The sequence below is a fragment of the Rhodnius prolixus genome, unplaced genomic scaffold, assembly GCF_049639745.1.
Source record: "Rhodnius prolixus isolate KJV_2025 unplaced genomic scaffold, Rpr scaffold_3, whole genome shotgun sequence".
Classification (NCBI taxonomy): domain Eukaryota; kingdom Metazoa; phylum Arthropoda; class Insecta; order Hemiptera; family Reduviidae; genus Rhodnius; species Rhodnius prolixus.
The window spans coordinates 2,713,763-3,702,892 of NW_027411603.1; the positions used below are offsets into that span (position 1 = coordinate 2,713,763).

At 33.8% G+C, this 989,130-nt stretch overlaps 15 protein-coding genes, 2 long non-coding RNA genes and 1 pseudogene across 40 annotated transcripts; 8 read left to right on the top strand and 10 right to left on the bottom strand.

Moving 5' to 3' along the window:
• Positions 1-2,140: 2,140 nt before the first annotated feature.
• Positions 2,141-13,409, bottom strand: Pld (Phospholipase D). 2 transcript variants are annotated; one of them, XM_074125298.1, is made up of 24 exons: positions 13,121-13,409; positions 12,863-13,021; positions 12,624-12,777; positions 12,335-12,538; positions 12,129-12,249; positions 11,630-11,781; positions 10,673-10,870; positions 10,242-10,321; positions 9,910-10,145; positions 9,612-9,725; positions 8,579-8,718; positions 8,371-8,481; positions 8,152-8,272; positions 7,361-7,506; positions 6,929-7,077; positions 6,690-6,808; positions 6,498-6,608; positions 6,197-6,405; positions 5,076-5,201; positions 4,857-4,965; positions 4,439-4,570; positions 4,144-4,353; positions 3,042-3,158; positions 2,141-2,261 (listed from the first exon to the last, which is right to left on the bottom strand). In XM_074125298.1, exons 2-24 carry the CDS (start codon positions 12,984-12,986, stop codon positions 2,160-2,162), a joined length of 3,285 nt encoding a protein of 1,094 aa, XP_073981399.1. In that variant the 5' UTR covers positions 12,987-13,021; positions 13,121-13,409; the 3' UTR covers positions 2,141-2,159. The 2 variants fall into 2 exon arrangements, with proteins under 2 accessions (XP_073981399.1, XP_073981398.1); XM_074125297.1 differs by having other exon boundaries at positions 6,197-6,401; positions 6,494-6,608; positions 13,121-13,408.
• Positions 13,410-13,545: 136 nt separating this feature from the next.
• On the top strand, positions 13,546-47,381 carry LOC141452843 (3'-5' RNA helicase YTHDC2-like). 2 transcript variants are annotated; one of them, XM_074125296.1, is made up of 27 exons: positions 13,546-13,564; positions 13,895-14,011; positions 14,640-14,730; positions 14,826-15,019; positions 15,408-15,604; positions 16,233-16,399; positions 17,396-17,655; positions 17,734-17,788; positions 17,994-18,144; positions 18,230-18,376; positions 18,464-18,645; positions 19,807-19,985; positions 20,067-20,194; positions 20,301-20,435; positions 20,528-20,716; positions 21,359-21,478; positions 22,215-22,372; positions 22,444-22,561; positions 23,047-23,318; positions 23,658-23,890; positions 24,802-24,989; positions 43,412-43,535; positions 43,649-43,771; positions 44,572-44,661; positions 44,999-45,123; positions 45,215-45,463; positions 46,685-47,381. In XM_074125296.1, exons 2-27 carry the CDS (start codon positions 13,903-13,905, stop codon positions 46,859-46,861), a joined length of 4,161 nt encoding a protein of 1,386 aa, XP_073981397.1. In that variant the 5' UTR covers positions 13,546-13,564; positions 13,895-13,902; the 3' UTR covers positions 46,862-47,381. The 2 variants fall into 2 exon arrangements, with proteins under 2 accessions (XP_073981397.1, XP_073981396.1); XM_074125295.1 differs by lacking the exon at positions 13,546-13,564 and adding an exon at positions 13,621-13,775.
• A 2,234-nt stretch (positions 47,382-49,615) lies between these two features.
• Positions 49,616-61,079, top strand: LOC141452846 (protein lifeguard 3-like). Its single transcript, XM_074125299.1, has 8 exons — positions 49,616-49,773; positions 51,604-51,925; positions 55,218-55,374; positions 55,520-55,573; positions 57,329-57,419; positions 58,354-58,479; positions 60,440-60,589; positions 60,676-61,079. The coding sequence occupies exons 2-8, from the start codon at positions 51,766-51,768 to the stop codon at positions 60,826-60,828; spliced, it is 891 nt and encodes a 296-aa protein (XP_073981400.1). The 5' UTR covers positions 49,616-49,773; positions 51,604-51,765; the 3' UTR covers positions 60,829-61,079.
• A 2,348-nt stretch (positions 61,080-63,427) lies between these two features.
• Positions 63,428-77,385, bottom strand: LOC141452161 (pyridoxine/pyridoxamine 5'-phosphate oxidase-like). 6 transcript variants are annotated; one of them, XM_074124061.1, is made up of 7 exons: positions 77,170-77,385; positions 67,062-67,127; positions 66,011-66,153; positions 65,826-65,925; positions 65,008-65,082; positions 64,688-64,890; positions 63,428-63,644 (listed from the first exon to the last, which is right to left on the bottom strand). In XM_074124061.1, the coding sequence occupies exons 3-7, from the start codon at positions 66,151-66,153 to the stop codon at positions 63,521-63,523; spliced, it is 645 nt and encodes a 214-aa protein (XP_073980162.1). In that variant the 5' UTR covers positions 67,062-67,127; positions 77,170-77,385; the 3' UTR covers positions 63,428-63,520. The 6 variants fall into 6 exon arrangements, with proteins under 6 accessions (XP_073980162.1, XP_073980157.1, XP_073980161.1 ...); XM_074124056.1 differs by lacking the exon at positions 77,170-77,385 and adding an exon at positions 76,556-76,755; XM_074124060.1 differs by lacking the exon at positions 77,170-77,385 and adding an exon at positions 74,182-74,254.
• A 441-nt stretch (positions 77,386-77,826) lies between these two features.
• Positions 77,827-91,939, bottom strand: LOC141452159 (protein scarlet-like). Of its 2 annotated transcripts, XM_074124053.1 has the most exons (14): positions 91,523-91,931; positions 87,848-87,896; positions 87,723-87,772; positions 87,509-87,642; positions 87,281-87,433; positions 85,482-85,723; positions 85,207-85,381; positions 82,465-82,496; positions 82,250-82,355; positions 81,259-81,483; positions 81,042-81,177; positions 80,849-80,954; positions 79,252-79,352; positions 77,827-79,176 (listed from the first exon to the last, which is right to left on the bottom strand). In XM_074124053.1, the coding sequence occupies exons 1-14, from the start codon at positions 91,632-91,634 to the stop codon at positions 78,995-78,997; spliced, it is 1,803 nt and encodes a 600-aa protein (XP_073980154.1). In that variant the 5' UTR covers positions 91,635-91,931; the 3' UTR covers positions 77,827-78,994. The 2 variants fall into 2 exon arrangements, with proteins under 2 accessions (XP_073980154.1, XP_073980155.1); XM_074124054.1 differs by lacking the exons at positions 77,827-79,176; positions 79,252-79,352 and adding an exon at positions 80,154-80,548 and having other exon boundaries at positions 91,523-91,939.
• Positions 91,940-96,689: 4,750 nt separating this feature from the next.
• emei (transmembrane protein 161-like emei) lies at positions 96,690-102,058 on the bottom strand. The gene is made up of 12 exons (XM_074127149.1): positions 101,739-102,058; positions 101,393-101,496; positions 101,154-101,304; positions 100,087-100,200; positions 99,925-100,004; positions 99,569-99,790; positions 99,132-99,248; positions 98,905-99,045; positions 98,637-98,811; positions 97,312-97,408; positions 97,064-97,224; positions 96,690-96,866 (listed from the first exon to the last, which is right to left on the bottom strand). The coding sequence occupies exons 1-12, from the start codon at positions 101,739-101,741 to the stop codon at positions 96,747-96,749; spliced, it is 1,485 nt and encodes a 494-aa protein (XP_073983250.1). The 5' UTR covers positions 101,742-102,058; the 3' UTR covers positions 96,690-96,746.
• A 171-nt stretch (positions 102,059-102,229) lies between these two features.
• Positions 102,230-108,915, top strand: LOC141453671 (nuclear envelope integral membrane protein-like). The gene is made up of 8 exons (XM_074127150.1): positions 102,230-102,722; positions 102,896-103,023; positions 103,769-103,973; positions 104,053-104,219; positions 106,019-106,234; positions 107,068-107,192; positions 107,287-107,451; positions 107,567-108,915. The coding sequence occupies exons 1-8, from the start codon at positions 102,650-102,652 to the stop codon at positions 107,682-107,684; spliced, it is 1,197 nt and encodes a 398-aa protein (XP_073983251.1). The 5' UTR covers positions 102,230-102,649; the 3' UTR covers positions 107,685-108,915.
• Positions 108,916-109,456: 541 nt separating this feature from the next.
• Positions 109,457-113,184, bottom strand: LOC141453672 (uncharacterized). 2 transcript variants are annotated; one of them, XM_074127151.1, is made up of 6 exons: positions 112,793-113,184; positions 112,429-112,690; positions 111,806-112,088; positions 111,512-111,712; positions 109,744-109,874; positions 109,457-109,643 (listed from the first exon to the last, which is right to left on the bottom strand). In XM_074127151.1, the coding sequence occupies exons 1-6, from the start codon at positions 112,848-112,850 to the stop codon at positions 109,517-109,519; spliced, it is 1,062 nt and encodes a 353-aa protein (XP_073983252.1). In that variant the 5' UTR covers positions 112,851-113,184; the 3' UTR covers positions 109,457-109,516. The 2 variants fall into 2 exon arrangements, with proteins under 2 accessions (XP_073983252.1, XP_073983253.1); XM_074127152.1 differs by having other exon boundaries at positions 109,462-109,643; positions 111,806-111,998; positions 112,793-113,179.
• Positions 113,185-114,237: 1,053 nt separating this feature from the next.
• On the bottom strand, positions 114,238-125,579 carry LOC141453668 (endoplasmic reticulum aminopeptidase 2). The gene is made up of 18 exons (XM_074127148.1): positions 125,433-125,579; positions 123,674-123,850; positions 123,061-123,184; positions 122,735-122,914; positions 121,611-121,766; positions 121,395-121,513; positions 121,116-121,314; positions 118,871-119,027; positions 118,644-118,764; positions 117,265-117,346; positions 116,973-117,153; positions 116,649-116,859; positions 115,864-116,126; positions 115,569-115,759; positions 115,257-115,424; positions 114,988-115,137; positions 114,803-114,878; positions 114,238-114,523 (listed from the first exon to the last, which is right to left on the bottom strand). The coding sequence occupies exons 2-18, from the start codon at positions 123,837-123,839 to the stop codon at positions 114,317-114,319; spliced, it is 2,751 nt and encodes a 916-aa protein (XP_073983249.1). The 5' UTR covers positions 123,840-123,850; positions 125,433-125,579; the 3' UTR covers positions 114,238-114,316.
• An 8,274-nt stretch (positions 125,580-133,853) lies between these two features.
• Positions 133,854-157,563, top strand: LOC141452835 (aminopeptidase N-like). Of its 3 annotated transcripts, XM_074125288.1 has the most exons (16): positions 133,854-134,011; positions 134,100-134,297; positions 138,461-138,702; positions 138,796-138,960; positions 140,284-140,550; positions 141,200-141,383; positions 148,294-148,453; positions 148,537-148,618; positions 148,995-149,178; positions 150,114-150,309; positions 151,470-151,744; positions 152,832-153,019; positions 153,823-154,017; positions 154,925-155,071; positions 155,210-155,285; positions 156,350-157,563. In XM_074125288.1, the coding sequence occupies exons 2-16, from the start codon at positions 134,109-134,111 to the stop codon at positions 156,695-156,697; spliced, it is 2,898 nt and encodes a 965-aa protein (XP_073981389.1). In that variant the 5' UTR covers positions 133,854-134,011; positions 134,100-134,108; the 3' UTR covers positions 156,698-157,563. The 3 variants fall into 3 exon arrangements, with proteins under 3 accessions (XP_073981389.1, XP_073981390.1, XP_073981391.1); XM_074125289.1 differs by lacking the exons at positions 133,854-134,011; positions 134,100-134,297 and adding an exon at positions 137,728-138,350; XM_074125290.1 differs by lacking the exons at positions 133,854-134,011; positions 134,100-134,297; positions 138,461-138,702; positions 138,796-138,960 and adding an exon at positions 140,003-140,149.
• A 1,539-nt stretch (positions 157,564-159,102) lies between these two features.
• Positions 159,103-164,730, top strand: LOC141452838 (ubiquitin-conjugating enzyme E2 Z-like). Its single transcript, XM_074125292.1, has 5 exons — positions 159,103-159,375; positions 159,473-159,733; positions 160,829-160,940; positions 161,192-161,401; positions 164,558-164,730. The coding sequence occupies exons 1-5, from the start codon at positions 159,218-159,220 to the stop codon at positions 164,714-164,716; spliced, it is 900 nt and encodes a 299-aa protein (XP_073981393.1). The 5' UTR covers positions 159,103-159,217; the 3' UTR covers positions 164,717-164,730.
• A 2,495-nt stretch (positions 164,731-167,225) lies between these two features.
• On the bottom strand, positions 167,226-263,373 carry LOC141452833 (uncharacterized). Of its 10 annotated transcripts, none has more exons than XM_074125281.1 (43): positions 263,240-263,373; positions 263,011-263,168; positions 262,689-262,916; positions 262,263-262,522; positions 261,244-261,396; positions 260,180-260,272; positions 259,081-259,176; positions 258,896-258,985; positions 258,008-258,157; positions 257,706-257,888; positions 250,806-251,012; positions 249,718-249,837; positions 249,304-249,402; positions 248,736-248,828; positions 248,415-248,498; positions 246,748-246,900; positions 246,552-246,653; positions 246,389-246,466; positions 243,617-243,685; positions 243,053-243,136; positions 242,240-242,356; positions 240,511-240,711; positions 240,306-240,410; positions 239,745-239,879; positions 202,133-202,171; positions 201,592-201,789; positions 201,241-201,288; positions 199,165-199,218; positions 198,524-198,583; positions 197,935-197,994; positions 187,124-187,225; positions 180,296-180,409; positions 178,176-178,247; positions 176,354-176,428; positions 175,033-175,128; positions 174,066-174,155; positions 172,182-172,262; positions 171,993-172,088; positions 171,628-171,729; positions 171,443-171,532; positions 171,072-171,164; positions 169,781-169,861; positions 167,226-167,406 (listed from the first exon to the last, which is right to left on the bottom strand). In XM_074125281.1, exons 5-43 carry the CDS (start codon positions 261,349-261,351, stop codon positions 167,311-167,313), a joined length of 4,014 nt encoding a protein of 1,337 aa, XP_073981382.1. In that variant the 5' UTR covers positions 261,352-261,396; positions 262,263-262,522; positions 262,689-262,916; positions 263,011-263,168; positions 263,240-263,373; the 3' UTR covers positions 167,226-167,310. The 10 variants fall into 10 exon arrangements, 9 of the variants coding, with proteins under 9 accessions (XP_073981382.1, XP_073981381.1, XP_073981385.1 ...); XM_074125280.1 differs by having other exon boundaries at positions 261,244-261,419; XR_012457651.1 differs by lacking the exons at positions 262,263-262,522; positions 262,689-262,916; positions 263,011-263,168; positions 263,240-263,373 and adding an exon at positions 167,503-167,658 and having other exon boundaries at positions 261,244-261,491.
• On the bottom strand, positions 188,671-196,420 carry LOC141452840 (uncharacterized). Its single transcript, XR_012457653.1, has 2 exons — positions 195,811-196,420; positions 188,671-188,928 (listed from the first exon to the last, which is right to left on the bottom strand). It is a non-coding gene; the product is annotated as an uncharacterized lncRNA (long non-coding RNA).
• A 2,718-nt stretch (positions 263,374-266,091) lies between the features above and the next one.
• LOC141452836 (alkaline phosphatase-like) lies at positions 266,092-877,336 on the top strand. The gene is made up of 10 exons (XM_074125291.1): positions 266,092-266,437; positions 344,239-344,362; positions 539,963-540,186; positions 582,654-582,828; positions 582,910-583,088; positions 804,800-805,007; positions 831,734-831,874; positions 836,718-836,912; positions 860,174-860,502; positions 868,586-877,336. Exons 2-10 carry the CDS (start codon positions 344,287-344,289, stop codon positions 868,841-868,843), a joined length of 1,785 nt encoding a protein of 594 aa, XP_073981392.1. The 5' UTR covers positions 266,092-266,437; positions 344,239-344,286; the 3' UTR covers positions 868,844-877,336.
• LOC141452369 (uncharacterized) lies at positions 400,924-404,127 on the bottom strand. 2 transcript variants are annotated; one of them, XR_012457357.1, is made up of 3 exons: positions 403,312-404,127; positions 402,696-402,789; positions 400,924-400,998 (listed from the first exon to the last, which is right to left on the bottom strand). It is a non-coding gene; the product is annotated as an uncharacterized lncRNA (long non-coding RNA). The 2 variants fall into 2 exon arrangements; XR_012457356.1 differs by lacking the exon at positions 400,924-400,998 and adding an exon at positions 401,339-401,566.
• LOC141453858 (U2 spliceosomal RNA) lies at positions 840,000-840,106 on the top strand (annotated as a pseudogene).
• Positions 877,337-879,864: 2,528 nt separating the features above from the next.
• On the bottom strand, positions 879,865-883,233 carry LOC141452839 (uncharacterized). The gene is made up of 3 exons (XM_074125293.1): positions 882,948-883,233; positions 882,210-882,366; positions 879,865-881,404 (listed from the first exon to the last, which is right to left on the bottom strand). The coding sequence occupies exons 1-3, from the start codon at positions 883,127-883,129 to the stop codon at positions 880,931-880,933; spliced, it is 813 nt and encodes a 270-aa protein (XP_073981394.1). The 5' UTR covers positions 883,130-883,233; the 3' UTR covers positions 879,865-880,930.
• Positions 883,234-902,094: 18,861 nt separating this feature from the next.
• On the top strand, positions 902,095-932,894 carry LOC141452210 (galactose mutarotase-like). 3 transcript variants are annotated; one of them, XM_074124135.1, is made up of 9 exons: positions 902,095-902,263; positions 909,378-909,538; positions 920,008-920,247; positions 921,833-921,990; positions 924,296-924,508; positions 926,704-926,794; positions 926,870-927,008; positions 927,867-928,038; positions 930,549-930,930. In XM_074124135.1, exons 3-9 carry the CDS (start codon positions 920,034-920,036, stop codon positions 930,789-930,791), a joined length of 1,230 nt encoding a protein of 409 aa, XP_073980236.1. In that variant the 5' UTR covers positions 902,095-902,263; positions 909,378-909,538; positions 920,008-920,033; the 3' UTR covers positions 930,792-930,930. The 3 variants fall into 3 exon arrangements, with proteins under 3 accessions (XP_073980236.1, XP_073980237.1, XP_073980235.1); XM_074124136.1 differs by lacking the exons at positions 902,095-902,263; positions 909,378-909,538 and adding exons at positions 914,599-914,768; positions 932,649-932,894 and having other exon boundaries at positions 930,549-930,683; XM_074124134.1 differs by lacking the exons at positions 902,095-902,263; positions 909,378-909,538 and adding an exon at positions 914,599-914,768.
• Positions 932,895-989,130: the final 56,236 nt, after the last annotated feature.

A 989,130-nucleotide genomic window follows, 5' to 3' on the forward strand; every position in this document is an offset into this window, starting at 1 on the left:
AAGCCAAAATAATTCACTAAAAGGAAAATCTCATTCATAGATGCGTCCAACATCCATAAAAACCCAATCAAATATTCCCTCTCATTTTCTCTCTCTCTCATACACAGTTTCTAGTAAAAATAAAAAAAAAAATTATGGGATAAAAAACGTAAGTGATATGTGCGTATTTCAAGAGTTCAATTAAAGAAGAAAATGCATTGATACACGTAATTATTAAAAGCCCTGAGAGAAATACGGATGGCATACATTCCATCTTAAAATTTAAAATACAATTATAATAATACTATAATAATTAAATAACCCAAAACAATAAGATTAAGAAGATAGAATTATTGTCAATAAGTTCATAGTTTTCCAAAATTTAACCCTCGTTTAATAATAATATTGATTTAATCCTTCTGATAAAAAATTTTTATCTTTAAACAAAAAATCATAACAATTAAAAGAGCCAAATCGTTTAATTGTAACTGTAATTAAAATTTTTATCACATTTAAAAATAATTACAATTTAATTTGTTCTAATAACTTAAATTAAAAATAATTTACAAAGAAAAAATAAGAATAAAAATAACCACTGGGTTATAAATATAATATTTCAAGAAGAGAGGATTTAGATTGCAAGAAATTAGTGGAGTTCAAAGCAATATGGCACACAAACTTCGATTCTCTCTAGATTTACATACTAGCAGAAGAGTTTCAAGAGAAGTTCTGGAGGGTTGTTTAAAAAGATCCCGAAGGAATCGTACGAACTGAAATGTGCGCTGCTTAATCGGAATTTTTCACGGCAGCTTATCATTCTGTCAAGTTGCTAGTGGGTATCAATAAATTCATATTGAATCACTTTTGAACGCTTATTAACATGGTATAATGCACTTTTGAGGCTGATTGACAAGCTCGTAAAAGAAATCTTTCCCCGGGTCTACTAAATCTGGTTACATTTTAGAGTTTTTTTTAGCTGTAGCATAATTATTATACGAACTGATCAAACAAGGATTTTATTCCAAATTTAAAACCCTAATAGTAAAAATAGAGGCAAAATCCTTTCTTCAGCTCCAAGTGGAATCCAAGAAGATGGCCATCAGACATAGTTTGAGATTTTGTCCCATATATGGGATTAATTTAAAACCTCACGAGATGGGACAAAGATAGTCATCCTCAGAAAATCCGGAAAAGACGTTTGGTGTGTGGGAAGCGAGCATAGAGGAGAGCTTCCTTCCTTCTCCAGAATTTAGCAGGTCCCGGATCCGCCAGTTGGTTCAGGTGTTGTTGAGTGGACATGCGAATTTAGCGTACCCATTCTTTTCAAATGCGGCCTTATCCAGTCGCCAAATTGTGCTGGCTGTGATGAGTCCTCGTCTTCGGTAGGGTAAATGTTCCCCTACCGGAGATTGTAGCATCTGGTAATCTTAACCAGAACTCTCTAGGTTTATTCAGTGCACTGGGCGATTGAGTCGCCATGCTCCCTAGTGTCCTGTTGCTAATTTATTAGCACCTGGCAACCTTTAGCCGGATCTGTTGTTCTAAAGCCCCGGTATCTCTTATGAGATGAGGGGTGGGCGGGGAACAATGGGCATTTTGGATTGCCTACGTTCCTTCCCCTTTCTGGTGGAACTGCCCGTCTAAAGCAATCTTAAACTTAATCTTAATCCCCAGAATCTCCCTGGTCCGGCCTAAGGCGTCGTGCCCGAAGGATGAATTACCCAGGATAGTTGTGTCGAAAACAGAATCTCTCTAAAGTACCGGGGGCGCTCCCTTACAGTTACCCTGTAAACGCATGCTTCGGAGAGCATTTGACCTTCTTCTCAAGTAGTCTTCACAAATTTCGGGTACGCCCTATTTAGGGGCGGTCTTTTTAGGCCATACCGTGCTATGACGGATAAATGAACAACGATACTATCATCCAGTACTGCGAACTGAAACAGAGCTTTATCACTTTTGTCAAGCTACTTTGAACGCCTCTAAACTTTTTTATGTCTTCTCTTTTAACTGCCAGGAGTAAGTTGGCGTGGTAAGTAATATCCTGGCGAACAAACTGATGAGGTAAATTGTATTACTTTCAAATTGGAATGTACTTACTTTAATACGTATTGCTAAAAATGAATGCTTTTTAGAAAATTGCTACACGAATGGGGATTTAAAAAAAAATATAGGACTTATGTTCAAGTCCACAATGACGTAGGCAGCATACCCTGAACACTTCCTGGATTTGGTGTCAGTGTTTCCTCACAGAGAAAATGTAATGGAAACATAACAAGATGACCCTGGAAACAAAACCAAACAATAAATTTTTCATGGAAAACTTCTTCTTCTGTTTTTTAATCAGAAGAATATTTAGCCTTTTAAGGAGCTTCTTACATCTAACTTCGTGGTGATTTTGGACTGAATTGTGACTTGTGATGAAACGTGGTTCCTGTTCAACTTCTAGAAAACGTTTTCTGGACATTATCGTGGTTGGCGACTGGTGTCATCCAGTAAAAAATTTTTAAAACCGGTTAGAGCATCAATGCAGAGAAGTGTTGTTTAAAAAAAAAATCGACTAAATTTACTGGCAATTATGCTAATAACAGCCGGCATTCGTCATAGATGTGATCCGATTCTGTTGCCATGATATAACACTCGTCCATACGTTTTGCAAATCCCCGCTTGAAAATTGAATAAGTTGGAGATCTCACCTACCATATTCCCACCAATTCTCGACTCTTTTTTTTTTGTACTTCAAGGCGCGACAACATCTGAGGTTATTGGCGCCCGTAGCTGGCGAAGCACTGCCGGCATTTGGACAGTGTTCTTTCAGATTACAGATAACTGTACATCACCGGAGCGTGAGCAGTGCGATACTCCTAGAAAAAGAAAATCTAAGAGCCAGCAGCTGGATCTGAATCCGAGATCTCCACGTGAGAACTCAGCACGCTGACAAATGAGCTAATCCCTTCCCCTTATTATATCAGCTATTATTACAATTTTAAAGTATTCCCTATGAAACCTCCTTCCCAACCTAATATTTATTTTATTTTAACATTTATTAAATTATTAAATATTACCTGTACATTCTGTAATTTATCTGTTGAACCAATCGGATCTGTCACGCTAGGTGGCAATTCATCAGATTCAATGTCTTGAAAAGATTTGATCTTGTCAGATGGTATGCAATTAAATACCTATAAACAAATCAAATAATCCCTAAATTATCAAAACAATATTTATAGCACAAGATAGCAACATTAACCAGTTAAGCGTGGAATTTAGTTTTTTAAAAAAAAGCCCACAGTGTGCGGAATTAAAATCAGACAATGACAATGTATACACCTCGAACGCAGCGTCGAAAACAACCAGTCTACAAAGTCGTAATAGTCACTGCAAGCGACTTTTTCTGCAATCTCTCAGGGGCTTGAGATTACAGAGCATTCTGTGCTCTTTCAAAAATCTTGCACCGCTTCACGTATGCATTGCTCTAGTTAACTAGGGACGCACAAGAGCTTTTACAAGGAAGAGAAAATAGCTTTGAATTCTTTTCAAAATGAAATCATGCTCGTACTGGAGGTCTGAATCTCTATCTAAAAGGTAAAAATGGCATTGCACAATGGTTGAGAGCTTCTATTTGTGTGCGTAATTCCCCAATCTCTAATGCGGAGACCAAACATGTACCAACCACTTATCATTTGGCTGACTCCCACCATTCCCCTCTCCGTATAAAATACTTGGCAGTTCTATTGGTAAGATAAAGGGGAAACATCCCCACCAAATAACACACGTTGAACGCACCGTAACAGAGATTCACGCTTAACTGGTTAAGGAAAGGGAAGTTATCAGGAGAAGGGTATTTTGTCATGAACAGTGGTGATAATAATGGTATTATTAGTAAAGTATTCTAATATTTTTTTCAAGCGGGCTTTACGTGCGTGTCATGGATGGAGGCGACTAGCAAACATATTTTAGTTTATATTTTTCTTATCAACCATTAGATAAAATCTAAGGCCTGCAGGCCGGGAATCGAACCCACTAAATAACAATAATCTTAGCCTCTAATCGCTCGGCTAAAATACTATTTAGGAAAACTCCAATTATGTACATCTAAAGAAAACTTTAAATTTAAATAACTGCAATACTCTCTACCAAAACCGTCACACAGAAAAACGAACAAACCTCTTCAAAAATGTCAGTATTTGTTTGGGCAGTCGCTCTCCAGACATCATGATAGAAATCTGCACTTATCGGATCGTTGACGTTAATCCGTGGATGTGGACTGCCAAGGAGGCCGAGATGTTCTCTAAAAAGGTATCGTCTTAATGATCCACACAATTTCCCACTGAAATAACGTTCACCATTCATCTGACCTTCTTTGAATTCTTCATCCTGTAGTTTTTGTGAAGAATACAGAAATTACAACGTAGAACAAAAACTAAATGTGTTTTAATACAATATCTTCCTCTTTTACTACCTCAATAACAACAGCTATTTCCGAATCTCTTTTACCAATCAAAGATCTATCATTTATATTAGCTGAACCACATATCATTAAACGGTCGTCAACAATCATCAGCTTGGAGTGGACATAAATCAACTCTGTTATCTAAAAAATTGAACAAAACTTAAATCATTAACAATAAACGTCTTGTTTTTGACAGTACAGTAACGCTGAAAACGGTTTAACTAAATTCCTCCCGAAAAGTCACGTTTAAAGTTTCATGGATAAATTTTCAAATAAAATATGTAAACGTTCACTACTAAGTATTGTGCAATAAATTTGAAAGTAAATCATTGGTACCATTTTCCGTTTAACTAGTAGAATTGAAAACATTTGTCCATAATGGAAGCCAATTTTCATAAACTAATTAATTTTCATTAAGACTACCAACCGGAAGACTGTCAAGTATAGCGTGATTTCTTAATCCATGGAAGGTTATATATTCTTCAGGTGTTTCTATTCCAGCTTCTCTCAGCCGGACCAATAATGAATCATTCCCACTGAAACATGTTAATAAAATGAAAAAAACGTTCCTAAAAATATATATATACATACATAATTATGTTATTTACAAGATATATAATAATTTAATCAATAAGTTTTACCCTACCGACATATTGATGCATAATTCCAATGTGTAATTGCGTGGAGAGCAGTTCCACTTGGTGTTCCCACTTCGCCCTCAAATCCAGGCAGAAGTGGTAATACTACATAAACTCTAAATATTGTGTCTTCCCTGAAAAAAAAAAAATGGACGCTATTTTTTTAGAATTCATTAATGATATTTCTTTTTTTCTTGTAAGTACGTTAAATTATTCGTTCCATCTAGCTAGTGGGACTAGTACTGTAGATTCTTTCAGAATGCTCATCATTTCAGAGCGTTTGATTGCAGGGCTTCATTAAGACTGGTAATTAGAAGTGGGGTTATAGTAACTCCAATAAGAAGCGCGATTATATTTATCCTTAGGTATACTCCAAGCCAAAGGAGTCCCATTGGCCTAATAAATCGGAACAATTTAACTTAAACGTGCCTACTAGACTGAGACAGGTAAAAGATTGGTTTGAGCAATTATAACCGTATCTGAGGCTTGCCTCAGTATGAACAATCATAGACTGCATATACTGATGGATTTCCTACGTTGATTCAGTTCATCACCTCAAGCAGCACTTTTGGGGAGATAGAAGAGATTCTAATAAACGTACAGACGTCCGTCCTGCGTTAACGTGATCATAAAAGATTTATATTTATTTACAATTAAAAGTTTTTACAAGGTGTTGGAGGAGGACTAGTCAGTAGTGTCTGGAAGAAGTGGCAGGGATTATATTTAGAGAAGATACAAATCCTTATCTTTCCTGGACCTATATTTGGAGGGAGGACTCTGAGGAGATCGTCAGGCACTTTGAATTGGGCGAGAAAATGCACTCCTGACCTGATGATGGATGTTACGAAGGGATTCCTCTTACCGATCTTTAAGTTGAAGACGTAAGTTATTTAGAAACAGCAGGCGTCTATCACACTAGTCTATCTCACCGTTCTCTGCTGGTCAGGGTACACAAAACGACTAGAAAGACAGAAATAAGGAGCTCTTCGAGAACTGATGAACTTAATCTACCTACAGTTTTCATCTGAACGATACAATAAGCCTCTACAGCTGCATTGCCATGGGTACTGGGCTTTTGAATAATATTCTTTAAATTATAGTATATACAAAAAAAAAAAAAAAAAAATACCTATGCGCTCTTAATATACGTTTGAATAGTGCATCGCCAACTTGATTCTTGACTTGTCCACCATTTCCGCAGGAAATAAAAAACTGATTTTCAATGTAAACATAATGTCGAGCTTTAGCGATTGCATCTACCATCGCTTCATGAATACTTCCTTCCCAGGAATCACAATCGATAAATCCTCCAGACCAGTGTGAGATACTTCTAACTACCTGAATTTTTTTTGGAAATTTGCTTGAATAAATTTATCTTTTTTTTAAAAAAAAAAAAATAATAATAATAATAATAATTAAATATAACCTACCTGACAGGAAACTTTAATTTGACGTATTCCAGGGAGCATGAAATCAGAAAAATCCTTATACGATTTTGGAAGTAAATAAGGATACTGTGGATTCAGTTTTGCCTTTTCTAACTGAGTAATATTTAATTAAATTGTTAAATTTTGCTTTTACAAAATCAGAGGAGAGACTTAATTAATCAGGAAAATATGTACCTTTACGGCGTTCCATCTTTGAATAAAATGTCTAGCAAGATCTCTGGCAGCACTTCCTTGCACCATCACGCCTACATCATGCCATGGCATCCGGGCTGTTTTCGTTCTATCCACAAGATCTAAATATAAACAAATTATTTACAAATAAATTTTAGTATTATTAATATAGTGTGGGCTTAAGGATGGGAATCATGCCTTTTGCGTAAATAGGAAAACAATAAAATTTTATTATCACAAACCTTGGTATGGAAGATCCAAATTTTCAAAATCCTTAAGAATAAAGTTAGTATAATCCTTTCCAATCCATAACTTAGCTGATCCATTCAAATCATTTACATCTTCATCTACTTTTTGTAGATCGTCCAGTGTGTCGTTAGGAAGAATTGTACTGTAAGAATGTTCAATATTATTGAATATAACCTCTGTGGTAGAGGAGGTATTGTGATGGGAGGCTACGATGAAAAGGTTAGAATGCAATGATAGTTCATGTACATTGTATATAGCTGTACATTACTGTAAATTAGTAATTTAACAAATATTTTGTGAGAAATTATTAAATAATTATTTGGTACACTAGATAATTAGTAATTTTCTTCTTCCTTTTTATTGATTTAAGCTTCATTTAAAATTTATCCATCAGACCGAACTTTAAATAAAAAGGTAAAACTTACTAATCCGTTGTTTCTAAACTCGCAGTTTCTCTTTCTTTTTCTAACATTTCTCGAGTACTTTTATCATCTTTATTGTCTGGTTCATCAGCTTCCTCTTCTGAACTAAAACTCCAAAAACTAATGAATTCTCGTCCACGAGATCTAACCTACAGCATGGAATTCATCAAAACTACATAAATAGTCAAATATTACCAACATGTAACATGTAAAAGATAACTAAAGTGTCTTTGTAGAAAAATAAATAAATAAAACTAAGCATAAACTGATATGATGAAAAACGTAATTAATTCCCCCCCCCCAATGTTATTTTTAGTTTTCATATTTTCCGATCAAGGAAGTTTAATGTTATGGTTCTAGTTTGTAACACTTTTATTAAGCAGCTGTATAAGAACTAATCGTCAAAATAATTAACTTTTTAAACTGTAAGTTTTTGTTCGATCTTGGTTCAACCACTGGCAAAGTTGTGGTTATAAAAATGTAAACACAAATTTTGAATTAAAAAATGTAATCATCAAAAGTGAATAAAACTAAATTTTGGAATTTAATTCAATCAATTAAAATTCTGATTAATTTTGATTCTAATCTTAATTTTTTAGTTATAATTAAAAATTTTAATTGATTAAATTCCAATTAAATTAAAAGTGAATTTAATTCAATCAACTAATTTTGGGTCGATTAAATTTTAATTTTGGTTTAATTCAATTTGATATTAATCGATTAAATTTTTGCCCCTCTCTGAACAATACTCATATCCATATTCAATAAAATAATTTTTTTAAAAATATACTAACCGTATCAAACAAACTTTTTCTTTCCATTTCTGGTGTATTGCATTTAATATTTTCTGGTGATGGTTGTAAAGTGATATCATTAAAACTTCCTCCGTTTACGGATGTACCGCCATTTTTATCTCTAAAGAATTCCAAGACAAGTATAAATATTTAAGTAACGTCTTGAATAATATTTAAGTATTATTCCTTTTTTTTCAGTTGAAATGCATAAATTCTTACTTTTTAGTCACAGCCATAATTGATGCATTCAATGCATTGGTTGCCATTGCCAACGATAAAAAGGATGCTATTCCTTTATTATTTTCTACCATGCTTCCTAGATCAGTTAACCTAAATATGGATTCCATTAGGTTACGTATAAGAATGATTAAAATACATTTGAAAAGCATTGTAGACTTTTTTATTTTTCTAGTCATAAACTAAACACCTGTGCAAATGATCATCCCAACGTCCATAACACAAATCAATACCACCAACAAAAGCAATACTTTGATCAATCACCACCATTTTTTCATGATGTGCCCAAAAAAATACACCAGCTTTAGCATGATCAGGGTGACGTAAAACCTGTAAATTGTGCGATTATGTATATAATAATAAAAATAATTTTACATCGCAGGCTGTGACTCTGATGATTATCATCTCAAATTAGTGCAAATATGTGCGAGTTTAAGAACTTAAGTTGTGAGTTATAAGTAAAAAGTTGTTCAAAAAAGTACACACAGCAATAAAAATGAAATAACACTTATTTTCTAGGGATGAAAAAATCATTCTATCTGCATAAATGCAGAAATTTGGAGCTACAGGATCATGTCAGCGTAGATTAGTTGAGCGGTAAGGATTGGTCTCCTCTTTCTGCAATTTGTACAGAGTACCACTAAGAATCATTGATTTCTAACAAAATTTTGAGCAAAAGTAGTTACCCCTAACGTAAGTTATAACCATGTTCAAATGAAACGCTTAGGCGACGCTCTAGTCTTAGATAACAATGGAATACTGGAAAAAGCCGTAACCGAGAATCACGCTTTCAAAAGACTGATAATCCTGATACAGCTGTTTAAGCTATATATGCCGTACTCTAATATGTAGTACAAATATTTAAGCCCACCTAAAAAAAAAGGCCCTTCAGAGAGTACCTAAAGTTCACCCGCCTTAAGAAAGCCGCTTAAGTGGATTGCTCTAGAAAAGTGTATTGAATCACAATTATACATTGACACCTTTCCAAGTGTGAGTATCTTAAGTTTAAAGTAATCCGTTCCAAACAAAAACAAGTCTCTGCTCAATCTAGAGTTTCCTGAAAGACTCACAACTTTCTCAAGGACTATGAAGGTGAACTTAGGCAATTGTTTCGCCACCTTCACTGTGAATGGTTTCACCTGGCACCAATGGAGACAGTTTGTGTACAGATATAAATATAAAAATCGCAGTGTTGAACAAATCCTTAATACATTTATTTTTACCTTAATATTTTCTGGATTTGCGCTGATTAATCGTTGTTTACTATAATAACTGTTAATACCAATGGCCATTTCTACTTCTTTATATAACAATACGAACACTTTTACACCTTGATCCTGGAAAATAAACATTAAAAATTAGACCTGACGAGTACATCTCATAAATATAGTTGGCAGATTATAAGTTTATGGTAATGCCAATCGCCGGACAGTAGTGTCTGTAAAGAAAGTACACTGACCGGAGGCCAGCAGTGCATTGAAAGAAAGCACCGGGCAACTATGAAATTAACAATCAACTCACAGCTTTCCTTTTGAGTATGGTATCAAGACGCCAATAGTCGCCTTCTAATGCGGGTCTCTTCATATGTATTTCTGGGCTAAGCCACCAGTCTGCTATAAATATCTCTTGGGTGGCCTGTTCTAAAGCTACAGCAACCGCTGACATATAAGCTCTTCCATCCACAAACCATGCTGAAGAAACCATAGTTCTGACCGGTGTAAAGGAAAAATATCGATTTCTTTGGGTAAAATCACTTCCTGTAGAAAATCATTTAAATGATTAACTTGTTTTTCCAAATCATTTGTAGTCAAAAACTGTTTGATTATTTTTAGTGAAATAAATTTAAAAAATACCTAGTTTTCTCACAGTTTCTTTTATAAATGACTGCCATTCTTGAGCTACTCTTCTAGTTGAACAGCTTACAACGATTTGCCTGAAAAATTAAAGTGAACCAAGCAACTATACTTTTCACTCAATCAAAAATATATTTACATATGTATAAAGATAAAAACTCCTGCACACTTCTCTAGTTTTGAAACATATTTAATTTTCATTGATAAAATTATTCATTCATTTCATTAATAAATTATGTAGAAGATAAAACAATAAGATTAATTGAAACATTTAAAGATAGTCCAGAATAACCCTTCTACTTCAACCCAACAAAAATGAATTTCTAATGGACTGCTCAAAACGAAAATTTTCTATGAAAACTGAACATCAAATCTTTTACAAAGGAAAGAGAAAGTAAAAATAAAAAGTGAAATGAAATGGAAAAACTAACCTCGACAAATTACAAATATGAAGGCCTCTGATTAAGCCAGTAGAAAATAAACCAGATGATACATCAAAACCAGAATCAAACAGTATAACACCTTTTATACGACCATCTTTTGGTCTTATATAGGCGACAAAGTTATCTTTGACAACAAGCCATCTTGTACGCCAAGATGCACACAGATCCCCGCAGATATAATGGCATCTGAAAAGTGAAAAAGCAAAAGTAAGTGATAATATCACAGTTAAATAGTATTTATATTTGTGATAAGATCTTAGATTGACTGATCATAATTATAACACAATAGGAGGAAATATTGCACATCAACATCAAATTTTCTGATCGAATGACACTTCATTTATGAAAATCGATTATTGCGTTTAAGCGTTTGAAAAAAAAAAGAAGATAACAAGAACAATATCTGGAAATGTTATTTTTGGCAAGTTCTCAAAATCTATTTGATCTTCATAGTTGCAAAACATTACACTTATAAACCAGAATGTGATTTATTTTCCATTAACTTTGGAAATTTTATCTTTTATACGAAAACGGGAAAAAATAGTCAAATTTAGGTTTTTTCAATATTACGCTTTTTTTGTGCAATTTTTGACGATCAACCTTTATACAAATGTGCATAAGACAGTTTTAATAAGAGAAGATGCTTTATATCTTGAGTAATGATCGAAAGGATCTTTGATGGCTATTCCGCGGCATGCGGACTGGCAAATATAGGGGCGCCATTTCAGGTTTGGATTTTTGAGACGGTCTCTCATTTTCACAATGGATAGCTATGAGGGTCCTAGGGGTATTAAATGCCCTGGAGTCATGGACCATTAACTAATAAAATTAGTAATCACAACTTTTGTTGTGAGTCTTTACTGCGATAAATAACATCGATTGAAATTTGCTAATTGTAAATGATCAGGAAACCCACAGTTGAAGTAGTTAATGACTTGAAGATACCTTACACAAAGCCCACTGTCTAAACAGCCAAAGAAATTACAGCCAGTACTTCCTGGATAAGCGCTACGAGTCCTTTTCTCAATTAAACCTTCTTTACCTTTGCCACCAAGTGCTCCAATAAATGAAAATTCACTTACTTCAAAAAAAATGGCCTATAAAAGTGATAAATAAACAAATGAACAAAAAATATATTTATTTCTTATTAACCATAAAAATAAACCAAAGTTCTCAATCAAATTCAGACCAGTGTGAGAACAGAAAACGTTATACAAAATAAGTGAATGCTTTAAAACTTCGTGACGCTAAACGTAATTTAAATAAAATAAAAGTAATATTCAATTATGGTAGTCTTCTTGTAAGTGTGGAATACTTATAAAGAATGACATTGAATATTCTTCCTTTTGTAGATGTATTGTGAACCACTAATAAGCAGTTATACAAATGATTGCGTAATTTACTAACCGTTCAAAACTAGTTTGTAGACAAATTAGCCACTTACAGTTTCGTAATGATTCCTATAAATATTTATTTTCAATATATTTCGAAGATATTCCTCCAGTTGTCTTGCTCTGTGTTCCACCCTTTCATATGGCACAAGTGCTTCCGGCCTTGATGGAAATCTAAACAATAAAATTATCTGTATTATTATTAAGTTTTCTCCCCTATTCATTAATAATCAGCAAAAACAAATATTAGCAATAATACCTAGCCAAACCTTTGGAAACTGCAGTTTTTCCCTTAGATGTTTCATTTTTGAAACTCGACCTGCGTTCCTTATGGGATTTAGTAGGAAAAGGAATATTTAAACTTGCCCTAAAAAGGCGTAATTGTTGATGCAAATGTAAAATATCTTTGTAACGTTTTTTGATCTCCCACTGAAAATTGCCATGTTTCAGGTCAATTGTATACCTAAATTAAAAAGGACATTTCAATTGATAAACGCAAGCAAATTATTTAAACAGTGAATTATCACATTAAAGAAAAAATGTATTACAAATTTGGATTCAATAAATGTGTAGTAACACTTCTTTCATATTCAGTGATTGTAAGTTCAACTTCTTCTCCTGGTATAAATACTTGTCTTTGAGGAGATTTAAATTTCACAGGCGCTTTATGAACTGTCACAAATGGTACAAAACGTATTGGTTCTAATAACAAACAAAGCGTACAGGTTCAGCATTAACTTAAATCATAAATAAATTAGGTAAATTAATGTACTGATGGTCAACTTACCCGTTACTCTCTCAGCATTTTCACCTGTAGGTGATCCGAGATCAACATCTGAGAAAGCAAGATAATCATCATATTCTGATTCCAAGGACGAAGGTCCCTGTCCATGTTCCACATTTGGGTCCATATTTTAAACATTGTACTGTTGTGAGATTTCTTAATCTTAGGAGAAACAAAAATTATGTAAATATTAATGTTAAAACTATAAATCAAAACAGAATCTATTCACAATTCTAATGTTGCGATCACTTTAATAAATACCTGAAAGATGTTGAAACAGCAAAAAATAAAATAATAATAATCACTGTCTTTAATTATATATCACAAAATCAATTTCACTTAATAACTTTTTTTTACAAAATAAAAGGCTCGGTTCACGAATTAAATTTGACTCAAGGATAAATTTAATTGAATTATCCATGGTCGCAGAGAAAAAACATAGGCACGAATTGCCACTCTGGCTCTACAATACTCTTTTTTTATAACTCTTGATTATCAAGATTGATGACAGACTTGCTCGACAGATGGTGGTAGTGTTACTATTAGACTGTCGCGACGTGATATTAAACATCAACTAATTAGATAGGTCGTTTGTGGATGTGGAAAGAAATATAGGTATAACATAAAAGAGGAGATGGCACTACAGCAATATGTGTTTTGGAAAACTTATGCAGTTAATCGATTGTGGATCTTAAATTCACACATGTAATTATGAATAATCTTCAGCAACAATTATCTTAATAACCAACTAGAAATCTTTATTTTCATTTTAATTAAAACAAAATACGAATATTATTTTTATAAATAATAACTTTCTACGATTCTGAGTTATCAAACTATCGATCTTTCTGTACATGAACTACTCGATTCATTTGAAGTTACAAGTCCCCGGGCCAGTGTTTTAAACGCAGAATAGGTAGTACAGTATTATTGCACTCTGCTCTGTGCCCAATAGTAGTTTATAATTTGTTTACATTTTTGGTGCATATGCCCAATTTTGCTAACTTTGTTTTTTAAAACTATTTTTATGTACAGCATACACTATGCCTCCTCGTAATAAAAATAAGAATAAAACACCTAAAGTGGGAGAAGCAGTTCGTATAGCAATAGAAGTTACAATTAAGAAATTTTTAACTAATGAAGATTTAAAAGGTAAGGATGTATAAATAATTCAAAATTTATCTGGTTCTAATTGAAGTAAAAGCGGGATTGATTAATTCATTTTCTTAACTTATCATTTTCATTAGCTAGTGATAAGTAATAATTTCTAAAAAGTTCTTGAATCAATAATGATTGACCTGAACATAACATCAACAATCTGGGGCACATCTTTCAAAACATTAGTTTCGTCAACTTAGTTTGTAGTTGGAAATTGATTCAGAACTCATATTTGTGAAAGCACGAGAGTGAAATTCTTAAAATATTTATTAAATGTCTAAATCTTGTTAGTTGTTGTTGGTAAGCTTTAAATCAATTTTTTTTTTGTTTTTCATTGGTTTATAATAGAATCTTTTAATTAATTGAAAAACTTTTAACGTAACAACTAATTTAACTTTTTTGCTTTTAAAATTCATTAACATTATCTCACTCTTAACTTTATACATTAATAAAGTAAGTTTTATTCTCTCTACCACCTTATAAATTTAACCAATTACATCAAGTCTCTATGTTGAATTTCCTTTGTTGTTAATAGTCATCTAGAGCAATTGATTACCGAAATAAATATTAAAAACATGCTCTTACCGTAATTAGAAATCAATGTGATTATTACATATTACAGAATGGGAATATCCAAGTTCACTGACTGCCGTAGAAAGGGCATACGTTCACATGGAAGCAAGAAAATATGGTCTTAAATCAAAAAGTAGAGGGTAACTAATCTCAAAATTAGTATTTAATGATTTAAATTATTTCTTAATATCGTGAGCATATAATAATGTCTTATTTTTTTTGTTTTTTTAAACAGAAAAGGCAGTTCACGCTACTTGACAATTTACAAGCGGGAAGGTTCTGCCATTATGCAGAAAGATGCTACTATGAATCTCACATCAACTTCAAGAACTCTTTTATTAAGTCTTTTATCTAAACATCCAGTTACAACCCGAGAACGTCAAGACTGTTTGCCACCAGTGGAACGTTGCAAAGACGTTTACCAAGATGGTAAAAATTTGTTCAACATTAGTTTTTTTGTCTTTTAATCCTTGCCGTAGATTGCGATATGAGTTTAGTCATGTTTCACTTTCGAAGTTCATATTTGGAAAAAGTGTGAAGTTATGGATAAAAGTGTTACTCCTTTTTTGGCGAATTAGTCATCTTTTTTTATATCAGGGAAGCCATTCTTCTATCAGTTCATACATTACTTCGCAACCTGAATCGTTGCTCATAAAACTTGTCTACATTGCTCATCTGCGAGTATTGAATTACTTTTTTTTTTAGTACTGAAAAGAAAAACTCAGTATTAGGCTAAATAATAAGAATAATAAGTAGAAGAATTGTTTTCTAAGTTACTTCATAAGATAATTATTTCTTTTCATTTTCTCACTTTTAGGTAAGGAGAATAGCCGAGCTCTTGGCCGATTGTGTAGCGGAAGTCCTCAGGTACCGCCTCCTGCCAGTAGTAAAGCTTTAGCCCAGTTTCGAGCTTCTTTGCCAATATATGCGTTTTCCGAAAACATAGTTCAAACAGTAAACGAAAGTCAAGTAACTATTATCTCAGGCCTTACTGGCTGTGGAAAAACAACACAAGTAAGTTATTGTGGGATTTTCGAGCACCATAATACAGTAATTTATGTAATTCAGCTCCTTTGTTTAAGATGCTAGTCCATCAGTTTGGGGGGGTCCAGGAAGCCTTTCTTAAAAACGATCTGAATTTGCTGCAAATGATGCTTAATAAGGAAATGCTGGACATCTCGTTGTTAATGCTCAAAGGGACTGTAGAGAGAATTGATGTAAAGATTATTTCAGTGCGACTAAATGATTTATTGTTTTTACAAAAAAAAGTCTGTGTTTGTATAAAGAATGTAGGCATCTGTAAAGTAAACAATTTTGTGACTATGTCTGCTCAATCAATCAAAAATCTATCGAATACAGTAGATGATTCAACAAATTCTGCGTACACTAAGTTAGTTATGCTTTATCATGCAACAAACTTCAGGTGTTCTTGACGAATGCATCGAATTTAGGCCATCAAGCTCTTCAAAACATTTAAATACTACTCACCAGTATTTGTTCGTCGAGTTGGAACAAATAATAATGACAGTATCCATTTCTATTATATTCAAAGAAAGTGCCAATCTTAAGAAAAAAAAATTACATTCTGCATTTTCAAAGACAACTGTTGAACCTTTTTATTTTTTTGTTCTTCTTTTTATAGGTTCCTCAGTATATTATGGAATGGCATGAAAGATCTGGAAGACCGTGTAGAATTATTTGCTCACAGCCTCGTAGGATTTCAGCTGTATCCGTGAGTGAAAGGGTGGCCATTGAAAGAGGAGAAAAAGTTGGCCAGTCTGTTGGATATCAAATTCGCCTTGAAGGAAAGTAAGTAAAGATTTTGAGTTTGGACAGAATAATAATAGAAATCTATTTGAACACTCACACGACTTGTTTTTTTACTCGTTCGTCTCAGTACTTCTAACTCAGTTAGTAATCATAGATTACAATTAAATTTAATCTCACAGGGAAACTCTACCCTCATTCCCTTCAAAAGAACTACCCTCAAACAAATTTTTCTAGAAAACTGATAAAAGTAAAAATTATTACAAATCTAAATGCATGTTTTATACGTGGTTTACAGGAAATCTGTGAGCCCTTTACGACAAACTTCCGGTGTTACTTCCGGTAAAGGGACGTTCTTCACACTCGATTTTATCAACACCTTTACATTCCCCCCGTTAAGCTTCCCCCCCTTAACAGTAGATTTAAGATACGACCACTCTTTAGAGGGAACGATTTATCATCCCCTTATCTCAAAAGTAATCTTAATCAAGTTTGCATGGTATTAAAATGTTACCAATAAAAGTTGTCATTTACAATTATTTCAATTAGATTAAAGAAAATCTGATAAATGTTTCTCAGGAAAATATCAAAATACTAAAAAAGATTATTAAGTGGTACTTCTGGTCAGCCCAAAAATGAATGACACTTTAGAGGAAAGCCTCCAAACAGCCTTGTAATCGAATTTTAACAAAAATATTACAAAATAATTGTTACAGATCTTCATTCTTTTCGCTGAAGAAAACTTTCATGAAAATCTAAAAAATAAAAATTTAAAAAAACGCTTCAATGGAGTGATATTTCCGGCTGACTAATTTTGACTAAAATTTTATTGTGATTTTCTCTTTGATTGTGTATTTCACTAATTTGTGAAAGCCACTTCATAGGATTCAAGGGCACTCGATACTCATATTTCTGAAAAAAACTAAACATCGGAAATTTACACAATCTTCTTACTACTAGCATTTGAGAAAGTAAACAAAATAATAAAAAAGAATCTATTATTTGCTCATAATTGACTTTTTTTTATTTATCTTCTAGAGTTACACCATACACGGTATTAATGTATTGCACAAGTGGTGTACTACTTCGTACATTAATGTCCGGCGAAAGTATGTTAGCTTCGGTTACACATATAATCGTGGATGAAGTTCATGAGAGGGATAGACTGACCGATTTTACATTAATCGTATTGAGAGAAGCTTTAACAAAGTTTAGATCATTAAGACTAGTACTTATGTCTGCCACACTAGACGCTAGTCATTATTCAGCGTATTTTAATAATTGTCCTATTATTACAGGTTGGTTTATCTTCCCTTATCATATGCTTATTTTATTTTTTATTCAAAATAAGTAATCAAAAAACTTTTTGGTTCTAGTTCCTGGAAAGCAGTACGAAGTTACTGAATATTATTTAGAAGACATCCTTAAACAGTAGGTTACAAACTGATATTCCAATTGCATAAAAACTAGATTATAAAGTTGTGATTACTAACAATAAAAAAAAAGTCTTGACTGGCATTTTTTATTGGGAAATCAATCATGGGATGCCATAAATATGCTCGCCATGACGGATAAATTCAACATATATTTATATTACTTTTTTTTTATTGTTTGTTTGTTTTTATTTAAATTAAAGAACAGGTTATATGAGTTCTGAAATGGAAAAATTAAGAAAACAGCTTGATATAAGGAAAGAACAGGCTGCAGCCTTAGATCGATGGACTCATGCCGTTACGAAAGGATCTGATGCTGAATTTACGGTCACTTCAACCAAAACTACGGCACAGGTTCTTATTTATAATTTTTGTAGAAAACTTATCTTAATTAAAACATTGTTTTGCTTTTGTTTTCTAAAAAGTATTTCAAATTTAGAACGGAAATGCCAATAGCACGAGTAATAATGCTGGACATAAGGAAATGGATGTTGCATTAAGTGACGCTTGGGCTTATGGTACTGAAAATCATTTCTTTCAAGTATTATATCTGATACAATCAGAAAATGTTCCAGTCGATTATCAGGTATTTAACTGTGTTGTTTCTATAAAAACTTCGTTTTATCTTCATTCTATATCCATGAAAAAATAAAATACAGTAACTTGTTTACAGCATTCAGAGACTGGCGTTACCGCATTAATGGTAGCAGCTGCCCGAGGAACACTGGAAGTTGTGGAGAGATTGTTGTCACTTGGTGCAAGCGTAACAGCCAGAGCATCTAATAACTATACGGCACTTGATTGGGCTAAACTGTTGAACAGACAAGAGATTAGCGATACCATCGAGGCTTATACGTAAAAAAATAAATGTTTTCTTTATTTCACGAAATGTAAAATCGATGGGGACGGGGCAACTAAATAATTTGATGTGAATCCTCCCAAAATGTCTTAAATGATAAGTGAAATAATCACTTGAGCTCTGATTTTTATTATTATTATTATTATTCGATTGCGTTGCAATCGAACAGCTGCGCTACGATATCTTTGGCCACCGGAGATTGTAGCGCAGAAGGAACTAGTACGGAAAGTCCTCAACCTTTTTAAGAGGAGGTTTCATCTATTAGACTTAAAGGGGAAGGCACAATAAGCCTCTTATGGCAGCGGTGCCATGGGGTGTGGGTCCCGCCCCGCTATATCTAATCTAGCTCTGATTTCTAGAAGAATCTCCCTCCTCTCTCCGTCGCAGAATCGGGTATTTCCGGGAAAAATATCTACAGTACAACTTATAGATTCATGAGTCTGTAATCACTGAAAAAAAGTGTATAAATAAAACCATAACACACGTTGCGAAAAAAATCTTTTAAAAAAGGAAAATTTTATTCGAAAAAGTGGCACTTCCGGGAAGATAATCAGTCTCACATTTGATTCTTCCTGATACAATACAGCTGGCCAGCCAGTAGAATAAACAGTAATGGCACTTAAAAACAAGTCAAATCACCAAAAGCCTCCTAGAAATACTCTTGAATTTTCTTGGAAAAATTATTTTTACTAGTAAAAGTTATAGTTCCACGTGAGTACAATTAGCTCATCAAGTTTAAAGGTAATCGTTGCAGCTGATTTCGAGACAATCTGAAAAAAAAAACTGAAAAATCTATTCAGTTTTGTAAAATGATACCTCCACCCTCCATTCGACTGATTTGGACCAAAACCTTGTGGTAGCACTCTCTGTGGCACTTAAGTTGATAGATCATTTGAACTTTGTGCGATTATACGTCTTTGAGTTACGGTGGTTGTGTGAACAATGAAGAGGTTAGGTTTGGTTAGGTTAGGTAAGAGAGTAATACCAGTAGAGCACACGAGATTCAGAAGACGAACTCCTCTCTTTACGCTACAAACTCTTTCGTTGGGTACATAATCTGAAAAAGTAGAGTTCTTGTGTTGCCCCATTAATGTTCATTATTGTATATTTGAAACCTATAACTGAAACAATAATTACTGGAAAAATGTTTTTCACAGGCTAACCTTTGAACTGAATACAACGTGTACACCGATGGAACTTGCTTCAGATAAAAGACTTAGCGAATCTGATAAAGAACTTTTAGAATTATATCATAGTACAGTTAATGATAATAGAGTTGATTATAAATTAATTGTAGCTCTGATTTCTAGTATTCATCTTGAAAGTAACAATAGAGGTATGTTGTTGTTGTTTTTCTTCTGTTTTCGTTTTATTGGTACAGGTACAGGTATATTTATTTACTTTTTTTTACCTACAGGAGCAATACTTGTATTTCTTCCTGGATATGAGGATATAATAAAGTTAAAAGAATTAATTTTGAATGATGTTTCACGATTAAGTCATAAAACAAAGATGATTTTATTGATGCTTCATAGTAATATGCAGGTAAATTTTGGACTTTAAATTAATTTTTGCCATGTTTAATTTTAATTGATCGATCTATTTTCTAGTTTTCTAGAAAACACAAGTTTTTCCTCTCTTTTTTTTCTAGACAAGTGACCAACGTTTAGTATTCAAACCAGCTCCTTTAAATGCGCGTAAAATTATCTTATCAACAAACATAGCTGAAACTAGTTTAACCCTAGATGATGTACATTATGTTATTGATTCTGGCAAAGTTAAAGAGGTAAGATTATAATAGTTCCTATTGTTGAATTTTGTTGTCAACTTTTTTTTTAATTGGTTATAAATTTTTTTTTTTTTTTTTTTTTTTTTTAGAAATCATACAACGCGTTAACTGGTGTTAGCCAATTGTCAACAGTTTGGATTTCTAAATCCTGTGCAATACAACGTAAAGGAAGAGCTGGCCGGACACAGTCTGGAGTTTGTTATAGAATGTACTCCAGTGTTAGATTTGATGCCATGGCTGCAAGTCCTGTACCGGAGATTCTGTGTACACCGTTGCAGGTAAAGAAAAAAAAAATTGTTGTCACTTTCAAGACTTCTTCCTTTTACCGTAAATAACGTATTTCAATTTTCTTAAAACTGGTCATTTTTTAATGGTAAAAGGGGGGGCCAAAGTGACAGATTTGTCTAACATACGTCCAATACTCCATGTTCAAATGAAAAACTGAGGTGACTCTATAGAAAAATGCCAGAGACTCGAAGAAGCAGTTCTATGCCGTCCCACTTGGTGGACTGCTATTGATACAAATTATAATTTTGACTAGAAATTTCATACTCCATAATATTAACAGATGTTACAACCATAAAAGACATTAAAAACTAGTACTTTTGAGGAAACTGTAACATTATCCATAACACAGAAGGAAGAAAAATGAATTTAATAGATCTACGTTAACGTATTGTATGACGTAAATTCAAAGAAAATTATGAAAACCATTTCCAAAAAAAAAATCTGTTTAGTTAATGGCGCTAATGGTTGGGTTGATTTTGTTAGGAAAACTTATTGTCGGGTACCTAGGTAGAAATTCCGGTGGCGTTTTTCCGTTTTTAGGTTTCCAGGAAATGTAGTAAAAATGATTTGCAAACCAATTAGTGTAGATTTTGTTTTTACTGTAATAACTTCTCTTTTTTAAAATTTTGCAGGAACTTTGCCTCTTTTCCAAACAACTTGCACCACCAAATACATCGATAGTGGATTTCCTTTCGAGAGCTATTGATCCACCATCTAGTATTGTTAGTAGAAGTGCTGTCAGTCTTCTCAAGGTACGATTGGAATTATACACATAGAAACTTTATTTATTTGTATAAATATGTAGTTATATGTTGTAGTTCATATGAAATAAGATAGTGTTAAAATAGTGTTAAGATATAGACGCAAACAGGGCAACTTTCAATTATATGTATTGCAAACAGCAAATAGGGCAACTTTTAATTAAATGCATTGCAAACAGCAAATAGGGCAACTTTTAATGATATGTATTGCAAACAGCAAATAGGACAACTTTTAATTAAATGCATTGCAAACAGCAAATAGGGCAACTTTTAATGATATGTATTGCAAACAGCAAATAGGACAACTTTTAATTAAATGCATTGCAAACAGCAAATAGGGCAACTTTTAATGATATGTATTGCAAACAGCAAATAGGGCAACTTTTAATGATATGTATTGCAAACAGCAAATAGGGCAACTTTTAATTATAATATGTATAAAAGCCTCTAACTCATTCTGAGGTCAGATGTTTTGTTGGTTTTATTTTGTAGATTATGTTATTTATTTTAAATTTATGAAAATAGATTCGTGCCAAAACTTCCGATTACAAAAAAATTCCAATCATCAGAAATTCAAAAACAATGGGTGGGGACACAAATAAACAAATTTTTGACTAGATAATGTTAGTGATATATTTTAGTTTGCCAGCTCCTAGAGAGCACTGCCAAGACATCTAATTGCTTGAGATGATTTCTATTTTAATACGTTTATTCATTTGGTTTAAAGACAATCGACGCTTTGGATACTTGGGAGGATTTAACTGATCTTGGACATCACTTAGTTGACTTTCCAGTTGAACCTAGATATGGGAAAATGTTAATCTATGCTGTTGTACTGAAATGTCTGGATCCAGTGTTAACCATAGTTTGCTGCCTTTCATACAGGTATACTTTTTGTCTTCAAAAGTAATAGTGTTGTGGAAAATTCAATAACAATTTTTGTTCTTTTTGTTCAGGGAAGTATTTTGTGTTCCTGCGTCCGCCAGCGATCGAAGAAGAAGTTGCGCTCTTGAAAGAGCTAAATTTGCCAACGGCAGTTTTAGTGACCATATGGTTTTGTTGAGAATTTTCCAGGTATTATTTCATCATATTTATTAAATAATCAGGAAAAATGAGAGTATTGTTGTTGTCATTGGGTTGTAAACTTACCATACAGTCGCTCCCAGTCTTGTTCTTTAAATTGTGGCGCCTAAATTCTAACGTTCTTTTTATGCGAAATGTTGGCAGAATTCATAAAATAAATTAAAAGATTCATAATAAAGTAGGTCAACTATCAATGTTCATTCTCCTTAATTAGGGTATCCACTATTAGCACCTTAGTCTTGGTAATATTTAGTAATCGATACTTCTGGCCAATGAAATAATTGAATAACATCCTGTTGTATGCTGGGAGAAGCTAATGAAGTGGAAACACTGTGATAATAGATCGTTTTAAGTCATCTGCATACAGCTGAAGATTACAGTTGCTGAATAGAGTAATGCATTAAGAGAGCTGCAATGTACCAGTCAATGTAGATGTGAGCGTATGTTTATTAACGTGTGTTTTTCATTGGTCCTAGAACTGGCAAGAAGCTAGAAAACAAGGACGAGAAAGGCAGTTTTGTGCCCAGAATATGGTTAATGGAGCTGCAATGGAAATGATTATGGGCACACGGGCACAGGTTCTAGCACAGCTTAGGGCGTCTGGTTTTATTAAATCAAAAGGGCCATTGGATATAAAATATGTGAACACCAATTCAGACAATTGGGCCGTGGTGAAGGCTGCCCTAATTGGTGGACTTTATCCAAACATTGCCAGGGTGGATCGAGAACATGGTGTATTGAGAACTGTGTAAGTAGTTTTTTTTAATTAGTTTTCTATTTTAATTTAAGTCACGACAACACCTCTGAGGTCATTGGCAGCCAGAGCTTTTTTCAAAACACTGCCGGCCGCCGAAGAGTTGAACTTCATTACAAACAACAGTGTCCATCACCGGACAGTGAGTTGTTAAAAGCTTCTAAGAAAAAAATCTAAGGGTCGACAGCTGGATTCGAACCCTCGGATCTCCGCGTGGGAATGCAGCACGCTATCTACGGAGTAAATCTCCTCCCTAGCAGTTTTTTTTATCCTTTTTACTTTATATTACACTTCAACATTTTTTATTTTCATTGTGATTATTGATTTTTACAGGAAAGAACATAAAGTACAAGTCCATACAACATCTGTGTTGAATGAATCTGGTGGAACTTTAAATAAACAGAATCTAGTTGAAAGATTACCAACAGATTGGGTAATGTTTGAGGAAATGACCAGAGTTGGAAGATTATGCCATATTCGTACGGCCACTGTGGTTTCGCCGATTACAGTGGCCGTATTTGCTGGTCCTTCAAAAATACCATTCGATGCCTTATCAGATTCACATTGTAAGTTTTCTTTTTTGTTTAGTCTGATTAGGAAATTTTGTCCTTTCTCTTGCTAAATTGTAAGTGGCCTGATTACCCTAGACGCCTTACTTTTATTGTTATGTGTTATTGATAGCAAGTAAATTTCTGCAACTTTTTTCTCGAAATCTATTAGATCTGGAAGGTTGCAAAAAATTACATTTATAAAGGAGGATTTGCCCTATGTTATAAAGAAAATTGGGGAATTTTATCTTATATAGAAAAAGAGAAAAAAATTGTCAAAGCTCGGTGTTTTACAACGTTACGCTTTTTCGTGCCATTTTTTACGATCAACTCTTATACAACTGTCCTACCGGATAGTTTTAATAAATAGAAAACACTATTTCTTGTTTTTTTTTCACTTTCTCAAACCCTACGAAGAGAAATCTTTCGATTTTTCAATTTTCATAGAAAATATCCGTTTTGAAATCCCTTGAGACCAAAAACCTTTAGTACAAAAGGTGTTTGCGTACGTACATATGTGTATGTATATATTTATTTATCATTTAAACTGTCCAGTAGGATAGTTGGCTAAGGGTTGATTGTCAAAAAAAGCTACACTAAAGTGCGTAAAGTAGAAAGACACCCAACTTAAGATACATTTTTTTCTCTTTTTCCATAAAAGTTCCAAAATTCCAAAGGTTTCTTTAAGTAAAAGCATATCCTCGCTTATAACATAAGTGAATTTCTTTTTGCAACAACGTAGATTAAATGGATTTTGAGAAAAACGGGCTTAAACGGCATTTTCAGAAATTGTTGCTTTTCTTGAGAGGGAGACTCCCCTCCACACACACTAAAATTATTATTGATAATAACTCTTAGTCTGATTGGGATAAAATTTAGCAGGAAGAAGGGATTAGAAAACAATTAATTTATGAACGATTTTACAACAGTGGAAGGAAGTGCTGGCTCAGACAGTGAAGAAGAAGACGTAGGTCCAGACCAGACAGCTACCTTGAAAGTAGACGATTGGGCTACATTCAGAACGGATTCTGAAGCTGCTCAACTGGCCTTACAGCTTCGAGTCAAGTGGCATTCACTCCTGTCTAAGAAACTAAGATCGAACAAAATATTAACTTATGTAAGTAGTTTCCGGCAGAGTTGGGCAAAAATTTAATCAATTAAAAAACAATTGAATTAAACCGAAATTTAATTTTAATCATGCTTAAAATTAAAAAATTTAATCGGCCAAAATTAGTTGATTAAAATTAAATTCACTTTTAATTTAATCGGAATTTAATCAATTAAAATTTTTAATCATAACTAAAAATTAATATTAAAATTAAAATTAAATAATCAGAATTTTAATTGATTGAATTAAATTCCAGATTTAGTTTTAATCACTTTGGACGATTAAATTTTTTAATTTAATCAAAATTTGAGAGATTAAATTTTTAAAACCAAACATTGCCAATGGTTAAACCAGAATCGGACCAATGCATCATTATTCCGCCTAGCTGGTGCCTCTTCTCTATCAATATTATCACTTTTCCCAAACTTGGCACCTTCATTCTGCCAGTCTGGTGACTCATCTATACCATGTTAGTGACTCTCAAGACTTATATAGGACCACCTTACACTCACATTTAACCATGTTTACCACTCACTAGACTTTATATCTTCTAAAATTATAGATCTGTGCACAAAATAACTGTAGTTTGTAATTGAGAAAAACAAAGTGTACAAAAGAAAAAAATTCCATACCAATACGTGGTTCACAGTGAGAGATATAAAACGGCCATAATTTTACAGAATTTCATGACCCAAAAAATTTTCAACCCTTTATATCTTCTACATTTATAGATCTGTGCACAAAATAACTATAGTTTATAATTGAGAAAAACAAAATGTACAAGAGAACAAAATTCCATAACAATACGTCGTTCACAGTGGGAAATATAGAACGGCCATAATTTTACAGAAATTCATGACCCAAAAAATTTTCAACCCTTCATATCTTCTACATTTATAAATCTGTACCCAAAATAACTATAGTTTATAGTTGAGAAAAACAAAGTGTATAAGAGAAAAAAATTCCATACCAATACGTGGTTCACAGTGGGAGATATAGAACGGCCATAATTTTACAGAATTTCATGACCCAAAAAATTTTCAACCCTTCATATCTTCTACATTTACAGATCTGTACACAAAATAACTATAGTTTATAATTGAGAAAAACAAAGTATACAAGAGAACAAATTTCCATACCAATTCGTGGTTCACTGTGGGAGATATAGAACGGCCATAATTTTACAGAATTTCATGAACCAAAAAATTTTCAACCCTTTATATCATCTACATTTATAGATCTGTGCACAAAATAACTATAGTTTTTAATTGAGAAAAACAAAGTGTATAAGAGAAAAAAATTCCATACCAATACGTGGTTCACAGTGGGAGATATAGAACGGCCATAATTTTACAGAATTTCATGACCCAAAAAATTTTTAACCCTTTATATCGTCTACCCTTTTAGATCTGAACACAAAATAACTATAGTTTTTAATTGAGAAAAACAAAGTGTATAAGAGAAAAAAATTCCATACCAATACGTGGTTCACAGTGGGAGATATAGAACGGCCACAATTTTACAGAATTTCATGACCCAAAACATTTTTAACCCTTTATATCGTCTACCCTTTTAGATCTGAACACAAAATAACTATAGTTTTTAATTGAGAAAAACAAAGTGTATAAGAGAAAAAAATTCCATACCAATACGTGGTTCACAGTGGGAGATATAGAACGGCCACAATTTTACAGAATTTCATGACCCAAAACATTTTTAACCCTTTATATCGTCTACCCTTTTAGATCTGAACACAAAATAACTATAGTTTTTAATTGAGAAAAACAAAGTGTATAAGAGAAAAAAATTCCATACCAATACGTGGTTCACAGTGGGAGATATAGAACGGCCATAATTTTACAGAATTTCATGACCCAAAAAATTTTCAACCCTTCATATCTTCTACATTTACAGATCTGTACACAAAATAACTATAGTTTATAATTGAGAAAAACAAAGTATACAAGAGAACAAAATTCCATACCAATTCGTGGTTCACTGTGGGAGATATAGAACGGCCATAATTTTACAGAATTTCATGAACCAAAAAATTTTCAACCCTTTATATCATCTACATTTATAGATCTGTGCACAAAATAACTATAGTTTTTAATTGAGAAAAACAAAGTGTATAAGAGAAAAAAATTCCATACCAATACGTGGTTCACAGTGGGAGATATAGAACGGCCATAATTTTACAGAATTTCATGACCCAAAACATTTTTAACCCTTTATATCGTCTACCCTTTTAGATCTGAACACAAAATAACTATAGTTTTTAATTGAGAAAAACAAAGTGTATAAGAGAAAAAAAATCCATACCAATACGTGGTTCACAGTGGGAGATATAGAACGGCCATAATTTTACAGAATTTCATGACCCAAAACATTTTTAACCCTTTATATCGTCTACCCTTTTAGATCTGAACACAAAATAACTATAGTTTTTAATTGAGAAAAACAAAGTGTATAAGAAAAAAAAAATCCATACCAATACGTGGTTCACAGTGGAAGATATAGAACGGCCATAATTTTACAGAATTTCATGACCCAAAACATTTTTAACCCTTTATATCGTCTACCCTTTTAGATCTCAACACAAAATAACTATAGTTTTTAATTGAGAAAAACAAAGTGTATAAGAGAAAAAAATTCCATACCAATACGTGGTTCACAGTGGGAGATATAGAACGGCCATAATTTTCCAGAATTTCATGACCCAAAAAATTTTCAACCCTTTATATCTTCTACCTTTTTAGATCTGTGCACAAAATAACTATAGTTTTTAATTGAGAAAAACAAAGTGTACAAGAGAACAAAATTTCATACGAATACGTGGTTCACAGTGGGAGATATAGAACGGCCATAATTTTACAGAATTTCATGACCCAAAAAATTTTCAACCCTTCATATCTTCTAAAATTATAGATCTGTGCACAAAATAACTGTAGTTTGTAATTGAGAAAAAAAAAGTGTACAAGAGAAAAAAATTCCATACCAATACGTGGTTCACAGTGGGAGATATAAAACGGCCATAATTTTACAGAATTTCATGACCCAAAAAATTTTCAACCCTTTATATCTTCTACATTTATAGATCTGTGCACAAAATAACTATAGTTTATAATTGAGAAAAACAAAGTGTATAAGAAAAAAAAATTCCATACCAATACGTGGTTCACAGTGGGAGATATAGAACGGCCATAATTTTACAGAATTTCATGACCCAAAAAATTTTCAACCCTTTATATCTTCTACATTTATAGATCTGTGCACAAAATAACTGTAGTTTGTAATTGAGAAAAAAAAAGTGTACAAGAGAAAAAAATTCCATACCAATACGTGGTTCACAGTGGGAGATATAAAACGGCCATAATTTTACAGAATTTCATGACCCAAAAAATTTTCAACCCTTTATATCTTCTACATTTATAGATCTGTGCACAAAATAACTATAGTTTATAGTTGAGAAAAACAAAGTGTATAAGAGAAAAAAATTCCATACCAATACGTGGTTCACAGTGGGAGATATAGAACGGCCATAATTTTACAGAATTTCATGACCCAAAAAATTTTCAACCCTTCATATCTTTTAAAATTATAGATCTGTGCACAAAATAACTGTAGTTTGTAATTGAGAAAAAAAAAGTGTACAAGAGAAAAAAATTCCATACCAATACGTGGTTCACAGTGGGAGATATAAAACGGCCATAATTTTACAGAATTTCATGACCCAAAAAATTTTCAACCCTTTATATCTTCTACATTTATAGATCTGTGCACAAAATAACTATAGTTTATAGTTGAGAAAAACAAAGTGTATAAGAGAAAAAAATTCCATACCAATACGTGGTTCACAGTGGGAGATATAGAACGGCCATAATTTTACAGAATTTCATGACCCAAAAAATTTTCAACCCTTCATATCTTCTACATTTACAGATCTGTACACAAAATAACTATAGTTTATAATTGAGAAAAACAAAGTGTATAAGAAAAAAAAATTCCATACCAATACGTGGTTCACAGTGGGAGATATAGAACGGCCATAATTTTCCAGAATTTCATGACCCAAAACATTTTTAACCCTTTATATCGTCTACCCTTTTAGATCTGAACACAAAATAACTATAGTTTTTAATTGAGAAAAACAAAGTGTATAAGAGAAAAAAATTCCATACCAATACGTGGTTCACAGTGGGAGATATAGAACGGCCATAATTTTACAGAATTTCATGACCCAAAAAATTTTCAACCCTTCATATCTTCTAAAATTATAGATCTGTGCACAAAATAACTGTAGTTTGTAATTGAGATAAACAAAGTGTACAAGAGAAAAAAATTCCATACCAATACGTGGTTCACAATGGGAGATATAAAACGGCTATAATTTTACAGAATTTCATGACCCAAAAAATTTTCCACTCTTTATATCTTCTACATTTATAGATCTGTGCACAAAATAACTATAGTTTATAGTTGAGAAAAACAAAGTGTATAAGAGAAAAAAATTCCATACCAATACGTGGTTCACAGTGGGAGATATAGAACGGCCATAATTTTCCAGAATTTCATGACCCAAAACATTTTTAACCCTTTATATCGTCTACCCTTTTAGATCTGAACACAAAATAACTATAGTTTTTAATTGAGAAAAACAAAGTGTATAAGAGAAAAAAATTCCATACCAATACGTGGTTCACAGTGGGAGATATAGAACGGCCATAATTTTCCAGAATTTCATGACCCAAAAAATTTTCAACCCTTCATATCTTCTAAAATTATAGATCTGTGCACAAAATAACTGTAGTTTGTAATTGAGATAAACAAAGTGTACAAGAGAAAAAAATTCCATACCAATACGTGGTTCACAATGGGAGATATAAAACGGCTATAATTTTACAGAATTTCATGACCCAAAAAATTTTCCACCCTTTATATCTTCTACATTTATAGATCTGTGCACAAAATAACTATAGTTTATAGTTGAGAAAAACAAAGTGTATAAGAGAAAAAAATTCCATACCAATACGTGGTTCACAATGGGAGATATAAAACGGCCATAATTTTACAGAATTTCATGACCCAAAAAATTTTCAACCCTTTATATCTTCTACATTTATAGATCTGTGCACAAAATAACTATAGTTTATAGTTGAGAAAAACAAAGTGTATAAGAGAAAAAAATTCCATACCAATACGTGGTTCACAGTGGGAGATATAGAACGGCTATAATTTTACAGAATTTCATGACCCAAAAAATTTTCAACCCTTCATATCTTCTACATTTACAGATCTGTACACAAAATAACTATAGTTTATAATTGAGAAAAACAAAGTGTATAAGAAAAAAAAATTCCATACCAATACGTGGTTCACAATGGAAGATATAGAACGGCCATAATTTTACAGAATTTCATGACCCAAAACATTTTTAACCCTTTATTTCGTCTACCTCTTTAGATCTGTGCACAAAATAACTATAGTTTTTAATTGAGAAAAACAAGGTGTACAAGAGAATAAAATTCCATACCAATACGTGGTTCACAGTGGGAGATATAGAACGGCCATAATTTTACAGAATTTCATGACCCAAAAAATATTCAACCCTTTATATCTTCTACCTTTTTAGATCTGTGCACAAAATAACTATAGTTTATAGTTGAGAAAAACAAAGTGTATAAGAGAAAAAAATTCCATACCAATACGTGGTTCACAGTGGGAGATATAGAACGGCCATAATTTTACAGAATTTCATGACCCAAAAAATTTTCAACCCTTCATATCTTCTACATTTACAGATCTGTACACAAAATAACTATAGTTTATAGTTGAGAAAAACAAAGTGTATAAGAGAAAAAAATTCCATACCAATACGTGGTTCACAATGGGAGATATAAAACGGCCATAATTTTACAGAATTTCATGACCCAAAAAATTTTCAACCCTTTATATCTTCTACATTTATAGATCTGTGCACAAAATAACTATAGTTTATAGTTGAGAAAAACAAAGTGTATAAGAGAAAAAAATTCCATACCAATACGTGGTTCACAGTGGGAGATATAGAACGGCCATAATTTTACAGAATTTCATGACCCAAAAAATATTCAACCCTTTATATCTTCTACCTTTTTAGATCTGTGCACAAAATAACTATAGTTTATAGTTGAGAAAAACAAAGTGTATAAGAGAAAAAAATTCCATACCAATACGTGGTTCACAGTGGGAGATATAGAACGGCCATAATTTTACAGAATTTCATGACCCAAAAAATTTTCAACCCTTCATATCTTCTACATTTACAGATCTGTACACAAAATAACTATAGTTTATAATTGAGAAAAACAAAGTGTATAAGAAAAAAAAATTCCATACCAATACGTGGTTCACAGTGGGAGATATAGAACGGCCATAATTTTACAGAATTTCATGACCCAAAAAATATTCAACCCTTTATATCTTCTACCTTTTTAGATCTGTGCACAAAATAACTATAGTTTATAGTTGAGAAAAACAAAGTGTATAAGAGAAAAAAATTCCATACCAATACGTGGTTCACAGTGGGAGATATAGAACGGCCATAATTTTACAGAATTTCATGACCCAAAAAATTTTCAACCCTTCATATCTTCTACATTTACAGATCTGTACACAAAATAACTATAGTTTATAATTGAGAAAAACAAAGTGTAAAAGAAAAAAAAATTCCATACCAATACGTGGTTCACAGTGGGAGATATAGAACGGCCATAATTTTCCAGAATTTCATGACCCAAAACATTTTTAACCCTTTATATCGTCTACCCTTTTAGATCTGAACACAAAATAACTATAGTTTTTAATTGAGAAAAACAAAGTGTATAAGAGAAAAAAATTCCATACCAATACGTGGTTCACAGTGGGAGATATAGAACGGCCATAATTTTACAGAATTTCATGACCCAAAAAATTTTCAACCCTTTATATCTTCTACATTTATAGATCTGTGCACAAAATAACTGTAGTTTGTAATTGAGAAAAAAAAAGTGTACAAGAGAAAAAAATTCCATACCAATACGTGGTTCACAGTGGGAGATATAAAACGGCCATAATTTTACAGAATTTCATGACCCAAAAAATTTTCAACCCTTTATATCTTCTACATTTATAGATCTGTGCACAAAATAACTATAGTTTATAGTTGAGAAAAACAAAGTGTATAAGAGAAAAAAATTCCATACCAATACGTGGTTCACAGTGGGAGATATAGAACGGCCATAATTTTACAGAATTTCATACCCAAAAAATTTTCAACCCTTCATATCTTCTAAAATTATAGATCTGTGCACAAAATAACTGTAGTTTGTAATTGAGAAAAAAAAAGTGTACAAGAGAAAAAAATTCCATACCAATACGTGGTTCACAGTGGGAGATATAAAACGGCCATAATTTTACAGAATTTCATGACCCAAAAAATTTTCAACCCTTTATATCTTCTACATTTATAGATCTGTGCACAAAATAACTATAGTTTATAGTTGAGAAAAACAAAGTGTATAAGAGAAAAAAATTCCATACCAATACGTGGTTCACAGTGGGAGATATAGAACGGCCATAATTTTACAGAATTTCATGACCCAAAACATTTTTAACCCTTTATATCGTCTACCCTTTTAGATCTGAACACAAAATAACTATAGTTTTTAATTGAGAAAAACAAAGTGTATAAGAGAAAAAAATTCCATACCAATACGTGGTTCACAGTGGGAGATATAGAACGGCCATAATTTTCCAGAATTTCATGACCCAAAACATTTTTAACCCTTTATATCGTCTACCCTTTTAGATCTGAACACAAAATAACTATAGTTTTTAATTGAGAAAAACAAAGTGTATAAGAGAAAAAAATTCCATACCAATACGTGGTTCACAGTGGGAGATATAGAACGGCCATAATTTTCCAGAATTTCATGACCCAAAACATTTTTAACCCTTTATATCGTCTACCCTTTTAGATCTGAACACAAAATAACTATAGTTTTTAATTGAGAAAAACAAAGTGTATAAGAGAAAAAAATTCCATACCAATACGTGGTTCACAGTGGGAGATATAGAACGGCCATAATTTTACAGAATTTCATGACCCAAAACATTTTTAACCCTTTATATCGTCTACCCTTTTAGATCTGAACACAAAATAACTATAGTTTTTAATTGAGAAAAACAAAGTGTATAAGAGAAAAAAATTCCATACCAATACGTGGTTCACAGTGGGAGATATAGAACGGCCATAATTTTCCAGAATTTCATGACCCAAAACATTTTTAACCCTTTATATCGTCTACCCTTTTAGATCTGAACACAAAATAACTATAGTTTTTAATTGAGAAAAACAAAGTGTATAAGACAAAAAAATTCCATACCAATACGTGGTTCACAGTGGGAGATATAGAACGGCCATAATTTTCCAGAATTTCATGACCCAAAACATTTTTTCCCCTTTATATCGTCTACCCTTTTAGATCTGAACACAAAATAACTATAGTTTTTAATTAAGAAAAACAAAGTGTATAAGAGAAAAAAATTCCATACCAATACGTGGTTCACAGTGGGAGATATAGAACGGCCATAATTTTCCAGAATTTCATGACCCAAAAAATTTTCAACCCTTCATATCTTCTAAAATTATAGATCTGTGCACAAAATAACTGTAGTTTGTAATTGAGATAAACAAAGTGTACAAGAGAAAAAAATTCCATACCAATACGTGGTTCACAATGGGAGATATAAAACGGCTATAATTTTACAGAATTTCATGACCCAAAAAATTTTCCACCCTTTATATCTTCTACATTTATAGATCTGTGCACAAAATAACTATAGTTTATAGTTGAGAAAAACAAAGTGTATAAGAGAAAAAAATTCCATACCAATACGTGGTTCACAATGGGAGATATAAAACGGCCATAATTTTACAGAATTTCATGACCCAAAAAATTTTCAACCCTTTATATCTTCTACATTTATAGATCTGTGCACAAAATAACTATAGTTTATAGTTGAGAAAAACAAAGTGTATAAGAGAAAAAAATTCCATACCAATACGTGGTTCACAGTGGGAGATATAGAACGGCCATAATTATACAGAATTTCATGACCCAAAAAATTTTCAACCCTTCATATCTTCTACATTTACAGATCTGTACACAAAATAACTATAGTTTATAATTGAGAAAAACAAAGTGTATAAGAAAAAAAAATTCCATACCAATACGTGGTTCACAATGGAAGATTTAGAACGGCCATAATTTTACAGAATTTCATGACCCAAAACATTTTTAACCCTTTATTTCGTCTACCTCTTTAGATCTGTGCACAAAATAACTATAGTTTTTAATTGAGAAAAACAAGGTGTACAAGAGAATAAAATTCCATACCAATACGTGGTTCACAGTGGGAGATATAGAACGGCCATAATTTTACAGAATTTCATGACCCAAAAAATTTTCAACCCTTTATATCTTCTACATTTATAGATCTGTGCACAAAATAACTATAGTTTATAGTTGAGAAAAACAAAGTGTATAAGAGAAAAAAATTCCATACCAATACGTGGTTCACAGTGGGAGATATAGAACGGCCATAATTTTACAGAATTTCATGACCCAAAAAATTTTCAACCCTTCATATCTTCTACATTTACAGATCTTTACACAAAATAACTATAGTTTATAATTGAGAAAAACAAAGTGTATAAGAAAAAAAAATTCCATACCAATACGTGGTTCACAATGGAAGATATAGAACGGCCATAATTTTACAGAATTTCATGACCCAAAACATTTTTAACCCTTTATATCGTCTACCTCTTTAGATCTGTGCACAAAATAACTATAGTTTTTAATTGAGAAAAACAAGGTGTACAAGAGAATAAAATTCCATACCAATACGTGGTTCACAATGGGAGATATAAAACGGCCATAATTTTACAGAATTTCATGACCCAAAAAATTTTCAACCCTTTATATCTTCTACATTTATAGATCTGTGCACAAAATAACTATAGTTTATAGTTGAGAAAAACAAAGTGTATAAGAGAAAAAAATTCCATACCAATACGTAGTTCACAGTGGGAGATATAGAACGGCCATAATTTTACAGAATTTCATGACCCAAAAAATTTTCAACCCTTTATATCTTCTACATTTATAGATCTGTGCACAAAATAACTATAGTTTATAGTTGAGAAAAACAAAGTGTATAAGAGAAAAAAATTCCATACCAATACGTGGTTCACAGTGGGAGATATAGAACGGCCATAATTTTACAGAATTTCATGACCCATAAAATTTTCAACCCTTCATATCTTCTACATTTACAGATCTGTACACAAAATAACTATAGTTTATAATTGAGAAAAACAAAGTGTATAAGAAAAAAAAATTCCATACCAATACGTGGTTCACAATGGAAGATATAGAACGGCCATAATTTTACTGAATTTCATGACCCAAAACATTTTTAACCCTTTATATCGTCTACCTCTTTAGATCTGTGCACAAAATAACTATAGTTTTTAATTGAGAAAAACAAGGTGTACAAGAGAATAAAATTCCATACCAATACGTGGTTCACAGTGGGAGATATAGAACGGCCATAATTTTACAGAATTTCATGACCCAAAAAATATTCAACCCTTTATATCTTCTAACTTTTTAGATCTGTGCACAAAATAACTATAGTTTTTAATTGAGAAAAACAAGGTGTACAAGAGAAGAAAATTCCATACTAATACGTGGTTCACAATGGAAGATATAGAACGGCCATAATTTTACAGAATTTCATGACCCAAAACATTTTTAACCCTTTATATCGTCTACCTCTTTAGATCTGTGCACAAAATAACTAAAGTTTATAGTTGAGAAAAACAAAGTGTATAAGAGAAAAAAATTCCATACCAATACGTGGTTCACAATGGGAGATATAAAACGGCCATAATTTTACAGAATTTCATGACCCAAAAAATTTTCAACCCTTTATATCTTCTACATTTATAGATCTGTGCACAAAATAACTATAGTTTATAGTTGAGAAAAACAAAGTGTATAAGAGAAAAAAATTCCATACCAATACGTGGTTCACGGTGGGAGATATAGAACGGCCATAATTTTACAGAATTTCATGACCCATAAAATTTTCAACCCTTCATATCTTCTACATTTACAGATCTGTACACAAAATAACTATAGTTTATAATTGAGAAAAACAAAGTGTATAAGAAAAAAAAATTCCATACCAATACGTGGTTCACAATGGAAGATATAGAACGGCCATAATTTTACAGAATTTCATGACCCAAAACATTTTTAACCCTTTATATCGTCTACCTCTTTAGATCTGTGCACAAAATAACTATAGTTTTTAATTGAGAAAAACAAGGTGTACAAGAGAATAAAATTCCATACCAATACGTGGTTCACAGTGGGAGATATAGAACGGCCATAATTTTCCAGAATTTCATGACCCAAAAAATATTCAACCCTTTATATCTTCTACATTTATAGATCTGTGCACAAAATAACTAGTTTGTAATTGAGATAAACAAAGTGTACAAGAGAAAAAAATTCCATACCAATACGTGGTTCACAGTGGGAGATATAGAACGGCCATAATTTTACAGAATTTCATCACCCAAAAAATATTCAACCCTTTATATCTTCTACCTTTTTAGATCTGTGCACAAAATAACTATAGTTTTTAATTGAGAAAAACAAGGTGTACAAGTGAATAAAATTCCATACCAATACGTGTTTCACAGTGGGAGATATAGAACGGCCATAATTTTACAGAATTTCATTACCCAAAAAATATTCAACCCTTTATATCTTCTACCTTTTTAGATCTGTGCACAAAATAACTATAGTTTTTAATTGAGAAAAACAAGGTGTACAAGAGAATAAAATTCCATACCAATACGTGGTTCACAGTGGGAGATATAGAACGGCCATAATTTTACAGAATTTCATGACCCAAAAAATATTCAACCCTTTATATCTTCTACATTTATAGATCTGTGCACAAAATAACTAGTTTGTAATTGAGATAAACAAAGTGTACAAGAGAAAAAAATTCCATACCAATACGTGGTTCACAATGGGAGATATAAAACGGCCATAATTTTACAGAATTTCATGACCCAAAAAATTTTCAACCCTTCATATCTTCTAAAATTATAGATCTGTGCACAAAATAACTAGTTTGTAATTGAGATAAACAAAGTGTACAAGAGAAAAAAATTCCATACCAATACGTGGTTCACAATGGGAGATATAAAACGGCCATAATTTTACAGAATTTCATGACCCAAAAAATTTTCAACCCTTCATATCTTCTAAAATTATAGATCTGTGCACAAAATAACTAGTTTGTAATTGAGATAAACAAAGTGTACAAGAGAAAAAAATTCCATACCAATACGTGGTTCACAATGGGAGATATAAAACGGCCATAATTTTACAGAATTTCATGACCCAAAAAATTTTCAACCCTTTATATCTTCTACATTTATAGTTCTGTGCACAAAATAACTATAGTTTATAGTTGAGAAAAACAAAGTGTATAAGAGAAAAAAATTCCATACCAATACGTGGTTCACAGTGGGAGATATAGAACGGCCATAATTTTACAGAATTTCATGACCCATAAAATTTTCAACTCTTCATATCTTCTACATTTACAGATCTGTACACAAAATAACTATAGTTTATAATTGAGAAAAACAAAGTGTATAAGAAAAAAAAATTCCATACCAATACGTGGTTCACAATGGAAGATATAGAACGGCCATAATTTTACAGAATTTCATGACCCAAAAGATTTTTAACCCTTTATATCGTCTACCTCTTTAGATCTGTGCACAAAATAACTATAGTTTTTAATTGAGAAAAACAAGGTGTACAAGAGAATAAAATTCCATACCAATACGTGGTTCACAGTGGGAGATATAGAACGGCCATAATTTTACAGAATTTCATGACCCAAAAAATATTCAACCCTTTATATCTTCTACCTTTTTAGATCTGTGCACAAAATAACTATAGTTTTTAATTGAGAAAAACAAAGTGTACAAGAGAACAAAATTCCATACCAATACGTGGTTCACAGTGGGAGATATAGAACGGCCATAATTTTCCAGAATTTCATGACCCAAAAAATTTTCAACCCTTCATATCTTCTAAAATTATAGATCTGTGCACAAAATAACTGTAGTTTGTAATTGAGAAAAACAAAGTGTACAAGAGAAAAAAATTCCATACCAATACGTGGTTCACAATGGGAGATATAGAACGGCCATAATTTTACAGAATTTCATGACCCAAAAAATTTTCAACCCTTCATATCTTCTAAAATTATAGATCTGTGCACAAAATAACTGTAGTTTGTAATTGAGAAAAACAAAGTGTACAAGAGAAAAAAATTCCATACCAATACGTGGTTCACAGTGGGAGATATAAAACGGCCATAATTTTACAGAATTTCATGACCCAAAAAATTTTCAACCCTTTATATCTTCTACATTTATAGATCTGTGCACAAAATAACTATAGTTTATAGTTGAGAAAAACAAAGTGTATAAGAGAAAAAAATTCCATACCAATACGTGGTTCACAGTGGGAGATATAGAACGGCCATAATTTTACAGAATTTCATGACCCAAAACATTTTTAACCCTTTATATCGTCTACCTCTTTAGATCTGTGCACAAAATAACTATAGTTTTTAATTGAGAAAAACAAAGTGTATAAGAGAAAAAAAATCCATACCAATTCGTGGTTCACTTTGGGAGATATAGAACGGCCATAATTTTACAGAATTTCATGACCCAAAAAATTTTCAACCCTTTATATCTTCTACCTTTTTAGATCTGTGCACAAAATAACTATAGTTTTTAATTGAGAAAAGCAAAGTGTACAAGAGAACAAAATTTCATACGAATACGTGGTTCACAGTGGGAGATATAGAACGGCCATAATTTTCCAGAATTTCATGACCCAAAACATTTTTAACCCTTTATATCGTCTACCCTTTTAGATCTGAACACAAAATAACTACAGTTTTTAATTGAGAAAAACAAAGTGTATAAGAGAAAAAAAATCCATACCAATTCGTGGTTCACTTTGGGAGATATAGAACGGCCATAATTTTCCAGAATTTCATGACCCAAAACATTTTTAACCCTTTATATCGTCTACCCTTTTAGATCTGAACACAAAATAACTATAGTTTTTAATTGAGAAAAACAAAGTGTATAAGAGAAAAAAAATCCATACCAATTCGTGGTTCACTGTGGGAGATATAGAACGGCCATAATTTTACAGAATTTTATGACCCAAAAAATTTTCAACCCTTTATATCTTCTACCTTTTTAGATCTGTGCACAAAATAACTATAGTTTTTAATTGAGAAAAACAAAGTGTACAAGAGAACAAAATTTCATACGAATACGTGGTTCACAGTGGGAGATATAGAACGGCCATAATTTTACAGAATTTCATGACCCAAAAAATTTTTAACCCTTCATATCTTCTAAAATTATAGATCTGTGCACAAAATAACTGTAGTTTGTAATTGAGAAAAACAAAGTGTACAAGAGAAAAAAATTCCATACCAATACGTGGTTCACAGTGGGAGATATAAAACGGCCATAATTTTACAGAATTTCATTACCCAAAAAATTTTCAACCCTTTATATCTTCTACATTTATAGATCTGTGCACAAAATAACTATAGTTTATAGTTGAGAAAAACAAAGTGTATAAGAGAAAAAAATTCCATACCAATACGTGGTTCACAGTGGGAGATATAGAACGGCCATAATTTTACAGAATTTCATGACCCAAAAAATTTTCAACCCTTCATATCTTCTACATTTACAGATCTGTACACAAAATAACTATAGTTTTTAATTGAGAAAAACAAAGTGTATAAGAGAAAAAAATTCCATACCAATACGTGGTTCACAGTGGGAGATATAAAACGGCCATAATTTAACAGAATTTCATGACCCAAAAAATTTTCAACCCTTTATATCTTCTACATTTATAGATCTGTGCACAAAATAACTATAGTTTACAGTTGAGAAAAACAAAGTGTATAAGAGAAAAAAATTCCATACCAATACGTGGTTCACAGTGGGAGATATAGAACGGCCATAATTTTACAGAATTTAATGACCCAAAAAATTTTCAACCCTTCATATCTTCTACATTTACAGATCTGTACACAAAATAACTATAGTTTTTAATTGAGAAAAACAAAGTGTATAAGAGAAAAAAATTCCATACCAATACGTGGTTCACAATGGAAGATATAGAACGGCCATAATTTTCCAGAATTTCATGACCCAAAACATTTTTAACCCTTTATATCGTCTACCCTTTTAGATCTGAACACAAAATAACTATAGTTTTTAATTGAGAAAAACAAAGTGTATAAGAGAAAAAAAATCCATACCAATACGTGGTTCACAGTGGGAGATATAGAACGGCCATAATTTTACAGAATTTCATGACCCAAAAAATTTTCAACCATTTATATCTTCTACCTTTTTAGATCTGTGCACAAAATAACTATAGTTTTTAATTGAGAAAAACAAAGTGTACAAGAGAACAAAATTTCATACGAATACGTGGTTCACAGTGGGAGATATAGAACGGCCATAATTTTACAGAATTTCATGACCCAAAAAATTTTCAACCCTTCATATCTTCTAAAATTATAGATCTGTGCACAAAATAACTGTAGTTTGTAATTGAGAAAAACAAAGTGTACAAGAGAAAAAAATTCCATACCAATACGTGGTTCACAGTGGGAGATATAAAACGGCCATAATTTTACAGAATTTCATGACCCAAAAAATTTTCAACCCTTTATATCTTCTACATTTATAGATCTGTGCACAAAATAACTATAGTTTATAGTTGAGAAAAACAAAGTGTATAAGAGAAAAAAATTCCATACCAATACGTGGTTCACAGTGGGAGATATAGAACGGCCATAATTTTACAGAATTTCATCACCCAAAAAATTTTCAACCCTTCATATCTTCTACATTTACAGATCTGTACACAAAATAACTATAGTTTATAATTGAGAAAAACAAGGTGTACAAGAGAATAAAATTCCATACCAATATGTGGTTCACTGTGGGAGATATAGAACGGCCATAATTTTACAGAATTTCATGACCCAAAAAATTTTCAACCCTTTATATCTTCTACCTTTTTAGATCTGTGCACAAAATAACTATAGTTTTGAATTGAGAAAAACAAAGTGTACAAGAGATAAATATTCCATACCAATACGTGGTTCACAGTGGGAGATATATAACGGCCATAATTTTACAGAATTTCATGACCCAAAAAATTTTCAACCCTTCATATCTTCTAAAATTATAGATCTGTGCACAAAATAACTGTAGTTTGTAATTGAGAAAAACAAAGTGTACAAGAGAAAAAAATTCCAAAACAATACGTGGTTCACAGTGGGAGATATAGAACGGCCATAATTTTACAGAATTTCATGACCCAAAAAATTTTCAACCCTTTATATCTTCTACATTTATAAATCTGTGCCCAAAATAACTATAGTTTATAGTTGAGAAAAACAAAGTGTATAAGAGAAAAAAATTCCATACCAATACGTGGTTCACAGTGGGAGAAATAGAACGGCCATAATTTTACAGAATTTCATGACCCAAAAAATTTTCAACCCTTCATATCTTCTACATTTACAGATCTGTACACAAAATAACTATAGTTTATAATTGAGAAAAACAAAGTGTATAAGAGAAAAAAATTCCATACCAATACGTGGTCCACAGTGGAAGATATAGAACGGCCATAATTTTACAGAATTTCATGGCCCAAAACATTTTTAACCCTTTATATCGTCTACCTTTTTAGATCTGTGCACAAAATAACTATAGTTTATAATTGAGAAAAACAAAGTGTATAAGAGAAAAAAAATCCATACCAATTCGTGGTTCACTGTGGGAGATATAGAACGGCCATAATTTTACAGAATTTCATGACCCAAAAAATTTTCAACCCTTTATATCTTCTACCTTTTTAGATCTGTGCACAAAATAACTATAGTTTTTAATTGAGAAAAACAAAGTGTACAAGAGAACAAAATTTCATACGAATACGTGGTTCACAGTGGGAGATATATAACGGCCATAATTTTACAGAATTTCATGGCCCAAAACATTTTTAACCCTTTATATCGTCTACCTTTTTAGATCTGTGCACAAAATAACTATAGTTTATAATTGAGAAAAACAAAGTGTATAAGAGAAAAAAAATCCATACCAATTCGTGGTTCACTGTGGGAGATATAGAACGGCCATAATTTTACAGAATTTCATGACCCAAAAAATTTTCAACCCTTTATATCTTCTACCTTTTTAGATCTGTGCACAAAATAACTATAGTTTTTAATTGAGAAAAACAAAGTGTACAAGAGAACAAAATTTCATACGAATACGTGGTTCACAGTGGGAGATATATAACGGCCATAATTTTACAGAATTTCATGACCCAAAAAATTTTCAACCCTTCATATCTTCTAAAATTATAGATCTGTGCACAAAATAACTGTAGTTTGTAATTGAGAAAAACAAAGTGTACAAGAGAAAAAAATTCCAAAACAATACGTGGTTCACAGTGGGAGATATAGAACGGCCATAATTTTACAGAATTTCATGACCCAAAAAATTTTCCACCTTTTGTATCAGTGGTTCTTAACCTTTTCATAGACGCGGAACACAATTATATGTATATATTTTTCTCGCGGAACACTAACATTAAATAATTTGAAATTCGGTTTTTAGCATGAACTTAAAATTAAATTCAGATTAAAAAAAAAGGAACAACGTGAAGAAGTCCAAGTTTACAAAAATTAACCGAAAAGTATTTATTGAAGACGCTTAGAGAAATGGCCTCGCCAAAATGTGGTTCGAACCATTGGTTGAAAAGCCATAAAAGTGGATGATTAAATTAGTTTGATTAACGATTGAAATTGAATTAATTCGGTGATTAAAATTAAAGTTCAATTTAATTCTCAGATTTAATCATAATTTTTTTAGTTTGATTAAATTAGTTTGATTAACGATTAAATCTGAAATTTAATTGATTAAATAATTGTCATAAGATTAAAATTACGATTAAATTCACCGATTAAATTCTGATTAAAATTAAAAATAAATTCAATCAATTAAAAAATTTAATCAATTAAATTTAGAATTTAATTTTTTTTTTAATCAGTGCCCGACTCTGGTTTCCGGTAAGGCGTAATTATTTTAAAGACCCTCGTATTTTTTAGAAAAATTGTTTCTTATTTTCCAATAAAGCACTTAAATTTGTTTTTCTTTAAAAAATCTTCCTTAGACTGAAGAAACCATAATTACTGCCATTGTCAGAGTATTGTCTGCTGAAGAACAGTTCTTTGGCTTAACGCAGCCGCCTGGCGTTGGAAAGAGACCGTATTTAATGGTTCCGGACTTGATGTCTGGTAAGGTTACCTTGCATTATAACCTTCTCTTTTTTTTTGGTACATACTTAATAACTTGATTAATTGTTTGGTTTACTAATCAATTTATTTTCTTTCTTTTTTTCTAATGAAAGGACGAATAGATTTTTCTGATAACAGCAGCGTCGATGGTAGTGTTTCCTCTGTCTCTTCTGATGGTGGATTGGCCGGAAATAGAAAGAAAAACGATTCTGCATCGCCAAATAAATCAAATTTTGGTAAATCATAATTTTATGTTTTATATATATATGTATATAGAATAGAGCTTAGAAAGAACGAGAGTAATCAGTTTTGGAGTAATGTGTGTGTGTACAGCACTCGTATCTTTATGGCTAAATCTTGTTATTTGTTGGCTGTGTGTAAAGTTCAGTCGCAAAGTTTTAAAATTAAATGTTAAAAACCTAATAAGCTATTGGAAATTACATAATTTTCTTATATTGTGAGGACGGACGACCAGATGAAGTCGCGAGTCCCAAGCTTGGTGACCATAGCAAGGTGAAAAATTCTTTGCCTGGCCCTAGAAAAACTTATAGTTTTCAGTTTTTAAAAAAATGCTTGTTTTTAGTCTACGTAGTCCGCTTTTCGTTATAATGCAGTTTGCCGTACGCTTTTTAATGATAGTGTACCGATTCCAAAAATATGATTTCTCTCAGAAACGATAACCAGTTATAAAATTCTGCAGATTTGAGGAATAGGGTATGAAATTTGATGAATTGTGCAGATATTCTAGCAGTTTTTTATAATCTATATTTCTTTTGAGTAGTCAAGGATCCAGTCAATATCTTAACAAAGGAAATCCCTCTGCCGGATGTACCACTTTAGAGAGCGTTTTCTTTTTTCATTTTTTTTGGAATATTTCTGAACTTCGTCCGTAGAAGTGCGTATTTTCTGAGCCAAACCATCAGCAGCGCTGTCAGTTGTTTGTCCTCCAAGACCCTCTTTACACTATGGTTTATACTTAAAATAATATAATTCACTGAATATTAATATTTTTAATTTTCAAAAATTGTTCAAATAGAGAGGTTCAATGGAAATGCTAAGAATTATGAAGAAAATCCATCTCCCACACCATCGGTCAGTAGTTCGGTTGAATTGCAGCGAGCAAATTGTAAGTATGACTTCTTTTTTTAATTAATGCTACCTATCTAATGCAATTTAAAAGATATTATTAGCAATGCTACCAAATAAGATGTGGCAAAAGTGAAGTGGTTAGCATTAATGGATTCCCACACGGAGATGCGGGTTCCAATCCAGCTGGCTCCCTTAGCTTTTTTCTTCCTAAGAGCTTTTTATTGCCGTAGGCAGTCAGTGCACTGATGAAAAAAGCCCTGGGCGTCAATCCTCTTGATTCTCATCCGCAATGTACTGATATATTCTGAACTGATTTTAATCTTCCACCTAAAATAGTTAACAATTCAGCTTGACTTTTAAGAAACGTTTCACAGGTGCTTCACCATTTCGTTACTTTGTGATAAAAGCTGGACAACTGAAGTTTATTGATGTGTCAGTTGTGCACAAGATGTGGGCTTTCCTTCCGGTAACGCAAAACAAGATCATTCAAGCTTACAAGGTTTAGATTGCATTTCCTATTTAGATGATTGTCTTTTAACTTTGTTTTTTTTTAAAAAGAAAAACATTTTTCTTTGATTTCCTTTCTACAGGGTGGTAAAACTGTGGTCCTAGTGTTCAGCATCCAAGGTTCTGGCCATTTCCAAGGTTACGCAAGACTTACCAGTGATACGCCAGTGATGGGCGACATTACTTTACCCGATATGGCTACTGGTCATTTTTTTAATTCTGCATTGCCAATTGAATGGGTGAAAAGATCGAATATACCACATCATGCTACCAGGCATCTTTTTAATCCATACAATGATTATGCCAAAGTCCAAATGAGTCGTGATGGACAGGTAAGTTACAAAAAATATATATTTTTTTTTCTATTTTCAATTTTGCTTTTTCAAAGGAAATACGCGTTTGGAAGATCACTGAGTGCGAAAAAAAATTGAGAGTATGTAAATTCAAATCAAAAAGCGGAGAACCGCTGCAAATTATCAATATGTGTTGAGTAGGTAATCAGACAGTACAGGAAGACCAACCAGTAACCTTTGATGTTAATGTAAATTAAATTATAATTGTTAATAAATCATAACTATAAATTATAAGCCCTTAAAGATGAAATAGTGTCGCCGAAGCTTGGCTGCTTATAGATTAAACATTATGACCGGAATTAGCTATAAACTTTCTTCCTTTTGCTATGTTGGCGATGTTTAAACGAATTGTAAAATTCTGGATTTGAAAAAAATTAACTTGACCTGGAAATAAACTTTACTGATTAAATCAGCTAAAAGGAAGCGCCAATGGACATTTTCCTGGAGGGAGGAAGGAAATGCAATTTTTTGGGAAATATGATAACCTTAACCTTAAAGCTTCGCTTTAATTTGTCATTTGACTGATATGTTCAAAATCATTACCACGATATAATAGTATGGAAAAATAATAGCCATTTCAGTCGTGATACATTTATTCTGCCGAGTTTTCGACCTAGGGACTAGGTCATCTTCAGAGCTAGTTTACAAAGTAATATTTTACATTACAAGGTTGGTGTGTCTTCTGTCTTGTCTGTTCATGGACTGAGTGTGATCGGTCTGTGTGTGATAGGTGTTAGGTTGTGTGGAAGTCAGAGTTGCCAATTGAACGATATAATGTTAACCTTTAGCAATGTAATATGTAGTTAAAATTTTAAATATAAAAATAATCGGTTGATGGGTTATACCATTTTGCTGCATTAATTTTATGTGTTTTGACGATTTTTGTGTTTTCGTTTAAATTCTATTTGAAAGGAAATTTCAGTACGAAAATTTGCGGTAAGATTTTTGATGGTACTCTGAGAACTTTGGTTTGTTTTGTGTGTACGCTGATTTTGGAAGTAAAAGTTAGGGATTCATCTGTTCTCTGCCCAGCTTCCAATCAATTCATAGATCTTATCACAATCCTCACTCCTATAAGTTATAATAAACCCTTCTTTTCTTTTAGTTTTAAGAAAAATAGTAGTTTTTAATTAAGGCATTAAAAGATAAGACGTGCAAGTATTCATAGTTCATTTTTTTTTATTTTTAATATGCTATTAGGAAATAGAACCAACGGTTGGTGAAGCATTGTGTCAATTATGGGAAACAATACCATGGTCTTCTTCATCCAATGGTCCTCTGCCACATTTCCAACGAGCACCACGCCTTGTCAGAGCGCCAATACCTTCCAATTTTCAACATTCATCTCCACAATCAAACACAGGATATAAGATTTAAAATAAATAAATAATTGCAATCTCTTTTTTATCTTAAGTATATTCTTTTTTTTTTTTTTTTTTTTTTTTTAGATATACTAAAAATTAAAGGAGTTTTTTTGGGGTTGGGATGAAATAACATGTTTACTCATGTAATTATGAACCAAATGCAGTGTTAATAAACAATCATAAATTAATTTTAAAAGAAAAACTAACCAAATTTACGTAAATGATTAACAGAGTGTGTTTAGGCTAATTGAAAAGCTTATAGGTTATTTTACTAAAATAAACACACAAAGAAAGAAAAGTTTTAAGGAATTTTCCAAAATTTACTTAATGTAATATTAACTATTTTTATTTGTATTTATTTTCGTTTTTAAATTTAAGGCGCATCATTATCTGACGTCATTGGTGCCTGGAATTTTTTTTCAGGACGCTGCCGGCCTTCTGACAATATTATCTCGTTTAAAAACTACACTGTCTATCAACAATGATGACTTTAAGAAGCTTCTAGAAAAAAAAAAAAAAAAAAGAAGAAGAAATGTACAGGCCGGCAGTGTTAGTATTAATTGAAATGAATTTTTAGAATCGATTGCTCATTCAAATGTGATTTTTTTTTTTTTAACAAAAGAACCCAGTGACATAAAGAGAAAAACGTTACAATCTGAATACTAAACACCTATGAATAAAAACTAATTATTTATTAATTATATTGATTATTCATTAAATAATAGCTCAAGGGTAGGGGAAATCGATAGTGTCGTTTGATTCTGGCCTCAATTGCTAAAACTTTTCTGTTCATCATATCGATAGCAGAATCGAATTCAGCAAGTGTGACCAGAGGTAAATGTTCGTGGTTCTTGGGACGATAAATGTACAGGGAACGTTAATTTTATTTACACTATTTTTAGGATGATTGATAGTTTGATGGGCAGTTTCATTGAAGAAGATATTTGAAAACCTTGTGATTTTTTTGGGGGGTTTTTAAGATGTAATTAGTGTAGCCATCGCTTGAAATAGATCTGAAAGGTAAAAGAAGAGAACATATAGATATTAAGGAGAATTAAATGATGCTTTAAATTAAAAGAAGTAACTTTTTTGATAAAGTGAAATGGCTTAGTTTTACATAGTGAATTATATTAGAAAGAAGAAAAATGTTATGATGACTGGAACACGTTCAAAACTTAAACTAAAAACAGAATTACATGTTAAAGGGCAGTTTTTTCTTCTACTTAATGAACAGGACAAATTATTTAAACAATAAAATTGTCACTAAAATCAAAATAGTTGAGTTGCATTTTTAACAATCGAAAGGTAAGTGGTAATTCATTGATAATAAAAGAAAACATTTTCGCAAAAAATCTATCAACTCTAACCTTATCTAGCACTCTGTTAATGGTTCAACACTTTTAAAAGTTCGACTTTTTGTTTAATTTAGCTTTTTGTTATTAATTATTTTAAAGTAATATATTATAAATGTACATATATTGTGATTTAATCTGTGATGTGTCACATGTAATGATTAGTATTTTGACATCTTAACTAAGAAAACTTTATAATGTTATACATTAAAAACAAAACAAAATATATTTTTTTTAATTATTTATTTTGTATTTATGCAAACACTGTAGAATTAATTACTTTCATTTAATTTACCTTTTTTAATTCAGTAATTATACTGAGATGTATAACGTTTCTTTTTTATCATAAAAGATTATTTTTTTTTTTTATTTATTTTATTTTTCGTTACATTGGAGAAAAATTTAATTGTCTTAGCACTTATATATTTTGTTGATATTATTTATTAAGAGATTAACATTGTATTAAGCGTCTCAAAAAATAAATAAAGTGATATTACTATTTGATCGAAACCTTTTTAAGCATTTAAGTTTTTATAGCATAAAGCTCGTCATAATTGAATTGTTCCACTAGGGTGGCCATAGAACGAATACACCGCCTTTTTGTCCTTACAGAAGACGTCAGCAAAGAGTACTGAGTAATCGTGGGTGTAACTGATAATGTGCTAGAGTTTGTTCCCCTGGGAGCAGGGGATTTGCAGACACCTATCAAATGCGGATTCCTGAATAGATGTAGCCCCGTAATAGAAGTAGATTTCAAAAAAATATATTCCTACCAAAGAGGTTCCTTACTGATTGAAATGTTCTTTTTAAGATTTTTGTACTTATTTACCCATTTGTTAAATGATTAGAATCACATATCATCGATGTTTAATTTAACAATAATAACCATTTCCTTGGTCAAATGAACTAGGAAATTCAGTGTTTCCGGCTTAAATTCTTGTGTGTCTCCATATAAAATACAATTTTACAGTTCTAAAACATTAACTTTCCACAAAATTTACAGAACCTTAAAACACATAACTAGGTTAAATTATTTTTATTTACGATTTGATAACATTTTGAACATCTCATACTTACAGCAAGTAATGTGTGAATGGAAACATAAGTGAATTAGATTTTCTCTACACCTGCCTTTTATGACGTATGGAAATCTTAATCCGGTCAGAGATATAAAAAGATCCACGCTAAGATGGATTCAATCAACTATAAAATACTAAACTCATCATTGATAAATAAAAGGAATTATAAAAGTTACAAATATTCCCACTTGGCGCGGCGGTATCCAGTCGTCCTGCTTTTCTGACATAATTCTACATCGTCGCAGCCAGTAACGTCATCTCATTATTGTAATCATTTTATTAGGAATATACCAATTTCATTATCACGTATTTGTTGTACAGATTTATTTTAAAACAATCATATGTACATTAATTCATTGAATCTAAGCAACATTTATTACTATGTTCCCTTACAGATTCAGACTTCTTATGTGCTTTATAATTCTTATCAAATGTAACTATTGTTAAAGGTGCTGTGATCAAAGTCACTTTGTGATGTTTTTCTTGTTGGATAGGTAAGATGTAGATGTAGCAATATAATTTACTGACACTGAAAATTGAATACAATAGGTTCTTCCTTGTGAATATTCAGATGTTCATGAAATTTTTAAATCCTTTATCATAAAGACAAATTTTTCACCTTGTAGCTTGTAAGTCAAACGAGTGTATTTTTCACATGTGCACCACAGACCGCGCTAAAAACCACAAATCCTAGAACTGTGTGTTTTCACAGGAAATATTTTCCAAGCTGGTTTTTAAGGAAAGTGTGTGTAAGTATCGATCTATAGATCAAAAATGATAATGGTAGGAATGGTTAAACTTTACAATTCGTTTTAGTACTCCCTTGCGAGCTGTAAGAAAATTAGCGATCGGAAGCTTACAACAGGAAATACCTATTGAATAAATGTATAGGGTTAGCAAATAAGTTCGTTCGGTTTTTGAGAGTGGAATAAATAGCAATTTTTTTGATACACAGAATACATTTTAATCAATTATACATTGACCATTCTTATTGATAACTTCTTGCAATCTTTCCACCAACTTCATTATACCACGTTCGTGGAACGTCTGCGGCTTATCGTCGAAAAACCAATCAAAATGTTTTTTGACAGTCTTCTCATTATCGAAAGTTTTTCCGTTCATGGAGTTCTGCAACTATCAGAATAAATGATAATCAGAAGGTGCCAGGTCCGGTGAATACAGAGGATGAGGCAAAACATCCCAGCAGTTTATTCCGAGTGGTTAATGACGCATGCGGTCTGGCGTCGTCGTGGTGGGAGACGACACCTTTGCGATTTGCCAATTCTGGACGTTTTGTGCGGATTGCATGGTCCGATTTGGTTAACTGCTAGCATTATGCAGTTGAATCAATTGTTTTGCCTGATGGTAACAGCAAGTAATAGATGATACCTTTATAATCCCACCATAATCTTCTTCGGATGCAATTCCGCCTTCGAGCTTGTTTGCGGCGGCTCACTGCAGTGCTTCCATGATCTTTCACGCACTACATTATCGTAGACGATCCATTTTTCATCTCTCGTTACCATCCGCTTTAAAAATGGGTAGTTTTCTTGACGTTTCCGCAGCGAATCGCAAATGGATATGCGAGTGGCTAAGTTGGCCTCGGTTAATTCATGCAATACCCAAACATTTAGCCGAGAAACGTATCCCAGCCGGCGCAAATGATTTTTGGAGCTCGTCTAGGATACGTTAAGTACTATTGCTATCTTTCTCACTGATTCGCAGGGATCTTTATCGATTACGCTATTGACATCATCTGAATTAATCTCAATCGGGCGACCGGAGCGGGGCGCATCATTAATGTCAAAATCTCCAGAACGAAATTGGGCAAACCACTTTTGGCATACGCGTTCTGTTAAGGCATCATCACCATAAACACAACATATCTTTTTATGAGCCTCTGCAGCTCGTTTGCCCTTCTTAAAATGATAGAGCAAAATATGACGAAATGCACTTTATTTTCTTCCATCTTTACAGCTACGCAGCAAGCGCAATAGTAATGTTTGTTAAACCGAAATCCATAGAAAGGTTAAGCTTAACCTAACCTTTCAAATGAACAGTCAGGTTGTGCGCTTGCGCCGAGAATAAAAAAAAAAATCAGAATGAATCTGTACCAAAATAAAAACCGAACGAACTTATTTGCCAACCCGATATTTTACTAACTGTATACGTATAGATTTACAAAATGGTTTGAAGCGTTTTACCAAGAAAATTTTGTTCTGAGAATGATTGAAGTAGGCTTCCCTCTTATAGTGTGTTTTAGAAAATTCAGTAATAGAAAAACCACGACAATGTTTCAGAATTATTTTTTCTTCATTTTTCAGACATTACCATAAATAATTAGAAAAAAAAAGAACTGTTACTATTTTAATGGATAATTCGCTTGTATAGTCTTCATTTAGATGGTTTATTTTAATTAAACCTTTAAGACGACTAAAAAAGAAAATTAGGAGTATTTTTTTGTGTGTTTCTTTATTCAAATTGACATGCGACCTGCCCGTGGATGGGCCAGAGGTAGAACATATTCAGAACCACGGGTACATTCAGTTCAGCGAGCACCTCAACAGCGTCCTCAATATTCCCAAGGCCCAAGAGAAATGTCTCAACGGGATCAGTACTACAGAAACGATCAATACGGTCAAAGAGGTAACCTAAAAGTATTTCTCACAGATATGTATGTATACGAGGTGTGTTCAAAAAGTAACGGGAATTTTTAAATTTCGCGTGTTTGGAGAGTCTGATTGTAAATTTTTTTTTTTTTTTATGTTGGTACACATGCCCCTGAAGTACGATAAAATTTTCAGTAATATTCATTGTTTACTTCTTAAGTGGCAGCCGTTAAAGTTAGACGTGTTTTTCGAGCTTGGCGATTTTTGTTTGTTAAAAAAAATGGATCAAAGAATTTGTATTAAATTTTGCGTAAAAAATGAAATAAAGTGTAATAAAGTGTGTGAAATGTTAATAAAGGCATATGGTGAGTCTGCTATGAGTAAAACAAGGATTTACGAGTGGTATAAGCGTTTCCAAGATGGCCGCGTAAACGTTGAAGATGACGAACGACCTGGACGTCCAAGCACATCAACAACCGATGAAAACGTGAAAAAAGTGAAAGAAATGGTTATGAACGATCGCCGAATCACAATCAGAGAAGTCGCTGATGATGTTGCCATATCAATTGGCTCATGCCATGAAATTTTTTCGGATGTTTTGGGTATGAAGCGTGTGGCAGCAAAATTTGTTCCAAAATTGTTGAATTTCGAACAAAAACAGCGGAGAATGGAAGTTGCTCAAGAGTCACTCAATGAAGTCGACAACGATGCGGATCTACTGAAACGTGTTATAACAGGTGACGAAACATGGGTTTACGGATATGATGTCGAAACTAAGGCCCAATCGTCCCAGTGGAGGCATTCTGGATCGCCAAGACCGAAAAAAGCTCGACAAGTGCGGTCGAATGTGAAGGTTATGCTCACTGTGTTCTTCGATTTTAATGGCATAGTGCATCATGAATTCTTGCCACAAGGTCAAACAATCAATAAGGAGTACTACCTACAAGTTCAACGCCGTTTGCGTGAAGCAATCCGAAAAAAACGCCCGGATTTGTGGCAAAACAATTCATGGATTTTGCACCACGATAATGCACCTGCTCACACTTCATTGCTTGTTCGTGAATTTTTGGCCAAAAACAAAACTTTAACGATGCCCCAGCCTCCATATTCGCCAGACATGGCTCCATGTGACTTTTTTCTATTTCCAAACATAAAGAGAACATTAAAAGGCCGTCGTTTTACAAGCATAGATGACATTAAAAGCGAATCGCTGAAAGAGCTGAAAGCTATCACAAAGATCGAGTTTCAGAAGTGTTTCGAGGATTGGAAAAAGCGCTGGCACAAGTGTATTGTATGCGAAGGGGACTACTTTGAAGGCGACAATATTAATGTAGATGAATAAATAAATATTTTTTTCAAAAAACGAAAATTCCCGTTACTTTTTGAACACACCTCGTATATGCATGTACTTATAGGCTTTGAATATTATAGTATTATAATAAATCTAATGCTGCCGTAATTACTTATTCATTATTGCTTGCTCGATTCATTAATAAAACAAATTTTATTAGTAAATTTAAATAGAATGTACTAAGTCGTAAGCAAAAGGCGTGTTAAAATTTAGTCATATTAGGGAATGTTTTTAGATAATAAGTAAATGTCGCAGGCTGATAGTTAAAAGTTTAAACCACTCAATATAATACATAAATCTGAGTGCACAACAAACTACATCAATATAAAATTTAGCTCCTGCAAATGTTCAAACGCACAACAATAGTTATTTATTTAACAAGTGTGGAAAGTAGTACTTTTCCTCACGCGAGGCAGGGTTTGCACGCACGAGCGAGCGAAGCGAGGCGAGTGCAAGTGCAAATTGCCGAGTATGAGGAAAATACTTTACGCTCGAGTTAAACATTATATTTTTTCTGCAACCTTAAGGGTTATTAACTTTAAAAAAACTAAACAGGAATCACTAGAATCCATTTTAAATTTCTATAAGGTAACACTATAACCTTTTTAACTGTTATAATTAAAAATATCTAATTATTTATTAAAATATTATTTTCATTTCTATATTCCTTTCAATTTTTATTTTATTTTTTTAATATTCGTTTTTAATTATTTAGATAAAATAAATTTAAATAAGCTTATTAAAGTTTTACAGAAAATATTTATGTTAATAACAAAACTTATATCAAGGAAGCAGCACAATAAAGTTTTTCCACTCACTAGTGAGGAAAGTGACACTAATGGGAATTTTTCCCCACTAGTGAGGGAAGTTGGGCATTACACAGCTGATTTTAATTGAGTAATGAGAACATTCCTACATGGTTGCAGAAAAAAATTATTATACCTAGGGCGTAAGTTGGTATTGGGAAAATTTGCTAAAATCCAAACTACATTTAAAGGATTGTCAACAACAGTGATGGCAAACCTTTTGAGCTCGGTGTGTCAAAATTTTTGAAAAATCGAAACATAATTTTCGTGGCGTGTCACACATCACAAAAGTAAAGACTAAAAAATAAAAATAAAAATATTTATAATTTTTTTAAAGTTTAATTATTTGTTTAATGCCATTTAAAATACAAAAACCAAAATTATGAAACCAATGATTTACATTTAGAGACTTGTTTTACACATTTCATTGATATTATTATTAATAACCAACTCTGGCCGTTATGAGAGACAAATATTTGAATTATGAATTTTTTTATCTTTGAAGATGCGTGTCACCAAAAATGAGCTCACGTGTCAGCACTGACACGCATGTCATATGTTCGCCATCACTGGTCTACAACGTAAGCGTACTTCTTTCGCTAAAGTCTGAAATCACTGCTCATTATATCAGTTTATCTCTTTATAGAGATCGTTATTTCACAGTCAATATGACAATTTTGTTAACACAATATTCATCTTGATCTGTGTTTAGCAATATGCTATACTGGATTGACAAGCCAAGCTCCAGAAGGTGTCCGTCTAATCTTTGCACAGGCTGCAGAGATACTTTTTCTCAGGGGGCAGTTCTTACCTATTATCTTTGCTTTCTTTCCCTTGATGATTCTGAAGATCATTGTCAATGGCTGACTAAGATATCAGCTGAACCCTGAAACTGCCGATATCATTCATGTCAAAAACTTCTTTAGTGATGTCTGGTTCAGAAAGGTTTTGTGAATCTCAACCTGTCGTCCGTTTTCTCTTCCCCTTTCTTGCTGATATTCTCAAGTAATGGCCAAGAGCATATGGAAAAAAAAATATCAACGTGAACATGTGAATAATCTGTTTTTTGGGGTCATTTTTTACTGTTATCCATATTCCATCGCCAGCTGGGCGCGAAATGGAAAATATAAACAAAAAGTTTTACCTTATTTTTACACAAATTTTATTTGTAGGTAAAGAACAATCACCTCAATGGAACCAAAATTACGATGCAGAGTATGGTATCTTTGCTGACAATGATGACCGACGTAATTTTATTTCTAGAGTTTATCTTATACTCAGTGTTGCCATTAGTTTTTGCGCACTAGTAGTCTTTTTGACATCATACTAGTAAGTTCAATTCGAATTTGAATTAAGTTAAGCCAATAAAAAAGAAAAAAAGTAGGGTGAACTTGAAGTGCCATAAATTTGAAAAAATAAAATGAAATAGGAATAATTGATCGTGTAAATTAATACAAATGACAAAATATTTCAGTGAAGAAAGCAGGGAATTTTTAAATGACTATTGGTGGTTATATATCGTGTTTATGTAAGTAATTAATTTTTGTTCTCTACTTTTATTATTTATTGCTATAAATTCTGGTGTAAACATCATACCATTTCACTTGCTAAATTCTAATAAATTTAATTGACAAATTTCGCACTAGCATTTAATTTTACTGAAGTTCAGTTAGGCGCCAAGATAACTGAGCGATTAATTAGCATTCCTGTAAAGCTAAGATGTATTGTGGTACTGGGTTCGATTCTCGGTCTAGGCTTTTATTTAATGGTTATTATGAGAATTTAATTGTAAATTCCAGAATATCTAATTTGCTAGTTGGACGTAAAGCCTGCCTTAAAAAAGGCATTACATTTACTTTACTTTATTTTTTTTACAGAAGTTCTCACGATTTCTAAACTCGGACAAGTTCGCAATACTTCGGTTTGCCCGTCTTAGGAGGCAGTAAAATTTGTCTTTTATTTGTTGATATACTTTATTTACATACAAAAAAAAGAAAAGAAAAAACAGAATTATAATAATTTGCTTTCAGGGTAAGAAGTTAATGTCAAAAGCGTTCATGACAAAATCCCTTGTTCTCATCACTAAGAAATATCAAAATTTGAAAATTAATTTTATATTTACCTTATTTTAATAGAATAGTAATTCCATATTTGTACAGTTGGATCAACCATAAACAGTAGTATAGCAGTATTGTTTACGCTGTACAGGACTTCAACAAATTGAGTTCAATTTTTCAAAGAGTAGTGTGGTTAGTTTCCGCCGCCATTTACTGAACGCTTCGTCTTATAATACATTTGAGAGTTCAATCGTCTAAAATGTTCTTGTTTCCTATCCAAATTTTACAAAATAATGTCAAACTAGTGGTAACGAGAAGTGGAATCATCTCCTGGATATTGTTGTTTATTTTCTTTCCAGTCTTCCAGTAGGTAATCATTTTCTTAGTAGCCATTTTTTTTTTTGTATTTAGGCATACTGTTGATCTGAAAATTTTGGATAGTAATAATGCGGTATGTTCAAAATTTGGGTTTTTCTTTTGTACTTCCTCTTCCTCTAAGAAGTGGTTTCCCTTGAGTCCGAAAATTTAGTTTTTACAAATTGGTCTCCTCTCTTTCTCTCTCTTTGTTTGTATTTATCGTAACTCAGAAACAATTGAAGGAACTCGTTACTAAAGATAATGTGGTACCTTAACGTTGAAATACTTTACCCAAGTAGTCCATTTCTAAAACGACAGTGCTAGATGCCTTCCACACCCTCATTACTCGAAGCCCAGAAGAATGGTACCGAAATGAGTACAGAAGTTTAAGTAATTAATCTCTCGTGATTTGTAGGTGAGCTCTTCTTTGAAGCAACTAAATTTAGTTAATCGGTGGATCGTGAGATACAATTTAAAAATTTACACGTCTCATTTTGAAAAAGAATTGATTATACAATAGTTTTCTAAACATAAAAACAACTCTCTTAGTTATCCACCCGAGTAAAAATAAATCATGGTTCATATATTGGTAAACAGTAACATTACCTCCATTAAAGTAATTATAACAGTGGAACTATCAAGATTGTAATTTTATTTTTCTTAAGATTTTATAACACTAAATCTACATTCAGCCGTGACTTTTCACCGTTGCTAATGACACGCGTGATCAACGCGAAGATTATTAGTTATGAAGCAGAAATTTGCAAGTTCTAAGATTTTTTATAAGTTGCTTCATTTTTCAGTTCTTTTTTTTTTATATGTTCTTTGTTCAAATAATTGTTTATATTGTTACAAAATATTTGTTCCAGGATAGGCTTTATGATAATTTATATTGCATTTGCTTGTGTGAAATCTTTACGGAGGAACTCACCGACAAATTGGATATTGTTCACAATAATGGTAAGAGAAATTTTCTCATTTATATAATAAATAAATCTCATTTATTAACATAATTTACAGCATTAAGGCCAAATTAAAAGTTTACTTTCAATAAAACATTTTTATTACCAGCGTTTTTAACAGGTTAGCACGTCTTTTTCAAGTTTGAAAAATAGTGTACTTTTTACATTCCCTTACCGTACTACAAATCAATACAATGAAGAAAAAAAATCCTAGAAATTTCAAATTTGTTGAATGATAAGCTTTTGTTTAAAAAGTCACCCTCCTAGAAATTCCAATTTTGCTGAATCGATTATTGGAGAGTTTCTCGAATGAAGCTCTTTAAGGTTTTGTTTCGATAGCGCGTGAGTAGTTCAACAACTTTAATTTGAATCATTTTCCTGGAAAATTTCAATTAAGGGCATTGCTTGGTGAAGAGGGTGATTGGACTCCTCTCTAAAGTGCCACTACAGGATAACGTATGGACTTGTCACCTGTATGAAAGCAAAGTTTCGAGACAATCGGCCTTATCGGATGCACCACTTTACTGATTATATTTTCTTAGTTTTTCAAAAAAACTTATTCCTTTAATTAAAAGTGAACATGTATAATTTTGAATTCAATCGTCTTTTTAGTACAAAGTGCAAGTTTTAAGAAATTTTAAACTGCCCAAGAGAAATTCGAGTGTTCACAACAGATGATGATATTTTGTTTCCAACAGAAAACAGGTGTTTTGATGTCTCCCAAGCCCGAAGTGGTGTCAAGAATATTTTCTGTGTGTCGTCCATCAACAGACAGTTTGCTTTAGTGGCAGCTAGAATGAGAACATCCACCCTGGCCTGGATTTGACCTCGTGACCTCCATGATGTAGCTTGCCTCTAAAGAATTCCTTTCCTCTAAAGTTATTTTTATAGATTTATTAATTTTTGTTTAATAATCCAACTCATTTTTTCAGGTAGTTCTTTTAGCCGCATCAACGTCAGTATTTGCAAGTTTGTATTCACTGAAGGTTATATCATTCGCTTTTATCACAACCGCATCAATCACTATTTTGATCACCATTATCGCCAGGTTTATACCAGTAAGTACATTATTAATAATCTCCCTTTAAAAAAAGTAATTTTTTAATGTGTATTTCCTGCCATATTCTCGCTTGAACCTTGACACACTGGTACTATATTGGTTGCCAATCACTCGAAATGGTGGAGACTCAGATACTGCTCCAAGAGTCTATAGACTTCCCACAGTTAATACGTTCACATGTTAGGTACTTTGTCCTTTACATATCGCCGAAGGCTTGCCATCTTTTTTACATTCTGTGAACAAGCAGGTTAACCAAATCTCTAGTTTTATCTCGGGTTACTGGCCAGCTGTTAATTTATGGAGCAACGTTTTTAGTTTTTTAAAAAAGGTTTTGTTCATGCCTTTCGAAGGCCCAAGATTTCTGAACAGAAAACAGAAAGATTCCGTAACAGTGCAAGTCTCAAGAAAACCATCCGTGCGCGAACTCTCAATTTGTATATCTTATTTTTTCATTAAATTCTGAATTATTTTAATTCACTGTTTTAACTAATTGACTTTGTAACCAATTACACATTTAATGGTTAACTCTGAATTCTAATTTGATGTTTAAATAATGAGCTGTGAACTTCTATTTCAAGTTGTCCTAATAAATAGAAATTTTAAAGATAGTATAAATTTGAGCCAGCCTTTCACGTTGAGGAGTCACAGTAGCCGAGCGGGTTAAGAGGCGAGACCTGCAAAGCTAATATGCATTGTGGTACTGGGTTCGATTCCTGGTCTTGGCCTTGGATTTTATTTAATGGTTAAATGAGAAATGGTAAAGTACATTTGCTATTCGCCTCCTCCGTCCGCGACACCTAGTAAATGGTAGTTGGACGTTAAGCCCCGCCTGAAAAAATAGGCGATTACTTTTTTTTCACGTTGAAAATCAATCCACCAAACATAAAAACTTAAATTTCATTGCTTCATTGTAATTAACTTTTCTCTGAAGAACCTTACAAACTAATGGTCAATTTTCGATTTCTTTACACGATGATTGTTTTGTCCGACTGCTCAACTACTGGGAATGACCCTTCGTACGGCGCTTCCAATGCAGACCAATGGCCATTAATCCGGACAATGACGTCCTTGAGCAATGGTTGTACGAGAGGTTTCTGTCTTCAGGCCCACTTACAACTACAGGATAATATTAAAATTAAAAAAAAAAAAGATATTGCAACCAAGAAAGAGGCCGAAAAAATGCAGAAAGGAATGTAGAGGTTAACTTGGGAGGCAGTATGTTGACCTCTAGGAAAAGTCACAAAAACTAGTTCCCACTAAATTTATATGATTCGTAAAATGCCTTTGTTTCGGCATAAACCTGTTTAATAGCCGAACGACCAACCCTGCGCCGCTTTATATTATAATCTATACAGAAAGAAGAGATATACATACATTCCACTTGTATAGACGGATACAATTCAGAACTACTTTTATCACAAGTGGGATAAACCCTTTTAGAATGGTTTCTGTTGCGATCACAACATTTGTTTCATTGTAGCTATATGGCAGCTCTTGTTATCAGAACAATAATGCACAGAGAGAAGGGATTGACTATGCGGTTAGCGTAATGGTTTCTCACGCGTAAATTCCGAGTTCGGATCCAGCTGTCCGGTGATGGACAGTGGTGTTGTCTGTAACAAGAGAACACTGTCCGGAGGCCGCCAATAACCTTAGTTGTTGTCGCACCCTAAATCATAAAAGAATAATTTAGGATTTAGTTTCTGTAACTCAACCAACCCGCATAGCCACGCTCTGAAGAAGACAATATATTTGCCGAAACGTTGGCAAGAAGACGAGTTTGTTTTTTATTTGGACCGATTCCTCGCCAATCTTGAATCCTAAGTTAACAATTTACAGTCACGAAACCTATATATTCATGCACATCTTTAAAATTAAAAGAAATAATTAACCATCTCTTTCTCTATTTTAATTGCACCAAAATCATTTGCTTGACTTGGTTATTTATTTTGTTTTAGGTAGACTTTACAAAATGTGGCACACTACTTTGTATTCTTAGTATAGTGTTTCTTGTAATTAGTATTGTGGTAACCATACTGATCATTGTTTTACGCATGCCAATTCTTCAAGTTGGTCTTGCAGGTTTGGGTGTACTGCTTATATCGTTTGTGAGTAGCAACTTCTTTTAATATTCTTAAAAGTGTTGAAACTTTATGTTCAATCAAATAAACTTTCTTTTTTTCATTTCCTACAGTGGATGCTATTTGATACTCAAAGAATACTTGGCGGTAAATACGAACTCGAAGAGGATGAGTATCTAATGGGGGCCATAACATTGTTTGTGGATATAATCTATATATTTCAGTACCTTTTAATTATATTCGGTTTATGTGCCAGTGATGAATGAAATCAGTTCAAGTCTTGAAAAAGTTATGAGAATCTAGGTAGTTTACGTCTTTTAAACCTAACCTATGTATATAAAATACTTAAAGAAAACTGTGTCGGTTAACTTTTGAAGCCACATCTAAGGCGGTGATGAAGAAAGTTTAAAAAAAATTGTTATAAATAATGGAATTGGATTGCCTTAAAGCAAGACATTGGAAGAGATGAAAACATTTTTATTAGAACTCGTTACAAATAAATGTTTAATTGATTTCAGTTTGTGTTTTTCTTTTTTTTTAATTTGATAGCTCTTTACTTTTACTTACTCTTTAGGTTGAGAAAATATTGGAATTGTGCAGATATTTTGTTTTGTTTTCAGCATAACTCAAAACAGAAAATCGCATTAAGTTCAAATTAGATAGATTTGATTAAGTGCCAGATTAGATTTGTATCAGCTGACAGCAAAATTTTGGGCAGAATCTCAACTGGAAATATTACTTTTAATGAAAATGGATTTCTCTCTGAATTTTTCCGTCAAAAACTTTTTGGTTTAATGAGATCACGTCGTCGGGGTCACCAGTTTGGTGGTATTTATCCAGTTGGAGCTACCACTCAATATTTTGATTAAGAAGGTAAAGCACAATTATTAGGAGTTAACCAGAGAACCCCCATCAAAATTGGGTAAATCTTTACAATAGCCCACGGAGGTGTGGCCTAATATCGAAGTGATTCTGATTCGCTGTTACCATATAACCCGCCAAATTCAAATGTAAATATAAAAATATTTCTTTATTTTATATTTACATTTAAATCTGGCGGGTTATATGGTAACGCGAATCAGAATCACTTCGAATTATTAATTCAAGATTGAAAATTTTATTTAAAAAAAAAATTCGTGGGGGGCTGTGCCCCCCACACCCCCCTTTATGTGGGGGCTTTGCCCCCACGCCCCCTGATCTATTTTTTATTTTTATGGGGGGCTTCGCCCCCCACACCCCCTCACTACCCAACTAATCCACACACAACTCTAATTTGTAATTCAGACACATGAAGAACAAAACAAAAGAAGCCTACCTTATTCAATGCAATCCCTATCCTTCTGTTAGTACAATTTATTTACTCCCTTAAATAATGCTCTCATTTGATCGCCCATGGAAGAATGTCTCCTTTTCATACTTAACACACTTCAGACCTACATATCTATTACTAATGAAACCAACACTCATTCAAAATTTTGAAACTTTCATCTCTCCATCTTCACTCAGACTACATTCATGCTTTAAATAAAAGAAAAACTGTAGATTTTAAACGTTCATGTTTTATGAACTTTAAAAAAAAACGCACCTAAAGTTACACACTGGACACTGGCGGGAACTGATAATACGTTGGAATGGAAGCAGTTACTAAGTGTGAGTGTACTGCGCATGCTCACTAAAAATAAATAGGCAAGAAATTCAAAAAAATTATATATAGCACATTAGCGGGAAGTTGAGAAATTTAAAAAGAATATATTGAACATTGGCGGGAAGTAGTTTAAAAAGTCAACGGTAACTGTGCTGTACTGCGCATGCACCAAAAATAAATAGGCCACACCTCCGTGGGCTATTGTAAAGATCAACCCAAAATTGTTTATTTATTTAAAAAAAAAAACACAAAGAATACATAAACTTAGTAAAAAAACACAAGTAATCAACTACTGCATTTTCGGCGCTCAAGCAAGAAAACTGTAACAGTAACTAAGAAGGTTGATGTCTGGTTATGACAGCCTGTAGCGTTGCCGCCACTTCATTTTTGACGGAAATAGCCGTACAATTTTTCGTTTATCATCGAGAGCTCATTGAATACATTTTAGAACGAAAACTTTTCTTTGAAACATTTTATCGTCTGTAAAATATTACGAAGAATTCAATTGTAAAGGTTAAATTCCAAATTTGAAGAAAAACTTTTTTCCGGAACAGCTGTCACTGAGGTGGGTTAGGTTTTAGCGATTTCTCCGCCCCCTTAAAGCTTCCATTTCCTTTTCTTTTTTTTTTTTTGCGGAACTATTTATTTTATTTGAATTCGCTACAAGCTCAGGAAAAAGGAAAACCGACAAGCTAAGAAAAAGAAAAGGAATCTGAATATTTTTTTTTTTTTTAATTTTTGCGTGCACCTGAGCATGAAGAGGATGAAGGAGATAAAGGTCAGGTCAATGGAAGAGGAGCAGGAAATACCAGATTAACCGGTGTGTTAATCGCGTCCTTGAAGCATTCGTAAGATCAGTAAAGCTGATCAGAATATATTATGAAAAATTCTCATAAAAAGAGGAAGTAATGATGCTTTGGAAACATATTTTTTTAGTTTTTAGCAGCAAAAAATGTGCAAATTCGCAAAGCTTGTTTGGAAATTTCATTTACTATCGTAAGAACAGATTTGAACTTATTTCTTGCAAGTCAGAAAGCTTAGCTTTCATAAAACTGATGACTGCAGTAAAAAAGATGAAATGTGATAATATTATACCAGGAGAAAAGTTCTTTCGAGCATTTATTTTCTAGAAATTGAGCTTGAAGACTTTCTGGAACAGCTTCATCCTGGAAGTAGAATTCTAGAAAGTCGTGGCACAATTACTTGATTAAAACCAAATATACGAATAAATTTTTTTGTTTTTAATTATTACAAATATAAAAAAAATATAACTATATAATATATAAATTTTACTTCAAGTATAAAAATGGAAATTATGCGGCAATTCTGGAAACTTCCCATACGTTGTTCTCCTTCAAGTACAAAACTCTATCAGCAATTCTTTGCCCAAGTGTTTCATAGAATTCCATCATTGTTGGCTCCATTTTGTACGCTCGCCTAAAATGCAAAATACTATTGTTTTGAATTGATCTGTTGTGAACACAATGATTTCTACATTCCTATACTTAATGAATCCGGATGTTCGTCTTTGGATACATATAAAGAACTGATTAACGACCTTATCATAAAGTGCACTTCAGGTATCGGGTAAATTTAAATAGATCACTTCACCCAAGATCTTGATGCACCAAATTCAGAAGTTTGTCTCTTAAAGTTATATTTGGGGAAAATTTGTGTCAGCCAAGAGGATAGTGATTTTCGTTGAACTCCAGGTTGTAGTTTCAAAGGCTAGTTTTATTTGCTGTTTCTGAGTTGGCAGCATTGTTGGCAACAAAATGGAAAAACCACCTAATTAATAGAGGAGTCACTGGATTATCAGTGAGGCATTAATCTTTGCGGTAGGCATACAGGAAAATAAGAAGGCGTATTCTGTGGGCAAGAAAAGGAGCAAGATTAGGTCAATCCCTTCTATCCCCACAGTTGTAGTTCTGAAGCTTCCTGCTAGAAATGGATAAAAAAACCTTGTGTTCCGTGCTTTGTGCAGCAGAGAAGAAGACATGGAATCAGTTACTGCCGCAGAATTAGCCCCGAAAGGTAGAGATGGCTAGCCATAAGGCAAGACTTTCTGTAAGACCATCTTCACCATATAAGGATAATGGACTCGCTGAATTAATCTCTTTGCAACCATCAAGGTATGACGCAGAACCACCTTCTTGTTCTGGAATGGGCGACTTACGCGTAACGGCGCTAGATGAACCCTTATTTATTTTTTAGGCAGTGAGATCACTCCTAGAAAGAATTTTCTTCCTGGTAAGAATCTTTAACTTCGAAAAGTTGTAGAAGGCAGTCCCTCCAGTGATCTTTATGCTTGTCAACTGTTAGAGTAACGCTGTTTTGGGAGGAAGTTCTTTGTTCTCAACCCATTTGCCGGCCACTTTAATCAAATATAGACTTAAGTCCAAGAAGCACGTTTATTGTAAAATAATATGCAACTCTCAATTATCAAAACTAAAACTAACCAATCATAACAGGACACTTACACATGATCAGGTCTCTCCAGTTTATGATTTCCAGTGGAGAATTCTTTAAAGAGTTTATCATGATGTTCCTTCAAATCATCCCACACCACTTTCTGCCCTTGATGGCAAACGTATGCTCTGATTTTACAAAACAACGGCTCTTGATCGTAAATATCTTTCCAATCTGTTATTGGCAATTCATTGATTAAGCCTTCAGCTCGTACCTAAAATATAATACGTGAAAAATACAATCTTACACTAATAAAGAGAAATGAAAAATTGTGTCAATATTGAATGGAAAAATAGAAATCCCTCTTTTAGAAAATAAAAATTTGACTAACCTGCCTCGAAAGAACAGTACCATCATTATTTCCGTATACCCAGAGGAATGTCATTGCCACGGATGGGTTCTCTTCCTGCCAAGGAGGAGAAAATTAATAAGATTTTAAAATTATGGTAATTAGCAAATAATATAGTTTAATTATGAAGAAATAGTTCAGCAATTTTCAGCCTAAGATTTATATCTAGTCGTCTTTTAACTTCGTCATACTTTGAGAACCATTGTACACTACAACCATCATTCATATTCCCCAGAAACTTTCCAAAAAAAATATTGTTCCCAGCTAGGCGCAGTGAAAAACCCATGAATTTAGTTTCAAAATGCAATAGTTTCTTTATTGCAGAACAACACATTGCAGTCTTGAAGTGCAATTTTGGAAGATGTGCTAAATACCGTTCTACAGCAGCTTCACCTCTTTCATTTCACTTAGAACAGTCTTTCATCCACGAATTTCTTTAGATGAAGTAAGAAGGTATCAAATCTAATGATAATCCAACAATTGGAACCTCAAATCCCTCAATTTTCCAATATCATAAATTTTTGTTTTTGAATCGGGACTTTATTCTGATGAAAGATGATTTCAAGTTTTTTTTCTTTCGCAAACCAGGTCTCAAGTTTCAAATCTTTTCAATAATACTTAACATTATTTGCCAGTTATTATTTTTTACTATTTGCAATGTAGACAATAAAAAAAAAGTCCTTTTCCTGTTTTATTATTAAAAACATGTTTGAGTCATCTTATATTTTTCGTTCAACCAAACACGCTATTTAAAAAAAACTATTTTGTAATTTCCAAAGTAGTACTTAAATTAGTCTTACCAGTTCTGCAACCTTCTTACTCCTGTTATCCGTCATGATGACAAAGCCATCTTTATCAAGTCGCCTAAGTACAACATTCCTGGCGCTTACTTTTCCATTTCTGTGGACAATTTAAAGAATCACCTATTAAATGAATTGTGTCAGTTTATAAACAAAAAAAAAATAACATAATATAATGTAATTACTTTGTAGCCGTGGAAAAGCAAAGCGTTTTTGAACTCAAACCCTCCGTAAGTTGTTCATGGTTCCATTTTTTGAACAATGTAAAAGGGTTTTCCGGTACCTCTTGAATTTTATGAAAACCTGTGTCTTCAATTTTCACTTCCATCTGGAAAATTAGATTTTAAATAATTTGTAAACAAGTAAGGTAGAGTTTATCCAACGCTAGTACATTACTTTTTTGTGTTCTTTGTCAGAACAGTAAATGATACGTATGACCAGTGTAAATAAAACTACTTTTCTGTAGTAAAATAATAGAAAAATTTGCTAAAGATAAAAATTAACGCTCGATATTTTGAAGGCGGCACAGTTTATCTGACTATAGTGGAGAACTGCGCTTAAGGCTGGACGGGCCCAATCATCGCCTTTGTTCGTGAACATTCGCTTATCAATTCTGAATTATATACTTTACACTTGTGTGCCGAAAAATAATTGTATAAAGTCAATAATCGTGAAGATTAAAAGTTTGGGAGGGTGCACAATAATCTGTAAAAATGCGCCTACAAAGGAATGCTACATGCTCCTTAAGGCTGGAAACATAGTGGAGCGGCGGGCAAAGCGGCGATGATAGCGAAGAGCAAAGCGGCAAAAACAAAAACTAGAAGTAGATAGAGTTGCTCTATCTTCGCTTTGCTCGCCACTATGCGCGGTCCCATATGTTTACTTGTGTTTGATTTCGCCGCTTCGCTCTTCGCTATCATCGCCGCTTTGCTCGCCGCTCCACTATGTTTCCAGCCTAAGGAGAAGTGGACGCGCACGAAACTAACTGCCCACTCTCAGAACCGATGAGATAGGTTATGTACACATCAATTTGGGTTTAGCATTCAATCATACTCTCTGATACACGATAAAATACAAAGACGAACTCATTCTTTAAAAGTGAACTTCAATACTTTGCAGAACCAAAAAAAATAGATTAGTAGGCTGAAACTATCACAAGTAGTATTTCAATTTTTGGAAATAAAACAAATTAAAAAAAAAAAAAAATTCTACTGAAAACAGGTGAATCCAACTTACATTAAGTGCTGTAGATAAATATCTACTGAAAGTGCTTGAAGCCAATCTGGACAAAATTCGAACACTCTGAAAACAAAAAAGCAAAAACATTAACATTACTGTTGCGTACCCAGTATAATATAAATTCTCTATTCTTCGTGGAAATATTTGAAATTAGATTTTTTTTTAGGGATCAGCTGTTTGATTTAGATTTCACTCCATCTTTAGGGATCAGCTGTTTCAGTTTTCTTCTCGAAAAAGGAAGCTAAGATTTTCATGATATTTGCCCAACTGAATGCTATTTTTTTTTTACAATCTAAACTTATGTTTAAATCATTTTCCCTAGAAAATTCATTTCCCAGTAGTTTTTCATCCCTCTAATGTGCCATTTTGGTTAAATGTGTGGTTCTATCGTTTATATAATAATGTTCAAAACTAAACGAATCGCTAGATTCTGAGTTTCAAGTATTCAACTTGACCGAAAGTTTGCATTTCCAAGTTTTAATAATTTAATTTTCTGTGATTTCCTTTTAAAAACTGATTTCTTTAAATTTAATACAAGTTATTATTACATTATTCTATTGTTTTAGTATTTCAAAATTTATGGTTTGATTTAAATCAAAAATTAATCTGTGGTATTGTGAATTGTAGTTTACCAAAAATGCAACAGTGATACACGGTAAAGTAATCCTCTACTTTTTCAGGCGAGGCTTAACGTCCAACTACCAGGTGCCATGGACGGGGGCTACTTTACTATTTAATTTTTTTTTGTAACAAATAAAAAATAGCTACACACGCAATTCGAACTGGGGATCTCCCTCTTACAAAACCACGTTCGTGACCACTACACCAATAACCACCCCTTTACACGGTAAAGTATACATTTTTTTTTTTGTTTACTATAAGAGCTGACATATTTGTTAAATTTTATTCATCGCTATCTACGATTGGATGTAACAGATGATTACCCAAAATGGAACAACTAATCACCAATCTAGTTGGGTGGGAGCCACAAGAAATCATTAAATTTTGAAATTGGAAATTAAACATTTTTTTAAAAAAAGCTTTTTAGACATTCATAAAGCAAATAAAGATAACTGAAATTTTTCAAAACCTAAGAAAATTTGGGGATTCATTTGATCCCACTGTCCCAAAAATCGAACATGCTATTATATCTAAGAAAAACTAAAAATAAATTTATAAAACTGTTTACTATAACACCATCGCACTGAAAAGTACTTTGTTATTATTCAAAATTATTAACTTTGGATTAAATAAGTTAAAGAACTGTCTTTATCTTTTATTTTTCTGAAGAAAAGCGCTCTAGTTTTGTGATCATCACGATTATCTCTAAAAAGTACCATTTTATGACTGTAAGTACTTAGGACTGTGAATCTAAGTAAACATTTTTACACTACTAAGAGAAGTCGCAAAAAAGTTAAAAAAGTTTTAGTGAGCTAAAACAGAGAATTGCCGAAAAAAAGTAAATTTTCTCTTAGAAAATAAATAAAGTAATTGGAATAGAAAAAAATGTGTAATTACCCTGGTTTAAGCTGCTTTATTTGGGAAATAAATATTTTTAGTCTAAAGTGTGACACGGCGCACTTGTGAACCAGTCTCTAGAATCCTGGTCTGAAGATTAAGATGGTCCATTATCAAAACTATATTTATAAGCTGGTTTTTCTGTTGCGTAATGTTTACTAGAAGGTTTTCTAGCTAATGGGAGAGGTTTCAAACTTAACGAATAATATTCCTTGATCGAAATTCTACTTTGCAGATTTTTCAATTTTTATTTTTCTCAAAAATGGCTCAATAGATGTTCATTCAAATTTTATATACACAAAACTGATGAAAGTCTACAACTTTAATTTGAAATAATAAAACAAACCATAAGAATGCAAGCCTGGTAGAGGGAGGTGGGCTTCCCTTTGCAGTGCCTTGGAGCGTTAAAAGCAGTCCTACCAGTTTTTTTTTTTAAGGGAATTATCTGAGTTAAAGGAACGCGAAGTCTTTTTTAGTGTAGTGGCTGCCTCCAGACAGTGGTACAGACAAAACTATTCATTACCGGACAGTCTTCTCTCGCACGACAACACTGTCCAACACCGTACAGTGAGCTGTAAGAAGCTCCTATGAAAAGACAGGATTCCAGCTGGATTAGAAACCGTGATCTCCGCGCTGGAATCCAGTATACGATAACCACTCGGCTAATCCTCTGACTACCAATTATGCGATAATTCTTAAAGCAAGGTCGCTGAAAGTCCCTTTTCTTTTTACTATAATAAATACAGGGTGATCCATTTAAAACGCACCAATCGCTAATAACTTCTTAGGAAAGCGGAATTTCGAAAAAACCCACGAAGTAAACTATATGTTTTTTTGGGCCTAGTTTTCAAATTTTTCACCCCCGATGCTTTATCTTTATTTTTGGCGGAGTTACGGGCAAAAACCTGATCGGGGTTCCATAAGGACCACTAGTTTTGACAATGAATATGAAAATTAAATAAAAAACTATGAAAAATGACGTTGATCCCGTTTCGATATCCCTAATATTTGTCGAGTTATTTAAGATTAAAGTTACAATTTTATCTACTCGTAATCAGTGTTCCCTCTAAGCTGTGCGCGTGTGCGCGCGCACATAAATTTTAAACAAAGCGCACATAAAAAATATTCGCGCGCACAAAAATTTTGTAAATTTCAGTAAATTTATGCAGAATGGTAAAAACCAAAAGAGAGGAGAGAGAAGTTATAAAATAAATGCCATTAAAAAAAATGTAATCCTTAATTCTAAAATTGTTCAATAATAAGTAATTATGAATTGTTCTTGTCTGTTTGTTTTGACAAATGTTTTAATTGAAAAAATTAGAAGCAGACAACATTTTTACATTGTATTTAAATATTCTTATTTTCCATTTGAATGGAAAAGGGGAGCCACAGTAATCAGCTAAATTCTGTCTCCACGAACTAATGCTTTGACTTGATTTTAGGGAAGTTTTTTCATTGTGTTCCGTTGAAATGTGTGGTATGCTGTGAGATCGAGTCAATGCCTATAAGTAGGAACAAAATTTGGCTGAATATTAATACTATTATTGTATTGTCTTTTTTGCACTTTTTTAAATTGCCGCACAAAATTTGTTTATTTTGGAAAAAACTGCACACAATTTAAAATGTGCGCACACAGGTCACAAAAAAATTAGAGGCAACACTGCTCGTAATCGGTTTTCAATATTAATTTTCCACCAGAAATACACCAGTTTTGGGAGGTCCTATGTCTGCAAAAAATGTTATTTGTAACGCAAAGAACAAACATGTACGTAGTGTAGTGTAATAGTTATGGGTGAATCAGGATAAATTTGTTTCATCATCAAATAAAAGCAATCATCATAATCATTTTAATGCACCCAGTATGCAAGACTTCTTGACCTAAGATTACGGTAAGAATATCTTGCCAGGGATGGGCGGGTGTTGGTCTAGCGGTCAAGAGCGTGGCTTTGTAAGTGGGAGTTCCCCAGTTCGAATCCCGCGTATGACTACCCTTTATTAAAAAAAGTATTATGATTTTTTAAGTAATAAGAATGACTGCATACGTAACATGTACACGATGTTCACAGAGAATCGTAAAAGCCAATTTCAAGAATATTGCAAAAAAAAAAAATTTGAAAAGCAATCAATCTATTGAGAGTTGAAATTCTTCTGGTTGGATGAACTTTATTCAAAATGTGAAATCAGAACTGTGCTAAAAAGGGATTTTCGTTGAAATATTCAAATCAATGTTAAACATCTAGATTACGTAACATGTACTCAATGTTTACAGAAAATCGTAAAAGCCAATTTAAAGAATATTGCAAAAAAGGGTTAAACAAAAATCTATTCAGCGGTGCAATTTTTCCGGTTGAATGAATTTTATTCAAAATGCGAAATCAGAACTGTGCTAAAGAGGAATTTTCCGAGAAATATTTAGATCAAAGTTAAACATCTAGATTACGTAACAGAAAATCGTAAAAGCCAACTTCAAGAATATTGCAATAAAAATTAAAAAACAATCAATCTATTCAGCGATGTAATTCATCAAGTTGGATGAATTTTATACAAATTTGAAATCTATAACAATAATTATAAACATTCCTCTCTGTGGATGACAAAGTCGTAAAAAACTTTTTTAGTACAAACGAGAGTCACTTTCAGTTAAGGAATTTTTCATAGTGGTAATATCAGCAGACAATCAACTTTGCTTTACTAAATATAAGTGACAGAGATCGCGTTTATATTTGAAGACAATTCTAATAAGAGCTTAACTAAGTCAACCCGTAGGATAAGTTTTTATGTTTTGTTATACACTCCTGAGAGGCTTTTATGTCGATTTCATTACCTTTAAAATAAGTTTATTGAAAATTTAAGTCAACTTACCATGATGGTTTTTTAGATGGATGATTCAAATTTAAGTTCTTCTACCCTACTGACGATTTGTTTTGAGTTTATGAAACGAATAATGGAGGGGGACCGGTAAAATGAGAAGGTGTACTAAGTTGACCTGCAAACAGCACTGATTACGTAAGACTTTTTTCTAAGTTGCACTCAGGGGTTCGTATAGCACTTTTTCTAGCCCCAATAAGAACAGATCCAATAGTTTTGGTTGACAACGAACAGACTAAAACGTTCAAGGAAAGTTTATCTGTGCACGTCCAAATCTTTTAACCAAAAGTGCGACATTACCATATTAATTTTCCAACTTTTTTCAATAAAACGGCTCTGAATTTTTTAAAACTTGTTTCTAATACTAAATTATAACCTGTACACCCGCATAAAATAAATACATATATTAACATTTAAGCAGTTTTTGGGAGTACGATGAATACAATAGTTACGTAATAATATGGACTTATTAAATGAATATCAGGATACTTTAGTTAAACTGGTTTCCAAAGGAATGGCGAAGTTAAGCTTGCATCTAAGTGCTGCAACAGTAAATTGTACGGTTCTATTGCTAATAATTTTAGCGGAACCACAAATCAAATAAAAAACTCACTCTCGATAATTTTGCTCATGACTGTAATACCTCCTCTTACCAAGAGTAAGAGAGACTTTATTTCAAAATCAATAAATTTTGTATGGCAACTGTAGCATATTGCGCGGGAATAGTAGTTTTTACAATCGATATAAAATAGCAATGTTTGTTATCTTTATGTAATTAATAAATTGGTCCTACTTTTTCTTTTATGGATTTATTATATCTGTTTTAAAAGATTAAAAATCCTTCTTATATAAGTTGTTTGCATGATTCATTTTTTATTTGTTTTTAAAGATTCCACGAAATGTTTGGCTTAACAACATTTTAAACCATGTTTTTTTGAAATTTTCAAAATTACAACCGGGGTGGGTTGTGATGTAGGTAGCTGTGGTCTCGTTAAGTTTATCATCACATTCTGGGTGCTTTCCACTTAACGCTCAAAACGATCACGCTCACGACCGCGGTTTTGCCCGTTCCACTTGCTTGATAGTGTTACAATCGAAAACCCAAGAGGAATGGACTATGGGGGCGTTTTAACCGTTCATGTAAACATTACAAATGGCGACCTCGAAAATAAGTCAGAAGCTTGAAGAGGTTGTTTTTTAATTTTAATCCCGTTTATAAGCAGTTATAATGAACTTTATTAATTATTGGTAAAGTTGACTTATATTAAAAATACTATATATATATATAATTCAATTTTTTATATTGCATTTTAGTGGAGTTTAAATAAAATTAAAATGTCATTTGTGGCAACAATTGGATATTTATTAATGCAACGTAATAATGCTTTAGAAAGTTCTTCATCTAGTTCCGATGAAAAGTGGAATGCAATTTTACAAAATCGCAATAGTGAAAAGCTTCGTTATTCAGTGATTTAGGGGATGTAAAGGGATAAGTAATTTTTAATTTTATTAGACTATTGCGCCAAATTTCTGAACGCCCACTTCGAGCCACGCTCTTAAGGTGGGGCGTTGTGAGCTTCACATGAGCGAAAATAATGACGTCATTAGTGACGTTTTCGCCACGACCACAGTGGAACAGCTGAAGGTACATTTTGATCGTTGTGAGCGCTTAGTGGAACGGCACCCTCTGTATATTCTGCTCGGGGCAACTTACAGAACTTTTGGGAAGAATTCTTTGACAGGTAGCGTTCTCACCTTCCCTGACCATGTTCTTATAAGGTTTTTGCTTTGTCAAGTCCCTCATTTAGGAAGCTTTCTCCCGGCGGCTAAATGCCTTATCGGCCGCCCTCAAGGTCAAAAGTTGTTCTTCGATCTATCTATTTTGATGTTTGATGCTACTGAGATGTTTTTCATTGGTAATTTATTTCTGAGTGTAATAAACGCGTTTAAGCCTTCAGAGCCGACAATGGACACAATTGAAATACAGGAAATAAAATTCCAATTGAGAGAAACAATTTAATTGCAACAATGTATTCAACTGATATAAACTAGATCAATTTGAAATGGATGATACGGCCAAGCGTGCAGGGAGCAGAAGATATTTAAATAACTCGAATGGTAACATTCTCATCTAACTTTAAAAGTCGTAAATTTTTTTTAGAGTAAATAAAAGTAAATTTCTTTAAATCTTTAAACTCATACCGGTTTTCAAAATAATGCTCTGGGTAGAAGCGTGACTCACCTACCTGACCGCTACTACTGCTAGCTAGTAATCCAACACTCACTCATCTGGCTCCTTCGTAACACAATAATCACTCAATTTATTCAGATATAATTCTGTCATACAATTATAACGATCAAAAATTTCATTTCCAAATTTCTTAACCTCAACCATAGTAATTATAGAAAATCTATAATAGTAATACTTCTTAGGAACTTCCCTGTTTATTTTAAACCCAACCAATTGTCAAAATTAAGATAGAAATAAGTAATTAGGCGTACATTAGGCTCAAATAGTGCCATTCTCCAAATAAGGTCAAATATGCAACGATTGAAGAATCATAACATCCATCATCCTGAACTACTCACTCTACAATCCCAAACTGTCCCTAAAATGTACGCCTGATTCTACAACCTAATTCTAAAGCTGAGACGACCACTTCTTCCAGAACTAATTGTTACTCAATATTTCCCGCTATCGAACTTAGTATTCTGATCTGAAACTACTCACCAGTTATCTCCAGCTATGAAGTTGGCAAGCAGAAAACATCTGAGTAGGAGCAGCTTTCACGATCGTGGCCTCAGATACATAAATGCTTACTCAGCGATTCATATCACCATTGTTCTTCCACTCACACACTCTCACTACTGGTGCCCCTGACAGCTGATTCACTTTCATGAAGAAGACATACCAGTTTGTATTTCAAAGCATAATACATTGCGCCTTAGATACTAAGAAGGTTCTTTAGAGGCAAAGTATTCAATTCGACCTGCTCTTACCTCCATAGTGTTGGAAGAGGTTGTAGAGCTAAATTAGGTGACGTGACGGAGGCGACTAGCAAACATATTTTACTATAAATTCCTCATATTTACACATTAAATAAAATGCAAGACCTAGACTAGTACCGCAATACATCTTAGCTTTGCGGGTCTAGCCTATAACCGCCTAACATATTTTACTATAAATTCCTCATATTAACACATTAAATAAAATGCAAGGCCTAGACTAGTACCGCAATACATCTTAGCTTTGCGGGTCTAGCCTATAACCGCCTAACATACTTTACTATAAATTCCTCATATTAACACATTAAATAAAATTAAGGCCTAAGACCGGGAATTGAACCCAGTACCACAATACATATTAACTTTACCTCTCGGCTACCGTAGCGCCTCCCTCAGAGATAGGTTACTTTTGCAAGGGAAGCAAGTTGTACTTCTGTGGATCCCGAGTCATGTTGGGCTCCAGGGCTCCAGGGCAACGAGGAAGCTGACCGATTGGCAAAAGAGGGGGCAAATCAAGATAATATCCAGGCCCCGCTGTCGCTTAGAACAGCTAAGAGAGAGAGAGAGAGAGAGATCCGGCACCGACTTTGATCGAAGATGGCCGAAGAACAAAGGGAAAAAGCACAAGTTTCCACAGTGGGAGTTGCTTGGAAATATAAAAAGGAAGACTCCCCACCGATCTGCCTAGGACCAGCAACTGTGGCTTGTTTCAGGTTATTGATGGGGCGCGATTACTTTCAAAAGCATCTCCACCGAATTGGCATTAAGGTCAGCGGTACCTGTTTGCTTTGTGGTGGAGATGTTATGAGCGGTCTGCACCTGTTCACATGCCCCCCAACTACAGAATGTCAGGGACACTCACGGACCCACTCAAAAAAAAAAAAAAAAAAAATACATTGGGCTGCCAGACGTCGCATGGCTGAAGTAGCCATTGACCGCTTAGGTTACAAAAAAAAACTTTTTTGAAATTTTAAAACCAATTCAGTTTAAATCGATCTTAATCGATAAAACATTAGACCTCTCAACTTCACGAATTGCTCAAGCAGTAAGTAGAATTTTTTTCAAATAATGCTTCATTGTCACCCATTATCGCATCATGCCACCCTCTTGGGACGGCTGATATGACCACCACAACATTATGGCGCTGCGGAATATCACAACGATAATTTGATACGAGAAAATCAAAGGAAAATAATTTATTCATTTAATGATAACTTTGCCATAACTGCTTGCTCGGCGATAAACAAAAACTGCTAAACGGAAGTAATACGGTTTTGAATAAATTTTTGAATCATTGGGATATAATGGATGTTTTAATTTTTCCCAAGCATTTATACAATCACATTCAATAAACTCTAAACTTCTTTTAAATATATGTATCTAATTTCAGAAGATATTACAAGCTAAAAAATGTTTATCATATGTTACAATTTTCAATTCCTTATCTGCTGGTTTTTCTTACGACGCCATTGTAAGATTTATGTAACATACATTCGCTTTCCTCTAAAACGTCATTCCAGTAGCATGTATGATTCCATCATGAAATAATTGATTCAATAAAATTCTAAATTTTCAAAAAAGGTTCTTGAAAAACAGTGAAGATGAAATGTATAAACTGAGGACACCAAAGTTACCTGAAAGGTACCTTATTAATTGAAACTTTTTTTTTTTCATTTGAACAAAAATTATTTGAGGGTGGATACTTAAGACAAGAGGGAATTAGAACTTATTCCCGTAGGATACGCTGCCTGAACTGTTACTGTGAATTAAATGTATTTTGGAAGGCCAAGTTTAACAGCAAATGCACAGAATATTTCTTTGCAAACTTGAAAATTGGAGTAAGAAAAAGTTATGTAAGTTTTTCATACTTTTTTTCGTACACAAGGAACAAAAATTTAATAATTTCAGTGATGAGCACTCTCCAAAATTTCTCATTAACAATAAGAGATAATGTTAGAAATATGTACACAAAAAAAATTCTCTATAATTAAACTAGTAAAATTAAAAACAGACAACTAAAAGTATGAATTAAATGAATACCTGAATGCAATTCATAAATAGTAAAAAAAAAAAAATCTTTCAAGATACAAAAATATTACCTGAAGGTAAATAACCTCCCTCAAGCAGCTTGCACCAAAATTTTAAAATCAATCAGTGTTTCAATCCCTGGACATTTTTAATGAAACAAAATGAACTAAATTAATAAAAACGAACTATTTCAATTAAATTAATAATCCCCTCCATCTCGGTAAAAAAAAAAAAAAAAACACTGAGCCGCTTACTTGTGCGCCGTCGCAATTAGGTTGAATTTATCGTTTTATTTTGAATGGACAACGCGCAAGGCACATTGCTGATAGGTCCCCAGCTGTGCAATAATGCGAATAATCAAGTCTATTTATATTATTTACCAAAAATAGCTTCTGTCCATCGTTACACAGTTCTTGAGAAGTTATTTATTTTATTTAACATATATTACATAGTGTTATATCTTCACAACCTTTAAGTCGACATTCCTATATTGGAAACTGTTCCGTAACATATGAAGACCAAATTATTTTTAGAAATTACACTTTTACTGATTTTCAATTGATAACTTTTCTTAAATGGAGGTTATGACTGAACGTTTAGAAAGCTTAAACAAAAATCTTTAAGCAACGTTGCTAGAACATTAAAAGTTGATAATAATGCCGTGGCAGGCGTAAACCTAAAATACCTGGATGGATGTACAGCTGGACTCGAAAACATGGATTCCCCACTTAACATGAAAATGAAGACGTGCCTGTCTAATAGACGGCCTCTACCTTTTAATTAACCGACAGACTGAAACCATAATGGCTGGTAGACACATCAATACTTTGAACTGGCAAAGATCTATCCAGTCTTAATAGGGGCCAGTATGACAGCAAATAACACACTACAAATCTTCCCAATATGACAGCAAATAACACACTACAAATCTTCCAATATGACAGCAAATAACACTCTACAAATCTTCCAATATGACAGCAAATAACACACTACAAATCTTCCAATATGACAGCAAATAACACACTACAAATCTTCCCAGTATGACAGAAAATAACACACTACAAATCTTCCAATATGACAGCAAATAACACACTACAAATCTTCCCAATATGACAGCAAATAACACTCTACAAATCTTCCAATATGACAGCAAATAACACACTACAAATCTTCCCAATATGACAGCAAATAACACACTACAAATCTTCCCAATATGACAGCAAATAACTCACTACAAATCTTCCCAATATGACAGCAAATAACTCACTACAAATCTTCCCAATATGACAGCAAATAACTCACTACAAATCTTCCCAATATGACAGCAAATAACACTCTACAAATCTTCCCAATATGACAGCAAATAACACTCTACAAATCTTCCCAATATGACAGCAAATAACACACTACAAATCTTCCCAATATGACAGCAAATAACACACTACAAATCTTCCCAATATGACAGCAAATAACTCACTACAAATCTTCCAAAACAAAGTAATTCCATAGGAGGTTATAAATACCACTGAAAAAAAAGACTAGATAAAAGATTTTTATAATATTAACCAGCTACTGAAGCTGGATTAGAGTACAGAAATATAGATAAGGCACAAATTAAAATTATTTCTTTTTTACTTTACTAACGTTGCGTAAACAAAAAATTCTATAATTAATAATTGATGTAGTATCAGTTTAGGATTCACTTTACAGTAGTAATGAATTCGAAATTTGAAGAAAATAATCACTTAGAACCTTGAGAATCGTAATAAAATAAAGCCGAGCAATAACTGTTACAGATAAACAGTTTATTTAATATGGCCAATGTTGTATTAATATTTTATCATAAACGGCTCAAAAAATGTTCATTAAATGCTCTCTATTACTCTTATTTTAAACATTTTCTCAGAAGATAGCATTTAAGTTAAGATTTCTGAGGAAGGAAGATAATTTAAGCTCTCTTAAAAAGTGCCGATTCTATATTTTCCGGTTCTAACCTATAACGTTTATGAGTATTAGTTGTCTAATAAAAATGAATTACTTCTGGGTTCAACGGAAGTACAATTATTCTGTACATACAAATATTTAATTACTAAATAAAAACTATTTATTTCTAATAATTAAAAAAAAATACATAAAATTGCTTTCAGTCGGAATACATATGGTAAAATTATAGTCAATTTTTCTATATAAAATAAATAGAAATAAGTCTGCAGATTCCATCCCCCCCCCCAAAAAAAAACCTTTTCTGTTGATCAGATCCGCAGTAACAGGATACTTCAAGAAAGCTTAGGCAAGAAAGCGAGTTAAAGTGAGTACTTTCAGTCTTAGGCCGATTTTTGAGTTCTTTGCTCACCATTTAGCATGTATAGATTGTTCTCAGAGACTTACCAAGCCAAATCAGTTTATGCCACACTAGTTTAAAACAGAAAAGTTTTTTTTTTTCATGTGAGTGCCACAAGTCAAACAATCGACCTCCTCTTCAACATGATTAGAAGGATTGAATCCAGAGCCTAATAGATATTTTTAGCCCGACAACGTCTCAAAAAGAAATAATATCCGATTATATGTAAAACAAAAAACATTAAAAACAAGCAGTATAAGTCCCATAGAAGATTATCTGGATTATATCCATAATTCTCCAGCACTTCTGCACCAGAGCTGATACATGGAAGATCTGGATTCGATGAACAAGCTGAAAAAAACAAAATTAAATAAATAAAGGCACTGATTATTAATAAGATTCTGAACGAAAAAAAGAATTACTTACGAATATTGTGAATATGTTTCCATTGTAATATTGACAACGCTTCTACTCCATAGTAGAATCTCGATGTGTATTTGATCCAGGATAAATAAACCGGCAATGAACTATAACAATAAAAAAAAAACACTTTAGTCAGTGGCCTAACCAAATCCAAGACCCATCCTACCAATAGTTATTTATTTAACAAGTGTGGAAAGTAGTACTTTTCCTCACGCGAGGCAGGGTTTGCACGCACGAGCGAGCGAAGCGATGCGAGTGCAAGTGCAAATTGCCGAGTGTGAGGAAAATACTTTACACTAGAGTTAAATATTATATTTTTTCTGCAACCATTTATTAACTAATAAAATTAAAAATTTCATTTTTACAGTCTACAAAAAGTAATTTATTTATTATAAACATTTATTGTTATATTACAATTATTTACATTACTTACGTATTTACATTACTTATTACATTTTCTGCTGTTTCTTTTATTGATGGAGGAGTGTTTTCTAAACAGGCATCACTAGAATCCATTTTAAATTTCTATAAGGTAACACTATAACCTTTTTAACTGTTATAATTAAAAATATCTAATTATTTATTAAAGTATTATTTTTATTTCTATATTCCTTTCAATTTTTATTTCATTTTTTAATATTCGTTTTTTAATTATTTAAAAAAAAATAAATTTAAATAAGCTTATTAGAGTTTTACAGAAAATATTTATGTTAATAACAAAACTTCTTATATCAAGGAAGCACAATAAAGTTTTTCCACTCACTTGTGCGGAAAGTGACACTAATGGGAATTTCCCCCCACTAGTGTGGGAAGTTGGGCATTACACAGCTGATTTTAATTGAGTAATGAGAACTTCCCTACATGGTTGCAGAAAAAAGTATTTTAAGACAAAAGAAAATATTACTTTTATTAACTTTTTATAACTATTTTTTTTAGCAAATAAGTGCAGCTTTTGAAGGAAGGATGTCTAGTACTAAAGAGTAGTTATTCCTGACTACCAGTTAGTTACTTTCCACCGTCTGTTTCTCTTGATTTGTGGAAGCCAATCTCAGAACATCGGGCGCACTTTTGGGGGTGATAGCCAAAAATTGTAAAGGCTGTGGTTATCCTCTAATGATAACCATCCGATCTATTTGGGGTTTCCTTGGGAAGCCGAGATGATTGTCAGGTGTTGTGGCGGCCTAGAACCCTCTTGAGGGAGTTTTTCTTTTAAAAATCTGTAAGAAGTGGGAATTGGAGGAGAAAAAGATGAGCTCCAGAAAGTGGTTATCCGTTAATAGCCAACTCTCCACCGATCTACCTGGAACACTTGTACAGAATCTGGCGAGCAGTTTCAAAACCTAGGGTAGTAGAATGTGACTTAATATTAAGTACGGTATTATTACTGGAGGATACCATAATTGGTTCTTCTCTGTAATTTTAGTCACGACACTTTTTATTTAATTTAATTATGACTTGTGCACACTTTAACCGCTTCTTTGCGGTATTCTAAATATATGTTCAAGCCATCATTAATGCTTTACTTCAAGATAATTTAATCAATTATTATTTTACCGATTATTATTACATTAATTACTAGAAAACAAAAAAGTGATAATACCTGAGCTGTATAAATATTCCACAAAAAGTGTAGGATATTAAGTCAACTGGTACAGAGAATAGAGAGGCTGTACGAATGTTTTCAAACATCGCAGAAACACAACAACCTGGTTTTATATAAAACAAAATTTAAAATAATCATATTAACCATCTTAAGGTAAATCGAAAAAAAACTGGTTATCAAAAAAAACTACCATAAGCTGAAGAAGTAACAGCACTGATTAAAACTGGCACAGCGAATGTAAAAAAACTTTGCGATTCCTGCTTAATGTCAACCAGAAAATGAATTACTAAACAGAATATTAAAGTTTCTATAATGGCCCTTGGGATCTGTGAACGAAGTAAAAATAACTTCCTGTTATTTATTTAAAACAAAAAAATTGTAAAAACAAAATAAACTCTTAATCTTACCAGCATCATAACTTTTGAAATATAATAAGGTGCAGGTCTGTACACTCCGTTTCCAATTTCCCGCATTAATATTGGTATTTCAGCGGGAAATGTATGCAAAACGGCGGCAGATTGTGAGAAAACAGTCTCTGTGATCACAGAATAGTTTAAACCTTGGATATTCTGTACGCCTTCTTGATTTAGTTGGGTACCAATGTATGGTGATGAAATTAATAGGCCGGTCAGCTGAAATAAGTGAAGAATAGACAATGGTTTAAATTATTTACAACTCCAACGAACTACGAACTATGGCGGCAGTGTTAATAAATTAAAAGTATTTGCAAAGAAATGGAGGTAGCATTTACTTTTTCAAGAGTTATCTCTTACTGCTAGCGCCATTCGAGAGCCCCGGGTACTGGGTAGTTAGTAAACATGAACAGAAATTGACTGAAGCATCTTCCCCTAAGGAGTCATTCGGGTAGGATATCTAGCTTGAGACCTACACACAGATACGCGCTAAGAGAGACCCATTTTCTGGAAAACTCAAAGGTTATTCCTGATAAAAACTCTTGTAAGTAAAATTTGACAGCAGTTTTTCATCTGACTGTCAGAGATCGTGCAGATTTCTGTTAAGTGTTATCACAGGAAATCACCGAAGATAGAAAAAAGTTTTTAAATAAACTGGTCATAGTACACTGAGCAATCACTTGCAAATCAAAGACGGAATATTACGTAAGTTTTACGATTAAGGGTTTTATCAAATTGTGGAGCACAATATTTATCTGAGCAAATTTGGGGCACACTGAGCTCATTTATGCTCATTGAGATAAAGTGGCAAAGAAACTTTGCTATCTAACATTTTGGATTAATTACAGTACTTTTTAAAGGCAAGCTAACGTTGTCCATGGACATTGGCAACCGAAGTCTTCTCCGTGAAAATCCAAAGCTACCTGGCACAGTTTGCCGATTAAATATTTTATATTATCAACATTAAATAAATCTAAAAACTTACTAAATACATTATAAATCTAAGCAGGATATTCCTGGAATTTCTCAATAAATCCATCGCCGACCTCCAGATTAATAATTTTAACTGCATCTTCTGAGAAGGGGTTTGCCTGAAATGGACACAAATTTTTTTATTATTACGAAAATGTTAGAAAAATAAAAGATTATAATTTAGTATCTGAAACTTTTTTTGTTTTTATAAAAAAAACGTTTACTTACACAGAGTAAAACTTCAAAAATTGTTCATCCATCTAGAAATATTAATTGATTTAAAAATATTCTTCAAAAAGACTTGAAATAATTTAAAAAATTTCATATACATGAAAATCAGAACCCACAATAACGTTTAAATAAAAAGTTTGGATAGAGATTATACACTCAGTGGTGCGCATACTTGATCCCCATGCGGGAATTCCGGGTTCTAATCCAGCTGCTGGCCCTCAGATTTTTCTCTTCCTAGGAGCTTCTTACAGCTCATTTCTCCGGTAGTGGACAGGATTGTCTTTAATGAGGCACCTATGTATGTATAACCTCAAATGTTAACGCGCCTTAAATACATTTTTTTTAAAAAAAAAAGTAGATTGAAATTATTAGATTCACACTGAAACGCCCAGATCCCTGAAGAAGTTGCTAGTCCTCCTTTTCCTATGGGAAATTAGGAACTTTTATCTAACAATCAAATCATTGACACTGAAAGGCGGCAGTTGTGTCTTTAAAACGAAAAAAAAATAAAAAATTATCGTGTGGCTGTATCATGGACACGGCCGTGTATTGTACGTGAATACGTCTACGTAACGGGTTATATTTTTTATATAAAATATTTTTATTTATGTGTTTAGGATGAAATCAAGGAAACAAATCGACGATCGAACACAATCTATGCCTATACATTCCCGTTGTCGATGTAGAAGCGATTTCATCATCCTCTTGCATAATTTCAACCGCCCCAGCTGCTGATGTACTGACACCGTCGTTGATCCGCTCGGCCGCATTCATTCTTTTACGTTCCCGGCACAGCTTGACTCGATCAAATGGTGTTTTATTATTACCATTCGATTGTTCTTGAGAAGCCCTTTCCAACCGTGTACGATCTCTGTATTTGGTTTTGGCTTTTCGACGCGTATAGGCCGACATTATATATTTTTGATAATATTTTTGTATTCTAACACCTTATTATATTCACTGTCACTATTTTACGCTAATGTTTTATATACAATCGATAGATTGTGATGACAGTTAACGATTAAAACTTAAACGAACATCGTAGCTTCTCCGAGTCAAAAGTTATACTAATTGCAAATCTCGATACGCAGCAAAATGATCTCAAAATGGCGGCACTTCCCTCTCCACCGCGCGCGATGCGTCACAGTCCTTGCTTATCGTAATGAATTCTTTGATCCTTTAGCTATCCAGTGGTCTAATTTAATTTTGGATCTAGACGATAGATTCGAAACTATAATGCCAAACTGTATCCCCCGATTTTGTTATCATTAGGTTTTTTAGACTGCCTCCATATGTTAGCAAATTTAAAGACGTATTCACGTCAATACACAATAGTGTATTAAGGACCCCTTTACTTAAGGCTAAAATTGCATTGATAAAATTCATGAGTACTTATCTTCATTGCAAATATATATACGAGGGTCGTTTGAAAAGTCCGTGCAAAGTCAGAGAGATAGCACTACTGGCGCGTATCGAGGTTGTGTTTAGTTAGTAGCATCTCTTGGAAGAACACACACCAAGTTTCAGCCAGATAGGTCTATTTCTTTGTGTTTGGCATTCGTTTGAATCGAGGAAGTCGAGTGATTTTCAAAAAATGGACGAAAAAGAATTTCGTGTGTTGATTAACCACTACTTTATGAAAGGCAAAACGCCTCAGGAGACTAAAGAGAAGCTTGATAAACATTATGGTGACTCTGCACCTTCGATTAGAACAGTTTATAAGTGGTTTCAAAATTTTCGGAGTGGCCTTATGGGCACAAGTGTCGCTGAACGTTCTGGACGCCCTGTTGAGGTTACTACTCCAGAAATCATTGATAAAATCCATGATATGGTGATGGATGACAGAAGAGTGAAGGTGCGTGAGATTGCTAGTGCTGTGGGCATCTCGAATGAACGGGTACATAATATTTTGCATCAACATTTGGACATGACAAAGCTATCCGCAAGATGGGTGCCGCGATTGCTCACGCTTGGCCAAAAACGAAATCGTGTGAAGTGTTGCAAGGACGGTTTGCAGCTGTTCCAGAAGAATCCGCAGGACTTTAAGCGTCGTTTCGTCACTGTGGATGAAACATGGATACATCACTACACTCCTGAGACCAAAGAACAATCTAAACAATGGGTTACCAAGGGGGAATCTGCGCCAAAAAAGGCGAAGACCGTTCCTTCGGCCGGAAAGATTATGGCGACTGTCTTTTGGGATTCGCAAGGAATAATCCTCATCGACTATCTGGAAAAGGGTAAAACTATTACAGGTGCATATTATTCATCGTTATTGGACCGTTTGAAAACCGAGCTGCTAGAAAAACGCCCACGATTGGCCCACAAAAAAGTCCTTTCCCATCACGACAACGCACCAGCTCACACCTCAGCAAATTAATGGAAATAGGGTTCCAACTCGTTTCACATCCCCCCTATTCTCCAGACTTGGCTCCCTCGGACTACTATTTGTTCCCCAATATGAAGAAATGGCTGGCGGGAAAAAGATTTTATTCAAACGAGGAGGTGATTGCAGAAACGAATGGCTATTTTTCAGACTTGGACAAATGCTATTTTTCGGAAGGGATCAACAAACTAGAGCAGCGTTGGACGAAGTGTATAAGCCTAAAAGAAGACTATGTTGAAAAATAAAAAAGGTTTACCCCAAAAAATTAAGTAGTTTTTATTTTTTCACGGACTTTTCAAACGACCCTCGTATATATATATAAATATATGGATAAAAATAAATAATAAACTTACTCCATAGACCAGCTGATAGTTGCGCAGTGATTTTTTAACCGTTTCAATTTCATGTACTAATTCTAAGTAAGTGAATGAATTTTTAAAGTTATCGGTCAGTAAATCTGGCGTAGTATTTAGTTGTTTTACAACGAATTCCGCTGTATTGTACGCCGCCGGACATACTAGGTCTAATCTAGAACAAGATTTTATTACTTTACAGTCAGATAGTAAATAAATATGATATTTATTACTTTTCTTTTTTTTTTTTTTTGCAACACAACAAAATTACTTACTCAGCAAAATATTTTTTGGCACCGTTTACTTCACCAAAATAAGCTAAACGACCTCCAGAAACCAACAATGATACGGTGTCGAACATTTCAAAAATACCAGAAGCTGGTTGATGAACAGAACAGAGTACAGCCTTACCACGACTGCTTAACTGCCGCAACAGTCCGATTACATTGTTGGCTGTGTAACTGTCTAAACCTGTTGTTGGTTCATCGCAGATCAGTATTGGAGGATCTGTTAGTAACTGGGAAAGAAAAACAAAACCAAAAATGTTTATTATATCCTGTTGCTCAATGTGAATGACTGGACGCTGTAATAAAATATGACTCGGGAAAAAAACTCGGCATGTAAAATACTTGTACTCAATAACCTCCAATGAATGAATGGACATTCTCTCACTCTCAAGATACTAACTCACAAACTTTATCCAAACTACGGACATTTTAACCGTATTCAATTTTAATCAACACTTTACAATTTGTAACCGTACATTACTCCGAAATTTTACCATACAGGTTCCACGAATTGCTCTAAAACGAATTTTTCGAACGAATTTCGAAAAAAAAATGATCAAAGTTAAAAATTTATGTATAAGTAATGCGGGAGTTTACAGAATAGACTAGAAGCAATTTTTCAAAAAAGTGATCAATCTCCCCTTGACGAATTTATTTTTTTAAGCAAAACAATTAACCCCCCCCCCCAAACAGAAGAAAAGAGTCATGACTGTGCATTACAAAAAAAATAACTTTATAAGGAATCCAACCAACTCTTTAAATCGTATTTTTAACAAAAAATTTACCAATTAATTTTTTTTTTTATTGGCCTTATGTTCTTAGGAAACAGCCGAAGGTTATGTTACTTTAAAGTAAAGAGTTAAATATTAAAAGTATGGGGTAGCAATGGGGTAACAGTTTATAGTGGCTTACTGTTATTGTTTTATTATTATTTTTAATTTGCGTTTATTGTTGGAACTGCATATTTTGTATCGGATTTATGGAGAAGATGGTGTGTCTATAGTTTAAATATAATTGATTTTATGAAGTTGTATATGTTTAAGTATATTTGATAGGTTTGTTGGGCTAGTATCGTCAATAAGTTGGCAAGTAGTGGGCATTTTGAGGCAGTAATAGCGTTTCAAGGATGTTCTCTGCCTTTCTTTAAATTTATTGCAGTCTAAGATATTATGGTTTACTTCGGGTAGACCAATAAAAGTTACAGAGCTACATACATAGAATTAGTGCACCAAGTTCAAGGATAATCGTGGGTGCTTAAGAAAACCGAAGAGAGCAAATAGAGCAATTTAGGCTCTATTTTTCAAGGATGGCTCTTCGTATAAGGATTTAGAGTTCCGTGCCCTTTCTAGGGTATTTTTGTTATGGGTATTTCGATTGAGGAAAAAAAACAGTTATACACGTCCGTTGTGGAAAGGCCGCTACTAAAGGTAGAGTGACTTAAACCCTTAATAAGTGGCAAGCTAAGCTGTAAGTAGATGAGAGCTGTAAAGTTCAATTGGCGAAGGACGACTCGCTACTCAAAATTGAAACATATGTAGAAGAATGAGTAAGAGTGAATAAAAAGGACGATATTGTGATTTGTGTGCGTAAGAGAAGTTTTGTTATCAAGTGTTGTAGATGCGATACAGCTAAAAGGTCATGGAGATTTCTAGACAGTGACTGCCTTGAGCGAGGCTGGAGGGAATCGATCTATGAAATGCAAAGTATACCTACTTCACTTAATTTCGTGGAATTTTTATTTATTTATTTTCATTAATATACATTTATTTTACTTTTGAATACTTTACCTGTACAGCTAGTGAGACCCGTTTTCTTTCACCACCCGATAGATTGCACAATTGTGTTAAAGTACAATAATACAATCCTAGATCTTGTAAAATTGAATTAATTATCCGTGTTTGTTGATTAGCGGAAACTCTCCGGTCCATTTTGAGACGAGCCTGCGGCAATACAATAAAGAAACATTTAAAAAAGACAACAACAAAAAAGTGTTCAAAACTAAGCGTTTTACTTACCATAAAATAAAGATGTTCTTTTACAGTGAGATATTGCAACGCTAAATCATGTTGTGGTACAAAACCGCACATTTTTACCATTAATTCTTTATCAACAGGATGTCCATTTAAATGAATTTCTCCTTTGATGAATCCTAAACGAAAGGGAAAGAATTATATCTTGTTCCTGTTAAATATATGAATATATTTCCAGATTTTTAAATTAAAGCTATACCACAACTTCTTTGACTGACGGCTGCTAAAAGTGTAGTTTTGCCAGCTCCGCTAATACAAAGAGAAATTTTAGATAAAACAAAAAACAGATTTAAAAATCAATACTGATGATGATTAAAAACTTACCTAGGACCTAAAATTGCACTTATTGTACCAGATTTGACCATGCCACTCACTGAAAACAAAAAATAATCACAAATTACAGAGGGTGAAAAGTAAATTCTCACATTGTTTTCTCTAATAAATGTTTATTTATTAAAATTCAGCGAGTGTTCTAAATTAAAATTGAAAATCTGTGGCATTTTCCATGAGAAATTTCTAAATCTTATTCTACAAAGTTTTCTTTCTGAAAAACCGATTTTCTTCGAGCTATATTATTAATACTTTATTCATTTTTTTCATTAGTTCACAATATACATATTTTATAGTTATAAGAAAACAAAATAATAGAGGAAAATAATATAAACTTCCATAAAAACAATAAATTAATTGTTCCTTATTGAGTAAATAAATATTAGCTAGATCTGATCTTTAAGACGACTTCAATAAACTTATTTTTTGTAGCCTTCCTTGACCTGGTAGAACATTTCTAACCACGGTGACCAATCGCTCAGGGCAGTAGGAGTTGCTTTGATATCTCCACATTTCTCTCTCTGTAACCTTCGTCTCTGGCTTTCCTCCTACAGCTGTTTAGTTCATCCGTCTATCTCTTGTATTGCCTACCTCCATTCCTATTGAATAGAGATCTACTTGGTAAATGACCATCTACCATCAATACTTCTTACCAAACGGCCTGCGCATTTCTACTTCAACTTTTTCATGAACAACACTGCATTCTGGGAAACCCTTATCTTTTCAAAAGCTGATCCTGTCTGTTATTTTAATGCCCAACATGCTTCGCTTAAACGTTCTCTGCCATGTATATTAATCTTGGCATCTTCGGCTGTTGTAAGAGACCATATTTGATTGCCCAAAGTCTTGAAAGGTAATATGCTGACTTCAAAAACTAGGTTTTTTTGTTTACTAGAACTTGCTCCTGGCGAGGACCATTATTCTGCTCAGCTCTATCTGGGAAGATTACGGAATCAGACCATCTTACCGAGGTATGTAAACTCGATCTACGTATTCTGTCTCTCCGCATTTCTTTTGCAGAGTTCCTCATTATTCTGGTTTTAGATACGATCGGATGTAACTCCAGTTTGACACCTACGTCAAATAAATTGACCACCATAATCTTCAACTCCTCCACTGTGGTTGCGATTAAAACTAGATCATAGGCAAATTTCAGGTTGTTCAGCATTCTACAATTAACCTCTACTCTTAAGCTTATCAGCTTACTGAACACTCCCTAGTGGACAGGCTAGGACAGTGATGGCGAACATATGACCCGCGGGTCACACACTGACCCGCGCAAGCTTTTTCACTGACCCACAATTGCTAGGCAACCACTGGTTTGTTTACGCGAGCCTGATTTAGATTTTCTAATTGTGGTGGATAATTTATATTCTATCTGTATTTTTTTTTTCAATCACGCATTAACACAAAAGCAATTTAAATTGCTATCTACAACCTTTAGTTTGATCATTACAGTTCTAAAACGCAAATGACGACAAATGCTTTTGTAGTATTTGAAATAAAGCAAAAGTGTTTACAAAATATCAAATAAAATTGTATAATTTTACTCATATTTTGTTTGTTAAAAAAATCGACAACCCAAAGCAAATAACCATATTTAGATTTTTCTTCAGATAAAACTAACTTTTGTAAGGTTTTGTTCAGCTATGTTTGTAAAAAGAGACTTCTATAGCACTTGTTTTACCCGTTAAGCCAACTGAATTTTAAAGATGTTTTGTTTTGAAAATATGCAGTTTAAAATTTTTAAACTTTACTCTTGTGCAAATGGGCATTAGTGACCCAAAAGCTAGTTAAAAAAAAAAAATTAACAAAATTTGACCCACGTCTCAAAAAGGTTCGCCATCCCTGGGCTAGGAGATAAAGGATGAACCTGTCATATGTATATATTCCTTTAATTTCTTAAATTCTAAATTTTTTTCACGAGTAACACTCCACATAGGAAATCTTTTATTCAAATTATATTTTGAAAACTTTTAAAGCTACGTGCTAAAAATTTTTAATGGTTACAAAGTAAGGTGCTTCTCTTTTGTGAAAATGTGAAAAAAAAATTATCCGCCCCTTGCAAAAATACATGGAGAAAAACTCCATAATACAAATAAATACATGCAAGACTTATTTTACTACAATTCTCTAGACTTAACTTATACCTTTCTTCCGGACTGCAAATTTTAAACCCAAAACGAATTTTCTTAGAAAATTATTCTAATAATAGTCACGTATACAGGGTTAAGACGGCTCAAATGCATTTCATGCTTAAACGGTTGATCTGAGCTAAAAATGGTAGAGGAAAAATTCTGTTGCCAGTCACTTCTAGTTTCAGAATATGTAACTTGATTTTAGATTCCTGCCCGCATACGCGGCTGACGCGCGACCAAAAGTGAGGGTTCGCAGTTGACCCCCATTTTCATAAAACACTTTTAAAGAGTATAAAAAGTTATGAAAGAAAACGGAAACCGCAATTCGATATCTTCAAAATTAAAGGTGCTAGGCCATTTCAAAATCTGCTATTTATTAATCTTATTTCAATTTTTTAACTAGTTATCAATGAGAAAGAAGAGCACGCGATTGGTCATTTTTATGTATTTTTTCATCCCCTTTCTATTAAAAATATTGCCAAGGCAGTAAAACTAGTACTTTTCTTAATATCGGGAAATAAGTCGTTTTCCGAGTGATTTTTTCTAAGAAAAATCAAATGTTAAGAGCTTTAGATATTCTCAAGCATAAAATGGCTAAAAATTAATTTTACATCTTTTACAAACAAGAAGGTTTAATAATTATTTAGTAATTTTGTGAGAGTTGCGTTTAATTACCACAAAAAAAATTGGAAACCTCCTGCTACATATTTAAGTGATCTTACATCTTTCATGTAAAAAATCAAACTTATTGCTTAATTAATCAAATACTGCACTTTACTGAACTTGTGAAGCAATGTACTGTGCCTTCAAAGGTGCCTCCTCAGGGTAAGCCAGGAGGTTATCAACTGCTCTCTGTACCTGAGGAGGCAACTTTTTTTTCCTCTACCATTTTTTTTTTTTTTTTTGCTCAGATCAACCGTTTAAGCATGAAATTCATTTGAGCCGTCTTAAAATGAACACCCTGTATATAATTCATACTGTGTTTGGGGGGAAAATCGTTCGAAAAAATAATAGAAAATTTCCGTGGTTATGAAATTTTCCTGTAAATGGAAAATTAAGTCTAATAGATTTTTCCGGGAATAGGTCTAGAAATATAACAATGTATGTACATATTATAAACAAGGTTAAAAAGTAAATCTTTGAAGCCATTTTGGAGTAAAATGTAAAGAGTTAAATGTAAGGTGTAAACAGTAATAGTAAAGTAGTATTTCCGTTAAACGAATTTTAATTTTTAAGTTACAGTCGCGTTTCCTTATGAAACGCAATAAAAATATAGTTTCAGTTTCCGGTAATGATTTCATTTTTGAAATTTTATATTCACTCATATAGAAACATTCAGGCCAATTCTAAAAACCATTTTTCTTTTTCTTTTTTCGAGAATCGACGGAACCCAAAACAGATATTTCCGATGAATGCCTGAGATCGAAACATGGTCAAAGTACTTTTTGTTTACATACTGAGAGAAAGGGAAAAAAAATTACTAAAATCGATACATCAAAATAGCTACTGAAGAATGCGAAATAAAACATACCATTACTTAGCAGTTTCTTTCTTTCGACTTTCTTCTTTCCGACTATACTTCCTCTCTTTGTGGTCGTGTAGAGAGATATGTTGTGCCAACACAATGATAAATTACCATTCATTTTTTGTCTTTGATTTTCACTTAATAAATGTAAAACTTAAGCTATTTTATTTTAATTTAGACTTTCTTTTTTTTATTCTAATGACATTTAAATTGGTCCAAAACTGTAACTAGAACTGTAAGCAACTCTTATCATTAGAACACTCTACGCTTAAAAAACAAATAAAAAATTTGTTATCCATACAATGGCAAAATAACTGGAATGTAAACACATAAACAGAACTGGTATGGAAAATGTGGTAGAACGAGTTGCAACCATGTAGAGTGGTTATGTAACTCACTTCTTCTACCTGAGCAATATAGTTTATGTAAACAGGTATTGGTTTGTTCATTCAGAAAGCCGGTGAATATAAGCACCTCAGTATTCGAAGAATCCTGGATAATTTTCTTTCCATGCCCTGTTTGCATTTTTAAAAAAATGAGATGAAACTATTTTATCTTTAAAAACGCGATTGATATATATATATATACTTTGCAAAACAGCTTAAGAATTTTGAAGAGTGATTTTTTATCTCTTTTAACTTCTCTTACAACTGTACAGAGGTCATTGCAAAGCATGTTAATGTTCGATTGTAATTTGATTTACCGAAAATACATTTTATGGTCAGTTTTGAATCCGAAGTAGCTTTTAGAAAATAATTTAAGTGATTATATGTTATATATGAATGCGGGCCCCAAAACGTAACTTCTCAGACTTTTAAAACTTTATATTTTGTTCGGGTACTTATTTGGTATCTTTCAGAAAATTAATCGCTTAAATTCTCTCTATCAGAAGTATTACAAGAATTACAGAGCCCTGCTCCCAGTGATGTATAAGGTACTATCCATTGCCATCAACCAACTTCAGGTAAAATGGGCTGATAACTTCCTTGGTGAATACCAGTGTGGAAGATCAAACCGTTGACCATGTATTCTCTAACAGGCAAATCTTTGAGAAGTCCTACGAGTTTACTGTGGATCTATACTACTTATTTGTAAATTATTAACTAGCTTACGTGTGAATAGGGAAGAAGCGTTAGCCGAACCAAGGGCGCTTGGTGTAACAAGTAAGTTAGTTAGGCTAATTGGTATGACGTGGCGAAACACGAGATACCATTGTAAAATACATAATACATAGTCTGAGGACTTCGAAGTAGTTACAGGCCTAAGGCAAGGGGACCCACTATCCTGTGTAATCTTCAATCTCTAAAGCGAGCAGTGCGAGCTATTAGAACGAACCCCGGCGGCACCGTTTACACCAGATCTAGGCCAGAACACTTGGCCTATGCAAACGATATGTAGATCATAGCGCAGACTAAAGCGGCCCTAGGGCAGAGGTTTTAAAGAACTGGAAGAAGCTTCGAGCCTTGAAGCTGCGAACCTTGAGAGCCCAATCACGTGGAGATGAACAAATCCAGTTAGTAATCACAGCCTCCCAATGTGCAGTGATTTTAAATATCTAGAGTCATTTGTTAGAAAGAACAATGATATAGCTGCAGAAATCAAGACGTTAATAGCGGCAGGAAACAGATGCTTGTTCGCTGTTTAAAAGGTTTTGTGGTTTAAGGATTTGTCCCGTAAGGCTAAGATAATAGCCTATAAAACCATTTTCAGACCCATCGTTACAAACGCCAGCGAAACAAGTAACAAAAATGAGAAGATCCTCAGGGATTGGGAGGGGAAAAAAAAAATTCAGAAAGATATTTGGCCCGAAGTGCGTGATTGGCGACTGAAAAATAAGAAAGAATCTAGAACTGATAGAATTGTTTGAAGAACCAGATATAAAGCCACCCAAATATAAAGTAGGGAAGATTGAGATGGATGGGGACACGTGGAGAGAATGCCTGCGGGAAGGGTACCCCGGGAAACTGTTAAATGAAAACCAGGAGGCAGAAGAATTCGAGGGCTGGACCCTCGACTTAGACGGCTGAATGATTTCGAGGAAGGACTTCGTCGGATTGGAGTAAGAAGATGGCGCCTTAAGGCCGCAGATGATTGGGGAAAACTTGATGAGCAGGACCACGTCCTGCTTTAAGAACTGTTGAACCAATTAATAAGTAAGTAAAGGTGTGAAATAATATGGTGAAATTTGGAAAAAGCAGAGTTTGCTGATGTTGACTTTCGCAAAGATCTGTACGCTAATTGTATAAAAAAACCTATTTCTTTCATTTACCCAAACATTTACGTTTTGCCAATTAAAAATTTGGTTTTCTACCATAAAAATGGTAAAACAAAAATATATATTTATAAACGTACAGGAAATGAATTCTTTATTGAGCAGTTTGTCAAAATAAACATCATTTCTAAAGTAAACGTCAGGGAGCGAAACTAAACAATGCTTTTTTTGCTCATTGCATAATTTGCAGTTATGACGTCAACTACTCTTTAATAAATAAATAAACAAGTTCATACATGAAAACTTCGATAAGAGTACTTGTGGTGGAAGGGGTGATTAGGCTTACCTCAGTTTAGTTTTAAATAGAATTTACTGTACTGCCTTAAAAAGAAGGGTTAAAGTGGGGCTAAAATTTTGAAATTTGATGGAAATTTCGCCACCACACTTACCTAATGGACTTTACTGAATTGATTTGTAATATTCTTTTTTCTTAAGATTTTCTTGAAAAGAGTTCCGACGACTATCTTGGAAACCTTGTATACATATTATACTCAGTTCAACAAATTCAACTATAACTTTTTCTACATTCTTCTTTCGAAGCTTCTTTAGTATATTGAATATTTACAGAGTTATCTTGTTGTTTGTAATGAACTCAAAGAGCTCTGTGTAAATGCTGCCATCATCAGCTACCAGGATAGTATTGAAATTGGCAGGTAACGGACGTCCAGTCGCTATCACAGTCCTCCACAAACGCTCTCTCTCTTCCTTTAGTATTATTAGCACATTCCAGGATTAGGTGGTTGGCGTCTGCTATTACTCCAGAAGTACAGGAACACTGGTGAGATGTTTCCACCCCAATCCTGGCTAGATGGTGGCTGATTTGCTAGCTCAAGAGGCCAATAACAAAGGGGGGGGGGAAACTTTAGGATAATTCGATTAAGAACATTTCATGGAGATCGAAAGTTGGTAAACTTCTTAATTAAGTACCATAATGCACTGCCTAGTCTTGTATATTTATTACTATAAAGGAATAAAATTGCACTAAAACTTGCGAATTAGAAGAAAATACCACAACTAAAGAGTACCACTTTACCAAATGAGCTTTCCAGTTTTTTTTTTAGATTTCCTTGAAAACACAATGCGTTTTTCTTCAAACTTCGTGTATTTTATTGTGCATAAGTTGTTTTTTTTTTCCTAGCTGGTGTTTAATTTGGCATTTTTAATTACGATACATAACATAAGATGGAGTTAAAAGTCACATAACAGAAGGAGTTACTTTCAGCTTGAACTACTTTCAAAATTGGCCTTGGTCTGGATTATATATTTATATATTATATAGCCTAAATTATGCTAATCGTTTAAAACGATGCGGATAAGGGTAACAAATTTAAAAAATAAAATAAATTATTTTTTTTTAATTTCTTTTATTTTTATTTAAAACTTTAATAAAAACAACTTCTTATCTTCCAATCAATAAGTTTCATTTTTTTAATTAAAATTATTCAAAATTAAATATTTTTTACTATGTAATCTCTCCAATATGGAGAATCACTGCTAAAACTCCTATTAATTATTTAATTTTGTTTTAAACCTCGAAAGAAAGGAGCCTTTGATTAAAAATAAATCATCTAATCAGGCTAATCAGGCTAATACAAAACGAAAAAACAACTAAAATTCATTAAAAGTTGTTTTAAAAAACACTCCCATAATAAATATAATGATAATAATAATAAAATGATAATATAAATAAATAAACATTCGTAATAAAACTGAGAACACAGACACAAACATAGACACACACACAAAAAAAAAAAGTAAGTCTAAAGTTGTTCTAAAGTTCGGTGACCATTAAGAACACTGAAAATAATAACTGAAAACAAAATAAATGCAGCTTAGATTGTCTTCACTTTCAAATTTTCAATTTATTAAAACTGAAATATGTTTAGAATAGTAAAGTATTAAAAACTGAATTTAAGGTTTCAAAAAATGTTTTTCCTTTTTTTTTTTTGAAAAAAACTTGTTTTGATTTCTGCAAAATTTATTCATAATTATATACGATGAGATTTTTACTGAAAACTGCTTCACCACCTTATAATACATTGAAAAGAAAATACTGAATCTTGGGATCTTCAATAATTGATTTTAAATCTATTACCTCTTTTAACAGGAGCTTTACATGCTACATAGAATCCTGAAACCCTGATACATGGAGATAATTTTAAAAGATTTCGCTAGAAAAAGTCATATAAGCATTGAGCTCTTCCCAGCAAATTTCCTTTTCCCAATAATCTATTTAAGATACTTCTGTAAAAGGAAAGACGGATTCCTTCTAATGTGACTTAAGCGATCGGAGATTGAAGACAATTTGTGAGTATGAAAGAGTACTTTGTGAGGAAAGTAGTAAGAGAAGTAGTAGGAGTGTATTCATCACATCAGATGTTTTGCTGTGAAGTAAATTAAGTTTTTTAACTGGAGATTTCATAATATACTCCTTGCGGTTCTGACAGCCTAATTTTCCAAAATTTCAGGTTCAGGCTTAAGTTTTGTTTGATGTTCATCAATGTAAAACAACCAGATCATTAATTAGAATTTGTTGATCACTCGATTGACGTAATTCTTCAAGAATGCAGCAATTATTAAAGCTGTCCGATAGGACAATTGTATAAGGGTTGATCATCAAAAACTGCACGAAAATGATGAATACCCAACTTAGAATTTTTTTTTTTACTCTTTTCCTATAGACTTAAAATTCCCAAATCCATGATGCATAGTTACTTCGTTAAGAGTTATTCATTATTTTCATCAGTTGTCAACAGAATCTATGGTAACATTTTGATTGCTTTAATTTGTTTCATCTAAATCTGTCCATAATCATCTTCAAGAACAATTCATTTACAACTCTTCAAGACCAGAAGATATTGGATATTGCCAATAATTAAAATGAAGAGTTAATTTTTTGGGGGGTTTTGTTTTGTTTTGTACAGTTCACATATTTATTGCACCACTTCCTTAGTTTTACTAAGAATGGGAGAAATACGATTGATAAATAAGTCCCAAAGATGATGACGCAAACCATGCAAAACAACTCCACCAAGTTGCAAAACCAAAAACGCCTCTGGCCACTTCCTTTGTCATCACCTGGTGGCATAAAAGAAAACAAATAAGAAATCAGAGTAGAAAATAACAATACAGAACAAATTATTATATTATTATATATTCAAATAACAACTTTTGATGGGAAAGTTTCGAGAAAATCGACATATTCGAAAAAAAAAATCTCAGAAAAATGGAAGATCCATTAAGTGATCTACTTCCAGGTGCCCGTACTTTCCCACCTGTTTAAGTGATGCAAATGCTAAGGTAAACTCTTGGGCAGTTCTGAGTACTGTGTCCTCTTCACCAAGAGGAGTGGCCGTAGTAGGTCGCTTTCCACTTATTGGGCATTCTTCTTCTAAACTCTCCTTAAAATTCAATATACCTGTCCACTGGTATTCACCTGTAAAAGAATTATCTCGTTACTATTTTATTATATTGCGATTATGTCATAATTTATTAATATATCACCAAATTTATAGATTATTACCTAAAGTTTTATATAAAAGTGAAAAGAAGAGGCACAGGAACATGGGCGCTAGATACTGTAGAGCGACCACACACATGTAGTAAAATACAGCTGCCACCTAAATAGTTATGTCTAACAGTTACTGACATACAACAGAGAGTAACAAAAATCATGGATTTTTATTATTATTATATAGTTGTAGGAACTGTTTATCTGATAGAAACGATTGGAATAGATGGGTGCCCTACAAGTTAAAAGAATTTAAGAAACTAAACTCTTATCAGTGGACGACAACAGTAAACGACACGATCATCCTGTATACATGGAGCTGCCAGGTGTCCCCTGGATTTCAGGTAAAAAAGCTGGTAACCTACATGCTTATGGCCAGGTTGAATGACAATACATTCATCCTTAAGGATTCACTTTCCACTTCTTGATTCATGCCAGGTGCAGCGGTCGAAAAATCGGAGTTAACCATACGGGAATTTGTATCTGGGCTGAGAAAGAGACTACGAAACGAGCAGTTCAGAGCAATTCTGGACACTGATACCCGTACAGTAGAACAGCAAAAAGAATGCGCACATTCAAGATCGGCGAAGAAGTATATCTGTACGAGTCTGCTTAACTCACAGGGTTTATTTAACAAGTGTGGAAAGTAGTACTTTTCCTCACACGGGACAGGGTTTGCACGCACGAGCGAGCGAAGTGAGGCGAGTGCAAGTGCAAATTGCCGAGTGTGAGGAAAATACTTTACACTCGAGTTAAATATTATATTTTTTCTGCAACCATTAGGGTTATTAACTAAAAAAAAAAAACTAAACAGGAATCACTAGAATCCATTTTAAATTTCTATAAGGTAACACTATAACCTTTTTAACTGTTATAATTAAAAATATCTGTTTATTAAAATATTATTTTTAATTCTATATTCCTTTCAATTTTTATTTTATCTTTCTAATATTCGTTTTTTTAATTATTTAGTTACGTTAAATAAGCTTATTAAAGTTTTACAGAAAATATTTAATAACAAAACTTCTTATATCAAGGAAGCACAATAAAGTTTTTTCACTCACTAGTGAGGAAAGTGACACTAATGGGAATTTTTCCCCACTAGTGAGGTAAAGTTGGGCATTACACAGCTGATTTTAATTGAGTAATGAGAACATTCCTACATGGTTGCAGAAAAAAGTAATTGTCACTGGCGATCAAAAGGACAACATTCCCGAAGAAGACAATAGTATTGCGTGTCTTGGAACTTTGAAGGTTGATGCATTTTATTCCCCCATTTCACTGTTTTTACTAATAGATTCTAATAATAATAATAATTAAGCACAAACAATTCTAACCTTCTTTTGTAGATCTTTATTTGTAATTCGACCTGCTTCCTTTTTTTGTTCTTGAATACGCATCTCTGCTATATTTAAATAAGCTTGCAGATATAAAGGCATCAAGATGAGTCTGAAGATCACAACAACTATTACAAGAATTAATCTCAAACTGTCGAAAGCACTTTCAGTTAATCTGTAAATAATTTACAAAAAAAAAATATTTAAAGTAAAGTTTCAGAATTTTACGCAGTATAAAAAATGAATTTATTTCAAATTTAATACCTACAATGGTTTCTCCATACCACTAAAAATTCTCACGGTCAAATAATGTTTTGTAACAGGTTTTAACCAAAGTAGAACTAACATAAAAGGAGTAATAAAACTGACATTTAATATTAGACTCATTATTTTTCTTTCGTTACAATATCTGCAATTAAAAAAAAAAAAAGTACAATAAATATTCATGATCAGAAATCATGAACAGTACAAAGATCTGTGAATAACTTTACTCACTTCAAAGAATCCCAATGCATTTTAGCCATTCTCAGGCCAGGAAATGTAAATAGCGCCCCAATTAGTGCGCACCAAACAGCGATGCAGAATTTTAGAATAAATTTAGAAGCAGGGCCTCTGAAATTTAAATGAGCTACAATTATACGATTTAAGTAGAGAATAGAACAGTTCCCTTTAAAAATATAACTGTTCACCACAGAAAACTAACAATATTATGTTTTTTTTTAAAAAATAATTCTTGAAATAGAACCGTTACAGTTTGTAAAGTTCAAATCTAGCATGTGACTCCTCTAGCTCTGCCATATACCCAACACTTTCAAGGTTATACTTAACTTTCTCCCTTCAACTACCCACACAATCAGAAAGGCGAAAGAGTAAAAGTACCAAAAAAAACTAATAATAATAAATGAACCAACATATAATAAACAAAAACTTACTCAGAAGTTATAGTAAGACCATGTTTCTCCAGAAAAACGTGCGCACTGGCATTAAAACTACCATAAGCTTCTTCCAGTCCTGTTTCTAAAGTTTTTTCATCTATTAATAGTATAGCCATTGATAGAACTAGGTAGGCGAAAAAGGTTACTATAACAGTGGATCTTTCACCAATAGATTCTTCACCAGTAAAGTACTGTACGGTCAAACTTAACAATATTTTCCTTTAAAGAAAAATAAAATATGGGACCGTTAAGGAAAACTTCTTTTTTTACAAATAGTACAAAAAAAGAAATATTTTTAAAATTAAGTTTTACATATGTAAATTCATTGATTGACAACATACATTAAAGGATACATAGAAAACAATACAACTAAACAGCACCAAATCGTACTTAAATTCACCTCATCCTTTAATGGCATAAAATAGGAGAAAATCTAAACAGATTGATGACGATTATTAATAGTTTAAAAGACTCGATAATAAAAATTGAATTAATCAATTCATCCATGGACTTACCTCAGTAAGTGTATATACAATAAGGGCGTACACAGAAAAATCCATTAACATTTGATATTCTGAATAATATCTTAAGTGTACAACATCTAAAATACTAACTTTGGCACTTTCCAACTAAAAACAGAATATCATAAATATGAAGTAAAGTAAAGTAATCGCCTATTTTTTCAGGCGGGGCTTAACGTCCAACTACCATTTACTAGGTGTCGTGGACGGAGGCGACTAGCAAACGTACTTTACTATTTCTCATTTATCCATTAAATAAAATCCAAGGCCAAGACCGGGAATCAAACCCAGTACCACAATGCATATTAGCTTTACTGGTCTCGCAATATCATAAATATAAAAACGATTATATCAAATTTGTTTCGTGATATTCATAACCAGCGATTCAACGGTATTTTTGTTTATATTTCTCGCGATTTTTTTGTTTCATTTAAAGCCATTCATTTTAGTATGGGATTTAGTTTAGAAAAGTATTTAGACATCATTTCTTGAGGCACTAACTTTGACAATCAAGTACTATCAAAATAATGGCTGTTTACAATTAAAAAACAAAAACAAAAAACGAATGCGATTCTGTTTGAATATATTGGCTACAAAGTTAATTCAAAATAGTATGAGACTTCCTTGACGCGATATTTACAATATTGGTCGTTTGACCTTAGGAAACTAGTGGCAATAACCCGCCAAGAAACAAATGGGAAAACACCCCAAAAAAGAGATGTTTCTCTGAGATCTAGACCGCCACATTAAGGTCCCACCGGTTGCGGTGCTCGGGGACTAAACCATCCCACCTTTTAATCTATGAGCCCAGATCCTGAAAAAGAGGTTTTGTGTTCGAGAAACTGATGTCAAAACTAGTTCTGAATGCTTAAGGACTACAAGTAGTGGCTAGTCACATCCTTCTTAGAAACGGTTCTTATTTAGTCAGTATCAAATCTATTGGCAACCTTTACTTCTAAAGATTGGAAGTTTCAATAAAAAAAAAAGTTTAAATTTCAAATTTCTATCAGTAAATCAAGAGTTTGTTAAATGCAAAAAAAAAAAAATGAATGAAATATTACCTGTAAATCCAAATTACGAGGCACATGGAAAACTGATTTTGCTGCACCATTTTCATAGTGACGTTTATCTTTTTTACCTTTCGTTTTTTCTCTAGGGATACCCGCTAATGATCTCAGTTCATCATCAGTGGGATATAAATATCGGACTAATCTACAAGAAACACAGTTTATTCATTAACATAATAAATGCTTTGATACCGGTTAAAAATCAAGAAATAAAAATATACAAAAAAAAATACCCTGTCGAGCAAAGGAACCAACGAGCCAAAGAATAATGTTTTCCTAATTTTTGAATCACACTAACCATTACTAAAGTTATTACTAGCTGATAGCCAAGTAAAGCCTGAAATAGAAAACATACATATTTACATCTTTTAAATCAAATTGCATAGTATTTCTATTTGCATTTGAATTATCTCTAAATATCAATCAAAAATTAAAAATAACTAATTATGGATAATTCAGAAACACTAAAATTCCAAATTTAGAACAACTAGGTCACAAACATGTATGCTTTGAAAAAGTATATTTTTTGAAAAATCTCAAGTAAATTGCAATTTATTTATAAGAAGACCATGTGCGTACCATTTTTACAAGAGATATAATGTATCATCAAACGTAGCTCAAGAATCTGAACTTCAGAACAGCGTACACGCCGCAACCATAACACTATCGAGGTTACCTCTTCGTAAGGTTAGTGCAATTTCAATTCGCAATATGGTCTAGACAAGAATGCCTAGACTAGTCAAGACTCCTTCACGTAGACAGTATACAGTACAACTGTAATCTTCAATTACCCATAAACAGCATTACAGTACATAAACACCAGTAACTAGTACTGAACAGTGTAAGTTTAGGAGTACGACTCAAGGTTAGCTTATGGAAGTTTTTAGCCTCCAAGCTAAATGGGGGCCTTAAATCTTGCAAAGTTGAAATTTTTTTTTTTAGAGAGAAGGAAGCAAAAAAATTAAATAGAAATATGCGCATTGATACGAAAATAATAGATAGCTATTATTGAACAAGTAAACAAAAAAAATGCTTATTTTAGCCTGCTGGAATTTTAGTACATAATGCGTGTTACAAGAGAATCGATCTATTTCCCTCAAAATCAGTTGAAAAACCGGTTAAGTAACCGAGTATAACCTATCTTTTGATAATGGTTATGCTAGGCATCATGCATAAATATCTACTTAAACGCTGGCTGAAACTTACTTTACCTCCTATTTTTACTCTTGGCCTATAATTTTAATTATTACACCAACAAACCTCCTGTTTCTGCATGTGTGGGGGCGTCAGATGTACTCTAGATTATTTTGAGTTTTTTTAAATTTGTTTTCCAGTTAGTAAACTAATTAATTGTACAGGCATAAGTAAATTGTACAGTGATTTCAGAGTGTTTTCTTTAGTTTCATAAATAATGGAAGAAGTTCTCAAGCAAACTTAGTACTTCTACTTTTTCCATGTTTGGTTTTGTTGTGTTAATTTCTTTCTGAAATATGATGTACATTTCACTGTGTTCTTGGCTGATCTTACTATGCATTGCTTGTGCTCAGTTTGGTACAGCTGTGGGTGAGTTATTCTTATTTTTACTTAAATATATTTTAAGTGAAAATTATTTTTTAAGTATTGAACATTATTTTAATATAATAATATATCTTATTTTGTTATATAAATATATGTGCAAACGAGAACTTGCAACTATTTTAATCGAATATTATAAATTAAGTATACGGGTTTTTAAGTTTTAGAGAAGTCTTTGGAAGAAGGTATGGCTGTAAATGGAAATCAAGGCAAGCGTAGTCAAGAATTTGAAATTTATTGCTATAAAGGACGTTTGAAGCATATTATCCATATGTGGGAAACTGTACAGGTAAAATTTTGTTATTCAAAGCATATAACGGAATTTATAAAAAAAAAAAAAAAAGTTTCCCAAGTATAAATCCTTCTTTGCTTTTACTAATACGAGTTGCAGAGTTAGTTGTTAATGGCCAGTTTCAAGCCCATTCCGTTAGACCCTGCTAGTCGCAAATTACGGTAAATGGCTGTGCAACTGAATGCTCATGCCGACTTTAATTGGCGTTATGTTTTTCTTATGGAACAATAAGCGCAGAAAAGATAACCACTGGGTGTCCTTGCAGTCTATGCCAAGAAAGGAAATGCTCCCTTATATCGGACTGTCTCACTCATTTTTCTTGGTTTCTTACTGTGTGCCTTCAGAAGTACATTTCTGTTGCTAGACGGGTCGACCTTTCTGCTTTTTATTTTTCACCCATTGTTGCAGGTTACTGTGGACGATAGACTTTATAATATAATTCAATTCATATTCAATTATATTATAATTGAATCCTCCTCTGGCGAGAATAACCTTGTACCATATCGTACATTTCAATGATTATATCGCTTCTTCTCCTCTCAGTTTCTGGCATCAATGACACCTTCATTTATAGGACTGATCCTAAGCATTGGGAGTCTTTATTATTATTATTTTTTCAAGTCTGTACTTTATTCTAAATTCCAAATTTGTTTGTACATTTATTTTAGAATAATATCTAGTCAGGAATCATTCCAATTTATACCTTAAAAAATTCATTAAGTTACAAATATATTAATTACAGTTACAATTATCTCTACAACCGGATGAATACACCTTATACGATGGGCATAATCCTGAAGATGTTAGAAATAAATATGAAAAAGAGAGAACTACATGGAATTTGAATATATTTACAAAAAGACAGTTTATAAAATTGAATCCATTTAATCAAACTTGTATTGGTATAGTGTCTGATAAAGAGTATGAAATTAAATTGAATAGAATTCGTAAGTATAATAAAATAATAAGTTATTTTTTTTAATCATATTTATTTTTTGCTTTCATTTATTTATTTATTTATTTTAGGCGTGGATTATTGGAGAATTTTACTTTGTCTTTGGGGTTTTACTGTATTTCTCTCAGCGCCATCTTTAAGCAGCAATTCACTATTTTATTATCTAACTGGCATGTCCCTTGGAATTTTTGCTTCAGTGCTTATATTTGTCTATTTTCTTAGCAGACTTATGCCTAGAGTGAGTATCTTTATTATTGTGTGTGTTTTTTTAAATTATTTTTTCTTTTTAACTATTTAAGCTTGATAGAGTAATAGGATGAAAAAATAAATGCCATTTTCAATCAGGGAAAACTTTATTATGCTTTCAACCTTGGGACTAGGTCATCTTCAGGGCTAGTTTACTGTTCGGTCGTGACTAACTTCCGACTCCCGCGGCTCAGTCTCGCGCCCGCGCGCGTACTAATGTACGCATCCGCCTTAATTTCCTGCTATCACTATCGCCAATTACTAAGTCTTATTTTTTATTCAATAATTTTCAGTATATTAAAATCTTAGTTTCCGTTTCTTATGCCAAATGCGTCACTACCTATCACTTCTATTTCCTTTATTTGTTTTTTCTATTCTAAGCCCTTTGCCCCACTACTTCCTTTAGGACCGTGTGGTCACCTTTCGAGCCTACACAGTTCTCTGCGGGACCGCGCTATTTACGCTTCTGTGTTTCTGTGCTAATACGCTTATATTCAACGCTTCACTCATCACTTCACGCCTATCATTTTTCATCTGCATCTAGTGCCCTTAGTACGCTATTACTTTCATACTTCCGCTGACACCTAACAGTACGCATCATCCGCATCTAAACGCCTCTCCCGAATATCGCTTCACGCATATTCCACCGCTTATAGTGCACTTATTGCACTATTCCCCCTTTACTCTTCCGCTTACCTCATTTCCACTTCCGCTACGCTTCTATGAGCCTGAGCCCAAATATTGCCTCCCTTTCTCAGAGCTCAACACACACACACACACACACATTTACATAAACATATATACACGCTTCCGCTCCACAGCTTCCTTTCCTCTCATCGCTTCTCAGGCAGATTATCAACATACCTCACGCACATCGCTCCTTGCAAAGGGTAAGTACCTTCCCCTTTTTCTTTTATTTCTCTTTAGTTTTTCTATTCTTCTTTGTCTACTATTATTTCGTACAGCGCCCACTTGGGCATTTGGGTGTAGGCGTACTCGAGCGCCTACATTTACCAAGTAATATTTTACATTACAGGTGTGTCTTCTTGGACTGACAAGACAGAAGGCACACCAATCCCTGTAATGTAAAAATATTACTTTGTAAACTAGCCCTGAAGATGACCTAGTCCCTAGGACGAAAGCTCGGCAGAATAAATGTATCACGACTGAAATGGCAATTATTTTTTCATCCTATTGAATCTATGAATCAGTCACCAAAAATAATGGACAGCACTTGATAGAGTAGTTGAGAGAAAATACTTAAGAGTTCTTACAAGTTCTTTGACTAGGCGTTGGCTTTCTTTTTGGGCTCAACTGTTTCTTTCTCTGCTGGAGGTGGGCATATTGACAACATTTTTCACTTCCTGTAATACTTCAAGCATGGCTGTGTTTGTTTCTGATGAAGGGTGTTGTGTGTGTGTCACAAGGATCGTCTCACCTCTAATCTGATCTAACATCGTGAGCTATTCATCGTTACTCTTCAAAGAATTTTGAATTTGGCTCTCTAGGAGAATCATTGATTTGAATCACTTTCTAGGACTCCTTGGAGCCTGAGCACAAATTTGTTAATTTAGATAGACAGACAATAGTAATGGCTAAATTTTCATTGACCAAGGATTCATTCACACCGTCAGTGCTATCCTTCAAAAATAAAACTAAATCCTGATTTTATTGATTCAAATTTATGCATCTATTCAATATTTTCTTAGTAATCCTTTTTATAATTAACTAAAAATTTGACATTCACTATAAAAAAGAATCTCCCTCTGATAAAAATGATTTATTTTCCAGAAACCAGTAATGTATTCATTCCTGGCTGGTGGTTGGACTATTGGCATATATATTGTCCAGATGTTGTGGGACAATGTTAGATTGATAGCAGTGGAGTACAAATCTTATGTATTTTATTATATTTTAAGTACTGGTATTATAAGTTTTGTAGTGTGCTACCGTTACGGGCCAGTCAGTGATCCCAGAAGTATCAATTTAATTCGATGGGCGTTACAGGTAAATTTATAAAATTTTATGTAACAAAAAAAAGAGAATACATAATGACTATATAAAATAAAAACATGATTTTATTTTAATTAATCTAAGAAATAGTTATTTATTTAACAAATGTGGAAAATACTTGACACTCGAGTTAAATATTATATTTTTTCTGCAACCATTAGATTTATTAACTAAAAAAATTAAAAATTTCATTTTTACAGTCTACAAAAAGTAATTTATTTATTATAAACATTTATTGTTATATTACAATTATTTACATTACTTACGTATTTACATTACTTATTACATTTTCTGCTGTTTCTTTTATTGATGGAGGAGTGTTTTCTAAACAGGAATCACTAGAATCCATTTTAAATTTCTATAAGGTAACACTATAACCTTTTTAACTGTTATAATTAAAAATATCTATTTATTAAAGTATTATTTTTATTTCTATATTCCTTTCAATTTTTATTTTATTTTTTAATATTCGTTTTTTAATTATTTAGTTACGTTAAATAAGCTTATTAAAGTTTTACAGAAAATATTTATGTTAATAACAAAACTTCTTATATCAAGGAAGCACAATAAAGTTTTTCCACTCACTAGTGAGGAAAGTGACACTAATGGGAATATTTCCCCACTAGTGTGGGAAGTTGGGCATTACACAGCTGATTTTAATTGAGTAATGAGAACATTCCTACATGGTTGCAGAAAAAGGAAATTTATTAAGAAATTTCTGCTTAGTCTGACCAGTCTGCAATTATCATTTATAGGTCAACCACAATACCTAAAAAAAATTGTGCAATTACTTTCACCTGATTTATTTTTTATTTATTCCATTCTAGGCTGCTGCAATGGCCATGATATTTTTAAGTAGCGATTTCCAAGAGGCCTCTATGTCGTTGAATTTTTTACTATTAATATACTATAATTTACCTAGAAAAGGTTTACGGAATATATTTTTTAGAATGTAAGTTCTAGTTTTTAATCTATATCTAATTTTACATGTAATAACTATAGTTATTGGTAAATGAGCTAGTAATAATGTACATACATTTCCACAGAACAAGATGGTGGTTCCCACCAAAGCCTAGATTACTTTCTGAAGATGAATATCATCAACAGGGTGTCATTGAAACGGAAAAAGCTTTAGAAAGTTTAAGAGGCTATTGCTCTAGTCCTGAATGCAATCAATGGAGAACTGTTATAAAACTTAAAGATCCTCTAAGGTATGTAATAGCCACTTTTGATCTGTAATGTTGGTCAATTATCTTGCAAGATTTAATGCTTAAACTTGATTAGAAGCTTAGTGTTCTATCTTTTATGTTCAATGTTATTTTTCAGATTTGCTAAATTTATGGAAGGTTCCTCACATTTACAAGATGAAGAAATTTTAGCCTTTGAATATGATCCAAAAGTTTTCCATAATTCTTTACTAACGGATGATTCATCAAGTGAATAATTCAAATATTGTACAAAAACCAAATTCATTCGCTTTTTTCGTTTTCACCTTGTGTGTTCTATGAATCATTTTTAAACAATGATTTTACTTTTTCTAGTTTTGTAACGCAGTAAAAGAAAGCATTTTTCTTGAAAAAACTGTAGGAACAATTGTGAGATTATTTAATGTAAGTAAGATAATAATAGAAGGTATTTGTCCAAAAAAGAACATTAATTTAGTGCCTTTATGATAATAATAGTAAGTATTAAATTGTTTCGGTCAAAAGAATGGAATTTTCTTGTTTTTTTTTGTTATTTAATAATTTTTTTCAGATTGATTTTTTAGCAACATTAAATTATCATTTTATGTGTAAATTACTTGTAACTTATGGCGAGTATGTTGGTGTACTGGTTCTAAAGCGTGAATTTGAATGTGGGTGATCCTCAGTTCGATTCATGCACCTACTTTTTTTTTTTTCTTACAAAAATGTTAATAGTATGTGCTTCCGAAACAGTAATTGGACGTTAAGCCCCGCCTGAAAAAGTAGACGATTACTTTACTTGTAATTTATAAATTTGTTGCCACTAGTTCTATGAGAAGAAGCCTAGATAATTCAACGTAGACACGTAATAAGAAAAGAATACTTAATAAGAAATCATGGTTTGTCATTATTACTGCTTCAGAGCACATAATAATCTTGAATAAGGCAGCAGCTATGTAATTAGAAGATTGGGAAGTTCCCTTGGGAGTTTATTGGAGCGGGAAGCACTATAATCCAAAGGTATGAGGCAGTTTGAGCGCGATGGCGGTAATCTCGGACTTCCGCTTGGAAAATACCATTCTTTTTCCAAAAAAAAACAGAAAGTAATTTTCATTTATTTATTGTTTGATTGGAAATTTAATCGTCCTTTATTAGTGGTGCAGTACATCATAGTCAATCGATCCTCTAGAGAAAAGCCTACCCCCACTCCCAGAAAACTCATTAATAGAATTTTCCCGGGGAAAATGTTTCAAATATATATTGTAGACCACCATGAGTTCAATGTGTCCAGTTTATAGAAAATATCTTCGATTTTTTGCTTCGTAGCATGCATATTTCTTGTATCTCTGACCGGTTTCCTAACTTCCCTTCCTTATCAGTGGTAGACTTATCAAGTACTACACGTGCTGACAGTTAGTGAAAACTGAAAATCGAAAATTTACAACTTTCGGTCGAATACTGCAAGTGAAAGTAGAAAATCTCTGTGTAAGGGGGGGGAAAAAAAGGTGGTAATCCATTGGCCAGTCTGAGTCCTATCTGAAATGGAAAAGCGGAAGTCTGATATCGCTATAACACAGAGCGAAACTCGACAGCGCCCCAGGACGAACTGCCTCCATTCCTCAGGGGATTGTTAGTGCTCCCCCAATCTTCTTTTCAGCCGCTGCAACAGTTTTCGTTCTTTAGGAGATGGAAATTTTGTAAGAAATGTAGTAATAGTAATCGTTTTTTAAAAAAAGAAAATAAATAAATTGTGCTTCCATCAGGAACCAAAAATGGCTCGGATGATGCAGAAATAGCTGAGGCAAAGATTTTATTTTTTGGAGTGGCAACCTGTTTTTCCTCTTAATATGTTCGTAATTTATCTAATTTATTTTAATTTAATAAATAATATTTACATGGCTCATCACTAAATACCCTCCACCACATGTGTTCTAAAAAGGAAAAACAATTGTAGTTTTAAAAATAAAGAGTTTTTGTGTACTTAAATGTTTTCTTTCTTTACCCACTTCTTTGTTGTAAAATTAAAGAAAATTACAAAACTAAAGTAAATATACATTTTATTTTTGTAGTAAGAAAAAAATATATATAATCATTAACTTTTAAATGAAAATAATGGAAAATCTGGAAAAGTTTGTTGCGAAGGAAGGAAAAATAATTCGTTAATAAGATCATCGTCGAATTGCATTTCACGTTTTTGAGTAAGGATTTCTTGATCAGGCCTGCAGAAAACAAAAAATCTTTTGTTAACACACTACTGGGTCGCTTACTAATTTCTTAGCAATGTTGATAGTAGTTATTTTATGAAAAAATTCTACTAACCCTGTTAATTTAAAAGAAATTTTATTATTGCCATCATCTAGTTTTTTCCATTGTTCAGTATTTTCTTTCTTCTCTTGTACATATTTTCCATTAATCATATTTTTTTGATGGTTATTCTTCATTTTGTTTTCCTTGAAATTATTATTTAAAAAAAAAAGTAAATTTGGAAAATCTTGTGTTTACACCAAATTGATTTAAAACATGCAAAGTCGGTCATGGTCGTAGAAATAGCTGGTCCTATATGTATATGTATATTAGTGTACGTAATATGATGAAGATGGTAAATAGATCTACCAAAACGGTGAGATGAAACAAAATTTTGAACTTATTGATTGACCGCATCTCAATACTCCCAAAATCATCGTTTTTGGGAACTATCCGCTGAATGGCGCACTTTTAGCATCTCTCTCACAACATGTTGTGGCAGCGGACGCCATCTTATGGAGCGGAAATTTTCTATGCTACTTCGACGGAGCGGTGATCGCTACTAGCAAAGTACGTGTATTAAAAAAAAAAAAATTTTGAAATTTTTTTGGTAATTAAACGCAACTCTCCCAAAATTACCAAATAATTATTAAACCTTGTTTGTAACAGATGTAAAATTATTTTTTAGTCATTCCGTGTATGCTTGAGAATATCTAAAGCTCTTAATATTTGATTTTTTTTAGAAAAATCACTCGGAAAACGACTTATTTCCCGATATTAAGAAAAATACTAGCTTTACTGCGTTGGCAATATTTTTAGTAGAAAGGGGATGAAAAAATACATAAAAATGACCTATCGCGTGCTCTTCTTTCTCTTTGATAACAAGTTAAAAAATTGAAATATGATTAATAAATACTAGATTCTGAAATGGCCTAGCACCTTTTAATTTTAAAGACGAGTTGTTTTTTATTTGACCGATTCCTCGCCAATATTAATTCGAAAAAAAGGTTATGTTTAGGTTATATTAGTAGCAGAGGGTTCAGAGAAATAAAGCACTCCCTTTGGGAGCGATCTGGTAGCGCTCTTGTCTGCTGAATGCGCCCAATAATTAACAACGGTCGAAAATAAAAACTATCATAAATTATAATATAAATTTTCAGCCTGCCATGCACATCTGCACTCCATTGAAAGAACATGGGTCAAAGGACAATTAACATGTAGTCTGAATCATGTGGTAGGTTTACTGAATCTTATTTTACTATAAACGCAATGGTGTGCCAATTGGTATTGATTTATGCAGCTTTAGAGAACTGTTTTTTTTTTTTTCTCTCTCCAAAGCGGTGGTGTTATCCAACTTCGTTTGAGTATATAGGTTTTTCTAGAAATATGTATGCTTTTATTTCGGGAGTTTTCATATTCCTGAAGATTTGTGCATGATCCACGCTGCTCCCAAGGCCAAGATATTAGTACTCGAGCGTCAGTAAATTAGAAGATTGGACAGAGCTGTTTTGAGAATTTGGTATGCCTGTCTTAAATTTGAGAGAAATGGCAGTCTCGTATCGAGTTTAAGAGAGTCTAGAAATAGTTACTGAAAAGTAATGTTTAGTGATTCGTTCGCTATTTGGTATTTTCATTTGATATTTAAGGAGCGTGAAAGTTCTATACATGTTCTCACCAGTGTTTAGAGATATTGCACTTACAATCCTGAATGTTAGCGTGGAGTTATCGTTATTCTTTAAATATTAGAAGTTAATTTATAGAATTTTATCATTTTTCTAGCTTAGGTTATCAGAGTATTGTGAAAATTGCATTGTCTGTTTGGCTGAAATAAAAGTAATCTTACTCCATTGCTAATGAAGTGTAGTGACATTTTCAATCTATCCTTCATTAATATGTACTTCTTTTGTAGTTTCTGCTTCTCCTTATCTATATTTGTATTAACTTTCATAAAATGTTCATTTTGCTTTTTAAGTTTTTGTACATTTATTTCTAAATTTAATTTCTCTTTTGTTAACGTCATAATCGTCTTTTGGAATTCTAAAATCTGTAAATGGTAATTTTTGTTTTCTTCTTCTTCTTTTAATAAGGTAAAACTGAGTATTTATGATTAACAAAAAAAAGGTTAGTTTAAAATTACCTGCTTCTTCAGTGCTGTTTCTTGTATTTTGTGTGCATCAGTTAAAAATGTAATATCATTTTCTTTGGCTTGACATCCTAACTTAAATGCTGATAAATCTTGTTCTAATTGAATTATTTTTTCATTTTTCTTAAGATTATCATTTAGAATTAGCTGGTAATCCTCATTTCTTTTGTTGTACATATCTTTGTATCTCTCATGATAGTAATTAAAGAAAATGTTAGTTTTTTGAAAATTAAAATTGTTTAAACATTTACCATCTAGGACGTTCCAACGTCCAAAGCTATAAGAACAGGATGTCTAAATTCAGATCCAAAGAAAGAATCTTTTAGCTGATTAATGTTTTTTAGGGCTGCGTTGCTCTTTTTTTTTAGAAACATATACAAAAAATATCTATTAAAGCAGAGAGAGACGATGTAGATTCTAGGCCACACTTAAGAATACAGAATTTCTATCAAAAGTTATTGTTTTATTTCCTCTATCTTCCTAGCACGAGCAAGAACTGCAGTCGAATCTAATTTTCCAAATTAATATTTCAAAAGAATTGGCATATACGCCAGATTTCATTCATGCTTGTTGAGATTTCTTTGTAAATCTAAAGTATTTAATTAAATGTAAAATACCTCATAATTTCTCCAATTAAATGAGCAATTTTTTCACGATCATTTTCACGTAAATCACTTATTGGCGGATAACACTTCTCTTTGCTAGTAAATAAATACTCCGGAGTATCACAGAAATCTACTTTAGGCAGTACAACTGGTACAATGTCATCTTCTGAATCGCAACCAATAAATTTATAATTTTTAATTTCAGTATTTTTATCTGAACTACCTTTTTTTTGTTCATTGTTTAGATCAGTCAATTTTTCCTTGAAGTGATTGTCTATAAATTAATTTTTTTTAAGAAATTTGATTCCATTTTTAGGGTTCAAGTTTATTATTAGTATTTTTTTTTAATTTATTTTCCCTTTTATATAGGACCTACCTTCATCAACAGAACATAAAGTGAATTTACTTCTGGTAATAAAATTTCGATTAGACATATCTTTAATTAAGTTGATATTCGCTGTACTTTGATTGTTACATGAGCATAATCAATTATCATCACTCTTTCTAAAATCACTTGCCATATGTTTTTTGTACTTAAAAACATGATAATGTGTGTCAGTAACCTTGGAAACAGAAATCTTCTTTTGAGTTTAATTTTTTTTTCTTCTTTAATTAGATTTCTTCAAAAAATATTTCCAACGAAATTACTCTCAAAAAAAAGTTCTTCGTAAAACGTTTTTGAAATTATTTCCAGCAATATACTCGGAGAGGCGATTAGAGATAAGCAGCTCGCCTTTAACCTCTCAAGGACATATGTATGTACATACTACATACATAAGTAAAGCTAAAATTAATAACAATCAGCTGTATGAATACTTATTTTGCATACAATAAATTATTTTTCTGTGGAGTAATGAGATTATAGAAATTACAGGAACTCCATACAAAAAAAGTTCATTGGCTTTTTATGAGTTAAGTGTATTTGGCTTTAAATTTAGTTTTCTTATCAAATCTGTTACAAAGTACGTATTATCATTTAAAAAACAGTTTTCTACTTATTGACTATTTTTGGAACGAGTGTCTTTTGTTGAATAATATTGAATACAAGAAAGAGGAGTTTCGGACACTAAACAAGTTTTTTTTTAAATTTTTTGATCATGTTGGCAGATGATTTTGAGTGCGTATGTACAGGATAAAGTAACCAAATTGTCGGATAAAAAAACCTACTTCTTAGTGTTAGACGAAGGAGTACATAATATTTTATGGCGTTTGCCTGGTATAATTGGTGACAACGTCGGACAGAAACGTTCGGTGATGGTTCATGGTCATTCTTTCGCTCTTCTGAACATAGGCGGGCATCAATGCGTAAAACAAATTTCTTGGATAATGCTAATAAACCATCTCACCACATTCATTCACAAAAATGTGCACCTCCAAAATTAGGGATGACTGATTTTTTCTATTCACATTAAACTGAAAATTTTTAAACGTTTCCAAAACATTTTTGATGAAATGTTTGGATTGGGTCCTTAATCTCACAGATTAGCTGCACCCTATGGTGTTACAAACATATTGCGTCCGATGGAGGGTTAACTTAAAAAAAATGTTTCCTATTTTGAGTCTGTACCGATTGATGGAGGCTTACTGCTAGATTGGAATTGCCTGTGAGATAAGGAGCTCTTTCAGGACTAAAGATTTTAATATTACTTAGGGAAGCTCAATCTATACAGGCAGGACAAAGGTTTAGGATTAATGATGTTACGATTTGTGAATTTAATTTCAAAGAATCCAGTTATTTTTAAGTTAAGCAGAACATTTAACCATTAAGCTTATAACTAAAAACTAAAATAAAAAGGATCACAAACATATAGAAGACTCAAATTAATACTTTTTTTAAATTTATTAAATAAAAAGTAAATTTTTTTTTTTATTCAAATAATAAATAATTACAAGTCATAGTTTATCCATGCGAAACAACTACAACATCTTGAAATTTAAAGCGTTGCGGTGTCCATGAAGCTTCCATAGTTGCAGTCAGCCATGCTTCTACGCACGGTGTGCTTTCTTTGGCCCATTTCACTCTTGATCTAACCCGGCTGATACTGTCTTCAGCTGTTTTCAAAGCGGTTCCCATTTCAGATTTTCTATCATTCAGTAATTCTGTTACCTGCATTCCATTATCCGATGTGCCAAGAAAAAAATAAAATAAAAAAAATAGTAGATTAATATAATATAAAACAAGGGTAGGCCAGATTTTTTTAATCTAAAAAAATCGATTTTTCAATTCTCGATTATTCGACAGTTTATTCGATTATTTTCAAGTTAATATCAAAACAATTTTTCGAATCCTTGTCATGTTTTCTTCCGTAATTACTTTTTCTCCTTTTCTTTTAATTTTCTTTGTCCAAGCTCCTCCACTCAAAATATAAATATAAAGATCACTAACCTCTTTTAGTCCTTCTTCAGTTCTGAAGTTGCCCATGGAAGTTTGAATTAAATAGTCCCAAAGATTTCCTTGCATTCTGTGTTCAAAATTAAAGGAGTCAATAACATTAAATAAATTTTTAAAAAAATTGTTTTACTTTGAGTGTTCATAGCGTGCTTGAAAAACAAAATTAAGAGAATTCTTGCCTTTTCTTCAGTTCAAACCAATTGTTTTTCAAATAATTGAACAGTGTTGTGTAACCAATATTTTCACCAGCAATAGCCGACAATATTATAAAACGATCTTCATCTGAGAATACTTGATTTTTACGATTCATAAAGGCAATTTCCAATAAGCTGAAATAAGATAAATTTAAGCAAATTGAATTATCTAAATTCATAAACTAGGAGAGCAAATAAAAGAAAAACTAAATTTCAATTTACTGGACTATTTTAAATATCAATTAGAAACATACGTTTCATATTTCTTGGCTTCACGTGGACATCCTGCAACAGTTTTCAGAAGAAACGTTCTTTCAGCTTTTGAACGATTGCTTGGAAAGTTAGAAAGTCGATCCAAAGCAAAATGCCATTCATCATAGCTACCCCAAGCCATTACTGGACATAAATGGCTGCTTGCTATTCTATAAAATAAATAAACAAAACAATGTGACTAAAAATCGTAAAATTTATAAACTGCATAATCTTTGGTAGTAAAAGAAAATGAAAAAAGAACTAGTCAACAAAATATAAGTAATGCTTTAAAGTACCAAGACTAACATACTCACGGGATTCCATCATCCGGATGTGAAGCGTTCAGCCAGGTTGCAAACAAAGTTCTAGCATTATCTATACACGGTGTGAATCCTGTCTGGCAAAGCAGATGTCTTGTTCTAACCCTTAATTCAGTCTTCCACAAAGATTTATCTTCTTCACCAAGGGCGTCTAGTACAGGTATTAATAGTCCTTTAAGGTACGCCTTAGGAAAAAAAAGAAGAAAATTATACAATAAGTAATTATGAAACAGTGATAAGACATCAATGAGTTACACTAACTAAATATTGTTCTAATAATTTTAGTTACATCTAATTTAGCCGCCGCAGACGTTCCTTGAAAGCGATCTCTTAATCGTTCGGCCAATGGATAAAATGTACGCCATACTTCCGGGGTTTGTTCAGTTTTTAAAGATGCTGTGATTTCCAGTGCGGTTACAGTACTTAAATATCCAGCAAGTGCCAGTGTAAGTGAATCGTGCAACAGTTGGGCACGATATGTTAATGGAAAGTTTTTCATTTCTGCAGCCAGCTTTTTCCAGCCTTCATTGTCGTAATTTACTAAGTACGGCCCTGGAAAAATGTCACCAAAAAATTCCAATCAGATGTGTGGTTGTTGTTGTTGTTGGAAAAGTTTCCATTATTTTATTTTCATCATGAAAATATACTTTAAGGGAATGGTTAGACATCCATCTAAAACAGATCTATTCAAATTCAGGGAGGCGACCAGGTTTCTTGGAGGAAGCGGGCAAGTTTCTTAAAAGTTCTGGGAATTCATGGCTTTACCTTATTGCTATTTTCACATTACAAATGACAATTTTTTCTTCCAATGTTTAGTTTTCCTCAACAACAAAGAAAAAGTTGATGTTGGGAAACAGAAGATTTTTTTTCAGGTACATAGAAGAGGTTAAAAGCAGCTTGTTGATTTTCTACAAGCTTGAAATATTAACTACACAGGGAGAAATCTAGCAATCTTATTTCCTGAAAAGAAAGTAAAAAACATAAGGGAGATTCCTTGAAAATCTGTAAATTTGGTCAAATAGCATTTGATGCACACTCAGTTTTTGTGACATTTTTTTGAAATGCAAATGTTACCTTTGCTTTGAGGATTGACAATAAGGTATGCAGAGGTTGACAGATTGTTGAAAGTGATTGAATACTGTTCAGGCGATAGCCACGCAAGAGTTGTAGCCTCTTTCTTGCTTTCCTCCACAACTAGTGGAAGCCACCAACCACTCGGTTTGTCCACTCCACCTTTCTTCACCACTTTGGTCCAACTACTTTCTAAATTATCAATAAATTTCTCCTAAAATGGGGAAAAAATTGAACATGTAAGAATTTCATTCATGTTTTTCTTGGTTCTTTAATATTATGTATACATTAATTTTTTTTAAAAAAATATATATATTTTAAACGAACCTGTGAAAAAGTGGTTATATTGGTTGAATAATCCGTTGTAACTGTAACCAATGGTATCCGGCTATTTAACCAAGGTGAGACAACATCGCTCAATGTTATTGTTGGTGATAATTTCTTATCAACCCATGCTTGTTCCGTGATCACCTGCCATAGATCATCTTCTGAGTAAGCTTTAAATTCCCTACAGAGTGAGTAAAACATTATTTATACATTGTCATTTCTTCCCCCCCCCCACCACGGAAAATTTCCCAAGATAAAAAAGAGAAAATACTTTGGAAAAAAACCAGCTTACTTTTTGGCGAGAAAATTTTGAATTGATTGTTTAAATGTCGTCGCACCAAAGACCGTTTCCAACATTTGCATCAGTAAAAATACTGCAATTAAAATAATACATCAGATGGAGAGTCAAACAAAATTGTTTTTGAAAGAATAGAAAAGTTTATAATCGTTAAATGTACTATTTATTTAACTCAGTCAAATGTAAGCAAATTTAAACATGGTTTGGCTCTTGTTTATGATGCACAGATAAATTCCAGGAATTTTCTTTAGGTTCTTATTCAACAACCCGTAATGGTTACATTTAAACCCCTTAACAGTACCCAACTGATAAAACCCAACTAATAAATGGTACTTTTGAGGGAATTGAATTACTCCTCTGTAAATGGTACTTTTGAAGGAATTGAATTACTCCTCTGTGAATGGTACTTTTGAGGGAATTGAATTACTCCTCTGTAAAATGGTACTTTTGAGGGAATTGAATTACTCCTCTGTAAAATGGTACTTTTGAGGGAATTGAATTACTCCTCTGTGAATGGTACTTTTGAGGGAATTGAATTACTCCTCTGTGAATGGTACTTTTGAGGGAATTGAATTACTCCTCTGTGAATGGTACTTTTGAGGGAATTGAATTACTCCTCTGTGAATGGTACTTTTGAGGGAATTGAATTACTTCTCTGTGAATGGTACTTTTGAGGGAATTGAATTACTACTCTGTGAATGGTACTTTTGAGGGAATTGAATTACTCCTCTGTGAATGGTACTTTTGAGGGAATTGAATTACTACTCTGTGAATGGTACTTTTGAGGGAATTGAATTACTACTCTGTGAATGGTACTTTTGAGGGAATTGAATTACTCCTCTGTGAATGGTACTTTTGAGGGAATTGAATTACTCCTCTGTGAATGGTACTTTTGAGGGAATTGAATTACTTCTCTGTGAATGGTACTTTTGAGGGAATTGAATTACTCCTCTGTAAATGGTACTTTTGAAGGAATTGAATTACTCCTCTGTGAATGGTACTTTTGAGGGAATTGAATTACTCCTCTGTGAGTGGTATTTTTGAGGGAATTGAATTACTCCTCTCCCAGAAGAAGTCTTTTTAATCGTATTTCCCGAAAAAAAGTTTACTTATAAAATTTACAGATGTACTTATATCAAGGTTACACATCAAGATTAAATAAAATCTTAGGAGTCGTCGCTATCAAAATCTTTAGCAAAGAAGCTTTAAGTATCGCCCTACGTTTCAGGGACATTCTGCGATTTTACTAAACTGAAAGCTTTACAATTATCTAGGTGGTTATATTGGTCACAGATGGACCCAGTTTTCCTCATGGTAGGGTAAAAAGATTTTATTTCACATGGAACATCTATGAATATTTAAGCTTAAATAACCTCTAGTTTCTTTCAGAGTTCGTTTCTGCTCGCTGTCCAGTCCATAGCTTCTAGGTTTTCCCAATTCCAGCACTAATGTGTGAAAACTACCCAAATTCCATTGATACATGGAAGGTTCCAGCTATTTTAACAAATAAAAAAAAAAAAAGATTAAAAAATCGAAACAGAATTATCGGAGTTCGTAGGCTGCATTTTATTTACATTATTTTACTTTTTAAACTATTTACCTGTTGTGCTACATTCGTGGCCAGAAAATTCGCCAGACCTGTAGTAACATAGGTATCGTTCACTGGAGATGCTAAATGACTTAACCATTGCATTGCGGCCGCTTTAGCAACACGATGGGTCAACCAGTAGGAATTGCTGTTCATTAAATCGCTCTCCCTAGAATTAAATCGGGATATTGAGATCTGGAAATTCACCTCATGTCTCCCCCAGAAAAAGCTCTGGTATTAACTACCACACAAATTTTCAAATCCAATTTTCATTATTATAAATCTCACGTTTTCTCTTTAAATTTCCCATTTCCAGCAACATATTTGTAGTAGCAACATTGTTTTTAACACAAACATTTTTTAAAACAACACATTATCCTGAAACGCAATAAAACAACACATTATCCTGAAACGCAATAAAACAACACATTATCCTGAAACGCAATAAAACAACACATTATCCTGAAACGCAATAAAACAACACATTATCCTGAAACGCAATAAAACAACACATTATCCTGAAACGCAATAAAACAACACATTATCCTGAAACGCAATAAAACAACACATTATCCTGAAACGCAATAAAACAACACATTATCCTGAAACGCAATAAAACAACACATTATCCTGAAACGCAATAAAACAACACATTATCCTGAAACGCAATAAAACAACACATTATCCTGAAACGCAATAAAACAACACATTATCCTGAAACGCAATAAAACAACACATTATCCTGAAACGCAATAAAAAGTACAGAACTGTCCAACAATTAATTTCCCTGAAAAATAATCAAAATAATAAATTTGGAGATCTATGTAAATGTAACGAGTTTAAATAAAGATGAGAAAACAAAATCGTTGCAGCCATTTTAGTCTCTTGTAAATTTGCCTTTTTTTATTCTCGTTATTTATCTAATTATTATTGATATTGTGCGCATCAATTTTCAACTGTGCGATAATTGGATTAATAGCTTGCTTAGCGACATTTTGATCTCTTTTATTGACGAAGTCTTTAATCTCCTAATTCGTGTTGACAGTTTACTTAACTGTTATTTATTAGATCATGACATCAAACGCTATGTTTCTAGCAATTTGATTATAGTTTGGTAGCATCTTCTTTATTTTTGTATTATTTAAAACAACGTTTCCCAACCTTTTTCTGGCTCACGTACCACTTGGTAGTACATCATGCTAAATTGTACTACTTCGTAAAAATGATTGTGTTTCGTGATATTTGTTATTCCGAGTGTGCAATTTTATTATTATCATCTTTATTTGTATAGAGACACAATGTATCTGTTGCAAAGGAGTCCAAAGTTTTCACTTTATAAACTTTGTAAAAATGTAACATCTTAGTTTTAAAACTGGTTTTAAATAATTAAAAATTGCGTACATATTTTTCGCTTCAAAATTATTAATTAATTTACAAAGTTCTCCTTTAGGATTATTATATTTGTGCCCAAAATCTTCTAAATTATTTCTTTTAAGCATTCAACCACCTGTAAGTACCAATTAAATTTAATGTTGCTTGGATAGAGCTTACTCATTACAATCCAGTCTCTTTAAGCAGATCTTTACATAGTTATCATTTAAGTTCTGTCACATGATAATTCTATTAAATTTTCTTTATCTTTTATTGATAATGATGTAGTTTTTCCTAAATTTTCTTTATAGAAGGGGTTTGAAATCCAGTTATCATTTGTGCTTTCGGGTTTTGGGAAAATACTCCATGAAAGACAATTTTAATCCTGTTAAATATTTTCTCGTGTACCTTGAGACAGACTAACATTATTGTACATATTAACAACTTTACTTTAAATTAATTTATTAATTAAAATAATTTTTATGAATTATAGGAAAAAACGTTTCTACAATATTTTTATTATTTATTTTTTTTTATGTCCGCCATTATTGATTATTTTTCGCGTACCACCAATCAGCAACTCGCGTACCACAGGTTGGGAAACGCTGATTTAAAATAAAGTTCTTCCTATCTTAGTGGCCATCACGTTTATGATGGATGTCACTGATTAACCATACGAAAGAAGTAAAAGGGTGAGTCAACAACTTCCAGCAAAACCGTTATGATTCGAACACGATGAAAGAAAATTCGAGCCTGATCAGAGTGGGATTAAAAAAATAAAATAAAATAATAATATTCAGTATTTTCAGCATTGCAGATCCAATCAACAGATCAAATAAGGTGTGGCTTTTAATTTAAACTACATTATCAGCTGAAGACCACTTACTTAAACCATTGTAAACCCCAAGAGTTTTTCGGCCTGTCTTCAGCGTAACCAGGTAGTGCGATTAAGTTCAAGTGAGGCAATGGATACGGACGAGAAAGGTATAATTCCAAAGATACTAGGACAGACGGTAACAGCTGTTGTGCTTTGCTCAATGTTGAGACGAAGTCTGGACGTCCCCAGAGGCCGATGCGGATTCCATCTGTAATTCGTTATGTTTATAAAAAATTAGTCTTTATTTCTTTAAAGTTTAACTTTAAAAGTGAGTAATAAGTTTCAGACCAGTTTGTAAATATTCTACGTCTGGCATCTTGAAATCAGATATAAACAATCCCAAAGAGTTCACAGTCATTAATGGAGTCCTTGAAAACTGATCTCGAACCCATTCTCCTTCACGAGTCCTTAAGTCGTGAAATTGAAAACAAAAAAAAATAGTGTATAATAAAGACAGATATTCAGTTTGGTAAACAAACATTCTTTTAATAAAAGATTACTCACATATTTGATTGTTCAAAAATTGGCATATTTGAAATCGCTACATATTCTCTCTTGTGTGCAACGCTGATCTCAAACCATGATTTCAAAAATGGTCGATCAAAACAAGGGAAAATTTCATGAGCTTCACCAATTCTTGGGCTCAACACGACAAACCATCTGCAAGGATGAAGAAGAAAGTCGAATTAAAAGTAAAGTGAAGTAATTGCATATTTTTCCAGGCGGGCTTTACGTCCAAACTACTAATTAGGTGACGTGGACGAAGGCGACTAGCAAACATATTTTACTGTAAATCTTTTTTATTAACCATTAAATAAAATCCAAGGACTAAGGCGAGGAATCAAATCCAGTACCACAATACATTTTTAGCTTTACAGGTCTCGCCTCTAACTGCTCGGCTACTGTGGCGCCTAAGTCGAATTATTTATGACTGTGCAAAAAAAAAGAGCACTGTCAAAAAGTGCTCTTGTGCTGCCGAGAATGTCTTGAACAATCTACCATTGTTGCTACTGGCTCAGTCGCTATCAGAACCTATTGAAACTGTAGTTCCCAGATATTACAACAATGTTGATCATTAATTTAACAGGTCATTAAGACTGACTTTTATTTGACGGTCATATTGAGTTCACTGGATCCCCCGGGCCATTGTGATATCAAAAGAAATGAGGAAGCGGCTGGCAACGTCAGCAGAGAGTTTGATTCAGCCGGATAGATGCATTTTTGCAATGGCGAAAAAAAAAAGTCAGAATGGTTTGCGCACAGTCGTAAGGCTACAACAACTACGGCACTTCTTATCAATTCCTGGGCATGACTACCTCATGCTCATCTTTACTACATTGGGCCGGTTTTTAGTAAGAGCATTTCATGTAACGAGCTTTTACTGCGAGAGCGAGTTTACACTAAATGAGGGAGCACCGATAACGCAAGGCGAAGGTAGAGAATTGTTACAATGATGGTGGATCAATGCCGCTTAAGCCCTCACAGCTGTCAGAACAAAGGTGATGCGCTAGCCTCTAGATTACGGTCTTGAATGATTTTGGGCTCAACCAGATCAAGCTTTTTTGGGGATTCCTTTTTTATTCTTTTTTTTAGGGCCCACACTATTACTAAATTAAATTTATTATTACCTAGTATCTCCGCTTTCCTTATCAGTGTATGTTCCCTCATAGAACGGACTGTCACTCTCGCTATTCAGCTTTCCACTAAAATAAATATCCAACTGATAAGTGGCATCTCGTTGCAATTTTTGAGAGCAATGAAATATCACACTGTCACCCTTTCTTTCAATAGAACTGACAGAAATTGGACTGAAAAAAAACAAAGAAAAAATCTAATTATCTTCTTCTTCTTCTTAGTCAATCCTCGTCTACCTTTCAGTATCGAGGTCTAATTATCAAACAAATAATATGTAAAATACAGCATGATGTTTGTGAGATATGAGATAAGTACTTACATATCTTCGTCAGATTCTTCATCCGATAAATCTGCATTAGCCAAGCGGATAAATTTTACATTATTTTCTTCAATATTTATGTCTTCTTTAGCATTTAACTGTAACTCTGTGGCTGGTTCAGTTCCTGAAAAAAATATCGCATCACGTCAAAAAATCATTTTAGATCTGATAAAATCTTGTCTTTTTTCCCTAATATATATTTAGTTGGTTTCTTTTTGCAACCACAAACAATCATACATTAAAGTAAAATTGTAATATTTGGTTTTTATATCTCCGCCAAAAGTCTACTTCCGAGTTATTTTTTAATGTTCATTGTTTATGAAAGGCCTGAACGGCTGATAATGAAAGTCTTCACCTGAACTATAACAGTGAATGCGAAGCTTTACCTTCTTCGGGCTCTAGTCATGGTGGTTAACTTACGAATTCTTTTCACTACTTTATTCTTGAACGACCTACTTTCAGGCTGAAGCAACTCATACTTAAAACATTTTACGCCATAAGCAAAATCTCTCAAGAATTTCTTTGAAGCAATACGAGCTATGTAGATTGCCGGCCATTCACACCTCGTTAACTATTATAAAGAAAACTAGTCATTATAAAGTTTTTAGTATACCTCTGTTGACTACATCAATTCTTACACGTCCTTTATAAGTGCCTTCACCAGGATGTGGATGTAAATCGATTCGATAACCAATTGGTTCTATGGTAGTGGGTGGTTGTTCAAAAAAACATGATGCAACCGATATTATGCAGGCCAGTACAAACAGCTGGTGCGCCATATAATGTTAACCTGGTATAAATTTAGAAATAAATAAATTAAAAATTACCTAGCTAGAGTTGCAGAACAATTATATAATTTTCTCTTCTTGAATCGAAACTAAAATTATAATACAGCTTAATTTGATCACTGCGTCTGGTACGTTATGCCAAAGATATACATGCATACAAAGTTTTTATGCCCAAGATGTAGTTCCGAGATTGTCTACCCTAATTTTTTGTTTTCTAAAAAAAACTTCTTGCTTTAACTGTCTTTTATAACTACTTACATTTTGCATTGCAGTAGCAGCGTAGTTGAACAATTATTTCGGAATTATCCAAAGTACGAACGTTCAAAGTATTGAGCAAAAGACCTTAATGAAGCCTTGTATGTGCGTAGTTTAGTTACTGAGTAGTAGTACTCTAGGTAAGAAGTTAGGTTTTTGTAAGTAGAGAATAGGCAGCTATAATCGCAGTGTTATTTTGCAGTAATAACTTTACTTAGATTAAAGAGATTATGAAAAAAAAGATCAATGATTTGCACACTGAATTCGTACATCAATACCTGGTAAGCGAATCGATTATTCGATTATGAAAATTAGAAAATGAATAATTATTATTTGTGATGACTGAGATCGAGGCTTTAACTGAAAACGAGAATTTAACAAATACCTTAATACAAACTTCGACTTTTTTCAATCACCAAAAAAAATTAAAATTATATGACATGCCGTGATTCTCTTTAAGCATATATTCTCTCAAGAAACGGAAAAATTTAAATTTCACACGAAGTTCCTGTAAAGCGAAGAGTCTGATGAGACAATCGCTTGGCCAGTATTTTGTGACCATAATACTGATAATTTCGATGTTCAGAGGTCTCCTTAGGGATCTGATGTGAATTTGAAAATATATCTCGACAGCTGTGGGCAAACATACAAAAAATAGCTAAGTCAAAAATCTCGAGTGAACATTCATACGACTCTATTACTACCATTCTAGAAATTTTCAACTCACAAAATAACTCTGATCGTTTGCGTTATATTTCATTTTTATCACTTCACAATGAATCTACCCGCCCTCCCTATGAAAAGTCTATTCATTACAGTAATTCGATAAAGTAATCGATCAGCCGATATTCTTCGAATTTGGTAACTGCGTCCTACATTTAATTCTGAATAAAATGATACATCTGTCTTAAGGCACTTAATAGGATACAGAGGACTGATAGAAAGACAAAGTATATGATACGTTTCACTATTCGGGTTGACTGAGCCTAAATTCAGCTACTAAAGTGCTTTTATATGAAATAAGTCCCCCTGTAAAATGATGATGAAAATTATTCATTGAAAAAAATTATTAATTTTGTTTAATTCTCCTTCTAAATATGTTTAACTTGAATTGTTTCACTAGTGTAGCAAAGACATCACGAAACTTTTAAGAGAAATCTTCAGTAATGCTTATAATATATTAATGCTTTAAGTTATTATAAAATATTGCATTACAGTTTATTAATACTTAAAATCTTAATTGGAAATGTCTCAGATAAAGAAGATCTAATCAGAGTAAATAATATTTCTAATAATACGGAACAAATAGGAAACAAAACTGTTACTTACTTATAAACAAACAAATAATAAAGTGATGATATGAAAGTATAAAAGGAATAAAAAATTGCAATACAGTTATTTGTATCTGAAGTTGAACTAGATGTGCGACTAAAGATGTGCGGGATAGGTCCGTACCAATAACATATTTCCTGCTATATCAACTGGCCTAATCATCCGCCGAGCTAGTCGCTCCCCATTCACAGACAATCATCTCAACTAGGCATCCTCTATTATCTGCCCTTGTATTTATGGACATCACATTCGCTAAGTTGCTGTTTGTAGTCATATCAAAAGAACACATCTTTTTTTTTTGGTTAGCTTACCAATGCTCTGGCAATATTTGTTTTGAAAAGAAGATAAATCAGTGAGAAAATTTAAGGTTACACAATTTTTCTCCAAACTGGTAATAATCATTGAAAAAATTTCTTAGGTATAAGGAAAATTTTCAAGTATTGCTTGAATAAAGTTCTAAAAAAACAACTTTTCTAAGTTAACAAGTATCAGCTAGATTGTTTAACCTTCTCTATTTTAGTATTTCATGGTGTGGTGCGATCTTTCACAAAATGAAAAAGGACAAAAGACAGTCGCAAATGCCGTGTTTCGGAATCAATTTTTCCAGGTTTTCTTTTCTAAGATTTTTCTCGAAACCGCTCCGACAATTTTCTTTAAACTGAGCTCACTTATTGCTCATCCATAGTTCTAGGACTTTTTTTAAGTAACATTATCCCGGGAGAATTATAATAAGGGCAATTCTTGGCGAGAGGGGTGGATAGGGTTTTTTTAGAAAGTGTCATTTCAGTGAATGTTTGGCGAGGATTAAATATGTAACCAAAAGTCCAGATTTGAAGCAAATTGGCTGACGGGAAATGCTATTTCACTTAATACTTTTTTAAACTTTGTATTTGAAGTTTTTACTGTTTAAGTGACAGTATAATATTGAAGTGAACTTCTATTTTGTGCAAATTGTGAGTTACAAGAAAACTGAATTTCGCAAATTGGAACATGGGAAAGTCGTGTTAGTGTTTACTACAAATTTTTGCATATCAAGGGGGGGGCCCTAAAACCATTTATTTTTGGTGAAAATACAATCTCCAAAAATTGGTCACCTAAAATGAGAGAACATAGATGAAAACTCTCACCTATTACCTCACCAAATCTTTCTATTGATTTTACTTTACAGAAGAAGCCTTATTGCGGTAAACAGGAATGGGTGGAGTAAGGAGGAAAATATAGAAATAGACATGCAAAAACAATCGTGATAAAGCTATTAAATAGCAGAAATAAGTGCGCAAAAACTTTCAAGAGTGTGGTGACTCTATTTGCTAAATTTGATTTACTTTAATTGTCTCACATCTCAATATCTGCTTTGTTAAGATGTTTTAGAGCATGAATGGAGAAGGTATGTTTACTAAATTCAGCTTCTTGTAAGTTAGCTTGTGTTTGGTTAAAAATTGAGTTCATTTTAAAAGAGCACTAACTGATTTTTGTAGTTCTTATGTATTTAAAAGAGTTAATAGATATTAAGTACATTTTGTTTACTTTTTCTAATAATATACAATATATACTCAACAAATAGCTGTGATAATTTGATAAAATAACCTTCAGCTTGGTTTTAAGATGTTAAATGTTTAGAAGGAAATTTGATTTAAGGACAAACACCACAACTACATAGACCTACAAGTGCCTATTATGGCTTCTTTAGGTGTTAGTATTTTTATATAACTCATTTGACAAGTGTAAAGTGTGGGTTAGAGTTTTGGCTGACGGTAAAGTAAGCAGTGGATTAAGTGCAAAGTTTGTGCTGATATTGCACTAACTATCGGAGTGAAGAGTTCTAAGAGGATTCGAATATTACTTGGCAAAGTTTGAAGTTTTACTTGTTTTTTTTTTTAAAAAAAACTTAGATCTAGGGTAAATGATCATTTTGTGAGATAATGTGATTATTACACGATAAATTCTCTGTGTGAAAACGGTGATTTTTGTTCGCTTCTTTTTTTAGTTTACGAATGCATTTTTATTGCTATTTTCCACTAGGTAAAAAGGAAATTATAGTCAAATTCTCTTTTTGGAGTTTACATTGGAAATACGTATCCTTTTCTTGGCGATAAATCGTCTAAAATGGAAAATTTCGTGAAGGCAAGAATTTTCACATTATTCAATTCAATGAAGTACATCTCCTTTGCTTCAATAAAGCGTTTAAAAATGTATTTGTCAGATCTTGTTGACTATTGAATAAGGCGTCAGTTGATGCTATTGTACTGAACATCAAAACGTTAACAAAGTTTCAGTGATGTGCATTCAATTGTGCAAAAGGCTTGATCTTGATGTTGATCTTTCATACTGATTAATTATATTAGGCGCTGCAAGTGTCATCGTTTTGAATGATGCGTAATCTTCCTTGAAGTGTTAACTATATAACATATGTGAGTAGATGTAAACAAATAATCTAATTTAGAATCGGAGACCCCATAAGGAAGTAAACTGTGCACTTAGGTCACAAGTAGGAAATAAATAATAAAAATTCATGCGTTATTAATGGAAATATTTTGGTTTACTCTGTTCTAGAAAAAGAAATAACAATAAATAATGGTGTTGCCAGCAAACAAATACTACACGTCCATTTTCCGCCGGATGTGAATTTAACTGATGTCAAAATTTTGCCACCACTGCCGAAAAAGGAAACTAGATTGAAGAAAATGAAACGAAATATATTCTGCTGTTGTTCATCACAATATTAACTAAAGTTTTGTATTAGTTATTGATTTTTTGTATAAATATAAAGTAAATATATAATTTTTTATAACTTTTGTTTTCCCTCTTGACTAGTTTAATAATTTAGTTTTTTTTGTGTTTTTGATATTTGATTTCCTAATAATTTATAGACTCTTAATACTGTAAAAATTATTTAAGTTAAATCCGCTCGTGCTTTGCTACGTATGGCCACTCAAACTCGTAGCTATTATATTGCCATTCTGCCCATGAGTTAGTTCTTCAATGCCTCAGCGATTAGCATTTAAGTACTGCAGCGTATTAAAGAAGCCCTTTTGAACGCTTTCGTATAAAGCTACCTAGAGTGTAATAAAGGTGAATATTATGATTATATGATGCTACTCAGCTTTCTTAACGAAGAAGAAAAGCCATTAAGAATCGGAGCGAATACTATCCTTCACCTTAATGCCCTTTAATTAGGTCTCTTGAACAAAAAGATCAAGTAAGAAAGTTTTGGTAAGGAACATTGGACAATTGGCATAAAGTTTCAATAGATTCCTCTATACTTCCTCGTAAGGAAGTAAGCTTTGCACTTAGGTCACAAGTGGGAAATAAATAATACAAATTCACGCATTATTAATGGAAATATAATAATAGATTTCGGAATTCTTGACTGAAAAACTTACATTTGTTTACTTACATAGATTTCAGTAGCATATTAGTACTTTATTGTTTTAGTATTCATCTTTTGAATTTTACATTACTGCAGGCCAAGATAATGTGATTTAATTCCGAAATTGATTCTTTATCGCAGTAGCATATGGTGTCTATTTGGATGCCAATTCGAGCTAAATGGTGAGTTGAATCTCAACCTACTCATAATACTGTAAAGGCTCTACTTTCTGAATATACTCAATCAATTCTCACCAATCCACAAAAGTACACATTTGGATTTGAGAGTTCTTTGAAAACAAGCTCCTGTTATAAAGTGATTAAAGTAGGTATTGTTCATTGTTATTGGTGATTGATTCTTTCTTATTTCCGGTTTCAAGTAAAGTAAAGTAATTTTGTTGTTATTTGGAACTTTGATGGTAACATGTATTTGTTCTTTTTGAGTTTGCAGGAATGATGGGCAGTATCTTTTAAATAAGCAAACATGCAACTTCTTGCATGAACGTCTGATACTCTGTTTCTTATTTAAAAAAACATACAGGTACCTCTTTACTAATTTTTCTTCAGAGTACCAACTGCAGTTGGCGTCATTTGAAGCAAATCGAAACACTGAGAGTCCCCCCCCCCAAATCACCGCGAAGTACAGAAATATTGTACGTGAAGAATGTCGCTGCAAAGGAAACACTGACTGTGTAGGTTTCACCGGTTTACTGGTTACAAAACTAAATCAGTGAGCAATAATTTACTTACAGCTAACCGGAGCATGAACATACATGTCTCATCCTGTCTTTCCACTGTTTAATTTAGGTCTGCGTGAAGGAAATGCTCACAGGTGTAAATAGATTATTTCCGTAAATATTGTCATTCTCTCTATTGAGATCCACAAAAAGGTACACATCAAACTGCGTAATTGAAATATTACCAAATTAATAATAACAAAAGTTAAAAGGAAAATTTCAATTAAAAATAGGATATATTTTTTTTATTTATTTTAAAGAAATTAGAATGGCCACTTAAAACTTGATTATTTAATCTGAATTTACTCTTGAATGATCATTTATCCACGTCACCCGCCATACTTAACAATTTATTGCTGTCACAGCGCATCTAGTATTATCTCTGAGAGTGCATTCCACTCTTATCCACACATCTGAAAAACCTTCCCAAAGAAAGCTTATTAAGAAAATCATAATTAAACGGCTTACCGCTTATTAAACGGAATTTAAGACTCGGTATGTACTGTTTTATAAGATGAAATTGTGAAAGATCAAACTACCTGATCTTTACTGTTGTAATTATTTTTAAAAATTCTAGATTTCATTAAATATTGTTCAATTATGCAAAGACAGAAAAAACTGAAAAAATTAAAAAATTTACGTTACATTTTCGTTAGTTTTGTAAAAAACTGTCGAGTAGGAAACAAGACATTTAGAGTTGAATTTTGGTTTCGTTTAAAACTGTGAAATCATTAACTTCGAAGATCTCAAAAACTACCCGATAGATTATGTTTTTATTTCACCAGTATATAGAGACTAGTATTGTCTATAATTGTATAAAATACCGTAAAATTCTGTAGAGTACGAAACGAGATATTAAGAGTTGAACTTTGGTTTCTATTGAAACAGTGAAATCATTAGCTTCAAATATCTCAAAAACTACTCGACAGATTTTGCTTATATTTAACCTGTATATGAAGACCACTATTGTCTAAAATTGTGTAAAATATCGTAAAATTCTGTCGAGTACGAAACGAGATATTTAGAGTTGAATTTTGATTTCGTTTGAAAGAGTGAAATCATCAGCTTCAAATATCTAGAAAACTATTCCATAGATATTGTTTATATTTCACCTGTGTATGGAGACTACTTTTGTCTATAATTATAGGAAATTTCATAAAAATCTGTCGTGTAGGAAACGAGATATTTAGGGTTGAATTTTTGTTTCGTTTGAAAGAGTTAAATGATTAACTTCAAATAACTCGAAAACTACTCGATAGATTTTGTTTGTATTTCATCTGTATATGGAGACTACTTTTGTCTATAACTGTGTAAAATATCGTAAAATTCTGTCGAGTAGGAAATGAGATATTAAGAGTTGAATTTTGGTTTCTTTTGAAAAAGTGAACTCATTAGCTTCAAAATATCTCGAAAACTACTCACCAGATTTTGCTTATATTTCACCTGTATATGGAGACTACTCTTGTCTATAATTGTATGAAATTTCATTAAAATCTGTCGAGAAAGAAACGAGATATTTAGAGTTAAATTTTGGTATCGATCAAAACAGTGAAATCTTTAACTTCAAATATCTCGAAAACTACTCGATAGATTTTGTCTATATTTCACTTCTATATAGAGACTACTCTTGTCTATTATTGTAAATAATTTCATAAAAATATGTCGAGTAAGAAACGAGATATTTAAAGTTAAATTTTGGTATCGATTTAAACAGTAAAATGTTTAACGTCAAATATCTCAAAAACTACTAAATAGATTTGGTTTTTATTTCACCTGTATATGTAGACTACTCTTGTCTATAATTGTATGAAATTTCATTAAAATCTGTCGAGTAGGAAACGAGATATTTAGAGTTAAATTTTGGTATCGATCAAAACAGTGAAATCTTTAACTTCAAATATCTCGAAAACTACTCGATAGATTTTGTTTATATTTCACCTGTATATGGAGACTACTTTTGTCTATAATTGTATGAAATTTCATAAAAATCTGTCGTGTGGGAAACGAGATATTTAGGGTTGAATTTTTGTTTCGTTTGAAAGAGTGAAATGATTAACTTCAAATATTTCGAATACTACTCGATAGCTTTTGTTTATATTTCATCTGTATATGGAGACTACTTTTGTCTATAATTGTATGAAATTTCATAAAAATCTGTCGTGTAGGAAACGAGATATTTAGGGTTGAATTTTTGTTTCATTTGAAACAGTGAAATGATTAACTTCATATATTTTGAATACTACTCGATAGATTTTGTTTATATTTCACCTGTATATGGAGACTACTATGGCCTATAATTGTATGAAATTTCTAAAAATTCTGTCGAGTCGGAAACGAGATATTTAGAGTAGAATTTTGGTTTCGTTTGAAAGAGTAAGATCTTTAACGTTAAGTAACTGAAAAACTACTCGACAGATTTTGTTTATATTTCACCTGTATATGAAGTCTACACTTGTCTATAATTGCATGAAATTTCATTAAAATCTTTCGAGTAGGAAACGAGATATTTAGAGTTGAATTTTGATTTCGTTTGAAACAGTGAAATCTTTAGCTTCAAATATCTAGAAAACTTTTCCATAGATATTGTTTATATTTCACCTGTGTATGGAGACTACTTTTGTCTATAATTGTAGGAAATTTCATAAATATCTGTCGTGTGGGAAACGAGATATTTAGGGTTGAATTTTTGTTTCGTTTGAAACAGTGAAATCTTTAGCTTCAAATATCTAGAAAACCATTCCATAGATATTGTTTATATTTCACCTGTATATGGAGACTACTTTTGTCTATAATTGTATGAAATTTCATAAAAATCTGTCGTTTGGGAAACGAGATATTTAGAGTTGAATTTTTGTTTCGTTTGAAACAGTGAAATCTTTAGCTTCAAATATCTAGAAAACCATTCCATAGATTTTGTTTATATTTCACCTGTATATGGAGACTACTTTTGTCTATAATTGTATGAAATTTCATAAAAATCTGTCGTGTGGGAAACGAGATATTTAGGGTTGAATTTTTGTTTCGTTTGAAACAGTGAAATCTTTAGCTTCAAATATCTAGAAAACCATTCCATAGATTTTGTTTATATTTCACCTGTATATGGAGACTACTTTTGTCTATAATTGTATGAAATTTCATAAAAATCTGTCGTGTGGGAAACGAGATATTTAGGGTTGAATTTTTGTTTCGTTTGAAACAGTGAAATCTTTAGCTTCAAATATCTCGAAAACTACTCGATAGATTTTGTTTATATTTCACCTGTATATGGAGACTACTATTGCCTATAATTGTATGAAATTTCTTAAAATTCTGTCGAGTCGGAAACGAGATATTTAGAGTTGAATTTTGGTTTCGTTTGAAACAGTGAAATCTTTAGCTTCAAATATCTAGAAAACTATTCCATAGATATTGTTTATATTTCACCTGTGTATGGAGACTACTTTTGTCTATAATTGTAGGAAATTTCATAAAAATCTGTCGTGTGGGAAACGAGATATTTAGAGTTGAATTTTTGTTTCGTTTGAAACAGTGAAATCTTTAGCTTCAAATATCTAGAAAACCATTCCATAGATTTTGTTTATATTTCACCTGTGTATGGAGACTACTTTTGTCTATAATTGTAGGAAATTTCATAAAAATCTGTCGTGTGGGAAACGAGATATTTAGAGTTGAATTTTTGTTTCGTTTGAAACAGTGAAATGATTAACTTCATATATTTCGAATATTACTCGATAGATTTTGTTTATATTTCATCTGTATATGGAGACTACTTTTGTCTATAAACGATTATAGACAAATTTCATACAAATGAAATTTCGTAAATTTCTTTCTAGTAGGAAACGACCTCAAGAAGGCACATCTACATAATATTCCGTTTCTCTATCATTTGGTAAAGAAATAATTGAAATTGGACAAATACAAAGAGAGATATAAAGGATTGAAATTTGAACCTATTTGAAAACCTCTAAAATTTAAAGTTCAATATCTCTGTAACTATACTAGAAAAGTGTCTTTGTAATAACACTTTCCTCCGAAATGTTATTACTGATTATTGTAAGGACTTGCAATCTGCAATAAGAAAAGGAAAATGCAAAGTTCAACTGTAATTATCGTAACAAATCATTTTGCTAGATTTTATTTCTTATTTTTTTTAAAAAATAAAAATACTATTATTTGTATTATTAATGTATAATGCGATTAAGTAGGACGTGCAGCAAGATAATGTAGAAGCCAATAAGTAATTTGTGAAGTGTTTTTGTGGAAAAAAAAGAAAAATGTGATAGTGATAAATAAAGATTAGATAAAAATATTCAATCATTACATGAAATTTTACCAGTTCTTGCAAGTTGACCACGTTCGAAAAAGGTCTCTAGGATCGAATGGATTCTCAGGATTTGTGATTTTGTTTTTTAATTATTAGATAAACTTTACAATTGTTTTTAAAATTTTTTGATTTTATTTTAAAGCAAGGTAAATTTTAAATAGAATTATTAAAATATAAAATTAGAATGCTCGTTGTTATAAATTTCAATTTTGCATTGCCTTCTTTTTTTTGCAGAACTAAATTATGGGAGGAAATTTTAGGGAATTCAGTCTATTTCTCGGCCTTTGCGGCGTCTTAAGTACGTCTCTAGGACAATTGGCCAATAAAAATTTTACTACTTTTTTAGAAGTATCGGAATATACTTTATCATATGAAATAGATTTTAAAAAGTCTACATTTACTAGCAACGCGGATATTCACTTCCTTCTAAAGGTAAGAAAACTAAATCTATACTTCACGAACATTCTCTTTTGAAGTTATTAAGTTTTTAAAATGATTTTCAACTTTAGATTTTTTTTCTTTAATCAACTTCAATGTTAGTGCTTAGTGTAGTGTGACTGCCAACTCTTCGGCCCCGCCCGAGAAACATTAAAATGTCCTTCTTCCCTTTCTAAAATTTTTAAAATAAAATTCAAAGTACATACAGTGCATGACCGGGACCGGACACGTGACGGATAAGGGAAAAAAACCAGGAAAATTTCCAGATTCTTTTGTTTAACGTGTATAAAACTTTGTATTAACTGGTATACATATTTTATACGTTTATACGCTTAAGCCTTAAAGGTCAGCTATCTTTCATTATTCAATTCATTCTATTGTGTATTAAAATTAATGAATACAATGTCTGCGACATCTAATCGGTTTTGTGGGCGGTTTTGTCTGTGGTTGATCTTTTTAGGAAAAAACCCACAAACTGTCGAATGATGGACACCGAGTATGGTACCTAAAAGACAAAGGGGAAAATCTCAAAAAAAAGTTTTCTTTTTAAAATAATTTTTGGGTTTTTTTTTTAATTTTTAAGTATTGGAATAGACGGATAAAAGGGTGACGGATAACCGAGACTCCACTGTACTTTAAATTAATTATTTAGTCTGTACCCCAAATTTTGATTCGAAAATAGATTTTTTGATTAATAGGGAATAAGTGGGGTCGCATTCTTAAGCTAGGGATACGCATAGACTATGGAAATTTTGGGACGGAAAAAATGGAAACGGCACACTTTCATGACAATGACCATCTTGTACAGGATGAGAGATCTTCAAGGGGTTGGTCTGCAGTTGAGAATTAGATCAGGTTAGGTTAGGAGGGCGTGTCCTCATCCTCAGGAGGCTTATTGTACAGTCTCATTAAAGTTCTAGTTGGAGAAACGCTCTTTATAAGATTCAGTAACCATTGGTATAACGATACGATCTTACACATCTTTGGACTCCAACGGGTAGGCTAGCGGAATGAATTTTGTATGCAGCAAGCTGGCCATTAAAAAAAAAAAAATACTTCTCCAGCCCAAAAAGTTTTGTAGTTATATGGGAGGCCTTGTCCCTTAGTACCGTCTCCAGATCTTAGCTACTGGGGGTCCAAGTGAATGACCTCGCCCAATGCTGAATCAATCTAACGAGCCTACCCCCCAAAAAAATTTTGATAGCAGCCATTCCTAGAATTAACTCTAAAATCTAGTCCCTGCTAGTTCACAGAATAGGAGAAACCAGAGAGAATCGACCATTGGAATCATTTTTTATGCAAGTGCAGAACTGCAGTATTTCTCAAAGTTCCTAACTCGCCAGTTTTCTTCAAAATCCTAATAATTAAATACTAAAACAACTGTACTGTTTCAAAACCATAAATTACATTGAAATAAATACAGGAAAAGCCTAAACCTATTCCCTTCTCGAGAACTGCCCTTAAACGGATCTTCTAGAAAATGATACATACTAGTGTATACAATCTTCTTCCGAAGCCTGAAAATATTGATTACTTTAATAATATAAATAATTAAACAATTCTACTGTTAGAACTGCAATAATTCCAAATAAGAGAAAGACTTTTACTCCAAATTTATTTCAATTTTTATTAACAAATTTTGTGTAAAAGACTTCAATCCAAATAAAATGACTAACTAATGCCAACTAAAAAAACCCACTTCATAAAAAGATTTGATAAGATTCAATTAATCATCATCATTTTTTCAAGGTTCAAGAAGATTCATATTTGAATGATAAAATTTTTTAACAATTAGGTCATAAAAAAAAAGTATATTTTTATACACGTGGTAGAAGTTGGCTGTGGCCAAGAAGCAGTTTTCAAGATGGTTGATTTTACCATCTTTACATTTTTGTGGGTCCATAACCTAGAAAAATTGCGTTCTGTATTTTTGAAAGTGTTTTGTAGGTGCTTGAAGAACTATGTATTAACGTGTACATGGATAATTGATTGTTCAATTATTCAAGAATGATCTAAAATCTGAAATTACGGGTTTCGGTTTGATTGTGTCAGTTATGATTTCGCTTAAGTGAGGTTTTGACCAGTTTATCAATCTGCGACTGAGCCGAAGATTCTATTCTTGCTCTTCAATTATTATCTATTTGTCATCAATGAACAGACAACTGTTACACAATAAAAATGCTATCTCTGTACTCAGGGACGCACCAGATTGTAGATAACTGTGTGTCCACACCTTATTGAAATATTTACACTAGATTGCGTGATTTATTTGATTTAAAAGTTTTAATTTTCCTTTGAAATGCAATTTTACTATTTTTTCCTTATAATTTGGTAAACAATTCATTGAAATCGGATCAATACAAAGAGAGATATAAAGGTTTGAAACTTGAACATATTTGAAAACCTGTAAACTGTAACCTTCAATATCTCTGTAATAAGTCTTTTCTCCGAAATGTCATTATAGTACGGACTTGCATTTCGCTCAAACTTCTAACCAAAAATTTAAACTCCGTCAATGTTATGAGATAGACGAGATAAAGACTGTCCTGCAAAGTCCTGTTTCAGAATTTTGAGCGGTTCTACATTTTGGGATTAAAATTCCGAATTTGGTTGATCGGAAGTGCGATATTAATGAATTTTTAGATTTTAGCTACTAAATACATGCATTACATCTAAGTATATACATCTAAGAATCCATCATGCGTATATAGTGTTAATCTATACAACATTTAAGGCAAAATTAAATGAAATTTTTTCGAGTTTGGAAAAAATTGGAAATTAAAATTCCTACTTGAAAAAGTGCAGTGGGGCGCGGGGATAATACAGCTGGTTTTATCCATTGTAGCACGCATTTGTATCCCTAACTGGTTTCGGACTTTCATCATAAGAGACTGATTAGACAGCTTAGACAATTAGACTATACTGACTAAGTGAGGGAGTTACATGTGTATTATTTGAAATGTTGACGAACGGTGAAATCTTTTTCTGCAGAAGTAGTGACTAAAATTAATGAAACCTGGAATGTATTTAAAGATTCTATATGTTTGGTGCGTAGTTAATGTTTTCGATTTGTAAAGTTGGGGAATTTAAACATGAAACACTGAATTACCTAGTTGTAACAGAAATAATAAATTGTTAAAATAAATAAGTAAAATCTTAAAAAGGACGCTTTAGTTTTTCGTTTTTTATGTTGCACTGTTTTGTTTTTGAGAGGTTTGTTCAGCTGTTTGCATGTTGGTACTGGTACAGGGAATGATTTTTAAGAGCATACTCCAGTAATAGCCGCTGCGGTTCAAGAAAATGGCCGTGTGATTATTGTGATTATACATTTCTACTCTTTCTCTGTTGATACTGTATGGTTAGTGACTGTTTGATAAGCGGTTTGCGTAAGTTTAGTCTGTTCTTAAAAACATCTAAATAAATACTTAACAGGAGTGTTATTTATTTTGAAGATTGAACTGGAAGAAGTTCTTTTTTTTTAAACAAATAAAATATTTCATCCAAGGTGCTTCTTTGAATAGGTTTTCCAAATAAAATGTTGATTCTCAGCAAGTACAGAGGAAAACTTTATGCTAATTACCGTTTTCATTCCTATGAATTTTGGTATTCTTCTTTAGAATAAACAAAATATTTTCAAATCGTTTATTCTGCAACGAAAAAATAATGAATAAGAAAATCAGACTTTAATAAGGAGCTGTTTACTTGCTGCTTATTTCAGGAAAATTACTGAACTTAGAAAGATTATTGCCTTGCCTACGGTTTTGAAATTGCAAGTAATTTATATTTGAAATTATTGTCGTATCAGCGCGCGCTTCTAATTTTTGTACATACTAAATTCATCCAAAATGTGTAAAATACAAATTGGATGGATAGAAGGCGTGAAGTGCATGCTTTGATTCTTGGGGAATATCTCTGGGAACTAAGACATTTGTCACAATTCGAATATCGCGTTAATCAGCCCTACTTGATCTGTCAGAAGCAGATCTCTTAGCTTCCTTTACATCTTAGCACACTGAAACACATAATAGCTCGGCAAAAACTTATTGGGTAAGTTGTTGGTATTAGCTTTCATCCCTCTTACAAAATCCTTCACTTTTAACCTCAGCTTCCCCAGAACAATATTTCAAAATAATAATACAAACTGTTTATGTTTACAGCAAGTGGAAAGCTTGAATAACATCCTGGTTTTGGACAGTGAAGGTTTGGAGATTTTAGACGTTTCAATCAAAGATACGTCCACTACTTTATCGGCTGTACCATTCACTACTTACGAACAGAATGTAACATTACAGCTACCAATGAAATTAAAAGCAAGAAGCGATTATACATTATCGTTCCTATTCTCTGGCAAGATACTCGACAATCAAGAGGGTATTTTTAAACATCAAGCTCACGGCAGGTAAACCTAGGAAAAAATTAAAAAAACTTTGATTATGGCCAATGCATTAAAAAGCATAACTTGAAAGCTCTTAATTTTTTGTTTCTTTTCCAGAACATATATATCCACAAATTTATTTCCATTTTCCGCACGCAAGGCTTTTCCTTGTTTCAATGATGCTTTTGAAAAATCTAGTATTGTATTGACTATTGCGACCAAAAGTGCCCCTAATGGTATAAGAGCCTTGTCAAATATGCCGTTGGCATACAAAAATGACCAGTAAGTATGTTAACAATAGCTTACACGTCATTAGAAAGTGTTAAATGTACTTCTTCTTTTTTATCATATCAAAAGTATTCATGGAAAGAGCTCACGTTTTTTAAGGCCAGTCCGTAGATGATGTGAGATGAAGAAAATTTTGAAGTGTTCAATGCATTCCTTGAAGGTGAAGACAAGATAAAGTGATAACTCACTCCAGAACTCCTAGCAGACTATCTTGCTCATACATTTTGGAGAGCTCTTAGTTACTGTTCATGATCAGGGAGTTTTCTTTGACTCTTAGTTCTCATTTTTTTTAAAAAAAAACTCATTGAAAACTTCGCCACCGGTAAAGCAAATAGAATGTTGGGGTTTCTTATTAGTAGTGCTTCAAATTTTATCAACTTCAAGGCACTTAGAATACTGATATCAATCTTTGGCTACTCCAGTATGGTCTCCTTGTTACTTCAGCCACAATTTACTCTGTCCAAAGAATGTAAATAAATCTCTTCACAAGTTTTCAAAAATCAAGTGCTGCGTAAAGCTTTGATTGGTCCAGGGGTGAATGCATTATGAAAAAGAAATCCACCGAGAGCTGGAAGTACCTACAATAAAAATACTTTATGGACAGTATAACACATATATATTTCTTGGTAACCTACTTCCATACTTCAGTAGCTGGGTAACATAACCTTCTTAAGAAGAAAACAGACCTACGACGGCTAAAACCTAAACTACATGACATATGTATTAAATCACTTTATGATCGAGTTATCGATAAAACTTAAAGAGTTGTGAAATTATTTTCATTAAACCTTTCCACCTAGAAAAACTAATAATTGTGTTTAGAACAATCCAGAAATCATAAAATTATGTAAACAAAAACTTTATAAAATCTTTGAAAAATGATTTAGCAATAGGATTTACTGTGTTAAAAATCTGCAAACTGGGTGCACTTGAGCGTACAGCTGTTTGAGGCAGAAACAGTTACTACAGAAATCGAAATTGTGATGAAGTATTGAATGTTTAGTTCAGTTCGGACATTTTGCCAATTCAAGTATTATTGGAAGGAATATCTGAGGTGTTTGGATCTCTTGGAAGTCTTGTGATTTTACTAGAATGACGGAAGTCTGTAATAGGAAATGAGCCGTTGGATTGTGTTAGGTTTAAATAGAGGAATGTTTGAGAATATAATTTTAACCAGAACAGGGTGCATCCTAACTCCACTTTTTGTACACTATTTACTATTTCTCTAACAGTAGAATCCTTAGCAATCCTCATGATTCATTCATTTTTTGTTGTTTTTTTTTAAATTTTATTATTTTAATTTTTATTTTTTTCCAGAAATACGCTGTTTTACTTCAAACCCACACCAAAAATACCATTACACAATTTATTCTTCACCCTGGGATATTACCAAAGGAGCCAATTTAACGAGAATCTATTTGTACCAATAAATTCCATAAAATTTAACAAAGAATTTTCCTTCGTACTTGATAATCATGAAGTCAAGAATTTCCAGCAAATTGCTAAACTAGCAAAGGTGCAAATTGTTGCAGTACCTGGCCTTGCAAGAGACAGTATTACTGGTTATGGCATTGTGGCCATTAGGTAAGTAAAGTTTGAATGCTAAAGTTTAGAATAAAGAATCGATAGAAGTTCTACCATGGAGAATTTCGTACACATGGGTGGGGATCTGCCAAAAACCACTTCTTCTTTTTACGCCAATCAGTCGGCATCTTCATCTTCATGAAGAAGGAAAGACAATTTATTAGAATTTGTTCTGATTCTATCATATTTTTTTTTTTTACTAACACATTGATCAACAAATTTTACTGGATTTTATTTTTTTAAACTTGATTAAGGCTGGAAACATAGTGGAGCGGCGAGCAAAGCGGCGATGATAGCGAGGAGCAAAGCAGCGAAATCAAACACAAGTAAACATATGGGACCGCGCATAGTGGCGAGCAAAGCGAAGATAGAGCAACTCTATCTATTTCTAGTTTTTTTTTTTGCCGCTTTGCTCTTCGCTATCATCGCCGCTTTGCCCGCCGCTCCACTATGTTTCCAGCCTTAAGGAGACATCCACTTTTTTAGCAGGCATGGATAGGTTACATTTAAAGGTTAAGAATTCAAAATGTTTCAAACGTTAGAAGTTTGTAGAAAATTTTTTTGAATTACAACTTTGAAAATAGCAGTAAGGAAAAGTCATTTGAGGAAGTTTGAGGAAAATAATGGAAAAATTTCTAATTATTTTCAGTGAAAACAATTTATTTTTGGATTTACTGAAAGTGACAACTAATCAGAGAAAAGTTGCCTTGTTAAATGCATTCAGCGCATTCTTTAAATTATTTTATGGCAGCTGTTTAACACCAAAATCTTGGAGCGATAGCTGGATCGTAGAATCTATACCAATTTATCTTAAATATAGAGGATTAGCTGAAGTAAGTATTTGTATAAGATATTTTTTATTTTATTTTTAATAAAGAAATCTAAATTACGATTACTTGATTATCTGTTTACACTTTAGCAGGTTTCCATAATCAGTAAAAATGATAAGGGGATTATAAATATCTATTGTCATGAGATATATTTGTTGTTTTTATCATTCAATCATTCACTTTCAATCAATTATGTGCATTTCACTCTTTTCGTTTTATTTTTTTTTTTTAAATAACTTTTCATCATTCTATTGAGTGCATGATTGTATATTATACAATCATGCACTCAATAGAGTTATTAAATTTACAATATTAAATTAAAGATGACAGGAAACTGAAACTTAATATTTCGATTTGGCACTTCAGGAAACCTAAACTGCAACCTAACGAACAAAAATCTCTTGGTACCTGCAGTACCAATTTACTGAGCACATTTTGGGGGAGATTTCCTCAAAAAAAAAAAAAAAAAAAAAAAAAAAAAAAAAAAAAAAAAAAATGGTTCCAACGACACACACTGGGTGCGTTCCACTAAGCGCTCACAACCGCGGTTTTGCCCGTTCCACTTGCTTGCTAGTGTTACAATCGAAAACCCAAGTGGAATGGACTATAGGCGCGTTTTAACCGTTCATGTAAACATTACAAATGGCGACCTCGAAAATAAGTTAGAAGATTGAAGAGGTTGTTTTTTAATTTTAACCCCGTTTATAAGCAGTTATAATAAACTTTATTAATTATTGGTAAAGTTGACTTATATTAAATATATAAACAGGGTGAACCAGAAAGTATTGTCCATAGGCCTACTGCGTGTAGTACATCTAAAGTGAAGTTCAATGACGTATTGGCCAACTTCATATTTTCCACCGTTCTTGAGTGACGTCACATTAATTTTTTTTTTTCTAAAATCATTACTTTTTTCCAATAAAAATGTTATTACTCAGAAAGTTTTAGTCCGAATTCGATTCTGATGACATGGTTAGAAAGACAGATAAATTTTCTAAAAAAATGATACTATTTTGAAGCATAAGTTATTCTCCAAACAGCCTCAATCTTCCACCGAATGCTGGAAAAATAAAAGTAATCGAAATTTTTAAAGAAAACTCATTAGGCCCTTACGTGATCATTATCCGACCTAGGTGCTGGCACTTTATATAAAAGTTTCCTTGTTTAATGGGCTTTCAAACGGTATATCATTTTTCAGAATACCTTTTATCTTCGTATGAGAAATTACGTTTGTTTTACAAGAAAACTTGTTCACGAGCACTCAACAGTGTTAGTTATCAAGTTGTTTAATTCATTGAAAACTCTTTTAGATGGGCCAGTAATCAATTTTTACAGTAGATTGTCTTAAAATAAGAAAGTCAAAGGTCACAAATAGCACTTTAAAAAAAGATTTAGATGCACTACTCACAGTAGGCCTATCGACAATACTTACTGGTTCGCCCTGTATATAATTCAATTTTTTATATTACATCTTAGTGGAGAATTTATAAAATTTACGTTTAAATAAAATTAAAATGTCTTTTGTGGCAACAGTAGGTGCAACGTAATAATGCTTTAGAAAGTTCTTCATCCAGTTCCGATGAAAAGTTGAATGCAATTTTACAAAATCGCATTGGTGAAAAGCGAAAACTTAGGCAGCGTATTATTAACTATCAAAGTGTAATTGATCGTTATTCAGTGATTTAGGGGATGTAAAGGGATAAGTAATTATTTATTAAAACTGTCCGGTAGGACAGTTGTATAAGGGTTGATCATCAAAAACTGCACGAAAAAGCGTAACGTTGAAAAACACCCAACTTTGACAATTTTTTTCTCTTTTTCTATAAAAGATAAAATTCCCAAATTTTCTTTAAATTATAGGGCAAACCCTCCTTTATAACTGCAATTTTTTTTTAACAACCCATATCTAATAGGTTTCGAGAAAAAAGTTGCCAAAAATGAGCAAAAACGGCTTTTTCAAAAAATGTTCTTGTTCTTGTTCTTCTTCTTCTTCTTGTTACCTTTTTTGTAAACAACGTAGCGCCTAAACGCGTGAACCGATTTTCATGAATGAGGTGTCATTCGATTCGGAATTTTATGTAGATGTGCCTTTTGGGGGTCTCAATCCTGTACATTGAATGGGAGAGGAGTTAGCCCCCTTTATGTAAGGCCCCCTCCAAAATTATTATTACTAATCTCTTTAACAAAAACTTACAGTTTAAAATGTTAAGTATAAGGGTTGATTAAACGCCAAAAGGTACACAAATCAGCAAGCACTCAAAATTTCATTAATTCTTCATTAATATTTAAGTAATTTTACTGCATTAATATTCATTAATATTTTTTAGAATTTATTAGATGTCACAGACCCTTATGCTGGCCATTTTCGTCTACAAAATATTTGTTCAAGTAGCACTGTAGATTGACTGTAATATCTAGTTATATATAATAATCAAACTATTAAATACAGGTTAAAAAGAAAAACGTTATAAAAAATAAAAAAAAATTATGAGGCTAAAAAATTCAAAACTTTTTTTTATAAAAAAAAATGTAATATGTAAAATAAAGTAAATAAGATATGTATATTTTTAGGACAGCTAATTATTCCAGTATTTTACTATAAGTAAAATTAAATTAAAATAGAGAAATCAATAATTGTTGTTGAATAATCTACTTGTTATAACTGTGTGTTATTTGTGCTCTCGAATATTTCGGTAAGACGAATTCAAGACAGTAGCCTACTCTAACTTTGTCTTTTTCTACTTTAACATTCATGTACATATGTGTGATTTATCATAATTATAACAAAAAAATATTATAAATGAAGTGGCCAGCATAAGGGTCTGTGACATCTAATAAATTCTAAAAAATATTAATGAATATTAATGCAGTAAAATTACTTAAATATTAATGAAGAATTAATGAAATTTTGAGTGCTTGCTGATTTGTGTACCTTTTGGCGTTTAATCAACCCTTATACTTAACATTTTAAACTGTAAGTTTTTGTTAAAGAGATTTTTGTACCTTTTGGATAGATTTTCCTTTTTGTCTATTTTACAAAGTTACATATCTGCTTTACAGATTTTTTAAATTTGGAATAAGCAATTCTATCATTATAACCTGATAAGATGGTAAGTCGGAACCGTAACTACCACTAGAGAGATCTTTTTAAACAATGATTATCGTTAAGGTCCCCCAAACCATCCTCAGTAACAACTTTTCTTGAAAAAGCGTTTTGAATAACATAGGAAGGTATTTGTGCGTGAATAGCAAAATTAAACTGCGATTTCATTACTTCCTTTTAAGAGGAGTAAGAAAAATAAACTGCGATTGCAGAACTTCTAGGCAAAGAGGCAAAGATTTTTTAATCGAACGACAATTCATTGATTTAAATCGGTTCACTCATTGATAATTTAAACGATTGCAGTACTTCCTCTTAGTAGATGCAAGAGCATCAGCAATGTAGAGGAGCTTTAACCACTTATTCGAGCTGAATTTTATCAAAATCGGACTAAGCGTTATAGAAATATTGGTAATAATAGTTTTAGAAAGGGCCTTATTTGGGTGGGGCAAACTCCCCTCCTTATGAGGCACGGCGTCGAGACTTTTAAAGTGCAAATCTGTACAAAATTTCGATTCGAATGACATTTCATTCATGAAAATCGGTTCACGTGTCGATAATTTGAAACGATTCCTATACTTCCCCTTAACAAGTGTAAGAGCTGATCGCCACTTTAATGTTACGTAGGGGAGCCCTAACCCTATCATCCTACCAAATTTTATCAAAATCGGGCCAAGATTTACAGAGTAATTAGTAATAATAATTTTGGAGGGGGCCTTACATAAAGGGGGCTAACTCCTCTCCCATACGATGTACAGGGTCGAGACCCCCAAAAGGCACATCTACATAAAATTCCGAATCGAATGACACCTCATTCATGAAAATCGGTTCACGCGTTTAGGCGCTACGTTGTTTACAAAAAAGGTAACAACAAGAACAAGAAGAAGAACAAGAACAAGAACATTTTTTGAAAAAGCGGTTTTTGCTCATTTTCGGCAACTTTTTTCTCGAAACCTATTAGATCTGGGTGGTTGCAAAAAAATTACAGTTATGAAGGAGGGTTTGGAGTAAGATTTAAAGAAAATTTGGGAATTTTATCTTTTATAGAAAAAGAGAAAAAAATTGTCAAAGTTGGGTGTTTTTCAACGTTACGCTTTTTCGTGCAGTTTTTGATGGTCAACCCTTATACAACTGTCCTACCGGACAGTTTTAATTACTCTGTAAATCTTGGTCCGATTTTGATAAAATTTGGTAGGATGATAGGGTTAGGGCTCCCCTACGTAACATTAAAGCGACGATCTGTTCTTACACTTGTTAAGGGGAATTATAGCAATCGTTGCAAATTATCGACACGTGAACCGATTTGCATGAATGAAGGGTCATTCGAATCGAAATTTTGTACAGATTTGCACTTTAAAAGTCTCGACGCCGTGCCTCATGAGGAGTTTGCCCCACCCAAATAAGGCCCTTTCTAAAACTATTATTACCAATATTTCTATAACGCTTAGTCCGATTTTGATAAAATTCAGCTCGAATAAGTGGTTAAAGCTGCTCTACGTTGCTGATGCTCTTGCACCTACTAAGAGGAAGTACTGCAATCATTTAAATTATCAATGAGTGAACCGATTTAAATCAATGAATTGTCGTTCGATTAAAAGATCTTTGCCTCTTTGCCTTTTAGGAAGAAGTACTGCAATCGTAGTTTATTTTTCTTACTCCTCTTAAAAGGAAGTATTGAAATCGCAGTTTAATTTTGCTATTTACGTACAAATACCTTCCTATGTTATTCAAAACGCTTTTTCAAAAAAAATTGTTATTGAGGATGGTTTGAGGGAACGCAACTATAATCATTCTTTAAAAAGATCTCTCCATTGGTAGTTACGGTTCCGACTTAACACCTTATCAGATTATAATGATAGAATTGTTTATTCCAAATTTTAAAAAAATCTGTAAAGAAGATATGTAACGTTGTAAAATAAACAAAAAGGAAAATCTATCCAAAAGGTACAAAAATCTCCTTAACAAAAACTTACAGTTTAAAATGTTAAGTATAAGGGTTGATTAAACGCCAAAAGGTACACAAATCAGCGAGTACCCAACATTTCATTAATACTTCATTAATATTTAAGTAATTCTACTGCATTAATTTTCATTAATAAGTTATTTTTTAGAATTTATTAGATGTCACAGACCCTTATGCTGGCCACTTCATTTATAATATTTTTTTGTTATAATTATGATAAATCACATAAATATGTACATGCATGTTAAAGTAGAAAAAGACAGTTAGAGTAGGCTACTGTCTTGAATTCGTCTTACCGAAATATTCGTGAGCACAAATAACACACAGTTAATAACAAGTAGATTATTCAACAACAATTATTCATTTCTCAATTGTAATTTAATTTAGTCCCCATAATTTACTTATAGTAAAATACTGGAATAATTAGATGTCCTAAACGTATGCATATCTCATTTATTTTATATTACATGTATACAACATTGTGGGAAGAACACCTAGTTTGAGAATGTAATTGAAGAAAACCATATTATTTGCGATAAAGCCAGATAATTATTACCTATTATTATAAACGTTTGACTACTACATAAAGTAACAATTACTTTAATCGAAGAATGAACTTAAACCGACGATTTTTAATTTTAAATAAAAATCAATAAATAAAATAAACAAAATCATTGATGTATGTTGATATAAGCATTTTTTAAAAAAAGGTTTTGAATTTTGTAGCCTCATAATTTTTTTTTATTTTTTATAACGTTTTTCTTTTCCACCTGTAATTAATAGTTTCATTATTATAGATAACTAGATATTTCAGTCAATCTACTGTGCTACTTGAACATATATTTTGTAGACGAAAATGGCCAGCATAAGGGTCTGTGACATCTAATAAATTCTAAAAAATAACTTATTAATGAAAATTAATGCAGTAGAATTACTTAAATATTAATGAAGTATTAATGAAATGTTGGGTACTCGCTGATTTGTGTACCTTTTGGCGTTTAATCAACCCTTATACTTAACATTTTAAACTGTAAGTTTTTGTTAAGGAGATTTATTTATTTTTAGTAGACTTTCGAGAAACACATTCAATTATTTACATGAGATAATACTTTCATTTACCTGATATAATTTTTTCGGTCACCATCTTTGCTTTTAAAAAATTGCGCCAAATCGCTGAACGCCCACTTCGACCCAGCTCCTAAGGTGGGAGGGCGATGAGAGCTTCGCGTGAGCGAAAATAATGACGTCATTAGTGACGTTTTCGCCACGACCACAACGACCGCGGTCGTCATGTGGAACGGCTGAAGGTATATTTTGTTCGTTATGAGCGCTTAGTTGGGAACGCACCCATAGAAGGGCTGAATGTGTGGCTGAAATTCCCAGTTGGATTAAAATTCCGCGACCTAGATATTTGTACCGCTCAGTAAATTGCTTTAATTAGATTTGTTTTTAGTTGAAAAATAAAATTATTGTAATTAATAACGAAAAGCAATATTTTATGTTTTTAAAATTTATGTAGAGTAGGCTCAGTCCTATTAGCAACATCAGTGAGTATCGTCCAAGCTGGTTGTTTGTGACCAGATTCTGTCTGAAGAGTGAGACACATTTTATCAATCCTTAGATTACCTCTCGGTAATCCCGGAGGACTCTGTCCTCTAGGATCGTAGCTTTACGGTACTTAAACAAAAAAATGAAATTTCTTGATTGATGACAGCTCGAAATTCGCTATTCTAATAGCTATTGGGAAATTGTCACTCTCTTTCTCACTCCTCTGAGTGATTGGTCTCAATCTAGCGCTTAAAAGCGAATAAAACAATATTTTATCGATAACACAATATAAATCTGCTTAGATCGACTCCTGGAAAGATCCATATGATTTCATTTCACATGATATCCAACAAAAATTGCTGCTCTCAAATTCTGATCCATCTGCTGGCCCAATTGTTGATAGATCTTTGAAAACGGAAGTACAAGTATTGAATTTCCTTGAAGGTCCGGCCATGTTGAAAGGTAAATAATTTCTTTTTTTTTTTTTTGAAAATGTTAGTTTAAAACAATCACTTTATTTGATGACAATTTTTGATTTGTTTAAGGTGCTGGCGTTTTGTTTATGCTGGAAAGTGTACTCACCAAAGAGGTTATGTCTCAAGTGTTAGCTGATTTCTTTTCGAAAAGGTAATTATTTTTTTGCTGGGTTGAACATAAAGAAATGCGTGGCCAGCTTTATAAAGCTTAAGTGAGGAGAATCATCTTAAACGATTTTCCAATTAAATGTAAAACTGTCCTAATTTTCCGAAATGAAGCACCAAGTTGGTTAAATTTTGAATCGTAAGATGATACTTGCTTCCCTATGATTGAGTGTGACTTCATACTTGTCTATAATTTTAATTGTAAGGGGAGAGAAGTTGTTTTGCCAATCTTTATGGATTTTAATCTCATCTAAAGAATATTTTTGATAAATTTTGTAGAAATTAGTGCAACATTGTGAGAGTATATAAGGATCATAAAAATATATTTACTCTCATTTAATTGTGTACATTTTTTTTCATAGTATATCAGAGGAAAGTGCCGTATCAACTGAAGACTTTGTGAATTTCTTTGTGACTCACAAAGAGGTTGTTGAAAAGATACATAATAAATTGAATTTGAAAGAAGTGCTGCTCGGATGGTTGAGTCAAAGTGGATTTCCTTATTTGCAAACAAAACGTGCTGGTAGTGGAATAACTATAGATGAGGTGAAACACATTTTTTTTTCCTTCTTTTATTTAGCAAAATTAGGTTAGCATATTATTCATGAAATTAAATGGAGTTTTACTACCAAAGTTGTGTCAGCATTCACTTTAAAATTTTAGGCTTTGTTTACATTTTCTTTAGTTTTGGAAACTTCTTCATTCAACGCTGAAATCGATTTACATCAATACCTGATTGTTGGCTTCAGCTTAAGTTTTGAAGCTACACAGATTATCAAAATATTGTTATATTAAACATTCAGTCTACTTGGCAATGGAGATTCGATGTTGCTAATCGCATCTACTGACAGAACCAGCTGTATTCACGGCCAAAGTCAGGATTACCGACAGCTATTAAAAGGATTCGCCCCTGTTGTAGTAAACATAAAATGGAATTCACAGTTCTTTTAAGAACTCAATCACTTCTACATTAAATAAAGCAACTTACCACAGTATGCGATTAAAATACTTCTTGTAATAGTCTCGTTTTTGCCCTGAACACCCAGTCACTTAGACCAGGGGTGGGCAACCTTTTTCTGTTAAGGGCCACATAAGGTTAATGGTTTATTACCGAGGGCCGCAAAAGGTTATTGGTTTATATTACCGAGGGCCGCAGTATATACGAGTATCTTTATGAATTAATTTATACAGTTTATTTATTTATTAATTAATTATAATGAAATTTATTAACAAATCAACATACAAACGGCATTAGTGACTTCTTTGAAATTGCTTCATATCTTCCTTCATCATTTTTTCAATTAAAAGCCAGACAAAATAAAATAATGCGATTGCACATTCGATTGCGATTCACATTTATATATCACTCTATAAAATAAATAACTAGAGAAGTAGCGAAAAAAGAATAAAGTGTCTAATAAAATTATTTATTAATTTATAACAATATATTATTAAATTTTGATTAAAATTTTAATTTATAGAAGGTATTTACTGGTGGAATACGTAGAACGCAAGAAAAACTGTGGAAATTTCCGATATTTTATGCCAATTCAAACGATCCGGCATTTTTCAATGTTGATAAATTTTTCTGGCTTTTGCTGGACGATCCTAGGACAGTCTCATTGAACTTCACAGTGCCACCTGATGATTGGTTTGTACTCAACGTCAACGGAACTGGTAATTTCTTCATTTTTTATTATCAATGCTAATTCTAATAGTTTGACTGGCACAAAAGATAGCTTTTTTTCTTTTTAATTTCCGAGATGACATAGAGATTTCGAGATAGCTACGCTGAACTATAATAAATCTGTGACGGGCAAAATGTATAAACTAATAACTGCAATCACTTTATTTCTCTGGAGATAAAAATAATAAAATTATTAACTAATAATTTTATGTAACTCATATGATCTTGCTGACGCTCCTTTCTACGGTGACCAACCTCACTCTTCACAACGATCTCAACATCCCCTTCGTACACCAACTCGCCAAGACTAAATATTGAAAAGTCCCATACTGCTCTCTCTACTTGCTCCAATCGTCTTGTACTCTCTCTCGCCTCCTCTGACATCCCTAACAATCCTCCTCGCCGACTGAAGAACATAATCATTGTCATTAATATTCTGTAGAGAGTGCTACCGCTGGGTAGTTTCTCTCCTCCTGCCTTTCACGCATCCATTTATCGTATATACAGATTGTATACCCATTTATTGTGTATACAGATGGTAAATAACTAAATAAATGAAAAAAAAAAAACAAATGTTCCTACTAAAACATATAGACCTTCGAAAAATTACGGAAAACGCTAAAAATCTGTTTTGTACTCAGACCTATGATTTCCACAGCACTTTACGATGATTTTCTTTCAACTCGGTGTTGGTTTTAGATCTTTTTATACTTTTTATTTTTTAAAAAAAAGTTGCAATCCAACAAAATGATGAAAGGAAACATTAAAGTAAAGCTCAGTATCAGCTTTAAAAATGACGCTTAAAGATCCCTAGAAAATTTTGTGTATATAAAATTTATGGATGTGTATCTGTATACAGAGGGAATGCCAAAATTTAAAGAAAACCCTGGAACTATTACCGATAAAAAATTTTAAAGCCTAAAACTTGATTGGATAAAAGTTGCACTCTAAAAAATGTAGTTTTCTTTTTTTAATTTATTACAAAACACGTGTCACATTTTTTTCCCCTCTTAGAGAACCTCATTAATTAGATTTCCGCTAAAATCTCGAAAGTCCAATTTGTGCAAAGTTACAGATATTTTCCTCTTGAAAGTGAAGCTAAAATTCTAATGAAAAAAAAAGAAAATCTATATGTTCCAATGTTTTACAGGTCCTTACAGAGTGAATTACGAAGAAAAAGATTGGCTTAATCTTGCTTTAGTATTCGCCAATAATCATACAATCTTCCCAACAAGTACAAGATCGAAATTAATCAGCGATGCTTTTGCGATGATTTACGCTGGCCACGCTAACCCTTATATAATCTTCAGTTTTCTTACCTATCTACAAAAAGAAGAGTCGTTAACACCTTGGCTGTCTGCGCTTGATGGTTTTGAATATTTACACAGTTTAATCTACAGTATAGGCTTAAAAGATGATCTGGATGTAAGTATTTTATTCCAAAAGTATAAGATAAACATTCACGCGATCTTTAATCCACTATATCAGTGATTCCCAAAGTGTGCGCCGCGGCTCCCCGGAGCGCTGCGGTGCCGTCATAAAAGCGCCGCGAAATATTCAATTAATCAATTCGGCAATTTGGTAGCATGGAACTTTTTGATTTTTGGATATCAGTAAAAAAGGAATATCCACTGCTTAGTGGTAAAGCTCTACGAGTATTAATTCCATTTGCAACATCCTGTTGGTGCGAAGTAATAAAAAAGTAAATATCGCTCGAAAATTAACGGTGAACAAGAAATGAGGGTAGCCATATCCAATTTTATTCCGAGATTTGAGAAGCTGTGTAGTGAACATCAAGCCCATCCATCCCATTAATAATGTTAATCATCAATGGACGTTCTATAAATTGTTTGTGAATTTAAAATTCGTGTTTAATTTATTGTTTCAACTAACTTCTAACCAAATGGTGGTTGTGGATATACTCGATATGGATATTACCGGAAACAGTTGAAATTAAGATATTTTATATTATCCCAAGGAAAATAGTTAGCGTCGGTTTTTAATTATTCGCTGTTAAATGGGTAATCGCTTTTGAAAAGGAAAGTTTTCCCAATTTTTCAAGAAAGTCAAAATTTTAGAAAAAATCTTATGTATTAAGGGCGCCGCGGAAAAAATCCGATTATTTTAGGGAACCGCAATCCGAAAAAGATTGGGAACCTCTGCACTACCTTGCTTAAGATTCTTAACTAACTTGTTCAACTCCAAAGCATCCTGTGGACCTGTCCTAAAATGGATTTTCCAGGAAATGTTTTAAAACAAAGTTAAAAGTGAAAATTCCTTGCAGTAAATTTGGTTTATTAAGTCCGTTTGATGGAATTTCATTATTAAATTAGTGCCCGAACGTTTGAAATTCCTATATTTTTTTTTCGTTATAGAGATATTTTTCCTTTGAACACACAAACTTCATGCGCTTAAAATGTTTTTTCGTACTCAAAGGACTTTCTTTTTCTTTTGAAATCAAATATAAAATGATCATAAAATTTATCGATCATTATTGTCTTTTTTTTTTCAGACATACATGCAAAACATCCTTAATGAAATTTATAAAGAATTAGGAATCGATAATAATTCAGTGGACAATTTTCAAGGTATTCTGCGGCAGAGAATAGTGTCTGCTGTGTGCAATCATGGAAACCAAGCATGTATAACTGATACCACTAAAGACTATCTTAAAATGATCGATGTTCACAGCGGATATAGGTAAGTGATTTCAGTAATTTCGTTCATGGAAAGGAGTTAAAGGTGGTCAATTTGTAGGAATATTCCGCTCATTATAGCCTGAATTTATCCTATTATTCTTTTGATTCGATAGTCCGGGTGTTGCTGAGCTTTTAAATCTCAGTTGCAGATCCTGAAGAAATAGCAAGGTATAAAAAGAAAAAGTGATTAGGCCCAATTAAAGTTCAATTGAGACAAGCTCTCTCAAGCTCCAGAAATGTCGAAGTATATTCAAATACTACGTGTGATCTAAAGGCACACCTGGTTTTGGATATGTTCCTCACCCCACAAAAATAAACATTCTTAATGGAGCTTGAACCTACTTGGTTCTTTTTTTTTTTTTTTTTGCGCATCAACAGCTGAGGTTATTAGCGCCCGGAGCTTTTTCCAGTGGACTGCCGGCCTCCGGACAGTGTTCTCTCGTTACAGACAACACTGTCCATCGGCGAACAGTGAGCTGTAAGAAGCTCCTAGGAAGAGAAAATCTAAGGGTCAGCAGCTGGATTCAAACCCGGGACCTCCGCGTGGGAGTCCAGTATGCTAGCCACATAGCTAATCCCTTCCCTACACGGTTCTTATTGATGAAATTGAGCAATCTGAATTCAGCTCCAGATGATGAACAACTTATTGTTGAGTCCGTACTCACGTTTTCTTTTATTATATTCATACATTAAAGAATACAATTCTACTATTTATTGAGATTTATACATATATCCAATTTTATTTAGACAATTCACAAAGCAAGGAAACATTAATTAGTATGAACTTAACTTTTTATTCCACAGCCCCAACAACGATGTACGACCAGTAATCTTATGCAATGGAATAAGAGGTGTAAGAGATGCACAGAAATGGAGTGGCTTATATAACACAACATTCGATGATACTAGCGATATGGGTCATGATATACGAAAAGTGTATTACGAAGCTTTAGCCTGTCCAACCTCTGAGGATGGCACAGAAAATGAAGGAATTAATCAGTAAGTTTGAGAAATATAACCGCTACATCATCTTACCACTTAGTGACGTACCCAGAATATTTTTTTTGGGGGGGGGGGGGCCGTGGCTCTGGAATTTTCTTGGCTGAAAATTCTTGAACGGTGGAAGTTGTAAGGGAGGGATTGTAGATTGTATTAGACGGGCGGCTCCACCAAAGAAAGGGGAAGGAACGCAGGCAATCCAAAATGTCCATTGTTCTCCGCCTCATGAGAGGTACTGGGGCTTCAAGACCAACAAATCCGGCTAAAGGTTGCCAGATGCCAATACAATAAACTAATAATGTAGCCACAGGACACTAGGGAGCATGGCGACTTGAATCGCCCAGTGCACTGAATAAGCCTAGAAAGTTCTGGTAGAGATCACCAGATGCCACAATCTCCGGTAGGGGAACATTTAACCTCCCGAAGACTGAGGAATCCTAGTTTTAGAACAAACTGGACACACCTCCTACAAAGAGCCGCACAGTCTCATTGGAGACTCACTAGAGCCGGCACAAATTGGCGACTGAATAAGGCCACATTGTAAGGCAGGGAATCTTGTCCCTTCCTTTTTCAACTATTAGGAAAAACGGTTGCTGAATTCCAATAGTAACTAGCTGGCGATGATGGGAAAATCGGTCCTAAATTGAAAACCCTAGCTGAAAAAAACATGGTATCGGACAATAGGCGATAAAAATGTTCGTTAAATGCTGTCTTGGTCTGCATAAAAAAAGAATCTAAACATTGTCCACAAATTTTGTTACTCCGAATGAGAGGTGAATCCCAGCATCGCTCTCCGGGAAAACGAAGTCGGAAAGTCTCCACCCTTTCAAAAAAAAAAAGGGAAGTCCAACATCTACCGGATATGTCATAGGTTCTCTTTTAATTTTTTTTTTTTTACTTATTACAGATTTCTCAACTATATCTTCCGTGCAGATAACTATGTTATACCAAAAGCTGATGTTCCAACAGCATTTAAAGCAATCTATACAAATCCTGACCATGTGACACAAGCTTTGCATTATTTTGTTATTAATGAACAACGTCTTAGAAAAGAGTAAGCATTAATAGTTTCATTTATTTAATAATATTATAGTTTAATACCTAATTTAGTAATAACATTTTTTTGTCTCCCTCTCATTTGAAAATACTAACTGTTAATTGCTATATTTTTACAAAATTTATAATTTTACAGCATATCTTTATCTGAAAAAGTCCGTTTGTTACGTGGCATAGTCCCTTATTTAACTAAAACTGAAGAATTAAAATTGGTAAGTAGTCTGCAAATTTAATAATAGAATTTGGGAGTACAATTAATATAAAATTTTCTCAGTAACTTTCTGTATGTGAGATTGATTTCTAACAAATCGTACCGAGTGTCTCTTATTGCTGAAAATTAAGGTTAGGTTAGGATTATCCTCAGTGTTGGATAATCTCGACTGATTTTATCCTCCGCATGTTTATTCTATCCATGACCAGTTTCGGATATTCACCCATCACCAGAGATAGATTTAGTAAGAAGATTTCGACTTCACTTTTTTTTCTTTTCTTTTTTTATAAACTTGATGGCTGGGTGAGTTAAGGTTACATGGGCCACAGCCCACACATTTTGTGTTATTTAAATAAAATTTAAATGTTAATGAATTGTAAAAAAGTTTTTGTAAAAATTGTGAAATAGAATGTACGGTGTTAAAGGTTACTCGAATGTTTTAAGGGTCTACTGTTGTGTGTATAAAGTAATTTTGGTCGAAAAAATGTCCTTCATAATGTAATTTTTTGCTTAAAATTTCACTGTTGAATAATTTCGGTGTTTTCTATCGCATCTACAAATCAAATAACCGCGTGGTACTTAAAACCACATTGCTGGCGGATTCTCTACTCTTGTCGGAAACTTGAAGAATTACCTTTAAAGTGTAATTTCTTTTAACGTACTATGGTTACAAACTACCTAACATTGGTAAGAAGTAAATATGTTCCCGAAAATTTGGTAAGTTTAAAGAAAATATGATCTAGTATTTTTTTTTATTTGAGGCGCGTCAACATCTAAGGTTATTGGCGCCCGGAGCTTTTTTCAGTGCACTGTTCTCTCATTACAGACAACACTGTCCATCACCGGACAGTGAGCTGTAAGAAGCTGCTAGGAAGAGAAAATCTAAGGGTCAGCAGCTGGACTCGAACCCGGGACCTCCGCGTGGGAATCCAGTACGATAAACGCATAGCTTCCCTTATGATCAAGTATTGTTGAGATTTGTAGAAAATGAATGATGGCTGGGTATTCACATACTGTGTACATTTAAGGATTTTTTTTTTTTTAAAGTGACCCACTTTGTTTCAGCTCCAAAAATATCTTGACGTTGTGAAACCAAAGAATGAGATGCGAGATGCTGTGATGCTTGCAATGCTCAGTGTTAACAGGACTCAAAACTTTCTAAATAACAATTACAAAGCACTTAAATCAGCATTTCAGCAAGTAAATCCTCCAACTCCAGCACCGCCGACCGTTACACCCCCTGCTCCCACGCTGACAACCAAACCTTCAAATGTGACAACACCACCCACTGTTCCACCAAACGGAACCGTCACAACGCCTACTACACCAAAACCAAATAGTGCTGCTGAATTGAATATTTTCAGTTTGTTTACGTTATTAATGGTTTATTTAGCTTTTATTTATATTGCATAACACTTTTTGTACATATGTACATTAAACTATCTACTTTACATCGATCGAATATCCAAAATTTAAAGAATTTTTAAGATTAAGAATTCATATTATCTCTTTCATTTCAAAATTATTATCACCATTGACCATTTGAAACTGGAACAACCATCCAATTTAAAATACGTAAAAAAGATTTGGAAAAAAGTTAACCAAAAAGTAATAGTAAATTGGTTTTATTCTCATCATCAGAAAGAATTCGCTTTTACGCGAAGCGATACAGCCAAAGGAAAAGCGCCATTACCTACGTTGAGAGGCTCACGTCTATTGGCATCAGCGGAATTCATATGTATACTTCTCTGTTTGACCTTGCGCACATCTTGGCACGCCATCTGATCTTTTTCAGTAATTTATAAAGCTTTCTTTCATTGATTCTAAGTTTATTTTTGTAGTTTATAACCTCATTTTATGATTAAAATAAATATGGCTTTGCTGTGATGCTATTATTTATTTAGTTGAACATGATAGCATTATCTAGCTTTATTTTACTGTTTTTGTTAATAATCATCAGAAAAAATCCACTTTTCATCACTAAGCGTCACTTAATTTGTTCCTAATATTTGGTAGTTGAACGTACATAATGAACGCCTGAAATAGTAGGCATTACTTTTCTTTTATTTGTATTTATTAACTTTTTTTTTTGTCATAAAAGAACAGAACTTAAGAAGTGATTGTGAAAATTCTGAACACGTTTCATATTTGTAACTTATTCAGCACATCTCTGAAAATAAAAAAAAAAGATTCAAGCAAGTATGTTTTGCGCAATATATTCGCAAGTATATTGTAGATCTTATTTTTGTGTGTGGATACAATAAATTAAATTAAACGAAGTGGATTTAGTTTCTCCTATAACCTCATTATGGATGGAAGCCTTTTGTTAAAACTATTCAAGTAACAACATACGTTGTTAGTGCATAGGATTCACTGATGATGCCACAATGTTGTTAATTTTATAATTACCATTACGTCTTGATACTCATCAAAGGGCTACAGTGATGAGTGCAGAAGAAAGTTTGGGCTAGGAGCCATTGCAGGTGCAGATCTTGGTGATTAGTCCAAAAAATTTAAGAACAGTAGGCGCAATAGTTAACCAAACCTAAATTCGCATTGAAACTAATTTTTACCAACTATTTGCTTTCCTTCCCTGATGAAACTTTATATTTCAGTCAGTCTGTGCCTTCAGAAGAGCCGACTGTTAGCGATCAAAATTTCTCAAACGGAAGCACTAAAGGTTTTATCACTTTTTGAGATTTCCTTGTGAACGTCTGCAACTATTTTCATTACACTTAATGTAGTCATAAATGACACGTTGATCTACAACTTTTGTTTACGTTTTACTTAACAGAATTGGATTAAAGGTAATTTTAGGAGAGCCAAGTAGGGCAGGCTTCCCTTAAATGAATTGCAAACAGTAAAGCTGTGCTGCCGGTTGAAAAATTTTCTTCAAACTGGAATTTTAATAAAACATTTAACCCTCCTCATTAATAATAAAACGATACACACTACAAAGGACACAGCGTAAATAAACGTCCCTCATCACAGAAACGCCCTTAATGTTTCAAGTATAGGTTAATTAACAAGGAAATTCTATGAATATCGTTTGGTGAGAATCTCCAAAAAATGAAAATTCCCTTCAGAAAAATTTCTATTTGCGGTCGTGGATTTTGTCGCTTATTATCAGTCACATTCTTTGAGAGACTCAAACGTAATATTATAGCTACTTTGCTATTTTTCTATTTTGAGCTACCATGATCTCACATCCAACATTTTCTAAAAAACCACTTTTCGTACTTAGAGGTGGGTCCTCAAATTTAGCAGTGAAAGTTTGCCATGATCGCAAGAATTTCTAACCAGTTTTAGTTTAAGTAAAAATAACCAGAATCTTGCAAACATCTGTGCAGAAATTTATAAACACATGCACAGCCGTCTTATCGATGACTCAGTTGTTAACTTATTTTTCTGTTTTATTTGAGTTCAGGATCTCTGTCGATGTATGTATGTATTTCAGTAAGGTTAACCAATCCTTTTAATTGTGCTTAAAATACTTTCCTTTAGATAGTGAACGAAATAAAAGAATTCTGCAGTTAATTATTAATTTCTTAATTAATTTTATAATTAGTTAAGAGTACTTATTTAAGGGAATCTATTTTTTTTCTATATTGGAAGTGTGTATTAGATTGGTCTATGAAGGGGTTAAGTTTAGTTTAAAATTTAGAGTTTTAGAATTAAAATTGTTTCCAATTTAACTAATTATATATCCAAGTGCTTTCTCTTTATTTAAAGAAGAAAACTTTTTTATAAGAGAGAGAGTTGGAATGGAACGATAAATTGATCGATCACTGAAAGAAAAATCGACTCGATTATAATTAGATATATGTGTACCCTATTGCTTTCATATTGGGGAGTTTATCTTTTAAGTATGCTGTTATTTGAATTTATTGTTTGGCAATGAAACTATTAAAATTGCTCTGTTGATAAAGTACCATGTCAAAAGCTCAAGTTAGTTTTGCGCCGGAAAATGAGCAAGCTATAAACAATTTGTCTCATTTATCCAATTTTGACAGTGATTGGGATCCCACAGCTGCTACAAACACAACCAATGATCCATCAAGATCTTTGCAATGCATTTCAAGAGTAAAAAGGTATTTTTATTTTTTATTTATTTATTGAATTGTAAATGTTTTACTACGTTTAAACGTTTTCCTTTGAGATTAATTTTAACTTGATTATTCCTTGCAGAGATATGCTCGCTATTTATCATGATCCTCCGCCAGGAATTTTCATAATCCAAGATGAACAAGATTTAACATTAATCCATGCACTAATTACTGGTTCATTTGACACTCCTTATGAAGGAGGATTTTTTTACTTTATATTAAGGTGCCCTCCAGATTATCCGATTCGACCACCTAAAGTAAAATTCATGACAACTGGAGGCGGAAAGGTTAGATTTAATCCTAACTTGTACAAATGTGGGAAAGTATGCATTAGTATTCTTGGGTGAGTATACTTATTTAAGTTTTTTGATAATAATTTTCTTTTAAGGATGGTTAAGGTAGTTTTTATAAAATTTGCTGTACCTCTTTGACCTAAAAATTTTCATCATTCAAAGTACTAATTTCATTTTTGATTAAACAAGTAGGTTATTTCAAATTAAGTTTTTACTTCTTATTGAGGAAAGTTACAATTAGGCTAGTAGTGAAGCCGTTGAATTTCCTCAAGAACTACTCACAGTCGGAACATTAAAGTTAGTGTTGTCTTTAAGACAAAACACTTGTTCAGAAAAAAAAAGGGATTCTTGGGGGACTTAGTGTAATTCTCTTCTGTTAGAATGTCCTACAAGAGGGTTTCCTTTCTTGTGTACATGTTTTTGCCCTGTGAGTAGGACATAATGCTTCCTTGGCTAAAATTTCGTTCTACCAAGGACATGTGATTTGCGAATCTATGTAATCACCAGAAAAAAAAAAAAATAGCATTACCTCGTTAAATAACAACTTTCGATCTATGACCTTTATGGCAACCTGAATAACAAAAACTATTATTAATTACTTAAGATATTGGTCACAGTTTGATGAGAGTTGATGAGGGCTACATAAGAAAAGATTTCATTCCTAAGTTGGACATTCTTGCAGTAGGTTTGCCAGAAATATTTTTACTAGTAACCTCGTTAATCTTTATAGCGTCATTGACACGATGGCAGATACTCTTTTCCTGAAATAAAAATTCCTCATCGTGCATAGAAGTGAGTGAAAAGTATGTTCTGATGAGCTAAGTTGGATTTGAAAAACTTTATTATCTAACAATTGTGTTTTTATGTTTTTACGTAAAAAAAAAATTAAAGAAATACTTGATTGGTAAGCTGAGAACATAAGATTAGTGCAAAAATCAACTACTTGTGCAGGACATTGTGGTATGCATGGGTTGCTAGTAAAGTGAAGTTACTGTTTGCAAAGATACCTGCGCAGCAATGTCAAGATACCTCTGAAATAGTGGCTAAGGCACTTCCTTTCTAAGATACTTGAATTCTATAACTTTATTGCGTGGGTGAATAGAATATATAATATATTTGGTATTGTAATTTGATTGCTTTTGTAGAACTTGGGCAGGTCCAGCTTGGAGTCCGGCGCTTACAATATCTAGTGTATTAATATCTATACAAAGTCTTCTTACGGAAAAACCTTACCACAATGAACCTGGTTTTGAAAGGGTAAGTTTTTTTGTTCTTGATATACTTAAAGTGAAATACAAAAACTCTTGTATAGCTAAAATCGTGTTCTGGAAGTGCCTCTCGTTACTCATGAATTGTTCTCTTGTCTCGATAAAGGCTGCTGGACTTTATTTTCTGTAAACTTTGAAGCGAAGCCTTCTGTCTAGAAAAACAAAATAAGCGTTTTTCCATATTTCCATTGATATCTAAATAATTTAGAAAGTTTTTGAAATCAAATTGGTATTTTATAGGAAAGATGTATGGGCGACAGTCGAAGGTATAATGAAATAATACAACACGAAACAATAAGAGTTGCCGTTTGTGGTATGTTAGACAATGATTACGGTTTGACCATACCAAAACCTTTGGTAGAAGCTATGAATCAAGCGTTTCTACAGTTCTATGAATATTATGAGGCAACTATACAGAAAAAGATCCATCTTTCTGGTCATACAATGCAGGTAAACTGCTTACCATGAGCATTATTATGGTTTTCTAATATTTAGTATTTAGTAGCAATATATTTCGTAGTTATGTATTTATAAATACGGAACGAATTTCAGGTCTACTAGATTTATCAGAGTATTGCCTATTTTTTTCAGACGTACCTTCTGTCCAACAACCAAATTTGGTGTCGGTGGGCGGGGATGACTACATAATTAAATGCTCATATTGAATAAAATTTAAAGTCTAGGCCAGGAATCGAACCCAGTACCACTATCAATCTTAGCTTTGCGGGCCTCCTTTTCTAACTGCTTGGGTTCAGTGGCCCATCATGTCCAATCATCTTTCAACTTAACTGATCAAGAAAAAAAAAAAAAAAAAAAAAAAATGACCCATAACCTGTTCCCTCCCAAATCTAAATATCAATACAATAGGGTTAACTCCTCTGCCATTCAATGTGCAGCGTCGAGACCCCCAAAAAGCACATCTACATAAAATTCCGAATCGAATGACACCTCATTCATGGAAATCAGTTCACGCGTTTAGGCGCTACGTTGTTTACAAAAAAAAAAGGTAACAACAACAACAAGAAGAACAAGAAAATTTTCTGAAAATGCTGTTTTTGCCCATTTCCAGCAACGTATTTCTCGAAATATATTTCTGTGGCTTGGTGCAAGAAGTGCCAATGTCAAAAAAAGGATTACCAGTGTACGTCCTCTTTGGTTTACCTGGAGAGGGAGGGGGGAAATATTGATGCTAAATTTTGACATTGGCGCTAGTAAGTTTTAGTAACTCAGTTACTACTTTGAACTCCTTGACTTTGGCACTCCTTGCAAGAAAAATTCTGATGGTTAACTTATCAAAACAGATTTTTTTACCCATTTTTACCAAAATCTGACATTGACACTTCTTGCACCAAGACACAGATTTAATCTATGTTGTTGCAAAAAAATTAAAGTTATAAAAGAGGATTTGCCCTATATTTTAAAAGAAAATTTGAGAATTTCATCTTATATAGAAAAAAAGAAAAAAATTGTCAAAGTTGGGTGTTTTTCACTGTTACGCTTTTTCGTGCAGTTTTTGACGATCAATCCTTATACAACTGTCCTACCGGATAGTTTTAATAAAAGAAAAACAAAATAAATCTCCAATCTAAAGCGAAAAATAGTTACAATTGTACACTGCTGCGTCTGTAAGATATTTATTCAAGGTCTCTGTTGAAATCTTCAAGAAACCCGATAAGAGGATAAAAAGGGCGATTGAGTAATTCAGTGTGATGATACACACCCACTGACTCCCAAAAATCATTTGACTATTGTGTCATATACATCGCACATCCTTTATTTATCAAAAAGAAACTGATACAATTGGTTTTTTTCTTACACAAATATTATATTCATTGACCTCTTTGATAAAGTAAGTATATTCGTCGTAATTTAGGTATCCCTTTGAATTTAGGATAATTTATTGTGAAAGGATTTTTTTATTCAGCAATTGTTAACTTTATTTTTAATATCTGAAATAATTATTTGAGTACTTATTGTAAAACGTGAATGCAAAACATTGGAATATAAACTTCAGTAGAAATAAAATAAACAGTGAGTACAATTGTAATCACAAATCGATAGTTTCAAAATGATAGCTTCTTTGTAAAGGTACATTTCAGTGAAATGTACAACTTTTACAAACTGAACAATGTTAATATTTTTAATAATTGTTCAGAATATATATATATACGAGGGGGTACCCAAAAAAAATAGGAATTATTTTTTAAAAGCTATTTATTTACAAATTTTTTACAGAACAACCTTATCCCCTTCAAAATACTCTCCATTACAACTAATACATGTGTCCCACCGGTGCTTCCACTGTTGGAAACATTTTTTGTAGTCATCTTTAGAAATGGCTGACAGCTCCTTCTTCGTTTTTTTCTTGACCTCTTCAATGTTGTCAAATCGGTGACCTTTCATGCCCTTTTTCATGCGTGGAAATAAGAAAAAGTCGCACGGAGCCAGGTCAGGCGAGTAAGGTGCGTGGGGGCAGCGGAACCATGCCATTTTTAGCCAAAAACTGTGTAACAGAGATGGCTGTGTGTGCAGGTGCATTGTCTTGGTGGAAGAACCAGTCTCCTGTTTGCCACAAATCGGGTCTTTTTTGGCGAACACTATTGCGCAATCTTTTCAAAACTTCCAAATACAAGGTTTGATTGAGACGGTCTGACCTGGGGGGGGACAAACTCTGAATGGACTACGCCTTTGGCATCAAAAAAGCAAATCAGCATTGTTTTGATGTTTGACTTGATTTGACGACATTCTTTTGGTCGGGGTGAAGATGACGTCTTCCATTGGCTCGACTGTTGCTTTGTTTCTGGGTCATAACCATAGCACCATGACTCATCACCAGTAAATGACCTTTGACAGAAAGTCTGGATCAGTTTCAAGCTGTTGTTTCAAAGCACGACATGTTTCAACTCGATGTTCTTTTTGATTGTCAGTCAGAACTCGAGGAACAAACTTGGCAGCAACCCTTTTCATCCCCCAAATCTTCCGTTAAAATTCGCTGAACCGAGCTCCAAGATAACCCACTACTCTCTGTGACAGTTGATCAATTGTCTGTCGACGGTCTGTGAACACCAGCTCTCGAATTTTTTTCAACATTTTCGTCGATTCGGGCAGTTGATGGACGTCCAGAACGAGGTTTGTCATCAATCGACATGTCGCCATTTTTAAACCGAGTAAACCACTCGTATACTTGAGTTTTTCCCATAGCGTCATCTTTGTAAGCTGTTTTCAACATTAAAACACTTTCAGCAGCATTTTTGCCGAGTAGAAAACAAGATTTCAGAGCTGCACGTTGTTCACTTAAACTTGCCATCATAAAAAACGAAAAAAGAACAAAACAGCGCTGGTAAAAACAACCACTGCAGATGAACAGAACAAGCCAGGCAGACAACACAGACAGGACTGAACTGGCAAGGATTTGCGCTATACACGTCTAGCGGCAGAAATGCGTACTACATAAGCTCCATGCGCGGCAACGCAATTCCGGTTATTTTTGGGTACCCCCTCGTATATATATATATAAAAAGTTAGTAAAAAAAAAAAATGTTGAGAAAAATGGAGAAAGTCGAATGAACTTTTAACGATAACTAATTTTGTTTTGTTTTCTTATAGGATCCTTTTGGTGAACAGCGTGGTGTTTTTGATTACAAAAATTTACTAGATCGAGTACAGGCCATAAATAATAGATTGACGGCAAAATTGAACAATTTGGCTGTAGAAGAATCCGTAGAAACTACCTCGTCTAGTTGTAGCCCTGCTGATTCTGAATAAATTTCTTACTTTTCTTTTTTCTTCGTTTTCCTTTTTCATTTACAAAAACAAAAAAATACAGAAAAGAAAAACCATTCCAGAATTAATAAGCCCAATCGCTTCTAGTATATTTACATGTATCATGTATTTATTTATTATAGTACATATTTCTTTCGTTACCTTCATACAATTTTGCTTCTTTTCATCTTTCTATCTTCTGTAACTATTTTTTTTTCTTTTGTAGAATGATTCCATTATTATTATAATAATAATAAAGAATTAATATTAATGAAGGCTGTGTGGCATTGAAGTAAAATAATTTATGTGATTTGTATTCAAAGAAGTTTAAAAAAACAAAAACAAAAAAATTAAAAGAATTCATAAATTTTTATTATTAATTATTTACATATTTTATAATTTGTTATGTACATTTATCCTATTCTGTCTTAGTTTATTAATAATATAGATGATAGAATTAAATTAATATATGATAGAATAAAAGAAAACAATCACAAAGCAGATAATGTTTCATTTTTTTGTAACTTCGTGTCATTTAAATTATAATATTATTCAAACAAAAACAAAATAAATAAAATTATCTGTGTATTTTTTTTTGGTTTCGTATTTTTAACCACAATCAGTTGAATTTCCTGAGAGCAACGATAAAGATGGCAGTGTGAAAAAAATAATTTGTGGTCGAGTAGTGTGTGTACAAAAAATATCGAACGATATCATCTAATTGGGCTAACCTAATCGACATTTTCAATTGAAAAAAAGTCTTTTTTTAACGCAAATTACTGTTTTACAAAACCTGGATTTTCTTTTTAAAATATGGTGTTTGTAAATTTAAAAATAAATAAATAAATAAATATGTAAATAAAAATTGGTGCTTGAAGAAAAAAAAAAAAAAAAACGAATGAGTTAGAACAGCGTTTCCTAACCTTTTTTTTTGGCTCGCCTACCACTTTATAGTACATCATGCTAAACTGTACCACTTCGTAAAAATGATTTGTATTTCGTGAAATTTGTTATTCCGAGTGTGTTATTTTATTATTATTATTATCTTTATTTGTACAGAGACACAAATGTATCTGTTACAAAGGAGTTCAAGTTCATGTTCACTTTATAAACTGTAAGATCTTAGTTTTAACACTTTTTTAAAGAATTAAAAATTGCTAACATATTTTTCTCTTCAAAATTATTAATTAATTTACAAAGTTCTTCTTTTAGGATTATTATATTTGTGCCCAAAATCTTCTAAATTAATTTCTTTTTAGCAGTCAACTATCTGTAAGTACCAATTAAATTTACTGTTACTTGGATAGAGCTTACTCATTACAATCAAGTCTCTTTAAGCAGATTTTTACTTAGTTATCATTTAAGTTGTGTTCCGTGATAATTCTATTAAATTTTCTTTGTAGAAGTAGGTTTGAAATCCAATTATCATTTGTGTTTTCGGGTTTTGGGAAAATACTCCATGAAAGACAATTTTAATCCTTGATAAATGTGCTATTTATATTTTCTCGTATGTATATCTTGACACAGACCAACCTTATTACTTGTACATATTAACAACTTTACTGTTATAATATTATTAATTCTTATTTATTTAACAAGTGTGGAAAGTAGTACTTTTCCTCACGCGAGGCGAGTGCAAGTGCAAATTGCTCTAAGTGTGAGGAAAATACTTGACACTCGAGTTAAATATTATATTTTTTCTGCAACCATTAGATTTATTAACTAAAAAAATTAAAAATTTCATTTTTACAGTCTACAAAAAGGAATTTATTTATTATAAACATTTATTGTTATATTACAATTATTTACATTACTTACGTATTTACATTACTTATTACATTTTCTGCTGTTTCTTTTATTGATGGAGGAGTGTTTTCTAAACAGGAATCACTAGAATCCATTTTAAATTTCTATAAGGTAACTAACACCTTTTTAACTGTTATAATTAAAAATATCTAATTATTTATTAAAGTATTATTTTTATTTCTATATTCCTTTCAATTTTTATTTTATTTTTTAATATTCGTTTTTTAATTATTTAGTTATGTTAAATAAGCTTATTAAAGTTTTACAGAAAATATTTAATAACAAAACTTCTTATATCAAGGAAGCACAATAAAGTTTTTCCACTCACTAGTGAGGAAAGTGACACTAATGGGAATTTTTCCCCACTAGTGTGGGAAGTTGGGCATTACACAGCTGATTTTAATTGGAGTAATGAGAACATGGTTGCAGAAAAAATAATTTTTATGTACATATTATAGAAAATGACGTTTCTATGGAATTTTTTATGATTTATTTTATTTTTTATTTTTATGTCCGCCATTACTGATTATTTTTCGCGTACCACCAACCGGTTGGGAAACGCTGCGCTAGAACGTGGTCGTGTTCACAGCTGATTTTGGTTAAATTAAATAGTAAAATTATATTAATAAAAAATAAACTATTTCGTAATTTCATTTCAAAAAAAAGGTGTTTTTTATTGATTTAAAGAGCACAATTAATTATGGCCTATTTTAACATATTTATTAAAAGAAAATTTTGCGATAAGCTCGTAGGTTTTTCTTTTTATCATTAATTTTAGTTGCATGCCTACTTTAATGCTTGCCTTGTAAATATTGAGCAGGAGCCAAATCTTGAGGGCTTCTTATTTTCATTGAAAATGAGAATTTAAATCTCGGCAATATAAATTTCTATTCAATTGAAAAAAAAAAAAAAAATATGAAATTACAATCAATACTTCTACTCATACTCGAACTTGGTTGTTAACTACGTATTTATTATTATACTTTCTCTTAGTCTGTTGTTGGTAAGAAAAAGTGTGCAGATTTTTTTTCTATCCTGAGATATTACCGTTAATATCCGTTTTCAGGTCCCCGTTTTTTTTTAATATAACAATCAAATCTACCAACTTCTGGCTCAATTTGCCGTACGGCTCTCTTTACCTAAAAAAATTTTAAAATAAATAAACAAAAATCGATACAACATTGTCCGGGGTCCATTCCAGACGAGCATAAAAAAAAAAAAATAAAGCTTTTGTTTCAGTTGCTAGCCCCCCCCCCAATGTCCTCCATTTGAGAGTTGATAATAACAAAATGGAACAGAAAATTTGTAGTCGTCATTTAGCCAATGGGAATGTCCACTGCTGAGATTAGCATATTTGTACAAACAAAATTTTTGTTGATTGCTGATGATCAGAGGCCCCATTTTGCGCACAGGACCAAATGGATACATAATTGATGATTAGGGAGGAGATGGTGGAAGCAGGTAGAAGTTAGGCTATCCTATTAGGCTGGAAACATAGTGGAGCGGCGAGCAAAGCGGCGATGATAGCTGCTTCAGATCAAAGAGAGCGACGCATGCAAGAGTTTAGTCGCGTTTCTCCTTTCGACGAGACAAGATGGAGGAACTATTTCTATATGAAAATTCTTCTTTGAAAATTTGGTATTTACAGCAGCTTAGAAGCGGGAGCTGCAGTGTATAAACTTGTTTACATATGAACTTGGTGAATTCCATCACTTGTACCAACAACTTCGGGAGCATCCTGGCAAGTTTCATTCGTATTTTCGAATGTCTTATCAACATTTGATTACATACTAGCCCAGTGTAACCCCATCCTAGCAGTTACTTTAAGGTAACAAAATATGCAGATAAAAAGAAATTAGTCAATTAAAAAAAACACAATAATTTTATTAAATCACTACTCCATGATTTGTCGTAAATTAATGTTGTTCATCTGAAAAACTGGAGTAGTAGGACGCTACAGAAGAAGGATTGGAGAATTCGTTCTGATCAGAAGTAGTAGGACGTGAAAATGTAATTTAATTTTGCCTAGTATTTAGATGAAAGTTAGCATAAGGGATTGAGAACCAAATTAAATGTAGCAAAAATTACCCGAATTCTCCATTACCTACTAATTGTTAATTAATTTTAACTATTAATTATTAATTGTTAAGAACTATTGTAGCTTCGCAAATATTATGGTCCCACAGAGGTTTCTTTAAACAAACTAGACCAATAATGTATCAATAACCATAACCTTTGAAAAATAACCTTTACAAATTGAGCGCGATAAGAGCGAAGAAATCAAACATGTCATAACGCGTTGCTCTACTCTCTATAGATAGCGTTGCTCTATCTTCGCTTTGCTCGCCACTATGCGCGGTCCCATATGTTTACTTGTGTTTCATTTCGCCGCTCCACTATGTTTCCAGCCTTAAGATGTGCCATTACTGTTTATTTTATACTGGCTTGCCACTAGAATAAATACTGAAGGGAAGGGATATGCTATGCGTATTGGATTCCCAAGCGGAGATCCCGGGTTCAAATCCAGCTGGCTGGAACCTCATTTTTTTTTTTTTCTTCCTAGGAGCTCCTTACAGCTCACTGACCGATGATGGACATTGTAACGAGGGAACACTGTCCAGAGGCCGGCAGTGAACTGGAAAAAGCTCTGGGCGACAATAAATTGCCTTAAATAGTACATATATATAATAAATATGAGACGGAAATCCCAAATTTTATTTTTAAAAAGGCTGACGGAAGTGTCCCTTTACTAAATAAAATTTTCTAGCTAATTGTTTCTAGGATTTGATTTAATTATCATTAAAAACACGTAAATCTACAACTTTTACCGGAAACATATGGTTCCCAAAATTCCATTAAGGATACTTCTGAGAGACAAGTCGGTAGATAGATCCCTTTTAAAGTGATCGAACTTTTTGAATCTCGAAGAAACTTTTTGTAAGCAAGTAAGAACAGTAGTAAATGCAAGTCGTGTGAGTTGGTTCCACTCAGAGGTTTTTTTTTTGTTTACTTTGAAGAGTTGCTGTAGCCTAAAGTGATTTCAACTAGCATCTACAGAGACTACCTGTTAATTAGGGAAAGTTCTGCAACAATTCGGCTTGATGATTTGTGATTCAGTCCATAAAAAACCAAATTACACAGTTATACAAGACTGCAGCACAACTACATATCTGACAATTCGGAGGCCAAAAAAACTGATGATAATGCGAAATTCAAAAAATATTTAAAAAATTAGAATATTGATCAAGTTAGTTGATTTACCTCCGTAGGGCAATTCTGTTCTTTCTTTCTAGGAACTCTGCGCAGCAAATCTTGATATAAAAATTGTCTGACATCATGAGTCTATAAAAGATAAATAAATGTTTTAACAATTTTAAGAAATATGTAGGATATTTACTTCGGATTTGTTGGAGGCTGATTTTTTTTTACGATTTGATGGACTTGAAAGTAGCAAAAAGGGTGATGAAGAGAACCTTGCTGGTGTGCATGACAGTACCACGACTGGAGTAATGTTGGTGTTGGTATTGCCTTGAGGAGCTGTCGATGAAGTAGGGTTCAGACCAGCTCATTGTTGGTTCTCCTCGGCTACTACTGGCATGTGTATTATATACCATAAGTAGCAGGCTATATTATACTACAGTAAATCAAATATAAACGGTAATTTTGCTATTCTTCTTAGAGTGCAGGTACACTAGATAATGTTGTGTGGAGTAGATGTTTGGTTTATGAGGATTGGGGGAACCGGTCTGGTTAGCGTTCAAGGTCGCCATTGATGTCAGTATAGCCATAATCGAGCAAGAGGTCCCTTCGTCTGTTGCGCAGCGAATTATCATAAAGTTTTTAATCAATGAAGGCGTTAAACCGTCGGAAATTTTAACTCGATTGCGGGCACAGATTGGGGACAGTACACTGTCTCAGAATCGTGTGTTTGCGTGGGCGAGAGAATCTAAGGGCGGACGAGAACGGGTTGAAAACGCAAGTCATGATCGACGCCCAAGGACAAGCCTTACAGATGACCAATATTCGTGCCGTTCGAGAGCTTATTGAACGTGATCGCCCACGCAAACACACGATTCTGAGACAGTGTACTGTCCCCAAACTGTGCCCGCAAACGAGTTAAAATTTTCCGACGGTTTAACGCCTTCATTAATTAAAAACTTTATGATAATCCGCTGCGCAACAGACGAAGGGACCTCTTGCTCGATTATGGCTGTACAGACGGCAATGGCCACCTTATAAGCTGCATTCTTAAGGACAGCATTGAGCGTAACCTTTAGCACTACCAAAAAATATTATTACAAAAACAAAACTTGATTAAATAAATAAAATGGGGTTTTTAGACTTTTAAAAGAGGCAGCCTCTTCTCCCGTGCTCAGAAAATGGGGAGATAGCTAGTATATTGTGTAAGATGATGCTTTGTAAGTGTAAGTTTCAACTCTCTTCACCAAACTTTATGAATCCAATCTATGATGATGGATAAAAGACAGAAGCAGCGAAATGATTGCTATGAAGGTTAATATCAACAACAAGAAATGTCCTTATATTTTCTTACCTGTTCATCCTTGCAGCCTTTCTCAGACACGAACATTTCCTGTTTCCCAAGAAGGTAATGTCTTATGGCAACAAATTCTTTTATAAAGTTTTTCTAAACAAAACAAAACAAAAACTCAAGAAAGTACTTCATTTGAACAAAATTTGTGTCAGAAAAAAATTTATTCAACAGGAGTATGGATGCCTGAAGGCATCTCACATTTTTAGTCATTCAACATAAAACAAAGATGGATATGACAGTACTCAGTCTTGCTAGAGAAACGATATTTGTTCAAATTGTGCCCCTGATCATAAAGTATGGACTAGCATACCTTTAAAAATCTTGCTTCGGGCACCAACAATTCTTACAAGACTTCACTTCTAAACACTTACCTCAATATCATCCCAGGTTATTTCTTTAGGAGAAGATTTTCCAAAAAATCTTAAAACTTCTTCTTCACTGTCCGTAGATTTTTCTGAATCCTGTACGAAAATAATGTAAAATTAGTTGCAAGTATAGTTTCTAAGAAGAAACTGAATTAAAATCTAAAATGAATGAAACACAAAAGTCTAATTACCTCAAGATACGGCAAAAAAGCTTCATTTTTAAAGAATTTGGTAAATGGTTTTTTCATTAATTTTAACATTTTATAGAGAATAACATCGGCCGTGTAGAATTTCTGGAAATATAATTTGTAATAATATTAAAATTTCAATGGAAAACTGAAAACACTGATAACAACTTTTTATGTATTATGGATCACGCAATGGTAATTGTGCCTTCTAGATAAAGGTAGTGAAGGTCTGGGTATAGTTTTGAAACGAGCGGGAACCTTAACAAAAGACAATTTTTAGGATCTTAAGTTCCTATAAAAAGAGAAACCATTTTGATTAGTAAATAGTATTCGAAAATTAAAGTAAAAACAAAATTATTATATTTTACCTTATCACTCTTCAACAGCCCATAACATGGTTTCTTGTCTTTTTCACCATTTGCCAAAAAATTACGCCTACATAGAAAACTTTCAAGAAACTTTCTCTGGAAAAAAAAGTTGAAAATAATTGTTTTGCTGGAGTCATAATTAAAAAAAAAAAATATATATGTACACGAGCTAACTTAAATTACAATTACCTGGGGGTGCCCCCAATGTTTACTTCGTAATCTGTATGATCTTTTCATAAATACATGTAATGTACACTCACTATTCATATCCTAAAACAATATATATTTCTTTAGGAGTTTTTTTAAAGAAGTAAAAAATAAAAAAAAGAGAAGGTATCAAGGTGGTTAGAGAATTGTAAAGGATTTCATTGCTGAGATGCTGGATTCGAATCCAACTGCACCTAAGATTTTTTTAAAAAAAATTAACGTGTGGCTGTGTCACATAATAAATATTTTTATTTATGTATTTAGGATGAAATCGAGGAAACAAATCGAGACGATTGAACACAATCTATGCCTATACAGTCCGTTGTCGATGTAGAAGCGATTTCATCATCCACTTGCATAATTTCAACCGCCCCAGCTGCAGATGTACTGGACACCGTCGTTGTTGATCCGCTCGGCCGCATTCATTCTTTTACGTTTTAAGGCACAGCTTGACTCCGGTCATATGGTGTTTTATTATTACCATTCGATTGTTCTTGAGAAGCCCTTTCCAACCGTATATGATCTCTGTATTTCGTTTTGGCTTTTCGACGTGTATAGGCCGACATTATATATTTTTGATAATATTTTTTTATTCTAACACCTTATTATATTCACTGTCAATATTTTACACTAATGTTTTATTTGCATTCGATAGATTGTGACGACAGTTGACGATTAAAACTTAAACGAACATCGTAGCTTCTCCGAGTCAAAAGTTATACTCATTGCAAATCTTGATACGCAGCAAAATGATCTCAAAATGGCGGCGCTTCTCCCTCCACCGCGCGCGATGCTTCACAGTCCTCGCATATGGTAATGAATTCTTTGATCCTTTGGCTATCCAGTGGTCTAATTTAATTTTGGATGTAGACGATAGATTCGAAACTATAATGCCAAACTGTATCCCCCGATTTTGTTATCATTAGTTTTTTTTTGGATTGCCTCCATATGATAGCAAATTTAAAGACGTATTCACGTCAAAAAAGCTTTTTAGGGCTCCGGAAAAGGAAAATATTGTCTGTTACGAGAGCACCCTGCCCGAAGGCCGGCAATACACTAAAAAAAGGGCTCCGGGCGTAAATGTAAACACCAATGTTAGCCAAAGATCTAGTCTGAATAACTGAAAACCCTAGGCATAGTATGTTTACAAAAATTAGACTTCATAGATCTAAGGAACCTCTAAGAACTAATAAAGCATATTCGGGAAAAATCAGGACCGGAAATGTGCAGCGTATAAGTCTGGAATTTCCATCTTCAAAAGGGTTAAGGCGATAATTGGGCAACACAGGAAACGGGTTAGCCTGAGCTTCCATTCCCTTAGAATAAGAGATCTCTGTCATGTATACAGTGTGAGATTCAATAGATCTCTCTATACGGCCAGATGGGACCGAGAATGGGCTATAGTGGGATTAAGGCTACATGCCAAAGAAATTCTTTCCGTTTCAAGGAATGAGGAAGCAGTTTTGAAAGCTAGCCATCTCTCTTAAACTGATAAACTTGCTCAGCGGCCAAAAAACGGATGTTGAATACGCATCTGCACCATTTCAACAATATCAGCCACCCAGCATCAGTATTCGAATGCAGTAAATTTGAGAACAGTCAAATAAAGCATAATCGGACAAAGTAATAGAGAGAACAGGTGAACAATAGATGGTACTCATTAAGTTAAATAATCATTTCTAAATTTTGCCACATAATTTTTGCGAGTTTTTAAAGTAATTGTTTCACAATGTTTACAAAAATAGTTGCAATTTTAAATTTTGAAGAATTTTTTTACAAGTGTTAAATATTGGTATTTTTTTTCTGTTAAATTTACTGCAAGTGCATATTTATGCAGGATGCAAAAAAAAAAAAAAATTAAACTACCTGATGACTGATGGTCCCACACTTTGCTTTTGGCCTTTCAAATTCTTTATTTCTCAGCTGAATTTCTTGAGATTCTTCAATAGTTGTTACCTACGCAAATAAAATAAACAAAAACGCACGTTCTCTAAACTTTGAAATTACATCCTGTTTTAGGTAGAACTTATCAGCGTGGTTAATCTGAGTAGGTCACATCAGGAGAAGGTTAAATTTTCAATTACACAACAGAGAAAACGTCTAGGAATTTCTTTCACTATCGAACGAATAAACAAGATTTAGCTATTAAAAAGGTTAAAAACAAATTGAATAATAAAAAATCGATTAGTATTGAAAGACCACGTTCCATTTTTTTTTTTATAATACGATAAAAAAATTTCTTAGAATATAAAAAATCTTTATTTTTATAATAAAATCTTTATTTTGTATATATAAAAATATATAACAAAAAATAAATAAATGAAGTGTAATGTACAAAATACTGTAACCTTCATAACAGTGCTAGTAGAAAGGTTAGGTTAGGAATGCAGGGAAATAAAGGAATGGAAAAACCTTAAGGCTAATTTCTTAGAATTAGAACTGCCCATTATAGTACCATTTCAGCATAATGTACGGTACTGTGTTTTTATACATTAAAAATGAGAATTTTATTTGATTCTGAAAATTCCACAATCGTATCACTTCAGTGAGTAGATTCTTCACTTTTTTAAAAAAATTTATATTCGCAAATGCCTTCTCCGTTGTTATCTAAACTTTGTTTGAAGATCAAAAGTGTTTATTTTTGAACAATTTTTCAGGGAAAAGTGGTTTTAGGTATTTGGAGGTGTAAATTAAACATGTTCAAACACGAATTGGAGTAAGAGAAAGTTCATGTTCAGACTTGATTTTAATAAGATGTCAGAAAATAATAAGGCATCCAGAAAAATTTAAAATTAATTTAAATATTCGAATTTATGAAATAATATTTAATTACCTTAACTTCGTGAGCATCCTCTAATTTTTCTTTTACTGCCTCTTTCACTGAATCTGTTTTCACTTCTTTTTGGATTACGAGTTCTTCCAAAGGTTCCTAATATATCGATAATATACATATTTGGTAATGAGACTTTGTATATCGCATTAATACTAATAAAACCTACTGACCGTATCATGCAACACGTGCTACTAATTTTAGGGAGGGAAGCCAAGCCTCTCAACAGGTAACTAAGCCTGGGGATCACTAAAACAGGCTTCTAGCTCCCCTGTCAGGAACCTACCCAAAGATAGAAGGATAAAAATAATAATTTCGTCAGAATTCTTTTCGTTAACATGAGTAACCCCATCTCTGGTTTTAGAAAACGCTATTGCTTACAATTACGAATGGATTGGGGACACCAGAAGAGAGAAACTAAGGCTGCAGTTTTTAGGACAACAACCATGCACTTGGAACTCATGCAGAATTTTCCAAACATCTTCAGTTGAAAATCCACGCGGATAGTGTGGAGATGTCGGGATCAGCAGATTGCAATCCTTTTCTATAACTAGACGAACATCAAAGCGTTAAACTACTGGACTGTCAGTTTAAAGTTAATCTGGAAATGCGACAACAAAATTAATGAACTGGGCAGAGATAACCTGTTCTGCAATTATGGGTATTGTGCAAGTCGGCGGGAAGCAGAATGAAATAGCATCAAAACAAGGGGTCTCAACCTTTTTATTTAGGTATCCGAGGAGTTAAAGAGAGTCTGCACTGGGACCAGTGTACCTGGCCTAAGACAGACGAAGGTCTGCCTGGTTAATTGTAACCTAACAGATCTTAGGCATGCTTCAGATGCTAAGAACTTTACCATTTTGTTTTTCCTTATCAAAAGCTGACATGAAATCCCCACCTAAACAATTTTACACTACAAAGAAAAAGTAGATTAATTCTTTCCCAGGGTAAATCGGGATTAAACCCTAATATTCCTTAGATTTCCCTTAAATCTAATCTAGTAGTCTGTGATGCCTTTGAAAGATATCAATTGAAATTTCATCCAACCATTCAAGATTGAAATTATTTAAATTTGATATTTAACTTCGTTTTTGTTTAATTAACTTATCTAAGCAAAAATTTCTATTTCTCAGGGAGTAAAAACCAAGGCCTGTGAGCTTTACCCAGGAGTTGTTCTCCAGAATCTGTCTGATTAAACAGACGGGTCTCTGAAGGGCTAGCTCTAAAGTTGGGGAGCCACAATAGATCCAAAGGGGTCGCAGTGGCGTAGTCCTTAAGGGCCGCCCTACTACAATCTTAAGATTTTTATGAAACTGCTAATTACCTCTGCATTTTTTGAAGTGTCCTCAGAGTGAAGTCCAGATTCATCAGAAGTATTACCTTCCGCTTCCGCTTCCGCCTTAATTAAAGAAACAGAAGGGGAAATTAATATATTAATATTATTATAAATGCTTTATTGGATAATAAATATTTACATATTTTGTTTATTATACATTTAGGGTCTTAAAGAAATGATCGACAGGCGAGTTCTACACTTTTATTTTATATCTCCAATTTAACATTTATTTCCATAAAAATATGAATTCCCACAACTTAATCAATAATTCGATCAACATTATGCCATCATAGGCTTACAACACTCCACAAAACCAATCAAACAAACTACCAGCGTATAAACAAACCACTCCAGTATATTAATAAATAAAGATATTTGTAAACATATAATTCCAAGTGCAGTTCTTCCAAAAGAACGTTACAAAATGATACATTGTAAGGCTCCAACCCTCCTTGGCTCTCGGGGTTTCAATTAAAAAAAAGAACACCTGGTCGACACTTTACAACTTTATTATTTTACATAAAAACCCTTAACTAATAATGATTGAATTAACTAATAACGATAAAAAAAACAACTACTAAAACAGGAGTTCCCCCTTACCGCCCGTCGCCCTGCCTACCGGGACCAGAGAGTGGTAACCCCAAAGACCTTAAGACAGATTTGGCTTACCCGCCGCCAGCACATGCAGCTTGCCCATTGCTCGCCAAAAATCTTCTCGTCTTCGTCAGGGTTTTTCGCACTCAGCTCCAGCCACTCCTTTCGCTCGCACTCACTGTTCTGTTTTCCTTTTCTTCTTTTCTCTCATACTACCTCTCACACAGACCCACATAGACACACACACACACACACTCACCACTCTCCAGGCCCCCACCATTCCGTCGGCAGCGCGAACAATGCTCCTTAGTAACTTCCTGACTATGCAATCTAAGACTACATTATAGGTATCATGTTACATTCTCTATGTATAACAATTTAATTCTAAAAGAAAATATAATTACAATTCACCATAACCACAATTCCGTCCCCTACAACATCATAGAACTATAGGGCAATACAACTCTTTCTAGATGGTGATTTTGCTGATCATTTCTTGCCTAAATTTATAAGAGTATTTTATATATGATGCCAGCGCAGACCAATTATTACTATTGATTGATTAGTTCAAAACATTGTTCGCCTGTGATGAATCACAACAAGCCCCGAAAGTAAAGCTGCCTATATACTTCGCCATCCCAGCGCATTCTGTTAAGAAATGGTGTAAACTAGATGGTACACATACAGCACACAATGGGCGGACAATAAACCGACGATTCCAGGAACCCAAGGTTTTTAAGTTAAATTATAACATATCCGACCTAATTTTAATTATCAATCTGCAATTTTGGAAACTTTGTGAATTTAAATAATTATTTTGCATAGAGAAATTTAGATAACTAATAGAGGGGGTGTGGTACGTACTATTTGTAGCTTCTAAATCAGCTGTTCCCAATCTTTTTTCATTAGTGTACCCCTTTACCTGATTGTTTCCTTAGTGTGTATAAGTTTATTTTTCTTTACTAGAAATAATTTTTTTGAGATTTGCTCTCGAACATGGCCCAAGTTTTCTAAATGAAAAATTTTCCAAGTATTTTCTTTGATCTACCATCTTTGACAGAAAAAAAAAAACTCATTACAGCTGATTCCCCCTACTATGGAAAAACCATCCAATGAAAATGAAATAAAAACAAAATGCGCGCAAGTATGGTAACATTCTAAACCAATAATATTATAAATACTTAAATTTATAAAACAGAGACAATGCAATGAATACTTGTGATGTTGGTGTTAGTTGACATTCAGGTTTGAAATCTTCTAGCTCATCTTCCATCCAAAATAGTTCTTTCTACACAAATTTGAAGAAATTTTTAATTTTACATTAAATTTAAATTTATTTTTTAATTTTAAAGATAAGTAACGAAACACTTTTGTTATTCTGCATAAATTGGTACATATGGAGTTTTATGCCAATTTTTACTACACAAAATTTGGTAACTAATAATACGTAATAAAAAAAACTCCGGCAGCGGTATTTCAACTACGTGATGTCGAACAAGAACCGACTTGACGTGAGTACTTAATACAAAACCATGTTGCCTACGTCATATAATATGGAGGCAATGGAGGGAAGTTATTCGATCCTCGAAGGGATGTGCGGCCCCCCCGGCCTAGAATTTATCTTTTGGCACAGCATTGTCCGGTTGGCAGCACTGGAGAATACAACGGAGAGGGGGCTCCAGCGTGTGCCTGGGAGCTCGAGCCAGTCGCCCTTGGGGCTTCTCAAAGGAATTGTTGTCAGTGTTCCTATGTCAGTTGACTTTGCCGCCAAGTCCAGCCATGATCAAGATGTCGTCCTACTACCTACCGGCGTGTAGGTCTCCTGTCCTGTGTCTCCTCAAAGACTTTTAATATAATTATTTAATGGCCATTAATGTCGCGAAGTCTAAAGTCTATTGTGTCCAAGGTGTGAATTAATGTTGTAATAGCGAGGGAACATGAATTGTAATAAGAAGCCAAGGCACGTGCTTATTGTAATTGTATGTCTCGTAAGGTACCAAATTGTAAGTGTTTATAATATATATTTTGTATGGTCTATACCACATTATGTGTGTTTTTGTACAGCTGAATTATCTAAAAATATACGATCATATTCTATCCAATCTCTGTTAGTATTCTGAGTGTTGGTGGCGTCCCCCACCCTTCCCAACCGTTAATATTAGTTTATCATAATTCTACTTTTCCAGTCTGCTCTCCCAATTTCTGCTTTTAATGCCCTTTTGTCTCTCTAATCCTCCCCTCCTCTTAGAATACTCTTCAGAAGTAATGTCTATGATCTGTACGAATGGCTACGTAAAATAACCGGAAACCAAATGGCAGCCCCTTCATGCGAGCCAGATCACTTGGAATCCTTTTAGGCTGTAGAAAGCTGAGGCTTTCCCAGATTTTTCCTACAGCTTTTCTTTCAATTTTCTTCTACCATTTGTTGTCGATAAAAATCGGCTATATTAGATTTAAAAATATGTAATATTTAATTAGCAAATGTACACCCAATTAATTTGAAAAGAGTAGTATAAAGCTCATGTTTTTAATATGTTAGAAGAAAACAACTGGCGCCAGTATTTTTCAACTGTCCAAAATTCAACAATAGAACATCTTGAAACCATAACAATAGAAAATCTGGAAATCACAACAAACAGAACAAGATCAACCCAGGAGCAGATATAAAAAGACGCTGGGAGGGAAAGGCAGGAGCAGTAGTTTAGAAGCAAGCTTCGAGTGCACATCCTCTTTATGATCAACTAAAAGTACGCTTCTATGCTCTTAGCTGTTTGTATGTCTGTGTAGCATCTAAAGGTGACGGTTATTAGGGAATCTCTTGCTCGATACGTTAATACGTGAGTGGTCTAGGTAAATACTTAGAATACGATGTTATTGCAATCTATGAGCAATTTGGGGTATCTACAATCGAAATGGATCATCGACTGGCGCAGATCGATTGAGATTAGAGAAAGAATTCCAAATAGCTAACTAAACAACTAATGTAGAAATGTAGAAAGTGATCAATTTCTTCCCAAGAATTAAAAGCATCTCTTTTATTTCTCAAAAATAAAAAACCTGCCTTTATTAAAATTGTAATCGGAGATAGACAATTTCACAAGATGTTGACATCTTCAACGTTTCTATAGAAAATCGGGTTTGGGAAATTTAGTCAAAAAATTGACACTTTGCACACATTACATAAAATTCTTTTATAAGGTCCCCCCAAAAAGGAATCTGTACTAACGTTTTGAACCCTTTCAAAGCTGACACAAGAGATGGTAATGTAAAAAATATAAAATTAAAAGAGACACATCGCACTCAGAATATTATTTCAAATCTCAAATCAATACTCACCGGTTCCACAAATAATGAATGTATCATTTTAAACCGTTCTAATTTTTCTAAAGGTAAAATTGTCAGAAATTTCCCCTTTACGGCCGTATCTTCGTATTTCTTTGTAAAATTATTCTGAAAAAAAAAAATTAATTTCTTCATGAGAAAATTATTAATCCGAATGTTGAACGTTCTTAAGGATAGTAAGGAGGTTTCCGGAAACAAAGCGTGAGAACGCCGGAACACTGCGCATAATTTAACTAAAAAACAAAAAAAAAAGGTTTTAAAAATAATCCGCTATAATTTTCTCAAAATAGCACTCTCATAAACCAAATTATGGAAAGTATAATAGTAATGACTAAAGTTACAAAATTTAATCGGCCAAAATTAGTTGATTGAATTAAATTCACTATTAATTTAATTGGAAATTAATCAACTAAAATTTTTAAATTTTTATATGAGATCTTTTTAATCCAGAGCGCTCTACAAAACGAAGTTCTACCAGAATGGGATAGCAAAAGGTAAAAAAGAATAGGTTACATGTAATGCGGTAAAAAATAAATTAAATATTTAATTAAGTTAAGTCTAGTGAGTCGTCAACATGGTTAAATGTGAGTGTAAGATAGTCCTACATAAGTCTAGTGAATCGTCAACATGGTTTAATATTAAGTGTAAGACAGTTCTGTATGTGTCTAGTGAGTGACTAACGTTGTTAAATGTGAGTGTAAGATAGTCCTATATAGATCTAGTGAGTGACCAACCTATTTAAATGTGAGTGTAAGGTGGACTTATATAGGTATAGTGTGTGACCGGCCTGTTTAAATGTGTGTGTAAGATAGTCCTATATAGGTATAGTGAGTGACCGGCCTGTTTAAATGTGAGTGTAAGGTGGACTTATATAGGTATAGTGTGTGACCGGCCTGTTTAAATGTGAGTGTAAGGTGGACTTATAAAGGTATAGTGAGGACCGGCCTGTTTAAATGTGAGTATAAGTTAGTCCTATATAGGTATAGTGAGTGACCGGCCTGTTTAAATGTGAGTGTTAGATAGTCCTATATAGGTCTAGTGAGTGACCAACCTGTTTAAATGTGAGTGTAAGGTGGACTTATTTAGGTATAGTGTGTGACCGGCCTGTTTAAATGTGAGTGTAAGATAGTCCTATATAGGTATAGTGAGTGACCGGCCTGTTTAAATGTGAGTGTAAGATAGTCCTATATAGGTATAGTGAGTGACCGGCCTGTTTAAATGTGAGTGTAAGGTGGACTTATAAAGGTATAGTGAGGACCGGCCTGTTTAAATGTGAGTGTAAGATAGTCCTATATAGGTCAAGTGAGTGACCAACCTGTTTAAATGTGAGTGTATGGTGGACTTTTATAGGTATAGTGAGTGACCGGCCTGTTTAAATGTGAGTATAAGATAGTCCTATATAGGTATAGCGAGGACCGGCCTGTTTAAATGTGAGTGTAAGATAGTCCTATATAGGTCAAGTGAGTGACCAACCTGTTTAAATGTGAGTGTATGGTGGACTTTTATAGGTATAGTGAGTGACCGGCCTGTTTAAATGTGAGTATAAGATAGTCCTATATAGGTATAGCGAGGACCGGCCTGTTTAAATGTGAGTGTAAGTTAGTCCTATATAGGTCAAGTGAGTTACCAACCTGTTTAAATGTGAGTGTATGGTGGACTTTTATAGGTATAGTGAGTGACCGGCCTGTTTAAATGTGAGTGTAAGATAGTCCTATATAGGTCTGAGTCGTCAACATGGTTAAATGTAGAAACTGCATTTATGTTTACAGAAACTGCCACTAGAGTTCTCCACCGGATGGAGTATAAAGCAAGCTTACAGTCCATGTAATGGCGGCTTACAGCTCTACAATATGCCTATTTCCCCTTTTATCTATTTCACGATTAAAAAATTAAAATTCTCATTTTTTTTTGTTTTTGTTAACGATAATTGGGTAAACCATTTAGTATTATTCCAAAAGAAATATTATTTATCGTATTTTTAAAGGGATTTTTTTTTCTTGCTTAATTCGAAAGATTATCAAATACCTATGGGAGAAATGTTGGAAAAAAAAATTAAAATTAATTATTTCATTGAAATTATTAGGTTTAAAGTAGTGGCCAATCACGGTGTAGTAGGGTTGCAGGCTGTGGGCGGGTCACGCCCATCTCTAGTGTAACCACGCCCCGTCCAATGATAACCAGTCATGGCTGATCAAAGCATACTATACTAACAATGGTGATTCAAAATAGCTTTCTCTTATTTTTTTTTCCAAATATTTTATTATTTTCTCGTATTTTATTAAAATTTTTGGTTATTTTAGAAATAATATAAATCTTACGTAGGTATTGAGAAAGAATGCTAACAAACTATTGACAAAAAAAAAATATCTCAATTTTCAAGGAGTTTTGTATTAAGTTAGGATCGTTTTCGCCAATATTCGACAGTTTCACTTTACTTTCTCATGAAAAGAATCTCGTAAGAACACTCACATTACTTTTTCTTACCATTATTCACGAATATAATTGAACTTTATTGTAACTTATAATTGCTTAATAAAGAGATCAAATGTAGTTAGAATATTATACATTCTCTCTGAACCAATCTATTAATTAAGAAAAAAATTACAAGGTAAACTGACATTTAAGATTAAGTGCGCTATTAGATCAGCTCCAAATGAACCTGTTTGGTAAATTCATAGTAAATTACAGAAAAATGTGAAAAAGCCTTAATTTTATGATTAAATTGTATTTTTAATCAGTGCCCATCTCTGCTTTCTTATTGCTATTATTACGTTGAGAAAATTATTGGAAAAATACCGGGCCTGGGATGGGCCTCGATATTAATCCTTATTTAATTTTCTAACATTTTCAATTGCTTATAATTTTTGAATATCATCTGCATTGTTCTACATATTTAAATAGTGCCGACTAGTAGCTGAACAAATTCAACATTTTCAGAGAAAATGGTTTAAACCTTTTCACATATTACATTTTCAAACGTATTACATAATCAGCAAATATCAGTACAATCTATTAAATACTCGTATGTAAAAATGCCATCAGAGGGTGCTGACGACAACGCCACACAACCTGAATGTTAGGTTACAGTCTGGGAAGGTTGAGCGTCACTTTAGAGTGTTTACGTTACATAGAGTTTGTTCATAGTGTTTAACGACAGTGACATATTAGTGACTAGTAATTTAATTATTCTTTACAGAATAATAAAATCTGTTTCAAAAACCGTCTTACAAATATTTATTATTTTTATTAAAGAAGAATTATTACTAGGGAACGGATTCGTATGTATTTACATATTTTTTTCTAGGCAATTTACAGACGTTTTTCAACTAGAAGTATTCATACTGACACTCTTTAAGCCGTTTGAGCCTACTTTTATTTCACATATTTCCACATATTTGGATGTTATCGCATATTTATACATATTTGATTAAAATAAATAAATATTTCTACATATTTAATCAAAATATGTACATGTTTTTTCATATTTTTCATTTTGGGCATATTTTCATAATTGGGAGGTGGTTGACAGGAACTGTGAACCACAGATTGTAGGGCTGTGAATCACAGTGGTTAAAAAAGTGTTCTTAAAAGCACCAAGTCGCATTAAAATGCTAAAAGATCTCTATCCAGACTTGTGCCTTCCACCAGAACCAATATTGACAAGATGGGGTACTTGGCTGGAAGCAGCTCAGTATTACTATGAAAACTATAATAAAATCAAGAATGACCTTTCACATCTCGAAGACGAAGCAGTAGCGATAAATACAGCCAAGTCTTTATTCGAGAAACCTAATTTAAGGAACGACCTTGCATTCATTTCTGACAATTGCGTATTTCTTGCACAAGCCATTACCTAACTTGAGTCCCAAAATGTTCGACTGACAGAAAACGTGTCCAACGTTAAAAAAAGTCATCGAAAAGGTGGAAGAAATACCTGGGAGTAAGGGAGATCTGATCAGATCAAAACTGGTAGAAGTACTGAGCAAGAACAAAGGGTGGGAGACCATCTGCCAGATTTCTGATATTATCAGTGGAACAGAAGTCACCTCAGAACATCGTGTACTCTTTACAACCAACGAGATTAACTTCTTTCAGCAAGGCACCTATAACATCTGTAGATGTTGAACGATCTTTTAGTCGTTAAAAGTCCATCTTACGCCCAAATCGTCGTTACTTTACGTTCCAACTCTTTAACAAAAACTTACAGTTTAAAATGTTAAGTATAAGGGTTAATTAAACGCCAAAAGGTACACAAATCAGCAAGCACCCAACATTTCATTAATTCTTCATTAATATTTAAGTAATTTTACTGCATTATTTTTCATTAATATTTTTTAGAATTTATTAGATGTCACAGACCCTTATGCTGGCCATTTTCGTCTACAAAATATATGTTCAAGTAGCACTGGAGATTGACTGCAATATCTAGTTATTTATAATAATCAAACTGTTAATTACAGGTTAAAAAGAAAAACGTTATAAAAAAAAAATTATGAGGCTAAAAAATTCAAAACTTTTTTTTATAAAAAAAAATGTAATACTATGTAATATAAAATAAATAAGATATGCATATTTTTAGGACAGCTAATTATTCCAGGATTTTACTGTAGGTAAAATTAGGGGGACTAAATTAAATTACAATTGAGAAATGAATAATTGTTGTTGAATAATCTGCTTGTTATTAACTGTGTGTTATTTGTGCTCACGAATATTTCGGTAAGACGAATTCAAGACAGTAGCCTACTCTAACTTTGTCTTTTTCTACTTTAACATGCATGTACGTATGTGTGATTTATCATAATTATAACAAAAAAATATTATAAATGAAGTGGCCAGCATAAGGGTCTGTAACATCTAATAAATTCTAAAAAATATTAATGAAAAATAATGCAGTAAAATTACTTAAATATTAATGAAGAATTAATGAAATGTTAGGTGCTTGCTGATTTGTGTACCTTTTGGCGTTTAATCAACCCTTATACTTAACATTTTAAACTGTAAGTTTTTGTTAAAGAGATTTTTGTACCTTTTGGATAGATTTTCCATTTTGTCTATTTTGCAAAGTTACATATCTGCTTTACAGATTTTTTTAAATTTGGAATAAGCAATTCTATCATTATAACCTGATAAGGTGGTAAGTCGGAACCGTAACTACCACTGGAGAGATCTTTTTAAAGAATGATTATAGTTGCGGTCCCCCAAACCATTCTCAATAACAACTTTTTTTAAAAAAGCGTTTTTAATAACATATTTTGAATAACATAGGTATTTGTACGTAAATAGCAAAATTAAACTGCGATTGCAGTACTTCTAGGCAAAGAGGCAAAGATTTTTTAATCTAACGACAATTCATTGATTTCAATCGGTTCACTCATTGATAATTTAAACGATTGCAGTACTTCCTCTTAGTAGGTGCAAGAGCATAGCAACGTAGACGAGCTTTAACCACTTATTCGAGCTGAATTTTTTCAAAATCGGACTAAGCGTTATAGAAATATTGGTAATAATAGTTTTAGAAAGGGCCTTATTTGGGTGGGGCGAACTCCCCTCCTTATGAGGCACGGCGTCGAGACTTTTAAAGTGCAAATCTGTACAATATTTCGATTCGAATGACACTTCATTCATGAAAATCGGTTCACGTGTCGATAATTTGTAACGATTGCTATACTTCCCCTTAACAAGTGTAAGAGCTGATCGCCGCTTTAATGTTACGTAGGGGAGCCCTAACCCTATCATCCTACCAAATTTTAACAAAATCGGACCAAGATTTACAGAGTAATTAGTAATAATAATTTTGGAGGGGGCCTTACATAAAGGGGGCTAACTCCTCTCCCATTCGATGTACAGCGTCGAGACCCCCAAAAGGCACATCTACATAAAATTCCGAATCGAATGACACCTCATTTATGAAAATCGGTTCGCGCGTTTAGGCGCTACGTTGTTTACAAAAAAGGTAACAAGAACAACAACAACAAGAACAAGAACATTTTTTGAAAAAGCCGTTTTTGATCATTTTCAGCATCTTTTTTCTCAAAATCTATCAGATCTAGGTTGGTGCAAAAAAATTGCAGTTATAAAGGAGGGTTTGCCCTTTATTTTAAAGAAAATTTGGGAATTTTATCTTTTATAGAAAAAGAGAAAAAAATTGACAAAGTTGGGTGTTTTTCAACGTTACGCTTTTTCGTACAGTTTTTGACGATCAACCCTTATACAACTGTCCTACCGGACAGTTTTAACATTTGAAATTTCATGTGGTTGCAAACAATTTCGAAGAGTGAAGTTTTCAAAATTGAAAATTTATCACATCTTTTTATAAATAGTAAAAATGTTCTTTGTTGTATAAATCATTATAAATTGTAAAAACAAATTATTTTGTTCCTAATAAATTATTATAAATTGTAAAAAATTTTCTTTTCTTGTATAACTTGCCCCCCCCCCCAAAAATTCCATTTTCATAAAAAAAAATGTCCATTTTACTTAAATATTCCAGAAAATATTTTAAGAAAATCACATATTTTCCACATAATTGACGAAAATAAATGCATATTTTAATTAAATATTTGGCATTTTTAAATACATAAAAATCCGTTCCTTACTAATTACACACTTTTTGCTAGGTCAATTTAGGAGATTTAAGATTTTGAAGAAATCAACATTCACATTTTTTTAATTTATATAAATAATCATAAATGTTTTGAATTATAAGTTAAATAAATATTTATCGAATCTATCAACAATGGCTACTCAGTTGTACAGCTTCAGGTTAAAAATATCCCTTTTACAATAGACCTAAAAATTGAAAAAATAAAGTGGCTTGCCTACCATTATCTTCTGCAATTGCAACAATCTCAGGTAATGCTTCAAACGAGGTCTCATTTGTATTTCTCGTGGAGAATATTTTTCTTTGCTCAGCGACGATAACTTCTATAAATAAATAAATAATAATTCAAGCAATTCGAAGAAATAATCATGGTATTAGAAAATGTGAACGCCTTGGAACTGTCGTATATCTTTCTCCTTTTATAATTCTAAAAAAACATTAAATTTCTACTCAACGCTTCGTACACTTTGTTTATTTAATGAAATGACTTTTAAGAAAGAAGCACGCGAAATGTGAAAAACTCAATTTAAAATCAATTTTCTTGAAAAAATAATAAACTTCAAAATACAAGATATAACGTTTTCACTATCAGAAAACGGTATGAAAAATAAGCGATTTGAAAAAAAACAACACAATTTTGATCGATTTTCTGCAAACTTGAATTTGAGAAATCCAATTTAATCTAAGTTAATATCATGTAAGTGAAAGGGCTGTAAATTGCACTAACTTGTACTTTACAGGAAAGCTAAACCAAGTTCTATCCCAAAAATTACTGTTCCTTTACACCAACTTAACCTTATTTATGTAGCTATTAAATTGTAACAGCCGTTCATGCTGAGGAGTACGAAGAACAATTACCCGGATTATTCTCTGTTATAGTTATTGTTATTACCGCTGCCTTTTTGTTTGATAAAATGTAAACAATAATATAAATAAATTTAAGTCCGTTCTTTAGTGGATTGATGCAATTTCAAAGTTAACGAATATCGTCTCTAATATCTTTCTTCAATTTGTTGTTTTTTCCTTGCCCATTATCATGAGATTGGTGGATGTGTTTCGGCATGAAAAACTAAAAAATTACTCTTATTTATGTCTATCTCGTGTTATTTCAGTATTTCTTCCAAATGTTAAGAAGTCTTTCCAAATGTAATGCAGCAATCATTTGCAGTTAATTTTATATACCAAGTAAGCATATTTGAATATTAACAATAGTTCGATCCTCGAAGGGATGTGCGGCCCCCCGGCCTAGAATTTACCTTTTAGCACAACATTGTCGTCCAGTTGGCTGCACTGGAGAAGACAACGGCGAGGGGGCTCCAGCGTGTGCCTGGGAGCTCGAGCCAGTTGCCCTTTGGGCTTCTCAACTGGTCACCACGAAGGAAGTGTACATCTTTGTTCTTTTCTGCTGTCCGCCCGCCAAGATGGCGTTCTAAGCGTGGGTCGGCCTGACCTGTGTTGTGTGAATCAACTGTCTATATGTCATATTTTATAAAGAATCAAGTTGTGCACATACCAAGTGTTATCGTCATGTCAATTAATTGTTAAAGTTATGCCAATTGTCGGGGCGTGATAGGGTTCCGTGCGGAACCTTACTATTTCCGCACCCTGTTTAAAGAAGGTAGGCCCAATGGGGATTGGAGGGTCCTTAAATACAGAGAAAATGACCACAATTACCACTTAGCACTTATAATTATAATTGAAGTTAAATTATAAGGTTGGAATGGATGCCCAAAACATAAAAATGTGAAAATAATTATTTTATGGAATAAAAAGTAAAGTAAAAAAGTCTAAATACCGATTTGATGCTGGTGAGAATCGAACCTGCGGTGTGAAGCGTTAGTGTCAGCAGTCGCTCACGCTACCATTAGGCTAAGCCGCTGGCTATATATGGTGTGCTTCTCTACGGACGATAATCGTAGGTATGCGCCTGCTGGACGCCGGAACTGCTCACGTACATGTACGAGGCGTTATCGTAGGCGGAAACGTTCGAGCCTTCCACTACCGCACTTGCACTCACTATTTTGTTCTTGATTTGCAAATTAATAACAAAGACGTTGTACTTGCACAAATATAATTATAACCGTTGTAATTGTACAAGTATAATCATAAACGTTGTAATTGTACAAAACGTAAGTATAAGACAATGCAAAGAAATTGAGCAAGGGATAGGCGAGGTAAACAATACTCCGACTAAGCCCTGATGTCTGCTCGTATGTGGCTGGCACCGTACTACTACTGAGTACTGACTCTTGTTGCTGGGCACAGCAACAAGGTGCAAAGTTTAACTTTTTTGTTTGCTGTTAGGCAGCAAACAGCATAGACTGTAGCCCTTCTAGAATTTATTTTAATATTTTAAATTATAATTTAACTTCGGGTACAGTACACTCCAAAACTTATAATGTGGCCTGAACATACCGCCCACCAAAATTATATTAAATTTTCCAAGATCTATAGTTCATTGTGAAGCAGCGAGATCCGCGGAAGATGGCCTATTCTGGTTCAAGGGGTAGTAAGGCTAGGAGAAGGAGTTTACCAAGGGTTGTAAAGCTGCAGTTCGGTCGCTATGGAAAGACTTGATAGATTGAAATGAAAGTTAAATAAAGGGAATGATATGGATGCTTGGCATCAGTAAGCAAGCTGGTGCATTGCGCACGGCTTGAATGTATTAATTTGATAGTTAGGATTGTTGGTTAAGAGGCGCCAAAGGAACCAATTTGGCTACGGGCCTCTTGTAGGTGCCGGTTTTAGTCCGTATCGTAACTACCCGGACTATACCGTCGCTGCCGGGATGTGTTTCTGTGACTCTAGCTAATGGCCAAGATTTCTGTGGGGAATTGGGCTCTTTGAGGATAACCAAATCTCCCACCAGAATATTAGGGGTGCTCTTTAGCCACTTCTGGCGTTGCTGGAGGAAATGGAGGTACTCCATGCGCCACCGATTCCAGAAATGCTGCGTTTTGTCCTGAATAAGTTGCCAGCGCTGAGATAGTCTTGTGCTCCCAGGAGAGTGCTCCTCGGGTAAGGCGGTTATGGATCTTCCGATGAGGAAGTGCCCTGGAGTCAGACAAGCTATGTTATCTGGGTCGGATCCCATAGGTATAAGGGGTCTAGAGTTGAGGATGCCTTCTATTCTGCAGAACAGTGTAGCCAGTTCTTCGTAAGTAAGCGCGTTCTCCCCAATCACCTTGTGTAAGATGGTTTTACAGGACTTGATGCCGGCCTCCCATAGCCCTCCAAAGTGGGGAGCTGAAGGTGGATTGAAAGACCACTCAATCTCCTGAGGCACGGTATATTGAGTGATCCGTTCTTGCGCTTGAGCCGACCTAAGTAGCACCATTAATTTTCTGAGGCGATGAGCCGAGCCGATGAAATTTGTACCACAATCCGAATAGATGTGCGCCGGCTTTCCTCTTCTGCTGACAAAGCGTTCAAGTGCTGCGAGAAAGGCGTCAGTTGTGCACTTGGATACTAGTTCCAGGTGCACGGCTTTAGTGGACATACAGACAAATAGGCATAGGTATGCCTTCCCGAGAGCAGCCTTTCGCCGCAAGGATTCACGTATGTAGAACGGACCTCCAAAATCTACGCCAACGCGAGCGAACACCTGCCCCTCCTCAAGTCGTGAGGAGGGCAGATTGCCCATAAGGGGAGCTTGAGGAGCACGCGTTGTCTTGTAGCATGTAACGCAATGGAAGACGCGGCGGCGAATTATTCCCCTGGCTCCGGGGATCCAGTACCTAGTCTGCAGCATGGCTTGGAGCGCTGTGCTTCCTGCATGCAGATAGGTTAAATGATAATGATCAATCAACAATTGTGTAAGGTGAGATTTGGAGGGAATAATGTAAGGATGCTTGGCATCATATGGGAGGCGAGAGTGCTCGAGTCGTCCACCCACCCTCAAAAGGCCTTCCTGGTCAATGAATGGACGCAGGGAGGAAAGGGATCTAAGGTTTACTACCTTACCGTCAAAGGTCACATAGCAGCGTTGTGCAAGCTTTACAAGAAGCTTTCCGGCCTTCCTATATTCGGGAAGCGATATAGGGCCAATGGGCAGTGCACGGTGTTGCAACTTGTTTATGAACCTTAGGACATAGGCAGTGCTACGCACCAGCTTGGGGTACGTACTGAAACGCTCAATCCAGTCGAATGCGTCTGAGTCAGATGTGGTATTGAGCGCGGTGATGTTTTTTAATTTAAGTTCAGGAAGAGGTTGGTCGTGTGGAGCGATTGGCTCGAGCCAATTACTCGGTATGGTACGCAGCCAAGAGGGCCCCGCCCACCATAGAGGATGGTGGAGAAGTTCACCTGGAAGAGTGCCTCGCGATGCGCAATCTGCAGGATTTTCCTGGGATGGCACATACTTCCATTGGTTTCTCTGGGTATTGTCCAATATAGCGACAATTCTGTGGGCTACGTACGTGTTAAGCAACTCTGGTGGAGTGGAAAGCCAACCCAGCACCACCTGAGAGTCTGTGAAGAAGATGGATTCTCTGATGCCTAACCTGGTCACCAGCCCTTGACATGAGTGGAAGAGCTTGCTGAGAAGTAATGCTCCACACAGCTCTAGGCGCGGGATTGTGGTTGGCTTGATGGGTGCAAGCTTTGTTTTTGCCTTGAGCAGGGATGCTTGGACACCCTCGGGAAGCGTGGCTAGCAAATATAGAACAGCTGAATAGCCTCGCTGTGAAGCATCGCTGAAACCTACTATTAGGTGTAGCGTGGCGTTTGGTGACGTGAAGTGGCGGCGAAGCTTTATTTCGCTTAAACAGCTAAGCTGGTCTACGAACAATTGCCACTTGTTCACGATTTGTGAGGGGCCTACCTCATCCCAACCAATTTTCGCTACCCAAAGGTCCTGGAGAAGCGTCTTAGCGAAGAAAATTGCCGGGGCTAAATATCCCAGGGGGTCATAGATGCGGGCAATGGCGGATAGGATCGCTCTCTTGGTGAGTTTCAAAGGTGGAATGCGTATTTGATATGAAAGCACGTCCTCGCTGGGGCTCCATTGAATGCCGAGTATCTTGATAGCGTGGCTATCGTCGGACAGGGCTATACAGGGATCACCAATTTCATCCTCGCGGAGAGTATGCAATAAATCTGGGGAGTTGGAGGCCCATTTACTCAAGTGGAAACCTCCCTTGCCCAGCAGGGTAACGAGCTCTTCTTTAAGGCGCATGACACCCTCGATGGTCGATGCCCCAGTGGCGATGTCGTCAACGTAAATATCCTCGAGTAGAGCTCTTGAAGCTAGAGGATATGAGTCGCCTTCGTCATGCACCAGCTGTTTGAGGGTTCTCTGGGCCAAGAAGGCAGAGGCCTTCTCACCATAAGTGACCGTACATAACTCGTACTCTTGCAGGGGTTCGTCTGGGTTGAATCTCCACAGGATGTGCTGATACTTTCTGTCGCTTGGATCCAACAGGATCTGGCGATACATTTTGACTATGTCGGCAATAAAAACGAACTGATGTACGCGCAAGCTAGTGATGACATCGCCTATATCCAGCTGTAGCTTAGGACCAGCAAACAGATGATCGTTTAGCGATCCACCTCGAGTGCTGCATGATGCGTCAAATACAACGCGTAATTTCATCTGGCCATTCTGTTCTTTGTATACCGCATGGTGAGGAATGGTGTAAAGGGAAGTGTCCGAAGGGGCTACCTTCATGTGGCCTAATGTTAGGTATCCCATCATGAAGGCATGATACTGCTCTTTTAATGAGGCATTTCTTTCGAGCTTGGCTTCCAAGTTAAAAAACCGGGTTAGCGCTTGCTGCCTGGGGTTATCCAAGTTACAGATGGAATCTTTGAATGGTAAAGACACTATGTAGCGTCCCTCAGGGGTTCTACTATGAGTAGAAATGAAATGGGATTCGCAAGCATTTTCTTCCTCTGACACAATGCGTGTTTTAGGCAGTTCTTCCACTTCCCAAAACCTTGCCATGATGTTCTCCATATCACTAGTGGAAGGCGCTAATAGAGTGGATGACTCTTGGCATAAGGTGGAGGTTTTAGTGGGGCCCGCTGCCACAAAACCGAATATTGTTGGAAGTAGCTTAGGTGAATCAGGACCTAACGTAAGAGGCTTCCCTTTGATTATGTCATAGAATAGATCGCCTCCTAGCAAGAATTCGATTGGAGCTGGCTTCCAGAATTCTTCGTCGGCGAGTACATATGATCTATACAAATTTAGCAATTCGGAAGGAAGTTGCTTATGAGGGAGAGGGCCAGTAATGCGCGTGACTACTATGACCTCTGGGGCCAAGTCTGCGCGAAGATCTGAGTAGAGCGCTGATCGAATGTGACAGGTCAATTTGCCCACTATGCCACTAAGGGGTGCCTGACCAATGCCGGATATGCATTGTGCATAGGGCTGCGGGATCAGGCCTAACCTCGTAGCGCAGTCGAGGGTCATAAACGAGTGCTGACTTCCATTATCAAGGACCGCGCGCACCCTTTGGTAACGGCCTTGGGCGGATTGCACTTCAATCACAGCTGTGCCCAACAGAACCTCTGTGTGAGTGTTTTGAGTACCCAAGGTTATGCCGCTAGTACTTGGTACTGTAGAGGATGCGGAAGGAGTAGGTTGTGTTGGAGGTTGCGAAAGGTGTAGCCAAGTATGATGCATTTTAGCGCAAAGCTGGCATCTTCTTTGTGAACTGCATGAATCCTTCCCATGCTTAGCGGAAAGACAGTTGGTGCAGCCCTTCCAATCCTTTAGCAGCTTGATGCGCTCTGAAGGAGAAGCCTTGCGGAAAGGGTCACATTGATATAGACCATGGGCCGATTTGCAAACAGGACATGATATTCGGGCAGCCTTAGATGAATCAGGATACGTTTTCTTCCTTTGTAATGGCGGATTGCCTACAACCTTGTTATCAACAAGAAGAGACGCATGAGATGTACCTCCCCTTCCGTTTGCCGGAGGGTGACTAGCTCGTAATGGATTTGAGGGAGGGCCTGAGTCCTCATTAGTTAGTTCCGAGGACCTCCACTCTATTCTAATAAAATCTATAAGATTTTGATAGGTGGGAAATTCTGTGCGCGCGTACTGCGTTTCAAAGGCTGTCCTTGTGCCCTTATCTAGGCAACGGAGGACCAGATAGAATAATAAGTAGTCGTCCGCTTGAGGAATTTTTAACTTCCGGAAGGAATCGATGCACTCAACAACAGTAGTCAGTAGATGCTTAATGGAATTGGAAGTTGGCTTGTTTTTAAGAGGGGTATAATCCAATACCGTCTTGAGGTATTTATTCGCCAATCTGCGCTTGTCATTATAGGTGGCATTGAGCAGGTTCCAGGCTTGAGAATAGTTGGCCTCCTCAATGTCTATCCCCTTAATTAAGGTGAGGGCTGGACCCTTAAGGCATGAAATAAGGAAAAGAAACTTTTCAATTCCAGATAAAGAAGCATCTGAATGAATAAGGGCAGTGAAAGTGTCGCGAAAGAGCGGCCATTCTGCCTGGTTCCCATCAAAGGTAGGAAGATTTATCTTAGGATACTGAGCTCTTATAATACGTGATTCGCTTAAGGTTGAAGCCTGGCCAGATGCTGGCGCAGGAGCTACAACAGGAGTTGGATTCATGTGATGCTCATATATGGCGCTAACTTCATAATAATAGCGTTTCACAGTCTGCTGTAATTGTTTATCTTGTTGACTGGGAAAGAGGCTAGTTAACTGCCAGGAGAGTACTAGCTCTATTATTTTATCCCATGTAGACTGGAAGGTGTCAAAATAAGAATCTAACTTCTTGTACATACCCTTGAATAGAAATAATTGGGAAGGGTCCTCGGTAATGGATCGCCCTTGTTCTAGAATAGCTTTAATCTCATGAGCTAAGTTTTGAAGTTTTGACTTCAGATGAGTGAGCTCTGCGGTTCGTTCGGGGGTAAGACCTTCCATTCTAAGCAATAGAATTTGATGAACTGCTAGAAAATCAAAATAAAATCCCTAGAACCAGAAGAGAAATGCGGAAAGTTGAAGTAAACACAAAGCAATTATATGAAAATGCTGCCAATAGTTAAATATTTTTTCTGCGATGAGCGGAAGGGAGATATGTTATGGCCAGCGTACAATAAACAGTATTCCAGAAAGATAAATTCTGTTTTGAGAACTAACTATTAATAAACAAAGGGCTAAATGAGCCAAATATTATAAACTATAATCAAGAATGAATACAAAACGCTTTTTAAAATGAAGAAATAATAGAAATAATTATTATTGAATTAAATGTAATTCGATTAAATTATTAATTGCGTTTAAACAATTCAAAATTTATAATAAAGTCTAATGTAGACGTAAAGAATTAAGTGTAATTCAATTAGATTTTTAATAGCGCTTGAAGCTCACAATTAATATTAAGTCTAATGTAGACGCAAAGGTTTAAGTGGTAATTGTGGTTTTAAATAAATATAATAACTGAATGATTGGTAATGCCCAATAGTTATTAAAGAATAATTTGCATACTTCCGGAATGCCGGAAGATAGAGAATAAAAGTAGAATCAGACTGTACTAATTCGCGGGGCGAGAAAAAGAAATAAAAATAAAATGAAATAAGTATTTTAATAAATATTTATTATTATTATTAATTTTGTTGTTGTTAATAAACATTTACTATTCGGGCAGTGCCGAAATGTAGGGTTTGTGTCCCTGTTCGGGCGCCAGAAAATGTCGGGGCGTGATAGGGTTCCGTGCGGAACCTTACTATTTCCGCACCCTGTTTAAAGAAGGTAGGCCCAATGGGGATTGGAGGGTCCTTAAATACAGAGAAAATGACCACAATTACCACTTAGCACTTATAATTATAATTGAAGTTAAATTATAAGGTTGGAATGGATGCCCAAAACATAAAAATGTGAAAATAATTATTTTATGGAATAAAAAGTAAAGTAAAAAAGTCTAAATACCGATTTGATGCTGGTGAGAATCGAACCTGCGGTGTGAAGCGTTAGTGTCAGCAGTCGCTCACGCTACCATTAGGCTAAGCCGCTGGCTATATATGGTGTGCTTCTCTACGGACGATAATCGTAGGTATGCGCCTGCTGGACGCCGGAACTGCTCACGTACATGTACGAGGCGTTATCGTAGGCGGAAACGTTCGAGCCTTCCACTACCGCACTTGCACTCACTATTTTGTTCTTGATTTGCAAATTAATAACAAAGACGTTGTACTTGCACAAATATAATTATAACCGTTGTAATTGTACAAGTATAATCATAAACGTTGTAATTGTACAAAACGTAAGTATAAGACAATGCAAAGAAATTGAGCAAGGGATAGGCGAGGTAAACAATACTCCGACTAAGCCCTGATGTCTGCTCGTATGTGGCTGGCACCGTACTACTACTGAGTACTGACTCTTGTTGCTGGGCACAGCAACAAGGTGCAAAGTTTAACTTTTTTGTTTGCTGTTAGGCAGCAAACAGCATAGACTGTAGCCCTTCTAGAATTTATTTTAATATTTTAAATTATAATTTAACTTCGGGTACAGTACACTCCAAAACTTATAATGTGGCCTGAACACCAATTAAGTATGATTAATCTAAGTAAGTCGAAACATTATCAATTTATTTTAAGTAAGTCATTATGTCCTGGATCATGATCCTCCCAATCTGTCATGCAAGTTCAAAATAAAAGTTTATTGTCTGTTTAATTTGTCAGGGTATTCTGAGTGTCGGTGGCGTCCCCAACCTTCCCTTGCCTTTAGTTTTATTTCAGAGTCATAGATTTTTCACATATTTTCCTTTGGATTTTACTGTATACAGTTTTGATCTTTGGATAACGTGTGTTGCGAATATAATGTTAATATAAAACAAACTAATTTATTTTTTTTAACACAAAATTAATTGCAATAACTCTCGTCCATAAAACTGGGCCATACTTAGCACACATTTAATGGAAATACCGGAACAACATATGTGAGACATAAATGACAACAAAGTACTGCCCTAAATATTCCATGCCACACTCCACCATAGGTTCAACACTTAACAATTCTAGCCACTGAACAGAACGTTTGGCAATGATAGAAAGACGCATTTTCAAGAACTACGCCAAAAAAAAGAAGTCTAAACTGAAATATTTGACAAAATGTTAGAAAATATTTTAAACAAGTGCTATTTTTATAATCGAAGGCTAATTTGCTTAGTTTCAAAATCTAACATTTTGTCAAATATTTCAGTTTAGATTTTTTTTTTTTTTTTCTTAAGTGCGATTAGTAACCTTAGACTACCTTATTTTAAGACAATCTACTTTAAAAATTGACTACAGCTCCATCCACAAGAGTTTAATGAATTAAACAACACAATAAAATATCACTGCTGTATGCTCGTGAACACGTTTTCTTGCAAAACAAACGCAATTTCTCTTACGAAGATAAAAGGAATCCTGGAAAATGATATACCGTTTGAAAGCCCATTAGACAAAGGAAACTTTTACAGAAAAGTGCCAGCACCTAGGTCTGAAAATGATCACATAAGGGCCTAATGAGTTTTCTTGAAAATTCGATTACTTTTATTTTCCTAGGTTCCGGTGGAAGATTAAGGCAGTTTGGAGAATAATTTATGCTTCAAAATGGTGTCAATTTTTAGGAAATTTATCTGTCTTTCTAACCGTGTCATCAGAATCGAATTCGGACTAAAACTTTCTGAGTAATAACATTTTTATTGGAAAAAAGTAATGATTTTAGAAAAAAACTTTAAAGTGACGTCACTCAAGAATAGAGGAAAATATGAAGTTGGCCAATACGTCATTGAACTCCACTTTAGATGTACTACACACAGTTGGCCTATGTACAATACTTACTGGTTCACCCTGTATATTTGTATATAATGTTAAAGCCATTATGAAGAAGCGTGAGACAGTATGAGTCTTTTAATAACATCCTTTTAATTCTGAATAATATTGAAAAAACAACTGTATATTTACCTTAATAAATATAATGTATAGAAAACAGTGTGACCAACAAAAAAAAAAAAGGAGAAATTTATGGACAAAATGTCGTATATTAGTATTAGAAACTAAATATTACCTCATCTTCATTTAATTTTGGCGAAATCTTTGGTACTTCATCAGAATGTTCTATTACCTGCTGATAAGACATTTTTTTTTACTGTTAATCGATTATGTAGTTTAAACATTACAAGTAAGCTAATCGATTTTTTTCGACCTTGTACTTTAGCAATCGAAAGTATTTCAATGTACAGTAGGTGACGCGGTGTCGGGTATTGTGTTTTACCCTTTACCAATAGTTAATGAGCAAGAAAGGCTTGAAAAGACCGAGAAAAGTTAAGGGTAGTTACATTGTCGGACTTTGTTTACATCGTCTTTTAACTCCACCCTTGAGGTTAAGAGATTGCTTCACTGTCACAGCCAAATGAGTCTTCGGATTGAAATAAACTGATAAGTTGGTAAAAAAACCTATGTGATATCAATTATATAAAAATAAAAAATTCATTAATTGCCAATGAATCCCTCTACCGCTTTTCTATAATTAACAAATGATAGATTTTGGCGTAGATAGGTAACCAACAGCAGGTTATTTTGGCCGTAGAATGTATAAAACAAAGGTTTAGAGAGACATTTATTGCCCCTAAAGGGGAAAATTAGAAATTACTTACCTCTCCATTATCCTCAGTGCCTAAGCAGGCTAGTTTTTTCATTTCATACAATTGGGCCTGCTGAAATAATATATTAACAGCCAAAGTTAGATAATTATACACACACAATAAAAAATGGTATGAAGAATAAGAAAATGGCAATTGGAAACAATGCCCAGAAGGGCAGGAAGCCATTTTAAGGTAATGTAACATCAATTTCATCATTTAGATTCTAGACAGATAATTAAATCTGATATGAAGTAAACTCTCTCTTTAAGAATCAAAATTTGAATCTTATCTCGCTAAGAGTGAACGCCAGAAGCAAGCGATAATGTCCCTATGAGCTTTATAAAATACAGGATACAAAAACCAGGAATGCAGTCCCACTCTTTAATCAAGCAATAAGCCCCTACCTAGAGTCATTGGACGATCACCCTAGAATTACAGATTTAAATGGCATCGGTCCACCGGAAATACGTATAGAATAAATTTCCGATTATCTTGTCCAATTTTTATTGATATCTAAATTTATGTCTCTAATCTACGGGAAGTAAATTTTCATTCCACCATTTCAGATCATAGCGTAGCAAGTATCTGGATGAGATAGTATTAATTTTTGAAGAACTAGTAATAATTTTTCAAAAAAAAAAAATTAGGCTTACCTCTTCAATCATATCTTTACTTCTGAAGCAAGCGGCAAACTCCGAAGTGAGGACCTAGACAAGAAAAAATATGTTGAAAACACAGTTTAGTGGCACCATCTGGTAGAGAAAGGGGTCTTAGGATGTCATAATTTTGCACGAGAAGGTGTTGTCAGTTCTAAATCTCGGACTAGTCGAGACAACTCTGCCAAAGTTTACAGATGGCTCTCTAGAAATACGAGTATTCTATGCTGATAGTTTTTAAAAGCTTATTAAGAAAGAGATTTGCAGTTCAGCATTAGTACAGAATACTTTCCTCAGTATCAATGGAACTTTGTGAAATAGAACCATCTTCTTCTTCTTACTTGGCGCTACAACTACTCATGTAGAGTCTTGGTCTCCTCAAGTTGTGCCAGCGAGGCTTCTCTTTCCTGCGCAGCCACTCACCATAATAATAATATTAACCAAATAATAATAATAATAATAATAATAATAATAATAATAATAATAAAAGGGAAGGGATTAGCTATGAGGTTAGCATACTGGACTCCCACGCGGAGGTCCCGGGTTCGAATCCAGCTGCTGACCCTTAGATTTTCTCTTCCTAGGAGCTTCTTACAGCTCACTGTCCGGTGATGGACAGTGTTGTCTGTAACGAGAGAACACTGTCCGGAGGCCGGTAGTGCACTGAAAAAAAGCTCCGGGCGCCAATAACCTTAGATGTTGACGCGCCTTAAATCACAAAAAAAAAAAAAATAATAATAATAATAATAATAAAGGTACTCGATAGATACGTCAGAACTAGTATGACGTCCGCTAGGATGCACCATCCCAACGCATCCACTGTCAGGCGTTATCTACCGCGAAAGGAAGGAGAGAGGGGTTTACTCAGTGTAGAACAACTCTGCAAAAGAGCAGAGAACTCTCTTAAAGAGTATTTCCAACAACAAGAAGTCCCCCTCTTTGCAAAAATGAAGGCTCTAGATAAAGGCTTCACAGCCTTGAATTTGCGTGAGCCAGGAAATAACGTTGTGCGGTTAGAAAGAGATATGAAGAATGAATGGGGCCAAAAGCAGTTACATGGCAGGTATTATGCCCTCCTTACTGCAGAAGGAACTGTTAGCTTAGCCTCGTGCCAATGGCTCACAAAAGGCCATTTATTCCCTGAGACGGAAGGGTTCGTAATGGCGATGCAGGACCTACGTAATAGCTACGAAGGCGTACCGAAGATGGATTCTAGGGGAAAGTCTAGTGCACGATAAATGCAGAATGTGCAACTCCACTTCGGAAAGCATACAGCACATAGTTTCAGGATGTTCAGTACTTGCGCCGAAGGAGTACCTTTTCAGGCACAATAATATGCTAAAATTATCCATAAAGCACTTTGCTCAAAGTTTGAGCTGCTGAAGACAGAAGTGCCATATTATAAATATAACCCGCCGACGCTGCTGCAGAATGCGCACACAAAAGTATATTGGGACACTCAGATAGTAACGGATAGGAGTGTTGCTAACAATAAGCCGGACATACTAGTTATGGATAGGAAGGGTAGAGTGGCACATATCGTCGATATCGCCATACCCAATGATGATAACATGCAGAAAAGCAGGGGCGAAAAGATCCGGAAGTACCAGGACCTTAGTTTCCAACTAAGAGAAATGTACAACCTGGAAAAAACGACGATTGCGCTTATAATACTTTCCACGAGTGGCCTCGTGCCCAGAACAACGGTGACTGCTGTCAATGAGTTGGGCCTATCCACTGATCTGGTTGTAGAGGCGCAGAAGGCAGTCCTGCTAGATACGGTCTGAGTGTTGCCCATTAAGCAGATCAATACAGCCAATCGCCGCGAGCAGCCCGTTATTATCTGGATTTACGTTTTAACTCCAAGAGATAGATAGTAATTTAGATAAGGGGTTGTGGCAAAGTTCACCCCCCTAAGTGATTTCCCTAATAAGGAGTCAGAAACGAAATAATAATAATAATAAATTTAGTAAAGTACAAAACGTATTTTTACCCTCAGAACGCATGGTGACAATTATTCTGGATAAAAAGCTGGGAGAATTTAATAATAATAGTAAAATTGGTTTTACTAACCAGATTAGGATCAAGTCCTTTTGGGGATTCTTTCTTTTGATCAGGAATCTGGAATTGAAGAAAACTGTTTTATTCTTCTAAAATAGTAAAGAGAGAGTGAGACGGAGGGATGCTGTAAAGCTGGAGTTTAGAGGTTCACATTTCTTGAATACTAAAGTGTTAGCTCAGGATTAATTGTTGAAAAGATCCCTATGATTAGTTTTTGCATTTCAGCAGAAACGAGCTAATTTTATCAAAAGATTCTTCAGTCTGAAATAATTTCCAAAAAAGAAAACAATGACTCATTTAAAATGGTTCTGCAGCTAAAAATTTTACGAATGTGAAAAATAAGGAAAAATGTAATTAACTGACCGGAAGTAGCAGTATATCTTCGAACACTTGCAGTTCATTCATACTCGTCGAGTTGATTCTTTCATCAGAATTCCCTTTCTTCAGGAATGATTCTCTTCTTAAAGTAAATTTTTCATCAGGTTCCAATCCAAAATCCATACTCTTTATTAAAGCTTTTACTAACTTTAAGTTTTTCCCTTTCACAGATTTTATCTGTAACTAGAATTTATTTTTATAGTTTATTTTTGTTGAATAAATTACGATATTTCATTAGGTTACCTGAGGGAGTTAAAAAGAAATCAATTTCCTAAAAATTTTCCACGCTTCGGACACATCTGTTGTGTCCTACTTCAGAAAATGGTTTTCTTTTTGGAAGAAAGGAACGATGGAAAAGTAACCAAGTACAGGAATAAAAGGGTAGTTTAATCCAAAAAAGTGAAAAGACTAACTTTAATTTTCTATCTTTATATTGTAATAATTTAACAACAAAAAAAAATATTGAAATGAAATAAACATCTAGACAAAGGTTATATTTAATTAAAATAACAAAGAAATATCATACTTTATTCAAGTTGACATCAACATCTTCTAAAAAGATTGGCTGCAACAATTAATTATAATAAGAAATTATTAAGCAATAATTATAAGCAAATTATAACAAAAAGTTAGCTCTATAACTGGTATAAATATCAACGTTTAAGTGATACAAGTTAATGAGATATAGGAGGTTGAATTTTAGCGGTTTCTGTAAATCACTTTCAAAACTTTTATATCTTTCTTCCTATTGTTCAAATTTCATTGAATTCTTTACCAAATTGTAGAGAAAAGATAGCTGTATGACTGATATAAACTGCAATGTTTTAATGACAATAGTAATAGAGATATGGAAGGTTAAAATTTAGAGGTTTTCAAGTACCTTCAAACTTTAAACGATTATATCTCTTCTTCTATTTATCAGAATTCAATGAATTCTTTACCAAATTGTAGAGAAAAGATAGCTGTATAACTGATATAAACTGCAATGTTTTAGTGACAATAGTAATAGAGATATGGAAGGTGAAATTTTAGAGGTTTTCAAGTACCTTCAAAATTTAAACGATTATATCTCTTCTTCTATTTATCAGAATTCAATAAATTCTTTACCAAATTGTAGAGAAAAGATAGCTGTATAACTGATATAAACTGCAATGTTTTAGTGACAATAGTAATTGAAATATGGAAGGTTAAATTTTAGAGGTTTTACAATACCTTCAAACTTTAAACGATTATATCTCTTCTTCTATTCATCAGAATACATTGATTTCTTTACCAAATTGTAGAGAAAAGATAGCTGTATAACTGTTATAAACTGCAATGTTTTAGTGATAATAGTAATTGAGATATGGAAGGTTAAATTTTGGAAGTTTTCAAATACCTACAAAGTTTAAACGATTATATCTCTTCTTCTATTGATCAGAATACATTGATTTCTTTACCAAATTGTAGAGAAAAGATAGCTGTATAACTGGTATAAACTGCAATGTTTTAGTGATAATAGTAATTGAGATATGGAAGGTTAAATTTTAGAGGATTTCAAATACCTACAAACTTTAAACGATTATATCTCTTCTTCTATTGATCAGAATTCAATGAATTCTTCACCAAATTGTAGAGAAAAAACAGCTGTATAACTGATATAAACTGCAATGTTTTAGTGATAATAGTAATTGAGATATGGAAGGTTAAATTTTAGAGGATTTCAAATACCTACAAACTTTAAACGATTATATCTCTTCTTCTATTGATCAGAATTCAATGAATTCTTCACCAAATTGTAGAGAAAAGATAGCTGTATAACTGATATAAACTGCAATGTTTTAGTGATAATAGTAATTGAGATATGGAAGGTTAAATTTTGGAGGTTCTCAAATACCTTCAAAATTTAAACGATTATATCTCTTCTTCTATTGATCAGAATTCAATGAATTCTTCACCAAATTGTAGAGAAAAGATAGCTGTATAACTGATATAAACTGCAATGTTTTAGTGATAATAGTAATTGAGATATGGAAGGTTAAATTTTAGAGGATTTCAAATACCTACAAACTTTAAACGATTATATCTCTTCTTCTATTGATCAGAATTCAATGAATTCTTCACCAAATTGTAGAGAAAAGACAGCTGTATAACTGATATAAACTGCAATGTTTTAGTGATAATAGTAATTGAGATATGGAAGGTTAAATTTTAGAGGATTTCAAATACCTACAAACTTTAAACGATTATATCTCTTCTTCTATTGATCAGAATTCAATGAATTCTTCACTAAATTGTAGAGAAAAGACAGCTGTATAACTGATATAAACTGCAATGTTTTAGTGATAATAGTAATTGAGATATGGAAGGTTAAATTTTAGAGGATTTCAAATACCTACAAACTTTAAACGATTATATCTCTTCTTCTATTGATCAGAATTCAATGAATTCTTCACCAGATTGTAGAGAAAAGATAGCTGTATAACTGATAAAAACTGCAATGTTTTAATGATAATAGTAATTGAGATATGGAAGGTTAAATTTTAGAGGATTTCAAATACCTACAAACTTTAAACGATTATATCTCTTCTTCTATTGATCAGAATTCAATGAATTCTTCACCAAATTGTAGAGAAAAGATAGCTGTATAACTGATAAAAACTGCAATGTTTTAATGATAATAGTAATTGAGATATGGAAGGTTAAATTTTGGAGGTTTTCAAATACCTTCAAAATTTAAACGATTATATCTCTTCTTCTATTGATCAGAATTCAATGAATTCTTCACCAAATTGTAGAGAAAAGATAGCTGTATAACTGATATAAACTGCAATGTTTTAGTGATAATAGTAATTGAGATATGGAAGGTTAAATTTTAGAGGTTTTTCAATACCTTCAAACTTTAAACGATTATATCTCTTCTTCTATTCATCAGAATACATTGATTTCTTTACCAAATTGTAGAGAAAAGATAGCTGTATAACTGATATAAACTGCAATGTTTTAGTGATAATAGTAATTGAGATATGGAAGGTTAAATTTTGGAAGTTTTCAAATACCTACAAAGTTTAAACGATTATATCTCTTCTTCTATTGATCAGAATACATTGATTTCTTTACCAAATTGTAGAGAAAAGATAGCTGTATAACTGATATAAACTGCAATGTTTTAGTGATAATAGTAATTGAGATATGGAAGGTTAAATTTTAGAGGATTTCAAATACCTACAAACTTTAAACGATTATATCTCTTCTTCTATTGATCAGAATTCAATGAATTCTTCACCAAATTGTAGAGAAAAGATAGCTGTATAACTGATATAAACTGCAATGTTTTAGTGATAATAGTAATTGAGATATGGAAGGTTAAATTTTAGAGGATTTCAAATACCTTCAAACTTTAAACGATTATATCTCTTCTTCTATTGATCTGAATTCAATGAATTCTTCACCAAATTGTAGAGAAAAGATAGCTGTATAACTGATATAAACTGCAATGTTTTAGTGATAATAGTAATTGAGATATGGAAGGTTAAATTTTAGAGGATTTCAAATACCTACAAACTTTAAACGATTATATCTCTTCTTCTATTGATCTGAATTCAATGAATTCTTCACCAAATTGTAGAGAAAAAATAGCTGTATAACTGATATAAACTGCAATGTTTTAGTGATAATAGTAATTGAGATATGGAAGGTTAAATTTTAGAGGATTTCAAATACCTACAAACTTTAAACGATTATATCTCTTCTTCTATTGATCAGAATTCAATGAATTCTTCACCAAATTGTAGAGAAAAGATAGCTGTATAACTGATATAAGCTGTATAACTGAAAAGATTGCTGTATAACTGATATGAACTGCAATGATTTAGTGATAATAGTAATTGAGATATGGAAGGTTAAATTTTGGAGGTTTTCAAATACCTTCAAACTTTAAACGATTATATCTCTTCTTCTATTTATCAGAATTCAATGAATTCTTTACCAAATTGTAGAGAAAAGACAGCTGTATAACTGATATGAACTGCAATGTTTTAGTGATAATAGTAATTGAGATATAGAAGGTTAAATTTTAGAGGATTTCAAATACCTACAAACTTTAAACGATTATATCTCTTCTTCTATTGATCAAAATTCAATGAATTCTTTACCAAATTGTAGAGAAAAGATAGCTGTATAACTGATATAAACTGCAATGTTTTAGTGATAATAGTAATTGAGATATGGAAGGTTAAATTTTGGAGGTTTTCAAATACCTACAAACTTTAAACGATTATATCTCTTCTTCTATTCATCAGAATACATTGATTTCTTTACCAAATTGTAGAGAAAAGATAGCTGTATAACTGATATAAACTGCAATGTTTTAGTGATAATAGTAATTGAGATATGGAAGGTTAAATTTTGGAAGTTTTCAAATACCTACAAAGTTTAAACGATTATATCTCTTCTTCTATTGATCAGAATACATTGATTTCTTTACCAAATTGTAGAGAAAAGATAGCTGTATAACTGTTATAAACTGCAATGTTTTAGTGATAATAGTAATTGAGATATGGAAGGTTAAATTTTAGAGGATTTCAAATACCTTCAAACTTTAAACGATTATATCTCTTCTTCTATTGATCTGAATTCAATGAATTCTTCACCAAATTGTAGAGAAAAGATAGCTGTATAACTGATATAAACTGCAATGTTTTAGTGATAATAGTAATTGAGATATGGAAGGTTAAATTTTGGAGGTTTTCAAATACCTTCAAAATTTAAACGATTATATCTCTTCTTCTATTGATCAGAATTCAATGAATTCTTCACCAAATTGTAGAGAAAAGATAGCTGTATAACTGATATAAACTGCAATGTTTTAGTGATAATAGTAATTGAGATATGGAAGGTTAAATTTTAGAGGATTTCAAATACCTACAAACTTTAAACGATTATATCTCTTCTTCTATTGATCAGAATTCAATGAATTCTTCACTAAATTGTAGAGAAAAGATAGCTGTATAACTGATATAAACTGCAATGTTTTAGTGATAATAGTAATTGAGATATGGAAGGTTAAATTTTGGAGGTTTTCAAATACCTTCAAAATTTAAACAATTATATCTCTTCTTCTATTCAACAGAATACATTAATTTCTTTACCAAATTGTAGGGAAAAGATAGCTGTATAACTGATATAAACTGCAATGTTTTAGTGATAATAGTAATTGAGATATGGAAGGTTAATTTTAGAGGAATTCAAATACCTTCAAATTTTAAACGATTATATCTCTTCTTCTATTGATCAGAATTCAATGAATTCTTTACCAAATTGTAGAGAAAAGATAGCTGTATAACTGATGTAAACTGCAATGTTTTATTGACAATAGTAATTGAGATATAGAAGGTTAAATTTTAGAGGATTTCAAATACCTACAAACTTTAAACGATTATATCTCTTCTTCTATTTATCAGAATACATTGATTTCTTTACCAAATTGTAGAGAAAAGATAGCTGTATAACTGATATAAACTGCAATGTTTTAGTGATAATAGTAATTGAGATATGGAAGGTTAAATTTTGGAGGTTTTCAAATACCTTCAAATTTTAAACGATTATATCTCTTCTTCTATTCATCAGAAGACATTGATTTCTTTACAAATTGTAGAGAAAGATAGCTGTATAACTGATATAAGCTGTATAACTGAAAAGATTGCTGTATAACTGATATGAACTGCAATGTTTTAGTGATAATAGTAATTGAGATATGGAAGGTTAAATTTTGGAGGTTTTCAAATACCTTCAAACTTTAAACGATTATATCTCTTCTTCTATTTATCAGAATTCAATGAATTCTTTACCAAATTGTAGAGAAAAGACAGCTGTATAACTGATATGAACTGCAATGTTTTAGTGATAACAGTAATTGAGATATAGAAGGTTAAATTTTAGAGGATTTCAAATACCTACAAACTTTAAACGATTATATCTCTTCTTCTATTGATCAAAATTCAATGAATTCTTTACCAAATTGTAGAGAAAAGATAGCTGTATAACTGATATAAACTGCAATGTTTTAGTGATAATAGTAATTGAGATATGGAAGGTTAAATTTTGGAGGTTTTCAAATACCTTCAAATTTTAAACGATTATATCTCTTCTTCTATTTATCAGAATTCAATGAATTCTTTACCAAATTGTAGAGAAAAGATAGCTGTATAACTGATATAAACTGCAATGTTTTAATGACAATAGTAATTGAGATATAGAAGGTTAAATTTTAGAGGATTTCAAATACCTACAAACTTTAAACGATTATATCTCTTCTTCTATTCATCAGAATACATTGATTTCTTTACCAAATTGTAGAGAAAAGATAGCTGTATAACTGATATAAACTGCAATGTTTTAGTGGCAATAGTAATAGAGATATGGAAGGTGAAATTTTAGAGGTTTTTAAGTACCTTCAAACTTTAAACGATTATATCTCTTCTTCTATTTATCAAAATTCAATAAATTCTTTACCAAATTGTAGAGAAAAGATAGCTGTATAACTGATATAAACTGCAATGTTTTAGTGATAATAGTAATTGAGATATGGAAGGTTAAATTTTGGAGGTTTTCAAATAACTTCAAAATTTAAACGATTATATCTCTTCTTCTATTGATCAGAATTAAATGAATTCTTCACCAAATTGTAGAGAAAAGATAGCTGTATAACTGATATAAACTGCAATGTTTTAGTGATAATAGTAATTGTGATATGGAAGGTTAAATTTTAGAGGATTTCAAATACCTACAAACTTTAAACGATTATATCTCTTCTTCTATTGATCAGAATTCAATGAATTCTTCACTAAATTGTAGAGAAAAGATAGCTGTATAACTGATATAAACTGCTATGTTTTAGTGATAATAGTAATTGAGATAAGGAAGGTTAAATTTTGGAGGTTTTCAAATATTTTCAAAATTTAAACAATTATATCTCTTCTTCTATTCAACAGAATACATTAATTTCTTTACCAAATTGTAGAGAAAAGATAGCTGTATAACTGATATAAACTGCAATGTTTTAGTGATAATAGTAATTGAGATATGGAAGGTTAAATTTTGGAGGTTTTCAAATACCTTCAAACTTTAAACGATTATATCTCTTCTTCTAATTATCAGAATTCAATGAATTCTTTACCAAATTGTAGAGAAAAGACAGCTGTATAACTGATATGAACTGCAATGTTTTAGTGATAATAGTAATTGAGATATGGAAGGTTAAATTTTGGAGGTTTTCAAATACCTTCAAACTTTAAACGATTATATCTCTTCTTCTAATTATCAGAATTCAATGAATTCTTTACCAAATTGTAGAGAAAAGACAGCTGTATAACTGATATGAACTGCAATGTTTTAGTGATAATAGTAATTGAGATATGGAAGGTTAAATTTTGGAGGTTTTCAAATACCTACAAACTTTAAACGATTATATCTCTTCTTCTATTGATCAAAATTCAATGAATTCTTTACCAAATTGTAGAGAAAAGATAGCTGTATAACTGATATAAACTGCAATGTTTTAGTGATAATAGTAATTGAGATATGGAAGGTTAAATTTTGGAGGTTTTCAAATACCTTCAAACTTAAAAAGATTATATCTCTTCTTCTAATTATCAGAATTCAATGAATTCTTTACCAAATTGTAGAGAAAAGACAGCTGTATAACTGATATGAACTGCAATGTTTTAGTGATAATAGTAATTGAGATATGGAAGGTTAAATTTTGGAGGTTTTCAAATACCTACAAACTTTAAACGATTATATCTCTTCTTCTATTGATCAAAATTCAATGAATTCTTTACCAAATTGTAGAGAAAAGATAGCTGTATAACTGATATAAACTGCAATGTTTTAGTGATAATAGTAATTGAGATATGGAAGGTTAAATTTTAGAGGAATTCAAATACCTTCAAATTTTAAACGATTATATCTCTTCTTCTATTGATCAGAATTCAATGAATTCTTTACCAAATTGTAGAGAAAAGATAGCTGTATAACTGATGTAAACTGCAATGTTTTAGTGACAATAGTAATTGAGATATAGAAGGTTAAATTTTAGAGGATTTCAAATACCTACAAACTTTAAACGATTATATCTCTTCTTCTATTTATCAGAATACATTGATTTCTTTACCAAATTGTAGAGAAAAGATAGCTGTATAACTGATATAAACTGCAATGTTTTAGTGATAATAGTAATTGAGATATGGAAGGTTAAATTTTGGAGGTTTTCAAATACCTTCAAATTTTAAACGATTATATCTCTTCTTCTATTCATCAGAAGACATTGATTTCTTTACAAATTGTAGAGAAAGATAGCTGTATAACTGATATAAGCTGTATAACTGAAAAGATTGCTGTATAACTGATATGAACTGCAATGTTTTAGTGATAATAGTAATTGAGATATATGGAAGGTTAAATTTTGGAGGTTTTCAAATACCTTCAAACTTTAAACGATTATATCTCTTCTTCTATTTATCAGAATTCAATGAATTCTTTACCAAATTGTAGAGAAAAGACAGCTGTATAACTGATATGAACTGCAATGTTTTAGTGATAACAGTAATTGAGATATAGAAGGTTAAATTTTAGAGGATTTCAAATACCTACAAACTTTAAACGATTATATCTCTTCTTCTATTGATCAAAATTCAATGAATTCTTTACCAAATTGTAGAGAAAAGATAGCTGTATAACTGATATAAACTGCAATGTTTTAGTGATAATAGTAATTGAGATATGGAAGGTTAAATTTTGGAGGTTTTCAAATACCTTCAAATTTTAAACGATTATATCTCTTCTTCTATTTATCAGAATTCAATGAATTCTTTACCAAATTGTAGAGAAAAGATAGCTGTATAACTGATATAAACTGCAATGTTTTAATGACAATAGTAATTGAGATATAGAAGGTTAAATTTTAGAGGATTTCAAATACCTACAAACTTTAAACGATTATATCTCTTCTTCTATTCATCAGAATACATTGATTTCTTTACCAAATTGTAGAGAAAAGATAGCTGTATAACTGATATAAACTGCAATGTTTTAGTGACAATAGTAATAGAGATATGGAAGGTGAAATTTTAGAGGTTTTCAAGTACCTTCAAACTTTAAACGATAATATCTCTTCTTCTATTTATCAAAATTCAATAAATTCTTTACCAAATTGTAGAGAAAAGATAGCTGTATAACTGATATAAACTGCAATGTTTTAGTGACAATAGTAATTGAAATATGGAAGGTTAAATTTTAGAGGTTTTACAATACCTTCAAAATTTAAACAATTATATCTCTTCTTCTATTCAACAGAATACATTAATATCTTTACCAAATTGTAGGGAAAAGATAGCTGTATAACTGATATAAACTGCAATGTTTTAGTGATAATAGTAATTGAGATATGGAAGGTTAAATTTTAGAGGAATTCAAATACCTTCAAATTTTAAACGATTATATCTCTTCTTCTATTGATCAGAATTCAATGAATTCTTTACCAAATTGTAGAGAAAAGATAGCTGTATAACTGATGTAAACTGCAATGTTTTAGTGACAATAGTAATTGAGATATAGAAGGTTAAATTTTAGAGGATTTCAAATACCTACAAAATTTAAACGATTAGATCTCTTCTTCTATTTATCAGAATACATTGATTTCTTTACCAAATTGTAGAGAAAAGATAGCTGTATAACTGATATAAACTGCAATGTTTTAGTGATAATAGTAATTGAGATATGGAAGGTTAAATTTTGGAGGTTTTCAAATACCTTCAAATTTTAAACGATTATATCTCTTCTTCTATTCATCAGAAGACATTGATTTCTTTACAAATTGTAGAGAAAAATAGCTGTATAACTGATATAAGCTGTATAACTGAAAAGATTGCTGTATAACTGATATGAACTGCAATGTTTTAGTGATAATAGTAATTGAGATATGGAAGGTTAAATTTTGGAGGTTTTCAAATACCTTCAAACTTTAAACGATTATATCTCTTCTTCTATTTATCAGAATTCAATGAATTCTTTACCAAATTGTAGAGAAAAGACAGCTGTATAACTGATATGAACTGCAATGTTTTAGTGATAACAGTAATTGAGATATAGAAGGTTAAATTTTAGAGGATTTCAAATACCTACAAACTTTAAACGATTATATCTCTTCTTCTATTGATCAAAATTCAATGAATTCTTTACCAAATTGTAGAGAAAAGATAGCTGTATAACTGATATAAACTGCAATGTTTTAATGACAATAGTAATTGAGATATAGAAGGTTAAATTTTAGAGGATTTCAAATACCTACAAACTTTAAACGATTATATCTCTTCTTCTATTCATCAGAATACATTGATTTCTTTACCAAATTGTAGAGAAAAGATAGCTGTATAACTGATATAAACTGCAATGTTTTAGTGACAATAGTAATAGAGATATGGAAGGTGAAATTTTAGAGGTTTTCAAGTACCTTCAAACTTTAAACGATTATATCTCTTCTTCTATTTATCAGAATTCAATAAATTCTTTACCAAATTGTAGAGAAAAGATAGCTGTATAACTGATACAAACTGCAATGTTTTAGTGACAATAGTAATTGAAATATGGAAGGTTAAATTTTAGAGGTTTTACAATACCTTCAAACTTTAAACGATTATATCTCTTCTTCTATTCATCAGAATACATTGATTTCTTTACCAAATTGTAGAGAAAAGATAGCTGTATAACTGATATAAACTGCAATGTTTTAGTGATAATAGTAATTGAGATATGAAAGGTTAAATTTTGGAAGTTTTCAAATACCTACAAAGTTTAAACGATTATATCTCTTCTTCTATTGATCAGAATACATTGATTTCTTTACCAAATTGTAGAGAAAAGATAGCTGTATAACTGATATAAACTGCAATGTTTTAGTGATAATAGTAATTGAGATATGGAAGGTTAAATTTTAGAGGATTTCAAATACCTACAAACTTTAAACGATTATATCTCTTCTTCTATTGATCAGAATTCAATGAATTCTTCACCAAATTGTAGAGAAAAGATAGCTGTATAACTGATATAAACTGCAATGTTTTAGTGATAATAGTAATTGAGATATGGAAGGTTAAATTTTGGAGGTTTTCAAATACCTTCAAAATTTAAACGATTATATCTCTTCTTCTATTGATCAGAATTCAATGAATTCTTCACCAAATTGTAGAGAAAAGATAGCTGTATAACTGATATAAACTGCAATGTTTTAGTGATAATAGTAATTGAGATATGGAAGGTTAAATTTTAGAGGATTTCAAATACCTACAAACTTTAAACGATTATATCTCTTCTTCTATTGATCAGAATTCAATGAATTCTTCACTAAATTGTAGAGAAAAGATAGCTGTATAACTGATATAAACTGCAATGTTTTAGTGATAATAGTAATTGAGATATGGAAGGTTAAATTTTGGAGGTTTTCAAAAACCTTCAAATTTTAAACGATTATATCTCTTCTTCTATTTATCAGAATTCAATGAATTCTTTACCAAATTGTAGAGAAAAAACAGCTGAATAACTGATATGAACTGCAATGTTTTAGTGATAATAGTAATTGAGATATAGAAGGTTAAATTTTAGAGGATTTCAAATACCTACAAATTTTAAACGATTATATCTCTTCTTCTATTGATCAAAATTCAATGAATTCTTTACCAAATTGTAGAGAAAAGATAGCTGTATAACTGATATAAACTGCAATGTTTTAGTGATAATAGTAATTGAGATATGGAAAGTTAAATTTTGGAGGTTTTCAAATACCTTCAAATTTTAAACGATTATATCTCTTCTTCTATTTATCAGAATTCAATGAATTCTTTACCAAATTGTAGAGAAAAGATAGCTGTATAACTGATATAAACTGCAATGTTTTAATGACAATAGTAATTGAGATATAGAAGGTTAAATTTTAGAGGATTTCAAATACCTACAAACTTTAAACGATTATATCTCTTCTTCTATTGATCAGAATTCAATGAATTCTTCACCAAATTGTAGAGAAAAGATAGCTGTATAACTGATAAAAACTGCAATGTTTTAGTGATAATAGTAATTGAGATATGGAAGGTTAAATTTTGGAGGTTTTCAAATACCTTCAAACTTTAAACGATTATATCTCTTCTTCTATTTATCAGAATTCAATGAATTCTTTACCAAATTGTAGAGAAAAGACAGCTGTATAACTGATATGAACTGCAATGTTTTAGTGATAATAGTAATTGAGATATGGAAGGTTAAATTTTAGAGGATTTCAAATACCTACAAACTTTAAACGATTATATCTCTTCTTCTATTGATCAGAATTCAATGAATTCTTCACCAAATTGTAGAGAAAAGATAGCTGTATAACTGATATAAACTGCAATGTTTTAGTGATAATAGTAATTGAGATATGGAAGGTTAAATTTTGGAGGTTTTCAAATACCTTCAAAATTTAAACGATTATATCTCTTCTTCTATTGATCAGAATTCAATGAATTCTTCACCAAATTGTAGAGAAAAGATAGCTGTATAACTGATATAAACTGCAATGTTTTAGTGATAATAGTAATTGAGATATGGAAGGTTAAATTTTAGAGGATTTCAAATACCTACAAACTTTAAACGATTATATCTCTTCTTCTATTGATCAGAATTCAATGAATTCTTCACTAAATTGTAGAGAAAAGATAGCTGTATAACTGATATAAACTGCAATGTTTTAGTGATAATAGTAATTGAGATATGGAAGGTTAAATTTTGGAGGTTTTCAAAAACCTTCAAATTTTAAACGATTATATCTCTTCTTCTATTTATCAGAATTCAATGAATTCTTTACCAAATTGTAGAGAAAAAACAGCTGAATAACTGATATGAACTGCAATGTTTTAGTGATAATAGTAATTGAGATATAGAAGGTTAAATTTTAGAGGATTTCAAATACCTACAAATTTTAAACGATTATATCTCTTCTTCTATTGATCAAAATTCAATGAATTCTTTACCAAATTGTAGAGAAAAGATAGCTGTATAACTGATATAAACTGCAATGTTTTAGTGACAATAGTAATAGAGATATGGAAGGTGAAATTTTAGAGGTTTTCAAGTACCTTCAAACTTTAAACGATTATATCTCTTCTTCTATTTATCAGAATTCAATAAATTCTTTACCAAATTGTAGAGAAAAGATAGCTGTATAACTGATACAAACTGCAATGTTTTAGTGACAATAGTAATTGAAATATGGAAGGTTAAATTTTAGAGGTTTTACAATACCTTCAAACTTTAAACGATTATATCTCTTCTTCTATTCATCAGAATACATTGATTTCTTTACCAAATTGTAGAGAAAAGATAGCTGTATAACTGATATAAACTGCAATGTTTTAGTGATAATAGTAATTGAGATATGAAAGGTTAAATTTTGGAAGTTTTCAAATACCTACAAAGTTTAAACGATTATATCTCTTCTTCTATTGATCAGAATACATTGATTTCTTTACCAAATTGTAGAGAAAAGATAGCTGTATAACTGATATAAACTGCAATGTTTTAGTGATAATAGTAATTGAGATATGGAAGGTTAAATTTTAGAGGATTTCAAATACCTACAAACTTTAAACGATTATATCTCTTCTTCTATTGATCAGAATTCAATGAATTCTTCACCAAATTGTAGAGAAAAGATAGCTGTATAACTGATATAAACTGCAATGTTTTAGTGATAATAGTAATTGAGATATGGAAGGTTAAATTTTGGAGGTTTTCAAATACCTTCAAAATTTAAACGATTATATCTCTTCTTCTATTGATCAGAATTCAATGAATTCTTCACCAAATTGTAGAGAAAAGATAGCTGTATAACTGATATAAACTGCAATGTTTTAGTGATAATAGTAATTGAGATATGGAAGGTTAAATTTTAGAGGATTTCAAATACCTACAAACTTTAAACGATTATATCTCTTCTTCTATTGATCAGAATTCAATGAATTCTTCACTAAATTGTAGAGAAAAGATAGCTGTATAACTGATATAAACTGCAATGTTTTAGTGATAATAGTAATTGAGATATGGAAGGTTAAATTTTGGAGGTTTTCAAAAACCTTCAAATTTTAAACGATTATATCTCTTCTTCTATTTATCAGAATTCAATGAATTCTTTACCAAATTGTAGAGAAAAAACAGCTGAATAACTGATATGAACTGCAATGTTTTAGTGATAATAGTAATTGAGATATAGAAGGTTAAATTTTAGAGGATTTCAAATACCTACAAATTTTAAACGATTATATCTCTTCTTCTATTGATCAAAATTCAATGAATTCTTTACCAAATTGTAGAGAAAAGATAGCTGTATAACTGATATAAACTGCAATGTTTTAGTGATAATAGTAATTGAGATATGGAAAGTTAAATTTTGGAGGTTTTCAAATACCTTCAAATTTTAAACGATTATATCTCTTCTTCTATTTATCAGAATTCAATGAATTCTTTACCAAATTGTAGAGAAAAGATAGCTGTATAACTGATATAAACTGCAATGTTTTAATGACAATAGTAATTGAGATATAGAAGGTTAAATTTTAGAGGATTTCAAATACCTACAAACTTTAAACGATTATATCTCTTCTTCTATTGATCAGAATACAATGAATTCTTCACCAAATTGTAGAGAAAAGATAGCTGTATAACTGATAAAAACTGCAATGTTTTAGTGATAATAGTAATTGAGATATGGAAGGTTAAATTTTGGAGGTTTTCAAATACCTTCAAAATTTAAACGATTATATCTCTTCTTCTATTGATCAGAATTCAATGAATTCTTCACCAAATTGTAGAGAAAAGATAGCTGTATAACTGATATAAACTGCAATGTTTTAGTGATAATAGTAATTGAGATATGGAAGGTTAAATTTTAGAGGATTTCAAATACCTACAAACTTTAAACGATTATATCTCTTCTTCTATTGATCAGAATTCAATGAATTCTTCCCTAAATTGTAGAGAAAAGATAGCTGTATAACTGATATAAACTGCAATGTTTTAGTGATAATAGTAATTGAGATATGGAAGGTTAAATTTTGGAGGTTTTCAAATACCTTCAAAATTTAAACAATTATATCTCTTCTTCTATTCAACAGAATACATTAATTTCTTTACCAAATTGTAGGAAAAAGATAGCTGTATAACTGATATAAACTGCAATGTTTTAGTGATAATAGTAATTGAGATATGGAAGGTTAAATTTTAGAGGAATTCAAATACCTTCAAATTTTAAACGATTATATCTCTTCTTCTATTGATCAGAATTCAATGAATTCTTTACCAAATTGTAGAGAAAAGATAGCTGTATAACTGATGTAAACTGCAATGTTTTAGTGACAATAGTAATTGAGATATAGAAGGTTAAATTTTAGAGGATTTCAAATACCTTCAAACTTTAAACGATTATATCTCTTCTTCTATTCATCAGAATACATTGATTTCTTTACCAAATTGTAGAGAAAAGATAGCTGTATAACTGATATAAACTGCAATGTTTTAGTGATAATAGTAATTGAGATATGAAAGGTTAAATTTTGGAAGTTTTCAAATACCTACAAAGTTTAAACGATTATATCTCTTCTTCTATTGATCAGAATACATTGATTTCTTTACCAAATTGTAGAGAAAAGATAGCTGTATAACTGATATAAACTGCAATGTTTTAGTGATAATAGTAATTGAGATATGGAAGGTTAAATTTTAGAGGATTTCAAATACCTACAAACTTTAAACGATTATATCTCTTCTTCTATTGATCAGAATTCAATGAATTCTTCACCAAATTGTAGAGAAAAGATAGCTGTATAACTGATATAAACTGCAATGTTTTAGTGATAATAGTAATTGAGATATGGAAGGTTAAATTTTGGAGGTTTTCAAATACCTTCAAAATTTAAACGATTATATCTCTTCTTCTATTGATCAGAATTCAATGAATTCTTCACCAAATTGTAGAGAAAAGATAGCTGTATAACTGATATAAACTGCAATGTTTTAGTGATAATAGTAATTGAGATATGGAAGGTTAAATTTTAGAGGATTTCAAATACCTACAAACTTTAAACGATTATATCTCTTCTTCTATTGATCAGAATTCAATGAATTCTTCACTAAATTGTAGAGAAAAGATAGCTGTATAACTGATATAAACTGCAATGTTTTAGTGATAATAGTAATTGAGATATGGAAGGTTAAATTTTGGAGGTTTTCAAAAACCTTCAAATTTTAAACGATTATATCTCTTCTTCTATTTATCAGAATTCAATGAATTCTTTACCAAATTGTAGAGAAAAAACAGCTGAATAACTGATATGAACTGCAATGTTTTAGTGATAATAGTAATTGAGATATAGAAGGTTAAATTTTAGAGGATTTCAAATACCTACAAATTTTAAACGATTATATCTCTTCTTCTATTGATCAAAATTCAATGAATTCTTTACCAAATTGTAGAGAAAAGATAGCTGTATAACTGATATAAACTGCAATGTTTTAGTGATAATAGTAATTGAGATATGGAAAGTTAAATTTTGGAGGTTTTCAAATACCTTCAAATTTTAAACGATTATATCTCTTCTTCTATTTATCAGAATTCAATGAATTCTTTACCAAATTGTAGAGAAAAGATAGCTGTATAACTGATATAAACTGCAATGTTTTAATGACAATAGTAATTGAGATATAGAAGGTTAAATTTTAGAGGATTTCAAATACCTACAAACTTTAAACGATTATATCTCTTCTTCTATTGATCAGAATTCAATGAATTCTTCACCAAATTGTAGAGAAAAGATAGCTGTATAACTGATAAAAACTGCAATGTTTTAGTGATAATAGTAATTGAGATATGGAAGGTTAAATTTTGGAGGTTTTCAAATACCTTCAAACTTTAAACGATTATATCTCTTCTTCTATTTATCAGAATTCAATGAATTCTTTACCAAATTGTAGAGAAAAGACAGCTGTATAACTGATATGAACTGCAATGTTTTAGTGATAACAGTAATTGAGATATAGAAGGTTAAATTTTAGAGGATTTCAAATACCTACAAACTTTAAACGATTATATCTCTTCTTCTATTGATCAAAATTCAATGAATTCTTTACCAAATTGTAGAGAAAAGATAGCTGTATAACTGATATAAACTGCAATGTTTTAGTGATAATAGTAATTGAGATATGGAAGGTTAAATTTTGGAGGTTTTCAAATACCTTTAAATTTTAAACGATTATGACTCTTCTTCTATTTATCAGAATTCAATGAATTCTTTACCAAATTGTAGAGAAAAGATAGCTGTATAACTGATATAAACTGCAATGTTTTAATGACAATAGTAATTGAGATATAGAAGGTTAAATTTTAGAGGATTTCAAATACCTACAAACTTTAAACGATTATATCTCTTCTTCTATTCATCAGAATACATTGATTTCTTTACCAAATTGTAGAGAAAAGATAGCTGTATAACTGATATAAACTGCAATGTTTTAGTGACAATAGTAATAGAGATATGGAAGGTGAAATTTTAGAGGTTTTCAAGTACCTTCAAACTTTAAACGATTATATCTCTTCTTCTATTTATCAGAATTCAATAAATTCTTTACCAAATTGTAGAGAAAAGATAGCTGTATAACTGATACAAACTGCAATGTTTTAGTGACAATAGTAATTGAAATATGGAAGGTTAAATTTTAGAGGTTTTACAATACCTTCAAACTTTAAACGATTATATCTCTTCTTCTATTCATCAGAATACATTGATTTCTTTACCAAATTGTAGAGAAAAGATAGCTGTATAACTGATATAAACTGCAATGTTTTAGTGATAATAGTAATTGAGATATGAAAGGTTAAATTTTGGAAGTTTTCAAATACCTACAAAGTTTAAACGATTATATCTCTTCTTCTATTGATCAGAATACATTGATTTCTTTACCAAATTGTAGAGAAAAGATAGCTGTATAACTGATATAAACTGCAATGTTTTAGTGATAATAGTAATTGAGATATGGAAGGTTAAATTTTAGAGGATTTCAAATACCTACAAACTTTAAACGATTATATCTCTTCTTCTATTGATCAGAATTCAATGAATTCTTCACCAAATTGTAGAGAAAAGATAGCTGTATAACTGATATAAACTGCAATGTTTTAGTGATAATAGTAATTGAGATATGGAAGGTTAAATTTTGGAGGTTTTCAAATACCTTCAAAATTTAAACGATTATATCTCTTCTTCTATTGATCAGAATTCAATGAATTCTTCACCAAATTGTAGAGAAAAGATAGCTGTATAACTGATATAAACTGCAATGTTTTAGTGATAATAGTAATTGAGATATGGAAGGTTAAATTTTAGAGGATTTCAAATACCTACAAACTTTAAACGATTATATCTCTTCTTCTATTGATCAGAATTCAATGAATTCTTCACTAAATTGTAGAGAAAAGATAGCTGTATAACTGATATAAACTGCAATGTTTTAGTGATAATAGTAATTGAGATATGGAAGGTTAAATTTTGGAGGTTTTCAAAAACCTTCAAATTTTAAACGATTATATCTCTTCTTCTATTTATCAGAATTCAATGAATTCTTTACCAAATTGTAGAGAAAAAACAGCTGAATAACTGATATGAACTGCAATGTTTTAGTGATAATAGTAATTGAGATATAGAAGGTTAAATTTTAGAGGATTTCAAATACCTACAAATTTTAAACGATTATATCTCTTCTTCTATTGATCAAAATTCAATGAATTCTTTACCAAATTGTAGAGAAAAGATAGCTGTATAACTGATATAAACTGCAATGTTTTAGTGACAATAGTAATAGAGATATGGAAGGTGAAATTTTAGAGGTTTTCAAGTACCTTCAAACTTTAAACGATTATATCTCTTCTTCTATTTATCAGAATTCAATAAATTCTTTACCAAATTGTAGAGAAAAGATAGCTGTATAACTGATACAAACTGCAATGTTTTAGTGACAATAGTAATTGAAATATGGAAGGTTAAATTTTAGAGGTTTTACAATACCTTCAAACTTTAAACGATTATATCTCTTCTTCTATTCATCAGAATACATTGATTTCTTTACCAAATTGTAGAGAAAAGATAGCTGTATAACTGATATAAACTGCAATGTTTTAGTGATAATAGTAATTGAGATATGAAAGGTTAAATTTTGGAAGTTTTCAAATACCTACAAAGTTTAAACGATTATATCTCTTCTTCTATTGATCAGAATACATTGATTTCTTTACCAAATTGTAGAGAAAAGATAGCTGTATAACTGATATAAACTGCAATGTTTTAGTGATAATAGTAATTGAGATATGGAAGGTTAAATTTTAGAGGATTTCAAATACCTACAAACTTTAAACGATTATATCTCTTCTTCTATTGATCAGAATTCAATGAATTCTTCACCAAATTGTAGAGAAAAGATAGCTGTATAACTGATATAAACTGCAATGTTTTAGTGATAATAGTAATTGAGATATGGAAGGTTAAATTTTGGAGGTTTTCAAATACCTTCAAAATTTAAACGATTATATCTCTTCTTCTATTGATCAGAATTCAATGAATTCTTCACCAAATTGTAGAGAAAAGATAGCTGTATAACTGATATAAACTGCAATGTTTTAGTGATAATAGTAATTGAGATATGGAAGGTTAAATTTTAGAGGATTTCAAATACCTACAAACTTTAAACGATTATATCTCTTCTTCTATTGATCAGAATTCAATGAATTCTTCACTAAATTGTAGAGAAAAGATAGCTGTATAACTGATATAAACTGCAATGTTTTAGTGATAATAGTAATTGAGATATGGAAGGTTAAATTTTGGAGGTTTTCAAAAACCTTCAAATTTTAAACGATTATATCTCTTCTTCTATTTATCAGAATTCAATGAATTCTTTACCAAATTGTAGAGAAAAAACAGCTGAATAACTGATATGAACTGCAATGTTTTAGTGATAATAGTAATTGAGATATAGAAGGTTAAATTTTAGAGGATTTCAAATACCTACAAATTTTAAACGATTATATCTCTTCTTCTATTGATCAAAATTCAATGAATTCTTTACCAAATTGTAGAGAAAAGATAGCTGTATAACTGATATAAACTGCAATGTTTTAGTGATAATAGTAATTGAGATATGGAAAGTTAAATTTTGGAGGTTTTCAAATACCTTCAAATTTTAAACGATTATATCTCTTCTTCTATTTATCAGAATTCAATGAATTCTTTACCAAATTGTAGAGAAAAGATAGCTGTATAACTGATATAAACTGCAATGTTTTAATGACAATAGTAATTGAGATATAGAAGGTTAAATTTTAGAGGATTTCAAATACCTACAAACTTTAAACGATTATATCTCTTCTTCTATTGATCAGAATACAATGAATTCTTCACCAAATTGTAGAGAAAAGATAGCTGTATAACTGATAAAAACTGCAATGTTTTAGTGATAATAGTAATTGAGATATGGAAGGTTAAATTTTGGAGGTTTTCAAATACCTTCAAAATTTAAACGATTATATCTCTTCTTCTATTGATCAGAATTCAATGAATTCTTCACCAAATTGTAGAGAAAAGATAGCTGTATAACTGATATAAACTGCAATGTTTTAGTGATAATAGTAATTGAGATATGGAAGGTTAAATTTTAGAGGATTTCAAATACCTACAAACTTTAAACGATTATATCTCTTCTTCTATTGATCAGAATTCAATGAATTCTTCCCTAAATTGTAGAGAAAAGATAGCTGTATAACTGATATAAACTGCAATGTTTTAGTGATAATAGTAATTGAGATATGGAAGGTTAAATTTTGGAGGTTTTCAAATACCTTCAAAATTTAAACAATTATATCTCTTCTTCTATTCAACAGAATACATTAATTTCTTTACCAAATTGTAGGAAAAAGATAGCTGTATAACTGATATAAACTGCAATGTTTTAGTGATAATAGTAATTGAGATATGGAAGGTTAAATTTTAGAGGAATTCAAATACCTTCAAATTTTAAACGATTATATCTCTTCTTCTATTGATCAGAATTCAATGAATTCTTTACCAAATTGTAGAGAAAAGATAGCTGTATAACTGATGTAAACTGCAATGTTTTAGTGACAATAGTAATTGAGATATAGAAGGTTAAATTTTAGAGGATTTCAAATACCTACAAACTTTAAACGATTATATCTCTTCTTCTATTTATCAGAATACATTGATTTCTTTACCAAATTGTAGAGAAAAGATAGCTGTATAACTGATATAAACTGCAATGTTTAAGTGATAATAGTAATTGAGATATGGAAGGTTAAATTTTGGAGGTTTTCAAATACCTTCAAATTTTAAACGATTATATCTCTTCTTCTATTCATCAGAAGACATTGATTTCTTTACAAATTGTAGAGAAAGATAGCTGTATAACTGATATAAGCTGTATAACTGAAAAGATTGCTGTATAACTGATATGAACTGCAATGTTTTAGTGATAATAGTAATTGAGATATGGAAGGTTAAATTTTGGAGGTTTTCAAATACCTTCAAACTTTAAACGATTATATCTCTTCTTCTATTTATCAGAATTCAATGAATTCTTTACCAAATTGTAGAGAAAAGACAGCTGTATAACTGATATGAACTGCAATGTTTTAGTGATAACAGTAATTGAGATATAGAAGGTTAAATTTTAGAGGATTTCAAATACCTACAAACTTTAAACGATTATATCTCTTCTTCTATTGATCAAAATTCAATGAATTCTTTACCAAATTGTAGAGAAAAGATAGCTGTATAACTGATATAAACTGCAATGTTTTAGTGATAATAGTAATTGAGATATGGAAGGTTAAATTTTGGAGGTTTTCAAATACCTTCAAATTTTAAACGATTATATCTCTTCTTCTATTTATCAGAATTCAATCAATTCTTTACCAAATTGTAGAGAAAAGATAGCTGTATAACTGATATAAACTGCAATGTTTTAATGACAATAGTAATTGAGATATAGAAGGTTAAATTTTAGAGGATTTCAAATACCTACAAACTTTAAACGATTATATCTCTTCTTCTATTTATCAAAATTCAATAAATTCTTTACCAAATTGTAGAGAAAAGATAGCTGTATAACTGATATAAACTGCAATGTTTTAGTGACAATAGTAATTGAAATATGGAAGGTTAAATTTTAGAGGTTTTACAATACCTTCAAAATTTAAACAATTATATCTCTTCTTCTATTCAACAGAATACATTAATTTCTTTACCAAATTGTAGGGAAAAGATAGCTGTATAACTGATATAAACTGCAATGTTTTAGTGATAATAGTAATTGAGATATGGAAGGTTAAATTTTAGAGGAATTCAAATACCTTCAAATTTTAAACGATTATATCTCTTCTTCTATTGATCAGAATTCAATGAATTCTTTACCAAATTGTAGAGAAAAGATAGCTGTATAACTGATGTAAACTGCAATGTTTTAGTGACAATAGTAATTGAGATATAGAAGGTTAAATATTAGAGGATTTCAAATACCTACAAACTTTAAACGATTAGATCTCTTCTTCTATTTATCAGAATACATTGATTTCTTTACCAAATTGTAGAGAAAAGATAGCTGTATAACTGATATAAACTGCAATGTTTTAGTGATAATAGTAATTGAGATATGGAAGGTTAAATTTTGGAGGTTTTCAAATACCTTCAAATTTTAAACGATTATATCTCTTCTTCTATTCATCAGAAGACATTGATTTCTTTACAAATTGTAGAGAAAGATAGCTGTATAACTGATATAAGCTGTATAACTGAAAAGATTGCTGTATAACTGATATGAACTGCAATGTTTTAGTGATAATAGTAATTGAGATATGGAAGGTTAAATTTTGGAGGTTTTCAAATACCTTCAAACTTTAAACGATTATATCTCTTCTTCTATTTATCAGAATTCAATGAATTCTTTACCAAATTGTAGAGAAAAGACAGCTGTATAACTGATATGAACTGCAATGTTTTAGTGATAACAGTAATTGAGATATAGAAGGTTAAATTTTAGAGGATTTCAAATACCTACAAACTTTAAACGATTATATCTCTTCTTCTATTGATCAAAATTCAATGAATTCTTTACCAAATTGTAGAGAAAAGATAGCTGTATAACTGATATAAACTGCAATGTTTTAGTGATAATAGTAATTGAGATATGGAAGGTTAAATTTTGGAGGTTTTCAAATACCTTCAAATTTTAAACGATTATATCTCTTCTTCTATTTATCAGAATTCAATGAATTCTTTACCAAATTGTAGAGAAAAGATAGCTGTATAACTGATATAAACTGCAATGTTTTAATGACAATAGTAATTGAGATATAGAAGGTTAAATTTTAGAGGATTTCAAATACCTACAAACTTTAAACGATTATATCTCTTCTTCTATTCATCAGAATACATTGATTTCTTTACCAAATTGTAGAGAAAAGATAGCTGTATAACTGATATAAACTGCAATGTTTTAGTGACAATAGTAATAGAGATATGGAAGGTGAAATTTTAGAGGTTTTCAAGTACCTTCAAACTTTAAACGATTATATCTCTTCTTCTATTTATCAGAATTCAATGAATTCTTTACCAAATTGTAGAGAAAAAACAGCTGAATAACTGATATGAACTGCAATGTTTTAGTGATAATAGTAATTGAGATATAGAAGGTTAAATTTTAGAGGATTTCAAATACCTACAAATTTTAAACGATTATATCTCTTCTTCTATTTATCAGAATTCAATGAATTCTTTACCAAATTGTAGAGAAAAAACAGCTGAATAACTGATATGAACTGCAATGTTTTAGTGATAATAGTAATTGAGATATAGAAGGTTAAATTTTAGAGGATTTCAAATACCTACAAATTTTAAACGATTATATCTCTTCTTCTATTGATCAGAATTCAATGAATTCTTCACTAAATTGTAGAGAAAAGACAGCTGTATAACTGATATAAACTGCAATGTTTTAGTGATAATAGTAATTGAGATATGGAAGGTTAAATTTTAGAGGATTTCAAATACCTACAAACTTTAAATGATTATATCTCTTCTTCTATTGATCAGAATTCAATGAATTCTTCACTAAATTGTAGAGAAAAGATAGCTGTATAACTGATATAAACTGCAATGTTTTAGTGATAATAGTAATTGAGATATGGAAGGTTAAATTTTAGAGGATTTCAAATACCTACAAACTTTAAATGATTATATCTCTTCTTCTATTGATCAGAATTCAATGAATTCTTCACCAAATTGTAGAGAAAAGATAGCTGTATAACTGATATAAACTGCAATGTTTTAGTGATAATAGTAATTGAGATATGGAAGGTTAAATTTTGGAGGTTTTCAAATACCTTCAAAATTTAAACGATTATATCTCTTCTTCTATTGATCAGAATTCAATGAATTCTTCACTAAATTGTAGAGAAAAGACAGCTGTATAACTGATATAAACTGCAATGTTTTAGTGATAATAGTAATTGAGATATGGAAGGTTAAATTTTAGAGGATTTCAAATACCTACAAACTTTAAATGATTATATCTCTTCTTCTATTGATCAGAATTCAATGAATTCTTCACCAAATTGTAGAGAAAAGATAGCTGTATAACTGATATAAACTGCAATGTTTTAGTGATAATAGTAATTGAGATATGGAAGGTTAAATTTTAGAGGATTTCAAATACCTACAAACTTTAAATGATTATATCTCTTCTTCTATTGATCAGAATTCAATGAATTCTTCACCAAATTGTAGAGAAAAGATAGCTGTATAACTGATATAAACTGCAATGTTTTAGTGATAATAGTAATTGAGATATGGAAGGTTAAATTTTAGAGGATTTCAAATACCTACAAACTTTAAATGATTATATCTATTCTTCTATTGATCAGAATTCAATGAATTCTTCACCAAATTGTAGAGAAAAGATAGCTGTATAACTGATATAAACTGCAATGTTTTAGTGATAATAGTAATTGAGATATGGAAGGTTAAATTTTAGAGGATTTCAAATACCTACAAATTTTAAACGATTATATCTCTTCTTCTATTGATCAGAATTCAATGAATTCTTCACTAAATTGTAGAGAAAAGACAGCTGTATAACTGATATAAACTGCAATGTTTTAGTGATAATAGTAATTGAGATATGGAAGGTTAAATTTTAGAGGATTTCAAATACCTACAAACTTTAAATGATTATATCTCTTCTTCTATTGATCAGAATTCAATGAATTCTTCACTAAATTGTAGAGAAAAGATAGCTGTATAACTGATATAAACTGCAATGTTTTAGTGATAATAGTAATTGAGATATGGAAGGTTAAATTTTAGAGGATTTCAAATACCTACAAACTTTAAATGATTATATCTCTTCTTCTATTGATCAGAATTCAATGAATTCTTCACCAAATTGTAGAGAAAAGATAGCTGTATAACTGATATAAACTGCAATGTTTTAGTGATAATAGTAATTGAGATATGGAAGGTTAAATTTTGGAGGTTTTCAAATACCTTCAAAATTTAAACGATTATATCTCTTCTTCTATTGATCAGAATTCAATGAATTCTTCACTAAATTGTAGAGAAAAGACAGCTGTATAACTGATATAAACTGCAATGTTTTAGTGATAATAGTAATTGAGATATGGAAGGTTAAATTTTAGAGGATTTCAAATACCTACAAACTTTAAATGATTATATCTCTTCTTCTATTGATCAGAATTCAATGAATTCTTCACCAAATTGTAGAGAAAAGATAGCTGTATAACTGATATAAACTGCAATGTTTTAGTGATAATAGTAATTGAGATATGGAAGGTTAAATTTTAGAGGATTTCAAATACCTACAAACTTTAAATGATTATATCTCTTCTTCTATTGATCAGAATTCAATGAATTCTTCACCAAATTGTAGAGAAAAGATAGCTGTATAACTGATATAAACTGCAATGTTTTAGTGATAATAGTAATTGAGATATGGAAGGTTAAATTTTAGAGGATTTCAAATACCTACAAACTTTAAATGATTATATCTATTCTTCTATTGATCAGAATTCAATGAATTCTTCACCAAATTGTAGAGAAAAGATAGCTGTATAACTGATATAAACTGCAATGTTTTAGTGATAATAGTAATTGAGATATGGAAGGTTAAATTTTAGAGGATTTCAAATACCTACAAACTTTAAATGATTATATCTCTTCTTCTATTGATCAGAATTCAATGAATTCTTCACCAAATTGTAGAGAAAAGATAGCTGTATAACTGATATAAACTGCAATGTTTTAGTGATAATAGTAATTGAGATATGGAAGGTTAAATTTTAGAGGATTTCAAATACCTACAAACTTTAAATGATTATATCTCTTCTTCTATTGATCAGAATTCAATGAATTCTTCACCAAATTGTAGAGAAAAGATAGCTGTATAACTGATATAAACTGCAATGTTTTAGTGATAATAGTAATTGAGATATGGAAGGTTAAATTTTAGAGGATTTCAAATACCTACAAACTTTAAATGATTATATCTATTCTTCTATTGATCAGAATTCAATGAATTCTTCACTAAATTGTAGAGAAAAGATAGCTGTATAACTGATATAAACTACAATGTTTTAGTGATAATAGTAATTGAGATATGGAAGGTTAAATTTTAGAGGATTTCAAATACCTACAAACTTTAAATGATTATATCTCTTCTTCTATTGATCAGAATTCAATGAATTCTTCACCAAATTGTAGGGAAAAGATAGCTGTATAACTGATATAAACTGCAATGTTTTAGTGATAATAGTAATTGAGATATGGAAGGTTAAATTTTAGAGGATTTCAAATACCTACAAACTTTAAATGATTATATCTATTCTTCTATTGATCAGAATTCAATGAATTCTTCACTAAATTGTAGAGAAAAGATAGCTGTATAACTGATATAAACTGCAATGTTTTAGTGATAATAGTAATTGAGATATGGAAGGTTAAATTTTAGAGGATTTCAAATACCTACAAACTTTAAATGATTATATCTATTCTTCTATTGATCAGAATTCAATGAATTCTTCACCAAATTGTAGAGAAAAGATAGCTGTATAACTGATATAAACTGCAATGTTTTAGTGATAATAGTAATTGAGATATGGAAGGTTAAATTTTAGAGGATTTCAAATACCTACAAACTTTAAATGATTATATCTATTCTTCTATTGATCAGAATTCAATGAATTCTTCACTAAATTGTAGAGAAAAGATAGCTGTATAACTGATATAAACTGCAATGTTTTAGTGATAATAGTAATTGAGATATGGAAGGTTAAATTTTAGAGGATTTCAAATACCTACAAACTTTAAACGATTATATCTCTTCTTCTATTGATCAGAATTCAATGAATTCTTCACTAAATTGTAGAGAAAAGATAGCTGTATAACTGATATAAACTGCAATGTTTTAGTGATAATAGTAATTGAGATATGGAAGGTTAAATTTTGGAGGTTTTCAAATACCTTCAAAATTTAAACGATTATATCTCTTCTTCTATTCATCAGAAGACATTGATTTCTTTACCAAATTGTAGAGAAAGATAGCTGTATAACTGATATAAGCTGTATAACTGAAAAGATTGCTGTATAACTGATATGAACTGCAATGTTTTAGTGATAATAGTAATTGAGATATGGAAGGTTAAATTTTGGAGGTTTTCAAATACCTTCAAACTTTAAACGATTATATCTCTTCTTCTATTTATCAGAATTCAATGAATTCTTTACCAAATTGTAGAGAAAAGACAGCTGTATAACTGATATGAACTGCAATGTTTTAGTGATAATAGTAATTGAGATATAGAAGGTTAAATTTTAGAGGTTTTCAAATACCTTCAAACTTTAAACGATTATATCTCTTCTTCTATTGATCAAAATTCAATGAATTCTTCACTAAATTGTAGAGAAAAGATAGCTGTATAACTGATATAAACTGCAATGTTTTAGTGATAATAGTAATTGAGATATGGAAGGTTAAATTTTAGGGGATTTCAAATACCTACAAACTTTAAACGATTATATCTCTTCTTCTATTGATCAGAATTCAATGAATTCTTCACTAAATTGTAGAGAAAAGATAGCTGTATAACTGATATAAACTGCAATGTTTTAGTGATAATAGTAATTGAGATATGGAAGGTTAAATTTTGGAGGTTTTCAAATACCTTCAAAATTTAAACGATTATATCTCTTCTTCTATTGATCAGAATTCAATGAATTCTTCACCAAATTGTAGAGAAAAGATAGCTGTATAACTGATATAAACTGCAATGTTTTAGTTATAATAGTAATTGAGATATGGAAGGTTAAATTTTGGAGGTTTTCAAATACCTTCAAAATTTAAACGATTATATCTCTTCTTCTATTGATCAGAATTCAATGAATTCTTCACCAAATTGTAGAGAAAAGATAGCTGTATAACTGATATAAACTGCAATGTTTTAGTGATAATAGTAATTGAGATATGGAAGGTTAAATTTTGGAGGTTTTCAAATACCTTCAAAATTTAAACGATTATATCTCTTCTTCTATTGATCAGAATTCAATGAATTCTTCACCAAATTGTAGAGAAAAGATAGCTGTATAACTGATATAAACTGCAATGTTTTAGTGATAATAGTAATTGAGATATGGAAGGTTAAATTTTAGAGGATTTCAAATACCTACAAACTTTAAACGATTATATCTCTTCTTCTATTGATCAAAATTCAATGAATTCTTTACCAAATTGTAGAGAAAAGATAGCTGTATAACTGATATAAACTGCAATGTTTTAGTGATAATAGTAATTGAGATATGGAAGGTTAAATTTTAGAGGATTTCAAATACCTACAAACTTTAAACGATTATATCTCTTCTTCTATTGATCAGAATTCAATGAATTCTTTACCAAATTGTAGAGAAAAGATAGCTGTATAACTGATATAAACTGCAATGTTTTAGTGATAATAGTAATTGAGATATGGAAGGTTAAATTTTAGAGGATTTCAAATACCTACAAACTTTAAACGATTATATCTCTTCTTCTATTGATCAGAATTCAATGAATTCTTTACCAAATTGTAGAGAAAAGATAGCTGTATAACTGATATAAACTGCAATGTTTTAGTGATAATAGTAATTGAGATATGGAAGGTTAAATTTTGGAGGTTTTCAAATACCTTCAAAATTTAAACGATTATATCTCTTCTTCTATTGATCAGAATTCAATGAATTCTTCACCAAATTGTAGAGAAAAGATAGCTGTATAACTGATATAAACTGCAATGTTTTAGTGATAATAGTAATTGTGATATGGAAGGTTAAATTTTGGAGGTTTTCAAATACCTTCAAAATTTAAACGATTATATCTCTTCTTCTATTGATCAGAATTCAATGAATTCTTCACCAAATTGTAGAGAAAAGATAGCTGTATAACTGATATAAACTGCAATGTTTTAGTGATAATAGTAATTGAGATATGGAAGGTTAAATTTTAGAGGATTTCAAATACCTACAAACTTTAAACGATTATATCTCTTCTTCTATTGATCAAAATTCAATGAATTCTTTACCAAATTGTAGAGAAAAGATAGCTGTATAACTGATATAAACTGCAATGTTTTAGTGATAATAGTAATTGAGATATGGAAGGTTAAATTTTAGAGGATTTCAAATACCTACAAACTTTAAACGATTATATCTCTTCTTCTATTGATCAGAATTCAATGAATTCTTCACTAAATTGTAGAGAAAAGATAGCTGTATAACTGATATAAACTGCAATGTTTTAGTGATAATAGTAATTGAGATATGGAAGGTTAAATTTTAGAGGATTTCAAATACCTACAAACTTTAAACGATTATATCTCTTCTTCTATTGATCAGAATTCAATGAATTCTTCACTAAATTGTAGAGAAAAGATAGCTGTATAACTGATATAAACTGCAATGTTTTAGTGATAATAGTAATTGAGATATGGAAGGTTAAATTTTGGAGGTTTTCAAATACCTTCAAAATTTAAACGATTATATCTCTTCTTCTATTCATCAGAAGACATTGATTTCTTTACCAAATTGTAGAGAAAGATAGCTGTATAACTGATATAAGCTGTATAACTGAAAAGATTGCTGTATAACTGATATGAACTGCAATGTTTTAGTGATAATAGTAATTGAGATATGGAAGGTTAAATTTTGGAGGTTTTCAAATACCTTCAAACTTTAAACGATTATATCTCTTCTTCTATTTATCAGAATTCAATGAATTCTTTACCAAATTGTAGAGAAAAGAAAGCTGTATAACTGATATGAACTGCAATGTTTTAGTGATAATAGTAATTGAGATATAGAAGGTTAAATTTTAGAGGTTTTCAAATACCTTCAAACTTTAAACGATTATATCTCTTCTTCTATTGATCAAAATTCAATGAATTCTTCACTAAATTGTAGAGAAAAGATAGCTGTATAACTGATATAAACTGCAATGTTTTAGTGATAATAGTAATTGAGATATGGAAGGTTAAATTTTAGGGGATTTCAAATACCTACAAACTTTAAACGATTATATCTCTTCTTCTATTGATCAGAATTCAATGAATTCTTCACTAAATTGTAGAGAAAAGATAGCTGTATAACTGATATAAACTGCAATGTTTTAGTGATAATAGTAATTGAGATATGGAAGGTTAAATTTTGGAGGTTTTCAAATACCTTCAAAATTTAAACGATTATATCTCTTCTTCTATTGATCAGAATTCAATGAATTCTTCACCAAATTGTAGAGAAAAGATAGCTGTATAACTGATATAAACTGCAATGTTTTAGTGATAATAGTAATTGAGATATGGAAGGTTAAATTTTGGAGGTTTTCAAATACCTTCAAAATTTAAACGATTATATCTCTTCTTCTATTGATCAGAATTCAATGAATTCTTCACCAAATTGTAGAGAAAAGATAGCTGTATAACTGATATAAACTGCAATGTTTTAGTGATAATAGTAATTGAGATATGGAAGGTTAAATTTTGGAGGTTTTCAAATACCTTCAAAATTTAAACGATTATATCTCTTCTTCTATTGATCAGAATTCAATGAATTCTTCACCAAATTGTAGAGAAAAGATAGCTGTATAACTGATATAAACTGCAATGTTTTAGTGATAATAGTAATTGAGATATGGAAGGTTAAATTTTAGAGGATTTCAAATACCTACAAACTTTAAACGATTATATCTCTTCTTCTATTGATCAAAATTCAATGAATTCTTTACCAAATTGTAGAGAAAAGATAGCTGTATAACTGATATAAACTGCAATGTTTTAGTGATAATAGTAATTGAGATATGGAAGGTTAAATTTTAGAGGATTTCAAATACCTACAAACTTTAAACGATTATATCTCTTCTTCTATTGATCAGAATTCAATGAATTCTTTACCAAATTGTAGAGAAAAGATAGCTGTATAACTGATATAAACTGCAATGTTTTAGTGATAATAGTAATTGAGATATGGAAGGTTAAATTTTAGAGGATTTCAAATACCTACAAACTTTAAACGATTATATCTCTTCTTCTATTGATCAGAATTCAATGAATTCTTTACCAAATTGTAGAGAAAAGATAGCTGTATAACTGATATAAACTGCAATGTTTTAGTGATAATAGTAATTGAGATATGGAAGGTTAAATTTTGGAGGTTTTCAAATACCTTCAAAATTTAAACGATTATATCTCTTCTTCTATTGATTAGAATTCAATGAATTCTTCACCAAATTGTAGAGAAAAGATAGCTGTATAACTGATATAAACTGCAATGTTTTAGTGATAATAGTAATTGAGATATGGAAGGTTAAATTTTGGAGGTTTTCAAATACCTTCAAAATTTAAACGATTATATCTCTTCTTCTATTGATCAGAATTCAATGAATTCTTCACCAAATTGTAGAGAAAAGATAGCTGTATAACTGATATAAACTGCAATGTTTTAGTGATAATAGTAATTGAGATATGGAAGGTTAAATTTTGGAGGTTTTCAAATACCTTCAAAATTTAAACGATTATATCTCTTCTTCTATTGATCAGAATTCAATGAATTCTTCACCAAATTGTAGAGAAAAGATAGCTGTATAACTGATATAAACTGCAATGTTTTAGTGATAATAGTAATTGAGATATGGAAGGTTAAATTTTGGAGGTTTTCAAATACCTTCAAAATTTAAACGATTATATCTCTTCTTCTATTGATCAGAATTCAATGAATTCTTCACCAAATTGTAGAGAAAAGATAGCTGTATAACTGATATAAACTGCAATGTTTTAGTGATAATAGTAATTGAGATATGGAAGGTTAAATTTTAGAGGATTTCAAATACCTACAAACTTTAAACGATTATATCTCTTCTTCTATTGATCAGAATTCAATGAATTCTTCACTAAATTGTAGAGAAAAGATAGCTGTATAACTGATATAAACTGCAATGTTTTAGTGATAATAGTAATTGAGATATGGAAGGTTAAATTTTAGAGGATTTCAAATACCTACAAACTTTAAATGATTATATCTCTTCTTCTATTGATCAGAATTCAATGAATTCTTCACTAAATTGTAGAGAAAAGATAGCTGTATAACTGATATAAACTGCAATGTTTTAGTGATAATAGTAATTGAGATATGGAAGGTTAAATTTTGGAAGTTTTCAAATACCTTCAAAATTTAAACGATTATATCTCTTCTTCTATTGATCAGAATTCAATGAATTCTTCACCAAATTGTAGAGAAAAGATAGCTGTATAACTGATATAAACTGCAATGTTTTAGTGATAATAGTAATTGAGATATGGAAGGTTAAATTTTAGAGGATATCAAATACCTACAAACTTTAAACGATTATATCTCTTCTTCTATTGATCAGAATTCAATGAATTCTTCACTAAATTGTAGAGAAAAGATAGCTGTATAACTGATATACACTGCAATGTTTTAGTGATAATAGTAATTGAGATATGGAAGGTTAAATTTTAGAGGATTTTAAATACCTACAAACTTTAAATGATTATATCTCTTCTTCTATTGATCAGAATTCAATGAATTCTTCACTAAATTGTAGAGAAAAGATAGCTGTATAACTGATATAAACTGCAATGTTTTAGTGATAATAGTAATTGAGATATGGAAGGTTAAATTTTAGAGGATTTCAAATACCTACAAACTTTAAACGATTATATCTCTTCTTCTATTGATCAGAATTCAATGAATTCTTCACTAAATTGTAGAGAAAAGATAGCTGTATAACTGATATAAACTGCAATGTTTTAGTGATAATAGTAATTGAGATATGGAAGGTTAAATTTTGGAGGTTTTCAAATACCTTCAAAATTTAAACGATTATATCTCTTCTTCTATTGATCAGAATTCAATGAATTCTTCACCAAATTGTAGAGAAAAGATAGCTGTATAACTGATATAAACTGCAATGTTTTAGTGATAATAGTAATTGAGATATGGAAGGTTAAATTTTGGAGGTTTTCAAATACCTTCAAAATTTAAACGATTATATCTCTTCTTCTATTGATCAGAATTCAATGAATTCTTCACCAAATTGTAGAGAAAAGATAGCTGTATAACTGATATAAACTGCAATGTTTTAGTGATAATAGTAATTGAGATATGGAAGGTTAAATTTTGGAGGTTTTCAAATACCTTCAAAATTTAAACGATTATATCTCTTCTTCTATTGATCAGAATTCAATGAATTCTTCACCAAATTGTAGAGAAAAGATAGCTGTATAACTGATATAAACTGCAATGTTTTAGTGATAATAGTAATTGAGATATGGAAGGTTAAATTTTAGAGGATTTCAAATACCTACAAACTTTAAACGATTATATCTCTTCTTCTATTGATCAGAATTCAATGAATTCTTCACTAAATTGTAGAGAAAAGATAGCTGTATAACTGATATAAACTGCAATGTTTTAGTGATAATAGTAATTGAGATATGGAAGGTTAAATTTTAGAGGATTTCAAATACCTACAAACTTTAAATGATTATATCTCTTCTTCTATTGATCAGAATTCAATGAATTCTTCACTAAATTGTAGAGAAAAGATAGCTGTATAACTGATATAAACTGCAATGTTTTAGTGATAATAGTAATTGAGATATGGAAGGTTAAATTTTGGAGGTTTTCAAATACCTTCAAAATTTAAACGATTATATCTCTTCTTCTATTGATCAGAATTCAATGAATTCTTCACCAAATTGTAGAGAAAAGATAGCTGTATAACTGATATAAACTGCAATGTTTTAGTGATAATAGTAATTGAGATATGGAAGGTTAAATTTTAGAGGATTTCAAATACCTACAAACTTTAAACGATTATATCTCTTCTTCTATTGATCAGAATTCAATGAATTCTTCACTAAATTGTAGAGAAAAGATAGCTGTATAACTGATATAAACTGCAATGTTTTAGTGATAATAGTAATTGAGATATGGAAGGTTAAATTTTAGAGGATTTCAAATACCTACAAACTTTAAACGATTATATCTCTTCTTCTATTGATCAGAATTCAATGAATTCTTCACTAAATTGTAGAGAAAAGATAGCTGTATAACTGATATAAACTGCAATGTTTTAGTGATAATAGTAATTGAGATATGGAAGGTTAAATTTTAGAGGATTTCAAATACCTACAAACTTTAAACGATTATATCTCTTCTTCTATTGATCAGAATTCAATGAATTCTTCACTAAATTGTAGAGAAAAGACAGCTGTATAACTGATATAAACTGCAATGTTTTAGTGATAATAGTAATTGAGATATGGAAGGTTAAATTTTAGAGGATTTCAAATACCTACAAACTTTAAATGATTATATCTCTTCTTCTATTGATCAGAATTCAATGAATTCTTCACTAAATTGTAGAGAAAAGATAGCTGTATAACTGATATAAACTGCAATGTTTTAGTGATAATAGTAATTGAGATATGGAAGGTTAAATTTTAGAGGATTTCAAATACCTACAAACTTTAAATGATTATATCTCTTCTTCTATTGATCAGAATTCAATGAATTCTTCACCAAATTGTAGAGAAAAGATAGCTGTATAACTGATATAAACTGCAATGTTTTAGTGATAATAGTAATTGAGATATGGAAGGTTAAATTTTGGAGGTTTTCAAATACCTTCAAAATTTAAACGATTATATCTCTTCTTCTATTGATCAGAATTCAATGAATTCTTCACTAAATTGTAGAGAAAAGACAGCTGTATAACTGATATAAACTGCAATGTTTTAGTGATAATAGTAATTGAGATATGGAAGGTTAAATTTTAGAGGATTTCAAATACCTACAAACTTTAAATGATTATATCTCTTCTTCTATTGATCAGAATTCAATGAATTCTTCACTAAATTGTAGAGAAAAGATAGCTGTATAACTGATATAAACTGCAATGTTTTAGTGATAATAGTAATTGAGATATGGAAGGTTAAATTTTGGAGGTTTTCAAATACCTTCAAAATTTAAACGATTATATCTCTTCTTCTATTGATCAGAATTCAATGAATTCTTCACTAAATTGTAGAGAAAAGATAGCTGTATAACTGATATAAACTGCAATGTTTTAGTGATAATAGTAATTGAGATATGGAAGGTTAAATTTTGGAGGTTTTCAAATACCTTCAAAATTTAAACGATTATATCTCTTCTTCTATTGATCAGAATTCAATGAATTCTTCACCAAATTGTAGAGAAAAGATAGCTGTATAACTTATATAAACTGCAATGTTTTAGTGATAATAGTAATTGAGATATGGAAGGTTAAATTTTAGAGGATTTCAAATACCTACAAACTTTAAACGATTATATCTCTTCTTCTATTGATCAGAATTCAATGAATTCTTCACTAAATTGTAGAGAAAAGATAGCTGTATAACTGATATAAACTGCAATGTTTTAGTGATAATAGTAATTGAGATATGGAAGGTTAAATTTTGGAGGTTTTCAAATACCTTCAAAATTTAAACGATTATATCTCTTCTTCTATTCATCAGAAGACATTGATTTCTTTACCAAATTGTAGAGAAAGATAGCTGTATAACTGATATAAGCTGTATAACTGAAAAGATTGCTGTATAACTGATATGAACTGCAATGTTTTAGTGATAATAGTAATTGAGATATGGAAGGTTAAATTTTGGAGGTTTTCAAATACCTTCAAACTTTAAACGATTATATCTCTTCTTCTATTTATCAGAATTCAATGAATTCTTTACCAAATTGTAGAGAAAAGACAGCTGTATAACTGATATGAACTGCAATGTTTTAGTGGTAATAGTAATTGAGATATAGAAGGTTAAATTTTAGAGGATTTCAAATACCTACAAACTTTAAACGATTATATCTCTTCTTCTATTGATCAAAATTCAATGAATTCTTTACCAAATTGTAGAGAAAAGATAGCTGTATAACTGATATAAACTGCAATGTTTTAGTGATAATAGTAATTGAGATATGGAAGGTTAAATTTTGGAGGTTTTCAAATACCTTCAAATTTTAAACGATTATATCTCTTCTTCTATTTATCAGAATTCAATGAGTTCTTTACCAAATTGTAGAGAAAAGATAGCTGTATAACTGATATAAACTGCAATGTTTTAGTGATAATAGTAATTGAGATATGGAAGGTTAAATTTTGGAGGTTTTCAAATACCTTCAAATTTTAAACGATTATATCTCCTCTTCTGTTATTAGAATACATTGTTTTATTTACCAAATTGTAGAGAAAAGATAGCTGTATAACTGATATAAACTGCAATGTTTTAGTGATAATAGTAATTGAGATATAGAAGGTTAAATTTTGGAGGTTTTCAAATACTTTCAAATTTAAAACGATTATATCTCTTCGTCTATTCATCAGAATATATTGATTTCTTTACCAAATTGTAGAGAAAAGATAGCTGTATAACTGATATAAACTGCAATGTTTTAGTGATAATAGTAATTGAGATATGGAAGGTTAAATTTTGGAGGTTTTCAAATACCTTCAAATTTAAAACGATTATATCTCTTCTTCTATTCATCAGAATACATTGATTTCTTTACCAAATTGTAGAGAAAAGATAGCTGTATAACTGATATAACCTGCAATGTTCTAGTGATAATAGTAATTGAGATATGGAAGGTTAAATTTTGGAGGTTTTCAAATACCTTCAAACTTTAAACGATTATATCTCTTCGTCTATTCATCAGAATACATTGATTTCTTTACCAAATTGTAGAGAAAAGATAGCTGTATAACTGATATAACCTGCAATGTTTTAGTGATAATAGTAATTGAGATATGGAAGGTTAAATTTTAGAGGTATTCAAATACCTTCAAAATTTGAACGATTATATCTCTTCTGCTATTTATCAGAATTCAATGAATTCTTTACCAAATTGTAGAGAAAAGATAGCTGTATAACTGATATAAACCGCAATGTTTTAGTGATAATAGTAATTGAGATATGGAAGGTTAAATTTTAGAGGTTTTCAAATACCTTCAAAATTTAAACGATTATATCTCTTCTTCTATTCATCAGAATTTAATGAATTCTTTACCAAATTATAGAGAAAAGATAGCTGTATAACTGATATTATTTGCAATTTTTTAGTGATAATAGTAATTGAGATATAGAAAGGTAAAATTTGGTGAATTTGTAAGAACAAGAATGTACATTTTCTAATAAATTGTAAAAAAATCGATCGATCGAAAAATAAATCGATCGTGTGTTCGAATCGTGAGTTTCTTACAGCTCTTTCTCCGGTGATGTACAGTGTTGTCTGTTATTTATTAGTGAAATTGTCCAGAAGCCGGTATATCAGTGTTAAAAGCACTGGGCGCTAATAACTTCAGATGTTAATAAATCTTAAGTTAATTAAAAATAAATGAATGACATTTAAAAATACCATTTCATCGTTGTAAACTTGCGATTCATGAGATTTTTCTGATGAGGAATGTGCATAGAGATCTTCTCTGTTTTCATTCTGAGAGCCATCTTGAGTGAGCTTTTTTAGAGACTCTCCTTTTCTTTTCTTAGGTGCCTTTAATTCAACAAAATTTAAAAAAAAGGACTAAACAGCTTGTAAAATACGAATTTTAACCGGAAGTACGTCCATTATTCAATGATAGTCATTTTTTCAGTTCTTCTCTAAAATTGGCGTCAATGATTTCCTTTAAACTAACTACACATATTTTACTATTGATAGCCTACAATTTTTACCTATAAAAATTTGATTAAGGCCACTTCTTGATGAGAGGGGGTAAATTAGGCTTCCCCTTAAAGGTCCTTAAATAGAAAATGCACTTTCAAAGAAAATTCCAAAACTACCGAAAGCAGCACATGCCTTCTAAATTTTCTTCGTTCACGTTAGTTTTTTTTTCCTCCAATTTAATGGAATTTTCTTTTTTTTTCGTTTGAATAATTTAAATTGTAAAAATTTATTTACAATTAAATTTGTTAAAGGTACCTGCAGCTTTTCTTCATTGAATACTCTGTCCAAGGAGATGGTCATGGCGTATGCTGTCTGCTCCAAGTTCATACCTGGTAGACTTCGTCGTTTTAATTGTTTCAGCTGTTACAACAAATGCATTTTTTATTTTTTTTTAGATTATCTTAATACGTTGAAAAAAAATCTACATTTTTAAAGACGTGAATACTAGAAAACAAATTACCATCGCCTTCAAGTGTGCCGGTATGTATGAATATTTTAGGTACCTTTTGACCGTAGGTATGGACATATAACGTTTACGCAGACGTATTAGATCGCTATACCGTTTAATTTTCTTTCTGATGGTAGAATCATCGTGTCCAATAGTTACTTGGGGTTGCATTGCATTGTGTAATAGTTTTTCATACATTTCTGGTAGACTTATCTGGAAATACATTTTTTTTATATTTTATAAATATATTTATTTCACCTTGTAAAACCTGATATTTCACTAACAATTACAAGAATTTCTCATAGCTCTAATTCACCATATAATAAGTTCCAATTTTCCTTAAAACAACCATATTTATATTTAATTCTTACCATTATTATGAAGTTTGTAAAACAATACACAGAAAACGATTCAGGGAATCTACCTCACAGTATAACTTGTAAGCAAGCAAAATTTGTATGAATTTTGCCGGAAAACGTAGGAAAGTGGAAAAAAAAAGACAGTTGATATTAATTTTAAATCCAGAACTTTTCTTCAAACACGAATGTTATAAATATAAACAAATATAACCTTCCTTAAGGATAACACAACAGAAAGGGCAGTAAATTATCCAAAAAATGACTCTTTAGAGCAGTGATTCCTAACCTTTTTTATGACCAGGGACCATTTTAATATTTTTTTGTTAGCAGGGACCACAAGGTTTTCAATATCACAATAGACTACTTTTAAATTTTAAAAATAAACGTCAATTAAGATTGTGATTATGTTTTTCAGTTATATTAATGGGTTTTTTTGAACTTGCATTTTCTTAACAGAATTGGTAATCCTGGGATTGATGAGATTGCTCAAAGCTTTACGCACATCATTATTTGCTTTTAGTCGACTCCTGGACTTGATTTTAGGCGCTCTACAAACGCTCGACGTTCCCCTTCACCGCATGTCCAAAATAAATATATTACTATTTTAAAAATGTTAAGTGTTTCGCGGACCATATTTCAGTTCTTGCGGACCTCAAGCTGGGAACCCCTGCTTTAGAGGAAATCTATTCATTCACCCCCCCCCCCCCCCACAGAAATATCCCTAATCAAATTTTATGGGAGAATAATTCAAACAAGAGTGCTTTAAAATTGTAGCTTAAAAGAGCTTTATTTGATTATTATTTCTGTTTGTTTTTGGGTGAAAAGCTGTTTACGGACTTGGGGCTGTAGATCCCAATGGGTTCTAGATCATTGATGGTGCAGGTTGCCCATGGTAGCTTTAAGCCTCTATTATGTTGCGGTCCGGTTTTGTACGACTTGTTCCTGGAGTCTTAGGTGGATTAGACCAAGTTTCGAAAACTTTTAAGGAAATAAAATATTATTTAGTATAACAGCAAGTCTCGGTTGGTTGGTACCATTGGAAGAGTGGGGAGTAGTCGTTGCGCGCTCCTTAGTCCTTACATCTTGTTATATTCTGTGCTGAATGTTTATGCCCTTAAGATTAGGTTAAATATTTAAAAATGTGTTCTATTTGTTTATGATTGTAACATTTCTAGTTTACTGTGTCGTTTGTTGTATATACTTTTATTTCCCCCTTTAACCTTAACAAAAACATAGAACTCTGCCATTTTTATTGATTTCTGGATCTGGTTCTAAGAGACGAGTAATTGTATCGCTTAGTTCAGCGCTCTTATTTCGTTCTTTTCTACTCTAATTAAGAAAAAATAATAATAATAAAAGTCGCAGTTTGCTTTCTTTATTACCTCGCCACGACGTTTGTCATCTTTGTACAACTCAAGATCATCTTCAGAATGAGAAGTGTAGACTATTTCCGCGTCGTTGGCACTTTTGTCAAATCTTTCTTTGAAATTTTCACAAGCCTAACAACAAAATTTTCAAATTTAATCTATAAAACTAAATTTTTTAGAAAAATCTTAGTGATCTTATTTTATTAAATGATGTTTGAGGTAACCTCTAGAGGTTACATAACTAATCAAGAACCTCTCTTCTTCAGGTAGGCAAGGTTGGCAGTGCCACTGAAATAGACACGCGGCCAAATTTTCCTTCTACAGCGCATTATGCGACTAATCAAACTAAAAAGATAAATGCCATCAATTGGGTAGAAAATGAATAAACACAAACATTTGCATTTTGTTTACACCAGCTTTTGATCATATTTTGTTTATCTATTATGTTAACTATATACGTACATATTAAGGTGCAATCTATTTTTCACTAAAACTCAAAAAGCTTTAAAATGACAACTTACTCAAAAAAAAGCTCACTGAATGCTTACAAACAGCAGATTTTTTGCCTCATGATGTTTTTTTCTGTGCACCCAATACACAAAATTGCTAGCAATTGATATAGCCAGAACGTTGTATTAAAAAACTTAAATCGTGCATTAAGTCTGGGTAGTGATTACATAAAAGTGGATAGTTTATCCTATTAACTGTTATCAGTTTTTTATAACATTAATGGCAGGAATATGGAAATTTGAAAGTACTGATACAAAGAAAATTAGTATTTTGAACAAAATTAGTAGCATGACATTTCTAGCAACCTCCAATTCTTACCCAGACCATTTCTCTATATACGTCTTTCGCAGATCTTGTATCCTTCTTCTGTAGTTCTTTATTGAAGCTTCGCAGCATAGCTATCTGGAAATATCGACAATTTATTACATAATTTCTCTAGCATTAAAAACAATACGCATTAGAGTCACATAAGTATGTACATATTCCATTACGAATGCTAACATAGTCTGCTGAGGAATACAAAATAAATAATTAGTACTTTTAATCAAATTGAAGTCGTTGATTTAAAGTTCAAAAGCAATTATTTGAATAATTGTATTAGGTGAATCTGAGGTACAATTTAAAAATGCAACTCGAGAATTGTTGCAAGAGATTGTTGGACACGATAATCTATATAAATGAAAGTCAGAGAACGGAATATTTTTGGAACATTTCAATTAAGATTTTATTAAAGATATGTATGAAAACTAAATTGATCAGCAAAAACTTGAATGTACAAAAATACTTTCAGAATGCGCCACTGTACTCAGTTTACTGGTAATGAATGATAACCTTACTGATCTTAGACGATGGTTACTTATTTATAACAGGTTATAAATATACCTCTTTCCTTATTTTTTTAATGGTATTTCCACGCTTCTTGTATGGACATACCTTCGGGGAATCTCTATTCTAGAAAAAATAAATCATTTATCATTATTAGTTTCATTTAGGTACAAGATAATTACAATGGTTTGGAAATTATAATGATAAGGAGATAGTGCAGCGTTAAAGCCATTAAAATGGTGGACATAGTTGCAAAGTAGACCATTAACAATGGCGAAATGGTGAATTACAAATTTCTGTTATCGATACAAAGCAAGTCTTGCAGTAATGAAGATAGACTTTCAGATGACAAAATAATGTCTAAATTAACCCTAAAGACCATAGTTCATAGGACAGCGTATAAAGTAGTGGAATTCTTAAGACAAGTAAGTTGAATGTAGCCCGTAAAATCGTTTAAAGATGATTTAATAACATATCTCTGTGTACAAGGAAATGCAATGAAGAACAAAATCTAAGGCATCATGCTTTTGCTATAGAAATACAACGTTTCGGATATTATCCTCTCCAGGAACATTGATGTAAAGAAAACCGTGTAGACATCACTAGTTAAGTACAACTTTACTTACGAGTAGATCGGTGTGACCAGCAGAAGCGTATCCTACTAATGCCACCGATTTAAATAGGAAGTACTTAGACGCAAGGAAGGATTGTAAGTGAACATGAATAATTTCTGCCATAAGAAAACAAACCATTCTGGTGAAGGCGGATCAGTATTCCTGTTTAAACTCAAACAGAACAGGTCTTTGGGAAAGTTCAACAACATCTACCAGCCAGGCATTCCTTTCAGATGTACTTTGTGATGCTCCTACACCTGGTCACCCCTCCTCCTGTAGTACAAACACAAGGAAAGGGCTGTCAAGATCACTGTTAGTGTCCGAGACTCAGCCCCCCCCAATAGTTCACCGCCGCTTGGTCTATTTAAGGAACATATTGAGAAATTTGGGGGGGGGCTAAGATGAACCAGGGTATATAAAGCGATCCATAGGGAATGTTCACATTCCACCGATTATAGCCAAAGCAAAGGGAATCTACCCTCCCTTTCAACTCGCACCATCATCCTTCCAACAACCTAAAGGGTTTCAGTTCAAATCATGAGTAATGCAAGTCAACCGCAATTACAAGGCCTTGGGCTTACTCTTTCATTCAGAGTCATGGTAAACATGGAACAAGATACCACAAGCTACACTCTACCGATTTTACCCTACTCTGAAATAAATCTTTTTTTAAAATGATGAGATACTTTAGGCTAATTAATATTTTAATTAAAACTGTCCGGTAGGACAGTTGTATAAGGGTTGATCGTCAAAAACTGCACGAAAAAGCGTAATGTTGAAAAACACCCAACTTTGACATTTTTTTCCTCTTTTTCTATAAAAGATAAAATTTCCAAATTTTCTTTAAAATGTAGGGCAAATCCTCCTTTACAACTGTAATTTTTTTTGCAACAACCCAGATCTAATAGATTTCGAGAAAAAAGTTGCTGAAAATGAGCAAAAACGGCATTTTCAAAAATGGTTGTTGTTCTTCTTCTTGTTGTTGTTGTTACCTTTTTGTAAACTGCGTAGCGCCTAAACGCGTGAACCGATTTTCATGAATGAGGTGTCATTCGATTCGGAATTTTATGTAGATGTGCCTTTTGGGGGTCTCGACGCTGTACATCGAATGGGAGAGGAGTTAGCCCCCTTTATGTAGGGCCCCCTCCAAAATTGGCCCGATTTTGATAAAATTTGGTAGGATCATAGGATTATGGCTTCCCTACGTAACATTAAAACGACATTCTGCTCTTACACTTGTTAAGAGGAAGTATAGCAATCGTTTCAAATTATCGAGACGTGAACCGATTTTCATGAATGAAGTGTCTGTCATTCGAATCGAAATTTTGTTCAGACTTGTATTTTAAAAGTCTCGACGCTATGCCTCATAAGGAGGGGAGTTTGCCCCACCCAAATAATAGACAAAAAGAAAAATCTATCCAAAAGGTACAAAAATCTCCTTAACAAAAACTTACAGTTTAAAATGTTAAGTATAAGGGTTGATTAAACGCCAAAATGCACACAAATCAGCAAGTATCCATCATTTCATTCATACTTCATTGATATTATTTAAGTAATTTTACTACATTAACTTTTCCTTCACATTTTTTGAACTTATTAGATGTTTCACAGACCCTTATGCTGGCCATTTTAATCTACAAAATATATGTTCAAGTAGAACACCATTTAACTTAGATTGACTGTAATATCTAATGTTTTTTTCTACTTTAACATGCATGTATAGATACTACATTAACTTTTACATTATTTTTGTACCTTACATTAACAATGTAATTTTACTGCATTAACTTTTTATAAATTTTTTTAGAATTTATTAGATGTCGCAGACCCTTATGCTGGCCATTTCATTCATTTTAAGTTTTTTGATATAATAATAAAAGGTGAGTAATATCAACATAATTAGTTATAAAAATTTAAGTAATTTTATTGCATCAACTTTTCCTTCACATTTTGAATCTGAACTAGCCAGCATAAGGGTCTGCGACATCTAATAAATTCTAAAAAAAATTATAAAAAGTTAATGCAGTAAAATTACTTAAATAATATCAATGAAGTATGAATGAAATGATGGATACTTGCTGATTTGTGTTCATTTTGGCGTTTAATCAACCCTTATACTTAACATTTTAAACTGTAAGTTTTTGTTAAGGAGTAATCTATTAAATACTCTTCAATTAATAAAAAAAGAAAAGGAGTATTAAATACAATGCAGTACCAGTTCCATGTTACGTTTTTGTTGTTTCAATTTATTCAAACGTACAGCCATCATCTTCCTTATCCAACTGCGAACTTTCTGTCAAAACAGACCAAGTAATAAAATTACTTTAAACTGAGAGATCTTAAAATAAAAAATGGACAAATTTTTATTGCGTACTAACTTTAGCCTTTTTTTCAATTTCTTTCGTATATTTATGATAAAATTTTTTGCAAATTCGATATTGTTCTGCAGGGGTGAGGGTTTTCTTAACAGCTTCCCTTATCTACATCAAAGAAAAAGAAAAAAAAACTTTATGATCTTGAGTAATGGATATTTTTTTAAACCTCATTCATTAGAAAATCAATTAATAATATTACTGGAGTTCCACATTCCATTTGTAGAACAATAGCCTTATCTCTTTTAGACATGTTCTTAACAATTTGATCCAGAGGAGTGTTCCCAGCATCGTCTTTAGTTAAGGCGACAAGTTCTTCAATATCCTTATCCTCTTTTAAATATTCAACTCCACTCTGAAACATTTTTGTAGTTTCTTTTTTTTATTATTAAATTATAAGATCATAAGCTTATATCTATACTTTCTCTCACTTCTTTGTAGCTTTGTAGCTTTTCTCTTTTAAGTTTTTATAGAAAAAACCCGTTTTGAGAACTCAGGAGAGCCCCAAAACATTTTGTGATTTTGATATTTGTGTGTGTGTACGAATATACTATGTGAGTGAGTGTACAGTATGACTCAAAAAGTGGAAAATCGCGTTTTTAGTCGAAGTTTAAAATTGTTACTTCGATTTGTAACTAGTAATTAACCTCAGCAATAATCTTTTTCGACAAAAATCAACCAACTGGAAGTGAGACTTTAATCAATTGCTGATTTCGTATACACAAAGATCTCTAACTTTCATTTCCTAAGTCTGAAATCCTAATCAAGAAAATAAATAGCTTACAAAACGGTAACCTCAAAGCTAGTAAGAATTGTGGTACTCCAGTTTGATTCCCAAGGTCGGCGTTTCCCAAACTGTGGTACGCGAAAAATAATCAATAATGGCGGACATAAAAAAAAAAAAATTAAATCATAAAAATATCATAGAAACGTTTTTTTACTATAATACATAAAAATTACCTTAATTAATAATAAAATAACAGTAAAGATTTTAATACGTAACATAAATGGAATAAGGTTAGACTGTCTCAAGTTTCACGAGTAAATATAATAGCACAATTAACAGGATTAAAATTGTCTTTCATGGAGTATTTTCCCAAAATCCCGTAAACACAAATGATAATTGGATTTCAAACCCCCTTCTATAAAGAAAATTTAGGAAAAACTACATATAACTATGTAAAGATCTGCTTAAAGAGACTGGATTGTAATGAGTAAGCTCTATCCAAGCAACATTAAATTTAATTGGTACTTACAGGTAGTTGAATGCTTAAAAGAAATTAATTTAGAAGATTTGGGCACAAATATAATAATCCTAAAGGAAGAACTTTGTAAATTAATTAATAATTTTGAAGAGAAAAATATGTGCGCAATTTTTGCATTATTTAAAAAAAAAGTTTTAAAACTAAGATCCTACACTTTACGAAGTTTATAAAGTGAACATGAACTTGGAACTGCTTTGTAGCAGATACATTGGTATCTCTATACACATAAAGATGATAATAATAATAATAAAATAACACACTCGGAATAACAAATTTCAAGAAATACAAATCATTTTTTTTACTAAGTGGTACAATTTAGCATGATGTACAACCAAGTGGTACGCGAGTCAAAAAATGGTTGGGAAAAGCTGCCCTAGGTCTAGGCTTTGGATTCTATTTAATGGTTAATATGAGTGAATTTTGTAGTAATGTTTGTTTGCTAGTCGCCTCCGTCCACGACACCAAATTTGGTAGTTGGACGTAAATAATTAGGAGGCACTACTTTACTTTTTTGTACATACAAGAGAAAAATGGTGTACAATACTATGAAGCATGGCTAATGCCCAAAACAGAAATAAAGCCAAAAAAAAACATCAACCAATACCAGAAAAGCTCCTCTGTCCAATTGCCATTCAGAATCCTTTAACAGTTTTCGTCGCATTTCTTCTTTTTTTGCAGATAAATTCTCCTAGGAAACGGACATAACAATAATATTTAAGTATTGATTAAAATTTAAATATTTCCATTTCAAAGAAAATATTTGTGCATTTTCTTTTTGGCATTGGCTTTCCCCATAAAGTCAGCATCGTCTAGGTGCTTATCACTAGAATATCACTCACTCTCCATTCTTACTTATAGATATACATTCACTTCACACATTCATCCCTCTACTATATAGCACTACTATATCTAGTAAGATAATTACCATATTGTAGAAAAGTTCATGAGATCCAGCTGGATGCTTCGCTTTATCCAATAAAAGATTTATGGACAACTCCATACAGGGCATGATGGTATTCTGGCAAAAATACAAAATAAAAGAAATATTTTATATAGTTGAATTAAATAATAAAAATTAAACTATTAATACCCTTAAGAAGTAATCATGACATTCCGAATTTAAAATCAGGGGTTTTTATCGAAGAAGCATTTAAAGAAAACGTGATTGAACAAAACAGTTAAATTTTTTTTTTTTGCGATCCAGATGGAGCGTTTACGTATTATATAACTAGCGATAATCACTGGTTCGATGTACATGTCAATTCAGATTGGTAATTGGTGGAAACGATGGGCCTCCGTTTAATGTTAACATTACCACTAAACACTAGATCAACACCCTGCCTAGAATTAAAACAATCTATAACCATTTCTGATATAAATGTTAAGAAGTTTTGTTAATATTCTTACTATTTCCTAATTAAAAATGAGTATATTTTGCTCTCAGACTTTTTTTTTTTTGTTATCTTACTTATGTTAGTCATTTTTATGCTTACCTCGTTTTCTAATAGTTCTTTAAAACTAATTGGAGGGTCATTGGTAAAATCATAGTTTATCCGTGATTCTTCACTAGATGTCTCGATTGATTGGTCATCCTGCAAAACATTAGTTGTTAAATATTTAAAAAAAAAACTGTTTTAGAAGTTTTCAACTGTTAGTTTTAGAACTTTTTTTTTAACTGTGAAAAGTTCTGGCAGACACAATGACCTTGTGAGGGAAGTCAATATGTTGCGTCAGGGGTTGAGGTTATATTCTGTTACGACTGAAATAAGAGGTTATATTATGTTACTTTTATGTATTTAGCGGTCGTTTTGAATTGTATTGTATGTATTGATTAGGCTGGTTAAAGTTATCTCTACCATGCCTTGTTTTTTATCTTTTTAAATTTGTACTTAAAAATTCCATATTACTGATATAATTTCTAATTCGCGATTTCTCAATTCAAAAGCAGCCAATGGTTTTCTCTCTTCTCGTATTTTTTTCCCCAAAGTTAACATGTCGTTGTGAATTTCATCGTCTAAAAATGTGTCCTGAAAAAAAAAAGAAAAATTGATTCCTTAAATCTATATTTAATTTAAATTCTAGAAATGAAGAAAAACAGGATACACAAATTATTATATGTACATAAAGGACGTGTCCATTATTTGGGAGGGTGTTTTTAATGGATTTTTAATTTAAGAGCAATGTACTCTATGTGCTTTTCAATCCAAAAAGTCTGACTCTTGCTAAGGAGCGAAGGAGTCAGAGAATCCTTGGAAGGATGAAAGTACAGAGGTGATCAATTGAAGAATTCTAACTATGGAATTGGGCTCAGCCCCATTATTTATTATTATTGCCAGATAATAAATGAAATTGTAACATTATGATACTTGTTTTTCTGACATAGTGTCCGCCTCAAGGTTATAAGTAGAAAAAACACCTGAAAGGTTGGCCAAAACTGATCAGAATTCAGACACTCTCTTTAAAACCTAAATAAATTGATATGGCCATTGTCGTACCAAAAACAGATTCTTTACCAATCCACTTCTAAACTTCGCTAATAAAAAAAGACAACCAAAACGACTAGACTTTTCAGCCTCACCATTTCTTTTAAATACCCATGTGGATATGGATATGAATCAATGAAAAGTTAATGCAGTAAAATTACTTAAGTGATATCAATGAAGTATTAATGAAATGTTTGGTACTAGCTGATTTGTGTACCTTTTGGAGTTTAATCAACCCTAATACTTAACTTTTAAAACTGTAAGTTTTTTGTTAAGAAGATATGGACATGGATTCCAGAATTTTGAGTAGAAGATTTAACTTCCTCAAAGTCTCGGAAATATTCCAGTAACAGTTTCGAAAACGTAAATAAAAATTTGAATTACAGAATCTGCTCTTACGAATTACATAAAAGTGTTGCATTTTCATTTTGGAAGATACTTGCCCATTCTCCAACGGCCATCTCTAACTATTGAAAGACAGCATCCACAAACATACAAAACAAAAACCGTACCTTAATCTTCGATTCATCGTCATCATCATCTTCTTCTTCTTCCAAATGTTTGCCTGAAGATTCAAACGTACCATTGCCTTCTGAACTCTCCGAACTGAAATACTTTTCATCATCGTCAGAATCAAGATTTATTGACTTTATAATTTTTATCACTCGTTCTTTAACACGATTTCTCACACTTTTTCTGTGAAAACCAAAATAACTTTTCTGTAAAGGAAATCACAAAAAAAAAACAGGTGATAAAAAAGTGGAAAATAATTTATGAGGGAATCTATAAAATACTTTCTGAAGGACGAGATTATGGCTGTATTTGTTGGAGATCTTGGGCAACTAGATTTCTTTCCCTTACGGCAGCAAAAAGGAAATTGAAGATTGTCACAAATATTCGGAGAATGCAAGTTTTGAAATATTCTGAATCTGATGTATAGTTGATAGAAATTTGAATGCAAAAGGTAGATTACATGAGAATTGGCAATGACGCTTGCTCATTTCAACTTGGACCGGTCAGGCAAGTGTTTGGTTTTTGGTAAACTTATTCTTGGAAGGGGTTCTAGGGGAGTTCTGATGATGTCATCTTTCCTGTTTATGAGAATATCCTTAACAAAAACTTACAGTTTTAAAAGTTAAGTATAAGGGTTGATTAAACGCCAAAAGGTACACAAATCAGCGAGTACCCAACATTTCATTAATACTTCATTAATATTTAAGTAATTCTACTGCATTAATTTTCATTAATAAGTTATTTTTTAGAATTTATTAGATGTCACAGACCCTTATGCTGGCCATTTTCATCTACAAAATATTTACTCAAGTAGCACACCATTTAACTTAGATTGACTGTAATATCTATTTATCTATAATAATCAAACTATTGATTACAGGTGAAAAAGAAAACGTTATAAAAAATAAAAAAATATGAGGCTAAAAAATTCATAAACGGTTTTTAAAAAATGCTTACACCAACATACATCAATGATTTTATTTATTTATTTTTATTTTTAAATAAAAATCGTTGGTTTAAGTTCATTCTTCGATTAAATTAATTGTTATTTTATGAAGTAGTCAAACGTTTACAATAATAGGTAATAATTATCTGGCTTTATCGCAAATAATATAGTTTTCTTCAATCACACTCTCAATGTAGCTGTTCTTCTCACAATGTTATATATATGTAATATAAAGTCAATAAGATATGCATATTTTTAGGACAGCTAATTATTCCAGTATTTTACTATAAGTAAAATTAGGGGGACTAAATTAAATTACAATTGAGTAATCAATAATTGTTGTTGAATAATCTACTTGTTATAACTGTGTGTTATTTGTGCTCTCGAATATTTCGGTAAGACGAATTCAAGACAGTAGCCTACTCTAACTTTGTCTTTTTCTACTTTAACATGCATGTACTATATGTGATTTATCATAATTATAACAAAAAAATATTATAAATGAAGTGGCCAGCATAAGGGTCTGTGACATCTAATAAATTCTAAAAAAATAACTTATTAATGAAAATTAATGCAGTAGAATTACTTAAATACTCCTTAACAAAAACTTACAGATTAAAAAGTTAAGTATAAGGGTTGATTAAACGCCAAAAGGTACACAAATCAGCTAGTACCCAACATTTCATTCAAGCTTAGTTGATATAATTTAAGTAATTTTGCTGCATTAACTTTTCCTTCACATTTTTTAGAATTTATTAGATGTCACAGACCCTTATGCTGGCCAGTTCGTTTATAATATTATTTGGTTATAATTATGATAAAATGTATATTATATCTTCGTTTTTAAATAGGTACTTTATTTTAACTCTATTCCAAATTATTCTTCTGATTTATCTTTAATATGCCCTTTATTCTGAAGTTGCCACATCTTATACATGCATGTTAAAGTAGAAAAAGACAAAGTTAGAGTCGGCTACTGTTTAAATTTGAATCACGGAGGATTTAAAACAATATTTCAGTCTTGAATTCGTCTTACCGAAATATTCGTGAGCACAAATAACACACAGTTAATAACAAGTAGATTATTCAACAACAATTATTCATTTCTCAATTGTAATTTAATTTAGTCCCCCTAATTTTACTTATAGTAAAATACTGGAATAATTAGCTGTCCTAAAAATATGCATATCTTATTCATTTTACATTACATGTATACAACATTGTGGGATGAATACCTAGATTGAGAATGTAATTGAAGAAAACTATATTATTTGCGATAAAGCCAGATAATTATTACCTATTATTATAAACGTTTGACTACTACATAAAATGACAATTACTTTAATCGAAGAATAAACTTAAACAGACGATTTTTATTAAAAATAAAATAATCGAAATCATTGATGTATGTTGGTGTAGGCATTTTTTTAAAAAAGTTTTTAAATTTTGTAGCCTCGTAATTTTTTTAATTTTTTATACCGTTTTCTTTTTAACATGTAATTGATTATTATAGATTAATAGATATTAAAGTCAATCTACAGTGCTACTTGAACAAATATTTTGTAGATGAAAATGGCCAGCATAAGGGTCTGTGACATCTAATAAATTCTAAAAAATGTGAAGGAAAAGTTAATGCAGCAAAATTACTTAAATTATATCAACTAAGCTTGAATGAAATGTTGGGTACTTGCTGATTTGTGTACCTTTTGGCGTTTAATCAACCCTTATACTTAACTTTTTAAACTGTAAGTTTTTGTTAAGGAGATTTTTGTACCTTTTGGATAGATTTTCCTTTTTGTCTATTTGGAATGTTACATATCTGCTTTACAGATTTTTTTAAAATTTGGAATAAGCAATTCTATCATTATAACCTGATAAGGTGTTAAGTAGGAACCGTAACTACCACTGGAGAGATCTTTTTAAAGAATGATTATAGTTGCGGTCCCCAAACCATCCTCAATAACAATTTTTTTGAGAAAGCCTTTTTATATAAAATAGGAAGGTATTTGTACGTAAAAAGCAAATTTAAACTGCGATTTCAGGCCTTCCTTTTAAGAGGAGTAAGAAAAAAAAACGGGCGATTACAGTACTTCTCCCTAAAAGGCAAAGATTTTGAATCGAACAACAATTCATTAATGTAAATAGGTTCACCCATTGATAATTTTAACGATTGCAGTACTTCCTCTTAGTAGGTGTAAGAGCATGATGGCACTTCACAGCCATGTAGAGGAGCTTTAATCACTTCTTCGTGCTAAATTTTATCAAAATCGGACAAAGCGTTATAGAAATATTGGTAATAATAGTTTTAGAAACGGCCTTACTTGGGTGGGGCAAACTCCCCTCCATATGAGGCATAGCGACGAGACTTTTAAAGTGCAAATCTGTACAAAATTTCGATTCGAATGACACTTCATTCATGAAAATCAGTTCACGTGTCGATAATTTGAAACGATTGCTATACTTCCCCTTAACTAGTGTAAGAGCAGATCGTCGCTTTAATGTTACGTAGGGGAGCCCTAACCCTATCATCCTACCAAATTTTATCAAAATCGGGCTAAGATTTACAGAGTAATTAGTAATAATAATTTTGGAGGGGGCCTTACATTAAGGGGGCTAACTCCTCTCTTGTTTAATGTACAGCGTCGAGACCCCCAAAAGGCACATCTACATAAAATTCCGAATCGAATGACACCTCATTCATGAAAATCGGTTCGCGCGTTTAGGCGCTACGCAGTTTACAAAAAAGGTAACAACAACAACAACAACAACAACAACAACAACAACAACAACAACAACAACAACAACAACAACAACAACAACAACAACAACAACAACAACAAGAACAACAACAACAATTTCTGAAAAAGCCGTTTTTGCTCATTTTCAGCAACTTTTTTCTCGAAACCTATTAGATCTGGGTTGTTGCAAAAAAATTACAGTTATAAAGGAGGGTTTGCCCTTTATTTTAAAGAAAATTTGGGAATTTTATCTTTAGTAGAAAAAGAGAAAAAAATTTTCAAAGTTGGGTGTTTTTTAACGTTACGCTTTTTCGTGCACTTTTTGACGATCAACCCTTATACAACTGTCCTACCGGACAGTTTTAATTAATGAAGTATTAATGAAATGTTGGGTACTCGCTGATTTGTGTACCTTTTGGCGTTTAATCAACCCTTATACTTAACTTTTAAAACTGTAAGTTTTTGTTAAGGAGATTTTTGTACCTTTTGGATAGATTTTCCTTTTTGTCTATTTGCAAAGTTACGTCTGCTTTACAGATTTTTTTAAAATTTGGAATAAGCTATTCTATCATTATAATCCGATAAGGTGTTAAATCGGAACCGTAACTACCACTGGAGAGATCTTTTTAAAGAATAATTATAGTTGCGGTCCCCAAACCATCCTCAATAACAATTTTTTTTAGAAAGCGTTTTGAATAAAATAGGAAGGTATTTGTACGTAAATAGCAAAATTAAACTGCGATTTCAGTACTTCCTTTTAAGAGGAGCAAGAAAAATAAACTGCGATTACAGTACTTCTCCCTAAAAGGCAAAGAGGCAAAGATTTTTTAATCAAACGACAATTCATTGATTTAAATCGGTTCACTCTTTGATAATTTAAACGATTGCAGTACTTCCTCTTAGTAGGTGCAAGAGCATCAGCAACGTAGAGGAGCTTTAACCACTTATTCGAGCTGAATTTTATCAAAATCGGACTAAGCGTTATAGAAATATTGGTAATAATAGTTTTAGAAAGGGCCTTATTTGGGTGGCGCAAACTCCCCTCCTTATGAGGCACGGCTCGAGACTTTTAAAGTGCAAATCTGTACGAAATTTCGATTCGAATGACACTTCATTCATGAAAATCGGTTCACGTGTCGATAATTTGCAACGATTGCTATACTTTCCCTTAACAAGTGTAAGAGCTGATCGCCGCTTTAATGTTACGTAGGGGAGCCCTAACCCTATCATCCTACCAAATTTTAACAAAATCGGGCCAAGATTTACAGAGTAATTAGTAATAATAACTATTAGCAAAGTTACGTCTGCTTTACAGATTTTTTTAAAATTTGGAATAAGCTATTCTATCATTATAACCTGATAAGGTGTTAAATCGGAACCGTAACTACCACTGGAGAGATCTTTTTAAAGAATGGTTATAGTTGCGGTCCCCAAACCATCCTCAATAACCAATTTTTTTGAGAAAGCGTTTTGAATAAAATAGGAAGGTATTTGTACGTAAATAGCAAAATTAAACTGCGATTTCAGTACTTCCTTTTAAGAGGAGCAAGAAAAATAAACTGCGATTACAGTACTTCTCCCTAAAAGGCAAAGATTTTGAATCGAACGACAATTCATTGATGTAAATCGGTTCACTCATTGATAATTTTAACGATTGCAGTACTTCCTCTTAGTAGGTGTAAGAGCATGATGGCACTTCACAGCCACGTAGAGGAGCTTTAATCACTTCTTCGTGCTAAATTTTATCAAAATCGGACTAAGCTTTGTAGAAATATTGGTAATAATAGTTTTAGAAAGGGCCTTATTTGGGTGGGGCAAACTTCCCTCCTTATGAGGCATAGCGTCGAGACTTTTAAAGGGCAAATCTGTACAAAATTTCGATTCGAATGACACTTCATTCATGAAAATCGGTTCACGTGTCGATAATTTGAAACGATTGCTATACTTCCCCTTAACAAGTGTAAGAGCAGATCGTCGCTTTATTGTTAGGTAGGGGAGCCCTAACCCTATCATCCTACCAAATTTTATCAAAATCGGACTAAGCTTTGTAGAAATATTGGTAATAATAGTTTTAGAAAGGGCCTTATTTGGGTGGGGCAAACTTCCCTCCTTATGAGGCATAGCGTCGAGACTTTTAAAGGGCAAATCTGTACAAAATTTCGATTCGAATGACACTTCATTCATGAAAATCGGTTCACGTGTCGATAATTTGAAACGATTGCTATACTTCCCCTTAACAAGTGTAAGAGCAGATCGCCGCTTTAATGTTACGTAGGGGAGCCCTAACCCTATCATCCTACCAAGTTTTATCAAAATCGGGCCAAGATTTACAGAGTAATTAGTAATAATAATTTTGGAGGGGGCCTTACATAAGGGGGGCTAACTCCTCTCCCATTCGATGTACAGGGCCGAGACCCCCAAAAGGCACATCTACATAAAATTCCGAATCGAATGACACCTCATTCATGAAAATCGGTTCACGCGTTTAGGCGCTACGTTGTTTACAAAAAAGGTAACAAGAAGAACAACAAGAAGAAGAAGAAGAACAAGAACAAGAACATTTTTTGAAAAAGCGGTTTTTGCTCATTTTCGGCAACTTTTTTCTCGAAACCTATTAGATCTGGGTGGTTGCAAAAAAATTACAGTTATGAAGGAGGGTTTGGAGTAAGATTTAAAGAAAATTTGGGAATTTTATCTTTTATAGAAAAATAGAAAAAAATTGTCAAAGTTGGGTGTTTTTCAACGTTACACTTTTTCGTGCAGTTTTTGATGGTCAACCCTTATACAACTGTCCTACCGGACAGTTTTAATACACAAACTTTTCATTCTCACCGGAAATAACTCACTCAAGATCTCTTAGAAAACAAATAAGCGTGATTTTGTTTTGTTTATTGACATTTTTTTGGGTTTTTGTTTAAAATTCGTACATTTATTGTGCATAAATAGAATTTTAGTTGGAAAAGTTTTTCCTGGAAAAATTCAAGTTTGAAGAAAATTGGTCAAGCGGAAGTGGCACACTTCACCAAACAGATGTTTTTGTTCGGTGTTAAGTGATTCTACCAGAAATGGTACCTTCAAAATGGAACAAAACATAAGAGGTGAAATCAGCTAATATTTAGTACAGATTAAAATGAATCACGTAATAACTGCAGTAAGAGAAAGATATGTGATGCTGGTACCAGATTATTGATTTAATCGTAAATTTAAAAAATTACCATCCACATATTATACGCTTGTAAAACTTTATCCTCATAATCATTAAACTCATAAAAATCATCCTCAAGCATCATTTCGCCATCATTATTCGGACTATCTTGGCAAACTTGTCCAGTAGTTGGAAGCCCTTTGACGCGCAATCTTGTTTTACATACTTGGAAGACTGGTTTCACTTGTGTTGGCTTAAATGCAATAACATTTGTTAAGGTTTTATTACAGAAATATCTACAATTTTGTATTTTAAAATAAATAAATGTACAATTTAAATGATATAATATTAAAAATAATTTTGTTAAATTACACTTGATTTTAGATCATCCTCAATACTCGATTCTTCTGATAGCTGTACCACATCTTTTTCAGTTAGTGTTCCTGCAGAATGTTCCTTCTTCCATGTATCTAATAACTGATCACTACTTAATGTGGAGAAGTCTTTTTCCAAATGTTTATGCTGAAAAAAAAGATCTATTTATTTTGGGAGAAGGTTGTAATTGTTATTGTTACTTAAAAAAACTCTCCTTCTATTTCAGTTTTATAAAAAAGGAAAGTTAGGATCATAAAGCGATCATTTTTTTAAAAAATGGGGGAAACGGGAGAACCTCAAAAGATGTGTTCATACAAGAATAAAGAACATTTTTAACTTTTTATGGAATAACATACAGGCCAAATGATTAACGTTTCGGTGAAAAGAATAAAATACATCTGCTGCAATACCTGTTTACACATGCACTCAACTTAGTTGATGACACAAGTCAAAGACAATCCATTTAGACAATCTGTCGCACGATTTGGTGTCAATGAATGGTCTACAGCTGAGTTAATTTTTACCAATCCTTTTTTTTTTGAAGTAGTTCTTCAGGATTGCAATAGACTGCAGCACTGTTTTAGCAGTAGTATGTTTCTTTGAGCGACCCCTAGATAGTGCGCAATGTGCTGGATATCCATAAGATCGTTACCAATTCCCTACCTGGATTTGGTTTGACTACAGAAATCAAGTCATTTATACCTCAGCAGTGGTGGAAGCAAAATTTGTGGGCAAAGGATGCACTTGGGCTGCACTAACTAGAGCAAGTCCCCTTAATAGATCGCATAACTCCCCACGGAATCTACTCTCCAATTATTAGAGTAAATTTTTCATTAAAAGCCAACGAAGTAGAGCTCTGTACGTACGATATTCAACAATTTTTACCTTTACAATTGTAACATCTGATGATAGCACTCTTTCACTTTGTTTCTCCGATATCTTTGTCCCAACTGTAAGTCCGGTTTCTCTTACTTTCTAAGCAGAGCGAGGGAAAACAAAAAGAAATTGAAAATTAAAAAAACGAAAACAGTAATCTTGAAAATTATTTATCATATTTTTATTGAGGATACCTTATCAGCTGCATCCATTCCACCATTTTGGAGCATTCTATAAATTTCTAATACAGCTTCTCCTTCTTCCGTCAAATTGGATTTTAATAAAAAATTCTGTGGAGAATCAACATGAATTACTCAATTATTTGAATATTGCATCACTTTCCTTTTTCTTATATCTAGTTTTTTTGCAATCAAACCAATTATTCAAGTCAGTTATTTCATAAGAAATATATGTGTGAGCTACGCAGAACATGGAAATTCAGCGTTTTTAAAATTTAGGGCGATCTTTGTGTTATATGTAACGGTGAAATGAAGGGGATTTGATAAAAAAGAGGCTTTTATTTGAAATAATTTTACAAATCACTGTTTCAATCAACTTTCAAAATGCAGCTCAAAAGCTCAACTGATTTAATAAATACTAAATACAACATGTAAACCCCTTTTTTTTTTATAAAAGAAACACAAACAAAAAACACTGAATGTGCTTCTCTTATAACCTCTTAACGTTAACTCTTCCATTAGCTTATCAAAACCAAAAACAAATATCCGTTACCTAGCAACCTTAAATAAACAAACTCCTTTAAACAGCTGTGTACTACTTAAAACTAAAGAACGTCTCCAACTGGTACAACTCAATAACAACTGCCCAAGTCAAATGGATTTCTCATTCTAACATTCTTTTTCCTCTTCTCCATCAATCCTATTTTTCTCCCTCTCCTTCTCCACATACATGATGTATATATGATTTATGTGTATATATTTACAAATTTTTAATATTTTATGCCTTAAAATTAAGATTAAGATTGTATTAGTGGGGCTGGACCTACGCCCCTTGGCACAGCAGTCAAGAGTTTAAAAAAAATTGGGACCTTAGCAACGGGAATGGTTCTAATAACATCTTAAAGAAAGCGCTGGTGCTTTTCCTCATGTTCTAATGGTCTATCACTTGGATGATCGTGGATCTCTTAGTGTGTTGGCTCAGTCGTACAAAAATTATACAAAATTAATTAAATATAATTAAATTAACGTTTTCAGAGAACGAGAGGTTTTTATTTTATAACTTTTTTACGAGAAATGTTTTTTGGTAGAAAACAATAGGTTGACTGGTGCTTACCTGTGACGATAATCTGCTGGGGAGGAGATTACAAATGATTTCATACTTTCTTGGCTTCGCAGTGGTTTGCTCAGACGAGATGTCTTCTTTTGACTTTTGTTTCCAATAAAAAGAAAGCAGAAAAATTCAAAACAAAATTATCAAATTAATTATCGATTACTATTAAACGATTTACATATGAATTTCAAAGCATCAATTTGTTTAGGTTTCTTATTTTCTCTTATTCGGTAAGCGGATGTTCTAATCACGTGAAATTTCCGATTTTTAGCTTACACCGGAAATATCGTTCGCCGGAAATGGGCATTCACACACACACACATACTCCTCTGCACACAAACATCGACGCAAATAAATTAGTAAAAACTACTTTTTCGTGTTCATGGTGAGTCAAAAACATATATATTTTCTGCAACCATGTAGGAATGTTCTCATTACTCAATTAAAATCAGCTGTGTAATGCCCAACTTCCCTCACTAGTGGGGAAAAATTCCCATTAGTGTCACTTTCCTCACTAGTGAGTGGAAAAACTTTATTGTGCTTCCTTGATATAAGAAGTTTTGTTATTAAATATTTTCTGTAAAACTTTAATAAGCTTATTTAACGTAACTAAATAATTAAAAAACGAATATTAAAAAATAAAATAAACATTGTAAGGAATATAGAAATAAAAATATTTTAATAATTAGATATTTTTAATTATAACAGTTAAAAAGGTTATAGTGTTATCTTATAGAAATTTAAAATGGATTCTAGTGATTCCTATTTAGTTTTTTTTTTTTTAGTTAATAACCCTAATGGTTGCAGAAAAAATATAATATTTATCTCGAGTGTAAAGTATTTTCCTCACACTCGGCAATTTGCACTTGCACTCGCCTCGCTTCGCTCGCTCGTGCGTGCAAACCCTGCCTTGTGTGAGGAAAAGTACTACTTTCCACACTTGTTAAATAAATAACTATTTCCCGAGCTACCTCAAATTAGAGAATCTGCTGCACAGATCCATTTGGCTACTTCCGCACTGAAAGCAATCAAAGCAGTAAATAAGAGCATATTAAAGTATAACTAACCGCTTCAACTTTATTAGCTTCAGCAAGACTGCAGAAATATGCAACTAGCTCTTTTACTTCATTATTTAATTCTTGTTTTTCCTGAAGTGTCATTTTCTTTTTCTTCATCTTTGATTGTTTTTCTTTTTCAGTTGGCTTTTCTAAATATTAATTCTATTACGAAAGAATGTTTTATACTATGGATATGCAGATAAATTATCAAATACCAAAAAACATGAATTGTATATTAAAAAACAAAAATCATTAAATTTTCATATGTTTTATTGAGTTATTAATTTTTGTATTTCTCATGTGTTACAACATATAAAACCGTTTTGCTCATGGACTTATTCTCCATGAATTTCGTCTTAATACTGGTGAGGAGAGTATCGCTTCAAGTTCGCATTTTCAAATTTTCCCGGAGTGTAGAAAAGGTTCTGGCATGTACAGGCACACATTTAAACTCTCCACCTAACGGTTATAAATGCAAAGACCGTTTTAATAAATTGGATCTAGTTCGAACGTTTAGCACAAATACAGGAAATGTGTTCGGTATTTGTATTTTTTTTTTCTATAGTAATAAACAAACCACCAAAAAAGGGGAATAATTTCTGACCTGTTTTATGATTTTCACCAAGTGAATGTTTGGAGAGATTCCATTAGTAAAATGATTTGGAAGAATGATAACATAATGGAACTCCAGTCAATAATGTTAGGCATGTTGGCTAACTGAAATAAATTCATTGTATAGCTAAGGGCACAGTGAGGGGCAAAATGGACGAGAATTATTAAACAGTCCCACTGCTGACCTGTTTGGTTTCATCAGGGTCTGAAAACCCAGGGTTAACAGGACTGCAGATCCAGGTTACCAGATCTCTTGGAAACTTGGAAGCCATTGTCCTCATTTAATTTCTTTAAATTGTAATGTCCATTTTTAGCCTAATCTCATTACACTCAACTCTTAAATTTTGTCCTTTCTCTCAATCTATTACATCATGAAGATATTGTTCAACGTGCAGATTTTCAAAATAAAGATTTACCTGGAAAGATTTGTTTTGGAAGTCCTCTGAATCAGAAAATGTTTTTCACACAATGATCTGTTCGTGTATATCTACAGCAACTCAAAAACGATAAATCGCAAAAAGTTCAAATAATTGATATTTAGCAACAGATGCCAGTAGAGGAAGCCACCATGTTAAAGTTTACGTAGGTCAAGATGTAGCACTTTGCGAAATCAATATTTCAGTTTGTTTTCTCAAATTTTCTCCCAAAGTTTGGCGTTCCATAAATGAGATCTCATCTAAAATTTCCAAAAAAAAATTCCTCAAATTACTAAAATATGTAACTCCTCTCACGACAGACCCAAAAACACAAGCGCAAAAAAGTATATATTTAAAATCTTTATAATCAATAACCATGTATTTAGTTAACCTTAAATTGTAAACTAATTTTAGAACCATATTTACCTCTCTAAGTTCAGCTTCTGTAACCAAAACCAACAGCAGCATATACGTAGATGATTGTTATTCAACAGAAACAATGAAAATGGTAAACTAGTAATTGCATACCTCCAAATTTCCAGTAGATGCAATTTAGAATGCAATTGAGACAATAAATTTGGCAGCAAAACCAAATTTGAGACCCAAAATAAGCTTCATTGCATGCAGATTCATGGTAACTGATACAGTCATAACCTATAAATAAAAATGAAGCTCTATCTTTAAGAAAACTTCAATTTTTTTTAAATAATAATAAGTGAAAATTAATCCCATTCATGATTACACTTACATTTGAACGAGTCAAATTAAAATTTTAGTGTTTGTCACATTTTTAAAATTTTTAATTTTCAAAGAGAGTTAACAAAAATGCAATAGGTCCAAAAAATAACTGCCTATTTCAGTCATATTCTTCTGTCTTTTCTTTCAGGGCCTAAGTCACCTTCAAAGCTGTGGAGCAATAATTACATTATGTGTAAAATGAATAAGTATAAAGTAACGTAATTTACAAAATTATTTACCTAATTGACGTAATGTAATCTTTTATATCATTAGAGGTTAGCGTGTCTTCTACCTAATTCTGCTCATGGACTGAATGTGGTGATCGGTTTTATTTGTTTGGTTGTGAGGAGATCAGTGTTGCCAGTTGTCAAGTATTTTGTAGTAAGTTTGCGTATATGTTGTTTAAATTGTTCGTGTCAGTTTTTTGAAATTTAGACTGTTTTCTGTCTTTGATATGTATACCATTTCTAGCACTTTCCTTTTACCAAAAGTAATGAACAGTAAAAATTGCAATAGAAAGTATGAATTTGTAATAATAATAAATAGTCGATAAAATAAATCAAGCCGACAAATCGATTCATTGTATCAATGCTTTCAATATTGTATTTGATTGCGATAGGTAGAAATAATTACATATAATGGGCATAAAGTAAAAGACAGGTTACGTTAATCAAGATCAATTAATTGATTGAAAGTAAAACAAAGAAGTTTCTAATTATGATTAATTAAAAAATAACTAATGCAATAAACATTGTTTTGTATAAGTAAATTTTTCTAATTGTAAAGCATTTTAAGGTAATCTAATTAACGTGAAGATCTGCGTAAGTTAAAATTTTTTATTACATAATAATCAAGGCAAATTAAAGATTTATGATTTATTGAATACTGAAAACTGAGATGGGCAATTTTTTTTCCAAATTCAATATGGCGAGTACAAAAATGAAAGATGATTAATTAAGATTGGCTACACTTTTTCTCTTTTGTAGCCTCTTCAACATTATTAGGCTGATTAAAATTTAACGTTAATTACTTTACTTTCATAATTACTTCTTTTTAATAAACTGTATGGATTTATTGGATTTTGAAAGATGGATTTAGCACTCTTTAATTATTGAAGCTGCTCAAGAATTTTTCTTATCAAGATGGCACACTTAATTAAATTTTCACCTATAATAGAATTTAGATCTTTTAATTTTTTTAATGGCTTAAATTAATCTAATCTAAAAATATTATGTTTTACAATAATATTAATATTTTTTGAATAATATATTCATTATATTATGGTAATTAATTGAAATTAGGGCCATTTCAAAAATGTTTGGTATCAGGGGGATCATATAAGAGTTATATTTTAATTAAAATTATGATTTGTGTGATTTTTACGTAATTCCAAAACAAATTACAGTTGGATTTATTGTTAATTTAATTAAGAATAAATTATAATAATCCAATTTTGCTTTCCAAAAAAAACAAAAACAAATAAACAAAAATCTTTATTTTACAAGTAATTTTACAACAATTAGGGGGAAAAAACTGCATTGCGGAAAATAATTTTCCTACTTATTAGCAATTTTTAACCACAATGAATTTTTAATGAATAATATATCAAGAAATATTCTGTTTTTTTTTTTACTATTTTTCGTGGAGAATTTATATTCAATCAATCTAGTAAATGGTAATGGAGGCTACACGGTAGCCGAGCGGTTAGAGGCGAGGTCCGCAAAGCTAAAAAGTACTGGGTTCGATTCCCAGGGTCAAAACCTTGATTTTTATTTAATGGTAAATAAAATAAAAAAAATGCCATTAAGTAAGTTTATTGTCCACGACACCTAATTTGCTAATTTGACAATAAGCCTGCCTGAAAAAAATAGGCATTACTTTGTTGATAACTTTCGGCATGCAGTTAAGATCCAACATCGCTCAACATCAGTGAACTGATGATGCATGGAGTTAAGACCCCCCCCCCACCTGATGCGCTCTCTAAAATAATTTCATTACCATGTAAGGTCTTGAATCTTACATATCCAAGTGTTCAACGATCTATTTCCAACCACGGCGTACCAAGTTCTAGATTTCATTACGTCTGATACACCACTAGTTGGTAAGTTTACTACAGATGATGCATATTAAACCGGCATTAAGCTATAAAAGTTCTTTGGTAAATACGCTTTTGCAATAAGAACTTTGATGAGAAATGTTACTTACACTTTAATAGTGCCACTTTTATAAAAGTTCTTTTATAGTTAGGCTCTTCATCCTATGTTTTTATAAAAGATTACGTGCAGCTGTTTCATGATGGTGGACAACAGGTGGTCTGTGACGGTCACGAAGTTGTTAATTACTGAATTTGCGAAGTATCATAGGGTGATCATGAGCAGTACCTGAAAAATGATTGGGCAAAGTAAATGCATCATTTTCCGTGCAATGGAAGGCCTTTTTCTTCAACGTTAAAAGTTTGAAGAAAAACTCATAGGAGCTTTTTTTTTTTCTTTTTTGAGAAAATTCTGGAAAACTGGGAAATCGATTCAGTGAAATGGTACTTCTGGTCGACCGATTTTGGCCAAAACTTGACTGTGGGATCTTCTGGTTGTGCCTAAGCGAAATATTTGAACTTCCGGTTGCTCTTTTTTGCTAATTAAAAAAAAACCATTTTCGGACTTAGAGGATCTCAAACCGGATATTTCCGGTGGAACCCGAAAATCAAAAACCTAGACGAAAATAATACATTTTCTTACGTAAGAGTAAGAGGTGGAAAATATTTTTTTAAGTCAAGGGCCCCCAAAACAGGGAAAATTGAAATTTTCCCTCTATTGCAATAAATATTTCCTCTTATGAAAGGAAATGAAAAAAATATTTATTGGAAATGTTAATAGGAGCATATTCTTAAGGAAAGGCTCGCTTTCAAATAGCACAAATCCCACGGCCTTCTCAATACGAAGCAAAGTGAGCTGAGTGCTGACGAGTAATGTATGTAGAGAGCGCTTGAGAATGCAAGAGAGTGAGGGTGTGGAGTGCGGGGTGCTGTAAGGAGGAAGGCAGCTAGGGGGTGTTTCTGCGGGTGGTAGTTCTGTACAGGGGCGCCAGACTGCGTCCGTTACATCCGTCAGTGAGTTCGTGGCGGTGAAACGCGCCGGGTCTACCACCTTCCCATTTCTGATAATCAACATCAAATCCCTCTCAGTGCCAATGTAATATTATGTACGATAAATTCTTAACACTTAACCCCAACCCATAATTAAATTTTTTACTGAAGCCACGCCCCTCTCATAAAAAAAAAAATAAATAAAAAACCCTTTAACATTATTACTTTTTAGATTTCGTAAGCGTTGTGACGTCGCGAGTGTTAGTATGTGTAAGTGTGTGCTTGTGTTAATTATGTGTGATCCTGACGATCAACAAGATTGACATAATTTCCCCACAATTTTCCCAATTTAATGGTGAGTTTTTGCAATTTTCTTCTTTTTTTTTTGTATTTAAGGCGCGTCAACATCTGAGGGTCATCTGAGCGCCCGGAGATTTTTTTCAAGTCTTCGGACTTGTTCTGTTGTTGCAGTGAACACTATCCATCACCGGACAGTGAAGCTTCTCTAGGAAAAGAAAAATCTAAGGGCCCAGCAGCTGGATTCGAACCCAGGATCCCCATGTTTAATTGATATCAGTAACGTACTTTCAAAGTATATTGCAATGAAAGTGGAACTTGCCAGGAAAGCGTATTCCAACCACTCCCAGAAATCTTGTTAAAAATTAACGAACTAAATGTAAGGCGCCACGATAGCCGAGCGGTTAAGAGGCGGGACCCGCAATACTAAGATGTATTGTTGGTTTAGTAGGTTCGATTCCCGGTCTCTAGGCGTTGCATTTTATTTAATGGTTAAGATGAGGAATTTATAGTAAAGTATGTTGGCTAGTCGCCTCCGTCCACGACACCGAATTGGTAGTTGTGGACTTTAAAAAGAAAAAAACCCAAGAGGAATCTATGTATATGTTGACAGTTGTATGCAGGAAGTTGACAGAAAGGTCTAGGGACCATGTTCATAAAAAATGAACAATCTATTGATACTTCCGATTGTGGATTGTCTTCAAACATATTAAAGTCACAGGAAAATTCTTCCTTCCCGTTTCCTTTCCTTGAAAAATAGCACTTCATAAAGAAAACTACTCACTATCTTTCCCAGAACCACCCAAAATCAATTTTTTCGGAAAACTTTTATAGATCACAGACATACATTATTACTATATCAAGTTTAGAAAAAGTTTTATTGAGTCATTTTCATGAAAATCTCAAAATACTGAAAAATGTAATAATTCAGTGGCACTTTTTGGTTGGCCGATTTTCTTAAAAAATATGGAAATTAAGCCCCAGCCAGAATTCTTATAATTATTATCAATGTAGAAGAACAGTAAAATATTTCCAAATGGCCCAAATATTTCCAGAGATGTGTGCCCAAATAGCTTTCTACTCGCAGATGTGTCCTTAAAATAGAATTTTTCTTAGGAATTAGCATCTATTAGGATACTAACTTTAGAGATAATCCTTTGAGACGTCAGAATCTTTGATAAAAATTTTATTGTTACATTTTCTGATAGAGCGTAAGTATCAAATATCAAATTTGAAGTTTCTTTGATAAAATATAACAAAAAAAATTATTAAAAACAACAAAGAAACAAAGAAAGAGACTAGCTGGACTGAATCCAGCTGCCGGCCCTTAGATCTTTCTAGGAGCTTATTACAGCTCACTGTCCGGTGATTGACAACGAGACTACACTGTCCGGAGGCCGGCAGTGCACTAAAAAGCTCCAGTCTCCAATAACCTCAGATGTTGACGCGCCTTAAAACTTGTAAAAAAAAAGTAATTCTAGTGGCATGAAGCCACTGGAACTGATTATCGATCCAGCGCTGACACTGGACAATAACAGAATATTCCAAATTCAATAAAGTTATTTCAATTCAAATAGATAGCTTTGTTAGGTGATAAAGCCTAAATACAATCAAAGCTGAAATCCACAACTGGATTGTGGACAACTGCGCAAGCGCAGAAGGCTGTGAAAAGTGTCAGCCTTGGTAAAATTCTTGAAATGCGTCATTTATTCGTAGAGCACGTAATTCAATTTCTTTTTCTTTTTTAATGAAAACTGCATTTGTATGGTGAAATTTAGGTAGCTATGAAAGACTAATGAGGAGCGATGTTTTCTTCTTTAGAAAAATATTTTTTGGGGGGTAGACTCAGCCTGAGTTCTAAAAAGAAGGTACCTACTAACACAAAGGAAAGTTACCTAAAAACTCAAACACACTTATTGGGTCTCTTTAGATTCTTTTAAATTTTAATTAATCTTAAGATGGCCCCTCGTTAACAATACTGTTACAATAAATTACTTATTTAAACTATTACTACTTTTCATTAATTATTAAAATCATTTGTTATGAGAAAAAAGTTAATTACAGTATCAAAAATACACGTTTAGAATGACCTAATTTACAATTACTTGAAAATAACAATTGTACTTTTAGCTAATTATTTAATTTCTTAACTTTGGCTAAACTAGCTAGTTTTCGTTTGCAAATTAAATTTTAATTACAATTAGAAATTATTTATAGAATTATTAAAATTGTGCTAACCTAAGTTAACTTTTTAATTTTTAATAGAAAAATAACTCTTTGTTTTCTTGTCTATAATTAGTATTTACTCATTTCTCCGTGGTGGCCTAAATTATCGTACTAAGTTGAACTTGCAGGTGAAAATTCCCTAACGAGACTTTACCTTTTTCCCACAGTTCACGTAATTAAATTAACTTGAAACTTAGACTTTGAATTTTTTAAGCATCTTTAATTTTTATTAACATTTTCTGGTGTAAAAACTGCTTACGTCACCGAAATGGCGCACGAGGGAAATCGTGAATTATTTTGTGCACACTTTTTACCAGAGTGTTGGCACCACTGGTGGTACGCGAAAAATAATCAATAATGGCGGACATATAAAAATTAAAAAAATAAATCAAAGCATAAAAATACCTTTCCTAGAATACATAAAAATTATTTTAATTAATAATATTAAACTGTAAAGTTGTTAATATGTAAATGGAATAAGGTTAGTCTGTTTCAAGTTATACGAGAAAATACAAATAGCACATTTAACAGGAATAAAATTGTCTTTCATGGAGTATTTTCCCAAAACCCGAAAACACATGTGATAATTGGATTTCAAAAACCTCTTCTATAAAGAAAATTTAGGAAAAGCTACATCATTATCAATAAAAGATAAAGATAAAATTTAGTAGAATTATAATGTGACAGAACTTAAATGATAACTAAGCAAAAAAACTGCTTAAAGAAACTGGATTGTAATGGAGTAAGCTCTATCCAAGCAACATTAAATTTAATTGGTACTTACAGGTAGTTGAATGCTTAAAAGTAAATTAATTTAGAAGATTTGGGCACAAATATAATAATCCTAAAGGAGAACTTTGTAAATTAATTAATAATTTTGAAGAGAAAAATATGTACACAATTTTTAATTATTTAAAAAAAGTTTTAAAAATAAGATCTTACACTTTACAAAGTTTATAAAGTGAACATGAACTTTGAACTCCTTTGTAACAGATACATTGGTATCTCTATACAAAATAAAGATGATAATAATAAAATAACACACTCGGAATAACAAATTTCACAAAATACGAAGTGGTACAATTTATAGCATGATGTACTACCAAGTGGTGTTGCGCGAGTCAAAAAAAGTTTGGGAAACGCTGGTCTGAACAAGTAGATCAACGAAGTCTAATAAGATAAAAGTAGAAAAATAATCGATAAAGCAGATTGTGTTCGATAAGATCGATTATAAGTGTACAATCTATTTTGTGAAGAGGTTTTGTAGTCGCTTAGCTGCAGTTGGGAATGTACTCGTACCGAATAAAATCGCTGATTTCATACTAAGAGATTTCGAGTTTTGGGAGATAACTCTTCTAGACACTAGAAATGAAAGAACAATGATTTCCAGTGATTTCTGGGATCCCATAAGAGGTTTCTTTTAATTGATTACAGAATTCGCAAATCTTGACAAAAATGATAAAAAAACAAATTTCATTGATAGAAACACTGGCTGACAACTTTTCTTTGCCGATGCAGAGGATCAATTTGCAGAAAATACCATCTTTCCTTAGCAGCTTTCCATGCCTAAATTTCCCGTTAAAAATGGACATGGTAGGACTGCAGGAAAACAACTGCTTCCATCTTGCGACTTTATATATTGGCTCTAGTTTTAACAGAATTTTCTAACCTAAAAAGATTTTAAGGGAATCTCTCTCTCACACACAAAACGGAAGTTTAAATAAATTCAGAATACCATGGGGGGGGGGTAGTAAAAAGTTCGGCCAACCGGAAGTATTTCTGTTCCAATCTTGGGTTTAGTTCAGCCTGGACGTCGCTAATCCCCCCGGCATTAGGACTTCCTCCATTTACTCTTATCCTCGCTAATCCGTTCTGCCCTACTTCCGTTCTTTTTTTTTATTTATTTACTCTTTTTTGGGGGGGGGGATATTTATTTTTCACAACAGTGGTCATAGTTTAAAAAAAAAATTACAATAATCGAAAAATGCTACGATATATTAAGTTTTGCATTGACCAGTTTCACGTCCAGCTGCCGAACAGTGTTACCAACAACACTGTTCTATCACTAGACTATAAACTAGAGAAGCCTCTTGATAGAGGTAATCTAAAGATAGTCAGCTGATCTTGATCGTGCAAGTCCATTTAGCTAAACCATTCCCTTTTGATGGTAACCAATCGGACTCGTGTCTTTGCAGCAGAGTCGCACTGCAGCGACTGTCGTAAGTCAACAGCTGGGCCAACAATCAAAACTTGAAAAAGCACCTCCCACTCTCCCTCATACCCCTCCTACTTCATTATATACTCGTAAAATCTGTTGCCACCGCTATCTGACCGTCGGAAGGTCAACTAAACTTAGTCGGCCTATAACTTCAAATTAACAGAATTTAATTGTACATATTAATTGAATCAATTTCAGAATTAATTAGAGAATTCATTAGATTATTAGCTGGCCAAATTGTTGGTGACCTAATAGTTGGCAATTAATTGTTATTGCGTTTGAACAGTTTCTGGTTAATTTTAGGGCAATTGTTATTATGAGGCTAGACTAACTAGTTATTGAATTGTGTTACAAATGCTTGAAGTAAATAACACTGTAAATCTAGATCAAGTTAACAATTACAGATACTTTATTATTGGTAAATACGTGTACACAAAAATATAAAAACCCAAAATTTCATATTGAGGAGGCAGTGGGATTTGTGCTATTTGTATTCAATCATTGGATGCTGAGGTGATTTGGCAACCTATCCAAGCTTCTTAGGGAACTTCTAGATAGAAGTGGTAGCCATCATCAGTCGGTGATAAACCTCTCTCTGGCGACAACTCATTTCTCCCTCCAGTGCTCTTTTCGCGCTAGATATCTCTTAAAGGATCGGTTTTTTTTCCACCTCATTAAGACCAGGAGGTGTCCTGTGAAGAAAAACTGATGCTGATTCTGGAAGTTCCACTGACTCATGCTTCCAACTGCCCAAATCTAGAACTGGATGAGGTAATGTAAACTACTGGATGCCACAATAGATCTGGATCGTGATGGTTTAGTCCAGAGGTCCCCAAACTACGGCCCGCGGTCCATATGCGGCCCCCTGAGAACATTTATTCGGCGCACTTCCGGAAGGAGCATCTCTTTCATTGGTGGTCAGTGAGAGGAGCACTATATGTGGCAGTGCCGCAAAGCGCTGTGTCGCTTATGTACAGTACTGCGCGGGATGCACGCGTCACGGCTCCGAAAAGAGTGTAAAATAAAACAGCCAGAAGTAGGAAGAAAGGCAAAGCACTGTAACTAAACCGGACATTGGACCATCTCATTAACCAATAGTAGGTCTATAGTTCCCACAGAAATACTGGGCAGTTTGGTGATTTAAATTTACTTGTTCTTTATTTGAAATCTTCTATTTGTTCCCATTTTGTTTTTTACTTTAAAATAGTTTGTGTTATAGTCCGGCCCTCCAACGGCCCCCTGTTTAAAAAGTTTGGGGACCCCTAGTTTAGTCCGACGGCCAACACTTTTGTAGTCTGTCTATTCGTACGAGCCTACGAGCTGAACCTGTTGTCCTGATATCTTCTCATCCATTCTATTTCCTTCCGGGTTTATCTTGATAAACTTAAAAAGTAAGAGATTGCAAATGTTTTTCCCTGAAAAAGTCAGCCATGAATGAGTAGAAATCATCCCTGGATTTAAATCTGAAAGCAGAGGAAGGACACTGGAGCCATACTGAGTGAATGATGTAGGGCCATATTGCTCCCACTCAAACAATGTGGAAGGAGAGCTTGAAGCGGAGCGGATCGAGGGGAGGCGATAAATAAGTGATGCTTGAACTTTCTACGTCACAAACTCAACAGCTTTGGCAAACTGGAGGACTGTCCAATCCACTTCACTCCATCCCCCAATGGGTCAGAGCCTTTGTTACGTACGCTTTACCTAAAGACCTAATGATTTTTATATATATAGCTTCCATTTACAAACACACATACTCTATAACTAAAGTTATGAACTTTAACTGGCTGTATTTGTAGCTATAACTAACTATAACTTTTCCATGATTAAAAACTAAAAACGTCCAACTTTAAATCATTTTTGGCTTTTAATTATACATAGCGCTTATAAAAGAGGTCGGGGAATTCCATAACTTCGTTTCAATCCAGGGAACCTTGGTCTAAACTATCGCTGGAAGCTAATAATAGTTATTCATTAGATAAATAAATGTTTCTACTATTTCTTACTCTTCTAAGAGGAAGTCCAGTTTTTTCGGGAAATTCCCGCTTGGAGGACTCCTGAGTCCTCAGGAGGATTTTATTTTAACAGAAAATCCTGGTCCTTAATCTACTTTTCCGCATAATTGCCGCAAATATTAAGGCACTTATCGTATCGTACAACCACCAGCTTTTTGAATCCCATCCTCGTAGAAGTCTGCCGCCTATACTTGACAACCACTGCAACACGGTCGTTTTGTCGTCATCATCGTGATTGTGACACTGACACCACCCAGATGCATCTTCAAATGCAGAAACATTGACTGGTAGTCACTCTTGTTCACTTTTTTGTCATCTTTCGGCACCAAATCCTCAGTAATGACTGAAAGGTCACCAAATTCGTTCCACATCATGATTCATGCGGCCATCTTTAAAAGCTCTAAAACATTTCACTGTTCATAATGTTTTCTCTCCATAAACTTCACCTGATCTCACAGATGAATTTCAGCCACTTTCCCATCATTAGCACTAAGAAAACAAAATCACAGCGCTTATTTCACATTCAGCAGGATTCACAATCAGTGGAGGCATATTAATTACTCACAAACAAACGTAAATATGATCGACATGTTTCCATAGTAGCGTCTGGTTTCTTTCTGACAGATATAGGTACACAGTGCGCATGCGCCAAATACCGACCACAGCACTGCAGCGGCCGAATTTCAAAACGGTATTCACTTTACCAAAAAATACGCCCCGTATAATCCCAGATATCGTTCTTGGTCCTCGTACGGGATTGGTTGCAATAGATGGGAACAGTTTTACCTTTTTGTTTTTGTTTTATTTTTTGAAGATAAACAGCTGAAGTTGTTTTTTCCCAACGCAAGTGGAAAATGGCAGAAAGTTCAAATTTGATCTGTTATTTAGTACCAAGAAACGATGCCACCATTAACGTAACATAGAAGTAACATCAGCCTGCCGGATGTATCATTTTACTGAATATATTGAAATTTTTATATTATTTTCTCTGCGATTTTCCGGTCACTCACACATATCCACAAAACCCACGCCCAGATCAATTTGTATTAATCCCTTTTTTGGGGCTCATAGCGTATTATAAAAATGATTATTTCCTGTAAAAAAAAACAAACAAAAACTCGATCAAGATGAGACCTCTCAAAAGCAACGTCAAAGAAAACAATTATTAAGATAATGCTGAAGCACGAATTAATTCATGGAAAACAATTTCATCAAGTGATGGCCGGCGCTTGATGATACTAGCCTAATTTGAGAGCATAACTTTTCTTTATTGGAAAACAATAAAGAAAAGCCTCTTTTTATGCAAACTTCCGTCGCAAAACCCAGGTTTTTTGTGTTGCTTTCTTTTTATCCATGCTGAAAGTAATTAAATATTTAATTAACTTAATGACGTAGCATCCCTGTTATCAGCTGACGACTATTTAGGAGGCAGTGTAGTGGCTGTTCTTTTCAACGAGTTTTTTCTTTTTAATAATGGAAGGAAATTTATAAATTGTATTGGAGAACAGAGAGGATATTCTACAAAAGGTCGGCCATGATTATTTTTCGTAAAATAGAATATTCAATATATTTCACAGTTTTAAAGTTATGACAAGAGCTTGGGCAATAATTTTTTAGACTAAATCAGCGTTCAATTCTTTATTTTTTCTCGATAACATTTACGATTTTTTTTTTTTAAACGCCCACTTCGTCACTTGGAACAATTTTTCGTATTATAAGTTTTACTTTTAGACGTATGCAATGAGTTTAGCGATAATCGTAGAAGCCATTTTGTGAGAAAATAAGAAGAAAGAAAAGAGTAAGTTGAGTAAAGAAAGTGTTCCATTTCGAGATTTTACTCACCAACTTGCTGTAGAGGTCCCAAGGGAATATCTAAGCGAATTTAAATATAAAGTGTGATTTTTCTTTTTCGTCATTTTGGGCTTCACAGAAACACACAATGAGCTAAAAAAAAACTCTTTTTTTATTTATTTAAAGGACCTCAAACATTTATTTCCGGTAGAAAATCAAAATAAAATAGTCGGCACGAAAACAATATATATACTTCTTGTCGCAGATAGGGAAAAATAAAAATACCTAATCTTGCAGTTAGGGAAAAATAAAAATACCTCATGATCAGGTACATTGCAACACTGTTTTAGAATAAAAAAATGTACTGCGCATGCGCTTTTGAACTTCAACCGCGAGGGATGTATCAAAAAAGTATTGGGTCAATATTTATTATTTATAAGTGCCACATTACTTTTGCAGCAAAGAATGATCCTTAACAAAAACTTACAGTTTAAAATGTTAAGTATAAGGGTTGATTAAACGCCAAAAGGTACACAAATCAGCGAGTACCCAACATTTCATTAATACTTCATTAATATTTAAGTAATTCTACTGCATTAATTTTCATTAATAAGTTATTTTTTAGAATTTATTAGATGTCACAGACCCTTATGCTGGCCATTTTCGTCTACAAAATATATGTTCAAGTAGCACTGTAGATTGACTGTAATATCTAGTTATTTATAATAATCAAACTGTTAATTACAGGTTAAAAAGAAAAACGTTATAAAACATTTAAAAAAAAATTATAAGGCTAAAAAATTCAAAACTTTTTTTTATAAAAAACTTACACCAATGATTTTGTTTATTTTATTTATTTATTTTTATTTTTAAATAAAAATCGTCGTTTTTAAGTTCTTTCTTTGATTAAAGTAATTGTTATTTTATGTAGTAGTCAAACATTTATAATAATAGGTAATAATTATCTGGCTTTATCGCAAATAATATAGTTTTCTTCAATTACATTCTCAATCTAGGTATTCATCCCACAATGTTGTATATATGTAATATAAAGTAAATAAGATATGCATATATTTAGGTCAGCTAATTATTCCAGGATTTAACTATAAGTAAAATTAAATTACAATTGAGAAATGAATAATTGTTGTTGAATAATCTACTTGTTATTAACTGTGTGTTATTTGTGCTCTCGAATATTTCGGTAAGACGAATTCAAGACAGTAGCCTACTCTAACTTTATCTTTTTCTACTTTAACACGCGTGTACATATTTATGTGATTTATCATAATTATAACAAAAAAATATTATAAATGAAGTGGCCAACATAAGGGTCTGTGATATCTAATAAATTCTAAAAAATAACTTATTAATGAAAATTAATGCAGTAGAATTACTTAAATATTAATGAAGTATTAATGAAATGTTGGGTACTCGCTGATTTGTGTACCTTTTGGCGTTTAATCAACCCTTATACTTAACATTTTAAACTGTAAGTTTTTGTTAAGGAGATTTTTGTACCTTTTGGATAGATTTTCCTTTTTGTCTATTTTGCAAAGTTACATATCTGCTTAACAGATTTTTTTAAAATTTGGAATAAGCAATACTATCATATAACCTGACAAGGTGTTAAATCAGAACCGTAACTACCACTGGAGAGATCTTTTTAAAGAATGATTATAGTTGCGGTCCCCCAAACCATCCTCAATAACAATTTAAAAAAAAAAAAGAAAAAAAAAAGCGTTTTGAATAACATAGGAAGGTATTTGTACGTAAATAGCAAAATTAAACTGCGATTTCAGTACTTCCTTTTAAGAGGAGTAAGAAAAATAAAGTGCGATTGCAGTACTTCTCCCTAAAAGGCAAAGAGGCCCAGATTTTTTAATCGACAATTCATTGATTTAAATAGGTTCACTCATTTATAATTTAAACGATTGCAGTACTTCCTCTTAGTAGATGCAAGAGCATGATAGCACTTCACAGCAACGTAGAGGAGCTTTAACCACTTATTCGAGCTGAATTTTATCAAAATCGGGCTAACCGTTATAGAAATATTGGTAATAATAGTTTTAGAAAGGGCCTTATTTGGGTGGGGCAAACTCCCCTCCTTATGAGGCACGGCGTCGAGACTCTTAAAGTGCAAATCTGTACAAAATTTCGATTCGAATGACCCTTCATTCATGCAAATCGGTTCACGTGTCGATAATTTGCAACGATTGCTATACTTCCCCTTAACAAGTGTAAGAGCAGATCGTCGCTTTAATGTTACGTAGGTGAGCCCTAACCCTATCATCCTACCAAGTTTTATCAAAATCGGGCCAAGATTTACAGAGTAATTAGTAATAATAATTTTGGAGGGGGCCTTACATAAAGGGGGCTAACTCCTCTCCCATTCGATGTACAGCGTCGAGACCCCCAAAAGGCACATCTACATAAAATTCCGAATCGAATGACACCTCATTCATGAAAATCGGTTCACGCGTTTAGGCGCTACGTTGTTTACAAAAAAGGTAACAAGAAGAAGAAGAAGAAGAAGAAGAAGAACAACAACAACAAGAACATTTTTTGAAAAAGCCGTTTTTGCTCATTTTTGGCAACTTTTTTCTCGAAACCTATTAGATCTGGGTTGTTGCAAAAAAATTACAGTTATAAAGGAGGGTTTGCCCTATAATTTAAAGAAAATTTGGGAATTTTATCTTTTATAGAAAAAGAGAAAAAAATTGTCAAAGTTGGGTGTTTTTCAACGTTACGCTTATTCGTGCAGTTTTTGATGATCAACCCTTATACAACTGTCCTACCGGACAGTTTTAATATAGAGTTCGTCATGTTCAATTTCTAAAACAGAATTTAAAGTTTTACAATTATAGAGAAAAACCTTGTTAAATCTTTAAAGGGATATAATTACTCTTTAACAAAAACTTACAGTTTAAAATGTTAAGTATAAGGGTTGATTAAACGCCAAAAGGTACACAAATCTGCGAGTACCCAACATTTCATTAATATTTAAGTAATTCTACTGCATTAATTTTCATTAATAAGTTATTTTTTAGTATTTATTAGATGTCACAGACCCTTATGCTGGCCATTTTCGTCTACAAAATATATGTTCAAGTAGCATTGTAGATTGACTGTAATATCTATTTATAGTTATTTATAATAATCAAACTATTAATTACAGGTTAAAAAGAAAAACGTTATAAAAAATAAAAAAAAAATTATGGGGCTAAAAAATTCAAAACCTTTTTTAAAAAAAACTTACACCAACATACATCAATGATTTTGTTTATTTTACTTATTTATTTTTATTTTTAAATAAAAATCGTCGGTTTAAGTTCATTCTTCGATAAAGTAATTGTTATTTTATGAAGTAGTCAAACGTTTATAATAATAGGTAATAATTATCTGGCTTTATCGCAAAAAATATAGTTTTCTTCAATTACATTCTCAATCTAGGTATTCATCCCACAATGTTGTATATATGTAACATAAAGTAAATAAGATATGCATATTTTTAGGACAGCTAATTACTCCAGTATTTTACTATAAGTAAAATTAGGGGGACTAAATTAAATTACAATTGAGGAATGAATAATTGTTGTTGAATAATCTACGTGTTATAACTGTGTGTTATTTGTGCTCACGAATATTTCGGTAAGACGAATTCAAGACAGTAGCCTACTCTAACTTTGTCTTTTTCTACTTTAACATACACGTACATATATGTGATTTATCATAATTATAACAAAAAAATATTATAAATGAAGTGGCCAGCATAAGGGTCTGTGACATCTAATAAATACTAAAAAATAACTTATTAATGAAAATTAATGCAGTAGAATTACTTAAATATTAATGAAATGTTGGGTACTCGCAGATTTGTGTACCTTTTGGCGTTTAATCAACCCTTATACTTAACATTTTAAACTGTAAGTTTTTGTTAAAGAGATTTTTGTACCTTTTGGGTAGATTTTCCTTTTTGTCTATTTTGCAAAGTTACATATCTGCTTTACAGATTTTTTTAAAATTTGGAATAAGCAATTCTATCATTATAACCTGATAAGGTGTTAAGTCGAAACCGTAACTACCTCTGGAGAGATCTTTTTAAAGAATGATTATAGTTGCGGTCCCCCAAACCATCCTCAATAACAATTGTTTTGAAAAAGCGTTTTGAAAAAGCGTTTTGAATAACATAGGAAGTTATTTGTACGTAAATAGCAAAATTAAACTGCGATTTCAGTACTTCCTTTTAAGAGGAGTAAGAAAAATAAACTGCGATTGCAGTACCTCTAGGCAAAGAGGCAAAGATTTGTTATTCGAACGACAATTCATTGATGTAAATCGGTTCACTCATTGATAATTTTAACGATTGCAGTACTTCCTCTTAGTAGGAGTAAGAGCATGATGGCACTTCACAGCCACGTAGAGGAGCTTTAATCACTTCTTCGTGCGAAATTTTATCAAAATCGGACTACGCTTTGTAGAAATATTGGTAATAATAGTTTTAGAAAGGGCCTTATTTGGGTGGGGCAAACTCCCCTCCTTATGAGGCACGGTGCCGAGACTTTTAAAGTGCAAATCTGTACAAAATTTCGATTCGAATGACACTTCATTCATAAAAATCGGTTCACGTGTCGATAATTTGAAACGATTGCTATACTTCCCCTTAACAAGTGTAAGAGCTGATCGCCGCTTTAATGTTACGTAGGGGAGCCCTAACCCTATCATCCTACCAAGTTTTATCAAAATCGGGCCAAGATTTACAGAGTAATTAGTAATAATAATTTTGGAGGGGGCCTTACATAAAGGGGGCTAACTCCTCTCCCATTCGATGTACAGCGTCGGGGCCCCCAAAAGGCACATCTACATAAAATATTGAATCGAATGACACCTCATTCATGAAAATCGGTTCGCGCGTTTAGGCGCTACGTTGTTTACAAAAAAGGTAACAACAAGAACAACAACAACAACAAGAAGAACAAGAACAAGAACATTTTTTGAAAAAGCCGTTTTTGCTCATTTTCGGCAACTTTTTTCTCGAAACCTATTAGATCTGGGTGGTTGCAAAAAAATTACAGTTATAAAGGAGGGTTTGGAGTAAGATTTAAAGAAAATTTGGGAATTTTATCTTTTATAGAAAAAGAGAAAAAAATTGTCAAAGTTGGGTGTTTTTCAACGTTACGCTTTTTCGTGCAGTTTTTGATGGTCAACCCTTATACAACTGTCCTACCGGACAGTTTTAATGATGAGCGGTGGAGAATTTCCATAGCCCTTCCGGAAAATAAGGTTAAGTTTTTCCAGTATAATTTTCAATTAATTCTAAAAGATATATACGTAGTATAGATACAAGAAGTGTGTGTTTATTAAATGTCATTCCAGTATGTCCGATCTTGTAGGTATACAAGTTGGTAACTTTATATGATAACATCGTCTTCGTATTCTTGTTAAACTTTCTGTCATTCTATCGTATAATTTTCATGTTAGATAAATCTGCAGGAGGTTGAAAAGTTTATCCTAGATTGGCATAACAATGTCTATCCATGAACTCTGGAAATGACAGGTATCAAATACATTCGTAACATTTACATTTTAAAGGAAATAGGAAATTTTTTCGTAGATAAGGCAGAAGACCTTATCTGCGTATACTTTATTATATGACGTGAAGCGGAAATTTAATTAAACCTTAAGGATACCTTATTATTTTTTTAAATCTTTAAATAAAAAATTCAAATGGATAACATTTTTTAAGCATCTTTGATTTTACACGTCGTAGCAAGCATGTTGATTGTATCTCTGGCTGTATGGATCGTAAAACATTTGTTTTTGTAAAAATGATGAAATGAAATTACTGAATCTTAGTACTTGATTAAGGGTTCAGTTGGTGGGTTCACACTAGATTTCTCAGATGGAGGAGTGAAGATAGAGTAAACTTATCAGGGAGAGAGAAAGTTTATATATATATATACTTTCTCACAAAATTTATTTCAGTTCGTTTGATCCCCTAAAAGAGGATCGGCCCCCCCCCCGCATATAAATTGACTCTGGTCAGCGCCGCCCGTCTACAGTTGGCAGAACTGGAGAAGAGGTAGGAGAGGGGGCTCCAGCTTGTGCCTGGGAGTTTCGAGCCAGTTGCCCGGGGGCTCATCACCTTGACTTTACGAAGGAGTACAGCGTCAGTGGTCAGGACTTAATAGCCAGGGTCCCAGCCATCCGGTGTCTTTTAAAGAAGCAAACAAAATGGGGAACTCAGTTTCCGTTTTGTGTTAGATCAGGTGCCAGTGTCAATTATTATTGAACAAATCAGTCAGCGTTGCAAAGTGTAAAATAAACTAAAAGAACTGTAAGTTTTATCAATTATATTTTAGGTCTAGACCCGTATTTATATCTTTTGGTGTTCTTGTTTTAATTGTAGAATAAAATTATTTTGTTCATCTACTTAAGTATTTGGTATTCTGAGTGTTGGTGGCGTTCATCACCCTTTCCTTTATTTTGTGTTTTATTATCTTGCTCTCCCAAATTGCCCTAAGGCCAGGAAGGTCTATTATTGCCCTTCAAAGTTTTTTCACAGTTCGTGATTAAAAAAGAAAAAAAAGAAGCTTTTTAAACCTCTTCCTCTAAAACGTAGTGCAGCCACATTAAACTTCCAGTCCTGGCCAGAAGGGCAGAAAGTGCTGGCCGGCAGAGATAGTCCTCATTGTAGAAATGGAAACCCAAGTTTGTTGTTTGAAATATTGGTCACTATAAAATTAGCGGACGAATAGTTTTGGATAGAATATTATTTACTTCAGGTTTGTCTTGATGTAATCAATTGTAAAGACTTGGAAACTATTTCTTGGGATTTGAAGGGAACAATTCTGTTGAAAACACACAGCAGGCAAGTTACTAAGTATTGTTCTCTCCTAGAATACCTGGAAGGTAATTTACACCTGCGGCAATATATACACTCGGCCATTTAGCTTGGCTCTCTCTAACACCGCTGCACATTATCCTAAGCCGGTCGTCCCCTGGGAATAATCTATTACCTACTGCACTCCTGTATTCCAAGAATGTCCTCACTAAAAACAGCCATCTCCATCAAACTGGGCGTACTCTAGTTATCCTCCTCGCATTGGTAATTTTACTAGGTTTTAGTCAGTTTTTTCCCCAACTTCTTCTTCTATCCTTAGAGCTTTTATTGTGATCATATGCAGCATTTCTTTAGCTTTTTTGTTTGTTTTTTTCACCAGAAATAAACCAGAAAAAGTGGTTCAAAGTCAGTCGGTGAGTTTGTTGTGGAGAAAAATGGTTGCATTTTCTAGACAAACCAAACAATTCAGCGTTCAAATGTAAATGGTGGGGCGTAAAGGAAACGGTGTCCCAAACTCTGATAAAACTAATCAAACCCCTCCACCAATTCTCATAGAGATGAAGGAATTTACGAGATGTCCAGAAATGAACTTTCTTGGACCAGGACTAACCAGTAAAAAGAGTTTCCGTTTTAGCTGTCCAATCTTCAAGTTAAATCCCTAGTTCCTAAATCCCTAACAAAAAAGAACGTCAACATCCTGGAGCTTTTCTCAGTGAACTGCACTCCAGACATTGAATCCGAACACAGCCAAAACCTTCCCTACTGTATCTTTATGAGAGCTTTTCCACCAATCTCTTTTTAGGGAATTACTTTTTTTATCATTTCCAAGCGCCAGGGACTTCACGTACTTTCGATGATGACGCAGTTTAAAAATTGTTGGATATACAGGGTGACCAGAGTTATATGCTCCACCCACTTTTTTTTTTAACGGCGGGAAATTTCGAAAAAATAAAAAACACGTATTTAATCATTTTTAGTCTAGTTTATTTTCAGTGATTGACCCATTTTTTTAAACCCCTGTATCTCGAGATACAGCATCCAACTTTTATTTTTCAAATGGAACGTTATATTTTTTGTTGCATATTTTTGTAGTATTTGAGCTCCTAAAAACAACAAAAAAAATTTTTTTGAAATCGGTTAGGTTTTTCAAAAGTTATGGTAATTTAAAATATGAAAAACAAATTTCAGTTTACTGTCAAAATTACGTTATTTTTTTTAAAGAATCTGTTCAAACTGGGCACAACCAACGGATAGGCAAGCCAAAACTCTGGACTCCCACGCTTTGCTTGTAGCAGCACTTATGGCAGCGAAGTCAAGATCTAGGCAGGCTAGAGTAATTAGACGTTTCAGATCATCGACTAAAGTCACGGGATTAAGGATACTTTACACTTTATTTTTTTGGCATGCCCACAAAATATAGTCCACTTGGGTCAAGTCCGGAGATCGAGGTGGCCATTGGATGGGACAATGAGTCCCTAAGCACTTTTCATGGAAATTTCTGTCCAGGTAATCTCGAACCACTCTCGCATTATGTGCCAAGCAACCATCTTGTTGAAAATACATATCTAGCCGACGATGTTGTAGATGAACATCTTCAAGCGGAACTGGCAAAATGTCTCTGAAAAAAAAGTTGGATACCTTGCACCAGTTAAGTTCTCTCTGTAGAAGTATGGGCCGATTAGTTGATTTCCTATAACTCCACCTAAACGTTTGTAGAAAAAGCAACCTGAACGTCGAATACTTCTAGCCTGCCTAGATCTTGACTTCGCCACGATAAGTGCTGCTACAAGCAAAGCGTGGGAGTCCAGAGTTTTGGCTTGCCTATCCGTTGGTTGTGCCCAGTTTGAATAGATTCTTTAAAAAAAAATAACGTAATTTTGACAGTAAACTGAAATTTGTTTTTCATATTTTAAATACCCATAACTTTTGAAAAACCTAAGCGATTTCAAAAAAATTTTTGTTGTTTTTAGGAGATCAAATACTACAAAAATATGCAAAAAAAAAATATAACGTTCCATTTGAAAAACAAAAGTTGGATGCTGTATCTCGAGATACAGGGGTTTAAAAAAATGGGTCAATCACTGAAAATAAACTAGACTAAAAATGATTAAATACGTGTTTTTTATTTTTTCGAAATTTCCCGCCGTTAAAAAAAAAGTGGGTGGAGCATATAATTTTGGTCACCCTGTATATACAGGGTGTCCCAAGCTATATGGATAACGACTTTTTCTCGGAAACTATGATAGCTAGAAAAAAACTAAAAAATACGTGTTCCCTTAGTTTTTTGTTAGAAATCCAAATTTACTTTGTAAATTTTTTTCGGTGCTTCCAGAAGCGAGATACAGGCACCAACTTCATTTTTTCAAATAGGGGGGCGGGGTTTTTATTTCAGAAATTGATTCCTCTATTTTTTTAAAGAAACTTTTACTCGAAAGGTTTTTTTTCTGTGAGCGATATTTTAGAAGTTATGAATGAAAACATGATTCTTATAAGAAATGTCAAAATGGTAATATTTTAACGGTTTTTTGATTGAATAAGAAGAAAAGTACTATTTTATTATAAATTTTACTTCTCATTAATATTACAGATCATGCTCGAAATGGCCTCCACCATTAGAGATGCATAGACATGCACTTTCCTGCCCCTTACTGCCAAAGAAATAGATTCAGCTTTAACCGACTTACAGGCATCTATTATTCTCTGCTTTAGTTTATCTACAGATGCAATCGCGGCTTGATTCTGATGCACCTAGATTTAGAAATGCTTTTAGATAAGCAGAAATAAGAAAAGAAAGAAAAAAGTTATGAATAATCACCTTGTTTTTCGGGTATCCCCAAAGGAAATAGTCCATAGGTGTCAAGTCCTGTGAGAGTGAGAGAGTATACTGAATAGCCCCCGTGTCGATATAACATGCCCATCAAATTGCCTATCGAGATATCTCTTTACATGCCTCGTGGTATTATATCGACATGGGGGACGATTCAGTGGCCATCTCGTTCACCGGATTTGACACCTACGGACTATTTCCTTTGGGGATACCTGAAAAACAAGGCATAACTTTTTTCTTTCTTTCCTTATTTCTGCTTATCTAAAAGCATTTCTAAATCTAGGTATCAGAATCAAGCAGGGATTGCATCTGTAGATGAACTAAAGCAGAGAATAATAGATGCCTGTAACTCGGTTAAAGCCGAATGTACTTCTTTGGCAGTAAGGGGCAATTGGCAGGAAAGTGCATGTCTATGCATCTCTAATTGTGGAGGCCATTTCGAGCATGATCTGCAATATTAATGAGGAGTAAAATTTATGATAAAATAGTACTTTTCTTCTTATTCAATCAAAAAATCGTTAAAATATTACCATTTTGATGTTTATTATAAGAATCATGTTTTCATTCATAACTTCTAAAATATCGCTCACAGAAAAAAACCGTTCCAGTAAATTTTTCTTTAAAAAATAGAGAAATCTATTTCTGAAATAAAAACCGCACCTTCCTATTTGAAAAAATGAAGTTGGTGCCTGTACCTCGCTTCTGGAAGCACCGAAAAAAATTTACGAAGTAAATTTGGATTCCTAACAAAAAACTAAGGGAACACGTATTTTTTAGTTTTTTTTCTAGCTATCTTAGTTTCCGAGAAAAAGTCGTTATCCATATAGCTTGGGACACCCTGTATATATTTTTTGACACAAAAGGAAAATTCTACACGATTATAATTTTTCCCCTTAAAGCATAAGGGAAATTAATCGATAGAAAAAAAAAAGAGCAAGCAAACAAATCCTAGCGCTTTTCCGGAAAATATTTGTAAAGGTAGTAAAGGGAAAAATATATATCGAAAAAAAGAAAAGAGTTCTATTTAAGCCCATGTTGAGTTCCGCCCCTACTAGGGGAATCCTCCCCACTCTTTCCATTTTTAAACTCCCCACTCACCGTTATTTTCTTTATATTTTTTGTTTAACAAAAACAAAAAAGAAAAAAAAGAACCCTACACTGTTTTAGTATATCATGAGTAGCCCTGTGTAACGCAGTACAACTAGATTTCCCAGGTTTTCCCCAAGGCTGGGGGGAAATAATGGCCTTTTCAAACAATAAACTGAATGAATTTACTCCCCACTCCGGCCATCAACTCAATAACGGCATTGTTTTCCTAACAAAAAAACACTTTTCTAATGAATTTTCCGTTTTTCTTTCTGTTTATTTATTTTGCTGTGTTTAAAAAAATGAAAATTAATTTTCCGTTCAATGTTGTCCAGAAAAAACTTTATTTTACTAAAAGTAATATGGTTAGGTTAGGTTAGGTACCTATCTAGGAATTCGTACCAAAGGGCTGGAAAAGTCGACTGTGTCCTTGTGAGACTGGTGTACCTTCTGATTTATGGTGCCCTACGCTATCCCTTACAGCTTCCTTCCTTCAAAACTGGCATGAATCTCTCACACCAACTTCTCTTACTAAAAAATCTCAGCCTTCTATAACTTGTACATGCAGTAAGTATTGAAGATATGATAAAAGATGTTTTTCTATTTGAAGTAACTTAACAAATCACTGTTTCAGTCAACTTTCAAACTGATCAAACTTATTTAATAAATACCACATGTAAAACACCTTTTATTTTATTTTATAAATAAAAAAAACCAACCAAAAACACTGAACTGTTCACTTATAACCTCCTAATGTCAACTCTTCAAATTGCAAAACCAAAAAACATCCGTAACCTAGCAACTTTAAAAAAAACAAATATCCGTAACCTAGCAACCATTAAATAAACAAATATCCGTAACCTAGCAACTTTAAATAAACAAATTCCTTTAAACAGCTGTGTACTACTTAAAACTAAAGAACGTCTCCAACTGGTACAACTCAATAACAACTGCCCAAGTCAAATGGATTTCTCATTCTAACTTTCTTTTTTCTTCTAATCTATTCTCTTATTTCTGTTTTTCTATTTCTCCAACTCTGAAATTTAAAATGTGAAACTCTATTTTCTTCTGTATTGACTTCTCATAGGAAAGCCTACCCCTATCTTATGCCTAGAACTGCAATAAAATGAATTTTCTAATTAAAATTCTATTAGCATATTGTACAAACAAACAGTTTGGACGAATCGTAGAAGCCATTTTCGAAATAATTCTCAAAAACTACTTAGTAAAATGAACAAATTTTCTTTTATGAAACATCAAATCTTAGTGTATAGTATATAAAGCAGAACACCGCAGATTATGTAATACTTTAGAGGTATTATACTCCTTTAGAGGTATTACTCCTTTAGAGGGATTACTCCTTTAGAGGGATTACTCCTAGAAATAAGTAGTTGGTTATCCTTAATCAAATTTTCTAGGAAATATGTTTCAAATAAACCACCATGAGTACAAAGTTTAAAGCAGTTAGTTGAAACCGTTTTCATAAAAATGATACAAAAAAAAAAATAAATAAAGTGAATATCCATTCTGTAAAATAGTTCTAGAATGATTTTTCTGCCAGTTACATTGGACAGACTTTGTAGCTCTTGCTTGTAATGAGTGGAACGACACAAAAGGGTATCAAATAACAGAAAGGCAAACCTAGGCACTAGCATTCCTCCACCAACAATCCTCTTCAATTCTTTAACTCAACAATTTGCAAAACTAAAAAACATTCGTAACCTTGACAACATTAAAAAAACAAATATCCGTAACCTAGCAACCTTAAATAAACAAACCGCTTTTAAACAGCTGGGTACTACTTAAAACTAAAGAACGTCTCCAACTGGTACAACTGGTACCAAGATTAGCAGCTAATAAAATATCCAGAATAGATTATAAATTCCATGTGGAGCTCACTTTAATCTGGCAGCCACTCATGAGTTCACTAATTGGTGCACGCCAAACAGAGAAAGTTGGGTTATTTATTTGGTTTTTTATAAATGTTTTGGCCACAACACAAAGGGTTAAATTGAAATATATTTATTTGCTGGTAAAACTCCAGATTGAGTTGCCAAATCTTGGAGCTTGTCCCAGAGACAGAGGCGGAGTTCTAGTGGTTTACCCAGTGTTGTGGAGAAACTAAAAACGAGACAAAAATTTTATTAAATAAAGAGAATGAAAGAGTAGATTGACCAAGCAGAGAGGCAGAGAATTGTCTGTCTGTTCATCACTCCCAGAATGTCACAAATACAGATGGCTGGCTCTTCCACTTTGTTTATAACCCACACTGTTTAACGCCGCCCCATCCTGACAGCTAGGAACTCATTTGTCTGCGTATAAAAACTCACCAGTCCGAGAAGAATGCACTAGCAAGTAGTTTCTTTGCTTTCTTCATCTTGAACACGCCTCTAGGTTGTTGGTATATCGTCATATCTTTTTCGTTCTTGGGTTTTTAGTTTCTTTGTTTTAAATCTTCCACGTAGTGCCTACAATTAAATACCCTACAGAGCTCCTTGAACCACGACTTTCCCGTGTAACTCCAACATTAAGCTGTCTTCTTCTTCAAGTGTTTCTTCAAAACAATTTACTACATTCCTACGAACATCATGGACGCCTTTTCTTCAGTCCTAGATCTCCGTATTGGAAGCCCAGTAGAATGGTTTCGTTTCGTACGACTTACTACTTGCTTTTTATACTCAATCCAACAATTCTTCCCACCTTTCAAAGTCATTTAACTGTGTGTCTTCTGGCAATACTTTATTTTCTGGATGATTCAGCAAATTGTCATAGAAGTTTTGGATTATTTTTATTATTATTATTTTTTTTCTTTCTCTAAGTCTGCTACAGTAACAGGAAGTACTGTAATCGTGCAGATTTTCAATTTTGAATTCCTACCGGAAATGCCCACTTTTAGGTCTCTTAAGCCCCAAAAAGTGGCGTTTACCACACTGGGAATCAGTGACTACTACCGGTTTCTGCATTTGTAAATGCATCTGGGTGGTCAGCTCCACGACGACGTCGATGATGACGACAAAACGACCGTGTTGCAGTGGTAGTCAAGTCAGGAGGCAGAGTGCTGGTTGTACGATACGATAAGTGCCTTAATAGTAAAGTAAACGTAAAGTAATTGCCTATTTTTTCAGGCGGGCTTTACGTCCAACTACCAAATTAGGTGTCGTGGACGGTGGCGACTAGGAAACATACTTTACTGTCAATTCCTCATATTAACCATTAAATAAAATGCAAGGCCTAGACTAGTACCGCAATGCATCTTAGCTTTGCGGGTCTAGCCTATAACCGCCTAACATACTTTACTATAAATTCCTCATATTAACCATTAAATAAATACAAGACCTAGACTAGTACCGCAATACATCTTAGCTTTGCGGGTCTAGCCTATAACCGCCTAAAATACTTTACTACTAAATTCCTCATATTAACCATTAAATAAAATGCAAGGCTTAGACTAGTACCGCAATACATCTTAGCTTTGCGGGTCTAGCATATAACCGTTCGGCTACCGTGGTGCCTTAAGTGCCTCAAAATTAGTGGCAATTATGTAGCAAAATAGACTAAGGTACCAGGCTTTCATGTAAAAATAAAATTGTTAAGAAAAGTATACCATATTTGTTTTTTTTTTAATTTCAAAAACGGTACTTAGAAAACACGACTAGTATATAATATTTAAATAATAGAAGTTTTCCTTGACTATTATCTTTATTATGATTAAATTATAAACCCTGGATCACTCGCAATTATTTGTGTTCAATGTGCAACTTTAGGTCTTATTGAATCTACTTTTCATTTCTTGGCTGAATGCCCCATTATGAGAGAGTTCAGGATCCGATACTTTAATAAGCGCGTGCTTAATAAAGAAGAAGTCCTATGCTTACTAAATGGTAGTAATTGGAGAGTTCTAATTAATTTTGTAAAATGTGCGATGCGCTATAGGAGGTATTTAGTTAATGAATTTAACTATTAATTTATATATTGTATATAGTTCTCCTTCTTTAATTATTATTACCAAATACTACTGTGACACTAAAAACTAGTATTCTTATGTAATTATAGTTTTCTTTTTCCTCACTTTTCTTTTCATTAAATATGTATTTATCATTAAGTTAATATTTTTTGTTTCAAATGAGACTCTGACAGACGGTAATGTACCATGTCATTGATGTTTATAGAAAGAATATGTATATTTTGTATTCTCTATTCAAATAAAACATTATTATTATTATTATTATTATCTTTATTATGATGCAAATAACTATAAAAAGATAATTAACAAGAAAACAAAAAAAAAACTCCATGAACAGAGGAAAATATTTGGTAGCTTTCCACCAGAATTTCCCAATATGTTTAAAGTAAATGTTCCGTGTATTTATATCCGTTCTTACATTAAGAGGTTGTCCTTGTACCGTGGTGCCAGAACAAGGAAACTGTTGGACAATGGCCAGCCACTAAAGAGCTAGCGAATCTGTAATTTAGTCGCTAGCTCCTATTTGCCTCAGTAATCTACTTCTAAAATAAGAGAACTTAGATTTTGGCGCAATAATTAAAAAAAAAAATGGAAATCTAAGAACCAACTATATATTTTTGTGATGCGTATAGAAACTAGAAAAGTAAAGTAAAGTAAATGCCTATTTTTTTAGGCAGGCTTTACGTCCTTCTTATTGGGTGTCGTGTACGGAGGCGACTAGCAAACATACTTTACTGTAAATTCCTCATATTAACCATTAATGTAAAATGCAAGGCTAGACTAGTACCGCAATACATCTTAGCTTTGCGGGTCTAGCCTATAACCGCCTAACATACTTTACTACAAAATTCCTCATATTAACACATTAAATAAAATCCAAGGCCTAGACTAGTACCGCAATACATCTTAGCTTTGCGGGTCTAGCCTATAAACGCTTAACATACTTTACTATAAAATTCCTCGTATTAACCATTAAATAAAATCCAAGGTACTTGACTAGTACTGCAATACAACTTAGCTTTGCGGGTCTAGCCTATAACCGCCTAACATACTTTACTACAAAATTCCTCATATTAACTCATTAAATAAAATCCAAGGCCTAGACTAGTACCGCAATACATCTTAGCTTTGCGGGTCTAGCCTATAACCGCTCGGCTATTGTGGCGCCTATAGAAACTAATTTATGATGTTTTATTGGATATTTAGGTCCAGAGTCTATTTTATGCCCATCTTTTGGCGTTTTTATGACAGTAATTTTTGTTGAAATTTTTATGGATACTGTAGACTCTACAAAAAATTTGTTTAAAGACCCTTTTGAAGAAGAAGGTTGGGTGGTAGGCATTACTCTAATGTGCCATTACTGTTCATTGCACTGAATTACCACCTGTATAATATTAATAAGAATCAAATGTGAGACTGATTTTCCTAAATTCGATGAAAATCAGCAGACCGGAAGTGCCACTTTTCCGAATAGAATTTTCCTGTAATTTAAGATTTTCTCGCAATCAGCAGCTGCGATTATCATTTAAACTGTGTGCAGTGATTACGAACACCTAAATCTACAACTTCTAGCCGGAAACCTTTTTTCCCCCGGAAATTCGATAGCGGATAATTCTCGCGTGTGAGTGTAGGCTAGATTCCCTCTGAACAGAATTAAATATTACTCGCGTTCGAAGTTTGCAGGAAATCTAGCGCGGACAGTATTTAGCGGAAGCGAGTGTTGCTCCATTTCACCATTGTTATGGAGGAAAAGTAATTAAATAAAGTTTTCTATTGTTCCAAGGCGGAAAAGTCATTCCATTTTGTTCACTGATTTTAAAAATGTGGGACTTCATTGTTCGTATTTTTTTTAATTTTTCATTCATGGGCTTTTTTACTTGACTTTTGTAGTCTCACTAAGGGTTGTTTGCGACTAGATTTGTTTAAATTCATTTGATGTCTAAGTTCTTTTTATAAGTGTATGCCTCCTTTCACGGAGGAAAGCCCATCCAAGGTTCTTCTATTGAAATAATTTTTTTTTCACTTCCTTTGTCCTTCCGGTTGAGCCAGCTTGTGCTGACTTCATTGCATTCATCGTCTCTGTTTGTCAAAAGTCCTTCTGCAGCCGCTTTTCTAATTGCTACCATTCCTTTTTATTTTACTTCCTTTAACTAGATAGAGAACTGCGATATATATCGATCATGCTACATTTTCGAAATCTCACCGCTACCGGAAATAATAGTTATGAGGGGGGTCATCCGAGTCTAAGTGTTTCTTTTTAAGAAAACGGTCTTGTGCAAAAAGTGGATCTACTGAAGTTCCCTATTAATAATACTTGATACGCAAAGCAACTTAGCTTGGTGTAAACTCAACTTAGAGACAGATTGCCGAAGCCACGTTGACCCCACAGGGTCTATTGTCGCACCCCCCACTAGTTATGCCTGTCCCAGTCCTGTATGTTTAATTAGACAAAGAGTTTTGCCAGGATCTTCTGGCTAAAACTTAAAGCCTTCGGGTAATAATAATATTTTATTATGGAGAGGGATAAATGCATTATGCATCGTCGTGGAGCAATACCTACGGTATGTGGGACCCTCACCCACTAAAAAACCCACCTCCCCTAGAGGCAGAGAAACCCACCTTGGAACCACTTACGCATTACTTCAGGTTGGTGCCTCACAATAGCTCATACGAGCTCCTACCGGCTTTCATTCGGCTCTCTATTACCTCAGGAGTAGATGGAAGTCCAGCTCCTGTTTCTTTCTTTTTAATATTCTTTAATACAAAGGTAGCCACTCTATCCCTGCCGACTCTGTGGGAGAGCATAATCCCTACTATATTTTCGGGCGTGATTCTCCCGATCTCTTGCACCAAGCACTACCTCTCTTGCACCCATCTATCACACATAAAGAATGTATGATGGGCGTCATCGAGGTCAGAGTCTCCGAAGATATATGTCAGGGTCTCCAACGTTTCCCCATCCTATACAAGGTGAAACCCCCCCGTGCCCTGCAAGAAACTGGGTGAGGTAGTAGTCGACCTCGCCATGCTCTCTTCCAGCCTACTCAGAAGGGCTGTCAATAAGCCGAGCAGTCCATCTGCCTCGGTTGTCCGTCTGCCACCTCTCATGCCAGGAGCGAATTGAGTGATCCCTCGCCTCCGATCTTCCGAGGACTTCCCTTAGATCGTAGGCCATCTTACGTTCATGGGCCATCAAAGCAATGGGGATTATAATAGTAATAATATACAAATCACAAAAATGAGACTCAGTCCATCTGCTAAAGATGTGTTAATTAAAATTAACAATAAATTTCGATAACCCAACAAAAGAAAAATAAATTAATAAATTTAATAAATAAAAAAAGTGAAGAAATTTAAGTATTTATAAAACGTGTCTGGTAAACAAAAATAATTAAATTATTGTTGCTATCTTTTACTGTAGTAAATAAAACAACCTCTAAGTAAATATTTACAAACATATAATCTCGCTCAAATACAAACAAACTCGCCTACACATACGTATAACACAGCTTACACAATTTTAGGTGGACAAAAAAAGCCGTTGATTATTTGTGCTATCTTTGAGCGAGCAAGTTTTCCGCTTGGACACAATCTGTGCAGTTCCGTTTTCTTCTTCTTTCGGATACAGCCTAGACAGTTACAGAGGACCCATGACCATGGTCTTTTCGCATATCTACTGGCGGCTTGTTGGATATCCACTGTTTGATGCACTGCACTTGTGGAGCAATTCAACAACTGGATAAAAAAGGTTCAGGTACTCGGAAGTCTTCCTACAGTACTCTCTGCTACAGGAAGTTTGCTGCCCCTACATCCTGAATCACTCACAGTAGAAGAAGACTTTATTTCCGGTAAAAACGCTTGCCAGGATCTCAATTTAATGATCTCCACAGCAATGACTTGTGCTATTTTTGTTTTTGCTAGGCTTACCGAGATATGAAATCTCGGAATCTGGGCACAACCATACCATACCATACCTTTCTTTGTCTTGGAGCTTAGATCTCGAAATAGGATCCTTTGTAAGTAGGATGAAAAAATAAATGCCAGTTTGCAGTCGTGATACATTTATTCTGCTGAGCTTTCAACCTAGGGACTAGCTCATCTTCAGGGCTAGTTTACAAGGTAATATTTTTACATTACAGGGATTGGTGTGCCTTCTGTCTTGTCTGTTCATGGACTGAGTGTCTATTGAACAGACAAGAATAGACACACCAACCCTTTAATGATGTAAAAAATTACTTTGTAAACTAGCCCTGAAGATGACACCTAGTCTCTAGGTCGAAAGCTCAGCAGAATAAATGTATCACGACTGAAATGGCAATTATTTTTTCATCCTATTGAAACTATGAATCAGTCACTAAAAATAATGAACATCCTTTTTAAGGTTTACCGAAGCATCATTGAGAAGCTCCAGGATCCTTTCCTGGGATCGTAGAGCTAAAAAAAAGTCGCAACTTTAATGACCCAATTATTAGCTCATTTAGCAGCAAATATTTATGAATTAAAATGTTGTAATTAATTTAACTTTTCATCGCAAGATTTTAAATTTAACAAATTTAAAAATGCTCGCTCATTAACCGGAGCAAAAATTCAGCTGACCCCCCACCCCGCTTGAAAAATCTATTTTTTCAATTATTTTCATTGTTTCATTCAGTGACGTGTGTTTGCGACATTAAGTTTTCATTTTGAATTCAAAGCTATTGGTGTAGAGGTTAACTTCTAGTTCGTTAATTTTTACAGCTTTACTTCTAACATTAAAGGGTTTTTTGAAACTCTGCCTTACCACACCCTAGCCAGTTTTGTATTGCATGAGAATTGTAATACCACCGACAGAGAGGCCGCACCTTCATGCACAGTATTATAGCCCGGCCGAGACTGGGTCAGTGACCCCCCTAACTTTGGGAAAGGCTGGAAAGGCTATAAAAACGGACCGCCACAAACTTTTAGCCATCTTTGATTAAAATCTGTTTTTTTTTTTTCTTTTCACAAAGGAAAGCATTGTTTGGAAATTCAAACGAGTCCATTACTTTGCAAACTATGCGTAAATAAAAATGGTAATCTATCTTCTTCATGATGTTTCAGCTGATGGTCTTCTGAGTCCCAAAAAGTAGACTGTAAAAAATTAGTTTCGTGTTTGAATGAATGAATGATGTATATTTACAAAATATATGAAAAATACATGAACAGAAAAGTATGTACTTATTACAGAATGATATCCTCCAATTAAACATAAATTAAACTATAAACAATATAAAAATAAATAAACAATACACTAACAAAAACAATTCAAAATAACTTTTCACATAAAATAATTTGCACATCTTAGACAATGGCTCGTAAGGCCGTCTGTCGAGAAGTTTCGTGATTATATCCATCAGAACTTACCAGCACAGGATGCCAAATTAAGTATTTGGTTAAAACTGGTCGTCGGGAAGTACTAGATTTTTTTTCTTTTCTTTTTTTTTTTACAGAAAATTCGATTAGGAGAACGTCTGGAATTGGGGAGATTTCCTCTAAAGTCACATCTTCTACCGGAAGTTGCTACAACCAATCAGAAAAAGTCGTGCTATAATAACATTTAGTAAACATTTCGAAGAAAGAAGACTTTAGGAACTACAGGAATGTATAAATATTGATTACTATAAATATATACATAAAATAAATGTATTATACATTTCAACCTTCTTAACTAAGTGAAGTAAGAGAAAAGTTAGGTGAGGAGGATGGGAATGCAGGGGAAAAAAGGAGAGGAAAAAGCTGCAGCTAGTGTAGAGAGTTAGAGTAGGATATGTTTTAGTCTTCTGTGTCCTGTATGTTGTAGAAGGATCTGTAGGAGGCTATGTCGCGGCAGAGTGGATTGGGATGGACTGTCTAGGATGGAAAGGAGTTTGAGCAGACGATTTTGGATATAGAAGTTGCGAGTCTGTGAAATTTGTTCTTTGTGTTGTCCTGGAGTTTCTTGATGTTGCTACTACTTACTACAAGTCTAGGCTCCAAGCGGAGCAGGCGTAGACATCGGCCTAATGACTACTTTGTAGAGGAGTAGTTTGTTAGTCACCAGTCATTTTGGAGTCATGTGAGAGAAGAGGAAATAATAGTCTTGTAGTCCAGTTTGCCTGAGTTTACTTTGTCCTATATGTGCGTAGTGAAAGTCAGTTTGTTGTCTAAAGTTAGTCCTAAGTACTTAACGTGGGTAGACAATTTTTAATCCTGTAAAATGTGCTATTTATATTTTTTCTTATATCTTGAGACAGACTAACCTTATTAACAACTTTACTTTTATATTAATATTTCTTTAAAAATGATTTAAGGCGCGTCAACATCTGAGGTTATTGGCGCCCGGAGCTTTATTTCAGTGCACTGCCGGCTTCCGGACAGTGTTCTCTCGTTACAGACAACACTGTCCATCACCGGACAGTGAGCTGTAAGCAGCTCCTAGGTAGAGAAAATCTAAGGGTCCAGTAGCTGGATTTGAACCCGTGACCTCCGCGTGGGAATCCAATACGCTAACCGCATAGCTAATCCCTTCCCTAATATTATTAATTAATTTTTTTTTTCATGAATTATAGGTCAAATAAAAAACAACTCGTCTCTTTGCCACCGTTTCGACAAATATATTGTCCTCTTCAGGGCGTGGCTATGCGGGTCAGTTTCTGTAACTCAACCAACCCGCATAGCCACGCCCTGAAGAGAACAATATATTTGTCGAAACGTTGGCAAAAAGACGAGTTGTTTTATTTGGACCGATTCCTCGCAAATCTTCCATCCTAAGTTTAACAATTTACGGTCATGAAACCAATATATTCATATTTATGATTTCAGTTTTTTTTTTTTTTTTAAATCTTTGATGTACGCCATTATTGATTATTTTTCATGTTCCATCAACCAGCAACTCGTACGCGTACCACCAGGTTGTGAACCCCAGTTCTAGTGACGCATAAGGCGGTGAAGTCCTTGGCTGTCCAAACATGATGAAAATCCGCCTACCAGAAGTGACAATTTACTTGAATATATTTTGGGCATTTTTTTTTTCAAGGAAGATTATTCTTATCATTTGTAAGTTACAAGAAAATTTAAATTTTTGTTGACTGCGGTAAGAGAGAGAGAGAGAGAGAAAGAGAGAGAGAGAGAGAGAGAGAGAAAGAAAGGTTTTTCTTTTTTTAAATATTATTTTAATGATTGGCCCATTTTTTTGTGGGGGGGGGATAATACCAAAAAAAAATGTGAAGAAAAGATAAGCTGATGATAAGTGAAATCTAATTGTTCATTCCAGCACATTAAAGATATTTATGTAAAACAATAATAATTTATCAGGACCAAAATGGCCGGTTGAGGATGGGTAAAACGATGTTTTGGTGGGGGATGGGGGGTTGTACCATTATGTATGGGCTTCATGTCGCTATGTAGCACCTTTATTCCGTTCAGCAAAACGTTATGAATATAGATTAAAGCATTCTGTGAATTCTGGATTACGAACGTTTACCATCCATTCACAGTTTCACTATTCCATCTCATCCCCGCTCTTTATCATATCGGCCTGTATTCCTGTAAATTTCTGGGAACCTTACTATTATCACTATCTGAATGCAGGCTGAATGAAAGAAAGAGATAGAGACAGAGAGAGAACATGGAACCTAATCACACTTAATCGCAAATGTTACCCGAATTCCCTTATGTTTCATTTAATATCCAAAATGGCTGCCGGATTGATGTTTTCTTATCTTACTAGCACACCAGCTGGTTTTAAATTCGTGACAATTTTTTTTTTTCATGAAATAATAACATAATCTCTAAAATAATCATAAAAAAATCTGGCACTACTATTCTCAAAGTTGGAACTCATAAATGTTCTTCATTCTCCGAAAATCTCGAGATATATCTCCACACTCAGAAGTACCTTTAATTCAAAAAAAAATTCCCAGTAAAAGTTGTAGATTTAATATGTTCGTAATCACTGCACAAAGTTTAAATGAAAATCGCAGCAGCTGATTGCGAGAAAATCTTAAATTACAGGAAGATTCTATTCGGAAAGTGGCACTTCCGGTCTGCTGATTTTTTACTAAAATCTTATTGACGTGAATACGTCTTTAAATTTGCTATCATATGGTGGCAATCCAAAAAACCTAATGATAACAAAATCGGAGGATACAGTTTGGCATTATAGTTTCGAATCTATCCTCTACATCCAAAATTAAATTAGACCACTGGATAGCTAAAGGATCAAAGAATTCATTACGGTAAGCGAGGGCTGTGACGCATCGTGCGCAGTGGAGGGGGAAGCGCCTCCATTTTGAGATCATTTTGCTGCGTATCGAGATTTGTAATTAGTATACCTTTTGACTCGGAGAAGCTACGATGTTCGTTTAAGTTTTAATCGTCAGCTGTCGTCACAATCTATCGATTGTATATGAAACATTAGTGTAAAATAGTGACAGTGAATATAAGATGTTAAAATAAAAAAAATATTATCAAAAATATATAATGTCCGGCCTATACGCGTCGAAAAGCCAAAACCAAATACAGAGATCGGTATACGGTTGGAAAGGGCTTCTCAAGAAGAAATCGATTGTTAATAATAAAACACCATATGATCGAGTCAAGCTGTGCCGTCGGGAACGTAAAAGAATGAATGCGGCCGAGCGGATCAACGACGGTGTCCAGTACATCTGCAGCTGGGGCGGTTGAAATTATGCAAGTGGATGATGAAATCGCTTCTACATCGACAACGGACTGTGTAGGCGTAGATTGTGTTCGATCGTCGAAAACATAAATAAAAATATTTTATATAAAAAATATAACCTGTTACGTAAACGTATTCACGTACAACTCACGGCCGTGTCCATGACATAGCCAGTTTTTGTGATAACTAAGAGAAATATCAACTTTTTTTTTTAGCTCGAGATATTAACTCGAGATTTTCGGAGAATGAAGAACATTTTATGCGATTTATCGTTTTTTTTTAGTTACGCACACACAGACCAATTTGTAAAAAAAAAACACTTTTCCGGATGTAGTAGACCTCAAAACGGATATTCCTGAAAATTTAGATCCGTTATACTCACGGTATTGTTGAGTAAAATAGAGGGAGAGTGTAGCCTCCCCGCTTTTCTCAAAAATTGCTTTTCCCAAAGTTGTCGCAAGTTTTTCTTTTAAGCAGTAAAACGAATTAAGAAGTAGTCAGATCAAATTTACTAGGTTTTCCTAAGAGAATAATAGGGAGGCCACGAGGAACTCAAAGTGAAAAAAGAAAAACTAAGCTGTATAAAACTTTAAGGGTGTAAAAGAAGGCCAATTAAATAGAACAGGAGTATTGCGGACTGTTCGTCTAGTCTAGAATAGAAGATGTTCTATTTAGTGCTACGTCACGTCCGGCCCCGAGCTTCTCAAGGCCAATTGCTACTACTTCAGTTACTTCCTTCAACAATTTGATTAACTTTAAAGTTCCTCTTTTATTTACTTTGATGGCACCAAAAAAAAAATTGGACAAAGTTATTCCCACCTTTTAAAGATGCCTACTAAATCCTTGGCATCCTAAAAAGATCCAATACTACATCCATGGCATTGTTTGTTCATGGACCACAGGAAGACGATACTCTACATCAGCATTTCCCAACCTATTTTTTGGCTCGCCCTACCACTTGGTAGTACATACATCTGCTAAATTGTACCACTTCGTAAAAATGATTGTATTTCGTTTAATTTGTTATTCCGAGTGTGTTATTTTATTATTATAATCATATTTATTTGTATAGAGATACAATGTATCTGTTACAAAGAAGTTCCAAGTTCATATTCACTTTATAAACTTAGTAAAGTGTAGGATCTTAGTTTCAAAACTTTTTTTAAATTATGCAAACATTGCGTACATATTTTTCTCTTCAAAATTATTAATTAATTTACAAAGTTCTTCCTTTAGGATTACTATATTTGTGCCCAAATCTTCTAAATTAATTTACTTTTAAGCATTCAACTACCTGTAAGTACCAATTAAATTTAATGTTGCTTGGATAGAGCTTACTCATTACAATCAGTCTCTTTAAGCAGATCTTTACATGGTTACCATTTAAGTTCTGTTACATAATAATTTTACTAAATTTTATCTTTATCTTTTATTGATAATGATGTAGTTTTTCCTAAATTTTCTTTATAGAAGAGGTTTTTGAAATCCAATTATCATTTGTGTTTTCAGGGTTTTGGGAAAATACTCCCATGAAAGACAATTTTAATCCTGCTGTTAAATGTGCTATTTATATTTTCTCGTATATCTTGAGACAGACCAACCTTATTACTGTACATATTATATCTTTACTGTATATTATTATTTATTAAAATAATTTTTATGTATTTTTATGATTTAATTTTTTTTTTTAAATTTTTTATGTCCGCCATTATTGATTATTTTTCGCGTACCACCAACCAGTAACTCGCATACCACCAGTACATCTTCTACATAGCATCTTCTACATCTTCGGGCTAAACAATTGATATCTAGATAGCATGTCCTGAACTTCTGAATCCTGTTTGTTTTCCTCCTCCTTAAAACGAGTATTCTGACATGATTTTTCACTTCCTCTTTACACGAAATAAAAGGAAGTGCAGTAGGGAAAAAAGTGTTAACTCACTTCTTAATACTACGTTCCATAATTTACTCAACGATGAAATTAGATTTTGGAAGGATGATGTTGAAGGTATTACTGAGTAAGAGAGCGTGTGTGTGTGTGTGTGAGAGGAATTCTAAAAGGGCTTTACGTCACTGTAATGACGACATCAGTGTATTTATTTTTCTCTTACCTTCCATATGGAGAGAGTAGCAGAAGAGCATAGTATATAAGGAGGTAAATTTACAGTAAAGTATGGTAGCTGTTAATGGGTTGTCGTGTGTTCATGTGTGCCAAGAAGGCTGCGTTCAACCGACTGCAATATTAGCAGCCTCAGTCTCTCTCTCTGCGTGCTAAATGGCAGAATGAAACTACGAGAACAAATCGCCCGAGAGCTAAGTAACAAATAACTGTGAGAGAGCCCTCAGACTTATCGTCCCGCCCCACCCCCCACCACACCACACACTGCAACTTCTCAACGAGAAAGCTGTTGGCGTCCACCACATTCCAGTCTGCCTTCATCTGCTTCCTTCCGGCTTCGTCTCTTTCTTTTCCACAAAGCTACAGGGTCTATTTCCTTCTTTTACAGAGAAGAACTTGCACATTCAACTATTTTACATAATGCTATTCAAAGAACTACACCAACATCAGCAACCACTTTTTCTTCCTAGATTGAAGACGTTTCTTTTCAACTTGTTTTCCTTGATGACAGAAAATCTATTGGCTAACTTCCGGTGATATAAGAATACATATGTTGTTGGACTAAAGAGAAACTCATCGCTCTTAAAGCCTCCGGAATTTCGCATGTCTGACACTAATACATCAAAACGATTCCTCAGCCAATGTTTGTTTAAATGAATACTGACACAGCAGAATGCTGTTACTTATTTGAAAAATGTTGTTTCATTCATTTTTTTTTTTTTTTAAGATTTAAGGCGCCTCAACATCTAAGGTTATTGGCGCATGGAGCTTTTTTCAGTGCACTGCTGGCCTCCAGACAGTTCTCTCTCGTTACAGACAACACTGTCCATCACTGGGACAAGTGAGCTGTAAGAAGCTCCTAGGAAGAGAAAATCTAAGTGTCCAGTAGCTGGATTCGAACCCCGGGACCTCCGCGTGGGAGTCCAGTACGCTAATCCCTTCCCTGTGTTACATTCATTGTTCTGGATAATAGCGCTGATATTATGAGGTAGATTTAATGTCGACTTCACTTATGTTTCCTTCTCGCACTAAATTTGCTGACTCGAAACATCTACTCCAAACTGAGCTAATCTACCTCTGCTGATGGACGAAAATCCGAAGCCGGTCAGGAAATTAACGTGCGTGTTATGACGGATAAAATCAAAGATTATAGTTTAGGAAAAGAATTTCAAAAGAAATCTAATAAGAGCATTTTGCATAAATTAGATTCAAACATTAGATATATTTATGTAAAAATTGGTGTTATTTAAAGTGTCAAATACAATAATTTAAAGTTCTAACTAGTGAAACACTTTTGAAATCAATCCTGAGGAAAGAATAAATTAGTGAATCAGAGAAGCCAATGAGGATTGAGTGAAGAGGAAATCTTAAGGATAACCCAGCATTAATGGCAATCCCACCTCTTTCCTAGGCTCCTGATCCTTCAAGCCTCAGTCTTGAGTCGACTCTCATTAGGATTTCAGATTTAGTCTAAGCAACTCTGCCATTAGTTCCATCTTCCGTCTGTCTGTGGGTGGGTGGGTGGGTGTGTACTTGGTTTCCCGATCAGGCCCTAGAGTAACACAGTAATCTTAACACAGTACAGGATGTCCTAGTCGAGTATTTCTGGTGTGGGTTTGTATATTGTCCAAGTTGGCGCACAAAGGTCTCAGTAGTAGTTCAATTTCACACTATCGAGATAAAGCTTGGGATCTCCTATCCTCCTTATACACCCACACTTAATTGTATACAAAGAGGAGATTGATGGCCAATTGACTATGTTTGTTTTACTGCTTCTTCAATTCGTTTGCCAGCGCTAGCTATCTAGTGAAGACCACATTATGTTTATTGTTTTCATTGTCAGTTGAAACTGGAAATCTACTGCGTTAGGTTTTAGCAACAACTCAAGTGTTGGCTGTCTAAACTCAACATTAATAGTTAAGAAAATGGATACTACTTTAACATAGAACAAAATATAAATACCTCATACGTCTTCCGTTTGCTGCAGTTGTCAATAATTCCAACTATACTTTTTTAAAAAACCCTGCAATATTCAGGTAGTTTTTTTTTTTTTAAATCTTTTATTGAAATTTACCACTGCAACAGTTGTTGCAACAAACAAATATGGTGAAAGAAAAAAAGAAATAGAAGAAAATCATGAGTGGAGAAGGCACCCAGTGGTGCCACTCCAGTAACGTGCTTTGCTCTCACGATAAGAGAAGATCACGAGGCCATCTTCTCTTCAAACTCCTTAGAGGATTACCTGGCGTAATGTGGAGGAAGATAGGTGTTCTATGAGAGGGTTAGGATGAGCTGCTCTAGAGGAATGAAATTTGAAGAAACGAGTTTTAGCAAGATCTCTGTAATGAAAGGGATTTTGAGGTCATTATGGATAGTGAGGTTGTGTTCGAAGTATTTTTGACTGTAATGCTTGGAGTCGTAGTGAGTTGGAACGCTTAGTCGATCCCCCATACTTCGATGCCGTATGACCAAATAGTTCGCAGTAACAGTAGATATAAGAGTCTTTTGTTATGTAGGTTAAGTTTCGAAAGTTTGTCAAGTAGTCTGGCCAGAAGTTTGTAGCGTTGGTTAGTTTTTCTTGTCTTTTCAGTCTAGTATGGGGGATTCCACGTCAACCGTTTGTCTAGGTTTTTCTAGGTAGGTCTAGGTTGTCTAGGTCTAGTTTTTCTAATGAGCATTTTTTTTTTAATCACTCTTGGAAAAACCTCAAGAAAACATCCAGTTAACCAAATCAGTCTCATGTTTTCTTACATTTTCCTTCACTATTGTTCAACTCAAAATATCATTTGAATACTTGAAGGGTTCATAATTTATTGGTCATTCCAGGACCGTTTCAGAAAGTTGATCTGGAAACCTTGTGCTGTAAAATCGATCAATTTTTTTCTGACCCGCGTTACTTTAAAAATAAACTAAAATAAAATAAAAGAGAAAAAAGAAAACGATTTAAAACATTATTTTCCTTTTTAGAATTTTTACATAATTAAATATTTATTTTTAATTAATCTCGCATAACATTATGGTTGAAATAAATATTCAGAAATTGGTTGGCGGAGGGGGGCCTCTTGTGCTCACAAAGTGACAAACCTTCAAAAAGGTGAAATTCTGCACTGAAGGGTTTTTACACGTTTCTTTAATTTTTAAATGTTCTTTTTTTCCGCTTTAATTACTTTATAATTAACAGGTAAATGCAGTTATTATACACGAATCTGAGGTAAAGTAAAATTATAAATGAATACATTCGTCTAGCAAACATGCTTTACTATAAATTCCTCATATTAAATATTAAATAACATCCATGGCCTAGACTAGTGCCGCAATACATCTTAGCTTTGCGGGTCTAACCTATAACCGCCTGACATACTTTACTATAAATTCCTCATATTAACACATTAAATAGAATGCAAGGCTTAGACTAGTACCGCAATACATCTTAGCTTTGCGGGTGTAGCCTATAAAACCGCTCGGCTACTAATAAATACGAGTTTAATTAGTTTTTAGTTTAGAATTTATATAACTTGTACATGTTTCCTGTATAAAGTAATCACCAATTTTTTTTTTCAGGCTTAACGTCCTGCTACCAAATTAAGTGTCGTGGACGGGGACAGAAACTCATACTTTACTATAAACAATTTTTTTTTCTAACAAAATAAAAATTAGTCATAAGCGGGATTCGAACTGGGGACCTTCCACATACGAAGCCATTCTCTTGACCACTAGACCAACACTTGCTCCAGTATAAATAAGAAAAAATAAGAAAAGATAAAAGGCGAAAAGTGATTAGTTTTATGCTCAAAGAAACTTTAAAACTTCATCTAAGTCCTTGGATTTCTAGAATAGACTTTAATACGTTTCTTTAACTACTTTGGGACTAAGTAAAAATGCACTCGAAGTAAAAGAAGGCGCAGAAGAAGAAGTAGTAGAAGAGAAAGGGAACAATACAATCTAACGAAGATTTGTTCAATGAAATATTCATAAAAATGGTATTAAAATAAAATATGTATATATATACTTATATATAAAAGAATATAAGTCAGGAAAATGAAAGAAAAGTTAAGCATGGAATATAAAAATAAAAAGAAGAGAATTTTTCTCCACTTGGAAATTGAATGAATTTTCAAGTAAAAATTTTCTTTTTACTTTGTCCAGCTTTTCCTAACCGAGGAGATAATATTAAGAGAAGTTAAGGAAGTGCCTTAGTCTGCTTCTTGTAAGCTTAGTATGCTTTTTATTCTTTAAAATATTCTAAGGAGGTGAGGTCGGTCAGGGTAGAATGTATTACAACAAAATGGCGAAGAGTAAAAAAAAATATATTTTTTTGTTACACCCAGACCTTACGGTTCCTCACTTATTATAAGCTGTCTTTGTAGGCTTTTCTTTTAACAAAAGAGGAAAGTAGTCTTTTCTATGGGAAACTTTTGACCAGCGTGGTTTGTAAAAATGGTGGGTGGGAAAAAAAAGAAGAGGAAACTGCTGCTAGCAAGAAGTATTAAGTTACCAAAACTCTTGCAGTAGCCCACTTCCTGTCCAAGCTGCTCCAGGCTTCCTGTTTCCATTCAGTGCTGTCTCTACAACTTATATTTATTAACTACTGTAAACTTACTTCCTTTTCCTGTAAAAAATTTTGATTTCTACAAACTATTTCCTGTTATAAATAATAAAAACTATATACGTATTTAAAGCGGCATGCGTTCCATATTCTGCCCAAGTTCAGATTTTACTCAATTATCATGGTTTTGAGCGCCACGATAGCCGAGCGGTTATAGGCTAGACCAGCAAAGCTAAGATGTATTGCGGTACTAGTCTAGGCCTTGCATTTTATTTAATGGTTAACATGAGGAACTTATAGTGAAGTATATTTGGCGGTTATAGGCTAGACCAGCAAAGCTAAGATGTATTGCGGTACTAGTCTAGGCCTTGCATTTTATTTAATGGTTAATATGAGGAATTTATAGTGAAGTATATTAGGCGGTTGTAGGCTAGACCCGCAAAGCTAAGATGTATTGCGGTACTAGTCTAGGCCTTGCATTTTATTTATTGGTTAATATGAGGAATTTTGTAGTTAAGTTTGTTAGGCGGTTATAGGCTAGACCCGCAAAGCTAAGATTTATTGCGGTACTAGTGTATGCCACTCAGAGTGGTGAGCCAGATGCGAGTATCGAGTTGCAAGGCATTGAGAATCAGATCTAGAAATGGTTATTACCACATAGATACTAACTCAATCTGTAGAATGTGCAATTTAAATAGAAATGAAACCCAGGAGCACTTTCTCCTTGTCTGTCCGCTGTATTCACCGCTGAGAAGGCATTACCTGGGGGAGTTTCTTCAGAAAGAGTCTCAGCTAATAAACATTCTAAAAATAAACACATATGATCGCCTAAATCAGATCTACTATTATGTAATAGAATCTTTAAAGCTAAGATCATTTGTGAAGGATGAATAAAGAAATATAATTTATTGCAGCTAAAAATGTTTAATTTATATCAGTATGATTATTATTATTTTTTATTTTTTGTTTACAAAGAAATGTTTAATTTTGTTTAATTACTTTATACCAGTGGTTATTTAAAATTATTGTACATTTCAGAACCCCTGTAATATGTTAATAACATCAAATACAGAAGTATATCTATCTATCTATCTGTTTATCTACTAGCCTATGCCTTGCATTTTATTGACTAGGTTCATGTGAGGAATTTATAGTAAAGTATGTTTGCTAGTCACCTCCGTCCACTACACCTAATTTGGTAATTGGATGTAAAGCCCTCCTGAAAAAAATAGGCAATTACTTTACTTTTACTTTACAATTATCATGGTTTGTGCTGAAAAGGTTTTAGCAGGATATAAAATCGAATGCCTAAGACCGGGGAATTCAACTCACTATACCAACAATACATGTTAGCTTTGCGGGTCTCGCCTATAACCGCTCGGCTATCGTGGCGTCAGCCACAAATACATACACAATTCCTTTAAAAATTCATTTTGATCTGTGTAAATTGTTTACGCTTTTCTGACTTATTAGTCTGACAAAAATTTTTATACTTCAAAAAAAAAAAAAAATTCTATTATAAGGCTGATTAAATTTTGTATAAAGTGCAACTTTATCACAGCTTAAATCTGTCAAACTAAGCTTAAAACTTTTCTAACAAGTAGGTATTGATTGCGTAAAATCTTCCTACGTAGATCAGTATGGCGAACGGTTTCTGTTTTGGGTGAATGTTCTCCTGAGGGAACTACTTCCTTCTATTAGTTATTAAAGATTGAAAACCTTTTTTTTATTTTTAATGAATAATAAAGTTAATGTACTCACCCCCCCCCCCCCGCAAACAGATCTAAACTTCAATGTATAAGTTTAGTTGTTGCAAAGGACTTTTCAGGGTAAAGTTCTATAAGTACTTAGCTGATATATTGGATATTGAAAGCATTCGTTTGCTTTTGGTAGAACTTTTGCAAGATATACTCGGCCTCATAAATATAATTAATGTTAAACTAGAGAGTAATAACTTGCTCTACCATCGATATATTCTATCGATGTATTGAAACAGAGAAAATAGGGTTTAAACACCCACAAGACTTTCTCTTATTAGTTTTCTCGAAGTTTTTTATTTATTTACTATTTTCTTCTTTCTTGGACTCATTCTCGTAAGTTCTAACTCATAAAATATTCTTACAAAGGACTAGGAGAAAGGGACTGCAAAGGAAGGTAAAATGATAGGCTCTAATATTGTTCAGACAGGCACCAGAATATGGAGAAAATTCGATCAAGAGAAAGAAAGAAAACTGCCTGGAAAATCCATCACTCACTAGAGCTCACCGTGACATGTGAGGAGCAATTCACTCCATTGCTCTTGCACGCAAACTCGGAAGTACTCAGTCCTCAACTTCCTGATGGAAATTAAATTCCTGTGGCGGCTGGTATATGCTGTAAAGAAGCACGGTAAACAATCATGCTGTAATATGATTGTGTGGTGAACATGATTCTTGCGTGCCTTTGAAAGATAAATAATATCAGAGGGTGTGGTTATGTCTTGGAATTGTGGCCGTATTTTTGTATTGGATTGGCAAGCTGTCATTTCCTTCCGAGTCGACTGCTCTCCTTAAACAGATCTTTATTAGGTTGATGTCATTTTATGTAAAGGTTGGCTGGTCTTTGGCAGGATAGTATTCAAGTACACTGGATCCATATAAAAAGTAACTTGCTCGTCTAACAGTTATGTGAAGTACGATTAGGGAACCTAAACGTTAAATGCTTTGAAATTACTTTTTAAAAGATATTAAAGGGAACTATTTCGTTTACTTTAGGCGCCACGAGCGGTTATAGGCTAGACCCGCAAAGCTAAGATGTATTGCGGTACTAGTCTAATATGAGGAATTATTTAATGTGTTAATATGAGAAATTTATAGTAAAGTATGTTAAGCGGTTATAGGCTAGACCCGCAATGCTAATATGTATTGCGGTACTAGTATAGGCCTTGTCTTTTATTTAATGGTTAATATGAGGAATTTATAATAAAGTATGTTTGCTAGTCGCCTCCGTGTTTAGAATTAAATAATTCTTTTACCTGATTGTAGAGAAAAGTTAGCTGTATAACTGGTATAGCCCGCAATGTTTTAATGATAAAAGTTATTGAGATATAGAAGGTTAAAATTTGGAGGTTTAACATACAACAGAAATTTCAAACCTCTGTTTTACGTATGTCTTTTCATATTATTCCAATTTTAATTTAGTTCAGTTTTTAAGAACTTTTCTACTGAGAGATATTCCGTGAAAACTTAGGCAAAGATCTACGGTAAATTAGGTACTCGAATGAAATTGAGATCAACTAAATTTTCCATGAGAATTCTAAGGATTTAATCAAGAAAATTCAAGTGTGTAAGGTTAGGTTAGTGAAAGTTATTTTTCCAGTTGGTGGTTGAAAATCCTGTTAACATTTTTCACATTCATCACTTAACCTCCAGTTCATTGATCATTGAGAAGAAAGTCCAGTTTTTTCTCCTTTTTTCTTCTGGTGGGACAGTTTTCCACCAAATTGGGCAATGTAAAAGAGGAAACGTGTATAGAAATGGGTCCCCATTTGGGGGTTTGTTCTTTCTCCAGAAATATATGCCCACATGGTGTGGGTTAAATGAAAGCCAACGTGATGTAGGGTCGGGCCCTTTTCTATTCAGTTCATGTCATTTCGCATCACCAATTTGTACCAGTTATTGAGACAATTCTATTTGAAAATTGTCAAGGACTACTATTGGCGTCCTGCTGGGTCCATTTAATGTGAAAAAAAAGTACAAACAACAAACAAAATCTTTCCATATTTTATTTCCTGTCAAGACCAAATATTTATTTATTCCTCATTTACTTATTTCTACTTCCTTTAGTTGCTTCTTGTAATTAAAAATTTCCACGTTTATTTCACAAAAGTACTTTTACTGTTAATGGCGCAAATAATTCACATAACGAAGTTTCTTTTAGTTAACAAATTCCAAGAAAAATTATCAATATTAAGGGCAGAGCTGTTTGCCCTATTAAAGTGATGCTGCTAAAAATAATTATTCTCCCGGAAATAACTTTAATATTTACGAACTTCAAAACATTATTGGCATTGTAAACTGATAATTAAGAAGATTGCAGAAACTTCATCCTCTTATAAAGTGAAAATATTAAATAATAATTATGGAAAAGACGATGGTTGCGGTTCCAGCAAAAATGGTTGTTGGTTCCAGCAAAAATGTCCTTTAATCCTCAAAAATCCAGTGCCTCCAGCGTTTTTGTAGGCTTGTATTAATAATGGTTTTTGGTTCCAGCAAAAAATGTCCCTTAATCCTACAAAATCCAGTGCTTTCAGCGATTTTGTAGACTTGTATTAATAATGGTTGTTGGTTCCAGCAAAAAATGTCCCTTAATCCTTCAAAATCCAGTGCCTCCCCAGCCATTTTGTAGTATGAAAATGGTTGTTGGTTCCAGCAAAAATGTCCTTTAATCCTCAAAAATCCAGTGCCTCCAGCGTTTTTGTAGGCTTGTATGAATAATGGTTGTTGGTTCCAGCAAGAATGTCCCTTAACCCTCAAACCACAAGATGAATTTTCCTGACACGAACACTAAGGTAGGGTCGGATCCGACCAGATACTATATTTTCTTGCTTACAGTGAAAAACTCAAATATAACTCAAAATAACACATTTATTTCTATATAAAATGTATAAATTTTTTAATAAATTGTATAATTTTATGGCACAATTACCTTAGAATAGACTAATACATGAAGAAAAGAACTTGAAAAAGGAACCTTGTCTCAATAAAAACAAAACAGTTTACAAAGAGCTTGAATGAAAATTAAAGTAAAATAGTGGTGTGGTAACAAAATTATCGCATCGTTATGGAAAAAAATCATTTGATTGCTCGCCATTATCAGTGGGAATAAGTAGGACATATTTTTCAATCGTTAGGAGTAATTCCTTTGGAAAACGCTCGTTTTTCAGTCTTTTTTCTGCAAGAGGATGCGTCAAGGAAAACGCAAGGTTCCTGAAAAAAGTCGAACGTGCATCTCCAGAGTAACTTTCTTCATTTTTGTTCCACTTGTACAGGACAAAACGTATAACGTTAATACCAAGGTCGGGTCGGATCCGACCCAGAATCTGACTTACTGACAAAAATAAGAACCCAGAGAACGGAGTGACACTTACCGAATCGGCGGAAACAGTGTGGGCTCTTCTTAAGGACTCGCAGAAAGGGTATACCGAGTCTAATCGCTAAAAGTTAATTGTGGGGGGAACAATGGAAATATATTTTCGCCTTGAGTCGGATCCAACCCGCATCTTGTGGTTTGAGGGTTAATCCTTCAAATCCAGTGCCTCCAGCGATTTTGTAGGCTTCTATTAATAATGGTTGTGGTTCCAGCAAAAATGTCCCTTAATCCTCAAAAATCCAGTGCCTTCAGCCATTTTGTAGGCTTGTATGAATAATGGTTGTTGGTTCCAGCAAAAATGTCCCTTAATCCTTCAAAATCCAGTGCCTCCAGCCATCCTGTAGGCTAACGCCATCACCTGCAGGCGCTGTGTTAGATAGTCCACTTTGTCTCCCTAGCTAGGGCCGTTTAGAGAATCTGGATCACTTTTTAAGGGCAGAACCCTTTACTCACGCTGATAAGTTCTGTCTTTGTAAATGCTACTAGTCTAACTATTAATGGAATCCTTAACAAGAAATTATTAAAGGAAATATACTCAGAAGATAATTAGTATTTGAATTGTTTGATCGTAAGCTAGCATATAGTATGTAAGTAGATATTAAGCTGGGCACAACTAATTAATATTGCTTTGATTATGCTAGTCCAGCCAGAAGTATTATCCTTGTGGCGGCCATATTGACTAAAGTGTAATATTGCCTTCTCACACCAGAAACCTTCATATAATGCATAACCTCCTGATTTATTAACGCATAGCATTCAACAGTCAGTGAGCTAATAACAAAACATACTCTGCGCTTTTGCTCTACGAGTTTCAATTTGACCATCTATGATTATACTAGAGTAAATTAACCATTCTGATTGGATGTTCTGTAGATTCTGCTGATTTAATAAATGCACTGGAGTTTAACATGTAGTACGTATTATACATTGCATGAAGTAGTTATGGCTTTACAATGTGAAACTTCATTACCACAAAGAGCAAGCAGAGATAGAGATTTCTTAGAGGGCAGGTGTTGGTCTAGTGGTCAAGAGAGTGGCTTCGTATGTGGGAGATCGCCAGTTCGAATCCCGCGTGCGGCTACTTTTTATTTGTTAGAAAAAATTATTTATAGTATGAGTATGAGCTACCGCCCCCGTCCACGACACCTAATAATTGGTAATTGTAGGTTAAGCCCCGCCTAAAAAAAATAAGCAATTACTTTACTAGATTTCTTAGATTCTATGATCTTAGAGGCTTCTTAGGGTGGTCGATGAGCATTACACTGGCTTTTCCAACCTTCTATAGTGCAATTTTCCCAAAAAATCTATTTTTGTGAACTATTAAAAGCGTTAAATGTGTAGCTAAAAATGTGTTTGAAGACAAAATTCCTTGACCGGTAAGTACCTCTTATCACAATACATGGTTCAAAGCGCAATATATTGTTCAAATGCACAATATATAGTTCAAAGTTCGTGAAAATGGCCCCTAGGCTTTTCCATTAAATTCCGTTTATATATTACGTACATATTAGCTCTATAACTTTTCCTTTAATCATTTTTCTAAAATAAAAATTCATTTAAGGAAAATTATGCTTTTAAAAACTGAATGATGTTGGCAAGTATTAAGTATGACTCAAATGTCATGTTGCGGAGTTCAACTCCGGACTCATTTATGAGTACAAAACTCAGGAGTAGTAGTAAGTGAAAATTTGGTGGAAAAATCTACCTGGTTTCCCTGAAAGGTGAAATGAAACTTCCGGTAAGGTGAAAGGTTAAGGAAAGAAAAAAGGAAAAATAAAGGGTCTGATGCTATTATTGAAGGAGAAAAGAAAATCTGGAGGAAAACTTTGGAAAAGAGGACTAAAGGGTTTAACCCTATCATTTTCCTTGACACCCAAGGATTCGCGGCAGTACTATTAACAGCAGCGCTTTTCCCGGCCCTTTGGCCCTACTTTTTTTTTTTATCCGATTGAAAGTTGTCACCTTACGCCTTTATAATGACGTAACTTTGATTTTTCTTTTGGTTCAACTTTTTTTTTTGTCTTTTCTTTAAGGAGTTTTACTATTCAATGTTCTGTTTACTTAAGAAGGAGCCCGATTTCAAAGCTGTGCTTCTATCTCATTACCAATGCATGAATAAATTTTACACCACTTTCAACTTTTGTAATAATAGAAAAATATTACTAGAAAAAGAAGATCTGTTAGTAATGTAAATGAATGATAAAATATAAAGTAATGCCTACTTTTCCAGGCTGAGCTTACGAAGAGAGATATTATGGTTTGAAATTTCAGCTGTTTACAAAACCTGCAAATTTTAACCTTCCATATCTCAATAACTATTATCATTAAAACATTGCGGGTTATAGCAGTTATAGAGCTAACTTTTCTCTACAATTAGGTAAAAGGATTATTGAATTTTAAACGGTACGAAGAGAGATATTAAGGTTTGAAATTTCAGCTGTTTACAAAACCTCCAAAATTTAACCTTCCATATCTCAATAACTTTTATCATTAAAACATTGCGGGTTATACATTGCAGTTATAGAGCTAACTTTTCTCTACAATTAGGTAAAAGGATTATTGAATTTTAAACGGTACGAAGAGAGATATTAAGGTTTGAAATTTCAGCTGTTTACAAAACCTCCAAAACTTAACCTTCCATTTCTCAATAACTTTTATCATTAAAACATTGCGGGTTATACCAGTTATAGAGCTAACTTTTCTCTACAATTAGGTAAAAGGATTATTGAATTTTAAACAGTACGAAGTGAGATATTAAGGTTTGAAATTTCAGCTGTTTGCAAAACCTGCAAAATTTAACCTTCCATATCTCAATAACTTTTATCATTAAAACATTGCGGTTTGTAGAGTCTCTCTTTAAAGGTTACTCCAGTCTGCACATCTCGTAAAACATTTGCACGGTAACTTTAATACGCTGAGCAATCAACTCTTTTTGGGATAGCAATGTGCAGATTCGTTTTGCAGGTGTATCGGGGAGATGATTTCACCAATCTGAAATACTAGTTTCTCAATCACCTCTGCAGCTAGATAATGATGAGCTAGATAAGCTTAATTCTAGGATGACCAGGGCTTATATTAACGTAACAATCATGGACTAAGTCTTTAATATACTGCAATTAATATGTTACAGTACCTAAATATTTTTTATTTACTTTCAGAAAAGGTTATACGTTTTCTAAATATGTGCTGACAAAGTAAATAAATTCTCGTACCTTTATTCTTGCTCCATGCAGGATGTTGGCTCGATCTACGCTGCAGTTTTTCTGGATGTTCATCTCAGAGGGTGGCACTCATGAACTGCAACTTACAATATTATGGTTAATTTTTTTATCAACACAAAAAAAACAGACAGATCATAATGTCATTGAAGCTGCAACGATAATATAACAAATGACAAAAGAAAACTTGGAGGCTCATTTCCAGGTGTCTGATAGCATTTTCACTAATGTTTCCATTTCCGCAATCTCTTATCTTTTGGTTTGTAGGAAAGAGTTCTTCTACCTTCTGCGACGTCTTCATAAAAGTAAGGGGAATTATTACGAGGGGAGGAATTTTTTTTTTTCCCTTTAACGGTGATGGGAATTTATCCAGCTGTAATGGCTACAGCTTCCAGGCTCGCAAAGTGTCCCACACTGGGGCTAAAGTGTTCATGGCGAACACTTTAGCCCCAGTGTGGGACACTTTGCGAGCCTGGAAGGAAGAAGACGACAGTTTTGTTGTGGTGGTTGGAGGCGAGCTTTGGTGTAGCCTAACTGTAGACGAGACCCGGAGGTGGCTCTTTCTTCATACAGGATAACGAGCGCTTTTTCTTCCTTTATATCCCCCCGGGTTGGGGGTGTCAGTCTATCTGTCCATGAGTGTTTCCTTTTAAATGTTTCTCTCAATATCCTTCCTTTTCTCCTGCTATGTGGAGCAGCCCAACATGCTCGTACATGTTCCTTTAAGCCTTAACTACCATCATCCAGTTCAACCAAAGAGCTTCTCTTTCAAAGAAATACACTTGAAAAATAGGCTTTTCTACTTACCTCCTAACAAGTACTATGATCCTAATCAACACATCATCATATTAGAAACTCCTTCTATTTTTTTGGGGGGGGGTCCCTTTTGTTTTGTGGGAAACCACAATAAAGTTTCTAAAATTGATTTGTTGAATTCAACTGATTTGAAAAAAAGAAAAAATTGTGGAAACTAATAAAAAAACGTTCGAGAATTTACAGCCTGATTCCAGGGACAGACTTTTTATGGCAAAGAAACGGATGTCTTGGCCGCAAAAACTAAGGCCACCAACAAGTGCCTGTAGTGGTGGTAACCAAAAAAGAAGAATTGGCGTGTCAAGTCAAACCTGCTTTCTCAATTGGCTCGTTTTTTACTTCACGATCATTTAGATCATTCAGGGTGTGTGGAGGGGGGTGCGCACAGTGGAACGGAAATAATTTAATCCTTGATAGGCTACTTAACTTTTTTCCGGTTTAGAACCTCTACGCGACTTTGAAAGGGCTTAAAGAAAAATTTCTAATATTTTGGGTAATGTAACTTTCATATTATATCCATATATAATATGAGAAAATAATAATGATAATGTATGTAATATGTAGAATCTATGCGCTTGCTATAAATTATACATATATATTATTATATAAATGGGTGAAAACCCTTCCCCCATATCCAGAATGTAGGGGAAATTATTAGGGTTATATATTTTAGTTGAAGGAATAGAATTTTCTTATCAAGACGAACATATTACCACTAGTAGCCGGTCTATCCGGTAGGGACCGCCACAGTCTCTCTCTCTCTCTCTCTCTTGGGTGGTAACTACAGATCTTTGTAACCATGAATAACTACTGGATCTTGTGAAATAATGCCCTTTACTTTCAATCCGGACATGTCGTACGTTTAGGCCTAATATTTTGGTTTGAAACATTTTTGGAAGCAATATTAACTGCTGCGGTGAAGCTTTAATATAAGCTCATCTTTTATATCAATCCATCACACCGATTAGGCGTAATTACTTTACTACTAAAAGGGTTACTTTACTAGTGATCGCCTATTTTTTCAGGCGAGCTTTACGTCCAGCTACCAAATTAGGTGTCGTGGTCGGAGGCGACTAGCAAACATACTTTACTATAAATTCCTCATATTAACCATTAAATAAATTCCAAGGCCTAGACTAGTACCGCAATACATCTTAGCTTTGCGGGTCTAGCCTATAACCGCCAAACATACTTTACTATAAATTCCTCAAATTAACTATTAAATAAAATGCAAAGCTTAGACTAGTACCGCAATACATCTTAGCTTTGCGGGTCTAGCCTATAACCGCCTGACATACTTTACTACAAAATTCCTCATATTAACACATTAAATAGAATGCAAGGCCTAGACTAGTACCGCAATACATCGTAGTTTTGCGGGACTAGCCTATAACCGCCTAACATACTTTACTACAAAATTTCTCATATTAACACATTAAATAGAATGCAAGGCCTAGACTAGTACCGCAATACATCTTAGCTTTGCGGGTCTAGCCTATAACCGCCTAACATACTTTACTACAAAATTCCTCATATTAACACATTAAATAGAATGCAAGGCCTAGACTAGTACCGCAATACATCGTAGTTTTGCGGGACTAGCCTATAACCGCCTAACATACTTTACTACAAAATTTCTCATATTAACACATTAAATAGAATGCAAGGCCTAGACTAGTACCGCAATACATCTTAGCTTTGCGGGTCTAGCCTATAACCGCTCGGCTACCGTGGCGCTTTCCTTTTAGTAGTTTTCTGTTCGAAGTTCGGAGTGTCTCATGAATTTAATGAGTGGAATCATTAGATAGAAGAAAAAATCCGTTGCTATAGCAACAGACTTAGTTACGTCAAATAATTTTCTCAAAGAAAAAATTTCCAACATCTCTCCTTACCAAATCGATAAACTAAGAAGAAAAATTGTCACGATATTTAATTCCTAAATAGAGCTTACAAATTTTCTATTCAAATCTATAAATTTTCCGCAAAATAACAAGAAGAAAAACCTTTTTCTTTTTTTGGGGGGGAAAGTCATGCATAGTGCAAGTCGTTACTTGATTTGTGAAATCTTAATTTTTCCTTCTTTAATCGCATTTTTGAAAAATTCTAGTCGGGAAATTGAAAAGAAAAATTACATATTCCTGTTTTTCTTTTCAGTTTGAAAGAAAGTTTACACTTTTATATTTCCCTCAGATGTTATTTAGGGGCGGTTGATGAAACTCTTTCGAGACAAAAGCGGAAGCATTGTGACCATGTCAAAATTTTCGACATCGAATTTTCAACGGAAATATACATGTATTGAGTTATAGAATCACTTCCGGAATCACTATGCTCTCATTTGCCAGGGAGGTTCAAAGAATTTTTTTTTTTTTTATACTGAAATAATAGCGTCCATCTTCTTTGGCACAAACAGATCATGAAGATCTTCGGCTGTCTCAGGAATTCAGTGCGTCATATCCTTTGCCCGCATTCTCCATCCACTAACGCTCAACTTCTTCAACATCCTCCACTACCTCATCCTTATAGACTTCCCAACACCTTCTTACTTCTTCTTGATGACGTTTTCCTTTTTTCTAGGGTAAGTGTCCTCCAACATGCTTACTAGCCACCTTAGTCTTTCTTTTTTAATAAATCCTAAAATCCCTTTAACCCGATACATATCCTTCAATATCTTCTGGATCTTCTCCTCCGTCCAACTTCCTCAAAAAAATAGATCCGAAAATCTTTCTCAGAATTTTTTCACTCCTAATACTCACATCACACGTGAAGGGATTTCCTTCATTTCCGTTATGTCTTAACCAAAGATCTTGAAATCACAGTTTAGCTTTTCTCGACATTTTCCTAACACTGGAAAAAAGAACTTTGTCCAGGAACAAAAAACACCTGTTAGTCGTTCTCCATTTTGATTACCTCATTTAGAACAGAAAATGGATTTTGATAAAGTTTTAATTCTGAATGTTATGCTTAGTTCAAAAAGAGAGAAAAAAAACTTAATTCGTGTTATATTTTTCATTTTGTCCGCATCGACCGACTGGCCAGTTTTCGTGTACTACCAACGGTCCATGGTAAAAACAATAAAATAAATCTTCATTACGTTGGCTGCACTGTTGTGACATTTATCGCGGAAGACCAGTATTTTACTGCCTTTTCTTCTTTTTGTTTGTTTATTTAAAAGGGTTTTATTTTTATTTTTTAAAATTGGAACTAAATGTCAGCTGTACCATATAAGTGCAATAATTCTCTACCAAATTAAATAACTTTCTACCAGAGGCAATTCTCCAATTATGCGAGGAATGCATTGCGGGCATTTTTGCTGTGTGTTTTATTTAATTTGAAAGAAAATTATTCTGAGTTCATTTTGCAACATTCATAATTTAACGAGAAGCAAAAGTTCTCACAAACGCACATAATGGGGATATGGACTAGCCACTTCTTCAAAAAGATCTTAACGGGTCTTTGCGGGTATCCTTGCCTAGCAAAACACCGAACAATATCCAACACGGTAGATGTAGGACCCGTAAATAGCCGTGATTGGTTTTAGCAAACTCACTGGTGATCCTCTAGCAATTCTTACTGAAAAGTGGAAGATACAAGGTGTGGCCGAGAATGATGCCTACAAGGCTGGTCACTCAAAGAGTTTTCAGAAAATGTCTGGGTTATTAGGAAGGCGTTGAAGCGGGGTTATATTTCTCCCTTGAAGTGCGTAGGAAGCGTTGAAGCGGGGATTTATTTCTCCCTTGTAGGAAGCGTTGTAGCGGGGATAAATTTTTCACTTGAAGTGCGTAGGAAGCGTTGATACGGGGATATATTTCTCCCTTGAAGTGTGTAGCAAGCGTTGAAGCGGGGATATATTTCTCCCTTGGAGTGTGTAGGAAGCGTTGAAGCGGGTATATATTTATCCCTTGAAGTGCGTAGGAAGCGTTGAAGCGGGGATTTATTTCTCCCTTGAAGTGTTTAGGCAGCGTTGAAGCGCAGATATATTTCTCCCTTGAAGTGTGTAGGAAGCGTTGAAGCGGGTATATATTTCTTCCTTGAAGTGTTTAGGCAGCGTTGAAGTGGGGATATATTTCTCCCTTGAAGTGTGTAAGTAGCGTTGAAGCGGGGATATATTTCTCCCTTGAAGTGTGTAGGAAGCGTTGTAGCGGGAATATATTTTTCCCTTGAAGTGTGTAGGAAGCGTTGAAGCGGGTATATATTTCTCCCTTGAAGTGTGTAGCAAGCGTTGAAGCGGGGATATATTTCTCCCTTGAAGTGTTTAGGCAGCGTTGAAGCTGCGATATATTTCTCCCTTGAAGTGTATAGCAAGCGTTGGAGCGGGGATATATTTCTCCCTTGAAGTGTATAGCAAGCGTTGGAGCGGGGATATATTTCTCCCTTGAAGTGTGTAGGAAGCTTTTAAGCGGGGATATATTTCTCTCTTGAAGTGTGTAGGAAGCGTTATAGCGGGGATATATTTCTCCCTGAAGTGTGGTTATGTCTGATTTCCAGCTCGGCCGCTTCCCTCAGATTTATTTACAGGATCTAAATGGCTTCCAAGCTTGATAGAGGACTTGTATCCCTTCTAATAATCTTTCCATCTCCTTGATCATCTTAATTATTATTATTATTTTTTTTTACTGATGGATGTTAGTTTGTCTTTCAAAACACTAAGGAAAGCGATGCGGTTAGGTTGTTAAGTCGTCGTGATAAGTCTTCGTGATAAGTTAGTGCTCACTACAGATTAAAAAAAAAAAAAATTATTCTATGCTTTAATTCGGCAAAATATAATCAATAAATTCATACATGGAAATCAACAAGAACTGAGAACCAACCTCCAGTCTCGGTTTACAATTCGAAATATGGATCTCCACAAGCAAAAGGTATAATCACAGGTTAATAGTTGTGGAACATTCATGGTATAGTTCCACTTCAGATCATCCACTCGACCTCAACGCCCTAACTGGAACTGAGAGTTAGTTTGCCGATGACAAGTGAATTCAAGAACGCCTCTAACATTTCATGCTACAAAACTCTCTCTTCAGTTTATAAAACAAATGCCATTTAAATTGAAAATTGTCTACTATAAATTGAAAAGTTCTATCATAACCTATCCAATGGCCATTTTAACCATTATTATTTCCTTTAAAATAACAAATATGTCGCTAAATCCTTGTATTACACTTTTCTCCAAAAACAAACTGAACTACACTAATATTGGTGGTCTAGTGGTCAAGAGAGTGGTTTCGCATGTGGGAGGTCACTAGTTCGAATCCTGCGTATGACTACTTTTTATTTGTTAGAAAAAAAATTGTTAATAGTAATGAATGAGCTCCTCCTGCTCCTGTCCTCGACACCTAATTGGTAGTTGGACATTAAACTCCGCCTGAAAACAATAGGCGATTACTCTACTTTTACTTACCTTTACTATACTAATGTTCCCCGCAAATTAAACGTTTCAAAGCCACTTATTTGGGCTCACCGGAACTTAAAAAAAGAGTCATTTCCTGTGAAAATCAGGTACCGGAAATTCTTCTCACTGGTAATCATGCAATGGAGACCATTACCTTAAAAAAAAAACAAACTTTTTTTTATTTGAGTTCTCATAACTTCCTGTGAAAATGTCAATAAATTTGACAAGTACCCCACACTTCCTTTTACTAGATAACAGAATGTAAGAGGTGGGGAGAAATGGACGTATAAAATAATAAAGCATTATCAAGTAATATTCCATGCCGTACAGGATGAAACCAAAACACCACCATCTCTGAACAAGCTGACAGTCCACAAAGAAGACCCAGTTCCACAAGGTCAATGGAAGGAAACATAGCTGTTAGGTGTTTAGAAAGTGCTTTACAACCACAAAAATTTTATTTCCGAGTGGAACTAAACTGTGCTACTGCTAACAAGGTAGAAAGCGTTCCAAAAAAGTGATATTTCCTTCCGGTGAAACACAAGAAGATTGAGAAGTCTCCAAGCGGTGTAGTTGCCCCACCTTTGAAAAACCCACACCACGTCACAGTGCTACAATAAGTTTTTCCCGCCACTTCTTATGTGCCAGTAACCACATTTTCCTTCTACTATTTCCTCCGGTAAATGTTTCCCTCCATATTTCTTTCACAAAAAAAAAGAAAAGAAAGAAGTGGAACAAGAAGGACGAAATGCTTCCTGTTCCTACAACTAGGAAAAGAAACAATGCAATCGTAAAAGTTTAACCGGAAATATAAAAAAAAAACTGATGCAAACAATAGCAAGACTTCCTCTTTACAGTAAATCTTACATTTCTTAAGAAAAAAAAAAAATATATAAAACATGAAATTTTTACCAAATATTCAGTTAAACTCTGCAATGAATAGTACGATGATCGGAAATGGCATCTTATAGATAAGTAAACGGAAATGAGGAATTGAAACCCTTCTAGTGGCTCTACGTAAATAAGATCTTGATTATGACAATAGTTTTTTTTTTTTTCTGTAAAATGGACACATATTGTGCTTAATTTGTTAGTTCTGATTTTTGGATAATCAACCGGAAAGGTAACCATATTAACGTAGCGATCGAAATCAATCAAACTGAAGGGTAACCATATTAACGTAGAGATCAAAATCAATCAACCGGAAGAGTAACCATATTAACGTAATAGATCAAAATCAATCGACCGGAAGTGCTACTTTACCGAATAGAATTTTTACTATTTTAAAAGGTTTTCTCGCAAAGAGCCCCAAGGAAGAAAATTCATTACTTGTAACGTTAAGTCTAGAAGTTTGAGGAAGTCGTGTGAGTATGCGCTACATTGTCGTAATTAAATAAACAAAAAAAATGAAATAAAACGAACCATATTTTCAAAATTTAATAAACCTAAAACAACGGTATATATTTTTTTTATTTTCATTTCATACTTTTCAGTAACAATTTTTCCTCTTTTACAGACTTTATATTTAGTAAGCCCTTCTTTTGGGGGGCAAGGGGAAGGACGAGGTTGAAATGAGAAACCTAACTTTTTTTGTGTGTTTTAAGATATTAATTAACTTAAAAGCAATCCAGTGCCTAAAAACATGAAGAAAAAATTTTTTTTTTATCGATTTTAGGATGGGGTACATTAAGGATTAGAATATAAAAAAATGGAAAGCCTCTCTGTTTCATGGAATCCACGGGGAGGGGGGGTAAAATGCGAAGAAGTCAAGAAAAAGGAAGGAAAATCAATAAATGAATGGATAATGCGGACTACATTGCTAAAGAAAAATTCAATTTTAAAATTTCCTTTTTTAGGCGCCACGATAGTCTAGAGGTTCTAGGGTTGACCCGCAAAGCTAAGATCTATTGCGGTACTAGTCTAGGCCTTGCATTTTATTTAATGTGTTAATATGAGGAATTTATAGTAAAGTATGTTAGGCGGCTATAGGCTAGACCCGCAAAGCTAAGATGTATTGCGGTACTAGTCTAGGCCTTTTATTTTATTTTATGGTTAATATGAGGAATTTACAGTAAAGTATGTTAGGCGGTTATAGGCTAGACCCGCAAAGCTAAGATATATTGCGGTACTAGTCTAGGCCTTACATTTTATTTAATGTGTTAATATGAGGAATTTATAGTAAAGTATGTTTGTTAGTCGCCTCTGTCCGGGACACCTAATTCAGTAGTTGGACTTAAAGCCTGTCCAGAAAAAGTAGGCGATTACTTTACTTTACTTTTAAATTTCCTTTTATTTCAAATGGTAAAAATTGGACAAATAACGGAAGAAAAATTTGATTATTTGTTTTTATTTAGTGGAAATTTCTCTAAAGGCGGTTTTTCTTTACTTCCTTTTTTTCTATGCTTAAAACAAATTGTTTACGTGAAATTTTTTTTTATTTTAAGATTTATTTGGAAAATTCGTTTTCAGATTTTTTACTGAGTCTGAAAATGGTGGTTTTTCCAAAGATGGTTCTGGGATTTCTGTCCGTGCTTGCGTGCGTTTGTATATCCGCCGTAATTCTAAACAAAAACCCAAAAATTGCAGAATAATTCAAATTTGATAGTACTTAGCTGTAGTACCACCAAAGAGGATGCCCCAAAATCAGTCGACCGGATGTATTAACTTTATTGAATAGATTTTTCCAGTTTTGTTTTAAAGAATTTTCTGGAAATTTACTCTTACGATTTTATTTTTATTTTAATGGATTTTTTTTTTCCTGGGAAAATTCGATTAAGGACACTTCTAGGAGTTAGAGAGTAAAGATGTTTCTTCCGGTGGATTATATCGTTGACTTTATCAGTCGTAGCACGCATGCGCTTACGGCATCCCTGGCCGATTTCGGACTTTCGTCCATCACCGGGTGTTTTTAATCTGCTTGGTGCAGAGATTTCGACTACACTCTTGTTTCCGTCTCACACTACACTTGCTGCCTGAATCAGCGAGGTATAGAGTTGGGAGTGGAGCAAAAATTCAACCGGAAACTTATTTAATTATGATGAATGAAAATACGAATCCATTCAGGGATACAATAAAAGTGCGTGCTTCGACGGATATTTGGTATAATATAAGCTCGGAAATTGTAAAAGAGGAAATCGTAATACATTTAAGAATATATATTATATATACATATATATTTGTGAATATATTCATCTAACTCTACGAAAATATTCGAATAAAATAAATTAAATATTTTAAGGCAGTATATAAAACAATTGGCGTGCCGTGTGGTTCTTGTAGTTTGTTTTATTTTACAATTGTAAAAATTATGTGCTAAACAATTTTTTTTTTTTCATTTATTTATTTACGATGTATTTTTATTTTATATAAACATTTTCTAGAACATTAAAAAAACTTTTACGCATACATTTTATGTAAAACGAGAGTGGTTTGTGCGTGAATACGTATTGTAGTAATAAAAATGTATATTGTTGCTGGGACTACAGAGTGAAAATTCTATTGTGTAGTTATTTGCGTTTAGAAATAAAACCTCACTGTAGAAGTGGTGGGAGGGGGGTTGCAGCGGAAATAAAACTCTAATAACATCATACGCACTCCTAAATTCATCAACCGTAATACTGTATTTTCTGTTCGTTTATTATTTTGAATATACGTGCGTACAAACTTTTTATTATTATTAATATAATAATATAATATTATTATTACTTACTTTCTATTTTCTCAAAAGCGGTAGAGAAAGAGGAAGCAGCGGAAGAGAAAGTAAACGGAAGAGGTAGTAAGAGGAAGAGGAAGTATGCGGAAGAAGAAAAAGTAAGCGGAAGGGGAAGTAGCAGAAGAGAAAGTAAGAGGAAGAAAAAGGGGAAGAGGAAGAAAAAGGGGAAGAGGAAGAGAAAGTAAGAGGATGAAAAAGTAAGCAAAAGAGAAAGTAAACGGAAGAGGAAGTATGCGGAAGAAGAAAAAGTAAGCGGAAGGGGAAGTAGCAGAAGAGAAAGTAAGAGGAAGAAAAAGCGGTAGAGGAAGAGAAAGGGGAAGAGGAAGAGGAAGTAAGAGGATGAAAAAGTAAGCGAAAGAGAAAGTAAACGGAAGAGGTAGTAAGAGGAAGAGGAAGTATGCGGAAGAAGAAAAAGTAAGCGGAAGGGGAAGTAGCAGAAGAGAAAGTAAGAGGAAGAAAAAGCGGAAGAGGAAGAAAGAGGGGAAGAGAAAGAAAAAGCGGAAGAGGAAGTAAGAGAAAGAAAAAGCGGAAAAGGAAGAGGAAGTAAGTGAAAGAGGAAGTAGCAGAACAGAATGTAAAAGGAAGAAAAAGTAAGCGGAAGAGGAAGTAAAAGGAAGAGAAAGTAGCGGGCGAGGAAAAGGAAGTAAGAGGAAAATTAAGTAAATTAAGTATGAAGTAAATGAAAGAGGAAGTAAACGGAAGAGGTAGTAAGAGGAAGAGGAAGTAAGCGGAAGAGAAAGAGGAAGTAAGCGGAATAGGAAGTATGCTGAAGAGGAAGTAAGAGGGAAAGGAAGTAAGCGGAAAAGAGAATAAGCGGAAATGGATAGAAATCGTGTAGAATTTTCAACTTTTGTTTTACTGGAAACAGAGATACCCTGTTTTATGACTAGCTGGTTATTACACAAATTTTTTGTATCACAATTTAATCCCCATTGGTCCCCCAATAATCTCTCTGAAAACAGATGATTTTATTTTATTTTCTGTTTGTAAATCAGTGTGTTTACGCTTAAGCTATATACGAGGGTCGTTTGAAAAGTCCGTGCAAAGTCAGAGAGATAGCACCACTGGCGCGTACCGAGGATATGTTTAGTTAGTAGCATCTCTTGGAAGAACACACACCAAGTTTCAGCCAGATCGGTCTATTTCTTTGTGTTTGGCATTCGTTTGAATCGAGGAAGTCGAGTGATTTTCAAAAAATGGACGAAAAAGAATTTCGTGTGTTGATTAAACACTACTTTATGAAAGGCAAAACGCCTCAGGAGACTAAAGAGAAGCTTGATAAACATTATGGTGACTCTGCACCTTCGATTAGAACAGTTTATAAGTGGTTTCAAAATTTTCGGAGTGGCCATATGGGCACAAGTGACGCTGAACGTTCTGGACGCCCTGTTGAGGTTACTACTCCAGAAATCATTGATAAAATCCATGATATGGTGATGGATGACAGAAGAGTGAAGGTGCGTGAGATTGCTAGTGCTGTGGGCATCTCGAATGAACGGGTACGTAATAGTTTGCATGAACATTTGGACATGACAAAGCTATCCGCAAGATGGGTGCCGCGATTGCTCACGCTTGACCAAAAACGAAATCGTGTGAAGTGTTGCAAGGACGGTTTGCAGCTGTTCCAGAAGAATCCGCAGGACTTTAAGCGTCGTTTCGTCACTGTGGATGAAACATGGATACATCACTACACTCCTGAGACCAAAGAACAATCTAAACAATGGGTTACCAAGGGGGAATCTGCGCCAAAAAAGGCGAAGACCGTTCCTTCGGCCGGAAAGATTATGGCGACTGTCTTTTGGGATTTGCAAGGAATAATCCTCATCGACTATCTGGAAAAGGGTAAAACTATTACAGGTGCATATTATTCATAGTTATTGGACCGTTTGAAAACCGAGCTGCAAGAAAAACGCCCACGATTGGCCCACAAAAAAGTCCTTTTCCATCACGACAACGCACCAGCTCACACCTCAGCAGTTGTGGTCGCAAAATTAATGGAAATAGGGTCCCAACTCGTTTCACATCCCCCTATTCTCCAGACTTGGCTCCCTCGGACTACTATTTGTTCCCCAATATGAAGAAATGGCTGGCGGGAAAAAGATTTTATTCAAACGAGGTGATTGCAGAAACGAATGGTTATTTTTCAGACCTGGACAAATCCTATTATTCGGAAGGGATCAACAAACTAGAGCAGCGTTGGACGAAGTGTATAAGCCTAAAAGGAGACTATGTTGAAAAATAAAAAAGGTTTACCCCCAAAAATTAAGTAGTTTTTATTTTTGCACGGACTTTTCAAACGACCCTCGTACGCTTAATTAAACATCTAATATGAAAGCATATTACAAAAGTTTGGAAGTATTAAAACAAGGCTTTAATAAAAGTTCAAATGATTCTGCAATCTAGTCAATATACACATACTATATTTTTTTCCTTTCATATTCAGAAAGAAGAATGCAATTTGGTGGGATTTATGGTAGGGATTTGGGCTCAGTGGTTTGCGTAAACTAGGTTCTGATGCTGAGAACTCGGGTTCGAATCCACCCTTTAGATTTAGATTAACTCACAAATTTTTTCTTCAAACTGCCGAACGTTTAAAAACTATTTAATTATTACCAAAATTATAGTTTGTAAAAATGGATATTACACAGAAATAAAACTACATAAAGTTGTCTACTGTTCCACCATTCCGATACAACTACTTTAAAAAAGGAACAAGAGAAAAGCGCCATGATAGCCGAGCGGTTATAGGCGAGACCCGCAAAGCTAAGATGTATTGTGGTACTAGTCTATATTCCCAATGGTTAATATGAGAAATCTATAGTAAAGTATGTTAGGCGGTTATAGGCTAGACCCGCAAAGCTGAGATGTATTGCGGTACTAGTCTAGGCCTTGCATTTTATTTAATGTGTTAATATGAGGAATTTATAGTAAAGTATGTTAGGCGGTTATTGGCTAGGCCCGCAAAGCTAAGATGTATTGCGGTACTAGTCTAGGCCTTGCATTTTATTTAATGTGTTAATATGAGGAATTTATAGTAAAGTATGTTAGGCGGTTATTGGCTAGGCCCGCAAAGCTAAGATGTATTGCGGTACTAGTCTAGGCCTTGCATTTTATTTATTAGTTAATATGAGGAATTTTTCAGTAAAGTATGTTTGCTAGTCGCCTCCGTCCACGACACCTGATTGGTAGTTGGGCGTTAAAAAAAAAAAATAGAAGAAAGAGAAAGTAAATCGTTAAATTCATTGGCCGTATTCAAATTTCTAAGAAAAGATGGATCAGTTCTCGCTTAGATCGGCACCGATTCTTGGAAGAATCTTAACTTCCTCGAGTTACAGTAGCCACCACCCCATTAAACAAAAAAAAAAAAAAATTCCTCACATTTTAGCCGACAAAGACAAGCTGTGCCCACAGCGTTGGGAATATTTTAAAGAAGTCCCCGACCCCCTTCAACAATAAATTTTCTTTATTTCATCACTGTCGGCAATATTAAATTTTAACAATCTTTCTACTTGCGTGTTCTAAGAATATTAAAATGAAAAGTTTATTGCTTAAGACGATAGGAAATATTAGCGCTCTGACGTCACTTCTAAAATGATAGAAGTGCGTACACTCTCACGACATCCTCTTTACTCCAGTTCACACGGCTCATATTTAAACTTTAAATTTTTATTGGAACACATTTAATTCTTACCAACACTTTAGAGTCTTTTTATACTCGTACTGACATACTGACATCACCTAGAGTAGCTCTCAATGAATTTTCTGTAAAAAAAAAACATGATTATAGTAAAATAGAACTATGTGTATGCAATCTGTGTACGTAGTTAAGAGGAAATCGTGGCAGCCATTTTTGGGAAAAACAAAATCCTTTCGGTAAAAGGGTACTTCCGTCTTTAAACCCAGAATCAGAGCACCTTCATCGATAAAACTTCCGTTATAAATTGTACAGTACTGCTCATCTTTTTTTGGTAATCCAAATAGTTAAAAAATTATTACTAAAATTTGCAACAATATCTGTACGTCCCTAATAAAATTGTACTTAATACTAAAAGCGGCACTATAGAGTAACCAACTTCCTTTTACAGAAATTGTCCCCTTACAATGGAGCACTTCCTTAGAATGAGCAGAAATAATCGGAAATCTTTGTAAATTACAACAATACGGAATTTTTATGGAAAATTTTGTACAGTTAATGGTATTGTACTTGACGACTTTGTCAGTACACTTTGTCTAGTAAAAGTATACTGTTAGTACAGTATTGTTTGTTTACAAGTTACGTAATTCACTATACTGTGTTAACAATCCGATTCATTGTCTTACAACAATTGGATTTAGGTAGTGTTTTCTCAAACAATATACTGTTACTTCAATGTTCTGTAATCAAGTAGGATTTTATAGCTCGGCGATCGATCTTCTTTCATCGTCAGAGTATATTATCCGGAAGCCGGAAATGAACAGATGAAGCTTCGTACTCTAGTTTCTTTAATTGCAGTCGTGTCTAAGGTGTGAAATATTTTGAAAACACTCTCTTAACTCCAATTGAAGTAATAAATCTTTTGAATGAAATTATATTTAGATAGTAAAACTGTAGAATACACAGAAATGGCACGCTAGAGCCAAGCCTCACCCTTAAATCTTTCCCAGAGAAGCCTTAAGGTGGATTTTTATAAGAAAATGTTGGAAATAAATGTTTTACGGAAGGAACTATGATAGGCAATGATGACGTATGTAAATAGTACTACAGTTTAAAGACCCCCTCCAAATCTTTAGTGTCAACTTCGTGTTTGTTGAGGCGCCACGGTAGCCGAGCGGTTAGGGACGAGACATGCAAAGCTAATATGCATTGTGGTACTGGGTTCGATTCCCGGTCTTAGGCTTTGGATTTTATTTAATGGTTAATAAAAGAAATTTACAGTAAAGTAGGTTTGCTAGTCGCCTCCGTCCACGACACCTAATTGGTAGTTGGATGTTAAGCCCCGCCTGAAAAAATAGGCGATTACTTTACTTTACTTTCCTTACTTTAAATGTTTTACGGAAGGGACTATGATAGACAATGATGACGTATGTAAATAGTACTACAGTTTAAAGACCCCCTCCTAATCTTAAGTGTCAACTTCGTGTTTGTTGATTTTGAACATGTTATCATCCCAAGATGGTACCCTGAACTAAGTATTGCGTGTAGATAGATATAATGAGAGACTCCAAAACAGATTTTGTAACGGAAAACTACAGTATTTTCGAACTCAGGGAGGTCTAAACTGAAAATCTAATAACTCATATTTTCGCTTACCACTCGTATACAAATACTTTATCTGTTACTTCCACATTTTTAGTGATGAAATGGCCATTTTTCTTTTCAACCCTTCAAACCAAAGGTTTTTACCTGGAATATTTTGGGAGCAGCATCTACCATTCCTTCGTTCTTTCTCTTACTAGCAACGTTTGAGTCTCCCCCTGAATCTTAAAAGTGATTTTCACCAAATTGGTCTCGGTGTATGTCTGCCCCTTTTGTAGCCCCTCCATATATCAAAAACGAAGAATCATAACGAGTTAAAATTTGATATTCTGCTTATGATGGTTGCTACAATAAGTTTTGGGCCAAAATTGGGTCCACCGGAAGTATCAATTTACAAGATTTATGTCTTAGTCATTTCTTTGGCCTTTCTTAGAAAAATCTGTGGTTAGGTTTCCCTCTAAAGCGCCATTACTGTTTACTGTACAGGCTTGCCAACTGTATTGTATTAATAATAGTCAAAAGTGAGACTGAATTTCCAAATTCGATGAAAATCAGCTGACCGGAAGTGCAACTTTTCCGAATAGAATTTTCCGTAATTTAAGATTTTCTCTCAATCAGCTGCTGCGATTTTCATTTAAACTTTGTGCAGTGATTACAAGCTTTACTGTAACCAATTTTTTCGTGAAAATTCCATTAAGAGTTTGTACTGTGAGAGGGGGTTGGATAGATCTTCCTTGCGATATGATAAGAACTAAATACGACTCAAACGTTCAGTGAAACCAAAAATTTGAGAACAGTAGTACAGAGGAAGTCTTGAGGGCCTAAACCAGATTTTTCTTCTTCTTTTTTTTTTTTCTCTCCAAACCGGATGCTATATTTATAATTAATTTATGCGAGTTTTATATACAGAGTTTGGTTTAATGGTCCGAAACGGTGACATTACATACCGCCTTCCACACTCCGCTTCCGCTTGTGCCACCTCCAACCGTCTCCAACGGCGGCCCCCACTAACCCACCCACCGAACTAGTCAAATGGTCTGGAAAGCTTAACTCCTTTCATCGCCTGTCAACTCACTCAGTATCTGCTTCCGCTTTCCACTTCTTTTATATATTGCTCTGTGGTGAAGTATTTATTTATTTATTTTTCCCAGGTATAAAAAATTGCCTACAAAAAATATATTATATACATAGATATAATGGGAATAGGCGCTTATAACTTACAGTAAGCTACGGTAAGAAGATTACTTCCTCTCTGGAGAAAATAGAGTTTGCCTCCTCACCAGCAGCAGAAGTAAAAGAAAATATAATTTTTCTCATTTTCCCAGTGTGAGAAAAAGTGCCCTTGCAACACACCAATCACCCGACTGTGACCTTTTATTAGGTCACATTTGGGAGGAGCCAACACACCTTTTCAACACTGAGCTAATTAATTAAATAAATACTAAATAATTAATTAAATTAACCAAAAGGGTTAATGTTAGGTCTGCTTTAACCGGTGATTTAATTTTTGTAATGAGTTACAAAGAGGTGAATTATATTTAAATAGCAAATTTAAAAACAAATTTTATTCATAATTTGGAATAATAATTAATTCAAAATTAAGAGTTACTTCTGTCATTGAATCATATTTTGCAACATTAAAACAGGGATTTCTTCTTTTAGAAAACATTTATATAATTTCATTTTTCACGCGTAGGTGGTCGCTATATACCTTCCAGGTTAGGCGCCACGATAGCCGAACGGTTATAGGCTAGACCCGCAAAGCTAAGGTGTATTGCGGTACTAGTCTAGGCCTTGCATTTTATTTAATGTGTTAATACGAGGAATTTATAGTAAAGTATGTTAGGCGGTTGTAGGCTAGTCCCGCAATGCTAAGATGTATTGCGGTACTAGTCTAGGCCTTGCATTTTATTTAATTTTTAATGTGAGGAATTTACAGTAAAGTGTGTTAGGCGGTTATAGGCTAGACCCGCAAAGCTAAGATGTATTGCGGTACTAGTCTAGGCCTTGCATTTTATTTAATGGTTAATAAAAGAAATTTACAGTAAAGTATGTTTGCTAGTCGCCTCCGTCCACGACACCTAATTTGGTAGTTGGTCGTAAAGCCCGCCTGAAAAAATAGGCAATTACTTTACTTTTTGATACCTTCCAGGTGCCGAGAAGATCTTAAGACGAGAATAATTTATTACAGACATTGTCATTTTCTCGAAGGACATCCAGTCTAGTGAAGTTTGTCACAAAAACTGGTGCAGGAATGGCTTTGGAAATGCTGAAGGAAAATGAATGGGTTACTTTAGAGTCAGCCAGTGAGACAGGTCCGGGTCCTGTGCATCTTCCATCAGCTAGATTGATCTGTGTTGTTGCCTAAGTTTACCCCCTCCCATCCACATAAACCAGAAGGATAGAAGTTCTTTACTTTAAAGAAAATTTGGTAAATTTTCTTCTTTTATACAGGAAAAAGAGGGGGGGAAAGATGTCACAAGTTGGTTTGTTTTGAAACATTACGGTGCAGTTTCTTTGACGGTGAACCCTACTACAATTGTCCTCTACCGGAAAGGTTTAATAAATTTCTGTTACCGGAAATGTCACTTTACTGAAATGGATTTTTCACTTGTTTGAGATTTCGCTAATCTTTTTTACAAATATATTCAACTTTTATTTCTGTTATTTTTCAAAGAAAAATATTTTTTTTGGGGGGGCATTTAAATGGGTGAGCGTTGTTTAGTTTCCTCTAAAACAAGGGCCGCCAAACTTTTTTTGATCATGGACCACCCCTATATAATTTTTCGAAATCTCCATCGACCCACCCATAAAAGTAATTTTCAGTTAATTAAAATACAACTATCTATTAGGTACTGTGTTTGTACATTTATTTTATGATTTTAAACATTTATTAAAGTAATTTTACATTGTGTAATAAATAGTTTTATGAAAAATATCTTGAATGGTGAAATTCAAATACCTTAATATTTATTAAATAATAAGTAATTATAAATAAGTAAAGTAACTAGGGTGAAGGGACCAGTAATTGACTGCTTAAGAAAAAATTCGAGTTTAAGATAGAATAACTTCCGTTATTTTGGCTCCAGGTGAAGGTTGTAAAATTGTACCGCACCAGTAGGATGTATTTTATTTTATTAATATTTTAAAAGCAGTAAATTCGATCTTTATGTCAACCAAAAATGATTTTTTTTGGAAGTATGTCAGTGACCCAGTAATTGACATACCGAATTTTCGGTGGAACCAGTGTTTGACATGGGGTGGGACCAGTAATTGACATACAAATATATTCATGAAACGACATAAGGTATGCATTCAAAATCACTTTTAAATCTAAATAAATCACCTAAATCACTTTTTCAATTGGATTTATAACAAAAATTAGTCTTATTCATAATTAATTACAATCAGTTTTTAAATAGGCAAACCTAAATAATCTAATATTTTTTCAACATTGCCCTTTTTTATGCAGTTTTTGACGATCAATCCTTACACAACTGTCCTACCGGACAATTTTAATTAAGTCTAAACCAAGACAGGTAATTTGAAGAACAGCCCTTACTTTCAATAGTACCAAGGAGATATTAGCTAAAATGCTTGTTAGATCGTACACAATGTCTGTCGGCTCGCTTTTATCTCTTTCTCTCAACTCTTCCGCTCTCTTATCCTTTCAAGTTTCCGCTAAATATTTTGTTACTTAAACCCTTTTTTGGGAACTTTTTTGGTTCTCACTTTACCAAACTACCCTCTCTACTTCCGATTAGACTATGTGGTCACATCCTTGTTTCATTCATTCCGCCTATAACGCTGCTACCGATGGCATCTACGCGTCTTTGGGTTCGAGTTGTTGGTGCTTTCTAGTGAACCAAATTTCTCCTAGCTTCCCTTCTTTTGGAGCGCTTCGCTAATATTTTCCACAATCTGTGCTGCCAGTGTCATTTGCTTCGAAACCAAACTATCTGAATGTAATTCATTCTTACTTTCTGCATCTATTCAGTATTTTATTGTTTATTATTACTGAGTTACCTCTTGGGCACATGTATATATATATACATTGTGTGCACGTTCATCGCGTCCCGCAACAGGTTGTAAGCATTCGCACTTATAACAGTAATAAATAAATGAAACGTCAATGAAGAAACAACTAGATTAAAAAATATATATCTGTTATTGACTCTTTAACTTGGAAAGGATAGGTATTAATATACACATACCTACAAATAAACCACTGATATTCACATAACTAGGTAACCAATTGACAAAAATATGTGTTATTAAAATAGGCACACCATAAAAGAAAAAATGAATGAAAAACAAAATATTCTTTCGGAATACATAGGAAATGAACATCATAATATATCTTACGTAATTGATAATTAGCCACTTGAAATCACTAGCCATTTGAAAACCTCACACATCAACGGTTTTATTAAATTGGTAACGTTCTCCATAAAGTAGTATAGGGCGATCCAACCTTCACGTGTTTGGGAATTAAAAATGGTTTTCATACCGATTTCATTTTTTTTTAATACAGTTTAGCCTATTTAGCCTATGGGATGCTATATATTCGTCTTCGGTCAACATGTCTGTTAATTGGTAAATACAATAGATCTTACAAACATTTTTATGTTATTAATGTGTAACATCACAAAGTCACCAACTCTCCACGTATGTTTGATTTCGCACCTGGTACTTCTCTTGAGGGAGCTTCATTTTTCCCCTGGCCGTTTTATTTGATGGAATTCTATGGTTTAGCCATTTCCTCGCTTTCTTCTTTGTCATGTGGCTAGGACCCAAAACTGAGGGAGAATGAGAGATTTTCCAACTCCGATAAGTGGGCGTCGTTTTTATCAATCACGTAGGTCTCTTGAAGCTGTTCGGCGATCACGATTATTCCAGTTTGTTGTCCATACATTGTTGTTCTCTACAGAATAATCATTCTGCATGCCCTCTTGAAATAAGGCGTACATTTGCTAATTCATTAATTTAAACATATTTTGTTGGAAGTTTTACTATTTATTTTGCCGATTTTTATCAATGATTTTATTTTACAATGATTGAATTTTTAATTATAATAAAATTTATCAACCTATCTTATCATTTTCCCAGGATGTCAATCACTGGTCTCAAACAAAAAAGCTGTAGGACTAGTAATTGACATACATGTCAATTACCGGGCAGATTGCCGTTTCAAGGACCAGTGATTGACAGCCCCATTTTAATGCTCAATGCTTCTTATAATTAAAAAAAAAACTACATAAATGAAATCTACAAGTAATACTAATTATAACAGAACATTGATAACCACACGAATATATGAACAAATAAACGAAAAATAAGAAAAAAGGAAAATTATTTTCTTATCAATCCTCCTTAGCAACGGCTTGTTTTTTCCTTGATTTTGAACTTTTAACACAAATAACCTTCCACTGATACCAAGGAACCTTCCAATAATTAATATTTTTCTGGAACTGCTGCCCAAAGGCTTCTCAATAACGAAATTGAAAGAATCACCACTAAAAACGGCTCATATCCCTTATAATACCAGTTTATTTCTGGTATGTCAATTACTGGTGCCCGGTCAATTACTGGTCCCTTCACCCTACAGGTATTGCATCTTAATTAATGAGATGGGGTGTGCCTGGTGTTTCTTTGCAAGGTTCCCTATATTGGGTTCGAAATTCGACCCCCTGACTCAGATCGACCCCTACTTTTGTTAAATAGACCTTTGGGGGGTCTACATAGACCACTTTGGCAACCTCTGCTCTTGAAATGTCATCTCTGTGCAAAATGCAAAGCTAGAAATAGAAATGGTTTAAGCAAAAAACTTTATTGTGCTTCCGTAGTTCGAAAAAAAAACAAAAAAATGATTAAGTTAGATAATCGCGACGATTATAACAGGAAGTGAAAATCACGCCTGTTTTTACACCAGATTTTATATAAATAAAAAAAAAATTATAATAAAAAAAGCATATTTTCATCATACTTCTGCGATATTTATTATTTTAAAAGAATTTGTCACATACAGAGTAACACAGAGGAAACAGAGTAAAGATGGTAAATAAATAAGGATTGGTGGGAGGGGGAGGGGGTTAAATTAAATATTTAAAATAAAAATATAACAGGAGTTGAAAATGGACATCTCTTGGCATTGAAAGGATTACCTGGTGCCTAAAACGGGAGATGTAGGGATTATCATCTCCTAATTTTAGCCCAAGAAGCCCCTCCCCCTCAAAAAAAGAAGGTAAATGAAAAAGTAAGCAGTCCTTTGGCTTTTAAATTCCCGTTTTGTGATATTAATTTAGTCTTTTCCCCTTGGATGTGATTTATTATTGTCCCATTTGCCAAAAATCCAGATTTATTTTGCGTAACCTTATTATATAATATAGATCCATATTAATTCCTAATTTTTTTTTATTAATTAGCTAACTCTGTAGCTCTGGGAAATAAGTTTTTCCAAAAAAACAAAATTTAAGATTTCCTTTAGAGAGTCAACAAAAAAATTTGAGCTACCTTATTGGCTAGATACCATTTAGCAATTTGACACTAACCAATCAGTAATTAGTTAACTTAAATCTATTGTCAATTAGCTTAGTGACGCCCATAACTTTGTGCCAGCCTATCAAGTGCCTTGATTAATTAGCTGCCGTGATTAACAGTCCAAGCAAATGGTCGTCCATTATTGTTTTCTTGCTTAGCGGGCAATGCCATGATATTTCCTGTCTGGAGTCGTTTTTCCGGGATATAACTAAGTTGAAATAAAGTGAAGTAAAGACTATTTTTTCAGGCGGGCTTTAGGTCCAACTACCAATTAGATGTCGTGGACGGAGCCGACTAAGAAACATACTTTACTATAAATTCCTCATATTAACACATTAAATAAAATCCAAGAGGTTAGACTAGTACCGCAATACATCTTAGCTTTGCGGGTCTAGCCTATAACCGCCTAACAAACTTTACTACAAAAATTCCTCATATTAACACATTAAATAGAATACTAGGCCTAGTCTAGTACCGCAATACATCTTAGCTTTGCGGGTCTAGCCTATAACCGCTCGCCTACCGTGCCACCTACTAAGTTGAAATAAGTTTAACTACGAAAAATGAAAGTTCGAATAATTACTGGACAATTTACGCTAAAAATATTATACAGGATACATATTTCATACATATACAGTATTATTCAAATTCGCTGGGAAAGTCCTGTTTTCAGAAAAAATGCTGAAAACTTCAAAAAAAATCAATTGAGCCAAATAGCATTTCCGGACAGCCATTTTTTTGTTCAAATCTGAAATATTGGTTACCTATTTAATCCTTGTAAATACTTAATATGTAATTAGTGCATATATTGCACTTAAATGATACTTCGTAGTAAATCCAAGCACTTTTCTCGCCCAGAAATGCGCTATTAAATTTTCCGGAATTATTTTTTTTTTTTTTTGCCGTAAGTTGTAGGAACTATGTGCGTGCAATAGGGATAGCGAGTTTAAAGAAAATCCTTAGATTATCCTAAGATCCTTAGCCTTTGCTAGAAGGAAACAGGATGTCGAGGATGACTACCGAAGGATAGGGCGTGAGACGATGTCAAAGAACATCATGATTTCGCCAGGAGAGGTTTAAGGAGTGTAAGGAAAGGTTAAGTCTAAGGACTTAGTATTAGTAAGCATGACTAGCAAAAGAAGTTCAGTTGTACCATCTAGCCTTCTAGGCAAAAGAAGTTCAGTTGTACCATCTAGCCTTCTAGGCAAAAGAAGTTCAGTTGTACCATCTAGCCTTCTAGGACTAAAGTAGTTCAGTTGCACCATCTAGCCATCTAGGACTAAAGTAGTTCAGTTGCACCATCTAGCCTTCTAGGCAAAAGAAGTTAGCCTAAATTATAAGCAAGAGCAACAGTTGCAGTTCTTACTTGCTCCACAGTTATACAATATGTGAAAACTAGAAACTTAAGAAGGCCGTGAATAAGTTGTCAACATTTTTCTCCAGCTGGCCTAAATTTTCTTGCCTGACTTTTCTGACAACGTTGCCTAACTATTGGTTACCATGGATTTACTCCCCACAGCTCGGCTACCGGAGCTTAAAGACAAGTTTATTACTTCCCTTCAATAATACTTCTTACTCACTTCCGGCACTAATTAAGTACGCTCTAGCGCTTATTGTGCTCTAAATTGCTTTCTTCTTTGTACAACAAGTTGCTCCAAGAACTTTATTTTGAAGGTGATAAACTTTTATGATAAACAAGATCCTTTTTCTATCTCTCTCCCTCTCTCCATCCCATAAACACAGGCCGACAGATGTTTCGGTCCAGGGCAGACATGCTTCTGTTCGTATCGATTAGCTTTGCAGGAACTTCTTTCTAGTAATATTTGGAAATCCATTCATTATTGGATTTTCCAATTCTTCTTCTACTATATTTGATTCATCAATATCGATACCAAAATAAATAATTCAATTTAATTAGTCAGTCAATTAGCTTAGTCAAGCCCATAACTTTGTGCCAGCCTATCAAGTGCTTTGATTAATTAGTTGCCGGGTTTTAACAATCCAAGCAATGGTCGCCCATTATTGTTTTCACTTTGAGGGCTATGGATGATATTCCTGTCTGGAGTCTGGAGAACTAAGTAAAAATAAGTCGTAACGAGGAAAACAGAGAAATGAATATGGGAAGACTGTAAATACACGTAAATAGGTGAGGAGGTAAATAGGAGGCGTAAACTATGCTATGATAAAGGAAACGTGATTGTAATAGATTAGACTCGTGGGAGGAGATAAAATGAATGATTACCACAAGATAAAATGAATGGTTACCACAAGAAAAAATGAATGATTACCACGAGGTAAAATGAATTATTACCACGAGATAAAATGAATGATTACCACAAGATAAAATGAATCATTACCACAAGATAAAATGAATGATTACCACAAGATAAAATGAATGATTACCACAAGAAAAAATGAATGATTACAACAAGATAAAATGAATGGTTACCACAAGAAAAAATGAATGATTACCACGAGGTAAAATGAATTATTACCACGAGATAAAATGAATGATTACCACAAGATAAAATGAATCATTACCACAAGATAAAATGAATGATTACCACAAGATAAAATGAATGATTACCACGAGATAAATTGAATGATTACCACAAGATAAAATGAATGGTTACCACAAGAAAAAATGAATGATTACCACGAGGTAAAATGAATGATTACCACGAGATAAAATGAATGGTTACCACAAGAAAAAATGAATGATTACCACGAGGTAAAATGAATGATTACCACGAGGTAAATTGAATGGTTACCACAAGATAAAATGAATGGTTACCACAAGAAAAAATGAATGATTACCACGAGGTAAAATGAATGATTACCACGAGATAAAATGAATGGTTACCACAAGAAAAAATGAATGATTACCACGAGGTAAAATGAATGATTACCACGAGATAAAATGAATGATTACCACAAGATAAAATGAATGATTACCACGAGATAAAATGAATGATTACCACGAGGTAAAATGAATGATTACCACAAGATAAAATGAATGATTACCACGAGGTAAAATGAATGATTACCACAAGATAAAATGAATGATTACCACGAGGTAAAATGAATGATTACCACAAGATAAAATGAATGATTACCACGAGGTAAAATGAATTATTTCCTCAAGATAAAATGAATGATTACCACAAGATGAAATGAATGATTACCACAAGATAAAATGAATGAATGATGAATGATGATGATTGATTGGAATCAACGTTGATCATATAGTGAGATTGTGGCTTCAATCGGTAACGGAACCGGAATATAATTCTGTTCAGATTCCACCGTCTTCTCGTTGGCCATCTCTAACTCAGCGATCGCTATGGTAAGGTTAAGATTTGCTGGTTTTTAGGTGCTTGCTGGTAATTTACAATGTCAAGAACCTTTACTTACACTAGTAAGTTTTGCATAAGTTCTGTCCATCACCATTATCTTGTTTGCAAGATTTTATTGTAAAGTAAAGTAATCGCCTATTTTATTTCAGACGGAGCTTTAACGTCCAACTACCAGGTGTCTTGGAAGAGGCAGGAGCTCATTCATTACTACATATAAGCAATTTTTTTTTCTAACAAATAAAAAGTATTCCTACACGGGATTCGAACTGAGGATCTCCCACATACGAAGCCACTCTCTTGACCACTAGACCAACACCAGCACCCAGATTTTATTGTCAGGAAACTAGGGCGTCAAGATACTGTACATTTTAATGCAATGGAAGTCTTATTGCTCAGATTCGTCTAACAACTATAGAAAGTTAGAGAATGTGATGCATGTATTTAGAAGTTAGAATGCATGATTTATACCAGTAATCTCTAACTCACTTTATCATTCCCAGTATAAGTAAAATAATTTTCACAACTCAGATAACTAACTCTAATACAACGAAACAAACCTTTATTATACAGATCGTAACATTATAAATCAACCCATAAATATAACTGCATACTGCATCAAATACACTGCAAGCTACTGATTAATACTGCATGCACGGCGCAATTTAATTGCATTCACGCTTATCTCAGGTAATGTTGAGTTTTCCATTTCCATATATTGTATATGGGATTTCTCTCTCCACCACCAACGGGTCACAGCGAACTCATAGCGCCCCTCCACCGGCCGTGTTAAAAACCGTGACACTATTATTATTAAAATAGATGGTTTTCTTCATGTTCGACTGATACTAGTGTTGTACAGTTAGTAGTAGAAGAACAGTCTAAGAAAAATACGTGCCCCCTCACCGCACAGAATTACCGTAAAAGTAATTATTCTTGAAAAAAAATTATTTAAATTTAAGCAAACGATCTTGTTTTGTTGTTATTGTTAGGGAGCTTTACTTTATGTTACACTAATATAATAAGAAAAGATATTGTAATCATCAGATTTTTGGATTTTTGTTACAATAGCTCTTTTTACAATAGTTACAATAGGGTGGGGATTAGCTATGTGGTTAGCGTACTCGATTCCCACGCGGAGGTCCCGGGTTCGAATCCAGCTGCTAACCCTTAGATATTCTCTTCCTAGGAGCTTCTTACAGTTCACTGTCCAGTGATGGACAGTGTTGTCTGTAACGAGAGAACACTGTCCGGAGGCCGGCAGTGCACTGAAAAAAGCTCCGAGCGCTAATAACCTCAGCTGTTGATGCGTGAAAAAAAAATAAGAATAATAATAATAAAGGGAAGGGATTAGCTAAGCGGTTAGCGTACTGGACTCCCACGCGGAGGTTCCAGGTTCGAATCCATCTGCTGATCCTTAGATTTTCTCTTCCTAGGAGCTGCTTACAGATCACTGTCCGGTGATGAACAGTGTTGTCTGTAACGAGAGAACACTGTCCGGAGGCCGGCAGTGCATTGAAAAAGCTCCGGGCGCCACTAACCTTAGATGTTAACGCGCCTTAAATCATTAAAAAAAAAAAATTATAATAATAATAATATTATTATTACTTACTTTCTATTTTCTCGAAAGCGGTAGAGAAAGAGGAAGTAGGGGAAGAGGAAAAGGAAGTAAGCGGAAGAGGAAGTAAGAGGAAGAGGAAGAAAGCGGAAGAAGAGGAAGTAAGCGGAAGAGGAAATAAGCGGAAGAAGAGGAAGTAAGCGGAAGAGAAAGAGGAAGTAAGTGGAAATGAATAGAAATAATGATGATAATAATAATAATAATAAAATAATAATAATTAGTAATAATAATAAGAAGAAGAAGAAGAAGAAGAGAAAGAAGAAGAGAATGAATACAGCTCTTCAAGACCGTTACGTATAACTTTATAAAAACATCCGTTCACATCACATTCACAACGCAAGGATTCTCATGCACTCTGCAAAGCACAGAGCGTCGTGGACAATCCATCTAAGAGAAAATGCGCCACAGACTTTATGGGCCTCCTAAAAAACTTACACTGTTCAGACAAGTGCCAATATGTCATTTAAATCCTTATAAATCCTTGCGACAAAAGTTAGACAATAGGAGTAAGTGAGAGTCGTGTGAGTGGTCACTCCGGATTTATTTTTTTTAAAAAAAAGAAGAAAAAAATCAATAAATTACTCCTCAAGGATTATAAATTTCATGGTGATTGTGAATTCCTGTCGCCAATAAGTTAACTATAAATTAAAAGAAGGCTCTCCTCCAGCTACCAAGACCAAGACATTGTCCATGTTCCTTCCTTAACAGACTGTAGTTGGGGGCAGCTCCCGGCTGGCATGATTTAATATCCAACTTTCCTCTCTCTCTCACTTCTTCCACTTCGGCTGCACTTCCTTTCCACGGGAAACCCAGGAAATTGATAAGGAGAGCTGGAAGAAAAGAAAATTTTCATCTTATATATTTTTGTCCCCCACTTCATAATATTTTTTTCTATTTCTCAGCCCACTTGGGACACAAGAATCCTCTTCAGCAATAATGAAGTAAAAATAAAATATAATAAATTAATTACGAAAGATGTTTTTTAATAACAGAAATATTTGCATTTTCTTTCTGAGGGCCCTTATTAACCCTTCGCGCACAGCTGGCCCGGGGAGGTTCTCTCTCAACAATCTTTATGGAATTTAATTTTTTTAAATTTATTATCTGACATATTTGATAATGACGATGAAATGTGTTTTTTAATTAAAATTGAGGAAAAATATTTTAAGATTCTTTTTCTGTTTACTCTCTTTTCCTTCATTGAATCATTAAATTCTGATAAATAGAAGAAGAGATATAATCGTTCAAATTTTGAAGGTATTTGAATACCACTAAAATTAAACCTTCCATATCTCAATTACTATTGTCACTAAAACATTGCAGTTTATATCAGTGATACAGCTATCTTTTCTCTACAATTTGGTAAAGAAATCAATGTATTCTGATAAATAGAAGAAGAGATATAATCGTTTAAATTTTGAAGGTACTTGAAAACTTATAAAATTTAACCTTCCATATCTCAATTACTATTGTCACTAAAACATTGCAGTTTATATCAGTTATACAGCTATCTTTTCTCTACAATTTGGTAAAGAATTCATTGAATTCTGATAAATAGAAGAAGAGATATAATCGTTCAAAGTTTGAAGGTATTTGAAAACCTCCAAAATTTAACCTTCCATATCTCAATTACTATTGTCACTAAAACATTGCAGTTTATATCAGTTATACAGCTATCTTTTCTCTACAATTTAGTAAAGAAATCAATGTATTCTGATCAATAGAAGAAGAGATATAATCGTTTAAATTTTGAAGGTACTTGAAAACTTATAAAATTTAACCTTCCATATCTCAATTACTATTGTCACTAAAACATTGCAGTTTATATAAGTTATACAGCTATCTTTTCTCTACAATTTGGTAAAGAATTCATTGAATTCTGATAAATAGAAGAAGAGATATAATCGTTCAAAGTTTGAAGGTATTTGAAAACCTCCAAAATTTAACCTTCCATATCTCAATTACTATTGTCACTAAAACATTGCAGTTTATATCAGTTATACAGCTATCTTTTCTCTTCAATTTGGTAAAAAATTCATTGAATTCTGATAAATAGAAGACGAGATATAATCGTTCAAAGTTTGAAGGTATTTGAATACCACTAAAATTTAACCTTCCATATCTCAATTACTATTGTCACTAAAACATTGCAGTTTATATCAGTTATACAGCTATCTTTTCTCTACAATTTGGTAAAAAATTCATTGAATTCTGATAAATAGAAGAAGAGATGTAATCGTTCAAAGTTTTGAAGGTATTTGAATCCCACTAAAATTTAACCTTCCATATCTCCATTACTATTATCACTAAAACATTGCAGTTTATATAAGTTATACAGCTATTTTTTCTCTACAATTTGGTAATGAAATCAATGTATTCTGATGAATAGAAGAAGAGATATAATTGTTTAAAGTTTGAAGGTATTTGAATACCACTAAAATTTAACCTTCCATATCTCAATTACTATTGTCACTAAAACATTGCAGTTTATATCAGTTATACAGCTATCTTTTCTCTTCAATTTGGTAAAAAATTCATTGAATTCTGATAAATAGAAGAAGAGATATAATCGTTTAAATTTTGAAGGTACTTGAAAACTTATAAAATTTAACCTTCCATATCTCAATTACTATTGTCACTAAAACATTGCAGTTTATATCAGTTATACAGCTATCTTTTCTCTACAATTTGGTAAAGAATTCATTGAATTCTGATAAATAGAAGAAGAGATATAATCGTTCAAAGTTTGAAGGTATTTGAAAACCTCCAAAATTTAACCTTCCATATCTCAATTACTATTGTCACTAAAACATTGCAGTTTATATCAGTTATACAGCTATCTTTTCTCTACAATTTGGTAAAAAATTCATTGAATTCTGATAAATAGAAGAAGAGATATAATCGTTTAAATTTTGAAGGTACTTGAAAACTTATAAAATTTAACCTTCCATATCTCAATTACTATTGTCACTAAAACATTGCAGTTTATATCAGTTATACAGCTATCTTTTCTCTACAATTTGGTAAAGAATTCATTGAATTCTGATAAATAGAAGAAGAGATATAATCGTTCAAAGTTTGAAGGTATTTGAAAACCTCCAAAATTTAACCTTCCATATCTCAATTACTATTGTCATTAAAACATTGCAGTTTATATCAGTGATACAGCTATCTTTTCTCTACAATTTGGTAAAGAAATCAATGTATTCTGATAAATAGAAGAAGAGATATAATCGTTTAAATTTTGAAGGTACTTGAAAACTTATAAAATTTAACCTTCCATATCTCAATTACTATTGTCACTAAAACATTGCAGTTTATATCAGTTATACAGCTATCTTTTCTCTACAATTTGGTAAAAAATTCATTGAATTCTGATAAATAGAAGAAGAGATATAATCGTTTAAATTTTGAAGGTACTTGAAAACTTATAAAATTTAACCTTCCATATCTCAATTACTATTGTCACTAAAACATTGCAGTTTATATCAGTTATACAGCTATCTTTTCTCTACAATTTGGTAAAGAAATCAATGTATTCTGTTGAATAGAAGAAGATATATAATTGTTTAAATTTTGAAGGTATTTGAAAACCTCCAAAATTTAACCTTCCATATCTCAATTACTATTGTCACTAAAACATTGCAGTTTATATCAGTTATACAGCTATCTTTTCTCTACAATTTGGTAAAAAATTCATTGAATTCTGATAAATAGAAGAAGAGATGTAATCGTTCAAAGTTTTGAAGGTATTTGAATACCATTAAAATTTAACCTTCCATATCTCAATTACTATTGTCACTAAAACATTGCAGTTTATATCAATTATACAGCTATCTTTTCTCTACAATTTGGTAAAAAATTCATTGAATTCTGATAAATAGAAGACGAGATATAATCGTTCAAAGTTTGAAGGTATTTGAATACCACTAAAATTTAACCTTCCATATCTCAATTACTATTGTCACTAAAACATTGCAGTTTATATCAGTTATACAGCTATCTTTTCTCTACAATTTGGTAAAAAATTCATTGAATTCTGATAAATAGAAGAAGAGATGTAATCGTTCAAAGTTTTGAAGGTATTTGAATACCATTAAAATTTAACCTTCCATATCTCCATTACTATTATCACTAAAACATTGCAGTTTATATAAGTTATACAGCTATTTTTTCTCTACAATTTGGTAATGAAATCAATGTATTCTGATGAATAGAAGAAGAGATATAATCGTTTAAAGTTTGAAGGTATTTGAAAACCTCCAAAATTTAACCTTCCATATCTCAATTAGTATTCTCACTAAAATATTGGAGTTTATATCAGTTATATAGCTACCTTTTCTCTACAATTTGGTAAAGAATTCATTTCAATCTGAACAATACGAAGAGAGCTATTAAAGTTGGAAATTTTGAATGTTTTGAGATAACAGGAATTAAGCCTGTAACTCTGCATATCATTTTGAGACCACCGTACAAAGTTATTTTCATAGTTTTTTTTTTTTTTTTTTTAAATATTTAATTTATTTTTGGTTTATTTCTTTTACAGATTTCCAGTCTAATGTTTGAAGACTACTAGTTTTTTTTTTTGGCATCAATGGCTTCAACCATATTTTTGGCATCAGCATTTTTGGCTTCACTTCCTTTTACGGTTGCAACAAACATTGTACAAGGTTGGTAAAACTGTTGCTTGCTTTTTATTTATTTTTATTTTTTTGTTTTTTATTATTCCGTAAAAGTTAATAATAATTTAAAGAGAATGTAAACTTTTGTGGGGTAAAGTCTACTTTCAACTTTTAAACTTTAAAGTTTTGTAATATTAAGAACTCTTGGGATATTAAATGCTTCCTTTTTTTCTTTCTCTTTTATTAAAAAGCACTTGGTCCGCCATTGAGTACGGTCAGATAGATTTCACTTCGAGTATCCCTTTATAACCAGCTCTTTCTGCTCAATTACGCTGATAATGCTAACCAATATTAAAGAAGATTTTATTTTCGTTTATTCAATTTCAATTCAATTGGTTTATAATTTTTTGATCCGCTTATTTATTTATCTTTTACTAAAATTTGGTGAAGTAAAAATATAAACAGAAATCTTTCTGGGAAAACTCATTAAAATCGCCGCTTATTTCATTTATTACATTATTCTTAATTTGGCACACTCTTACGACTTCCTTTGATTTAATGATGCACGTTTTAACATTTTTTTTTTTAACACGAATTTCGATGTGTTTTTGTTTTTAAAAATCTAAAAATGCAGTTTAGAAAAATTGTTGGTATTCAGTAAAGTACTACTTCCGGTTGAGTCAAAAAAGTATTCAGTAAACTACTACTTCCGGTTGAGACAAAAATGTATTCAGTAAAGTACTACTTCCGGTTGAGTCAAAAAGTATTCAGTAAAGAACTACTTCCGGTTGAGTCAAAAAAGTATTCAGCAAAGCACTACTTCCGATTGAGTCAAAAAAGTATTCAGTAAAGTACTACTTCCGGTTGAGGCAATTCACACACATCAACTAGCACCATTATCAGACTTGAGAGGAAATCAAAACAAATATATCCAGTAAAAACTTGAAAATACAGGATTTGACCTGATCATGAGGAAGTAATGGAGGATATCACTTATTTCATCCTTTCGTAGTGCGCATATTTTTACTGCATTTCTTACCGGTTTTGGATCTTCATCCATCTTTAGAGGTTTGGTAAAAAGAATTGTTTTTAAACTATGTTTCCTCAGCAAGTATCAGATGGAAATTTAGTTCAAGCAAATCATATTTATTAATTATGGATTTAGGTTCGAAACCGGTCAGGAATACAACATAAATGTATGCTGCTTCGTATAAAATCTATAAAATATTAATCTTTTCAACTGGAAACGAGTCTATTAATCAGAACTCAGTAAAAATTCAAGAACTGGTATCTATAGTTCCTACGTGCAAGGAAATTATCCGATGCGAATCCATCAAGAGGTCTGAAGAGTTCAGGGGGTGTGGCTGAACTTCACTCTGAAAAGAATAAAGTAATCGGCCATTTTCTTTTTCTTTTTTTTAACGTCCAACAACCAATTAGATATCGTGGACAGCGGTGGAAAGCACAAACTTCACTATTAACTTTTTTTTTCTAACCACATTTTTTGCTATCAAATAAAAAGTAACTATACTTCACCTGGGATTCGAACTGGTGACCTTCTGCACACAAAGCCACTTTCGTGACCACTAGACCAACCTCTAGCCTCACTTCACTCGGTTATCTCATTCCATTTTTTGGGCGTTGTCATAACAATAGGATTTTTATAGAACTACGTAATACCAGTACTTTCGGTGCAAGCTCGAAATCGAAAATTTTTACATAATCGATTTGATATTTTTCTTACCAAATAAGTGTAGGAGTGGGAGTGCCGAGAGAGTGAGCGAGAGAGAAGTAGTAGTGACGTAAATAAGGACAGACAGAATTCAGTTTAAATCCATAGAGATTACATAGTATTAACATCAGATCAACATGATTCTGTAAATGGGAAAATACTTAGAAGCAAATAGGGAATAAACATCTGCCCAGCGGAGAATAATGTGTGTGCCGGCGGAATAAAACATAAGTTGGAAAAGTTGTTTTATGTAAAATATATTATTTATTCTCTTCTTTTTGTTATTTTTTAGTTTCAGACGTGTTACTATTCCACACACATACAAAATAGTTATCTAAAGTTTTTTTATTTTATTTTTTTTTTTACTTTGACTCTTGACCTTTGACCCCCTGCTGTTTAAGCTTAAATGTTAATCATAAAGTAAAGGTTCAAAGTGCTTATGTTTGCTCTTCTCAAGTTCACAGTTTGGCCAACTGTTGTATATAATTCATTATTATTATTTTATTTATTTATTTTTTTACTACCACTTTAAATGCGCTTTACGAGGGTCGTTTGAAAAGTCCGTGCAAAGTCAGAGAGATAGCACTACTGGCGCGTATCGAGGTTATGTTTAGTTAGTAGCATCTCTTGGAAGAACACACACCAAGTTTCAGCCAGATCGGTCTATTTCTTTGTGTTTGGCATTCGTTTGAATCGAGGAAGTCGAGTGATTTTCAAAAAATGGACGAAAAAGAATTTCGTGTGTTGATTAAACACTACTTTATGAAAGGCAAAACGCCTCAGGAGACTAAAGAGAAGCTTGATAAACATTATGGTGACTCTGCACCTTCGATTAGAACAGTTTATAAGTGGTTTCAAAATTTTCGGAGTGGCCATATGGGCACAAGTGACGCTGAACGTTCTGGACGCCCTGTTGAGGTTACTACTCCAGAAATCATTGATAAAATCCATGATATGGTGATGGATGACAGAAGAGTGAAGGTGCGTGAGATTGCTAGTGCTGTGGGCATCTCGAATGAACAGGTACATAATATTTTGCATCAACATTTGGACATGACAAAGCTATCCGCAAGATGTGTGCCGCGATTGCTCACGCTTGACCAAAAACGAAATCGTGTGAAGTGTTGCAAGGACGGTTTGCAGCTGTTCCAGAAGAATCCGCAGGACTTTAAGCGTCGTTTCGTCACTGTGGATGAAACATGGATACATCACTACACTCCTGAGACCAAAGAACAATCTAAACAATGGGTTACCAAGGGGGAATCTGCGCCAAAAAAGGCGAAGACCGTTCCTTCGGCCGGAAAGATTATGGCGACTGTCTTTTGGGATTCGCAAGGAATAATCCTCATCGACTATCTGGAAAAGGGTAAAACTATTACAGGTGCATATTATTCATCGTTATTGGACCGTTTGAAAACCGAGCTGCAAGAAAAACGCCCACGATTGGCCCACAAAAAAGTCCTTTTCCATCACGACAACGCACCAGCTCACACCTCAGCAGTTGTGGTCGCAAAATTAATGGAAATAGGGTTCCAACTCGTTTTACATCTCCCCTATTCTCCAGACTTGGCTCCCTCGGACTACTATTTGTTCCCCAATATGAAGAAATGGCTGGCGAGAAAAAGATTTTATTCAAACGAGGAGGTGATTGCAGAAACGAATGGCTATTTTTCAGACTTGGACAAATCCTATTATTCGGAAGGGATCAACAAACTAGAGCAGCGTTGGACGAAGTGTATAAGCCTAAAAGGAGACTATGTTGAAAAATAAAAAAGGTTTACCCCAAAAAATTAAGTAGTTTTTATTTTCAAACGACCCTCGTATAAGCTCTTTTCTACTCAATCAGTTTGTGCTTATTTTAAAGATTTTTTTCTCTTCGTAAAAGCTCCTGGCGCCAGTGACCTCAAATTAGAAAAAAAAGAAGTATTGTGTACACTCACACGACCTCCATAAACCCAAGTCTTGAAACTTGAGTTTTGATAACTAAAATTATGGTAGACTATAACATTAATGTTATATACTTCGCTACGTGCTTCACGACATGATAAAGTGGTGCTGTTAAAGGAAACCCTGACGTCATAGCTCCCTCCACTGCAATTCTCCTTGAAATTCAACACGTCACTGAGAAAAAGTTTGAAACCAAAGTTTGAGTTGCCAAGTTACATCCCAAAAGTTCAAATGAAACTCTTTGAACTAGGTACCATGGAAAATTACTGAAAATCCCAACTTTGAATTTCGAAACATATTTACTCACACGTTTACTCGTAATTATTTACTCATACGTTTTGTAGGAATGATCATTGCAACAAATCAACTCCCTCCTTGCCTCCTTAGATCTGTCCCAAAATTAATTGCAATAAAAAAGTAAATTATTGTTCAAATGAAATGTTTAGAGAGCCATCACAGCATCTTTTTCCCCGAAATGAAAAGGAACAAAAACAAATCATCCTGTAATGCGGAACATCCGGTTGGATAATTTTATTTCCGCTCGAAATTTTAGAAATTAATGTGGAAGGATTAAGAATTACAGTTTAGGAGGGGATACCTCTAAACCTTCTTCTCCCAGAAATGCCCAGAAATACAGGAAGTATGCTGAAAACTTTTGAAACCATTTTTTGGGGTAATCTCAAAAAATAGTATTTCCGGTTGAGGGATTTATTTATTTCTTAATTTATGGCGCTTTAACATCCTGAGATCATCGGACGGACAGCGAGCTTGGAATAAGAGGTAGTCTAAAGGGCTAGAACAATGATGGCGAACCTATGACCCGCGCAAGCTTTTTCACTGACCCCACAATTATTAAGCAACCATTTTGTTTGTTTACGCGGGCCTGATTTAGATTTACTAATTGTTGTGGATAATTTATATTCTATCTGTAATTTTTTTCAATCACGCATTGACACAAAAGCAATTTAAATTGCTATCTACAACCTTTAGTTTGATCATTACAGTTCTAAAAGCGCAAATGACGACAAATGCTTTTGTAGTATTTGAAATAAAGCAAAAGTGTTTACAAAATATCAAATAAAATTGTATAATTTTACTCATATTTTGTTTGTTAAAAAAATCGACAACCCAAAGCAAATAACCATATTTAGATTTTTCTTCAGATAAAACTAACTTTTGTAACAAGGTTTTGTTCAGTTATGTTTGTAAAAAGAGATTTCCATAGCTACTTGTTTCGTCCTGTTTTACCCCGTCAAGCCAACTGAATTTTAAAGATGTTTAGTTTTGAAAATATTCAGTTTAAACATTTTTAAACTTAACTCTTGTGACCCAAGAGCTCGTACTAAAAAAAAAAAAAAATGAACAAAATTTGACCCACGTCTCAAAAAGGTACGCCATCCCTGGGCTAGAAGCTCAGGAATCCAGTACGCTAACCTCTAAGATAACTCTTCTCCTTTAAAGAGATATTATTCACTTATTAGTTAAGTTGGATACCCTAGCGGAAATGAATCGTAATATATATTTTTAGCTTACGGCGATTTTTTTTTTTTTTTAGAAATCATTTGTTCACACACACAAACACACACAGTTAAGCTTCCGCCTTATAGCGCATTTTCCGACTTAAGAGCATCTCAAGAGGGATGTTTCCGGTAAAAAATTTGGCCCAAACAGAATAGTTTTTCCAGCTAGCAAGAAAAAGTAAAAAAAATGAAGAAATTGAACCCCATCGGGGATAAAGGATAAAAGAACAAAAAAAGAACCTGAAGGTGGGATAGCAAAAGCAAAGAAAGAATACCAGGAGAAGACAAATGAAGCAACCGGAAGTTAGGGGTTAAAGAGAGAGAGGTGGAGGGATCGGTAACTGATGATGGATGAAGGATCACGTGTTACAATATGAATGATAAAAACGTTGACTTTCCTTGCTATAATCTATTTTGTGTCTTGAATGGGGGGGGGGCAGCAGTGTCAAGGAGGGGCTTGCTAGGTGGTGGGGGCAGAGAGCAGTGTTGGTGGGGGTAACAGCTTTGCTAGTGGTGGGGGTAACTGCCTTGCTAGTGGTGGGGATAACTGCCTTGCTAGTGGTGGGGAGATATGGTATTTAAGGTGAAATCATGCCCCAGTTATTCTTTTCCTTTCTTTCTGATTAGATGGTACTGTTCTCTCTTTTTCCTTCACCTCTTTTAATCTAGAGGATTTCCGTTTTGCACTTATCGTACCATATTACCAATTTTGGCTACTTTGTCTTACGATTTCTTTTATTGTATTCTCGGCGCAATTTTGCTTTTTGTTCTTTTCTCTTTGTCTCTGACTTCCTTTTTCTTGAATTACAAAGAATGTGAGGAGGAAAAAAAATTCGCGCGACTTTTTTCTCATTAAATCTTCGGAACGTACAAAACATGCTTACACTTTACAAAACACTATTACGGACCAATATGGAGCAGAGAATTGTGGGGCTCCGCTAAAACCATCCAACATCCAACCAATCCACAATCTTTCCAGTCTAAAGTCCTCCGGGCCGAATCATTAACGCGCCCATTCTAAAATGTCTCCAACCGCACCCTCCATCATGATCTCAAAAATTCCCCCTATATAAATGAAGTTAATCCACACCCCCGATTCCTGAAATTTCCACAGCAAACTCTCTCTGATCACCCACAAATCCTCTGGCTCAATCACTATCCACCATCGTCCCACATCCTGACAATCCTCTACGTCACTCTTAAAACGGCGTTGGCCACGTGAACTCATTGCTTCCTAAACCCCAATAAGTTCCTAGAGAGTTCCAGCGCTGGCTGGTTTCTCTCATCCTGTCATCCTGGTTGTGGCACTGAGCCAGAGCTCTGTGACACAATCAAATGTTTATCTGTAAATACACATTTGCTAGATGTATATTTTGTACAGTTCCAAATAAATAAATAAATAAAAAATCTTCGGAATTATGTATTCCGGATTATGTACTGAAATAAATAGAATTTTAATGACAATTTTCACTTCCTTCTGCTGCGTATAAATTTGTGGAAGGATTAAGTATTACAGTTTAGGAGGGGGGATACCTCTAAACCTTCTTCTCTCAGAAATGCCCAGAAATACAGGAAGTTTGTTGAAAACGTTTGAAACCAATTTTTTGGGGTAATCTCAAAAAAATAGTACGTATTTCCGGTTGAGGGATTTATTTATTTCCCAAATTTATGGCGCTTTAACATCCTGAGATCATCGAACGGACAGCGAGCTTGGAATAAGAGGAAGTCTAAGGGCTGGAAGCTGGAATACGCTAATCCCTTCCTTTTTTAAAGATATTATTCACTTATTAGTTAAGTTGGATAACCTGGCGGAAATGAATCGTAATATATTTTTTTTTTATGGCATTGTCTTCCGCCATACAGCCAGCATCGTCTAGGTGCTTATCACTAGAATATCACTCACTCTCCATTCTTACTTATAAATACATTCGCTTCACACATTCATCCCTCTACTATATAGTACAACTATTTACATAAACTACTACAACTAATGGATGGATCAGTACTCTATATTCCTGCCATCCTTATAGCTTAACCGAAATTAAAATCACCGTAATCCTTCTCTAATCAGTTTCTTGCATTCATTCTACAACTTTTAAATACGAGACATTCATATTTCATAGCTAGCTCTGCTACAGATTTAAGCACATAGATGTTGGTGGAGAATATTATGTTTTCTTAGCGAAATGGTGCATCTAAATACCTGTATACGATCGTATGTCGTCAAACATTCGTTTCCTTTCTACCACATAACGTGGACATACCATTATTATATTGTTTAAAATCCTCCTCCTCATTGCAATCTACGCAAAGAGGAGAGATGGACCTTTTGTTGATCCTGTGAAGATACGATCTCCGCACACCGCGTGGTACAGCTCTCAGCCTGCTTATTGTCGTAACAACCCATTAGTGACAGTTCCCTTACTGGGATTATTATTTTTTGTTTTGTTTTAGAAATCATTTGTTGAAACACACACATACACCTCAGGCTTCCGCCTCTTTCCTCTAAACATTTTTAGTGATTCAAAAGTCATTTTTATTGCCCCCCCCCCAAAAAAAAACACTCACCTGAGTGCAACTATTGGCTGATACCCGCTAAGAAGTTAACCAATCATTTTTTAGGTAATCTATCTTACGCATGTATCCTTGGAGCGACTATTGAGCAATAAATTATCCCAACAGTGTGAAAGGAGCCAGCCAGCAGCAGGTGGGGGTGGGGGTGGAAACAGAGCCCAACTGAGTTGCCTTGGCAACAAGAGGCTGTGGTCATTAAGTAACTTCGAGAGTACTTTGAGTACAGTGAGTAAAGGTTTGCTTTCCACACGGCTGACCTAAGCACAAGAATATCGTTTTTACCCATTCCTATCTGCAGCTTTCTACCCCTTCCCCCACTTCGGCATAGCATAGCTCCCCTCCACTAAGCACTTTCTCCCCCACCACTTCAACCATGTATCCCCACTCTAGCTGTAAGTAAATTACTGTGTTAACAGCTGTTTTTTTTTTCCCCCTTTTTCTCTCTCTCCTAATTTATTACATTTCCTCACTACCTCAAGGTTTAACAAATACATCAATCTACACTTACGCACCCAGCCTTCGGCACACTCAAACCGCCGAGCTGACAGACTTATTTTCAGCTAAGTCCCCCCCACTCATTTTAATTTTCAACTGTCCTCGGAGGGTAAAAAAGAGATTTTTCTTTAACATTTCCTTTTTAGGCACCATCCTCATTTCATTTTAACTTTCTTTTTCTGTCTGCAGTAATTTTTCTTTTTCACCATTCGACCAAGGATTTTAATATAGGGTCTTTGGTAATAAGAGGAAAACCTCTTATATTCCTGTCAAACAAGGCGGCCATTTTGTTTTTTCTTTTTCTGTGAGTGTAGATATTTTTCCACATATATTGAGTTAGTGTTGACAGTCATTTAATAATGTAAAAAATTCTTTCAGGTATTTGAAAATGGAGAAAATTTATTTTCCAAATATGTTTTACTCCTTGTCAAAAAAAAGAGAATACAATATAAAGTTATGTTCTGGCACAATCAGTTTGCATAATTAATCCAAATATCGATAAAGAAATCGATTGAGTTGGGTTTCCAAATATCGTGTATATCAAGTGGTGTTTATATTCACAAATAAAGTGTACCTTTCATTGACGTATTGAAGTGTTGCTTTATTTACTCCTCCATAGGGCGCAACTAATCTGTGAGATGAAGAGGGCCATTCTCTTGTCGATAGCTACTCAGGTATTTCTTTGAATGATCCATGATGGCCCTCAGTAGCTTCCTCTTTTACCTTCTTCTGAACCGAACGGCCTGTGGTGTTACTTAGCGTCCGCGTAATCTGCCTCAGATTAAGTTGCTCCCGATGGTCTTATTCTTTGGGGTATTGAAATTTTTCAAGTTTTCTTATCAAAAAAACTGTTACAAAGTACCATATTATCATTTAAGAGATTAGATTAGATTGCTTTAGACGGGCGGTTCCACCAGAAAGGGGTAAGGAACGCAGGCAATCCAAAATGCTCATTGTTCACCCGCCCACCCTTCATCTCATAAGAGATACCGGGGCTTTAAAAACAAATCCGGCTAAAAGTTGCCAGATGCTAATATAATAAACTAATAAAGTAGCTACAGGACACTAGGGAGCATGGCGACTCAATCGCCCAGTGCACTGGAATAAACCTAGAAAGTTCTGCTAGAGATTACTAGATGCCACAAACTGCGGTAGGAGAACATTTAACCCGAGGAATCTAGTTTTAGAATAGGACACTCCTCTACAAAGTCTCATTGGATTCACCACAGCCGGCGCAGATTGGCGACACTGGACAAGGACGCATTTGAAAAAGATGGGTACGCTAAATTCGCTTGTCCACTCAACCAACCTGAACCAACTGGCGTATCCGGGACCTGCAAAAACCAACTATAGCCGTTTTTAAAAGATAGTTTTCTACTTATTGACTATTTTTGCAACGAGTGTCTTTTGTTGAATAATATTGTATCTGAAGAAAGAGAAGGGGTTTCGGACACAACAGTTTTTTTTTTAAATTTTTAGAAGATCATGATGGCAGATGATTTTGAGTGCGTATGTACAGGATAAAGTAACCAAATTGTCGGATAAAAAAAACCTACTTCTAGTGTTAGACGAGGGAGCCAATAATATTTTATGGCATTTGCCTGGTATAGTTGGTGACAACGTCCGACAGAAACGTTCGGAGATGGTTGTCATGGTCATTCTTTCGCTCTTCTGAACATAGGCGGGCATCAATGCGTAAAAAAAATTTCTTGGATAATGCTAATAAACCATCTGCACACATTCATTCACAAAAATGTGCACCTCCAAAATTAGGGATGACTGATTTTTTCTATTCACATTAATGTTCTGTTCCACTTTACGAGTTTTTCTTTTTTTTTTACAGAAAAACTTCAGACTGAAATTTTTCACACGTTTCCAACACATTTTGGATGAAATTAACAGCTATTGGGTCCATTAATCTCACAGATTAGTTGCGCCCGATGGAGGGTTTAATAAAGCAACACTTCACAATACGTCAATGAAAAGTACACTTTATTTGTGAATATAAACACCACTCGATATTCACGATATTTGGAAACCCAACTCAATCGATATTTTTATCGATATTTGGATTACCCTAATTGGTGGGGGGAAGGGTTTACTTTTAATTACACCTGAATATGAGGAGATTAAAATTCACGAAATTTAGTTTTTTTTTTTACTAGACGGAAATAAACGTTTCAAGGGGCTGTTGAAAACGGAAATTACGTCTTATATGTTCGAATATTATGTTCTGTGCGGGTCGGTAGTATGTTGCACTTGAATGTCTAAGAAGGAAATGAAAGTCACAGGAAGTTAAGAACTTGTTATTCTCGTTTTAGGACTACTCACGCTTCTGATATTAGAAGTTTTGGCCAGGATCCTTTTTACCGGAAATGACTGATGCTAGCTTTTAGTTTTTGAAAATACAGTGGAACCTCGCATAACGAGCACCTCTCTTAACTAGTAATTCGCATAACGAGTAAAACAAATTGATTCTTATAGCGAGCGATGTTTCGCATAACGATAGTTTTCTAATGACATTTCGCTGACTGCGCAGTTTTCGCTGACTCATCGAAAACTGCGCATTCTTCGATTAGTCATTCCTGTTTACGCATATGCGTTTCATATTCTCCACGTATCTAATGCATTGATACAGTCGAAACCGAACTTCACTGAATGAGTGGTGTATAGGTACGGTGACCATTATTTTTGTATCAAAAAACAGGACAAGGAGCAAAAAAAACCTATAAAAAATATTAATACGTTTATTAACTCGAGATCGGTTATTACAAAACAATGGCCATATAATATGGCCCATGTTCAGCCGAAACTGAGCGACGCTTGCACTATACACTTATTAATTAGTAACAAAATGTAAATAGTAACTCTTGTAAATAGAAAAAATAGTCAGTCTTTTAAAATTACGACAAATTTTGTTTTAATGTCACATTCTTTAAAACTATACTAACGACAAGTAAAATACAAATATATCTAATTTTCACAACATGAAGATCAGATCTTAACAAAATCTTATATAAATCTTCGAAAAAATATTCATATTTTCATTAATTACATTTAGTATAATTTAAATTTCATTGAAAAACAGTACAAAACAGTACAAATAAATAAAAAACTGGACATTTATGCTTAAAAAAAAAAGAAGGACAGCGTCTTAAAAAACAGTACTGTCCTGCCAAAAACAGTACGAATGGTCACCGTATGTATAGGGGAAGTCCATATAGTGATATTTGTGTTTAAATATTATTGTGTTTATTTTGTTATCCCTCTAACAAAATGGCTTCGAAAAGAATTAAAATAACGTTAGAATTGAAACGTAAAATCATTGAGAAACGAGAAAATGGTGTAAGTGTGGCTGATCTAGCAATTATCCCCTTTTATTTTAATTTATATAAAAAAATTGTTTCGCTTAACGAGTATTTCGCATAACGAGTAAGGTTCTGGAACGAATTATGCTCGTTAAGCGAGGTTCGAAAATACTCTTGAAAATGGCTGCTTTTCTCATTATTATTTAAAACTTTTTTTTGGGGGGGGGATGGGGTAACGTTTTGAAGGAAGTGGTTATTCTTCCCTCTTAACTACCATTCCAGTATAACCTACAACTCGGCGTGTTTTAAATTATAAAGGGCAGTTAAATGTTTTGATGAAGTTTTTGATTGGTTGAAAATTCTAAAATTACCGGAAGTAACATTTCAATCATTAGATTTTTCACTTTTTCTTTTTTCTCTGCAGAAAATTTCGTATTTATATCAAAACTTTTCACTTTGAATACTTTTTCCAGGGAAAATTTGTTTTGGACATTTTGGGGCTTAAGTTGAAATGATCCCATAAAACAGGTCGTGGAGTTTTCGCTCACCTGACTTTTTATACAATAAGAGCTCCTCATCTGAATAAAGCAACTTCAAATTAACCTTTGACTGAGCAATTATAACTGGATGAGTTCAGAGTCTTGCTGGAAGCGAGCGAATCTTTGCTCAAGTGGTATTGTCGACTCAGCGGACGTCCTGGAAGATATTAGGCCTGGAACATCTGCAGATTTCATGGAAAGATACTGGAAACTCCAATACACTTCCTCGAATTTGCCTCAAATCAAAGAAGATTAGAATGACTCGGGGTAGTTACCAGCTGCGGCAGGAGGATACAGTCTTCCCAGAACTTAACAGATTCTGCGCCTTCGTGGAGATCTTACTTTTTGTGGTAGTGCAATAGATTTTAGTGCCGCGCTAGCTACCAATTGGGAAAACAATAGATTTGCGTAGGTCGTAGAATAATATTTTCCCCGATAAAACTCCGTATTCAGAAGTAAAGGAGCTTTAGAGGAGTTTTCCAGAGAAGCCAATTAACTTTGGAGCGCTGCAAAATACGAAGCCATTACTAAAGTAGGTATACAGTATGTGTGTGAACAGAATGGAATTCTAGGGAACAATAGGCTTTCGGAACTAGTTAGAGGGAAATGGATACCTTTAGGTAAAGCGTGCAAAGTTGGTAATACTGAACTTTGGGCGGATTACTCGGTTTTCCACAGAAAGGGCGTAAGCTTTCAACCAGAAGCTTTCCGTTAGGCCTGGGTACTAACACATAAGACCGAGTGATTTCTACGGCTGTAGGTGGGACAGTAAGATCCCTAGGGAAATATTGGACCTGGCAAAACAGGATGGAACGTGAAGAATGAAAGGATTATGTAGTGGATAGGTTCTGGTGGTAGGACGCGAAGATCGGTTCAAAGAAACCCCATTCATCCTGGATGGTAGGAGGAATTAGTGGAAGATCCTGGACGAGGAAGCTGGACGTCCCTAAAAGGAGAATTAGATACTTCCCAAGTCAACACCGTTCAAAACTTTATTTACATAAATACCAAAATCTAAATGAATAAAACTTAACGAGGGGCACATTAGCAGGATCGTTTTTAGGGATACAAAATGGCGATTGTGCTGCTAGGAATACCCCGAATTGGACCCATTCCCCCCAAACCTACGCCCAACTAAGCTTTACGATCCAATTTAGGGAAGCCACCACTGAGTATTCCCAGAATTACAGGAAATGATTTTGCTAGTTGGGGAATTACATTTCCATTAGGGGGTTGTTAAAACAACATATTGAAATTTGTAGCAAAGCTTAGCAACCGGGGGGGGGTTTAATATAACGGCGGTGTTTGAGTAAGATTATCAAACGGAATAAATAATCAAATGAATTAATTCAGAGATATTTTAGTTAAAAAATTCTGCTGAACGCTTTTCATAGATTATTGATCTTACCGCCCACTGTAAAAATCATATTCGGCACTTTTAAAAATCTTGTACCGTCGGATTAAGTAGGGTTTAATCTTGTAACGTCGGATTAAGTAGAACAACTTAGTAATTTGAAAATAACAATATCGAAGACAGAAAATAGTCTAAATTTCAAAAACTGACACCAACAATTTATAAACAACATATACGCCAACTTACTAAAAAAATATTTGACAATTGGCAACACTGAGACTTCCTCACAACCAAACAAATAAAACCGATCACATTCAGTCCATGAGCAGACAAGACAGAAGACACACCAACCCTTTAATGATAGTGAATAGAATAGATTAAACTAGGGCGGCCTTGAAGGCCTAGGCCACTGCGACCCCTTTGGATCTATTGTAGCTCCCCTCACTCTAAAGCTCACCCTCCAGACCTGTCCTCTTGATGCTGGAGAGCGACTCCTGGGTAAAGCTCCTCAGGCTTTGGTTTTTCCTCCCCGAGAAGTAACATCCTTAGCCATACGAGCCTCTCGCACTGACACAACACGTGCAGTGCCGTTTCTCTAATGATGTAAAACAGTATATTGTAAATTTTAGTTACATAATACATATTCATTGTAATATAATTAATTGGTAATATAATTGTTAACACACTGTAAATATGTTCCACAGTCCTGAAGATGACCTAGTCCCTAGGTCGAAAGCTGCGGCATAATAAAGTTTATAATGACTGAAACTGGCAGTTATATCATGAAAATGGGGAAGTATTGCAATCATCACAAATTTTCGATTTCCAATTTTCCCCGGAAGTTTGAGGTGGCCTTAGTTCGAAAAAGTGGTTTCCAGTGAATTGTTTGTAGTATGTCTGTTTGTAGGAAATATGTGTAAAAAACTAAATGTTGCAGAAAGTTGAAACTTTAGATTTCGATTACGCTTGATCGATAGATTGACTACAATGTAGCGACCATAATCCCTAAACCGGAAGTACCAATTTACGAATTTTCAGAAAAGAATTTTCTAGAAAATGGTTGCAACCACTTCCATTAAACTGCGTACTCATGTTGGCCACTAACATTGTCCCAGATAAAGTCGTCCACAACCGCAACTACCACTTCCTGTAACTTGTCCTAATAAGCCCTTACAATTTCTTTCTAAACTTCTTATTTGAACAAAAATGTTTCTGGGTAAATTCGTTTTGGGACATTTTGAGGTGTGTTAAAAAAATGTTCCCATAAAATCAACAACTCGAAAATTGAGTGGTAAATAAATGTCATGTGAGTGGACATACCAGATTTTTTGTTTATAAAAGTAAAAAGTAAAGTAATCGCCTATTTTTTCAGGCGGGGCTTAACGACCAACATACTTTACTATAAATTCCTCATATTAACACATTAAATAAAATGCTAGACCTAGACTAGTACCGCAATACATCTTAGCTTTGCGGGTCTAGCCTACAGCCGCCTAACATACTGTAACGAAGTTGACCTGGGCAGAAAAGAAAGGCCTAGATTGTTCTAGTCGGTAACAGGCCATCACTGTAAAAACAAAAGGCCGGTCTCTACCTGCGCCGGAGAAGAATGGGGCTAGATTGTTCCAGGAGTTTAGTGACCGTAGCCTGTAACGGTCCACCGCTGTGTACAAGCCAGCTAAGAGAGAGGCCCAAGTTGGGGTGGTGGCAGTATGTGTTTTCCCCAGCAAGTGATTGACAGGTGGGAGTGAGGCAGATGGAGTTGGAGTGAGACAGAGAGTTGGTGGAGGGCGGCCCCAGCTGAGGTGGTGGCAGTATGTGTTTTCCTGCCAATGAGCGGCAGGTTGGAGTGAGACAGACGGAGTTGGAGTGAGACAGAGAGTTGGAAGAGGGCGGCCCCAGTTGGGGTGGTGGCAGTATGTGTTTCCCTCAGCCAGTGAGCGGCAGGTGGGCGTGAGACAGACGGAGTGGGGCAGTCGCAGTTAAAAGGAGGCAGACACAGCTGGAGAAGTTAGTCTTTGAGTGAGTCTTGGAAAGTTAGTTTGGAGAGACACTTTGGAAGTGACAGTTTTGAGAGAGTCAGTGTTGCGGAGTGCTTCAAAGTTAGCTAGTCGAGCGGTTAGTCAGTTAGTGAGTAGAGCTGTGTTAGTGCAGCTGAGACTAGTGCAATTCGGTGCAGTGCGGACCAGTGGTCAGTCGTGGAACAGTTTTGTGGCGTTACGTAGTGAGTAAGTAACAGTAAACTGTTGTGACTGTTGTAAATGGTAGCTGTAATGAATAGCGTTAGTTGCTAGTAAATGTTAATGTTAGTAATGTTAATGTGTTAATAAATCAGACTACTTATAAGTTTAGCGAGTTTTATTTTTTATAAAACCCACATATTATTTAATAACTAGTGGCAGGCATTAGTTGTGTAAGTAAAGTTTTTAGTTAAAAAGGACAAAAACTTTACAATACTTTACTATAAATTACTCATATTAACCATTAAATAAAATCTCCTTAACAAAAACTTACAGTTTAAAATGTTAAGTATAAGGGTTGATTAAACGCCAAAAGGTACACAAATCAGCAAGTACCCAACATTTCATTAATACTTCATTAATATTTAAGTAATTCTACTGCATTAATTTTCATTAATAAGTTATTTTTTAGAATTTATTAGATGTCACAGACCCTTATGCTGGCCATTTTCGTCTACAAAATACATGTTCAAGTAGCACAGTAGATTGACTGTAATATCTAGTTATTTATAATAATCAAACTGTTAAATACAGGTTAAAAAGAAAATCGTTTTAAAAAATAAAAAAAAATTATGAGACTGAAAAATTCAAAACTTTTTTTTAAAAAAACTTACACCAACATACATCAATGATTTTGTTTATTTTATTTATTTATTTTTATTTTTAAATAAAAATCGTCGGTTCAAGTTCATTCTTCGATTAAAGTAATTGTTATTTGATGAAGTAGTCAAACGTTTATAATAATAGGTAATAATTATCTGGCTTTATCGCAAATAATATAGTTTTCTTCAATTACATTCTCAATCTAGATGATCTTCCCACAATGTTGTATATATGTAATATAAAGTAAATAAGATATGCATATTTTTAGGACAGCTAATTATTCCAGTATTTTACTATAAGTAAAATTAGGGGGGCTAAATTAAATTACAATTGAGAAATGAATAATTGTTGTTGAATAATCTACTTGTTATAACTGTGTGTTATTTGTGCTCACGAATATTTCGGTAAGACGAATTCAAGACAGTAGCCTACTCTAACTTTGTCTTTTTCTACTTTAACATGCATGTACGTATATGTGATTTATCATAATTATAACAAAAAAATATTATAAATGAAATGGCCAGCATAAGGGTCTGTGACATCTAATAAATTCTAAAAAATAACTTATTAATGAAAATTAATGCAGTAGAATTACTTAAATATTAATGAAGTATTAATGAAATGTTGGGTACTTGCTGATTTGTGTACCTTTTGGCGTTTAATCAACCCTTATACTTAACATTTTAAACTGTAAGTTTTTGTTAAGGAGATTTTTGTACCTTTTGGATAGATTTTCCTTTTTGTCTATTTTGCAAAGTTACATATCTGCTTTACAGATTTTTTTAAAATTAGGAATAAGCAATTCTATCATTATAACCTGATAAGGTGTTAAGTCGGAACCGTAACTACCACTGAAGAGATCTTTTTAAAGAATGATTATAGTTGCGGACCCCCGAACCATCCTCAATAACAATTTTTTTGAAAAAGCGTTTTGAATAAAATAGGAAGGTATTTGTACGTAAATAGCAAAATTAAACTGCGATTTCAGAACTTCCTTTTAAGAGGAGTAAGAAAAATAAACTACGATTGCAGTACTTCTCCCTAAAAGGCAAAGGGGCAAAGATTTTTTTAATCGAACGACAATTCATTGATTTAAATCGGTTCACTCATTGATAATTTAAACGATTGCAGTACTTCCTCTTAGTAGGTGCAAGAGCAAGATAGCACTTCACAGCCATGTAGAGGAGCTTTAATCACTTCTTCGTGCTAAATTTTATCAAAATCGGACAAAGCGTTATAGAAATATTGGTAATAATAGTTTTAGAAACGGCCTTACTTGGGTGGGGCAAACTCCCCTCCTTATGAGGCATAGCGTCGAGACTTTTAAAGTGCAAATCTGTACAAAATTTCGATTCGAATGACACTTTATTCATGAAAATCGGTTCACGTGTCGATAATTTGAAACGATTGCTACACTTCCCCTTAACAAGTGTAAGTGCAGATCGCCGCTTTAATGTTACGTAGGGAAGCCCTAGCCCTATCATCCTACCAAATTTTATCCAAATCGAGCCAAGATTTACAGAGTAATTAGTAATAATAATTTTGGAGGGGCCTTACATAAAGGGGACTAACTTCTCCCCCATTCGATGTACAGCGTCGAGACCCCCAAAAGGCACATCTACATAAAATTCCGAATCGAATGACACCTCATTCATGAAAATTGGTTCACGCGTTTAGGCGCTACGTTGTTTACAAAAAAGGTAACAACAACAAGAAGAACAAGAAGAACAAGAACATTTTCTGAAAATGCCGTTTTTGCTCATTTTTGGCAACTTTTTTCTCGATACCTATTAGATGTGGGTTGTTGCAAAAAAATTACAGCTATAAAGGAGGGTTTGCCCTACATTTTAAAGAAAATTTGGGAATTTTATCTTTAGTAGAAAAAGAGGAAAAAATTGTCAAAGTTGGGTGTTTTTTAACGTTACGCTTTTTCGTGCAGTTTTTGACGATCAACCCTTATACAACTGTCCTACCGGACAGTTTTAATGCAAGGCCTAGACTAGTACCGCAATACATCTTAGCTTTGCGGGTCTAGCCTATAACCGCCTAACATACTTTACTATAAATTCCTCATATTAACACATTGAATAAAATACAACGCCTAGACTAGTACCGCAATACATCTTAGCTTTGCGGGTCTCAGATTTTTGTTTATATATTCATTCTGTTCAATAAAATAGCTTTAAAGTGTTGTTAGATTTTATATAAGAATCTCTCTATCATTCTTGAAGATTTAGATACCTAAATACATGATTTCCAAATAGGATTTTATTTCCTTTTTTCAAAGGAAGTAAAAGTAAGGATGTAAAGGAAGAAGACACTACGAAGAGTACAAAAAAAGGAAGGATTCAGAAACAACAGGAAAGCAATATTCAAGGGACAGGTACATACATAAGGAAAGAGATAAATAAAAGAAGTTCATATAGGGCAAGGGGAGTTTGAATGTACTTAGGGCACCAATAAGTCCATTCAGATATTAATGAGGCCATAGAGTGTGGGGAGGGGGTCTTCCGAACTCTCTCCTCGAGAACTTTCAGAATGAAAGAACAGCTGAAACCAAAAGGCCAAAGAAGGAAACTGCTGAAAAACAGAACTCCTATCTTTCCTATTGTCTAACAGTATTTCATCCTGTTTTTGTTTAAAGCTGATATTTCTCCGCCTCCCACCTTGCTGGGGGCGGCAAACTCGACTTTTCTTTCTCTCTTGGAAACTTTTCTTTTCTTTTTTGCCAACCAAAGTCTCTTTTTTAGCTACTTTAGGGTAGAGGATGTATGGCGAACGACCTATTTACGAACGACCATCGCTTCAAATATCGATATATAAAAGGCAAATTAAGGTTCCTGAACCAAGAAATCGAAATTCAGTAGGCGGCCACACCTACGACTTTCTCAAAGTTCTAGTAATCTTCTTTAAACTGTGAACCTTAATTCAACCAATAGTTTTGTAAAATATCGTTCATTACATTGAAATGTAACTTTACACAAAAAAAAGGTCTTAAAACAGAGTTTTTCTGGGAAAAAATGGCTAAAATAAAAGATAGAAACCTGTTTGGAAAATCCGAAGGAACCATTTTCGGGAAAGTGAACCATCCATTAAATAAAAACAGGAAATTCCAGGAGTGAAACTTCCTTTAAACTATTTTAGCAACACAAGCGTTCGAGAATGGCTTTTAAATGGCGCAACTGATCCCTGAGGAACGGTTCGAATACACACCAGACTCCTTCACAGCTGAAGACTTCCACACAAATACATGATGGATGCCACAGATTTTCATGGACATAAATAATGATTTCATACCCACTTATGAATTTCATCATATTCCCATCTATGGTGCAGAATTTAAATGTCTGCAGTTTCTCTGGTGTTAAGTCGCAGATCAGTCAGATAAAGACAGAAGAGTTTAAATGCAGCGGAGACTGTGAATATTTTTGCCATGTACAGCGTGGCTATCATCCAGCCAAAGAGAGAAAGGAGCAGGAATATTATTTTCTGGGATGTCCTATGTACTAAATCTGAGAATGGAACTGGATAAGCTATGCCAAGCAAGTTATTAGCCAGACTATGTAGTCCGGCAGCCAGGAGTGGAGGTGTTGGGGTTCAAAGGGTTTAAGCCCTTCTATTTTATTGTTGTTTACTGGGTTTTGTCCCATTTGAACTGTTTGAAACGTTCAGTTTTTGATGGTTTTGAAACTGATGAAACCTTACATTCCTTGGGCTCCAACTAAAGGCGAATGACTGATTACAATGATGAACTTCAAAGCGATGCTCTGTAATCATCCAATTCATTTTCGTCCATTTATGAAATACATAAATAACATGAAGTAAAAAAAAAGAAAACTGTAGTTCAACAGACTAGAACCCGCATTATTAAGATATAATTTCATCAAGGGATTTCCCAGTGAAAAGTTTTCATTCTGAATTCTAAATACATCTGAATTTCTTTTAGAATGCAAAGAGAAGACACTTTTCTTGTTTTTTTTTTTTCCTCCACAAAGAAAATCTAGAGAGAGATTAGACAGTGTTTTCTTTGTGAAAAAAAAAAAATTACAGTTTCTCTTTGTAGTTAGCGCAAAAAAAAATTGGGTCGGAAAATATCTGGGAAAACATTCATTTACATAGTTATTTTTTGTTACGCTTTTTCTTCCTTTAAACTATAAAGATAAATTGTTCAAATGTAAAAAATTGTTTAAACAAGTAATCTGCCATAAATATTGACAAGTTTTTCTCTAATTCTAATACGCCAAGTAAAAGTAAAGTAAAGTAATTGCCTAATTTTTCAGGCAGGTTTTACATCCAACTACCAATTAGGTGTCGTGGACGGAGGCCACTAGCAAACATACTTTACTATAAATTCCTCATATTAACTATTAAATAAAATGCAAGACCTAGACTAGTACCGCAATACATCTTAGCTTTGCGGGTCTAGCCTATAACCGCCTAACATACTTTACTATAAATTCCTCATATTAACCATTAAATAAAATGCAAGGCCTAGACTAGTACCGCAATACATCTTAGCTTTGCGGGTCTAGCCTATAACCGCCTAACATACTTTACTATAAATTCCTCATATTAACCATTAAGTAAAATCCTAGGCCTAGACTAGAACCGCCATACATCATAGCATTGCAGGTCTGGCCTATAACCGCTCGGCTACCGTAGCGCCTATTTGCCAAGCTTTTTCTGGAAAGCATTGAATTTTTACTGTATTGAACTTAACGGAAGTGTTACCGGTCCTAGGTTTTGCTTTCGGAGAGAAATCTTCTTAAATGGTAATCGATAACTGTTCTTGTGTATTCAATTGGGGAAGTAGCAAACAGAATGGGAAGCCTTGTATAGGTTCTGTTCAGGATGGAGGTGAAACAACGTTGCAAGTATTGTGTCCATGTGTTGGGCTAGTCTCAGGGCTAGTTTAGTTTAGAGTTCGGCTCTTCGAGTAGCCTCTCAACAAACTGCGAACTCCAGTCAAACAGACAGGACTTTACAAGAGTATGCGCTGGACTAGTAGGTGCCACAATAGATCCACTGGATAGCGGTGGAGAAGGCTGTCTGGCCAATTATTGCAGGATCTATCTAGGGGAAGAAAAATCCAATCCTTCATACGTTGTCTGGCAGCTTCTCACCGAACTTCCAAGCCTAGAGAAAAAAAGAACATAACTAGAGGAGGTGCTCTGGACTAGGTGCCAGTGACCTAGGCTTTCTGGTCAACTATCTCTTGTAGAATCTATCTACCTAGTTTCTCGTAGCTGAAGTTTTTTGCACCCTGGGCCAGTCTGAAAAATTAAAACATTGCACCATCGTTAAGAGACAGTAGTACCAAAAAAGAGCTTCTCTTAGAAGCTACACAACACTTAAATATGACCTCATTTCGGACCGCATCATTGCCGTCATTTAAGTTTAAAACCATTTTTAGAGACAGCATTCACTTATTTTATCGCATACATACAGGAGACTCCAGTTAGTGGTGGCCTCAATAGACTCTGGGTCACATTGGCCTAGGCTTTCCAGACAAATATCATAGAATCTAATCTAATCTGCACCTAGGTGCGTCGGAGGAATGTAGACTTTGACGATGTTGATAAACCGACTAGACACTTTTCTTATTTTGATGTTTACCCTTAAAAGACATTATTTGAAGGAAACTGAACAAGAATGTAGGAAAATGAATAAAGATTCCCTGCAAAAAGCAGAGAAAAATCAAATTTAATGATTCATTTTTAAGAAAACCAAACCCAAACTCCTTTGGCATAAAGAGTACCTTTCTGGAAGGAGATTAAAATTAGCAAATAAATGTCGTAAATTATCAAATACATAAATTTGGTAGATTTTCTTTCTTTTCCAGGTTTTCCCAACCCTCTCCAACAATTTAAAATAAATTTTCACAAAAGAAAAAAAAAAGGCGCTGGGTCAATTGGATTTTATTATGAGCGTGGTTTTCTTTTTTTGATAAAAAGGACTTAGCCTGGAAGCAAGCTCCGGGAATTACAAGGCGACCTAATTTTATGCCCAAAATGTTGGGTATTTTCACCTCCCACTTCGTCCTACTATAAGATCTGCTTCTTATGCTTTGCCTCTTTAGAATTCCTTTGTACCCTTAGTTTATTTATGTATTTTCTTTGTGAAAGAATGTGTTTTACTTTGAGCCGTTTATCGCATTTCAGAACAGCCTTAACTTATTTTTTTTTCCTACTCAACCATTTTATTTTATTTCTTAATTTTTGCTTGATTTACTTCCTTCCTAGCAAGAGGAAGTATTGCGAATACACCTTATTTTTTCCGGAAATACTTTTTTAAAAGTTACCCCAAAGTGGTTACTAGTGTTTCTCAATACTTAACCGTGCCATGGTCAGCATGATCGCCGCAGTAAGAGAAATTATCCACTCTCATGACTTCCTCTTATTGTAAATTACGTTAAGGAAAACAAGTCGCACTTCCGTTTGATTAGTGCTCTCCAAAACCTTATGGTGGGTATCGTTTTTGATTGACGTTCGTCCATCACACTACGTAGCCATGATAAAACGTCATACTTCTGTTAATTGCTAGTAACTAAACCCAAATGTAAATTTCATATCGTCCATACGAGTGGCTAATGAACAAATACATCACAGCGAACAGCGCTTTGAGTACGTGGCTGGAGAGCGCCAGGAAGTTCCACTGGAGCCAATTAAGAAGACGAAGAGGCTCTTCAACCACACAGACAACAGGTTGGACTAGTTGGGTCTATCTACACAAGCTAAATGGTCAGTGTTGGTCCCTTTTCACCCTCAGTATTGTCAAGTCCCAATAGAACTCTGCTGTATCCCAGATGGGCTTCTTCCATCTTTTAAGAAATCCCCGCAAGAGTGTTTCCCACAAGTTTTCACTTCCTGAGCACTTCCTTTTCCCCCGCTCCCAAAATGGACATTATGTATGTTGCTTCCGGTGAGGTTATCTCAGGAAGTTTATACGTTGATTGTGGCGGGATGACTGTACAAGCTGGATGATCATGACAGCTATGAGTTGACAGTCTTAGGTAGATAAGCTACGTAAGACAGGCTGATGCTCTTAATGAGGTAGCTAAATTAAGGGCAAAGCGGCAATCTATTAAGTAACATCAATAAAAACATCTACGAAGCCAAAATACGTAGTTGAAGCCTCAAAAAAAAACTTTTTTCCCTTAGTTTTAGCTTCATCTTGAGTAAGAGATTGTACTCGTTCAGATTTTTGAGCTTTTTCATCAAAAAAATTATACGTATTGGGGGGGGGGGAACCACCGAGCCAGTAAAAAGTGATTCCAATCAATTTCTTGCGCGTGTGGTATGTCTTTGTGTATTTATTCACCTTTAAATCATAAAAATTGCCGAATATTCAAATCAATGAACCGGAAGTAGTTCAGTTTTTCATAGATTATCTTTGCTACGATTTATCATTACTAACTTTAACCGGAAACACATTTTGTTTCCTGAAAATTCGATTGAGTTTGTACTGGGAGTGAGAGGGCTAGATCTTCCTGTTGTGATGAACTAAATAGAGCTCAAATGATCGAAGTAAATTTGGTTAAAAGTAAAGTAAAGTAATTGCCTATTTTGTTTCAGGCAGGCTTACATCCAACTACCAATTACCTGTCGTAGACGGTGGCGACTAGCAAACATACTTTACTATAAATTCCTCATATTAACCATTTGAAATAGAATGCAAGGCCTAGACTAGTACCGCAATACATCTTAGCTTTGCGGGTCTAGCCTATAACCGCCTAACATACTTTACTATAAATTCCTCATATTAACCATTTGAAATAGAATGCAAGGCCTATACTAGTACCACAATACATCTTAGCTTTGCGAGTCTAGTCTATATCCGCCTAACATACTTTACTATAAATTCCTCATATTAACCATTTGAAATAGAATGCAAGGCCTAGACTAGTACCACAATACATCTTAGCTTTGCGAGTCTAGTCTATATCCGCCTAACATACTTTACTATAAATTCCTCATATTAACCATTTGAAATAGAATGCAAGGCCTAGACTAGTACTGCAATACATCTTAGCTTTGCGGGTCTAGCCTATAACCGCCTAACATACTTTACTATAAATTCCTCATATTAACCATTTGAAATAGAATGCAAGGCCTAGACTAGTACCACAATACATCTTAGCTTTGCGAGTCTAGCCTATATCCGCCTAACATACTTTACTATAAATTCCTCATATTAACCATTTGAAATAGAATGCAAGGCCTAGACTAGTACCGCAATACATCTTAGCTTTGCGGGTCTAGCCTATAACCGCCTAACATACTTTACTATGAACTCCTCATATTAACACATTAAATAAAATGCAAGGTCTAGACTAGTACCGCAATACATCTTAGCTTTGCGGGTCTAGCCTATAACCGCCTAACATACTTTACTATAAATTCCTCGTATTAACTATTAAATAAAATCCAAAGCCTAGACTAGTACCGCAATACATCTTAGCTTTGCGGGTCTATCCTCTTAACCTTTCGGCTACCTTGGCGCCTTAAATTTGGTTAGAACTTCAGTAAATAGTAAGATAAGTTGCAGTCGTATGAATGAATGTTCGTTCACACCAGATTTCATTCAATTTCAGAAGTCTAAAAGCCCAGTTTTCTCTCAGTTAGTTAAAATTTCGACGTCCTGTAAGTAGAGTACGGATAACACACAAAAAAAAAGAAAAAAAGAAAAAATATCTCTTATTTAAAAGGAAAATGGAAAAACCTCTGCGTTTACTTTTCAAACTTTTCTGTAGCTTTTAAAACTTCATTTAATTTTAATTATTTTCTAGAAAAAATAAATTAACTGAAAACAAAAAACAAAACAAAATGAGAATAATTTAGATGAATAAAACATTTAAGTTACGACTTTTCTTTGGAAAATTGAAAGACTTAAATAAACATTAAAAGATAAACAACAGTATTTTATTAGCAAGAAATAGAACAATGAAATAATGAGAACTGAATTGGTTCAATTTATGTTTTATAAAACGAAAAAGTTTAATACTTATAATAATAAAGAAATAGCATATTTTGGATATCTCTCTTTTTTTCTATTCTAAACTTATAATACAAAGACAAGGACAGAGAGGGAATGAAAATTAAACAACTTTTAAAGGTTGGCAACAATGAAAGGTCTTAAAGAAGGATATTATACAATAAATATATATTATTTTAGACGCTTCAAGAGCTGGTGAAGGGTCGTTGAGAATGATTATTGTTATTTAACTTTTCGAGAATTTAACTCTCTCGCGGCGGAAGTTAGAGGCTAAAGTATAATTCAAAAACTTATTTCAAGGAGCAGCTTTATGGGAAAGGGAAACTGTGATTCGTCAATTTCCGGTTTTTCTACTATTAATTTAATAATAGTATAAGAATTATAATTTAATATAATAATTATTATCTACACAGCACAGAAAATCATCACACTTTCGATCTTTCCCAAAACACAAAGATACTTAAAATTAGTAACCAACACACACACAAAAAAAAGGAAAATGCATATCTAAGACGGAAAACAGTCTAAATTTCAAAAAACTGACACGAACAATTTATAAACAACATATACGCTAACCTACTACAAAATACTTGACAATTGGCAACACTGAGACTTCCTTACAACCAAACAAATAAAACCGATCACATTCAGTCCCATGGGCAGACAAGACAGAAGACACACCAACCCTCTAATTGATTGATGTAAATGATTACATTACGTCAATTAGGTAAATAATTTTGTAAATTACGTTACATTATAAGAGTACATATTCATTGTAATATAATTATTGTTACTACACTGTAAAATATGTTCCACAGCCCAGAAGATGTGACCTAGAGTCCCTCGGTCGAAAGCTCGGCATAACATAAAAAATACAAAACATCACTGAAATTGGCAGATATTTTTTAACATCCTATTGAAACAATAAATTAGTAACAAAAAATAATGAACATTAATAATTATTGACTTCCCTTTCTCTCATTCCCTTTGTAAGAGTGAATATTTGCGATCTTGTCAAACTTCCTTTATTTAGTATTCACCGGAAGTGGTAATAATTTGAAATCTCGAATGATTTTCTGTAAGAGGCACAATTGATCTTGGTATATCTTTAATTCGATTAGTGGTTCTAAGTAAAATCTTAATATGGCACTTTCGGAGCAGGATTTTGCTTGCTTCTAAAGTGTATTGCACGTGGTCGTTGTACTTTCCTAGGCTAGTAAGTTAGAGTAGATAAGGCTCCACGGTAGCCGAGCGGTTATAGGCTAGACCCGCAAAGCTAAGATGTATTGCGGTACTAGTCTAGGCTTTGCATTTTATTTAATGCTTAATATAAGGAATTTATAGTAAAGTATGTTAGGCGGTTATAGGCTAGACCCGCAAAGCTAAGATGTATTGCGGTACTAGTCTAGGCTTTGCATTTTATTTAATGCTTAATATAAGGAATTTATAGTAAAGTATGTTTGCTAGTCGCCTCCGTCCACGACACCTGATTGGTAGTTGGACGTAAGTCCGCCTGAAAAATTACTTTTACAATTACTTTACTTTACTTTAAAGCAGATATAATTAAAATGAAGTTTCGCTAAAATGAAAACCGCGGGCTGATGTTATACTTAAGTAAAATTATTAATAATTTATTATATTAATTATATTTTTTTTTCATGATGTAAGTTAAAAGGCTTCATGAATCTGGTTACCTCTCCTATAACCCTTCAAACTTTCGTCACTTCCTTTTACTAGACAAGGAAAATATTGCTATCTTATAGAATTTCTCATTTCCGGTTCGGAGGATCTCCGAGTTCGAAAATAGTCAGTGAATATAGATCTAAAAGTGGTAGGAGGGCGATCCTCTGGACCAAGCATCTCCAGAGCTTCCCTTCCGTCATGGGACCGTCAGTAAAATGATTTCCAGGATATTCGATTTTACAAACCTTTTAATTTTAGTCAACATTAAATATGTTTTGATGTTTGGATAGGACAGAAAGTTAAAGCCATGAGATCATTGAAAGCCGTGCAGGTGTTTGGACCCCGCCTCCCCCCCAAAAAAACTTTTCTAATTAATAATGATCCCTTAATGCGTGGGAAGGACAGAGGATATATATAGATAGCACGAACAACTCTCCAGGGAACATATATCAATGTTAATCAGGCGATAATCAAAGGGATTCCCTACTTAATATGCTGGTGGGTTCGTTGTTGGCCTGGTTTACCCCGTCTGTTAGTAGTAGGGTAGTTCGTTCTGTCGCTACTAGTTGGTGGGTCACATACAAAGACCGTCGCCTCCACAGTGTGGGTTATCACTGCGCTGACCTTTCAAAGCATCCACCGGCTTAGCGATAAAACCAATACTGTACACAAGAAGCTAAACCTAATCGTTAAGGGCAATCACAGACCACAAAAACAAAACAAAAAAAAAATCTCTGTTCCTTTCATCCCTTTAGAACTGGGAACGCTCCTTTAGGACTAGGGAACTTAAAAGACTAAAGCCCCTTTTCCATACATTCTTCATCTAGTAAGAGGAGTTGTTTTTTTTTCCAAAAAGAAGTCATCTTCAATTTTCTCCTAATTCGATGTCTCAGAATTTGGGGGGTGTTCGATCCTCGAAGGGATGTGCGGCCCCTTGGCCTAGAATTTACCTTTTAGCACAACATTGTCCAGTTGGCCGCACTGGAGAAGACAACGGAGAGAGGGCTCCAGCGTGTGCCTGGGAGTTCGAGCCAGTTGCCCTTTGGGCTTCTCAACTGGTCACTACGAAGGAAGTGTACGTCTTTGTTCTTTTCTGCTGTCCGCCCGCCAAGATGGCGTTCTGAGCGTGGGTCGGCCTGACCTGTGTTGTCGGAATCAACTGTCTATATGTCATTTTATAAAGAATCTAGTTGTGCACATACCAAGTGTTATCGTCATGTCAATTAATTGTTAATGTTATGCCAATTAAGTTTGATTAATCTAAGTAAGTCGAAACATTGTCAATTTATTTTAAGTAAGTCATTATGTCCTGGATCATGATCCTCCCATCTGTCATGCAAGTTCAAAATAAAAGTTTATTGTGTCTGTTTAATTTGTCAGGGTATTCTGAGTGTCGGTGGCGTCCCCAACCTTCCCTTGCCTTTAGTTTTATTTCAGAGTCATAGATTTTTCAGGGGGAAAAATTAGTTTTTGCATTATTCTAAAACTGCACGAAAGGAAAGTCTCTGACAAAGAAACTAGAAAAGAAAAGATCAGCTCCCAGGTAATCCTCATTCATCTGAAGAAGCAGGACCCTATGTTCTACTGAAATGGCGATTTATAAAGTACCCGTAGTCTTCTCTAGTAGTATCCTTAATCGAGTTTTCCCGCTAAGCTCTTTGAGACCAAAGGAGATAGTAGCTCAAAAAGAACTAGTAGGGAAAGTCCTCAGTCTCTTTAGTTGGAGAGGTTTCGTCTACTAGATCTAAAAAAGGGGGCTGGCACAATAAGACTCCTCTGGCTACGGTGCCATGGGGCATAGGTCCCATCCCATTTTCTAATTCTACTTCTGTTTCAAAAATAAGTTGTAGGCAATTTACAGTTTCTTTTAATGGAAATCGTTTGATCAATTTGGAAGTAAAAGCTCAAACCAATGATCGGTCATCTCAGTATGGTGATTCTTCCGCTTTGAGCACTTCCGTCGCTTGGTTATAGTCGTGCCCCCCCTTTTGGGTGCCGACAAATTAGGTTTCATCTTCCTGTGATTTTTCAGCTTTTTCACGACACTTTATTCACCCAGAGACTTTTTGAAATCGATTTTTCTCCCCATTGAGGATCTCCAAATCGATATTTTCCCTGTGAAAGACAGTTTGATTAGATCGCCGAACTTTAAGAAAACTGATTGTTTTCAATTTATTTGCTAAAACGAAAAATCTATTGTGATCTAGTAGAGTAGCCTATTGTGGCTTTACCTCTCACACTTTAGCCACCAGCGTTTCTCCATTGCAGACTTCCAGCAGAAAATAAAGTAGCCACTAAACTTGTGTTGTAGGCATTCAAACTAGAGCTTGTCCTAGACTCAATTGGTTGCATAAATCAAACCGCCTTTCTGGGCATCTCCAGTTGGTGGTTGAATTGGTATTTCCGGTGTTAGTTCATCCTTTAAAGATATTTTAAACCAAAATGATAAATTGGACTAACATACGTTGTGTTTATTTTCAAATTCTAATCTATAAAATTGCAGAAAATAAAAAATATATAGACCCACTTCCGGCGACGATATTCTTCCAAGTTCGAACTTGGGCAACACATCTGATACTCAAATTGGCGTCTTTTTTTCGAGGAGAAATGCATCAAACTTAGCGTCTGTCCATAGATTCAGAAGTTTTGTAAGCCCTACCGGAAAGTTTTTAATGACAATATGAATAGACAATATAAATTATTAATATTTACAAATAATCTGACTGCACTCCCACGCGGAGGTCCCGGGTTCGAATCCAGCTGCTGACCCTTAGATTTTCTCTTCCTAGGAGCTTCTTACAGCTCACTGTCCGGTGATGGACAGTGTTGTCTGTAATGAGAGAACGCTGTCCGGAGACCGGCAGTGCACTGAAAAAAGCTCCGGGCGCCAATAACCTTAGATGTTGACGCGCCTTAAATCATAAAAAAAAAGAAATAATAAAAAAATAACATTGAGTGTTTATTTTAATCGTGAATAATCTTTCTTCTTTAACTATTATTTTTAGGCACATTTTATTTCTCCTTCAGTGCATTAATGATTTAAGGCTCATCAACATCTGAAGTAATTGGCGCCCAAAGTTTTTTTTTTCCGTGCACTGCCAGCCTCTGGACAGTACTCTCAAAGTTACAAAACCGGACAGTGAGCTGAAAGAAGCTCCTAGAAAGAGAAAAAAAACCAAAGGACCAGCAGCTGGATTCGATCCCACGATCTTTACGTTGGAATCCAGTACTCGCTAACCACTCGGCTAATCCGTTCTCTGTCTATATTTACTACAAAAATCTTAACAAGTCCATACTATTATTTTATTAATTATTTTTAAAAATTAGGGGAACAAATAAAAAGAATTATTTATTTAAAAAATAATAATTTGTATAGATTTGAAAAGAATAACCTAGAGGCAACGTCAAGCCAAATGGTGTTGATATTTTTCAATTTTTCAATAAAAAACATTTAATATTTATGTACAAAAAAGTATAGCTACTTTCATATTTATTTATTTGATTGAAAAGGGTAGATACAGAAAATTATTCTTAGGAAAATGAGACTTTTCCTCAGTTTTCTCCATTTCAATTTCATTATTTTCATTAGATAAATGTACAATAAGCAATATTGGAAAATTTATTGATATACGATTTTTCGTGCTCTACGTGACCGGAAATAGACTTCTTTACCTTCCGTTCAACCGCTCTGTATTTATAGCGGTACATTTAAAATTCTCGATTACTTTACTGTTTTTCAAAAGATGCGATTTCACTGATCGATTGTAAAAGCTAGAATTCCTCTCATTTTTTTTTTTTTTTGCTTTCTTATCTTGATCACTTCATTCCTTACTATTAACAATCTTGGTTTGAAACCGGCAAGAAGCTAAGTTGAAAACTTGGCTTGACTTGATCCTGTTAAGAAGCGGCTGCAGACGTCGGACGCGTTTTTTTTTTTTAATATCTAAAGGGCAGTTATAATTTAGTATTACAGCTTATTTATAGGGATATAAGTGATCCTATAGTGTCCCTTCTTACATCCTACAGGACACTATAGGATCAGAAAACATCAGCAAAGTGTTGTTCCACGTGTTGGCCGTGATTGTAAAAAACTGACTTCTATATCTTGACTGATTGCTAAGAAATCTAGTTAGATTGCTGTCTGAGATCTTTGGCTAGCTGGAATCAGGGAAGAATGACTAAAGGGACTGGTGAGTCAAATCCTGTACCTTGGTAATGCGGGAGGCTTGATGGTGCTAAGTCACTTTGGCTGCTTTCTTTCCAAGTCTGCGCTTTGAATTATCCATTTTTGTTTCACCTTATTATTGATCGAGTGTTTTGCATCCCTAAGTCCCTTAAAAATAACGAAAAACAAGAGGTTAATAAACCCTTTAAATAATTAATCACCAGCGATTTTAAAACGGCCAAATTATGAACAGCATCCAGAGCTAGGTTTGAGTTAGTTTATGGTGAGCAGAGAATCATTTTTGTGTTTTGTAAATCCTGTCGAGTCATCACCATGACGTGTGCACATGACCTCATTCCTCTTACAACCCATCCTCTGCCAGCTAGAGATATCCTCTATGCATATTTATGGTTATGATAATTGTCCAGATTATGAGAAAATTTTTGACGACATTAATGCAACAAAATTTTATAGCGTAGGCTTCTACATTAATGCACCACTTACAACATAAATATGTAATACTTACTGTCATGGTCGTATTGTAGATGAAACCAGAAACTGTATTTCATTCACTTCTTTTTTCACTCTTTAGTCGTCCTATGGCAGTGGTGGTAGGCGGTGACCACTGTTCCTGGCAAGACCAACCTCCTGGAAAAAAAATAAACAAATTAAAATGATTTATAACTGACAGCCCAGTAAGGAGTGGGGGCAACGAGAGAGAGAGAGAGAGGAACTTTATCGCTCTCATTACGACAGAGAGAGGAAATTCATTAGAGACAGAACGAGCCTTCCAAATGTATCTGCTAATGGCGGCTGGTCGTACGTATATCCGTTTAAGCGTTCGACAATAAAAAAAAATTTGACTAATGTACATCGATTTTATTTTTTTCTCGATAATTTGATCGAAAATTAGTTTCATTACTGAAAGCTATTCGTTAAAAAAATTGATTTAAAACAGGATGGTGATTTATTAGTTGGTTCTTTTGGGAATGACATTTTCCCAAACAAAATCAACCTAATGATTGGATTTTGTTTAGTTTTCCGGATATTTCACTTTTTCCAAGAAAATTCATCTTACCACAATTATGGGAAAGTTAAGTTTAGTTAAGTGTTAAGCTTCGTTAAGATAACCTACAGCTCCACTGCCTTTAAAATACTAGTAAGAATTTAAAATGTGAATGAAACTTTAAATTTAAAAATAAGATTGACTGAGCGGAAGTTCCATTCTTACAGAATATACAGGATGTTCATTTTAAGACGGCTCAAATGCATTTCAAGCTTAAACAGTTTGATCTGAGCAAAAAAATGGTAGAGGAAAAATTCTGTTGCTCGTCGCCACTAGTTTCAGAATATGTGACCTTGATTTTAGCTTCCTGCCCGCCATACGCACGACCCAAAAGTGAGGGTTTGCAGTTGAACCCCCCCCCCCCCAATTTTCATATACACAGTTTTAAAGAGTATAAAAAGTTATGAAACAAAACCGGAAACCGCAATTCGACACCTTCAAAATTAAAGGTGCTAGGCCATTTCAAAATCTGGTATTTATTAATCATATTTCAAATTTTGTAACTTGTTATCAAAGAGAAAGAAGAGCACGCGATAGGTCATTTTTATGTATTTTTTCATCCCCTTTCTACTATAAGTATTGCCAAAGCAGTAAAGCTAGTATTTTTCTTAATATCGGGAAATAAGTTCTCAAGCATACTTTAATTTATCAAAAAATGCACTTTACTCAACTTGTGAAGCATGTACTGTGTCTTCAAAGGTGCCTCCTCTGGCTCGCAAGCCAGGTTAGCCAGGAGGTTATCAACTGCTCTCTGTATCTGAGGAGCCACCTTTAAAGGCACAGTACATGCTTCACAAGTTGAGTAAAGTGCATTATTTGATAAATTAAGGAATAACAAATTTTTCCTCGACCCATTTTTTGCTCAGATCAACCGTTTAAGCATGAAATGCATTTGAGCCGTCTTAAAATGAACACCCTGTATTTTGCGGACTTTATTTTTAGCCATAAGTGGCGAGTAAAGTTCATTAATTAAATTGGTGTGAGAAAGTCATGCGAGTTGTGAGAATCAAGTTTTCCCCCCACTCCTGAAAGCAGAGCTTACGATGTTTTCTTTTCTTCCTTTCAAAAGAATTATTTCAAGAAATTAATGCTCTCAGAATTAAAAGAAAGATGAAATGAAATCTACAATGTCCCTTTCTCAAGAATTTCCCAACAAAAAGAGGGAAAATTAAAGGGAGTAGAAAAAGCTTAAAATATTTTCCACCCTTTTCTCACCAAAGAAAGTAGAAAGGAGTTGGTATTCATTGGAGGTGCTTTTTAGCAGAAAATATCCAGGATAATTATGGAGGTTGAGTGTAATTTCGTAATTATAAGGATTCTCCTGCAGGAAACTTCTCCTTTCAGTTCGTATCTTTTCCTTCCAGTACTAATTACTTCCTTTAAAGTACCTTCGGTCTGTTTGTATAGCGTCTCAATTAAATAAAAAATTTTCTACAAAAAACACCTAACTTCCTTTAGAGTCTCCAATGGCCACCCATCTAATTTAATCTTGAGAATCGGGGCTTTGCATAATTTAGGTCTTACGTTGGTCCATCGTGCTTCTCGTAGAAAACAGTTTCCCTGTACCATTCAAAGTCTGTCTGGCCAGAGCCAAGACTTAAGGTTACTGGCGCAAAATGTTAGGAAACTTTTGCAAGCATAGTCCAATGAGATAGAACAGAGTTTCCATGGATTCCTTAATTTTAGGGGGAGCGGAGGGTTGTGGAGGCAGTCGAAGTGGAGGTCGATGAAACGTCCTGCAAAAGCATTTATTATTACTTTATTGTTACATGTTTCACAGAAAAAGAAACGAAAGATTTCAATGCTTGAGGCGCCACGATAGCCGAGCGGTTATAGGCTAGACCAGTGGTTCTTAACCTTTTCATAGACGCGGAACACAATTATATGAATATATTTTTCTCGAGGAACACTAACATTAAATAATTTGAAATTCGGTATTTAGCAAGAACTTAAAACTAAATTCAAATTAAAAAAAAGGAACAATTTTTTGTTTTCGTATTTTTCTTAAGTTTCTAAATTTCAATACATTTAAAATTGAAATTTCGCGGAACACATGGACCATATTCGCGGAACACCGGTTAAGAACCACTGCTTTATATCTTCTACCTTTTTAGATCTGTGCACAAAATAACTATAGTTTATAATTCAGAAAAACAAAGTGTATAAGAGTACAAAATTTCATACGAATACGTGGTTCACAGAGGGAGATATAAAACGGCCATAATTTTACAGAATTTCATGACCCTAAAAATGTTCAACCCTTTATATCTTCTACCTTTTTAGATCTGTGCACAAAATAACTATAGTTTATAATTCAGAAAAACAAAGTGTATAAGAGTACAAAATTTCATACGAATACGTGGTTGACAGAGGGAGATATAGAACGGCCATAATTTTACAGAATTTCATGACCCAAAAAATGTTCAACCCTTTAAATCTTCTACCTTTTTAGATCTGTGCACAAAATAACTATAGTTTATAACTGAGAAAAACAAAGTATACAAGAGAACAAAATTTCATACGAATACGTGGTTCACAGTGGGAGATATAGAACGGCCATAATTTTACAGAATTTCATGACCCAAAAAATTTTCAACCCTTTATATCTTCTAAAATTTTAGATCTATGCACAAAATAACTATAGTTTGTAATTGAGAAAAACAAAGTGTATAAGAGAACAAAATTTCATACGAATACGTGGTTCACAGTGTGATATATAGAACGGCCATAATTTTACCGAATTTCATGACCCAAAAAATTTTCAACTCTTTATATCTTCTACCTTTTTAGATCTGTGCACAAAATAACTAATGTTTATAATTGAAAAAAACAAAGTGTGTAAGAGAAAAAAATTCCATATCAATACGTGGTTCACAGTGGGAGATATAGAACGGCCATAATTTTACAGAATTTCATGACCCAAAAAATTTTCAACCATTTATATCTTCTACCTTTCTAGATCTGTGCACAAAATAACTATAGTTTATAATTGAGAAAAACCAAGTGTATAAGAGAAAAAAATTCCATATCAATATGTGGTTCACAGTGTGAGATATAGAACGGCCATAATATTACAGAATTTTATGACCCAAAAAATTTTCAACCCTTTATTTCTTCTACCTTTTTAGATCTGTGCACAAAATAACTATAGTTTATAATTGAGAAAAACAGAGTGTATAAGATTACAAAATTTCATACGAATACGTGGTTCACAGAGGGAGATATAGAACGGCCATAATTTTACAGAATTTCATGACCCAAAAAATTGTCAACCCTTTATATCTTCTACCTTTTTAGATCTGTGCACAAAATAACTTCAGTTTATAACTGAGAAAAACAATGTGTACAAGAGAACAAAATTTCTTACGGATACGTGGTTCACAGTGGGAGATATAGAACGGCCATAATTTTACAGAATTTCATGACCCAAAAAATTTTCAACCCTTTATATCTTCTACCTTTTTAGATCTGTGCACAAAATAACTATAGTTTATAATTGAGAAAAACAAAGTGTATAAGGGAACAAAATTTCATACGAATACGTGGTTCACAGTGTGAGATATAGAACGGCCATAATTTTACAGAATTTCATGACCCAAAAAATTTTCAACCCTTTTGATTTTCTACCTTTTTAGATCTGTGCACAAAATAACTATAGTTTATAATTGAGAAAAACAAAGTGTATAAGAGAAAAAAATTCCATATCAATATGTGGTTCACAGTGTGAGATATAGAACGGCCATAATTTTACAGAATTTCATGACCCAAAAAATTTTCAACCCATTATACCTTCTACCTTTTTAAATGTGTGCACAAAATAACTATAGTTTATAACTGAGAAAAACAAAGTGTACAAGAGAACAAAATTTCATACGAATACATGGTTCACAGTGGGAGATATAGAACGGCCATAATTTTACAGAATTTCATGACCCTAAAAATTTTCAACCCTTTATATCTTCTACCTTTTTAGATCTGTGCACAAAATAACTATAGTTTATAATTGAGAAAAACAGATTGTATAAGAGTACAAAATTTCAAACGAATACGTGGTTCACAGAGGGAGATATAGAACGGCCATAATTTTACAGAATTTCATGACCCAAAAAATTTTCAACCCTTTATATCTTCTACCTTTTTAGATCTGTGCACAAAATAACTATAGTTTATAATTGAGAAAAACGAAGAGTATAAGTGAACAAAATTTTATACGAATACGTGGTTCACAGTGGGAGATATAGAACGGCCATAATTTTAAAGAATTTCATGACCCAAAAAATTTTAAACCCTTTATATCTTCTACCTTTTTAGATCTGCGCACAAAATAACTATAGTTTATGATTGAGAAAAACAAAGTGTATAAGAGTACAAAATTTCATACGAATACGTGGTTCACAGTGCGAGATATAGAACGGCCATAATTTTACTGAATTTCATGACCCAAAAAATTTTCAACCCTTTATATCTTCTACCTTTTTAGATCTGCGCACAAAATAACTATAGTTTATAATTGAGAAAAACAAAGTGTATAAAAGTACAAAATTTCATACGAATACGTGGTTCACAGTGGGCGATATAGAACGGCCATAATTTTACAGAATTTCATGACCCAAAAAATTTTCAACCCTTTATATCTTCTACCTTTTTAGATCTGCGCACAAAATAACTATAGTTTATAATTGAGAAAAACAAAGTGTATAAGAGTACAAAATTTCATACGAATACGTGGTTCTCAGTGGGAGATATAGAACGGCCATAATTTTACTGAATTTCATGACCCAAAAAATTTTCAACCCTTTATATCTGCTACATTTATAGATCTGTGCACAAAATAACTATAGTTTATAATTGAGAAAAACAAAGTGTACAAGAGAACAAAATTCCATACCAATACGTGGTTCACAGTGGGAGATATAGAACGGCCATAATTTTACAGAATTTCATGACCCAAAAAATTTTCACCCCTTTATATCAGTGGTTCTTAACCTATTCATAGACGCGGAACACAATTATATGTATATATTTTTCTCGCGGAACACTAACATTAAATAATTTGAAATTCGGTATTTAGCTAGAACTTAAAATTAAATTCAAATTAAAAAAAAAAGGAACAATTTTTCGTTTTCGTATCTTTCCTAAGTTTCTAAATTTCAATACATTTAAAATTGAAATTTCGCGTAACACTTGGACCATATTCGCGGAACACCGGAGTTCTGGGGAACACCGGTTAAGAACCACTGGGCTAGACCCAGCAAAGCTAAGATGTATTGCGGTACTAGTCTAGGCCTTGCATTTTATTTATTTATTTTACACTGTAAAATATGTTCCACAGCCCTGAAGATGTGACCTAGTCCCTCGGTCGAAAGCTCGGCATAACATAAAAAATACAAAACATCACTGAAATTGGCAGATATTTTTTAACATCCTATTGAAACAATAAATTAGTAACAAAAAATAATGAACATTAATAATTATTGACTTCCCTTTCTCTCATTCCCTTTGTAAGAGTGAATATTTGCGATCTTGTCAAACTTCCTTTATTTAGTATTCACCGGAAGTGGTAATAATTTGAAATCTCGAATGATTTTCTGTAAGAGGCACAATTGATCTTGGTATATCTTTAATTCGATTAGTGGTTCTAAGTAAAATCTTAATATGGCACTTTCGGAGCAGGATTTTGCTTGCTTCTAAAGTGTATTGTACGTGGTCGTTGTACTTTCCTAGGCTAGTAAGTTACAGTAGATAAGGCTCCACGGTAGCTGAGCGGTTATAGGGTAGACCCGCAAAGCTAAGATGTATTGCGGTACTAGTGTAGGCCTTGCATTTTATTTAATGTGTTAATATGAGGAATTTATAGTAAAGTATGTTAGGCGGTTATAGGCTAGACCCGCAAAGCTAAGTTGTATTGCGGTACTAGTCTAGGCTTTGCATTTTATTTAATGGTTAATATGAGGAATTTATAGTAAAGTATGTTAGGCGGTTATAGGCTAGACCCGCAAAGCTAAGATGTATTGCGGTAGTAGTCTAGGCCTTGCACTTTATTTAATGGTTAATATGAGGAATTTATAGTAAAGTATGTTTGCTAGTCGCCTCCGTCCACGACACCTAATTTGGTAGTTGGACGTAAAGCCCCGCCTGAAAAAATAGGCATTACTTTACTTTTTTTTACATTTCAATGCTTGATGTGTTCGTGAAAATCGATGATTATTTTTATTACTCTACTTATACGATAATCTAATTGTTTTATTGATTACTGTTATTTAATAAGATGAAGTGGACGAATGAACAAACAATAGAATCGATAGAGCTCAACAAAAAAAAGTATGAACAATTTCTGATGTCCAAAACACACAGACCATTTTAATAAAATTCTCAAGCAAGATACGTGGGTGTAGATTATCGTTAAACCTGTCCTGAACAGGAATATCTATTCCAAAGTGTAGGGGGCGGGGTGCTGTTTAGAAATTCGCGCTACCATTGATCTCCACTCAAATATGTATTTGTGATGTTCACCAATAAGGTGACTTTGTTTTTATTATTGGCCAATGAATGAGTCTGGCCAAACGCCTACATCATGTTCATTGCACCGCTCATATCAAACAAGTTTTGTAGCGCAGAATGGTTTTTAAAACATTGGCTAAAGAGTAGCACACCTGGGTTCTCAGGTTAGATTAGGTTAGTTAATTCTTAACACTTATCAGCTCGATAGATAGATAAATCAACATTATTTTTGGATATATATACAATTACATGTCAACCTTCGTGTAACCTTCGGAAAACTTAGGGTGAGAAGCATAAAATATGCAGAGAAAAAGGCTGAAACAACCCGCAGCCAGAGAAAGAACAGGATATGTTACGATTTTTTTTGTCTGTAGGGAATGTAAGGATCGTAAGTGGCTATTTAGCGGCAGAGTGGGCTAGGATGACCATCTAGAGTGAAGAGAATGGTTTGGACGTGGAGATTATGGATGCAGTCTCATGGTCGATTATAGTCCGTCGACCGTCTGTTCAAATGCCAAATAGCGCTGGCTGTGGTGAGTCCAATGAGACTGTGCGGCACTTTGTGCAGGTGTGTACAGTTTATTCTAAAACTAGATTTCTCATCTTCAGGAGATTAAATGTTTTCCTACCGGAGATTGTAGCATCTGGTAATCTTAACCAGAACTCTCTAGGTTTATTCAGTGCACTGGACGATTGAGTCACCATGCTCCCTAGCGTCCTGTTACTACTTTATTAGCATCTGGCAACTTTTAGCCGGATTTGTTGTTTTAAAGCCCCGGTATCTCTCATGAGATGAGTGGTGGGCGAGGAACAATGGGAACCATTTTGGATTGCCTGCGTTCCTTCCCCTTTCTGGTGGAACCGCACGTCTAAAACAATCTAATCTAATCTAGTCCGTGGAAGAGAGTTAGCCGTCAGTCTGAGAACTTTGTTCTGTGTTGTGCTGGAGTCTGTGGATGTCCCGGGCGGGGTGATCTAATGTGCAACTTCAGTACATTGTTCAGTTGTACAACCTAAATCAGATGTATCCATTTTTAGATAGTCACGGCTTCCGCAAAACTTACCCTTACTAGTTGTGCAGGAAGTATCGGAAGAGTAATTAGTAAAGGTAACAAGTGAAGCTGTAATTAAAAGAGAAAAGATTAGATGTTATTGTAGAAGAGTCATGTCACTGTAAACTTATCTTAAGTAAATAAAATAATTAACTATATGACAGATAATTTTGAGATAAACATGGTACATAATATAAAAGTATGCATCGTAAAAATATTAGAATGGTTATTCACGCAAAAAGCAGGCTAAATATATTCATGTTTTTAATTCTGAGAGCGCAAATCTTGATAAATGAATGCATTAAACCTTGGATTATCTCAGCGGAGATTGTGCGAGAGAGAGAGAAAAACAGGGATACTGTGAGGGGGAACCCAAGCAGTGGCGTAACCAGTAACAACCCCCAACATTAGGGGGACGTAAAGTTTAAAAGTAAAAAAGACTTTGAAATTAGCATATACAAATTTCTCTCCATCTGACAACAAATATGATGTAAAACGTAAACCAAGCCTAATATAACATTTGCCATTTTTTTTTATTTATTTATTTTATTTATTTATTTCCACACTGGAGGAAGTATTGCGATTTTTTGTTTTGTTTTGACGTGAATACGTCTGTAAATTTGCTATCATATGGAGGCAATCCAAAAAACCTAATGAGAACAAAATCGGGGGATACAGTTTGGCATTATAGTTTCGAATCTATCGTCCACATCCAAAATTAAATTAGACTCACTGGATAGCTAAAGGATCAAAGAATTAATTACGATAAGCGAGGACTGTGACGCATCGCGCGCGGTGGAGGGGAAAGCGCCGCCATTTTGAGATCATTTTGCTGCGTATCGAGATTTGCAATTAGTATAACTTTTGACTCGGAGAAGCTACGATGTTCGCTGTAAGTTTTAATCGTCAGCTGTCGTCACAATCTATCGATTGTATATAAAACATTCGAGTAAAATAGTGACAGTGAATATAATAAGGTGTTAGAATAAAAAAAAAATTATCAAAAATATATAATGTCGGCCTATACGCGTCGAAAAGCTAAAACCAAATACAGAGATCGTATACGGTTGGAAAGGGGCTTCTCAAGAACAATCGAATGGTAATAATAAAACACCATATGACCGAGTCAAGCTGTGCCGTCGGGAACGTAAAAGAATGAATGCGGCCGAGCGGATCAACGACTGTGTCAGTACATCTGCAGCTGGGGCGGTTGAAATTATGCAAGTGGATGATGCAATCGCTTCTACATCGACAACGGGACTGTATAGGCATAGATTGTGTTCGATCGTCGATTATGAAGACACATTGGGCAGCAGCTAGTGCACGTTTCACTACGACGTTTTTTCAACAATCCATTCGGACATTAGTAACTCCGTTACGTAAACGTATTCACGTACAACACACGGCCGTGTCCATGACACAGCCACAGTTTCTTGTTTTTGTTTTTTATAATTTATTAAGTTCTACCGGACAGTTTTATTGTATAGATTGTAGATACAATAAGTAAATCAGGGAGTACTAAGGTTAATTGGTACGTGAAGAGCAGGAGGAGAGAAACTACCCAGTGGGGGTAGCACTCTCTACGGGATATAATGCTCTTTAGGTCTTCAGACTGTAAGGAAGTCGTGGGCCACTGGCGATTCAGTCGGCAGGTAGGATTGTTAGGAGGATTGTCAGAGGAGGCGAGAGACAGTACAAGAGGATTAGAACAAGTAGAGAGATCAGTACGGAACTTTTGGTATTTAGTCTTGGCGAGTTGTTTAAACGAAAGGAATATTGAGGTCGTTGTGAAAAGTGAGGTTGGTCACCGTAGAAAGGAGCGACAGCTATCTGTCGGCAGTAGTTTTGATTGAAATGTCTCTGTACAGTCCGTATGTTTGTAGGTTTGGCTGAACCCCGATAGTCCGTAAGTCCACATGGGTTTGAGAATAATGTAGAATTTTAAGCGTTTGAGTTCAATGGGCACAATTTGTGGTCCCTAAAGTCCGAGAAAAAAAAATGGCAGTGATCAAAAAACTTCATATTTCGATTACGTCTCACTTGAAAATTCAATTGTAAATTAACGATCAACTATCAAACGGACGTTGTGAAAATTATCTCCGGAAAAAGCTTTGAAGCTTTTCCTTAAACTTTGCTCTTATATTCTGCAGCTTTTATGCAGAATGGGCTTTAGGGAAATTGGAGCGGGCGGGCGGGCGGAAATGGAGGTTGCAAAAGCTTGCCTACAAAGTTTTATTCAAGTTGGATGTACTTGTCTTCAATCTATACAATACTAGCGTTAGATAAAGCGTTGAGATTTTGCTTTTGAAGGAATAGTACTCTTAAGTATTAGAGAATCTTAGTATAATAGAACTTTGAAATTCCCAATAATGGTAACCAAAGAGAGTAGCAAGAAAATGAATCAAAAGAATGAAAAAATAACTTTTTACCCTATTTAGTGAAAATAAATAAATAAAAAAAAACGTACATTTCTTCATAACCATGAAAGCGGAAATTCCTCTAATGACTGTCTCTTAGAAGCCATTAATCACATCTTGCTAGTGTGTGTATGCTATGGGATATAGCAGCTGCTGTTAGGCGAGCACAGTTTGCAATGGTGTATATCCCGTTTTGCAAAACGTTCGCCCTGCAGCGGGTCCCTAAACTTCCTGCTTCACAGCTTGCTTTAATCCAGCCGGTACTTTAGAAATTAAGTTAAAACACTGAACATCATAAAGTAAAGCAAGTTGGCTTAACTAAGATCTTTCCAGCTTAATGAAATTATCACTTTTTTTTTAAATACATTTTCATTTAATTGTTTTACAACATGTTTTACTGGTACATCCAAGTAGATTGTGGAATGTGCTTAACTTTACAGGAGTACAGGAGACGTAAATTAGGAGACACTTCTAATAATTGGTAAGTTCGTCTTTGGATTTATTTGATTTGGATTAAATCCATAAACGGAATCGATTCTAAAAATTATTAGTTCAAGTCAAAATAAAGATAACAGAATTAATTTGGATTCAAAGTACAAAACTTCAATCTCTCTAAAAATAACTTCTTAATAGTCTAATAACATCATTTTCTAAAGCTCATTTGTTTTCCTAATTAAAATTTAAAAATGGAGGAAAACTCTATTTGAAATTTTGTGTGAATTAGCTACATTAACTAATTACCATTTAATTAAATTGTAAACTGAGTAATTGCAATAGAAACTAAATGTTTCCATGCAAGCAATGGAAAAGCAGGTTTGGTGTAGTGGTTATAAGTTCGGACTAGTGAGTAGGAGATCACCAGTTCGAATCCCGCGTATGGTTACTTTTTATTTGTTAGAAAAAAAATGTTGGTAGATAAGTATGAGTGCCTCCCGCTCCGTCCAGGACACCTAACTGGTAGGTGGTAAGCCTCGCTTGGGAATATTGGCGATTACTTTATTATACGGTGCTTTTTGTAATCATAACGATTTGGGTTCAAAATTTAAAAAACAATAAAATGAAAGAGAGGTTTAAAACCAGCAACTGACCATCAAAGTAACTAATAAGAACGCCCTACTGAAACCGATTTGGACTAACTGACTCGGAACTGTGCGGTTCAGCTAAGCATCCCAATATCTTACCCGTCTTCAATCGTTTGTAGTAAATTTAAATGTATTGGAATGTTTGATATTTGGCAACCCTGTTGAGGGTGTAAGAGAAGGGCTGACCGTTAGGGGTAGCTAGATGGTAGCAGGTAGTTGGAGACATTCCTTAGTTGAGTAGAGTTGAGTTTGGTCACTCTTTATGGAAGTTATGCTTTATGAATGTTATGCCTTATGACTTATGTGAATAAACTATATTTATGTTAATTAGTGTTTATTCAAACCCTTATGAGTATTAAGTAAATTATTATTATGGTTTATGTGTTTTAGTTTGTGTGTTATCTCTCCATTTATTTTTCATTTTATATTCTACACGTTAAAGTTCAAAATTCTTCGCCTACAGACTAATGCACCAATGGAACAATCCATGATGACCTTAACATACCATTCATCAAGGACTTAATACCATTTCGGTACCAAAAAAGAAACAAAAGTTTCATTAAAACGCCCTAAATCATCAATCATCACCAATCATCCTTTACTCTTCTCGACAATCCTGGAGGACAGTAATCAAAGTTATATATGAAGGTTACCGCTCTCGGTGATGTCACTCTCACGTCATTCTATCGCCATATATACTTGTTGCAAGTCTATTGTTCTGCAGTTGGGTATTTATTTTAGATAAATGAAAATCTAAATAAATAATATCCATCGAGTAAATGTACTGGCTCATGGTCGACTTTCCTAAAACCAAATAATAACATAATATTAATAAAATAATAATAATAAAAAAGTTATATTTTTATACATACGTCTTAATGTTGGTGGTTATTGGTGATTTTCTTTTCCTTAGAGTTCTTAGTCTGTAAGCTCCACCACCTCGTCAAGGTTGGAGGCCATAAAGAGGGCAAAAATAAGTACACCGAGGACCAACCCTAAAGCTGAAGATGAAGAAAACACTGATGCTGAACAGATGAATATGTAAATGATATAGGAAGGCGGTTTTTACTCGTATTTTTTTTGGCCGATGATCGAGATGCACTGTCTAGTATGCTGGCACTGAAATGAAATGAAAACACAGCAAAGGTTATACAAAAATGCGAGGCTATAGAAGTTTGGGCGGGAACCAGAGTAGCGCAATGGCGGGAAAGATAAAAGAACCGCCAAGAGATGGCTGTGTGCGACTGTACACTGTTTTTATAATTACAGGTATTAAGTAAGCGTGCTATACAAGCCGTTAACTGCTCTAGACTACAAAACGCAGAGAAAATGAAAATGAATAATAATAAAGAAAATTAAAATTTCAATAAAAGAAAAACTATTGGTGGGAAATCTTCAGACCTTTCCTTTTAAAGTTCTAATGTTCAAATTAACTTTCTAAACTTACCGAACATTTGTTAAGCCATATTTAATTCTAACCGTACTTTACACTTGAAATGTTTACTTAAATTTGAAGTCCACTCAAATTGCCATTATCCCCAAGGACTTTTTTTAAAAGCTAGGAAAAAAAGCCATGGTACAAGAAAAATTACGATAGATTTAGTACGTTGTAAAATTTGGAGTTGGGGGAGGAGGAGCGGAAATGGATTGCAAATGTCAGTTCTGAAACACGGTATCCAGCAATACACCCAGCTGTTTATATGGGTTACAATTTTATTGTACATTATTACAATCCATGTGTTATACAAAACACAAAAATTGGGATAGAATAGGTTACTACGCAATGAACATAATTCAAACCTTTATTTTGGGGAGGGGGTTAGCATTGTTTAGAGTATCACGTGATCTGTTTACCACCAGAGACACGGCGAATCGCTCCTCTGGGTGCGATCTATATTGGAATCTATATGAGCGTTCTGGATTTTACATTATATCGTGGGTACAATGCAATTTTCAACTTTGATAATATCAGATTTTTGCAAACTTTTACCATTTTATAGATATTTTTTCCCTAACAAAATGGTAGAAAAAAAAAAACTACTTTGTTGTAGGCGTAACCACGCTAGTGCGGAAAACTGTATTCTTAGTAAACATAGAATTTTCATTTTTATTGTTGCCCATTTTTCCGTACATACAGGGTGTCCCAAGCTATATGGATAACGACTTTTTCTCGGAAACTAAGATAGCTAGAAAAAAACTAAAAAATACGTGTTCCCTTAGTTTTTTGTTAGAAATCCAAATTTAATTTGTAAATTTTTTTCGGTGCTTCCAGAAGCGAGATACAGGCACCAACTTCATTTTTTCAAATGGGGAAGGTGCGGTTTTTATTTCAGAAATAGATTCCTCTATTTTTTTAAAGAAAAATTTACTTGAACGGTTTTTTTCTGTGAGCGATATTTTAGAAGTTATGAATGAAAACATGATTCTTATAAGAAATGTCAAAATGATAATATTATAACGGTTTTTTGATAGAATAAGAAGAAAAGTACAATTTTAACATAAATTTTACTCCTCATTAATATTACAGATCATGCTCGAAATGGCCTCCACCATTAGAGATGCATAGACATGCACTTTCCTGCCCCTTACTGCCAAAGAAATAGATTCAGCTTTAACCGAGTTACAGGCATCTATTATTCTCTGCTTTAGTTCATCTACAGATGCAATCCCGGCTTGATTCTGATACACCTAGATTTAGAAATGCCTCTAGGTAAGCAGAAATAAGGAAAGAAAGAAAAAAGTTATGAATAATCACCTTGTTTTTCAGGTATTCCCAAAGGAAATAGTCCATAGGTGTCAAATCCGGTAAACGAGGTGTCACTGAATTCCCCCCCGTGTCGATATAACACGCCCATCAAATTGCCTATCGAGATATCTCTTTACATGCCTGATGGTATTATATCCATCACGGGGGCTATTCAGTGGCCACCTCGTTCACCGGATTTGTCACCTACGGACTATTTCCTTTGGGGATACCTGAAAAACAAGGTGATTATTCATAACTTTGTTCTTTCTTTCCTTATTTCTGCTTATCTAAAAGCATTTCTAAATCTAGGTATCAGAATCAAGCCGGGATTGTATCTGTAGATGAACTAAAGCTGAGAATAATAGATGCCTGTAACTCGGTTAAAGCCGAATGTACTTCTTTGGCAGTAAGGGGCAATTGGCGGGAAAGAGCATGTCTATGCATCTCTAATGGTGGAGGCCATTTCGAGCATGATCTTTAATATTAATGAGGAGTAAAATTTATGATAAAATAGTACTTTTCTTCTTATTCAATCAAAAAACCGTTATATCATTTTGACATTTCTTATAAGAATCATGTTTTCATTCATAACTTCTAAAATATCGCTCACAGAAAAAAACCGTTCGAGTAAATTTTTCTTTAAAAAAAATAGAGGAATCTATTTCTGAAATAAAAACCGCACCTTCCCATTTGAAAAAATGAAGTTGGTGCCTGTATCTCGCTTCTGGAAGCACCGAAAAAAATTTACAAAGTAAATTTGGATTTCTAACAAAAAACTAAGGGAACACGTATTTTTTAGTTTTTTTCTAGCTACCTTAGTTTCCGAGAAAAAGTCGTTATCCATATAGCTTGGGACACCCTGTATATAAAAAAAAAAAAAAAAAAAAAAAAAAAAAAATCGCCTAGCTTTATCTTCTTATTCTTCCACTTATTGTAATAGGTTTACGATATCGATTCCCGACCGGAAATATTCTTCTTTTGACGCCCCTAGAGTCCAAAACAGTTTTTCCTGTTCTTCCAATTAATCTGCAAGTATGTGTGGGATTTGAGTGTTTTTGCGTCTGTCAGTTCTGTGAGAATATGTGATCAGCGTAAACGCGAAAAAAACGATTAAAAATTTGATTAATTTGGTCTAGATCGAATCGAACGATAATCGTGCTTTTGAACCAAAAAAAAAATCGATTTGAAAGAAATAATTTACTCAATCTCGCTTTAAAAAAAATAAAATCATTTTTTAGAGATTCTCTTGGAAACGGCTCCTACGACGTACTTGTTGCGTAAACGTAGTTCTGGAGCATTTATTTGAAACGTTATGATGGGAAAATTCGATCTTGTGGCTCTTCGGGATGTGATGCTAGTTGAGGTTCCCTCAAAAGTACCATTCTAGGGTACTGTAAGGGCTTATCACCCATCAAAAATTAGTAAGGATTAAATATGCAACCAGAATTTCAAATTTAAAGAAAACTGGCCGACCGGAAATCAGCCATTCCACTCAGTAGAGTTTGGTACAGTCGTTTGCGACTATTTTCAACGCGAACATGGTCTAGTTTTGAAGACTAGTTTTTAGTATAAGTTCCATGAAAACGTTACGTTAAAACTTCTTTTTCTTCTTCTTTGTCTTGGCTGTTGTGGCTTTCAGCGTCGAGCTTTAGATAGCTTAGGCCTTCAACCATCGGATGTTCTCTTCTCTATTACTTGCCAATCTTCGGATAGATAACCTTGTCTGACCTTGCTTTTGTGCCAATCGTTCAAATATGTAGTCCAAAAAGCCCAATCTTGGTTTGCGGCCTCCATCAAGCACCTAATCTTCTCTTCTTCGCTTCTCCTGCAGACGTGGCCAAACCACCCCCAACTTCCGATTCTCCAACTTGGTTACGAAGGGTTGAATCTCTAAGCTGCTCCTCATTGATTCATTTTTCTAACGTTAGATTAGATTCAGCCAGGGCGCCACTGCGACCCATTTGGATCTATTGTGGCTCCCCCCATTCTGAAGTTCGCTCTCCAGACCCGTCTTTTGATTAAAAGACTTAAGTCTGATTAAGACCCTTAATTCTGGAGAGCGACTCTTGGGTAAAGCTCCTCAGGCCTTGGTTTTTCCTCCTCGAGAAGTAACATCCTTAGCCATACGAGCTTACTTCAAAGCACCATCTAGTGAGTACAATTTTGATTTAATTCCTAAAGAATCCAACTTCTATTTGTCCTTGAACAATATTGAATAAATTTAAAATATTTTGTTATGCTATAATTTATGAAATTAATAATGTACTTATAGACAAAATCAAGTCTAATGAGTTACACATAACGACGTGTATTTGTCTTTAAAGCTCCATTACCTAACTAAATAGTTTTTACTATTTTCTAAAGTAATAGATAGTGAGGTAATGGAGCTAGTTGAGGGAAAATGGGTTATTGCGTTAAAAACCAGTTTCAAGAGGGCGTAGCGCAGATTTGTGTGTGTGTGTATATAAAGGAGGCGGTGCCACCAGGAATGAGGGTGTTTATAGCCTTGGGAGAGTTCGAGAGACGGGGGAACCAGCAGATATCGTTCATGAAGATGGCCGGGAAAACAGCTTTTTCCAGCTTCTTAAGTTCTAGTTTTCAAAATCCCCAAAGTATACTCCAACTGGTGCTTTTTTTTAGTATCGTTCGGGGAATTACATTAAGAGTCTGGAGGCGGCAGTTTGGTCTCGTAACTCTACGAAGTCGCCCAATACAATTTAAGCACTCACCTTCAGACTGCTGCCGCCTCTTCTTTCTTTTCTACTACACCTACTACAACTTACCTGCCTCGTTCATTCTAGTAAGAAACAGAAAAGTACCCTAATATCTCTCTTCGTCTTGGATCCTACTCTCCGGCCTCTCTTCGGTATTCTGTCTCCTTCGTCACGCCCTATCTCTCTCCAGACTTAAAAATATATCTAATATATATATATCCACCAAGCATACAATACGAAGCTAGAAAAGTTATTGAAGTCAGCAAAAAAAGATATCTAAAATAAGCATGTTAGAAAGTGAAAGAACGGAGGGATGATAACCCATGTGGGTCACACTGGACTCTCCCTCAGGATCTGACAACAAAGCCACACATCTGCTCTTTATATCCACACTCACAATGCCTGAAAACTTAAATCGTACAAAGTACACATCTCTTGTAAGCTCCACTATTTCATTCTATCTACAGCTCAGAATTCTACTTTTGCATTTTGTAAGCAGTTTTTCAAGCGAAATTATTTCCTTGTATAAACTTACGTTGTTTTTCTTTCCTTTGTCCCTCTCTTTTTCGTACTCCCTCCCAAAAAAATAAGGAAAACCCAAAGAAAATAAATTTTCTATTTCCTATCTTGTACTTTTTCTTTTTTATTACTCTTTGTTGTGTATTTTTACTGCCCAAAGTTTTCCCGCAGGGATCTTTTTTTATACTTAATATTCTTATAAATTTCAAAACATTTAATAAATAAATTATAAGCAATCATGAAATGGCTTTTAAATTGTTCTGCTTTCTTATTGTGTTCAGATTATTAAATTTGTAAATGTAAAAACTTTTGCCACAAACGTTTATAGTTACACCAAAATAAAGTATACTCAAAATTTAAGTGAAAGTACTTAATTTATTCCTTTTGCATTTAATTATTAATTATTATTTGAACACAAAAATTTTCACAAAAATAATAAACTTAATTTTGAGTACAAGAAAATTAATATTGCACGTTAATTGCCTTCTAAATTAAAAACATAGTGGTGCTTACTGAGCTTCTTCTTTTAGGGAGTGAGATTCTGGACAACTGGACCAACAGTTTTCTTCAAACTTGGCATTTCCTCGCACACTTGTGACTCTAAAACTTTTTTTTTTTCAGGAAAATTCAATGGAAGGCTCTTTTGAAAGGGAGTGGCAAGGGTAGACTGCACATTAAAGCACCCCTACAGTATTTTGTACGGCCCTTTCAATTACATCTTAAGAGGTGTGGCTATTAAATAACGAGAAGATGCTGTAAAACATTTTATTTTAAATTTATACATATTTAGGTTATTATCACCTTCAATATACACCCCTAAAAACGCTCCATGCGAATTTTACCATTGTTCAGAAACAGTGCTGGAAGTCTTTTTCTGTCTGAGCTCCTGCATGACGCGTGCCGCTTTTTCTTTCACAGCTTCAACGGACTGCTGAAATCGTGTTCCTTTTTAATGCAGATTTGACTTTGGGTGGGGGGGGGGAAACAGATCTAAAGTCACATGGGGTGGCCAGGTCAGGCGAATAAGGCGGATGGCCTAGAAACTGGGATGTTGTACTTGGCTACACAATGCAGTGTGGGCTGGCGCGCTGTCTTGATGGAGAACCCCGTGACTTGTTCTTCCACAAATCGGGAACGTTTTTTCCTTACTCTTTCACGGAGTTGAGCAAGCACCTTACCGGTAGTAATGTTGATTAATTATAATCGATATTTTGCATCCGTTTTGGACGTAGAAGAGCGACCCGGGCGGTCATCATCTCCCCGGACGTATCTTGGAAACGCTTGAACCACTCCAAAAACTCGCGCATGTGATTAACATTCAAAAGCCATAAACTTCTTTTAATAAAAGATAAGTTTCAGTAGCGGTTTTACCAAGTGAAATTTCACGACAATTCGTTGCTCTACTACATGTGTAAGTATCTTGTATTCGGCAAAACAAAACTAACACTTCTAACACAAACGATGGTTCCGGTCAGACTGATTTCTCTACAAACACGTGAGACGCTGCAATCGAAAGAGAAGGCTTTACGCTGCTGCACAGCTGTCGCGGTCGTTAGGATTTGGCGCATGCATAGTTCTTCTGTAGCAGCATCTGTCTCGTAATTAAATAGCCTCACCTATTCTATTATTTTTTTAAACTTCCTGAATACAGTTTTTTATACTTTGGAATATAATTTTTATTGTATTCATTTTTGTAGAGTTCACTTTAGGGCAATCCTGGGGGAATATTGTGGGATACGCTCCTTTCTAAAGGATGTTATAAATTAAATATGTTTCCAAAAAATTAATTGTTTTACAGGAAATATATATTAATTCGAAGGGGGGAGAATTAATTAAGAGATAGCCGAGGAGGTGTTTTCACTCATCTGTAAAAAAACTGGGATTTTCTTAATAGTTCTTTAGAATTAGGACGTTAACAAGGTGTTTTCGTAGTTGAGGGGATAAAAGGAAACGTTTTAATTAGAATTCTGTGCGGAACTCTAATTGGAGAAAAGAGCGGGAAGATTTTCATTTCCTGTATCGTAAGTTTTACCCTGAGGGACCCATTTAAGAAATTAGGATTTAGTAATTTGCAGGGAGCGTGCTTTGCTGTAAAATGGTTTAAAGACACATTGAGGCGCTAGGAGAAGAAGATGAAGAAATGGAAGAATCCTGTAATAAGGTCTGGGACCTTTAATTAAATAAATTAAAACAAATAATTTTTAAACTCGAGATTGCCAGAAGATCTGTTACAATCAGTAGCAGAGCGGAAGCAAGATTGAGAACGCCGGAAGAGGAAAGAGACAGATAATGTACAGGAAATAGGCTCTCTCAAGGAATTCCAGCGGAAGTGCCGAAATAATAATGGCTGTTCTCTTTAAATTCAATTTAGACTTGGGCACTTAGGATTGGTATCTTCTCCTATCACTTCGTGTTCAGTGGACATAAATTTGCTGGAGATACCATTAAAAGGAAGCTCTGAATGTACTCCAACCTATTCAATGAATACGTACTTAAGGGTAGTGACTATAACATTATCTGATTTTTTTAAATTTTTAGAGAAAGTTTGATTTATGTAATTTATTTATTTGTTTTATTACACACTTTGATTTATAAAGTGATCGCCTATTGTTTCTGACGGGGCTTAACGTCCAACTACCAAATTAGGAGACGTGGACGGGGACAGGAGCTCATTCATTACTACAATCATTTTTTTTTTCTAACAAATAAAAACTAGCCATACGCGGGATTCGAACTGGGGACCTTCCACATACGAAGCCCCTCTCTTGACCACTAGACCAACACACCCGCCCCTTTTACTTTTATTTATGTACACAGGACAAAACAATGTAAAGAGCGACCCAATCAATACATACAGGTTATCTTGAGCAGCAAAACCCACGGTGAAGAATATTAATTTCATTTTTAGTTAATTAAAAATATACGCGAACCAATCAAAAAGTTAGTACCCATGCAAAACTGTAGGCAACTGAAATATTTGAATATTTATTGGTGCATTCTCTGGTAGGAACTTTGAGAAATATTAAATTTTAACTTATTTCACTTTTTTTAAATATTTTTTTTTTTTGTGTTTTGGTTATGAGTTGTCCAAAATTCATTCTAAGGCAGGAAAAATTTGTAAAAACTATCTTCTCTTTTTTTTTTTAAACGTTTAAGAGCCTAAAAAGTGATACTTCCCGGAAAATCTAAAAATTCGAAAATCTGCACGATCGCAAAACCTCCTGATTGGTGGAGTAAGAGAATGTACTGCGCACACGCAGTAATACGAGAAATTCAGAAGAGATAAAGTAAAGAAAAAATGATGTTTAACAGCTGGTATTTAATATCACTTTTTTTTTTTAAAAATAAGATGTGATTTTTGATATTTCCATGTGTGACCCCTAAACAGACGATGTGCGTTGTTTTCGTTTAGGTATTTGTGAAAATACATGGAACCTATATCCCTATTGTATGTGTCCGAAATTTGGAGCCTACGTTATCTTGACGCCTTGGAAACCGTTCAATGTAAGTTCCTTAAGTCCCTTTTTTACTGGCCCAAATGTACTCCTAACTATGTGGTTCGATTGGAATTGGGACGAAGTCAGGTTGCTGCAAAGGTGTTCAATAGGGTGGTGAATTATTGGATAAAGTTGAGGAAATTACCGGAAAATAATCTGTTAAAACACTGCTTTAGAGCACTTTGCAAGCTTGATTCCGTCTGTGCTGATGTCAATTATAACTGGGTGAGCCAAGTAAAATGTCTTGCAGAAAATGGAGGAGATCCAAAATTTTTTACTACGTCGGATATAAGTTATCTAATAGAGAATAGGAAGAACTTGTTGGAGAAGTTTAATAATAACTTGTTATCGGTTGATTTAAATAGAATTATTAACTCAAATTATCTGCCTTTTTATCGTAGAGTTTTTAATTTTAAATGTTTTGAGCCTGAGGATTATATAAAATTTTGTACAAGTTTTGAAAAAATAAGGATAGTCAGCCAATTGAGGGTTGCAAATGGTGACTTTCTAAGGTTTTATATAAAAGGGAAAATGTATATTTTCAAAGCAGAAGAAATTTGTAAATTGTGTAATAAGGTTATAGGCAATGTTTTGGAGCATCTTATTCTAATCTGTTCTGGTTGTTGTGACTACCGCCAGCGTTACATACAAAGATATATAGTTCATGATGATAATTTACAAAATATGGAGAGTATCCTGGATTATAACAATCTAATAAAATTAAATGATGTTTATTGTTATTTAGTGGAGATGTTAAGAAGGAACGATTTTGTTTGATTTTATATTTACTTAGGGGTTGCTTATTTAATTTTATTTGTATGGAAAGTTATATAATGTTTAATTTGTTTATCTATTTTCTTTAAAGGACTATGTTATCGCCCCTTTTTACAATAGGTTTTGAATTATTTAATCTTGTAGTTAATGGCTTTTTCGAATCGTAAGCATTATTACTATTTATTTCTACTTTATTTTGTTGTATTGTATATTAACTGAGCCAGACTCAAAATTTGTATAAGAATATTCTTTAACAAATAAAAATAATAATAATAATATATCCCAGATGAAGTTGGATGAAATGGTATCGAAAGGTATCTGAGTTTCAAAAGGCTATTCAGTTACCAGGATTTGCCGAATAGCGCTTTAAATAATGATCTCAGCATGCCCAGAAATGCTCTCTGTGTAGAGCTGTAAGGTCTGCTATGTATCCAATATCAATCACGTTCCCTCATCCTCTTTCCGTTCACTCCTACGCCTATATACATCCAAAGCCTCCTTAATAGAGGGTCCTCTTCCGCTTGTTCCAACTGTATCATCCATTGTTCCATTCCGGAAGCTGTGAATAACCAAGTCTTCATCGCCTCTCATAATTTATAATCTCCTATTCTACGGCCTGCTTAATCAAACAACTTCAATAAATTATAATGGATTTCTATAAAATTTATGATTACTTGTTGTTGCTTACTTATTGGTTGTTCTCTTTTAAATCGTTTATTAAAACTGTCCGGTAGGACAGTTGTATAAGGGTTGACCATCAAAAACTGCACGAAAAAGTGTAACGTTGAAAAACACCCAACTTTGACAATTTTTTTCTATTTTTCTATAAAAGATAAAATTCCCAAATTTTCTTTATAATATAGGGCAAATCCTCCTTTATAACTGTAATTTTTTTGCAACCACCCATATCTAATAGGTTTCGAGAAAAAAGTTGCCGAAAATGAGCAAAAACGGCTTTTTCAAAAAATGTTCTTGTTCTTCTTCTTCTTCTTCTTGTTGTTCTTGTTACCTTTTTTGTAAACAACGTAGCGCCTAAACGCGTGAACCGATTTTCATGAATGAGGTGTCATTCGATTCGGAATTTTATGTAGATGTGCCTTTTGGGGGTCTCGGCCCTGTACATTGAATGGGAGAGGAGTTAGCCCCCTTTATGTAAGGCCCCCTCCAAAATTATTATTACTAATTACTCTGTAAATCTTGGCCCGATTTTGATAAAATTTGGTAGGATGATAGGGTTAGGGCTCCCCTACCTAACAATAAAGCGACGATCTGCTCTTACACTTGTTAAGGGGAAGTATAGCAATCGTTTCAAATTATCGACACGTGAACCGATTTTCATGAATGAAGTGTCATTCGAATCGAAATTTTGTACAGATTTGTACTTTAAAAGTCTCGACGCTATGCCTCATAAGGAGGGGAGTTCGCCCCACCCAAATAAGGCCCTTTCTAAAACTATTATTACCAATATTTCTACAAAGCTTAGTCCGATTTTGATAAAATTTAGCACGAAGAAGTGATTAAAGCTCCTCTATGTGGCTGTGAAGTGCCATCATGCTCTTACACCTACTAAGAGGAAGTACTGCAATCGTTAAAATTATCAATGAGTGAACCGATTTACATCAATGAATTGTCGTTCGATTCAAAATCTTTGCCTTTTAGGGAGAAGTACTGTAATCGCAGTTTATTTTTCTTGCTCCTCTTAAAAGGAAGTACTGAAATCGCAGTTTAATTTTGCTATTTACGTACAAATACCTTCCTATTTTATTCAAAACGCTTTCTCAAAAAAATGGTTATTGAGGATGGTTTGGGGACCGCAACTATAATCATTCTTTAAAAAGATCTCTCCAGTGGTAGTTACGGTTCCGATTTAACACCTTATCAGGTTATAATGATAGAATAGCTTATTCCAAATTTTAAAAAATCTGTAAAGCAGACGTAACTTTGCAAATAGACAAAAAGGAAAATCTATCTAAAAGGTACAAAAATCTCCTTAACAAAAACTTACAGTTTTAAAAGTTAAGTATAAGGGTTGATTAAACGCCAAAAGGTACACAAATCAGCAGTTCCCAACATTTCATTAATACTTCATTGACATAATTTAAGTAATTTTACTGCATTAACTTTTCCTTCACATTTTTTAGAATTTATTAGATGTCACAGACCCTTATGCTGGCCAGTTCATTCATAATATTTTTTTATTATAATTATGATAAAATGAGTGATGAATTATTCTGAGTAGTCACATATACATGCATGTTAAAGTAGAAAAAAACAAAGTTAGAGTCGGCCACTTTTTAAATTTCAATCACGGAGGATTCAAAACAATATTTCAGTCTTAAATTCGTCTTACCGAAATATTCGTGAGCACAAATAACATACATTTAATAACAAGTAGATTATTCAACAATATTTACTCATTTCTCAATTGTAATTTAATTTAGTCCCCCTAATTTTACTTATGGTAAAATACTGGAATAATTAGCTGTCCTAAAAATATGCATATCTTTATTTTCTTTATTTTATATTACATATATATAACATTGTGGGAAGAACACCTAGATGGAGAATGTAATTGAAGAAAACTATATTATTTGCGATAAAGCCAGATTATTTATTACTTATTATTACAAACGTTTGACTACTACATAAAATAACAATTACTTTAATCGAAGAATGAACTTAAACCAATGATTTTTATTTAAAAATAAAAATAAATGCATAAAATCATTGATGTAAAAAAAGTTTATGAATTTTTTAGCCTCTTATTTTTTTTATATTTTTTATAACGTTCTCTTTTTCACCTGTGATTAATAGTTTGATTATTATAGATAAATAGATATTACAGTCAATCTAAGTTAAATGGTGTGCTACTTGAGTAAATATTTTGTAGACGAAAATGGCCAGCATAAGGGTCTGTGACATCTAATAAATTCTAAAAAATGTGAAGGAAAAGTTAATGCAGTAAAATTACTTAAATTATATCAATGAAGTATTAATGAAATGTTGGGAACTGCTGATTTGTGTACCTTTTGGCGTTTAATCAAACCTTATACTTAACTTTTAAAACTGTAAGTTTTTGTTAAGGAGTCACAAAGTTTTGCTTTAAAAATTCTTTTACCTCTTTATAGAGTGTTACTCTTCATTTGTGATCAATCTGTGCACCTACAATAATAAAATGAAATTTATTAATTCAAAAAGTGCAAGTTTAAAAAAAATATAAATGGTATTGTCTACACAAATAAAACAATCAAAAATGTGGTTTAGATTCCCATTTTTATTTGAATATTCCGAGTGGGCCATTTCTAGGGAGGATTGAATGGACGCCAGGGAGTAGTTATTCATATCATGGTCTTCCCTCATGGTCGCTCTCACTTCTCCCTGAACTCCCAGGGCGGATATTTTCATCACCAGGGTTGTTGCAGGATATCCACCTGGTACTAGTAGCTAAACGTCAAAATTTTACTTGAGTTAATCCAGTTATATTTATTTTGTTTACAGAAAACTTCTACTTATTTATTTTGTGAAATCTATAGCTCTACATTATTATTTTTCAAGTTTATTTAGTAATTTACAATCTGTACATAAATATATACAATAAGTAAATATGGTGATGATGTAAGTGATGCGTGAAGAGCAGGCGGAGAGAGGAGCTATCCAGCGGTGGCTCTCTCTCTCTCTGCAGGAAATCGATGATGGTGTTGATCTTTAGTTCTCAAGGAAGTCTCGGAGCCTTAAATGGTGAATTCAATCAGTAAGGTGAATTGTTAAGATTGGCAGTAGAGGCAAGAGAAATGAATTAGAGCAAGTAGTGAGAGCAGTTTGGAACTAGTGATGTTTCGTCTCTGCAAGTTGTTGTAAGTTTGGAGATGTTGAGGTCGTTGTGAAGAGTGAGGTTTAGTCAAATCAACTATCTGTCGGAGTTTGGCTGAACCCCACAGATCTAGTCCGTAAGTCCACAAAAGGTTTGAGGGATAAGTATTATAATCTCAATCGTTCAGAGTTCTACAGGCACTTTATAGCATCTTTCAAGTATTCCTGTAAAGAAGTTTTCGCACGTTTCAAGGTCTAGACGAGCCCGAGATGTATAAGGGGGGAGGGGAGGGCTGATTGGAAGCTATATTTATGCTTTGTATCCTGCACTTCCATAATACTGCACGTATTATATTATGCTAAGACCTTCTGTACTTTACGGGTTACATGACAGGTAACATTAAATATTATTGCTAGCTTGTAATAACTAAAGATTATAAACAAAATATTGTTGTTGAAAGTAATCCGCCTACCGTAGTATTTTAGGAGCTGTGGTAACTTTCAGTAGCTACTAACGGGTTATGGGCACCCCTCTGTGAAGCGCACAGACTGGCGGCTACGCTGAAGCCAAGTTTAATAAAGCCGGCAACAACCATACAAGGCGTAGTTTAGCGTTGTAGCGAGGAGAACATTTTAATAATAGTAAATCAACAGCTCTAGCCGTGCTAAGATTATCAGCTAACTATTTATTTGCTGGCCATGTTTTAGGATTAAGATAAGCATCTACCTTGGGATTAATTTTAGTTTTTATTACCTTACTGTTAGCCCTACTAAGTAACAGAAGGTATAGTTCAGTTGCAGATTTATAGCTTTGAGTTTTTACACCAGAAATATCCGTTTTAGAGGCGCCCAAGTCCCGAAAAGTGTTTTTTACAAATTGGCCCATCTCTCTAGGTTAGGCATTGCACTTGGTAGTGCCATTGTTGGCATTGTGTTGGCTTGCCACATAGAAAATTTTGGAATTTGAGGAAGGGCGCCGGGCTAGCACTTTATCACTTGTTAATTGTTTGAGAAGGAGATCAGTATCTTAGTATGTAATGGGTACTTACCGAATAAGCTTCCAGGCAAGCTCAGGTGAGAAGGACAGGTCCAAGCTTTTACAGAACCAAAGCTAAAGCACAGTCTCTATTTACAGCGATAGTACTGAAATATTTAAAAGAATATATGTGTGTATAAATAAAAATACTTACAATAACATAGATAATATACAGAAAATAATAAGTACAAGCCTAAGGCAATACAAGAAAGCAGAAGTATAAGTAGTGCAAGATAGACACAGTTGTAAACTAAAAAGAACACCATTCACAATATCATAAAAGATAAACGGTAAATGTAAAGAATAGCGCCCGGAGGTGTGGCCTAATTCGAAGTGATTCTGATTCGCTGTTACCATATAACCCGCCAAATTCAAATATAAATATAAAAAGATTTAATTTTATATTTACATTTAAATCTGGCGGGTTATATGGTAACAGCGAATCAGAATCACTTCGAATTATTTATTCAAGACTGATAATTTTATTTAAAAAAATTTCACCTCCACGCCCCCGCTACAAATTTATTTGTACCCACATCCCTTCTAGCTGAACAGATAAAATCCCTAATGTTTAAAAGAGTTCATACACGCGATTCAAACAAATAATGATAGAAACAAAAACAGCTTACCTTAATCTGGGGAATCCCTTTCAGGCGGCTTATAAACAGCTGCTACACCCTCCAGAAAATCTCGCATTAGGTCGCCACTGGAAGAATGACTCCTTTGCCACATATACTCCGCTAAATAGGAGTCAAACTGGCCAGTGACGGTCCTAGTTGGCAGTTGCCTTTTTATGGAACTCCATGTTCCCTCAATAGCATTCGTGTATACACCAGTTTTCGGGGTCTTTAAAATTTATGGAGTGATTTACTTTCAAATGCTTGAACCCTTCGTCTTCGTAGACAGTCATTTGACTTCCAACAGTCCGAGTAAATTGTAGATCCTGGCAGTATGAAAGTCTTAATGACATCTAGCAACGTATCTTTATCCGGGCATACATATCTTCTATCAATTAAAGCAACATCCATACAAAATTGCAAAACATTCATTTCTCCATCCTCACTCAGATTACATTCATGCTTTAAGAAGTAGAAGAACTCTAAATTCAAAACACTCATTTTAATGGAGTTTCAAAAAAATAGACACCTACAAAGTAACAAAAGTTCTTGAAATGAAAACGTAACACATGTAGCAACTGTAGTCACTGGCGGGAACTGATAATACATTGAAAAGGAAGCAGTTACTATGGAGTGAGTGTACTGCGCATGCGCGCTAAACATAATTAGGTAAGAAATTCAAACAAATTATATACAGCACATTAGCGGAAGTTGAGAAATTTAAAAAGAATATGTATTGAACATTGGCGGGAAGTAGTTTAAAAAGTGAACGGTAACTGTGCTGTACTGCGCATGCACCAAAAATAAACAGGCCACACCTCCGGGTAACTATTCTTTACATTAGCCCAGAATTACTAACATTAAAATAACAAAAGTAAGACTTTCAAGCAAGAAAAAAACTGAAATAATAAGAATATGAAAATTTTAAGCACATGCTCTAACGACTAGAGAGAAGGTAATGATAGTTTTGGGTCAGGTTACGCTAGGGGCGCTAGCAGTACTCGCCGGTTCTGCCAACCTAAACGGTTACAAGATACTCCTCGATAATTTCATTTTTTCTTACATAAGTAAGAGAAAGTACAGAAAGAATAAAAATAAAAAAGCAAAAACTGATAAAAAGAAAGAAGGGATTTTTTACAGCCTGGTTAACGAGAATGAATGTAATCGGGTATGTGGTAGAAACAAGTAACATGTACAGAGAGTTTCAACAATTCCAGAACTCTGGAGAACTTAACTGGATGTAGCTTTTGGTACAGGAGGTTAAGTTTGGGTAAATGAATCGGAAAGAAATCTTATATAGCATTTTGCTTGGATGTAGTATATTTTATAGCGGTAAATCTATTTCTTTATTTCATTTTTACAAGTTCTTGCTAATGCTGGTAACTCTAGTCACGTGACAGCAATAGCTCCTGAAGGAAGGTTTCCTCCTGGGAGCAGTAATTTTATATATTAAGCTTTATTCTATCGAGTTCTATAGACAAAAGCTCTAATTATGTGTAATCAGGATAACCAACTCGTATATCAGGACATTCCATCTTCCCTTGATTCTGTTCTCTGGTGGCTTTCCCCTTAATCGAGTTGCCCAAGCTTTCCAGGTGTACCAGTCCTCCAAACAAGGGATGAGGAAGAGCACATAATGTGAAAGCCGATTCGGTGCAGAAGCGTTCTTAAGAGATAACCGCCTTTGCGCAGGATGAGATACCATCCGTAATGTGGTCCGTTAACAGATCTAAGGGTTCCATGTTCTACTCATTAGCCTCACTTCTTGCAAAGCTTTTTCCAACTAAGGGCTGCCACAGGGATTAGACTTATGCTATTCCGCTAAACTTATAATCGCAATCATTGAAGTTACTGTTTACACCTTAAACGCCATGGAAATCAATAACAAGGAATTTGGGCTCGAAAAGTTGCTCATTCGCTCACAGTACATCAAACTCACTTAAGAGTATTCGCTGGTTACCGTCCAGTGCAGTGCTTCCCAACCTATACTACTACGGTAGAAGTGAGCCGTGGCAAAAAATAATAAAATTATAATGGCGTTGCATTCGAATTAATTATAGGTTAAAACAGTACAACCTCATATTTCCTATAATGAAATAAAACATAAAATGAGGCGGAAATACCATTAGTTTCTAAATAAAACAAACCTCACTTCATCAGTTCTGCTTGGCGGGGGCGCCCCATAACAATTTCTATAGTGATGGGCAGAACGAGTCCACCTTCGGAGTCGTTGGATTTGAATCAGTTCCAGGGTTGGAATCGTTCACCTGATTCTAGCCTCTGTACTTACCCACAATGCATTAGTACAAATGTCACCGCAATTTGCTAAAATATATCATTAACAGTTAGCTTTCCCAGTTAATAGCAAAACTATATTTCTTTAACAGACATTAAGTGCTATCCCTAATTTCCAATTGCTCTGATAAATATAAAATTAACAACAAATATTAACACAAAAACTAGGCTAGTCAAATATAACAAAATTAAAGCAATACAGTTTAGTCATTATCTAGCTTGACCACTGGAAGACCTGGAGTTAACTTGCTCCAAGAGGATTCAAGATGGAGAATTAGTAAAATATGTCACATAGCTTTCTTCGTTCTTCTTTATTGACTGTTTGGTTTTTGGTAACTTTAATCTCATTCAGAGGTGCTTTTAATCACTTTCTTTTAGTTAAGGATGAATTACAGGCACTTCTTGATGGCATCAATAATGGGGCATTAAAATAAAGAACTTCTTTGTCATAAGATTCTACTTAGACGTGGGTGAATGATTGGGTTTGTTATTAATGTTACAGCCTGCCACGAAAACTTGGTAATAGTGTTGTTATTGTACAGCACTAGTTGAGAGCATAATACGTCATTTTCAAAATGAAATAGGAGCATTTCAGTTCCAGTGTGCCGTTTACTGTTTGGTATTCTGACTAATGTGCCATGGACCAGAAAAAGGTTGGGAAAGCACTGGTCCCAGTACCCTAGGGTGCTGGTAAAAAATTAAAAAAGAATTCTTCCAGAAACTCGGCGTCCCTGCGTGTAACCCCAGAACCTGAAAAAAAAAAAAAAAATCATGAACAACCCTATACTAAACTGACAGCCCCCAACAAACAACAGCACAATCAGTGACTTCTTCAGCCAAACTCTGCAACCTCAATCTGCACATTATACAATCTCCCAATACACTCACATGAACCATTACATTGCCCCAAAAAAAAGTATAAATAAAATGTTAGTAAAATTGAAAAATATTTGATTGGTTGTTGACAATTTTAATTAATAATTGAAGTTGTAAATTAAATATAATTGTTGCTTCAAGTTGATCGTTGATTGAAGGTAAACAATTGGAAAAAAACTTTTCTATTGATTGAATATTGATTTATTGTCCAATTTACAAACGTTTTGTTTATTTATTTAATCAATATTTACTTAGTACCAGCCATGAATTAAAAAAAACAAAACAGCATTTTTACTTTAGCTTTTTAATTCATTAAATGATTGTAAATTGTTTCAACAAGGCTTTACACTAAATTACTTATGCAATACGATCCAATTACTTAAAACAAAATTTGCTATGGTCACTCACACAACTTTTACAAATTTAACTCTAATTTACAAATTTTTTTTCTTCCAACTCCAAACATTTGTGTTCATAATTAATTCTTATCCCATGAAAAGGAATCTACCCAACTCCTGTTGTTACGGGAAGTACCCGTAATGGAATTTCCGGGACAAGGTATCCAGTAAAAGTTGGGACAAAATTGTATTTTGTTAAAAGTTTTGTAGTAAACAGCAGGAAGTTTGTAATGTGTTTTAAGAAATTTTTTAAGCGATTTCTTCAACGGTTATTCTATTACTTTCTTCCTCCTCTTGTTTGCTTTGTAGACTGTTTCTTAATTTGTCGTAATAAAAACCGAGACTGTTTTTATTCCTCTTTACTTCGGTTTCCTTTATTACCTCACTTTGCTTACATTTCCGTCTATCATTGAAACGTTTCCGATCAATAGATCCATCTTCGGTCAACGATTTTTCACTTCTTACATCTATTACAGCATAAAATGATGCAAAAGACATTTTTCCACGCACCAAACTACTTAAAAATATTAACACCCCTAATAAACTGGATTAACATTCTTTTGTTCTTCGTGTATTTAATTATTTAAACTTCCGGTAGGACAACTGAATAACGGTCGGTCGCCAATAAAAGCGTGAAAAAGCGTTTACTGAAATACACCCATCTTTCTCCGGAAATATATTCTATTGAGCTCAAATTTATTAATTAGTTCAGGCGCTAACAAAGGTTTCGGTCAAAATCTATCCAGCGGAAGTACTGAATTTTACTGAATTAAAATGTTTCTGAATTTATCCGGAAAAAAACAAAAACAGCTGTAATGATTTCCTGTGAACGTGGTTGTGATTAATCGTTTGTATAACGGTAACTTTTATTTAAAACATTTGTTTTTCCGAGAAAAATTCTATTGATGACTTTTCCGGATGAGGAACGTAGTTAGGCATATATCTATAAAGTGCATTAATTATGGAAGTAAATTCAAAAATTTGGATGAAAATAAACAAAGTGCCTACTTTGAAGGAATAAGGTTTTGTTCGAAAATGGCCGCCGACCGGAAATACGACTGTATTACTGTAATTGTTTTCACCCCCAGTTTTTCAAAGATTTCCTCAAACAGTTCCGACCTTTTTTTTTTTATTAAACTTGGTTTACAGTTAGCAAAGATGTAGAATTATAATTTATTTGTATCTCAATAGTGATTCCGAGTAAAGGTTCCTCTATGAAAGGTGGGCTAGATAGATTCCCAGTAATAGGTCACTTTTTAAGCACTATACAGTCCTACCTCCGGTAAAATTCCTAAACCGGAAGTACCCTCTTTATTCCATGGATTGAACACTTTCTCCAAAAACAGCTTCTAGGCCTTACTGTGAACTTCGTTGATAAGTTTACAACTTATAGATTTATAATTTTTCCTTTTCCCTTTTTTCATATAAAACAGTAACCGAGAAAGGCTTCCTTGTAAATCCTATTTCAGTGAAATGTACGATTACGATCAATCTAATGTTGGTAAGAATTAAGTATAACTTATAAAGTAAATTAAAATTAATCGCCAACTACTAATTAGGTGTCGAGGACAGGAGCAGGAGCTCATTCATTACTATAAACAAATTTTTTTTTTTAACAAATAAAAAGTAGCCGTACGCGGGATTCGAACTGGTGATCTCCCACATACGAAGCCAATCTCTTGACCACTAGACCAACACCTGCCCCATGTGTTTTGAGTTACAGAAAAAAAAAAAAATTGTAAGTTAGTGTTTTCAGAATAATATTAAGAGTAAATTGTGTGGGTGCTCATTGTAGGAGATATTTTTTTTTATTGATATTTTATAATTAACTTTTATTAATTTAATTGAATTTCTAATAAAAGGAATTTTAAAGAGATGAGAGGGGGGGGGGTTTATTAACCACAAAATATTCCAATAAAATTATTGTAAAAGCCTGAGATATTATAACAAATAACTTTGCGGTTTTTATTCTCAAATTAAAACTGTCCGGTAGGACAGTTGTATAAGGGTTGATCGTCAAAAACTGTATGAAAAAGCGTAACGTTGAAAAACACCCAACTTTGACAATTTTTTTCTCTTTTTCTATAAAAGATAAAATTCCCGAATTTTCTTTAAAATATAGAGCAAATCCTCCTTTATAACTGTAATTTTTTTGCAACAACCCAGATCTAATAGGTTTTGAGAAAAAAGTTGCCGAAAATGAGCAAAAACGGCTTTTTCAGAAATTGTTGTTGTTGTTCTTGTTCTTGTTCTTCTTGTTGTTGTTACCTTTTTTGTAAACTGCGTAGCGCCTAAACGCGCGAACCGATTTTCATGAATGAGGTGTCATTCGATTCAGGAATTTATGTAGATGTGCCTTTTGGGGGTCTCGACGCTGTACATCGAATGGGAGAGGAGTTAGCCCCCTTTATGTAAGGCCTCCTCCAAAATTATTATTACTAATTACTCTGTAAATCTTGGCCCGATTTTGATAAAATTTGGTAGGATGCTAGGGTTATGGCTTCCCTACGTAACATTAAAGCGACGATCTGCTCTTACACTTGTTAAGGGGAAGTATAGAAATCGTTTCAAGTTACCGACACGTGAACCGATTTTCATGAATGAAGTGTCATTCGAATCAAAATTTTGTACAGATTTGCACTGTAAAAGTCTCGATGCTATGCCTCTTAAGGAGGGGAGTTTGCCCCACCAAGTAAGGCCCTTTCTAAAACTATTATTACCAATATTTCTATAACGGTTAGTCCGATTTCGATAAAATTTAGCACGAAGAAGTGATTAAAGCTCCTCTACGTGGCTGTGAAGTGCCATCGTGCTCTTACACCTACTAAGAGGAAGTACTGCAATCGTTAAAATTATCAATGAGTGAACCGATTTTCATCAATGAATTGTCGTTCGATTCAAAATATTTCACTCTTTGCCTTTGATGGAAAAGTATTGTAATCGCAGTTTATTTTTCTTACTCCTCATAAAGGAAGTTCTGAAATCGCAGTTTAATTTTGCTATTTACGTACAAATACCTTGCTATTTTGTTCAAGACGCTTTCTAAAAAAGAATTGTTATTGAGGATGGTTTAGGGACCGCAACTATAATCATTCTTTACAAAGATCTCTCCGGTGGTAATTACGGTCACCTTATCAGGTTATAATGATAGAATTGCTTATTCCAAACTTTAAAAAAATCTGTAAAGCAGATATGTAACTTCGCAAAATAGACAAAAATGAAAATCTATCCAAAAGGTACAAAAATCTCCTTAACAAAAACTTACAGTTTATAATGTTAAGTATAAGGGTTGATTAAACGCCAAAAGGTACACAAATCAGCAAGTACCCAACATTTCATTCATGCTTAGTTGATATAATTTAAATAATTTTGCTGCATTAACTTTTCCTTCACATTTTTTAGAATTTATTAGATGTCACAGACCCTTATGCTGGCCAGTTCGTTTATAATATTTTTTTGTTATAATTATGATAAAATGTTTATTATATCTTCGTTATTAAATAGGTACTTTATTCTAACTCTATTCCAAATTATTCTTCTGATTTATCTTTAATATGCCCTTTATTCTGACACATATTCATGCTTGTTAAAAGTAAAAAAAGACAAAGTTAGAGTCGGCTACTGTTTAAATTTGAATCACGGAGGATCTGAAACAATATTTCAGTCTTGAATTCGTCTTACCGAAATATTCGTGAGCACAAATGACTTACAGTTAATAACAAGTAGATTATTAAACATTCATCTCTCCATTGTAATTTAATTTAGTCCCCCTAATTTTACTTATAGTAAAATACTGGAATAATTGCTGTCCTAAAAATATGCATATTTTATTTATTTTATATTACATACATACAACATTGTGGGAAGAACATCTAGATTGAGAATGTAATTGAAGAAAACTATATTATTTGCGTTTAAGCCAGATAATTATTACCTATTGTAATAAACGTTTGACTACTACATAAAATAACAATTAATTTAATCGAAGAATGAACTTAAACCGACGATTTTTATTTAAAAATAAAATAAATAAATAAAATAAACAAAATCATTGATGTATGTTGGTGTAAGCATTTTTTAAAAAAGTGTGAATTTTTTTAGCCTCATAATTTTTTTTATTTTTAATAACATTTTCTTTTTAACATGTAATTAATAGTTTGATTATTATAGATTAAAGTCAATCTACAGTGCTACTTGAACAAATATTTTGTAGATGAAAATGGCCAGCATAAGGGTCTGTGACATCTAATAAATTCTAAAAAATGTGAAGGAAAAGTTAATGCAGCAAAATTATTTAAATTATATCAACTAAGCATGAATGAAATGTTGGGTACTTGCTGATTTGTGTACCTTTCGGCGTTTAATCAACCCTTATACTTAACATTATAAACTGTAAGTTTTTGTTAAGGAGATTTAATATTTTGTATTGGAATTTATTATTATTATTTTAGCGTTTTTAAATAAATAGCTTAAATTTTGGGCTAACCCGTTTGGGAGTGCAACCGGTCGATTTCCATCATATTGGGGAAAAATGTGCCTCAAATTTGACGCTTATTAATTATTATTCGGTTGGCAAAGCCTATGCAATAAACATTAATGGCTACAGAGTAAACCAGGAGACTTTAAAATCCCGTGCGTAGAAAAGACATTTTTAGAAATTCATCGTTTACAAAATTTGTAATGAAAATATAAGCCAAACAATAAACTAGATATCATTAAAAAAAAAACCCTAACATTGCTTAATACGCTTGCGCTAAAAATTAGCGTAATTCTACATTGTTGTTTTTTTTTTAGCAATAAACCTTCAACATTTACTGAAGTTTGAGGAAAACTTAGGCACCCTCTCTCCGCCGGAAACGCTCTTGATGGAATTTTCCTGGTTTAAAAAACCAGTTATAGATCTATGTAAGAGCAATCAGCGTAGTAAAATTAAAGAAAAATAGTAGCAGCTGATTTGGGAAAAATCTCCAAATACTGGAAAAACTATTCAGTATAGTTATGCTTCCGATTGACACAAATAAATTTTCTTGAATAACAACGAGAATACGAGGACGAGACTGATGCTGCTAGCAGAAGAACTATGCATGCGCCAAATCCTAACGACCGACAGCTGTGCAGCGTAAAGCATTCTCTCTTTCGATTTGCAGCGTCTCACGTGTTTGTAGAGAAATCTGTCAGACCGGAACCCTTCGTTTGTGTAAGAGGTGTTAGTTTTGTTTTGCCGGAAACATGATACTACACATGTGTAGTAGAGCAACGAATTGTCATGAAATTTCACATGATACTTGGTAAAACCGCTACTGAAACTTATCTTTTATTAAAAGAAGTTTGTGGCGATGGAATGTTTAATCACATGCGCGAGTTTTTGGAGTGGTTCAAGCGTTTCCAAAATGACCGAGAAGACGTCGGGGAGATGATGACCGCCCGGGTCGCCCTTCCACGTCCAAAACGGATGAAAATATCCATTATAATTAATCAACATTACTACTCCGTGCTTAACTCCGTGAAAGAGTAAGGGAAAAAACGACCCGATTTGTGGAAGAACAAGTCATACGGGGTTCTCCATCAAGACAACCGGCGCCGGCTCACCCTGCATTGTCTGTCAAGAAGACGTTTTCTAGCCAAGTACAACATCCCAGTTTCTAGGCCATCCGCCTTATTCGCCTGACCTGGCCCCATGTGACTTTTGTCTGTTCCCACCAAAGCCAAATTTGCATTAAAAGGAACAGGATTTCAGTCCGTTGAAGCTGTGAAAGAAAAAGCGGCACGCGTCATGTAGGAGCTCAGACAGAAAAAGACTTCCAGCACTGTTTCTGAACAATGGTAAATTCGCATGGAGCGTTTTAGGAACAGGGGAGGGGTGTATATTGAAGGTGATAATAACTAAATATGTTTAAATTTAAAATAAAAAATGTTTTATAGCAATAGTCTCGTTATTTAATAGCCACACCTCGTATTTTCGATGAAATCTCCAAAAACGGAAGGAAATCCGCACGAAAATAGTACTTCCTCTAACTAGAGCTCGGGAAAGTGAAAATTGCATGGGGAAAATTCATGATATTGTTTTTATTTTTGCGTTTTCAGCCAGATTTTTTTTTTTCTTTACCGGAGTTAGTCCTGAAAAAAACTGAAAAACCTGGAATGTTTTAATAAATATCTGGAGCCAGAAAGATGGATAGAGCTGGTTTGTATCGACGGGAGAGGGGCTGAAAAAAAAAACACCTGTAGAATTCATGACTGCCAAATCAGGCATAAATCTTGATTATCATTTTCGCTCATTCATGCCCGAGCATAGTTACAGCGGTGAGCCATGCACTACTATGGTGACTGTTTGCTTATTTAGGCGTACATTTATTTACATTACTATAGGAAGCGACAACACCGACATCTAGGTGAATTTATGAACAACACAACCGGATACACCGTCCAAATAATGCGTGCGTCTATATTTATTTTCCTCTATATCATTCGCTGTTATCCAATCGATTGAAATATTTCCACAGCGTTCTCACAGACTATGCTAATTTCAAGTGCGTCTGAATATACTTTGTAGACTGATCCGCCCTGAACAGAGGATAAAATATTTCATAGAATTGGATAAAAAAAAAGAGGTAAGTTAGTTATGATTAGACCAACTGTGAGGGAGATGGTGCGTGATGCTGCAATTTCTCTCTCTCTCTCTAATGTAATCTTTAGCCTCAAATCTATGAATAAATATATTTGTGCTGGTAAAATATCTTCTGTAACTGAAGAATTCGTCTCCATTTTGCTTTTCTATATGGTATAATGGTGGCATTGTCTGAGGAGTTGTGATGCTATACTACAGCATCCAACGGCTGAACAATTCATTACTCTAGGAATTGTACAGCCGAGTCTGTTCTTGAAAGGTCTCTACAGCCTCCTCCTGAATGAAGTTCATCTTTCTACTCTTCCCCCTGCTGCACAAACTGGATAGCGCCCACTATTTCCTTTCTCAATGGTGGAAAAACCTACCATCACCACCATTACGGGTCACACAAAAATTTTCACCCTCCTTTTCAGGGCCGTGGAAATCTATGCCTTTACACTCATATCCTGTAAAAACCCATTACTCTTTTAAATTCGCCAAACAATAATGCCCTTATAAACATCCCATTATTTTCTGAAGGGCTTAAATGATTTGGCTGTACTAAAGGGCGTGTTATATTTATTATCATCATTATTATTATTTTTATTGGATTTGTAAAGAAAATTAAGTCTGTTCATTCACAAAACTAAATCATCTTTAATTCATTAATAAATATTTTCTGCAGCAATATAAAGATTAATGAAAATTTATGAATGAACAATCAATGTGATGTAATTTCTTTTGTAATTATCACGTGACTTTTTCCTCTAAGGCTGGAAACATAGTGGAGCGGCGAGCAAAGCGGCGCTGATAGCGAAGAGCGAAGCGGCGAAATCAAACACAAGTTAACATATGGGACCGCGCATAGTGGCGAGCAAAGCGAAGATAGAGCAACTCTATCTATTTCTAGTTTTTGTTTTTGCCGCTTCGCTCTTCGCTATCAGCGCCGCTTTGCGCGCCGCTCCACTATGTTTCCAGCCTAACTCGTACTTTTTCATGGTAAATCGACCAGATGGTAAAACTTAACTACCGAAATGGTACTTAAGCGTGAACTTACTCTAAAGTCTCTTAGCTACAGAAAATGCGTTAATTATACTTAAAAATTACTTCATTATCAAACTTACTGGTTCAGTTTACTTGTAATTACAGCAATCACCCACTGGTGAAACTCTTTCACAATGATTTAATCACAGCAATAGATCTCTAGGCCACTTCCGCTTCAAACGATGAGGAGGATTGCCAGGAAGATGAGGAGAGGAGAGTTGTTGGACAAGAGAGATTTGGATGGAGAGCTAGGAGGAGGCTGTGAAATTTGCGGTAGCGAGACTTTATTAGGTGTCAGTGACGAAAGGGATGTGAAGGTCACAGTGTGTATGGTAAGGTTAGAGATGTAGTATGGAGCCTTAAGGATTTTCCGTAGGATTTTAGACTGCAGTGTCTGCAGGCGTTCGGAGCTGGAAGGTTTGGTTGATCAAATTTACTTGATGCAACATTTGTTGCAGTTGTAATTATACTAATACAGTGAAAAAAAAAAAAAAAATTATCAAACTTATTGGCCAACATGCAGGGAAGCACTCATGTTTTCGTAGTACATCAAAAAAGTACAAAAAAAATCTATTCAATAGTTGTACTTCCGTTTTTTTTGGGGGGGGGGGATTTAGATTGCCAAGTTATAGTTGGCTGCACTGATTAGATCCAATAGAAATATGTAGTTTCCGCTTTCAGTTTCCCCCCGCTCAACAGTTTTTGGTGATATTTTATTCAAACACAATACTGTTCTGGAAAGGTCAAAATTTCTCGACTCCTGGAGTCTACTGAAGTTCACCCCTCTACTCTTCCCCGTACACCCTGGAGGGCGCCCGCTATTTCCTTTCCCTAGGAAAACCCACCACTACGACTCACACTAATTAATATTACGCTTTTGGACTTCAAAACAGTTACCTCATTATTATTGTTGATATCGTTGCCTTAGTAACGAGAAACTTCCGGTTAAAACTGATTCTCTTCGGGTCTCACACTCTGAACACTCTCACGTGCGGACATTGGTCATTAAATTTAACGCTTTCCACGTAATCAGGGGATCATAAAACGATATTTAGGCGCCACGGTGGCCGAGCGTTTAAGAAGCTAGACCCGCAAAGCTAATATGTATTGTGGTACTGGGTTTGATTCCCGGTCTTAGGCCTTGGATTTTATTTAATGGTTGTTAAAAGAAATTTACAGTAAAGTATGTTTGCTAGTCGCCTCCGTCCACGACACCTAATTGGTAGTTGGACGTTAAGACCCGCCTGAAAAAATAGACGATTACTTTACTTTTTTTAAAACGATATTTCCTAAAGAAGATAAAAATGGATATTTTGAAAAATAAAAATTAAAAAAAAGAAAAAGTAAGAATTAAAGCTGCATGTTTGATGATTTGAGTGGCTGTGAAAAACCATTGTATATATTTTGGACGGAGATTATGTTCGCCCACGTTGGTCTCTTTCAAAAAGAAAAAAGTATCTATTTCCGTTAACATCACACAAAATTGAAACGGATCTAAACTGGAAGAAAGAATATTTTGCTTGATATATACAGGATATCATGTTTCAAAGTTGAACTTAGAAAGGAGACGAAAAAAAAAACAGACAAACAAAAATAAAAAAAGAAAAAATAGTGTTAAAAGGAAGGAAATTGAACTAAAGGAAAATTGTAAGGAGTTTGGGTACCAAGACTTAAAGGGGAAGAAAAGGAGAAAGAAAATCCATGAAGAAGGAGGCGTAAAAAAGGGCGGATCAAAATGTTTGATGTTAACTAGCTTTGACGAGCGCTGAGGTGGTGGAAAAGGATCTTACGAGCTTAGCAAGGGACACGGGAAGAGGACACGTAGTATGATGGAGCAGGATTAGGAAAGCAAGGTAGGATACACAGGAGCGGCATTATCGGGAGAGAAGAATAAAACAGGATAACTGGGCGTCCAACTTAGTTGGCGAACAACACCACTTTCTGTGCTCCACGTCAGGGCAGATAGAAAATTGGGCATGTCAATCGGGCAATAATCATTTCCGACAATAGGATACAATAGCCTACAATATCCGGGGAAATATCATTGGATTTCACACTTTGTTGTTCAAAATAATTCCTACTTTCAGGGTATGTGGGATGATTCCTGATCGATTCTTAATAACACCTGTAATTATCCCAAAGATACTTCCTTTACATCCTCATAGTATTTTATTTGTAAAATCATTTCGTGACGTCCCCAAATTGAAAGTTTCCTTCAGAATTTGATTATATTTAATAATAATAAATTAATCCAGGCGCCACGGTAATCGAGCGGTTATAGGCTAGACCCGCAAAGCTAAGATGTATTGCGGTACTAGTCTAGGCCTTGCATTCTATTTAATGGTTAATACGAGGAATTTATAGTAAAGTATGTTAGGCGGTTATAGGCTAGACCCGCAAAGCTAAGATGTATTGCGGTACTAGTCTAGGCCTTGCTTTTAATTTAATGGTTAATATGAGGAATTTATAGTAAAGTATGTTAGGCGGTTATAAGCTAGACCCGCAAAGCTAAGATGTATTGCGATACTAGTCTAGGCTTTGCATTTTATTTAATGTGTTAATATGAGGAATTTACAGTAAAATTATGATTGCTAATCACCTTCGTCCACGACACCTAATTCGGTAGTTGGACGTAAAGCCCGCCTGAAAACAGAGGCATTACTTTACTTTACTAATAAGTACTTGACTTTACTATGCTGTTTTAGAATAGTTTTAAATTATTTTGCACTTTATTCGATGCTAAAAGAAAAGACAAGACAAAACAGAAACTACTGAAAACTATCTAAATAATATCAGATTACTGTAGACAAAAAAGGGCAAACTACTTTACCGGTTGTTGAAGGAAAACTTCATGAATTAATCTAACTCTCATGAAGAAAACGTGGAAGAAGGTAAAAGAAGAAAGAAAACAAAAAACACGAAAAGAAAGTATTAAAGAAGAAGGGAACTAGTTTGGACTTTGTTCTCTAGTAAAGGGGAGGATACGGAGGACAGGTAAGAATGAAGTCTTCCAAGTAGTGAGTATAGCAGAGGGGACTCAAAGACTTGAAGGAGAACTTTATAAAGTAAGAATTTTGTAAACTTCTTATAATAATAATGCTTTTGAACTTACAAGCATAATACATCTTGTAAGTGGTAGTTTACTATCCTTTCATGTAATATTACATTTTTAAGTTTCTTGGGATTTAGATCCTTAGTTCTTTGCTACAATAAGGGCACTTTGCCAAGCTTAAGATGGCGATAAGGGTTTTTCTTATGAGAGAACAAATTTCTGAAAAATATTTTAAGATCTGCCCAGGAAAATGGTATTCGAGGTTGAGCATGTGTAGCGTCCTCGAAACTTTAGATCAGCTAATTAATCGATTAATCGATAATTAATCGATTTTTAATCGATTAGCTAATTTTCCTGGAGAATTAAGCGCCACTTCCATAGATTACACTCTATAATACTATTAAGAAACTAAAATGTAGATTTTACCATTTCAATGTAAGAAGGAAGTCGATTGTCCGAAAGTGCTATTTTTCTCAGTATTTTTTGCGATCTTCTCGAAAATGATTGCTGTTGTTTTTCCTTAAACTTGGTGCACCAGTGGCTCGTATGCAGATCTATAATATTTTTCAAGGAAAATTCTATGTAAGGTACTTCCGGAAAAGGATGTGGGCAGATCCCTTTTAATGTACCATTTCTTTATAGTAATGGCCGGAGGTCCAACACTCTAGTGCACTGCTAAGGCGAGTTGCATGTGTTCTTAAAATCGAGTTTGCAGCCAATTACTCAACCGGAGTACCTGCTTACTTAAGGGCGTCTAGGAATCGTGTTTGAAGAAAAATTCCTCAACCGAAAGTGCCTGCTTACTCAAGCGGCTTCTAGGCGTTTCTCTTAACTTCCTATATTACAATTAGTTTTCATTGCTGTTACTTTAATCAATTTTCTCGGAAAATTCAATTTTAGGGCATTTTCTCGCGGAGAGGGCCGGATGTTGGATAAGGTTCTACAAACTGTATAATGTTGGTAATAATTAAATATGGCTTAAATGTTGGATGGTAAGAAAAATTGTAAGTTACACTCGTGAGAAAATTAGTGAGATAAAACTGTGTAAATGGGGTCACAACTAAATATGTACCTATTTAGTGATGTTACAATAATAACTATTATCATTATTATAGTAATTAAATGAATTTAAATCTAGTAACCAGTTGAATGGACATCTTCTCTGGCACGAGATTACAGTGGCCAATATCAGAGCCACAGCCGGTTTAAACAGGTAGATGCCGTGGTACAGGTGTGTGTATCAGTGTAGCCAACAGTAAATCCCCCTCCCCCAATTCTAAAGACCAACATGCACCATTCGCAACCGCACTACATCTACACCACATGCTATGCAACATATACCCACCAAACAGGGTTGTGCTCCATAGATCTTTCGTAACTTTGCTGATTTATTGTATTACAGATATTGTTTGTTACGTTTGGTACTGTTGAAAGTAATAACTGGAACAAACTATTTGATTCGTGTATTACTATCCCCACCCCCAAATTTACAGATTTAGCACAATATTATTATTAACATTTTGTTTGTGTTTAATAGATTGTATATAATATCGATCGTTCTGTGGCTGACAGTAATCCTCGAACCAACAATTTATTAAATATATTGCAAACATTCCTGTTCAAACATGCACTCTACCTACCTAAAAATGATGCTGCAATACTTTTCTCTTTCCACCAATTCCACGGAAGCCTAACCAGTGATTCAACAAATCTGCGAACTTGGTTCGAAAAAATGGAACTTCCGATAGATCAGTTACACTCTGGACCGAATAACTCCTCCCCCTTTGAACTAAAATCAAGCCCCTCCTCCTCTACTCAATATCGTCGTTCGCTAACTTAGGCTTTACATTGTCGAAAGCTTGACCTACAACCCTTGTACTTGACTTCAAAAGTCCCGAGTCGAACAAACAAACTGACTTGTTAAAGGACTTGTTGAAAACAGATCATCTACTTGTAAATTTTAGATTAATTCTCAAGTCCAAGTGGACATATGAACCGTTCTGTGATGTTAAACTTATCGTCCAATCTGCACTATATCCAATCCTCCCTTAGAACCAAGTTAACGCTTTCTTTTATGTATCAAACTTATCGTCCAATCTGCACTATATCCAATCCTCCCTTAGAACCAAGTTAACGCTTTCTTTTATGTATCAAACTTATCGTCCAATCTGCACTATATCCAATCCTCCTTTAAAACCAAGTTAACGCTTTCTCAATGTATCAAACTTATCGTCCAATCTGCTCCATATCCAATCCTACCTTAGAACCAAGTTAACGCTTTCTTTTATGTATCAAACTTATCGTTCAATCTGTACTGTATCCAATCCTCCCTTAGAACCAAGTTAACGCTTTCTTTTATGTATCAAACTTATCGTCCAATCTGCACTATATCCAATCCTTTCATTGAACCAAGTTAACTCTTTCTTTTATGTACCAAACTAAATGATCTGTAGGATATTTTTTAAAATAAGGAGCCAAATATTAAATTTCAGACATTGTAAAACCGAGTCACAGAAATTATGTTACATGTACAACTAGCGCTGTGATAGAAGACGTTTTTTATTTTTTGGTATCCCGATTTTGGCTGAGCTTAGAGAGCGCTGTTTCAGCTACAGTATATTAGAAAGATGGGGAATTTCTCGCGTATTTAAAGGGAAAAAAAAGTTGGAGTACAGTAAATCTGTTCTGTATCTTTGGCGGTAAATACGGACTTCCTCTTTTAGGCTGTTTTAACTGATACATTAAATTAAATTACCGGAAGTCAGTTTTTATTTAATAATTCTTAATTTTCTTTTTCCGTTCATTTTAAGGAGCACCCGGTGCTTTTATTTCCGGTGCACTACCAGCCTCTGGACAGTTTTCTCTCGTTACAAAGAACACTGTCCATCGCCGGACAGTGAACTGTAAGAAGCTCTCCTAGAAAGAGAAAAATCTAAGGGGGAGGGCCAGCCGCTGGATTCGAACCTGAGATCTCCAGCGTGGGAATCCACTACGCTAACCACTGAGCTAATCCTTCCCCCCCAAATACTGGCCTCATTATGGCAAAATGAGGGCTTATTAGTAACCAATCGTCTGAATTAATGATAACTTTACTCTAAAATATAATATAACCGCAGTTTATGAAAGCAATGAAGGAAAATAATAAATTTAATTGTAAGTATAAAAGGAAATTTGTAAATATTCTTAAATGAAAATACTTGTAACATCGGAAAATCCACCCAGGAAATGTAAAATGAGGGCACAAACTTTTTCTAATTTTTATTTTATTTACAATATATATGTATAGTTATATATAATAAGTAAAGCGAAGGGAAAAAAACTGTCATGTTTTCCCAAGTGGAAAAACAAGGCATACTTTTCCTCCTCCCCCTCCATAAAAAAGATATGGTCGCGGACTTTTCCCGGACTCCGTTATGAACAGTTTTCCTGACAGTTATACTTTAGGCGTGTTTTCCGAGTGAAGTATGAAGTGAGCACGCTTTCCATTCTGCTTTTAGACTTCATCAAGCTCCAAACTCTTCTTTTTTTCTGTCTCTCTCTCTCTCTCTCACACACAGACATTCTATTCGTGAATATTTTTATTTCCGGTTTAGGGAGGCTTTGCCATTGTCGGTTACTTCTAATCTTGTTATTTTATTCAGAAAGTTGTGCGTAAGCGTCCCTCTTTCTCCGCCTTATCCGTCCTGTTTCCTGGACAGATGGTTCTGAAACCAAACACAGACGGTTTTAAAGCTTTCTCTGTTGTAAAGACGAATTCTCAATTTGAACGTCCGGTCCTCTAAAAATACTTTAAAGGGTTGTTTACAAAAGAGAAAGATATAGAAAGCGAATCAAAGCTAGATTGGTGGTCAGGTGGTAGATGGCATTTTAGGCCTACTTGAAAATGAATGACGGTAGGTGTCTGATAATAGATCATGAAGAGATGATGCTGTTAGAGCGGGAAGAGGCTTAGGGCTATCAGGAATTCAATGATTAATGGAGGAATAATCGATTACACATTTATTCATATTTTGTTAAAAAAAATTGTTTAACCAGAATTGTCAAAAAAGGAGACAAAGTATTGCCAATTTCAACAAAAATGATGAACAATACTCTAGAAAGAAATTGTTGCTTTATTCACGCACGTAATCTCACCTAACAAAAATTACAACTATTACACTGTTATTACTACGTCTAAACATTACAGTGTCTTAGCCTAAGGCTAATTTATTGGGGGTTACAAAACGGGCCACTGTATTGGAATGGTTTACAGTCAATTAGTCATAACGAAACACTGATGAGATAATGTTGTAGAGACAGTGGTTACTGAATGATCACAGCTGTTCCGCCACTTCTGGCTATTACGCTAGAACTAGAGTTAAGAGTTCAGCCGTACGTTGGTTCGCTTATTGCCTGCGTTTCAGCTGAGGTGGCACACTTGATTGCATTCAGGCGTCCTCCAGTCAGAGTATGAGCAGCAGCTTGGCCATCACCAGGTCGCACGTCTCCCAAAGTAGCTCACTACTGTAAAGTAAAGTAAATGCCTATTTTTTCAGGCGAGCTTTACGCCCAACTACCAATTAGGTGTCGTACACGAAGTCGATTAGCTAACATACTTTACCACAAAATTCCTCATATTAACACATTAAATACAATGCAAGGCCTAGACTAGTACCGCAATACATCTTAGCTTTGCGGGTCTAGCCTACAACCGCCTAACATACTTTACTATAAATTCCTCATATTAACACATTAAATGAAATGCAAGGCCCAGACTAGTACCGCAATACATCTTATCTTTGCGGGTCTAGCAGCTAACCTCCTGACACACTTTACTACAAAATTCCTCGTATTATTACATTAAATAGAATGCAAGGCCTATACTAGTACCGCAATACATCTTAGCTTTGCGGGTCTAGCCTATAACCGCCTGACATACTTTACTACAAAATTCTTCATATTAACACATTAAATAAAATACAAGGCCTATACTAGTACCGCAATACATCTTAGCTTTGCGGGTCTAGCCTATAACCGCTCGGCTATTCGTGGCGCCTACTGACACCAAATGGATGCCACTTGACTGTTTATATCACATACCTCTTTCCTAACACCTCACATATAACCTATTAAGATGAATTAACAGCTTTATTAAAACAAATACGTAATTAAAATGACGTAACTTCACAGATGGAGCCTTAAAACGGAAATAAAAAAAAAAATCAAATTTCTTGTCTTGTGTATCCCCGAGTTTGATTACAAGCTATTTCCTATCTTTAGCCTCTTCTGTATTCTAAAGATTATGGATCTACGAAGATTTAACATATTGTTTTCTTCCTTATCAAGTTATGGACCGCACAGGAGTTGTACGTTGAAAAACCGAATTAGTAATGGGCCGACTAGAATCTTGGGAAAGATGCGTTAATTTCTCCCATGACCAATGATTCTCCTGGATCCTGGTACACAGGATCTCTGATCGGGACACCATCACCAGTCCAGGAGAAAAATGTTTACATGAGTGAGAGTGAGTGCAGCTTCCTCTCCTTTACGTGAGAAATTAAAGAGAAATATTTATTAAGTAATCAGCGTAATAATATTTTATTCTTTACTATCTCATTAAAATTGGACGCAAATTGTAATTGTTACTGTAATAATACTGAAATTACTGCCCTCTCCTAAATGTGTTTTTGTTACAAACAAGCGACCAGCTCTCTACAAACCAATAGCCATTGTATATTCTTCAATTAATTACAGTTTATTGTTTATTATTCAATTTGTAATTAAATATTTATTGTTACTTCTGCTTCTGTAAAACTAATTTAATTTTGTTTTTATAATTGTTAAAGTTAAAATAAAATTGGATCTCTTGGTAGCTACGTAAAAAAAAAGGAAATTTTAAAATTGAACTTTGAAAATCAATCTTCAATTTTCCAAGAAAATTAGTTCACATTATCACCATTTTCTTTCGATGATTGTAGTACAGCATCTCCAGAGTTGAAGGCTAACTTGAAGCCTGCCCTTATAGAACTCTATGTGCAGAGTTGAAGGCTAACTTGAAGCCTGCCCTTATAGAACTCTATGTGCAGAGTTGAAGGCTAACTTGAAGCCTGCCCTTATAGAACTCTATGTGCAGAGTTGAAGGCTAACTTGAAGCCTGCCCTTATAGAACTCTATGTGCAGAGTTGAAGGCTAACTTGAAGCCTGCCCTTATAGAACTCTATGTGCAGAGTTGAAGGCTAACTTGAAGCCTGCCCTTATAGAACTCTATGTGCAGAGTTGAAGGCTAACTTGAAGCCTGCCCTTATAGAACTCTATGTGCAGAGTTGAAGGCTAACTTGAAGCCTGCCCTTATAGAACTCTATGTGCAGAGTTGAAGGCTAACTTGAAGCCTGCCCTTATAGAACTCTATGTGCAGAGTTGAAGGCTAACTTGAAGCCTGCCCTTATAGAACTCTATGTGCAGAGTTGAAGGCTAACTTGAAGCCTGCCCTTATAGAACTCTATGTGCAGAGTTGAAGGCTAACTTGAAGCCTGCCCTTATAGAACTCTATGTGCAGAGTTGAAGGCTAACTTGAAGCCTGCCCTTATAGAACTCTATGCTGATGTTTTAAGCACCAATCTTTCACCTTTTTTTATTTATTTAATATTTTTTTTTTTTTTTGGTAGATAATTTACCAATGAAATTTACTGGATTATTAACCAATAATAATTTTAAAAGAACATTTTCTTAATAGGGAAGAGATTAACCGAGTGGTTAGCGAATACTGGAATCCAATGCGGAGATCTTGGGTTCGAATCCAGCTGCTGGCCCCCTTATATTTTTTCTTTTTTAATGTCCGGTGACGCACAGTGTTGTCTGCAACTACCAGAGATCGGTAGTGCGCTGAAAATAGCGCCATTCAAGAAAAAGATATATAACAACACTTCTGTAATGTTTTTCACCTCACACATATATCCAGAAAATACTCCTAAAAATCGATTTTCAGTCAAATTTAACTGATCTAAGACATTTAAAGTGTATTTAAAACGGTTAGTTTAAACCATCCTTTTCCGAACCTTTGTTTGGCTCGCGTACCACTTGGTGGGTAGTACATCATGCTATAAAATTTACCACTTCGTAAAAATGATTGTATTTCGTGAAATTTGTTATTCCGAGTCTGTTATTTTATTATTATTATTATCATGTTTATTTCTATAGAGCTCCAATATATCTGTTTACAAAGGAGTTCAAGTTCATGTTCACTTTATAAACTTTGTAAGAATTGCGTACATATTTTTCTCTTCAAAATTATTAATTAATTTACAAAGTTCTTCCTTTAGGATTATTATATTTATGCCCAAATCTTCTAAATTAATTTCTTGTTAAGCATTCAACTACCTGTAAGTACCAATTAGATTTAATGTTGCTTGGATAGAGCTTACTCATTGCAATCCAGTCTCTTTAAGCAGATTTTTACATAGTTGATCATTTAAGTTCTGTCACATGATAATTCTATTAAATTTTCTTTATCTTTTTATCGATAAGATTATATACTTTTCCTAAATTTTCTTTGTAGAAGGGGTTTTTGAAATCCTATTATAATTTGTGTTTTCGAGTTTTGGGAAAATACTCCGTGAAAGACAATTTTAATCCTTGTAAAATGTGCTATTTATATTTTCTCGTATATCTTGAGACAGACCAACCTCATTACTGTACATATTAACAACTTTACTGTTGTAATATTATTAACTAAAATAATTTTTATGAATTATAGGAAAAAACGTTTCTGTGATATTTTTATGATTTATTTTATTTTTTTTATTTTTTATGTCCGCCATTATTGATTATTTTTCGTGTACCACCAGGTTGGGAAACGCTGATCTAAGCAGTTAAGCTTGGTTGATTTTTGGCAGCAGCAATTTTAGCAACTTATTTAAGTTCATTTTACATTTGAGCGGTCCACTTTACAATTCACAGATACGTGGAAGAGGGAACCGTTACCACCTCTTCCCATAAATCCCCTTAATCCATTTTTTTGTTCTCCCTTATGTCTGCACAAAGAGAAATTGCACCAATTAAATTGCAGTAACAAATGAAAATATGTATTGTCAGATTTCCATTGTTTACCTAATTAGGACGCTCATTTCTTCTGAATATGAAAATTAAAGTACTTCTATTATTAGTAATTTCCATCAAGTCCTTTCATCCAGGTAAGTGGGAGGACGGCACTCACCTTAATGAAGTTACAGTCGAATAGGAGAATTGAAGTATGGTCTGGTGATTTACCATCGACTAATTTTCTTTGAAGTAAAATCAAAAGTCAGGAGCTCCTTTTTTTTTTTTTGTATATTTTCCTTTTGAAGTAGGAATACAGTTTCCGCTTAGGAAGACGAAGTATTTGAATGTTTATTAATTAGAGAAAATAGCAAAATCCTCTCGTCAAAATCTCGTAAATAAATCCACACGACATGCTCTTACGGCAGTCTAAATACCAGGATAACAGAAAAGTATGTTTCATGAATCACTCGATAGATTTCGTTGAAATTACGTTGTGATAACTATGCAATAAACTGTGTGTTTTGCGTCACGGTTTTGGGCACCAATTTATTTATCGAAATAGACATTTTTTTTTGTTTTGTTTTTTCATCCACATCGAACAATGCGGATGAAAACAACCATTTTCTCGACTGATAACCATTAGCAAGACTGATGGTCAATGGGAAAAAAATATCCATTGTGAAAATAACAAAGCTAATTTAACAGGAAAAAGGAACACATACCTGCAAACTGAGTGAGATTCCTGGTTGATAATTATGATAAAAGAGATTACAAAATAAATCAAAAAACTTCCAAAATAAAAACAGTATTTTTATTTATTTATTTATTTATTTATTTATTTATTTATTTATTTATTTATTTATTTATTTATTTTACATTTGTCTTTGCTGTCAGATGATTTATTCAACAATGTTTAAAAGGCGTTTATTATATAATATCCAGTTAGGCGCCACGATAGCCGAGCAGTTATAGGCTGGGCCCGCAAAGCTAAGATGTATTGCGGTACTAGTCTAGGCCTTGCACTTCATTTAATGTGATAATATGAGGAATTTATAGTAAAGTATGTTAGGCGGTTATATGCTAGACCCGCAATGCTAAGGTGTATTGCGGTACTAGTCTAGGCCATGCATTTTATTTAATGGTTAATATGAGGAATTTATAGTAGAGTATGTTAGGCGGTTATAGGCTAGACCCGCAAAGCTAAGATGTATTGCGGTACTAGTCTAGGCCTTGCATTCTATTTAATGGTTAATTTGAGGAATTTATAGTAGAGTATGTTAGGCGGTTAGATGCTAGACCCGCAAAGCTAAGATGTATTGCGGTACTAGTCTAAGCCTTGGATTCTATTTAATGGTTAATATGAGGAATTTATAGTAAAGTATGTTAGGCGGTTATATGCTAGACCCGCAATGCTAAGGTGTATTGCGGTACTAGTCTAGGCCATGCATTTTATTTAATGGTTAATACATATGAGGAATTTATAGTAGAGTATGTTTGCAAATTAGTTGTCGTGGACGGAGGCGATTATCAAACATTATTTTCTGTAAATTTCTCATATTAACCATTAAATAAAATGCAAGGCCTAAGACCAGGAATCGAACCCAGTACCACCCAAAACATCTTCTGCCACTGACTGTGGTGGGTTTAAAAGAAGAAGAGAAAAAGAACGGTCGTCTAAAATCAGGACAGCAATGTCCTGAAGTGTAAGCATAAGTCCTGAAGATGACCTAAGTCCACCCCAGGTCGAATGCTTGGCACAAAAATAATTAAAAAAAAAAAATTATAATTGAAATCAGCAATAATTCTTCCATTTCTTACTTTATAGGATATCCTTTTAGTCGAAGTACAATGGATAAAGTTTCAACTTAGATTAAGCCGCAGAAAATCAGTATCTGAAACAGCACCGCCTGAAGACTTGTCCAAGAGAGAAAGAGCTCCTGCTATTGTTCTTGACATTTCATTTTAATTTGTTTTCTTTGTATTTTCTTTGACAACAATGTTTATCCGTCTCTAAGTCTCCATGACAACAAAATAAAAAGGAATATTGAAACCTGATTACTCTTCCCTCTCTCTCTCTTGCACACCATGTAATCACCGTCCTTTCACAGCACCTGCTGACTTGATGTTTAAACTCCAGAATATTGTTGCATAATAAACCCGTGACCCGCTCGGCCCAGTTCCTTCCTAGCACAGTTTGCGCTGATCATCTTCCCGGTGGTCCCAATTTTGTCAAACATAAGTTCAATCATTTCTTTCTTCATTCCCGAGATTCATTTTCTATGTAGTTCTTCATTTTTAAGTAGTAATAGCAAGAATTTCAAAATACTGAAATTAGGAGTTCACCGAAAATCGTAACCTATGTTTCTCTTTAAACCATTCAAGCTTTTTGGTTGAATTCGTTGGGGTTGTTGTTGTGATCAAAATTCCTAGCTTGATAGATGGGAAGTGGGTGTGTTCTTCAAGGATATCTCTCAAATATTTCTGGATGGATTTCTGGCTGGGATTTCAAAGGTCACTCGGTGCTTTCTTCGATATCTATGAGGAAGTAGAGGCCTACCCCAGTTGATATCGCTGACTGCCTGGTGCTGAACGAAGATCAAATTCATGGAATCTGATCAGATAATTTGGGAATTTAGGGTGTTCCCTCGTAATGTTACTATCCTGATCATTATTGCTGGAATGGATATTTTACCAGTAGTAAGTAGTAGTAAAGTAATTGCCGATTTTTTCAGGCGGGGCTTAACGTCCAACTACCAAATTAGGTGTCGTGGACGGAAGCAACTAGCAAACATACTTTACTATAAATTCCTCATATTAACACATTAAATAAAATGCAAGTCCTAGACTAGTACCGCAATACATCTTAGCTTTGCGTGTCTAGCCTATAACCGCCTAACATACTTTACAGTAAATTCCTCATATTAACCATTAAATAAAATCCAAGGCCTAAGACCGGGAATCGAACCCAGTACCACAATACATATTAGCTTCGCAGGTCTCGGATATTTTACCATATACCATACCATATTCAACTTCATGTTAATTCAATAAAATGTTTGGAAGTTTTCATTGGAAGGCATCCGGCCATATTAACATTCCAACATCAACCATACCACCATCCCTTCGCTCTATATTATTTGCGCTATTCATTAATCTACTCTAACAATCAACTGGAACTCTCTAGATTGCCGATGATCTAAAGTGAAAAACCTTTGTTTTTCTCTGCATTTAATGGCTGATTGCTCGGAGAAAAGCCATTTTTTGGAAATTTATCTAAGACCAAATCGTGTTTCAAAACAGGAGTTTTTGTTCTATTTTTTTTTTATTTCTCCATCAAACACAGTTTTATCTTTAGAGAATACACAGGATCAGTAACAGTTGGAATCTGACAGCAGAAGCGGAAGTCTCCAGTCCTGGGGAAATGTATTTAGAATTCCCTCTTCCAACTCTGCTTTTTCCATTCTTTATGATTTAAATTTATAATTCTGTCCCCCATCTCAGTTACATTTATTTTTCAAAAAAAAAATATATTTCCATTGAGAATGTGGTTAGTTAAAATGTTACCTGAGGTTTTTCCTTTATATTTGTTTTTACCATTATTTTCTCTTATTTTCTTTTTTTGGGGGGGTTTTATTAGCGAACTATTTTCCCGGGTGAGGAGGAATGGGGTGGCTGGGCAAGTTACAGAGTATAGAATTTTATTATCATAAATTTTTCTCTATATTTCTACTTCTTCTGTTTCTTCTCAGACTTCGATTTTCCTTGTTCATTAAGGAGATTATAGCCCTCGGTTCATGTTCAGCTTCATGGTTGGCCACAGTTTTCCTTCTTTCTTAGGTTAAGGTTTTTCTTTTTCTTTTTTTCCTCCCGTTTTGTTTACTTTATTTAGTATTGTCTCGTCAGCTAGTTAAGCAACAGGAAAATATTCTTTTGTTAGAATTTTCTTGTGGTTTTTCCACTGAAAATATTCATTGTAAGGTGTCCTCAAAAAAATGATCATTATATTATATTGATATGTTATTAAAATAAAAAAAAAGTATGATGCTAAAATTTTCCTAAATGCGATTCTCAAAAATTTTATAAGTAGTATGAAAAGGCCGTTTCTGGGTCAATTTTTTTTTGAGCCTCCATATAGAACTGGGACCATATCTTCGTACTAATCCATTCAATGGAATATATTCCATAAGCATATCGTGAATTATTAAACAGTATGCACATGTTTTTTTTTTTGTTTTTTTGAGGAAATGGTTTATTGGTTTCAATTTGTATGTGAATGTCAACTACAGTTGTACGTATTCTATTCAATCTATCTGGTTATTTTGCACAATTAATTATCAAGGAAGTATGTAGGGGGGGGGATTGTGTCTATTTTTAGTCATCGATTTTTTCACCGTAAATATGCATAAAGTCTGTCAGTATGTAGAGTCAGCAAATTTAAAAAAAAAAAAAAATTGAAATATCAGAGAAAGTTTACAAATTCTGTATCCGTTTTTTTTTTGCAGGCAAAAAATTTGACACAGAAACGGCCTTTTCATACTACTTTTATATTTCGATTTTGGGATCACTGGGGGTTCTAAATGTAAATTAAACGATCCAAATGTGGTTCTCAAAATATTTTCTCAAACGATTTCCATTAAAGTAGATAAATTCATTTTACTTAAGCAGATCTACGTGTAACATTAATTATAAAGAAGATTCTTTTCTGGGTTAGAGATTTGGAGAGGTTTTTTTCTAAATTGCTGTTTTTCAGTTGCATTTATGGTCGCAACTCTCATATATTATTTAAGGACAATTGAAAATTTGGTTAATATTCCGAGTTCAATGCAAATTCCATTGCCGGAAGTACCATATTACTGAATGGACTTTTCACTTTTTTGAGATGTATCCAGTGCGGATCCGGAAATGTATTTTCGGTGAAAACTTTAAACTTTTATATTTCCACTTGCTTAAAAGACTAAACATGGACATTATGAAATAGATTAGCCTCATTAGATTACTGGCTGCTGTACAAATCTTTCAATTATTTACTTTTATTAAGGCCATTATTAACAAAAAGAAGAAACTCTAAGAAGAAGAAGAATGTAGCTAATTGTGGTTTCGAAGAATGCACACCCATCCGATGGAACTTCTTATCGTTCTGGCGGTTCCCCTGGATTGAGTGTTCAATGTGATGCTGCTGGCTCTGTATAGCTGTTAACTTTGGCCTTCTATCTTCTGCTCTTCTCACGGTCATCAAGTTATTTATGTGAAACACTGGTGCTATTAAAAATGTATTTGATGCTGATTCGATTAATCAACACTTCTTAATTAATTGTGATATTTTGTGTTTTGTTTAAACATGTGGTCTCTTCCTCTGCTGGCATAGCCTTCGCTTCTTTTTTGATCCATTTAATGTTTTCTTAAGCGAGGGAATTCGAGAGAAAACTAAGGGTAGGGCTAGTGGTGGACTGGCCATTTCAGTTAAGTGGGTAACTTATTTACAAATTAAGCTGATTTCTAAGCCAAATTTGTGGCTCGCTGTTAGAATTAGATTGTTCCATATGGAATATATTATTGTTTAGTGTATTTTAAGCCTACTTGTAGTCTAGTTTTTTGTACTGAATATCTTGAATAATTTATAGCAGAGATGCAATTTCACTGTTATTTTGATACAAGAATACGAGGGTCGTTTGAAAAGTCCGTGCAAAGTCAGAGAGATAGCACCACTGGCGCGTATCGAGGTTATGTTTAGTTAGTAGCATCTCTTGGAAGAACACACACCAAGTTTCAGCCAGATCGGTCTATTTCTTTGTGTTTGGCATTCGTTTGAATCGAGGAAGTCGAGTGATTTTCAAAAAATGGACGAAAAAGAATTTCGTGTGTTGATTAAACACTACTTTATGAAAGGCAAAACGCCTCAGGAGACTAAAAAGAAGCTTGATAAACATTATGGTGACTCTGCACCTTCGATTGGAACAGTTTATAAGTGGTTTCAAAATTTTCGGAGTGGCCATATGGGCACAAGTGACGCTAAACGTTCTGGACGCCCTGTTGAGGTTACTACTCCAGAAATCATTGATAAAATCCATGATATGGTGATGGATGACAGAAGAGTGAAGGTGCGTGAGATTGCTAGTGCTGTGGGCATCTCGAATGAACGGGTACATAATATTTTGCATCAACATTTGGACATGACAAAGCTATCCGCAAGATGGGTGCCGCGATTGCTCACGCTTGACCAAAAACGAAATCGTGTGAAGTGTTGCAAGGACGGTTTGCAGCTGTTCCAGAAGAATCCGTAGGACTTTAAGCGTCGTTTCGTCACTGTGGATGAAACATGGATACATCACTACACTCCTGAGACCAAAGAACAATCTAAACAATGGGTTATCAAGGGGGAATCTGCGCCAAAAAAAGCGAAGACCGTTCCTTCGGCTGGAAAGATTATGGCGACTGTCTTTTGGGATTCGCAAGGAATAATCCTCATCGACTATCTGGAAAAGGGTAACAACTATTACAGGTGCATATTATTCATCGTTATTGGACCGTTTGAAAACCGAGCTGCAAGAAAAACGCCCACGATTGGCCCACAAAAAAGTCCTTTTCCATCACGACAACGCACCAGCTCACACCTCAGCAGTTGTGGTCGCAAAATTAATGGAAATAGGGTTCCAACTCGTTTCACATCCCACCTATTCTCCAGACTTGGCTCCCATCGGACTACTATTTGTTCCCCAATATGAAGAAATGGCTGGCGGGAAAAAGATTTTATTCAAACGAGGAGGTGATTGCAGAAACGAATGGCTATTTTTCAGACTTGGACAAATCCTATTATTCGGAAGGGATCAACAAACTAGAGCAGCGTTGGACGAAGTGTATAAGCCTAAAAGGAGACTATGTTGAAAAATAAAAAAGGTTTACCCCAAAAAATTAAGTAGTTTTTATTTTTGCACGGACTTTTCAAACGACCCTCGTAATTGTTTTGGGGGATTCTAACTGTAGGGTGGGTGAATTGAATCAATAAGATTGTGATGATTTTGAATTTACCGATAGTAATCTAACAGGTAATAGGAAGTCTTTTGACAGGATCTGCAATGGGCACAGTTCTTCTGACTCGTCCGCTAATTTTACATTTATGTCTTTCAATAGCAGATAAAGATCAATTAGATAATTTATTTCTAATTACTGTAGATATGCTCAAATTGAGGTTCTTCATTTTGTATGAATAGTTAATGTTTTTCATTTTTGTTGTTTATGTTTTCAATTATTTTTGACAGTAGTTATACTGACTTAATATTCATCTTCATTTTAAGAAGTGGGTTTCTTCCTTTCATTTTATAATACTCATTTATTTTAATTTGAATAGTATCTAATTTATGTTCTTTCTATTTCTTTTTTCAACATGTGAGTTAAGTAATTCCTTTTGTTGTTTATTATAAGATTATTATTATTATTACTTTTAATTTTTTGTGTATAAATACTGTACTCATTTGTATGACTGAGGCTTCACAAATAAACAATAAATAAAATAAATAATAAGGCCATTATTTTAGATCAATGCCTTCTCTATTTAGAAAATACAATGGAAAATTCTGGTATCACCATGAAAACCCATTCAAAGTTCATAATGAATTCTATGTTTGTCTTTAGCATTTAAAATATCCTAGGTTTCAGCGTTGCTTTTATTACGTAGCTATCACATATGATGTCATGATATATGTATATGTGATGTCATAATATCTCTTCCTTTATTGTTTCTACGCTATTTTCTCTCTCTCTCTCTCTCTCTATAATTGCCTTTTCAAAATAACTGGTAAATGCGTGGAAATGAGGCAAATAAAAGCGCACAAAATGATGACGAAATGGTTTAGGTTTTCTCTCTATTGTATGCGATGTCCATTCTTTTCTTCAATGTTTTTCATCTTCATCATCTTCTTATTCTTCAGCATGTGGCATATCCGGTTCTCCGGACGTTACCAAACACTTCCGCGAACAAATACCCTATTCTCCGCCATGTGAAAGAGCTCCTTCCGCTTTTCCATATGACGTCCCAAAATACCCTGACGTTCCTCATCTATGTTATGTTTTGTTTTACAGTTGGGTCAAATTATTTTAGACTGTATTTTCCACCGGAAGTGCAGATGTTTTTTGTGATGATTATGTAAAGAAAGAAACGCACCAATAACCAAAAAATATTTTTTATTTTTGCTTTTTTTTTGGCATCGGCTTTCGCCATTCAGCCAGCATCATCCGGGTGCTGATCACTAGAATATCACTTACCCTCCATTCTTACTTATAAATACATTCGCTTCACACATTCATCCCTCTACTATATACAACTATTTACATACAAACTTACAACTAATGGATGGATGCCATCCTTACAGCTAAAACGAAATTAAAATCACGTAATCCTTCTGTAATCATTTCCTTGCATTCATTCTAATCGGTTATAACTTTTAAATACACTCATATTTCTTTGCTAGCTCTGCTACAGGATTTAAGCACATAGATGTGGATGGAGAATATTATGTCTTCGTAGCGAAATGGTGCATCTAAATACCTGTATATGTCGTCAAACATTCGTTTCATTTCTACCACATAACGTGGACATATCATTATTAAATTGTTAGAAAACCTCATCCTCATTGCAATCTACGCAAAGAGGAGAGAGGACCTTTTTGTTGATCCTGTGAAGATACGATCTCCGCACACCGCGTGGTGTGCTCTCAGCCTGCTTGTTGTCGTAACAACCCATTTATTAGTGACAGTACCAAAAGCTATCTTAAATGTGTTGTCCATAAATGATGTGATTATGAGCTAGAGGATATTTATGGATCCACTGAATACTCGAAGTAGTTACACTTAGCAACCACTTAACAACTACTTAAGGGTTCTGTTGTGCGCACATACTGAGTGTTGCTCATGTTGTTAGGCTAGAGTTCTTGCAGGAACGCTAAGTTCCTCGTAGAAATGCCCACTTCCTTTCCTCCCCTGTAACGGGGAATTATTTACATCAGAGGTTGTCGCAAAAATTGGGAAAAAAGGCGTCGTCTGTGGGACTTTTAACCTAATAGAAGACGAAAGAACTTTATGAGGTACCGCTAGCTAGTCTGTGGAAAATGGGGAGAGATCACCTATCGCTAGCTGCGACTCGAAAGGGAACAGGAAGTGCAGTAGTTGGCTGAATCACTTCAGGGGAAGAACCGGAAGTTATATGGTGCAAGATAAAGGTTCAGATTAGGGAAAATAGGGTGAAGTAACCCAGAAAGATGATAAAGAAGAAAAACGAGTTCAGTTTTAAGAAAGAACTAAGGTTAGTTACAACAAGGGAGCAACGTCTGAACGTTCATTCTTTCTGTAACTGCCCTTTAACCTTCCCCACTACCAACCCCCCACTCCACACCCTTTCAAAAGGGCCCCCTCCCGAAAAATACTTACATTTTATAAAATGGTGGAACATGTTTATATTGTATCAATATCCTCTCTCTCCTCTGTACGCTATATTAATTCTGAGCACGTTTACTTACAATATTGGATGTTATAATAACAGGACCTCCTGGAGTCGTCGAATTGGATGTTGTGAGAGAGAGAGAATGAGAGGAGGGGTGACCCAGGGTTGTACAGTCCAGTTTTACTGGGCTCTCTGGGATGTACACGTTATATTGCCAGCTCTACAGGGACATCGTACGGAGGTCGTTCTCCTTTGGCCAATTCACTTAGACCCACACAGACACAGACTAACAAACATAGGATGTGTATCTGGCTCCATGAACACCAATATCTAGTGTGTTTACTGGACAATAGTAGTAGTACAAAGTCAACTTTGTCTCATGAATCGTTGACTAGTGAAATTCTAAGGAATCAAGAAGATGTACAAAAATACCTGAAAGCAGAAACACTCCTTACTGCGATCGAAAGTAATTTCCTGTTTCATTTCCAAATTTTCCACTTTATTTCCGCTACTCGTAGTATTTCATGGAGGCAGTTCAACACATAGGTACGAGTAGGGGGAACACCGCCAAAACATTTGAACTACCAGGGATCAAGAAATGTAAACCGAAATATCTTCCAGATATTGAGACTCCAAGCAGGTGACACAAGCTAATTCGGGAACTGCCAAAAAACTGAACTGAAGAGGCTCAAAACACTCAAATAGAAACTACTTTGCACTGAAATCTGTTGCAAACTCGGAATTTCCTGTTTACTGAGAGATGAGGACCCCAGGACTTCACAACTACGCCAGGCAGGAACTGAGAGAATAAATCCTCTTATATCCTGTTTGATGAGATCTTAGGGATTTTGGGACAAGTGGAGATCATATCGCAAATAATGAATAGTAAAGTAAAGCCATCGCCTATTTTTACAGGCGGGGCTTAACGTCCAACTACCTATTAGGTGTCGTAGACGGAGGCGACTAGCAAACATACTTTACTATAAATTCCTCATATTAACACATTAAATAAAATCCAAGGCCTAGACTAGTACTGCAATACATCTTAGCTTTGCGGGTCTAGCCTATAACCGCCTAACATACTTTACTATAAATTCCTCATATTAACACATTATTATTAATGTAGATTTATCTACATTTAGAGGAATGGTGTAGCAAGCCTCTGGATCTAAGAGTCCTTAATGATGCGGCCTAAATCAAACCGGAAATGAGAGGCAGTAAAAATTATGAAAGAGAAGGGGGAAGTGCCAAACACTCTCACGACGTTCTCTCTTATTGCAAGAAACACGAATTTTCTTCCTCAGCTTTCCCAAAGTTCAGGATTTTCCCAATGAATCATTTTTGCATGACACGGCTCTCCAAATTGCAATGTTACGATTGCATTTCCTCCTTCTTCTGTCGCAGCATTCACAGGAACGTGAAAAGAAGTCTAACTGTCGTCTAACATGGACAATCCAAGGCGACAAGTCACCCGCGAAAAATCTCCAAGATTTTGGTGCCGTTAGCCGTGTTCTTTTCATGACCATATTTTTTAGCCTTAATACAAAGAAGTAATTAATCACTCTTAAGAAATATGACCGGAAGTAACCAAACCGAAAATACTCTGCTTGTAGCTCATCTTGTTTCAGTTTAACGGCTGACAAATTGTTACTGAGGCTGGTGGGCCTTCTCCGTCACGTCGGTATCTAAACGTGACTGTGGGCTGGCAATGGATTGTGGAAAACGGGGGGGGAGGGTCGCTATACTGTCTGCACGCAGTAATAGCCTAAACTCTGTCCAAATATTCGGTCTCAGACTTTAATCATTAATTTGGAAATGTAAACTAGAGGGGGTGGATTGGAGGTGGTGAGCGGGACGTGCTCCAGATTGCGCACGGGTACTTTGATACCACTACATAAAACAGTCCTACCAACTTACATGGATAAAGTTTAATCTACATCCAATATTTAGTGCCAGATTCTTGGAATTAGTATATTATATAGTTTTGTTCGGTTTTAATTATTATTGTTTGGAAAATACGTTATTAGTTTCGCTAAATCCTAATTTTCGTGGAAGTTAGGCAATATGGCTAAATTTGTGAAATTTATGATGCTTTTACAGGAAAATGCAATGTTTGAAGGTAAGTATACTTGAAGTGGTTGGTGCCTGTTATTGGCGCAAGCGCAAAAGTCTTTCTTTTTTTTTTATTATTTTTTTCTTACGAAAGAGAGAAAAAAAACTGAACCATTGAATGCTGCACTTCCGGTTAGCTGATCTCACCTGAAAGTTATTAAAGTACAAGAAAATAATAAAAGATTTAGAAAAAAAAATAATAAACAAATAAGTGAAAGGTATTGAAGCACCATTGTTAAGTACGCTTTGATCAGCCATGAATCGTTTTTCATTGGACAGGGCGTGATTACCTTAGAGGTGGGCGTGTCCCGCCCACACACTCTGCAACTATACTCCATTGTGATTGGCCAATACTTTAAACTTAATAATTTCCATCAAATAATTAAACTAAAAATTATTTGTCAACATTTCTCCCATAGGTATTTGATAAACTTTCGATTTAAGCAAGAAAAACAATTTCCCTTTGAAAATACGATAAATAATATTTCTTTTGGAATAATACTTTATGTTTTACCCAATTATCGATAACAGAAACAAAAATAAACTTGAGAATTTTTATTGTTTAATCGTGAAATAGATAAAAGAGAAAATATGCATACTGTAGACCATGTAAGCCGCCAATAAATAGGCGGTAAGCTTACTTTATACTCCATCCAGTGAAGAACTCTAGTGGCAATTTCTGTAAACTTAAATACAGTTGCTACATTCACATTTAACCATATTGACGACTCACTAGATTTATATAGGACTATCTTACACTCACATTTAACCACTTTGACGACTCAGTAGACCTATATAGGACCATCTTACACTCACATTTAACCACTTTGACGACTCAGTAGACCTATATAGGACCATCTTACACTCACATTTAACCATATTGACGACTCACTAGACCTATATAGGACTATCTTACACTAACATTTAACCATATTGATGACTCACTAGACCTATATAGGACTATCTTACACTCACATTTAACCATATTGACGACTCACTAGACCTATATAGGACCATCTTACACTCACATTTAACCATATTGACGACTCACTAGACCTATATAGGACCATATTACACTCACATTTAACCATATTGACGACTCACTAGACCTATATAGGACTATCTTACACTAACATTTAACCATATTGACGACTCACTAGACCTATATAGGACTATCTTACACTCACATTTAACCACTTTGACAACTCACTAGACCTATATAGGACTATCTTACACTCACATTTAACCACTTTGACGACTCACTAGATTTATATAGGACTATCTTACACTCACATTTAACCATATTGACGACTCACTAGACCTATATAGGACCATATTACACTCACATTTAACCATATTGACGACTCACTAGACCTATATAGGACTATCTTACACTAACATTTAACCATATTGACGACTCACTAGACCTATATAGGACTATCTTACACTCACATTTAACCACTTTGACAACTCACTAGACCTATATAGGACTATCTTACACTCACATTTAACCACTTTGACGACTCACTAGATTTATATAGGACTATCTTACACTCACATTTAACCACTTTGACGACTCAGTAGACCTATATAGGACCATCTTACACTCACATTTAACCACTTTGACGACTCAGTAGACCTATATAGGACCATCTTACACTCACATTTAACCATATTGACGACTCACTAGACCTATATAGGACTATCTTACACTAACATTTAACCATATTGATGACTCACTAGACCTATATAGGACTATCTTACACTCACATTTAACCATATTGACGACTCACTAGACCTATATAGGACCATCTTACACTCACATTTAACCATATTGACGACTCACTAGACCTATATAGGACCATATTACACTCACATTTAACCATATTGACGACTCACTAGACCTATATAGGACTATCTTACACTAACATTTAACCATATTGACGACTCACTAGACCTATATAGGACTATCTTACACTCACATTTAACCACTTTGACAACTCACTAGACCTATATAGGACTATCTTACACTCACATTTAACCACTTTGACGACTCACTAGATTTATATAGGACTATCTTACACTCACATTTAACCATATTGACGACTCACTAGACCTATATAGGACCATATTACACTCACATTTAACCATATTGACGACTCACTAGACCTATATAGGACTATCTTACACTAACATTTAACCATATTGACGACTCACTAGACCTATATAGGACTATCTTACACTCACATTTAACCACTTTGACAACTCACTAGACCTATATAGGACTATCTTACACTCACATTTAACCACTTTGACGACTCACTAGATTTATATAGGACTATCTTACACTCACATTTAACCACTTTGACGACTCAGTAGACCTATATAGGACTATCTTACACTAACATTTAACCATATTGATGACTCACTAGACCTATATAGGACTATCTTACACTCACATTTAACCATATTGACGACTCACTAGACCTATATAGGACCATCTTACACTCACATTTAATCATATTGACGACTCACTAGACCTATATAGGACTATCTTACACTAACATTTAACCATATTGACGACTCACTAGACCTATATAGGACCATCTTACACTCACATTTAACCACTTTGACGACTCACTAGACCTATATAGAATTATCTTACACTAACATTTAACCACTTTGACGACTCACTAGACCTATATAGGATTATCTTACACTCACATTAAACCATATCGGGCCAGGAAGTAAAAAACAAAATATCAAATTTATAGCTTGTGCGATTTTGTTCTGGGGTAATGCTACACAAACTTCACTAGATCTCTTCAAAACGTATCGTTTCTGGTAAAAAAAACTGAATTTAAAAAACAAAATTTCCACATCGCGATACTTTCCTCACCAAGTATAATCAAAGTTTAAGGAAAATCAAAGAAAATTATTAAATTTTTTTTTTTTTTTTTTTTACACCAGATTACTTTCCCTTGCTCTAAATTTTGACCCAAATAATTGTACATTCAAGGCGTGTTTTTTAAAAAGTGATTATAGTTTTGTAATTCGGCCGCTGCAGTGCTGCGGTCGGTATTTGGCGCATGCGCGCTGAGTACCTACTTCTGTCATAAAGAAACCAGACGCTGGAAACATTCCATCGTATTTAGGTTAGTTTGTAAGTATTTAAAATGCCTCCGCCGATTGAGAACTATCGATCGTAACTATCGATTTGCGTGGTCTGAAATTCTTCTTTATTTTTATTTATTTATTTATTTATTTTTTATGTATGCTGCGATAAAAGTTTTTTTTTTAAAAAAAAAGTATTTGGTGACCAACTGCACGCCACAGTATTTGTATGCCAGCCCTCTGAGTCTATTGCTTCTGTGTACCCACTCAAAACTCGATAACTTGAACATATTGAGAGTAAAGTTGTGGTTCGACTATGAGAAGTTTATAGTGTAGTTTAGATGGCTATACTCAACACTATATAGTTTTGTAGCAAACTAGTTTTACCCATGCTAGTTTCCAATACTAGTTTTAACACCGTATAAACTATTTCAATCTATTTAGTCGCTAGATATTGAATATCTAGCTGTTATGCAAATGTGCACAATTAACGATTTCAGGAGAGGGGAGAATCTATGGGCTCGCTTACCCGCAACAAGTAACCCCTAATTAAATTTGCCCGTGAAAATTTTGCAAATTAAAGTTACCAATTTTCCTCAAATTTGGTGTTATTACTTTAGAAGGTTACACTCAGCATGTCTCTGTCACAAGTAGGTATCATAAATCGAATTTTGTCCACAATCATTTGACCCAAAATCTTGTTTTTAAACAAGAAAAGCTGAATTTTTCTTTACATCTTTCGCGGAAAACCTCTTTTCCACACTCAGGGGGCTTCAAAATGGTTTACTTGTAAGGAAAACTCCCAAATGAAAATCTATACAATTATTATTCCTCTTTCTGCTTTTATGTTGAACCAAATTATTTATATAGCCATCAAACTTGATGTAGCTCTCAGTTTAAGTATCGTTTATTTACAACGAATGAAAATCTGTACAATTATTTTTTTTTTTTTTTTTTTTTTTTTTTTTTGCGCATCAACAGCTGAGGTTATTAGCGCCCGGAGCTTTTTCCAGTGCACTGCCTGCCTCCGGACAGTGTTCTCTCGTTACAGACAACACTGTCCATCACCGGACAGTGAGCTGTAAGAAGCTCCTAGGAAGAGAAAATCTAAGGGTCAGCTGCTGGATTCGAACCCGGGACCTCCGCGTGGGAGTCCAGTATGCTAACCGCATAGCTAATCCCCTCCCTCTGTACAATTATTATTCCTCTTTCTGCTTTTATGTTGAACCAAATTATTTATATACAACGAATGAAAATCTATACAATTATTATTCCTCTTTCTGCTTTTATGTTGAACCAAATTATTTATATAGCCATCAAACTTGATGTAGCTCTCAGTTTTAGTATCGTTTATTTACAACGAATGAAAATCTGTACAATTATTATTCCTCTTTCTGCTTTTATGTTGAACCAAATTATTTATATACAACGAATGAAAATCTGTACAATTATTATTCCTCTTTCTGCTTTTATGTTGAACCAAATTATTTATATAGCCATCAAACTTGATGTAGCTCTCAGTTTAGGTATCGTTTATGTATGAAAATCTGTACAATTATTATTCCTCTTTCTGCTTTTATGTTGAACCGAATTATTTATATAGCCATCAAACTTGATGTAGCTCTCAGTTTAAGTATCGTTTATTTACAACGAATGAAAATCTGTACAATTATTATTCCTCTTTCTGCTTTTATGTTGAACCAAATTATTTATATAGCCATCAAACTTGATGTAGCTCTCGGTTTAAGTATTGTTTATTTACTAGTTTCTTTTCATTTTGTAAAGATTATATTTCTAGTAATTAGTCATTCGTGAATAGTTTGAAACTAATCAGTCAAACTGTTATCCCCTCCATGATGACGGCCGTAATTCTGTTAAAACACCTTTAACTGAAGTTTATCTATTAACTGAGTAATTAGCAAGGACTTAGTTTGGAAAGTTCCGTTTAAATCTTTATTAGTCGCACCATTTCAGTATGCTAACTTAGATTTAACTATCTTATAAATATTTATTTCTTTCAAATCATAGGGAAATTTTTAAAATAATTTTCACAGTTTTCTTTACAATTCTTTTTTTTTGGTAGCCTTCCCTCAAGTTTTTTTTTTATGTTTACGGTATTTTAAGAATTGTACTCGTACAATATGGTGCAATTAAAATACTCGTATTGGTAAAAATATAATTACGACACAAAAATATACCGAGTTTTGTAGAATGAGTTCGAACTCATTCGATAAGAATCAATAAAAGAAGAATCGTGTTTATGTTCAAAATCGATTTTTTTTCTTCTTCCAACTATCGATTTTTTTTATAAACATAATGAAGCCATTAAAAATAACAGCTGATAGGTATAACCTGCTTGTTGGTTGCCATGGTGATGTTAAATAAACTACATACTATATTGAGGGGAGGTTTCACCTGTTTTCTAGCCTTATAGTACCTTATTCTTAAAAGTTCTTTCTAGTGTACTATTATCGTAAAGCTTAGGCACAATTTTCAGCTATAATTACTATTTTCCAGTGCGTGTGTTGTGTACAACGTCTAAGCACAATCAGTGTTTTTTTTTTGTTTTATTACTTTGTTAAAAAGTAGAGGCACCATTCAGTCCAACCGGAAATGCTTTATTATTGAAGTGAAGTTTTACGAACAATTTTTGTTTTTTAAATTTATTTATAGCTCAACCACGCAATAAATAGATTATTAGGAATTAGTAAAATGGAAATATTTAAACAAGAAAAATAGAATGCGGATTTCCACGGAAATGGAAAAGATTTTCATTTTCTTTTGCTTTGAATAAGAGGAGGTAGTGTGATCGGGTTAATTTCTTAAAAATAGTGGTTTTTTGACCGGAAGTGTTCATTTAATAAAGCTCTGAATGTAAGTAGAGGAGTAGTTGGTAGATGATCAAGGGAATTCCATAGATCTTCCGTACATAACTGCGGAAATGATGTCCCTCCAAGTTGATCCAATAATGGAACTGTACGATGTAAGAGTAGAAGATCTACCTCAGCTGGAAGAAGACTCAGAAGCGCTGGAAGTGGGCAAAATCCAATCTTGAGCCACCACAAGGTTCCCTTAGAACCTCCAGAAGCAGGCCTACAGAGTTCTGGTATGAGGACTTTGTTCTTCCGTTGATGAGCTTGAGGTGTAAAAAAAAATCTCTCCTCCATTTTGCTGAGTGGTAGCCGAAGAGTGTGATCCTTGGGAAGAGAAGAAGCTAGAGGACGAGGTATCCTGGACTACAGTTCCGGTACTGGAAGTAGCATAGCCTAATCCAAGATGTCCTGCGACTCTTGACGCAGGTACGAGGGGCACTATTTATATTTTGATCCTAATAATAAAAAAAACAGTAATTTGTCATTGAAAATGACTTTATTGTTTTTCAAAATATTCTCCTTTATGATCTATACACTTCTGCATGCGTTCGAACCCACTTGTCAAAGCATTTTTTCCATTCCGCTTGAGACACCTCCAAAACATGATTTTTGAATGCATCAACGGCTTCTTCTGCCGACGAAAATCGTTGTCTACGTCATTTATTCTTGACGTACGAAAACAAAAAGGAGTCATTTGGTGCCAAATCAGGACTGTACGGCGGATGACCCATTAATTCGATTTTTTTGAGTGCTCAAATAGTCGGTTGTTTGACGAGATGTGTGTGACAGCTGGCATTGTCTTGATGAAGAATGATCCGACGGCGTCTTTTGAAGCACCGCTATTGTATTTCTTAAGCATTTGTTTGCACCAATCGACATGAGCATCTTTTTGAGATTTTGTCAGATTATGTGGGATCCAACTCAAAATAACAAAACGTTCTGAAGGAGGTTATGGTCAAAAGTGTCAAACTTTCAAGTGGAAACGTCAGATAGCACCTGACTACACTCAGTGTTGCCAACGCACAAAATATAGGTAGTGCCCCTCGTAGTATCAGTGACGCAGTTTTACTGCTTCCATCCCCTACCTACAACAATTTGTTTCAGGTTATAGACAAATCCTAAAGCGTTTTAGCGCTCTTGAAACTATTAATACTAATTTTACTGAAACCACATTACCTAGAACAAAATAGTTTTAGCGCAATTCTAGGAATGGGATAGAAATTTTTTTTTTAGTATAAAGTATGGTTTTGCAAAGAATAACGATAAAAAAAAAAAAATGTAATATGTATATCGACAAAAATTTATCGATGTTTAAAGCTTTAAAATCTTGAAATTTGTTTTGACAGGAAGTGGTTGCTGATTGCTTCACATTTTTTTTTAGCGTAATTACAGGAAGTAGGGAAAAAGAAATTCTCCAGTAATAAAAAGCCCAAAAAGTTTGGAGAGCTTTAGGAATAGGGGGGGGGGAAAGGAGAGGTGTAAGAATAATGTGATGGAATTATGAATTCCCAGGAGTACATCCGGTTAGAGATCCCGGGGGAGAGTGCCAGTTACCGGACTGAATCTATTAAAGGAGTAAAAAGAAAGAAAGGAAAAAAAAAAATGGAAAATGGAAAGTTCTGGTTGAGTTGAAGTAGGCCCCTCCTCAACTCGACAACTTTTCCCTCTTTACTTCCTCTTCCTGTCGCGAATCAAGAGTCGAGTTGAACGAAACGGGTGCGGTGGGGGGAGAACAAAATTATTAAAATATTGATTAATCAGTCAAATTTCGGCTGAATTAATTAAACAGTGTGACTCTAGAAGTTTAGCTGAGCAGGTGGCGATTGCAACGGAAGTACTTGTTCAATGCCATCACGATCTTAATCAAATTATTCACTTACTGTGATATTTTTTCAGCCATCATCACATTTTTCGTGAAGATTTTTTATTAATTTAATTTAATTTTATTTTTTCTCTCTCAAGCCTTAAGAGGAAGTACTCTTTCGTCTCTTTTTTGTCTGTCTGTGTCTGATCACCGGAACTCAAAAACCAAGTATCGCAGGAAGTTCACATTTACCCAACAATAAGCTTTTGGATAAAATCAACCAATCGGAAGTGCCACCTCACTGGATCCTCTCCTAAGGACAGAAAGATTCACTTCCGTTACTAACGGAAGTAACAAAAAAATCTTTAGGCATACACATTTTCAAAAAATAAATGAATAAAAAGCTGGGAAATATTAATTAATTTTCTTTATTGTCTACTTCCGTATGATCCATTTAAAATACGATTGTAAGTGAATTGAGGCTTATTGTTCAAATTTCCCCAGCAAAATTTTATTGAAAATTAAATAACCAGAGTTTTCTTTACGCATTAAAATATAACAATACTAAACATCGTTACAATATAATGGGAAAACTGGAAAATGAAAAGGAAATTTCTCTGAAATATTATTTTCACATAATTGTAGGCTTTTCATAAAGTCGTAGGCGATGTGGATGGGCGGAAGGATAAAGATTTCCCTGAATTAGATTTTAAACTGAAAATGGATTGTTCTCGTATAGGAAATAAGCGACTGTAGTGGTGTATGTACGTACATATATGCAATGTGGTTGAAAATGTTGCATGCATATAAATGTGAGTTTGTTCGATTATAAAGGAAGTAAAGTTCAGGTAGAGGTTTAATATGCGGCTTTAATTTAATGTAGTGAAAATTTGCGGCTAATTATTCTTATCATTTTTTTTTTAAATGTTTAATATGCATCATAATATTGAATTATATAAATTTATATTCAGTGAAATTTATCTCCAAAAGTTGACACGTGGCTTAGTCGACAGCGAAATCAAGTGGGTCTAAAGACAAACTCATCTGGCTCCTATAAAAAATAAAATAAGTTCCAAGTTTTTATTTATATATGTTTTGCTCGTCACAATCACACGACTAATATGACCTGCTTTACCCAAAATATAGCAAGATCTCCTCTGGAGGTAATAACTTGCGCCACTGCTGCAGCAGCCTCCTCGATCTGGACCATCTCGTGCCATGTATCCTGGGGTTTATCGCAGGTAATAACATGCACCACAGCTGCAACATCCCCCCGAGAATTCCTCCGCTTGTTTTGTGGTGGTGGTGGGGGGGGGGGGGGAGCACACACTTAGCTGTGTGGCCAGTCTTGTTGCAGTAAGGGTTATCAGTACTTTACTGTGGCAGTCTTAATGCGAATTTCATTGTTGCATCTATAAACACTTTTTTCGGCTCCTCTCTTTCGGCATTCTCTCTGACACTAAACGGCCACGATATCCGCTTATATCATCACTCTTCCCCCCCCCCACCTTAATGAAAAAAAAGAAGGAAAAAAGGTCAATAACCGCCTGAAGATCTCTGATCGGTCAACAATGTAAGCGTTACCCTGACCAGAGTACAGGAAGGGCTTTTTTCTTTTTTTTTAACTCGATTTTAGCATCACCCTTAACAGTACCAAGAGATGGGTCTGTGAATTAAGGACAAATGTGATACTTTTTGAGAGAATCTGTCCAACCCTTTTGCCGAAAGTGCCCTTAAAAAGAATTTTTAAGAAGTAAAATATGTTAGGCGGTTAGATGCTAGACCCGCGAAACTAAGTTGTATTGCGGTACTAGTCTGGTACCTTGGATTTTATTTAATGTGTTAATATAAGGTTAATTTAAACAAGACCACCTAAACAATAAATAAACAATAAACAATAAGGTTAATTTATAGTAAACTATGTTAGGCGGTTATAGGCTAGACCCGCAAAGCTAATATGTATTGCAGTACCAGTCTAGGCCTTGCATTCTATTTAATGTTTTAATATGAGGAATTTATAGTAAACTATGTTAGGCGGTATGCTATCGTTAAGGAGAATTACAGCGACCCTTTTTGGGGAATCGCTGGAGTTAACGACAGTTAGGGGGTGCCCTCAGGGGGGGTTCTATCCCCGCTCCTTTGGTGTATGGTCGTAGATGAGTTACTTGAGGTGCTAGACCTTCGTGGGTTCTCGGTCCTTGGCTATGCAGATGATATTTCTGTAGTGGTCAGGGGTAGACATGAGACAATCGTGGCTGAACTCATGCAGGAAGCTCTCAAGGTGATAGAAAATTGGTGTAGAAGGGTAGAGCTTTCAGTGAACCCTTCTAAAACTACTCTGGTTCCCTTTACAAGGAGAAGGGACAAGGAGAGCTACAAAAACCTTCGATTTTTTGGTAAAACTCTGGATGTGTCGGGTGAGGTCAAGTATTTGGGCATTGTCCTGGATACCAGACTCACTTGGAAGGCGCAGATAGAGAGAGTTACATTAAGGGCTAAACAGGCCCTTTGTGGAATAACTAGAACCTGTGGGAAGACGTGGGGTCTTAGCCCAAAGATGACCCACTGGCTCTACACACGTACAGTCATACCTATCATCACGTACGGTTCAGTGGTGTGGTGGAGGAAGACTGAACAACAGACAGCAATTAAGGCTCTAGCAAGGGTGCAGAGACTGGCCTGTCTGATGATCACGGGGGCCTTTAGTAGCACCCCTACTGCGGCGCTGGAGGTACTTCTGGGGTTGGCTCCGCTTCAATATGTTATTCAGGCGGAGGCAAGGGCCAGTGCGTACAGAATGGCGAGCAATGGGCAATGGAGGCGTATAAGTTCCTGCATTGGCCATATGATTATTTCAGATAAGGTCGACCCTGGGCCGGTTATTGACATGGCAGGGGACAGTATCTGTCCTAAATACAGTTTCGAGACTCCTTTTCAGGTGTGTATTAAACCGAGGACTGAATGGAGGGTAAACTGGACGGATCAGTACCGGAAGGGAGGCATTTGGTTTACCGATGGCTCCAAGATGGACTGTGGGACTGGGTCTGGAGTGTGTGGGGTCAAACCCGAGGTACTCATTGAGAGATCTCTTGGGAGATACGCCACAGTCTTCCAGGCCGAGGTTTTTGCTATTAAAATATGCGCTGAGGAAAACCTGCGGATGGAACCTAGAAATAGGGAGATTCGCATCTTTTCGGACAGCCAGGCTGCACTGAAGGCTCTCGTATCCTTCAGAATCACCTCTTCCCTGGTCTGGGAATGCACGAAGGCCCTAGAACTACTGGCGCGGCACAACAAAGTTCAGTTGATATGGGTGCCGGGTCATGTGGGTATTGAAGGGAATGAAAAAGCTGATTATCTGGCCAGGAATGGGGCTAACACTCCTTTCATCGGTCCAGAGCCTGTCCTGGGGATCACCAGGGGTTCGGTTCGCGCGGCTCTCAGAGATTGGATCTGGAGGGAGCACGAAAAGAACTGGGTGATGTGCCCTGGGGTTAAACACAGCAAGACCTTGATGCCTTGGCTGTGTAAGCAAAGATCCAAAGAGACCCTGTGTTTGGGCAGAAATCAGATTACTCTGATTACAGGCCTATTCACGGGGCACGGTAGGTTCAAGAAGCATCTGCGCAAGGTGGGGCTTATCAGCTCGGAGCCGTTGTGCAGATTATGTCAGGAAGAGGAGGAAACGGCCTCTCACCTGTTGTTCGATTGCGTTGCAATCGAACGTTTGCGCTATGATACCTTTGGAACGTTGAGGCCGAAGGAGATAGTAGCGCAAAAAGAACTAGTAGGGAAAGTCCTTGACCTCTTTAGGAGGGGAGGGTTCGCCTACTAGAACTAAGAAGGGACTGGCACAATAAGTCTTCTGTGGCTGCGGTGCCTTGGGGCATAGGTCCCGTCCCATCTACTATCTAATCTAATCTAATGTTAGGCGGTTATAGGCTAGACCCGCAAAGCTAAGATGTATTGCGGTACTAGTCTAGGCCTTGCATTTTATTTAATGTTTAACAAAAGGAATTTATAGTAAAGTATGTTAGGTGGTTATAGGCTAGACCCGCAAAGCTAAGATGTATTGCGGTACTAGTCTAGGCATTTTGTTTAATGCGTTAATATGAGGAATTTATAGTAAAGTATGTTTGCTAGTCGCGAAAAGAAAATGATTTATAGTGGGGTACTTTCGGTTCACCGATTTCCACCAACAACCATCTCTATGGCATCTTGATCGAAATATCAAATTAATGTGATTTTTTTTTTCTTTTCTGAATTACAGACAACACACAATTTGTAGAAACAACTTTTTCGTATTCAGGGGACCTTAAATCGAATATTTCCGGTGATATCTTAGAATCGATATCTCACATTACTTTTCTTACATTATCTGGTAAAAAAAAAAAATCCATAAAAAGCCCATAAATCCTGTTTACAAATATCCGCAGTTGTTTACGAATAAAATTAGGTCCACGTAGTAGATACGGAGATGGTCTTCTTTTTGAATAGAATTTTGGCGTCATAATAAGATGTCGTCAAAGGTTTGTTTTGTCATGAGGTAAGAAGGATTCTATTTTGGCTGAGTGGTGGCATTCTTGTGTTCCTCAGATGCCTTCTATATCAACTTTATGTTGTTCCTTTCTGGGCGCCCTCTAACCAAAAGTTTTATATATATATATAATTCAAGATACTTCGTCATTATAGTGGTGAAAACTTTTGCAAGATTTATGAGGTCGTTGTTTTGTACAAAAGCATAACGCTTGTATTGAAGGAATGAAAGAGAGCGCCGTGCTGCTATCTACACCGCACAGGAGGAGGTTATTGTCTTAAAATAACCTGTACTTTCAGTTATAACCTTCCCTTCTCCTGCTCTAACCTGTCTCATCTTTATCCATCTTGTGTCTTGTAAATAGGCATCCTCATTTCACCTTATTTAGAACTTTATGTACAACTTAATTTGCCATCCTTCAAGCCCTCAAGCAGGGGGGCCCCTTTTTAATTATTTTCGCAGGGTTTGTACGTAGTACTTTTCATTACGTTGTGTACTTAAAAAAACTAGATTATGTTTCTCTCATATCCGAGTATGATGATATTTTGCGCACTTAACACAATCAAGTAGTGTGTGCTTTGTTTACTACTTTAATGGCGGAAAACTTCTAAGTGTCTAAGTCCAAATTTTGCCTTCTATCCCTGGGGTTCCTTTTTAAAAATAGAATTATTTTTTTGTACAGGAATTCCTAACTGCTACCCCCTAACCGAACTAGATTGCACCGTCTCCCTATAACCAGTAGATATCTCTACATCCCTTCAGGAGATGGAACCATTCAATCAGGTATTCTAATGGGATAACCACTCCACCGTGTCCAGTGCCCTTTCCTAGTTGTCCTGGATCCCAAAGCGAAGTGACAAAGAAAATAAGATTCCACCTAGTATACCTCGTATATATGTATATGTCCTCTTCCAACAAAGCCGCGGGAACTGTAGGAAGTAGTCGACACTTACGAGATAACCACACTGAGATGTGTCCGCGCAATGCCTTCCCTAGGGATATTCTAAGATGTTATCTTGAAGATTAAGGATTAGTGTGCATCCACCACTAGCCTGTGTAATCACTTACTCCCTCTAAGTGAATCCTAGGAGTGTAAGGGGATCCGTCTTTCCCTATTTGTAAGTCTTGTTCCTACTTGATTTTAATTTTCTGCAATTTTCACAGGTTAAAATAATCGAGCACTATTATCGATTACATAAATCATTCAATTAAATAATTCAATTTAAAAAGTTTCAGTTAGTTTTTAATTTTTATTAATCTTGAACATATTTAAAGGATGTCTAATATCTCTCTCCCAGTGGTTACATAATCGTGTTTTTCTGGAAAATGGGTTATAAAAGTTGTAAATCTACAATGATTTAGAAAATCGTGGTAGCTTTTTTCGAGTTAAGCTAAAAACAAAAAATGGATGTAGTACTTAGGATGGAAAGAGTTTCAAAAAAGCTTAATAAAATTCAAAGTTGAACTTTATGAGTTTGTCAGCTTTTTTTTTTTTTTTACAAAAAATGACACTTTTGCTTACATAACGGACCTTAAAAATGGACACTTCCGGTGAAAAAAATCGATATCGATAATTTGAGAAGATCGATATTTTCCTCTTTTTCTTTTTTCCAGGAACAATTTAATAAATAATAATACATCCGATGGCCGGCCTATTTCACATTACTCGACCGTCACACAGTATATAAATAATATGAACTGGTAAAAAATAAATTACAACGACCTCGAGCTGTGAGAGGCTATAAGTGCCCTCGCCCCCCCCCCCACAACCAGGAACTACTTCATCATAAAGTGTCATACATATTGATCGGCGGCCCACTGGGCAAGCAAAAAATGAACAACTAATCTGCCATGATTCTGAAGTGGAAGTTTGCTTTACCTAATGTTTAATAGATATCAAACATGTTTGAACATGTATCATGTGTGTTCAGTTTGTTTGGTATACACTGGATTGTTATTAACTATCGAACTTGTTGATCGATTAAAGCACTTTGTTAAAATTGAAAGCGATATATGGTTATATTTTGTTTCAAGTTTTCTTTTTTCTTATAAGAGGAAGTGCAATCGGGCAATTATTTATTCCATAAAAATTTAACCGGAAATATAAATTTCAAGTTTTGTTGACTTGAACATTCTCAAAACTCACAACGCTTTGCGTGGGCAGCACTTGACTTTGAGCGAATGTGTAAAATCTTACTTCACTCACTAGTTCCAGAAAATCATTCCAGTGAGTGTAAGGTCATGTGAGTCTGTTTCATACCAGATTCTATTTAGAAACTATGTCAAGATTGCAACTAGGGCCCCTGACAAGAGGCTAAATGAAGATATAATAGCTACGAGTAAAAGCAAGGATACGCTTGGCTGCTAACAGGTTGACTGTTATGTTTTGGGAGCGATGGTTCCAGAGAATTGGGGGGAGGGAGTTTCCCGTGGAAATAACGCATACCACGCACGTACGCATTCACTGTTTTCCACCACTACAATGTCGCCAGGATGCGCAAGTGTTTGTGCACGCATTCTCCCCTCTCTCTCGCTCTCTCCTCTAAGTGGAGGGGGGAGACAATCCGTAGAAGAATAGGTTGGAGGGGGGGACGTAGAAAAGTTCCACCCCCACCACTTTCAAGCATTCCAATTAAACATAACAATCTAAATATTTAAATTTTATGCAAAGCGTTATGTGCTTTCCACGCTAAATAGGTCAAAGCTTTTATAAATGACGACACACTGTCGTCATCGTTTATAGTAAGTGTGCCAGCATGTACCTATCTCTCCTACTTTCACACAACCTATACAATACTTGTTGTTTTACATAATTTTGTTCTGGCTAATGTATTGTTCTTCATTTTACTGGGATTTTCAGCTTTCCAAACTTCTTTGTTATCCGTGAATCCTTTCATCTACATACAGCTTCTCGAACACAGTAAGATAACCATTATATAGTTATAAAGCATTTCTTAATATGATTTCCCTTAACCTTCAAGTTCGCCCGAAGTTCACCTTACTTAAGGAGTGGGCGCTACGTGAGAAGGTTCTGATCCAAGTATAGGTTATACTCGGTTATAGATAAGACCAGATCAATGTAAGGTTACTGTATTGATTTTCTTAATTTTATAAAGAAACTGTCACAACTTTAAGAGCCCATTCTTTAATTTAAAATGAGCGCGTTGGCAAAGATTTCAAAAAACGACAGCTATCCGGCGATAACAGCCCTAATTGGCCAATAAGGAATTATTTAAGGAGCGTCGCGACTGTCTCCCTCTCTCAGGACATCCGATAGGTGCGCCACCAGCGACTCCTCAGACGTTACGGTGCGGTAGTTTGGAACGGCATTTCAGGCAGCTAATATTTGGCTAATATTTGGAAACCGAACAATTTTTTAAGGGAACATTGACTATGAAGCTTAGGGCTTTGGTTGATAAGGACTGACGGCAATTGAAATTTATGCGTTTGGCAGTCTAAGTTCAAGTCCATAAGTCCACATTGGAGCTAGTATAGTGTTACTATAATGCAGTTTTTGTTGTGCATAAGTAAGATTGGTACGTTTACCAAACAGTTTCTTTACTATTCTTATATCTTTGTGAATCACTTCAGTCCGATGAAGTGTGAGTCTGTGAATTCCATGTAGTAAATCGCTTGTCAGCGTTGAGTCCCTTGACAATGGACTTTAGTAACTCTGCTGACGGGGAAGTTTTACAAATGGTTTACAATGGATTTCTGTTGTTATTCTCCACTTCCGGGGACCAAGGGATATTCAGATGGACTCGAAAGAATCTCTCGTGTATCATTGGCCAGAATCCATTACTAGGGGACAGAAGAGCCTGATGCTATTGGCAGGGGGGGATCAGCCATGTTTGTTGTGTACAAAGGCCGGTTAAGTAAGCATCTTTGAGAATCTCCGGCAAAGGCAGGAAGTACAGGAGAAAAGGAAATGCCTTGGGCAGATTTAAGTAGCGATCTATAAGATGTGATTTAAAGACGGGGGTCAAAGGGTGAACTTCAAATTAAATTTATCATGATAAAATACATTATAGTATAGCGATTTAATGTGGATACGAGAGCCTACTAGTTAAGTTACTTTGCGGAAGTGCATAAAATAGAGAATAAAACATAACTTCCTTTTTCTTAATTTTCAGTATTAATGGGGTCCATTACATAAATATTTCAGAAAAAAACTTAGTTTATTGTGGTACCCATTAAACTGAATTACATCCGGTGTGTCAGAATGAAGGCACATCTTACATCCTTCTTTATTTCCTTTATCTTAATTAACCTCGTAATGAATATTTATAATTTAATTTTGGTCTTGTTTGCCGCCTAAGGAAGAGATCTTGAGGAAGCAGTCAGCACTCAGCATCTGTGCTTAATTACCTCCACGAATTTAAGCAAATTACTTTTGCCTTTCTTTTCATTAATTGAAAAACATGCAGATACTTAATTAACAGGTGTAAAAAAGAACAACACCTGTTGTAGCAAGGAAATATTCTACCTAAAACAGGTTCCGTTTGTTGGCATGGTTGTTTGTTCGGTACACTATGTTCATCATATAGTTTCTAACTTGGGTAAATTACTTTCTTTTGTTGATGATGATGCACTCCCCTCATCCCCTTACGGTCCTTCAAAGAGAGTCCTGGAGCATTTTATAGAAATCCATCCAACTAGCGGAAGGTAAAGCATTACAGGAATACCGCGTACAAGTGAACCTAAAGGCGGCTAATTGAACTATGAGATATAACGGTTAATGAACTTAGAAAGGTCGTTTAAATGACGAGAAGAACAGGAAGTGACATCATTACTTCCCCTTAAAAAAAAAAAAAAACGGAAAAGGAAACCATGCTCTATGACAAAGTGGGGAGCAAACGAGCAACGCAGATTGGTGACTAGCTAAAGCCACAGTGGAATACGTGAGATGCTAAGACAACGTGTCCACTCAACACCTGGAGCATAAGTTAGACGGCTCCTATACCTGCTGAAATCAAACAAAGAGTCTTTAAAGTCAGGCCATCAGATCTTCCTGGCCTGACGTTATTATTTCACCTGAAATCTCCACCTCTTCTCGAACTCTTTTAATATCCACTGACCCACGTTCTTACAACGTCAACAACGATAACGGGTTGGGTAGATTCTCGCAGATTAACCCAGCTTACCCAAGTATACTTTGTAGGAAGATATGGGGAAAACAGCTAAAGCTAACTGAAGATTGACTCAAACAGATTCTGGTAAACAGCCTTCGAGAGAGTGACTTTCTTCACTTCCTAGAAGTTACTCAGAGATGACATCTCTCTGTTGCCCGCTGCATCCCTCTCACAACGTTTCTGTACAAGCAGAAGAATGCTTCAAAAAAATTATATTTTTTCTACAGTTTCAGACATTTTTCTACAATACCCCACTAATCGGAATTCGTTCTATTTCAATTGCAAACAATTGAAAACAATAACAAAACATAAACACTGTAACAATAACAAACACACAACAATACGTAAACTCGTATTACACAATAGCAGCATACAATATGTAGCAATTGTATGACCACTATGTAATTCAATACCTGCTAAAATTTTAATTTTTCAATAAAATTCTTCCAACGACCCCGAAAAATGTTATATTAACCTCTGGGGAAGGGAAAGGGTCAAAATCGACCAATTTGGTGACCTATGGCCTCGGTAACTATCCACTTATAACTACTACGTCAAATTTTAAATTTATGTAGGTTACAATTGGGATATACAGGGTGTCCCAAGCTATATGGATAACGACTTTTTCTCGGAAACTAAGATAGCTAGAAAAAAACTAAAAAATACGTGTTCCCTTAGTTTTTTGTTAGGAATCCAAATTTAATTTGAAAATTTTTTTCGGTGCATCCAGAAGCGAGATACAGGCACCAACTTCATTTTTTTAAATGGGAAGGTGCGGTTTTTATTTCAGAAATAGATTCCTCTATTTTTTTTAAAGAAAAATTTACTTGGACGGTTTTTTTCTGTGAGCGATATTTTACAAGTTATGAATGAAAACATGATTCTTATAAGAAATTTCAAAATGATAATATTATAACGGTTTTTTGATAGAATAAGAAGAAAAGTACTATTTTATTATAAATTTTAATCCTCATTAATATTAAAGATCATGCTCGAAATGGCCTCCACCATTACAGATGCATAGACATGCTCTTTCCTGCCAATTGCCCCTTACTGCCAAAGAAATAGATTCGGCTTTAACCGAGTTACAGGCATCTATTATTCTCTGCTTTAGTTCATCTACAGATGCCAACCCGGCTTGATTCTGATGCACCTAGATTTAGAAATGCCTCTAGGTAAGCAGAAATAAGGAAAGAAAGAAAAAAGTTACGAATAATCACCTTGTTTTTCAGGTATCCCCAAAGGAAATAGTCCATAGGTGTCAAATCCGGTGAACGAGGTGGCCACTGAATACCCCCCATGTCGATATAACACCATCAGGCATGTAAAGAGATATCTCGGTAGGCTATTTGATGGGCGTGTTATATCAACTCGGGGGGCGATTCAGTGGCCACCTCGTTCACCGGATTTGACACCTATGGACTATTTCCTTTAGGGATACCTGAAAAACAAGGTGATTATTCATAACTTTTTTCTTTCTTTCCTTATTTCTGCTTACCCAAAAGCATTTCTAAATCTAGGTGCATCAGAATCAAGCTGGGTTGGCATCTGTAGATGAGCTAAAGCGAAGAATAATAGATGCCTGTAACTCGGTTAAAGCCGAATCTATTTCTTTGGCAGTAAGGGGCAATTGGCAGGAAAGAGCATGTCTATGCATCTGTAATGGTGGAGGCCATTTCGAGCATGATCTTTAATATTAATGAGGATTAAAATTTATAATAAAATAGTACTTTTCTTCTTATTATATCAAAAAACCGTTATAATATTATCATTTTGAAATTTCTTATAAGAATCACTTTTCATTCATAACTTCTAAAATATCGCTCACAGAAAAAAAACGTACCAGTAAATTTTTCTTTTAAAAAATAGAGGAATCTATTTCTGAAATAAAAACCGCACCTTCCCATTTGAAAAAATGAAGTTGGCGCCTGTATCTCGCTTCTGGAAGCACCGAAAAAAATTTACAAAGTAAATTTGGATTCCTAACAAAAAACTAAGGGAACACGTATTTTTTAGTTTTTTTCTAGCTATCTTAGTTTCCGAGAAAAAGTCGTTATCCATATAGCTTGGGACACCCTGTATATATACATTTGCTGATGTATTGTTTAAAATTATAATTTGTTATGTGTCAGATAAAAGTTGGTAGCACTGGTTTAGATAGACAGGTGTGACAATTTGAGATTATGAAAGTCAGTTGAGAGACAGAATTATCAATGAATGGCAATGAATAGTTGATTTTGTAGCTGTAACTATTTAACATTCAATACCATTCAAAACGCATGTACACATATATATTTATATAGTATATAGCATATATTATATATATATATATATATATATATATATATATATATATATATATGGTGAGAGAGAGAGAGCACGCGAAACATCTAATTACCTCAACTACAAGCCTGCAATCGACAATCGATTGCTGCCCCAAAATCAACTGACTCCCACAACACAAAGTTTTGCATTGATTTAACAAATATCTGTGCAACATCATAGTCTTCATTAAATCTAAACAATTTACTACCACAAAGGTAAATTTTTGTAATCAATCTAAAGGTTAGAGTGGGAGTTAATATGTTGGTGTGTGTACGTTCGCTTCTAAAGGGTAACAACATAAATGCTCTTTGTTTTAACAAAAAGCATTCTGTTTTAATGTTAAAAACAATGGAGGTAAAGGAATAATAAGCTAAATACCTAATTTAGGGATTGATTAGTGTTACAGGTGAACTATCGATTGTGTAATTACGGTAACCACTATGGCTAGTTTAGTGCACTGGCGTGATAATACGATTACTGATTATCGATTAAGAGCTGCTTTGTAAAGTACATAGTTTTTCCGCTGCCATTCAGCTCGGTCTTGTGTAGCTGCCATTCAGCTCGGTTTTGTGCAGCTGCCATTCAGCTCGGTATTGTGTAGCTGCCATTCAGCTCGGTCTTGTGCAGCTGCCATTCAGCTCGGTTTTGTGCAGCTGCCATTCAGCTCGGTCTTGTGTAGCTGCCATTCAGCTCGGTCTTGTGTAGCTGCCATTCAGTTCCTCAATGCTTCACGTAGCCATCGCACACCTGACGGCTCCATAAAGATTACAGCTTCTTGGGGAGATTTCATCACCAGCCATCCGAGAATGTGACCAGCCCATTGAAATCGTCCATGAAATTCTGCTCTCCGAGTGGATCCCCAAATTCATCTTCTACCATTGGACCATATACGTATTCTTCCATAAATCTCCCTCGGAAAGAAGAGCAACTTCTCCTAATCGGCTTTAGAAAGCCATACGCTTGAAAGCCATTCATTAGTTCAGAGCTTAATAAAACCTTAGTCCTATAATATAATCTTTTGGAGGGCAATGCCCTTTATAACATTACAAGTTATTAATTTAAATAATTAATCATTAAATTTTAACAATTTAGGGCGTAGTCTATTCCCTTACTAGTAATTAGTTTAAATAATTAATGGAGACTTTACGAAAGGGCCATGTGAATCTCCATTACACAAAAGGGCGAAATAATTAATTAAGCAAATTTTAGGAACAAACATTCGAGTGTTTATAATTTGAAAAGAAAATGAAAGTCAAGATTTTCTTCGGTTTATTACTCTTATTTTATTAAAAGCATTTACATATTTTCGTAGCTGAAGGCTGGAATTTTGGTCCATCCTGAGAGTATTTTTTCCAGGCGGGCTTAACGTCAAACTACCGATTAGGTTCGTGGACGGAGGCAACTAGCTAACAAACTTTACTAAAAAATTCCTCATATTAACACATTAAATAAAATCCAAGGTCTAGACTAGTACCGCAATATATCTTAGCTTTGCGGGTCTAGCCTATAAACGCCTAACATACTTTACTATAAATTCCTCATATTAACACATTAAATAAAATCCAAAGCCTAGACTAGTACCGCAATACATCTTAGCTTTGCGGGTCTAGCCTATAACCGCCTAACATATTTTACTATAAATTCCTCATATTAATACATTAAATAAAAATCCAAAGCCTAGGAGACCGGGAATCGAATCCACTAAACCAGCAATACATCTTAGCTTTGCGGGTCTAGTCTCTTAACCGCTCGGTTATCGTGGCGCCTACCATCAGTAACCTGTCATAATACCTGTCATTATAGCAATAGAAGCATTACTACTGGAATTTTCTTAAAATAGGAAATTTTATGCCACAGACTCAGCTCTTCTTAGTAAAATAAAGTAATCGCCTATTTTTTTTTTCAGGCGTGGCTTAACGTTGAACTACCAATTAGGAGTCGTGGACAGGGGCAGAAGCTCATACTTTACTATAAACAATGTTTTCTAACGAATAAAAAGTAGTCATACGCAGGATTCAAACTGGGGATCTCCAACTTAAAAAGCTAAGCTCTTGACCACTGGACCAACACCCGAATTCAACTTATTTGTATAAAAATGGGTAGAACTGTACATTAGTCTAGAAGGAAACATGAGAGGAAGCCTACTGACCATTCTGCACCGGAAGTGCCTTTATGAGAATTTTCCTGCAAAAAATTTTCACATATAAAACGGAAGATTCCTGGTGAGAACCAGGAAAATTAAAAAACCAGAAAAATTGAGTTCTTCTTAAGGAATTACAAATTCAATAGTAATTTTGGAAAAAGAAAAAATGGAGGAACTACTCCGTCCAAATTTAAGGTAGCGAGTTGGTATGAAAGGAATTTCAGCTAGAGAATATATTATCCGTTCCCTGGATAGCTTGGAGGGAAAAGAGAGAGGCAAAAAAGAGGAAGTTCAATAAATCAAGTTTAAAAAAGAGTAGCGGTCAGTGAGTTAGAGCGAGGACTGTCTCCATTGGCTAGCCGAGTCGGCGTTCTAACGCTGTCAATGTCCAACGAGCACTGAATCACCAATCAGCAACGGCTCTGCCGCCCACACTCCAAACATCCTACTAAAACACTTCTCCTCTAATGGTTGCATTTGACATTCTCTGGCTAGATGTCATTTTTGCTCAAGGGTAAAACCAAAAAAAAAACTGTTGTTAACAATCACACATTCTATTTTGTATGATTGCCGAGCAAATATTTCATTTAATTTCAGCTTCCAACTGGATCCATCCTGGATATCCTTTTCTGTCAGTCCGTGGAGGCTTTCTCAGACGCCACTTTTCCTTGGGTCTGCTCTTGCTTCTTCTTCTTCCCTCGCTTTCGCTGTCTAGGATCTCTTTAGCTATTCTTTCATCTCTCAAGGCTAGGATGGTCACTGACGAGAATTGATTGCCTGAGCATTTTTTTTCATCTTGTTTTCAAAATTGCAAAATAACTCGTCAGTCGAAAGCAGCTAGCAAGTAAGAACAGGAGAAAACTGAAATTCTTATTTTTCTTCTCCTCCTCCTTCTTCTTCTTCTCCTCCTTCTCCTCTTCCTCCTCTTCCTACTCTTCCTACTCCCCCACCCCCTCCTCTTCTTATTCTTCTCCTTCTCCTTCTTCTTCCTTCTTCTCCTCCTCCTCCTCCTCCTTCTTTTCCTCCTTATCCTCTTTCTCCTCCTTCTCCTCTTCCTACACCCCCTCCCCCTCCCTCTCTTCCATCTCCTTCTTCTTTTCCTCCTTCTTCTTTTCCTCCTTCTTCTTTTCCTCCTTCTTCTTTTCCTCCTTCTTCTTTTCCTCCTTCTTCCTTCTCCTCCTCCTCCTTCTTCCTTCTTCTCCTCCTCCTCCTCCTTCTTTTCCTCCTCCTCTTCCTACACTCCCTCCCCCTCCCTCTCTTCATTCTCCTTCTTCTTTTCCTCCTTCTTCCTTCTCCTCCTCCTTCTTCTTCCTTCTTCTCTTTCTCCTCTTTCTCCTCCTTCTACTCTTCCTACACCCCCTCCCCCTCCCACTTCTCCTCCTCCTCCTTCTTCTTCTTCTCCTCCTTCTCCTCCTTTTCATCTTCTTCTTTCTCCTACTTCTACACAGTTCTACGGCCCGGGGTGAGCCATGGCTTCCAAAACTACCACCTTCCACGCATCTCTATCCATTGTCTCGTCTCCTTTCAGTTTGCCACATTTAGCAAATCATCCATAATATCATCCAAACAACGCCTTCTTGGTCTACCTCTCCGTTTTGTGGTAAATACCTTTCTTTGTAGTATTTTCTTGGGCATGCGCTGATTTGCTCTAGCCACTCAATACGCTGTAATTTTGGCAAACTGTTTCACATCAATGTTGGAATATGAAAAGGAAAATTACAAGCGCCTAAAGTCACTTCGGTGGTTACTGTAACCAGTCTGATGGCCATTCGGATGATCGTGGGTGCCTGGTTCCGGATAGAGTCTAAATAGATTTTCGCCGGAAGACGAAAAGTTGGCACGTGTTTTTTACCACGTGACACTGGAGTGTAATGGAAATTGATCAACCCAGACTGTTTTGTGTACTTCTGCGAGACTTGGACATTTTTTTTCTATTCGAGAAAATCCATTATGTAATAATTTTTCTTCTTCTTGTGTGTATGTGTGCATGAGAGATTTTAAATGCAATACTGGTATTAATTTTCATTCATGGAAATTCACTGAAATGAATTTTATCCTGCTGAGAGTGTGGGGGTGGGGGTATTTAATTATGTCCAACAGCGACACTGGACTAGAAAAAGAGATGGAAATGACAGTTTGTCTGTCCGTGGACTGTTTGGACGAGTGTCCTGATTTGGCCACGCCCAAAAACTATTAAATATGTTTCCATGGCAACACATGGCCATCATTAATTGTTTAATCGCCATTTAAAATTAACATATAGTTTTTTGTTTTTTCTTTTTAAATCTCTGGCAAGAGGAAGTGTTTTGGTCGTGCGGATTTCTAACCTGAAATAGCTGTTTCGTAGTAAAAAGTAAAGTAAAGTAATCGCCTATTTGGCAGGCGAGCTTTACGTCCAACTACCAAATAGGTATCGTGAACGGAGGCGACTAGCAAATATACTTGACTATAGATTCCTCATATTAACCCATTAAATAAAATGCAAGGCCTAGACTGTACCGCAATACATCTTAGCTTTGCGGGTCTAGCCTATAACCGCCTAACATACTTTACTATAAATTTCTCATAATAACCATTAAATAAAATCCAAGGCTTAGGAATCGAACCCACTAAACCAACAATACATCTTAGCTTTGCGGGTCTAGCCTATAACCGCCTAACATACTTTACTGTAAATTCTCTCATATTAACTCATTAAATAAAATGCAAGGCCTAGACTAGTACCGCAGTACATCTTAGCTTTGCGGGTCTAGCCTATAACCGCCTAACATACTTTACTGTAAATTCCTCATATTAACACATTAAATAAAATCCAAGGCCTGTAGACCGGGAATCGAACCCACTACCACAATGCATATTAGCTTTGCAGGTCTCAAACTGTTTCGTAATAACAGTTTACTGAGAAAGTTTATTCTATTTTCTTTTTCTTTTCATTGATTTTTCTTTTCGGTTTTTCCTTTTGGCTTAGTGTTCTCATTGCATACCATGTAGATAATTATTTTTATTTTAATAATTAATAATTTTAATAATTTAATAATTTTATGAAATAATGTATTTCATATAGATAAATTTAAAATAAAAACTTTTATCTCTAAGTAACGTACTTAGATACGTATTGTTGGATGCCATTGGTTACCATCTTGTCTGGCCGTTCCGGATCGTCTATAGTTCCACTATATCCCACGTGCAAATATATTATAATTTAATGATGATCCCCACGTGGTAGATAATGTCCTGGGGGTTGAACGCTAACATGACTTTTACGTAATAAAATCTCTTACGCAATTTCCCTGTTAATTTTAGAATTTGTGCGGAAAACGTGCTAAAAACCACACTTATTCAGTAAAGGGAGCGGGCACTTCCGTTCAATTATTTCCTTTTTTTTTTTAATTTGGAATATTTCTTATGAGGGAAGCTGAACTCAGGACTGCCTCAAAAGATGCATTTACAGCCTTGCAGATACGGGATCTCAGCATTGGAACCCAGTATTAGCTAGCCACTCAGCTGATCCAGCTCCTAACCCTTTTGAACGTTTACTTTCATTTTTCCATTTTTTTTGGGGGGGGGGAAACCCTTCTTCCAGAGAGTTTAGATATTGTTGAAAGAAGCGTGTAGATTGGAACTGGGTTTCTGAATTTGAACAGGATGTTTTGGCTACGTGATAAAGATGGCGATGGATAAATTTAAAATAATAATACAAAAACCGCATATTTAAAAATAAAGTTTAAAATTACAGAAAACAGCGCTAGAGGCCAAAAAAAAAAAAAGGCCACAGCCATCTATATCCAGTGACGGAAGTTAAACTAAAAAAAGAAAGAAAAAAAAACCTCGAGAATAACAAAAACTTTATTTATTTAAATGTTACAAAATAGTGTTGGACCCCCTCGTTTCCTGTTCCACTCCCTTGCCGCCATAGTTGATATTCCAGGGGTTTTCCTCCAAATCTATGTATTTATCGATACTATTTTATCGAATGTGCGAAACATATGTATGTATACACATCTGTTACGAAGGCAACAAAGTCGCACAAAAACAAACTTTAAAACTTTTCCCTCCATGTTATAGCCACAGCTATACAGATCTTTATTTTATTTTATTTATTTTTTTCTCACTGCCAACTATATTGAAGTTTTCGATCTCTATGTTGAAACAGAAAAAAAAGAAAAAATAAACTGATTGGAACACCCACACGACTTCCTCTTATTTACAATACTCAAGGTTCTTTTAAATTTTTTTTTTTCAAATTCTAAATTTTAATAATACATTTTAATTCTTTTTTATTACATTATCCAGATTTGTGAAATTGTACAGGGCATCATAGTTTAGAATAGTATAAAATGAAATTTCTAAGAAAAAAATTATTTAAATGAAACGTAAAATGGCTGCTTACTGTTCTATCCTCGAAAAAATGTGCGGCCCCCCTTTTGAATTTGTCAGGTTGGCGCTAATAGCGCATCATTGCCCAGTTGGCAGAACTGGAGAAGAGGAAGGAGTGGGGGCTGCAGCTTGTGCCTGGGAGTTCGAGCCAGTTGCCCGGAGGCTTCTCATGGGGAAAGTCGCCGTTAGGGCTACTCAACGGAATTGCAGTCTGTGACACCTTGTACGTCAGTTGCCGTCAAGACCAGTCATGATCAAGATGTCGTCCTGCTACACCGGCGTGTAGGTCCCCAGTCCTGTGTCTCCTTAAAGACTTTAATATAAATATTTAATGGCCCATTAATGTCGCGAAGTCTATGCCTATTGTGTCAAGGTGTGAATTAATGTTGTAATAGCCAGGGAACATAAATTGTAGTAAGAAGCCAAAGCACGTGCTAATTGTAATTGTATGTCTCGTAAGGTACCAAATTGTAAGTCTTTTTAATATATATTTTGTATGGTCTAAACCACATTATGAGTGTTTTTTGTACAGCTGACTTAATTAAAAATATATGATCATTTCCTATCCAATCACTGTTAGTATTCTGAGTGTTGGTGGCGTCCCCCACCCTAATCGTAATTCTCATTTACAGTCTGCTCTCCCAATTTCTTGCCCTTTAATTTTTTTTTAAAATGATTTAAGGCGCGTCAACGTCTAAGGTTATTGGCGCCCGGAGCTTTTTTCAGTGCACTGCCGGCCTCCAGTCAGTGTTCTCCCTCGTTACAGAGACAACACTGCCCATCACCGGACAGTGAGCTGTATGTAACAAGCTCCTAGGAAGAGAAAATCTAAGGGTCAGCAGCTAGATTCGAACCCGCTGGACCTTCACGTGGGAATCCAATACGCTAACCACATAGCTAATCCTTTCCCTCCTATCTTTTTATTTCTCTAATTGCGCCCCCCTAATTCCAATATTTTTCACTTCCGGTTTCACGATTTTGATAAAAAAATCTTTTTTTTGTAGCGCCCTCTATCAGTAGCAATTGAGCGGAAAATTGTCAAATTTGAATTATTCATTAATATTTTAATTAAAACACACACAAAAAATGAGGCGAAAACATACGTATTTGAAGTCACCAATTTTTTGGGTTTACACTAAAATTCATTTTAATCAGCCTCTGATGATGCATGAAAATCAAAAACCAGTCAGGATACAAAAAAAAAAAAAAACTTGTACTTTCGATGAGGCGCCACAATAGCCGAGCGGTTATAGGCTAGACCCGCAAAGCTAAGGTGTATTGCGGTACTAGTCTAGGCCTTGGATTTTATTTAATGGGTAATATAAGGGAATTTATAGTAAAGTATGCTAGGCGGTTATAGGCTAGACCCGCAAAGCTAAGATGTATTGCGGTACTAGTCTAGGCCTTGCATTTTATTTAATGTGTTAATATGAGGAATTTATAGTAAAGTATGTTTGCTAGTCGCCTCCGTCCACGACACCTAAATTGGTAGTTGGACGCTAAGCCCCGCCTGAAAAAATAGGCGATTACTTTACTTTACATTTACTTTTTTTTTTACTTGTACTTTCGATAAAAAAAAATTCTACTTCGCACATTTTACTTGCTTATAACTTCCACTATATATCGGAAGTAAAACAAGATAAAAGCAAAGATAAGTTATAAATTGTTGACAAAGTAGACTGTTAATTAAAAGTCAAGTGTAAACAAATGGGAAAACACAAATAAAGTTAAGTTTTAAAATAAATATAAAAGGAAAATATAGAATCTCGTGGAAGAATTTGGCAACAGAGATAATTGTAAAAGTAGTTAGCTTCACGCTCATTTACAACAACAACAAAAAAGTTATGATAATGTAGTTTTCCTGAGTGTGGGAAAACGAAAAAAAAACTTTCAACTTTATAGTTTTTAAGTACAATTTGTGGAGAAAGGTACTTACCGCCAAAGGTTTGGTAAGTACTTAGATGGTAAAGCTATAATGGCGTATACAGGACTTAGCCAAACAGTGTGGGCTTTAACAGGGGTGAGCTACTTTGGTGCTGAGCTAACCTTATACACAAGAGCACACAGCCTTCCTTATATTGGCTAAGGAATAATTTATCAATGTTGCCAACACTACACTTCCTCTATTACTTACTTCCTTCTACTAATGAAGCTTCTTTTTTTTTTTCACTTTCTTTTACTCAACCAGCTGTTTTTTAAACACTGCCTTCTGAATAGTTTATTTAGCACTAGAAACAGTGGCTTAATTCAAACAGTTCTTAGTTGGCTTGGTGGTGGAGTTAGTGAAGTTTAAAATAATTGTAGGCTTAGTAAAACATGCTTTTATAGATCGGTAATAAATCTGTCGCGAACAGTCATGTCACTTCCTGTTAACATAGCTGCGGATAGTTAAGCTGCTCTAGCCCTTAGATTTTCTCTTCCTAGCAGCTTCTTACAGAGCTCACTCGCCGGCGATTAATAGTGTTTACTGAGCTGAGGTCGACAGGGCACCAAAATCCCAGTAAAAGTTGTAGATTTATGTGTTCGTAATCACTACATAAAGTAATCATTCGTAATCAAACGAATTTAATGATAAGAATAATCTTCCTTGAAAAAAAAAAAGTTGATATTTCTCTTAGTTCCAACTAAGTGGATATCACAAAAACTGTGGCTGTGTCATGGACCCGGCCGTGTGTTGTACGTGAATACGTTTACGTAACGGGTTATATTTTTTATATAAAATATTTTTATTTATGTATTTAGGATGAAACAATGTGAAATGAAAATAATCGACGATCGAACACAATCTATGCCTATACAGTCCCGTTGTCGATGTAGAAGCGATTTCATCATCCACTTGCTTAATTTCAACCGCCCCAGCTGCAGATGTACTGGACACCGTCGTTGATCCGCTCGGCCGCATTCATTCTTTTACATTCTCGGCACAGCTTGACTCGGTCATATGGTGTTTTATTATTATCTCCATTCGATTGTTCTTGAGAAGCCCTTTCCAACCGTATACGATCTCTGTATTTGGTTTTGGCTTTTCGACGCGTATAGGCCGACATTATATATTTTTGATAATATTTTTTTATTCTAACACCTTATTATATTCACTGTCACTATTTTAAACTAATATTTTATATACAATCGATAGATTGTGACGACAGCTGACGATTAAAACTTAAACGAACATCGTAGCTTCTCCGAGTCAAAAGTTATACTAATTGCAAATCTCGATACGCAGCAAAATGATCTCAAAATGGCGGCGCTTCCCCCTCTACCGCGCGCGATGCGTCACAGTCCTCGCTTATCGTAATGAATTCTTTGATCCTTTAGCTATCCAGTGGTCTAATTTAATTTTGGATGTAGACGATAGATTCGAAACTATAATGCCAAACTGTGTCCCCCGATTTTGTTATCATTAGGTTTTTTGGATGATAGCAAATTTAAAGACGTATTCACGTCAAAAAACAAGCACCGCTCTAAGAGGAGCCATCCTCTTCTCCAGTTTGCAACTTCCGGACTGTACTTCCTTGTACTGACACTGTACCATAACTCAGACAAATTTTGGTTCGACATAGAATTTATACAAAGTAAAGGGCACACCGATAAGTAAGTTCCGTACATCTTCAATCAAGTGATGGACCACGTTGGTTTCCTGCGTCTCAATCAAGGCAGCAGTTTACTAAACTCACTTCCGGTAGCAGCAGTACCAACTGCAATAACATTATTTAGAGACTGAAGGAAGGAACTTGGTAACAGTGATACAGAGGTTATACATTTCATAAACTAACTTCCTTTTTTTAACCATTGCCGGGGAAGGGGTAAGGTAGATCCGGGAGAGTTCTCAAACGTTACGGGCCTCTCCCCTACCCCTAACCGGCTCAATTATACGGAAATTAAGGGCACACAGTAGAAATTACAAAATGACTTTTAAGGGATAAACTCCTACAATAAGTGGGGAAAAGCCAGTAGTAATTACCACAAACTGTTACCGCACCACACAGATTTAATTTCGAACCCTAAAAAGGGTTATGACCCCTCTCGCCCCCCCTCTACAGTATAAGTGGAGAAGGAGGAAGTGAATGGTGGCCATGGTAAAGGGTGACTTTAACTTAAAACTTGTTCTCAAAGTAAAGACACAAATTCTCCCTTACTTGTAATTTCCGCTGTAAGTTTCAAGCTGTGAAGACATAAATTATTTTTTTTTTTTTAATTTCTGGAACCAAACCAGGTAAGAGGAAGTACTGTGATCGTTTCACCGGAAATGATCGTTTTGAACTCCTCTTAGCCCCAGAAAAGTGGTAAATTGAGGGTTAGGCTGGAAACATAGTGGAGCGGCGATAATAGCGAAGAGCAAAGCGGCGAAATCAAACATAAGTTAACATATAGGACCGCGCTTAATGGGGAGCAACGCTATCTATAGAGAGTTTGTTTTCACCGCTTTGCTCTTCGCTATCATCGCTGATTTGCTCGCCGCTCCAATATGTTTCCAGCCTTAGAGTAGAGAATAAAGTGGCTCCCCTCAGGAGCTACTGTATAGACTTTATGACATTTCAAAATTAGGCCCACTAAGATTAGGTCCTTCTCAATGAAGTTAATTATCAATCTCTCCAGTGTTTCCTGCAGTTTGTTGTACAACTGCCTCTCTTACTAGGCTTAAATTAAGAAGTCAGTAAATTCAAGTAATCGCTTATTTTTTCAGGTGGGGCTTCAACGTCCAACTACCAAGTGTCTTGGACGGGGGCAGGAGCTCATTCATCACTATAAACAATTTTTTTTTTCTAACAAATAAAAAGTAGTCATACGCGGGATTCGAACCGGTGACCTTCCACATATGAAGCCACTCTCTTCACCACTAGACCAACTCATTCGTTCCTCAATGCTTAAATTAATTTCTACTTACTCGTAAAACGCACTGATGTTCCAGTTACAGCTTAATTACATGAACAAATAAAGCTTAAGGAAAACTACGCACTAAATTCTTTGACCTGATTTACTATCTGTGAGATTTGTAGTTTTCTTACCTCTGAAGTGGGTTAGAAGCTTTAACAAATAGAAATATTAGCCTCCTGAGTAAGGTTGTGTACATTGTGGAGGTTTAGGTGGCTAAAAGGTAAGTTATAATTGCTGAGGTAGGTTACACTTGGCAGAGGCAGGTTTCTCCTCGTGACTTTATCCCCTTCTTACCACCCGTCTAAAACTCTTAAAATTCCAATTATAATTAATTTACTAGTACTTTAACTCAAATACAAAGTGTTGTTTTAGGAGGTCCTGGAATTGTTCTTAGAAGAGGGGATGGGTGAGTGGGGAAAGTTGCTGGGGTTGGCACAAAACTTTAACCGATTGTCTTTAAGAGTTGCCGAACAACAAGAAAAGACACCACTCCTTGGTTGTATTAATTACAATTTTCTTGTTCTCCATTTTGTTTCAATTAAGATTACGGATCTCCAGTTGTCATTGGTCTTCTTATATGATCCTGCCATTTATCGCTGCGCTACACGCAGGTTCTTGCCGTTCCTTTTCTTAGAAATGTCCACTTGCCCTTAAGTTTTTCCTCAAAAACAGGAGCAGATTAATTTTTGAAACAGGACTCAAAACGGGCTCATTGTGTCGCTCCCTTTTTATAGCAACCTTCTTTAGATGTCACCGAACTGATTTTCAATTCTTAGAATTCACCGGAAGTAACCGTTTTAAGGTTTCCTGTGTACCCCTTCCCCCCAAAAAAGTGTCATTCTCAAATTGGTGTATGTTTGTGTCACAGGAAGTGAAAATTCAATATTTCGCTTAACTACCCACCAGAGAATACTACAATAAAGTTTTAGGTTTTATGTCGAAAAAAATCGCGTAAAATATTACTGAATCGATTTCGTTTTTTTTTTTTGTTTTTTTTTAAGTTTTCTCGAAAAAACGACTCTAACGATTCTCTTTAAAGTTGGTGTACCCATTTTTTGACTACGCATACATAGATCTGTATCAATTATCTCTCTCTCAGAGAATGTACAATGGTTTCTGAGAGAGTTGTGACCATGGTTTTATTGAAGTCAACTGTTTAGTAAATAGTTGTATGTTTTTAAAAAAATGTATTCTCGCAAAATTTAGTTAAGAGAAAGATCGTGTGTCTGTTTGTTCGTTCTTACATTAGCTAAACGCTTTTCCAAAACTTTTTCTTTCCATTCGTGGAAAACCAAACAGGCGGCTTTAATTTCTCCTATCAGGAAAACCTGAGGTTTTTATTTTTTAAGAAGTAAGTTTCCAGAATGAGAGATGGAATTTAATTTAGCCTAGCAGCTATCGGATGGAGACAGAAAAAGGAGGTTTTGATTGCAGACAACAAGTGGAAGCCACTCCGGAAATAAAATATAGCGTTAAAGGAGGTGGTGAGACCCCAGTCAAGGTCTTCCTTCCGGCAATGGCAGTGATGTTGCTGGACAGCTATTGTGCAGCACTGACCGAAACACAAAGACCGGAAGTAGTGACTTACAATTACCTGCCCCCTCTCCAAAAAAAAAAAAAACCGCTTTCTTTTCCCTCTAACAAGTCTTTTGGAGCCCTTTTAATTGCAAACCCTTCCAAGGCAAAACAATGACTTTATTTCCCTCACTCTTACACCAAATAACCATCTCCCAGGATGTCACATTTTTCTTTGTCTGAGTGGTTAAATAACAGCCTCTTATTTATCACGGAGATGGTCTATTTTCACCGCCCTCTCACAACCTAGCTTTTCCACAGCATCCTAGATTTCCTTTTATGAATCAGAAGACTAAGTAAAAAAAAAAGTGGGAAGACGATCCCACTATCAACAAGTGGCCCTTTTTACGGAGGACAAATGATCATTACTTGTCAAAACAGAGACAGAAAGTTCATCGTAGATTTATCACTTTAAGAAGATTTCATTGTCGCATTCAAGTGGTCTGGAAAAACAAACGAAAGAAAAACTGATGTGAACTAACGCAGAATTTTCTTTTAATACAGTTTTCTAACTTTTCCTAAGCCCTTCTAATTTCTAAAACATATTGCTAATAATACATCTATAATCTAATGTTGTAAATCTGCACATTACATCGAAATGATAAAACTTTAGAGGCATTCCCACATCCATTCTTAGAATACTGTAGTAAACAGTTTTTACTACAAAACTTATAAGTTTAGAGTCAGGTCTTCCAATCGCCGCACTACATATAAAATCGTCTACAATCTAAAAAAAACAAATCGATTCCATAAAATGTCTCTTCCGGTTGGTTGATTTTCTCTAAAAGCTAAGTGTCGGGTCCTCCAATCGCCGCACTACAAATCGGCTACAACCTAAAAATAACAACGATTCAGTGAACTGGCACTTCCGGTTGGTTGATTTTCTCCAAAAGCTAAGTGTCGGCTCCTCCAATCACCGCACAACATCTAAAATTGACTACAATCGAAAAAAATATATATTGATTCCGTAAAATGGCACTTCCGGTAAGCCAGTTTTACTTCGCATTTTAGAATGTTGATTTACACCTTTAATCCTTATCAATATTTAACAGCCCCACACATTGTTCTGAAGTTGAACGTTAGAGAAGAGCCCCCAATCACCCTGCTTGGCCGGAAGTGCCCTGAAACGAAGGAAAAATACCTACGAGGTTTAGTATAAATGTGAAAGAGCCATTTTTAGAAAAAAAAAAAAATCTTAATAAAGTGAAATATTTATTTAGTGGTACTTCCGATTGGCTGATTTGGAACACGAGCTTATTAATAAGATTCGATGTCTAAATATCGAAAAGGGTAATTCACGCGGATATTTCGTTTTTGAGTGGGACTGTACATACTGTATCAAGTATTTTTTTTTGTTTTTCTACATTAAATTAAAATGTATTTATTCTTTTACTAAGGGACATAAAACGGGCATTTCCGGTGGAAAATCGATTCAATCACACAGTAAGAGGAAGTGTACAAATATTGACACGTGTATTTATTTTCTCATATCTTTTTGCTAATTTCCTAAATGTACGAGATCTCTATTAATAAGAGTATAATGATTCTCGCAGAACAAAAACAAAAAAAGATGGCTGCCGGACCGCTTTCTCATGCTAATTTGTTGATTACTTTCAATCTAATAACACAACTCGCACCTCGTAATTACGCTGATTGGCTAACTAAGCGGAAACATCGCTCAAAGCGGTAATTTAGTCAAATTAATAGAATGTTGTACACACATACGGATTCCTTTATGTACTTTATTTGTTTTTATTTTTTGAAGTTTTTATTTTAATTCGGACTTTTTACTGAAACTTTTTTAGCTTCTAAGTAAAATGAAAGTATTTTGGCAATTTTTTCCCATATTTCCTAGCGGGAACTGATCGAAATATTGTTTTCCAGATTCGTGTTCAAAACATTTTATAAAAAACCACATTATTTTTTGCACTCAGGAGACCGTATTTCCGGATGAAAAATAGAAAATTGAAAATTTTCCCAAAACGATCCCAATTCTTTCCTTATCTAACAAGAGAATCTAGAAGAAAATATGGTATAAAAAAAAGAAAGAAAGAAAGAAGAAATACAAAATATAAAAGCTTTTCCATAGTTGACTGGTGTGGAGTGAGAAAGGAAATACGGGAAATTCTTGGTGGTGAGGCAAGGGAAAATAAGACAAATAGGAAAAGCGTAGTGGGAAGGGGAGAAAGAAAAGCCAGGCATTGCGCTTGGGAAATTGATTCCTTTCACCTGTAAAAGGAGTTTGTTGCTTTTCCGCACATACTTATATGAATGTAGAGGCTGGTCAGTACCGCACAGCATCCCTGCTGGGTACAAGGGGGGGCTCATCAATGTTCATCTCTATCATCTACTACACAACTTATGAACAACCTTTCCTTTCTCTGTTGCTATAGAAACAAGATCTACTCTCTATGCTGAACAACACAGCAGAACTATAACTTGAGAATAAGTTGGGTTTTCCACGTCAAGCCTAGACCCTTTTCCTTTTTTTTTACGATGTAGACCTTCTTTATTTATCCCTTTCCAAGGTCACTTCATCTTTCACCGTCCTTCACGCAAGACCCCTCCCCCATACTCCTTCTTGTCTGCAAATCGAGTGAACAAATCGATTATATGTGGACAGTGGAGCGTAGAATGTTTTGAAGTTTTCATCCATTTCCGTTTTGTGTCTGTGGTCACCATAATTCAAATGTGTGGATTCAAATGTGTTTTTTGATTTGATTTGATCAAGTGCCTTGATCTAAAATAATCATTTAACCGGAAATGACCACTTTATTGAAACGATTTGACATTTTTTTTTAGCTTCTCTCCTTGAAAACAGTTCCAACGATGCACTTTAAACATAGCACTTCTGATTGCTTGTGTAAATCTACAGTTTCGATAGTAAATCTATCGAATTTCGCAGAAAATCGGTATCTATAGATACGATAGAAAATTTTTCCCAACTAAATTCATTTAGAGCGTGGTTTGAAGGGCAGGTTGACTTTTCAATGTAATGTCAGAACATCTGTTAGGGACAGATCCCTAACTACTGTGTCCCAATAATATAATATGAAAATGAAATTCCAAATTTGACCTTGAACAAGTCGTAGCTTGTTTTTGTTGACTTAATATAGGATTGAATTTTCTTTCATTTCCTTCCCTCAAACTGTCACCTTATGCAAAACATAAAGAAAGGGAAAGATGGAAAAGCGAATGAATAGAGGGTAGAAGCCGCCGAAGCAATAAAGAAATATACCCTTTCATGTGACAAATATGTCCAAATTTAAAAGGAGAGCAATTTTCACATAAAGAAAATAATTTCCGTTCAATTTTTTTGAACTTTTACAAATAAATTTCCTCTTTGAAATCATCAGCTGGGAAACTCATAACGTTTGCAAAAGTATGCTTTAAATAAATGTTGAAAATCTGGGTTCGATCCGGAAGTGTCGGACAATATCGTTGATTTTATTCATCGTAGGAAGTATGCTTGTTGTATCCTAGACCGGTTTCGGACTTGCTGCCATCATCAGAAAAAAAAAAAATTAAATTTTCCATATACTGATAATGTCCACTGCTATTTCACACAGAAATGTCACATTAGAGAGTTGCTCAGCCTCCCCCCACACTCCTAAAAGTGCTCATAGCCAAATTTCCCTGGAAAAATGATGGAAAAATTAAAAGTGATAGAACTACTTATGCCCAATTCATTGTGTATCAAATTTCCAGAGAATATTTCAGAAACTTTGAAAAATTAGAAAACTGGCACTTCCCGTTTATTTTCCGCTAAAGCTGATGGCCGGTTCCGATTCAGGCTCCAAAATCAGATACAACATTTGAAATACAATGATTTTTTTTTTTTTTTTGGAGTTATGCTGATTTCAGACCCCACAGACTACAACAAGTGCGCAAAGACCGGAGTCTTCATTCATTAAATTACGTAGGAGTTACTTGCGGAGAAAGGCTCCACGGTAGCCGAGCGGTTATAGGCTAGACCCGCAAAGCTAAGATTTATTGCTGTACTAGTCTAGGCCTTGCATTTTATTTAATGTGTTAATATGAGGAATTTACAGTAAAGTATGTTAGGCGGTTATAGGCTAGACCCGCAAAGCTAAGATGTATTGCGGTACTAGTCTACGCCTTGCATTTTATTTAATGGTTAATATAAGGAATTTATAGTAAAGTATGTTAGGCGGTTATAGGCTAGACCCGCAAAGCTAAGATGTATTGCGCGGTACTACTCTAGGCCTTGCATTCTATTTAATGTGTTAATCTGAGGAATTTTGTAGTAAAGTATGTTAGGCAGTTATAGGCTAGACCTGCAAAGCTAAGATGTATTGCGGTACTAGTCTAGGCCTTGCATTCTATTTAATGTGTTAATATGAGGAATTTATAGTAAAGTATGTTTGCTAGTCGCCTCCGTCCACGATACCTAATTGGTAGTTGGATGTTAAGCCCCGCCTGATAAAGTAGGCGATTACTTTACTTTACTTACTTGCGGAGAAAGCTCTATAAAGAAAAGTTTCTCCTGGTTGCAATATACATTCTCCTACTTACAGGAGAAAGTGAAAAAATCTCCTGAAAGTACAGCTCTGTTTGAGTTTCTGGACAGTGTACTTTATCTCTTTCACAGCGAGCTTTCTCTTAGAGTTATATCTCTCAGTATAACACCCACCTAAAAAGTCCCCCTTTCCTGCTCACTCCTGGAAACTTAGTCTGGGGGAAAAATATCCATTGTTGGTTGTGTTAATTATTTGAAATCGTAAAAAATAAAATGTAGGAGTTGCTCGCAAGAGGCTGGGCAGAATAGCGTACACGTCAAGATTAACAACACTACGGAAACAGTGTGGGATGAACAGCAGCAAATTTGGGGAACATTCTGAAGGGGCGTGGCATAAGAGAGGAAACAAAGTTTTATGAAATGTGTTGGTATATTTATATGTATATATAAGGCAAGCGGTAGAAACAAATTAATAGCAGGAGCTCCTTCCGCGCCATGTTTAGAGTTTCCGTTCTGTGTTGAAGACTACACTACAGTATTGTTTCGCCCAGCTACCCATCGGTAGAAGTGAGCAACACTTAGCGTTTCAGCAAATTTACTAGTTAGTTCCAAGTTGATAACTTGTTACATCACTTTAGAAACAAAGTGGGTAGATGTTTCTCATGCCTATAAATAATTTCCATCTGTTCTACTTGCCCTGGAGGGGGTGTTAGAAGAAGGGGGGGAGACCCCTCAAGGGTTTACAACAATCAGCTGTATCCTCTGTTGCATGTACAGTTCATTATTTATGGTAGAATAGTTATCAGCCTAGACCTTACTGGCAACGATGATTCGCTCTTAAAAAAGTAAAGTAAAGTAATTGCCTAATTTTTCAGGCAGGCTTTACATCCAAATAGCAAACATACTTTACTATAAATTCCTCAAATTAACCATTAAATAAAATGCAAGGCCTAGACTAGTACCGCAATACATCTTAGCTTTGCGGGTCTAGCCTATAACCGCCAAACATACTTTACTATAAATTCCTCATATTAACCATTAACAAGGCCTAGACTAGTACCGCAATACATCTTAGCTTTGCGGGTCTAGCCTATAACCGCCTAACATACTTTACTATAAATTCCTCATATTAACCATTAACAAGGCCTAGACTAGTACCGCAATACATCTTAGCTTTGCGGGTCTAGCCTATAACCGCCAAACATACTTTACTATAAATTTCTCATATTAACCATTAACAAGGCCTAGACTAGTACCGCAATACATCTTAGCTTTGCGGGTCTAGCCTATAACCGCCAAACATACTTTACTATAAATTCCTCATATTAACCATTAACAAGGCCTAGACTAGTACCGCAATACATCTTAGCTTTGCGGGTCTAGCCTATAACCGCCAAACATACTTTACTATAAATTCCTCATATTAACCATTAACAAGGCCTAGACTAGTACCGCAATACATCTTAGCTTTGCGGGTCTAGCCTATAACCGCCAAACATACTTTACTATAAATTTCTCATATTAACCATTAACAAGGCCTAGACTAGTACCGCAATACATCTTAGCTTTGCGGGTCTAGCCTATAACCGCCTAACATACTTTACTATAAATTCCTCATATTAACCATTAACAAGGCCTAGACTAGTACCGCAATACATCTTAGCTTTGCGGGTCTAGCCTATAACCGCCAAACATACTTTACTATAAATTTCTCATATTAACCATTAACAAGGCCTAGACTAGTACCGCAATACATCTTAGCTTTGCGGGTCTAGCCTATAACCGCCTAACATACTTTACTATAAATTCCTCATATTAACCATTAACAAGGCCTAGACTAGTACCGCAATACATCTTAGCTTTGCGGGTCTAGCCTATAACCGCCAAACATACTTTACTATAAATTTCTCATATTAACCATTAACAAGGCCTAGACTAGTACCGCAATACATCTTAGCTTTGCGGGTCTAGCCTATAACCGCCAAACATACTTTACTATAAATTCCTCATATTAACCATTAACAAGGCCTAGACTAGTACCGCAATACATCTTAGCTTTGCGGGTCTAGCCTATAACCGCCTAACATACTTTACTATAAATTCCTCATATTAACCATTAACAAGGCCTAGACTAGTACCGCAATACATCTTAGCTTTGCGGGTCTAGCCTATAACCGCCAAACATACTTTACTATAAATTTCTCATATTAACCATTAACAAGGCCTAGACTAGTACCGCAATACATCTTAGCTTTGCGGGTCTAGCCTATAACCGCCAAACATACTTTACTATAAATTTCTCATATTAACCATTAACAAGGCCTAGACTAGTACCGCAATACATCTTAGCTTTGCGGGTCTAGCCTATAACCGCCTAACATACTTTACTATAAATTCCTCATATTAACCATTAACAAGGCCTAGACTAGTACCGCAATACATCTTAGCTTTGCGGGTCTAGCCTATAACCGCCAAACATACTTTACTATAAATTTCTCATATTAACCATTAACAAGGCCTAGACTAGTACCGCAATACATCTTAGCTTTGCGGGTCTAGCCTATAACCGCTCGGCTATACCGTGGCGCCTTGATTCGCTTTTTAACGCTAAGTTTTTGCTTGTTTTTATTAATACTATTTACACTATTCAATTATCCAGAAAGAAGAAAGAATAATATCAATTTCCGTCATTTGGTCGAGCTTTCGATTTAAGAACTAAGAACATCTTCAGGGTTGTGGAAGATATTTTACAGTAGCGGTATAATGTACATTAATTTGAATAAAACCAAAGTACAAAAACAAATTTTTTATGCAAATGCCATGTATATTATAACTGATGACGTAGTAGATGACGTAATCACTCTAACCCATCTTTCTGCTGGACATTCGATTCCTCTTCTGAAATTAAAATTATTCTTTAAAGCAAAGAATGTAACCTATTTTCACGCTCTTCTTCGAAAGTCCATGCACAATACATAGACAGGAAATAATCAGCCCTCCCGGAAGTGGAGGAAAGCGTACAAACTCAAATCTCCAAGAAGTAGAATTAACCTGGAAATGGAAATTCAAGATGAATGCCAAGTTTAAAGAAAATCGTTATCAAGACAATTTCAAAAAGAAAAAAAAAAGTGGAAAATACGTTCTTTAAAGAGGCTATTTCCGGTTCAGGGACTTGGATCGATGAACAGCTTAGTCTCTCAGTTAGGATTATTGATTTTCAGCTTGTGGTGATTTTTCGTTTACACTTTTTCCGGTGTGAAAACTCCGAATTGAAACTTTGACATGATGGCAATTGAAATTTCCTTTTCCAGTAAAAGAAAAAAGGGAACTTAATTTCCAGCTCCAGCTTAATTTTCTTTTTTATAGAAAAAAAGAAATCACCAAAATAATTAGAAAAAATAATTATAAAGGAAAACGTCATTAATAACTATTTAAATAATTACTTATCTCTAGTGAGGACTTATCAGTCACTGGAGGAGATAAGACTGGCGGGTAACTTCCTGCCATAACTCTTAGGAGCGCTCATCCATCCCTCGGGACCCCTCTTGATTAATTAAATTAATGATCGTTTGATAAAGTTTCTTTTGCCTCTTTTTTCGTCCTTAATTCACTCATTCTTTCAGCGTCCATTTTTTTTTCAAGAAGACAAAGTTTTTCTTAATCGTTAGCGCAGGTTCCTTTTATGCAATACTCTTATTTTATTTTTAAATTCCTTGATCATTTGATAAGATTAGATAGAGAACGAGTTAGATCTTCTACCGATACGTCATTTCCTTTTACTTAAAATTGTTCTTGAGCTTTGGTCTCGCAAAACAATTTAGATCTTCCTCTCAAGTGAATCAAAATTACTAGACAGAAACGAATCGAACAGTTGGTTGATAGCATCTCGGCTGCTCGTTGAGCTGTCCACTCACGGACAACTCTGACCTCGACTGTCGACTGCTTCACTCGTGGTTTTTCTTTTTCCATTGAGATGGGTACGTGGAAAATTCCCTGTCTAGCTAGGAAATACTATTTTTTCTGCAACCATGTAGGAATGTTCTCATTACTCAATTAAAATCAGCTGTGTAATGCCCAACTTTACCTCACTAGTGGGGAAAAATTCCCATTAGTGTCACTTTCCTCACTAGTGAGTGGAAAAACTTTATTGTGCTTCCTTGATATAAGAAGTTTTGTTATTAAATATTTTCTGTAAAACTTTAATAGGCTTATTTAACGTAACTAAATAATTAAAAAACGAATATTAAAAAATAAAATAAAACTTGAAAGGAATATAGAAATAAAAATAATACTTTAATAAATAATTAGATATTTTTAATTATAACAGTTAAAAAGGTTATAGTGTTACCTTATAGAAATTTAAAATGGATTCTAGTGATTCCTGTTTAGTTTTTTTTTTAGTTAATAACCCTAATGGTTGCAGCAAAAATATAATATTTAACTCGAGTGTAAAGTATTTTCCTCACACTCGGCAATTTGCACTTGCACTCGCCTCGCTTCGCTCGCTCGTGCGTGCAAACCCTACCTCGTGTGAGGAAAAGTTCTACTTTCCACACTTGTTAAATAAATAACTATTTCCTTTACTTTTTTTTAGTTCAAAAAATGAGTTTAGTGCTTTCGCTGACTAAATAAGGGAAATTATCGCGATCAAACGATTTAGATCGAATTTTCACCAGAAATATCTGTCCCCTGAGACCAGAAAAGAGATTTTTTTTTTTTCTTTCCGAAAGAAAAACTATGATTTAGGGAAAGCCACTTTTCGTAACTTAGCTTCGTAAACCCAGAAGAATTAAAATGCTCTACCGTACTCTTAACTAAGAAAGAGATGAGTTTGGGAAAAACAGCTGGTATTTAGAGGGGATCAATACTTTTAATAACTCCTAGCCGCCTTAAATGACCGACATTCTTGCTTCTACCAATTTTCCAGCGCGGAAATTAACTCCTTGCGATTAGATGAGCAAACTGTGGAAAATAATAACAGCTTCACCACGCCATATTGTTTAGTTTCAATATCCATAGCTTACTGGGAAACTCTGGTGGCTTCACGATGGAAACCAACCACCGCTAACTATTCGTTTGCTGTTATCCTGCTCTACTCCTTGGCTTGTCGCCAGATAATCATGGATATTTTCACTTCATTTATGATAAAACAACAAATTTTCCGTAAAGTCCTTTTCCCCCCTAAAATTGTTTTTTAGTAGAGAATTTTCTTTTTTTATTGTAAGGAAAAACAAGAAGAAGAATAAAAATGAAAGATAAATAGAGATGATTTCCACTTCAGTTAAGAAAATCTTTTATTTTATTACTTCCTACTTCTCCCACGAGCTTTTCCTTCACCATCACTCGCTTGGGGAAAATAATCCAGCCTATCACTGGATATTAATGAAAACTTAGTAGGGAAAATCAATTTTTATTTGGTGAAAATTCCGCTACATTAATATTATAGCGCTGAAATGATTGGATGGGGGAGCGTAACGATTTTATTATTTTAGTTTTTCTCGCTTTGCTGCACATAAAAGAGGAAAATCTGACGCTCTTTTCCAATTTTCTGAAAATGAGTTTAATGGGAAATTCAAGTTTTAAGGATTTTTTTATACCAGGGATACATTAACCAGTTCGCTAAAACAATAAATAAGGTTTCCTTGGTAGCTGTTGATGAGGTTGATGTTGAAGAGTACAGCTCACAAAACTGCATTTAAAATAGTGATACACCTAAATTAGTATTTTATTGTTAGCAAATAGTTTAAATCCATTGCCTCAGGAACTTTTTGAACTTCAGTAAGCTTCCTTTAGTTCAACTCTTTTAAGTCTAGTGTGAGCAACATAAAGTTTGATGACTCCTCAGCCCATTATCCCCCCTGTATCCTATAGACGTTAATGCAGTTTTAGGTTAAAGTTTTTTGTAATGTGTACAAGTGCACTGTTGGACTTAATAATTTAGTCAAAGTAATTATTTAATTTTCAAAAAATTAGAAACAAAATATTCTTACAAACTTAATGTTGTAGATTTATAGATTGCGTCAGAAGGGAGGTTTCACCAAAAAGGGGAAGGAACGCAGGCAATCCAAAATGCCCATTGTTCTCCGGAGAGATACTGGGGGCTTCAAGACCAACAAATCCGGCTAAAGATTACCAGATGCTACAATCTGCGGTAGGGAAACATTTGACAATCCGAAGACGACAAAATCTAGTTTTTAGAATAAACAGGGGCACACCTCTACAAAGTGCCGCACAGTCTTATTGGACTCACCATAGCCAGCGCAAATTGGCGAGACTGGGTAAGGCCGTATTTGAAAAGATGAGTACACTAAATTCTCATGTCCACTCAACACTTGAACCAACTGGCGGATCCGGAACCTGCTAAAACCAACTATAGCCGTTTTTGACAAGCCAAGGATTTCCTTAGCCTGACGGCAGTCAGCTCGGGATCCCCACCGTTTCCGATGTTCCTTCCAAAATCCACTGCTCCACCTCTTTTCTACAACGTCTATAGGATACAGGGGGGATAATGGGCTGAGGAGTCATCAAACTTTATGTTGCTCACACTAGACTTAAAAGAGTTGAACTAAAGGAAGCTTACTGAAGTTCAAAAAGTTCCTGAGGCAATGGATTTAAACTATTTGTTAACAATAAAATACTAATTTATATCACTATTTTAAAACTCATCAGGGCGTATGTGGACTAGAACTGTGTGAGGATTCAACCAAACGCACCAGTCGCCAAAAGAATTCAATCTCTTCTATCTAAAATACTTCCATCCCAAAGTAAACGCTCCAATTCATATCTCTAACCGGACTACAACAGACAGATCATTAACATTCCCCTTTGATCCTCCAAGTCGCTGAAAAAAAAAAAAAAAAATCTGATACAAGAAAAACTTCATCTACAATCATCCGCAAATCCTCTGGCTCAAAAATCTTTCTTTTAACACTCTGCCAGACTGCCCAACAAGACGTCTTAAATGGCTGCCCCACATGGATCTCTTACTGAATGGAGTAAGTAAAAAAAAAGTAAAGTAATCGCCTATTTTTCAGGCGGTTATAGGCTAGACCCGCAAAGCTAAGATGTATTGTGGTACTAGTCTAGGCCTTGCATTTTATTTAATGTGTTAATATGAGGAATTTATAGTAATTTAATTCAGTATATATTAGAAAAAACTATACATTCCATTAAGATAATTGTGTAAAATTAAATATATTATATAATATGCAAATTGTGAAGGAATAAAACATATTTAGAATAATTTCTCACATTCAATGATTACTAGAATAACATATCCCATGTCAGAATATTATGTGTTCAACAAGTTATTTTGTACAACGGTTTTGACATCTTCAAAGATTTTCCACTGTATGAAAATTCTGTCTGTGGTTTTCAGTTTTCCTCATCACTACCACCACCATTAACACAAAATTTGTTACCATAATATTGTTTGAATAGTATTAGTAATCTAACAAAATGTAGAACTCCTCGAGTCTTGTATTCAACATGTCTGATTCTGTTCTTAGTACATGCAGAAACCTAAAGTGAGTCTGATACTGACAGCACTGATCATACCGTACTATCATGTTACCTATCTCTTTCTAGCATTAATGTAACCCACACACGAATAACCCAGCTGAAACCCATTGTAAGCTCCCAGATGAGTTATAACATTACCAGAGTTTATGATAAACATTTGATTCAAGTTTGGACAAGGTTCCTCTCTATTTCAGGATTTTCTTTTTTATCAAGGATTACGAGCATGTGTAATTTGTAATTTCCGGTTTTCTCTAGGAGCATTTTGGGGGAGCGGGGGTAGAGCCACTTGAGATTTTCTCACAATCAGCTGCTGCAATTTGTATTTAAACTTCGTGCAGTGATGACGAACATCTAAATCTACAACTTCTAACCGGAAACATATTTTTCCCGGATATTCGATTAAGGGTCCTTAAAGTCAGGGTAAGTTAGAGTCCTTCTCAAGTGTTAAGATGACTCAAATGTTTGCGGAGTCAGTACCATTGAGTAAGAGCAAGTCGTGCGTGTCTTCAAACACAGAGGTATTCTCAAACTTAAGCCTCCTTTAAATAATTCAACTTCCGGTCTAATTTTTTTTTTCACGACTTGTCAATAATTTCTCAATTTTAATTAAAGTTATGGCCCCATGGTTTTCTTGAGTTTTCAATTCTTAGAATGAAATACTTCGTGGTATTATGTAAATGTAATTTTTGATCTTTGTGGTTTCCTTTTAATGAAAAACAAGCAATGTGAAAACACGCCTTCCGGCGCGGATACGATACTGTTTGAAGGTTTATTGTAAAACAGGAAGTTTGGTTCTTCAACTTGCTGTAGGGCTTCTTATTTGAAACTTTTTTTAATTTTGTTTTCGTGTTACTCACTGCGCTTACACATGTACGTATATGGATCTCTAACATTTTTGGTGACACAGTTTCCCCTAAGATGATGCGTAATTCTGCATAAATGAGCAATTAGGCGCCATTATGTTTAAAGAAATTTGTACAAGTTGTTTTAGGCGCCACGGGAGCCGAGTGGTTAGATGCTAGACCCGCAAAGCTAAGATGTATTGCGGTACTAGTCTAGGCATTGCATTTTATTTAATGTGTTAATATGAGGAATTATGTAGTAAAGTATGTTAGGCGGTTAGATGCTAGACCCGCAAAGCAAAGGTGTATTACGGTACTAGTCTAGGTCTTGCATTTTATTTAATGTGTTAATGTGAGGAATTATGTAGTAAAGTATGTTAGGCGGTTAGATGCTAGACCCGCAAAGCTAAGATGTATTGCGGTACTAGTCTAGGCCTTGCATTTTATTTAATGTGTTAATATGAGGAATTATGTAGTAAAGTATGTTAGGCGATTAGATGCTAGACCCGCAAAGCAAAGGTGTATTGCGGTACTAGTCTAGGCCTTGCATTTTATTTAATGTGTTAATATGAGGAATTATGTAGTAAAGTATGTTAGGCGGTTAGATGCTAGACCCGCAAAGCTAAGATGTATTGCGGTACTAGTCTAGGTCTTGCATTTTATTTAATGTGTTAATGTGAGGAATTATGTAGTAAAGTATGTTAGGCGGTTAGATGCTAGACCCGCAAAGCAAAGGTGTATTGCGGTACTAGTCTAGGTCTTACATTTTATTTAATAGGTTAATATGAGGAATTTATAGTAAAGTATGTTAGGCGGTTATAGGCTAGACCCGCAAAGCAAAGGTGTATTGCGGTACTAGTCTAGGTCTTGCATTTTATTTAATGTGTTAATATGAGGAATTTATAGTAAAGTATGTTTGCTAGTCGCCTCTGTCCGGGACACCTAATTAGCAGTTGGACGTTAAGCCCCGCCTGAAAAAATAGGCGATTACTTTACTTTTTTTACTTACAAGTTTTTTTATTTTTGAGAAAATCCTTAAAAACAGACAAATTTTGTTTAAAATGATACTTCCGGTAGACCAATTTTTGAGTAAGACGATATAGTTACGTCCTATATTAGCACTAAACTAAATATTAAATTTTAACTTCCTGCAAGTTTTGGCTTTTGAGTTCCGGTGGATAAAATACAAATACATCAATTCGTAAAAACCACTTTTTTTTCGAACTCATAGGATATTTCCGCTTTTTTTTTTTCTTAAGACAATGGACACAACACTGAAACTTCATAACTTTTTTTTTTTTAAATCTTTTATTGAAATTTACAACTGTAACGATTGTTTCAACAAGTAAATTTGGTACCTGATTAAAAAAATATTACGTGAAAATATACGAATGGAGAAGGCACCCAGTGGTGTAACTCCATTAAATTGCTCTTACTATACTGTACTTCTACGATAAGAGTATATCACGAGGTCATCTTCTCTTAAATCTCCTTAGAGGAGATTTCCTGGTAATGATGGAAGAAGATAGGTGTTCTATGAGAGGGTTAGGATGAGCTGCTGTAAAGTGGAATGAAAGAAAACGAGTTTTAGCAAGATCTTTAAAGGGAGTTCGAGATCATTATGGATAGTGAGGTTAGGATACATAGAACGGAGCGTTAAGAATTTGAAAAATAAAAAAACAAGTTCCTATTTCTCCTATAAAGACAAACCTCACGACTGGGAAGCTGCGACGAACGTAACGAAAAAAAAATCAAAAACTCTCATCAGCTGACGCTAACGAAACAGTAATGGCGGACACAACAACAGACTAAGTCTATCAACGCTCTCAGAACCAGTTGGATGCCCCTCCATCTAACTTCTCCAACCAGTTCTCCCAACTGGCGCGAACAGCGCCAAAATTTAAATTTATAAGCAGGAGGGGGTGGGCCCAAGTAATATCAATCAATAATAAATATTGAACTAAACTCTAAAAATTTATGGAGTATTGTTCATTGTTTTTTGATGACCTAAACCAATCAGGAAAGAAAATTTGCCGACCTTTGACATTAAAAATTATTTTAAAAAAACACATTATTGTCTTATTTAATATAAAAGAATGATCTTGTATGGTTCTTACGAAACTGTGGATATCACATTTCCATCAACAAAATCATTTTATTATATTTATATAATATTAAAGAAAAATAAAAAAAACAATCAGGGAAATTCCATGAAAAATTCAATACAATATGATTACATAAACTACGGAAATAGAAAATTGATTGTAATATCAGATTTTCTGTTTTTATTTTATTATTATTATTTTTTTTTTTTTTGAAATTCAATATTCTACAGATATGTATACGAGATTTGCAATTAAAATTAATATGCAGCAACGATAGCGTAATAACATTTGTGATGGTGGTGATGATGTTAAATGTTGTAGTTAACAATCAGTGAAATTGATATTTCATTCTTGGCAGAATGACATCATTAAGTTGGCATATTGTAATTCCAGTTAGTTAAACAATGCTATAGTTATTACATCTATTATGCATGAATTTGTAATTGTAATACTCTATTTAATTTGTAATTAAGCTACGAGGGTCGTTTGAAAAGTCCGTGCAAAAATAAAAACTACTTAATTTTTTGGGGTAAACCTTTTTTATTTTTCAACATAGTCTCCTTTTAGGCTTATACACTTCGTCCAACGCTGCTCTAGTTTGATGATCCCTTCCGAATAATAGGATTTGTCCAAGTCTGAAAAATAGCCATTCGTTTCTGCAAATCAACTCCTCGTTTGAATAAAATCTTTTTCCCGCCAGCCATTTCTTCATATTGGGGAACAAATAGTAGTCCGAGGGAGCCAAGTCTGGAGAATAGAGGGGATGTGAAACGAGTTGGAACCCTATTTCCATTAATTTTGCGACCACAACTGCTGAGGTGTGAGCTGGTGCGTTGTCGTGATGGAAAAGGACTTTTTTGTGGGCCAATCGTGGGCGTTTTTCTTGCAGCTCGGTTTTCAAACGGTCCAATAACGATGAATAATATGCATCTGTAACAGTTTTACCCTTTTCCAGATAGTCGATGAGGATTATTCCTTGCGAATCCCAAAAGACAGTCGCCATAATCTTTCCGGCCGAAGGAAAGGTCTTCGCCTTTTTTGGCGCAGATTCCCCCTTGGTAACCCATTGTTTAGATTGTTCTTTGGTCTCAGGAGTGTTGTGATGTATCCATGTTTCATCCACAGTGACGAAACGACGCTTAAAGTCCTGCGGATTCTTCTGGAACAGCTGCAAACCGTCCTTGCAACACTTCACACGATTTCGTTTGTGGTCAAGCGTGAACAATCGCGGCACCCATCTTGCGGATAGCTTTGTCATGTCCAAATGTTGATGCAAAATATTATGTACCCGTTCATTCGAGATGCCCACAGCACTAGCAATCTCACGCACCTTCACTCTTCTGTCATCCATCACCATATCATGGATTTTATCAATGATTTCTGGAGTAGTAACCTCAACAGGGCGTCCAGAACGTTCAGCGTCACTTGTGCCCATATGGCCCCTCCGAAAATTTTGAAACCATTTATAAACTGTTCTAATCGAAGGTGCAGAGTCACCATAATGTTTATCAAGCTTCTCTTTAGTCTCCTGAGGCGTTTTGCCTTTCATAAAGTAGTGTTTAATCAACACACGAAATTCTTTTTCGTCCATTTTTTGAAAATCACTCGACTTCCTCGATTCAAACGAATGCCAAACACAAAGAAATAGACCGATCTGACTGAAACTTGGTGGGTGTTCTTCCAAGAGATGCTACTAACTAAACATAACCTCGATACGCGCCAGTGGTGCTATCTCTCTGACTTTGCACGGACTTTTCAAACGACCCTCGTATGCTCTTCTGAAGAATAAAGGTTTTCTGAGAAATCTGGTGTGGTTAGGTTAGGTTAGGTTAGGTTAGGTTAGGTTAGGTTAGATTAATAAGTTTTGTGTACAGATTTCGACTACCGTTACCTCCTCGCTTTACAGCTGCTGACAAAGTAATGAGATAAAAACATTACTCACACTTAGACATAGCCACTAAACCTACAAAACCCTTCAACAAATACTAGGTTTTCTTTATTTTAGTTTCATTATTTTTACAATTTATTGATATTTTGAATTACAAAACATATACCAGGCGCCACGGTAGTCGAGCGGTTATAGGCTAGGTAAAGGTAAGATATATTGCGGTACTAGTCTAGGCCTTGTATTCTATTTAATGTGTTAATATGAGGAATTTATAGTAAAGTATGTTTGCTAGTCGCTTCTGTCCTCGACACCTAATTGGATAGTTGGACGTAAAGCCTCGAAAAAAAAAATAAACCACGTAACCTACCTCACTCAGTGTAGTCGTGTGAGATGGAAATATAAAATAAAGTCAAAATCTCTACACCAAACCGAATAATCTAGCTCTGCTGATTGATAAAACTCCGTAACCATGGAGACAATAACCATGTTTGGATTACAGGAAGGATTATAAAGTCATGCTTCTTTCACCAAAAATGTTGTGCGTTGTTCACAACAGATTATTTTCATTTTAAATTCTCAACGTATTATTGTTTTTTTAAAAAAAAAAATATATGTGACCTCAAATTGTTTCCTCACATTTAGTTGACTTTAAATTGAGGTTTTATTAATTTTGATTCTCTGTTATTAGTCAGCCTCTAATATGCATAAATGCATATTTATTAAGGAAGCAAGGTTTGTAAGTGAAATAAAAATAATAAATATAATGTATAAAATAAATACAAGAGAGAATTTAAAAACGTTCTCTAAGCTCCACGTGTGGGCAGTTTTTGTTTTCATAAACCTTCTCTTTTTAGAGGCCCCCCCCCGGTGACAGCGAGATTTGACAGGAAATACAATGCCCAAGTTATACTTTGTATTTTCCGGTTACCCCCAAACCACTCAGCCACTCAGGTCGTATAAAAATCTGATGTATCTCTAGTTATAATCCCCTAACATCAGATTTTAAAACGTATTTAATTGTTACTAATATTATCTAGAATATAAGGCTGCACATTACATCACCATACTTCCGCTCTTTCAGCGCTTTATTACATCATCAAAGAGGACTATAAAATAAGGCGGGCTTCCTATGTCTTGTTTACTAAAATCTTTGCCCTAAAAAAAAAAACTCTGATGAACTGACGTACGGACATCTGCAGTCGGAGGAAATCCCCTTATCTTTGTGGTTAGAGAGCCTCATTCACGCCTATTATTTCAGGCGAGCTTTACGTCCAACTACCAAATAGGTATCGTGGACGGAGGCGACTAGCAAACATACTTTACTATAGATTCCTCATATTAACACATTAAATAAAATCCAAGGCCTAGACTAGTACCGCAATACATCTTAGCTTTGCGGGTCTAGCCTATAATCCCCTAACATACTTTACTATAAATTCCTCATATTAACACATTAAATAAAATCCAAGGCCTAGACTAGTACCGCAATACATCTTAGCTTTGCGGGTCTAGCCTATAACCGCTCGGCTATCGTGGCGCCTGTATCCTGACGTAAGGCTTTCTTCTAAGCCTTCATGGTACAAGCTCTTTGCTTTATTTTGAAGATATGGAATTCAGTGTATCTATCAGAGATTGTTTATCTTGTAAGTGATGCTGTGAATCATAGCCGAATCTTGGTTTTTGAAAATTACAGCTGGTTTACTCAAATGGGAAATGTTTACTCTTTGGAGTCACTTTTACTTTTTCCTTGGATTTCCAGAAAATACCTCGTCATTCCTACAACTTTGAAGGGGAGATATTCATCGCCCGGTCACATGTGACTTAGCACTTCCAGAGTTATTCCATCATGTCCCCTACTATTGTGTCCAGTTTCACCCTCTCTAGAACAGTTTCAATCCAACCATCCCTTCTATTCGCAACCTCTATCAGTTTCCACAGACCAGCACCACATCTTCAAAACCTCCAATTGAGTTTTATCCGGCAAGTAGCTCATTGAAATATCGTTTTCATTTACTTAGGCCCCATTAATTATTTAGTCGAGTTCGATTAATCGTTACGTTTTTTTTTGCGTTCACATCCACTTTTACTGGCATGATCAAGAAATCGTTAATTGTCTGTCTACATAATTAGGCGTTGTTTTATTAATGTTCAGCAACTTGGTATATTTGAGCCCGTTGTTGCGGAGGGGTGGGGTTGAAAAGCTTCTTAAATGCTCCCCTTTTCCCGCTTGGTTTTTCTTTAGCAGCTAATTTTTAATGAACTTTTTTAACGTACATAATTAATGCATTATTTTTATTTATTTAAGGAGTTCATGAGCATTTTATTAATTATACACAATTAATGTAAACATAATTAATAATTTTTCTAAAAAAAAAAAAATGAAATTTCTATTCGAAGATTCATTGTGTTAATTTTAAAGAGTTTTAAGGCGGTACGGTCCTGCCATTATTAGAAATGATAAATAATAAAAGAGATTAGCAGAGTATACTGCGTTTCCATTGTAGCTGAGTGGTTAGCGAATACTGGTTTTCGTTTCGGAGATCGTAGGATCGAATCCAGCAGCTGGCTATTTAGATTTTTCTTTACCTAGGAGCTTCTTACAGTTCAATGTCCGGTGATAGACCAGTGTTTTCTCTAACGAGAGAACACTGTCTGGCAGATGATTGCAGTTACGGGCGATAATAACCTTAGATTGTGTGTGGCACCTCAAATAAAATCCAAATAAGCACCATTACCATCAGCAGGTATTTCCCAGCTATCCCATCACTGACTGTTGGCTTTGGGACTTCCAGATTCAAGGAGTTCAAGGAATGAGCATGAATTACTGTACTAAGATCTATAAAAGTAGATAGGATTTGCCGATTCTGGCACACCTAAAATACAAAATGGCGGCCATCCCCTCCCCCTCCCCCACCCCTACCCCCACCTCTCCTTATTGACCAATCATCGATTTCGACGACCACTTAGGCCACGCCCCCTACCCCCACCCCTCCCCTTTTTGACCAATCATCGAACTCGACGACCACTTAGGCCACGCCCCTACCCCCACCCCTCCCCTTTTGACCAATCAACGAACTCGACGAGGGCTTTAGGCCACGCCCCTTCCCCCACCCCACCCTTCTTAATCGACCAATCAGCGAATTCGATGACACCCCTTTTACCCCCACTCCTTCCCCCACCCTTATTAATTGACCAATCAGCGAATTCGACGACACCTCATTACCCCCACCCTAGCCCTACTCCTATTACATGACACCTACCTTTACCCCCACCACCTCTAGGTCGTCGTATTCGTTGGCCTCTTAAGCTCCTCCTACAAGATGGCGGCTCTCCTAACAGCTGTAGTACACAAGATGGCCGACCTCGTACCAGCTGATGACCACAAGATGGCGGACCTCATACCTCCACCCCCCTCGCCCATTGATAGACAGGAGGGGATTTTTTTTTTAATTATTTTTACTTACCTGGGATTCGATCCTACAACCTTCGTACTGATAGACACGTCATCTGCACCAGTCGGCCACAGTGGTAGTCTCGCTTACTCTAGTTTTGAATGTTCTCTTATGTTTTAACTTGGAATTATTTTTTAAAAAATCTAACCCCCCTCACCAAGAATTTTTTTTTTTTTATTTAAATTACCCCCACTATCACAAAAATATTCAACTTAAATAAAAATGGATAACCTCACTTTAGGTAATAGAAAAAATTATTTACTTACCCCCTCCACCTGGCTGCTTCCGCTGCTGATGACGCGACCTACACTCACTGAAAACTAAACCCGAACTGACACTTGGACTGCGATACTAGCATTAACCCCCCACCACCACAATTACGTCACACTCTAACTAGCCAATAGAATTGCATCTTTTTTTCCAAATGATTACCTCTCTGGACAGGTCTCTGTAGCAAGCCACCCCCTTTCCCTTCCACATCTTTTATCATACCTGTTAATTTATATATATGCCAACATAGCTGAACATGCTCCAACAAGTCTGGACATGTAGCCAGCTGTTTGAACAGGCAAGTAAAAATAATGATGACTCATACCATTGTCATATCCTCAACGAGCACAAACATGCTCCAACAAGTCTGGACATGTAGCCAGCTGCCTCTTTCGCTTTAACCGTTTTTTTTTTTTTGTTATTATGAAGTTAAAAGTAAATTGAACTTTGAACTTTCATATATCTTATTATTATTTCCGTTTACCAACTATACAAACCTGTATGAACATGCTCCAACAAGTCTGGACATGTAGCCAGCTGCCTCATTCGCTTTAACCGTTTTTTTGTTATGTGTGATTACCTGAACATGCTCCAACAAGTCCGGACATGTAGCCAGCTGCCTCATTCGCTTTAACCGTTTTTTGTTATTATGAAGTTAAAAGTAAATTGAACTTTGAACTTATTAATAAAATATAAATAAGTTTTAATTAACTTTTCTTTATTTATAAGTGTATAAAGTAAAAATAAGAATGAACAAACATTAATTAAAACATTTTATTTTTATTTAACGGAAGTATACAAGTAAAATAATAACATTTATTTCACAGTATAAATTTTATTTAAATTCTATGTCATATCTTCCATTATTAAAGCCTTTGTACATTATTAACAGTTTTTTCTTTGATTGTTGGTAATCTTCCACCATTTCATCAGTTATCACTGCCGCAAATCTGCGTGGAAGGAAGATCCTCGTTGGGTAGTCCATTGTCGGGCCAATATAATGTAAATGGGCAACGATGGCATCTCCAAATTTAGTGTTGATTCTTTCGAATTGCTTCACTTCGTATGAGTATCCGGTTCTTAGATCTGATAATTTGCCAATGCCCACAGACCTTGTATTCACATCATTCAAAAAGCTTGCCAACTTAGACATCTGAAAGAAGAATATTATATGAAAGTATCACATCATTATCAAAATATTGTTTCAATAAAAAAAAAGTATTATTACTTACCTTTGAAGTATGAAGTTAACCTCTCGAGCTGTGGGCAACGAATGACGAATTACCTTACAAGCTTCACTACTCTACCGTTACGGATGTCCCCCCCCCCACTCTATGACGTCACTTATAGTTAGCCAATAGAATTGCGTGCTTGTCTTCCCTCTCTCTCTCTTGCAAGTGTCTTTCTCTCTAAGGTGAATCATACCTCCCACCTTTGATGCAGGACTCAACCTGTCCGTTAACTTCATATATGTTTCTTAGAAAAAACAATATTTTTAAAACTGAACTTTGCCCTTATTAGCTTTTATTGCTTTATAAATAATAAAACTTTGAATGTTTGTAGACTTAATAACTTACTTTTTAAAAAATGTTAACACGCTTGCACAACATGTTTGAACAGGCACTTAATAACTTACTTTTTAAAAAAAATGTTAACACGCTTGCACAACATGTTTGAACAGGCAAGTAAAAATAATGATAACTCATACCATTGTCATATCCTCAACGAGCACAAACATGCTCCAACAAGTCTGGACATGTAGCCAGCTGCCTCTTTCGCTTTAACCGTTTTTTTTTTTGTTATTATGAAGTTAAAAGTAAATTGAACTTTGAACTTTTTAATAAAATATAAATGTTTTAATTTACTTTTCTTTATTTATCACATAATTTGTATATGGCTTAATATTGCTCAACTTGCATGTCTGAGCTTGCCCTGTTTGAATTGGTCAGTAACTAACTGATGTCTCCCACCCTTGGGCATGACGTCACTTATTGTTAGCCAATAGCATTTCGTGTTTTTATGAAAATGTATTAATTTTCAAATTATCTTCAAGAGAAAAAAAAGTTAAATTACCTGTAAAAAATATAAGTAAATCTATCTTCGTATTATTTATATTCTTATTTGTTTTTTATTTTTAGTATCTATATTGTATATCAAATATGTATATGTAATTGTTTGTGCAATATATATAACTTGATATATTTTGAAATATCGGAGCTCCGAACGCTAAGGAGTCAAGATTAAAAATGAACTATATTGTGCCTAGCAAGAGATTAACATGCCTGCACATGCCAGGCAAAACATGCAAGCGCAGGTCTGATAAGTTTTGTGTCTGTGCTCCACTAAAAAAAGGCCTGCTCTGACATGCCGTTTTCAGACTTTTCTTTTTAAATATCATTATTCTTTTTAATAATTTATTTTATTTCATTATAATGTATTTATTCAAATATTTTATTATTTTATTTTCATGTTATTCATTTTTTTTTTTTCAATGTATATTTTTTTTATATAAATTATTTTATTTTATTATTTATTATTTTATTATCATTAGCAAGAAAACAGGGGAAGAAAAAATGAAATAAAAATTTTCTAAATGCAATTTTTTTTTATTATTAAAAAAAAAAGAAATTAGAGATATTCACAATTTTTTTTTTAATATAATCATTTACATTATCAGTTTAACCATTACTTATATACAAACATCTTTTATACAAATACAATACATATATTAAAATTAAATTTTTCTTAATACATTTGAAATTAATATCCAATGTGAAAGAGCATATACATGAAAATGGGTACACATCGTCGGAGTCTTGTTATGAAGAAGACACTGAGTGCCATCGTTTAATGGTCTTAATTGAGAAATTTGAGGGCAATCGAATTCTTCTAGGTTGATTACGTTTCCACAATAATGATTTAAAAATTGTTTTTTCTGGAGTCCTTTTACAAAGATTTTGTTGTAATGGGTAAGATGTTTGTGTAGAATAGCATCTAATTCCACATAGTCCACCTCTCCTTCTTCCCATTTAATTTGATGAAAATTTCTAGTTAACCATGAATTTACTCGATAACTGAATGCATTTAATGACAGATTTTCTGGCGGTTTAAACAACCAGTGTCCACTTGAAAGATTCTCCATGTCTAAAATAGACAATTCTTTCACGATATACAGTTTTGAGTTGTCTATGAAGCACTGCATGTCTACGACACACGCACCCGACGAGGTCATGATTGCAATTGATACAACTGAATGAAATTTTTAATCGAACTGGCTTGTCTTAACATGTCCCAACGTGCACAAACATGGTATTGCAATTGATACTTCTGAATGAAATTTATAAGTAACTGGCTTGTCTTAACATGTCCCAACGTGCACAGACATGGAATTTATTACATTTTCCTCTAAATAATTAAAATATTTTTTTTTTTATAAACTTAATTTTTCTTTCTTTTTTTTTTTAACTAAATTATTTTTTTAATAATTTTATAACAGAAATCTTGCACTAAAAGTATTATTTAAAAAAAATATATATCTTCCAGTTTTACATAAATTAATTTCTTCCATTTTTTTTAAACTAAATTATTTTTTCTTTTTTAATTTTATAACAGAAATCTTGTTTTAAGAGTATTATTTAAAAAAAAAAAAATATATCTTCCAATTTTACATAATTTCTTTCATTTTTTTTTTTTTTTTTTTTTTTTTTTATATATCACATAAAAATAAAAATAACTTAAATAAAAATAAAATTAAAATAACACTTAAAAGAATTCCAAATCATATCGGCGATTTTTTATTCCTTTATAGAGCAAAGCTATTTTTCTGTTTGTAACATCATACTCGTCGATAATTTCTTTCGTAAACATGTCGGTGAATCTATTTGGCAGGAAAACTATATTTGGTTCGTCCTCAAACTGTGTAGGTCCAACATACGATCTGATGTGTGCTATTATGGCTTTTCCATATTTAGTGTTAATCTTATCAAATTTAACTATTTCATAGCTAACTCCTACGCGAAGGTCGGCAAGCCTACCAATCTGTGAGGAGCTTTGGTTAGCATCGTTGAGGTACGCTGCCAAAGTCGACATCTGAAGGGAATTTTGAAAAAAGTACATATGTAATTAGAAAAATAATATTTTAATTCAATCACTGTGAAGTGTATAAAGATTTATGTAAGTATAAAATAGTAGTATAAATACTTACTTTTAAGTATTGATAAAATTTAATTTAATCCACCTGGGTCGAGTTCTAGAGAAGAAATGATGTTGAATCCTTTATCCTATACCCCCACTACCAGTCACAAAGCCGACATGTCAGTGCAAGTCTAATAACTAGTTCAAAATTCAATTGCTAATACAGTTGTGCATAAACATGTTTACACCTGCATAGACCTGATTAGCTTCAGTAATCATTTAATGCATGGATTTTGTAAATTGTACGGAATACAAAAGTAATGATAGTAGTTTTAAGCACTCATTGTACATAATTTATTTTGTCTCTCAATTAAGATTACAAAGTAGAATATAAATATAATTACCATTAAAACTTGAAGTTGCTCAAAGAACAAAATAATGTTATTATCCAGAATATGGTCAAATATTATGGAATTTTGTACAGATTCTTAAGATTTAGCAATAAATGCAAGTGCTTATCATCGTCGTTGAAGGTTAATACTACTTTTTTCATGTCTCACCAGATTTTATTATAGGTGCTTGGAAAAAATTATGATTATGAGTTTTTTAAAAGAGGGTAGGCATGAATGAATACATAACTCAAAAGGTAGCGTACTATTTTTTCATATCTTAGGAAAAAACTGTCACTAAATATTTTCTTATTCTTTTTTCTGGTGTTCGTGTCGTTTATGGCGAATGAAGAAGGATGGATGGATGAGATCTAGCAGTTGTTGCCTAAAGGTTGGAAATGATTCACTCTTAAGAGGACTCCATCGAACTTTTTGATTGTCCATCCACTTTCCTTAAGTGAGGATTCCTCCATTTCGGAAATCATCTTATCAAAGCCTTCTCTTAGAGACTTTTCAATAGAGGAGTCTTTGCAAATTATCTTGTTTTTTTGTCTTGAATGCGCAATTAGTTGTTTCCTCTTTCATATTTTCAAATGTAGCCTCCAAAACCAAATTATATTTTATTGCGGTTTTATCGCCATCCATGGCACTTTCAATCAGTCGATGCAATGTTTCTTGCTTACCTGCTAGAAACTCCATTACATCAACTTCTCCAGAGCACGGTATGAAGAAGGTTCTCAGAGTTCCACCAAACGACGATTCCACTTCGTATAATTGTCCTTGTGCGGCGTCCAATCGTGCTTTTTTGGTTAAGTTGGCCGGCGCTTTCTGTCCACAGCTACGAATGTGACAGTTTAAAGTTTTCTTAGTAGAATAAAACTCGCCGCATGCCACACATTGGAAACGAGTCTGACGCTTCAGATATGTTTTTTCATGGCGTTTTTTTTTTTTTTGGAAAATGCTCTTGAAAATATTTTATTGCAATGGCTGCATTCAAAAGACATAATGATAGAATTATTTGAACAAAGTTTAAAAATTAAGAAACAAATCTGTAACAAATTGTATGCTCAACTTAAGAATGTATGAATGCTGTAGCTTAGTAGATATAATTGCGGTTCTTGAAATCAAAGGGTTTAAGTGTACAAGTGTCTAACGAATTAACAGCTTGCGCACAGTCATAGAACTAATAAAAAATGCATACTTCGCAACACTTTTATCGTGCAAGGGATTAAAATCGATATTAGCGTTTCTGTCGGCAAAAAATAATAAATAAATCTAAGATCTGAACTGGTCGTAACATGCATGTTATAGCCCCCCCCCAACCACTAACTTAGGTTAGGTTATGATAGTGTAAGTTGCATTTGATTAGGTTGGGTTAGGTTAGGTTAGGTTAGGTTAGGCTACGTTATCGAATTTACAATTAAATACAAATTTAGCCTATTTAATTGTAAATTGTATTAAATTCGATAACTTAGCCTAACCCTAACCTAACCTAACCCAACCTAATCGAATTTAACAGTACTAAATTGTATTTAATTGTAAATTCGATAACGTAGCCTAACCTAACCTAACCTAACCTAACCCAACCTAATCAAATGCAACTTACACTATCATAACCTAACCTAAGTTAGTGGTTGGGGGGGGGGGCTATAACATGCATGTTACGACCAGTTCAGATCTTAGATTTATTTATTATTTTTTGCCGACAGAAACGCTAATATCGATTTTAATCCCTTGCACGATAAAAGTGTTGCGAAGTATGCATTTTTTATTAGTTCTATGACTGTGCGCAAGCTGTTAATTCGTTAGACACTTGTACACTTAAACCCTTTGATTTCAAGAACCGCAATTATATCTACTAAGCTACAGCATTCATACATTCTTAAGTTGAGCATACAATTTGTTACAGATTTGTTTCTTAATTTTTAAACTTTGTTCAAATAATTCTATCATTATGTCTTTTGAATGCAGCCATTGCAATAAAATATTTTCAAGAGCATTTTCCAAAAAAAAAAAAAAACGCCATGAAAAAACATATCTGAAGCGTCAGACTCGTTTCCAATGTGTGGCATGCGGCGAGTTTTATTCTACTAAGAAAACTTTAAACTGTCACATTCGTAGCTGTGGACAGAAAGCGCCGGCCAACTTAACCAAAAAAGCACGATTGGACGCCGCACAAGGACAATTATACGAAGTGGAATCGTCGTTTGGTGGAACTCTGAGAACCTTCTTCATACCGTGCTCTGGAGAAGTTGATGTAATGGAGTTTCTAGCAGGTAAGCAAGAAACATTGCATCGACTGATTGAAAGTGCCATGGATGGCGATAAAACCGCAATAAAATATAATTTGGTTTTGGAGGCTACATTTGAAAATATGAAAGAGGAAACAACTAATTGCGCATTCAAGACAAAAAAACAAGATAATTTGCAAAGACTCCTCTATTGAAAAGTCTCTAAGAGAAGGCTTTGATAAGATGATTTCCGAAATGGAGGAATCCTCACTTAAGGAAAGTGGATGGACAATCAAAAAGTTCGATGGAGTCCTCTTAAGAGTGAATCATTTCCAACCTTTAGGCAACAACTGCTAGATCTCATCCATCCATCCTTCTTCATTCGCCATAAACGACACGAACACCAGAAAAAAGAATAAGAAAATATTTAGTGACAGTTTTTTCCTAAGATATGAAAAAATAGTACGCTACCTTTTGAGTTATGTATTCATTCATGCCTACCCTCTTTTAAAAAACTCATAATCATAATTTTTTCCAAGCACCTATAATAAAATCTGGTGAGACATGAAAAAAGTAGTATTAACCTTCAACGACGATGATAAGCACTTGCATTTATTGCTAAATCTTAAGAATCTGTACAAAATTCCATAATATTTGACCATATTCTGGATAATAACATTATTTTGTTCTTTGAGCAACTTCAAGTTTTAATGGTAATTATATTTATATTCTACTTTGTAATCTTAATTGAGAGACAAAATAAATTATGTACAATGAGTGCTTAAAACTACTATCATTACTTTTGTATTCCGTACAATTTACAAAATCCATGCATTAAATGATTACTGAAGCTAATCAGGTCTATGCAGGTGTAAACATGTTTATGCACAACTGTATTAGCAATTGAATTTTGAACTAGTTATTAGACTTGCACTGACATGTCGGCTTTGTGACTGGTAGTGGGGGTATAGGATAAAGGATTCAACATCATTTCTTCTCTAGAACTCGACCCAGGTGGATTAAATTAAATTTTATCAATACTTAAAAGTAAGTATTTATACTACTATTTTATACTTACATAAATCTTTATACACTTCACAGTGATTGAATTAAAATATTATTTTTCTAATTACATATGTACTTTTTTCAAAATTCCCTTCAGATGTCGACTTTGGCAGCGTACCTCAACGATGCTAACCAAAGCTCCTCACAGATTGGTAGGCTTGCCGACCTTCGCGTAGGAGTTAGCTATGAAATAGTTAAATTTGATAAGATTAACACTAAATATGGAAAAGCCATAATAGCACACATCAGATCGTATGTTGGACCTACACAGTTTGAGGACGAACCAAATATAGTTTTCCTGCCAAATAGATTCACCGACATGTTTACGAAAGAAATTATCGACGAGTATGATGTTACAAACAGAAAAATAGCTTTGCTCTATAAAGGAATAAAAAATCGCCGATATGATTTGGAATTCTTTTAAGTGTTATTTTAATTTTATTTTTATTTAAGTTATTTTTATTTTTATGTGATATATAAAAAAAAAAAAAAAAAAAAAAAAAAATGAAAGAAATTATGTAAAATTGGAAGATATATTTTTTTTTTTTTAAATAATACTCTTAAAACAAGATTTCTGTTATAAAATTAAAAAAGAAAAAATAATTTAGTTTAAAAAAAATGGAAGAAATTAATTTATGTAAAACTGGAAGATATATATTTTTTTTAAATAATACTTTTAGTGCAAGATTTCTGTTATAAAATTATTAAAAAAATAATTTAGTTAAAAAAAAAAAGAAAGAAAAATTAAGTTTATAAAAAAAAAAATATTTTAATTATTTAGAGGAAAATGTAATAAATTCCATGTCTGTGCACGTTGGGACATGTTAAGACAAGCCAGTTACTTATAAATTTCATTCAGAAGTATCAATTGCAATACCATGTTTGTGCACGTTGGGACATGTTAAGACAAGCCAGTTCGATTAAAAATTTCATTCAGTTGTATCAATTGCAATCATGACCTCGTCGGGTGCGTGTGTCGTAGACATGCAGTGCTTCATAGACAACTCAAAACTGTATATCGTGAAAGAATTGTCTATTTTAGACATGGAGAATCTTTCAAGTGGACACTGGTTGTTTAAACCGCCAGAAAATCTGTCATTAAATGCATTCAGTTATCGAGTAAATTCATGGTTAACTAGAAATTTTCATCAAATTAAATGGGAAGAAGGAGAGGTGGACTATGTGGAATTAGATGCTATTCTACACAAACATCTTACCCATTACAACAAAATCTTTGTAAAAGGACTCCAGAAAAAACAATTTTTAAATCATTATTGTGGAAACGTAATCAACCTAGAAGAATTCGATTGCCCTCAAATTTCTCAATTAAGACCATTAAACGATGGCACTCAGTGTCTTCTTCATAACAAGACTCCGACGATGTGTACCCATTTTCATGTATATGCTCTTTCACATTGGATATTAATTTCAAATGTATTAAGAAAAATTTAATTTTAATATATGTATTGTATTTGTATAAAAGATGTTTGTATATAAGTAATGGTTAAACTGATAATGTAAATGATTATATTAAAAAAAAAATTGTGAATATCTCTAATTTCTTTTTTTTTTAATAATAAAAAAAAATTGCATTTAGAAAATTTTTATTTCATTTTTTCTTCCCCTGTTTTCTTGCTAATGATAATAAAATAATAAATAATAAAATAAAATAATTTATATAAAAAAAATATACATTGAAAAAAAAAAAATGAATAACATGAAAATAAAATAATAAAATATTTGAATAAATACATTATAATGAAATAAAATAAATTATTAAAAAGAATAATGATATTTAAAAAGAAAAGTCTGAAAACGGCATGTCAGAGCAGGCCTTTTTTTAGTGGAGCACAGACACAAAACTTATCAGACCTGCGCTTGCATGTTTTGCCTGGCATGTGCAGGCATGTTAATCTCTTGCTAGGCACAATATAGTTCATTTTTAATCTTGACTCCTTAGCGTTCGGAGCTCCGATATTTCAAAATATATCAAGTTATATATATTGCACAAACAATTACATATACATATTTGATATACAATATAGATACTAAAAATAAAAAACAAATAAGAATATAAATAATACGAAGATAGATTTACTTATATTTTTTACAGGTAATTTAACTTTTTTTTCTCTTGAAGATAATTTGAAAATTAATACATTTTCATAAAAACACGAAATGCTATTGGCTAACAATAAGTGACGTCATGCCCAAGGGTGGGAGACATCAGTTAGTTACTGACCAATTCAAACAGGGCAAGCTCAGACATGCAAGTTGAGCAATATTAAGCCATATACAAATTATGTGATAAATAAAGAAAAGTAAATTAAAACATTTATATTTTATTAAAAAGTTCAAAGTTCAATTTACTTTTAACTTCATAATAACAAAAAAAAAAACGGTTAAAGCGAAAGAGGCAGCTGGCTACATGTCCAGACTTGTTGGAGCATGTTTGTGCTCGTTGAGGATATGACAATGGTATGAGTTATCATTATTTTTACTTGCCTGTTCAAACATGTTGTGCAAGCGTGTTAACATTTTTTTTAAAAAGTAAGTTATTAAGTGCCTGTTCAAACATGTTGTGCAAGCGTGTTAACATTTTTTAAAAAGTAAGTTATTAAGTCTACAAACATTCAAAGTTTTATTATTTATAAAGCAATAAAAGCTAATAAGGGCAAAGTTCAGTTTTAAAAATATTGTTTTTTCTAAGAAACATATATGAAGTTAACGGACAGGTTGAGTCCTGCATCAAAGGTGGGAGGTATGATTCACCTTAGAGAGAAAGACACTTGCAAGAGAGAGAGAGGGAAGACAAGCACGCAATTCTATTGGCTAACTATAAGTGACGTCATAGAGTGGGGGGGGGGACATCCGTAACGGTAGAGTAGTGAAGCTTGTAAGGTAATTCGTCATTCGTTGCCCACAGCTCGAGAGGTTAACTTCATACTTCAAAGGTAAGTAATAATACTTTTTTTTTATTGAAACAATATTTTGATAATGATGTGATACTTTCATATAATATTCTTCTTTCAGATGTCTAAGTTGGCAAGCTTTTTGAATGATGTGAATACAAGGTCTGTGGGCATTGGCAAATTATCAGATCTAAGAACCGGATACTCATACGAAGTGAAGCAATTCGAAAGAATCAACACTAAATTTGGAGATGCCATCGTTGCCCATTTACATTATATTGGCCCGACAATGGACTACCCAACGAGGATCTTCCTTCCACGCAGATTTGCGGCAGTGATAACTGATGAAATGGTGGAAGATTACCAACAATCAAAGAAAAAACTGTTAATAATGTACAAAGGCTTTAATAATGGAAGATATGACATAGAATTTAAATAAAATTTATACTGTGAAATAAATGTTATTATTTTACTTGTATACTTCCGTTAAATAAAAATAAAATGTTTTAATTAATGTTTGTTCATTCTTATTTTTACTTTATACACTTATAAATAAAGAAAAGTTAATTAAAACTTATTTATATTTTATTAATAAGTTCAAAGTTCAATTTACTTTTAACTTCATAATAACAAAAAACGGTTAAAGCGAATGAGGCAGCTGGCTACATGTCCGGACTTGTTGGAGCATGTTCAGGTAATCACACATAACAAAAAAACGGTTAAAGCGAATGAGGCAGCTGGCTACATGTCCAGACTTGTTGGAGCATGTTCATACAGGTTTGTATAGTTGGTAAACGGAAATAATAATAAGATATATGAAAGTTCAAAGTTCAATTTACTTTTAACTTCATAATAACAAAAAAAAAAAAAAAACGGTTAAAGCGAAAGAGGCAGCTGGCTACATGTCCAGACTTGTTGGAGCATGTTTGTGCTCGTTGAGGATATGACAATGGTATGAGTAATCATTATTTTTACTTGCCTGTTCAAACAGCTGGCTACATGTCCAGACTTGTTGGAGCATGTTCAGCTATGTTGGCATATATATAAATTAACAGGTATGATAAAAGATGTGGAAGGGAAAGGGGGTGGCTTGCTACAGAGACCTGTCCAGAGAGGTAATCATTTGGAAAAAAGATGCAATTCTATTGGCTAGTTAGAGTGTGACGTAATTGTGGTGGTGGGGGGTTAATGCTAGTATCGCAGTCCAAGTGTCAGTTCGGGTTTAGTTTTCAGTGAGTGTAGGTCGCGTCATCAGCAGCGGAAGCAGCCAGGTGGAGGGGGTAAGTAAATAATTTTTTCTATTACCTAAAGTGAGGTTATCCATTTTTATTTAAGTTGAATATTTTTGTGATAGTGGGGGTAATTTAAATAAAAAAAAAAAAATTCTTGGTGAGGGGGGTTAGATTTTTTAAAAAATAATTCCAAGTTAAAACATAAGAGAACATTCAAAACTAGAGTAAGCGAGACTACCACTGTGGCCGACTGGTGCAGATGACGTGTCTATCAGTACGAAGGTTGTAGGATCGAATCCCAGGTAAGTAAAAATAATTAAAAAAAAAAATCCCCTCCTGTCTATCAATGGGCGAGGGGGGTGGAGGTATGAGGTCCGCCATCTTGTGGTCATCAGCTGGTACGAGGTCGGCCATCTTGTGTACTACAGCTGTTAGGAGAGCCGCCATCTTGTAGGAGGAGCTTAAGAGGCCAACGAATACGACGACCTAGAGGTGGTGGGGGAAAAGGTAGGTGTCATGTGATAGGAGTAGGGCTAGGGTGGGGGTAATGAGGTGTCGTCGAATACGCTGATTGGTCTATTAAGAAGGGTGGGGGTAGGAGTGGGGGTAAAAGGGGTGTCATCGAATTCGCTGATTGGTCGATTAAAAGGGTGGAGTGGGGGTAGGGGCGTGGTCTAAAGCCCTCGTCGAGTTCGATGATTGGTCAAAAAGGGGAGGGGTGGGGGTAGGGGGCGTGGCCTAAGTGGTCGTCGAGTTCGATGATTGGTCAAAAAGGGGAGGGGTGGGGGTAGGGGGCGTGGCCTAAGTGGTCGTCGAAATCGATGATTGGTCAATAAGGAGAGGTGGGGGTAGGGGTGGGGGAGGGGGAGGGGATGGCCGCCATTTTGTATTTTAGGTGTGCCAGAATCGGCAAATCCTATCTACTTATAAAGTTTATTTGAATAATTTTGATTGGGAAAATTGGTTATTGCCAATTTTTCTTGGGGAAAAGTGGGGCTAGGCTTCTAATGTAGGGTAGTGTACAGTTTTACGAACTCCTCAATGTTAATGAGAATCAAATAAGTTTCAGTACTTTTGGAGTCTAAAGATTCTAATGCTCTAGTTACATTTTGGAGGAGGTTGTTGTTAGCAGTTTGTTCTCGTTCCCTCCTTCTTGTACGCAACTTCAAAATATGTATTTCCGGTAAGAACTTAAATTTATAAAAATCTTATACGATTACAATATTTCCGGTTTCCAAAGAGAAAAGTTAAAAAAAAAAAAACACCTCACGGCTATTAGTTAATTAATGGTCATAAAAATAGTGAATTTTCTAATATAGCGGCGAAAAGCTTTTGACATTATTAACGTTATAAAAGGAAAACAGCCCTAGCCCAGGTTTGAGCGGTTGTACAGTATTGAACTCCCGCCGGATGTTCAGCGCCTTCTATAAGTATCATTAATGGTGGATGGAAAAAGGAGGAAGTGGAATGGTTGCCAACTTTTAATTAGAAATCTGTGACCGTCAAGACACCGAATTGGAAGAAATACTCGACAGATACACACAATATAATCGTAGACGTGTTAGCACCAGTGTATCCTCTTTACACGTAGTGTTAATTCCGACTATGGGTAAAACTTAAACACTGTCACAGAGCACTAAGAAATGGTTACCATGGTAATGGTAACTTAAGAAATGATTCGCTGTTGCTAAGATAAAAAAGTAGCTTAACAAAGCTTTTCTTTTTTGCAGAGTATAATAGCTAAAAGTTTATTTTTTAATTGGCTCTTCCGTTGATATAGAGTTTACCATTAATTTTTACTTCATTAACTAAATGCTACCTGAATTTATAGAATATAAAAATAATTGCTAAATTTTCCATGCCGTGTAGTATTTGTTTTTTGTATTGTGTATTTTTTACATACATAATAAAATGTATATTATTAAAAAAAAAAATGTTTCATTTATTCATCTCTAAAAAAAAACGTATAATCAACCTCAGTGATACTATTTCATCCTAACTCTTACCTAAAACAACTATAGGTTGACTTTTCTTCAGATTTGTCTCAATATCTCCCTCCTTTAACTCACAGTAATGTTTAGGTGGGGATAAGTTACAACCCTCTTCTTACAGAAAAAGAAGTGCTACATTTCTATTGTTGGAATCAAGGCGCCACGATAGCCGAGCGGTTATAGGCTAGACCCGCAAAGCTAAGATGTATTGCTGTACTAGTCTAGTACCTTGTATTTTATTTAATGTGTTAATATGAGGAATTTTGTAGTAAAGTATGTTAGGCGGTTATAGGCTAGACCCGCAAAGCTAAGATGTATTGCGGTACTAGTCTAGGCCTTGCATTTTATCTAAAGGTTAATATGAGGTATTTACAGTAAAGTATGTTAGGCAGTTAGAGGCTAGACCCGCAAAGCTAAGATGTATTGCGGTACTAGTCTAGGCCTTGGATTTTATTTAATGTTTAATATAAGGAATTTATAGTAAAGTATGTTAGTCGGTTAAAGGCTCGACCCGCAAAGCTAAGATGTATTGCGGTACTAGTCTAGGCCTTGCATTCTATTTAATGTAGGTTAATATGAGGAATTTATAGTATAGTATGTTTGCTAGTCGCCTCCGTCCACGACACCTAATTTGGTAGTTGGACGTTAAGCCCGCCTGAAAAATAGGCAATTACTTTACTTTACTTTCTTTTTTTTTTAGTTGCTGGAATTAATCTTTCTAGATATCTCTTACTTTTACCCTATTATTTGTTAGTGTCTTCCTCTATTGCACGCTACTTTTACGGTCAATTCTCTTCTTATCACAAATATTGTAGCTAATCAGTGGTTAGCGTATTCTAGATTCCAACGCTGAGATTCCGGGGGATTCGAATCCAGCAGGTGACCCTTAGATTTTTTTATTTTCTCTTCCTAGGAGCTACTTATAGCTCATTGTCCAAGGTGTGGGATAGTGCTAAGAGAGATCTGCAAAAAGCTCCGCATGCCCAATACCTTACATGTTTGAGCGTCTTGAATTGGGGAAAAAGGAAAGAAACAGTTTTTTAGTGGATAAGATGGCCAAATATCTGTTGTAAAGTAAAGTAAAGTAGTTGCTTATTTTTTCAAGGCAGACTTTACGTCGACACAAATTAGGTGTCGAGGACGGAGGTGACTAGCAAAAACATACTTTACTATAAATTCCTCACATTAAATAGAATGCAAGGATAGACTAGTACCGCAATACATCTTAGCTTTGCGGGTCTAGCCTATAACCGCCTAACATACTTTACTATAAATTCCTCATATTAACACATTAAATAGAATGCAAAGCCTAGACTAGTACCGCAATACATCTTAGTTTTGCGCGTCTAGCCTATAACCGCTCGGCTATCGTGGCGCCTATCATAACCGCTGAATTAAATGACTTATTTATTATTCCTCAAGTAAATAACTCCATTCATCCAAAGAAACTTTTTTTTTTTAGACAGCAGGGGATGAACTCTTCTCAATTTTGAAGCACTAGAGTCTAAGTGGAACAAAAAAGAAAGATCCTCAAATTGGGCAATAGATCTCAAAAAAAAGAAGAAAAAAAGAAAGAAATAACTGCTCCAGTGCTTTCTTTGGCTGAAACAAAAGAAAGCTCTTTATGAACCAGCGTGAGAGACGCGGTAGTTATCGTCACATCTAACGAGAAAAGTGAAGAGAAGAAATAAGGATGGGTTTTCCAAATTGGGGAAAAAAACAGGGTTTTCATTTATTATTTTTCCATTGTTTCTGTATTCTTTTATTATCATCATTAGAATTTTCCACAATAATAAGGTTTGAGGAAGTGGTACCAAATAATTTAGAACATCCGGAGGAATAGGAAGGGGGAAAAAAGTGAATAACCACGGCCAAGTTAAGATAAACAATAAGAACATCTTTTTTAATGAATGGAAAAACAAGACTGAGGGAGGAACTTCAAGGTTGAGGTCGGCTTTGACCCCGACCGGGTCAAAAGCACCCTTAGCAATTCAAAGTCCATTTAAAGATTTGGTTCAAATTTCTTTTGCCCCAAGAAAAAGACTAAAGCCTTTTTTTTAGAAACAGGTCGTATGGGGGTGCCTTGATGGACATCTGGTGAGGAGCCGGAGAAGATAATAGGGGAGGAGCGCTAGTGATGCTGCAAAGAGGTGGAGTGATTTCCAAAGAGGTGGAAGGAGTTTCCCGGCTTGCTAATCTCAACGCACCATGTTGGCAAGCCTGTCCCATTTATAATAACCAGCACTAAGAAGTTCCATGTTATTTTCTTTCTTCTCTTCGTCCGTCGTGTCCACAATCATCATCTTCCTGGGCTCTTCTCTATTTATTACGGACGAGAGAGAGAGACAGACAGACGCGTGCGCTGTAAGGGTTTAATTTATAATGATCTTCCTCTAGGGGTTTTCTCAAGGTAAAGACTAAAGTTGGAATACTTTTTCTCTTTCTTCTCTTTTTTGGTCAAGGTTTACCTGTTATATTTTTAATGAGATTTACTTTACTGTAGAGATGAGAGCAAATGGATTAGGCTGAGCGTCTTCCTGGAATCCCAGCGACCAGGGGTTGGGACAGGATTATCGCCAATAATTATTCCCTTTAATTTGAAGACAGCTGCTCTGGTTAACTTTTATGAACTCTCTTAACCATTTATTCCATCTGATGATACTGAATTTTGAAGCATTCTGAATGTGTAGTAGAAGTAGTAATAGACTTTATTTAAAAATACATTAATATTAATAAAAATAATAATAATAATAATATCCATAATGACCACAAAATCCCTTTCATTACAGATCTTGCTAAAACTCGTTTTCACAAAATTTCATTCCACTCTACAGCAGCTCATCCTAACCCTCTCATAGAACACCTATCTTCTTCCACCATTACCAGGAAATCTCCTCTAAGGAGATTGAAGAGAAGATGGCCTCGTGATCTTCTCTTATCGTGAGAGCAAAGCACGTTACTGGAGTGGTACTACTGGGTGCCTTCTCCACTCATGATTTTTTTTTTATTTATTTTTAATCAGGTACCATATTTGCTTATTGCAGTGGTAAATTCCAATAAAAGATTAAAAATAATAATAATAGTAATAATAAGGGAAGGGATTAGCTATGCGGTTAGCGTATTGGATTACCCCACGCGGAAGTCCCGGGTTCGAATCCAGCTGCTGACCCGTAGATTTTCTCTTCCTAGGAGCTTCTTACAGCTCACTCTCCGGTGATGGACAGTGTTGTCTGTAACGAGAGAACACTGTCCGGAGGCCGGCAGTGCACTGAAAAAAGCTCCGGGCGCCAATAGCCCTTAGATGTTGACGCGCCTTAAATAATTTAAAAAAAAGAAAATAATAATAGTAATAATTTCTTAGACGAACTGTCGCCTCGGAAGCTCTTGTTCAGTATAAGAAATTGTTTAGTTTTAGCATGTCTCGAATCCACTAGTTGGTCCAGGTGTCGAATGAACACATGTCTTGGCGTATCATTTAATTAATTGCGGTCATTCGGTATGATTATACCGCAGTCATCAATCTATGTTGCCTGTGGTAAGTCTATTGGAAACTAGGCACCACTTTGTAGAGGATTGTTTGTGCCTTAGATTCTAGGCGAAGGTTCTTGGTGGTCTTCAGGTAGTTTGAGGGTTTCAGTTTTCCTTGATTCACTGCTTCTAGTAAATTAAATGATACACAACACTGAGAAGATGAACGCCAGTAATCCCAAAATCTCTAGTAGACGGTAATTTTCGATCATCCAGAACCTTGAGAAGAACTCTGGAACTGTGTGGAGCTTTTTACTAAGCTTTCCTTCTTTAGCTGAAGTCATCCTTAGTGCAATCTGTCCATGTACATGCTGAAACCTGTACAAACTCTTTAATTATAATTTTGATTGTATCAGCTTCCTTTATGGTGTCCTACTTTTTGAAAAGTTTAGCCCGGGGAAAAAGTTCCGGTTTTTTTTTTAACCGCCCCAACAATGTAATATCGATGATCCCACAGAATCTGTGTAGCAAGTTATCTCGCGGAGGTTATCCGCGCTTTTTTTTTTTACTCAGCTAAGTGAGGATCTTTGTATTGGATATGATTCTGTAAACCTGCATCTGACGTGGTTCTGTAAACGGACTAGAAGAATGAATTTGAGCATCGGATGAGAATCAAAGTTTTCTATCGGTTAGACTGCGGGTCTATTTCTGTGGTACAGGTCTCCAACGCCTAAGGCGAAAATAATAAAAACTCGCCTTAAAATAATAAAATGGAAAAAGCACGGAATATTCAAGTTCGATAACTCTAATTGGTGCTAACACAAGAAACTGGTGGATAAACTTTTAGACGAAAGCAACAACTAAATCGATTTTTTTTTCGAAAACGACAACATCGATTTTTCTTTAAACTTTAAACATTCATTGCATTCATGAAGTTTAGGAGCTTTATTTTTATAAACTACAAAATTTGAATCAAATTTCATTACGTAAATTGCTGTGCAAAAAGTCCAATTTGATGATTATTATTTTTCATTTTCTCTGTTAAATCTCAATTTAATATTTTCAAATTAATTTTCCTTCATTTTTCCCCAACTTCAAACACTACTTTTCAAATAACTCCAGAAAATGTTTTTTGTTTCAATTAATTACATTTTAGTATTTTTAGTCAGACCGAAAAATTAATTACAGTAAAGCTAGAGGTCCTTTATCACTCTCTCTCTCTCTCACTCCCACACTCACTCTGTGAAAATGGCGTGCTTATATTAGCAAAGTACTCAGGAGCGAGTGTTGGTCTAGTGGTCAAGAGAGTGGCTTTATGAGTGGGAGATTACCGGTTCAAATCCCGCGTATGACTACTTTTTATTTGTTAGAAAAAAAAAATATTGTTTATAGTAATGAATGAGCTCTTGCTCCTGTCCACAACATCTAATTGGTAGTTGGGACGTTAAGCCCCGCCTGAAAAAAAAATGGACGATTACTTTTATTTAAGGACTCCCTGCCAGCCTTTCGGGGGGAAAGAACTGTAAAAAAGGAAGGTTGGAAAATAAGGAAAAGTCTTGTGATAAAGAAAGTTAAAACAAATTAGAAAATAGTCCAAAATTTATGCAGTTTGTATTCTTTTATGATTTTCTCATTTACTATTGGTCTTTTTTTATTTATTTCTTAATGTTGGGAGTGATCGATTATCCATTGTAGTTTATTGTATTTATGTTTTGGTTTCGGGTTTAATTAAAAATCGATAAGTGAAATCGAAATCAAAATGATTAGTCTACCTCTGATGGATAGAAAAATCAGTGATTCAAATAATATATGTCAGCTAATACTTCTTCAGCCGTTTACACTCTCGGAAATTGGTGAATGTAAAAGTGGAAGTCCTTGGTTTGGAGTGACCGCCCCCGAATGCCATCTATCACCAGGACAACTGGAAAAGTCATTCACCAAAAAATGCATAATTATTCTCGCAAAGCATTTTCGATGGGGAGATTCGGGCTATCCTGATAGGTCTAAGATACGTGGTTGAAAGAAAATTGGACCAAGTAGTCTTTCTTAGTGACTCCCAAGCAGCGTTAATAGCCGTAACGGGAGCTCAAAGTGGAGTTTCCGCTGATGTAAGAGCGTGCCAGGAAATGATTGAAAAGATACTTATAGAAGGGAAGCAGCTGGCTTTCCAGTGGATTCCGGCACTTTGTGGATTACCAGGGAACGAGCAGGCCGATAGCCTTGCGAAACAGGGAAGTCAATGTGATCAGCCCGACCACGCAGTGTGTTACGCATCGGCTAAAAGAGTTATAGGTAACCATATAATGGGGAAATTACACGTGGAATACAGGAGCATGGCCGCTGGAAAGCAGTGGGCAACACTGCTAGAAAACAAGATACCTGCCGGCCTCCCAAGAAAAGAGTCTATCGTGCTCTTCCGAGGAATTACAGGGCACGACTATCTACAAGCACACCTCCACCTGATAGGTATTAGGGACTCGCCGATTTGCCCATTGTGCAATGACGACGTAATGATTTTTAACCATTTGAACGAGTGCCTGGCACTATAGGGCATGATCACTATATATGAAAGATATTGGGCTGCCAGACAGAAAATGGCTTAACCCCTTTGTCGCGGGATAAGAAAAAAAAAGAAAAAAAAAAAGCATTTTCACTGCTCTAGGTGAGTTCAATGCACATTTCAAGAGATATTTTAAGCACAGTATACCTCTTAAATCTACCTCACTAAACATCCTGATCATCGCCATTATTCTGTTTGTGCTCATGATCACCAATCAAAGGATTCTGAAAAGGGGAAGCTCCCCTCCGCCCACTACACCCCACAAAAAGTGCATTATTACCTGTTTTACCACTTTTATTTGCAGATCTTCTAGTACTGGTTTTGGTACCAGGTACCCGTTTCACTTTGCAGCTCTGAAACCCAACTCTGAAAAAGACTCTGGGTGAGTGATATCCATTAAAGTGAAAGTTTTAATTTCACAAATCCATTAATCCATTGATTAAAAGTGATGATTGTAAAATTGATCAAACAGAATCAATCTAAATGATGCATTAAAACAAAAAATGCAGTAATTCTAAATCCAGACAAATAATTTACTCGGATAAAACTTAGAAAACCGAAAACATAACCATTATTCATCATGAAGACCCCCCCCATCAAATTCTGGATATCATTCAGCATTTATCGATCTCCTTCTTCTTCTTCTTCTTCTATTGCTCCATACACATTATCGGCTTTCTTTCTCTTCATTACACATGCTGACGTCATCATCATGATTGCTTCTCATTTCATAAATAATGACTTACATTCTATTTTTTGGCCCATCTTCTTCAATCATTAGAGAATGATGAAAAACATTCCTATCTTGGTGATTACTATGAAATAAAGTAAAAAGAAAATAAAGGAAATTCAAGCGTTATGGAAAAATGTAGAATTTTCTCTTAAACGCTTTTTCCTCATTTGTTGGTAAAAAGAAAAAGATTTAATCATTTTCATGATTAATAAAATAAATAATAAAAAATAATCACCTGGACCTACTCAAATAATAAATTTTCTTAATAGTAAAAATACAAAACGGATACTAGGCGAATGTTTACAATACATTCTTCCTAAAAACACCAAGTAAAAATGTGGAAATGGGAAAAAGCTTTTCTTTTTATTGAGTTCAATTAAAGAGACCTTTAAGATGTAAATAAATAAGTTGAAAACCTCCAACATTTAACCTTCTATATCTCAATAACTATTGCCATTAAAACATTGCAGTTTATATCAGTTATACAGCTATCTATTCTCTACAATTTGGTAAAGAATTCATTGAATTCTGATAAATAGAAGAAGAGATATAGTCGTTTAAATTTTGAAGGTACTTGAAAACCTCTAAAATTTAACCTTCTATATCTCAATAACTATTGTCATTAAAACATTGCAGTTTATATCAGTTATACAGCTATCTATTCTCTACAATTTGGTAAAGAATTCATTGAATTCTGATAAATAGAAGAAGAGATATATTCGTTTAAATTTTGAAGGTACTTGAAAACCTCTAAAATTTAACCTTCTATATCTCAATAACTATTGCCATTAAAACATTGCAGTTTATATCAGTTATACAGCTATCTATTCTCTACAATTTGGTAAAGAATTCATTGAATTCTGATAAATAGAAGAAGAGATATATTCGTTTAAATTTTGAAGGTACTTGAAAACCTCTAAAATTTAACCTTCTATATCTCAATAACTATTGCCATTAAAACATTGCAGTTTATATCAGTTATACAGCTATCTATTCTCTACAATTTGGTAAAGAATTCATTGAATTCTGATAAATAGAAGAAGAGATATAGTCGTTTAAATTTTGAAGGTACTTGAAAACCTCTAAAATTTAACCTTCTATATCTCAATAACTATTGTCATTAAAACATTGCAGTTTATATCAGTTATACAGCTATCTATTCTCTACAATTTGGTAAAGAATTCATTGAATTCTGATAAATAGAAGAAGAGATATATTCGTTTAAATTTTGAAGGTACTTGAAAACCTCTAAAATTTAACCTTCTATATCTCAATAACTATTGTCATTAAAACATTGCAGTTTATATCAGTTATACAGCTGTCTTTTCTCTACAATTTGGTAAAGAATTCATTGAATTCTGATAAATAGAAGAAGAGATATATTCGTTTAAATTTTGAAGGTACTTGAAAACCTCTAAAATTTAACCTTCTATATCTCAATAACTATTGCCATTAAAACATTGCAGTTTATATCAGTTATACAGCTATCTATTCTCTACAATTTGGTAAAGAATTCATTGAATTCTGATAAATAGAAGAAGAGATATAGTCGTTTAAATTTTGAAGGTACTTGAAAACCTCTAAAATTTAACCTTCTATATCTCAATAACTATTGCCATTAAAACATTGCAGTTTATATCAGTTATACAGCTATCTATTCTCTACAATTTGGTAAAGAATTCATTGAATTCTGATAAATAGAAGAAGAGATATATTCGTTTAAATTTTGAAGGTACTTGAAAACCTCTAAAATTTAACCTTCTATATCTCAATAACTATTGCCATTAAAACATTGCAGTTTATATCAGTTATACAGCTATCTATTCTCTACAATTTGGTAAAGAATTCATTGAATTCTGATAAATAGAAGAAGAGATATAGTCGTTTAAATTTTGAAGGTACTTGAAAACCTCTAAAATTTAACCTTCTATATCTCAATAACTATTGCCATTAAAACATTGCAGTTTATATCAGTTATACAGCTATCTATTCTCTACAATTTGGTAAAGAATTCATTGAATTCTGATAAATAGAAGAAGAGATATAGTCGTTTAAATTTTGAAGGTACTTGAAAACCTCTAAAATTTAACCTTCTATATCTCAATAACTATTGTCATTAAAACATTGCAGTTTATATCAGTTATACAGCTAACTTTTCTCAACAATTTGGTAAATAATTCATTCAGATGTGATGAATAAAAAAAGAGATAGAAACGTTTGATAGATAGATAAAAATCAACATAAAAATCCGACCGAGATATTCAGTGTTAAATGGTTTCATTTGAAACAGTGAAATCTTTATCTTCAAATATCTCGTAAACTACTCGATAGATTTTATTTATTTTTTACCTGAATACGGAGGCCACGTTTGTCTATAATTGTATAAAATTACGTAGAAATCAATCGAGTAGGAAATGAGATATTTAGAGTTAAATTTTGGTTTCGTTTGAAACAGTGAAATTTTTAACTTCAAATATCTCGTAAACTACTCGATTGATTTTGTTTATATTTTACCTGTATATGGAGATAACTTTTGTCTATAATTGTATAAAATTTAGTAAAAATCTGTCGATTAGGATACGAGATATTTAGAGTTAAATTTTGGTTTCGTTTGAAACAGTGAAATCTTTAACTTCAAATATCTCGTAAACTACTCGATAGATTTTATTTATATTTTACCTGAATACGGAGGCCACGTTTGTCTATCATTGTATAAAATTACGTAAAAATCAATCGAGTAGGAAACGAGATATTTAGAGTTAAATTTTGGTTTCGTTTGAAACAGTGAAATTTTTAACTTCAAATATCTCGTAAACTACTCAATAGATTTTGTTTATATTTTACCTGTATATGGAGATAACTTTTGTCTATAATTGTATAAAATTTAGTAAAAATCTGTCGATTAGGATACGAGATATTTAGAGTTAAATTTTGGTTTCGTTTGAAACAGTGAAATCTTTAACTTCAAATATCTAGAAAACAACTCGATAGATTTTGTTTATATTTCACTTGTATATGGAGACATCTCTTGTCCATAATTGTGTGGAATTTTGTAAAAATCAGTCGAGTAGGAAACGAGATATTTAGAGTTAAATTTTGGTTTGGTATGAAACAGTGAAATTTTTAACTTCAAATATCTCGTAAACTACTCTATAGATTTTGTTCATACGTATTTTACCTGTATATGAAGACCACTTTTTTCTATAATTGTATAAAATGACCTAAAAATCTGTCGATTAGGATACGAGATATTTAGAGTTAAATTTTGGTTTCGTTTGAAACAGTGAAATCTTTAACTTATAAGGGTTCAGTATGTTAAGGAAGAAGTACAATAAGCGGCGGCTGCTACTTCTCTAGCATCCCAAACTACATTTTCCCAGCACCCACCCACACACTTACATAATTAATACTGCAATCAACATTTGATCTTATCAGTTTTAACTTTAATTACATATTCAAATGTTGTCTATTTAATTTGAACCCTAAATTCAATTCCTGGTTTTCCAGCTACATTAATATTATAATGTGATTTTCTATTTAAATTCCGCTCTGATAGAATTTCCCTTTAAATTGTTGGTAAAGCTATGACTGCTTAGTTATTATTTGTACATTTTACTTGCTAACTTGGGATGTTTACTAACCTGACGTATGATTTGTGGTGGGAGGTGTGACAAAAGGTCGCCTGTGCGCTATCCTCGGCCTGCAGACAAAGGTTGCCGTGTCCTAGCTCTTCCCAATTAGCTCTAAAACACATGTTCAATTAAGAGCCCAAAAATTTGAAAATTATGTTTTTAATTTGAAGTTTATTAACATTATTTTTGCGAGGCTTCCGGTGGGCCAGATCATGTTCAATAGCTTAGTGCTGGATCCAATTATGATTTTCCTTTTGACATGAATACGTCTTTAAATTTGCTATCATATGGAGGCAATCCAAAAAACCTATTGATAACAAAATCGGGGGATACAGTTTGGCATTATAGTTTCGAATCTATCGTCTACATCCAAAATTAAATTAGACCCACTGGATAGCTAAAGGTTCAAAGAATCAGCACGATAAGCGAGGACTGTGACGCATCGCGCACGGTGGAGGGGGAAGCGCCGCCATTTTGAGATCATTTTGCTGCGTATCGAGATATCCAATTAGTATAACTTTTGAATCGGAGAAGCTACGATGTTCGTTTAAGTTTTAATCATCAGCTGTCGTCACAATTTATCGATTGTATATAAAACATTAGTGTAAAATAGTTACAGTGATTATAATGAGGTGTTAGAATAAAAAAAATATCAAAAATACATAATGTATGGCCTATACGCGTAAAAAAGCCAAAACCAAATACAGAGAACCCGTATACGGTTGGAAAGGGCTTCTCAAGTACAATCGAATGGTAATAATAAAACATCATATGACCGAGTCAAGCTGTGCCGGGAACGTAAAAGAATGAATGCGGCCGAGCGGATCAACGACGGTGTCCAGTACATCTGCAGTTGGGGCGGTTGAAATTATGCAAGTGGATGATGAAATCGCTTCTACATCGACAACGGACTGTATAGGCATAGATTGTGTTCGATCGTCGAAAACATAAATAAAAATATTTTATATAAAAAATATAACCCGTTACGTAAACGTATTCACGTAAAACACACGGCCGTGTCCATAACAGAGCCACACGTTAATTTTTTTTTTTTTTTCCTTTTGTTATGCTTTTCACGAACAGACAAACAGACCCACTTTTCCCACTTAAATCAAGATTGATATTTCCCAAGAAAACTGTAAATCAAAAATCTACATGATATTCTTTAAAGGATAAAGAAAAACTTCTTACTCTAAAGTGGAAAAAAGAAAAGTGTTTATCTAGATTATGTCCTAAATAATCGTAAAGAGAAATCAATTTTCTCGCTACCCTTTTTCTTTTTTTTTTTAAAGTATAAAGTTAGACTCGCTTTCCCTTGAGGTTTCATCCATTTTTATATCCAGCGAAAGACTATCTTTTAGAAAGAAAGATTAGTTTCAACACGGCCCGCCTCTACTCTCTTGTTTATAAGATTTATGTTTGCAACACTGGAATACTTCCTCTTGCTTTTTTTTTGCTTCCGCTATGAGTGGGTCAACATCGTCCATTCTAACACCCTTCCGGTGGGAATTATAGATTTTTTTAAATCGCTACTTATTAAACTCTAGCTAGTTTTTAACCATTTAACATATCTCCCGCCTCAATCAGCCATTTTCCCATCTTTTCCCGCTTAGCTCTACTTACTTTTAGGATTTTTTCCTTGTTCTATTTTGTAGTTTCCGCTGTTTTCCTTCTTCTTTTTTTTTTCTGTTATCGGACTTTCAATTCCTCTTAACAGAAGATGTAAACCGAGAAGATGTTACGATCATAGGAGTTCCCAATTTTGATTCCTTAAAATATGATTTCCATACCATTGATCTGTGCGAATGGATGCGTGTTAGCAATGTTACTAAAAAAAAACAACAAAAAAAAACGGGAAATCTTGGATAAACACATATTTGATATTTTCCAATCGGTGCCACCACCAGGATCTGGTAATAAATGATAAGCTTTCAATGGCCCTTAGTTTTTCTTTTACTAGGAGCTTCTTACAGCTGACTGCCCGGTGATGGACACCGAGAGAACACTGTCAGGAGGCCGGCCGAGCTCTGGAAAATAACTGCGGGCGCCAAATAACCGCAGATATCAAAACACGTCTTAAATCCCCCCCCCCCAAATAAAATAATCCCTAGTTGATTAAAGCATATTTTAATAATATTAAATCCATTAATAATTAGTTGTAACAAAGCCTAATGTTTATTATAGGAGCAAAAATAAAATAATAAATGCGATTTTCGAAATTTATTTCCTAATTATAAGAAAATGTGCAAACAATTTGCATAAAGGAAAATATGTTGTAGAAAATTCTATTTTCTTTGGTTAAACTTTAAACTACTTAGTAAAAGTTAGTTTAATTTATTCTGTCGGTTAAAACTACTCGTACAATAGTTTTAGAATGTTAAACTAAAAGGAGAACAAATTTAGTTGAATTCTATTAACGGTAATAAAAACAAAAAAAAAAAAGATTTATTATTTGTTCGATCTTCGAAAGGATGTGCGGCCCCCCCTGCCAAGAATTTGTCTTTTGGCGCGCTGATAGCGCATCATTGCCCAGTTGGCAGGACTGGTGAAGAGGAAGGAGTGGGGGGCTGCAGCTTGTGCCTGGGAGTTCGAGCCAGTTGCCCGGGGACTTCTCATGGGGAAAGTCGCTCTTTGTGGACTACTCAACGGAACTGCAGTCTGTGCCACCTGGTATGTCAGTTGCCGCCAAGTCCAGCCATGATCAAGATGTCGTCCTGCTACACCGGCGTGTAGGTCCCCTGTCCAGTGTCTCCTTAAAGACTTTATTATAAATATTTAATGACCCATTTAATGTCGCAAAGTCTATGTCTATTGTGTCCAAGGTGTGAATTAATGTTGTAATAGCGAGGGAACATGAATTGTAATAAGAAGCCAAAGCACGTGCTAATTGTAATTGTATGTCTCGTAAGGTATCAAATTGTAAGTCTTTTTAATATATATTTTGTATGGACTAAACCACATTATGAGTGTTTTTTGTACAGCTGACTTAATTAAAAATATATGATTATTTTCGATCCAATCTCTGTTAGTATTCTGAGTGTTGGCGTACCCCACTCTAATCGTAATTCTCATGTTCAGTCGGTTCTCCCGATTTCTTGCCCTTTAATATCTTTTTATTTCTCTAATTGCCCCCTATTTCCATTTTTAATTTTTTCATTATTAATTTATTGAATTTAGCCGGAAATAACTGTGTTTTCAGGACTCTGTGTGTGTGTTTGTGTACGTGCATCTCAACAACAACGGAATCATGGGGGAAGTCTATGTTGGCATATCGCTCTTCCAGCCAACTGGGTGGGTGGGGGGGGTAGTTGACGGCAACAGCGACCACAACCGGAAGTACCTACCACTTTCTGAAAGACTTCCAGCAAAATGTTCTCCAAACAACAGGTGTTTATGGATCCAAATCCTTTTATATCAGGATAATCAGTGAATTTTTTTACTCACCAGATTTCTTTTTTCTTTTTATAACTACGCGAAGAAGATGGTGATAATAATGAATTATATAAAGAATAAAGTGATTACCAGCTGATAATCAGGAGGTTATATTCATTGTTATTAATAAATGGTGGGTGGAAGGTGGACAGCAAGGTGCTATTGGGTAATTGTTGCAGATTACGTTGGTAAATATCACCTTTCCGGTGTACACAGAGCCGCCATTAAGGTGTAAAATAATTGAATGGGGGGAAAACTAATTCATTCAGTTTATCATCTTTTTTTTTTGTTTATTTTCATTCATGAATTCATTTATTACTTTCATCATTCATAAAAAAAAAACTGATTACATTCATAAAACTGACTTTACTTCCTCTCACTACTGGTAATCCCCCCCCCCCCAATTGTGGGAAATGGACTTGTCCTTTCTTCAGGGAACTGAGTTAAAGTTAAATTGGTCGTTCATGTTGTTTTTAATCTTTGATTTTATCCGTCATAGAGCGCATATATTTTGTAACTTACTTATGTTACCGCTAGAATAAAGTGAGACGGTAACGTAAGTAAAGCCAAAATCTCTGCAATGAACGAACTAATCTACCTCTGCTGATGGATGAAAGTACGAAACTGGTTAGGGATGCAACAAAGCACGTGCTACAACGGATAACATCAGCAATGCCGGTCTAACCAGTTTTTCAATATTATTATTATTTTTTTTAATGAATGGAGTTTTCTAAGTTGTCTCTACATTTTCCTTTTTTTTTCTTTTTTTTTTTTTATACAACAAATGCATGGCTAAAATCTGATTTTTGAAGGAAATCTCTGGGCAGAGGAGTACTACCACTTTCCCGAGTTGATCATTTTCCACAAGTTTTCTCGAGAATTTTCTCTCTCTATTATTTAAAAAAGGCCGGTTTTCTTTGCGCTACGTGTTCAAATTATATATTCATAGCTCTATTTACTCTGATCTAAATCAATTTGTCGTAGTAAATCGAATGTAGTGTGATGTAAGCTTCTCAAAAATTATATAGTTTGAAAACTATTATATGTGTCAGACTTTTTTCACCTGCCATTTTTCTTTTAATAATATGGAAACTTTAAGGAAAAAATATTTACCATTTTTAAAAAATTTCCTGAAAAATAAAACAAAACTATAAAGCCAGATCCAGATGTGACGAGTAATAGCCTGCTTACCAAATTGAAAATGGTAATATTAGGTAGTAGGGAGGAATGAAAGGAAAAAAACACCCCTCGCGCCCCCCAAAAAAAGAGGGGGACAAAGAAATCATTTTGAAATGAAACGTAATAAAGTCGGAAGCAGAGCAGCCCCGCCCCTCAATAAAATAATCTTGCCAAATACAGCTGTTTCTAGCACATAAATTTTGCAACGAAAAAGGTAGTGGTGGGGGAAGAGCAGGAGCTTTAGAAGAGCTGGCTCGGTTCTATCTCCCCCCCCCTCCTCAACACACACAAGCTGACTGCCCTATTAACTATGTCCTGCCCAGGGGTTAGTTGGTGCAAGAGCTCTTCTATATCCTGTTTTCCTGGTAACTCACGACACTTCAATATGTCTGAAGCGAGAGTGTTTTTTTTTTCTTCTTCTTCTTTTGTCTGTAATATGAATCCCATTCAGAGAGAGAGATCTTTGAGGGGAATTTACGCAGAACTAGTGATCACTACTAAATTGGGTTTTCTTCTCTACTTTCACAAGATGAAAAAGGGGAAATGAACCAAAAGAAAATTGTCTTAATAATTTTCTCTGTTTGAGTATACCATAGTGTGTATGATTGGGCAAGATTTACCTCATTTTTTCTACAGCAGTACTGCTTGTTCATGGAAGTAACCAGTAGAATCGATTTCCTTTGGAAGCGACGGAAATAAGAAGATAATTGTGGCGACAATTTGCGAGGAATTCACGCTAGTAAATAAAAATTAATAAAAAAAAACTTGTTTGACGTCACATCCTGTTATTATTTAATGTCATTAACGCAAACTATGAACTTCACATCCGATCTTAATGATTTGTTTTGGAAAATAAATAAATAAATAAATAAAAAAGTTAATAACAGATGCAATTAGTACATAGCATTTAGAATGGTTAAAACCATTTTATTGGTGTGGTCGTGAAAACGGAAGGAAACACTAAATGAGAAAAAAAAAGAAGATTATATTCATTAGTGAGTGTAAAGGAAAGGGTCTGAAGGGTTTAATAAAGGCCAAACAAACAGATGCTGAAATTTACTTATTAAAGGGCTACACGGAAAATTTAGGTTAACAATTTTCAGCTGAAACTGAGTGAGAAATGTGAACTATTACCAACATCAGGCAATATCAGTTTTTCACTTCATAGAAATTTTTAATAACAGTTTTATTGAATTTTCCAGGAATAGTTTGGTCTGCTAATGCCCAAATTAATAATTATGAAGTAGGGCTGAGTGCTTGCCTAAAGTATTCTAGAATAGCCATGTAGTTAGGCACGAAGGGACAATTAATTTAAAGAGATAGAAATTAGGGACTAAGTATTATAGGGCTTTAAGAATACTTCGAAGTAACTTAACTTATTGACTAAAATAAAATACAGAACTAAGTAACAATGATTAATAGCCAAACAAACTGGCTGCGGAACATCGCGGTGAACAGTTATAATAAAGGAATCGATTCTATTACGTCCAAGAGAGTCCATTCGCTAGTCTGAGAACTTAGTCCAGTGTTGTCTGCAGTTTTTCTTAATGCTAAAAACTTCCAGTCAGGGGCCGGGTATGTTGGTCTAGTGGTCAAGAACGTGGCTTCACATGTGGGAGGTCACCGGTTCGAATCCCGCGTATGACTGCTTTTTATTTATCAGGAAAAAATTGTTTACAATAATGAATGAACTCCTGCCCCCGAGTCCACGACTTCTAATTTATTTATTTATTTTATTTATTTATTTATTTTACATCTATACAATACACACTGGTACATGATAGATGGAGAGTGGTTTGACATACAAACTATTGTAGTAATTAACATGTAGTAATTAGCAGAAAAACAAATGGAAGAAAAAAAATGAATGAACAAAATAAACAGTAAAATAAAAATTAATAAAATAAACAACCTTAATTTGACAATATCCATAGAGATAAAAGCCAAATAAAGCAAATATAAATTAAAAGGTATCCATTAAAAGTCTAAAAGAAACTTTCTCATTTTTAAACTGTTAATTGTAAATTTATAAACATCAAATAAATGATTCTTATTCTTTATAGAGAAAATACTTGTTGCAGTTAATGGGTAATATTTACATAAATATCTCTCTCTATACAAAGAAAATGCAGGACAGTCAATAAACATGTGAGCCAAGGTTTCCTGACTATAGTTACAGAGAGCACAAGTTGACTCCAAATTTACCTCATACTTAACACCCTTACTGTACACAATTAACCTTTTTTCGGATGACATTCGTACTTGACTCACAACCCTAATTACATCTAGTGGTACACTATATGATAAATAGCCCTGACTTCCATGCTTGTTAACGAGCATAGAGTACATAGTACTATAGGAAGACTTGGCAATCCTCTCCAAGTCCAGACGGATCAACCTATCCCTTAAACAATTCAGAATGGCGGCTTTTTCTTTTTCAATCAATCTAGCATCCTGCTCTATCCACAGCCAGCTAAATCCGAGGTCAGCAAAGTACTCCTTCATTTGCGAAACCCAGTTGAATTTAGTATTATTACCAACTAAACCGTCCATTGTTAACATCCTGTTGTAACAAACTTTAGGAATGCGATTATTGGGCATATTCAAAATCTTTATTAGGAAGTTTAAAGATCTACTAAAGACAAGATATCTCAACTGGATGCTGCCCGTCTCCATTCTCACCATATAGCTAGCTGTGCAATTCGGCCAGTAGTACAAGGATTTAAGAAATTTGGTCTGTAAGGCCTCTAACTGATCTATGTACCTTAATGCCCAAATCTCACTGCCATACAGCAGTACCGAGCAGACACTGCTTTCAAAAAGTTTCAACCTACTGGCCAAGGAAGAGACCCTTGCCCTAGAGAAGATTGCCTTCACAGCACAAGAAGCCACCGTAGCCCTATTAAGCATATCTTTAGCTGCCAAATTGAAGCACCCCGAACTAGAAAACAAAATGCCCAAGAATTTAAAGGAACTCTCAACCTCAATAGGTTCTTTCAAGTAGAAAAAAGATTCTTTTTTGGATCTTCCATGGCTTTTCTTAAATATCACAATTTTAGATTTGTTTACATTGACTTCCAGTTTATTAATTTTACAATATTTTTCTAATGCTTGCAGTTTTCTTTTCAAATCTACAGGTGTATTTGATAAGAGTACAACATCGTCTGCATATAAAAGGGAAGAGATGCCGTAAGTGTGAACAATCTGAACCTCAGCACAATTATGGTCTCGTAAAAACTGAACAAGATCATTAATAAAAATCGCGAAGAGCAGAGGGGACTTCTAATTTGATAGTTGGACGTTAAAGCCCCGCCTGGAAAAAAAAAATGGCGGATTTACTTCATTTTACTGTAGGTCAGTTTCTAGGTAAAGCAGGCCTAGAACATCGACCAGCTGCCCACTGTGTAGTGGAAGGCACTGTACAGTCCATCTTCGAGAGTAAAGGAAAGAATAGTCTTATAGTCAGTTTACCTGAGTTCACTTTCTCCTGAACGTATGTTGAGGAGGTCTGTTTGTTGTCCAAAGTTAAGCCTAGGTAGTTGGCGTGATTAGACCACGGGATCAAAGTATTGTGTCTAATTTGTCTTTTGCGAAAGGGTCTTCGTTTAGTTAAGAGTAAGACGTTTGTCTTCACAAGGTTTATTTTAATCTTCCATTTAGTACTGTATTTAATCAGTTTGTCTGAAGCTGTAGTAGATACGTCGATTCTCCTTGACGTCATTAAGAAAGCAACGTGAAAATTATTTTGAGAATAAGAGTAAGTCACTTGGGTGTACGAGCGAGATTTTTTTGAGATTTCCTCTCTGCAATGAGATTTCTACAAACTACACTTCCGGATTTGGCGGACATCAATACACATGTATAGTGATCGTGAACTCAAGTTTTAGAAAATTAAGTTTTCCAATAGTGGCTCCGAGGAGATTTGAGTCAAAGACAGAGTAAAAAATGTAAATAAATGGTAAAAAGTGAAGTCATTTTATTAACATACTCGTCTAATTTACATTTTCTATGTATAAAAGATACTTCTTGCGTAAAGATAGTCTTTAAAAGGACGAAGGAGGCCACTCTGTCTCGGAAGTCATCAAAGTGAAATGATACCAGTTTAATTGTGCTAATTTGTAAAGGAAGTATAGGGCTACCTCCCGAACCGTGTGGCCAGAGCCCTATTCGAGTCCCTTAAAGTGTAAATTAGTGCAGGAGAGATCGTTCTGTTCTGAAGTAGAGATAGTTGGAGGCTGGAGTGCGGGGCTAAGTGAAGTACAAGGAGAAAGAGACTTGGGTAAGTCCCGGAGAAAAAGCAGGGCATAGAGGGTGTAGAAGTCCCCCAGGTATCTGCAGTGGAAATATACTGATATTTCCAGCTTTCTGCCGCAACAGGGATCGGTTCTGCTAGGAGGCTAAAAGGTGGTCCTAAATTTGCAAGTCATAAACAGAGGTATACGTGAGCTTAGTGAAAGAGAGAGGGAGGGAGAGAGAGAGAGAGACAGAGCTTCCGGAAACTCCTGGCCTGCGACTTCCTGCACCCAACATAGCTGATGTTTTATTCCTTAAGCCCTGGTCTGGCATTCGAGTGCGGCTGTCCTGTAATGCTCTCACACTCACTGAACGACAGAATGCGGGTGAGGAGCAATGAGTGGGCGGATGTTCTCTGCACCCTGGACACATCCAATCATCTAATTCTACGTTGTGTTAATATTTGGGGGGAGGCGGTGGCCTCGTCACTTCATTGTGATTATTACGACCTTCAGTATTATTTACTCTTACCTCCATTTTAGGAATGAAACAAGCAATTACACAAGAAGAGATCAAGGCGCCATGATAGCCGATCTGTTATAGGCTACACCCGCAAAGCTAAGATGTATTGCGGTACTAGTCTAGGCCTTGCATTTTATTTAATGGTTAATATGAGGAATTTATAGTAAAGTATGTTAGGCGGTTATAGGCTAGACCCGCAAAGCTAAGATGTATTGCGGTACTAGTATAGGCCTTGCATTTTATTTAATGGTTAATATGAGGAATTTATAGTAAAGTATGTTTGCTAGTCGCCTCCGTCCTCGACACCTAAGTTGGCAGTTGGAAGTAAAGCCCGCCTGAAAAAATAGGCATTACTTTACTTTATTTTTTTTGTATTCAAGAAGAGATCAATAAGTAACCAATTTTACAATTCTATACATTCCCTTTATCATTTTATTGACGCAATATTTCCTAAGTTTTCTTCCCTAAATTATAAAATATATTTGAAGAAAAATTTATGTTAGTAAGTTAATAGTAACGGTAAGTCATGTAAATATTATTCTAGTTCCAAACATCCTGTATTGAGATATTCCATGAGAAGAAAACATGAAAGAACCAATCATATTGCTTCTGCGGATATACAAAACAATGATGATTGTGTGAAAATTACTTTTCCATCACTTTTCTTCACGCCAGACTGATTTTCCTATAAAGATAACATCTCGTCAGGCGAGGAAAAACACAATTGCTGAAACAGAGCCTCTATTTTCCATTCTTATATCCTCGTATATCGTACATTCTTCTTGTAAATGCCACACAGTATATCTAATTTGAAGACAGATGTAAACATATGAGAATAACTGACAAAAACATAATATTACGACGTCAAATACATTGCGCTACATATATATTCATTTTATGTTTAAATTATATTATATTATATTGTCTAAAAGCTCTGGCAGTAAACTAAATTCTAGAAGTTATCTAGGTAAAATTAAATTAACCTATCCAAACACATGATTATAAATTGTTCTAGAGAGTGGGGGATACCAGTAGTAACACTCTCTCTGTGCGTTCTAGATTACTTCTATTTCTCTCTCTCTCTGAGGGCTATATAATTCTGTGGGCTATATCATATAACTCTCTCTCTCTCTCTCTCTCTCTCCCTCCCTCTCATTGCGCTATATATGTTTCTCACTGAGGGCTATATTTCTCTCACTGAGGGCTATATTTCTCTCTCTGAGGGCTTTTTAATATAATTCTCTCTCTCTCTCACTCACACACTGCGCTATATCTCTCTCCGAGGACTATATAAATCTGGGGGCTATATCATGTAACTCTCTCTCTCCCTATCTCACTGAGAGCTATATTTCTCTCTCTGAGGGTATATAATTCTGTGGGCTATATAATATCTCTCTCTCTCTGCGCTATCTTTCTCTCTCTCTCTCTCTCTGAGGGCTATATAAATCTGGGGGCTACATAATATAACTGTATCTCTCATGGCACTATACAGGGTGACCAGAGTTATATGCTCCACCCACTTTTTTTTTTAACGGCGGGAAATTTCGAAAAAATAAAAAACACGTATTTAATAATTTTTAGTCTAGTTTATTTTTTTTTTAGTCTACTGATTTTGTTTTTCATATTTTAAATTACCATAACTTTTGGAAAACCTAACCGATTTCAAAAAAATTTTTTTTGTTTTTTTAGGAGCTCAAATACTACAAAAATATACAAAAAAAATATAACGTTCCATTTGAAAAACAAAATTTGGATGCTGTATCTCGAGATACAGGGGTTTAAAAAAATGGGTCAATCACTGAAAATAAACTAGACTAAAAATGATTAAATACGTGTTTTTTATTTTTTCGAAATTTCCCGCCGTTAAAAAAAAAGTGGGTGGAGCATATAACTTTGGTCACCCTGTATATCTCTTTCTGACGGCTACATTTCACTCTCTGAGGGCTAGATTTCTCTCTCTCTGAGGGCTATATAATATAACTCGTTCTCTCACTGCGCAATATATCTCTCTGAGGGCTATATATCTCTTCCTGCGGGCTATATTTCTCTCTCTGAGGGCTAGATTTCTCTCCCTGTGGGCTACATTATATCTCTCTCTCACTGCGCTTTATATCTCTCTCTGAGGGCTATATAATACGTATAACTCTCTCTCTCACGGCGCTATATATCTCTTTCTTAGGGCTATATATAAATCTGGGGGCTATATAATACAACTCTATCTCTCATGGCGCTATATATCTCTTTCTGAGGGCTATATATCACTTCCTGAGGGCTATATTTCTCTCTCTGAGGGCTATATAATACGTATAACTTTCTCTCTCACGGCGCTATATATCTCTTTCTTAGGGCTATATAAAAATCTGGGGGCTATATAATACAACTCTATCTCTCATGGCGCTATATATCTCTTTCTGAGGGCTATATATCTCTTCCTGAGGGCTATATTTCTCTCTCTGAGGGCTATATAATACGTATAACTTTCTCTCTCACGGCGCTATATATCTCTTTCATAGGGCTATATAAAAATCTGGGGCTATATAATACAACTCTATCTCTCATGGCGCTATATATCTCTTTCTGAGGGCTATATATCTCTTCCTGAGGGCTATATTTCTCTCTCTGAGGGCTATATAATACGAATAACTCTCTCTCTCTCACGGCGCTATATATCTCTTTCTTAGGGCTATATATAAATCTGGGGGCTATATAATACAACTCTATCTCTCATGGCGCTATATATCTCTTTCTGAGGGCTATATATCTCTTCCTGAGGGCTATATTTCTCTCTCTGAGGGCTAGATTTCTCTCTCTGAAAGCTATATAATATAACTCGCTCTCACACTGCGCAATATATCTCTCTAAGGGCTATAGAATTCTGTGTACTATAAAACATAACTCTCTCCCTCACTCTCTCTCTCTCTCTCTCTCTCTCTCTCTCTGAGGGATATATAAATCTGTGGGCTACATAAAATAACTCTCTCACTGCGCTATACATCTCTCTCGAGAGCTATATTTCTTTCTCTTTCTAAGGACTATATAATTCTGTGGTATATAAAACAACTCTCTCTTACTGCACAATGTATCTGAGGGCTATATGTATATATCTCTCTGAGGGCTATTTAATAGTGTGAGCTATATAATACAACTCTCTCTCTCTCTCACTGCGCAATATATCTCTCACTGAGGGCTATATTTCCCTCTCTCTGAGGGCTATATTTCTCTCTCTGAGGGCTATATAATTTTTGTGGGCTATATAATTCTGTGGGATATATATAATATATATTTCTCTTTTTACGCTCTAATCACCCCTCTCTTTCTAATATTTTACTTTCTTTTTTTTCCTGGCGCATCGACAGCTTGGTCATAATCTTCTCTATTAATAATACGTACTACTGAGATCGCGTCAAGTTATCTTGATTAAGAAAACCGTGTTAGATATTTTTAGTCTATAGATAGATGTTAAAAAATGTTTAGCAAACAATTCTCAAGATGTAGTAATAATATTAATATTAATATTTGCATTATATAATGAGTAATTACTTATAGCAATTATTAACCAAGTAAAATTATGTTTATTTAATAAACCAATTAGCATAATTATATTTCAAAGATTGCTTATGTAATGTAAACACTGAAAGTTTGCTACTTGTACTTCGCTAAATAATTTGATTAAAGTAGAAAATTGAAACAAACTGTGAATACGGGCTTTATTTTGTAATTAAGTTACGAACAGAAAGTAGTATTTTTGCTTTAAAATTGTAATATTATTAAGCTTTACCAACTTTCACTTCGCAAATTAGAGGAAGTACTGTAATCGTGGCGAATTTCCAGTATATAGTTTTCACCGGAAACAGGAATTTTTTTCTGCGTTTTTTTTCTGGAAATATACGAGGGTCGTTTGAAAAGTCCGTGCAAAAATAAAAACTACTTAATTTTTTGGGGTAAACCTTTTTTATTTTTCAACATAGTCTCCTTTTAGGCTTATACACTTCGTCCAACGCTGCTCTAGTTTGTTGATCCCTTCCGAATAATAGGATTTGTCCAAGTCTGAAAAATAGCCATTCGTTTCTGCAATCACCTCCTCGTTTGAATAAAATCTTTTTCCCGCCAGCCATTTCTTCATATTGGGGAACAAATAGTAGTCCGAGGGAGCCAAGTCTGGAGAATAGGGGGGATGTGAAACGAGTTGGAACCCTATTTCCATTAATTTTGCGACCACAACTGCTGAGGTGTGTGCTGGTGCGTTGTCGTGATGGAAAAGGGACTTTTTTGTGGGCCAATCGTGGGCGATTTTCTTGCAGCTCGGTTTTCAAACGGTCCAATAACGATGAATAATATGCACCTGTAATAGTTGTTACCCTTTTCCAGATAGTCGATGAGGATTATTCCTTGCGAATCCCAAAAGACAGTCGCCATAATCTTTCCGGCCGAAGGAACGGTCTTCGCCTTTTTTGGCGCAGATTCCCCCTTGGTAACCCATTGTTTAGATTGTTCTTTGGTCTCAGGAGTGTAGTGATGTATCCATGTTTCATCCACAGTGACGAAACGACGCTTAAAGTCCTGCGGATTCTTCTGGAACAGCTGCAAACCGTCCTTGCAACACTACACACGATTTCGTTTTTGGTCAAGCGTGAGCAATCGCGGCATACATCTTGCGGATAGCTTTGTCATGTCCAAATGTTGATGCAAAATATTATGTACCCGTTCATTCGAGATGCCCACAGCACTAGCAATCTCACGCACCTTCACTCTTCTGTCATCCATCACCATATCATGGATTTTATCAATGATTTCTGGAGTAGTAACCTCAACAGGGCGTCCAGAACGTTCAGCGTCACTTGTGCCCATATGGCCACTCCGAAAATTTTGAAACCACTTATAAACTGTTCTAATCGAAGGTGCAGAGTCACCATAATGTTTATCAAGCTTTTCTTTAGTCTCCTGAGGCGTTTTGCCTTTCATAAAGTAGTGTTTAATCAACACACGAAATTCTTTTTCGTCCATTTTTTGAAAATCACTCGACTTCCTCGATTCAAACGAATGCCAAACACAAAGAAATAGACCGATCTCGTACAATCATTGACATGTGATTATAATTAAAATTATATTGAACATTAAATGTTCATTCTTTACCACTCAATTAAAGGAGTTAATTTTATTAGTGCTATTAAACTTACAAGAGAGCAATAAACACAGATTATGGCTGAGAAGTAGTAATTAAATAAGTAGTTACTTAGAGATTTTGCTGAAGTTATTTTCTTGAACATCTTGACGCCCTTTGCAAACAAGAATACCACCAAAGTAAGGCGAATGGTTCTGGTTTTCTTCTAGTCGAAATGAAATTTGATAAATTTCTTCACGAAGAGGTGAGGGGGGTCGTTAAATCCGAGTTCCCATCTCCTTGAAGTATGATCCGGACACCAGCAAGGAACAGAGAGAGGTTGGAGGACTTATCCCACTGTGGGGGATTGAGCTAGTCTCACATCACTTTCCTGCAGCTCGGAGGAAAGCAAAGAGAGCATATGGTGCTCATAAGAGAGATACCGCCAGACTGGAACACAGGGAACACCGGAAAAGGAGTAAGTAAATGTTCCTAGTTAACAAGGGGGCTTGGAGAGGCATTGGGACTTTCATAGTAAGCCCTTTTGTAAATGTATGATAGAGGAGGATCTATCTCTCAGGAGAAAGGGTGTTCAGGAACTGTTCTTCCCAATCTGCCTAATGAAAATACCCTCCTTAGAACGCTTTGTATTTAGGGCTAATCTCTAGGGAAAGCATTGCGGAAAGGGTTTACCAAGATTACAACTGGCTACAGCATTCCTCTTACTCCAGAAGAAGCATTCCAGAAGAAGCTTTGTCCTGTTTCAGGTAGACAGCCGATCCTTAGAACATGTGGGTCTTAGCACGGGTGGTTAGTCCCTTGGGTGTCCTCACGAGGTATTGCCTAATAAAATGAAGATGGATCTTGAAGATTTTTGAGGGTAAATGATTAGAACTCATGTATACCTCTTAACTTGCTGTGATGCTATTATTACCTAAGGAAGAGTCAGATTCCTGTGGATGTGTCCTGGTGCTGGTGAAGGATATACTTTCCCTAGAATCCTAGGGATTCTCCTAGATTCTCAAATTTCTTGTATAACCTAAAGTGTAGAATGATGGAGTGTTATCTGAACACCACTACGTGGAACCCTGTAGCCATCCATCCATTAGCTGTAGTTTATGTAAATAGTTGTATGTGTAGTAAAGGGATGAATGTGTGAAGCGAATGTATTTATAAGTAAGAATGGAGAGTGAGTGATATTCCAGTGATAAGCATCTAGACGATGCTGGCTGTATGGCGGAAGCCAATGCCAAAAAAAGGCAAAAAAAACAACACAGTAGAACGTGGCTTCTGTCCAGCAAACTTCAGCGTATTCCAACACTATGCTAAAGATAAGTCAGCCTTGCCCTAGTACTTTGAACCTTCTAAGTGAAGACGAGAGTGATGACCATTCTACCAGGCGAATGAATATAGTGCAAAATGCCGATAGGAACAAATGATATTAGGCATTTCCTAGATACAAATGGTAAAAATATTAGACATTCCTTGAAGTCAGTCACAGCAGATACTGGAGATAAAAGGAAGCTCTTAATTGCGTCCGACTTCTAAACGGAGCACCCAAAGAAGGAGCCTAGAGAAGAAATAACCTCTACTAGTTAGCAAGCTCCCCATTTACATGAACTCCTGTGTTTTGCGCAGCTAAAACGTAATAACACCTCCTCCACCTGTTCTGAGCTCCTGTTCTTTGTACTAATTTAATTTTCTTGTAAGCAGAAATTGTAAGCTTTGTTAACAAAAGTTAACCTCTGTATATTTAACTACATTTCACATAATTTAACAAATTTTGAGATGTTAGTCGAAGAGCTCAATGTGTAGTAATGATAAATGGTGCCCCCCCCCCCACAATTTTAATTCATTACACCACACGTTCGCAAATTGCTGGTATAATATTTACCTTAATAGTATTTAGTTAGTTTAGAAATTAGTTATATTAACAACTTGTTTAAGTAAGTTGTTAAGCGCTTTAATTTAAGCTGGAAAACTTTATCGCTGGGAAATCAGCTGTGGAAAACTTTCTGTGAAATGGAAAGTCGGCTGTTTCCCAAGAAAAGCCTAATTATTTTGCACTTTTCTATTTGAAACAAAGTTATTATTTTATTTTTATTATTATTTTTTGTCTTTGTCTTAATAGCATATAATATATAATATAATTACCATTATTATCTAATTATGGAGATTACAGATCTCTCGAAACCGCCATTTTAAGGTGGAAAAAAAAGAAAAGATTTTTAGAATAAACTTGTAAGTTCAAATTTGATTTTAAGTACCCTCAGGGGGCTTAGATTAATTTTCGATTGTTATTTATGTCATTCAGGGTCGCCTGGATCCTTCTCGAGGATGATCTATAAAGATATGTTATGATAAGTGTTATTGAATAGTTTGGTCTGCTAATGCCCAAATTAATAATTATGAAGTAGGGCTGAGTGCTTGCCCTAAAAGTATTCCAGAATAGCCTCGTAGTTAGGCACGAAGGGACAATTAATTTAAAGAGATAGAAATTAGGGACTAAGTATTATAGGGCTTTAAGAATACTTCAAAGTAACTTAACTTATTGACTAAAAATAAAATACAGAACTAAGTAATGACTAACAGCCAAACAAACTGGCAGCGGAACATCGTGGTGAACAGTTGTAATAAAGGAATCGATTCTATTTCCTCCAAGAGGGTCCATTCGCTAGTCTGAGAACTTAGTCCAGTGTTGTCTGCAGTTTTTCTTACGGCTAAAAACTGCCATTCAGGGAGCCGGGTATGTTGGGTCTAGTGGTCAAGAACGTGGCTTTGTAATTAGAAGATCACCGGTTCGATTCCCGCCTATGACTACTTTTTATTTGTTAGAAAAGAAAACAAATTGTTTACAGTAATGAATGAGCTCCTGCCAGCGAGTCCACTACTCCTGATTTGGTAGTTGGATGGTAAAGCCCCGCCTGGAAAAAACGGGCGATTACTTTTACTTTATTTTTTTAGTGTTATTGATTTTTTTGTTTTTCAGTAACTTTATTTTTTACAACTGCAGTAAATTTCTGCAATGGTGAAACTGCCAAAAATAGAGCATTAAAGTTAAATGCAGTTGCAATCACTTCATTGAGAAGATCACGTGGTGCAGCGGCTCTAAAACCGCCTTGGTGGATCTGCTCGCAATGCACTTACTAGAAAGACGGTTGAGAACTATTGACTGACTATTTCATTTTACTATTTTTAATTTCTAAATTATCAAAAAATTCAAAATTAAATATAACTTTAATTCCATCTTACTCCTGGTATTATTTCCATTATTTAATCTTATCACAAGAAAACATTTAACTTTTTTTCTCTTTTTACAATAAAAAATTAATTTACCTAAAAGCAACAGATAAACTTTAAAACGAAGCACAGATTAAAATCAGCATAGCTTTAAGTAGGCCCTCTACTTACTTAGTGTTGCTCTCCTTCACCACAAAGATAACACGCCTGAGTACATAAATACTCTTCTTTGGAGAGATTTAGAGAGCAAACTATCGTGTTAACACTAGATAAATAAGATCAGGAGAGAGGAGCAGGGGGTTCACTGAGAAGAGAATGTCTAGAATGATGAGTTTTTGCATGAGTTAATGCAATTAATAACAGTGAGAGAGAGCGCGGCGGAAAAGGCTAGCAGTAGGTACCAACTGTAGTTAATTAAATATCGTAGTTGTAGTGTTTATGGAGATTTTCTATCAAGACTTGTTGCAAACAACCACTACAACTAACGGAGAGGTACGGGTTAGTTGATATTATTGATTTTGAGATGTTAGTTAAAATAAGACTAGTCTTAGTGTGGGAAACTAAGTTTCCTTTGTGACATGATCGTTCGTTAATAGTTTCTTTGTAGAGAAATGGATCAAATATTATTAAATTGCACTATAGTGCATCAAAGGTGATTTGAAGAAAATGCATTTTGCAATTTATTGGCAAACAAGAAATTATGAAAATGTTGGATTCAAACTGATTTTTTTCTAGAGCTTTTAAAGTAAAGTAATCGCCTATTTAGACATGGTAAAAATTAACCGTCAAACTATTAATCAGGAGTCTTAGACTCGGTGGCAGGAGCTCATTCATTACTATAATCAATTTTTTTTTCTAACAAATAAAAAGTAGTCATGCGCGGGATTCGAACTGGTGATCTCCTCAGTTACGAAGCCAAGCTCTTGGCCACCTGCCCCCTCCAACTAGAGCTTTTATATATCCACGCTGTGCTAATATTTTATTCTTTTTATCTTGTGTTTGTTTTTGTTTGTTGTTTTTGACGGGATTTGGGTGTTCTGCTGTGGATCTTTGAATTTTGAACCTTGTAACGGTTGAGGTGTGAGCGTGAGGCGGGGTGTGCAGGGACCGCCCCCCCCAAAAAATTAATCAGCGCTGTAACTTTCTCAATTTCTTAATTTGGGTGGGAATGTCAGGAATGGTTATTCCTGACTAGCTTGCCTGTAGTCATAAAACAAGTTTCACCTAATTTGGTGAAACTGTGGAGTTCAAGGAGTGAGTTGCATCAGCGCGGCCGCTCCATGATCTATTTGGAGCTTCTCTCAAGAGGCTGAGAAGATGCCAGGTGTTTGTGAAAGGGATTCGCCCTACCTAGACCTGCATCAGAATATCTAAGAATGGACACATTATAGGTGGAGAGTTCCATTGAAATTTGGAAAGCCGATTGCCTACTATATTTGGGGCTTCCTTAGACAGTCTTCGCGGCTTACAAGTGTTGGAGCCGTATAGGAGTCCTCAAATTCTATAGATAAACTGGGTAGCTCTAGGAAACTGCTTTTGCTCGCAACCTTTCTTCCTAGAACTTTCCTCGATAAGTTGGGTGAGTCTTACCATCTCCTTGGGAATGCTGTTATTGTTGGATGACTGGCCCTCATCGGCATTAGGAAGAGCCCATAATATACCTATCTGTATGATAACAGTACCCAAGGGTAAGCCTACCCAACTTATTCCCACAAAATCCCCTCAACTGAGCAAGGCTATCTTGATATGCGAGGTCAACTCCCAGTGTTGTCCATAGGAATGTTATTCCCATGGGAAACGTCCCATGGGATGGGACAGCACACATTTGTATTTCCCATGGTAGTCGATACTTGATATTGTAAAATCAATTTAGGCTGAAATTTGCAGTTGCGTAAGTGCAACAAAATTGATAGGAAATTGATAGTGTGCTGAATGAGCAGAGTGACTCAGAAATAGAAGGAGAGTGTCAGAATGACACTGAATTGTCATACTTAGATTATACTTTTGAGTGTTAAAGTTAATAAATTTAGTCGTTTTGCATGTCTCTTTGTACATGTAGTCCTATTTAGTAGACACTAAACGTAAACTTTCATAAATTTAATAATTTTATTTGAACTGTATTCCATATTAATATTATAATGGGAATCCCGTGGGATGGGATGGGATGGGACAGGCATAAATTGCCATGGGATGGGATGGGACAGGCATAAATTGCCATGGGATGGGATGGGATGGGACAGGCATAAATTGCCATGGGATGGGATGGGATGGGACAGAAAAATATGTCCCATGGACAAGCCTGTCAACTCCACAATATTACTCCCTAAAATCTTCGCTCATTGCTGTAGTTTGGAGTAACTATTCTAGGAAAGACTTTAAAAGGCGATTAGGGTACTTTCAATCCATCTACTTCTTACGCTTCCTAGAAACGACCTTAGAGGGTGCTGGTTCTTTCACCAGAAGATCCTGTAGGATGAAATCTCACATCACTGAGAATGATGGCTGGTCGTTGGGCACTGTACCCGTTTAATTAAAAAAAAAATAAAACAAATAAATAATAAACAAACCAACTAGTGCTTAGATAGTTCTACTTCCCTCACATACTTTTTCTAAGCGCAAACTTTTTTTTTTTTGGTACAGTACTTTGGTATGTTTGTTGTCTGCAAAGTTATAGTACCTGAGTTTTATGTCAGTCTATGTATATAAAGTACACACAAACTTCATGTATAATACTTTGTCCTTTCTTTTTTGCCCTAACAGCCGACTAGATATTTCGGTATCATATTTTCTTTGTACCAAACTATACATATACACTTTGTTTTATACCTACATACGTACAACACACACACACACACACACATATATATATATATATATATGGGTATATATAATCCTAATACCCAACAAGCACACATTACATCTAAGTTAGTTGTACACTAACTCCAACTACATTGTATAACATATGTTTAAACGAAGGTGTTACAGTTCTTTGTTCCCAGAATGCATTGTACAGGACGATATGAGAGCTCCTCAGTATTAGGAAATCCTGTACTCCAACGCTGGGCTCCCCTAGAGATAGATATCCTGTACTTCACTTCTACTACAACTCGCTCCACGAGATCCTTTTTTTTGTTCTTTGTAATGTATATTTCTAGCACAACTTCCGTTACTGGCATACAAATTACGTACTTTACAAGGTTTTATTCTCAAAAAAAAAAAAGGGAGGATTTTTCTCCTTTTGTTCCTAGTTTCTCCAACTGTTTTAGCTCCGTTCCTCTTAACAGTTGGACTAATTGATGGATCCATGACCTGCTGAAAAGACAAACCAGGAGCCTCCCTGGTGTTGGACTTTCACCACTTTTGAGGAGGCATTTTTAAAATCTACTGATCCAACTCTGTTCTACAGGGTCAGCAGGACACAGCGTTAACTGGTTGAGGAGTCACTGATACAACGAAGCCACACCTATCTCGCAGCCTCTTTTGCGTAACCTTTCTGTAGAATTCCAGAAGGTCCCAAAAAAGGAATAGGAAATCGATACAGTATTCATCGCTCCCGAGAAAGTGAGAGTAATTTTACAGGTAATAATTGAACGTTAGCTCATACTAGGAGACCTTGACGGGAGCCTCTTCCAAGTCCAGTTCCTTTGGCTGCCATTTCCATGTCTGCGGTCAGCAGGACGGTTTGAGGAGTTTTTGACATAATAAAGCCACACCTACCGCGCAGCCTCTTCTGCGTAATCTTTCTGTAGAATTCCAGAAGGTCCCAAAAAAGGAATAGGAGATCGGTACGATATTCATCGCTCCCGAGAAAGTGAGAGTAATTTTGCAGGTAATAATTGAACGTTAACCGTGGCCGCCAAATTTCTTCCTCGCCGCAATCCGGATACCAACAATTACTGCAGAACTCCAGGACTTCTACGAGAAAATCCTTCGGCATCAAAAGAAGGCTAATGTTTACCCGATCTAAGCCAGTGTTCAAATCGAAGTGGCCAATGAATTTTGTTCACTGAAATTGAAATGTTTAATTACAGCTTCCTGCGATTCTTCAACTTAAAAAAAAAACAAAAAAAACTCTTTTTCCTATCTCAGGGAACCGGAAAACTCATTTTTGAAAATTTACCATGATCACAATATTTTCCTTACCTATTAAGGGAAATCTAATTCCGAGCCAAGTAGATAATAAAGTTTTAAATAAGTCCATTATTGTTCACAGCTGGCTACAATATTTCATGTACAACCGGATGAAGGTTGATGCTGGTAAAATTGCTGGCGATGAGCTGTCAACACTCACCCATCTAATCTAGTTAGCACAGGCAATGCTATGAGTGCGCGTAGCGCGCCAGGCGCCGGTCTAAAGTATTATACTACAGTATTTTACTGAATACCGTGGCTCTCACAATCCTGGGATTTAACTTAGTTAACAATATCCTGTCGTTCATGTTCACAATTTCCATGCGAAGTAACGCTCTTCAAAATTTTCTGAGCCCCAATTTTCATCCAGATGAAAAGTATGAAAATTTCATTTTACATTTTCATTACTTAACAACACTTAATTTGTTTTGAATTAACTTTTTTTTTGGTCCTTTAAATAATTAATTTGAAATTTACCGATCGACCAATAATTAAACGCGACCTGATTTAATTAAACCGGATTAATTCAAACGACTGATCAATTTTATTTTTCTAAATGAGTTAACCGCAATTAGTTGAATTAATTAATTAGAGTTAACCAAGCAATATCCTGTTTATTTTTTAAACAGACCGGAAATTATTTTTTCACAAACACTTATTTCGAGGAGGCTAAGCAGAAAACTTTTCGGAGATTTAATTGAATTTTTATATTTCATTATTCGCGTCAGTTTCATTGTAAAGTAGTTGCCAATTATTATCTCAGGCGAGCCTTAACGTCAAACTACCAAATTAGGTGTCGAGGACGGAGGCGACTAGCAAACATACTTTACTACAAAATTCCTCATATTAACACATTAAATGAAATGCAAGGCCTAGACTAGTGCCGCAATACATCTTAGCTTTGCGGGTCTAGCCTAAAACCGCCTAGCATACTTCACTACAAAATTCTTCATATTAACACATTAAACAAAATGCAAGGCCTAGACTAGTGCCGCAATACATCTTAGATTTGCGGGTCTAGCCTATAACCGCCTAACATACTTTACTACAAAATTCCTCATATTAACACATTAAAACGATTAGGGGCGCTAATGACCTTAGCAGTCGATGCGCCAAAAAAAAAAAAAAAAAAAATGAACACATTAAACAAAATGCAAGGCCTAGACTAGTGCCGCAATACATCTTAGCTTTGCGGGTCTAGCCTATAACCGCCTAATATACTTTACTACAAAATTCCTCATATTAACACATTAAAACGATTAGGGGCGCTAATGACCTTAGCAGTCGATGCGCCAAAAAAAAAAAAAAAAAAAAATGAACACATTAAACAAAATGCAAGGCCTAGACTAGTGCCGCAATACATCTTAGCTTTGCGGGTCTAGCCTATAACCGCCTAATATACTTTACTACAAAATTCCTCATATTAACACATTAAAACGATTAGGGGCGCTAATGACCTTAGCAGTCGATGCGCCAAAAAAAAAAAAAAAAAAAAAATGAACACATTAAACAAAATGCAAGGCCTATACTAGTACCGCAATACATCTTAGCTTTGCGGGTCTAGCCTATAACCGGTCGGCTATCGTAGCGCCTGTCAATTTCATTGTTATTGTTGATTTATATGATTTATTGTGGGCAAAAGTCAAATTTGTTGCGGACAATCAAATATATTTCTCTTAGTTTACGTAATTAAATTTTTAATGACGCTTACGTTTGTATGAAAAATTGTATAACTACGTATGTTATTTTTAAAGGCACTATTTTTTCGGTAGGGACGGGGGAAGTCGCTAACAACTTTTCAGTGAAATTTTGAATTTTAAGGACATATATTTAATTCTTATTCATACTTAATGGGTGATTAGTCTGTACTTATCACTTAAGATGCACTTAAAGTAAATCTCCTCGTTTAGAACTATACTTAGTCGTATTTTTCGTGGAAAGTTATTGAAATAAACGTTTTAGAATTACTTATGAGCAGTAATGATACCAAGTTTAAAGAAAACGTAGCAGCCATTTTCCAGATAATTTCAAGAAAAAGTGCCGTAATCTCGTTATAGAAGGCTCTTTTTATTTTCTAATTTAATTTAAGACGCGTCAACTTTCTGGGAAGTTCCTACTCTTAAGGGCCAGCAAATAACGCTAATTATTTCACGTTTCAACCTGTCTTTGTTTACATAAGTTTTCAAGTATAAACATGTACGGCTTAGCTTATAATAAATATAGTTCCAGATTATTTCAAATTGCTCGTCAATGGTAGTCAATTGAGGCGGAAGTGAAATTAATGAAATGTTATAAACATGCAACGTAATGTTACCATTAATTAAAGTTCAAATTATAGTCAAAGAGTAATCGTGAATGAAATTTATCTCATGCAAACAATAAATATATAGATTATACCCAGTAGCCATTATTGTTTGGTTATAAACATAATGATCATTAAATGACTGGCCGGAGGGGGAGAGATTTGATTGGTCTTATACTTTGGTCGTTTATCAAGACACGCAACGGAACTCTATATTATACTAATACGTGAATATATATTAATAAAAAAACTTTTTAACAAATAACACAAAGTAGTGTGAAAATTTATTTGCCAATTTCATGTGTTGATTTATTTATTTATTTTCAGTAAGCCTCTTTATTTGATTGGCATACGTCAGCTCCAGGACAGGTTTCAACTGGTACATTTATCGATTATGCAAAAAAATAAGCTCTTCTACATCATCGGTAAAAATAGAAAGAAAAATAAAACACCTGTTTGTGATGTCATTGTTATTCTAGATCGAGCATTTTCATACGTAAAACTACTAGATGAATTATATATTATATAAAAATAGTTTATTATAGATCTGTATAATTGACTAGGGAAGTATTATGTACTCTCTGTTCTCTGTTCTATTCTTGAAGATTTTGAGCTGATCACTTCCATAAAACAATTGAGCAGCTGCAATCCATGAACTTCCCTAGATATTACTCAGGCACACAACCGGAAATAGTACCCTATCTATGGGCGGAAGGAGTTCTTCCCTCAACTTACAGTTTCATCTTGAAGCCATTTCTCTCTGGCTGTTTCTGCGCCTATTTTTTTTAACGCTTCCGTTGCACTTAACCCGAAGTTTCCTAAAAAAGCTAGGGATGCGCCAGAGATACGTGTGAATTGCGTGGAAACTTATTGAGAATGTTAACTTTTTTTGGGAAAACTCAACTTTTATCAGTAAGGTTTTTCCACGCCGATCTAAAGTTTATTTTTCATTCGTCCTAAATTTTCCTTTCGAATGTATTGGTTGCTATTGACTTTTTGTTATTACATTGTTAAATTTAATTTACAGATCGTGAGTACTGGTACGAAATGGGCAGAGCGGCTGTGTTACGACGAGCCGGAGGTCGTGCAGCCGATGGTTCCAGGGCCAGGAATGTTGTACTCCTAATCGGCGACGGGCTGGGTGTGACCACAAACACGGCTGCCAGAGTGTACAAGGGTCAGCGACATGGTCAGCCGGGCGAAGAAACCAGTCTGGCTTGGGATAATTTCCCAGCTTTGGCTATGACTAAGGTAGGTAATAAATTGTGTTAATATTAGTAATTATAATGATAAATCTTTAGGTAAGGGAGTAGCAGAGTGGTTAGCGAATACTGGTTTCCAACGCGGAGATCACGGGTTCGAATCCAGCTGCTGGCCCTTAGATTTTTTTTCTTCGTAGGAGCTTCTTACAGCTGATTTCCGGAGGCAGCATGAACTGAAACAAAGCTCCTGGTTGTTAATGACCTTAAATTAAAATAGCAATAACGACCTATGAACTCTCCAGAACCCATCTTTCTGTAGCTCTTACAGTTGCCCTAAGATATTTCTTCGGTCTTCTAATTCAGGATATAGATTTCCCAGGATATCAAGTATACCCTATTGTCCCTTAACTTTGTTTTAACTTCCATATCTACCAGGGATTTATGGTTCGTTTATGCTGTAACATACGCAAACAGCCGGATCTTCTAATCATTTCCGGAAACTGGACTGAAGATATGTATATTTTATGTCCAAGATAGACTTGTTCCCCTTAACCCTATTTACTTCGAATAGATTATGGTTGTTGGGATGTTTTTTTAAAAATGATTTAAGGCGCGTCAACATCTAGGGTTATTGGCGCCCGGAGCTTTTTTCAGTGCACTGCCAGCCTCCGAACAGTGTTCTCTCCATCACCGGACAGTGAGCTGTAAGAAGCTCCTAGGAAGAGAAAATCTAAGGGTCAGCAGCTGGATTCAAACTCGGGACCTCCGCGTGGGAATTCAATACGCTAATCGCATAGCTAATCCCTTCCCTTGTTGGATTGTTTTTTCCCCCAAATGTTAATCCCTAGGGATGCGGCGCTTTAGTTTAGAAAATTCGATGCAATTATCTCAATGATGATCGGAAGTTGTTAAGCCGCGTACCATCCTTTCTCGGCGGTACCGATTGACAGTTCTCCATCTCGCCTTTTTCTATTTCTCTCTCTCTCCTTATTCCAATTTTCGTAGTACGCGTTATTTTTCGTTAATCTTTCCTTTGTTGTCGCCGCCAATATCTTATTTTTCTGTTATTTTGCAGTTTTGTTTATTTCTCAGTTCCCATGGTTTCAAACTTCCCCTTCTCTTTCCTCTCTTAACCGTGGGGTTTTTCCGTCTGCTGTAGTTCAGTACGCCTTCAACACGGATAGAGTAAGTTTGTAAGTGCCTCTGTACCTGCTTTACAACGCATCTAGTGCGCTTCTGCCGTTCTGCATATTGCCCCGCTCAGCAGCACTGTTCTGCCTGCAAGCTCCAGCTGTTCGCTTCAAGTACTGTTACCGCACTTCCGCTTCAACTCATCATCACCGGCCGCTTCTCGCACTTCTGGGCTCTATACCTGCTTCACCTTCCCTTGTACCGCTAGCCATCTTCGCGTCCTAGAAACCTTCTACGGATTACTTCTGGTCTGTTTCCGCCTATTTGACCCTTACTTCCCCCTACGCATCTCTGTGCTGAAAACACACGCACACACACTCAATACACATTCAAACAAGCACACACCTTTCCTCCGTTTTCTTCCTTTGCCATCCCCTCAACAGCATCAGCTTCATCATCAAGCTGAGACTGAGTACCTTCATCTACATTACCTCAAAGGTAAGTGCATTCTTACCCTTCTCTTTTCTATATTTCTTTTAAGTATTTCATCTATCTTATTTGCGTTACTTTGTCGCGGTGTCAACCTCGGTCACTTATCGATTCTTAAACGGCGTTTACGCTCGCTTTCCTCTCTGCAACTGGGCGTAAGCCCTACGCGCTTACAGAAGTTCTGAGATGTTTTTTTTTTTTTCCTCACTTCCTTTTCTACCATGAGAAGATCAGAGGAAGGCCCTGCAATTTGAAAATGGTTTACTTTAATTACAACGATGTATGAGGTATGAAGGGCTTGGGGATAAACGGAAGTATAGAAAAGAGATAAGTTACTCTCTATGGATGACTTAATACAGTTAGAAGCACCTGTATTCGGTGCTCATGTGGCGCTCCCTATTAAAACGAGAGAGAGCTAACTTCACACCCTACAGAAAAATTGGGGGGTGGGCTCAATACCAGTTGTTGGTAATAAATCGAATCTCCTAGCATGGGGTCTCACTTACAGACCTTGATGAATCAAGAAAGGCGGAGAAGGAGGAGGCCCTTATTGTCTGCCGCAGGACAACACTCATTTCAACTTAATGATCTTCGTCGGTGAGGAAATACCTGCTGGAATTCTCTTCCAGCTTGTAAAAAGGGTTTCTATTCATTTGGTCCATTGTCCATGAGGTGACCACTCATTCCATCCGCGCTGGACCTTTTGTGAATTCAGGACAAAGCTCAGCTTTCCAGGAACCCATTAGGGGAGCTCTCTAATCCATTTGTAATTAGTCCAAACTTGTACGCATATAAGGTGTTTAGTGTTTTGCTCCAAATTGCGTTACAACCAAATTTTTCTTTTTGGATACTATCATTTTCAAATTTGTTTTCGCCAAGGTCAACTAGTTTCTATCGCTACAATATGACGTTAATTGTCTACACGACATTCACTAACTCTAATTATCTTAACAATTATCTATTTACAATATTTACTACCTACTTACAATAGGATACCCGCTAAAAGTTAGGTAGCCTATTGGATTTAGAGTAAGGCAATTAACTTGGACTACAGAAGTCAAAAAGTTAAGGGAAATATGTAAATTGTTAATACAACTTCAGTACTCCCTGCTGGTCATAAGGGGCGACTAAAAGGTAAAGACCTAAACGTATTTACAGACCCCACTAACATTACATATACACTAGGGTGTTTCAGAAAAATGATGACTTTTAAATTTTAAAGAGCGCCGGGCGGAAAATCGAAAGTTCATTTAAAAACAAAAAGTTTGGGTCCGTATTAGAGCAAAATCGATTAATATTTAGAGGTCGCTACCATTGATCGAAAGTTTTTTGTTTTGCTTTTTCTTTTATAAAAAATCTTAATTAAATGTTTTGTATCTTTTAAAATTATTAGCAAAACTCCACTCAGGAGGCTGAGAAAGATCCATTAAAGGGTTGTAAAGAGAGAGGGTCATGGAAATTGGAACATCCGCCTACCATTGGCCATTCTTAATCTAATAATATCTTTACAAAGAGCATATCTGAGATGGAGACAATTTTTAGTTACTTCGGAATACGGTTGAACCTTCCGTAACTGAAGTGACGAAAAGAAATATCTTTTTACTCACAGGTGAATATTCAGAAAGGGTGTATTTCCGGTGGAGTACCACCACCATCACGCGATACTTCCTCTTGGCAGCAGAACAAAACAAAAAGTGGTGGGGGAAAACGCACAGGAAAAGAAGAAAAAAATATGTCGGTTGAAGAACCGCACATCAGCAAGTCTTCTGCTTGATCCAAGACGTTGTGGTTGCCATGGTTACTCAAGATCTCTCTTTGGTATGACAGGCCTATTATTTCATTCCTCTTAAATCTGTAGTACTACTTTACACCACTTGCTTTGTGTACTGCTATATATGTATAGTTAGCCTTTGAAGTTGTTTCCGGAGAAGTTCATTTTTCAATGATCTGTCGTCATAGCAACCTTCCTCCTGATTCTGAGGGTAAGTTCAACTTTCTGGCGTCTGTTGGATTCGATTCATAACATTTATTCGATTTATTTGCATTGATTTCATATCTACGTAAGGGGCCGTACTTAAATTACGTAACGCAATTTAAAGAGCTTTTTAATCCCTCCCCCCCCCCCCCCGATGTAACAGATCGTAACAAAATGTCAACCTCCCCTCCCCCCCTAGCCAAATGTACGTAATTTTTTGTTATGGAATATCGTCATTGCATAGTATTTAATTAAAATCAAACATATATTTTTTATTTATTACTTATTTAATTACATTATCACTTAGCAATGTATTTTTTCAATATCTTAAAAGGAATATAAGTTATTACATAAATTTTTTTAATAAAGTAACTCAAAATATTTTTCTCTTATAACTATTCATATATATTATTTTTTCTTGACGTATTAATTTGTTAAAATTTTGCAAAATATAAATACGTTTACAACTTGATAATATCGTTTTCAACTTGAGTAGTTGATTTTAGCTACATAATATCATCAGTCCATGGAGTGTTAAGCCAGTCTCCAATATTTTTAACTACTGGTATGCAATCCTTACTGTCCAGTATTGAATTATTTTCGAGTAGAATATAATCATCATTAACACTTTCTATGTCAATCCATTCTGTCTCTTCGCTGAATGGTGATTCCAATTGACAAAGTAGTTCTCTACCTCTACGAGCAATAACGCGTCGTGGTCGAATTCTTGAAGTTTCAAGCGGTTCTCCACGAGGATGGACGTCTTTTCGATGTTTTAGAGCACCTTTTTTAGATGAAGTATAAAATCCACAGAATTTACATACTCTGCTAGCAAGATCAGCCTGAACAGAGGGGCAATAAAAATCATAGGGCAGGATCGAAAATTGTGCTGATTCTGGTTTCATATTTAATGATAAACGTAAGAGGAGAGGAGCAAACTTGAACTCTGTTTTATCATTAGGTGGTGGTATCTTCAGGCCTGAATCAGACATTTCCAAGGGATATGGAGGTGGCATAGTAGAATTTGGCGCGAAAAATATCGTTAGTATTTTTCCATTAATGACCAAAAAATTATAGATTCAATTGGAAAAATTACGTACAAGCATTAAAAAAACCCCTCCCCCGAACCATAACGAATGGTAACAATCGAGCCTTACCCCCCTCCCCCCTTGCGTTCGTTACGTAATTTAAGTACGGCCCCTAACATCGATTTAGAAATAAGGTTAGGGGTTTCTATCTCCCAAATTGGATCTATTTGATTTTCAGTAATGTAAATTACTGTTACTGTACCAAAATCTTAAGCTGAATAACTGGGTACTTCAATTAATGTGTATGAATTGACCCAAATTTAATTTTAAAATAGGCGGACTTTCCTGAGCATAATGTACGGTCTCATTATCTTCATAATACTAAAAATATGAAGTCAAAATGTAAGCCAAGTCCCAAAGTTGCGATCGGTTAAGCGAAAATGCTTTTTTACTTATTTTTTTATCAGCCTTTATTATGGAAGTAGAAATACAGAAAATCCCGAAATAAAAATGTCTGTAATCCCGAATATAAAACATGAAAACGGAAATACTCTAAAAAAAAAAGAAAGAAAATTAAATATTTCCCAAGGAAGATAATATTAATTTAATTTCACGGATATGGTAATCCTGAAGGATTAGTTTTTTTTTTATTTTAAGTAGGAATATAAGAGCAGACTAAGTTTTAATACAGCTTAATACGCTATCTTGTAAATCCTTAATCCTTCCTCCAGACAAACCCCTCCGCTCCCCGTACTAAGGATGGAAGTGAATTCTTGGAAGAGCAGGATAAATCGGGAAGTGGAAGATGGTTTTTGCCCTACTTCATTCTACTTGTATTTGAATCGTTTGTTTATTAAAGGAGAGGTTTTTCCATTTGTAGACAATTTTTGTTTTTTTTGAGTTTTCTGGGAATAAAAATACTGCCAGAAGATTTCATCCTAATTTGGCCACCTAAATCCGCGTCGTAAACATGAAAGAGTAATAATAATATAATAGCAATAATAATAAGTAGGAGGGAAGGGATTAGCTATGCAGTTAGCGTACTCGACTCCCACGCGGAGGTCTCAGGCTCGAATCCAGCTGCTGACCCTTAGATTTTCTCTTCCTAGGAGCTTCTTACTGCTCACTGTCCGGTGATGGGCAGTGTTGTCTCTGTATCGAGAGAACACTGTCCGGAGGCCGGCAGTGCACTAGAAAAAGCTCCGGGCGCTAATAACCTTAGATGTTGACGCGCCTTAAATCATAAAAAAAAAAAAAAAAAAAAAAAAAAATAATAATAATAACAATAATAGTAATAATATGAGTATACATGATTATACTATAGGGAAGCAAATTGAAAATTTACTTTTAATTATTTTAATTGATCTTTCTGATACCTGAGAATTTGGATATCCCAGAAATGAGGGAAATGTAAGGGATGGCATACTATGTATCAACCCTCCCCCTCGTCGACTGAGTCGATGATGTAAGAGGGGATGTTTGGAGGCATTGTTCGTAACCTGGAGCTCCACTAACCTTGCTGGTCAAGGTTCAGCGTCGGATGCGCATGGGTGACAAGAACAACTGCCATCCCAAGTAGTGTGGAGTAATATGATCGAGAAAGAATACGAGGGTCGTTTGAAAAGTCCGTGCAAAGTCAGAGAGATAGCACTACTGGCGCGTATCGAGGTTATGTTTAGTTAGTAGCAACTCTTGGAAGAACACACACCAAGTTTCAGCCAGATCGGTCTATTTCTTTGTGTTTGGCATTCGTTTGAATCGAGGAAGTCGAGTGATTTTCAAAAAATGGACGAAAAAGAATTTCGTGTGTTGATTATACACTACTTTATGAAAGGCAAAACGCCTCAGGAGACTAAAGAGAAGCTTGATAAACATTATGGTGACTCTGCACCTTCGATTAGAACAGTTTATAAGTGGTTTCAAAATTTTCGGAGTGGCCATATGGGCACAAGTGACGCTGAACGTTCTGGACGCCCTGTTGAGGTTACTACTCCAGAAATCATTGATAAAATCCATGATATGGTGATGGATGACAGAAGAGTGAAGGTGCGTGAGATTGCTAGTGCTGTGGGCATCTCGAATGAACGGGTACATAATATTTTGCATCAACATTTGGACATGACAAAGCTATCCGCAAGATGGGTGCCGCGATTGCTCACGCTTGACCAAAAACGAAATCGTGTGAAGTGTTGCAAGGACGGTTTGCAACTGTTCCAGAAGAATCCGCAGGACTTTAAGCGTCGTTTCGTCACTGTGGATGAAACATGGATACATCACTACACTCCTGAGACCAAAGAACAATCTAAACAATGGGTTACCAAGGGGGGAATCTGCGCCAAAAAAGGCGAAGACCGTTCCTTCGGCCGGAAATATTATGGCGACTGTCTTTTGGGATTCGCAAGGAATAATCCTCATCGACTATCTGGAACGGTGCATATTATTCATCGTTATTGGAGCGTTTGAAAACCGAGCTGCAAGAAAAACGCCCACGATTGGTCCACAAAAAAGTCCTTTTCCATCACGACAACGCACCAGCTCACACTTCAGCAGTTGTGGTCGCAAAATTAATGGAAATAGGGTTCCAACTCGTTACACATCCCCCCCTATTCTCCAGACTTGGCTCCCTCGGACTACTATTTGCACCCCAATATGAAGAAATGGCTGGCGGGAAAAAGATTTTATTCAAACGAGGAGGTGATTGCAGAAACGAATGGCTATTTTTCAGACTTGGACAAATCCTATTATTCGGAAGGGATCAACAAACTAGAGCAGCGTTGGACGAAGTGTATAAGCCTAAAAGGAGACTATGTTGAAAAATAAAAAAGGTTTACCCCAAAAAATTAAGTAGTTTTTATTTTTGCACGGACTTTTCAAACGACCCTCGTAGATATTAGAGGCGCTAATAACCTCAGCTGTTGATGCGCCAAAAAAAAATAAATAAATAAAATAAAAAATAAGGAAAGGGATTAGCTATGTGGTTAGTGTATTGGATTCCCACGCGGAGGACCCGGGTTCGAATCCAGCTGCTGACCCTTAGATTTTCTCTTCCTAGGAGCTTCTTACAGTGAAGTGGCTAGCGCACTAAAGACACTTTATTCCCGCTTACACACTGGACTTAAAATACAAGGATTGCAGAGATTATTACGACCTACGAAGGCTATTCTGTAATATAGTCAAAAAAATGTTTTTTAAAAAATAATTTGTATTTAATAGTTCATTCTCTTATCAACGTGAAATATCCGGGACACTAAGGAAGTGACTCTTTCCGGGAATAAAGGAAACACTATAGCCAGTGACTCTTTTGATAAAGCACATTTTGTAGAACGAAGAAAATATTTACCAAATAGCTGGAAAAAAGAAATTCTCAAGATTGGAGTACGATATAAAGCTAAGGGAAAAATGAAGTTATTGCCTCCATCAATACGAACAAAGATGCATCAATATTTGATAAGAAAGGTCGGACTTGCGTACTTTATAGAATGGTGAATGTAACTGAGATGTGAACTTTACATCAAGCCTACTTTTTTGGTAACTTTAAATAAGCCCTACAAAAAAAAAAATCAAGTATTTGGCTCATAAAAATGGCTGATTGATTTCTTTTGTAAATCATTTATGAGCTCGTAAAATAGTTTTTTTCTGCAACCATGTCGGGAAGTTCTCATTACTCAATTAAAATCAGCTGTGTAATGCCCAACTTCCCACACTAGTGGGGAAAAATTCCCATTAAGGTCACTTTCCTCACTAGTGAGTGGGAAAACTTTATTGTGCTTCCTTGATACAAGAAGTTTTGTTATTAACAGAAATATTTTCTGTAAAACTTTAATAAGCTTATTTAACGTAACTAAATAATTAAAAAACGAATATTAAAAAAAAATAAAAATTGAAAGGAATATAGAAATAAAAATAATATTTTAATAAATAATTAGATATTTTTAATTATAACAGTTAAAAAGGTTATAGTGTTACCTTATAGAAATTTAAAATGGATTCTAGTGATTCCTGTTTAGAAAACACTCCTCCATCAATAAAAGAAACAGCAGAAAATGTAATAAGTAATGTAAATACGTAAGTAATGTAAATAATTGTAATATAACAATAAATGTTTATAATAAATAAATTACTTTTTGTAGACTGTAAAAATGAAATTTTTAATTTTTTTAGTTAATAAATCTAATGGTTGCAGAAAAAATATAATATTTAACTCGAATGTAAAGTATTTTCCTCACACTCGGCAATTTGCACTTGCACTCGCCTCGCTTCGCTCGCTCGTGCGTGCAAACCCTGCCTCGCGTGAGGAAAAGTACTACTTTCCACACTTGTTAAATAAATAACTATTTATTTTTTATAAATTTTTTTATTTATTTTAATTTATTTATTTTTAAAAAATAAATTTCTTCATTTCAGCTGAAAATAATTATTTTGGGTTTTAAAAGAATATTATTACGACAACGACTGCTTAAGCGGAAGTAAAGACGAATTGCTAAAAAAAAAACATCATTAGTATCTCAAAATAAACATTTCCGGTGATAAGGAAGAGAGAGAGAGAGAAATTGAGAATTAAAAAAAAAAAATAGAATGTTTCCATGGTAACGGGGTTGTTTTGTAAATTAGAAGATATTTGGGAAGGATATAAAACTGTTATAGGCAGAAATCAGCTGACAAATGGGTTATAATAGAGTGGGTAGGGTCAGAGGTCGCTTTCCCCCACCCCTCTCCACTATATCGCCCAGATTAACTTCATTGTTTTTTACCCCCCCCCCACCCATTCCAGGCTACACGTCATCAACATGTAATAGCATATTGTTAACCTCCCCCGACTAACAGAATAGATAACCTTTCAATAGCCTTCTTTACATTTAGATTAGTTTATCGATTTTTCTCTGTAGCTGGTATTAATTTTTTTTGTTTTTTTGTTTTTTCTTTATTTGTATGAATTTCAGTTCTCATGTCAACTTGTAACTGGTGAGTCTAAAAATAAAAATGGGGTTTGATGACTCGCACGACTTCCTTTTAACTTTGAAATTCTAACTTTTTTGTACACAATTTCTTAGAGGGCCCTTCAACGAATTAGTTTAATTATTAGAATAATTATCCATATAATTTGTTATGGATCTACGATAACGCATAAATGCCATGAGGAAATCGATGCTTTACATAAAAACGGCGCGTAAAAAGCGACCATCTCAAAAGGTCCAAAATATATAGTAGTGGAGAGGGGGGCACATTTGAACAGAATTTACATTTTCTGTTCACAGAGTGCGCACAGAATCGTATTGTTGAACCTTTTTATTTTGTTTTCTACAACTTTCAACTTCTCTTAACAGATCTATATCAAATAAACAGTTGGTACTTTACAGAAATATCTATATTTTTTTTTAATTTAAAAATTTTGTGTCAAATGTTAATATCTACCCCACTGGTGGGGGTAGCTTTGAACACAATATAAAATAGAAAGATTAGTTATTTATTTAACAAGTGTAGAAAGTAGTACTTTTCCTCACGCGAGGCAGGGTTTGCACGCACGAGCGAGCGAAGCGAGGCGAGTGCAAGTGCAAATTGCCGAGTGTGAGGAAAATACTTTACACTCGAGTTAAATATTATATTTTTTCTGCAACCATTAGGGTTATTAACTAAAAAAAAAACTAAACAGGAATCACTAGAATCCATTTTAAATTTCTTTAACACTACAACCTTTATAACTGTTATAATTAAAAATATCTAATTATTTATTAAAATATTATTTTTATTTCTATATTCCTTTCAATTTTTATTTTATTTTTTAATATTCGTTTTTTAATTATTTAGTTATGTTAAATAAGCTTATTAAAGTTGTACAGAAAATATTTAATAACAAAACTTCTTATTTCAAGGAAGCACAATAAAGTTTTTTCACTCACTAGTGAGGAAAGTAACACTAATGGGAATTTTTCCCCACTAGTGAGGTAAAGTTGGGCATTACACACACAGCTGATTTTAATTGAGTAATGAGAACATTCCTACATGGTTGCAGAAAAATGATATTACTTTACACTGAATCTACCTTCTATCAGTTATTTCTCTCTCACTACTACATTACTTTCTCTTTTAAACCACTCTGAAATCTAGTTCAAAAAATCAAGATTGACTCTCAGTCCGGGAATGTTGTACCCGAAGTGGTGATGGGTTTAGGGAAGTTTGAACAAAATATTCGGGTTTGTTGCGCTTCTTAATGCAGTAGGTTCGGACCACTTTCCCCTTCTCTGCGATTAAACCAAAAAAAAGTCACAAACTTGCAGGTCGGTAGGGCGGCACAATTTAACTGAGATGTTGAAATGTGCCGCCTCTTCCATAAAAGAAAATATAATATCCAACACTTTTTTTGCAAGCAAATAGACTTTTTGTAAATCCTAGGTTTTTAAAAATGCGAATTCCAAATGTTAATATGGGGACTAACAATACTTACACCTTGTACACTACAATCTTCACCAATACCACTTCCCAAAGCTGCAACAAAAAATTTTTTACTTCCACCTTACAAAATAATAACCATTCCTCAATTCTGGACTTTACAAAAACAATGAAAAACGAAGGGAAACTCTGTCAATTATACAACAGGTCTACCAACAACAAATGGAGAAAATTACCTATCAAATATTTTAAATATTTGGCCGGAAATTAAAACTGTTCAAAGGTGCCCCCTCTCCACTACTTCTGGTTGAGAGATTCTGATGAGATTTCTGTACCGCGTCTTTCGAAATTTAAAGATTTTGTTTCTTTTATTTTATATTTTGAGATATTTTGCTACAACTTCTTGAGTACCACTTTACCACAAGTTATGCCCTCTGTATTATATGATAGTATTGAATTATGTCTTACTCCAGTGGTTTGTTGGTTTGTGTCCAGAAGAATGGCAAAAGAAATAGAAGAAACACTAAAGAGAAATAAAGAACATGTTGGAAAGAGAAAAAGAAAAGATACGAGTAGCCATTTTGTTGGGTCGAATGTATGACGACGACACAGCCCGAAGACTTGTTCGACTAGATGGAAAAGTAAAAAGCTTTTGGTCCATTGCCGGTCTCAATACAAAATACAAAAAGAGAGAAAAGTGAAAATGCAACATAGAGCGCTTCCAGGATGTTTTCTCTACCTTCCAGATATCCCACAGAGAGTGGATTTCCTTCTTTTTTCCCCCCAGGCTATGACGTTCAACCTTGTCACAGGAATAGCAATCATACTTACTTCTCATTCTTACCCAGGATAATTCTGGTAATGCATCCGCCCATTCATCCTGATTTTTACTCTCTTCTGTTCCTTGGTTCCTGGTATTTTTTTTTTTCTCCCTTCTCGGTTTAGGGACAAAGAGAAACTCAAAAACTTTTTGTACCGTACAAACCAGGAATATCTCTATGGCCAATCTCTTTTAGAGCAGTCCATTTGTTTTCGTTAGTTTTTTTTAATTTTTCTTCCCCAGCAACTGAGCGTTTATAGTTTGTTCCGCTTATTTAGTACATAAAACAATTACTTCCGGTGGATATCTCGTTAAAAAATAAATAACTATCACAATACTTCCCCTTTTATAGGTATAAGAGCTAGTAAGAACGAAACTCAGTACTTGCAAAGGCAAAAGAAATAAACAAAAAAAAACTTCAAAAAATGCCATCAGTTAGTGCGAACAAGTTTGAACATGTCTAATGGATAGAGTAAATCCGCTGATCTTGGCGATTGTACAAGGATGAAACCCTCGTTAATGATTTCCCCATTGCCATGACTGAAGAATACTTAAACCTAATTGGATTGGTGAAGAGAAGGAAAAGGGTGGTCGTTGTAGAGGAATACAGTGTCATAGAATTACAAAGTTACCTGGGAGGGGGGTGGACACTTTTCCAGGTAAATAAACGTCCTTATTTTTCTTCGAATTTTCTTTTAGGATTTCCGGAATTATTTGTTATTATTTTCATTTTTTTTTTTTTATTATTTTGTTCACTTAGTTTTTTATCAATAAATAATACCTAGCGGCCAAAAAAGACGAAGCTACAAACCTGTACAACAGTCCATCTGGCGAGTTTTTCCTCTCGTAAGATCCGTTTTAAGAACGAAAAAGTGGTTAACAAATGAGCCGTTCACTGCACAAAAATCGATTAACACCACTTTTTTGAAATATCTTAAAATTTAAGTGTCCAAAGCACTTGGTTCAGTCCACAGCTTTTTTTTATATATATTTATAATAAATTTCCCCAAATAATAAAGATTAACACCATTAAACGGCAAAATGTTTTAGCTATTGAATAATAAATATTTCAGGAGCCATTTTGATTAACTCCCTGCTTCTTAATGTAAATCGTTGCAATGATTCAACTCAAATTCAGTACCACTTTTTGTTTAGTGAAATAAATCGAATTGTGGCTCAAATAGTGGCAGTAGCCTCTATAATGTCTTGGATAGTGTATTACAAATACTTTGTGGCTTTGCCATCAGAGAAATCAAGTTTTTTCTTGAAAAACAAACTAAAAAACCCAATTACAAACAAACACAATCACGCACAGACCGATCACATGCAGTCCATGAACAGACAAGACAGAAGACACACCAACCCTTTAATGTTGTAAAATATTAGACCCTGTCAATTAGCCCCTGAAGATGTCCCTAGTCTCTAGGACGGAAAGCTCGGCTTAACAAAGTTTATAATGACCTGAAACTGGCAATAATTTTTTTGTCCTATTGAAAAACCCAATATATTTACTCAAACATTTCACTTAAAATTGTTAATGTCTTAAGTGATTAGTTCAACGTTGAACTAATCACTTGAAACTAACAATTTTAAGTGATTAGTTCAACGTTGAACTAATCACTTGAAACTAACAATTTTAAGTGATCAGTTCAACGTTGAACTAATCTCTTAAAACTAACAATTTTAAGTGATCAGTTCAACGTTGAACTAATCACTGAAACTAACAATTTTAAGTGATCAGTTCAATGTTGAACTAATCACATAAGACTAACAATTTTAAGTGATTAGTTCAACGTTGAACTAATCACTTAAGACATTAACAATTTTAAAGCTTTGCAATAAATCATGAAAAATTATTACCGAAATTGGTAATAAACTTTCTCTATTTTGGGATCAGTGAATCAATAAAATTCAATATTTATCTTTTAGTATTGCTTTAGTATTAGTAAGTGAAATTCATGCGAGAATTCAAATAAGAGGAAAAAAATGGACGATTTATTGACTAGACTTGGAATGTGCACTGACAGAGAAGATTCTAACAGAATAGCAGAGGAGTATCGACGATGGAGGTACAATACACCCACAAATACCCGCCGCAGATGGTCTAGCCTGGGAAGAAGACTGGAAAGAGTGAGTTGTCCGGGAGAAAAGTGACTGCTGCCAGCAGGAAGGAAAAAAAAAAGAAGAGGAAAAAGGCCCCACCGTTCCAGGAGAGTCCCAACCCACTGGAGGCCATACCACAATCTCCTTCACAAATCCTACCTGGTTGGCTGGTTTTTCCGTGTCAACAAGTTCATCCTTCTTTTCTTATTTCCCTTGCGGGATCCCTCCTCCTCATCCTGTCACCCTTCAGATTCTGGAGGACCACGCTCTCTCAGTTCTCTCCTCTCTCTCACTCACCACTTCTAACTTTCCCAGCACCACTTCACCGCTACCCATAACTGCTGAGGTCGCAACGATATCTGCTTGACAAGTGTTCTATTTTATATAAATAGCTAGAAATTCACAAGTTGCCATTGAGCAAGCTAAGGAGAAAAACCTTACCCTTCGTTTACTCCAATGTGCTCTCATCTAGGATGTCCGATCGCTGGCAAGCGTGTATTGATTTAGATACAACTGCAGCGGAATTAGATCACTGCTTGGCTAGCGTAACTAAGGTGGAGGAAGTTCTTGAGAAACGCTTAACGATGGAAAATGAAGTAGAAGGAGATCCTGCTGTATCCTGCCTATTCCCAGGTGACGCCACTTCCGGCTATTACCTTTTCCGGTGTAATGATTAAGTACAGCTGCAGCGGAATTAGGTCGTTACCACTGCAAGGCCAGCAACTCAGGTGGAAGAAGTTCTTTAGAAACGCCTACGACTGAAAATGAAGCAGAAGGAAATTCTGTCTATTCCCAGGTGACGCCACTTCCGGCTATTTACCTTTTCCGCAAAAATCTAAACGGCTATAGAGCTTTCATCCCATCCAGGCACTAACCAGCCCAAAGTTGCTTAACTTCAGTGATCGGACGAGAACCGATGTATTCAACATGGTATGGCCGTTGGCAGCCGAGCGGTTATAGGCTACACCCGCATAGCTAAGATGTATTGCGGCACTAGTCTAGGCCTTGCATTTTATTTAATGTGTTAATATGAGGAATTTATAGTAAAGTGTGTTAGGCGGTTATAGGCTAAACCCGCAAAGCTGAGATGTATGTATTGCGGTACTAGCCTAGGCCTTGCATTTTATTTAATGTGTTAATATGAGGAATTTATAGTAAAGTACGTTTGTTTGTACGTCGAATGTTTGCTAGTCGCCTCCGTCCACGACACCTAATTTGGTAGTTGGACGTGAAGCCCACCTGAAAAAATAGGCAATTCTTCTTCTTCTTTTTACAGAGCCTTCATCATTAGGAATGTCTTTTAAAATTTACGTTTGGTGAGTATTTCGCAGCAAAATTAGCACGTTTTCTTTTGTTTAGATCGCCCAAATGAGTAGATCAATGAATGAAAGCAAAAGTAGCTGTTCTTTTCCCCCTCCACTACGGCTTCTTGCAAAGCTTACAAGTTCCTCTTAAGAGCTTTAACGGTGATGAACGTTTCTTCTACGTTCCATACACAGTACAAGATGTGTATGTGGTTGTTCCAGAATTTAGGAAAAGAGAGAGATAGTTATATAAGATTGTGTTTACGATAAAAGAGATGGAGATAGGAATTAAGCTTGTGAATGCAAACCAAAGATTCAATGATCTCCCCCCACCACAACCACGCCAACAAAATTCTTTATCTCCCACCACTCACCCAGGACGCCATTGCTTTCACAAAGTGGCTGTCACAAAGTTTATACCTTTCAAAAGATTCTTAACAAGTTTAAACTACCTTTACTATATTTCTACTTAATAAGTTATCAAAGTGTATTCAGAAAGCTGCTATAGTAATTATTAATTCTAAAGCTTGAGCTTTCAATTCTAGTCCAGACAAATGTCACGCAATTCCCAAAGTTTCTTATCATATTTTTACCATTGTCTGTCTTCTGAAGAACTGGACATTGCTCTTAGTTCATTACTAAAGTGAATTATTGATTATGAGTAATTCATCTCTAAATAAATACATGCAACATAATTACTCAAATATTTTTTTTCTCTTTTTAACGTAAATATATGAAAATTACATTTTACCATAAGGTAAGAAACACCTGTGAGAAAAGTAAATGTTAAATTTATAAAATAAAGTTTAAATAAATGATTTTTAAAAGCACTTTATTATTTATTTTCATCCATGTTATATACAAGAAGCACGTTTACTACAATTAACGAATTAATACAATAATAGAAATATTTGAAAAAAGAATCGGATAATCTCATTGGCAATTGGAGGTGTGAAACGTGGGCGGTCTGTTTGTATTGTTGGCTGATGACGTCAGTTAAACTAGGCCACACCTCCACTAATCAAACCAGAGTTGGCCACTTATAAATATGACGCTTTTTCCATTCATTCTTTCTGATATATTTCACCTTTTTCTTTGCTTCTGGGAGATATTTTTGATTCTGGATTACATTAGAAGTATAAAGCAGTAAATATCAGGTAGGGAAAATGGTTAGTTTGGGCATTTTTACATTTTCAATTTTTATAGCATAATTCGATAGTTTATCAAATACCTATGGGAGAAAAATTAGTAAAAAAAATTTAAATAGTGTTTTTCCTAGAAATAATTGGAAAAAAGAATCGGATAATCTCATTGGCAATTGGAGGTGTGAAACGTGGGCGGTCTGTTTGTATTTTTGGCTGATGACGTCAGTTAAACTAGGCCACACCTCCACCAATCAAACCAGAGTTGGCCACTTATAAAAATGATGCTTTTTACTTTCATTCTTTCTGATATATTTCACCTTTTTCTTTGCTTCTGGGAGATATTTTTGATTCTGGATTACATTAGAAGTATAAAGCAGTAAATATCAGGTAGGGAAAATGGTTAGTTTTGACATTTTTACATTTTCAATTTTTATAGCGTAATTCCATAGTTTATCAAATACCTATGGGAGAAAAATTAGTAAAAATAATTTAAATAGTGTTTTTCCTAGAAATAATTGGAAAAAAGAATGGGATAAGCTCATTGGCAATTGGAAGTGTGAACGTGGGCGGTCTGTTTGTATTGTTGGCTGATGACGTTAGTTAAACTAGGCCACACCTCCACCAATCAAACCAGAGTTGGCCACATAAAAATGATGCTTTTTACTTTCATTCTTTCTGATATATTTCACCTTTTTCTTTCCTTCTGGGAGATATTTTTGATTCTGGATTACATTAGAAGTATAAAGCAGTAAATATCACGTAGGGAAAATGGTTAGTTTGTGCATTTTTACATTTTCAATTTTTATAGCATAATTCGATAGTTTATCAAATACCTATGGGAGAAAAATTAGTAAAAAAAATTTAAATAGTGTTTTTCCTAGAAATAATTGGAAAAAAGAATCGGATAATCTCATTGGCAATTGGAAGTGTGAACGTGGGCGGTCTGTTTTATTGTTGGCTGATGACGTTAGTTAAACTAGGCCACACTTCCACCAATAAAACCAGAGTTGGCCACTTATAAAAATGATGCTTTTTACATTCATTCTTTCTGATATATTTCACCTTTTTCTTTGCTTCTGGAAGATATTTTTGATTCTGGATTACATTAGAAGTATAAAGCAGTAAATATCAGGTAGGGAAATTGGTTAGTTTGGGCATTTTTACATTTTCAATTTTTATAGCATGATTCGATAGTTTATCAAATACCTATGGGAGAAAAATTAGTAAAAAAAATTTAAATAGTGTTTTTCCTAGAAATAATTGGAAAAAAGAATCGGATAAGCTCATTGGCAATTGGAAGTGTGAACGTGGGCGGTCTGTTTGTATTGTTGGCTGATGACGTTAGTTAAACTAGGCCACACCTCCACCAATAAAACCAGAGTTGGCCACTTATAAAAATGATGCTTTTTACATTCATTCTTTCTGATATATTTCACCTTTTTCTTTGCTTCTGGGAGATATTTTTGATTCTGGATTACATTAGAAGTATAAAACAGTAAATATCAGGTAGGGAAATTGGTTAGTTTGGGCATTATTACATTTTCAATTTTTATAGCATGATTCGATAGTTTATCAAATACCTATAGGGGAAAAATTAGTGAAAAAAATTTAAATAGTGTTTTTCCTAGTAATAATTGGAAAAAAGAATGGGATAAGCTCATTGGCAATTGGAAGAGTGAACGTGGGCGGTCTGTTTGTATTGTTGGCTGATGACGTTAGTTAAACTAGGCCACACCTTCACCAATAAAACCAGAGTTGGCCACTTATAAAAATGATGCTTTTTACATTCATTCTTTCTGATATATTTCACCTTTTTCTTTGCTTCTGGAAGATATTTTTGATTCTGGATTACATTAGAAGTATAAAACAGTAAATATCAGGTAGGGAAAATGGTTAGTTTGTGCATTTTTACATTTTCAATTTTTATAGTATGATTCGATAGTTTATCAAATACCTATAGGGGAAAAATTAGTGAAAAAATTTAAATAGTGTTTTTCCTAGTAATAATTGGAAAAAAGAATGGGATAAGCTCATTGGCAATTGGAAGAGTGAACGTGGGCGGTCTGTTTTATTGTTGGCTGATGACGTTAGTTAAACTAGGCCACACTTCCACCAATAAAACCAGAGTTGGCCACTTATAAAAATGATGCTTTTTACATTCATTCTTTCTGATATATTTCACCTTTTTCTTTGCTTCTGGAAGATATTTTTGATTCTGGATTACATTAGAAGTATAAAGCAGTAAATATCAGGTAGGGAAATTGGTTAGTTTGGGCATTTTTACATTTTCAATTTTTATAGCATGATTCGATAGTTTATCAAATACCTATGGGAGAAAAATTAGTAAAAAAAATTTAAATAGTGTTTTTCCTAGAAATAATTGGAAAAAAGAATCGGATAATCTCATTGGCAATTGGAAGTGTGAACGTGGGAGGTCTGTTTATATTGTTGGCTGATGACGTCAGTAAAACTAGGCCACACCTCCACCAATCAAACCAGAGTTGGCCACGTATAAAAATGATGCTTTTTACTTTCATTCTTTCTGATATATTTCACCTTTTTCTTTGCTTCTGGGAGATATTTTTGATTCTGGATTACATTAGAAGTATAAAGCAGTAAATATCAGGTAGGGAAAATGGTTAGTTTGGGCATTTTTACATTTTCAATTTTTATAGCATGATTCGATAGTTTATCAAATACCTATAGGGGAAAAATTAGTGAAAAAAATTTAAATAGTGTTTTTCCTAGAAATAATTAGAAAAAAGAATGGGATAAGCTCATTGGCAATTGGAAGAGTGAACGTGGGCGGTCTGTTTGTATTGTTGGCTGATGACGTTAGTTAAACTAGGCCACACCTCCACCAATCAAACCAGAGTTGGCCACTTATAAAAATGATGCTTTTTACATTCATTCTTTCTGATATATTTCACCTTTTTCTTTGCTTCTGGGAGATATTTTTGATTCTGGATTACATTAGAAGTATAGAGCAGTAAATATTAGGTGGGGAAAATGGTTAGTTTTGACATTTTGACATTTTCAATTTTTATAGCGTAATTCCATAGTTTATCAAATACCTACGAGAGAAAAGTTAGTAAAAATAATTTAAATAGTGTTTTTCCTAGAAATAATTAGAAAATAAAATGGGATAAGCTCATTGGCAATTGGAAGAGTGAACGTGGGTGGTCTGTTTGTATTGTTGGCTGATGACGTTAGTTAAACTAGGCCACACCTCCACCAATCAAACCAGAGTTGGCCACTTATAAAAATGATGCTTTTTCCATTCATTCATTCTGATATATTACACATTTTTTTAACTTATGGAAGATATTTTTGATTCTGGATTACATTAGAAGTATTGAGCAGTAAATATTAGGTGGGGAAAATGGTTAGTTTGTGCATTTTTACATTTTCAATTTTTATAGCATGATTCGATAGTTTATCAAATACCTATAGGGGAAAAATTAGTGAAAAAATTTAAATAGTGTTTTTCCTAGTAATAATTGGAAAAAAGAATGGGATAAGCTCATTGGCAATTGGAAGAGTGAACGTGGGCGGTCTGTTTTATTGTTGGCTGATGACGTTAGTTAAACTAGGCCACACCTCCACCAATAAAACCAGAGTTGGCCACTTATAAAAATGATGCTTTTTCCATTCATTCTTTCTGATATATTACACATTTTTTTAACTTATGGAAGATATTTTTGATTCTGGATTACATTAGAAGTATTGAGCAGTAAATATTAGGTGGGGAAAATGGTTAGTTTTGACATTTTCAATTTTTATAGCATAATTCGATAGTTTATCAAATACCTATGGGAGAAAAATTAGTAAAAATAATTTAAATAGTGTTTTTCCTAGAAATAATTGGAAAAAAGAATGGGATAAGCTCATTGGCAATTGGAAGAGTGAACGTGGGCGGTCTGTTTGTATTGTTGGCTGATGACGTTAGTTAAACTAGGCCACACCTCCACCAATCAAACCAGAGTTGGCCACTTATAAAAATGATGCTTTTTCCATTCATTCTTTCTGATATATTACACATTTTTTTAACTTATGGAAGATATTTTTGATTCTGGATTACATTAGAAGTATAGAGCAGTAAATATTAGGTGGGGAAAATGGTTAGTTTTGACATTTTGACATTTTCAATTTTTATAGCGTAATTCCATAGTTTATCAAATACCTACGAGAGAAAAGTTAGTAAAAATAATTTAAATAGTGTTTTTCCTAGAAATAATTAGAAAATAAAATGGGATAAGCTCATTGGCAATTGGAAGAGTGAACGTGGGCGGTCTGTTTGTATTGTTGGCTGATGACGTTAGTTAAACTAGGCCACACCTCCACCAATCAAACCAGAGTTGGCCACTTATAAAAATGATGCTTTTTCCATTCATTCATTCTGATATATTACACATTTTTTTAACTTATGGAAGATATTTTTGATTCTGGATTACATTAGAAGTATTGAGCAGTAAATATTAGGTGGGGAAAATGGTTAGTTTTGACATTTTCAATTTTTATAGCATAATTCGATAGTTTATCAAATACCTATGGGAGAAAAATTAGTAAAAATAATTTAAATAGTGTTTTTCCTAGAAATAATTGGAAAAAAGAATGGGATAAGCTCATTGGCAATTGGAAGAGTGAACGTGGGCGGTCTGTTTGTATTGTTGGCTGATGACGTTAGTTAAACTAGGCCACACCTCCACCAATCAAACCAGAGTTGGCCACTTATAAAAATGATGCTTTTTCCATTCATTCTTTCTGATATATTACACATTTTTTTAACTTATGGAAGATATTTTTGATTCTGGATTACATTAGAAGTATAGAGCAGTAAATATTAGGTGGGGAAAATGGTTAGTTTTGACATTTTGACATTTTCAATTTTTATAGCGTAATTCCATAGTTTATCAAATACCTACGAGAGAAAAGTTAGTAAAAATAATTTAAATAGTGTTTTTCCTAGAAATAATTAGAAAATAAAATGGGATAAGCTCATTGGCAATTGGAAGAGTGAACGTGGGCGGTCTGTTTGTATTGTTGGCTGATGACGTTAGTTAAACTAGGCCACACCTCCACCAATCAAACCAGAGTTGGCCACTTATAAAAATGATGCTTTTTCCATTCATTCATTCTGATATATTACACATTTTTTTAACTTATGGAAGATATTTTTGATTCTGGATTACATTAGAAGTATTGAGCAGTAAATATTAGGTGGGGAAAATGGTTAGTTTTGACATTTTCAATTTTTATAGCATAATTCGATAGTTTATCAAATACCTATGGGAGAAAAATTAGTAAAAATAATTTAAATAGTGTTTTTCCTAGAAATAATTGGAAAAAAGAATGGGATAAGCTCATTGGCAATTGGAAGTGTGAACGTGGGCGGTCTGTTTGTATTGTTGGCTGATGACGTTAGTTAAACTAGGCCACACCTCCACCAATCAAACCAGAGTTGGCCACTTATAAAAATGATGCTTTTTCCATTCATTCTTTCTGATATATTACACATTTTTTTAACTTATGGAAGATATTTTTGATTCTGGATTATATTAGAAGTATAGAGCAGTAAATATTAGGTGGGGAAAATGGTTAGTTTTGACATTTTGACATTTTCAATTTTTATAGCGTAATTCCATAGTTTATCAAATACCTACGGGAGAAAAATTAGTAAAAATAATTTAAATAGTGTTTTTCCTAGAAATAATTGGAAAAAAGAATGGGATAACCTCATTGGCAATTGGAAGAGTGAACGTGGGCGGTCTGTTTGTATTGTTGGCTGATGACGTTAGTTAAACTAGGCCACACCTCCACCAATCAAACCAGAGTTGGCCACTTATAAAAATGATGCTTTTTCCATTCATTCTTTCTGATATATTACACATTTTTTTAACTTCTGGAAGATATTTTTGATTCTGGATTACATTAGAAGTATAGAGCAGTAAATATTAGGTGGGGAAAATGGTTAGTTTTGACATTTTTACATTTTCAATTTTTATAGCGTAATTCCATAGTTTATTAAATACCTATGGGAGAAAAATTAGTAAAAATAATTTAAATAGTGTTTTTCCTAGAAATAATTGGAAAATAGAATGGGATAAGCTCATTGGCAATTGGAAGAGTGAACGTGGGCGGTCTGTTTGTATTGTTGGCTGATGACGTTAGTTAAACTAGGCCACACCTCCACCAATCAAACCAGAGTTGGCCACTTATAAAAATGGCGCTTTTTACATTCATTTTTACTTGTATTTTTTGTTCTATTTTTTTTTTTCTTTTCGTAATAATCTGATGAACATAAAACGTGATATATAGAGTTAATTTTCGATTTTATGTTTTAATTGTTTTCTGGCTGAAAGTAGTATTTATCTTTACCAAAATTTTGTAGTAGTTGTAGTATATAAAGTTTTGTGGATATATTATATTTAGTTCTTGAGAATGTTTTAAGGATTTAGCATGGGTGGTGGTTGGTGTAATGAGCTGGGGATGGTACGTTCTAGGCGGTTATAGTGAGCCTGTACGGTGAACGTTTCTTAGTGGTTCAGTAGTAATCTCTTAAGCAATTACTATAGCCTATTGCCCCCACTACTCCATGGACTGGCATGGTGGGGGGGAAACTGTTTGTGGTGGGTGGTGGGGATACTTCGGCCATTATAGCATTATGTACCATGGCAGTGCTTTACACTAACGGATAATTTGGTCCTCTCCACTTTGCCTGGTGCTCTCACCATTCTATATGTATTTAGTGTCTGCCTAAGTGGTCCCCTCCTAACTATTTTTCGCATAAATTTTCTAGAAGAATCGAGAAAAGATGTTCCCAACATTAAGGAGTCTCATAGGCCGGATGGAGACACTTTAAGAAACGAATTTTAGCTTCCTTTTCCGCCCATATTTTTCCCCTCCATTATTAAGGTTTAACTTTGATTTATTTTATTACTGTCATTAATAAAAAAGGAAGAATAATGAATATATAATTAATTATATAATTTTGAAGAAAATATAAATTGTACTAGGATTTCTAAATTTGAAGAAAACCAGCTGAAATGAAACGTCACTTAAGCGAATGTTTCGTATTTTAAGATTCGCAAATGGCCGCTGCGAATTCGTTTAAACTTTGTATAGTAATTTAGAAACACATCTAGAACATTTAATGCAAATATTTTTTTACCAGAAATGTAACTTAAATTGGTTAAGTTAGAATTTAGGTGTCGTGTGAGTTATACAGCAAAGAATATTTTTTTTCTTTGTACAGTTTTGATGCTTTGTTGTTGATTTTATTGATGTTATTTTTATCTAGGATCTAAATGTACCTGTACCTTTTCTAGGAAAACATTGTTTGACTATGGCATTCTCTTTTAACACTATCTCCTAGGGTGTAAGGTTTTTGTTTGACTATATCTAGTGATGAATACGACCCAACAAAAACACAATCTATCTGGACTGGAGCTGGAACTGTACCTACCCTACCCTGATAACTGGAAAAGTCCAGCCTGTGGGCAACCCGTCACTTAACCCACCCTATAACTTCACAATACTATTTACTAGTGTATCCAATCACTTTATAAACTTCTACGTACATACACACACTTTTACAATAAATAGTAGGAAAATCTTATTTCTTTATTTTCTTTTTTAGTTTTTTTTTTTTTTTCTACAAATATGAAAAAAATATCAAAAAGAATAAAAGATTTTGGGCGTGAAAAACCCTCTCATCACTTACGATAATTTAAGAAGGAAAATTTTTGCTGTAACCATTTTAATGAAAACAAAACAAAATAATTTGCTAACGAAGAAACGAATAACTGATTTGCTAAGAAACAAACGAATAACTGATTTACTAACAAAGAAACGAATAACTGTTTTGCTAACAAAGAAACGAATAACTGGTTTGCTAACAAAGAAAAGAATAACTAGTTTGCTAACAAAGAAACGAATAACTGTTTTACTCACAAAGAAACGAATAACTGATTTACTAACAAAGAAACGAATAACTAGTTTGCTAACAAAGAAACGAATAACTGATTTGTTAACAAAGAAACGAATAACTGATTTGCTAACAAAGAAACGAATAACTAGTTTGCTAAGAAACAAACGAATAACTGATTTATTAACAAAGAAACGATTAACTGATTTACCAATAAAGAAACGAATAAACTGATTTGCTAACAAAGAAACGAATAACTGTTTAGCTAACAAAGTAAAGAATAACTAGTTTACTAATGAAGAAACGAATAACAGTTTTGCTAACAAAGAAACGAATAACTGATTTGTTAACAAAGAAACGAATAACTAGTTTACTAATAAAGAAACGAATAACAGTTTTGCTAACAAAGAAACGAATAACTGATTTGTTAACAAAGAAACGAATAACTGTTTTGCTAACAAAGAAACGAATAACTGATTTGCTAACAAACAAAGAATAACTGATTTACTAACAAAGAAACAACAGCCGACGGGACAGTATAATTAAAATATTATTTACTTCAACGTTTGTTTAACGGATAATTCTGCTGAAAACTTAATTTCCGAAATTTGAAACAACTGCAATACTTCAAATTTTGTTCCTTCTAAGAGAAAGTGTAAACAGACTTGATTTTAAAGTAATAAGTGGTAATGTAGTGGACAAATTATCATAAAAAAATGGTATTACGGTTGGAGCGATCTAAAAACCGCCGTAGAAGTCGTGGCTAAAAGCATTTTAATAATGTTATGTTTCTTTAGTTACGTATTAAAACCTTTATTTCTGTTTGCTTTGTTATTTTGGTTATTGTTTTTTTTTCTCTTTGTTTTTGTTTTTTTTGTCATCATTGTAACTTTTACGATGATATTTATTTTACAGCCTCCATTTAATTGTGTCCCACTTCCATTATATTCGTTTTTCCCTTTACAACTTTATTATTTTCAGGTTGGAAGCTGATTTTTCTTTTTTATCATTTTATTACAGGTTATAAATTTCCCGTTTATCGCCATCTAGTTAGTCGTCAAATACAAATGATATCTACATTTTATTTCCTCCTTCCACCACATTGTTGCCAGTGTTGTGCTTGGCCAGAATGTTCTTAAAAAAACTGGTTTCTGCCGTTTTGGCGAGACTATATACTAAACAATAAAGTCAGACCTATGGTCTACTGGTTTTCATCTATATGAAGAATTTACCTATGATGGTAGTCTACTTTATTGGGAGTATTATATCTTCATTGTCAGGAAATATTCGTACTTCCGGTATAGAAAACTGACTGGTTTTATCTCTCCCTCAAACTCCCTATCCTGGATCAGTGCTTGGCTTTTCCCTCTTCTTCTCCTCCCTATCCTGCAGGAATTTCCCAAGGATCAGTGCTTGGCCTTTCCCTCTTCCTCTCTTCTCTATCCTGCAGGAATTTCCCAAGGATCAGTGCACAGCCTTTCCCTCTTCTTCTCTTCTCTATTCTGCAGGAATTTCCCAAGGATCAGTGCACAGCCTTTCCCTCTTCTTCTCCCTATCCTGCAGGCATTTCCCAAGGATCAGTGCTTGGCCTTTTCCCCTTCTTCTCTTCTCTATCCTGCAGGAATTTCCCAAGGATCAGTGCTTGGCCTTTCCCTCTTCTTCTCTTCTCTATCCTGCAGGAATTTCCCAAGGATCAGTGCACAGCCTTTCCCTCTTCTTCTCCCTATCCTCAGGAATTTCCCAAGGATCAGTGCTCAGCATTTCCCTCTTCTTCACTTCCTATCCTGCAGGAATTTCCCAAGGATCAGTGCTCAGCATTTCCCTCTTCTTCACTTCCTATCCTGCAGGAATTTCCTAAGGATCAATTCTTGGCCTTCTCTTCTTCTCCTCTCTATCCTGCAGGAATTTTCCAAGGATCAGTGCTTGGCCTTTTCCTCTTCTTCACTTCCTATCCTGCAGGAATTTTCCAAGGATCAGTGCTTGGCCTTTTCCTCTTCTCCTCTCTATCCTGCAGGAATTTTCCAAGGATCAGTGCTTGGCTTTTCTCTCTTCTTCTCCTCCCTATTCTGCTGGAGTTTCCCAAGGATCAGTGCTTAGCTTTTCCCTCTTCTTCTCCTCTCTATCCTTCAGGAATTTCCCAAGGATCAGTGCTTGGCTTTTCCCTCTTCTTCTCCTCCCTATCCTGCTGGAATTTCCTAAGGATCAGTGCTTAGTTTCTCTCTTTCTCCTACTCTCCCATTTTTTCCTCCTGCGGGCTCCCTCTATCCTGCTAGAGCTAGAAGTGGTTTTCTACTTATATTAGATAACATTGCTCAATTGTAGAGGCAAGTGTTGTATGCAGATGACCTACAGATCTACGGTGCTTTTGTGTATTTATATAATTTTTTTAGTGACCATAAACTAGGATTCAAAATGTTTGACCGAATCCTCGCTAGCTTAATCCTTAAATACTGTGCTCTCACTTCATTTACTGAGAAGTCAATCGTAAACTTCTGAAGGATTGTTACTTCTACGTCTTCTTTGGCCGCAAGTAATCCATCTAAGGAAATTAAATATTTTTGACACCAAGGCAATAATACTCTTGCATTTATTACAAAAAAGTTTTTGTATTAATTTTATGCTAAATTTTAATGAAAGGTAGAACTTTCTCAAGTTAAATAGTCGGTGGGCTTTAAGGAAGAGAACGTCTTTAAGAACAATCAAAGACATTGGTACAAATATTAATGACGTCTCCCATTACTAATGGTAATGCTATTTTATCTAAATTCAAGTTAGGATGCTGCCGACAAAGATAAATTTAGTTCAAAAAAAAAAAGTGGAAAAACTACAAAATGAAAAACCAGAGAAAATGGTCCTTAATAAATAGATAATTAGTGAAAGAAACTTTTCCAACGTCTGTCATCATTTTATAATTAATATTAAAGTGTAATCAGTAGTTACACACTAATTACGTAACATTATAATGTACAGAAGTAGGGCAAACTGATGACGTAATAATCGCTTCCTAGAGATGACACGGCGTGGGAAGTTCAGGGTTGGCTGAATTATTTCTGAGGCAATGAGAACATGAAGAGTGGAGAGGGGGTTGAGGGGGGAGAGTGCTTCCATATATCCATTCACGTCCGGGATATCAAAGAAGATGCCAGGAAATATTGTATATAGACGGAAGCAAGTTCTACGAAAAACTTGATCTCCCCCCCCCCAAATAAGCAATCAACTATTTTCATTATTTTTCAAAAAAAATTTCAGGAAAATGGCTCCAGCGTTTTACTTCAATTTTCATACATTCTTGAAGATCTATCGTTTCTCTCTTAGTCTTGAAGTTCTAAATTGTATTTTTGATTTTATCCACGATATCTCGGACTACATCTTGACAAACGACTAACACGGAACCCACACACGAGACTCATACGAATTGACCTCAATCTGAGGTATGAAATGTTGAAAAGACTACTCAACAGACGATCAAAACTGACCCTGGCGAACAAAAGAAAACTATACATCGCCCTACAAGGACGTACGGGATACAACTCTGCGGAAGCGCTAAAAAATCGAATATCAACCAACTTCAGACCTTACAATCAAAAATTCTAAGAACCATAGTTAATGCTCCCTTCTACGTCTCCAAACACACAATACACTCTGATCCTGAATATTCCACTCGTCTCTGGAAATAGCCCTAATCTCGATACACAAAACTCCACTCAAATCTACTCAATCATTACAACCACCTCTGATCCACAACATGTCCACTACAAGCACTTCCTTCAAATCCACAGCGCAGACTAAAGCGGCGGTGGCCATGCGATCACCTCAACAACATATAACACCGGATCTTCTAAGATGGTTGCTGTGTAAGCTTGCCAACGTGGTGGAACTAACGGCTTCCATCACTGGATGGTCGTCGTTCACTCCACTCACGCCTCTTGGTTCACATGCATGTGCATATATACGTACATGTGTATTTGCGCCATCCCTTATCTCTCATCACTTTTGCCTATTGTACTAGATACAGTTGCAAAATAAATAAATTTAAAAAAAAAAATTATCCATCGAAGCACGCATGTTTATTGTTTCCCTTACAGATATCGGATATCCTTTCATCATCAGAGGAACATTACGAAATCTCTAACCACCGCAGTTTGGCTCGAAACCGGTCAGGGAAGTGTACAATAAACAAAGACAATAAACTAATTCATCGTAAATCGTAAAATTTAAAAACAGCATAAGTAGAAATTATACCCGGAAGTGATGCGTAGATACGGAATCTTGTAACGGAGAATGAGTAATCAATTTTGAGCAGAGGAAGTCGCCACTAATAATGCTCAAGTGTGCAAGAAAAAAGTAAAGACATCGCGGCTGTTTCAGTTCCTGTTTTAGAAAAGCTATTGGCAATAACTGTACAACAAGTGACAGGTTCCTTCCTTTAGGATTGCTAAGATAATAAATTCCCAGTCCAAAAAAAAAAACTTCCAAACTATCCCAGGTATTGTTCATTCCAGACCAGGATGTTGCTGGCCCTAAAGGCAGAATCCGTTGTTCCACCCTGTCCAAGTTTTGTTCCCGAAAAGTTGGTAGACTGCCAAACAGTTCTTTAACTAAAAACCTGGATAAGCCAGGTTGGTATTAGTAAGCTACGAAGCAAGCGCTTCTAGTGCTTCTAAGATCCCTCCCTTTCTCCTGCAGTTTCTCTTCCTCCGGGAATCTTTAAAACCCACTGCCCAGGATGCCCACACTCAGCTTCATCCAAAACAGCGCCGGACGTCTCAACAAGGCTGTCTAGCAATCATTAATTACATTTAGAAATATTTCTACCTATATTTCTGGCCAGCCCTTCATTACCTCCTCTAGTACTTGATTTTGTTACAGTAATTTCCTAACCCATTCATTCTTCTGATGAGTTTCTCGTTTTTCTTAATCATGTCAGTTTTCCTTATTGTTTTTCTTTCTCAGTAAATCAAAATTAATTAAAAATTTTTATTTTCACCAACGTTATAATTATATTATTATTCTGGTTTTTATTAGTTATTTTAGAAGTTTAATAGTTACAGTACGCCCTTGGTTAACCGGGATTCGGATTAACCGGGATCATGTTAAGTCATCATAAGAACACCTCAGATCGGCGCCCAAAACAAAAGTTAATTTTCGGTGGCGACAGGAAAATTTTTTTGTCTTCCGATGTAACATAATTGTAGGCGTGGCAGCAACTCTTTTATACCTGATTTTCTTGAAGGGTCATTATGTATGTATGTAAAAACCCAAAATATGGTGCAATTAGTACTGAACTTCTTGGAATTTACCACGGTCTTACAAAAGATCTAAGACTTACAAAGCTAATATGCATTGTGGTACTGGGTTCGATTCCCGGTCTTGGCCTTGGATTTTATTTAATGGTTAAATGAGAAATAGTAAAGTACGTTTGCTAGTTGCCTCCGTCCACGTCACCTAATTGGTAGTTGGACGTTAAGCCCCGCCTGAAAAAATAGGCGATTTCTTTTTTACAAAAGATCTTACAAAAGACCACGGGATTTACGTGTCATATGAATGGTTGATTTTCAACTTCACGGTTATATGTATAATATTTTTATGGATAATTACCGGCATTATACTGTGTATTCGGTTTAACCGGGATTTCAGTTTTCCGAGATGGGTATAACCGGAGGTCAGCCCGGTTAATCGAGGTTGTACTGTATTTTATAGTTTTTAAACCGGAAATACCGGTCCCTTGAAATTAAAAATTCCATTGTGACGACTTCCTCTTTCCGCAGTTAACATAAATAAATTATCCAGATACAATTTGGACCCAAAAAAAAAAAATTATTTTAAAAATACAATACATTTTAAATTTATTAAAATTACCAATTTTCGAATAAAAATACTAAAATCTACAAATATTTGACTATTTTGTAAAATGTTACTTCCGATCAGCCATTTTCTTCAAATTTGAAATTATGGTATCATATTTAATATTTAATAGGTAGTAAGTCCATTCAGTTTACTGAAATAGGACGTAAGTGAAAAGCCCAACCAATACCCATCCCCCCCAAAAGTGGCCTTAATGGATTTTTTGCAGTGTAAACGTTCCAAATAATAAGTTAGTAGTATGATTTCAAGGGTTCTGGGTCAAATTTTTGACCAATCATCATCATCGATTTCAACGTGGGTAATAATCTCCTATATATTCAAAAATGTGCTACAATATGACGTATAAAATGCGCAAGTGGTAGTCCTCTCCCCTCCCTCTTGACCAATCACCGTGGGTATAGGTCGCGTCACCCCTATTTAGAGAGTATAGGACACGCCCACCAACACCCTTTTGACCAATCATTGATATCGACGAGAGTTAAGGCCACGCCCACTTTCGGCGCAAAAAAAAAAAACGAGCCAGAATGCCTGAAATCATACTACTTAAGTTGTAAAAGTGTTACATTTGATAAGCATAATTATTTTGAACAAAATTGTAGAAGCTGTTACGATAAATCGCCAAAAAATGATTTAAGATAAAACAGCTGATCTATAGATTCAATTTAGTGCAGCGTTTCCCCAAACCTTTTTTGGCTCGCGTACCACTTGGTGGTAGTACATCATGCTATAAATTGTACCACTTTGTAAAAATGATTTGTATTTCATGAAATTTATTATTCCGAGTGTGTTATTTTATTATTATTATCTTTATTTGTATAGAGATACCAATGTATCTGTTTACAAAGGAGTTCAAAGTTCATGTTCACTTTATAAACTTTGTAGACTATAAGATCTTAGTTTTAAAACTTTTTTCTCTTCAAAATTATTAATTAATTTACAAAGTTCTCCCTTTAGGATTATTATATTTGTTTATTCGGAGTGAGATTCTAAAACTTTCATAGACTTGCCGCAGCTGATAAACAATTAATGTTTCCGGCTCGTTCTTACAACACATTAAACAATGGATCTTTGGGATTTGATTGTACAAAGTTACATTATTGATTTTTAAATTTAATAACATAAGGGGCCACCCCAATCTTATTTCAGAAAGAATTCTTATAACTTGAAAAATGAAATGAATTTATCTCAATATTGTTGACTTTTGTAATACATTTTTGAGATTTCCCCAAAATATATTAACCATAATATTATTTACTTCATTAAAATCAGTTAAGAACAAATGTTCCCTGTTTTATTTTTAGAAATATTAGGTTTGTGATACAGTAAGCATTCTAATGAGCAATTCTAATTCTAGGAAGAGTTTGTAATCCAATTATCATTTGTGTTTTCAGGTTTTGGGAAAATACTCCCATAAAAGACAATTTTTAATCCTGTTAAATGAGCTATTATATTTTCTCGTATATCTTGAGACAGGCTAACCTTATTACTGTACATATTAACAACCTTAATATTATTAAATAAAATAATTTTTATGTATTATTGGGGGAAAAAAAACGTTTCTATGATATTTTTATGATTTAATTTTTTATGTCCGCCATTATTGATTATTTTTCGTGTACCACCAATCAGCAACTCGCGGACCACCAGTTTGGGAAACGCTGGTCTGATTGGTCCAAAAGTTGGATGTACATTTCGAGAGTGTTTCCTGAAACGGAAATCGAATTCAAGCTTAACTGTTTATAAGTTATACTTACACAATTCACAGACAGATAAACACACTATTTGTTGCTAAAAACAAACAAATTGTAAAAACTACTTCTTTTTTTTTTAACTCATCCACAAAACGGATATTTACAGTGGATACGTGACATCCAAAAAAATTGGATACGATCCCAGTAATTCCTGTTGCTTAAATTAAAGCATAGAGAAAATTAAAATTCGGGGCTGTGTGTGTGTGTGTGTGTTTGTTTTTTGGTTTTTGTTTTACAGGAACCAGATATATTGCAATAACGTTATGTCCACGGTCAGGTTGATCTATCGATTACTCTTTTCATAGCCATTGAAAGCATACATGTTGCTGAGCAGTTTGTAAAAACAAAAATTGATAAAACTAATATCGTGCCCAGTTAAAAATTCTCCAAATCTTGGTTGATCGCCAAAACGGAAATTCATTCGAAGTTGGTAAAGGTTTTTTTTTTTTTATATATGTTCCGTTTCAATGCCTCAATTTATTTGAAAATCATTTACGGTTCCACTTTTATATCAGAATAAGTTGAAAGAAATAACAATATGAAATTATAATAGTATAATTATTAAGATAAAGTTGTATTCGTTTGAGTGGTTGAAACCATAATGATCAACCACTCAGGCCAAAACATCACTAATATTCTGAACTAACATTATGCAACTAAAACTAATCGAACAATCTTGCGATAGTTTATGTGGGTAAAGGCGTGGGCTGATTTTCCAATAGACTAGCGAGGAAATTCCAGGACTGGACAGTTCGTAGCGTTCTGAAATCTGTGGGGTTTCCTCCCTGTCCTGTTAGCAGCACGCCCCCCCTCCACTTCTGGATGCAGTGATATTTTGTTAAATGAAGATCGGTTTAACTAACTGTTTACCCACAATTCACCCCCAAAATTCATAACAGACCCTGGACGTAGTGGTTACCACGCTCAGAAATCAATGGTTTCAATTATTTGATCTTGTATTGCAGCTTCAATAAGCATTCCCAGTATTGAATAAGCTTAATTCTTGTGTACGCTTTATACAAGTTTATGGCTAAACTCTTAAGGCGCCACGATATCCGAGCGGTTATAGGCTAGACCCGCAAAGCTAAGATGTATTGCGGTACTAGTCTAGGCCTTGGATTTTATCTAAAGGTTAATATGAGGTATTTACAGTAAAGTATGTTAGGCGGTTATAGGCTAGACCCGCAAAGCTAAGATGTATTGCGGTACTAGTCTAGGCCTTGCATTTTATCTAAAGGTTAATATGAGGTATTTACAGTAAAGTATGTTAGGCGGTTATAGGCTAGACCCGCAAAGCTAAGATGTATTGCGGTACTAGTCTAGGCCTTGCATTTTATCTAAAGGTTAATATGAGGTATTTACAGTAAAGTATGTTAGGCGGTTATAGGCTAGACCCGCAAAGCTAAGATGTATTGCGGTACTAGTCTAGGCCTTGCATTTTATTTAATGGGTTAATATGAGGAATTTATAGTAAAGTATGTTTGCTAGTCGCCTCCGACAACAAAATTGTAGAAAATATGTTTGGTTTATTTTAGAACCGTTTTCATGGTCATGCAGCATGTTCTGTGTTACATATTGTTCTATAACGTGTACATGCTCACTGCATCTTACTGATATAAGAAATATGGAGTCCATTTAGTGACGTTCATTGCTGATCAAAATGTCTGGAGAATTTGTCACGTTGGTAATAATATTCTGTAACGATCGAGAGGGTAATGAATATATATATATATATATATATATATATATATATAACTTTACGATTCAATAAAAGGAAAAGTGGCGACAGGAAGCTGTGCAGGGGGTGGGGGGTTCTAGAACAGGAAGGGGGGCGAAAACCTATTAAAATAAAGTGGGCAGAGGTGATAGGAGAAGACAGAATTTACTGGAGCATGGGGCGCATTCTTCGGGCATGACACAGCCTGTCGATCGCCCAGGTGTAATGGGGCACATTCTTATAGATGGCGCTGCCAGTACGACTATATTTCCTCCTTTAACCTATACGACATTACCCATCATTTTCTACCGTTTTCCCTTACTTATAAGAGAAATTGTTTGGATTTTTTTTTAAAAATGATTTAGTTTAGAATTCTGGAAGCAGAGTACTTGGTAAGAAACAAAATGGTGGCCCCCTCCCACAGAGGAAGCTGTTGAAGAAGTGCTCCAGCTTTGCAGTCGGTTACTAATATAGTGAATTTATTAACATTATATAAAGAAAAATACTAAATTTAACCAACAGGAGAATGAGTCGCCGGAATACCGCCCCCTCTCGGAGCAAAAAAAAAATAAAGAGGGGGCATTCAGCACTGCTTAGTATTCAGTGGACCCGATATTTGTACAAATCTCCTCTTTTTTGCTTAAAGTAACTTCGTGCCTTCTTTACGAATTTCATTGGCCATCCCCCGTTCTTCTTTGCCGTCTTCTTCAGTTCACAACCAAGAGTTGGAGGAACTCCTATAGTATTACTCACACCTTGATTCCAGGAGGGGGCTCACCGTTCTAGAAAAGCATACAGCCAGGCCTGGGCCCATATCTATCTGCGTAACTGGATACTTTACAGTTCAATCGGCACTTGCCGATAACTAGTTCGGGGACTTCCGCTTTGTTTTTTTTTTAATGGTTGTAAATATATTCTTCTTCCTCTAGTTTCATTACCCATTCATAAAAGAAAAGGGTTGCAACAATAACAAAAAAAAAAAATCCCTTTCATACGATAAAAAAAAAAATGTTGGTAACCACAAATTGGCCAGCCTGACTACGCGGCTCTACTTCACAGCAACACTGTAAAACTCAGTTCAAATTTTATCGCCTAGGAGCGCGCTAAAATACGATTTTTGTCAACATCGATTATCGAAAGTTTATCACTTTACTGAATCGATTTTTTTCGTAGTTTCTTCGATTTTTACACACGTACACATCTAGAAGCTTCTTCTTTGGAACACTTGGCGTGAATGTTCCTGTATGATCTTTGCTATTTAATTAGTGCTAATTTTAACTTTTTAATTAAATGTAGTTTAATTATAAGTAGTTATTTCTTACTTTCTTGTTGCCTATGCTGTCAGCGCGTGAGCATTGACACCCCGGAGGCGAAGCGGTAGGTGGGGTGCTATACGCCTGATGATGAAAAGCGGAAGTGGCGAAGCGGGTTACAATAATCGTCAATAGTTCGTAATTAAATACATGCAAATATACAGGGTGATCCATTTAAAACGCACCAATCGCTAATAACTTTTTAGGAAAGCAAAATTTCGGAAAAACTCACGAACTAAACTATATGTTTTTTTGGGCCTAGTTTTCAAATTTTCCACCCCCGATGCTGTATCTTCATTTTTGGGGGAATTACGGTCAAAAACGCCAGTCCGAGGACCTCCCAAAACGTGTATATCTGGTGGAAAATTAATATTGAAAACCGTTCACGAATAGATAAAATTGTAACTTTGATTTTAAATATCTCGACAAATATTAGGGATATCGAAACGGGATCAACGTCATTTTTCACAGTTTTGTATGTAGTTTTCATGATCATTGTCAAAACCAGTGGTCCTTATGAAACCCCAATCAGGTTTATGGCCGTAACTCTGCCAAAAATAAAGATACAGCATTGGGGGTGGAAAATTTGAAAACTAGATAAAAAAAAACATATAGTTTACTTCATGGGTTTTTTCGAAATTCCGCTTTCCTGAAACGTTATTAGCGATTGGTGTGTTTTAAATGGATCACCCTGTATATGCAGAAACAAATAGAAATATAGGAAATATAATATAAATGAAGTAGAGCAGAGGTAGGAATGAGTAACACTTACCCTCGCGGCCGGAAGTGAAGCTCCTGAAGCGCAGTGCTAGAGGTTTATATGGGCGAATGCCAAGAAAGCGGATGTGGTAGAGGTATATGCGTCTCTAAGGAAAGCGGAAATAGCACATGTACATAAATGCATCTTTAAGGAAAGCGGAAATAGTACATGTATATGCGTCTCTAAGGAGAGCGGAAATAGTACTTATATGCGTCTCTAAGGAAAGCGGAAATAGTGCATGTATATGCGTCTCTAAGGAAAGCGGAAATAGTACTTATATGCGTCTCTAAGGAAAGCGGAAATAGTGCATGTATATGCGTCTCTAAGGAAAGCGGAAATAGTACATGTATATTGCGTGTCTGTGGGTTAAGCGCAGCGTGGAGGAAGAAGAGGGGAATCTCAGGAAAGGCGTAAAGAGAGAACGAACCTTGCACCGGAGGCGGGTCCACGGAGTGGTCCGCGAAGCGTAGAATAATTGTGGTAATGTCCCTAGATGCCAATCGAGTGATGATGGTACGTGTATACCACCCAAGGCTCGGTGGAAGCGATGCGTAGCAGCGTTGAGAGGCGGTAAGAAGCACAGCAAAGCCAGCAGATTCAAGCACCGTACAGGACGCTGGACAGTGGTGGACTCCCCCCTCCCAATAGATAAGGAGGTGACAATATGGTCTAAGAGAAGGTAGAAGGGTAGTCGGGTAGCTTGAGCAGGGCACAGAATAACAAGAAATAAAATATATACAAAGCTGCAGAGAATAAGGTTTAAAAACATATATACGAAAAGCTGAAAGTCCAACAAGCGGTTACGTACGTCAGTACGCGCGCGCGGGCCATGGGCTGACCAGAGCGTAGTCATAGCCAGCGCGGAACTGGCCGAACGTCTCCGATCACGACCGAACACTATACAAAGTAACTACTTGTCTATGCTGTTGGCTGTAGGTTATGCTAGCTGTTATAATTATGTAATAATAATAATAATTTAATTACTAAAATATCTTTCTAATTTTTTTTTTTTTTTTTTTTTTTTTTTTTATCTTTTATTTGAAATTTACACCTGCACTCGTACAGTACAATAAGTAAATATGCTGGGCGAACAATAAAAATGGCGTGGCAATCATGAATGATGATCATCCAGTGATGACCATCATTAGTTTCTAATTTTAATATAGAATAATTACTATTCATTAGGTGAATAATTTTGTATGGTATTTATTTTGGAAATGCTAAATATTTGAAGCCATATAATTGAATATATTTCAGAGAATCCAAGAGAGAAGGAGCGAACAAAATTTCTATCAGTATGCAATTAGATTCTCATTTACAGTTTCCATTTTGTTAATCACATATTAATGATAATTTGCAGAGGTTTTTTTGTTATGAATTAATTAATTTTAAAACTGTTCATTGAAAAAATTTGTTAACAGCAGGCAAGACAAATTCATGAATATTAGAGATTAACAAAGGTCTGCCTTATTTTTTGGTTTTTGGTCTTCGCATTTTTTGAGTTTAAATTTTAAGGTTATCCGTTTAAAGTGTAATCCCTTTATCCCTTCAACTCATCCTTGTGGTAGTTTAGTTCCCTTTGGTACCAATGAAGGTTGTATGGAGACAAAAGATTTCTGGTACAAAACCCCTACGTTGTGACAAAAATTTTTACTGCTAGCCACGGATCTGTACAGTTGGTAGTTCTGGTGGAAACGAAAGGTCTGATGTAGGAAGTGGAAAAAAACTTTGAAACTCCAGCTTAACACATTTTGAGGCAGTCTGTTGCCTTAAGTGAATGGTCTAACGCAGAGGTCGCCGAAGTGGTCTTATATTGTAGATTAAAAGGGCGGATCCACCAAAAAGGGGAATGAACGCAGACAATCCAAAATGCCGATTGTTCCCCGCCCACCACTCATCTCATAAGAGATACCGGGGCTTTAAAAACCAACAAATCCGGCTAAAGATTGCCAGATGCCAATACAATAAACTAATAAAGTAGCAACAGGACACTAGGGAGCATGGCGACTCAATCGCCTCAGTGCACTGGAATAAACCTAAGAGAGTTCTGGTATAGATTACCAGATGCTACAATCTCCGGGATGGGAAACATTTGACCTCCCGAAGATGATAAATCTAGTTTTAGAATAAACGGGGGCACACCTCCTACAAAGTGCCGTACAGTCTCATTGGACTCACCACAGCCAGCGCAAATTGGCGAGACTGGGTAAGGCCGCATTTGAAAAGATGGGTAAGCTAGATTCGCATGTCCACTCAACTATCCTGATCCAACTGGCCAGATCCGGGGGGACCTGCTAAAACCAACTATAGCCGTTTTTGACAGGCCAAGAATTTCTTTAGCCTGACGGCAATCAGCTAGGGATGGATCTCCACCGTTTCCGAAGTTCCAAGTGGTCTTATATAGGCTTGAACTCATCGATTTTCCCCCTCCCCTTGATTTTTATGGCTCATATTCCTAGGAATTAACCAACATCTCACCTTTACAAAGTTTCTTAAGTTGCAACTTTGTAAAGCTTTCTTTGAAAAATATAGCTTGAAAATATTAAATCGACGAATATTCGATCGATTAAATACTGACCCACAATGAACAGTGAATGCCAATCATTTATTTTAGTACCGGAAGTACAATATCAATTTTTTAAATATTTCATTTAATTAAATGAAAAAAAACAACGCATACTTTGAATACTCGTATATCCTGTTTAATTTAAGTCCTAACCAAATACTCCACGTAATCTATTTAATATTTACCATATATTATGTTAATTACTCATAACCATGAATGTAATTGTCACAATTACAATACTTATATATATATATATACAATAGTATTAATTTATTATTCGAAATTAGTACTATTTACATACCATTGTGAGAGCATTGTTTACAGGTAAAATGTAAACATGGTTGACCTGACGTCTAGCTTGAATTATCCAGTCTGTATTGTATGTACTAGTCTATGTATACATACTGTATATTATTCAACAGCTTATTTACCAGTCTGTATTTAAACCATGAAATTTTATACCTTCCATTTTGGGTTAAACTTCATGGTAATGAATTTCTAGTTGAAGCAAACTGTGTTGCTTAAAATTTTCAGTGGAAATGTTTGTTTTTGGGAATCCATTTGTTGGGAGGGATATTCGCAGGAGAATCCATTCTTTGGGGGGATACTCGCTAGAGAATCCATTCGCTTGGGAGGATGCTCGCAGGAAAAGCCATTCGTTGGGGGGGGGGTACACGCAGGAGAATCCAGTCGTTGGGGGGGATAATCGCAGGAGAATTCATTCGTTGGGGGAATACTCGTAAAAGAATCCATTCGTTGGGGGATACTCGCAGGAGAATCCATTCGTTTGGGGGGGATACTCGCAGGAGAATCCAGTCGTTGGGGGGGGGATAATCGCAGGAGAATTCATTCGTTGGGGGGATACTCGTAAAAGAATCCATTCGTTGGGGGATACTCGCAGGAGAATCCATTCGTTTGGGGAATGCTCGTAAAAGAATCCATTCGTTGGGGGATACTCGCAGGAGAATCCATTCGTTTGGGGGGATACTTTATTTAATCCATTCATTATAACAGTAATAATACGAGTATCTACGCAATTTGGATTTTTAAACGCTGAATTTTAGTTAGTTATCTAAGTGGACAGACCCATAAGAGAATACATTCTGGAAAATCGTACATTTTACATGTTGGCCCCTGGAATGTCTCGAGCTCTCTGGAAGTATTTAGGTAGGTAGGGGAGTTTTTATGAGCTTCAGTGGAGTATTTTTAACTTTTAATTTAAGGCGCGTCAGCGAGATTCCTCAAAAATAATATATTATCCAAGATTGGTCAAGAATTGCAAACATATGTTGAAAAACAAATATCCAAATGTGAAAACCAAATTCTACGAGGATTGGGCAAAAAAAAAAAAAAGCTTGTACACATAGCGACCCTGTGTTCAGGCTCTACAATGGCCAATGAAAATGCCATAAGATCATCCTAATGGCTGCCCAGCCTTGCTGAAATAAGTTGAGGTTATAACCTACCTCTGGCCTTTCCCACCACCACTTCTTCTAGCCGCCTTGAAGAGGACACTTTGCGACAAAGCGGTTCCCCTGTGAAAAACTGTACAGAACCTTTGAAGGCTTGCCTATTCCTGGTAACCTGTACCCGATCATCCGGGTACACAGGCGAGAAAGATCTGGCTGCCAATTCTCGTCAGGATTTCGTTATACAGTTATAAAATTAGTTTTCTTTCCAGCGACTTCATAGGGCTTTACCTGCTTGTAAAGCTGAGTTTGTAGTGCTACAAAAAAATAACGATCCTTGCCTTTAATTATTCCTCGTTTAATAAATATTAAAAAAATCTTAATTTCCACAATTTCATACGTTCATAACATAGCGATTAATTTTGAAGTAAATTAAAAGTAATTTTAGAATAAACAGACGTTATTTGTAAAATTTAATTAACACATTTTAATTTAATAATATTTAAAATGTAAATAATCAGCACAGTTAATTTAAATAATTAAATCGATCGATCTGCTAATATTAGCCCAACACACTAACTTACACATACGCAGAAAACTGTCAGATTTAATTAAAAAAAAGGTTAGGTTAGTTAATGAAAGTAAATAGCATATTTAATTTGCTTTTAATAAATTAATTTATTATTAAACAATTACTCAAAATAGGGTGTTTCCGTCAGATAAAGTGGTTTTGTAAGAGATTATTAAGCATATGAGATTGTGTCTGTCTATGTGATGCCGCGCGTCAAGGAAAATTAAGTTAAATTTACTGAAGGAGGTTATAGTGGAAAAGGGTTATGAGGCAATGTCGGCATCGAGGGGTGGGGTGAAGGAGGTTAATATGATCAAATTACATCCAAATATACACACTTTAAGTGACACTTCTGCCAACCTACTCCATAATCAGTGATTCTACTCTTTTCTATCTCTTCACACACACACACTCACAAAACAAGTTTACCAACTTTACTTATATGATACAGCGTATTATCGTACATAAACACTCCATAATATGTAAACACATATTGAATTTACGAATATATAGCCAAAGTAGAAAGTGATAGTGATGTGGTGGTATGTGTGTTATGTATTTGAAGGCTCTTAGATAGGCTGTATATTATATAGAGTGTTGTTTACACTAGCGCTACCTATCAGCCAAAACTTACATTCTCGGCTGTTCTGTAGGGTAAAGAGAGAAGCGGGTTCTATAAATAAATACCTAACCATCAAACAAGTAAACCTACTTTCTATTTAGGCGAGTAGAAGTTTCCGTTTGGCACTATAACCGTAATTAATGTGTATCCTGCCTCATCAAATATCGTCTACTGATATACAATACGCTAGCAAACTCTCGTATATACAGGACAGACAACACTAACACAATATCTGCTACAGTACACCGGCGGCAGTACTAATCAAGTATACAAACACTACAAACTGCTCACTACTAGCGACCCTAACTCTTCTCTGTTAACTTAATTTCATTGCCAACATGATTGTAAACCAATATTAACATTCATTTATATCTCAATTTTCAATAAGATGCGATTTTTTTTTACTTCGCCATTTTATAATCCTCTAAATACGTGCTTTTTTTAAAAAAAAGTATCGTTTTTAAGTATAGTTTTGAAATTCGGCCGCTGCAGTGCTGCGGTCGGTATTTGGCGCATGCGCGCTGTGTACTTGTATCTGTCAGAAAGAAACCAGACGCTATTCAGGAAACATTCGATCGTATTTACGTTTGTTTGTGAGTAATTAATACGCTTCCACTGATTGTGAGTCTCGCCGACTGTGAAACAAGCGCTTACAACCGTAGAGAGTTAATTCATACGTACTAATTACTTATTTCTTATTTTTAGATTATTCAACAATGCCTTTCAACAATGTTTTCATGAATCCTTAAAAAGTTATTTAAAGGCCCTTTCGAGGTATCTACTGTCTCCGCTTTGAAACACCTATTTCCGTTTACAAAGTCCACCTATCTGCCTCTAATACTAAACCCAACAATATTAGTCTTTCACTTAATATGATCTTAGGGTCAGTAATGGGAATGGCGTTAAAGTAATATCCACTTTAAAGAGCTGGCAGATTAGAAGATTGGTAAAGTAATATCCACTTTAAAGGGCTGTCAGGTTAGAAGATTACAACGTTGGTTAAAGTAACATCCACTTTAAAGGGCAGTCAGGTTAGAAGATTAAAAGGTTGGTTAAAGTAATATGCACTTTAAAGGGCTGTCAGGTTAGAAGATTACAAAGGTTGGTTAAAGTAATATCCACTTTAAAGAGCTGTCAGGTTAGAAGATTACAAGGTTGGTTAAAGTAATATCCACTTTAAAGGGCTGTCAAGTAAGAAGATTACAAGATTGGTTAAAGTAATATCCACTTTAAAGGGCTGTCAGGTTAAACAAGATTACAAGGTTAGGTAAAGTAATATCCCTTTAAAGGGTTGTCAGGTTAAACAAGATTACAAGGTTAGGTAAAGTAATATCCACTTTAAAGGTCTGTCAGGTTAAACAAGATTACAAGGTTAGTTAAAGTAATATCCATTTTAAAGGTCTGTCAGGTTAAACAAGATTACAAGGTTAGGAAAAGTAATATCCACTTTAAAGGGCTGTCAGGTTAAACAAGATTACAAGGTTGGTTAAAGTAATGTTCCTTATTAATGGACCTTCAAGATCATGTTAATATAAATATTTTTCCCTCAAATTTTTCCTGATTTTTCCATTGTACGAAAAACAGAAAAATTTATAGTTTTTTCGTGTTTTCATTGATTGCATTTTATTTACAGACTTACAACTTAGACGCACAAATTGGCGAATCATCAGCCTGTGCAACAGCGTTGCTTTGTGGGGTCAAAGCAAACTTTGAAACCGTCGGACTGGATATCAATGGAAAATTTAGTAATTGTGCTTCCAGTTTCAAAGCCAGAGTTGATTCACTGATTGATTGGGCCCAACATGAAGGTATGGCTAACATAATTAGAACACAAATTCTAGGTCATTTTTTTGAGGATAAAAATTTTAAATTAAGACATTTCTTTAAAGGTAAAGCAACTGGTCTTGTTACGAACACCCGGGTGACACATGCCACACCCGCCGCAGCGTACGCACATTCTGCATCACGCTACTGGGAGGATGATGCTAAAATACCTCCTCTTTCCAGGAGATCTTGTAAGGATATTGCTCGTCAGCTGGTTGAAGATGAACCTGGAAGAAATATTAACGTAAGTACCTAGTAATTATGCAAATTAACCCTTTTATTGTTGGATGCTGAAACTTTCATCATTACAAAAACTCGGTTTTTGAAGTAAACCCATAGGCGATCTCAAGATTTATTTTACATATGTGCCGTTTATTTTGAAAGTGGGGCAAGTCCATTTTTTGTTATTTCGAGATATTTAAGGTTTTGCGGTTCAACAAATTTAAAAATATTAGTAAATATTAATAGACATATTTTTTTGTATTTTGTGGTGTTAGATAATGTAAGTTTATAATCCAATAGTGTTTATAGTGCTGGCTAAGAAAAATGAAGGTTATATTATAACTAAATGGACTTGCCTCACTTTCAAAATTAATGAATTATTGTAATCGTTGATTTAAATGGATAATATTTCAGTCGGATCAGTCTTTTCTTAACAATAAAAACAAAATACTAATCAATAGTTCAACTATTCTTCTTCTTTTTTTGAATCATTTTGGTCTGAATTGCCTTCGTATTCAGATTCTGATTCCAAGATTCTTCTTTTATTATCGATTGTCATGGCTCTTATTTCTACAAACATAATAAAATTACTTGCAAATGAGGATTTCATTGAAATGGCGTTATTACCCAGAAAAGTATTTCTATTTTATATTTGGTACCTACCAAATTCACTTTCAGATGCATCAGAGTTATAATTACCGTTGTAATCGGTTTCAGCCATTTTTTCTTTTTATAAAATAAACCTCAATCCGTTATTAATGTTCAAATAATGAAACTTTTTTCGTACACCGAGCACAAAACAACACCACTTACTTGATAGCCGATAATATAGGTCGAATGTGTAGGGGTAGTGAACCCCCTGAACCCCCACAACTCATCCACTCTAGCGTAGGGGTAGTGAAACCCCACCACTCACCCACTCTAGCCAGAGAGAAAGGGACAGCCCCCTTGGACACAGAGAAGGGAGGCTCGGCGAAGGTATATAAGAACAAGAGGAAAGTCAAATCATATTAAGATTCATATTCAATTAGATATTCAATTCAATTATTATATTCAATTCAGTGATAGATCATATTGATATTCAGTTCGAGAATTCAGTTCGAAGATTCTGCTCAAGGTATTAGACTTCAGTTGTACACATCGTTTAGCCACGTCAGTCAGTCTGTTCTGTTCTTGTAGTGTAAAGTATAGAGTCCTTGGCAGTCAGTCATATAAATACATAAAGTCTTATACCGATACTAAAAGTGTTATTTACCCATCAACATCCACAACCAACATCTCTCTCCTCTTCAAGTCATCTGAACCCATTACAAATGTTATACAATTTACAGTTTTTCAGAGCCAATAGTACTAAAATTTCCCGATGTTGGTGTTATTATCGAAACACAAAATTAAGATGTATTTATTATTAATAAATAATAATAAATTTTATGAAATATTTGTACCATCACCGATTACCAATATCAAAGATAGATAACATAAGACATGATGTTAAACCATCACATTTGCTTCCACCAAACAGCAAGCGGAGTTAAATTTTGCTGTACGGTTAAATAATTTCAACCTAAGATGGACCTGCACCATTTCCAAAATTAAACATATTTACAATATTTTTTAAGAGCTAAAACTTCCATCTCCCAAATATTAGGATTCTGCTTTTCTTTTTTTTATTGACTCTAAATTGTTTAGAGATAAAAAGATCATACTAAGTTTTATCTAAGAGGGTGGTTTGAAAAGTTCTCGGAATCACCGCTAGTTGTCTGTGCTAGAGCAACGAGGTTCCCGCGCAATAATCACACATCCTTTGTGAGTGAATACGTGGCGCGTCCAGTGCTCTTGCTGCAGGAGTGTGGTAGTGACGACTCTTTGTTGTTGTTCCTGCGTAGTGATTTGTGACAATGGGGGAAAAAAAAAAACCTGAGATTCGAGCAGTGATCAAGTACTTTGTAAAGAAAGGTATGAAAACAAAGGAAATTCATGGCGACTTTTAGAACACACTGGGAGACACAATGGGTTATAATTACCATTATCTTCATTTTTTTGCAAAAATGGACTTGCCTCACTTTCAAAATAAACGGCTCAAATCTTGAAAGTATAAAAGATATTTAAGAAAACACATTATTAAGACCAAATTTTAGTTTTCTATTGATTTTCAGTTTGTTAACTTAAATAGTTTTACCCTTTTTACGTACAGTTAAAGAGAAGTTTTAAGTGTACCGCATTTACTAAGTTTAATAAAGTAAATAAAGATCTGTTCCCTCCCCCCCTCCTAAAATAAATAATAAATTGAGAGAGATATCAAAGCAGTTTAACCAACCTCTCTATCGTTGGATATTTAAGATCCAATCTTTGACAAAACTGTTCATCTTTCTCCAGGCGATTTTTTTTTTTCGCCCCCCGTCCTCTAACAATGTTACCAACAAAATAAGTATATACATGTTTACGCCATCGAATAAGAAGATCGATAAATTCAATTTCAAACTGTCAGAATCAGATTATGGTTGTTATAAAAGAGAACATATTGGCAGAATCTATCTTTTAGTAAATTGCTTGAATACATGCGACCAATCTTCTTTATTGATTGCTAATTTTTCCGTAAAAAATTTTGTTTCTTAACTCTTACGACTTAAGTAGAAGTTGTATTAATCAAAAAGTTTAAGTCTAAATTAAGTAAAATAAAGTTTTATGCCTCATATTATATCTCTTATTTTCCAAATGAAGGCTACCCTTTATGTTTATTTTAGCCCTGGCTGTAAAAGCAGGTGAAACAGGGGGGGAAAAAAAGTGGAAATCTAGACGAACCTGAAAGGCAATTCGATGTCTCCTAAGTGCTATTTTCTTCAAAGGAGTTTTCTATTTTAATTTTAGTTTAAAACATCGGGGGCACCATAAAAAAAAAAAAAAATTATCAAGCGGGCCCCCAAGTTTGACAACCATGGCCTACTGGACCTTAAATGTAGGATCCTTAGTCTTAAATCGTACTTCTTTGCAGCAGACACTTTTCACAACCCAGTTTTTTTTTTTTTGTAGGAGTTCCTCGAATTTTTAAGGATTTCCCCTCATATTTTCACGTTTTCATTGTTCCCATATTGAACTAACATAAAACTTTGATTTGATCCATTTTCCGACGAATGTTCTATTATATTGATGTGTATACGAGGAGGTACCCAAAAATAACCGGAATTGCGTTGCCGCGCATGGAGCTTATGTAGTACGCATTTCTGCCGCTAGACGTGTATAGCGCAATTCCTTGCCAGTTCAGTCCTGCCTGTGTTGTCTGCCTGGCTTGTTCTGTTCATCTGCAGTGATTGTTTTTACCAGCGCTGTTTTGTTCTTTTTTCGTTTTTTATGATGGCAAGTTTAAGTGAACAACGTGCAGCTCTGAAATTTTGTTTTCTACTCGGCAAAAATGCTGCTGAAAGTGTTTTAATGATGAAAACAGCTTACAAAGATGACGCTATGGGAAAAACTCAAGTATACGAGTGGTTTACTCGGTTTAAAAATGGCGACATGTCGATTGATGACAAACCTCGTTCTGGACGTCCATCAACTGCCCGAATCGACGAAAATGTTGAAAAAATTCGAGAGCTGGTGTTCACAGACCGTCGACAGACAATTGATCAACTGTCAGAGAGTAGTGGGTTATCTTGGAGCTCGGTTCAGCGAATTTTAACGGAAGATTTGGGGTTGAAAAGGGTTGCTGCCAAGTTTGTTCCTCGAGTTCTGACTGAAAATCAAAAAGAACATGTCGTGCTTTGAAACAACAGCTTGAAACTGATCCAGACTTTCTGTCAAAGGTCATTACTGGTGATGAGTCATGGTGCTATGGTTATGACCCAGAAACAAAGCAACAGTCGAGCCAATGGAAGACGTCATCTTCACCCCGACCAAAAAAATGTCGTCAAGTCAAGTCAAACATCAAAACAATGCTGATTTGCTTTTTTGATGCCAAAGGCGTAGTCCATTCAGAGTTTGTCCGCCCCAGGTCAGACCGTCAATCAAACCTTGTATTTGGAAGTTTTGAAAAGATTGCGCAATAGTGTTCGCCAAAAAAGACCCGATTTGTGGCAAACAGGAGACTGGTTCTTCCACCACGACAATGCACCTGCACACACAGCCATCTCTGTTACACAGTTTTTGGCTAAAAATGGCATGGTTCCGCTGCCCCACGCACCTTACTCGCCTGACCTGGCTCCGTGCGACTTTTTCTTATTTCCACGCATGAAAAAGGGCATGAAAGGTCACCGATTTGACAACATTGAAGAGGTCAAGAAAAAAACGAAGAAGGAGCTGTCAGCCATTTCTAAAGATGACTATAAAAAATGTTTCGAACAGTGGAAGCACCGGTGGGACAAATGTATTAGTTGTAATGGAGAGTATTTTGAAGGGGATAAGGTTGTTCTGTAAAAAATTTGTAAATAAATAGCTTTTAAAAAATAATTCCGGTTTTTTTTGGGTACCCCCTCGTACACATCAAACCAAATCTCTATTACGATGCGTTCGACGTGTATACTCGTTGTGAAAAATATAAAATTGCCATTAACTATAAAAAAAACTCGAAATTTTAATAAAATACAATAAGAATATTATTTGGTGGGATGTTTCCTTTATCTTACCGATAGAACTGCCAAGTATTTTATACGGAGGGAGGTGGAGGGAGACAGCCAAATGATAAGTGGTTGGTACATGTTTGGTCTCCGCATTAGAGATTGGGGAATTAGGCACACAAAATAGAAGCTCTCAACCCTTGTGCAATGCCTGTTTTTACCTTAGATAGTGGTTCAGACCTCAGTATGAGCATGATTTCATTTTGCACAGAGAATTCAAAGCTCTTTTCTTCTGTTGTAAAAGCTCTTGCGTCTCTAGTTAACTGGAGCAATGCACACGTGAAGGCGGTGTAAGATTTTTGAATGAGCACAGAATACTCTGCTGTAATCTGTAAGCCCCCAGAGAGATTGCAGGAAAAAGTCGCTTGCAGTGTACTATTATGACGTTGTAAACTTTTGGTTGTTTTGCCTCCTTCGTTTGACGTGTATACACACGTCATTGTCTGATTTTAATTCCGCACACTGGGGGGAGTTTTTTTTTTTTTTAAAAAAAAAACTAAATTTCACGCTTAACTGGTTAAAGCCCTTCTGGATGAAGAGTGGATGTTGGGGTAGGCCTGTCTCTAAAGTACCAGTTTAGCATTATGGACAGTTCTACCTCGGTATTATGTTATTAATTTGCTGTTAAAATTTCGCTTTTGAAGCAAATTCCTGCACCGGAAATACCGGAAATACTTTACCGAATTCACTGTTAACCATCACGAGATTTTCATAGAAATGAACACCGACGCTTATCCCAGAGGAAATGCTCTATTTATTAAATAAAACATGTTTTCTCCCATATAAATATAAAATAAAATGACAGTTGGGAATAAAATAATTGTTATATATTGCGCTTTGTTTAGATCTCGGTGGTATTTGGAGATAAAGATCGTTGTAATCTCTCGGTAATATTTATTATACTTCCGTGACGATTATCTACGTATTTGTAAATATGTCTAGCAAGGATATGGAGTTACCAGAACTGTTCGTATTACAAGCAAACCTGATAGGGCAAGGGATGTCAAATAGAGCCTAAAATCTTAGAGGCTTAGCCTAATCTCCCTTCCACTCTAACCGTCCCTAATTCCATTTATGGGAACCCTTACCCACCACCACTGGGAAAAAGAGGAAAAATCTTTTTTCTAAGAATACCTCTCATAGAACAGTTTTCTTTTTATTTATTGCTTTCCCACATATACTAGGTATTGCGATTATTCACATTTTCCATTTCCTGTTTTACCGGAAATATCTGTTTTCAGTTCCCGCGTAAGAAAAAGTATTTTTCTCAAATTGATACTATTATACAGGGTGTTCATTTTAAGACGGCTCAAAATGCATTTCCTGCTTAAACGGTTGATCTGAGCAAAAAAAAAAAAAAAATGGTAGAGGAAAAATTCTGTTGCCCGTCGCCTCTAGTTTCAGAATATGTGACTTGATTTTAGATTCCTGCCCGCCATACGCACGACCCAAAAGTGAGGGTTTGCAGTTGACCCCAATTTTCATATACACAGTTTTAAAGAGTGCAAAAATGTTATGAAAGAAACGGGAAACCGTAATTCGATATCTTCAAAATTAAAGGTGCTAGGTGCAGTTCAAAAATCTGGTATTTATTAATCATATTTCATATATTTTTAACTTGTTATCAAAGAGAAAGAAGAGCACGCGATTGGTCATTTTTATGTATTTTTTCATCCCCTTTCTACTAAAAATATTGCCAAGGCAGTAAAGCGAGTATTTTTCTTAATATCGGGAAATAAGTAGTTTTTCGAGTGATTTTTCTAAGAAAAATCAAATGTTAAGAGCTTTAGATGTTCTCAAACATACTCAAAATGGATAAAAAATAATTTTACATCTGTTACAAACAAGATTTAATAATTATTCGGTAATTTTGGGAGAGTTGCGTTTAATTACCTAAAAAATTGGAAACCTCCTGCCATATATTTAAGTGATCAATATAAATCATGTAAAGGATCAAACCTATTCCTTAATTTATCAAATAATGCACTTTACTCAACTTGTGAAGCATGTACTGTGCCTTCAAAGGTGCACAAAAATTAAGAAATAAGTTTCGAGTTTTTCCTTTTTTTTCCTGAAAAACTTTACGTTGAGCATTTTGAGTTTAAGTTAAATTCTTTGGGTTCAGTTTGCAGCTCAAGAATAGTAAGAAGAGGAAATAGCTTTTGTTTTTTAAATTCATAAAAAGGTTCATTTTTTTTTGTTAATTGCATAAATAAAATGATTGATGTGAAGTCGCTCATAGATTGGAGACAATCAAGCCAGCTCGAAAGCACATAACGCCCAAGTATAATGGCTATGAATTGTACGGGATGTATATACATGAGGCAGTGGAACTGCGTGGTCTCTTCCCGGCGGGCCCACGGATATGCTGACACCTGGGTGACACATTAAATCATCCAAGCTTTTGATAATGTCCACAACCAACCAATCTATATACAATGCATATAGATGAGCGAACGAACGAACGTTCGCAGAAAGACGTGCAGCCAATCACCTGGACAGAATTATTATCATTACAACTGGCTGTGCCATCTGTCCTCGTGTTTTACCAAGTTACATCACATAGCAAACGTAATTTAACTCATAAATATAAATGTAACAGTATTGCCGTCAATACGAGATGTGGCTATTAAATAACGAGACTATTGCTGTAAAACATTTTATTTTTGATGATAAATCAAAGAAGAGGAAATAGCTTTAAATAGCTGTCCTACCGGACAGTTTTAATAAATTTAAAATAAAATGTTTTACAGCAATAGTCTCGTTATTTAATTTATTTTAAATTTATTAAAACTGTCCGGTAGGACAGTTGTATAAGGGTTGATCATCAAAAACTGCACGAAAAAGCGTAACGTTGAAAAATACATATTTAGTTATTATCACCTTCAATATACACCCCTCCCCTATCCCTACAACGCTCCATGCGAATTTACCATTGTTCGAAACAGTGCGGGAAGTCTTTTTCTGTGAGCTCCTGCATGACGCGTGCCGCTTTTTATTTCACAGCTTCAACAGACTGCTGAAATGCTGTTCCTTTTATTGTAGATTTGACTTTGGGGGAACAGATAAAAGTCACATGGGGCGGTCAGGTCAGGCGAATAAGGCGGATGGCCTAAAAAACTGGCATGTTGTACTTGGCTAGAAACGTCGTCATGACAGACAATGCAGTGTCTTGATGGAGAACCCCATTACTTGTTCTTCCAAAAATCGGGTCGTATTTTTTCCTTAGCCTTTCACGGAGTTGAGCCAAGCACCTCACCGGTAGTAATGTTGATTAATTATAATCGATATAGTGGAAGGGCGATCCGGGTGGTCATCATCTCCGACGTCTTCTCGGCCATCTTGGAAACGCTTGAACCACTCCAAAAACTTGCGCACGTGATAAACATTCATCGCCACAAACGTCTTTGCACTGGATGCGGAGCAAAGCGAAGTGCTAGCTATCAGCGAAAGTGAAATCGCAGTAGGCTGCGTTGCGGTAATGAGTACACCACAACAGGCAGTCTCGAGTCTGAAGTAGTGCCAGAAGCAGCTAACGATGAAGCGTTGCGGTAGAACGAGAAGCTGTACTTGAAGCGGTATATACAGCGGACACGTATTAGATGTGAAGCAGAGCAGGGCCGGACGTCGACTGACTACAAACGGATGTGACAACACCGTTTAGAGAGTAGAGGAGGGTAAGGGTTTGATAGCGAGGGAACCTTAAGGAAACAAACATAAATACAAAAGAGTAGAAAAATTATATATTTAGCGGCGACAAGAAAGGAACGGATTATCGCGAGATAACGCGTAGTGCGAGAAAGGGAAAAAGAGAGAAAGAGACAGAAACAGAAAAAGGTGAGAGGGAAAACTGTCAAAAGGTGCCGCCAAAAAAGGGCGGCACGCGCCTTAACAATAAGGGAGGTTAAATTTACTAAATTACTGAATGAAAATGCCTTCTCTGAAAAAATCTTTTTTATGTATTTTGAGACGCAGCTAGAAATTTTCCACGAGAACAGAAGCAAGAGAAAGAGAAGGCGGGAAACGCTTTTGTTCCATAAATAGATGGAACACTTATTTATTAAGTGCTAACAGAACTACAAACGGAATCAAGGTATTACAATATATATGGACGGACTTTGTAAGGAGAGACCTTACAACTTCTCTGTATACGAATGCCTTTCTCTGTTGAGGGGCTTTATTAAGCCTAACTTAACACGCATGCTTAGAATCGTAGTGTCACTATTCGACTATGACTATCCATTCAAATATCCTTTAACTTTAATTTCAGCTCTATGTATGTGTGGGCGACAGTCATTGGCTGGCTAGTTCACTTCCAGTTCCGGCCACGCTCTACTAATCAGAAGATTGCAGAGATTCGACCGGAAAATAGTAACATTATTAAACAGAGTTTTAGATCTCCGCTATGTAGTAGTCATGGATACAGACGAGAATTTCCTTTTCAACGATTTCCTGTTTCGCTTTAATTTCTCTCGCTTGGGTATATATTCTTTTGTTCCGTTTTAATCTATTTTCTGAGATTATTTAGCTTTTAGAAGAATAAATTCCAATTCAAACAAATTAATAACAAAAAAAAAGAAGCTAAAAAGAAGCAGTGGTTGTTGATTGTGCAAATGAATAAAGCGAACCTCAACTTCCGGTAATTTAAATTGAGCATCCTATTACGTCATTTAAAGTTGGTTCATAAACAAACTTATTATTTCCTTTAAGGTACGACAACATCTGAGGTTAACGGCTCCCGGAACTTTTTTTTTTAATGCACTGCCGGCCACCAGGCAGTGTTCTCTCGTTAAAGACAACACTGCCCATCGCTGGACAGTAAGAGCTGTAAGAAGCTCCTAGGAAAATTCCAATTATTTGATTAGGTACGCCTCTTAAAGTGCCATTACTGTTTATTGTACAGGCTTACCACCTGTATAATATTAATAAGAATCAAAAGTGAAACTGATTTTCCAAATTCGATGAAAATCAACAGACCGGAAGTGCCACTTTTCCGAACAGAATTCTACGTATTTTGAGATTTCCTCGCAATCAGCTGCTGCTGCGATTTTCATTTAAACTTTGTACAGTGATTACAAACAAATAAATCTACAAATTCTAACCGGAAACATATTTCCCGTACAGTTGATACAAGGTTCTTCCGCAAGAGGGGTGGTGGGGGTTTTCTTCTTCTACCTGCGGTATGAGAAAGTCATGTTTGTGTTGGAAAATTTTCCTGTTAGTTTTACTTCGATCGTTTTCCGGTATAAAGCCTGTGGCAGTGCCTTTTAGACTAGTAGTTGTTTTAATGTTCGTTTCCTTTTTAAGTCATACTTCCGGTTGGGCTAATCTTGTCCAAAAGCTTATGGGTCTGGTTCGATAGTAGTACTTAAAGCATCAAATTTGAAGTTTCCACGATGTTTCGTTTTTTGGGTAAAAAACGTTTTTGGGAAAACGATATTTTGGGTAAAAAGTGATAAAGATTTGGCTAGATCGCAAGACTTTCTTTTACCGAGTACAGGAAGAGGAAGTAAAAAAAAACAAATAACCTAATGGGAATTCAAGTAGATTTAAGAAGAAATAATGGTGGAAAGTAGGGTACATTCTGGAGTAAAGGGACATTGCGCAAGCGGGGGAGGCAGCATCCTTGATAGGATGTGAAAGTTAGAGGAACGCCTGGCTAATCCCCACAAAGTAGAACTGGAAGAACAAACTAAAGAAGTTGCAGAAGCAGAAAGTGCCAGGATTTATAGCATTCTCACCAGTTGTACTTTTAAGTATTTTCCCGAGGGAAGAAGTCTGGGGGTCATGGCTACAAATTTCCAAACTACTTTCTCCTCCTGTCTGTCACTGGCCTGCCCACGAGCAACGTTAAAGCTAATTTTGGGCAGAGTGTATAAATCTGTACAGTGTCCCCAGGGAGTCTTTTTGGAACAGGATAAACGCATTATTATTATTTGTTTTTACCCCGCTCCCGCACCAAATTATGAAAAGTTTCCAGAAAAAAAATGGCGGCGGACTTGTTTTCGGGAAAATGTCAAAATAATAAAGAGGGGATAGTAATAGCGCTGTGTTTAGCGTACTAGATTCCTACGCGGAGATCCCGGGTTCGAATCCACAGCTATCGGTCCCTCAGATTTTACTCTTCCTAGGAGCTTCTTATAGCTCACGTTCCGATGATGATGCACAGTATTGTGTGTAATGAGAGAACACTGTCTAAATGCTGGCAATGCACTAAAACTACCAATTAGGTGTCGTGGACAGAGGCGGCTAGCAAACATACTTTACTATAAATTCCTCATATTAACACATTAAATAAAATGCAAGGCCTAGACTGGTACCGCAATACATATTAGCTTCGCAGGTCTAGCCTATAACCGCCTAACATACTTTACTATAAATTCCTCATATTAACCATTAAATAAAATACAAGACCTAGACTAGTACCGCAATACATCTTAGCTTTGCGGGTCTAGCAATACAAGACCTAGACTAGTACCGCAATACATCTTAGCATTGCGGGTCTAGCCTATAACCGCTCGGCTACCGTGGCGGCTCAAACAACAACAATAATAATAATAATAATTTAATACCTTTATAATATTTATATAAACAGGAAATGTATGCTACAAATATTAAATTTTAAGAAAACCTAATGAGCCGAAAGTGCCAATTTTTCTAATTGAATTTTGAGGTTTATCAGCGAATTTTCCGCACTAAATCGTTTATTTTAAAAAAATTTCATTTTGTGGAAATTTCAGAAAAAGGAATTCTTTGGAGTATTTCACACGTGATATATAATTTTCTAAAAAATTTACGTACTTTTTTTAACGAACCAAAAAGTTGATTATAGAAGCACATTATAACGTTTGCATATGTGTTTTTCTAAGTGAGTATTGTTTCAGTTTCATAATCACAACAGTTATATGCGAGTGTATGTGTGAATATGTGGCCCAGATTGCTGTGAAACATTTCACGTTTTAAATACTCATTGCACGAACAGACAGAGATAGAACGATGCACTCAGACCCGTCCCGCTCTAGAGCAAGAAAACCACTCCATAGAACCCTTTTTCCTTCGGTATTTAAACAGCTGACTTCATTGTCCACCATTTTGTTCGTGCACAAGTCGTATATTACCACATTCAACGACCATATAGTGTATCCGGTAATTGTAGCTGCTACTAGGGGTATTCTCTGTTTTGCAGGGGCACTATTGCAATCTAGATGGCCGTGATGTTGCCAAGGTTCTTTAACATCGTTTTAATATGTTGCAATATCAAAAGGGTAACCTTGTCACGCAATGTAACCTCCCAGTTTTACATCTAATAAACACAGGTCTCTTTTATTATTACTTTACCACATAAGTTCTTTCTCACAATTTAGGACTTAGAAATTCTGTTATTACCATTGGTAGTAGTAGTAATATTTTTCAATCTATTTCCTACAATAAGATTAGCCCTTGCGAACAGGAAGTATTACAAACAAGCTGATTTCCTGTTCTGAGTTTTACCGGAAAGATATGTTTCGAGGGCACACCGAAAAATCGAAATGTTCCAATTTGTAAGGCGGTTTAGGTGTTTTGTCCATCGTATCCGAAAGCAAGCTTTTCGTGAATAACAGCCTACCGGAAGTGCCGGAATTGGCTGGAACAGTTTTTTGAAAATAGTACCAAAATTACTTACCTTTAAAATGTCGCTTCAGTTTTTTTTTACCCATTCATATTACGGTTAAAAATGTTACAATAGAATTTAAAATATCTTTGATCTTATCCGACGTAGCACGCATGCGTATTGTATCCTTGACCGGTTTCGGACTTTTATCCACTATCAGAGGTAGATTATCAATTTGTTGTAGTGATTTCAACACCACTTACGTTACAGACTTGCTCTTTTCCTGCCGACTAAGTGAAGGAGGTTACATGGTGCGTAAACATAACTCTGATAATGCATGAAAGTCAATAATTTATTGTGTTTGTGATTGTCCGTAAAAGTAAAGTGATCGCCTATTTTTTCTGGCGAGGTTTAACGTCCAACTACTAAATTAGAAGTCATGAACTCGGGAGCAGGAGCTCATTCATTACTGTAAACAATTTTTTTCTAACAAATAAAAAGTAGTCATACGCGGGATTCGATCTTGGGATCTTGCACATACGAAACCATTCTCTTGCCCACTAGACCAACACTCGCCCGTGATTGTCAGTAATTTATGTGAGGCTTCATGTGTTGTTTTGTTCTTTTTTTTTTTGTAAAATCAACATGACTCGCCCTTCATGTAATCTAGAACAACAAATTTAATGAGCAAATTGTGTTCAGGCTATTTTAATTCCATCTCTATTTAAATGAAGCCATTGTTAGTTGCTAGGGCAACATCACCATCACGTTTGCGTACATATTTATAAAAAATGGATAAAAAGCAAAATTGATACGACAAAAACAGTAAGTGCTGACGAGTGGGTGCCATATATCCAATGCTCCATGTATCTCTGCAAAAAAAAACAAAAAAAAAACAGTAACAATAATGTATGTTTTATATAAGATCTCACTCCATTTATATGATGAACCATGATGGATGAGGACGCCATATTTATCTGCAGTAACCTGGCCGCCTCCAGCGATCATTATTTCTGGTTTATTATTATTTTCCATGGTTATATTTTGAGGAGATTTAATGTTTTATCTAATACGCCTTTTTCTCAATAAGTAAACTTTACGCATTAAAAAAGAAAAAGAAGATAATTCTTAAAAGAAATATTTGATGAACGTGTCTAATTTTCGAAAAAATTAAGAGGTTGTACATAACTATACTTATAGCCGAGCGGGTAGAGGTGTGGCCCGCAATGCTAAGATGTATTGTTGGTTTAGTGGGTTCGATTCCCGGTGAATAAATCTTATATTTTATTTAATGGTTAATATGAAGAATTTATAGTAAAGTATGTTAGGCGGTTATAGGCTAGACCCACAAAGCTAAGATGTATTGCGGTACTAGTATAGGCCTTGCATTTTATTTAATGGTTAATATGCAGAATTTATAGTAAAGTATGTTAGGCGGTTATAGGCTAGACCCGCAAAGCTGAGATGTATTGCGATTCTAGTCTAGGCCTTGCATTCTATTTAATGTGTTAATATGAGGAATTTATAGTAAAGTATGTTAGGCGGCTATAGGCTAGACCCGCAAAGCTAAAATGTATTGCGGTACTAGTCTAGGCCTTGCATTTTATTTAATGTGTTAATATGAGTATTTTACAGTAAAGTATGTTTGTTAGTCGCCTCCGTCCATGACACCTAATTGGTACGACACGAATTGGTAGTTGCACGTTAAGCCCCGCCTGAAAAAATAGGCAATTACTTTACTTTTTACTTTTATAGTGATGACATTTGTTTTTTAGAAATGTACAACCACCATCAAAAAAATATATAAACATTACCTGAACTCTGAAAATACGTTTCTATTATTGGGTGACCCCCACAGTCACCGAGCTGGCCATCATGACATCATTGTTTTTCATGGCCCAGGCCAACCTTTTATCAAACAACTCTCACTAAGGGTAGAAGTTACCGCAGCGGTAACACTGCCTCTAGTCCTCTCCAGGATTTACTACTCTCTTCAGGCGAGAGGAAATCTCGAGGCCACTGGCGTTTTAATCGCCTTGGAAGGAGGATCTATCTGGAAGGCGACGAGATGACGAATGGCGGACCAAAGGATGAGAATGAGATCTGTAAGTGCTGATGGAAAGTTTTTTTTACAGCGAGTTCGAGCCACCAGGACATAGGAAAAAAACAGTTTTTCCAAGTCTGGGTGGATGATTTAGATTTAAAACATAAAATGGAGCTGTTAAGGATAATGCGGAGAATTTTCGACTGAAGTGATGATTAAATATAAAATTTCAGATTTTAAACGATTTATCTAAAAATTTTTTTTTTTTGATGATGCATGAAAAACTTCGTAATATTTGTCTCAGCATCCGGTAGAAATTTGGTGCATGTACGGTAAATAATAAGCTCATTTGATACAAGGGAAATACAATAATTGAATTTCAGTTGAAATTATTCAGAGCATGAACAAAATTGGTATTGTTTTAAAATAGTGTAAACAAATTTTGTTCAACCTCATTATTCTATTTGTACTTCGCCTTGTTTCAGGAATATTTATTAAATGTAATAAAAGATAGGTACAATGCATCTACTGGATATTTTTTTTTTTTGCGCATCGACTGCTGAGGTCATTAGCGCCTCTCATCATTTTAATCTTCTCTCTTCTTTTAGCCACTCGAGCTGGGTCGGCACGCGGTTCCTTCGGGCTTCCACATACGGCACCTCTACTGGATATTATTACAGCTCCTGTTTTTACAGCTAATCATTAAAATTTTGATAATTCTGGATCACTCTGTTGTTGTTGTGGTTGTTGTTGTTGCACATTAATGTTCCAACTCAAAATTGATTGAACGGAAGTTGGAACTTTAGGATGAACTACATTATAACGGAAACCGTATTGTGACGTCCTCTATTAGCATTGAAGTTTCAAACATCAAATTTGAACTTCCTTTTTCAGAAACGGAAGACCTCAAAACGGATACTTCCGGTGAAGGATCATTATCGAAAATCAGTTCGAAAACCATATTTTCTCATACTATAGTGAAGTAAAGGACAATATTTTGAAAATATGCTACGTATTTTTTGTTTTCAATTATTTGCTACTAAACGTTATACATCACCAAATATGTTTATACAGGATATAAACTGGGATGTTGTACTTGGCTAGGAAACGTCGTCTTGACAGACAATGCAGTGTGAGCTGGCGCCAGTTGTCTTGATGGAGAACCCCGTGTGACTTGTTCTTTCACAAAAATCGGGTCGTTTTATCCTTGACTCTTTCACCAGAGTTAAGTAATGTTGATTAATTCTAATCGATATTTTCATCCGTTTTGGACGTGTAAGGGCGACCCGGGCGGTCATCATCTCCGACGTCTTCTCGGCCATCTTGGAAACCACTCAAAAACTAGCGCACATGATTAACATTCATCGCCATAAACTTCTTTTAATAAAAGATAAGTGTCAGTAGCGGTTTTACCAAAATTCATGTGAAATTTCACGACAATTTATTGCCCTACTATACTCGTATGTGTAGCATCATGTTTTCGGCAAAACGAAACTAACATCTCTTACACAAACGACAGATTTCCGGTCAAACAGATTTCTCTACCAAACACGTGAGACGCTGCAATCAAAAAAGAAGGCTTTACGCTGTGCACAGCTGACGATCGTTAAGATTTGGCGCATGCACAGTTCTTCTGTAGCAGCATCAGTCTCGTTATTTAATAGCCTCGTATTTCATTTCCGAAGCCCCATAATTCTACTTTTCAACTTTAACATTAGTCATAGAACAAGAGTTTGTTGCATTTATAGTCACTCTATAATAGTCATAGAACAAGAGTTTGTTGCGTTTATAGTCACTCTAAAATCTATAATTTATTCACTTTGCGCTTATAGTCACTCTAAAATCTATAATTTATTCACTATGCGCTGATAGTCACTCTAAAATCTATAATTTATTCATTGTGCGCTTATAGTCACTCTAAAATCTATAATTTATTCACTGTGCGCTGATAGTCACTCTAAAATCTATAATTTATTCATTGTGCGCTTATAGTCTCTCTAAAATCTATAATTTATTCACTGTGCGCTGATAGTCACTCTAAAATCTATAATTTATTCATTGTGCGCTTATAGTCACTCTAAAATCTATAACTTATTCACTGTGCGCTTATAGTCGCTCTAAAATCTATAATTTATTCTCTTAGATCTATGTATAATTTAAATTTTTAATCAATTTTCTAGAGAAATCAATTTTGCAACAGATCTCCGAAAATATTGATTTTTTTGTAAAAGAAATAAAAGTTTAGTTTAAATAAATAAACAACCAAAAAGAAATTATTAATAAACAGTAAATGAATAAAACAAAGTAACTTGAGTGAATGAAACAAACTATAATTAGACTTTTAAAACTTAGTTCTCAGTTTGATTGGAGTAGATAAAAATATATAAAGTGTTTGGACACGAGTGGGGGAGTTGGAGGGAATTTAATTAAATACAGAACAAAATTAAAGTTTAGCCAACCTTATGATAAAAAAAAAAAATATATCGTATGTGTTGAGTCGGAAATAAAAGTCAGAGAGGCCGTAGTACTTTGTAACAGTAGAAGAGATGGGGCGGTTCTGGTACAAGAATATCCAGTAACGAGCACCAGCAGGAGCAAGTGAGATGTTATTGCTAACATTGTAACAGTGTTCACCTGGACCGCCCACACACACACACTGGGAAATAATACTGGGGGAAAATTTTGTTCACTCTCATACTTAGCTCACTTTCCAAATAAGTAAATATAACCGTTTTCCATCCAATAGTAAAAAAAAACTATAGTCCAGTAATAGTGAAGTAACAGTTGGTACTACAAGAGTAAAACCTGCAATCCAAGTTACAAGTTCAAATTTGGGAGGGGGTAGGAAATGGAGCAAAGCAAATCATATGCTAGTTAAACAAATCAAGTTCTTATGGAGGTAATATTTAAGAAAACTGTCTAGAATTTCATGAGCAAGAACTTCCGCTGTGCTAAGAGTGAAGGGGGGGAAGAATTGATGGTAAGCAAGAAGCGGATATCTTCTTGCACGTCCTGTAACCTTCAACATCCTTCGGTGAGTCCGTATTTTTTTCTTGGTAGAGAAAGTTATTGCAGGGTAAAGCGGTGGTATTGATACTTACCACATTTGAAAGTACTTCTACCAATGACCTGGAACTGTTTTCCTCCCCAATGACAACCATACACGCGTTGTGCATTTGCAAAAAGACTTTTTGTAATTAGCCACGCAATATATAGGGTGAACCAGTAAGTATTGTCCATAGGCCTACTGTGTGTAGTACATCTAAAGTGGAGTTCAATGACGTATTGGCCAACTTCATCTTTTCCTCTGTTCTTGAGTGACGTCACTTTAAATTTTTTTTTTTTAAAAAAATCATTACTTTTTTCCCAATAAAAATGTTATTACTCAGAAAGTTTTAGTCCGAATTCGTTTCTGATGACACGGTTAGAAAGACAGAGATAAATTTTCTAAAGATTGATACCATTTCAAAGCATAAGTTATTCTCCAAACCGCCTCAATCTTCCTCCGGATGCTGGAAAAATAAAAGTAATCGACATTTTGAAAAAAACTCATTAGGCCCTTATGTGATCATTGTCAGATCTAGGTGCTGGCACGTTTTTTTTAAAGATTCCTTGTCTAATGTGGGCTTTCAAACGCGGTATATCATTTTCCAGGATTCCTTTTTATCTTCGTAAGAGAAATTACGTTTGTTTTGCAAGAAAACGAGTTCACGAGCACTCAACAATGTTAGTTATCAAGTGGTTTAATTCATTGAAAACTCTTTTAGATGGACCAGTAGTCAATTTTTAAAGTAGTAAAAAAAAAGGTTGTTAAGGTATATCGTATTCACATTCTTTTCTTTTCCAACAGTGTAGTTGTGTGTGAAATTGTAATTTAGAGGAAGTACATATGAATTTTTGTTTATAAAAATAGTACTTGTTTAAAATATTTCCTAACATTTTCTTAAATATTTCAGAGAGATCGGAAGTAACTTCTTTTTTTTTTTTCTTTTTTTAAAAAAGTGCAATTTGTAACCTTTGACTTCCTTATTTTAAAACAATCTACTTTAAAAATTGACTATTGGTCCATCTAAAAGAGTTTTCAATGAATTAAACAACTTGATAACTAACACTGTTGAGTACTCGTGAACACGTTTTCTTGTAAAACAACGGAGGTGGGTAAAATGGCTGAGGAAGACAGAATACCTAAGACATTTCTCAACGTCCTTTGCAGGGAGAGGAAGTATTAGGGAAAGAAAAAGACCCAGAATGATGTGGAAGAGATCGCAGAGACAACAGGCTCCTCCACAGCCAACCAACAGAAATGGTTTGAGGACTTGTCCTTATAACCCAGCGAGGAGAAAATCCCTAATTATAACTAAGCTTTTATGGCATCCACAGAGATAAGCGTAAATAAAAGACTCTTCAAGAAGTAACCCATCCGGTAAGGAAGGTAACTTCAAAGTCAATCCCCCCGGCCAAACTTTGCATTAAAAAAAAAAAAAAAGAACCAATCAGTATTAAGTTTAAGTCAAGGGGGAACCAGGAATGTTGGACTATAGTGCGACTTGTCACGCCAGCTTGTGACACACCAGATTTGTCAATCTTCTGGGTAAAGAGCCTGCCAGGGGACTGAAGTGGGGAAGTGACATGTCTCGTTCCAGCACTCTGCACTCTGATCCCAATCCCCAGGGATCATGCGCTGATACCGTGCCGGAGGATGGATAGAACAGGAATGATTGGATCCAAGAACAGAGCCACTTAGTACTTCCTCTTGCCTGTTTTTTGAAAATCTCACATAAATTTCACCAAAATTTCTAAAAACCTAAACTAACGTTGTACGAGAATGTGAAAGAAAGTTTTAATTAGGGCGAAAAATACTTTAAAACGTTAAAGATAACAATAATTAGCATCACCCCGGTTAGCGTACTGGATTCCCACGCGGAGGTCCCGAGTTCGAAGCCAGCTGCTGACCCTTAGATTTTCTCTTCCTAGAAGCTTCTTACAGCTCACTGTCCGGTGATGGACAGTGTTGTCTGGTAACGAGAGAGAACACTGCCCAGAGGCCGACAGTGCACTGAAAAAAACTCCGGGCGCCAATAACCTTAGATGTTGACGCGCCTTAAATCATTTAAATTATAAATCATAAAAATTAGGGCGAAAAATACTTTAAAACGTTAAAGATAACAATAATTAGCATCACCAGCGAACTGTAGATTACAAGTTTCAACAGGCGTGGGTGGATACAGTCCAGTGTTACCAACTCTTGAAAAAAAAAAAATTCGCTAAACTTTAAACTGCGTTTAAAGTGGTAGTATAACGATTTTGTAATGATACCATTAAAAAGTTGTGCAGATTTGTTTATCACGTTTTTTTTTTGCTTAAATGAGTCATTAAAAGGAGAAAAGTTTAGTTTCTTTCTCACTCTGTTGCTGATCCCTTAAAGCTCGGATAGAAGAACCTTTGGAAAAGGGTTGGTGGTGGGAGTAAAAAGGGTCAAGGTTGAACAACCCCACTCGGCTCTCCCTGCCGCAGTGAACCCGACTCATCCACTTTAAGTACTGACCTTACCATTTTCTTTCCAGGATGGCGGATGGTGGTACCATTACTTTAGGGTCTTGCATATACTTTGTGATTTTCCTTTATAACATGGTATCATTTTTCTAAAATTACTTATCGTTTTATTATCCTCATATTTATTACTCTTTCCTTTAGCAAGGGGGGAGTATTGTGATCATGCAAAAATTTACTATTTCAATATTAAAGGTCAGACTTTGTAACAGTAGAAGAGATGGGGAGGTTCTGGTACAAGAATATCCAGGAAATATTAGTTTTTAGGGCCCTGAGTCCTCAAAGTGATTTTTAAAAATAGTCCCTGTGTGTGTGACTCAATAAGTAAAATCAGCCGGAAGTTGAATCTGTATAGATACAGATTGAAATCTTAGTAGAATGGCAGCATCCTAACGTTCACAATTCCTTGACTTTTCTTTTTAAAGAGATTTTCTCAAAAATAACTCCCAACATTTGAAACAAATAAATTATCCATCACTGCAGGAAATAATCCCCAGTGTTGTCCATAGGAATGTTATTCCCATGGGAAACGTCCCATGGGATGGGATGGGACAGCACACATTTGTATTTCCCATGGTAGACGATACTTGATATTGTAAAATAAATTTAGGCTGAAATTTGCAGTTGCGTAAGTGCAACAAAATAGAATTCATTCATCATCTATGTAACTGCATGGTGCTATGAGAAGGATTTCGAGTCTCAAGAATAATTAAGGTTTTCCTAGATAAAAACTAAACTCTGTGTATATCAGATTTGCATGTAAGATGAAAATTGTTGAAATGGTTCAGGGATTACCTGGATTAACTGAATTATTAGAAACGGTCGATGAGCAGGAAATTGATAGTGTGCTGAATGAGCAGAGTGACTCAGAAATAGAATGAGTGTCAGAATAATACTGAATTGTCATACTTAGATTATACTTTTGAGTGTTAAAGTTAATAAAGTTAATAAATTTAGTCGTTTTGCATGTCTCTTTGTACATGTAGTCCTATTTAGTAGACACTAAACGTAAACTTTCATAAATTTAATAATTTTATTTGAACTGTATTCCATATTAATATTATAATGGGAATCCCGTGGGATGGGATGGGATGGGACAGAAAAATATGTCCCATGGACAAGCCTGATAATCCCAATTTTCCAAATGATAAATGAGGCCGTACTTTAAGTAGCATTTTTCCGGACTTTACGAGGGTCGTTTGAAAAGTACTTGCAAAGTCAGAGAGATAGCACCACTGGCGCGTATCGAGGTTATGTTTAGTTAGTAGCATCTCTTGGAAGAACACACACCAAGTTTCAGCCAGATCGGTCTATTTCTTTGTGTTTGGCATTCGTTTGAATCGAGGTGCGTGAGATTGCTAGTGCTGTGGGCATCTCGAATGAACGGGTATATAATATTTTGCATCAACATTTGGACATGACAAAGCTATCCGCAAGATGGGTGCCGCGATTGCTCACGCGTGTGAAGTGTTGCAAGGACGGTTTGCAGCTGTTCCAGAAGAATCCGCAGGACTTTAAGCGTCGTTTCGTCACTGTGGGTGAAACATGGATACATCACTACACTCCTGAGACCAAAGAACAATCTAAACAATTGGTTACCAAGGGGGAATCTGCGCCCAAAAAAGGCGAAGACCGTTCTTTCGGCCGGAAAGATTGTGGCGACTGTCTTTTGGGATTCGCAAGGAATAATCCTCATCGACTATCTGGAAAAGGGTAAAACTATTACAGGTGCATATTATTCATAGTTATTGGACCGTTTGAAAACCGAGCTGCAAGAAAAACGCCCACGATTGGCCCACAAAAAAGTCCTTTTCCATCATAACAACGCACCAGCTCACACCTCAGCAGTTGTGGTCGCAAAATTAATGGAAATAGGGTTCCAACTCGTTTCACATCCCCCCTATTCTCCAGACTTGGCTCCCACGGACTACTATTTGTTCCCCAATATGAAGAAATGGCTGGCGGGAAAAAGATTTTATTCAAACGAGGAGGTGATTGCAGAAACGAATGGCTATTTTTCAGACTTGGACAAATCCTATTATTCGGAAGGGATCAACAAACTAGAGCAGCGTTGGACGAAGTGTATAAGCCTAAAAGGAGATTATGTTGAAAAATAAAAAAGGTTTACCCCAAAAAATTAAGTAGTTTTTATTTTTGCACGGACTTTTCAAACGACCCTCGTAAGTAGCATGACAACTCCTACTCGTGTAGTGCATTTGCAAGAAGACTTTTAGTAATTAGCCACCCAATATATTCCTCAAGTGAGGCGTGACACTTTAACTTTAAATGATGAAAAGCTGTTGAACATCTGGAAAAAGGTAGATCCTTGGGAAATTTATTTTTTATTATTTTACAACATTAGATTTATCTAAACTTTTATTTAAACCATAGAAATTTACAAAGAAATTTTTTTTCAAAAGTAATAGCTGACATAGCCATTGGCTGTCTGCCGGGAGTGGCTAATTGCAAGTAAAGAAATATATCTTTTACATTCAACTGAAAACTGTACAATAACAAAATGTAAATAATATAACAACAAAATCAAAATAATAAAAGTGTAACTGAATTTTAATTTTTAACATTTTGCTAGAGTATTGCGTAAAAAATATTTTGAAATAGTAGATCTGCATGATCTACATGAAAATTAAAGAAAATCACCAGATCTGAAAAATGGATTCAGTAAAGAGTCCAAAAGACTCATTTCTGAATGACACTGGTTTAAAATAATAAGACTGTCTATGAGCATTATATATACGATCTAATTTACATAGATCAGACTGTATAATATAACCTATACAGCGCAAAGTAGATGAGGTGAGGACTAAGTACTTAGATTAGAACTTCATAACTAGAATTCATATTTATAAGACTGAATATAGGGGAATAAAAATTACGTAGAATCTTCCACTTATCTATGTATGTTAATTGTAACGAATTTAGAGCTTATAAACTTTGACATTCGTATTGGCTATAATATAAATATAAGCCCGTATCTACTGGGCGCAATGAACCAGGTAAAAGGTGTTAAAACTTAAAAGTTTATAAACTAGGGATAAATTAGAAAGCTTGCGCCAGATCTATCCCCTCCCAAACTATACCAGCTTCACTGCTGTTTAATCTCTAAATGGTATGGATTTATAATTCAAACAGTTATAATTAATTTAGTATTATTTTAAGATTACAGCAACAGTACTGTGAGGGTACATCATTAATTTATATAAATAGGATTGACAGTTGGACTTAAATAAACTTTAAATAAAATAAACAACAATATCAGTATTCTGAAAATGTCCATAAATTCAACCTCTGATGATAGATGAATGTTCGAAGAAACTAGTCTGGAACACAAAAAAAAAATATGCGTTCATAATTGTTTTTACAAAACATTTTCCCCTGGCAAATGCATCTTTAAGGTAGTTTTCAGTGAAGAATGGAGTCAAGTAGAGTACCTAATTAAGGATATACAAATATATGTGAAGATTTAGGCGTCACGATAAACGAACAATCGAAAGAGAACAAACAAATATACTTTACCATAAATTTCTCATAATATACATTAAATAAAAAATACAAAGCCTAGACCAGGGGGAATCGAACCCACTATACCGCAATACATCTTAGCTATGCGGGTCTAGCCTCTTAACCGCTCGGCTACCGTGTCACCTTATTACTTATAGTTCTTTTTTTTGTTATTTTCTCATAAACCGTTTCATCGATTTTTCTTTTTAACTTGGTATTTTTATTTATTTTTTAATTTTTAACATATAGCTAGAGTATTGGCGTTTTAAGGCAGAGGTGATAATTACCCTTCTCTCTAAAATGCCATTTAAGTATAATTTACGGACATACTACTTGTATAATACTAATAGAAATCAGGTATTGTTAATATTCGGTGTATGGATTAATCAGCAAAAGCTGTATGAAAAAGTTAAAAGTTGAAAAACACCCAACTTTGACCAATTTTTTTTTAATTTTTCTAACAAAGACCAAATTTTCCAAGTTTTCTTTAAGATACAAGGTACTATATTATCGTGAAATTCTATTTCAAAATCGATTGAGCAAAAATACAATATTACTGTGTGCTTGTACCCTGTAGAATTTACATACCAAATTACTTAGAAAATTAGAGAATCAAAGAGATAAACACATTAGAAGTTCCAAGCATGTAAACAGTTCGTAACTGATCAGATCAAACACCAAGTTGGAAAATAATTACTAATCACTGGACTGTGGCTAGTAATTCTCCAGATGTAGTAGTTTGGTTATTTAACCTGGAGAGTTCTGATGTTTGCTTTGATTCCGAACCACCCATGTACGTTTGCAAAGCTCTGTACGGGTATTTACAATACAAGATATTGTCTGGAAACGATCAAGAGATACTGTATTTATTACGTAATTACATTTACATCATGACTTTGTTGAATTCTCTTAGTTCTTTAACAATGTCCCGAACAGCAGGACAGAGCTCTGTAAAAGAAAAAGCTTCAGAAGTCAATAAACTCAACTGTTGTCTAGCCTTAAATTAAGAAAACAAAAAAAAAATCAATAAGGAGGTCAGAAATTCTTTTCGTCAGGTTGTAATCGATCAGGTTATCAGGATATCAGATAATCTGTAATTGAATTTATACGTACAGAAAACTAACTGGCAATCCTGAAGAGGAGGTGACATAAGATTTATGGGGGAACTGTGAAAGAGATATATGACATTGGGCACGTCCTTGACATATCCCCATTCTTGCTAATGTACATACATTAATCAACAAACCCATCTCTTACCTACTCTGGGAACTTTCTTACATCTTAGAGGTAAGAAGAATATAGTTACAGTGGTAATGTTAAGACTCATATGAGAGTGGGGGGGGGGTGTTGTGGCAACATGTCAAAAATGGCATAACCAACACATTTATCTTGTATGTTGATGTTTCTAGCAACAAACTAATAGCTTGCAAACTATTGTTTGATACGGTGAATCTTGAACGTTAGGTAATAACAGTTTTCCCAGCTGAATGTGGGATTCTTGCAAAATGCTGTGTGCCATACAAAATACTATCCCTTGGGAAGAAGAAAAAAAAAGAAAAAAGAAAAATCTTTTATTAAATGAGTGCATGATTTGCGCGCGTTCCAGTCACCAGTATCGGCTCCATTTTCTCCCAGTAATCACACGGGAGTGACAGGAAGTGTTTTATGGGATAATACCAAACACAGATTCATGGTTAATAAGGAGTGGGATGCTGTACTAGGGAACTTGTAATATTTATTGATATTGTTCTTATTGGCGAAAGGAACATTAATGACGCTTTTCCTCTCCTCCAGGACGCTTTCCCATCAAACCCTTGACACAAACCTTGTTCCCGGAGACACTCGCGTTTCCCACTACTACGATGAGTTGAAGGGGCTAAAGCCACCAGTATTTTTTTTTGGGCTTTATTCATTTTCCAAGTTATCCAATCTCAGAGACCATCTTATATTTTCTGACTCCTCAAGTTCCAAATCTTCGATCCATTCTCGCAGTACTAGATCTCGTTCCTCTGATCTCTATATTCCCTCACACTGTATGTTACTTCATCCTTTGACAAATCCTTCCTAATTCGCGCTACCACTCTCTGGAACTCCTTACCATCATCTGTACGCCATTCTTCTACCCTTTTCCATCTTTAAATCCCTTCTAATTCAATCATCTCCTTTCTACCCAGCTTCCTCCGAAATAATAATTGAATGCATTTGTTTCCTTAATTTTTATTCTTATTTTTGTAAATATTTGCCAATTTTTTGTGTATATAAATATCTAAAATACGGGGCAAACCAATAGGGCCTCCAAACTGTACATGTATTTATTCTAAGGGGACCAATAGTCTCAGGATAATAAATTTATTTTCTTTCTTACTACTTTAAACCTTATGAAGTTTCTCTTAAACTTTATTCTTAATTTCAGCAAGAACATCCTCTGAAAATTTTTTACCATTCTCCTCTAGATCTCTTCTGAAATTCATCTTTCATAAACTCATCTGGTTCTAAAGCTGGTAGTACTTCGAGCGCCAGTGTGGAGGATGGCCAAGAATAGGAGGATAAGATGGTTGGGTTACTTGGACAGGATGGAAAAGGGCGTTTACTCCTGGAGTGGTTAATTGCTGGAGGGATGTTGTTGGATATGTTCAAGGTATCTGGAGGTAACAAGGTTTCAGGAGCCTAAGATAGAGCTAATGCCAGCCAAGAAGAATGCAGGTTGTATTATTGTTACAGTATAAGGGATTGTATTTAGAGATAAAAGGTCTTGAAGGTTTTGTATTTCATGTAAGAAGGCACACTTATTTTACATCAACGCAAAACTGTCTTCATTTGTAAAACATTGTCTTGAGAGATGAGGAGCTCATTGTGCCAGCTGGTTGACTGCACACTGTGCACAGGAAATAACTATACCCATGTCACTGTTAACTTCCTCCTGTGTATGCACACTGAGATATTGTTGCCTATAATCGGGTACTTCCGGCTGTAAATCCTTTTCTCCAGTGGATAACTTGAATCCAGTAATAACAAGAAAAAGCCAGTCTGTTGTTTGATAATCCATTGCATCTTCTTTGACAATCCATTTCTCTTATTATTTCCTCTTAATTGGATGTCTGTTAGTTTCCTCTTTATATAGCAGACAATACGTCTGACATTTTCTCTAGAGTTAAAGAGTGTTTGGTATCAATTTAAAATGGCCACCCACCCACTAATGGCTTTAAAATGCTTCTAAATTTATATTTTATAGTTTTATATCACTTTTTAATTTTGCATTTGCTTTTAATTAACTTTAATTGGTTTCACTATAATAAGTTCATTAAATGACAAATCGTGCCATTAGATTTCCTCTTCTTAAGTACTTCATACAATTGGTTGACATCCGGTTGTCTTTAACGAGAGAGCACTATCCTGAAACCGGTAGCGCACTGAAACAAGCTCTGGGCGCTAAAGACCATCGGTGTTAACTTGCCTTCAATTAAATAATAATAATTCCTTATGATTTGGAAGATTAGTAAAAAAAAAAAAAGTTTTACGACCGGAAGTCTTTTCCCCTACGGAAAAGGAAGGAAAAACTGTTCGCAGTTTTCCCGCATCGTGTTGGTGTCCCAAAAGGATGCAAGGTCCTGCATTTAGTGTTAGGTTTCTAGTCTGGGATGTCTGTTATTTAAATTGGTTCTGATATAGGGCTGATGGGCTCTGGGCAGGTAGTTGAGCAGCCGGAGTCCTGGGCTTCTTCGAACCCTTTTTCTTGAACTTCCACTCTTCAACTTTTATTGAAGTCTCTTCAGCTAAGGGCTTGCAAGACCACTCCACTTAGCTGTGATAGTCAAGGCAAACTGTAGTACTAGAAGTTTCTTCTCCTCTTCTTAGCGAATTGCGACGCTGGTTTGCCGTCAAGTCGCATTATTGTTCAACATTTCTGTTTTCCCTTTGACTTAACCTTAATACTGATTGTTTTTGATTTTTTTTTTGTGTGCAAAGTTTGGGTAGGTTACTTCTTGAAGAGTCTTTTATTTACGCTCATCTTTGTGGGTACCATAAAAGGTACAATTAGCTATTTTGGCCGACCCATTTTTAATAATAACGATTCTGTGAAAGATATTAATATAGAAGAATATTTGAATGAAGAAACTCTTAAAGAGAAATTTATAGTTACCCATTATGTGTGGATGCTGTATCCCAGATAAGTTGGGCATTACGGCTAATCCTTTAATACAGGATAGCTGCAGCAAAATGGGGTAGGGAGGAAAACCTCAGTTAGTGGAACTCATCTCACCCTGGAGGTCGCGCCTAAAACAACAGATATACACACTCCCGCCACATCATCTGGGAGAGAATCATCGCCTGCTCTCGGTGGGAAGGGAACGGAATGGGAGTCCCAACATCCTGGCTAAATAACTTGACATAGACTGATGATTATGGTGCGACATCAGGTTATCCAGCCCACTTCATCAAAGTCCCGGCTTGGCAAACTTTATAGCCCCTCCATCCACCACTCTATATCCCTCTCAATTAACCAAAAAGACTTTAACCATTTCTATTTGTGGTATTCCTACATAGGAATCAATGTGATAGTCAACCTTTATTAATGTCAGTTTGTAATTCTGTTCCATTTTCTCGTATCAAAAGTGGGAACAAACATTGTGATCACAAAAAGAATTTACAGTAAAGTATGTTAGGCGGTTAGAGGCTAAACCCGCAAAGCTAAGATGTATTGCGGTACTAGTCTAGGCCTTGCATACTATTTAATGGTTAATATGAGGAATTTATAGTAAAGTATGTTTGGAGGTTATAGGCTAGACCCGCAAAGCTAAGATGTACTGCGGTACTAGTCTAGGCCTTGCATTTTATTTAATGTGTTATTATGAGGAATTTTGTAGTAAAGTATGTTAGGCGGTTAGAGGCTAAACCCGCAAAGCTAAGATGTATTGCGGTACTAGTCTAGGCCTTGCATACTATTTAATGGTTAATATGAGGAATTTATAGTAAAGTATGTTTGGAGGTTATAGGCTAGACCCGCAAAGCTAAAATGTATTGCGGTACTAGTCTAGGCTTTGCATTTTATTTAATGGTTAATATGAGGAATTTATAGTAAAGTATGTTAGGCGGTTAGAGGCTAAACCCGCAAAGCTAAAATGTATTGCGGTACTAGTCTAGGCCTTGCATACTATTTAATGGTTAATATGAGGAATTTATAGTAAAGTATGTTTGGAGGTTATAGGCTAGACCCGCAAAGCTAAGATGTATTGCGGTACTAGTATAGGCCTTGCATTATATTTAATGGTTAATATGAGGAATTTATAGTAAAGTATGTTAGACGGTTAGAGGCTAAACCCGCAAAGCTAAGATGTTTTGCGGTACTAGTCTAGGCCTTGCATTCTATTTAATGGTTAATATGAGGAATTTATAGTAAAGTATATTTGGAGGTTATAGGCTAGACCCGCAAAGCTAAGATGTATTGCGGTGCTAGTATAGTTAATATGAGGAATTTATAGTAAAGTATGTTAGACGGTTAGAGGTTAAACCAGCAAAGCTAAGATTTATTGCGGTACTAGTCTAGGCCTTGCATTCTATTTAATGGTTAATATGAGAACTTTTTAGTAAAGTATGTTAGGCGGTTAGAGGCTAGACCCGCATAGCTAAGATGTGTTGCGGTACTAGTCTAGGCCTTGCATTCTATTTAATGGTTAATATGAGGAATTTATAGTAAAGTATGTTTGCTAGTCGCCTCCGTGCCCGACACCTAATTGGTAGTTGGACGTTAACCCCCGCCTGAAAAAATAGGCGATTACTTTACTTTACTTAATTCTAACTTAAACATTCGTCCAAAGAAGACATCCTTCGACGATCTTCTTTGTTCTGAAGACAAAAAAATCTCCTTCGCGAATATTAAACGAAAATCAAAGCTTTGACATCTGCTAAGATGGTAAACAATCATAATTTCTTGAAGGAGGATCAACTACTGTTGCCATTCTTGTACAAGAATGATTCATTAAACATAAACAAAAATTACAACATAGAGGATTACATTTTAAAAGACCAGCATTATTTTCCCAGAGCAGGCTTCCCTCTCTATAGTGTAATTTCTGTGTAAAAACTGGAAAAGAAACCGAGAATTATTGAACAAGAAATTGATGCAATGCATCAGAGATTGAGTTTACAGAAAGAATCGAAAAGAACCAATTCTTTTTTTTTTTTTTAAGTACCACTCGACTTCAAGCCTCAAGTCTGATTAATTCAAAAAATTTTCGGGTGCTTGGATATGAGATACTGTGTCCAGCCAAGCCTATCCTCCAGATCTCTCAACAACTGAACTACTTTTTGCAAGCAAAAGAAAAAAAAAAAAAAAAAAATTGGTCACTAAACAGCGGTGGAATCTTTTTTCTTTTTTTTTTTAGCTTTCATTTCAGTAATTGTCATCTAAATTCAATTTCCCTTCTGACAGTACAAAAGAGATGGGTCTGACCCTACATTACCGAACAATAGCACTTTAAGCAGGAATCTACCCCCATCGTCTTTCAGAAGTGCCTCTAATCAAATTTTTCGGGAATAAATGTTTTTAAAGTAAGTTTAAAAGTTTATTATTTATTGTTAAGGAGACTATTTTGACTATGGTTATCCATTTAATTAATTTTTGTTTATTTATTTTGGCTCATATATTTAACAAAAACAAATGGCATGTTACAAAATACATGCGTTAACAATTGTGGATGTTTACAGAATATTATTAATATAAACAATTATGCAAATTAAGCTCTAAACAATATTTCTATAAATATTGTAATTAAACATTAGTGCACCTGTTTGAACATGATTGAATTCTTTTATACAATACAATGCTTTATCTTTTAATTTCAGTCAGTTTCATTGCTCGCTATTTACCTTATGGCCAGCTTAAGTATGTATAGCAAAGGTTGTTACGGCTAACATGCCAAATTTACATGAAAATTTTGTTTTTGCCGGAAATATCAGTTTCCTGAGATTCCCTGAGTTCCAAACGAAACTATTTACCCCCCCCCCACCGCCACCACCGCCGCAGTTTCCTAAGATTTTTCCTAGGCTTCCTGTAACTTATATCATATATTTTTTCCAGAAAAATTCCATTAAGGAATATTTCTAGAAAAGTGTGGTTAGGCATCACTATAAAACCTAATGTTGGAAATAAATTTCCAAATTTAAAGAAAAAAAAAGGCTGGCCGAAAGATTTTTCCCTGTGTTTTCCCAAAACAATGTCCCACATTTTTTCTTTAAAATTGTAAAAACATTTATTTCCGGAAAATTTTAATTAAAGGATGCGGGTAGATTCCTTTTAAAGTGCCATTGTTTGATAATGTAGGGTCAGACCCATCTCTTTTGTACTGGTTCAGTACGATTATATGTATTTCTAAAAAGTTGAGTTTGAGGAAACATTTTCCTCAACTGGAAGTACCACTTTTTCTCAATGAATTGGTCACTTTCTGGAAAATAGTTCCTAGGCTTTTCCATTCACTTCGTACGTACAGTTAGATTTATAGAATTTTTTTTTTTTTAACAAAACTTCGTTTTAAAGCAGTACTTGTGGAATGGTGTTGGGGAGTAGACTTCCCCTATAAGGACAGTTAACGAGGATGATGAAATAGTTATCCACTTCCGCTCTCCAAGCGCCAAAAGGAGACTCTCTTTAGTAGAAATTCCAGCCGAACCGAGTCACTAAAATCACCAATAATTTTCCAAACAACATCAAGATCCCTCAAGAAGATTTAGTTTTGCTTCAGAAGATGTAGCAATTTACTTTGCTCAAAAAAAAAAAAAAATCAAGGTCGGTGTTTGCTCATTCAATTATAGCTATCAGAAACCGCAGCTGGAAGATGTTGATGAAGGCAGCCGCACAGAACTAGATCTAGAAGGCGGTGGTTACAAAAAAAAAGGAAGAAGAAGTTGTTTTGCATTTTCGTCCACATTAACTTTTTGAACTAAAGTTAAATAGGGTGAAAACAATAATTGTTTGTAAAGAGGACAGTTTGTGTATAGCCGGCGGACCGTGATCCGTTTCAAGACATGTAAGTGTTGTGGCCATAGTTTTGTAAGTTTGTTTGTGGGTAAGCTTTTATAGTTCACCACAGTTGTACGTCAATAGCAGATGATAGTTTAACGGTGCAGGGTGGGTAAGTAACTATTAACAAGAGAAAATGGAGGAAATAGGAATCCATTCCATTAGTGAGAGAGAGAGGGGTGGAGTGGTGGTCTGCCTGTTTCTGCAAGTTTTTGTTACTTGGAGTTCATCCAATTGGATGATGTCATCTTTGTTCAACCAATATTGGCAAACGAGTTCTATTGGATTGAAAGCTACAAAAACTTACTTAAATATATCGGCCTCATAAACACACGTGTTCTCCCCCCCCCCACCACCACCACCACTCATGGTTACCAAACAAAGATACTAGATGATTTTGGACGTTGCCAACTTTGTCTTTCTAAAAAGTTCTCTTTATGAATGGTTGTCCTACCTGTCCAACAGATTTTTATATCCTACATTGCCTCACACTACCACAAAAACTTGCTCACACTGATAACTATGACCATCCAAACAAAGCAGATAAACAAGATACAAACTGATCTGTAATTTGCTTTGCTACTCCTTCACTCTCTGGAGTTTGTCTTGCAAAGAAAAAAACCACCTGGTACGATTTCTGCCTCTTTTATACCTCTTTTGGCTTAACCTATATATATTTTTTTTACCAACTTAGTAAACTATAAAACAACATACTCTCTGGTAGCAATGGTTCTTTTCTTTGGGGTTGGGGAGGTCTGAAAAAATTTCGGGTTGCTAATATTTCCACTTGTCGTTCTAGGCGCCACGGTAGCCGAGCGGTTATAGGCTAGACCCGCAAAGCTAAGATGTATTGCGTTACTAGTCTAGGCCTTGCATTTTATTTAATGTGTTAATATGAGGAATTTATAATAAAGTATGTCAGGCGGTTATAGGCTAGACCCGCAAAGCTAACATGTATTGCGGTACTAGTCTAGGCCTTGGATTTTATTTAATGTGTTAATATGAGGAATTTATAGTAAAGTATGTTAGGCGGTTATAGGCTAGACCCGCAAAGCTAAGATGTATTGCGGTACTAGTCTAGGCCTTGCATTTTATTTAATGTGTTAATATGAGGAATTTATAATAAAGTATGTCAGGCGGTTATAGGCTAGACCCGCAAAGCTAACATGTGTTGCGGTACTAGTCTAGGCCTTGCATTCTATTTAATGTGTTAATATGAGGAATTTATAGTAAAGTATGTTTGCTAGTCGCCTCCATCCACGACACCTAATTGGTAGTTGGACGTTAAGCCCCGCCTGAAAAAATAGGCGATTACTTTACTTTACTTACTTTATTTCCACTTTTCCAAAAAGGAATTTGTGCTAACAAAATTATTACAGCAGTTTAGTGAAATACCGGATCAGGGAAGGTTAACTAAGTAAGAGATTTCCTTAGTTTCACCAACTTACATAACTACCTTTTCAAGTCCAAAAGCTCCACCAGAAGCCCTAAGTGTTCTAACCAGGGACTTCGCCGCCAGCAGCGTAAGCTGTAATATTGCCCAGTGCTATATTTTTTCCTAAGCGTTCCAACTCACTACGCCTCCAGACATTATAGTCCAAAAATACTTCGAAAACTTCTTAACCCTCCGTTCTATCGTATGTATCTACCTCACCATCCATAATGACCTAAAAATCCCTTTCATTACAGAGATCTTGCTAAAAATTGCATTCCTCTACAGCAGCTTATCCTAACCCTCTCGTAGAACACCTATCTTTCTCCACCATTACCAGGTAATCCTCTAAGGAGATTGAAGAGAAGATGACCTCGTGATCCACTCTTATTGTGAGAGCAAAGCACGTTACTGGAGAGACACTACTGGGTGCCTTCTCCACTCATGATTTTTTTTTTTTTTTAATTTTTACCATATTTGCTTTTTGCAACAACGAAAAACAAGAAAAGTTTTGGTAAAGTAGTAGTTCCGGTTGATTCCGTTGTGCAGATTGTGCCAAGAAGAGGAGGAAACGGCTTCTCTCACCTGTTATCGAGCCGGGCTGCGCTACGATATCTTCTTTGGAACTCTTGAGGCCAAAGGAGGAAATTGTAGCGCAGAAGGAACTGGTAGGGAAAGTCCTCAACCTTTTTAGAAGGGGAGGTTTCAACTATTAGACTCAAAAAGGGAAGGTACAATAAGCCTCTTGGGGCTGCGGTGCCGTCTTTTCAAAATTTAAAAATCTAAATCCGGATGATTAATTTCAGCTTTAAACTTAGTATTTAGGAAGTGACGTAACATTGCTGTATTATCTCTTACTAAGTGTGTAAGAGAAAGAATAACAAATTACTGCCTTTGAATTGAAAATTATTCATATTTCCTCAAGACAGTAAAGAAGTGAAAGCATAAACCGGAAGACAAATACGGTCTCTCCTCTCAGTAGCGGGAGAATAATGGGCTAGCTACTAAACTAAGAGAAATATGTCTCAGAGTACTTGGAGGCGGAGGTGGAGGCTCATATAGTAATGTTTACTTCTTCGCCTGAAGAGGCGGTTAGGGCAACTAGAGGGGCCTTTAGTGAGCATGTTAAAGTTACAAGGGCAAAGGGACCACACTTTCCCCCACCACTTTTGTGTGTGACTTTAGAAGTCGCTTCTCTTTTTTCTTTTTTTTTTTATCATGTGTAGGGAAAAAAACATGGCCGCGTTTCTCCAGCTGTACAGATAATGTAAACAATAATTCAAGCCAAACACACTACCCGCTACAGGTCATAGTTCAGCTTCAGTGTACGTATGTCAGTCGTATTCACTGTGTAACCTGACTGTACAACTGCCATCAAAAATATATAAACATTACCTGAACCATGAAAACACCACACATCGGTCGGTCCACACGTTTCTATTATTGGGTGACCCACACCAGTCACAGAGCTGGCCATCATGACATCATTGTTTTTCATGGCCCAGGCCAACCTTTTACAACAACACCACGCACTTTATTCCCAATCCCCAGTTCTCAAAATAAGCAGCTTCCACGTCGCTTTCCATTTTTCCAGGCTAAATGAAAATTTTATGTCCAGTGAGACAAACTTTTCCATTTTCACAATGAACAGAGGACTCCTGGTTCGTAGCTAAATTAGGGGGGGGGGATTCCATAGATTTTTGTTATTTTACTTCATTTTTTTTGCTTTATGTGGCATCCATACTGCGGATACGGAAGTAATGGCAGCCGTCATTATGCAAATCATCTAAAGTAAAGCTATAGAAGGTTTCTGCAAATGCTTACGCCTACAATTAGGGCCATTCGAATGTTTACCAAAGACTGTACGATAAATTGCCATCGTATCCAATCTCCTTGATATGCCAATCTTACAGGCTTCAAGAGCCACTTCCTATACCGTAATACGAGATATTTCTGAAAGTATCTTTGAAACTTAATTATACCAACTAACACTGTATTGTACCAGTTGAAATTCTAGCTGGATTTACAGCAGGAGGACCAATCCAGTTTTACTATCCAAGAACCTAGAGCATTTTGCTAAACTTTGTGCTTAAAAACCTTTGGTTCCGGTACTTCCGGTGACCAGATTTTCGAAAGCTAGGTTTAATATAAAGTTAAATACAAAGATATTATATTGGTTTTAGTGACCGTAAAATATTAACTTAAGGATTCAAATTGGCGAGGAATTGGTCCAAATAACATCCTTGTTTCATACGCGTAGAAAATACTACATGTATTTAACATCCTGTGCGCACATACGTACGCGCACATACGCACGATTCCGGCCTACGGCACATGGAAGTGGGGAGATTTCCCCCCTGCAGCCCCTCACCCGGTCCACATATACGACTTGTACTTGCAGAAAAAATTTGACACAGAAACCCCTAAATGATACTACTAGCAACAATTCGTCTTTTTTTGCCAACGTTTCTACAAATATATTGTCTTTTATTCAGGGCCTGGGTATTACAAATAAAACAGTACAAACAATTTAGAGAATTTTTATTTGTAATATCCAGGCCCTTTAAGAAAAGGCAATATATTTGTCGACGACAATGCCAAAAAGACGACTTGTTCTTTTTATTTGGACCGATTCCTCGCCAATTTGAATCCTTAACCCTTTCCAGCTCAATAATTTTGAAATTTTTTTCTGTATAATAATTCGGTCCGGAAAGGGTTAAATACAAAGATATTTTTAAGGCATACACAGATAATTGTCTAAAAACCTTTTTTTTTCGAACTCAAAAAATCACGAAATGGTTATTTCTGGTGAAAATACTAAATCAGAAAATTCGATATAATCGCAATATAATTTGCTCACCTGGAAAGTATCGATGAAGTTTGATTTCACTTGCAACACCTAAATATCTAAACTGTCGCACAATTCTCTGTTCGAGGAAAATCTAAACTGAAGTTTAATTTCATTACAACACACCGGATGTAACAATCTTCAGAAGATCTACTGATGCGGAAGCCTTCCCCTTTTGTTTCGAGTATATTATGAACATAAATCGGACGGAAATGCTTGCTTTCTATATTAATACCATTTTAAATTAATATTTCGTTACTCTAAGCCGGAATTAGTGAAATCGGAAGTTTCTTTCATTTTATGAAATGTCGCACATATCTTAAGTAAACGTTAAAGTTCCGTGAGAAATTAATACCAGTTATTAGTTTCAATTAAATACAATAACAAAAGGGCGGTTATCGTTACAACCGCAATTTGTTAATTAAACTTTATTAATTAAACTTTGTTAATTAGTTATCACAGAATTAATTGTAAATAAGAAAAGTACTGATTGGTTAATTAATATATTATACATATATTATTGTTTATTTATAAATTCTATTTAATTTAATAATTAAATGTAATTCTATTTACCATAACCATATTTTGAACCTGATTAAATTGCTAACAGACGTTGGGGTTATATTTATATAACCCCCCAAAAAATATGGCGGGAACACTCACACGACTATCTGTATCACGACTATTCTAAAAAAGAAAATAACCTCAAAAAAATTTTTTTTTTGAAACTCAGAACTATCTGTCTGTCTTTCCTCATAGAATTTCCGGGGAAAAAAAATGTTTCCGATTAAAAGTTGTAGATTTATGTGCTCGTAATCATTGCACGAAGTTTAAATGAAAAATCGTAGCAGCCAATCAGCTGTTAAAATTTAAAAGTACGAAAAATTCCATCCAGTGAAGTGGTAAACTTCCGGTCTGCGTGTTTTTGCTTCAAATTTAGAATTTCAGCTGCACATTTGTTTTTTTATTAAAATTATATAGTTTACAAGCCGATACATTGAACAGTAGTGGCACTTTAGAGGTAAGCCTAACTCTCCCCCCCCACACTCTCGCAGAAGTGCCACTACTGGAATTTCCAAGGAAAAATGTATCAAAGAAAAGTAACAGATCTAGATACAGTATTACAGTAAGATTAGAAAATCGATTTTTTTTTGAAGGGGGGAGAAAATCTTGTGAAACTTCCGGTGGACTATTTAGATTAAAATATTATTGTGTGGCTTCCTCTGTTTGCAAGTAAGCTAAATATATTACATTTGAACTTGCTGGGATTTGAAACAATTTTGGCCTGACTCAGTGGAACCCCCCCCCCCACTCAAAACGGAGATGTTTCCGGGTGAAAATTCAAAATGCAGGAAAACAATACTTCCTCTTACTTACTTCTTTGCGGTCGTTTAATCGTTGCATACCATTTAACACTTCCTTTTTTGGCACTTATGAGAGAGGGATTGTGTAGTAAGCTTCGAAGTGCTACTCTGTTGAAAGAAGTTTTTTTTTAGTTTTTAAGATCTTTTTTTTCAAAACTTCGAATATAAGACCAAAAGAAAAGATAGGAAACATCAAAGGGAAACATACTCTCGTAGGAGTAAAAGAATATAATAAAGTTAAATATTAAATATAAAAAAGATGGCGGATAGTTGGAAAAGAATACTTTGCTAGCAATAAATAGTAATGACGTAAGAGAACAAACAAGTTCTATCATGTTGAAAACAAAGAACGAATGAGAGAGAGAGAGAGAGAGAGAGAACCACTGATGATAGAAGAGGTTTGCATTAAAGTGATGCTGATTTAAAGATCGAAAGAATGAGAAGGACAAGTTTACCTGTATGAATTCTCCCATATTTCCACAAGACTGCACCATCTTAAAGCGAAGTCGAACATAATCATACTTTAAAGGACGTAGTACAAGTCTGTCTGTCTGTCTACACTGTATTAATGTTAGTTTATGCAAGATCATTCTTCTTGTGATGCTGCATATTCATATTATCTTAGTCAAATATTTCTACTTGTTCTCTGTGAGCCTTACTAGAACTTTATCAAATCAAAGCTTACATTATTTGTTAAGAAAAAACATTTATTATATTATTAACTTTAAATTTTATTTAAAGCTTTACACAAGCTTTTGAAGTTTCAATAAGAGTGGGTGCATAATATATTAAATAAATATCAGTTATTTCAGATAATTATTACAAATAAAATGATAATTTTATTATAGAAATACATAACAGTCTATGTTTTAATAAATATCGATTAAATCATTTTAACGATAATGGAAAACTTTGAAATAGTAATTAACGTGAAACATGGTATTATATTCATGCTTTTGTCAGTATGTGTTAGGTTAGCTCAGCTGTGGTTGTGTGCTAGGTTCAGAATGAGTTTATAGAGTAAATCCGAGTTTAAAGTTAATTTGGTCGTTCATAATGTTTTGGGGAATGGCTTTGTATTTGTATAATTCTACTCTTTCTAAGATGTCCTTCGTGTTCTCTTCTTTCCTGTATATAATAAGTGTCATTGGGTTTGTTGATAATATCCGGTTGGTAACTATGGTTGATTAGAAGGTTTGCGTAAGTTACGTATGGTTAGTTTTTTATTTTACTCGATAATCTTTAGGCAACAAAAACGTATCTGGTTTTTGGAATTGGTTCTTTAAAGGGATGCACAAAAATTTCAAGTAAAAGGGATAGGTATAAAAAATGGATAGGTATAAAAAAAGGTTAGGTATAAAAAATGGATAGGTATAAAAAGGTTTAGGTATAAAAAATGGATAGGTATAAAAAAAAAGGTTAGGTATAAAAAATGGATAGGTATAAAAAGGTTTAGGTATAAAAAATGGATAGGTATAAAAAGGTTTGGGTATAAAAAATGGATAGGTATAAAAAAGGTTTAGGTATAAAAAATGGATAGGTATAAAAAGGTTTAGGTATAAAAAATGGATAGGTATAAAAAAAAAGGTTAGGTATAAAAAATGGATAGGTATAAAAAGGTTTAGGTATAAAAAATGGATAGGTATAAAAAGGTTTGGGTATAAAAAATGGATAGGTATAAAAAAGGTTTAGGTATAAAAAATGGATAGGTATAAAAAAAAAGGTTAGGTATAAAAATTGGACAGGTATAAAAAGTTAAAAAATAATAATAATTAGAGATATTTTCGAAATAAAAGACTGATGATGCGCACTTTCGATCAATACATTATGGTCTTAGCGTTAGTATTTGAAGCCCTTTATGGTACTTAAAAGCTTTTTTAAGTTTAAGATGGCTTTTTTTTTACAATTCTATACACCCACTCACAACATATAAAATAGGTAAATACTCTTAAAAAAATAGTGCTCTAGGGAACTTTAATAAAATATTAAAGATGAAAACTTAATTTTTAAAATTTTTCCACTATCATATTATTAGCAGTAAATTGAAAATAAATATGCGGAATAAAAATTGAAATGTTTCTTGTCGTTCTGCGGCTATGAGGTTGTCAATATCTGTCAGTATTAGGTTTTAAGTATGGTTAAAGCTGTCAAGAAAGAAATGGAAGTCAGAGGATTGTGTGGGTGTGTAGAGCAAGAGTGTGATTATTAGGTTCTGACCTCCGGAGTTACTAAAAGGGTTCCAGTTACGGTGGTAGTTACCATGCTAGCACTTGACAGCTTGTATTGATTTTGGGAGCGGATACAGACTGCTGGCGGATTGGCTGTCAGTCCGACCTCCATTCCGGTCTAAACTTGTACAACCCGTTCGTCTAGTTGTACGTCTCTGACTTGTCCTTTTTAGTTTCCTTCTGCCCTATTTCCTTGTGATTAGCCCTATTTGTTACATTCATAACACTTAGTTTCACCACCTTCTACCCCTAAATTCCAGTTACTTATTCACTTAAATTGCCCCTTTTTCTTTTTTTTACCCTCATCTTAAGTTTTAAACTAATCAAGACTCCACTTCCTTCGTTTTTCTTAAAAAATAACTACCTTCGTAACTACAGTTAAAGGTACTGCATGGATTAATCTTGTTTCCGTCTCCTTTTTTTTTTTTTTTGTCCGGATATTTGATTTTGAATTTTCACCGAAAATATCCGTCCGGAAAAGTCTCCGAGAGTCCAAAGAACTGGTTTTTTACAAGATTATGCTGTCTGAGGAGTATGAGCGGGGCCAGCATGACTTAAAAACGAAAAATCACAGAATTTTCTCATTTTGATACCTGCATTTGGGTGCTCTTATCAAGAATTATTACCTAAAGTAAGTCTTCACATCGAAATACAAGGTGTGGCTATTAAATAACGAGACTATTGCTGTAAAACATTTTATTTTTAAATTTTTTAACCTTCAATATACACCCCTCCCCTATCCTTACAACGCTCCATGCGAATTTACCATTATTCGAAACAGTGCTGGAAGTGCTGTCAGAGCTCCTGCATGACGCGTGCCAGTTTTTTTTTCACAGCTTCAATAGACTGAAATCGTGTTTCCTTTTAATGCAGATTTGACTTTTTGGGGGGAACAGATAAAAGTCACATGGGGGCCAGGTCAGGTGAATAAGGCGAATAGTACTTGGCTAGAAACGTCTTCTTGACAGACAATGCAGTGTGAGCCGGCGCGTTGTCTTGATAGAGAACCCCGTGACTTGTTCTTCTACAAATCGGGTCGTTTTTTTTTTCCTTACTCTTTTCACGGAGTTGAGCAAGCACCTCACCGGTAGTAATGTTAATTATAATCGATATTTTGCATCCATTTTGGACGTGGAAGGGCGACCCGGGCCGCGTCATCATCTCGGACGTCTTCTCGGCCATCTTGGAAACGCTTGAACCACTCGGAAACTTGCCGCACGTGATTTAACATTCATCGCCATAAACTTCTTTTAATAAAAGACAAGTTTCAGTAGCGGTTTTACCAAGTTTTGATGTGAAATTTCACGACAATTCGTTGCTCTACTACATGTGTAGTATCATGTTTTCGACAAAACGAAACTAACACCTCTTACACAAACGAAGGGTTCCGGTCAGACAGATTTCTCTACAAACGCTGCAATCGAAAGAGAAGGCTTTACGCTGCACAGCTGTCGGTCGTTAAGATTTGGCGCATGCGTAGTTCTTCTGTAGTAGCATCAGTCTCGTTATTTAATAGCCACACTTCGTACAGTTTCGACGTAGGTACCATAAGATACAGTATTAGAACTATTGTTGCTATTTACTGTTGTTTGCAGACGGTTCTACCATGCCGTAGAATGTGTTGAATTTCATCACTTTTGTATACACGAGTAATATTTAATTAATTAATAAAGCATTATTATTAAAACTGTCCGGTAGGACAGTTGTATAAGGGATGATCATCAAAAACTGCACGAAAAAGCGTAACGTTCAAAAACACCCAACTTTGACAATTTTTTTCTTTTTTTCTATAAAAGATAAAATTCCCAAATTTTCTTTATAATATAGGGAAAATCCTCCTTTATGACTGTAATTTTTTGCAACAACATAGATTTGATAGACTTTGAGAAAAAAGATGCTGAAAATGAGCAAAAACGGCATTTTCAAAAAATGTTCTTGTTCTTGTTCTTCTTGTTGTTGTTGTTGTTGTTGTTACCTTTTTTGTAAACAACGTAGCGCCTAAACGCGTGAACCGATTTTCATGAATGAGGTGTCATTCGATTCGGAATTTTATGTAGATGTGCCTTTTGGGGGTCTCGACGCTGTACACCGAATGGGAGAGGAGTTAGCCCCCTTAATGTAAGGCCCCCTCCAAAATTATTATTACTAATTACTCTGTAAATCTTGGCCCGATTTTGAAAAAATTTGGTAGGATGATAGAGTTAGGGCTCCTCTACGTAACATTAAAGCGACGATCAGCTCTTACACTTGTTAAGGGAAAGTATAGCAATCGTTTCAAATTATCGACACGAGAACCGATTGTCATGAATGAAGTGTCATTCGAATCGAAATTTTGTACAGATTTGCACTTTAAAAGTCTGAACGCTGTGCCTCATAAAGAGGGGAGTTTGCCCCACCCAAGTAAGGCCCTTTCTAAAACTATTATTACCAATATTTCTATAACGCTTAGTCCGATTTTGATAAAATTCAGCTCGAAGAAGTGGTTAAAGCTCCTCTACGTGGCTGTGAAGTGCCATCATGCTCTTACACCTACTATGAGGAAGTACTGCAATCGTTAAAATTATCAATGAGTGAACCGATTTACATCAATGAATTGTCGTTCGATTAAAAAATCTTTGCCTCTTTGCCTAGAAGTACTGCAATCGCAGTTTATTTTTCTTACTTCTCTTAAGAGGAAGTACTGAAAACGCAGTTTAATTTTGCTATTTACGTACAAATACCTTCCTATGTTATTCAAAACGCTTTTTTAAAAAAAAATGTTATTGAGCATGGTTTGGGGGAACGCAACTACAATCATTCTTTAAAAAGATCTCTCCAGTGGTAGTTACAGTTCCGACTTAACACCTTATTAGGTTATAATGATAGAATTGCTTATTCCAAATTTTAAAAAATCTGTAAAGCAGATATGTAACTTTGCAAAATAGACAAAAAGGAAAATCTATCCAAAAGGTACAAAAATCTCCTTAACAAAAACTTACAGTTTAAAATGTTAAGTATAAGGGTTGATTAAACGCCAAAAGGTACATTTGTGTACCTTTTGGCGTTTAATCAACCCTAATACTTAACACTTTAAACTGTAAGTTTTTTGTTAAGGAGATTATTATTACTGTTGTTTGGTTCAACACATGGTAATTATTTTCTGTAACATTTCACGTGGGGGTAATTAACATTTTCGAAACGGTCGACATGAATCAAAGCTTTTTTTTTAATTTCCCAGCCTACTTATAAAAAAACAATAAGTAGAATTGAAAGCAATATTTAACAAAGTCAAACTGAGAAGATTGCCCTGCCGTAACAAGAGGTGAAGGTAACATTCCTGGACAGAGCTAACTCAAGGGTGAATGAAAGCCTTTTCTAACGGAAAGGCAACAAGATCAAATGGTTGTTTCCAATTACTTTTACTGGGAACTAGCCAAATAGCTTTGACAGTTTGAAGGATCGGAATTGAGGCGTTTCCTTTCTTATTAATCGTTCGGAAAAAAGAAACCAATTTACTTCCTGGAAGCAATCGACTCTGCGCTATTATTGGTGAACTTGGTGCCAAAATGGCGGAAATACTTTCCATCACGGTTTCAGCCGGAAGGGTCTTTGAGTTTTTTTTGTTAGAAAAGTATCAAGTGATCAATTAAATTGTCAATTTCCTGTTTTTTACTATAAATATCCGGAAATGACTTAGTTTATCTTCATTCCTTGGATTTTTTTTTTTTAGTTTCCACCTGGTTGTCTGTCCTTGGCTTCCAGTGTCTCTTAACTTCTACGAAGAAGTTGCTCTACAGCTTTCCATACCGGTGAAAAGCATATACAGGGTGACCAGAGTTATATGCTCCACCCACTAGTCAAGATCTAGGCAGGCTAGAGTTATTCGACGTTTCAGATCATCGACTGAAGTCACGGGATTAAGATTACTGTACACTTTATTTTTTAGATATCCCCACAAAAAAATAGTCCATTGGGGTTAAGTCCAGAGATCGAGGTAGCCAATGGGACAATTAGTCCCTAAGCACTTTTCATGGAAATTTCTGCCCAGGTAACCTCGAACAACTCTCGCATTATGTGCCAGGCAACCATCTTGTTGAAAATACATATCTAGCCGACGTTGTAGATGAACATCTTCAAGAAGAACTGGCAAAATGTCTCTTAAACAAAGTTAGATACCTTGCACCAGTTAAGTTCTCTCTGTAGAAGTATGGGGCCGATTAGTTGATTTCCTAAAAATTCCACTCCAAACGGTTGTAGAAAAAACAACCTGAACGTAGAATAACTCTAGCCTGTCTAGATCTTGACTTCGCCACCATAAGTGCTGCTACAAGCAAAACGTGGGAGTCCAGAGTTTTGGCTTGCCTATCCGTTGGTTGTGCCCAGTTTGAACAGATTGTTTAAAAAAAATGACGTAATTTTGACAGTAAACTGAAATTTGTTTTTCATATTTTAAATTACCATAACTTTTGTAAAACCTAACCGATTTCAAAAAAAAAATCTCAAATACTATAAAAATATGCAACAAAAAATATAACGTTCCATTTGAAAAACAAAAGTTGGATGCTGTATCTCGAGATACAGGGGTTTAAAAAAATGGGTCAATCACTTAAAATAAACTAGACTAAAAATGATTAAATACGTGTTTATTATTTTTTCGAAATTTCCCGCCGTTAAAAAAAAAAAGTGGGTGGAGCATATAACTTTGGTCACCCTGTACTTACGTAGACCAAATCCCCAGATAGAATACAGGTTTTTCTTACCAGAATTTACTGTAAAGCAATAAGGACCGGATACAGGTTGACTACGTAGCTAGGCCCTAAGACCTTTCCGCAGGGATGGACAGCTTCTTTCATGCTCTTCTTTCATGCATATTCATAAATACTTTTCCTAAACCCCAAAAATTTCCAGCCTTGAAAAGTTCGAGACAATGAATTATTAAAAACAATTTTCCTTTTAAATTTTAATGGCGGCGAAACAACTGAACGGAAGTAATGGAGTAGTTGTAAAATTTTTGCATCATCAAAAAACTGCTTTTAATTTGCAAACTTGATAATTATGTATGCATTAGTGATTCTATTTCCCTGTGCAAGTACAGCAAGTTTTAAGACGCGTTAGTTTTCGTAACCGTTAGAGAATAGAGACACCAAGCGTATTCAATTTTCTCTCGGATAAATTATCAAACTTCATTGAAGTGGAAAGTTACACTAAATTATTACCGGATGTAGGTTACCTGTACTTGAAGCGATCGATTAAAATCATACGAAAATTTTATTAACACAAAGACTTCTTTTCATCGTGTGATCGCGATGAGGCTCATTTCCAGATGTCTGGACTTTTTCTGGAAGAAAAAAAAATAGGTGATGAAATTATAATTTAAGATTTTCCGTGTTTTAGGTTTCACAACAATTCGTGTGACTAAGCGAAGTATTTTTAGACTGCAAGCACTATGTTAGGGTATCGTTCCGTGTCTAAAACTGCATCTGCACATGTTGGGGGGAGGGACCCCTGATTGGGCTCAGATGGGAACGCACCTGTCTAGATCTGGGCAATTATGCGTCTGTTTTTCAGCCATCTCAATGGCAGCTACCTTACTCCGCTGGAAGGGATTCGCTGATACTGATATTAGGTTCTTCACGGATAGCCAGGCTGAATTTAAAGCTCTGGCCTCTCCTAGGAAGAACCAAATTTCGGTTAATTCTTGGCCATGCTGCCCACAATTTGTTGGGAGCTTTGAATGCTGTTTCGGTTGCTTGGTCCCCTGGTCATTCCGGGATTCCGGGTAACGAAATTGCTGATGAAACAGCAAAGGAAGGAGCTACGTTGATTACAATGATTCCTCAGCCCATTATCTCCTGTATCTTGTCGACGTTGTAGAAAAGAAGTGGAGCAGTGGATTTTGGAAGGAACATCGGAAACGGTGGAGATCCCGAGCTGATTGATTGCCGTCAGGCTAAGGAAATTCTTGGCCTGTCAAAAAACGGCTATGGTTTGGCTTTAGCAGGTCCCAGGATCCGCCAGTTGGTTCAGGTTGGTTAAGTAGACAAGCGAATTTAGCGTACCCATATTTTTGGCCTTATCCAGTCGCCAACCTTGCGCTGGCTGTGGTGGAGTCCAATGAGACTGTGCAGCACTTTGTTGAGGTGTGTCCAGTTTGTTCTAAAACTAGATTTCTCGTCTTCGGGAGGTCAAATGTCCTCCCTATCAGATTGTAGCATCTGATAATCTTTACCAGAACTTTCTAGGTTTATTCCAGTGCACTGGGCGATTCAAGTCGCCATGCTCCCTAGTGTCCTGTTACTACTTTATTAGTTTATTGTATTGGCATCTGGCAACCTTTAGCCGGATTTGTTTTTTAAAGCCCCGGTGTGTCTTACAAGGGCGGAGAACAATGAACATTTTGGATTGCCTGCGTTCCTTCCCCTTTTTTGGTGGAACCGCCCTTCTAATACAATCTACAATCTACGATCACCCCCTCCACCAAGAGAACTGCATTGGAGGGGATAAGCATCTCTCCTCACCTGTGTCTGTTTCCTGTTTATCGAATCTTTATAACCGAAAAATAAAAAGTTTTCCCGTTCAAATCCAAATGTGTATAATACGTATATCTTGTGTCTGGAATTTCCCTTTTGGGGGGGGGGGGAAAGGATAAAGGAAAATAATAATAAAAAATAAAAAAGGAAATAAAGAAAAGTACTTGTCACATTTCCCAATACTTCGTTGAACTTCGAGTACAAAAGTCCTGTCAGCGCTTTCTTTTTCCGCTTTTCATTTTATTTTTCCTAAAAAATAAAGTTGAAAACTCTTTGACAGTAGAAAATCTATTCAAATTTTCTTCTGTTTTTTCTCTCCGTGTTATATAATTTCTTTATATAAGTTTTCTTCTTTCAATTCTTTTCAAAGAGAGGGGAAAAAAACTTAATCAGGCTTTTCATTGTCGGTTTTTCCATGAAAATAACAAAAAAAAAGCTTCTTCTTTTTTTCATAATTAAGTTTTTATAAAATGTGAAGAAGATAATAATAAAAGAGAACTACGAGAGAAGAATATCACTTAATTAGGAGTGTGGAATACGCGAAGTAAAAAACTAAGAGGGCTAATTTGTTTGATTTTAAAGTTGGCTCCCTTCATTAGGGCTTACTTGATGTTCCTAATTGAAGAATTATATTTAGAAATTTTTGTATTATAGCTCATGAAAACTAAAAAAGTAAAAATGTGGTCTGCCTCTTACCCTCAATTTACGTAATTACATTTTCTTGAAACTCAGCATTTTTACTAAAAAATAGTATAAAGTTTAATACGTTTACTTACAACATGATATGTATGCACCTGTGAAGCTAAGATGTATTGCGATACTAGTCTAGACCTTGCATTTTATTTAATGGTTTATATGAGGAATCTACAGTAAAGTATGTTAGGCGGTTATAGGCTAGACCCGCAATGCTAAGATGTATTGCGGTACTAGTCTAGGCCTTGTATTTTATTTAATGTGTTAATATGAGGAATTTATAGTAAAGTATGTTAGGCGGTTAGATGCTAGACCCGCAAAGCTAAGATGTATTGCGGTACTAGTCTAGGCCTTGTATTCTATTTAATGTGTTAATATGAGGAATTTATAATAGAGTATGTTAGGCAGTTATAGGCTAGACCCGCAAAGCTAAGATGTATTGCGGTACTAGTCTAGCCCTTGGATTTTATATAAAATGGTTAATATGAGGAATTTAAAGTAAAGTATGTTTGCTAGTCGCCTCCGTCCACGACACCTAATTGGTAGTTGCACGTTAAGCCCCGCCTGAAAAAAAAAATGGCGATTACTTTACTTACACCATGATATTGTGGCAGCAACAAACGTACGGCTCGGATTTATTTTAGGGATCAGAGCTTTTCCTAACTTATGTAGTTCTACACAATACCATGGCGCCCTTCCGGCGTTGTACTGGCTTTGTTGCTCGTGTTCAGGTAAAAACAAAAAAAAATAACAAAATCTGCATTTTTAAGAAAATTCAATTTAGGAAAATTCGATTCTAGATCGATTTTTCCTTATTCAAAGAATATAAAAAAAATTGAGGAAAAGAGAAATTCTGAAAAATATTTTTAATAAACTATTTCAGAATAATATTATTTGAGAAAAATTGGGTATATTTCACTCAAAATGAAAAGCTTTTACCAAAAATATCCTTACATGAACTTTTATGGGGAAAAAGTCAATGTCTTTTTACTCAAAAGATAACTCAAAACTATTGTAATCTTTCTTTTGAAAACGAGATTACCAAAAATGTGGGCGTGATCGCATTACTGCCACTTATATAGCGAGAGAAAATGGGACCAACTCATAGCTGTATTAAATGCGGACAGTGTTGCAGGCCAATACCTTTGTCGTACGAGTGAATGACGTTTGCGGAAATACTCGTATATTTATGCTGATTATAAGCTGCTGAACTGCAGTGGTGTTAATGTAGGAGCCAACATACGAGTATAGTTAGCATTCTGTGCGCAGTTCCTCCACAGCCTCACAGACATACATACATACACATAATGTATATCTATATACATATAAATTAATATACATATAATCCAGCTAATCTCCCCTTAATTACACATATTGATTAATCCTCAGCATTGGACCACACTAAAGGGGCAATCACCTCTTCACCCCACCTGAACTGCAGCTGTAGCGTAGGTAAAACCCATATAATTTAATAGCTATAACTTTCCGAGTCTTACTGAGTAGAGTAATTAAATTCATTATATATACTTTTTATTACGCAGTTATTTCGTCACCATATTGGGATTTTAATTGCAAACGATTACAATCAAAGTAGCATTGGTTTAACTAGTATTTTGTGGGCTGTTTAAATTTAAGCGCTCGTTTTTTGTTTTTTTTTACTATCTCTTCCTTGCTAGTGAGTGGGGGTTAGGTTACTAGGGGATTGGCCGGGATGGCTACGCTGTCATCCACTGGATACTGCAGTAGTGCAGTACTGGTTCTGTTGAACCATGGGAATCACTACAGTGGACTGGCGTATCGGTTAGAGTGGACTGCGGCGTGTCCGAGGCAGAATACGTAACAGGCACGACGCTCCAGTTGTCCGGGGAGTTTATGGTACCGTTTAGACGACCGCCTTTATAGGAAACCACCATGGACGCCCAATAGATAGATTAATCTATGGCGGCCTCAAGGCCTACGCCACTGCGACCCCTTTGGATCTATTGTGGCTCCCCTCACTTTAAAGCTCACCCTCCAGACCGGTCCTTTTAATCAGACTCTTGATGCTGCGTAAAGCTCCTCAGGCCTTAATTTTTCCTCCCCGAGAAGTAACATCCTTAGCCAGACAAGCCCCTCGCACTGACACAACACGTGCAGTGCCGTTTCCTCCTCTTCTGACAGAACCTACAAAGGCTATCATCTGCCAGACCCATGCGATGCATGAGTTTCCTGAGCCTGCAGTGGCCAGTTAATTAGTGGCCTACAATCATCCTTATAGCCCCACGCGGCCTTGACAGATTAATTCTGCAGTCAGCCTCGGCGAATAGCCTTTAATGAACTCCTTTGCCTGCCTCTGCCCAGTGATGGCAAGCCACCACTCCTGAGACCTGCTTTGCGCCCATAAGTTAATGGCCGCAGTCTTCACACACTTCGACACCCCAAAACAGGGCTCCAGACCAACGAAGTGTCCCGCAGAGCCTTCCCGGGCCAATGAATCTGCCACTTCGTTTCCCTTATGACCTGAATGACCAGGTACCCAAACCAGAAAGACCTTATTTTGGTCACTAATTTCCTTCAGGGCACCCAGACAGACCCAAACCAGCCTTGAGTTGACCTGGGTAGGAACTAATAGCTCGTAGAGCAGCCTGGCTGTCCGAGAAAATTACGACCTTAGAATCAATAATTCCTGTGTCAGAATCAGGTCATGAGGACGCTCAGGCGAGCACAACACATGGCACCCGGCATTAAGCGCCAGGCCGTAAAGAGCACACGGGACATAGAAACGCTACAGCGGATCGGCGCCCCCCAGGGAGACAATAACAGTCGAGAATCAATTTCTTGATAGGACAACCCGATGTCATTGTCATTGTCAGACCATTTTTTTAAAAATTTATTAGTAATTTATTCAAATATGTTTCATTTAAAGAGAATATAATTAATATTGAAATCAATTATCTATTTAGCCCAAATTAAAGGTTTTATGCAACTTAAATCACCTGATCTTTGATTACTAATTACTAAAAGTCAAAACCTGTTCAAGGCCAGATTTTTTCTATTTGTTCTACAGGCAGGCTTTACGTCCAACTACCAAATTAGGTGTCGTGTACAGAGGCGATTGGCAAACATACTTTACTACAAAATTCCTCATATTAACCATTAAATAAAATGCAAGGCCTAGCCTAGTACCGCAATACATCTTAGCTTTGCGGGTCTAGCCTATAACCGCCTAACATACTTTACTATAAATTCCTCATATTAACCATTAAATAAAATTCAAGGTCTAGGACCGCAATACATCTTAGCTTTGCGGGTCTAGCCGGAAAATATTGTGCTTTATAATTTGTAACTGCTTATTGTCTTTACGAGTAGCATTTGTGTTTAGAGAATAGACTATGCTTAAAGAGTATAGTCATTTAGTCTTCCCAGAGTCAGTAATAAAATATAGACAGAATTCAAGGTGGGGGTGGGGGTGATCAAATAACAATATGTAAATCAATAGCCCACAAGTGGCAGCAGTGGTCCGCAGCCACTCCTCCCAAACTGTATCCAGATGTTATAGATGAGTTCAACCGAACTGGTCTATGCAGAGTTAATGTTGCATTCCTAGTGCAGAGTTGATCATTCGCTTTGACTGATTTCATCTAGACTCCTAAATCGAATCCCAGTTAGTTGAATTCCTAAACCTGGGTTTGTGTGCACACACGTATCTGAATTGTGCCCGCATGACAAAATTTAATTAATCCTTTTGTGGGTTATGAATGCTGTCCACGTGGTGTGAACCGGATCTACAGACAACGCTACCCACTACATACATACTACTGCGCTTCTCTAAGCGGAAGTTCTCTAATGGCATTAGTGCAGATATTCGATTTTCAACAGAACTTTGCACCGGTGTTGAGCCGTGTCATTGATGGCCATCGTCAGATCAAATTTTTCAAGCCATTTTTTTTTTAATGAATTTTTCATGCGGGGCTTATAGGTGTCGTGGACGGAGGCGACTAGCAAACATACTTTACTATAAATTCCTCATATTAACCATTAAATAAAATGCAAGGCTTAGACTAGTACCGCAATACATCTTAGCTTTGCGGGTCTAGCCTATAACCGCCTAACATACATACTTTACTATAAATTCCTCATATTAACACATTAAATAGAATGCAAGGCCTAGACGAGTACCGCAATACATCTTAGCTTTGCGGGTCTAGTCTCTTAAACGCTCGGCTACTGTTTCGCCTTTATGAATTATTTGTTGCCAATAGGTTTTAAATTAAATAAATAGAGTAAGAAAACACAATTTATAAGAAAAAAAAATATTGTTTTCAATATTTTAAGACTCCATCTTCTAGAATATCAATTGTTGTACTGACATACTCGTACAACATTATAGAGTAGTCAAGATTCATCGTACATTATCAAGAAGAAAACGAAGCATCAAGAAGTTATGTGATAAAGATAAATCAACAAAAAAAGATTAAAAAAAAAGAATTCTTGCTACGAAAAAATAAAAATAAAGCAAACAATAAAAGAGGAGGTGATGACAAATATTGCGATGAGAATGGCCGGAAGAAAAGAAGGATGGTTAAGAGGGGGTGGGGAATGCGGCAGTCAGGGGAAATAAAGGAGATGTGGCAGTCCTCTCACGTGCCGAGGATCTCCCATTAGGTTGCCGACAACAATACAGCAGATAGAGAATAGCTTGATAACTTTTTCATTAGCCAAAACTTTGTTAGTTTTGTTTTGTATTTGTGTTAATAAATAAAATGCTATCTTATTTATCTTTTACATTTATTGTGCACACTTATTTAACATTTAAAAAGACCATTAAGTGTTGTAAAAAAGTCAACCACGAGGTTGGTACGAACCAATCAAAAGTAGAACAAAGACAAATCTGGGACTACCGCCCACAAGACTTGCTGTTGACTTAAAGGGTAATTCTAACACACCGCAAAAAGGGCCTCAATACAAACAGGAAGTGTAGGGTAAATTTAGAAGATTTTTCACGAAAAAAAAAGTCTCAAAAAAAATGAAAAAACATTGACTGATGTGGTTACTTCCCGTGCCGATTTAAGTTTTCCTTATCTAAGTTAATATGGTTACTTCCGGTAGTATTGGAACTTTTATAAGAATTACGAAGAAAATGCCAAAACTATTCGATTTTTTCTGCATTAGGTATACGAGGTGTGGCTATTAAATAGCGAGACTTTTGCTGTAAAACATTTTATTTTTAAATTTATACATATTTAGTTATTATCACCTTCAATATACACCCTTCTCCTATCCCTAACAACGCTCCACAGCGAATTTACCATTGTTCAGAAACAGTGCTGGAAGTCTTTTTCTGTCTGAGCTCCTGCATGACGCGTGCCGCTTTTTCTTTCACTGCTTCACAGCAGAGTGAAATCGTGTTCCTTTTAATGTAGATTTGATTTTGGGGGGAATAGATCTAAAGTCACAAGGGGGCCAGGTCAGGCGAATAAGGCGGATGGCCTAGAAACTGGGATGTTGTACTTGGTTAGAAACGTCGTCTTGACAGACAATGCAGTGTGAACCGGCGCCGGTTGTCTTGATGGAGAACCCCGTGACTTGTTCTTCCAACAAATCGGGTCGTTTTTTTCCTTACTCTTTCACCGGAGTTGAGCAAGCACCTCACGGTAGTAATGTTGATTAATTATAATCGATATTTCCATTCGTTTTGGACGTGAAAGGGCGACCCGGGCGGTCATCATTTCCAACGTCTTCTCGGCCATCTTGGAAACGCTTGAACTACTAAAAAAAAACTCGCGCATGTGATTAAACATTCATCGCCATAAACTTCTTTTAATAAAAGATAAGTTTCAGTAGCAGTTTTACCAAGTTATGATGTGAAATTTCACGACAATTCGTTGCTCTACTACAAATTTGTAGGCATCATGTTTTCGGCAAAACGAAACTAACATCTCTTACACAAACGACGGTTCTGGTCAGACAGATTTCTCTACAAACACGTGAGATGCTGCAATCGAAAGAGACGGCTTTACGCTGCACAGCTGTCGGTCGTTAAGATTTGGCGGATGCATTGTTCTTCTGTAGCAGCATCAGTCTCGTTATTTAATAGCCACACCTCGTACTAAGTATTTTTTTCACTTTTTGGGAAAATGTTTCCCGAAATGGTTTTAAATTTTTTCTAAACTTTTTTATTTATTTGAAAAGTTTTATTTTTATCCACATGATAAAGGAAATCAAGAAAACCCGCCAAAAAAACAAACAGCAGGACATTGATTTTAACAACAAAGATGCGTTCCTATTGACATGACAAGATTCGTTCACTTAATCCATTGTGCAAAAATGGAATAGATTGTCACCTACTCTCTCTGGTATTTTTGTCAATTGATTGCTGCTTAGTTTCCCAATACAAAATGGACAGCTTTCTTGCTGGTAGATGAACCTTCTTCATACAGAACCTAGGAAAAACTGTTGAATCTCGAGGTGATTGAATAAATCGACAGCAGTTTACTGTTGATAGCTGTGATGGGTTCCAGCTTGTGAATTAGAATTGAACAAATCACAAGTGAACTCATTTGCTACTCTCTAATTCAACTTTAAATGAGAAGAATTACTCCATGGCTCCGCCTAAATAGTACAGTCCGACTTAAAAAAAGAAAAATTAAACAAATTTCCAATGCTAGTTAGTTTGCCCAAAAACAGAATCATGCTAATCATTTGATAATCAAAATTAATGGAACGATTCTCATGATACCTAACAATGGTTTATATGTTAAGCTTACTTAGTTGATCTATCTATTGCATCACTACTAATCATTAATACTAATTATTGGTAGTTTACTGGTACAGTTTCAAATAAGCCTCAATTGGCTGTTAGAACAATTGATCAATATCATTACTCGACAATAATCCGATTTACCTCACTATAAACAATGAACTTTTAATGCTCAAGGAGTCACGTAATTCTCAAGTCTATCCGGTAAACTAAATCCGAAGGGTGCAGGCGCCACGATATACGAGCGTTTATAGGCTAGACCTGCAAAGCTAAGATGTATTGCGGTACTAGTCAAGGCCTTGCATTTTATTTAAAGTGTTAATATGAGGAATTTATATTAAAGTATGTTAGGCGGTTATAGGCTAGACCCGCAAAGCTAAGATGTATTGCGGTACTAGTCTAGTCCTTGCATTCTATTTAATGTGTTAATATGAGAGAATTTACAGTAAAGTATGTTTGCTAGTCGCCTCCGTCCACGACACCTAATTTGGTAGTTGGACGTAAAGCCCCGCCTGAACAAATAGGCAATTACTTTACTACTACTACTTTGAAGAAGGGTGCTCGGAAATGTAGAAGAAAGAATCTTAAGGGCGATTAAGAGTTACTTCCTCTGTATAGAAGGAAAACTACGTGAAAAAGGGTGCGCATTTAGTGAGCGTTACTCGCAGGAAATCGGAAAATGGTAGAAAGTTTAAATACTATATTGGGCCTCCTTGAGATTAACTTTCTGCGATAACCTTCTTGACACAACCATCTAGAAATAATATTCATTCGATTTTTCACTGCTGCAACAATATTCCTTAAACTTGGAGTTTTCTGTGAGGGAAGAACAGATAAAGAAATGTGAGTAAATAGGTATTGAAACTATATTAAGCAAACACTATAATATTTTTGTACTCGGAAATACTGTTTCACTGAAGTGGTTTGCCATTAAGAAAAATTGGGTCCCAATGATTGGCCAGAAAACATTTTATATAGACTGTTGACGCTGTAGTTGGGTCTAATTCCTGTGGACAGGAATAACGGACAGGAGAAGGGAAAATGGCTCTTATATCCGGTCAGATTGCGCTGTAATTGCCAGAATTCTCTGCCAAGTGGAGACCAGAGGCGATAATCAAATGATCGATGGGAATCTCTGGATCTTGTAGAAGGGGGTAAGCGGTGTCCCTACTAGTATTAGAGGGGGTCATCACGGAAGGCCAGTTTTCTTCCCTGCTCAGTACAGGATTGATCCCAGAGCTTCTGCTCAGGTTTTGCCAGGAAGAGGAGGAATCTAGCGTTAAGCTCTGATATTTGGGGCTTAAATGTGCGAGACTATTCGTTGGGATTATTAATTGAGTTCATTATTTTAATTACTTAAATTCTAAGAAAATATTTTAGAATAAAAATAATTCTTAATTTATGTCCTCAAAAGATTGGAATTTTTTGAAAGTGGACAGATTTGTGGTAATCCTATTCCCTGACCGCTTGTTAGATAGAGTTCCATGATTGAAAAGCATATTTAAATGCAAGTGCGTCTAAAGGGTGACAAAAGGAAGTGAAGCTCCTTGAAATCAATCCAAGTTATGCTTCCTCAATTCAGACAAAGTTTTAGTTATGGCAATAGAAAGCCATGCTGCACGAAACGAAATCAAATTTAAGTATTGTGAAGTTTGTAATGCTCTTAAATGAGAAACTTTAAATACTTTAATGCTGAGTGGAACTTTACTCTCAGACTGACCAAAAGCTCCAACCTTAAACTATGTAATTATGTAAACGTTTAAAGTGGAAAATAAGTCCCCCTTAGGTGCAAATTACTTCTTGCAAACATACTTTACTATACTCGTAAATTCCTCATATTAACCATTAAATAAAATGCAAGGCCTAGACTAGTACCTGCAATACATCTTAGCTTTGCGGGTCTAGCCTATAACCGCCTAACATGCTTTACTATAAATTCCTCATATTAACCATTAAATAAAATGCAAGACCTAGACTAGTACAGCAATACTAGTCTAACCGCTCGGCTAACGTGGCGTCTCCAATATTAAAGTAATCGCCTATTTTTTTAGCCAGGACTTGTCTGCTTGTAAAAACGATTATGATTTACCCTCATATTACGTTTTACTTTTTCCCATTTTTAATTATAATTTTGTTTATTGTTTTATGATTAATATTATGGTTTCTCGTCTCCCTAATGAAGTCTATCACTCAGGAGACCCCCCCGCTGAAGAAGTCCCCCCCAGTAATTATTGAAAATTAATTGTTTTAAATTTTGCAAAGTTTAACCCCCCAAAATATTTACTCCCACTTTGGATGCTTTAATTACTTTGACCTTCAGGAGATGGTCAGTACAAATTTTAACACTAGCTTGGGCGCTTTGGGAAATGTCCAAGAAATAAAAAAAAATTGTTCAGTAAACATTCTCTGTTTTAAGAAAATGTAATTAGATAAACTGTGGTTAGAGAATAAGGCTGACTTGAAGAAGTGAATTTTAGATCGAATGAGCGATAAATGTGGTCTAGAACGAAGTTAGTTAGGTTATCAATAAAAATTAGTCACGACTTGATTCGTGTTAGGCGAGATTAAAAATAAAAAATAAAAAAAAATAAAAAAAGTTCTGCAGCCTAAAAGCCTAATTAAGGTTAATATTGTTCTATCACCGTAAGGTTATGTCCAGTCATGTTGAACAGTCGTTTGCGTCACCTTTCCGTTAACAGTACCAATCTGCTCGTTATAATTAACTATAAAATATGGTTGAATAATTACGGCTGAAGTAATATATATTGGATAATACCAACCGTTCAAGTGAAATATCTAACCTTGAAAGGGTTTTTATATATAGCAAGATAAAGAATCGGTTTGTTGACTTCTGACAGGGCGTGTGCAGCGTTTTTTTACTTGACGAAGTAATAAATTATATTTGTAACCAATCAAAACCATGAACAGCTTTCTTAAGATTCTGGTGCCAAAAATGGCGTGAATATCAGCCATTTTGTTTTTGTTTTTTTTAGACTTCCATAGAATTTAAGTAAATTCAATCGGTAGCTTAAGGAGTTAATTGCGAACAAAATCGTAGAATCTTTATGATTGGAGATTTTAATTCCTAAAAAAACACAGAAAGCAAGGCGACTAAAAAGATCTGTTTTGCCCCGCTATGGGGCCTCAGAACCCCCCCAAATTAGAAGTACCAGGTAGATAAGTGGGAACCAGAAGAATAGCTATTCCCTAGTTAGGGATAACAACTCACCCTTTCCTTTACAATGCCCTTCTTAGGAATACTGAAGAATACTTCCCTCCAAATTAAAATAATCTGGGAGGAAAGTAACAGGTGGAGCGGGCAGTTAGGGGAGACACTTCCGGTTGCAGCTCCCCACCACTACTCCCAATGTTTCGCAGATTGAGAATGGAAACATCCATTGTAAGAGAAGCAGGATCACCCAAGAAAAGAAGATTTTTTGAAGAGAGTGAAGCCAGTCAGTTCCTGCTCTACAATGCCCACTTCATAGCAATGCAATTTCCAGAATTAACAAAGTTGGGTTTCAAAGCGGCTGCATCACCCCCCCCCCTAACCCTCCTGAACACCAAGTTTCCAGCGTAGCGAGTAACTGGCAAAGAGTGATCAACGTTTTGCTGGTTCCAGAATCTCTCTGCAGTAGAGCACTTCCCGCTGAAACTTCTAATCACTTCACTGAGTCTCTTTTGAAAGACACAGAGCAAAAGAGGAGCCAGTAGGATAAAGTAACCATCCCCTCACCTTGAACACGTCTACTGGCCGTTCACTTCCCGAAACACGTTGTAGTCTAACCAGACTAAATATTTCATGACCATCGATTTAGAGGCTCTATCCAAAAAACAAAGTATCCCTTGTACCAGTCATCTTTAGGCGCGAGTTCGCTAAATCCTCAGCAGCCTGTAACTCTTGGAGTACCATTGAGTATTGTCCGGGTCATTAGAGTGGAATGCCAAGATCTTTCAAGAAGTGGCCATTGCGATTCCCTCCTAAGGGAAAATGAAAGATAAACCGTCCAATATTAAAGTGTTGCCTATTTTTTCAGGTTTGCATTACGTCCAACTACCAAATTAGGTGTCGTGGACGGAGGCGACTGGCAAACATACTTTACTATAAACTCCTCATATTAACCATTAAATAAAATGCAATACCTATACTAGTACCGCAATACATCTTAGCTTTGCGGGTATAGCCTATAACCACCTAACATACTTTACTGTAAATTCCTTTAATTAACCATTAAATAAAATGCAAGGCCTAGACTAGTACCGCAATACATCTAGCTTTGCGGGTCTAGTCTATAACCGCCTAACTTACTTTACTATAAATTCCTCATATTAACACATTAAATAAAATGCAAGGCCTGGACTAGTACCGCAATACATATTAGCTTTGCGGATCTCGCCTCTAACCACTCGGCTACCGTGGCGCCATCCAATATTAAAGTAATTGCCTATTTTTTCAGCCAGGACTTAACTTCCCACTACCTATTAGGTGTCTGCTTCTAAATATTAAAAAAAATAACGTAGATACAAAACTTGCCTAGTATGTTTGTCTGAATGCGTTAGTTGGCTTAGTGGGATAGAAAATAGAGTAGTAAAAGTCGAAGGTATAGAACTGCAGTACAATATGCAATAATTTAGCATAATCTTCCTCTTTTAAAAAGGGTCTCTTTTCTTTAAAACCGGATAAAGAACTACAAGTTTATCTATTACTACAACCTATGGGATACTGTGGAAGTTCGATATTGTATAATAAAAGTTGATTACACGATGTTAAAAGCTATATTGAAGGGTTTGTGTGTTAGTGAACGGTTTTTTTTCTGGATCAGCGTAACTAGATTGGGTTTGTACCTTTCCTAGTTTTTTTTTTTTTTTTCTGGTACAATATCCCACCATAGATTGGGAAGGAAGTGGTAAACAGGAAAAACAAATGGAACTTGCATTGTAACTGTTGATGAGCAAAAAACAAAAGGCTTCCGCCCCATGCAAATTGCAAACAATAATGTTTGCAGCCACAAATTACAAACCCGTTTCTAGTAGATTGGTCGCCCAGTGTTGCCAAGGCTAATTTCTCTTCTGTGTTTTGTAGATACGAGTTGTGGTGGTTGGGGGGGGGATTAGAACTGTGATCAACAATAGCATCATTTTAGCTGCATTGATGCACTTATTGGCGTCATAATAATTGCGATTGTCTCTCAACATTTTTGCTATTTAGTAGTTGAAATCTCCATTATAGGAGGAAATTGCAATTTCAGTCTATTCTTCGTGGGATTTCAGTGGAGTTAAGCTCTTAATTCTTCTCTCTTCCTGTTTATAAAGTTTTGTTTATTTCCGCTTTCTCCATAAAGCGGAAACGATTACACTCAATAATGATTTCCCATAAACAATCCTCTTCTTCTTCTTTTTTTTTTTTGAATGATTTAAGGCGCGTCAACATCTAAGGTTATTGGCGCCCGGAGCTTTTTTCAGTTCACTGCCGGCCTCCGGACTGCTAGTGTTGGTCTAGTGGTCAAGAGAGTGGCTTTGTAAGTGGGAGGTCCCCAGATCGAATTCCGCGTATGACTACTTTTTATTTGTCCGGAAAATTTTTTTTATAGTAACGAATGAGCTCCTGCCCCCGTCCACGACACCTAATTGGTATTTGGGACGTTAAGCCCCGCCTGAAAAATAGGCGATTACTTTAATATTGGAGGCGCCAAGATAGTCGAGCGATTAGAGGCTAGACCTGCAAAGCTAAGATGTATTGCGGTACTAGTCTAGACCTTGCATTTTATTTAATGGTTAATATGAGGAATTTACAGTAAAGTATGTTTGCTAGTCGCCTCCGTCCTCGACTCCTAATTGGTAGTTGGTACGTTAAGCCCCGACTGAAAAAAAATTAGGCTATTACTTTTTTTTTACTACTACAGCTTTTTTTCGGACGTTTTCTGTTTATAACTTTTCTCTGTCTTTGATTACGTGCGCTTCTTCCTCTTCAGAAATCCATTTCCTGTTTGAGCATCTCTGCTGCTGCTATTTAAAGTCTTGCACTCTTCAGAATGTTTCAATTTTCCTGAATTCCATTTCCATCATTTCTTAGACCAACAACTTCTTTTCCCTTCAAGCATTTTCCGATATCATCTGCTTTGCTTTTTCTCTTATAACAATGAGAAGACAGTATATCTCCTTCTTAAAATTCTAAAGACCCACATAACCTCCTGTCAAAAATCTCTCATAACAGGGACGCAAGAGTTCTGTTGCATTTCTTTTAAATCCCACTCTTTGATTTTTTTTTTTTTTTTGGCAGCCCAATAAGCACCGGAAACGTATTAGAAGTTCTCACTGAGTTTTTCCACATTTAAAATATGCAGTTGGTAAGCAGGAACGTTAATAAAAGAAAATGCAGAAATCATGTATAATGTATAACTGGTTAGAAGAAGTGGGAACAGAAAAAGGTGCCTTCGAAAGACTCGCTTTTGAAGGCTCGCTATATTTTATTAAGGCCCTTTTAATGGCGCAGAATTCTTTAAAAAAAAGAAAGTGCAATAAAACTAGCCCAAACTTGGATTTTATTGCACTGTTTCTTTGTTGTGTTTCTAATTTATATTTATAACAACAAAATATAAAAAAAAGATGCTGTGAGTTTATCGCCATCACTTGAAAGAGTAGCCAGGGATAAGAAGAAGAAAAAAAGAGAAGAGATAACCAAAGCAAAAAATGTATAACCTCACTTGTTGCTATGCTTGACATGGTGAGGTTACACGGTTAGGTTATGATTATATTTTTATAGCTAAAATAGAGTACACACGCACCCACGAAGGTTATCTGTAATGTTACCACTATCAGGTTACCTCAACCTCTAGTTGAGTTTTTTTTTAAGATGTTACAGGACTACTACTCAAAGGGCTTTTTTATTTTTTTTATCCAAACCTAACCTAGAAAACATCTACTGACACTGTGTAGACAGGAAACTACCTAATGTTTAATACATCAGCCATTGTTTTTTAGATGTGTACCAATGACAAGGCTGGGCGGAGTCACGCCTAGCTTTTGTAACCAATGTTATTCATTTATTTTATAGTGGGTTTTTTTCTTTTGAGTGTTGTGGACTGTAAGTTAATTCTAGTGGGCTATCTTTACAATGGTATCGGGCTACTTATGCCCTCTCTCTCACCCCCCCCCCTGGAAACCATTTAAGAAAAGAGAAACTTCTTATTTAGCGAAGATGGATCTCTCCAATCCTATTGAATCTTGAATCCCCCCTCTCCATATGGTACTAAAGAGCTAATTATTCTAATTTATTACTCTTTTTTTTTTATCACCCAATCATTTATTGTCGTCATGATGCCTAATCTCATGGGTACCACATAAGAAGTACCTGATAAGTTTATCGAAAGCATATCTTAGATCGATATTTTTTAGGCTTCGATAAAATGTAATGAATAATCAATGATTCTATAAACTCCACTATAAAATACCTGTAAAGTTACATTGTAAGGTACGGTTTTTCAATCTGTATTGTTGGTTCCAATATCCGGAGTTTGAAAATCATTAATGCGTTTTGAACCTTGAGAGTGGTAGTAACAGGAAGTCGTGTGAGTGTTCAATTCCAGATATTTAATGTTTATCTTGAAAATCACTGCAACGATTTATTTGTGGATAGTTCTATTTTACAGTAGTTTTATTCAAAAGGGAACTAGGCGTCAGGGTAGCCGAGCTGTTATAGGCTAGACCCGCAATGCTAAGATGTATTGTGGTACTAGTCTAGGCCTTGCATTTTATTTAATGTGTTAATATGAGGAATTTATAGTAAAGTATGTTAGGCGGTTATACGCTAGACCCGCAAAGCTAAGATGTATTGCGGTACTAGACTAGGCCTTGCATTTTATTTTATTTAATGTGCTAATATGAGGAATTTATAGTAAAGTATGTTAGGCGGTTATAGCCTAGACCCGCAAAGCTAAGATGTATTGCGGTACTAGTCTAGGCCTTGCATTTTATTTAACAGGTAATATGAGGAATTTATAGTAAATATGTTTGCCAGTCGCCTCCGTCCACGACACCTAATTTGGTAGCTGGACGTGAAGCTCCGCCTGAAAAAAAAAGGCGAATACTACTACTACAAAAGGGAACTTTTGTTAAAAGATTTTCCAGTAAAATGCCATTCCAGTATCAATGGATCTACTCGGCCTTAAGAAAAAAAAAAAAAAATTATTACAACGAATTACCTGAACATTTGTGCAAAACTACATCTTTCTATCTCAATTTTTGAAAAAGAAATAGGGTAGAAAATTTTGAGATTTTGTTCATTTTCTTTATATTTAAAATTGCTGCATCTCCTGTCTTATTAGTGATAGACCTGCGAGAATCTATAGAATTAAAGTACGCTTTTACCTTAACATTTGTACAAAACTACAGCTTTCTATCTCAATTTATGAAAAAGTTATGGGGCAGAAATTTTGAGATTTTGTTCATTTTCTTTATATTTAAGATTGCTGTATCTCCTGTCTTATTAGTGATACACCTGCGAAAATCTGTACAATTAAAGTACTCTTTTACCTTAACATTTGTGCAGAACTACAGCTTTCTATCTCAATTTATGAAAAAAATATAGGGCAGGAAATTTTGAGATTTTGTTCATTTTCTTTATATTTAAGATTGCTGTATCTCCTGTCTTATTAGTGATAGACCTGCGAGAATCTTTACAATTAAAGTAATCTTTTACCTTAACATTTGTGCAGAACTACAGCTTTCTATCTCAATTTATGAAAAAGATATAGGGCAGGAAATTTTGAGATTTTTTTTATTTTCTTGATATTTAGAATGGCTGTATCTCCGGTCTTATTAGTGATAGACCAGCGAGAATCTGTAGAATTATAGTACTCTTTTACCTTAACATTTGTGCAAAACTACAGCTTTCTATCTCAATTTATGAAAAAGATATTGCGCAGGAAATTTTGAGATTTTGTTCATTTTCTTTATATTTAGAATTCCTGTATCTCCGGTCTTATTAGTGATAGACCAGCGAGAATCTGTAGAATTATAGTACTCTTTTACCTTAACATTTGTGCAAAACTACAGCTTTCTATCTTAATTTATGAAAAAGATATTGGGCAGGAAATTTTGAGATTTTGTCCATTTTCTTTATATTTAGAATTGCTGTATCTCCGGTCTTATTAGTGATGGATCAGTAGAATTATAGTACTCTTTTACCTTAACATTTGTGCAAAACTACAGCTTTCTATCTCAATTCATGAAAAAGGTATAGGGTAGGAAATTTTGAGATTTTGTTCATTTTCTTTATATTTAAGATTGCTGTATCTCCTGTCTTATTAGTGATAGAACAGCGAGAATCTGTACAATTATAGTACTCTCTTACCTTAATATTTGTGCAAAACTACAGCTTTCTATCTCAATTTATGAAAAAGATATTGTGCAGGAAATTTTGAGATTTTTTTTATTTTCTTTATATTTAGAATTGCTGTATCTCCGGTCTTATTAGTGATAGACCAGCGAGAATCTGTACAATTATAGTACTCTTTTACCTTAACAGTTGTGCAAAACTACAGCTTTCAATCTCAATTTATGAAAAAGATATGGCGCAGGAAATTTTGAGATTTTTTTTATTTTCTTTATATTTAGAATTGCTGTATCTCCGGTCTTATTAGTGATAGACCAGCGAGAATCTGTAGAATTATAGTACTCTTTTACCTTAACATTTGTGCAAAACTACAGCTTTCTATCTCAATTTATGAAAAAGATATTGCGCAGGAAATTTTGAGATTTTTTTTATTTTCTTTATATTTAGAATTGCTGTAACTCCGGTCTTATTAGTGATAGACCAGCGAGAATCTGTAGAATTATAGTACTCTTTTACCTTAACATTTGTGCAAAACTACAGCTTTCTATTTCAATTTTTGAAAAAGATATAGGGCAGGAAATTATGAGATTTTGTTCATTTTCTTTATATTTAAAGTTGCTGTATCTCCTGTCTTATTAGTGATAGACCTGCGATAATCTGTACAATTAAAGTACTCTTTTACCTTAACATTTGTGCAATACTACAGCTTTCTATCTCAATTTTTGAAAAAGATATAGGGTAGAAAATTTTGAGATTTTGTTCATTTTCTTTATATTTAGAATTGCTGTATCTCCGGTCTTATTAGTGATAGACCAGCGAGAATCTGTAGAATTATAGTACTCTTTTACCTTAACATTTGTGCAAAACTACAGCTTTCTATCTCAATTTATGAAAAAGATATTGCGCAGGAAATTTTGAGATTTTTTTTATTTTCTTTATATTTAGAATTGCTGTAACTCCGGTCTTATTAGTGATAGACCAGCGAGAATCTGTAGAATTATAGTACTCTTTTACCTTAACATTTGTGCAAAACTACAGCTTTCTATTTCAATTTTTGAAAAAGATATAGGGCAGGAAATTATGAGATTTTGTTCATTTTCTTTATATTTAAAGTTGCTGTATCTCCTGTCTTATTAGTGATAGACCTGCGATAATCTGTACAATTAAAGTACTCTTTTACCTTAACATTTGTGCAATACTACAGCTTTCTATCTCAATTTTTGAAAAAGATATAGGGCAGGAGATTTTGCTCATTTTCTTTATATTTAAAATTGCTGTATCTCCGGTCTTAATAATGATAGACCTGCGAGAATCTGTACAATTCAAGTACTCTTTTACCTTAACATTTGTGCAAAACTACATCTTTCTATCTCAATTTTTGAAAAAGAAATAGGGTAGAAAATTTTGAGATTTTGTTCATTTTCTTTATATTTAAAATTGCTGCATCTCCTGTCTTATTAGTGATAGACCTGCGAGAATCTATAGAATTATAGTACGCTTTTACCTTAACATTTGTACAAAACTACAGCTTTCTAACTCAATTTATGAAAAAGGTATGGGGCAAAAATTTTGAGATTTTGTTCATTTTCTTTATATTTAAGATTGCTGTATCTCCTGTCTTATTAGTGATACACCTTCGAGAATCTGTACAATTAAAGTACTCTTTTACCTTAACATTTGTGCAGAACTAAAGCTTTCTATCTCAGTTTATGAAAAAGATATAGGGCAGGAAATTTTGAGATTTTGTTCATTTTCTTTATATTTAGAATTGCTGTATCTCCGGTCTTATTAGTGATAGACCAGCGAGAATCTGTAGAATTATAGTACTCTTTTACCTTAACATTTGTGCAAAACTACAGCTTTCTATCTCAATTTATGAAAAAGATATTGGGCAGGAAATTTTGAGATTTTGTTCATTTTCTTTATATTTAGAATGGCTGTATCTCCGGTCTTATTAGTGATAGACTAGCGAGAATCAGTAGAATTATAGTACTCTTTTACCTTAACATTTGTGCAAAACTACAGCTTTCTATCTCAATTTATGAAAAAGATATTGGGTAGGAAATTTGGAGATTTTGTTTATTTTCTTTATATTTAGAATTGCTGTATCTCCGGTCTTATTAGTGATAGACCAGCGAGAATCTGTACAATTATAGTACTCTTTTACCTTAACATTTGTGCAAAAATACAGCTTTCTATCTCAATTTATGAAAAAGATATTGCGCTGGAAATTTTGAGATTTTGTTCATTTTCTTAATATTTAGAATGGCTGTATCTCCGGTCTTATTAGTGATAGACCAGCGAGCATCTGTAGAATTATAGTACACTTTTACCTTAACACTTGTGCAAAACTACAGCTTTCTATCTCAATTTATGAAAAAGATATTGCGCAGGAAATTTTGAGATTTTGTTATTTTTCTTTATATTTAAAATTGCTGTATCTGCGGTTTTATTAGTGATAGACCAGCGAGAATCTGTAGAATTATAGTACTCTTTTACCTTAACATTTGTGCAAAACTACAGCTTTCTATTTCAATTTATGAAAAAGATATATGGCAGGAAATTTTGTGATTTTGTTAATTTTCTTTATATTTAGAATTGCATTATCTCCGGTGTTATTAGTGATAGACCAGCGAGAATATGTAGAATTATAGTACTCTTTTACCTTAACATTTGTGCAAAACTACAGCATTCTATCTCAATTTATGAAAATGATACAGGGCTTGAAATTTTGAGATATTTTTTATTTTCTTTTTATTTAGAATTGCTGTATCTCCGGTCTTATTAGTGATAGACCAGCGAGAATCTGTATAATTATAATACTCTTTTACCTTAACATTTGTGCAAAACTACAGCTTTCTATCTCAATTTATGAAAAAGATATAGGGCAGTTAATTTTGAGATTTTGTTAATTTTCTTTATATTTAGAATTGCTGTATCTCCGGTCTTATTAGCGATAGACCAGCGAGAATCTGTAGAATTATAGTACTCTTTTACCTTAACATTTGTGCAAAACTACAGCTTTCTATCTCAATTTATAAAAAAGATATTGCGCAGGAAATTTTGAGATTTTTTTTATTTTATTTATATTTAGAATTACTGTATCTCCGGTCTTATTAGTGATAGACCAGCGAGAATCTGTACAATTATAGTACTCTTTTACCTTAACATTTATGCAAAACTACAGCTTTCTATCTCAATTTATGAAAATGATATTGCGCAGAAAATTTTGAGATTTTTTTTATTTTCTTTATATTTAGAATTGCTGTATCTCCGGTCTTATTAGTGATAGACCAGCGAGAATCTGTAGAATTATAGTACTCTTTTATCTTAACATTTGTGCAAAACTACAGCTTTCTATCTCAGTTTATGAAAAAGATATAGGGCAGGAAATTTTGAGATTTTGTTCATTTTCTTTATATTTAGAATTGCTGTATCTCCGGTCTTATTAGTGATAGACCAGCGAGAATCTGTAGAATTATAGTACTCTTTTACCTTAACATTTGTGCAAAACTACAGCTTTCTATCTCAATTTATGAAAAAGATATTGGGCAGGAAATTTTAAGATTTTGTTCATTTTCTTTATATTTAGAATGGCTCTATCTCCGGTCTTATTAGTGATAGACCAGCGAGAATCTGTAGAATTATAGTATTCTTTTACCTTAACATTTGTGCAAAACTACAGCTTTCTATCTCAATTTATGAAAAAGGTAGAGGGCAGAAATTTTGACATTTTGTTTATTTTCTTTATATTTAGAATTGCTGTATCTCCGGTCTTATTACAGATAGACCAGCGAGAATCTGTACAATTATAGTACTCTTTTACCTTAACATTTGTGCAAAACTACAGCTTTCTACCTCAATTTATGAAAAAGATATTGCGCAGGAAATTTTGAGATTTTGTTATTTTCTTTATATTTAGAATTGCTGTATCTCCGGTCTTATTAGTGATAGACCAGCGAGAATCTGTAGAATTATAGTACTCTTTTACCTTAACATTTGTGCAAAACTACAGCTTTTTATCTCAATTTATGAAAAAGATATATGGCAGGAAATTTTGTGATTTTGTTAATTTTCTTTATATTTAGAATTGCATTATCTCCGGTCTTATTAGTGATAGACCAGCGAGAATATGTAGAATTATAGTACTCTTTTACCTTAACATTTGTGCAAAACTACAGCTTTCTATCTCAATTTATGAAAATGATACAGGGCTTGAAATTTTGTGATATTTTTTATTTTCTTTTTATTTAGAATTGCTGTATCTCCCGTCTTATTAGTGATAGACCAGCGAGAATCTGTATAATTATAGTACTCTTTTACCTTAACATTTGTGCAAAACTACAGCTTTCTATCTCAATTTATGAAAAAGATATAGGGCAGTTAATTTTGAGATTTTTTTAATTTTCTTTATATTTAGAATTGCTGTATCTCCGGTCTTATTAGCGATAGACCAGCGAGAATCTGTAGAATTATAGTACTCTTTTACCTTAACATTTGTGCAAAACTACAGCTTTCTATCTCAATTTATAAAAAAGATATTGCGCAGGAAATTTTGAGATTTTTTTTTTTTCCTTTATATTTAGAATTGCTGTATCTCCTGTCTTATTAGTGATAGACCAGCGAGAATCTGTAGAATTATAGTACTCTTTTACCTTAACATTTGTGCAAAACTACAGCTTTCTATCTCAATTTATGAAAAAGATATTGGGCAGGAAATTTTAAGATTTTGTTCATTTTCTTTATATTTAGAATGGCTGTATCTCCGGTCTTATTAGTGATAGACCAGCGAGAATCTGTAGAATTATAGTATTCTTTTACCTTAACATTTGTGCAAAACTACAGCTTTCTATCTCAATTTATGAAAAAGAAATTGGGCAGGAAATTTTGAGATTTTGTTCATTTTCTTTATATTTAGAATGGCTGTATCTCCGGTCTTATTAGTGATAGACTAGCGAGAATCTGTAGAATTATAGTGTTCTTTTACCTTAACATTTGTGCAAAACTACAGCTTTCTATCTCAATTTATGAAAAAGGTAGTGGGCAGAAATTTTGAGATTTTGTTCATTTTCTTTATATTTTTAGATTGCTGTATCTCCTGTCTTATTAGTGATAGACCTGCGAGAATCTGTACAATTAAAGTACTCTTTTACCTTAACATTTGTGCAGAACTACAGCTTTCTATCTCAATTTATGAAAAAGATATAGGGCAGGAAATTTTGCGATTTTGTTAATTTTTTTATATTTAGAATTGCTGTATCTCCGGTCTTATTAGTGATAGACCAGCGAGAATCTGTAGAATTATAGTACTCTTTTACCTTAACATTTGTGCAAAACTACAGCTTTCTATCTCAATTTATGAAAAAGATATTGGCTAGGAAATTTTGAGATTTGGTTTATTTTCTTTATATTTAGAATTGCTGTATCTCCGGTCTTATTAGTGATAGACCAGCGAGAATCTGTACAATTATAGTACTCTTTTACCTTAACATTTGTGCAAAAATACAGCTTTCTATCTCAATTTATGAAAAAGATATTGCGCAGGAAATTTTGAGATTTTGTTCATTTTCTTTATATTTAGAATTGCTGTATCTCCGGTCTTATCAGTGATAGACCAGCGAGAATCTGTAGAATTATAGTACTCTTTTATCTTAACATTTGTGCAAAACTACAGCTTTCTATCTCAGTTTATGAAAAAGATATAGGGCAGGAAATTTTGAGATTTTGTTCATTTTCTTTATATTTAGAATTGCTGTATCTCCGGTCTTATTAGTGATAGACCAGCGAGAATCTGTAGAATTATAGTACTCTTTTACCTTAACATTTGTGCAAAACTACAGCTTTCTATCTCAATTTATGAAAAAGATATTGGGCAGGAAATTTTAAGATTTTGTTCATTTTCTTTATATTTAGAATGGCTCTATCTCCGGTCTTATTAGTGATAGACCAGCGAGAATCTGTAGAATTATAGTATTCTTTTACCTTAACATTTGTGCAAAACTACAGCTTTCTATCTCAATTTTTGAAATAGGTAGAGGGCAGAAATTTTGACATTTTGTTTATTTTCTTTATATTTAGAATTGCTGTATCTCCGGTCTTATTAGAGATAGACCAGCGAGAATTTGTACAATTATAGTACTTTTTTACCTTAACATTTGTGTAAAACTACAGCTTTCTACCTCAATTTATGAAAAAGATATAGGGCAGTTAATTTTGAGATTTTGTTAATTTTCTTTATATTTAGAATTGCTGTATCTCCGGTCTTATTAGCGATAGACCAGCGAGAATCTGTAGAATTATAGTACTCTTTTACCTTAACATTTGTGCAAAACTACAGCTTTCTATCTCAATTTATAAAAAAGATATTGCGCAGGAAATTTTGAGATTTTTTTTATTTTATTTATATTTAGAATGGCTCTATCTCCGGTCTTATTAGTGATAGACCAGCGAGAATCTGTAGAATTATAGTATTCTTTTACCTTAACATTTGTGCAAAACTACAGCTTTCTATCTCAATTTATGAAAAAGGTAGTGGGCAGAAATTTTGACATTTTGTTTATTTTCTTTATATTTAGAATTGCTGTATCTCCGGTCTTATTAGAGATAGACCAGCGAGAATCTGTACAATTATAGTACTCTTTTACCTTAACATTTGTGTAAAACTACAGCTTTTTATCTCAATTTATGAAAAAGATATATGGCAGGAAATTTTGTGATTTTGTTAATTTTATTTATATTTAGAATTACTGTATCTCCGGTCTTATTAGTGATAGACCAGCGAGAATCTGTACAATTATAGTACTCTTTTACCTTAACATTTATGCAAAACTACAGCTTTCTATCTCAATTTATGAAAATGATATTGCGCAGGAAATTTTGAGATTTTGTTCATTTTCTTTATATTTAAGATTGCTGTATCTCCTGTCTTATTAGTGATAGACCTGCGAGAATCTGTACAATTAAAGTACTCTTTTACCTTAACATTTGTGCAGAACTACAGCTTTCTATCTCAATTTATGAAAAAGATATAGGGCAGGAAATTTTGCGATTTTGTTAATTTTCTTTATATTTAGAATTGCTGTATCTCCGGTCTTATTAGAGATAGACCAGCGAGAATCTGTAGAATTATAGTACTCTTTTACCTTAACATTTGTGCAAAACTACAGCTTTCTATCTCAATTTATGAAAAAGATATAGGGCAGGAAATTTTGCGATTTTGTTAATTTTCTTTATATTTAGAATTGCTGTATCTCCGGTCTTATTAGTGATAGACCAGCGAGAATCTGTAGAATTATAGTACTCTTTTACCTTAACATTTGTGCAAAACTACAGCTTTCTATCTCAATTTATGAAAAAGATATTGGGCAGGAAATTTTAAGATTTTGTTCATTTTCTTTATATTTAGAATGGCTGTATCTCCGGTCTTATTAGTGATAGACCAGCGAGAATCTGTAGAATTATAGTACTCTTTTACCTTAACATTTGTGCAAAACTACAGCTTTCTATCTCAATTTATGAAAAAGATATTGGCTAGGAAATTTTGAGATTTGGTTTATTTTCTTTATATTTAGAATTGCTGTATCTCCGGTCTTATTAGTGATAGACCAGCGAGAATCTGTACAATTATAGTACTCTTTTACCTTAACATTTGTGCAAAAATACAGCTTTCTATCTCAATTTATGAAAAAGATATTGCGCAGGAAATTTTGAGATTTTGTTCATTTTCTTTATATTTAGAATTGCTGTATCTCCGGTCTTATCAGTGATAGACCAGCGAGAATCTGTAGAATTATAGTACTCTTTTATCTTAACATTTGTGCAAAACTACAGCTTTCTATCTCAGTTTATGAAAAAGATATAGGGCAGGAAATTTTGAGATTTTGTTCATTTTCTTTATATTTAGAATTGCTGTATCTCCGGTCTTATTAGTGATAGACCAGCGAGAATCTGTAGAATTATAGTACTCTTTTACCTTAACATTTGTGCAAAACTACAGCTTTCTATCTCAATTTATGAAAAAGATATTGGGCAGAAAATTTTAAGATTTTGTTCATTTTCTTTATATTTAGAATGGCTCTATCTCCGGTCTTATTAGTGATAGACCAGCGAGAATCTGTAGAATTATAGTATTCTTTTACCTTAACATTTGTGCAAAACTACAGCTTTCTATCTCAATTTTTGAAATAGGTAGAGGGCAGAAATTTTGACATTTTGTTTATTTTCTTTATATTTAGAATTGCTGTATCTCCGGTCTTATTAGAGATAGACCAGCGAGAATTTGTACAATTATAGTACTTTTTTACCTTAACATTTGTGTAAAACTACAGCTTTCTACCTCAATTTATGAAAAAGATATAGGGCAGTTAATTTTGAGATTTTGTTAATTTTCTTTATATTTAGAATTGCTGTATCTCCGGTCTTATTAGCGATAGACCAGCGAGAATCTGTAGAATTATAGTACTCTTTTACCTTAACATTTGTGCAAAACTACAGCTTTCTATCTCAATTTATAAAAAAGATATTGCGCAGGAAATTTTGAGATTTTTTTTATTTTATTTATATTTAGAATTACTGTATCTCCGGTCTTATTAGTGATAGACCAGCGAGAATCTGTACAATTATAGTACTCTTTTACCTTAACATTTATGCAAAACTACAGCTTTCTATCTCAATTTATGAAAATGATATTGCGCAGGAAATTTTGAAATTTTTTTTATTTTCTTTATATTTAGAATTGCTGTATCTCCTGTCTTATTAGTGATAGACCAGCGAGAATCTGTAGAATTATAGTACTCTTTTACCTTAACATTTGTGCAAAACTACAGCTTTCTATCTCAATTTATGAAAAAGATATTGGGCAGGAAATTTTAAGATTTTGTTCATTTTCTTTATATTTAGAATGGCTGTATCTCCGGTCTTATTAGTGATAGACCAGCGAGAATCTGTACAATTATAGTACTCTTTTACCTTAACATTTGTGCAAAAATACAGCTTTCTATCTCAATTTATGAAAAAGATATTGCGCAGGAAATTTTGAGATTTTGTTCATTTTCTTTATATTTAGAATTGCTGTATCTCCGGTCTTATCAGTGATAGACCAGCGAGAATCTGTAGAATTATAGTACTCTTTTATCTTAACATTTGTGCAAAACTACAGCTTTCTATCTCAGTTTATGAAAAAGATATAGGGCAGGAAATTTTGAGATTTTGTTCATTTTCTTTATATTTAGAATTGCTGTATCTCCGGTCTTATTAGTGATAGACCAGCGAGAATCTGTAGAATTATAGTACTCTTTTACCTTAACATTTGTGCAAAACTACAGCTTTCTATCTCAATTTATGAAAAAGATATTGGGCAGAAAATTTTAAGATTTTGTTCATTTTCTTTATATTTAGAATGGCTCTATCTCCGGTCTTATTAGTGATAGACCAGCGAGAATCTGTAGAATTATAGTATTCTTTTACCTTAACATTTGTGCAAAACTACAGCTTTCTATCTCAATTTTTGAAATAGGTAGAGGGCAGAAATTTTGACATTTTGTTTATTTTCTTTATATTTAGAATTGCTGTATCTCCGGTCTTATTAGAGATAGACCAGCGAGAATTTGTACAATTATAGTACTTTTTTACCTTAACATTTGTGTAAAACTACAGCTTTCTACCTCAATTTTTGAAAAAGATATAGGGCAGTTAATTTTGAGATTTTGTTAATTTTCTTTATATTTAGAATTGCTGTATCTCCGGTCTTATTAGCGATAGACCAGCGAGAATCTGTAGAATTATAGTACTCTTTTACCTTAACATTTGTGCAAAACTACAGCTTTCTATCTCAATTTATAAAAAAGATATTGCGCAGGAAATTTTGAGATTTTTTTTATTTTATTTATATTTAGAATTACTGTATCTCCGGTCTTATTAGTGATAGACCAGCGAGAATCTGTACAATTATAGTACTCTTTTACCTTAACATTTATGCAAAACTACAGCTTTCTATCTCAATTTATGAAAATGATATTGCGCAGGAAATTTTGAGATTTTTTTTATTTTCTTTATATTTAGAATTGCTGTATCTCCTGTCTTATTAGTGATAGACCAGCGAGAATCTGTAGAATTATAGTACTCTTTTACCTTAACATTTGTGCAAAACTACAGCTTTCTATCTCAATTTATGAAAAAGATATTGGGCAGGAAATTTTAAGATTTTGTTCATTTTCTTTATATTTAGAATGGCTGTATCTCCGGTCTTATTAGTGATAGACCAGCGAGAATCTGTAGAATTATAGTATTCTTTTACCTTAACATTTCTGCAAAACTACAGCTTTCTATCTCAATTTATGAAAAAGGTAGAGGGCAGAAATTTTGAGATTTTGTTCATTTTCTTTATATTTAGAATTGCATTATCTCCGGTCTAATTAGTGATAGACCAGCGAGAATATGTAGAATTATAGTACTCTTATACCTTAACATTTGTGCAAAACTACAGCTTTCTATCTCAATTTATGAAAAAGATATTGGGCAGGAAATTTTAAGATTTTGTTCATTTTCTTTATATTTAGAATGGCTCTATCTCCGGTCTTATTAGTGATAGACCAGCGAGAATCTGTAGAATTATAGTATTCTTTTACCTTAACATTTGTGCAAAACTACAGCTTTCTATCTCAATTTATGAAAAAGGTAGAGGGCAGAAATTTTGACATTTTGTTTATTTTCTTTATATTTAGAATTGCTGTATCTCCGGTCTTATTAGAGATAGACCAGCGAGAATCTGTACAATTATAGTACTCTTTTACCTTAACATTTGTGCAGAACTACAGCTTTCTATCTCAATTTATGAAAAAGACATAGGGCAGGAAATTTTGCGATTTTGTTAATTTTCTTTATATTTAGAATTGCTGTATCTCCGGTCTTATTAGTGATAGACCAGCGAGAATCTGTAGAATTATAGTACTCTTTTACCTTAACATTTGTGCAAAACTACAGCTTTCTATCTCAATTTATGAAAAAGATATTGGGCAGGAAATTTTAAGATTTTGTTCATTTTCTTTATATTTAGAATGGCTGTATCTCCGGTCTTATTAGTGATAGACCAGCGAGAATCTGTAGAATTATAGTATTCTTTTACCTTAACATTTGTGCAAAACTACAGCTTTCTATCTCAATTTATGAAAAAGATATTGGGCAGGAAATTTTGAGATTTTGTTCATTTTCTTTATATTTAGAATGGCTGTATCTCCGGTCTTATTAGTGATAGACTAGCGAGAATCTGTAGAATTATAGTGTTCTTTTACCTTAACATTTGTGCAAAACTACAGCTTTCTATCTCAATTTATGAAAAAGGTAGTGGGCAGAAATTTTGAGATTTTGTTCATTTTCTTTATATTTAAGATTGCTGTATCTCCTGTCTTATTAGTGATAGACCTGCGAGAATCTGTACAATTAAAGTACTCTTTTACCTTAACATTTGTGCAGAACTACAGCTTTCTATCTCAATTTATGAAAAAGATATAGGGCAGGAAATTTTGCGATTTTGTTAATTTTCTTTATATTTAGAATTGCTGTATCTCCGGTCTTATTAGTGATAGACCAGCGAGAATCTGTAGAATTATAGTACTCTTTTACCTTAACATTTGTGCAAAACTACAGCTTTCTATCTCAATTTATGAAAAAGATATTGGCTAGGAAATTTTGAGATTTGGTTTATTTTCTTTATATTTAGAATTGCTGTATCTCCGGTCTTATTAGTGATAGACCAGCGAGAATCTGTACAATTATAGTACTCTTTTACCTTAACATTTGTGCAAAAATACAGCTTTCTATCTCAATTTATGAAAAAGATATTGCGCAGGAAATTTTGAGATTTTGTTCATTTTCTTAATATTTAGAATGGCTGTATCTCCGGTCTTATTAGTGATAGACCAGCGAGCATCTGTAGAATTATAGTACACTTTTACCTTAACATTTGTGCAAAACTACAGCTTTCTACCTCAATTTATGAAAAAGATATAGGGCAGGAAATTTTGAGATTTTGTTCATTTTCTTTATATTTAGAATTGCTGTATCTCCGGTCTTATCAGTGATAGACCAGCGAGAATCTGTAGAATTATAGTACTCTTTTATCTTAACATTTGTGCAAAACTACAGCTTTCTATCTCAGTTTATGAAAAAGATATAGGGCAGGAAATTTTGAGATTTTGTTCAATTTCTTTATATTTCTAATTGCTGTATCTCCGGTCTTATTAGTGATAGACCAGCGAGAATCTGTAGAATTATAGTACTCTTTTACCTTAACATTTGTGCAAAACTACAGCTTTCTATCTCAATTTATGAAAAAGATATTGGGCAGGAAATTTTAAGATTTTGTTCATTTTCTTTATATTTAAAATGGCTGTATCTCCGGTCTTATTAGTGATAGACCAGCGAGAATCTGTAGAATTATAGTATTCTTTTACCTTAACATTTGTGCAAAACTACAGCTTTCTATCTCAATTTATGAAAAAGGTAGAGGCAGAAATTTTGAGATTTTGTTCATTTTCTTTATATTTAAGATTGCTGTATCTCCTGTCTTATTAGTGATAGACCTTCGAGAATCTGTACAATTAAAGTACTCTTTTACCTTAACATTTGTGCAGAACTACAGCTTTCTATCTCAATTTATGAAAAAGATATAGGGCAGGAAATTTAGCGATTTTGTTAATTTTCTTTATAATTAGAATTGCTGTATCTCCGGTCTTATTAGTGATAGACCAGCGAGAATCTGTAGAATTATAGTACTCTTTTACCTTAACATTTGTGCAAAACTACAGCTTTCTACCTCAATTTATGAAAAAGATATAGGGCAGGAAATTTTGAGATTTTGTTCATTTTCTTTATATTTAGAATTGCTGTATCTCCGGTCTTATCAGTGATAGACCAGCGAGAATCTGTAGAATTATAGTACTCTTTTACCTTAACATTTGTGCAAAACTACAGCTTTTTATCTCAATTTATGAAAAAGATATAGGGCAGGAAATTTTGTGATTTTGTTAATTTTCTTTATATTTAGAATGGCATTATCTCCGGTCTTATTAGTGATAGACCAGCGAGAATATGTAGAATTATAGTACTCTTATACCTTAACATTTGTGCAAAGCTACAGCTTTCTATCTCAATTTATGAAAAAGATATTGGGCAGGAAATTTTAAGATTTTGTTCATTTTCTTTATATTTAGAATGGCTCTATCTCCGGTCTTATTAGTGATAGACCAGCGAGAATCTGTAGAATTATAGTATTCTTTTACCTTAACATTTGTGCAAAACTACAGCTTTCTATCTCAATTTATGAAAAAGGTAGAGGGCAGAAATTTTGACATTTTGTTTATTTTCTTTATATTTAGAATTGCTGTATCTCCGGTCTTATTAGAGATAGACCAGCGAGAATCTGTACAATTATAGTACTCTTTTACCTTAACATTTGTGTAAAACTACAGCTTTCTACCTCAATTTATGAAAAAGATATAGGGCAGGAAATTTTGAGATTTTGTTCATTTTCTTTATATTTAGAATGGCTGTATCTCCGGTCTTATTAGTGATAGACCAGCGAGAATCTGTAGAATTATAGTACTCTTTTACCTTAACATTTGTGCAAAACTACAGCTTTTTATCTCAATTTATGAAAAAGATATATGGCAGGAAATTTTGTGATTTTGTTCATTTTCTTTATATTTAGAATGGCTGTATCTCCGGTCTTATTAGTGATAGACCAGCGAGAATCTGTAGAATTATAGTATTCTTTTACCTTAACATTTGTGCAAAACTACAGCTTTCTATCTCAATTTATGAAAAAGGTAGAGGGCAGGAAATTTTAAGATTTTGCTCATTTTCTTTATATTTAGAATGGCTCTATCTCCGGTCTTATTAGTGATAGACCAGCGAGAATCTGTAGAATTATAGTATTCTTTTACCTTAACATTTGTGCAAAACTACAGCTTTCTATCTCAATTTATGAAAAAGGTAGAGGGCAGGTAAATTTTGACATTTTGTTTATTTTCTTTATATTTAGAATTGCTGTATCTCCGGTCTTATTAGAGATAGACCAGCGAGAATCTGTAGAATTATAGTACTCTTTTACCTTAACATTTGTGCAAAACTACAGCTTTCTATCTCAATTTATAAAAAAGATATTGCGCAGGAAATTTTGAGATTTTTTTTATTTTATTTATATTTAGAATTACTGTATCTCCGGTCTTATTAGTGATAGACCAGCGAGAATCTGTACAATTATAGTACTCTTTTACCTTAACATTTATGCAAAACTACAGCTTTCTATCTCAATTTATGAAAATGATATTGGGCAGGAAATTTTAAGATTTTGTTCATTTTCTTTATATTTAGAATGGCTGTATCTCCGGTCTTATTAGTGATAGACCAGCGAGAATCTGTAGAATTATAGTATTCTTTTACCTTAACATTTGTGCAAAACTACATCTTTCTATCTCAATTTATGAAAAAGGTAGAGGGCAGAAATTTTGAGATTTTGTTCATTTTCTTTATATTTAAGATTGCTGTATCTCCTGTCTTATTAGTGATAGACCTTCGAGAATCTGTACAATTAAAGTACTCTTTTACCTTAACATTTGTGCAGAACTACAGCTTTCTATCTCAATTTATGAAAAAGATATAGGGCAGGAAATTTTGCGATTTTATTAATTTTCTTTATATTTAGAATTGCTGTATCTCCGGTCTTATTAGTGATAGACCAGCGAGAATCTGTAGAATTATAGTATTCTTTTACCTTAACATTTGTGCAAAACTACAGCTTTCTATCTCAATTTATGAAAAAGGTAGAGGGCAGAAATTTTGACATTTTGTTTATTTTCTTTATATTTAGAATTGCTGTATCTCCGGTCTTATTAGAGATAGACCAGCGAGAATCTGTACAATTATAGTACTCTTTTACCTTAACATTTGTGTAAAACTACAGCTTTTTATCTCAATTTATGAAAAAGATATATGGCAGGAAATTTTGTGATTTTGTTAATTTTATTTATATTTAGAATTACTGTATCTCCGGTCTTATTAGTGATAGACCAGCGAGAATAGTACTCTTTTACCTTAACATTTATGCAAAACTACAGCTTTCTATCTCAATTTATGAAAATGATATTGCGCAGGAAATTTTGAGATTTTTTTTATTTTCTTTATATTTAGAATTGCTGTATCTCCGGTCTTATTAGTGATAGACCAGCGAGAATCTGTAGAATTATAGTACTCTTTTATCTTAACATTTGTGCAAAACTACAGCTTTCTATCTCAGTTTATGAAAAAGATATAGGGCAGGAAATTTTGAGATTTTGTTCATTTTCTTTATATTTAGAATTGCTGTATCTCCGGTCTTATTAGTGATAGACCAGCGAGAATCTGTAGAATTATAGTACTCTTTTACCTTAACATTTGTGCAAAACTACAGCTTTCTATCTCAATTTATGAAAAAGATATTGGGCACGAAATTTTAAGATTTTGTTCATTTTCTTTATATTTAGAATGGCTCTATCTCCGGTCTTATTAGTGATAGACCAGCGAGAATCTGTAGAATTATAGTATTCTTTTACCTTAACATTTGTGCAAAACTACAGCTTTCTATCTCAATTTATAAAAAAGATATTGCGCAGGAAATTTTGAGATTTTTTTTATTTTATTTATATTTAGAATTACTGTATCTCCGGTCTTATTAGTGATAGACCAGCGAGAATCTGTACAATTATAGTACTCTTTTACCTTAACATTTATGCAAAACTACAGCTTTCTATCTCAATTTATGAAAATGATATTGCGCAGGAAATTTTGAGATTTTTTTTATTTTCTTTATATTTAGAATTGCTGTATCTCCGGTCTTATTAGTGATAGACCAGCGAGAATCTGTAGAATTATAGTACTCTTTTACCTTAACATTTGTGCAAAACTACAGCTTTCTATCTCAATTTATGAAAAAGGTAGAGGGCAGAAATTTTGAGATTTTGTTCATTTTCTTTATATTTAGAATTGCTGTATCTCCGGTCTTATTAGTGATAGACCAGCGAGAATCTGTAGAATTATAGTACTCTTTTACCTTAACATTTGTGCAAAACTACAGCTTTCTATCTCAATTTATGAAAAAGATATAGGGCAGGAAATTTAGCGATTTTGTTAATTTTCTTTATATTTAGAATTGCGGTATCTCCGGTCTTATTAGTGATAGACCAGCGAGAATCTGTAGAATTATAGTACTCTTTTACCTTAACATTTGTGCAAAACTACAGCTTTCTATCTCAATTTATGAAAAAGATATTGGGCAGGAAATTTTAAGATTTTGTTCATTTTCTTTATATTTTTTTGAATGGCTGTATCTCCGGCCTTATTAGTGATAGACCAGCGAGAATCTGTAGAATTATAGTATTCTTTTACCTTAACATTTGTGCAAAACTACAGCTTTCTATCTCAATTTATGAAAAAGGTAGAGGGCAGAAATTTTGAGATTTTTTTTATTTTATTTATATTTAGAATTACTGTATCTCCGGTCTTATTAGTGATAGACCAGCGAGAATCTGTAGAATTATAGTACTCTTTTACCTTAACATTTGTGCAAAACTACAGCTTTCTATCTCAATTTATGAAAAAGATATTGGGCAGGAAATTTTAAGATTTTGTTCATTTTCTTTATATTTAGAATGGCTGTATCTCCGGTCTTATTAGTGATAGACCAGCGAGAATCTGTAGAATTATAGTATTCTTTTACCTTAACATTTGTGCAAAACTACAGCTTTCTATCTCAATTTATGAAAAAGGTAGAGGGCAGAAATTTTGAGATTTTGTTCATTTTCTTTATATTTAGAATTGCTGTATCTCCGGTCTTATTAGTGATAGACCAGCGAGAATCTGTAGAATTATAGTACTCTTTTACCTTAACATTTGTGCAAAACTACAGCTTTCTATCTCAATTTATGAAAAAGATATAGGGCAGGAAATTTAGCGATTTTGTTAATTTTCTTTATATTTAGAATTGCTGTATCTCCGGTCTTATTAGTGATAGACCAGCGAGAATCTGTAGAATTATAGTACTCTTTTACCTTAACATTTGTGCAAAACTACAGCTTTCTATCTCAATTTATGAAAAAGATATTGGGTAGGAAATTTTGACATTTTGTTTATTTTCTTTATATTTAGAATTGCTGTATCTCCGGTCTTATTAGAGATAGACCAGCGAGAATCTGTACAATTATAGTACTCTTTTACCTTAACATTTGTGCAAAGCTACAGCTTTCTACCTCAATTTATGAAAAAGATATAGGGCAGGAAATTTTGAGATTTTGTTCATTTTCTTTATATTTAGAATTGCTGTATCTCCGGTCTTATCAGTGATAGACCAGCGAGAATCTGTAGAATTATAGTACTCTTTTACCTTAACATTTGTGCAAAACTACAGCTTTTTATCTCAATTTATGAAAAAGATATATGGCAGGAAATTTTGTGATTTTGTTAATTTTCTTTATATTTAGAATTGCATTATCTCCGGTCTTATTAGTGATAGACCAGCGAGAATATGTAGAATTATAGTACTCTTATACCTTAACATTTGTGCAAAACTACAGCTTTCTATCTCAATTTATGAAAAAGATATTGGGCAGGAAATTTTAAGATTTGGTTCATTTTCTTTATATTTAGAATGGCTCTATCTCCGGTCTTATTAGTGATAGACCAGCGAGAATCTGTAGAATTATAGTATTCTTTTACCTTAACATTTGTGCAAAACTACAGCTTTCTATCTCAATTTATGAAAAAGGTAGAGGGCAGAAATTTTGACATTTTGTTTATTTTCTTTATATTTAGAATTGCTGTATCTCCGGTCTTATTAGAGATAGACCAGCGAGAATCTGTACAATTAAAGTACTCTTTTACCTTAACATTTGTGCAGAACTACAGCTTTCTATCTCAATTTATGAAAAAGATATAGGGCAGGAAATTTAGCGATTTTGTTAATTTTCTTTATAATTAGAATTGCTGTATCTCCGGTCTTATTAGTGATAGACCAGCGAGAATCTGTAGAATTATAGTACTCTTTTACCTTAACATTTGTGCAAAACTACAGCTTTCTATCTCAATTTATGAAAAAGATATAGGGCAGGAAATTTTGAGATTTTGTTCATTTTCTTTATATTTAGAATTGCTGTATCTCCGGTCTTATTAGAGATAGACCAGCGAGAATCTGTACAATTATAGTACTCTTTTACCTTAACATTTGTGCAAAGCTACAGCTTTCTACCTCAATTTATGAAAAAGATATAGGGCAGGAAATTTTGAGATTTTGTTCATTTTCTTTATATTTAGAATTGCTGTATCTCCGGTCTTATCAGTGATAGACCAGCGAGAATCTGTAGAATTATAGTACTCTTTTACCTTAACATTTGTGCAAAACTACAGCTTTTTATCTCAATTTATGAAAAAGATATATGGCAGGAAATTTTGTGATTTTGTTAATTTTCTTTATATTTAGAATTGCATTATCTCCGGTCTTATTAGTGATAGACCAGCGAGAATATGTAGAATTATAGTACTCTTATACCTTAACATTTGTGCAAAACTACAGCTTTCTATCTCAATTTATGAAAAAGATATTGGGCAGGAAATTTTAAGATTTGGTTCATTTTCTTTATATTTAGAATGGCTCTATCTCCGGTCTTATTAGTGATAGACCAGCGAGAATCTGTAGAATTATAGTATTCTTTTACCTTAACATTTGTGCAAAACTACAGCTTTCTATCTCAATTTATGAAAAAGGTAGAGGGCAGAAATTTTGACATTTTGTTTATTTTCTTTATATTTAGAATTGCTGTATCTCCGGTCTTATTAGAGATAGACCAGCGAGAATCTGTACAATTATAGTACTCTTTTACCTTAACATTTGTGTAAAACTACAGCTTTCTACCTCAATTTATGAAAAAGATATAGGGCAGAAAATTTTGAGATTTTGTTCATTTTCTTTATATGTAGTATTGCTGTATCTCCGGTCTTATTAGTGATAGACCTTCGAGAATCTGTACAATTAAAGTACTCTTTTACCTTAACATTTGTGCAGAACTACAGCTTTCTATCTCAATTTATGAAAAAGATATAGGGCAGGAAATTTAGCGATTTTGTTAATTTTCTTTATAATTAGAATTGCTGTATCTCCGGTCTTATTAGTGATAGACCAGCGAGAATCTGTAGAATTATAGTACTCTTTTACCTTAACATTTGTGCAAAACTACAGCTTTCTATCTCAATTTATGAAAAAGATATAGGGCAGGAAATTTTGAGATTTTGTTCATTTTCTTTATATTTAGAATTGCTGTATCTCCGGTCTTATTAGAGATAGACCAGCGAGAATCTGTACAATTATAGTACTCTTTTACCTTAACATTTGTGCAAAACTACAGCTTTCTACCTCAATTTATGAAAAAGATATAGGGCAGGAAATTTTGAGATTTTGTTCATTTTCTTTATATTTAGAATTGCTGTATCTCCGGTCATATCAGTGATAGACCAGCGAGAATCTGTAGAATTATAGTACTCTTTTACCTTAACATTTGTGCAAAACTACAGCTTTTTATCTCAATTTATGAAAAAGATATATGGCAGGAAATTTTGTGATTTTGTTAATTTTCTTTATATTTAGAATGGCATTATCTCCGGTCTTATTAGTGATAGACCAGCGAGAATATGTAGAATTATAGTACTCTTATACCTTAACATTTGTGCAAAACTACAGCTTTCTATCTCAATTTATGAAAAAGATATTGGGCAGGAAATTTTAAGATTTTGTTCATTTTCTTTATATTTAGAATTGCTGTATCTCCGGTCTTATTAGTGATAGACCAGCGAGAATCTGTAGAATTATAGTATTCTTTTACCTTAACATTTGTGCAAAACTACATCTTTCTATCTCAATTTATGAAAAAGGTAGAGGGCAGAAATTTTGAGATTTTGTTCATTTTCTTTATATTTAAGATTGCTGTATCTCCTGTCTTATTAGTGATAGACCTTCGAGAATCTGTACAATTAAAGTACTCTTTTACCTTAACATTTGTGCAGAACTACAGCTTTCTATCTCAATTTATGAAAAAGATATAGGGCAGGAAATTTTGCGATTTTATTAATTTTCTTTATATTTAGAATTGCTGTATCTCCGGTCTTATTAGTGATAGACCAGCGAGAATCTGTAGAATTATAGTATTCTTTTACCTTAACATTTGTGCAAAACTACAGCTTTCTATCTCAATTTATGAAAAAGGTAGAGGGCAGAAATTTTGACATTTTGTTTATTTTCTTTATATTTAGAATTGCTGTATCTCCGGTCTTATTAGAGATAGACCAGCGAGAATCTGTACAATTATAGTACTCTTTTACCTTAACATTTGTGTAAAACTACAGCTTTTTATCTCAATTTATGAAAAAGATATATGGCAGGAAATTTTGTGATTTTGTTAATTTTATTTATATTTAGAATTACTGTATCTCCGGTCTTATTAGTGATAGACCAGCGAGAATAGTACTCTTTTACCTTAACATTTATGCAAAACTACAGCTTTCTATCTCAATTTATGAAAATGATATTGCGCAGGAAATTTTGAGATTTTTTTTATTTTCTTTATATTTAGAATTGCTGTATCTCCGGTCTTATTAGTGATAGACCAGCGAGAATCTGTAGAATTATAGTACTCTTTTATCTTAACATTTGTGCAAAACTACAGCTTTCTATCTCAGTTTATGAAAAAGATATAGGGCAGGAAATTTTGAGATTTTGTTCATTTTCTTTATATTTAGAATTGCTGTATCTCCGGTCTTATTAGTGATAGACCAGCGAGAATCTGTAGAATTATAGTACTCTTTTACCTTAACATTTGTGCAAAACTACAGCTTTCTATCTCAATTTATGAAAAAGATATTGGGCAGGAAATTTTAAGATTTTGTTCATTTTCTTTATATTTAGAATGGCTCTATCTCCGGTCTTATTAGTGATAGACCAGCGAGAATCTGTAGAATTATAGTATTCTTTTACCTTAACATTTGTGCAAAACTACAGCTTTCTATCTCAATTTATAAAAAAGATATTGCGCAGGAAATTTTGAGATTTTTTTTATTTTATTTATATTTAGAATTACTGTATCTCCGGTCTTATTAGTGATAGACCAGCGAGAATCTGTACAATTATAGTACTCTTTTACCTTAACATTTATGCAAAACTACAGCTTTCTATCTCAATTTATGAAAATGATATTGCGCAGGAAATTTTGAGATTTTTTTTATTTTCTTTATATTTAGAATTGCTGTATCTCCGGTCTTATTAGTGATAGACCAGCGAGAATCTGTAGAATTATAGTACTCTTTTACCTTAACATTTGTGCAAAACTACAGCTTTCTATCTCAATTTATGAAAAAGGTAGAGGGCAGAAATTTTGAGATTTTGTTCATTTTCTTTATATTTAGAATTGCTGTATCTCCGGTCTTATTAGTGATAGACCAGCGAGAATCTGTAGAATTATAGTACTCTTTTACCTTAACATTTGTGCAAAACTACAGCTTTCTATCTCAATTTATGAAAAAGATATAGGGCAGGAAATTTAGCGATTTTGTTAATTTTCTTTATATTTAGAATTGCGGTATCTCCGGTCTTATTAGTGATAGACCAGCGAGAATCTGTAGAATTATAGTACTCTTTTACCTTAACATTTGTGCAAAACTACAGCTTTCTATCTCAATTTATGAAAAAGATATTGGGCAGGAAATTTTAAGATTTTGTTCATTTTCTTTATATTTTTTTGAATGGCTGTATCTCCGGCCTTATTAGTGATAGACCAGCGAGAATCTGTAGAATTATAGTATTCTTTTACCTTAACATTTGTGCAAAACTACAGCTTTCTATCTCAATTTATGAAAAAGGTAGAGGGCAGAAATTTTGAGATTTTTTTTATTTTATTTATATTTAGAATTACTGTATCTCCGGTCTTATTAGTGATAGACCAGCGAGAATCTGTAGAATTATAGTACTCTTTTACCTTAACATTTGTGCAAAACTACAGCTTTCTATCTCAATTTATGAAAAAGATATTGGGCAGGAAATTTTAAGATTTTGTTCATTTTCTTTATATTTAGAATGGCTGTATCTCCGGTCTTATTAGTGATAGACCAGCGAGAATCTGTAGAATTATAGTATTCTTTTACCTTAACATTTGTGCAAAACTACAGCTTTCTATCTCAATTTATGAAAAAGGTAGAGGGCAGAAATTTTGAGATTTTGTTCATTTTCTTTATATTTAGAATTGCTGTATCTCCGGTCTTATTAGTGATAGACCAGCGAGAATCTGTAGAATTATAGTACTCTTTTACCTTAACATTTGTGCAAAACTACAGCTTTCTATCTCAATTTATGAAAAAGATATAGGGCAGGAAATTTAGCGATTTTGTTAATTTTCTTTATATTTAGAATTGCTGTATCTCCGGTCTTATTAGTGATAGACCAGCGAGAATCTGTAGAATTATAGTACTCTTTTACCTTAACATTTGTGCAAAACTACAGCTTTCTATCTCAATTTATGAAAAAGATATTGGGTAGGAAATTTTGACATTTTGTTTATTTTCTTTATATTTAGAATTGCTGTATCTCCGGTCTTATTAGAGATAGACCAGCGAGAATCTGTACAATTATAGTACTCTTTTACCTTAACATTTGTGCAAAGCTACAGCTTTCTACCTCAATTTATGAAAAAGATATAGGGCAGGAAATTTTGAGATTTTGTTCATTTTCTTTATATTTAGAATTGCTGTATCTCCGGTCTTATCAGTGATAGACCAGCGAGAATCTGTAGAATTATAGTACTCTTTTACCTTAACATTTGTGCAAAACTACAGCTTTTTATCTCAATTTATGAAAAAGATATATGGCAGGAAATTTTGTGATTTTGTTAATTTTCTTTATATTTAGAATTGCATTATCTCCGGTCTTATTAGTGATAGACCAGCGAGAATATGTAGAATTATAGTACTCTTATACCTTAACATTTGTGCAAAACTACAGCTTTCTATCTCAATTTATGAAAAAGATATTGGGCAGGAAATTTTAAGATTTGGTTCATTTTCTTTATATTTAGAATGGCTCTATCTCCGGTCTTATTAGTGATAGACCAGCGAGAATCTGTAGAATTATAGTATTCTTTTACCTTAACATTTGTGCAAAACTACAGCTTTCTATCTCAATTTATGAAAAAGGTAGAGGGCAGAAATTTTGACATTTTGTTTATTTTCTTTATATTTAGAATTGCTGTATCTCCGGTCTTATTAGAGATAGACCAGCGAGAATCTGTACAATTAAAGTACTCTTTTACCTTAACATTTGTGCAGAACTACAGCTTTCTATCTCAATTTATGAAAAAGATATAGGGCAGGAAATTTAGCGATTTTGTTAATTTTCTTTATAATTAGAATTGCTGTATCTCCGGTCTTATTAGTGATAGACCAGCGAGAATCTGTAGAATTATAGTACTCTTTTACCTTAACATTTGTGCAAAACTACAGCTTTCTATCTCAATTTATGAAAAAGATATAGGGCAGGAAATTTTGAGATTTTGTTCATTTTCTTTATATTTAGAATTGCTGTATCTCCGGTCTTATTAGAGATAGACCAGCGAGAATCTGTACAATTATAGTACTCTTTTACCTTAACATTTGTGCAAAGCTACAGCTTTCTACCTCAATTTATGAAAAAGATATAGGGCAGGAAATTTTGAGATTTTGTTCATTTTCTTTATATTTAGAATTGCTGTATCTCCGGTCTTATCAGTGATAGACCAGCGAGAATCTGTAGAATTATAGTACTCTTTTACCTTAACATTTGTGCAAAACTACAGCTTTTTATCTCAATTTATGAAAAAGATATATGGCAGGAAATTTTGTGATTTTGTTAATTTTCTTTATATTTAGAATTGCATTATCTCCGGTCTTATTAGTGATAGACCAGCGAGAATATGTAGAATTATAGTACTCTTATACCTTAACATTTGTGCAAAACTACAGCTTTCTATCTCAATTTATGAAAAAGATATTGGGCAGGAAATTTTAAGATTTGGTTCATTTTCTTTATATTTAGAATGGCTCTATCTCCGGTCTTATTAGTGATAGACCAGCGAGAATCTGTAGAATTATAGTATTCTTTTACCTTAACATTTGTGCAAAACTACAGCTTTCTATCTCAATTTATGAAAAAGGTAGAGGGCAGAAATTTTGACATTTTGTTTATTTTCTTTATATTTAGAATTGCTGTATCTCCGGTCTTATTAGAGATAGACCAGCGAGAATCTGTACAATTATAGTACTCTTTTACCTTAACATTTGTGTAAAACTACAGCTTTCTACCTCAATTTATGAAAAAGATATAGGGCAGAAAATTTTGAGATTTTGTTCATTTTCTTTATATGTAGAATTGCTGTATCTCCGGTCTTATTAGTGATAGACCTTCGAGAATCTGTACAATTAAAGTACTCTTTTACCTTAACATTTGTGCAGAACTACAGCTTTCTATCTCAATTTATGAAAAAGATATAGGGCAGGAAATTTAGCGATTTTGTTAATTTTCTTTATAATTAGAATTGCTGTATCTCCGGTCTTATTAGTGATAGACCAGCGAGAATCTGTAGAATTATAGTACTCTTTTACCTTAACATTTGTGCAAAACTACAGCTTTCTATCTCAATTTATGAAAAAGATATAGGGCAGGAAATTTTGAGATTTTGTTCATTTTCTTTATATTTAGAATTGCTGTATCTCCGGTCTTATTAGAGATAGACCAGCGAGAATCTGTACAATTATAGTACTCTTTTACCTTAACATTTGTGCAAAACTACAGCTTTCTACCTCAATTTATGAAAAAGATATAGGGCAGGAAATTTTGAGATTTTGTTCATTTTCTTTATATTTAGAATTGCTGTATCTCCGGTCATATCAGTGATAGACCAGCGAGAATCTGTAGAATTATAGTACTCTTTTACCTTAACATTTGTGCAAAACTACAGCTTTTTATCTCAATTTATGAAAAAGATATATGGCAGGAAATTTTGTGATTTTGTTAATTTTCTTTATATTTAGAATGGCATTATCTCCGGTCTTATTAGTGATAGACCAGCGAGAATATGTAGAATTATAGTACTCTTATACCTTAACATTTGTGCAAAACTACAGCTTTCTATCTCAATTTATGAAAAAGATATTGGGCAGGAAATTTTAAGATTTTGTTCATTTTCTTTATATTTAGAATGGCTCTATCTCCGGTCTTATTAGTGATAGACCAGCGAGAATCTGTAGAATTATAGTATTCTTTTACCTTAACATTTGTGCAAAACTACAGCTTTCTATCTCAATTTATGAAAAAGGTAGAGGGCAGAAATTTTGACATTTTGTTTATTTTCTTTATATTTAGAATTGCTGTATCTCCGGTCTTATTAGAGATAGACCAGCGAGAATCTGTACAATTATAGTACTCTTTTACCTTAACATTTGTGTAAAACTACAGCTTTCTACCTCAATTTATGAAAAAGATATAGGGCAGGAAATTTTGAGATTTTGTTCATTTTCTTTATATTTAGAATGGCTGTATCTCCGGTCTTATTAGTGATAGACCAGCGAGAATCTGTAGAATTATAGTACACTTTTACCTTAACATTTGTGCAAAACTACAGCTTTTTATCTCAATTTATGAAAAAGATATATGGCAGGAAATTTTGTGATTTTGTTCATTTTCTTTATATTTAGAATGGCTGTATCTCCGGTCTTATTAGTGATAGACCAGCGAGAATCTGTAGAATTATAGTATTCTTTTACCTTAACATTTGTGCAAAACTACAGCTTTCTATCTCAATTTATGAAAAAGGTAGAGGGCAGGAAATTTTAAGATTTTGCTCATTTTCTTTATATTTAGAATGGCTCTATCTCCGGTCTTATTAGTGATAGACCAGCGAGAATCTGTAGAATTATAGTATTCTTTTACCTTAACATTTGTGCAAAACTACAGCTTTCTATCTCAATTTATGAAAAAGGTAGAGGGCAGGTAAATTTTGACATTTTGTTTATTTTCTTTATATTTAGAATTGCTGTATCTCCGGTCTTATTAGAGATAGACCAGCGAGAATCTGTAGAATTATAGTACTCTTTTACCTTAACATTTGTGCAAAACTACAGCTTTCTATCTCAATTTATAAAAAAGATATTGCGCAGGAAATTTTGAGATTTTTTTTATTTTATTTATATTTAGAATTACTGTATCTCCGGTCTTATTAGTGATAGACCAGCGAGAATCTGTACAATTATAGTACTCTTTTACCTTAACATTTATGCAAAACTACAGCTTTCTATCTCAATTTATGAAAATGATATTGGGCAGGAAATTTTAAGATTTTGTTCATTTTCTTTATATTTAGAATGGCTGTATCTCCGGTCTTATTAGTGATAGACCAGCGAGAATCTGTAGAATTATAGTATTCTTTTACCTTAACATTTGTGCAAAACTACATCTTTCTATCTCAATTTATGAAAAAGGTAGAGGGCAGTAATTTTGAGATTTTGTTCATTTTCTTTATATTTAAGATTGCTGTATCTCCTGTCTTATTAGTGATAGACCTTCGAGAATCTGTACAATTAAAGTACTCTTTTACCTTAACATTTGTGCAGAACTACAGCTTTCTATCTCAATTTATGAAAAAGATATAGGGCAGGAAATTTTGCGATTTTATTAATTTTCTTTATATTTAGAATTGCTGTATCTCCGGTCTTATTAGTGATAGACCAGCGAGAATCTGTAGAATTATAGTATTCTTTTATCTTAACATTTGTGTAAAACTACAGCTTTTTATCTCAATTTATGAAAAAGATATATGGCAGGAAATTTTGTGATTTTGTTAATTTTATTTATATTTAGAATTACTGTATCTCCGGTCTTATTAGTGATAGACCAGCGAGAATAGTACTCTTTTACCTTAACATTTATGCAAAACTACAGCTTTCTATCTCAATTTATGAAAATGATATTGCGCAGGAAATTTTGAGATTTTTTTTATTTTCTTTATATTTAGAATTGCTGTATCTCCGGTCTTATTAGTGATAGACCAGCGAGAATCTGTAGAATTATAGTACTCTTTTATCTTAACATTTGTGCAAAACTACAGCTTTCTATCTCAGTTTATGAAAAAGATATAGGGCAGGAAATTTTGAGATTTTGTTCATTTTCTTTATATTTAGAATTGCTGTATCTCCGGTCTTATTAGTGATAGACCAGCGAGAATCTGTAGAATTATAGTACTCTTTTACCTTAACATTTGTGCAAAACTACAGCTTTCTATCTCAATTTATGAAAAAGATATTGGGCAGGAAATTTTAAGATTTTGTTCATTTTCTTTATATTTAGAATGGCTCTATCTCCGGTCTTATTAGTGATAGACCAGCGAGAATCTGTAGAATTATAGTATTCTTTTACCTTAACATTTGTGCAAAACTACAGCTTTCTATCTCAATTTATGAAAAAGATATAGGGCAGGAAATTTAGCGATTTTGTTAATTTTCTTTATATTTAGAATTGCTGTATCTCCGGTCTTATTAGTGATAGACCAGCGAGAATCTGTAGAATTATAGTACTCTTTTACCTTAACATTTGTGCAAAACTACAGCTTTCTATCTCAATTTATGAAAAAGATATTGGGTAGGAAATTTTGACATTTTGTTTATTTTCTTTATATTTAGAATTGCTGTATCTCCGGTCTTATTAGAGATAGACCAGCGAGAATCTGTACAATTATAGTACTCTTTTACCTTAACATTTGTGCAAAGCTACAGCTTTCTACCTCAATTTATGAAAAAGATATAGGGCAGGAAATTTTGAGATTTTGTTCATTTTCTTTATATTTAGAATTGCTGTATCTCCGGTCTTATCAGTGATAGACCAGCGAGAATCTGTAGAATTATAGTACTCTTTTACCTTAACATTTGTGCAAAACTACAGCTTTTTATCTCAATTTATGAAAAAGATATATGGCAGGAAATTTTGTGATTTTGTTAATTTTCTTTATATTTAGAATTGCATTATCTCCGGTCTTATTAGTGATAGACCAGCGAGAATATGTAGAATTATAGTACTCTTATACCTTAACATTTGTGCAAAACTACAGCTTTCTATCTCAATTTATGAAAAAGATATTGGGCAGGAAATTTTAAGATTTTGTTCATTTTCTTTATATTTAGAATGGCTCTATCTCCGGTCTTATTAGTGATAGACCAGCGAGAATCTGTAGAATTATAGTATTCTTTTACCTTAACATTTGTGCAAAACTACAGCTTTCTATCTCAATTTATGAAAAAGGTAGAGGGCAGAAATTTTGACATTTTGTTTATTTTCTTTATATTTAGAATTGCTGTATCTCCGGTCTTATTAGAGATAGACCAGCGAGAATCTGTACAATTATAGTACTCTTTTACCTTAACATTTGTGTAAAACTACAGCTTTCTACCTCAATTTATGAAAAAGATATAGGGCAGGAAATTTTGAGATTTTGTTCATTTTCTTTATATTTAGAATTGCTGTATCTCCGGTCTTATTAGTGATAGACCAGCGAGAATCTGTAGAATTATAGTACTCTTTTACCTTAACATTTGTGCAAAACTACAGCTTTCTATCTCAATTTATGAAAAAGGTAGAGGGCAGAAATTTTGAGATTTTGTTCATTTTCTTTATATTTAGAATTGCTGTATCTCCGGTCTTATTAGTGATAGACCAGCGAGAATCTGTAGAATTATAGTACTCTTTTACCTTAACATTTGTGCAAAACTACAGCTTTCTATCTCAATTTATGAAAAAGATATAGGGCAGGAAATTTAGCGATTTTGTTAATTTTCTTTATATTTAGAATTGCGGTATCTCCGGTCTTATTAGTGATAGACCAGCGAGAATCTGTAGAATTATAGTACTCTTTTACCTTAACATTTGTGCAAAACTACAGCTTTCTATCTCAATTTATGAAAAAGGTAGAGGGCAGAAATTTTGAGATTTTGTTCATTTTCTTTATATTTAGAATTGCTGTATCTCCGGTCTTATTAGTGATAGACCAGCGAGAATCTGTAGAATTATAGTACTCTTTTACCTTAACATTTGTGCAAAACTACAGCTTTCTATCTCAATTTATGAAAAAGATATAGGGCAGGAAATTTAGCGATTTTGTTAATTTTCTTTATATTTAGAATTGCTGTATCTCCGGTCTTATTAGTGATAGACCAGCGAGAATCTGTAGAATTATAGTACTCTTTTACCTTAACATTTGTGCAAAACTACAGCTTTCTATCTCAATTTATGAAAAAGATATTGGGTAGGAAATTTTGACATTTTGTTTATTTTCTTTATATTTAGAATTGCTGTATCTCCGGTCTTATTAGAGATAGACCAGCGAGAATCTGTACAATTATAGTACTCTTTTACCTTAACATTTGTGCAAAGCTACAGCTTTCTACCTCAATTTATGAAAAAGATATAGGGCAGGAAATTTTGAGATTTTGTTCATTTTCTTTATATTTAGAATTGCTGTATCTCCGGTCTTATCAGTGATAGACCAGCGAGAATCTGTAGAATTATAGTACTCTTTTACCTTAACATTTGTGCAAAACTACAGCTTTTTATCTCAATTTATGAAAAAGATATATGGCAGGAAATTTTGTGATTTTGTTAATTTTCTTTATATTTAGAATTGCATTATCTCCGGTCTTATTAGTGATAGACCAGCGAGAATATGTAGAATTATAGTACTCTTATACCTTAACATTTGTGCAAAACTACAGCTTTCTATCTCAATTTATGAAAAAGATATTGGGCAGGAAATTTTGAGATTTTGTTCATTTTCTTTATATTTAGAATGGCTCTATCTCCGGTCTTATTAGTGATAGACCAGCGAGAATCTGTAGAATTATAGTATTCTTTTATCTTAACATTTGTGTAAAACTACAGCTTTCTACCTCAATTTATGAAAAAGATATAGGGCAGGAAATTTTGAGATTTTGTTCATTTTCTTTATATTTAGAATTGCTGTATCTCCGGTCTTATTAGTGATAGACCAGCGAGAATCTGTAGAATTATAGTACTCTTTTACCTTAACATTTGTGCAAAACTACAGCTTTTTATCTCAATTTATGAAAAAGATATATGGCAGGAAATTTTGTGATTTTGTTAATTTTCTTTATATTTAGAATTGCATTATCTCCGGTCTTATTAGTGATAGACCAGCGAGAATATGTAGAAATTTAGTACTCTTTTACCTTAACATTTGTGCAAAACTACAGCTTTCTATCTCAATTTATGAAAATGATATTGCGCAGGAAATTTTGAGATTTTTTTTATTTTCTTTATATTTAGAATTGCTGTATCTCCGGTCTTATTAGTGATAGACCAGCGAGAATCTGTAGAATTATAGTACTCTTTTACCTTAACATTTGTGCAAAACTACAGCTTTCTATCTCAATTTATGAAAAAGGTAGAGGGCAGAAATTTTGAGATTTTGTTCATTTTCTTTATATTTAGAATTGCTGTATCTCCGGTCTTATTAGTGATAGACCAGCGAGAATCTGTAGAATTATAGTACTCTTTTACCTTAACATTTGTGCAAAACTACAGCTTTCTATCTCAATTTATGAAAAAGATATAGGGCAGGAAATTTAGCGATTTTGTTAATTTTCTTTATATTTAGAATTGCGGTATCTCCGGTCTTATTAGTGATAGACCAGCGAGAATCTGTAGAATTATAGTACTCTTTTACCTTAACATTTGTGCAAAACTACAGCTTTCTATCTCAATTTATGAAAAAGATATTGGGCAGGAAATTTTAAGATTTTGTTCATTTTCTTTATATTTTTTTGAATGGCTGTATCTCCGGCCTTATTAGTGATAGACCAGCGAGAATCTGTAGAATTATAGTATTCTTTTACCTTAACATTTGTGCAAAACTACAGCTTTCTATCTCAATTTATGAAAAAGGTAGAGGGCAGAAATTTTGAGATTTTTTTTATTTTATTTATATTTAGAATTACTGTATCTCCGGTCTCATTAGTGATAGACCAGCGAGAATCTGTAGAATTATAGTACTCTTTTACCTTAACATTTGTGCAAAACTACAGCTTTCTATCTCAATTTATGAAAAAGATATTGGGCAGGAAATTTTAAGATTTTGTTCATTTTCTTTATATTTAGAATGGCTGTATCTCCGGTCTTATTAGTGATAGACCAGCGAGAATCTGTAGAATTATAGTATTCTTTTACCTTAACATTTGTGCAAAACTACAGCTTTCTATCTCAATTTATGAAAAAGGTAGAGGGCAGAAATTTTGAGATTTTGTTCATTTTCTTTATATTTAGAATTGCTGTATCTCCGGTCTTATTAGTGATAGACCAGCGAGAATCTGTAGAATTATAGTACTCTTTTACCTTAACATTTGTGCAAAACTACAGCTTTCTATCTCAATTTATGAAAAAGATATAGGGCAGGAAATTTAGCGATTTTGTTAATTTTCTTTATATTTAGAATTGCTGTATCTCCGGTCTTATTAGTGATAGACCAGCGAGAATCTGTAGAATTATAGTACTCTTTTACCTTAACATTTGTGCAAAACTACAGCTTTCTATCTCAATTTATGAAAAAGATATTGGGTAGGAAATTTTGACATTTTGTTTATTTTCTTTATATTTAGAATTGCTGTATCTCCGGTCTTATTAGAGATAGACCAGCGAGAATCTGTACAATTATAGTACTCTTTTACCTTAACATTTGTGCAAAGCTACAGCTTTCTACCTCAATTTATGAAAAAGATATAGGGCAGGAAATTTTGAGATTTTGTTCATTTTCTTTATATTTAGAATTGCTGTATCTCCGGTCTTATCAGTGATAGACCAGCGAGAATCTGTAGAATTATAGTACTCTTTTACCTTAACATTTGTGCAAAACTACAGCTTTTTATCTCAATTTATGAAAAAGATATATGGCAGGAAATTTTGTGATTTTGTTAATTTTCTTTATATTTAGAATTGCATTATCTCCGGTCTTATTAGTGATAGACCAGCGAGAATATGTAGAATTATAGTACTCTTATACCTTAACATTTGTGCAAAACTACAGCTTTCTATCTCAATTTATGAAAAAGATATTGGGCAGGAAATTTTAAGATTTTGTTCATTTTCTTTATATTTAGAATGGCTCTATCTCCGGTCTTATTAGTGATAGACCAGCGAGAATCTGTAGAATTATAGTATTCTTTTACCTTAACATTTGTGCAAAACTACAGCTTTCTATCTCAATTTATGAAAAAGGTAGAGGGCAGAAATTTTGACATTTTGTTTATTTTCTTTATATTTAGAATTGCTGTATCTCCGGTCTTATTAGAGATAGACCAGCGAGAATCTGTACAATTATAGTACTCTTTTACCTTAACATTTGTGTAAAACTACAGCTTTCTACCTCAATTTATGAAAAAGATATAGGGCAGGAAATTTTGAGATTTTGTTCATTTTCTTTATATTTAGAATTGCTGTATCTCCGGTCTTATTAGTGATAGACCAGCGAGAATCTGTAGAATTATAGTACTCTTTTACCTTAACATTTGTGCAAAACTACAGCTTTTTATCTCAATTTATGAAAAAGATATATGGCAGGAAATTTTGTGATTTTGTTAATTTTCTTTATATTTAGAATTGCATTATCTCCGGTCTTATTAGTGATAGACCAGCGAGAATATGTAGAAATTTAGTACTCTTTTACCTTAACATTTGTGCAAAACTACAGCTTTCTATCTCAATTTATGAAAATGATACAGGGCTTGAAATTTTGAGATATTTTTTATTTTCTTTTTATTTAGAATTGCTGTATCTCCCGTCTTATTAGTGATAGACCAGCGAGAATCTGTATAATTATAGTACTCTTTTACCTTAACATTTGTGCAGAACTACAGCTTTCTATCTCAATTTATGAAAAAGATATAGGGCAGGAAATTTTGCGATTTTGTTAATTTTCTTTATATTTAGAATTGCTGTATCTCCGGTCTTATTAGTGATAGACCAGCGAGAATCTGTAGAATTATAGTACTCTTTCACCTTAACATTTGTGCAAAACTACAGCTTTCTATCTCAATTTATGAAAAAGATATTGGGTAGGAAATTTTGACATTTTGTTTATTTTCTTTATATTTAGAATTGCTGTATCTCCGGTCTTATTAGAGATAGACCAGCGAGAATCTGTACAATTATAATACTCTTTTACCTTAACATTTGTGCAAAACTACAGCTTTCTATCTCAATTTATGAAAAAGATATTGGGTAGGAAATTTTGACATTTTGTTTATTTTCTTTATATTTAGAATTGCTGTATCTCCGGTCTTATTAGAGATAGACCAGCGAGAATCTGTACAATTAAAGTACTCTTTTACCTTAACATTTGTGCAAAACTACAGCTTTCTACCTCAATTTATGAAAAAGATATTGGGCAGGAAATTTTAAGATTTTTTTCATTTTCTTTATATTTAGAATGGCTGTATCTCCGGTCGTATTAGTGATAGACCAGCGAGAATCTGTAGAATTATAGTATTCTTTTACCTTAACATTTGTGCAAAACTACAGCTTTCTATCTCAATTTATGAAAAAGGTAGAGGGCAGAAATTTTGAGATTTTGTTCATTTTCTTTATATTTAAGATTGCTGTATCTCCTGTCTTATTAGTGATAGACCTTCGAGAATCTGTACAATTAAAGTACTCTTTTACCTTAACATTTGTGCAGAACTACAGCTTTCTATCTCAATTTATGAAAAAGATATAGGGCAGGAAATTTTGCGATTTTGTTAATTTTCTTTATATTTAGAATTGCTGTATCTCCGGTCTTATTAGTGATAGACCAGCGAGAATCTGTAGAATTATAGTACTCTTTTACCTTAACATTTGTGCAAAACTACAGCTTTCTATCTCAATTTATGAAAAAGATATTGGGTAGGAAATTTTGACATTTTGTTTATTTTCTTTATATTTAGAATTGCTGTATCTCCGGTCTTATTAGAGATAGACCAGCGAGAATCTGTAGAATTATAGTACTCTTTTACCTTAACATTTGTGCAAAACTACAGCTTTCAATCTCAATTTATGAAAAAGATATTGGGCAGGAAATTTTAAGATTTTGTTCATTTTCTTTATATTTAGAATGGCTGTATCTCCGGTCTTATTAGTGATAGACCAGCGAGAATCTGTAGAATTATAGTATTCTTTTACCTTAACATTTGTGCAAAACTACAGATTTCTATCTCAATTTATGAAAAAGGTAGAGGGCAGAAATTTTGAGATTTTGTTCATTTTCTTTATATTTAAGATTGCTGTATCTCCTGTCTTATTAGTGATAGACCTTCGAGAATCTGTACAATTAAAGTACTCTTTTACCTTAACATTTGTGCAGAACTACAGCTTTCTATCTCAATTTATGAAAAAGATATAGGGCAGGAAATTTTGTGATTTTGTTAATTTTCTTTATATTTAGAATTGCTGTATCTCCGGTCTTATTAGTGATAGACCAGCGAGAATCTGTAGAATTATAGTACTCTTTTACCTTAACATTTGTGCAAAACTACAGCTTTCTATCTCAATTTATGAAAAAGATATTGGGTAGGAAATTTTGACATTTTGTTTATTTTCTTTATATTTAGAATTGCGGTATCTCCGGTCTTATTAGAGATAGACCAGCGAGAATCTGTACAATTATAGTACTCTTTTACCTTAACATTTGTGCAAAACTACAGCTTTCTACCTCAATTTATGAAAAAGAGATAGGGCAGAAAATTTTGAGATTTTGTTCATTTTCTTTATATGTAGAATTGCTGTATCTCCGGTCTTATTAGTGATAGACCTTCGAGAATCTGTACAATTAAAGTACTCTTTTACCTTAACATTTGTGCAGAACTACAGCTTTCTATCTCAATTTATGAAAAAGATATTGGGCAGGAAATTTTAAGATTTTTTTCATTTTCTTTATATTTAGAATGGCTGTATCTCCGGTCGTATTAGTGATAGACCAGCGAGAATCTGTAGAATTATAGTATTCTTTTACCTTAACATTTGTGCAAAACTACAGCTTTCTATCTCAATTTATGAAAAAGGTAGAGGGCAGAAATTTTGAGATTTTGTTCATTTTCTTTATATTTAAGATTGCTGTATCTCCTGTCTTATTAGTGATAGACCTTCGAGAATCTGTACAATTAAAGTACTCTTTTACCTTAACATTTGTGCAGAACTACAGCTTTCTATCTCAATTTATGAAAAAGATATAGGGCAGGAAATTTTGCGATTTTGTTAATTTTCTTTATATTTAGAATTGCTGTATCTCCGGTCTTATTAGTGATAGACCAGCGAGAATCTGTAGAATTATAGTACTCTTTTACCTTAACATTTGTGCAAAACTACAGCTTTCTATCTCAATTTATGAAAAAGATATTGGGTAGGAAATTTTGACATTTTGTTTATTTTCTTTATATTTAGAATTGCTGTATCTCCGGTCTTATTAGAGATAGACCAGCGAGAATCTGTACAAGTATAGTACTCTTTTACCTTAACATTTGTGCAAAACTACAGCTTTCTACCTCAATTTATGAAAAAGATATAGGGCAGGAAATTTTGAGATTTTGTTCATTTTCTTTATATTTAGAATTGCTGTATCTCCGGTCTTATTAGTGATAGACCAGCGAGAATCTGTAGAATTATAGTACTCTTTTACCTTAACATTTGTGCAAAACTACAGCTTTTTATCTCAATTTATGAAAAAGATATATGGCAGGAAATTTTGTGATTTTGTTAATTTTCTTTATATTTAGAATTGCATTATCTCCGGTCTTATTAGTGATAGACCAGCGAGAATATGTAGAATTATAGTACTCTTATACCTTAACATTTGTGCAAAACTACAGCTTTCTATCTCAATTTATGAAAAAGATATTGGGCAGGAAATTTTAAGATTTTGTTCATTTTCTTTATATTTAGAATGGCTCTATCTCCGGTCTTATTAGTGATAGACCAGCGAGAATCTGTAGAATTATAGTATTCTTTTACCTTAACATTTGTGCAAAACTACAGCTTTCTATCTCAATTTATGAAAAAGGTAGAGGGCAGAAATTTTGACATTTTGTTTATTTTCTTTATATTTAGAATTGCTGTATCTCCGGTCTTATTAGAGATAGACCAGCGAGAATCTGCACAATTATAGTACTCTTTTACCTTAACATTTGTGTAAAACTACAGCTTTCTACCTCAATTTATGAAAAAGGTATAGGGCAGGAAATTTTGAGATTTTGTTCATTTTCTTTATATTTAGAATTGCTGTATCTCCGGTCTTATTAGTGATAGACCAGCGAGAATCTGTAGAATTATAGTACTCTTTTACCTTAACATTTGTGCAAAACTACAGCTTTTTATCTCAATTTATGAAAAAGATATATGGCAGGAAATTTTGTGATTTTGTTAATTTTCTTTATATTTAGAATTGCATTATCTCCGGTCTTATTAGTGATAGACCAGCGAGAATATGTAGAAATTTAGTACTCTTTTACCTTAACATTTGTGCAAAACTACAGCTTTCTATCTCAATTTATAAAAATAATACAGGGCTTGAAATTTTGAGATATTTTTTATTTTCTTTTTATTTAGAATTGCTGTATCTCCCGTCTTATTAGTGATAGACCAGCGAGAATCTGTATAATTATAGTACTCTTTTACCTTAACATTTGTGCAAAACTACAGCTTTCTATCTCTATTTATGAAAAAGATATTGGGCAGGAAATTTTAAGATTTTGTTCATTTTCTTTATATTTAGAATGGCTGTATCTCCGGTCTTATTAGTGATAGACCAGCGAGAATCTGTAGAATTATAGTATTCTTTTACCTTAACATTTGTGCAAAACTACAGCTTTCTATCTCAATTTATGAAAAAGGTAGAGGGCAGAAATTTTGACATTTTGTTTATTTTCTTTATATTTAGAATTGCTGTATCTCCGGTCTTATTAGAGATAGACCAGCGAGAATCTGTACAATTATAGTACTCTTTTACCTTAACATTTGTGTAAAACTACAGCTTTCTACCTCAATTTATGAAAAAGATATAGGGCAGGAAATTTTGAGATTTTGTTCATTTTCTTTATATTTAGAATTGCTGTATCTCCGGTCTTATTAGTGATAGACCAGCGAGAATCTGTAGAATTATAGTACTCTTTTACCTTAACATTTGTGCAAAACTACAGCTTTTTATCTCAATTTATGAAAAAGATATATGGCAGGAAATTTTGTGATTTTGTTAATTTTCTTTATATTTAGAATTGCATTATCTCCGGTCTTATTAGTGATAGACCAGCGAGAATATGTAGAAATTTAGTACTCTTTTACCTTAACATTTGTGCAAAACTACAGCTTTCTATCTCAATTTATGAAAATGATACAGGGCTTGAAATTTTGAGATATTTTTTATTTTCTTTTTATTTAGAATTGCTGTATCTCCCGTCTTATTAGTGATAGACCAGCGAGAATCTGTATAATTATAGTACTCTTTTACCTTAACATTTGTGCAAAACTACAGCTTTCTATCTCTATTTATGAAAAAGATATTGGGCAGGAAATTTTAAGATTTTGTTCATTTTCTTTATATTTAGAATGGCTGTATCTCCGGTCTTATTAGTGATAGACCAGCGAGAATCTGTAGAATTATAGTATTCTTTTACCTTAACATTTGTGCAAAACTACAGGTTTCTATCTCAATTTATGAAAAAGGTAGAGGGCAGGAAATTTTAAGATTTTGTTCATTTTCTTTATATTTAGAATGGCTCTATCTCCGGTCTTATTAGTGATTGACCAGCGAGAATCTGTAGAATTATAGTATTTTTTTACCTTAACATTTGTGCAAAACTACAGCTTTCTATCTCAATTTATGAAAAAGGTAGAGGGCAGGTAAATTTTGACATTTTGTTTATTTTCTTTATATTTAGAATTGCTGTATCTCCGGTCTTATTAGAGATAGACCAGCGAGAATCTGTAGAATTATAGTACTCTTTTACCTTAACATTTGTGCAAAACTACAGCTTTCTATCTCAATTTATAAAAAAGATATTGCGCAGGAAATTTTGAGATTTTTTTTATTTTATTTATATTTAGAATTACTGTATCTCCGGTCTTATTAGTGATAGACCAGCGAGAATCTGTACAATTATAGTACTCTTTAACCTTAACATTTATGCAAAACTACAGCTTTCTATCTCAATTTATGAAAATGATATTGCGCAGGAAATTTTGAGATTTTTTTTATTTTCTTTATATTTAGAATTGCTGTATCTCCTGTCTTAGTAGTGATAGACCAGCGAGAATCTGTAGAATTATAGTACTCTTTTACCTTAACATTTGTGCAAAACTACAGCTTTCAATCTCAATTTATGAAAAAGATATTGGGCAGGAAATTTTAAGATTTTGTTCATTTTCTTTATATTTAGAATGGCTGTATCTCCGGTCTTATTAGTGATAGACCAGCGAGAATCTGTAGAATTATAGTATTCTTTTACCTTAACATTTGTGCAAAACTACAGCTTTCTATCTCAATTTATGAAAAAGGTAGAGGGCAGAAATTTTGAGATTTTGTTCATTTTCTTTATATTTAAGATTGCTGTATCTCCTGTCTTATTAGTGATAGACCTTCGAGAATCTGTACAATTAAAGTACTCTTTTACCTTAACATTTGTGCAGAACTACAGCTTTCTATCTCAATTTATGAAAAAGATATAGGGCAGGAAATTTTGCGATTTTGTTAATTTTCTTTATATTTAGAATTGCTGTATCTCCTGTCTTATTAGTGATAGACCTTCGAGAATCTGTACAATTAAAGTACTCTTTTACCTTAACATTTGTGCAGAACTACAGCTTTCTATCTCAATTTATGAAAAAGATATAGGGCAGGAAATTTTGTGATTTTGTTAATTTTCTTTATATTTAGAATTGCTGTATCTCCGGTCTTATTAGTGATAGACCAGCGAGAATCTGTAGAATTATAGTACTCTTTTACCTTAACATTTGTGCAAAACTACAGCTTTCTATCTCAATTTATGAAAAAGATATAGGGCAGGAAATTTTGAGATTTTGTTCATTTTCTTTATATGTAGAATTGCTGTATCTCCGGTCTTATTAGTGATAGACCTTCGAGAATCTGTACAATTAAAGTACTCTTTTACCTTAACATTTGTGCAGAACTACAGCTTTCTATCTCAATTTATGAAAAAGATATTGGGCAGGAAATTTTAAAATTTTTTTCATTTTCTTTATATTTAGAATGGCTGTATCTCCGGTCGTATTAGTGATAGACCAGCGAGAATCTGTAGAATTATAGTATTCTTTTACCTTAACATTTGTGCAAAACTACAGCTTTCTATCTCAATTTATGAAAAAGGTAGAGGGCAGAAATTTTGAGATTTTGTTCATTTTCTTTATATTTAAGATTGCTGTATCTCCTGTCTTATTAGTGATAGACCAGCGAGAATCTGTAGAATTATAGTACTCTTTTACCTTAACATTTGTGCAAAACTACAGCTTTCTATCTCAATTTATGAAAAAGATATTGGGTAGGAAATTTTGACATTTTGTTTATTTTCTTTATATTTAGAATTGCTGTATCTCCGGTCTTATTAGAGATAGACCAGCGAGAATCTGTACAATTATAGTACTCTTTTACCTTAACATTTGTGCAAAACTACAGCTTTCTACCTCAATTTATGAAAAAGATATAGGGCTGGAAATTTTGAGATTTTGTTCATTTTCTTTATATTTAGAATTGCTGTATCTCCGGTCTTATTAGTGATAGACCAGCGAGAATCTGTAGAATTATAGTACTCTTTTACCTTAACATTTGTTCAAAACTACAGCTTTCTATCTCAATTTATGAAAATGATATTGCGCAGGAAATTTTGAGATTTTTTTTATTTTCTTTATATTTAGAATTGCTGTATCTCCTGTCTTATTGGTGATAGACCAGCGAGAATCTGTAGAATTATAGTACTCTTTTACCTTAACATTTGTGCAAAACTACAGCTTTCAATCTCAATTTATGAAAAAGATATTGGGCAGGAAATTTTAAGATTTTGTTCATTTTCTTTATATTTAGAATGGCTGTATCTCCGGTCTTATTAGTGATAGACCAGCGAGAATCTGTAGAATTATAGTATTCTTTTACCTTAACATTTGTGCAAAACTACAGCTTTCTATCTCAATTTATGAAAAAGGTAGAGGGCAGAAATTTTGAGATTTTGTTCATTTTCTTTATATTTAAGATTGCTGTATCTCCTGTCTTATTAGTGATAGACCTTCGAGAATCTGTACAATTAAAGTACTCTTTTACCTTAACATTTGTGCAGAACTACAGCTTTCTATCTCAATTTATGAAAAAGATATAGGGCAGGAAATTTTGCGATTTTGTTAATTTTCTTTATATTTAGAATTGCTGTATCTCCGGTCTTATTAGTGATAGACCAGCGAGAATCTGTAGAATTATAGTACTCTTTTACCTTAACATTTGTGCAAAACTACAGCTTTCTACCTCAATTTATGAAAAAGATATAGGGCAGGAAATTTTGAGATTTTGTTCATTTTCTTTATATGTAGAATTGCTGTATCTCCGGTCTTATTAGTGATAGACCTTCGAGAATCTGTACAATTAAAGTACTCTTTTACCTTAACATTTGTGCAGAACTACAGCTTTCTATCTCAATTTATGAAAAAGATATTGGGCAGGAAATTTTAAGATTTTTTTCATTTTCTTTATATTTAGAATGGCTGTATCTCCGGTCGTATTAGTGATAGACCAGCGAGAATCTGTAGAATTATAGTATTCTTTTACCTTAACATTTGTGCAAAACTACAGCTTTCTATCTCAATTTATGAAAATGGTAGAGGGCAGAAATTTTGAGATTTTGTTCATTTTCTTTATATTTAAGATTGCTGTATCTCCTGTCTTATTAGTGATAGACCTTCGAGAATCTGTTCAATTAAAGTACTCTTTTACCTTAACATTTGTGCAGAACTACAGCTTTCTATCTCAATTTATGAAAAAGATATAGGGCAGGAAATTTTGCGATTTTGTTAATTTTCTTTATATTTAGAATTGCTGTATCTCCGGTCTTATTAGTGATAGACCAGCGAGAATCTGTAGAATTATAGTACTCTTTTACCTTAACATTTGTGCAAAACTACAGCTTTCTATCTCAATTTATGAAAAAGATATTGGGTAGGAAATTTTGACATTTTGTTTATTTTCTTTATATTTAGAATTGCTGTATCTCCGGTCTTATTAGAGATAGACCAGCGAGAATCTGTACAATTATAGTACTCTTTTACCTTAACATTTGTGCAAAACTACAGCTTTCTACCTCAATTTATGAAAAAGATATAGGGCAGGAAATTTTGAGATTTTGTTCATTTTCTTTATATTTAGAATTGCTGTATCTCCGGTCTTATTAGTGATTGACCAGCGAGAATCTGTAGAATTATAGTACTCTTTTACCTTAACATTTGTGCAAAACTACAGCTTTTTATCTCAATTTATGAAAAAGATATTTTGCAGGAAATTTTGTGATTTTGTTAATTTTCTTTATATTTAGAATTGCATTATCTCCGGTCTTATTAGTGATAGACCAGCGAGAATATGTAGAATTATAGTACTCTTTTACCTTAACATTTGTGCAAAACTACAGCTTTCTATCTCAATTTATGAAAAAGATATTGGGCAGGAAATTTTAAGATTTTGTTCATTTTCTTTATATTTAGAATGGCTGTATCTCCGGTCTTATTAGTGATAGACCAGCGAGAATCTGTAGAATTATAGTATTCTTTTACCTTAACATTTGTGCAAAACTACAGCTTTCTATCTCAATTTATGAAAAATGTAGAGGGCAGAAATTTTGAGATTTTGTTCATTTTCTTTATATTTAAGATTGCTGTATCTCCTGTCTTATTAGTGATAGACCTTCGAGAATCTGTACAATTAAAGTACTCTTTTACCTTAACATTTGTGCAGAACTACAGCTTTCTATCTCAATTTATGAAAAAGATATAGGGCAGGAAATTTTGTGATTTTGTTAATTTTCTTTATATTTAGAATTGCTGTATCTCCGGTCTTATTAGTGATAGACCAGCGAGAATCTGTAGAATTATAATACACTTTTACCTTAACATTTGTGCAAAACTACAGCTTTCTACCTCAATTTATGAAAAAGATATAGGGCAGGAAATTTTGAGATTTTGTTCATTTTCTTTATATTTAGAATTGCTGTATCTCCGGTCTTATTAGTGATAGACCAGCGAGAATCTGTAGAATTATAGTACTCTTTTACCTTAACATTTGTGCAAAACTACAGCTTTTTATCTCAATTTATGAAAAAGATATATGGCAGGAAATTTTGTGATTTTGTTAATTTTCTTTATATTTAGAATTGCATTATCTCCGGTCTTATTAGTGATAGACCAGCGAGAATATGTAGAATTATAGTATTCTTTTACCTTAACATTTGTGCAAAACTACAGCTTTCTATCTCAATTTATGAAAATGATACAGGGCTTGAAATTTTGAGATTTTGTTCATTTTCTTTATATTTAAGATTGCTGTATCTCCTGTCTTATTAGTGATAGACCTTCGAGAATCTGTTTAATTATAGTACTCTTTTACCTTAACATTTGTGCAGAACTACAGCTTTCTATCTCAATTTATGAAAAAGATATTGGGCAGGAAATTTTAAGATTTTGTTCATTTTCTTTATATTTAGAATGGCTGTATCTCCGGTCTTATTAGTGATAGACCAGCGAGAATCTGTAGAATTATAGTATTCTTTTACCTTAACATTTGTGCAAAACTACAGCTTTCTATCTCAATTTATGAAAAATGTAGAGGGCAGAAATTTTGAGATTTTGTTCATTTTCTTTATATTTAAGATTGCTGTATCTCCTGTCTTATTAGTGATAGTCCTTCGAGAATCTGTACAATTAAAGTACTCTTTTACCTTAACATTTGTGCAAAACTACAGCTTTTTATCTCAATTTATGAAAAAGATATATGGCAGGAAATTTTGTGATTTTGTTAATTTTCTTTATATTTAGAATTGCATTATCTCCGGTCTTATTAGTGATAGACCAGCGAGAATATGTAGAATTATAGTACTCTCTTACCTTAACATTTGTGCAAAACTACAGCTTTCTATCTAAATTTATGAAAGATATTGGGTAGGAAATTTTGACATTTTGTTTATTTTTTTTATATTTAGAATTGCTGTATCTCCGGTCTTATTAGAGATAGACCAGCGAGAATCTGTACAATTATAGTACTCTTTTACCTTAACATTTGTGCAAAACTACAGCTTTCTACCTCAATTTATGAAAAAGATATAGGGCAGGAAATTTTGAGATTTTGTTCATTTTCTTTATATTTAGAAGTGCTGTATCTCCGGTCTTATTAGTGATAGACCAGCGAGAATCTGTAGAATTATAGTACTCTTTTACCTTAACATTTGTGCAAAACTACAGCTTTTTATCTCAATTTATGAAAAAGATATATGGCAGGAAATTTTGTGATTTTGTTAATTTTCTTTATATTTAGAATTGCTGTATCTCCGGTCTTATTAGTGATAGACCAGCGAGAATCTGTAGAATTATAATACACTTTTACCTTAACATTTGTGCAAAACTACAGCTTTCTACCTCAATTTATGAAAAAGATATAGGGCAGGAAATTTTGAGATTTTGTTCATTTTCTTTATATTTAGAATTGCTGTATCTCCGGTCTTATTAGTGATAGACCAGCGAGAATCTGTAGAATTATAGTACTCTTTTACCTTAACATTTGTGCAAAACTACAGCTTTTTATCTCAATTTATGAAAAAGATATATGGCAGGAAATTTTGTGATTTTGTTAATTTTCTTTATATTTAGAATTGCATTATCTCCGGTCTTATTAGTGATAGACCAGCGAGAATATGTAGAATTATAGTACTCTTTTACCTTAACATTTGTGCAAAACTACAGCTTTCTATCTCAATTTATGAAAATGATACAGGGCTTGAAATTTTGAGATTTTGTTCATTTTCTTTATATTTAAGATTGCTGTATCTCCTGTCTTATTAGTGATAGACCTTCGAGAATCTGTTTAATTATAGTACTCTTTTACCTTAACATTTGTGCAGAACTACAGCTTTCTATCTCAATTTATGAAAAAGATATTGGGCAGGAAATTTTAAGATTTTGTTCATTTTCTTTATATTTAGATTGGCTGTATCTCCGGTCTTATTAGTGATAGACCAGCGAGAATCTGTAGAATTATAGTATTCTTTTACCTTAACATTTGTGCAAAACTACAGCTTTCTATCTCAATTTATGAAAAATGTAGAGGGCAGAAATTTTGAGATTTTGTTCATTTTCTTTATATTTAAGATTGCTGTATCTCCTGTCTTATTAGTGATAGACCTTCGAGAATCTGTACAATTAAAGTACTCTTTTACCTTAACATTTGTGCAGAACTACAGCTTTCTATCTCAATTTATGAAAAAGATATAGGGCAGGAAATTTTGTGATTTTGTTAATTTTCTTTATATTTAGAATTGCTGTATCTCCGGTCTTATTAGTGATAGACCAGCGAGAATCTGTAGAATTATAATACACTTTTACCTTAACATTTGTGCAAAACTACAGCTTTCTACCTCAATTCATAAAAAAGATATAGGGCAGGAAATTTTGAGATTTTGTTCATTTTCTTTATATTTAGAATTGCTGTATCTCCGGTCTTATTAGTGATAGACCAGCGAGAATCTGTAGAATTATAGTACTCTTTTACCTTAACATTTGTGCAAAACTACAGCCTTTTATCTCAATTTATGAAAAAGATATATGGCAGGAAATTTTGTGATTTTGTTAATTTTCTTTATATTTAGAATTGCATTATCTCCGGTCTTATTAGTGATAGACCAGCGAGAATCTGTACAATTATAGTACTCTTTTACCTTAACATTTGTGCAAAACTACAGCTTTCTATCTCAATTTATGAAAATGATACAGGGTTTGAAATTTTGAGATTTTGTTCATTTTCTTTATATTTAAGATTGCTGTATCTCCTGTCTTATTAGTGATAGACCTTCGAGAATCTGTTTAATTATAGTACTCTTTTACCTTAACATTTGTGCAGAACTACAGCTTTCTATCTCAATTTATGAAAAAGATATTGGGCAGGAAATTTTAAGATTTTGTTCATTTTCTTTATATTTAGAATGGCTGTATCTCCGGTCTTATTAGTGATAGACCAGCGAGAATCTGTAGAATTATAGTATTCTTTTACCTTAACATTTGTGCAAAACTACAGCTTTCTATCTCAATTTATGAAAAATGTAGAGGGCAGAAATTTTGAGATTTTGTTCATTTTCTTTATATTTAGGATTGCTGTATCTCCTGTCTTATTAGTGATAGACCTTCGAGAATCTGTACAATTAAAGTACTCTTTTACCTTAACATTTGTGCAGAACTACAGCTTTCTATCTCAATTTATGAAAAAGATATAGGGCAGGAAATTTTGTGATTTTGTTAATTTTCTTTATATTTAGAATTGCTGTATCTCCGGTCTTATTAGTGATAGACCAGCGAGAATCTGTAGAATTATAATACACTTTTACCTTAACATTTGTGCAAAACTACAGCTTTCTACCTCAATTTATGAAAAAGATATAGGGCAGGAAATTTTGAGATTTTGTTCATTTTCTTTATATTTAGAATTGCTGTATCTCCGGTCTTATTAGTGATAGACCAGCGAGAATCTGTAGAATTATAGTACTCTTTTACCTTAACATTTGTGCAAAACTACAGCTTTTTATCTCAATTTATGAAAAAGATATATGGCAGGAAATTTTGTGATTTTGTTAATTTTCTTTATATTTAGAATTGCATTATCTCCGGTCTTATTAGTGATAGACCAGCGAGAATATGTAGAATTATAGTACTCTTTTACCTTAACATTTGTGCAAAACTACAGCTTTCTATTTTATGAAAATGATACAGGGCTTGAAATTTTGAGATTTTGTTCATTTTCTTTATAGTTAAGATTGCTGTATCTCCTGTCTTATTAGTGATAGACCTTCGAGAATCTGTTTAATTATAGTACTCTTTTACCTTAACATTTGTGCAGAACTACAGCTTTCTATCTCAATTTATGAAAAAGATATTGGGCAGGAAATTTTAAGATTTTGTTCATTTTCTTTATATTTAGAATGGCTGTATCTCCGGTCTTATTAGTGATAGACCAGCGAGAATCTGTAGAATTATAGTATTCTTTTACCTTAACATTTGTGCAAAACTACAGCTTTCTATCTCAATTTATGAAAAATGTAGAGGGCAGAAATTTTGAGATTTTGTTCATTTTCTTTATATTTAAGATTGCTGTATCTCATGTCTTATTAGTGATAGACCTTCGAGAATCTGTACAATTAAAGTACTCTTTTACCTTAACATTTGTGCAGAACTACAGCTTTCTATCTCAATTTATGAAAAAGATATAGGGCAGGAAATTTTGTGATTTTGTTAATTTTCTTTATATTTAGAATTGCTGTATCTCCGGTCTTATTAGTGATAGACCAGCGAGAATCTGTAGAATTATAATACACTTTTACCTTAACATTTGTGCAAAACTACAGCTTTCTACCTCAATTTATGAAAAAGATATGGGGCAGGAAATTTTGCGATTTTGTTAATTTTCTTTATATTTAGAATTGCTGTATCTCCGGTCTTATTAGTGATAGACCTTCGAGAATCTGTTTAATTATAGTACTCTTTTACCTTAACATTTGTGCAGAACTACAGCTTTCTATCTCAATTTATGAAAAAGATATTGGGCAGGAAATTTTAAGATTTTGTTCATTTTCTTTATATTTAGAATGGCTGTATCTCCGGTCTTATTAGTGATAGACCAGGGAGAATCTGTAGAATTATAGTATTCTTTTACCTTAACATTTGTGCAAAACTACAGCTTTCTATCTCAATTTATGAAAAATGTAGAGGGCAGAAATTTTGAGATTTTGTTCATTTTCTTTATATTTAAGATTGCTGTATCTCCGGTCTTATTAGTGATAGACCTTCGAGAATCTGTACAATTAAAGTACTCTTTTACCTTAACATTTGTGCAAAACTACAGCTTTTTATCTCAATTTATGAAAAAGATATATGGCAGGAAATTTTGTGATTTTGTTAATTTTCTTTATATTTAGAAGTGCATTATCTCCGGTCTTATTAGTGATAGACCAGCGAGAATATGTAGAATTATAGTACTCTTTTACCTTAACATTTGTGCAAAACTACAGCTTTCTATCTCAATTTATGAAAATGATACAGGGCTTGAAATTTTGAGATATTTTTTATTTTCTTTTTATTTAGAATTGCTGTATCTCCGGTCTTATTAGTGATAGACCAGCGAGAATCTGTTTAATTATAGTACTCTTTTACCTTAACATTTGTGCAAAACTACAGCTTTCTATCTCAATTTGTGAAAAAGATATAGGGCAGTTAATTTTGAGATTTTGTTAATTTTCTTTATATTTAGAATTGCTGTATCTCCGGTCTTATTAGTGATAGACCAGCGAGAATCTGTAGAATTATAGTACTCTTTTACCTTAACATTTGTGCAAAACTACAGCTTTCTATCTCAATTTATGAAAGATATTGGGTAGGAAATTTTGAGATTTTGTTTATTTTTTTTATATTTAGAATTGCTGTATCTCCGGTCTTATTAGAGATAGACCAGCGAGAATCTGTACAATTATAGTACTCTTTTACCTTAACATTTGTGCAAAACTACAGCTTTATATCTCAATTTATGAAAAAGGTAGAGGGCAGAAATTTTGAGATTTTGTTCATTTTCTTTATATGTAGAATTGCTGTATCTCCGGTCTTATTAGTGATAGACCAGCGAGAATCTGTAGAATTATAGTACTCTTTTACCTTAACATTTGTGCAAAACTACAGCTTTTTATCTCAATTTATGAAAAAGATATATGGCAGGAAATTTTGTGATTTTGTTAATTTTCTTTATATTTAGAATTGCTGTATCTCCGGTCTTATTAGTGATAGACCAGCGAGAATCTGTAGAATTATAATACACTTTTACCTTAACATTTGTGCAAAACTACAGCTTTCTACCTCAATTTATGAAAAAGATATAGGGCAGGAAATTTTGAGATTTTGTTCATTTTCTTTATATTTAGAATTGCTGTATCTCCGGTCTTATTAGTGATAGACCAGCGAGAATCTGTAGAATTATAGTACTCTTTTACCTTAACATTTGTGCAAAACTACAGCTTTCTATCTCAATTTATGAAAAAGATATAGGGCAGTTAATTTTGAGATTTTGTTAATTTTCTTTATATTTAGAATTGCTGTATCTCCGGTCTTATTAGTGATAGACCACCGAGAATCTGTAGAATTATAGTACTCTTTTACCTTAACATTTGTGCAAAACTACAGCTTTCTATCTCAATTTATGAAAGATATTGGGTAGGAAATTTTGACATTTTGTTTATTTTTTTTATATTTAGAATTGCTGTATCTCCGGTCTCATTAGAGATAGACCAGCGAGAATCTGTACAATTATAGTACTCTTTTACCTTAACATTTGTGCAAAACTACAGCTTTCTACCTCAATTTATGAAAAAGATATAGGGCAGGAAATTTTGAGATTTTGTTCATTTTCTTTATATTTAGAATTGCTGTATCTCCGGTCTTATTAGTGATAGACCAGCGAGAATCTGTAGAATTATAGTACTCTTTTACCTTAACATTTGTGCAAAACTACAGCTTTTTATCTCAATTTATGAAAAAGATATATGGCAGGAAATTTTGTGATTTTGTTAATTTTCTTTATATTTAGAATTGCTGTATCTCCGGTCTTATTAGTGATAGACCAGCGAGAATCTGTAGAATTATAATACACTTTTACCTTAACATTTGTGCAAAACTACAGCTTTCTACCTCAATTTATGAAAAAGATATAGGGCAGGAAATTTCGAGATTTTGTTCATTTTCTTTATATTTAGAATTGCTGTATCTCCGGTCTTATTAGTGATAGACCAGCGAGAATCTGTAGAATTATAGTACTCTTTTACCTTAACATTTGTGCAAAACTACAGCTTTTTATCTCAATTTATGAAAAAGATATATGGCAGGAAATTTTGTGATTTTGTTAATTTTCTTTATATTTAGAATTGCATTATCTCCGGTCTTATTAGTGATAGACCAGCGAGAATATGTAGAATTATAGTACTCTTTTACCTTAACATTTGTGCAAAACTACAGCTTTCTATCTCAATTTATGAAAAATGTAGAGGGCAGAAATTTTGAGATTTTGTTCATTTTCTTTATATTTAAGATTGCTGTATCTCCTGTCTTATTAGTGATAGACCTTCGAGAATCTGTACAATTATAGTACTCTTTTACCTTAACATTTGTGCAAAACTACAGCTTTCTATCTCAATTTATGAAAAAGGTAGAGGGCAGAAATTTTGAGATTTTGTTCATTTTCTTTATATGTAGAATTGCTGTATCTCCGGTCTTATTAGTGATAGACCTTCGAGAATCTGTACAATTAAAGTACTCTTTTACCTTAACATTTGTGCAGAACTACAGCTTTCTATCTCAATTTATGAAAAAGATATTGGGCAGGAAATTTTAAGATTTTTTTCATTTTCTTTATATTTAGAATGGCTGTATCTCCGGTCGTATTAGTGATAGACCAGCGAGAATCTGTAGAATTATAGTATTCTTTTACCTTAACATTTGTGCAAAACTACAGCTTTCTATCTCAATTTATGAAAAAGGTAGAGGGCAGAAATTTTGAGATTTTGTTCATTTTCTTTATATTTAAGATTGCTGTATCTCCTGTCTTATTAGTGATAGACCTTCGAGAATCTGTACAATTAAAGTACTCTTTTACCTTAACATTTGTGCAGAACTACAGCTTTCTATCTCAATTTATGAAAAAGATATAGGGCAGGAAATTTTGCGATTTTGTTAATTTTCTTTATATTTAGAATTGCTGTATCTCCGGTCTTATTAGTGATAGACCAGCGAGAATCTGTAGAATTATAGTACTCTTTTACCTTAACATTTGTGCAAAACTACAGCTTTCTATCTCAATTTATGAAAAAGATATTGGGTAGGAAATTTTGACATTTTGTTTATTTTCTATATATTTAGAATTGCTGTATCTCCGGTCTTATTAGAGATAGACCAGCGAGAATCTGTACAATTATAGTACTCTTTTACCTTAACATTTGTGCAAAACTACAGCTTTCTACCTCAATTTATGAAAAAGATATAGGGCAGGAAATTTTGAGATTTTGTTCATATTCTTTATATTTAGAATTGCTGTATCTCCGGTCTTATTAGTGATAGACCAGCGAGAATCTGTAGAATTATAGTACTCTTTTACCTTAACATTTGTGCAAAACTACAGCTTTCTATCTCAATTTATGAAAATGATATTGCGCAGGAAATTTTGAGATTTTTTTTATTTTCTTTATATTTAGAATTGCTGTATCTCCTGTCTTATTAGTGATAGACCAGCGAGAATCTGTAGAATTATAGTACTCTTTTACCTTAACATTTGTGCAAAACTACAGCTTTCAATCTCAATTTATGAAAAAGATATTGGGCAGGAAATTTTAAGATTTTGTTCATTTTCTTTATATTTAGAATGGCTGTATCTCCGGTCTAATTAGTGATAGACCAGCGAGAATCTGTAGAATTATAGTATTCTTTTACCTTAACATTTGTGCAAAACTACAGCTTTCTATCTCAATTTATGAAAAAGGTAGAGGGCAGAAATTTTGAGATTTTGTTCATTTTCTTTATATTTAAGATTGCTGTATCTCCTGTCTTATTAGTGATAGACCTTCGAGAATCTGTACAATTAAAGTACTCTTTTACCTTAACATTTGTGCAGAACTACAGCTTTCTATCTCAATTTATGAAAAAGATATAGGGCAGGAAATTTTGCGATTTTGTTAATTTTCTTTATATTTAGAATTGCTGTATCTCCGGTCTTATTAGTGATAGACCAGCGAGAATCTGTAGAATTATAGTACTCTTTTACCTTAACATTTGTGCAAAACTACAGCTTTCTATCTCAATTTATGAAAAAGATATTGGGTAGGAAATTTTGACATTTTGTTTATTTTCTTTATATTTAGAATTGCGGTATCTCCGGTCTTATTAGAGATAGACCAGCGAGAATCTGTACAATTATAGTACTCTTTTACCTTAACATTTGTGCAAAACTACAGCTTTCTACCTCAATTTATGAAAAAGATATAGGGCAGGAAATTTTGAGATTTTGTTCATTTTCTTTATATGTAGAATTGCTGTATCTCCGGTCTTATTAGTGATAGACCTTCGAGAATCTGTACAATTAAAGTACTCTTTTACCTTAACATTTGTGCAGAACTACAGCTTTCTATCTCAATTTATGAAAAAGATATTGGGCAGGAAATTTTAAGATTTTTTTCATTTTCTTTATATTTAGAATGGCTGTATCTCCGGTCGTATTAGTGATAGACCAGCGAGAATCTGTAGAATTATAGTATTCTTTTACCTTAACATTTGTGCAAAACTACAGCTTTCTATCTCATTTTATGAAAAAGGTAGAGGGCAGAAATTTTGAGATTTTGTTCATTTTCTTTATATTTAAGATTGCTGTATCTCCTGTCTTATTAGTGATAGACCTTCGAGAATCTGTACAATTAAAGTACTCTTTTACCTTAACATTTGTGCAGAACTACAGCTTTTTATCTCAATTTATGAAAAAGATATAGGGCAGGAAATTTTGCGATTTTGTTAATTTTCTTTATATTTAGAATTGCTGTATCTCCGGTCTTATTAGTGATAGACCAGCGAGAATCTGTAGAATTATAGTACACTTTTACCTTAACATTTGTGCAAAACTACAGCTTTCTATCTCAATTTATGAAAAAGATATTGGGTAGGAAATTTTGACATTTTGTTTATTTTCTTTATATTTAGAATTGCTGTATCTCCGGTCTTATTAGAGATAGACCAGCGAGAATCTGTACAATTATAGTACTCTTTTACCTTAACATTTGTGCAAAACTACAGCTTTCTACCTCAATTTATGAAAAAGATATAGGGCAGGAAATTTTGAGATTTTGTTCATTTTCTTTATATTTAGAATTGCTGTATCTCCGGTCTTATTAGTGATAGACCAGCGAGAATCTGTAGAATTATAGTACTCTTTTACCTTAACATTTGTGCAAAACTACAGCTTTTTATCTCAATTTATGAAAAAGATATATGGCAGGAAATTTTGTGATTTTGTTAATTTTCTTTATATTTAGAATTGCATTATCTCCGGTCTTATTAGTGATAGACCAGCGAGAATATGTAGAATTATAGTACTCTTTTACCTTAACATTTGTGCAAAACTACAGCTTTCTATCTCAATTTATGAAAAAGATATTGGGCAGGAAATTTTAAGATTTTGTTCATTTTCTTTATATTTAGAATGGCTGTATCTCCGGTCTTATTAGTGATAGACCAGCGAGAATCTGTAGAATTATAGTATTCTTTTACCTTAACATTTGTGCAAAACTACAGCTTTCTATCTCAATTTATGAAAAATGTAGAGGGCAGAAATTTTGAGATTTTGTTCATTTTCTTTATATTTAAGATTGCTGTATCTCCTGTCTTATTAGTGATAGACCTTCGAGAATCTGTACAATTAAAGTACTCTTTTACCTTAACATTTGTGCAGAACTACAGCTTTCTATCTCAATTTATGAAAAAGATATAGGGCAGGAAATTTTGTGGTTTTGTTAATTTTCTTTATATTTAGAATTGCTGTATCTCCGGTCTTATTAGTGATAGACCAGCGAGAATCTGTAGAATTATAATACACTTTTACCTTAACATTTGTGCAAAACTACAGCTTTCTACCTCAATTTATGAAAAAGATATAGGGCAGGAAATTTTGAGATTTTGTTCATTTTCTTTATATTTAGAATTGCTGTATCTCCGGTCTTATTAGTGATAGACCAGCGAGAATCTGTAGAATTATAGTACTCTTTTACCTTAACATTTGTGCAAAACTACAGCTTTTTATCTCAATTTATGAAAAAGATATATGGCAGGATATTTTGTGATTTTGTTAATTTTCTTTATATTTAGAATTGCATTATCTCCGGTCTTATTAGTGATAGACCAGCGAGAATATGTAGAATTATAGTACTCTTTTACCTTAACATTTGTGCAAAACTACAGCTTTCTATCTCAATTTATGAAAATGATACAGGGCTTGAAATTTTGAGATTTTGTTCATTTTCTTTATATTTAAGATTGCTGTATCTCCTGTCTTATTAGTGATAGACCTTCGAGAATCTGTTTAATTATAGTACTCTTTTACCTTAACATTTGTGCAGAACTACAGCTTTCTATCTCAATTTATGAAAAAGATATTGGGCAGGAAATTTTAAGATTTTGTTCATTTTCTTTATATTTAGAATGGCTGTATCTCCGGTCTTATTAGTGATAGACCAGCGAGAATCTGTAGAATTATAGTATTCTTTTACCTTAACATTTGTGCAAAACTACAGCTTTCTATCTCAATTTATGAAAAATGTAGAGGGCAGAAATTTTGAGATTTTGTTCATTTTCTTTATATTTAAGATTGCTGTATCTCCTGTCTTATTAGTGATAGACCTTCGAGAATCTGTACAATTAAAGTACTCTTTTACCTTAACATTTGTGCAGAACTACAGCTTTCTATCTCAATTTATGAAAAAGATATAGGGCAGGAAATTTTGTGATTTTGTTAATTTTCTTTATATTTAGAATTGCTGTATCTCCGGTCTTATTAGTGATAGACCAGCGAGAATCTGTAGAATTATAATACACTTTTACCTTAACATTTGTGCAAAACTACAGCTTTCTACCTCAATTTATGAAAAAGATATATGGCAGGAAATTTTGCGATTTTGTTAATTTTCTTTATATTTAGAATTGCTGTATCTCCGGTCTTATTAGTGATAGACCTTCGAGAATCTGTTTAATTATAGTACTCTTTTACCTTAACATTTGTGCAGAACTACAGCTTTCTATCTCAATTTATGAAAAAGATATTGGGCAGGAAATTTTAAGATTTTGTTCATTTTCTTTATATTTAGAATGGCTGTATCTCCGGTCTTATTAGTGATAGACCAGCGAGAATCTGTAGAATTATAGTATTCTTTTACCTTAACATTTGTGCAAAACTACAGCTTTCTGTCTCAATTTATGAAAATGATACAGGGCTTGAAATTTTGAGATATTTTTTATTTTCTTTTTATTTAGAATTGCTGTATCTCCGGTCTTATTAGTGATAGACCAGCGAGAATCTGTTTAATTATAGTACTCTTTTACCTTAACATTTGTGCAAAACTACAGCTTTCTATCTCAATTTATGAAAAAGATATAGGGCAGTTAATTTTGAGATTTTGTTAATTTTCTTTATATTTAGAATTGCTGTATCTCCGGTCTTATTAGTGATAGACCAGCGAGAATCTGTAGAATTATAGTACTCTTTTACCTTAACATTTGCGCAAAACTACAGCTTTCTATCTCAATTTATGAAAGATATTGGGTAGGAAATTTTGACATTTTGTTTATTTTTTTTATATTTAGAATTGCTGTATCTCCGGTCTTATTAGAGATAGACCAGCGAGAATCTGTACAATTATAGTACTCTTTTACCTTAACATTTGTGCAAAACTACAGCTTTCTACCTCAATTTATGAAAAAGATATAGGGCAGGAAATTTTGAGATTTTGTTCATTTTCTTTATATTTAGAATTGCATTATCTCCGATCTTATTAGTGATAGACCAGCGAGAATCTGTAGAATTATAATACACTTTTACCTTAACATTTGTGCAAAACTACAGCTTTCTACCTCAATTTATGAAAAAGATATAGGGCAGGAAATTTTGAGATTTTGTTCATTTTCTTTATATTTAGAAATGCTGTATCTCCGGTCTTATTAGTGATAGACCAGCGAGAATCTGTAGAATTATAGTACTCTTTTACCTTAACATTTGTGCAAAACTACAGCTTTTTATCTCAATTTATGAAAAAGATATATGGCAGGAAATTTTGTGATTTTGTTAATTTTCTTTATATTTAGAATTGCATTATCTCCGGTCTTATTAGTGATAGACCAGCGAGAATATGTAGAATTATAGTACTCTTTTACCTTAACATTTGTGCAAAACTACAGCTTTCTATCTCAATTTATGAAAATGATACAGGGCTTGAAATTTTGAGATTTTGTTCATTTTCTTTATATTTAAGATTGCTGTATCTCCTGTCTTATTAGTGATAGACCTTCGAGAATCTGTTTAATTATAGTACTCTTTTACCTTAACATTTGTGCAGCACTACAGCTTTCTATCTCAATTTATGAAAAAGATATTGGGCAGGAAATTTTAAGATTTTGTTCATTTTCTTTATATTTAGAATGGCTGTATCTCCGGTCTTATTAGTGATAGACCAGCGAGAATCTGTAGAATTATAGTATTCTTTTACCTTAACATTTGTGCAAAACTACAGCTTTCTATCTCAATTTATGAAAAATGTAGAGGGCAGAAATTTTGAGATTTTGTTCATTTTCTTTATATTTAAGATTGCTGTATCTCCTGTCTTATTAGTGATAGACCTTCGAGAATCTGTACAATTAAAGTACTCTTTTACCTTAACATTTGTGCAGAACTACAGCTTTCTATCTCAATTTATGAAAAAGATATAGGGCAGGAAATTTTGTGATTTTGTTAATTTTCTTTATATTTAGAATTGCTGTATCTCCGGTCTTATTAGTGATAGACCAGCGAGAATCTGTAGAATTATAACACACTTTTACCTTAACATTTGTGCAAAACTACAGCTTTCTACCTCAATTTATGAAAAAGATATAGGGCAGGAAATTTTGCGATTTTGTTAATTTTCTTTATATTTAGAATTGCTGTATCTCCGGTCTTATTAGTGATAGACCTTCGAGAATCTGTTTAATTATAGTACTCTTTTACCTTAACATTTGTGCAGAACTACAGCTTTCTATCTCAATTTATGAAAAAGATATTGGGCAGGAAATTTTAAGATTTTGTTCATTTTCTTTATATTTAGAATGGCTGTATCTCCGGTCTTATTAGTGATAGACCTTCGAGAATCTGTTTAATTATAGTACTCTTTTACCTTAACATTTGTGCAGAACTACAGCTTTCTATCTCAATTTATGAAAAAGATATTGGGCAGGAAATTTTAAGATTTTGTTCATTTTCTTTATATTTAGAATGGCTGTATCTCCGGTCTTATTAGTGATAGACCAGCGAGAATCTGTAGAATTATAGTATTCTTTTACCTTAACATTTGTGCAAAACTACAGCTTTCTATCTCAATTTATGAAAAATGTAGAGGGCAGAAATTTTGAGATTTTGTTCATTTTCTTTATATTTAAGATTGCTGTATCTCCTGTCTTATTAGTGATAGACCTTCGAGAATCTGTACAATTAAAGTACTCTTTTACCTTAACATTTGTGCAAAACTACAGCTTTCTATCTCAATTTATGAAAAAGATATAGGGCAGGAAATTTTGTGATTTTGTTAATTTTCTTTATATTTAGAATTGCTGTATCTCCGGTCTTATTAGTGATAGACCAGCGAGAATCTGTAGAATTATAATACACTTTTACCTTAACATTTGTGCAAAACTACAGCTTTCTACCTCAATTTATGAAAAAGATATAGGGCAGGAAATTTTGCGATTTTGTTAATTTTCTTTATATTTAGAATTGCTGTATCTCCGGTCTTATTAGTGATAGACCTTCGAGAATCTGTTTAATTATAGTACTCTTTTACCTTAACATTTGTGCAGAACTACAGCTTTCTATCTCAATTTATGAAAAAGATATTGGGCAGGAAATTTTAAGATTTTGTTCATTTTCTTTATATTTAGAATGGCTGTATCTCCGGTCTTATTAGTGATAGACCAGCGAGAATCTGTAGAATTATAGTATTCTTTTACCTTAACATTTGTGCAAAACTACAGCTTTCTGTCTCAATTTATGAAAATGATACAGGGCTTGAAATTTTGAGATATTTTTTATTTTCTTTTTATTTAGAATTGCTGTATCTCCGGTCTTATTAGTGATAGACCAGCGAGAATCTGTTTAATTATAGTACTCTTTTACCTTAACATTTGTGCAAAACTACAGCTTTCTATCTCAATTTATGAAAAAGATATAGGGCAGTTAATTTTGAGATTTTGTTAATTTTCTTTATATTTAGAATTGCTGTATCTCCGGTCTTATTAGTGATAGACCAGCGAGAATCTGTAGAATTATAGTACTCTTTTACCTTAACATTTGCGCAAAACTACAGCTTTCTATCTCAATTTATGAAAGATATTGGGTAGGAAATTTTGACATTTTGTTTATTTTTTTTATATTTAGAATTGCTGTATCTCCGGTCTTATTAGAGATAGACCAGCGAGAATCTGTACAATTATAGTACTCTTTTACCTTAACATTTGTGCAAAACTACAGCTTTCTACCTCAATTTATGAAAAAGATATAGGGCAGGAAATTTTGAGATTTTGTTCATTTTCTTTATAATTAGAATTGCTGTATCTCCGGTCTTATTAATGATAGACCAGCGAGAATCTGTATAATTATAGTACTCTTTTACCTTAACATTTGTGCAAAACTACAGCTTTCTATCTCAATTTATGAAAAAGATATAGGGCAGTTAATTTTGAGATTTTGTTAATTTTCTTTATATTTAGAATTGCTGTATCTCCGGTCTTATTAGCGATAGACCAGCGAGAATCTGTAGAATTATAGTACTCTTTTACTTTAACATTTGTGCAAAACTACAGCTTTCTATCTCAATTTATAAAAAAGATATTGCGCAGGAAATTTTGAGATTTTTTTTATTTTATTTATATTTAGAATTACTGTATCTCCGGTCTTATTAGTGATAGACCAGCGAGAATCTGTACAATTATAGTACTCTTTTACCTTAACATTTATGCAAAACTACAGCTTTCTATCTCAATTTATGAAAATGATATTGCGCAGGAAATTTTGAGATTTTTTTTATTTTCTTTATATTTAGAATTGCTATATCTCCGGTCTTATTAGTGATAGACCAGCGAGAATCTGTAGAATTATAGTACTCTTTTATCTTAACATTTGTGCAAAACTACAGCTTTCTATCTCAATTTATGAAAATGATATTGCGCAGGAAATTTTGAGATTTTTTTTATTTTCTTTATATTTAGAATTGCTATATCTCCGGTCTTATTAGTGATAGACCAGCGAGAATCTGTAGAATTATAGTACTCTTTTATCTTAACATTTGTGCAAAACTACAGCTTTCTATCTCAGTTTATGAAAAAGATATAGGGCAGAAAATTTTGAGATTTTGTTCATTTTCTTTATATTTAGAATTGCTGTATCTCCGGTCTTATTAGTGATAGACCAGCGAGAATCTGTAGAATTATAGTACTCTTTTACCTTAACATTTGTGCAGAACTACAGCTTTCTATCTCTATTTATGAAAATGATATTGGGCAGGAAATTTTAAGATTTTGTTCATTTTCTTTATATTTAGAATGGCTGTATCTCCGGTCTTATTAGTGATAGACCAGCGAGAATCTGTAGAATTATAGTATTCTTTTACCTTAACATTTGTGCAAAACTACAGCTTTCTATCTCAATTAATGAAAAAGGTAGAGGGCAGAAATTTTGAGATTTTGTTCATTTTCTTTATATTTAAGATTGCTGTATCTCCTGTCTTATTAGTGATAAACCTTCGAGAATCTGTACAATTAAAGTACTCTTTTACCTTAACATTTGTGCAGAACTACAGCTTTCTATCTCAATTTATGAAAAAGATATAGGGCAGGAAATTTTGCGATTTTGTTAATTTTCTTAATATTTAGAATTGCTGTATCTGCGGTTTTATTTGTGATAGACCAGCGAAAATCTGTAGAATTATAGTACTCTTTTACCTTAACATTTGTGCAAAACTACAGCTTTCTATCTCAATTTATGAAAAAGATATAGGGCAGGAAATTTTGAGATTTTGTTAATTTTTTTTATATTTAGAATTGCTGTATCTCCGCTCTTATTAGTGATAGACCAGCGAGAATCTGTAGAATTATAGTACTCTTTTACCTTAACATTTGTGCAAAACTACAGCTTTCTATCTCAATTTATGAAAAAGATATTGCGCAAGAAATTTTGAGATTTTGTTAATTTTCTTTATATTTAGAATTGCTGTATCTCCGGTCTTATTAGTGATAGACCCGCGAGAATCTGTAGAATTATAGTACTCTTTTACCTTAACATTTGGGCAAAACTACAGCTTTCTATCTCAATTTATGAAAATGATATAGGGCTTGAAATTTTGAGATATTTTTTATTTTCTTTTTATTTAGAATTGCTGTATCTCCGGTCTTATTAATGATAGACCAGCGAGAATCTGTACAATTATAGTACTCTTTTACCTTAACATTTGTGCAAAACTACAGCTTTCTATCTCAATTTATGAAAAAGATATTGGGTAGGAAATTTTGACATTTTGTTTATTTTTTTTATATTTAGAATTGCTGTATCTCCGGTCTTATTAGAGATAGACCAGCGAGAATCTGTACAATTATAGTACTCTTTTACCTTAACATTTGTGCAAAACTACAGCTTTCTACCTCAATTTATGAAAAAGATATAGGGCAGGAAATTTTGAGATTTTGTTCATTTTCTTTATATTTAGAATTGCATTATCTCCGATCTTATTAGTGATAGACCAGCGAGAATCTGTAGAATTATAATACACTTTTACCTTAACATTTGTGCAAAACTACAGCTTTCTACCTCAATTTATGAAAAAGATATATGGCAGGAAATTTTGTGATTTTGTTAATTTTCTTTATATTTAGAATTGCATTATCTCCGGTCTTATTAGTGATAGACCAGCGAGAATATGTAGAATTATAGTACTCTTTTACCTTAACATTTGTGCAAAACTACAGCTTTCTATCTCAATTTATGAAAATGATACAGGGCTTGAAATTTTGAGATTTTGTTCATTTTCTTTATATTTAAGATTGCTGTATCTTCTGTCTTATTAGTGATAGACCTTCGAGAATCTGTACAATTAAAGTACTCTTTTACCTTAACATTTGTGCAGAACTACAGCTTTCTATCTCAATTTATGAAAAAGATATAGGGCAGGAAATTTTGTGATTTTGTTAATTTTCTTTATATTTAGAATGGCTGTATCTCCGGTCTTATTAGTGATAGACCAGCGAGAATCTGTAGAATTATAATACACTTTTACCTTAACATTTGTGCAAAACTACAGCTTTCTACCTCAATTTATGAAAAAGATATGGGGCAGGAAATTTTGCGATTTTGTTAATTTTCTTTATATTTAGAATTGCTGTATCTCCGGTCTTATTAGTGATAGACCTTCGAGAATCTGTTTAATTATAGTACTCTTTTACCTTAACATTTGTGCAGAACTACAGCTTTCTATCTCAATTTATGAAAAAGATATTGGGCAGGAAATTTTAAGATTTTGTTCATTTTCTTTATATTTAAGATTGCTGTATCTCCTATCTTATTAGTGATAGACCTTCGAGAATCTGTACAATTAAAGTACTCTTTTACCTTAACATTTGTGCAAAACTACAGCTTTTTATCTCAATTTATGAAAAAGATATATGGCAGGAAATTTTGTGATTTTGTTAATTTTCTTTATATTTAGAATTGCATTATCTCCGGTCTTATTAGTGATAGACCAGCGAGAATATGTAGAATTATAGTACTCTTTTACCTTAACATTTGTGCAAAACTACAGCTTTCTATCTCAATTTATGAAAATGATACAGGGCTTGAAATTTTGAGATATTTTTTATTTTCTTTTTATTTAGAATTGCTGTATCTCCGGTCTTATTAGTGATAGACCAGCGAGAATCTGTAGAATTATAGTACTCTTTTACCTTAACATTTGTGCAAAACTACAGCTTTCTATCTCAATTTATGAAAGATATTGGGTAGGAAATTTTGACATTTTGTTTATTTTTTTTATATTTAGAATTGCTGTATCTCCGGTCTTATTAGAGATAGACCAGCGAGAATCTGTACAATTATAGTACTCTTTTACCTTAACATTTGTGCAAAACTACAGCTTTCTACCTCAATTTATGAAAAAGATATAGGGCAGGAAATTTTGAGATTTTGTTCATTTTCTTTATATTTAGAATTACTGTATCTCCGGTCTTATTAGTGATAGACCAGCGAGAATCTGTACAATTATAGTACTCTTTTACCTTAACATTTATGCAAAACTACAGCTTTCTATCTCAATTTATGAAAATGATATTGCGCAGGAAATTTTGAGATTTTTTTTATTTTCTTTATATTTAGAATTGCTATATCTCCGGTCTTATTAGTGATAGACCAGCGAGAATCTGTATAATTATAGTACTCTTTTACCTTAACATTTGTGCAAAACTACAGCTTTCTATCTCAATTTATGAAAAAGATATGGGGCAGTTAATTTTGAGATTTTGTTAATTTTCTTTATATTTAGAATTGCTGTATCTCCGGTCTTATTAGCGATAGACTAGCGAGAATCTGTAGAATTATAGTACTCTTTTACTTTAACATTTGTGCAAAACTACAGCTTTCTATCTCAATTTATAAAAAAGATATTGCGCAGGAAATTTTGAGATTTTTTTTATTTTATTTATATTTAGAATTACTGTATCTCCGGTCTTATTAGTGATAGACCAGCGAGAATCTGTACAATTATAGTACTCTTTTACCTTAACATTTATGCAAAACTACAGCTTTCTATCTCAATTTATGAAAATGATATTGCGCAGGAAATTTTGAGATTTTTTTTATTTTCTTTATATTTAGAATTGCTATATCTCCGGTCTTATTAGTGATAGACCAGCGAGAATCTGTAGAATTATAGTACTCTTTTATCTTAACATTTGTGCAAAACTACAGCTTTCTATCTCAATTTATGAAAATGATATTGCGCAGGAAATTTTGAGATTTTTTTTATTTTCTTTATATTTAGAATTGCTATATCTCCGGTCTTATTAGTGATAGACCAGCGAGAATCTGTAGAATTATAGTACTCTTTTATCTTAACATTTGTGCAAAACTACAGCTTTCTATCTCAGTTTATGAAAAAGATATAGGGCAGAAAATTTTGAGATTTTGTTCATTTTCTTTATATTTAGAATTGCTGTATCTCCGGTCTTATTAGTGATAGACCAGCGAGAATCTGTAGAATTATAGTACTCTTTTACCTTAACATTTGTGCAGAACTACAGCTTTCTATCTCTATTTATGAAAATGATATTGGGCAGGAAATTTTAAGATTTTGTTCATTTTCTTTATATTTAGAATGGCTGTATCTCCGGTCTTATTAGTGATAGACCAGCGAGAATCTGTAGAATTATAGTATTCTTTTACCTTAACATTTGTGCAAAACTACAGCTTTCTATCTCAATTAATGAAAAAGGTAGAGGGCAGAAATTTTGAGATTTTGTTCATTTTCTTTATATTTAAGATTGCTGTATCTCCTGTCTTATTAGTGATAAACCTTCGAGAATCTGTACAATTAAAGTACTCTTTTACCTTAACATTTGTGCAGAACTACAGCTTTCTATCTCAATTTATGAAAAAGATATAGGGCAGGAAATTTTGCGATTTTGTTAATTTTCTTAATATTTAGAATTGCTGTATCTGCGGTTTTATTTGTGATAGACCAGCGAAAATCTGTAGAATTATAGTACTCTTTTACCTTAACATTTGTGCAAAACTACAGCTTTCTATCTCAATTTATGAAAAAGATATAGGGCAGGAAATTTTGAGATTTTGTTAATTTTTTTTATATTTAGAATTGCTGTATCTCCGCTCTTATTAGTGATAGACCAGCGAGAATCTGTAGAATTATAGTACTCTTTTACCTTAACATTTGTGCAAAACTACAGCTTTCTATCTCAATTTATGAAAAAGATATTGCGCAAGAAATTTTGAGATTTTGTTAATTTTCTTTATATTTAGAATTGCTGTATCTCCGGTCTTATTAGTGATAGACCCGCGAGAATCTGTAGAATTATAGTACTCTTTTACCTTAACATTTGGGCAAAACTACAGCTTTCTATCTCAATTTATGAAAATGATATAGGGCTTGAAATTTTGAGATATTTTTTATTTTCTTTTTATTTAGAATTGCTGTATCTCCGGTCTTATTAATGATAGACCAGCGAGAATCTGTACAATTATAGTACTCTTTTACCTTAACATTTGTGCAAAACTACAGCTTTCTATCTCAATTTATGAAAATGATATTGCGCAGGAAATTTTGAGATTATTTTTTATTTTCTTTATATTTAGAATTGCTGTATCTCCGGTCTTATTAGTGATAAACCAGCGAGAATCTGTAGAATTATAGTACTCTTTTATCTTAACATTTGTGCAAAACTACAGGTTTCTATCTCAGTTTATTAAAACGATATAGGGCAGGAAATTTTGAGATTTTGTTCATTTTCTTTATATTTAGAATTGCGGTATCTCCGGTCTTATTAGTGATAGACCAGCGAGAATCTGTAGAATTATAGTACTCTTTTACCTTAACATTTGTGCAAAACTACAGCTTTCTATCTCAATTTTTGAAAAAGATATTGGGCAGGAAATTTTGAGATTTTGTTCATTTTCTTTATATTTATGATTGCTGTATCTCCTGTCTTATTAGTGATAGACCTGCGAGAATCTGTACAATTAAATTACTCTTTTACCTTAACATTTGTGCAGAACTACAGCTTTCTATCTCAATTTATGAAAAAGATATAGGGCAAGAAATTTTGAGATTTTGTTAATTTTCTTTATATTTAAAATTGCTGTATCTGCGGTTTTATTTGTGATAGACCAGCGAGAATCTGTAGAATTATAGTACTCTTTTACTTTAACATTTGGGAAAAACTACAGCTTTCTAACTCAATTTATGAAAATGATATAGGGCTTGAAATTTTGAGATATTTTTTATTTTCTTTTTATTTAGAATTGCAGTATCTCCGGTCTTATTAGTGATAGACCAGCGAGAATCTGTACAATTATAGTACTCATTTACCTTAACATTTGTGCAAAACTACAGCTTTCTGTCTCAATTTATGAAAAAGATATTGGGTAGGAAATTTTGACATTTTGTTTATTTTCTTTATATTTAGAATTGCTGTATCTCCGGTCTTATTAGAGATAGACCAGCGAGAATCTGTAGAATTATAGTACTCTTTTACTTTAACATTTGGGCAAAACTACAGCTTTCTAACTCAATTTATGAAAAAGATATAGGGCAGGAAATTTTGCGATTTTGTTAATTTTCTTAATATTTAGAATTGCTGTATCTCCGGTCTTATTAGTGATAGACCAGCGAGAATCTGTAGAATTATAGTACTCTTTTACCTTAACATTTGTGCAAAACTACAGCTTTCTGTCTCAATCTATGAAAAATATATTGGGTAGGAAATTTTGACATTTTGCTTATTTTCTTTATATTTAGAATTGCTGTATCTCCGGTCTTATTAGAGATAGACCAGCGAGAATCTGTAGAATTATAGTATTCTTTTACCTTAACATTTGTGCAAAACTACAGCTTTCTATCTCAATTAATGAAAAAGGTAGAGGGCAGAAATTTTGAGATTTTGTTCATTTTCTTTATATTTAAGATTGCTGTATCTCCTGTCTTATTAGTGATAAACCTTCGAGAATCTGTACAATTAAAGTACTCTTTTACCTTAACATTTGTGCAGAACTACAGCTTTCTATCTCAATTTATGAAAAAGATATAGGGCAGGAAATTTTGCGATTTTGTTAATTTTCTTAATATTTAGAATTGCTGTATCTCCGGTCTTATTAGTGATAGACCAGCGAGAATCTGTAGAATTATAGTACTCTTTTACCTTAACATTTGTGCAAAACTACAGCTTTCTGTCTCAATTTATGAAAAAGATATTGGGTAGGAAATTTTGACATTTTGTTTATTTTCTTTATATTTAGAATTGCTGTATCTCCGGTCTTATTAGAGATAGACCAGCGAGAATCTGTAGAATTATAGTACTCTTTTACTTTAACATTTGGGCAAAACTACAGCTTTCTAACTCAATTTATGAAAATGATATAGGGCTTGAAATTTTGAGATATTTTTTATTTTCTTTTTATTTAGAATTGCAGTATCTCCGGTCTTATTAGTGATAGACCAGCGAGAATCTGTACAATTATAGTACTCATTTACCTTAACATTTGTGCAAAACTACAGCTTTCTATCTCAATTCATGAAAAAGATATTGCGCAGGAAATTTTGAGATTTTGTTAATTTTCTTTATATTTAAAATTGCTGTATCTGCGGTTTTATTTGTGATAGACCAGCGAAAATCTGTAGAATTATAGTACTCTTTTACCTTAACATTTGTGCAAAACTACAGCTTTCTATCTCAATTTATGAAAAAGATATAGGGCAGGAAATTTTGACATTTTGTTAATTTTTTTTATATTTAGAATTGCTGTATCTCCGCTCTTATTAGTGATAGACCAGCGAGAATCTGTAGAATTATAGTACTCTTTTACCTTAACATTTGTGCAAAACTACAGCTTTCTATCTCAATTTATGAAAAAGATATTGCGCAGGAAATTTTGAGATTTTGTTAATTTTCTTTATATTTAAAATTGCTGTATCTGCGGTTTTATTTGTGATAGACCAGCGAAAATCTGTAGAATTATAGTACTCTTTTTCCTTAACATTTGTGCAAAACTACAGCTTTCTAACTCAATTTATGAAAATGATATAGGGCTTAAAATTTTGAGATATTTTTTATTTTCTTTTTATTTAGAATTGCAGTATCTCCGGTCTTATTAGTGATAGACCAGCGAGAATCTGTACAATTATAGTACTCATTTACCTTAACATTTGTGCAAAAGTACAGCTTTCTATCTCAATTTATGAAAAAGATATTGCGCAGGAAATTTTGAGATTTTCTTAATTTTCTTTATATTTAATATTGCTGTATCTGCGGTTTTATTTGTGATAGACCAGCGAAAATCTGTAGAATTATAGTACTCTTTTACCTTAACATTTGTGAAAAACTACAGCTTTCTATCTCAATTTATGAAAATGATATTGGGCAGGAAATTTTGCGATTTTGTTAATTTTCTTTATATTTAGAATTGCTGTATCTCCGGTCTTATTAGTGATAGACCAGCGAGAATCTGTAGAATTATAGTACTCTTTTACCTTAACATTTGTGCAATACTACAGCTTTCTATCTCAATTTATGAAAATGATAAAGCGCTTGAAATTTTGAGATATTTTTTATTTTCTTTTTATTTAGAATTGCAGTATCTCCGGTCTTATTAGTGATAGACCAGCGAGAATCTGTACATTTATAGTACTCATTTACCTTAACATTTGTGCAAAAGTACAGCTTTCTATCTCAATTTATGAAAAAGATATTGCGCAGGAAATTTTGAGATTTTGTTAATTTTCTTTATATTTAAAATTGCTGTATCTGCGGTTTTATTTGTGATAGACCAGCGAAAATCTGTAGAATTATAGTACTCTTTTTCCTTAACATTTGTGCAAAACTACAGCTTTCTAACTCAATTTATGAAAATGATATAGGGCTTAAAATTTTGAGATATTTTTTATTTTCTTTTTATTTAGAATTGCAGTATCTCCGGTCTTATTAGTGATAGACCAGCGAGAATCTGTACAATTATAGTACTCATTTACCTTAACATTTGTGCAAAAGTACAGCTTTCTATCTCAATTTATGAAAAAGATATTGCGCAGGAAATTTTGAGATTTTCTTAATTTTCTTTATATTTAATATTGCTGTATCTGCGGTTTTATTTGTGATAGACCAGCGAAAATCTGTAGAATTATAGTACTCTTTTACCTTAACATTTGTGAAAAACTACAGCTTTCTATCTCAATTTATGAAAATGATATTGGGCAGGAAATTTTAAGATTTTGTTCATTTTCTTTATATTTAGAATGGCTGTATCTCCGGTCTTATTAGTGATAGACCAGCGAGAATCTGTAGAATTATAGTATTCTTTTACCTTAACATTTGTGCAAAACTACAGCTTTCTATCTCAATTAATGAAAAAGGTAGAGGGCAGAAATTTTGAGATTTTGATCATTTTCTTTATATTTAAGATTGCTGTATCTCCTGTCTTATTAGTGATAAACCTTCGAGAATCTGTACAATTAAAGTACTCTTTTACCTTAACATTTGTGCAGAACTACAGCTTTCTATCTCAATTTATGAAAAAGATATAGGGCAGGAAATTTTGCGATTTTGTTAATTTTCTTAATATTTAGAATTGCTGTATCTCCGGTCTTATTAGTGATAGACCAGCGAGAATCTGTAGAATTATAGTACTCTTTTACCTTAACATTTGTGCAAAACTACAGCTTTCTGTCTCAATTTATGAAAAAGATATTGGGTAGGAAATTTTGACATTTTGTTTATTTTCTTTATATTTAGAATTGCTGTATCTCCGGTCTTATTAGAGATAGACCAGCGAGAATCTGTAGAATTATAGTACTCTTTTACTTTAACATTTGGGCAAAACTACAGCTTTCTAACTCAATTTATGAAAATGATATAGGGCTTGAAATTTTGAGATATTTTTTATTTTCTTTTTATTTAGAATTGCAGTATCTCCGGTCTTATTAGTGATAGACCAGCGAGAATCTGTACAATTATAGTACTCATTTACCTTAACATTTGTGCAAAACTACAGCTTTCTATCTCAATTCATGAAAAAGATATTGCGCAGGAAATTTTGAGATTTTGTTAATTTTCTTTATATTTAAAATTGCTGTATCTGCGGTTTTATTTGTGATAGACCAGCGAAAATCTGTAGAATTATAGTACTCTTTTACCTTAACATTTGTGCAAAACTACAGCTTTCTATCTCAATTTATGAAAAAGATATATGGCAGGAAATTTTGACATTTTGTTAATTTTTTTTATATTTAGAATTGCTGTATCTCCGCTCTTATTAGTGATAGACCAGCGAGAATCTGTAGAATTATAGTACTCTTTTACCTTAACATTTGTGCAAAACTACAGCTTTCTATCTCAATTTATGAAAAAGATATTGCGCAAGAAATTTTGAGATTTTGTTAATTTTCTTTATATTTAGAATTGCTGTATCTCCGGTCTTATTAGTGATAGACCCGCGAGAATCTGTAGAATTATAGTACTCTTTTACCTTAACATTTGGGCAAAACTACAGCTTTCTATCTCAATTTATGAAAATGATATAGGGCTTGAAATTTTGAGATATTTTTTATTTTCTTTTTATTTAGAATTGCTGTATCTCCGGTCTTATTAATGATAGACCAGCGAGAATCTGTACAATTATAGTACTCTTTTACCTTAACATTTGTGCAAAACTACAGCTTTCTATCTCAATTTATGAAAATGATATTGCGCAGGAAATTTTGAGATTTTTTTTTATTTTCTTTATATTTAGAATTGCTGTATCTCCGGTTTTATTAGTGATAGACCAGCGAGAATCTGTAGAATTTTAGTACTCTTTTATCTTAACATTTGTGCAAAACTACAGCTTTCTATCTCAGTTTATGAAAACGATATAGGGCAGGAAATTTTGAGATTTTGTTCATTTTCTTTATATTTAGAATTGCGGTATCTCCAGTCTTATTAGTGATAGACCACCGAGAATCTGTAGAATTATAGTACTCTTTTACCTTAACATTTGTGCAAAACTACAGATTTCTATCTCAATTTTTGAAAAAGATATTGGGCAGGAAATTTTGAGATTTTGTTCATTTTCTTTATATTTATGATTGCTGTATCTCCTGTCTTATTAGTGATAGACCTGCGAGAATCTGTACAATTAAATTACTCTTTTACCTTAACATTTGTGCAGAACTACAGCTTTCTATCTTAATTTATGAAAAAGATATAGGGCAGGAAATTTTGCGATTTTGTTAATTTTCTTTATATTTAGAATTGCTGTATCTCCGGTCTTATTAGTGATAGACCAGCGAGAATCTGTAGAATTATAGTACTCTTTTACCTTAACATTTGTGCAAAACTACAGCTTTCTATCTCAATTTATGAAAATGATATAGGGCTTGAAATTTTGAGATATTTTTTATTTTCTTTTTATTTAGAATTGCTGTATCTCCGGTCTTATTAGTGATAGACCAGCGAGAATCTGTACAATTATAGTACTCATTTACCTTAACATTTGTGCAAAAGTACAGCTTTCTATTTCACTTTATGAAAAAGATATTGCGCAGGAAATTTTGAGATTTTGTTAATTTTCTTTATATTTAAAATTGCTGTATCTGCGGTTTTATTTGTGATAGACCAGCGAAAATCTGTAGAATAATAGTACTCTTTTTCCTTAACATTTGTGCAAAACTACAGCTTTCTAACTCAATTTATGAAAATGATATAGGGCTTAAAATTTTGAGATATTTTTTATTTTCTTTTTATTTAGAATTGCAGTATCTCCGGTCTTATTAGTGATAGACCAGCGAGAATCTGTAGAATTATAGTATTCTTTTACCTTAACATTTGTGCAAAACTACAGCTTTCTATCTCAATTAATGAAAAAGGTAGAGGGCAGAAATTTTGAGATTTTGTTCATTTTCTTTATATTTAAGATTGCTGTATCTCCTGTCTTATTAGTGATAAACCTTCGAGAATCTGTACAATTAAAGTACTCTTTTACCTTAACATTTGTGCAGAACTACAGCTTTCTATCTCAATTTATGAAAAAGATATAGGGCAGGAAATTTTGCGATTTTGTTAATTTTCTTAATATTTAGAATTGCTGTATCTGCGGTTTTATTTGTGATAGACCAGCGAAAATCTGTAGAATTATAGTACTCTTTTACCTTAACATTTGTGAAAAAATACAGCTTTCTATCTCAATTTATGAAAAAGATATAGGGCAGGAAATTTTGAGATTTTGTTAATTTTTTTTATATTTAGAATTGCTGTATCTCCGCTCTTATTAGTGATAGACCAGCGAGAATCTGTAGAATTATAGTACTCTTTTACCTTAACATTTGTGCAAAACTACAGCTTTCTATCTCAATTTATGAAAAAGATATTGGGCAGGAAATTTTGAGATTTTGTTCATTTTCTTTATATTTATGATTGCTGTATCTCCTGTCTTATTAGTGATAGACCTGCGAGAATCTGTACAATTAAATTACTCTTTTACCTTAACATTTGTGCAGAACTACAGCTTTCTATCTTAATTTATGAAAAAGATATAGGGCAGGAAATTTTGCGATTTTGTTAATTTTCTTTATATTTAGAATTGCTGTATCTCCGGTCTTATTAGTGATAGACCAGCGAGAATCTGTAGAATTATAGTACTCTTTTACCTTAACATTTGTGCAAAACTACAGCTTTCTATCTCAATTTATGAAAATGATATAGGGCTTGAAATTTTGTGATATTTTTTTATTTTCTTTTTATTTAGAATTGCTGTATCTCCGGTCTTATTAGTGATAGACCAGCGAGAATCTGTACAATTATAGTACTCATTTACCTTAACATTTGTGCAAAAGTACAGCTTTCTATTTCACTTTATGAAAAAGATATTGCGCAGGAAATTTTGAGATTTTGTTAATTTTCTTTATATTTAAAATTGCTGTATCTGCGGTTTTATTTGTGATAGACCAGCGAAAATCTGTAGAATAATAGTACTCTTTTTCCTTAACATTTGTGCAAAACTACAGCTTTCTAACTCAATTTATGAAAATGATATAGGGCTTAAAATTTTGAGATATTTTTTATTTTCTTTTTATTTAGAATTGCAGTATCTCCGGTCTTATTAGTGATAGACCAGCGAGAATCTGTAGAATTATAGTATTCTTTTACCTTAACATTTGTGCAAAACTACAGCTTTCTATCTCAATTAATGAAAAAGGTAGAGGGCAGAAATTTTGAGATTTTGTTCATTTTCTTTATATTTAAGATTGCTGTATCTCCTGTCTTATTAGTGATAAACCTTCGAGAATCTGTACAATTAAAGTACTCTTTTACCTTAACATTTGTGCAGAACTACAGCTTTCTATCTCAATTTATGAAAAAGATATAGGGCAGGAAATTTTGCGATTTTGTTAATTTTCTTAATATTTAGAATTGCTGTAGCTGCGGTTTTATTTGTGATAGACCAGCGAAAATCTGTAGAATTATAGTACTCTTTTACCTTAACATTTGTGCAAAACTACAGCTTTCTATCTCAATTTATGAAAAAGATATAGGGCAGGAAATTTTGAGATTTTGTTAATTTTTTTTATATTTAGAATTGCTGTATCTCCGCTCTTATTAGTGATAGACCAGCGAGAATCTGTAGAATTATAGTACTCTTTTACCTTAACATTTGTGCAAAACTACAGCTTTCTATCTCAATTTATGAAAACGATATAGGGCAGGAAATTTTGAGATTTTGTTCATTTTCTTTATATTTAGAATTGCGGTATCTCCGGTCTTATTAGTGATAGACCAGCGAGAATCTGTAGAATTATAGTACTCTTTTACCTTAACATTTGTGCAAAACTACAGCTTTCTATCTCAATTTTTGAAAAAGATATTGGGCAGGAAATTTTGAGATTTTGTTCATTTTCTTTATATTTATGATTGCTGTATCTCCTGTCTTATTAGTGATAGACCTGCGAGAATCTGTACAATTAAATTACTCTTTTACCTTAACATTTGTGCAGAACTACAGCTTTCTATCTCAATTTATGAAAAAGATATAGGGCAGGAAATTTTGCGATTTTGTTAATTTTCTTTATATTTAGAATTGCTGTATCTCCGGTCTTATTAGTGATAGACCAGCGAGAATCTGTAGAATTATAGTACTCTTTTACCTTAACATTTGTGCAAAACTACAGCTTTCTATCTCAATTTATGAAAATGATATAGGGCTTGAAATTTTGAGATATTTTTTATTTTCTTTTTATTTAGAATTGCAGTATCTCCGGTCTTATTAGTGATAGACCAGCGAGAATCTGTACAATTATAGTACTCATTTACCTTAACATTTGCGCAAAAGTACAGCTTTCTATCTCAATTTATGAAAAAGATATTGCGCAGGAAATTTTGAGATTTTGTTAATTTTCTTTATATTTAAAATTGCTGTATCTGCGGTTTTATTTGTGATAGACCAGCGAAAATCTGTAGAATTATAGTACTCTTTTTCCTTAACATTTGTGCAAAACTACAGCTTTCTAACTCAATTTATGAAAATGATATAGGGCTTAAAATTTTGAGATATTTTTTATTTTCTTTTTATTTAGAATTGCAGTATCTCCGGTCTTATTAGTGATAGACCAGCGAGAATCTGTACAATTATAGTACTCATTTACCTTAACATTTGTGCAAAAGTACAGCTTTCTATCTCAATTTATGAAAAAGATATTGCGCAGGAAATTTTGAGATTTTCTTAATTTTCTTTATATCTAATATTGCTGTATCTGCGGTTTTATTAGTGATAAACCTTCGAGAATCTGTAGAATTATAGTATTCTTTTACCTTAACATTTGTGCAAAACTACAGCTTTCTATCTCAATTAATGAAAAAGGTAGAGGGCAGAAATTTTGAGATTTTGTTCATTTTCTTTATATTTAAGATTGCTGTATCTCCTGTCTTATTAGTGATAAACCTTCGAGAATCTGTACAATTAAAGTACTCTTTTACCTTAACATTTGTGCAGAACTACAGCTTTCTATCTCAATTTATGAAAAAGATATAGGGCAGGAAATTTTGCGATTTTGTTAATTTTCTTAATATTTAGAATTGCTGTATCTCCGGTCTTATTAGTGATAGACCAGCGAGAATCTGTAGAATTATAGTACTCTTTTACCTTAACATTTGTGCAAAACTACAGCTTTCTGTCTCAATTTATGAAAAAGATATTGGGTAGGAAATTTTGACATTTTGTTTATTTTCTTTATATTTAGAATTGCTGTATCTCCGGTCTTATTAGAGATAGACCAGCGAGAATCTGTAGAATTATAGTACTCTTTTACTTTAACATTTGGGCAAAACTACAGCTTTCTAACTCAATTTATGAAAATGATATAGGGCTTGAAATTTTGAGATATTTTTTATTTTCTTTTTATTTAGAATTGCAGTATCTCCGGTCTTATTAGTGATAGACCAGCGAGAATCTGTACAATTAAATTACTCTTTTACCTTAACATTTGTGCAGAACTACAGCTTTCTATCTCAATTTATGAAAAAGATATAGGGCAGGAAATTTTGCGATTTTGTTAATTTTCTTTATATTTAGAATTGCTGTATCTCCGGTCTTATTAGTGATAGACCAGCGAGAATCTGTAGAATTATAGTACTCTTTTACCTTAACATTTGTGCAAAACTACAGCTTTCTATCTCAATTTATGAAAATGATATAGGGCTTGAAATTTTGAGATATTTTTTATTTTCTTTTTATTTAGAATTGCAGTATCTCCGGTCTTATTAGTGATAGACCAGCGAGAATCTGTACAATTATAGTACTCATTTACCTTAACATTTGTGCAAAAGTACAGCTTTCTATCTCAATTTATGAAAAAGATATTGCGCAGGAAATTTTGAGATTTTGTTAATTTTCTTTATATTTAAAATTGCTGTATCTGCGGTTTTATTTGTGATAGACCAGCGAAAATCTGTAGAATTATAGTACTCTTTTTCCTTAACATTTGTGCAAAACTACAGCTTTCTAACTCAATTTATGAAAATGATATAGGGCTTAAAATTTTGAGATATTTTTTATTTTCTTTTTATTTAGAATTGCAGTATCTCCGGTCTTATTAGTGATAGACCAGCGAGAATCTGTACAATTATAGTACTCATTTACCTTAACATTTGTGCAAAAGTACAGCTTTCTATCTCAATTTATGAAAAAGATATTGCGCAGGAAATTTTGAGATTTTCTTAATTTTCTTTATATCTAATATTGCTGTATCTGCGGTTTTATTAGTGATAAACCTTCGAGAATCTGTAGAATTATAGTATTCTTTTACCTTAACATTTGTGCAAAACTACAGCTTTCTATCTCAATTAATGAAAAAGGTAGAGGGCAGAAATTTTGAGATTTTGTTCATTTTCTTTATATTTAAGATTGCTGTATCTCCTGTCTTATTAGTGATAAACCTTCGAGAATCTGTACAATTAAAGTACTCTTTTACCTTAACATTTGTGCAGAACTACAGCTTTCTATCTCAATTTATGAAAAAGATATAGGGCAGGAAATTTTGCGATTTTGTTAATTTTCTTAATATTTAGAATTGCTGTATCTCCGGTCTTATTAGTGATAGACCAGCGAGAATCTGTAGAATTATAGTACTCTTTTACCTTAACATTTGTGCAAAACTACAGCTTTCTGTCTCAATTTATGAAAAAGATATTGGGTAGGAAATTTTGACATTTTGTTTATTTTCTTTATATTTAGAATTGCTGTATCTCCGGTCTTATTAGAGATAGACCAGCGAGAATCTGTAGAATTATAGTACTCTTTTACTTTAACATTTGGGCAAAACTACAGCTTTCTAACTCAATTTATGAAAATGATATAGGGCTTGAAATTTTGAGATATTTTTTATTTTCTTTTTATTTAGAATTGCAGTATCTCCGGTCTTATTAGTGATAGACCAGCGAGAATCTGTACAATTATAGTACTCATTTACCTTAACATTTGTGCAAAACTACAGCTTTCTATCTCAATTCATGAAAAAGATATTGCGCAGGAAATTTTGAGATTTTGTTAATTTTCTTTATATTTAAAATTGCTGTATCTGCGGTTTTATTTGTGATAGACCAGCGAAAATCTGTAGAATTATAGTACTCTTTTACCTTAACATTTGTGCAAAACTACAGCTTTCTATCTCAATTTATGAAAAAGATATAGGGCAGGAAATTTTGAGATTTTGTTAATTTTTTTTATTTTTAGAATTGCTGTATCTCCGCTCTTATTAGTGATAGACCAGCGAGAATCTGTAGAATTATAGTACTCTTTTACCTTAACATTTGTGCAAAACTACAGCTTTCTATCTCAATTTATGAAAAAGATATTGCGCAAGAAATTTTGAGATTTTGTTAATTTTCTTTATATTTAGAATTGCTGTATCTCCGGTCTTATTAGTGATAGACCCGCGAGAATCTGTAGAATTATAGTACTCTTTTACCTTAACATTTGTGCAAAACTACAGCTTTCTATCTCAATTTATGAAAATGATATAGGGCTTGAAATTTTGAGATATTTTTTATTTTCTTTTTATTTAGAATTGCTGTATCTCCGGTCTTATTAATGATAGACCAGCGAGAATCTGTACAATTATAGTACTCTTTTACCTTAACATTTGTGCAAAACTACAGCTTTCTATCTCAATTTATGAAAATGATATTGCGCAGGAAATTTTGAGATTTTTTTTTATTTTCTTTATATTTAGAATTGCTGTATCTCCGGTCTTATTAGTGATAGACCAGCGAGAATCTGTAGAATTATAGTACTCTTTTATCTTAACATTTGTGCAAAACTACAGCTTTCTATCTCAGTTTATGAAAACGATATAGGGCAGGAAATTTTGAGATTTTGTTCATTTTCTTTATATTTAGAATTGCGGTATCTCCAGTCTTATTAGTGATAGACCAGCGAGAATCTGTAGAATTATAGTACTCTTTTACCTTAACATTTGTGCAAAACTACAGCTTTCTATCTCAATTTTTGAAAAAGATATTGGGCAGGAAATTTTGAGATTTTGTTCATATTCTTTATATTTATGATTGCTGTATCTCCTGTCTTATTAGTGATAGACCTGCGAGAATCTGTACAATTAAATTACTCTTTTACCTTAACATTTGTGCAGAACTACAGCTTTCTATCTCAATTTATGAAAAAGATATAGGGCAGGAAATTTTGCGATTTTGTTAATTTTCTTTATATTTAGAATTGCTGTATCTCCGGTCTTATTAGTGATAGACCAGCGAGAATCTGTAGAATTATAGTACTCTTTTACCTTAACATTTGTGCAAAACTACAGCTTTCTATCTCAATTTATGAAAATGATATAGGGCTTGAAATTTTGAGATATTTTTTATTTTCTTTTTATTTAGAAATGCTGTATCTCCGGTCTTATTAGTGATAGACCAGCGAGAATCTGTACAATTATAGTACTCATTTACCTTAACATTTGTGCAAAAGTACAGCTTTCTATCTCAATTTATGAAAAAGATATTGCGCAGGAAATTTTGAGATTTTGTTAATTTTTCTTATATTTAAAATTGCTGTATCTGCGGTTTTATTTGTGATAGACCAGCGAAAATCTGTAGAATAATAGTACTCTTTTTCCTTAACATTTGTGCAAAACTACAGCTTTCTAACTCAATTTATGAAAATGAATTGGGCTTAAAATTTTGAGATATTTTTTATTTTCTTTTTATTTAGAATTGCAGTATCTCCGGTCTTATTAGTGATAGACCAGCGAGAATCTGTACAATTATAGTACTCATTTACCTTAACATTTGTGCAAAAGTACAGCTTTCTATCTCAATTTATGAAAAAGATATTGCGCAGGAAATTTTGAGATTTTCTTAATTTTCTTTATATTTAAAATTGCTGTATCTGCGGTTTTATTTGTGATAGACCAGCGAAAATCTGTAGAATTATAGTACTCTTTTACCTTAACATTTGTGAAAAACTACAGCTTTCAATCTCAATTTATGAAAAAGATATAGGGCAGGAAATTTTGAGATTTTGTTAATTTTTTTTATATTTAGAATTGCTGTATCTCCGCTCTTATTAGTGATAGACCAGCGAGAATCTGTAGAATTATAGTACTCTTTTACCTTAACATTTGTGCAAAACTACAGCTTTCTATCTCAATTTATGAAAAAGATATTGCGCAAGAAATTTTGAGATTTTGTTAATTTTCTTTATCTTTAGAATTGCTGTTACTCCGGTCTTATTAGTGATAGACCCGCGAGAATCTGTAGAATTATAGTACTCTTTTACCTTAACATTTGGGCAAAACTACAGCTTTCTATCTCAATTTATGAAAATGATATAGGGCTTGAAATTTTGAGATATTTTTTATTTTCTTTTTATTTAGAATTGCTGTATCTCCGGTCTTATTAATGATAGACCAGCGAGAATCTGTACAATTATAGTACTCTTTTACCTTAACATTTGTGCAAAACTACAGCTTTCTATCTCAATTTATGAAAATGATATTGCGCAGGAAATTTTGAGATTTTTTTTTATTTTCTTTATATTTAGAATTGCTGTATCTCCGGTCTTATTAGTGATAGACCAGCGAGAATCTGTAGAATTATAGTACTCTTTTATCTTAACATTTGTGCAAAACTACAGCTTTCTATCTCAGTTTATGAAAACGATATAGGGCAGGAAATTTTGAGATTTTGTTCATTTTCTTTATATTTAGAATTGCGGTATCTCCAGTCTTATTAGTGATAGACCAGCGAGAATCTGTAGAATTATAGTACTCTTTTACCTTAACATTTGTGCAAAACTACAGCTTTCTATCTCAATTTTTGAAAAAGATATTGGGCAGGAAATTTTGAGATTTTGTTCATTTTCTTTATATTTATGATTGCTGTATCTCCTGTCTTATTAGTGATAGACCTGCGAGAATCTGTACAATTAAATTACTCTTTTACCTTAACATTTGTGCAGAACTACAGCTTTCTATCTCAATTTATGAAAAAGATATAGGGCAGGAAATTTTGCGATTTTGTTAATTTTCTTTATATTTAGAATTGCTGTATCTCCGGTCTTATTAGTGATAGACCAGCGAGAATCTGTAGAATTATAGTACTCTTTTACCTTAACATTTGTGCAAAACTACAGCTTTCTATCTCAATTTATGAAAATGATATAGGGCTTGAAATTTTGAGATATTTTTTATTTTCTTTTTATTTAGAAATGCTGTATCTCCGGTCTTATTAGTGATAGACCAGCGAGAATCTGTACAATTATAGTACTCATTTACCTTAACATTTGTGCAAAAGTACAGCTTTCTATCTCAATTTATGAAAAAGATATTGCGCAGGAAATTTTGAGATTTTGTTAATTTTTCTTATATTTAAAATTGCTGTATCTGCGGTTTTATTTGTGATAGACCAGCGAAAATCTGTAGAATAATAGTACTCTTTTTCCTTAACATTTGTGCAAAACTACAGCTTTCTAACTCAATTTATGAAAATGAATTGGGCTTAAAATTTTGAGATATTTTTTATTTTCTTTTTATTTAGAATTGCAGTATCTCCGGTCTTATTAGTGATAGACCAGCGAGAATCTGTACAATTATAGTACTCATTTACCTTAACATTTGTGCAAAAGTACAGCTTTCTATCTCAATTTATGAAAAAGATATTGCGCAGGAAATTTTGAGATTTTCTTAATTTTCTTTATATTTAAAATTGCTGTATCTGCGGTTTTATTTGTGATAGACCAGCGAAAATCTGTAGAATTATAGTACTCTTTTACCTTAACATTTGTGAAAAACTACAGCTTTCTATCTCAATTTATGAAAAAGATATAGGGCAGGAAATTTTGAGATTTTGTTAATTTTTTTTATATTTAGAATTGCTGTATCTCCGCTCTTATTAGTGATAGACCAGCGAGAATCTGTAGAATTATAGTACTCTTTTACCTTAACATTTGTGCAAAACTACAGCTTTCTATCTCAATTTATGAAAAAGATATTGCGCAAGAAATTTTGAGATTTTGTTAATTTTCTTTATCTTTAGAATTGCTGTTACTCCGGTCTTATTAGTGATAGACCCGCGAGAATCTGTAGAATTATAGTACTCTTTTACCTTAACATTTGGGCAAAACTACAGCTTTCTATCTCAATTTATGAAAATGATATAGGGCTTGAAATTTTGAGATATTTTTTATTTTCTTTTTATTTAGAATTGCTGTATCTCCGGTCTTATTAATGATAGACCAGCGAGAATCTGTACAATTATAGTACTCTTTTACCTTAACATTTGTGCAAAACTACAGCTTTCTATCTCAATTTATGAAAATGATATTGCGCAGGAAATTTTGAGATTTTTTTTTATTTTCTTTATATTTAGAATTGCTGTATCTCCGGTCTTATTAGTGATAGACCAGCGAGAATCTGTAGAATTATAGTACTCTTTTATCTTAACATTTGTGCAAAACTACAGCATTCTATCTCAGTTTATGAAAACGATATAGGGCAGGAAATTTTGAGATTTTGTTCATTTTCTTTATATTTAGAATTGCGGTATCTCCGGTCTTATTAGTGATAGACCAGCGAGAATCTGTAGAATTATAGTACTCTTTTACCTTAACATTTGTGCAAAACTACAGCTTTCTATCTCAATTTTTGAAAAAGATATTGGGCAGGAAATTTTGAGATTTTGTTCATTTTCTTTATATTTATGATTGCTGTATCTCCTGTCTTATTAGTGATAGACCTGCGAGAATCTGTACAATTAAATTACTCTTTTACCTTAACATTTGTGCAGAACTACAGCTTTCTATCTCAATTTATGAAAAAGATATAGGGCAGGAAATTTTGCGATTTTGTTAATTTTCTTTATATTTAGAATTGCTGTATCTCCGGTCTTATTAGTGATAGACCAGCGAGAATCTGTAGAATTATAGTACTCTTTTACCTTAACATTTGTGCAAAACTACAGCTTTCTATCTCAATTTATGAAAAAGGTAGTGGGCAGAAATTTTGAGATTTTGTTCATTTTCTTTATATTTGAATTGCAGTATCTCCGGTCTTATTAGTGATAGACCAGCGAAAATCTGTACAATTATAGTACTCATTTACCTTAACATTTGTGCAAAAGTACAGGTTTCTATCTCAATTTATGAAAAAGATATTCCGCAGGAAATTTTGAGATTTTGTTAATTTTCTTTATATTTAAAATTGCTGTATCTGCGGTTTTATTTGTGATAGACCAGCGAAAATCTGTAGAATTATAGTACTCTTTTTCCTTAACATTTGTGCAAAACTACAGCTTTCTAACTCAATTTATGAAAATGATATAGGGCTTGAAATTTTGAGATATTTTTTATTTTCTTTTTATTTAGAATTGCAGTATCTCCGGTCTTATTAGTGATAGACCAGCGAGAATCAGTACAATTATAGTACTCATTACCTTAACATTTGTGCAAAAGTACAGCTTTCTATCTCAATTTATGAAAAAGATATTGCGCAGGAAATTTTGAGATTTTGTTAATTTTCTTTATATTTAGAATTGCTGTATCTCCGGTCTTATTAGTGATAGACCAGCGAGAATCTGTAGAATTATAGTACTCTTTTACCTTAACATTTGTGTAAAACTACAGCATTCTATCTCATATTATGAAAAAGATATTGCGCAGGAAATTTTGAGATTTTGTTCATTTTCTTTATATTTAAAATTGCTGTATCTCCGGTCTTATTAGTGATAGACCAGCGGGAATCTGTAGAATTATAGTACTCTTTTACCTTAAAATTTGGGCAAAACTACAGCTTTCTATCTCAATTTATGAAAATGATATAGGGCTTGAAATTTTGAGATATTTTTTATTTTCTTTATATTTAGAATTGCTGTATCTCCGGTCTTATTAGTGATAGACCAGCGAGAATCTGTAGAATTATAGTACTCTTTTACCTTAACATTTGTGCAAAACTACAGCTTTCTATCTCAATTTATGAAAAAGATATAGGGCAGGAAATTTTGAGATTTTGTTCATTTTCTTTATATTTAGAATTGCTGTATCTCCGGTTTTATTAGTGATAGACCAGCGAGAATCTGTAGAATTATAGTACTCTTTTACCTTAACATTTATGCAAAACTACAGCTTTCTATCTCAATTTATGAAAGAGATATGGTGCAGGAAATTTTGAGATTTTGTTCCGTTTCTTTATATATTAATAATTACTGTATCTCCTGTCTTATTAGTGATAGACCTGCGAGAATCTTTAGAATTATAGTACTCTTTTACCTTAACATTTGTGCAAAACTACAGCTTTCTATCTCAATTTATGAAAAAGATATTGCGCAAGAAATTTTGAGATTTTGTTAATTTTCTTTATATTTAGAATTGCTGTATCTCCGGTCTTATTAGTGATAGACCCGCGAGAATCTGTAGAATTATAGTACTCTTTTACCTTAACATTTGTGCAAAACTACAGCTTTCTGTCTCAATTTATGAAAAAGATATTGGGTAGGAAATTTTGACATTTTGTTTATTTTCTTTATATTTAGAATTGCTGTATCTCCGGTCTTATTAGAGATAGACCAGCGAGAATCTGTAGAATTATAGTACTCTTTTACTTTAACATTTGGGCAAAACTACAGCTTTCTAACTCAATTTATGAAAATGATATAGGGCTTGAAATTTTGAGATATTTTTTATTTTCTTTTTATTTAGAATTGCAGTATCTCCGGTCTTATTAGTGATAGACCAGCGAGAATCTGTACAATTATAGTACTCATTTACCTTAACATTTGTGCAAAACTACAGCTTTCTATCTCAATTCATGAAAAAGATATTGCGCAGGAAATTTTGAGATTTTGTTAATTTTCTTTATATTTAAAATTGCTGTATCTGCGGTTTTATTTGTGATAGACCAGCGAAAATCTGTAGAATTATAGTACTCTTTTACCCTAACATTTGTGCAAAACTACAGCTTTCTATCTCAATTTATGAAAAAGATATAGGGCAGGAAATTTTGAGATTTTGTTAATTTTTTTTATATTTAGAATTGCTGTATCTCCGCTCTTATTAGTGATGGACCAGCGAGAATCTGTAGAATTATAGTACTCTTTTACCTTAACATTTGGGCAAAACTACAGCTTTCTATCTCAATTTATGAAAATGATATAGGGCTTAAAATTTTGAGATATTTTTTATTTTCTTTTTATTTAGAATTGCTGTATCTCCGGTCTTATTAATGATAGACCAGCGAGAATCTGTACAATTATAGTACTCTTTTACCTTAACTTTTGTGCAAAACTACAGCTTTCTATCTCAATTTATGAAAAAGATATAGGGCAGGAAATTTTGAAATTTTGTTCATTTTCTTTATATTTAGAATTGCTGTATCTCCGGTCTTATTAGTGATAGACCAGCGAGAATCTGTAGAATTATAGTACTCTTTTACCTTAACATTTGGGCAAAACTACAGCTTTCTATCTCAATTTATGAAAATGATATAGGGCTTGAAATTTTGAGATATTTTTTATTTTCTTTTTATTTAGAATTGCTGTATCTCCGGTCTTATTAATGATAGACCAGCGAGAATCTGTACAATTATAGTACTCTTTTACCTTAACATTTGTGCAAAACTACAGCTTTCTATCTCAATTTATGAAAAAGATATTGGGCAGGAAATTTTGAAATTTTGTTCATTTTCTTTATATTTAGAATTGCTGTATCTCCGGTCTTATTAGTGATAGACCAGCGAGAATCTGTAGAATTATAGTACTCTTTTACCTTAACATTTGTGCAAAACTACAGCTTTCTATCTCAATTTATGAAAAAGATATTGCGCAAGAAGTTATTAGATTTTGTTCATTTTCTTTATATTTAGAATTGCTGTATCTCCGGTCTTATTAGTGATAGACCAGCGAGAATCTGTAGAATTATAGTACTCTTTTACCTTAACATTTGTGCAAAACTACAGCTTTCTATCTCAATTTATGAAAAAGATATGGGGTAGGAAATTTTGAGATTTTTTTTATTTTATTTATATTTAGAATTACTGTATCTCCGGTCTTATTAGTGATAGACCAGCAAGAATCTGTAGAGTTGTAGTACTCTTTTACATTAACATTTGTGCAAAACTAGAGCTTTCTATCTCAATTTATGAAAATGATATTGGTGTTGAAATTTTGAGATATTTTTTATTTTCTTTATATTTAGAATTGCTGTATCTCCGGTCTTATTAGTGATAGACCAGCGAGAATCTGTAGAATTATAGTACTCTTTTACCTTAACATTTGTGCAAAACTACAGCTTTCTATCTCAATTTATGAAAAAGATATAGGGCAGGAAATTTTGAGATTTTGTTCATTTTCTTTATATTTAGAATTGCTGTATCTCCGGTCTTATTAGTGATAGACCCGCGAGAATCTGTAGAATTATAGTACTCTTTTACCTTAACATTTGTGCAAAACTACAGCTTTCTATCTCAATTTATGAAAAAGATATAGGGCAGGAAATTTTGAGATTTTGTTAATTTTTTTTATATTTAGAATTGCTGTATCTCCGCTCTTATTAGTGATAGACCAGCGAGAATCTGTAGAATTATAGTACTCTTTTACCTTAACATTTGGGCAAAACTACAGCTTTCTATCTCAATTTATGAAAATGATATAGGGCTTGAAATTTTGAGATATTTTTTATTTTCTTTTTATTTAGAATTGCTGTATCTCCGGTCTTATTAATGATAGACCAGCGAGAATCTGTACAATTATAGTACTCTTTTACCTTAACATTTGTGCAAAACTACAGCTTTCTATCTCAATTTATAAAAAAGATATTGGGCAGGAAATTTTGAAATTTTGTTCATTTTCTTTATATTTAGAATTGCTGTATCTCCGGTCTTATTAGTGATAGACCAGCGAGAATCTGTAGAATTATAGTACTCTTTTACCTTAACATTTGTGCAAAACTACAGCTTTCTATCTCAATTTATGAAAAAGATATTGCGCAAGAAGTTTTTAGATTTTGTTCATTTTCTTTATATTTAGAATTGCTGTATCTCCGGTCTTATTAGTGATAGACCATCGAGAATCTGTAGAATTATAGTACTCTTTTACCTTAACATTTGTGCAAAACTACAGCTTTCTATCTCAATTTATGAAAAAGATATAGTGTAGGAAATTTTGAGATTTTTTTTATTTTATTTATATTTAGAATTACTGTATCTCCGGTCTTATTAGTGATAGACCAGCAAGAATCTGTAGAATTGTAGTACTCTTTTACATTAACATTTGTGCAAAACTAGAGCTTTCTATCTCAATTTATGAAAATGATATTGGTGTTGAAATTTTGAGATATTTTTTATTTTCTTTATATTTAGAATTGCTGTATCTCCGGTCTTATTAGTGATAGACCAGCGAGAATCTGTAGAATTATAGTACTCTTTTACTTTAACATTTGGGCAAAACTACAGCTTTCTAACTCAATTTATGAAAATAATATAGGGCTTGAAATTTTGAGATATTTTTTATTTTCTTTTTATTTAGAATTGCAGTATCTCCGGTCTTATTAGTGATAGACCAGCGAGAATCTGTACAATTATAGTACTCATTTACCTTAACATTTGTGCAAAACTACAGCTTTCTATCTCAATTCATGAAAAAGATATTGCGCAGGAAACTTTGAGATTTTGTTAATTTTCTTTATATTTAAAATTGCTGTATCTGCGGTTTTATTTGTGATAGACCAGCGAAAATCTGTAGAATTATAGTACTCTTTTACCCTAACATTTGTGCAAAACTACAGCTTTCTATCTCAATTTATGAAAAAGATATAGGGCAGGAAATTTTGAGATTTTGTTAATTTTTTTTATATTTAGAATTGCTGTATCTCCGCTCTTATTAGTGATAGACCAGCGAGAATCTGTAGAATTATAGTACTCTTTTACCTTAACATTTGGGCAAAACTACAGCTTTCTATCTCAATTTATGAAAATGATATAGGGCTTGAAATTTTGAGATATTTTTTATTTTCTTTTTATTTAGAATTGCTGTATCTCCGGTCTTATTAATGATAGACCAGCGAGAATCTGTACAATTATAGTACTCTTTTACCTTAACATTTGTGCAAAACTACAGCTTTCTATCTCAATTTATGAAAAAGATATTGGGCAGGAAATTTTGAAATTTTGTTCATTTTCTTTATATTTAGAATTGCTGTATCTCCGGTCTTATTAGTGATAGACCAGCGAGAATCTGTAGAATTATAGTACTCTTTTACCTTAACATTTGTGCAAAACTACAGCTTTCTATCTCAATTTATGAAAAAGATATTGCGCAAGAAGTTTTTAGATTTTGTTCATTTTCTTTATATTTAGAATTGCTGTATCTCCGGTCTTATTAGTGATAGACCAGCGAGAATCTGTAGAATTATAGTACTCTTTTACCTTAACATTTGTGCAAAACTACAGCTTTCTATCTCAATTTATGAAAAAGATATAGGGTAGGAAATTTTGAGATTTTTTTTATTTTATTTATATTTAGAATTACTGTATCTCCGGTCTTATTAGTGATAGACCAGCGAGTATCTGTAGAATTATAGTACTCTTTTACCTTAACATTTGTGCAAACCTACAGCTTTCTATCTCAAATTATGAAAATGATATTGCGCAGGAAATTTTGAGATTTTTTTTATTTTCTTTATATTTAGAATTGCTGTATCTCCGGTCTTATTAGTGATAGACCAGCGAGAATCTGTAGAATTATAGTACTCTTTTACCTTAACATTTGTGCAAAACTACAGCATTCTATCTCATATTATGAAAAAGATATTGCGCAGGAAATTTTGAGATTTTGTTCATTTTCTTTATATTTAAAATTGCTGTATCTCCGGTCTTATTAGTGATAGACCAGCGAGAATCTGTAGAATTATAGTACTCTTTTACCTTAAAATTTGGGCAAAACTACAGCTTTCTATCTCAATTTATAAAAATGATATAGTGCTTGAAATTTTGAGATATTTTTTATTTTCTTTTTATTTAGAATTGCTGTATCTCCGGTCTTATTAATGATAGACCAGCGAGAATCTGTAGAATTATAGTACTCTTTTACCATAACATTTGTGCAAAACTACAGCTTTCTATCTCAATTTATGAAAAAGATATAGGGCAGGAAATTTTGAGATTTTGTTAATTTTTTTTATATTTAGAATTGCTGTATCACCGGTCTTATTAGTGATAGACCAGCAAGAATCTGTAGAATTGTAGTACTCTTTTACATTAACATTTGTGCAAAACTAGAGCTTTCTATCTCAATTTATGAAAATGATATTGGTGTTGAAATTTTGAGATATTTTTTATTTTCTTTATATTTAGAATTGCTGTATCTCCGGTCTTATTAGTGATAGACCAGCGAGAATCTGTAGAATTATAGTACTCTTTTACCTTAACATTTGTGCAAAACTACAGCTTTCTATCTCAATTTATGAAAAAGATATAGGGCAGGAAATTTTGAGATTTTGTTCATTTTCTTTATATTTAGAATTGCTGTATCTCCGGTTTTATTAGTGATAGACCAGCGAGAATCTGTAGAATTATAGTACTCTTTTACCTTAACATTTATGCAAAACTACAGCTTTCTATCTCAATTTATGAAAGAGATATGGTGCAGGAAATTTTGAGATTTTGTTCCTTTTCTTTATATATTAATAATTACTGTATCTCCTGTCTTATTAGTGATAGACCTGCGAGAATCTTTAGAATTATAGTACTCTTTTACCTTAACATTTGTGCAAAACTACAGCTTTCTATCTCAATTTATGAAAAAGATATTGCGCAAGAAATTTTGAGATTTTGTTAATTTTCTTTATATTTAGAATTGCTGTATCTCCGGTCTTATTAGTGATAGACCCGCGAGAATCTGTAGAATTATAGTACTCTTTTACCTTAACATTTGTGCAAAACTACAGCTTTCTGTCTCAATTTATGAAAAAGATATTGGGTAGGAAATTTTGACATTTTGTTTATTTTCTTTATATTTAGAATTGCTGTATCTCCGGTCTTATTAGAGATAGACCAGCGAGAATCTGTAGAATTATAGTACTCTTTTACTTTAACATTTGGGCAAAACTACAGCTTTCTAACTCAATTTATGAAAATGATATAGGGCTTGAAATTTTGAGATATTTTTTATTTTCTTTTTATTTAGAATTGCAGTATCTCCGGTCTTATTAGTGATAGACCAGCGAGAATCTGTACAATTATAGTACTCATTTACCTTAACATTTGTGCAAAACTACAGCTTTCTATCTCAATTCATGAAAAAGATATTGCGCAGGAAATTTTGAGATTTTGTTAATTTTTTTTATATTTAAAATTGCTGTATCTGCGGTTTTATTTGTGATAGACCAGCGAAAATCTGTAGAATTATAGTACTCTTTTACCCTAACATTTGTGCAAAACTACAGCTTTCTATCTCAATTTATGAAAAAGATATAGGGCAGGAAATTTTGAGATTTTGTTAATTTTTTTTATATTTAGAATTGCTGTATCTCCGCTCTTATTAGTGATAGACCAGCGAGAATCTGTAGAATTATAGTACTCTTTTACCTTAACATTTGGGCAAAACTACAGCTTTCTATCTCAATTTATGAAAATGATATAGGGCTTGAAATTTTGAGATATTTTTTATTTTCTTTTTATTTAGAATTGCTGTATCTCCGGTCTTATTAATGATAGACCAGCGAGAATCTGTACAATTATAGTACTCTTTTACCTTAACATTTGTGCAAAACTACAGCTTTCTATCTCAATTTATGAAAAAGATATTGGGCAGGAAATTTTGAAATTTTGTTCATTTTCTTAATATTTAGAATTGCTGTATCTCCGGTCTTATTAGTGATAGACCAGCGAGAATCTGTAGAATTATAGTACTCTTTTACCTTAACATTTGTGTAAAACTACAGCTTTCTATCTCAATTTATGAAAAAGATATTGCGCAAGAAGTTTTTAGATTTTGTTCATTTTCTTTATATTTAGAATTGCTGTATCTCCGGTCTTATTAGTGATAGACCAGCGAGAATCTGTAGAATTATAGTACTCTTTTACCTTAACATTTGTGCAAAACTACAGCTTTCTATCTCAATTTATGAAAAACATATAGGGTAGGAAATTTTGAGATTTTTTTTATTTTATTTATATTTAGAATTACTGTATCTCCGGTCTTATTAGTGATAGACCAGCGAGTATCTGTAGAATTATAGTACTCTTTTACCTTAACATTTGTGCAAACCTACAGCTTTCTATCTCAAATTATGAAAATGATATTGCGCAGGAAATTTTGAGATTTTTTTTATTTTCTTTATATTTAGAATTGCTGTATCTCCGGTCTTATTAGTGATAGACCAGCGAGAATCTGTACAATTATAGTACTCTTTTACCTTAACATTTGTGCAAAACTACAGCTTTCTATCTCAATTTATGAAAAAGATATTGCGCAGGAAATTTTGAGATTTTGTTAATTTTTTTTATATTTAGAATTACTGTATCTCCGGTCTTATTAGTGATAGACCAGCAAGAATCTGTAGAATTATAGTACTCTTTTATCTTAACATTTGTGCAAAACTACAGCTTTCTATGTCAGTTTATGAAAAAGATATAGGGCAGGAAATTTTGAGATTTTGTTCATTTTCTTTATATTTAGAATTGCTGTATCTCCGGTCTTATTAGTGATAGACCAGCGAGAATCTGTAGAATTATAGTACTCTTTTACCTTAACATCTGTGCAAAACTACAGCTTTCTATCTCAATTTATGAAAATGATATAGGGCTTGAAATTTTGAGATATTTTTTATTTTCTTTTTATTTAGAATTGCTGTATCTCCGGTCTTATTAGTGATAGACTAGCGAGAATCTGTACAATTATAGTACTCTTTTACCTTAACATTTGTGCAAAACTACAGCGTTCTATCTCAATTTATGAAAAAGATATAGGGCAGGAAATTTTGAGATTTTGTTAATTTTCTTTATATTTAGAATTGCTGTAACTCCGGTCTTATTAGTGATAGACCAGCGAGAATCTGTAGAATTATAGTACTCTTTTACCATAACATTTGTGCAAAACTACAGCTTTCTATCTCAATTTATGAAAAAGATATAGAGCAGGAAATTTTGAGATTTTGTTCATTTTCTTTATATTTAGAATTGCTGTATCTCCGGTTTTATTAGTGATAGACCAGCGAGAATCTGTAGAATTATAGTACTCTTTTACCTTAACATTTGTGCAAAACTACAGCTTTCTATCTCAATTTATGAAAAAGATATAGGGCAGGAAATTTTGAGATTTTGTTAATTTTCTTTATATTTAGAATTGCTGTAACTCCGGTCTTATTAGTGATAGACCAGCAAGAATCTGTAGAATTGTAGTACTCTTTTACATTAACATTTGTGCAAAACTAGAGCTTTCTATCTCAATTTATGAAAATGATATTGGTGTTGAAATTTTGAGATATTTTTTATTTTCTTTATATTTAGAATTGCTGTATCTCCGGTCTTATTAGTGATAGACCAGCGAGAATCTGTAGAATTATAGTACTCTTTTACCTTAACATTTGTGCAAAACTACAGCTTTCTATCTCAATTTATGAAAAAGATATAGGGCAGGAAATTTTGAGATTTTGTTCATTTTCTTTATATTTAGAATTGCTGTATCTCCGGTTTTATTAGTGATAGACCAGCGAGAATCTGTAGAATTATAGTACTCTTTTACCTTAACATTTATGCAAAACTACAGCTTTCTATCTCAATTTATGAAAGAGATATGGTGCAGGAAATTTTGAGATTTTGTTCCTTTTCTTTATATATTAATAATTACTGTATCTCCTGTCTTATTAGTGATAGACCTGCGAGAATCTTTAGAATTATAGTACTCTATTACCTTAACATTTGTGCAAAACTACAGCTTTCTATCTCAATTTATGAAAAAGATATTGCGCAAGAAATTTTGAGATTTTGTTAATTTTCTTTATATTTAGAATTGCTGTATCTCCGGTCTTATTAGTGATAGACCCGCGAGAATCTGTAGAATTATAGTACTCTTTTACCTTAACATTTGTGCAAAACTACAGCTTTCTGTCTCAATTTATGAAAAAGATATTGGGTAGGAAATTTTGACATTTTGTTTATTTTCTTTATATTTAGAATTGCTGTATCTCCGGTCTTATTAGAGATAGACCAGCGAGAATCTGTAGAATTATAGTACTCTTTTACTTTAACATTTGGGCAAAACTACAGCTTTCTAACTCAATTTATGAAAATGATATAGGGCTTGAAATTTTGAGATATTTTTTATTTTCTTTTTATTTAGAATTGCAGTATCTCCGGTCTTATTAGTGATAGACCAGCGAGAATCTGTACAATTATAGTACTCATTTACCTTAACATTTGTGCAAAACTACAGCTTTCTATCTCAATTCATGAAAAAGATATTGCGCAGGAAATTTTGAGATTTTGTTAATTTTTTTTATATTTAAAATTGCTGTATCTGCGGTTTTATTTGTGATAGACCAGCGAAAATCTGTAGAATTATAGTACTCTTTTACCCTAACATTTGTGCAAAACTACAGCTTTCTATCTCAATTTATGAAAAAGATATAGGGCAGGAAATTTTGAGATTTTGTTAATTTTTTTTATATTTAGAATTGCTGTATCTCCGCTCTTATTAGTGATAGACCAGCGAGAATCTGTAGAATTATAGTACTCTTTTACCTTAACATTTGGGCAAAACTACAGCTTTCTATCTCAATTTATGAAAATGATATAGGGCTTGAAATTTTGAGATATTTTTTATTTTCTTTTTATTTAGAATTGCTGTATCTCCGGTCTTATTAATGATAGACCAGCGAGAATCTGTACAATTATAGTACTCTTTTACCTTAACATTTGTGCAAAACTACAGCTTTCTATCTCAATTTATGAAAAAGATATTGGGCAGGAAATTTTGAAATTTTGTTCATTTTCTTAATATTTAGAATTGCTGTATCTCCGGTCTTATTAGTGATAGACCAGCGAGAATCTGTAGAATTATAGTACTCTTTTACCTTAACATTTGTGTAAAACTACAGCTTTCTATCTCAATTTATGAAAAAGATATTGCGCAAGAAGTTTTTAGATTTTGTTCATTTTCTTTATATTTAGAATTGCTGTATCTCCGGTCTTATTAGTGATAGACCAGCGAGAATCTGTAGAATTATAGTACTCTTTTACCTTAACATTTGTGCAAAACTACAGCTTTCTATCTCAATTTATGAAAAACATATAGGGTAGGAAATTTTGAGATTTTTTTTATTTTATTTATATTTAGAATTACTGTATCTCCGGTCTTATTAGTGATAGACCAGCGACTATCTGTAGAAATATAGTACTCTTTTACCTTAACATTTGTGCAAACCTACAGCTTTCTATCTCAAATTATGAAAATGATATTGCGCAGGAAATTTTGAGATTTTTTTTATTTTCTTTATATTTAGAATTGCTGTATCTCCGGTCTTATTAGTGATAGACCAGCGAGAATCTGTACAATTATAGTACTCTTTTACCTTAACATTTGTGCAAAACTACAGCTTTCTATCTCAATTTATGAAAAAGATATTGCGCAGGAAATTTTGAGATTTTGTTAATTTTTTTTATATTTAGAATTACTGTATCTCCGGTCTTATTAGTGATAGACCAGCAAGAATCTGTAGAATTATAGTACTCTTTTATCTTAACATTTGTGCAAAACTACAGCTTTCTATCTCAGTTTATGAAAAGGATATAGGGCAGGAAATTTTGAGATTTTGTTCATTTTCTTTATATTTAGAATTGCTGTATCTCCGGTCTTATTAGTGATAGACCAGCGAGAATCTGTAGAATTATAGTACTCTTTTACCTTAACATCTGTGCAAAACTACAGCTTTCTATCTCAATTTATGAAAATGATATAGGGCTTGAAATTTTGAGATATTTTTTATTTTCTTTTTATTTAGAATTGCTGTATCTCCGGTCTTATTAGTGATAGACTAGCGAGAATCTGTACAATTATAGTACTCTTTTACCTTAACATTTGTGCAAAACTACAGCGTTCTATCTCAATTTATGAAAAAGATATAGGGCAGGAAATTTTGAGATTTTGTTAATTTTCTTTATATTTAGAATTGCTGTAACTCCGGTCTTATTAGTGATAGACCAGCGAGAATCTGTAGAATTATAGTACTCTTTTACCATAACATTTGTGCAAAACTACAGCTTTCTATCTCAATTTATGAAAAAGATATAGGGCAGGAAATTTTGAGATTTTGTTCATTTTCTTTATATTTAGAATTGCTGTATCTCCGGTTTTATTAGTGATAGACCAGCGAGAATCTGTAGAATTATAGTACTCTTTTACCTTAACATTTGTGCAAAACTACAGCTTTCTATCTCAATTTATGAAAAAGATATAGGGCAGGAAATTTTGAGATTTTGTTAATTTTCTTTATATTTAGAATTGCTGTAACTCCGGTCTTATTAGTGATAGAACAGCGAGAATCTGTAGAATTATACCATAACATTTGTGTAAAACTACAGCTTTCTATCCCAATTTATGAAAAAGATATAGGGCAGGAAATTTTGAGATTTTGTTCATTTTCTTTATATTTAGAATTGCTGTATCTCCGGTTTTATTAGTGATAGACCAGCGAGAATCTGTAGAATTATAGTACTCTTTTACCTTAACATTTATGCAAAACTACAGCTTTCTATCTCAATTTATGAAAGAGATATGGTGCAGGAAATTTTGAGATTTTGTTCCTTTTCTTTATATATTAATAATTACTGTATCTCCTGTCTTATTAGTGATAGACCTGCGAGAATCTTTGGAATTATAGTACTCTTTTACCTTAACATTTGTGCAAAACTACAGCTTTCTATCTCAATTTATGAAAAAGATACTGCGCAAGAAATTTTGAGATTTTGTTAATTTTCTTTATATTTAGAATTGCTGTATCTCCGGTCTTATTAGTGATAGACCCGCGAGAATCTGTAGAATTATAGTACTCTTTTACCTTAACATTTGGGCAAAACTACAGCTTTCTATCTCAATTTATGAAAATGATATTGCGCAGGAAATTTTGAGATTTTTTTTTATTTTCTTTATATTTAGAATTGCTGTATCTCCGGTCTTATTAGTGATAGACCAGCGAGAATCTGTAGAATTATAGTACTCTTTTATCTTAACATTTGTGCAAAACTACAGCTTTCTATCTCAGTTTATGAAAACGATATAGGGCAGGAAATTTTGAGATTTTGTTCATTTTCTTTATATTTAGAATTGCGGTATCTCCGGTCTTATTAGTGATAGACGAGCGAGAATCTGTAGAATTATAGTACTCTTTTACCTTAACATTTGTGCAAAACTACAGCTTTCTATCTCAATTTTTGAAAAAGATATTGGGCAGGAAATTTTGAGATTTTGTTCATTTTCTTTATATTTATGATTGCTGTATCTCCTGTCTTATTAGTGATAGACCTGCGAGAATCTGTACAATTAAATTACTCTTTTACCTTAACATTTGTGCAGAACTACAGCTTTCTATCTCAATTTATGAAAAAGATATAGGGCAGGAAATTTTGCGATTTTGTTAATTTTCTTTATATTTAGAATTGCTGTATCTCCGGTCTTATTAGTGATAGACCAGCGAGAATCTGTAGAATTATAGTACTCTTTTACCTTAACATTTGTGCAAAACTACAGCTTTCTATCTCAATTTATGAAAATGATATAGGGCTTGAAATTTTGAGATATTTTTTATTTTCTTTTTATTTAGAATTGCAGTATCTCCGGTCTTATTAGTGATAGACCAGCGAGAATCTGTACAATTATAGTACTCATTTACCTTAACATTTGTGCAAAAGTACAGCTTTCTATCTCAATTTATGAAAAAGATATTGCGCAGGAAATTTTGAGATTTTGTTAATTTTCTTTATATTTAAAATTGCTGTATCTGCGGTTTTATTTGTGATAGACCAGCGAAAATCTGTAGAATTATAGTACTCTTTTTCCTTAACATTTGTGCAAAACTACAGCTTTCTAACTCAATTTATGAAAATGATATAGGGCTTAAAATTTTGAGATATTTTTTATTTTCTTTTTATTTAGAATTGCAGTATCTCCGGTCTTATTAGTGATAGACCAGCGAGAATCTGTACAATTATAGTACTCATTTACCTTAACATTTGTGCCAAAGTACAGCTTTCTATCTCAATTTATGAAAAAGATATTGCGCAGGAAATTTTGAGATTTTCTTAATTTTCTTTATATTTTAAATTACTGTATCTGCGGTTTTATTTGTGATAGACCAGCGAAAATCTGTAGAATTATAGTACTCTTTTTCCTTAACATTTGTGCAAAACTACAGCTTTCTATCTCAATTTATGAAAAAGATATATCGCAGGAAATTTTGAGATTTTGTTAATTTTCTTTATATTTAGAATTGCTGTATCTCCGGTCTTATTAGTGATAGATCAGCGAGAATCTGTAGAATTATAGTATTCTTTTACCTTAACATTTGTGCAAAACTACAGCTTTCTATCTCAATTTATGAAAAAGGTAGTGGGCAGAAATTTTGAGATTTTGTTCATTTTCTTTATATTTAGAATTGCAGTATCTCCGGTCTTATTAGTGATAGACCAGCGAAAATCTGTACAATTATAGTACTCATTTACCTTAACATTTGTGCAAAAGTACAGGTTTCTATCTCAATTTATGAAAAAGATATTCCGCAGGAAATTTTGAGATTTTGTTAATTTTCTTTATATTTAAAATTGCTGTATCTGCGGTTTTATTTGTGATAGACCAGCGAAAATCTGTAGAATTATAGTACTCTTTTTCCTTAACATTTGTGCAAAACTACAGCTTTCTAACTCAATTTATGAAAATGATATAGGGCTTGAAATTTTGAGATATTTTTTATTTTCTTTTTATTTAGAATTGCAGTATCTCCGGTCTTATTAGTGATAGACCAGCGAGAATCAGTACAATTATAGTACTCATTTACCTTAACATTTGTGCAAAAGTACAGCTTTCTATCTCAATTTATGAAAAAGATATTGTGCAGGAAATTTTGAGATTTTGTTTATTTTCTTTATATTTAGAATTGCTGTATCTCCGGTCTTATTAGTGATAGACCAGCGAGAATCTGGAGAATTATAGTACTCTTTTACCTTAACATTTGTGCAAAACTACAGCATTCTATCTCATATTATGAAAAAGATATTGCGCAGGAAATTTTGAGATTTTGTTCATTTTCTTTATATTTAAAATTGCTGTATCTCCGGTCTTATTAGTGATAGACCAGCGAGAATCTGTAGAATTATAGTACTCTTTTACCTTAAAATTTGGGCAAAACTACAGCTTTCTATCTCAATTTATGAAAATGATATAGGGCTTGAAATTTTGAGATATTTTTTATTTTCTTTTTATTTAGAATTGCTGTATCTCCGGTCTTATTAATGATAGACCAGCGAGAATCTGTAGAATTATAGTACTCTTTTACCATAACATTTGTGCAAAACTACAGCTTTCTATCTCAATTTATGAAAAAGATATAGGGCAGGAAATTTTGAGATTTTGTTAATTTTTTTTATATTTAGAATTGCTGTATCTCCGGTCTTATTAGTGATAGACCAGCAAGAATCTGTAGAATTGTAGTACTCTTTTACATTAACATTTGTGCAAAACTAGAGCTTTCTATCTCAATTTATGAAAATGATATTGGTGTTGAAATTTTGAGATATTTTTTATTTTCTTTATATTTAGAATTGCTGTATCTCCGGTCTTATTAGTGATAGACCAGCGAGAATCTGTAGAATTATAGTACTCTTTTACCTTAACATTTGTGCATAACTACAGCTTTCTATCTCAATTTATGAAAAAGATATAGGGCAGGAAATTTTGAGATTTTCTTAATTTTCTTTATATTTAAAATTGCTGTATCTGCGGTCTTATTAGTGATAGACCAGCGAGAATCTGTAGAATTATAGTACTCATTTACCATAATATTTGTGCAAAACTACAGCTTTCTATCTCAATTTATGAAAAAGATATAGGGCAGGAAATTTTGAGATTTTGTTTATATTCTTTATATTTAGAATTGCTGTATCTCCGGTCTTATTAGTGATAGACCAGCGAGAATCTGTAGAATTATAGTACTCTTTTACCTTAACATTTGTGCAAAACTACAGCTTTCTATCTCAATTTATGAAAAAGTTATTGGGCAGGAAATTTTGAGATTTTGTTCATTTTCTTTATATTTAGAATTGCTGTATCTCCGGTCTTATTAGTGATAGACCAGCGAGAATCTGTAGAATTATAGTACTCTTTTACCTTAACATTTGTGCAAAACTACAGCTTTCTTTCTCAATTTATGAAAAAGATATAGGGCAGGAAATTTTGAGATTTTGTTAATTTTCTTTATATTTAGAATTGCTGTAACTCCGGTCTTATTAGTGATAGAACAGCGAGAATCTGTAGAATTATACCATAACATTTGTGTAAAACTACAGCTTTCTATCTCAATTTATGAAAAAGATATAGGGCAGGAAATTTTGAGATTTTGTTCATTTTCTTTATATTTAGAATTGCTGTATCTCCGGTTTTATTAGTGATAGACCAGCGAGAATCTGTAGAATTATAGTACTCTTTTACCTTAACATTTATGCAAAACTACAGCTTTCTATCTCAATTTATGAAAGAGATATGGTGCAGGAAATTTTGAGATTTTGTTCCTTTTCTTTATATATTAATAATTACTGTATCTCCTGTCTTATTAGTGATAGACCTGCGAGAATCTTTAGAATTATAGTACTCTTTTACCTTAACATTTGTGCAAAACTACAGCTTTCTATCTCAATTTATGAAAAAGATATTGCGCAAGAAATTTTGAGATTTTGTTACTTTTCTTTATATTTAGAATTGCTGTATCTCCGGTCTTATTAGTGATAGACCCGCGAGAATCTGTAGAATTATAGTACTCTTTTACCTTAACATTTGGGCAAAACTACAGCTTTCTATCTCAATTTATGAAAATGATATTGCGCAGGAAATTTTGAGATTTTTTTTTATTTTCTTTATATTTAGAATTGCTGTATCTCCGGTCTTATTAGTGATAGACCAGCGAGAATCTGTAGAATTATAGTACTCTTTTATCTTAACATTTGTGCAAAACTACAGCTTTCTATCTCAGTTTATGAAAACGATATAGGGCAGGAAATTTTGAGATTTTGTTCATTTTCTTTATATTTAGAATTGCGGTATCTCCGGTCTTATTAGTGATAGACGAGCGAGAATCTGTAGAATTATAGTACTCTTTTACCTTAACATTTGTGCAAAACTACAGCTTTCTATCTCAATTTTTGAAAAAGATATTGGGCAGGAAATTTTGAGATTTTGTTCATTTTCTTTATATTTATGATTGCTGTATCTCCTGTCTTATTAGTGATAGACCTGCGAGAATCTGTACAATTAAATTACTCTTTTACCTTAACATTTGTGCAGAACTACAGCTTTCTATCTCAATTTATGAAAAAGATATAGGGCAGGAAATTTTGCGATTTTGTTCATTTTCTTTATATTTAGAATTGCTGTATCTCCGGTCTTATTAGTGATAGACCAGCAAGAATCTGTAGAATTATAGTACTCTTTTACCTTAACATTTGTGCAAAACTACAGCTTTCTATCTCAATTTATGAAAATGATATAGGGCTTGAAATTTTGAGATATTTTTTATTTTCTTTTTATTTAGAATTGCAGTATCTCCGGTCTTATTAGTGATAGACCAGCGAGAATCTGTACAATTATAGTACTCATTTACCTTAACATTTGTGCAAAAGTACAGCTTTCTATCTCAATTTATGAAAAAGATATTGCGCAGGAAATTTTGAGATTTTGTTAATTTTCTTTATATTTAAAATTGCTGTATCTGCGGTTTTATTTGTGATAGACCAGCGAAAATCTGTAGAATTATAGTACTCTTTTTCCTTAACATTTGTGCAAAACTACAGCTTTCTAACTCAATTTATGAAAATGATATAGGGCTTAAAATTTTGAGATATTTTTTATTTTCTTTTTATTTAGAATTGCAGTATCTCCGGTCTTATTAGTGATAGACCAGCGAGAATCTGTACAATTATAGTACTCATTTACCTTAACATTTGTGCAAAAGTACAGCTTTCTATCTCAATTTATGAAAAAGATATTGCGCAGGAAATTTTGAGATTTTCTTAATTTTCTTTATATTTAAAATTACTGTATCTGCGGTTTTATTTGTGATAGACCAGCGAAAATCTGTAGAATTATAGTACTCTTTTTCCTTAACATTTGTGCAAAACTACAGCTTTCTATCTCAATTTATGAAAAAGATATATCGCAGGAAATTTTGAGATTTTGTTAATTTTCTTTATATTTAGAATTGCTGTATCTCCGGTCTTATTAGTGATAGATCAGCGAGAATCTGTAGAATTATAGTATTCTTTTACCTTAACATTTGTGCAAAACTACAGCTTTCTATCTCAATTTATGAAAAAGGTAGTGGGCAGAAATTTTGAGATTTTGTTCATTTTCTTTATATTTAGAATTGCAGTATCTGCGGTCTTATTAGTGATAGACCAGCGAAAATCTGTACAATTATAGTACTCATTTACCTTAACATTTGTGCAAAAGTACAGGTTTCTATCTCAATTTATGAAAAAGATATTCCGCAGGAAATTTTGAGATTTTGTTAATTTTCTTTATATTTAAAATTGCTGTATCTGCGGTTTTATTTGTGATAGACCAGCGAAAATCTGTAGAATTATAGTACTCTTTTTCCTTAACATTTGTGCAAAACTACAGGTTTCTAACTCAATTTATGAAAATGATATAGGGCTTGAAATTTTGAGATATTTTTTATTTTCTTTTTATTTAGAATTGCAGTATCTCCGGTCTTATTAGTGATAGACCAGCGAGAATCAGTACAATTATAGTACTCATTTACCTTAACATTTGTGCAAAAGTACAGCTTTCTATCTCAATTTATGAAAAAGATATTGCGCAGGAAATTTTGAGATTTTGTTTATTTTCTTTATATTTAGAATTGCTGTATCTCCGGTCTTATTAGTGATAGACCAGCGAGAATCTGGAGAATTATAGTACTCTTTTACCTTAACATTTGTGCAAAACTACAGCATTCTATCTCATATTATGAAAAAGATATTGCGCAGGAAATTTTGAGATTTTGTTCATTTTCTTTATATTTAAAATTGCTGTATCTCCGGTCTTATTAGTGATAGACCAGCGAGAATCTGTAGAATTATAGTACTCTTTTACCTTAAAATTTGGGCAAAACTACAGCTTTCTATCTCAATTTATGAAAATGATATAGGGCTTGAAATTTTGAGATATTTTTTATTTTCTTTATATTTAGAATTGCTGTATCTCCGGTCTTATTAGTGATAGACCAGCGAGAATCTGTAGAATTATAGTACTCTTTTACCTTAACATTTGTGCAAAACTACAGCTTTCTATCTCAATTTATGAAAAAGATATAGGGCAGGAAATTTTGAGATTTTCTTAATTTTCTTTATATTTAAAATTGCTGTATCTGCGGTCTTATTAGTGATAGACCAGCGAGAATCTGTAGAATTATAGTACTCATTTACCATAATATTTGTGCAAAACTACAGCTTTCTATCTCAATTTATGAAAAAGATATAGGGCAGGAAATTTTGAGATTTTGTTTATATTCTTTATATTTAGAATTGCTGTATCTCCGGTCTTATTAGTGATAGACCAGCGAGAATCTGTAGAATTATAGTACTCTTTTACCTTAACATTTGTGCAAAACTACAGCTTTCTATCTCAATTTATGAAAAAGTTATTGGGCAGGAAATTTTGAGATTTTGTTCATTTTCTTTATATTTAGAATTGCTGTATCTCCGGTCTTATTAGTAATAGACCAGCGAGAATCTGTAGAATTATAGTACTCTTTTACCTTAACATTTGTGCAAAACTACAGCTTTCTATCTCAATTTATGAAAAAGATATTGCGCAAGAAGTTTTTAGATTTTGTTCATTTTCTTTATATTTAGAATTGCTGTATCTCCGGTCTTATTAGTGATAGACCAGCGAGAATCTGTAGAATTATAGTACTCTTTTACCTTAACATTTGTGCAAAACTACAGCTTTCTATCTCAATTTATGAAAAAGATATTGCGCAGGAAATTTTGAGATTTTGTTAATTTTTTTTATAATTAGAATTACTGTATCTCCGGTCTTATTAGTGATAGACCAGCGAGAATCTGTAGAATTATAGTACTCTTTTATTTTAACATTTGTGCAAAACTACAGCTTTCTATCTCAGTTTATGAAAAAGATATAGGGCAGGAAATTTTGAGATTTTGTTCATTTTCTTTATATTTAGAATTGCTGTATCTCCGGTCTTATTAGTGATAGACCAGCGAGAATCTGTAGAATTATAGTACTCTTTTACCTTAACATTTGTGCAAAACTACAGCTTTCTATCTCAATTTATGAAAATGATATAGGGCTTGAAATTTTGAGATATTTTTTATTTTCTTTTTATTTAGAATTGCTGTATCTCCGGTCTTATTAGTGATAGACTAGCGAGAATCTGTACAATTATAGTACTCTTTTACCTTAACATTTGTGCAAAACTACAGCTTTCTATCTCAATTTATGAAAAAGATATAGAGCAGGAAATTTTGAGATTTTGTTAATTTTCTTTATATTTAGAATTCCTGTAACTCCGGTCTTATTAGTGATAGACCAGCGAGAATCTGTACAATTATAGTACTCTTTTACCATAACATTTGTGCAAAACTACAGCTTTCTATCTCAATTTATGAAAAAGATATAGGGCAGGAAATTTTGAGATTTTGTTCATTTTCTTTATATTTAGAATTGCTGTATCTCCGGTTTTATTAGTGATAGACCAGCGAGAATCTGTAGAATTATAGTACTCTTTTACCTTAACATTTGTGCAAAACTACAGCTTTCTATCTCAATTTATGAAAAAGATATAGGGCAGGAAATTTTGAGATTTTGTTAATTTTCTTTATATTTAGAATTGCTGTAACTCCGGTCTTATTAGTGATAGAACAGCGAGAATCTGTAGAATTATACCATAACATTTGTGTAAAACTACAGCTTTCTATCTCAATTTCTGAAAGAGATATGGGGCAGGAAATTTTGAGATTTTGTTCATTTTCTTTATATATTAATAATTGCTGTATCTCCTGTCTAATTAGTGATAGACCTGCATTAATCTGTACAACTAAAGTACTCTTTTACCTTAACATTTGTCCAAAACTACAGCTTTCTATCTCAATTTTTGAAAGAGATATGGGGCAGGAAATTTTGAGATTTTGTTCATTTTCTTTATATATTAATAATTGCTGTATCTCCTGTCTAAGTAGTGATAGACCTGCGAGAATCTGTAGAATTATAGTACTCTTTTACCTTAACATTTGTCCAAAACTACAGCTTTCTATCTCAATTTATGAAAAAGATAAAGGGCAGGAAATTTTGAGATTTTGTTCATTTTCTTTATATTTAAAATTGCTGCATCTCCGGTCTAATTACTGATAGTCCTGCATTAATCTGTACAACTAAAGTACTCTTACCTTAACATTTGTCCAAAACTACAGCTTTCTATCTCAATTTTTGAAAAAGATCTAGGGCAGGATATTTTGAGAATTTGTTCCTTTTCTTTATATTTAAAATTACTGCATCTCCGGTCTTATTAATGATATACCTGCGATAATCTGTACAACTAAAGTACTCTTTTACCTTAACATTTGTCCATAACTACAGCTTTCTATCTCAATTTATGAAGAAGATAAAGGGCAGGAAATTTTGAGATTTTGTTCATTTTCTTTATATTTAAAATTGCTGCATCTCCGGTCTTATTACTGATAGACCTGCATTAATCTGTACAACTAAAGTACTCTTTTACCTTAACATTTGTCCAAAACTACAGCTTTCTATCTCAATTTTTGAAAAAAAATATAGTGGTGGAAATTTTGAGATTTTGTTCATTTTCTTTATATTTAAAATTCCTGCATCACCGGTCTTATTAATGATAGACCTGCATTAATCTGTACAACTAAAGTACTCTTTTACCTTAACATTTGTCGAAAACTACAGCTTTCTATCTCAATTTTTGAAAAAGATCTAGGGCAGGATATTTTGAGATTTTGTTCATTTTCTTTATATTTAAAATTGCTGCATCTCCGGTCTTATTACTGATAGACCTGTGATAATCTGTACAACTAAAGTACTCTTTTACCTTAACATTTGTCCAAAACTACAGCTTTCTATCTCAATTTTTGAAAGAAAATATAGGTGTGGAAATTTTGAGATTTTGTTCATTTTTTTTATATTTAAAATATCTGCATCTCCGGTCTTATTACTGATAGACCTGCATTAATCTGTACAACTAAAGTACTCTTTTACCTTAACATTTGTCCAAAACTACAGCTTTCTATCTCAATTTTTGAAAGAAAATATAGGTGTGGAAATTTTGAGATTTTGTTCATTTTTTTTATATTTAAAATTCCTGCATCTCCGGTCTTATTAATGATAGACCTGCGATAATCTGTACAACTAAAGTACTCTTTTACCTTAACATTTGTCCAAAACTACAGCTTTCTAGCTCAATTTTTGAAAAATATATACGGTAGGAAATTTTTAGATTTTGTTCATTTTTTTTATATTTTAAATAGCTGTATCTCCGGTCCTATTGGTGATAGACCTGCGAGAATCTGTAGAATTATAGTACTCTTTTACCTTAACATTTTTGCAAAATTACAGCTTTCTATCTTAATTTTTGAAAAAGATAAAGGGTAGGAAATTTTGAGATTTTGTTCATTTTCTTTATCTTTTAAATAGCTGTATCTCCGGTCCTATTGGTGATAGACCTGCGAGAATCTTTAAAATTATAGTACTCTTTTACCTTAACATTTGTGCAAAACTACAGCTTTCTATTTGAATTTTTGAAAAAGATAAAGGGCAGGAAATTTTGAGATTTTATTCATTTTCTTTATATTTAAAATTGCTGTATCTCCGGTCTTATTACTGATAGACCTGCATTAATCTTTACAACGAAAGTACTCTTTTACCTTAACATTTGTCCAAAACTACAGCTTTCTATCTCAATTTTTGAAAAAAAATATAGGGGTGGAAATTTTTAGATTTTGTTCATTTTTTTTATATTTAAAATGGCTGTATCTCCTGTCTTATTAGTGATAGACCTGCGATTATCTGTAGAATTATAGTACTCTTTTACCTTAATATTTGTCCAAAACTACAGCTTTCTATCTCAATTTTTGAAAAAGATATAGGGCAGGAAAATGACCGTTAAAGGAATTCAGTGCTTTTCTGGGAAGTTGTATGAGTTCGAACCTGGCGATACTACTACTGCAAATTTACTTGATTCATCCAATAATGTTTTATTACTTCCGCAATGAGCGGAACCAATTACAGTTACTAGTTACTTTTTAACGATTAAAGTGGAAAAACATATTGAAAGAGCGTTCTAAACATTTCCCTCTCCACTTTGTGTAGGTTATAGGTTCTAAAAGTGGTCTCTATTTGGGTGTCTGCACGTAAGCTGGAGGCTGGATGTCCAGTAGGTTGATATATTTTTATAGAGCGGTGTAAAAACGGAGGGGAAATGTAACCATCCCCACACCGTGTAAGGGCAAAGGAAATGTGTGAGGAGGATGTTGAGAGTAATGTGTTTGTGCGAGGAAATGTTATGTGGTTAGTTTAGCCTGGGGCCTCCAGGCATTGAGGAGGGGGACAACCTAGGGGCGTTTCTTCTATACGAGATACAGCTCCAAGTCCAGGCGGCTGGATCTTCATCTATTCCAGCATCTCTGCAGCCACCTCTATCCCCCAAATCTACTACTCATCCCCCCTCCACCATTACAACCAAAACCACTTCGTTGCGACGATAGGGAGTGGCGCTGCAGGTACCGGGGTAGGACCAGTGGAGGCGGTGATGAACGCCAGTAATGTGAGGCAGGGAAGTTAAAGCCCCCAACCTGGTTTTGGCTTTACGATCTAGTCGCTTAAACTTACGACCCCCAGGGCTTGGAAGGTCCAGTTTCCTCTCTTGGCTAACTTACAACACGCTTTTTCTTTCCCCCCCCCCTACAACGTCTAGTACCAAACCACTCCACACAACCAACACCAAACACATCAACACAAAGACAGACAATGCCCCTTCCTCCATCTAGTTTTTTTGGCATACTCCGGGCCACAAGTTATAAAAACTTAAGTGTTACCGGTTAGGATGCTACAAAACCTGAATCTATGTGCTAGGTCACCGCTGCTTCCCTACTCAGGCCTCTTTGAACAGAGATACGTGTTTTGATTGGTTAACTTGAGAATCGTTGTAAGAGTGCGTGTGTGTATGTGTGCGACTTACAGTCAGTGCGTACATTGTGTGAAAAGTAAAGTAATTGCCTATTTTTTCTGGCAGGCTTTACGTCCAACTACCAATTAGGTGCCGTGGACGGAGACGACTAGCAAATATACTTTACTATAAATTCCTCATATTAACCATTAAATAGAATACAAGGCCTAGACTAGTACCGCAATACATCTTACCTTTGCGGGTCTAGCCTTTAACCGCTCGGCTACCGTCTGCGCCTGCGTACATTGTGTTTATTTCCTGCATAAAGATGATGAAATTATTTCCTTAATTTTTGTGTGTCAATCTTCTGGTTTTTTACTTTCTCCTTCACCTCATTGAAGGAAGTATTGCGATCATGGTTTCTTCCACAAATGTGTGCGGTTTTTTAAGCAGCTGGTTTCGAACCTGGGATTTTCTCGTGGTAATCAAGTAAGCATTGATCTAATCCCTTTCCTTTTATTATTTTATTTCTAATTATTTATGCCACAGCCACATTAATTTCGATAAAACCACTTACCGAAACAAGGAGAACCTCTAATCACGTCCCAGACGGTGAAAATCAGAATAAAAAAAATAGGAACTGGTACTTCTTGGGCGGTACAAGTAAAGAAAATTATTACACTAATAATTAGCCAATTTTGGTAGTACAGAGTTTTTGCACAATCTTTAGGGAACCAAGCAAGTTCCCTATTTTGCCGACCGTTCGTGTGTAGAGTTGCGGTTACTAACCAGTGCACTTCAATTAATTAGTGGTTAGAACAGTCCGGAAGTTTTGGTGTGGACTTCACTTCAAGTTTTTGTGGTTATATATGTAGTCCCCGTACCCCCCCTCCAAGTTTATCTTAATCTACTTGTAAACCAAGATATAGTGCAGAGCTTACTTTATAAGTAAATAATGTAATTTTCATTGATTTTTTTTACTTCCTCTAAGAAAAATTTTGGTGATAATTGAAAGTTTCGAGTCATGAGTAGAGGATTTGATTTTTTTCAGGGTCAGAAAAAAGAGGTATTCATAAAAAAAAATGTTCTCTCTCTTCCTTCTAGGCGCCATGATAGCCGAGCGGTTATAGGCTCGACCCGCAAAGCTAAGATGTATTGCGGTACTAGTCTAGGCCTTGCATTCTATTTAATGGTTAATATGAGGAATTTATTGTAAAGTATGTTAGGCGGCTATAGGCTTGACCCTCAAAGCTAAGATTTATTGCGGTACTAGTCTAGGCCTTGCATTTTATTTGATGGTTAATGTGAGGAATTTACAGTAAAGTAAGTTTGCTAGTTGCCTCCCTCCACGACACCTAATTGGTAGTTGGATGTAAATCCCGCCTGAAAAAATAGGCAATTTCTTCCATAAATACACGCTCCTTAGAGCGTCAGTCTTAACTGGGAAAAGCAAAAAAATGATCCCTGAGTTCAAGATTATTCTCTTCGTTTCCAGAATGCGGTGGTAAGAAAGAGAGGTAATATCGCCCTGTTTTGTAAACCCCAATGGGAAGAGGCAATGTTACAGCATTGGGTGAAACCTGAGAGACAAGACATAGCCCTATGGCGGCGCTTGGTAGGGTATGGTCAGGTGGGGATAATTAAGGCCAGTACTCGCCTGACGATCTGGACAGTAACTGACTATAAGACTTGACCTGATCCAGGATGAATATATACACACACACACACACACACACCAATAAGATCTTGTCTTGAAAGTTTTTATACGTTAAGAAAGGCTCAACTAATAACTCCAAAAGATGTCGAAAAGTGGGCAGGGTCCAGCTCTTGTGCAGGTTTTAACAGGAGAAGAAGAAAACAGTTATTTTTTTTTATAGCGGTCGAGTTATGGGATTTGCTGTAACCAAGCAACAGCTCATGTCGCCTATAACCCTGACCCTACCGTAGAAAAACCAAACTATACCGTTGAAAAGTCACTATGTTTTAATATATAAAAGGTATAATTAAGTATTTGGTATTAATTTATTAATAATAATCGCCTAATGACATTATCTAAATAAAAGATTTATTTATCTATTATTTATCCATTATCTAAGGATTAGATTTAATATTTCTATGATTATCTATTGATCTATGAACTATTAGCTGATGACATTATTATAATTAGTAACTCTACAAGATAAAAGCCAATGGTATTTAGAGATAAAGCATAACTGGAAAATTTCAACATTGCTTTACATAGAACGTCGAATGCCCCAGGATTATTGTAGACTCTCTCATCAATTTTCCAGCGCGTTAACATCTGAGGTCACCCGGAGCTTTTTATCAGAGCTCTATAGTCCTCCGAACAAGGTTTATTCGTTGTAGACAACCGTGTCCATTTTGGAGCTATAACGAATTCTGCAAAATATTCCATCTTTTAACTCGAAAGAAGTGTCGCGTAGCTCATCCGGTGCCACAGAAAGCATTTCCTGTTCGTACTGATTTCTCTCCACTTTTTAACTTCTTGTTTATCTATTTTCAGTATTATCATTTTAGAATTCCCGGCTTAAATTTACTAATTTATTACTACAAAAGTAAAGTAATCGCCTATTTTTTCAGGGGCTTTACGTCCAATTACCAAATTAAGTATCGTGGACGGAGGCGACTAGCAAACATACTTTACTATAAATTCCTCATATTAACACATTAAATAAAAAGCAAGGCCTAGACTACTACCGCAATACATCTTAGCTTTGCGGGCCTAGCCTATAACCGCCTAACATATTTTACTATAAATTCCTCATATTAACACATTGAATAAAATGCAAGACCTAGACTAGTACCGCAATACATCTTAGCTTTGCGGGTCTAGACTCTAAGTAGCTAACATACTTTACTATAAATTCCTCATATTAACACATTAAATAAAATACAAGGCCTAGACTAGTACCGCAATACATCTTAGCTTTGCGGGTCTAGCCTTTAACCGCCTAACATACTTTACTATAAATTCCTCATATTAACCATTAAATAAAATCCAAGGCCTACACTAGTACCGCTTTTACATCTTAGCTTGGCGGGTCTAGCCTATAACCACCTAACATACTTTACTATAAATTCCTCATATTAACCATTAAATAAGAGAGAAAAATCGGTAGCCGAATTCAAACCCAGGATCTCCGCTTTGGAATTTGAGCATGATAATCACTGAGCTAATCTATACCTCAATAAGGGCTGTACGAAATTATTGGATTGGGGGGGAAAAAACGTTTCGTCCGGAGAATTATGGAATGGTTCAGCTGAAATTCGCTATCCAAGCCCCTAGTTATGTGATTAGCAATGAAAACTTAGTGTGAACTGGTAGATGACTGTCACTGAGATTGTCTAAAATGAGTTCATCATCAGAGTCACTTTAAACAAACAGAAAAAACTGAACAGTCTAAAGTGAAGAAGTCTCAAAGAAGAAAGTGCTTTTTCTTAGGAAAGCTAAAAACTAATTCAGAAAAGTTTACAAGAGAAGGAAAAGAGAAAAGTGGCTTAGAAGTTGTAGTTGAAGTAGCAAAGGTTTAAGGCTACAAAGTGGACTCCAGTACCGAGCTCCAAGCTATTATGGCTTCTTTATGGAGCCTCTCTTCTCCATGTCTGAGACAGGTGTAAAAGTGTAGTAATTTTGTTGCTAGAGTCAGGGGAAATAGCTAAAGGTGTGTTCACTAAGCCCAAAGTAGTTTAGACACATTAACAAGCACTACAGTATGTTACACCTCGCAGCCAGTGTAATATTGAGCTTGTGGTAGTTCAGCGGTCAGTGTGTATGTGTCTGGGGAGGAAAGGTGGTTTTTCCGCTTGGGAAACGAATTCTGCAAAATATCCCATCTTTTGACTCGAAAGAAGTATCGCGTAGCTCATCCGGTGTCACAGTAAGCATTTCCTGTACGTACTGATTTCTTTCCATTTTTTAAACTTCTTGTTTTACTATTTTCAGTATTAACATTACAGAATTCCCGGCTTAGATTTACTAATTTGTAACAAACATATTTTAATAAAACATACTTTACTATAAATTCCTCATATTAACCATTAAATAAAATGCAAGGCCTAGACTAGTACCGCAATACATCTTAGCTTTGCGGGTCTAGCCTATAACGCCTAACATACTTTACTATAAATTCCTCATATTAACCATTAAATAAAATGCAAGGCCTAGACTAGTACCGCAATACATCTTAGCTTTGCGGGTCTAGCCTATAACGCCTAACATACTTTACTATAAATTCCTCATATTAACCATTAAATAAAATGCAAGGCCTAGACTAGTACCGCAATACATCTTAGCTTTGCGGGTCAAGCCTATAACCGCCTAACATACTTTACTATAAATTCCTCATATTAACCATTAAATAAAATGCAAGGCCTAGACTAGTTCAGCTTAGCTTTGCGGGCCTAATTTGGCCATCCTAATCACCTGCCGCCTCACATATGGACCTCTGGCAGTCTGGCCGCTCCCTAATTTTGACCCCTTTCTTTTTACGGAAAATACAAGCCGGTGATATTAAAAACTTTTCCAGCATAGCGGTTGGTAATTGAAACTTTTTTATTATGATTAGCCTTGTTTCGCCATTGCACACTTCCCCCAGCTAAGTAAACTTTAATTTAATTTCATTATGTAAGCAATAAAAAAAATAGGTAATGCAAGATGTAATAAAACATGCCTCTACTTATGAGGTCATAAAATTTTAAAATTCGCCTCCTTTATTTTACGCCTCTCGTTTTAATTTTGTACTTTTCCGTACTAATTAACAGTTTTTCTCTGTTTTCCTTTCCAAAATTTCATTATTTTCACTCACATTTTTAAGAATCAGTGTCAACAATAAATAAATAATAATGTATTTCAATTAAATATACGCAGATTTATCGAGCCGAGAGCTGCTATTCAAAATTAAAGAATAATATTTGAACTAGTTGATGGAAAATTCTGTTCATGCCAAGGGAAACAACATGCGGGTAAAATCATCTGATGAAAATTATATTTCAAATTTTTGGAAAAAAAAAATATGGTAGCGTTTATTAAAAGAATATTAATGACACCACGTTAGCCGAGCGGTTATAGGGTAGACCCGCAAAGCTAAGATGTATTGCGGCACTAGTCTAGGTCTTGGATTTTATTTAATGTGTTAATATGAGGAATTTATAGTAAAGTATGTTAGGCGGTTATAGGCTAGACCCGCAAAGCTAAGATGTATTGCGGTACTAGTATAGCCCTTGGATTTTATTTAATGTGTTAATATGAGGAATTTATAGTAAAGTATGTTTGCTAGTCGCCTCCGTACACAACACCTAATTGGTAGTTGGACGTAAAGCACGCCCGAAAAAATAGGCATTACTTTACTTTCCCTTTAAAAGAATATTATCCTACAAGAATTTCAAAGGGGATTCAATAAGCCTGTTCTATTCACAGGACAAGATTCTTTGTGCAGACTTCCGTTGGAAAAGGAAGGAACTGCCCTTTCATATCCTAATTTGACTGCTTTTTGAAATTTTTTTGGGGCTCAATTGAATGTTTAGTAGAACTGGAAAAGCCTTCGGTTTTAAAAGATCTTCCTTAGGATGATAGGATGAGTCTTCTTGAATGAAGTGACTCGGGTAACAGGATCACTGTAATTCGGGGACATAAGGAGCTAATTTTCTATAAAATAATGAAAGTAATTTTTTTTTTTAAAAAAAAAAAAAAAGCTAAGTTATTTCAAAGCAGACATTAAATAGCTTTGATCAATCATAGACCACCATTAAACCTGACGATCTCTAAAAAACCTAATTATTAAGAGCATGTGGTAACCACTAGTGTTGGAAATGCCAAGTTCAGGTAACCATTCAGGTAACGATGGCCAACTAATCCGATCTGTCCACGTGACACCACGTGGCCAATTAGCGACCGTTCATTTCATTAAATCACCAATAGATTTCACCGTAAGGGATTTGATTAGAGATCAACCAGTCTGTCTGTCTGTTGGTGCTTTTAGATTATTTTGATCAAATTTTAGATCTCACCAATCTTTTATTAGAGATTTCTTTAATGTTTTGACGAAAAATAAAAATAAGTTTTTCTTTCACTCATACTTACATCGTAAGAAAAAGTAACCTTGTTTAAAAGGAGGTTACGGAAGTGGATATAAACACGCAAAAAACGAGTACAAAATGTGTACAGGATATAAGAACGCAATAAGAAGAAAGATTTATGGTCATTTTCAGTCAGAATTTTTATTTATAAGGCCAAGCTTTTGACCTAAGGGACTAGGACAACTTCAGGGCTGTGGAACTTGAAACAGAATACAATTTATATTTGTTGATTCAAAATCGTGTAGCACGCGCATGTTTATTACAAGTAACCGGTTTCAAACTTTGATCCATCATCAGAGGGTAAACCAACGAGTTTCAAACTTTCATCCATCATCAGAGGGTAAACCAACGAGTTTCAAACTTTCATCCATCATCAGAGAGAGGGTAAACCAACGAGTTTCAAACTTTCATCCATTATCAGAGGGTAAACCAACAAGTTTCAAACTTTGATCCATCATCAGAGGGTAAACCAACGAGTTTCAAAACTTTCATCCATTATCAGAGGGTAAACCAACGAGTTTCAAAACTTTCATCCATTATCAGAGGGTAAACCAACGAGTTTCAAAACTTTCATCCATTATCAGAGGGTAAACCAACGAGTTTCAAAACTTTCATCCATTATCAGAGGGTAAACCAACGAGTTTCAAAACTTTCATCCATTATCAGAGGGTAAACCAACGAGTTTCAAAACTTTCATCCATTATCAGAGGGTAAACCAACGAGTTTCAAAACTTTCATCCATTATCAGAGGGTAAACCAACGAGTTTCAAAACTTTCATCCATTATCAGAGGGTAAACCAACGAGTTTCAAACTTTCATCCATCATCAGAGGGTAAACTAATTAGTTTGGTTTAGACATATAAGAAGACCAAATCTGTTCTCCAAATTGTTATAAAATAAATAAATTGTATAAAAAAAAAATAGTTAGCAATAAATTATTTATATAAAGCGTTAAATAAAATCCAAAGACCGAGACCAGGAATCGAACCCACAACCACAAAACATATATTTTTTTAAAAAAACTTGTACGAATTGTTCAAACGCAAACTCCTTGGTAAAAGGAGTTGTACCCTTATAAGAAATGAATAATAATTTTTATGTAGTCCAATTTAGATTCCTGACGTTTCTATAAAACTATAGAATATTATTTAAATATGGGGTGCCAAGGACAAATAGCTTACTGTCCAAGAAAGGTTGAAATACCTAGAACATTAACAAAGTTAAGGGCGCGTTGTTGACGTAGTCAGCTGGGTTGACTTAGTCAGCCCTAAAATAAATATTTATGGCCAATATTTGAAGAGCCAAACTTTTACAGTAAAATTTTCTTGTGTACCCTTAAGAAATCGGTCAATTTTTCTTTAGTAAATATTAAATTTCTTTCACTAATTCGGACAAAGTGTCGGAAATCGGGACTTATAACTTTTGGAATGTTTCTACGAGGGTCGTTTGAAAAGTCCGTGCAAAAATAAAAACTACTTAATTTTTTGGGGTAAACCTTTTTTATTTTTCAACATAGTCTCCTTTTAGGCTTATACACTTCGTCCAACGCTGCTCTAGTTTGTTGATCCCTTCCGAATAATAGGATTTGTCCAAGTCTGAAAAATAGCCATTCGTTTCTGCAATCACCTCCTCGTTTGAATAAAATCTTTTTCCCGCCAGCCATTTCTTCATATTGGGAAACAAATAGTAGTCCGAGGGAGCCTAGTCTGGAGAATAGGGGGGATGTGAAACGAGTTGGAACCCTATTTCCATTAATTTTGCGACCACAACTGCTGAGGTGTGAGCTGGTGCGTTGTCGTGATGGAAAAGGACTTTTTTGTGGGCCAATCGTGGGCGTTTTTCTTGCAGCTCGGTTTTCAAACGGTCCAATAACGATGAATAATATGCACCTGTAATAGTTTTACCCTTTTCCAGATAGTCAATGAGGATTATTCCTTGCGAATCCCAAAAGACAGTCGCCATAATTTTTCCGGCCGAAGGAACGGTCTTCGCCTTTTTTGGCGCAGATTCCTCCTTGGTAACACATTGTTTAGATTGTTCTTTGGTCTCAGGAGTGTAGTGATGTATCCATGTTTCATCCACAGTGACGAAACGACGCTTAAAGTCCTGCGGATTCTTCTGGAACAGCTGCAAACCGTCCTTGCAACACTTCATACGATTTCGTTTTTGGTCAAGCGTGAGCAATCGCGGCACCCATCTTGCGGATAGCTTTGTCATGTCCAAATGTTGATGCAAAATATTATGTACCCGTTCATTCGAGATGCCCACAGCACTAGCAATCTCACGCACCTTCACTCTTCTGTCATCCATCACCATATCATGGATTTTATCAATGATTTCTGGAGTAGTAACCTCAACAGGGCGTCCAGAACGTTCAGCGTCACTTGTGCCCATATGGCCACTCCGAAAATTTTGAAACCACTTATAAACTGTTCTAATCGATGGTGCAGAGTCACCATAATGTTTATCAAGCTTCTCATTAGTCTCCTGAGGCGTTTTGCCTTTCATAAAGTAGTGTTTAATCAACACACGAAATTCTTTTTCGTCCATTTTTTGAAAATCACTCGACTTCCTCGATTCAAACGAATGCCAAACACAAAGAAATAGACCGATCTGGCTGAAACTTGGTGTGTGTTCTTCCAAGAGTTGCTACTAACTAAACATAACCTCGATACGCGCCAGTAGTGCTATCTCTCTGACTTTGCACGGACTTTTCAAACGACCCTCGTATAGAGGAAATACTGCCATCAGTACATCTGTCTTTAACTTCCCAGACTCCTTGGAGTAACCATGGGCGAGTGAAGAGAGGATCTGGGAAATAGGGATAACCAAACCCTGGTTTCGCTATCAGGAAGCTATACTTCCAACATTAGCAAGTGAAGTTCCAGAGAAACGAGGTGTGGCTATTAAATAACGAGACTATTGCTATAAAACATTTTACTCATATTTTAAATTTATACATATTTAGTTATTATCACCTTCAATATACACCCCTCCTCTATCACTACAACGCTCCATGTGAATTTACCATTGTAAGAAACAGTGCTGGAAGTCTTTTTCTGTCTGAGCTCCTGCATGACGCGTGCCGCTTTTTTTGTTTCACAGCTTCAACAGACTGAATTCGTGTTCCTTTTAATGCAGATTTGACTTTGAGGGGAACAGATCTAAAGTCACATGGGGCGGTCAGGTCAGGCGAATAAGGCGGATGGCCTAGAAACTGGGATGTTGGTGCTTGGCTAGGAAACGTCGTCTTGACAGACAATGCTGTGTAAGTCTTGATGGAGAACCCCGTGACTTGTTCTTCCACAAATCGGGTCGTTTTTTTTTCCTTACTCTTTCACCAGAGTTGAGCAAGCACCTCCATGGTAGTAATGTTGATTAATTATAATCGATATTTTGCATCCGTTTTGGACGTGTAAGGGCGACCCGGGCCGGGTCATCATCTCTTCTCCGCCATCTTGGAAACGCTTGAACCACTCCAAAAACTAGCGCACGTAATTAACATTCATCACCATAAACTTCTTTGAAAAAAAGATAAAATTCAGTAACGGTTTTATCAAGTTTTGATGTAAAATTTCAAGACAATTCGTTTTTTACAACATGTGTAGTATCATGTTTTCGGCAAAACGAAACTAACACCTCTTACATAAACGACGGTTCCGGACAGACAGATTTTTCTACCAAAACACGTGAGACGCTGAATCGAAAGAATAGGGCTTTAAGCTGCACAGCTGTCGGTCGTTAAGATTTGGCGCAAGCATAGTTTTTCTGTTGCAGCATAGTCTCATTATTTAATAGCCACACCTCGTAGTTGGGCATCCTGTATTCTGGGATACCCTCTGATATTTTGAGAATGACACGGCTGTTCCTCTTGAATACGGGGTAAAGTGGTGTATGAATGAGAATTACCACTAAGCCGCCTTTGGGATTACTCCTTAGGCAGCCTCCCATAGTCCTGATTCTGGGAACGAAACCCTTGAGCACCATTACGAGGAGGAGGAAAACAGATTTTACATCCCACACACAGACACACACATACATACAAACACAGCGCCCAATTGAATATACTACTATAAATCATATTTCCAAATAAATCATGCTAAAAAGATGCTGCAAAATTAAAAAAATAAATTCTATAGATAAAATCTATCTTTTTTTTTTAGATTATATAGAAATCGTACAGCCTCTTTGATAACAATTGCTATTCAACTGAAATATAAATGGCGGATTTAACAGGATCTAGTTTTCAATATATGAACATTCCAACAATCACCCATTATATATATATATATATATATATATATATATATATACATCCCTGGGGAGCCCTTTTACCAGTTTTCCCCCTTTTGAATGAAAACAGCTTTATATAAAGTATTCATTGAATGGGGAAACTGATCCCCACTTGGAAAGTGAAGTGGGGCGATACTAGCATTTGTATAGATATATATACTCTATGGACAGCATCCAAAAACAGTGGACCATTCGCCTAGCAGTGGTAGACTGCTGTCCACTGTTGGCCGCTATCTCTAGTCAAGCCACAATGTTAAGCGACATTATCACCTTGGTATCAACAGGGAATGAAATACGTCATTCTTTATTAAAAAAAAAACAGATGGATCTATCCTCCTCTTCTTTCTCCAGTCTTCGTCGTTTATCGCTATCGTGATTCAATCTTATTTTCGTATTAGGAGTTTATACCGGTTTTTGAGTGTTTTTTTAACAAATACGTCTTAAATGAAACTTTGTAGAAAATTTGAAACTTGTAACGTTTTGGTGGTGATTTTATAGTTACCGATTTTATGGTTTTTGGTTGATTCTAAGATGGGCTTGGGAGGGTGTTTGATTTTGACCGAATTGTGGAAGAGAATATACTCTTTTTTAAAAGGGGATTATGTTCATATACGTAGTAAGACTATTATGCCTTGGCTTAGGCGCCACGGTGGCCGAGTGGTACTAGTCTAGGCCTTGCATTTTATTTAATGTGTTAATATAAGGAATTTATAGTAAAGTATGTTAGGCGGTTATAGGCTAGACCCGCAAAGCTAAGATGTATTGCGGTACTAGTCTAGGCCTTGCATTTTATTTAATGTCTTAATATGAGGAATTTATAGTAAAGTATGTTTGCAAGTCACCACGACACCTAATTTGGTAGTTGGACGTAAAGCCCACCTGAAAAAATAGGCAATCACTTTACTACTTACTTTTTACTTAATCCCTTGGCTGAGTAAGCAAAGAACCAAAGAGACTCTGCGCTTGGGTAAGAATCAGATAACTTTGAATAAATGCACGGTAGTTTCAGGAAGCATCTTCGCAAGGTGGGGGCTAATTAGCTCGGAAACCTTTGTGCAGATTGTGTCAGGAAGAGAAAGAGACGGCCTCTCACCTGTTGTTTGATTGTGTTGCAATGGAGCGGTTGCGCTATGAAACCTTTGGAACTTTGAGACTAAAGGAGATAGTAGCGCAAAAAGAACTAGTAGGGAAAGTCCTCAACCTCTTTAGCAGGGGGTTAGGCACAATAATACACCTCATGGCTGCGGTGCCGTGGGGCGTAGGTCCTGTCCCATCTCTTATTCTAATTCTATTCTATCTAAAGTGGAATTTGTTTTCAATCTGAACAATCCCTGGGATTTCTCTAGAGAGCCTTGGTAGTTAACAGTGTTCGAGGCGTTCACTTACAACTTTCTCGTCATTCTTGGGAATATCTGGCGCGATCGTTTCAGGAAGAGCAACGTAGAACTCCAAGGAGTGATTATGCCTGACTACCTGCTCCTCTCTTTTCCAAAGACTTCTCTGAAGAGCTCTGGTTCTCTTGATCAGGAGGATCCATTCTGAGCATATCTGGGAAGCGTTATGGGGATGGTTTAGCTGGCACTGTAATTAAAACTGTCCTGGAGGACAGTTGTATAAGGGTTGATCGTCAAAAACTGCACGAAAAAGCGTAACGTTCAAAAACACCCAACTTTGATATTTTTTTTTTTTTTCTATAAAAGATAAAATAACCAAATTTTCTTTATAATATAGGGCAAATCCATTTTCAGAAAATGTTCTTGTTGTTGTTGTTCTTCTTCTTCTTAGTTATACTCCCTGACTCTTACTGGAGTTTCCTGCTTTACTATGGATAAGGAATAGATCCTGCCTAGAACCCTGTTGGACGAGCTGTCTTTAGATTTCCTTTCTAGTGCTTTTCCATAGTATCTGGGCGTGTTGTTTCATCCCTTATGGGTGCTGCCTTGAGAATGGTGTTCACCTGGCAGGTGAAATGGATCTATAATAAAGGTGGCAGTGCCAGATCCGGTCATCAAAAAATAAAAATAAACTTTGTGTCATGATTTTTCGGAGCAACCATAAACTATTGTGGAAACATAGAAAATAATTTATGATCCGGAAAAGGGACAACAAACAAATTTCCGCCCAAACACACACACACACACAAACAAAAATCATTGGCCAAACGTGATTACAAAACTCAGCAGGAGTAACAACAGTATAATGGTTTAGGTTGATATGGCTACAAATGGTAATGTAGGGGTAGATGGTTGCTGGAAAACGTTAGTGTAGTTAAGTAGTTATAGTTAATCCCAGATGGGTTGTAATGTTGTTTTGTTTTACCCAACACCCCCAGTTATACACATGCGTACCCACTGTTGTTTACCTTTATGACCGTAGTGGCTATCTTAGTTAATCTAGATGTGTACGTATGTGGCCAACAATGATTCTTCTTCGCCCCCATTCTAAAACGAGCAAAAGTTTCTGGGCCAAAGAGATTATTTCCGCCAAAATAAACTGGTAACTTCCGTTTATTTGTTTCTTTTTTTCGGTTATATTAAAAAAAAAAAAAAAGTCGCTTTACAATTTGACAGGAAGTTCCTGTTAAAGGACTAACAACTACTGCCGATGACTTTTTGCTGTCAGAGGAAACTTGTTTACTCCAGATTTTTGTTGTTGTTGATGATGCTGTTCTAGTATTTTTTTTTTTTTTTGCTTTTTTTTTTGGCATTGGCTTTCGCCATACAGCAAGCATCGTCTAGGTCAGGGGTGGCCAACTTTTCTGTATATAAGATCTACTTTTTATCTTAAAAGTGTGTCGCGATCGACTTGTTGTCTTGGGCGTAGTCTAAGGGGTTGAGAAGGGGTGTGAAATGCATACTATGTTTATACCCTGTGTTTCAGTATAAGGTGCATCCTAGCTAGATATGGGTAGATAAGTAAGATATATTATTTTTAAAATCACTTATTAAGTTTTCGAGATATAGGCTCATGAAGAAAACATAAATTTCCAGACCCAACTTGTGATCGCAGCATCCCGCAGCATGCCGTACCTCTGAAAATTTGATTTTCCGACACTTTTTCAAGATAGATTTTTACTAACTTAAAATGCAATTTAATTTTTTTTATCAACTGCAATGTACAAGTTGTTATACTATTTGTTCGTAAATATGAAAAAGTTGTTATAAAAATGCACAGTATGGCTGATAATTCGATTTCAATATTTCACTTTCACGTTTTTTTGGGGGGGCCAGGAAAATTGTCATGAAAGAATAATATGACTTACTTTTTGCTAATCTATCACTAGCTCGCTGAGAACACCTCGTACTGAAATATAGATATACGGCTTATCTACCTACGTAGAAAACAACAACAATAATTATTTAAAGGACCAAAAAACTCACATCCAGGGGAATTAAAAGAACATGGATAATTATTAACAATATGTCTTCTAACAGTATCTTCTACAATCGCATCAAAGTCCATGGAAGACGGAATTCCACCCCAGACATTGCGAGCAATTGTCGATCGAACGATCGACCAAAAGTGGCCTCGCGATCGACCGGTCGATCGCGATCGACTTGTTGGCCACCCCTGGTCTAGGTGCTTATCACTAGAATATCACTCACTCTCCATTCTTACTTATAAATACATTCGCTTCACACATTCATCCCTCTATTATATACAACTATTTACATAAACTACAGCTAATGGATGGATCAGTACTCTGTGCTTCTGCCATCCTTATAGCTTATCCGAAATTAAAATCACCGTAATCCTTCTCTAATCAGTTTCTTGCATTCATTCTAATCGGCTATAACTTTTAAATACTCGTACATTCATATTTCATTGCTAGCTCTGCTACAGTTATTTAAGCACATAGATGTTGGTGGAGAATATTATGTCTTCGTAGCGAAATGGTGCATCTAAATACCTGTATAAGTCGTCAAACCTTTGAGTTTCCTTTCTACTATACATAACGTGGACATACCCATTATTATATGTTTGAAATTCTCCTCCTTATTGCGATCTACGCCGTTACTTCTTTGCAAAGAGACTAAGAAATGAAATTAAATCCACTAAACCTGGTCGTGGGTGGAACAGATAAAGGTTATTTTACAGGGACAAGAAGAAAGATGCAAAAATGAGTAAAAGTTTTGTAAGCTGAGAATCTATGCACTCTCCTCTCATACCAAAGTACCATTGGATACAGCTGGTACTCGTCCACGCAGATCCAAAGAGATGTACGCTTTCGTGATATTGATAATGAAGAACCAGGTGACGTAGAACGATAGGAAAAGTTTTTGCTTTAGAGGAATACCAGGAGGAAGAAAGAAAAAAAAACCTGTGTTGGTGGTTTTCCGGATGTGGTTGTATCGTAGAAGAGCGGAAGACTTTTCTTAGTAGGGGAGAAAAAAAAGGGCGGAAGTAGTTTATCGATCCAAGGTAAGTTTCCTTGCAATAAACCTCCATTATCAGCCGTACACCTGGTCCCAATTAGCCACTTCACAGGTGAATCTGCTCACCAACCTACTCATAGCTATCCCGATCATGGCTTTTGATGCTGTCGCAGGTACTGCAGGTTGCCAAAACTGAAAAGCAGTTGGAACTAGCGCTTAGATCTAGTCTTTGGCCGTCAAGTATCAGTGAAAAAGGGGCAGCAACATCTACAGCCTCCTTGTCTCGATGATTCAGACACTCAGTACAACCTCACCTACACTTAGATATCCCCAACAAACAAACGTTTTCTTGTTAATACACAGTTACATGCGTAATTGCAAAGATCGTGTAAATTGTGCCCTAAAACTTTTCCACAGATCATAAAGGCCCTTTTAACACCTAGACAGGGGCCAGGAAATTATTATAGGAGATTGAATGGAAAACCTTTAGGACAGGCCGAGGGTAGTTTTCAATAGATTTACTAATTTCGTTCAACCCCTATCCCAATTATTTTAAACTTTATATAACATTCCTACTAACTTGCTTTGCCCTAAATTTCATAATTTATCCCCGTAAAACTATTTCACCAACTATCCTTCCTAACATTCAATATAACTTCTCCCGTGCCGCCCTGCCACCCAAACTAAGATATTATATATGGCCGTCAGGAATACTCCCTTCTACTTTAAAATCTGTTTCTAGCAGAAATTTTGGTTGATCTAGATTAGTTTTTGGGGTGAGCGAGAGGGTATTAACCAATGTAACCCGCTTGACCCGCCCTAAAGTACAATAAGATTGCATTTCAGTGTGTGGGTATCCCAAAATAACTTTGGTACTATTTCATTCCAGGACTTAACAACTAAGTTATTCCATTTCCACCAATGCCAGGAAATTTTCCATAATTTAAGTGAGGACGAGTAGCTGGTTGGAAGCGGGGACTTCGGTTTGGTGCTCCTCTCTGATAGAACAACTTCCTCAAAATATCAGCAGCCAAGCGCTTCAAGAGTTCATTTCAGGGGGGTTGGGGAGGCTGAGAGGCTTGGAATTGGGGATGGCCGCTATTGTCAGGCCTTTACTGTGTTTCTGTTCCAAAGACTGAAGAAAAATAAGGTGTTGTGAGGAACCAACAAGACTTAAGCCTTGCCATGCTATCCACAATCATTCAAGGCAAAACTAGACGCAGTTATTCTTTAACCTGCTAAGGTTTCTGATAGCTCACTGAGCAGGTGACGGACAGTGTGGTCTGTAACAAGAGAGAACACTGTCCAAAGGCCGGCGAATCTCTGTGCTCCAGGCGCTAAGGCCCTCAGTTGATGACGCGCCTTAAATTAGAAGAATATATAATAATAATAATACTGGCTGTGTCACATGTGTTGGAAGAATGCCAGACCCTGCGTCAACATAGAGCTCAAGCAGGTCTGCCAGACGATTTGCGTGCAGTGCTAGAAATAGGGTCTTCTCACAAAAAAAGGCTATTTGCATTTTTGAAGAAAATTCAATTCTATCATAAAATTTAGGATTAGGTTATCTAATAGTTAGGTTAGCTAATAGGTTAGTTTAACAAAAGGGGAGAGGAATATCGAGTACTCTCCCCTCTGGATGGACGATGTATGAATGTATTCATAAGCAAGAGTGAATCTATAAGCAAGAGTGTATTTATAAGTGTAAATGTATTTATAAGCATGAATATTTTTATAAGCATGAATGTTTTAATTAAGAAGAATGTAGGTATAAATGAGTGTAAATATTGTATATATTGCTAGGCTTAGTATATTTTAAGGGGTGTAGGAATATATATAAGAGTACTACACCCCAAAGTCCAAAACTGACAATAGCTAGGATAGTTTGGGAAAGGATAAGGAGATGCAAATAGCCTTTAGGTGGTAAATAAAACTGGGACAAGACGAATGAGTTGGGTAAGAAGAGGATAGCACTACTGGGTACCCGCACTCCCTCTTGTCGGCTGGACCGATAGCCTATGAAGGGAAGTGCGGACCTAGGTCGTATTACCCGGGGGCTCCGCCATGCCTCACTGGTTGGACGCTAATCGGGTGGAGAAACATGTGCATCCTAGTCTGAGAAAAGAACATAGCTCTAGGGGCGCTAATGACCGTAGTCGTCGATGCGCCAAAATAATAATAAAATAAAATAATAATAATAATAATAAAGGAAGAGATTAGCTATGCGGTTAGCATACTGGACTCCCTGCGGAAGTCCCCGGTTAGAATTCAGTTGCTGACTCTTAGATTTTCTCTTCCTAGGAGCTTCTTACCAGCTCACTGTCCGGTGAAGGAAAGTGTTATGTGTAATGAGAGAACACTGTCCGGAGGCCGGCAGTGCACTGAAAGAAGCTCCGGGCGCCAATAACCTTAGATGTTGACGCGCCTTAAATCATTTTTTTAAATAATAATAATAATAATAATAATAATAGTCTTATTAGATTAAAGACTACCTCCTCGTCAGCGACCATCGAGGGAGTCGGTCATCTCATACATTGCATAGATTAACTATATAGATTTGGTACATCACTGATAAGATACAAAAACAATACAATAAGATAGAAATAAACAATATAAATAAATAATTAAAAGACATACTCCTAATAATTAAAAGACACACTCCAAATAATTAAAAGACATACTCCTAATAATTAAAAGACATACTCCTAATAATTAAAAGACATACTCCTAATAATTAAAAGACATACTCCAAATAATTAAAAGACATACTCCTAATAATTAAAAGACACACTCCAAATAATTAAAAGACACACTCCAAATAATTAAAAGACATACTCCTAATAATTAAAAGACACACTCCAAATAATTAAAAGACACACTCCAAATAATTAAAAGACATACTCCTAATAATTAAAAGACATACTCCAAATAATTAAAAGACATACTCCTAATAATTAAAAGACACACTCCAAATAATTAAAAGACATACTCCTAATAATTAAAAGACATACTCCAAATAATTAAAAGACATACTCCTAATAATTAAAAGACATACTCCAAATAATTAAAAGACATACTCCTAATAATTAAAAGACACACTCCAAATAATTAAAAGACATACTCCAAATAATTAAAAGACATACTCCAAATAATTAAAAGACATACTCCTAATAAGCAAAAGAAAAATAAATCGAAAATTTGTATGCTTACGTAAAAAATAAATAAAATAAATAAATTAATAAATAAAAAATAAATGAGAAAAAATAACTAAAATAAATAGTAATGATAATATGAAATAAATTATCATCCACTCGAATTTTAACTACTAAATTTTTAATAAATTTTGTGCTCCAGGAGCTAATGTTGACGCGCCTTAAATTAGAAGAATATATTATATATTCTTCAGGGGAAATATATATATTATATATATATTTCAGGGCCTCTGAAATCATCTCTCAAGAATCGGGTCTTAAATTTAAATTATTTTCTGACATTTTATCCGATCTAATTTCCCTTTCAGTTTCAACTGTGCGTTAAGTTTACGTTCATTTTAGAGAGTCAAAATTATAATGTTCCAAGATTAATAAAAAGATTTATCTTTTATTTAAAGATTTACTTGAGTAAATGCCCCAGAATCCGGGAATAGAATTAAAAGATGAAAGTAAAAGTTAATATGGCGGAGCACAACATCGTTTGGTGCTGCCATCAAAGACCGGAAGTACAAATAAGTGGGAAGAGGAGGAGGAGGAGTGGGAAAGGCTCCTTGAAAGAAGAACCTTCAAACCCTCCTTAACGCTGGCCTAAAATCTTCTTCTAAAAAGGTCAACAACCTACCCGGTCATGTTTAAGGCAGCATGATGGAGAACTCCTGGAATTATAGTAGCATACCGCCACGTTCCTAGGACTAGCTTATACAGGAATGTCATCTATTCGTTCCAGTATCTCTACTCCTAGAGATTCCGGGAGTTGCTGAGGTTCGCTTCGTTCTTTTTATATTATAAAGAATCTATATTGAAGATTGCCACTGAAATATTCTTTATTACAAGAAAAATCGATTGATTGAAATTTTTGGAAGTATAATTACGTGCTATAACTGATAACATCAGTTAACCGGAAGTGCTGAATCGATTTTTCTGTTTAAACTTCTCTAAGTAAAAAAAAAAAAAATTTAAATCGATAGTTTATACGATTGCGATATCTTTTCTTGCTAGTAAGAATGAGAAAAAGTTTAAAATTGAAAGTAATTTTCATAAAAAGATAAAGTTGCAATGAAAATAAATCGAGTACAAAGTAATACTAAAACTAACAAATGGTTACAAGACACACTACAGTGTAGCCAACATGTATGTTAGGTTAGGTGACAAAATGGTTAACTTTAATTGGCCATCCTTTTTTGCTACATATACTCACACACAGTGTGGCCAACATTAGCACTTAAATAATCCCTATTATGAATAATATAAAGGTCGTCCCCTATATAGTAGTCATTAGAGTTTGCATAATGAATAAGTTCTAAATAGTACAAAAATCTTTTATCATGTATAAATAAGCTAGGTGGTCTATATTTTGTTGCTAGCTTCTAATATTCTCTTAAAGCCAGTTTATTTTTTTAAAGAAGTGTCCCAATGAATTTTCGTATTAGAAAATTTTTGAAATTTCCATTTTCTTTGCTGATTATCTAATTTCAAACACTGACACGATTTTCTCTGTGACGTATTTTTTACAAGAAATTAAATTATCAGCTGATAATTTATCGATGTTTTATTTTTATTTCCTTTTAAATCTTTCACGCTTCATTCGTCACATAGGACCCCCCCCGTGTTGCCATAGAACAGGGATGGAGAAACTTTTTGAGACGTGGGTCAAATTTTGTTTTTAGTACATAGCTCTTGGGTCACTAATGCCCATTTGGCACAAGAGTTAAGTTTAAAGAATTTTAAACTGAATATTTTCAAAACTAAACATCTTTAAAAAAATTCAGTTGGCTTGACGGGGTAAAACGGGACGAAACAAGTGGCTACGGAAGTCTCTTTCTTACAAACACGTAACTGAACAAAACCTTACAAAAGTGTGTTTTATCTGAAGAAAAATCTAAATATGGTTATTTGCTTTGGGTTGTCGATTTTTCTTTAACAAACAAAATATGAGTAAAATTATACATTTTATTTGATATTTTGTAAACACTTTTGCTTTATTTCCAAATACTACAAAAAAGCATTTGTCGTCATTTGCGTTTTAGAACTGTAATGATCAAACTAAAGGTTTTATAGATAGCAATTTAAATTGCTTTTGTGTCAATGTGTGATTGACAAAAAAAATACAGATAGAATATAAATTATCCACAACAATTAGAAAATCTAAATCAGGCCCGCGTAAACAAACAAATGGTTGCCTAGCAATTGTGTGGGTCAGTGAAAACCTTGCGCGGGTCATAGGTTCGCCATCACTGCCATAGAATCAACAACTTAATCTTAAATGAATTATCCTTTTTCTTTTTAATTGCAGTAAGGAAAAATTGTGAGTTTCGTTTTTTCTTTTTTTTTTACTCCAGAAATTTTCTTTTATCTTTACTGCACCATTTTTCCGCTTTTCAGTAGAGGTGGAAATCTTTGAGAAAATGCCCTTTAATTAAGGTTAAACTGTTTTTTTTTTTTTTTGTTTTCCGCCCTACAATAAGGCTGACACCCCCCCCCCCATCAGTGGAAAACTTGGTTAATTACATTTATTTCCTTAGGTTTTTCTTTTATTTCTTTATTTTTCTTTTTTTTGCGGCCCTGAGGGGGGCCGGGCCGGACCGGAAAGACAAATAATATTAAATAAGGTTTCCTTCCCCCCCCCAGTTTTGTTTTGAAATGTCATTAAAACTTTTTTTTTTTCTTAAGAAAAATACCAAAGACCCTTGCGATTCTTTCTTGATAACCCACAATGTGTTCTCATTACGTATTCTCAAGAGAAATTTTAGCTTAAATTTTGTTGAAAGAAATATTTATTTATTTTTCTGGTTTGCCCAGCATCCAAAGCCTGGAAAAACAGAATAATTGGTGGCCTAAAACAAATCTTTTTTACAAAATTGATTTATTCATTTTTATTTACTGCTGTACCATGTAAAATAAATAAAATAGCCCGCAGGGATGAAAATAACACACACTTACGACACTTGACGAAATAGAAGTGGAGTGCCTTCCCTAACTAGAGATGCACATTATTTGCATGAGATGGTCTCTCTCTCTCTCTCTCTCTCTAGGCTTCATGCGCTTCAGGCGACGCTCCTCCTAGGGTACTCAGGAAGAGTGGTAAACAAATAATGAGGATACCAGGAGATGGGGAAGGATGAGAAGGATGAATTTTCTGGATGTAACCAGAACGGAAACGTAAAATATTGAGGTCTCATTATAGATGGACAGGTTGGTAATGATGATGTCTGTGATTTTGTAGAGTATTTTGGGACGGATTAATGTTGCACGAGACCGAGACCGAGGCGAGACTTTTTGCAAATCTCGCTTCGGTCTCATACGACAAGTGTCTCGTCTCGGTAAAAAAAAAAAATGAACCCAATATTTGAGGCCATCAAAATGAATAAAAACATGGTTTATTATTAATAATCTTTTCAAAAATTGTTATTATTTTCTAATAATTATTTTAATTTATATATTGATATTGATATAAAGAAAAAAAAAATAAGGGGGTGTCAGCCTTATTGTAGGGCGGAAAACAAAAAAAAACAGTTTAACCTTAATTAAAGGGCATTTTCTCAAAGATTTCCACCTCTACTGAAAAGCGGAAAAATGGTGCAGTAAAGATAAAAGAAAATTTCTGGAGTAAAAAAAAAAAACGAAACTCACAATTTTTCCTTACTGCAATTAAAAAGAAAAAGGATAATTCATTTAAGATTAAGTTGTTGATTCTATGGCAGTGATGGCGAACCTATGACCCGTGCAAGCTTTTTCACTGACCCACACAATTGCTAGGCAACCATTTGTTTGTTTACACGGGCCTGATTTAGATTTTCTAATTGTTGTGGATAATTTATATTCTATCTGTATTTTTTTCAATCACGCATTGACACAAAAGCAATTTAAATTGCTATCTATAAAACCTTTAGTTTGATCATTACAGTTCTAAAACGCAAATGACGACAAATGCTTTTTTGTAGTATTTGGAAATAAAGCAAAAGTGTTTACAAAATATCAAATAAAATGAATAATTTTACTCATATTTTGTTTGTTAAAGAAAAATCGACAACCCAAAGCGAATAACCATATTTAGATTTTTTCTTCAGATAAAACCCACTTTTGTAAGGTTTTGTTCAGTTACGTGTTTGTAAGAAAGAGACTTCCGTAGCCACTTGTTTCGTCCCGTTAAGCCAACTGAATTTTTTTAAAGATGTTTAGTTTTGAAAATATTCAGTTTAAAATTCTTTAAACTTCAACTCTTGTGCAAATGGGCATTAGTGACCCAAGAGCTATGTACTAAAAACAAAATTTGACCCACGTCTCTAAAAGTTTCTCCATCCCTGTTCTATGGCAACAAGGGGGGGGTCCTATGTGAAACGCCTTATTTTGGCATTCTCTGAAGTTTTGGGACAACCCTAGGTCATTTTTTGGGGGGGAGAAAATGTCAGAAATTTAATGAGAAAAAGAAAAAATAAAGAAATAAATAAACAATTTTTGAAAACGTTCTTTAAAAGGTTTCACTTCCCGTTACAAATTTTCTATTGCACTTCAAGGGGAAGAGTTCATCCGCCCACAATCTTAAGTACAGTTTATCGATTTTTTTTTTTTTTAAGAAATCTCACAAAAAAGAAAAATTGGCACTACCGGTGAAGGGGTTTTGTCGCTAAGTTATTTTCAGGTATTGTCTGGGAACGAAAAGAAATACAACTTCCTGTGCAGAGGAATGGAGTTACAAGATTAATACTCACACCCAGTACAATAGTTGAATGTAGAAAAGATGAGGTGATCGTGTTACTTCCGGTTATCAGAAGTAAGAGGAAGTGAAGGGAAATTAAGTAAATTCATACCCATAAACGAGGTTGTTAAAACAACTAAAGGGCTAAAGTGGGTAGATAACGAGATTAAAATATAAAACCCTTATTTTAAAAAATATAAAAAAGTAAAAATAAAACGTGTAATTAAAGTAAAAGGACATTGTATAAATATTTCTGTGTGTACGTGTGATGTCTATCAGCAGCGTATGTGAATGGTCAGAGACTTGGCCAAGAGCACCAATTGGAGAGAAGGAGGCAACAAACCTAGTAGTGACCTGGTATTAGTGGTTTTACAATGCAACCATTTAATTGGCTGGCTTTCCACAGCCAATGAGAATTTGTTTCAATAATTCTCATCCCTACTTTCTCTCATTCGGTCTTCTCTTCTGGTCTTTACTTTGCGGCTATTCTCTTTAAAGGTGTCTCTTTAAAACTAATTACCAGATAGTTGTAAATCTTTTGTCGGTATGTGTACGAGTATATTTGTTCAAGTACGGTTCAAAGAGTTTGAACTCTATCTGCCAGATTTCATAGTACCTATTGTTGTCCACGTGGTAAACTTTAATAGCTTCATTTCTATTGGGTTCTCTACTAAGAGTTAGCTCTCAACATTTTCTCTTAGTCCTGTAAGAGAAACTATGACAGACAGGAAGTTGTACCCAGATGTCCCTTAATACATGGGTTATCAAGATTTTTAGCGACCTCCTTTGCTTGGAGTAAAACCAATCCAGTCCTAGAGATCTACGAATTCTCAGAATCTGAAAGCATTATAACCACCTCCAGCACGTGGTAATCTTCCAGCTGTCTAAATCTTCCTTGGATAATGACAACGCAGCCAGTTAGAAAGTGTTTTTTTTTCTCATCTCCGAGCGGCAAGTGCCGTCTTGTTTCAGTACCCGACTACTTCCAGCTGAATCAGATTATTCGTTGGGGAATCCCTAAGCTTTTTTTTTTTGACAGAACATCTCGGCTCTTTACAAAGACTGTAACTCTTCTCAGGTTGAGTTGTGGATTCCCCAGATCAAAGTAAACTGCAGGTTAAGTTTCAGGATTTCAGCGTAGTCAGGGATAATCCCGTTGATGTCCCAAGCTCACTTCTTCACCAAACCCTGCCTGGATATCCCAAAATTGGCTCCGGATTACCAGTTTTGTTTAGAAGAAGCGAATAGATCTCTTCATGAACTCTTTAGATTCTCCCTCCAGTGGAGCTGCACTCTCATCTCCCGTTATTTACGTATTCTATTTTTCGCGGTTGGGGGGGTAGGTCCAAGGTCCTCTCAAATCCTTGTTAACTGGAAAAGGCTGCTACCTTCGTGAGCTCCGGTTTTTTGGACCCGCTCACCTCTGAAGCATTCATTTTTACCACTTGTGGCATGTCGCATTGGATGGTACTATAGAAGGACTGAGAAGATAGGGCAGCAGAACATTTTGCACTTTAGCTTCCCTTTACTTCTTCCAAGTATTATCTACAGATATTCTGAGAACCACATCCTTTGTCCACAGCTAGATGAAGAGCTGTGCGATTGAAGATTACCTCAAAATCCCAACTAAGGAATCAAGTTCTCATGCCATTTCTGTTGGTATGCTGCTAGAAGCCGTCGTCTAAGGACGCACTCCGAAGACGGATTGATAGGATTCCCCTCCCCTCAACAAGGCGGACTTCTAGCTTCCCTATTAATCCCAACAATCATTCTTCTTCCACAAAGCTCTTCAGTCCTCAAAGAACTGAAGACTGTCGACAGCGACTTTGTGACTTTCCCCTCCCAACCAAACTTCATTCCAAATTGTAGGGCCAGGAAATTTTTCTTTCTTCTGCAACCAAGACCAGTTTTGTAAACGATTCGTTCTTGCATTGATTAATGAGTCGAAGCGGAAATTTAATTATATGAATCGGGGAGGTCAACAGGAATTCGTGTGAGTGTGTCCACAGCCAGCTTCCTGTCTGGATAATCTGAATTGGTGGAAATGTAATCAAGATTAGAATTGATTGAAATACAAATATACAAACATTGGGTCATTCTGAAGTGATTAAAATGCTTAAATTCCCGGAAAGGAAAATGTAATAGCGAGAAAGTAAGGAAAATTGCTTTCCTTTTCCGCCCATCACTAGCTTTCTCTCTCTTTAATGGAAAATTATTAAGTTCCAATCAGTTCGATTTAGTCTCCCTGTAAAATCTTCTTAACACAGAATCAGTCGCACCGGCTTTGATACTAAATTAAATGCTTTTATCAATCTAAAGGAGTATTTCCAATTCAAGGACCCCCCCCCCCACCATACCAATAGTACCATCCACTTGTAATGGCGTTCAAATAAGGAACTATTCTGTATTTACTTCCTTTTACTGCTTATTTAGTTTCCGTTCTAATTTAAAAAACTACTTCAGTGAAAAAAGAAAAAAAAACTACCACTTAAAATATATACGTTTTGCTCCTCTCAAGCACTTCTTTCTGAAGGAATCAACTAGGACTCAAGGACGTTTAAAGGATGCAATTATTTTGTAAAGAGTACTTTAAGCCATAAAGCCGTCTTACGATAAATTGTCCTTCTATTTATTACTTTTCTGCTTTCTCTTACAACCATAAGTAAGGCGGAAGTATTACGACACCGTCAAAATTTGGATTTCAAGTTTTCACCGGAAGTATTAGCTTTGAGGTTCCTTTAGTAATTAAAAAGGAGTTTTGTTGTTGTTGTTTCTTACAACTTAACCTATCCTAACTTAACTTAACCTAAACTAACCTAACCTAACCTAACTTAACCTAACCTAACTTAACCTAACCTAACCTAACCTAACTTAACCTAACCTAACTTAACCTAACCTAACTTAACCTAACCTAACTTAACCTAACCTAACCTAACCTAACTTAACCTAACCTAACTTAACCTAACCTAACTTAACCTAACCTAACCTAACTTAACTTAATCTAACCTAACCTAACCTGTAAGTGTTTTTCATGTTTTAGACATTCATTACCTACATGTTCCATTACAATATTTCCTTTTTTCTGACTTGACATTAAAACCTATGAAGAGCCTTAGCTTCTTCAGTTTTCCAATGAGGTTTCGAGTCGTATTTAACCGTTTTGCAGAGTGAGGTGTTGTTGGCCGTACGCACAACCAACGCTGGATCTTGGCTTTTTTAAAGGTGTTTTATTCCTTTTGATGAACCTATCCTCAAGGAAAGGTAGCCCTTGCTTAGGTTTGTAGTTTATGTGTCTTGGTGTGTGCTTGTTTAAGTGAATTTAATGACAGTGTATTGTGTGTCCCTACTGTATAGTGAAAGTGTATGGAGTACTGGGCTAGGAACCAGTGGAATCGCAACACCCAGGAGGATGCTGCATGCAACAGCGATCCCCTGCGGGAATTGCAATAAAGTAAAAAAGTAATGCCCATTTTTTCAAGCGGGCTTTACGTCGAACTACCAAATTGGGTGTCGAGGACGGAGGCGTCTAGCAAACATACTTTACTATAAATTCCTCTTATTAAGCATTAAATAAAATCCAAGGTCTAGACTAGTACCGCAATACATCTTAGCTTTGCGGGTCTAGCCTATAACCGCCTAACATACTTTACTATAAATTCCTCATATTAACCATTAAATAGAATGCAAGGCCTAGACTAGTACCGTTATACATCTTAGCTTTGCGGGTCTAGCCTATAACCGCCTAACGTACTTTACTATAAATTCCTCATATTAAGCATTAAATAAAATCCAAGGGCTAGACTAGTACCGCAATACATCTTAGCTTTGCGGGTTTAGTATCTAACCGCTCGGCTACCGTGGCGCCTGCATGCAACAACGACCTCTTGCGGGAATTGCAATATTACATGATTAAAATAGAATAAAATCAATACTCTATTTGGAGTCTCTAAGTAATTTAATTTAATAAATCACAAAACAAATACAAAATAATGAATAAAACCAAATAAATGAAAATGGAACAAAATTTTAATTAATTTATTACAGCACGTAAATAAAATCTTCAGTGTTATATCTTGTAAATTTTTTATTTGATAACTGAAGCGAACAAAGTAGCGCGTCAACTCTTTGGAGAAGAACTGTTAGCTTCCAAAATCTATTATAAATCTTCCCCGCCCCCTCAAAAAAAAAAAAATAAGTTCTACAATGAATAAGAGAGAAAGAAAAATGTGAAATCAGTAATACCAACCACATTAAAAAAAAGAAAAAAATTAGGTGTTTTTTTTCCTTTTCATGAATGTGCTAGTAGGGCCCCACCCTACTTTAAAGCGTTGGTGCGTGACCGAGTGAGCTGAAAGAGACGCTCCTAATGGAATGGCACGTCAGAGTGTAGAGTGGATGGAACCCGTAGGAGATATAGGAGGGTGGCAGCTCCCAGTGTTGTTCACTTGCACAAAACAAGTAAAATACGCACAGCATTTCATTTCATTTCTACTTTTTGATTCTTATTTAGATATTTCTTATTTTATTACTTCCTCTTCCATTGCACAATAGGAAGTAATGCGATCGGGTAGATTTTTTATTTTGAGTTTACAACGGAAATACAAGTTTGGAGATCATCTAATTGATCTGTAAAAGTGTGCTGTTTTCTTTGTCTGTTAGTCTATCTGTACGTAAGTAGTTAAATACTCACAAAAAAGGGCGGTTATAGGCTAGACCCGCAAAGCTAAGATGTATTGCGGTACTAGTCTAGGCCTTGCATTTTATTTAATGTGTTAATATGAGGAATTTACAATAAAGTATGTTAGGCGGTTATAGGCTAGACCCGCAAAGCTAAGATGTATTGCGGTACTAGTCTAGGCCTTGGATTTTATTTAATGTGTTAAAATGAGGAATTTATAGTAAAGTATGTTTGCTAGACGCCTCCGTCCACGACACCTAATTTGGTAGATGGTCGTAAAGCTCGCCTGAAAAAATAGGCAATTACTTTACTTTTATTTTTACTAAAACAAAAAAATCAGGAAGTTACCGAGTGCTTAAATTTTGATATTTGACATGCCACCATTTATGCATTTTGTTTTTCATACCACTATGAAACCGGAAAATAGACTTTTTTTCACCAATCGTACAGCCTACCAGAAATCCACTTTATTGATTTTCTTTATGCATACACTCAAGCACACGGAGATCTACAAATTTTCTTTTTTGTTTGAAATATTTCCCAGGAAAATTCTGAAAAGGGCAGGTTTTCCACGGAAGTGTCTTTCTTTTTTTTTTTTTTTTTAGTGTTCACTGTAGCGTAATAGATCGTTCAATACGTAATTTATGGTTGCCATGTTCCACTTGTCAGACTCTGACACGTCGTAATGTTTAATATTCATGATTGCTTCAGGGCACTTTTAGGGAATAGAAAAGTGGTAGGCAGGTGATGTGGGAAGCTGTGACGGTGTCAGAAGAGCTGGACATGCTTTCATCAGATGAGAAGATTGGCAGTTTTTTTAAAAATGGGAAAAAGAAAGATTTTGAATGTTTTACTCACTTGTGATTGTACAGTGTCTCTCTCTCCATCTTTACTTGGTATTGTCTCTATTTATTTTATATGTTTGTGAATGTAAATAAATAATGGATATTTGGTGTCCATGTATCGAATAGATTTCTGGTGAAGGTGAACGATGTAGTACACTGGTACCCGTCGGGTCACTATTCTCCAATCAGCCTCCTGTGATAGCTAACTATATACATATGTATATACGCATGTACTCATTAAACGTGTAATATTTATGTTCAAAGGTATGGAAAACATATATTTCCGGGAGGTTCTCTTGAATATTTACAAGAACAATATGAATCTCACAAAATAAACTGGAAATATCAATTAGATATATTTGATGCAAATATCAATAGAATCTAGAACAAACTATAACATAAATGTAGCTATAGAATATGGTTATAGTGTTATAGATTCAGTGGAGGACAATACGAACATTCGTGCCCAATGTAAAAGGGACCATGTTGCCGACGGTGGTAGATTTTAGGATAAATATACTGGTCCATGGGAGACTGTATTCTCCTAGAGGAGCGGTTTGGGAATACGTGAGATTAGACAAGAGCTTGCTTGTGAACTCTATCTGAAGAGGAGAAGAGTGGTCTGGTCCCCGGTACTGGATACTGCGGATACAGGGAGACCCTATCAGGGACAACTTCTTGCACCGTCTACTTCTCCGTCTTGGATATGTGTACGTACAACTACCATCAGTTCGTGCTTCATTTTATATTCACTGGGGGTACTCACAACGACCTTGGCTTATCTGTAGGTGTCGTCTAGTGGATAACTTTTTGCCCTCAGTGCGCTTACCTTGAATACCAGCTTCTAGTATTGTCAGTGAGTGAGTCTTGCAAATCTGCTACATGTTCCGGTGTGGTCACCGTCTATTACACACACACAATAGAAAAAACTTATCTTTTAAAAGTGGGCATAAAATTGATCAAATGCACATAACATACCCAGTGATCAACTGCTCTCATTATAATTTTCTATTTCCGCTTGAAACAGGAAACCTTGTAATCGTACTTTAGTCACTATTTTAAGTTCTAACCGAAAATATCCTAATTTGAGGTTGACCTTAATAAGGGAAAATAAGGCGCCACGGTAGCCGAGCGGTTATAGGCTAGACCCGCAAAGCTAAGATGTATTGCGGTACTAGTCTAGGCCTTGCATTTTATTTAAAGGTTAATATGAGGGATTTATTGTAAAGTATGTTAGGCGGTTATAGGCTAGACCCGCAAAGCTAAGATGTATTGCGGTACTAGTCTAGGCCTTGCATTTTATTTAAAGGTTAATATGAGGGATTTATTGTAAAGTATGTTAGGCGGTTATAGGCTAGACCCGCATAGCTAAGATGTATTGCGGTACTAGTCCTAGGCCTTGCATTTTATTTAATGGTTAATACGAGGAATTTATAGTTAAGTATGTTTACTAGTCGCCTCCGTCCACGACACCTAATTTGGTAGTTGGACGTAAAGCCCGCCTGAAAAAATAGGCAATTACTTTACTTTTTACTTTTTACTTTAAATAAGAAAAAATGTATTAGCGCAGAGACTTAAAAAGACCTTGAAGCAGCATTGATTCTCTTTATTCAAAAATATATTTATATTTCTGCCCATTTTCAATTCAAATCATTGATCACAGTATCTCAGTATCTCTACTAAAATCAACTACAAAGCAGTAGCCTATTTAATAAATACCTGACCAGCTCTGTACTCTTTGTAATCTCCATGAATAGGAGATTTATTTCATTTATTTATTACCTGTCCGATTTATGAATGTATTAGATTAAAATATCTACCTCAATTATCTATTGCAACCACTGAATAGTAGAGAGGTACAATTATTTATTTACTATCACTTCAATCGAAAAATACCTGTCGTAATATTTAAAATTATATTATATTAAATTAAATGTTACTCTTTACCACGTTTAATGAATAAATAACATATACAGTGACTCCCATTAATATTGGGACAGTACATACAGAAGTTCAAAATTGACGAAAATTAAAAGTGGCACCTATTTATTCAAATTTTTATAAATTCATTTCATTTTATAATTACTATTAATTAAATAAAAACTATTTAAATAAGTACATAAAATTGTTTTGGTAGATTAAAAAAAATATATATAATAATAAGTGCAAATTCTACCTCTCAAAAATATTGGGACACTATTATAATTTATAGTTTGTCCAAGGTTTTGCCCGAATATTTATACAATTTGTAAATATATACCTTAAGCATATATTCTATATGAAATTAATAATTAAATTAGTTTATATAAGTCACGTATAACATGTCGCGCAAAAATACAAATACAACGATTGAACAAAGAAAAAGTGTAATTTCTTTGCACAAAGACAATAAAAAGTGTTAGAGAGACGGAAAAACTGATCGGACCTAAAACATCTACTGCGTGGAACATCATTCAGCGTTACCAAAAAGAACAAAGAATTGTTTCAACCCCACAAAAAGGCCGTCCTCAACTGCTCTCTGAGAGAGAGCAGCGTTATATATTAAAAGAATTAAAAAAGATCACCGACTTAGTGCTCCAAAACTTCAATGTGAAATTTTTGACATGTTTAGAAAGCAAAAAAGGGGCAGAAACTGTTCGGAGAGTGCTAAGAAAACTCGACTATCATGGTAGAGTAGCCTGGAAGAATCCTTTTGTCAGTAAGATAAATCGTGCTAAGAGAGTGAAATTTGCTGAAAAATATTTCAATGTAAATAGTGACTTTTGGAATGATATACTCTAGCGATGAATCAAAATTTAATGTTTTTCAGTCAGATGGAAGGGATATGGTCTGGAGGAAAGCGAATGCTGAACTCGAAAAGAAGAATTTACAGCCAACTTTAAAGGGTTTTAAAGCTGCACCACCGGCTGGAGGTGGGTCAGTTATGGTTTAGGGCTAGATGTCCGCATCAGGATTTGGAGAATTAATGTTTGTTGATGGAGTGATGGACAAAATGGTTTATAGTAATATATTAAAAAATAATTTGAAAAAAAAATGCCAAAAAATTGGGTATTTTAGGGTCTTTTAAATTCTACCAAGAGAACGACCCCAAACCTACGGCTTGGGTGATACGCCAGTGACTGTTATATAATTGCTCAAAAGTATTCCAAACCTCTCCGCAGTCTCCAGGTCTTAATCCCATTGAAGATTTATGGCAATATTTAGCTAGTGCTTTAAGTAAACGAGTAATACAATATCTAACAAAAATGAATTAAAACGATGTTTCCTGGAAGAATGGGAAAAAAACACCACCTGAATTAACCAAAAACTTGTTTCACCTATGCCTGATCGTTTGAGGGCTATTGTAAGTCAAAAAGCAATTATTAAATTATTACCAACCAAATATTAAATAGTAGGAGATTTTAAATATTGAACATTTAAACTCTAGCTCTTCTGGTGTCCCAATATTTTTGAGAGCCTTATTTCACACTTTTTCAAAAAGTGCTACCTAACAGTTTGGAATTTCATCGATTTATACTTATATATATAATTTCCACAGATGTTGCTAATGTTATTAAAAAAAAAAAAAAAATTCCAAACTTTTGTATGTTGTTTTCATTTTCCTTTTAAATCATTTTGTAATAGGTGTCCCAATATTAATGGGAGTCACTGTAAGTTACAATGCACTGTTATAATATTTAGGTAACAATTTAATATAGAAGTTTATTTCTCATATAATATGATTATTTTTACATTATGGCCAAACATACTTTACTATAAATTCCTCATATTAAAGTAATAAATAAAATGCAAGACCTAGACTAGTACCGCAATACATCTTAGCTTTGCGGGTCTAGCCTATAACCGCCTAACATACTTTACAATAAATTCCTCATATTAACCTTTAACATTAACATATTAACCCTTAACATCTATTATTTTATGTTTAAGTTCTTGTTTTTATCTTTTATTATTTGTTTCTAAAATGTTTTGTGTATGCAACTACTTCTGTTCACCTGTCTAATTAAAAACAGAACAAAAACAAATCAAAACAAAAATTCAAATCACTATCTCTCATGTTTTTCCAATAAATAGATTAGGATCTATTGTGGCTCCCACCATTCTAGAGAGCTTGCACTCCAGACCCGTCCGTTTAATCAGATTCTTAATTCTGGGTGGGTAAAGCTCTCAGACCTTGGTTTTTCCTCCCCCGAGAAGTAACATCCTTAGCTAGGACAAGCCCCTCGTACTGACACAACACATGCAGTGCCCGTTTCCTCCTCCTCCTCCTAACAGAATCTACAAAAATGCTATCATCCGCCAGGCCCAGGTGTACCAACATAAAATAAAAATAAAAATAAAAAAAATTCCGTTGATAACAACGCCACCTATGTGCATGATCGAAAATCTAGTATTGCATCGAGTCTTTGAACCTAAGTTTACCGAGATTCAGTTTGCATTGGCATTAAAGTTTCACCGGAAAGAACTTGCAAGAAGTTGCTTGCGGAGTCTGTGAAAGAAAGAGAGATATGTTATTGGACTGAGATATGTGATCTTGGATGTGCACTCAGACCAACTGACATTGGACTTGGTGATGTTGATTTGACTGGCAATGAGAGTGGTTACATTAAGGAAAGCATGAAGCATGAAGCCATGGATCTAGTACATAAATACGTGCACACTAGCACAGTAATGCATTATTAATGCATCTAGTTCTGTATAATAAGCATGAAGGCATGGGAGGGAAGAAGATATGAAGGCCGTTAAGCCTAGATATGGGTTTTAAGTTAATGCTGTACTACCTTTAACCTAGACTCCCTGGCTACCCGGGGACCCACAGTTTGTAATCTATGCTTGGTAGTGGGTCAAACGGATTAGAAAGAGGGTGAGGACATTATCAGGGTCAACGTTGGGTTTTGTGGGTACGCCGCTGTGTCTATCTCACTCATACATTCTGTCTTTCACCCTGTGTGTGTCATATCACGTAATGTGGTCTCCCATTGTTGTTGATAACTATATCTACAGCTAATGCTTGCTCAACACAAATAATAACATGTCTAACTTATACGTACACTCATACACGACAAAACCGCTCTCTCACCCCCACCACCTATTATTTGACTGATTGTACAATTGTCGAACACTCGTAACTGAACATGTAGAAACATGCACAAATATGCTGAAATTTGTACCACACACACACACACACACACACACACTTTTATCCAAAAAGCATCTAGACTAACCCAAATGGTCTGACCAAATCAAACACCCTACTAGCTTCTGCTACACATTGTGGGGGACACAATGTAACCCCGGTTAATTTATTCACCGCGCAACCCCCTGTGACCCCCCAAACCGAGTCCCCTACGCCACAAACTAATCGGTCACCAAAAATCACAAATTCAAACAACGTCAACAAAATTTATCCCTACCAACAAAAACAACAACAACAATCAGCAGATACTGATGTAAACATCTTTGATTTATTCGTTTCAGTTCAGAGTGGTGGGGGGTGCTTTGTGAGCGTTGTGTTTTGGGGAGGGGAGTAATTTTACAAATTACTAGTCGACAAATTCAATAAAAATTAATAACCATTTATTGATTCGACTCTTATCCCTAAGCGGAAAAAGTATTGTAGTTTCGACAAATTGACACAAGTTTGTCTGTCTGCGTGTGTTTATGAGTGTATGATCCATCCAAGCGGAAGTTGTCACTTTACGGTACCAATTTTTTTCTCTTTTTTTTTAAACACCACATGCTCACTGCACACTTGTCTAATCTAGCGTAAAACCAATTTTCTTGAAAAATCATTTTTCTCACTAAGATAACAAAAGATCACTTTATAATATTATCTACATAGTTCACATCACAGTAAAAAGTTTTATTTATCACTGCATTGCCAATGCTGGAACTTAGTCAGTTATTGAGGCGCCACGGTAGCAGAGCGGTTATAGGCTAGACCCGCAATGCTAAGATGTATTGCGGTCTAGGCCTTGCATTCTATTTAATGTGTTAATATGAGGAATTTATAGTAAAGTATTTTAGGCGGTTATAGGCTAGACCCACAAAGCTAAGATGTATTGCGGTACTAGTATAGGCCTTGCACTTTATTTAATGTGTTAATATGAGGAATTTATAGTAAAGTATGTTTGCTAGTCGCCTCCGTCCTCGACACCTAATTCGGTAGTTGGACGTTAAGCCCCGCAAAAATAGACGATTACTTTACTTTACTTACTAATTACTCCAACAGATTATCCTAAACGTTCTAAAGGTTACATCTAAAAAAAAAATGTTAACTTTGAATTCATTCTTTTGTTATATCTACATACTACAACTTACTATGCAGAGAAGCACCTGGACGATAGTAATAAAGAAAGAAAAACATCGATAGTGGGGGAAAGTTAAAATTTATCGATATTTTATTGTTCTTACTTGAAGGGTTTTAAACAAGTTTTGTAAGAATTGAAATATTTTTTACTAAAAATGATTCTTATCGTTTAAAGTAATAACCTTTTAACAAGAGATCAAACTAATCTTCATAAATTTAATGGAACAATCAAGGCGGAGACCGGAAGTCATCAACTTTACAGACAGAGTGAGAGAGAAAGAGAGAGAGAGAGAGAGTATGGTTGATGAAGCAAAGTTGGTTAAATTTGTTGATCAATACATCATAGGCTCATTAATTAAATCAGCTGATATTAGTTTAGCGAACTATTAATAAGGTTTATAAGTTGGTAACACTGTTTGCTAGCAACATTGTGTCTACTAAAGGATAGTCGGCCGTAGTAAGTTGAAGTTCATTGAGGGTGTTTCAAAAAAAAATTTTGACTTTTAGATTTTAAAGAGCGCCGGGTGCAAAATCGAATTTCATTTAAAAAACAAAAAGTTTGGGTCCGTAGTAGAACAAAATCGATTAATATTTAGAGGTCGCTACCATTAATCGAAAGATATTTGTTTTGCTTCTTCTTTTTTTTTATAAATTAATCTTAATTAAATGTTTTGTAACTTTTAAAATAATTAGCAAAACATGTAATTGTACAAAGTTTATTTAAATATAATTCGCTATAAAAACAATGCAGTTGGAATCATTTTAATGGCCAATTTACTTTCAAAGTTATGAATAATAAAAAAATATTAAGAAAAATATACATTTTTTAAAAATGTCGATTAATTAACGTTAAAATCATTTAATTTTTTATGTGTTTCGTGCAGAATTTAAAAACAAATAATTTTGGTGACTGAAACGTCTAAATTAGGGAATATTTTGCATTTATTGTTATAATTTGGAATTTATTGATTGATAGTAAATTAATTTCAAATTTTAACAATTTTTTGGTATTTTAAGGAGCGTCAAGGGCTGACATGCTGATAGTAAGTTCTGTTTTGGAATTCGGCCGCTGCAGTGCTACGGTCGGTATTTGGCGCATGCGCGCTGTGTACCTATAGCTGTCAGAAAGAAATCAGACGCTACTACGCAAACATCTCGACCGTGTTTACGCTTTGTTAATGAGTACTTAAAAATGCCTCCGCCGAATGAGAATCTCGCCGACTGTGAAATAAGCGCTGTGATTCGTTTTCTTAGTGCTAAAGGTGTGAAAGTGGCTTAAATTCATCTGTGAGATCAGTAAATTTTATGAAGAAAACATTATGGAGCAGTGAAATAGTTCACGGAACTGGATTAGAGCTTTTAAAGATGGCTGCACTAATTTTCATGATGTGGAACGAATTTGGGGCGACCTTCAAGGTCATTGCACTGAAGATTTTTGGTACAGAAAGTTGACGAAAAAAGTGTAAGAGAACAGAGGCTTCACGATTTTTTATCGTTATCAAAGGAGTTTCCTCAAGGAAGAAATCTGAGTGTTCAAACAGAAATTGTGGGTAATTGGGGAATGGTCTTTTATAGACGGAGCTCTGGAGAGTCCAAATTTAACCAGCAATAAATTTCATCAAAGTAAGGAGGAGTACGGCCATCCTGTGACGTTGATCCATTCCTTTACGCCATTACCTAAAAAGGGTGGTAGAGTGCTAGTTAGGAGAAATATGGGAAGAAAAGCAGGTCCAAGAGAAAGAGTCATGGGCGGATATGCAGGATGAAGTGGTTGTAAAGGGACTTCGGGAGAGACGAGACAGAGAGAGGTGGGAGCGACAGGATAAAGCGAGGAATGGGGAACGTATGAGCCTTTTTCCAGCAATAGCCCCTCCTCCAACCAGCATGACCAAAGTGGTACAAATGAACACTTTAAACCGGAAGATAGAGCCTCTATCTTTTGCCTGACTATAGAGTAATTAAAGCTGTCATTACAGGATACCCACATGGGTGACTCTTTAATGACGTCATCGTTATACAATTGGAAAAGTACTTCTAAGATTTCCTATCGCTGGATAGGCTCTCGGTTGGACCCACAAGTGAATCTCTTTGATCTGTACGAAATACTCTGTGCGTTCGTACACACATCGTATGGAACAAGAATAGCTAACAAAAGGACTGTAATTAAAATCTGCCCTTAGGGCGACACTACTTTGTTAATCCACCATAATAACCACCACCCCACCCCAACCCACGCCAATAGGCTCAGCTTACCTTTAATTAATCATCTAGCCTGCTCACTTTCAACCTCACCTGAGTATTGGGTTTCCACTAAAGAAAATTCCAACTGAGCAGTTTCATTGGTAGTCATGCAAGTCCTAAATCCCGGATATGCTATTTTAACAATAGTAACCTGATTCAAATGTAGCAGTACATTTAATGTAAGCTTAACTTTTCCGTTAATATCTTTGAATGGCTTTTCCTAGAAAAATGTTTTTCCAAACCAAAAAAAAAAGATACAAATGCATGCAGCGGTGCATGTTAAAACATGTTTAACATCTCTAATGCTCCTCTCTTCTATAGAGAGTGCTACCGCTGGGTAGCTTCTCTTCTCCTGCTCTCCTCCCGCACCAGTTCATCACTCTCTTCATATTTACTGATTGTATATAATGTATACAGATTGTAAATTACAAAATAAATTAAAAATATATATATATATACAGGGTGAACCAGTAAGTATTGTCCATAGGCCTACTGTGTGAAGTACATCTAAAGTGGAGTTCAATGAAGTACTGGCCAACTTCACATTTTCCACTGTTCTTAAGTGACGTCACTTTAATTTTTTTTTTGTAAAATCATTACTTTTTCCAATAAAAAAGTTATTACTCAGAAAGTTTTAGTCTGAATTCGAGGAATCCTGGAAAATGATATACCGTTTGAAAGCCCATTAGACAAGGAAACTTTCATAAAAAGTGGCAGCACCTGTAGGTCTGATAATGATCACATAAGGGTCTAATGAGATTTCTTAAAAATTTCGATTACTTTTATTTTTCCAGCATTCAGGAGGAAGATTGAGGCAGTTTGGAGAATAACTTATGCTTCGAAATGGTATCAATTTTTAGAAAATTTATCTGTCTTTCTAACCGTGTCATCAGAATCGAATTCGGACTAAAACTTTCTGAGTAATAACATTTTTATTGGAAAAAAGTAATGATTTTAGAAACAAAATTTAAAGTGACGTCACTCAAGAACAGTGGAAAATATGAAGTTGGCCAATACGTCATTGAACTCCACTTTAGATGTACTACACACAGTAGGCCTATGGACAATACTTACTGGTTCACCCTGTATACACTCATACACTCATCCTAATAAGTACATTCATCCTAATAAATACTCGTACATACATCCTAAAATATACATTCGTCCTAATAGATACGTTCATCCTAATAAATACATACATCCTGATAAATACATTCGTCCTAATAAATACGTTCATCCTAATAAATACGTTCATCCTAATAAATACATACATCCTAAAAAATACATGAAATAACAACTCAAAGACTCTTTAGCATGTTGCTGGATAGGTTTCGACTCTTGTAACCTTTCCAGATCGGATCTCTTCTCACTTCTAATTTAATAATAAGCCCAAAATCTCTGCAAACCAAAAGAAATAGTTATGGGTTCTTTAGAGATAGAGATAGAGAGAGAGAGAGAGAGACAGTCAGTATTCAGATGTTGTAGTCGTCTGCAAAGATGAAATTGTTGACAAACTTGCAAAGGAAGCCACCATTAGTGAGGAAATGGCTAATTATAAATTACCACACACCGATATCAAGTGTATAATTGCAAAAGCAGCACTACAAAAATGGCCATACAGATTACAGTAATGGTAATAAAGGGAGGATTCTACAAAACTATGGCAGATCAGTTACCTAGACAACCATGGTTTAAGGGAACTGTTACTAATAAATGGATTGTTACGACAATAAGCAGGCTGAGAGGAGTGAACCACGCGGTGTGCGGAGATCGTATCTTCACAGGATCAACAAAAGGTCCTCTCCTCTTTGCGTAGATTGCAATGAGGAGGAGGATTTCAAACATGTAATAATGATATGTCCACGTTATGTGGTAGAAAGGAAACGAATGTTTGACGATATATACAGGTATTTAGATGCATCATTTCGCTACGAAGACATTATATTCTCCACCAACAAATACGTGCTTAAGTCTATAGCAGAGCTAGCAATGAAATATGAATGTATTTAAAAGTTGTAGAATGAATGCAAGAAAATGATTACAGAAGGATTACGGTGATTTAAATTTCGGTTAAGCTATAAGGATGGCAGGGATATAGAGTACTGCTCCATCCATTAGTTGTAGTTTATGTAAATAGTTGTATATAGTAGAGGGATGAATGTGTGAAGCGAATGTATTTATAAGTGAGAATGGAGAGTGAGTGATATTCTAGTGATAAGCACCTAGACGATGCCAAAAAAAAAGTGTTTTGGTGTGGAATTTCAGCATAACTATTGAACTGGGTTACACGCAGGAGACCTTAAAGCAATGGCTAGGCATTCGTCGCAGCTAACATCAAGCCCCCTTGAGTTTGGATCTCCCGATTTTTCTTGATGCAACCCATTCTTCCATCCAGAATATTGCTTGGCACTTAACGTTCCTCCAACCATAGCAGCACAGTCTCGACGGCTTAGTTACGTATATGCTCGACCTCAGCTGCTCCGTAGCCAATTATTTGTACGGATTTATTTTAAACGGTCCCAGAAGTTTGCGTATTATTTCTAAAGATGCAGCAATACTCTTAGCTGAGACTGAAACTTAGAGGTTGAACTTGAAGGCTTAAGACCGAGAGTTCCCTTACCAGACCAAGTCAGTGCTAAGAGATAAAAAAAAAAAAAACGGATAATAGGTTTTAAGTGGAACAGGAAAACGGTAGAAAGTTCAGTAAAGATGATGAAGACAAAGGTGGAAGGATATCCTTAAGGATTACGTAGCTACAAAAAAAAAAGGAGGGAGTGAGGAGAAATAAAGTTGAGGATTATAGGAGTTGAGTAAATAAAGTGAAGTATTATACTAAGTTATTCCCCGGCAGATGATGAGGGGGGAGCAGGACTAAGAGAACAACTGGGATTGGATGATTTTCTATAATAGCAAAGTTAAATTGAAATAAAGCCCACCCCCTTCTCGATTGGACGATACGAATTACAAGGTATTAATTGGCCAAACTTCAAATTATGTAATCAATATAATATTGTAGATAGGGCGCCCTGGTATTAAACGTTTAAATATTCTTGTAGAGGCGACCGGAAATTGTAACAGTTAGGTCTAAAACTATTCACTGAAATAACTTGGAACCTTCATACGTCACTATTACTCTAATTTGCAATTCTGAGGTTCTGGGGAGCTGACTGGATCTACCTCGAGGGTCGTCACTTCGTACGCCTCATGAAGTTTTAACTATTAAATATCATTTAATTACTCCCTTAAATCACTTTAAATCATTAGGGGAGCCAAATCCGGTTGCTACCTTCCTAGTAGTGCTCCCTTTACAAAACTCCTACTAGGGAACAGTTCAGCAGAGACTTCACTGGGAATCCATCTTAATTCTTATCCTAGAACTTCCCTTGGTATATCGTTGTACTTCCGGAGGACCGATTTTTACCAAAAACTTATTGTGGCGCCCTCCGGTGACGCCTAAGGGAAATATTAAATTTCAACATTTTGCTGGTTTTTTTTTCTTCTTTGAATTAACGTGTGGGAGACATTCAAACAGGCAGTGGGAGAGTCCAGCTGTAAAAAAGAAAAACTGTGGCTGTGGTCATGGACACGACTGTGTGTTGTACGTGAATATGTTTACGTAACGGGTTATATTTTTTATATAAAAATATTTTTATTTATGTATTTAGGATGAAATCAAGGAAACAAATCGACGACAGCTGACGGTTAAAACTTAAACGAACATCGTAGCTTCGCCGAGTCAAAAGTTATACTCGATACGCAGCAAAATGATCTCAAAATGGCGGCGCTTCCCCCTCCACCGCGCGCGCGATGCGTCACAGACCTCGCTTATCGTAATGAATTCTTTGATCCTATAGCTATCCAGTGGGTCTAATTTAATTTTGGATGTAGACGATAGATTTCTATAATGCCAAACTGTATTTTGTTATCATTAGGTTTTTTTTTTGGATTACCTCCATGTGATAGCAAATTTAAAGACTTATTTAAGTCAAAAAAACATTTTACCCACAAAACGGATGTTACCCTTGAAATCTCAACGCATACATTCTTTTAGTAGTTTGGTTAAAGGGAAGTAATAAATTGAGATAAACTATTTCATAGATCAAACTACTAACCATTCGCGTGCGTATTTGCGACAAGTGTGGTCAAACCAAAATGGAGGAAATTTTATAGCAACTATTCACCTTGACGTAGTAGTTGATTCTGACTCTAATTATAATTCATATCATCTCTGTGAACTATCAATTTACCTTGTCACAAGGAACTCTTTGGTATAATATTTGATCCGATTAAATATAATGGAAATTCCTATATAAGGGCTCTTAGATGGATATATATATATATGTAATAGAGGGGCGGAAGTAGGGAAAACGCTTTTCAAAGTGCTCACAGTTGGCGTAGTGTGTAAGTCTAAAATAGGAATCAAGCCGCGCTTTGAATGTATTACCCTCATTTGCATTTATATTCATGTCTGGCGGGAAGAAGACGAAGCCTAGGGAGGAAGCCTCCCGCCAAGGCATGATCAAGTGAGCCGTGTACTTTTTTGAGCCCCCCCTCACCCATTCAAACTCTTTGCAACCCGCAACTTCCAGTCTGCTTCGTATCTTCTATTCACCGGAAAGAAACATTTAATTCAGTGTTTAAAGTATTTTTAAACTAACATCTTCTCTTTAAATTCACATCCTACTTTATAGTGATATTTAAACAGAAGAAGAAGAAGAAGAAGCCCAACGAGTAGAAAGAGCCAAGATAAAGGATGTGAAAGAATGAGGTAGACAGTGAAAAGAAAATGAACTAGCTTTCCCGACAAGAAGAAAAAGCAACAAGAGGGAATAAAACTTGAAAAAAAAAAGAAGTTTGTAACACTAAAAAATACAACTATTCCACCATTAAATGATGTCATGAAAATTTGTTCAAGCAACAACTTGCAATAAATTTAAAAGTTTGTTTCTCAGAAATTCTCTGAATCCTTTGAACTTAGAAAAAAAAAAAAAATCTTTCATGTACACGATTTATTCTTAATCACAATATTGGGGAGATCATCAGGAATAGTCCGGAGAAGAGAGACGACAGTCTAAAGGATTGAGTTGTATAGGAAAGATGTTTAGAGAAACGGTTTCGTAGATGGCATATTATTTTCACAGTTTGAACCAATAACATGGCCTCCTCAAACTGTTCTCTGAACCACTGGTGTAGTCCACGATCTTAGGCAGTTCAACGAACCTCTCAAAAACTGTTCTTCAAAGCAATTGGTGTAGTCCACGATCTTAGGCAGTTCATTGAACCTCTCAAACTGTTCTTTAAAACCACTGGTGTAGTCCACGATCTTAGGCAGTTCATCGCTAAAAGACTGAGGAAAAAAAATCACTAAAAGTGGGTTGAGGTCGGACAGGAAAGTAATGTCTTTACGAATGGTACGGTTGGATGCGTAGATGGCGAACATTGTGCGGGGGAATTTTCGATTGTAAGATTTCAATTCTTAGCAGGATGGACCTCTTGGCTGAACACCATAGACGTTTGTCCTCTAGTGATAGACGTAATCTGACTGTAGGCGAGTGTTCATTTCTTGTCGCTTAATTCGAGTGTGCAGGTTCCTAGTAAAAGTCTTTTAGCGATGAACTGCCTAAGATCGTGGACGTCACCAAGTGCTTTGAAGAACAGTTTTTGAAAGGTTCGATGAACTGCCTAAGATCGTGGACGTCACCAAGTGCTTTGAAGAACAGTTTTTGAGAGGTTCGATGAACTGTCTAAGATCGTGGACGTCACAAAGTGCTTTGAAGAACAGTTTGACAGGTTCGATGAACTGCCTAAGATCGTGGACTACACCAAGTGCTTTGAAGAATAGTTTTTGAGAGGTTCGATGAACTGCCTAAGATCGTGGACGTCACCAAGTGCTTTGAAGAACAGTTTTAGAGAGGTTCGATGAACTTCCTAAGATCGTGGACGTCACCAAGTGCTTTGAAGAACAGTTTTTGAAAGGTTCGATGAACTGCCTAAGATCGTGGACTACACCAAGTGCTTTGAAGAACAGTTTTTGAGAGGTTCGATGAACTGCCTAAGATCGTGGTCGTCATCAGAGAACAGTTAGAGGAGGCCATGTTATTGGTTCAAAGTGTGAAAATAATATGCCATTTAGGAAACCATTCCTCTAAACTTGTACGGGGTGATCCTGCATATTTCTGTAGTAAATTTCTTGGCCATTATCAGAGTAGAGGATGGCAGTGTTTTGCAGTTTTTCCCCTGAAAAAGAAATTGGCATTATGTAACCTTATTTTAGTATAAATTGCAAGTTTCAAATAAATTTAATTACGTAAATGGCCACAATAGAAAGTCGTGTGAGTGATCACAGCTGATTATTGGTCTCACAAAATGGCGGATTGAGTCGAACAGCCAGACTAGCTGTTGCGGCTATTTAGACTTGTTACAAAATTATTGATTCTTTTTGTTTGGGGAGTGAATTTTGGTATTCACTGTAAAATTATTGAGAAGACAAATTAATGGCTTAAGAAAGCCAAACGTTGAAAGCTGCAGCCAGGAAATAAAGCCAAAGCTGGTTGAAAATTAAAAAGGAATATTTAATAAATCCATGAAAATAAATCCACGATCCTCTGTTTAAATATATTTAAAACTACACTAGCGCACTCACCAATGTCGCACAGGGTTAATTGAAATGTTGAAAATAAATTTCCATTTTGCATACTTGGTGAAACATCCAGCAGCTAGAAAAAATATTTCCATAGTATTTTAGGGAATGAAAAATGAATTGCCATTTTCCCCCGGCGTACGGCCATTACTGTTATCCCGTGCTCCTAGAACGTTTTCCGCCCCTCACCATCGCTGGGCCACAATTCTGTTCCTCCTCCACTCGCTCTCTCTCTTTCTCGTGGTAGACAACTTTACGATCTATAACTCATGTAGGATGTCGGCCAAAATAAAAGTATTACAAATATTATATTCATATAAAATAAATTTTTTCATTTTTCCCACTTTTACACACTTGGTAACTTGATCCTAAATTTAATTAGAAAAAGAGTTTTCTGGGTCATATCAGATGTGTCATCATTAATTAGTATGTCAGCCTGGAGCATATCCCTTAATGGAGGCATTAGTTCAAACCGACTCACAAACTCTAAATATAGCAATGACGTAATTCAAATATGGCTGACACATTTTAGGATAGTCAGTTTTTTTTTATTCATTTTTTATTTAAGACGGGACAAACATGTTACTGCTCTCTTTACAGACAATGAGCTGTAAGAAGCTCTTTAGTAGAAAAAAATCTAAGTGCTAAGAGCTGGATTCGAACCTGTGACCTTTGTGTTGAAATCCAGTATTCGCTAACCACTCAGCTATTCCGTTCCCTACGCTAGTTATTGATTTTTTTTTAAATTTATTTAATATGTATCAAAATTTTACCGTCTCTTTATTTATTCACTTCGAAATTTATTTTATTTATTTATATTTTTTTTTGTTCACGATTTCAACTGATAGATTGTTTTATTTTTAGCCTAATTGGCAATCATTTCGGCAAGGATGATTGTCTTCTTCAGTGGCAAAGTAGAGAGGCCATTCTATTGTTAACAACTTCGAGAGTTGTTTTTGAGTATCATATATCGTGTTAATAATATCATTTATAGAGCTATCTTTTCTCTACAATATGGTAAAGAATTCATTGAATTCTGATAAATAAAAGAAGAGATATAATCGTTTAAAGTTTGGAGGTATTTGAAAACCTCTAAAATTTAACCTTCCATATCTCAATTACTATTGTCACTAAAACATTGCAGTTTATATCCGTTATACAGCTATCTTTTCTCTATAATTTGGTAAAGAATTCATTGAATTCTGATAAATAGAAGAAGAGATGTAATCGTTTAAAGTTTGAACGTATCCGATTAAACGTTTTGTTAAACTTGACTAAAAGACAAATTTAGTTAACAGTAGGTACAATCAGAATTAAGTTGCTCTCATTGTTTAACTTGATCTTGAAACTGTGAAGTCAAGATGTCCTAAGATCCAAGGGACATCTAAAAGCAAAAGGTGTTATTGAATGTCCCTGGGGGATCTTACCAGAGGAAATTAACTCCATCATCGGCCCGTCCGTCTGTCTGTCTGTGCAGAGGTAGATCATTACTAAGCCAAGACCTGGAGTCCCATTCCCCTGTTGTACACGCATACCATTACCATAATTATTTACTCTACACTATTAATTGATGACACGTCCAAATTGATGACGTTTGACAGCTTATTAGACCATTCCCCAGCCGATGATAAGTACATGACTCTGATGTTGAATTCCTAACAATACAATTACAGGTAATTGTTCTGGAATTTTTAGAATATAATTTGTGTGGAAAAAAAAAAAATCAATACAATCCAATTAAATGTCTGGTGCAACTTTCTCCTACGCAATTTATTACGTAATAAAATTTTCATGAAACTACTTTGTGAAAATCGCCGACAAAAAAAATAAAATCGCAAAAATGACACTTTCCCTGTACTGATATTCTATAGATTCTACTTTTATGTCTAATTCGTAATAATATAAAAAGTAGACACTTTGCTCAATGCAAAGAACTTCGTGTGGTTCGCCAAAGAACCTAATTTAGACCAAGTCTGTAAGTGATAAATTTTGCTCATGAGTAAACCGCAGGATTTCCTCTCACAGAAAAATGCTAGTCTCTAGAGTAAATTTCTAAAAAAAGTTGAATGTGTCTTACTTTTGATATAATTGCATCCTCACCGGAATGGACTAACGTAGCTCAGAAAAATGGCTAAGAAAAATTTGGCATTCCACAAAGTCACGGGGTTTCTTACAAACAGGGCACTTTTGAACTCCAGAGTACACCTGATGAAAGTTGGCTCTAGGATGCGATGATCCTTGAAGATCCTGTAGGAGGTGATAAAGGAAACTCCACCTGGATAATTACCCAGTGATTTCCATTCCCCAGAAGCTAACAACTATTCTAAGACTTTTTTCTTATCTAGAACAGGAAGGGTCGCAGTAGAGAAATCGGGGACACAATAGGTCTTTGAAGTCGTAGAGGGGAAACCATTGAATTCTGATAAATAGAAGAAGAGATATAATCGTTTAAAGTTTGAAGGTATTGAAACCCTCTAAAATTTAACCTTTCATATCTCTATTACTATTGTCACTAAAACATTGCAGTTTATGTCAGTTATACAGCTATCATTTCTCTACAATTTGGTAAAGAATTCATTGAATTCTGATAAATAGAAGAAGAGATATAGTCGTTTAAAGTGTGGAGGTATTTGAATACCTCTAAAATTTCACCTTTCATATCTCTATTACTATTGTCACTAAAACATTGCGGCTTATATTAGTTATACACGTATCTTTTCTCTACAATTTGGTAAAGAAATCAATGTATTCTGATAAATAGAAGAAGAGATATAATCGTTTAAAGTTTGAAGGTATTTGAAAACCTCCAAAATTTAACCTTCCATATCTCAATTACTATTATCACTAAAACATTGCAGTTTATATCAGTTATTCAGCTATCTTTTCTCTACAATTTGGTAAAGAATTCATTGAATTCTGAACAATAAGAAGAGGGATGTGCTCTGCTATATCCATATGAAGGATAGTAACAAACAGCTGATGTGTTGGATGAGTATGTAAATATAATAGTTTTAAGTGTCCATATTTAGGCCAAAATTACGTACTAAAAGAGGATTTTTTTTTTTACGTTCCTGTCTTTGTGAATGTTCGTTGGAGAAACGTATCCAAAGGATTTACTAGCCTGAAATATTCCAGGAAGTGCTCCTGCAGTTAACGCACTTAGACCCTTTTGTAATGATGCCCCTTTGATGATGGGGTTCACTCCCCACCCTATTGTAGTGGGGATAAATCCAAGTTGACATAAATATTATATTATACATTCATGGTATGAACATGTGATATATTTACATAAAATAAAGGAGCCACCAATTTGTCCTTCAGCTTCATGTACATACTATACTAACACAACGGAAATAAGCGGCTTTGTCTTGGCCGCTCTCCCTACTAGGGCTTTCATCTCTTTTCCACGCGTACATCCGTTGTGAATTTTTCTTCTTCTTCTCGCTTAGTACCAAGCTAGACATTCTTTTCTTCCATTTTTCCTGTTTTATCTATACTTACATATTGTTGCAGTTTACCTTTTTTTGATTACAGTCATCAGTGGCCTAAACTAGACCTACTACTTTTCTATTTTCGCTTACCATGTATATAGCAGTATATAATTCTTGTTTAATCTTCGAAATTTATTTTCTAACGGAAGTAAGTTGTATTTGAGGTCCTTGAAACTTAAAACAAAAAAGATGACTTCAACAAATGATGTGCAATTGTTTGCTTGAGTATGTTTTTTCATCAAAATTCCTGAAGCCAATTATTTCGAAGATCCTACCTTTTAGTACTTTAATACTCTTGTAAAATTTCGATCTTATTACTACAAAAGATTAACATGTAATGTCCGGAAAGAAAATAAATTTAACAATAAAGCGATAATAGAAATTATCAGCAGAATTGAATGTTGTTCTACATCATACAGATACTTTCATTTAGTTAATTTAATGACGACATGACGATGAAGATTTGAAAGCCAGCAGAGGGTATGACAAGAAGATGGTTGAGCTTTAAAGTGTTAATTAAAAAAAATATCTATATACAATATCGATTTTAGCAGAAATCGATTGCCAGTATCGATACTTTCTATAGCACTATTTATCGATTTTTGGCGATTCACTAGAAAATTATTTCACGATTATCTTTATCTTCATGAATTCCTGAGTTCCTGAGACTTAGATGAGATTTTTTCTTTTTCATTTTGCCCTTAGCAGTATTCCTACTAAGGGAGTACGAGGGTCGTTTGAAAAGTCCGTGCAAAAATAAAAACTACTTAATTTTGTGGGGTAAACCTTTTTTTATTTTTCAACATAGTCTCCTTTTAGGCTTATACACTTCGTCCAACGCTGCTCTAGTTTGTTGATCCCTTCCGAATAATAGGATTTGTCCAAGTCTGAAAAATAGCCATTCGTTTCTGCAATCACCTCCTCGTTTGAATAAAATCTTATTCCCGCCAGCCATTTCTTCATATTGGGGAACAAATAGTAGTCCGAGGGAGCCAAGTCTGGAGAATAGGGGGGATGTGAAACGAGTTGGAACCCTATTTCCATTAATTTTGCGACCACAACTGTTGAGGTGTGAGCTGGTGCGTTGTCGTGATGGAAAAGGACTTTTTTGTGGGCCAATCGTGGGCGTTTTTCATGCAGCTCGGTTTTCAAACGGTCCAATAACGATGAATAATATTGTAAAGTTTTTCCCAAAAAAAAAAAACTTTACTTTCACAACTAATGCCTGCCACTAGTTATTAAATATGTGGGTTTGATTAAATAATAAAACTCGCTAAAGTTGTAAGTAATAACCTGATTTATTCACACATTAACATTAACTCACATTAACATTTACAAGCAACTAACGCTATTCATTACAGTCACCATTTACAACAGTCACAACAGTTTACTGTTACTTACTCACTTCGTAACGCCACAAAACTGTTCCCCGACTGACCACTGGTCCGCACTGCACCGAATTGCACTAGTCTCAGCTACACTAACACAGCTCTACTCATCAACTGACTAATTGCCCAACTAGCTACCACTGAAGCACTCCGCAACACTGACTCTCCAAGACTAACTCATAAACTTGACTATAAACTCTAATAACTCCTTAAAACTTGCTTGAAACTCGATTAACACTGACTTCTCCAGCTGTGTCGGCCTCCTTTTAACTGCGTGCCTCCCTCCAACTGGAACTGCCCTCCTCCAACTCTCTGAGCATAAGTTTCCACGCCCTCCTGATGTTCATTGGCTGGAGAAAACATACTGCCACCACCTCAGCTGTGAGCCGCCTCCTCCCATTCTCCGTCTCTCTCCAACTCCGTCTGTCTCCCTCTCACCTGTCAATCACAGGCTGGGAAACACATATGCCACCACCCCAACTGAGGCCTTTCTCTTAGCTGGCTTTTACACAGGTCACTAACTCCTTGAACAATCTAGCCCTTTCCTTTCTAGTTCAATAAAGACCGGCCCTTTTGTCTACACAGTGGTGGCCTGTTACCGGCTTTAGTCGCTTAACCCCTAGAACAATCTAGGCCTTTCTTTTCTGCCACAAGTAGATACCGCCCCTTTTGTTTATGCAGTGGCGGCCTGTTACTGACTTTGGTCGTTCAACCTCTAGAACAATCTAGGCCTTTCTTCACCGCCCAGGTCAACTTCGTTACACTGCTCCCCTCTTAGAACTGTTCGTCCCGAACAGAAGTCTCCTTCGTGATGTAGGGCAGCAATCGGTCCAAGTGTACCACCTTCATCTTGGATCTGAGCGTGCGTTGAATCCGTTACACCAGGTCGTTGAGCCGTGAGACAGTGGTGTAAGATCCTACCCAGCAACTTAGGAGGTTTTCCCTTTTTGCGGACACGCTTGTACGACCAAACTTTCCCACCTCTCTGGAAAGTTCTTCCAATGACCCGCCTGTCACACGCTGTCCTCTTCTGGTCACCATTCTGCTCCATCCTGTCACGTACCTTTTTACGCGCAGCTCTCCACCTACGGCGAAGTTCCGCAGCACAGCTATCCACGTCCAATTCGTCCGTTCCTGGGCTGCCAAATGAAAGTTCACTGGGTAGTCGAAGCTCCCTACCGAACACAACGCTGGCGGGTGTTCGGCCAGTGGTCTCGTGAACGGTCGACCTGTGCGCCATCATTATGGGAGGTGTACGTTCATCCAGGTCCTCCTGTTGTTTATTCCCCAAAAGTCTCCGTTGGCCTTCTGGGGTCCTGTCGATTCGCTCCACTATGCCATCAGAGTGAGGGTGTAGCGGCGTCGTCCTTGTCTTCCTGACGGCGAGGTTCTGGTAGACCGTCGATGCTGCAGCTGCCGTTGACGCGTCCTGATCTGCTACGTCGTGGGCCTCTGCCCACTCACTGAAGTGGTCCATCGTAAACAGGTTACAGCGCATTCTTCGTCTGCACTCAGGAGAAGGTCCTGCCATATCGAAAGCTATCCTCTTCAGCGGTAACACCAGGTCAACTTCGTTACAATATGCACCTGTAATAGTTTTACCCTTTTCCAGATAGTCGATGAGGATTATTCCTTGCGAATCCCAAAAGACAGTCGCCATAATCTTTCCGGCCGAAGGAACGGTCTTCGCCTTTTTTGGGCGCAGATTCCCCCTTGGTAACCCATTGTTTCGATTGTTTTTTTGGTCTCAGGAGTGTAGTGATGTAACCATGTTTCATCCACAGTGACGAAACGACGCTTAAAGTCCTGCGGATTCTTCTGGAACAGCTGCAAACCGTCCTTGCAACACTTCACACGATTTGAAAATCACTCGACTTCCTCGATTCAAACGAATGCCAAACACAAAGAAATAGACCGATCTGGCTGAAACTTGGTGTGTGTTCTTCCAAGAGATGCTACTAACTAAATATAACCTCGATACGCGCCAGTAATGCTATCTCTCTGACTTTGCACGGACTTTTCAAACGACCCTCGTATTTATTAATACTACATGCTTCATAAATATATTACATGTAATGGATTAAATTCAATTAAGTTTTAGTCCGAATTCGATTCTGATGACACGTTTAGAAAGACAGATAAATTTTCTAAAAATTGATACCATTTCGAAGCCTAAATTATTCTCCAAACATCCTCAATCTTCCTCCTAGATGCTGGAAAAATAATAGTAATCGGAAATTTCATTAAGAAAACTCATTCGGCCCTTACGTGATCATTATCAGACCTAGGTGCTGGCACTTTTTATAAAAGTTTCCTTGTCTAATGTGGTACTTTCTAACGCGGTATGTCATTTTCCGGGATTCCTTTTATCTTAGGACGAGAAATTACGTTGTTTTTTTTGTTTTTTTTTTGCAAGAAAACGTGTTCACGAGAACTCCAACAGTGTTAGTTTATCAAGTTGTTTAATTCGTTGAAAACTCTTTTAGATGGACCAATAGTAAACTTGTTTATTATTATTTTATTTTTTTTTTTGTACTATTTGTAACCTTAGACTTCCTTATTTTAAGGCAATCTACTTTAAAGTTCGTTCTTCCACAAATTGGGACCGTTTTTTTCCTTACTCTTTCACGGTGTTGAGCAAGCTACCTCACGGTAGTAATGTTGATTAAATACTATAATCGATATTTTCATCCGGTTTTGGACGTGGAAGGGCGACCCAGGCCGCGTCATCATCTCCGACGTCTTCTCGGCCATCTTGGAAACGCTTGAACCACTCCTAAAAAACTCGCGCACGTGATATGGCTAGGGAAGCCACAAGAGGCTTGTAGAGGAGCTTGCTCTAATAGTGGTTCTTCCTCACAGAGATGTTGGTTCCTCGCTGTTTGTCTACCAAGTAACTAAGCAGACGACAGTAAGATAACAAAATACAAGAATCAGACTCTACATAAAAAACCTAATGATGCCCTTAACTGTGAATATAGGTTATGAATCTGAAATTGGCGTCAGAATGATAAGGTAAATATAGAAACATTATCGTGAAAGAATAGTGAGCTTAAGTAATAAAAAGTGTAAAACTTTTACCTAATAAAAGTGGGCATAGTGTAAATGAGGAAACGAGTTTTTTGAAGCGGATGGAATGAATGGTCGGAGAGGGATGCTGTGCGAATAGAGGGGAGTAGAGGTGGGAGGGGGAAGGAAAGGAAGTCCTGTCTGTTTGTGTGAATGTGCACTATATATAGTTAAGTAGTAATTTAAAGTACAACAGTGTTGGTTATCTTGTAAATGGAGTGCTTACTTGAAAGCAGTAAGCATACACGGGTGAGTATAGGCTGGGTAAGCACACCAAGACAGTTTAGAACGCTTTAATGTAGTTTTCCACTTCCGCTTCATAAAAAGCTGAAAAACTAGTTACGTAACATTGGAAACTTCACTAATGAAACTATTTTCTTCGTTAACGTGGGCAACTATACACTGTACTGTGTAACAGCTGTTTCGTCCCAACTTTGCAAAGTGATAATAGTATTAGCACCTAGCCTACCTTCCCCCCCTGAATTCTGTACAATATTGTAATACAATTTTGTATGTATATATGTATACAGTTTAGTTCAGCTGATCTAATTGAACAGCTGACCTATAGTGCACACTATCAGCTGATGACTTTACCAACAAACTGTTATTAAACTTAGATCATGTTCTACCCAAAATGATAACTATATTTATAAAACTTTAGGGATTTCTTTCCTCTTTTTTCAATGATGGGCCGAACTTGACATCTTATGATCACAAAAAGCTCTTCGTGTGACAAAACTACGAGGTGTGGCTATTAAATAACGGAGACTATTATTGCTATAAAACATTTTATTTTAAATTTAAACATATTTAGTTATTATCACCTTCAATATACACCCCTCTCCTATCCCTACAACGCTCCATGCGAATTTACCATTGTTCAGAAACAGTGCTGGAAGTCTTTTTCTGTCTGAGCTCCTGCATGACGCGTGCCGCTTTTTCTTTCTCAGCTTCAACGGACTGCTGAAATCTTGTTCTTTTTAATGTAGATTTGACTTAGGGGGAACAAATCTAAAGTCACATGGGACGGCCAGGTCAGGCGAATAAGGCGGATGGCCTAGAAACTGGGATGTTGTACTTGGCTAGAAACGTCGTCTTGACAGACAATGCAGTGTGAGCCGGCGTCGGTTGTTTTTATGGAGAACCCCGTGTGACATGTTCTTCCACAAATCGGGTCGTTTGTCCTTACTCTTTCACGGAGTTGAGCAAGCACCTCACACGATAGTAATGTTGATTAATCATAATCGATATTTTGCATCTGTTTTAGGGCGACCCGGGCCGCGTCATCATCTTCCCGACGTCTTCTCGGCCATATTGAAAACGCTTGAACCACTCCAAAAACTCGCGCACGTGATAAACATTCATCGCCACAAAACTTCTTTTAATAAAAGATAAGTTTCAGTAGCGGTTTTATCAAGTTTTGATGTGAAATTTCACGACAATTCGTTGCTCTACTACACATGTGTAGTATCATGTTTTCGGCAAAATGGAAACTAACACCCCTCTTACACAAACGACGGTTCCGGTCAGACAGATTTCTTTACAAACACGTGAGACGCTGCAATCAAAAGAGAAGGCTTTACGCTGCACAGCTGTCGGTCGTTAGGATTTGGCGCATGCATAGTTTTACTGTAGCAGCATCAGTCTCGTTATTTAAGAGCCACACCTCGTATAACTGAGACGTGGGAAATGTGCGTCGTCACATGTCTCACCCCCCATATTATGCCTCTCATAGAGGAGGACTAAAAGGTAGAGCGAGGGGTTGTCTTGTGACGTAGGAAATGTGCAATGTGACGACACATGCCCCTCTACTATGCCTCTCATCCATTTTTGAAGAGGAGGTAGGGTGGCGGGGGGTAAATGTGCAACAAGGAAAATTGTGATGCTGTGCTGAGTTCAGGATGGCGTGATGTGACGTCATGGTGACGACATCCCCCTAACCACCTCATCCGTTAGGACCATAAAATTTGGGCGAGAGGTATGTCTTGTGACGTCATGATGACGTCACTTCCTGCTGCACAAAAATTCGTCCCAGAACGCCCAAATACATACTACTAATTTGGACTAGAATAAGTTACCTAATTTTACTCTGCCCCCTCCAGATCAAACTCCTTACCATAATGAAACTGGCTAACACATAGAGTGTGACAATATTCTTCAAAAGTCTAATAAAATGGGATAAGATTATTATACTTGCCAAGATAAAGGAACTTAGCCGGAGAGATAGGGAAAACTAGGAGAGCAATAATTCCCATTATTTTAGCGGAAAATGTAGCAAAATGAGGGGGCTTAAATTTCCTAAATTATACATTTTAATAACTTTAAATTCTTATCACAAAAATACAAACCAGTTTATCTCTCTACTTTTAATAGCCATTTTGTTTTACTGTAACGATAATGGTAATACTGCATTAATGTGAAAAAACTTTTCCCGACAATTTTAACTTATTCAATGAAAATCTGAAAATTATCACTTTTCTAACTTTAAAATCATTTTAAACACCATTTGTGGGATTATCTTATCGGTTATTTTGAGGTTTTTCTTCATTTTTTATTTATTTTAACTTTAACAGCAAACGGAAAACGGAAATTGCCGAAGCTACAGTAGATTTCGAACATCTGGTGTTGGTGCAAATTTTCCGGTGGCGGGTGGTAGGGGTAATTAAATATTAATAACTTTTTGTATAACCAGAAATGCTGACATAAAATCTTAGGGTTTCCTCTCTCTGGTAACTTCATCTCCGGCTAGAGTTCCTCCAAGATGGGAGTTGAAATGAATTTCCGGTTTTTTTTCTCTTGTAACATGAATTTTCCGCCCTTTTTTTTGGAGGGGAAATGAGATTTTTCAATTTAAAGAAAAAATTTTTTTGACAATTTCTTTGAAGGAAAATTCACTAAAAGAGGTTTTCTTTGGTGGAAACTACGTAGTACTTTTCTTTTTATCGATTTTCTTAGCGATTGGGCTTTGTGAGTATTATCGTGAAATCATCCATTCTCTTGTAATTTTTGGGGAGCAGCGCTGCAGAGGAAGATTTTTAAAACCATAATATACAGGCGCCACGGTAGCCGAGCGGTTATAGGCTAGACCCGCAAAGCTAAGATGTATTGCGGTACTAGTCTAGGCCTTGAATTTTATTTAATGGTTAATGTGAGGAATTTATAGTAAAATATGTTTGCTAGTCGCCTCCGTCCACGACACCTAATTTGATAGTTTGACGTTAAGCCCCGCCTACAAAAAATAGGCGATTACTTTACTTTACTTTACTTTACAATACAAGCACCAAGATAACCCCTGACCTATCTAAGTGTGTTCAGCAACTTGATGAACCAGACAATTCGCTAACTGTACACTTTTGTGGGTTAGGTGATGATCTTTTAATTCGCCGAAGAGTTAAAGAAGAACACTACACTGAAGAAGGAAATCTTCTATCTACAAGACATTCCAAGAAAGTCAAAGCCTCATGGGTCACACACCAAAAAAAAACCGGATTTCCTGTTTCCTATAAAAACTGGAAAAAAATTAAAATATTATCTTTTTATTCCCACAGGTGATACTGGGTGGTGGACGTAGACATTGGATATCCAAAGTGGCCAGTCATCCAGAACAAGAGAAAGAAGAAGGTAGACGTCTGGACGGTCGTAACCTCATCGAGGATTGGTTACGTGATAAGAAACGTCGTGGCATACGAGCTCAGTACGTTTGGAATAAAGAACTTATGGACAAAGTGGATCCAAAATCTGTTGATCAATTATTAGGTGAGTTTTTTATTTAATAATTACTGTTCATTATTTTTGGTTACTGAATCATAGTTTCAGTAGGATGAAAAAAAATTAATGCTAGTTTCAGTCATGATATATTTTTATTATGCCGAAGCTTTCCGACCTAGCAACTAGGTCATCTTCAGGGCTAATTGACAATAGTAGTGTAAAAAGGAGGCTTCTGGCTCAGTAAACATGGCGGACTATGATGAAGTAGGGTCGGCGGGTGCAGTTTATCCCCGCTCTATCCCCCTTTCTACACTATTAAAGTGCATACTGTTTTTTTACATCATTAAAGGGTTAGTGTGTCTTCGGTCTTGTCTGTTCATGGACTGAGTCTAAAGCTTGGCATAATAAAGTTTATCATGACTGAAACTGGCATTTAAGCTTTCATCCTATTTATTTATTATTTATCATTCATAAATTTAGGCCTTCGGCACCTGATATATGGGGGGGGGGGTTGTATTCTGTTTGCTCCAGCATCCAGGAGCAAAGGTAGAGATCATAGGTTCGAATCCAGCCTACTAACCCTTAGATTTTTTTCATCCAAAAAGCGTCTTACAGCTCACTGTCCAGTGATGGATAGTGTTGCCTGTAACGAGAGAGCAATGTGCATCCAGAGGCTGGTTATGGTTTCCGAGTTTTCAATTTCCTTTTTCCTTTTTTTTGTCCCTACCAACCGGAACCAGCAATAAAAGAAAAATGTTGTTCCAGCAGACCTGTTCCAAACAAAAAACAACTTCCGTGATTGTAACAAATTTCCTTCCGCTATGTGGGGTGGTTGGGGGGGGAAGGAAATCTCTGGTCGAGGAAATATTGTGTTGATGTCAGTTAAAGGTAGGATTTTGCTTTCCTTCCGTTCAATGGTGCCGAACCTGCTGTTGGCACGTATCCAAACAAGCTTGACAATGGTAGGTTGCTGTGATCTGTTTCTTAGTCTAAGGACATCACTTCCTCCCCGGCACCTAGTGGCTCTGCCCGTTATCCAGGACACAGGATAGCGTCTTCTTTATACACTTTCTAGCCCTTAAGGTCCCTTGATTTTTTGCCCTAAAACTGAAAAAAAAAAAAACATGGGGCGTTGGTCCACGTTAGCTGTGTAACAACTTTACTAGACCGGAAACATGTTCTGAAACTGAGTCTTAAAATTGATCGAGAAAAAAGGCGATTAATACAATGAAAAGTTAAGTAGAAATTAAAGCACTTCCGGTAAAGCCATTTTTTTTTTAAGAAAGAAATTTTACTTTACAAAAATCTATTATCTTATATTTATCAACACCCCCACACTAGACTTAAAAGAACAGAACTAAACAGACGCTATCGACTACTTAAAAGACTTTTAGACGACAGATCAAAACTCTCTCTGGACAACAAAAGTCTGATTTATACTTCTATTTTGAAGCCCATCTGGGCGTATGGAATAGAGCTGTGGGGTTCAACCAAAACAGCACCAATCTCCGAAAGGATTCAATCTTCTACAATATAAAATACTTTGAACTATAAGTAAACGCTCCATTTTAAAAAAGTTGGATATCTTTCACCAGTTAAGTTCTCTCTGTAGGAGTATGGGCCGATTAGTTGATTTCCTAAAACTCCACACCAAACGTTTGTAGAAAAAACAACCTGAACGTCGAATAACTCTAGCCTGCCAAGATGTTGACTTTGCCACCATAATTGCTGTTACAAGCAAAGCGTGGGAGTCCAGAGTTTTGGCTTGCCTATCCGTTGATTGTGCCCAGTTTGAAAAGATTCTTTAAAAAAATTAACGTAATTTTGACATTAAACTGAAATTTGTTTTTCATATTTTAAATTACCATAACTTTTGGAAAACCTAACCGATTTCAAAAAAATTTTTTTGTTGTTTTTAGGAGCTCAAATACTATAAAAATATGCAACAAAAAATATATCGTTTCATTTGAAAAACAAAAGTTGGATGATGTATCTCGAGATACAGGGGTTTAAAAAAATGGGTCAATCACTGAAAATAAACTAGACTAAAAATGATTAAATACGTGTTTTTTATTTTTTCGAAATTTCCCGCCGTTAAAAAAAAAGTGGGTGGAGCATATAACTCTGGTCACCCTGTATATAGTATATAAATAAAAAAAATAAATAATCGTATTCTCGATTTTACGTATTGTAACTTTAAATTAACAGCAAAACAATCTGAATATAATGTGTCTTGTAAAGAACCTAAACATATGATATGTTCCTATTAAAAAAAATCATTTATGAATAGGTAAACATTTCAAACCAATAACTATTGCAGGGATCGTAAATTGAAACAGCAAAGCGTTAATAAAGGAGAAGTAAATTATATGCGAGCCATGTGTAATATTAGTCAAAACTAAAGCAACATTTTTTTTGAATTTTTACATTTTCCGCCATAATAACTTTTTTTTTTGCGTACCTCTAAACAATCTTTCGCGTACCCCTAGGGGTACGCGTACCCCAGTTTGGGAACCGCTGATCTAGCTCAAAATCTTTCTTCTAGAACTCTTCCTGATAACCCGGACAAGACGTCTTAAGAGACAGTCTGGCCTCATGATCTCCTATCAAGTGAAGAGAGTTAGACCAACAGTCTAATGTTTTGGAGTGTTATTATTGGGTAACTTCTCCACTCGTTTACCTTATCATTTATTACTCTATTGTATCATTGTTACTTGTAGCGCTAACGCGCTGATTGTAGCACAAATAAACGCAAAAAACAAAAAAATATTTATTAACAACTATAATTTGTTTTACGTAGTTAACATTAAAGGTTGTATCGTCTCCTGTCCTAACACATCCTTTGACCTATATTTCCGGGTAGAAAAGAAAACAAATGAAAAGTGAAAAAAATTATATTAGCAATACTTCCGTTTTGAGTACAGAAGAAGCCCTCACATCTGACGACAAAAAAAACCCTCGCCCAGAATTAATTTCTAAATAATCACAAAATAGAGCCAAAATGTAAATCTATTTTTATTGCCAACTTATTTTCCAATGAATAGATTTTCTTTTTTTCTTTTTACGCAACTCCCTCTGAACGGGTAGTTTTTCTTCTTTTTTTTTTAAAGGTATTTTTCCTGTCTAAATTTATGTATAAGTACGCGCGTCTGTAGACTGTCAGTTGGGGCGCTCCTGTGGGCAAAAAACTGAAGCATGTATCAAAATAAATCGTTCCCCCCACTCCACTCAAAAAAAGTTTGGAATTGTTGGTAATATCGGCTAAGTTTTGGCTGTATGCCAATAGCAAAACCAGAGTAACAGGATATAGTGCGTACTGTCTTGTATGTTTGTATGTCTGTATAGGTTTTTTGTTTTTTATGTACACAATATGTATGTAAAAAGAAAAAAAAGAAAGAGGAAAAACTTCTTACGCTATTTCCGGTCTGGTTATCCGTTGGTGTTATCACCCGATAATCCACTTCCTATGCGTGTTCTCTTCTAGATCAGTACCATTTCCTGTCTTCGTATACACAAGAAGAACTAACAAAAGAACTTTTCTTTTTAGTTTCCTTTTTGCGAAAAACTGAACTATTTCCTCTTCATATAATTTTTTCAAGTTTTCCACACACACAGTGTGAATGGCACTTCAGAGTGAATCCAACCTCGATTTTCACACTGGCTTTTCAATGTTCCTCAAGCTAAACCTCTCAACATCTGCACAACTTCAGCGTCCAGCCAGCTTGCTCCAGGTCTCCTCCTATACTTCCTGGAGGTAATCACATTAGGGCTTTCTTCGATCATCGTTTCGCATGACTCAAACATGGTCATGAACTTTCCTCTACTTTCCTTTCGGACGATATCCTGCCGAATATCGACATTTCCGACTATTTTTTGCAGTTAGGCTGTTCTTATAACTATGTCAAAGATCATCTGCCTCCCAATCTTCTTTTAACTCATCTATTTGTCATTTACCAAGGATTTTAATCTTCTGTGTTCTTAGTTAACCTCAACACTTGTGGCATTTTCAATATTTTCCAGGGGGTACGAAAAGCAGTTTCATTTCTAGAAGTAGAAAAGTTTGGTTTCATTTAAATCTTTTTTTTTGTTTGGTCCATCGTTCTATTGAAGATCAAGAAATGCAACTGCTTTTATGGACTGCTTTTATATACGAGTATATCTTAGCTTTGCGGGTCTAGCCTATAACCGCCTAACATACTTTACTATAAATTCCTCATATTAACCATTAAATAAAATCCGAGGGCTAGACTAGTACCGCAATACACCTTAGCTTTGCGGGTCTAGCCTATAACCGCTCGGCTACCGTGGCGCCTCCTGTGGTCTCTCAAACGATCGGTTTTTCCTTTAGCTTTTAATTTTATTACCTTTCTAAAAAATTTATTTTAGACCGTGATTTGGAGTGTTGATTGTTGAGGTATGCTTGCCTAGTTGATCAGCCGCCTGATCAACTAGGCAAGCATACCTCAACAATCAACACTCCAAATCACGGTCTAAAATAAATTTTTTAGAAAGGTAATAAAATTAAAAGCTAAAGGAAAAACCGATCGTTTGAGAGACTACAGGAAATGTGAAGGAATGTAAATTAAATAGGTCTTCGGCGCTTTGAAAAGCTCACATCTGACCAACAGAGAGCTTCCTCAGAGGAAATCCCTCACTACGTAACCCAATACTATTACTACTGTAGTAAAACTTTTAGGTTAGAAATAACTTTTTGAACAAACATACTAACTAAAAGCTAATCACCGTAATGCTGTATTGATTACTATCAAATCATATCAAAGAGTATGTATATGAGAGTGGCAGAGTTTGTTTGCTAAAGAAACGGAAATACGGTGTGTTCACTCACATGACTTAATACTTGGTTCTGATAACTCACCTTTCCTGCAAACTCCGTTTGAATTATATTTAGTTCTGACCAATAGTACACAGTTCGTAGAACCTTTCTTAAAAAAAAAAGTAAAGTAATTGCCTATTTTTTCAGGCGTGCTTTACGTCCAACTACCCAATTAGGTGTCATGGACGAAGGCGACTAGCTTGCTTATTTTACTATAAATTCCTCATATTAACACATTAAATAGAGTCCAAGGACTATTCTAGTACCGCAATATCACATCTTAGCTTTGCGGGTCTAGCCTATAACCGCCTAACATACTTTACTATGAATTCCTCGTATTAACCATTAAATAAAACTCCTTAACAAAAACTTACAGTTTAAAATGTTAAGTATAAGGGTTGATTAAACGCCAAAAGGTACACAAATCAGCGAGTACCCAACATTTCATTAATACTTCATTAATATTTAAGTAATTCTACTGCATTAATTTTCATTAATAAGTTATTTTTTAGAATTTATTAGATATCACAGACCCTTATGCTGGCCATTTTCGTCTACAAAATATATGTTCAAGTAGCACTGTAGATTGACTGTAATATCTAGTTATTTATAATAATCAAACTATTAATTACAGGTTAAAAAGAAAAACGTTATAAAAAATAAAATAAAAATATGAGGCTAAAAAATTCAAAACCTTGTTTAAAAAAATGCTTACACCAACTTACATCAATGATTTAGTTTATTTTATTTATTTATTTTTATTTCTTAAATAAAAATCGTCGGTTTAAGTTCATTCTTCGATTAAAGTAATTGTTATTGTATGAAGTAGTCAAACGTTTATAATAATAGGTAATAATTATCTGGCTTTATCGCAAATAATATAGTTTTCTTCAATTACATTCTCCATCTAGGTGTTCTTCCCACAATGTTGTATATATGTAATATAAAGTAAATAAGATATGCATATATTTAGGACAGCTAATTATTCCAGTATTTTACTATAAGTAAAATTAGGGGGACTAAATTAAATTACAATAGAGAAATGAATAATTATTGTTTAATAATCTACTTGTTATTAACTGTGTGTTAATTGTGCTCACGAATATTTCGGTAAGACGAATTCAAGACAGTAGCCTACTCTAACTTTATCTTTACTTTAACATGCATGTACGTATACATGATTTATCATAATTATAACAAAAAAATAATATAAATGAAGTGGCCAGCATAAGGGTCTGTGATATCTAATAAATTCTAAAAAATAACTTATTAATGAAAATTAATGCAGTAGAATTACTTAAATATTAATGAAGTATTAATGAAATGTTGGGTACTCGCTGATTTGTGTACCTTTTGGCGTTTAATCAACCCTTATACTTAACATTTTAAACTGTAAGTTTTTGTTAAGGAGATTTTTGTACCTTTTGGATAGATTTTCCTTTTTGTCTATTTTATAAAGTTACATATCTGCTTTACAGATTTTTTTAAAATTTGGAATAAGCAATTCTATCATTATAACCTGATAAGGTGTTAACTACCACTGGAGAGATCTTTTTAAAGAATGATTATAGTTGCGGTCCCCCAAACCATCCTCAATAACAATTTTTTTGAGAAAGCGTTTTGAATAACATAGGAAGGTATTTGTACGTAAATAGCAAAATTAAACTGCGATTTCAGTACTTCCTTTTAAGAGGAGTAAGAAAAATAAACTAGGATTGCAGTACTTCTCCCTAAAAGGCAAAGAGGCAAAGATTTTTTAATCGAACAATTCATTGATTTAAATCGGTTCACTCATTGATAATTTAAACGATTGCAGTACTTCCTCTTAGTAGGAGCAAGAGAATCAGCAACGTAGAGGAGCTTTAACCACTTATTCGAGCTGAATTTTATCAAAATCTGACTAAGCGTTGTAGAAATATTGGTAATAATAGTTTTAGAAAGGGCCTTATTTGGGTGGGGGCAAACTCCCCTCCTTATGAGGCACGGTGCCGAGACTTTTAAAGTGCAAATCTGTATAAAATTTCGATTCGAATGACACTTCATTCATAAAAATCGGTTCACGTGTCGATAATTTGAAACGATTGCTATACTTCCCCTTAACAAGTGTAAGAGCTGATCGCCGCTTTAATGTTACGTAGGGGAGCCCTAACCCTATCATCCTACCAAATTTTATCAAAATCGGGCCAAGATTTACAGAGTAATTAGTAATAATAATTTTGGAGGGGGCCTTACATAAAGGGGGCTAACTCCTCTCCCATTCGATGTACAGCGTCGGGACCCCCAAAAGGCACATCTACATAAAATATTGAATCGAATGACACCTCATTCATGAAAATCGGTTCACGCGTTTAGGCGCTACGTTGTTTACAAAAAAGGTAACAACAAGAACAACAACAACAACAAGAACAAGAACATTTTTTGAAAAAGCCGTTTTTGCTCATTTTCGGCAACTTTTTTCTCGAAACCTATTAGATCTGGGTGGTTGCAAAAAAATTACAGTTATAAAGGAGGGTTTGGAGTAAGATTTAAAGAAAATTTGGGAATATTATCTTTTATAGAAAAAGAGAAAAAAATTGTCAAAGTTGGGTGTTTTTCAACGTTACGCTTTTTCGTGCAGTTTTTGATGATCAACCCTTATACAACTGTCCTACCGGACAGTTTTAATACAAGGCCTAGACTAGTACCGCAATACATCATAGCATTGCGGGTCTAGCAAATAACCGCTCGGCTACCATGGCGCCTAGTTGCCAAGCTTAACTGGAATACTTTGAAAGCTTTTTAGGGACGTGATTATTCCAAAATATAAAATGGGAACAAACCAGTTGCCGTGCTTGGTGGGGCTATTGAAGAGTTTTTGAGGAGAGATACTGTAAATAAAAGTCATCCCCACTTTCAGCCCCACAGACCACAGAGATATGGGGGCAATACTGTTTACTACTTAACCCCTCCCAAACTGAGGGGCAAAGACAAACAAACTCCCCATCAACAAACAACCACCCCAACCACCCCTTGGAGTGTGTGCAAGCAAAACGTGCAAAGAGTAGTACCCCCTTTGGAAACATGACCCAACAGTGTGTCATGTCATGCTACAACTTGTTCTGTTTGACTATGGAGACCTTTGTGTGTGGTAGAAATATGGGGGGGGACACTCGGGGAACAAAACTTTTGCGGGTCAGCCCGCAGTTTAAAGTCTACACACACACACACACACACACTAGTGTTGTTCGTCTTCTGTCTTCTGCCATGAAGGGCAGAACAGCTGGTGGGTCATCGCAGTTATTTTATAGCCCATGTTCTACCCCGGAAGGATGTAACTTCATTTCTCATGGAAGAAACGGGGTAGTGGAAAATTAAAAGTGTCCACAACCGTTGTCTGGCAACTGCAACCATGTCCGCCTCAATTACCCACTAATTTCTCATTTTTCTCTTCACTTTTCCCTTTTTTGTAGGGGAGAAATAAATGAGAAATTTCCACTTATACGCAAAAAGGAAAACCTCATTATTTTAAAGAACTCTTGAAATTCAATTACTTATGCACCTTTATAAGGAAAAACGTTCTGCCACCTCAAATAGCAATAACATTTCTTGAATGCTACTTGACTAATCGAAATAAGGTTTCCGGCTTTAAAAAAACGCTCTTAGCGTAATGAATGGAGGAAACTGGATTGGACAGGCACAGAACAGAGAGAGAAGGAAAGAAAGAGAGAATAAGAAAGGGTGATGACATGCAAAAACTTGTAACACCAACATTCGTGACGTCACTAGCAAAAATTTTATTTACGTAATGAAATTTTATTGAAACTTATTTTTTTTTTTTGTGAAAATAAAAACAACGTAGAGGTACTTCCGCTTATTCTGTTTTCTCTAAATTTTAAAGTGTATGTATAAGATTTACAGAGTTGTAATTAGTAATAATAATTTTGGAGGGGGTCATATACAAGGAGCTATCTCCGCTCCTATTTCATGTACACCATCGAGACTTCCAAAAGGCACATCTACATAAAATTCTTAATCCAATGACACCTCATTCATGAAAATCGGTCCGCGCGTTTAGGCGCTACGTTGTTTACTAAAAAAAAAAGGTAACAACACGAACAATTTTCTGAAAATGTCGTTTTTGCTCATTTTCAGCAACTTTTTTCTCGTTATCTTTTAGATCTGGGTTGTTGCAAAAAAATTGCACTTATAAAGGAGGATTTGCCCTATATTATAAAGAAAATTTGGGAATCTTTTATCTTTTGTAGAAAAAGAGAAAAAAATTGTCAAAGTTGGGTGTTTTTCAACGTTACACTTTTACGTGCAGTTTTTGATGATCAACCCTTATACCACTGTCCTTCCGGACAGTTTTAATTACTTATTGAATTCCGAATAAAATTAATTACAGGTAATAAGGTCACTCATTGTAATTAAACGGTGCATTTCCGGTAAGCTGATTTTGAAATAACCAATTCTAACCCTTCTGCAATTTTACGTTCTTAATTATGGCGATACAAACTGGCGATTAAAAAAAAAAATCTATTTTCCGGAAATCTCAAAATCGATATTTCCTTAAAATCGATAATTCCTTAAAATCGATATTTTCTTAAAATCTATAATTGGCACGATCATAATTCTTTCACTTACTATTATATCATACAATAAAGAGGAAATACAAATAAACTGAGAAAAGGAAATGTTGATATGTGAAGGATAAAAACAGAGGGCTTAAAACACACACGGTCGCCAATAAAATAAGTAGGAAAATAGTATCAAAGTTTAGAACATCTGATCTGAAGTTTTCCTAATGGCAGGTTATACTGCAGGTTATACACCAGCTGAAAGGAAAGCTGGAAAAATAAATAAATAGCTAGAAAAAAAGAAAAAACCTACTTAGTCTTGTGTAAAGACTTTTTCTTTTAAAAAAAAAAAAAATGGAAAAAGTTAAGGCTGGAAAAAGTAAGTTTTCCAGTTGGTGTAATGTGTGAGTGTGTGTTTTAGAGACAGTTCGGGGAAAATGAAAATATAGGAAATTTTTTTTTAACTCAAGTCAATAAATTGTACTTTTTACAGGCGAGCCCCTAACTAGGTACTACATGTGTAGGGTACTTCCGGATTGGGGATTTTCATTGCTACGGTAAACAAACGCAACTGGAAATTCCTACGACTTTCAAAAATCATTATTTTGGGCTCAAAATATCTCAAAACAGGATACTTCCGGTGACGTCTTACGGTATTGAAGAAAAACTTTAGATCGATCGAACTAATAGCCTCTTACCATGGAAAAGACAATAAAAAGCTATTCCATGGACTACACAGAAATTGGATGACTCCAATTGCACAGGTGTAGTCTTTAAAAGATTATTTTCAAGTGAGTTGATTAAATTGGTGTGTGCAAGGATGCTGGAGAAAGGAAGATTAAATGGAAAAACGAAAGAAGGATGTGACAGTGAGTGATTAGGATGGCCAAAGTTCTTGTGTTGTTGGAATTGGTAGCGGTTTAACATCCAATGATTTGTCCGCTGCTGCGGTCGATGTGCTGAAAGAAGACTGATGTTTCGGATGCTTATGAAAAGGGAGTTTCGACGAGGAGTTCTAGATGAGACCGCTTTTTGAACTTCCTAGCAAAGATTATGGGTGGTGTTGAAGGACGACAGATTTTTTTTTTAGATCGCAGAGATCTAACAAAGATCCGTGATCTTCTCTAATAGATAGGTGTTTGAACTTCTAACTGTACTTAGCTAAGCAGTTGAGGAAGTCTTCTCCCAGTCAAACGTAAACTGCTCGGTATCCTGAAGCAGCTCTTGATGAAAGGGCATCAATGGTACTTCTTGCTTTCACCCAAAAAACATTTTAATCTTTTCTTTTGACGTGAATACGTCTTTAAATTTTGATATCATATGGAGGAAATCCAAAACACCTAATGATAACAAAATCGGGGGATACAGTTTGGCATTATAGTTTCGAATCTATCATCTACATCCAAAATTAAATTAGACTACTGGATAGCTAAAGGACCAAAGAATTCATTACGATAAGCGAGGACTGTGACGCATCCGCGCGGTGGTGGGGGAAGCGCCGCCATTTTGAGATCATTTTGCTGCGTATCGAGATTTGCAATTACTATAACTTTTGACTCGGAGAAGCTACGATGTTCGTCGTACAATCTATCGATTGTATATAAAACATTAGTGTAAAATAGTGACAGTGAATATAATAACGTGTTAAAATAAAAAAATATCAAAAATATATAATGTCGGCCTATACGCGTCGAAAAGCCAAAATCAAATACAGAGATCGTATACGGTTGGAAAGGGCTTCTCAAGAACAATGTTTAGTAATAATAAAACACCATATGACCGAGTGAAGCTGTGTCGGGAACGTAAAAGAATGAATGTGGCCGAGCGGATCAACGAAGGTGTCAGTATATTTGCAGCTGGGGCGGTTGAAATTATGCAAGTGGATGATGAAATCGCTTCTACATCGACAGCGGATTGTATAGGCGTAGATTGTGTTCGATCGTCGATTATGAAGATACATTGACATTGGGCAGCATCAGCTAGTTTGTCAACAATCCATTCGGACATAAGTGGTGATGTGTGTGATCGTCTATGGTTTCTGCGCTCATTGAAGCTAACAAAAGAAAAAACACTTACCGCTGCTTAATAATACTTTCCCTGAAGAGCCAGTAGCGGACTTTAAACTGTGCGGTACGTGTAAAAAAATCACTTTCGAATGGATTTGTGTATCCACCTTAGCAACACGGGTTGCCCGCATTAGATCCGATCAGTGCACGACTAGTATCACCGCGACTGCCATTCATGCAGATACATAGGATGCTATGGTATCATCGGACAAGTTATTAATGTAACCGTGGATGTGGACACAATGGAGCAACAGCTACCGCGTCAATTCACGAACAACACACGGCCGTGTCCATGACACAGCCGCAGTTTTTTTTTGAAACCGTATTCTAGAAAACGTATTCTAGTTTAAGGGCTTTGTTTCCGGTAACTGTTGATAATTTTTTAATTAGGGAAACAGGATGAAGAAAAGAAAGTGTATCCACCTTATTATTCCACATTATTGGTGAAGCCATTATGCTGTTTCTAAATGAATCTGGACCGTTCAAAGTTAATCACCGTAAATGGTTCGTAATGATTAGGATGTTCCCAGTTTTCAGATTGAATTGGGATACAAGCTTTTGCTCTTCCCTCTCTCTCTCCCCCACCTTAGAGACTTTTCCCGTACAATGCCTAGCAAGGATACACTGTCTGAGCAAGCAATGAACCGGGAAAACTAACTGGGTCTCCTCACCCTGCCAAGTGCACACTTTTCCAAACAAAGTCCAATAGAGAGAGGGAAAAAAAGGCTTTACTGCTGGAAAATAAAAGTTTTTCAATCTTCCTACAGATGAAGTAGAAGACAGAGAATGGTGACATAGTAAGAAAAACTACTGCGACAACCGGCCTCTGAAGAGCCCGCTTCCGGTGCCTAGAAAAGAATCATTGCTTTGCTTTAACTTGTCTTCTTATATCGATAATAACTATAAAAAATATAATAAAATCATGTTCCTTCTCAAAAAGGAAAACCTCTTCAAAACTACGACGTCTTCTTCTTGAGTGGTTTATTTTTATGACAGTTGGTAATATCTTTTAAATTGGTCCATCAATCCTATTATGGCAACCATGATCATCTAAGTGGGAGATTTTTATCTTTAACTTATGTTAGGACATCAATATCCTTCGACTTATAAAAAGTTGGTGATAGTCATTTGTTTCACTTTTTATTTTCAATTTCATCAATTCTTATTTTTAAAAAATAATTATATTTGGGGGGGGGGAGTCTTCACCTACAACTGGAACTGTTCCACGGCAGAGAACGTGGATATTTCTACCATTTTGGGAGACGCGGTTACGATTTTCAGCAATTAGGACAGAGTAAGCAAGGTACATTGCCTTCCCAGGTCCCTGGGGATACACCCAAAAAAGGTCCCAGTAGATTGGCCAAGGGAAACCCCCCCCATTCCAGCAACAAGATCCAAATTGCTGGATTATTTTTACAGCCACGACTACTGGCAACCATCCCTTGCACATGATTTACAATTAGCTAACAACATATTACATTTCATCATCATATTCTTTTAAGCTTGTTTGTAATATGTTCGTTAATTTCGAAAGCCTTTCCTCTTGTGTATTCTTCTTATTTCGGGCGGGTGTTGCACCTAGTAATGGTCATGAGCGTGGCTTTGAAAGCGTTGGGGAGGTCCACCCCCACTAAGTTTGAATCCCGTGTTTGGCTACTAAGTTTATAAGTAAAGTTAGCTCAGGTCAGGTTTTTGCACATAAGAGGCACACCCCGAGATCTTTTGTGGTGGAACACATTTTCTGTACAGAATTCCTTATGAGCTCTGCCAAACCCAGCCCAGCCAGATTCACTTACACCACGTTTCTTTTCCATTCTGCATGTCTATCTATCTACCCTCAGATCGTAATATATTTCTCAATATATAATATATGCAACTGAGACAGAAAATTTAATAAATCTGGTATCCTCTGTTAGTCTGGATGAAATTTATAATATACATATACCTTTTTTTTGTGAACAGCTTAAAATGTAAATTATTAAAAATGTAACTTAAAATATACTTTTGAATAATACAATACAAAACAATGATTTTTACTTTGATGTTTTTGATATGGATAGAAATGTATTTTATTCTGAAATATATAATTGATTACTATTGTTGATATACGTATATTCAGGCGCCACGGTAGCCGGACGGTTATAGGCTAGACCCGCAAAGCTAAGATGTATTGCGGTACTAGTCTAGGCCTTGCATTCTATTTAATGGTTAATATGAGGAATTTATAGTAAAGTATGTTAGGCGGTTATAGGCTAGACCCGCAAAGCTAAGATGTATGGCGGTACTAGTCTAGGCCTTGCATTCTATTTAATGTATTAATATGAGGAATTTATAGTAAAGTATGTTAGGCGGTTATAGGCTAGACCCGCAAAGCTAAGATGTATTGCGGTACTAGTCTAGGCCTTGCATTCTATTTAATGGTTAATATGAGGAATTTATAGTAAAGTATGTTAGGCGGTTATAGGCTAGACCCGCAAAGCTAAGATGTATGGCGGTACTAGTCTAGGCCTTGCATTCTATTTAATGTATTAATATGAGGAATTTATAGTAAAGTATGTTAGGCGGTTATAGGCTAGACCCGCAAAGCTAAGATGTATGGCGGTACTAGTCTAGGCCTTGCATTCTATTTAATGTATTAATATGAGGAATTTATAGTAAAGTATGTTAGGGGGTTATAGGCTAGACCCGCAAAGCTAAGATGTATTGCGGTACTAGTCTAGGCCTTGCATTTTACTTAAAGGGTTAATATGAGGAATTTATAATAAAGTATGTTAGGGGATTATAGGCTAGACCCGCAAAGCTAAGATGTATGGCGGTAATAGTCTAGGCCTTGCATTCTATTTAATGTATTAATATGAGGAATTTATAGTAAAGTATGTTAGGCGGTTATAGGCTAGACCCGCAAAGCTAAGATGTATGGCGGTACTAGTCTAGGCCTTGCATTCTATTTAATGTATTAATATGAGGAATTTATAGTAAAGTATGTTAGGCGGTTATAGGCTAGACCCGCAAAGCTAAGATGTATGGCGGTACTAGTCTAGGCCTTGCATTATATTTAATGTATTAAATATAAGGAATTTATAGTAAAGTATGTTATGGGGTTATAGGCTAGACCCGCAAAGCAAAGATGTATTGCGGTACTAGTCTAGGCCTTGCATTTTACTTAAAGGGTTAATATGAGGAATTTATAATAAAGTATGTTAGGGGATTATAGGCTAGACCCGCAAAGCTAAGATGTATGGCGGTAATAGTCTAGGCCTTGCATTCTATTTAATGTATTAATATGAGGAATTTATAGTAAAGTATGTAAGGGGGTTATAGGCTAGACCCGCAAAGCTAAGATGTATTGCGGTACTAGTCTTGGCCTTGCATTTTATTTAATGTGTTAATATGAGGAATTTATAGCAAAGAATGTTAGGGGGTTATAGGCTAGACCCGCAAAGCTAAGATGTATTGCGGTACTAGTCTAGGCCTTGCATTTTATTTAATGTGTTAATATGAGGAATTTATAGTAAAGTATGTTAGGGGGTTATAGGCTAGACCCGCAAAGCTAAGATGTATTGCGGTACTAGTCTAGGCCTTGCATTTTATTTAATGTGTTAATATGAGGAATTTATAGTAAAGAATGTTAGGCTACTCAAAACAGGTATTTCCGGTGAAACGCCCCCTCTCTCTCTCTCTCTCTCTCTCTCTCTCTCTCTCTCTCTCTCTCTCTCTCTCTCTTACTGTAACAGAGAGATTAATAATTGGTGTCCCCAATTTCCTTCCGGTCACTTTCAAAAGATAATTATAATAAAACAGGTAGGTTTTAACCAACTTTAATACACTTCTAGTTTACGGTACAGCTTCCATTTATAGTGGTCCAGGATGATGGTGTCGTTATCCTACGAGAGGAACAAAGTCAGAATGTTTATGTTGTAGACAGTAGCGTTCCCTGTCAAGTTCGCCACATATTACCATAAACATACCACCATATACTGGACAATTTCTATTAATAATGGACACACTGCGGATTACAATCATGGCCTCTACATACATGGGGTCAGTCTTTAAATACCTCGTATTAACAAGCTATCTGTTATAATTTTAATTATTATGTATATCAGCTTTAATGTTATTGTTATTTATATTGTATAGATGTTTTTCATTTGCATAAATTAATTTTATATTAATTACATAGTTTGTACAGAAGGCGCCATATTGTCAATGGTGTTTTGATCTTTTTATACTCGTACTCTAGGTTAGGTTACTTAACTTTTGATAAATTTTAAGGAATATTGAGTAAGAATTATTAAGTCAGTAAATTCACAAATAAATTGTCTCTCTCTTCATACCAACGTTTCGGTAAATATGAATAAACCTTCTTCAGGGTCTTTACAAAAGGAATATTACACTAATGTAGATACAAACTGAGTAAAATAAAAAATTATATAAAAATCTTAAATGTTTTGAAATTGTCTACAAAAAAATGTATTTAAATGACACATTACATTTCTAAGTAAAGTAATGCCTATTTTTCTGGAGAGTCTTTAGTCCAACTATCAAATTAGGTGACGTGTATAGAGGCGACTAGCAAACATAATTTACTACAAAATTCCTTATATTAATTAACCATTAAATAAAATGCAAGGCCTATACTAGTACCGCAATACACCTTTGCTTTGCGGGTCTAGCCTATAACCAACAAACATACTTTACTATAAATTCCTCATATTAACCATTAAATAAAACGCAAGGCCTATACTAGTACCGCAAAACACCTTTGCTTTGCGGGTCTAGCCTATAACCAACAAACATACTTTACTACAAAATTCCTTATATTAATTAACCATTAAATAAAATGCAAGGCCTATACTAGTACCGCAATACACCTTTGCTTTGCGGGTCTAGCCTATAACCAACAAACATACTTTACTATAAATTCCTCATATTAACCATTAAATAATACGCAAGGCCTATACTAGTACCGCAATACACCTTTGCTTTGCGGGTCTAGCCTATAACCGCTCGGCTATCGTGGCGCCTCTTATCTTCTCTCACTAAACACCATCCTAGACCAGCAACACGAATTTGATTTTGACAACACTTTCCCATACTTGCAACGAACACCAACAGAAACAAACGTCACATATTAGAAATGATCCACAATAAACAACAACAAAAATCCATCAACTTTAGGACAGACACGAGAACAACCTTTCAAATTTCTACAAGAACATTCTTCAAACGGTAACTTAACAAATTACTCACCACATACCTGAGGTTTTTCCAGCCCTATTGTTTTTCCAGCCCCTCCCTTACCTCTATATAAACCCGCTTTTTCATGAATCCCTAACGGTTATGATGATGTAGCTTAACGTTAAATTCCACAAATTTTATAATGTACGTCATTTCAATATTTTTTTTTTCTAGACAATTTTAAAAAATTTAAATTTTTTTATATAATTTTTTATATTACTCAGTCTGTATCTCGTACATTAGTGTAATATTCCTTTTGTACAGACCCTGAAGAAGGTTTATTCATATTTACCGAAACGTTGGTATGAAGAAACAAAATTTGTTTTTTAAATTTATTGACCGCACCTCAATATTCCCCCCCCCCAAAATCATCGATTAGCCATTGGCCGAAAACCAAACTATCAATACTTGACTTTTGTTTCATTGACAGTTCAGGATGTAAACAGAGATCATGCAACAATGATTTATTGTGTGACTTAAATTTTTCTAAAAGATTTGTTCAGCAGGGGTAAAAAAAAATTGTTTAAATGAATCTCGCCTAAACACCCCCATGACTTCCACATTCTTTTCAAAAGGAATATTACAATTTTAAAATACCTACTGTTTGGTCCACAGTTTTGGTTAATATCGTTCTTTTGCATGTTTATACCTGTCCGATTTTGCAAAACTTTCTTTCAATCTTTCTTGTCTCGAATAGATTAGACCAGCGTTTCCCAAACTTTTTTGAGCGCGGCCCGGTACGAGATTTTAAATATTTTCGCGACCCACCTTATAAAAAACATTTATTTACAAAACAAATTTTATTTTTTAATAAAAATCAAAACTCAAGTTATTTGTTTGTTTATTTCATACACAAAAATTGCAAAATAATTATATAACAAAAACATAAGTAATTAAAAACAATCCATTATCTTCATTTAAAACTTAAAGTAAATTTTGTTTTACTTATTTTGACCTTAGTGCGAAGGATGATGTTGTTTTTCATCACATAGTAATTTCAAATTAGGACTTAATGATGTTAATTTTATTCTCAAATTAGGTTCGACATCCAATCTGTTTCGATACTTATTTTTTAAGTACACCAAGGCTGAGAAGGCAGTCTCACACGTATAAGTGGTGACAAAAGGCATTAAAAATTGTATCGCTTTTTCGCTTACGCTTGGATATTCCTTTTGACAGCGCAACCAAAACTTAATTAGTGGTACAGTTTCAAACACTTTTTTAAGATCGGTGTCGCATGAAATTTCAATTAAATTATCAACTTCTTGTTCACTAAGATTAAGCATTTCTTCCTTTTCAATATCGACAGAAGGCACTGAATGACGAATCGAAATCAGCCAATCAGAGCATCCGAATTTAAACGGTCCGATAGGAAACGGTGGTAAAGGGTTGCCACCTGCAGTACTTGAAAAAGTTTCGAAAAATATTAAATTTAGAGCAAAATGTTATAGATTTTTTGTGTTTTTACAATTTTTGCCACGACCCAGCTGAATTTTTCTGCGCCACGGTGCCGGGTCGCGACCCACACTTTGGGAAACGCTGTATTAGAAGACCAAACTGATTTATCCTTACCACTGATGATGAATGAAAATACGGAACTGGTCTAGTTACATCAGTTAGTATCAATGATATTATCCAGATTTTTTAAGTAAATGTAAAGGAAATTGACACGACTACTTTGCACATTTACTGTAGCTGAGTAAGAACTACTGTAGCACATTTAGATTTAGTTTATTCACATACCAGTATTCTCTTTACGAGATCTAAAACATTAAAAGCCAACTCTTGAGACACATTCTCAAGTACAAAGAGAATACTATTACATAAGCTTAAAATCTTGGTAGAAGGAAGGAAGTTAAAAAAAGAAAGAGGTGTTGTATGTACATTAAAAGCCATTTTAGTACCCCGCGCCACCGCCCCTCTAGGCTAAATATCGTATTGAAGCAACTCAGCGCTCCCACACATTCCAGCGGTCAAACAGCGAACTAATACACTGGCTGCCTTTTATTTCCGTTTCAAGGCTGGTAAATGCCATTATACCCACGCCCATTATACCAAAGGCCTTTTTCCCAACTATTCTCATTCTTTTTTTGCTCTTTGTGACACTGTAAATATTTGATAACAAGCAAATTGAAGCTTTATCTCTTTCGTAATAAATTTATTATTAATACGTCATCTCAACTGTAGCTTCTAACCTCAAAATCTTAAACTATTCTTAAAGTTAATTTGTAATTTCCAATTACGTAGTTATTGCTTCCGTAGAATTACAAATGAATACCAGAATTTCTGTTTCCGTCCATTACGTCATTAATATAAAGGTTTACGTGAACATATTGGACCCTCTCAAGGGTCTAATTATGTCCTTCGCACTGAAATAATCACTATTATTATAAATTATGTGCCACGAATTATGTTTAAGTCATCTTGTGTGATAAGACAACTTCATAGTGCCCGAATCCCATGAAATCCTCTTCCCATCACTCTGGGTCACAGTCTGTTTACTGGCAGAAAGGTTTTCACGTGGATGTCCAAGCCACTGATTTTACTGGTGTAGACACCTCGATTGATTCAACAACTCTCGCTGTGCTTGTAGCAGATCTGCTGGCTGAAAAGCTTACTGGTTCATTAAGTGGAAAGCGTTAAGTAGATTCCTTCGCAAGTTCTTTTTGTGGATGATGCTAGACCTAGGCGCTTCTGTTATTTTTTTAAGAAGGGTTAACATTGTTGCTTCCACCGGAAGTAATCCGTTACTTAATAGTTTCATTACGTTTCCCCCCCCCCCAAATTGCTCCTAGGAATTCTGTTAACTTCCTGTATACATTACACACATATGGATTTACAGCTTTTAATTTAATTATCTTTCTATAAAAAATTGATTTTAGGCCCTGATTTGGGGAGTTGATCGTTGTGGTAGGTATTTGGTTGGACGCCACGGTAACCAAGCTGTTATAGCCTAGACCCGCAAAGCTAAGATGTATTGCGGTACTAGTCTAGGCCTTGCATTTTATTTAATGGTTAATATAAGGAATTTTGAGGTAAAGTATGTTAAGCGGTTATAGCTGGACCCGCAAAGCTAAGATGTATTGCGGTACTAGTCTAGGCCTTGCATTTTATTTAATGTGTTCATATGAGGAATTTATAGTAAAGTATGTTTGCTAGTCGCCTCCGTCCACGGCACCTAATTTGGTAGTTGGACGTAAAGCCTGCCTTGAAAAAATAGGCAATTATTTGACTTCACTCACTAAATTTAATTTGCGTAATCATTACGATGATTAAAAAATAAAATGGCTACCATCACGCATCATGCGAATCTCGAAGCAAGTTATTGTTTCCGATATAGATCCTCGTTTTTTTTGGAGTTTCCACTGGGAAAATCTGTTTTGAGGTCACCAGAAACTGAAAAAGAGATTTTTGTCTGTAAACATATCCATTTTGCTGACCAATTTGTTTCAAAAAAACCATTTTTATAGACTCACAAGACCTCAAAAAAAAAAATGGATTCTCAAAATCCAAATTGTACATGATGGCGCTAAGTTTTCACCCTTACTAGTGAAAAGAGAGCGTAAGATAAAAAAAAACTGGGCACACCGAAGAAGGAGTTTATTGTCCCAGGAACGGATTGTTTAGGAGTCCTAAAGTGTCCCAACCCAATTTGTACTAAAAATTAACAAAAATAAGTGAAAGCATAATTTATTGAAAATTAAAGAAACATTCTATTGATCAATATTTTTTAAAAGACGTGAAGAGACGGAATCATCACCACAGCTAAGCGTTTATTATATCAAAGTCCCGTTCTATCGCCCCCCCCCAAAAAAAAAAGTCGATGTTATCAGTTCAGACAAGTGTGAAAGATTACTAGGTAACAGGAAATGATATTAATGTGACACGTACGGTAACAGGTGGGTCAGTTCCGGGACGAGCTCAACAGGGACTATCTGTAAATCTACCAACCCCCCCCCCCAACCACCGCTTCCAGGTTAGTATCCCTCACGTAGACACTCACATAGTGGCAGCTCAAATCCTAGCATAGTCCAACATTTCGTTACTTTCTAATATTTATGCAGATGTTGAATTCACGTAACGTGAAAATCCTAATGTTATATCCAATGATGCGTACAGGCAAAGTTGTACTTTAATACATCTGGTAAAGTTTATATTCTGCTTACTGGAATACTGTTTCCTTTCAAGTTTGTTTGGTGTGCTTTTTTCTTTTTTTCTTTTGATTCTCGGAAAATCAAGAGCGCAGGAGATGTGATTAATGGAGAAGATTTATTAATACTACCGGACAGTCATGTACTATAGACGGATATGCCAGCATTTGGAGAAGAGAAGAATAGGTACCACGGTAGCCCTTGCGGTTATAGGCTAGACCCGCAAAGCTAAGATGTATTGCGGTACTAGTCTAACCCTTGGATTTTATTTAATGGTTAATATGAGGAATTTATAGTAAAGTATGTTAGGCGGTTAGACGCTAGACCCGCAAAGCTAAGATGTATTGCGGTACTAGTGGGCCTTGCATTCTATTTAATGGTTAATATATGGAATTTATAGTAAACCATGTTGGGCGAATTAGACGCTAGACCCGCAAAGCTAAGATGTATTGCGATAGTAGTCTAGGCCTTACATTTTATGGTTAATATGAGGAATTTATAGTAAAGTATGTTAGGCGGTTATAGGCTAGACCCGCAAAGCTAAGATGTATTGCGCTACTAGTCTAGGCCTTGCATTTTATTTAATGGTTAATATAAGGAATTTTGAGGTAAAGTATGTTAAGCGGTTATAGCTGGACCCGCAAAGCTAAGATGTATTGCGGTACTAGTCCAGGCCTTGCATTTTATGGTTAATATGAGGAATTTATAGTAAAGTTTGTTTGCTAGTCCCCTCCCCCCACGACACCTAATTTGGCAAGTAGGGCGGTATATAGCTTTCTTTTGTTCGCCAGGGTCCAGTTTAGACCGTTTGTCGAGTAGTCTTTTTAACATTTTATACCTCAGATTGAGGTCAATTCGTTTAAGTTTCGAACTACAAAATTTTAAAAAAATAAAATAAATACTGTGACGAAACTTTGGAAACCCAAAAATTATGGCCTACTTGATTTCAAATTATGGTGATCGTCCAATTCGAGTCTACCTACACTAGAGAAATAGTCCTGAAGTTTTAGAAGAGGCAGATTGTACCATGAGTGGGAAGGATAAATAGAAGTGGATGCATCAGGATAGAAAGGTGTTACTGAAGATAATAGAAGTGGCAAAGTCATCCATATAAGGGAAGAATAAGGAACCTTAAACGACACCAGAGAGCAGATAAAGGAATATAGGAAGAGGAAGATTATTATCTTGGAAGGATGATTGATTGGGTTCATCTCCTTGCAGAGATGCGTCGTTGAAAACGATAAAGCAGACTCTTCATAAACGTTCACCAATCCCGCGAATGGATTTCCCTTTTTTGCCAATAGAAGCATCTAGATAGAGGAATTTTTACGACAGTACTACAATATTCCAGTTTATCGATCTCAACTGATTTGACAATTCCAGATGATACAAGTTTTGTTCTGCATGTATCAACATGAAGAAAACAAAATTCCGTTGATGGTAACACCATCTGTTAGCAATGCCGAGAACTTTTTTTTACCTTGCCTTAGTAAATTGGTTAGAAATTCAATAAACATTTGATTTAATTGAAAACATTTGACACTTTCCACCTTTTTTTAAAGCTTTAAATAGAAAATAATTACAAAGAAATAAAGTTCATCCAAAAAGAGAATCGAAAGCAACAAAAAAAAAAGAGAAAGCAGGAGTAACAGTTGCGAGAGAGAGAGAATGATGGGAAAGATGGAAAATGGATAATGGATGAAGAAGTGGAGCAATGGCGGCACAACGAAACGTGTAAGATAGATAAATGGAGTAGGGAATTCAACTGACCTTTAGGGAGAACAATATCCCCGGATTAGGAGGACCTAATCAACTATCTAGACCCTTCACCCGTGGCGGGGGGGATGCTTTCCTCCTACCTTGTCCTGTTTGTGCGACTGTATTTGTGGGTAAAATTCAATGTAGTTAGGATAAATGGATTTTCTATTATATGTATATACACAATATACACATCTGGGAGCTTCATCTATTTGTGAATCTTCCTCCATAACAACAGTGGCATGTCAATTGTATAAGTTCGTACATGATACTAACGTGAGACATAATATTGATCGATAGATCCTTTGTCCCGGAACTCTTATATCCGGATATACTCATCTAAGAAGACTAGATTTATCCACACAGCAGAGCTTGACTATCAACGAAAACAATGCTCCTTAGTGCATGTTATCCTGTGTAATTAAACTGAAATCCAATAATCACCTCCAGAGGATTTGATCTGGGTTGCAGTGATTGGTTTTCAAGCTAATTACTGTATTCATATATATGTATAAAAAAAAAAAAATACTTTTCTACCAACAAGCGTAGATTATGACGTAGACAGTATAGGGTTGTGTAAGGGTGAATGAAAGGGTCAAATCCATAGAGACCTTAAAGGGATGTTTATGACTGCTTATAGTGGCAGGTCTTTGTGTAACGAATGTAGGAGTTTGAGGTGATGATGAGCTAAAGTTTGCGTGAAGAGTTACCATCAGTTCTAGTGCAGCCAAATAGTGAGCTGAAAGTGGTTTTCAAATTGAATTGTTAGCAAACTGAACTTGAAATCGGAACCATTGCCTCCTGAATCCAAAATGGGTCGTATTACCGTTTGAATGCTCAAATTACAAGGTCACACTGATCCATGCTCAGCTCGCCTCTCGGAAACCTGCTCTCATTTTAAAGATGGATTTTCGTTTTGTCGTGCAGGTGCATGCATCCAGGTGCATTACTCTAATAATCTTACTGTAGGCCAGCCCTTGAAGAAAATTAAATTTGAACATTTCATTTGTATAAGGGTTGATCATCAAAAACTGCACGAAAAAAACGTAACGTTGAAAAACACCCAACTTTGACAATTTTTTTCTATTTTTCTATAAAAAGATAAAATTCCCAAATTTTCTTTATAATATAGGGAAAACCATCCTTTATAACTGTAATTTTATTGTAACAATCCTCCTTGTCCTTCTGTAAATAACCGTTGAGTCGTACAGATCCTGGAAGAACTATGTTACTCAAACATTCTTAATGGTCCATCCTTATCCTTAAAAACCCTGAATCAACTCCAACATCCTCATCTCCCAAAAATCCGCCAACTTCCCTCCTAGACCCAAATTTCCCGCAGTTTCTCATCCTTTTTGAGGTTCAACTGTACCGTAGACTCTCTACTTCTTCTAATTTTTTTTTTGTTCTTATTTTCTTTAAAGCTAAAAGAAGCAGTATCATTTCTAATGGTTACTTTTCGTCCATCCTTCGCATTCCTGCAACCAGGTTCCCTCACGAATGTCTTAAATCTTCGTAGATTGAAATTGCATCTAGAAGTTTTGAGCCAACTGTTGCTAGGCCGCTGTAGTAAAGCTCAGCTTTGTATTTGCTCTTCTCAAGCCGGCTGATCTGTACTTAGCTGTGAGGGCTTACGCTGACTTAGTCGCCGACTTACTAATGACTGTACAGACCTCAAGCTCTATAATCAGGTTTCCGGTTTCTGCGATTTTTTCTTCATTCGGTGGAAATGCTCTGAAAAAAAAAAAATGACTAAAATAAATTATTTTTGGAACTTTCAGTAGATCTTGAAACATTTACTTCCGGTTAAAATCTCCATTTTGAGAATTTCATTTGATCACCATACTTTCATTAACCATTAATTAGAGAAACCAGTAAAAGGTTAATTATATTATTGGAAGCAGGCACGGAAGTCACACCTGTATGCAGAGGAAACTACAAAAGCCCATTAAACACCCACATCTCCCGCTCCACGTGACACCCAAGTTATACATCATTTGTCACGTGTTTGGGGGCCAAGTTAATTGTACGGTTCCTGTGCTTGTGAATTAGTGAGTGACGCCCTAGTGACTAACGGTATAACAATCTATCAATGACTTCTGGAGTATAATGCCTTGGGGATTCCTGTATTGTCAGCCTGGACGTGTACTAAAGGATTTGAGTAATATTGTATAAGGTGACAGGATTTCCCTTTAACGCCAGACGTGTCTTCCGTCTGGTAGTGAATATAAGCTTCTCAACACTTAAGCACCGTAATACTTATTTATTCTAAAAAATAAAATTTAAAAACAAACAAATAAACAAAAAAACAAATACAAAACAAACAAATTAAAACAATACAAACAAAAACAAAACAAATACAAAACAAACAAATATGAAACTGAACACTCACACTACTTTTTCTTACTACAATGCACAACTTTCTAAACGAAAATTTCCTGTATACATCGAATTTTATAGTCGAAATTTAATTTTTAATAGTATTTACACAGTTTCCATAACCGTGTATTATACTGAAATGTAACTTTAGACGAAAGCTTAACCTGTGCTTGAGAACCGTCCTGAAAACGAAATTTAATTAAAAACAAAATTATTAATGTAATTGCTATAAAACTATGCGTGCGTGATGTAGTATACAGGAAGTTGAGAGAATACACGTATCTAAGAAGACATGTTCAAACATGTGAAACAAAATGGTACTTACGGTTGAGGAATTTTTACACACCGTGGAATTCTAGCAATACACTTTAACCTTACTATACCACTACAACAAAGATGTAGATACATTACAAAACAGATATCGTCTTTTTTTAATGATAAAAATGTATTCTACAAATCGGTGTCTGTGAGTTATTACCTAAACTTTCAACATTTTCATTAAGTTTTACTCCATGTTTTCAGACAATCTATTGTCCTTCTGATGACCTCTTACCCTCATGTGTATACCCAGCAATAGGATGACCTAATGACCCACATAATCTTGGACCTAAGCCAATTAATGCTCGCGCAGCCTAATTCTATAGTTATGCTTGAAAATAAAGAAAAAAATATAACTGAAATACAGAAAATATTATTTATTATATTATCCCCTAGATATGGGATGTACAAAAATAAGCATTTAATTAATTGAACGTGCGATTATGTTGGCATTGCTGTATAATAGCTTTGACTTTAGCCGTCGTAGTACTAGCATGTTTATTGTATCTCTGACTGGTTTCGCATATTCATCCATTGTCAGAAGTAGATTAATCAATTAGATGTAGATATTTTGACTACCTTTAGGTACTTGTAACGTAAGTGCGGCCTAACATACTTTCCTATAAATTCCTCATATTAACCATTAAATAAAATACAAAGCCTAGACTAGTACCGCAATACATCTTAGCTTTGCGGGTCTAGCCTATAACTGCCAAACATACTTTACTATAAATTCCTCATATTAACCATTAAATAAAATACAAAGCCTAGACTAGTACCGCAATACATCTTAGCTTTGCGGGTCTAGCCTATAACTGCCAAACATACTTTACTATAAATTCCTCATATTAACAATTAAATAAAATACAAAGCCTAGACTAGTACCGCAATACATCTTAGCTTTGCGGGTCTAGCCTGTAACTGCCAAACATACTTTACTATAAATTCCTCATATTAACCATTAAATAAAATACAAAGCCTAGACTAGTACCGCAATACATCTTAGCTTTGCGGGTCTAGCCTATAACTGCCAAACATACTTTACTATAAATTCCTCATATTAACAATTAAATAAAATACAAAGCCTAGACTAGTACCGCAATACATCTTAGCTTTGCGGGTCTAGCCTATAACTGCCAAACATACTTTACTATAAATTCCTCATATTAACCATTAAATAAAATACAAAGCCTAGACTAGTACCGCAATACATCTTAGCTTTGCGGGTCTAGCCTATAACTGCCAAACCTACTCTACTATAAATTCCTTATATTAACACATTAAATAAAATGCAAGGCCTAGACTAGTACCGCAATATATCTTAGCTTTGCGAGTCTATAACCGCTCGGCTACCGCGCCTGTCCCAAGATTATTATACTCTCTCTTGTTGCAGTAGATTTAGAGAGAGAGAAAAAAAAACAATACTCCATTGACTTATTTAAAATTAAATAAATAAAATAATTTTATGTTGCAGGTTTATTCGCATATTCACACATGGACTTCGAGGCAGATCGGGACAAAAGCCCTAAAGGAGATCCATCATTGGCGGAAATGACCAAGAAAGCGCTCAGTATTCTGCAGAAAAATAAAAAAGGATTCTTCCTGTTAGTGGAAAGTAAGTATCCTTTTTATTTCCTTAAAACTTTTCCCACTTTTTCACAGCCAGCCCAGTATGGTTGTAAACACTAACCTTATAGGGAGAGGATTAGCTATGACGTATTGGATTTCCACGCGGAGATCACAGGTTCGAGTCCAGTTGCTGGCTCTCAGTTTTTTCTCTTCCTTTTTCTGCTTTACAGTTCACTGCCCTTATCGGGATATTGTTCTCTAAAACTGGAGAAAAGACTATCCTGAAAACCGGAAAGTTATCAGAAAAAAAGTTCCTGACAAAGCAGTAACCTTAATTTTCTCTAAATACATACTGACATAAAAATATAACCTCCTGGCTTTTGGTACAAAACAAATATTTTATATTCTCAAGTTCATATATCGTGAGGAGATGGGAAGGGACTTAAAGCACTTTATAGAACTTTATTTTCACTTAACTTGACATAAACTTTGTTAGATTTTACATCAATGACGGGGGGGAGTGGAGGGGGGATAATTGAACATCTTAATATTATTCTTCAAAATTTTGTTGATGTTTTGGAACTTAATACTACTTGCCCTGAGTGTTTACAACTTCACTATAGATCCTTTAAAAGAGCTTCTTCTTTTTTGTTTAAATTTGTATTCTGACTTCTGCTGCTATAAACAATAATCTGCTGATATAAACAATAATCTGCTGCTATAAACAACAATCCGCTGCAATAAACAACAATCTGCTGCTGTAAACAACAATCCACTGCTGTAAACAACAATCCACTTCTATAAACAACAATCAGCTGCTATAAAAAACAATCTGCTGCTATAAACAACAATCCACTGCTACAAAAAACTACAATCCACTGCTGTAAACAACAATCCACTGCTATAAACAACAATCCACTGCTATAAACAACAATCTGCTGCTATAAGCAACAATCCACTGCTATAAACAACAATCTGCTGCTATATAAAGAATATTATAAATGAATCTGAAATTGATTCGTAAAATTTGCATGTCTTGAAAAAACTAGAGGAGATAAATTGGACTGAAAAAAAAGAAGATATTACGAGATCTTTGAGGTTAAGTTTGAGATAAAACATGGCGCTGATAGTTTTTCTGAGTACAGCTGATTGGAAGGGGGGTATACTAGAGGAGTTAGAATTCTTGGTTGGACCATAAACCTTGCAAAAAACCAAAGGAGTTGATCTTCCCCTTTTAAAACTGAATGAAGCCTCAGTAATTCGATGAGAGAGCGTGTGAACTTGATCTTGCACCAAGAGGGACACCAGAGGATTTTATTAGTCCTGGGCAGTTGCCTAGGCAACAAATGCAGTTACCAGTCACACCATATAAACCCTGGGATTGTATTTAGTCTCTAAATGAGTCAGGCAACTTCATTAACATCCCTATTAACACCATTAAAATGTTACCTCATTAAAACTGTCCTGCAGGACACCTACGTTAGGATTGATCGTCCAAAGCTGTCCAAAAAAAAAAGGGTAACGTTGAAAATCATCCAACTTTGATCAATTTTTTCCCTCTTTTCCTGTAAAAGATAAAATTCCTAACTTTTCTTTAAAATAAAAGGACTTATCCTGATTAAAATTTTTGCTAGAACACAAATTTAAATCGTAAGTGACCTAAAGCATCCATCGATCTGAATAAGACTAGACTAGGTTTCCTTTATGGGGTAATGTCGACTCAAGAGTTCACCTGTTCTGGGCAACCTAGAAATTGGTGGGCTATGCATATTCTTTGATAGTAATACATCCCATAAAGGTCTTAAAAATCATCAATTGAGGATGATTTGGATGATTTGGTTTTTAGTAATAAATTTAGCTATAACAGTTTTACTGAAGTAATCGCAACCTTTTCATTCTAAAGCCACTGGAAGCTGGTTTGGGGAAATCGTATCGTTCGTGTGCCTTCAGGTACCTTGTCCTGCCTTGTTTAGGTGATGTGCTATCTTCCTGTCATTCCCACTTACTTCATCGCTAGCTATGGCTATCCGCGAGAAGTGTGAAAAAACCATATTTGTGCTATAACTAGTCTTAGTTGATCTTATTAAACCTGCGAAATCTGCAAAATCGATCAATTGAGGATGATTTGGAACTTTAGGCGTTCATGCCTTATGCCTTGTTTTGTGAAGAACCGAGCTGGAGGGGTTAAACGTCATGGAGTTATGATGGAGTGGAGGTTAGTGTAGCTTACACACAAGGCAGTAAGGGCTAGCACGTGGCTTGAGCATGATGGAGTGGGGTTAGCCTGTAGCTTATACACACGGCAGTAAGCGCTAGCACGTGGTTTGAGCATGGTGGAGTGGGGTTAGCCTGTAGCTTATACACACGGCAGTAAGGGCTAGCACGTGGTTTGAGCATGATGGAGTGGGGTTAGCCTGTAGCTTATACACACGGCAGTAAGGGCTAGCACGTGGTTTGAGTAGGTTGAAGCAGTGGCGAACCCTAGCAAGGATTACCGAGCGATCAAAGCGGAAGACCGTGAACCGATTATGGTGACTTCCCTGTTATCTTTTACCACAAAAAAGAAAAACAAACTCATCCAGATCCAAATGTCTGTGCACTAAAAAACAAAAGCTTCATGCTTTAAAAACATAATAAAAATATAATATTAATTTTATTTTTAAATAAATATTTGTTAAACCGAATGCTTTCATATATTTTCCTACTAATGGCCGCCGTTTATGTATTTTGAGACATTCCCCCCCTTTATTATTTATTATTGACGTCATACAATATTCAATAGGCTTTTCAAAAAAGCTTTCACGTAAAGACGCTTTAGAAAATGTAAGGCAAGCTCCCTCCCTGCTAAGGGTTAGGAAAGAAGTGTGTGTGTGTGTGTGTGTATGGTTACACGTGTTTGTGTTCGTATTTGTGAAGAAGGTAGCACCACCGTCCTGCCCACGCTGACAGTAAGCATGTGAAAAGTATGTCACTTTGCAGGCAGAGAATATTAGCAGGGAATACGATTTTCAAGGATGTTGTGTCCTTGAAGGAGAGGAATTTTCTGAAGTATGAACGAACTATAAAACTTTTGCGGCTTTTACCTTCTTTTTTTTCCGGCGAACAGCTGTTCCAACTCTTTATCAGCTGTTCGCTCCTCACTTTCTCTTGTAGCTCAAAAACAAATAAGTAGTATGACTACGCAATTTCCGTCCCTCTAAGAAAAAAAAAATCAAATACAAAAAGAAAAAAACACAGAGAGTTCTTTAATTTGAAATTCCTTAAATGACGCGAGGTTTTTTTTCAATAAATTAGGACATATGTATTTTAAAATCGTCGTCTATGGGTGCGTTCCACTAAGCGCTCACAACGATCGCGCCGGTTTTGCCCGTTCCACTTGCTTGCCAGTGTTACAATCGAAAACTCGAAGTGGAATGGACTATGGGGCGTTTCAACTGTTCATGTAAACATTATAAATGGCGACCTCGAAAATAAGTCAGAAGCTTGAAGAGGTTGTTTTTTAATTTTAACCCCGTTTATAAGCAGTTATAATAAACTTTATTAACTATTGGTAAAGTTGACTTATATTAAAAATATATGTATAATTCAATTTTTATATTATATTTATAAAATTTACGTTTAAATAAAATTAAAATGTCTTTTGTAGCAACAGTAGGATATTTATTAATGCAACGTAATAATGCTTTAGAAAGTTCTTCATCTAGTTCCGATGAAAAGTGGAATGCAATTTTACAAAATCAAAGTGTAATTGATCGTTATTCAGTGATTTAGTATGTAAAGGGATAAGTAATTTTTCATTTTATTATTTATTGTAGACTTTCGAGAAACACATTCAATTATTTACATGAGATAATACTTTCATTTACCATGATATAATTTTTTCGGTCGCCATCTTTGTTTTTAAAAATTGCGCCAAATTTCTGAACGCCCACTTCGACCCAGCTCTTAAGGTGGGGCGATGTGAGCTTCGCGTGAGCGAAAATAATGACGTCATTAGTGACGTTTTCGCCACGACCACTACGACCGCGGTCGTCATGTGGAACGCCTGAAGGTATATTTTGTTCGTTGTGAGCGCTTAGTTGGGAACGCACCCTATATGGGTTAGATGTAGTGCTTTTAAGTTTGGTCTAGTAAGTGAAAAAGCCCCAGTACAAAAGGTGTGACTACTTTTAATTTATTGAAAAATTGATAATAGAAAAGTAAGAGCTTCCGCTTTCTGTTCACGTCATAGGTGGACGTTCAGTTCAGCCTAAAAAAAAAAAAAAAACAGGAAGTATTTGGATCGTATCATAGTTTCCGGTATTGAGTTTTAACCGGAAGTATCCGGATTTTAGAGAATGATCTTTTTTTCTCTTCCTTCCGCTCACGTTTCAAAGAAAAACCTCAGTAAATTTAAAAAAAAAAAAAATCCATTCTGTAAAGTTCGTATTTCCTGTTATGGAGATTTTTTGTTATTCCACACTCAAAAAATTTAGCAATAAATGAATCCATACTTTGTTACGTAGTCATAGGGCTGTACATTATAATTAAATGGTGCACTTAATTGATTTTTACTTTAAATAAAAGTTTGTAAATCAACATAAGCACATTAAACTATAGTCATTTTCAAGAAAATCTATCAAGGAAATGGGTACTTCCGGTTGCAAAAATTGTGTTCGCTAAGATGCAGTTATTTCCGCTGGCGTGTCTAAATTGAAATAAAAGTTTTTTAGTTTCCGGTTATTTTTATATTTTCAACAAACACATAAATCCAAATATGATCACCAAAATTTTCTTTGCTGAAAAGAAAAAAAAAAATAATGCAGAAAACTTGGAAAAGATGATTATTTTTTTTTTATCATCGTAGAATCAATCAACATCAACCGAATAAGTTGAAAAATTTGTTCCAGGTGGACGTATTGATCATGCACATCACTATAATAATCCTTACAGAGCATTGGACGAAACACTAGTACTGGAAGAAGCTCTATTGGCTGTACTAGAAGCCGTCGACCAATCAGAAACGTTGATTGTCGTAACATCTGATCATTCGCACGTGCTCACAATGGGTGGATTGGCCACGCCCCGTGGGAATCCTATTTTTGGTAAGTTCATTCCAATTTAATTGTGTTTGAAAATAAAAATAAAAAAAAACAAACTTCTTGTAGAAATGGAACTAGTAGAACTTAAGAGTTTCAAAAAACTTCCGGACTTTCCCTATTTTTTAAGTTTTACTGCTTTGGGAAATCTTAGAAATTTGATTACAGGAAGAGATCAAATAATGAGATTTTCCTTTGGCGATCTGCTAAGCTGCGTCTTTTTTTAAATTTAAATTATTTTTATTTAAATTTATTATTTGTTAAGCCTTAAATTACAAAAGGAATGCTGTTCGACAGTGGCCAAAGAGAGTCTTCGTTATAAACTTTTTTTTTTCAAGACGTATCAACATCTGAGGTTATTAGTGCCCGGGGTTTAGGAGCTATGGTAGCCGAGCAGTTATAGGCTAGACCCGCAAAGCTAAGATGTATTGCGGTACTAGTCTACGCTTTGCATTTTATTGAATGTGTTAATATGAGGAATTTATAGTAAAGTATGTTTGCTAGTTGCCTCCGACCATGACACCTAATTTATTAGTTGAACGTAAAGCCTGCCTGAAAAAATAGGCAATTATTTTACTTTATTTTTGTGCTCGGGTTTTATTTTATTTATTTATTTTTTTTGAACCGGCTTCCAGCCAGTGTTCTCTCGTTGCAGACAACACTGTTCTGGAGATTTCCGAGCGGGAATCCAGTATTCGCTAACCCATCCTTTACATTCCAGATTTATTGTTTCTGGTTTCTGCAATATTCGTGCCCAGATTCCCTCTCCATATATATAATAATAATAATAATAATAGTCTTTATTCAAGACTGCCTCCTGGCCATCGACCATCGGGGGAGTCGGTCATCTCATACATTAAATTAAACAGCACATTACTAGTAAAATACAAAAACCAAATAAAAAGTACAAAATACAAAAGAAATGAGATGGAAAATTTACACAGAAAATTAATAAAAAAGGGGAAAATAAAAGAAAAACTTCTCCAAATAAGCAAAAGCAAAATAAATTGAAAACTTGTATGCTCATGCAAAAAATAAAAACAAAATAAAGCAAAAAATAATTTAATTAATTAATAAAAGATAAATGGGAAAAAAGAAAGAAAAGAAAAGAAATAAAAATAAATAAATAACTAAAATAGATAATAGTAATATAGAAAGATAATCATCTCAAATTTTATCTACGCACTAGAGTTTACATTTTGACGTAATCTTGAGGCAATCTTACAGAAATTGACAATTGAATTCCAGCCGTACTCTCCATTTAAGTATTTTATTAACACATCTTTCTGCAATATCTCCTGCTTTACACATTTTAATCTTATTTCTTTTAATCTGGGACAGACAGCTATGAAGTGGAAAGAGTCTTCCGTTTGAGACAAGTTACATAAGTTACAGAGTGAGCTGTGTTCGCTATGTTGATAGATTTTAAAGTTTAAATTCAACAGGCCACTTCTGGCCTTCATGATCCAAACACTATCGCTCATGTTATTGTCGTACACATAGCTAATACACTTATGCTCAAAGTTCAGCTCTCTGTACATCATGTTTGAAATTGATCTCTGTGCCCTTTCAATGAATTCTGCATGAAATATTGTTTCCAAACGGTTACGTATTTTATCAAATTCAGATTTCCAATTACTCATATTCTCAAAAGAAATATCCGCAGTTATATTAAATTTATTTATGAGTTTTTCTAAATCAGAATACCAAAATAGTTTTTTTGCTATTAATTCTTTTGTCATTAAGAGAGGGTATCTATTAGCAGGAAGTTGTGTAATTTTAATTATGTAATTTAAGTGCAGTCTGAGCGTGTAGATGAAGAGATGTGTCGAGTTTGTTTCCAGATACAGCAGATATGTCGGGGTGAACCGCGGAAGATTAAAACATTTTTTTAAAAAGAATCTTTGCAGCTTCTCCGCCTCTTCAAACATATTTCCTCCCCACACCTGTGCACCATAGCACATTACTGTCCTAGAAACTGTATTAAATACATTTCTCTTAGCAGAAAATGGTATATCTCGGTTTTTCATAAAATAATTCCACACTGAATTTAGTGCTATTTTTGATTTGTGAAGTTTATCATGAAGGTGGGGTTTAAACGAGAGTGTAGGTGTTAGTATTATTCCCAAGTATTTGTACCTATTAGTAACCTGTATTAGTTCGCTACCTAATTTCCATTTCTCATTTTTCGAGGGCCTTCCCCCATTTCGAAAAACTAATATTTGTGACTTTGTTAGGTTAATTTTCAGATTCCAAGCATTGCAGTACTCGAAGAACGCGTTAATCATAATTTGTAAACTTTTGGGATCGGTTGCCAAAAGAACCAGATCGTCCGCATACGCCAACAATTTTATTTTCGCATCGCCCACCCTGATACCTCCGCACTCAATAGCCTCCTCTAGATCATTGATGAATACAGAAAACAACAATGGGCTTAAAAGGCATCCCTGCTTAACGCCTATGTTGGTTCTAAATGCTTGCGTAATACCTTCTTTACACCATACAGAGCAATCAGTATCAGTGTGTAAATCTTTAATAGCTCGAACGCACTTTGTAGAAAGCCCTTGTTGATACAATTTATATATGAGAGCATATCGATCTATTCGATCAAAAGCAGCGGACAAATCCACGAAAAAGGCGTATATCTTACCTCTTTTCACGCTTAATTTCATTTTTATTAATGATATTAAATTATATAAGTTATCTATTGTAGAATATTCCTTACGAAATCCTGCTTGGAATTCTCTAAGTATATTACAATCGGCAATCCAGTTGGATATCCTGTGTAATAACAGTCCAGTATAAATTTTACCTATTGTGTTTTCAAAGGAAATTCCTCTATAGTTTTCTGGAAGATTAACATCCCCTTTCTTGTGCAATGGAAAAATTATAGACTGCTTGAAACAATTTGGGGCATTTCCGGTTTCATATATACTATTATACATTTTTAAAATATAAAGCAAAAATTTATCCGGAGCATTTTTATAGAATTCATAAGGGACCCGGTCAATTCCAGGAGCCTTATTGTTTTTTGATTTACCTAAAACAAGTCTTAATTCTTCTAATGTGAATTGCTTATCTAAATAATCATCAAACACTGACTCGGCCTTTTGGCTAAGATCAAAGTGTAGTATCTGTTCTTATCAGCTTAATCTCCATATATATATATATATATTATATATTTGTCACTCCAAATCCCTACTTGGCAAAAAAAAAAAATATGTCACATTTATAAAAGAAGGATTCGATATTATAAAAGTTGGATATGTTGGTATTATCAAAGTTTCTGCCACAGTCTTCAAAGTTTATGCATTGTTCAGCCTTCTTATACTTTTTTATTTTATGCAAATCTTACAATTTACTTTGCTTTTTCTTTTTTTTTTTTCTTATTTGTCGTTAGAAAGATAAGTATTGAATCTGAGAAGAGTTTCAATTTTGGAGTATTCACATCTGGAATATCTGAATGATATCCCTTGAGAAAGAAAGACCTGGTTCTGTTCTTTTGTGTGTATGTAAGGCAATGCGTCAGTATGAATGCACCAATCATTACATACGGCAAGAAGTGCTACAACAAAGAGGAAGTCAGAATACGATTTCAGTAAAAAATCGGTCAACCGGAAGTAAAATTTCAGTCAATGGATTTTTTTTCAGTACAAAATTTGATATTTTTTTCACAAATAAGCATTTTTATTTTCACTTTTTAGGTTTAAAAACTTTTTTCCCAGTACTCACAAAGTTGTAAATCTTAAAACTAGATAATATCTTTCGATTATATCCGTTGTAGCACATTGCATAGGGGCTATTTCATAGCATATTTCCGGTTACGGTCTTTCATCCATCAGCTCCGATCTAGTCAGAGGTAGATTAGATCAGTTTGGTGTATCTAGTTCACAAAATTATGAACTATTGAAAAAAAGTAAAGTAATTTTCTATTTTTTCCTAGCGAGCTTTACGTCCAACTACCACATTAGGTGTCTTGGACGTAGGCGACTAGCAAACATACTTTACTATAAATTCACCATTTTAACCATTAACTAAAATCCAAGGCATAGACTAGTACCGCAATACATCTTAGCTTTGCGGGTGCAGCCTCTAACCGCCTAACATACTTTACTACAAATTCGTCATGTGAACCATTAAATAAAATCTAAGGCCTAGGCTAGTACCGCAATACATCTTAGCTTTGCGGGTCTAGCCTATAACTGACTAGCAAACATACTTTACAATAAATTCCTCATATTAACCATTAAATAAAATCTGAGGACTATACTAGTACCGCAATACATCTTAGCATTGCGGGTCTAGTCTCTAACCGCCAAACATACTTTATTACAAATTCGTCATTAATTAAAATCTAAGGCCTAGGCTAGTACCGCAATATATCTTAGCATTGCGGGTCTAGTCTATAACCGCCTAACATACTTTATTACAAATTCGTCATATGAACCATTAATTAAAATCTAAGGCCTAGACTAGTTCCAACATTTATTTTAAAAAAAAACTATTTTGTGTTATTATTGTTGAAACCTAATTGTTGATTATAAGTCATTGTATGATCTATTAATTGTTGACGTCATCAAGTGCGTAATTATCATACAGATTAATTAACAGGCTGACAGAACTAATAGAACAGATCGTTGATTAGACAAAATGTGTACGAGTGGAAATATTCCGATAATTACCTCGCCACCTCCCCCTCCCCGCGCACTCAAAATGACAGCAATGACGACATTTGCCAAAGTAAGTTTAGCTCTATTTATACTACCAAAAGTCATCCCAGTAGTTCAATCACTAGTCGTTATGTCGTCATCAACAACATCATTACCTAATTACAAAGTTTCCACCCCTCCACCCACCTACAACTTCAACCAAATAACATTCAACAACGGCATCACATTAGTTGAAAACAACAACAGTAACAGTAAAATTACTAAACTCATTACGTCATTGCTAATTTATAGCCGAGGCAATGATTAGCATGCTCTAATATCCTGATGAGCTCAGGATGAAATCTGATTTTATGATGATTATAAAACTCCTAGGCGTGCATAAAGAATAAATTATTTTTATGTACTCTTGTTGTTTTTGTTTCATGACATGATATTCCCGAACTTGCTAGAAAAAAAACAACACTGTCTACAACAGCGAAAACAATAACTTTTTATTATGTAGGTAAATTTAATTAGTTGTAGGTAAATTTAAAGTTATTTTTGATATAGGAGTGGCAACACTGATAAGGGTGTGTTGAGAGGGGATGATAGTTTGTAGTGGGGAGAGTTTTTATGTAACACGTGGTGCTTTATGTTAGCGTTTATGAATAATAAGTGAATAATCCTAACTTATGGTAAACAACTCTCGTATTTGATTCAACCATTTTAGAAAAATAATAATAATTTATAATTTTTACAATTACTATTTTAAAATGGTCGATTTGCAAGCACGACCATCATAAAAGGCAAACAATTTATGACGCATTATTGCAGAAGCAAAAGTCTATTAAAAAAATAAAATTAAAATAAAATCTCATTTCTTACGTCATATAGATTCCAAAAGTGACAGTTAAAATATTTCTGTAATTCCATAATACATGAAACCCAAATGACACGAGAGTAGATGACCTATTTAGGGTACATTGTACATAATAGGGCCGTATTATCCATCTGACGGGTTTTAGATTTTATTGGTACTCCTCTAAACAAATCCTTAGAGAATCGTATATTATGTATTAACAAATCCTAGGGGAAGTGAACCCATCTTCTAATTTATCTACGTGTGTAATTGTATATACGAGTGTATATCTATGTATGAATACATATGTATAGAAGGCAGTGGTAAAGCACAATTACACACTCTGTTGGCTGTATCTCGTACTACACACCCTAAAATATCCAGTATTCACTTTGGCTATTCATTTCCCGCCCAAGTCAAATCCATTGTTAGCAACGGGGGGCCGACTTTGAAGCCCCCCACCACCACCCGTCATTTCTTACTTCCGTTAGACACACACACACACAAAGACCCTAAAGATGGAAAACAAAGTCAAGGTTTTCCAGAATTATCCAACCTTCCTTTTTTATCATCCTGTAACTTATTTTATTTACATATCATTTACATTCTGCTGTTCGTGAAAATGGAAAATGTGTATGGTGAAATATATAAAGTAAATGAAAATAACGACCATAACTTTTCCTGTTATTTCTTCTTAAATAAGTTATTATTTAAATTTAATAAAATTTGAAATAAATCTCGTCAATTTATGTACTTTTTTTGTTTTTGAACACGAGATTTTAGAAAGAACAATAATTATATAACTACGAGGGTCGTTTGAAAAGTCCGTGCCAAAATAAAAACTACTTAATTTTTTGGGGTAAACCTTTTTTATTTTTCAACATAGTCTCCTTTTAGGCTTATACACTTCGTCCAACGCTGCTCTAGTTTGTTGATCCCTTCCGAAAAATAGGATTTGTCCAAGTCTGAAAAATAGCCATTCGTTTCTGCAATCACCTCCTCGTTTGAATAAAATCTTTTTCCCGCCAGCCATTTCTTCATATTGGGGAACAAATAGTAGTCCGAGGGAGCCAAGTCTGGAGAATAGGGGGGGATGTGAAACGAGTTGGAACCCTATTTCCATTAATTTTGCGACCACAACTGCTGAGGTGTGAGCTGGTGCGTTGTCGTGATGGAAAAGGACTTTTTTTGTGGGCCAATCGTGGGCGTTTTTCTTGCAGCTCGGTTTTCAAACGGTCCAATAACGATGAATAATATGCACCTGTAATAGTTTTACCCTTTTCCAGATAGTCGATGAGGATTATTCCTTGCGAATCCCAAAAGACAGTCGCCATAATCTTTCCGGCCGAAGGAACGGTCTTCGCCTTTTTTGGCGCAGATTCCCCCTTGGTAACCCATTGTTTAGATTGTTCTTTGGTCTCAGGAGTGTAGTGATGTATCCATGTTTCATCCACAGTGACGAAACGACGCTTAAAGTCCTGCGGATTCTTCTGGAACAGCTGCAAACCGTCCTTGCAACACTTCACACGATTTCGTTTTTGGTCAAGCGTGAGCAATCGCGGCACCCGTATCTTGCGGATAGCTTTGTCATGTCCAAATGTTGATGCAAAATATTATGTACCCGTTCATTCGAGATGCCCACAGCACTAACAATCTCACGCACCTTCACTCTTCTGTCATCCATCACCATATCATGGATTTTATCAATGATTTCTGGAGTAGTAACCTCAACAGGGCGTCCAGAACGTTCAGCGTCACTTGTGCCTATATGGCCACTCCGAAAATTTTGAAACCACTTATAAACTGTTCTAATCGAAGGTGCAGAGTCACCATAATGTTTATCAAGCTTCTCTTTAGTCTCCTGAAGGGGTTTGCCTTTCATAAAGTAGTGTTTAATCAACACACGAAATTCTTTTTCGTCCATTTTTTGAAAATCACTCGACTTCCTCGATTCAAACGAATGTCAAACACAAAGAAATAGACCGATCTGGCTGAAACTTGGTGTGTGTTCTTCCAAGAGATGCGACTAACTAAACATAACCTCGATACGTGCCAGTGGTGCTATCTCTCTGACTTTGCACGGACTTTTCAAACGACCCTCGTACTACATAGGGAAGGGATTAGCTATGAGGTTAGCATACTGGACTCCCTCGCGGAGGTCCCGGGTTCGAATCCCCAGCTGCTGACCCTTAGATTTTCTCTTCCTAGGAGCTTCTTACAGCTCACTGTCCGGTGATGGACAGTGTTGTCTGTAACGAGAGGACACTGTCCGGAGGCCGGCAGTGCACTGAAAAAAGCTCCGGGCGCCAATAACCTTATATGTTGATGCGCCTTAAATCATTTTTAAAAAAATTTAATTAAATTTGTAATAAACCCCGTCATTTTATATTTTTTTTAAACACGAGTTTTTCGAACAGTGAAGCGAGCCATGTTCCGGAAAAGCCAAAAAAAAAAATGAAAAACTTATTTTTCCCATTAAACTCATTAATCAGTGGGTTACAAGTATATGCGGAAATAACCACAAGTTTGATCCGATATGACCCTCTTGTACTTACTAAAAATAAATTAAAGTAATCGCCTATTTAAATAAAAAGTAGTTATACGCGGGATTCGAACTGGTGATCTCCAACTTACAAAGCTAAGTTTTTTTTTTTTTCTTCTTCTTTTAATGATTTAAGGCGCGTCAACATCTGATGTTAAAAGGCGTCCGGAGCTGTTTTCTCCAGTGCACTGCCGGCCTCCGGACAGTGTTCTCTCGTTGCAGACAACTCTGTGAGCTGTAAGAAGCTCCTAGGAAGAGAAAAAAAAAATCTAAGCATCTGTATTCGGAACCCGGGGACCTCCGCCAGGGAATCCACAAATACACTAACCGCATAGCTAATCCCTAGCCTGCCACACTCTTGACCACTAGACCTAAACCCGCTCCGTTGTACTTACTATAAAAAATACTATAAAAGTAAAAAGGGAGGAGAGATAGAGAAAGAAGTAAAATCTCAATTTAAAGGGATAAAATAGATTTTGTGTATCCATGGACGCAGTAGAGAGTGAATATAAGATTCGGGTATAGAACTGGGGATTTAGTTAAACTCTTAGTGTGATCAGAGAATGGTTTAGGCTGTCTAATTGAAATGCAGGTATATTGGTTACGGACTTGATGCGGAGGAGGAGGAGGAGCTAACGTGCGGTGGACTTTCTAGAGCGGAGGTATACAGCAAATTGGTTTGGGATTTACAACAAAGCAAGGAGTTTGTAAGCAGGTAGTTGTCCCTTTCCTATCCTCTACTGATTGTTATAAACGCTGAAGGTACCAGTATCCTGCAACATCCTGCGCACATACCCACAAAGACAATGTCATACCCCTCGCCCGCCACCATAACATACACAAAGACAATATACACACATAAAGTTCTAATAGTGTAATACTGTATAAACTCACAGACAAAAGCATTGAATTAGGGATATATGAACGTGTGAACATATATAAAGGGGAACCCACCGAAGTTATCCAGTTAGGACTGGGTGAAGTTTGGAAGAGCTTCAGATGTGTCGATTACATCTCCTACACTCTGGATCGTCCAGAAATCCTCTGGGGGGATCTTGGACCTTTTTACGTACCTCTCTGTATACAGGCTATCTAATGCCCAAGCATAACCAAAGCTGCGCTGGGAGGATAGTGTGGCAAAGGATGCTGCATCTATGCTAGGATTCCGAAACTGGAGGGCGGCTGCGCCGCACGAAAGAGATGCCTGGCGGGCACGTCTTGAGGAGGCCAAGACTCTTCATGAGTTGTAGCACCATTTAGGAAGAAGAAGAAGAATGCCCAAGCATAATAATATCGTAGTTCTAGCGTAGAAAGTTCTAGCATAATGCAAAGGAAGTGGTTAAAAAGGGAGGTCCCCGTGGATGTTCTGATCCCTTAAAAGAAGCTCAATATTTTTTTTTTTAAGTATGGCAGCAAGTACCACGTCCGTTTTCCCAAAATCGAGTTTTCCACCAGAAATATCCATTTTGAGCTCCAGTTTGTAAAAAGAATGAAGCTCAAAAAAAAAACAATAAATTGCAGGAAGCCTAAAGTTAACATTTCTTTTGTTCATTTCCTGTCAGTAACTTGAGAATTAAAAATGTGAAGATCCCGGAAGTATTACTTTATTGAAGAGATTTCTCCCTCTTTTTTGGGAGGGGGGGATTTCCCTCCAAAAATGGCTCCAAAAGATTTTACTTAAACTAATTGCTTTGACTAACAGCCAACGACTGACTGTCCAAATAGGTATCTTTGATTTTATTGGTCGAAGCACGCATGTTTATTGCATCCCTTCAGATCAGTTTCAGATCTTCTTCTATCATATGTAGAATAATCAATTTAGTGTAGTGGTTTCGACGTCACTTACGCAAAAAGCTCTGGGCGCCATTAAGAAACTTTTTATGATGAAGACTTTGGCCATTGCCGAACTAAATTCCTCTTGTAATTTAAGGCCAAACAAATTATTAAAAATATTTTTCATAGTAAATATTACCAGCAACTGTAAAAAGTAAGTAAGTAAAGTAATACCTATTTTTTCAGGCGGACTTTACATCCAACTACCAAATTAGGTGTCATGTAGGGAGGCGACAAGCAAACATACTTTACTATAAATTCCTCATATTAACACTTTAAATAAAATCCAAAGGCCTAGACTAGTACCGCAATACATCTTAGCTTTGCGGGTCTAGCATCTAACCGCCTAACATACTTTACTATAAATTCCTCATATTAACACATTAAATAAAATGCAAGGCTTAGAATAGTACTGCAATACATCTTAGCTTTGCGGGCCCCTAGCCTTTAACCAATTAGGTGACATGAACGGAGGCGATTAGCTAACAATAAATTACTATAAATTGCTTATATTAACCATTATAATAAAAAATCCAAGACCAAGGAGACCGGGAATCGAACCCACTAAACCAGCAATACATCATAGTTTTGCGGGTCTAGTGTTTTAACCACTCGGCTATCGAGGCGCCTTAGAGTAACATTATTACAGAGCTGTACAATGCATGTATTAATGGGTGTGTATGTGTGCTTATATCCATTTATCCAGTAGTAAGTAAATAAAAATAAATTTTAAAAAAACACTAAAAGTTGAAATTTCAATTTCAATTCAGCCCTAAGAGAGAATGGTACAATAAAGTTTTGGGTGCTCAGGAAGAGTGGCAGATGATATTGAGGATCCTAAGGAATTGGCATGGGCGAGAAGTCCGGAGTGGAATCCAATCGGAAATGAAAGGGATTTCAAGGTGATTATGGATGATATAAGGATGGAGACATAAAAGGAAGCGACTGTGGTTCCTGCGGAGGAATTTGGATTAGAGGATTTGAATCCGACGAGAATTCGGAGGCATGGTTGAACTCCACATTTAAGCTCTTATTATTCCAGATTTTGTTTTGTAGAGTTAATTTCAAGTGTTTTTTCTTAGTATTTAGTATTCATTTGCAGCATCTTTTCATCGCTGGTGCCAGTTAAGACTAAAAAATCGAAAAATCTTCACAATTGAAGACTTCCCCTTCCAGAAAATTAAATGGGAAATTGGTAATTAATAATGTTTATTGAAAAAAAGACCATGTTTAAGGAAAAGAACATTGAAGATAATTTATTGAGAAAGGAAAAGCATCATATTTCATTTTTCACTATTTATTTAATGTCCGCATATTTCCCTCGGAAAATGTAAATAACAAATGATTTTTTTTTTTTTTCTTTGTTGTTGTTATCTTTAAGTGCGAGTTGGTTACGGTGAAATAGACTCAATAATTCAGGACGTACCAGTCAATCCACTTTAGCTTATCTCCTGGACCATCCAGATTCCCCTAGCCACGTCCCATCTTTAAGCTCTTTCCCTGTTCAAAAACAATCCACTTTGAAAACTTTCAATCTTTGTCCGCCAAGATATATCATAAAATATTATTTATGTTAACACTAAATTTGAGTTAGCCAGGATTAACTTATAACTTATGACTTTTCCTTTAAAAGCTATTTTTCCTTAGAATTTTCTTTTTGGGGGGGGGGGATTTTATCTTATAGAATATAGTTTTTTTTATTTATTTGGGACAATTTTCCGATTAAATAACATATGTGAGTAAAACTTATTTAAGTGGAGCTGACAGGGTAACGTTGGAGATGGTTACTGAGGAGGTCGAAGATAGAGTGTGAATTGCCCGGGTGTACTGGTGGAGAGGAAAACTGCCATGGGAAATAAGTTGAATGAAACTGTTACCAGCACTTCCGGCAGCCCGGCTGGAATGGTGTTACTAGCTGGTGTGGTTCTTTACACCATGAATATTCAACGGATAGAAAAGTTTTGGTACAGGATTTGTCCATAAACATGCATAGGAGCTTGATGGAGACGTGGAAGAAGAAGAGGAGAAGGAGGAGGAGTAAAAAGGTCATGGCCACCTCCTGTTGTATCAGGAGAGGAGCTCACTCACAAAACCTTGGAATTTTCTGTTTGGTAATTTTGTAACAGGATATTATACAGGAATGGCACGCTCAAAGAGGGGGGGGGGTAGAACTTGTTGAGGACCCCTCTTTTTTAAATTTTCAGCTGGGAATGCAATGTGTGGTGGTTATTCACAAGAATGAGGTAAACAGAAACCCGCCCACAATATACCGTACGTACACTGGGTACATGTTATGCATAATGCAATTCCCAAAAAGGGAGGAAACAACTGCAAAAAGCATGTTACATTCTTCGCCTATTTTTCCTTTTGTAAATCTGCAGTGTACAAGAAGTTAATTTACTATGGATAGTTTACGGTTTTTCACTACTCCAAGTGTGGTGGGGGGAGCAAGAAAAAACTATGGGAAACTCCTACTCGGTGTCGAGGTTGAAAGAAAATACTACGTCGAGAATAAATCAACGAATCAAATGAAAGTACGGAGCGTAATATTTGGTTTTTCCTCTGGACAATACTCTGTTGCATGCCTAATACAAAGGCGATCCTGTGGGATTTTTGAATCTCTACTCAGAAGTTTCTCCAGCGCCTGCCTTTTGTGGATGTGTTGATTGTTCTGAGGACCGGAAGTGCTCTGTGTAGCTTTTCAGGAACTGGAAGAAGAAGTGGTTTTGTTTGGAAGTCAACAAAGTAAAAAAAAAATCTAAATCCAAGTGAACGGTCCTCGAAAATCCAGAGTTGAAGTTACCTAACGTGTTTTTCGATATTTAGAATCGCTCTTTACACAATAATCACCAGAAATTATCATGAACAGATGAGACTCTTCACGTTTTCCACGGAAGCTCATGGTTTGATTTCTGGAATGGCCTTTCTGGAAGATTCTCTAAAGCAGGGGGTCCCCCCGGAGGACATTTATCCGGGGCCCTCGCCACACTTCCGGAAGGGGCATCTCTTTCATTGGTGGTCATCAGTGAGAGGTGCACTGTATGTGGCGGCATCGCTCATGTACAGTACTTTTTTTTTTCTTTCTTTTTTTGGCATTGACTTCCGCCATACAGCCAGCATCGTCTAGGTGCTTATCACTAGAATATCACTCACTCTCCATTCTTACTTATAAGTACATTCGCTTCACTCATTCATCCCTCTACTCTATACAACTAATGGATGGAGCAGTACTCTATATTCCTGCCATCCTAATAGCTTAACCGAAATTAAAATCACCGTAATCCTTCTCTAATCATTTCCTTGCATTCATTCTATCAATTTTAAATACATTCATATTTCTTTGCTAGCTCTGCTACAGATTAAAGTACATATATGTTGGTGGAGAATATTATGTCAACGTAGCGAAATGGTGCATCTAAATACCCTGTATAAATCGTCAAACAATTGTTTCCTTTCTACCACATAACGTGGACATATTCATTATTATATGTTTAAAATCTTCCTCTTCATTGCAATCTACGCAAAGAGGAGAGATGGACCTTTTGTTGATCTACAGTACTACTTCCGATGACGCACGCTTCACGGCTCCGAAAAATAACAGCCAGAAGTATAGGAAGAAAGGCAAAGCTCTATAACTAGACCGGACATTGGACCATCTCATTAGCCAAAAGCAGGTCCATAGTTCCCACAGAAATACTGGGCAGTTTGTTGATTTAAATATTATATTTGTTCCCGTTTTGTTTGTTTTTTTTACTTTAAAATAGTTTGTTTTATAGTCCGGCCCTCCAACGGTCTGTGGGACAGTGAACTGGCCCCCTGGGTAAAAAATTTGGGGACCCCTGCTCTAAAGCAATGTTCACAGGCCGTTCTCACCTTTGACATTGCCAAAGATCTGCTCTGGACCAACGAATGGAGGTAGACTCCAGCCTGGCCTGGTACCCATTCAACAGCCATCTTGCTGGACCCAATTACACACCCAATAAAAAGCCTACTCTAGTGATCAGATCTAAACTAGTGATTGGTTCCCCTTACAGAGCACGGTCCTAGTAAAAACCTACCCATTATTACCCCCACTATTTAAAGCATTGTTATCGATATTAATTTTTGAATTAATATTTTAATATTGTTTAAAAATAAGCATGAAAAGTACAGTTGATAAAAGCACAAAGTCTGTAATTAAAGTCCAATTAAGTACTTGTAAATTAATTATTGAGAGAGGGACACTTATTAAATCAGGATGCTGATCTATCTATTGTAAATAGTCAATTGGACTATTGATTAATTTAGTAGAAAGTGGCTGAAATTAGCACCTGGCTGATTTTCTACCAGATTGTGCAATTATGTTGCCAATTCATTGGTAAATCGTTAATTACGATGAAATAGGTCGCTCTTTGTTTTATTTTCAGCAGCTGCTGAAAATGAATCTATCAATAGATTAAATAGTGAACTATGTTACTGTAGTTTTGTAGGTTGTTAGGAATTTTAGTGTAATTAAAATTTGCGGAAGTTTATAAGAATAGATTAAATTAGGGCGGCTTTAAGTCCTACGGCCACTGCGACCCCATTTGGATCTATTGTGGCTCCCCTCACTCTAAAGCTCGCCCCTCCAGACCTGTCCTTTTAATCAGACTCTTAATGCTGGAGAGCGGCTCTTGGGTAAAGCTCACAGGCCTTGGTTTTTCCTCCCCGAGAAGTAACATACTTAGCCACACGAGCCTCTCACACTGACACAACACGTGCAGTGCAGTTTCCTCCTCCTCTTCCTGGCCAGAACCTACAAAGGCTATCATCTGCCAGGCCCATGCAATGCATGTGTTTTTGTGAGCCTGCAGTGGCCCAGTTAATAGGCCTACAATTATCCTTATAGCCCCATGCTGCCTTGACAGATTAATTCTGCAGTCAGCCTCGGCGAATAGCCCTTTAATGAACTCCTTCGCCTGTCTCTGCCCAGTGGTGTGGCAAGCCACCACTCCTGAGACCTCCTCTGCACCCATAAGTTAATGGCCGCAGACTTAACGCACTTCGAAACCCCAAATCCCGGGCCAATAAATCTGCCGCTTCGTTGCTCTTATACCCTGAATGACCAGGTACCCAAACCAGAAAGACCTTATTTTGGTCACTAATTTTCTTCAGGGCACCCAGACAGTCCCAAACCATCCTTGAGTTAACCTGGTAGGAACTAATAGCTCGTAGAGCAGCCTGACTATCCGAGAAAATTACGTCCTTAGAATCAATAATTCCTCGCCCGCTAATCTCGGCAGCACAGAACCTAATTGCAGCTAGCTCAGCCTGAAAAACTGTGCCTAGTTTTCCTAGGCTAACCGAAAAGCTACATTTCGGCTTCACCCTGTACACTCCCGCTCCCACGCCCTCCTCCATCTTGGAGCCATCCGTGTACCACATCGAATCTCCCACAACTGGGGGTCCACGTTTCCAAGCCTGCCCGGTCTACAATACAGAGTTTGAAAGGCTTGTCGAAGTTATATTTGGGAGTCATAAAGTCCGAAGGCAGGGTCCAGAAATAGGGTCCAAAACCGGTCAGAGACACAATAAACGTGCATGCTACGACAGGCAAAATCAACAATATAGTCCAACATGGCGGACCTAACCTTATTTTAAACAGATTACAAAAATTATAATAATATGTAATAACACATACGCCATGAAAAATATTTCAAAAGCAAGATTTCTATAAACCTACAAAATGATTATTAAAAAAAAATAATTAAAATATAATTAATAAAAAATTAATTAAAATCAAAATTAATATAAAAAAAATATAATTAAAAAAAAACAATAACACAAAATAAATATTAATGAAGATATACATACATTTGAATGTATAACCAGCAGTAAGGTTTCTTCCAAGAATCTACTTAATAATAATAAACACTTTGATGAGATGGGCTTTTATTTATGTTGTAGATTGGAAGATTTATGTTGTAAATTGTGTCTTTGTAGAGGTATGCTTTATTATTGTGTAGAGTTGTGTGTTGTGTGTTTGTAAAAGCATTTCTACTTAATAGTTTCTCTTGAATACATCTTTTTACTTCAATAAGATGAGATATGAATGGGAAAGATCGTATTCTAAGAATAGAAAACCTCAGAACGCAGGTTATCTAAGAACCTTTGCTATATGGACTGTAATATTACAATTGCACAATATCTTTGAAGATGCAAACTCTGTTCTTTGAAAATGTTTCTCTCTCTTTCTACTTCCATTCATCGTTTTTGCTTGAGTCTTGTTAATCATCACTTGCTTTACATATCTTGCTGTCATTCTTTGCATTGCCAGGGGCTTAAGTTTGCTGTTGGTCATTAATTTTGTTAAGTGCACTGATTTTAGGCATTAGAAACTCCAGAGGGATCTATTGTGGCAGCCATTATAGTTAGAGCAACCATTTTTTTTTTTTTTGCTCATGTCTATTGAACTAAGACTTGAGAATCATCAGATACAGGGAATCTGGAAGAAGTATGAAAGCATGGGTTGTTTTGTTCTGCGAAGAGGAGCAACTCACAGCTATGCAGTTCCTTTGTTAGCAAAATATGTGCAGGTGTTTCCACTGCAGATTGCAGTGGCCCCAAAAAAAGGGAACCTAAGTTCATTCCAGAACTTTAAAAAAAAAAATCTTTCTTACCACTTCTGCGACTTATACTCCTATTTTTTTTTATGACTTTATCTTAAGAGGCATTTTTTCCAACAGTATGGATTCGCATTAACTCTATTTTCCACGATTTACCAGCCAACTAATGTTAAAAGTAGCCTATTTTCCCAATTTCTAGCCAATAACCGCCTAACATACTTTACTATAAATTCCTCATATTAAACATTAATTAGAATGCAAGGCCTAGACTAGTACCGCAATACATCTTAGCTTTGCGGGTCTAGCCTACAACCGCCTAACTTACTTTACTATAAATTCCTCATATTAAACATTAAATAGAATGCAAGGCCTAGACTAGTACCACAATACATCTTAGCTTTGCGGGTCTAGCCTATAAGCGCTCGGCTATCGTGGCGCCTTATTTTAAATTGATGTATTTGTTAGGTGGGTTTCTTTCTTTGAACTTAATTTATTTTAGTAATTTACCATCCATGTGTGAAAAATACACAATAAGTACGAGTGGTTATGATGTGAATGGTGCCTGAAGAGCAGAGTAACTACCCAGCGGTGGCACTCTCTACCGGAAATTATTGTAATTCTTTCCGTCAAAAAAGAATGCACGTTAATGAAAACTGAGGCAAGCAATAGTTAAAGTTATTGTAGCCTTTTTTTAAAAAAATTAAATTATTAACTAATAGCGCCCTGGTTGGAACTGGAGCAGGCAGGATGAGGCAATAATTCATTGCGATATTGCGGGGAGTGCTTTCTATTGGTGCGTGTGTATGTTCACAAAAAAATGAAGAACCACTTACGAGACTAGTAATCCCTCGTTGTTACACAGATGTTTCGCCAGAGAGTAATAATGTTGTTTGCTCTCTGTCTCTATCACACACAGCCATAGCCGCCGCATTGCAAAAGAGATGAAATCTAGGCGAGGAGAAGGAGGATATCGCCTGGGTTTAACGCAAAACGTTTTGTGAACAACCAGTTTCCAGTTGTTGTTGTTGTTGTTAGCAGGGAGCGGTGGAGCAACCAAAGCTAGTCTTTTCCAAAACTCCGCGGTACACAGAGAGACATTACTCGTTTGTTACTCGCAAACCAGTCTTCCACCATCTCTTGGGACAATTCTGCTTCCCCACTAAATCCCACTAAAAAAAAAAGAAAAAATACGATCCCTACAAAAATTACAAAAGGGAAACCGGAAACTGAAATGCTAATTAAAACGGCTCTGCAATAAAATTTATGGATCACTGGCGAATTAAGTAATTTTTTTTGTTTTTCTTTGTGGATTTTCAGTTTTTATACTAAAAGCAGTGATATAATTCTATTTCCCTCCGCATTCCTTTTTTAGCACTCTTCCTCAATCCCAACCTTTTCCCTTTAAATTTTTTTCCCGTGGAATACCAAATCAACAATTGGGGGGGGGGGGTCACAGCTTAAAGCTAAGTTTAAAAATAAAATTTTGTACTAAAATAAAAGTTCTAACTCATTTTAGTAGTTTACTATAAACTTTGAAGCTGTGCTTAATTCAAAAAAATCTTTTCACCTTCTCTGTCAACAGAGCGTTTTAATCCAGTTTTCAGAGAAAAGTTTTCCAAATAGAAGTTTGTAAGTTTATGTGTTTGAAAATCACTACAGGAAGATTGGAATAAAATCGCAGCAGCAGCTGATTGCGAGAAAATCTCAAAATACAGGAAAATTCTATTTGGGAAAAGTGGCACTTCCGGTCTGCCGATTTTCATGGAATTTGGAAAATCAGTGTCACATTTGATTCTTATTAATATTATACAGGAAGCAAGCCAGAACAGCAGTCAGTAATGGCACTTCCGGTTTGCCAATTTTCATGGAATTTGGAAATTCTGTCTCACTGTTGATTCTTATTAATATTATACAGGAAGCAAGCCAGAACAGCAGTCAGTAATGGCACTTCCGGTTTCCCAATTTTCATGGAATTTGGAAATTCTGTCTCACTGTTGATTCTTATTAATATTATACAGGAAGCAAGCCAGAACAGTAAACAGTAATGGCACTTCCTGATATTCATCCAATTTGGAAGATCAGTCTCACTTTTGATTCTTATTAATATTATACGGGTGGTAAGCCGGTACAATAAACAGTAATAGCACATTAGAGGAAAACCTAATTAACCAACTTCCTCTGTTTGAAATGCCCTTCATAGAATTTTCCTACAAAAATTTTTCATAAAAGAAAAGTTATAGATCGTGTGAAAATTGTATAACAAGTTTTTAAGCAAATTGAAGAAGCCCTTTTTCGTGAAAAACCTCACAAAACTGGAAAAATTGACTTTGTTATTTTTTTGTACGTTGGGTGGATCAATTTTTCACTTAATTCATATTTGATAACGGCACCTAAACGAAGTATCAAGTTTCTGCGATTTTTTTTGCTGAGGAGTTTTGATGGATTTGGACTGACAGATTGACAAGATACACACACCCTGTTAGGGAGAGAGAAGGATTACTTCGTAAAAAACACCATTTCGGACTCAGGGGACCTCAAAAAAGGTAACTTCCGGTGAAAAAAACTCAAAAGCGGAAATCTGCACGGTTACCAATTCCTTCTCTAAGTAAGAAAAGTTTTACAAAAAAATTTTGACAAGATCAAGATCAAATATTTTATAAACTTTAAAATTCAAAATATAAAAGACTTATTTTTTTGGCGGGAACAGCCAAATTTACATATGCGTAACCAGTGTTAGATCGCTGTTTTAACAATTATAATACCGGAAATTGAATAACCAAGCGTGTTATTTATTTAGCGGAAACCCCCCCAAAAAAACAGCCGCCCGGCCAGGTTCCATCAAATTATTCCCCACGGGATAATATGAGAATAAATTTAAATAAACGTTTATGCAAAACAATGGTACCAACGTATAAAACAATTCTCTCAAAATATCCCTAGTCCATAGAGAGAGAGAGAGAGATCAACCTACTAAAAAGGTAAGTTTCTTGCTCTGGTGCCAGAGTTAAGTGCAGACTCGAAAAGGGACCACTCTCTATCTGGGAAACTCGATTACTATTACCACCATGTTAGAACCCAATGTTCTCATCGCGTCCCTTTCACTTGAAGCTAAAACCTTAGTATCCTCCCTGACCTCTCTCCTGTTCAAACCGTCTGCCCCCCATCGGCCAGGAGGTCGGCAGAAATATTATACCCTTTTTTGTCGCTTTCCTAAAAACCCCTTTCTTGCTGTGGTGTTCCTGTGAGTATAACAACATATATCCTTATGTTTGTCTCTCTCTCTCTCTCTCTCTCTCTCACTGTTGGCGACATGAGTCCCGTAGTTTACGGTTATTACTCGAGGTTTTCCTGCCACTCCCCCCTTCGCCAGTTTCGCCAGGGGGGGGCAGGAATTGCGTTGTATGCCCGTCATAAGGAAGTTGCTTACCCAATCTCGTATATCAAAGCGCAAAATGTGACCTACTCGGGGCTCTTATGTTCCTTTCACTCGCTCCACCCATAATTTTCTTTATTTTCCTTTTCTTCCTTTTCCAAAGTTTTCTCCTTTTCTTTTTATTTTCCATAATTTTCATTTAACCTAGAACAAAAAGTACAAGGTGTGAAATACTTGTTTGATTTTTCTGTTTAAACAATTATAATTTCCCTGTTTTCTTATACTCCAATATAAAGTAAAGTAATTGCCTATTTTTTCAGGCAGTCTTTACGTCCAACTACCAATTAGGTGTCGTGGACGGAGGCGACTAGCAAACATACTTTACTATAAATTCCTCATATTAAGCATTAAATAACCTGCAAGGCCTAGACTAGTACCGCAATACATCATAGCTTTGCGGGTCTAGCCTATAACCGCCTAACATACTTTACTATAAATTCCTCATATTAACTATTAAATAGAATGCAAAGCCTAGACTAGTACCGCAATACATCTTAGCTTTGCGGGTCTAGCCTATAACCGCTCGACTACCGTGGCGCCTTGTGCCATTGTCTTCGTATATTACATTATGGTTCATCACATTATGATGCTTGCTGATTATTACGATATACAATGTTTATGATATACGTAAAGGTTATTTCGTTATACCCAATATTTCAACCTAAGTCTTGTGGAGGCAATCAAGCTTAAACAGTTTCCTTTCTCGAACCCAACTATAAAGAGAAGGAAGTTTAATTAGTACCTTCTTTTATAATCGATCAGCTTTTGATTTTCACCGTAAGTATTTCGTATTTTTGGTCATCTAATTACGAAACAGTTTTACAACTTTGTTTGTGTGTGTGTGTTGTGTGTGTGTGTATCCTTAAAAGTAAACAAACTGAACACGAATTTCATATGTAATATTTCCCTTACGTGCTTACAGGCGACGCCACAATATGGTTTTGTTCGAAACCATTCTACCGGAAGACCATTTTTCTAAATTGATTTTCGTATTTGTTTTTTTCTCCCAAAAATGGCGCCTACCATTTTCCTTAAACCTACGTACTGTCCGTAAAGTAGTTCTAACCATTTTATTGGTACTATATCTTCAAGGAAAACACTATCATTAGTAAAGGATGTGGTGGGGTACCGTTTCAGCTTCCGGCTTAATTCACACAAAAAAGAAAAAAACTCCAACATTCCCAGTATTTCCAATGAAAACTTAGAACCGGAAATTCGGCACGATTGCAAGACTTCTTCTTACAAAGATTAAGAGAAAATAAATAAATTCCCCAGTTTGGAACATTTAATCCCTTTTAAGAGTTGAGAGATATCAAGATGAGTTTGTAGGGATGCTGATTTGGAATTGTATCAAAAACTTTTGGAAATATTTTTTTTTTCTTCTTTGAATGGGAGATTTTTTTTTTATTATTATTATTATTCCTTTTCCTCCCAGAGGACATTCTGGAATAAGAATGGGGAAAATCGATAGAAAAGCGTATGTTCGTGGCGGGAGAAAATTTCTTTGGCTCCTTTTTTTGGAGGGAGGGGGTTATTCGTCCCCCCCTACTAACTCGCCATCTCCCCCCTCCACAGCTAAAAAAAGTTGCCTCGATTCAATGCGGATCTCATACCAAACTTACATTGAAAACTATAATCTCAAACTACACACATATATACTAAAACTAGCTTTCTAAAGTTAGTTACGCTGTTAAAGCGCTCCGGTTTACAAGGCCAGTGGAAAACCTAATCGAGTCATACATTCCAATAGCCAGACATCTTCCACTTCCGTTTCTCTTGGTCACCCTGTCTCATCTTCTACCTCTTACAGGCACTTTGTGTTTCCATTTGTTCCTAAAGCCAAGAGCATGACCAAAAGAAAGATTGGCAAGAAGCCATTATTATATAGTATATAATTGTATATAATAATGTAAACAATAAACTCTTATAGTTACAAGTAACGCCACTGTCCAATTTAAAGCTATATATACGGAAACTATATAACCAACTATATATACGGGAAGCCAAAAGTGAGTTTAAATGACCACACAACCAACCACAGATCTTCATGACACCAAAAAATACTAATAAATGCCTTATAGGCAACTTTTTTTTTTGCAACATTTAAAGTTGGCAAAAAGTTAGTTCTGGGCTGTGCACAAATAGTGATGTTACCAATGAATTTAACGATCATTTAAAGTAGACGTATAAATGTGTTAAGTTCGTTGAAATAGATATACTGAAATATTAAATGCTTCATTTTGATCAGTTTATCGCCAAAGTTAGTGAATGTTCAACTTCATTATGAACAGCGTAGAAATCGAAGGCTAAATTTTAAATTTAGTCATACTACTCTTAAAATGACAAAGCAGTTGAAGGGCGACCGAAAACTATAATTCCAAGTGTATAATAAGATTGGTAATATCGAAGGCCTCGATCGAAGAAAGAATATGGTATAATTTATTAGAATTAAGCATTAGAAAACTTTGTGCTTTGATCTTACAAAAAAAAAAAAAAACAAATGCAACCAGAACAATGATGGAAGAAAAAGAGCAATGGCGCTGGACAACCATTTTGGAGATAGTAGGGCGTGGCCTACTGGGCGTGGCTTACTGGGCGCGGCTAAGTAATCCCAGCATTTGATTGACCTAACAAACCGCCTACTTTTCCTACTTCCAATTAATTGACGTGCTTAGTCAATACTTCATTGATAGTTTTTTTTTCCCCTAGGAAAAATGTAACTTAGAATTTTCTTACTTTATTTTCTCTCATAGGTAATTGATAAATTATCGGAAAATGCAATTTAAAAAAAAAAAATCATGATAATAATTTTATTCACCTAATGATTAATTGAACTGCAGATGAAATCGGGACTGAAAAGTTAGGGGGATATCCATCAATTTATTGAAAAAGTGGTAAAAGCAAATTGTGCGTATTGTGGTACAATAAATCCGCCATTATTTTCATTTGGCTACAAAATTAATCACTTAAAACGACATTTCCTTCTTCCATTACTACGTTAGGCTATTTAGAGGAAATTGGTTTGCTTCTAAAATAGGAAAAATTGCATTTCCGGTAGTACGTCATTTTCTATAAGTCTTGAAATAGGAATAGTCCCTTTTTCTTTCAACATTTTTTGGAGAAGTACAAGATTTCTCATGACAGACAGTGCAATTGCTTCTTAGCAATACTAAGAAGTTAATTTATACGATTTACTAGAATACGTAGTTTCGAGACTTGTACTTTTTGAAGGTTGTAATGAAGTAGCTGATGCCCAATTTTTCCCTTCGAGTTAATCCAGAAAGCTGTCCTAAGTTCGAATATTTTCACTTTGAAAGTACCAAAAAATGTTTATTAATAAAAGCACATGTTTTTGTTTTTGTCCTAGGTACAGACACAAAACTCTCCGACGTTGACGGTCTCCCATACTGGACACTGTTATATGGAAACGGCCCAGGCTATACAATGCCACGTGCTGTGCCAACAAATGTTAGCGGTTCAGAGAAGAACGCCGTACATACTTCGGCCGTGCCAAGACAATGGGCTACACACGGCGGTGAAGACGTACCAGTGATGGCACAAGGCCCACTGGACATGGCATTGTTCTCTGGCACTATGGATCAAACTGTGGTGGCACATGCCATCGCTTATGCAGCGTGTCTGCCACCGTATTCTTATAGATGCCAAAATAGTACACCGGCTGTATCGAAACCACAGGTAAAATTTATAAGTGCTTTGGTTTTTAAAGGTTTTCTTCTCCATTCCTGTTGGGCTCCCTAATCCTTTTCCTTGAGGATCCTTTCCTAAAAGGTCGACAAGGTTCCTCTAAGGTATTAAATTGAAAAATAACTATATTTATAATACTAATAGCAATTCGTAAAAAAATTCAAAATTTGAAGTAAACCTGAGCAGCAGAAGTGCCAGATTACTATACTATACATTTTTAGCTACATATTTTTACCTACTAATTTGCAGTTAAAACGAAAATAATTTATTACTAAAAAAGTGTAATAATAAAATGACAAATAAAAAAGTTATAGTTTTACAGGTGGGAAATTAGAGTACGAAGTATACAGAAAATTGTTCGAGCTATTGAAGAAAGAAAAATCGATTCAATAAAATCGCAATTCATTTAGCTGATTTCGTATAAAAGCTTAAATTTTATTGAGATTCCAAATTCGAAATCGTTATTATCAAATAAAAAGTACCAGCTACGCGGGATTCGAACCGACGATCTTCAACACACAAATCCACTCTTCTAACCACTAGACCAACGCAAACCTTTAACATAATGGCATTATTTTCTCTTACCATTATACTCAGAGGAAATAAAATATCTCTTTTTAATCGTCATTTATTAAATAATAAGTGATTCGATTTTTTTTGGCGTCTATTTACTATTCTTTAAAGGTTTTCTCCAAGGAGGAAAAAGCCTAGAATTCAGCTGCCCCAGCTGGTTTTTCGAACATGTTATTTTTCTGCTGGAAGAGGGGGGGAGTTTGACCTAGGGAAAAGCGAGACGGAAAAACTTTCCTCTACGATAGAGACGAGGGCAGATAGAAACCCATTAAAATATTGAAGTTTCTTGTACATTGGTTTTTGTTTTTTATTTATATCCGGTGTTGTATATCTAAGAGCATTTATGGAACTAGATTACATTTGTATGCATTACGTACTATTTCGTTAATTTATTTTCTAACCTAAAAGAATTTTCCGGTCTGTCCTATGTTTTCCTACCTTTTCACTCTTGATTAACTTACTTTTTCTAAGCTTATCTTTTTTCATAAAGTTTTTTTGGAAATTTCCATATCTACGTGCTGAGGTACAATTTCTAAATTTAAAGACGTAAATACGATTTTAAATCTATAACTTTTCTTCCGGGAGCCTGTGAAAGTGTTGTAGAGCTTTACTGTAGAAGGCAGAAGAACTTATTCGCGTAAGATCAAGAAAATGATTTGCTTATCTCTATATTACTGCTGGTCCACAACTCCCTACTACGACACAGACCCTTCCACAGCCCTAAAAGGTTCTAAAAGGGGCTAGGAAACTTTTATGACTACCAAATTAGGTGCCGTGGAGGGAGGCGACTAGCAAACATACTTTACTACTCCTCATATTAACACATTAAATAAAATACAAGGCCTAGACTAGTACCGCAATACATCATAGCTTAGCGGGTCTAGTCTATAACCGCCTAACACACTTTACTATAAATTCTCTCATATTAACACATTAAATAAAATACAAGGCCTAGACTAGTAGCGCAATACATCTTAGCTTTGCGGGACTAGCCTATAACCGCCTAACACACTTTACTATAAATCCCTCATATTAAACATTAAATAAAATGCAAGACCTAGACTAGTACCGCAATACATCTTAGCTTTGCGGGACTAGCCTATAACCGCTCGGCTACCGACGCTTCGCACCAAACACACACTTCTATAATAATTAGTTCACAAACCTAGAAAAACATTTATCACTCTCCAGCATCCATATTTAACCCATAAGCTACAGCGGAAATAAATTTACGCAATTAAAATAACGTAATCAGTTTACTATGCGCGTTCAAACACGCCCTTACAGTTTAAAATTATTTTTTACCGATAAAATAAATTAGCCATTTTCATTTTATTTTTTTATCTTTAACTAAGAAAAATGAATTTACTGTTTTTATTACATTATAAAAAATAAAATGAATGCATCGGACAGTTCTGGTCAATGGGCGTGGCAAACAAATAAATCGATTCGGATTTAGAATTATTAAAATAATTACTTATATTCACAGAAGCACACAGCTGTAATCTTCCGTGAAGGGAAATTTAAGGGAGGGAGGCCTGAGATCCGCTGCGTCCTCTGTCAGAAACAGTTACAAAAAAAAAAGAATAAAATACAATAAAAAAAACAATAAAACAGATTTTCTGAACATTCACATGAATTTTTATAACTTATTACAGCTTTCAAAATTCTAAATTTTGTTTATATATTTCCAGGCGAGGAGGGTGAATAGACTTCCTTCTGAAGTCTTAATTTAATACAAGTTGTGAACTTACCGCGTAGAAACAACAATCAATATTAGTAAAGGGTAGCCGAGCGGTTATAGGCTAGACCCGCAAAGCTAAGATGTATTGCGGTACTAGACTAGGCTTTGTATTTTATTTAATGGTTAATATGAGGAATTTATAGTAAAGTATGCTAGGCGGTTATAGGCTAGACCCGCAAAGCTAAGATGTATTGCGGTACTAGACTAGGCTTTATTTTTTATTTAATGGTTAATATGAGGAATTTATAGTAAAGTATGCTAGGCGGTTATAGGCTAGACCCGCAAAGCTAAGATGTATTGCGGTACTAGACTAGGCTTTGTATTTTATTTAATGGTTAATATGAGGAATTTATAATAAAGTATGCTAGGCGGTTATAGGCTAGACCCGCAAAGCTAAGATGTATTGCGGTACTAGACTAGGCTTTATTTTTTATTTAATGGTTAATATGAGGAATTTATAGTAAAGTATGCTAGGCGGTTATAGGCTAGACCCGCAAAGCTAAGATGTATTGCGGTACTAGACTAGGCTTTGTATTTTATTTAATGGTTAATATGAGGAATTTATAGTAAAGTATGCTAGGCGGTTATAGGCTAGACCCGCAAAGCTAAGATGTATTGCGGTACTAGTCTAGGCCTTGTATTTTATTTAATGGTTAATATGAGGAATTTTGTAGTAAAGTATGTTTGCTAGTCGCCTCCATCCACTACACCTAATTTGGTAGTTGGAAGTAAAGCCCGCCTGAAAAAATAGGCAATTACATTGTTTTACTTTACTAAAGTTGACTATATAACAAAGGTAAAGGTTAACTATATAACAAAATTTCATAATTTAAAGGAAATTAGCTGAACGGAAGTACCTTCAATAGATTTTTTTTGTATTTTTTAGCACTTTTTGGTCAAAAATGGCCCCTTATACGAAAAACAGTCAACTAATTCTTAGTACAAATTCTAACTTAAAAAAAAATATTAATTTCGCAAAAGTACAGTAAGGAGAACTCCTGTGAGTGCTCACACTAGACCTAGGCATGCCACAGATCTCTCTGGATGGATCATAATCGATCCACCCGCTTGTTTTTCTAAGTGTTCCTGTGGGAAAAATTAGGAAAGCAGATAAAATTCATTTATTACTGAGATCCCAAAAATGGGATGAATAGTGGGGACTGGAATCGATTCCCCTTTCTTGGCCTTTTGATGTTATCATGATAGTATATGGGAACTTAGCAGCAATGTATGTACTAAGTTGTAAGTAAAGCACGCCTGAAAAAATAGGCATTACTTTACTATTTACTGTTCCCCTCTCTCCTTGTATGTGTTGCGCGTTTGAGTAATCTTGGAGTATAATATATATATTTAGTTCAGTAGAAGCTATAATAGTGAGCGCCTGTTGCCAACATTTTGTCTCCATGATAGCTAGATATATTGTGCACATGGGGAAAACTTGTTGCAAAGGACACTACTTAGCCCTCAGTAGTGCTAACGACCAAGACCTGGAGTTTGTTGCTGGAGAAGAGAGAGCGAGAGAGAGCTATGTTACCATTAGCGCTACTCTAACAAGAAATATAATACGGCCCCTTGTACATGACCACCACCTTGTTGTCTGGATTATTTGTCACATTATCAAAACAGCCATATTGTTATATGGCCGATCAGGTTATAAAATTTGAAAACGTTTTAAGCCTCAAACATCAGTGTGTGACAATTCTACAAAAATCAAAAATCAACGGAAAAAACAAAAACAAAAAATGCTTGTTACGCAAAAAGAGAAGCTGGAAGCAATTCTGGAGAGAAACAATATTCAGATTCAGTCTTACTTTCTCTTACAGTTGTAAGTAAGAGAAAATATTGGACTGTTTCCTGTTTTTTTTTCACCGAAATGTCCATTATAAGTACTCTGAGACTCCTCCAAAAAAAGGTGGTTTATTCAAATTGGTCAGTGCGCACTTGTTCCTGAGTAAGTGCTCAGCATAGCTGGGAAAACATGACAGGTAATGCAAATTCATATCTGCTTCAGGAACCACCATCAAACTCGTTAAGCTTTCAGTTCTTTCAGATGTTGAGTAACCAGAAATATCCTTTCAAGATCCCCTGAAAATGGAAAAGTGGCTTTTAAAACAATGGAATGTTCTAAAATAATAAGCTAAAGCTTCCTTTTAATTAAGACGAAAAAAATATTTTGAATAAAAAATAATTTATTATTTAGGCGCCACGGTAGCCGCAAAGCTAAGATGTATTGCGGTACTAGTCTAGGCCTTGCATTTTATTCAATGTGTTAATATGAGGAATTTATAGTAAAGTTTGTTAGGCGGTAGTAGGCTAGACCCGCAAAGCTAAGATGTATTGCGGTACTAGTCTAGGCTTTGCATTTTATTCAATGTGTTAATATGAGGAATTTATAGTAAAGTTTGTTAGGCGGTAGTAGGCTAGACCCGCAAAGCTAAGATGTATTGCGGAACTAGTCTTGGCCTTGCATTTTATTTAATGGTTAATATGAGGAATTTATAGTAAAGTATGTTGTTAGGCGGTTATAGGCTAGACCCGCAAAGCTAAGATTTATTGCGGTACTAGTCTAGGCCTTGCATTTTATTTAATGTGTTAATATGAGGAATTTATAGTAAAGTATGTTAGGCGGTTATAGGCTAGACCCGCAAAGCTAAGATGTATTGCGGTACTAGTCTAGGCCTTGCATTTTATTTAGTAGTTAATATGAGGAATTTACAGTAAAGTATGTATTGCGGTACTAGTCCACGGCACCTAATTGGTAGTTGGACGTAAAGCCCCGCCTGAAAAAATAGGCAATTACTTCACTTTAATTTACCAACTATTTTTTAAATTATCGTTTCAGTTGACAGCTAAAATAAAATTGGTAATTTATCATTTCAGTCTTACCTAGGGAATACATTAAATTTTTTGAGGCATGTTATCTAAAACTGTTATGCAAATTTCACATGAAGACCACATGCTGCTATTGGGCTGTTTTATTCTATTTTTAGCCAGTTCTGAGAGGTTGTTTTTTCTCTCTCTCTATTTATTATACATTAATCGATAATGTGATTCGATTACAGATATTTTTTTTTGTATCCACGTTCTCTTACTCCTATTAAGTGGTAATACTACGATCGTTGATTTTGTATAAAATTTTTGTAAGGCTCTTTTCTAGGAAGGACTGACTGACTATCACTTATATATTCCCCCAAACGGGCATCCAGGGTAGAATTCTCTGGTATCAGGGAGAAGTTTTCCCAAATTGACGACTCTTAATCGCTATTTTTTTCGGTAAATTTCTGGATAATCGTGAAAGGGTTCAATTTGTATTTGTGTTTGATCCATCTATATTGTCTGGAACTTTTCCTCTATAGTAATGAGTTTCTGGAGCAGCTGTGACATCACGGTTCTTTCCACAATATTAGGGTGTATCATTTATAATATTGAAGTCAACTATCTTATTTAGTACGAATTCTAAGTTTCCAAGAAGTTGAGTGAGTATTTACTCCAGATATATTTTTTTTTTTTGCAAATTTGAAATCGCAATACTTTTATAATTATGGCGCTACGATAACCAATTGGATAAGAGGCTAGACCCGCAAAGCTAAGATGTATTGCGGTACTAGTCTAGACTTTGCATTTTATTTAATGGTTAATATGAGGAATTTATCGTAATGTATGTTAGGCGGTTAGAGGCTAGACCCGCAAAGCTAAGATGTATTGCGGTACTAGTCTAGACCTTGCATTCTATTTAATGTCTTAATATGAGGAATTTATAGTAAAGTATGTTTGCTAGTCGTCTCCGTCAACGACACCTAATTGGTAGCCCGCCTGAAAAAATAGGCAATTACTTCACTTTACTTTTACTTTACTGTAATAATTATTTGGTAATTTATAAGGCACAGGTAGCGGAATATTACTTCCATTTATTGGGCATTCTAGGGCGGTATTTAGGTAATGGTATATCAAAATGCTTCCGGTGATAATTCAATTTACAAAAAAAAAATTCCATCCCCATACCCAATGCAGGCTTCCTCTCGCGCAGTAAATAAGGGGCAATAAAGGCGAACAAACAGTACCAAGAAGTAGATAATAAAAACATTGATAAAAAGAGAGAAAGAAGCAAGTCGAACACCGTTTTACTAGCGCCCTGGGAAGTATATAACCTGCAAATAAATAACAATGGAAGAAAACAATGGCGGCCAGGAATTGAAACTCACTAGTGTGCTATAGAGTTGGGTGAGCTGGTTGTTTTTAGAGCGACATCAAGTGGCTATAAAAGAAAAAAAGAGTTACTTCCTTCCTTCTTAAATATTACGAGTGATCCAGAATAATTTACAGAGTATTGTGAGAACAAGTCACTATGTATGTGTCAATAGTATGCAGTCAACAATTAATTGATTGGGAACTTAGCGTACTTCATCTAAATGATTTTCAAATTCACTCTGCCGCGCGCATCATCTCCTCCCATCAGGCTGTATCCAATTCTTTATTCCTCCTGCCAACTTGGTCCGCTATCTTGGGATCGCCAAGCAAGACCATGATGCCTTGGCTGTGTAAGCAAAGAACCAAAGAGACCCTGTGTTTGGGCAGAAATCAGATTACTCTGATCACAGGCCTCTTCATGGGGCACGGTAGGTTCAACAAGCATCTGCGCAAGGTGGGGCTTATCAGCTCGGAGTCGTTGTGCAGATTATGGTCAGGAAGAGGAGGAAACGGCCTCTCATCTGTTGTTCGACTGTGTTGCAATCGTGCGTTTGCGCTATGAAACCTTTGGAACGCTGAGGCCGAAGGAGATAGTAGCGCAAAAAGAACTATTAGGGAAAGTCCTCAACCTCTTTAGGAGGGGAGGGTTCGCTTACTAGAACTAAGAAGGGGCTGGCACAATAAGTCTTCTGTGGCTGCGGTGCCATGGGGCGTAGGTCCCATCGCATCTATTATTATCTTATTATTATTATTATTATTATTGGGATCGCCAAACGACTCACGTGGAACCAACGTACCAAACTAAAAACGACTTGAACAGACCAGATAGAACAAATTACTATTGTGCCTCATATTCAGACTATCGAAGCTACCACTGGAACAAAAATTGACTAATATACAAGCAGCTCACTCAAATCGATCTGAACTCACAAACTGGGAGATTTCAATCAAATTCTCAAATGCAAAGAAAAATTCCATTCATTATTATTTTTTTTTTTTTTGATGATTTAAGACGCGTCAACATCTAAGGTTATTGGCGCCAGGAGCTTTTTTCATTGCACTGCCGGCCTCCGGACAGTGTTCTCTCGTTACAGACAACACTGTCCATCACCGGACAGTGAGCTCAAAATTCCATATGTAGCTGAAACAGCACAAACTAAATATCGAAACTTCTACTTAAACTCGCTTCTTGTCAGTCCAATCCTTTCGATACAAAAATCTAGCGTCCATCTTCTGTTCCAGATCTTCCGCTATGTAGGTTGGAATCGTGGTGAACACATTCCACCAGTAATATAACCAATTCCAACGTTGGCATTGGATGGATAGCTTCTTTCTTACATCAGATTCACTGATTATATATATTTATTTTTTTCTGGTAGATTGTGAATTGAAATAAATAAAAAAAACTAAATCAGCACACACACTAACACTTACCATTTACTAAAATCACTTTTTCGAACTCATGGGGGGGGGGACCACAAAACGGATAAAAAATAAATTACCTTCCTGAAGATAACCTGAACATCGCATCTAATGCAAAAAAAAAAAAATTAAATGGATCTGTTACAGATGTGTATACCAGATGAAAACAGTGTGACCAACGTAAAAGGTCGACCAGGACGTGGCGGTGTGGTGTTGGCTAGCTCGGTGATGTCCGAAGACACGCCATCATTACAGCAGACGTCATCATCGTCCACGTCATCGTCGGATGGTGATGGTGGTGGTGGTAGTGGTAACAATAGTAATAGGTCGTCATCACCAATGAAAATCAGCCAATATATTCCAGCGCTTATTATTTTAATGGCGGCGATGGCTGCTGTCACCTGACAGATTACTTAAATTTGATTTATGGGTAATTTTTTTGGTTATAACCTATTTTATTTCATTTGTTGATTTCAAACTTTATTGTTTATTTCTTTCAGATTTTATATAGAAGTTTTAATTGTGTTATTTATTCCTCTGTACTGAATAAATTCATTTTTGAACGATAATGAGGAACAAAGAAAAAGTGAAATTTTTAATGGATAAAAAAACATTGAAACTGAAAAATAATTAAACGTGGAGCCCAAAATATCGTAGGCTCTAAAAGTATTATTAATATGCTACCATTGTTGTAAATATTTTCACAATTTTAGATAATAAAGAATTTATGTAATAATTTAATTATTAAAAAAAAAAAATCAATAAAATCGATTATTTAACTCGATGGCCCCTCATTTTTTTTTTTTTTTTCTTTGAACGTTTTGAACTCCGTGTTAGGTGTAGGTTATAAAAATTGTAATTGCATACAATTTATAACGGACATGTGTCATAAGTAGCGGCTCTGATAGATACGATAGTGTGGGCATTACGTCAGAAGATCTGAAGCTCTTATTCACTCAAAAAGGCCGCCAGACTGTAACTACAATCGAGCATAACCTCCACCTTAAGGTGGTTAACTACACCTTCTTATCTCTCAAAGCCACTGACGAGGACATACATCCTTGTCTTATCCTCATAATTTTTTTTTCCCCCCCAGATCTACATCTAACAAACCTGAGTTCAAAGTTTAGGTCATGATTTAAAAATAAATTGTTTAATTGATTGCACATTGTTTTATTTATTTATTTATATTGAAAAGTGGAAAAATTGTGTAAAAAAAAAATTCTTTATTTTCTTTTTTAATATCTCAAACAATAAAAAAAAAAAAAGAAGCTTATTTATGTTGTGATAAAACCAGAACTTTTAGGAGCTCAGCACTGAAAAGGCAGAGTGGCTGTACGTATAATGGCTGCCAGTATAAAAGCTAGTTTTAGGCTTGCAGATAGAATACATAAAGGGGCAACTGGGAGTGCAGAAGTTACCGTCTTACGTCATTTGTAAAAAGTAAAAATTTGACCAAAAAAAACTGGGAAATTAAAAATTCAAGACGCAATACAGAAAATAGTCTTTAAATTATCATAATTTTTCCACTTTTCAAAGATTTTTAAAAAAAAAAAATGAATTACCTAATTTTTTCCTAAATCTTCGTCTAATAAGGAAAGAAAAATGCAATTTGTAACATTTCACATTCCAGAGGTACCACAATTTTCACATATCAAAGCATTTTTTATTATCATTATAGATTATTACTTGATTGTTGATTATTTGTTAAAATCGATTAACTGTTACAATTATTTTTATGTAAATAGTGTGAATAATAATAAATAGATAAATAATTATAATTGTTAATAATAATAATTAATAAAAAGTAACAAAGAAAATTTATAATTGTGATGTAAATAGATAAAACAAATGTAATTGTATTTATTTCTTTGAAAAGAAAAATTATTTATTAAGGTTAAATAAATTATTTGTGTATAATAAATAAATTAATAAGAAGTTCAACACTGACTATTGATTGAACAATCGATTTAATCGAAAAAAAGATTCCAAGAAAGTGGTTGAATGAAAAAAAAAAAAAAACAGGGAAAATAAATTATGTAATACGATAATTTGTCTGTATAATTATTTTTAACTTTGCAAGCCTGAGGGTTGGCTGATTTTTTGTTTTTCTTTGTTGTTTATGCATCATGAATTTGTTTGTTTTTAGCCAACAGTTTTTTTAATCTTTTAAGTATTTTTTTTTTTTTAAATATTTCTTACTCAAATTAGTAATATGCAGGTTTTAGAAACGTACATTATACTGATAAAGAAGAGATCTCAGGGCCACTTCAGCTTCTTGTTCTGGGGAAAATATTTCTTTAAAAAAAAAAAAGGTTTGAAATCACATGTATGAAAACAGGGAAAAACTTCGTCTTTCAAGTCTTTCACTTCCGGTACAATGATATTCTTCCCTATCGGATTTTTACGTAGTTCTTTTGTAATTAAATATTGCACAGTTGTTAAAGTTGTAACATATACTTAAAATGGTAAATTAGAGTAGAGCCTTATTTCATTACGCATGAATAAAGACGGCTTGGAAAATCTTTTGCTCTTGCTCTGATTGGATGCAGCATGCGATGTTTGGGCGAAGTTTAAAGAAAAACCGGTGGAATCATTTTTTCTAAAAAACAAAACTAACCAATCAAACAAACGCCAACTTTGAATCTCTTCCGCAAAATGGCACTTCCGGTTTAAGTGATTCTTATTTTGAGAAAGGAAGTTCCTAGACTCTCTGACAGGAAGTGAAAAGGGAACCGTCTGTAAGGATTCCTAGCGATTGTCAGGGAGGACATGTTGTTGTGAGTTGGTTAGAACTGATAGAAAGTTTCGGACAATGTGTTAGTGACATAGTAGGGGCATTGCGTGGCTGTTGGACGTTCTGCATGGCCAATGAAATCAAGCGAAATTCGATAGTACAACTCGATAGTTCAACCCGATTGAAAACAAAAATTGACCTCTCAGCTTTTTTGTACCTGAATCTTAGGTTTTGAACCCACCATTCTCAATTGAAATTCCTTAACAGCAGGAATCCATTACGGCCAGCAGTGTGTCTTGCAGTATTGACGGCGTAGCGCAGTCAGTACAAATGTTTACTTTCTTCCTGTTCTTGGCATCTCCCCCCCCCCCCAAAGCTACAAACAGGTGTGTGTGGTGGGATGCTGCGCGCATATGTACGCTGAGTTAAATTGGTTTCCACGGTGCGAGTATTGCTAGCTTCCATTCATCACTTTGGACTAATGTAGAGGGAGTCTCTCTCTCTCTCTCTCTCTCTCTCTCTCTCTCTCTCTCTCTCTCTCTCTCTCTCTCTCTCTCTAGCTATCCGGCAAAACTGGTGGAACGGGATGCGGGATGCCAGGGTTGCTGAAAAGCAGAACGACGTTTGTTCGAGTGTAACATCCCCTTAACATTTCACAGCATCCTGGTGTAATGGTTGGGCATGTAAGCTACGCCACTACTAGCTTCGTTCTTCGGGCTGCAGTATTAACAAGGCGTCCTTACTATCAATTCTCTCAACGCTTTTTCTGAAATGGGAAACTAAACAGAAAATACGATTTTCCTGCACGTAAGAAAAATTACATCCGGCTTTTCGTTGTTTAAACCAATCTATTCTAAAGTTCAACGAATGATCTTTAGGTTCACAGTGTTGGATGATAATCTGTCGTAGCATGCAGTTTATTGAATCCCTGACTGGTTTTGGACTGTCACTCATTATCAGACGTTGATTTCTCAGTTTTTGTATAAACATCTCGACTTCACTTACGTCACCGTCTCGCATTGCACTGGCTGACAGTGTGAGTAGTGCTTATCTTACTGCAGCAGAGAAAGAGAGAGAAGGTAAAATCTGGTGGTGTAAAACCCTAGAGGTTTGTAGTGGCGGTAGAGTCCATTCTGCCCCGCTAGATTTCAGCACCGCACTAAATCTCTAACTTAACAGTGGCCGACAAAGTTAGTCTTAGAGCTCCTCTCTCTCTCACACTCTCTCTCACGGAAAAATGAGATAAGGGTAGATAGTAGAGTTTAAAACTCGCACACAAACATATTACATCATGCAATGGAGGTCTAGTAATATAACAGAATTCAACTGCTCCTGTTATCTTGCATTCACTGCTGAGCTCCTATTTCCCTCATCTTCAATGTTATCTCGCTACCCTGAGTGCCTTTCTCTCTCAACCTGCCAACTCCTGTCCATACAGACGTGCAGACACACCCTTTTGTCTCTTTTTTTTTTCTCACACCTTACTAAATGACTCTTTATTTTTATTATTTTTTTTTAGTCTACTTTTAGTAAGAAGAGAACATACCGTAATCGTGGCAAATTTTTTTCAATCGATTAATCATCTGAAATATCGACTCTGAAGTTTTTCACAAATTGTGCTCAGTGTGAGTGAAATTTTTCCAGGAAAATTCGACAGAAGGGCAATTCTGTGGGAAATAGGGTTGTTAGGCATTACTCTAACGTGCCATTACTGTTCATTGTACTGGCTTACCACCTGTATAATATTAATAAGAGTGAAATGTGAGAGTGGATTACTAAATTTGAAATAAAATGAGCCTACCGGAAGTGGCGCTTTACTGAACGGAATTTTCTGTATTTTAACTTTTTCACGCCAACGACTCCCACGATTTTATTCAAACTTTGTGTAGTGATTTCCAACGCATAAATCAACAAATTTTACTGGAAATTCCATTAAGGATACTTCTGGGGAAAACTCGTAGACTTTTTTTTACTTAGTACAGTGAGTGAAATTAAAAAAAAAAAACAATAATAACTGGCCATTTTTCTTTGTGATTATGTGCATATGTCCTGGTTCAGCGACACCATATAGGAAAATCTGCTTTTCTCTCTTTTTTCCCTCTCATGTATTTCCATAAATGCAACTAGCAATCAGGTCAGGTAAGCTACTCACAAAAAAAATACATTCATAAATATTTATTTTGTTTGCAATGTCCTCAACAAACCCGCAGAATACATAATTAAACAAAATCAATTTGTGCAAAAATAAAATTATTTGCAAACATTCTGATGCCTACTTTCGCTACGTGGAGTCTACGTCATGTTTTATTCACAATTTCCTTTTCTTTCTTTTTTAATGGATAAAAACTTAATTTCCGTTATTTTTTTTTTAAAGAATTGTTCATTTAACATTCTGATGATGGCGGTAACATTTAATCATGAATGGAGAATTAGCGTATGTAGTACTTAAATTCTTAACTCAAATATCGAACTACGTAATTAACGTATACTTTGAAAATCTTTTTTTTTTTTGTGAATTAACGCAGGCTGATGTCCCACCAGGAAGTGACGTAGGACCCATTTTATACTCAACTCACATGACGTCATCATCCTATCAAGGACACACCATGACCTAACACAGACTTACATATTGATGCCACCCAGCAATGAACTAATCTACCCACATTCCCGGGATAGTCTGTCTACTTCATCTAAAAACCGCTTGCACAGGTTACTGGGACTCGCTACCTGGAATTGTTACTTAGACCACGGCCGCCTCACCTGTAACCTCCAAAGAAGTCCTTAAAAGACTGGTTCCACAGGCTAAGCTCATTACTCGCCTTGTTATCCGGAAGATAGATCAGGGGGGCCAGAATTGACGCAGTATATTGTCCTCTTCCTCGGTGAAAAAGGGCAGTAGTACCGCTGGGAATCAACTTAAGACTACCGTTACTTCGGGAGATGCATCATTCGCAACAAAAAAATTCCATATGGTTCATCCAAAACTATGGCTCGATTCAGCCCCGTTTTATAGATATTTTTAATTTTATATTTTTTCAAGGTATCACAGTGAAGTATCGGTAGTCTTATGTTGAACACAGTCTGTATACAACGGACAGACCTGTGCATTCCGCCACATCACTTTGTGCATATCAGATAACACAGAGGAATGCTTGCGACAAGCTAGAAACCCTTCATCATCTGCCCAAAGAATACAGACGACACATCTTCACATCATAGATGCATGGACAAAAAGATGGAGAATTGAAACTTGACCCTCAAAAGAGTCAAAGTTCACTCTCCGGCTCCAGGCTAGGAGCTCCTTAATCTCTTGTCTTCTTCAATCACATTAACTTCTTTAGATAGACGAACATCTATACTAAATCAATTCTATGTGGACCAACTGGTACTCCAGCCATACAGACAAATGTACGCACAATCTCTACGCCACTACGACAAATAGTCGGTACCCTGTTCTGTTCACAAACCTGTAATTTCACCCTGACCTCGACATTCCTCACGTAGAGCAGCTAGCCAAGGAAGAGCCACCAGAAATACCAACACAACACTTCCTCATTGCCCTAATCCTTTCGTACAGTCTTCGGCACTCCTACCATCCCTGACAATCCTCCATGCCAATTGAAGCACCACTAATCACGAGAACTCTTTCGAGACCGGCCAGCAAAATGGGTGTATCACGGTCGAGAGTGTCCACCAATGAATGGGCAGTTTCTCTCCTGCTGTTGCTCACGGTTTACAGATTACTTCCTCTGATCCCCTAAATACCCAGATTTTTAATTTCTTAATAAATTTTTAGAAAAAAAAAATTATAATAAAAGCTGATTTACTGGAAGGAAAACTAACGGAAAACCTCTACAACAAGAAATATTAAGTTACAAGACATAATTAGACTTTGAATATGGGTTGTAAAGTTTGGGGATATCCTAAAACTTCCATTCACAACAGAATGCAGGTACCTTTCAGTCTAAAAACTCTAAAGATACATCCTATAACGTTTCAAAACATACGCTACACACCGGATATCAACATACATTTTGTTAATAACATAAAATAGAAAACATTCCACGAAGATGAGCACAAAATAACACACAGACTCTCTCACTTAGACACAAGCAAATCTAAAAGCACAGCCAGACTACCACAGCTAGTATAGCTAGTACAGGATGTGGCGTAGTGGATGTCCTGAACTTCACAATGCCGGAGTGACGTCAATGGATAGCTTTTCTACCCACGCCATTCACGTCAACAGTCTCATTTATATGCAATGGGCAAATATTATAATTATTATCATTATGACAGATTTCCCTTGTAAATAAATTGTTAGAAAAAGTTGAAAACAAAATTATGCAAATTATCTTATTGTGTATAAAAAAAAACAACGTTGCCAAGAATATTTTGTATAGAAAAAAAACAGGTGAAAAACGCTAAAAGTTATAATTTTTAAAAATCCATGGAAGGGATGAGCGGTTAGCTTTGATTTTATCCTGTCGAAACATGCATGCTTATTGTATCCCTAACCGGTTTCGGACTTTCACCCATCAACAGAGGAAATTAATCAGGACGGTGTAGAGATTTCGACTTCACTCATGCTTCCGTTTCAAACTACGCTCGCAGTTACTCAACTGTTTTGCAAAGTTATGCTGCTCGCACAATTAGACTCCAGGGGTCCTGAAATTGGAAATTCCTGGAGATAAAAAAAAACTGTGGCTGTGTCTTGGACACGGCCGTGTGTTGTACGCGAATACGTGTTACGTAACGGGTTATATTTTTTATATAAAATATTTTTATTCATGTATTTAGGATGAAATCAAGGAAACAAATCGAGGATCGAACACAATCTATGCCTATACAGTCCCGATGTCGATGTAGAAGCGATTTCATCATCCACTTGCATAATTTCAACCGCCCCAGCTGCAGTTGTACTGGACACCGTCGTTGATCCGCTCGGCCGCAATCATTCTTTTACGTTCCTGACGGCACAGCTTGACTCGGTCATATGATGTTTTATTATTACCATTCGATTGTACTTGAGAAGCCCTTTTCAACCGCATACCGATCTCTGTATTTGTTTTTGGCTTTTCGACGTGTATAGGCCGACATTATATATTTTTGATAATATTTGTTTTATTCTAACACCTTATTATATTCACTGTCACTATTTTACACTAATGTTTTATATACAATCGATAGATTGTGACGACAGCTGACGATTAAAACTTAAACGAACATCGTAGCTTCTACGAGTCAAAAGTTACTACTAATTGCAAATCTCGATACGCAGCAAAATGATCTCAAAATGGCGGCGCTTTTCCCCTGCACCGCGTGCGATGCGTCACAGTCCTCGCTTATCGTAATGAAATTCTTTGATCCTTTAGCTATCCAGTGGGTCTAATTTAATTTTAGATCTAGACGATAGATTCGAAACTATAATGCCAAAAACTGTATCCCCCGATTTTGTTATCATTAGGTTTTTTTTGGATTGCCTCCATATGATAGCACGTCAAAATCTGTGAAAAGTGCCACTTCTGGCAGTAAATTTTCCTCAGATTTGGAAATTTAGTCGGTCATTCGAGTCTAATTGACATCGTACAGGTGTGAATTTATCACTTTTCATTATTACTTTTTTAAACCAAAATTGGGATTAGAGTGAATAAAAAAAATGGCAAAAAAAATTATTTCCTGTAAAATTCAACATATAAATGATTTGACAAGTTTCACGCTGTAAAAATGGAAAATCACAGCTGTATTTGTAATGTAACGAAATACATAACTCACAAATCTATACAGAAACAAAGTCCTTATAAATAAATTTAAATATTCTGATTGTGCATATATGTGTAAATCTAACTGAAAATTATATAATGCATAAAAATATATATGTGTATTCCATGTATTTATTTAGATATAATATAAATAAATAAAATATTCAACAATAGAAGAAAAAGAAATTAAAACAAGAAGGGTAATGGCTAAGCTTGGAGGGATAAATATGGAAAAATAATAATAAATTGTGAATATATATATATGTATGTATTTAATTATGTAAATAAAGTACTGGGATTTACTGTATTTGAAAATATATAAATGAGAAACTTATATACATTAAAATATTAAAAATATTTGTAAATAAATGAAATAAAACAAATGTTTAGTTATTGTTGCTACCAAAAATTTTTCCAATTTTATTTGTTTAATCGGACGCAAAATTGGTATCACTCTTAAATCAAATCTTAGGAAAATTCACACGAGTTACTTCACGTAATTAGATTTCCTTGAAAGAATTTGTTCCAGAAAAAAGGATAGTTAATAATAAAATATTATATTTGAAGGAAAGATCATCACAGCTTCCTCAAAACGGGTGCTGTATCAAATGAATCTGAAAAACTCTGACAAAAGACCAAATAATAGACTTTCTTGGCTTAAGGAAAACTTGGCAGAGCAAGATACAAAACAAAATAGCATAAAATGTTTTTATTTACCAATATACAAAAATACAAAGTTCCTAGGGACAGTGATGGCGAACCTATGCCCCACGGGTTTAAGTGCAAGCTTTTTCACTGGCCCACAATTGCTAGGCGCAACTATTTGTTTGTTTACGCGAGCCTGATTTAGATTTTCTAATTGTTGTGGATAATTTATATTCTATCTGTATTTTTTTCAATCACGCATTTGCCACAAAAGCAATTTAAATTGCTATCTATAACCTTCAGTTTGATCATTATAGTTCTAAAACGCAAATGACGACAAATGCTTTTTGTAGTAATTGAAGTCAAACAAAAGTGTTTACAAAATATCAAATAAAATGTATAATTTTACTCATATTTTGTTTATTAAAAAACACTACAACCCAAAGCAAATAACCATATTTAGATTTTTCTTCAGATAAAACACACTTTTGTAAGGTTTTGTTCAGTTATGTTTGTTAAAAAGAGACTTCCATAGCCACTTGTTTCGTCCCGTTTTACCCAGTTAAGCCAACTGAATTTTAAAGATGTTTAGTTTTGAAAATATTCAGTTTAAAATTTTTAAACTTAATGGGCATTAGTGACCCAAGAGCTAGTACTTAAAAAAAAAAAATGAACAAAATTTGACCCACGTCTCAAAAAGGTTCGCCTTCCCTGTCCTAGGACATAGATATACCAATTGATCATGACCAATACACAATTTTGACAGCGCTTGACACACACACTCAACGACGCCACAAGACAAAACAGTTTCACTTTAAATGGCTGACGCCACTGACCAAGTCTAACGTACACACACTTCCTTCGTTAAGTCAAAGACCCCATTGTTCAAATGTGAAGCCCCCGGGCAACTAGCTCAAAACTCCCAGGCACAAGCTGGAGCCCCCTCTCCTTCCTCTTCACCAGTTCTGCCAACTGTAGACGGGCGGCGCGACGACCAGAGCCAATTTGTCAATTTATAAGCGGGGGGCTCGAACCTCTCTTTTCGGGGAGATTCCCTATGGAATTTGCCAAGAGAATAACCGAATGACTATCTGAACAGACCCACTTCCAGCGTACAGATGTTCTTACAACTCGGAATTTTGGTGAGACATTTCATAATCAATTATAATGGAAGTGTTGTTACACCTGTAAAGTGTAACAGCACTTCAGAGGAGGACCACCTTATCTACACTTCCTAAGAAATGCTTCATAAATAAAAGTGCTTGAAAAATTTTGCGTATACAAAGAAAATCAGAACTATTTTCAAAAAAAAATCGCCGGAAACAGCAATCCTTTTTGGTAAATTGGCATTTCCGGTAGGCTAATTTTATTCTAAATTTAGATTTTGGCATACTATTAATTCTTATTAATTTTTTATGGCCCTACATTACGTACTGCAATGGTGGTTTTAGAGGGGAAGCCATTACTTACCTCTCTTCAAATAGTGCCCTTGTTAAGAAATTTTCCTTGGATGATATTTAAACTAAAAGTTATAATAAGCTATAACTGTATAATAAATCAAAAGAAAACCGTAGAAGCCATTTTCGTGGAAAGCGATGCCAAATGGGGAAAGACGGCATTTTCAACAATTTCGTCTTGTACTTATTCTTTCTCTTGTTGTTAAAAATAGAGGCTAGTGAGAACGCTGGAGAAATAATACAATACCAATCGTTTTAAAATTACAAAATAGAAGTAAATGTCAAATTAATATAAAAAAAAAACGTAACCCCTAACAAACGACTTTGAACTGGGTAACATTTTAAATGAATAACAAAAATTTGTAACACAGTTAGACGGATAGAGTAAACATTGTGTCAGTCAACCTGTAATAATCATCAATAATACTTACAGTAAAACACTTGACAAAATATTTTTTTTAGTGAAAATTGCTTAGAAAACATTGAAAAAGCAAAAAAACATTAAATAAAGATCAAATTACAACAAGATGAAAAATGATATTTGGAAATGGCAGCAAAAAGAAAAGAAAACCATTTTCTTAATGGGAAAAACAATGTTATGTCGGCGGTTGATGGATGTGCTGAGTAATTTTTCCCAAGGCTGGCCGAAATGACAAGTTTTCCTCTGCTGATGTGATCTTGTATTTACGTGAACAAATATATATCGTATTATAATATTTATACTACTCACGTCTTCTTAATGCAGGAGTGATAAATAAATATAATACATGTATGTATAAAAAAGCATGTTAGGATTCAATAAAGAAGGCTAAGAGCCTTGAAATAGCTTCACAAATCGCAGCTTTATTCAACTTTCTAAATACAGCTCAATCCAACTGATTTAATAAATACAACACATAAATACCTTCTTTTTTTTAAATACATCCAAAAATACTGAACTCTCAAAAATGAATGTGCTTCTCTTTTAACCTCTCAATGTCAACTCTTCCATTAGCATGTCAAAACCAAAAACAAATATCCGTAACCTAGCAACCTTAAAATTCAAATATCCGTAACCTAGCAACCTTAAAAAACCAATATCCGTAACCTAGCAACCTTAAAAAACAAATATCTGTAACCTAGCAATCATTAAAAAACAAATATCCGTAACCTAGCAACCTTAAATAAACAAACTCCTTTAAACAGCTGGTTACTACTTAAAACTAGAAAACGTCCCCAACTGGTACAACTTAATAACAACTGCCCAACTCAAACGGATTTCTCTCTCTAACTTCCTTTCTTCTTCTATTCTGTACTTCCCTTCTCTATTCCCACAATTATTTAAAACTATAAAAATGAATAAATCAGCATAATACTCATAAATATTAAATAATATTTAGTACCGTAAAATAAGATGAAAAATATTTTATGTGAACGACACACGCTTTCCCTTACTACTAATCTCAAGATTCTAACTCATTGATTTCATTCGATGTAGCCCCACGTTTCCGGTTTCAGCTTTCAATATCAGAGATAGATTATCAGTTTGGTGAAGAGACTTCGACTTCATTTCCATTACCACCTGTGGCACTTGCTGACAGTCGCAAGTTAGTCAATTTTTGCACAAAAAGTGTATGAACTTTAAAGAAAGTCGTGAAAAACTTAAAAATGTGGAAAAGCAGTTGAGTAAGGTGGTAGTTCCGGTTTGCTGCTTTTGTCCTGAAGCATATTTCCTCGACTTTGTCCGTATCGTGTTGGAAAGAATCCTTTTTTTTGGGCTCAGGAGACCTCCAAAACGGATACAACATCAGCCAACAACTTAAGAACAGAAAAAACCTGCCCGAAATCTTCCTTCTTACTTGAAGGAAAAATAAATCAAATAAATAAATCATAGAGTAAGTGATGAAATCAATTATATATCAGTAATTCCAGGGTTACTGCCCACAATAGAAGCAAACATGTCCGTGGAAATTCTGCGAACTTCGTCAAACTGTTGAGTGTAGATGGCCCATTTTAGTCGTTCTTCAGATGAGGAGTTTATATCGATTGGGGCTGCTTTTGAAAACTTAGAAGTACGTGATCTGGTCCGTTCCCGTGGTTTGATAGGTAACCTAGCTAGGTACGGCGTGTAAAAATGCTCTGGCTTTCTACGCTTGTACAGATGGTACGGGTAATCACATTCACTGCAGCAGATTCTCACGGTGAAAAGTGGGATGATCTTCGACCATCTAGCCATCTCTTCGACCTGTTTATGATGTCTCATGTGATGCTGCGTGTGTTCTTCTTTAGGATCTATTTCTGGGACTCTTGTCTCCACTGAATTATCATCGTTCAACCAGGCTAGAAATATGTCATCCATTGTCTTGTCATTTAGTTTGAACTGAAACTAAAGGGAAAGATAGCTTCAATGTAAGAAGTAATAAAGTAATTAGGGGTGATTACAATACAACGTTTATTTAAATTTAATTTTTTTAGAATCTTTAAAAAAAGAATGTAACCAGCTTTAAAAGATTAAAAGATGTTGCCTTTGAAGCTACTATTTATGATAGAATGGCTTTTCCAAACAGCAATTTTTTTTCCAAAATTGCAATCTTGTTTAAAATTTCACAAGTTATTAAGTCCATAACAGCATTGAAATGACAATATAGTGGAAAGGTAAGTTTGGCACGATTACACGACACTTTTCAGAATTGGTAAGTGAAAGCAAAAAATGCATAGTAAATTATATTGAGCTTGACATCCCAACTACCAAATTAGGGTCGTGAACGGAGGTGATTAGCTAGCATAGCATACTTCACTATAAATTTCACATATTATCCATTAAATAAAAATCCAAGGGTCCTAGACCGGGAATCGAACCCTTGTACTCGTACTTCAGCTTTGAGGGCCACGCCTTTAACCTCTCGGCTACCGAGGCAACTGTCTTAATTCATTAATTTAGGCATCCAAATTGCTCTGAATGTATCTATTTCCCTTATCTCTCGAAATTCCAAAGCTTATTTTACGACCCTGATGAATCAACTATGTACACATATTTAAAAACTTATTGTATAATTAGTTCGTGAAAATGGCAACCACTCTCTTCATAAATTTGGAAAAAAAATAGAAAACCAATCAGTATCAGAAAGAAAAGAAAGCCGGATGTCGTTTCCGATCGAATCATTTGTCCAATTAAACAACATTAATTTCACCTTTAACTCATATTCTGAAGGTCCCAGTCCCAATGCATGATATTTGTATGGTTTTGTCGGTGCTTTCACTAACTGTCTCAATTCGCCGCCACAAAGCTCACACCTCGTAATGCTTTCATAACAACTTTGGTTGGCTGGCTGCCACGACTGGATGAATCTAGATGAATTTAAGAAAGGTAAACAAATCAATTTCCTCTTATAGCATCTACTTTTAGGGTTTCTATTTTGTAAATTTCCTTAAAATAAAACATAATCTATGAAACCAAACAGTTTATCGTCAATCGTAGGAGTCATTTTTGTGGGGAAAAAAATCACAAAAAACATCGCACTTCAATGTTAGAACCAAAGACCAAAAGCTTTATTTCGTAGGTCCGATGGTGGCACCTAAACCTGATATCTAAATTGTACTTCCTGCGATTTCTCATCTTTATATCACACCACCAATCTTACAGACAAACACCACATACCACTAAGAGAGCGGAAGAAGTAGAAAAAATTTGTAAGGACCCCTTTTTTCGACCCAAGAAACCTCAAAAATTAAAACTCAACGTCGAAAATACCACAATAGATTCTTTAGTCTCCTAAAAGGAAGTAAATTTTCCATGCCGATAAAATGCACGAAAATCTACGAAATGGAAATTTTAAAAATAATCACTAAACTTCCGCATACCCTAAATAAGTTAAGAATAGAAGAAAACAAAATGAAGGAAAAAAAAATCTGTAACAATTTTAGCTTACTTTTTAATTTTGTTCACTGGTACATGTTTTGGATTCAACAGTTTTACCGTTTCAAATTTATTTTTCTGTTGAGTTAACGCAACTGGACGACCCCCGCAGCGCTTTCTAGTGAAATCATCTTGTAAACCGTCCCGTTTTGGAAAGATTGGCGGAGTCCAACGTTTTGAATATAGACCTGGCATTTTATCTAATTTGAATCTTGAATTTAAAAATTTTTAAATTTAATTTAGCATCGTCTAACTAGGTTAATGCTACTAGCTACTACACTTTTTGTTTACAATATGTAACCATGGTAACCTAACCAAAATAAAAATAGTGATATTCAATCAATCAATCAATGTATTTATTGCTTTTTAAATACAAAACTTATAAGCAAGGAGTGGGATTTCAAACAAAATACAGGTTTACAAAAGCTACAAGATTGGGTAATTAAATATAAAGAAAAAACACGTTAGTTCAAAATTAAATTACAACCAAAAAATTAAAAAGAAAAACTTGGAAATAAAAGATCATCCTACTAAAAATAAATAAATAAGCAAATAAATAAATAAACAAAATAAAATAAATAAATACAAAATAATAATAAAAACCAAAATATCAAATAAAGAATACATTAATCAATTAAATAAAGCAGAATACTTTCCAGTAATATTAATATTTATCTACATTAATCCCTTCTTTCTCTTTTTTCCTTTTCCCCTCACTTCCTCCCCTCTCTTTTTCCTTTTTTCTCCCTTTCTTCCCTTTTTCTTCTTCACTCTCATTTATTCTTTTATTTATTCCCTCCTTCTATTCAAATTATGTTATTCCTTTAATTATCCATTCTTTGTTTTTCATAATTTGTTATTTAAAGATTTATTGGAATACTTGATCCGCCCTTTATTTTTAAACCGTTATTGAAGTACCAATATATATTATTTATCTTTTCTAAATTCATCTCAGAAATAAGATTTTCCAAATTTTCACCCTCAGTGAAAAAAATTAGGTAATTAGAAATAAACCTTTTTCTAATATCAGTCAAAGCGGAGCATTTAAAAAGAAAGTGGAGCAGAGTATCTGATTGCTGGGATCGGCATAACGTGCAGATATTATCATGCGAGAACGAATATCGCATGTCTCCACAAACAACTACACAGTGTTTATAATGGGTTAACCTGATCTGGCTTATCAGTCTGATTTTGTTTATATGACATTTAAGACCTAAATAATTTTCACGATTGCCCCAAGAAGAGATATTTCTGTACCACCAATTATAAGATGAGTGCAAAACAAAGTCTATATCTTCGCTGACTAAATGGTTTGCTAACTTAGACAAGATATCATTTTTCGAGCTTTTGATGACGTCAGGATCTTGTTTCGCCCAAATGTCGTCAGCGCCAAGTAAACAAAAGTATTTGTTAAGTTCTGAGGTCCAGTTAAAGGGCATTGAGGAATCATTAATAAAATCTAATAACCGCAGATAACACATTCGCGGAAGTCTGTTGCCAGGCATCGACAAAAGCTTGCACCACCAATTAACCATTTTTTTAAATACTTTATATTGTAGTTTTAGCCGTCCAGTTTCTAATCTTATGAACGCATTTGGAGTACTAACTGGGAGTCTCAGAAGTTTCTTGAAAAACCCCGTCTGGCATCGTTCCACTACCGCCAGACACTGGCCACCCCAGATCTCTGACTGGTATAAGAGAACACTTTCAGCCAGGGTATCAAATAAATACTCTTTACTGGACCATTCATCCGATTTAGAAACCCTCAACAATTTTAGCACCGTAGAATTAGCAGCAGTACTTTTAGCCAAAAAATTATTCCCAGCATTAGAAAACTTTCCAGAAGAGAAAAAAGGCACCCCAAGGTAATTAACTGAGTTAACCACATTAATTTTATTATTTTTATAATAAAAAGACGGAAACTTGGAGATCCTACCTCCTTTATGAAATGGAACAATTACGGTTTAAAATAGTGATATTATATTCTTATATATTATATAATTTGTACGAAATTTTGCTTAAATAAAGATCGTAACAAATAAGTGGAACTACAACATTGATGTGCACTATTGTACCAGGAATGTGTTAATAAAAAAATAAATCTAAATATACAGCATGTAATCAAAGTAATCGATATGATGTGCGAGTAAGAGCTCGATAGCTCCTTCAATATCGATACTTGACAAACACTATTTAACAAGGTGTCCCATTCATCCTGCATCATAACTATAGACAATGTATCCATTATGTACCTATATTACCTGGATCCAATTAACTCTTATTGTACCCATTAAATATAGCTTTAAATAGGTATAAACATGGTTGACACTAATGCTGTACCTACTCAACCACATCGTATCACTAGCGCTAATAAACAATTGGTATCATCAACGTAATAGTTTAATTTCACACTCGATTAACTACTCGATATCATGAATCTGTCAGTGACACTGAAGGGTTGTTAGAATTGCCTATCTACAGATCGTCATTTACTCCCACTAGGAAGGAATATTGCGTAATTCAGGTTTTCTGTTTTCTGCTTTCAATATATGATATTACATAACACATTATTTAATATTTATTATTACATTTTTACTCCGAATTTTAAAATTTAAACTTTAAAATGATATCTTACAGGGTAGCCAGCGCTAACTCCACCCCGACAACTGTACTACAAGTAATTTTCTAGTAAGATGGGTAGCGTAACTTTCTTAGACATTTAGGTGGCTCTTATTAAGCTTAGTAAGCCGTATGAAGTTAATTCTAGGCAAAGTGTGACATAACTTGGATGGACAGTCTTTTGATTAATGGGGCACACTTTCTAATTGTCACGTTAAAGGGTCTAAGCCATTTTTTTGGCCAAGCGAAATGAAACAAAAAATCATGGACGTACAAATAAACGCAACAAAGATGGAGAAAAAACTTTAGGCCAAAGGCCGGTGATAAAATTTCATTATTAGCCATTTGAGTAAATTTACTACGATTCTCCAACCAAACTGCAAAAGCGTTTGGACGATCGTAGGTCTCTCGACTGGCCACTGAAAACTGAGCTAACACATGTATAGCAACAGTCCTGCCAATAGATGGACGGAGTAGGTTTGACGGAATTAAGTAAAAAACAGCACTTAACGTATTTCCTGTGAGTTTGAATGGTGTATACAGCTGAGAGAAAAACTGCCTGATTAGGAGGTGCACCTAGGACGCGATACCAACCTACACGTAATCTAATCTATATATATAAAAATGAATGTGTGTCTGTTTGTACTCGATAGATTCAAAAACCATACATCCAATCGCCGTGAAAATTTGGGAAATTATTAGGTATATCCCCGGGAAGGTTTTTGCAATTTTTTTTTAAATCAGAGTTGGGGTTCTAGGTGCACTCGAATAAATATCCCAAAAATATCAAAATAACATTTAATTAGTAATATTTGTTGAAAGTGTAACCATGAAAAACAGTTTTTTGCAATTATTAATACGAGAATAAATTATACCGAAGATGGTGGAAAATCCATAAACTAAAAGTACTCAACAATACTATTGACGTTGATAATCGTTGGGTAGTACCATATTCTCCATTACTACTAAAAACGTATAACGCACACATAAATGCTGAGTACTGCAATTCAGTGAAAGCTATAAAATATATTTGCAAATATGTGAACAAAGGAAGCGATACGGCAGTGTTTGGAGTGGAAAATACAACTACATCTAACGATGAAGTCACCCAATATCAACTGGGACGCTTCATAAGTAGCAATGAGGCTGTATGGCGTATTACCTGTATATCATTTTCCATTCATGAACGATATTCAACGGTTGTTCATTTAGCTGTACATCTTGAAAATGGACAGCGTGAGTATTTTACATCAGAAAATGTACGTGCAAGAGCAATGTCACCACCGCCAACAACATTAACTGAATTTTTCACATTATGTAGAAATGCTACCTTTGCAAGGACACTACTGTACTCTGAAGTAGGGGTAATTTTATTGTTAATTTTCATTTCAATGTATTGTATACATTTGGTCATTAATAAATTATGTTTGAGGTATAAAAACTGCCTTTTTGTTCAAACACAGCAACGTGTGAACGGGTACAGCTAGTATTATCTAAACTTACTTCCAATTTTTTGATTAAAAAAAAATCTTGCGTAAAATAAAAAAAAGAAAAGATGGATGTTAAACAAGTTAATCTAAAAGCTGGGATTACCTAAAGTTGTACATTTTTTGTAAAACTTTCAGCTGTTCATAAATATGAGGGGTGCGCCTATTGTAGAAACAATGTTTTTTCTTTTTTTAAGCAAAGCTAACAATAAGTTAGAAATTCAGATCAACAGTAAACTATAAAATATTTCAGTTTATTTGTACTAAAGGAGAGAATTACAATGTTTATGACTAAAATAAAAGGAAGTTCTACATAGGCTTAAAAGTTTTCTAGGAACAAAAACAAAATGAGTTTTATTCTAATTAAATTACTAACGTCACAAACTTGGAAGAACAATGCTTAAACCGCTTTTTAGTTTCCATCACAAACAACAACAAACTTGCTAAACAGAAGGAGGGAATTCATATTTTATATAGTTAAGGTTATAGTGGAGTAGAATGTACATAGTATGTAGTGTAGATGAATATTTCGTTACAGGTTATTTATTCATTTTTAATTTAAGAAGATTGAAAAGGTTTTTTGTTACTTTTTTTTTTGACTTCAAAAACCAATTCTAATTTAATAATCGAATCAAATAAAAGCTGTAAACTTACCGTTAATGTTTTCAAGAAACACTTCAACAAGAAAACAGTTGACAAAACACGATATTCGCTAAAAGAAGCAAGTTTCAACTATAATATTAAGGATTACTGTATGTGTCCGTAAGATGATTTTAGCTAATGTATTTTTTGATGTATGTAAGTAAAAAATGAAATTATTATGACTTATAACCTGAGCTATTAATGTTAGTAATTGAACAGAAAAGTATTTTGAAGAATTTATTAAAGAAGCAAGCTTATCCAAAGTGGAACTTTTATCAAAGAAAGGTTATTGACTAAAAAAAGGAAACCATATACTTTGATTACTAAGAAACTTACAGCATGAGAACTGTACTCGTATTTGGCAGAGATTATCGGCACAAAGCTTACAATTAGCGTCTGGAATAAATTACTAAATTCTGTTATTTCTGGGAAGATGTAGCTGTTTTAGACATTTCTATGGTATCTAGAACAAACAGAAAACAAGGAGTTTAATTTCCCAACACTGTCGATACTGTAAAGTTTTTCTTGTCCTTTTACTAAGAAAGAACTTTACTTACACAACTAGTGCCTGCCACTAGTTATTTTAATAATATGTGGGTTTGTTTAAATAATAAAACTCGCTAAATTTGTAAGTAATAACCTGATTTATTAACACATTACCTTTACTCACATTAACATTTACTATCAACTAACGCTATTCATTACAGTCACCATTTACAACAGTCACAACAGTTTACTGTTACTTATTCACTACGTAACGCCACAAAACTGTTCCACGACTGACCCCTGGTCCACACTGCACCGAATTGCGCTAGACTCAACCGCACTAGCAAAGCTCTACTCACGAACTGACTACCTGCCCAACTGGCTAACACTGAAGCACTCCGTAACACTGACTCTCTCAAAACTATCACTTCCAAAGTGTCTCCCAAAACTGTCTCTCAAAGACTCACTCAAAACTAACTGATTAACACTCGTTAAGAACTCCTTAAAACTCTAAAGACTGACTTCTCCAGCTGTGTCTGCCTCCTTTTAACTGCGTGCCTCCCTCCAACTGGGACTGCCCTCCTCCAACTCTCTGAGCATAAGTTTCCACGCCCTCCTGATGTTCATTGGCTGGAGAAAACATACTGCCACCACCTCAGCTGGGGCCGCCCTCCTCCTACTCTCTGTCTCGCTCCTACCTGTCAATCACTGGCTGGGAAAACACATATGCCACCACCCCAACTGAGGCCTTTTTCTTAGCTGGCTTTTACACAGGTCACTAACTCCTTGAACAATCTAGCCCTTTCCTTTCTAGTTCAGGTAGAGGCCGGCCCTTTTGTCTACCAGTGGTGGCCTGATACCGACTTTGGTCGCTTAACCCCTAGAACAATCTAGGCCTTTCTTCTCTGCCACAGGTAGAGACCGCCCTTTTGTTCACACCGTGGTGGCCTGTTACCGACTTTGGTCGCTCAACCCCTAGAACAATCTAGGCCTTTCTTCTCTGCCCAGGTCAACTTCGTTACAATACTTTTGCAGATACGTATTTTAACTTTGTTTCACTGTCGGCAAGTATAAAATGGTTTTCTAAGAATTTTTGGGCGTGAAATAGAATTAGTCGGGCAATATAATAATAAATGATTTAAGGGATCAACAATAAGTTTTTGGAAGAGCGGGCAATCTTGGTCTGACCGTAAAGTAAGGGTGGAACCGTTAAAAAATTGGTTTAATATATAGCTTGCCGGCAAGCCTCAACTGGCCCACAACTCTTGACTTATTAATATTAAGGAGGTACTGCAAATAAGACTGTGGCTGGTAATAATTAAAGTCTACTGTAGATCGATACTCTGTCTAGATCGCTACTGAGTAAATTGTTTTTAATTTGTCTATAATATTCCTTTTGTTCTTCACAAAATAATTAACATCCAATTTACGGAATAAATGAGGGTCACCTAATGCCTCCGCCCAGGATCTTACAATCGTCACCCAATTGTATTATTGATTAAACTTTCCATCATCACAGCGCTAAGAAGCGTTGCTTTGGCAGTCGGTCTTCTGGAAGAGAAAAAAGTATACCTTACCCCAGTAACTAACAGCCCTTACAAAGACCGGTACACATAACGGAACTCTAACAGTCTCCAACCTTGACATATTGTAAAGTTTTTCCTTTACTACAACTAATGACTGCCACTAGTTAATTTAATTTATGTGGGTTCGTAAAATAATAAAACTCGCTAAACTTATAAGTAGTCTGATTTATTAACACATTAACATTTACTAGCAACTAACGCTATTCATTACAGTTACCATTTACAACAGTCACAACAGTTTACTGTTACTTACTCACTACGTAACGCCACAAAACTGTTCCACGACTGACCACTGGTCCGCACTGCCCCGAATTGCACTAGACTCAGCAGCACTAACAAAGCTCTACTCACTAACTGACAAACTGCCCAACTGGCTAACTCTGAAGCACTCCGCAACACTGACTCTCTCAAAAACTGTCACTTCCAGAGTGTCTCTTTAAACTAACTTTCCAAGACTGACTGACTCCAGCTGTGTCTGCCTCACTTTTAACTGCCTGCCCCCTTCCAACTGTGACTGCCCTCCTCCAACTCTCTGTCTCTCTCTCCAACTCCGCCTGTCTCACTCCCACCTGCCGCTCATTGGCTGAGGAAAACACATACTGCCACCACCCCAACTGGGGCCGCCCTCTTCCAACTCTCTGTCTCACTCCAACTCCATCTGTTTCACTCCAACCTGCCGCTCATTGGCAGGAAAATACAAAATGCCACCAATTTGGAACAATACAAAGTTGTTGTTGCTGTTACAACATATTGCAGAGAGTTATCTTTAAATTTTCCCAGTTAAACTGCTTCAAAGCTTTCTCAGAATCCATTCTGGCGTCGATTTATGCAAAATTTTAAATTGTATCAAAAATTGGAACAAAGCGTTTTAACACTAATGACTCGCAAATTATAGTGCGAGTAACTTGCAATAAGCGTCATCATTATTATGTTAATTAGTATATCGAGGCTTGGCTGTTCGTATATGATAATAATAATAATGGTTATTATTAAATAATAATAATAATGCTTTTAAGCCTATAGCCTTGATTTAATCAGAAGATTGTAAAACATAGCTAGATTAATAAGTAATACATTCACAATACGTAGTAAACGTGAACAATAATAATACACTATTCAATTAAACAAATATTTATACTGAGAATTAAAGGTTTTTATTAAAATTTATTGAATTAAAATTAGCTCCGTTGCCAATTCTTGAATTAAAATTTGAGTTTTATAATTAATTACTTGTATTATTAAACATTGTTTAATAATATTAAAATTTTAATTAATCTTATCTGTAATAAAGGAATTTTAACCCTCCGAGTTTATGGTTCGTTTAATTTTAATTATTTAAACTGCAAATTTTAATTTAAGAGATACTTAATTTTGAAAGATGCAAAATAGGTTCCCTTGGGTATAAAAAGTTAATTGAATTGAATGAACTTCAGTCAGGATAAGTGTTGTTGTGTCTTTCATTTTTACCTTTTTTTCCACTGACCTGTCCTCTTCACGCCTTGCACCTTGAGGTAGGTTCTTTCGTCTTCTTTTTAAAACTCCAGGTCGTTCTAGGCCTTTTCTCTTGTTCCTGGAGGAGATCACTTTAGAGCTTTCTTCGGCCATCATTCCAATTCTCTGAACATTTTCGACGGTCGTATCATTGTAGAGTTCTCGACTCTGTTTTCCTGTTTTTTTTTTTTTTTATGCGTCCATCTGATGTTCAATTTCGTCGTTTTGGGCTTTTCCCTTCTTACCATTCATCTATACCACACCTAGCTTTTACTTTTAGTAAGGATCTACCGCTCCGAACCGTAGGTCAGAATACACTCCAAAGTTACCACCAGGATTCTATGTAAGTATGTTTCTAATGCAGCGCCCTAATAATTTCTCTAGCTTTCCGTTCTCTTAGATTAGATCTAGATTTAAAATGACGGGGCGGGACCCTATCCCCACGGCACCGCAGCAGCTACAAGAGGCTTATTGTGTCTTCCCCTTAAGTCTAATAGGTGAAACCTCCCCGTCGAGAGCTTTCCCTACTAGTTCCTTCTGCGCTATTATCTCCTTTGGCTTCAAGAGTTCCAAAGATGTCATAGCGCAGTCTTTCAATTGCAACGCAAACGAACAACAGGTGAGAGGCTGTTTCCTTCTCCTCCTCCTCCTCCTCCTCCTGGCACAATCTGCACAATGGTTCCGAGCTAATAAGCCCTATCTTGTGCAGGTGCTTTCCTGAACCTTGCGCGCCCCTGTGAATAGGCCTGTAATCAGAGTGATCTGATTCCTGCCCAAAGCTAGAGTCACTTTAGTTCTTTGTTTGCACAGCGAGGGCATAACCCTCTTGCAGCGTTTGACTCCCGGGAAGCATCACCTAGTATCTTTCAAGTTCTCTCCAGATCCAATCTCTGAGAGCATCAACGAACTACCACCCCTAGTGATCCCCAGGACTGGTTCCGGACCAGTGAAAGGAGTACTAGCTCCATTCCTGGCTAACTGATCAGCTATTTCATTCCCCCTTAATCCCCACATGGCCCGGCATCCAATCTGACTTTATTGTGCCGAGCCAGTTGTTCCAGGGTCTTTTTACATTCCCAGACCAGGGAAGAGGTAGTTCTGAAGGAAGAGAGGACCTTCAGTGCCGCTTGACTCTCCGAAAAAATGCAAATCTTCTTCTGTTCTCTTAGCTCTTTTTCACGAATTCCACTTTCATCTATAGTAGACCCCCATTATTTAAACTGTTTCTCAGTATTGATTTTTCACTTTTCCATTTACCCTGTTTTCTGAAAGTTTTACTCGTATTTCCCTTTTCTTATCACCTGTGATTACTTACCGTTTTCACTTAATAGTATTCAAGCACAAGTAACGAGCTCAACCCTTGATATAAACTTCATTGATTATAAATCCATCATTCTATTCATCTCATTTTATCTAAATCTTATTTTGATTTATTCTTACTTTTTCCAGATTGCCATATGCTCACGGTACTCCAAAATCTTCAGCTTGAGGATCCTTGATTCAACGACTTTGTTCAATCGTATTTTACCGGAAGTGGAAGTGGAACAGTTTGAGTGTTGAAAATGGAGGAAAAATGTGTGAGAACTTCATTTTCTTTCCATACTTATCCTTATCAGGTAATGTAGCAGTTAACTTGTTTTTACTCCTGATATTGGGGCCAAAGACGAGAGAGCTAAAAGAGACTTATGTTTCACTTTCCTTATGCTAGGAGCTCTGTTCATCTTCTGAACACACTCTTGACAATGATGTTTATTAGGGACCCTCACTGCTTGATTTACATATAATCCTAGTATTTCATTGCCGCTTCTTCAAATTCCTGGGAAACCTCCACCTCCTACTTTCCTCCATATTATAAATAAGTCATATGCTGAGCGGGGCGGTAGTAACCACCAGTGTCCCTGGAGTTCGTGCGATTAGTGGGGTTCTTGTGGTTTCTAGGATCATGTTAAAGAAAAATTAATTGTGAGATTATCCCTTTTGCCTGAGTGCCTCTGTTTACTTCTGATCCTGCAGACCATTGTTTGTTTGCAAGAAATAGTGACAGATTAAAGGATGATTGTTGTACTGTAAATGACCAATGAAATCCGTGCATAATGAGGTCATTAAAGCCATTGATGTCATCAAATTAGACGACACAGTTGACTTTATATTTAAAGACTACATGAACAGAATCAAGGTGGAAAAGATATTGTTTTGTAAAAGTCCCAGAAAGCGATCGAATTCGGCAATGAGGATCTCTGATATAATTAGAAAGAGGGAGCAGTACAGTATGGGCTGATTCTTGTATAGGTGAGGATCGTCCAAGTGGAAATAACATGGCTCACACCTGGATGCAGGTACTGACTAATGGAAAATTACTCCCCCCTCGACCTTTTTCGCCCTTGAAAAACCAGAAATACGCCGAGTGTAAAACGAAGCTAATGGACATTTCTGTGACCCACTGACCTTGCTCGTCGTATTACTAAACACCCCCACCCCCTCTCACATTGTTATCATCCAACCTATGTCCGGTATGTTTTATGCATGTACCGGATGTATTAAGGCTGATGTAATTTGTGGAGACCTCCTTCTTCATTTCGTAGTGTTTTTTTTTTTTTTTTTACTTCCTTTCTGTAAGGGGAAGTATTTTGACTTTTCACCGGAATCATGCTGAGTCTGAATCTTGCGTGAACACGTTGTTCTCTTATCGCAGTTTACATAATTAAATTTTCTTGAATAGTAATTGACTTTAATATTATAGATGAACTTAATACTTTAAAACAGTGGAGGCGAACCTATGACCCGCGCAAGCTTTTTCACTGACCCACAATTGCTAGGCAACCATTTGTTTGTTTACGCGGGCCTGATTTAGATTTTCTAATTGTTGTGGATAATTTATATTCTATCTGTATTTTTTTTTCAATCACGCATTGACATAAAAGCTATCTACAACCTTTAGTTTGATCATTACAGTTCTAAAACGCAAATGACGACAAATGCTTTTTGTAGTATTTGAAATAAACTAAAAGTGTTTACAAAATATGAAATAAAATGTATAATTTTACTCATATTTTGTTTGTTAAAAAAGCCGACAACCCAAAGCAAATAACCATATTTCAGATTTTTCTTCAGATAAAACACTTTTGTAAGGTTTTGTTCAGTTACGTGTTTGTAAAAAGAGACTTCCATAGCCACTTGTTTCGTCCCGTTTTACCCGTTAAGCCACCTGAATTTTAAAGATGTTTAGTTTTGAAAATATTCAGTTTAAAATTCTTTAAACTTAACTCTTGTGCAAATGGGCATTAGTGACCCAAGAACTAGTACTAAAAAAACAAAAAAAAATGAACAAAATGTGACCCACGTCTCAAAAAGTTTCGCCATTCCTGCTTTAAAAATAACCATTTTTAAGTTGGCCCAACGGAAAGTGGTACTTCGGGTGATACTTCCGGCTAGCCACCTTTCTTCGAATTTAGAATTTTGAGTACAAATTTAATTCGTGATTGGTTCATACACTTCACTTTGGACTGGGACTCCAGGGAAAGCCACTCCACCTCGCCCAGAATTAGCCTTTACCAGAACTTCCCGGAAAAGTGTTCGAAGAAAAGTTGTAGAACTACTTATGTGCAGTAATGATACCAAGTTTAAAGGAAATCGTTGTATCCGTTTTTGAGAAAAACAAAAAAAAATGGAAACTCTTTTCCAATTAGCAGATTTGGTCCCAGTTAGCCTATTTTCAGGTTTGATAGTGGCTTCTAAACTTCCTGTGAATTATCCTTTGCGAGGTGTACTGACTAGCCACTCTACAGGAATATAGTCTCACATACCCTTTTTTGGGGGGGACCCCCAGGGACAATGGAACTGTTATCTCTGTAAAAACATACTCCAGATTGTGTGTTACCCATCATCACTGCTGGAAACGCAAGAAATAGGCTCGAAATTAGACGCATTACGTTAACAATCTCATTGTTCAATTTAGACACCAAAGATGCCGGAGTCGTCTTGACTCTCGGAAGAAGTGGTAAAAAGAAAAGGAAATAAACATTATACTCGAGGAGAGTGAGGGTAAAAGTGGAAAAGCTATATAATAGCTGTATGAAAAGTGCACAATTTATCTTGAAGGATGGACGTGTTTTACAATTTCCCTCTTACAACCACACACACACACACATGTTTAGAGGGAAAACTCCTTCCTCTCTCTCACTGGCCATTTATCACATTTTTGTTTTTCTTTTGTGACAAGAAAACTCCCATACCTGTTTATTTTTCCATTCTTTGCTGTTTTGTCTTCATGCTATTTGTCCAACTTCCTTTAGCTCACGTAAAAGTACTCTCGCATACAAAATAATGACACAAATTTTCATTTTTACTGCGTCATTTCCTTTTTTCTGCCATTCTCATAGTTTTTTCCACTCTCTTTCACGACTTTTGCGGCCAGTAAGGTGACTATTAAGAGAGAGGCCACACCCCATCAGCTATTAATATTAATTATTCGTCCATGGATGGGGCAGTTAATCCCTATGATATCTATCCTGCACTAGCCCCCTGAAAGCTACCTTCTAGAAAAATGACTGGATTCCCTTGCAGAGATCCTGGATTCGAATTCAGCTTCTGTCCCTTCTACAATAGAGCTTCTTACAGCTCACTGTCTACTGATTGACAATGTTGCCAGTAACAAGAGAACACTTTCCAAGCCCGACAGTGCGCTGTAAAAACTACGGCTTCCAATGATTCCATAATTTTCACGAGCCTAAGCAAGGACAGAAATCTAGTATTGATTTTTGATCCAGTCAAAAATTCCAGTCCCCTAGAAATCAACAGTTTTCTCCAAAAAAAAAAAAACTTAATGGGAAACTGCTCTTCGGCCGAGAACATGTGCCAACCAAAGTTCCTGAATGACTTAACGATCCTTTCTATACTCATTTTAAGCGTACCATTCATCAAGATCTTCATGGTGTAAAAGTGCCGCCAAGAGGATGCTGACGACAACGCGACACAACCTGAATGTTAGGTTACAGTCTGGGAAGGTTTAGCGTCACTTTAGAGTGTTTACGTTACATAGAGTGTGTTCATAGTGTTTAACGACGGTGACATATAAACTATGTAGTAATTTAATTATTCTTTACAGGTATTTTATTGTTTTAATTATTTATGTATTAATGTTTTGTATTACTTTATTTATAAAATTATATTCTTTACAGTATAATAAAATCTGTTTCAAAAACCGTCTTACAAATTAAATTACTAGTTTATGTTATATGTCACCGTCGTTAAACACTATGAAAACACACTATGTAACGTAAACAAAATAAAGCGACGTTGAACCTTCCCAGACTGTAACCTAACATTCAGGTTGTGTCGCGTTGTCGTCAGCACCCTCTTGGCGGCACTTTTACATCTCTTATGATCTCGCCATTAAAGTTTCCTTTTTTCATGTCTCTGCACATCCTAATCTATCAGCTCACAGACATCCCAGCAGTTGTATTCGACGTTTGTTGCCGTGTTGGCAACGCTATTTCCTCGCCGATCAAGCTCAGTATTACTCTTGGAGACATTACACCACTGGGTAATGTTTCCTGCTACGTCTTTGATGTCAGCTGATTTACTTTGTTGTAGGTCTTCATGGCTCTGCAGTAATAAATTTTGAATAACTTTAAAAAAAATAAAATAAAACCATAATTGACTCCTTTTTGGTTCGTCCTAATGTAATTAAGGCGTTTCTCGCTGGCAGATATGCACGACATTTCTGCTCCAGATGTTCTGTCAGTACTGTTATTTTTTATAGTATCCGTAATGCAACGTGGGTAATCTCTCAATGGAATCTGCCAACAGGAAATATCCCTTTTTCAAAAAAATTGGAAATATCTGAAAATTAGAAGTTCATTGTGTAGATTAGATTGCTTTAGACGGGCGGTTCCACCAGAAAGGGGAGGGAACGCAGGCAATCCAAAATGCCCATTGATCCCCACCCACCCCTCAACTAATGAGAGATACCGGGGCTTTAGAACAACAAATCCGGCTAAAGTTTGCCAGATGCCAATACAATAAACTGATAAAGTAGTAACAGGACACTAGGGAGCATGGTGACTAAATCGCCCAGTGCACTGAATAAACCTAGAAAGTTCGTTAAGATTACCAGATGCTACTACAATCTCCGGTAGGGGAACATTTAACCTCCCGAAGACGAGGAATCTAGTTTTAGCAAATCTAGGAATCTAGTTTTACCTCTACAAAGTGCTGTACAGTCTCATTGGAGTCACCACGGCCGGCGCAAATTGGCGACTGGATAAGGCCGCATTTGAAAAGATGGTACGCTAAATTCGCATGTTCACTCAACCAACCTGAACCAACTGGCGGATCCAGGACCTGCTAAAGCCAACAATAGCCGTTTTTTGACAGGTCAAGAATTTCTTTAGCCTGACGGCAGTCAGCTCGGGATCTCCACCGTTTCCGATGTTCTTTCAAAATCCACTGTTCCACCTCTGTTCTACAACGTCGATAGGATACAGGGGATAATGGGCTGAGGAGTCATTGTTATCAACGCAGCACCTTCTTTCGTTACCCGGAATTCCAGAGTGACCAGGGGACCAAACAATCGAAACAGAATTCAGAGCCCCTAACAAATTGAGAGCAGCATGGCCAAGAATTGACAGAGATTTGGTTCTTATAAGAGAGGCCAGAGTTTTAATTGCAGCCTGGCTATCCGTGAAGAACCTAATACCATTGTGTAAGTATAGTTGTACTACTTGGAAAAATTTCACTGGCAAATTATGGAAAAGATAATTCTCCAAAGTGAATTTAATCAGTTTTCCTTTCTTGTTAAAAAAGTAAATCGTGACACCCTTTCCACTTGGAAAAAGGATAAATATGATTTTCTTATTCGACTCTTTCTATTCAGTTCGCACTGAAAGCTCGCTATGGTCCCGTGAGGGCGCGAGGCGGTACTTTGATGTAGTTACAGATGGAATTAAAATTAACAGAAAGAAGGAGTATGAGAGATTTTCAATGGGGTAGTTGGGGAGGAAGTTCATTAATTTTTCCGGAAAATCCCTCTTTAAGGTGTTACTTAGTAGCGCGGGAAAAGTAATAAAGCGAAATATTTTATGAATTCTCTTTAGGGTTAATATTATTTATGACAGGATTTTAATTAGAATACCTTGAAATAACACGTTCTTACTGGTAACTAAGAAAATTAATTTTTTAATTTCTCTTACCGCCGGAAAGGGAAGTATTGCGATCGTTTCAAATTGTTTGTATATCGAGCGGAAGTTCAGAAATTAGTAACCATTTCCCGTATGAGTACTAGGTTAGGTTATACCCCAAGTATACGAGAAAGGTTATACACGACATTGAAAAGCATTTGATGCTTTTGGCACAATGGGCATCTCGACCTATTTGGGCTCATAACCAACCCCGTTTTTGAAATCGTGTAAAAGAGGGGAAAAAAGTAAAGTAATGCCTCAGGCTGGCTTTACATTTAAAGAGCGCCGGGCGGAGAATCTAAAGTTCATTTAATAACAAAAAGTTTGGGTCTTTAGTAGAGCAAAATCGATTAATATTTAGAGGTCGATACCATTGATCGAAAGATTTTTGTTTTTCTTTTTTTTTTTTATAAAAAAAATCTTAATTAAATGTTTTGTTCTTTTAAAATTATTAGCAAAACATGTAATTGTACAAAGTTTATTTAAATATAATTTGCTATAAAGACAATGCAGTTGGAATTATTTTGATGGCCACCTTGCTTTCAAAGTTATGAATAATTAAAGAAGCTGTATTTAAAGAAAAAAAAATATTAAGAAAAATATACATTTACTACCAATCAATAAATTTCAAATTATAACAATAAATGCAAAATATTCCCTAATTTAGACGTTTCAGTGACCAAAATTATTTGTTTTTTAAATTCTGTACGAAACACATAAAAAATTAAATGATTTTAACGTTAATTAATCGAAATTTTTCAGAAATGTATATTTTTCTTAATATTTTTTTGTTTTAAATACAGCTTCTTTAATTATTCATAACTTTGAAAGCAAGGTGACCATTAAAATAATTCCAACTGCAAATTTCGATCAATGGTAGCGACCTCTAAATATTAATTGATTTTGCTCTATTTCGATCGAAACTTTTTGTTTTTAAATGAACTTTCGATTTTCCGCCCGGCGCTCTTTAAAATTTAAAAGTCATCATTTCTTGAAACACCCTACTTTACATCCAACCTCCAAGGTGTTGTGCATGGAGGCAACCAGCGAACATACTGCACTATTGATTGCTCATCATATTAACCATTAAAAAAATAAAGATCCCAGGCGTAGACCCAGGGAATCGAACCCTACGCCTCGGCTATTGTGGCGCCTTTTTTGAAAGTGAAAGTAAGAAGCAACCATTCATCTCGCGCACACAGGGATTAGTTTGGGTTGTGAGAACTTTCAAGATAGAATTTTCTTTGGCGGGGAACAGGAAGCCGGGTGGGGAGAATCTTATCGTTCGAAATTGTTCTGACAGCTGTAAATCGTAGGTGCAACCGTTTTGTGATGTGAAGTACGACAATAATAAGTTGATAATTAAAGTTGAATCAAGTTATTGAACCACTGGAAAGGTCAGATGAATACTGTGCTGGAAAAATAGAAAAGTTAAATACAAAAAAAGTAATTAACAGTGGAAAAGCGTTGGCTGGGAAATGTGAATCATCAACATAAGATTTTCACAAAAAACCAAAGTTTTAATGGGTTGTATAATTAATTAAAACTAATGAGTTTTAGAGGTTTTATGAGAAAGTGAAAAACAACTTCGAGATGTAAATGATAACTAAATAATTAATTTGAAATAACTAGATACAAAAGCAAAGAAAATTTTATGCATAATAAAAACAAAAAAAAATCTGAAAGACATTTAACAACCACCTGGCAACAGATGTTTTTGAAAAAGAGTTCATTTTTATATTCTCGAATCGTTGACTTTTAGTTCTTCAAAATGCTAAAAATGAATTTGCCCAGAAAAAAAAAATCTTCAAATTAATCAAATACCAAGTTAAGAGAAAATTTCCTTTCTAGTTTATTAGATATTTTACACAAAACACACCATTTTTCTAAAGATCACTTTTCCGGAACTCAGAACAACTATTTCCGTCGAAAAGTCGAAATTGTTCTCAAAAATTCACTTAACAATAGTAAAGCGAAAAATAATTAAAAAGAAACACTAGAAATAATTCTATAAAACAATAAAAATATCATTTCATTATCGACTGTGTTTTAGTGGATTCTGTCAAAGAGGCAGTGTATGTGTGTGTGTGTGTGACAGCGTCAAGGCAGCTGTTAGTACATGGATAAGTCAACAGAGTGCTATAGCTCGTCAAACCAGTCCAAACATGTGCTGACAGTGACAGACCTACTACAAGTCTCATCTCTGGCAGTAAAGGTAAATCCCGGACAAGCGCTTACAGGACCTTCATGTATTCAATAATTCCACTAGGATATTTTCATTCATCTATGTCACACTTTCTAACTAACAGCCGTTTATTTGTTTTTGGGCAGCCCTTCTTCACCTGCTCCTTCAGATATATTCCCTTTCCTCCTTGGAGGAAGCATTGCGATCTTAACCGACTTTCGAAGATAACACTGGTTTTGAGGCGGAACAATGCGTGGCAACCAGTTTTGAATTTAAAAGTTTTCTCTTTGACTTCATCTTTCAATTATTCCTTGCAGGACCTCAAGTATAGTCAGCTCCAAGTCCTGCTTTACATCCTCCCAAAGTCTTTCTCACAGCCTTCTTTCCAGGGTGTCCTTCGTTCGCTTGCCACGGCACTCGTATCATGCTCCCACTATAACCATCGAGTCCTGTTCCAAATCCTTCAACTCCTGGTTTCTTCTAATTCAGAAAAGGGTCTCCACCATTTGTCAGTACGTAAATTTTCCTCTAGACCAGGGGTCGGCAACCTATTTTAAGTAGAGAGCCATTTCTCCTTAAATAATTTTAATAAATCTTACCAAGAGCCGCAAGGATGATAGTGTCAACAACTCTGAAGATAATATGTATTCTCGAATTGTTATTTTATGATATTCAATAACATTTAAACGTTTTATATATTTATTTTTACATATTGCAAAGTAAATAAACAAATAAATAATAACTAAACCTGTGTTTGAATGAAAATGGCGGCAGTCCTATATATTACGTACTGTATTTTAATATAATTCTATTCAGTTTCTAACATATCACATTTAAAATTCTTTTTGAAAAAATATCTTTACTTTAATAAATGAAATTTTCATTTGTTTCAATAAAATTGAAATATACAATTTATTTTGGGGCAGGCTGAAGAGCCACGAAATTTGGATAAAAGAGCCGCGAGCCGCGGGTAGCCGACCCCTGCTTTTTCAGCCTTGCTTCTGACCAGGTTTCAGAAGACCATCTAGAAAACAATTTCTATTTTTAAATTTTGGGGGGAAGAGGTACCGTGCAGCGCTAACTTATTCCATTTCTTATACCATTTCATGCAGCAGAGAAGGGTTTAGTTTAGTGGTTAGCGTGCTGGGTTCTCATGCGGAGCCCCAGGTTCCTAGGAGCTTCTTTGTAGCTTACTGTGCGGACAATATTGTCTGTAATGGATGAAGATTGTTGTGCTGTAACGAGAGAACACTATGCGAAGGCTGACTTTGCACTGAAAAAAGTTCTGGGCGCCAATGAACAGAGATGTTGACGCGCCTCTTAGTTAAATAAAAAAAAGTAAATTAAATTAAAATAAATTCTAAAAATAGCAAATGTAAAAGTATTTCCTGTAAACTCTAACTAGGGTTCTTTTTGTTTAAACAGGGCGCAGACAGGGACTCTCGAGGTTTACACACCAATTACCAGATTTCATCTTCCCTTCTTTGAACTCTTTACAACTTGAAAAAAAGAAAAAAGATGAAGGAACACTAGAGAATCCCGAGTAGACAGCCGGAGGCATCGTGAAAGCAGAAGGAAACTCAAAAGGGCATTCAAGAAGGGAAAAAAGGATGTTTAACCAAGAGTTTAGGATCTTCTTTTGGGGGCGTCAAAAGGCAGGTTTTAATTTATGATTACAAGAGTGCGCTAATGTAGTTGAAAGTTGGCGGGATTAAAGAGGTTGAGAAACTCAACAGCATCACACACGTAACTAAGTCTACTTAGTGGATCTTTATAATAAAGAACGGAAAAGTTAGTGCAAGTCGAAATCGAGTTGATAAAAACAGAATTTATACAGATTAAATACGCACCATCGATCACTTTAAATAAATATTCCTCGCGTTAATATCATCACTCTGGGGCGGATGTTGGCAATGAACAGTATTACAATCCTTCCGGTGAACACCCAGTTTCGAAAATGTTGACATGATCGTAACTGTCACTTCCTTGTTTAAAGAGTAAGTGAAGAAAACCAAATGGAAGGCAGATCACCTACAGATGAAATAGAACACCACTCAGTCTCTAATGACACTGAAGTACGATAGTAAAAGGCAGTGTAAAAGAGGAACTGAAATAAAAATATCAATCATCTTTTATTCTGTCATAAGATTATGGAAGCTGGGATCCCCAGAAATAGGAGCCATAGAAGTAACCCAGTCTATTCTTCACTTCGTCTAGCAACTTCTACTTCGCAAATGCTTCCTCTCTCTCTCTCTCTCTTTACTTTACTTTAGCATTTATTATCATTATTCTCATTAATTTCAAAGATTTAACGGTTCTTTTAATTTTTTACAATTGTTTTTATTTGTTTGGCTTTTTTTCTGTTTACATATTAATTTATAAAGGCAAATATTTCAGTTTCATTATTATGCTCATTGGTTTTATTTTTATTACTATTATCTGTATTATGATACTCATTATTACTGTTCAGAAAATCAATTTATTTCTTGGTTTAGGATATTGTAACTGCTTTTCTTTTTGGCGTGTAATGGATTTTATTTTGGTTGTATTTGTAGTTTTCACAGGATTTTTTCTCTTTTTTTGCGAAGATCAAACTGGATACGTTAACACTCGGGCATCGACTGACTATTCAGCTGCATTGTTGCTGGTTATTTGCAATACAAGCCTATTTAATCATTTTAATGTCAAGTAATTTAATTGTTTGTCACGTTAATTGCCAGTCTTTATTAGCACATATAGATGAGTTTCGTTATTTTTTTTCAAAGAATTTCTATCATGTTGTTGCTGTATCTGAATCATGGTTGAAACCACATATTAGTGATGCGGCTGTCAGTCTTGCAGGTTATAGTTTAATTAGATGGGACCGTTTAGGAAGGATAGGTGGAGGTGTGGCTCTATACATCCACCAGTCTTTATCTGCCAAAATATTAGCAACTTCAACTGCACAATATTGTTTTCGACCTGAATTTCTCCTAACTGAAATAATCGGACACCAATCATCTAAAATATTATTCGGTGTGCTTTATCGTCCACCTAAGATTGGTTTTATATCAGATTTTGAAAATGTGTTTCATCAATATTATCAGCATTACAATCATATCATTATAGCAGGAGATTGGAATACTGATATGAATGTTGTCTCCTTTGACAGCACTTATATCAATAATTTCTTATACGAAACCAACCTATTCCTTGTTCCTTTCTATTCTACCCATCACACTGCCACCTCACATACCTGGCTTGATCTTTTTATAGTAGACGATGAAGATAAAGTTCTGGAACATTGTCAACATCCAGTTCCATTTCTTTCCAATCACGATCTAATCCAAATTAAATATTCCTTTAAAGTTCCACGTACTAGTTGCGATAACATCGTGATTAGGGATTTTAAACAATTTTCTGCCGATGATTACATAGATGACTTACAGAATTGTGAGTGGTCTGATCTGTATAATTCTACATCTATTGATGATAAAATACAAATGTTTAATACTTATATTATAGACACAATGAATAAACATGCTCCACTGCGTTCTATTCGAGTAAGACGTCCACCAGCTCCTTGGTTATCAGATGATATTCGGAATTTAATGCGTGAACGAGATAAGCTCAGAAGAGCCTTTATCAGGACGCGTAAAGAAGACTTACATATTAAGTTTAAAACACTTAGAAATGTGGTTCAAAATAAAATTAGAAATGCGAAACGTTCGTATTACTCAAATGTTTTTTCAAACTTAAACAATAGCAAAATAACCTGGAAAGAACTTAGGAAGTTAGGATTAATTAAAACTCGTTCTCAACTAAGTAATATTCCTTACAATTGCAATGAAATAAATAAACATTTTGCTTCATTTATCAATAAAACTACAGATTATGATACTCTGGAAATAACTCATACAGAGAAACCTTTCAATGAAAATAGTTTTTATTTCAAACATATTACCTTAGATACACTTTTATGTAATCTCTTCCACAGTAAATCTGAAGCCAAAGGTGTTGATGAAATTTCAATAAATTTTCTGAAAAAATCCATGCCTGTCATCATTCCTCCTCTATTAGACATTTACAATTTCTCCTTAAATCATTCGACATTTCCTTCCTTATGGAAACATTCCTTGATTCGAGCCTTCCCTAAAACTAAACATCCATCCTCACTAAAAGATCTGCGTCCTATTTCATTGCTGTCTGCTGTTTCTAAGCCTTTGGAAAGAATGGTATGCCATCAGCTTAAGGAATACTTGGAAAATAATAATCTCATGGATCCGTTTCAATCCGGTTATCGTGAGTGTCACAGTACACAGAGTGTGTTACTAAAAGTTACAGATGATATTCGTTTTGCTATTGATAAGCGCATGTTAACCATTTTAGTGTTGTTTGATTTTACAAAGGCTTTCGAATCAGTTAATCACACTCTTCTTCTAAAAAAATTAAAATTATTGGAATTTTCTGATGCAACTCTTAGATGGTTTCAATCATATTTGTGTAATAGAAAACAGTCCGTTGTCTCTGGGCATGGAGATTATTCATCATGGGAACCAGTTTATTCGGGTGTACCCCAAGGTTCTGTTCTAGGTCCTCTTCTGTTCTCTCTGTATATCAATGATATCTCATCATCTATCAAGCATTGCAAATATAGTCTATATGCAGATGATTTACAGATATACCTTCATTGCCCATTGTCTGAATTAGAACAGGGTATAGCCCAAGTCAATTCCGATGTTTATTTAATTAATGAATGGGTGAAACAAAATTGTATTGAGTTTAATGTTTCCAAAACCAAAGCCATGATTGTTGGAAGTGCCAGATATGTCAACGATATTGATGTGAGTTCTATTTCAAAAATAACAATAGATCAGGCTTCTATTCCTTATGTAGATTCTGCTAAATGTTTGGGTGTCACTATTACTAGTACTCTATCATGGAATAATCATGTTGGTGACATATCTAACAAAATTTCTAAAACTTTGTGCCAGCTTAAATACAATAGGAATATTCTGCCTATTTCGCTAAGAAAACAGCTGATTACTACACTTATATTTCCGCATTTAGATTACTGTTCGCTAGTGTACAATGATTTAACAGCTGAATTGAACATAAAATTACAAAGGTCAATAAATTCCTGTGTTCGTTTTATTCTAAATGTAAGAAGAGATGAGCATATCACTCCTCATTTTATTTTTCTTAATTGGTTGAATGTCAAGTATAGAAGGAAGTATTTATTGGGAAGGTTTCTGTTTATGCTTCTAAAAAATAAACGTCCTGAATATTTATTTAATCGGTTTATTAGGAAGGCCCAATTAGATTTAAAAAATACCAGAACTGCTAATTTCAAATTTTATATTTCTCCATATCGAACAGTTACCTATAAAAATTCATTTCTTGTGCAATCTTCTCTTTTCTGGAATTCTTTACCTCTTACATTAATTCATAAAAGTACAATAGCTTCATTTAAAAATGCATTGTATGATTTCTTAATGCGGTCCTTCATAGTAGACGCTTCTCATTAGAGAATTTATTATTTAGTTTTATATCTATAAATTAAGTGCATTTCAATGTAATTTTTGTTATAATAATTTTACTTTTATATTATAGAGAACTTATTGTAATTAATTTTGTAATTTAAATTTTGTTTGTTGTCCTTAAGGGATATTGTCCCAGGACAAAATAAAAGTTTCTTTCTTTCTTTCTTTCTTTCTTTCTCTCTCTCTCTCTCTCTCTAAATATATATATATACTAGCTCATGGAAACTGCTACAGCATTAGGCATTCACCCGGGCTGTTATAGCTTACCCCGTGGATGGTTTAAGTGCATACATAATGACAGCTACTCAGTGTGACTGCAGCCAGCCAGCCAGCCGTACATTCTGTGTTGGAGGAAGGAGGTTAAGGACAGGAAATAGGTTCCAGTGTCGACTCGGCCACTAGCGCTAGCAGTGCAGTTGCTATTTTCCTCTAAGATGGGAAAATATTGCTTTTACATTTTACTTCTTAACAATTAAGTGGCGAGTCTGTTGGAAAATTCTTTGCCGCCATTTCCCAGTAATACTCTTTCAAGTTTCCATTATATAGTTCATACTATGTACTATTTGAATACTTGCTGGAAAACCCAACAAAGTGAGCGAAGTACTGAATTCAGATTGAAATTGTGAAACTAAAGTTTTAAACGAGAGAAATTGCATCTCTATAAATCTACCAGTTCATTTTCTTGTTTTACCTGCACAAATTCTTTGTAGAAAACTAATAATGATTTAATAAGTTAGTAATTTATCAAACTCGAATACGACCTCTTATCATATTATTAACTACTGTACTTTTACCAACATTAGAAGGCCCGTACAGATAGAGGAGCTTCTTCTTACAGAATCACTACTAGTAGTACTTATCAAAAGTATCATACCACTCCTAAACCTCTTTGCACCATCCGAAATCAACAAGAATATCAGGATAACAATATAAGTAAGAAACCTTAACCTTTGAGCGTACTTCTTCATGCATATTAATTAAAAATCCATAGTTTTTGCGATCTTCAACCACAAACCGATGAGAAAAATCTAAATTTCTCCATTGTTAAAAAATAATAAAAACATTGTTGACGCATGGATAATTTAGAAACGCTATAATTATAAATGCAACAATAGGATGAAAAAATAATTGCCCATTCAGTCGTGATATCTGGTTCGATTGATTTTTGTCTTGTAATTGTTCATTATTTTTGGTGACTGATTCATAGTTTCATAGACTGAAATGGCAATTATTTTTTCATCCTATTGAAACTATGAATCAGTCACCAAAAATAATGAACAATACGAGGGTCGTTTGAAAAGTCCGTGCAAAGTCAGAGAGATAGCACTACTGGCGCGTATCGAGGTTATGTTTAGTTAGTAGCATCTCTTGGAAGAACACACACCAAGTTTCAGCCAGATCGTTCTATTTCTTTGTGTTTGGCATTCGTTTGAATCGAGGAAGTCGAGTGATTTTCAAAAAATGGATGAAAAAGAATTTCGTGTGTTGATTAAACACTACTTTATGAAAGGCAAAACGCCTTAGGAGACTAAAGAGAAGCTTGATAAACATTATGGTGACTCTGCACCTTCGATTAGAACAGTTTATAAGTGGTTTCAAAATTTTCGGAGTGGCCATATGGGCACAAGTGTCGCTGAACGTTCTGTACGCCCTGTTGAGGTTACTACTCCAGAAATCATTGATAAAATCCATGATATGGTGATGGATGACAGAAGAGTGAAAGTGCGTGAGATTGCTAGTGCTGTGGGCATCTCGAATGAACGGGTACATAATATTTTGCATCAACATTTGGACATGACAAAGCTATCCGCAAGATGGGTGCCGCGATTGCTCACGCTTGACCAAAAACGAAATCGTGTGAAGTGTTGCAAGGACGGTTTGCAACTGTTCCAGAAGAATCCGCAGGACTTTAAGCGTCGTTTCGTCACTGTGGATGAAACATGGATACATCACTACACTCCTGAGACCAAAGAACAATCTAAACAATGGGTTACCAATGGGGGAATCTGCGCCAAAAAAGGCGAAGACCGTTCCTTCGGCCGGAAAGATTATGGCGACTGTCTTTTGGGATTCGCAAGGAATAATCCTCATCGACTATCTGGAAAAGGGTAAAACTATTACAGGTGCATATTATTCATCGTTATTGGACCGTTTGAAAACCGAGCTGCAAGAAAAACGCCCACGATTGGCCCACAAAAAAGTCCTTTTCCATCACGACAACGCACCAGCTCACACCTCAGCAGTTGTGGTCGCAAAATTAATGGAAATAGGGTTCCAACTCGTTTCACATCCCCCCTATTCTCCAGACTTGGCTCCCTCGGACTACTATTTGTTCCCCAATATGAAGAAATGGCTGGCGAAAAAAAGATTTTATTCAAACGAGGAGGTGATTGCAGAAACGAATGGCTATTTTTCAGACTTGGACAAATCCTATTATTCGGAAGGGATCAACAAACTAGAGCAGCGTTGGACGAAGTGTATAAGCCTAAAAGGAGACTATGTTGAAAAATAAAAAAGGTTTACCCCAAAAAATTAAGTAGTTTTTATTTTTGCACGGACTTTTCAAACGACCCTCGTAAATGCAACGTTCATACTCTTTGGTTATATATTTACTTTGACACTACTAAGACCCATCTGGACCTACGGAGCTGAGCTGTGGGGCTCTGCGAAACCTTCCAACATTCAATGAATCCAATCCTATCAATCTAAAGTCCTTCGGCATATCGTCAACGCTCCTTATTATGTATCCAATTTAACCCTCCATACAAACCTCAATATCCCTTTTGTCAATCACCTAATCCAGTCTCGCTTCCTTAATTTCCATAATAGCCTAACCATACATCCTAATCCCACCGTACAAGCCTTATCCACAGCAACCCATCCTGACAGTCCTCCACGACGCCTGAAACGACGTTGGCCCCGTGACCTTTTACCTATTTCCTAAACTTCCTTCCAACCCCTAGAGAGTTCCAGCATTGGCTGGCCCCTCTCAGCATGCCTTCCCGATTGTGGCGCTGGGTCCTCGGATGCAGCCTTACAATCTGTGCCTAACAAAATTATGATCTCATTTACTGGATGTATATGCATACAGGTTGTAAATAAATAAATATATACAATTAAAATATATACATATATATATATTTACTTTAATAGATTTCTTCAAACTGACTGTACATCAAAATGAGAAACAAAAAATTGCAATTTTGAAGGAGTCGAAAGAGTCAAGTAATCGTCTATTTTGTTCCAGGTGGCCGTTAACATCCAACTACCAACTAGAAGTCGAACTCAAGGAGTCTAAATGCGGATATTGCTGGTCACAATGCAAAATCAAAACTCCGCACACTTGCAAGACCCACTCTTGATTGAACATGGGGAAAGTGAAAAACTGAAAATCTATTCCGTAAAGTGGTACTTTCGGTTTATCATTACTCTTTAATTACAGAATGTTTGTTGCATGTTTAATTATAATTAATATCTAACAGGTAGTAAGTCCATGCATTGCAGTAAGTGGAACTTTAGAAGTATGATTAATCAAATCCCTAGTGGTAATACCGTAAAGCTGTACACTTCCTTCCTTCAGAACTAAAATAGAATGAACGGAAAAAGAAATTACGAAATACTGTTACTTTTAAGTGGTTAATTAAAACTATAATACTACTTCCGTCAAGGACTTAATTTTTAACAACTCATTTAAACTTCGATAAAAAAAAAATCGCATAAGTGATAAGCGCCGCACTTAGAATCGATTTCCCTTAATGGCTTTTCCTCAAAAAACAAGGTTTCGAACAAAACTTTTAGTTCCGCCATTGTGCAAGTTTAATATGTTATTTTTAAGAAAAGTGCTAAACCCATTCACAGGGAAATTGGTATTTCCGGTTGAGAGATCTTTTTTGAGCTCCTAACTTCCGGTAAGGTCGGCCTCTATGGGTAAACGTGTTTTCCGAAAAGAGTACTATTGAGTATTAGGTGGATTCCTTCTAAATTGATAAGAATCAAATATGACTCGAAACATTCGTCGTGTCTAAGTCGTTGTGAGTGTTCCTTCAAGTTGCCCTCATGCTTTTCCAACTGGAGGGGGGAGTCCCCAAATGGGGCACATTTTCTCTCTTGATCAACCATCCAAACTTTAAAAAAATCATCCTACAGAATTATGTATAAGAAAAATTAAATGTGTAAAAAACTTGGAATAAAGTTTGGATGGAATATTACTTGAAATAAAAATCTGCAGCAAACCTCGTGGGATAAAATACGAGTATAACTTTCTAAGTTAAAAAAAGTAAATTGTTAGGTCTATTTTTATGTATTTTAATGGACCTCAGGACTTCTGAAATTAAATTGTTAAAATTGAATTCTATCAAATTTGACGTAATATTCTCATATTAAATTCCCATTAGTATTGTACAGGTAATTAAGGATGTAGGGAGGTACATTGTACTGAAGTGGCACGTTAGAGGAAAGCCCAACTTCCACCTTAAGAAGGAATTTCATTTGAAAATAATTCAATTCAAAGTTTAAGCTCTCTACATAGTACATAGATGGGCAATGGAGTATTCTGAGGTTTTTCTTTTCGTTTTGGGTAAAATAGCAATTTCCGTTGATCGGATTTGACCGGAAGCTTCTTCCCGTTACAGCAGACCTCAACACAACCTGTTTATTTCCGGTAAAAATCTCTCAAAATAGAAAAATCTTCAAAATTTCAACCCTTCCTCTTACAGCTTAATTATTAAAAAACTGATCGGAAAGTCCTATGTCTTGTTCTTTTCCTTTCAGACCAAAATTATAGTTTATTTCGTTTGGAAGTTGTAGGAACCTAAGTTAAGAACTACGGCTCTAATCTGATGTGTGGAAAGCTTAAACAACTTTACATAAGAACAATCGAGTGTCCCAGTAAAAATTCAATGTTAGAATCAAATTATTTAATTAAAATTGTAAGTAATGCCGTTAGATGAAATCTCGATAATGTTTACAAGTAAATTTTTTTCGTATTCAAAAACCTATAAACTCCTAAAGTGTTTATAATCAATAAGCTGAGTGCTTAGCGAATACTGGATTCCAAGGCGGAGATCATGGGTTCGAATCCAGCAGTTGTGGCCTTAAGATTTTTTCTTTTTTTTCTTCCTAGGACAGGGGTCGGCAACCCGCGGCTCGCGAGCCGCATGCGGCTCTTTTATCCAAATTTTGTGGCTCTTCAGCCTGCCCAAAATATATTGTTTATTTCAATTTTATTGAAACAAATGAAAATTTCATTTATTAAAGTAAAGATAATTTTTCAAAAAGAATTTTAAATGTGATATGTTAGAAATTGAATAGAATTATATTAAAATACAGAACGTAATTATATAGGCCGCCATTTTCATTCAAATACAGGTTTAGCTATTATTTATTGGTTTATTTACTTTGTAATAAGTGAAAATAAGTATATAAAATTGTCAAAGTTGGGTGTTTTTCAACGTTACGCTTTTTCGTGCAGTTTTTGACGATCAACCCTTATACAACTGGTCCTACCGGACAGTTTTAAAACATTTAAATGTTATTGAATGTCATAAAATAATAATTTGTGAATACAATTGATCTAGAGAGGTTTTTTACACTATCATCCTTGCGGCTCTTGGTAAGATTTATTAAAATTATTTAAGGAGAAATGGCTCTCTACTTGAAATAGGTTGCCGACCCCTGTCCTAGGAGATTCTTATAATATCAGGAGTGGCCAACTTTTCTGTATATAAGATTTACTTTTTAATCTTCAAAGTGTGTCGCGATCGACTTGTTGCCATAGGCGTAGTCTAAGGGGTTGAGAAGGGGTGTGAAATGCATACTATGTTTATACCCTGTGTTTCAGTATAAGGTGCATTCCAGCGAGGTATGGGTAGATAAGTAAGATATATTATTTTTTTTAAAATCACTTATTAAGTTTTCGAGATATAGGCTCATGAAGAAAATAAATTTCCAGACCCAACTTTTGATAGCAGCATTCCGCAGCATGCGGTACCTATAAAGTTCTATTTTCCGACACTTTTCAAAGATAAATTTTTACTAACTTAAAATGCAATTTAATTTTTTTATTAACTGCAATGTATAAGTTGTGGGTACTATTTGTCCGTAAATATGAAAAAGTTGTTATAAAGATGCACAGTATGGCTGATAATTTGATTTCAATATTTCACTTTCGCGTTTTTTTGGGGGGGGCCAGGAAAATTGATCATGAAAGAATAATATGACTTACTTTTTACTAATCTATCAATAGCTCGCTGAGTACACCTCGTACTGAAATATAGATATACGGCTTATCTACCTACGTAAACAACAACAATAATTATTTAAAGGACCAAAAAACTCACATCCAGGGGAATTAAAAGAGCATGGATAATTATTAAGAATATTTATTAATTTAAAGTAGCTACAGATAAAGACAGATTTAGAATTTACTTTGTTGTCTTAACATTGAATGGGAAGACTTGAGTTTGCATGTCTCACTAACCAAGGAATCATAATTAGGTGTATATCCTGGACAAAGATAATAATAATGAGTCTTCAGTATATGGGAATCAGTCTGGACAGAATGTTGTTTAGTCTTCGTTAGCTTCAGGTATGAAAATGCCGATTCGCATAGGTATGGTGGATCCGAACAAGAATAGATATACGAGGGTCGTTTGAAAAGTCCGTGCAAAGTCAGAGAGATAGCACCACTGGCGCGTATCGAGGTTATGTTTAGTTAGTAGCATCTCTTGGAAGAACACACACCAAGTTTCAGCCAGATCGGTCTATTTCTTTGTGTTTGGCATTCGTTTGAATCGAGGAAGTCGAGTGATTTTCAAAAAATGGACGAAAAAGAATTTCGTGTGTTGATTAAACACTACTTTATGAAAGGCAAAACGCCTGAGGAGACTAAAGAGAAGCTTGATAAACATTATGGTGACTCTGCACCTTCGATTAGAACAGTTTATAAGTGGTTTAAAATTTTCGGAGTGGCCATATGGGCACAAGTGACGCTGAACGTTCTGGACGCCCTGTTGAGGTTACTACTCCAGAAATCATTGATAAAATCCATGATATGGTGATGGATGACAGAAGAGTGAAGGTGCGTGAGATTGCTAGTGCTGTGGGCATCTCGAATGAACGGGTACATAATATTTTGCATCAACATTTGGACATGACAAAGCTATCCGCAAGATGAGTTCCGCGATTGCTCACGCTTGGCCAAAAACGAAATCGTGTGAAGTGTTGCAAGGACGGTTTGCAGCTGTTCCAGAAGAATCCGCAGGACTTTAAGCGTCGTTTCGTCACTGTGGATGAAACATGGATACATCACTACACTCCTGAGACCAAAGAACAATCTAAACAATGGGTTACCAAGGGGGAATCTGCGCCAAAAAAGGCGAAGACCGTTCCTTCGGCCGGAAAGATTATGGCGACTGTCTTTTGGGATTCGCAAGGAATAATCCTCATCGACTATCTGGAAAAGGGTAAAACTATTACAGGTGCATATTATTCATCGTTATTGGACCGTTTGAAAACCGAGCTGCAAGGAAAACGCCCACGATTGGCCCACAAAAAAGTCCTTTTCCATCACGACAACGCACCAGCTCACACCTCAGCAGTTGTGGTCGCAAAATTAATGGAAATAGGGTTCCAACTCGTTTCACATCCCCCCTATTCTCCAGACTTGGCTCCCTCGGACTACTATTTGTTCCCCAATATGAAGAAATGGCTGGCGGGAAAAAGATTTTATTCAAACGAGGAGGTGATTGCAGTAACGAATGGCTATTTTTCAGACTTGGACAAATCCTATTATTCGGAAGGGATCAACAAACTAGAGCAGCGTTGGACGAAGTGTGTAAGCCTAAAAGGAGACTATGTTGAAAAATAAAAAAGGTTAACCCCAAAAAATTAAGTAGTTTTTAATTTTGCACGGACTTTTCAAACGACCCTCGTATTCGCTACATTTGGTGATATTGGGATATTTTTCTCGGTTGACATATTTCTAAAAATCTTCTTCCAAATTTCTGGCTTGTAAGATTGAGTCAGTTTGTAAAATTATAATTTCATTTTCGCTTTAAAGTACACGGAATTCCATGACCAGTCGATCGCAATCGACTTGTTGGCCACCCCTGTTTATAGATCACTGTCCAGTGATGGACCAAGTTGTCTGTAACGAGAGCACAACAGTGCACTGAAAAAAAAAAGCTCCTGCGCAAATATCAAAAGATGTTGTTGATGCGCCTTAAATAGAAAAAAAAAAATGTAATAAAATAAGATCGTAGTGCACTTCTAGAAAATCAGTACCCTTGAAGAGGGGTATTGAAAAACGCGTCCGTATCTTTGACCTTGAGCTACTTGTAACTGACAACTAGATACAAAGTAGAGGGGTCAATAGTGGTCACATGATTTCTTATCGTTAATGTCATTGAATACTAGTTAATAAGTTGAATAGGATTACTGTACAGTATTTCACTCTAGTGGCGTTTCTTTGAACCTAAATGATACAAACACAGTCTATTTTTAACCTGTGTGGTAGGTGTGCCTTGGATTCTGTAGATTGTTTACATTTTTTGTTGATTTGTATCTGTATCATATTGTTGTTCATTTCTATTATTTACTTTTTGTGATAATAAAAATTAAATAAACATGGCGGAAGAAGGTAAGTTTTCTTTTTTTTTTTACAAAATGTTAAAATATACACAAACACATAACCTAACACAAATAATATGTAAACATAAATCTGTATGAACAGATTAAACAGCTGTTAAAAGAAATCTTGATTTTGAGGATGGTGCATGAGCTTTCCTATTAAGTTCTGTTTCAGTATGTACCAAATATTAATATCTACTGAGAAAGTCAAATTTGAAGAAAATTGTTTGATCCAAAGTACCAGTTTTCCGAATAGATTATAGCTTCTTTTTTTTATGGAAATAGCTCTTTTAATGTGATTTGAAGTCCACCACACTTCTAGTAAGAATTTTAATTTTCAAGAAATAGTTATTTATTTAACAAGTGCGGAAAGTAGTACTTTTCCTCACACGAGGTAGGGTTTGCACGCACGAGCGAGCGAAACGAGGCGAGTGCAAGTGCAAATTGCCGAGTGAGAGGAAAATACTTTACACTCGAATTAAATATTATATTTTGACGTGAATACGTCTTTAAATTTGAATCATATGGTGGCAATCCAAAAAATCTAATGATAACAAAACCGGGGGATACAGTTTGGCATTATAGTTTCGAATCTATCGTCTACATCCAAAATTAAATTAGACCCACTGGATAGCTAAAGGATCAAAGAATTCTTTACGATAAGCGAGGACTGTGACACATCGCGCGCGGTGGAGGAGGAAGCGCCGCTATTTTGAGATCATTTTGCTGCGATTCGAGATTTGTAATGAGTATAACTTTTGACACGGAGAAGCTACGATGTTCGTTTAAGTTTTAATCGTCAGCTGTCGTCACAATCTATCGATTGTATATAAAACATTAGCGGAAAATAGTGACAGTGAATAAAATAAAGGTGTTAGAATGAAAAAATATTATCAAAAAATATATAATGTCGGCCTTTACGCGTCGAAAAGCCAAAACCAAATACAGAAATCGTCGACGGTTGCAAAGGGCTTCTCAAGAACAATCGAATGGTAATAATAAAACACCATATGACCGAGTCAAGCTGTGCCGTCAGGAACGTAAAAGAATGAATGCGGCCTAGCGGATTAACGACGGTGTCCAGTACATCTGCAGCTGGGGCGGTTGAAATTATGCAAGTGGATGATGAAATCGCTTCTACATCGACAACGGACTGTATAGGCATAGATTGTGTTCGATCGTCGATTTGTTTCCTTGATTTCATCCTAAATACATAAATAAAAATATTTTATATACTAAATATAACCCATTACGTAAAAGTATTCACGTACAACACATGGCCGTGTCCATAACACAGCCACACGTTAATTTTTTTCTGCAACCATTATGGTTATTAACTAAAAAAAAAACTAAACAGGAATTACTAGAATCCATTTTAAATTTAAAATTTCTATAACCTATATAAGGTAACACTATAACCTTTTTAATTGTTATAATTAAAAATATCTAATTATTTATTAAAATATTATTTTTATTTCTATATTCCTTTCAATTTTTATTTTATTTTTTAATATTCGTTTTTTAATTATTTAAATAAAATAAATTTAAATAAGCTTATTAGAGTTTTACAGAAAATATTTAATAACAAAACTTCTTATATCAAGGAAGCACAATAAAGTTTTTCCACTCACTAGTGAGGAAATTGATACTAATGGGAATTTTTCCCCACTAGTGGAGGTAAAGTTGGGCATTCACAGCTGATTTTAATTGAGTAATGAGAACATTCCTACATGGTTGCAGAAAAAAATTTAATTACGTAATTTGCTTTAATAACATGAATCAATTAAAAAAAAGTCGTATGTCACTTAAAATTTTTGTTTTCTTAGGTTAAAAAAGAAGTAAAGCACACCCTTATATTTTTTTCCCCATAAATTTATAACATGAAGGAAGTTTATTTATAGCATGAAATAAGCAGGTTACTGTAACTGTTATCCAATTCAGTGAATTGTAGAAAACAGAGGTAGATAGCGCTGAGTTTTGTTAATATAAAGTTTTTTAAAAAAAAGAAACACACATTCAATAGCAGCGCAGTCTAGTGGCAAGATGCTATTTCAAGTTTTGAAATACACAGACTTTTTACTTATTTAAATATAATGAGGGGGCAAAAAAAACGTGAAAATAAAAATGTTTACATGGTAGATAAAAAAAAACGGGATATTTTTGTCGCTTGGGATGTGTCCACAAAGTGAACCAGAGTGAAAGAGGGATTACAAAAAAAAAAAAGCAAAGCACTTCCTGCTTTATAATTACATTTAAAGATCATGCTGGCACTGGTTTGAGTGGAGTTTGTTTCAAAGAAATATCCAACAGATGTTACTGCCTTTCTCTAAAATTATAACCATGGTTGAAACCTCTGGCGCTTGGTTTTCCTCATCGTCTTTATTCGTCTTGATATGCTTCGGGTTGCTGCTTATCCATTCCCTAAGCTACTTTTTACTAACCAACCGGAACATTTTTTTTTTTAAATAAAAACAGAACTTACGTTTAACACGGTGTACTAATTAGTATAATTTTTTTGTTGTAAGATATACCATCCTAATTTTAAAAATGTCGTGTTCCCATAGAGATGTTTTTTCTTTTCTCTTATTTCTGAAATGATAAAAATAGATTTCAAAGAGAGAAGATTTCCTCTTTGGAAATGTGTAGAGAGACAGAGAGTGGCTGCTCTTCATTAACTGGCAAAGGAAAACCTGCTTTTTTCCCAACAAGTACTGCTTTAGCTTTTCCTTAACTGGTGAAACACCCACAAAAGTCTTGGTACGGGGGGGTTTTTTATGTACGAATAATTTAATTTCCCTATTGAGAAAAACCACGCCCACTTCCCTCGATTGCTTTAATGCGTCGTCGAATCTCGTCTTTTGCTACAATTTACTTAAGAGGAAGTTTATTTAATGAAAATTGTGAAGAAGAAGAACTTAACCGGTTTCCGTCACGTCAGAGGCGCTTTTCTAATTAAAAGTGTCTTTTACGTCCTGTTACTAAACTTTGATTTTGAGTTTACACTCGAAAACATTATTTTGAGCCACTTGAGTTACAAAATAAAAAACCGGATGTGAACATTCACAAGAATTTTCTTCAAATTTTCCAACATTTGTGCCACCATTAAATTATTATTGCCAAAAAAATATATAAATTTTTTTTTTTTTTTTACAATCGTGCATTATACTTGAAATTTAAGTTTATAGGGAAGCCTATCTCAGACTCTTCGCAACAATTACCCTAAAGGAAAAATTTTTGTGAAGAAAAGTGTTGAATAAATGCGTGCGTATTTTGTGAAATTCACATTCATTGGAACCATTTTCAAGAAAACCTCTCTCAGAGAAAAAAAAAAACGCGAAAAAATCCATTGTGAAAAAGCTGTATTTCCTGTTTTGGACGTTAAGCCACAACGGGAACATAAATAGAAGTGTCGCTTCCGGTTTGGTTGATCTTTAAATTTCTTGCACACCTTCATACACGAAGTAACCGGAAATATGAATTTCTAGAATCAGGTTTCTGAGCTTTTTTTGAGAACTGCACCGATCATTAAATAGGTTGTTTATATTACAAACACTTTCATTTTAAATATTTGTAAAAAAAAAATAATTAGTTGAAAAGTATTTCTGGGTAACGTACCCAAAGATTTGATCCTAAAGTGGAAACCAGAGTTAAGCTTGAAGTTTTCAGACATTTCGATACTTAAATTGAAAACATTGGTGCAAAAAGGAGTTATCTCTAGTTTTTTTTAAAATTTTTAGTAGGGACAAAAAACTAAATATGCTTTAAGATGTTCTCCTTCTTGTTGTGTCTGCTGTAAGGATTGGTTAATATATTGTGATGGGGGTCATTTGGGGCTCAATTTGAACTTTCTAGGGCATTTTTTAAGCTTGCTATAAGCAAAAGTTATTTTGCAGCTAACTTACTCTTTTTTTGCACCAAAATCATAATTTTCAGTAAAACTTGAGTACATATTAATTACTTTAGTCAACAGATTTCTTGTTTTTGAGCTTTTAAGTGGTATTTTGTGTCTTGTCGAAGCGAATGTTAGATATATTATTATGCCTGTCAAAAAGAAAAATAATGTTTTCTACCTAATATAAACATTAAATAAACCTTATAAAAAAATTGATGGCGTCATCTTTTCTGTTTGGAGCAAAAGAAAGTTATCTGCAGTAGAAAACTCATTTTTGCTCCAAATCTAACCTAGGTTAGAGAATAATAATAATAATAATAAACGAGTCGGCTAATCTTTAGAATAGCGCCCCAGAGGCGTGGCCTGTTTATTTTTAGGGGGTGGGAAGTACAGCGCACCTACCGGGGAAAATTAAAACTACCTCCCGCCAATGTGCGGATGGTGCGAATTTCGTAGCGCTTATGTTTAGCGCGCATGCGCAGTACACATACTGCATAGCAACTGCTTCCTGTTTAATGTATTAATAGTTCCCGCGAGTGTTTTGTATGTGACCGGAGGTGCCGTTTTTTTGTAACTTTATGAGTATGAGCGTTTTAAATTTGCGGGTAGTTTTAAATTAAAGCATGATTGTAGTGTGAGTAAGAATGGAGTTCGACAAGTATACCCTCCTCAGGAAAAGGACTCCACAGAATAAGGTAGTTTCTTTTTTGTTGTTCTGTGTAATTATTGTAATGAATGGTGTGACACAAATTAAAAAATTGAGGGTGATTAGGTATGTTAGGAGGGGGGTATGGGGGGCGAAGCCCCCCAAAAAGAAAAAATCAGGGGGTGTGGGGGGCGAAGCCCCCCATTAAGAAATAAATAAAGAATTCGAAGTTATTCTGATTCGCTGTTACCATATAACCCGCTAGATTTAAGTGTAAATATAAAATAAAGAAATAGTTTTATATTTATATTTGAATATGGCGGGTTCTATAGTAACAGCGAATCAGAATCACTTCGAATTAGGCCACGCCTCTGGGGAGCTATTCTAAAGATTTACCAACGAGTCTTTATGCAGACTCGTTTATGAACCAAAAGATGTAGAATTGATCATACAATAGGGGGCGCCACTAAACCACATTTTCTTAAAAAAATGTAGATAACTCCTTTTTGCAGCAAGCTCTTCAATTGCCATTTGCAGCAGTAAGATTAGTTTTCACAATTAATGTTTTTTTGTTCTTAATTTACATCACATCATTTCCATCACTAATCTAATTAAATCAGAAATCATGCAGTAACCATGGTAACTGCAAATTGTACTCACTATAACTATAAATACAGTCAGTAAAAATTCACCAAAACAATCATTTTCTAGATGTACCACTGAACATTGATGAATTGATGATGCACAATCTAGCGACCACCATCACTAAATCATGTTTTGCCGAGGTGATGCTGCCAGATCAAGGTCCTGTGCAAATCGATCAGTATACCTTGAGCAATGGTTTCATGTCTGTGGATATAATCAATTATGGTTCGACCATAACGTCAATAAAATTACCCGACAATTATGGCACCCTAAGTGATATTGTGCTTGGCTTTGATGATATCGACGGTAAGTGAATGTTTTTTTTTTCTTTTTCTGTGATATTTGATTGGCTGAATATGAAAAAAATTTGGACATATTTCTAAAATGACTGGAATCCATCTTTGGATGGGTTGTTGGGTTCAATGTCTTGTAGTTCTAGAAGTAAAGAATTTTTTGAACTGTAGTAGTGACAATCCTCTAAATGTTGACCCAGAAGGAAATGAGCCTTTGATCAAAACAAATGATGGTTGAGGAAGACTATCCTCCAATTAGGGATGGCGTACATTTTTGAGACGTGGGTCAAATCTTGTTCATTTTTTTTTTTAGTACTAGCTCTTGGGTCACTAATGCCCATTTGCACAAGAGTTAAGTTTAAAGAATTTTAAACTGAATATTTTCAAAACTAAACATCTTTAAAACATCAGTTGGCTTAACATCAGTGGGTTGCATTTAAATACCATCAACGAACAACGCTCCTCAACTATACTGTTATCAGACAAGACTCTGAACGGGACGAAACAAGTGGCTATGGAAGTCTCTTTTTACAAACACGTAACTGAACAAAACCTTACAAAAGTGTGTTTTATCTGAAGAAAAATCTAAATATTGTTATTTGCTTTGCGTTGTCGATTTTTTTAACAAGCAAAATATGAGTAAAATTATACATTTTATTTGATATTTTGTAAACACTTTTAGTTTATTTCCAAATACTACAAAAAGCATTTGTCGTCATTTGCTTTTTAGAACTGTAATGATCAAACTAAAGGTTTTATAGATAGCAAATTAAATTGCTTTTGTGTCAATGCGTGATTGAAAAGAAAATACAGATAGAATATAAATTATCCACAACAATTAGAAAATCTAAATCAGGCTCGCGTAAACAAACAAATGGTTGCCTAGCAATTGTGGGTCAGTGAAAAAGCTTGCACGGGTCATAGGTTCGCCATCACTGACGTAGTACATATGGCTTTAAGCAACTTATATTGGTGTTAAAAATGGCCTCTTATAATCAGTTGTCATTTTGTGTATTTGTTTACAGTTTCGGATGTTCTTATTTATGAACACAACTTATCCAGGCAGCGTTCCGCCCTTTGTTGCTTCCAGGAGCTCGGACTGGTTTCCCGATTACGCTGCTATTTTTTTTTTGGAAAGTTTTTGCTTATGAAGTTTTAAGGATTTAAATACCATCAACGAACAACGCTCCTCAACTATACTGTTATCAGACACAAGACCCTGAACCTGGCTGCCTTTAGTCTTCAGATGGACTTGAAGGAGCTCCTTTGCATTTTTGCTCCTAATTTGAAATTTATACTTTAATTAGTGAAAAAAAAAACTTATATCAAAGTTTAATCTTTAAGTCTGTCGTTAAGTCGAAGACAAACTCTTTTTCTTATTGATTAGCTCCAAGGAAGCGGCTAGACCAAAAAAATAAACAGGATTTGAAAGCAGTTTTCATGATGGGTTTGGGTAACTCCCAAATTTGCTCATTGCTGCTTCGTAAATTCACCACACCGTACAGAAATATCTTTCCGCAACCAAAATTCTTGTCAAAATGTTGGTGTACACTTCCAAAACTATCATTATTATTATTATTATTATTATTATTTTGCAGGCTACATGAGCGATAAGAATCCCTATTTTGGATGCACGGTTGGTCGAGTGGCAAATCGAATCAGCGGTGCAAGTTATGAGCATGATGGATTTAAATATTTCCTGTCCAAAAATTGTGGACCTAACACGCTGCACGGGGGCATCAGTGGTTTTAATAAGGTTAGCAATTTGTTTGCCTTTGCTTATTTTAGGCTATTTATGTTTTATTAAGGCATAACAAAATCTAAGGCATTCTCAGCTCATTAAAACTGTCCGGTACGACAGTTGTATAAGGGTTGATCGTCAAAAAGTGCACGAAAAAGCGTAACGTTGAAAAACACCCTACTTTGACAATTTTTTTCTCTTTTTCTACTAAAGATAAAATTCCCAAATTTTCTTTAAAAAATATGGGGCAAACCCTCCTTTATAGCTGTAATTTTTTTGCAACCACCCAGATCTAATAGGTTTCGAGAAAAAAGTTTCCGAAAATGAGCAAAAACGGCTTTTTCAAAAAATGTTCTTGTTCTTGTTGTTGTTGTTGTTGTTACCTTTTTTGTAAACAACGTACAGCCTAAACGCGCGAACCGATTTTCATGAATGAGGTGTCATTCGATTCGGAATTTTATGTAGATGTGCCTTTTGGGGGTCTCGACCCTGTACATCGAATGGGAGAGGAGTTAGCCCCCTTTATGTAAGGCCCCCTCCAAAATTATTATTACTAATCACTCTATAAATCTTGGCCCGATTTTGATAAAATTTGGTAGGATGATAGGGTTAGGGCTCCCCTACGTAACATTAAAGCGGCGATCAGCTCTTACACTTGTTAAGGGGAAGTATAGGAATCGTTTCAAATTATCGACACGTGAACCGATTTTCATGAATGAAATGTCATTCGAATCGAAATTTTGTACAGATTTACACTTTAAAAGTCTCGACGCCGTGCCTCATAAGGAGGGGAGTTTGCCCCACCCAAATAAGGCCCTTTCTAAAACTATTATTACCAATATTTCTATAACGCTTAGTCCGATTTTGATATAATTCAGCTCGAATAAATGGTTAAAGCTCCTCTACATTGCTGATGCTCTTGCACCTACTAAGAGGAAGTACTGCAATCGTTTAAATTATCAATGAGTGAACCGATTTATAATCAATCAATGAATTGTCGTTCGATTAAAAAATCTTTGCCTCTTTGCCTAGAAGTACTTCAATCGCAGTTTATTTTTCTTACTCCTCTTAAAAGGAAGTAATGAAATCGCAGTTTAATTTTGCTATTTACGCACAAATACCTTCCTATTTTATTCAAAACGCTTTTTCAAAAAAAGTTGTTACTGAGGATGGTTTGGGGGACCTTAACGATAATCATTCTTTAAAAAGATCTCTCTAGTGGTAGTTACGGTTCCGACTTACCATCTTATCAGGTTATAATGATAGAATTGCTTATTCCAAATTTTAAAAAAATCTGTAAAGCAGATATGTAACTTTGCAAAATAGACAAAAAGGAAAATCTATCCAAAAGGTACAAAAATCTCTTTAACAAAAACTTACAGTTTAAAATGTTAAGTATAAGGGTTGATTAAACGCCAAAAGGTACACAAATCAGCGAGTACCCAACATTTCATTAATACTTCATTAATATTTAAGTAATTTTACTGCATTATTTTTCATTAATATTTTTTAGAATTTATTAGATGTCACAGACCCTTATGCTGGCCACTTCATTTATAATATTTTTTTGTTATAATTATGATAAATCACATATACGTACATGCATGTTAAAGTAAAGATAAAGTTAGAGTAGGCTACTGTCTTGAATTCGTCTTACCGAAATATTCGTGAGCACAATTAACAAACAGTTATAACAAGTAGATTATTCAACAACAATTATTGATTTCTCAATTGTAATTTAATTTAGTCCCCCTAATTTTACTTATAGTAAAATACTGGAATAATTAGCTGTCTTAAAAATATACATATCTTATTTACTTTATATTACATATTACATTTTTTTTTATAAAAAAAAGTTTTGAATTTTTTAGCCTCATAATTTTTTTTTATTTTTTATAACGTTTTTCTTTTTAACCTGTATTTAATAGTTTGATTATTATAAATAACTAGATATTGCAGTCAATCTACAGTGCTACTTGAACAAATATTTTGTAAACGAAAATGGCCAGCATAAGGGTCTGTGACATCTAATAAATTCTAAAAAATATTAATGAATATTAATGCAGTAAAATTACTTAAATATCAATGAAGAATTAATGAAATGTTGGGTACTTGCTGATTTGTGTACCTTTTGGCGTTTAATCAACCCTTATACTTAACATTTTAAACTGTAAGTTTTTGTTAAAGAGATCCTTACACTGGTTACCATAACTACCAGAAAAGCTCAAAAAACCTTTCCCGTTTTCTTCTAGAATTCATCTCAATTTTTCACTTGTAAAGAATTAGACCAATTTTATCAGTTTGTGAATTCCATTTGCAGAAAATTTGGAATGCCGAAATAGTGAACCACAATTCATTGTGGATGACCTACTGTAGTCCACATCTAGAAGAAGGATTCCCAGGCGATCTGGAAGTGTGCACCAAGTATACTTTAACCCATGACAACTATCTGGTAGTGAGGATCTGCGCAAGCACCAATAAAATCACACCTGTCAACATGACAAATCATTCTTACTTCAATTTGGCCGGACATGTTAGTTACTATTATTTTAGCTCAATTAGCTCCTAATTTATCCTCATAAGTACATTTATTTTCACTTTTTATTTTAACCCTCCAGGCGGAAGTACACTTTAAGCGGTTTTACTCCGGAGATAAATACTTCGAGATCCACTCAACAGGACAAAGTGATCTAATACCTTATTATATTCACTGTCACTATTTTACACTAATGTTTTATATACAATCGATAGATTGTGACGACAGCTGACGATTAAAACTTAACGAACATCGTAGCTTCTCCGAGTCAAAAGTTATACTCATTGCAAATCTTGATACGCAGCAAAATGATCTCAAAATGGCGGCGCTTCCTCCTCCACCGCGCGCGATGCTTCACAGTCCTCGCATATGGTAATGAATTCTTTGGTCCTTTAGCTATCCAGAGGTCTAATTTAATTTTGGATGTAGACGATAGATTCGAAACTATAATGCCAAACTGTATCCCTCGATTTTTGTTATCGTTAGGTTTTTTGGATTGCCTCCATATGATAGCAAATTTAAAGACGTATTCACGTCCAAAAGACCATTTTTAAAAAGACGGGCCTCGGAAAACTTAAAAAACAAATGTTTCTAAAGAAAACTCAAAATGGAAAATTGGATATGAACGTAATAATTTCCTAGGAAATAAGTCAGAAGTTTCTCTTCAAGTTCTATGAAGATCTCGCAACAAAGTAGGGTTTTTCTTTACATATTTAACCATTTTTCGTGTAAATCAATCAAAAGCTGGATGCGGGAGTAGCAAGAAAAATTGCTTTGAAAAAAGAAAAAAAATATATGGATTCTGGTAAAAAAGTTGTTTTCCCAATAAATATTTTCTCAGGATAGGAAAATTGCAATGTTCCAGGAAATAAAGTTTCAGTGGTAATAAAACTGGGATACGGCTTGTTTTTTTTTCTCTATCTTGAATTCTGCTGAGTTTGTAGAAATATTTTTAGAACGTATTTAGATCTCCATATTTCTTGTGCTGTTTTATAACTTTTCATTTTCGTTCAGTTTCTAAGATGTTAGCCAGGCCAAACTGGGCAGTGAGTTCTGAGACGATTCTCATTTCTTGATAAAGCCAAGAAATTCAGCTTCTTAACGGAGCGTTTTACAGGGCTGAATGCTGGATATGAAGTGGTTATTCCTGTGAAGTTCATTTTCGTCTAGGATGGCTAGATTTTTCACTAGCGCCAAGCTATTTTCCTGTAAACTTAGATTTTAGCTAGATATTTTGATACACATTATTGCTACCTAGGTGGTGGACATCGTACAATTCAGTGAAATAGGACTTAGGAGTGCTCATCACTAACAATCACACAAGATAGCCATAGAAGAAATCATAAAATTCTGTAAGACTTCTGGTGACGCTCTTTTCCTTCAGTCTTGGAAAAACTCAACTCCCAATTAGTAGTTAAGAAACAGGACGGACACACTGAAATGTCTCATCAGAAGGAAGTCTCTTCCAAGCAACACCCGCTTTCGGAGCCCTTGTTCGTAAAGGTTTCTGTTCTTGATGTAATTACCATGACTGTTCACAGTTTAAAGACAAATAATTGGAGCTGTTTTACAGAAAACTTTAAATAGTTTAAAATTTCTTATAGACAGCTCGAAAGACTGATACAACAGTTACAGACTGTGGCTGACAAATTAACCACTCTTAAAGAACGCTGTATAAAAGCACAATGGAGCTACAGACCATAGGTTAAAATTTCTTAAAGTCAGCTCGAAAGACTCTGATACAATAGTAACAGACTATGACTGAAAAGAATCTTAAAGAGCACTTTATTAGACCACAATGGAGCTACAGACGACCATGTCGAACTACAGGGTTCAATACCTTGGCTTTAGTGAAACAGAATAGAATTACTTGACTAGAAATACTAACTGGAAAAGTGCGCGAAAAAAATATATTTCCTAAACTTTTTGGAAACACATTTACTGTAATAAACGGAAATGAAATATATAGTATGGTCTTCCGCGGGTTGTGTGACCCTGTTACTGAAGGAAAGCTTACTCCGCTATGAAAGGCCCTAGTTTGAAGAAACACCTTGAGTTCAGGTTGGGGAAAGTTGTATAAGTGTTTCAATTATGATTGTTTTTCTTGTTTAAGATAAGTTGTTGTGTGTAAACGGGAAAACTTTTTGGGATAAGATACACAGAGTCTTTAATTTATGCGTGTGTAAACACAGGAAACAGGAGCGAAAGGATTGTTCAGCCATAAGCTGAAGATAAACGCCAACAAATACACGGAACTGGATCCGGAGTCACTAACCCCAACTGGTAATCATTTTTTTAATAATGAGACACTTCCGTTCAAACATAAACGGATACACTGAGAAGGTTATTCTGTTCCAGGTGCAATACTTCCTGTCAGGAATACACTGTACGATATCACAAAGTTTACTAGTGTGGGCGAATTAATTAAAAAGTCCGAAAATAAAGGAATCGATATTAACTATTGTTTTGCCAAAGACTCTTTGAAAACTATTGCAAGGTTTGATTTTGATTTCTATTTTAGTTTATTTAACTAGTGAATAAAGTGTCGCTTTTGCAGCATCCTTGAACAGTACTTATCATCTTGCCTATCTGCTCTTTGTGAGGAGGGATACATTAGCAATTAACTTTTAATGTGATTTCCCCAACATCAGAAGTTATTTATGCCTAGAATCTTCTTATGCAAGAATCGATTGCATTTCGATAAATCAAATATCTAACTAACCATCTATCCACCTCTCTCAGCTATCTTGCACCTAACCTCCATTTATTCCCTATTGGTCCTGCAACTATTCTCCATCTAATCTCATCTATCTACCATCTTCTCCTTCTCCATCTGGGCTCCATTTCTCTCATTTATCTGTCCCATCTGTCCTTCATCCAAATATTCCCATAAGTGTTACATATTGCCAATTTATCTTCCACCTATCCTTCAAACTTTCCGCATCTAACCAACAACCAATCTTTTATATCTTTCTCCATCTATTCCTCGTCCGTATACCAGTTATATCCCATCCATCCTTTATCTGTTCTTCCATTTATCATTTAACTCGCCGTCAACGTTCCTCCTTTTCGTCCAATAAGATTTATTTTTGAACTTTTACATAATAACTTATAATTCTATTACTAAAGCTTTTAATCACAATTAAAATGTTAAACCAGTAGTACAATATTAAACAAGCAATATAACCTTAAACCAGCTGTATAACCTTTAACCTGTAGTATAATGGTTAACATAAATTATAATTTTAAAATATTCAACTTTATTATGTTGCATCTTCTTTAGATTTCTTGTTTTGTTCACATATTTTTCTTTTAGTATCTTACATGTTCTCAAATTGTCTACATAATCTTACAGATTAGCACATGCGCCAAGTGGCCGATCTTTGCAACTATATTCAAGTCATCCTGGCGTACAGTTATACACTTCCAACGGTGTAGAGAATATTTCAGGCAAGGAAGGTGTAGTCTACGAGAAATTTGGAGCTTTATGTTTGGAGCCGCAAGGGTATCCCGATGCTGTGAATCAAGTAAATATGCATTCTGTTATTATTTTCAAATTTATCCAATTTTCCATTCATTTTAACCATGTTTTCCTCCTGCTTTAGTTTATCACGATAAAGAAAAGTTCTGATCTATAAAACTTAATTGGTTTTCCATTTTCCTCTTCGTCTCTCTACTCCGAAATGGTCCAAACGCTCTCTAATCGATTTACAACTCCTTTTAAAGGTTTCCGTCACCCAAATTGTGGAAGTATTCGCGGCTACTCTTAACAACCCTGACGTATTCGTTCACAAGAAACTATTATAACCTTTCTAGTACAACAGCAAGGAACGAACACAATTCAGGGCATAGCCTCACCTATAAGGGCAAAAACTTGGCAATGGAGAGCTCAGCTACGATCAACTTGGCAAACCAATTTCATTAATAATACAGAAATCCTAAATGATTTTTGATACGACGCTTTTTAAAAATTTAGTTTAAAAAAATTTGAGATAAAAAAAAATCATCACACGTTTGACAAGCATTTAACGGTAAATATTTTAGATAAAACAAAAAAAAAAGCTTTATACCATAACTTTCCATGTGGTACACTATTAAGTGAGCTTTTTTACAAAGCAAAAGTTGGACGTCATAACAGTGACGTTTGACGCGCCACAACAGTTGCAACAAAAAAAAAATCTGCACCTACGTAATCAATTTAGTGATCCGTTTCTAGGGTAACCTGTCGTTAAAATACACAATTTTATTTTGACACAATAAAGTTAGCGCATTTTTATTCAAACAGCGAGCGTTTTTTGTTTTTTTTTTTTAATAATTAAACTCTTATGACTTTCTCTTCAAATGCAATTTAAATTAACAAATTTATTTATTTTCTCTTACTCTACAACAGAAAGAAAAAGTATTGTAATGGAGCAGATTTTCGATTTAGATAACAGGCCGGAAATATCCGTTTTTGGTTCCTGCGTAAGAAAAAGTGTTTTTCTCAAATTGATACTATTATACAGGGTGTTCATTTTAAGACGGCTCAAAATGCATTTCATGCTTAAACGGTTAATCTGAGCAAAAAAAAATGGTAGAGGAAAAATTTGTTGCCCGTCACCTCTAGTTTCAGAATATGTGATTTGAATTTAGATTACTGTCCGCATACGCGGCTGACGCGTGACCAAAAGTGAGGGTTCGCAGTTGACCCCCATTTTCATATACACAGTTTTTAAGAGTATACAAAAAATATGAAAGAAACCGGAAACCGCAATTCGATAAATCTTTAAAATTAAAGGTGCTAGGCCATTTCAAAAAACTGTTCTGAAAAGCTCGCAAGCCAGGTTTAGTAAGAGGTTATCAACTGCTCTCTGTATCTGAGGAGGCACCTTTGAAGGCACAGTACATGCTGCACAAGATGCGTAAAGTGCATTATTTGATAAATTAAGGAATAAGTTTGATCCTTTACATGAAAGATATTGATCAGTTAAATATATGGCAGGAGGTTTCCAATTTTTTTGGTAATTAAACGCAACTCTCCTAAAATTACCAAATAATTATTAAACCTTCTTGTTTGTAACAGATGTAAAATTAATTTTTAGCCATTTTGTGTATGCTTGAGAACATCTAAAGCGCTTAACATTTGATTTTTCTTAGAAAAACCACTCGGAAAACGACTTATTTCCCGATATTAAGGAAAATACTAGCTTTACTGCCTTGGCAATATTTTTAGTAGAAAGGGGATGGAAAAATACATAAAAATGAACTATCGCGTTCTCTTCTTTCTCTTTGATAACAAGGTAAAAAATTTGAAATATGATTAATAAATAGCAGATTTTGAAATGGCCTAGCACATGTAATTTTGAAGATATCGAATTGCGGTTTCCGGTTTCATTCATAACTTTTTATACTCTTTAAAACTGTGTATATGAAAATGGGGGTCAACTGTAAACCCTCAGTTTGGGTCGCTCGTCAGCCGCGTATGCGGGCAGGAATCTAAATTCAAGTCACATATTCTGAAACTAGGGGTGACGGGCAATAAATGTTTCCTCTACCATTTTTTGCTCAGATTAACCGTTTAAGCATGAAATGCATTTGAGCCGTCTTAAAATGAACACCTTGTATATGTAAATCCTTAGTAATCGAAAATAAAATTGTAGAAATTTAATATTTCTCTTATGTGCAATCAGAGGATGCTACAGTAAGGTTTCCGTCAATGTATAGTTAACCGGAAGTATCAGGTTTACTATGTCTTAATTTTTTCAGATTTTTAAGATTTTCTCTAAAACAGTTTCCTGCGATTTTCTTTAAAAGATGGGTATTACAAATTATTGTGAAAATTTAAAACTTTTCCTGGGTAGATTAATTATGGGCTACTTCCAAATTAAAGAGGGGGTAAAGAAAAGCAAACCTTTTGAGAGGGGAAGTATGACCTTGAACCGCCAATCTAACTGGCGAACAACTACGGTTCAAGTGTTTATATGATTATTATTGTAATTTCTATCACATAAACATTATTTTTACTTATTTATTTATATTTGCTTCTTTTTTTTTCCAGAAACAATTCCCTAGTATATGGTTACATCCAAAAGATATTTACGAACATTTAATCGTCTATAAGTTTCGTGTGGAGAAGTTGGCCGACTCTGATAGTGAACAACAGAAAGAAGACGACACGGAAAAGAGTGTAGAGGTAAAGAGTTCTAAGTCTTTGCTGAAGAAAGGCAGAAGTAGTGGAAAATTGAGTAGTGGAAGGGATGAAAGTCATAAGAAGTATCGAATGAAGAGGAGAAAATCATGAAGAGAGAAAACATGCTTTAGCTCACCAGATTGTAGCATTGTCACCACACAATAACAACAAAACACAACAACCTTGAACATTGTCCTAATGTGCACATAATGTTTTTAAAAAGAACAATATAGTAATGCAACATAACTCCGAGTGTAATGTGTGTTTTTCTTTAGTTGCATAAAAAGTTATTATTTTTAGGAATTAATTTTAAAACAAGTTAACTTTCACCAAAGTTTTTACTTGTAATGTGGCAAAAAATAAGTTAAATATGAGTGTAAGATAGTCCTATACGATAATCCTATCGTATATGACTAGTGAGTCGTCATCATGGAGTGAGTGATTTACTTGCTGAATTAATCAGAAATGAAATTGATGAGATACGTGTGTTAATTGCCTATATAACTGTGGTTCCAAACATAAATCATTATTAGCTAAAGTTGGGCCAATCGTTACACTTGAAATAAACCACGAAGTGGCTATTTTAAATCGGCTATAAAGTTTCTAAAATCTTTCTAAAAGTGAAAGATATCTCAATCGCCCACACAACTTTCAGTAGGCTAAAGAATAATACATTATCAGAGTAAACCTACTTTTACCAGTTATCCCTAATCAGAGATGGGCAATGATTTAAAATACAATTTAATCATAAATCTAATTGATTAAACTTTGTTTCAGTTTTAATCAGAATTTAATTGGCGAAATTAATCGTACTTTTAATCAATCAATCTTATCAAAAGGTATTGATGCACCATTGCTGATACGCTTTGACCCAGCCCATAACTGGTTTTCATTGGACAGGGCGTGGTTATACTAGAGGTGGGCGTGACCCGCCCACAGTCTAAAACCGAACTACGCTGTGATTGGCCACTACTTTAAGCGTAATAAATTCAATGAAATAATTAATTTAAAAATTTTTTTCCAACATTTCTCCCATAGGTATTTGATAAACTTTCGAATTAAGCAAGAAAAAAAAAATTCCTTTAAAAATACTATAAATAATATTTCTTTTGGAATAATACCTAATGTTTTACACAATTATCGTTAACAGAAACAAAAAAGTTTAGAATTTGTATTGTTTAATCGTGAAATAGATAAAAGAGGAAATAGGCATATTGTAAACTAGTGAGCCGCCATTAAATAGCCTGTAAGCTTACTTTACATTCCATCTGGTGGAGAACTCTGGTGGCAATTTCTGTAAACATGAATGCAGTTTCTAAATGCACATTTAAACTATTTATACTTATATAGGACTATCTTACACTCATATTTAACTTATTTTTTTCTGCATTACAAGTAACCTATTTACAGATTAGCCCAAGATATCAATCGGCACTCTCATTTTCCGTTTAATTTTTATTAATAACAGATTGATTAGTTATTTATTTTAGTTTTTCTTATTTTAATTATAATATGAAAATGTGTAATCGATTAACAAATATGTGCGATCAACTTTTTTTTTTCTCGCAATGGACATCTAATAAAACTTGTAGGATTATACATATTGCCTAAACTGCCTAAATCGGTGTGACATTTCATAAAGTAAGTAGCTATAAAATAAAATACATTTTCCTGAGCGAATGATTATTTAAATTACCTATTAAGAGATCTTGAGCGATTCGATTAAGCGTTACTTGTAATAATCGATTGGCCTTGCAACTCAAATCGATTAGTAGAAAGGAAAAAAAACTTATTAGCATGAGGTTATGCTTCTAGATTTAGTAGAGCTTTGCCATTGTGTATATGTGTGTGTTTGTTGAAGAGGTTTCTTTCAGCCATAACTTATAACCTGTCTACTGCCATAGCAAGGCGTATTTCTTTATCGTAATGGATATATTGTACTATAATCATAATAATTTTGCTTTCCAGGAGGCTGCACCGTAACAAGGAAGAAATGCTTCTGAAAAATAATCAGCAATTAGTGTAAGGTATTCGTAAATATTGTTTGTTCTTTTTTCAATTGTGAAAGTGCATTGTTGGTAATGTAAAAACTAAATTAAGTAATCGTAATTTTATTTTATGTACATGTATTCAACATTTTGGGCATTTTTTTTGTTTTTAATTTGTAAAATAGGAAACATTTTATATAAAATAAATTGCAATTTAAGCAAATAATTCTGTTACTTCAATGGGAGAAAACCTCTTCCTGACTTAACTTTGACTTACACTCACTTTCTTAAGGTCAGTACTCCAGAGTTCTTAAATTATGTGAATTTTTTTTTTTTCCTACCCTACGTGTTGTACCTCCTCTTTAGATCTTAAAGGATCACGTAAATACCTATCGTTTATAGCAAAGATGTCAGACTTCTTCAATAGGTATGTGATTTGAAGTTAATTATTTATTGCCTTTTCTAAAATTGACGAAGTATTTTTGATCTCTGTGTATTATTACATATTTGTTCTTTCAATTCTATATTTCCTTAGTTTATGTTATTTTCTGTACCCAGAATGCTAGTTTTAATACGCTTGAAGTTAACAAAGAAGCTTTAAAAAAAAGTGTTTTCTGTTATTTATTCATTTAACTCTTGTAGTATGTTATTCTTTCGAAAATGCTGTCAATGCTATACGCGGATGTACAGTTTATTGCTAATCTTATTTACTAATATGGTATGTCACAAAGTCTTATCTTTAATTTTCGTGATTAACACATTATATACTGTATTTAGTGAATGAAATATAGAGTTAAAATAAAACATAACAGTTTCCTAGAAGAAGAAGACCTACGTACGCGACATAAATGCTCGGAAGTTGTATTTCACCAACTTTAGATAGATCGAAATGCGTAAAAAGAAGGAAATGTCTACAAGTATACCCATTTTTAAAAAAACAAAAAAAAAAAAATTTAGTAATATTCAACTCTATATTTCTCTCAATTATTGCTGCATATTGTTTATTTGCATGGCAATTAGTGCCGCAAGCTCCGAATTCACCATCCGGTGAACTACCAACATAATTCCAAGAACTAGGGAGCTGTTCAATCAACAGTTAGTATGTATGCGTAAATGCTATTACGAGCAATGTCTATTTACATTAGTATTACTCCTAAATAAGAGACCATAAATTGCTTTTAATACAATTGTAATCTAATCCAGTCAATGAATAGTTTCATAGTTGCTTCCTTACACTAACTTTGCAGAAAGTAATTTTCAATTTCGCAGATAACAAGAAATTGTCTAAGCGTCAAACCTCTCAATATTTGGAGAACTATAGTTTGAATGTTCTAAAACAATTTCGTTGCAGTTTTGTTGGATAAGAGTCTCAAATAATGTCTCAAACGATACTTCTGCAAACTCTCTAAAAAAAAAAACTTACTGTTAAAAAAGTTAAGTATTAGGATTGAATAAACACTAAAACATGAAAAACCAACTAGTACTTCATTGACATCATTAAAATAATTTTTAATATTTGATTTAATTTTTTTTTGTATTTGAATACCTCCAAAATTTAACCATCTAAATCTAAATAACTATTAATCTACAACTTGGTAAAGAATTCATTGAATTCTGATTAATAGAAGAAGAGATATAATCGTTTAAAGTTTGAAGGTATTTGAAACCCTCTAAAATTTAACCTTCTATATCTCAATCACTATTGTCATTAAAACTTTGCGGTTTATATCAGTTATACAGCTATCTTTTCTCTACAATTTGGTAAAGAATTTATTTAATTCTTATTTTAAATAGAAGAAAAGATATAATCGTTTAAAGTTTAAAGGCTTTGAGAACCTCAAAAATTTACCCTTCTATATCTCAATTACTATTGTCATTAAAACATTGCAGTTTATATCAGTTATACAGCTGTCTATTCCCTACAATTTGGTAAAGAATTCATTGAATTCTGACAAATAGTAGAAGAGATATAATCGTTTAAAGTTTGAAGGTATTTGAAATCCTCTAAAATTTAACCTTCTATCTCTCAATCACTATTGTCATTAAAACATTGAGGTTTATATCAGTTATACAGCTGTCTTTTCTCTACAATTTGGTAAAGAATTCATTGAATTCTGATAAATAGAATCAGAGATATATCATTTAAAGTTTGAAGGTATTTGAAATCCTCTAAAATTTAAACTTCTATATCTCAATCACTATTGTCATTAAAACTTTGCGGTTTATATCAGTTATACAGCTATCTTTTCTCTACAATTTGGTAAAGAATTTATTTAATTCTGATAAATAGAAGAAAAGATATAATCGTTTAAAGTTTAAAGGCTTTGAAAACCTCAAAAATTTAACCTTCTATATCTCAATTACTATTGTCATTAAAACATTGCGGTTTATATCAGTTATACAGCTATCTTTTCTCTACAATTTGGTAGAGAATTCAGTGAATTCTGACAAATAGTAGAAGAGATATAATCGTTTAAAGTTTGAAGGTATTTGAAATCCTCTAAAATTTAACCTTCTATCTCTCAATCACTATTGTCATTAAAACATTGCGGTTTATATCAGTTATACAACTGTCTTTTCTCTACAATTTGGTAAAGAATTCATCGAATTCTGACAAATAGTAGAAGAGATATAATCGTTTAGATTTTGAAGGTATTTGAAAACCTCCAAAATTTAACCTTCTATATCTCAATTACTATTGTCACTAAAACATTGCAGTTTATATCAGTTATACTGCAGTCTTTTCTCTACAATTTGGTAAAGAATTCATTGAATTCTGATTAATAGAAGAAAAGATATAATCGTTTAGATTTTGAAGGTATTTGAAAACCTCCAAAATTTAACCTTCTATATCTCAATTACTATTGTCATTAAAACATTGCAGTTTATATCAGTTATACAGCTGTCTATTCTCTACAATTTGGTAAAGAATTCATTGAATTCTGACAAATAGTAGAAGAGATATAATCGTTTAAAGTTTGAAGGTATTTGAAAACCTCCAAAATTTAAACTTCTATATCTCAATCACTATTGTCATTAAAACTTTGCGGTTTATATCAGTTATACAGCTATCTTTTCTCTACAATTTGGTAAAGAATTTATTTAATTCTGATAAATAGAAGAAAAGATATAATCGTTTAAAGTTTAAAGGCTTTGAAAACCTCAAAAATTTAACCTTCTATATCTCAATTACTATTGTCATTAAAACATTGCGGTTTATATCAGTTATACAGCTATCTTTTCTCTACAATTTGGTAGAGAATTCAGTGAATTCTGACAAATAGTAGAAGAGATATAATCGTTTAAAGTTTGAAGGTATTTGAAATCCTCTAAAATTTAACCTTCTATCTCTCAATCACTATTGTCATTAAAACATTGCAGTTTATATCAGTTATACAGCTGTCTATTCTCTACAATTTGGTAAAGAATTCATTGAATTCTGATAAATAGAATCAGAGATATATCATTTAAAGTTTGAAGGTATTTGAAATCCTCTAAAATTTAAACTTCTATATCTCAATCACTATTGTCATTAAAACTTTGCGGTTTATATCAGTTATACAGCTATCTTTTCTCTACAATTTGGTAAAGAATTTATTTAATTCTGATAAATAGAAGAAAAGATATAATCGTTTAAAGTTTAAAGGCTTTGAAAACCTCAAAAATTTAACCTTCTATATCTCAATTACTATTGTCATTAAAACATTGCGGTTTATATCACTTATACAGCTATCTTTTCTCTACAATTTGGTAGAGAATTCAGTGAATTCTGACAAATAGTAGAAGAGATATAATCGTTTAAAGTTTGAAGGTATTTGAAATCCTCTAAAATTTAACCTTCTATCTCTCAATCACTATTGTCATTAAAACATTGCGGTTTATATCAGTTATACAACTGTCTTTTCTCTACAATTTGGTAAAGAATTCATCGAATTCTGACAAATAGTAGAAGAGATATAATCGTTTAGATTTTGAAGGTATTTGAAAACCTCCAAAATTTAACCTTCTATATCTCCATTACTATTGTCATTAAAACATTGCGGTTCATATCAGTTATACAGCAGTCTTTTCTCTACAATTTGGTAAAGAATTCATTGAATTCTGATTAATAGAAGAAAAGATATAATCGTTTAAAGTTTGAAGGTAATTGAAAACCTCAAAAATTTAACCTTCTATATCTCAATTACTATTGTCATTAAAACATTGCAGTTTATATCAGTTATACAGCTGTCTATTCTCTACAATTTGGTAAAGAATTCATTGAATTCTGACAAATAGTAGAAGAGATATAATCGTTTAAAGTTTGAAGGTATTTGAAAACCTCCAAAATTTAACCTTCCATATCTCAATTACTATTGTCATTAAAACATTGCGGTTTATATCAGTTATAGAGCTGTCTTTTCTCTACAATTTGGTAAAGAATTCATTGAATTCTGACAAATAGTAGAAGAGATATAATCGTTTAAAGTTTGAAGGTATTTGAAATCCTCTAAAATTTAACCTTCTATCTCTCAATCACTATTGTCATTAAAACATTGCGGTTTATATCAGTTATACAACTGTCTTTTCTCTACAATTTGGTAAAGAATTCATCGAATTCTGACAAATAGTAGAAGAGATATAATCGTTTAGATTTTGAAGGTATTTGAAAACCTCCAAAATTTAACCTTCTATATCTCCATTACAATTGTCATTAAAACATTGCGGTTTATATCAGTTATACAGCAGTCTTTTCTCTACAATTTGGTAAAGAATTCATTGAATTCTGATTAATAGAAGAAAAGATATAATCGTTTAAAGTTTGAAGGTATTTGAAAACCTCAAAAATTTAACCTTCTATATCTCAATTACTATTGTCATTAAAACATTGCAGTTTATATCAGTTATACAACTGTCTTTTCTCTACAATTTGGTTAAGAATTCATCGAATTCTGACAAATAGTAGAAGAGATATAATCGTTTAGATTTTGAAGGTATTTGAAAACCTCCAAAATTTAACCTTCCATATCTCCATTACTATTGTCATTAAAACATTGCGGTTTATATCAGTTATACAGCAGTCTTTTCTCTACAATTTGGTAAAGAATTCATTGAATTCTGATTAATAGAAGAAAAGATATAATCGTTTAAAGTTTGAAGGTATTTGAAAACCTCAAAAATTTAACCTTCTATATCTCAATTACTATTGTCATTAAAACATTGCGGTTTATATCAGTTATACAACTGTCTTTTCTCTACAATTTGGTAAAGAATTCATCGAATTCTGACAAATAGTAGAAGAGATATAATCGTTTAGATTTTGAAGGTATTTGAAAACCTCCAAAATTTAACCTTCTATATCTCCATTACAATTGTCATTAAAACATTGCGGTTTATATCAGTTATACAGCAGTCTTTTCTCTACAATTTGGTAAAGAATTCATTGAATTCTGATTAATAGAAGAAAAGATATAATCGTTTAAAGTTTGAAGGTATTTGAAAACCTCAAAAATTTAACCTTCTATATCTCAATTACTATTGTCATTAAAACATTGCAGTTTATATCAGTTATACAACTGTCTTTTCTCTACAATTTGGTAAAGAATTCATCGAATTCTGACAAATAGTAGAAGAGATATAATCGTTTAGATTTTGAAGGTATTTGAAAACCTCCAAAATTTAACCTTCTATATCTCCATTACAATTGTCATTAAAACATTGCGGTTTATATCAGTTATACAGCAGTCTTTTCTCTACAATTTGGTAAAGAATTCATTGAATTCTGATTAATAGAAGAAAAGATATAATCGTTTAAAGTTTGAAGGTATTTGAAAACCTCAAAAATTTAACCTTCTATCTCTCAATCACTATTGTCATTAAAACATTGCGGTTTATATCAGTTATACAACTGTCTTTTCTCTACAATTTGGTAAAGAATTCATCGAATTCTGACAAATAGTAGAAGAGATATAATCGTTTAGATTTTGAAGGTATTTGAAAACCTCCAAAATTTAACCTTCCATATCTCCATTACTATTGTCATTAAAACATTGCTGTTTATATCAGTTATACAGCAGTCTTTTCTCTACAATTTGGTAAAGAATTCATTGAATTCTGATTAATAGAAGAAAAGATATAATCGTTTAAAGTTTGAAGGTATTTGAAAACCTCAAAAATTTAACCTTCTATATCTCAATTACTATTGTCATTAAAACATTGCAGTTTATATCAGTTATACAGCTGTCTATTCTCTACAGTTTGGTAAAGAATTCATTGAATTCTGACAAATAGTAGAAGAGATATAATCGTTTAGATTTTGAAGGTATTTGAAAACCTCCAAAATTTAACCTTCTATATCTCCATTACAATTGTCATTAAAACATTGCGGTTTATATCAGTTATACAGCAGTCTTTTCTCTACAATTTGGTAAAGAATTCATTGAATTCTGATTAATAGAAGAAAAGATATAATCGTTTAAAGTTTGAAGGTATTTGAAAACCTCAAAAATTTAACCTTCTATCTCTCAATCACTATTGTCATTAAAACATTGCGGTTTATATCAGTTATACAGCTGTCTTTTCTCTACAATTTGGTAAAGAATTCATTGAATTCTGACAAATAGTAGAAGAGATATAATCGTTTAGATTTTGAAGGTATTTGAAAACCTCCAAAATTTAACCTTCCATATCTCAATTACTATTGTCATTAAAACATTGCGGTTTATATCAGTTATACAGCAGTCTTTTCTCTACAATTTGGTAAAGAATTCATTGAATTCTGACAAATAGTAGAAGAGATATAATCGTTTAAAGTTTGAAGGTAATTGAAAACCTCAAAAATTTAACCTTCTATATCTCAATTACTATTGTCATTAAAACATTGCAGTTTATATCAGTTATACAGCTGTCTATTCTCTACAATTTGGTAAAGAATTCATTGAATTCTGACAAATAGTAGAAGAGATATAATCGTTTAAAGTTTGAAGGTATTTGAAAACCTCCAAAATTTAACCTTCCATATCTCAATTACTATTGTCATTAAAACATTGCGGTTTATATCAGTTATACAGCTGTCTTTTCTCTACAATTTGGTAAAGAATTCATTGAATTCTGACAAATAGTAGAAGAGATATAATCGTTTAAAGTTTGAAGGTATTTGAAATCCTCTAAAATTTAACCTTCTATCTCTCAATCACTATTGTCATTAAAACATTGCGGTTTATGTCAGTTATACAACTGTCTTTTCTCTACAATTTGGTAAAGAATTCATCGAATTCTGACAAATAGTAGAAGAGATATAATCGTTTAGATTTTGAAGGTATTTGAAAACCTCCAAAATTTAACCTTCTATATCTCCATTACTATTGTCATTAAAACATTGCGGTTTATATCAGTTATACAGCAGTCTTTTCTCTACAATTTGGTAAAGAATTCATTGAATTCTGATTAATAGAAGAAAAGATATAATCGTTTAAAGTTTGAAGGTATTTGAAAACCTCAAAAATTTAACCTTCTATATCTCAATTACTATTGTCATTAAAACATTGCAGTTTATATCAGTTATACAGCTGTCTATTCTCTACAATTTGGTAAAGAATTCATTGAATTCTGACAAATAGTAGAAGAGATATAATCGTTTAGATTTTGAAGGTATTTGAAAACCTCCAAAATTTAACCTTCTATATCTCCATTACAATTGTCATTAAAACATTGCGGTTTATATCAGTTATACAGCAGTCTTTTCTCTACAATTTGGTAAAGAATTCATTGAATTCTGATTAATTGAAGAAAAGATATAATCGTTTAAAGTTTGAAGGTATTTGAAAACCTCAAAAATTTAACCTTCTATCTCTCAATCACTATTGTCATTAAAACATTGCGGTTTATATCAGTTATACAGCTGTCTTTTCTCTACAATTTGGTAAAGAATTCATTGAATTCTGACAAATAGTAGAAGAGATATAATCGTTTAGATTTTGAAGGTATTTGAAAACCTCCAAAATTTAACCTTCTATATCTCAATTACTATTGTCATTAAAACATTGCGGTTTATATCAGTTATACAGCTATCTTTTCTCTTCAATTTGGTAGAGAATTCAGTGAATTCTGACAAATAGTAGAAGAGATATAATCGTTTAAAGTTTGAAGGTATTTGAAATCCTCTAAAATTTAACCTTCTATCTCTCAATCACTATTGTCATTAAAACATTGCGGTTTATATCAGTTATACAACTGTCTTTTCTCTACAATTTGGTAAAGAATTCATCGAATTCTGACAAATAGTAGAAGAGATATAATCGTTTAGATTTTGAAGGTATTTGAAAACCTCCAAAATTTAACCTTCTATATCTCCATTACAATTGTCATTAAAACATTGCGGTTTATATCAGTTATACAGCAGTCTTTTCTCTACAATTTGGTAAAGAATTCATTGAATTCTGATTAATAGAAGAAAAGATATAATCGTTTAAAGTTTGAAGGTAATTGAAAACCTCAAAAATTTAACCTTCTATATCTCAATTACTATTGTCATTAAAACATTGCAGTTTATATCAGTTATACAGCTGTCTATTCTCTACAATTTGGTAAAGAATTCATTGAATTCTGACAAATAGTAGAAGAGATATAATCGTTTAAAGTTTCAAGGTATTTGAAAACCTCCAAAATTTAACCTTCCATATCTCAATTACTATTGTCATTAAAACATTGCGGTTTATATCAGTTATACAGCTGTCTTTTCTCTACAATTTGGTAAAGAATTCATTGAATTCTGACAAATAGTAGAAGAGATATAATCGTTTAAAGTTTGAAGGTATTTGAAATCCTGTAAAATTTAACCTTCTATCTCTCAATCACTATTGTCATTAAAACATTGCGGTTTATATCAGTTATACAACTGTCTTTTCTCTACAATTTGGTAAAGAATTCATCGAATTCTGACAAATAGTAGAAGAGATATAATCGTTTAGATTTTGAAGGTATTTGAAAACCTCCAAAATTTAACCTTCTATATCTCCATTACTATTGTCATTAAAACATTGCGGTTTATATCAGTTATACAGCTATCTTTTCTCTACAATTTGGTAAAGAAATCATTGAATTCTGACAAATAGTAGAAGAGATATAATCGTTTAAAGTTTGAAGGTATTTGAAAACCTCCAAAATTTAACCTTCCATATCTCAATTACTATTATCACTAAAACATTGCAGTTTACACCAGTTATACAGCTATCTTTTCTCTACAATTTGGTAAAGAATTCATTGAATTCTGATTAATAGAAGAAAAGATATAATCGTTTAAAGTTTGAAGGTATTTGAAAACCTCAAAAATTTAACCTTCTATATCTCAATTACTATTGTCATTAAAACATTGCAGTTTATATCAGTTATACAGCTGTCTATTCTCTACAATTTGGTAAAGAATTCATTGAATTCTGACAAATAGTAGAAGAGATATAATCGTTTAAAGTTTGAAGGTATTTGAAATCCTCTAAAATTTAACCTTCTATCTCTCAATCACTATTGTCATTAAAACATTGCGGTTTATATCAGTTATACAGCTGTCTTTTCTCTACAATTTGGTAAAGAATTCATTGAATTCTGACAAATAGTAGAAGAGATATAATCGTTTAGATTTTGAAGGTATTTGAAAACCTCCAAAATTTAACCTTCCATATCTCCATTACTATTCTCATTAAAACATTGCGGTTTATATCAGTTATACAGCTGTCTTTTCTCTACAATTTGGTAAAGAATTCATTGAATTCTGACAAATAGTAGAAGAGATATAATCGTTTAAAGTTTGAAGGTATTTGAAAACCTCCAAAATTTAACCTTCCATATCTCCATTACTATTGTCATTAAAACATTGCGGTTTATATCAGATATACAGCTGTCTTTTCTCTACAATTTGGTAAAGAATTCATTGAATTCTGATTAATAGAAGAAGAGATATAATCGTTTAAAGTTTGAAGGTATTTGAAAACCTCTAAAATTTAACCTTCTATATCTCAATTACTATTGTCATTAAAACATTGCGGTTTATATCAGTTATTCAGCTGTCTTTTCTCTACAATTTGGTAATGAATTCATTGAATTCTGACAAATAGAAGAAGAGATATAATCGTTTAAAGTTTGAAGGTATTTGAAAACCTCTAAAATTTAACCTTCTATATCTCAATTACTATTGTCATTAAAACATTGCGGTTTATATCAGTTATACATCTGTCTTTTCTCTACAATTTGGTAAAGAATTCATTGAATTCTGACAAATAGAAGAAGAGATATAATCGTTTAAAGTTTGAAGGTATTTGAAAACCTCTAAAATTTAACCTTCTATATCTCAATTACCATTGTCATTAAAACATTGAGGTTTATATCTGTTATACAGCTATCTTTTCTCTACAATTTGATAAAGAATTCATTGAATTCTGATAAATAGAAGAAGAGATATAATCGTTTAGATTTTGAAGGTATTTGAAAATCTCCAAAATTTAACCTTCCATATCTCCATTACTATTGTCATTAAAACATTGCGGTTTATATCAGTTATACAGCTATCTTTTCTCTACAATTTGGTAGAGAATTCAGTGAATTCTGATAAATAGAAGAAGAGATATAATCGTTTAAAGTTTGAAGGTATTTAAAAACCTCCAAAATTTAACCTTCTATATCTGAATTACTATTGTCATTAAAACATTGCGGTTTATATCAGTTATACAGCTGTCTTTTCTCTACAATTTGGTAAAGAATTCATTGAATTCTGATAAATAGAAGAAGAGATATAATCGTTTAAAGTTTGAAGGTATTTGAATACCTCTAAAATTTAACCTTCTATATCTCAATTACTATTGTCATTAAAACATTGCGGTTTATATCAGTTATACAGCTGTCTTTTCTCTACAATTTGGTAAAAAGATTCATTGAATTCTGATAAATAGAATAAGAGATATAATCGTTTAAAGTTTGAAGGTATTTGAAAACCTCTAAAATTTAACCTTCTATATCTCAATTACTATTGTCATTAAAACATTGCGGTTTATATCAGTTATACAGCTGTCTTTTCTCTACAATTTGGTAAAGAATTCATTGAATTCTGACAAATAGAAGAAGAGATATAATCGTTTAAAGTTTGAAGGTATTTGAAAACCTCTAAAATTTAACCTTCTATATCTCAATTACCATTGTCATTAAAACATTGAGGTTTATATCTGTTATACAGCTATCTTTTCTCTACAATTTGATAAAGAATTCATTGAATTCTGATAAATAGAAGAAGAGATATAATCGTTTAGATTTTGAAGGTATTTGAAAATCTCCAAAATTTAACCTTCCATATCTCCATTACTATTGTCATTAAAACATTGCGGTTTATATCAGTTATACAGCTATCTTTTCTCTACAATTTGGTAGAGAATTCAGTGAATTCTGATAAATAGAAGAAGAGATATAATCGTTTAAAGTTTGAAGGTATTTGAATACCTCTAAAATTTAACCTTCTATATCTCAATTACTATTGTCATTAAAACATTGCGGTTTATATCAGTTATACAGCTGTCTTTTCTCTACAATTTGGTAAAAAGATTCATTGAATTCTGACAAATAGAAGAAGAGATATAATCGTTTAAATTTTGAAGGTATTTGAAACCCACTAAATTTTAAACTTCTATATCTGAATTACTATTGTCATTAAAACATTGCGGTTTATATCAGTTATACAGCTGTCTTTTCTCTACAATTTGGTAAAGAATTCAATGAATTCTGGTAAATAAAAGAAGAGATATAATCGTTTAAATTTTGAAGGTATTTGAAAATCTCTAAAATTTAACCTTCCATATCTCCATTACTATTGTCATTAAAACATTGCGGTTTATATCAGTTATACAGCTATCTTTTCTCTACAATTTGGTAGAGAATTCATTGAATTCTGATAAATAGAATAAGAGATATAATCGTTTAAAGTTTGAAGGTATTTGAAAAGCTCTAAAATTTAACCTTCTATAACTCAATCACTATTGTCATTAAAACATTGCGGTTTATATCAGTTATACCACTGTCTTTTCTCTACAATTTGGTTAAGAATTCATTGAATACTGATTAATAGAAGAAGAGATATAATCGTTTAAAGTTTGAAGGTATTTGAAACCCACTAAATTTTAAACTTCTGTATCTCAATTACTATTGTCATTAAAACATTGCGGTTTATATCAGTTATACCACTTTCTTTTCTCTACAATTTGGTAAAGAATTCATTGAATTCTGATTAATAGAAGAAGAGTTATAATCGTTTAAAGTTTGAAGGTATTTGAAAACCTCTAACATTTAACCTTCTATATCTCAATTACTATTGTCATTAAAACATTGCGGTGTATATCTCCTTCACAAAAACTTACAGTTTTAAAAGTTAAGTATAAGGGTTGATTAAACGCCAAAAGGTACACAAATCAGCAGTTCCCAACATTTCATTAATACTTCATTGATATAATTTAAGTAATTTTACTGCATTAACTTTTCCTTCGCATTTTTTAGAATTTATTAGATGTCACAGACCCTTATGCTGGCCATTTTCGTCTACAAAATATTTACTCAAGTAGCACACCATTTAACTTAGATTGACTGTAATATCTATTTATCTATAATAATCAAACTATTAATCACAGGTGAAAAAGAAAACGTTATAAAAAATATAAAAAAAATAAGAGGCTAAAAAATTCATAAACTTTTTTTACATCAATGATTTTATGCATTTATTTTTATTTTTAAATAAAAATCATTGGTTTAAGTTCATTCTTCGATTAAAGTAATTGTTATTTTATGTTGTAGTCAAACGTTTGTAATAATAAGTAATAAATAATCTGGCTTTATCGCAAATAATATAGTTTTCTTCAATTACATTCTCAATCTAGGTGTTCTTCCCACAATGTTATATATATGTAATATAAAATAAAGAAAATAAAGATATGCATATTTTTAGGACAGCTAATTATTCCAGTATTTTACCATAAGTAAAATTAGGGGGACTAAATTAAATTACAATTGAGAAATGAGTAAATATTGTTGAATAATCTACTTGTTATTAAATGTATGTTATTTGTGCTCACGAATATTTAGGTAAGACGAATTTAAGACTGAAATATTGTTTTGAATCCTCCGTGATTGAAATTTAAAAAGTGGCCGACTCTAACTTTTTTTTTTTCTACTTTAACATGCATGAATATGTGACTACTCAGAATAATTCATCACTCATTTTATCATAATTATAATAAAAAAATATTATGAATGAACTGGCCAGCATAAGGGTCTGTGACATCTAATAAATTCTAAAAAATGTGAAGGAAAAGTTAATGCAGTAAAATTACTTAAATTATATCAATGAAGTATTAATGAAATGTTGGGAACTGCTGATTTGTGTACCTTTTGGCGTTTAATCAACCCTTATACTTAACTTTTAAAACTGTAAGTTTTTGTTAAGGAGATTTTTGTACCTTTTGGATAGATTTTTCTTTTTGTCTATTTGCAAAGTTACGTCAGCTTTACAGATTTTTTAAAATTTGGAATAAGCTATTCTATCATTATAACCTGATAAGGTGTTAAATCTGAACCGTAACTACCACTGGAGAGATCTTTTTAAAGAATGATTATAGTTGCGGTCCACAAACCATCCTTAATAACCATTTTTTTGAGAAAGCGTTTTGAATAAAATAGGAAGGTATTTGTACGTAAATAGCAAAATTAAACTGCGATTTCAGTACTTCCTTTTAAGAGGAGCAAGAAAAATAAACTGCGATTACAGTACTTCTCCCTAAAAGGCAATGATTTTGAATCGAACGACAATTCATTGATGTAAATCGGTTCACTCATTGATAATTTTAACGATTGCAGTACTTCCTCTTAGTAGGTGTAAGAGCATGATGGCACTTCACAGCCACATAGAGGAGCTTTAATCACTTCTTCGTGCTAAATTTTATCAAAATCGGACTAAGCTTTGTAGAAATATTGGTAATAATAGTTTTAGAAAGGGCCTTATTTGGGTGGGGCGAACTCCCCTCCTTATGAGGCATAGCGTCGACACTTTTAAAGTACAAATCTGTACAAAATTTCGATTCGAATGACACTTCATTCATGAAAATCGGTTCACGTGTCGATAATTTGAAACGATTACTATACTTCCCCTTAACAAGTGTAAGAGCAGATCGTCGCTTTATTGTTAGGTAGGGGAGCCCTAACCCTATCATCCTACCAAATTTTATCAAAATCGGGCCAAGATTTACAGAGTAATTAGTAATAATAATTTTGGAGGGGGCCTTACATAAAGGGGGCTAACTCCTCTCCCATTCAATGTACAGGGCCAAGACCCCCAAATGGCACATCTACATAAAATTCCGAATCGAATGACACCTCATTCATGAAAATCGGTTCACGCGTTTAGGCGCTACGTTGTTTACAAAAAAGGTAACAAGAACAACAAGAAGAAGAAGAAGAAGAACAAGAACAAGAACATTTTTTGAAAAAGCCGTTTTTGCTCATTTTCGGCAACTTTTTTCTCGAAACCTATTAGATATGGGTGGTTGCAAAAAAATTACAGTTATAAAGGAGGATTTGCCCTATATTATAAAGAAAATTTGGGAATTTTATCTTTTATAGAAAAATAGAAAAAAATTGTCAAAGTTGGGTGTTTTTCAACGTTACACTTTTTCGTGCAGTTTTTGATGGTCAACCCTTATACAACTGTCCTACCGGACAGTTTTAATCAGTTATACAGCTGTCTTTTCTCTACAATTTGGTAAAGAATTCATTGAATTCTGACAAATAGAAGAAGAGATATAATCGTATAAAGTTTGAAGGTATTTGAAAACCTCTAAAATTTAACCTTCTATATCTCAATTACCATTGTCATTAAAACATTGAGGTTTATATCTGTTATACAGCTATCTTTTCTCTACAATTTGATAAAGAATTCATTGAATTCTGATAAATAGAAGAAGAGATATAATCGTTTAGATTTTGAAGGTATTTGAAAATCTCCAAAATTTAACCTTCCATATCTCCATTACTATTGTCATTAAAACATTGCGGTTTATATCAGTTATACAGCTATCTTTTCTCTACAATTTGGTAGAGAATTCAGTGAATTCTGATAAATAGAAGAAGAGATATAATCGTTTAAAGTTTGAAGGTATTTAAAAACCTCCAAAATTTAACCTTCTATATCTGAATTACTATTGTCATTAAAACATTCCGATTTATATCAGTTATACAGCTGTCATTTCTCTACAATTTGGTAAAGAATTCAATGAATTCTGGTAAATAAAAGAAGAGATATAATCGTTTAAATTTTGAAGGTATTTGAAACCCACTAAATTTTAAACTTCTATATCTCAATTACTATTGTCATTAAAACATTGCGGTTTATATCAGTTATAAAGCTATCTTTTCTCTACAATTTGGTAAAGAATTCTTTGAATTCTGATAAATAGAAGAAGAGATATAATCATTTAAAGTTTGAAGGTATTTGAAAACCTTTAAAATTTAACCTTCTATATCTGAATTACTATTGTCATTAAACATTGCGGTTTATATCAGTTATACAGCTGTCTTTTCTCTACAATTTGGTAAAGAATTCATTGAATTCTGACAAATAGATGAAAAGATATAATCGTTTAAATTTTGAAGGTATTTGAAACCCACTAAATTTTAAACTTCTATATCTGAATTACTATTGTCATTAAAACATTGCGGTTTATATCAGTTATACAGCTGTCTTTTCTCTACAATTTGGTAAAGAATTCAATGAATTCTGGTAAATAAAAGAAGAGATATAATCGTTTAAATTTTGAAGGTATTTGAAACCCACTAAATTTTAAACTTCTATATCTGAATTACTATTGTCATTAAAACATTCCGATTTATATCAGTTATACAGCTGTCATTTCTCTACAATTTGGTAAAGAATTCAATGAATTCTGGTAAATAAAAGAAGAGATATAATCGTTTAAATTTTGAAGGTATTTGAAACCCACTAAATTTTAAACTTCTATATCTGAATTACTATTGTCATTAAAACATTGCGGTTTATATCAGTTATACAGCTGTCTTTTCTCTACAATTTGGTAACGAATTCATTGAATTCTGATAAACAGAAGAAGAGATATAATCGTATAAAGTTTGAAGGTATTTGAAAACCTCTAAAATTTAACCTTCTATATCTCAATTACCATTGTCATTAAAACATTGAGGTTTATATCTGTTATACAGCTATCTTTTCTCTACAATTTGATAAAGAATTCATTGAATTCTGATAAATAGAAGAAGAGATATAATCGTTTAGATTTTGAAGGTATTTGAAAATCTCCAAAATTTAACCTTCCATATCTCCATTACTATTGTCATTAAAACATTGCGGTTTATATCAGTTATACAGCTATCTTTTCTCTACAATTTGGTAGAGAATTCAGTGAATTCTGATAAATAGAAGAAGAGATATAATCGTTTAAAGTTTGAAGGTATTTAAAAACCTCCAAAATTTAACCTTCTATATCTGAATTACTATTGTCATTAAAACATTCCGATTTATATCAGTTATACAGCTGTCATTTCTCTACAATTTGGTAAAGAATTCAATGAATTCTGGTAAATAAAAGAAGAGATATAATCGTTTAAATTTTGAAGGTATTTGAAACCCACTAAATTTTAAACTTCTATATCTCAATTACTATTGTCATTAAAACATTGCGGTTTATATCAGTTATAAAGCTATCTTTTCTCTACAATTTGGCAAAGAATTCTTTGAATTCTGATAAATAGAAGAAGAGATATAATCATTTAAAGTTTGAAGGTATTTGAAAACCTTTAAAATTTAACCTTCTATATCTGAATTACTATTGTCATTAAACATTGCGGTTTATATCAGTTATACAGCTGTCTTTTCTCTACAATTTGGTAAAGAATTCATTGAATTCTGACAAATAGATGAAGAGATATAATCGTTTAAATTTTGAAGGTATTTGAAACCCACTAAATTTTAAACTTCTATATCTGAATTACTATTGTCATTAAAACATTGCGGTTTATATCAGTTATACAGCTGTCTTTTCTCTACAATTTGGTAAAGAATTCAATGAATTCTGGTAAATAAAAGAAGAGATATAATCGTTTAAATTTTGAAGGTATTTGAAACCCACTAAATTTTAAACTTCTATATCTGAATTACTATTGTCATTAAAACATTCCGATTTATATCAGTTATACAGCTGTCATTTCTCTACAATTTGGTAAAGAATTCAATGAATTCTGGTAAATAAAAGAAGAGATATAATCGTTTAAATTTTGAAGGTATTTGAAACCCACTAAATTTTAAACTTCTATATCTGAATTACTATTGTCATTAAAACATTGCGGTTTATATCAGTTATACAGCTGTCTTTTCTCTACAATTTGGTAACGAATTCATTGAATTCTGATAAACAGAAGAAGAGATATAATCATTTAAAGTTTGAAGGTATTTGAAAACCTCTAAAATATAACCTTCTATATCTCAATTACTATTGTCATTAAAACATTGCGGTTTATATCAGTTATACAGCTGTCTTTTCTCTACAATTTGGTAAAGAATTCATTGAATTCTGACAAATAGATGAAGAGATATAATCGTTTAAAGTTTGAAGGTATTTGAAAAGCTCTAAAATTTAACCTTCTATATCTCAATTACTATTGTCATTAAAACATTGCGGTTTATATCAGTTATACAGCTGTTTTTTCTCTATAATTTGGTAAAGAATTCATTGAATTCTGATAAATAGAAGAAGAGATATAATCGTTTAAAGTTTGAAGGTATTTGAAAACCACCAAAATTTAACCTTCTATATCTCAATTACTATTGTCATTAAAACATTGCGGTTTATATCAGTTATACAACTGTCTTTTCTCTACAATTTGGTAAAGAATTCATTGAATTCTGACAAATAGAAGAAGAGATATAATCGTTTAAAGTTTGAAGGTATTTGAAAATTTCTAAAATTTAACCTTCTATATCTCAATTACTATTGTCATTAAAACATTGCGGTTTATATCAGTTATACAGCTGTCTTTTCTCTACAATTTGGTAAAGAATTCATTGAATTCTGACAAATAGAAGAAGAGATATAATCGTTTAAAGTTTGAAGGTATTTGAAAATCTCTAAAATTTAACCTTCTATATCTCCATTACTATTGTCATTAAAACATTGCGGTTTATATCAGTTATACAGCTATCTTTTCTCTACAATTTGGTAGAGAATTCATTGAATTCTGATAAATAGAAGAAGAGATATAATCGTTTAAAGTTTGAAGGTATTTGAAAAGCTCTAAAATTTAACCTTCTATAACTCAATCACTATTGTCATTAAAACATTGCGGTTTATATCAGTTAGACAGCTATCTTTTCTCTACAATTTGGTAAAGAATTCAATGAATTCTGGTAAATAAAAGAAGAGATATAATCGTTTAAATTTTGAAGGTATTTGAAACCCACTAAATTTTAAACTTCTATATCTCAATTACTATTGTCATTAAAACATTGCGGTTTATATCAGTTATAAAGCTGTCTTTTCTCTACAATTTGGTAAAGAATTCTTTGAATTCTGATAAATAGAAGAAGAGATATAATCATTTAAATTTTGAAGGTATTTGAAAACCTTTAAAATTTAACCTTCTATATCTGAATTACTATTGTCATTAAACATTGCGGTTTATATCAGTTATACAGCTGTCTTTTCTCTACAATTTGGTAAAGAATTCATTGAATTCTGACAAATAGATGAAGAGATATAATCGTTTAAATTTTGAAGGTATTTGAAAAGCTCTAAAATTTAACCTTCTATATCTCAATTACTATTGTCATTAAAACATTGCGGTTTATATCAGTTATACAGCTGTTTTTTCTCTATAATTTGGTAAAGAATTCATTGAATTCTGATAAATAGAAGAAGAGATATAATCGTTTAAAGTTTGAAGGTATTTGAAAACCACCAAAATTTAACCTTCTATATCTCAATTACTATTGTCATTAAAACATTGCGGTTTATATCAGTTATAAAGCTGTCTTTTCTCTACAATTTGGTAAAGAATTCTTTGAATTCTGATAAATAGAAGAAGAGATATAATCATTTAAATTTTGAAGGTATTTGAAAACCTTTAAAATTTAACCTTCTATATCTGAATTACTATTGTCATTAAACATTGCGGTTTATATCAGTTATACAGCTGTCTTTTCTCTACAATTTGGTAAAGAATTCATTGAATTCTGACAAATAGATGAAGAGATATAATCGTTTAAATTTTGAAGGTATTTGAAACCCACTAAATTTTAAACTTCTATATCTGAATTACTATTGTCATTAAAACATTGCGGTTTATATCAGTTATACAGCTGTCTTTTCTCTACAATTTGGTAAAGAATTCAATGAATTCTGGTAAATAAAAGAAGAGATATAATCGTTTAAATTTTGAAGGTATTTGAAACCCACTAAATTTTAAACTTCTATATCTGAATTACTATTGTCATTAAAACATTCCGATTTATATCAGTTATACAGCTGTCATTTCTCTACAATTTGGTAAAGAATTCAATGAATTCTGGTAAATAAAAGAAGAGATATAATCGTTTAAATTTTGAAGGTATTTGAAACCCACTAAATTTTAAACTTCTATATCTGAATTACTATTGTCATTAAAACATTGCGGTTTATATCAGTTATACAGCTGTCTTTTCTCTACAATTTGGTAACGAATTCATTGAATTCTGATAAACAGAAGAAGAGACATAATCATTTAAAGTTTGAAGGTATTTGAAAACCTCTAAAATATAACCTTCTATATCTCAATTACTATTGTCATTAAAACATTGCGGTTTATATCAGTTATACAGCTGTCTTTTCTCTACAATTTGGTAAAGAATTCATTGAATTCTGACAAATAGAAGAAGAGATATAATCGTTTAAAGTTTGAAGGTATTTGAAAATCTCTAAAATTTAACCTTCTATATCTCCATTACTATTGTCATTAAAACATTGCGGTTTATATCAGTTATACAGCTATCTTTTCTCTACAATTTGGTAGAGAATTCATTGAATTCTGACAAATAGATGAAGAGATATAATCGTTTAAATTTTGAAGGTATTTGAAAAGCTCTAAAATTTAACCTTCTATATCTCAATTACTATTGTCATTAAAACATTGCGGTTTATATCAGTTATACAGCTGTCTTTTCTCTACAATTTGGTAAAGAATTCATTGAATTCTGACAAATAGATGAAGAGATATAATCGTTTAAATTTTGAAGGTATTTGAAACCCACTAAATTTTAAACTTCTATATCTGAATTACTATTGTCATTAAAACATTGCGGTTTATATCAGTTATACAGCTGTCTTTTCTCTACAATTTGGTAAAGAATTCAATGAATTCTGGTAAATAAAAGAAGAGATATAATCGTTTAAATTTTGAAGGTATTTGAAACCCACTAAATTTTAAACTTCTATATCTGAATTACTATTGTCATTAAAACATTCCGATTTATATCAGTTATACAGCTGTCATTTCTCTACAATTTGGTAAAGAATTCAATGAATTCTGGTAAATAAAAGAAGAGATATAATCGTTTAAATTTTGAAGGTATTTGAAACCCACTAAATTTTAAACTTCTATATCTGAATTACTATTGTCATTAAAACATTGCGGTTTATATCAGTTATACAGCTGTCTTTTCTCTACAATTTGGTAACGAATTCATTGAATTCTGATAAACAGAAGAAGAGACATAATCATTTAAAGTTTGAAGGTATTTGAAAACCTCTAAAATATAACCTTCTATATCTCAATTACTATTGTCATTAAAACATTGCGGTTTATATCAGTTATACAGCTGTCTTTTCTCTACAATTTGGTAAAGAATTCAATGAATTCTGGTAAATAAAAGAAGAGATATAATCGTTTAAATTTTGAAGGTATTTGAAACCCACTAAATTTTAAACTTCTATATCTGAATTACTATTGTCATTAAAACATTCCGATTTATATCAGTTATACAGCTGTCATTTCTCTACAATTTGCTAAAGAATTCAATGAATTCTGGTAAATAAAAGAAGAGATATAATCGTTTAAATTTTGAAGGTATTTGAAACCCACTAAATTTTAAACTTCTATATCTGAATTACTATTGTCATTAAAACATTGTGGTTTATATCAGTTATACAGCTGTCTTTTCTCTACAATTTGGTAACGAATTCATTGAATTCTGATAAACAGAAGAAGAGATATAATCATTTAAAGTTTGAAGGTATTTGAAAACCTCTAAAATATAACCTTCTATATCTCAATTACTATTGTCATTAAAACATTGCGGTTTATATCAGTTATACAGCTGTCTTTTCTCTACAATTTGGTAAAGAATTCATTGAATTCTGACAAATAGATGAAGAGATATAATCGTTTAAAGTTTGAAGGTATTTGAAAAGCTCTAAAATTTAACCTTCTATATCTCAATTACTATTGTCATTAAAACATTGCGGTTTATATCAGTTATACAGCTGTTTTTTCTCTATAATTTGGTAAAGAATTCATTGAATTCTGATAAATAGAAGAAGAGATATAATCGTTTAAAGTTTGAAGGTATTTGAAAACCAACAAAATTTAACCTTCTATATCTCAATTACTATTGTCATTAAAACATTGCGGTTTACATCAGTTATACAACTGTCTTTTCTCTACAATTTGGTAAAGAATTCATTGAATTCTGACAAATAGAAGAAGAGATATAATCGTTTAAAGTTTGAAGGTATTTGAAATTTTCTAAAATTTAACCTTCTATATCTCAATTACTATTGTCATTAAAACATTGCGGTTTATATCAGTTATACAGCTGTCTTTTCTCTACAATTTGGTAAAGAATTCATTGAATTCTGACAAATAGAAGAAGAGATATAATCGTTTAAAGTTTGAAGGTATTTGAAAATCTCTAAAATTTAACCTTCCATATCTCCATTACTATTGTCATTAAAACATTGCGGTTTATATCAGTTATACAGCTATCTTTTCTCTACAATTTGGTAGAGAATTCATTGAATTCTGATAAATAGAAGAAGAGATATAATCGTTTAAAGTTTGAAGGTATTTGAAAAGCTCTAAAATTTAACCTTCTATAACTCAATCACTATTGTCATTAAAACATTGCGGTTTATATCAGTTAGACAGCTATCTTTTCTCTACAATTTGGTAAAGAATTCAATGAATTCTGGTAAATAAAAGAAGAGATATAATCGTTTAAATTTTGAAGGTATTTGAAACCCACTAAATTTTAAACTTCTATATCTCAATTACTATTGTCATTAAAACATTGCGGTTTATATCAGTTATAAAGCTGTCTTTTCTCTACAATTTGGTAAAGAATTCTTTGAATTCTGATAAATAGAAGAAGAGATATAATCATTTAAATTTTGAAGGTATTTGAAAACCTTTAAAATTTAACCTTCTATATCTGAATTACTATTGTCATTAAACATTGCGGTTTATATCAGTTATACAGCTGTCTTTTCTCTACAATTTGGTAAAGAATTCATTGAATTCTGACAAATAGATGAAGAGATATAATCGTTTAAATTTTGAAGGTATTTGAAACCCACTTAATTTTAAACTTCTATATCTGAATTACTATTGTCATTAAAACATTGCGGTTTATATCAGTTATACAGCTGTCTTTTCTCTACAATTTGGTAAAGAATTCAATGAATTCTGGTAAATAAAAGAAGAGATATAATCGTTTAAATTTTGAAGGTATTTGATACCCACTAAATTTTAAACTTCTATATCTGAATTACTATTGTCATTAAAACATTCCGATTTATATCAGTTATACAGCTGTCATTTCTCTACAATTTGGTAAAGAATTCAATGAATTCTGGTAAATAAAAGAAGAGATATAATCGTTTAAATTTTGAAGGTATTTGAAACCCACTAAATTTTAAACTTCTATATCTCAATTACTATTGTCATTAAAACATTGCGGTTTATATCAGTTATAAAGCTATCTTTTCTCTACAATTTGGTAAAGAATTCTTTGAATTCTGATAAATAGAAGAAGAGATATAATCATTTAAAGTTTGAAGGTATTTGAGAACCTTTAAAATTTAACCTTCTATATCTGAATTACTATTGTCATTAAACATTGCGGTTTATATCAGCTATACAGCTGTCTTTTCTCTACAATTTGGTAAAGAATTCATTGAATTCTGACAAATAGATGAAGAGATATAATCGTTTAAATTTTGAAGGTATTTGAAACCCACTAAATTTTAAACTTCTATATCTGAATTACTATTGTCATTAAAACATTGCGGTTTATATCAGTTATACAGCTGTCTTTTCTCTACAATTTGGTAAAGAATTCAATGAATTCTGATAAACAGAAGAAGAGACATAATCATTTAAAGTTTGAAGGTATTTGAAAACCTCTAAAATATAACCTTCTATATCTCAATTACTATTGTCATTAAAACATTGCGGTTTATATCAGTTATACAGCTGTCTTTTCTCTACAATTTGGTAAAGAATTCAATGAATTCTGGTAAATAAAAGAAGAGATATAATCGTTTAAATTTTGAAGGTATTTGAAACCCACTAAATTTTAAACTTCTATATCTGAATTACTATTGTCATTAAAACATTCCGATTTATATCAGTTATACAGCTGTCATTTCTCTACAATTTGCTAAAGAATTCAATGAATTCTGGTAAATAAAAGAAGAGATATAATCGTTTAAATTTTGAAGGTATTTGAAACCCACTAAATTTTAAACTTCTATATCTGAATTACTATTGTCATTAAAACATTGTGGTTTATATCAGTTATACAGCTGTCTTTTCTCTACAATTTGGTAACGAATTCATTGAATTCTGATAAACAGAAGAAGAGATATAATCATTTAAAGTTTGAAGGTATTTGAAAACCTCTAAAATATAACCTTCTATATCTCAATTACTATTGTCATTAAAACATTGCGGTTTATATCAGTTATACAGCTGTCTTTTCTCTACAATTTGGTAAAGAATTCATTGAATTCTGACAAATAGATGAAGAGATATAATCGTTTAAAGTTTGAAGGTATTTGAAAAGCTCTAAAATTTAACCTTCTATATCTCAATTACTATTGTCATTAAAACATTGCGGTTTATATCAGTTATACAGCTGTTTTTTCTCTATAATTTGGTAAAGAATTCATTGAATTCTGATAAATAGAAGAAGAGATATAATCGTTTAAAGTTTGAAGGTATTTGAAAACCAACAAAATTTAACCTTCTATATCTCAATTACTATTGTCATTAAAACATTGCGGTTTACATCAGTTATACAACTGTCTTTTCTCTACAATTTGGTAAAGAATTCATTGAATTCTGACAAATAGAAGAAGAGATATAATCGTTTAAAGTTTGAAGGTATTTGAAATTTTCTAAAATTTAACCTTCTATATCTCAATTACTATTGTCATTAAAACATTGCGGTTTATATCAGTTATACAGCTGTCTTTTCTCTACAATTTGGTAAAGAATTCATTGAATTCTGACAAATAGAAGAAGAGATATAATCGTTTAAAGTTTGAAGGTATTTGAAAATCTCTAAAATTTAACCTTCCATATCTCCATTACTATTGTCATTAAAACATTGCGGTTTATATCAGTTATACAGCTATCTTTTCTCTACAATTTGGTAGAGAATTCATTGAATTCTGATAAATAGAAGAAGAGATATAATCGTTTAAAGTTTGAAGGTATTTGAAAAGCTCTAAAATTTAACCTTCTATAACTCAATCACTATTGTCATTAAAACATTGCGGTTTATATCAGTTAGACAGCTATCTTTTCTCTACAATTTGGTAAAGAATTCAATGAATTCTGGTAAATAAAAGAAGAGATATAATCGTTTAAATTTTGAAGGTATTTGAAACCCACTAAATTTTAAACTTCTATATCTCAATTACTATTGTCATTAAAACATTGCGGTTTATATCAGTTATAAAGCTGTCTTTTCTCTACAATTTGGTAAAGAATTCTTTGAATTCTGATAAATAGAAGAAGAGATATAATCATTTAAATTTTGAAGGTATTTGAAAACCTTTAAAATTTAACCTTCTATATCTGAATTACTATTGTCATTAAACATTGCGGTTTATATCAGTTATACAGCTGTCTTTTCTCTACAATTTGGTAAAGAATTCATTGAATTCTGACAAATAGATGAAGAGATATAATCGTTTAAATTTTGAAGGTATTTGAAACCCACTTAATTTTAAACTTCTATATCTGAATTACTATTGTCATTAAAACATTGCGGTTTATATCAGTTATACAGCTGTCTTTTCTCTACAATTTGGTAAAGAATTCAATGAATTCTGGTAAATAAAAGAAGAGATATAATCGTTTAAATTTTGAAGGTATTTGATACCCACTAAATTTTAAACTTCTATATCTGAATTACTATTGTCATTAAAACATTCCGATTTATATCAGTTATACAGCTGTCATTTCTCTACAATTTGGTAAAGAATTCAATGAATTCTGGTAAATAAAAGAAGAGATATAATCGTTTAAATTTTGAAGGTATTTGAAACCCACTAAATTTTAAACTTCTATATCTCAATTACTATTGTCATTAAAACATTGCGGTTTATATCAGTTATAAAGCTATCTTTTCTCTACAATTTGGTAAAGAATTCTTTGAATTCTGATAAATAGAAGAAGAGATATAATCATTTAAAGTTTGAAGGTATTTGAGAACCTTTAAAATTTAACCTTCTATATCTGAATTACTATTGTCATTAAACATTGCGGTTTATATCAGCTATACAGCTGTCTTTTCTCTACAATTTGGTAAAGAATTCATTGAATTCTGACAAATAGATGAAGAGATATAATCGTTTAAATTTTGAAGGTATTTGAAACCCACTAAATTTTAAACTTCTATATCTGAATTACTATTGTCATTAAAACATTGCGGTTTATATCAGTTATACAGCTGTCTTTTCTCTACAATTTGGTAAAGAATTCAATGAATTCTGGTAAATAAAAGAAGAGATATAATCGTTTAAATTTTGAAGGTATTTGAAACCCACAAAATTTTAAACTTCTATATCTCAATTACTATTGTCATTAAAACATTGCGGTTTATATCAGTTATAAAGCTGTCTTTTCTCTACAATTTGGTAAAGAATTCTTTGAATTCTGATAAATAGAAGAAGAGATATAATCATTTAAATTTTGAAGGTATTTGAAAACCTTTAAAATTTAACCTTCTATATCTGAATTACTATTGTCATTAAACATTGCGGTTTATATCAGTTATACAGCTGTCTTTTCTCTACAATTTGGTAAAGAATTCATTGAATTCTGACAAATAGATGAAGAGATATAATCGTTTAAATTTTGAAGGTATTTGAAACCCACTTAATTTTAAACTTCTATATCTGAATTACTATTGTCATTAAAACATTGCGGTTTATATCAGTTATACAGCTGTCTTTTCTCTACAATTTGGTAAAGAATTCAATGAATTCTGGTAAATAAAAGAAGAGATATAATCGTTTAAATTTTGAAGGTATTTGAAACCCACTAAATTTTAAACTTCTATATCTGAATTACTATTGTCATTAAAACATTCCGATTTATATCAGTTATACAGCTGTCATTTCTCTACAATTTGGTAAAGAATTCAATGAATTCTGGTAAATAAAAGAAGAGATATAATCGTTTAAATTTTGAAGGTATTTGAAACCCACTAAATTTTAAACTTCTATATCTCAATTACTATTGTCATTAAAACATTGCGGTTTATATCAGTTATAAAGCTATCTTTTCTCTACAATTTGGTAAAGAATTCTTTGAATTCTGATAAATAGAAGAAGAGATATAATCATTTAAAGTTTGAAGGTATTTGAAAACCTTTAAAATTTAACCTTCTATATCTGAATTACTATTGTCATTAAACATTGCGGTTTATATCAGTTATACAGCTGTCTTTTCTCTACAATTTGGTAAAGAATTCATTGAATTCTGACAAATAGATGAAGAGATATAATCGTTTAAATTTTGAAGGTATTTGAAACCCACTAAATTTTAAACTTCTATATCTGAATTACTATTGTCATTAAAACATTGCGGTTTATATCAGTTATACAGCTGTCTTTTCTCTACAATTTGGTAAAGAATTCAATGAATTCTGGTAAATAAAAGAAGAGATATAATCGTTTAAATTTTGAAGGTATTTGAAACCCACTAAATTTTAAACTTCTATATCTGAATTACTATTGTCATTAAAACATTGCGGTTTATATCAGTTATACAGCTGTCTTTTCTCTACAATTTGGTAAAGAATTCATTGAATTCTGACAAATAGATGAAGAGATATAATCGTTTAAAGTTTGAAGGTATTTGAAAAGCTCTAAAATTTAACCTTCTATATCTCAATTACTATTGTCATTAAAACATTGCGGTTTATATCAGTTATACAGCTGTTTTTTCTCTATAATTTGGTAAAGAATTCATTGAATTCTGATAAATAGAAGAAGAGATATAATCGTTTAAAGTTTGAAGGTATTTGAAAACCACCAAAATTTAACCTTCTATATCTCAATTACAATTGTCATTAAAACATTGCGGTTTATATCAGTTATACAACTGTCTTTTCTCTACAATTTGGTAAAGAATTCATTGAATTCTGACAAATAGAAGAAGAGATATAATCGTTTAAAGTTTGAAGGTATTTGAAAATTTCTAAAATTTAACCTTCTATATCTCAATTACTATTGTCATTAAAACATTGCGGTTTATATCAGTTATACAGCTGTCTTTTCTCTACAATTTGGTAAAGAATTCATTGAATTCTGACAAATAGAAGAAGAGATATAATCGTTTAAAGTTTGAAGGTATTTGAAAATCTCTAAAATTTAACCTTCCATATCTCCATTACTATTGTCATTAAAACATTGCGGTTTATATCAGTTATACAGCTATCTTTTCTCTACAATTTGGTAGAGAATTCATTGAATTCTGATAAATAGAAGAAGAGATATAATCGTTTAAAGTTTGAAGGTATTTGAAAAGCTCTAAAATTTAACCTTCTATAACTCAATCACTATTGTCATTAAAACATTGCGGTTTATATCAGTTAGACAGCTATCTTTTCTCTACAATTTGGTAAAGAATTCAATGAATTCTGGTAAATATAAGAAGAGATATAATCGTTTAAATTTTGAAGGTATTTGAAACCCACTAAATTTTAAACTTCTATATCTCAATTACTATTGTCATTAAAACATTGCGGTTTATATCAGTTATAAAGCTGTCTTTTCTCTACAATTTGGTAAAGAATTCTTTGAATTCTGATAAATAGAAGAAGAGATATAATCATTTAAATTTTGAAGGTATTTGAAAACCTTTAAAATTTAACCTTCTATATCTGAATTACTATTGTCATTAAACATTGCGGTTTATATCAGTTATACAGCTGTCTTTTCTCTACAATTTGGTAAAGAATTCATTGAATTCTGACAAATAGATGAAGAGATATAATCGTTTAAATTTTGAAGGTATTTGAAACCCACTAAATTTTAAACTTCTATATCTGAATTACTATTGTCATTAAAACATTGCGGTTTATATCAGTTATACAGCTGTCTTTTCTCTACAATTTGGTAAAGAATTCAATGAATTCTGGTAAATAAAAGAAGAGATATAATCGTTTAAATTTTGAAGGTATTTGAAACCCACTAAATTTTAAACTTCTATATCTGAATTACTATTGTCATTAAAACATTCCGATTTATATCAGTTATACAGCTGTCATTTCTCTACAATTTGGTAAAGAATTCAATGAATTCTGGTAAAAAAAAGAAGAGATATAATCGTTTAAATTTTGAAGGTATTTGAAACCCACTAAATTTTAAACTTCTATATCTGAATTACTATTGTCATTAAAACATTGCGGTTTATATCAGTTATACAGCTGTCTTTTCTCTACAATTTGGTAACGAATTCATTGAATTCTGATAAACAGAAGAAGAGACATAATCATTTAAAGTTTGAAGGTATTTGAAAACCTCTAAAATATAACCTTCTATATCTCAATTACTATTGTCATTAAAACATTGCGGTTTATATCAGTTATACAGCTGTCTTTTCTCTACAATTTGGTAAAGAATTCATTGAATTCTGACAAATAGATGAAGAGATATAATCGTTTAAAATTTGAAGGTATTCGAAACCCACTAAATTTTAAACTTCTATATCTCAATTACTATTGTCATTAAAACATTGCGGTTTATATCAGTTATACAGCTGTTTTTTCTCTATAATTTGGTAAAGAATTCATTGAATTCTGATAAATAGAAGAAGAGATATAATCGTTTAAAGTTTGAAGGTATTTGAAAACCACCAAAATTTAACCTTCTATATCTCAATTACTATTGTCATTAAAACATTGCGGTTTATATCAGTTATACAACTGTCTTTTCTCTACAATTTGGTAAAGAATTCATTGAATTCTGACAAATAGAAGAAGAGATATAATCGTTTAAAGTTTGAAGGTATTTGAAAATTTCTAAAATTTAACCTTCTATATCTCAATTACTATTGTCATTAAAACATTGCGGTTTATATCAGTTATACAGCTGTCTTTTCTCTACAATTTGGTAAAGAATTCATTGAATTCTGACAAATAGAAGAAGAGATATAATCGTTTAAAGTTTGAAGGTATTTGAAAATCTCTAAAATTTAACCTTCCATATCTCCATTACTATTGTCATTAAAACATTGCGGTTTATATCAGTTATACAGCTATCTTTTCTCTACAATTTGGTAGAGAATTCATTGAATTCTGATAAATAGAAGAAGAGATATAATCGTTTAAAGTTTGAAGGTATTTGAAAAGCTCTAAAATTTAACCTTCTATAACTCAATCACTATTGTCATTAAAACATTGCGGTTTATATCAGTTAGACAGCTATCTTTTCTCTACAATTTGGTAAAGAATTCAATGAATTCTGGTAAATATAAGAAGAGATATAATCGTTTAAATTTTGAAGGTATTTGAAACCCACTAAATTTTAAACTTCTATATCTCAATTACTATTGTCATTAAAACATTGCGGTTTATATCAGTTATAAAGCTGTCTTTTCTCTACAATTTGGTAAAGAATTCTTTGAATTCTGATAAATAGAAGAAGAGATATAATCATTTAAATTTTGAAGGTATTTGAAAACCTTTAAAATTTAACCTTCTATATCTGAATTACTATTGTCATTAAACATTGCGGTTTATATCAGTTATACAGCTGTCTTTTCTCTACAATTTGGTAAAGAATTCATTGAATTCTGACAAATAGATGAAGAGATATAATCGTTTAAATTTTGAAGGTATTTGAAACCCACTAAATTTTAAACTTCTATATCTGAATTACTATTGTCATTAAAACATTGCGGTTTATATCAGTTATACAGCTGTCTTTTCTCTACAATTTGGTAAAGAATTCAATGAATTCTGGTAAATAAAAGAAGAGATATAATCGTTTAAATTTTGAAGGTATTTGAAACCCACTAAATTTTAAACTTCTATATCTGACTTACTATTGTCATTAAAACATTCCGATTTATATCAGTTATACAGCTGTCATTTCTCTACAATTTGGTAAAGAATTCAATGAATTCTGGTAAATAAAAGAAGAGATATAATCGTTTAAATTTTGAAGGTATTTGAAACCCACTAAATTTTAAACTTCTATATCTGAATTACTATTGTCATTAAAACATTGCGGTTTATATCAGTTATACAGCTGTCTTTTCTCTACAATTTGGTAACGAATTCATTGAATTCTGATAAACAGAAGAAGAGACATAATCATTTAAAGTTTGAAGGTATTTGAAAACCTCTAAAATATAACCTTCTATATCTCAATTACTATTGTCATTAAAACATTGCGGTTTATATCAGTTATACAGCTGTCTTTTCTCTACAATTTGGTAAAGAATTCATTGAATTCTGACAAATAGATGAAGAGAAATAATCGTTTAAAATTTGAAGGTATTCGAAACCCACTAAATTTTAAACTTCTATATCTCAATTACTATTGTCATTAAAACATTGCGGTTTATATCAGTTATACAGCTGTTTTTTCTCTATAATTTGGTAAAGAATTCATTGAATTCTGATAAATAGAAGAAGAGATATAATCGTTTAAAGTTTGAAGGTATTTGAAAACCACCAAAATTTAACCTTCTATATCTCAATTACTATTGTCATTAAAACATTGCGGTTTATATCAGTTATACAACTGTCTTTTCTCTACAATTTGGTAAAGAATTCATTGAATTCTGACAAATAGAAGAAGAGATATAATCGTTTAAAGTTTGAAGGTATTTGAAAATTTCTAAAATTTAACCTTCTATATCTCAATTACTATTGTCATTAAAACATTGCGGTTTATATCAGTTATACAGCTGTCTTTTCTCTACAATTTGGTAAAGAATTCATTGAATTCTGACAAATAGAAGAAGAGATATAATCGTTTAAATTTTGAAGGTATTTGAAACCCACTAAATTTTAAACTTCTATATCTCAATTACTATTGTCATTAAAACATTGCGGTTTATATCAGTTATAAAGCTGTCTTTTCTCTACAATTTGGTAAAGAATTCTTTGAATTCTGATAAATAGAAGAAGAGATATAATCATTTAAATTTTGAAGGTATTTGAAAACCTTTAAAATTTAACCTTCTATATCTGAATTACTATTGTCATTAAACATTGCGGTTTATATCAGTTATACAGCTGTCTTTTCTCTACAATTTGGTAAAGAATTCATTGAATTCTGACAAATAGATGAAGAGATATAATCGTTTAAATTTTGAAGGTATTTGAAACCCACTAAATTTTAAACTTCTATATCTAAATTACTATTGTCATTAAAACATTGCGGTTTATATCAGTTATACAGCTGTCTTTTCTCTACAATTTGGTAAAGAATTCAATGAATTCTGGTAAATAAAAGAAGAGATATAATCGTTTAAAGTTTGAAGGTATTTGAAACCCACTAAATTTTAAACTTCTATATCTGAATTACTATTGTCATTAAAACATTCCGATTTATATCAGTTATACAGCTGTCATTTCTCTACAATTTGGTAAAGAATTCAATGAATTCTGGTAAATAAAAGAAGAGATATAATCGTTTAAATTTTGAAGGTATTTGAAACCCACTAAATTTTAAACTTCTATATCTGAATTACTATTGTCATTAAAACATTGCGGTTTATATCAGTTATACAGCTGTCTTTTCTCTACAATTTGGTAACGAATTCATTGAATTCTGATAAACAGAAGAAGAGACATAATCATTTAAAGTTTGAAGGTATTTGAAAACCTCTAAAATATAACCTTCTATATCTCAATTACTATTGTCATTAAAACATTGCGGTTTATATCAGTTATACAGCTGTCTTTTCTCTACAATTTGGTAAAGAATTCATTGAATTCTGACAAATAGATGAAGAGATATAATCGTTTAAAATTTGAAGGTATTCGAAACCCACTAAATTTTAAACTTCTATATCTCAATTACTATTGTCATTAAAACATTGCGGTTTATATCAGTTATACAGCTGTTTTTTCTCTATAATTTGGTAAAGAATTCATTGAATTCTGATAAATAGAAGAAGAGATATAATCGTTTAAAGTTTGAAGGTATTTGAAAACCACCAAAATTTAACCTTCTATATCTCAATTACTATTGTCATTAAAACATTGCGGTTTATATCAGTTATACAACTGTCTTTTCTCTACAATTTGGTAAAGAATTCATTGAATTCTGACAAATAGAAGAAGAGATATAATCGTTTAAAGTTTGAAGGTATTTGAAAATTTCTAAAATTTAACCTTCTATATCTCAATTACTATTGTCATTAAAACATTGCGGTTTATATCAGTTATACAGCTGTCTTTTCTCTACAATTTGGTAAAGAATTCATTGAATTCTGACAAATAGAAGAAGAGATATAATCGTTTAAATTTTGAAGGTATTTGAAACCCACTAAATTTTAAACTTCTATATCTCAATTACTATTGTCATTAAAACATTGCGGTTTATATCAGTTATAAAGCTGTCTTTTCTCTACAATTTGGTAAAGAATTCTTTGAATTCTGATAAATAGAAGAAGAGATATAATCATTTAAATTTTGAAGGTATTTGAAAACCTTTAAAATTTAACCTTCTATATCTGAATTACTATTGTCATTAAACATTGCGGTTTATATCAGTTATACAGCTGTCTTTTCTCTACAATTTGGTAAAGAATTCATTGAATTCTGACAAATAGATGAAGAGATATAATCGTTTAAATTTTGAAGGTATTTGAAACCCACTAAATTTTAAACTTCTATATCTAAATTACTATTGTCATTAAAACATTGCGGTTTATATCAGTTATACAGCTGTCTTTTCTCTACAATTTGGTAAAGAATTCAATGAATTCTGGTAAATAAAAGAAGAGATATAATCGTTTAAAGTTTGAAGGTATTTGAAACCCACTAAATTTTAAACTTCTATATCTGAATTACTATTGTCATTAAAACATTCCGATTTATATCAGTTATACAGCTGTCATTTCTCTACAATTTGGTAAAGAATTCAATGAATTCTGGTAAATAAAAGAAGAGATATAATCGTTTAAATTTTGAAGGTATTTGAAACCCACTAAATTTTAAACTTCTATATCTGAATTACTATTGTCATTAAAACATTGCGGTTTATATCAGTTATACAGCTGTCTTTTCTCTACAATTTGGTAACGAATTCATTGAATTCTGATAAACAGAAGAAGAGATATAATCATTTAAAGTTTGAAGGTATTTGAAAACCTCTAAAATATAACCTTCTATATCTCAATTACTATTGTCATTAAAACATTGCGGTTTATATCAGTTATACAGCTGTCTTTTCTCTACAATTTGGTAAAGAATTCATTGAATTCTGACAAATGGATGAAGAGATATAATCGTTTAAAGTTTGAAGGTATTTGAAAAGCTCTAAAATTTAACCTTCTATAACTCAATCACTATTGTCTATAAAACATTGCGGTTTATATCAGTTATACAGCTATCGTTTCTCTACAATTTGGTAAAGAATTCATTGAATTCTGATAAATAGAAGAAGAGATATAATCGTTTAAAGTTTGAAGGTATTTGAAAACCTCTAAAATTTAACCTTCTATATCTGAAAAAACTATTGTCATTAGAAAATTGCGGTTCATACCAGTTATACAGCTATCGTTTCTCTACAATTTGGTAAAGAATTCATTGAATTCTGGTAAATAAAAGAAGAGATATAATCGTTTAAAGTTTGAAGGTATTTGAAAACCTCTAAAATTTAACCTTCTATATCTCAATTACTATTGTCATTAAAACATTGCGGTTTATATCAGTTATACAGCTGTCTTTTCTATACAATTTGGTAAAGAATTCATTGAATTCTGACAAATAGAAAAAGAGATATAATCGTTTAAAGTTTGAAGGTATTTGAAAACCTCCAAAATTTAACCTTCCATATCTCCATTACTATTGTCATTAAAATATTGCGGTTTATATCAGTTATACAGCTGTCTTTTCTCTACAATTTGGTAACGAATTCATTGAATTCTGATAAATAGAAGAAGAGATATAATCGTTTAAAGTTTGAAGGTATTTGAAAATCTCTAAAATTTAACTTTCCATATCTCCGTTACTATTGTCATTAAAACATTGCGGTTTATATCAGTTATACAGCTATCTTTTCTCTACAATTTGGTAGGGAATTCATTGAATTCTGTTAAATAGAAGAAGAGATATAATCGTTTAAAGTTTGAAGGTATTTGAAAAGCTCTAAAATTTAACCTTCTATAACTCAATCACTATTGTCATTAAAACATTGCGGTTTATATCAGTTAGACAGCTGTCTTTTCTCTACAATTTGGTAAAGAATTCATTGAATTCTGACAAATAGAAGAAGAGATATAATCGTTTAAGTTTGAAGGTATTTGAAAATTTCCAAAATTTAACCTTCCATATCTCCATTACTATTGTCATTAAAATATTGCGGTTTATATCAGTTATACAGCTGTCTTTTCTCTACAATTTGGTAAAGAATTCATTGAATTCTGATAAATAGAAGAAGAGATATAATCGTTTAAAGTTTGAAGGTATTTGAAAACCTCTAAAATTTAACCTTCTATATCTCAATTACTATTGTCATTAAAACATTGCGGTTTATATCAGTTATACAGCTGTCTTTTCTCTACAATTTGGTAAAGAATTCATTGAATTCTGACAAATAGAAGAAGAGATATAATCGTTTAAATTTTGAAGGTATTTGAAAACCTCTAAAATTTAACCTTCTATATCTCAATTACTATTGTCATTAAAACATTGCGGTTTATATCAGTTATACAGCTGTCTTTTCTATACAATTTGGTAACGAATTCATTGAATTCTGATAAATAGAAGAAGAGATATAATCGTTTAAAATTTGAAGGTATTTGAAACCCACTAAATTTTAAACTTCTATATCTGAATTACTATTGTCATTAAAACATTGCGGTTTATATCAGTTATACAGCTATCTTTTCTCTACAATTTGGTAAAGAATTCATTGAATTCTGATAAATAGAAGAAGAGATATAATCGTTTAAAGTTTAAAGGTATTTGAAACCCACTAAATTTTAAACTTCTATTTCTCAATTACTATTGTCATTAAAACATTGCGGTTTATATCAGTTATACAGCTGTTTTTTCTCTACAATTTGGTAAAGAATTCATTGAATTCTGATTAATAGAAGAAGAGATATAATCGTTTAAAGTTTGAAGGTATTTGAAAACCTCTAAAATTTAACCTTCTATATCTCAATTACTATTGTCATTAAAACATTGCGGTTTATATCAGTTATACAGCTGTCTTTTCTATACAATTTGGTAAAGAATTCATTGAATTCTGACAAATAGAAGAAGAGATATAATCGTTTAAAGTTTGAAGGTATTTGAAAACCTCCAAAATTTAACCTTCCATATCTCCATTGCTATTGTCATTAAAATATTGCGTTTTATATCAGTTATACAGCTGTCTTTTCTCTACAATTTGGTGACGAATTCATTGAATTCTGATAAATAGAAGAAGAGATATAATCGTTTAAAATTTGAAGGTATTCGAAACCCACTAAATTTTAAACTTCTATATCTCGATTACTATTGTCATTAAAACATTGCGGTTTATATCAGTTATACAGCTGTCTTTTCTCTACAATTTGGTGACGAATTCATTGAATTCTGATAAATAGAAGAAGAGATATAATCGTTTAAAGTTTGAAGGTATTTGAAACCCACTAAATTTTAAACTTCTATTTCTCAATTACTATTGTCATTAAAACATTGCGGTTTATATCAGTTATACAGCTGTTTTTTCTCTACAATTTGGTAAAGAATTCATTGAATTCTGATTAATAGAAGAAGAGATATAATCGTTTAAAGTTTGAAGGTATTTGAAAACCTCCAAAATTTAACCTTCCATATCTGAATTACTATTGTCATTAAAACATTGCGGTTTATATCAGTTATACAGCTGTCTTTTCTCTACAATTTGGTAAAGAATTCATTGAATTCTGACAAATAGAAGAAGTGATATAATCGTTTAAAGTTTGAAGGTATTTGAAAACCTCAAAAATTTAACTTTCTGTATCTTAATTACTATTGTCATTAAAACATTGCAGTTTATATCAGTTATACAGCTGTCTTTTCTCTACAATTTGGTAACGAATTCATTGAATTCTGATAAATAGAAGAAGAGATATAATCGTTTAAAGTTTGAAGGTATTTGAAAACCTCCAAAATTTAACCTTCTATATCTCAATTACTATTGTCATTAAAACATTGCGGTTTATATCAGTTATACAGCTGTCTTTTCTCTACAATTTGGTAAAGAATTCATTGAATTCTGACTAATAGAAGAAGAGATATAATTGTTTAAAGTTTGAAGGTATTTGAAAAGCTCTAAAATTTAACCTTCTATATCTCAATTACTATTGTCATTAAAACATAGCGGTTTATATCAGTTATACAGCTGTCTTTTCTCTACAATTTGGTAACGAATTCATTGAATTCTGATAAACAGAAGAAGAGACATAATCATTTAAAGTTTGAAGGTATTTGAAAACCTCTAAAATATAACCTTCTATATCTCAATTACTATTGTCATTAAAACATTGCGGTTTATATCAGTTATACAGCTGTCTTTTCTCTACAATTTGGTAAAGAATTCATTGAATTCTGACAAATAGATGAAGAGATATAATCGTTTAAAGTTTGAAGGTATTTGAAAAGCTCTAAAATTTAACCTTCTATATCTGAATTACTATTGTCATTAAAACATTGCGGTTTATATCAGTTATACAGCTGTTTTTTCTCTATAATTTGGTAAAGAATTCATTGAATTCTGACAAATAGAAGAAGAGATATAATCGTTTAAATTTTGAAGGTATTTGAAACCCACTAAATTTTAAACTTCTATATCTCAATTACTATTGTCAATAAAACATTGCGGTTTATATCAGTTATAAAGCTGTCTTTTCTCTACAATTTGGTAAAGAATTCTTTGAATTCTGATAAATAGAAGAAGAGATATAATCATTTAAATTTTGAAGGTATTTGAAAAACCTTTAAAATTTAACCTTCTATATCTGAATTACTATTGTCATGAAACATTGCGGTTTATATCAGTTATACAGCTGTCTTTTCTCTACAATTTGGTAAAGAATTCATTGAATTCTGACAAATAGATGAAGAGATATAATCGTTTAAATTTTGAAGGTATTTGAAACCCACTAAATTTTAAACTTCTATATCTAAATTACTATTGTCATTAAAACATTGCGGTTTATATCAGTTATACAGCTGTCTTTTCTCTACAATTTGGTAAAGAATTCAATGAATTCTGGTAAATAAAAGAAGAGATATAATCGTTTAAAGTTTGAAGGTATTTGAAACCCACTAAATTTTAAACTTCTATATCTGAATTACTATTGTCATTAAAACATTCCGATTTATATCAGTTATACAGCTGTCATTTCTCTACAATTTGGTAAAGAATTCAATGAATTCTGGTAAATAAAAGAAGAGATATAATCGTTTATATTTTGAAGGTATTTGAAACCCACTAAATTTTAAACTTCTATATCTGAATTACTATTGTCATTAAAACATTGCGGTTTATATCAGTTATACAGCTGTCTTTTCTCTACAATTTGGTAAAGAATTCATTGAATTCTGACAAATAGATGAAGAGATATAATCGTTTAAAGTTTGAAGGTATTTGAAAAGCTCTAAAATTTAACCTTCTATAACTCAATCACTATTGTCTATAAAACATTGCGGTTTATATCAGTTATACAGCTATCGTTTCTCTACAATTTGGTAAAGAATTCATTGAATTCTGATAAATAGAAGAAGAGATATAATCGTTTAAAGTTTGAAGGTATTTGAAAACCTCTAAAATTTAACCTTCTATATCTCAATAACTATTGTCATTAGAAAATTGCGGTTCATACCAGTTATACAGCTATCGTTTCTCTACAATTTGGTAAAGAATTCATTGAATTCTGGTAAATAAAAGAAGAGATATAATCGTTTAAAGTTTGAAGGTATTTGAAAACCTCTTAAATTTAACCTTCTATATCTCAATTACTATTGTCATTAAAACATTGCGGTTTATATCAGTTATACAGCTGTCTTTTCTATACAATTTGGTAAAGAATTCATTGAATTCTGACAAATAGAAAAAGAGATATAATCGTTTAAAGTTTGAAGGTATTTGAAAACCTCCAAAATTTAACCTTCCATATCTCCATTACTATTGTCATTAAAATATTGCGGTTTATATCAGTTATACAGCTGTCTTTTCTCTACAATTTGGTAACGAATTCATTGAATTCTGATAAATAGAAGAAGAGATATAATCGTTTAAAGTTTGAAGGTATTTGAAAACCTCCAAAATTTAACCTTCTATATCTCAATTACTATTGTCATTAAAACATTGCGGTTTATATCAGTTATACAGCTGTCTTTTCTCTACAATTTGGTAAAGAATTCATTGAATTCTGACTAATAGAAGAAAAGATATAATTGTTTAAAGTTTGAAGGTATTTGAAAAGCTCTAAAATTTAACCTTCTATATCTCAATTACTATTGTCATTAAAACATAGCGGTTTATATCAGTTATACAGCTATCTTTTCTCTACAATTTGGTAAAGAATTCATTGAATTCTGATTAATAGAAGAAGAGATATAATCGTTTAGATTTTGAAGGTATTTGAAACCCTCTAAAATGTAACCTTCTATATCTCAATTACTATTGTCATTAAAACATTGCGGTTTATATCAGTTATAGAGCTATTTTTTCTCTACAATTTGGTAAAGAATTCATTGAATTCTGACTAATAGAAGAAGAGATATAATCGTTTAAAGTTTGAAGGTATTTGAAAACCTCTAAAATTTAACCTTCTATATCTCAATTACTATTGTCATTAAAACATTGCGGTTTATATCAGTTATACAGCTGTCTTTTCTCTACAATTTGGTAAAGAATTCATTGAATTCTGACAAATAGAAGAAGAGATATAATCGTTTAAATTTTGAAGGTATTTGAAAACCTCTAAAATTTAACCTTCTATATCTCAATTACTATTGTCATTAAAACATTGCGGTTTATATCAGTTATACAGCTGTCTTTTCTATACAATTTGGTAACGAATTCATTGAATTCTGATAAATAGAAGAAGAGATATAATCGTTTAAAATTTGAAGGTATTTGAAACCCACTAAATTTTAAACTTCTATATCTGAATTACTATTGTCATTAAAACATTGCGGTTTATATCAGTTATACAGCTATCTTTTCTCTACAATTTGGTAAAGAATTCATTGAATTCTGATAAATAGAAGAAGAGATATAATCGTTTAAAGTTTAAAGGTATTTGAAACCCACTAAATTTTAAACTTCTATTTCTCAATTACTATTGTCATTAAAACATTGCGGTTTATATCAGTTATACAGCTGTTTTTTCTCTACAATTTGGTAAAGAATTCATTGAATTCTGATTAATAGAAGAAGAGATATAATCGTTTAAAGTTTGAAGGTATTTGAAAACCTCTAAAATTTAACCTTCTATATCTCAATTACTATTGTCATTAAAACATTGCGGTTTATATCAGTTATACAGCTGTCTTTTCTATACAATTTGGTAAAGAATTCATTGAATTCTGACAAATAGAAGAAGAGATATAATCGTTTAAAGTTTGAAGGTATTTGAAAACCTCCAAAATTTAACCTTCCATATCTCCATTGCTATTGTCATTAAAATATTGCGGTTTATATCAGTTATACAGCTGTCTTTTCTCTACAATTTGTGACGAATTCATTGAATTCTGATAAATAGAAGAAGAGATATAATCGTTTAAAGTTTGAAGGTATTTGAAACCCACTAAATTTTAAACTTCTATTTCTCAATTACTATTGTCATTAAAACATTGCGGTTTATATCAGTTATACAGCTGTTTTTTCTCTACAATTTGGTAAAGAATTCATTGAATTCTGATTAATAGAAGAAGAGATATAATCGTTTAAAGTTTGAAGGTATTTGAAAACCTCCAAAATTTAACCTTCCATATCTGAATTACTATTGTCATTAAAACATTGCGGTTTATATCAGTTATACAGCTGTCTTTTCTCTACAATTTGGTAAAGAATTCATTGAATTCTGACAAATAGAAGAAGTGATATAATCGTTTAAAGTTTGAAGGTATTTGAAAACCTCAAAAATTTAACTTTCTGTATCTTAATTACTATTGTCATTAAAACATTGCAGTTTATATCAGTTATACAGCTGTCTTTTCTCTACAATTTGGTAACGAATTCATTGAATTCTGATAAATAGAAGAAGAGATATAATCGTTTAAAGTTTGAAGGTATTTGAAAACCTCCAAAATTTAACCTTCTATATCTCAATTACTATTGTCATTAAAACATTGCGGTTTATATCAGTTATACAGCTGTCTTTTCTCTACAATTTGGTAAAGAATTCATTGAATTCTGACTAATAGAAGAAGAGATATAATTGTTTAAAGTTTGAAGGTATTTGAAAAGCTCTAAAATTTAACCTTCTATATCTCAATTACTAATGTCATTAAAACATAGCGGTTTATATCAGTTATACAGCTATCTTTTCTCTACAATTTGGTAAAGAATTCATTGAATTCTGATTAATAGAAGAAGAGATATAATCGTTTAGATTTTGAAGGTATTTGAAACCCTCTAAAATGTAACCTTCTATATCTCAATTACTATTGTCATTAAAACATTGCGGTTGATATCAGTTATAGAGCTATTTTTTCTCTACAATTTGGTAAAGAATTCATTGAATTCTGACTAATAGAAGAAGAGATATAATCGTTTAAAGTTTGAAGGTATTTGAAAACCTCTAAAATTTAACCTTCTATATCTCAATTACTATTGTCATTAAAACATTGCGGTTTATATCAGTTATACAGCTGTCTTTTCTCTACAATTTGGTAAAGAATTCATTGAATTCTGACAAATAGAAGAAGAGATATAATCGTTTAAATTTTGAAGGTATTTGAAAACCTCTAAAATTTAACCTTCTATATCTCAATTACTATTGTCATTAAAACATTGCGGTTTATATCAGTTATACAGCTGTCTTTTCTATACAATTTGGTAACGAATTCATTGAATTCTGATAAATAGAAGAAGAGATATAATCGTTTAAAATTTGAAGGTATTTGAAACCCACTAAATTTTAAACTTCTATATCTGAATTACTATTGTCATTAAAACATTGCGGTTTATATCAGTTATACAGCTATCTTTTCTCTACAATTTGGTAAAGAATTCATTGAATTCTGATAAAAAGAAGAAGAGATATAATCGTTTAAAGTTTAAAGGTATTTGAAACCCACTAAATTTTAAACTTCTATTTCTCAATTACTATTGTCATTAAAACATTGCGGTTTATATCAGTTATACAGCTGTTTTTTCTCTACAATTTGGTAAAGAATTCATTGAATTCTGATTAATAGAAGAAGAGATATAATCGTTTAAAGTTTGAAGGTATTTGAAAACCTCTAAAATTTAACCTTCTATATCTCAATTACTATTGTCATTAAAACATTGCGGTTTATATCAGTTATACAGCTGTTTTTTCTCTACAATTTGGTAAAGAATTCATTGAATTCTGATTAATAGAAGAAGAGATATAATCGTTTAAAGTTTGAAGGTATTTGAAAACCTCCAAAATTTAACCTTCTATATCTCAATTACTATTGTCATTAAAACATTGCGGTTTATATCAGTTATACAGCTGTCTTTTCTATACAATTTGGTAACGAATTCATTGAATTCTGATAAATAGAAGAAGAGATATAATCGTTTAAAATTTGAAGGTATTTGAAACCCACTAAATTTTAAACTTCTATATCTGAATTACTATTGTCATTAAAACATTGCGGTTTATATCAGTTATACAGCTATCTTTTCTCTACAATTTGGTAATGAATTCATTGAATTCTGATAAATAGAAGAAGAGATATAATCGTTTAAATTTTAAAGGTATTTGAAACCCACTAAATTTTAAACTTCTATTTCTCAATTACTATTGTCATTAAAACATTGCGGTTTATATCAGTTATACAGCTGTTTTTTCTCTACAATTTGGTAAAGAATTCATTGAATTCTGATTAATAGAAGAAGAGATATAATCGTTTAAAGTTTGAAGGTATTTGAAAACCTCTAAAATTTAACCTTCTATATCTCAATTACTATTGTCATTAAAACATTGCGGTTTATATCAGTTATACAGCTGTCTTTTCTATACAATTTGGTAAAGAATTCATTGAATTCTGACAAATAGAAGAAGAGATATAATCGTTTAAAGTTTGAAGGTATTTGAAAACCTCCAAAATTTAACCTTCCATATCTCCATTGCTATTGTCATTAAAATATTGCGGTTTATATCAGTTATACAGCTGTCTTTTCTCTACAATTTGGTGACGAATTCATTGAATTCTGATAAATAGAAGAAGAGATATAATCGTTAAAAATTTGAAGGTATTCGAAACCCACTAAATTTTAAACTTCTATATCTGAATTACTATTGTCATTAAAACATTGCGGTTTATATCAGTTATACAGCTATCTTTTCTCTACAATTTGGTAAAGAATTCATTGAATTCTGATAAATAGAAGAAGAGATATAATCGTTTAAAGTTTAAAGGTATTTGAAACCCACTAAATTTTAAACTTCTATTTCTCAATTACTATTGTCATTAAAACATTGCGGTTTATATCAGTTATACAGCTGTTTTTTCTCTACAATTTGGTAAAGAATTCATTGAATTCTGATTAATAGAAGAAGAGATATAATCGTTTAAAGTTTGAAGGTATTTGAAAACCTCTAAAATTTAACCTTCTATATCTCAATTACTATTGTCATTAAAACATTGCGGTTTATATCAGTTATACAGCTGTTTTTTCTCTACAATTTGGTAAAGAATTCATTGAATTCTGATTAATAGAAGAAGAGATATAATCGTTTAAAGTTTGAAGGTATTTGAAAACCTCCAAAATTTAACCTTCTATATCTCAATTACTATTGTCATTAAAACATTGCGGTTTATATCAGTTATACAGCTGTCTTTTCTATACAATTTGGTAACGAATTCATTGAATTCTGATAAATAGAAGAAGAGATATAATCGTTTAAAATTTGAAGGTATTTGAAACCCACTAAATTTTAAACTTCTATATCTGAATTACTATTGTCATTAAAACATTGCGGTTTATATCAGTTATACAGCTATCTTTTCTCTACAATTTGGTAAAGAATTCATTGAATTCTGATAAATAGAAGAAGAGATATAATCGTTTAAATTTTAAAGGTATTTGAAACCCACTAAATTTTAAACTTCTATTTCTCAATTACTATTGTCATTAAAACATTGCGGTTTATATCAGTTATACAGCTGTTTTTTCTCTACAATTTGGTAAAGAATTCATTGAATTCTGATTAATAGAAGAAGAGATATAATCGTTTAAAGTTTGAAGGTATTTGAAAACCTCTAAAATTTAACCTTCTATATCTCAATTACTATTGTCATTAAAACATTGCGGTTTATATCAGTTATACAGCTGTCTTTTCTATACAATTTGGTAAAGAATTCATTGAATTCTGACAAATAGAAGAAGAGATATAATCGTTTAAAGTTTGAAGGTATTTGAAAACCTCCAAAATTTAACCTTCCATATCTCCATTGCTATTGTCATTAAAATATTGCGGTTTATATCAGTTATACAGCTGTCTTTTCTCTACAATTTGGTGACGAATTCATTGAATTCTGATAAATAGAAGAAGAGATATAATCGTTAAAAATTTGAAGGTATTCGAAACCCACTAAATTTTAAACTTCTATATCTCAATTACTATTGTCATTAAAACATTGCGGTTTATATCAGTTATACAGCTATCTTTTCTCTACAATTTGGTAAAGAATTCATTGAATTCTGATAAATAGAAAAAGAGATATAATCGTTTAAAGTTTGAAGGTATTTGAAAACCTCCAAAATTTAACCTTCTATATCTCAATTACTATTGTCATTAAAACATTGCGGTTTATATCAGTTATACAGCTGTCTTTTCTCTACAATTTGGTAAAGAATTCATTGAATTCTGATAAATAGAAGAAGAGATATAATCGTTTAAAGTTTGAAGGTATTTGAAACCCACTAAATTTTAAACTTCTATTTCTCAATTACTATTGTCATTAAAACATTGCGGTTTATATCAGTTATACAGCTGTTTTTTCTCTACAATTTGGTAAAGAATTCATTGAATTCTGATTAATAGAAGAAGAGATATAATCGTTTAAAGTTTGAAGGTATTTGCAAACCTCCAAAATTTAACCTTCCATATCTGAATTACTATTGTCATTAAAACATTGCGGTTTATATCAGTTATACAGCTGTCTTTTGTCTACAATTTGGTAAAGAATTCATTGAATTCTGACAAATAGAAGAAGTGATATAATCGTTTAAAGTTTGAAGGTATTTGAAAACCTCAAAAATTTAACTTTCTGTATCTTAATTACTATTGTCATTAAAACATTGCAGTTTATATCAGTTATACAGCTGTCTTTTCTCTACAATTTGGTAACGAATTCATTGAATTCTGATAAATAGAAGAAGAGATATAATCGTTTAAAGTTTGAAGGTATTTGAAAACCTCCAAAATTTAACCTTCTATATCTCAATTACTATTGTCATTAAAACATTGCAGTTTATATCAGTTATACAGCTGTCTTTTCTCTACAATTTGGTAAAGAATTCATTGAATTCTGACTAATAGAAGAAGAGATATAATTGTTTAAAGTTTGAAGGTATTTGAAAAGCTCTAAAATTTAAACTTCTATATCTCAATTACTATTGTCATTAAAACATAGCGGTTTATATCAGTTATACAGCTATCTTTTCTCTACAATTTGGTAAAGAATTCATTGAATTCTGATTAATAGAAGAAGAGATATAATCGTTTAGATTTTGAAGGTATTTGAAACCCTCTAAAATGTAACCTTCTATATCTCAATTACTATTGTCATTAAAACATTGCGGTTTATATCAGTTATAGAGCTATTTCTTCTCTACAATTTGGTAAAGAATTCATTGAATTCTGACTAATAGAAGAAGAGATATAATCGTTTAGATTTTGAAGGTATTTGAAACCCTCTAAAATGTAACCTTCTATATCTCAATTACTATTGTCATTAAAACATTGCGGTTTATATCAGTTATAGAGCTATTTCTTCTCTACAATTTGGTAAAGAATTCATTGAATTCTGACTAATAGAAGAAGAGATATAATCGTTTAAAGTTTGAAGGTATTTGAAAACCTCTAAAATTTAACCTTCTATATCTCAATTACTATTGTCATTAAAACATTGCGGTTTATATCAGTTATACAGCTGTCTTTTCTCTGCAATTTGGTAAAGAATTCATTGAATTCTGACAAATAGAAGAAGAGATATAATCGTTTAAATTTTGAAGGTATTTGAAAACCTCTAAAATTTAACCTTCTATATCTCAATTACTATTGTCATTAAAACATTGCGGTTTATATCAGTTATACAGCTGTCTTTTCTATACAATTTGGTAACGAATTCATTGAATTCTGATAAATAGAAGAAGAGATATAATCGTTTAAAATTTGAAGGTATTTGAAACCCACTAAATTTTAAACTTCTATATCTGAATTACTATTGTCATTAAAACATTGCGGTTTATATCAGTTATACAGCTATCTTTTCTCTACAATTTGGTAAAGAATTCATTGAATTCTGATAAATAGAAGAAGAGATATAATCGTTTAAAGTTTAAAGGTATTTGAAACCCACTAAATTTTAAACTTCTATTTCTCAATTACTATTGTCATTAAAACATTGCGGTTTATATCAGTTATACAGCTGTTTTTTCTCTACAATTTGGTAAAGAATTCATTGAATTCTGATTAATAGAAGAAGAGATATAATCGTTTAAAGTTTGAAGGTATTTGAAAACCTCTAAAATTTAACCTTCTATATCTCAATTACTATTGTCATTAAAACATTGCGGTTTATATCAGTTATACAGCTGTCTTTTCTATACAATTTGGTAAAGAATTCATTGAATTCTGACAAATAGAAGAAGAGATATAATCGTTTAAAGTTTGAAGGTATTTGAAAACCTCCAAAATTTAACCTTCCATATCTCCATTGCTATTGTCATTAAAATATTGCGGTTTATATCAGTTATACAGCTGTCTTTTCTCTACAATTTGGTGACGAATTCATTGAATTCTGATAAATAGAAGAAGAGATATAATCGTTTAGATTTTGAAGGTATTTGAAAACCTCAAAAATTTAACTTTCTGTATCTTAATTACTATTGTCATTAAAACATTGCAGTTTATATCAGTTATACAGCTGTCTTTTCTCTACAATTTGGTAACGAATTCATTGAATTCTGATAAATAGAAGAAGAGATATAATCGTTTAAAGTTTGAAGGTATTTGAAAACCTCCAAAATTTAACCTTCTATATCTCAATTACTATTGTCATTAAAACATTGCAGTTTATATCAGTTATACAGCTGTCTTTTCTCTACAATTTGGTAAAGAATTCATTGAATTCTGACTAATAGAAGAAGAGATATAATTGTTTAAAGTTTGAAGGTATTTGAAAAGCTCTAAAATTTAAACTTCTATATCTCAATTACTATTGTCATTAAAACATAGCGGTTTATATCAGTTATACAGCTATCTTTTCTCTACAATTTGGTAAAGAATTCATTGAATTCTGATTAATAGAAGAAGAGATATAATCGTTTAGATTTTGAAGGTATTTGAAACCCTCTAAAATGTAACCTTCTATATCTCAATTACTATTGTCATTAAAACATTGCGGTTTATATCAGTTATAGAGCTATTTCTTCTCTACAATTTGGTAAAGAATTCATTGAATTCTGACTAATAGAAGAAGAGATATAATCGTTTAGATTTTGAAGGTATTTGAAAACCTCTAAAATGTAACCTTCTATATCTCAATTACTATTGTCATTAAAACATTGCGGTTTATATCAGTTATAGAGCTATTTCTTCTCTACAATTTGGTAAAGAATTCATTGAATTCTGACTAATAGAAGAAGAGATATAATCGTTTAAAGTTTGAAGGTATTTGAAAACCTCTAAAATTTAACCTTCTATATCTCAATTACTATTGTCATTAAAACATTGCGGTTTATATCAGTTATACAGCTGTCTTTTCTCTGCAATTTGGTAAAGAATTCATTGAATTCTGACAAATAGAAGAAGAGATATAATCGTTTAAATTTTGAAGGTATTTGAAAACCTCTAAAATTTAACCTTCTATATCTCAATTACTATTGTCATTAAAACATTGCGGTTTATATCAGTTATACAGCTGTCTTTTCTATACAATTTGGTAACGAATTCATTGAATTCTGATAAATAGAAGAAGAGATATAATCGTTTAAAATTTGAAGGTATTTGAAACCCACTAAATTTTAAACTTCTATATCTGAATTACTATTGTCATTAAAACATTGCGGTTTATATCAGTTATACAGCTATCTTTTCTCTACAATTTGGTAAAGAATTCATTGAATTCTGATAAATAGAAGAAGAGATATAATCGTTTAAAGTTTAAAGGTATTTGAAACCCACTAAATTTTAAACTTCTATTTCTCAATTACTATTGTCATTAAAACATTGCGGTTTATATCAGTTATACAGCTGTTTTTTCTCTACAATTTGGTAAAGAATTCATTGAATTCTGATTAATAGAAGAAGAGATATAATCGTTTAAAGTTTGAAGGTATTTGAAAACCTCTAAAATTTAACCTTCTATATCTCAATTACTATTGTCATTAAAACATTGCGGTTTATATCAGTTATACAGCTGTCTTTTCTATACAATTTGGTAAAGAATTCATTGAATTCTGACAAATAGAAGAAGAGATATAATCGTTTAAAGTTTGAAGGTATTTGAAAACCTCCAAAATTTAACCTTCCATATCTCCATTGCTATTGTCATTAAAATATTGCGGTTTATATCAGTTATACAGCTGTCTTTTCTCTACAATTTGGTGACGAATTCATTGAATTCTGATAAATAGAAGAAGAGATATAATCGTTTAAAATTTGAAGGTATTCGAAACCCACTAAATTTTAAACTTCTATATCTCAATTACTATTGTCATTAAAACATTGCGGTTTATATCAGTTATACAGCTGTCTTTTCTCTACAATTTGGTAAAGAATTCATTGAATTCTGATAAATAGAAGAAGAGATATAATCGTTTAAAGTTTGAAGGTATTTGAAACCCACTAAATTTTAAACTTCTATTTCTCAATTACTATTGTCATTAAAACATTGCGGTTTATATCAGTTATACAGCTGTTTTTTCTCTACAATTTGGTAAAGAATTCATTGAATTCTGATTAATAGAAGAAGAGATATAATCGTTTAAAGTTTGAAGGTATTTGAAAACCTCCAAAATTTAACCTTCCATATCTGAATTACTATTGTCATTAAAACATTGCGGTTTATATCAGTTATACAGCTGTCTTTTCTCTACAATTTGGTAAAGAATTCATTGAATTCTGACAAATAGAAGAAGTGATATAATCGTTTAAAGTTTGAAGGTATTTGAAAACCTCAAAAATTTAACTTTCTGTATCTTAATTACTATTGTCATTAAAACATTGCAGTTTATATCAGTTATACAGCTGTCTTTTCTCTACAATTTGGTAACGAATTCATTGAATTCTGATAAATAGAAGAAGAGATATAATCGTTTAAAGTTTGAAGGTATTTGAAAACCTCCAAAATTTAACCTTCTATATCTCAATTACTATTGTCATTAAAACATTGCGGTTTATATCAGTTATACAGCTGTCTTTTCTCTACAATTTGGTAAAGAATTCATTGAATTCTGACTAATAGAAGAAGAGATATAATTGTTTAAAGTTTGAAGGTATTTGAAAAGCTCTAAAATTTAACCTTCTATATCTCAATTACTATTGTCATTAAAACATAGCGGTTTATATCAGTTATACAGCTGTCTTTTCTCTACAATTTGGTAACGAATTCATTGAATTCTGATAAACAGAAGAAGAGACATAATCATTTAAAGTTTGAAGGTATTTGAAAACCTCTAAAATATAACCTTCTATATCTCAATTACTATTGTCATTAAAACATTGCGGTTTATATCAGTTATACAGCTGTCTTTTCTCTACAATTTGGTAAAGAATTCATTGAATTCTGACAAATAGATGAAGAGATATAATCGTTTAAAGTTTGAAGGTATTTGAAAAGCTCTAAAATTTAACCTTCTATATCTCAATTACTATTGTCATTAAAACATTGCGGTTTATATCAGTTATACAGCTGTTTTTTCTCTATAATTTGGTAAAGAATTCATTGAATTCTGATAAATAGAAGAAGAGATATAATCGTTTAAAGTTTGAAGGTATTTGAAAACCACCAAAATTTAACCTTCTATATCTCAATTACTATTGACATTAAAACATTGCGGTTTATATCAGTTATACAACTGTCTTTTCTCTACAATTTGGTAAAGAATTCATTGAATTCTGACAAATAGAAGAAGAGATATAATCGTTTAAAGTTTGAAGGTATTTGAAAATTTCTAAAATTTAACCTTCTATATCTCAATTACTATTGTCATTAAAACATTGCGGTTTATATCAGTTATACAGCTGTCTTTTCTCTACAATTTGGTAAAGAATTCATTGAATTCTGACAAATAGAAGAAGAGATATAATCGTTTAAATTTTGAAGGTATTTGAAACCCACTAAATTTTAAACTTCTATATCTCAATTACTATTGTCAATAAAACATTGCGGTTTATATCAGTTATAAAGCTGTCTTTTCTCTACAATTTGGTAAAGAATTCTTTGAATTCTGATAAATAGAAGAAGAGATATAATCATTTAAATTTTGAAGGTATTTGAAAACCTTTAAAATTTAACCTTCTATATCTGAATTACTATTGTCATTAAACATTGCGGTTTATATCAGTTATACAGCTGTCTTTTCTCTACAATTTGGTAAAGAATTCATTGAATTCTGACAAATAGATGAAGAGATATAATCGTTTAAATTTTGAAGGTATTTGAAACCCACTAAATTTTAAACTTCTATATCTAAATTACTATTGTCATTAAAACATTGCGGTTTATATCAGTTATACAGCTGTCTTTTCTCTACAATTTGGTAAAGAATTCAATGAATTCTGGTAAATAAAAGAAGAGATATAATCGTTTAAAGTTTGAAGGTATTTGAAACCCACTAAATTTTAAACTTCTATATCTGAATTACTATTGTCATTAAAACATTCCGATTTATATCAGTTATACAGCTGTCATTTCTCTACAATTTGGTAAAGAATTCAATGAATTCTGGTAAATAAAAGAAGAGATATAATCGTTTATATTTTGAAGGTATTTGAAACCCACTAAATTTTAAACTTCTATATCGGAATTACTATTGTCATTAAAACATTGCGGTTTATATCAGTTATACAGCTGTCTTTTCTCTACAATTTGGTAAAGAATTCATTGAATTCTGACAAATAGATGAAGAGATATAATCGTTTAAAGTTTGAAGGTATTTGAAAAGCTCTAAAATTTAACCTTCTATAACTCAATCACTATTGTCTATAAAACATTGCGGTTTATATCAGTTATACAGCTATCGTTTCTCTACAATTTGGTAAAGAATTCATTGAATTCTGATAAATAGAAGAAGAGATATAATCGTTTAAAGTTTGAAGGTATTTGAAAATTTCTAAAATTTAACCTTCTATATCTCAATAACTATTGTCATTAGAAAATTGCGGTTCATACCAGTTATACAGCTATCGTTTCTCTACAATTTGGTAAAGAATTCATTGAATTCTGGTAAATAAAAGAAGAGATATAATCGTTTAAAGTTTGAAGGTATTTGAAAACCTCTTAAATTTAACCTTCTATATCTCAATTACTATTGTCATTAAAACATTGCGGTTTATATCAGTTATACAGCTGTCTTTTCTATACAATTTGGTAAAGAATTCATTGAATTCTGACAAATAGAAAAAGAGATATAATCGTTTAAAGTTTGAAGGTATTTGAAAACCTCCAAAATTTAACCTTCCATATCTCCATTACTATTGTCATTAAAATATTGCGGTTTATATCAGTTATACAGCTGTCTTTTCTCTACAATTTGGTAACGAATTCATTGAATTCTGATAAATAGAAGAAGAGATATAATCGTTTAAAGTTTGAAGGTATTTGAAAACCTCCAAAATTTAACCTTCTATATTTCAATTACTATTGTCATTAAAACATTGCGGTTTATATCAGTTATACAGCTGTCTTTTCTCTACAAATTGGTAAAGAATTCATTGAATTCTGACTAATAGAAGAAAAGATATAATTGTTTAAAGTTTGAAGGTATTTGAAAAGCTCTAAAATTTAACCTTCTATATCTCAATTACTATTGTCATTAAAACATAGCGGTTTATATCAGTTATACAGCTATCTTTTCTCTACAATTTGGTAAAGAATTCATTGAATTCTGATTAATAGAAGAAGAGATATAATCGTTTAGATTTTGAAGGTATTTGAAACCCTCTAAAATGTAACCTTCTATATCTCAATTACTATTGTCATTAAAACATTGCGGTTTATATCAGTTATAGAGCTATTTTTTCTCTACAATTTGGTAAAGAATTCATTGAATTCTGACTAATAGAAGAAGAGATATAATCGTTTAAAGTTTGAAGGTATTTGAAAACCTCTAAAATTTAACCTTCTATATCTCAATTACTATTGTCATTAAAACATTGCGGATTATATCAGTTATACAGCTGTCTTTTCTCTACAATTTGGTAAAGAATTCATTGAATTCTGACAAATAGAAGAAGAGATATAATCGTTTAAATTTTGAAGGTATTTGAAAACCTCTAAAATTTAACCTTCTATATCTCAATTACTATTGTCATTAAAACATTGCGGTTTATATCAGTTATACAGCTGTCTTTTCTATACAATTTGGTAACGAATTCATTGAATTCTGATAAATAGAAGAAGAGATATAATCGTTTAAAATTTGAAGGTATTTGAAACCCACTAAATTTTAAACTTCTATATCTGAATTACTATTGTCATTAAAACATTGCGGTTTATATCAGTTATACAGCTATCTTTTCTCTACAATTTGGTAAAGAATTCATTGAATTCTGATAAATAGAAGAAGAGATATAATCGTTTAAAGTTTAAAGGTATTTGAAACCCACTAAATTTTAAACTTCTATTTCTCAATTACTATTGTCATTAAAACATTGCGGTTTATATCAGTTATACAGCTGTTTTTTCTCTACAATTTGGTAAAGAATTCATTGAATTCTGATTAATAGAAGAAGAGATATAATCGTTTAATGTTTGAAGGTATTTGAAAACCTCTAAAATTTAACCTTCTATATCTCAATTACTATTGTCATTAAAACATTGCGGTTTATATCAGTTATACAGCTGTCTTTTCTATACAATTTGGTAAAGAATTCATTGAATTCTGACAAATAGAAGAAGAGATATAATCGTTTAAAGTTTGAAGGTATTTGAAAACCTCCAAAATTTAACCTTCCATATCTCCATTGCTATTGTCATTAAAACATTGCGGTTTATATCAGTTATACAGCTGTCTTTTCTCTACAATTTGGTAACGAATTCATTGAATTCTGATAAATAGAAGAAGAGATATAATCGTTTAAAGTTTGAAGGTATTTGAAAACCTCCAAAATTTAACCTTCTATATCTCAATTACTATTGTCATTAAAACATTGCGGTTTATATCAGTTATACAGCTGTCTTTTCTCTACAATTTGGTAAAGAATTCATTGAATTCTGACTAATAGAAGAAGAGATATAATTGTTTAAAGTTTGAAGGTATTTGAAAAGCTCTAAAATTTAACCTTCTATATCTCAATTACTATTGTCTTTAAAACATTGCGGTTTATATCAGTTATACAGCTATCTTTTCTCTACAATTTGGTAAAGAATTCATTGAATTCTGATTAATAGAAGAAGAGATATAATCGTTTAGATTTTGAAGGTATTTGAAACCCTCTAAAATGTAACCTTCTATATCTCAATTACTATTGTCATTAAAACATTGCGGTTTATATCAGTTATAGAGCTATTTCTTCTCTACAATTTGGTAAAGAATTCATTGAATTCTGACTAATAGAAGAAGAGATATAATCGTTTAAATTTTGAAGGTATTTGAAAACCTCCAAAATTTAACCTTCTATATCTCAATTACTATTGTCATTAAAACATTGCGGTTTATATCAGTTATACAGCTGTCTTTTCTCTACAATTTGGTAAAGAATTCATTGAATTCTGACTAATAGAAGAAGAGATATAATTGTTTAAAGTTTGAAGGTATTTGAAAAGCTCTAAAATTTAACCTTCTATATCTCAATTACTAATGTCATTAAAACATAGCGGTTTATATCAGTTATACAGCTATCTTTTCTCTACAATTTGGTAAAGAATTCATTGAATTCTGATTAATAGAAGAAGAGATATAATCGTTTAGATTTTGAAGGTATTTGAAACCCTCTAAAATGTAACCTTCTATATCTCAATTACTATTGTCATTAAAACATTGCGGTTGATATCAGTTATAGAGCTATTTTTTCTCTACAATTTGGTAAAGAATTCATTGAATTCTGACTAATAGAAGAAGAGATATAATCGTTTAAAGTTTGAAGGTATTTGAAAACCTCTAAAATTTAACCTTCTATATCTCAATTACTATTGTCATTAAAACATTGCGGTTTATATCAGTTATACAGCTGTCTTTTCTCTACAATTTGGTAAAGAATTCATTGAATTCTGACAAATAGAAGAAGAGATATAATCGTTTAAATTTTGAAGGTATTTGAAAACCTCTAAAATTTAACCTTCTATATCTCAATTACTATTGTCATTAAAACATTGCGGTTTATATCAGTTATACAGCTGTCTTTTCTATACAATTTGGTAACGAATTCATTGAATTCTGATAAATAGAAGAAGAGATATAATCGTTTAAAATTTGAAGGTATTTGAAAACCTCTAAAATTTAACCTTCTATATCTCAATTACTATTGTCATTAAAACATTGCGGTTTATATCAGTTATACAGCTGTCTTTTCTCTACAATTTGGTAAAGAATTCATTGAATTCTGACAAATAGAAGAAGAGATATAATCGTTTAATGTTTGAAGGTATTTGAAAACCTCTAAAATTTAACCTTTTATATCTCAATTACTATTGTCATTAAAACATAGCGGTTTATATCAGTTATACAGCTATCTTTTCTCTACAATTTGGTAAAGAATTCATTGAATTCTGATAAATAGAAGAAGAGATATAATCGTTTAAAGTTTGAAGGTATTTGAAACCCTTTAAAATTTAACCTGCTTTATCTCGATAACCATTAACACTAGAACATTGCGGTTTATATCAATTATACAGCTATCTTTCCTCTACAATTTGGTACAGAATTCATTGCATTCTGATAAATAGAAGAAGAGATATAATCGTTTAAATTTTGAAGGTATTTGAAAACCTCTAAAATTTAACCTTCTATATCTCATTTACTATTGTCACTAAAACATTGCGGTTTATATCAGTTATAAAGCTAAGTATTCTCTACAATTTGGTAAAGAATTCATTGAATTCTGATAAGGAGAAGATGAAATATAATCGTTTAAAGTTTGAAGGTATTTGAATACCTCTAAAATTTAACCTTTCAAAAAGAGATGAACAAATAAATTTTCTGAAAATGCTGTTTTTGCTCATTTTTTGCAACTGTTATCTCAAAATCTATTCAATTTAGGTTGTTGCAAAGTGAATTACTTTTATAAAGGAGGATTTGCCAAATAATTAAAAGAAAATTGGAGAATTTGATTTTCTATAGAAGAAAAGGAAAATTTTGTCAATTTTGTGTGTTTTTCAACGTTTCAGCTTTTTCGAGCACTTTTCCGACCATCATCCCTTCTACAACTGCTCTATTGGACAGTTTTAATAAAGGTTTGTGGTGTTGAATCGTACTTGTCTTCTCAGAGGTTGCAGGAATTCACTTAGAGAATCATTTAGAAAATTATTTAATACGGTAAAAAAAATTAAAATAAAGTTCCTCAATTTTTCAATTTGGGCTTTTGTAAACTGAAATTCTAAACATCAGATCAACTATGTTTTCTCTTCAAAACAATTATCTTTCTAGAAAGAAAGAATTATTTTGAATGCAGTTTTTGAATTAAAACTAAGACCATACAGATGTATCATGATTGTTATGCATACCATGACATGTTTCAACATGTTTGTACACAGTTATCGATCATGTCGTAGATCGTAATGTAGATTGAAAACATTGCCGGCTGTATATGATCTTAAATAGAGAAACATTGGTGCTTACAAAATGCATTACTAGTCTAGATCTATTCTAACCCATATATTCAGCGAATACATTCAATGCACAGATCTATATGTGTTCTGTCACTTTAAATTTATCGTAAAGTAAATAATTCTATTTTACAGAATATTTGTAGAGAATCGGAATAGAATCGATAGGGTAACATTCCTTTACGAGTGAAAGGGTGAGAAATATAAAATACACAACAACTAAGTAGAAAATATTCATTTGATGTTAGTATCAGGAATGTAGAAACATATTTATCTATTTCCAAGACAACGCTTATAATGTAGA

Coding starts and splice junctions, on each gene's coding strand:
- Pld (XM_074125298.1), bottom strand. CDS start 12,986: ATGGACCCAAATGTGGAACATGGACAGGGACCTTCGTCCTTGGAATCA. Junction 12,778..12,862: donor AAATGCTGAGAGAGTAACGG/GTAAGTTGACCA, acceptor GTTTGTTATTAG/AACCAATACGTTTTGTACCA. Junction 4,571..4,856: donor CTATACTTGACAGTCTTCCG/GTTGGTAGTCTT, acceptor TCAATTTTTTAG/ATAACAGAGTTGATTTATGT.
- LOC141452843 (XM_074125296.1), top strand. CDS start 13,903: ATGCCTCCTCGTAATAAAAATAAGAATAAAACACCTAAAGTGGGAGAA. Junction 18,377..18,463: donor ATGTTCCAGTCGATTATCAG/GTATTTAACTGT, acceptor ACTTGTTTACAG/CATTCAGAGACTGGCGTTAC. Junction 20,717..21,358: donor TTCTGTGTACACCGTTGCAG/GTAAAGAAAAAA, acceptor AAAATTTTGCAG/GAACTTTGCCTCTTTTCCAA.
- LOC141452846 (XM_074125299.1), top strand. CDS start 51,766: ATGCGACCTGCCCGTGGATGGGCCAGAGGTAGAACATATTCAGAACCA. Junction 55,375..55,519: donor GTCTTTTTGACATCATACTA/GTAAGTTCAATT, acceptor AAAATATTTCAG/TGAAGAAAGCAGGGAATTTT. Junction 57,420..58,353: donor GGATATTGTTCACAATAATG/GTAAGAGAAATT, acceptor TCATTTTTTCAG/GTAGTTCTTTTAGCCGCATC.
- LOC141452161 (XM_074124055.1), bottom strand. Junction 66,154..67,061: donor ATTTATCTACAGCACTTAAT/GTAAGTTGGATT, acceptor CTAATTTTCCAG/ATGGAAGTGAAAATTGAAGA. Junction 64,891..65,007: donor GTACTGTTCTTTCGAGGCAG/GTTAGTCAAATT, acceptor ATTATATTTTAG/GTACGAGCTGAAGGCTTAAT.
- LOC141452159 (XM_074124053.1), bottom strand. CDS start 91,634: ATGAATGGTAATTTATCATTGTGTTGGCACAACATATCTCTCTACACG. Junction 85,382..85,481: donor GCCAAAAAATATTTTGCTGA/GTAAGTAATTTT, acceptor ATCTTGTTCTAG/ATTAGACCTAGTATGTCCGG. Junction 81,484..82,249: donor TTAGATTTATAATGTATTTA/GTAAGTTTTTAG, acceptor CACTTATTTCAG/CTGACCGGCCTATTAATTTC.
- emei (XM_074127149.1), bottom strand. Junction 101,305..101,392: donor TGGTTCCTTTGCTCGACAGG/GTATTTTTTTTT, acceptor TGTTTCTTGTAG/ATTAGTCCGATATTTATATC. Junction 97,225..97,311: donor ACTTTTATATAAAACTTTAG/GTAATAATCTAT, acceptor ATTCTTTTACAG/GTGAATACCAGTGGACAGGT.
- LOC141453671 (XM_074127150.1), top strand. CDS start 102,650: ATGATGTACATTTCACTGTGTTCTTGGCTGATCTTACTATGCATTGCT. Junction 104,220..106,018: donor TTAGCAGACTTATGCCTAGA/GTGAGTATCTTT, acceptor TTTATTTTCCAG/AAACCAGTAATGTATTCATT. Junction 107,193..107,286: donor CGGAATATATTTTTTAGAAT/GTAAGTTCTAGT, acceptor ACATTTCCACAG/AACAAGATGGTGGTTCCCAC.
- LOC141453672 (XM_074127151.1), bottom strand. CDS start 112,850: ATGTCTAATCGAAATTTTATTACCAGAAGTAAATTCACTTTATGTTCT. Junction 112,691..112,792: donor TTTATGTTCTGTTGATGAAG/GTAGGTCCTATA, acceptor ATTAATTTATAG/ACAATCACTTCAAGGAAAAA. Junction 111,713..111,805: donor AAACAGCACTGAAGAAGCAG/GTAATTTTAAAC, acceptor TACCATTTACAG/ATTTTAGAATTCCAAAAGAC.
- LOC141453668 (XM_074127148.1), bottom strand. CDS start 123,839: ATGGCGCACCAGCTGTTTGTACTGGCCTGCATAATATCGGTTGCATCA. Junction 121,315..121,394: donor CGTAGAATATTTACAAACTG/GTCTGAAACTTA, acceptor AACGAATTACAG/ATGGAATCCGCATCGGCCTC. Junction 116,860..116,972: donor ATATAACCACTTTTTCACAG/GTTCGTTTAAAA, acceptor TCCCCATTTTAG/GAGAAATTTATTGATAATTT.
- LOC141452835 (XM_074125288.1), top strand. CDS start 134,109: ATGGGAGGAAATTTTAGGGAATTCAGTCTATTTCTCGGCCTTTGCGGC. Junction 149,179..150,113: donor GTGGAATAACTATAGATGAG/GTGAAACACATT, acceptor TTTAATTTATAG/AAGGTATTTACTGGTGGAAT. Junction 153,020..153,822: donor GATGTTCACAGCGGATATAG/GTAAGTGATTTC, acceptor TTTATTCCACAG/CCCCAACAACGATGTACGAC.
- LOC141452838 (XM_074125292.1), top strand. CDS start 159,218: ATGTCAAAAGCTCAAGTTAGTTTTGCGCCGGAAAATGAGCAAGCTATA. Junction 159,734..160,828: donor GTATGCATTAGTATTCTTGG/GTGAGTATACTT, acceptor TTGCTTTTGTAG/AACTTGGGCAGGTCCAGCTT. Junction 160,941..161,191: donor ATGAACCTGGTTTTGAAAGG/GTAAGTTTTTTT, acceptor GGTATTTTATAG/GAAAGATGTATGGGCGACAG.
- LOC141452833 (XM_074125281.1), bottom strand. CDS start 261,351: ATGAAGAAAAAGAAAATGACACTTCAGGAAAAACAAGAATTAAATAAT. Junction 260,273..261,243: donor AAGCTAATAAAGTTGAAGCG/GTTAGTTATACT, acceptor TGGAAACAAAAG/TCAAAAGAAGACATCTCGTC. Junction 249,403..249,717: donor GCGAATTAGAAATTATATCA/GTAATATGGAAT, acceptor AATGTTTTGCAG/GATGACCAATCAATCGAGAC.
- LOC141452836 (XM_074125291.1), top strand. CDS start 344,287: ATGGCTTCAACCATATTTTTGGCATCAGCATTTTTGGCTTCACTTCCT. Junction 540,187..582,653: donor CAGCTTTGGCTATGACTAAG/GTAGGTAATAAA, acceptor TTTTATTTACAG/ACTTACAACTTAGACGCACA. Junction 831,875..836,717: donor ATTCTTCCTGTTAGTGGAAA/GTAAGTATCCTT, acceptor AATTTGTTCCAG/GTGGACGTATTGATCATGCA.
- LOC141452839 (XM_074125293.1), bottom strand. CDS start 883,129: ATGCCAGGTCTATATTCAAAACGTTGGACTCCGCCAATCTTTCCAAAA. Junction 882,367..882,947: donor CCAGTGAACAAAATTAAAAA/GTAAGCTAAAAT, acceptor AAATTCATCTAG/ATTCATCCAGTCGTGGCAGC. Junction 881,405..882,209: donor CTTCAGAATATGAGTTAAAG/GTGAAATTAATG, acceptor CTTTCCCTTTAG/TTTCAGTTCAAACTAAATGA.
- LOC141452210 (XM_074124134.1), top strand. Junction 920,248..921,832: donor TGGCTTTGATGATATCGACG/GTAAGTGAATGT, acceptor ATTATTTTGCAG/GCTACATGAGCGATAAGAAT. Junction 921,991..924,295: donor GCATCAGTGGTTTTAATAAG/GTTAGCAATTTG, acceptor TTCCATTTGCAG/AAAATTTGGAATGCCGAAAT.